The sequence below is a fragment of the Macaca mulatta genome, chromosome 12 (genome assembly GCF_049350105.2).
Source record: "Macaca mulatta isolate MMU2019108-1 chromosome 12, T2T-MMU8v2.0, whole genome shotgun sequence".
NCBI lineage: Eukaryota > Metazoa > Chordata > Mammalia > Primates > Cercopithecidae > Macaca > Macaca mulatta.
The window spans coordinates 25,362,582-26,412,500 of NC_133417.1; the positions used below are offsets into that span (position 1 = coordinate 25,362,582).

Sequence of the window (1,049,919 nt, forward strand, 5' to 3'; positions counted from 1 at the left end):
ACCTGAAAGATTCTTTGTTAATTGCTTATGCTTCCTGATCCTCAGTTTGCTGCATTTGTAAAAGAGGATAATATAGTCCAAATCATAAGGTTGCTGTGAGGATAAAATGAAAGTGTCTAGAATAGGAACTCATGATAATAATTACTACCTATTATTCAGTGGGTTTTCATTCTTTCCTCAAATGTGTTTGGAAACTATCAGAATAATTTTAATCATTTTGAACTCAAATTGAATCCTATTTACTTGTGGTCACTATTCTCTGTTTTTCTTTATGAGGGTCCATTGTCAGCTTGGGGTTTCTTTGTTATTCCCAACACCTCTCAATCTAATATCAGATGCTATTCATGAACTAGATGGCTTGTTTATCTGGGTTATTAATGAAGTTGTTAAGTGAGGCTGGACGGGGAAGACACAGGCATCCCGCTCTCTACTGCTCCATAAATCACCACCCTGAACGGAGACGGCTTCTGCTGCTTGTCAGTTCCTATCATCCCACATATCTCAATGAATGTGAATGAATTTCATGATTAAAGTTTCATGAGATGCCACATCAAACATTCTCTAAACCTCAAGGTCTAATACTTCCACAGTGCTTTTTTTTTGTTATTTTCTCATCCTCTGGTTTTTATCACAAACAAAGCATGCAGGTGCACCTTGCAGGATGGTTTTTTTTTTTTCCTTTAGACACCCCACCACTGGTTCCCCATAAAGCTGTTATCTCCTCAGTGTTGAGCAGCCCGCTTTCAGTCTCAGCTCTCCACCTGACAGGTGACCAGCTGGCTCTACATACGATGTATGCCTTTTACCTTGGTAATAAATCTGGCGACCATACATCTGACAACCTGCCCATGGCCCCAGACACCTGCACATTCATGCTCCTGGACCCAGGCTGGCATTTCCTCATCCTATTCTCATACAGAAAACAGCAACCTCCTCCAGATACAGCTATCTGCTCCTAGAGCCACAAGAATGACCTTGCTCTGATTCTAACTGTCTGAGGTCAGACAAGTTACACAAATGTTACACAACAGAGAAATAGGCCTATTTTCTTTTACAAATGGAAATAGGAGGGATTCCTTGCCTAGAATGGCAAGGCTTTTCACCGTGCAAATATATCTGCATGTTAATATCATCCAGTGAGCATTTTGGGGCTCTCTCTGAACTATTCAGTATCAAGAGAGTTAACAGCCATGCCCCCAAACTCTTAAAACACTAATGGGACCCTACAGAAAAGATCAAAGAGATTTCAGAAGAAAGCTCATCTTTTTCCCCAGAAAAGAGAAGCTAATATAGAGGTAGGTCATCAGGTTTGCAGGTTTGGTACAGCCTTCCTGAAAAAGAGATGTGTGATATGCAGAAAAGAGCTGGGATGCAGAATTGAGACAGACAGTCAGTTTACAACCTTGAAAAGAAAGGGCTATTGACTAGGAATCTACAGGCCAAAAATGCATGCTCTGTTTTGTCTAAATGTCCTCTTTTTCAGATCCCTAAATCACAAAGAGATAAAAAATGGGAATTTTTCTAAAATTCAACACTAATTTCCAACAGAAAGCATCTGGCTACTCCTTCGGCATTCTCACATGCATTCTCTTTTGCTGTCACAATAGCCACATGTGCATGTATACACACGTACACACACACACACATACACACATTTATTTCTCTGTTTTTTCACAATCATCTATACCTGCACTGTCCTATAAGGTAGCAACAGCCACAAGTAACTCTGTCAGTTAAATTTAAAGTTAAAAAATAAAAAATCATTGACTTGATCACACTAGCCATATTTCAATACCACATGTGCCAGCTGCTACCTCATTTAACAGCACAGATTACAGGTTCAGTATTCTTTATCCACAATGCTTATAACCACAGGTGTTTCAGATTTCAGATTTTTTTTTCATTTGAGAATATTTGCATTACGTCTATTTACCAGTTGATCATCCCAAATCCCAAACTTCAAAATACAGAATATGCTCCAACCAGCATTTCCTCTGAGAGTCATATCAGTGCTCAAAAAGCTTCAAATTGTGGAGGATTTCAGATTTCAAATTTTCAGATTTGGTATATTCAACTTGTAGAACATTTCAATCATTACAGAAAGTTCTACTGGCCAGTGTACACACCTGTATGGTTCTTGCAATAAGATAAACACTTAGGAGATATGTGTTGACTAATTGACTAAATGAATGGGTGACTACATATTGTAGTTTTTCCAAACAGGACGTTTTCCTTTTGTCTCTCTTCAACTTCTCCAAAAATTGCCTATTTGTTAAGAATAAATAAAGTTAAATTTCCGACCTCACACTGTCAGAGCTATCTTACTTGACATACATTTTACGCTTTTTTAAAAAAACAAAAACTACTGAAAAAAATGTAGGAGAAGAATTACATAAATGTGAGATGGGGAGAATTTTCATACCAGAGAGGAAAAGACACAGATTTGTCTACGTGTGAATTGTAAGTTTCTAATGAGGTAAAAATATGAAAAGACCAACAAACATGTGGGGAACTTTATAACATAGGTGAGGAATAAGGGATTAAATCCTTAATATATAAGAATTGTAAAAATCCATTAAAAAAAAAACACCCAGTAGAAAAACAGACAAAAGATAAGAATAGTCAATTCATAGAATGCAAATAGTCATTTTATTCATTAAAAAAGCCTAACCTTACTACTAATCAAAGAAATGCAATTAAAATAACACGCAGACATTTTTCACCTGCCAGTCTGATAAAGATTTTTAAATGCTCTCATAATTAGCACTGGCAAGGTTATGGGAAAATAGACACATCCAATCTTGATGTTCTGAATTGTAAATTGGTATGGCCTTTGGGGAGGGCACTTTGGCAGTCTCAACCAAAATTTTAAATGTGCATACATTTTCATCAGCAATTCCATGTCTAGAAATTATCCAACAGCAATACTAAGGCAAATGCATAGAGATTCATGTGCCTAGTAGTTTATTAAAGCATTGTTTATAAGACTAAAATCCAGATACATCTAAAAGTCTATCAACAGGTTATACGTATGTAATAGACTGTTGTGTAACTGGTGTTTCTAAAAAGCAGTTTTATGTAACTCAAATAATATATTGTTCTGCCAAAAATACAAAACAGCAGGAGGCTGATGCATGAGAATCGCTTGAACCCAGGAGGTGGAGGTTGCAGTGAGCTGAGATCGTGCCACTGCAGTCCAGCCTGGAGGATAAAGTGAGACTCTGTCTCCAAAAAAAAAAAAGAAATACAAAACAGAAAAAAATGTGTATACTGTCACCCTTATGTGTATTTATTTTTATATATATATATACACACACACATATATATATACACACACAGAGAGAGAAATGTAGATTGTGTGCTCATTGAGGGCTTATGTGCCAATCTCTGTTCTTTTTTTTAAAATTTATTTATTTATTTTTATTATTATACTTTAAGTTCTAGGGTACATGTGCATAACGTGCAGGTTTGTTACATATGTATACTTGTGCCATGTTGGTGTGCTGCACCCATGAATCGTCAGCACCCATCAACTCGTCATTTACATCAGGTATAACTCCCAATGCCATCCTTCCCCCCTCCCCCCTCCCCATGATAGGCCCCGGTGTGTGATGTTCCCCTTCCCAAGTCCAAGTGATCTCATTGTTCAGTTCCCACCTATGAGTGAGAACATGCGGTGTTTGGTTTTCTGTTCTTGCGATAGTTTGCTGAGAATGATGGTTTCCAGCTGCATCCATGTCCTTACAAAGGACACAAACTCATCCTTTTTTATGGCTGCATAGTATTCCATGGTGTATATGTGCCACATTTTCTTAATCCAGTCTGTCACTGATGCACATTTGTGTTGATTCTAAGTCTTTGCTATTGTGAATAGCGCCTCAATAAACATACATGTGCATGTGTCTTTATAGCAGCATGATTTATAATCCTTTGGGTATATACCCAGTAATGGGACGGCTGGGTCATATGGTACTTCTAGTTCTAGATCCTTGAGGAATCACCATACTGTTTTCCATAATGGTTGAACTAGTTTACAGTCCCACCAACAGTGTAAAAGTGTTCCTATTTCTCCACATCCTCTCCAGCACCTGCTGTTTCCTGACTTTTGAATGACTGCCATTCTAACTGGTGTGAGATGGTATCTCATTGTGGTTTTGATTTGCATTTCTCTGATGGCCAGTGATGATGAGTATTTTTTCATGTGTCTGTTGTCTGCATAAATATCTTCTTTTGAGAAGTGTCTGTTCATATCCTTTGCCCACTTTTTGATGGGGTTGTTTGTTTTTTTCTCATAAAATTGTTTGAGTTCTTTGTAGGTTCTGGATATTAGCCCTTTGTCAGATGAGAAGATTGCAAAAATGTTCTCCCATTCTGTAGGTTGCCTGTTCACTCTGATGGTAGTTTCTTTTGCCGTGCAGAAGCTCTTTAGTTTAATTAGATCCCATTTGTCAATTTTGGCTTTTGTTGCCGTTGCTTTTGGTGTTTTAGACATGAAGTGCTTGCCCATGCCTATGTTCTGAATGGTATCACCTAGGTTTTCTTCTAGGGTTTTTATGGTATTTGGTCTAACATTTAAGTCTCTAATCCATCTTGAATTAATTTTCGTATAAGGAGTAAGGAAAGGATCCAGTTTCAGCTTTCTACTTATGGCTAGCCGATTTTCCCAGCACCATTTATTAAATAGGGAATCCTTTCCACATTTCTTGTTTCAATCTCTGTTCTTAATGGCTTTATATAATAACTCATGTAATCTTCACACACACTCATGATGTAGGTAACATTATTATGTCTGTTTTACACATAAGGAAACAGAAGTCTGGAGAGATCACTAGCACAAAATCACATTGCTAATTAATGGCAGAATCAGGATTTGATTCCAGGGTCTGTCCACTTAACACCACCAAGTAGTTGTGTACATATTGGGTGAAGGGGGTGGGGAGGAATAGAGATAGAGAAAGAGATGCGTTCTAAATTGTTAAACTTTATTACATCTGGGGAGTTTGGGCTTAGAGGTGTGGTTAGATAAGGAAGAATGTGCAAGTGAGTTTTAGTAAAAGAAGCAAGCAAGGAATTTTTCACTCACGACAATTTTTGTAATATGTAAATTCTTATAACAAGCATTATCACTTTTGCACATAAAATATTTAAATCTGAAAAAAGATTATATTTCATTTTCTCCAGAGGATTAAGAAATATTACTTTTTATTCTTAAAACTGAGAGAGTATAAATGTGATTGGTAACTTCTCGGATATCCAGGAATCTAGAGAGAATGCATTCATCTCTTGGCAAAGGCTGAAGATGAGTGGAGTTCTCTGGTTTCAGGAGACTTGTAAAACCTACCAGCACGCTGGCCGGGTGCCAAGCTCTGGAGCCAGCTGCCTGCACTGTGACTGCGGCTTGTCCACGAAGCTATCTTTGTCCTTGGGTCATGACTTGGCTACCCTAACCCTTGGTTTCCTCACCTGCATAAAGAAAATGATGATTGATCTCCCTCTACAGGCTTGGGGTGAGTTGGAATGCGGTCAGAATTAAGGTTTTTATGGAATGTCTGTGCATTTTTAGTCTCAATCAACATTGTCTGCCATGCTCCTCATTGCCACTCCAAACTCTCATCATCACCCTCTTCTGGCAATTTGAAATCAAGATTGCAAGCTGATCTGAAATTATCTAAAGCAGCCAAAAGACTAGAACTACTAACTTGGCATGTGGGTATAAATGAGAGACAATGGCCAAGTAACTACTGACGAAAAGAATTAGAAGGCCCAGTATATGAACATAATGATCACCGCTTGAAATGCTACAGACATTTGCGTTCTAAGAAATCCAACCTATGTTCATCTGCTCTTAGAATAAAGGTATGGTTTTATTCAGAAAAGTGGTGTCTATCATCACTCTCCTGCTTGCTCAGTATCTTAGCTCATTCAGACTGCTATAGCAAAATATAGGTTGAATATCCCTAATCCAAAATTTTGAAACCCCAAATGCTCCAAAATCCAAACATTTTGATCGTTGACATGATGCTCAAAGGAAATACTTATTGGAGCATTTTAAATTTCAGATTTTTGGATTAGATGCTCAATTAGTAAGTATCATGCAAATATTCTAAAATCAAAAAAAAAAAAATCTGAAATCCAAAACACCTCTAAGCATTTTGAATAAGAGATCCTCACCATCTACTATAAAGTGAGTGGCTTATGAACAATAAACCCTACTTCTACAGTTCCAGAGGCTGAGAATTCCAAAATCAAGGTGTCAGCAGATTCACTATCTGGTGAGGGACCATTTCTTGGTTCATAGATGGTGCCTTCTCACTGAGTCCTAACATGGTAGAAGAGACCAGGGAACTCTATGAGGTCCCTTATATAAAGGCACTAATCCTGTTCATGAAGGCTTCACCCTCATGAGCTAGTTACCTCCCAAAGCCTTCACTCCTTTGTACTATTATGTTGAGGATTAGGTTTCAACCTATAAAAACATTTACACCACAGCACTCAGTAAGGATGAAAAGCTCCCAATAACCTTATAAGTCCTTCTCACATCCAAAGTTCTTACTCTTGGTTTATAGCTCCTCCTTATACTTATAAGCAAAGAATGTTTTTAGGAAGTGCTCATGGAAGAGCCTGTGTTAAAAAAATGGAGCAAAATTAAAAATAGCAGAAGTTTCTTTTAAAGACATGGGCTCAGAAAGGGCCCATCAAAAACTAAATTGCCATATGATTGAAATGTATAGTTTTGAGGATGGCTGTGTCAAAAACCCAATGTCCATCTTGCTCCACATTGCTTCTGTGTGGGGACACATACATACATGCACAGACACACACATACATGCAGACACATATACACATGCACAGCTTGCCTCCCACATTCTCAAAAACTGTCTTGAAATACAAGGCACAGCCAGATTAATAAAACATACTTGAGACTGTGTTATGTTTGTTCATTAAACTATAAAGCATTTTACACCTACAATTAATTCTAGGTAAATTAAAGGCATGACACAGCCATGGTACCATTGCAAGAGCATTGGTGCTATTATCTTACATTTTTTTACACTAAATCACCCTGCTGAAAGGTTTAACAGCCATTCATATTTATAACTGCTTTCTAGATTTTTTTTTTTTTTTTTTTTTTTTTTTTTTTTTTGCCTTCTCAGTTGTCAAAGCATTAACGAAGCTGGCTTTTGGGAAGAATTCCAATTCAGAGTTATTTTTCCATGAGGTACTTAAGACTCCACACAGCAGCTCGTGATTATGTTGGCAGTGGCTTTGCATAACTGTAGGTTTCCTGTAGTATAAATAAGTGAACAGTTAAGAATGCTAATGTTTTGCTTTGACCAAGAAAATGTTCTCAATAAATGACAAGGAATCACCCTCATTCAACTATTTAAGTTTGGGTGGGTTTTTAAAGGGGTAAGTTAAACCAAAACAATAGCGATAAGTCATCATATAATACATACTAATGCTTTGAGATCGTTAAGTTAAAGAAAAAAAAAGTTTTAAAATTGTTTAATTTCCGAAGTCCTTTCTAATTGGCAAACGCAACTGGAGAAAGGCCATGAGAGTCACCGATGAACACCAATTCAGGTGTTAGCAGCCAGTTGTAACTAAATACAGTCAAAGAAGGTCAGAGCCTTTGCCCTCTTGAGACTCAGATGGAAAGGGAAGAAAAGGAAGCCTGGGCTGGGAACGAGGACACCCAGGGAGGTTAAGAAGGAAAGGCTACAGCAGAGAGTTTGGCAAGAAAGGAGCATACAGATGGGGTCCAAGGGGCAGCACCCAAGGTCAGCTTTGCTTCTCATCAACCATCACGGTAGAGAGCAGTGTGAGCCTCTCTGTGAGATAAGATTTTCAGGACTTTGCACAGAGCAGTGTGACTTTTGCTTTTTCCACATCCTCCAAGATTTTTAGCACGAAATGCTCACCAACCAACCTACTCCCTCTTCATTCTTCCCCTCACACTCTACAGTCCAGCCCTGTTTAGCTAAAGCCTGGTAAATGCCCTCTCTGAGTGCCTTGCAGTTATCACTGCCTCCCACCTTCTCTCACCTCCTGCCCTGCCTTTACCCTAATGAGGGCTCAGGCTTTCAGCCAGGGCAGCCTTCTCTCCAGGACAAGTGGACTGCACTCCCTTGCTCTGCATTAGGTACCATAGCTCACAGACCTGCTTTTCCACTTTCTGTGGTTTCTCATTTGTCCATCTTCCCCACAAGAAAATGAGCTTCTTTAGGGTCACACTATGACTTAGTGTATTAGTCCATTTTCATGCTGTTATGAAGAAATACCTGAGACTGGGTAATTTATAAAGGAAAGAGGCTTAATTGACTAACTGTTCTGCAGGGCTGGGGAGGCCTCAGAAAACTTACAGTCATGGTGGAAGGGGAAGTAAACACGTCCTTCTTCACATGACAGCAGGAAGGAGAAGAATGATAACTGAGTAAAGAAGGAAGGCCCCTATAAAACTATCAGATCTCATGAGAACCCACCCACCACCATGAGAACAGCACGGGGGAAAGCACCCCCATGACCCAATCACCTCCCACTGGTCCCTCCTGTGCCACAGAGGGACCATGGGAACCACAATTAAAGATGACATTTGGGTGGGGACCCAGCCAAACCACATTACTTAGATAATTTTTATCCTTAGAGCGTGAGCTGGTGCTAGCACAGAGTGGACCCTTGGAAAAGAAAGAACAACTTAATGAATATGATTTGTACTGCTTTTCTTATGCCATAAAGAAATGTAAACATGAATTATATTAAGCAAATCATTTTTACTGATTATTTAAAAGGTTTTAAATCACTGTGATAACTTGGTAGTAATCTAGATAATATAAAATAACATTATCATATAACTTTATATTATATTATAAAGTATTATTTTTATATAGTATAGGTTCACACAGGAAGGTTTCACAATGAATGATTTATAGTCATGCGTCATCTTCCCTAAATGTCATTAAAATAATTAGTTTGAACAACTATGGTTATTTTTGCCTAGTCAGTTTTTAAATTTTTTTTTATAATGGACATGTCACTCATATACAAATGTGAGAACAATGTAATGAGCTCCATGAACTCATCACCCAACAATTTTCAACTCACAACTCATCTTGTTTCATCTATACCCTCACATAACTCTCTGCCCTGTATTACTTTAAAGCAAATCCCAGACATCACATAATTTCATCTATAAATATTTTAGTATGTATCTCTAAAAGATAAGGATTTATTTTAAAATACAATATCAATATCACACCTAAAACATAAACAATCATTTCTTAATATCAAATATCTAGTCAGTGTTCAAATTTCCAATTGAAACAGACATTTTAATGATTTTCATAGTTTGCTTATGGAATCAGAATGCTAAAAGGTCCATACATTATGACTGATCGATTGATAAATTTCTTGACTTTCTTTCAATTCATAGATTTCCCCCTTCATCTCCCTTTCTTTCTTACAATTTATTTGTTGAAAAAACAAGGATATTTATCTCATAGAACTTTCCAGTCTGTATTTTGCTATTCATGTGCTGTCTTTGAACATGATCCTCTGTCCACTGCATTTCCCGTAAATTGGTGGTTGCATTTAGAGGCTTGATCAGATTCAAGTTTCATTCATTGGCAAGACTACTTCAAAGATCAAGTACATGTTCTTTGGTCAAGAGACACATAATGTCTGGTGGTCTCTCTTTGTGGAGTTAGTGGCCAGGATCCACTAATTCATTAGTGGTTTCATATGGGTGATATTCCAATTCTATCATCCCTTTTTAACTTATCAGCTAGATACTTCTATAAATATAAATTTCCTATTATCTACTCATTTGGTTACTCAGTGATACAGTTTACATAGAAGAGAAAAAATAAATATTCGATCCTTTCTTTTTAGTGTTCAAAATAATGAGTTGGTTCCTTAGCACCAGACAATGGTGAACAATTAGCTGTTGTAGTTTTTCTCCCCTAGTGTCATTTTGAACTCATGGATTTAATTATATTTGATGAGTATCATCCACTGCAGTTATTATCCTTTTTAATGCACAAATTGTTTCATCTTTCACCAAGAAAGCCTGGTTAAAATTGGCCCCTGAGTCTTTTTGATTTGACCCTAGAAGCCCAGGACAGACATTTTAAGACAAATTAACATATCCATGGAATAAAGACAATTTTGATGCAGATAAGCACCTCTGTTCTCTCTTAGATAGCATAGCTAGCAAAATACCATGCTACCCATTCAACTATATTTGTTTCAGAGCTACCTTGAGGAATGCTCTAGGAAACAGATAACCCAGGGAATACAGCCATGTCCTTTTATCTTTCAGATTATTTTCTAAGCACTCAGGAAACATGAGAATTTTTTTTTATTAACTCTTATGAGGTTCACATTATTATTTTCTTAAGACAACAAAGCTTCATTTGACATGTTGATCGGTTTGCAAGAGTATGTAACTACAGCAATCAATTTTATAATGGTTTCTGCTAGAAGTAAAAATAATGTAGGTAAGCCCCAAGTTCCAACGGCAAGCAGGATTAATCAAGATCATCCAAAAGACTAGGCTTCGCTTTGCCTCCTTCCGTTTAGCAACAGTCAGTTTTCCCATCTCAGAGGCATGGCCCAGACATTACCAGACACTGTGGTTACCCTAATCCTAGGCATGCAACTTAGCAATGAGACAGCAACAAAAGGGTAAAGAAGTCATTTCAGAAAGAAGTCAGGCCACCACTGATAAGTGTGTAATGTCCCTTCCTGATCATTTTTACTAACTGTGGAAGGAAATATTTGCCTACTATGGCTTAAGGTGGGTCACAATTTGACAAAAAAAAAAACAATGATTGGGAAGATCGATTTGGATATTTCTCCCAGCAAATGTGGGGCTAATATTGTCTGGCTAGTTAAGCAAAAAGCATAAATATATGATCAGTCACTAAGCATTTTCACTGCTTCATTTTCATTCCCTTGCCTCACCATTTTTTTCTCATATGCAAGCTTTCATTCATTCATTCATGCAATAACTAATGATTGAACAACTTCTATATGCTAGGAAGTGGGGATACATTGTGATGAACAGAATAGGCAAGATCCCTGCCTTCTGGGACTTGTTTTCTGGTTGGAAATAAAACAGCCAAACTATAAGTAAAAAATTAGACAAGGTAGTTGCAATAATGACATATGCTATAAAGAAAAAAATAGGGTAAAGTGATAGCTAGCCACCTTGGGGTTACCTTAAATGGCTGAAGAAGGTCGCAGATAAACTAGAATGGGGATCTGCAAATTTTTTTCTGTAAACAGTCAGATAGTAAATATTTTAGACTTTGTGGACCAAATAATAGTCACAATGATTCAATTCTGCTACTGTAGCACAAATGGAGTCATAGACAATATGAAAATGAATAGTCATGGCTGTGTTCCAATAAAACTTTATTACAAACCCAGGTGGATTTGACCTGTGGGCCACAGTTGGTTGGCCTCTCGACTAGAAATCTATTTCATTGATGGCTTGATGGTCATAGTCAAGTGGCTCAGCTGTCTTTCCAGAATAGCTTTTGTAGATGTTCCAAAGCCAACCTATTACTCAAAGCACCTTGCAGAAAAAGTCGGAGGTCTTAAACAACACAGGCTTACTTGGCTCTATTTTCACTACCCAAGTGTATAATAATTGAGGATTTAAGAGAGTGCCCTTAGGAAAAGAAAGAAGATAATTACCACTTGACTTGAGCTCTTTATTGCAATGATTGAGGCTCTCCCCTTTGGGAAGGCTGGAGGTGCCACCCAATATGTGCACCCATTTAACAACACCTTGTCAAAAGCCTTTTGGAAATCCTAATAGTTTATGCCTACTGTCTCAAAAACCCTCTGCTTTCTACATTATCTCCTGCATTCTCTCTTTTTTCCCACCACATTTGTCAAACAAGATTTACCCTTTACGAAACCACAATGGCTAGTTTTTGTCAGTTCATATTTCTCCAGATGTTTTGTGATCTCATTCCTTCTTAATGTCTCTCAGATCTGCCTACCTCTGAGGTTAGGTTGGACGGTCTATAATTTCTCATCCCCTGCCACTCTAAATGGGTCCCTGGCTAAGCAACAGCCCCTTTGGTGAGGTCAGCCAGAGAAAGTCATACATATCGTAAACATGCCGTGAGCTATTCAGCAATAACATTCAGTGGAGTTTGCTTTAGTTCAGAGGCCAACGGGATTTGGCAGAAAAAAATTCACAAAAGGCTGTTCTGTTGGAGTAAGTTTGACAAAGTCAACTGCTAAAGAAAACTAGAGCAAGACTTTGGCATCTAGAAAGGGAAGAAAAGATATTCTTCCCATCCAGTTCTTTGAGGTGCCCAGAATAAGAAAATAGATATTATATGTGGTTGCCTGTGCTTTCATTAGGATTTTATTCTTCCCATTATTAAACCACAGTGTCAAAACCAAGTTCAGAGGCTGGGAAGAAGTAGAGAGGAAAGCGAGGGATAAAGAAAGGTTGGTGACAGTAATCCCAGCACTTTGGGAGGTCGAGGTGGGCGGATCACAAGGTCAAGAGATCAAGACCATCCTGGCCAACTTGGTAAAACCCCACCTTTACTAAAAATACAAAAAAAAAAAAAAAAAAAAGCCAGGCATGGTGATGGGTGCCTGTAATCCCAGCTACTCAGCAGGCTAAGGCAGAGAACTGCTTAAACCCAGGAGGCGGAGGATGCAGTGCGCCAAGATTGTGCCACTGCACTCTAGCCTGGGTGACAGAGCAAAACTCTGTTTCAAAAAAAAAAGAAAAAAAAATTAGCTGGGTGTGGTGGCACACACCTGTAGTCCCAGATACTCATGAGGCTGAGGCAGGAGAATCACTTGAACCCAGGAGGAGGAGGTTGCAGTGAGCAGAGATCTCGCCACTGCACTCCACCCTGGCGACAGAGCGAGACTCTATCTCAAAAGACAAAGAGAGGTTGGTTAATGGGCACAAAAATGCAGTTAGATAGAAGGAGTAAGTTCTAGTGTTTGATAGCACAGAAGGATGACAGTAGTTCACAAAAATTTGTCGTGTATTTTAAAATATCTAGAAGAGAAGATCTAGAATGTTCCCAAGACAAAGAAATGATACATATTTGAGGTGACAGATATCCTAATTACCCTGATTTGGTCATTACACATTGTATGTATGTATCAAAATATCACATGACCCCATATATATGTACAATTATTATGTATCAATTAAAAATTATTTTTAAGTGCCTATGTTCAACAATGATCTGACCCAGAAGTATGGGTTTACCTGCTGGAGGCACATCTTGCCCTATTCTCTGTAAATGGATCTGCCTCATCCATATGAATGCTGATTGAAATGTACAAAATTCAGGGGTGAGGGCACATAGGGAACATGCAGTCCTTAGGGCTGTGTCATCGTTTTGTTCCTTCTCACTGTTTCCCATTTTCATCTTCTTCCCTCTGAAATGCTAACCCAGCCTGACAACACCCTGTGGCTCCTAAAATTTGAATCAGATCTCCTTGCCGTTACAACCTTGGTTCTAAGCTTCACCTTCTAACCCTACATGACACGGTTGTCCCTCTTACTTTCCAATCCAATCCTAGAGAGCAAGGCCAGCCAGATCAGCCCCACCCAGTCTTTTTTACAGAATTGGAGGATTGGGAAAATCAGTTACCAGAAGTTCAAATATAAGAGCTCAGGGATGAGGGGAAATGTACAACCCTAAGTGGACCCAACTCCAGAAGGTTGCATCAAATCCAAAGCTGAGAGCTTGAGCAGTGTCAAAGGGCATCAGTAAAATAGCTAGAAGTCTGCTTCAGGGAAGTAATCTAGTGTAAAGAAAACCCTAAGAGATGGGATTTCAAGGCTGGAAAACCATCCTCAGGTATACAGTGGCAGTAAGGTCAGAAAAGAATCATCAGCTGGACTGAGTGCTGACCAAGACGGAACTGCCAAAATGGGGATTCTTCCATTTTCCTGATCCATAGCCAGGTGGGTCCTTGGGAATACAGAGCAATAGGGAACAAATTGGAGCAGTCAGGAAATAACCTTTAGTCTTCCTTTGCCTTCTATTCAAATGATTGGAAAGCTCCTTCTTGCTTTGGCGGCATGAAAAAGTTTAAAGTGTAAGGATTTTCTTCCGTGCTTGTGCCAAAGTGTTGAAGAGTAAGTAACACCACCTTCTGAGCCCTGGCCCAAACCAAACCAGTGAGGAGGTAGTACTGGGGGGTGGGGACGATGAGTGGGGAGCAGAATGGGGGCCATATGGACCAGCAACCCCTTAACTGTTTTGACTATTATTCTCAGCATTCTGTTTTCTCTTTAAGAAAGAAAGCATTTCCTTCCCAGATGTCAATCAGTGTGGAAGGAATGTGGGATGAAGGGTCTCTGTCAGAGGAGCGTGTGAAATAAGTGACTTCAGTGACAGAGACAAAGAGTTTCTCTCTAGTCATTAGCATTTTGGTCCTACACACACCTCATGGTGTTGCAAGCCAGCTGGCCCAGACTGAAAGTATAGCCTACGGCCATGAAAAAAATATTGACTGATTCACACTAAAATTGAACCCACAAACAAACTCTGGCTGACATCACTAAGCAACAATAATTAAAGATGGCTTTTAAATGTGTACCCCCCCATACCACCACCATGACCTGTAATGGAGTGCCAGTGTCTTTTGCTTCTAAGGGGGGAATTGGACATTGGGAAAAATCAAGCTATTTATTGTCAGCAGCAAACAGAAGGAAGAGATTATTAGAACAAAGCCCAGCAGTGCCAATCAAAACCATACTTCTCTAGTCAAGAGTTCGGTTTTATTACATAATGGAAATGAGCCATGTTCAGCTTATTAACAGCACAGGATAGAGCTACAACATATCACCCCAAAGCAGGATACAGACAAGCAGAAATGGCCGGGGACACATCTTGTCTCTTTCCAGGCCTCTCTCCTGACAAGGACAAGATGACACATGTATGGGGGTGCTCTTCCAGGTGCCTGAGCTGCTGGCCTTTCTTCCAGAACCTTCTCAGGATTTGACTATTCTGAGTGCCTTTGCTTCAAACCCAGCTGGAAGGCAAAGTTACTCTGATCAAGTCATCCAGCGTGACATGGGAAAGACAGACGAGGGCTTCTCATCTCATTCCTCTCACAGAAAACATTTTTCACACAACCCTTCAATGACATAACCCAGAAAATGCTAAGTGGAACAAAGGAGGTATCAGCAGGCATTTTTGAATATAATGATTAGGAGGAAATAAAACACCAAATTTGGAATAGGATAAATCTGGCTTCAAAGCATGGTATTCAACGTGGTTTTGAGCAAATGACTTCACTTTAAGCATGTCGTTTCTCCTCTTCTCCCCTGACTTTCCTCTTTTCCTTCTCTTTCAATAAGAACATTTTAGTGAACACCTTCTCTCTACTGGGTTCATATGTATATTAAGGAAAATAATAACTGCCAGGAAGAAATGTTATAAGAATTCAATTAGGAACTACACATAAAGCATGCTTAGCAGAGGAGGCATTTTGGGAATGGAAATTCCCAAACTTCTTTGTATAATAACAAAACCTCAGTTAGCTAAATTGAATACTCAAGGAGTTCAGGAAAGAGCTTAATTCTTCATGTTAGCCCTAGGTGGCCAGACATCTTTCTCTTTACATAAGAAACTTGAATATCCTTAGCATAAGTGCATGTTTTCTCTATGTGGGAGGAAGCTAAAAGGGCTGAGCCTTCATAGGTTAGCAAAAGAGCAAGGACTTATGCCATGGATTGTTGTTTGGGAAGCAGTCCTTTTGTGTTCAAAATCCTACTGGTTGAGAAGAGTCCTCCAATTCAGAGTTGAGAATTCCAGAGTTGATGATTTCTTTATAATCATCACCCACCAGATTCTAAAGACTCCTTTAGAAATTCCAGAAAAATTTTTGCAATCTATTCATCTAACAAAAGGCTAATATCCGGAATCTACAAGGAACTTAAACAAATTTACAAGAAAAAAACAACCCCATCAAGGATCTAGAACCAGAAATACCATTTGACCCAGCAATCCCATTACTGAGTATATACCCAAAGGATTATGAATTGTTCTACTATAAAGACACATGCACACATATGTTTATTGCAACACTATTCACAATACCAAAGACTCGGAACCAACCCAATAATAGATTGGATGAAGAAAATGTGGCACATATACACCATGGAATACTATGCAGCCATAAAAAGCAATGAGTTCATGTCCTTTGCAGGGAAATGAATGAAACTGGAAACCACCATTCTCAGCAAACTAACACAGGAACAGAGAACCAAACACCTCATGTTCTCACTCATAAGTGGGAGTTGAAAAATGAGAACACATGGACACAGGGAGGGGAACATCACACACCAGGTCCTGTTGGCGGGTTGGGGACTAGGGGAGGGATAGCATTAGGAGAAATACCTAATGTAGATGATGGGTTGATGGGTGCAGCAAACCACCATGGCACGTGTATACTTATGTAACAAACCTGTACATTCTGCACATGTATCCCAGAACTTAAAGTATAATTAAAAAAAAAAAAAAGATTCCAGAGTTGTTGATTTCCTTACAATCACCAGCCACCAGATTCTAAAGACTCCTTTAGAAATTACCTAAATCAGCTGAATTTCCAGCAGCAAGAAAGTCATAAATGATATTCAAAGCTAGAAAGGACTTCAGAGATAACTGAAGGGATCTAGAAAACTAGATATTTGGTAGGTAAAAGAGACTGATAACAAAAATGGTGAGAGAACTAGTTCAGTGTCTCACAGCTAGTTACTGAAAGAACAAGAACTAGAAAGAAGGTTTCAGAACACCCAGGTTCCCTTATGTCCTGTGACTTTAAGATCTCCTTAGGAAAACACAGACACACACACACACACACACACACACACACACACACACACACACACCTGGGCTTCCTCATGAAAGGAGAGATTGGTATGGCAGAAAGGGCATGGGCCTATGGAATGCAAGCCCAACTCTGGCCAGCAGGATGAGTGACTTGGTACACGTAGTATCACCCATGTCCACATCTGTGGTCAGGAGTCCCTTGTGCAGCTGCTATGAGCTCTGGATCCCTTCCCTGGCTCCAGATATTACAAGCATGTGACACTCCCCTAAAGAGCAATAGAACACCCAGGGTGTGCTTGGCTAACGACTCACTTGGAGTTCTTTCCTCACTCTGTCCAAATAAAGGCAACTGCTCTCTGACCATCTTTTGTCAATAGCATTTTTGTGCTATCATCTGCAGGGTCACTGGTTGGTTGTTCTTGGACTGTATTCTGGGAAACTTTTTTACTGCCACACTGAGACTTTGCAACGAGCCTAGAAGAGCCTTTATTATACAGGATGCTTCAAAGAGGAAAAAAAAAAAAAAAAAGGCAGGGTGGGGAGGGCAAGAAAGGGGGAAAACTGCAATGCTAAGCTGGCAGATGCCAAATTATATAATGGCAAAACTGGAAAAATAGGATTGCGGTTTCCTTTGGCTCCAAAATCCCCTGTTACTAAGGTAGAACAGAGCAGGTCAAAAGCTCAAATCTTTGTAGGCCAAAGCGAGAATGAGTCTTTGGATGTAAAATCCTCTTTCTTGGCATAAATTCAACTCAACCAATATGCATTGAGTGGCTACCCTAAGCGGAGCCAGACATTGTGTTAGGGACTGCAAGAGAGATAAAGGTGGGGATGCCCTATTCCTGCCTTCAGGGAGATTATGGTCTGGTGAGATTGAGGTTAGGTGAAAACAACATAGGAATCTACTAATTATAATACCGCAGAACATAAATTATTCATTTAGTCATTTATGGGCTCTTATTCTACAGACGTTTATTGGAGTGTCTGCTATGTGTCAAGCACTGCGAATTTAAAGAATAAATAAGCCAGGATCTGAACCTTCTAGGAATTCATGGTCCCATTGGAAATATGAATATGTCTATGTCATGAGACAGAGTCATGGGAGTTCAGAGAAAGAATGACTTTCATTATGAGGTGGTGAGGCCAGCCCCTAAAGAGAGGTGGCATTTAAGGGAGGGCTTATACATTTCCTGACCCAGACCTGAAATCAGCCATGCCCCCAGGGACGTCTAAAGACATATTCATAGAGACAGAGGAAAGGTAATCCTAGTGAAGGAAGAGCATAAACAAAAGCTCAGAGGTAGGGAAATAAGAGACATGAACAGGTAACAATTAGTGGGTCCACTTGGCCAGTACATGATAGGGTGTGCAGGGGAGAAGCAAAGCTGCAGGTAGGACTTCAGGTTGGGCCAGGCTGAGAAGCACATTTGGAATGACCAGCTGATGGACCTGGTAGATCAGAGAGGCCAGTGAAAATGGCTACATGCAAGTGGGACCTGACTAGTTCTAGAGGATCTGGCAGCAAAAACAAGCACGTTTGCAGTCTATAGGAATCAAAAGCCAGGAGGTGAAGTCTGCTATAACAGTTGAGGTTCAATGTAAAGAAGAACCCTAGTAGTCAAACTGTGGTCTTGAAATAGATTTTCCACTAAAAGAACTCAACAGTCCTTAGACAAGTGGCTGGCTTCAAGACCAGAGCAGAAGGTAAAGAAGATGAGTCTAGAATATCTCTTTATGTCAGATAACAAGGATGACTGGTTTTTGTACAAAGAACTCAGAGCAACTTGGAGAAATGACCACAGGCCAAATGCAGGGAAATTCAAGTATCAAATCAGTACATTAACTGCAGTAAGTTGAAACACATCACATATATTAAATCCATAATTTCAGTGATTTTAAAAAGAAAGACGCTGATTGGTCATTCCTGGAAGATGCTAGGAAACCAACTGATAAAGTGAGGGAAAGAATCATACATTTATCTAATCTTTCCTATGTGAAATATACCAGTAAGAACCCAAATGTTAAATGAAGAGAACTTTATCTTTATAGAGGTATTCCTGCAAGTACATAAGAAATGATAGAACCAGAAAAGCACTGTTTTGCTACTCTTTATGAATGAGTCATTCTAAGCATCAATAACTATTAGAAAACAGACAAGTCCATGTTCTGTGCCCCCTATGCCACCATGAGGTGGTCTTGCCAAAAAATAATTTAATCTTTTAATCTATAGATCAAATCTATAGGTCTACCAACCAATTTACATGAAATAAAATGGACAATGGAATAGCTCTGCTGACACCACAGGGATACAATTAGCAAGATTGAGGTTGTAGGGGTGAAATCTAAGGACAAAAGACCTGGTTTCTTTAACAAATAAATTATAAGGGAAACAAAAAAAATGGATGGGGAACCTATAGTTTAAGAGACACTTAAAAATGTTATCAACTCATCACACATGCGATTTGATTTGGATCTTTGTCAAAATAAATTTTGAATAATAAAACCATTTATGAGATTTAGGTATATCATACTATTAAGAAACCAATATTTCCTCATTTGAGCTAAAAAATAATACATTTCAGTTATGTTTCTTAAAATTTCCTCGCCTTTTAAAAGTGTTTGTGGATAAAATAATGAGTAAGATTTGAGTCAATATTATACTAGTGGGTGGGACTATAGAATTGACTATATTACTAAGCCTATGATGGGTGTGTGGGAGTTCATTAAACCATATACCTTTGTATGTGTTTTTAATGTTTCACAATAAAAAGTTAGTAATGAAATCAAAACAATAATAAAGCAATGAAGGATTGAACAGGGAACTGGGGAAAGAGAGGCAAGGACAAATGCCAGAGACCTATCTGTGTAAGCCTGCGGGGAACCTGGCCTCTGGCAGAGTGCCCAGCTGGGGAGGTTCTCAGGTCCTGACAGCTCTTGGCTGTTTCTCTCCTCTTGCCTTGGCTCAAACTCCCCTTTGTTTGAATTTTCCTCCCTCTTTTTGAAAATCTTCCCACCTTTAACATTCTAATTAAGCTTCACCTCTTCTTTGCAGTCTTTTCTGAGCACTGCCCCTCACCAGACATAGCAGACCATGCCCTCCCTGGAGACCCTGCCACACTCACCATATCCTCTACCACCATGCCTACCTCTTCCTAATCTTTAAAGCCAAGGGCTGTGTGGATGCATATTTGTATTCTCTAAGTCTAGCACAATGCTTGTCACACAATTGTGTTGAAATCGCTGAATGAAACAAAGAGCGGGTGACTCTGATCCTTGGGTGCCCAAGGCAAGGTTGGAGCTATTCACAAAAGAAGCCTAAGAAGTTCAGTTGAAAGGTGCATGATGCATTTGGTTTCAGACACGTGGAATCTAAAACTCACAGGACTCAAACACAGAAAGGGAAGTTAGAGCCAGATCTACATATTTGGATGTTCCCTTCACAGAGAAGATAATTTAAACCATTGGAAAGCATAAATATTTGATGACAACATTATTGAGGACAGACTTGGGAACTAAGGGGACACAACCAAAGAATAGCATTTTAAAAACAAGAAAGAAGAGAATGATACAAATTTATCTCAAAGGGGAGTGGTGTAGGACAGAATTAAAGATGAGTATTCACAGGAAGCAAGCTCTGTCAGTCGACTAAACTGTGCCAGCGAAAGAGGCCATTGGTGTCCTACAAGGCTCAAGAAAGTGGGGTAGTGAGTGGGAGCAGGCAGAAGGCTAGAAGCCAGACTCAACGGTCAATGGAGTTGGAAATTGTCAAAAAGGAAGTGCAACTGTGACTCCCTTTTCATGAATAGCTAATGATAAAGAGATAAAGAAAGGTAGTAGCAGCATGGGATATGTTTTCCTGACATTACAAGAGAGCGAGGACTATGATGAAAAACACTCCTTGGAGAGACGTGATAAGAATGAGGAACTTATAACTTCCAACCTCTGAATATCTATTCATTGTTTTGCTTCCGTTTCTGATGGAATTGGTAAAATGTTATTGGTTCTTAGAGACAGGAACAAAACTATACAAAAATAAATAAGATTTATGTAGCAATTACTATGTGCCAGGTCATCCTATGTGTTTTACATCAGCCAGTTGAGTCCTCCCAGCCCAACCCTATGGGCATGTTTCTAGTACTGTCATCTCATGTTACAGATGAAGAAACCAAGGCACCAAGAGGTTAAGTAACTTGTGCAAGGTCAGCTTGTGAAAAGCAGATCTGGAACTTGAACCCAATGGTTTGGCTTCGTTGTCTTTGTTCTTAAGCACCACACCCTATGTTCCGTAATGTGAGGTGAGGTGAGTTTTATTGCAACCATTTTATAGAGGATAAAACCAGTTCAGTGAAGACAAGTAACTTGCCAACCAATCGGAGGCAGAGCCAAGATTCAAATCGACATCTTCTTGTGCCAAATCCAGGGTATTTTCCATTACCTATTGTTACTTCTTCTTGGTAAAGGAGACAAAGATGTCATCCATGAAGACTGAGAGAATGTTCTTGGGGAACTGGGCACCTATATTTAAAATATTTTTAAAAACAAAAAAGCTTGAAACAGCTTTTGTGAGTAATATGATAACAAATCAACAATAGGTACAATTTTGATGTGTATGTTATTACCAAAAAGCATATTCCAACAGAAATGAAGAATCATTAATAAATATTTATTGAATGAATGAATGAATGAAACTGATAGAGACACCTCCTCTGCCTCCCTCCATTGGCTCCCAGAAATATCACCTAAAATAAGCTCTATCAATAGACACGAAAGCTATCATTTGTTGAAAGTTTTTATGTTCCTGGCACTGTGCCAAGGATATTATGTGCATAATCTCATTTAACCTTTGTGACAGTGCTATCAAGTACAATACTATTATTATTACACCAACTTTATAGCGATGAGATATATACTTTGCCTAAGGAAACATGGCTAGTAAATTGATGACCAAGTTTCAGGCCCTACTTTGGCAGGCTCCAGCGGTTGTGTTCCTAATCACTAAAGATGTTGGTCAGCATTTGCCCTGTCCACGGGGCTTCTAGGAGACCTGGCCCCCACCTTAGATATCTATGTTACCGGGTTCCTCTTGCATGAATCCCACCTAATCCCAGCCCCTAAAAATGACTGATGGCTTGGAAGTGGGCATTCAACCCACCTGTTTTTCTACTAGAGGCTGACCTCTACCTATGATTGGACATGAAAAGGTAAGCTGAAACAATTAGATTTCTCTTGTGGGACATTAGATGTAAGTAAGTAAGATACTTACTTAGCAGTTAGGAAGGAGAAATAAAGTTATATGAGCATGAGTTGGATGGAAGCAGAGAGCCCTTATGGGACTGTGTACTAGCCAACTGATGGAATGAGGAGAGCGAGTCCGTGGAGTAAAACTAGAAGAGGATAGAATAGATGTGCAGAAAGTAACAGCAATGCCATACAAAAAGACCAAACAGTCCCTCCGGGAGTCCATAAAAAAGTAGATTTGTTATCTTACAGTCTTCTAGTTCTAGTTGCATAGGTCTAGATGTTGTTCAGTTCACTTCTCTGGTAACTAGCCTTCTAGATGGCACCAACGATTCCCCTACCCTTGTGGAGCCTCTGCCCACAGGGCTGGTATGAATGATAGACAGAATATGGCAGAAGCGATGGTATGCCACTTTAAGGATTAGGTTATAAAAGACTGTTGGATTGTAAGATTAGACTTAGGTTACAAAGGACTGTGTCTTCTGTCCTGGGTTCTCTCTTTTGAATTACTCACTCTGGGGCAGACAAGTTGCCACGTCATGAGGACACTCAGGTGGTCTATGGAGAAGCTCACCTGGAGGAAAAGAAGTTTTCAGTCAACAGCCAGCAAGGAACTAAAGCTTTCCAACAACCCCATGAGTGGGTTTAGAAGCAAATCCTACTAGTTAAGCCTGGGGATGACTGCTTGACAGCAACCTCGTGAGAAGGCTGGAGCCAGAACTACCCTGTTAAGCTACTCTTAGATTTCTGAGCCACAGAAACTATAACAAATGTTTACTGTTTTTAAATTACTAAGTTTTCAGGTAATTTGTTACAAGCATTAGACAACTAATATACTTTTCTTAGCTCCTGGGAGATCTCTGTTTCATTTAATGCCCCATAAGCTTCATTTCAAAAAGCATCCACTTCTCTCAACAAATTGGAATATGCTTTTGTTTCTTCTGGTTGAAAGGACCAGACCTGAACCCATGCCACTACACTCAATCCTTGGGGATAACACTCCTTGGATCCCAGACAACTCACCTTAATTCCCAACCTTGTTTTCATCCCATCTGTTCTGCTCAAGTAATTGGCTAGATTCATATTCTACTTTGTATCTGCGTCCACTAGGTTCCAGGCCATTTGCGTAAATGTAAGCTACTGGCAGGCTGTGCACTTGCCTCTTATTCCCCTGAACTGACTGTCCAGACACTCCCCTGGCCACCTGGGATGCAATGCTTACCTAACCTTCCACTCTTATTTTTGAATCTCACAGGACTAATTTCAAATATGTCACCCTTTCCACCATTGTCAAAGTCTCAGCCTTAAAGAACACTTAAACTTTTGCTCTCCACATTGACGTTAAGCCTGCCTTATAGCAAGAACTCATCATGCTTTGTCCAATGGTGAATATGCCACTAAAATTCCCGGGCATATTCACCATTGGACAAATCATTAGTAGCACTTGCTATAAGGCAGGCTTTGTGCTGGTTGTTGTGGATACAGAGATGACATAAGACACAACCCTACTCATCAAGAAATTTTCAGTCTAGTTAGGGAAACAGGCATATAAGTAAATAATAATTTAATGTAGAGATATGTGCATAGAGATATGTGCACAGTGATAAGAGGATACAAAGCAGGTAGCAATTAACTCTGCCTAGAGGGGTCAATGAAAACTTCTATAGAGGTGGTGACATTAGGAGGGTTCAGGAAAACTAACAAAGAATCCTCTAATTAAAGAGCAGAAGAAGGGTGCCAGGCAAAGGGAGAAAACTTTTGCATTAAATGAAAATAGAAAACTCCTTAGAGCTTACAATGGTTACTCAGAAAGTAGCCGTTTCATACACGAATTACTTTGACCAAGTAATTCTAAGAAATTATGTTATAGATACTCTCAACCTAACCAGAAATTTATCTTTTTGTTTGTTTGTTTTGTTTTGTTTGAGACAGAGTCTCACTCTGTCGTCCAGGCTGAAATGCCGTAGTATGATCTTGGCTCACTGCAACCTGCGTCTCACAAGTTCAAGCAATTCTTATGCCTCAGCCTCCCAAGTAGCTGGAATTACAGGCATGTGCCACCATACCCGACTAATTTTTTTGTATTTTTAGTAAAGATGGGGTTTCGCCATGTTGCCCAGGCTGGTCTCAAACTCCTGAGCTTAGGTGATCTGCCCGCCTTGGCCTCCCAAAGTGCTGGCATTACAGGCGTGAGCCACCAGGCCCGGCCTAGAAATTTATCTTATGGATAAATTTACATGAAGACAAAATGTACACGAAGACATAAATACATAGATATCATTGCAACTTGTTTTCAATAGAGAAAGGAAAGACACAATCGAAATCCCCATTATTAGTGGATTGGTAGAAACAGATTATAAAACATTCATACAATGGAATTTAGGCAATCGCTGATAAAATAAGGCAACTCCCTAGGTATAGCTGTGAAATATATTAAATGAACAAATAAGGTACAGAGCAGCCTATGTAGCACACTACCATGTGTGAGTGTGTGTGCGTGTTGGCATTTCTGCTTATTCATTTATTCCACAAATATTATTTGAGCTCCTTTTACATGCCCAGCACTATTCTGGAAGCTGGAGGTATGGTACTGAAGAAGAAAAAAATGTAGGACATGGAGCTTACATTTCAGTACATTCTATATGCATAGACTATCTTTGCAATGACAAAAAGAATCAGGTAGCAATTACTTCCGGGGACAGGTACACCACGAGGTTGAGGGTCCAGAGCGTGATACTTCACTTTCCCTCTGTTTATCTTTTGTTACTATTTGTTACTATGCTCAAGAATTTTCTAGCCCCCCTAACTTTTAATTAGAAAAGCACAATAGCCATTTCATGTCATTAAACCTCTTGTATTAAGACAGATTTAATGCTCCTTCGAAGCACACTCATTCAATCTTTTGTATATAAACTCATGCCAAGAAATGATCCTGGAAATATATTTCAGACCGATGGTTTCTGGTCTGAGTTTATTTCAAGACTAGAGAAGGGTCAACTGTAATCAAAGTGTGTGATTTTTAAGAAGAAATTTCATCCTAAAGCCACAGAGAGAAATAAATTGATTTTTGTGATGAGCTCTGAGTTGGTTACTAACACAGAGTCCCTCACGTGAAAGAAATAACAGAGTTGGACATGATTAGTATCATTCTAGTACATTGCCACAACAGAACTTTACAAATGATTCCCAGCAACGAGTCAGAAAGAATGTGCCAAGATTCCAGTAGCAGCCCTAATGGCTGGGTTTTGTGATGGCTGAGGGTGTGTGGGGAGGAGCGCTTGCTGAAATATTAGACATCATGTTTTCATCCGAGTCCTATGAGAACACCCGTGCTCCCTCCTCCAGCTGATTAGCCTGCTGACAATATATTACCTTCGTCTCCAACCAACAAAATTCACTAATAACATTGCAGATCGAGAACTAAGTTTAGGCATGTGTTCGGATTAGGTGTGATCTGTGATGACAAAGGCTCCAAACCAAGCACAAATCACAAGGAGAGATTTATGCAGGCAAGGATGCTCATTGTGATTATTTATCACAGTGACATCATTTTGGTCGGGGGTAGGGAAAGGGGAAATGAGAATCTTGTAAACCAAGCCTCTGGACACATGGAACTGGTTCCAGCCGTCACAGAGGCAAGCACTGTCTGAGTGGCTACCCTGTCCTTGTCAGGGTTCTCTTGACATCCTACATCATCCTGGCTGGCCCTGTCAGATATCTGTTTTAAACAGAGGCTGCCATTCAGACCTAGTCAGATGAGAGTCTTGTGATACCTATCCATGTCCCTCCAGAGCAAAATGAGGTCACTAAGTCCGTGGGAGTGTCACCTCTGTGCTTGGAGGCAACAATCCGACCTAAGATTCCAGAATTTGAGCCTTTATCTGCCAGACTCCATTGAAACTCTCTCTGAGTTATACTGACTTCAATGTCTCTTTTTGTTCTTTTTTTACTGAGTTTTACGGGCAGCGGATTCCCCTCCCTGTTGGATACGAGGTGTTGTGGCCTCTCTGGGCCAAAAACCACTCTTGGCCCAGAAGGCTCATATTTGGCTTTCAGACAAGCCTGGCAGACACCACCAAGAAGTTGGCTCAGGGCCTGCTCTACAGACTTTTTAAAGCAATGGGAGCAAAACAAGGAGACCTTACAATGCAACAGCTAAACATTGCAAGTTCGCTTCACCTCATTCAAATGATGGGAGACATATTCCAGTCAATGTTAACTGCACACATCCACGTGTCATGTACATACTGTAAGGGTCTGCAGCATTCTGGAATCCTGGATGTCTTCCCTGGATTTCACACAGTGTCTGAAGCCTCCATAGAGGCTCCCTCATGATCAGATGAACCTCAGTCTGGGAGAGGAGAGACTCGCCGGGCTCAAGCGAGTCAGTCAGTACCGACAGCACAATCAGACCCAGGCTCTGCGTCAGGCACCCTGGGATGAGGCCGGCACAGGCATAAGGATGTGCACTTGAGACTCCTCCTTGCCTGTGCACTCCTGGAGGGTGTATAGGCATGAGACTCCTCACAATAAGCCTGCCTGACTAGGATATGGAAAATATCACTATTCCTCTTTTATCCAGGGAATCCCAGTTGGGGCAAAAGTAATTGCGGTTTTGCCATTACTTTTGCAACTGCAATTACTTTTGCAACAACTTAATACATACAAAAAAAAAGCTAAGAAGCAGAGAGCAATGACTTAGTCAAAGCTGCAGAGCTAGAAACTCACAGAGGCGAGATTTGAACTTGCTCTCATGGCCCCAGAGGACCTGCTTATCCCAGTGGCCTTCCTGATTCTAGTGTTCGTAGAGCCGTTGAGTATGTTTCTTATACATAGCGGTGTGTGAGCAACTACACTTGTAGTTGTGCAATTGTAGCAGCTTGTGCAATTACACTCACAAACCCAGGTGCTGAATCTTTCGCTTCCCCCAAAGTCACGGATCAACTCACCAGCTTTACTCCACCCAGAACATCCCAGGGAAGAAAATAAGGAGAATTCAGAAAAGAGGGATTCAAAATAACTAATGAACGGAAGAGTTACGGGAGCTAGGATGATTTCACTTTGAAATGGAGAAGGTTGCAATCATATCATAAATAATGTTCAATTAAATAAAGTGTCAAGACATATCTCACCCAAAAGTGAGAGACGCCAAATTTCTTCCTTGAAGGATCTGCTACCAATGCTCCAAATTCCATTTTCTGGAGCCCACGATTGACATTCATTTGTGATACCTTATGAATCTTTAATACTTTGTCACAGATTCAAATCCACCACTCACAGATAGAATCATGGCCCTAGAGAGTAAGGCCATGTGGAAAGAGGAGGCTGAGTAGATTCACTTTAGACAGAGGAAGGCAACAAGGCCTAGGGATGGAGGGCAGCTGAGAGTGAGCGGGTGGGCAGCAGGGGTGGACAGGCCAATGGCAGTTGTAGCAGTAGCAAGGTGGTGGTGATGTCTGTCAGTGGTGGCAGGACAAGGGAATTAGGTCACCGGGGCCAACACAGATCCTCTAGCACGTGGATGCTGCATACGTGGAGTGCAAGAAGACTATTCAGATGCAACTTTGTGCATTAATTTGACCGCACTCATTTTAACATACTTAAGAAAAATCATTGCCAGTAGAGCAAGGCTGCTGTTTTACAGATATTAGTGCTTTCAAACAAGGGTAGGTCTTTTAAAAAGCGATTTGGTGAAGAAGAATTTCTTTATTGCCACTGAACTGTACACTTAAAAATGGTAAAGATGGTACATTACATATGCATACTTACCTCAATATAAAAACAAATAAATAAAATCGATTTGATGGAAAAATGCCAAGTTAAGTCACAAGGGGTCCTCAGACATGACAAACATTGGGAAGGTGGCATCCAAATGATGGAAGTTTTGAAAACCCTTATTTAGAGCCTCATATTTTCTCAGCCAACATTGATTGAGCTCCTGCTTTGTGTCAAGCACCAAGTCCCATACAGGGGTGCCCACCCCCTAGTTTGCAGTCTCAGGGTAGTGAGACCAGTAAATCATTACAAAAGAACATCCCATGGCCACTGTAGACACAAGGGGCAAGGACCCACGAGGCCCAGAGGACACAGGGAAGCTGCCTAGAAGAGGAACTGTGGCATGAGTCTAGGACTTGGACACCAGGGTGGAGGATGGTGTTCCAAGCAGAGGATGCCCGCATCAAGCCTCAGGAGTACCTAAAAAGCAGCTCTTCCTTACAGCCTCCCCTGCCTCTATGAGCCACTGATTTTGAGGAGCGTGCTTGAAGGGCACGGTAGATGGGCAGGAAGGCAAACGTGCAAATTTACCTGCCCACCAAGGGGACCAGGTCCAGCAGATAGTTAAGGCCCACAGAGACTCTCTCTCAGTTGGTCTGATTTTAAGCCCCCACATAGCTCCAGCCCTCAAACCTGGGCTGTGACGGTCCCCAGGTACCCTGAGTGCTGACCTTCAGATGTCCTGACCCCTGCCTTCCCAGTGTTCAGTGACTTTTCTAGAATCACCAATTCTGACATTCCCAACACCCCCCAAGCCTACTTCTAGATTGCTTTAATGTTTGATTACAACACAGTTTTTTGTCCTTGACCTTGGACTGTATCAAAAATCTGATAACCCTCCCTCTTGTAGCTTAAAAGTCAGGGGTCAAATTCCCTCCCTTAGCACTTCCTAAAAGTGGTGTGCAGCTGACCCACAAAATAACCCACTCTGGATAGAACAGCTGGTGGCTGATTTTCCTTTTCCAAAACCAACGCTCTTCATTCCAGAAACCCTGGAGAACTTGCACAATTAAAAAGTGCAATTAATTAGAATACTTAAAATCCACCAGCAGCTACATTCAAAACAGCAGCCACATGTAAAGCAGCCACCGCCTCTGATGCTGCTGCTGCCTCTGACTAGTCCACAGGGCACTGCCAGCTTAAACTGATAGACCCAGACAGCACCCAGGAGGCCACTAAAGGACCATGTGCGGCCTTGAGGTGCTGAAGGAAACACCACGCTGTTATGGGCTGACTCATTCGGCAATGATGTAATTGGATACCTTTAATGAGCACCCAAATAAACTTTTAAAAATTTTTACAATCACGTCTTTCTTACCACTTAAACACCACTAACGATGTGTTTACTGTAAACTTTTAAAAAATTTTACAATCAAGCCTTTCTTACCACTGGTTTTCAGTATTTCTCCACCTTTAAAAAAGGAAAAATAATCATATGATAAAAATATTAAAAAGCTTATTTATGGACATTTGCATCTCTTTTGCTCTTTGGTAGAAGAAAAAAAGGGGTGGGGGCCTCAAACAGTACCTGGTATGTAGTAAGTACTCAGTAAACACTAATGTCATTAGGTTATACACCCGAAGAATGAGAAAATAGATTCGCTCCAAAGCTGAGATGAACATTTCTCTAAAGACGTTGGCAGGAGGCATCTGAATGATGACGTCGATAATGTCTATCATAGCATTTTGTAAAGATGATAATCATCTTTGCTTCACCTTCTTCACTTCTCAGAGGGTTTTCATTTATATTTCCACAACCATACGGTTGGGGGCATGAGGTAATATTATTTCCATTTCACAGATGAAGAAACTAAGACCTAGAGGACAGGATGCATCATGGTCTTGTAGCTGGGTAAGGCAGAAGCCCGGCTTTCTGTTGGCTCCTCCCTTGCACTTTACCTCCATTAACAATTGTGCCCCTGGTTCTCAACTGCGACACTCCACACTGGTGTCCTAAATGTGAGCTACCAGGAAGAAACAAATTTGAAAAAAAAATTATCCTGAATCTTGTACCTAAAAAAAAATCTTTTTGAGACGAAGTCTCACTCTGTCACCCAGGATGGAGAGCAATAGTATGATCTCAGCTTACTGCAACCTCCACCTCCCAGGTTCAGGCGATTCTCCTCCCACGGCCTCCCAAGTAGCTGGAATTACAGGTGCCTGTCATCCCATCTGGCTAATTTTTCTATTTTTAGTAGAGACAGGGTTTCACCATGTTGGCTAGGCTGGTCTCGAACTCCTGACCTCAACTGATCCGCCTGCCTTGGCCTGGCAAAGTACTGGGATTATAGGTGTGAGCCACCACACCTGGCCAAGAAAATCTATTTTATCCAGAGTCACTGAGCACTCAACCAACTCCTCAATCCTGAGCAACTACTTTTATGTGTGAGGCATCATGCTTTTAAAAAGAGAGGGGTAGGAGGGAAAAACAAAACTCGACTGAGATTTCCTCAATGGTGAGCAAAAAATACTCCTAATTCTAAAAGTAAATTGGCCTCCTCAAGACAAGACAGTTTTTACCCTAAAGTTAGAATCTGCTCTGGAAACTTCATAATTTCAGCAGGACATCTCCTCCCAACTGCTCTTCCTTTCATGGCTGCATCTTAAAGAAGTGCCAATTTTCTCCCGACACAGTTTCCCCAAAATGCCATCCACCCAGCCTTCATCAAATGTGCCTCTCTCCTCCATTTTCCCAAACATGAAATTCATTCATCCTCTGCCATTTTTCATGTTTCCTTTTAATCAGGTGAAAATGCAGCCTACTAGCAACAGGTACACTCTATACTTTGCCCTAAATTAAGTGACACATACTTCTGTATATCTTACCACATTTTCCTTGTAGAGGGTGATGTTTTATCTCATTAGAGTGTAAATTCTCAAGGGCAGAAATCAGAGATTCATCTTTTCTTCAATGACTTTCTCATTTCTCTGCCCCAAAATATCTAATTCATTTGGAGATACCATTGATTCTCTCTCTTCCTCTCCTCATACTCTCTCATTGTAGTTATTTTCTCATCTAGAAACAACTTTATCTGTCAGTTGTCAAGATAACAATTCAATAGGCCATTCCCACATATTGAATGAAAACAATGTAATAAAAAAGTACTAATAGTTTAATGATACTTTATGTTTTTTAAATTACTTTTGCAATTATGATCTTCTGTTTCACAAATTCCAGGGGCTGTTTCTGACCCAATTCCCTATATCCAAAAGGGAAACCATAAAGGCATGTGACTTTAATTGCTTAATCCATTCCAGTTATTTAGGTATTACTCTAATCCATTCCATTTTGTTGGTGTCACTTACTGGCCATTTTAAAAAATAAGTTCAAAGTTCCATTTGCCCAAGTAGCAACATTATATTTCAGGATTAGAAGGTGAGGGGGAGGGAGAGGGACGAAAAAGAAATGGTCGCTTCTTTATTAAGAGTACTAATGCAGTAACTGCACTCTTTTCAGATGAATTTTACCAATTTTCTGCTTGCTGGCTAATCATCTTACTGGGAATTTTAAAAACGCAGAAAAGGTTTAAATTGTTCCATCCACCAACTGTTTCTAAAAGCTCTTAATTTAATCCTGGGAGGTACCTTTTCACACCAAGTAATCCTGCTGAGAAACTTCTTTGTATATTTTGTGAGCTGCTCTCATTCTTATAAATCGACGATGAATCTAAAACTATGGATACAGCGCTATCTAGCGGTAGGAATGGGTAGACCAGGAGCCTTGAAGCAAGTTGCTTCCAGTTGAATTTTGAGACCTGTCCTGTTTCCCTGCAGCTTAGCCAGGAAGCAAAAAGTAAGCCTCATTGTTCTCTTACATTGAAGTATACTACATTGTTAGAACATCTAATGATCAGCAAATTTTAATGACAAGAGCTTCTTTTATCTGTCTGCCCCCCATTAAGTCTGCCTCTCTAATTATGCAGATGAGCCTTAAAGGTACAGGTTGAGTTGGTGAGGAAAAGGCAAATAAGAATTGAAGAGGAGAAACTAGACCTTCCCAATGAGATATGGTAAGTTTGTGAACAGAAAACAATTTCTGAACCAAAAAGTGGTACTCACCATATTCAGTATCTAGTACACATGGATTTTAAAGTGGTGGTGGTGATGATGATGATGATGATGATGATGATGATGATGATGATGTGATAATGGTGATGATGGTAATGACGGTGATAATAATGGTGGTGATAATGATGGTGATGGTGATAATGACGGTAACAATGTGTTTATTGTGATGTTGGCAACGATAGTGATGGTGATGGTGGTGATGGTGATGGTGGCAATGTATTAATGGTGATGGTGTTAATGATGGTGGTGATGATGATGATGTTGGTAATGATGGTGACAATGTGTTAATAGTGATGGTGGTGATAATGGTGATGGTCATAATGATGGTGACTGTGTTGACAGTGATGGTGGTAATCATGGTAATGATAATGACGGTGATGATGATGTTGGTGATGATGGTGACAATGTGTTAACAGTGATGGTGGTAATGATGGTAAGGGTGATGGTGGTGATAATGGTGATGGTGATGATAATGATGGTGACTATGTGTTGACAGTGATGGTGGTAATCATAGTAATGATAATGACGGTGATGGTGGTGATGATGGTGATGGTGATGATGGTGACAATGTGTTAATAGTGATGGTGGTAATGATAATGATGGTGATGGTGATAATGATGGTGATGATGTATTCATGATGATGTGATAATGGTGATGATGATGGTAATGGTAGTGATGATGATGATGAGAGTTGACATTCACAGAGTGCTTATGCTACAAGTTCTATGCACCCACAATAACTTATTAAACCACCCCAAAGCTACCTGTAACTTCCAATTTGCTGTTGAGGAAACTGAGGCAGAGAACAGCTAAGTAATTTTCCCTGGATCACATAGCTCATCATAAGGAGATGCCAGATGTGAACCAAGGCAATTCAAATCCAGAGCAAGTGCCTTAATAATGATGTTCAAAATAGTACTAATTTTTAAATTTAGAAAAACAACATTACTTCCAGAAGTAGTATCCCATCTCCAAAGTCAGAACAGACCAGAGCAGCACAGCAACATCCAAGAGCCCATGGTCCACCTTTGCAGATCTTATTCTGTTTGGGCTGTTTGGTCTTCGTTTCTCATTTATCCACGTACACACATGCTGACACACATGCACACAGACAATCCTGCTGTACCATGACTAACAGGCAATATGTTTGTGTTCCCCAAAGACGGAACAGCTTTGTTATCAGGAGCTTTATGGGCTGATGCTACTGGAGCTAGAAGAGGCCTTGAAGACAACTTGGGTACAGTTTTCTCTCTGTGTTTCAGAAGACAAAACAAAACTAAGAGATATAGCCATTTTTGCAAAATCAAATTTAGTAAAGGCTTGAGGATTAGCAACCTAAAAATAATCATGACAGTCATTTTAAGGGGAGAGGCACAAAGATGATCACATCCCAATCAAGTCCATCAAGAGGAATGTGGTCTAGTAGGGCAGAAGAGAGGTGATCAAATAACTCTAATGTCATAGAAGGAGGGACCAAAGACGATGATGATAATAATAATTACCAGTGTTGAATGTTCTCTTTATGCCAAGCATGTTACGTATATCACAGCATTTGTGTGTGCAAAAACTCTGAGAAATTGATATGATTTTCTGACTCATTTTATAGATGAAAGGTTAAGTTTCTTCCATCCATCTATCTATGTATAACAAAAGGCAGAAGTAAGATTTTTAAGCCAGTTATTTTGGATAGCAAGACCAAGGACTTCAAATCTATGAGAAAAGTACAGGTTATTATCCAATACAAAGAGAAAACTAAGTCTGAGAGATCATGGAAGGCTTTGTGAGGATGCATGCATGAGCTGGGTCATTAAAGATAAATAAGATAGTAAGATTTCAGCCAGTAAATGAGGTCAGAAGGGCACTCCAGGCAGAGGAAGAAGAATGAATTAGTTTCTTGTGTTTGCTGTAACAAATAACCAGATAGTGATGTCTTTTAAAGAAAAACAGAAATTTATATTCTTACAGTTCTGGAGGCTGAGAGTCTAAAACCCAGGTGCTGGCAGGGTCCTGCTCTTTCTAGAGGCTCTAACAGAGCATCTGTCCTTTCCTCTTCCGGCTTCTTATAGCTGTCAGCATTCCTTGACTTGTGGTCACACCACTCCAATCTCTACCACATTGCCTCCTCCTCTTGTTCTGTCAAATCTCCGTATAGTTCACTTCTACAAAGATGTTTCTTATTGAATTTAGGGCCCACTCAATAATACAAAATGATCTTCTTGTCTCAAGTTCCTTTTGGATAGCAAGGAACTGGCTATAAGATCTATAAAGTCCCTTTTCAAAGTAAGGTAGCATTCACAGGTTGCAGAGAACAAGATGTGGTCATATCTTTGTGGGGGCACCATTCAGCCCACTATACATGAACAAAGGCAAGGGGAGCAAGAAAGCACATGACAAGTCTTGAGAACCAAAAGCAATCTGATTAGGCTTCTGTAGATGAAGTGTAAAGCTGCAAAGGTTGGATGTGGCCAGGTTGTGAGAACCTTCCATGCTGTGCTGAGGAGGGTACACCTTGCTCTATGAAAGGGAAACAACTGAAGACTTTTAGGCTGATGAGTGACATATTCACAATTATGCCTAAAGCATAATCAAAGAGAATCTTGGAGTTAATGGGGCCTCTAAAACATGTATATTGGACGCTAACACTAATAAGGAAAACTAAGATGAGAAATAGAATACTTACAGGGTGTCAGAGTATGTTATTATAAAATACTTATTAACTAAAAAGGGAAAACAAATTATTTTATTTCAGGAAAACCTGGAAGTTCCCACTTTATCCTAGTGACCAAAGTTAACCTCACCACCTCCAGGACATAGCCATGGCGTGCCTCCTCACCTGATGCACTGAGGAGAACACAACATCACTTCTATGGCTGCCTGAAGTTTACATTACAAAAATGTAAAACCCAAGTCTAATCATATGGAAAGGATGAAAACAAACTGAAAGATCTATAAAATAAAGCCCCTGTACGTCTCAAATTGTCGAGATAATGAAAGTCAAGGAAAAATGGAATAAATGTCCTATGTAAAATGAGATCAAAGAAATATGATAACAAAATGCAAAATGTGATCCTGGATTGGATCCTACATGAGAAACAACCTTTCTTTTTTCCATTTGCTCAAAGGACCCTTGGGAAACATAGATGAGGAAAATTAGACCTATTATGTTGGTGCAAAAGTAATTGCAGTTTTTTGCCATTAAAAGTGAGGGCAAAAGTAATAGAATACTTACCCAAAGACAAGTGAAGACATGGACAGAGATAACTCACTTCCCCAGTCCATGAACTTTCCAGTTTATCATATGGTCACTCAATAGCTGTAAATTTTATTTCTAGTTTTTAGAATTATTTCTATATTATCATCAGCTCTGAAGCAATAAGATGCCCTTAAGTTATGACTCTACCTCTGGTCTCAAGACTTCTGACATCCATGGAAAATTCTGTGCTGCTAAACATAGCCATTAAATGACAAAACACCATGGAGTGAAACCCAGCAAGTTGGATGAATTTTCCATTTCTGTTCAAATCCATTGTCTAATGATGTTTCAAAAACGAAAACGCAGGCGATCAGTGGTTGCACTGTGGCAGTATCAGTTCTGGCAGAAAGGTTTATATTTTTGGATTTAAAAGTATTTCAAAGGGCACTGAATGATTCAAGAACTCTGGGAAACTGGGGAAGAAGTTCTGGGTAACAAATGTCTATTCAGGAACTGAGTATAAAGCACTGATGGATAGCTTAGATTTGGTGCCCAGTAAAGATAAAGGAATAAAAGGAAACCTTTAGCTTGCATTAGGCTTTATGGAGGGCAGCTAAAACTTAATTGAAACACAGTGAGCTATAGTAAAAGATGTATATTATATAATAAAAGCTTAATGAATAGGCGTCACCATTGAGAAACAAAAAGAAAGTAACTTTTCGTACTGACAGACCTACTGAGTTTCAGATCTGTTTATTTTCCTGCAAGATGAGAATGTATGTTTGATTCGGTGTTGCTTCTTGTTTTTAAGTGGGGGCCCAACATTTTTATTAAATATGAGTGCCTCTGCCCCTGTCATGCATTCACAGTTTCCAATATTGAAATGTCCTCAACTGCTTGACATTTCATTTCACTCCCTTTCTTAATGAATTATTTTCCACTTAACAAAAGTGCTTTGCCACTTTGCCACTTGTTGAAATACCAGATATGTATTGCCAAATATGGTTCTGCTGAACATTTTCATCTTCGACCAAAAAGATGAGAATAAAAAACAGATTCATTGAACACAGGGAAATAGTAAATGCAGTGGGAATATCTTAAGTGCTTAACATAAAATCCATCCTGCAAAATAAGCTGTGGTTTATAAGAAGTCACTTTATATAACACATGAAATGCAGGAAAACTAAAACAATGTATAGTAAAGGTTACCGTATGGTCAAAATGAAACTAAGATAAATATTGAGTAACAATATTAGCAAGCACTGTGTGCCCATAGCACAATTCTAAGAAACAAATATATATTACTATGCATATACTAATTTATACATATTTTTATATATTTTATATGTATATATAAACTAATAATCTTCACGCTTTTTGAGGCAACATTCTTTTTCATTAGTATATGGGCATATACTAATATTATACCCATTTTACAGATAGAGAAACTGAGGCACAGAGAAGCTGAGTAACTCTCCCGCACTCCTACAAATAGTGAGTGTCAGAGCTAGGATTTAAATCCAAGCAGTCTGGCTCCAGGGTCCACACTTCTAATCACTTTTAATCGGTCAGTAAATATTCCATGAGTACTTCATAAGTACTATGTTTTCTGTACTTCCTAGACCATATTAGTCACTTTTTACTGTGGTCAGGTAACCCCCAATTCCTAGTGGTTTAGTGCAATAAATGTTTATTTCTTGCCCACACTACATAAGGGCTGTGAGTTGACCACGCCTCTGATCAGCCCTTCTGGGCTCAGCTTGGCTCACCACAGCCCAGCAACACCTGTCCTCTTGTAGAACCAGTATCCTTCATCCAGGAGCTCCTCTCTGGGATTTGCAGTGGGAAGGAATTCGAGAGTGGTAAAGATAAGCTGAGCAGAACACGCATTTATGGCCTCTGCTTGAACACATCAAATGTTTATTTTGTTCACCTCTCGTTAGCCAAAGCAAGTCACATGGCCAAGCCCAAAGTCAACTGGGGAGGCTGTCTAGGTCTCCCATGGGTACATAGGCTAGTCACTCAGAGGGAGTGAATGGTAAGGAACAATAATCCAATAGTTCAAAGTTTCTTCACCCTGCGCAGGTGATCTCAAAATTAAATTAAGAAATTAGACTAGTATAAAAATAACTAGAGAATCATTATCAGATACAGATCAGATATTATCTTCACTTTGCATGGTACTATGTTAAGTGAAACTTATGCACACAGGAATTGAGTCCTTGCTTTTCAAGATTCTGCGGTAACTGAGATTTTATCCTGTAGTGCCATGTAAAGCAAGGATGGCTTTACATAATAAAAATAATAATAATGCTTAATGACAAATGCTCAACTGTGAGATAGGGCCTTTAGTACAAGTTCTTCTCAGGGTATTTAAAACGAAATTAGAACCCTGCCTGTAAGGCCCTACACAACTGGCCTTTGCCCACCTCAGCCCTCATCCTCAACTCTTCCCCTTTTCACTACACTCCAGCCCCAGGGACTTTGTGCCAAGTTCGTTCCTGCCCAGAACCTTTGCACATGCCATTCTATCTGCCTAGAGTCATTTCCTCCAGATTTTCCAGACGACTTTCTCCTTTTAGGCATTGAAGCCTCAAGGGCAAGCAGACCTCTTCAGAAAGAACTTCCCTGACCAGTCACCCTAAATTAGCTCATCACCACTCCTCCACTTCAGGTCCACTATCCTGATTTGTTTTCCAAACAGGTCTTATCACTCTTTGAGACTCTTTTATCAATACATGTGTTTACATATGGTTTATAATCGTTTGTCTCTTCCACAAGAATGTAAGCTCCAAAGAGCTAGAAACTTGTGTGACTTATTCTGTCTTTACTGCTTAAGACATTTGACTGGCACATGTAGGATGTACAATAAATTTAATTAAATGAATGAATAAGTGTAAACAGGGGCCAGATCACCTAGGGACTGGCAGCCACAGTTTAGATTTTGTTCTAAATGCACTGGGAAGCACTGGTGCAATTTGATAGCTATAAACAACCAGAATGGTAATTATTAAAAAGTCAAGAAACAACAGATGCTGGTGAGGTTATGGAGAAATAGGAACGCTTCTTACACTGTTGGTGGGGTATAAACTAGTTCAACCATTGCACAAGACAGTGTGGCGATTCCTCAAGGATCTACAACCAGAAATACCATTTGACCCAGCAATCCCATTACTGGGTACATACCCAAAGGATTATAAATCATTCTACTATAAAGACACATGCACACGCATGTTTATTGCAGCATTATTCACAATAGCAAAGACTTGGAACCAACCCAAATGCCCATCAATGATAGACCGGATAAAGAAAATGTGGCACATATACACCATGGAATACTATGTAGCCATAAAAAACAATGAGTTCATGTCCTTTGCAGGGACATGAATAAAGCTGGAAACCATCATTCTCAGCAAACTAACACAGGAACAGAAAACCAAACGCCACATGTTCTCACTCTAAGTGGGAGTTGAACAATGAGAACACATGGACACAGGGAGGGGACAATCACACACTGGGGCCTGTCGCTGGGTGGGGGGTTAGGGGAGGGAGAGCATTGGGACAAATACTAAATGCATGTGGGGCTTAAAACCTAGATGACCAGTTGATAGGTGCAGCACATGTATGTATACCAATGCATGTTCTCCACATGTATCCCAGAACTTAAAGAAAAAAAAAGAAAAAGAAAAAAAAAATAAATAAGTAAACAACTATGTGTGGGTTATCTAATTGTTTCTTCGGCTTTCTTAACCTGACTGTGTCATTGTGGGGCAAGGATCAGCATTCCAATCAACAAGTATCAACCTTGGCTACATTTTGAAATCAGATGAGGGGTGAGAGGAGAAATACTGCCATTCCAACTGCAGGGAATTCTGATGTAACAGGTCTAGGCTGAGGCCTGGACAGGAAAACTTTAAGAACTTCCCAATGCTTCTCAAATCCAGCCAAAATTAAACTCTGCTGATCTCAATAGTACTGACAGTATAACAGAGGTTCGGAAAATGCATGTCGCCTTATTACGTGCTGTTGATTTGACATTGTCTCACACATAATAGGTACTCAGTCTACATGTGTTAACTGACTTCCTAGTAAATATTTGATGAATGAGTAAATTAATAATTGATTATTTAACTAAGGTATATAGGAGATTAGAGGCAGCAGAGGTCAGCATGGATTGGTTTAGATAGCTGAGCCTGAGGTCAATTTCTCCTTGTTATAGAATGTTCTGGAATTCTGGAACATCTAGGCTGGAACAGACCATAGGGAGCATACAATTTAATGGCTCATAATATTTTTGTGCTCACAGATCCTTCAGGCTCACAGATCCTTCAGAATTTGATGAAAGTTTTGAATGCTCATCCCCTCCCCTCTAACCAAAAAGAAAATCCATAGTTATATATTCAATTTGAGCAGGCTCAGAAGGCTCCTGGACAATGGTTTCCCAAGCTAAACTCCTAAGGCCCAGCTCAACATGCCCCTTGATAGGAAATGCAACTGATACCCAGAGACAGCAAGTGATTACTCAAAGCAGAAGCTGAGTCAGAAAGTAGCTGGGCTAGATCCTGGTCCTCTGCTGCTGAATGTAGTTACCCATCTTCCTTTACATACCCACTGAGGATACAGTCAAGAGGATGAATTCATAGCTAATTATTTTGTGTTTTCTGCTTTATTCCCTTGATTTCTTAAACCTCACACACCATAAAATTCCAAAGACTAATCTAATTCCACAACTGGGCCGCTTCATTAAAAAGTGAAAATTGAAATTCTAGAACAACCAAGTCTTCCAAATCTGCCATGTTTTCGTGCCAACCTCTAAGAATAGAGTGGTGGGAAACAGCCTCATATAAATCAGAGAAACCCTGAAATGAGGTCCAGCCTGTGGTCAGCCCCCACTGCGGCCATCACAACTGGTCCACATTTGTGAACACACACAGCTGAAGGCAAAAGTTGAATTCCATCCTCCCAGATGTCAGGATGAATATTACCAAAAACAGCTGTGGCAGTTAGCTGGGTAGCAGGTGGTTAGGACAATATCTGGACTCAGAAAGCAATGGAGACAGATGAGATCAAAGGATTCATGGATTTTAGGAGTAGGAAAATAAACTGTTGTCTGCCTACCTGGCTAGGTGCGAGCCTTCTAGACGCATAGCAGAGTGAACTACTTAAGAAGGGCTGCTTAATCTTGAAGAAGGCTTATTAACCACTTAAATGAAAGTCAGGCTCATTTTTATCGTGAAAAGGACACTGCAGAGCAGGTTCCCTGTGCACTGGTTACCAACTCACTTGAGTCCAGTGAGACAGAATATATTCATACACAGCAAGTTATATGAAGTGGGTTTAGTACTTGCAGCAAAGCATAAGACAAGCCTAGGAACCATTATGTTGTGCTGGCCCCGCAAGGCTCAAGAAGGCTTCCAGGGCAGACAGAGTCTCAATGCATGTGTCCCACTTGCACCACAGCTGAGTGCCCCTGAAATGCAGCCTGCCGTCGTGGACAAACCTCAGGGGAGACAGGACTCATTAGGCAAGTCTTTGAAGGTCATCCTGATTCCCAGCAAGACAGAAACAAAGCTTGGGCTATCCTGGGACGTTCCTCCCTAACTCAAGATGTTATATTCCCTAAGAGGAATAGAAACAGCCCACACTCTTTCAGGCAGTTCCCCCATCTCAGAATGCTACATTCCCAACTCATTCTACAGTTATTCTGGAGAACTGTGAGCAAGAAAGTAAGGAGATCTGGGTCAGTCCAAGACCACTAGGAGAACTGTCCTGCAGACAATGTTTGAAGGATACAGAAGTGAATTCTCTAGCCTCTGTTTCTTTCTCCTCCTCCTCTCTTCTGCTGCTCTTCTAGGAGGTCCTACCTGTTACCAGCACCTCCTACAGAGACCAAGGAAAAGAAGGAAATCTGATTTAGTTATTAGGTTGTCTGTGAGAGCCATGAGAAAGAATTTGTGCTTTCATCCAAATGGACACTTAAGAACCTCAGGTTTATCTGACATAAGAATATCAGATAAACAGGTCTTCTTCTAGTTACTAACATATGCAGATGTGTGTATGTGTATATATATTTCTGTAGATAAGTATTTTAAATCACTGTGTATGGCATTAAGACTCAAAATACAAAATCAAATGGTCAGACTCATGGTCCATATGGTCCGTCTTGCCCAGGAAAGGGTCTATAGAGCATTGTGAAGGAACATGGCAGATGCCATATTAACAATTTTGTCTCCTGAATGTCCCTAACAACCCAGTTATGCCAGTAATTATCTATGATCTCTATTTACTATCTTCAACCCTATTTTTAAGTTTTTCAATTTATCATTTTCAACATGTGCGCCTTTTGAATAATTAGCTCCACAGATTTGTTGTCCTGTCTCACTTCCTTCATCACATGAAACTTGAGATGGGATTAATAGTACGCAGTACTCAATACACTAGGGAAACTCAATATAACGTTAAGTACTTATAGCCACTCTGCAGGGTGGACACGTGTCTCAGCTTACGACTAAGTATACCCTTCATTTGAAATAGCTGAGTTCCTAAACACGGCACTTAGACAAAGTGGAAATTTGTCATATGTTTTAAATATGAAAATTGTTTCTGCCAACTTGGTGACATATTTCCCTCCACCATGAGTATCAGAAGGTTTGTCATGCCAAGATTCAGCAAGAAGGGCAGGTGCAAGTAATGCATGGTCTAGTGGGAGAACAGCAAATGTGAATTACAACCAGACTTCGCCTCTCAGATTCAAAGCCTTATCCCATCACTCGGTAAATGTACGGAGCTTTACTAAGAGATGTTAAATAATGCTGGTTGAGGCACCCAAGACCCTGACATTTCTAAGCTTTCATCAATCACCTACCACAGTCAGAGCCAACATTTCTCTACAGGACTAAGGCATCCCAGGCAAGTCCTTGGCTTTGTAAACACTAGCTAGGGATTTGGGGCCAAAGCTCCCTTGATGTCTACCTGGTAGGCTGCCTATGCATGTGATCTGTGAGGAGGGAGCAGTTTGCCTAGATTAGAGATGGGTCTTAGAAGCCTGCCCTATGCCTGCTTCCCTCTCAGCTCCAAACCAGTTCCTTAGATCTTTGCAAGGGTAAGGTCATTGCACCAACTACATTAAAATGCACCATAAGGAAGAGAATTCCAAGAGAGCATTTGCCCCTCATGGTTTCATGTAGATTTGTAGATTTCCTGTCTTCCTCCTTCTTCTAAAATACCTCCCCTTGAGAGATGGCCTCACATGCATCCCTAAGCATTGATTTTTGTCCTTAACCCATATCAGAGACCCTCCCCATAATGAACCTCCTGGAGCGTGTAGCTCCTAGAAATGGGTAATCACCAACAGTGACACTCCATATAAAGATTTGCAGTAGGGACCTGAAAATGAATAAAATTTGCTGCCCCCTAAACATGGCTAGTAGTTATACTTTTAAACCAGCCTTCACAGATAAAACAATTGGAGGTGTTGAGGAGCTTCCTGAGAACTAATTGTTTTACAGGTTTAAAATTAGTTTCCAGAAGGCACAGCAGAAAGAAACAAGTCAGCAAATTAGTCACAATCACAGATTTTTCAAATCCCACAAATTGATATCTAGCCTTCAGGCTGAGAAGTATTCTGCAAAAAAAGCAGCCATTCTTATAATCTTCCTTGCATAGAGTCTGATTCATCCATAAATAATAACAGGTGGGCATTTTCAGTCTCATTTTCTCATCCATTGGAGAGAGTTCCAAAACCTTCCTTTTACCAAAGTGTTTCTCCCTGATATTTATTTGATGTGAATGTAATAGACTAATTAATGTAGGCACCTCAAGGAGATCTCAAGGGCCGAAAATATCTGAAATGTGTGAGGCTTCTGCTGGCTGCCCTGCCTGATAAGGATGCTAAGAGCATGTTAGTGACAAGCATCATTAGACATTCCTCACTTTGCATCATTTTCATTCAGGCAGATGCAGAGGACCTTTCAGAAGGACAGACCACTGATTCCCTGTAATTTAAAGAAGAGAGCCACATTATACAGGTCTCTCATTTGAATTATATAAGACTCAGAGATAAGCATTTTCTCTCTGAGATAAGAGTAGAGGCCATAGAAGTATTTTCATGAAAGTGTTCTCATTTGCACACTTAGCAGCTGCTAGGAAAACCATGAGCAGCCACCTGGGGTCTAAAGTGAGCCAGACTCCCAAGCTTAACGGACAGACGTGAAGGCAGAGCCACCGGGAAGGCGGGCCACTTATCAGACACCGATAGTAGTTATGCTGTTAATCTCCAGTCTTAGACCTATTGGTTGCAGGATCCTGCTGAAACCCAAATGAAGCAGGATGGGAACATTCTTAAGAATGCAATCCAAAAGGAAGAGTCACGAATGTGAGTCATTTTGGGTGACAACTTTTTCCTACTTGAAAACCAGAGCAGCTAGCAGAAAGTAAATTATTCTGAAATGACACCAGATGTGTGAGGCCATCCAACCCAGGAGAAAAGTGAGGCCATCCTTCCTCACTTGTGCACCAGCCAGGACTTCAGTGTGTCTCCTGAGTACTCGAGTACAGAGTTCCTGAGACAGTCTGAGGGCTGGTACCCAGCATCACAGCAGCATAGTTATGGAGAGGCCAAGTTATCCTCTTTCCTTTTCTTCCTTTTTTTCCTGTCTGCCCTCTAGGAGGAAAAGAAACAGAGTCGACCCCTGACAAAATATAAAGAACAAATGTGGGTACTGAAGGTGAGAAGAGCCTGCCAAAATATTGGCTAGGAGGCACCAATCAGAGATAGGTCCCCCGGAAATAATATAAAATAGGCAAAGAGCAGGGAGAACTGGGGCATGGAGAGGAACTGAGTCCATGTACAGTATGGACGAACACAAAGTGGGGAAGCCGAAGTCAGTCTTGTGCCAGAGGTAAGAGCAAGCAGGAACCCAAGAGCTTGGGGTGCAAACTAGAAATAACAGAAATAGATGCAAGAAACAACATGAGCAGAGGCAGAGAGAGAGACCTAGGCAATCAGAGACACAGCAGGGAGGGCCAAGCGCCGTGTTCATGGATACCTCATGCTGCTGTTCCCATACAGCATGTGGGAAGATAATACAAGACAAACTCGGGTGACTATATAGAAACATCTAAAGTTCCTAAACAATATGAGTGGAAAAGGTTGGGATTAAAAAGAAGTAGTTTTTCATTAGTCTGAACATTCATTCGACAGCTAAGCATTTTATGTTTTTACAAGGTTCTACAACATTAATTATCCTATTTGATTCTTATCAACAAGGGTGTATGTGAGAAGACAATCGTAATGGTTAATCTATGTGTCTACTTTCCTGGGTCACAAGTTGCCCAGATATTTGGTCAAACATGTTTCTGCGAGGGTGTTTTTGCACAAGTAAAGGGATTGGCTTCCTAGTGTAGGTGGGCCTTATCCCATCAGTTGAAGGCATAAATAGTAAGTACAAAAGGCCAACCCTCCCCCTGATAAGAGGGAATTTCTCCTATCTGACTGTTTTCGTACTGGGATGTTGGTTTTTTTCCTTCTTCAGACTTGAACTGAAGAATTGGCTTTCCTGGATGAGCTTAGGATAAGATCATGGATAGGAGCTGGGTGTAGTGGCTCATGTCTGTAATCCCAACATTTTGGGAGGCTGAGGTGGGTGGATCACCTTAGGTTAGGAATTTGAGACCAGCCTGACCAACATGGCAAAACCCTGTCTCTATTGAAAATACAAAATTAGCTGAGCATGGTGGTGGGCACTTGTAATCCCAGCTACTTGGGAGGCTGAGGCAGGAGAATCACTTGAACTCATTGAACTCAAGAGGCAGAAGTTGTGGTGAGCCGAGATCGTGCCGTTGCACTCCAGCCTAGGCAACAAGATCAAAACTCTGTCTCAAAAAAAAAAAAAAAAAGAGTCATAGCTTTATTTTTTACTTAATAGACTTTACTTTGTAAAATAGCTTTAGATTTGCACAGAAATTAAACAGATAACACAAAGAGTTCCCATACACACCGCCACAAACTGTTTCCCCTATCGTTAACATTTTACGTTAGTATGATGCATTTGCTAAAAGTAATGAACCAATAATTACATATTATTATTAACTAAAACTTCATACTTTATTCAGATTTTCTTAGTTTTTACCTAACTTCCTTTTTCTATTCCCAGAAGTCATTGAGGATAACACATTACATTTTATTGTTGTGTCTCCTCAGGATTTTCTTGGCTTTGATGGTTTCTCAGACTGCTTTTTATGACCTTTGAGGAGTACTGGTCAGGTACACTGTACGATGCCCTTCTATTGAATTTTTTTCTGGTGTTTTCTCATGACATGGGATCTGCATTTTTTAGAAGAAGATTACAGAGTTAAAATGCCATTTTTGGCACATCATATGAAGATTACAAACTACTGACATGATTTATGGCTGCTGATGTTGACAATGATCATGTGGCTGAGATAATGTTTGTCACGGTTCTTTACTGTACTCCTTTTTCTTCCCTTTTCATGCTGTCCACTTTGAAAGGAAGTCACTGTGTATGCAGCCCACAATCCAGGAGTAAAGAGTTGTGTCCCTCCACCTTTAGGGTGGAGTAGCTACATAATTTATTTGGAATTATTCTGTGTAAGAGAATGGTCTCTTCTCCCCATTTATTAATACATTTGATCTTTGATTTATATCAATATATGTGCAAATGGATAGTTACATTATATTCTGAGTTATAACCCAGCACTATGTTATAATTTTGTGACTCACATTGTTTCAGCTTTGGTGATTGGGAGGTTTTTCCGTTGGTTCCTGTGCCCCTTTGACATACTACATTAATGAGTTGTTTTTGTTTTGATCACCTCCTTAATTTCTGATACTACAAGATGCTCAGGATTAACCTTGTGTATTTTCTGCCCCAGTCTTAGAATGAGTCATTTCTCCAAGGAGACCTGGTTCCTTTTTGCTATTGGGGTATTTCTTTTGGAATCTCTCAGCTGACAGAAAAAATAAATTTGTGTATATTACTGTCTATAAATATTTCTATATGTAAACATTGGTATCTATACCAAGTTAAACATTATGGCTGACTAATGTCTCCAGCTTTAATCCATTACCCTACCTGGATCATTCTAACCTCCTCCTCTTGCTTATCTGTAAATTCCCACAGCAACAGTGAAAAACCTGGATCTCACCATCCAGCATCCATTTATTTAATTTTTCGCTTTCAGTACACATATATAACAGTATCAGAATTGTTAACCTGTAATCCCATAAGAAACAACTTTATCAACTAAAGTACAGTTCTTATGTGCAATACCTTTTGTCTTTATTCTTAGTCTCCACTCACTTCCAAAATTACTTAGGTCAGCACCTTTATCACCCCTCCCTTCAGTGAGGTTGTTTTACACATTTGCAACATGGTCAGAATCTCTTGTCACACTACACATTCTTTCCTAGAATCCCCTAACCACATACATTACTTCTTAATTGTACGCATTAAGGTTCACTCCTTATATTATAAAATTCTATGGGTTTGACAACTGTATAATGTCATATCCAACATTACAGTATCATACAGAATAGGTCACCTGCCCCCACTTCACCTATTTGTCCCTCCCCCATTCCCCACTGGCAACTACTGATCTTTTAACACCTCTATAGTTTTGCCTTTTCCAGAGTGTCACATAGTTAGAATCTTACACTTTGTCACCTTATTAGACTGGCTTCTTTCAATTAGCAAAACACATTTAAGGTTTCTCAATGTCTTTTCGTTGCTTGATATCTCATTTTTATTGATGAATAATATTCTATTTTATGGATATACCACAGTTTTTTTTATCTGTTCACTTATTGAAGGTCATCTTGATCACTTCCAGTTTGGGGCAATTATAAATGAAGCCACTATAAACATTTGTGCAGGTTTTTATGTGGACAAAATTTAACTCAGTTAGATAAATGTCTAGGATCAAGACTGTGTGATCACATGGTGAGACTATTTTTAGCTTTGCAATAAACGGCTAATCTATTTTCCAAAGCAGTTGTATTATTTTGCATTCTTACCAGCAATGAATGAGAGTCTCTGTTGCTCCACATCCTCACCAGCATTTGGTATTGTCAGTTTTCTGGACTTTAGCCATTCTAATAGCTAGGTAGTGGTATATCATTGTTGTTTTAGTTTGAAATTTCCTAACCACAAATGATATCAAACATAAGAGTTATTTGTATATTTTGAATAGAAGTCCTTTACCAGATGTGTGTTTTGCAAATATTTTCTTCCAGTTTGTTCCTTGTGTTTTTATTCTCTTAACAGTGTCTTTAAAAAGAGCAAAGTTTTTAAATTTTAATAAAGTCCAACATCATTTTTTTCATGGATTGTGCTTTTTGTGTTGTATCTAAAAACTTAATGCCAAGCTCAAAGCCATATAGATTTTCTCCAGGCTATCTTTCAGAAGTTTTTTAATTTTGCTTTTTATATTTAGGTATATGGCTTATTTTAAATTAATTTTTGTGAAAGGTACAAAGTCTGTGTCTAGATTTTTTTTGTTTTTTGTTTATGGATGTCTAATTGTTCTAACACCATTTGGTGTTGAGTAAATGATTTCTTTTCTCTATTGAATTTCTTTGCTCCTTTGTCAAACAACAGTTGACTATATTTGTGTGGCTCTATTTCTGGGCACTCTGTTCTCTTCCATTTATTTATGTATCTATTCTTTTGCGATACCATGCCATCCTAATTATTATAGCTTTATGGTAGAACTTGAAGTCAAATAGTATCAGTCCTCCAACTGTGGTTTTTTTCTCAGCTTTGTTGAGGTATAATTAAAAAATAGACTGTATATATTCAAAGTGTATAACAGAATGTTTTGATATACACATATATTGTGCAATGGTTACCACAATTGAGCTAATTAACATACACATTACTTCACAGTCCTTTTTGTTTATGTATATGGTGTTAATACTTAAGATCAACTCTCTTAGCACATTCCAAGTATACAATAATTAACTATAGTCATCATGCTGTACATTAGCTCTCCAGAACTTAATCATCTTATAACCGAAAGTTTGTACCCTTTGGGGCAAATCTTCCCATTTTCCCTAACCACCAAACCCTGGTAGCCACCCTTCTACTCTCTGTTTAAAGTTCTACTTTTTTAGATTCCACATATAAGTGAGATCATGCAGTATTTGTCTTTCTACGCCTGGCTTATTTTTCATAGCATAATGTCCTCCAAGGTTCATGTGTATTATTACAAATGACAAAAATTTGTTTTCTTTTTTGGGCTAAATAGTATTTTATATATGTATATGGTATATGTGAGAAAAAATGTCTCACATTTTCTTTCTCCATTAATCCATTGATAGACATGTAAGTTGTTTTTATGTATTGGCTATTGTGAATAATGTTGCAATAAACATGGGAGTGCAAATAGCTTTTTGTATCTTTTGGATATACACGCAGTTGTGGAATTATTGGATCACATGGTTTTTCTATTTTTAATTTTTTGATGACTCTCCATACTGTTTGTTATAATATCTGTAACAATTTATATTCCCAAAACAATGTTTAAGAGTTCCCTTTATTCCACATTCTCACCAACACTTCTTATTTGTTGACTTTTTTGTAACAACCATCTTAACGGGAGTGAGCTTATATCTCATTTTGGCTTTAACTTGCATCTCTCTGATGATTAGTGATGCTGAGCGCCTTTTTGTATACCTGTTAGCCGTTTCTGTGGAATGAACATGGATGCAGCTGGAAACCATCATTCTTAGCAAACTATCACAAGAACAGAAAACCAAACACCGCATGTTCTCACTCATAGGTGGGAACTGAACAATGAGATCACTTGGACTCAGGAAGGGGAACATCACACACAGGGGCCTATCATGGGGAGGGGGAAGGGGGGAGGGGGGAGGGGGGAGGGGGGAGGGATTGCATTGGGAGTTATACCTGATGTAAATGATGAGTTGATGGGTGCAGCACACCAACATGGCACAAGTATACATACGTAACAAACCTGCACGTTATGCACATGTACCCTACAACTTAAAGTACAATAATAATAAATAAATTTAAAAAAAAAAAAAGAAAATGTCTACTAAGGTCCTTTGCCCATTTTAAAATCGATGCCTTTTTTTCAGGCAGGGGTTTTGGTTTGGGTTTTTTGTTGTTTGTTTTCCCTATTGAGTTGCATGAGTTCCTTATATATTTTGGATATTTACCCTTTATTGAGTATATGTTTGCAAATATTTTCTTTCATTCTGTTTGTTGCCTTTGCACTTTCTTGATTATTGTCTTTGCCATGCAGAAGTTTGTTTATTTAATGTAGTCCCACTTGCTTAGTTTTGCTTTTGGTGTCTGTTTTTCATCATATTAAAAAAATCATTGCCAAGACCAATGTCATGGAGCTTTTCCCCAGTTTTCTCATAGGAATTGTATAGTTTCAGACCTTATGTTTAAATCTTTAATTCACTTTGAGTTTGATTGTTATATATAGTGTAAGATAAAGATCCAATTTTACTTTTTTTGCAAATGGATATCCAGTTTTCCTGACACTTTATTGGAGACACTAGCCTCTCCCCCACTGTCTATTTTTGGAGACTTTGTTGACTATTAATTGGCCATATATGTATGGGTTTATTTCTGGGCTCTCTATTCCATTTTTCTAAGTATATGAGTTTATGCCAGTAACATACTGCTTTGACTACTACAGCTCTGCAATATAATTTAAAGTCAAGAAGTGTGATGCCTCTAGCTTTGTTCTTCTTGCTCAAGATTGTTTTAGCTATTCAGGATCTTTTGTGGTTTCATATGAATTTTAGGATTTTTTAAATCTATTTCTGTGAAAAATGCCATTGAAATTTTGACAGGGATTGCATTGAATCTGTAGATGACTTAGGGTAGTATGGATATTTTGACAATATTGATTTTTCTGATATCTTTCCATTTGTGTCAGCTTCTATTTCTTTCATCGGTGGTTGATAGTTTTAAGTGCACAGATATTTCATCAGCTTGATTAAAATTACTAAGTATCTTATTCTTTGTGATACTACATAAATAATATTGTTCTTTTAATGTCTTTTTCAGATTATATATTGTTAGTATCTAAAAATGCAACTTATTATTGATTTTTTAACCTTGCAACTTTATTTAAGATGTTTATTAGTTCTAACAGTTTTTTGGTAGTGTATTTAGGATTTTCTACAAATCAAATTATGTCAGCTGCAAACAGAGACCATTTTACTTCTTCCTTTCTGATTGGCATGGCTTTTATTTCTATTTCTTGCCTAATTGCTCTTACTAGGACTCCAGCACTATGTTGAATAGAAGTGACAAGAGTGGACATTCTTGTTATTGCTCTTAAAGGAAAAGCTTTCAACATGTCACCATTGAGTATGATTCTATTTTTTCTCTTTAGTATTGTGTGGCCATTCTAGGCTTTTGCCTTTCTATATAAACTTTAGAATCCATTTATCAATATGCACAAAATAGCTTTATTGGACTTTGACTGAAATTGCCTTAAATCCATAGGTCAATTTGGAAAGAATTCACATCTTAATAATATAGAGTCTTCTAATCTACAACCACAGAATATTTATTTAGATCTTCTTTTATTTCTTTTCAGAGTTTATAGTTTTCTTCATATTTTGAACATATTTTATTTTATAACTAAATATATCTTCCTCTTTATTGGCACTAATGTAAATGATACTGTGTTTTGAAATTTCAAATTCCAGTTGTTCATTTTTGACATATAGGAAGTCAACTGACATTTGTATATTAACCTTGTACCTTGTGACCCTTGCTATAATTGCTTTTTAGTTCCAGGAGTATTTTATTGTTGTAGTTGACTCTTTGGGGATTTTCTACATAGACAGTCGTGTCATCTGTGAACAAAGACCATTTGATTTCTTCCTTGCCTACCTTTATGCATTTTAGTTCCTTTTCTTGTTATGTTACATTAGCTATGACTTCCGGTAGATGTTGAATTGAAGTGCTAAGAGGGGACCACTTCTCCTTGTTCTCAATTTTAGTGTTAAAGCATCCAGTTTTTTTACCACTAAGTATGATCTAGCAGTAGTTTTTTATCAAGTTGAGAAAGTTCCCCTCTATCCCTACTTTGCTGAAATTTCTCATCAAGAATGGGTGCTGGATTTTGTCAAGAGCTTTTGTGGGATCAATTGATATGAACATATGATTCTTCTTCTTTAGTCTGTTGATGTGGTAGATTAAAATAACTGATTCTTAATTTCAAATGTTGAACCAACCTTGTGTGCCTGCCTGGAACAAATCCCAGTTGACTGTGACACATAATTCTTTCTATACATGTTCGATTTGAGATTCTATGGCTTTTTCAACAGACTCAGATAATAATGACTAGTCTCATTCTTCCAGGTATTAGAATATTCAGGTCATTATTATTTAAAACTTTTTTCTTTTAGGATTACGATATTAGAACTTCAGTTGTTCATTGTATCAGAAACTTCTTATCTCCCCAGTTTGTACCTGCCCCAGACTTAGAAGTCAGCAGTAGGGAGGAGAGGATTGGTAAGAAATGCTGTATTCTCCCCATCATCTCCTTCCTTGCCCACTAGCTGAAATTTGTAGCCACTCCTAGGATAGCCTCGGGGAGGGAGAAAAGGAAGAAAGCACAGTTTACATGGCTGGGGCAGCTGTGATGGGCCTGGAGCTTCCTGTATGTTTCACATTGAGCAACTGCTGATTCTTTCCCTAACAAGGCATTTTGAGGGTTCTTCAGAGAACAAATTCCCTGCTAGGAGGTCTCCTACATATAGGTGCCTTGCTATGGATGATAATCTCCTCTGACAATCCACTTCTGATGCCCCCTCAGTGCCTGGGTCCCTATGGTCCTTCCTTTCCTTGAGGTTGCCTCATTCCGCCTCATGGTCCCCTTGAGTAGGATCCTTTTTCAGGAGACTGCTGCTGCTTGCCTCCTAATTGGTCCACACCAGACCTGCAGGGACCATATCTGTACACATCCTTGCCCCACCAAACTGCAGGATGTTTCCAATGCAACCTTGACTTTCACTTAAGGGATATAACTGTAAGTTTTATCAGGTATGATGTAGGTATCATTTCTTATATCCTCTGATTTCAAGGGGGAATGTGACAAGTTTTCCAAGCAGCTTTTTAAAGTTTGACTTAAGGTGAGGCAAAGCCTTTTACCCCACCTCATCTACTTTCAGTCAAGATGTGGGGTCTGCAGAAGGCATGCTGAAGACTCTCTCCTCATGAATTCCTAGCTCCCCCTTGCACGGCTTAGAGGTGTGTGATGAGCTAATGAAGGCAAATCCTCCTTTCATCATCTCCATTAAGTGAGTATCTCCTATCCCCAAACTGACACTCTCTAAACCTCAGAAGTAGGGGGTGGAGGAAAGACAATGAGAATCCAAAAACAGATGCTACAGGGTGGAGATGGTTTTTCCCTAAGGAAAGTCAATATGCCTACCATCGATCTTTCTAAAAGAAGTCAGTTCTGTGACAGGAAATGAAGAGTCCTAAAGTGGGACTTAGACTGGGGAAATGGGAAAACTTTGCTCTCTGGGCTTCAGGCTGTTAGGACTGGAACTTTTCAGTGCAGACGTCACAGAGGATATTAGGAAGGCCAGCAGCTGGGCCAAGGAGGGCCTTGCTCACCTGTGGAAAAGACGGTCTCTGTTTATAGACTCTTCAAGAGGGACCTCATCTGCTAAGAGCTCCTAGTGATGACTGAGTTGATGACCATTCTAAATACTGTATCTAAGCCTCCAATTATCAGAAGTAACCTGACCTTGGTTGTGCATGGGGAAGCCAGAGAAACAGCTACCCTTTGCTTGGAAAAAGACGGTATCAAGGAAAGCAATGACTGCTCTCTGCCCACTGCCCTGTCATCTCAGGCCAGATAGGTGGTGGTAGCAGGTGGCACCGTGGAGGCGGCAGCAGCAAAGGCACGGCTGGGCAGCCCAAGAGGTGCCACAGCTGGGGACACAGCAAGCAGCAACCTGTTTCTGAGGTCTCATGAGACAAGGGTGGGAAGGATTCTCAGGAATCGCCCACAAAGCTGTGGCTGGCACTCAATCTTCTTCTGCATATAACTAATGGCAATGTGGCCTCGTTTATGAACAAATGTGGACCTACTAGTTACAGGAATGGAGGAGTCAAAACTTTAGGCCAGAGTCAAGGACTTAGTAAAAAACGATGTGGACTAGATGAAGTTTGGGATTTCCCCAGGGAAATCGTTATCAACTTCTGTCTACCTTTTCTATGGTGATTAGCAGTAAAGCTCTAAAAGAAAAAACAGCTTCCGCAGTGGTCTCTGGTGTGGCAATAAAAGGGAAAGGGAAAATTGAGGAGACAGCATATGGGTATTCATCAGTTTTGCAAAGAAAAAGAATTCCAAGGGGTAGGGGAAGCAGCAACTTCATCACAGAAGAAAGAGTAGCTGTCCTTAAGGCAGAGAAGGAGAGCGTGAAGAGGGCCAGGGCCTGAGGAGACAGCCTATAGCTTCTAAATAGAAGCAAAAGTGAACACCCACACTCCTCCTCCAAAATTCTGAGTTTTACAATCGAACACTTCAGAGTGAGTCACCTGCAGAGATTATCAGCTGTGTGGTTTCGGGTAGTTTCCTTCTGAGCCTCAGCGTCCTCATCTTTGAAATGCAGCTCACACTCTATCTACCTACCACTGGGTTATTCCAGAATTAAATGAGATAAAATATGTAAAACACCCAGAACAACATGCACACTCAGCAAAAGGTAGTTTTTAAAGAAAATCTTATTCTATCCAGTATGCCCTGGAGATAACATTTATTTCCACACAGTGCATTAATCCATGCTATTAATGAAGATCCTGAGATATCAAGAAAGAGTTAGAAGCTTTAAAGTTTGGCACTTAAAGGAGTCTGAGCTGGGCGTGGTGGTTCACGCCTGTAATCCCAGCACTTTGGGAGGCTGAGGCGGGAAGATCACTTGAGGTCAGGAGTTTGAGACCAGCCTGGCCAACATGGTGAAACCCCATCTCCCGTAAAAATACAAAAATTAGCCGGGCATGGTGGCAGGCACCTGTAATCTCACTCAGGAGGCTGAGACAGAAGAATTGCTTGAACCCGGGAGGCGGAGGTTGCAGTGAGCCAAGATCACACCATTGCACTCCAGCCTGGGCAACACAGTGAAACTCCATTCCCTACCCCACCACCCCCCCCAAAAAAAAAAAATCTGCTACAGATTTCCAGAAAACTCACTTACTTTGAAGATGTTTTAAATGGTGACAAATTCTTTAACAGCCCTCTCATCAAAGGGTGCGCCTATATGCCCCTCTCCTTGTGTCTTTGTGGGCTTACAATTACTTGAACAAAGTCTCGTGGAGGTGATGCTATATGTCTGTGAGGCTGGCACATCAAAGGCCATGCAGCTTCTGCCTACTTCTCTCGGGATACTCACTATGAGGGAAGCCGGCCAACAGGCAAGAAGCCCAGCTGTCCTGAAACCACCATGCTGGAGAGGCCACTCGTAGGCAGCACTATAACAGCAGTAACAAGGACACTTGTGTAGAATATCTCATTTGCCTATAGTGGGGGATAGACTTAATGTGGCCTGATCAGTATTCTCATCAGACCATCATAAAAAATCGCCTGCAAGATTAAGAAACTCCTGAACCCAGTGTTTCCAGATTCTCCCCACGTTTCCCTAACTCCCATTTGTTCAGCGAATTCAGAATCCAAAAAATAAAACAAGCCTCTTCTTCATCCCCATTGCTGTCACCTGCTCGACTGTTTTGATGTTGATGAGCAATAATTCTATGTTTCTCATGTTCCTCTAAGTGCAATGAGTGGCTCTCATCCTTCAAACCAGGACAGAGCACCTGTGCCCACGGCAGGTGGGACTGTCATCTGCAGGAGCCCTGCGGCCTGGCAATCACAGGCCTCCCTCCATCAGCGCAGCAGTCCCTCTGTCAGCATCCTTCTGCATAGAAAAAGGATCATTGTAGGGAGAATTCATGAGCCACCAATTTGTCAATAGTCGTGCCTTTGAAAGGAGGAGGGTGAAGGTGGGGAGAAGAAACACAAATCCTATTTTTTAATCCCCTGGGGTTTGATGTCTGTTTCACTGCTAAGATTTTTCAGAGATAGAGAGTGCCTGAGAAAAATACTATTGCAGAGGGAGAAGAGCGCAATCGGTTTCCATAGCAACCTCGCAGAGAAGCGCAGTGGTTCTACCCCGCCTGGAGGGAATATTAAGACGGAAATGGGCTCACAATAAGCACTTTTTGACTTTACCTTTTCCTTAACTATTTAATTTTAATGTAACTTGCACTTGCTTGTTTCACATATTCTAACTCTTACCATGAGGAGTGATTCCCCATGATCACCTGTTTTTGGGGACCTCATGAAATGCAAAACTGCACTCTGATGCCTAATATATTATACTCTATTAAAAGAGAGGAGCCTAAAATTTACAGCGTAAGTGTATCTTAGGGAGTCTAGTCCCAAGAGTCAAAGTGACTTGCCGTGTCATTCTTGAATGAGTACTTGAAAGCTTAGTGTGCTCACTTCACCTACCTGAAAATGGCTCAGTTGATACCTTCCTATTTCATGGAGCCATTGTGAAGAATGAGACAAAGTATGTTAAAAAGATTTGTAAAGTACAAAATACTGCCAATCTAAAGAGCAGAAGTAGTGGTAACAGGAGCAGCATCAGTAGTAGTAATAGTAGCAATATAATTATTAATATTGGCAGAACTAGCTTCTAGGTCTCCTGAGTTTACCACTCACGCTGGTTTCTTTCGACCACTCCCCTCAATACTGAAGTCAAGTCGTCTTAATAAAACTTGAATGCCACAGAACCCATCCAACCAAAGACTTAAGTTTATCTCAGTCAGATCTGCTCAGGGGTCAGACAAAGTGACAAACAGTGAAAGAATCAAAGTACAGTAAGGTACCGCCCACCTCCCCTGCCATTTACTGTTCTCAGAACCTTTTCTGTTGTTATCAGTACTAAGCTCTACTCCAAGAGAGCTTTAAACATGGCGGCTGTTATGACCCGAGGAACACTAAGCAGAACGGGAGTGGGGCGGAGGGAGAAAGCAAATAGGGATGAACAAGTAATTGAGGCTGCATGGGCTCAGCCAACACTGAACACCCAAACTTTATATTTAAAAATATATACATGATATATGTGCTCTGTCTATAAATACATGTCCTTTGTTTCAGGTTTTTCCACTAGAATCCATACAATGTCAACTTCGAAGTTATCACCATGGGAGGCTATGGCCTGAGGTTTGAACATTTCAGTGCTGCTATTTTAAAACTGACTTCAGAACCAAAAATTAAATTCTGTTTCTTTAGAATTTAAAACTGATAGCGACCAAAATGGTTATCGCTCATATTCCTCAAATCGTTCACCAAATGTGGCCTTGAACTACTTTTGATTGTTTGCAGAAATCACATTCTTCCTTAACAGATGAAAAGTCACCGTCACTGAAGATTAGTAGAAACATGTGCTCTGAACGCAACTAATTCCTACAGGAGCTTGAAACTGCCCTGGGCAATAAATATATTATGGGAATAAATCCAAGTTGATTACTTTGAAGTAGAGAAAGCTCATCTGGATGTGAAAGTCCCAGGATATTTGTGTTTAAAAATTAATTATACTACTTCATGGTAAGAACTCCACTCATTCACTTATTCATCAATTTGTTCATTCAACAAATAATTTCTCCCCTACTTTACCGGAATATATAAATAAGACTTATCTTTATGCTAATGATTTTCAGAGTTTTATGTTCATTCTCAACTTCTCCTTATATTTTAGGTCAGTATTTCTATCCGCCTCTGCAATCTCCACCGTGATGTTCCATAGACACTTCAGATTTTATATATGAAATTTTACATATAGCCTCATCAACCTGGGGACAAAAAAGGTTCTTTTTTTCTTTTTTTGTTAATCAATGGAGTGTCAACCTATTCTTGTCAATAGGAAGTCAAAGTGCTCCCTCCCTAAAGACCAGCATTTACCATGATTCTTGGAGATCCTGAGTGTATTTGTCAGTTCTCACACCGCTACAAAGAAATACTTGAGACTTACAAGTCTCAAGCATTATGAGACTTTTAAGTCTCAACCACTTATAAGAAAAGAGGTTTAATTGGCTCAGCGTTACGCAGGCTGTGCAGAAGGATGGTGGCATCTTCTGGGGGGGCCTCAGGGAGCTTTAACTCATGGCAGAAGGCAAAGCAGGAGCAAGCACTCCACACGGTGAAAACAGGAACAAGGAGGTGCTACACACTTCCAAACGACCAGATCTCACAAGAACTCACTCACTACCATGAGAAAAGCACCAAGGTGATGGTACTAAACCATTCATGAGAAATCCACCTGCAGGATGCCATCCCCTCTCACCAGGCCCCACCTCCAACACTGGTAATTACAAATTCTGACGAGTTGATGGGTGCAACACAGCAACATGGCACAAGTATACCTATGTAACAAACCTGCACATTATGCACATGTACCCTAGAACTTAAAGTATAATAATAATAATAAATAAATAAAAATAAAAAAAATAAAACAAAAAAAAAAACAAATTCAACCTGAGATTTGAGTGTGGACACACATCCCAACTATATCACTGAGGCCTTTGTCAGACCCAAGGGATCCAATGTGACTTCCAAATGCCAAGTAGAAAGAACTCGAAGCTCTGATTTGCCCTCCCTCACCTCTGCTTATTTGACAGCCACAACACAGGTCAATCCCATCTCATTTGCTATCAAAGCCACAGAATGCATGCTGATTCCACACAGGTCAGTGGTGATTTGCCTTGAGTGGTGTTCTTGGACATCCTGATTGTGTTCTGTGCACCAAAGTGGTGCTCTTGGCTTAAATTAGGGTTCCAGCCTGCCTTACTGTGTCCTTCCATGTTCAACAAGTAGCTAAAACCAGACAGCATCCCAGCATGGCCTGCCAAAGCCTATTGGCCTCAGCCATTCTAGGCAGCCCAGACCCCTCTCGCTTGTAGTGTTTCTCTCCAATGCGCTGTCACTGTGTCCTTCACCACCCTCTCCTTTGTATTCAAGGAGCATCTTTAAATGCTGGTGGTATGTCAGTGCTCTGACCTACACATTTCCTCACTGTACTCAGAACTCAGGATTTTGAGCACTTGCTCCATAGCAGGCAAATCATTCTGATAAATAAAACTGAATCACTACCATCCAGAAACCTAGAGTTCAGCGGATATACTGATAACTTAAACAGTAAATAAACATGCTAGGCACTTCAGCAAAGAAACTGCTATGAGAACCGGAGGAGGGACGTCTATGGTATTTCAACTACCTAAGAGTTTTCCTGAGGCCTGACTTTATTGCTCCTCTTTTGGTTCAAACCTTTAGGCTTGTGGTCTTTGAACAAAGCAATTGAGGAAAATGATCGGATATATCAGAGTCTTTTCCCTAAACCAGCAAACTTATAGGGATTCCTGTAGCGTTCAGGAAAGGAACACCACTGCTGTGACCTTCTTTTCCCCTTTCCTGGAGCCTTTCACATTCTCCTCCCTAGCTCCTTTCCTTTCCTTGTGAAATAATTTAATTGTATATGAGCAAAAATGGCTTGTCAAAACCTAGCGCACGTAGGGTTGATAGCTCCTGCGGGGGATTTGACACGGGCAAAGGAGCTACTGGTTAGACAGAGTGAGTGGATTAAATGTCTGTGCCCATAAGCAATCTTTGCATCAGCAAATTTTGAATTGTCAGCTGCCAGGTGGTAGAATGCTGGCTAATTGGGTGGATGCAAACATCTGCAAAATGAACTTGATTCAAATGGACATGAGGTTGACACCATTTTAGGAAAAAAAAAAAAAAAGTATCACTTTAATTTTTTCTCTATATGCTGAACCCACTCCTTTGGTCACATTCAAAGTTTTAAAACAAGGGGAGCTCAGGCCTGATATGCATGCACAAATATACACATCATCTCCCACAGCATCATCAGATATACCAGAAGATTGTATCCAACATCTTCAGGAAGTGGGGGAACACCAGCCCCATTCACCAAGACACAACAAGAGAAGTTCAACACAAAACTACCATGTCCCAGGCCCCTACCATGGTTTGGGAAATATTGCAGGGATAAGAAAGGTGGCAGAAAAGGGAAGGTGGACAATCAGATTGGAGAAGAGTAAAATCAAAGACGCACCATAATAAGACAATATAGGTGGCTGATCATGGCATGGCATTTAAGAGACAACTTGACCAGAAACGCTGCTCAACAATTGGATGTTGCTGAAGAGGGTACATGGGATTTTCATTGCATTGGATTGACTTCCCTATTAGAAAATAAAGACATGTCTGCAAAATTGCCAGTATGGAGAAATATATGATCCAATTGTTGGAACTATTGCATTGCCATGGGTTGGAATATCAAATTATTTAGCTAGTCACCTTGCAAGACCTTGAAAAAGCAATGAAGCATATAGAAAAGCTTCTGAGAAAGGGAGGTGACAGCTATGACCTAGAAAATGGTACACAGAGAGAGAGGTGATCCTGTGGGGTCGATTCTTGTTCAGTGTCTTTTTCATCCATCAAATATTTCCCAATGTCTTACCAGGTCCCAGGCACTATGGATGGGAATATAAAAATGAACCAAGCCCTTAATGAAAGTACAAGCATAACTGTGTGTGCATGAAATGTGCAAATGTATAAGGCAGAAAGCAGACCCATTAACATCCAGATGTACTGCAATGTGAAAAGTGCCTTCACATGAGAATACACCTACAGCAAAGGCATCAGAGACATAGGAACAGTTAATTCTGCCTTGAGAAGAGGAAAGGGGCATAGGTCTCTGACGATGTCATTGACAGAAAAAAGTGACTTCAGTGCCAAGATGGTTGGGGCAGTAGATTGAAAGGACCAAACTGGGAGGGCCCTTTGGGTGAATCCCTGCCACCCTCTCCACACATAGAAAAATGCTTTTTTCTCAACAAATTCCCAATCAGAAGCACATCTGCCAGTCCTGCCTTTATGTTCACAGCTTCACCTTCCAGATGCAGCACAACAGAAAACCTCAGGCTGACTGAGGATGGGGAGGTACCAGGCCAAAGCCAGCTGGCCGTCAGCTCCTGGGCAGGTTGGTGGCCAGAGAAGCCCATGCAGGGCCCTGTCCTGTAAGCCCCGTGCTGCAGTGGCTTGCAGGCTCTTGGTCACCTTCTTCATTCTTGTCCCTCAGTTTCTATAGACTGCCCCCCAAATTTGTTGTTTCCATAGACTTTGAGCAGCCTTCTGGCTATGTTTTCTGACTTTGGATTACTTAACTGTCTCCCGACTGCCTGCTACCTACAATGGGAGAAGCCCTTCCAGCATCCCAACAGTTCCCTTTGCTGGTTGCCAACCTCAATTCTGCTTAATAAGAAAGGGATTCTTCTGGGAGCACAGCACCAGAGCTATTATGCTACCTGCCTTCCCTCCGTCCTTGCAGATCCTCCTCTACAACCTGTACCGGGCTCTCTGCTCCAGGGCGGCTGACTTTATAGACCAGTTTATTTCAAGAAAAAAATCAGGATAAAAATCTTTCTAGTAATTTTTTCTCCTGATAAACTCTTTCCCTCCCTGCTCCCCTGTATGTAAGAAGATTGGCCTGTGTTCAGTGCTTTAAGGAGAGTATGTGCCAGAAAGAAAGTGCTTAGTGACTCTTAGAGGATTTTGATCACACGCAAGATGTTTTGGAGAAGCGTTATTAAACAGAAGGTTTTCTCTTCCCCCAAGGCCTCTGGGGACAAGGGACCAGGAAGGTAATACAGAGCAAAGGAGCCAGTGGAGTGGGCCGAGCTGGATGGGAGGCTCTTCTAAGGGAGCGAATGATACTCAGCTGTACGGAATCATGAAGAAATGCAAACCCAGCATCACCTCTTCTTCCACTGTTCAAGAGCAGCCAGAAAGCTGACTCTTATATGAAGTCTTCTGATTTTTCAAATGCTGACGACAAATTCAAAAGTTTTTGTACGACACTGTGCCAGCTAAATACAATGTATCTGTGGGCTGCCTTCGTTTTCCGGCCAGATTTAGCCTGTTGGCTACAAGTCTGTCACCTTTACTTTAGAGAGAGATGAAATTCACACAGCAACATGGAGATCTGAAAGCCCTCGTTGGCCCCAACCCATCCAAATAGTCGGCTACAGAAACACTGTGCAAGAGACATTTTCAGAAGGAAAGCAGGAAAGTACTGGCATTTTATATGTGAAATGCTGCAGCTCAGAATAGACAGAAAGCACAGGACTGTAAAAAGACCCATTTCTTGCCGGGCGCGGTGGCTCGCTCCTATAATCCCAGCACTTTGGGAAGCTGAGGCAGGTGGATCACCTGAGGTCAGGAGTTCGAGATCAGCCTGGCCAACATGGGGAAACCCCGTCTGTACTAAAAATACAAAAATTAGCTGGCTGTGGTGGCGGGAACCTATAGTCCCAGCTACTAGGGAGGCTGAAGTAGGAGAATCTCTTGAACACAGGAGGCAGAGGTTGCAGTGAGCCGAGATTGCACTAGCCTGGGCAACAGAGTGAGACTCTGTCAAAAAAAAAAAAAAAAAAAAAAAGTCATTTCTTCAACTCTGTGGCCAACACAGGTACTTAAAGGCCACTGGGGAAAGACAAAGCAACCCTCTCACCTACAATCTAGAGAGATGTGGGTCCCACCCACCCACCCCATGCACAGTGGATGGGGTTCAAGTCAATTTGATCCAGAATAAAAAGAAAGCATAACTTAGCTATCAAGTAGACTGCCTAAGATGAAGAGATTGGAGCTCAGAGAGATGGAGTAATCTGCTAGGTTCCACACCGTCAAGAGGTGGTGATGCAGGGTTTGAGTGCAGGTCTCACGTACTGGAAAGCAGATGCTCTTTAGGAACTCCATTCCAAACTCCACAGTGATCAAAGCTTATCTACTGGGGAAGACAAAGATGATGAAGAAGAGGCGGTGGCAGCAGAGGAGGAGGAAAGACAGAGAGAGATGAGGAGTGGGGAGAAAGGAAAGAAAAATAACAAATGTAAGAGAAGGGAAGAAAAAGAGAGAAAGGGAAAGGAAAAAAGAAAAATGCAACATAAGGGAATCAGGAAAGGGAAGCCAAACATGGAAGAAAAATAAGGAAGAAAAGGGAAGCAAGAAAAGAGAAGCAAAATATGCAAGTGAGCAAACAGAAGCAAAACACGGGAGCAGGAAAAGGGAAGAAAGAAATGAAACTGAGCAAAGGAAGTGAGTAAAGGGAAGCAAAAAAAAAAAAAGAGCAGAAAAAGAGAGAAATGGGAAAGGAAGGAAGAAAAAAGAATCACGAAAAGGTAGTTGGAAAGGAAAGTGAAGATGGGAAGAGAGAAAGAAACAGGAAGGGGAAGCATACAGGAAGCTGTGGAAGAGAAGAAAAGGCAACAAGCAGGGGAAGAAAGGAGAAATGAAAGAAAAGCAAATAAAGGGAAGAGGAAAAAGGAATGCGAAAAATGTGTGAAAAAAGAGGAAGAAAAAGTGATTAAAATAGACAAGTAAAAGAGGGAAGCATAAAAGAGAAGAAAGGGAAGCAGGAAAGGGAAGCAGAAAGGGAAGAAAGAAAGGAAAGTGAAACTATGGGAAGAAATAAATAAGAAAGAGAAATAGCAAAAGTGAGGTGAGAAAAGGGGAGAGAGGGGAAAAAGGCAAGAAGAGGGAAGGAAAACAGGAATAGAAGAATAAGAAGTAAGGAAAAGGAAGTGAGAAAAATGAAACAAGAACAGGGAAGTAAGAATAGGAAGCAAGGCAAGGGATGCAGTTGAGTGTGGTGCATGCCTGTGGTCCCAGCTACTCGGGAGGCTGGGGCAGGAGGATTGCTTGAGTACAGGGATTTGAGGCCAGACTAAGAAATATAATATGGTCCTATGTCGAAGACAAAGAAAGAAAAGAGTTATGAGAAAAGAGATGCAAGAAAATGGAAATGAAAAATGAGAATGCAAAAGGAAAGCAAGAAAAAGTGAGAAATATAGGAAAGTAAAGGAAAGGGAAAAGGAAAACCAGAAGGTTGAGGAAAAGAGAGAGAAGCAAGAGGAGGGAACAAAGTAGGAAAGAATCAAAAGTAAGAAAAAGGAGGCAAAAATGGCAGGGGGGGGTGGCGGGAAAGAGAGTAAGAAAAGGGAGAAAGGGAAATCTAGAAAGAATAGTAAAAAAGAAGTGAGAATGGGAACTGAGAACATGGAAAAAGATAAAGAAAGTGAGGAAGAGAAGCAAAAAGAGTGAAACAAAATAAGAAGCAAGAAAAAGGAAGTGAGAATTGGGAAGCCAAGAAAGGGAATAAGAAAGGGGAAATATGCAAAGGAATCTAAAAAGAGGAGAAGTGAGAATGGGAACTGAGAAAACAGAAATGAAGAAGGGGAAATGAGGAAAGAGAAGTGAGGAAGGGGAAGTAAAAACTGCAAGCGAGAAGGAAACTCGAATCGGGAAATAGGAAAGGGGGGCAAAAAAGAGGAAATAGACAAAGGAAGTCAACAACAGAAGTAAGAAAAGGAAAGCAAGAAACAAGAAAATAGACTAATAAAAAGGGAAGCATGAAAGAAGGAACAGGAAAAGGAAAAGAGAAGCAAAAAAGAAAAAAGAGAATAAAGGAACACAAAATAGGAAAGTGGAAAAGGAAAGCAAGAGAAAGGTAGTAAAGGAAGAAAAGGGTATGAAAAGGGGGAAGCAAATACGTAAGTAAAATAGAGACATAAGAAAGAGGAGTGAAAAAAGGGAAACAAGAATGTGGGGGTAAAATATGAAAGCAAGAAAAAAAAGAGAGAGAGAAAGACAGAAAGGGCATGAGAAAGGGAAGTGAGGAATAGGAAGCAAGAAAGAAAAGCAAAATGGAGAACAAAGACAGGAAAAGGTAGCATCAGGAAAGGAAAAGAAAAAAGCAGGCAAGGAAAGGGAAGAAAGAGAAAGTGTGGAAGAAAAGGAAAGCAGAAAAAGCAAATCAAAAAGAGGGAGCAAAATAGAGGAGTAAGACAGGGAAGCAAGAATAAGGAAGTAAAAAATGAAAGCAAGAAAAGAGAAATGAGGGGAAAAAAGCTAAAAAGAGAAATGAGGGGGAAAAAGCTAAAAAGAAATGAGAAAAGAGCAAGAAAGGGAAGGAAAAAGAGAAGCAAGAAGTGAAAAAGAAAGGAAAAGAAAGAGAAAACTGGAAATCAGAAAAAAAATCAAAGTAGGAAATTAAAAAGAAAATCAAGAAAAGGGAAGAAAAGAAGGAAGTAAGAAAAAGAAGCAACAAAAAGAACTGTAATATGGAAGAAAGAAGAGGAACTGAAGAAAAAGAAAGGTAAGTAAGAAAAAAGTTAAAGAAAAGCAAAATAGAGAAGTGTGAGAGAGAAGCTTGAAACAGAAGCAAGAAAAGGAAATGAGGAAAGTAAACAAGAAAATGAGATGATAGAAGTAAGAAAGAGAAGTGAAAATAAGGAAGCAGAAAAAGGAAATCAACTAAAGGGAAATAAGAAAGGAGAAGTAAAAATGGCAACCAAGGATAGAGAACCAAGAAAAGAGAAGCAAGGGATTAACCTTATTCTTAAGGATAAATGAGCATCTCGTACTCCCCTAAAATGCCAAAAATCTAACAGAGAATCCGTGGGTTACAGAGATCTGCTTGGTACCGAAGCAGTAGGGTATATGGGAAAGTGCCTTGGACTGGGATATGTTTTCCCCGTGCTTTGACAATTACTAAAGTTAGTCAGTCATCAAGTTATTCACTGAACTACTCTGGTGGTCAATTTCCTCGTCAGAAAAATGAAAGAACTTGTTGAGTTTAGGGTTCTCAAACTAACAGTCCTCAGACTGGATCTGGGTAATAGAACTGCTGTGTCTGTGGCAAGTGCTGTCTCACACCAGATCTGCCTGACTCTTGACCTGTTTGTTGATGCACACTGTTTGTGTACATCTCTCAGGCTGGTCAGTCTGAAGGTCTTTGCTGTAACGGTGCAGTACCTATTCCCCCAAGTGAAAAACTAACAAGGTGCCACTCTCTCTTACTATCTCCCTTCCACCTCTGATCTTCTTTCCTAGTCTCCTTTGAGGACTTTGCTTCTTCTCTCCATCTCTTAAATGTTGGGGTCCTTCGGGATCTTCTTCATCCCAGTCTATATACCTCAACCTGGCTGCTCACTTCAACTCAGTGCTCACAGGGCCAAGCGGTCATGACTCCTCCGACCTGCATGTTTAATCCTAATCTATTTCTTTCCCTGGACATGAATTTCCAACTTTTCCTGGGCATCTCTACTTGGATATTCCAAAAACATCTCAAATTCAACATGTCCAAAATTTAAATCACATGTTCTTCTCTCTCTCTCTACCACTCCACATCTAGTTGTCCTCACTGTTACAGAAAAGGGGTCTCAATCCAGACCCCAAGAGAGGGTTCCTGGATCTTACACAAGAAAGAATTCAGGGTGAGTCCACAGAGTAAAGCAAAAGCAAGTTTATTAGGAAAGTGAAGGAATAAAAGAATGGCTACTCCATAGACAGAACAGCCTCAAGGGCTGCTGGTTGCCCATTTGTATGGTGATTTCTTGATTATATGCTAAACAAGGGGTGGGTTATTCATGCCTCCCCTTTTTAGACCATGTAGGGTAACTTCCTGAAGCTGCCATGGCATTTGTATACTGTTATGGCACTGGCGGGAATGCAGCAGTGAGGATGGCCAGATGTCACTCTTGTGGTCATCTTGGTTTTGGTGGGATTTAGCTGGCTTCTTTACTGCAAACTGTTTTATCAGCAAGGTCACTATGACCTGTATCTTGTGCCGACCTTCTGTCTCATCCTGTGACTGAGAATGCCTTAACTGTCTAGAAATGCAGCCCACTAGGTTTCAGCCGTATTGTACTCAGCTCCTATTCAAGATGGAGTTGCTCTGGTTTAGATGCCTCTGACATCACCACTGCTCCAACCTCTGACCTTTGTTATTTTATTGGCTTGAAATAAAGCCAACACTTCTACCTCTGTTCTCTGGCAAACTCCTTCTCATCTGTCAGACACCAGCTTCAAAGACGCTGTTGAAAGAAGAGCTCTTCTTGACCACCAAGACTGTGCTTCTCCATGCTCTCACGGTACCCTGGATTTTTTACCTCTCTCACAGCACGATTTGTGCAGTCATGATTTATTCATTTACCATGAGCTCCTTAAAACAGGCACAATGGGCCGGGCGCGGTGGCTCAAGCCTGTAATCCCAGCACTTTGGGAGGCCGAGACGGGCGGATCACGAGGTCAGGAGATCGAGACCATCCTGGCTAACACGATGAAACCCCGTCTCTACTAAAAAATACAAAAAACTAGCCGGGCGCGGTGGCGGGCGCCTGTAGTCCCAGCTACTCGGGAGGCTGAGGCAGGAGAATGGCGTAAACCCGGGAGGCGGAGCTTGCAGCGAGCTGAGATCCGGCCACTGCACTCCAGCCTGGGCGACAGAGCGAGACTCCGTCTCAAAAAAAAAAAAAAACAAAAAAAACAAAAAAACAGGCACAATGTCTTCTTGTTCACTGTTGTTTCTTCTTTATGTAACACCATACCTAGCCCAGTAAATAACTGATGAATAGGAAAAATCAAATTAAAAGATTAGAAGGCTTCAAGACTAGGCTGACTAGAGGCATCCAGCATCACCTTCTCCACAAAGAATAACCAAAATAGTGAATAGATAATCACAATAATCACACTTTGAATAAAGCACTTAAGAGAGAACACTGGAATTTGACAGAGAAGGGACAAGAAACCCCCGAGGCATGGAAAGAGAGGGAAGTGAGGTAGGTGGCTCAGCTGCAACTGGCTGGGAGCCTAGAGAGGCTCCCTGGTGCAAGGAAAGGGCAAGAGAGATCCCCAGTGGTCCACATTCCCACTGCATTGCTCCAGAGAGAAAACTCAACCTGGGTCCCATATACCCTGAAGACCTAATCAGCTATAGCAAGGTGCCATATGGAGAAGCCAGCCCTGACCAGATTGAATCGTGCCTGGGGACCTAATATCCCCTGCATGTCCACACCCTGGAGCCCAGTGACAGCCCCTGCATCTACCTGGAGGGCTTTAGCAGTGTGACATCAGTTGGACCCAGCAAAGCAGTAGGGTCCCCAGCACTCTAGAATACACAGCATCGTGCACCCCAGGAATGGGCAGTGCAGTGCCCTGGAGAGGCTGCCTTCAGGACAAAGAGAGCCAAAGTGAATGCTCCTCAGAGCCTGAAATCCACCTGCATATGGCTGCTGCCACTGACAATGACCCCATACCCCTCGAGCAGCAGGGCCATCACACTCTTGCATGCACCCTGAAGACAGGCTTTCCCTGCTACTGCCACTGCTGCTGGGCGTCAAAGCACATGCCACTGGCAATGACCCTGTGCCCCTCCAGCAGCAAGGTCACCACACTCTTGCATGTACCCTGGGGGCTGGATTTCCCCGCTGGTTCCTCTGCCAACGCTGCTGGAGCTAAAGCATTTACTCCTCAGAGCCTGAAACCCACCTGCCTATGGCTGCTGTCACTGCCAGAGACAGTGCCACTCCATTCACTCAGCAGCAGGACCACCATGCACTTCTACACACCCTGAGGACTGACTTTCCCCGTTGCTGCCACCAAAGTAGTCTGCTGGGGGGCCTGGCATCCCCCCACCCTGCCCGCCACAGCCAGCACCCATGTGCACCACCAGGGGCCCTGAGGACAGGCCCTCCCAGCCTGTCACCACCCACCTAGTGCACAAGTGTGCTGCCTGGGGCCTGGGAGTAACCCCACCCCATCAACCACTGCTGGCATCTGTGCACTCCTTCCAGGGGCCTGAGGTCAGGACCACCCAGTTGCCACCACCACATTCAACACCTATGCTGGTGGATCAGAAATACGAATATTGTTAAAATGACCATACTACCCACAACAACCTACAGATCCATTGCAATCCCTATCAAAGTATCAATGGCATTCTTCACAGAAATAGAAAAAACAACCTTAAAATGCACATGGAATCCAAAAAAGAACACGAGTAGCCAAATCAATCCTGAGCAAAAAGAACAAATTTGGAGGTATCATGCTATCTCACCTCAAAATATATTACAAGGCTATAGTATCTAAAGTAGCTTGATGTCAGTATAAAAATGGACACATAGACCAATAGAACAGAATAGAAAACCCAGAAATAAATCTATGTATTTAAATGTAAGACTTGAAACTGTAAAACTACTAGAAGAAAATGTAGGGAAATCCCTCTTGGACATTGGTCTAGGCAAATATTTTATGACTTAGATATAAAAAGCACAGGCAACAAAACCAAAAATAGACAAATGGAAATATATAATATTAAACTAAAAAGTTTCTGCACAGCAAAGTAAGCAATCAACTAGTGAAAGACAGCCTGTTGAATTAGAGTAAATATTTGCAAACTATTCATCTAACAAGGGACAAATATCCAGAATATACAAGAAACTCAAACAACAGCAAATAATAATAATCCCATCAAAAAGTAGGTAAAGTATATGAATACACATTCCTCAAAAAAAGACATCCAAATGGTTGACAGGTATATTTTAAAAATGCTCAATATCGCTAATCATCAGTGAAAGCCAGATCAAAACCACAATGAGATATAATCATACCTCAGTTACAAGGACTACTTTAAGAAAATAATAAATAAAAGATGCTGGCAAGGATGTGGAGAAAAGGGAATATTGATGGGAATGTAAATTAGTATAACAATTATGGAAAACAGTATGGAGCTTTCTCAAAAAACTAAAAATAAACTACCATCCAATTCAGCAATCTCACTACTGGATATTTATCCAAAGAAAGGAAATCAGTATATCAAAGGAATTCCTGCACTCCCATGTTTATTGTAGCACTATTCACAATCTCAAAGATATGAAATCAACCTATGTGCCCATCAACAATGAATGAAGAAAGAAAATGTGGTACATACACACAATGGAATACTATTTGGCCATAAAAGATGAATAAAATTCTGTCATTTGCAGCAACATGGATACAACTGGAGATTATTATGTTAAGTAAAATATGCCAGGCATAGAAAGATGAATAGCACATGTTCTCACTTATATGTGGGAGCTAAAAAAGTTGATTTTATGGAGATAGTAGAATGATAGACACCAGAGGTTGGGAAGGATGTGGAGGTGTAGGAGGGGGATGAAGAGAGGTAAGTTAATGGGTACAAACACAGTTCCACAGAAGAAATAAGTTCTAATGTTTGATAGCAGAGTAGGGTGAGGATAGTTAACAATGTATTATATCTTTCAAAACAGCTAGAAGAGAGGGCTTATGGTTACCAACACAAAGAAAGGATAAATACTTGACATGACGGATACCCTAAGTCTCCTGACTTGATCATTAGACATTCTATGCATGTAACAAAATATCACATGTACCCCGTAAATCTGTACAAATATTGTGTGTCAATAAAAAATTTTAAAGAAAGCCAAATTAATGACAGAAACTCATTCATCTTGCCTAAAAATGTATAATCAACCCCTGAGGATCCTTTATCTTCATTTTCTTCTCCTAAGTGTAGCTCATAAATCAATGATCTGCCATGATACATTCTTTTCCAGTTATTATCCAGTGATGTAATTTGTGCACTGAAGCAAAAGCTGTTGTCTGTGTGGATTCTCTTGCACTTAAGTCACTGCCTCTCTGATAGCAGGCTGACCACTAAAATAGAAATGTTTATCTAGGAAGGGAGTAAAAGTTTACCATTTAATTCAACATTGAGTAGATCCAATAGAAATGAATTCCACAGGAAATTACACCCCCCTTGCTAGGCCAGCCTTTCTGTGCCTGGTTACCGTGCAGGATATGTTTCTGGCGTGACTCAGAGTGGGTCCATTTTGCATAATCACAAAGAAGGGACCTTTCTCTCTCTCATCTCTGCTGACCCTCAACGCTCATTGTCACTTCAAACAACACTGGCAATGGGCACCGTGCTCTGTGTGCATGATGACTTATCTGCAATTCACCTGCATCCTCACCTTGACCTTGGCAACAGGATTAGGTGGTTGAGGTGAAGATTAATGAGACAATTATTTTTACAAGGAATATAAACTGCCTGGCTCTGCTGTGTGAACAGTGTCCTCGACATTCGTTGCTCCTAAGCATTGAGATTTTGCTCCTTGAATTTCTGAGCAGTGGAAAGTCAACGTAAAGTGCTCTTTGACGTAATCACTTGTGACGGGAAAAAGTAAATGAAGATAAGGATTGATATCATTACAACAAATGCTATTAACACTGCAGTCTCTTGAAAAACAGAAGGGTGGAGTGAAAAACCTCAGAACAAGGCCTTAGCTCTGATGTTCATACAAACCATTTAAAGGCTCAAAGCCTCAGTTCCTTCATCTGTAAAATGGAAATATTCATTTAAAAGAAAGCAAATTGGCATTTGACATAAGAACCAGCTGCAGTCACTTTTACATAATTTAGAATTCAAATCTGGAGCGATCTCTTTTTGTATAGAATACCTTAATGAGCTTCTTTGAGAATAAAAAGTAAAAAGCTCCAAAGCATGGTCTGTAAAGGGAAGTTTTAAAAAAATTAAAAAGCAGGGAGAAAGGAATCATTTTGTACATCAAAGTGAAAAATGAAATTAAGCCCCAAAGAAAGAGATTGAGAATCATCAGAAGTGAGAGAAAGGAAAAACACAGACCAGATAGGCAGCAAGAAGGCCCCCACAACATGGCGGCAAGTAAATAAGAAATTCCCCGTGGAGAAAAGTGCTCAGTAGATTTCTATGAACAAGAACATCTGAATGGAATTGGAAGTGGTTTTCTGCCTGTGGTGTAATTACCTTCTATTTTCCCCAAAATATCAATAAAGTCTGCAATGCACAACAGGGATGAGAGATGAATTGTCAGGATGAAGAAAGGCCGCTGATGGGACAACAGGTAGGAGAGGCTCAAGCAATTCTGAGGACCGGGCCGTGTTTTGGGAGCAGATGACAGCAGCATAGGCTGGTGAGTGGCTGTAAGACTCCTTGAGGGGCCCAAAACAGAACTCGTCACCCCTCCATCCCCAGCGCCAAACTTGTCTCCCTTGGAAATTCATGGAACCACTGGGTGGGCCTTCCTGCAACATATAGAAGGGAGACAGGAAGCCTCTGATTTGGATATCCCAGTGGAAGGTGACCCCACAAGTCTGGAGGGCTGCACACATCTCGGTCTCATGACGGTGCTGACCAACTTGCTGAGAAAGGCAATCTCTTGCAGTCTCCCAACCCCCTTTCAGGTGCATGGGAATGGGCCTTGGGCCCAGCATACTTTCTTACCAAGAGGTAGAGTCCTCACAGCCTGAGCTGGACTTGTCAGAATATCTTTCCCTGTTTGGGACTCAATGCATACCCCTTTGTTCTGCACAAGCTTGTACGTTATATGGCATCTGGCCAACCCCACTGCTATTGCTGTCCCCTTTGGGCAGGGAATGGATGCTTCTGCTGCAAGATAAGATGAGTGCACACAGGCCAATGGGCCTTCATGGGCTGCTGGAGGGCCTCACTCTCCATGGGGGACTGACACCCTCTATTGAAGCTGCTCTTTCTCTGTCTCTTCTCTATATGGGCAAAGCATATTCCATCCAGTGCTTGACTGCATTGTGTTTTCCTTGGCAATTCCAATACCGAGACACTGGTGGAAGTGTTCAGGCTCCTATCCTGATAACAGGCAACAGATGCTACTCGACTGACACACCTCAGAGAGATGCACTGGGGACCACATAAAATAACAGATGTGAAAGTAATTAGCAAACTTTACAATAACATACAAAGTAAGGCACTCATGGAATAACAAGTGGATCTTTACATCTCAGGCTGTAACCTACTCCTTCCCAGCAAATGTAAAGCAAGATCTGTAGCTCACTGGAGTTCATTTTAAAGAGCTATAGTAAGTTATATCTTACAGTTGTTACGATATTCAAACAACCTTACATGTGGCTTTCAACACATCCTATTAATCAAATAATCAGTAAGGATTTGTTATTATGTAACTGACATTATGAAGGGAGTAAAACAGAACAAGTATTAATATGTGTTCTCTGAACACAGAGATTATAATGAAGAAGTAAATCGACAGAAACTAAGAAGACGGAAAAAGAGTCCATGACATTTGGTTTCCAAGCCCAACTCTGGCACAAACTAACCATAACCTTGAGAAATCATTTAACCTCTTTGGGCTTCTTGTTTCAGCCATAAAATAATATGTATGTCTACTCCATCCTATATTCCTCATAGCACTGTTACAAGGAGAGAAATAATACACATGAAAACTCTTTAAAAACTCTGAAACACTCTGTAAAATAAGGCGTCACTATCACTACGAAGACTTTCTTTCTTTCTTTCTTTTTTTCTGAAACAGAGTCTCGCTCTGTTGCCCAGGCTGGAGTATAGTGGCACGATCTCGGTTCACTGCAACCTGTCTCCCGGATTCAAATGATCCTCCTGCCTCAGCCTCTGGAGTAGCTGGGATTACAGGCACCCGCCACCATGCCCAGCTAATTTTTGTATTTTTAGTAGAAACAGGTTTCACTATGTTGGCCAGGCTGGTCTTGAACTCCTGACCTCAAGCACTTCTCCTGCCTCAACCTCCCAAAGTACTGGGATTACGGACGTGAGCCACCGCACCAGGCCGAAGACTTTCTTGAGTTTCATTTCTTTGCTGTTTTATATGTTTGGTGTTAAGTAAACTCTGCATCTCATCTGCATAAAATGTCTGGCCTCTTTAAAAATGCTCAGTGAATAAATCATTCACCCAGCGTCTTCCAAATGGGTGGGTTCTGCTTCCCTCCCATATGCTGGAGAACAGAAGGGCAGAGAGCAGCCTGGAGGGAGAAGTGATTCAGCTCAGGATCACTCTGATTGTTTTTATGTGGGCAAGGAATAGAAGAGAATACAAAATACAGGAAAATATAACTGCACATGGGTTAGCCTAGTGAGATTGCAGGGGTCTTCAATGTCTTTTTTATATCTTCAATGTTTCCTTTTTATAGTTGTAATGCTCTTGTGCAATAAATAAATGCTCTTGTGCAATAAATAAAAATAAGAAGAAAAATCTTTACATATCCTTTGCAACACTTTGCAATTCACAGAGCATTTTCACATACAGCCACTTGATTCTTACTACTGCTCCAGAAAGACAGGAGGGCACTGTTACTGACCCCATTTTACAGCTATGGAAACCGAGGCTTGGAGAGAGAACACCAGCTCCGGGATCAATATATTCTTTCCATTACTGGCTCCACCTCCCAGATGAAAAGGAGTTGCTGCTGTAGGAAAAACTGATAGGAGGAGTATGATTAAGCAAAAGGTTCCTCAGAAGATTGTTCTAGAAAGAGCCAAATGAGGCTATGACTGAAGACATGACTGCTTCAGTCTGTGAAAGCAGAGAGAGTAAGATTGCACCGATCCTGCCTGTGAGAAGCATTCCTTGAAGGTTCGTGGACGCAGACGGGAGCAGCAGGCCTCTTCTCCCAAGAAGAGAGTCAAGCCCCAACAGGAATGGAGATGGGAGGGGTAGGTGGAAGCACTGGGCTTTCCCAGATAAAAGTTCCTGGGAGCCACACATTTTGATTGTAGTCTGTTGACTCTAAAATGGGTCTAGATTTTATAGAAGAGACAATTGTCCAAGAAAAGTTATCATGAACCAATAATATTAACAAGCTGGCCCAGCACAGGAGTTTATCCCTGCAATCCTAGCATTTTGGGAGGCTAAAGCAGGAGGATCGTTTGAGCCTGGGGGACCAGCCTGGGCAATTTAGGGAAACTCTCCATCCCTACTACAACCTTAAAAATTAGCTAGATGTGGTGATGTGTACCTGTAGTCCCAGCCATTCAGGAGGCTAAGTCAGGAGGATCACTTGAGCCCAGGAGTTTGAGATTACAATGAGCCATGATTGCCCCACTGCACTCCAGCCTGGGAGACAGAGGGAGACCCCATCTCTAAAATAAAATAAAGTAAAACAAGCAGCACCTTCAAGGTCTACAGGTCTAAATAGCAGCAAGCACCTCACATCCAGGCCCATAGCAAGACTGAGGGAACAGAAAGTCTGGGCCATTCAGAGACACAAGACACAGGGCTAAGGTAGAGTTGCAAACTGACAGCCCCTAGACCAACCCCTACTCTTGGATGTGCTATTTAGAGTCCCTAGAGCTATCATAGATGTTGTTGTTATTTCAATGTGAATTAGTTGCCAGCATTTTAACACTGTGAAATTTAACATAAAAATCTCCATTTCTAACTTCTCTTGAAAGTAGCAAAAGCTCTAGCTTCCTGGGCCCAGGATTCTGACATGGCAGCAATTGACTGGAGCCTCAAAGGGTAGCAGCGCTCTCTCCTCCTTCCCGGGTACCTGCAGCCCATGGTCCTCATCTGTTTCTTCTGGGTGGTCCCTGTATGCAGCTGAGTTTGGGATCTCTCCTCTAGTGCTGAAGCCAACGATTTGGAGGATAAGCCAAGACACACACAAGGCTGTTCCAAGGACTGAAGGTGACAACAGCCAGCAAACTGACATTGGCCATTGCCCAGACTCGCATTTCCTCAGTTCCTCCCTGGCCCTTCTGCTGAAGACATACAGATGTAAACGTTGACCCGCTCCCTTCCTTGGAGAAGCAGGTACCAAAACATACCCATGGGGCGGGAGTGATGTCAGGGCGAGGCCTCAGGAATAGCCACCAGGAAACCCCAAGCAGAAGCAATGAGCAGTCAGGGTCAAAAACTATCAAGAACAAAGGCAAGCAGGAGCTGTGAGGGCTCAACTAGGGGAATTAATTCCTTAACTTGGGGGATTTGCCTTTAGAAGGCTCTGCCTCCCACTCACATGGGGGCACTCTCCTCCATAATACCAAAAATGGAAGTCTCTGAAACTTGTGCCTAAGGATGGGGAGGGTGAGGTCCCCAATGAGCCTGCTGCCTCCATCAAACCCAGCTCCATGTGTCACACTGAAGACCCTCAATCAAAGTTATTCACAAAAGGGATCATGTCTACACACTTGTCACAGGCTGCTGGAAGGGGTGTAAACTGGTGCATCTCCAAGAGAGGGCAACTTGACCATCACTGGCAAAACTACCAAAGAATCTACACTTTCACCCAGGAGTCCAACTTCTTGGAATTTATTTTATAGGTACAACTACACAGGTACCAAATGGCATGTATACAGGTCCATCCACTGCAGTTCTGTTCACACTAAAAAAGATTGGAAATAATCTAATGTTTCTCAAGAAATAGTTTGTGGTACAAAGAATAGAATACTATGCCATTTTTTAAAAGGAATAAGAAAAAATATGGTGCTTTCTATGTATAAATATGGGGGAAAATATAAAAAATTAAGTGGAAAAAGTAAGGTACAGAACAGTATTATAGTGTATTAACTTTCTATATGAAATCAGGAAAAACAAAATCTTCACCCATGTTTGTTCCATTTGTTTTTTTGTTTTACTTTTGAGACAGAGTCTCGCTCTATCACCTAGGCCAGAGTGCAGTTGAGCGATCTCAGCTCTCTGAAAGTCCACTTCCCAGGTTCGAGCAATTCTTCTGCCTCAGCCTCCCAACTAGCTGGGATTACAGGTGCCCACCACCACTCCCAGCTAATCTTTGCATTTTTAGTAGGGACAGGGTTTTACCATCTTGGCCAGGCTGGTCTCAAACTCCTGACCTTAGGTGATCCATCCAGCTTGGCCTCCCAAAGTGCTGGGATTACAGGCATGAGACACCATGCCCAGCCTCCATTTGGTTTTCTAAAACTCTGGAAGGTCTTTCAAGTATACATGGAAAAGGGATTTAAAAAATGTGTACCTATATGGGACACTGTTGAGATAGATGGAGGCCAGGTGGGAGAAGGCCTATCCCTTTATAGTTTGGCATTTTGAACCCTATGAATGGGTTATGACCTAAAACATGAACACATTTCTTCGTAAATGTCAAGTCAAGAAGTGGAGGCATCACTGGACCCTGAGAACAGCACGGACAAAGGCAGAGGGAACACGGTGGGACCTGACAATAGAGCACTACTGTGTCTTCTTGAGACCTCATGGTTCTCAGGTATAAGAGCCACACAACGTACCTGCTCTGAGACTCAGCATCAGTTCACTTGCAGGTACCTGAAGGAAACAAGAGGGCTTCGCAGGGAGTTTAACAAACTCCTGAGACACTGAACGTACAGATGACCTTGAGTAGAACATATAAAAGTCGATAACTGACCCCCAACCCGCAGCAACCAGCACAAGAAACCAACCTATTATCTAGCTGTAGATAGCCAGCCTGCTGTCTATAAGCCAGATTGTTATCTCCAGTTACTAGTCCGGGAAGCCAAGCACCAAATCCTGTAACAGTTGGCCCAAAATGGCCAGGCCTTGATTAATAACTGACAGTTCCCCTAACTTTTGTCCCTACTTCCAAATTAAGGCCAACCAGAGAAAGTCAAATATGCACCCCTAACAAATCACAAAGGCTGCTCTGTTTCTAGTTAGCCAGCCTGCAGCTTCCTCATGCCAGGAGCCCAATTGGCACACACCTGAAGCTTTCCCACTCTGCCTGCCTTTGAGTCTCTGCCGAAAAGTGACAGTGGCTGACTCCCCTGCTATAGCAGGCTCTGAATAAATATAGCCTTTGCCTGTTTGCATTTGGCTGGTCTTTATTAATTTCCACTTTCCTTTTGGACATCCCTGTCGTCCCCAATTTGGAATATCACAATGAAAGAAGATGAAATTCCGTAAGTATTAAACTATCACTAATTATTTATATGTACTGACATTAACACTCACACAAGTAATTTCATCAAATTCAAGGAAAGCAGAAGAGATGGCATTGAAGGTGTTGTGTGTTTATGCAATAAATATAATGGGGTGTGTAAAAAAGAGAATTTTCTTTTTATAATTTCATGTGTATTTCTCACCCTATGACTCTCCCTCCCCTGAGGCTTCCAGACAACTGGTCTCAGAGACTCAGGGAGAAGTTAGCTCCCAACAGAGCAAAGTCAATATAGATTCTTGTTTGACAAAATGTTTGAAAGCCCAACATCATTCAGGAAAAAAAGGAGCACCTACATTTGTGTTAGCATATCCAGGATGAAGACTGGCAGACTCAGGGGACAGAATTTCCTCAGTGATTGTGGAAGAAGGGGGTGTTGAGTTTAATCTCAGGGTCTTCATTTTTTGTACGTCTCTGGAAGAGGCAGTCCATTTAGAAACATCCAAATAGGTATGGAGGAGGCAGGGAGCTGTGTTGAAGCTCTAACCATCTATGTGACTTTACTGGGAAATAAGGTCTGTAAAGAGGTAACTGAGGTTAAATAAGATCATAAGGGTAGGCCCTAATTCAATAGCACTAATGTCCTTCTAAGAAGAGGAAGTGGTGCCAGGAGTGTGCCTGCAGAGTAAAGGCCGTGTAAGGATACAGCAAGAAGGCGGCCAAATGCAAGCAAAAAGAGAGGTCTCCCCAGAAACCAACCCTGCTGACACTTTGATCTTGGACTTCCAGCCCCCAGTACTGTGAACACATAAATTTCTGTTCTTTTAAGTCTCCCGGTCTCTGCCATTTTGTTATGGCAGCCCGAGCTGACAAATACACCCCCAATGTCACCTTGAAGCATTGCTGGGTGTGCTGTCCCAGCACCAGTAGCCCTAGTCAGCTTTGTGGGTTCCCCTGGCATGGTGTGCAGGGCCCCAGAGGCTGCCATTTGCCCCAGTGAGGGGACTTGGAGGTGCTGCAAGTCCTAGTGCCTCAGCCTGGGGTCCTTAAGGATGGGGGAAACTTTGAGACCAGATTCAAAAGGTGGGAGCCAATGTCTGCAGCAGTGATACGAACACATCAAACCATGTGGATACCTCATTGGTTCCACTTTCACACATACTAGTCCTGCTGCTCTGTACCAGTGGCCAGGGAGTCTCCAAGGATGCCTGTGGATACGAGGGCCCAGTCTTCCCTCCACTGCCCTGAGCACCTGAGCAGCATCCCTCCCTGCACACACATGGGGGATATATTGTTAAAGAGAAGGCAAGTAGATAGGGAGGGGCAGAAATAGGAAAGACAGCATTTATCCTAAAAGAAACACAATTACTCAGATAAAGTGTTCAACTTACTGGCTCAGGCTAAGATTCTAAATTGGACTACATTAAATCCCTTCTGGGGCTTCCCACCTCCCACAAGAATGGCTGTTATAAGGGAAATCATATCAGTAACAGGCAAAATAAGAAAAACACACTTTTGGCAATCTGAGTGTGATAAGAGTAATCCATTGCTCTGCTAGATCTTTTATGGGCACATATATCTATATGTATGTGTACATACCTATATTTTGTGTAAGACCATCTAGTGCCTTACAATCAAGCTATCCATTCAAGGGAAGGATTGAATGTTCCCTAAACTTTAGAAGAGTTTTCTCTCTGATTTAAAACTGTTTCAGGGAAGCCTCTGATCGCCCTTTTTCATCTGTATCCAAAGCATTTACCACCAGCTCACATGCCCCGATAGAATACAGCACAGGAATGCCACTCACCCTCTAACCTGGCAAAACTTCTTCTCTCTTCTCTGTCACCTTCCCACCCCTGTAGGGTGGAAAATCTCCCTCCCCGGCAGCCATAATGTTCACACACTGAAAACAAAGGAATGACATCATTTACCCTATGATTTACCTTTTCCACAAACCCCTACACTATTACCAGATACAGAGACTATGAAAGCTCATGAACCTCACTGCAGGTCAAAGAAAACAGAGAAAAGAAGAGAGATTAGAGATACAGCTTCGGTTATCATGTTGCCATTTAGTTTTGCTTTCTTGAAGCAACTGTGCCCAGTTTACAGCTGAGAAGCAATTAAAAGAAAAAAAAAAACCGTAAATGTATTTTTAAAATAGGTTCTTGTCAACATTAAGCACTCAACAAAAATTGATGGGTTCCTGTGTTTCATGAAGGAGGGGGACACTCCCAGGACACCAGGCCTCGCTTCGGCAGGGTCTGCCCTGGGTTGGACCTCAGGAGGACACCAGTGTTCATGCCAAAGAGGTTGGTTGCTGGAAGCACAACAGGAAAGTCCCAAGGTACCAGAAAGTAGAGAGAGGTCTTCACATGGAAGTGAGTGGGTGAGTCAAAGCCAGGGGACATCAGTAGGAGAACAGGATATTGGAGCACCAAAATACAGGAGTTCTAAAAAGCAAGTAGAAATGGGCCGGGCGTGGTGACTCACGCCTGTTATCCCAGCACTGTGCTCCCGAAGTGCCTTATAAGGCGAGCGGATCACCTAAGGTCAGGAGTTCAAGACCAGCCTGGCCAACGTGGTGAAACCCTGTCTCTACTAAAAATACAAAAATTAGCCAGGCATGGTGTCGGGTGCCTGTAATTCCAGCTACTTGGGAGGCTGAGGCAGGAGAATCACTTGAACCCGAGAGGCAGAGGTTGCAGTGAGCTGAGATTGTGCCACTGCACTCCAGTCGGGCAACATCTCAGAAAAAGAAAGAAAAGAAAAGGAAAGGAAAGCAAAGAGAAAAGAGAAGAAAAGAAAAGAGAGAAAAAGAGAGAAAGGAAGGAAGGAAGGAAGGAAGGAAGGAAGGAAGGAAGGAAGGAAGGAAGGAAGGAAGGAAAGAAGGAAGGAAGGAAGGAAGGAAGGAAGGAAGGAAGGAAGGAAGGAAGGAAGGAAGGAAGGAAGGAAAGAAGGGAGGGAGGGAGGGAGGAAGGAAGGAAGGAAGGAAGGAAGGAAGGAAGGAAGGAAGGAAGGCAGGCAGGCAGGCAGGCAGGCAGGCAGGCATGCAAGAAGCAAGCAAGCAAATAGAAATGGAGGTAAAGTAGGGATAGAGGATGAGGGCACGGCAGGTCTAGGTGAGTGCAGGATGGATTTCATAGGCCCTGGGGCTTGCGGTGTTTCCACTTTGTTTTTGCTAGGCTGGTTTTTCTACCTTTGCTGGGATAGGACCTTCCAGTAGCCTGATGTTGCCATGAACTTACAGCCTCGTGAGAACACAGAATGTGACCTGCAGGGTGAAAGTTAGCTCTGCAGGGTAGCACACACAGAGTACCTGAGCACAGGCACAGGTGATTGTAGGTAACCAGAAAAAGAGAGGGAGTCCAGGGAAGGCTATGTGATGAGATGCTTGCGTGGGGCTGGAAAGACTTGAAAGATAGCAGCCAGTGGTCTCATGGCAACACTGCTTCTCACGACCTGAGAGAGGACTGACGCTCCGCTACGTGTCCTCAGCCAAGCTCAGAACACGGTGGTCCTCCGACATCTCCTCCACAGAATAGCCCAAACCTGCTCTGTCCAATAAGGTAAACACTAGCCATGTGTGCAATTGAAATTGAAATTCATTAAAATGTAATTAAATTTAAAACCCAGTTTCACAGGTGGCTAGATGCTACATTTCAGACAGCCCAGACAGTGAACATTTCTATCAGCATAAAAGCTCAATGGCACAGAACTGGTCCAAACAAAATATTTCATTGTCGATGGCAATCTAGTAACTCTCAGTTTGGGCTCAGAGTATATTGAAACATTGGGTTGGGAAAATATAAAAATAGTCTTAATTTCTAAAAACCTTAAAGTAAATATTTCAAATTACTAAATAATATCCTAAAGGAATATTCCAAGCTATTTCAGGTCCAGAACTCGTTCCTGTGCTCACAAATTCAGATACTACCTAATGTTCTAAAGATTTCCACTGATTTTCCTTGACTCTTTTCTGCTAATGTGTATGACAAATAGGGGGAAAAAATCATGCTTTGAATGGTTTATAGGAATCACAAAAATAGCAACCTACGCACCAAGGAAATTTTGAATATTTATACTTTTTTGTCTCCACCCACACAGTTACTTTGTGTAGAGAACACAGCTGTTCATTTGTAAATGATTCTTGATGTTTGGATGACCTCTGGGGTGGTCTGCAGACATCATCCCCACCAGCAATTCTAATGTTTTGATAGATATCTGAGTGGGTTCACTGTTGAACAGGCAGAGCCATCCTGTGGCCCCAAATAAAGACCTACAATGTACCTGTCATATTTAGCATTCATAAATCAGCCAAAAAGGTTTCAAAACTTCCACCTTGGTGTTGGCAAACGACATAATAAAGAATGATAAATGACAACATGACTGTTCAGAAAGCCACCTGCATCTCATCAGTAGCATCAGAAACCAAGCCTTCAAAGGACAGCCCTGCTGACCTCAGATTAAAGAAGGAAAGGCAGAGGAAAAAATCCAGACAACTCTTTCACTCCATTGTCTGCTGACTTTCTTTAAAATTTAAAAAAAAAAAAAAAAAAAAAAAAAAAAAAAAAAAAAACTAACTTACCCGATGACATTTTGACAATACATTCCATCCTCAGTCACTTTACAGGACTCCTCTGCAGTCCTTCAATCATTAGCTCTCTGGCCTTATATGTTTCTTCCATGAATGAAATGATTTATCTTTTTGAATATGATTCTTTCCCCTTGGGAACATGCAGAATAATGACTGATTGTGAACTCTAGGTCTGGGTTAGCTGGGCATTTTTGTTGTAGCTCCCCAGTGAAAAACAGCAAAAAAAAAATTGGAGATACTTGGAATTCCCCACAGGATGGTGGTGATTATAAGTAGCTACCAGTTATTAATTGCTTACCGTGTGCCTGGCACTATGCTGAGCCCTTTTCATGTGTGTTCTCATTTAATCCTCATGATAAACCCAGGGGAAAGGTGCCACTGTTATCCACATTTGGAGGAGGAAGAAACTGAGGCACGAGAGGTGAAGTCATACAGCGGCAGAGCTAAACCCCAACCAAGTATGTCAGGTGCCGAGTCCAGTCTCTTTCCCACCAAACTGTACTAATCTCAGTGAAACTGGGAGATACTCCCTTCCCAGAGAAGAGGGGAGGGAAGAGAATGAAAGGAAACCAATCTGGATGCTCCCAAGGAGGAGTGGGAGAGTGTCTCCTTCACATATCAGCAGGGATGATGCCCGCCACAGCTTCGGGGTCTTCCTGTTTTTATATAATGTATCAAGTAGCTCACCTTTTAGTTAACCTGTTTCTCCTTCTCTATGGCTTAGAGAAATCAAAATGAATTTTACATTGTTTTGAAAACAACAGGATGGGAGAGAAAGGAAAACGCTGCATTCTCACATGTTCTCACTCATTGGTGGGTTCTAAAAAGCAAAACAATTGAACTGATGGACATAGAGAGTAGAAGGAGGGTTACCAGAGGCTGGGAAGGGTAAGGGGTGTTGTGTGGGAGGTGGGGATGGTTAACTGGTACAAAAAATAGATAAAGAATGAATAAGACTTACTATTTGATAGTACAATAGGGTGACTATAGTCAATAATGACTTCATTGTATATTTTTAAATCACTTAAAGAATGTAATTGGATTATTCGTAATGCAAAGAATAAATGTTCGAGGGGATGGATACCCCATTCTCCATGATGTGCTTATTTCACATTGCATGTCCGCATCAAAACTTCTCATGTAACCCATAAATATGTATGCCTACTTTGTACCCACAAAATTTTTTTAAAAAAAGAAAATGTTGCATTCTCTACTGCACTTTCATAAAGGGAGGGTGGGCCATGTGCCAACGGCATGCAGAAGAAAAGAGGAGTGGGAAGGAGTGAGCCCCTCAGAAAGGCCTTGGGGGCCGGAGAAGCTGTGTAGACTCACACTTCGCAATGATACTCCTCTGGGTAGAGTGAATTTGCAACAGTGTCAATATCTTACAGCTCAAATCCACTTTGGTTGGTTGGTTGATTTCTTCAACTAACTTGTTGATACCTGCAATGCCATTATGCAGGCTTTCCATTTAGTGTAAGACTTTACTTGCTATTAAAATAAAAATATGGCAGGCAGGATACTAAGATTTTAGGCCAAGAATAGTGAAAGGACTAGCTGGTATGTCTGTAAATAGAAAGATCTAAAATAAAACAAACTTTTGTACAAATTTTGGCTCCACCACTTAACCAATCTGTGATTTGGGGCAAGTTATTTAGTATTTTAGAGCTTCAATATTCTCATCTGTAACGGGATTTTACCTATACTTCAATATTTTGAGAACTAATGAGCTAACATATTAAAAATTCCTGGTCCATAGCCGCTGTTATTGTTTTGGCAGGAAAAGAAACATGCATTAATTAAAAAACCTACTATGTGCCATATGCTTTTACAAAAGTTCTCTTCTTTAACCTTCACAGCAACCCATTTTCCTAGGAAAGATGGAGGGTTACAGAGGTTGCATAATTTTCCTGAAAATCATAAAGCAAATTAGTGGTGGGAACAAAATTCAAACCCTTATTTTCACTTCTAGTTGAATGCTCCTTTCACTTTAGCATATAATATATCAAGAAGGTAAAAGTAAAAATAATAATAATAAGAAGAAGAAGACAAAATAGTCCTTACTGTTGATCTTATCAAACTACACCATATATGCAGCCATCCTCTCTGCCAAATGGAGAAGTGACTCTACTACAGAAGCTCGGGTAAGCTCCATTTTGTCAGGCTGCACACTGGATGACCTCTTGAGTTTCTGTGCATCTCGTAGAACCTCTGATAGCATGCCAGGTGGGCAGTATTGATTATATTATTACAGGATAACAAGCAGATCCATCGAGCAAGCGCCAAAGCTAATTGGGCCTGGTTTGCTATAGATTCAAGTTTTCTGGATGAGCAACTTGTGAATTGAATTAAACCAAAGACGTGTGACATTGCTGGCTTCCATCTCTGGCTTCCTTGAGTCCTGAGAGTTGCCATGTTCTTTGAGATCCTTCTCTGGGAATTCTGGGTCATGAGCCAAAGAGCTGGAATGCCCAGCGCCCATTACACTGACCTTTCCTGCTAACACAAGGAGGGAGGGGCGCTAGTAGGGAAGAGACAGTGGGAGAAGGAAATGAATATTGATTGGATGCCAATCATGTGCTAGGCACCACATTAGGTACTTTATATCTTTTTTCTTTATGCACCATATGTAGTCATGTTTATGACACCCTTTTACACGGTAAGTTGGAACACTGGTATTTCTACATTGGCCCTTGCTCTTGTCAAATGAGTCTACTTTTGTCAGATGTGGAGTGGGGCTCAGAGTGACTTTTAGCTGGGATTTAGACAGGTCTGTCAATCTGGCAAGTTAGATCTGCCAGGAGCCCCTTTTTTGGCAAGGACTTTCAGAAACTTCCTAGAAAAGAATTCATGCTAAAGGGGTTGAGGCAGAACAGGCACATGTTTGTTGAGTAACTAATAGCCATGCCCACCTCTTTCTTACTACAAGAACACAGATATTAGTAGGGGTGTCAATATGCCTACCTGAAAATGTTTTCCCAGCCTTCCTTGAAAGTAGGAGTGGTCACTTGACTGACTTCTGGCCAATAAGACCGACATGAACAGAAATCTGCAGAGATTCTGGGAAAACACCCATTTTTCCAAGTGAAAGGGGAGAGATGGAAGTGGTATAACCATCTCTTCTCCATCTTCCTTCTGCCTTACATATGGATATGATGTCTGGAGTAGCAGCAGCCACTTTGTGACTATGAGGCAACAGCATGATGGAAGAAGACCAAGCACGACTAAAGGGATTGCTCCCCTCATTGGCACCAACACCTACCTAGAGACTCCTCTGTACATGGAAAAATTAAATCCTTTATTGGTTTAAGCTCCTATTACTGGGTGTTTCTATCACACAATCCCAAGAAAGAAACATCAGACAGTAATGGTGGCAGAAATAAGCTTTTGGGGGAGCACATGTAAGACATTATTAATCTGATGTATCAGAAGATAGGAGCTAAAGACTATGTGGTCTGGTTTGTCTATTAATATGACACCATTCTTCCTCCCAGGCCAGTAAGGACAATGAATGAGACCATCATCCAACTACAGAGTGCCTGCCATGTGCAGGGTAGCCAGTGGGCTAGCTGACTGTAAGGGAATCAAAGATTAGAAGGCATAGCAGCCCCCCAGAAATATACAAATGTATTAATCCTAACCTAGCTGATAATGCAAAGCAAAACATTTGGAGAACTGGTAATAGTTACACAGAAAAAAGAAATACTAATGAAGGCTGAGCATGTCAAGGAAGAATCCAGGATGAAAGAATGAATATTCAGAGTCTGATAAAAGTCAAAAGAATACCCTTCTACAAATCAAAACTTTTCTCTTACAGTTTCTACTGTCCCAATACTTCCAAGCCAAGAGTGCAAAGGCCATGTTTGACTTTCCAAAATTTACCTGCTCCTCAGGGCTAACCCAGCAGGGGCATGTGGGAGCCCTCCACATGGGATCTGCAAAGAGAGCTAATGGCCTGGGTGGGCTGAGACCATCCCCACACTGCCAGCTCCCCCTCCCCACTGGCCACCTCCCTGCCTCGTGAGGTACAAAGGCCCGAAGGTCACACAGGGAACATACAGAGACAGTTCCCAGGGCTCCTGCTCTCCTCTGATGCAATTAAAAAAAAAAAAAAAAAAAAAAAAAAACTGTGGCCATGGGAGGAGAAAGGTGGGCCTCAACTCAAAGGGCACATGGGGCCAAGAGGAGGATGCTTTGTTTACTTAAGATGGAGAAGATGAGGGCATGCTCACTGCCGAGGAAAAGGTGCTGATTCCAGAGACAGACATGTCCACGCAAGAGGGAGAATTGATTGGTGGAGGATCCCTGAGGAGGCTGGAAGGTGCAGCCAGCAGCCTGGAAAAGGTCTGGCTTCAGACTAAGGAGGGGATGCCTGAGAAACTCCCTTGGAACAGGAAAGCAGCTTGGGTTGGTCCAGCCAGAGCCTCAGTTGTCAAGAGCAGAGGTTCTGGAGGCCAAAATTGCTGGGCTCAAATCCTTGGTCACCACTTCTAAACTAGGTGACCTTGGGCTCTGTTTTTATATTCAAAAGATAAAAATTCTATACTTCCATCGTGAATTGTCTTAAGTACTATAGAAAGCTTAGCCTGATAGGCAAGAGTCTAATGTAAATCCTAGACACATCTATTGTGTCCTACTCAGTAGCGATTAAAAAAAAAAAAAAAAAAAAAATGAGGTGGATCTTTACACACAAGCATGAAAAGATCTACAAGACATACTTCTGAGTTTTTTAAACAGGAAATCGCAAAGCGAAACACATATCCACTATATAATTGTGATGGATCAAAAAGCATGATATACATATAAATCTTTGAGCTCAACAGGAAACAAAAAGAAATCTAATAAGACAAGAAGACTTTCAAGAATGCTAGAGAAACCAACTCATTTTGAAAGCAGGTAAACTGAGGATAAAATCAAACATTTCTTCTTCTCTCTATGCAAACTGTACTTTAACCAAAGAGTTAGTAAAGGGAAGCATCTTAGAATATTCCAGCTAAAAGAGAAGAAATAACAGAATTTGAATATTACCATTTAGCAACCCCCAATAACAGGTCTGAACATGAAGCTTCAATAGGTGGCAGCATCACAAAAAGAAAGACAATGAGAAATTAGGCACCCGCTGAAGGGAAAACACGGCACCTAGGAAGGAATCCTACCAACAAATCACACCTGAATCTGGTCCTGCCTTTAGAGGTAGATACCAATTCACAAGGAAAACAAGGGCAGAAGATCATGTTAAACAGTAACACCAGGGAAACCCAGACTCTGGAAATCTCTTGGAACAGTCTTGTTTCTCAAATACAAAAAGACCACCCCCACAACCAAATAAATAAATAAATAAATAACTGCAAAGGAAAAGAAGAGGTGCCTAAAGATTAAAAGGGATTTTAAAAGTTATCCCCTCAATGTGCATAGACCACACATCGATCCTAATTCAAGCAAGCAAATTATTAAAAGAAATAATGAAATACTGGAGAAATTGCAATGCAAACTAAATATGTAACATATTTCAGAACTTAATGATTTTTTTTAGGTGCCTACCTGTGGTTAGGATCCCTGGAGATGAGAATTCATGTGCTAGTCATCTATTAAGGTAGTGCCTCAGGAAAAAACTGGTAAGGAAGTGAGGGAAGAAGAGAAAATCAGGCAAGGGTGCAATTTGAGGCAAAGTCACAGCCTCAGCCTGATCCTACAGGGAGCTCTGGAGTGGAAATTACACTATAGAATTGGTTTCACCTGTAGGCAAAGGAGCTGACCTTTCATAGCCAGGCAGCAGTCCCTGGTTGTGGGAGAAAGGTGGGACATGGAGGCACTTCTGGCTCTTAGTGGGTGTTCTATGTTGCCTCTAGGGGAGCACAATCTTAATTTAAACGGGGAAAAGCCAGCAATTTCCCCAAAACCTAGGGTCCTTTATGCAAATCAGCCCCTGGAGCAGGCAAGAAGTGGCCCAAGCTCACTGAAGGATTCTTGCAAATCTGAGCTAAAAGTGGTATTTCTTGAGTATTTTTATGGAAATCTTTCTAAAATGTTTCACATCACAGAACTAAAGCCAATGAAGACAGTATATTGAATACAATTTAAGCTCTTCTAAATGACTTAAGGTGACCTAAAATATGTTCCATAGAATACAAGTTTCAGAGAAAGCCACAGGAGCTACACAGAGGGGATTCTCTGTTCAAGTAAATTTGGACGAAGAGGACTCATCCTAAGTTAAGCAGGTGCTTTTATGACAGCACTTTTCATAGTTGGAAAATGGATACTGTAGATCTCCAGGAAGCAGGTTTCCCAAACCAATAATGGATGTCATTGACTCTAAGATGCACATTTATTTTGCCATTTTAGCATCTCTGAAATCCAGATGCATCTTATAATACATCTGATGAAACAGAGATAGGGCCAGATAGAGTGACTCACACCTGTAATCCCAACACTTTGGGAAGTCAAGGTGGGAGGATCACTTGAATCCGGGAGTTTGAGGCCAGCCTAGGCAGCATAGTGAGACCCTGCCTCCATAATTTTTTTTTAATTAGCCAGGCACTGCAGTGTGCACCTGTTATCTCAGCTATTCAGGTGGCTGAGGCAGGAGGAAGGCATGAGCCCAGGAGTTTGAGGCTACGGTGAGCTATGATTTTACCACTGTACTCCAGCCTGAGTGTCAGAGCAAGACCCTGTCTCTAAAAAACAAAATAAAATAAAAATTAGAAATACAGTAACTGCAAAACTACAAAATTTCATGCCTTGAGTCCAAGTCCATTCTAAGCAAGTTCAGTACAAACAGAAAGGGAACTGAAACTGAAGGCCTGATATGTGCCCCACATCAGGCTTGGTTTTCAGAGTGGCTTCCACTAGATTCAGAGAGGCTATTCTCCCCTCCATAAGAAACTTGAAGTCCGTGTGATCTACTGGTGCCAGATGTGGAGGGAAAACCTAAGCTCCGTGCCCACCTTAGTCCAGCACACTATCGTCTCCCTAGGAAACAAGCTTCTCCCGCCCAGCGGCTGCTGCTGGAACACGTGCCTTGGCCTTCACCCACAGTCCACCCGGTGGCCCCAGGCAACCTCTCGGCTGGGCCCGCGTAGTTTATGACTTAGTGAAGCTTTCCAGTGACCGTGACTTCTGCTGCCTGCCAACTGTCCCTTTTCCTTCTGGATGCCTTTTGTCCTGCTTTACAGTTCATTGATTTTCAACTGCTGCAGTCTGAGTCACACACCCAAGGCTGCTAGGAAACTGTGAATGAGTTCTGAGGCAAGGCCTCAGGTCATTCTCAGAATCCTAGACTTTCTTGGGCCTCACAGTGTGACCAGTGGGGAGGCAGAGGCAGGAGTGGTGGGGCTGGGATCAGGAGACCTGATCTTACTTTCAGGTTGGACCCTGAGGGGTGTCTATGTGTAGTCACCCAAGGGGGTATCATGAAGTTGGTCTTCATTCAGGCAGATGCTCCTGTGCAGGGTGCTCCTGTCCAGGGGTGGGGCTCAGTGGTAAGAACATGCAGGCAATAGGGGATTCCCGAGGTCTTTCTGTGAAGTGCAACAGGACGCGAGTGGCAGGAGCTCTGCATCCACCCATAGCTGGAGAACCAGGGAGGATAGTAGGAGGAGCCTCTGGCAGAGCAGGGACAGAGAACAGCCCCTAAAGGGTCCTAGGGGCTAAACAGCAGAGACCACATCCTGTGGTTTGGGCCTGCTCAGCTGTTGCTCAGAAGCACACAAGTTTTAGAGTCTCTTCCACATGCAGGTGGAAATCCCAAAGACCCACAGAGCCAGGCTAGTCCCCAGGGCATGGGGAGGAGGGCAGGTGACAGGGAACAGCTGGAAGAGTGAGCCCAGCTCCAAGCGCTCATGCCCAAGGCTTGCCAAACCGAATTTTAAAAAGTACTCTGTTGGCCAAACTCAATGGCTCTGGGAGTCAGCATCACCTAAGGCTGGCAGATTACAGACATGAGAGCCCCAGGACACACCCTGAGATGGCACAGAGGTAAGCCGCAGCCCTTGCTCAGGCCATCCTCTGCTCCTGTGGGAGCCAGCCCGGCTGACTGCAGTCCTCCAGGAACAGGGCCTCTCCTCTGCTCGGGGCCGGCCTGGTACATGCACCCTACAGCATCTCCCCAGTGAGGAGCGTGATGACTGAGAGCTGCACATCCCCAGCTTTCCCATCAGCCGGATGCCCATTCCTCACATGCTGAGCCAGAGGCTGCCTGAGACTCTCTGATCTGGATTTTAGTGTCAGGTTTCACTAGCGAATTGTCTCCCCTGAGATGATCCTGGAGTTGAAGTGACAAGGAGGGAGACAGGATGAGACAGAGGTTTGATCGCGTCATTTGACCCTCATCCAACTGGCAGAGTTCCCTTCAAAGAAACCCTGCATTAACTCTCTGTCTTTTCTGCCCTTCTGCTCCATTGAAAGGAAGCACACAGACATCTGTCTCCATTCACTCCTCCATCCAGGGCCAGGCGGATGGACCATCCGCATGTGCACTGCACAGAACCCCGACTGCGGCCCGCTCTCTGCTGACACTTCCTGTGTGGCTGTAACACTTCCAGCAGCAAGGGCACACCGGGCACATGGCATGCCATGCCTGCACTCACCTGTATAGTTAGGAAACAAACGTGGCTTACCACACACCAGGCACAAGTCTAAGTACATTATAAATATTAATGCATTTAATCCTCACCGTAATTCTCTGAGACAGGGACTATGATTAGCCCTATTTTACAAATGAGGAAACTGAGGCATAGAGAGGTAAAGTAATTTGCCCAAATTTACTTAGAAGCCAAATCTCAACATGCTGTGAGTCCTCATGGATGATCAACCAAATTGAAATCTTACAGATTGTGCATGTGAAAGAGGGAACTCACATGTGGGGTGCACATAACTGCTTCCACGTTACTACAAGCAGAGCTAAGGCTGTGCATAGAGCTTCTCATGGTAAGCAATGCTCAAAGGGATTGCACATCTTTCCGTGGGGTTTCGCCTGTTTAATGAGAGGTCAGTAAGCCTTGAGTAGGAGTTTGCTTAAGGCAAGAGGCAGGTCAGGTGACATCTTGAGGACTGTTTGAAAGGCTATTTATTGAAAATACTCTTTGTGCCAAGCACCCTAGTAAGCACTTTCCCTGTAGTACTTCATGTAAACCCCTCAACAACCCAGCGAGTCAAGTTTCTATTATGCTCATTTTTAAAGCTGAGGAAACTGAGACTCGCAGGGGTCACATGACTTGTCCAGGGTCCCATCAATGTGGTCCATCTGACTGTAGACTCCACGCTCCCAGCCCTTCGTGTTAGATGGTGAGATGGTGAAGGAGAGGGGTTTATTGCCCTTGTTGGCAAACATTAAATTCACTATCAAACTGGCCAAGATGAAAAATAACAACAATTCCCAATTGTTCGAAAGAGTTTGAAGAAATAGTGACTCAAATCCTTCTTGGGAGAGTAAAAAGCAGTGCACATTTTCTGGAGTGCAATTCAACATAAAAACCCTTTAAAAATGACTCCATTTTAATTCTGTAACCTCATTTCTAGGCATTTTGCCTACGAATATAATTGGACAATTATACGAACATATGTGCAAAGCCATTTGTTATAGATGTTATTTCAATGGCAAAAATCTAGGAAAAGCAACCAACAATAGGTGCTTGGTTAAACAATGTAAGGGGTGACAAAATGCTTACACAGCCATAGAAAATGGTGTTATAAACCAATTTACTGACGAGGAATGACACACACATTTTCTTTTCCCACTGAAATGTGCAGGTTACAGGCCAAAAATAAGCTTTCTCATGAAAACAAAAACAAAAACAAAACCCGAGAAAACAATGTACCCAAAATGCTAGTAATGGTTTTTTCTGGTTAGCGACATTTTAAATAATATTTTTTTTCTCTTGCTTGGCTATATTTTTTGCTACAAAAATAATAATGGGCGGATCGCCTGATGTCAGGAGTTCAAGACCAGCCTGGCCAACATGTTGAAACCCTGTCTCTACAAAAATACAAAAATTAGCCAAGCATGAGTGCAGTTGACTGTAGTCCCAGTTACTCAGGAGACTGAGGTGGGAAAATCGTTTGAACCCGGGAGGCCTCAGAGGTTGCAGGGAGCCAAGATCGCGTCATTACACTCCAGCCTGGGTGACAGGGCAAGACTCCATCTCAAAAAGAAAAAAAGAAAGAAAGAAAAATAATAATTGTGCAGTTTTCTAAAAAATAAAATGTGTATTTTAAATGGGCCGTTGAGCATAGAAGGAGAAAATTGCTGACATGGTCTTGAGGAGCAAATAGCAGGGCTATATGGCCTGAAGAGCACCATGAAATCCCCTACCCCACACAAGCTAATTGCCACCAAGACGCCTCCTGGCTTGCAAGTCAAGTTCTGTGGAAAATGGATAAGAAAGAAAGAAAGAAAGAAAGAGAGAAAGAGAGAAAGAGAGAAAGAGAGAAAGAGAGAAAGAGAGAAAGAGAGAAAGAGAGAAAGAGAGAAAGAGAGAAAGAGAGAGAGAGGGAGAGAGAGGGAGAGAGGAAGAAAGGAAGGAAGGAAGGAAGGAAGGAAGGAAGGAAGGAAGGAAGGAAGGAAGGAAGGAAGGAAGGAAGGAAGGGAGGAAGGGAGGAAGGGAAAGAAGGAAGGAAGGAAAGAAGGAAAGAAGGAAAGAAAGATTGATTTACCCAGGAATTGTGAAATTCTTGATATTTAACTAATCATGAAACCAAATGTAGCAAAAATAATTTGAAAGATCTGTTGGGAGGCCCAGCCAACAGGGAGGGGGACCAGAGACAATGTCACCTGCAGAGTCTCAGGTCAAAGAACCAGTGCCCACCACGGGCAGACCAGTGGGAATCATCCTGCCTTCACCAGTCAGCCTGGGTTCTTAGGTGGCAGCAGCACCTGTGAGTGGCCAACAGCCCCACCCCATCCCCTTGGGAACTTTGGGCTCTCAGCAGCTGACAGTGCTCACCTGGGCCGCCTGGGGACAGTTAGACTCCAAGAATGCCAAGATCCCAGGGAGCTTCCGGAGAAAGAGTTCATTTCATGTCCTGCCAGCAGAAATGTGAATGGTGGCAGCTTTTTTGCAAAGCTATCTGCAAATATCTATCAAAATTAATGGAATCTGTGTCCCCTAGCCCAGCCGTTTTACTCTTGGAATCCTTCCCATAGAAATAACAGCACCAGCTCAGGAATGTGCATCCCAGTGGGTTGGGTGCAACATTTAAAGTGTGTACAACAGCCATATTCCTAATTTCTAGATGTTTCGGGCCTTGGGATATCTGTAACAGTAAAAAAAAAAAAAAAAAAAAACCTTGGAGGGATGGTCATTCCAAGTTAGAAGCTCAGTGAACTATGGGTTCAAGGAGCATGGTCCAAGCTAGGGAGAGGAGGGCTGGCGTTTTAAAATGCACCCGGATTTGTTTTAATAGGGTATGGTAAGACACAACATATGGAAATAGCTGTCATGCAAGAAGAAATGTGTGTGTTCACAGATCTCTACACAAAAGAGGTCCAGCACAGCACACCATGCAGGGCCACATGAGAAGCACCAGCAATGGTCGGGGGCAGTGGGAGCAAAAGGAAAACACAAGCACAAGCCCATATTGTGGTTTGTATGAGAAGGGACAGGTGAGGCAGCGTCAACAGGCTGAGGATTGGTTAGCTTAAATCATTTGGGGAGGCTCTGGGTTATAAGGGCTGTCCCATGTCATCTAGTACCTGGCCCTGGAGTGATTAGTGGTCCAGAGTGTAAGAGCCTGATAGGTGGAAGAGCCTAATAGAGGAGGCATGGGATACGGTCTCTGGATCAACTGTTTTGCCTATGAAAGGTACACTTGCAGAAGAGTTCCTTACTTTCTCTAGGAACTGGCTAGCTGGGAGGGAAATGTCTCCAGCGTCAGCAAGGCCCCGATGTCAAAACATTCAAATAAAAAGACATGATTTTTTTTTTTTTTTTTTTTTTTTGGAGACCAGGTCTCACTTTGTCACCCAGGCTGGAGTGCAGTGGCACAATCATGGCTCAGTGCAGCTTTGAACTCCCAGGCTCAAGCTGTCCTCTCATCTCAGCTTCCAGGGTAGCTGGGACGACAGGTGTGTGCCACCACACCCAGCTAATTTATTTTAAGAGACTGGGGAGAGTAGGGGGGGGGGTCTCATTATGTTGCCCAGGCAGGTCTTGAACTCCTGGCCTCAAGTAATTCTTTCACCTTGGCCTCCCAAAGTGCTAGAATGACAGGTGTAAGCCACCACACCCTGCCTAAAAGATATACTTAATACAGTTGGCCAGGTCCCAGGCATTCAGTGGGTTCAGATGTCCCCAGCTAGGTCCAGAGAACCAGGTTGGCCAACCAATCAGCCTGCAGAGAACTAGGACAAGGTCCCATCCAACAGGGAAGGCCAACTCTGCAAGGGGAGAGGAAAGCGGGGGTGAGGCTAGCTGGCTTCTGAAGCATCGAATTGTACATTGGAAACTCAGCAGCGCACACAAGAGACTCAGACTGTCTGGGACCTTAACTTCAGGATTTGGGATTGTGAATTCATTCCGAGGCCCAACATGCCTAACAGAAGCGCAGAGGGACATGATATCATTTTCTCTGAGGATGATATTTCTTTCTGGGTTTATCCTGCAGATAGAAACTGGAGTCTGATGAGTAACTGAGGCCTGCATGGGAACAAAAGCAGCCAATAAGGGAGAGAGATACTTGTTCTTGCCCGTGTGCCAAAAGTAAATTCCAAGGACTTGGGTGGCCTCGGAGACTCAGGGGTGGGTCAGGAAACGAAGCATGCTCTGAAGTGGAAGCCTGACTCCCAGTGACGTGTGCACATATGAGGAAGGACTGGATTATCGCTTCCAGCCAAACTCCACTCACCTGCACTGCCCCCACCACATCTAGATAGACCAGGCCTCCCTGGTGGGTAGAACTACCTCCATCGACTCCAATTATTCCCTCGACAGTGGAAATTAATATTGCTCAGATTTTAAAAGAAGGGAAACCAGACCAAGAGACACTCTATCCATGATGCTAGGTTGTGAACTTAATTGAGAGAAGGAATATGTCTTCATCTCAGCCAAAAGCTGGATCTTCCTTAAAAGCACTTATAATACTTGCATAGAAACAGATATTGATCTGGCTCTGTTATGTAACTGACATTTGTGAGGGTCAGGAAAAGAATGGGAATGGCTCCTTTGGGACAACAATAGCCTATTTAATGTGCACAAAAATCTCTTATCTTCAAGGGCCATACATCTGCACACTGTCTCCATCTGCCATCCAACCTGGCCACCCAAATTGTTCCACTTAGCATGCAGAGTCCCTGGGGAGAGTCCCCGGGCACAGTCCGAGGCAACATCTGGGTCCTCTCAGCCATGGATAAGTCCTTAGTATCTCTGGATGTTTCCTGAAAAGGCTGGATGCTTCCAGTTCAGAATCCCCACCCCCACTCCCATCTAAGGAGATGTCATGTAATTCCAGTTAAGTTGTTGCTGCCCAAATGTGTCTGTGCTGAGATTTCACTGCCTTCCCGCCCCTTCCTGCCACCTCTCCCTGCAGGACACTCCATGCCCACCACTTGCTCATCAGAAGAGCTATTTTCTCCATATGTCCGCAGTCCACACCTCTTGCCATAAAATGGCACAAATATGTAGCCTCGGCCCATTATTGCCCAGAGGAAGGTGCTAATCCCCACCAACCAGACCCTCCCTCCTCAAAGGGAACAAAGGAACAGAGACACAGTCCCCGATGCGCAGGAATAATGTGCCCACCTAGAAGACAGAGCCCAGTTCTGTGTTTCTCCCCTCTCTTCCCCCAGGTATTGAGAAAGCTGCTGGAGCAGAAAGCAGTTGGTGCTCAGACTCTACAGAACCCACAAATCCCCTGGGAGATTGTGTTAAAATGCACATTCTGATGCAGTGGGTCTGGAGTGAGGCCCAAAATGACGCAAGTCCAACAAGCTCCCCAACGTTGCGGATGCTGCCAGTCCAGGGACCACACTTTGAGTAGCAAAGGCATAGAGAACACACCATTCTCGGCTTCAAATGCACACACACACTCACACACACAGACATGCAAACACAAACAACAGCAGCTTAAAATGGGACACTGTAAAAATGGCCTGTTTGTCTGTTTCCGAATTGGACTGCTTTGAAGATTAAGTTCTCCACATGGCATCAAGCTGCACACTGCTGTCATTTTGATATCATTTGTAAACATACGTTTAAAAAAAAAATCTTATCCTCATATTCAATTCAAAACACCTTTGACAGGGAGCAATGGAAACACCTGAGGGAAGGAGCGTTCACTTTGGGCCACTAGGGAACTCCCCGGTGACTCAAGGCCTCGGGTGAAAGCGCTGATTTATGGATGTGGAATTGAACCTGAAAGGGCTCCAGGAATAAGGGCAGGTGGCTGACATCACCCGGCAGCTCCAGAAAGCCTCACGTCGGGGTGACAGCAGGCCCTGCCCTGTGCCCGTGCAGCCGACTGCCCCCAGCAAGCTCGCAAGGAGGGTGAAGGTGAAGGAGACCACCTGGATTTTGTTGCCAGTGGTTTGGGAGGATACATGTTAGAGAAATTTGCCGGAAAAAAAAGACTGATGTGGAGTTTGTGCTTGTTTTTTCTTTTTACCCCAGTTTTGCCTTAGGAAGAGAACCACTTGGAGGTAGTACTTGTTCACTGTCCTGTGGCTTTTGTAGGCCCTGGACATCCTACTCTTCTTTTTTTTTTTTTTTTTTTTGAGGCGGAGTCTTCACTCTGTCGCCCAGGCTGGAGTGCAGTGGCACCATCTCGGCTCACTGCAAGCTCCGCCTCCCGGGTTCGCGCCATTCTCCTGCCTCAGCCTCCCGAGTAGCTGGGACTACAGGCGCCCGCCACCGCGCCCGGCTAATTTTTTGTATTTTAGTAGAGACGGGGTTTCACCGTGTTAGCCAGGATGGTCTCGATCTCCTGACCTCGTGATCCGCCCGCCTCGGCCTCCCAAAGTGCAGGGATTACAGGCGTGAGCCACTGCGCCCGGCCCATCCTACTCTTCTTATAGATGAAATACTTAGCTGATGTATGTACGATGACATCGCTGGGGAGATGTCACAGAGAAGTCCATGTCCTTACAATGGCAGATCGTTTTGTAGCTTCTTTCAAACTATTCAGCAGTCAATCTTTCCATTTTCAGAAGACCGCCTCACCTCTCACATCGCGAGTTATCTGGATCCTCAGAGGGCTACACGTCTCAGCCTGTCTGCACCACCCAGAGGTCCCCGGTGGATGGAGAGTGCCTAACCTCCTGCGGCGCCCGGATCTCAGCTGAGATTTCTCCCCTCTGTCCTGCAACCTGAGCGGTGTGTGGTTTCTCCAATCCCCTCCGAGTCTGCGCACCCCTCGCCGGAACCGATTCTCAGCTATCTGGTGCCATCTGCTGGACAACTGCAATCATGGCCAAAGAGCAGTTTCCCAGAGTCCCAGGGAAGCAGAGAGAACACCTCCCCGGATTATTTTAATTCTCTCCAACTCCAACCTACCCCTATTTGTACGAAAAGGATTCCAGGTATGTTACGAGGTTTGCGTCATGTGGTAAGAAGAATTCAGGACTACGAACTAGCTCTAATTCAATTAAACCCCCCGAGCTTTGTGTCCTAGGCAAATTACTCACGCTGTTTCCTCAGTTGTAAAAGAGCAATGGCCAACTGCCTTGAAAGTTGGTTACCTGGATTAAATATGTTAATAGGTGTAGAGCTCCTAAATGTAGCTGACCGCAAAGATGGGAGACAATTTTATCTCTATGACTCTGTCATTCATGATGTTATTAAATTCAGTGTAAAATCTGGCTATCATGATGACTGCACCACCTCAAAAAATATTGCTGTCACATGTGGTTCCATTTCTTCTTTCTGCCCTAGAATTGTGTCTGTGCGATACAAAGGACTTTGTTCCACCCATATTCCAACCCCAATCTGCCTGTAGTAAAGACAAATGGCAGCTCAATGGTCTCTAGAAGGATCACTCCTATGTTGCATTTGCCCACAGGATGGGTGGTAAGAAACACCCCTTGGACAGTTTCCATCCTAGTCTGCCCCTCTAGGGGTGTGAATGTCCACCAGCCACTTAGAGGTCATATGGTTCTAGAAAGAAGCTTTAGTGGTCCACAGCCATCCAGCCAGATATTCAATGAGCTGTCAAATTATTGGAGCTTGAGCTCTCAGATGAAGTATAAGAGTAGAAAGGTCACGAAGGGCCCAAAGATGCTGTGTCTATCTTATGCTACTATCTGCCTGTATGGCTTGGCCTCTGAGCCTTCCAAGTATTCCTCAATCTACACCTTGTAGGCGGTCTGCCTATGCCTGCCACAGCCCTCCCCCACCTCCAAGAGTTAACAGAGCGACTCTATAAGCTGGAAACAGTAAACTAAAGCTCAGAGATGTGTGGCAGACTCACATGTCCCTTTAGACACAACAGTAAACATCCCCCCTCCCAAAAACATAACTCATTTTCCCAACCACCTTTGCAGCTAGGGGTGAATATGTGATATGAATCTGGCTAATGAGAAGCAAGAGGAAAGTAATAGGTGAGAATGCTGGGCAAGTTCCATAAAAGGGAGCCGACTAAGCCAGTATATTCCTTTCAGCCCTGGCCCATTCCCTTCCTCCTGCTAGAGATGTGAATGAGAGGGTTGGAGGTTGACAGCCATCTCATGCCCATGAGACAAGCGTGTACTGATGATCCTGGAAGACAGCAGATAGAAGCAGCCTGCATCCCTGATGACATTGTGAAGCTGCTCTCCTAGTGCCGGACTGACTACATCCAGACTTCGCGTTACACCAGAAAAATAGAACCTTTCATCAGAATAAGTCACTATTTTCTTAGCATCTCGTACTTACAGTTGAACACGAGTTCTAAGCGATACAGGGTAGTTATTACTGAATAATCAACTACCCTGTAAGTGGTGGAGGAAGGAAGAAATTTTTTTTCTCATTTCTTAATCAGTGCTGTTCTAGGTTCTGAATAGGAATATTTGGTACTTAGTCGGCATTCAGTATTTACCTACCAATTCTAAGCACAAAGAAGACAACATAAATTTGTCTGCGTAATATCTAAATTGTATTTCCTGGATCCAAGTTCACTCTTGTACTTTCCATGACAATTTGAGTCATGACAACTGAGTGAGATAAAATCTGTAAAAGGCGGCCGGGCGCGGTGGCTCAAGCCTGTAATCCCAGCACTTTGGGAGGCCGAGACGGGCGGATCACGAGGTCAGGAGATCGAGACCATCCTGGCTAACACGGTGAAACCCCGTCTCTACTAAAAAATACAAAAAACTAGCCGGGCGAGGTGGCGGGCGCCTGTAGTCCCAGCTACTTGGGAGGCTGAGGCGGGAGAATGGCGTGAACCCGGGAGGCGGAGCTTGCAGTGAGCCGAGATCGCGCCACTGCACTCCAGCCTGGGCGACAGAGCGAGACTCCGTCTCAAAAAAAAAAAAAAAGAAATATTATATAAAAGGCATACTAATTTTAAAAGTTAAATTTGAAAAGTTACATGCTTATCTGGGAACTGATGGCCTCAACATAACCGATGTGGCCCCATGGGGGCAAGTATTGGTTGTCATTTACTGATACATAATCACAAGGCATAACTTAGACTCCACCGAAGCATGGCCCCCAGCAAGGGTGGGAAACTGTCCTCAGGGACTTTACAACTAATGCATGGTTCTGCCAATAAAGGGCTTGGTGGCACATACTTCCAATAAAAGGCAGGTTACCCACATTGCAGAGAAGCTGGGAGGGTGGACACCAGGCTCAGGAGTCGCTGGAGCACTGGGGCGTCCAAACACAGCCTGCTGGTCAGCACCGCTGTCTGTCTCCCCTTTCACACTGCGAAATTGCTGCAGCGCGTCAGTCTGTCAAAACAGCCAGTGCCGGCTCCAGAGAGACATTTTTGTTCATGGACCTTTTGTTTGTTTGTTTGTTTGTTTGTTCTTGGAGGTGAAGAGTTCCTCTGATTTCTCTCAGATAACGAGCTGCTGACACTGCTTTACAGTTGCACCGATTAAGTACCAAATACTCTTATTTAGAACCTAGAACAGCACTGATTAAGAAATGAGAAAAAAAAGGCCTTCCTTCCTCCACCACTTACTGGGTAGTTGATTATTCAATAGTAACTATCCTGTATCACTTAGAACTTACGTTCAACTCTACTAGATGTTAGATGACACTGCTTTACAGCTGCGCTGGCTCTAGAGAACGATGTTGCGTGCCTTTTGCCACCCAGCTTGATCCTCTCTGCTGTGTTTCTTTGAGACAGACTCGGGCCCTTAACTTACACAGCTTTGTTTGGTTTTTTCTTGCCAGTTATCATGGGCTAAAGTGATTTTCTAGAACATGAAATAAAGGCAAAAAGAGAGGCAACAGAACAATTAACAACCTTCTTAGTGGAATACATTCAACTCAAGAGAGTTGAGGGTACTCATTGGCAGAGAGTTTGCGTCGTACAGTGGCAGCTGTCATTGTCTGAGAGTGTGCAGAACAATTTCTATTCTCATTGTTTTTGAGGAAAAGTATACGACGGCACTTGAAACATGGAGATAAAATTATAACAGTAAATTGCAATGGATTGTTCGTACATGCACACATACGTACATAAATCCTCTTAGGGAAAAAGTTCAGAAACCACATAATAAATTAGTACAGTGCAGATTTCATTTAATCTTCATATCAACCATACAGGGTAGGTATTATCATGATGCCCATTTTGCAGACAAGAATACTGAGTCACAAAGAGGTTACGTAATTGCCTGCAGCCCCCGGTGTCGTAAATGAAAGAGCTGCTATTCACACCTTGGCAGTCAGGCTCCAGAGTCTTAACCACTGTGCTACGCTGCTGTCAGGTAAGGGTAGCATTTATGTTTTATTCCTTTTTAATTTCCAGTTTCTAACAAAAGGCCTGGCACAAGACAAAACCTTAACAAATGTTTTTGAAAGAAAGAACATAGTATTTATTTGTTACAAAGGGAGAAGAATGAATAACTTTTTGGAGTCAGTACATATATATTCCGTGTAATGAAATCTGCACTGTACTAATTTATTATGTATAATTGTTATGTATAAACATGTATTCTGGAAACCCAAAGAGGGAAGAGAACAGCCCCTAACAGGGAGAGCAGGAAGGGCTTCTTAGAGAAGATGAGTGACATGGTCCTAAAACTGCATCTTGCAGGATAAGCAGGAGTCCCCCAGAGGGACAGAGAAAGAAGCAGGGACCCTGGAATATCCAGGCACCTAATTTGGTTTGGGGTTTTGTTTTAGTTTTTTTTGTTTGTTTGTTTTGTTTTGTTGGTTTTGGGGTTTTTTTGGTTTTTGGGGGAGTTTGTTGTTGTGGTTGTTTTTGCTTGTCTGGGGACTGACTCCACCTTCTTCCAGGTCCTTGCAGGACCTGTGGGAAGAGACAAGCCCCAGTACAGCAGGAGCCCCTTACTGGAGTAGAGCAGGAGTGCAGGCAGTCTCCCTTTTGAAACCTTGACCCTGATTCCTCAGTCCCTGGACAATCGGCCAGGCTCCCAGCTGTCATCACATCTCACACATGATTGGTATGACTGAGCCAATTTCAACCAGAAATCTGCTGCAGTGGGATTCCCCGTGGAGGCATCAGAACAGCTGCGCTTCCTCTAAGTCTGGAGGGTCCCAAATGTACAGAAGAAGAGAGCAGCTCCCAGAGAGGGCTGGGGATGGTGGGGTGGAGAAAGAAGGGCTCACAGTAAATTCCAGCCTTCTGTCTCAGCTGTCTCTGAGATTCCCCCCAAAAAACCCAAGCCCAGCCTCAAAGAGATCCAGGTCTGGCCAGGCGTGGTGACTCACGACTGTAATCCCAGCACTTTGGGAGGCCAAGGCAAGTGGATCACGAGGTCAGGAGATCGAGACCATCCTGGCTAACACAGTGAAACCCCATCTCTACTAAAAACACACAAAAAAATTAGCCAAGCATGGTGGTGGACGCCTGTAGGCCCAGCCACTCAGGAGGCTGAGGCAGGAGAATGGCTTGAACCCGGGAGGAGGAGTTGCAGTGAGCCGAGATAGCGCCACTGCACTCCAGCCTGGGCAATGGAGTGAGACTCCATCTCAAAAAGATAAAAATAAAAAGAGAGAGAGAACCAGTTCGGATTTGTATAGAAGAGTAAGGATCAGCAAAACCTCTCCTTTCACTCCATCCTCCTACCTGTATGTGAGTGTGTGAAGAGACTTTTCAGGAGCGCAACAAAAGCAGGATCTCACTCATGAAATTCACAACCTGAAGCCTCACAGGTAGGAAGACTCCAACCTTCTTCCTTTAGAGTTGAGTTTAAATGGAAGAACTCTTGCAGGCAGCAGCCCTGGACTCACTCTCTCACCTACCATCTTTCCCTTTTAGCCAAGTGGATTCTGTAACAATCCTGGCGCCAATTAGCTAATGTCCCAGAGGGGATATGAGGGAGGAGAGGCAGGGGAGGGGGTTACAGAGGTAGGTCAGTAAAAAACAAAACAAAAGCGTGTACACCATTGCTTGATTTCATCCTCCAAAGACCAGCTCCCAGTAGTTGACACCCATCAGAAAGAAGCAACGCTGGATGAATAACAACATGTTATTCAACACCTGGAACTCGGGAATTATATAGCTGCAAGTTGGTACCTGCTAACTGTACTTAAGGAGCATTTTGCCTTCGGAGCTGCAGATTTATAGGATTCCCACAACTAGAGGGGCTGTTTTACAGCCAACCTTATTCATGGAGTTCCCCAAATATGTGTGCAACATGAACTCAATAACCATGGCACTAATACCATGGTTCTGTGTAACCCTGGGAATCATGTGCCAACCCCAGTTAAACTCTTCTTATTCATACCTTGTCAGACAGCACTTGGGTGAGGAGAACCTCAGAGGAGATCGTAACCATCAGTGAAGGCAAAGTTATTAAGTTCACACTAAAATCAAAATAGCGATACTGGCCCCACTCTGTGACCAATAACATTTTTGAAAATATCTAATTTTCTTTTAGGTTTTATATCTTTATTCAGAGGTGATTCAACTATAGAATAAAGCCCTTTTAGCATTACAAAATCCAATGATTTTTAATTTTTTTTTTTTTTTTTTTTTTTTTTTTTTCTCAGCAATACAGTTGCATTTTACTTTTATAATCCTGAAGAGATTTTCTTATTTGGAGTTTTTCATGCATCCAGGTATTTAGCATGATGTCTGATGTGGTCAGTAATAAATGTTGCAATGAAGTAGTAGCTATGATCATAACCCTCTTGTAATCGAAAAACAATGGGGATTTTCTTTTCTGTACAGGCAGCTATGAAGTTATCAGGGAGTAACTGTCCATCTAAAAGAAACTGGTCATCTTTTCCTTGATCAATTAGTATGTCCAGCTGAGATCCTAGATAGGATTTCAGAAGACGGGTAGCTCATAAGCCTTCCATTTACTTTGATCTGTTCCCAAATATCCACTAAAGACTTTTTTGCCCCAGGGACAGAGTACAGGGTTGCAAATTGGAGCAAATGCTGACACAGATTTGTATTTTCCAGGATTTTTCAAAGCACAGATCAGAGCTCCATGGTCTCCCATGGAGTGGCCACAAATAGACATCCTTTGGGGATCCACTGGAAAACTGGCATTTATGAGTTGGGGAAGTTCCTCCATGACATAAGAGTACATTCTGTAGTTGGTTTTCCAAGGATCTTCAGTGGTATCAACATAAAATCCAGCACCAGTGCCAAAGTCCCAGCTCTCATCTTCTCCTTTACTATTGTAGCCACGAGGGCTGGTATCTGGAGCAATGACAGCAAGACCATGTTCTGAAGCAGCTTGATGATAACCAGATTTTGATATAAAATTTTGTTCTGTGCAAGTTAAACCTGAGAGCCAATACAGTGCAGGGCACTTTTCCGTTTCTGCCTTTGGTGGTAAATAGACAGCAAATTTCATTTTGCAGTTCAGTTCAACACTGTCATGTTCAAAAACTTTCTGCAATCCCCCAAAGCACTTGTTGCTGGAAATCTGTGTCAGTGCCATTCTTCTCCTGTCCAATTGCTGATTGCTTTTTGCTTGTACCAAATGGTAGATGATTCTCCTGTGGCAGAGTGACCAGAAGAAATGGCCCAAAGTAAAAGTGAAAATATCTAATTTTTAGGTGTTTTGTTTTGTTTGATTTTTGTTTTTTAGCAACAGGGTTTTGCCATATCGACCAGGCTGGTCTCAAACTCCTGTGCTCAAATGATCCTCCTGCCTTGGTCTCCCAAATCACTGGGATTACAGGCGTGAGCCACAGTGCCCATCCCCAGATTTTCAGTCTGTACTGCCTCCTTTCTTCCCCTCCCCTGGTAACAAAAGGTGTGTTCCTAAAATACTCTGGTCAATGCTAGCAAAGGGATTGATCTAATGGGGGAGAAGCCAGGAAAATCTTCTTCCCAGGAGTTTTTAGACTAGATTTGGGAGAAGAAAGCTCTTTTCTTCTCTGACTGTGAAGACGCAAGCGTAGGAACTAAAGGCTTATGGAGTGGACGGCAGCCATATTCCTCCACCAGGTAGAAATGCTGAGCTGAAAAGATGAGAAACTCTTCCACTGTAGAGAGAACCAGAGGCAAGAGATGAAGCAGCAAGGACCCCAACAAGCCCTTACCTTGACTCTCCTCTTGCCTTAGATGAACATCAGCCCTAGAGTTTGATTGTGATAAACAATAAATTCAAACTTTAAAAATTTAACTTTTTTTTTAACTTTAGTTTGAGTTAGATTAGGTTTCTGTCATTGGGTTTCTGCAGCTACAACAGTCTTGACTACTATGATTACTCCACAATGGATATAATTAGATTTCATAGCGATATGTTCCTGAAATCCTAACTTATTACATATTACTAAGAATTATGGGTTTAATTATTTAAACTATAGTGTAAATAAACTTGGATTAATAGAACTCTATTATAAAAAGTATACTAATTTAAATAATTAAATTTGGAAAGTTGTATCTTATTTGGGAACTCCGAATAAGAGTTTGGCTCCAACATAACCAATAATAGGGGAGGGAAGGGAATTCTAGGCCAGAAATATAATTATCAAGAAAATTTATAAACTGTTTAGTCTCAACCACTATACTAAAAGCATGGGTTTTTAATGCCATATAGAACCTACTGATGATGGGAAAAGTGTAAAAAGACTTGTAGTGTCTTCTCATTGATTTGTATATTAGAACAAGCCAGGTTATCTTACAGTAACAACCCCAAATTCAGTGGCTTAATGCAACAGAGGATTTTTGAGCAAGCCACGTGCTTCCTCAAGGCATCTTTCCCCCATGTTGTGGCTCAGGGCTCCCAGTTGCTTTAATCTTGCAGCTCTGTCCCTATACCAAAGCCGCCTCCATGATCACATGCCCAAGGAAAGACACAGAGAGGGGTGTGGGCTTTGTACGGCCTCTGCTCACAGATGACCAGAAGCGGGCACAAGGACCTGTCCACGTGCAAAGGGGTCCTGTCTTACACAGGCATGGAATGGGAAAAGAACTGGATATGATACTCATACTGTGGGAACTTGTAATGTCTACCACATCGTGCAGTGTGTCTTTCCATAACACAAAAGGGAGCTTAGCCAATACAAAAGCCAAGTACAGCTTAGAGGAGGACTGAACAAGGAGTGTTTTTTAATAGCTCGGATGTATCATGCACACATAATAAACAACAATCTCATCCCCATTCCCAAACATCTGTTAAACACAGATCCATGACGTCATGGTTTTCAGCACAGGCCTTTTCAAGTTTTACTGTGATTGCCTCTACCCTTAGCAAGACTAACATCAGCTGATGGATGCAGACAAAAGGGGTATGTGTGAAAGATGACAGACTGTGAATTCACACATTAATAAAAACCAGAAATGGAAACAAAGACCAAACAGGCAGTGAAGTGTCCCTATATCTGCCTTCTGATCTCATTCCACTCTCTCCAACTCCATCTTCTACCCTCAAGAGTCTCTTGCTTTATCCCACTTCGATATTGCAAGCTAAAAGATAACATTGCTCAAAACCCTGAAAGATAAGGGCCCCAGGACTCCTCATTCTGTGCCCATCTCATCCTCCAACCCATGTGTCCGGCACATGGTTTCTTTCACTCATACATACCAATACCTGATCACCTATTTAGTACCAGGCACTGCAGCAGGAGCTTTATATGTGTTCATCTTATTTAATACCACAACATATCAGGATGATACTGTTGTGCCCATTTTGCAGATGAGAAAACTGAGAATAACCTAGGTTAAGTAGCTCCTGTTCAATGCTACACATTAATAAATGGCAGTGCTGGAACCTGTACTCAGGTCTGAGGACTCCAGAGTTAGACTATGTTATCTATTGTGCTGCACTGCCTTCCTAATTGATATGGTTTGGCTGTGTCCCCACCCAAAGCTTGCCTTGAATTGTAACTCAACAATTCCCATGTGTCCTGGGAGGAACCTGGTGGGAAATGATTGAATTATGGGGGTGGGTCTTTCCTGCACTGTTCTCATGATAGTGAATGAGTCTCATGAGATCTGATGGTTTTAAAACTGGGAGTTTCCCTGCACAAGCTCTTTTCTCTTGTTTGCCACCATGAGATGGGCCTTTCACCTTCCACCATGATTGTGAGGCCTCCCCAGTCATGTGGAACTGGGAGTCCAATAAGCCTCTTTCTTTTGTAAATTGCTCAGTCTTTGTATGTCTTTATCAGCAGCATGAGAACAGACTACTACAGTAAATTGGTACCAGTAGAGTAGGGCGCTGCTGAGAAGATAACTGAAAATGTGGAAGCGACTTTGGAACTGGGTAACAGGCAGAGGTGGGAACAGTTTGGAGGGCTCAGAAGACAGGAAAATGTGGGAAAGGTTGGAACTCCCTAGGGACTTGTTGAATGGCTTTGCTCAAAATGCTGATGATATGGACAATGAAATGCAGGCTGAGGTGGTCTCAGATGGAGATGAGGAACTTGTTGGGAACTGGAGCAAAGGTGACTCTTGTCATGTTTTAGCAAAGAGACTGGCAGCATTTTGCCCCTGTCCTAGAGGTTTGTGGCACTTTGAACTTGAGAGAAATGATTTAGGTATCTGGCAGAAGAAATTTCTAAGCAGCAAAGCTTTCAAGAAGTGACTTTGGTGCTGTTAAAGGCATTCAGTTTTAAAAGGGATACAGAGCATAAAAGTTTGGAAATTTGCAGCCTGGCTATGCAATAGAAAAGAAAAATCCGTTTTCTGAGGAGAAATTCAAGTTGGCTGCAGAAATTTGCATAGTAACAAGGAGCCGTATGTTAATCCCCAAAACAACGGGGGAAAATGTCTCCAGGGCATGTCAGAGGTCTTCACAGCAGCCCCTCCCATCACAAGCCTGGAGGTCTAGGAGGAAAAAGTGGTTTCATGGGCCGGGCCCAGGGTCCCTGTGCTGTGTGCAGCCTAGGGTCTGGTGCCCTGCATCCCAGTTGCTCCAGTCGTGTCTGAAAGGGGCCAATGTAGCACTCAGGCCATGGCTTCAGAGAGTACAAGCACCAAGTCTTGGCAACTTGCATGTGGTGTTGAGTGGTTTGAAATGCAGATTCTCAAGCTCCACTCCACACCTACTGAATCAGAGACTCAGTATCGGTATTTAATCTATGGAGGAATTCTACTCTAGAAATGCTATTTCTCTCCCCCAAAGAAGAATGGGACCTTGAAGAACCTACTGGGGCTAGTCATTCAACCTTGGTGTAGGCTTACCCCTCCTGCCCACTTCTCTGGGACCAGCCTGGGCCACCTCCTGAGAACCACAGGTGTGCCATGACTTCAGGAACCCCGTCACATGCTGTTCGAGGAGCAAGGAAGAGGGGTTGAGTGTGCTGACACACAGAGTAACAGGCTGTTTAGGAGAGAGGGTGGAAGAAGGTGAGTGTTCATTAGATACTGAAAAGAGAGGGAGATAAGGGGTCCCCCCTGGAGCAGAGACTAGAAAGCCACTCATGAGTGGTGCCAGGAGAGCACAACTAGGCTCTGGGCAGGAGACAGAAAATTCAGGAACGCCCTACAACAGAGGAGTTAGACAACATAGGACTTAGTTTAGCATACTATTTCTTGAGCACCTACTGTGGGCTAGGCCCACAGGAAATCAGAGACAAGGTTGAGATGTGGTAAGAATGTGGACTCTGCAGCCCAACTGCCTGGGCTCGGATCCCCACCTCAGGTGGGCTCAGCCAGCAGTACCTGCAGAGCCAAGCCAGCTGTGTTCACAGGCAGCATCCGCTCTGACTGGTCACAGCATTACCTCTGTTGGCTGGTGCCTGGATCATCCTGGTTGTTATGTCACTAGTGTTATATCAATATCACCCCTGTTATCACTTACTGGTAGAATGAATTTAAGTTTTTTAGCCTCTCCACACCTCCACTTCCTTATCTGTAAAATGGGAATAGTAACAGTACCTACCTCAAGGGTTTTGAGAATTAAGCGAGTTACATAAGGACTGTGCTTAGAACAGTGCCTGGGAGCCTAACGTGTTCTCAGTAAATATTAGCTACGATTATTCTTTTTCTCTCAAAGTGTTAACCATGCTTGAGAAAAAGCCAGCTTCCCAGAGTTCAGATAGACAGAGCAGCCTGAGTTGCTAGAGGCAGAAGCTGGATTCCCATAGCGATTTAATTTCTGGGCTCGGCCCCCACCAAGTGCTCAGAGCAGCAGGAGGCAGCTGAATGGCTATAGTCAGTGGGGTGGGGACCAGGGACCCACTGGCCATCTCTAGCCAGGACAAAGCCATTGCACACATAGACGAGCTTGGTCTCCTCCGGAACACGCAGGTGTTCTGGCCCCAGTGCTGGAACAGGCCGTTGGAGCTCATTCAAATGTGGAGAAATATTTAGATCCAATCAAAACCACTCCAGATTGTTGGCTCTTATTTTAGACAAACAGGATAAGCAAACTTGGCCTAAATGAGAACTGGTAATAAATACCCTTTTCCTGTCTAATTATTCAAAGCCAAATGCTCTGAGTTTAAATGTCTCATGGGAAATGTCTGAAGGGTTTCTGGAGTGTTTGGTTAACAACAAAAATTCTTCATATTGCACAGACGTCTCACATATGTGTGATGCTCATGATATGGCAGAGAGGAAAATGGGATGACTGGCCACAACCTCACACTAGACAGTTGGGAACCAAGGCCTGTGAGTGCTGGTGACTCCCAAATATTTCTGGAGGAAAGGGCATGAAATCTCAGTCTAGAAATGGACTCCCCGTCCTGTTCACTGACCAGGTGGAGCCTGCCTTCAGCGCACTGCTCCCCCACTCAGCCTACACAGACTTTCTTAAAGATGCTCACATGCACACCCAACCACACACATTAGCCACCACTGTCTGGCTTCTCACAGCAAAGGTGGGACACCCCTGCTCAGTCCTCTGCCATTGCCACCTCCCTTCAGCACAAACCATTGTTAAGTTGGTTCTACGCATGTTTTCATATCTTCTGGACACAAGAGAGATTTAGGTACATGTCTCCTACATCCTAAAATGGGCATTTGGGGTTAAGGCAGAATGGAAATTTTAAAATAAATATTTAAAAGAACCACATGCGTCTCACTAGCAAGACAGTCAATTTCATATACACACAGGATAATATACACGTGTTAAAATGAGAAACAAATTGATATGGTAACTTGCCATTTTTCAAGAAAGGAAGAAGGAAGAGATCACTTGCAACCATGAAGAAAGAACTGTATAAAATATCCTGTATCAGGCAGTAGCTGCAAACATGCCATACAGTCAATATACTGTGGGGCTCTAGAATATCAAAATAAGCTCTATGTCCTTACTGGAAAAGAAAGAGGGAAAAGAAAGAGGGATAGGGCAGGGAAGGCCAGGGCAGGGCAGGGCAGGGCAGGGCAGGGGAGGGGAGGGGAGGGGAGGGGAGGGGAGGGGAGGGGAGGGGAGAGAGAAAGGAAAAGAAACAAACTTTCCATCTTGAACAGACATGAAATCAGCTGAAGGGCACTAAAGCACTTTAATCCTGTAACATTCTTTTACATTCAGGCCTAATAGACACTGCCACACTCTGCTAGTGACTTAGACCATGGGTCCCCAACCCCAGGCTGTGGACCGGTGCTGGTCCATTGGTGTTAGAAACGGGGCTGCACAGCAGGAGGTGAGCAGCAGAGGAGCAAGCATCACCACCTAAGCTCCACCTCCTGTCAGACCAGCGACAGCATTAGATTCATATAGAAGCTCAAACCCTATCACGAACTGCATGTGAGAGGGATCTAGGCTGCATGCTCCTTATAAGAATCTAATGCCTGATCATCTGAAGTGGAACAGTTTTATCCTGAAACTATCTCTGCCCCTCATCTGCCATCTGTGGAAAAATTGTCTCCCACAAAGCCAGTCCCTGGTGCCAAAATGGTTGGGGACCGCTGACTTAGACAATGATTTCACGAGTGGCACCTACTGTGTGTATCTTTATATTGGTGTTTTGTGGAGAGGGAAGGGCCAAACAGTGACATGGCACATGTGTCACCATGAGCAGTCCAACCAGGCATCCCACCATAGCCCACGGTGATAGCCTGAGAACAAGGAGTGTGGCCAAGGACTGTCAGATCATCCTTCCAAACAAGTGTAAGTTTCTTGGTCTTCTGATGCTGCTCTTAACACTAATGTAGGCCCTCCATCATCCCCCCATTCTGTCTCCAGCTTGCAGCCTTTCCCTCTTCTGTTCCTTTGAATAGAACTTGGCCAGATTAATTTTCCTATCCCCCTAGAAAAGATATGTGCAAACCAGTGGTGGCAGCCAAGCTTCTCAGCCACAAGGAATCACCTGCTACCTTCAGCCCCACCATCCATCTCCCCCTAGAATCCTCTCTACAGCCAGAATAGCTTGACTTGATGCTGCTACCTAATCCTCCCAGGAATTCCCTTCCCCTCCTCCCCACCTTTTCCAAGTTCTTCAAAATTTAACTCAAATTCCTTCACTTCCATAAAGTCTTCCCTGACTCTTCTAGTCTGAAGGTTCTTCTTTCCCAACGGAATTTGCCATGGCTCTATTTGCCATGACATGGAGAAATACAGTGCAATTGAGTAAGGCCACTGTAGAGAGAGAAGCTGATAGGAGGCATGGTTTTATGTCTAAGAACTTTTCAATCTTTTCTGAAGTAGACTTATTTTTCTAAATCAATGTTTATAAGATTCACCAGCCAGAATGGCTAAATTTGTTTTTTAATTTAAAAAAATAACAAAACCAACGTTGGCAAGAATGTACAGCAACTAGAACTCTTTACTGCTCCTCTAGAGTACACTCTATACTCACATACTACTAGCACAAGGGTGAATTGGGGGCGGGGGCGGGCGGGGGTGGGGAGGGGGAGAGAGAGAGAGAGAGACGCTCCCAACTGGAGAATAAGTACAGAAGAAAAACTACAAAGACCGTAAGCAATATCCTTAAGTACAGAGTGGGCTGGCTTCACGGCACACAAGCTGTGCAGTGACATAGGACCCCATATTTATAGGGTCCTGACCTTTGTTCAATGTTCTTAACAATTTTTGAACCTGGGACCTTCATTTTCCTTTTACCCTGGGCCCTGCAAATTATGAAGCCAATCCTGAATACCAGTTTATTGCCAGTTTCCTAGTATCCAGAATCCAAAATTCGTCCAATAGATCTCAGAGCAGGTCACTGAATTGAATAGTCTCAACCTCCAAAACACTCTTGGATGCCTTTTTCTGTAAACTAGAATAGCAGCTGCCTTTCTTGCCCTAAAGTCCTAGAGAAGCCAGTTGATTTCAAAGCTCACAGTAGGTTAACTCCGGGTGGGGCATGGGAGGAGTCGGGGGAGCTGCTACCCACTGGGTCCTCTGAGTGTAGTTCCTGAATGAATCAGGAAAAGCACTTGGTTCAGCTGGATACTAGAGGAGAGTATTGTTTTCCCCACTCCGCTGGCTATCACATTTCTGGCCTCTTTTCCTGTCCAGGGGCAGATTGATAAATGTGAGAACAATTGGCCTGTTTATCTCAGCTTCTCCTGCTCTCTAGAGAATGAGCTGCCCTACGAGAGGTTGACTTCTGCTGCTCCTCCTGGGGCAGGGCCTGTCCAGCATGGGGAGGTTGGACCTGCCTTTTCAAGCACTGTCAGTTGTCAGGGGCTGGGGGAAGGGATGACTGTGCCTAATTCTGGGCACACTCACAGACCTAAAGCCATGCCCTCCATACTGACTTCTATTGGTACTAAAGTGACATTTAGCTTCTATCTGCTTCTCCTTTGTCTTAGTCCCTAAACCATTCAGAATCTAGGTAGGGAAAGAGGAGCTGACCAGGTTTCTGATTTTCTGGAAAATTACTGTGCCTTGCCTTATCTTTAAAAAATGGCAGCAGACTCTTGAGTAAAGGCACCTACAAAGGGTTCCATAACTATCCCCAAATCATGAACACCAGCCTGCAAGTTGGCTTCTGCGTGCCTCAAGGCACAAGGCTCTGCCCCTCAGAGAAAACAATCACCTCCCACCAGACACTAATGAGCTTGCTTCTCCTCCCCTCTGTTCTCTCCTGCAGCTGGCTGCCTTTGGAGAGAGGGAGCCAACCTGTCTTTGTTGGACAGCCAGGCCACCAAGGTTACTAACTCTCCTTCAGTCTTGGGAGTCCAACTGCGTGGGCTTTTCACCCAGAACATTATTTTCTGCTGAATTAAATCCAATTCCACTCCCTACGTTGAACAGCTGACCCATCGCCTCTATTTTCTGCCTGAATTTTGCTCACAGCTAATCTGCTAAGGGCCCAGGAAATTTTCTGGGGTTATTTCACATGAAAGGAAGAGAGCTTTTATTTTCACATGAGGATAGAGAAAATTCCCAGGGGACACCTCAGTCAGCCAGCCACTCCCGCTGACTTCGGATACCCAGTCTAATGACTGCATTCAATTTCAGTTAGCCCCAAGGAAACCTTCTCTTCTCATGTGACAGCAGCAATAATAACTTTTTTTCCTTCATATGCTATCAACCATCAGAGTTTCAAATATAAACCATGCGTTTTTGTGGCTTGTTCATCTTTGGAGAACCTGTCCCTTGGTGACTGATTCTATCAAAGGGAACTTTCACCCGAGTGATTTCATATCACCTTGTACTCACGCATTCATTCCTTACTTGCTTATTCACTCAACAAAGCACTAAGGAGACATTGGTTCCCCCTAACCCTACCTATTCCTCCACTATTTTTCTTTGTGCTGTTCAATGCCTTGTTCATAGCCCATCTTCCAGAATGTCTTCCTTGACCAAATCCATCCTTCTCTGACCAAAGCCCTCTGATCTGATTGGTTCACTCAGGATTTACCGCTTAGTCTGAACCAAACTTTCTAGTCCTAACCCCCATGGCTCTCCACACATATATTTTAAGCCGTAGTCGAGTCTAGTGATTTTCAAATGTGGAGGAGAAGTGGTGAATCACACTTTTTTTTTGGAGACAGAGTTTCGCTCTTGTTGCTCAGGCTGGAGTACAATGGCGCAATCTCGGCTGACTGCAACCTCCGCCTCCCAGGTTCAAGCAATTCTCCTGCCTCAGCATCCCAAGTAGCTGGGATTACAGGCACCCACCACCATGGCCAGCTAATTTTTTGTATTTTTAGTGAGACGAGGTTTCACTATGCCAGGCTGGTCTCGAACTCCTGACCTCAGGCAATCCACCCACCTCAGCCTCCCACAGTGCTGGGATTGCAGGCGTGAATCACTGCGCCCAGCCTGAATCACACCCTTAAGAAAGCCATTTATAGTTTATAAAATACCCAATGTTATACTGTATTTCACATATTTGTATTGATTTTTGCAACTCAAATTATAGGAAGTATAGCTTAATAAAATATTCTTGAATTAGAGAGATACAACAAAAATGTAGTGATTCTCAATGGAGATGTGTCCCTGTGGGAGATGATCAGCCCCTGAGCTGAAGGGTACAGTTTTTCTGTTAGCCTGCCTTAGAAGTATTCATCTTTGTCCCAGAACAAGGTCCACATTTTCTTTTTAAAAATTTTCATCTATTGAATAGAGATGGGGTCACACTATATTGCAGGCTGGAGGGCAGTGATGATCATAGCTCACTGCAGCCTCCACATCCGGTACTCAAAGGATCTTCCTGCCACAGGCTCCCAAGTAGCTGGGATTACAGGTGGACACCACCATGCCTGGCTAATTTTTCATATTTTTTTGTAGAGATGGGGTCTTCCTATGTTTCCCAGGCTGGTCTCAAACTCCTGGACTCAAGCTATGCTCCTGCCTCAGCCTCCCAAATCGCTGGGATTACAGGCAGAAACTACCACATCCAACCAAAGCCCCTGTTTCATAAGACTTTGTTCAAACTCTTTTCCCTACCTGGCATAGCCTCCCCTTGCCTGTATGAGATCCCACCTGTTCTTTTTCTTCTTTTTGAGACTGGGCCTTGGAGTGCAGTGGCGTGATCTTGACTCATTGCAACTTCAGCCTCCCAGGTTCAAGCGATTCTCTTGCCTCAGCCTCCTGAGTAGCTAGGATTACAGGCACCCACCACCACGTCTAGCTAATTTTTGTATTTTTAGTAGAGACGGGGTTTCGCCATGTTGGCCAGGCTGGTCTCGAACTCCTGATCTCAGGTAATTCACCCATCTTGGCCTCCCCAAGTGCTGGGATTACAGGCGTGAGCCACTGCACTGAGGCCCCACCTTTTCTTAATGAGTGATTCCAACTGCCAGCTCATCCTGTAAGACTTTCCTGGTTCTTCCAGCTGGAAGTGGCTTTTTCTTCTGAATGCCCTGTGAGACGTCTCACCTATGGCACTAATTGTACTGTGGTAAATATTGACACATTTTTATCCACTCACCCTCTTAAATTTCCTGAGGGTAAAAAACAAACACAACAGGTATGACTTTTACTCTTGAACTCTAAGATACAACAAAACGCACTTCAATCTTTCTTTAAATTAAATTGGTTCTAAGTCCTACCACCCAACAGAAGAAACGTTAAATTTCAGCCGTTTGGGCTGCCTGCTCGTACCTCCCCTCTCACCACCACCATGAGACTGCACAAGAATGCTGGTGTCAGGTTCAAGTCCAGGTTCCAGCCCATGCTGAGTTCCGAAGGGACTGGGTGGATGAATGGTAGACAGCTGAAAGAACACTCAGCGGGGCGCAGGTAGGTGAAATATGGCTTTATTCCGCAGCTCTCTTACACTGCTCTGTCTCCACTGCTTGAGCCAGCTGCTCCCATGCACAGCTGTGTGGCCAGCTCTCCCTTCAGGGTCAGCAGCTTAACCCTTTCTCTGGGCATGAGTGTGCCTATACAGTGTCAGCAGGGCAATTATACTTTTTACAGACTATAGTGGCTTAGAGCCAAATGATAAGCCTTCCCACGTTATGGCCACGTGGCTATGATAACAAGTGGAGTTATACACCTGGCTGTAACTCAGAGCCACAAGGATGTTTACCTGGGCCTATACCCGCTTAGCCACAGCACAGCTATGTTCCTTACAACTGGGCTTATGTGGGACCAGAGAACATGGACAGGCTCTCTTCCTTTGAGTAGGGTGGGGTCAGCTCAGATGCTCACTGTCCAAGCCCATAGGGTCAGGTTAAAGCACTGGGCTCCTTCTCCTCCTGCCTATCCCCAAGGTCCAGTGCAAAGCCTGCTCTCAGTGAGGCCTTTCCAGCCCTTCCACTGGGACAGATGTTTGTCTCTGCTGAACCCCATCTCTTCACCACACATTTGACATTGACTGCCATTTAGCCTCTGTCTTGGCATCTATTTGGTACACACGTACCCCTCGACATAGCCGCGCCCCAATCTTCACTGGAAAAAACCATCTTCATCACATTTGCATCTCCTACCAGTGGCTAATGTAGTACTTATGTATTAAGGTATTGAACGAATGGTTAAACATCTCCTGTCCTTTCTTCCTCAAGCCTGGAAGGACTTCCTATAGAACTCAGCCTAAATATTTATTTCTCAGGGAAGCTGCCCCCTATGGAAATTGGAGAGTTTCCTGAGCCCCCACTGGCAGGATGTGCACTCAAACCCGTTACAGGAGTGGGAGCACGCACACTGGTGGTGCAGGAGCCGGGATGAGTGATCTTGGATTCCAGCCCCATGATAGCATCTAGGAGTGGGTGCCTATGACTCCCGAAGCCCCAGCAGGCATCCTACAGTGCTCTTTCAGTTCTGCCATCCATAGACGGCCTAAGTGTTAACTAGCTCAGTGCCCTCTTGGTACCCAGGTTCTTGTCTGATGTCCAGGAAAATTGGGTCACACACAGACTTGAAAGATGGTGAAGGCGGGGGGTTTATTGAGTGATGGAGATGGCTTTGAGCGTTATAGATGGAGTAGTGGGAAGATGACCTTACCCTGGAGTATGGCTGTCCAGCCGCAAATCTCCCCTCCAACCATCCCCAGCTGAACTCCTCTTGATGTTCAGATGCTTCTTCTCTTTTCTCCTTCTCTGCCATGCTGTTCTGCCACTCTTCTGCTTTTCTGTTCATCTGTTCATAGAGCCTGGGGTTTGGAATTTATACGGGTACAGGATGGGGGGGCGTGGCAGGCCAAAATCAACTTTTGGATACAAAAACAGGAATGCCTATTCCCATTTAGGGCCATGGGTTTCCAGGCTTGAGGCTGGGGCTTTTGCTGGGGAAGCAACGTCTTCTACCCAGTATTTCCCTGCCTCCTGTCTGTATCATTATCAGACACTATCATACATCTCAGTAACTTTTCTTACCATTATCACAGCCATTTGTGCCATTATTTCCTCACATCTGCCTGTATCACCAGATGGCATGCTCCCTGAGGGCAACGGTGGCCTTCCTTTTGGCTCACTCTTCATCTTTCCTGCCTAGAGACCTATTACTCAGTAGCCATTCTAATGAATTTGACTGAAGAAAAATCTTGCTCCCCTTACCATAGAGCTGTTTCTCTTCCAGCTATGCCTGTGTTTTTGAAGTGGTGAGGTATGTTGGAAGTCATGGGGTGATCATTTTCCTCTAAGGTAAAAGCAGACGCTCCTGCTTTGAGAAGCAACTAGTAAGAATCTAGGTCCTTGTCCACATTTCTCATCAACAAGGTCCCGAGCCACAGTCTGGAGACCCCACCTCAGTTTCATGCCTCAGATCCTGTTAGAAAAATCCTTGTTGCTTTCCAATTTTCCTTCTTCACAAGAGAGAGATCCATACAAACCTGAGAATAAATTAAAATTCCCTCCAATATCCAACTAAAAGCCCTTTATGGGCCATTTTCATTTGGGTCCTTTCTTCAACACTATTTTTTTAAATTAGTGAGACAGGGTCTTACTCTGTCACCCATGCTGGAGTGCAGTGGCATGCTCATGGCTGAGTGCAGTGGCATGCTCATGGCTCACTGCAGTGTTGACCTCCTGGGCTCAGGTGATCCTCCCACTTCAGCCTCCAGAAAGCCGAGACTACAGATGCCACTATGCCTGGCTACTTTTTTTAATTTTTTGTAGAGATGGGATCTCACTATGTTGCCCAGGCTTGTCTCAAACCCCTAGCCTCAGGCCATCCCCCCACCTCAGCCTTAAGTACAACTTCCTACCACTAAGGCATAGAGCAATAGGGGATTTTAACATGTTTGGCTGAAAATAGCAAAAAACTCAATTTAGTGTGTTGGACACTCAAGAGTTGACATCACATACTATAATTCTAAGTGAAAATGAGATTGATGACTTTTGTAAAGTAACCTATAGGACAGCGAAGAATCTGGTACCTAATGCTGATGGAAGATATGATATTTTAGCTATTTAAATTAGAAATGGGCCTCACATAAGTATCTTCTAGTATCTGTCTAATACAGATCTGTCTAATCTGAACTGTCTAATACAATAGCTACTAGCTACCTGTGGCTATTTAAATTTAAATCCAATTTTTAAAATTCAGTTTCTCAGTATCACTAGTCACAATTAAAGTGCTACCATGTTGGACATTGCTTCATAACATTTCTATTAATACAGAAAGTTCTATGGAATAGCTCTACTCTAGGTGCCTTGAACACACACCAAGTTGAAAAATTGTCTCAGCAGGAGGACTTCTGCTAAAACAAGATCCATTCCATAAATAAGCACTCTTTGTGCCAGATTCTGTTGCACCTGCCTCACATCAAGTATCTCAGTAAATACTCACAACTTGGAGGGTTGGTAGTACATTATGACCCCCTGTATTAGTCTGCTAGGGCTCTGAACAAAGTATCACAGACTGGGTGGTTGAAACAACATAAATGTATTTCCTTGCAGTTCTGGGGACTGAGGAAGTTCTGGGGAAGTTCAAGATCAATGTTTCTGCAGAGTTGGTTTCTTCTAAAGACTCTTTCCTTAGCTTGTTGGTGGCTGTCTTCTCCCTATGTCCTCACATGGTCCTTTTTCTGTGAGTGTCTCTGATCTCACTTCTTCTTCTAAGGACATGAGTCATAACGGATTCAGGTCCTACCAAGCAACCAAACGCAGTCACATTTTTTCTGAGCTACTGGGGTTTGGGACTTCAACATGAATTTTGAGGAGACTACTTATCCCATAACACTGTCATTTTTGTAGAAGAGAAAACAGACACAGAGAAATTCAACTTATCAGCAGTGCAACCCAAAAGATCTGAGTTACCTGCGTGCAACATTAGAGTCTAATGATTCCTATTTATCACCTTATGACCAAGAACACCCATTTGAGAACTGGCTTCTAGAGAAGTACATCCAAAGAAACTGACTTGCTCACTTAGGATAAAACCTGATCCATATCCCAGAGCACCAACTACACTCTAACCAGCTGAGTTAGCCACATACAGCCGGAGCTGGGAGTTCCCTGCCCTCCCTGACTTGACGTACCTGTGACAGTGCATATGCCTGCACCTTCCTAGAGTAAGCACACAACATTCATTGTCTGTCTTCCCAGCAACACTCATTGTCTGTCAATTACCTCATAGGTTTAAACTGGCCAGATCAGCAACTTTTTTTCAACATTTAGCTTCTAAGTATAAACACGAGGTTAAGCATATACTGATAGTATGGCACATTTAGTCACTCCATTCCTCAGAGTCTCCAGACCCATTTATTCTACCTACTGCTGCTTTGTCCCTTGATGGGACCGATACCGCCAATGGGATTAGAGGAGGGTGGGTGTCAGGGCTACCTGACCATCACACCAGATTGCTTTCTTTCCCTAACACCAGCAGTCGTCCAGTGCTGATAGAAAACAGACCAATGAAACAAGTCAAATGGCTGACTCCACTTACCCACATCCTTTTTCTCCCTCTTTGTCCACTTGACTCTTTTGGCATAAATGTCTCATGATGAGATGGGTTATAACTCCAAACCCAGAGAGATGGTAAGGTGAGTTACAAATTCCTCCCAGAACTGTGCCTGAGAGAGCGGCTTCCTGGACTGGGAACGAGCAGCCATCTCATGGTTGTGTATGCTTGGATTAAAACAATGCAGGAATGCCACTGTCATCTAGTGGGATTTTTTTGCCTTGACATATGCTAATTACCGAACCAATATGATGAGCAAAATAAAGCACCAATACTCCTCTATAAAAATCAAAGTAACACCCAGTCAGTTCTGTTAACCATAGAAACTGGAGCAGGAAGAACATAGGCAATTGCAATTTACAGATAATTCCAAAGCTTTTCACTAGCAAGTGACAGCAAATGAGCTCATTTTCAGAGGCTTCAAGGCCAATTCTAATGTAATAAACAGAGATAGGAATTGTGTGAATGACTGACACACACACACACACTCCCAGTCTGACTTAGGAGGAACCAGTGGAAAGCAGCCCAGATGCCCATTCAGGCTTGACATGCTGCCACCAAGCCCTTACACTTCATGTTCATAAACTCACTGCTCATTCAAGACCTTCGGGCTTAATGCAAATTAATTAAACTGCCATGCAGCTCATTTGACTATTATTGAGGTTTTAAAATAATTAAGAGTGAAGGCAACTGATTAAACCCTTTCCAAGCTACTGTGGTAGTTTATGAATTATATAAGTTCCATATTAATGTGACTCCTTTGTAACTGCAGATTAGCTGGAGGATATTCATTAAGATGGAATAAAAAGGCAAGAGTAGCTGTAACAGCCTTTTGTTTCTTACTGCCCAACAGCTTTCCAGGGACCTCAATATGAAAGCATAAAAATAATATACTTTAATATCTATAGCATTTTACAAATAGGATAATATGTTTTTTATCCCATTTGATCCTCCCACTAATCTGGTGAGCCTAGCAAGGCTGATGTTGTTCTCTTTGTCTTACAAGAAAAGAAACTAAAAGCTTAAATAAGTTAAGTGCCTCACACAGATAATAAGGGAGAGAATGTAGTCAAATACCCAGGCCTGCTGACTCCCAGTCCAGTGTCTTTCCCACACGCCACGGTTCCTCTCCTTAAGAATCATGTTTCCCCCAAAACAGTTCCTTCATTCTTCCATCTTGGATGTCTAAAATTTCCAAAGAAAAACCTTCATTACTTTGGCTTAAAGCACAGGTTCCTGTATTGAAACAGAGAAGTATTTTCCCCAAGAGATAGAAGAGAAATATTTTTGCTGTACTGTCTTCTTACAACTCCATTAAAACCCATTAAAATGTTTTGCCCATTATACTGGTTTGGTACTTAGCATATTTCAATGCAAAACATACATACACAAAAAGATCAAGAAAAAGATACCATTTTCAGCAAAGTAAAGAAACAAGCACGAGCCCAAAACATAAACTATGAAGCACATCTACCCAAAATTGTCAGATCTGAGACTAATTGAGGGAGCATGGTGAGAGCTAGACTTCATAGACTATGCATATTTTCCCAAAAGCAAGAATCACTAGGGAAGAAATAATGCCAGTCTTCCATAAACGCTTCCAGAGATTTTTCAAAATAATGAGTACTTCCTATCTCATTTTATAAGGTCAGCATAATGTTGATATCAAAACCTGATAAGGGACATTAGACATGAAAATTCTTTACTAAACTTACTCTTGAATCCTAAACATAATGCTAGAATTCAAAAACCCACAACAAAATATAATCAAAAAGAATTCAACAATATATGAGAAATATAATACATTATGACTAGTTAATTCCAGAAATGCAAGGGTAGTTTACCATTTGAAACTAAAATGATTTGTTATAGTTACATAAAAGGAAAAAAATATTTTTTTCAACAGGTACAGAAGAAAAGTTGCTAAAATTTAACAATTATTCATAACAAAATCTCAGCAAACTAGGAAGAAAGGTGAACTTCATAATATGATACAGGCTACAATAAGCCAAAAATGCATATTATGTTTAATGATGAAATGCTGAAAGCTTTCCCTGTGAAACTGGGAATGAAACAGGATTGGAACTTATTAACTGCTGTGCTAGACTAATATAATAAGCCCATTAGGTTTACATTGTACCTGATTAATCTAGTAAGTCCAGTCTAATAAGGCAAGAAAAAAAGATTAGAAAGAAGAAAAACTACCATTATTTGCAGGAGACATAATTGTGTATATAGACATACAAAATAAACTATAGATAAATTATTAGATTAACACATGGACTTAGCAATTATGCTGGAAAAGTGGTCAACGTATGAGAAAATTGTATTTCTATGTGCTAGGAACAAAGAATATTTTAAATGTTTTAATTATACTATTTATAATGACATCAAAAAAATCAAATGCCTAGGAAATAAATCTGACAGAATTACATGCATGATCTCTACACAGAAAACTCTCAAAACATTGAGAGAAACTAAATAAAACTGAAATAAGTTGAAATACTATGTTCCTTAATTAGAAGTTTCAATATTATAAATGTGTCAGATTCTCCCCAAAGTGATCTATAGATTCAATCCCAATCAAAATCTCAACAAGACTTATGTGTGTGTGTGTGTGTGTGTGTATGTATTTGACAAACTATTTCTAAAACTGATACGACAGTGTCAAGCACCAAGAATACCCACAACAAATTCAAACAAGAGCAAAAAAGAAATATTTACTTTTGAAAATGTCAAGACTTATAATAAAGTGGTAGGAATTAAATCAGCATGGTACTCAGGCATGTTTACAGCAGCACAAATTCCAATTGGAAAAATATGGAGCCCGCCCAATGTCCATCAATCAAGTGGATAAAGAAACTGTGATATATATATATATGTGTGTATGTATACATACACACACACACACACCATGGAATACTACTCAGCCATAAAAAGGAACAAAATAATGGCATTCACAGCAACCTAGATGGAATTGGAGACCATTATTCTAAGTGAAGTAACTCAGGAATGGAAAACCAAACATCATATGTTCTCACCTATTAGTGTGAGCTAAGTTATGAGGGTGCAAAGGCATAAGAATGATACAATGGACTTCGGGGACTCAAGGGAAAGGGTGGGAGCAGGGTGAGGTATAAAAGACTACACATTGGGTGCAGTGTCCACTGCTCAGGTGATGGGTGCACCAAAATCTCAAAAATCACCACTAAAGAACTTATCCACATAACCAAACACCACCTATTCCCGAAAACCTATTGGAAAAAGAAAAAAAGAATATGCAAAAGAAAAAAAACTACCTGGAAGCACAACTGGCATGATAAAAAGTTAAAAAATAAACTAAAAAACATCAGTGTGGTACTGGTGCAAGAAAATACAGATAAATAGAATGGAATAGAAAGTTCAGAAACAGACCCATGCAATATGGACACTTGATTTGTGACAAATGTGGCACTGAAAGTATGGGAAAAGATAGTCTTGTCAATAGGTATTGCTGATCAATTAGATAGCCATATGTAAAGACATAAAATCTGATTCCTACCTCACACCATATGAAATAGTTAATTCCATACAGATTGCATATCTACATATGAAATATAAAATGATTACTCTTCTAAAAGATAATAAGTAGTAGAATATCTTTATGATCTTGGTGTAGGCAGAGATTTCTGAAAGGGACACAAAAATCTACTAACATAAAGGAAAAGGTGATAAATTAGACTAAATTAAAAATAAAAACTTGCATTCATCAAAAGATACTATTGGGAGTATGAAAAGACAGCCAAAGAATGGGAGATTTTTATAATATAAATAACTAGAAGGGACACATATCTAGACAACATGAAAACTCCTACCAATAAATAAGAAAAAGACAACCTTATATAGAAATAGGCAAGACATTTGAATGGGCACTTCACATAAGTGACTATCCAAATGATCAATCAACATATGAAAATGTGGCCAGATTCATTAAAGAAAATGCATATTACAACTACAATAAGCAACCACTGGCATAACTTTTTTTTTTTTTTTTTTTTTTTTTTTTGAGACAGAGTCTCGGTCTGTCACCCAGGTTGGAGTGCAATGGCACGATCTCAGCTCACTGCAACCTCCGCCTCTCAGGTTCAAGCCATTCTTCTGCCTCAGCCTCCTGAGTAGCTGGGACTACAGGCGCATGCTACCACGCCTGGCTAATTTTTGTGTTTTTAGTAGAGATGGGGTTTCACCATATTGGCCAGGTTGGTCTCAAACTCCTGACCTTGTGATCCGCACCCCCTTGGCCTCCCAAAGTGCTGAGACTGCAGGCGTGAGCCACCACACCCAGCCTGGTATAATTTTTAACATGGTAGAATTAAAAAGCCAAACATAACCTATACAGAAATGTACACAAGAATGTAAAGCAATAGACGCAGGAGAGGCATTTGGCAAAATTAAACTCCCATTTATGATTTTAAAAATTTTCAACAAACTAGGAATAGAAGGGAACTTTCTTAATCTCATAAAGGGCATCTATGAAAAATCCAACATCATGTTTAATATTTAAAGACTAAGATCATTCCTACAAGATACAGAACAAGACAAGGAGGTCTACTGTCACCACTTATATTTGACATTGCATTATACATTCTAACCAACGTAGTTAGGCAGACACACATTTTCAATTATTTTAGATATATCCTTAGGAGTGGAATTGCTGGATTATATGACAACGCTATGGGTAAGCTTTCGAGGAAAACTGCCAAACTGCTTTCCAAAGAGGCTGAACCATTTTACATTTCTACCAACAATATATGGGGGTTCTGATTTCTCCACGTTTTTGTCAACTTATAATCGTCTGTTCTTATTATTCTAGCCATCTTAGTGTGTGTAAAGTGGTAACTCATTATAATTTGATTTGCATTTCCCTAGTGACTAATGGTTGTAATTTTTCATGTGTTTATTGGACATCTGCATATCTTCTTTAGAGGAATATCTATTCAAATCCTTTGCCTTTTTATTTGTGTGGGAGACCAGAGTTTTATTATTAGTCAAATCAATCTCCCAGACCATTTAGGGATCAGAGTTTTTAAGGATAATTTGGTGGGTAGGGGAGGGCCAGTGAGTCTAAAGTGCTGATTGGTTGGGTTAAAGATGAAATCACAGGGAACTGAAGCTGTCCTCTTGCACTGAGTCAGTTCCTGGGTGGGGGCCACAAAATCTGATGAGCCATTTTAATTGATCTGGGTAGTGCCAGCTGATCCATCAAGTGTAAGGTCTGTAAGATATCTCAAGCACTGATCTGAGAAGCAGTTTAGGGAGGGTCAGAATCTCATAGTCTTATGGCTAATTTGTTAGTCCTACTAAGGCAGTCTAGTGCACAGGTAAAAAGAGGGGGTTGTTTTGGAAGGGCTATTATCGTCTGTTTTTTTTTTTTTTTTTTTAGACAGAGGCTCGCTCTGTCACCCAGGCAGGAGTGCACTGGCGTAATCTCAGTTCACTGCAGCTTCCACCTCCTGGGTTCAAGCAATTCTCCTGCCTCAGCCCCCCGAGTAGCTGGATTACAGGCGCCCACCACAACACCCAGCTAATTTTTGAATTTTTAGTAGAGACAGGGTTTCACTGTGTCGGCCAGGCTGGTCTCAAACTCCTAAACTCAAATGATCCACCCGCCTCGGTCTCCCAAAGTGCTGGGATTACAGGTGTGAGCCACCATGCCTGGCCCCTTGTCTTTGTTTTAAACTATAATAAACTTAGAAACTAAGTTCCTCCCAAAATTAGTTCAGCCTATGCCCAGGAATGAACAAGGACAGTTTGGTGGCCTGGAGAGAAAAATAATGCTTCCAAAGAAGAGCTATAGTATACCTGTTGTTAGCTGTTCTTGAGGTTTTTTTGTTTGTTTGTTTGTTTGTTTTCAATTTGGACCAAATTCTAAATTCTTTGTGTGCTACAAGTCCCCAAACTAATGCTTTCAAATCTTTACTTTTAAAACTGGGAATTTCACTCCTTACCCTAGTACTCATTATTTACCTTGTAATACGCTGTTCCCTTAAATGCAGTACCAAAACTATTGGAACCCCAGCCAGACTGCACTTCCACCGTGCGTTACATTGCAAGGCAACCCGAAGGCAGTCAGCCCATTTTGTAATCAGCCCAATCCCCCATGGAAGTCTCATCTCTTGATGGGTATTGGGGATGTTTCCACACCTTCCAGATGGCCTAGAGCATGCTTCTCTGAACCAAGCATGCAAAGAGCCAAGTATCCTTCCGTAAGTGTCATTAGCCATCCCTTAAAGTATATTTCCTATCTAGTTATTACACACCAAGGCTAAAAGCTCTCCCATAATGCAAAACAATTTTGATACCCCCAAAAGTCAAAACCATCACAATGCAAAATAGAACAGAGCCTTAGATTTTGAGAGGGATCTATTTTCCTTCAATTCCTGGGGTTCCATGAGGAAAATAGAGATTTTCCCAGAATGGGGTCTGTGGTGCCTCCTCCGTTTTTCCCCAGGCGTCTCAGGCTGTTAATAATTATCTTAGGTTCTCACATGGGCATCAACAGTGGCACGCAGACAAAAATGGAGAAAAACAATTCAGTCGACCAAGAAGGAAAACTTTTCAGAAAAACAGGATTCCAGAAGAAGAAAAAGATAAGGCCCTTTTAAATACATATAGTTTGGATATCTGTTTTTAATTAAGCTGATTTTAAGGATAGAGTTCCTTTGTTATAAAAAGAAATCTTTTCAAATTTCTTATTACCAAACTTTAGCCAGGACAGCCAATATTTCTGGGTTTTGAGTTCTATGACAGGTAACGTCCCACATGAAATTAGTAAGTTTTAACTAAGGTTATAACTTAACCATGGACATATAGGTGTCTCAAAGAGTTGGTAAGCAGTGTTTTTTTTCTTGTTTGTTTGTTTTGTTTTTAACAAGATTTAGAATCTCCCCAAGGGTAGTTCAGAGAAAGGAAAATTCAAGACAGGAAATCAGAAGTTCTCCATGGCAGGACAGGGGGATGGGTAGAATTCTCAATAAATGGCAGTTACACAAATAACAAACCAGAAAGGAGTCATTCAGAAGCCGAGGATTGAGCCCAGCCTGCCATTGTCAAAAGGCAAAGCCTTAGCTACTGAAGTACACAGCATTGAGCAGCTCCTATTGCTTTCCCCACAAGTCTAAAGCAGCCAATTTCAACCTTGCAAAGGCTTTTAACTGCTCAAGATAATTTTTAGGATGACATGAACCCCAAAATTCCTGTCCTCTGGATTGCAGAAACCAAGAAAAAGTCTCCCAACACGGTCACAAGGTTGAGCTCTTAAGGACACAAAATAAGACAGAGAAATTTCATCCAGTATTGGTTTCAGGGACCTATAGCAACGTCTGTAACTGACCAACCTTCCTCGCTGGCTTAAAAAGCAGTTTTATAGGGGTCTTAAAGCCACATTTTATCCTGTAATATCCCCCTCTCCATTACATAACAACAAAGAAAGACAAATTCTTAGCACAAAGTACACCAGATTTGCTACAGCCTAAGACTAGTCTCACAAATCCTTTTTCCTATTAATCAAACCCTTGCAGAGGACACAAATAGTGATATTTACCATTTACACACATATATACTGACCAGAAACTTAGCTGGTAAGAATTTCTTACACTTTTTGCTGGTATACTGGGTTTCTTGGTTCCCTTTCTCTGTACTTTCTAGAAGAAAGTGGCTTTTGATGACCCTGTTCATTGCTGTGGGGGTCAAGCCACTCTATAAATAAAATCACCCTTTTCTGTTTTATAGAACCATAGCAAGAGATTCTCAAGTTGGCAAGATGTTGCCCAATAGGTTGCATGGGGAACTGAATTAAGATTTTTCCATCTGAGCAAAATACACATAACACAGATACTAGTCACCTTGTTCAGCACCCAGTATAAATCTGGCAAAGCTCAAAATTTCTCCCTGTTGGTCTGTTGTTTTTGATCCACTCCAGGTGGGGAGGGTCACCTCTGAATAGCAATTTACAACTGGTGGTCTCTGGACAAGGCAAAGAGCGGATAGTCACCCCAAGACAGGCTTCTTGAGCTTTCTTCAGGGCTTACTGAATGTGATCAGACAAATAAGGAGGGTTCTCTGAGTTAGGCCTGCTGGACTTCTGTCAGCAATTCCTTCTGAGATCTCCTCCACATCTACACACACACACAAAGATGAGGAAGACAGAAGGCCTTCCAAATCAGATCCCTAACCAAGAACTCCAAGGGTGTCCTTTCCAAACTATCTTCCTATTCTCCATCTGACAAATCTCTCCAAAATCTTCCTGATTGAGAAGTCTCCCAAACCAAGACTCTTCCTACTAGTTAGGAAGAGGCAACCAAGACTCCCTAGGAGCCAAACTGAGACAGATACCCCATAGTGGAGCTACAGAAAGACACCCCACCATGGAGATACATAACCAGGCAGGAGAAGAAAGGAGTTATTCACAGTGCCTAGGATACTCACCAACCCAGACACCCCACAATGGGGCTATAGACAGACACCATATGATAGGGCTACAGTTATGGGACGTCACCCAGGACTATTTCTCTATTGCAATTAATCCACACACATTGGGTCAACAGTTACCCACAAGTAAAGAGACTACCAGAGTTGGCCCCCAGTCTAAGAGAACTAGGTAGCTGCTTGGGCTGGCCTCTGGAGCCATCGCTAGAAGGGGGCTACTGAAACCATGGGCAGCTAGCCACAAGGCCAATACCAAACAAGCCCCCAAATTTGTAACCTTCCAGTGGGTTCACCTTGCCTGCAGCCTAGACAGAGCCAATTTACCGAGACAGAGGAATTGCAATAGGGAAAGAGTAATTCATGCAAGGCCAGCTGTATGGGAGACTAGAGTTTTATCGTTACTCAAATCAGTCTCCCCTTTGCCCAATTTTTGTTGTTGAGTTATAGGGGTGCTTCTTATAGTCTGAATATAAGTCCGTTGTCCAGATATATAATATGCGAGTATATCTCCCATTCTGTGAGTTGGTTTTCACTTTCTTGACAAGAGTTCTTTGAAACACAAAAGTTTGTAATTTTGATGGAATCTCATTCATCTACTTTTTCTTTTGTTGCTTGTGCTTTTTTGTCATTTCTAAGAAGCTATTGCTTGATACAAGGTCACAAAAGTTTATTCCTGTGTTTTCTTATAAGAGTTTTACGGTTTTGACTATATTCAGCCTATGATCTGTTCTGAATTAATTTTTTATTTGGTGTAAGGTAATTTTTGTCCTTTATTCTATTAATACATTGATTAATTTTTGTATCCTAAACATATCTTGCATTCCTGGGATAAATCCCAGTTGGTCCCAATGTATAAATATTTTTTCATATTGCTGGAATGATTTGCTAGTATTTTATAGGAGATTTTTGGTCTATATAGGGGATGGCTTTTTTTGGCATGTTATTTTCATCTTGTTTTATAATTAGTTGAGAAGTATTCCCTTTTCTTTTTTTTTTTTTTAAGACTTTGTGAAAGATAAGTGTTAGTTTTCCTTTAAATGGTTGGTAGAATTCACCAGTGAAACCAACCAGTCCTGAGCTTTTCTTTGGGGGAATATTTTTGATTACTAATTCAATCTCATTATTTGCTATAGATCTGTTCAGATGTTCCATTGTTTCTTGAGTCAAGTTTTGGTAGTTTTGTTTTTTCAACGAATTTTTCTATTTTATCATAGTTTTCTAATTTGTAGAAAATTTTAATTTGCAATTAATTTGTAATAACATTTTAATTTGTGGAATTTTAATTTGCAAAATATTAATTTGAAGTCATAGCTTTATAATCCTTTTTATTTCCATAAAGTCAGTAGTAATGTCCTCCTTCATTCCCAATTTTAGTAATTTGAATCATCTGTTTTTCTTCTTCTTTTGTCAAGCCAAATGTCTATTTTGTTGATCTTTTCAAAGAACCACCAGCATAAACAAGAAGGAAGATTTACTGACTCACATTTCAAGAATATCCAATGCAGAGAAGCTCTGGATGAGTTAACTCAGCAGCTGAGATGTCAAGGAGAATCCAGGTTACTTCTGTGTGTCTGCCTTGTGATTATCTTGTTGGCTTGGTCCTTCTTACCTCCTTCTCACAGCTGTCACAACTGCAAAAATCTATGTGGATGTGATAGTGTCCAGCAGAATAACAGTAAAAAAAAATTAAGACTCTCCTGCAGACCCTCACGTTTTATTGCCAGAACTGAATTACATGATCACTCTTTTGTTGTTGTTGTTGTTGTTGTTGTTGTTGTTGTTGTTTTTTATTATACTTTAAGTTCTAGGGTACATAACTTGGATATGTGGATATCCAACGTGCAGGTTTGTTACATATGTATACTTGTGCCATGTTGGCGTGCTGCACCCATCAACTCGTCAGCACCCATCAACTCGTCATTTACATCAGGTATAACTCCCAATGCAATCCCTCCCCCATCCCCCCTCCCCGTGATAGGCCCCGGTGTGTGATGTTCCCCTTCCTGAGTCCAAGTGATCTCACTGTTCAGTTCCCACCTATGAGCGAGAACATGCGGTGTTTGGTTTTCTGTTCTTGCGATAGTTTCCTGAGAATGATGGTTTCCAGCTGCATCCATGTCCCTACAAAGGACACAAACTCATCCTTTTTTATGGCTGTATAGTATTCCATGGTGTATATGTGCCACATTTTCTTAATCCAGTCTGTCACTGATGGACATTTGGGTTGATTCCAAGTCTTTGCTATTGTGAATAGTGCCGCAATAAACATACGTGTGCATGTGTCTTGATAGCAGCATGATTTATAATCCTTTGGGTATATACCCAGTAATGGGATGGCTGGGTCATATGGTACTTCTAGTTCTAGATCCTTGAGGAATCGCCATGCTGTTTTCCATAACGGTTGAACTACTTTACAATCCCACCAACAGTGTAAAAGTGTTCCTATTTCTCCACATCCTCTCCAGCACCTGTTGTTTCCTGACTTTTTAATGATTGCCATTCTAACTGGTGTGAGATGGTATCTCATTGTGGTTTTGATTTGCATTTCTCTGATGGCCAGTGATGATGAGCATTTTTTCATGTGTCTGTTGGCTGTATGAATGTCCTCTTTTGAGAAATGTCTGTTCATATCCTTTGCCCACTTTTTGATGGGGTTGTTTGTTTTTTTCTTGTAAATTTGTTTGAGTTCTTTGTAGGTTCTGGATATTAGCCCTTTGTCAGATGAGTAGATTGCAAAAATTTTCTCCCATTCTGTAGGTTGCCTGTTCACTCTGATGGTAGTTTCTTTTGCTGTGCAGAAGCTCTCTAGTTTAATTAGATCCCATTTGTCAATCATGAATGAACTTCCATTCACAATTGCTTCAAAGAGAATGAAATACCTAGGAATCCAACTTACTAGGGATGTAAAGGACCTCTTCAAGGAGAACTACTAGCCACTGCTCAGTGAAATAAAAGAGGACACAAACAAATGGAAGAACATACCATGCTCATGGATAGGAAGAATCAATATCGTGAAAATGGCCATACTGCCCAAGGTAATTTATAGATTCAATGCCATCCCCATCAAGCTACCAATGAGTTTCTTCACAGAATTGGATAAAACTGCTTTAAAGTTCATATGGAACCAAAAAAGAGCCCGCATTGCCAAGACAATCCTAAGTCAAAAGAACAAAGCTGGAGGCATCACACCACCTGACTTCAAACTATACTACAAGGCTACAGTAACCAAAACAGCATGGTACTGGTACCAAAACAGAGATATAGACCAATGGAACAGAACAGAGTCCTCAGAAATAATACCACACATCTACAGCCATCTGATCTTTGACAAACCTGAGAAAAACAAGAAATGGGGAAAGGATTCCCTATTTAATAAATGGTGCTGGGAAAATTGGCTAGCCATAAGTAGAAAGCTGAAACTGGATCCTTTCCTTACTCCTTATATGAAAATTAATTCAAGATGGATTAGAGACTTAAATGTTAGACCTAATACCATAAAAACCCTAGAAGAAAACCTAGGTAATACCATTCAGGACATAGGCATGGGCAAGGAATTCATGTCTAAAACACCAAAAGCAACGGCTACATGATCACTCTTAATCCAATCTCTATGTGGATGAGACTATCATAATGGTCACAAATTCATTAGTACACATAGAGGAGGGAGACACCTGAACAAAATTGTAACAAGAACGCCAATAGACACAGCCTGAAGTTTAAACAGTTAAACAAACATAATTACTGTCATTCCTGGCAGTTCTTCATAATTTTCTTTATGAATTGAAAAAGGCTTTTCAAGACACCAATATTTCAATACCTCATGCTGGAAGAAACATTTAGCTAAAGTTCAGCAACTGAGATTCTTTTTCTTCATTCATATCAATAATGATACTTTTTAGTTTAACAATATGCAAACTATAATCTCAAGTTTTTAAAAAGAAATTCAAATGGTAGAAATTTTTACTAAAACATAAATAACACGAGAAGAAATTATATTATATAAATGTAAACTGCCTATTATTTATGTCATTACCTTTTACCGTCAATACTTCTGCCTAAATTAGCCAAGTTAGTGTATCTATCACATTGGAAAACAAAAGAGCACAGTTTGGGAAGAAAGAAAAGTTCAGAAAGTTTGTAGAGCTGAAAGGGATGCAGTGGTTGGGAGGAGGCGCAGGGGATCCTGAGCAGCTCTTGGGTGGCAGGGCAATTCTTGGAGCCATGTGGGAGGGCCATGTGACAGCTGGGCGGATGATTTTCTGTGTCCTTCCCTACTAAATGCACAGAAAGGCTCTTGTAAAACACTCAAGGTCTGAACCAGAGTGTCTATTTAATATCGACGATATGGCCTTGGGCCCAAACTTGATGATACAAAGATGAATACGGCTCAGTCCCTGACCTCAAGCATTCAGTCTCATGGGAAAGATGAACTCATAAAAAGCAATTTCAAGTGCAACAACAGAGGTGCAATGGTATGAGCTACAGCCATTGCCCAAAGCGGGGAGTGATTAATTCAGTGTGGAAAGTTAGAGACAGCTGTAGAGAAAAAAAGTAAAAATCAAAGGATGTCTTCAAATTCACCAAGTATATGGCAGAGCAAAGGACTTTTAAGAAACTGAGAAGTTTGAAGTAGTGTGGCCTGCTTGGAGACCCAAAAGATGACTGATGCTAACAGTGTGGCAGTGGGGAAAGTAAAGCTGGAGGGGAAGCCAGGAACTAGACTTCAGAGGACCTTGCTTGACTCACAAGGGAGAATGAAGTTTATCCTGTGGATAATGAGAGCCACTAAAATTTAAGTAAAGAGATGTCCCAATTTGTGTTTTTAGAAATTGACCTCGAGGGTTTCATGTAGAACGCATTGTCAAGACGGAAGGCCACAGGCTTACCAGGGGTATGATGCAGGTAATAGAGACCAGAGCCTGAACCACGAAAGTAACAAGAAGAAGAGATGAAAGTAGGAAAACAGTCATTGACTGTCTTTGAGGGTTGATGGAAAGAAAGCGATAAAATTAATATGCAGGTCTCTAGATTGAGCAGCTGGGTAGGTAGGATCCAGGATGTGAGCTCAGTCCAAGGCAGCTGAACTTGAAGTATCAGTGGAACACCTCAGTGAGGATGCAGGTTTGGCAGCTGAACATAGATCTCATCCAGAAATAAGGATTTAGGAGTCTTGAGGGGGCATCTCTTGAAGCTGTAGGAGAAGGTCTAATTGCCTGGGGAGAGGGGAACAAATATGAAGGGAAAATAGAGGGGCCTCACAATTCAGGAATGAAGGAGTCAGTCCACAGAGGAGGCTGAGCTGGGACAGTTAGAGAGGTAGGAAGAGAGACAAGAAAAATTAGTGCATCCAAATCCAGAGGGTAAAATAATCTTAGAAGGGAATAATCACCTCTGGAAAAAAATTAAATGCAAATCAAAACCGCAATGTGATACCATCTCACACCAGTTAGAATGGCGATCATTAAAAAGTCAGGAAACAACACATGCTGGAGAGGATGTGGAGAAATAGGAATACTTTTACACTGTTGGTGGGAGTGTAAATTAGTTCAACCATTGCGGAAGACAGTGTGGCAATTCTTCAAGGATCTAGAACCATCTAATATAATACCATTTGACCCAGCCATCCCATTACTGGGTATATACCCAAAGGATTATAAATAATTCTGCTATAAAGACACATGCACACATATGTTTATTGCAGCACTGTTCACAATAGCAAAGACTTAGAACCAACCCAAATGCCCATCAATGACAGACTAGATAAAGAAAATGTGGCACATATATACCATGGAATACTATGCAGCCATTAAAAAGGATGAGTTCATGTCCTTTGCAGGGACATGGATGAAGCTGGAAACCTCAGCAAACTAACACAGGAACAGAAAACTAAACACCACATGTTCTCACTCATAAGTGGGAGCTGAACAATGAGAACACATGGACACAGGGAGGGGAACATCACACACCAGGCCTGTCAGGGGGGTGGGGGTTAGCGGAGGGATAGCATTAGGAGAAATACCTAATGTAGATGACAGGTTGATGGGTGCAGCAAACCACCATGGCATGTGTATACCTGTGTAACGAACCTGCACATTCTGCACATGTATCCCAGAACTTCAAGTATAACAATTAAAAAAAAAAGAATTAAATAAGAGGAAGAAGGAGAAGAGGTGGAAAAAGAATAACAGGAGAAGGAGGAGCAGGAGGAAAATAAGAGGAGTAAGAAGAAAGAGAAGAGAAGGAAGAATAGAAAGAGGAGGAGAGGATGGGGAGGAAGAAGGAGAGGAAAATGTATTCATGCCACATCAGCCAAGAATGATCTGTACCTGTCTGGGAACACTGCTGCTGGTTTCCCTGCCTTTTGGCCAAAGAAGGATGGGAAGCAGTCAGACGAGGTCCACGAATCCAGAGTGCTGGAGAGGCAGGCAGCAGAGGCCTGTGCCACTTCCAGTGACCCTTCCTCCCTCATCTACCTGGCCTAGAACAGAGGCACTTTCCCAGTTAGCTTTGTGCACAGTCCAATCCCAAACGGAAATTTCTGACCACTAAATATTAGCAACTTATAACCTACTAATGTTTCTGCCTTGTAAGTAGTTATTTTTCTTTACTCAGAGATTTTGGGAGGAAGAAACCTTGGGCCCTCTGAGAGGCAACTTGGAGAGAAACTCAAGCAATTGCATTCACTGTGGTTTTACCCAGCCTTGGGCTGGAGACCAGAGATGGCCAGACCCCTACAGCCTGAAACCCAGCCTCTTACCCTGCTCCCTTAAAGTCTGAAGATGAAAAATTCTGTTTCCAGATCTACACACAGCATATTCACAATGATGATACAATCCTGATCACCTCCTCAGGAAACAGAAAACATGAAATTTTACCGAGAGCCAATTCAGTGCAGGGCGCCGAGCTGCGGCGATGCACCTGTTAGCTCATCACATAGCCCCGTGAGGTACACTGTTTCACACTCATCCATGAAACTCAGATTTGCATCTTCCCTAATACGACTTGACTATTCATGAATGACAGAGACAGGGTTTGACACCCCTTCTGCATGCTCCAAAGTCTGGGATTTTTCCCTCTCTGAAGAAAGAGGCAGTTTCTATACTTTTTTATTTTAATGGTTTCCTGTACTTCAGATTCCAATATGCAGATAAGCTTTAGATATGAAAGACATGTGTCCACGTAATGTTGTATACAAACTGAGTTTCTGTCATCAGATCATATTTCCAGTCTATTAAATTTTATGACAAATCCTTTTTCTACTTCAAAGAACCCTTTCACGGAGCACAGAGTCAGTCCCTAATTAGTCTCCAGTTTCCTGTGTAGAGTTTCCTTAAAGTGGAGCTGGCTTCTGCCACCAAGGAAACTGAACACCCTGAAAAAACACCAAGTCCAAAGTTTCACTTTGCTTTCAGTGAGAGCCAAAAGGCAAGCTGGGCAACCCCCAGAGCAGCCCCGGAGGGACCCCAGGGCTCACATCTAGAGTCCGCAGGCACGTTCTTCACCCATGAGCCAGAAAGACCCTAATCCCTTCTCCTGGGCCCACTCTGTCTGAGCATAGCAGATTTTGCCCCCATGCATTCTTGGAGCTTCTTGGGGAGGCCGTAGAGCCTGGGTTGGCACGAAGTTACCCCTTCTCCCTGGTTACCTGAAACTCTCCAGCAGAGAAAGGTTCAGGGGAAGCTGAGGCACATCCCTTGGATATGGCCATGAAACTCCTCTGCCTATTCTGAACCTAACTTAAGCCTGTGGGTCGGCTTCTCCTTCCCTCCTCCCACCCTGCTTCCCAGGAATCAAATAGGTGCATTTAAGGACAAGCACAGACACCCACCCCCTCCCCCTCGGCATCTCTCCTAAATTTATGAAGGTGGTACAAATTCCTGCAGCCTGCAATGGACTAAGCCCAGGGTTACCTGAACAGAGATGCTGTCCTCCTGAGTTGGGTTTAAACTCTAGAGCAGGTTCATCTTTGAGCTGGTTGTCTGTGTCATCTACCAAATATTGCCAGGTCTTCTTCTGGGCACAGGTATGATTGTACTTGTCTAGCCTCTTTAAAGATAGGAATGGCCATGTAGCTTGCTTTGATCAATAAAATGTGAGCAGAAAGCGGAGCATGGTGGCATCATGCCTGTAATCCCAGCTACTCAGGAGCCTGAGGCAGGAGGATTGCTTGAGTCCAGAAGTTTGAGACCACCCCGAGCAACATAGCTAGACCCTCCCTTCTTTAATTTTTTTTTTTTTTTAATTAGCCAGTGTGTATCTGTAATCCCAGCTACTCGAGAGGCTGAGGTGGGAGGATAGCTTGAGCCCAGCCTGGACAACATAGAAAGACCCCCATCTCATTCAGAAATAAATAAGTAAATCATGAGAAGTGATGTGTGTCATTTCTAGGTGGAGGCTTTAGGTGTCAGTATTGTGCTAGAAACAAGTATTAAAATAAACCTCCCATCAGCCTGGGTCCTGAAGGCATAAGGTTGAACAGAGCTGCCAGAAAGTCCTCAGTGGACATGTAGCCAAAGTAGCAGCCATGGGGGTCCCTAGGAGGGGGACCTAGCAGAACTTCTAGAGAAGGGGAAGCTGGTCTGGGAGGATTCCCAGCAGAGGCTGTGCTGGTGCTGAGTGGGAGTGAAGGATGAGTGGGTGATGAGGACACATGGGGTGGGTGGTATGGAGTGGGAAGGAGGTGGTCTAGGAAAGGGAAGGAGAAAAGGAGGGAAGACAGTAGAGTCCGCAGCACGGGCCACATAGCACCCAAGGCCTGACAAACCCAAGAATTCCTTTCCTGGAAAACCTGCTACCACCTCAACTCTCATCAGAGAAAAGGAAAGAGGCTGGGGGTGGCGGGGGAAGAAACTATAGTCCAGGAGAATGAGAAAAACAGAAAGTGCGTTTGAGGAAAAGAAGAGTAGGAAAAAAAAAAAACAGGAAATCTAGTAAATTCAGACTAGAGGAGAAAATAAGAAATAAGATGCACTATGTACTGGCCCCCCAACACATCAAGCCCTCATCCCTGGAACGTGTAGAGGTGACCTTATTTGGAGAAAGGATCTTTGCAGACGTGATGAAATCAAGGATTCATGATGAGACCATTATCCTGTGAGCCCTACGTCGCTGCGTAGGAGTGATGAGGAAGCCATATGATTTCAGAGGCAGAGGTTGGAACCACATGGACGCAAGCCCAAGAACACCCAGTACTACCAGAAGCTGGAAGAGGCAAGACTAGATTCTCAGTAGAGACTCTGGTGGATCAGGGCCCTGCCAGTGGCTTGATTGTGGACTTTTGGCTCCAGAACTGTGAAAGAAGACACTTCTATTGTCCTAAGCCACCCAGTTTGCTTCATTTGTTACAGTAGCCCCAGGAAACTAACCCACAAGATGACAAGGAAAGACTCAACATTCTATTTAACAGTCACTCCCTAATCTCCCCTGTATAGACTCTGCCTTCCCCTCCCATCCTCCTTAGTCTCCTGCCTCAGGTGCTCTTGCCACTACACACCCCTTTCCTTTCCTTCCTCCCAGCCAGGCCCCGCCCCAGTGCTCCAGGGCTCAGCTAGCTGGCTGGAAAGAGAGCTCCGGAGGTAAAGTTCCTTCTTTACCCCGTCCCCAGCCTCCTCCACCTTCCTCCTCCGTGCCTCTGGCCTCTGTGCCAGACAGAACTACTATTTGTTGGCCGTGTTTCTCCACTTGAATGAATTCCAAGTCCTTGGAGGCAAAAACCTATTACTACCCCCAAGTCTTTTGTTCTACGCCAGGCTCAAAACAAAGATTTGAATGCGTAAAAGGTAACTGATAAATATTGGCTAATTGATTAATAATTTTTAATTGGCTATTATTACCATAACAACCATGGATAGAGGATGTGCCAGCCACTATACTAGAAACACCAAAGAATCAGAATGATAGTAATGACCATTGTAACTAATGAGCAGTTATCATGTGCCAGGTACTGTGCTAAGCACTGGAAGTGTATCATTTAATCTTCACCATCATATTATTATTATTATTATCTCCTTTTTATAAATGAATAAGCCAGGCTAAGAGAGATTATGGAACTGGCTTAGTGTCATCCAGCTAGCAAGCCCCTGAGCAAGAGTTCAAGTCCAAATCAGACAGGCTTGCCAAGCTGTGCTCTAAGTAGGGTATTTTGGTGGGCGGGGGGGGGAACTCTTCTAGATGGTAATTTCCTTGGCCACTGTCTTAAAGCACCTCAGTTTCTCAAACTTTCAGGGCCTTCCTTAAACAATGAGTCCAGGTTTACCAGTTAGATGTCTGAGAGTCACAATTCCAAGACCCGAAATCAACCTAATTGGCCACTGGGTGGCACCAAAAAAGTGTATTTGAGACACAAAAGCCAGCACGGCAGGGCTGTTTCCAGCTCTGTGAGGTTCCTAAAGATGAGCTGTGTGCAAAGGAGGAAGCAGAACCGCCCAGAAGGAATCAAGCCAAGGTTCAAAGAAATGGATTAGAGAACGTGTTCCCTAGGGTGTCTGATGCCGATAGAAAAAGATAGCAAATCCGCATGCCTGTATGTTCAGGTAGAAATCATAATCCTGAGGAATGCAGACTATTTAAATACATCTGTTTACCAGGAGCACAGAAATCCCTGCGGGTACCCCGAGGAAGGAAAAATTACAGGCACAACTGCCAACAGTGAGGATGTCCAAACACTTTAACAAGTCCTTGTTGAAACGACAGTTCTTAAATGATTCAACGGCCTCTTAGCCAAAACGCATAGCAACAGCCATAAATAACACTATAATTAACATCACACGCAGAGCAAGGGAGACTTTGAAAATATTTCCTTTAACATCTCGAAGGAATCATAGATATTCTGCCCTGTGAATGAGGATATTGTCAAATTATTTATCTTGAGCCAGCTGCGAATTCTTCACGTTGTAAAACAGCTGCAGATTGCTATGTGCTTAGGAAGAAGGATAGCTGACGGGGCAGCTGCATTCATGGGGCTGGAGATCTGGCTATGGTGCAAGTTGCCACATCCTGCACCACCGCTACTCCCAGTGTGGGGCCAGCCAGTGCTACGCATTGCAAACTGTGTGCTGCCACTCCACAAGTAGACAAGTGCGGAAAGTGAAGATGATCATTAGAAACATGTATGGCAATTCGACATTGCCATGATATCCAGGGCTGTGATCTGTTCAACAGAGCTGGATCCATCGGGATGTTGCCAGTTTGCTGGTGATTCATTTATGACAAGAGCTGTGAACTAGTCCTGCCGGGTAAGCACTTACCAGTCTGAAACAGATTAGAAATTCAGTCAAACGGGCCCTCCGTCATGGGAGTTTGAGAAACACAACCCTAGGAATGGAAGGCAGATGACTCCCACCTTGTCCATCCAGTTCCACAGCCTTCGACAAGGAATCTAGGAGCTTTGGGTGTGGGCTTAGCACACAGGTAGAAGGAGATCCAGTCTCCTCTATTAATTACCAGCAGTGTGGACTTAGGCATGTTACCTTAACTTCCAGGTCTGTTCAAACATGTGGTTAATAGTATGTACTTCATAGAAAGGTTGTGAGAATAGGAAACAAGATGGGTGTGGTGAGACAGTGCTCAGATGGTTTTCATACCTCTTTCTCAATCTCTCCTTCAATCTCTCTCCATATACATCTTGAGAGGGTTTTTAAAATAAGCCTTCCTTACCCCCAAGGAAATAGTGTTTTCAATACCATGCCTTGTGCATAAAGAACATCAAGTTCGCCTAGGAAGGGAGAAGAGAATTCTAGAATAATAAACAAAAGAGAAAAGAGGTTGGGGGAAGAGGTGAGGCAGAGAGTAAAAATGGAAAGAAGGATTATTCTTGGACAAAAGGACAAAAAGAAGTCTTGAGCCCAGCATGGTGGCTCACGCCTGTAATCCCAGCACTTTGGGAGGCCAAGGTGGGCAGATTGCTTGAGCCCAGGAGTTCAAGACCAGCCTGGGCAACCTAGCAAGACCCCGTCTCAAAAAGCCAACCAACCAATGAACAAACAAAAAATCTTGAGACCTGACAGGAGAAGCAGCAAAGGACAAGTGAAGGGCATGGAGGGCAGAGGGACAAGAGCTCGATGCCCATTCTAGAAGAAGCTTCTAGTAGAAGATAGCCCATCATCCCGGAAGAACAGGACGAGTGCACAAGCCTGGAGCTCCCAGGAGCAGTCTGGTGGAGTGCTCAGAGCCACAGGCACCCACCTCTCCTTGCTTTCCCAGGGCTGTGCCAATATTCCCTCTCTCTGTTCTTGGGGAGACCTTGATTTTGGCAGCAGTGATGCCCTGCACAGATGAGGTGTTGTCCAGACACAGCACTTGCTGTCTCCATCTGATGCTGTCATTCAATAAATGATTGATAGCTAAATACCAACTATGTGTCAGGCACTGTTTTAACACTGGCGATCCAGCAGGCAACACAACGTAATCGCCGCTGCCCTGAAGTTCATCGTCTAGAGGCAGTGGGGTAGAAATTGCCAAATAAATGACAATTCCCCCTACCGGGAATAGTGGCATACTGTACCTTGCTTCAGCATAGACACTGTGCTGTATGAATATTTAACATTACACTCCAGGGCAGGGCTTCTTATGCTGAGACCTGAAGACAGCATTCAGGGGAGTTCATGAACTTGGAGGGGAGAAAGAATTATGTATTTATTTTTACTCGCCTCTAACTAAAGTTTAGCATTTCCTTCAAATATGAATGCAGAAAACCACAGAAGTTCCCGTGACTTTAAGAACTAGAAATTACAGATTTTGCATATCACATTACAACTGTTGCAGATTCGTTGAAATATTTATGCTCACGACTACACCAAATTTATGGTAGCTCTGAGACCTGCCACCAGACCTTAATATTTAATGCATTAATAAAGAAACACATGTATTATTACATCGCATGTATTTGCTTTCCAAAATTTTGATGGCTACTGTATATTTCAATATAATTGGTTTCCTCTTATGTATTTTTAATTCCTTTATAAACAGTATTCTGGGAAGGCATCTGTGGGTTTTACTAGCAGTCTAAAGGGGTCCAGGCACAGAAAAGATTAAGACCCTCCATTCTAGGGCCTGCCGTTGGTTAACATTGGAAGGGCTTAATCAGAAATTCACCTTCCCAGAACTGTTAGCACATGAAAGACTCCAGTTAGGTACTCCCACCCCGGAGCACTGGCAGCTCTTCCAATCTGACTATCCTGATCAGTGCTAGAGGGCTGAACAGTTAGCAGCAGGGATAATAAAAGCCTTTTTTCATTGCTGACATGAGTGGTGTTCAATATGTGTAGAAAGGATGGAAATATTATATAGGCGTACATACCCTTACGTGAACAGGAATACAAGAAATTAGTAAGCCCAGCAGCTAAACCCTCTTGAGAGAGAGAAACACTAGGCCTGGCACTCTGATTTGACCCTGTGTTCTAATACTTGTAGCAGGATTCCAAGAGGACAGTTCAGTTATCTTGCCACTCTTGTCTACAATGGCACTTCATCTATTTCCAGTTGAAGCTTTCATGTAAGATATTATGGAAGCTCTTGAGAAACTGAGGCTGGAGCTTCCATAAACCAACAGAACAAGTAGTCTGACCATTTCTGTGTGCTTTGCCACTCAGTACTTGTCTTGTGTGGCAGAATTCCTCCTGAGACCTGCTTTCCTTGCAGCATACTAGCTGGTAACCAGGTGGTGGGGAGGAGATTGTGAAACTCAGCGGAGACCGCCCAAATGAGAACATGCAGAGACTACTTATTCAGACCTTGCTAGAGCAAAGGAGGCAGTTTCCATCGCTTGCGTTTGGCGGGGACTCCAAGGTAGGCAGGGCAGTAGGAAAGCTTCAGAGTAGAAAAAAGCCAAGCTTCAGGGGTGCCCTGATTATGGGGAAGCCGGTGACAGTCTTGCTAGAAATGGGGGTTCCTATGGGGTGGGTTTGAGGAGCGTATTTGAGTCTCAACAGGGGCAAAAAATAGAGAAGTTAGCAGTCATTGAACAAGCCCTGAACACTCTGGGCCGATTGCTACAGAGGTGTTGGTTTGGCTCCCAGGACTGATTGCTGCAGAGGTTGTAGGTCAGAGTCATATTGTCATATATGGCTTGGTCATTGTCTGTATACTCAGTCTGTCAGGATCTACAGATCTCAGCTACGTCTTGCAGTGAGATGTTAAGGATGTCTACCAAAAACAACCTCAGAAAGGCCCAGATGGCAAAGATCCATTCACAAAAGGCATGCTGGCACATAGGTGTCTCAAGCTTAATAAAGGTCTTGGGTACCCTGTAGGGTGGTGGTGTGCCAGCTCCTCATACTTGTACATGGAGCAGTGTAGTGAGTACGCTTACTCCCCTGAGGTAATGCTCTGGTTGATGACAGCTCCTCTCACAGCTAACGCTGGACACATGCCTTTTGTGAATGGATCTTTGCCATCTGGACCTTTCTGACGTTGTTTTATTTATTTATTTATGAAGAGGTAGAATTTTGCCAAGGAAATAGGACCTATGTCAGTGCTTCTCAACCAGAAACAATTCTGTCCTCCAGAGAACATTTGACAAAGACTAGAGACAATTTTTGGGTTGTCACCGCTGGGGCCCACGATGCTACTACATCTAGTGGGTAGAGACCAGGGATGCTGCCAAACTTCCGACAATACACATCTTACAAAGTCCCCACGACAAAGAATCATCTAGTCCCAAATGTCAATCATGCCCAGGTTGCCTATCCATGGAGATGAATGGAGGAGGAAATGGATAACAGAAGGATTCTCTGGTGTCAGGACAGCATAGCGATCCAGAGAGTAAATCTGGATTAAGGGCAGGACTTGGACCCTGGCTCTGCCACTTCCTGATGAGCAGGACCAAGTTATTAATACTTAACTCCTGTAACAGCAGTATGCCATTCGTAGGATCTATTATGAACTGACCTAAGTCAGTTTCATGACACACATTTCTTAGGTTCCTTCGGGTAGATCGGGTAACCTCAGAAGGTCAAGGTGGGTGAGAGTTGGGAACCCTTTCTCTACAAGCTGGCTATCAGGTTAAAAAGGAAGGAAATTTCAAAATTCCACCATGTACATAGACATGTATTAGCAAGCAAACCCAAAAGGAATCACAGTACCTGTTCTGTAAGCTCCACAATGTCCCAGCTCTCTGCCCCTTGACTGCCTGAAGCCTCGTGTACATGGGAGACTCCTGGGAGGGAGACAACACTGACAGCAAGGCAGGATTCTGCTAATGTTACAACTGGCATCCCACACCAGATCCTCTTGCTTACTTACCCATGGCTGGACACCAGGCAGGTAAAGGAGTTCGCCTCCTGAATTATTTCCATGAACTGAGGCCCTAGGTGTCTCTGGATCTTTATACCCAACTCATGTAAGGGTAGAGGGTATTGCTAAAATATTTTATCCAGACCAAATAAATAACTTGAAGATCTTTATCTTACCTTTGAAAACCCATTTCTAATGTTTGCCATGCTATTTAACAAGACACTGATTTCACCAATCTAGAAATATTTCTGACATTCTCTAAGCTAATTGGCAATGTATCTGATGTTAATAGAAATGCAGATAACAGATGCCTATTTTCGCCTTCAGGAGGTTTCTTGATTAGAATGCTAGCAGGCCACTCCTGCCTGTTCCACCCACATTAGACTACCAGCTGCACCTGGGCTGTGGCTTCACTGAAATCACACACACCAAAGGAACACATTGTCTGGTTCAAAGACTCAAAGTAAATCACAGATGCCATAACAGAGTTGTGAAAAAAAACTCAGAAATCCCATGTGCAGAGCCCTTAGCACTGTTCCTGGCACGCTAGTAAATATAGAATAAATGCTCGCTATTACTGTAATTGCTTTTTTTAGAAGCCCTTCTCCATCTCCTTGAAGAAAGGAAGAAAAATTTTAATATCTAAGGGTAGTATGGAAAAGGAAGGTTATAGCATTTGTTGAGCAACTCCTGGGTGCCAGGCATTTCACGTGCTTTGCAGCATTTAACTGACACAAACCCCTGGCAGGGGGATTTGGTTATCACTGACTCCCATATGAGGAAGCCGAGCTCAGATGGCATAAGGCCCACAGCCGATGACGCCAGAGCCAAGACTGAAACTCTTACATGGGAAAGTCTGACGTGGCAGCCCAGCCGCCTCTCCGGCATTGTGCTTTGCACTCTCAACGATCGGGAGATAGTAAAATTCGGAGGTGTCAGGAAGATCCAAGTCTCAGCAGAAGGCAGATGGGCAGTACAAGGCACAGAGTCATGGCTGTAGACATAGCTAGCTCGCCTCGGCAGGCACAGGGATGTGGTCTGACCAGAGAAGACTGACTGGGTATTATCCCTTCAGGATTATCACAGGGTCAATTCTCCCAGAATGAGACTCCAAGTGGAACAAAATAAATGGGATGGGGAGTAAGTGACTTTTACACACCCACACAGTCGGGCATGGGCTGTGACACCATAAGTTTAAGGCAGTCCTGAAACTTCAGGCTATTCAGACTCTTGAAGTTCTCCCTGGGGTAAAGGGGCCCCAGTGCCCTCCAGCTGTCCTCTGCAGGCTCCCAGAGTTGGTCAAAGGAGCCAAGAGGCTCTGGGGAGGGCTCCAGGGGTGTGCTCCACACTAGTCACTGCCAGCATCCAAAGGGGTTCATCTTCTGAAATCCAGTAAAACCCAGTCCTTCCCTGACCCCATTGAAGGCTCCCGACTGTCCCTGCCAGCCTGAATAACTCAGGTCTCCACCCTGCCTCCCCTGTTCTGCTTCAGCACCTCTGGCCTCCAGAATCCCCACACACACTCCAGCCTCAGGCCTGTACAATCGCTGGTCTCTGCTCAGGACCCTGTTTCCTGGAGATTTCCTCCCTTCATCCAGACCTCACCCCAGATGTGACCTTCTCTGAGATACTTGGATTGCCTTTTTAAGAGTAGCACCTCTCATGCCTGTAATCCCAATGCTTTGGGAGGCCAAGGCAGGAGGATTGTTTGAATCACAGAGGGTGAGGCTGCAATGAGCCACAATCCATATCACTGCCCTCAGCCCGGGTGAGTGACAAAGAGCAAGACCTTCTCTCTCAAAGAGAAAAGAAAGAACACTTCAGCCCCTCTTCCCTTCACCTCACCTCCCTTTTCCTCATCACTGCCCAACACCACATTGCACATATTCTTTGTGAATCCGTTCATTGTCTGCCTAAGATGGAAATGTAAGCTCCATGAAGAGAGGGACTTTCATCTGTTTTGATCACTGCTTTGTCTTCAGCACCAGTACAGAGTAGAGGTGAATAAATGCTTGCTGAATGAAGGAAGTGAGTTCATCAGTCAATCCACCAGTCAGTCCAGAATATACTCCCTAAGGCGTTACCAGTAGTAAATCCAAGGACCACTTGGGTCAGAATTCCTTAGAGGACTTATACATGCAGATTCCTGGCTAGGAAGGAAATGGCATTTTCATGGTTCTGTTAAGGGAGGAGACCACCCCTCATATTGTCTTATGCCCAATTTCTGCCTCCAAAGGAAAAAGAAGTAAAAACTAACAGGTAGACATGAAATCCACAAACAGACAGCCCGGTGCCATGCCCTAGGCCTGGTAGTTAAAAATCAACCCCTGACTTAACTGCTTGTGTTATCTATAGATTCCAGACATTGTATGGAGAAGTATCATGAAAATCCCTGTCCTGTTCTGTTCCATTCCAATTACTGTTGCATGCAGCCCCCAGTCATGTACCCCCTGCTTGTTTAATCGATCATGACCCTCTCATGGAGAATACCTTAGAGTTGTGAGCCCTGAAAAGGGACAGGAATTGCTCACTAGGGGAGCTCAGTTTTTTGAGACCTAAGTCTGCCATTGCTCCCGGCCGAATAAAACCCTTTCCTTCCTCAACTCAGTGTCTGAGGGGTTTCATCTGCAGCTCATCCTGCTACATTTCTTGGATCCCTGACTGGGAAGCGAGGTGATTGGCAGACAGTCAAGGCAGCCCCTTAGGTGGCTTAGGCCTGCCCTGTGGAGCATCCTTGTGGGGGTCACCGGCCAGCTTTAGTTACACGAATCCTGAGAGCGCTCCCGGGTAGGCAATTGCCCCAGCGGAATGCCTCACCAGAGCAGTGCATGGTAAGCCCCCACAGAGGATTAACACAGCAGCTGAACACCAGAAAGGAATTACCACTTGGAGTCCAGACATCTGGAACACGGTAAGACCAATCTTGGAACTTGCCCATTCCATCTGAGTGGAAACGCAGCCTGATCACTGACCATGCATCTTTATTGGCACCTTGGTTTTTGTTTTGATTTTGACTAGATTTACACCATTTTGGTTTAGATTTCAGTATTGACTTTTGGATTTGAACTGTTTTGGCTTTGATTTCTGTTCTGACTTGGCTCAAATTGCTTGATGAATGAGTGACTCTTTATCCATACTTTGGTTTTAGTGTCAACTGCTTGGTGACTGAGTGACTTTTTGCCCCCTTTCCCCTCTCTCTTTGTAGTAAGAATGTTTTGTCTCCTGAGAGAGGAAAATGAGTAAAATACAAAGTAAGCCTACCCCATTAGGAACTATGTTAAAGAATTTCAAGAAAGGATTCAATGGGAACTATGGAATCACTATGACACCTGGAAACCTAAAGCCTTTGTGTGAGATAGATTGGCCAGCATTAGAGGTGGGATGGCCATCAGAAGGAAGCCCAGACAGGTCCCTATTTTCAAAGGTATGGCACAAAGTAACTGGTAAATCAGGACACCCAGATCAGTTTCCATACATAGATACTAGGTTGCAGCTGGTTTTAGACCCCACACAGTGGTTAGGAGGACAGGAAGCAGTAGTGCTAGTGGCAAAGGGACAGACAGCCAAGGAAGAAAGAGTAGCTCCACTCCCACCAGTCCCTTCCCTAGGGGAAGAGGAAGGAAAGAGGAGAACAGCAGCTGGCAGAGGCAAGGAAAGATCAGCAGAGAGAAAAAGAGAGAGAGAGAGAGAGACAGAGAGGAGAGAAAGAGAGGGGAAAGAGAGAGAATGAGAAAAGAGAGAGAGGAAAAGAGGCCAAGGGAGAGACAAAGAAGGAGTCAAAGATAGAGAAAGAAAGGCAGAGAGAGGAAGAGACAGACACAAAAAGAAAGTCAAAGAGACAGAGAAAGAGATATACAAGTAGTAAAGAAAAAAAACCGTGTACCCTATTCCTTTAAAAGCCAAGGTAAATTTAGAACCTATAATTGATAATTAAAGGTCTTCTCTAGGACCATATAACACTCCAGTACCACTTTGTTGTCAGTGTAAACAACAGTGTAGCCCACAAGCACTGAGGTCACTGACAACCTGTAGCCTTCCTATCAAAATTCATTAACCCAGTAACCTGCGGATGGCCCAAATACATTCAATCTGTAGCGGCAACAGCTTTACTAACAAAGTAGAAAAACAACCTTTAAAGGAAACCTCATTGTGAGCATACCTCACCAGTTCAGAACTATACTAAGTTTAAAGAAAAAAAAAAAAGAGAGAGAGAAAAAGAGGGGGAGGAGAATTTATGTAAAGAATGTTATACAGTAAATTCTCATCCTAAAATAAATTAACTGGTTGTTTAAAAAAGGGATGTTTGCAATAAGTCAGAAAGTTGAGACATGTCGAAAAATTGTCTGTGAAAGTCATGAAAGAAAAAATATTTGTGTTATAGAAAAGGAATTTATGCAAGAAATGTTGTATAATTTAAAAGTAATTAGGCCTTCTGATTGTAAAACTATTGAAGACTTGGTTTATATTTACAAGGTATATAAGAAAAGTAAAATATACTTTTAGTAAACAGGATTATAAGGAGGCATAAAAATGTGGATTTTTACCTACATTAAAAAGTTAAAAAAATTTGTTTTGAAGGTTTAAGCAAGTTTTAAAATGTTAATTGTAAAGGAAATTCTGTGTGTAAACATATTGGCTAAAGTTAAAGGGGTATCATCCAGTTTTTCTGTGAACTGGACATTAAAGTAAAAACACGATGGGTTTTCCTTAAAGCACTAACCTGCTCTTTAACAAAAAATATTAAAGGTTAAAAAGAGTCTATAAAAATCTTACCTTATGGTCAGACATTAAAAATTGAATAAATATGTCTACAAAGTTTTATTAAAACTAAGTTTAACATTAATAACACACTAATATAAAGGTGAAATTTAGCTTATCTGGTATAAAAATCATACAGAAAGCATCGTCAAATATAAAATGGTGTTTGGCTTTCTTTGGTACAAAAACTAATAAAAATAGGTGCTAAAGGAAATTTCTCAGTAAGAAGGCACCAGGGACGATGAAGTCCACTGATGTCCCCACATTTAAAACAAAAGTCTATTTTTTAGAAATTATATACTTGGTTTATCTTCCACTTTCCTTTCCCTCAAAACTAAAAGTCTTTTAGCACATGTACCACCCCTAGAATTTCTGGCAAACCAGCACCAGCCTGAAGACTATGTTCTCATCAAAGGGTGGAAAGAAGAAAAACTTGAGTCAGCCTGGGAAGGACCCTACCTTGTGCTGCTAACCACCCAAGACTGCTGTTCATACAGTGAAAAAGGGATGGACTCATCATGCCTGGGTCAAGAAAGCACCGCCCCCTCCAGAGTCCTGGGCCATAGTCCCAGAGGAAAATCCTACCAAACTAAAGCTAAGAAAAATTTAACTCTTTCGTCTATTACTCTTTCTTCTTTCCTCATTCTATTGCTGACCATCTAGTTATTAACATAACCAAGTCAATTTCACCTCCAACTATTGCATTTAATGCTTGCCTTGTTATACCCTGTGGGGACTTGCCAAGTCAAAGACAGCTCTCTACTTCAGAAAAGTACCTCTGTCCCTCCTGACTCTCCTCAGACTGGGCATTAATAAATTGGGACCATTTAATCTGGGGAGATTTTGATAAAGACCCCAGTGTCAACCAGAAGTCTTGCCCCCTATGTAGAGCTCTCATGTCATAGTTGGTCCAATGTTCTGTGGACCACTAAAGAGCAAGGATGGATGGCCCCAACTGGTTTTTGTAACTTCTTAAAACCATACATTCATTTTACTAGAGGATCATAGAAGTTAAAGACTTAAAACAAACTTTGGCAATTAAGACAGGATACCAATATGCAAATGCCTGGTTGGAATGGATCAAATATTCCCTCTGCACGTTAAACAAAAGCAATTGTTATGCTTGTGTGCATGGCAGGCCAGAGGCCCAGATTGTCCCCTTTCTACTAAGGTGGTTCTCCAGTCAACCAGACTTGGGTTGCACGGTAATTCTTTTCCAGGATTCTACAGCCTGGAGTAATAAGTCGTGCCAAGCTTTCTCTCTGCTATATTCTGAAGTTCAGCACCCTGCGGGTCAGCCCCCGAGGGCCATCCAACTTCCATCTCCCAACACTAAGTTCACTTCGTGTCTCTCATGACAAGGAGTAAACTTAGCATTCCTTGGAGACCTGAAGGTATGCAGTGAGCTTAAGAACTTTCAAGAGCTTACCAATAAGTCAGCCCTTGTTCATCCCCGAGCAGATGTGTGATGGTATTATGGGTGGACCTTTACTGGACACTCTGCTGAATAACTGGAGTGGCACTTGTGCTTTAGTCCAATTGGCTATCCCTTTCACCCTGGCATGTCATCAACCAGAGGGAGGGCAGGTAATAGAAAAAGGATGGATCCGGTTATCAAATGGAAGAATAGTCGTGCCACAACTGCTAGGAGCCGCAGTCGTACTGGCTGTGCACGAGACCACCCACCTAGGCCAAGAGTCACTTAAAAAGTTGTTAGCCTGGTATTTCTACATCTCACATCTGTCAGCCCTTGCCAAAACAGTGGTGCAGCAGTGTGTCACCCTCCGGCAGCACAGTGCTAGGCAAGGTCCAACCATCCCGCCCGGCATACAGGCTTACGGAGCAGCCCCCTTTGAAGATCCTTAAGTAGACTTCACTGAGATGCCCAAATGCAGAGATCTCATCCCTAGGTTTGGACTGCCCTTACGAATCGGCTCAGTCAATGGACCGCTGTTTGTGGCTGACTTGGTACAGAAGACAGCAAAGGCAGTTGGGTATGGATCAAGGATTGGAACATAGCCCCCTTGTGGCCACGGTGGAAGGGACCCCAGCCCGTTATCTTGACCACTCCCAAGTGAAAGTAGAAGGAATCCCAGCCTGGATCCACCACAGCCATGTGAAACCCACAGCATCTGAGACCTGGGAGGTGAGATCAAGCCGGGACAATCCCTGCAAAGTGACTCTGAAGACGACAACAAGCCCTGCTCCAGTCACACCCGGAAGCTGACTGGTCTACACATGGCTGAAGTATGAGGAAACTCACTGTGGGACTTATTCTCAAATTTTGGACTCATACAGTAAGGACTTCAACTGACCTTCCTCAAACCAGGGACTGTTCCCAGTGTATATGTTAGGTCACTTAGATAGGGCAAAAAGTTAAAACTGTCTTTTTGTTCTATAGTTATTACAAATGTGCCAGAACTCTAAAAGGGACTTGCTTGTATAATGCCACCCAGTACAAGGTATGTAGCCCAGGAAGTGACCAGCCTGATGTGTGTTATAACCTATCTGAGCCCCCTATGGTCACAGTTTTTGAAATAAAATTAAGAACAGTCACTTGGTGGGGTCTAAACCATACTAAGAAGAATCCAGTTAGTAAGTTTCCTAAGTTGCAAACTGTTTGGGCCGATCCAGAGCCTCACCGGGACTGGACGGCCCAGTTGGACAATACTGGATATGCGGGCATAGAGCCTACAACAAGCTACCTGACCAATGGGCAGGTAGTTGTGTCATTAGTACCATTAAGCCATCCTTTTTCCTACTGCCCAGAAAAACAGGTGAGCTCCTAGGCTTCCCTGTCTATGCTTCCTGAGAAAAGAGGAGCATAGCCATAGGCGACTGGAAAAATGACAAGTGGCCCCCTGAAAGAGTCATACAGTACTACGGGCCTGCTACATGGGCACAAGACAGCTCATAGGGTTACCGAACCCCCATCTATATGCTCAACTGGATTATACGGTTACAAGCTCTTAGAAATAATCACTAATGAAACTGGCAGAGCTTTGACTGTTTTAGCCCAGCAAGAAACCCTGATGAGAAATGCCATTTATCAGAATAGATTAGCCCTAGACTACTTGCTATCAGCTGAAAGAGGAGTTTTGGGAAATTTAACCTAACCAATTGCTATCTACACATAGATGATCAAGGGCAAGTAGTTGAAGACATAATTAGAGATATGACAAAAATGGCACATGTGTCTGTGCAAGTGTGGCATGGATTTGATCCTGGGGCCATCTTTAGAAAATGGTTCCCAGCACTAAGATTTAAAACTCTTATAATAGGAATTACAATAGTAATAGGAACCTGCTTACTACTTCCTTGTTTGCTACCTGTACTCCTTCAAATGATAAAAAGCTTCATTGCTACCTTAGTTCACCAAAATGCTTCAGCACAAGTATACTATACGAATCACTATCGATCTGTCTTACAAGACATGGGTAGTGAGGATGAAAGTGAGAACACCCACTAATGAGTAAAGTTCTCAAAGGGGGGTGATAAGGGAGGAGACCACCCCTCATATTGTCTCATGCCCAATTTCTGCCTCCAAAGAAAGTACAAACTAACAGGCAGAAATGAAATCCACAGACAGCCCGGTGCTGCACCCTGGGCCTGGTAGTTAAAAATCAACCCCTGACTTAACTGCTTGTGTTATCTATAGATTCCAGACATTGTATGAAGAAGTATCATGAAAATCCCGGTCCTGTTCTGTTCCATTCTGATTACCAGTGCATGCAGCCCCCAGTCATGTACCCCCTGCTTGCTCAATGGATCACGACCCTCTCACGTGGACCCCCTTAGAGTTGTGAGCCCTTAAAAGGGACAGGAATTGCTCTCTCAGGGAGCTCGGTTTTTTGAGACATAAGTCTGCTGACACTCCTGGCTGAATAAAGCCTTTTCCTTCCTCAACTCGGTGTCTGAGGGGTTTTGTCTATAGCTCGTCCTTCTACACTGTCAGCAGCATCCACCCCCAACCACCCTACCCCCGCCCCTCTCCCTCTCCCCTCCCCCACCATTGCCGCCCATGTAGAGGCCTCCAGAGGAAGGCAAGAGGCAAGGTGAAGGGAATGGCTGCTTGGCCACCCAGGAGGATAGGTACTTGGCATAGGGTTCCCAGCCCTCCCCATAACCCCAGTCCATCCAGGTTCCCAGGCACCAAGCATGGCTAAGAAGCAGCAGAGCTGTCAGCCTTGCAGGGATACCTGTGCGCTCAGTATATGTGGCTCTCAGTAGCAAGTGTGGCAGACAGGATATTTGAGGACCCTCCCCAGTTTTCAGACACAGTCTAGCTCTTCTTTGATCTGCGACCCCTGGGAATGAGGGGTCTCCAGTATTGGCTGAGATTGAGGCTTAGAATCAGATTATTTTTAATAAGAAATAAACATTTGATTTTTAAAATTGTTTTTGCCACTAGTCAAATTATATCAACATCATTTTAACCTTTTTATAATATGCATTCTTTAGTTTCTCAGTAGTTTTAATATCTAATATTTATTCAGTATTAAATTCAAATTATATTCAAGAACTATTAAGTCATACTTTGAAACTCAATAAATCATATTTAAATGAAAATTGAAGTCAGACTGTTTCTGTCTCTGGAAACAGATTTAATTTGATTTAGAGAAAACAGATTGATAGAGAAGTCTCTTTAAATGCAGATACCTGGGACCCATCCCAGGTCCACGGAATCAATCTGATGGTATCGACTTGGTATTTGCATTCTTACCAGGCTTCACTCAGAATTCTCAGTTCTTTTCCCCTTGATCCTGTGAGGTTTGAGATGACCTGCAATGTCTGCCCTCAGGAAAGTGGGAATGTTAGAAGACCCAGAGTGGGAGGGTAAGCACTAGGCCCCCAGCCTTACCATGCTCCAAGGTACTTGGTAAGGGACAGTGTACAGGACCTTGTCTCCAGAGACCTGTCGAGGTGGGCTAACAGCCAAACAAACCAAGTGGAGGCAGAGAGGCTCGAATTCTTGAGGGAAAAAGAGATGGAGAAGAAACAAGAGGAAAAATATAGGGTTAACAAATAATGAAGGTTAATATTAGCTAAGAATGACGTCCAGGCTTCTTTAACACATTGTGGAAAGAGGAAAGAAAAGAGAGAAGGTTCTTTTGAAATCAGGCAGCCCAAGAACTGGATACAGTGAGCACTTCTGTGGATTCAAGGAAAGAACACATGTCCATAATGGAGATGACTTGGGCCTGAACCTTGGCTTCTCTTCTCTACATTCTCTTTGTTTCTCTGGGATGGTCACTGATCTGTGCCTAGGATTCCTCATCTGTAAGAGGCATATATCATTATCTGTGCTTTCCCCTTGACATTCTGGAGGGGAGGCTGGTCAAGTCCATATATGACAGAAAATTCCAACCAGGAACAATTCTTGCCCACACCAGCACTCCAAAGGATGGAGCGGAAACAGCTCTAACCCAGGTCTGCTTCTTGTTGGTTGCCCATACCAAGTGCCTGACCACTAAGACTTTGAATTTGCTCTAACCCTACCTGGATCCATCTTTCTCTTCACCTCCATGATGAACTTGCTTTCCTTTGTTTGCCTGGAACATTCTCCACACGATACCTTCTCATCATTCTGGTCTAGGCTTGACTCTCACCACTATAGAGAGACCTTCCCAGGCCTTGTTATCCAATATTGCCTCCTCCCCTCCCCATTCTACCACATCATCCTCTTTTTTGTCATAGTACTTATCACTCTGAAATTATCTAATTTGTTCACAAATGTGTTGCCCACACCTGAGCTGTCATGGGAATTCTTGGAGGGCAGAAGCCTTCTTTTCCTGTGAGCGCATTCCCTGAAATACAGGAGACATTCATAATCATCCAAGAATGAGTGAATTAATGAACTTCCTTGAGTTGCCTCTTGGTCCACCTGCTGTCTATTCTACTCTCAGTTCTTCTCCCCTTGATTCTTTTGGTCTTTTTATCTGTGCCCTTCCCCATTTTGTCCTCCAGTTGCCTGAGTCTGACTGTGTTTCCCCAACACAATGCTGGAGTGGAAGTTTTAGGCCCTTCCATTTCTTCTAGAGGATATTGGCTTGAAATAATCCAGCCTGGGCAGAAATCATTGAAGATAACTGAGCATTCTCTAGTAAAAGACCCTAGTGCTGACGCATTATTAAGTAGACATCTCCTCATCAAAGAGGGCCTTCTGGCCACCCAGTTTGAGAAGGCAGGGAAGAGGGCATGGAAGGTAAAACCCCCTCCTGCTATAAGCATTGGGATGATAGATGAGATAACCAAAAAGCATTGGGATGATAGATGAGAGCCCAGAGCGAAATGCCCTCTGGGGAACTGAAAAAGAAGGAAAATAAGATTGCTCTTAGGTAAACAGGAAACTGAACCACCTTGGATCAGGAGTGCAAGCTTGGCCAAATCTCAGGTGGAGGCTCAATCATATCTAAAGGAAGGATCTCTTCTTCAAAGGAGTGGGTTGGCCCTGGAATTACGTAAATGTTTAGCCTCATTACTTGCCAAACATCTTGCCAAGAGATCTCCTTGCATTACCTCCTGTAATCCTCCCAACAGCCCTTTTCTTCGCTACTGTTGTTCTTAAAAGAATGAGATTCCTAAACCCATGGGAATAGGAACTATTCTTTTCTCGTTATTCTCGCTTAACATTTTGTCCAAACATCACAGCATAGAACTCAGTTCTGGGAGGACGAGCCATTGTTTAATTCCTCCACCCTGGGATTTTCCTCCCTTCTGAAAATATTCTCCTTTATTAGCTTCTATATCTGCAGCAACTACATAGCCCATTCCTTTCTCTATCTCAGATTATTCTGTTCTGTGAGGAACACATCTGTTACATTTCTTTGATGGCCATTACTTATTTCAAAGCAATACAGCCTGATGGCTGGGCAAATGAACTTTTGAAAATAAGAGACCTGCAGGGCATGGTGGTTCACACTCGTAATTTCAGCACTTTGGGAGGCTGAGGCAGGAAGATTTGAACCCAGGAGTTCAAGATAAGCCTGGGTAACATAGTGAGACCCTGTCTTTACAAATAAAAAGAAAAAAAGTCAGCCGGGTGTGGTAGTCCATATGGTACCAGCTACTTGGGAGGGTGAAGTGGGAGGACCGTTTGAGCCCAGGAGGTCAAGGCTACAGGAAGCTGTGATTGCGCCACTGCACTCCAGCCTGGGAGACAGAGCAAGACATTGTCTCCAAAAAAAACAAAAACAAAAACAAATCACAACAACAAAAAACCATATTTCAATTCAGGTGCTGCCACCAAATAGATACATGACATTGGGCAAGTTAACCTCTTTGTGCTGATTTCTGTCAGTGAAATGGGCTTAAAACTAGTTAACCTTAGGATTATTGTGAAATTTTTCATTAAGAGTTACAGCGTAAAGAGTAAATTATTATGAAGTGTTAAAATGTAATTAAAGCACACAGCACAATATCTGGAAGGGGAAGTCAAACTGGAGAGAATATTTGGGAAAGAAGATGGTAAGTGCTGAGCAAATGATAGCTGGTAAGGTTTTTTGACTGCAAGTAAAAGAAATTGCATTTGGCTAATCAAAGCAAAAAAAATGAAGTTCATCATAAAGATACTGGGTCACTAATTGGTTCAAGGTAATCAGATCAATCAATCTGGGGAGGGATGGGCCTACAGGGAACCCAGCCTTCATGCAGAACCTTATCCTGAGTGTTGTTGCTGGGGTGACCCAGTTGCAATGGCCTTCCATTCTGATTCTGGTCTCAGAAAATCTGGGTCATGTTTTTCCTTTGGGGGAAAGGAGAGTCAGCCTTGTGATGGATCGTTCCTCCAAGATTATATTGAATGGACAGGAATTGAAATCTATTAATTTCATATTGCTGCTACGACAAATTACCACACACTTTAAACAACACCAATTTACTGTTTTACAGTTGTGGCAGTCAGAAGTCCACAATCAATCTCAGTGGGTTAACATCAAGGTACTGGCAAGGCTGCATTCCTACAGGCTGCTATGACAGCCTTACCTAACTTATGGTAATCACAGAGTGTTATCATATCACCTCTGCCAATATAGGGTAACCTAATCAATGGCATGATATCCCATTGTATTCACAGGGCCTAGCCACACTCAACAGAAGAGGACTGTACACACCAGTTGTGTGTCTAAGATACGCCTTTTAGCAAGGTGGACAGACAGGTAATCAGATAGTGGGACAGCGTGGGAGGTGCTGTCACAAAGGCGTGTGAGAGACCTTCTGGGCCATTATGAGTCAAAGTGCCTGGGAAAGAGGAAGAAAATGGGGTCCTGGGCAGAGCATAGGGGCATTCAGAAAGATGAATTCAGGGCTGTATTTTGAAGAATGAAGATAAGTCTCTGATGGGAACCATGCGTGTAAACCAAGGGAAAACTAAATTCAGGTTTCTAGTTAAAAGGTTAATGCTTTCATTTAGACCACAGCTGAAACCCAGAAAAGCCAGAAATTAAATCCAGGCAGAATTAATCATTTAATCAGCCAGTCAGGCTACCTTGATTTGCTTTGGCAATTTAAGAGAGCTTAGTAGATAGTGCATATGAACCCCATTTCTAAAGCTTGCTCCGTCTTGAAATTCTTAGCTGAGGATTTGCAGTGAATTCTCAGAGTCTGTTGGCTTTAAAAAAAAAAAAAAAGTCATAAAGAAGCAGGCATATATGGAGTTGCTGGAAGGAAAAATAGTCATAATATTGTCGAGATAGCACAGTGGTTGAATTCACCAATCAGTCAGTTGCCCTGGGCTTATTAGTTTCTTTTTAATCTTACACTGCAATATAGAACTGCAGGATGGCGTGAAATGCAAAAAAGAAAAGAAGCAGGGGAGGGAGGAAAAGTGATTAAAGCACACACAAAATAGAAAGGGAGCAAGTGGAAAGCGATCCCTGAAGTTCCAGCTGGCTAGTGGTGATTGATCACAGCTCCATGTGCTGTTAGATTTGGGGAGGTGGTGGGGTGGGGGCCCTTATTCTCTTGATATTCCTTTTTTCACCAGTTCTAGGGTTGGCTCACCCTAAAATAAACTAAGCCTAGAAATTTGGAATATTCAAAGATTTTATTTTTGTTTACACTTTTATCCAAGTAACTCATGCATTTCTTTAAAATCAGGTTTTACAGAGGGATTTCTAGTGAAAGACAGCAATTTTAGTTCAGTGGTTCCTGCCCTATCTACAAATAATGTGTTTGTGTCTCTCAAATACATTAGTGTGGATTTGCACATCAAAACTTCGGTAATCACGTATTTGTGTCTCTCTCACTTTGTGTATTGAGAGATCTCCTGACTTCCTTTAGTAGATCAGTTTCACTCACCTAAATTATCACACCAACCCCTAACTCCAGTATAGTTTTATTACTATTTGTATCACAATTATTCGGTAATATACTATTATTTAGTGATCACTATTAGGTAGTGACTGTTATTTTGTCACTTTAGATGATACGCTATAACCTTTATTTTCTGTTCCATTGTCCATAAACACTTGTGCCTCTTTTTCTGCCCTTTCATTGAAGGGATTTAAAAAAAAAAAAAACTGGGATGTTGGCAGGTGAAAATAGTTACACCAGATGTTCGTAAATGGTTTGTAACAAAAGTGTTTCACGTATAAATACATTTAAGACATCCTAGATAAATGAAATAGAACAAATTTCTCTATAATGGAGCAATTCAGAAGCTTTGAAGTGCAAATCCACAGTGTGAAACTTCTGAAGGATGTGTAATGTACAGTGTTTCACCAACTCTTGATCATAGAAACATGTTTGGCTGGTTTCTTTCCCCCACAGAACATCTATTCACATTTTAGGGAAATGCTTCTAAAATAGGAGGGGAGGCAGTGTCCCATCTCTTGTGATGTCAGGAGTACCAAAAATCTCCTTTTACTAAAATGGTGTACCCTTTTTGAGCACTTGCAATGTGCCTGTGCAATACTGAGTGCTGGCGCCTGTGCAGTACTGAGTGCTGGCACGTAGCACCCTGTGAGGAATGTACTAATAGTATCTTCACTTTACAAATATGAAAATCAAGACATAGAAATGGCAAATCGTTTTGTCCAGCATCCCACAATTAGCTAAGTGATCAGGTCAAGATTCTAATCACTATAGGGCTCCCTAAATATACTATACTACCTCTCCCACTGGTTGTGGCACTGCCCAGAATGAGAGCATTACAAGGGCACTTGTTAAAGTAGTTAGACATTTTAAGCAGGCTTAGTCATTTCTATAATCATTATGCTGTCTCTATCTCTATACTATAATGCATCACACACCAACAACGTGTGCAACCATTATCTCAGTTGAGCCTTGTCAGACAGTAGAGCTGACAATGATACAGAGGGTAAGCGTCCTAAATCAAGCTAATTCACATATGCACTACCTCATATTTATCTTGTTGGGGGTAGAATACCATCTTAGTACATTTTGTGCTGCTCTTTCTGAATACCTGTGACCAGGTAATTTATAAACAAAAGGAACTTACATTCTCATAGTTCTGGAGACTGGGAAGTCTGAGATAGAGGTGCTGGCAGGTTCCCTTGTCTGATGAGGGCTGCTTTCCAAGATGGCACCTCGATGCTCCGTCCTCCAGAGGGGAGAAATGCGGGGCCCCCACATGGTGGAAGGTGGAAGGGCAAGGGAGCTGAACGCTGTATGAAGTCTCTTTTATAAAGAGAGACTTTCATCGGAAGGGAGAAGCCCTCATGGCCTAATCGCCTTCTAAAGGCCCCACCTGTTAACACTATCACATTGGCAACCCCTGAATTTTGTAGAGAACACATTCAAACTATGGCAAACACTTAAAATCTACTTTCTCAGTAATTTCTAAGTATATAATATAGTGTTATTAACTACAGTTACCATGTCGTGTAATAGATCTCTTGACTTTATTCCTCCTAACTGAAATTTTATTTTCTTTCATCAATATCTCCCCAATTTTCTCAACATTAGCCTCTGGTAACCACCATTCTAGTCTCTGCTTCTATGAGTTCAACTTTTTTAGATTCCACATATGAGAGAGATCATGTGGTATTAGTCACTCTGGGTCTGGCTTGTTTCATTTAATACAGTGTCCTCCAGGTGTATCCATGTTGTCACAAATGACAGGATTTCCTTTTTTTAAAAGGCTGAATAGTATTCCATTGTGTGTGTGTGTGTGTGTGTGTATATATATATATATATTTGTGTGTGCGTGTGTGTGTGTATACACACCACATTTTCTTTATCCATCCATCAGTTAATGGACATTTAGGCTGATTCTATAATTTGGCTATTGAAAAAATGCTGCAATTAATATGGAAATATACCTATTTCTTCAACATACCGATTTCATTTCCTTTGTAACTCCAAATTTCTATTTCTCTTATATCTGTTAATTGTTTCTTTGTAGCTGATGGTGCTTTCACGAGCAACCCAGTTAACTTCCTGGTGAATGCTCTATACATTAGAGTTTCATTGTTATTTTCAAATACTTGGTATGCAAAATGGCTTGCATTTGAATTCTGTTTGTCTTGTTACAAAATAAAATTTAACATAGCATTTGTCAATAAAAAATAGCTATTAAAGTTTTTAAATATAACTAACTCTTACAAATGTTTGAATGATTGTAAAAAATGGTTTTAAACATTTTATCATCTCTGTGGGAAACTATTTTCGATGATGATGATCAAGAATTTGAGGAGAACACATTAAAAAGTCAATTAGAATTGGCTTGTACCCATTTCAACATAAAACCCAACATACAAAGCTCTGTTGAATTCCACTTCCACTAGAGATGAGGAAGTCAAAAGAGAACGTTGCACCCACCCTAAAAAGAATAAGCCAGATAATCTACAAAATCATAATTTTTTTTTTTTTTGAAAGGGAGTCTCGCTCTGTCTCCCAGGCTGGAGTGCAGTGGCATGATCTCGGCTCACTGCAGGCTCCGCCTCCCGGGTTCACGCCATTCTCCTGCCTCAGCCTTCTGAGCAGCTGGGACTACAGGTGTGTGCCACCGCGCCCTGCTAATTTTTTGTATTTTTAGTAGAGATGGGGTTTCACTATGTTAGCCAAGATGGTCTCGATCTCCTGACCTTGTGATCCGCCTGCTTCAGGCTCCCAAAGTGCTGGGATTACAGGCGTTAGCCACTGCACCTGGCCTCTACAAAATCTTAATTTTTAAAAGCCTGTAGGAGAGCTCAGGCTGTAAAGAAACCTAATGAACCAAAATTGAAAAAAATGACAGAAACCTCCCGAGAGAGGAGACCCCATAACTGCTTTTATCTTTGGCTGCAGAGTGAATGGAAGAAGCTGCTGCAATGGATACAGATAAGAGAAAAACAGCTGAACTTTTAGTGCAATTGTGAAGGGAGAGTATAACCTGCATGATCGTTTAGAATCCCCAGGAATCTCAGACACCAGGGGAGTCTCCACTTACCCACCAACTCTTTTCTACAGGTTTTCACTGAGTGCTCACAGAAAGATCAGGGGAGCAAGAGAGAAACCCCAAGACACAGATGTTCAGAGCTTCTGAAGTCTGAGCAGGTGAACTGAAGGAAATCCCACAGGCACTTTGGTCATGGTGATTATAAGGCAGCAACTCTCTACCACTGGGGGAGGAACAGGTGAGCTGAGTGCGCAGTGAGGCACAGTGCATGGGGTCTGCTGAAGTCCAAAGGCTGAAGGGAGAACTGAGAAACTTCACTGGCCCTCCGGACATTACATTGCACACTAGACAATGGACATCTGCTGCTGGGGAGATGCTGGAGAGCTGAGAGAAACATCCCCTCTTCTCCAGGTACAAGTATGCCAAGCCTGTTGGAGTCTAAGAAGAACTACAGGAAACCCCACAGACACTATGGTCCTTACCTAATGAGGTAAAGACCAGCTACCCATTGGGGGAGCGGCCAGAGAGTTAAGAAAGACATCTGACTCCAAACCCAAGTGCACAGGTATTGCTGAAATCCAGAGGCAGAACAAGAATATGAAGAGAAACCCCCAGATACTCCATGCCTTGCACTGAGTATGTGACAGCTCTCGTAAGAGCTGAGACAGGCATGAAGCAAAGGCAAACAGGGCTGGCTAAAGTACTAGGGCAGGAAAGAAGGACTGCTCAACTCCCTCAGGCACTCATACCGCAAGTCCTGCTAAAAGGAAGGTTCTGATTTCTCCGTTGAACAATGTGAAGCCTGTGGTGAATTGAATCTAACTAAATCAACAACAATTGCAGACATAGATCAACTAGACTAAATTATCTCAAAAATTCTAGTGTAAAAATAAGCTTACGGCCTGCCAGAATAAAAATGCCTGCCCTTTTCTGGATATGATTATTATTTTCTTCTGACTCTACTGTTCATTTACAATTCATCGAAAATTATAAGGCACATGAACAAGTTAAGAAAATGACCCTCCTCGAGAGAGAAAACAGCAAATAGAACCAGAGCCACAGAATTATTGTAATTATCAGATGGGGACTGTAAAATAATAACAGTATATAAAAGGATTGAGTGGAAAAGTGAGCAACATCTTTGGACAGATGGACAATTTCACAGTGAAATAAGATGCTAGAAATGAAAAATATTTCATTTTATACACAAAGATTTTCAAGCATTGTTAGCACACTAGACATAGAAAAGGAAAGAACAGTGAAAGTGAAGATATACAATTTGTGTCTGAACACTCTACTTGCATTCAAGATATCTGATATATTTAAAACAGCCAAAAGAACACATACTTTGAGTTCTAGGAAAAATTTAAATGATGTAGAATTTTCTAAAATATATGAAAGACATTAACCCAACATAGAATAAGCTCTGCAAACCCAAAGAAGAATTAATTCAAAGAAATACCAGTAAAAGCACACATAGACACATCAGAATCAAACAGATGAATCCCAAACATAAAGGGAAAATCTGGAAAATTGACAGAGAAAACAAGAGAGGTTACATACAGGGGAGCAACAATAGAAATTACAGCTTCCCACTGGAAACAGTGGAGACCAGGAGACAGTGAAATGACATTTTAAAGTGTTGAAAGGAAAAAAAAATCAATCTAGAATTCTATGCCAGTGAAATCTTTTCCAAAAATGAAACCAGCCAAAATAAACATATTTTCAAGAAAACAAAAGTGAAGGAAATTGCCTCGAGCAGACCTCTACTAGCAGGAAATACTCAAATAAGTTGTTTAGGCCAAAAGGAAATAATATTAGACACCCAGTTCTTTAGGAAAGAATGAGAACTCTGGAAAGAAAAAGCACGTTAGTAAATATAAAAGACATTAAAACACAAACACATGCACACAAATATTTTAAAGACTATTGGTTTCTAAAAGTAAAACTAAAAACAATGTAGTTGTTTTACATTATTCTGACGTATTTAGAAGTAAGCTGTATGACAAGAGTATAGAGGGTAGGAGAATGGCAATTAAAATATATTATTTTAAGAGTTTTATATTGTTTGTGAAGTAGTAAAATAATTTTTGTTGTCAATGTGATAAATTAGAGATGTATATAGTAATATCTATATAAAAATGACAGAGACATAAAAGCAACTAATGATTACCAACAGAAAATAACAAAAATTAATATCTAAAAATACTTAATTCACACAAAAAAGAGGCAGGAAAGGAGGAACAAAAAAACAAAGAGCAAGTGGAATAAAACACAAATATATCAGTAAGTATGTATTGGTTGAAAAAGCAAGACCAAAGTGTATGTTGTTGGGAAGGAATACATTTTAAACATAAAACACAGAAAAGTTGAAAGTAAAAGGATGGAAAATGGAAAAACATATACCACCCAAACACTAATTATAAGAAATCTGCCACAACTATGTTATATAACAGAAAGGAGACTTCAGCACAGAGAGTATTTCATACTGAGATAAAGACAGGTATTTCATAATGATAAATGAATTACATGATGAAGAAAACATAACCATTTTAAATGTGACAGAACAAAAGAAAAATATAGATAAGTCCATCATTATTTTGGGTTTAATTTGCTCTGCCTTTTCTTGCTTCTTAAAGTACAAGCTTTGAGCATTGATTTTACAACCAACGTAAAATCATTATTTCGAAGAATTGAATACCACTCTCTCAGCAGTTGATAGGATTAAAACAATTTAAACAAAGATAGAGAAGATATAACTCGACTTAACTGAAAGTACTAGAGCATGATGCCGAACAACAGAAAAGGATTGAGTAATCTTCTGAAGTGCACACAAAACATTCACCAAGGTGGACTATTTCTGGATCATAAAACAGTCTCCAAACATCTCAAAGATCATAAATCATACAGAATATACTCTCTGACCACAGCAGTATTAAATTAGACATCAATAACAATACAATATTTTAATACGATTTTCTGTAATGATAGAAATATCTGTGCTGCCAAAGGTGGTAGTCCTGTAGTCATATCCACATATGACTATTGAGGACTTGAAATTTAGCTAGATCATCTTAGCAACTGAGTTTTTCATTTTAATTCATTGTAATTTTAATTTTAATATCCACATATAGCCAGTGGCTACTGTATGAAACAGCACAAATCTAGACAATCTCTAGATAATCAGAAATTAAACAGCACATTTCTAATAACTCATTACATATGTGTGTGTATGCATATATATAAACAGAACAAATCTAGACAATCTCTAGATATTTGGAAATTAAACAGCACATTTCTAGTAACTCATTACATATGTGTGTGTGTATATATCACAAGGGAATATATATATTATAAACAACACAAGTCTAGATAATCTCTAGATGTTTGGAAATTAAACAGCACATTTCTAATAACTCACTACATATGTGTGTGTCTACATATACATATACATACATACATATATACATATACATACATGCATATCACAAGGGAAATTAGAAAATATGAACAGAATGATAATAAAACACATCATTTCACAATTCATGTGATACAGATAAAGCAGTACTTAGAGGAAACTTCATAGTTATAAATGTCTATATTTAAGAGGAGGAAGGTTGTAAAATCAATCCTCAAAGCTTGTACTTTAAGAAGCAAGTAAAAGCAGAGCAAACTAAACCCAAAATAAGAAAAAGAAACACAATAAAATTAGAGTGAAGTCAGGGAAACAAAACAATAGAGAAAATCAACAAACCAAAATCCTTGAAAAGATCAATAAGGATGCTGAACCTCTAGCATCAAGAAAAAAGGAGAAAACATGAATTGCTATCATTAGCAATGTAAGAAGGGACAAAATTACAGATTCTGTAGACATTAAAATGACAGTAAGGAAATACTATGAACAGTATTTTTCGCAATGCTAATCCCAATTGCCAAGCTGCTCTGCAGCCTATCAGAGGAAAAGCACATTTAGTTGATTACATCAAGGCCTGTGATGATATCAGAGGTAATGTGCATAAAGCTACCTTGTTGGCACAGGTAATGGCAGGACTGAGAGTGGATAAAGAAAATACTCCATTTCCTGGAGCTTGTTTTAACTGTGGGAAGCGTGGTCACACTTAAAACAAAAAAAATGTAGAAAAAATCAGCAAGTCAGGCCGCCAGATAGCGGAAAAGAGAAAACTGCTGAGCCTGAAATATGTCCCAATGCAAAAAAGGAAAACATTGGGCTAGTCAGTGTCACTCTAAGTTTGATAAAGATGGGAACCCAATTTCGGGAAACGCCATGAGGGGCCCATCCCGGACCCCATTCTAAACTGGGGCATTTCCAGCTCAGGCCATTCCCTCACCCCCATACAATGTCTGTCCCCTGCCACAACCGGTAGTGCCACAGTAGATTTATGCTGCACAAAAGCTGTGAACCTTCTGCCTGGGGAACCCCTTCAAAAGGTCCCAACAGGAGTCTGTGAACTCTTGCCAGCAGGGACGATAGAATTACTTTTAGGAAGGTCTAGTTTAGGTTTAAAAGGGGTACAAATACATACAGGAGTCATTGATTCAGATTACAAGGGGGAAATTTAAATTGTTGTATTTACTTCTGTTCCCTGGAAGGCAGAGCCAGGAGAGCGCATAGCACAGCTCCTGATTGTGCCATATGTGGGAATGGGAAAAAGTAAAATTAAATGAACAGGAGGATTTGGAAGCACAAATAAACAAGGCAAAGCAGCTTATTAGGTGAAATAAATTACTGATAAACATCCTACCTGTGAAATAACTATTCAGGGAAAGAAATTTAAAGGTTTGGTAGCTACAGGAGCTGACACTTCAATCATTTCTCTACAGCACTGGCCATCCACATGGCCAATTCCACCCGCTCAATTTCACGTAGTTGGAGTTGGAAAAGCCCCTGAAGTATATCAAAGTAGTTATATTTTGCATTGTGAAGGGCCCGATGGACAACCTGGGACTAGTCAACCAATTATAACTTCTGTACCTATAAATTTATGGGGGATTTATTACAACAATGGGGAGCACAAGTTCTAATTCCAGAAAAATTATATAGCCCTCAAAGTCGACATATGATGCATGAAATGGGGTATGTCCCTGGTATGGGACTAGAAAATAATTTGCAAGTTTTGAAAAAACCGCTTCAAGTGGGAAAACAAAGTTCCTGCCAAAGATTAGGAAATAATTTTTGATGGTGGCCATTGTTAAGCCTCCAGAACCATTTTAAAGGTGTACCTATTTTGAAGGTACCTCAAAATAGGTATACCTTTAAAATGGTTAACAGATAAGCCAATTTGGATAGAACAATGGTCACTAAATAAAGAGAAACTGGAGGCTTTAGAGATATTAGTTACTTAACAATTGAAAAATGGGCACATAGCTCCAACATTTTCCCCTTGGAATTATCCAGTTTTCATAATTAAGAAAAAATCAGGTAAATGGAGAATGTTAACTGACTTAAGAGCCATCAATTCAGTTATACAACCTATGGGAGCATTACAGCCAGGATTGCCTTCTCCTGCTATAATTCCAAAAAATTGGCCTTTAATAGTCATGGAATTAAAAGAGTATTTCTTTACTATCCCTTTAGCTGAGCAAGACCATAAACAGTTTGCATTTACAATTCCTGTGGTAAACAACCTGCAGCCTGCTAAGCGTTGTCATTGTTTTACAGATGGGTCTAGTAATGGTAAAGCTTCTTATTCTGGATCAAAAGGTAAAGTTTTCTAGACGCCCTACACTTCAGCTCAAAAAGCGGAGCTTGTAGCTGTAATTGAGGTATTGACTGCTTTTGATATGCTCATTAATGTGATTTCTGATTCTTCATACGTGGTTCATTACACACAGTTAATTGAAAATGCTCAGTTACAATTTCATACAGATGAACAACTGATGACTTTATTTACCCAATTGCAAACAGCAGTTAGGAGTAGAATGCATCCTTTTTACATCACACACATTAGAGCTCATACACTTCTTCCAGGACCTTTGACTGAAGGGAATCAAATGGCTGATCACCTAGTTGCTAACGCAATATCTAATGCTAAACACTTTCACAATTTAACCCATGTTAATGCCCCTGGTCTCAAACGCAGATACAACATTACCTGGAAAGAAGCTAGAACAAAAAGCTGGGAAATAGGTAAAATAATAACTTGGGGTAGAGGTTATGCTTGTGTTTCTCCAGGCCAAAATCAACAGCCGATTTGGATACTATCAAGACACCTGAAACCTTATCATGAGCCAGATGCCGAGGAAGAGATTCCTCCAGGAGGATCCCAAGGACCCCTCCGTTGCAGCCATGTCGAGACTGATGCTGAGGAGGACCCCAACTGTCATGAGCAACACGCATTGAACACAGCCACCCACCTGGGGACAGATCAAGAAGCTGCCATAGATGGCGGAAGAAAACCTGAGGAAAGCGGGACAACCAGTCACAACGAATAATTTAATGGTAGCTATAATAGCGATTATCACCACTGCCATGAGTATTCCTTCAATCAGGACTGACACAGTGAACAATTATACTTATTGAGCATATTTATCAATCTTGTTTGGTAATAATGCCTGGATGCAACCGCTCTGACACAGTTACACATGCTTTCTGATCTCAGTATTTACCATAATAAATCTGCTCCTATAATTGAAGTGTACCACCCTCAAAAAACTATTTGTGAACAGGATTGGATCCAGTTAAAAAAATGAACATACTTGTCTAGAAAGACTGCATTGCAGAACAGGTAGAGGTGTTGCACAGTGATTCCCATGGAATCATTATTAATTGGTCCCCTAAGGGGATGTTTAGCTTAAATTGCACCTCTCAGTCTGTGTGCCATGGTCACACTATGTTCAGTTGGTCTGAACAAAATGGTCAGATAGTAGAAATGATAAAAAGTATGGCAAAAGTTCCTATTATCTGGAACCATGGCAGTATAGTGGCACCTCAATCTCAGATGATATGGCCCACTCTAGGAGCTTAACGTAAGGATTTACAATTAAAAGAACAAATATTTAAAGCATCCCAGGCACACCTGACCTTAATGCCAGGAACTGGAGTGCTTAAAAGAGCTACAGACAAATTAGCAGCTAGTAACCCATTAGAATGGATAAAAACATTTGAAAGCTCTGTAATTTCAATGATGATTATGCTTTAAATCCGTGTTGTTTGTCTTTGTGTAGTCTGCAGATGTGGATCCTGACTCCTGCAAGAAGTAGCTCACCATGACAAAGTTGCCCTTGCTTTTATCGATTTGCAAATCAAAGAAGGGGGACAAGTTGGGAGCAGGTCCCTGAAAATCTAGCCATAAACTGGCCTCAAAACGGGCCATAAACAAAATCTCTGCAGCACTGTGACATGCTCGTGATGACCTTGACACCCACACTGGAAGGCTGTGGATTTACCAGAATGAGGACAAGGAACACCTGGCCCACACAGGGTGGAAAACAGCTTAAAGGCATTCTTAAGCCACAAACAATAGCATGAGTGATCTGTGCCTTAAGGACATGCTCCTGCTGCAGTTAACTAGCCCAACCTATTCCTTTAATTCGGCCCATCCCTTCATTTCCCATAAGGGATACTTTTAGTTAACTTAATATCTATAGAAACAATGCTAATGACTGGTTTGCTGTTAATAAATATGTGGGTAAATCTCTGTTTGGGGCTTTCAGCTCTGAAGGCTGTGAGACCCCTGATTTCCCACTTCACACCTCTATATTTCTGTGTGTGTGTCTTTAATTCCTCTCGTGCTGCTGGGTTAGGGTCTCCCCGACCAAGCCGGTCTTGGCAGTGCTCAATAAATATTATTCCCTCTCTCTAGAGCACCATTATTTGAGGGAAGTGGGGGTTTTGTCTTTCTGTATGGAAACCTATGTTGTTTCTTCCATACTTTTATTTTCTATAAAGGACACTTGGAATAGTCAAGAGATCCAGTGTTGGTTGCTCTTCAGAAATGAGCTAATTTATAAGAAAGAATATTCTGAGTCTTCATAGTGATGTCCTTAAAGTGTATGCAAATAAGGAATTCAGCACTTATTAATTGATCTTTCTGCAATTATGTAAGTTGTGAAAGAGGCAGTATTCCTACAAAACAAAATACTTTGTCATAATTCAGATGACAGTAGGGAGCTTTTTGGAACTATAAAAGGACTTTCTTCTAGACAATAGCCAAATAATTAAAACACTAATGTTAGAAATTCATTTGCTTTCTGAGATACCGCGTTTTCAAGAAGATTAAATTTTTTTCTTCCAATCCTTAAGACTTTGCCTCTCAAAAGAATTTAGGAAGTGTATGTCAATGTTTGATAAAAAATGCCTTGCAAGGCTGTTTTAAGCCACTGAAACCAAAATAAAAGGTTATTTTTAAATGGTACTACTGTTTTAGACTTGGGTAATTATCAAAATAATTCCCTGTATGTTATTTCATACTTTGAACAGGAGGCTTGGAAAGCTTTTCCTTTTTTGGTGATAATGTATTCTGTATTTTTCCAACATTTAACTTTTAAATTATTTTTTAATGTTTGAAGACATTTATGGAGCATGACAATACATCATGTCAAGCACATTCCCACATTTCATTTTCACAGCACTCCTAATCCCCATTTTACAGATGGTGGCATCATGGGGTAACAGCATGGTTGGTTTATTTACACACAGGGCCCACACCTGACAGGAAACTGAGCTGAGATTGCACACAGCAGTCTGCTGCAAAGCCACAACATGCCTGCCATTTAATTCCATGATCAAGGGTGTTCTGGCATGACTTCTATTTCAACTAGGTTAAATCATTTTTCTTAAAACTTGTCTAATGTCTCGGCTAACTTAGGAATTAATGGTTAAGACGATTCCCGAGGAAAGCAATCAACAGAGATCAAAAGATTTTTGCATTTCAACCTTGGAGTTGAAGACATTTTGGACATTCCTCCACTTAGTCCTGGGCAAAGCTCATCTCTATCCTCACCCGTAGCTTTACATTTAATCCTGATGTTGATTTTACAAAATGGAAAATGGAGATTTGGAAACAACTTCCCACAGAGAACAACATTATTGCCATTAAGACTACTTATTGATCCTGGCTAACCCGGTGAAACCCCGTCTCTACTAAAAAATACAAAAAACTAGCCGGGCGAGGTGGCGGGCGCCTATAGTCCCAGCTACTTGGGAGGTTGAGGCAGGAGAATGGCATGAACCCGGGAGGCGGAGCTTGCAGTGAGCTGAGATCCGGCCACTGCACTCCAGCCTGGGCGACAGAGCCAGACTCCGTCTCCAAAAAAAAAAAAAAAGACTACTTAATTGATACTATCTGAATAGCTTTTCCTTTTGCAAGGTGTCATATACAGACGGTCCCCAACTTACAATTGTTTGGCTTACTGTTTTTCAACTTTACCACTGTGTGAAAGTGATATGCATTTAGTAGAATCTGTACTTCAAATTGTGAATTCTGATCTTTTCTTGAGCTGGCAATACATGATAGGAGACTCTCTGTTGCTGCTCTTGCCATACTAGAAAACAGCAGTGAGCAGTAGCTCCCAGTCAGCCATGCAGTCACAAGGGTAAACAACTGATGCTTTACAGTGTACTGTCTTGCCAGCGTTTTTTGGGTATTGTGTCTTGTGATTTCCCATCCCATCATGTCTAACAAAAACACCCATCTTTGACTTAGGATATTTTCAATTTACAATGGGTCTACTGGGAAGTAGCCCTATAGTAAGTAGAGGAGCATCTGTAGTTGGCATCACACAGTATGTAGCCTTTTCAGATTGGCTTTTTTCACTTAGTAATATGCATTTAAATTTCCTCCATGTCTTTTCATGGCTTGACAGCTTATTTCTTTTTAGCACTGAATAATTTTCTATTGTCTGGATGCGCCAGAGTTTATTTACCCATTCACCTGCCGAAGGACATCTTGGTTGCTGTTGAGTTTGGGCAACTATGAATAAAGCTGCTATAAACATCCATGTTCGCGTTTTTGTGTGGACATAAGTTTTCAATTCTTTTGTGTAAACACCAAGTAGTGTGATTGCTGGATCATATGGTAAGAGCATGTTTAGTTTTGTAAGAAATTGCCAAACTGTCTTCCAAAGTGACGTACCATTTTGTATTTCCACCAGCAATGAATGAGAGTTCCTGTTGTTCCACATCCTTGCCAGCATTTGGTTTTATCAGCATTCTGGATTTTGGCCATCCTAATAGGTGCCTAGTGATATCTCTTTGTCATTTTAATTTTCATTTCCATGATAACATACAATGTAGACCACCTTTTCATATGCTTATTCTCCATCTGAATACATCCTTTGGTGAGGTGTCTGTTAAGGTCTTTTATCTACTATTTAACCAAATTGTCTGTATTCTTATTGTTGAGTTTTAAGAGTTTTTTGTATATTTTGTATAATAGTTCTTTATCAGATATGTCTTTTACAGATATTTTCTCCCAGTCTGTGGTTTGTCTTCTCGTTTGCTTGACACCACAAAATTTTTAATTCTTAAAGCAGTGAAGGTCATAGCTCAGCCTAAACACTATCTCCACTACACCTGAGGCTAGGAGACTACAAGAAAAATATCGCTAACATTGATGACTCCCATTAATGTTCTCCAAATACCAAATGTGTTGATCAAAACACTTACCTGAAATTTAGGTACTATGCCAATAGCTAGCCAGCAGTAATAATATACACAGTTAACGTTGGCCATCTTATCTCAAATTGCTTCTGTAAGAGCTTTGGGAGCAACATGTGAGCAGCTGACTGGAGTGAAGAATCTTGCTATGTAATTACCATTACATAGTAACAGGAGTTTTATCTGAGCCCTAGGCCAGATCCTAGGATTACACGTTAGGAAACTCTGAAGATCAATTCTGCTTGGCAAATAAGCATTCATATTCTTTGATTATAATATTTATCAGGTGACCATCATGTATATGACACAATATGAGTTATGAAGACATATAAATTTCTCAAGCTAATTAAAATCTTATCAGAACTATATGGCATGTATATAATACAAATTGCCTCTCAGCTGAGACAGACAATAAATCTTGAGAATCAGTGTGGTTTAATGTATCTTTAATATATTAAGGAGAGACCTTAAAGTTTATTGCATCTAATCATCCTCCCAAAACAAAGATCAGAAAAGCCTAGAATAGAATTCTGGTTCCAATTTATTTGTCTTTGTGATCTTAGACAAATTACTTGTCAGGCTTAGGCCTTTGTCTTCTATAAAATAAGTATCTTAGACTTCTGGTTAGACATGGCTGATGGAACACACATGTATGTCTCTACTTTCTCCTGAAACCTTTCTAAAACTATAGCAATTAATTTTTTATCCATAAGAAACAAGAGAATTAGAAAGAAAAAAATTGTGGGCAAAAAATGCTATTAGGTAGAACAAAATTTATTTCAGTGGCCAAGCTTGGAAACTAATTCACAGGCTAGAACCCTAAAGAGGCTTAAAATTGGGAGGACATGGCACTCCTAAAGATGGGGAAATAGAATGGGACAGAAAAGAGAAGAGTTGGTCAAGAAGGAGATAAACCCCAAGGTTTCCTCCTCAGCCAGATGCAGTTAGACTGTGGCCTTCCTTTGCAATAGCAGAAGACAGGAGAGAAATTGAATCAAGGGAGTCCAAACACCAGTAGCAAAAGATGGGCTGCTGTCTTAAAAACAAAGAAATTATGCAAAAGTCTGCTTTTTGGATGGTGAAACCCCCCAAATCACCCCGTAATGGGCAGAATAAGTGTTGCCCCCAAATGTTCACATTCTAATCCTCAGAACCTGTGAACACAGGGCTGCAAGTGTTTACATAGCAAAGAGGAATTAAGGGACCAGGTGGAAATGAGGTTGTTAATCCATTTACCTTGTAATAGGAAGATTGTGCTGATCTATCCAGTGACCCAATGTAATCACGAAGGCCCTCAAAAGTTGAAGAGGGAGGCAGAGTCAGTCAGAGGATGTGACCACAAAAGAAAAGCACAGTGATGCAATGATGATGGCCTTCAAGATAGACGAAGGAGACCATGAGTCAAGGAATGTGGGTGGCCTCTAGAAGCTAGAAAAGACAAGGAAATGGAATCTGCCCTGGAGTATCCAGGAAAGAACACAACAGATACCTTGATTTTAGCCCAGTGCAACCCATGTGGGACTTCTACTCTCTAGAACCATAAGATGATAAGTCTGCACCGTTTAAGCTGTCAAATTTGTAGTAATTGATTATAGAAGTGACAGAAAACTAATACAACCCCTTACAAAGCAATAATATACAGCAAGTGTATGATTCCAATGCATTGACTATATAGTTACTCATTTGCTATACGTATTTTAAATATTGTCTAAAACATTTTTAAGGGGCTACTTCCTCATGAACCTCTATTGTACACTTAAAAAGTAACTTGTAAGGAATAAATGTAAGTGATGGCAACGTCGTCTTGCTTAGTTAATGGTAAAGTTAACATCCTGCCCTCATTTGATGGCTTTCTAAGACAGTGGCCACTTTGACAACAGAAGTACCGAACAGCATGCACACACATATGCTTCACGTGTATGTGAACACGTATCACAAACACATATTGCAGCACATCTGTGTTAACTCACTTCACTTGTGTTAATAAAACATCCTGGAATACTCCTAAGGTCGTTAGTTTCTGTGTAAGATCAAAGTCCATGGCCAGTTTATTTACTGTAGCTAGTTATAAAGGCACCAACTTAAATTTGAGCTATAAGATCTTTCAAAACAAGAAATACAATGTATTTTATAAGAAATTCTATTTCTACTTTAACCCACATTAGGAAACATTGATTATCTTAATTATTGCCACTCTTTAGGGAGTTGGAAACAGACTTAATATTATGCTTTTTCTAAAGCATAATTAAAGGATTTTTTTCTCTAGCTGATGTTATAAATACTAGCATTTGTCCTGAGAATTACTTCTGAAAAGAAATTTTACAAATTGCAATAACATTTTCCTTCTGTATAGATGTAAATGAATATTTAACTCAATTTCATTTTTACTTGATTTCAAACCCTTCTTGCAAGCTTTCATTAAATAACTAAATTTTATCCAAATGAGAACTGGTATCTCCAATTCTATCTTTGTATCTCATGAACACGTGTTCTTTTGTTAGGTCAACTGAACCACCTGGTGCTGAATATTTAAATTGAAGAGAATCTCTGGCATCTGGCATTCACTATCAGGCTCTCTGCATCTGGCTTAGCCATGATCTCTGTATATTTATGTTTAGTCTCTTTACTGGCATTGTATAGAGTTAAAAAACATGGGACAAACTAGGAAACAAGGATGAACAAAGTAAGGCAACAATGATGTGATGTGGCAGAATTTTTACAGTAGCTGGTAAAAAAAAATGCAGAATTAAATAGAAAGTTTTAGAAAGCATTTTAAAGCTCAAGAATATATATTTTAGATTTCAGTATGATACATAAGAATTCCTTATTTTATAAAGAATATCATAGGTCAGACTAGATAGCAAATTCTGGTTAACTTTTCAAAGAAGTTATTTACTCAGTCTGATGTTAAGCAAACTCTTGAGTGTTGGTTTTGGAACTTTTATGGAGCAAATAATATTAAGGATTTTGGGATGGTGATCAACAGTAAAATAGAAAATATTACTCCTGTTCTTACCCACCTATGAAAGATAAAATAGTTGAACTTCACAGCTAGAGAATAGGACAACGAAAGTTGGTTTTCCTGCTATATAAGAAACAAAAGGACATTATCAACTATACCCAGAAAAATATATGGGAAGCAATTGGGTAAATATAACTGAAATAATCATAATGGAAATGAAAATGTGGTAGCTTATATTATTTTAACATCTGGAAGGGCCACTATAGCCTATAGAACTGAGTCAAAATTGGGAATTATTCATTAATTTAAAATAACCATCAGTCAATGAATGGATAATGAAAATATGGCAAAAATACACAGTGGAATACTATTCAGCCGTAAAAAAATGAAATCCTGTCATTTGTAGCAACATGGATGGAACTGGAGGTCATTATGTTAAATGAAGTAAGCCAGGCACAGAAAGACACATATGGCATGTTCTTGGTCATATACGAGAACTAAAAAAGTTGATCTCATGGAGATAGAGAGTAGAATGATAGTTACCAGAGGCTGAGAAGTGAGTGTGTATGTGTGTGTGTGTGTGTGTGTGTGTGTGTGTGTTGGTGGGGTGTTGCTGGGGGATGAAAAGAGGTGGGTTGGTGAGAACTAACATACAGTTAAAGAAAAGGAATAAGTTCTAATATTTAATAGCAGAGTAGGGTGATTATAGTTAACAACAATGTATTGCATATTTCAAAATAGCCAGAAGAGAGGATTTAAAATGTTTCCAACACAATGAAATGATAAGTCCTCGAGGTGATGAATACCCTAAACCCTGATTTCAGCATTACACATTCTATGCATGTAATAAAATATCACACATACCCCATAAATATGCATAAAATTATGTATCAGTAAAAGAGTTTAAAACTTAAAAGTAGCAAAAATGCCACGAAGTGGTAAAATTACAAATACTACAAAGACTGAAATTAATTGTAGCATAATTCCACAATTGAAGCATTACAAATTATCTTTTTAATTTTACATTTAAAATTACCAAAATATTGTACTTATACATAATATTTGATAACTAGTATTAAACATATCAGATATATCTATTCATATGATTATTATGAAGATGAGTAAATTTATATAAAGCATATGTCAAGCACAGTGCTTGACACATAGAAAGCCTTTGATCAACGATAGCTATTAGTAGCCATCTATTCATCAAACTCCCAAATAAATGTATATCTAAGTTCTGACCCAACCTTCCACTGAAAGATACATTGATCCTTCACTAGGTCATCCATTCCTTTATTTGATAATTCTAATACTTACACACACAATTTTCATATTCAGTCAAAATCTGCATTCCAACTTTTGACTATTGGTATCAGTTTTGCCCTTTGGAGCAACATAGAACATCTACTTTGACATATACATGGCAACCCTTTAAACATTTCTAAACAGCTACCTGCTCTTCCTCAGAGACTTCTGTTTCTTGACCATTATCTTCAGAAAGTTGAGCCTGGAAATGACCACGCTGACCACATTTGTGTGGCCAAGGCAAAGTTTAGACATGGCCACCTGGAGATTCAGTATTATGATTACTCCACCCTTATTCAGGGCACTATATCTGGAGCTTAAGTCATGTGTTATGACTTGGAACATTTTGCTTTGCAAAAAACAGAAACTTAATTAGCTTGAGTTGAAAGGGAAGATATAAGGATCTATTAGGTTATTAGAATACAGTAATACTGAAGGAAGAGAAAGGCAGTGGAGCCACAGGAACAACTGACCAGAGGAATCCAAATGTAGACAGGAGTCTCTCCACCTCTCATGTCCACATCCTCTCTCCAAAGACCCAGTGATAGGGGACATGGCTGCCCATAAATCCAGAGCTTTACTTCTTAGAGTCCAGGCTTTCGAAGACAGGCCAGCTTACCGTTCTTGGTTCTGATTTTAAAATAAACAGAACAGATCCTTATTCTTAAGTTGAATATCAATTTCTGGACCTATCAACTGTGGCCAGGTACCAGGTCATGTTGTGACTTCAGTGCTTTTTTGCAACCATCTGGACAAGGAGAAGGGGCAACTTCTAGAAAAGGTGAACTGGGAGCACAGGGCTGCAAGTGTTTACTACAGAATACATTGTTTTAGTTTTTAGTTTTTGACTAGCAGTTAATTGAACTTCAGTGTAATCTCATGCATTCTGTTCACACTTGTCTCAGTGTCTACCTGAACCTATGACATCATTAATACCTAGTGAATTTTAGCACACCTTTGCAGCCTTTTAAAATTTTGTGTCACAATTTCTCATCCAATATACATTACTAATACCCTTTAATTGTCTGTCTAAAGTCTGGCTTTCACATCTTCATGAGTGGATGATAAAATGGAGACGTTTACAGGCAGAACATTATTGCAGTCCACAAGAAACTTCTTTTAGGATTGACATGGATCCATTATTAAACACCTGGGGGATACAATCATTCAATCAGCCATGATTTCTTAGAAATGAGTCTTTCCAGAAGCACATGGATCTAAGTGTCAGCAACACTGAGGTAAGAAAATTCCTCATCTCCACATCCCATGGGCAGAACCTATTTGGGAGTAATGTTCCTGCAAGATCAAAAAAGAGAAATTCTTAGGGAGCGAACTGAAACACTATTTCTCCCTTCAAATAGGAGGTAGTGCCTGAAATACTCTGTCGCATCATGTAGATCATTATCCCAACAAATTATTTTTCTTGTGAAAACAGAGCTTATAGAGAAGTTTCCCAAAAGCACCAGTCTGACAGCAAGGACAAAGGCTCAAAAGTCCCAAATGGAAGGAGTTGGGCAGGCACTCTCAGTACAGTCTGCAGGTGCTGGCCCCAGGATAGGCACTCATCTAAGCCTTCACCCTGTGCCTTCAGATACCTTTAGGACTCAAAAGCAGTCACACTTAGAACACTCGGATTTTCCTGAATATTTTCTCAATTGGCTTAGCTGGTACCATCTCGTTTTCTAGGTACTTCTCAGGTTTTCAACTAGTGTGTCAAATTAAACCTCATTGTGTTATCAGTGGACTGAATGAACTATGCCATCCATAAACTGTTACGTTTCTAAAAAGTGCACAAATTTTGATGCTAACCAATTGGTTTATTCATTTATCCTTTCATTTGTTCAACAGGTATTAATCGAGCATTTAATTTGTGTTGAGCATTGGGGATAACTCAATTCACAAAACAGTCTTCGACTTCTTGGAACTTAAAAAACCCTCTACTTCAGCCAAACAAGGCTGCTCACTGACCAATGAGCCTTCCAACATTTTCTTGATCTTCTCCATTCCCCCAAAACTCAGAGTTCTTTCCACATCTCGGTCTCCTATTTAATCTCATCTCATTTCTCATTTCTACATTTCTACAGAACTACCATTTGACCCGCAAACCCATTATTGGGTATATATCCAAAAGAAAACAAATCTTTCTACCAAAAAGACACATGCACTCACATGTGCATTGAGCACTTTCACAATAGCAAACACATGGAGTCAACCCATCAGTGGTGGACTGGGTAAAGAAAATGTGGTACATATACACTATGGACTACTTTGCAGCAACATGGATGTAGCTGGAGGCCATTATCCTAAGTGAATTAATGCAGAAACAGAAAACCAAGTACTGCACATTCTCACTTAAAAATGGGAGCTAAGCATTGGGTACTCATGGGTATAAAGATGGCAACAATAGAAACTGGGGACTCTTAGAGGAGGGAGAGAATAAAGGGGTCAAGGGTTGAAAAACTAACTACTGGGTACTATGCTCAGTACCTGGGTGATGGAATCATTTGTATTCCCAAACCTAAGCATCATGCGATATACCAAGGTAACAAATCTGTGCATGTACTCCCTGAATAGAAAATAAAAGTTGAGAAAAAAATTAATTAATTAATTATTTAATAAATCTGTCCCAAAGGGTACCTTCACCTCCACAAAGGCTCCCTGACCCACCCTACAGTGATCTTTCTGCTGTCTGAGTTCTTGCAGCTGAATCGTTTATACCACACATAAGCAGCTAGCAGCTACATTTGAGAGAAAGAGATGAGCTTTAGAGGAAGACAGATACATGTTCAGATACTGCCTTGGCCACTTACTAGATCGTATGTTCATAGGTTATTTGGTATTCCTGAACCACATCTGCAAACTGAAGATGATAACGCCAACTTCATAGAAAATTTGTGAGGAATAATTAATTCCACATAGCATATAGCATATTCTGTTTTAGTCCATTCCTGCTGTCATAATGAAATAATTTAGACTGGGAAATGTATAAATAATAGAAATTGATTTCTCACAGTTCTGGGGCCTGGGAAGTCCAAGACCAAGGTGCTAGCAGATTTGGTGCCTGGTAAGGGTCTACTCTCTGTTTCCAAGATGGTACCATGTTGCTGCATCTTCCGGAAGGGACAAATGCTGTGTCCTCACATGGTGGAAGGGATAAAGGGTCAGGCAGCTCTCCAAAGCCTCTTTTATAAAGACACTAATCCCATCTATGAGGGTGGAGCCCGCATGACTTACTCACTTCCCAGAAGGCTTCACCTCCTAAAACTACCACAGGCCGGGCACAGTGGCTCGCACCTGTAATCCCCACACTTTGGGAGGCCGAGGTGGGTGGATCACTAGGTCAGGAGTTCAAGACTAGCCTGACCAACACAGTGAAAACCCATCTCTACTAAAAATACAAAATTTAGCCAGGCATTGTGATGCATTCCTGTAATCCCAGCTACTCAGGAAGCTGAGGCATGAGAATCACTTGAACCCGGGAGTTGGAGGTTGCAGTGAGCCAAGATCGCACCACTGCACTCCAGCTTGGGCAACAGAGTGACACTTCATCTCAAAAAAAAAAAAAAAAACCAAAAAGCAACAAAAACAACAACAACAGCAACAACAAAAACCAGCACAATGGAGATTAAGTTTCAACATGAATTTTGGAGGGACACAAACCTTCAGAGCACAGCATGTTCTTCCATCCAAATGTCTAGTTTTCTAACAGCAGTGTAGTGAAAACAGCATGGTGGTTCTACACTTCATGGTTTTGCTTCCTTGGAAATATCACCCATGGTGAAACCCCATCTCTACTGAAAATACAAAAACTAGCCGGGCGTGGTAGTGCATGCTTATAATCCCAGCTGCTCAGGAGGTTGAGGCAGGAGAATCGCTTGAACCCAGGAGGCGGAGGTTGCCGTGAGCCAAGATCGCGCCATTGCACTCTAGCCTGGGCTACAGAGTGAGACTCTATCTCAAAAAAAAGAAGAAAGAAAGAAAGGAAAAGAAATATCACCCAATATCTCCGAGTCTGTTTTCTGAAAGGCAAAATGGAGATAATAATTAATTTTTACATCAAAAGGTTGTTGTGAAGAGGAATTGAGTTAATGCACAGAGAAGTCCTTCATGAGCTATGAATCACAGAACACATGGCAGACTCTCCATCCTCATGAATACTATGTAGGTTTCCTCACTTTCAACTCGATTGGGCTCAATTGTTTCTCTCCTGCACCTTTCCTCATTCTAAGGTGTGCAGAAACATTCAGCAATCCTGACCACATCCCACATCTCACACACACACACACACACACACACACACACACACACACACACACACAATTTCCCTGTTCCTATTCTGCTTTATAAACTTTCTTATGAAATATAACATTCATGCAAAAACTCATAAATCTTAAAATAGCTTGATGAATTTTTACAGAGTTTATAAACAGCCATTTAGCTGAATGACAAAACATTACCAGCAACCCACCTCAATCACAGCACCCACCCAAAGTCAGCCATTATGTTGACTTTCATAAACAAAGACTGGTTTTGCCTACATTTTTGTGCTTAATATAAATATAATCATACAGTATCAAATCATATGTGTCAGGCTTATTTAAGTCAACATTAACATCTGAAAACTTACCCTTTGTTCCATGTAGCAGCGGTTCATTATTTTTTATTGCTTTATAGTATTTATTGTATAAATATGCCAAAGTTTATGTATTCATTTTTTGTTGATAAACACATGTTGCTCCAGTTTGCAACTATTTCAGATAATACAATGAACGTTCTTGTATATTTTGGGTGCACTGTGCATGCATTTCTATTGGGTATATAGCCAGGAGTGCAATTGCTGGCTCATAGGATATGCATATTGCTAGTAGAGACTTCCAAACATTTTTTCAAAGTAGTTGTACCAATGTACACTCCTATCGGCAATGAATGAGAGCTCACTTGTTCCATACCCTCACCAATATTTTGTATTATCCATCTTCTTTGCTTGGCTATTCCAATGAATGCATAGTAGTGTCATATTGTGATTTCAATCTACATTCCCTGATGACTGATGAGGTTAAACATGCTCTCACATTTATTGACCATTGGGATATCCTCTTTCATGAAGTGACTGTTTAAGTCATTTGCCTATTTTTATATTGCATTATTTAACTTTTTCTCAATGATTTTCAGTTCTTTATATATTCTGGATATGAGTCTTTTTATATTTATTAACAATATGCTCAATATTGTGTGGCTTATGTTTTCACTCTCTTAATGGTATCTTTTAATGAATAGGAAATTCCTAACTTTAATGTAGTCCAAGTGAACATTTTATGATTAGTACATTTTATATCCCAATTAAGAAAATTTTGTCTACCTGAGATAATAAGTATATCTTCTGTGTTTTTTTCCTAAAAGCATTTATTAACAAATAAATATAAACTTTTGCATATAGATCTACAATCTGACTGGAATTGATTTGTGTAAGATAAAGATTTATTTTTCCCATGTGGATATCCAAATAACAGCGCCATTTATTAAAAAGGTCATCCTTTCTACACTATACAGCAATGTCACTTTTGTAAAATATCAGATAACTATAGAGATGTGGAGTCTCTGTTCTGTTCCATTGGTCTTTTTATCTATTGTTATGTAAAGTTCAATCTCTCTTAATTTCAATAGCTTTATGGTATGTCTCAATATCTGAAAGTGTAAGTCCTCAACATAATCTTTCTTTTTATAAATAATCTCCTTGACTATGTTTTGCCTTTTGCATTCTTATATGAATTTTAGAATCAGCTTGTCAATTTCTACACAAAACCTGCTGAGATTTTAGTTAGGATTGTGTATAATCTAAAGATTAGGCTGGAGACAATTTATATCCTGGCCGTTTTCATTCTAAACTACAAAAATGGGGGGATAGATCTCTCTATATTTAGGCTTTTAAAATTTCTCTTGGCAAAGTTTTATAGTTTTCAGCATAAAGATCTTAAACATCTATCATTAAACACATTTCTAGATTTGAAAGTTTTTATGCTAATGTAAATCATATCTTTTTAATTTTAATTTTATTTGCATTTTTGTTGCCAATATATAAAAATGCAATTGATTTCATACATTGATCTTGGATCCAACAACCATGCCAAATTTACTTATAAATTCTAGTAGTTGTCTCCAGATTCTATTTTAGATTCTCTATGTACAATTTTGTTGTCCATGAAAAGTGACAGTTTTATTTCAGCCTTTTCCAAACTGTTTTTTATTTCTTTTATATAGCCTTATTGCCTTGGTTAAGATTTCTATTTTTCTTTTAATAGATGTAGATGTCCATATCATGCTCCTAATCACAGGAAGAAAGTTTCCAATAATTCCAATAATTCCAATAATTCCAATAATTCACCATCAAATTGATTTCCTGGTTTGCTAAGAGTTTTTATCATGAATTAATACTGCGTTTTATCAAACGTGTTTTTGTAATCATTAAGATAATTTTATTTATCTCCACTTTTCTGCAAATATGGTGAACTATATTGATTTTTTATTCATAGTAAATCACCGTTAGCATTTCTGAAATAAACTTCTTTTGGTTTTGATACCTTCTCTACTTATATATCAAAGAATTCTATTTCCTAATATATTATTTAGAGTATATATATATATATATATTTCATGCTACAAGTTTGTCTGTAATTTTCCTTTCTTACAATTTCCTTAACTAATTTATCTATCAAGATTATGCTGGTCCCATAGAAAGTCTAGGAAGGCTACCTTCTTTTTTATTTTCTGGAAGAGTGTATAAAAATTGGAGTTATCGCTTGCTTTAATATTTGCTACCAATCACCAAAGAAACCATCCAGACCAGGAGTATACTTTGCGCAGAAGTTTGAAATAAAACATTTAAATTCTTTAGTAGATATATAATATTATAATTACTCTTTCTTATTGTGTCAATTTTGGTAAGCTATGTTTTCCAAGGAATTTCTTTCACTGAAATTTGCATAATATTATTTGTAATGTCTTTTTCTCTTTTAAATATCTATAGCATCTATACTAATGTCTCCTTATTTTTTACTGGTATTGGTAATTTGCTCTCTTTTTTACATCAATCTTATCATAACTTTATCCATTTAATATGTATTTTTCAAGAAATTAGGTTTTTTTCTTTATTGCATTAATACTTATTTTCTGCTTATCTTATTTCTGCTTTTCTTTTTACTATTAATTTCCTACTACTTTCTTTGGATTAATTTGTCGTGTGTGGTGATATTTAAAATTGTGTTTTGTTTTCAAACTTGAATTATTGATATGTAGCATTTAATTCTTTTCTAACATATACATTTGAGAATATAAATTTTCCTCTAGGCACTGAATGAATTCTCCTAGTTTTTGCTAATCTGATGATATATTTATTTCATCATCCTATTTGAAAAATATTTTTATTATTATAGAACTCTAGGTTGGCAATTATTTCCTTGAGCGTTATTTATCTGTTATCTACATGTTTTGATACACCATGTCTCTGCTATCATTTAGTTCAAAATATTTTCTAGTTCTTACTGTGTTTCCTTCTTTGATTCATGAGTTATTTGTAATTTAATAGCTTACTTTTAAAGCAGTTGGTGATTTTCTGGTTAGCTTTTGTTACAGATTTCTTGCATAATTCTACTGTCCTCAAAGAGCATATTCTGAATGATTTCACTCCTTTGAAATATATTGCAGCTTGCTTTATGACACAGCATGTGCTAAGCTCTAGTAAACCTTCCATAAGCACTTGGAAAATATAACGTATTTTGTCACTGTTGGATGTAGTGTTCTATATCAGACATTTAGAATGTCCTCAAATTTTCTTTTTCTTTTTTTTTTTTTTTTTTGCTACTATAAGAATTTATACAATCTACATGTTACTGTATATATAACTTTTTATCCCTGTTGGATTATTTCATTTTCTTAAATTCTCTGGAGAGGCATTACTAGGTCCAAGGGTTAAAAATGTCTTTTTGTCTTTTCCTATTTATACAATATTGCTAACTAAAAGCGTTGTTTCTAATTACAGTGTCAGTCATGGTGCATGAAATCACCAAATTTCCCACAGTGTTGAGGGTTGTAATTGTTTTGTTAATAGAGTGGACAGGAAATTGTAACTCGAAATTAACAATGATTTCCATGCCTTTGATAACTAGACAAGATAAACTTTTTTTTAGGTATTCATTTACTATTTCAATTTTCTCTAATATAAATTGCCTATTCATCTGTTTAACAATCTACTGGGATCTTGATAATTTTGGAATAAGTTTGAATGAATAATTTCATAATATCAGCAAATTGCCTTTGGCTTACCTATATGATGCAAATATTTTCCCAATCTATTATCTTTTTAATTTTAGCTTTACTGTTTTTCACTATACAATCATGTTCAATTTGTGAAGACTGGAATCTCTTCCTTTGTTGCCGACTACTTAAAACTCTAACAATGTTTCATTCTTTTTCAACTGTATATTTCTTTATTTTCTTCTCCTAAATTTTTTGTTAATGTATGGTACAGAGCAGGACTGTCCAATAGGGATATAGTGTGAGCCACAAATATGATTTAAATTTTTCTATTAGTTAATTCAAAAAGTAAAAAGAAACAGGTACAAATAATTTTAATTATATACTTTAACCCAGTATCCAAAAATACAGGCATACTTTTCTTTGCATGGTTCCAATATGCATAAATTCCAGTTACCACAACTTAATTAAATAACACTAATCTTCCAACAACATGGTTCAAATTTCAGTTACTGTGGTGTATTAACTCTGTTATATTAACTGTGCATTTTGTTTAACTGTACTTTATTGCATACAGTTAATATACAGTTTTACTTTATTGCATAAAGTGAAAACTTTGCTGCTAGACTTTCAGTCCATAATCACTACATAAACAACACGTGTGCATCAACAGCAGTGACCAATCATGCCATTTCTTTTGAAGTCTATCAGCAATTGGTCACTGTGCATCTGTTATTCAGTCCAAGTGTAGACAGTGAAGCTTGGAGTTGTGTTGATTCCTCGTCTCTCAGTGGTAAACTCACGTGACATTTTACAGAAATGAATAATCGAAAGACGGAATGGCCAACAAAGATGGAAGTGCAGCAAAGAAACAAAAAGTGATATTGTCGGAAGTGAATGTAGGTGTGATTAGAAGATGGATCATGGTGGGGATTGTTGACACTATGGTTGTTCGAAAGTCTCAAGATATGCAGCCAGAGGAACTTAGTGAAGGCAAATGCATGGACATAAACATGGAACATGACTGTCCCCAAAATGATTATGTCCTAGAGGAAGGGACACCAGCAAAAAACTTACATTGGGCCAGGAGCTGTGGCTCATGCTTATAAACTCAGCAATTTGAGAGGCCAAGTCAGGCAGATTGCTTGAGTCCAGGAGTTCAAGACCAGCCTGGGCAACATGGCAAAAACTCTTCTCTACAAAAAACATAAAAATTATTTGGGTGTAGTGTTGTGCACTTATACTCCCAGCTACTAGGGTGGCTAAGGTCAGGGGATCATTCATTTCAGCTTGCAAGATCATTTTCATGGTTCTGCACCAACACACAAAGCAAAGACTGTCCCTATTATCATTATAAACATGCAACCAGTATAAAAGTTTGGGGATATATTACATCCTCTTTTTCACATTAAGTCGTTGAAATGTGGTGTATATTTCATACTTACAGAACATCTTAATTCAGACTAGCCACATTTCAAATGCTAATAGCTGCATCATAGGCTAGTGGCTATGGTATTTGGAAACCCAAATCTAGAGTGTCTTTTCTCTTTAAATTAGAGATTAAAAGTGTTGGTGTTAGTAGGAATACAAGTATCTGCCTGGAAATTCTCTTGTCCAAATAAATAACTGTTTAATATAGGGAACAATACAGAGATGCACTTTCCCCCTCTGTAGGTAGTATTGAAGGAACTGACATTACTTCAGCTCCCTCTGGCAAAGTGGCTGAGAAAATAAGCCTTAAATTGTTCTCATAAACTCATTGAATTAGCCTTGTTGGAACAATAAGAGACAAGAAAGAAGAACTATTCAGTCTTCCTATGAAAACACTATTTCATCCCCAATGGGAGCTGACGCAGCTTGGCTCATCTGAGCTGCAGGGAGATTTTTCAGAGCTTTTGGGTTAACACGTCATCTCTGAAATATGTCACACAGGTTCTCAGGGCTGCTCAAGAGTAAGTAATCTACATGGAGTTTTGAACATACTTTTGCCAGTTAGAGGAGTCAGCAAACTATTTATTTGATTTCCTGCTCAGCCCCACATTCTGGGAATTCCCAGAGGCCTAATAGGAATGGCAACAACACCTGCTTGCCTGTCAGTCTGCAGGCATCTTTCTTCCCAATATTCCCCAAATGACTACCCTGCCTAAAATCCTAATGTCTCTAGATTTGTCTTGGGTGAACAAGATTATAATGTTTCTACATTCTTGTCTCAGCTCTACCTGACAATTGACCCATAAATACTTGTACACAGTTAAATCTTCAGTTAGATGTGTGCGTGTGTGTGTGTGTGTGTGTGCGCGCACGCACGCCCATACGCTCATGCTGCTATGCCTAACAAATTCCTCATTCCTTAGGAAAAGAATGTAGTGAAGTGTTAAAAGCACCATCTTCAAAGGCAAACCAAATGAGCTCAAATTTCAGTGCTATCACTTACTAGCTATATAATGTTGAACATGTGTTACTTAACCTTTTTGTGCCTCAGTTTCTTTGTCTATTAAATGGGAATAGTGCCACCAACATTATGTAGTTTATACAGGGATTAAATGAGATAATATATGTAAAATGCTTAGTCAATGTCTGCCACCACCAACATTATATAGTTTACATAGGGATTAAATGAGATAATATATGTAAAATGCTTAGTCAATGTCTGCCATACTGCTAAAATAGTAGCCGTTCTTTATTGTTACTACCATTATTTTGCTATTATGTTATTATTACAACTTTTGCCTAAAAAGAGCCTTGCTTGTGGTGCCTTTAGTCCTCTCTTTGAGTGGAACACATAACAAAGGAAAAAGAATCCAGCTCCAAAAGTGGCATTAAGGAGTAAAGGTTTTCTTGGACAAAAGGATGCTGGCAAAAGGCTATATGGCACCCCAATAGTCTGCAAAACTTCTCGAAAGTCCTCTTCACAACGTATTTCCCAATCATCCCTCTCAGATCAAATCCCTCCTGCCTCTCTACAAAGCTCCAGCCCATACCAGCATCTTCACTTACCTACTTTCTGCTCTTTGACTCCTGCCTGCCACATATTTTTATTTTTATTTCACTTCCTTTTTGGCTCATTGGTAGCTTCACATGATAGAAAATGTTAAAGACATAAAAATAATTTATCTTTTTCCCATCTATATCCTCAGTTATCCAGATCCCCAGAAGTAACCACTGTAAAAAGAGATATTCTATATACAGATAGCAGATAGAAACACACACACACACACACACACACACACAACACACACCATTTTACACCACTGCAACTTGCTTTCACACATAATAAAACTTCAATATTGTACCATATTAATATCTATAGAGTTGCCTCCTTCTCCTTAAGGCGCTGCATTGTTTTCCATTGGATAAATAAGCCATAATTTATTTATCTATTCCCACATTAATAGACATTTAAATTGTTTTACTATTTGGTTATAAAAATTGCTGCAATAAGTAACTGTTCATATATGATTTTACACATCTGTAAGATAAATTTCTAGAAATTTAATCATTGAATCAAAGGGAAGGTGAATTTTTAATTTTTGTAGATTTAGCCAAATTGTCCTCCATGTAGGTTATGCTGACTTAGCCTCCAGTTAGTAAGGTTAGAGAGCATTAGCTTTCTTACACAGGTTAAGTTTTCTAACATTTTCCATGCCCTTTCTTATGCAGAGTAGTCTCAGCCTCTTCAATTGTGTATCTCCAGCCATATATTCTGATGGAAGAATGTTTCTGTCTCTTCTACATTTTCCCCCAATTAAATAGCTATAAACTACCTGAGACATCCAGGCTGTCTTCTGTCCCATAACCTCCAGCCCTCAACCCTTCTTTTCTTCCTCCATGATACTCCTAGGACCTGCCTTGTCTGGGGTCAACTTGCCTGGTGCTGGGAAACCTCGAATTCGCCTGCCTGAAGGCAAATGGCTAGGTTCGGGGTGAGATGTCCATCCCCCATCCAGAGTGTGAAGCATCTGCCGAGGGAGGCAGATGATGTCAATCAAATCCTTTTCCTTTGTGATTTTTCCAGACTCCCTTTACTAAACCATGGCTTATGTGTGCATGAGAATACCATACATCCCCAAGAGTGAATAAATTACAACTGTATGCATCAACATAGATGGATCTCAGGAACATATGTCCAGCATAAAAGCAAGTCACAGAAAATACGTGCAAGCAGAATACCATGACACAGAGCTCTAAAATGAGCAGATTTAATTTTTACAAATGCAGGTATGCGTGGTAAAACTGCACAAATTGTAAGAGAATGATAAGCACAAAATTCAGGATCATGGTATCCTGGGGGTAAGTGAAGAAGGTGGGCTGGTGTGATCGGGGGGCACACGGAAGCCTCCCATGGTATGGTCATTTTCTATTGCTTAAGTTGCATGGTGGGTTCCTAAGTGTCCGTTTTATTATTCTTAATTATTTCTATGCTATTTATATTGTGTTATATATACCAACTATTTTATAATATGTTTTCATAAAAAGCTACAAAAGAAGTATGAACGAGAAAGATGGTCATGATACATTAAGTAAGAAAAAAACGGATAAAATTGTGCATATGACATGATTCTGCTTTGGTTTAAAACACACACACACACACACACTCCATATTGATATTCACCCAATGATAATAATGGTTATCTAGGTTGTGGAATTATAATTTTAAAGAAACTTTTCTTATCTTTCTGACATATATTTCCCAATTTTTCAACAATGATTTTTTTCTTACTTTTGTAATGAGAAAATATGATGAAATATTTTTTTAAAAAATCATGTGCTAAGTGCTACCACCAGGCAGTTACATATAGCTAACACTTACTGACCTTCCTCTGAGCCAGGTTGTCGGTCAAGTGCATTACATGTATTTTGTAATTGGAAGTACTATTTTCATTTCACCGAGGAGAAACCAGAAGTCCAGAGAGGTTACATAACTCACTCAAAATCAGATAGAGAATGGTAGAGCCAGGATTCAAATCCATCTGTCTTCCTATTAAGCATGTGCTCTTAACCAAGCTTCTGTGCAACATTCAACAGTCTACAGAAGCCCGAAGGAACCATACAGTGTCAAGAAGTGTTAAGGGTTTGCTTTACTTTTTAAGCTAATAAGCCAGGCTGTTATTTTTCATGAATGTTGGCAGAAGACCCAAGACCCCTCGATCAGAGGCAAAAGTCTTTAGTAGTCACAGCCCAGTAACAGCATGAACATGCTGTTGGTTTGTATCTGTTCCTCACGCTGCCAGGTCCCACAGGGACAACACAGTGAGGGTGTGGATGAATGCATGCACCCAAGATGAATTGTGTTGCAAGAAAGGAACACTGAACATGGGAGATTCACTGCTTTTATAGGAAGCAGGTGCAAGCCTGCTCTTTGTGAGAGAGGTTACTTCATCCTGCAACACTGCTCCCTGCAAACACGATTCTGAGAAGGCTCTTAGGAAAGAGATGCATGGTCTTGAATTCTCTGCATATCGTGCAAAAATGTGCAGGGCCCATGGCAGACTGTGCTCCCAGCTTATAGTCAAGATTCTTTGAGCTGCAAATTACAAAAACCCAGCTTAAACTTAATTAAACAAGAGGAGGAATGACAAAAAATGTATTGACCCATGAAACTCCTGTCTCTCTCTCTCTGAGTCTCTCTCTCTCTGAGTCTCTCTCTCACTGTCTCTCTCTCTCTCTGACTCTCTCTCTCTCTTTGTGTCTCTCTCTCACTGTCTCTCTCTCTCTCTGACCCTCTCTCTCTCTTTGTGTCTCTCTCACACTACCTCTCTCTCTCACACACACACTGTCTCTCTCTCTCTCTCTCTCTCTCTCTCTCTCTCTCTCTCTCTCTGTCCTCCTATCCTCTATGTGGTCTCCATTCATGGACAGGCACTCCCCTGTGATCATAAGCAAGCTGCCTGTAGCACCAACCCCAATGGAGCATAACAGGCCTTCTCTCACTCTTCAAATGGAAGTCCTAGAACCAACTCTCAATGGCTATGTCTGGCCTGGATTGGGTCATATGTCCATCCTAAACCAAGTCTTGGGACCAGGGGATAAAGTACTCTAATCACCCATCCATGGGTTACCTGCCCGCTTCTGGAACCAGGATTGGGATCAGTCCCACCCCAATCATGTAGACTGAGAGTGGGATTTTCTTCTCCAGAATCAGAATGCTGGTAACAGAAGATAAGGCAGTCAGTGCTCAGCAGACAAAACAAACATTGTGCTGTGCCCAGAGAGTGATTATCTCTAAAATATCACATACAACAAACAGTGAGCTAGTTGGACTGACAAGATGAAATGTGATGGATTCCAGTAAGATTTGCAAAGTTCCACAAAGCTCAGTGGTAGTTCCGTGGCTGACTGCTGGCACTCCCTGTGACTTCTGACAATTGAGGCAGTTATCAGAAGCCTGGAGCAGCTTGACTGCACCCAATTGCAGTGCACATGGGGATTTCCCAATACAGAAAGAGGAGAAAAAAAGAAAAACAACAAGGAAACCTTTCCTCCGAGCTAATCAGTATATAATTGATTCCAATGTCCTCCTTCAATCTGAGGCATCTTTTTTTCCGAACTCACGTAAAATTAAGAACCAGAACCAGGAGCAATATTCCAATATAGTCACACCCAAAGGAAAAATCCATTTGCAAGAAAATATCCAAAGTTCCCAGTGTTGCTATTGTTAGCACACAATGTTTCAGAGGAGAAGGGAGTGTATCCTCATAGTGGGTTGGCAATTCCGGGATATAAGTTGTAGAACCAAAAAGATTGCACCACTCTCAATGTGTGGCCTGAGTCAGGGCTTTTCAGAAGAAAAACCAGTTCTCCTTCACAGCCGCCTCCACCACCACCCTTTTCTATTTTCAATGAAGTTGAATTTAAATCTGTTGCAACTGTAACAATGACAGATGAGAGTTACCATTTTTCAGTGGCTCCACCTCACAGAAGGGCTGATAACTAAGAATGTCAATCACAAGCACAGTTTATCCTAGCAAAATGCCCTCGATAAAGGGTGATTCAGTAGAGGCTGGGGCAGAGCATCTATGAGTATGTGGGAGAAGGACTCATCGGTACAGAGCAGCCACCCCAGAAACAGTTGTTGATTTGAGCTAAATTCACTAAATAGCCCTGCTCTCTCATTTCTACCATGAGATGCTACTTCTCTTACTTCCGCCAATCCACTGAGTAAACATGGAAATATTGTCATTTCAGGAACGAAGCTTTGTAATTAGGGAGAATGTGTTGGCCAGAGGAAACCGATCCCAGACCTCACAGGCATTATTGCCTGTTCAGCATCCTGGGTCTCATCTCCTCTTCTCACCGCCTGAAGACTAATTAACAGAATCCATGCCATTATACCTAGCTCTCTAATCTTTATTATCATGAATGCTCTTTCCAAAGAAATGCTCATCCTAGAGCAAGAGTTCCTGGAGGGCAAGGACCAGGTACTGGTTATCTCTTGCTGCATAATGAGTAACTCCAACACAGCAACTTAAAACAGAAACATTTATTTTCTCATAGATTCTGAGGGTCAGGAATCCAGGAGGCTTAGCTGGGTGCCTCTGGCTCAGAGTCTCTCCCAAGCCTGCAAAGTGTCAAACAGGACCAAAGTCATCTCAAGGTTCAACACGCAAAGAAGCCAAGCTCCCCAATAGGGCTATTAGTAGGAACTAGGTCTTCAGTTCTGGAGGTATCAGTTCCTTTTCTCTGGATCTATTCTTTGGGAAGCTTGTGGTATGGCAGCTGGCTTCCCTATGAACTAGCCAGACATAGAATGAGCAAGAGGAAAGCCACAGTCTAATTGTTGATTGGAGGTGGCATCCATCACTTTTGCCATATTCTGTTTGCTAAAAGTAAGTCACTAGAGTCAGCCCATATTCAAATGGAGAGCATTCACAAGGTCAAGAGTACCAGGAGGTGCAGCTCATGAGGGCCTTCAAGGCTGCCTACCAGCAACCACTTCTCATTCACATGGCTATTCCTGGCACCTAATAAAGGACCAGGCAAATGGTAAGCTTAACAAAGACTTGTTGCACTATATTTAATCCAGTCTGAAAGACTCACCAAGTCACATCAGCTAGAGTGGAACACATACAAGGAATAGACAAAGAATGTTGTGGTAGGTATGAATTTCATGCCACCAACTCAAGTGTGCAAGAAATACAAAATTTTCTATAATGCCTTTGAATTGTTATTTGAGCCCTCTTCCTGTTAGAGTGACAAAAATGTAATCTCAGTCCATGGGAATTCAGTTCCCCTTTGTCCAGGGTAGTTTACCATTCAAGAGAGAGTACTTAGTAGCAAGTCATGGAGGGAAATGGGAGGGCATCTCCTAAGCCTCAGTTACAGGTGTTGGCTAAAATGTGCCTCACCCCATTTGCTCCTCTATCACCTGTCTACATGCTGAGACTCCTGTCCATGTGAGCCCTTCAGGGCTGCACTTTTCTGTGCTGTTTATGAACCATTGTGAAGCTTCTGGGCCAGAATAGGACACAAGAGTCTCAGCCAGGCTCTGCATGGCCCATCTTGCTAGATGTCCTGCTCAGACACAGCCCACCTAGCCTCTTGCAGCCTTCTGGAACTATGGCCAAGGATGAGGGCTGCCAAACCTCTCTGCTTTCTAGCCCTCCAACCCCTCCACAGTGACATGGGCTCCAAGGACCTGCCTTTGAAACAGGTTGTCATGGTCCTCTCAGGCTTGTTGACTTTTCTGCTCTTTCTGCTCTTCTTGCTGCTTCTCTGTCTCTCTCTCTCCTCCTCACTCTGAGCCTGCCCTCAGCCTGGAGGATGTTTCTGTAGCCCAAGAGCAGGAAAGTAGGGAGAGAAGCTCTTCTGTGTTGACCTTGAGCATTCCTCTCAGAGGCACTCCCACTTCCCCCATCTTCAGGCTTTCCTATTACACCTCACCCCACCCAGGGCACCTCACTGCTTCCCATCATGGGCCAGGCTCCACAAACAGGAAGCCAGTGACTAGCAGGTTACCCCTCCTTTTCAAGCTCCTCCCCGAGGCAATGAACACAGGTGGGAATCTAGCCTGCAGAGGAAGGAGGGGAAATTATTAGAGGGGTTTTATTTAAATGGCGAAACTTTCAATAAATATTATTTTTTCCAAAGGCAAATCATTTGCACCAAGCCAGAAGCCTAGAAAATGTTTAATGCTAAAAAAGAAAGGACAACATAGGGAGTCAAAGAACACACATGAAGATGCAAGTCATGCTAGTTACATGGACAGGTGGGAAATGGGAAGGGAGGAAAAGAAGTGCTATGTTCATCTCTCTGTCTGATGACTTCCTCGCCCTCTCTCCCCACTGTCTGGGTCTCACTTTACCTGGGCCCTGGCATGCTGCCTTGGCCCACTCCTGCCAGCAGGAAGAAGCTGCTGGGCCCTGGGAGCTCCTGAGCCCTCTCTGCATGATTTGGGCGCACACCTGGGGAGGGGTATAGTCTTCACTTGCTCCAGCAGGAAGGGAAGCCTGCAGGGACCCATGCCTCACCTGTAAAACGTGGCCCTCTAGAAGGAGGTTGAGAATCTCAGGAGGTGGAGGGTGCATGATTTTTCATGCACAAATAACATGCTAGTAATAAAAAAACACAAGACTTGAATTATTTAGCTACTTTGCTGTCTTCAAGTTTCTCCTTAATTCTCACATTCAAAAGTTAGCTATGACTAACTCTATGTAACTGGTAAAGAAACTGAGATCAGCAAGAGAGGGATTTGGGAGTTGAGTTCAGATATTCTGGTTCTAGGATCAGTGACCTTTCCACTACAATATGGCAAAATGGATGTTTCTAAGTACAAGGTAATACAAATCTGAATGATTTTCTGGACTGGTATAAGCAATCAATTTACTTCATTCTTTTCTTCAATAGAGCGTCTTGACTGAGAAAAAAAAAAAAAAAAAAAGGACAATTTTTTATTTCTCCCCTTTGTTCCAAATATAAAGAAAGGTGATGCCAGCAGGAAAGATTAGAATGTTCTCATGAGATTTCTGTTTGCTTGCTTTCTTTTTTCTTTTTAATAAAAACTAGTAATTGAAGGTGCCAAAGAAAAATCTTAGAGGTATTTCTGTGGCTGAATTGGTTCATCTGAGCATACTGCCAATTCACTCAATTGGCAGAGCATCCAGGGAGCAAAGTTTCCCAAGCCAGGTGAGGCAAAGTCAGCTTTAGACAACACGAGAAGCAGCTTGGGATACAATCTCCTTCCTTCACAAGAAGTCAACTCTTTAAAAGCACCAAGTTGATCTTGAGCTACTGGGAATCTTTATTCAGTTTATGAAGGCCAGTCCTGCTCATGCCTCACTGTTCTGTGGCTGAGACACTCTGGACAGAAAGATAGACCTGCTTTAGAAGAAGGGTTTTCTTGCTAACTAGAGGTTCCCAAAGTGGGAGCTGATTTTTTTTGCAAACCAGACAATGACTCCATAAATATACCAACCAGTGGCTGAAAACAGACGATTTAACATTTCTCCACATTTTGCTCTATAATTTCTGAAGTATGTATAGACACTACTATGAATTAATAAAATACAAATTCACTTAAAAGCATTCTCTAGTTCATAATAGTTTTTGGTCTTATGTACTTAGGCAATAAAATGATGCTTTTAATAGAAAGTAAAAGTTGTATCCTTTGAGAAGTCAGTAATAATGGTTTACATTATAAAAGAAGCTTAACCCTCAGAAATGCTGGGAATCATTGATGTAAGTTACCCAGATGATCCATGCTCAAAACATCTTGGAAACAAAAAGATTCAAACTGATCTTGGAGTACTCCCCAAGCTGATCTACAAATCAATGCATTCCTTGTCAAAATCCCAGCTGGCTTTTCTTTCTTTTTTTTTTTTTTTTTTTTTTTTTTTGCATAAATTGACAAAGTTATCCTAAAATTCATACAGAAATGCAAGGAATCCAAAATAGCCAAAACAATCTTGAAAAGGAAGAGCAAAGTTGGAGAACTCACACTTCCCAATTTCAAAACCTACTACAAAGTTTCAGTAATTAAGATTGTGTGGTACTGGTAGAAGGATACATATAGATCAGTGGAATAGAACTGAGAATCTGGAAATAAATCTTCACATTTACAGTCAATTGATTTTTACGAAGGGTATGAAGAATGGGGAAAGACTACTCTTTTCAACAAATGGTACTGGGACAACTGGATATTCACATGCAAGTGGATTTTTTGGACCCCTACCTCACACTATATACAAAAATTAACTCAAAATGGATAATAAACCTAAACATAAAAGCTAAAACTGTAAAACTCTTAGAGAAAAACATAGGAGTACATCTTTGTGGCCTTGGATTAAGCAATGGTTTCTTAGATTGGTCATCAAAAGCAAAAGCAACAAAAGAAAAAAATAGGCAAATGGGATACCATCAAGGTAACAAACTTTTTTCACTTCCAAAAACACCATTAAAAAGGTGAAAAAACAACCCACAGAATGGGAGGACATATTTGCATAATATATACTGTCTGATAGGCAACTAGAATTCAGGATATCTAAAGAACTCTTAACCCAAAAATCAAATAACCTAATTTTTAAATGGGAAAGGATTTGATAGGCATTTCTTCAGAGAATACATTGTACAGATAGCTAATGAGCACAAGAAAAAATAGTCAACATCATTAGCTTTGAGGGAAATGCAAATCAAAACCACAGTGAGGGACCACCTTACACTCACTAGGACAACCAGAATCAAAAAGATAGACAATAACAAGTGTTAGCAAGAATGTCGAGAGATGGAAACCTTCACACATTGCTGGTAGGATTGCAAAACAGCATAAATGCTTTGGAAAGCAGTTTGCCAGTCCTTCAGAATGTTAAATGCAGTTATCCTATGACCCAGAAATTTCATGCCTAGGTATTTACCCAAGCAAAAGCATATATCCTCACAAAACTCATACACAAATATTCACAATATCATTAACTATAATAGTCAAAAAAGTGGAAATAACCCAAACATTCACCAACCGAGGAACAGATAACCAAATATGGTATATACACATAATGGAATGTTATTAGGCAATAAAAAGAAATGAAGCACTGATGTATGTTAAAACATGAATGAACCTTTAAAGCAGTATTGCAAGTGAAAGAAGTCACTCACAAAAGGCCACATTTTGCATTACTCCACTTTTATGAGATGTCAGGAACAGACAAATTCATAAAGATACAGAGTAGATTAGTGGTTGTCAACGGCTGGGGCTGACTGCTAATGGATATGAGATGTCACCTGGGGTGACGAAAATGTTCTGAAATTTGGTAGTGGTAATGGCTGCATAATTCTGTAAATATATCAAAAATTACTAAGTTGTGCAGAGGTGAGAAAATGTTTTCTGTGAAGGGTCAGTTAGTAGATATTTTAGGCTTTTGGTCCCATATGATCTTGTTAGACCTACTCTGCCATTGTAGACCAAAAGCAGCCATAGACAATATGTAAATGCGTGTGCATGGTTGTGTTTAAATAAAACTTTATTTACAACAGGCAGCCATCTTCACCCCACAGGTATAGTTTGCCAACCCTTACTGTAGACAATGAAAGCTTTTGAGGCAGGGGCCATGCTTTATTCATTTGTATGTCTCTAATGGCCTAGCCAGTAGGAAGAACTCAATATATGCTCACTTGAATTAGATAGAAATGCCCTTGCACCATCTCCCACCCTTGTGCAAAGGAAAGTACTAGCATTTCTCATTCCTGTCAGCCTTCAGTAGCACATAGGGCTGTAGTGACCAGCTGTATGCCTGTTGGCTGTGGAAGAAGTCCTGCCGCCACAGACAGCTGAGCCTAAGATTGCAAAGAAGGGGACAGAAATAGAGTAAGTTCAAGTGCTTAAGATTAAAATGTGGAGCCCATTTAACACTTGAATTGCCTTATTCCTAGAAGAGCAGAGTTGTGGTCTAAGTGTCCCAAGAACTACTCTGCCTAAGAGCTGTGATCTTAGTGCAGACCCAAGCATCCCTAACAGATCTATCACATCAAGTGGAAACAGTCTGTGGTTCTTGTCTGAGAAAGGGCTTCAACCTACTGTTCTAAACCTAGTTAATAAGGCTCTGCTACAGTCTTTACCTAAGAAGCTCATCTGCAATATTTGTTCAACTTCTCCAAGGAGAGAGCATGGATAAATTACAGCATTTGCCATCCTGACTTAATGGGGTTGCTTCAAATTGTGCATGTTCTAAAACTATTTGCTCCAGCACAGGCTAAAAAGAGAGATGCAATGATGAGATTTGTATTGCATTAAGGGCAGTGAGGGAAAATGTGCCCTATTTTCCCTCTCTGGGTTTTCCCCGTGATGGACAACGGGGATGCTCCATTGATCATTTCCGCTCTTGTGCATTCGCAGGTCTCAGCTGTCCCCAAATAACACAGCCCTGCTGCCCTCCCTTTGGGAAGACTTCACAGAGTAAGCAATAAGGACAAGCTTTGAGCTTTCTTCCAGTGATGGGGACAGATATAAGTCTTCCATACCCTCTGGCCTATTTAGAGCTTAGTGACCTAAGTACATTGGCTTATTATAGAAACAGTTGAAGCTGAAAATAATTACAGATATATAACTACACATTTCTATAACACTGCATTCCAGTTGTTGGATACTCAAGTGGAGAATATGATAGGAGATGTAATAAAGGGAGCATGTTAAGGAGTCTTCTAGGCAGCAGCACATATCAGATAGAAAAGGTGTTACAAACTATGCTTCTTTTCTTTGCATAATGCTAATTTATACGTTTATAATGTCAAGAGAAACAGACTATGAAGTTTGGAAGATATAGTTATTCAATATATTGATCTGTGTGTTTTTTGTTGTCTTTATAAAGTTTCAGATATCAGAGGGAAAAACCATCAAGTCTATTACTCACTGAGCTAGAAGGGACATGAGAAGTATCTGTATCTGGTATCCTTTATAAGGCCCCCTGGGAGCAAAGATAAATAGATCACAAGCTGACAACTGGAACCCAAAAGCCTTAGTTCCAGATGAGTGTGTATAACTCAGTAATTCTTCATGGCTGTGATGCTCTAAAATTATCAGCTGGACTCCTTGCTGCATCCCAATGGACAGCATTTCAGAAACTGGCACTTAGGGGATCAGGTAAGTAGAAGGCATGGACACAAGGATAGAGTTTCCCCATTGAAGCTGTTAAGCGCCTTACAAATATTTTTACTTATAGAATTCCCAGCTTCAAAACAAACCACATCATTATGTGAATTTGCCTCAATAAATTAAAAACAAAAGGCTGTGTGATGTGGTTAGGCTTTGTGTTCCCACCCAAATCTCATCTTGAATTGTAATCCCCATAATCCCATAATCCCCACATGCCAAGGGAGAGACCAGGTGGAGGTAATTGACTCATGGGGGCAGTTTCCCTCATGCTGTTCTCATGATAGTGAGTGAGTTCTCACAAGATCTGATGGTTTTATAAGGGGCTCTTTCCCACTTCGCTCAGCACTTCTCCTTCTTGCTGCCTGTGAAGAAGGTCCCTTGTTTCCTCTTTGCTTTCCACCATAATTGTAAGTTTCCTGAGGCCTCCCCAGCCATGCTAAGCTGTGAGTTGATTAAACTTCTTTCCTTTATAAATTACTCAGGCTCAGGAAGTTCTTTATAGCAGTATGAAAATGGACTAATACACTGTACCATTAGGACACTTTCAGTTGCAAGAAAGTGAACTTACTGAGAGGTTTAAACTAAAAGTTATCAGTTCATATAACAAGAAGACTAGAGGTAGGAAGCGGACCAGGCATGCTGCATTATAGTCACAGCTTCACAGCTCTGCAATTCCTTCCATTACCTCCTGTACTGGCTTCATCCACAGGCTTGTAGTAAGATGATGACAGCCAGTCAAGGCATCCTCTGGCAATCTCAGAATTCAAAGAGCATAGGTCCAATATGCAAATGCCTATCAGGCCTCTAATTTATCCCTAATTAGTTTGCTTATATCATTGGCCAAAGCAAGTTACCTTGCCAAGCCCACAGTCCATTATGGGAGACACTGCACAAGAGTGTGAATATTGACAGACATGGTCCCTTGGGGGCCATGAATGGAAAAGTCTATCAATGAGGCCACAGTCACATCCCACTTCCCCTCCTGACCCCCCAAATTTGTCATCCTCTAGTCTCTTCTGGCCCTGAGCCTGTGTCCCAGTTCTGCTCATGGTGCTTCTGCCATCTCCAGTGAACTGTCACCTTTAGCAGCTTTGTCTATATCCACAATCTAGACCACGGATAACCTACAGAAGGCAGCTACACCATGGTCTTTTCAGTCCAGGACTTTTTTTCAGATTCTACTTCCTTCATTTTTCTTTGAAGTTCTCCTCCCTCATCTGCTTATCCTTCTTTCTGTCTATAAATGTTACCATGCTCACCCTTTCCGCCTAGCCTCTTCCAAATGACAACTGCTACTTAGAACAAGCTGCTTGGTTTTTATTATTGGGCTTCAACCCAAATTCTGCCCCTTAGATGACTTTTTTTATTTCTATGCATCAAAGATGACCTGTAAGTGATGCCGACTTTTGGGTTCCATCTGGGCATCTGGGTCTAGCACCTTTGACTGATTGCTGAGGACAGCACTCAGGCATCTATATTTGACTCATAGTCTTGAGTCCTTGACTTGGAACTCATTTGTGACCCCAGTTCCTCTAGGACTATAAGTTGCTCCTCCTCCCTCCAAAAGACTTGAGTTCCATCCTGAGGCCTAGCCCAGAAGTGAAGATTTTGCTATAGACTGACACACTCCCCCAGTACTAAGATGCCCAACATCCCAGATGTTGGACCCCATCACTTTCCACTGTCTGCTTAGGATACCCTGACACTTCATGTATGGACAAGACACTCAAACCCGCTTAAGCAGGAGATGGAGATTTATGGGCTCAGGTAAGCAAACCATAGGAAAGGGAAACTGGTCTCTGAAATGAACACAGGAACTGGAACAGAGCCGGGGCTGCTTTCTAGCCCTGCCTCTCACCATGGCTATTTATAAATGTCGGCTTCACCTTCACTCTCTAAAGACAATTTCCTCCAGTGGCAGGAACCATGGCTACTGACGGCTCTAGAATCTCCAGTGGGTATGAATTTCAACAGCTGAGTAAAAAGCCCTTAAGTTTCTACCAGAGCAGATGATTTTATGCCAAACCATTTAGCAGTAAAGAGAGAAGAAAGACAGAGGCTTATAGCGAGAAAGAAAAGAAACTTTCTCTCTGAGGAATGTGAATCTCCTTTAAATTATTAGGCCCAGCGAGGCAGGAGAATGAGACCACATTCCCACATACCACTTCCCCTCCTGAGCTAAGCATACCTCTTGAATATGCTTGCTTTGTGGACTCTAGGCTTATTTTCACAAGTAGCTCAAAATTAACTCAATGACACTACATGTTAGATATCCTTAGGTCATAATCTATACTTCAACAATGTATAGCCAATAACTAATGAATGACATTTCTGTAAACCAAAGAGAATTCCTGACAAGCAACTTTGTATCACCCCTCTACGTATCCCCTTGCTTTTGCCTTTAAAAATCTGCTCGTAGCAAAGGCCAAACGGAGCTCCTATCCAAGGTCACTTGGGCCTGAATCTTCTGAGCAGCTGTCCTCATCTTGGCCCAAATAAACTCTTTACTTACATTAATTTTGCCTCAGTTTCTTCTTTTAGGTTGACAGTAGCTTCTTTAATAACATTATTTTTTTTTCTTTCTCTTCCCACACTGTTTTGACCTGTAAAAGAGAAGGGAGAACAGAAACAGGAGGGTGAATAACAAGCAGGTGAAGCCCACAGGACATCTGGATCCTGGGCAAACCAGCCCATGGGGCCTCGATGTCCTCTTCAGGGGGTTCACAGGTGATGGTGCAAGACCCATGAAGCTATCTCCACTTTGAGAAGGCTTGGAAAATGCTTTTACACCCTTGTTTGGGTGCATAAATCCAAAACCCTTATCCATGACCTTTGGAATGAGATGAGTTTAAGCACTTTTCAGATTTTTAAAACAAAATATAGGGTAGTATACAAGATATACTCCCCATGGAGTATAGAACAGCCCCCACAGTCAAATCCATTAAACATTTTATGGTAAAATATATACATATTCACACTTTTAGGATACTTAATGTTTATGTAGACACTCCTGTTAGTTGAGTTCAGGTCAGGTTTTGCTACTAAATGTGTAATATAAAAAGTTGGTTTTCAGAGTTTGGGGATTTAAGAATGACGGTTAAGTGCTTGTGGGTCTATACTAGAGATGTTGAAAGTGATAACTAAAAGCCTGGACTATTGGTTCCCAGGGTTAGAGACCAACTCTAACCAGAGCTAGAGTCTGTGATTGATTGAGCCGTGTGCCTGCTCCCATGTACCATGTCCCTACCACCAGCCATGCCTCCCCATTCAAAGCACTGCAGAGCAACCTTTCCCCATACTTCACACCTCATTGCTACCATCTGTCTAAGAACCTACTTGCAAGAAGGAACTGAAACCAGCCCAATTATCCCATAGAACTGATGTTTATGGTCTTTTTTATTAAACTTAGAAATGGACTCTCTCAGTCTTAAAGCTTAAAACTTAATATTTGTCTTATCTGAGTTCCTTCCTCAGGAAACCAACCCTCAGACCTCCTGCTAGTATCAAAGAACTGAAATTTACCAAATCACTCATCCAGAAAATGAGATGCCAGACCCTTCATTCCATTTGATCGCTTCCTTACCCCTTCCTAATTCTTTCCTTTTCACAATCCCCACCACCCTACCCACCACAGGCAGCTACATTCTTTCCCTGCTATATAAATCACCAATTTTAGTTGGTTGGAGGGACAAAGTTAGGACTTACCTCCCAGCGCCTCACTTGTAGCACCCAAATAAAGCCTTCTTCCCTGGCAATACTTGTCTCAGTGACTGGCTTTCTGTACAGCAAGCAATGAAACCTAGATCAGACCCCTGGCATTTTGGTAATAGAACCTACATTTACAATTGTGAACCTGCAATAATCAAAAGGATCAGAATTCAGCTTTAAAGAGCTTATTCACACGAGAATCTGAGAATATCCATCCTAAAAACAGACTCCAGAGTAATGGGATCAGTGCTCCAGAGTTCAAAGGTCTTGCTTATATCGGCAGAAAACAAAGAAATTTAGTAGGATTATAACATTTTCTATACAAGACTGGTTTATGAGTTACAACTTAGTTACAGTTTGTTGTCCTTTCCATGCAGCTTATTTTCATTTTCTTTCCAATTTAAAAGAGGGTACTTAACATTCTATCTTAGGCAATGAAATAATGAAGTCCTTACGGGAGAAAGGTAAGAGAGAAGTTAATCTATAATGACAATCAACAGTTAGAAAATAAGTCTTCCCTGGGGCCCTTTAGTCATTTACAACATTTTACAACCCAATGTAGGTAAGGAAAAGAGCTAATCTATAATCAGAGAAACAAAGGTTATAGCTTCCCATTTACCCGACTCAGGTCTCATAATCACATTCTCTTGAGGCTCAGAATATTTTAAGATTCCAACAGCTGAGATTTTGAATTACTTATTTTGACATAGTAGATCACTCACCTCCCGGTAGAAAGCCATCAGTCTCACTACCACCTGGCCCTACATTTCTGTTTCCCTAGATCATTACAAGATGTCCACAACTGCAGGTCTTTCCTCTCCACCTGGACTCTTGCCCTCAGAAAGCTCTGAACATCTCATAATAGAACCCAACTTCCTACCCCTTCGAACAATTTCACTGTGACTTCTGACACTCATGGCCTATCATCAGCAAAATACCATCTGTTTTTAACCTCTTCTTTGAATGTCCATTTCCAGTATGAAGGAGGAGAGCCTTATCCTCTTCTCTGAGTGTTTCCTTCTATTTCTTGCTCTGCTGAAGTCAGGCTTTTCCCCGAGGACCTTTCTACCCACCCAACACCCCCACACAGCCCACTCAAGATCTGTTTTATCTCACTCCTCTGGTACCACTGAGCTTGTGAGTGGGAGGGTGTCCCGCTTCTCATTGCTACTTTCAGAACTCCCTTCCTCCCCTATAAACTGCTATAATAATATTTATAATAAGAAATGCATATTTGGTCTTCACCTCCATTTCTTGAAACACAGCTCCTAAGACTCTTGGAGTCTCCAAAGTGATGTGTCTTTTTGTATGTTAATGAGATGACTGGTGGCTGGAGGCTCCTGGGTAGCCTCAGGGTGGGGCTAGCTGTCCAGGAAGCCAACCAAGTGATAAGAAGTTTGAAACTTTCAACCCCAACCCTGCAGGTGGCTCGGAGACAGGCTAAAGGTCAAATTGATCACCAGTGACTAATGGTTTAGTCAATCATGCATGTGTAATGAAGCCTCCATAAAAACCCAAAAGAAATAGGATTTAGAGAGCTTGTAGGTCGCTTAAAGTGTGAAGGTTCTGGGAGAGGGCACAGTAGCTCTGCCCCTCCCCCCATACCTTGCCCTATATACCTCTTCATCTGGCCATTAATCTATATCCTTTGTAATATCCTTTATACTAAATGAGTAAACATAAGTAAAGAGTTTCCCTGAGTTCTGTGATCTGCCATAGCAAATCAACCCCTAAGGTGGTCTTGGGAATGCCCAATTTATAGCCTGTTGGTCAGCAGCGCAGGTCTCAACTCAGGACTTACAACTGGCATCTGGAGTAGAGGGCGGTCTTGTGGGATGGAGCCCTCAATCTGTGGGATCTGATGCTGTCTCCAGGTAGGTAGTGTCAGAATTGGACCAAATTGGAGGATGCCCAGCTGGTATCTGCTGAAGAATTGATTTGGGGTTGGGAGAAACTTCTGCACATTTTGGTGCCTAGAGGTGAAATATTCTGTGTTGAGTATTGAGTGAGTGTGTAAAAATAGAAAACACCGTTTGGTTCTTCCTATCTTTCCCATCAACCACCCCCACACACAGCTTCTGTGAAGCTCACGCACTGTTCAATCCCTCTGTTGCTCCTTTTTGTAGGAGATACTTAAAGGTCTACAAGTGACTCCGCTCCATTTCAAACCTCTCTCTCCCTCTAAGATCACTCTTGCACTAACACTCGATGATTTCAGTATTTACGCAGATGACACCTCGAGGGTCTTTCTCTCTCAGTTTCTTGATCTTCTCATCTCCAATTATTTCATCCACCCTACCTCTGCTCTCCCCACCTTATTCTATGGCATGGCCACTTATTGCCCTCCTTCACAGTCTGTGTTTCCCATATCCTAATCTCTAAACATCATCTTTTATCTCCCCAGCGTACTCCCCCTGTACTGGAATACCAGTGATTCTTAGCCCACACTAGGATGTTTAACACTGCCATCATTGCACTGTCCGCTTGTAACCTTTCTTATTAGGCTCTGTGGCCCATCGTTATCATCAGTCCTTTGAAGACCCCATCAACTCCTTTGCTCTCCTCTTCCTCTGTCACACTCACCTGGCAGAAAACCCAGCCCTGGTTAAATCTGACTTTCTGCCTGTGCCACACCCACACAGCTGAAAGTGTCCAGAGGAAAAGCATGCAGCTGGGACGACTTGTCTCCATGTAAACTCATGACAAAAACCTCCAGCGGGCCTGTAGTGCTGTTTGTCCCTCCAACCACATTCCCTCAGTCAATTCACACCCCTACTCCATGATGAGTAATTCACGCCCTCTCTCTTCTCAAATTGCCCACCCCCTTTCCATTCCTACTCTCCACCAAAGACCTTGCCTTTTATGTCACAGAGAAAATAGAAATAAGCCGAAAAGAACTTTCATGTGCTTCCGTGTGTTTTTCTCACCCTCGCTTGCTCATACTCACGTTCTCCTTCATTCCATGTGGTCTCTCATTTCAACTTTCCTCTGGGTGTTTAGTCCAAACTTCTCCTTCTGAAGATCATCAGTCTCATCTCACTTTTTCTTGCTACCAGGAGTTCCATTACAGTCACCCCACAGGGGTAGCTTCAGCCCCTGAGACCACCTGACTTGTTTCTCAGGGCTCCGACTCCAAATTCCCAGTATGAAAAATCTGACTGGCCCAGTTCAGGTCATGGGTTCACTCCAGCCAATCAGCTGTGGCCATCGAGGAGGGTTGCATTGCACCAGAAAGCCTTAGAAAGAGGCCGTGCTCTGAAAGGGGGATGTAGGGCAGTAGGAAATATAGGACAGCAACTAGCCAAAAACAAATAAAACAAAAAACTCCTCCAAAAGTCTGTCTTCCACTGGGGAAAACTACATAAACACAACACGGCACATAAAAATTTAGAGAACAAAGCTTTTCAGAAACTACTGGGAACAAAGAGATGGCATTACAAAAGGCATCTGAGGAAAGCATAGCTATAATGTATTTGTGTCCCCTAGACCGTGTCTCAGAGCCCAGAACTGGCCCTATTGATCTTTATAATCCAGTATATTACATGGTAGCTAGCATTCAGTATTTGCTGGATTGAACAGAATCCCCTGGAAGATAATGAAAAAAATAAATGACAGCATGATGGGCACTGCAATTCTGCTCATCTATAAAAAGAAAGAATTCAGGTTTCCCTGGAGAATTGAACTTTTCTCTAGCACAGAATATTATAAGGGATTGTGAAGAGAAATCTTTATTTGGGTGACATTTGATCACATAGTGGACAATGGCCTCATCTCAGGCTTTGCAAAAGATTCAGAAATGCCTTTCAACTGTCTGTTTCTTATATTATCTCTCTCTAAAAGCCAAGGACATAACACTACCTCGTAACTCCAGGGTGGCATTTCCATGGAGAGATGAGCTAATCCAGCAGAGCAGGCTGCTTTCTGACCAAATCCAGGAATAGAGCTGAGGAATCCCGGAGACATGGCTAAGAGCCATGGGTGGGGGGCTGGAAGGCAGAAAGATATGTCCAAATCTCCTGGAAGAATTTTTCAAGATATGAATCTTCCCTCTAGAGTGACTCTAAAATTACCTGAGTCCCTGAAATAAAGGTAAAGAGGGGACCAGAAGATTACTGGCATATATGTTTTGAAAAATACCATTCTCTCCCCATTCCCTCCCCTTCACTTGCTTGAATACCAATGACCTTGAGGGATGCATGTGTTTGATAAGTCTTTCACAAATATCAGTATATATTTTATGTATGCATGTATGTATGCATTTATATGCCATCTCGTTCCAGAAAGGATGACAGATGGCTCACAAGGATACACAAAATACAAAAAAGAAGCATAAAAAATAGAAACAAAATGCCAAAGAGGAAAAAAAGAAAAGTTGGGAATTCAAATGCTAGTAGCCCTAAGTGCACTTTCTCTAAGTTCAGCTGGTGTGAATTCAAGAAAGGCTGTGCTTACTGAGAAGAGACACCAAGCCAGGCGTTCAAGGAGCATGAGCTTCAGACACTGGAACAGCTGCTGGAGAAGCTGACCGTTTGTCACCAGGATGAAGATCTCTGACTTAAGTTCTCATCTGATGGAAGCAACTGCACCTGAAAGGGAGGTGGGTGGCAAGGCTCTCATTTTGTAAAATTTGAGTTACAGAAGGATCCCCATGAGAGGGTCTGGGCAGGATAGCACTTGGAACTTAAGGAATTCACAGGGAAGATAGAGTATTATTAGGTCTTATTATTACCTCCCCTCCTTCCTGGAGAGAGGCCCCAGGTTGAGTCACCTGGAATTCAGGTGCCTTTTATACTCAGCTTCCATCTTAACCAGGAGCTGAATTACAGATTACATGTCTAGGTCTTCCAAATCCTGTTTCTATTTAATTAAGTCTGTCTTCCTATACATACAACAATTTATGCTTGGAGCATGGCCAGGCATTTATGTAAGACACCATGATAGGACTGAAAGCACTGGCGTCTGTATGGAGGGTGGTGGGGTGTCAGGTGGAGATGGGCAGAAGATCACCTGATTCCACTCCAGGAGAGTAATAAGTATAGCTCATTTTACTGACAAGTTTTAAGGTGCTGGGTGCCTTAAATGCATTATCTCATTTAAGCATTTCATCCACCAACTTAGGAGCATTCTATCACCATCTTCATTGTACAGATGAGGAGATGGAGGCTCAGAGAGATTACATGTCTCACCCAGAACAGTTCACTTCCTAAGCTGTTGAGGCAGAACCCAAGCCTAGCAGTCAGGCTGGTGAAGCAAAGCCACAGAGGGCAGGCAAGAGTGGATGTGGACTCTAGTTCATGGAACCCGTGTCTTTAACAACCAGCCTTTAGTTATTCTCTGAAGTCCAATGAACTCAGTTCTTTTGGACCAGTGAAAAAGTAGACTCCATGGAAAACAATATTTTTCCAATTTCCCTTTCAAACACTGAGTCCTCAGTGAAGTCAAAGTAAAATTTCTGCTAATAATTTAGCAGTCGTCCTGATTTGTCTTGGCTAATGGTGAAGAGTAGGGAAGGTAGAGGTGGGGTCGATGAGATGTCATTCTTGGGGTAACAGAGTCATACCATCTAGTCCTGAATTCTTCAATACCATTTTTTAGCCCATACCTTTTGAGGAATTTTTTTGTCCATCGCCCTAAGAATTATTGATGTGCAAAAATCTGTTTTCTTTGACATATTTCTCACAGTCAGGGAGATTTTATTCTTCGTTATTTTATTTAGTTAGAAATGACAAAAAGCCTTTTTTGTCTTGTTTTCCAGCTATCATTTTGTTACAATTTAAATTGAGTTTTAAATCCACCCATGCCCACTCTCTTTGAGAGACCCGACCCTCCCAACACCTTTGAGGATTCCTGAGTGCTACTAGAACTTCTTTCTGAACATTTTTTTTTTTTTTTCTGAACTGCTGACGAGTTCAAGAGCAAATTCAAGAAGTCAAAAAGCTGATTTCTGCCTCAGTCCTGGGTTTTACAAATTCTCATATACCTCACTGGATCAGCAAAATCACCTGATCTGCAGGAATTTGGACACATCACTCCTTTCAATGTCTTAAAAATGATCTTCCCAGATATTTTCCTCATGTTTCTTTCGTTTCTGTCTTTTTTTTTTTTTTCCTTTTTTCTTTTAGATGGAGTCTCACTGTGTCATCAGGTTGGAGTGCAGTGGCATGATCTTGGCTCACTGCAACCTCTGCCTCCCAGGTCTAGTATTCTCTTGCCTAAGCCTCCTGAGTAGCTGGGACTACAGGTGTCCGCCACCACACCCAGCTAATTTTTGTATTTTTAGTAGAGATAGGATTTCACCATGTTGGCCAGGATGGTCTCAATCTCTTGACTTCATGATCCGCCCACCTCAGCCTCCCAAAGTGCTGAGATTACAGGCGTGAGTCACCTCACCTGGCCTCTTTTTTCTTTTTTTTTTTTCTTTTTCTTTTTTTTTTTTTTTTTTTTTTTGAGACAAGGTCTCATTCTGTTGCTCATACTGAAGTACAGTGGTGCAATCATGGCTCATTGCAGCTTCAGCCTCCTGGGCTCAAGCAATCCTCCCACTTCAATCCCATGAAGGGCTGGGACCACAGGCACTCCCACCACACCCGGCTAATTTTTCAATGTTTTGTAGAGACAGGGTCTCCCTTTGTTGCCCAGGCTGGTCTCGAACTCCTACACTCAAGTGATCTGCCTGCCTCGGCCTCCCAAAGTGCTGAGATTACAAGCGGGAGCCACTGCATCCAGCCTCACGTTTCTTTTACTTTGTTTGATGTACAAAATTATAGGGTATGTTCCTAGTGCTTATATAGGATTTTATCTGACACTTAGGCCACAAACACATAACAAGTAGTTAACCTTTGAGGTTTCTGAGGTAAATGTGTGGTGTGTGCACACATGTGTAATCCTGAACTTACACAGGCTACCGAGGAGTTTTTGTTCAGATCCTCCATTCATCATTAAATGGGACAAAATGATATGTCTCACAGCTTTCAATCCTGGGGATTTTAAACCACAGGTTTGCAGTTCCTTGAAGGTTTAATTAGTTACTCTAAGTAGCTGAAGCTGTTCTCTAAATGTACAGTTGGATCCTGAAACACTCACCTTTTGATTAACCTTGCAGCCCTTAGGCTGAAGCAGCTCCTGCATTGGGGCTTTGAAGAAATGCCTTTTCCTAATGCTGGACAGAACGATATCCAAGGACAGGCACAGGTACAGGCTTTGGAGCCAGGAGACCAGCTTTTGTTTTATGTTGTTTTATGTAACATTTTATTTTGAAATAATTTAAGACTCACGAGAAGTTGCAAAAACTGTACAGAGTTCCCATGTACCCTTCACTCAGCTTCCCCCAATGGCAATGCATAAACACAGGATGTCAAGAGACCTGCTTTCACTAGCAAACACTTACTGAGCACATAGACAAAGTGCAGGAACTGTTCTATGGGCTTTAAAGTGGTAACTCCTCTAATTCTCACAGCAGGCCTTTGGGATAGCCATAGTCGCCTCCATTTTACAGCTGAGGAAACCAAGGCACAAAGAGATTAGATAAACTTCCCTTAGCTATAATTCAACCCAGACTACCTGGCTCTGAAATCTATGCTTTGAACACTACACTACCCTGGGTTTTTTATTCTGTGCGACCTTGGCTAAGTTACTTGTACCATCCTCTGTTTACTTACAAAAATTAAGTTGTTTTGAATATTTTTTTCCAAATGAGGAAATAAAATACCACCCACAGGGTCCCGTATTTGGTGGATTGTTCTTCCCCTGTACTCATGCCTCCATTCAGTGGATGACTATCAAAAAGCACTAGAAAACAAACTAATTTTCTAGTTTTCTAATTTCCACGCATGGTGCAAATCAGTCACTGGTCAAGCAGCATTTGCACTGAGGTTTACACTGGAATAAAGCAGCCTTGGCTATGCTTCAATATTTCAGCCACAGCACTGTCTGATTCTAAAATTTCAGATCTTTCAGATAGTTACCTGAAGAAATGACAAATGGCTATACTCTGCTGACTGCACAAAATTCAGGAGAAACAGAAAGAAATTAACAGACTAAAAGCAAGAAAGCTCTCAAACGTATTCAAACAAAAAGGATGAAAATGGATTTTACTCCCATAGTTAGGTCTAATAATAAGAATAGATGCCAACTATGTATTACATGTCTGCAATGTGCCAAGCTCTTTATAGTCTCTCTAATCCTCACAATTTACATAAAGTACTACCCTATTGGAAGAGGAGGAAACTGAAGAGCTATCTACTGTTCCTACCAAGAGGAAGGAATTATAGGAATAGAATTCAAGTGACAATGGCATCCTTTCCCAACTCTGTCATCTGCTCACCTCAATACTGAAAACCAAGAATGAGCTAACAATGCAAGGAAAAGAGAATTAAGGAAGAAGTGAGCTGCCTTGCTAGTTAGGAGGTATTCCTGACCAGTCTCCTAGGGCCCCTCCAGAATGTATGTCATGATGTAAATGGTGACCAGTAAGTTCATTAAATCTTCTTGATTCTTTAGTCTAGTTTTCTCAACCACCCCCTTTCCACTCTCGCCTGAGTTCAGGAGGAAGGAGTACAAGCTTGGATCAGGATCAATTTATTGATGAGGTTGCATTGAGCAGACAGTCTGTATTCCATGCTTTAGTTCGAGGAGATGGGAAGAGCTCTAACACTTGTTTGGTTGGTTAACAGAAATATGTATCCAAAGGTGGTCTACAGTAAATGAAATCAAAATGCCACAACTTTTTAGTGTACTATAAAGGCAAGTATTTGAAGATCCAAGGAGATTAAAATGCTAGAATGGATTAATCATGCAAGACCTGCTCATCCATTCTGGAAGGGTCCAGAGGACACACCCTTTGCCAAGGCTGGGATAAATTCATGAGGTGACCCCTCCCTCAGCATCCTTGAAGAGTTCAGTGCTCGTTCATCTCTGTAGGTCAGATATTACGGCATTGACTATGATTGAATTAAGATTCCTGAATGCAATGAAGGTGATAGGATTCTACGGTGGCAGGAACCAGGTGACATCAGAACCAAAGCAATAATAAAAATAGTCTGATTCACAGAAATCATTGGCATTGACTAAGCTGATCATACTGTCCCTAGAACTAAAGTAGATAGGTAGTCTATTAAGTCTTCTTTATCTGTGTGAGTGGAAAAGCTCTAAGTCTAGTGAGCAGAAGTTCTAGATTAAGTCACTAAATGAGAGAGTCATAGTCTCTCAATCAGTTCCCAGACTTGAACTGATTCACCAACATACAGTTGGTGAATCCTTAAAGAAGGACCCTGCCATACGGTGAAAAATGTATAAACGTGTGTCTCCCTCCCAATGTTTCCCAAAAGATCCGTGGCCATTTATTAGGGTGGTTGTGCCTTGGGGAAGGAGAAACAATTAGACTTTCTCAGGAATTATGGGATGCTGGCCCTGAACTAGCACTAATTCCCAAATGCAAAAAATGTTATTGCAATCCACCAGTCAGAGTAGGCACTTATGAAGGTCAAATGATTAATGGAGTTTGGGTTTGGTTCCATCTCACAGTAGGCCCAGTGGGACCTGAAATCATTCTATGGTCATTTCCCAAGTTCTGGGGTGCATTCGTTAGCACGGACATTCTGAGCAGAATCCCCACATTGGTTCCCTAACCTGCAAAGGAGCAGGAGCTATCATGGTAGGAAAGACAAAGTGGAAGTCACTAGTACTGTTCTCTACCTAGAAAAATAGTAAACCAAAGGCAAAACCACATTCCTGTAAAGATTAGTGTCACCACCGAGAACCTGAAAGATGCAAGGATGGTGATTACTACCCCATCCCCATATAACTGGCCTATAATAGTTAGCCTGTGTAGAGGACACAGGGAGCTTGTAGAATGACAGTGGATTATCCTGAAGTTAAGTAGGTGGTGACTTCAATGGCAGCTGCTCTTCCAGATGCAGCTGTTGTTGGAACAAAGGGACACATCCACTGTATGCATGCAGCTTGTATGTCACCTTTTATGTAGCTATTGATCCAGCAAGTGCCTATTAATAAGACCATCAGAAGCTCTTTTCTTTCCGTTGGCAATGCCAGCAATATACCTTCACTGTTCTACCTCAAGATTAGGGAAACTCTCCCGCTCCATGCCATAATCTAGTTCATAGGGACACCACCACATTTCCATGCCATAGGACACCATACTGGTCCATTACATTGATGAGGTGATGCTGATCAGACCTAATAAGCAACCATTTTAGGCACATTGAAACAATATTTGCATTAGGGTAAGAGAAATAAGCTCACAAAAACCTTAAGAAAATTTCATGATCTATCTCTTCCAAGGTAAAGAACAAGTTGCTACATTGGGCCCATCTTACCTAGGAAAGAGACACAATGCATAGCGAGTTTCTTTGGATTTTGTAGGCAACATCTTCCCATTTGCCAAGTGACCCAAAAATCTGCCGGTTTGAGTTGATCCCAGAAAAGTGAAGGCTTTGAAGCAGGTTCACGCTGCAATGCAAGTTGCTCTACCACTTTGACCATATAACCCACAGATATACCATGCATGAAGAGTCAGTAGCTGATAGTGATGATATATGGAGCCTTTGGTAGGCAATATGTGTGAATTATAATGCAGACTCTTCAGATTTGGGAACAAAGCCATGCAATCCTCTGCAGATAACCACTATCCCTTTGAGAAATAACAAGCTTTTGGCTTGCTACTGGGCCTTAGTAGAGACAAAATGACCATAGGACCCCAAGTTATTATCTGACCTGAGCCACCCATCATAAGCTGGAGTTGCCTGACCCATCAAGCCATAAATGTCACCATTCACAGCAGCACTCCATCATCAAATGAAAGTGGTATACATGAGATCAGTCTTGAGCAGGTCTTGAGGACACATTGAATGAGGAAGTAGCCCAGAATCCCCAAGGCCTCTCTCTGCTACTCTGACTTCTCTCTTTCCACCTATACCTCCAGCCTCCTGAGGAGTTCCCTAAAACCAGTTTATTGAGCAGGAGAAAGAGAAAGCTTTGTGTATGGTTTACAGATGATTCTGCACATGAAAGTGGATGGCTGCAGCACTGCAGCTCCACACTGGGACGACCAGGATGGTCATAAATGAGAATACTCCTAATGAGTAGAACTTGGAGTAGGTAGCTGATTATTCATGTTTCCTAGGAGATATGTCCAGAAGCATGGGTCTAAACTGCTTCATTGGCTGCTCATTGTTTGACTGGATGGTCAGGGACTTAGAAAGAACAAGACTGAAAAATGAATGGCAAGGAGACCTAGGAAGAGGTATGCGGATGCACCACTCCACATGGAAATGGGGTGTGAAGATGTTGGTACCTCATGTATAAGCCTACTCAAGGGTGACCTCATCAGGGGAGGAATTTAACAATCAAGTGGATAGGATAACCTGTTCTGTGGATACCACTCGGCCTGTTTCCCCAGCCACTCCTGTCATTGGCCAATGGTCTCATGAATAAAGCAGCCCTGTGGCTCTGGAACATGGACTGCCATTCACCAAGGCCAGTCTGGTTTCAGCCACACTGACTGTTGAATCTGCCAACAGAAAGACCAACACTGAGCACTTGATATGGCCCCATTGCTCAGGAGGACTGTGGCAGGGTGATCACCTTGGATTGCTTCCATTATGGAAGACAGAATAATTTGTTCTTAGCCACTTACTCTGTTTATGGATTTGCCTTTTCTGCCTGCAAGGCTTCTGCCAAGACTACTATCTATAGACTCACATAGTGCCTTACCTACCTTCCTGTTATCCCAAACAGCCTTGTATATGATATGACCAAGGAACTCACTTCACAGAAAATGAAGTACAACAATCAGCCCATATATCTGGAACTCATGGAATTCACTGAGCATATGATGCTCCCCATAAACCTGAAGCAGTCAGCTTGGCAGGATGATGAAATGGCCTTGTAAAGACTCTATTACAGGACTAGGTAGGTGACAGAACATTGAAGGAGTGGGTCAATATCTTCTAGGAAGCAGCAAATGCAGTCAATCAGTATCTGATATTTGGTGCTACTTCTCCTATAGCCAGTAAGCGCAGGTTTGCAAATCAAGTGCTGAGAATGGGAGGGGCTCCCCTCACTACTCACCTAGTGATCCACTGACAACATTGTGCTTCCTGTCCCCTCAACTTAGGTTCTACTGGGCTAGTGGTCTTTGTTCTAAAGGGAGAAATTCCACTAATAGCACAATAATGATTTCATTGAACTGGAATTGGAGACTTCCATCTGGCCACTTTGGGATCCTTGTGCTTGTGAATCAAAAGACTGCAAAGGGGGTTGCTGAATACACTGAGGGAACCACTCCTGCCTATCATGGCAAAATTGAGTTGCTACCACACAAAGGGCATAGGCGGATGTATGTTTGGCATGGACATATGTTAATAATACATCCTGGGATTAAATTCAACAACCTAGTTGAGGCAAGACTAGCAATGCCCATACCCTTCAGCAATGAAAGTCTTGGTCACCCACTGGGCAAGGAGCCATGACCAGCTGAGGTGTTTGGTGAAGGGAAGGAAAGTGGAATGGATAGTAAAAGAAAGTAGTTACAAATACCAGCTACGACCCTGTGACCAGTGGCATAGAGGACTGTAGTAGCCATGAATATTTATTCCTTGTTTAGATATGAATGTTTATATATGTATTAGCTAAATATTTGTTTCTTTCCCTCTCTCTTCTTCTTATCATCATATACAAAAATATGCTAATGAATGTTAACCATATATTTCAATATTTAAGGTAGGATATAAAAGCAGGGGCATGAACCTCCCAGAAGAAGAATGAACACTACCCAAAGACAAAAAAGGACTATATATCTTCTTTTGGAGAAAGATTTAGGGTGTTTCTGTTTGTACATCAGATGGTTGTATCATGTCTTTATTTGGAGATGAAGTCTGGTTTCAGGAGATATGTATAAGTGACAAGTGATCAAGAAGAGGACTGTAGCAGCTTTGTAATATATCAGCTTGGTTAGGCTGAACTACAGTTCCTAGAATTTCCTTTCCTGTATGTTTCTGGTTAAGGTGGACCACAAGAGAGATTCTTGTGGAAATATTGTGAGCACAGGGAAGCAGCAGGTGTTTTGTGGGGGGGGGGTGGGGGTTGGTTTGTTTTTGAGAGAGGGTCTCACTCCATCACCCAGGCTGGAGTGCAGAGGTGCCATCACAGTTCACTACAGCCTCAACCTCCTTGGCTCAAGCAATCCTGCTGCCTCAACCTCCCAAGTAGCTGGGACTATGAGTGCACATCCCCACACCTGACTAATTTTATGTTTTGTAGAGACGAGGTCTTGCTATGTTGCCCAGGCTGGTCTCAAACTCCTGGCCTCAAGTGACCCTCCTACCACGGCCTCACGAAGTGCTGAGATTACACCCGTGAGCCTCCACACCCGGCCAGCAGGTGTTTCGTAGCTCACACATATCTGCCAGCTCACTTATAAGTGTGAGGGAGTGGTCAGGCCTGCAACTGCCCTGCCTTCTCTAGATCCTTCTTCAGCCACTGCAACTCCTGCCCAGGTGTGTTTCACACTTGATAAGGAGCCTCAGCTTCTGTGGGATGTCCATGTCCCCCACCCACCCCGGCCAGAGACAATGGGGACTCACAGGGGGCTCGGCTCACCCTGTGGGCTCCGGCTTGTTCTTTCCGGCCTGTTCTTACTCTGTTCTACTTCATATAAATACAATGTGTTGCAGGGATTCAGCCCTACCAAAAATTGTAGGAACTGTCTCACTCCATAAATATATAGTATAATAATATTAAATTATATAAACACATATTTATATAAATTGGTTGCAGGGATTTGACCTTACCAATAGTAGCAACTCTGTAAATATAAATATATAATATAATAATATTATATCATATTACATATAATATACATATATAATTGGTTGCAGGGATTGTGTGTGTGTGTGTGCGTGTGTGTGTGTGTGTGTGTGTCCCAGTAGTTCTTCTTCTCTGAGCCCTGACTGATACATATCTCAAAGTGTTGGAGACTTGTGACCACCAGGCACATGTTCCGTGAGCCTTTGAAGAGCTCCCATCCCATCCCATCCTGGGAAGCTGCCATTGTAAACTTCTAGCTCTGGGTCTGAAGGAGGAGCCTTCATGCCTTCATGGTTTCTCTTCCTTCTAAACTGAACCTTTTCTCCATTGCACATCTCAGAGTAGAGTTTATATAGGGATTATCCCAGAGCAAGAAAAGCTTGAGGAAATGCAAAATGGCTGCTGAGATCCTTGTATTGCATCCCTGGCCTGGAATAATCACACAATCAGTTGTGTTTCTTAAGAACCCAAGATTCTTCCCTATCTCTGCATATTTTGGAAGGATGTGATTTCCTGCTCATTCTCAGTGAATCACGAACCCTCTCCAGCCTTTCACCAAGAAGCACATTTTCCCATGGCGTGAAATGGCACATCATATATCAGCTCTCATACAAGACACTCTGTGAGCTCCCATTCTAGAAGCCTCAGTCCTGCGATCTCTTGTTTCTATTGCTTTCTCCTTGCAGTTGACCTGACCTTTCCAGGAGGGCAAATAACACTGTTTCTCCCCCACCTTTAACCATACTAACTTCACATTTTTATGTCCCAAAGCTATTTGTTCTACTGTGACTCAGGAGCAGAGATGGAGATGGAAGCTCCCCTTCAGCAGAGAAAGGCTGACTTTCCTCTCCTTTCCTCCTACCCCTACTTCCCCTACTCCCCACACCCCAGCCACCCCCAACCCTGGGTGTTCACAGTGGGGAATGATGGGAACCCCCTCTACCCCCCAGTCCATTTCTGCAACTCTAAGTTCCTCAAAACTTCTCCTTCTTCTTGGAAAATGCTACCACTGAGGCATGACTAGGGGATCCTGGGGCTCAGTGATCCTCACTGCAAACTGCACCCAACCCCAAAGCAGCTTGAGAGACTGACTGAGAGAGAGGCAGAGGCAGGAGGCAAGGTGAGACCAAAGGCAAGAGCTCAATTTAGAAGCTGAATTCTTAATACCAATTTGCTAAGCATGTAAGAGCCATTAAAAATACTCCAACTTCTCACGGATAAAGAAGTACATATTAGAATGTCCATTTCAGCATTCTTTAGAATACTAAAACTGCCCAACGATGGGAATGTTCACTCATAGAATATTTAGTAGCTATGAAGAATCGAGCTTTCGCTATTTTTAGTAAAAAAAAGAAGTGCCCACAAAATGCTAAATCTTTTTTAAGAGCAAGTAGCATATAAGCCCATTTGTTTATTTGCTCTAAAATTTGAATTACTGACTATGCCCAGAAACAACAACAAAAATGTCTCAGACTGTTAGCAGCGATTTCTTCTGGGGAGTGAAATTAGAGTACAGGAAATATTTCTGAATCCTTTGATTTAGTTACAATAATTATTATTTTTGTAGTTAGAAAATAAGAATTTAAAAATCATGTTTTTGAAGTCTGGTAAATGACAGAAAAACATTCATAATAAAAGGTGAATTTTTAACAACATGATAACACAGAATATATAAAAGCTCAAAACACCACAAAATATTTCTTCATAAAGAGAAAAGACACTAAAGAGAAGGAAATCCTTCAATATGCAAATGTTGATATTTTCTGGGTGTTAAGATTACAGGTAACTTATGTCCTTCAGGATACATTTTATATTCTCAGAAATTCTCAATTGTGAAATAATTTTTAATATGAAAAAATAGACATTACTACTTTTTTTAGAGCCAGCCTTTATATTAGTATCCTGTGACATGCTGGGCCAGAGCAGCTACACGGGACTCACATTTTCTTATTATCTTCCCCACACAGGGATTCTCTGCGGGGGATTTTTTTCACAGATGCTGCAATAGCTGTATTCCTGCGAAGAATGTTACAGAACAAAACCTGGACCACCTCTGAATGGATATCCTAAACACCCCAGTTTGATCCCCACACATTCTATGCATGTACCAAAATATCACATGCACCTCAACACACAAATATACAAATACAATATACTTCGTACAAATCCAATATATTGTACAAAACACAATATGCAAGTATGAAAGTATTCACAGATTATGTATCAATTAAAAATTCTTCAATCAAAATAAAAAAGAAAAACTTGGACGTCTCCCACCCTAGAATCGGCTCTGCAGGACCCCCGTGCTCTCAGCTGCCCCGCCACATCCACTGCGTGTGTTCTCTCAGCCACTGCCTCCAGTCTGTGAAGACTAGTTATGAATTAACCTTCCTCCTAAAAGACTTTTTGTACTCAATTCTCTAACCCATATCTGCTGTCAAGCACCGTTTCTTTCATTTGCCCACAATGAAAATTGAGCAGAGATTATTTAACTCACTGCTAAAAGAACCTGTTCAACAGCAGGGCCAAAACCAGACATCCAGCTCCATTATTCTTGCAGTATTCAAGCTCCTAGTGACTGCCAGTCATTGTTGACACTAAGGATGACAAGTCACATTGGCATAGTCCCTGTCCTTTGGGTGCTCAAACCAGGCAAGTTACAGAAGAGGACCAGGAAGGAGGAACAAACAGGTTTAAAAGGAATGAGACTCAGCAGTCATGATGTTAATGAACAAAGGAAAAACCATGGCCATTGCCATAGAGATGGAGAGAAAATGTAAGAGAACAGCAGTTCCAGAAAGCCAGGCCCAAGCTTGACCATTTTCTAAGGGCTGGGGTTCTCAAAGTGTGTTCCCCAGACCAGCAGCTGCAGCATCTCCTGGGGTCTTACCAGAAATGCACAATCTTGGGTCTGGCCCCCACCCCAGACCTCCCGGGTATCCATAGTTCTGGTGGGGACCCAGTCATCTGCATTTTAATACATCCTTATTCTCCTTCTCCCTCTTCATCCCCCTACCTCCGAGTGATTCAGATTGTCACTGGAGCCTCCCGGAAAGACCAGAAAAGGGACCCCTAACAGAGGATCACCCAAGATAAGCCCCCAAAACTGCCCTGTTTCAGTTGCAAATTAGGATTGAGGGCTGTTTACGAGATGCCAGTTCCAAATGTAAGTACGTTAAATGCCTATTCAAACACTGGGGGAGGACTCGCGCCCTTATTTCAACTATTCCAAGGAGTGCTGTGTGAAAGGAAATCACCCAACAACCAGCAAATTCCACGAATCTACAGAATCATGTAAATACGATGCTACACAGGTGTTAGGATGTGATAAGTGCCTTATTAGAGATTTGCACAATGCCACAGAGCACACAGGAAGCAATCATTGCTGCTGGCTGCAGATAGTTGGAAGGAGGTTTGCCAGACAGACAACATTTAATCTGGAGCTTGTATTTCAAGTAGAATTTGCCAGGTAGGGAAAAGAGCAGAAGCAAAAGTTGGACGTCAGAAAGGCCTCCTGGAAGGGAAGAAGGATGGGAAGGCACTCAGTGTGAGGGCACAGAGAGCCCCATTGCCAGGCTAAGGAAGATCAGCTTCATTCTGTAGAAAGGGGAACTCATGGGAGGTTTTGAAGCAGAGGAATGGTGTGGTGAAATTGACAAATAGAACGATCATTTTGTATGGGCGGAAAGAGGAGATTGGAGAGGGGGCCAATTGGAGAGATTGGGATTCAGAGTGATTTCTAATTTTCATTTACAGTCACATGTTGCTTAACTATGAGCATACATTCCTTTCTGAGAAATGCATCGTTAGACAATTTCATTGTGTGAACATCGTAGAGTGTACTCACACAAACCTAGGTGGCATAGCCTGGTACACACCTAGGCTCTATGGTATCCTATTGCTCCTAGGCTACAGATCTAGATCCGTGTAGCAGGTTATTGCACTGATTATTGTAGGCAATTGTGTCACAATGGTATTTATGTATCTAAACATATCAAAACATAGAAAAGGTACGGTACAAATACGATACTCTCATCTTACGAGTCCACTGTCATACATGCGGTCCAGCTTGACCAAAATGTCATCATGTGGCTCATGACTGTATTTGTGCTTTTTTTCTGCCAGGAATGTGTTCTAGTCAGCACTTCCTTTGCAATAATGAAGTACGACGGTGAAGAGAAGGAGCCACACGGGACAGGGACACCCTGGAGATGAGACTTAAGAAACGAGAAGAGCAGGGTACATGCCCTCAAGTAGAAGCACTGGCAAGCTGGAGGGGCTGTTTGTCCTCTGAGACAGGAAAGAAGGGGCTAAGAATTCCTGAAACACACATGTGTGAAGCTAAAGAGAAGTGGGATCATCTCTACCAGAGATCTCCATTTTCTCAATAAAGAAGATGTCAACATTGTGGCCTGAGGACGCAGGGTCTGGGTTAAGGGTGGGAATTTGAGAAATGCCACCACGGTTTGGAACACACAGCAGCTAATACCCCTAGGGTGTGTGTTTTCTGTCAGGCACTGTGCATACATACTCATTGAATCCCCACACTACCACAGGGAGATCAATGCTATCATTATCACACCCATTCCACAGAAGAGAAAACTGAGGCATAGTGCGATTACAATGACATGGGTGGTGAGTGGCAAAGCTGTGATTTGAGCCCAAGCAGTCAACAGCCAATGTGAGAATTCAGAGAAGGAATACCCCAGGAATGGGTAAAAGATCCTAAAGTAGTGTTGAAAGCTCAGCTGAGTTTACAAGCCATGTGTTTTCCGTGGAGTCCATCAGACGGCTTGCCCTTGCCCACGCCTACAGAGAGAACCTCAGAAGAAATCACATGTTTTCTGAAGGAAAGACGAGAAGTCTAAAAGGGCCACCTCAAAATGTTGGTGAGTGTTGCATTCACAGAAGGCAACCTGGGCTCTGACATCACGTGGGAAAGCCTCTGTTGGAGGGCGCGTGGAGAATGCCAACTGCAGGCCAGCAGGCGCCCTGTTGAGCCTAAGGCCCTGCATCCCTGTAAATGAGGGATGCTGTGGGGGGAAGAGGGCAGCTTCCCAGCCACCGAGTCTTTGCCTCATCCAACTGTGGAACTGGAAGTTCTTCAAGTATTTGGGGGAAGAGCAGCTGCCAACAAAGCTGAATCAAAGGACCTAAAAATAGTTCAAGAAAACACAAAGACAGAATGTGCAATTCAGATGATTTGGGAAACCAAGCCAAACTTAGAAAAACTACAAGATGGGTGGTGCACAAGGAGACAGCCCTTTGCCTCCCTCTCTGGCAATAATTACACTCCTAATTACTGTCTATTTGCTTAGCAGAACTCTCTCCCACTGTTTCTTCATAGTGAAAACGCTCTCGGGTCTTTACCGTACATCGAAGCATCTGGATCAGGTAAGCAAACCTCCCTGTCCAGTAGCATGCTCACACCAAACCAAATTCTAGCACAGAGAGAGGGGTCCCTACACCATTTCCTACTATCCACGGGATGGGTCTGCCTTACATGCAGGGGAAATAATTGTGAAATCTTCAGTGTCTCCAAAACCTACCCAGCCCCCTCCCTGGTCCTTACATATGACATTTTGAGGTGGTCAGAGGAAACCTAGCCGAGATTTTGGTCCATTAGGATGCATTTGGCTGCCACATCAGAAAACCCTCCAAAATGGTGACTTCACCCAGAAGAACATTTTTTAAAGTGTAATTTGGGAAAAAGTAGTTCCAAGGTCAGTTCAGTAGTTCCACATCATCAGGGCATCAGTCAGTGCAACTGGCAGGGAGGGGTGGCAAGGGACCTTCCTCAGTGTCTCCCACCAGAGTATGCAGAGAGACTCCTTTGCTGCTCAGGCTAATGTCTTGATGCCCTGCTCTTTCCAGAGGAAGGTAATATGTTTCCCACAGAGGGCTTCTGTTAGCCTCCCATGCCTTTTCTAGCTTCTGAGAGCAACTGCTCTCCTTGGCTCACAGCCCCTTCTTTCATCTTCCAAGTGCCTCACTGCAGCCTCTGCTCCCATCATCACATCTCACACCCTGTCCTTCTGATCCTCCTGCCTCTCTCCTACAAGGACCCTGTGGCTACATCAGGCCCACCCAGACCATCCAGGACAATCTCCTCAACTCAAGATCTTTAAGCTCAGCATATCTGCAAAGTTCTCTTTGCCATGCAGGATAACATAGTCACAGGTTCTGGGCATTAGGATATGGACATCCTTGGGAGCCGTTATCCAGCCAATCGCAGGCCCTCAAAGAAGGATCTTTGCCTATGTTCTCACTGACTGTAAGGAAATAAGCCACTCCCCCTAAAGATTTCTGTCAGATATTTCTGGAAAGTTCCAAATGTGTTATTCAAACATCCCTTTTGGCTACCCTGTAATAGTTGCCATTTCCCCTTTAATTTGGTCACTATGGTACCATTGATGGAGCAAACCTAAAATCGGGGCTCAGCTTGGGGGGGGGTTCTTGGCTTCACTTAGGAAAGAATCAAGAGCAAGCTGACAGCGAAGGAAAGCAAGTTGACTAGGACAACAGTGTGCAGCAAAAAGGCTGCTCCATAGACAGAGCAGAGCTGTCCCTTAGGCAGAGTGGTACTCGTGGATTGTGGGCTGGCTATATTTATACCCACTCTTAATTATATGCTAAATAAGGGGAGGTTTATTCATGAACTTTCTGGAAATGGGGCCGGGAGTTCTTGGAACCATATAAGGTAACTTTCAGGCATTGTCATGGCATTTGTAAACTGTCATGGTGCTGGTGGGAGTGTCTTATGCAAGTATATTATAATTTCTAGCCCTAGATGGCTTGGGCCTGCTTCTTTGCCGCATCCTATTTTGATGAACAGGGTCGTGAAAACAAGTCCTGCTGATGTCCTGCCTCACTACGGTGATGCCTCTTGAAAGTGTGAATTGATGAGGGGTTCTCCAGAGAAACACTGGAAGACACACATACACAGATGTACATATGTGATACATACGTACATATATAAAAGAGATTTATTATAAGGAATTGACTCACAAGATTACAGTGGTTGACAAATATAAAATCTACATAGCCTATGTCCAAAGACTGGAATATTCTGTAGAACCAGGAAGAGCTGATGTCCAAGTTCAAAGGCAGTCAGTCAAAAAAACTTCTCTCTTACTTGGGGGAAGGTCAGCCTTTCGTTGTATTCAGGCCTTGAACTGATTGTACAAGATCCACCCATATTAGGGAGAGCAGTCTGCTTTACCCAGTCTGCTGATTCAAATGTTCATCTCACCCAAAAACACTCTCACAGATGCACCCAGAATCATGTTTGACCAACTATCTGGGTACCCTGTGGCCCAGTCAAGTTGACACATGAAATTCACCGTCACACAGGGCCAGTGGCAGAGGTGGTGGCTGCACTGATCGTACCCAGCTGAGCCCCACTGGAGCAGGTGTCACTGAGCACTGACATGGTTGCTGGTGCCCACTGGAGCCTGCACTGCAGGTGCCCAGAGGCCCAGCACCATCACCCATCACTGCACAGTGAAACACAACCCCTGGAACCAGAGGACTGAGGTGGTGCAGCCTGAGGTCCCAGTAAGAGTGCAGGCACATAGTTTGCATTGTTTGCACCACACCCTTTACTGTGGCTGCCTTCCCTGACAGAGGGCATGCACCATGCCTCACCTCACCTTTATCCCCTTCCCCGCTCTTCCTCACTCTTTGAACCAAACTGATGCACTTCAACTTTCTCTTAACACAAGCTCTCTCTCCACCCCAGCCCTTTATGTTCTATATAAGCAGCCCCCGCGGAAAGTCCCTTACGTGTCCTCTTCCCCCATCAGCCTCCTACCTGGTCAGGAAAGCCTGAACCCTTTGATGAGTACAATTCAAAATTTAAACCCAAACTAGAACCGAATTTCAGAAGCTGAAAATCTCAAAAGTCTTCAAAACAAAACCAATGAGTCACCAGTGTCCTGAGACTGCAAGCAGAGAAGCAGCAGGAAGTTTAGGGGATGTGGGATATGACTGGGGGCCTCAAATTGCGTGAGATAAGCCCTATTTCCTGGCTGAAGAGTTTTCTTGCGAATAATCCAGTTTCCATGCTGCCACCTTCAGAACCTGTCCTTGGACAGCCTTTCTAGTCCTGAGCTGCCCTCGAAACACAAAGATGCTGCAGCCAGCATTCCTCTCCCTTCCCTCTTGATAAAGGGCAAAGCAGTGGAATAAGAGAGTGGCTCTCCTCAGCCTGGCTTGCCAATCAGGCCAGCTGATCTGGACAGATGCAGACTTTCCAAGGCCTTAGGAGAAAGCATACATATTTCATGGGAACCTAATCTAGTTGAGCATGTGGCGGTTAGGGGAAAAAAAAAAAAACCTAGCAGGTGTTTCCCTCCCAGCTGGGCAGGCAGGATCAGCACTGTGCAGGTGGTGAGCTGGAAACTGAGAGCTTGAAGGCCCCATGAGGCAGCCTCATCTTCTCAGACCCAGCCCACAGAGGCAAGGGGACTGTAGAGTCATTGATCAGGCTTCAGGTTCGGGGAGCACAAGCTGCTCAGGGGGGTCTTGATAAAAACCCTTTCAGCAGAGTCAGAAAAGGAGCTGACTTTCAGCTGTGTCCCAAGAGGCTCCTGTACAGCAGTACTAGGTCGTAGCTGAGAGCATGCTTTGGAATCAGAGAGTCCTGGGTCTTAGTTCCCATTCTGCCCTGTCTTAGGAGGAAGAGCTGAGCTGGCTAATTTATCTCGAGTTACAATTCTTTATCTATAAAGACCTCTGTTATATGCCGTTATGAAGTCAATGACAGCATCATCAACAGCTCTGCTGTGTCTGGCTTCTATCTTTCTATTCTGTCTTCCCAGTATGTGGCTTCTGTTTTCAAGGTCACCTAATGGTCCAAGATGCCCTTCAAGCTTCCAGATTCTAGGCTGGACAGAGGAGAAAAGTCAAAATGGCAAAACAAGGAGGCTTCTCTCAGATTAGTCAGCTCCTTCTAAGCAGCCCTCCCTGCCCACACAGTGTACACTCTGCTTCTTTTTCACACCTGGCCACACAAGGCTGCGTGAGTGCCTGGGACATCATCCTTTAGCTACTTTTATTAAACTGAGTTCATGCTCACCCCTTCTACATTAATTTGGGCATCTGTTACTAAGGAAGAGAGAGAAATGAAGGCTGCTCCAAGAGCTTCTATCCTCCCAAGTTCCCTTCTAGGTCCTTCCCCATCACAGGCATCTCTTCTCTCAACGAGGACCAGAGGCAGGCATCCCTAGGGCAAGACTTCGGCTGGGGCACAAAATGTAAGGAGGGGCTCGCATTCAGTTTCCTGCCACTGCTGGCCCTGCCCTTGCGGAAAGCTGAGCTTCAGTGTCTCCTTACATTTTGCATCCCAGGCACGTTGCTTATCTCATCCTACTCCATTCTTGCCCCAACACTGCAAAACACTAACCCTTCTGTCCCCTTTACCACATTGTGCAGGGCAATTTCTTCCCATACATCTGTTTTTCCAACGTGGGGAAACCTCCTATGGGAGCCTCAAAATTTAGATCAGTTTGGGATTCACCAATGCCCTCAGACCTCTGCATCATCTGGGGTCTTCAGACCCTGCAGAACACATAGGCTGTACCCTCACAGCCACAGGCCCCTGCCCCTCTGAGAGCAGGCAAACAGGTGTGGATGGTCAGTCTAGAGGCCACTTTACCGGGAAGGGCAAAGCCAGTCAGCCTCGTGGCACAACTTCTCATTGCTTTGGGTTTCACAACTCCTGCAGCAGAAGAAAGAAAGGGCTGCATCTGGCCCTGTTCCCCTGGCCCCAACCCCTGCCTGAGTTCCTCCAGGAACACACCAACCATGCTAACGCTTGAGTTTCACAAACCAGCTGGCCTGAAACAAGTTTGGATACATGTGGGTTCCATACACAATGGGTTAATTTCTAGTCCAATTATAATAATGGTAATAATTGGCCACACGCAGGGGAGCTGGCAATTACCACTATTTTTAACCTGCATCACTAAGGCAAATGGTTTTATGTTTAAGCTGGTTCACAGAGGGCTGAGTTTTCTCCAGCTGGGAAAATTGTAGCAGAGTCACTGCTTATCCCTGTTTCCTTTGAGGTTCTTCTCCTAACATGGTATCACCAGCAAGTCCCAGGCTCAAGGGATCACCAGTCCATTCCTCCCTTCATGCCCTCCCTTCCCAACTAGGTTCTCCAAATCAGCAGAGATTCGATTCATCACATCCCCATTCGTGGATATCCAGTGGCTCTTGAGCCCTGATCGCCTATCTTACCCCACCATTCCCAAAGGAAATGTGCATTTCTAGTTTTATTTTGACAAGGCTCTCTCTGAACCCAGGGTGGGCCTCCTGGCTCTGGGTGGCATCATCATGGGTTTGACCTGTCTCGCAGCCTCTGCAGAGAGAGGTACTGTTGGTGGGACACAAGGAGGACTGTACCTACTGGGGAGCAGGAGGGAGGGGACAAGGCAAAGAAACACTCCCCACCTTTCATCTCTTGCCCTGTGGAGAGATTCCTGGCAAATAACGTGGAAAGAGGCAAGAGCAGACAAAAGCTCTGGGGAAGCATGACCCCTGCTTCGCACTGTTTCCTTCTGGGGCACCCACTCATGCCTGTCTTCTCTCTCCCCATCTATACGGTGAGCCCATCAAGGCAGAGCCTGTATATTTTCCTGTTGTCACCCAGCACATGTCTGATACCATACGCACTTGTTAAATGAACAAATAGAATTGGACATTTCTATAACCTGGATATGTTCAGTCCTCACCAACCCGGGGTTCAAGTAAAGTCACACTAATATTAACATTTACCCCCTGGTCACATTATCAGTGATTCTGGTCCATTACAAAAGACTCCCCTCCCACCAGGAGAATTGAGGGATCCTCCAAGAGGTGTTTTCAATGCCCTCCCACCAGTCTAAGTCATCGTTGGGTGGCATAGCTGTTATTGGATAGTTGGTGACTCTGTTGTCATCTCTGCCATGAGACTCCTCAGCCCACCCTTGACGTCATTGCTGTGGAAGTGGCTGAGCTAGAGCTGTGCTGATGGTGCTACCATCCATCACTGCTTTCAAGGCTGCTTTGCCCCTGAGGTCCACATCCTACTGGTTCTTTCTCCCCGGCTGATGACAGCAGAGCAACCCCTGATGGCATGAGAACAAACACACTCAACTGTTGGGGGAAGGTTGCTGAGACTCCCAAAACGTCACAGAGTTTAATAAGTTAATTCTTGAATCCAGTGGCTGCTTCAGGGCAGCAAGTTCAATATCACTGCCCTCTCCTCTGTTGCAAATGCAGCCAGATCCTTCTTCGTTCAGGATTAATTATCTCTCAATGGGGATAACTTCACTATTACTACATACCAGATTACCACAAACTTAGCGGCTGTTATCCTGAGCAAATAGCACAGGACTGGCCCATGCTAGGTGTCACATGGGGTTCTGTCTGGCACCACAGTCTCACAACGTCAATCGACTCACAGTCCTGTGGCTCAGAGGTGCGAGTGAGCTCAACTGGGTTCTCCGCTGAGTCTCACTCACTGAAGTCACGGTATCCACCGGATTGGGCTCTTGTCTGGAGGCTCTGAGGAAGGATCTACTTGCACTCACTCGAGTGGGTGACAGGACTTAGTTCCTTGGGAGTGTGGGACTGAGGTCCCTGTTTCCTTGATGGCTGTCGGCAGGGGCTGCTGTCAGGTCCTCAATGCCAACAGCCTTGCCCTCGTGGGGCACCTCCACGCTCAAGCAGGCAACAGCGGGTCGAATTCCCCTCGTGCTTCCACTTTCTCTGCCTTCCTCTTCCACCAGCAACTGGAGAAAGCTCTGGCTTTAAGGTTCGCGTGATTAGATCAGGCCCATCTGGATACTCGTTAAGGTCAATGTTGCCATATAATATAATCACAGGAGTGCAGTCTCATCGTATTCACAGGCTCCAGAGGTTGGGATGAGATACTGGGGGTAGGGAATGGGCATCTTACAGATTCTGCCTGCTGTGGGGGCCGCCACCCAGCCCTTCATCATTGCATTTTTCAGACCCCTTTCCCCTCCACCCATCTTTCACATCTGAATACGTCCGAACCCTGAAGGTGAATGATATCAAGGAGATACCATTGTAGTCTCAGTGACCAATGGATTCTTCAGAGAAGGGTGCCATAGGGTGCCATAGGGTGCCACTCTCTGGATATGTCTGAATCTCTCTGGCCAGGTTGGGCCCTGTGTAGCACCTGGCTTGGGCTCATCCTGTGCTGAGTGCTTTACATTTGTCATCTCCCACAGTCCTAACTGCCCTCTGAGCAGGTGTCGCTGTCCCTGATGGCGAGATGAAGAAACAAAAGCCCAGATGCGTAAAGTAAGGAGTTCGAGTCCACTCTGCCAGGAAGAGGTAGAGCCAGTATTTGAACTCAGATATGACTGATTTTTTTTTTTTTTTTGCATTTTAAAGTGTAATGTCCCTCTCAATATTTTATTATGAAAATATTTAAACATACAGAAGACATTAAAATAGTAAACTGAACACTTGCGTGCTTTCGATTTCAACAGTTGTTAATATTTTCCCATATGTGCCTTCCCCTCTCTGTCTGTCTACATATATACTTGCATATGTTTATAAAAATATTTTTTGCCAAACCATTTGAAATTAAGTTGAAGACCCCATGATGCATCACGTCTAAATTTTCCTGCATACATCTCCTATGAATAAAAGTCAATCTCTCACAGAACCATAATACACCACATCTAAGAAAATCGCAAGCAATCCACAACACCCTCTAATATCCAGTCCATATTCAGTTTTCCCTAAATGTCCCATGAGTGTCTTTTATGGCTGTTTTTGTTGTATTGTGTTTTGCCACACACAGATGCCATGTTCTGCCCCTCCATGTCAGAGCAAGGCAGGTGGGCTGGAGGTGAGACAAGAAGGAAGGCCTAGGGCTGGGCTTGGTGGCTCATGCCTGTAATCCCGGCACCTTGGGAGGCGGAGGTGGGTGGATCATCTGAGGTCAGGAGTTCGAGACCAGCCTGGCTAACGTGGTGAAACCCTGTCTCTACTAAAAATACAATTAGCTGGGTGTAGTGGCGGGCACCTGTTCTCCCAGCTACTCGGGAGACTGAGGTGGGAGAATTGCTTGAACCTGGGAGGCAAGGAGCCGAGATCACTCCACTGTACTTCAGCCAGGGCAACAAGAGCAAGACTCAGTCTCAGAAAAAAAAAAAAAAAAGAAGAAGAAGAAGGAAGACCCAGCACCAGTGGGAAATGAGTGGGTCCTGGTAGCTCTCTCTGCTGGACCTTTAGGCTATTTGGACTGTTGACAGGCTCTGGGGAAAGAAAGCTCACATCACTAGACCTCCCTCTGTCCATAGCAAAGGGGTGGAGAAAGAACCTCCTCCCTGAGCCCCCTAGTGATATCTTTGGTTGCTGACCTTCTGAGCTGACAGCTCCTGCTCTCTGTCACTTTGTGGTTGCTACAGATCTGGACATGGCCATGCCCCGTCCCTGACGCTGGGCTGAGTTAGTGTTTCTGTGTATCCCTGTCATTCTGCATGCTGGCTTCGTCCTTCTCCACCTCTGATTGATTGTTGTTTATTACTGAATACAGGCTTGGAAGGAACAGTGCCTGTAAGCGCCTCAGGTAGAGGCACTGTCCCCAGGGATCAGGCAGGACGTGGGCTGGGAGCCCAGCAGGTGTGAATTAATGACCAAAGGAGCCAATGAACAGAGGAAGCTTGAACATGCTCAAGAAAGCCAAGCTCCTTGAGGGCAAGGTCCGTGTTTCCTAATGCTGTGTTAGTCCCCGACACAGAGGGGCCCCAGGCAGAACTTTAATGACAATGAAGTCAGTAATTCTCAAAATTGGCAGTGCATGAGAATCATCTGGGAAGTGTTAAATCAATGCTGATTCCAACAGCATCCCACCATGTTCTTAATTAATTGGTCTAGGGCAGGATATTGGTTTTAGCTTTTTTAACTCTCCAGGTGATTCACATAGGCTTGGTTGCGATCAATTGTGTTAAATACATGAATAGAAATATTCAGCACAGAAAACACTGTCTTACCTGCGTATTTCAGCCTCTGCGTAGCATAGGAGTCTTCCCACAGCTCTTAGGAGAAAGTCCAAAGCCCTTTGCACAGCCACCAAGGCCCCGTATACACGTCCTCTCCCCTGTGCCTTTGACTCGGGCCCCCTGGGCCTTCTGCAAGTGCCTGTGTTGTGCTGCGGTGCCTCCTCCAGCCAGGCCCTGCACCTGCTCTCTCCCTGGCATGCCCTTTGCCTCACTATCTTTGCACGGTCAACTCATAGTCTATCGCCCTTCGTACTCCCCAGAAGCCATTCAGATCTTACTTCAGACTGGGTCAAGTCCGATCTTCCAGCTCCCACAGCATCACTGCCCCAGAGGCCCTTACCACAATTTTAACATTTGTGCACCATTTGCTGAACGTCTGTTCTCCTTACAGAACCTGTGGCTCCACCAAGGGAGAGGCCAGAACCTGCCCCTTCACTGTCATGGTGCTGGCATTTCTCACGGTGCCTGCACAGAGGAATTCAACAACTCTGTGAAATGAATGACTGTTGAAACAATGAAAGGAATATTGTTCATGGAGTTGAAAGCTCCAGGCTCAAATGCTTGCTGTTGAAACTAAGTGGTTGTGCAACCCAAGGAGAGCTTCTTAACTTTCCTGAGTCTTCCTTTTCCTCTCTTAAGGCTATTGTGAGGACTAAAAATGACAACTACAGCCAGGCGTGGTGGCTCACACCTGTAATCCTAGCACTTTGGGAGGCCAAAACAGGCGGATTGCTTGAGGCCAGGAGTTCAAGACCAGCCTGGCCAACATGGCAAAACCTTGTCTCTATTAAAAATTAAAAAATTAGCTGGGCATGATGGTGCACACCTGTAATCCCAGTTACTCAGGAGGCTAAGGTGGAAGAATCTCTTCAAACTGGGAGGCAGAGGTTGCAATCTGAGCCAAGATTGTGCCACTTCACTCCAGTCTGGGCAACAGAGTGAGACGCTGTCCCAAAAATATAAAAATAAAAATAAATTTTTAAACAATGACAACTTACATAAGACACTATGTTCGTCTACTCTTGTGTTGCTATAAAGAAATACCTGAGGCTGGGTAATTTATAAAGAAAAGAGTGTTGTTTGTTTGCTTTTTGAGACGGGGTCTAGCTCTGTTGTCCAGAGTAGAATGCAGTGGTGCAATCTCGGCTCACTGCAGCCTCTGCCTCCTGGGCTCAAGTGATTCTCCCACCTCAGCCTTCCAAGTTAGCTGGGACTACAGGTGTGCACCACCATACCTGGCTAATTTTTGTTGTGCGTGTGTGTGTGTGTGTATGTATGTGTATATATATATGTGTGTGTATATATATATATGTGTATATAAAGGGTTTTGCCATGTTGCCCAGGCTGGTCTCAAACTCTTGGGCTCAAGTGATCCATCTCTCTTGGCCTCCCAAAGTGCTGGGATTACAGGTGTGAGCCACTGTGCCTGACCAAGAAAAGAGATTTAATTGGCTCACAGTTCTGCAGGCTTTACAGGAAGCATGGTGCTGGCATCTGCTGCTGATGAGGCCTCAGGAAGCTTCCAATCATGGCCTGTGACCCAAACACATCCCACTGGCCCCACATTTAACATCAGGAATCACATTTTAGCATGAGATCTGGAGGGGACAGAACATGCAGACTATATCAGGCATTCACTCTAGGGCCTGCCAAATACCAAAATATCTGTCAATGTTAGTTTTCTTTCTATTCCTTCAAGGAATGCTTATAATCCCCAGTGGGAGTGGAGTGAACATGTGGATTCTGTCTCACACATACAGCACATGGATGCCTGTGCAGGGAGGAAGGGAAAATACCTTCAGACTGAGCTGGTTTGGAGAGACAGCAGCAGCATTTTCCTAGAGCATCCTTCTCCCCATGGGATTCACCCCAGGCGAGCCAGTCAGTCACCCAGCCCAGAACAGTGCTACTATGACAGGCTTGACCCTGTGGCTCTCAGGCCCCAATTTCTTTCTTTATTCTGGAAGCAACATATTTCCTTTCTTTATTCTAGTAGCTGAATTCTAAGATAGCTCCCACATTCCCACCCCATTATATATGTCTTGTAGAATCCCCTCCCCTTGAGCGTCCCTTGATGGGGTTATTTTATATAAGACTCTGTCATAGCTGACTAGAGAGAGAGTCTCCTACTGGCTTTGGAGAAGGAAGTCACCATACTATGAGGGGTCCACAAGGCCAGATCCTGAGGACAGCTTCCAGGAGTTGAGTGTCAGCCTCAGTTGGCAAACAGCAAGAACACAGGGATGGACCTCAGTCCTACAACCATAAAGAACTAAATTTTATCAGCAACTCAAAGAGAATGGGAAGAGGACCATGAGCTCCACATGAGAACATAGCTTGGCCAACACGTTGATTTCAGACTTGTGAGACCCTACACAGAGAACCCAGTTGAGCCATGCCCAGATGTCTGCCCCACAAAACTGCAAGATAATAAATACACATTGTTTTAAGCTGCTAAGTTGTGGTAATTTACTATAGAGCAATAGAAAACAATTAGGTGTGCTCATAAAAAATAATTAATAGATAGGAATTTAGGCATAAATAATTCTCCCATGTCACTATCACCAATAGACACTATTGTTTTTCCTATTTCTGGTGAGGCCAGATATTGTTATTTTTGCAGATATTGTCTTTTTTAACATAGTTATAGTCATACTGTATAAACACTTTTCTCATTAATTTTAATTAGCTCTACAGCTAAAACATTTTACAAGTTATAACATATTTTTATAAACTTCATTCATAATAGCCCATTGAGAAGACATGTCATCATTTACTTAACCTTCCTCTATGGTGTGACTTTCAGTTGCTTCTAGATTTTACTATTCTAACTCCACAGTTAATGCTTTTGTGGGACAAAATTTCCCTTCATATTTAGGATTATTCCTTTAGGTTAACTCTTAGGCCTGCTAGTCCTCTGATTCACACAGTCTTTTTAATTTTTAAAATTTTTCCCAACCTATTACATATTTTCTAAATTTTGTACACCATTCATATATCATGTGTATCATATCAAAGAGCCTAGAGACAATTTTCCTCTGTGTGTCCCTCACTGGGTGGTTACAAGGGAGAAATTACAGGGCAGGACTAGCATTAGGGTGAGGAGAGTGAGGCATTCAGCTGCAAAAGTTAAGGAGGCACCAAAATACTCAGTAACCAAGAGAATTGTCATGCAATTGTATTAGTATTTTAGGGCTACTGTAATGAAGTACAGTAGTACCCCTTATCCATGGGGAATGCATTCCAAAACCCCCAGCAGGTGCCTGAAACCACAGACATAGTAGTGAACCCAAAGACATGGTTTTATCCTGTACATACATAACTATGATCAAGTTTAGTTTATAAATTAGGCACAGTAAGAGATTAACAACAATAACTAGTACTCAAATAGAACAATTATAACAATATACTGTAACAAAAGCTATGTGAATATGGTCTCTCTCTCTCAATATCTTACTGTATTGCACTCACCCGTCTTCTTGTGATGATGTGAGACGATGCAATGCTTACATGATGTGAAGGGAGGTGAATGATCCAGGCATTGTGACGTAGCGTTGGGCCACTCCTGACTTTCTGATGATGTCAGAAGGGGGGATCATCTGCCTCAGTTGATCCTGGATCCTCAAGCCATGATGATGTCCATGGTTGGATGTCAGGAGTGGACAATGTCAATGACAAAGGAATGATCCATGTCCAGGGCAGGACATCACAAGATTTCATCATGCTACACAGAATGGTGTGCAATTTAAAACTTTTGAAGTGTTTATTCCTGGAATTTTCCAAGTTGACTGCAGAACTGTACCCTCAGAAAGCAAAACCTTGGATAAGAGGGGACTATTCTGTCACAAGTTCAGCAGCTTAAAACAACAGATATTTATTCTGCCACAGTTTTAGGGGCTATGCATCAGAGATTGAGGTGTCGGCAGGACCATCCTCCCTCTGAAGGCCCAAGAAAGAACCCTTCCTTGCCTTTCCTAGCTCTTCTGGCTGCTGGCTGTCCTTGGTGTTGCTTGGCTTGTAGCTGCATCACTCCAGTTGCTGCCTCTGTCTTCACATTGACCACCTTCCCCTTGGATCTCTATGTGTTCACACAGCCTCCTAATAAGGACAGCAGTCTTTGCATTTAGATTCCACTCTAATCCAGAATGACTTCATCATAACCAATTACATCTGCAAAGACTCTATTTCCAAATAAGCTCGCATTCTGGTTTGGGGAGGACATGAATTTTGGAGAGATACTATTCAACCCAATAGAGGAAGTTTAAAAAAAAAAAAATCAAAATCAATGCAAAAAATCCATGAGGAACAAAATTTCAGAATTCTAAATAAAGACAGAATCCACCCCTGCACAAGCATGACTCACCTCATTGGCCTCTCGCTAGCCCCAGCCTCGGCTTCAATGAGATAAGCTCTTTAAAAAGGCTCCGGGACAGAGTTGGGTAGCTATTAATAGAAAGACACAGTAAACATTGGTTGTTTTCTCTTCCTTGTCCGTATCTTTATGGGTGTGATCAATTGCTTTATATATATTTTCATGAGGAACTCTTTTCTATTTCTGGAGTTTGGACATTCCAGGTGTCAACAAACGTGTTTGTGGCCCACGTTGCATCAATTTGGTCACAAAGGACTTGTAAACAAGCACTGCTGGAAATGCTTCTTTTCCCCCTTGTATCAGCTGTTCATACTGAGATGACTCTATTCTTAATAGGGAAAAAAAATCTATTCCTAGAAAAGAGATGGAGCCAGTGCTTTATGCCAGGTGAGAGCTGATTGCTACCAGTGAGTATCAGAGGCAGAATCAACACCAATGGCGACAAGAAAAACCCTCCCCAAAGCTCCAACCCTATGCAGAATCCTAGCAAAACAGTCCTGTTAACAAAACCCCTTCTTATCATTCTGGTAGTTTGTACTGTAAACTTGGAAAGGTTTTCAGAATTTCCAGAAGTGCCTACCTCTACCTTTACAGAAAAATACACAATCTCTGCTTGTACGTTGGTTTCTCAGCAAGAGAACATAAGAAATTGCACTGCCCGGGCTGCAGTGATTCAAAAAGTAGGTCATAAATATCCCTGAATCCGATTACTGAGGCCAACGGCTGGCAGAGGACAGGACAGCAAGCAGGTTCTACATGGTTTATTTTTCTTTCCTTTCTGGAGTCATAGATACAAAAAAGCACTGAAGTCTTCAAGTTTCTCTCACCCTGAAAAAAGAAAGGGCAGAGAATTCAATATTATTAATATCTACAGATTTTTTTAGTATATAAAAAGCCGTGTGCACTTTCTAAATGTAATTTCTGTGAAATCAAACTGACAAGGTTGATATTGAATCATCCTTGGTTTTGAAACTAGGAAAGTCTGAGAGAGAGATGTGACCTGCTCAGTGTGTCCCCACCCATATGGGTGATCATGCCATCAAACACTGAAATTCTCCATCTGGTTCAGGGACTACGTGCAAAGTAGCAGTTCTAGTAGAGTGAGACCCTACAAATGACTATCTTCCCGGGGAGTTCAAAGACTTCAAATTGTACTATATCACAAGTGTTTAAGATGGGCATAGCCATTACCCATGCAATTCCCCTTCTAGAAATTTGCCCCAAGGAAGCAATCAATAATACTCTCAAAACTTTAATCTGTAAAGCTGTTGATATCAGTGTTCTAAATAATAGTGGAAAATGGGAAAAAATACCTCAAATAAGTGACAGTTAAATAAATTAAAATATACTTATTGTTAAAGTATCCCAGGTTTTCCAGCCTTCTGTAATTCCCCAAATGCATAATATTCAAACAAAATAACTGAACTACCCATTCTTTATGACACAGGGATTTTTGAGTATTTTTTAAAATTCACAGGTAATAGCTGTCACCTCTGGTGTTCACGTCACTTTTGGCTTCTCATGTCTTTTGGCCACATTTTTATCCTCTCCTCTCTCTGGATTACTAGCAACATGGAAACAGTCCCCTTCATTAATTTCTCAAGGCATCACTTAGATGTGTAATTAAAACTTCAATCTCCAAGTCACACCTCAGTATTCCTAAATCCATGTCTCATACTTTAAGTTGCTTCTGTTAACAGTGGCAAAATCGTACGTGTCTGCAGCAACTCAATTCTTGCCTCTTCAGCGGAAATAATTCATCCGAGGGGCATAAAGCTGAGTGAGAGGCTGAAGCAAGTTTTAGGGCAGGAGTGAACGTTTATTAAAATAGTTATACAGCAGGAATAAATGGAAGTAAAGTACACTTGGAAGAGGGCCAAGCAGGTGACCTGAGAGATTCAAGTGCCCTGTTTGACCACTGACTTGGGGTTTTACAGCTTCCATGCTTCCGAGATTTTGCGTCTCTCCTCCCTTGATTTTTCCTTGGGGCAGGCTGTGCACATGCGCAGTAGCCTGCCAGTGCCTGGGAGGGGCCGCACGCACAGTGTGTTTACGGAAGTTGTGCACATGCTCATTTGAGGCATTTTCTCCTGGCCAGTTGAGCGTTCCTATAGGAAGGTCACACAGCAGTTAAACGCTGCCATTTTGCCTTTTAGTGCGCATGGCTGGGCCCTCTCGCCCAACTCCTAAGATCTTACTGGGAAGCGGCTGATCACCAGCTTCAGGTGTTTTCTATCTACTGGGAGTGCGCCTTTCCTTGGCACCAGCTGCAACCAATTGTTATTTTAGCGCGACAATTTAACACCCACCTAACCATCACCTAATGGTTGCTTAGCATTCCTGTGGAGCGGGGGGGGGGGGGGGGCCGCTCCTGCCCTGTTCATGTCTGCCTGGCTACCTACTCACACACTTCTTGCTGGTCATCTCACCTGTTTGGCCTGGCCCACCTCCCCCTAGTAGAGTCCACTCTTACATATATCTAAGTTCTTCTCGGGTGCCTGGGTCCTAGGCCTGTAATCCCTGACTCACAGCCCCCACAGGAAGCCAAAACTCTGCAACTGCCAGAACAACTCACTGCCATATGCCTTTTTTTTTTTTTTTTTTTTTTTTTTTGAGATGGAGTCTCACTTCTTCACCTAGGCTGGAGTGCCATGGCGCAATCTTGGCTCCCTGCAACCTCCGCCTCCTGGGTTCAGGCAATTATCCTGCCTCAGCCTCCCCAGTAGCTGGGATTATAGGCATGTGCCACCATGCCTGGCTAATTTTTGTATTTTTAGTAGAGACAGGGTGTCACTATGTTGGCCAGGCTTGTCTCAAACTCCTGACCTCAAGGGATCCACCCACCTCAGCCTCCCAAAGTGCTGGGATTACAGGTGTGAGTCACTGCACCTTGTCTACCATCTCCCTTTCTGTCTCACACTATGGCCCTAATGCAGGCATTGGTCCCTGCCTTTGCATATTCAAAAGGCCCATAGAAGTGTTTCTTTTATCCCAGTAACAACAACAATGGAAAGTCTCCCTAAAATGAAGTTTGCCACCACACCCTAGAGAAACCAAGACAAACTGCCAAAAAGTTTTAAAATAGCAATTTATTTTCCTTCCCACCACACATTTAATTGAATTCCTCAGAGCCATTAAAAGTCATGTTGTAGAAAAGTATTTAATGACATGGAAACAGTGCTCATGGCATATGGATGAGTGACAAAAAAAGACCTATCTAAAAGTACGTGCAGTAGAATCCAAATGATATAAAAATTGTGTATATATTTGATTATGAAAAGAGGGGAAGATTTGGAAACATTGTTGTGTTTTCCTATTTTACCATCCTACATCCATCTGCCTCAGGGCAAGGCATTATTGCAGATGCCAAGAGAAAGAATTGCTGTTTCGTTTTTGACATTCCCAATAGGATTTTACCTCTGAGATAGGCCTGAAAGCTGGGAACTGGTGACAACGGACCAGTCAATACATCAGCAGTTTTGCTTAAGAGATTGGAGGGAAGATAAGTGGAGAAAGAGTGGGGAAGATGTTTGGGGAGAAGAAACTGTGTCCCAAGAGCTCAGGGGACCACTGAGGTAGACAGGACTTGACCCTACTCTCCCCTTGGGGCTCAGGGAAAGAACTGCTATGCAAAGCACCCTGTGATGCCTGACTTGACCCCAGCTTGGCTAAGAAGGCAGAAAGTCAAGGCTGATTGGCATGAGCATCATGTGCAGGGACCCTGAGCTAAGACCTGGACAGGGGGCAGCCTATGTGGACCAACTGGATCAGGGCAAGTGGAAGGCATGACGGAAACCCAGGGTCTACAGCACCCATGGGAGCTAGGAGAAGACCTAGGTAGCAGGGGGAGGCCCCTGGATCCTGAACAAGCTGAGGGAGAGAATAGGACCCATGTCAGCAGTCCACAGATGCCTGGGAAAATGCCAGCAGAATGTCTAAAGATGAGACCAGGCTAGCTGTGTCTCAGCAACAGCAGGCAGCAACCCTGGCGGCACCAGCACAAGGCAGGGGTCCATCTAGCCATGTGGACACATAAAGTTCATCCCCTGAATTCCCAAATGTCATTTTGAGAAGAGATGAGTGAGGCAGGCAGGGAAAGAATCTGAAAACCTGAGCAATTGTCCCAAGAAGATGAAGTGAAATCTAAAAAGACTGTATAAATTGTGGGCTTGAATTAAGCTTAAACTCAACTGAGCTAAATTGAGGCTCTCTTCTACCAATCCCTCCTAGCAGATGACGTAGGGGTCAGGAGGGGGCACTGGTTCAGAGGGTCAGATTCATTACACAGCAGTAATTCTCAGACTTTGGTGTGCATTAGAATCACCTAGAGAGCTTATTTGATCACAGATTGCTAGGCTCACCCCTGGAATTTCTGATTCCCAGAAGATCTGAGGTGGGGCCTGAGAATTTGCATTTCTAACAAGTCCCAAATGATGCCAATGCTGCTGGTTCAGGGATGACACCTTGAGAAGCACAGCTCTAGAGTTAAGGAACTATAAAAACTGCATTATCTCCACCAAGATAAATGGAGTGATGTTGAGGCTTCTCCAACTATTGATCTGTCTCTGATCAGAAGCACATATACCAAACGGCAGCTGTGGGTCTAATTAGATTGTAGGATGATGAATGACTCACATTTTCTATTTCGTGCATTCTAGTTACCTAAAATGAGCATGTATTCCTTTGAAAATCTGAAGAAAAGTACATGACAGAATTGTTACCCCAAAAGATAAAGAGCCTTGCTAGCTGGGATCCAGCAAACAACAGCTCAAGGAAATCAGACTGACCCAACAGCCAGGCTCTCACCTTCCTTTCAGACCTGGGCTGGTCCTTCCAGTCCCTGAACCTTTTGCTGTAGATGTTTTACAATGAAGACCAGTCCTTTTTATATATAAAGAAAGTAGCCACAAAATGGCTTTGATTTGAGAAATAAGGAAAATCCCACAGGTCCTTAAATATCTCCCTTACCCACGTGCTAGTGTGCGTGAAAAATTCCTCAACAGACTAATTCCTAATGGACTTTAGAAGATGTGCATTGTCACTGACCCCAGCCTCTATGTTATCTGGTAGGGACCCTGTTAACTTTCCAACCAGGGAAAGCTGTGATATAATGCAACACCTTCATTGACCTCAGGTCTCTAGGAGTGAGCAGGAATCTAAGGGGTTAGGACAAGTACAGGTAGATTTTGATGGCAGGTTCAATATCAGAAGTTCCAGGTCACATGATTCAGCCTGGAGGAAAGTGGGGGCCCAGCTGTGTGCATCCAGAGGTCAGCCTGGGAAAGGGGACCTGGAGAGGGAGCTAAGACAGACTTACATAAATAACACGAAGATTGAGAGCCTGCAGGCCCCAGCCTGGCAACAGTGCTGCCAAGTTGCACTGCAGCTCCAAGCTGGCCGTGCCCAGCCTCCTCTGCACAGTGACCCTGCTCTGGGGCTTGACGGGGGGCCTGCCTCAAAGGCCAACTATCCAATACAGGTGGAAATCCTACATTTCACACTCAATGGCACTTTAAAAACAGCTCAACTGCTTATAGAAAATTGTCTTCTGAATGTCCTGGGACATCTTATTTTCCAAAGACAGAACTTTCTGGACAAGAATTGGTACTGGGAGCCCAAGTCTGGCTCCTAATGAAACTCAGAGAGTGCATAGATTCCTTTTAAAAAGAAATCTCAAGTCTTGCAGGGATCCAGCTTATCTCCTGAAAAAGGTGCGGCAAGCACCTACACTCCGTTATTTCTGATCTACTGCCTTGTTTATAAAAATCACTCAAATATAGATTTTCTGAATTCTGTTTTGAGAATGTCCCAGGTTTAGAGTCCAGGCAGGATGACTTATAGCTCTGTGCCAACCAAAAGTCTCCATATATTTAGAGGTAGGGACATCCATCTTCTTGGCAATAACCCTCTGCTGAGGAAAACAAAGCAGGAAACAAATCCTTCCGTGGGCGATGTTACCAAGCTCTGAAGCAGTGCTCTCGAATTCTGCCACAGGCCTGACAATCCACGGCCTCCGTATACAAGGGCACACATACCATTGCACCTGGTAGCACAGACCAGTCAGCTAACTCTGGAGCGTGTGTCTGTTCCCTTGTTATTCTCCTTACTTGGTTGTGACTCAACCATGAATGCCTAGCACTATCCCTAGTGCATGGTAGGATATTAATGTTTGTCTAATGAATGATTTATTAAATATGTAATAATTATAATGGCATTAACTATGAATCCAACAGTATGCTAAGCAATCTAGATTTCATTATTTAATCTAATCACCTGTGCAAATCATTTTACAGATAAGAAATGGGAGGAGGGGCCAGGCGCGGTGGCTCATGCCTGTAATCCTGGCACTTTGGGAGGCCGAGGCAGGCGGATCACGAGGTCAGGAGATTGAGACCATCCTGGCTAACATGGTGAAACCCCGTCTCTACTAAAAATACAAAAAAATTAGCCGGGCGTGGTGGCGGCGCCTGTAGTCCCAGCTACTCGGCAGGCTGAGGCAGGAGAATGGCGTGAACCCGGGAGGCGGAGCTTGCAGAGAGCCGAGATCCCGTCACTGCACTCCAGCCTGGGCGACAGAGACTTTGTCTCAAAAATAAATAAATAAATAAATAATAAAAATAAATTTAAAAAAAGAAATGGGAGGAGGGAGAATGAATTGGAAAAGAAAAGAGGAAAGAGGAATCAAGGAGGGGAATAGGAGGGCAGCCAGGGGAAGGAGAAGAATGAAAGAGAAAGAGGATAGAAGGAGAGAGGAAAGAAGAGAGGGGTGGGATAGAATAGAGAGGAGAAGGGGAAGGTGGGAAAGGGAGTGATGAGGACAAGTGAGATGGGAAGAAAGGGACGAGAATGAGAGAGGGAGAGAGTTAGGGAGGGAGAGATTTAGAGACAGACCAACTGGTACGTACAAATAGCTTTTTCCTAAGGGAAGCCCTGGTCCGGCAGAAGGTGCTGAGGACCGCAGTGGAGCCAGCAGAGCACACCCTCTGGAGGGGCTGACAGAGGAGCCCGGTGCAACGGCAAGACAGGGACTGGCACCAAGGATGTGACAAGAGCAACCTGCAGGACAGGCCCTGGCAAAAGAACTCTCGTTGTGGGCCAGATATTAAAACCTAGCAGGCAGGCTTGGTAAGTCCGTCAGCAAGTACTGAAGCTGGAGAGGTTGGATTAGAAACCAGAGACTGGCCTCTAATCCAAGGTTACAAACAGGGACCTAGACACAGAGCACAGGGCAGGAATCCAGTTACAGAACAGAAGCACAGGGGAGGCCCAGGCAGCACGCCTCCAGTCGGATTGAGGGAAGGTATTTAATATGTTATAGCAAAGTACTGGCATATTTGTTTTTAAAGTAAGGACTTTATTGTATTGGGAGGCAAAGAGTAGTCATAACAAAATAAAATTAAGCAATACAAAATAAAACAAAGTAAAACTAATTAAATTGCATTACCTAGGAATAAGCCTCATTAATAGTGGTAGATTTCATTTCTAATAACTCTAGGCACATATACAGAGAAAAACACACAGATGGACCCTCAGACGACACAGCTAAATTTTACCAACTGGCATTTTTAAAGTATTAAGTTTAAAATATACTTAAATTTGTGGCCCAAAGTTTTACTTCCTCATGTTTTATAAAACCTCAAGCAAAAAATAGGATTTTGAGTCATCCCAGACTGTGACATTGCCTTAAGGTACACAGCAGAGGCCACTGAAGTTTCTCTCTGGAGTACCTACCTTCCGCCCAGCCCCCAGAGAATTCCTACAGATAAAGTTCCAAGGAGCAGCTTAGAATCTAACATCACGATGTACCCAAGAAAACAGGCGCCATGTTTGAGAATAAGCCAAAACAAGAAAGGGTGGAAACATCATGAAACATTTCAGATTTAGAATTATTCAGAAACATAATTTAAAATTATGGTTACTATTACTTGGCTGGGCACTGTGGCTCACTCCTGTAATTCCAGCACTTTGGGAGGCCAAGGCAGGCAGATCACCCAAGGTGAGGAGTTCGAGACCAACCTGGCCAACATCATGAAACCCATCTCTACTAAAAATACAAAAAATAAGTCAGGCAGGCACCTGTAATTCCAGCTACTTGGGAGTCTGAGGCAGGAGAATTGCTTGAACCCGGGAGGCAGAAGTTGCAGTGAGCCGAGATCGTACCGCTGCACTCCAGCCTGGGCAACAGAGTGAGACTCTGCCTCAAAAAAATAAAAATAAAAATAATATTTTGTTTACTATGCTTAAAGAAATAGAGGGGACACTTGAAAATGAACAGGGAACTAAAAATATGAAGTGTGCCCAAACATTTCAAAAAGAACCAAACAAAACTTCCAGAAGATTTTAGAAAAACTAATAATTGAGATTAAAACCTTAATGATTGACTGCAAAGCAGATTTGTCATAGCTAAAGAGACACATAGTGAACTAGAAATGAGGACTACAGAGATTATTTAAAATAGCCACAAATAGATGAAGAGATGGAAAAATACCAAAAAGAAGTCAAGAGACATGAACAATGGAGTAGAAAGGTACAACACATTATGGTCAGGATTCCAGAAAGAAGAAACGGAGAACTAGGCAGAAGCAATTTTTGAAAATAATAATAATAAGAGGTAAGCATTTTCTAGAACAGATTAAGTACTCTAATCCACAGATTTCAATCAGAATTCCAGAAAGAAGAGAAGGAGAACCAGGCAGAAGCAATCTTTGAAAAAATAAAATAAAAGGTAAGCATTTTCTAGAACGGATTGAGTACTCTAAACCACAGATTTCAGAAGAAAGAGGATAGAGAAATATATTCTGAGATACATCGTAATCAAACTAGAAAATACTAAAAACAAAGAGCAGATTATAAAAGTAGCCAGGAAGAAAAGATAAATTACTATCAAAGGAACACAAATTATGTTACAAGACTCTTCTCAATGTAAACCAGAATACAGTGGGATGATATCTTCGACAATGGAAATTAGTACTTATTTGTGTCTATGATGTACCTAGAAGTGCTTTACTTACATTAACCCATTTAATCTTCAAAATCACAATGAGGTAGGCATTACTATTAGGCACATTTTACACACAAGAAAACTGAACCAGAAAACTTGAATAATTTTCCCACACAGCTAGTAAATGTCAGAGTCAGAATTCAAACCAAGTTGGCCTTGTTTCAGACTATGCTCTTAACTACTATTGTCAACTAATTCTCTGTGTTGACAGAAATCATGTCAGCCTGATTTTTTGTTGTTGTTGTTGCAAAGTATCTTTCTATAACGAGGCCTCAGTTTTTTCGTTCAGTAATGTCAGACTATATAATTCAATTAAAATTTTTAAACTATAATTTAAAACCTTCCCACAAGGAACACTTCAGGCCCAGATGGACTTATTTAAGAAAAAAATAAAGCCAATATTATAAAAACTCTACGGGGGGTGGGGGAAGAGCATCCCAAATTCCCTTTTTGAGGCAAACATAATCCTGATACACAAAATGACCAAAAAGATGGTAAGAAAGCAAAATTATAAATCAAACTCACTCATGCACATAGATGCAAAATTTTTTTATCAAAGTATTAGCAAATCAAATCCACAAGGGCAATTTGGCAAAATCTGTGTAATTAAAAAGGCATTTACCCTGTGGCCTGGCAACACTAATTCTGGGATTCATTTCGCAGATTTAACCACCCTCGTAGAAGTTGACCAGTGTTCACTACAATATAGAGTATTCATTACATCATCGTTTGTATTAGAAAGATTGGAGACAACCCAAGTTTCCAACAATAAAGCTCTCATTAAACAAATTACTGTACATCCATACAATGGAATATTGTTATACAAAGATGAATGATGACAATCCTATATATTGATATGAAAGATCACTGAGATATACTGTTAAGTTTTAAAAATCAAAGTACAGAAGTGTTTGCATTATGCTGACTGTTGTATGTGAAAGTAGAAAAATAAGAATTCATATCCATAGTTGTGTGAATACTAAGAAATATCAGAGGATTACATGAGTCTTCTGTGGGGTGAGGTGGTAGTCAGCAGTGGTGGGAGAAAGAATGTTTTATTGAATTTTCACCTCATATATTGTATTTTGAACCATGGGAGTATACTACAAAACCAAATAAACGAATATCAGAAAATAATAATGTCTTATGAAGAGAAAGTAAAACAAGATACAATGCAAACATATGACGGAAAAGGCGTGTAAGGAAAGAAGGACATGATTGGAATGATGGTGGCCCAAGGTCCTGCATGGTTTGGGATGGAAAGCAAACATATTGGTCAACTTTAGAAGTTAAGAAATAATGTTATAATTTACTTAATTGGTATACAGGATTCCAACAACATGGGCTTGAAATACATAAAGCAAAGTTTGACAGAACTACTAGGAGAAATAAAAATTTTTCAATCATAGTGGGAGATTTTAAGATGCCTATCTAAGAAATGTATGGTTTCAAGACAAAATTTAATTTTTTATTAAATTAAAAAGTAAGGATATAGAAAATTTGAACAACATAATAAACAGTCTTGGTTTAATAGCCGTGTGTATATAACTCTGGAATCAATAATCAGAGAGAACAGATGAGGTACAAATGAAGCATTTGTAAAAATTGGCTTTGTACCAGGCCGTAAAATAAATCTCAGTAAATTTCAAACCACTGGTAACATCAGACTTTGTTTTTACTACTACACAATCAATACAGAAGCTCACAACTGAAACATGTACTACATTATAACATTAAAAAATATATATTTCAAATCTTGGCTGGGCACAGTGGCTGATGCCTGTAATCCCAGCACTTTGAGAAGCCGAGGCAGGTGGATCACCTCAAGTCAGGAATTCAACCCCAGCCTGGCCAACATGGTGAAATCTGTCTCTACTAAAAATATGAAAATTAGCCGGTCGTGGTGGCACACACCTGTAATCCCAGCTACCTGGGAGACTGAAGCAGGAGAATTGCTTGAACCCAGGAGGTAGAGGTTGTAGTGAGCCAAGATCTTGCCACTGCACCCTAGCCTGGGTGACTCCATCCAAAAAAAAAATTAGTTCCAATCTTAAACTGTAGAAAGATGATAAAATAAAAATAATATACTCTAACTCGTATTATGAGGCAAACGTAACTTTAATTTGAAAACAGAACAAAGACATTATTAGAAAGTAACATTACAGTCTAACCTCATTCATGAATATCATGCAAAATCCCTACACGACCTATTGCGCTTTTTTTATTGACAAAGCAGGATGGGCTAGAAATCGAAGTGGTAGAGATACTGAGACCAGAATAAAAGATGGCACAGAAACCGCAGTGGTCTCAAGGAAAAGGGCCACCAGAGCTCCTGCTTGGCATTAGAGGATTTTAGCTCTGTTTTGCAACAGTTCTGGGTCTGAGCACCAAATGCAAATTTCCACAAGTGTATGTTGGAGGACAGAGAGCGACTCCTACCCTTTCTACTAGAAAATCAACATGGCTATAAAATTCTTGTCACACTCTTTACCTCAGAACTTTCTGGGTATTATCTCACTGTATTTTTACATGTGTTGATCCACTTGTTTTTTTGTTTGTTTGTTTTTTGGGTTTTTTTTTTTTTTTTTTTTGCTTTTTTTTTTTTCTAAGGTGTCTCCACTTGTCTCTTGATTTACTGGAATTTTACCACAAAGTAGTTGATTTATTTGCTTCCAGAATGGCTCTAAAGTAATTATTCCCTGATTTTTTTATGTTTCATAATTGCTCATATTTTGTTTTATTTCATACTTTATCTCATAATTATAGACTCTGCTCCATTGACTATATTATTGCTGTGGAAAGCCTCATAATAATCTGACCCTTGTTCAAAAGACTTGCTTATTCTGCATGATGACCTAAAGAATGCCTATCTTTTTCTTTCTCCAATAAATTTGAAAGGATACATTTCAGAGTCTACCATCTGGACCAATTTTATTCTACAAAATGGTTTGTCTTTTACATCAAATTCAGATATTCATTCCAGAGAAATTTTTCTTCTACGAAATCTTTTAACAACTTTTCTATTCATTGACTTCTTTACTTCATGTTTATCAACATTTGATTATTATTATTGCTATTCCGTAACTGTAATCATCTTTTTCTCTATTTCTTTTATTCTCTTTTATAAATCATCTAAGTTTTGGCCAGGTGCGGTGGCTCATGCCTGTAATCCCAGCACTTTAAGAGGCCAAGTAGGGTGAATTGCTTGAGTCCAGCAGTTGGAGACCAGCCTGGGCAACATGGCAAAGTCTCCTCTCAAAAAAAAAAAATACAAAAAAATCAGCCAGTTGTGGTGATGCATGCCTGCCACCCTAGCTATTCAGGAGGCTGAGGTGGGAAGATCACCTGATCCTGAGAGGCAGAGGTTGCAGTGAGCAACCTGGGCGACAAAATGAGACCTTGTCTCAAAAATAAGTAAATAAATCATTTAAGTTGTTTTGTTTTGTTTTGTTTTGTTGAGACAGGGTCTCACTCTGTCACCCAGGCTGGAGTGCAGTGGCGTGATCATGGCTCACTGCAGCCTCAAAGCCTTGGGTCAAGCTATGCTTCCATCTCAGTCCTCTGAGTAACTGAGACTACAGGTATGTGCCACCACGCCCAGCTAATTTTTGTATTTTTTGTAAAAACCAGGTTTTACCCTGTTACCCGGGCTAGTCTTGAATCCCTGTGCTCCACCTGCCCCAGCCTCCCAAGGTGCTAGGATTACAGCATGAGCCACCACACCCAGCCTATGTTCAACAAAATTATCTTTAGCTTTTCCTGAATTTCAATGATTATATTTTCAGCCATGATTATTATATTCCTTCCTGTTTTTAATTTATTACTCTTACAGTGATAGTGTTTTATTCCTCATTTTCTTTCCTTAGCTTTGCAGCCTCCAATTCCACCTCATTCAGATGTTTTATCATCTAATTTCTGAGCTCCTTTAAAGATCTAATCAAGTTCTTCTTAAATTATTGCATAGCATGAAATACAGTCAACCCTCTATATCCACATGCTCGATACCTCAGATTCAACCAATGTCCAATCAAAAATATCCAGAAAAAAATTTAAAAAGATAACAAATAATACCAGTTTTAAAAATACAGTATAACAACTATGTATTTATGTAACATTTATATTGGTGCTATTAAAATCTAGAGATGATTTAAAGTACATGGGAGGACATGAGTAGGTTATATGCAAATACTACATGATTTTATATATGGGACTTGAGCAGGTTATAAAATACAGTATTTATGATTGCTTTATTTTATTACATATTTAATCAATTTGTAATTACATATTTAATCAATCATTTTATTGTTATTGCATATTTAATCAATGTGTGTGTGTATATATATCTATATCTGTCTTAGTCCATTTTGTGCTGCTTATAAAATATATCACATATTTATAAAGCAAATAAATTTATTTGGTGCTTGGTTCTGGAGTCTGGGGAGTCTAAGCCCATGGTGCCAGCATCTGGTGAGGGCCTTCCTGCTGATTTATCCCATGATGGAAGGCAGAAGGGCAAGCAAGTGGGAGGGACAGAGATAGGAAATTGGACCACACTTATCCCTTTTATCAGGAACCCACTCCCATGATAACTCACCCGCTCCAGTGGATAATGGCATTAATCAACCCATGATAGCAGATCTAATCACCTCTTAAAGGTCTGACTTCTTAATACTATTACACTGGCAATTACATTTCAACATGAGTACTAGAGAGGATGTTTAAACCATAATAATATCTGTATGTCAACATATAAAGTATAATATACAAATATATAAATTTTATGTAAAAATACAGAAAAGTACATGCCAAAATGTTAATACTAGTGTTCTCTAAAAGAATAATTCTCACTTTCTTCTTTATATCTGTCTACGTTTCATAAAATTTCTACAATAAACATGTATTTTTTTCAAGGCATGCTATTATTTTATTTTATTAGTTTTATTTATAGCCTGCCTTTTTACAAAATGGATCTGATGTTGTTTTCAGCAGAAGAATACATAACAAAGTTAATGAAGTAGAAAATCAGGACCAAGAGGAAAACAAAGAAAATAAATAAGGAAAATTGAAAGAAACAAAGGAGCTGCAAGGATGACCTGATTCTGTAGAAAAATACGTTGCTGCCACGTCCCTGCCATGTCCAGCCTGGATGGGCCCAAAGTCCTGTTGTAGGTCTCTGGGTTCCAGCTGAGGAAAAGGAAGTCAGATGGGGGGGTAAAGCAGAGACTGGACGTATATCTGCCCTAGAACTGAAGGGTTATTTCTTCACATATCCCAGCCCAGAAGCAGAACACTTAGCCTGTCATAAAGAAGCTGCTGTTTACACCTAGAACCAGCCTAGCCACTACCATCAGAAAAAAAAAAAAAATCTACAGGCTGGGTGTGGTGGCTCACACCTGTAATCCCAGCACTTTGGGAGGCCAGCACAGGAGAATCACTTGAGCCCAGCAGTTTGAGACCAGCCTGGGAAACATAGCAAGACCTTGTCTCTACAAAGTAATTTAAAAATTAGCTGGGCATGGTGACATTTGCCTGTAGTCCCAGCTACTTGGGAGGCTGAGGTGAGAGGTTTACTTGAGCCCAGGAATTCAAGGCTGCAGTGAGCTATGACTGCGCCACTGCACTCCAGCCTGAGTGGCAGTGGGAACCTGTCTCAAAAAAAAAAAAAAAGGGATTAAAAAGAAACATCAGCAAATATGCTTATGTGATGATTTAAACAAACCAACATTTGGAACATTAAATTGGATATTAAAATTAAAAGCTAGCATGGGGTCAATTCTGAAATTGCTAATTGCTCTCCTCTGCAGGAAGAGGGCTTTCACAGGCCCGTTCACAGTGTCTGAGGGAGACTACCATCCAGGGCCGCAGGCTGGACGGGCGACCCAGCTGCCCTTCCTGCCTAGACTCTTCTTTGTTTGATGCTGCCCTGTTTTTGTTAAGTATGGCAGAGTCCATTTCATCAGCTCCTGCCTGCCCAGCCCCAATCCTAATGCCTCTTCATTGTCTCCTGTATAGAATACAAACTCTACAAACTGATGTTCAAAGCTCTCAACAATCAGGTCACATCTTGCCCAAATATATTCATTCCAACTCAAATTAGCAAAGATGTACTCAGTCTAATAGTTGAGGGTGCTCGACGGCATAAACTTCCCCCTAAAATCCGACTGTCTAGCAGGAGAGATAGATACATAAACCAAACTGGTAATACAATGTGGAGTGGCATTTATAACGGAACCCAAATAACGGAATAACTTATTATTTTGGATAGGCTGAGTGGCTACAGAAAATCCTAAAAGGTCATGAGTCACCTGAGCTGGCTCTTAGAGTAGAAAGAGGAATTTTGCCAGTGATGAAAGTAAGGAAGGTTATTGAGAAAACAGTGAAAAGGTATGAATGAACATTTTATTTTCAGAGAACTGAGAGTAATCCGGAGCTACTGGAGAATAACTGGGATATTCACTGCAAAACTCCAGTGGCACGAATGGCATTGCCATTCATATAGAAATACAATGTGAATGGCACCCCACCCTACCGTGCTGCACAGCTCTGGCCCCCAGTCATCAATGTGGGACTAACTGAACATGTGACTAGGAAAATGGGCTTGGGCTAGGAGGGACTTTGAATTCTGTAAGATTTATACTTTATTCTGTGAAAATTAAGAGAGCTATCAGGAATGTTAAAGCCTTGGAGTGAATATTCAATCACGTATGAATATTCAAAGAGATGTGTATTTATTTTAGCTACTTCTGCATATCAAAAAGACATTTATTTTTAAAAATCACTCCTATTTTTATTTTTTTTTTGAGACTGAGTCTCACTCTGTCACCCAGGCTGAGTGCAGTGACACAATCTCGGCTCATTGCAGCCTCCGCCTCCTGGGTTCAAGCAATTCTCCTGCCTCGGCCTCCCAAGTAGGTGGGATTATAGGCACATGCCACCACACCTGGCTAACTTTTGTATATTTAGTGGAGACAGGGTTTCACCATGTTGCCCAGGCTGGTCTCGAACTGACCTCAAGTGATCCACCTGCCTCAGCCTCCCAAAGTGCTGTGCTTACAGGCGTAAGCCACCGTGCCTGGTCAAAAGGTCAGTTTGCAAGTAGTAAGGAAAATAATGTGAGGAGAAGGAGAGAGACCGAGACTAGGGTTCAGTTAGGAAGAGATTGCAATTGTTCCTACCAGACACGTGAGGGCCTTGAGCAGCGCAGCGGCAGGGGAATCAAGGCATTGCGATATATGAGGTTTCCAAGATAGATTCCAGTGAAATTAGTAACTCATTGATGTGGGTGGTGAGGGAGAAGGCGTCAACAAGTTCAGGAATTGGGTGACTAGGTGGCTGGGAATGGTGTTCACCAAGACAGCAAATTCCAGGTAGCAGCTGTTTTACAGGGAAAGATGATGAATCCCATCTCAGATATGTACATTTAACAGGCTTATGAAACATTAGGATAATCAGAGATAAAGGTCTGGGATTCATTAGCCAAGTTCTGGTTCAAAATAAAAATAGGAGAATTGTTACCGTGCAGACAGTAATTGAAAGTCATGGAACTATGTGTCTAGCTTTCAGTGATTCTGTGGACAGTTGCAATGGGTCATCACACTCACTATAACAACTAGGAAAAGCATAAATAAGCTAAAAACCCATCATATATTTGTAAATGACGTCAGAGAGTTGTGGAAGCAAAGAAGTCTAAAGGAACAGAGTGCTGGCGGAGGAGGCCCTCCTAGGTGAAAAGAGGTCAGAGGCTGCTCTCCTCCCTAGATTGGCCTGCTGAGTATGTGGAGAATCCAGCCTGCCATAGGCACAGGGACTTTACAAAAATGAGGAGAAACTAGCTGAGCTTAGAACAACCTGTGGGCTGGCAAGAGAGATTGGAATCTGTAAGAGCTTTAAATGCAGAGCTAACCCTCTGTGTCCACCACATCTGCTGGCCGGCCGTGCAGTCGCAGCAGTGAGAGAAGCTGGGCCAGGCTGAAGAGTGGAGACACCCGCAGCATGTGGGGCTCAGAGTCCAGAGCCCTGCTAGAGGCAGGGCCTAGAACCTACACAGGACGGAACTTTGGCTCTTATTTCTCACCATATGCAAAAATTAATTTGAGATGGATATGTGAAATGTGAAAGCTGCAATTATTTTTTTAATAACAGTTGAACTTGGTCAAAGTGAAAGAGTTTTGTCCATGAAAAGATACCATTAAAAGAATTAAAAGAAGCCACAAGCTGAGAGAAAATATTCACCATAGATATATATTATGTATATACACATACATAATATAACTTGTATCCAGAATATGTAAAGAACTCTTAGAAATCAATAACAGAAACCATACTGCCCAATTATCACAATGGGCAAAAGACTTGAGAAACCATTTCACAAAAAAAAGCTATCCAGGTGACCAAAAAGCTTATAGAACGATGCTTAAAATTGATCAGGGAAATGCAAAGAAAACCCACAAAGAGATACTACTATATTATCACCAGAATGAGCCAAAATAAAAAGGCTGAGTACTGCAAGCACTGGTTAGAATGTGGAGCCATTAGAATTCTCATAAACACCTGTTATGAGTTTAAAATGGTAAAAGCACTGTCAGGAACTATTTAGAACTTCCTTTAAAATGTAAACATAAGCTTTCTGTATGGTCTAGCAATTCGATTCCAATACTGGAGTAGATATAGAAAGATATATAAAATATATATCCACAAAAGGCTTATAAAGGGTTTTTTACAAAAATTTTATTTATAATGACCAAAAACTGAAAACATTCTCCAGCAAAAGCCAAATGGATAAACTGCAATGTATTCATGCAATGGAATACTAAATGGCAGAGGGAAAAAACGAACTGTGGATCTACGTATCAACATAGTAGAAACTCAAAAACATCATATTAGTTGAAAGAGGTAAGTAAGACAGACCAGGCACGGTGGCTCATGCCTGTAATCCCAGCACTTTGGGAGGCTGAGGCGGGTGGATCACCTGAGGTCAGGAGTTCAAGACCAGCCTGGCCAACATGGCAAAATCCAGTCTCTACTAAAAATACAAAAATTAGCCAGGCGTGGTGGTGGGAGTCTGTAATCCCAGCTACTCAGGAGGCTGAGGCAGAAGAATCACTTGAACCCAGGAGGCGGAGGTTGCAGTGAGCCGAGATAATCCCACTGCACTCCAGCCTGGGCAACAAAGCGAGACACTGTCTCACAAAAAAAAAAAAAAAGTAAGACATAAAATAATACTGACTGTATAATTCATTTTATATTAAATCCAAAAACAGGAAAAACTAATATATGATGCTAGAAGGAAGAAGAGGGGCTACCTTTGGGTGGAGAGGTGAGAGTGGGCATTTATGGGAAGCAGTACAACAAAACTCCCTGAGTGGATGGAAATATTCTTGATGTTGATCTTGTTATACAGGTATGTAAATATGCAAAGAGTCATCAAGTTGTACACTTAAGATTCATGCATTTTCCTGCAGTTAAATTATACTTCCAGATGTTATCCCCTGAAAAGGACACATCGCCTATGCCGTACTCTGGCACAGAATGCAGAATATAATCAATCTAATCACTAGGAAATATCAGGGAAACAGAGAACAAGGAACTTTCTATTTTAAAAAACATGTGAATATTGTAAAACACAAAGGAAGGCTGTGGAAAAGTTCCAGATTAAAGAAGGCTGTGGAGATGTGATAGATAAAAACAATACCTGACCCTACATTAAATCATATACCAGAAGGGAAGAATGCTGTAAAGGATATTATTAGAACAACTGAAAAAACTGGAATATAGACAATAAGTTAGATAACACTATTCTATCAGTCAGTGAAAATTTATGAAAGTGAAAACTGCACTGTAATTATGTGACAGATTACTCCTATTCTTAGAATACTTACCCTAAAGAATTGAGAGGTAAAGGTCCATAATGTACATAATTTGCCTCCCAGTGACTCAAACGTGAACAATAAAAAATACATATAAGATGAGGCCAGGCACAGTGGCTCACTCCTGTAATCCCAGCACTTTGGGAGGCCAAGGCAGGAGGAGTTACAGACCAGCCTGGCCAATATAGTAACACCTTAACTTTACAAAAAATTAAAAAATTAGCCAGGCATTGTGGTACACACCTATAGTCCAAGCTATTTGGGAGGCTGAGGTGGGAGGATCACATGAGCCCATGTGAGGCTGCAGTGAGCCATGATCACACCACTGCCCTCCAGCCTGGGTGACACAACAAGACCCTGTCTGAAAAAGTAATAATAAATAATACATAAATAACTAAAATAAGATACATCTAGGTAGGATTTCTTTTCATTGTACTATTTTTAATTTTACGTTTTTTTGTAAATTTGAAATTATTTCCAAGTAAAGTTTTTTCAAAAACCAAAAACCTTTTTTAAATGCTTATATTGAGAAAACAGCAGACTATAGATCACTGTTTATTAAACGATCATCCCAAATTAACAGTTGTTATTTCTGGAGGGTTATGATGGGGGTAACCTTAAATTTTTCTATATTATTTGACATTTTCCTACTTTCCATATTAGTGGAGGAAAGAGATTATTTTACTTTTTTGTTTTTGAGACGGAGTCTCGCACTGTCACCCAGGCTGGACTGTGATGGCGTGATCTCGGCTCTCTGCAACCTCCACCTCCCAGTTTCAAGTGATTCTCCTGCCTCAGCCTCCCAAGTAGCTGGGATTACAGATGCCTGCCACCACGCCCAGCTAATTTTTTGCATTTTTAGTACTATTTTTGTATTTTGTATTTTTGTATTTTTAGTAGACCAAGCTGGTCTCAACTCTTGACTTCATGATCCCTCCGTCTCGGCCTCCCAAAGTGCTGGGATTACAGGAGTGAGCCAGTGCGCCTGGCCTATTTTAATTTTTTTAAGTACAAAATGACCATCAAAATGTGACTTGATTTTTTTTTGTTTTTTTAGTAGTTCAGGCTGACATTTTCCTACTTTCAATATTATTGGAGGAAAGAGATTATTTTAATTTTTTAAGTACAAAACAACCATAATGTGACTTGATTGTTTCTTTGTTTGTTTGTAGTTCAGGCTTGGACCAAAAGGCAAAACTTAAAACATCTAAGTCCTATGAAACCTTTAAGATTCAGGTCAAATGTCACCTGCTCTGGAAAGCCTTCCAATTTAGAAAAGTGTCTTTTGGTTAGGGGCAACCTTGACTAATAAGTATCAGAAGTCATTATACTGGCCAATGGAATACACGAAAGCTTTGAAGAAGCAAAACCAAAAAAAGGAGAAGCTACAGCTGGCTGCGGGTACAACTGGGAGTATGGAATAAAAGGTCTCCAGATGCTCCATCTCCTAAGTCTGTCTTCACTTAGGCTACCTTCTTTCTCACTGCAGCCCATTTTATTCTGTGAAAGTTGTCAGAATCAAAATGGAGTCACTTGTGTTAAAAATTCTGACTTACAGAGCCAAGAAAGGTCACGAAGGGAGGTTCTCAAGCATGAAAGCCTGATGACAAGAACTATCACAAAAGACTGCAAAAACCACAACCTTGCACAAAGGCCATGGCAACCTTACACAAAAAAATACTTCTGCGAGGATATCTGCCCAGCAACTACCTGTCCAACCTAGATCTGGTGTCGCTCTTATTATTTTTTTTTATTATACTTTACATTCTAGGGTACATGTGCACAACATGCAGGTTTGTTACATATGTATACATGTGACATGCTGGTGTGCTGCACCCATTAACTCGTCATTTACATTAGGTATATCTCCTAATGCTATCCCTCCGCCCCCCCCCCCTCCCCACAATAGGACCAGGTGTGTGATGCTCCCCTTCCCGAGTCTAAGTGATCTCATTGCTCAATTCCCACCTATGAGTGAGAACATGTGGTATTTGGTTTTCTGTTCTTGTGATAGTTTGCTGAGAATGATGGTTTCCAGCTGCATCCATGTCCCTACAAAGGACACAAACTCATCCTTTTTTATGGCTACATAGTATTCCGTGGTGAGTATGTGCCACATTTTCTTAATCCAGTCTTTCACTGATGGACATTTGGGTTGATTTCAAGTCTTTGCTATTGTGAATAGTGCCGCAATAAACATACATGTGCATGTGTCTTTATAGCAGCATGACTGATAATCCTTTGGGTATATCCCCAGTAATGGGATGGCTGGGTCAAATGGTATTTCTAGTTCTAGATCCTTGAGGAATCGCCACACTGTTTTCCACAATGGTTGAACTAGTTTACAGTCCCACCAACAGTGTAAAAGTGTCCCTATTTTTCCACATCCTCTCCAGCACCTGTTGTTTCCTGATTTTTTAATGATTGCCATTCTAACTGGTGTCAGATGGTATCTCATTGTGGTTTTGATTTGCATTTCTCTGATGGCAAGTGACGATGAGTATTTTTTCATGTGTCTGTTGGCTGTATGAATGTCTTCGAGAAGTGTCTGTTCATATCCTTTGCCCACTTTTTGATGGGGTTGTTTATTTTTTTCTTGTCAATTTGACTGAGTTCTTTATAGGTTCTGGATATTAGCCCTTTGTCAGATGAGTAGATTGCAAAAATTTTCTCCCATTCTGTAGGTTGCCTGCTCACTCTGATGGTAGTTTCTTTTGCTGTGCAGAAGCTCTTTAGTTTAATTAGATCCCATTTGTCAATTTTGGCTTTTGTTGCCGTTGCTTTTGGTGTTGTAGACATGAAGTCCTTGCCCATGCCTATGTCCTGAATGGAATTACCTAGGTTTTCTTCTAGGGTTTTTTATGGTTTTAGGTCTAACATTTAAGTCTCTAATCCATCTTGAATTAATTTTTGTATAAGGAGTAAGGAAAGGATCCAGTTTCAGCTTTCTACTTATGGCTAGCCAATTTTCCCAGCACCATTTATTAAATAGGGAATCCTTTCCCCATTTCTTGTTTCTCTCAGGTTTGTCAAAGATCACATGGCTGCAGATGTGTGGTATTATTTCTGAGGGCTCTGTTCTGTTCCATTGGTCTATATCTCTGTTTTGGTACCAGTACTATGCCGTTTTGGTTACTGTAGCCTTGTAGGATAGTTTGAAGTCAGGTAGCGTGATGCCTCCAGCTTTGTTCTTTTGGCTTAGGATTGTCTTGGCAATGTGGGGTCTTTTTTGGTTCCATATGAACTTTAAAGCAGTTTTTTCCAATTCTGGGAAGAAAGCCATTGGTAGCTTAATGGGGATGGCATTGAATCTATAAAGTACCTTGGGCAATATGGCCATTTTCACAGTATTGATTCTTCCTATCCATAAGCATCATATGTTCTTCCATTTGTTTGTGTCCTCTTTGATTTCACTGAGCAGTGGTTTGTAGTTCTCCTTGAAGAGGTCCTTCACATCCCTTGTAAGTTGGATTCCTAGTTATTTTATTCTCTTTGAAGTTATTGTGAATGGGAGTTCATTCATGATTTGGCTCTCTATTTGTCTGTTACTGGTGTATAAGAATGCTTGTGATTTTTGCACATTGATTTTGTATCCTGAGACTTTGCTGAAGTTGCTTATCAGCTTAAGGAGATTTTGGGCTGAGATGATGGGGTTTTCTAAATATACAATCATGTCATCTGCAAAGAGGGACAATTTGACTTCTTCTTTTCCTAACTGAATACCCTTGATTTCTTTCTCTTGCCTGATTGCCCTAGCCAGAACTTCCAACACTATGTTGAATAGGAGTGGTGAGAGAGGGCATCCCTGTCTTGTGCCAGTTTTCAAAGGAAATGCTTCCAGTTTTTGCCCATTCAGTATGATATTGGCTGTGGGTTTGTCATAAATAGCTCTTATTATTTGGAGACACATTCCATCAATACCGAATTTATTGAGTTTTTAGCATGAAGGGCTGTTGAACTTTGTCAAGGCCTTTTCTGCATCTATTGAGATAATCATGTGGTTTTTGTCTTTGGTTCTGTTTATATGCTGGATTACGTTTATTGATTTGTATACGTTGAACCAGCCTTGCATCCCGGGGATGAAGCCCACTTGATCATGGTGAATAAGCTTTTTGATGTGCTGCTGAATCCGGTTTGCCAGTATTTTATTGAGGATTTTTGCATCGATGTTCATCAGGGATATTGGTCTAAAATTCTCTTTTTTTGTTGTATCTCTGTCAGGCTTTGGTATCAGGATGATGTTGGCCTCGTAAAATGAGTTAGGGAGGATTCTCTCTTTTTCTATTGATTGGAATAGTTTCAGAAGGAATGGTACCAACTCCTCCTTGTACCTCTGGTAGAATTCGGCTGTGAATCCATCTGGTTCTGGACTTTTTTTGGTTGGTAGGCTATTAATTATTGCCTCAATTTCAGAGCCTGTTATTGGTCTATTCAGGGATTCAACTTCTTCCTGGTTTAGTCTTGGGAAGGTGTATGTGTCCAGGAATTTATCCATTTCTTCTAGATTTTCTAGTTTATTTGCGTAGAGGTGTTTATAGTATTCTCTGATGGTAGTTTGTATTTCCACGGGGTCGGTGGTGATATCCCCTTTATCATTTTTTATTGTGTCTATTTGATTCTTCTCTTCTTTCTTCTTTATTAGTCTTGCTAGTGGTCTATCGATTTTGTTGATCTTTTCAAAAAACCAGCTCCTGGATTCATTTTTTGGAGGGTTTTTTGTGTCTATCTCCTTCAGTTCTGCTGTGATTTTAGTTATTTCTTGCCTTCTGCTAGCTTTTGAATGTGTTTGTTCTTGCTTCTCTAGTTCTTTTAATTGTGATGTTAGGGTGTCCATTTTAGATCTTTCCTGCTTTCTCTTGTGGGCATTTAGTGCTATAAATTTCCCTCTACACACTGCTTTAGATGTGTCCCAGAGATTCTGGTATGTTGTATCTTTGTTCTCATTGGTTTCAAAGAACATCTTTATTTCTGCCTTCATTTCATTACATACCCAGTAGTCATTCAGGAGCAGGTTGTTTAGTTTCCATGTAGTTGAGCGGTTTTGACTTAGTTTCTTAGTCCTGAGTTCTAGTTTGATTGCAATGTGGTCTGAGAGACAGTTTGTTATAATTTCTGTTCTTTTACATTTGGTGAGGAGTGCTTTACTTCCAACTATGTGGTCAATTTTGGAATAAGTGCTCTGTGGTGCTGAGAAGAATGTATATTCTGTTGATTTGGGGTGGAGAGTTCTGTAGATGTCTATTAGGTCCGCTTGGTGCAGAATTGAGTTCAATTCCTGGATATCCTTGTTAACTTTCTGTCTTGTTGATCTGTCTAATGTTGACAGTGGGGTGTTAAAGTCTCCCATTATTATTGTATGGGAGTTTAAGTCTCTTTGTAAGTCTCTAAGGACTTGCTTTATGAATCTGGGTGCTCCTGTATTGTGTGCATATATATTTAGCATAGTTAGCTCTTCTTGTTGAATTGATCCCTTTACCATTATGTAATGGCCTTCATTGTCTCTTTTGATCTTTGATGGTTTAAAGTCTGTTTCATCAGAGACTAGGATTGCAATCCCTGCTTTTTTTTGTTTTCCATTTGCTTGGTAGATCTTCCTCCATCCCTTTATTTTGAGCCTATGTGTGTCTCTGCATGTGAAATGGGTCTCCTGAATACAGCAAACTGATGGGTCTTGACTCTTTATCCAATTTGCCAGTCTGTGTCTTTTAATTGGACCATTTAGTCCCTTTACAGTTAAAGTTAATATTGTTATGTGTGAACTTGATCCTGTCATTATGATATTAGCTGGTTATTTTGCTCATTAGTTGATGCAGTTTCTTCCTATCACCAATGGACTTTACATTTTGACATGTTTTTGCAATGGCTGGTACCTGTTTTTCCTTTCCATGTTTAGTGCTTCCTTCAGGATCTCTTGTAGGGCAGGCCTGGTGGTGACAAAATCTCTAAGCATTTGCTTGTCTGTAAAGGATTTTATTTCTCCTTCACTTATGAAACTTAGTTTGGCTGGTTATGAAATTCTGGGTTTAAAATTCTTTTCTTTAAGAATGTTGAATATTGGCCCCCACTCTCTTCTGGCCTGTAGAGTTTCTGCCGAGAGATCTGCTGTTAGTCTGATGGGCTTCCCTTTGTGGGTAACCCGACCTTTCTCTCTGGCTGCCCTTAACATTTTTTCCTTCATTTCAACTTTGGTGAATCTGACAATGATGTGTCTTGGAGTTGCTCTTCTCGAGGAGTATCTTTGTGGCATTCTCTGTATTTCCTGAATTTGAATGTTGGCCTGCCTTACTAGGTTGGGGAAGTTCTCCTGGATGATATCCTGAAGAGTGTTTTCCAACTGGGTTCCATTTTCCCTGTCACTTTCAGGCACACCAATCGGATGTAGATTTGGTCTTTTCACATAATCCCATACTTCTTGAAGGCTTTGTTCATTTCTTTTTACTCTTTTTTCTCCACACTTCTCTTCTCGCTTCATTTCATTCATTTGATCTTCGATCACTGATACTCTTTCTTCCAGTTGATCGAGTTGGTTACTGAAGCTTGTGCATTTGTCATGTGGTTCTTGTGTTATGGTTTTCATCTCTATCAGTTCTTTTCAGGTCTTCTCTGCATTGATTATTCTAGTTATCCATTCATCCATTCTTTTTTCAAGGTTTTTAGTTTCTTTGCGCTGGATACGCAGTTCTTCCTTTAGCTCTGAGAAGTTTGATCGACTGAAGCCTTCTCCTCTCAACTCGTCAAAGTCATTCTCTGTCTAGATTTGTTCCGTTGCTGGCGATGAGCTGCATTCCTTTGGAGGGGGAAATGAGCTCTGATTTTTTGAATTTCCAGCTTTTCTGCACTGCTTTTTCCCCATCTTTGTGGTTTTATCTGCCTTTGGTCTTTGATGATGGTAACGTACTGATGGGGTTTTGGTGTGGGTGTCCTTTCTGTTTGTTAGTTTTCCTTCTGACAGTCAGGACCCTCAGCTGTAGGTCTGTTGGAGTTTGCTATAGGTCCACTCCAGACCCTGTTTGCCTGGGTATCAGCAGCGGAGGCTGCAGAAGATAGAATATTGCTGAACAGCAAGTGTTGCTGTCTGATTCTTGCTCTGGAAGCTTCGTCTCAGGGGTGCACCCTGCCGTGTGAGGTGTGAGGTGTCGGTCTGCACCTATTGGGGAATGTCTCCCACTTAGGCTACTCAGGGGTCAGGGACCCACTTGAGCAGCCAGTCTGTCCGTTCTCAGATCTCAGCTTCCATGCTAGGAGATCCACTGCTCTCTTCAAAGCTATCAGACAGGGGCATTTACCTCTGCCGAGGTTTCTGCTGCTTTTCGTTTAGCTATGCCCTGTCCCCAGAGAGGGAGTCTACAGAGGCAGGCCAGCCTCCTTGAGTTGCGGTGGGCTCCACCCAATTCGGGCTTCCAGGCAGCTTTGTTTACCCACTTAAGCCTCAGCAATGGCGGGTGCCCCTCCCCCAGCCTCACTGCCGCCTTGCAGTTAAATCTCAGACTGCTGTGCTAGCAATGAGGAAGGCTCCATGGGTGCGGGACCCTCCAGGCCACGTGTGGGATATAATCTCCTAGTGTGACGTTTGCTAAGACCCTTGGTAAAGTGCAGTATTAAGGTGGGAGTTACCCGATTTTCCAGGTGTTGTGTCTCAGTTTCCCTTGGCTAGGAAAAGTGATTCCCCTCCCCTTGCACTTCCCAGGTGAGGTGATTCCTCGCCCTGCTTCAGCTCTCGCTGGTGGGGCTGCACCAGCTGACCAGCACCAATTGTCCAGCACTCCCCAGTGAGATGAACCCAGTACCTCAGTTGAAAATGCAGAAACCACGCGTCTTCTGTGTCACTCATGCTGGGAGCTGGAGGCTGGAGCTCTTCCTATTCAGCCATCTTGGGCGTGCCCCCCACTCTTGTTATTAATCCTTGTAGCCAAAGATATCTCAAAACTATTATGTAATCTTCCTCATTTTTCCTTTGATATCCTTTGTCTTCCTTTATCTCTCTGAAAGTGCACATAGTTTTCCATGGCACACATATCCCCATTGCAATGCTTATTCACAAATATAATTTTCTTTTAGAAAGTCTCCCTCTCTGTTGTTTAGATTGACACTTCCATGTGGCAGGAAATATGGCTGCCTACAGCTCCTGAGAACTTTGCCTCTTAAAATGTGCAGTCATAGGAAGAAACAGAACCTCTTAATTTTATTCTGAAATATCTCAGAGAAGGAAGCAGATTGGTCAAGTTGGGATCAGCCTCCTTCCCTAGACCAATCAACTAAAACCAGAGGGTATGGATCAGCTTGAATGCTGTTCCCACCACTGGACCAAGAGTTGAAATTGTATACAGACATAGAAGTTCCTTCAGAAACCATAGACAAGAAGGAAATGTTTTACTTGCCCATAATTCTTAGTTTCCAGTTCTCATATCACCTTCAACTAGTGGCATGGCTACTTGGGTGCTTGCCATAAATCTTCAGTAGACTGTAAGTTCCTTGGGAGCAGGAACTATATCTTTTACTCAGTGGATATTCTCTAAACTGATAGCACACTGCTTTCCACATACTATATGAACTATAAACTCCAAATGGAAAGAGATTTAGCCACCATTTTCATGGAACCTTGAACCATGCCTGGGACATGGTAGACACTCAGTAAATACTTGTTGAGTAAAGAAATAATACATAAGGCTGGGCACAATGGCTCATGTCTATAATCCTACCACCTTGGGATGCTGAGGCAGGAGGATCACTTGAGCCCAGGAGTTTGAGACCAGCCTCCTTATAACATGGCAAAGCCCCGTTTCTACAAACAAACAAACAAACAAACAAACAAAAATCAGCCAGGCATGGTGGTGCACACTTGTAGTCCCAGCTACTCAGGAGACTGAGTTGGGAGAATCAATTGAGCCTGGGATGTCAAGGCTGCAGCGAACCATGATTGTGCCACTGCAGTCCAATCTGGGAAACAGAATGAGACCCTGTCTTAAAGAAGGAAGGAAGGAAGGAAGGAAGGAAGGAAGGAAGGAAGGAAGGAAGGAAGGAAGGAAGAAAGGGAGGAAGGGAGGGAGGGAGGGAGGGAGGGAGGGAGGGAGGGAGGGAGGGAATATAATGAATCTATACAAGATGGATGGATGGATAGACACATATTTTCCTCTAGTAAAGGTAAATTTGTCCTCCGGGAAACCAAGGCATGCTTTCTGAGCTTACTAGGCTGGTTTAGTGCAGCTGACTGTGGCCATCAAATAAGCACAGTTAGCTAACTAACATTTGGGGTGATATGTCCCTGGTCTTGGCTTCATTACCTGTAGTCTGTTCACTGAAGCCTTGGGATTGTGAGTGAAACAGAGGCTGAATCAGTCTTCTACAGCTTTGCCTCTATGGGAGATGAAAAGATACCTAAAATCCCAGCTTAGGAAGGTTGATGTATGGCTGGGCATGGTGGTTCATGCCTGGAATCCCAGCATTTTGGGAGGCCCAGGCAGCCAGATCACTTGAGGTCAGGGGTTCGAGACCAGCTTGGCCAACATGGCGAAACCCTGTCTCTACTAAAAATACACAAATTAACTGGACATGGTGGTACATGCCTGTTATCCCAGGTACTTGGGAGGCCAAGGCACAAGAATCGCTTGAACCCGGGAGCTGGAGTTTGCAGTGAGCTGAGGTCATGCCACTGCACTCCAATCTGAGTGACAGAGAGAGACTCTGTCTAAAAAAGAAAGGTTGATGTATGTATGTATCCAATCAGCAAATGCTTGGATATCCACCCATCGCTATTCAAAGTTTGGGGACCTGATAGGAAACAAGACAGAAATAAACGTGTCAGTGTTGTAAAGGAAAAGAGCAAAGTGCTACCCAGGTTTATAACCAAAAGATCCATGTGGAAAGAAAGCTATTTCTTTAGCCTTGAGGTCAGGAAGGCTCCTGGAAGAACTGACATCCTAAGCTCAGACTTGAAGGGATAAACAAAGGTTAACTAAGTAAACAGCCTGGAGGCAGAAGAGCTCCAGGCAGAAGGCATGCAAGCCCACAGCTTGGAACTTAAGAAGAACTTAAAAATAATCAAGTGAGTGGGGCAAGACTTATCTTTAAGGATGTTTTCTGTGGTATTATTTATGGAGAATGAACAATAAAAACAACCCAGGTGTCCACAAACAGAGAAATGATTAAATAAAGCTGTGTGATATGATGATAGAACCAGCAAGCCATTAAAAATAATAGTGCAGTTGACAATGCTCAAGGTATATTACATTTTTAAAACAGGATGCAAATTTTGCTATGTCTATATCATATTTTATGTATGCATTGAATGTTCAGGCTGATTTACCCCAAAATTCTACCTGTACTTATATCTGGGTCGTGGAAGGAATGACAGATAATCATTTTCCACTTTGTGCTTTTCAGTATTTTCCCCAAAAACGTTTGTTTTACAATGACCATATAGCACTTCTGTTGTGGAAAAAAAAATTTTTTAAGGAAGAAGCAGGTTTGCTTTTTCAGTCCATCTCTCCGTGTGTTCTCCTGGCTGGAAAGCATCAGCGAGGCCGACAAAGACTCCGGGATTGTGCAGCTTGGCGAATCCACTCTCTCAGGTCCTGCATTCAGCGTTACCTGCGCCTGTGACTTGGCTGCCCCTGCTTCCTCTTGCATAGTTTTCCTATGCAGGAAGGTTTATTTTGCCTTCATTACACAAATGCTGCTCCTGGGAAAGGAGCTTCACTCCGGGGCTTGACAGCGCTGGGGACATGAGAGAAGGAGCCACACTGCTCTTAGCAAGTAGCCCGGGGAAAGTCCGCTCACCCCTGGTGGCCTCAGCACCAGAAACAGGCATGCCTGAGGTTGTTTGTGAGGGATACAGAACTGCTGCTTCCCAGCCAACCATTGCCACCTGCCTACCAGACGCAGAAGCAGCCACCTCTGCCCAAAAACAATGGCCTCCTTCCAACATGGGACGACGACTCCACGAGTGAGGCAGGGAGAGGAGAGGAAGCACTTCTCTGAACTTGAGCACACGCGCTTCACGGTTTCAAGCATTGGTCTCAGCCTTGGCCACAAGCTGGAATCACTTGGAGAGCTTTCGAAAAGACAGATACCTTGCTTCCTTCACCAATTACTTTAGTTAAAAATGGCTGCAGCTGTTAAGAACCCTTGTCCGATATACTTGCAACTATGCTCCCGTTTGTAAATGTACCTTCTAATGCTCAGTTGCCGGATTCCAAAGCAAAGGTGGCGTGGACTCCCTTTGTGTGGGTGGGGTTTGTGGGTGGTGGTGAAGGACTGATATCAGAAAAATGTCTTCAAGTGTACTAATTTATTAATAAACATTAGGTGTTTGTTTAAAAGAAAAAAAAGAAAATACTGATACTTCGGGGCCATGTGCAGAGATCACAGTTTCACCTGTGTGGGCAGTGACCTGAGCATGGGGGTCTGAAGAGCTTTCAATCTCTCTTCCAAGCTCTATTCCTGCACTGCATATTCCCTCTAAGTCGTTCCCTAAGCAAGAATGCCCTTCCCGTGCCATGTCCTGCCACCCTCTCTTCTTTCTTTTAAACCAGTGCTGAGATTCCTTCTTCAAGTAGAACTGGAGCCCATGCCGTTTGCTCTAACGCAGTTTTCTTGGGCTTTATTTCTTCACTCACTCAAATGGAAATGGGCCAGAGCTGTCCTGCACTTGCAGGCCTCCCCTCCCTAAGAGACACCCGCAGCAGCCAACAGTGGCCCCTCCCCAGAGTCTGAGTTTTAACTCCTTCAAGCTTCTAAGTTTTAGAAGGAGTTCCCAGCCCTATGCCTTTGCTTACACAGGCAAGTAGAAGTAGAAGTAGAAGCTACTTTCTACAGTCACTACCTCCTTGATATCTCGGTACTGAGCAGGGGTCAGCAAACCTCTCTGGCAAAGAGCTAGATAGATAATCGATATTTTGGAATTTGGAACCCATATAATCTCTGTTGAGACTATTGAACTCTGTTGTGACAGCACAAAAGCAGACATAAACAATATGTAAACAAATGAGCATGACTGTGTTCTAATAAAGCTTTATTTACAAAAACAGGTGTGGGCTGGATTTGGCCCATGGGTTGTAGTTTGCAGACCCCTGCCTTCTGATTATCTTTCTACCTTTCCAGTTACCTCGTTAACAACTTTGGACCTAATTAATAATTCTGTAGATTGAATTGTCTATGTTTAAATAACTGTAGTTATTTCTGTCCCTTAACTGGGCTCTGTCTGATACAGTTTCTCTGATGTATTTTTATTATGGGGAGGGAAAATTTTTAAGCAATCTCTTCAATGCTTCTGTATTGTTTGAATTTTTTATAAGCACCTACTTTCCAAAAATGTGTTTTCCTTTAATAAGCACTTAGTACTGCCTTTTCTCTTCTTTAGCAGCAAGGGGAGATTATATGTTAAATATTTCATTTCGTTTACATATTCCCTCTTAGCATGGAATAGTTGTAGCCTTCCCAGAAATACTACTGATTATTCCATATTGAATTTGTGTGAGATATATATATATATATTTAGAAGAAGAAGCAAAAGAATAAGAGCTACATTGCCAACCACAGGGTGGCTGTGAAAAACAAATTAGATAATGGACGGAAAAATGTTTTGAGATGTTAAAAGTGCTGCACTGATAGGAAGAGGTGGAAGGAATCACCCCTTTTAGGCTTCCTGTTACAGGCTTTTAACACACTTCAGGGAAAATATTTAATCTACTGTTTCCTGGTCTTTAAGTGCATTTCTCTTTTAAGCAGATATTCGTTGTGTGTTTTTAATGAGTCACCTGATTATGAGTATGCAAGACCACAAGCAGGGGCCCCAACTCCATCTACCACAGGCCAGCGCCATGGTCCACAGAGCCCTTGGTAAATGCCTTGGCATTGACAGTTGGCAGGAGACCAGGCACCCCAAGAGAATCGGCTCCCATGGAAGCATTGCCTTTCAGTGTAACACTTGCTAGAGACTTAACACGGGAAAGGAGGAAATTCATATTATCCCTACAGCAGAAGTTCTCTATCTAGGGTCTATGACCTTGGTTGGACAAAAATACTGAAGTGAAGCCCTTGCTTCTGATATTAAAATAGGCAACCATGTGAGCTGTAACTGTGGCTTTCTCAGCAACAGAAACCACAGGTTTTTTAAAATATCATGTTACAGTTGTCGTATCTGGAAATATGTTATCTATGCTCACCACTACTTCAAACTATATGGTGGCCTTTAGACCCACTTCTAGATCTTTTTATGTAACGTGTTAATAACAAAGTGCATATACTGTTGTATCTCAAATTTGTTTCCTTTTATATTTTGATAACTGTATTTCAATGTTATATTTGCTTTGTAAACCTATGTATTTTATTTTCTGCATGGAAAGGGATCTGTATGTTTACCAGGCTGCCAAAGGGCAACATGGCACATAAAAAGTTAAGATTGAGGCGGGCAGATCACCTGAGGTCAAGAGTTGGAGACCAGCCTGGCCAACATGGTAAAACCTCGTCTCTACCAAAAATACAAAAAAAACTTAATGGCGTGGTGGTGGGCACCTGAAGTCCCAGTTACTCAGGGAGGCTGAGGCAGGAGAATCGCTTGAACCCAAGAGGCGGAGGTTGCAGTGAGCCAAGATCACACCACTGCACTCCAGCCTGGGCGACAGAGGGAGGCTCCATCTCAAAACAAAAAAAAGAAAGAAAAAAAAATTGGTTAAAAGCCCTCACCCCAGAATAGTAAATATATTCTCCCAAGGTGTTTGGTTGTTTTTGTTTCCTAATCTGCATCCTGATCCTCACTCGTTCTTCTCTTCACTCCCAGATTCTCACACACACCCCTCTTTTCTCACCCGTTTCCACTATACAGAGGAATTCACCTCAGCTACCTTGTCAGGGCAAAATGAGGGTCCCTTAAGTCACACAACTCATCTTCCTTTGAAGGCGGTTTGCAGATTATGCTTTTTCCCTTGAAGACCTTGGGGTCTTAGCCGCTATATCATGGGCTTATTAAACTTCTCTTCTCAAGAATAATTTTGATGAATTGTTATAGAAAAGCCTGGTGTCTGTTGCAAGACCTCAGACACCAGGCTTTGAGGAAGATGTTGTTATTAACTAAAAAGCCTCATACAGGAAGGAACAAAGCAAGCACATGCAATGCAGAATCTCTACCATTTGTACACCCAGTTCCTTGACTGGCCTTTCTAGACACGCAATTTAAATCTAGAAATGAAACAGTGGATTGATTCTTTTAAGTACACTGAATTAAGAAGCAAGCTGAGCATAGCAAAATATTATAACATGGCCAGACGTTCTGTGACGTTCTGTTAAAATAGAACCTCGGTCAGTAATTTCTAAAGAGCCGTTTGTAAAGCCCACTTATAACTGACTTTTGAAAAGGGTCACACTATTCGTTCAAGCCAAGTAAAACATGATTCTTACTTGTTTTCCAAGTTCTGAATCAACAGTATCTGTGACATGTAGCTTTTTTGTTGGGGAATGAGGAGGGCAGGCAGATTTATTCTGTAGAATGATAGCTCTCCATCTTAGCACACCAAGTTTACAGTGCTCTCTTTGAATAACACAGGGAAAAGTCACATAGTAACCATCTATCAGGTCAAGGACATGCAGTATGAGAGGAAGCATTTTTTCCTGGCAAGTGATAACAAGTTATAAGAGCTAGCAAAGATCATTGAGAAATATACAGGACATACTAAAACCCAATGGCCTCCCAGTCCACAATATGAGGCATGAGATATTTGGCCTGCATCTCTGTGCGGTTCTTTAGGACTTCCTTACAGTCTGCACTACATCTATAGTAGATGCCAAAAGTGATACTTTTTGATTTTGCCTTCACACTTAAAAGATATTTTCACTGTGTACAGAATTATAATTTGGCAGCTGTTTTCTTCTACCACATTGAGGATATGTTTTTTTGCCCTCCACATTTGCTGTTGAGAAGTCGGCTGTCAGTCTACCTGCATCTCCTTTGATAGTGATCTGTCTTTGCTCTTGGCCTGCTTTTAAGTAGTTTCTTTGTCATTAGTTTTCCGTCGATGTGAGTTTCTCTCCTCTCTTTTTAATCTTGAGATTTGTTGTATTTCTTAAATCAGTCAATTGGTATCTTTCATCGGTTGGGCAATAGTCTCAAGTATTACCTTTTACAACATTGCCTCCATCACATTCTCCATCTCCTCTATTTCTGGAAGTCCAATTATGTGTGTGTTAGACCTTATCATTCTATCCTCCACATATCTTAATTATTTTTTCATATTTACTGTCTCTCTGTCTCTTTATGCTGCCTTCTGTACTTTTTTCTTACTGAGATTTTGGCCTGAAAATTATTTATTCCTGTGTTGGCTCTTCAGTGCTTTTAGGAATATTTTCAAATTATATTTTGTATAACATTTCTGGTGATTTTCATTGGTATGATTGTTTTAAATATTTAGTCAAGCACATTCCAAGAAACTGATGTCTATGGTTGAAATTTGATGAGTAAAGCCACTTACATGTTGGAAAATTTTCCACTAAAATGGGAACTTTGGCCTATAAAATTGTTGGAATTCTTAAATATGTAAATATCTTTTCAATCTAAGACTAAAGACCTTAGAATTTGATAAACTGTTGCATTCTTTTATACCTCCAACTACTTTACTTTACTACTGTACTGACATTTACAATTATATCCAATTGAGCTTTGAACATTTTCTACAGTTTCGTCTGACTTAAAGTCACAATCTGTGATATTATCCTACCAATGGAAAGTAAACTAATGTCTTTGTGTGTGCCTGTATGTATTAAGTTTTATACTAGATTATTTAGTAATAGTTTATATTAACTTATATCAAAAATCTTATTCCTAGAAAAAATAATTTACTTATTTCCTTTGACAATAAATAAATTTCAAAATAGTAATACCAATATTAATACAAATAGTGATCCCACTCAGTGAAGTTCAATAGAGTAACTGTTTTTCTTTTTATCCTTAGAACACATCTCACTAAAAATGGCAGTCCCATTAATTTGTATTCTGGTATATTCCCAGAACTCTTTGTATTCGTGCCCAATAATAGTTGTCAATAAATATTGTTGAATGAATGAATTTTAAAGTCACTCATTATCCCACATTCTTTGTGGCTTTTTAAAATACTTATCTGAAGTTTGCTGTAGCTTCATTATTTCCCTTTATTTTTCAACAAAACTGTTGACATTCTGACAGATGGTAGTTCTAAGTTTTCAAAAGAGAGTAGCTTTGACTACTATTAATAGTATTTTTTCAGTAGCAATATTCAGCTAGTATAGTAGAGTAGAAATTAGTCCTGTCCCACCACTTTAAGAGATATGTGGAAAGCCACTTATAAGAGTTTAGGAGCCTCTGGGCCATCCACAATTACTAAATGCAGGGTTATATCTGAAGAGTCATGAACATAAGATCCTGATAGGCAAACCAATTGTGCATTCTACTGTTCAGTTTCTAGTCGTATTAGACATTGAATATTCAATTAAAATTTGACTTTATGGAATTCTGATCTGATATTAGAATTTTTATATTATCTGTATACCTTTTCTGAACTCATTTTCGTCTTTTTATAATGAGCAATAAATATTCCCTTACCTAAAAATTTATAGCAAGTATTATTACACTAAAGTTTATAGTTCATAAATCAAAATCATTCTTCTAATTAGTGTTATTTTGGATCAGCACCAGTTAAAGTCTTTAATTTTCCTTCTGCACATTTTACAGAGAATTGTAGTGTCTTGGAATTCCATGTGATAACCAAGGAAGGATACATGTAAACATAAGTTATTATGACTATGTATGACAGCATTACTTCATAGAGTATATCAGGAATATATTATCAGGAATCTCACTTTTTTTGAGACAGTCTCACTCTTTTGCCCAGGCTGGAGTACAGTGGTGGCATGATCACAGCTCATCACAGCCTTGATGACCTTCCCAGGGTGAGGTGATCCTCCCACCTCAGCCTCCTGCGTAGCTGGGACTAAAGGCATGCACCACCACACCCAGCTAATTAGGAATCTTATTTTAAATTAAAGGCAGTCCTAGTATGGAATGCCAAATTCTTTCTTTTTTTTTGAGACTGAGTCTCACTCTCACCAGGCTGGAGCGTAGTGGCGCGATATCCGTTCACTGCAACCTCCGCCTCCTGGATTCAAGCAATTCTCCTGCCTCAGCCTCCTGAGTAGCTGGGACTACAGGCACGTGCCACCACACCCAGCTGATTTTTGTATTTTTAGTGGACATGGGGTTTCACCATGTTGGCCAGGATGGTCTTGATCTCTTGACCTTGTGATCCACCCACCTCGGCTTCCCAAAGTGCTGGGATTACAGGCATGAACCACAGCACCGGCCATGGAATGCCAAATTCTAAGAAGCCTTTAAACAAGTATGTTTAGTACTATAATATTATGTAAGTTTAGACTTCTAAGAGCAAATTAAGAATATTAGGGAATATAACAAAATATAACCAGATAAAATACATTGCTTAATAAAGAGATATTAGAAAAATGTGACAGGTATTACACCTTAAAATTTCACTCAGAACAAGAGAAAGAACTACACATAAATCAAAACCATTGCTTAAGAGGAAATGTGCAAAGCCTACACAGGAAAATTTTTAAACATTCTTAAAGGCACAATAGCAAAAGGTTGGAAACAAGCAAGATCTGGCAATGAGATCAATTGTAGACGTCATTGTAGCCACACAACGGAGTACTATATGGCTAAAGAAAGAATGTGGAGGCTCTCTATATATGACAAAGAAAAATCTACAGGTTAAATAGTAAGTGAAGAAACCAAAGTATTTAACAGTGCCTTTACTATGCTACCTTTTATATGAGAAAAAGCAGAGAAATAAGAATAAATATGCATACTTCCTTAGATTTGCAATAAAGAAACAATAAGATAATAAATATGAAATTAATACAAATGATTACCTCTGGGGAACAAACTGGAGTGGATGAAAACAGGAGTGAGAGCAAATGTTTTAGTGCACACCCTTTTTTATTTATTTATTTATTTATTTATTTATTATTATTATTATACTTTAAGTTCTAGGGTATATGTGCATAACATGCAGGTTTGTTACATATGTATACTTGTGCCATGTTGGTGTGCTGCACCCATCAACTCGTCAGCACCCATCAACTCGTCATTTACATCAGGTATAACTCCCAATGCAATCCCTCCCCACTCCCCCCTCCCCATGATAGACCCCGGTGTGTGATGTTCCCCTTCCCGAGTCTAAGAGATCTCATTGTTCAGTTCCCACCTATGAGTGAGAACATGCGGTGTTTGGTTTTCTGTTCTGTGATAGTTTGCTAAGAATGACGGTTTCCAGCTGCATCCATGTCCCTACAAAGGACACGAACTCATCCTTTTTTATGGCTGCATAGTATTCCATGGTGTATATGTGCCACATTTTCTTAATCCAGTCTGTCACTGATGGACATTTGGGTTGATTCCAAGTCTTTGCTATTGTGAATAGTGCCGCAATAAACATACGTGTGCATGTGTCTTTATAGCAGCATGATTTATAATCCTTTGGATATATACCCAGTAATGGGATGGCTGGGTCATATGGTACATCTAGTTCTAGATCCTTGAGGAATCACCATACTGTTTTCCATAATGGTTGAACTAGTTTACAATCCCACCAACAGTGTAAAAGTGTTCCTATTTCTCCACATCCTCTCCAGCACCTGTTGTTTCCTGACTTTTTAATGATCACCATTCTAACTGGTGTGAGATGGTATCTCATTGTGGTTTTGATTTGCATTTTTCTGATGGCCAGTGATGATGAGCATTTTTTCATGTGTCTGTTGGCTGTATGAATGTCTTTTTTTGAGAAATGTCTGTTCATATCCTTTGCCCACTTTTTGATGGAGTTGTTTGTTTTTTTCTTGTAAATTTGTTTGAGTTCTTTGTAGGTTCTGGATATTAGCACTTTGTCAGATGAGTAGATTGCAAAAATGTCCTCCAATTCTGTAGGTTGCCTGTTCACTCTGATGGTAGTTTCTTTTGCTGTACAGAAGCTCTTTAGTTTAATTAGATCCCATTTGTCAATTTTGGCTTTTGCTGCCATTGCTTTTGGTGTTTTAGACATGAAGTCTTTGCCCATGCCTATGTCCTGAATGGTACTACCTAGGTTTTCTTTTAGGGTTTTTATGGTATTAGGTCTAACATTTAAGTCTCTAATCCATCTTGAATTAATTTTTGTATAAGGAGTAAGGAAAGGATCCAGTTTCAGCTTTCTACTTATGGCTAGCCAATTTTCCCAGCACCATTTATTAAATAGGGAATCCTTTCCCCATTTCTTGTTTCTCTCAGGTTTGTCAAAGATCAGATGGCTGTAGATGTGTGGTATTATTTCTGAGGACTCTGTTCTGTTCCATTGGTCTATATCTCTGTTTTGGTACCAGTACCATGCTGTTTTGGTTACTGTAGCCTTGTAGGATAGTTTGAAGTCAGGTAGCGTGATGCCTCCAGCTTTGTTCTTTTGACTTAGGATTGTCTTGGAGATGGGGGCTCTTTTTTGGTTCTTTAAAAACTTTAAAGCAGTTTTTTCCAATTCTGTGAAGAAACTGATTGGTAGCTTGATGGGGATGGCATTGAATCTATAAATAACCTTGGGCAGTATGGCCATTTTCACGATATTGATTCTTCCTATCCATGAGCATGGTATGTTCTTCCATTTGTTTGTGTCCTCTTTGATTTCACTGAGTAGTGGTTTGTAGTTCTCCTTGAAGAGGTCCTTTACATCCCTTGTAAGTTGGATTCCTAGGTATGTTATTCTCTTTGAAGCAATTGTGAATGGAAGTTCATTCATGATTTGGCTCTCTGTTTGTCTGTTACTGGTGTATACGAATGCTTGTGATTTTTGCACATTAATTTTGTATCCTGAGACTTTGCTGAAGTTTCTTATCAGCTTAAGGAGATTTTGGGCTGAGACAATGGGGTTTTCTAAATATACAATCATGTCATCTGCAAAGAGGGACAATTTGACTTCTTCTTTTCCTAACTGAATACCCTTGATTTCTTTCTCTTGCCTGATTGCCCTAGCCAGAACTTCCAACACTATGTTGAATAGGAGTGGTGAGAGAGGGCATCCCTGTCTTGTGCCCGTTTTCAAAGGGAATTTTTCCAGTTTTTGCCCATTCAGTATGATATTGGCTGTGGGTTTGTCATAAATAGCTCTTATTACTTTGAGGTACGTTCCATTGATACCGAATTTATTGAGCATTTTTAGCATGAAGCGCTGTTGAATTTTGTCAAAAGCCTTTTCTGCATCTATTGAGATAATCATGTGGTTCTTGTCTTTGGTTCTGTTTATATGCTGGATTACGTTTATTGATTTGCGAATGTTGAACCAGCCTTGCATCCCAGGGATGAAGCTAACTTGATCATGGTAGATAAGCTTTTTGATGTGCTGCTGAATCAGGTTTGCCAATATTTTATTGAGGATTTTTGCATCGATGTTCATCAGGTATATTGGTCTAAAATTCTTTTTTTTTGTTGTGTCTCTGCCAGGCTTTGGTATCAGGATGATGTTGGCCTCATAAGATGAGTTAGGGAGGATTCCCTCTTTTTCTATTGATTGGAATAGTTTCAGAAGGAATGGTATCAGCTCCTCCTTGTACCTCTGGTAGAATTCGGCTGTGAATCCATCTGGTCCTGGACTTTATTTGGTTGGTAGGCTATTAATTATTGCCTCAATTTCAGAGCTTGCTATTGGTCTATTCAGGGATTCAACTTCTTCCTGGTTTAGTCTTGGAAGAGTGTAAGTGTCCAGGAAATTATCCATTTCTTCTAGATTTTCTAGTTTATTTGCGTAGAGGTGTTTATAGTATTCTCTGATGGTAGTTTGTATATCTGTGGGGTCGGTGGTGATATCCCCTTTATCATTTTTTATTGTGTCTATTTGATTCTTCTCTCTTTTCTTCTTTATTAGTCTTGCTAGCGGTCTGTCAATTTTGTTGATCTTTTCAAAAAACCAACTCCTGGATTCATTGATTTTTTGGAGGGTTTTTTGTGTCTCTATCTCCTTCAGTTCTGCTCTGATCTTAGTTATTTCTTGCCTTCTGCTAGCTTTTGAATGTGTTTGTTCTTGCTTCTCTAGTTCTTTTAATTGTGATGTTAGAGTGTCAATTTTAGATCTTTCCTGAGTTCTCTTGTGGGCATTTAGTGCTATAAATTTCCCTCTACACACTGCTTTAGATGTGTGCCAGAGATTCTGGTATGTTGTATCTTTGTTCTCATTGGTTTCAAAGAACATCTTTATTTCTGCCTTCATTTCGTTATGTACCCAGTAGTCATTCAGGAGCAGGTTGTTCAGTTTCCATGTAGTTGAGCGGTTTTGATTGAGTTTCTTAGTCCTGAGTTCGTTTGATTGCACTGTGGTCTGAGAGACAGTTTGTTATAATTTGTGTTCTTGTACATTTGCTGAGGAGTGCTTTACTTCCAATTATGTGGTCAATTTTGGAATAAGTGCGATGTGGTGCTGAGAAGAATGTATATTCTGTTGATTTGGGGTGGAGAGTTCTATAGATGTCTATAGTATTGGGGTGCGAGTTACCCGATTTTCCAGGTGTTGTGTGTCTCAGTTCCCCTGGCTAGGAAAAGGGATTCCCTTCCCCCTTGTGCTTTCCAGGTGAGGCAATGCCTCGCCCTGCTTCAGCTCTCGCTGGTGGGGCTGCAGCAGCTGACCAGCACCGATTGTCTGGCACTCCCTAGTGAGATGAACCCAGTACCTCAGTTGAAAATGCAGAAATCACTGGTCTTCTGTGTCCCTCGCGCTGGAAGTTGGAGACTGGAGCTGTTCCTATTTGGCCATCTTGCCTAATGCACACCTTTTTGTACTGTTTTGATTTTATTTAACCATGAAACTGTATTACAAATTCAAATAAAATTTATATAAAATGTTCTAGTGGAAACATTCCTCTAGATGCATGTATTTTTTAGATTATTAGGGTTTGCCTAGCACCAATTCACAAAAGACACCCTTTCTCACCATTGCAACTAGCATAACACAATTACAATACATTCCAATTGAAATCCCATCTTGCATTACATTTGCATAAAGCAATTGCTCTTTCCCTATGGAGAAAAAACAGCAAATCACATTCTTAATATTACAGTAAAGTGTTAAATTTATCACTTTTATTATATAAATGTTTTTAACCACCTTTTGAAGTTGAAAAGAGATCATATACAAAAGTCTCCATATTTGAAAAATATATTTTAGAGAAACAAGATACACGAATGACTTTTTAAACCAAAAAAACCCAGCTCAAATAGATGATCAAGCTGGAGAAATAGGATTCTTGTTTTTAAAGCAGTTTAATTCATAATTTTTAGTTTTATGTAAAAAAAGTCCTCACATTGTTCACGGTTACAAAAGTACAGAGATGTTAGGGAAATGTTTGCAAGCGGAAGTACTTTATAGCTTTACCAATGAAAGCTTCATATTCAAAACATGTATTTTTAATTGTTTCCTTGGGACGTGTTCCAAGTAGTCAGTCATTCTCGAGACCCTGAAATCACAAAATACTAATTTTATTCAGTATTCAAAAAAATCTGTGTTGTTTTGCTGAATGTTTGTGTCTTGAGAAATTTGCTATGATTCAGTATTCCACTGGGGTAATTCCTAGGAGAATGTCAGGCTGTACTTTTGCCACCGAGCTATGGTTTGGTTTATGTCAGTCCTGTGAAGCTCGAGGGGCCTCTATGTGACCACGCTGATGGATATGCAGCATCTTGCTCAGCACTGTGCCAGCTCTGTTTCTGTCTGCAGGACTTCACCCGCCACTGCTCCAAGATGAAATATTTGTAGTGAGACCCCAAAGGGACCACGCACCACCATCAGGAAGGACATAAACACAACCCCAGCACTAACTTTTTTTCCGGTGCAGCTGCTGAGCTTACAGAACTGGTAACTAACCCATTTTCTGGAGTATTGTGTGAAGATGAGTAAGAGTGCAGGTGTACCGTAGCTCACGCCTGTAATCTCAGCACTTTGGGATGCCGAGGTAGGTGGATCACCTGAGGTGGGGAGTTCAAGGCCAGCCTGACCAACATGGAGAAACCCTGTCTCTACTAAAAATAAATAAATAAATAAGTACAAAATTAGCCAGGCGTGGTGGCACATGCTTGTAATCCCAGCTACTCAGGAGGCTGAGGCAAGAGAATTGCTTCAGCCCAGGAGGCAGAAGTTGCAGTGAGCCAGGATCACACCATTGCACTCCAGCCTAGGCAACAAGAGTGAAACTCTGTCTCTAAAAAGAAAAAAAAAGTGCAGGTGAGCAAGAGTGCAGGGACACTGGGAACTGAGGGACACGGCAAGGGGCCAAAAGAAAGGGTCTTTTTGGCAGACACAGCTAATTGCCATGACGGTTAATAATCTGATGGCAATATTAAAATCAACATTAAAACCAGAATTTGTCAGTCCATGCTCCAAGTCCTAAGGTCACTGGGCCTGCTTCTCCTAAGGGTTGTTTATGGCTTCTTTGTGAGCTTCATTCATGCAAATAGATACCACAATATAATCCCCTTCCTGCTTGCGTAGGGGTCAGCAAATGTTTTCTGTAAAGGACCAGATAGTAAATATTTTAGGCTCTGTTGGCCAGACCGTCTCTATTACAAATACTCAACTCTGCCATAGACAACACAAAAACAGTAGAAATGGCTGTGTACTAATAAACATTTTATGTACTAATGAAACCATGATTGCAGCTGGCTGTTATTTGAATTTCATGTCATTTTCACATTCATGAAACAGTCATTTTTTGACAACCATTTAAAAAGGGGAAAATCATTCTTTGCTTTCAGCCCATACAAATACAAGCATCAGGCCAGGTTTAACCTGCTGGTGTAGTTTGCCAACTGCTATTCTAGGTGTTAGACAAAAACAGCTGGAAGGTAAGCTAAAACCCCCATTGGCCATCCCCTTACAATTTTGTTTAAACTGAGCTTTCTGGCTACAGAACTACATGTCATTACGATAATTAATAAGGTTTTAGGACCCTTAAAGTCTTCATTGAAAAGTCTACTTAATTCTAGCTTAATGTCATCATCGTTGCTCTCTACCTTGCAAAAGCTTTCAAGCTTATCGGTTCTGTGGTCGGATTTAATGTTTAAGCTGTTACATAAAAAATTGGAAAACTTGTCCCATAGCATTAGAGATTTAATCTGAGTCTGTGTTGAGTAATATATGTTTGGACCAATCTTTTGGCAAAGTAATCATGTCTGCCAAAAAAGAGTAGCAATGGTTCTCAAAATGTAGTCTCCAGGCCAACAATATTAGCATCACCTGGGCACTTTCTAGAAATGCAAAATCTTCAGCCCCAGACTTGCTGCATGAAAAACTGGAAGTGGGGCTCAGAAATCTGTGCTTTAACAAAAGTCCTTCAAGTGATCCTGATGCGTATTAAAGTTTGAAACAGCTAATCTAGGGAAAAGCCTTGGACTCTCCAAAAAATAATCATAAATAGGACATGGGGTTACTGCTTGATAAGAGAAGGTCAATATGTTCAACTTGCCAGTGGGTGAAGCGCTTCTGACACCAGCTTCCCTGCATTACAAGCAGAGAACTTTATGTGATAACAAGCTGCTGTCATGGAAAATCCAGGCACGCACAGGCAGTTCTGATTTGTTCTGCTTCTCCCCTTTCCCAGGTGTCTCCTCCAACTGATGTATTGACTGGTAGAGGGGACTTAGAAATCATGGGATGCCTGGATGGGTATAAACAGGTAGTAAACAGGGTGAAGGAAGCAACATGCTGTTTTCCTCATGGCCTCTTTCTAATCAGGGGCCTCATTCTTTTAGTTATATGGTTGTTTTATGGTTGGCAAGTGGCAAGAGGAAATAGATGGTTCTTGAGAGAAGCAGCTTTAGCAGCTGCAACAACTCAAGCAATTCCCCGACTAAGCTCATCCATGTAATTGATGTGGGCTATTGGTCATGGTGGAAAAGGTAAGAGGAATTATGAATGGGAATGCACTGGCAAGAAAAAATAATGTACTGGCCAGATAAACAACAGAGACCTGAGGTGGAATCCTGGAGATGATGGCATTAGAATTAGGAATTATAGAATGAACAAAGCTGGCATACCCATTAAGGTGGCATAAGTTCTTAACCAAAGAGTAGGATACCCGTCTGCCATCAGAGTGAAATGTCCTGACTGCTTTACTACGTATCTAGAGGTACATGGACTCTGGACTAGAACCAAGACACCCTGTTTAAGGAGGTTTATTCATGAAGGGCTTCGTGCCTTTTATGCTTATTGTAAACATAAGTATTAAGACATCAAAGTGGCCACATAGGAAATTTGACTTTGGTTTTAGCAGGAAGTGCTCTAAGCTAATTCTCATTAGGCCAGCTACCCACAGACAGATAGGCCTTCTGCAAGAGACAAATCCAAACTGGACAGTCCTTGGGGCTTAGTCATTGTTAGTTTTCCACTCAAGATGGCCGAGTTAGGAAGGCCTGATTGGTCTATGCCGTGTTCAACCTGCAGTCCATTGCTGCAATTAATGTGCAAAGCAAATCTCAATTTAAAACACACACAGGTCAAGAAGAGATGTTCTTCATGAAATGTTCAGGGATGGCTTGAGTCCAGCAAACTGTGCAGAGGCATACTCTGGTGGGCATAGGGGGAGTGAACCAGCTGAAAGGCTATTTCAGGCCCCTTAGAAGGCTTCTTCCTCAGTGTTGACTCAAATTTGCAGACTTTCTAGGGTATTTGTGTGGGAAGCACTCGAGCATTTTGTCTCTCATATAAGTTTCTCCTCCTACTTCCACCTTACCTCCATCTGCTCAAGATAAATCTTCTTCAGGTTTCCCTACATTATGGCCCATCCAAAAGAAGGCATAATTGTGAGTCCTCCTGGTTGTACTTGTTCCATATTTTAACAAACTTTACCAACCAGGCAATCTAATGGGTTAGCAAAAACTAAGCAATGCTGGAAAGCCCTATTAAATCCTTGGACCAGGAAGTGCCCCCATGGTCAACTGATTTAGGCCAGGGATGAAAACAAGACACTCAAATGTTTTATAAAGTCTTATGGAAAAGATATTGTAGGCCAGGTGTGGTGGCTCACGCCTATAATCCCAGCACTTTGGGAGGCCGAGGCAGGCGGATTACTTGAGTTCAGGAGTTCAACACCAGCCTGGCCAACATGGCAAAACCCTGTCTCTACTGAAAATATAAAAATTAGCCCAGTGTGATGGTGCACACCTGTAATCCCAGCTACTTGAAAGGCTGAGGCACAGGAATCCCTCAAACCCAGGACGTGGAGGTTGCAGTGATCCAAGATGGTGATACGGCACTCCAGCCTGGGCTGGAGTGAGACTCTGTCTCAAAAATATAAAGAAAAGAAAAGATATTGTAAGTGGAAATAGGTGACACAGAGAATAGACAGACAAAGGACAGGCTTCATTTATGACCTAGAATTGAAATGACAAAGCCTTTCAAACTGAAACTGTTCAGGTCCAGAGACAACTGAGTCAGCCCCAGACAGCAAAGAGGAGTTCAGAAGAGGAGCTGAAAGTTAGATGGCAGGAGGCTTCACTGTGTGCCCCTAGTCCTTATGATGCCAGTTCTCTTCACTGGCCTCAGGGGCCACGTGGCCGCAGATCCTGCAGGCTACACCAAACTGATAAAGAAAGCCATACCCGTTGTTCAGATGTTCGAGTAAACTCCATCATTCACTAAAATCAAGCATCAAAAAGAAGGGGGAAGCACAGAATATCCAAAAGTAAGTGGTCCAACTCCCCAGTCTTGTTAAGACCTTAAAGCAAGGGTCAGACAACTTTTCTGCAAAGGATCAGATAGTAAATATGTCGGGCTTTGTGGGCCGTGCTGTCTCTTTCACAGCTGCTCAACTCTGGCCTTGTAGCAAGAAAGCAGCTGTAAAATAAGTGGGGCTATGTTCCAACAATACTGATGTGAATTTCATATAGTTTGGACATGTCAGGAAATGTTACTCTTCTTTTGATTTTTAAAAAAAATTTAAAAGCTGGCCGGGTGTGGTGGCTCAGGCCTGTAATCCCAGTACTTTGGGAGGTCAAGGCGGGTGGATCACCTGAGGTCAGGAGTTTGAGACCAGCCTGGCCAACATGGTGAAACTTCATCTCTATTAAAAATACAAAAATTAGCCAGGTATGGCGGCAGGCGCCTGTAATCCCAGCTACTTGGTAGGCTGCTGTGGGAGAATCTCTTGAACCCAGGAGGCGGAGGCTGCCCTCAGCCAAGGTTGCACCACTGCACTCCATCCTGGGCAACAGAATGAGACTCAATTAAAAGTCAAAAAGCCATTTTAGCTTATGTGCTGTACAAAAACAGATGGCAGCTAGATTTAGCCCATGGCGGGTTATTTGCTGACCCCTGCCTTAAAGATACAGTACCATCATTGTTTTAGATATCCTCATGTGGAACTAAAGTAATACTTAATCCATTATTTTATTTAATATCCACTAAGTAAGGTATATATGATGATCAACATTTTTTAGAGCTGGAGAAACCAAGGTACACACAAATTCATTAATATTCTCAAGATTAAGTTCCACAGCTAGTCAATGTCAATACCAGGGATCTGTTTTTTCTGTGTACCTTTCCTTAACGAATTTTTTTTTTTTCTTGAGACAGAGTCTTGCTCTGTCGCCCAGGCTGGAGTGCAATGGCATGACCTCGGCTCACTGCAACCTCCACCTCCCAGGTTCAAGCGATTCTCCTGCTTCAACTTCCTGAGTAGCTGGGACTGCAGGCGTGCACCACCATGCCTGGCTAATTTTTTTTTTTTTTTTTTTTTTTGTATTTTTAGTAGAGACGGGGTTTCAACATGTTGGCCAGGCTAGTCTTGAACTCCTGACCTAGCTGATCTGCCTGCCTCGGCCTCCCAAAGTGCTGAGATCACAGATGTGAGCCTGAAAATTCTAAAAGCAAACACATATTGAGCATTCAACATGTGCCAGATGCTGTTTTACATGCTCTAGACCAGCGCTTCTCAACCGGGGCCAAAAGCGGGTATTTGCTCACAGTGCTGGGGAAGGAGGCTCACTGGCATGTAGTAGGTAGAAGCCAGGGGTGCAGCTAAACATCCTGCAGTGTACAGGACAGACCCCATCACAAGGAATAATCCAGCCCAAACACCAATCACACAGAGGTTAGGAAACCCTGTTCTAGATGTATTATCTCATTTAACCCTCACAGCAACCCTAAGAAGTAAGTATGATTGTCCCCCACTTAACAGATGAGGAAGCTGAAGCTTGGAGGATTTAAGTAACACACCCAATGTCACCCAGCCAGCAAACTGAATTTGAACCCAGTCAAACTGGCTCCACCACACCGTGCCATGGGGTCACTATTGCAGTCTGGAACTATGCATTCATTGGTGGAGTCATTTTATTAATTCCCCCAGTAAACTAAAAGAACTAATGGCCCTATTAGTCTCTCCTTGCCATTATATCTCAGCACCTAGCTGAGGGCCTGCTCCATGGTTGATACTCAGCAAATGAATCGATGAATCAATGAACATATACATACACATACACATGGGACTCCAGAACCTCTGTTCACCACCAGCACCTTCTAATTCTCAGCCTCTTTCTCTTTCTCTTTCTCTCTCTTGCTGTGTCTCTCACTGGCTGTCTCTATCTATCTATCTATCTATCTATCTATCTATCTATCTATCTATTTATCTATCCATCTATCCTCTATTTATCCATCCATCTATCATCTGTCTATCTATCATCTATCAACAAAACTTCACATAAGTGAATCATTTAACAAACTGAAAGTCATCACTTTCCATTCCAAAACTCATTTCTCCAATTTTGGAGAGAACTATTTTTAAATCTTACTGTACATATTCTTTTCTCCTTAAACACTGAGCTGAATAATTAAACTCAAACATTTATTCAGTGCTTTTAAACTCACAGAGGATTTTCCATCTATATTATCTTGTCTTCACTACAAGCCTGTAGCTGATGTCCTATTATTATCACGCACCTCACCCCCATTTGGCAAACATGACACTGAGACCCTAAAAGGGATGGTGACTTGCTGAAAGTCACAAAGCTGGTACATGGTGGAACTGGGGTTGACCCCAGGTCTTCTGAGTCATCCTCTCATTTTCCTTCCTCTTAGGCATGCTGGTTCGCCTTGTGTTGAGAACGCAGGGCCTCCTGCCTGCATGTTATTCTGCACAGGGTCTATCTAGGTGGGCTACAAAGCCATGTAACGTGGTTCTGCTCCCAGAACGTTCTGAGCACTGTTTTCTATGCATGGGGTATTTGTTAAGTGTAATGTCTCAGGTCCTCCTTCCTTCATAGTCTTGCAGTCAGCATGTTCGTCTTCAGCAGCCTCCACACACACCCTCCAATCCCTTTTAATTCAGGCTTCTAATCTGCTTCAAGACAGAAAGGCAGCTATTTGGACTGATCAAAGTCATACCTAACATGAGAGTTAGCAGGATCTGAGGGAGGGCCTGAAAGCAATCTTTTGAGTAAGGGTATGAGCTTCTGTGCAGGGTCTTCAGTGAGTCACCCTGTAGTTGATTATGCAGGATGAAGACAGCAAAGTCAACTATGGGCCATTTGGGAAGGTCAGTACCGCCATGGATGGAGCTTGGTAGAATTTCCTAGGTTTCTACAAACCCCATGCTATATTTTGTTTAGCTGCCTGTTTCCCTGTGGAAACACTAGGAAACCCTGATAGAATTAGACTCAGAGGTGGGAAATTCTCAGGTCTGCTCTCATTGTGAGGGTCAAAGGCTTACCCTGGGAATGCTCTCTGCAGCCTTGAGTGGCCATGGCAACAGAGATACACTTCATTTGTTGCTCCTCAAGAACCTGCCACCTTTCCCAAGACAGTCCCCCAAGCCTGCCAAGATTTAAAAAGACTTCTGTCTACCTGACAAACTCCCTTCTTCTCTATCAATGATCTTCTGGTAGAGGCAGAGGTCTGCCTATGAAAAACTGATACAGAACCCAGATAGTCCAGGGCTTCACTCTAAATGGCTGGCCTTCTGACTGTAACTACTGATTAGATGAAATGATGCATGTAAAGTGCTCAGTACCATCCTGGACATCCTGGACATTTAATAAATGCTAGTTGTTATTATTATTACTGCTTTTACTATTTTATCACTTGCTATTGAACAGACAATGGTTTATAACTATTGCCAATAACTCCATTTTGGGGGGGAGCTTTGTAATGGAAGTTATCTCTTGTTTCATTTTTTTCAGCTCAGTTGTAAACAGGTGGAATAGCTGAATAAGCTTCCTTAAAAATTAATAAATATAATATAACATAACATAATATATAATAAGAACTAGCATTACATGTTTTCTATGTACCAGGCACTTTTCTAAGTGCTTTACATGGGTTAATTTACTAAACTTTCATGTTACGAAGAAGTAAGTAGTATTACTATCCCCATTTTACAGATAAGAAAACAGAGGCACAAATTTACTTAATTAGTGAGTTGTGCAGTTACGATCACACTTGCTATTTCATCTGCCTGGAATATCCTCCTTTTATTACACATCTTATCCCTCTTTTTCCCTACTCTCAACTGAATTTTTATTTTATTTTATTTTTTTTGAGAGAGAGAGTTTTGCTCTTGTCACCCAGGTTGGACTGCAGTGGCACGATTTCAACTCACTGCAACCTCCACCTCTCAGATTCAAGCAGTTCTCCTGCCTTAGCCTCCCGAGTAGTCGGGACTACAGATGCCTGCCACCACGCCTGACTAATTTTTGTACTTTTAGTAGAGACAGAGTTTCACCATGTTGGCCAGGCTGGTCTTGAACTCCTGACCTCAGGTGATCCACCTGCCTCAGCCTCCCAAAGTGCTGGGATTACAGGTGTGAGTCACCGCACCCGGACCTCAGTTGAAATCTTATTGACATTTCGAGGAATATTTCTGGCAGCAACTCTCCCAGGAGACCTGTTCTGATCTTCCTGACTCAGTGGTTTCCCTCCCTCCTACAAATCCTCCAGAACTGACTTCCTGCTCCTGCCCTGTGCCCCAAACCTGACTCTGCCTGGTCACATGGCAATCTGTGAACTTGTCTGTATTCTACAGCAGAGCGTTTCAAACTGCAGGTGTGGAACCCACTAAAACGCACTAACAGAAATAAGTTATTGGGTCTTGACCAGCATTTTCAAAAATAAGTAAGTAGAATAGAATAGAATATCAGAGTGTCTTCCATGGAGTAAGGGCAAGTATTTGTTTCATGAAATTGTTCAAGCAGTGGTGTGTGTGTGTGCGCGCGCGTGTGTGTGCACTGAGGTTGCAACATAAAAGATATTTCTAATGGGGATTTATTTTTAGTGGGTATAGAGTTTAATTTTTCACAATGAAAGAGATCTGGAGATCTGTTGTACATGAATATACTCAACACTACAGAACTGTACACTTAAAATGGTTAAGATAATACATTTTATGTCATATTTTACACAAATAAATGTAACTTTTTAAGAAAAGAATTTTTTACTGTGAATCAGGGCCTGAGAAGTTGGAGAAACACTGTTCTACTGGGTTGAAGTTATTTTACTGCATAGAACACATGTGATGTATCTTTTGATTCTAAGCAGCACACACCTAGCAGCACCAGCTCAGCATAAACGCCTTAAATGTCCTTTGAATTGAATACATTTCTCATTAAAAAGCAACATGTTAAGTGCCTATCATATGTGATCCATGTACACATACACATACATGCCATGTGCCTCCACTCTCCCACCCCTCCCGAAGCATGCAACCCAGTCATGCTCCCTCCAGCACCATAGGTAAAGCCACTACAGAGTCTCCCATGCCTGGCAAATACTGGGGAAGGAGAATGAGGAGATCCAGGGTGGGACATAGGAACGGAAAACAGGTTTCTGGCCCTTGACAAAGTCCCTGCGTTGCCTGATGGCAACTTGCCCCCTCTCTGAGTGAGGATCCTCTCCCCACAGCTCTCAAGCCCCAGTGTGTGCTGGGCAGCCTTCCCCACTCTACAGCTTCACAGAAAGCTGTGCTGTCTCAATGAGGAAGGTCTGGCCTCCTGAGGTGTGGGAGAACTCGGTGAAGGTAGACTCCATGGCTCCTCTGAGGAGAAGGCCGTGTTACCTGCCTTTCTGCCTGCAGAGCTGAGAATAGAAAAACGGCCGTGGCTAGAAAGTGCCTGGGGGCTCTCATGGGAACTAAAACCATACATGAAATCAGAGAATGAATCCCCCTCCCATCTCCTCAGCAAGAGATTACTGGCACAGGAAGAAATCCTTACTGCTTCCCTAACAGGTGTGGGGACACCTGGCCCAGCATCTGGGCTCGGGGCCCAAAAGCAGTCATGCTTATTCTTTGTATTGCCACCAAGGGGTGAGTGGTGGTTCTGTGACAGGCACTATCCCTTCGCACAGGCCTAGGCAAGCCTGGGAGGACTGGGCAGGATGGGGAAGCGGACGCTGTCCTGACATCATGGTGCATAGCAACAAAAAATAATATTCCCCATCGTGAGATGGGGTCAGTGCCTGGATCCATGTTCTACTTAGGGAGAAATTTTACTAGATTAACACGAACTGGAGAGATCGTAGTATCTGAGTGGCTCTGAGTTTTTCTTTTGTGTATTTGAGTCAATAGCCCCAGAACAACAGAAAGAATCGTCTTTGTGAATAAACCTCTCACTGATAGGAAGAGCTATAAGGGACCCAAGTAAAGAGCCAAGGCCCCCAAGGGCCGTCCTGCCCTGACTAGTTCTGGGGAGAGGGAGCTGGGGGCGGAGGACAGAGGGAGGGAAACTGAGGCCAAGCTGGCCTCTGGGCCAGGGCAGTGGGCCTCTCCTAGTGTGGGCTTCTCCCTGGGGCTGCAACTGCACCCCTGCAGGGGCGCCATTCCTACCACACTGCAGGAGACGGCTCGCACCCCGGAGTCGAGGAGCGAAGTGCGTTGTGGCCCCAGATTATCTGTCACAGGAGGCTGAGCTGAGGGGGACCAGGCGAGGAGCGGGGTGTCACCCACTGCGAAGGGCTAACTCCGTGCCTTTCTCTGGGTGGCCACAGACCCGACACCCAGTCAGACCAACCATAGTTCCAAAACTGCGTCCCTCCGTGCAGCTCCCTCCCGTTCCCTCCCCTGCCCTGCCCTTCAGGGAAGCCGGGAGTGGCGGCTGGGCAGGGGCTGGAAGGGCCTTCCCGCGAGCCCACACCCGGACAGAGTGGAGCGGCGCTCACGGGCAGGGCCAGGCGTCCAGGGGGTCCCAGGGAACGCGGGGTGGGAAGTGGCCCAAGGCTCTGTGGGGAATGGACAGGGGAGGGCGCCGACCTCACAGGGATGCCTCGGGGAACACGTCCGCGCCACATCTCTTCCTCCTAACTCTACAGGAAGGGATCTTGCAGGGAGCGGGAGCACCTGGTAGCAGGAGCCTTTTGGGAGAAGGGAAGTGAATTTGCTGTTCTCACTTTTGCAGAGCTGTGAAAAAGTCTGTCTGGCTTCTGATCCGGAGAATCTTACCTTTTTTGTCCTTTAAAGAGAAAGGCACGTAATGAAAAGAAGGAAAAAAAAAAAAGCTGTCATCTTCTAAACAAGAGGAACAATTATTTTTCCAGCTTTTTTCTCTTGGAAAGAAATTTACTTCCTGTTCCTAGTTCATTCCTTCCCTCTTACACGCATGCGTTCATTGAGGAGGATTCTTCCCAGATGCCCCCTTGCCCAGCCTGCTAACTGCTGGAAACCAACAAGGGCATACCAGGGCCTGACTTGGGAAGAGCTGCCAATCCACCCAGGAGGGCCTAATGAAAGCAAACATTCCTAAGGTGGGTAGCCACGGTGGAGGGCAGCCCCTAGAACACGGGCAGACCTCTCCTGCAGGAATCCGCTCCCTGTGGGGAGGGAGCAAGGAATCAAATCTCAGCTCCCTGGGGGATATCTGACACCGCCACCTGTGGCAGTATGCCACCCCCAGCCTCAGATAACACACGAACACACACAAAGAGAGCCCCAATCCCCAGCTTTCAGAGGAAGTAACATTTTTGCATTCTTGAAAGATGAAGCAGATGTTGCTCAGGGAAAGAAGGCAAGGAAGGATGATCTAAGCGGAGGGACAGGTCCACACAAAGGGATAGCGACTTGAGAACGTGTGATGCATTTAACTGACCTTCTGGAGGGCAGTTGGGTTAGAGGGGATGCAGGGGGTACCCAGCCAGAGTGATGAGAAGAGACTGAGCAGGTAGGGGCAAGTCCCACGTGGGCTTGAGAAGTGAAGGAATCACTTCAACTCTAAATCAGCTCTGATGTATTTGCAGAAAGCTAATTTTCCCTGTTTGGATAATATTAAGTATTCAGCTGCCAGAGAATGGGGTGGGGAGAACTTTCAACAATACTAAAAGAAACCCATACCTTGACAATTTACTTTGCTATCTGATGAGCACAAAATTAATTTCCATATTAGCACGTTATGTGGAGATAAGACACAGAAATATGAATTACAAAAGACACGTAGGACTCTTACTAAATTTCAGAGGAATACAGTGTGTGCATTAGTCTGAAGCCAGGGAACCTAACGCGAGAGAGATTTGCAGGCAGCAGCAGTACAGAGACGGATTACCCAGAGAAATAGGTTTGGCTCCCGTGCTGATGTTTTCTTTTCCTCTGTGAATGGAGCAAGATAAGACATTTCTTACAAAATGTAACCATTTCTGGCGTGCTTTCCCCAATTCCTCACACATGTACCCTCCCCAAGTGCTGCCAGGCACAGAGGCCAGCTCTCAGCAGGACAGCGGACGTTCATTATCCAGCCATGTGGGGCTCTCCAACCCAGGCCCCCATGATCCTTGCGGAGGAATTGTGCAAATCCAGGGGGACATGCCAGTTTCCAGGCCTCTCCGGCTTGGCTCTGTGTTCTGTCAGTCCAGCTTTGAATGATGAATTGATGAATTTCCCATTCAGCCTAAGGCTCTGAGACACCATCACCATTGAGCCTAATCCTAATGCATTTTTAACTTTTTCCCCCTTTTAACCAGGCTGCAAGGAGAAAAGATTGCCTTGAAAATACTCCCTGGACAGGCTCACAGACAACCAGAAGGATGAATGCCACTTTATTTGAAAGACTGAAGGCACTGGGGGTAAAACAGTTGTTGGAAACAACCAGCGTGGGCTTCAGACCCCCATGGCTGTGACCAAGGCCAGCTTGTAGCACCCTCAGTACTGCCTGTGGCCTGCCTGGCCCTCTCTGCATAGAGATGAGGATATTTAGCAGGTACATAGCATGTGAGCTGTCTTATTCTGGAAAGAATGGAGAAAGGGCCAGGACTCGGTTGGTCATGACCTTGCTGTATGACCTTGGGCAAGTCACTGAATCTTCCCTTTTCCTCCCCTGTTCAATGAGGAGGTTGAGCTACACGATCTCTAATATCCCTGTGACTGTTCATATTTATTATTTTTGTTATTCTATTGACTAAAAGTCATGTCATGCTTTTGCCTTATGGTGGTCATGGTGGTGGGCCTTCCAGATGACCCTTTAATGAAGACCTTGTTGACCGCAGTTAAGAGTGTCATCGGGGAAAATGGCCTCCACTGCAGGGGGCTGCCTGACCAGATGGATGTGGGTGTCAAGGCTTGGACCTTTCACCTCTACTTGATACTATGCCAAAGGGTGTTCTAGCTCCACAGCGCCTCAGGCAGTTGCCAAGGTTGTCATTGGGCCTCAACTTCTCTCTCTGCCCAATCCTGCTTCAGCCCCTTCCTCCCATGAAAGTTTTACCTTAACAAACAGCCTGCATGTTACCCCCCACTTCTCAGAGTCAGCTTCCTAGGGAGCCCTGCCTGACACACCCATTTCCATAGACTCATACCATTTTAAGCCTCCAACTTATCCTTCCCCAGCCTAGTCTTCCTCCACTGCTCTTTTACAAACAAAGAAATAATGGCTCAGAGAATGACTTACCAAGTTCACTCAGTCGGCAGAACTAGGGCTGTATCTTCAGTTGTCTGAGTCTCGGCCATGTCCTCTATCCATCACACCTCACTGCATTCCTCAACCTGTCTCATTTTCCTTGCATAGTGCAGACAGACATGTAGGCAGAGATAGATCCACTCATCCATCCATCTCCACTGCAAGGGGCATAACAAGCAAAGGCATGATTTCATGAGTTATTCGCTGCGTCTACTTTAAATAGATAAGCCATCAGTTTTCATTTGGGGATTTTTTTTTTTAACCTCTCTGCAAGGCTGTATCACAAAGACACTGCAAGCTCTGGATTAGGAACTAGGAAGCTTGGGTTTTCCTCTCAGCTCCTCACTCTCACATTGCAAAAAGGCTGCTGCTTGCTATTAGGCTGTTTCAGATGTGAAGGCTGATTGCTCTGGGCCTCCACTGAGGGTAGAGAGGGGGGTTAATCATGGAATAATAACCAGCGAGGATGGTTATGTAAGATGTTATCATTGGGTGAGCTGGGGTGAAAGGTACACAGGAACTCTCTGTGTTATTTTTGCAACTTCTTGGAATCTAAAAATATTTAAAGAGAAGAAGGTTTAAAACAATAATAAAAATAACCAGTGATGGTCTCACTTATTCTAACAGAGGGTAGATGACTTTAGAAGCAGTAAAGGGAAACAAACAGGCAGGTTACATGACATATTCGGATCAGATTATCCAGTAAGTATGCTCAATGTCATTCGGTGGCATGGATGATGAAGAAGTGTGTCGCATCAGGCATGCATTTTTTAAAGACATACGCTCTGCAACCAAAACCCGTAAGAACTGACATTCTTAAAGCCAAAGCCCTGAAAAATGTTTGCTACAGCACCTGCTTCCCTATTCAGGTTAAATCTTCCCAGGTGACTTTCACCGTGGTTTCACCCGCAGCCAGGGCTGCCATCCGCTGGATCTGACCAGCTCCCTCATTTCGCAGCAAAAAAACCCTGAAAGCTCAAAAGGTAAACAACTTGTCCAGATTGCCCACAGAGTGGCTGATTTAATAAAGGCAAACAATTCCAAGTTAGAAACAGACAGCTGACCAGCAGTTCACGGAGCATCCTGTGCTGCTTCAAGAGTCCAGAGTGGGGAAGCAGCTGGGACCCTTGGCCTCAGGGGAATGGCATCCGGGACCCTGCTTCCAGCCAGCAGGCTCCAGCCACGAGCACATGAGAAGCACAGTCCTGCTGGTTATCCAGAGCAGTCTCCCGGGAAGCCGCACACTGGGAAAAGATCCTGAAAGCAGGCACTGTCCACCAATCACTCAAGAATTGAACGTTTTTTCATTTCGAAATGAAACTGCATTTGAGGGTACTGCCAACTATAAATCAAATGTCACCTTTTAAAAAAAGGAAAGGAAAAGAAAGCAATCAATTAAATGGAGACCGTTGCCTCCTATCACAATGTATTGCGATTATAGGTCCGTTTCTTCTCAAGTTCTCCTTTTCTCCTAGGAAAAGTGAATGTTTTTCTAGTTATGAGGCGAGAATGCTAACCAAAATTGTTGCCGATTCAAAATGTGTTATCTTAGTGGTGTTTAATGTCCAAGAAAAAAGCAATAAGCTCTCTTCCATGTTTCAAAGCCCAAAATTGTAAGAAGATAGTTTGAAGTTTTATGAATGGCACTGAATGTTTTGAGGGTAGTGTATTTTTAATTACTTTTTAATTGAAGTGTACTTTATATATAATCAAGTGTGCAAGACTGGTGAATTTGTATATATTATATACTTGGTAACCACCACCCTGACCGAGATAGAGAACATTTCCAGCACTCTAGAAGATTCCTAGAGTACATAGATTTTTAAATCACAGTTAAATACCATGCAACTTGGAGCATCCAACCTTTGTCGCCTGGGTAGCCAGCCCATCTCAGCTCTGGGAAAGTCTCCCCCGGGTAGCCCGCTGAGATGGGAGGAAAAATTTATCCCGAAGACAGGTGAGAGATGTTGAGGCTCACTTTTCCAGAACTGCCCACCTTCAACCCTGCCTTTTCAAAGCAGGCTCACACCCTGAGAATCTTTTCCTGACAAGGTAAAATAAGTCTTAAAACAAAGGAAAAGAGAATAGGCGGAGAGTGAGGATGGCAATGAATCTGAAGCTTATGGAAAACCTAGAGTTGGGGGCGTGGGAAACATAACAATGAAACCTGGGAGAGTCAACTTGTAAATTATGGTTTTCAATAAGGAATAATAATGTGTATAAGCTTGTTTTATAGACACTGAATGGTAGAATAATTGGTCTTAAGGCTGCAGAGACATGCCTCTGGTGATTTAGATCCCAAACTGATGTTTGCAGGGAGCTGCCTTTTTGCTCTTCTTGATTTTCTAGGTGAGTGCCAAGTTTTCAGCTTTCATTCTGTTGTTTTCCAGTGGGAAATTCCTTTCAACTCTAAAGTCAAGATTTAATAACATATGAAGCTGCTGCCAACCCAGGATTTTGGACCTGATTCACCAATCTTCTGGGACACGTTTTAAGATCCTTCTACCTAGAAGGTTTTCGCTGCACGGTACATACCCCTCTACTCTCCAAATTAGAAACTTACTTGTATATTCAAAAATTCAAATCCTTGTTCAAAAAAGAGGTGCAATAGCTTTCCTCACCTCCTGAGAGCACAGCCTTGGGTCCTTTCCACTGTTCAGCCCAGGGTCTGATTAATTGATGAACTACACCGAGCTGTATTGAAGACAGTTTAAACGAGACAGTTTACTCCAGGGAATGGATCCAGACCTTTAGAACTGGATGGGGTTAGTACCCCACGCAGTGACCCTTGACCAATGGGAGAAAGAAGATAATAAATAGAAGGTATCATTTCTCAGAGGATCCAATTTTCTCTTTGTAACCTGTTGGCTTATTTAGGCACCCTTGCTATCTGCTGTAAGTGAAAATTTTGAGGAAATAGCAACTCCCTGTGAGCTCAGGACTTCCATTTTCTTTTTCTGCAAGTTGAGGTTTGATTTAGCTGATCTCAACAAGATTGGAAGCTTGTGCGTATGCATAGCAGGGTTCCCAATTGAGCCTCAATTGAAGTCCGCCTTCTGCTGTGGAACTAGTGGGCTCTGGTTGAATTTCTATTTGCATTAAGCTGATGGTTAGAGAATGGTTCTGGCTTCAGGAGGAAGGAAGGAAGATTTTGTGCACAGATGCCAGGAAAGAGGAAACCCACCTTGATCTAAAGGTCTACTTTTTTCCCCCCACCATTTATTTATACCTTCCTTCTTAAGGTGTTTTACTGATTACAACACATAAATATCACCTGTTTGTTGTAAATAATTCAAACAACTTACAAAAATGTAACAAATACTTTTCTTTCTTTTATACTTTTTAAAATGTTTGTAGATATGGGGTCTCACTATGTTGCCCAGGCTGATCTCAGCCTCCTGGGACCAAGTGATCCTCCCACCTCAGCCTCCCAAAGTGCTAGGATTACAGGCATGAGTCATGTGCCTGGCCATAAATACTTTTTAAAATATAAAATATAATAAATTATAGTCACCATTTTAAGATAATCAACATTAATATTTTGGTGACCACTTTCACAAACATCTCTTTATTCATACAAGAACACATCTATGTAATTTTTAAGAAGTAGGATCTAATACGAATGATAATTTTCCCTGTGACCCTTTCCCTACCTCATATCAGCACTCCACAACTATCTCCATTTTCCCCAAGGAACCCATGTGTCTTAGCCAAAATGCAGAGCCTGAGACAAGGGTTTGCATTTGCATGCAGGTCATTTATTTGGAGAAGTGACCCAAGGCACAAGAGGGAGGGACTGAAACGTGTAAAACAGGGAAGGAAGGAAGGCCACTACAAGGGTACTTTACTGAACTGGCCACTGCCATGGTAACTGGGGCTCAGTCTCCCTAGGACCTTCCAAGGAGCTGTGTGTGATGAACCTCAGAATTGTCTGCCTGTGAGAAGGAAGAGAGAAGCACTTATTTATTCCCTAACTTCTATCTTCCATTGGTCAGGGATTGTCACATAGGGTATTTGTGTCCTCTTACTTCCATAGATTGTACATGAGTAAGTGAGTGCCAGACTGGTTTAGCAGTCGTCTTACAGAGCAGCTTCAGAGAGGTCTCCAGGTAGAAGGTGAGACATGAAGTGCTCCCAAGAGAATGTGCTGGAAAGTCATACTGGTATGATGCTGGTCGCTGCAGCAATGGCCATAGTAGAAGGTGAGTTGAAGAAGCGTAAGATATGAGGCATGAGAGGGGTTCGATACAATCAGTTACAAGGTTTTTACTGGGGGGGAGGTCAGTAGAAATTTCTACGAGAGACACTACTGGAGAGTTATTGGAACAAGCTACAGTCATCTTGCTGCAACTGGTCCCAATACCACAGTGGATGTGCATCATTTCTTTAACCCACACACATTTGATTCCCCTCACTCTCAGCCAGACTTTCACCCTTCATCCCTGCTGAGTTGGAGCGTTGGTTCCCTTGGCCATGGTTAGGCAGTTGTGGTTACTGCCATGGCCCATTTACAGCTTCCTCTTGGCATGAAGCACCAGTGTCCTCTCATGCCAGACATGTTCTTTTCTTAACCCTACTGGGGAGTAGAAACCCAACTTCTCATAGTAGTTAGGCTCAATTACTCCCACCAATATTGTTTTTTATGGCCCACTGGCTCAAGGGATCTAAGATGACTAGGCAGTAGCTGTAACTTCAGGTTCAGCAGAACCCACCTGGTACAAGCATGCCTCCACCTTTTAGAGAGCCTCCAATCCAATAGAGCATAGGGTTGCAGGTGTGGAAAGTATGAATTCCTCAAGTGAGTCACTGGGAGTAATGGTGAGAGTGGCTACCCGTTCTTTCATGCCTTGGTTCCAGGACCCATGTACTCTAGCTACAGGGGATGCAGACCACATACTGGCCATTGGCTCAATGCATATATTAATAACAATCCTGAAAGCTACGCGCCAAACCCACAGGGTGCCATCCCCAAAATAATACTTTAAAAGAGTCTCTCATAGGTCCTTCCATCCTTGTATTGGGCTGCCAACTTCCAGGTGATGTGCTAAATGGTAGAACCAGAGATTCCTATAGTTTTGCAGTAGCACACCTCATGCAATGTTGTATAGGCTCTGTGCTGATAAATCAGGCACTCTGATTGTAGGCCCTTGGATGGCAATGCTGACAGCCAGAGATAAGAATCTCATATGCAGAGTAGGCATTAATTCTGATAAGAACAAATTGCTGCTTCCACCAAGATTGAAGGGATCTGAAAAAAATCCACCTCCCACCAGGTAGTTGGCTGGTTTCCTTGAGCAATATTTTCACATCCAGAGTTTGGCTGTGGTCTCTTTGGCTGGAAGTCTGGGCATTCATCAGTGGCAGTGGCTAGATCAGCCTTGATGAAAAGAAGTTTGTGCTGCTGGGCCCAAGTGTATAGCTTTGTTTCTGGCCACTGCGGCATTCAGGGCCTCATTGCACAAGCCCTGAGATGGCCAAGGAACAATGGGAGCTGATGCTCATATGAAGGGAACTCCTCTGTAGTAGAAGCCCTCTGGTGAGCATGAGCATTACACTCAAATATCCTTATATGCTATACTCACTCTCATAGGCCCTCCCAAATGCCTCATCTGCTAACTTCTTGACACATCTCTCAGTCTCATTCCTCTCATGCCCGGACACCCAGAAAACCACTTACCACTGCCGGGAGTCGATGTGTAGCCGTACTTAGGGCCATCTCTGCTTCCATACAAATTAAGAATCACCGTATTGCTTGTAGCTCTTCCCATAATGAGGAATTCTCTTCTTACTGTTCTACAGGGCACCCCTGAGTGGGGCTACAGTACAGAGGGATTCATTTTCAGTTAGCACTGAAACATTGAGTTTATCCCTCAGTGAACTAGCCACAGGCATCCTTATCCATTGTGGATACTTCTAGCACCATGTTAGGTCTTCTGACCTAAGTGGCAGCAAAACTTGTCCCAGAGCCTAGAACTGCTGAAGAGCCTTCCCAAAACTGATGGGATTCTGAGTCACCCAACACAAGGGTTAGAGCAATATTCCCAAATGTGTTCAGTGCAACCTCCCAAATTAAAAGAGCCACACCAAATACAGTGGTGTTACCTCCTCCCAGTAACAGGAGGTGTAAGAAGCAATGGATTCTTCTTTACCTTGAAGAGACTGTTCCTCACATGCTCTAGACCTTTGGGTCACTTCACTGATGCATTGGGCACCAGGAGTTGTTACCAACTCACCACCACAAACAGAGTTCTTCCCACTGTTTGGACAGTGAATGAAGCAGTTCCACCATAATATCTTGAGGTTCTGCCTCCTATGGTCACTTCTGGAGCCAAGTATATTAGCCTAGATTCTCCCCAGAAGTCAGAGCCTGAGACCAGGGCTTGCAGGCAGGGAATTTATTTTGGGAAATGATCTTAGAGAACAAGAGTGGAGAACTGGGAAGAGAGACCTAAGAATGTAAGAAAAACTAACTCTTAAATTATTGAGCTTACCACTACAGGGGGTAACTAGGGCTAATCCTACTTGGGATAATATATTCATTTCCTGGGGGTGCTGTAATGGATCACCACAAACTTAGTGGCTTAAAACAATAATAACTTTTTCTCCCACAGTTCTGGAGGCTAGACAGCTGAAATCAACGTGTCAGGAGGGCCACACTCCCGCTAAAGGATCTAGAAAGGAATCCTTCTCTGCCTCTTCCAGCTCCTGGTAGCTGTCAACATTCCTTGGTTTGTGTCTACATCTCTCTCTGCTCCATCTTCACATCAGCTTCTCTTCTCTGTGTCTTGTCTTCTCCTCTTCTATCTCAAATTACCCCCGTCTCTCTCTTAAAAAACACTTGTCAACCTGCCTTTCAAGAAATGTGAAAGAAGTTCTTTAGAAAGAAAAAAAATAACATAGGTTAGAAACTTGGATCTACAAAGAAAGGAGGAGCATCAAAGAAGGAATAAATGAAGGTAAAATAAACACTGGGTTTTTATTCTCAGTTTATTTAATAGGTAACAGTTTGTTCAAAATAATATCAATTATCAGCAATGTATTTGATTATGCATGGCTATGTGTAAGTAAAATGGGTGACAACAATTGCTGCAAGGGATGGCTGGGAGGAATTCAGATTATTTTATTATAAAATACTCACACTACCTGTGAAGTAGTATACTGTTATTTGAAAGTGGGCTTCAACTAGTTGTAAATAATGCATATTGCAAACTTTGGGCAGCCACTAAACAATGTTTTAAAAAATAAGTATAACTGATATGCTAAGAAAGGAGAGACAATAGAATCACATAAAATGCTCAATTACAACCAAAAGCAGGAAAAGAATGAAAGACAAAAGTAGAAACAAAGAACAAGGGCAATAAATAGAAAACAGTAACAAATATGGTAAATATTAATCCAAATATATCAACAATCACTTTGAACATCAATGGTCTAAATGTAAAAATTAAGACAGAGATTGTAAGAGGAGGCCAGGCACAGTAGCTCATGCCTATAATCCCAGCACTTTGGGAGGCCAAGACAGGTGGATTTCTTGAGCCTAGGAGTTCAAGACCAGCCTGGGAAGCACACAGAGTCCCCATGCCTACAAAATTTTTAAAGTAAGTAGGCACAGTGGCATATGTCTGTGGTCCCAGCTACTCAGGAGGCTGAAGTGGAAGGATCACCTGAGCCTGAAATGTTGAGGCTTCAGTGAGCCATGGTCACACCACTGCACTCCAGCCTGGGTGACAGGGTGAGGTCCTGTCTCAAAACACACACACACACACACACACACACACGAGAGAGAGAGAGAAAGATTGTCAGAGTAGATGAAAAAACAAGGCGCTACTATATATTTTCTACAAAAAAACTCATTTTAAATGTAAAGCTACGTATTAGTCCGTTCTCACACTGCTATAAAGAACTACCTGAGACTGAGTAGTTTATGAAGACAAGAGGTTTAGCTGACTCACAGTTCCACAAGCTGTACAGGGGGCATAACTTAAGAGGCCTCAGGAAATCTACAATCACGGCAGAAGGGGAAGCAAGCACATGTAACCACGGTGGAGCAGGAGAGAAAGTGAGGGAGGGGGAAGTGCTACATACTTTCAAACAACCAGATCTCATGAGAACTCACTATCACAAGAACAGCAAGGGGAAAATCTGCCCCGATGATCCAATCACTTCATACCAGGTCCCTACCTCAACATTGGGGATTATAATTCAACATGAAATTTGGGTGGGGCCACAGAGCCCAACTGCATCATTCCACCTTTGGCCCCTCCCAAATCTTGTGTCCTTCTCACATTTCAAACATAATCATGCCTTTTCAACAGTCCCCTAGAGTCTTAACTCATTCCTGCATTAACTCCAAAGTTCAAGTCCAAAGTCTCATTTGAGACAAGGCAAGTCCTTTGTGCCTATGAGCCTGTAAAGTCAAAAACAAATTAGTTACTTCCAAGATACAATGAGGGTAGAGGTATTGGGTAAATACAGGATGCAGGCATTGGTAAATACTCCCTTTCCAAAAGAGAGAAATCCACCTAAACAAAGGGTCTACAGGCCCCATGCAAATCTGAAACCCAGCAAGGCAGTCATTAAATCTTAAAGCTCCAAAATAATCTCCTTTGACTCCATGTCTCACATCCAGACTGCACTGATACAAGGGATGGGCTCCCAAGGACTTGGGCAGCTCTGCCCCTGTGGCTCTGCAAGGTACAACCCCCACAGCTTCTTTCACAGGCTGGTGTTGAGTGTGTGAGGCTTTTTCAGGTGTGTGGTGTAAGTTGTCAGTGTATCCACTCTTCTGGAATCTGGAGGATGGTGGCCCTCTTCTCACAGCTCTATTAGGCAGTGTCCCAGTGAGTACTCTGTGTGGGGGCTCCAACCCTACATTTCCCCTCTGTACTGCCCTAGTAGAGGTTCTCCATGAGGCCTCTACCCCTGCAGAAGACTTCTGCCTGGATATTCGGGTGTTTCCATACATTCTTCAAAATCTAGGTGAAGTCTCCCAAGCCTCAACTATTGCTTTCTGTGCACCCACAGACCCAATACCATGTGGAAGTCACTGAGGATTGGGACTTACACCCTCTGAAGTAGCAGCCCAAGCTGTACCTTGGCCCCTTTTAGCCACAACTGGAGCTGCAGCAGCTGGGACACAGGGTGCCATGTCTTAAGGCTGCACGGAGCAGTGGGGCCTTCAGCCTGGCCCACAAAACCATTTTTCCTTCCTGGGCCTCCAAGCCTGTGATGGGAGGAGCTGCTGTGAAGGTCTCTGAAATGCCTTGGAGGCATTTTCACCACTATCTTAGCTATTAACATTTGGCTCTCCTTTACTTATGCAAATTTTTGCAGACTTGAATTCCTCCCCAGAAAATGGGTTTTTCTTTTCTACCACATGGTCAGCTGCAAATTCTCCAAACTTTTACTCTCTGCTACCCTTTTAAATGTAAGTTCTAGTTTCAGTTCATTCCTTTGTTTATGCAAATAAGAATAGGCTTTTAGAAGGAGCCAGACCACATCCTGAATGCTTTGCTGCTTAGAAATTTCTTCTACCAGATACCCTGACTCATCTCTCTCAAGTTCAAAGTTCCACAGATCTCTAGAGCAGAGGCCACAATGCTCTCAGTCGCTTTGCTAAAGCATAGCAAGAGTGACCTTTACTCCAGTTCCCAATAAGTTCTTCCTCTCTATCTGAGACAACCTCAGCCTGAACTTCATTGTCCGTATCACTATCAGCATTTTGGTCACAACCTTTCAACAAGTCTCTAGGAAGTTCCAAACCTTCCCTCATCTTCCTGACTTCTTCTGAGCCTTCTAAACTGTTCTAAGCTCTGCCCATCACCCAGTTCCAAAGTCACTTTCACATTTTCAAGTATGTTTATAGCAATGGCCCACTTCTCTGGTACCAATTTCTGTGTTAGTCTGTTCTCACACTGCTATAAATAACTATCTGAGACAGTAGTGTATGAAGAAAAGAGGTTAACTAACCCACAGTTCCACAGGCTGAACAGTGTGCATGGCTGGGAGGCCTCAGGAAGCTTACAATCATGGCAGAAGGGGAAGGGGAAGCAAACACGTCTTACCATGGTGGAGCAGGAGAGAGAGTGAGGGAAGGGGGAAGTGCTACATACATTCAAACAACTAGATCTCATGATAACTCACTCACTACCATGAGAATAACAAGGGGGAAATCCACCCCTTGACCCAATCACCTCCCACCAGGTCCCTCCCTCAACATTGGGGATTGAAATTCACCATGAGATTTGGGTGGGGACACAGAGCCAAACCATTTCAGCTACATATAGATTAAAAGTAAATGGATGGACATGCTAACATAAATCAAAAGTAAATGGATGGACATGCTAACATAAATCAAAAGTAAGCAGAAAAGCATTAGTAACTATATTAATTTCAGACAAAGTAGGCTTCAAAGCAAGGAAAGTTATCAGTGATAAAGAGAGGCACTACATAGGATAAAGGGGTCAGTTCTCCAAGGAGACATAACAATCCTTAATATGTATGTACCTAACAACAAAGCATAAAAATATATGAACCTAAAACTGATCCACTGCAAGGAGAAATAAATGAATCCATTATTATAGGTGGAGACTTTGACACCCCTCTATCAGAAATGGATCAATCCAGCAGGCAGAAAATCAGGCAAAAGATAGTTGAACTCAACAAAACTATCACTCAACTGAATGTAATCAACATCTACAGACATTTCATCCAACAACAGCAGAATATACATTTTACTCAAGCTCATATGAAACATCCACCAAAATAGACAACATCCTGGATCATCAAACGTACTTCAACAGATTTAAAAGAATAGAAATCATGCAATGTCTGCTCTCAGACAACAATGGAATTAAACTAAAAGTTAACAACAAAGAACTGGGCAATCACAAATGACATGGAGATTAAACAAGACACATCTTGTTTAATAACACATGGGTCAAGAAGTAAATCTCAAGAGAAGTTTTAAAATATTTATAACAAAATCAAAATGAATATACAAAATGTGTGGGATGCAATAAAAGCAGTGTTTACAGAGAAATTTGTAGCATTGAATACATATATTAAAATGGAAAAAAATCTAAAATCAATAGTCTCATCTTTTATTAGGAAACTAGAAAAAGAAGAACATATTAAATCAAAAGTAGTCAGAAGAAAAGAAATGACAAAAATTAGAGCAAAAATCAATGAAGTGGAAAACAGAAAATCAGTAGAGAAAATCTATGAAGCAAAAACTTGGTTCTTTGAAAAGGCAGATAAAATTAGTAAGTCTCTAGCCAGGCTAACTAAGAAAAAAGAGAGGACACAAGTTATTCATATCAGAAACGAAATAAGAGACATTGTTACAGATACCATGGACACTGAAAGATAATGAACAATACTATGAATAACTGTATGCCCAAAAATTTGACAACCAGATGAAATAGACTAATTCCTTGAAAGATACAATCTGCCAAGACTCACAGAAGAGATAGAATAGGCCCATATCTATTAAAGAAATTCAATCAATAATTAATAACCTTCCAAAACAGAAAGCATGAGACCCAGAGAGGTTCACCGTTGAATTCTATCAAACGCTTAAGGAAGAAATTATACCAATTCTCTTCAGTCCCTTTCAGCAGATAGAAGTAGAGGGAATCCTTGCTAACTCATTCTATGAGGCCAGCATCCCCCCAATACCAAAACCAGACAAAAGCATGAAAGAAACCCGCAGGTATTTCTCATCAACATAGATGGAAAATCCTCAACAAAATATTACTAGATCAAATCCAACAATATGTAAAAAATTATACATCATGACAAGTAGAATTTATCCTGGGTATGCAAAGCTGTTTTAACATTTGAAAAACAATTAATATAATACATCACATCAGCAAGATAAAGAAGAACAAAAAACATGTTTTTATCAATAGATGCAGATAAAGAATGTGACAAATCCAACATCCCTTCATGATTTAAAAAAAAAAAAACTTGATAAACTAGGAATAGAGGAACTGTCTCAACTTGATAAAGAGTATCTACAAAAAACCAACTGCTAAAATCCTACTTAATGGTGAGAAACTATAAGCTTTCCTGATAAAAGCAAGAACAAGGCAAGCATGTCTCCCCTTATCACTCCTTTCAGTATTGTACCGGAAGTCTTAACTAATGCAATCAGACAAGAAAAGGAAACAAGAGGTTTAGTGATGGAGAAGGAAGAAATAAAACTTTCACAGATGATATGATTCTCTATACAGAAAATCTGATAGAATTGACAAACATCTCCTGGAACTAATGGTTAATTATAGCAAGGTTGCAAGATACAAGGTTAATATACAAAAATCCATTTTTTCTATATACCAGCAATTAGCAAGTAAAATTTGAAATTAAAAGCACAATGGCATTTACATTAACAGTCCAAAAAATGAAATACTTGGGTATAAATCTAACAAAGCATATACAAAACCTATATGAGGAAAACCACAGAAACCAAAGAACTAAATAAATGGAAAGATGTTCCACACTCATAGATAGGAAGACTCAATATTGTTAACATGTTATTTTTTCTCAACATGGTCTATACATTCAATGCAATGCCTATCAAAATCCCAGTAAATTATTTTGTGAATATCAACAGATCTAAAGTTTATATAGAGAGGCAAAAGATCCAGAATCTCCAACACAATAGGAGAAGAACAAAGTTAGAGGACTCATGCTATATAACTTCAAAAGTTATGACAAAGCTCCAGCAATCAAGACAGTTTGGCATTGGAGAAAGGATAGACAAATAGATCAATGGAACAGAATAGGGAGCCTGGAAATAGGCTCACATAAAAATAGTCAACTGATCTTTGACCAAGGAACAAGGGAAATAGGATAAGAAAAGATGAAGCCAGGCACAGTGGTTCATGCCTGTAATCCCAACATTTTGGGAGGCTAGAGTAGAAGGATCACTTAAGCCCAGAAGTTTGGGACCAGGCTGGGCAACATAGGGAAACTTCTTCTCTACAAAAAATTAGCCAGGTGTGGTGGTGTGCACCTGTGGCCCCAGCTACTTGGGAGGCTGAGGTGGGAGGATCGCTTGAGCCTGGGAGGTCGAGGCTGCAGTGAGCTATGACGGTGCCACTGCACTCCAGCCTGGGTGACAGAGTGAGACCCTGCCTCAAAAGTAAAATTAAATAAATAAATAAATAAAATACGATATTTTTAACAAATGGTGTTGGAGCAACTGGATATCTACATGCAAAAAGTAGGCACAGATTTTAGACTTTTCACAAAAATTTACCCGAAATGGATCACAGACCTAACTGTATAACTATATGTAAAAACTATAAAACTCCTAAAAGGGCATATAGGAGAAATTCAAGATGACCTTAGGTTTGGCAGTGACATTTTAGATATGATATCAAAGTCATGATTCATGTTAGAAATAATTGATAAGTTAGACTTCCCTAAAATTAAAAACTTCTGTTCTTTGGAAGACACTGTCAAGAGAATGAAAAGACAAGTCATAAACAGGAAGAAATATTTGCAAAAGACATATCTAATAAATAACTGTTATCCACAATATACAAAAAACTCTGAAACCTCATCAATATGAAAACCAACAACCAGATTAAAAAATGGGTCAGAGACCTTAATAGGTTTCTTAATAGGTGTCTTAATAGACACCTCACCAAAGAAGCTATATATAGATGGCAAATAGACATATGCAAAGATGTTACATATCACGTGTCATCAGGGAATTGCCGATTAAAACAATATGAGATGCCACTACTAGATGTGTAGTGGCACTAGTAGGTATAGATGCCACCACACTTACTACAATGTCTAAAATCAAGAACACCAACAATAGCAAATGCTGGCAAGGATATGGAGCAATAGGAATTATTATTCATTGCTGGTGGAAATACAAAATGGTATAGCCACTTTGGAAGACAGTTTGGCAGTTTCTTACAAAACTAAATATACTCTTATCATATGAGCCAGTAATTATGCTGCTTGGTATTAACCCAGAGAAGTTGAAAACTTACGTCCACACAAAAACCTGGACACAGATGCTTACAACAGCTTTATTCATAATTGCCAAAACTTAGAAGTGTCCAGGATGTCCTTCTGTAAGTGAATCAATACTTAAACTCTAGTACATCTGGGCAATGGAATATCACTCAGCACTGAAAAGAAATGAGCTATAAAGCCATGAAAAGACACGGGGGAAACCAAATGCATGTTATTAAGTGAAAGAAGCCAATCTGAAAAGGTTATGTACCATAGGATTCTAGCTATATGATGTTCTGGAAAAGGCAATGCAGCGGACACAGTAAAAAGATCAGGGGAGGGAGGAATTAATAGGCACAGCACAGAAGCTTGTTGGAGCAGTGAAACCACACACATCTCATTACATATTTGTAAAAATTCATGGAATATGAACACCAAGAGTGAACCCTAATGAAAACTCTGGACTTGGGCTAAGAATGATGTGTCAATGTAGGTTCACGAAATTTTCCAAAGTACCAGTCTGATGGAAGTGTGTTGCTAATGGGGGAGACTGTGCATGTGTGAAGGTAGGGGGTATTTTGGATATCTCTGTACTTTCTTCTCAATTTTACTGTGACTCTAAAACTGCTCCAAAATAATAGCCTTTAAAAATAGACACCTGTCATTGGATTTAGAGCCCAACTGGATAATCCAGGATAATCTCATCTCAAAATCCTGAATTTAATCACATCTGCAAATACCCTTTTTCCAAAAGTAATAACATTTGTATGTTCTAGAGATTTAACATAGATCCCTTTGGGGAGACTTTTTCTTGGTCTAGCACAGACACTTGAGGAGTTTTATGAAATACACCTAAAAATTGCCCACTTGAGGGAAGGAAGAGGCAAGAGTTAATCCACCAGTTCCCAAGCCCCATTGCTCAATGCTTCCCACACGAGTTTTTCTCATCTTGAGCTCCCAGGTTGGTATGCATGTGTGAATGCCCATGGGACCCAGCAGGCATCCACACAGTGGCATCAGAAATCTTAAGTGAAAGTGGGCAATGCAGCTGAGAGGTGGTACTGTCAACTTACCTCCCTGAAGCTGGTAGCTGCAGCAAAGCTTGGCATAAGAGAAAGAGTGAAGCACAGGCAACAACAGAAAAAATAGATACATTTGCATTAGTCCATTCTTGCATTGGTATAAGGAACTACCTGAGACTGGGTAATTTATGAAGAAAGGAGGTTTAATTGACTCACAGTTCTGCAGGTTGTACGGGAAGCATGGTTGGGGAGGCCTCAGGAAACCTACCATCTTGGAAGAAGGCAAAGGGGAAGCAGGCACATATTCACAGAGTGAAGCAGGAGAGAGCAAGCTAAGGGGGAAATGCCACGCACTTTTAAACAACCATATCTTGGGAGAACTCTATCACGAGACAGCGCTAGGGTGCTAATGGTGCTAAACCATTACCAACCACCCCCATCATCCAATCACCTCCCACCAGGCCCCACCTCCAACACTGGGGATTACAATTCAATATGAAATTTGGGTGGGGACACAGAGCCAAATGATAACAACATTAGAGTACATCAAAATGTAAAATCTCTGTTCATCAAGGGACACAACAGAATGAAGAGACATCCTACAGAATGAAAAAATGTATTTTCAAATCACATATCTGATAAATGGTTAATATCCAGAATACTATATAAAGAATATGCATTAGTTTGCTAAGGTTGCCATTATAAAGAACCACAGTGACTCAAATAACAGGAATGTATTTTCTGCCAATGCTGGAGGCTAGAAGTCTGAGATTAAGGTGTTGACAGGATTGATTTTGTTAGAGGTCTCTCTCCTTGCCTCATGGATGGCCACCTTCTCCCTAGATCTTCACAGAGTCTTTGTTCTGTGTCAGTCTATGTTCTAGTATCTTCTTCTTATAAAGACAACAGTGCCCACCCTAATGGCCTCATTTTAATTTAAGTACCTCTTTAAAGGTCCTATCTATAAATGTAGTCACATACTGAGGTACTAGGGGTAAGGACATCAACATATGAATTTGGGGGAGACACAATTTAACCCATAACAGAAGTCCTGCAACTCACCACCAACAAAACACACAAACACAGAGATAGGCACATGTGTACACACACACATGAATGAAAAATGGGCAAAGGACCTCTGGGGGCAGGGCATAGCTAAACAAAAGGCAGCAGAAACTTCTGCAGATTTAAACATCCCTGTCTGACAGTTTTGAAAAGAGTAGTGGTTCTCCAGCACAGAGTTTGAGATCTGAGAATGGACAGACTGCCTCCTCAAGTGGGTCCCTGACCCCCAAGTAGCCTAAATGGGAGGCACTTCCCAGTAGGGGTCAACTGACACCTCATATGGCTGGGTGCCCCTCAGAGACAAAGCTTTCAGAGGAAGGATCAGGCAGCAACATTTGCCGTTCTGCAATATTTGCTGTTCTACAGACTCCACTGGTGATCCCCAGGCAAATAGGATCTGGAGTGGACCTCCAGAAAACTCCAACAGACCTGCGGCTGAAAGTCCTGACTGTTAGAAGGAAAACTAACAAACAGAAAGGACATCAACATGAAACCCCATCTGTACGTCACCATCATCAAAGATCAAAGGTAGATAAAACCACAAAGATGGGGAGAAACTAGAGCAGAAGAGCTGAAAATTCTAAAACTTAGAGTGCCTCTTCTCCTCCAAAGGAACACAGCTCCTCGCCAGCAGCAGAACAAAGCTGGATGCAGAATGACTTTGATGAGTTGAGAGAAGAAGGCTTCAGACAATCAGTAATAACAAACTTCTCCAAGCTAAAGGAGGATGTTGGAACCCATCGCAAAGAAGCTAAAAACTTTGAAAAAAGATTAGATGAATAGCTAACTAGAATAAACAACACAGAGAAGACTTTAAATGACCTGATGGAGCTGGAAACCATGGCACAAGAACTACGTGATGCATTCACAAACTTCAGTAGCCAATTCGATCAAGTGAAAGAAAGGGTATCAGTGACTGAAGATCAAATCAATGAAAGGAAGCGAGAAGAGAAGTTTAGAGAAAAAAGAGTAAACAGAAGCTAACGAAGCCTCCAAGAAATATGGGACTATGTGAAAAAGCCAAATCTAGGTCTGACCGGTGTACCGGTGTACCGGTCACTTTCAAGTGATGGGGAGAATGGAACCAAGTTGGAAAACACTCTGCAGGATATTATCCAGGAGAACTTCCCCAATCTAGCAAGGCAAGCCAACATTCAAACTCAGGAAATACAGAGAACGCCACAAAGATACTCCTCAAGAAGAGCAACTCCAAGACACATCATTGTCAGATTCACCAAAGTTGAAATGAAGGAAAAAAAGTTAAGGGCAGCCAGAGAGAAAGGTCAGGTTACCCACAAAGGGAAGCCCATCACACTAATGGCAGATCTCTCAGCAGAAACTCTCCAAGACAGAAGCGAGTGGGGGCTGATATTCAACATTCTTAAAGAAAAAAATTTTCAACCTAGAATTTCATATCCAGCCAAACTAAGCTTCATAAGTGAAGGAGAAATAAAATCCTTTACAGACAAGCAAATGCTGAGAGATTTTGTCACTACCAGGCCTTCTTTACAAGAGCTCCTGAAGGAAGCACTAAACATGGAAAGGAATAACCGGTATCAGCCACTGCAAAAACATGTCAAATTGTAAAGACCATTGATGCTAGGAAGAAACTGCATCAACGAACGAGCAAAATAACCAGGTAACATCATATTGACAGGATAAAATTCACATATAACAAAACTAACCTTAAATGTAAATGGGCTAAATGCCCCCACTGAAAAGACAAAGATTGGCAAATTGGATAAAGGTCAAGACCCATCAGTTTGCTGCATTCAGGAGACCCATCTCACCTGCAGAGACACACATAGGCTCAAAATAAAGGGATTGAGGAAGATCTACCAAGCAAATGGAAAACAAAAAAAAGCAGAGGTTGCAATCCTAGTCTCTTATAAAACAGACTTTAAACCAACAAATATTAAAAGAGACAAAGAAGGCCATTACATAATGGTAAAGGGATCAATTCAACAAGAAGAGCTAACTATCCTAAATATATATATGCCCAATACAGGAGCACCCAGATTCATAAAGCAAGTCCTTTGAGACTTACAAAGAGACTTAGACTCCTACACAATAATAATGGGAGATTTTAACACTCCACTGTCGGCCGGGCGCGGTGGCTCAAGCCTGTAATCCCAGCACTTTGGGAGGCCGAGACGGGCGGATCATGAGGTCAGGAGATCGAGACCATCCTGGCTAACACGGTGAAACCCCGTCTCTATTAAGAAATACAAAAAACTAGCCGGGCGAGGTGGCGGGCGCCTGTAGTCCCAGCTACTCGGGAGGCTGAGGCAGGAGAATGGCATAAACCCGGGAGGCGGAGCTTGCAGTGAGCTGAGATCCGGCCACTGCACTCCAGCCTGGGTGACAGAGCGAGACTCCGTCTCAAAAAAAAACAAAAAAAAAAAACATTAGACAGATCAACAAGACAGAAAGTTAACAAGGATATCCAGGAATTGAACTCAACTCTGCACCAACTGACCTAATAGACATCTACAGAACTCTCCATCCCAAATCAACAGACTATACATTCTTCTCAGCACCACATTGCACTTTTTCCAAAATTGACCACATAGTTGGAAGTAAAGCACTCCTCACCAAATGTGAAAGAACAGTAATTATAACAAACTGTCTCTCAGACCACATTGCAATCAAACTGGAACTCAGGATTAAGAAACTCACTCAAAACCACTCAACTACTTGGAAACTGAACAACCTGCTCCTGAATGACTACTGGGTACATAACAAAATGAAGGCAGAAATAAAGATGTTCTTTGAAACCAATGAGAACAAAGACATAACATACCACAATCTCTGGGACACATCTAAAGCAGTGTGTAGAGAGAAATTTATAGCACTAAATGCCCACAAGAGAACTCAGGAAAGATCTAAAATTGACACCCTAACATCACAATTAAAAGAACTAGAGAAGCAAGAGCAAACACATTCAAAAGCTAGCAGAAGGCAAGAAATAACTAAGATCAGAGCAGAACTGAAGGAGATAGAGACACAAAAACCCTTCAAAAAATCAATGAATCCAGAAGCTGGTTTTTTGAAAAGATCAACAAAATTGATAGACTGCTAGCAAGACTAATAAAGAAGAAAAGAGAGAAGAATCAAATAGACTCAATAAAAAATGATAAAGGGGATATCACCACCAATCCCACAGAAAACTACCATCAGAGAATGCTATAAACACCTCTACGCAAATAAACTAGAAAACCTAGAAGAAATGGATAAATTCCTGGACACATACACCCTCCCAAGACTAAACCAGGAAGAAGGTGAATCCCTGAATAGACCAATAACAGGCTCTGAAATTGAGGCAATAATTAATAGCCTACCAACTAAAAAAAAAAGTCCAGGACCAGATGAATTCACAGCAGAATTCTACCAGAGGTACAAAGATGAGCTGGTACCATTCCTTCTGAAACTATTCCAAGCAATAGAAAAAGAGGGAATTCTCCCTGACTCATTATATGAGGCCAGCGTCATCCTGATACCAAAGCCTGGCGAGACAAAACAAAACAAAATAATTTTAGACCAATATCCCTGATGAACATCGATTGCAAATATCCTCAATAAAACATTGGCAAACCGAATCCAGAGCTTATCCACCACGATCAAGTTGGCTTCATCCCTGGGATGCAAGGCTGATTCAACATATGCAAATCAATAAACGTAATCCGTCATGTAAATAGAACCAAAGACAAAAACCACATGATTATCTCAATAGATGCAGAAAAGGCCGCCGACAAAATTCAACAGCCCTTCATGCTAAAAACTCTCGATAAACTAGGTATTGATGGGACATATCTCAAAATAATAAGAGCTATTTATGACAAACCCACAGCCAATATCATACTGAATGGGCAAAAACTGGAAGCATTCCCTTTGAAAACTGGCACAAGACAGGGATGCCCTCTCTCACCACTCCTATTCAACATAGTGTTGGAAGTTCTGGTCAGGGCAATCAGGCAGGAGAAAGAAATAAAGGGTATTTAATTAGGAAAAGAGGAAGTCAAATAGTCCCTGTTTGCAGATGACATGATTATATATTTAGAAAACCCCATCATCTCAGCCCAAAATCTACTTAAGCTGATAAGCAACTTCAGCAAAGTCTCGGGATGCAAAATCAATGTGCAAAAATCACAAACATTCCTATACAGCAATAACAGACAAAAAGAGAGCCAAATCATGAGTGAACTCCCATTCACAATTGCTTCAAAGGGAATAAAATACCTAGGAATCCAACTTACAAGGGATGTGAAGGACCTCTTCAAGGAGAACTACAAACCACTGCTCAAGGAAATAAGAGAGGACACAAACAAATGGAATAACATTCCATGCTCATAGACAGGAAGAATCAATATCGTGAAAATGGCCATACTGCCCAAGGTAATTTATAGAATCAATGCCATCCCCATCAAGTTACCAATGACTTTCTTCACAGAATTGGAAAAAACTACTTTAAAGTTCATATGGAACCAGAAAAGAGCCCACATTGCCAAGACAATCCTAAGCCAAAAGAACAAAGCTGGAGGCATCACACTACCTGACTTCAAACTATAGTACAAGGCTACAGTAACCAAAACACCATGGTACTGGTACCAAGATATAGACCAATGGAACAGGATAGAGCCCTCAGAAATAATACCACACATCTACAACCATCTGATCTTTGACAAACCTGACAAAAACAAGAAATGGGGAAAGGATTCCCTACTTAATAAATGGTGCTGGGAAAACTGGCTAGCCATATGTAGAAAGCTGAAACTGGGTCTCTTCCTTACTCCTTATACAAAAATTAATTCAAGATGGATTAAAGACTTAAATGTTAGACCTAAAACCATAAAAACCCTTGAAGAAAACGTAGGCAATACCATTCAGGACATGGGCATGGGCAAGGACTTCATGACTAAAACACAAAAAGCAATGGCAACAAAAGCCAAAATTGACAAATGGGATCTGATTAAACTAAAGAGCTTCTGTACAGCAAAAGAAACTACCATCAGAGTGAACAGGCAACCTACAGAATGGGAGAAAATTTTTACAATCTACCCATCTGACAAAGGGCTAATATCCAGAATCTACAAAGAACTTTAACAAATTTACAAGAAAAAATCAACCCCATCAAAAAGTTGGCAAAGGATATGAACAGACACTTCTCAAAAGAAGACATTCATACAGCCAACAGACACATGAAAAAATGCTCATCATCATTGGCCGTCAGAGAAATGCAAATCAAAACCTCAATGAGATACCATCTCACACCAGTTAGAATGGCGATCATTAAAAAGTCAGGAGAATTTTTAATCCTGCTGGAGAGGATGTGGAGAAATAGGACCACTATTGATGGGACTGTAAACTAGTTCAACCATTGTGGAAGACAGTATAGTGATTCCTCAAGGATCTAGAACTAGAAATACCATTTGACCCAGCCATCGCATTACTGGGTATATAACCTAAGGATTATAAATCATGCTGCTATAAAGACACATGCACATGTGTGTTTACTGCAGCACTATTCACAATGGCAAATACTTGTAACCAATCCAAATGTCCATCAATGATAGACTGGATTCAGAAAATGTGGCATATATACACCATGGAATACTATGCAGCCATAAAAAAGGATGAGTTCATGTCCTTTGTAGGGACATGGATGAAGATGGAAACCATCATTCTGAGCAAACTATCACAAGGACAGAAAACCAAACACCACATGTTCTCACTCGTAGGTGGTAACTGAACAATGAGAACACTTGGACACAGGATGGGGAACAGCACACACTGGGGCCTGTCACAGGGTGTGGGTAGTGGGGAGGGATAGCATTAGGAGAAATACCTAATGTTAATGACTAGCTAATGGGTGCAGCACAACAACATGGCACATGTAACAAACATGCACATTGTACACATGTACCCTAAATCTTAAAGTACAATAAAAATAAATAAATAAACAAATAGAAAGAAAAAAAGGTGGACAGATAGGAGAGGCTGAAATTGCTTTATAATAGGCCAATTAATATACTTAAAAATATAATTACAGTAATGACTCTGAAGGAGTATTATAAAGTAAAATCAATCAGTTTTTATTTTAAAAAATATTTTCTCCCTAGGATTTGAATTTGAACAGATGCTCTGAGAATATCTGAGTTAGTAGGAGGGGTGAAGAAGGGAAAAGAGTAAAGGGGAGACAAGGGGAGGTGAAACTGTGTTACTAGGTATGAATGGCATGAATTTGTAATATCACTAATTTTGACCTCTAGGAAATTTTCTTGTATTAACTAGCAAATTTTGAAAGCTGGACTGACTTTAGTGAGATAAGGTAGATAACTCAAATAAGTGATAATTGCTTTAGATAAAATAATACAGATTTACTTCAGGTTTCTGTATAAATTTTTAAAAATATGTCTGGTGTGATTTCAAGTCATTCTTTATTAACTTCTTGAATCTACATTTCTATACCTAATAATATTAATAAAGACTCAGAGGTTCAGATAAAATGCTAATTGTGTACTTATTTAAATACCAGAAAGGATTTTGGAAAGTATGATAATGACATTTCATTTACATCTCCATAAATATCATCCTATTTTAAAAGCCTGCAATTCTATAATGGGTATAAAGGTACATAATTGTGATAGCCCAAAGTAAAACAGAATTTAAATATGTGTGATGGCAACTGACCAAAGCAAGTATTTTTAGTATTTTGGAAAAATATATTTTCTCTTTGCTCCCTCTCAAGCAGAGGGTTGAATTAACAGTATTTCTAATTTCATGCCACATTATCATCATTATACCACTTCCCCTTTTAAGAATATATATATTTATTTATTTATTTAATGCCATTCCCTGCCCCTTCCCTCACCCTATATGTCACCATCCATAAACATTCACTCTAATGTGTTTAATGATTATTCTTTTGAGTGTATATATTTTGTACAACACATTGTTATTCTGAGTACATATTTTTAATTTATATAAATGAAATTATGAAAGAGAAAAAAAGGGCAAAGGAATTGAATAGACATTTCTCCCAAAAAAAACTATACAAATGGCAAAAAAACACATGAAAAGATGCTCAACCTCACTAATCATTAGGGAAATGTACGTTCAAATCACAATAAAATATCACCTCAAAACCACTAATAGAACTACTATTTTTTTAAAAACCCAGAAAATAACAAGTATCGTCAAGGATGCGGAGAAACTGGAACCCCTTGTACATTGTTCATGGGAGTGCAAAATGGTAGAGCTGCTATGGAAAATGGTTTGGCAGTTCCTCAAAAAACGAAAAATAGAATTATTATATTATATTAATAATTACATATAATTGTATATATAATAATTATAATAATATATATATTATATTATGTATTATTCAGCAACTTCTGGGGATAGACCCAAAAGAATTGAAAGCAGGGACAAGAAGAGATATTTGTACACCCATGTTCATAGCAGCTCTTTACAATATCCAAAAAGTGAAAGCAATTCAAGTACCACAGATGGATGAATAGATAAAATGTGACATATACATACAATGGAATATCATTCGACCTTAAAGGGAAGGAAATTCTGACCATGGTACTACACGAATGAACCTTGAGGACATGACGCTAAGTGAAAGAAGCCAGTCACAGAAAAACAAATACGATACCGTATGATTCCACTCATATAAGGAGCTGGGGTAGGCAAATTCATAGAGACAGAAAATAGAGCGGTGGTTGATGTGGGGGTTGGGAGTAAGGAGAATGAGGAGTTGGTGTTTAGTAGAGCTATCGTAATTGTCTTTCAGTTTGAGAAGATGAAAAAAGTTCTGGAGATGGGTGGTGGTGGTGGTTGCACAACAATGTACTAATCCCGCTGAACTATACACTGAAAAATGATTCAGATGGTAAATTTCACATTATGTGTATGTTACCATAATTTTTAAAAATTAACCAATTTCTAAAGTTAACTGAATAAATATGAGGCATGTTAACAACAACAACAACAACAACAACAAGAAAAGTTTAAATATCTAAAGAGTTTTCTTCTGAGCCAATATGAGTGACCATGGCCTGAGGAACAGTCTTAAGAGGTTCTGAGAAGGAGGGCCTGAGGCAATAGGGTTACAGCTTGGTTGTATACATTTTAGGGAGACAGAAGTTATAGGCAAAGACATAAATCAATACATGTAAGGTATATATTGGTTCAGCCTGAAAGGGCAGGACATCTCAAAGCAGGCAAGGCAGGGGAGGTGGATTCGAAGATTTTCTGTTTGGCAATCAGTTGAAAGGCAGCTTTGCAGGGCCGTTTAAACATATATCAAAGAAATATATTTTGGGGTAAAATATTTTGATTTTCTTCAAGATAGCTTATCTGTCATGTGTTGCTATACCAGAGTCAGGTTGAAATCTGGGATCCTACTGTCACAAAGCGTCTGTTTCGTCAGTCCTACGACCTCATGTTTTAATGTTAACGCTGGTCAGTTGTGCCTAAGCTCCAAAAAGGAAGGGGTATAATAAGGTGTGTGCAACCTCCCTTCCCATCATACCTGGGAATTCAGTTTTTCAGGCTTCCCTTGGCCCAAAAGGGGTCCATTTAGTTGGTTTGGCTTAGCATTTTGTTTTTTGGTTTATAGGCAGGACACAAAACGTGTGTGATGTCATTTTAACAACCTACATTATGTCCTTCCCTTCTATTACTTTATACTAACAAAATCATATAAAGACCATATGATGCTTGAGGCCAGGAGTTCAAGACCAGCCTGGGCAACACGGAGAGACCCCATCTCTACCAAAAATGAAAAAAATAGCTGGGCATGTTGCCACATGCCTATAGTCCCAGACACACAGGAGGCTGAGGCCAGAGGAACACCTGAACCCAAGAGTTTGAGGCTGCAGTGAACTATGATTGCAACCAGTGCATTCCAGCCTGGGCAACAGAGCAAGACACTGCCTCTTACAGAAGAAAAGGAAGAAATAATCTCTTATGCATACACATATATTAAAATATGCAGGGTTATATTGTTGCATAAAAGGGAATTAAATTTTTAAACATTTCTACATCTTTAGTTTGCAACCCAAATCCCTCCAAGTCATCTGAAATAAATCTAATTCATTCTTTGCAATGTCTGCATATTATTCCATAGTATGGATATAACACCATTTATTCATACAATATCTTCTCGGTTGAAAATCAGTTTATTTCCAGTTTTTAAATACTAAAACTGCACACACATTGTTATGCATATTTCTGATGGCTTAGTGTTAAACTCTGTAGAGAGAGGAGCTCGAGGCTGAAAATTATAAGGATTTTCTGAGTCCAGATTCAAGCAATGATGCTTTGGGCCTTGATGATAAGATGCAAGAACTCACCATAAAATACCATGCTTCCTTGTCCTCTAAGGCCAAAGGCAGCTGAAGGTTGAAGGAATGCTGTGCCACACAGAGGGCATTCTCTCAGAAGGCACTAGCAGCAGAAGCAGGATGTGAGCAGACGTGTCCCTAAGCACAGTTGAGGCCCTTCTGGAGACTCCCAGAAATCACTGGGAGAGATTCTGCCCAGGCTTGGAGTCTCCACAATTGTTCCACCATTATTTGTGCCATCAGGTTTTTGCAGCTTGGAGACATCTGGGTTAAACAGGGAAGCTTCCCATGTTCAAGGTAATGATGATGCACATCTTTGCTCTGACAAATTCAAGGGATTCGTTACTATGAAAATCATCATAGGGGTTCTACATTTCGCAGGGCAAGCTAGAGAATTGCATAAGCAGCTTTATTTCTCTTCAACAGTAAGAGTAAAATAAATCTGGCAGGAGAGGACACTGGGGATATAAATGGCAAGTGTCAGAATGATAAAAGATTCCATAAAGCATGTGGTATGAATAAGAGGGAGAGAAAAGAATTTGGAGACTTGATTCACTTCCCCTCCCTCTTGCTGAATCTTAATTCTCCACTTTATTACCAGTCATTTAAAATTAAATTCCCCATGAGGGACTTCCAATGAAGGAACTCTGTCCATATAATCCTGCCCAGGGACCCACTCCACCCAAGTACATCAGTTGTCTGGGTTTATTCTTAAGCTCACAATATAGTTAAATGGCCAGGAGAAGAATGGTTAAGTGTTCATTCTGAGAACTCTGTCTGCATTATTGCTAAGTCATTTGCATAATAATTTCCACCGATCTGTATGCTGTTTCACCTGATTCCGCTCATGCATTCACACATAATTGCAATATTTTAGATATCTTTAAAACTCAGAGGGAGGAGAGAAGGACAGGGCAGAGTGAGAGAGAAAAATAACTAATTGCTGAGATGGCCACAGATTTTCCTGCCCCACCATCTGCTCTGCTGTTTTTGCTGCGTCCTTTCAATGTGAAGTTTGCACACATCCCCAGAGCTCTGTGAAGTTTGCACATAAATTTCAATCTCCCCTGCCAAGCTGTCAAGCCCAACCCCTACATCCCCCTTAAATTTGATTTCCTGTTGCCCCCTACTATCAACTCTCCTTGGCCTCTCCCCTAAATCTCCTTGAGTTTCCTTGAGTCTAAGTTTCATACTTGCTGTCCCCCACCGATGTTGTCTTCTCTCTTCTAATTAAGCCTCCTCTTCCTTCCAGATCCAGCTCAAGCCCAAGAACGTAAACTCCCCATCGGGAGAGACTTTTTGTCTGTTCTGTTCACTGTTATATCCCCACAGTTCCTGACACATGGTAGCTGCTAAATAAATATTTGCTAAATGAATGAAAAGTTAAGCCTACTTCTGACTCTCAGCCCATTTTACCACCTGCCAACTATGGTGACATTTGTAGCTCTTATCACCTGCACTTGCATCTTTCCTCATTTACTGCCTAATCTGATCAGGCAACTGTGCCCATTTTGTTCATCTCATCTTCAGTAGATTGAAGCATCCTCTAGGATAAGGATCTCTTCCAATTCACTTTTCTTTGAGCCACCATCCACATCCACATCATTCAGTTATGCTGGCAACTGAGTACTTTAATTTTAAAATTCAGCATCAACAGTGTGATAAATCTGTTTGTCAGTTTTCATCCTCTGCCACCCCCAAGTACAGGGGATAGTTAGTTTGAAATCTGTAATCAAGCATCCACACACCACCAGCCTTCAGCCAACATTATATCAAATCAACACTGGAGGGTTTCCCAAGAGCTTAAGGGACGCTAGAAATTATTTTTCATCACTGAAATGCATATTGATCAAGGTATGTGGATTGACTACAAATGTTGTTCAAGCACTTCTGCCATTGCTTGAACAAACCATCAGCATCTTTCTCTTGGAAAACTACAACAGCTTCCTAACTCGTTTCCCTGCCCCTCTTTCTTGTGCAAGCTTACCACACCTCAAAATTCAACCTCGTCTTCACTATGCAAAGTGATATTTATAAACATAAAGCTAATTGTTCATACACTCCCTTAAAGCTCTTCAGTGGCCTCTGCAATGCATGGCAACTGAAGAGTTCAAGGCATTGAGGATTCGTCCCTTGCATATTTCTCTAGCCTTACCTCTCAACATCTACCACCTTCACTCCCCATCCCCTCACCACACACACACACACATACATACACACACCATCATTTTACTGCACGTGCACTTAGACAGTTCACACTGTCATGTAAACCAAATTTGGGAACTCAAACAAATGCAGTTTCCCACTTTATCTGCATTTGCAAATGAGAAATGGTGACTCGTGTCTGAGCCTCTATGAGTCCAGGCCCCTCATCTATGAAGAAAAATAATTCTCTCATTGCTAATTTTCTCAGCAGGGATTTCAATGTATCCACTGGGGGTTATATAACTTTCATTTCTTTTTATAACTTTTATTTTAGGTTCAGAGGTAAATGTGCAGGTTTGTTATACAGGTAAATTGCATATTATGGGGGTTTGATGTACAGATTATTTCATCACCGGGCTAATAAGCACAGTATCCAACACATAGTTTCCTGCTCCTCTCCCTACTCCCACCCTCCATCCTCAAGTAGGCCCCACTGTCTGTTGTTCCCTTCTTTGTGCCTATGTGTTCTCAATATTTAGCTCCCATCTCTCAGCAAGAACATGCCATATTTGATTATCTGTTCCTGCATTAGTTTGCTTAGGATCATGACTTGCATCTCCATCCATGTTGCTGAAAAGGACATGATCTCATCCTTTTTTATGGCTACGTAGTATTTCATGATGTATGTGTACCACATTTTCTTTATCCAATTGACCATTGATGGACATGTAGGTTGATTCCATGTCTTCGTTGTTGTGAATAGTGCTGCAACAGACATAACGGGTGCATGTGTCTTTATGGTAAAACAACTTATATTTTGAGGGTTGTATACCCAATATTGGGATTGTTGGGTTGAATGGTACTTCTGTTGTAAGTTATATGAGAAATTGCCACACTACTTTCCAAAATACTTCCATTTCTTAAAAGTTAGCAAATAAGATGACTAGAAAAAAAGAATTGTTGAGCAGAGGGAAAGGCTAACCACTGACTCTATGTATCTTTGCTTTGTTATAAAAGTCTTTTCAGTCTTGGGATACAGAATAATATACAAGTCAGAAGATGAGCTCTGAACCGTGTTGTCCAGAGACACATCCTGCCTCCATCACATATTCTAGTGACTCCTTGAGCAAGTTATTTAATTCCTCAGGGACTCAATGTCTGGATTTGTTAAATGATGACAATAACAGCACTTATCTGGAATTTTATGAGAGTTAAATAAATTAATACTTGTAAAATACTTAGCATAATGCCTGGCATGAAGTGAGGACTCAGTAAAGATTTCATTATCATACTCCAATTTGTAAACCAAAGGTCACCATATTGATACCTTGATGGTATTATCATGGAAGAGGGTGATGGAGTGTGGTTGAATGAACATTGTCCCAGAGACCTAGTTTCTAGTGTCTGCTCTGCCACTCCCTAACTGTGTGGCATTTGTTGAGTCTCATCCTAACTGTAGTACTTGATTTTCCCAATAAGAGTGTTGAATGAAGCGTTGTTATTCAAATTTTAGCAATAAAACGCCTTTCTAATGATATATATCATATATATGATATATAATTATATGTATATGTATGTATATAATACATATATTATATATGATATATAATCATATATACACACATATGTATATGCACATATGTATATATCTGATATATAATCATATGTGTGATATATAATTTATATTATGTATCATATGCACAATATAAATCATATATATGATTATATATAATCATATGTATGTCTATATACACATATATAACTTTGCATAGTGAAGATTGGGTCGGACCTGGAGGTGGGGCAAGATTGCACAAGAAGGTGTAGGGGTGGTCAGGGAAATGGTTAGGAAGCTGTTGCAGTTTTCCGAGAGAGAAGCTGATGTGCCTGAACAATATTTTTATTTTTATTTATTTTTTATTTTATTTTATTTTTTAAGTTCCAGAATACATGTGAAGGATGCGCAGGTTGGTTACATAGGTAAACATGTGCCATGGTGGTTTGCTGCACCTATTAACCCACCACCTAGGTATTAAGCCCAGCATGTATTAGCTCTTTTTCCTAATGTGCTTCCCCCTTGCCCTCCCCTGACAGGCCCCAGTGTGTGTTGTTCCTCTCCCCGTGTCCATGTGTTCTCATTGAACAATATTTTTAGGCAATCCACATACCTTGATCATTATATATAATATATAATGGTAATTCACATACCTTGATCATTGTCTATAATATATAATATACATATACTGTATAATATATGTATATATGTATATATTATATATGTATATATGTATATAATACATATAATATTATATGTATATAATACATATATTATATATGTATATATTGTATATAATATATAATGTATATGTGTTTAATATATTTAATGTACATAATATATAATGTGTATATGTGTGTGTGTATTTACTATGTGGCTAAAACTTTTGAAAGTACTTTTGAAAGGGAAAGTCATTCCTAAATTGAAAATCCTTAAAAGTCATGTAATCCAGTGATCTCACCTAGGAGCCTTAGGTTTGTCCATATCATCTGTCACTTGGGTGACAGAGCAAAACTCTGTCTCGAAGAAGAGGGGAGGAGAGGGGAGGGGAGGGGAGGGGAGGGGAAAAGGAGGGGAGGGGAGGGGAGGGGAGAAGGAGGGAGGGAGGGAAGGGCATTGTAGAGTGTGCTTACACAAACCTAGATGGCATAGCCTACTAAAATACAGCATTATAATGTGGGACTACCATTGCATATGTTGTATGCAATGCAATATGTTGCATATTATGTAATATATATAATGTATATGTATATATATAATTTATATTATGTATATTTATATACATAATATAAATTTGTATATATGTATATATACATATATTGTATATATGCATATGCATATATATTAGGCCCTTGGAAGGTAATTAAGATTAAATGAGTCATAGGGTGGGGGCCTGAACTGACAGGATTAGTGCCCTTATAAGAAGTGACACCGGAGAGCTGACCCTCTTCCCTCCCACACACGTACCAAGGAAAGGCCATGTGAGGATGCAGCAAGAAGGCAGCCACCTGCAAGCCAAGAAGAGCGCCGTCACCTGAAACCAAGCCCTGCTGGCCCCTTGATCTTGGACTTCCCAGCCTCCAGAACTGTGAGAAAATAAATGTCTGTTGTTTAAACCATGCACTCTGTGGTATTTTGTTATATTGCCTGAGCAGACCAGCACAGAGATCTTTGGTTTTAAGGATGTCTCACATCCGGTTTTGGGCTGTTGAGCTGCCTAAGGAAACATTATCATCCTCTGGACAGAGACCGCATACTGGCAATCAAAACCAGCTTTGTTCCACTCTATAACTCTCTGGAAATGTTTGAATCCACTCTAGCAATGTGTTTATTCCCTTGCAATGTGCCAACTGGAGCTTCAAAAGCCTTCTTGAGATCAAGCTTTTGGAAATGTGGCTTAGTGTATGAATGACTGTCAGCGAAGGTCACTCTCCACCCCTGCCAACTGTTTTGGCCTACATAGGCTCCTCCACTCTGCTGGGGCCAGGAGGGTAGGCAGAAGAATGTGGCTTCCAGACCAAAACAAACCACACTGAAAAATATATACTCATGCAGACACATACATAGATAGCCTTGTTATAACAATAATGTATGCTTATTGTAGAAAAATTGAAAAAAATCATTTAAGTATGAAGAAAAAAAATTTAATTACCCGTAATCCCACTGCTTAGATGCACTTCCTTCCAGTCATGTGTGTGTGTGTGTGTGTGTGTGTGTACAGAATTGGGATCATACCATATATATGTATGTAGATATCCTCCTTTATCATTTAACATCATTTATCATGGATGTATTGTAAAGTCATTAAGTGTTCTTCAGAAAAATACTGTTTTAGTGACATTTTCCACGTATGACCTTTACCTAAGTGCATGAATCTATTCATGTCAAAATGCCAAAGGGAAAGGGGCTGATGGTAGTTTGACTTCTTAGTGCTTTGAACTCCTTAGCAGTGATTGCCAGATACCAAGGTGGGCTACCCAGAGAAATGGTGGGATCTTTTCTTTCTCTAGAATAATCTGAGAACAAAAAAGTCCCCTCCAGTGGAGGGGGGTGGTGGGTGCAACTTTTTAAAAAGTTTCTCAGGCATGCCAGTCATCTGGGGTCATAACCAGTCACCTTAGGTTTTCACTCCTTCCCTCACCCTGCCATCGAGACACAGCCCTGGAAGGACGCTGACAAACAGATGCGCTTGTCTCTTTTCTGCAGGCCAGTGTCTAAAATCCTAGACTGTCAGGTCCACCTCTTTCCATCCCCTGGGGGACGACACAGAGACCTAGAGAACAGAGGCGGGGTCTCGCGAGGGGCAGCCCTGAGACAGGAACACAGGTCTAGCCCCTCATGCTTGCTCCTTTCTCTTCCTTTTATTAGAAAGAAGTTTTTTTTTCAGGCATACAAAAAAGTATAATCCAAGAAGATACTTTGTTTCCACCACTCGACTTCAGAAATAAAAATATCTCTGAACTTCTTCAGTTCCCAGTCCCATTTCTCGCCCTTCCTCCTCACCTCACCCTAAATAGTGACTACAGTCCTGAGTTTTTGGTCTTCATACCACAGAGATTTTCATATCTTTACTGCATATGCATGCAAATAATCATATATTTTTTAATTGAGATGGAGTTTCACTCTTTTCACCCAGACTGGAGTGCAATGGCACAATCTCAACTCACTGTAACCACCACCTCCCAAGTTCAAGTGATTCTCCTGCCTCAGCCTCCCAAGCAGCTGGGATTGCAGGTGTGCACCACCACATCTGGCTAATTTTTGTATTTTTGGTAGAGACGGGATGTCACCATGTTGGCCAGGCTGGTCTTGAAGTCCTGACCTCAGGTGATCCACCCACCTCGGCCTCCTGAAGTTCTGGGATTACAGGCATGAGCCACCATGCCCCAGCTGAAATCATATTTTTTTTACATTTTAAACTACATATACTTGCTTTCATATTTTGGGACCCTTTTGTAACTTTTTTGGTTTCACTCAATACTTTTAAACAGTCGTCTACGTTTTAACATCAAGAATATTCCAGACTATGAATGTGTCACAATATATTTACCTATTCTCAGGTTTGTGAACATTTAGGACATGTTTTACCACCAGAGAGGCACAGCAATGAATATTCTTGCACAAGAATATTGTACCTAATTTTTTCCTGGGCTGGGCTCACTAAGCTCAGTAGCCTGTGATCGTGAGCTATTCCCCAGATATGCATAGATTCTGGTTACAGTTCTGTAGTTACTAAATTTGTGTTATGCCATCCTGGAGAGGATGGAAAGGAAACAGCAGTAGTGGAATGAATGAGTTGGACCCAGACCAACTTGACAGGTGGAAATATATGTAGGAAAACCCCTGCTGAAAAATAGAAGAGGGAAAAAAATTCCAGAAGAAACTGTGCTCCCAACTCCACCCTGTGATCAGTTCTCAAACTCCTTTCCTGGAGGAGCTCTGAGGCCTGTACGAGATAGAGGGTCATAGACTCAGACATGTATTGATTGAAAAGAGGTAAAAGTCTAACTCTTTCTTTGTCTTTTTGATCTTTAAATGAAAAATGCCATAGATGCTAAAGTTCTTCTGAAACGTTTGACTAATTGCCTGAATTAGTAACAATTTTTTTTTATCATTGCCTCAAGTTTTCTAATAGCTATTTTTTAAGAGAATATTCTTGAAGAATTCAAGCAACACCATCAAGTAACATTTATTCATTTGAAGTTTTATCCTCTCTTTCTGTTTTTAAGATCCTCTGAAAAAGCTTAATGTTTATCCCTCCAATTTTGGCCTGCTTTAGCAAGTACTAAAATTTTTGCCCTGAGTTGTTTTTTTTTTAAACAAAGCTGAAATTAACACTGCTCTCTTGACCCAGCTACAAAAGCTCTACCTTTACATAATGACTTTCATCCATGTGGGAAGGAAGCTTATGAGTCTATCACCAGCCACGGAAAATGAAATTCTCTAAATCTCAATGAAATAATGTCTGTCTTTGGCCTTTCTTAACCAAAAGAGTGAAGGATTTAGACACAAAGAAAACAGAGAGTTGAAATCTGGGCACCTTGCCTTTCCAGAATATGCTTGCTCCAAAGTAGGTCAGACTGTATTGCTACAAATCTTAACAATTCTTTTTAATACTTTCACTGGTTACATTTGAGGGCTTGGAGGGAGAATAATTCCTTCAATTAATTAAAGAAAAATTACCGTAGTGAAAGAAAGGCTCCAGAAGTGCCAAGGATCTCTATCTCTAACCCCAGTGAGTTCATCAACATTAAAATTATTATCAAAAGAATCACTGGTAGTGACGTAATTATTATACAATGGATGCTTCCGTGGCCTGCCATGGTTGACTGTGGACATTCATTCTCCCTCCTAGTGTCTGAGCCGACGCAGCTTCAGGAGAGGCCAAGACCAAGCTACAAGAAGAGAAAACTGGAATGAACTCGACCTCTCTCAGATTGACATCCCTCTCCAGAGATGTCCAGGGATGGTGTTTTTAAACCCAGAATTCAGGAGAAACTTACTAGAAGGCACAGATTTTGATGGAGGTGTGTGTGGGTGATGCAAATATACTGAAAGCTTGCATATTCTAAGTCCCTGGGGGCATATTGTTTCTGAATCCAAATTCTGTTTTTCTTTTTTTTTTTTTTTTTTTTGGCCCCTCTTATACTTCTTCCTTAACCACAAAGTGAAACAGGTGTATCTAAGAGCAACCTTGCCAGGAAGTAAACAGTACCTTTTAGTCACAGAATCAAAATGTTGCCAGTTTATTTTATTTTATTTTTTTGGAGAGGCAGGGTCTCACTCTGTCACCCACCCTGGAGTGTAGTGGCTTAATCACAGCTCACTGCAGCCTCGACTTCCCAGGCTCAAGCTAAATTTTCTTTCTAATTATGTATTTGTGACTTCAAAATCTTTTAAACTCCTTTTCTAAATCATCACAAGCCAGCAAAATCTGCTGGGCTTTAAGAGATTTTTTAAACGACCTCTAGCTTATTCTCTTAGCACATCTGAGTCTCTGCAAGAAATTATCCCAGAAAGATGACTCTTCATTAAGCTATCCAGAGACAAAATTTTCCAGTGTTCCCCCAATTAACCAATCTAGGACAACACAGATACCATCAGCAAATTTTCTCTTCTGTGTGTCTAAAAGATAGAGGCCTTATTTCAGTCCTCACTGGGAGGGAAATATTGTTCTTGCATTATTATTTGTGTACCTAATGTTACTTTCTTAACCGTATTTATCAGCTATTACCAAAAATATACTGCATAAGAAGCAATCTGAAAACTCAATGGTATAACAAATGTATTGTTCTTGCTCAGGTATTTGTGTGTCGTTAGAGATGTGATGAGCCTGGGTTGACCTCAGCTAGTTTGGCATTGAAGCTGTGGGTTGAGACCAGGTCTACGCTACTTGTCTCTCATTCTCCTCAGATCAGCAGCTTCCAGGGGTCTGGTTTTCCTGTGTGGGGAGAAGCAGAAGCATAAATGAACAAGCCCAGCCCCACTGCTAGATGTAAAGCCTATGTCTGCTTCACACCCACCAACATTCCTTTGGCCAAAGCAAATCACACGGCCAAACCTAACATCAATGGAGCCAAACAATAAACCCCCCTCTGCAAGGTAGAACCACAAACTCAGATGACAAGAGTGTGGGCTGAAGGGCAAGTGGCAAAAATAGTGTAATCTACCACCCAGATATTTTCTATTTTAAACTAAAGCTATAGTTTATAACCATTTTTGGAACCTTAGAAGATCCCACAGAGAATCAGATAAGCTTCTGAATTTCCCCATTACTGGGTATATACCCAAAGGAAAAAAAGTGATTCTAGCAAAAAGATACATGCACATGTATGTTCATCACAGCATCTTTCACAATAGCAAAGACATGGAATCAATCTAGGTACCCATCAGTGGTGGACTGGATAAAGAAAATGTGGTACATATTGACATGGTTTGGCTCTGTGTCCCCATCCAAATCTCATATTGGATTGTAATCCCCAGTGTTGGAGGTAGGGCCTGGTGGGAGGTAATTGCATCACAGGATGCTTGGGGTGTCGCTTTGCCAGCCAAAAACCTCTGTGGGCAGTATCGCCTTTGCCCGAGTTTTTACTCAGGCCCACTGGGCTCGTTCCACCCCTTTGGCCTGGCACGCTGCACTCAGCTAGCACTACTGGCCCAAATCTCATGCCTGCTAAGGACAAGCCAGACACAGAACAGCAAAGGGTGTGTCAGTGAGTAAGCATGGGGTCTGGCCACTAAACACAGCCAGGCATGCCGACTGCAGTGGGGTGGGCAACTCCTAGTACTAGTACTGACACTGGCTCTCTGCGAAGCTGCAGCTGGACCAGGCGTACCACAAGCAGCTTCCACTGCTGGCACCAGGGAATGTGGTGGTGCCTGGAGGCTTGGTGACATTAGGAACTGCAGAGCCTCAAAAAGAGTGTCACAGTCCTGGCTTGCGGACTGTCCCCAAAGGGCCACAGCTCTTCTCTCTTTCTCTCTTCTCTCCTCGTCACCCACAACGTGGCAAGCAAGAGGTGTGTTTCAGCCCTGTTTGTATTACAGCTCTTTAAGCCCACCATTCAGCAGGTCTCAAGTTCTTGTCCGGTGTCCAGGAAGAATGAGGTGCACAGACAAGGACAGGATGAGCAACATGAAGAGGAGTTTTACTGAGAGACAAACAGCTCAAAGGAAACCTGCAGGCAGGTCATCCCGACGAATGTTCAGCTCTCAGCAGAGAGGAGACCATGGAGTGGGTAGCTCCTCTTCACAGGCAGGTCATCCCATTGTCTCTTCAAGTCTGGCTGAGTCTGGGCTTTTATGGGCTTCAGAGAGGAGGAAGTGTGTGCTGATTGGTTCGTGGACAGCCATGGGCAGGCTCAGAAAATGCATCATAAGTTCACATTCTGGTCCATCAGTCCAGCCCCCAAGCTTCAGGTTGTCTCTGGCTTGAAGGTGGGGCTTCACCCAGGACCCACCCCTTTCCACCCAGAAATCTGTCTGCTTTCTGCTACTGCTCAGGCTGTTTGTGTTGAGGGGCACCTGCAGGCCCATGTGGAGCCTCCCTCAGCACCCTCGCAGCCTCCCTCCCGTGCTTGTCAGTGCCCAAAGTCTGGAGGGGGCTGAGGCAGCAGGGGGCTGGTGTGTCAGCACTGCCCCAAGCGTGGCCACACTCAGCCAGGTTGCAACAGCACCCGGACTCCTCCTCAACTTTGCTCTGAGATCAGAGCAGGCACTGGGAGTGGGGAGAGGCCAGGCAGCAGGAGCAAGAACTTCTGAGCCTGTGGGGGTAAGGGGGACTTCCCAGACCCCCAAGAATGCAGAGATGCCCAGGTCTGCATCTGCAGCTGTGCCTGGGGTGCACGAGGCTCCTGCCCTGTCAACTCAGGAAGGGGCAGGGCTTCCACCTGTTCCGAGCTCCCACCGGCTCCATGGAGCATGCAGCCACAGCCCTGCCTCCCTAACTGCAGCCAGCATCATGGCAGTGGTCACTCCAGGTGGGCCACTGCTGCCATGAGTTAGATCACGGGAACAGTTTCTAATGGTTTAGCACCATCCCCCTAGTGCTATCTTGTGATAGAGTTCTCACGAGATCTGGTTGTTTAAAAGTGTGCGGCACCTCCCTGCCCGCTTCCTACTCTGGCCGTGTAAGATGGGCCTGCTTCCCCTTCATCTTTCACCATGTTTGTGAGTTTCCTGAGGCCTCGCATCCATGCTTCCCGTACAGCCTGTGGAACTGTGAGTCAATTAAACCTCTTTTCTTTACAAATTACCCAGTCTCAGGTATTTCTTCATTGCAGTGCAAGAACGGGCTAATAGACATATACACCATGGAATACTATGCAGCCATAAAAAGAATGAAATCATATCCTTTGCAGCAACATGGATGCAACTGGAGGCCATTATCGTAAGTGAATTAGTGCAGGAACAGAAAACCAAACGCTACATGTTCTCACTCATAAATGGGTACTAAACATTGAGTGCTTATGGACATAAAGATGGGAACAATAAACACTGGAGACTACTCGAAGCGGGAGAGATGGAAGGGGGTAAGGGCTGAAAAACACCTATTGGGTAGGTACTATGCTCACTTTCTGGGTGGCGGGACCATTCATTCCCCAAACCTCAGCATCGTGCAATATATTCATGTAAGACACTTGCATGTTTACCCTATGAATCTGAAACAAAAGTTGAAATTATTATTATTTTTTAAAAAAGTTTCTGGCCGGGTGTGGTGGCTCACGCCTATAATCATAACACTTTGGGAGACCAAGGCGGGTGGATCACCTGAGGTCTGGTGTTCAAGACCAGCCTGGCCAACATGGCGAAACCCCACCTCTAGTAAAAATACAAAAATTAGCTGGGCATGGTGGCAGGTGCTTATAATCCCGGCTACTCAGGAGGCTGAGGCAGGAGAATCATTTGAACCCAGAGGGGGCGGAGGTTGCAGTGAGCCAAGATGGCACCACTTCACTCCAGCCTGGGTGAAAGAGCGAAACTCTATCCCAAAAAGAAAAAAAAAAAAGCTTCTGGATTTCAATGTTGGCTCCTTCACTAGGTGGCTAGGTAACATTGGGCAGAATATTTATGTTTCCTACGCCTCAGTCCCTGAGTGTGTAAAATGAGAGAAATAAGCCTGCTTTACATGACTGCTAGGATGACTAAATGACACAGTATAAAGAGCTTAGCATAGAGTGTTGTACATAGAAAATGGGCTCAATAAATAGTAGCTGTTAATAACAGCTATTCAATAGACATTTGTTGGAAACTTCCTACATTTGTTTGAAAATTTCGCCGGGCACGGTGGCTCACGCCTGTAATCCCAGCACTTTGGGAGGCCGAGGCGGGCGGATCACAAGGTCAGGAAATCGAGACCACGGTGAAACCCCGTCTCTACTAAAAATACAAAAAATTAGCCGGGCGCGGTGGCGGGCGCCTGTAGTCCCAGCTACTCAGGAGGCTGAGGCAGGAGAATGGCGGGAACCCGGGAGGCGGAGCTTGCAGTGAGCTGAGATCGCGCCACTGCACTCCAGCCTGGGCGACAGAGCGAGACTCCGTCTCAAAAAAAAAAAAAAAAAAAAAAAAAGAAAGAAAGAAAAAGAAAATTTCAGGAATTTTTCTAGGCTGTGATGATATAAAGATAACTAGTACACTACCCAAAACAGGTAAATGGTAAGTAGGGGTGCATGGGCAGGAGGCACCCAACCAGCCCCGAGCATCAGGAAAAGCCCCTAGTAGGGATGATATAGACAGAGTCTTAGAAATGAATGTGAATCTGCCAGAGAAGTGGGGAATTTGCCAGACACTGGGAGAGGCAGTGAGGGCATTTCAATCATTGGAACAGCCAAATAGAATCTGGTGTGCTCAGAGGACACACTCCGTGGATACATAGTGGAGAAGAAGATAAGCTGGAGCAGTGAGAGGAGCTAGGGGACAAGTTTAGTTATCATAATTATTTTTTGCTAAGGAGTTGAATTATAATCCCAAAGGCCATTAGCCAACTAATACTGTTCAAATTGGAATCAGTCATTTAATTGCATCATCTCCAAACTACATTAATGCTACACAGTCTCATTTAAACTCCTGTGACACAGAAGCTCTGGAGTCTGTTGGAAATGAGATCTTCAGTCACAGCTGCTAAGAGGAAAATAGGAACCTTGGCTGCACTTTCGATCTCACGCAATTCAGCAAAGGTTTAATGGAACCTCTCTCTGTGCCCAGCACAAGTACTTGGCACTTGGGATAGAGGGATGGAGTGGAGTGAAAAGTGCGAATAGACACGATCTCTGCTCCTAGAAGTTCCAACATAAGGGTTGGGTTCCAGCAAAAGGCAAAGCATGTCTCATAAAAGTGCTGTTATCTGTAACATGTGCCCTGCCTTCACCCCTCAGCCTGTCCCATCTCAGACCATGCCCTCTTTCAGGTTATATTTCCTGGACAGTAAACAGGGCTCACCTCCACTGAGCTGGATGGGCTTTTCTAGGTGCCACTCAATGCTGGTCCTCCCTCTCCTGCTTCATTCCCATTGTTTTCTTGAGGAAAGAAGACAGGGTCAGCAGAGGGTGGAAGGTTGAGAGTAAAGGGAGACTTGGACTCACTGTTCCTCGCCTTTCCTGCAGAGGAACAATTAAACAGCTTGGGAAGCCCAATTCTGTATCTCACGGGCACTGAAGAAAGGGATTTTAAACAGCTGATTCTAGGCATTAATTAGTATGAGTTTCTGCTACATTTTTTTAAGTTGTACTTGTCACACCATTCAGTGGTCATTATCCCTTTTTAATGAATCCACAAGGTTAGTTTTATGACTGGCAAGAAATTCAGAGTTTCAGGAGAGACTCTGTATGTTAGAGAGCCCCTCAGGCCAAGGTCATTCTTTCTAACAAGTGGATAAGCAGCCCCCTTTCTAGGGTGCTCCAGCCTCTTGGGGACCCCCTGTGGGCCAGCATCCTTCACCTGGATGCTACTTCTCCAGATGCTTCCAACCTTCAGGCCCCAGTCCGCTCTGCTTCCATCCGAGGTCACCAAGTCCTTTCACACCATGATAGACTCCAATGCTGAATGCCTGGACCTCTAAGCAAGTGCTCCTCTCAGTTCCTCTTGTGAGTGTTGGGTGCCACCTCATCTTTCCCCAACACATTAGAAGCCAAAGGTCAGAGACGCCTTTTCAGATTTTCCTGCTGCCCTAGCTCAGAGCCAGTGGGTGGGATCCACCTTCGCTTGATAAAGATGATTTTTGAGCCAACCCCCAGCAGGAAGGTTCTGTAGGCAGGCGCTGCCCTGTCGCGGGTCAAGCAGGACCCAATTTTCTATTTCCATTCATTTCTTGTTGCAGCTGTAACCACACACCACAAATGTGGTCGCTGAAAACCCCCCAGAGATTGATTATCTCACCCTTCTGAAGGTCGGAAGGTTGACACAGGTCTCACTGGGCTAATACCAAGGTGTCAGTAGGCTGCATTTCTTCTGGAAGCTGTAAGGGAGAACCCTACTTCTTGCCTTTTCCAGCTTCTACAGGCTTCCTGCATGTCGTGGCCTCAACCTCTTCCATCTTCAAGCCAGCAGTGGGTGGTCGAGGCTTTCTCACAAGGCAGCACTCTGGCACCGACACTTCTCCCTTCCTCTGCCACATTTAACGACCCTGTGATCACGTTGAGACTGCCAGGATAATCCAGGACCACCTCCTTTTCATCAGGTTAGCTCATTAACAATCTCATTCCATCTGCTCCCTTCATTCTTCCTTCCATGTAACATAGCATATTCACTGGCTCCTGGGACCAGGACGGCGATGCATGTGCAGGCCATGATTGTGCTTACCACAGTGATCAAGGTGAAGGAGACATGCAAAAACAAACAAAAACAAACAAAAACCCATTTCCCCAGCTTGTTTAGTGGGACAGACACAACCAGAGAGACCCCCACTAGGCGGAATGATCCCAAACATGAAGGGAAAAGGATTTACTGTTATAGAAACATTTCATTTCCTCCACTTCTTTTATCTTCCCAGGATTTGAAGTTGCCAGAAAGGTGGGAGTCTTTCCTTTGTTTATGGCTGTGACTTTGACACGTTAATGACAGGGGACTTTGCTAGCCTTGAAAGAGCGGGGAGGCCCAAGGAGACAGCTTGCCTTTCTCCCATCTGCCACGGGCCTATCGGAGCCATCATTTCACCTCGCTCTGCGGAGGTTTTCTTCACGTATTCCATGAGGATGAGGCCATCTGCTTCCCTATCTGTAATTAGTTGCACACTTGTGCTTCTGCTGCTGTTGCACTATGTTATTATGTTCGGGTTTTTGAAAGTATGATGTGCACCTCCCTTGCTTGAATCAAGTCTCCCTCAGAGAACGGTGCATGCTTTACAGTGCCTGAGAGAGGGTGTCTGACGGTGAAGGAAGCTCTGGTGGACGTTCTGAACCCTCGCGCAGCAGTCAGGCTGCAGTCTTACTCTTACCTCCTGGGAAGCCGCAGTCACAGTCAACAGGGAAACATCTTGCCATCAATTCTGAAAGCCTCGTGCATGGTGCTTGGCTTTGCATTTCAGGAGACTATGGAAGGCCAGCTGGTTGTCCAGAGCAGGAGATAGGGACCCGAAGGGGAAGATGGGATCCTGAGTGTGAGTCATTCTCACCATTCTGTCCTCAAAGAGAAAAAACTGGTGGTGGGCACCAAGCAGAGGCATAAACAGGTCCTAACATTAAGGGCAGGGAGAAGAGAGGGGATGAGGATTAGCAGCATGGGAAAATAGTTGGTAAGAGAATCGTTGATGGAAGACTGAACAGCTTTAAAAGTTAGATTTAAAAAAAGAGCAGCAACTCCTTTTGCCCTCCTTGTCTGGTGTTACTTGGTCTTGTCAAGATTTTTTCATCATGGTCCTGTCAACAAATTACCTGGTAGGAAAAAAAAAATAACGAAAAAGTTTTCGTTTTAGAGAATGTGCTCACAGAAAGCAACTCTTCCCCCAAGGACTTGCCCTAGTCCCATCTCTGCGTCTGGGGCCTGGAGGGACAGAGGGAGTCAGAGCATGTGGCTTGGTGGTCTTCAAGAGGGACGTTCTCTGGCAGTGTGGGAACCACACATCAGGCGGCACCTGGTCTATACATGTCTTGGTGGGAGAACTGACGTAGGGACTAACCCTAGTTCCCGCCTGGATCCTGCTGCCCTGCCACTTTTTGGTGGAAAGGCAGGGGAGACCCAAAATGAGTAGTCAGAGCTCAACTGTTTCAACAGACCTTAGCACAAGAGCTGCTAGGAGTGGTCATGGCTTCTGTGAGTGAGCTATTTTATTTTTGAATAGATAACATAGTCACATAGGGTAAAATTGCAAAGGAATAAAAGAGTACACAGTGAAAAGATTTCCTCCCACCCTTGACTCCAGATACCTAATTCCTTCACTGGAACCAACTAATGTAATTAATTTCTTGCACACACTGCCAGAAGTATTTAATGCATATATAAGCAAACATATATAAGTATCCTCTCCCTTTCTTTTAAAATTTAATTGTATTATTTTAAAGGGATTTTATTCTTTAGATCACTTTTAGATTCATGACAAAATTGAGCAGAAGATACAGAGATTTCCCATATTCTCTCTGGCCATATACCCACAGCCTCCCCCCTTATCAACATCCCTCACCAGAGTGGTACATGCTGTTACAATCAATGAACCTACATTGATGCAACATTACCACCCAAAATCCATAGTTTACTTTAGGGACACTCTTACTGTTGTACACTGTAGCGATCTGGGAAAATATATAATGACATGTAACCAGCATTGCAGTAGTATCACTGCCCTAAAAGTCCCTGTGCAATGCCTATTCATCCCTCCGTACCCAACCCCTGGCAACCACTGATCTTTCTACTGTCTCCATAGTGTCGCCTTTTCCCAAATGTGACATAGCTGGACTTCTACAGTGTGTAGTCTTTTCAGATTGGCTCCTTTCATTTAGTAATATGCATTTTAAGTTTTCTCTGTGTCTTTTTTTGACTTAACAGCTCATTTCTTTTCAATGCTGAATAATACTCCATTGTCTGGATGTACCAGAGTTTATCCATTCACTTACTGAAGGGTATCATGGTTGCATCTAAGTTTTGGCAATTATGAGTAAAGCTGCTGTCAATATCCATGTGCAGGTTTTTGTGCAGACATAGGCTTTCAACTCGTTTGGGTCAATATCAAGGAGTGTGATTGTTCAATCACGTTGTCTCCCTCACCCCCTTTTATCCATATACAATGTTCTGCATCTTGCTTTTTTTGCTATATTTTAGATATCATTCCATATTATCTCCAATGAACTCTTTATGTCAGTAAAAAAAAAAATGCATGGGAAAGATTATGCATCTAAGCTTAGGACAACAAGAACACTTTTTTCTTTGATAGCCGTTTTATGAGACATGGTCATGAAAGATGAAAAAACCCATTGGGGGAAAAAAACCCTGTTGAGGAAAACCTATGGTGTAAATAGTTTATTAAATTTAAATCGGGGAGTTGGGGAGGGAAACATGCTGGAAGCAGGAACATCATCACGGGGCACAGGGGACAAGCACACTGTGTGACGAAGGGAACAAAGGATCTAGAGTCAGAAGCTGGTTCAAACTCTGGCTCCTTCTCTTGCTATGCAGCCTTAGACAAGTCATTCTTGGACCTGGATCCTCAGTTTTCTCACCTATGAAACAGCACCAATAAAAATGCCTATTTCACTAGTTTTTTGGAAGAATCCAATGAGATGATGCACGAGACAGAAGTCTTTGGAAAACATTAAGTGCTAGATGGATATGTTCACTCTCTTAGCGATATTGCCGTGTGCTGGCTGTGCACCAGGCCCTGGATGCTGGGTGGAAAGCTAATGAGACTCTATGCCCTATGGAGCTTATATTCTCAGGGTGTGGGCAGGATAAATGAATAAGCAAAGAAGAGAGTTTGAAAGGTAGTGCTAAAAAGGAAATAACACACAGAGAGGTGAGTAAGTGGTCAGATGGGTGCCCAAGTGAGATAGGGAGGTCAGAAGTGTGCTCGAGAGGTTCCCATAGAGCTTGTCACCACCCAAGGCAACAAAGGAAGGGTGTCGAGGCCAGATGTAAATTATCTGTGACCAGCAGTGCCAGGGGCAGGGCAGCCTTGAGAGGAAAGTTGGCAGACGGCTGGGTTGTTTTCTCCTTTTTCCAACTGAAGCTCCTCCCCCCAGCCTTTCTCTTCCCTGAGGCTGGTATGGGGCTGGTGGCACCAAGCAAGGCAGTGGAGGCTGTGGGCCGGTGTAATACGACTCTCATCCATGCGCAGATCCGGAATAGGAGCTCAAAGGAGGTCAGAGGTAGCAGGGAGCCCAGCCAGCTATGTGCCTTCCTTCCACACTGCCTCTGCAGCTGGGCCAAGCTGTTTGTTTGGATTGTAGAGTGGCTTTTTATTTTCTGCTAACACCACAAAGCAGCACATTTGTGCATGTTTATGTGTGAAATGGTATGCATTTAAAATGAAACAAACTTTTATATAAATGTACAAACTTACAGAGCCGTATTTCTAAGCTTTCCCTGTACTTCTAAGTGCAGTGAGAGCAAAACAGCTCCTCAGATTCAACCTTCATTCAAAATAAAGCCTGAAGCCACCCAGGGGAGGCAAGAACGGGCCTGGGGTCCATCAGAGAAATGCAAATCAAAACCCCAATGAGATACCATCTCACACCAGTTAGAATGGTGATCATTAAAAAGTCAGGAAACAACAGGCGCTGGAGAAGATGTGGAGAAATAGGAACACTTTTACACTGTTGGTGGGACTGTGAACTAGTTCAACCATTGTGGAAAACAGTGTGGCGATTCCTCAAGGATCTAGAACTAGAAATACCACTTGACCCAGCCATCCCATTACTAGGTATATACCCAAAGGATTATAAATCATGTTGCTATAAAGACACATGCACACATATGTTTATTGCGGCACTATTCACAATAGCAAAGACTTGGAACCAACCCAAATGTCTATCAATGATAGACTGGATTAAGAAAATGTGGCACGTATATACCATGGAATACTATGCAGTCATAAAAAAGGATGAGTTCACATCCTTTGTAGGGACATGGATGAGGATGAGTTCACGTCCTTTGTAGGGACATGGATGAAGCTGGAAACCATCATTCTCAGCAAACCATCGCAAGGACAGAAAACCAAACACCTCATGTTCTCACTCATAGGTGGGAACTGAACAATGAGAACACTTGATCACAGGAAGGGGAACATCACACACCGGGGCCTGTTGTAGGGTGGGGGGAAGGGGGAGGGATAGCATTAGGAGATATACCTAATGTAAATGACGAGTTAATGGGTGCAGCACACCAACATGGCACATGTATACATATGTAACAAACCTGCACATTGTGCACATGTACCCTAGAACTTAAAGTATAAAAAAAAAAAAAAAAAAAAAAAAAGAATGGGCCTGAGGTGTCTCAAGTTGCAGGAAGAGAAACCAAGAGAGACTCATCTGAGCTCCTATCGCAAATGCCTCAGAGGTAACTGAAAGGCTCCCAGCCTAAATCCAAGTTTATCCCAGGCCACCTTGTGCATAATAGAGGTAATAGTCAATCTCCACTAAAGAAACACTATGTGCAGTGTACACAGGTTAAGGATGTTCTGTGCATCTCTAATTCTCACAACACACCCAGGTTGGTGCTCTGCAGGTGGGTCTCAGGAACTGGTAAGCAAGGAGTAGAAACCAAAAGGAAAACCTGTAGCATCCTCTGAGAAAGCCTTGATTTACATAAAGTTTTGTGACCCAAATAATGACACAAGCCAGTCAGTAGCCCGGCCGGGATCCCAACACAGGTGTGCCTGGTTCTAGATACAGCATCTCTCAACCCATAGTAGTGTATTTGGGCCACCATTTCCACCCACAAGTCAACAGAATCCTCAGGTTGCTGGTCTCAGGGACCCCTGAGAGTCTGCTCAGGGATCCTGCTAAAGACTACCAGGCAGACCCAGTTTCCTAAGCAGCGTCTGTAACCTAACGATGATGGTGAGAAGTTCCCGGGTACTGACTGTGCTTTGTAGCATACAAGGAGGCCTGGCACCATGTCTATTGTTCCTGCCTTCTGTCCACCTTCCACTGATCAGTTTTAGCAAGATTGGAGACCAGGATAGAAATCTGTTCTGATTTATTCTTTCTCACTAACCATCTATCAAAAATTACCTATTCCCGGCAGGTGTGGTAGCTCACACCTGTAATCCCAGCACTTTGGGAGGCCGAGGCCAGAGGATGACCTGAGGTCAGGAGTTTGAGACCAGCCTGGCCAACATGGCGAAACCCTGTCTTTACTCAAAAATACAAAAATTAGCTGGGCATGGAGGCATATGCCTGTAATCCCAGCTACTCGGGAGGCTGAGACAGGAGAATCACTTGAACTCAGGAGGTGGAGGTTGCAGTAAGCCAAGATCTCGCCACTGCACTGCAGCACTCCAGCCTGAGCAACAGAGCAAGACTCCATGTCAACAACGACAACAAAAATTACCTATCCCAGAGATAGGTTAGTGGTTGCCTAGGGCTGAGGGAAAGGGGAAGAAGGAGGAGTGACGACTGATGGGTACAAGGTTTCTTTTGAGTTCCTGAAAATATCTCGGAGTTAGATAGTAGTGATTGTTGTACAGCACTGCGGATGTATTAAAAACCACTGAAATGTACACCTTATATTGGTGAGTCGTGTGGTGTGTCAGTTACACCTCAAAAAAGCTGTTAACAGAACATTACCTGTCTCATTTCCCATCTTTTCATAGCTATTAAGTGATTAGATATGGTGGGTTTTAAATACGTCTATAAATACTTTGGTTCTTTTCCACTGAAGAGACGGAACTTAGTAACGCTGCCCTTGAGTAGACTTAACTTTATCCTAGGACTTAGTAACTTTATCCTAACAATCACATGTGCCAGTCTGGGCGCGGTGGCTTATACCTGTAATCCCAACACTTTGGGTGGCCAAGGCAGAAGGACCACTTGAGCCCAGGAGTTCAAGACCAGCCTGGTCAACATAGGAAGACCCTGTATCTCCAAAAACCACAAAAATTAGCTGTGTAGTCTTGGCTACTGAGAAGGCTGAGGCAGGAGGATCACTAGTGCCAAGGATATCAAGGCTGCTGTGAGCTATAATTATACCACTGCACCCCGGCATGGGTGATAGTCCAAATAATAATAATAAAAATAGCATTTGCTAGTAGTGAGAAAGTATAACTCCCAATAGCAGGCATTACAGTTCCCCCTTGCTTCTCTTCCTTGGACCACTCATCCTTGAAGGAAGCCAGCAGCCGTGTTGTGAGGACACACAGACAGCGCCGTGGAGAGCACATGTGGTGAGGAACTGAGGCCTCCTACCGAAAGCCACCTGAGTGACCCATCTTAGAAGCAGCTCCTCCAGCCACAGTCAAGCCTACATGTGACCTCAGCCTTGGCCAGGATCTTCACTGAACCTTCATAAGAGACCCTCAGCTAGAACCACCAGCTAATTTGCTCCCAAATTCCTAAAGATGATACATGTTTATTAAGCCACTAAATTTTGGGATAATCTGTTAGGCAGCTTTAGTTAACATACGATATAGTAGAATACATGATTAGATAACATTAACATACGATATAGTAGAATGCATGATTAGATAACAATCTGTTAGCTTGTATTGGTAACAATGAGCTAATCTGGGGTAAAGTTTGGACAAACCCTGGTGGGTGATGCTTTATTCTTCCCAAATAATGCCTTTCTATTTTAACAGAGTAACCTATCTAGAGCTGCAGTGCCCCAATTCAAAAGCACTGTGACAATGGCAAATATTTCTGACTTGTTGGTAGGCCTGTAGGGAGGTTATTTTTGATCGAGAGCTGGGGAGTTTCTGTGACTTTCTAATTACGCCATGCAGCCAGCTGCCTGTTCTTCCTACGAGTGTGTCTGCGCTCATTCCTCAGGTGGCCCAGAGAGACAATTCCTGTCAGAGGCAATACGGGCAGGGACTTGATAATGTTACCAGCCTCCAAGTGGCAGGAAAATGCTCCTTTGTCTCTAGGGTTCCCATTTCCCCCTTCTCTTCATGGCACCACCTCCTTTGACTATCTGGTCTCCCACAAGCAAAGGTCAGCCACTCTGTCCTTTACATCCTTCATTCAAGGGTCTTTCCATTTTGGGTAAGTTATGCCTTTGCTGCCTGCTGACTTTTTCTCTTTTTTTTCATGTCTGCTGTCTTCTTTGACATTTATTGCTGCTACGGCCCTTTGGAAAGCCTGGAATTCTACTAAGAATATACTGAAAACTGGGGATTGGCGTGTAAGAGTGCTAGAGATCACAGCAGGGACTTCGGAGTGTCTTTATGCTTGTGTGAAACCAGCAAAGAAGTGCATACACACAGCACACCACCCACAAAACAACAAAAAGGTGAGTGTAATGGCTACCCAGGGCCTGCCTCCCCAGCCACAAGCCTGGGCGAGATGCCAGGCTTTGACTCTACACCTTCCTCCACACAGAGATGATTCCTCCCACCCGGACTGAGGGCTATTAACAGGAAACCCACACCAAAATCATTTACAAAGGATTGATAGTAATCTCTCAAGCACACAGTATCTCCTTTGCTATAATCATTACCTTTGAGTAGTTCATTTCTCCATGTACTCTGAGTATGTTTGAGAATTTTCTTTGTCTTTCACTATCAATGTAAACAATTGCTTTGGATCCCCAGTTATTTACTCCAAGTTTTGCATTTTGTGGTTCACTGCTTTCTCTCTTTTAGAGACCATGAACTACTAGTGGCCCAGGCATTCCCAAACTGGGCCGGGGTGCCTCCGAGCACTGTAGGAAACTCACAAGGGCAGTGGAGATATTTTATGTTTTTGAGAGAAATGCAGCAATACTTTACATTGACAGATACCTCATGAACTGAGGTAGTTCGGAGTTCAGCATTAGACCCAACTATATTCTTTTCAATAACATCCTCTCTTTTCAAAGCTGAATTTTTGGTGGTTATTGTGGTAAAAAGTGTCACCCAAAATTCAACATGGAGCAGAAATGAGGGTGGCAGTGTCCAATCTAATTCCAAAGTTTGAGAAACTGTGCAGTGTGCAACAGGTACACATATCCTCTTGGTAAGTAATGGTGAGTATTTAAGAATGGAATAATAATATTAGTTTTTGGCCGGGTGTGGTGGCTCATGCCTGTAATCCCAGCACTTTGGGAGGCCGAGGCAAGTGGATCACCTGAGGTCAGGAGTTTGAGACCAGGTTGGCCAACATGGTGAAACCCTGTCTCTACTAAAAACACACACACACACAGCTGGGTATGGTGGTGGTCACCTGTAATCCCAGCTACTCGGGAGGCTGAGGCAGGAGAATTGCTTGAACCCGGGAGGTGGAGGTTGCACTGAGCTGAGATCGCCCCAGTGCACTCCAGCCTGAGCGACAAGCAAGACTCTGTCTCAAAATAATAATAACAATAATACTTTTTGTTTCAATTTATATACTTTGTTTACAAAAGGGTAGAATTATTAGGACACAAATATCCCTTAAGTGGTTTAGACCCAACCACTCAATAAATGAAAGTGTGAGGTATTTCTTTCGGCCTCAGAACACTGGTAAAAAGATGTCTGTTGCACTAAGAGAGCAGTGAACTGAGGAAGTTTGGGGACTTCTGTTCTGGCCCCTTGTGACCTGTCCCCACCTGTCTCTAGCACTCCCCTGCTCCCCTCTTCTATGCCTTTCCATGGGGCACTGGGTGCTGTTCACCAGGCTTGCCCTGCCTCCTCAGCCCTAGGACTTCACATGCGCTCTTGACTCCATTGGGAATGGTCTTCTTTCTCCTCCATGTACACTCAATCATCTGTAATGCCTGTAACTGCACCCATCACCTTGAATTGTATTGACGTGGTTGTAGATTTGTTTTCTCACTAGACTGAACTTCTTGAGAACAAGGAACAGATCTGATGTACCTCAGTGTACGTACCCAGAATTGAAGAAAAAGGGCTGTGTGTGTTACTAGAATTGTCTAGAATTCTGTTGGTTATGTACTGCCTCTTACCCTCTCCTCCACGGACACTCCTATTCTCTCCAACTGCCATTGCATCAGTGGTACTGACAGTACAGAGACCAACCACAGAGCACGTGGTCTTCCTTCCTCCTGAAATTATTCCTTTGACAGGAAGTTGTCTATGGATTGGGACCTGGAGATTTTGCTTAGGAAGCTTGGCCTCACTTCAGGAAGAGTTCTAGAGCAGGGTGCCAGGCCAGACACTTCTGATTGCAAGAAACAGAGACTCCTAAAGGAAGCAAGGAAAATTGTTGCATTGTGTTGCGTTTTGGTTGGTTGGTTGGAAACCCAACCTTATGCTTCTTCAGAAGCAAGCATATGTCAGAAACAGCATCCATACCAGGATGCCTCAGCAACTGGGCTTCACCGAGCCTAGGACTCTGGTCAGGAGCTCAGAGCTTGCTCTGAATCCAAGGCAATACTACTGCCCAGGTCACAGTGAACTTCACCCCAAGGCTCCATAGTCAGTGTGACAAGTTTTTCTCTCCTCTCTCTAAGGTGCTCCCATTACCGATTCACCACATTCTCACCTTAGCCCTGGTTCAAAGTCCAAACAGAAGGAATCTGATTGGCCCAGGTGGCCCAGTCTGTTAGTCAGCTTCCACCTGGCTGCGCTTAAGTCAGGTGTCTGCTTCTCATCCAATGAGCTGAGGTCCAGAGAAGAGGCCAAGGCACCAGCGTGATGACTCACTGGAAGAAAGTCCTCATCGGGAATGGGAGTGCAGCAAATTCACTGAGGACTTTCCTCTCTGGTCCCCCACGCTCTTTACTGCTGTGTGGCATTAACTAGCCATTTTCTCAACAGCTTGTTCTGTTACAGGATCCTTATTTATCGTCCTGAAATTGTCAGTTACAGTTTATGCTCTGATCATGTTCAGACATCCGGTTATAGAGCTATCAGTATCAAAGCTCATTATTTAATGTATCAACAACAAAATAACACTGTTTCCTTGCACAAGTCTCTTTCTCTCTTGGGAGCTTAGTTGAATTGCCTATGAATGTGAGCACAAAAAATGCTTTATTTGCCCAAAGAGAGGGGAGGGAACAGTTCACCTCTTAAGGTACTGTCTCATACCCAGAATCTAGAATTCTATAGTGATTTATGAACTTAGAGTTTCCAGACCACTGAATCAGGATCTATGTGCAAGATAAATGAATCAATGAGGTAGAAAAAGAGAGCTTCTTAATTTGAGCAATGAAACCTATTAAATAAAGGAAAACTGTTTTAATTGGTATGTCCAAATAATTGAGGACTTTGTCCTTAGCCTACATCGGTAGCTATTTTGCATGTGTGTAGGCCAGGCCTGAATCTCCAGTGAGACCCTCCCTGAATCCAGGCTCATTCCCAGGGTTGACTTTCAACCCCAAAGATGGACTTTTCCTTACTTCTCCCATGAATCTGTGGTGTCAGCCACACCATGGCCTCTGCCACTGAGTTATTTGATGTCTTGAACCATTTATTCACAAATTTCACTTTCATCTGAACTGCTTTTCTCTCCTAGACCTTCTTTCTTTTGCAGCATTTAAGCCCTGTTCCAACGGCTCTTTTGCCTGAACTTACACACATATTCAAGCCTCGTCCAAAAAATAAATCCCCTTCCTTGGACCCTGCATGATAGGACCCTCCTAGCTTTCACTGCAGCCTTTATACTCAAGTTTAAGGAAGAAGTGGTCTATACTTAGAGTTCCCATTTCTTCCACCTCCCACCTCTAACCTGAGACAGGGGGGCTTCTGTCCCCTGCACATTCCTGACCCTGCCTTTACCAGTGTTACCAGGAATCTCCTAATGTCCACCTAGAACGTCCCCATCTTTAGGCCTGACATGTCTGGCCCTGTCCTTAGCATCTGACCTCAAGGATTCCTCCCTCCTCCCTGGAACCTGTGATTCTCAAACTTTAGTGAGCCTCAAAATCACCTGAAAGGGCTTATTCAGACAAAGCATGCTAGGATCCACCTTGGAGTTTCTGACTGAGAGGTCTGGTTTGGGATGCTAGAGTGTGCATTGCTAATGAGTTCCCTGGCAATGCCCATGCTGCTGGTCTGCAAACGACACACTCATAAACATTGCTGGGGGTGATTTTGCACCACTCCCCTTTGAACATTTGGCAATGTCTTGAGACCCTCTTGGTTGTCACAGCTGGAGGGAGAGGCAAGGGAGGGGGGAGATGCTACTGAAATCTGGTAAGTAGGAAGCAGGGGACAGCTCCATCCCCGCCGCCAACAAAGAATTATCTGACCCAAAATACCAATGGTGCTGAGGTTGAGAAACCTTGCCTCAAAGATTCTTTCCTTGGCTGGCTAGTGTCTGATTTCTTCTCCCTGTGCATCTGTCATCCTCATGACCTTATAGTCCCACCTGTCCTCACTTATTCATTTCCACTGTCCTTCCTTGGTTCTGACTTCATAACCTCCCGTATGGATTACTTACTACAATAGCTTCTTTTTATTTATTTACTTTTTAGTGCTTATGTGTCATTATTTTTTCCTTTTTTTTTTTGAGACAGGGTCTCGGTCTGTCACCCATGCCAGAGTACAGAGGCACCATCATAGCTCACTGTAACCTTGAACTCCCGGGCTCAGGCGATCCTCCCACCTCAGCCTCTCGAATGGCTGGTACTATAGGTGCATGCCACCACATCTGGCTAATTTATTTATTTATTATTTTTTCCTGTAGAGATGGGGTTTCACTGTGTTGTCCAGGCTTGTTTTGAACTCTTTGTACCAAGGGATCCTCCTGCCTTGGCCTCCTAAAGTGCTGGGATTACAGCTTGAGCCACCGTGCCTGGCCTACAATAGATTCTTAAATGAACTTTTGGATGACAAGGTCATCCCTCCTAAATCAACATAAACTCTCTGAGCATGTGGCTTCCCCAGTTAAAAGCCGTCAATGCTTCCCCTCCCCACCCAGTGTGTGCATGAGATCCTGGACCCTTGGGACTCATAAGCCTCTGTGAGCTGCCTCTTGCTGGCCTCACCTGTCTGGCCTGCCCCACTGCCCTCCCCACATAGCACACTTCTGCTTTCCAAAGCGGCTTACAATTGCTGTTCTCTGTCTCCAGATACATATTGTATTCTCCGCCACCTAGAAAGCCCTTTCTTCATCACTGTCATCTTTAAGACTCAATTCAAGTGCCACCTCCTCCAAAGAGCCTTCCCTGACCCTCCTCGTCTGCTAACTTAGCTGCTCCAACGGTGGGTCTCACAGAACCCTGTGCTACTGATATCTGTGCTCATCTATCCTAACACTTATCACCCCGGAGGTGCAAGAGAGCCCAGTGCTAAACACACAGACTCTGAGCTGAAATTTCAGCATTTGAATCCCAGCTCTGATGTTTACTAGTTGTGTGACTTTGGATAATGCACTTAACGGTCTGCGCCTCAGTTTCTTTATCTGTAAAATGGGGTTGATGAGTGCCTACCTTATTAGATTGTGAGGACTGAATGAGTTAATATGCACAGAAAGCACTTAGAACAGGGCTTGGCAATTAATAAGCAGTTTAACAGAGTTGGTCATTGTTATTATTATTACTGACTTGTCTGTTTACCTCACTGGGTTGTAAGCTCTGTGAAGATAGCAGTATATTTTTTATTTCTGTATCCCCTTGTCCACAGGAAGCATTTAATAAATATAAGTTAAACTTGTAAATTCCCTGAAGGCAGAAGCATGAAAAACTGATGTATTTATTCTCTTTCTCCCTCCCTCCCTTTCCATCCCTTCTTTTCTTTTCTTGCTGTCTGCCTGACACCGTGTATTCATTAAACAAGTGTTTACTGAACACTTTATATATGAGTCATTATTGTCCACGCCCTTGGCTTCTAGGAGCATAATACAGTGCATGGGGCAGTGAATTAAGACTTGAAAAAAACGGGCCAGCCACGGTGGCTCATGCCTGTAATCCCAGCACTTTGGGAGGCCAAGGCAGGTGGATCACTTGAGGTCAGGAGTTTGAGACCAGCCTTGCCAACATGGTGAGAACCCATCTCTACTAAAAACACAAAAAAGTAGCCGGGCATGGTGGTGTGCACATGTAGTCTCAGCTACTTGGGAGGCTGAGTCACGAGAATCACTTGAACCTAGGAGGTGGAGGTTGCAGTGAGCCGAGATCACACCACTGCACTCCAGCCTGGGTGACAGAGCAAGACTCCACCTCAAAAAAAAAAAAAAAAAAAAAAGAGTTGAAAAAAACTTGAGTTCTAGCCAACCCCTTAGAGGCCTTGCATATCAAATAAGGATAATAGCGTTTTTCACCCTCCTCTGTCTCCATAATGTTGTGATGCTATCATGAGATAATGAATTTATAGAAAGTACAGGACAATCATCAAACATAAAAACATTTCTTTTCCTAACCCACCTTATTTCTTTTTAATGACTCTGGAACAAAGGCATCGGTCTGACCTGTGATTATTTGCATACTGCTCTTCACAGATGAGTGGGAGAAATTGTTAAGTGAGAAACAAATGTGCTGAGGCTGTGAGAAGTGAGAAACCTAAGGGAACAGCTTCATTGTGCAGAATCATGCAGTCAGCAATCAGCAGTTTCCAAGGTGTGTTTCAAACAACACTTATGCCAGGTGATCTTAACAAGCACTGAAGTGGGGAAAGAAGTTACCTATAGTTGAGTAAATTTGGGAAATACTGGGTTAAACAAATCTAAACCAGTGTCTTTGTGGTAGGACTTCTCAGAGTCTTTAATAAGCTAATGTACACCATGAATCTCCAAGAGGGGGACCTCAGATGTAGGTAAGGTGCAGAATTGTCTAATGTTATTGACTTTAGAACCTTTTTCCATTAAATGTCTTGAGAAACAAGTGTTCCATAGTGCACAGTTTAGACACGCACAGTAGAAAACACTGTTTCGGGCCATCTTTCTTACCTACAGACATTGCAAGTGAGATCCAGATAAATTAAACGACTTCCTCCAAATGACACAGTTGACAGAGTCTGATTATTAGTCTAGGGCTTTTTCCAAACAACCACACTAATTCCATTCTTTTCCATACTCTCAGAAAACAGAGGCATGAGGCTTCTGATTTAGTTTCCAAGTGGTTTTCTACTTTGAATACCAGGATCTCAAGAAAACTCAAAGTAAAATTGTGAAGAAAATAGATAAAAGTAGATTTGATTTTCTTTGCATTTAGATATTGAATGATCTCCTCCCTTCTCTGAAATTCTCAGTTCGAACTATCCTTCAAGTCTCCTGTTTTCAATGCCTAGTATATGAGAAGGGTTTAAACAATGCTTGTTGAGCATTGGTTCTGCCATGTTTCTCCTGTCATCAGGGAATCACCTCTCCCTCCCACATTCCCATCACACATTATCTGCACTATTCAATGGTAATTTTCATAATCTTTCTTATAACTATTTATACACATTCTCTTTTCAGCACTAAATTATAAAATCTTAGAAGAAAGGGTCTATGTCCAGTTCAGTCTCACAAGTTGATTTTCAAAACTATGTCCCAGGAAAAGAGCTACCATAATCATTTAAACTTTACTGTAAACTAATGAGTTATTTCTCATGCTGTATTAGCCCGGACAAATTAGGTTTATGCTGCAATAACAAACAGCCCCCAAATTTCAGTGATTTAACCCAATAAAAGTTTCTCATACATGTTACATATCTCACAATGAGTCAGCAGAAGGCTCTGCTCCACACAGTCACTCAGGACCCAGGCTCATCATGGTGGCTTGACCAATGGCCTCTTCAGTTGCTGCAGCTAGAGAAAAGAGTGCTAGAGATCTCACACTGGATGTATCATGCCTTGGCCCAGAAGTAACACAAGTCACTTCGGCTCACAGGCCATTGGTTAGAACTAGTTATGTGGTCCTTCCCAATTGCAGTGGGGCAGAGAAGTCTAATTATCTCAAGTGATCAGAAGGAAAGGAAAATTGGATGTGGGTTGTGGGTGAACCACAGAAGTCTCTACCACACATTAGGTTTGTAAAAATTAAGCTTTCTTTTTAATAGTGGTATGATAGACATTGAGCACTTAACAGATGCTTGAAATAACTTTTTATTGATGAATGGATTGAAAGTTAGAGGTATTTAAAGTAACAGAAAGTGTTAAATGAATAGAGCACAATATCAGAATGCTAAACCGATTTTGTACCTCCTCTATGACATTGGCAAATTTGATCACCATGCTAGACTTTAGGTCTCTCACCTGTAAAAATTAGAGATTGATTATATAATTTCTAAGGTCCCTTCTAATCAAAATATTCTAATATTCTATGGTGGGGTAGGGGCCATTTATCCCAAGAATTACTCTCTCTTTCTCTATAAGAGAGGTCCTGTTAACAAAGGACCCACCATACTCAGCGGAATTATGTTTTCAACACAAGCTGTGTTTTTGTCCTAAATAAATGGGGAAGTCACAGAGGAGAGAATGGCTTAGACAGACAGGTTCCAGAAATAGCCTTTCATTTCAAGCCAGAGTCAAGAAGGAGCCTTAAGCAGACTGGAGATGTCCACTTTCGCTTTGGGAAATACCAAAGTTGTCTCTTTGATCAAAGAAGATTTTAAAAGAAGCAAAAAAATTCTTTCATGTTCTCTTAGCTGCTCTTGGGCTGGAGCCCAGGAAACATTGTTGTAACTTGAGACACAGTAACATTTGGTAGTGTTATGTTCTTATTTGGCCTGGTGCAACTCTTTATTTATTAAAGCCTTGGGGCTCTTCAGGCCAGGGTTCAGTGTATTAGTTTTGCCTCCCTAGACAGAAGACAAATTTGAAAAACCCCTGCTTTAGGGTGACCCAGTTTGAGCTAAGATAGTAACTCTGAAGCTTTTTCTTTGTCTTTTCTTATTATGCTGTAAAAGGTATTTGGGGCCATGCTAGCAAAACGTCAAGATTCAACACCTCATTCCTCCCCTTACCAATGCCTCTCTCCTCCTTCACTATCCCTACATGACTTGTATTCTTTTTTGTTCGTCTGTTTTTTTGAGTGGAGTCTCACGCTGTTGCCCAGGCTGGAGTCCAGTGGCGTGATCTCGGCTCACTGCAACCTCCGCCTCCCGGATTCGAGCAATTCTCCTCCCTCAGCCTCCCGAGTAGCTGGGATTACAGGTGTGTGCCATCACGCTCAGCTAATTTTTGTATGTTTAGTAGAGCTGAGGGTTCACCATGTTGGTCAGGCTGGTCTCGAACTGCAGACCTTATGATCTACCTGCCTCGGCCTCCCAAAGTGCTGGGATTACAGGCGTGAGCCACCGCGCTTGGCCATGAATTGTATTCTTGATGTAATTCGACCCACCAACATTTCTAATTCATATTACTAATGCTAGTAATATGCAAATCATATGCTATTGTGAACTGAGAAGACCCCAGCCCCTTTGTGCATGGGCCTAGGAAAGTCCTGGGGAGACAAACATGAAGACAAACCACTCTAGGAGTGTGGCAGGTGCAGGACTGGAGGTACGTACAACAGGGTGGGGAGGTGCGGGTGCACATCACTGCTTGAGGGGCTCACAGGGAGATTTCTGGGAAAGGGTCCTTAACCTGAGGCCTGAAAAGTCAATAAAAGTTTGCCAGAGGCAGGTTCTGGGGAAGGGTGTGGGAGCAAGGGTGTCCTAGCTGTAGCCTAGGCCAAAGCACAATAGAATAAAATCACATTCCACGCTTAAAGAACTTCAAATAATTTCAGTTGGTTGAGTGTGGAATGAATAAGAAGTGCAGAGGTGAGAAAGGAGCTAGATCATGGTGGACCTTGTTGTCTGAAAGTAATTCAAGCAATGGTTCTTCTCAAGGGTGGTAGGAGATTGGATTTTGGAAGGACAAAGTGTCTCCTGTGGTTCTAAAATGAATTTTAACTGTGTCAACCAGGTCTCAACAGGAACAGCTCGCTCACATTAGGATATTTCAAGGATGTGTTAATTTACAAAGGGACTATGAATAGAGGCATGGGTGTAGGAAAGCCACAAGGGAAAGTGCAGAGGTTAGCGCCAGAGGCAGAGGAGGTACCACCACTCTGAAGGCTGAAGGGATGAGAGGAGGGAATCATTATGGGAACTCAAAAGGGGAGAGTAGTATAGAATAGAGTTGTGTAGGGGCACAGCCAGGGAGAGATCAGGAAAATAAATTCCCCAACCTCCATCCTCCTGTCCCTCCAATATTCTGCCAAATTTCTTGGTAGGTTCAACCCAGCAAGAAACTAGAGCCTATTGACATTGTCCATAAACAGCGCTAGGTCTGGAGAGACAAATGGAAGATACCCAGCAATTTACTGCTGGCTCTGTTGACACTGTTGCTAGCTATGAGGGAGATATTTATGGTTAGGGCTCTGTCCATCATGCTCACAACATTCTCCTCTTCTTCATGGTCTTTTCTTCACATCCCAGGCAATGCTGCCCTATCCTATCCTTCTGGGCAGCTGGAATGTACTCTATGGGATGTGAAACACAAAATGCACCAGACAACTAAAGAGATTATTTTATTCAGGCTATTGCAACAGAGAGAACACTCATGAGTGAGGAACGCTAAAGAGCAAGCAGGGAGGCTGGGGTTTTATCGAGGTGGGTAAACAAGAAAATCATGAGGATGCATGGAGGCAGGTCTTACCTATGTCATGAGGAGGAGGATGATTCTTTGTCGTTAATCATTTCCCAGAATACACAACAGTGGGAGGAGTTCTTAACTGTCACTGTTTCCTGTGAGGACAGGGCTCAGATAAAGTTTAACATTCTCAGTTCCTCCTTCAGTTCAAAACAAGTGAATATTATTCCTCGATGAACAACTCAGAAGCGATCATAAGCCCTCTGTAGGGGGGCAAAGCAGGGTCTAAGAAACAGTTTCTCAGGGGGTCTTGTTGACATTGTTCTTGTAAAATTAGTTGAACCATCTGTTGACAGGTGGCGGCAAAAATCAGTTCTTTTCAAGTCCTGGATATCAGGCATCTTACATTTAAAAAGAGAGATATTTAATGTGAAACATTGCATTAAACTAAAGAGCTAGGAGTTGAAACCAGACAGTAAATAGTCTGACAGATGCCAGGAGGTCAGTGGAGGAAAATCTTTCGCTTATGCAACACCATTCATTGGGTTTCTTAAAGTTAGGATGTCAATACTCTGGTGATATTGTCCACAGTCTTGGTTGCCTCCCATATAAGAGCATGCATGACCCGAGCATTTTGCTGGACTTCCTTCTTTAAAGACCCAAACAGCAGCCAGACAGCAGTGTGTCCAGGGAAAAGTTCAGCCCATGAGTAATCTGTCGCAACGATGAATCCTTTGAGGTTTACATCAAGTTGTTGGACCTTAGCTCTCAGGGCTTCTTAGGATCCTAGAGAAAAGAGCCAGAGCAAGGCAACTTGGAGTTTCAGTAAATAAAAATTTGGGTAATCAGGTTTTCGTTCTTCATGATACCAGGTCAGGTGGGCGGGATGAAAACTGGAAAACTTAGCATGGAGTGTTGTAGTGAGATATTGAAAGAAACTGGAAGAACTGAATGTTTGGTGTGGACTGACAATTTGGGCAAGGTGACAGGATCCAGTCCAGTTTGCAAGTAGGTACCACAGGTGTTTTTTTTGTTTTTGTTTTTGTTTTTTTTTACCTGCTAGGGAGGGGTAAGTATCTACCAGAAAGATAGATTGTGCATATCCATGAACTATCTGCAATTTACATAAAGGTGCAAAATAGCTCAAAAGGAATGAAGAGGGCTAAAATCTGATAACTGGGAAAGATTTACTCTGGGAAATAATTTTCCATTGATACACAGAATTTCTCTCTACAGTCACCTTTTTCTTGATCAAAAATATTCTCCAAGAAAGATTATCCTTCAACACAAAATAATGGTGGTCTCATTACATTTAGCCTGATTATTTATATAAGTGCAGCAAGAAGAGTATAATTTACCATATATAGGTCTTCTTAAGTTTGCTTTAATGAAAGTGTTCATCATGAATCTCAGGTTGGACTTTTAAAAGCCACTTAAGTTTAGGAAACCAAGAGCCAAGAACTTACCACCAGATCTCTCCTGCATTACCTATAGATTTCAGTAAATTCCACACTTCTTCAGGTTCCCAAAATATCTTCACATTCCTGAACCTCCCAGGAAGTAACTTCTCTTACTCAACTGAAATTCTAGGAATCCTACAAGCCAAGTAGAGGACAGTTTTCCCAAGAGGGCTCTGTAAGCATTGGCTCCATAAAGTAAGCCTTTGTTCCTTAAAAGTGTTTGGTCATATCTAATTAAATAAGCATAATTCTCAAATATGACATTCTAGGCAAAGCCACAATTGCATAAGCAAGGATTCCAATTATGTCCTGCTAACAACGAGGACCTCATTATTGAACCTATTCAAATAATTATAGTACCATGAAAATAAAATACTTAATAGTTCCTGAATTCTGAAGAGATCAGACAGGGGGGAAAAGATAAATGTTTCATTTCAGTTTATAAAAGCATAATCAACTAAGCTGTTAGGAGTTATAGACAGCTTAAGAGAAAAAACAGCTTAGAGGGCTCCTTGTATCCCAAAAAATAAAGCATTAATACAGCAACAATAGGCCAGGCAGCTCACGCCTGCAATCACACCACTTTGGGAGGTTGAGGTGGGTGGATCACAAGGTCAGGAGTTCAAGACCAGCTGGCCAATATGGTGACACCCATAGTAGACTCTACTAAAAAAAAAAAAAAAAAAATTAGCCAGGCATGGTGGCATACACCTATAGTCACAGCTACTTGGGAGGCTGAGGCAGAAGAATCACTTGAACCTAGGAGGCGGAGGTTGCAGTGAGCTGAGATCAGGCCACTGCACTCCAGCCCGGGCAATAGAGTAAGACTCTGTCTCAAAAAAAAAAAAAACAAGAAAAGCAAAGCACTTGCGGTATCTACTTGCAAACTGGATTGGATCTTGTTATCTTGCCCAAATTGTCATCTTTTTCAAAAATGAAAAAAGCCTGAGGAAAGTTTATTATAAGAACAATGTAACTGACAAGAAAGTTTGGTTGTTTCTATGGTGTATAAAACAAAATAAAGCCAATCCAAAACACGTTTTAGATAAAATATCCATAAACATAGTGATTAATCCTATTTTCAAAGAAGGGTGGATTTTATATCTAGTTTGTGAAAGTGGATGAACAAATGTTTTTACAGAGAAAAATTTCTTTGGCTGATTGTGGTGGCTCACGCCTGTAATCCCAGCACTTTGGGAGGCCAAGGCAGGTGGATCATCTGAAGTCGGGAGTTTGAGGCCAGCCTAGCCAATATGGTGAAACACAGTCTCTACTAAAAATACAAAAATTAGCTGGGCGTGGTGGCAGGTGCCTGTAATCCCAGCTACTTGGGAAGCTGAGGCAGGAGAATCGCTTGAATCTGGGAGGCGGAGATTGCAGTGAGCCAAGATTGTACCACTGCACTCCAGCCGGGGCGACAGAGTGAGACTCCATCTCAAAAAAAAAAAAAAAGAAAAAAAATTCTTCATATATGGCATATAATAATCCCAAGACATAATACACCACGAATATTAAGCACATAGTTAGAATATACCAAAAATATGTGGAAAACATCAAGTTCAGGGATTCAGAAAGTCTGGAGTAAGTCCTTAACATCTGTATACTAATAAAACTCCGTAGGTAAGTGATATGAATCCCAACTTGAAAACCACTGGTCTAAAAGATGCTAGATTCAAATTAAAGAAGTAAAGTTCTGACCAAGTTAGCATTGATAAAAAGTAAATGGAACGATGACTGCTAACACCATACTGTTGCTGTCTAATATTAGGCAAAATAGTACCAGGACTCTGGGAAATAGAAATGTATCATGGACAGAGAGGGCATTGACAATTCTCTAGAAACTTCTCGTATAGCATATAATTTCAAAATATTTATAGTAACAACATTTAACTGATGCAAATTTAACCTAGGGAAGGTTATGCTTCTTTTCCGATTTGCCAACGCTTTCCATGGACTTCATCAGTAGTAGCATATCAAATAAACCTAATTATTTCTAGACCCTTCCTTTTTCACAAGCTAAAAGAATAAATCCCTTGTGATTTTTCTAGGTGCCCTTTCAAAAATCTAAAAGACAGTATTAGGTATAAAAAATATCATTTAGGATTCAATTTAGGAAAGACAAGATATCAAAAGCTGTCAGGAGATTTGAACATTGATCAAGATATGATCATGGATTACTGAGAATAATACTTGGCTATCAATTTCATCAAAGTGATAACAGCTCTAAGAAATAAATGTAGGCGGTAACATGATGGTGAAGAATCTTAACTCAGCTCTTTCAAAAGTGAGAACACTTTGCTCTCTTAAATAATCAAGGACATGACAAAGTCAACAAAAAGCGCAGTACGTTTCACAGTACTCAGAATCTTTGTTATCTAGGCAGATTACACAAAAGGTAAGAATAATTGCTTTTATAATCTTTTATGATTGCTTATCAAGAGCAGACCAATAAGAGAAGAAAATGTTGTCATTTGAGCAAAATTCTCTCAAAATACAGTTTGAGAGAATCAAACTATAGTTTTGCATCAGTACTATCCCTCCTACTAAAGATCTTTTAGAAAATCTTACAAATAAATCACAAACCTTAGCCAGCTTTGACCACAGCAAACAATATTCCATTTCCACAAACTTTCTACAACTTTCTGTATCCATTTGTGTTTTGTCCTAAACTTTCCTCTCTCTCAGTTAGAACAACCAGTCATTTTACTTTAGAACAAAACTACTCTCTTTTTCCCTCAACAGAAGCACATCCCCTTTAGTTCAACTTCTGAAAGTGGCAAAAAAAAAAAAAAGAAAAAAAAATGAACACACTTATTAACAGACCCAAAGGTGTAGCCTCTCCCATGTCATACATGGGAACTTCAGGAATACGCTTTTGATATACATATTTATTTATTCCAAAGCCAATCAATATAGAGGACCTTTAAGAGATTTTATAATATAATGCCATCCAGGAGTAGGAAAATGTTACAAACTCACTGACATGTATATACTGTACATACAGATACAGATAGAGAGCTTATAGCTTTGATTTTAAAATTTTAGCCATGGGGTCGGGCATGGGGACTGACACCTGTAATCCCAGTATTTTGAGAGGTGAAGGCGGGCGGATCACTTGAACTCCGGGGTTCAAGATCAGCCTGGGCAACACGGCAAGACCTCGTCTCTACAAAAACACAAAAATTAGCTGCGAATGGTGGTGTGTGCCTGTAGTCCCAGGTACTTAGCAGGCTGAGGTGGAAAGATCACTTGAGCCCAGGAGGCTGTAGCTGCAGTGAGCTGTGATCACTCCACTGCACTCCCACCTGGGCGTCAGAGACCCTGTCTCAAAAAATAAAATAAAATTTTAGCCGTGGGTCAAGCATAAATACAAATATAAAACTCATTGTATTCTTAATTGAGTTAATCTCAAAAAGACAAATACACAAACAGAAAAGAGTAACAAAGCAGATTGTCATGCCTCCCCCAGCAGAGACAGGATCTCCATAAGCCATTGACCCATTTACAGAGGTTACAAAGGGTTGGACCATAAAACCAAAAGAAGCCGGCAGTACAAACCATGCAAGTACTCAAAAAGAATCAAAATCAAATTTTTACCATGCCATCAATGGACAAGAGTCTCAAACCCAAAAGTGAGAGTCAGACTCACCATCGGGTCCTCCAGCCAGTGGTCCGGGGAGCAAACTCGAGGACCAGAGGACCCAAGGGAAAGGCTCAGGCCTGAGTCATGGCCCCAAACTGTCAAAGACAAAATGAACTGAACTATAAAGGAGATGATTGAATTCAGTCTATTGCAATAGGGAAAATATGCTTTAGTGAGGAATCTCAAAGAAAAGGAAGTGGATCTGGGGTTTCATAAAATCAGGCAAATAAAGGAATTGTCAGGAAGAAGGGAGGTAAGTCTTATCTATTGGTAGAGGGGAGGGTTATTTGCAGCTAGCAGTTTTGTGGAACACAAAGGGGTAAGGGATTGTAGAAAACAAAAGAATAGGAGGATTTCTTACCCGTTGCTGTTTTCCTGGAGTACAGGGGTCAGAAAAAGTTTAGTATTGTTGAGGGCTTATCAAGCAACTAAATGTAAACCATGATCATTATGGTTAGTTTAGTGACTTTCAAGTTGGCATCATTCCACAGTGATTATTGTAATCTACTGTAAAATCATAGTAAGAAACTTTTGTTTTGAGACAGTGTCTTACTCTGTCACCCAGGCTGGAGTGCACTGGTGTGATCTTGGCTCACTGCAACCTCTGCCTCCCGGGTTCAAGCAATTCTCCTGCCTCAGCCTCCTGAGTGGCTGAGACTACAGGCTCCTGCCACCATGCCTGACTAATTTTTTGTATTTTCATAGAGACAGGGTTTTGCCATGTTGCCTAGGGTGGTCTTGAACTCCTGAGCTTAGGCAATCTGCCTACCTCAGCCTCCCAAAGTGCTAGAATTATAGGCGTGAGCCACTATGCCCAGTCTTACATTTTTTTTTTTTTATCATGAAAGTCAAATAGTAAAGTTTACAAATGATTGTCTTTTAAAATATTACTTCAGACAGAGTCAGTGATATTCCTACTCCCTTGAGGGATCATGTGGAAGGGAAGAAGTTGTGCAAAAGCATCTACAAATAGTGTTGCAACTTCAGGGCACCAAGAGTCCCAGACAGTGTACATTGAGGTGGCGTCAAGGAAAGGGGAGGTTGGAGAGATAGCCAAGGACAGGATGGGGAGGGACATCTGGGCCTCTCACACAAATTAGAACCCAGTCTGCAGGGAGGTGGAAAGGGCTTGGAGTCAGGAGTGTGATGCCATTTTGCTAGGAGTCTGAGCAGCAGCGCCAAGTTCTCTGGGTTTGGATCTAGACTTTGCCACCATGGCTCTGTAATCTTGAACAAGTTACTTAACCTGGGTTTTCTTCCATTGTAAAACGATGTTAATAACATCTATTTCGGAGGAGTGTTGTGACACTGTAATTAAAATGAGTAGAATTATGCCATGACTACTGCTAGAACTTCAGTCATTGTTACCTTTGTGTGCTTTCTGGCTAAGTGTTGCTGCCTGGGAGCCCTGACACCAGTGGACCTCCAATATTCCCTTATAGGAGTGACTGAGTAATATCAATCTGGTTGGAAGTTGTGGAGGTAGGTAAAGGTTCCACTTGATACCATATCTGCAGAGCTATTCAGGCAAGAGTGACTAAAGTTAACTGATCAAATAAAATAATGAGGTTCTGGAGGTTAGGGTGTGGTTAAAGTCTTGCTAATGCTACACGTATTGTGTGTGAGGGAGGGCAGGAAATGAGATTGGCTAAGATCTATGGCAATGGCTAACACTATACAGCTCTAGGAAGGTGACTGTTATGTCAGTATCTACTTAATGCTCCTGCTTAAACCTCTGCTACAGTGAAAGCAGGGAACAAAAGTAAGATGGACAGGGAGAAACACCAATGGTCTAAATATGTCTGAGACTTGAAATGCAGAGGAAGTTACAAAGCCTTGGCAAAGGTTGAGTTTGTTTGTTAAAATATATTATGTGTTTCTGCACACTTCTGTTTATTGCAGCACCATTCACAATAGCAAAGACTTGGAACCAACCCAAATGTTCATCACTGATAGACTGGATTAAGAAAATGTGGCACATATACACCATGGAATACTATGCAGCCGTTAAAAAGAATGAGTTCATGTCCTTTGCAGGGACATGGATGAAGCTGGAAGCCATCATTCTCAGCAAACTAACACAGGAACAGAAAACCAACCACCACATGTTCTCACTCATAAATGGGATTTGAACAATAAGAAAACATGGACACAGGGAGGTGAACATCGCACACCGGGGCCTCTTGGGAGGAGTGGGGAAAGGGGAGGGAGAGCGTTAGGACAAATACTAATGCATGCGTGGCTTAAAACCTAGATGATGGGTTGATAGGTGCTGCAAACCACCATGGCACATGTATATCTGTATAACAAAGCTGCACATTGTGCACATGTATCCCAGAACTTAAAGTAAAATAAAATAAAATATGTATGTATATGATGTTTCATCAAAAAGTGAGAAATTAAAAGAACAGCATCTCAGCCCCCTCATAAGTTTGCACACACAGGAGTAGATTTTAAGATTCTTGTTCGTCCCAGAGATTGTTCTAACCTTCATTAGGAATGCCAACTTGATTTGCTACTAGTTCCCAGCCCAGCTGAGCTGGCGAATTTTTTTTAGAGCATAAGGCCTCTCATATTGCTGTGCAAGTGTCTGCTGGCTGCAAACCAGTGTGGTTCAAAGCCAATTTCTGTCCCCCACCTCACTCAAGAATGGCACTGTGTGGGCATTTGTCATGGCCTCAGAACAGGGCAGCAGGAACCACTACCATCTTTTGATGTGTAAGCAAAATACCCATTTTTTTCCATTATTGAATACCTATTCTTTTCCCATAAGTTCTAAGTCATAGCTTAAAACATTAGAATGAAATATTACCCCCACCCCGCCCCTTCAGCTGGATAGAGGACAAAGAGAACACGGAAACCTGAACACTCATGGCAGAAACATCCACAGAAAAATGCCTCTGTTTCCAAATTAATTTGGGTAGTGTCACCATTTGCTTTGCTATTATGTCAAGCCTTGCTTCCAGGGGCAGAAAGGTTTTACACAAATAGATTGTTAGTACTGTAGGGAGCTGAAGTTTACTCAATCACTGCAAGAGCCATGGCTTTCAGAGCTTCTGACCATGACCCAGTGTAAGAAATACACTTTTATTATGACCCAATGCACACATCCATAACTGAAGCAAATCTTCCGTGGTATAAGTACTCCCACCTTGGCTCATTACTAGCCATCAACTTCATGTCATGGAACCACTGAACATGAGTCGGGAAGAGGTGTGTACAATCAGCTGTCAGCACATAACTGCTACACACACACATACACACACACTAACAACAACGATTAAGAAACTGCTGAGGCCGGGCGCGGTGGCTCAAGCCTGTAATCCTAGCACTTTGGGAGGCTGAGGTGGGCGGATCACGAGGTCAGGAGATCAAGACCATCATGGCTGACACGGTGAAACCCCATCTCTACTAAAAATACAAAAAAATTTAGCCGGGCATGGTGGCGGGCGCCTGTAGTCCCAGCTATTCAGGAGGCTGAGGCAGGAGAATGGTGTGAACCCAGGAGGCGGAGCTTGCAGTGAGCCGAGATCGCGCCACTGCACTCCAGCCTGGGCGACAGAGCAAGACTCCATCTCAAAAAAAAAAAAAAAAGAAAGAAAGAAACTGCTGAACTAGTGTTGCAAAGAACACAGTTTGGGAAACTCTATCTAAATTGCAAAGCTTTTTCAGCAAAACACCCTCCCTTGTAAGTTAATCTTCTGTTGGTAATGTTCTAAGAAAGGTGGTTCCCCTATTTTATTTATTTATTTGTTTGTTTGTTTGTTTCTGAGACTGTTGTCCAGGCTGGAGTGCAATGGCATGTTCTTGGCTCTTGCAACCTCTGCCTCCCGGGTTCAAGCGATTCTCTTGTCTCAGCCTCCTGAGTAGCTGGGATTACAAGAGCGTGCCACTAGGCCCGGCTAATTTTTGTATTTTTGGTATAGACGGGGTTTCACCATGTTAGTCAGACTGGTCTCTAACTCCTGACCTCATGATCCACCCACCTCGACCTCCCAACGTGCTGGGATTACAGGCGTGAGCCACTGTGCCCGGCCTCCTCTATTTTAATCTCTGCCTTCTCTGATTCTTCTGCGGTTCAGAAACATTGTGCTTCTGCCAGATGATACTTTCTTTGAAAGCAGTTTTTATAAAACACTAAAAATTAAGTCCGATCTACTATAAAATGAAAGGTGAAGGGGTGTGTGTGTGTGTGTGTAAATTCACGACTCCAGGTATTCTAAACAATTGAATGAACATCGGCAGTTTTCCCTTAAGCCTTAAAATTATTTTGCAAATAATAGAATCATATTGCTACATAACAAACCACCCTAAAAGTCAATGGCATTCAACAATAAGCATTTATTTCTCACACAATTGAGGGTTAGCTTCAGGGACTATCTGCCTGCTCTTTTGTCTGTGGAGCAGTTGGGGGCTCTACTCTAAGCCGGGTTTGGTTTGGGCAGCTTTGTTTCAGATACCTCAAATCCATCTCTTGGGACCACAGGGCTAGACTGAAGAAACCATGCCTTCTTATAACAATGGAAATGTTCAAGAGAGCAGGAGGAAATTGTAAAGATCTCTGGAGGGCATCACTTTTGCCTCTTTCTCTCAGCCAAAGCAAGTCACTCCCTCTTTCTCTCCCACCACAGTGAGAGGGCAGTACAAAATTATATGCCAAAGGTAATGGTTCCAAGGAAGAGGGAAGAATTGGGGCTTGGGGAAGGCTGAATAATGCACTCCAAAAATCTCTACATTCTAATATCTGGAACCTGTGAATTTACTTCAGGTTTGCAAAAGGGCTTAGCATATGTGATTAAATTAAGGGTGGGGAGATTATCCTGGATTTTCTGGATGGGCCCAATGTAATCCCAAGGGTCCTTCTAAGAGGGAGACAGGAGATCAGAGTTAGAGGAAGTATGTGGGGTGATGGAAGCAGAAAGAAGAGGCAACGTGCTGTGAGGTCATGAGCCACGGAATGAGAACAGCCTGCAGAAGCTGGAAAAGGCAAAGAAGCAGAATCTTCTCTGAAGCTTCCAGAATGAATGCAGCCCTGCCAACACCTTGATTTCAGGCTTCTGACCTCCAGAAGTATAAGAGAATAAGTTTTGTTGTCTTAAATGTGAACCAAAAAGTATCCACTAGGTTTGTGGTAATTGTGTTACAGTAGCAATAGAAAACCAGTACAGATTGTGGTGTCAGGAAGTAGGGTGCTGATGTAACAAATGCCTGGAAATGTGGAAGTGGCATTGGCATTGGGTAGAAAGGACTAATTTGCACTGAACAGACTGTTAGTAGAAAAATGGATGTTAAAGACTCTGCTGGTGAGGACTCAGGAGAAATGAGGAACATTATTGGAAACTAGAGGAAAGGGATCCTGTTACATAGTGACAGGAAGGTTAGCAGAACCATGTTATATATTTCCGTGGAAGGAGGAACTTGTCAACCATGTACTTGGGTATTTAGCTTAGGATAGCTCCAAGCAAAGTGTTGAAGGTACAACCTGGCTTATTCCTTATAACTTACAGCAAATGTCAGAAGAAAGAGATAAATTGAGGAAAGGACTGTTAAGTAAAAGGAACCAATATTTAATGATTTTGTAAATTCTCAGCCTATCCAGATTACAAAAAAGGATAAAATTAGGAGATTTACTGTCAGGAAGTGTGTTCTAGAGAGGAAAGCCAAAAATATGGATTTTTTTTTTTTTAAATAGTATCTTACTCTGTGTCCCAGGCTGGATTTTCAGGGTGCAATCATGGCTCACTGCACTCTCAAACACCTGGGCTCAAGGGATACTCCTGCCTCAGCCACCCAAGTAGCTGAGTCTGCAGGCACATGCCACCATGCCCAGTTACTTTAAAAATTTTTTTTCATAGAGATTATGTCTCACTATGTTGCCCAGGCTGATCTTGAACTCCTGATCTCAAGCGATCTTCCTGCCTCAGCTTCTCAAAGTGCTAGAATTATAGGCATAAGCCACCACCACACCTGGCCTGGACACCATTTTGCTAGTGTCTGAGAAGAAACAAAATGTCACAGTGTTCTGTCACACAGAAAGCTCTTTGAAGAGATTAAATACATGACTCATGGATTATTTCAGCCATCTCATGGGACTATCTAGGAAAGATCTGTGGAAGAGCCTCTTATCTAATGGAGTGAATCCTTATGACATACATAAGAGACCCACAAGATTCTTGATGATATTATACTAGCAGCAACACTGCCAGCTTAGCCAGAAAGGGACAAAAATAAGACAACAATTTTAAAAGGTTGTTGGACTCCCAAAATTCTACAGATAGGAAACAGGTAGATAAAACTACTTAGATGGGCCAGGCGCGGTGGCTCATGCCTGTAATCTCAGTACTGTGGGAGGCCATGGTGGGTGGATTGCTTGAAGTCAGGAGTTCAAGACCAGCCTGGATAACATGGTAAAACCCCACCTCTACTAAAAATGCAAAAATTAACTGGGCATGGTGGTGCATGCCTGTAGTCCCAGCTACTCATGAGGCTGAGGCAGAAGAATTGCTTGAACCCAGGAGGCAGAGGTGCAGTGCACCAAGATCATACCACTGCACTTCAGCCTGCATGGCTCAAAAACAAAAACAAACCAACTAACAATAACAACAACAAGAAAAAACCTACTTAGATGACAACATGTGCCCTCTTCCTGAAAAAGGAAGTATGATTCAGAGGATAGAACCTCAGACCCAAGAGTTGAGGCAAGAGTCACAGAGGATTAATCTCAGGTTTTGAAATGGAGTTTTCACAGTTGGTTTTCAAAATTGCTTGGGACTGGAGACTCCTTTCTTCATTCCATGTTCCCCTTTTTGAATAGGAATGTCTATAACTGTTATCCTGTGCCTGTCTCACTAGTGTATTTTAGGAGTAGATAACTTATTTTCTAGTTTTATTGGTCCACTGATAGAGAGGAATTTTTTCCTAAGATGGATCGTAGTCGGAGTCTTACCCATTTTTTATTTAGATAATTTAGATGAATAAATTTGGGGCATTTGAAATGGTAATATTCAAAGAGAATTTGGACTTTAAATTGATGTTATGATAGGTTGAGACTTCTGGGGATATTGAGAAGAGGTGAATGTAGTTTGACATGGAATGGATGTGAATCTTTGGGACTCAGAGGGCAGACGGTGGTAAGCTAAATAATGATCCCCCAAAGATGTTCCCAACATAATCCCTGGATCTTGTGAACATTACTTTATATGGCAAAAAAGGACTTTGCACGTGGTTGCTAAGGGTCTTAAAATGGGGAGATTATCCTGGGTTATCTAGGCAGACTCTAAATATATCACAAGAATCCTTATAAGAGGGCAGGAAGGGCCGGGTGCGGTGGCTCACACCTGTAATCCCAGCACTTTGGGAGGTGGAGGTGGGCAGATCACCTGAGGTCAGGAGTTCAAGACCAGCCTGGCCGACAAGGTGAAACCCTATCTCTACAAAAATACAGAAATTAGCTGGGCATGATGGTGGGTGCTTATAATACCAGCTACTCAGGAGGCTGAGGCAGGAGAATTGCTTGAACCTGGGAGGCAGAGGTTGCAGTGAGCTGAGATCATGCCATTGCACTCTAGCCCGGGTGAAAGAGCAAAACTCCATCTCCAAAAATAAAAATAAAAAATAAAAAAAATTGGAAAAAGAAGCAGAGATTGGAGAGATGCTGCCTGGATCCAGTGAGTACCACAGTTCTAGAAATTAGAAGAAGCAAGGAATAGATTCTCCTTTATAGTCTCCAGAAGAGACTAGGTCTGCTGACAATTGATTTTTATTCCTTAAGACTTATTCTGGACTTCTGACCTCCAGAACTGTGAAATAATAAATTTGTATTATTTTTAGTTGTTATGTTTGAAGTAATTTGCTACAGCAGCAATTGAAAACTAATATAGGGTCATTAATACAATCTTCTGTAGAAATAAACCTTGCTACCCTGTTTTTACATATAAAATTGTCTTAAGCATTGTCATTATATTTAAAATAGGCAGTTTGTGAACATTTGACATTCTCAAATGTGAGTTGATCTTGTACTGGACCAATCTGTCTTCTAAAAGAAAGCATCTTTACTTTAAAAATAAAAGTCAGTGAGTAATTGGATCAGAAATGCAGAAATGTTCATTATAAGCAACAGTAACAACAGTTAGTTGGAAAGTTAAAATAATATGTGATGGAATAACAACTATTAATAGGAGAGTATTGGAAGTCACTGAAAGGGATTTTGTAGTTACAAGTGCCTCCTCCTCCCTCCTCAGTTTTGCTGGAGAGAGGCTGGGGAGCCCACGTCATAAAGATAGAAACAGTGGGGAAGGAGAGAGGAGAAAGGAAAGAGCTGGAGACCCATGGAACTAGATGCTGTGGAGCAGCTGTACCATATGATCAGTGCGGCTTACATAGAAAGGGAAAGGGGACTTAAAAAATGTATTGCTGTAAATGATATAAATGTTATTGGCTTCTCCTCAAAGTTTTCAAGAAATACAGGGTCAGAATATGAACGGTTTGGAAATTTCTTATGGTTGTTGGAAGGAAGATACACAGTATATATCAGTGGTATTATTTGGGGTCCTTCCTCAAAGGTTACTTGATCATTCAGAAATGTGTTTAGGCTATAGGTGTTAGAAAAGTGGAACAATAATACCATAACAAGTAGGAATTTGTTTCCCTCCTTTAACAACAAACCTGGAGCTACAGAGTTGTAGAGGAATGGTTCTTCAAAGACCCAGGCTCCTTTCATCTTTCCTTACTGCGTTATCCAAGTGGCTTTCAGTTTAGGCTTATACCTTGTGTTTGAATGATGGCTGTTACAGTTCAAGGCTTCATGACCTCATTCAAAGGCAGGAAGTCCAGGGGTGTCCAGGGTAAGCACTTAGCTCCTCCTGCATTTCTTTTTAAAGGAAACAAAATATCTTTCCCAGAATCCCTCAGTGGACTTTCCTTTGGCCAGAACTGGGTCACATGCTGCCCCATCCCCTCGTACTACTAGAGTAGAGCCTGAGAAAGCAAATATCTAGTTTTGCAGACTCCAAAGTGGGATGTAGCCAAGGAAATTGGACTTGCAATGACTTTAGGTTGACCATCCAGTGGTGTCTGCCACAAGTGTATCCACTCTCTCTTTTCTTTGAAGGACTTGAGGCTAATGAGTTTGGAAACTGAGCAAGGACCACACTTTTTGTTAATAGGTCTGTCCTCCAGAGAAAAGCCACTACACAGCTTTCCAAAAATGCTGGCATTCCCCTCATCAGTGGACTCCTCAGTGCTGAGGTGAATATGTTTCTTCTGGGGCATCTTAGAGAACATAGCATTGAGGGAGATAAGTAGATAACACTTGATACATCTATTAGAGCATTTTCTTAAATTCTTGGATTCTCCCTCTACATAGCAAGGTATCCCTGGCATCTCACTCTCATAAATATAACTTAGCATAGACCTAAAAACTCAGACTCTGGAACCAGGCTATCTGATTTGAATCTCAGCTTTACCAATTACAAGCTGCACGTGGCAAGTTATTTAACCTATATATGCCTAAGTTTTCCCTTTTATAAATGAGGATGTTACCACTTGTCTCATAGGTTTATTATTATAATAAGATAATTTGATATATGATAGCATTTTGAAAAGTGCTTGGCACCTAGTAAGGGTTACATGTATGCCAACTAGCATTATTGTTTACATCAGTCCTCATGAGTCTAGATTTCAGCAGCTAACTAAGCAGATGATTAATGCTACTCCCAACTGCCCAGGTGAACCCATTGAGTCTAGAATCTTTGCTCATGCCTCCATATCGATACATTCAGCCTCATCTAAGGCTATGTTCTTCCCTCCTTGGTCTAGCATTCTCAGAATTTCTCTCCACACATATTCCCTGGACTTTTGCTTTTATAAATTAGCAGAATCTCACACCTCCTATGATGGATAAGTCTTTTCTTTCAGAGTTTGCCTTTCCAATTGGCCTTTTGAGGAGTGCTGGGATTTGTAGTAAGAGAAAATGAGGAGTATTTGGCACAGGGTATAAAGTTTCAAGTCAACACCCTCAAGCCAGGTCATTAGAGGATCTCAATCAAAGCAGCAAGAACCTCATGACTGCCTTCATTTGGCAAAGGAAGCCAACACAAGGCCTGAGGGGTGTGGAGTACATCAATGAAGTCATCTGAATTGTCCTATGTAACTCCATTCAATCCTCAGGGTCCTAATGAAGTTCTAATTAATGCTTTTGGTTTCAAATAAGAGAGTGGTCAGGCTATGAATGCAAGTGACTTTGTAATTCAGCAATCCAAAAGATTAATATTTGAGGTTTTTTCACTTACTTTGACCTCCACCTGCTAGAAATCAAAAGGTTTTCTGCTTGTCTGTTTCAGAAGTCATAGAAAAGCCCTGGTTTATAGGTACCTTGAGCTGAGAATGTAAGAATTTCAGCTCGTAATTTTATTTTTTAAAGCTGCTCAGGCTGGGTGCAGTGGCTCACACCTGTAATCCCAGCACTTTGGGAGGCCAAGGCGGGTGGATCACGAGGTCAGGAGATGGAGACCATCCTGGCTAACATGGTGAAACCCCGTCTCTACTAAAAATACAAAAAATTAACCAGGCATGGTGGCGTGCACCTGTAGTGCCAGCTACTTGGGAGGCTGAGGCAGGAGAATCGCTTGAACCCGGGAGGCAGAGATTGCAGTGAGCTGAGAGTACACCACTGCACTCCAACCTGGGTGACAGAGCAAGACTCTGTCTCAAAAAAAAAAAAAAAAAAAAAAAAAAAGCTGTTCAGCTCCATAAAAAACAACCACCTTACTCTCACGGTCTTATTGTGAGAATCTTATTCCTAAGTCTCATTGCTCAGTTGTCACTTGGTTACCCCAAAGCTTGATTTCAATGGGTACTTCATTGTAGATGTATACAGTTGATAACAAACTTTTGCCACTGTATACCATGGGCTACCTGCATCAAAGACCTTTAAAGAAGCTGAGTTTTCAGCCCTCAACCTTAATCAGACTAGATAACCTATCCCTGATTTCATCTATTTCCCTTAGGGTCTATGCCTGTTAATTCAAATGTCTGTATCAGTCAGGCTACTTAACCACAAGCAACAGAAACTTACTCTGACCAATTAAAGAAGATCACTCGAGCCCAGGGGTTCAAGACCAGCCTGGGCAAAATAGAGAGACCCCATCTCTATTAAAAAAAATTAAAAAGTTAGCTGGGTGTGATGGCTTGCACCTGTAGTCCCAGCTACTTGGGAGGCAGAGGTGGGAGGATCACTTGAGCCTCGAAGGTCGAGGCTGCCAGTGAGCTGTGATTATGCCGCTGCACTCCAGCCTGGGCAAAAGAGTGAGAACCTGTCTCAAAAAAAAGAGAAGAAACAAGAAAGAAGAAGAAGGTGGAGGCCAGAGGAATGCATATAGAAAGAACTCCTCAAATCTGGCAAGGTGAAGACATTGTCACCTGGATCGCTATCTGCCAGGCATCACAGCTTACATCATGAGCATTATGGCACTACCACTAGCAACGCTGCCCTAAAAATTTGGTAAGCACCTTTACCATCAGAGGTTTTATCTTGCACCAAGATTACATAGTGGATAATTCCTCAAGCCATTAGAGTTCAGGTCCTGGGCAGAAAAATATTTCCTTTGTTTATTTCACAGACACCAGTTCAAAGACTGAACCACATGGGTCCCAGCTTTATAAGGTTTACATACATAATTGTTATTTTTGTTGCTTATAATTTTCATGCAGTTTGAATAGGTCAAGAAACCTGGTCTATGTAGGGCACCTTAAATATCCCCTTTAATATTTATGGTATTACTCACAGTACTTTCTGCTGGATCTTCCTTTCTTCCTGGTTGTCTGGGGTGAACAGCATGGCATAATAGAAAGGTTCTGGGCTTTGGAGTCAGGCAAACTTTGGGTTCGATCCTGGCTCTGATCCTGATCAGCATTGCCTGTCTGTAAGTATATTACTTACCTTTTCTAAGTCTTGGCTTCTTTTTCTATGAAATAGGTATAGTAAAATCTGCTCCATGAATTGTTAAAATATAACTCACATAGAGCTTTGTAAGAGATGCTGAGAAACAATACATAGTTGGTCCTCTGTAAGCATGGATTCGGAGGATCCTAAATCCTCAGATTCAATCAATCACAGATCGAAATCCGCAGATACAGAGGCTGACTATACTTGATTATATGTAAAAAGCTGTGTTTACTATGCTTATAATCGAGCAATTATTTAAAGTATTATACATGTGACAGACAAATGAAAAGAAATGAAGCAATACAGTTAGAGTAGACTTAGCAATACCAACAGACACTGTTGCATTGTTGTGAAATAGTCCTAAGTATCTTTCTTTTTTTAACCTGACACCCGTTGTTTGCAAGCGGTGGAAATGCTAAAAGTGAATCTCTTTTCACCAGGAATGCATGACCTTGGCCATCAGCTGCCAGGGCTTTTACTATTGAAATCCTGTTATGTTATTTTCTTCCCAAGTTTTTAATGAATTGTCTCTTGAGAGGATGTGATGAAATATACAGCTGCATCCTAATAAGCATCTTTATGTCTATAAACGGTGTCCTTTAGCAATGAATAATAAAAATTGTAATCTTAACTGTGGGAAAAACAATTTAGATAGTATTAATTTTTCTTAAAGGCATTGCAGGTGTATTATTTATATAAAGAAATAGAATATGTAATACATATATGGAAAATACATATTTGTGTATACAAGCGAATTTACTTAATTTCTCTATATACACATATACTTTTTATAAAAAATATCCTGAAACAAAACCATCTGTAATATCTTCTATAGCAGCGGGTTCATAAAATTGAAATGATTGATGCCTTTCAGAAATCTCTAGGCAACCAGGTGTTACCATTATTAACCACCCGTGGGAACTTGGCTTCAAATCCAATCTATTATGATTAGAATCTGCATGATCTGTATGAAGTACAGCAAGTCCCGGCCACCAGATGTCACCATTCTTCTATTTCCCTCCTGGTGCTTGGGGAGAGCTAGAGACTCTATTTTCTCTCAAGGGACTGAGGGAAATACGTGCCTCAGAACATTACTGGGATTTCACCAAAAGGTCTTTTCTTAGTCATCCTGGCCTTGCAGATTTCCCTGTGGTTTTTTAGTATCTTGACTTGACAGTTCATAATAGCTGAGGAGCCAAGTGGCTGATAATTTGGGGCTCATCTGGTCAGGAAGTGTTAGAGCCATTTCCTCCAGCTAAGCTTGAAGACAGGATTGACATAAGGTGCCCAAAGCCCAGAACTTGCTCAGTGCAGGAGAGGCTATGGATGTGCCCTTTTAAGGTCCTGGGGTCAGGAGACCTCAACCAGCTATGAGCTCACTTACAAAATGAAGGAGAGGGACTGAATCATTTCTAGGGTCTAAAAATTCCATGATTCTCAGTTTGTAAATGCCTCTGGTGGGGAGGGTGGGTAGTAGGGTGGGGGTAATCTAAGTCCAAGAAATAAGACCCCAGAGAGGACAACGAAGTAGGGGTGAAGTCCTGCAGGGCAGATCAGAGGAAACTGAATATGAATCCTTATGAGGTCTGGATGTAGTGACTGGTTATGGGGTCTGGAACTTGCTGGGGTTATGATCTTGTGGATTCTACCACGAACTTAATAGCCCACTCTTCCTCCATTCCAGATACTACTTAACAATAAACTATAATGCTTATCGATGTAAATGTATGGCATTCTCTCTCCTGGGGCTTGGTTGGATTTAATCTGTCATGTCAGTCAATGTTCTTTGTGGTGCCTTCAGGGCACAGGATGTGTTTTATTTGTGAATTTACAACAGTGCAGTTTTCAGCTAGCTCATCTGGAGTGTTCCTAAAATCCACGAGTGGGAGCAGGGCAGAGAAGGAAGAATGGATTTCATGTATTAAGTGCCAGATATCCCTAAGTATTTCACATATATTTCATATCATCTTCACAGTAACCTCATGAAGCAGCATTTATTATGCTCATAGATAAAGATGAATTCAAATGGTTAAGTGGCTTGCCCTAGGTCACGAAAACCAAATGGCTGTATACATACTGCTTTGTGTAATGCGTTCTAAGAAAGAGTAAACAGCCTCAGGGCGTTTTGTTAAAGTTGCCTGCACCCGTAAGATGGTTGAGACCACAGTCTCCCCATCACTGGGCTTCGCTGCTGTAAGGCCCCTTGTCCTTTGGGGCTTGGACTGCGCCACTCCGGAGGATGCATTGTCATATCAATATCTGCACACCGCCCCTGACCTTGTTAGAATATTATTTATGACCTCGATCGGAGGTCCCGCGCTCGCTCCTTTCTCCCCTTGGGCTGCGGAACAGAGTGGCTGGGAGAAGTCCTCCTAGACAGGGTTGAGAGTTTGCCGACGGCCCCTGAGAAGCTGGGGCGTTCCGAATTGGCTGAGCCCGAGGCCGGGGGCGGGGAGTTTGCCAAACGTCCCCGGCCGGAATTTCTGCCTCCTAGAGCCACGAGCCCAGAAGCGGGGAGAAGTTGGTGAGGTCGACTAGGGGAGGGTTGCCAGGAATTGAGGACAGACTCCCGCCCCGGTCTACTGAGCTCCCAGAGGAGCGTCCCTGCTGCGTCGGGGCTGAGTGTGGACGCGCTGCGCGCGGCCCCGCCAAGGCTGGTAGTTTGCAGACCGTCCCTGCCGCGGCCCGCTCCGCGGCGGCCCTGCGGCTCCCGCGGCGGCGGCGGCCCCGGGCGCGATCCAGCCCAGGTAGCCGCGCCGCAGGCTCGGGGCGTCGCGACCCAGCGCCTTGGGCCCCGTGGGCACGGCGGCCGGCGGGTGCTCCTGGCTGCTGCTGCTGCCCAACAAGGAGGTAAGAGCTGCCGGATCGGGATGATCGCGTCGGAGCTCGTCATCCCCGCGGGGTGATGCGCGCAGAGGGGACCGCTGGGGGCACGGGGAACCGGGCGCGGGCGAGGAGAGCCCGCACCGGGGTCGGCGCGGTCGGGGGCTTCCTTCCGTCGTTCCTCTGCCGCCTGCGTGGGTGCCCCGGCCCCGGCCTCTCTGCAGGACCCCGGAGTGCAGACGGGGGACAAGCCTTGAGGAGCCCACCTGCCCCCGGCAGCGCCTCCCGGGGGAGGCTGAACCCACCAGGCCCCGTGACGAGGGGGCTTGTCGGCTTTCCTAGGGACAGTCCAAAGGAAGCTCTGGTTGCGCGGGCTGGAGGCGAGCGGCCAGGGATGGTAGATGGGCGCTCGGACCGCGGAGGAGCTCGGTGGGGGTCACGCCGCAGGCGTGGGCCGGGCCGGGGTCCTCGGGACCCAGGCGCACTGGGCGGGCTCGGCCAGAGGCCAGTAGGGAGGAAGGAAGAAGGAGGGAGGCTGGCCCTGAGCCCCTAGGGAGGAGGCATGCGGCGGGCCGGTGCTCCGGGCCTGAGGGTCCAGGAGGCCCGGGGGCGCCCCAGCTGTTAGGGGACGGCCCACGGGTCCACGATCCCGCCGGCGCGCTCAGCGCTGCTGCCGGGTCTGGGAGGCTGCAGGGAGCGCAGAGCCCACACCCGCGCACACACTCCCCGAGAGCATGCTCAGTGCGGTCCTGGGAACTTCCTGCCGAGTCGTGAGCCGCCCCGGCCCGCTCCTGGCCCACTCCTGGCCCTTGGCTCGCAAAGTTGGGGGCGGCGGGGCTAGAGAGTCGTGGGCGCCGCTCTCGCCTGTGGCTCCTCTGCGCCCCTGGCCCCTGCCTCGCCTCAGTTGAGCTCCGCGCTCTGCTCTCCCCCGCTGTCCCCGCAGCCGGGATTGGGGGCGTGGGTGTTAGCCCCTGCTCTCAGTGGCGGGGTGGCCAGAGGCCTGGAGCGCGACTCTCAGCCTGGTGGACCTGCGCGCTGTGCGCCCTCTTGGTGCCCGGACCTGGCGCGGCGAGCAGGCGGGGTGCAAGGGGGTGTGTGAGCCCAGGGACGCTCGCGCACACACTTGCTGTCACACACAAAGCCGTGGTTTTGTAGCCGCCGCGCGGAAGAGCCGAAGAGGGAAGGGGGTGGCGCTTGCATTGTCCAGAGGCGTTTGGAGCGCTGATGGGTGCTTGGCTCCTCAGGGCTGCGGGAACCGGGTGATGTGGATGGATTCGGTCTAGGGCCCGGCCCTCCTGGGACCCACTGCCAGGCCTGGCCCCGGGTGGCCGCCGCTATCTGCACCTGGCTCTGGCGGCCCAGTTAGGGGAGGTTGGGTACTTCTAGGTCTGTGAAGTTGGGAAGGGGCAAACTCGGGTTTCTGTGGGGTTCGGGTGGATGGCAACATCGCACTTGTAAACACACCCAGACCCAAGTGTTAGAGGTAGCACCTCATTCTAAAGAGATGCGAGTGGGAAGCTAGGTCGTTGAACTGACCGCCCACCCCCCAGTTTATTGTCAGGACCTGATCAACTTGGTTTTTACTCCAAGAGACTCCCCAGTGTTAATCTCTGTGTCGTGAATGAACATCCTAAGCCTTGCGGCTGCATCAGAACTCCCTTGTCGGATCCGAGAAAATCACTGAACATTTTTTCATGAAGGGCAAAGCACCTGAGATCTTTCGTGAATGAATTTTCACCCCCCTCCCCCCGTCCCCACTTCTTTCCTATAAATTATTTTTGTTGCTATTGTTCAGGGCTGAGATGGGCATCCTCAGATTTATTTGGCAGTTAAGATTAGAGCAAAGCTCTCCTGTCTTTTTTTTTTTTTTTTTTTTTTTTTTTAAGATGGGGTTTTGCTCTTGTTGCCCAGGCTGGAGTGCAATGGCGCGTTCTCAGCTCACTGCATCCTCAGCTTCCCGGGTTCAAGCGATTCTCTTGCCTCAGCCCCCCAAGTAGCTGGGATTTCAGGCGCCTGTCACCATGCCTGGCTAATTTTTCATTTTTAGTAGAGACGGGGTTTCACCCTATTGGTCAGGCTGGTCGCGAACTCCTGACCTCCGGTGATCCACCTGCCTCGGCTTTCCAAAGTGCTGGAATTATAGGCGTGACCCACCGTGCCCGGCTTAGAGCAAAGCTCTCTTTTCTAGAGAGCTTTTTAGTTTTTTCCAGTTTAGTTTTTTCCTCTTGCCCTCCTCCATCACCCTGCTTTTAAATGCTCATTTAAATGCCCATGTCGTCAGCCTTACTTGGAGAGGCCCTGAAAAGCAAGGTGATGGAGGAGGGGCAAAAGGGTGACTGTTTCACCCTTTGTAGGGGCTGGGAGAAGAGGAGAAGGAAGTTGCTCTGTCTGGCATCTGCCTCTGCTGGGGTGGCTCTGCCTGGGCATAGGGTTTGGGCTTTTTCTTTCATCTCCTCCTTTGTTTCACCCTGCCTTCTTCACTCTAGGACACTCGTGACTGGAGTCATTCGGTGAAGGAATCTGCAGTCCTGCTTTGGAGCTTTGCAGGGTTTGCACCTACACAAGCAGCCACCAGTTGGTTTTAAGGTGAACTGCAATGGCAGGAGGCGTGGGGAGTTCTGCCCCGATCTGCCGGTGGCAACTGTGTGCTCCAGCTGCTGCTGCAGAGCAGCTCATGGGCTTTTTGATCTCCTCAGCAGTGTGCATTTCAAGTGCTTTGTGTCTGGAAGTGTGAATATAGTACTCATTTATATATATTCCCTCATCTGTATACATTTTTATAAAGAGGTGTGTGCCTATGTACATGCATATGCTGTGTTCTTTGGTAGAATCTGGAAGCTGGAAGGGACCTCAGGAAATCACAGGCATTCACATAATCTCTCATCCCATTCAATTTTCTTAGTTTTAAAATAACCAAGCCACCTTCTGTGCAGCCGTCCTCCAAAAGCATTGAAATGCTAGAATCCCCTGTGACCCTAGCTGACGGGGAGGCCTTTGGAAGTAGGAGTTCCCAGGCACCGTTCTAGGTATCACTCTGACATTTGACACAACTTTTCCCTAATGTTCCATGTGTCTCAGGATCTAAGGCATTACAGAGACATCCCTGGATTAATTTTGGCAGGGGACAGGCAGTGACTAGTGTACCCTGCAGAGATGTGTAGAAAACTGCAAAGAGCAGTCATCTGTAAGATCTGGGTTGGAAAGTTTATGGCCTCTCCTTCCCGTCATACAGACAGATGGCTGCTCTGCTCTTTCTCAAGAGGCTTTAAGCACAGTAGGAACTCATTGTCTTCCTTCCTCGTTATGTGTCATGGGCTCCTGGCCCTAGGAGGCATGGAGGAGGAGTGGTTGGGAGTGGCATTCTGTGTTGATGCTGTTATAATAGGCCTCAGGAAAGTGTGTGCTGTTAGCTTTGTCTCTGGGGGTTTCCTGTGGTGAATTTCAAAGTTTGGGGAAGGGTCCTGGTGTCAGATGAACAGGTTGATGGGTAGTTTTGACTGCTATAATTCAGATGATACTTGAGAAAAGGGAGGAAATAATTTTATATGGGGGGATTGCTATCTGGGTGACAATTGAGAAGATAGGGTGAGAAATAAATAAGCATTTGGGACTTGTCAGTGCAGGTTTTACCAGGCTGCCTTTAAAGTTAATAATTGCTTTGAAGTATAGAGTCACTCTTAGTAGCCAGAAGATGGCTACACTTTCAAATTTCTCTTTGAAATTAAGTAATGATCTCTCCAACCCTTAAAGTCTCTAATCTAAGCCATATCCCTATACATGTATTACATCCTGTGTCAACATTCACAGTTGTGACTGATGCTGGCTGCTGATGAGCATTTATCTAGCATCTGCCATGTGCCATGCACTGGGCTGGTGCTGGGTATAAAGATGTCCTCCTAAATTATCTCACTTTTAATTTATCAGACCTTCTTTTACTGTGTGTTAATGCAAACTAATAGCTCTTGGAAAGCCGCCAAGGTGGGTCCCAGGAGCCTTAGCCCTGTAACCACGTTCTCAGCCTGAGGAGTTTGGACTCGAGCTTTGCGTTTGCCCATTTGGGCTGTTTTATTTATTTTTTTCATTGTCACAATTAAGTGCATCCTTCCTTGACTTTGTCATATCTGCAGGGCTATGTGTGTTCATGGGAGGGTTTGGAGGAATCACTTTATTTGTTCAAAATCCCACAGTTCTCTTGTCTAAACACGCAATCTTCTGGAATGGGAACAGGGCTTTCCTCTCGGGACTCTGCCCAGTCTTAAAAATCAGGACAGGCAAGGGTTATACGCTATGGTGGCTGGGTTTGGTGGGAGCAGTTTGTCTTGTAAACTGGCACTGTCTCTTTGTCACCTTCACTGCCAGGCTGGCATTAATGCCTGCTGGATCTTGACCCTTGCTCAAGTGGCTCCCTGCAATGGCTAAGGAATATTTCTCCACTCTATTTCCTGACAAAGTGAACTCAGGAATGAGTTACACTCAAGTACTTCTGTTACTAGTAAGAGTTAACTACTGGTGCTTGCAATAGGTTTACTTTTTAAAATGTCAGCACTTCAAGGTTATCCCTAGAATAATAACAGCCTCACTTATTTGCATCCCTTTGTGATTTGTGTGGCTGGCCCTTGAGGGAACATGTGCCACCCACCCACTCCTGTTTGAACTTCACGCTGTAATGTTGTAGTTCGGTGCACAGACTGCTTATAAGTCCTGTCATGCTGGTGAAATGTTTTTTAAAACTTATTGTAAGTATCCTACAGAGAAAAGCCTTCCACTCTATTTGTTTTGGGTCTTTTCCATGTCTGGGTCCCCGCGTGGGAGTTTGTTATGTTGGTGATCATCATAGAGATTGTATTATATGTCTTGGTGGAGAAACATCAGAAAAGGTGGGCAAGAAAATAGGAATGATGGCGATGAAAAACATCTATCTTCCCCGATTGGCATTATTGCAGATGCTTCTTTTGTACTCCAGGTATTTCCCTGAACAATGAGGTAGATGCTGTGTTATTCCCGGTTTATACATGGAGAGACCGTAACATCGTGAGGTCAGGAAATCTAGCTAAGGTCACAAACAGCTACTGAGTGGCAGAGCAAGGATTTGAAGCCAGGTGGTCTAGGTCCAGAGCCAGTGCGGGATGGGCTGTGAGTAGTGGTTAAGGCTGATGAGCCTGCCCTGTACTAGCCAGCACCTTCTTTCCAACCCAAGCCGAGAGGGCTTCATAGATACCCAGCGGCACCGCAGGGGGGCCCTCCTCTTTCTAGCTGAGGTCACCGTGCAGAGAGTTGGAGGGACTTTCTCAAACTCTCACCAGCAGGCAACTGTGGCAGAGCTGGACCTCCCATCTCATCTGTGGTCCCACAGGAACAGTTGGTAACAGTTGATAATGGGTGCCTGCCTGCTTTGTTTATAGGGATGATACAGGAAGAGAATTGATGGCTACTGGGCATCTGTTCCTCCCTGGAGCCCACTGTGTGCTCACACCCAGCTTCACCTTGGAATGTGGTGGGGAGCAGGTTGGTGTGGCCCCGTTCCCTCCTATCATCCCCAGCTGGGAGAATCTATGTCCTTTGGAATGAAGGGTTCCCTTTCTCATGTCATCTTTTAAGTTTGACATCATAAGAATTCAGTCTAGGCTGGATTTTCCATTTCACTCTTACGAATTCTCTGTGTTTTAGGGCTGCTGGCTCCTCTCAGCCTTGATTTCCTTTCTTTAGGAGTATGGGGTGGGTGAGGGGTGACCTGGAAGAGGTATGAGGACTCTTCCTTAACATTTCTGATAAAGGGTGCCTGTGAAGACGTTCCCGCAGTGTCTGTGGAATCCTAGAGAGAGAGCAGGGCCACACAAAATGCTCCTCTGAACCCGAGGTCGCCACACTTTGTGGAATCTTCCCGTTGGACATAGCAGTGAGCACCCATTTCCTTTCCTGCCCTCACCTACTCCTGATTCGGAATGCTTCTGCTGAATAAATAGTCCCTGGCTACCCAAGGAGTTTAAAGTCTAAGCCTGGTCAGTGCACACCCAGGAGAGTTAAGTTTAGTGATAAAGGGAAATGTAGATGAAGAACACACTAATTCAGCCCGTGTGACCACTTTGGGCCTCAGTTGTTAGGTTGAGACGTAAGAGGGGATTGAAGGCACTCCAAAGATCTGTTCAGTTCGTCATCTTGCTTAATCCTATACATGTGGCAAAAGAGGTGTAACATAACTGAAATTCCCTTATTAAATTGAAAAGAAGGTTGAGAACACATTCAGATTGTTTTTGCCCTTACCGGTAGACTATTTAGCAGACAGCTGAAAAGCTTAACTAAGAAGAATCAGCCCTTTATTGTTACTCTCTTTGGGGATGTTTATCTTTGTATGTTTAGAAATAAAAAACCTTGGTCCTTACTTTCAGCCCTGAAATAACCTGCTTTCCTTTAGTGAAGCTATTTTTTCCCTTGGGAAATTGAGATTCATTGAGATTCAAAGAGTAGGGACGATGACCAGGCTCATAGCCTTCTGTGGTTCCTCACACAGCGCCCTGGGGATGTGGCTAGGTGTTTACATACTGCCACCAGCAGGGCCAGATTCTGTCTACACATTCAGTGTGTAACTACTACCTTTCAACGTAAGAGAGTTTGGTGTCAGTCTTCTTGCGGTTTTGCAGCTGCTTTTTTTTTTTTTTTTAACCATCTGTTATTTTCACCTCCAGTTTGTTATTTACAAGCATCCATGCCGGTGAGTTTTCTAAATGACCGATTCTTTCTTAGATGCAAAGAAAAAGCACCATCTTTGCCTCATGCAGTGTGTGATCTCTCTGTTTTCCTTTGGCATCTTTCTTAGTGTTTCTGTTTGGTATATTTCCTTCCTCCCCTTTCCTGTAATGTTTAGAGCACCTAGGGTTAGAGGCCCCACCCGGTGAGGATATGGCAGGGAAGAGGAGTTTCCCTCTGTCCCCTTCCCCCAGTAATCTTCATCATGCAGCGTCCCCAGTCTTGTGTAAGACCTTTGCAAACACGGCTTCAAGCCCCTCTGTTCATCTTGATTGCCTTCCCTCTGTAAAAAAGTTCTTAATGGGACATTCTCGCTTTCTTCCTTTATTTGATTTTTAGCTATGATGCTTGGCAGTTTTAAAGATGACATTGTTATGTGGGCAGTCTTCACTGTACATTACACACAAATATAATTCTTCTGGGTAAATAGGATCAACTTTTACAGGTTCACCATTCCTCCTTTGCAATTCTTATGTGCAGTGAGCTCCATCAAAGGGAAGGTTCCCCCTTCCCCCGCCCCCAGGCTTGTTCCAAATAAACCCCCCCCAAAACAAAAAAAGAAACACGTAGCTCCAATAAAGAAAGGAGTGTCATGGAGCTCTCATGGGTGCAGGCTGGAAGCTCCAGGCCTGGCGTGCTGGAGCCACGAGATGAGCTGTCCAGGCAGCGTGGCATCGTGAGTGAACTCCGACTGTGGCAGGTGAGGCTTCTGCACTTAGCTGACTGTCTTCATGTGGACCGATTCTGTGCTTAGTGATTCTGATTTCTTATCTGAAAAGCGATGCATCACTTAACTTCTACACTTGGAGGGTTCTACTAGTGTGCCTGTGTGGCTGGGTTCTGCACACTCAGCTACTTCAGTTTCTTTAGTCTGTCCTTAAAAAGATTCCTAGGTCTGTTCCTGGTTTTGAGGTCCATTTGTTCATTATGCTCTTTTAGAGTTCATCTTTTAAAATCAGTCTGTCGACATTTTTTTTTCTCTTAGCACAATTTGTGGTCTCATGCAGGTCAACAAATTGGGACTCTGAATGTGAGCGTGTGTGTCCACACACCACTAGGGCTTATTACCTTATTGTTAATGTTATCTTAAGAAAAAGTGGAGGCTGGGTGCAGTGGCTTATGCCTGTAATCCCAGCACTCTCAGACACTGAAATGAGAGGATTGCTTGAGCCCAGCCTGAGCAACAAAGCAAGACTCCTGCCTCTACAAAAAAAAAAAAAGAAAGAAAGAGAGAGAGAAAGAGAGAAGGAGAAGGAGAGAAAGAAAGAAAAGAAAAAGGAAAGAAAGAAAGAGAGAGAGAAAGAAGGAAAAAAAAAAGAAAGAGGGAGTGATCAGAGAGCTGCAGGTTTGGAGTAGCCATCAGTTAAAGGAAGTCTGCAGAAAGTTTCTGTGAAAGGATTTTGTTACTATGGCCTTTCCCCTAGTGCCAGCTTGTTAAGAAGTGTAGGTAGGGGATCCTTGGTAATACCATGTATTAAGATTTTATTGTTCTTCCTGTAAAGTGTTTTTCGTGATAATGAGTTGCTTATTCTATAATAGTGCCTTTTCTCTATTTCTGTAAGCAGAATCAAATACAACTCTCAAGTTTTATTTGTTCTTTTTTTTTTTTTTCTCTTTAGAGACAGGGTCTTGCTCTGTCACCCAGGCTAGAGTGCAGTGCTGCAATCATAGCTCACTGTAACCTCCAACTCCTGGGCTGAAGTGATTCTCTTGCCTCAGCTTCTTGAGTAGCTAGGGCTACAGGCGTGTGCCACCATGCCTGGCTAAATTTTTTTTAAGTTTTTATTTTTTTGGAGAGACAGGAGTCTTACTATGTTGCCCAGCCTGGTCTTGAAGTCCTGGCCCAAAGCGATCCTACTGCCTTAGTCTCTCGAAATGCTCTGATCACAGTTGTGAGCCGCCGTGCCCAGACAGCTTTCCATGTTTTGATGCCATGTCTGGTTAATACTCTCTTAAGTTTCCGAGTTTCTTCCTCCTAGTTCAGTGGTTTCAAATGTAACTTTTCTATTTCTTCATTGTCAGTCTCTAATAGAAATACTACAGGATTACTTCTATTGCTGCTGTAACAGCCACAAACTTAGCAGTTAAAGCCCCACACATTTATTCTCTTTGAATTCTATAGGTGAGAGGTCCTTTATAGGTCTCATGGACCAAGATCAAGGTGTCTGTTCCTTAATGAGGCTTGAAGGGAGAATCGGTCTCCTTGCCTTTTCTAGCTTCTAGAGGCTGCCCATGTTCCTAGGCTCGTGCCCCCTTCTCCAGTTTCAATGCCCGAAGTGTCCAGCCGAGTCCTTGTCTCTCTGCCATCACACTGATACTCTCACCAAGCTGGAAAAGATTCTCTGCTTTTCAGGATTGATGTGATTAGATTAGACCAAGCAGGGTAATGCAGCATAATCTCCCATCTACAGGTCCTTGATATAACGCCATCTCCCTGTAAGGCAACAGAAGCACAGGTTCCAGGGATGATGATGAACATCTTTGGGGGCCCTTTTTCTGCCTACCACAGTCCTCAAAGCTCCAAATAAGGAACTGGTTCTTTGCTCTTTATGTAAAAGAACTGTTTTTCTTTGCAAAGAAGGGTTACTGTTGCAGGATCTGTTCTTCTCCCCTTTGAACATATTCAAATCAACTATTTGCAAAAACATTGGTATTTAAATAAGGTTTGAGGTCTGCTGAGACCAGATGCTGAGCTGAGTACTTTTACTTGTTCTGGCTTATGTAATTGTGAGCCGTCCTACTATTAGAGTGGGGAAACTGAGGTGCAAAGGAAACGTGCCCAGGGTCACACAGCCAGAAGTGGCAGAGCCAGCGTACAAAAGGCTACATTCCCGAAATTGGCATTCTTTTCACTCTGCTTTTCTGCCTTACAAGCGATAAGGCAAAAACACAATGAGAAATGGTAATGGAAAACCTTAAAATAATGTAAAACCTCTCTGCTTCTGCCAGGGTGATCATGATAAACAATAAATATTTGCCTGCGGTAGATTGATTTTTTTTTTTTTTTTTTTAACTAATGGCCTCCATTAATGGCCTCCCTGAACTCCCTGTATCCACTATCCACACTCTTTGCCCTATAACTTTGCGTCTTTTCTTCCTCCTTCCTTCTTCCCCCACCCTGGTCCCCTGCGCCCCGTTTGGCTATGTGACTTTCTTTGGCCAGTGGGATGTTAGCACATGCTGTGTATAAGCAGAGTTGTGAAAAGTGGCTGTTTCTGATTGCCTTTTACATAACTGGGCTTGCACTTTCAGACCCCGCCACCTCCATGAGATCGTGCCCAGGCTAGCCCAGTGGAGGGGCCAGGTTTGTGCTTGTGGATTCCATCCTAGACCGGCCAATGCCATCTGACCTGTCAGCTGTGTGCTGTCTCCTGAGCAGGTCTAGGTCGGCCAGGGTCACCTGAATCACCCACGGGCTGACCTATAGAGATGGGCAAATCATCCATGGTTGTTGCAAGCCACTGAGTTTGGGGGAAGTTTGCTATAGAGCAGTTGTTAACTGATGCGCAGCTCATATCAAATGTTTGAATAGTGCAGAAAGCAATTTTAGTGTCCTTTTAAAAATCCTTTTGTTAGTTACTACTTGTAACTAATTAATATTCTTTTAAGATTGTACTTAGGTTCAACAACTTGCCCATTGTATCTGCCCCTTTTTCCCTTTTTAGAAAACCATTGAAATCCTTTATATTTTAACCAATTTCACTCAGAAACAGACTAATTTTCCTTTCTGAAACTGTTTATCTTCTAATATGGTGGCTTTTGACCCCAACCTAGAGTAAGAAATACATGCTGACTCAGAACTCACGTATGTAAGTAGATAATCGCAGGAAAAGTTTCATAAAAAGTACTTAACCTTTATAGTGGCCTCTGGTGTTTTCTATTTTGTTCCATTTCATTGTCTTAAAAATTCTGGTCAGTGGTCAGGTGACAGGTGACTGGCTGCCTATTTTGTAAATAAAGTTTTATTGGCACATACCCAATCCCATTTGTTCTTCTGTTGTTTATGGCTACTTTCACACTACAATGGCAGAGGCCAGTGGTTGTGACTAATAGAGATGATCTGGCCTGCAAAGCCTCAAGTATTTACTCTCTGGCCCAAGAAGAAAAGTTTTCTGATCTTTGCACTGAATGGATTTCATAACCCATCAGTTAGTTGTGACCTTCTATTTGGAAGACCCTGTTCAAGTGACCCTTCGCTCTCCTCATACCCTTCTAGAGAGGACAGTGAACACATCTGGCAGATGTGAAAACTCACCCTTCTTTGTTTACTTAGAATCAACAATTAAGTCCTTGCCTTCTAACATTACACCCAATTGGCTTATGTAGGAAACTTTTCAAGCATTTCTAAATTGTTTCATTATAAGTAGTGTTATGCCCACCCTTCTTAATTTATTTTTAAATATGGCTTTCCAGTGGAAACTAACTGGAATTAAAATGGACACAAATACCATTCAAGTGCTAGTTATTTATTCATTAGATCCCAGCAGTGCCTTTTTTGGTGATATAATGGAGTTCATTAGTGGGAAAGGCAAAGAAACAGTGATCCTAGCTTCCCTTACAACACCTTTCTGGCAGCTGGGCCTTATTGCCACATTTCTGAATTAGGGTGGTATTATTTCTGAGCAGAATAAAATTTAGAGACATTAAATCATGGAATTCTGTGGTTGAAAAGACTTTGGAATTTTTTTAAAACTCAGATTTAATTGGCTCCTTAAAGGCCAAATTTTTCCAATACCTTCATTTTTCCAAGCCTGTCAAGAAAGGACAACATCGTTATTTATGTTGTGTGGCTCATGGGATTGATGAGAAAGAGCTGAGGCAGAAAACCTTCAGAGGGATCTGGATATGTCTTTGTAGAATCTGAAATGCCAGGTGAAGGATGGTCCCTGGCCCATTTATTTATTGTCAGTGAGAATGGAATCAAAATACATGAGCTTAAACTACAGCATGAAGAGCTTAGGTAAAATCTGAGACACATCCCTCAAATAAGGTCAGTTCATTGATATTAGAATAGGTTATCCGGTAATCTTAATAGATTCATTGCATACAGCAAGTCAATATGGAGAGAAACTGGGTTGCAGCAGAGAAAGAGGTTTAAGCAAAGGGCCACCGAATGAGGGGAGGGGAGGAAACCTCAAATCCATCTCTCTGAGAAGTTTGGGTTAGGGTTTTTAAGGGTTTTGGAGAGGGCCAGGCTTGGAGGTTGTTGATTGGTCGAAAAGTGCAGGGTGAACGTGGGACAGGGAGGTGAACCACCTGCATTCTCATGTGATCCATTCCTCTGTGGGGGTCTTCAAACTGGTTGTTGGAATTCAGGGTCTGAAAAACATTTTAAGCTATCCTTAAAAAAAAGGCCTTATGATACTACTGTCCGAGATCCTGTCTGTAAGAACAATGGGGATGCAAATCAATTCCTAAAGTGTCTTATGACTCCAATATCAGAAATCCTACTTATAGGAACAATGGGGATGCAAATGGCCACTATCTAGTGCTATGTGACTTTTAGAAACAGGGAAGCAGGCCAAGGTGCAGCCTGACTAGTGCTTCATTGTAACCATATTTCAGTCCAGAAGCTGGCATGCAATTCTTACCAACCCTGTAGGGATGGTTTCACTCCTAAGCATTTTTGATGTTAGCTGCTGCCCTTTGTTCGATGGATGGCTGTCCTTCCTGGTGGTTGGATGCCTTTAATTAATTAAGATTCTTCTGAGTGCTAGCAACAGAAACCTGCTGGAGCTTGCTTCAGTGGAAATAGAGAACTCACATTAGGAACACAGGGATAGGGTCCAGGAGCCCTCTGCAGCCTGGGATCGAGGCTCTAGGAACCCCAGAAATCCTTGTTGCTCTCCTCTCTGCTTCCATCTGCCTGGCTGCTTAATTCTCCTCCCTGCCTTATTCTGCTTTTCTTGTCCCAAGGGCAGAACTCTGGGTAAGGGGATTTGTTACAGGGTCTAAGCCCCACAACAAGGCTGATCTTTCTTTTGTAATGCCAGTTCTGGTTTTCCCTCGGTGCCCAGCTTGAGATCACCCAGAGGTGGGCAGGGGATGGCACCTGGAGAGAGGACTCTGGCCTAGTCCCAGGCCCTACAATGTTATTGGGGGCATTTCAGCAATTTGGTGGGGGTGGGGCAATTTTGATTGTCAGTGATGGAGGAGAGCTACTAGCATTTATTGGATGGGGACCAGGGATGCTAAACATCTGTAATGGGTAGAGCAGTTGTGTATCACAAAATGTTTCCTGTTACCCACTAGACAATCATGGACAAGCAAAATCTGAACCTAGACCTAACTTACGTATAAGCAAATAATTGTTGCACAGTTTAAGTAAACATCAATTTTTCCAATTAATGAAGAAAGATTGTGCTTTCTTTTGTTAGGAAATTTACCATTTTGGAAACTCACACTACCTATAGAATTAGCACATCACCTGTATCAGCCCACCTTTGTAGTTGACGCATTGAAAAAATTTCACATTAAAGTGCAGGCATCTAATGGCTCCATTATGTCTTTTAGAGTGATCTTGCCCAGCTAATTGCATATTGAAATCCGTTAGGTTTGTCATAAATTACTTTCCTTTATTGTCTTTTCTGTCAACCTTAGGACATGCAATGTATATGTTTGAAACTGTGTTTAGGTAGGTTATCTGAGCATTTGGTTCAGACAGTAAAGAGAGTGTTATAAGCTCACTATGAGCCCCAGGGGCTTTGGGGCTGATAGGGTTTAGAACACTGCACTAGGGGAAATGAATTGTAAAGTAATATTTTTTCTCTAGCCCAATGATTCAGCTGAATTAATACTTTTAATGCGAAGCATTTTTTAAAAAAAGCAAACTGGCCTGGCACGGTGGCTTATGCCTGTAATCCCAGCACTTTGGGAGGCCGAGGCAGGCGGATCACAAGGTCAAGAGATCGAGACCATCCTGGCCAACATGGTGAAACCTCGTCTCTACTAAAAATACAAAAATTAGCTGGGCGTGGTGGCGGACGCCTGTAGTCCCAGCTACTTGGGAGGCAGAGGCAGGAGAATTGCTTAAACCCGGGAGGCAGAGGTTGCAGTGAGCTGAGATCACACCACTGCACTCCAGCCTGGCAACAGAGTGAGACTCCATCTCAAAAAAAAAAGAAACCTTGGCCCATGCATGGGGTATAGCAGAAATAGAGATATTGGCCCCATAGTGCTCCTCCCCGAGCCACACCCATGGGTGGTGGACTGTCCTTGTACAACCTCCACCCTCCCATATATACAGTTAGTTTTTGGCTCTTGCTGGGCCATGGCTCCCATGTAGGTCTCTGCATTATTCTGGAAAAACTGCAGGAGTAGAAGGCAAAATTAGGTTGTCACATGAGTTTCATAACTACACAAGGTTTCGGGGAGACCTGTGAGCTTGCAGGGGAAAATATTACACTTTCATTTTCACTAACTTCTAGCCAAAATTTAGCAATTCTTTCAATTTGGAAGGTTGCACATAAGGCACAGTAGTATTAGTGCTGTTTGTGACTTTGTCACCAATAGAAATCTAATATTTTCATGTCACATTAGAGATGATTAACACGTATGTTGAAATATCAATATTCATCACCACTTTGAAATTATGGTGGCAGTTGCACTTGTTGCTAGATAGTGTTAATGTGTTAAGATATAAGCTGCAGGTATTGCCATATCACAATTAAAAAAAAAAAAAATGTGGGGCCGGGCGCGGTGGCTCACACCTGTAATCCCAGCACTTTGGGGGCCTGAGGCGGGTGGATCACAAGGTCAGGAGTTTGAGACCAGCCCGGCCAATATGGCAAAACCCCATCTCTACTAAAAATACAAAAAAATTAGCCGGGCATGGTGGTGGGCGCCTGTAGTCCCAGCTACTCGGGAGGCTGAGGCAGGAGAATGGTGTGAACTTGGGAAGCGGAGCTTGCAGTGAGCCGAGATTGTGCCACTGCACTCCAGCTTGGGTGACAGAGCGAGACTCCATCTCAAAAAAAAAAAAAAATTGGGGGGCCGGACGCAGTGGCTCATGCCTGTAATCCCAGCACTTTGGGAGGCCAAGGCGGGTGGATCACTTGAGGTCAGGAGTTTGAGACCAGCATGACCAACATGGCAAAATCCTCTCTCTACTAAAAATAAAAAATTAGCCGAGCATGGTGGCGGAGTGTCTGTAATACCAGCTACCAGGGTGGCTGAGGCAGGAGAATCGCTTGAACCCCGGAGGCAAAGGTTGCAGTGAGCTGAGTTCACGCCACAGCACTCCAGCCTGGGCAACAGGGTGAGACTCTGTCTCAAAATACATGAATAAATAAAATAATAAATGAATATAAAAAATATTTTGGTAACTATATTTCAATATAATTGATTTCCTCTGCAGTCCTGTGTATTTTATTTTATGCATTAAAAAAATCTTTCTGAGAAGAAGTCCATAGGCTGCCCCTAGTTCGCCAAGGGATACAATAGAATTGTGGTGTGTTCTAGACCCTGCACACCCACTGTTCCCCTTCCCTCCTCTTCATTAAGAGTTGACCTCCTCCTGACTTGGGCTTCCTCCAAGGCTGTCAATTATGTGTGTAGCGTGGGTGTAGGCTTATCTCCAACTTTTTTTCTTAGACCTGGTCAAATAATTGAGCTCTGTTATTGGCTCACTCTTTTATCATATGCAAGGAGGCAAGTTTATCAGAACGTTCCTCCAGCAAAGCCGTATCTGTCACTACAAGGTACATGATTCATTTAAAGCCAAATGTCCTAATTATCTGAATCCTAAACAGAAGTCTGACTTGAGCTTCAGTTTCAGTTTTTCAAGTGGAGAAAACCCACAGACATTCTGCAGGAAAATGCCCTAAATACACATTAACCACCTGTTTTCCTGTTGGTATGCTTTAAGGTTCTATCATCACCAACAGCACTCTAAGAAATACCCTGCTGCCCAAGAAGTATGTTGTGTACATGGTTGCCAGGGGTGTCTTCCTGTTGGGGTATGGCTTTGGAGAGAGGGACATCCCCTAGAAATTGGGGCTTGGCTTGGAGGCAGTCAGTGCCATAGGAATGCACTTCCTCTGGGCTTCCCGCTTTCCACTCAGTGAGTCCAGCCCAGAGGGTGCTGTGCCGCTGCTATAACTGGATTTCTGAGAGTGGAGTCAGCATTTTTTTGTTTCTGGAAACTTCTCTTGATAGGAAATGACTGTCCACAGAAGAGCTTACTGTACTGCGCCTCGCCGGTCTCCAGACTTGAAGTCATTGCTGTGCTGCCATGGGCATCTCTTTCCTCTCGTAGCTATATTTAGAGCATGAAAATGCTGAACATTTCCTTTCTGTTTCTTTAGAAGTCAGAGCGGGGAGGGATTTCTTGTATTCAACACAAATCCCTCCGACAACCATATTAAAAGACAGTGGGAGTAATACTTTTTCGTTCTTTGGCTGGGCGACAGAGCGAGACTCCGTCTCAAAAAAAAAAAAAAAAAAAAAAAAAAAAAAAAAAAAATATTAACGCTGAAGCTTGGACTAGAATAGTCTATTTTTTTTTTCTGCTTCATTTTTCTATGGATTTTGTTATTGATCAGTTTTATCATTGAGGCAGTTCCATTACATTGTATTCTTACTGTTTAAAGAGAATGTATCTGTATTTAACAAGTTTATCAATGAAGGGATAGCATCTCATCTTTCTTTTTCTTTTTCTTTTTGCAAATGGAAATAGCAAAGTTTTGTTGCTTTCTGAGTCACTGATTGATATTACAGATTTGTGTTCAAGATTGTTGGCACAATTAGGCCTATTATTATTATTATTATTTTGAGACAGAATCTTGCTCTGTTGCCCAGGCTAGAGGGCAGTGGCACTGGTCACTGGTTTCAAACTCCCGGGATCAAGTGATCCTCCCACCTCAGCCCCCCAAAGTCCTGGGATTATAGACGTGAGTCTGGCCTAGGCCTAATTTTTAAAGTGAGATACCTAAGATAATTTTATTAAGAAGCTGTTCTTCTATCATTGCCTTTTTTTTTTTGTTTTTGGCTTGAGAAAGCAAGAAATTCACCAAATTTACTCACTAAGAGGTAGTGATTCAGTCTGTAGGATCTCTGGCCACTCCCCTCCCCCACTCCAAACCACATTCACTTGAACTGTTTCGTAGATCTTAATCCTGCTTTGTGGAGAGCATAAATAAAGTCCAGAAGGTCTAAAGTGTAAGAGTCAAAATACCCATGTGTGGTCCATCTTCTGGTCAGATGGATGACAGAATTAATTGTGCAGCTGCTGGACACGGATAGATCCCATTACCATTTTATAGACCATATCACAGTAGAAAGTGGAAAATATAGGTCCTGTCTTCAACTTGACAACCAAAAGGCGAGGACCTCACACGTACGGAAGAATGCTTTCTCTCTGAGAACAGTCCTTTTGAGCATGGTTGCTGGTGTACGGGGAATACTGGGTCCTCCTGTGACCGCATCTCATGCACACTGTCTAATGTCATGTTTGGGATAACCATGTATATTAGCTTCCCTTATTTTCACTGGACAAACGTGAAACTCACGTGGGAAAGTGAAGTATGTTGTCTGGGGTGACTCACATAATAAGCAAGGTGGTCATATAATTTATCATCCGAATCAGGATGCTTTTGAGAGTGAAGAGGGGTGCTATTGATGATTATGCTGGGATAACAGGCATAAAAGGGGATATGTGGTCCCCCTACTAATAAGGTACAGATTGGGGGTTGAATGCAGGTCTCTGATCTTAAATCATTCCTACTTTCCATTACATGCTGTTAGATCAGGCCACTCTGTCTGCAAATGAATTGGTAAGGCACAGATGGAAGAACCTTCTGAAGTTGAGTTTTGCTCCAAGAATAGAGCCAAAGAGAAATTCTCTAAGTCTAGGCGAAAGGTCTTTTTGGCCAGAGAAATGTCTACTAGAGATCTTCTTTCATGTAAAAACATGGAAAGGGTTTTGTTGGAAAGACAGTTTCTTCCTTTATAAAAATGGTTTTCCATTGTTCGTTTAAAAGAATGGGTCTGCTTTAGCATTTATAAGAAAGATGGAGTAAGAGTCACAGAATCTCATATCCAGGGCAGACATCTTCATAGTCTGTGGCTGTTAAGATCCAGAATGGCAGATGAATTCTTTAATAGTAAGGTGTGTAGATACAAATTTACTCCTCCTGTTTTTAGCACTCTGGCCGTGGCTGCTATCAATGAGGTAATTTTGTGTATGATATAATCATTACTCTGAGATGTAAAGGTAAAAATCCCAGCCCTCAAATAGACTGTTTTGCCACACCAGGGCTTGTGACAAGCCTTTGTGCCTCTGTGAGCTTCAGACACAGGTGTGCGAACACACCCAGCGGAGGTTCAGACATGAAGACGGATGAAATGCAGGGTTCTTATAAATGATGTTACAGCCCAGCCATGAAAAGGAATGAAAAACCTCGCATAGCACCCCAGGAATTATTTGTTCGCGGTGTCATCTTCTCTTACAGCCTTCTAAGCCAGCTGAGGTGCGAAAGTGAAAGTTTCATAACAGAATGGTTCTGTAAATACCGAAGACTATAAAACAACCCTGCTAGATTACCACTTGTCATCGGGTCAGCAGTGCCAGAGGATGACATGCCATCCACAGGCTAGGCCACTGCTGGCAACCCAGAGCAAGCAGAGGGAGGGGTGCTGGTTATGCACTTGCTGGGCCATTTAGGAACAGCTTTTAGAGCTGTTACGTGGCCTTCCTTCTACACCCAGGTTTAGGGAGGACCTGCCTTCTGACCCTTGGGGCACCTGTAAAAGCATGAATCCTAAAGTAGGTAAAGTGAAACTTGCTGGTGTTGAAGAAAAGTCCTTCCTCCATCAGGAGTGACCAGCAGGACCTGGAGAGGGACTTGGGGGCTCACGGCCTGCACCTGCCCTACTGAGTTGCGTGAGCCACTCTCTGAAGAGGACAATGATCTCTGGCTGTCTTTATGAAGGGTCAGCTCTCTCCCTGGAAATAGGAGAACCACTGGCTACAAAACAGGGAGAAAAAGAAAAAGGAGAGGCATGAGAAGGCAAAGCCAGCGGAGAAGGAGGCAGCCTGAGTGTGGGAGCTGCGGCAGTTCCACCGTGGGAAAGGAGAGATGGGACGATGCAGAGCAGCTGTGCTGCCATGGGCGCCACGAGTCTGCTTAGAATGGGGGACAAGGCACTGGCTGGCAAGTCAGGAGATCTGGGGACTGACGCTTTCCCTGCCACTTTGTGAGGCTCTGTCTCTTCCACAAAAGTGGGCGAGTTGGGTCAGATGTTATCCAGCGTGACTGCCAGCTCTAAAAGTCTTTAATGCCGAGCCAATGAGCCATTCTTGTAGGGCTTACCAGTGTGACTCAGTAAACATTTGATAAGTGCTTTATATCAGGAACAGGGCACAAAGGTTAATATAACACCTGTGCCTACGTCTTGGATGAGGCCGTGTCATAAGCAGTCCCATTGCTCCAGTAATCGGAGAATAGCTAACTTGTCCCAGGCAGTGTTCAGGATACTTTCCACTGATTTCTCTAGTCATGAAGTAGATTAGCAAAATGAGTTAGCAGGAAAAAAAAAGTGCTAGCTGGACACTACTGTTCTAGTTAGAGAGAGGAGGAAACGAAGACAGGGATAGGTTAAGTAATTTGCCCCAGGTTTCATAGCTAACAAGTGAAGGAGCCGGCATTTCAGCCTAGGGAACCTGGCTCCAGAACCCACACTGTGCGGCTGATGTGGGAGTGCTATGGTTTGAATATTCCCTCCCAAACAAATGTGGTGATTTAGTTGCCATTGTAGCAGAAGGAAGAAGTGGGGCCTTTAAAAAGTGGTAGATCGTGAGGGCACTGCCCTCAGGAAGGGATTAATGCTGTTATCCTGGGAATGGATTCATTATTGGGAGAGTTATTGAGTGTTCCTGATAGAAAGGATGTGTTCAGCTCACTTTCCTCAGTCTCACATGGTTTTCTACCATGTTCTGATACAGCAAGAAGACCCTCACCAGATGCCGAGCACCACACTCTTAGACTTCTCAGCCTTCAGAACCTTAAGCCAAATAAACTTCTATTTTTATAAATAACCTAGTCTGTGGTATTGTTATAGCAGGAAAATGGACTAATATGGGGGGATGTGGTGGTCACATGTTTTTGTCTGCCTCTGTGGATGGGCAGCAACCTTGTCTGTCTTATCAGCTATTATATTCCTACTGCTTCACCCAATGGAGGCTCTTGGGACATTTTTGTTGAATGGATAGATGGATAGTTGGATGGGTAAGTGGATGGATAGATGGGTGGGTGGATGCATGGGTGGGTGGGTGGGTGGATGGATGATGGGTAGATGGAGGAAATAAACAAGGTCTTCAGGGAGCTTCCAGCCTAATGAGGAAAACAGACTCACACTAATGTCAATGAGTTGCAGGCAGGGACGGGGCTTAGTCCAATCTAGGGCATCAGAAAAGGCTTCCTTGAGGTGGTGGTGGCTGAACTGAGCCTTGAAAGATGTGCGGAATTTGGGGAGAATGGGGTGGGAGAGACTTTGCCAGCAGTGGGCCATGTGGGCTAACTCCAGCATTGCTGGCAGCAGTCAGCATTCCCAGAGCTTAGTTAGAGGACAGGGCAGGAGCTGCTGGGGATGGGGCAAGGTCAGGAAAAGCCTTCCTTGGGAATGCTTTTGGACTTGCTCCTGAGAGCAGTGGAGAGCACCTGAAAGGTGCATCGCTTGGGCAGATTTGGTTTTCAGATGGTCTGTTCTGCCTGCAGTGTGACAAGGAGGGAACAGGAGCAAGCCTGGCTCAGGAGGTGGGGTGGTGGGGTCAGGGGACCGCAGTGGTCCCCATGGGAGAGCAGGGGAACTTGAAGTGGAGGGGGTGAGGAGAGGTGGCTGAGGAGTGCAAGGGGAGGATGACGCTTAATTCTGGTCTTGCAGAGTTCAGGGCCTCCCGAGGTTGCTGACGTGTTGCCCAGGTGTTCCCACGTGAGTTCAAAGCTGTGCTGAGCCTGAGAGGGGAAGGGCGGGGCCCTGTGGTTTAGGTGTTGTCGGCATTGATAGTGGTTAAAGTCAGGAGACCAGATGATAACCACCCCGAAAAGAGTGTTAACCTGGAAGAGCCAATTCTTGGAAAATTCCTGCATTTACAGGGTAAGCCAAAGAGAACCAATGGCCAGAGAGGCTTGGGTCCCGCTTGAGTGGAGCAGGGACTTGGGGTTTTATGGGACAGATCATCTTGACCATAGTGATAACGTTGGAGCTCTTATAGTGTGCCGGGGACATTTGTGAGCACTCAGGTAGTTCTGATTCATCATACAAATCCAGTGAGGTATGTGTTACTCAGATCTCCATTTTACAGATGAGTGAACTGAGGTGCAGAAGGGCAAAACCAATAATTATCTGGTCGTATGCTTCACGTGACCAGAGGGCACTGCGGAACCAAGGCCTTCTGCGTTTTTATTGGTTTTGGTAACTTGCCAATCCCATGGAATGAATCAGAAGCTGAGAAGGGAAGGAAGGTATTGGGGCTACCTTGACAGAGGAAGAAACGTCAGAAGTGTTTGTTTTCTTTGTGTTTTTGTTTTTTAACTCTTTTTTTTTTTTTTTTTTTTTTTTTTTTTTGCGGAGAAGAAGCGGGATAAAGACAAGGTCTCCCTGTGTTGCCCAGGCTGGTTTCAAACTCCTGGCCTCAATTGATCCTCCTGCCTTGACTTCCTGAAATGTTAGGATTACATATGTGAGCCACTGCACCTGGCCCTGTTTTGGTTTTTTTCAAGAGTGATAGAATTGCTCAAAGGCTTAGAGAGCCTGTTCTGAGATTTTAGAGATACAGGCCGGAGGGGGCCTGGGGGTGTGAGGACAGATGTGAGACAGGCCCTCCTCGAGGAGGCTGGGAGAGCACCAAAGGGAGGCAGGGCTGTTTCCGAATTGGGATGGTGATGGGATGACTCCACTGGCATGCGACACCCGGAATAGGTGAACCCGCAGAGACAGGAAGCAGATTAGTGTTGCTGGGGACAGGGGCATGGGGGAGAATGCTTGATGGATCCAGGTTTTATTTTGGGGGGTGGTGGTGATATAAATGTTTTGGAACTAGATAGAGGTGATGGTCACACAACGTGGTGAACGTACTCATTGCCGCTAAGTTTGTGTACTGTTAAAGACTGATTCCACGTTATGTGGATTTTATTAATATCTCAATTTGAAAAAGCACTAGAGAGTGCAGAAGTGGGCAGGGAGTGGAGTCGATTGTGTCTCTGGCCCCTGCTTGCTCCCTGTTTTGTAACAGGGAGCTTTGTTTTCACGATCTTCCCAACTCCTGACATGTTCTTGTTTCCTAGGAGGTAGGATTCCCTGTGAGCTGAAACCGTGCTCTGCACATCCTGGGTGCCTGGGAAGTGTTGGAATGAATGAAGGAATGGTTGAGTGGATGGATGAGGAACATCAGGCAGGCGCCCGGAAATAGAGGGGTGGAAGGGTGCTGCTGAACTGGAATGGTTGGCTGAGGATAAAGGGAAATGGAGCTGGCTGAAGACAAGAAAAATCCTAGTTACTGTGTTAGAAGACCGGCTGAAGAGGAGGGTGTGCAGTAACCTGGTAACAATGTTTATATGGTTACTGTGTATTCATTTAATCTTTCCGGTACTATTGAACTGCCTGAATGCAGAAAAGAAGGTGACTATGAAATGAAGGTGCAGTTTGCTGTTACGACATGAGGATTTTGCTGGGTAATCATTATAGTGAGAAGACAGGGATGTGCGTGAGAAAAAGACATTGTAACAAGTTCAGGGAGGTGAGGGAATTTAGGAGGGGAAGGCTATGCTGGGGGAGGAGAATGGTGTGAACCCGGGAGGCGGAGCTTGCAGTGAGCCAAGATCACGCCACTGCACTCCAGCCTGGGCGGCAGAGCGAGACTCTGTCTCAAAAAAAAAAAAAAAAAAAAAAAAAGAAGTGATTCTGGGATGCTCAGGGAGGAAGAGCAGGCCATCAGCCTTGGGAGTAGAGGCCAGGATAAGGTGTGTCAGGGATACTGGGTGAAGATGAAGCTCACTGGGCCGCGAGCAACCACTGTGTTGCATCTAGGTCACTGGATTAGTCTGTTCTTGCACTGCTCTAAAGAAATACTTGAGACTGGGTAATTTATAAAGAAAAGAGGTTTAATTGGCTTACAGTTTCACAGGCTATAAGGAAGCATCATGCTGGCCATCTGCTCGGCTTCTGGGGAGGTACAAGGAAACTCACAATCATGGCAGAAGGTGAAGGGAAGCCAGCATTTCCCATGGCCAGAGCAGGAGGAAGAGAGAGAGAGGCGGGAGGTGCTACATGCTTTTAAACAACAATGTCTCACAATAGCTCACTCACTATCAGGAGAATAGCAGCTAGGGGATGGTGCTAACCCATTCATGAGAACTCCACCCCCCTGATCCAATTAGCTCCTGCCAGGCCCCACCTCCAACACTGGGGATTACAATTTTATGTGAGATTCGGGCAGGAACACAGATCCAAACCATATCACACACTAAGTTCCACCATTTGGTGCTCAGGATAATCCTTTGGGGAGTGGGAAGAAAATGTAAAAGCTTTAATTTATATATATTTTCTTCCCTAAAAAGTAAGGTCTTAAGTTTTACTCATATTTATAAGTTGGCAGTAGTACATGTTTTTAATTTTAAAATAAGTCACATATATTAGGGATGCATGCTCATTTTTGACTGATGAGCTATGGGACCAAAATCAGTTTGGAAGGTACTGGCTTGGATGAGGTCCTTTGGAGTGATGATGTCATGATGTGGGAAACGGGTCTTATGACTTGTCGAAACAGATGCCCTGAGTTCTGACCAAACAAGGGGTCTCTTCCAATACGGACAGGCATGAGGTCACACTGGCCTGCTTGGTTCTCTCTAAATTCATTCTGCTGTGCAGACCACCTTTTAAAAGTGATCACAAACCATTTGCTGAATACTCACTTGTGGAACTTGAATCCTCACCAATGTCACTATTTTCTGGAATCCATCCCAACCCCCACCTTGGTCTTTTGGAAAATTGGGCTATTTGCTCTTTTTTTCCCCCTCCTCTCTGACTTCTTGGATATGCATTGATGTTTTCCTCTTCCTTCCAAGGAATTATAACCAAAGTAAGCTGTGTGTGTGTGTTTGTTTAAAGAACCTGGGATGCGGGCCAGGTGCGATGGCTCACACCTGTAATCCCAGCACTTTGGGAGGCTGAGGCGGGTGGATCACACGGTCAGGAGATCGAGACCATCCTGGCTAACATGGTGAAACCTTGTCTCTACTAAGAATACAAAAAATTAGCTGGGCGTGGTGGCAGGCGCCTGTAGCCCTAGCTACTCAGGAGGCTGAGGCAGGAGAATTGCTTGAATTCAGGAGGTGGAGCTTGCAGTGAGCCGAGCTTCCACCACTGCACTCCAGCCTGGGTGACAGAGCGAGACTCCGTCTCAAAAAAAGAGAACCTGGGATGCAATTTTCCCAAGCCTTGACATTTGAACTGAAAATAACAAGATCCGAGGAGTGACGGGCAGGAAAAAGAGCGAGGCCCTGAGACAGGTTGACCTGCCTTCTAATTCTGACTCTGCTGTTTATAGCTGTGTGCCTCTGGGCAAGTTGCTTAACCTCTCTGACTTCCAGTTTTATTTTAAAGTTGAAGAGGTGCTAATCTATCTGGTGAGGTTGTGGGAAAAATTAAGGGAGTTAATGATACACGTGAAAGTCCCTTAAACTTGCTAGGACTTAATAAATGCCTAACACCTTCCCCCCAACCCCCAGTCTCTTCACGCTCACTCTTGTACACTTCCACCCTGCTGGTAAACAAAGTTGAGAACAAAATGTGCATTGCTGAAAGTTACTGTTAGACTGTTTTTTTAAGGTGTCCTTGATTTTGGTTAGCCAGGTCTTTTCCCTGTGATCTCTCTTTTGTGGGTTCTTTACTCCAGTCTTTATTCTGCCTTAAGGAGAGTTTTGGGCATTCTTAGTTAAGTGTGGTGTTTGGCTGATGTTGAAATAACTCATTCATTATGAGCCTCCCCATTCCCATTTAATGCCTTAATTTCACAGGAGGCAAAGAATTAAAAAAAAATGCCATTGTATACCCTCCTACCCCATTGCATATATTAAGTAAATGGAAATGAGTCTTGAGAACATTGAGAATGAAAACGTTTGAGTAGGCCAGGTGCAGTGGCTCACGCCTGTAATCCCATTACGTTGGGAGGCCCAGGTGGGAGGATTGCTTGAGCCCAGATGTTCCAGACCAGCCTGGACAACATAGTGAGACCTCATCTCTACAAAAAAATACAAAAATTAGCCAGGGGTGGTGGCATGAGCCTGTAGTGCTAGTTACTTGGGAAGCTGAGGTGGTAGTGTCTTTTGAGCCCAGGAGGTCAAGGCTGCAGTGAGCTATGATAGCACCACTGCACTCCAGCCTGTGCAAGAGAGCAGGACCCTATTTAAAAAAAAAAAAAAAAAATTGATTAGGCTCATTTGAAAAGCTCTCTGGTAGTTATGGAATGAGAACCTTAGAGTTTGAAGATAATGCTGCTGTTGTCTCTGATGGATTTGAGACGGCCTGGGGAACCTCCCTAACCTGTTCACCGCTTTACATAGACCAGGGCTTTCTGGATCGCTGGGAACCTGGGTACGTTGGCAGCTGGGTTTCTTTCAGCTCCGGGTACTGGCCACCGCTCTTCCACAGCCATGTGCCTGCATGCCGGGTTTGAGGTTGCCATTCTCTTCTGCATTTCATTGGAGTGTTGTATTACTTCATGAATGGAAGGAATTTAAAAAGTCACTCTGGAGTCATTAGAAAAGTGTGGCTATGAAGAAAAGTAGGTCTTTGAGTTTCTTAGCTTAGTCTGTTGCTAGGATAAGTGGGTGTGGTGGTCCCTTTCCACCCGAAGAAAATATTGTATTGTTTAGTTAAAAAAACCCTTTTAATTTATAACTGGAATTTCAACACGAATGTTAATGTAGTTTGGGTTCCCGCTCTCTCTCTCTCTCTCTCTCTCTCTCTCTCTCTCTTCCTTTTATCCTGAGAGAGCGATTTTGTACCATCAGGCTGTTTTGAAGTTTTTAGTCATTTTGTTTCTTTATTAGTAAAATGGGATAATGGTACAGGATGGATGTGAGCATTAGAATACTGTGATTTGGGAAAAGAACTCAGCGCTGTAATGGAAGTCTAATAGCTGCTCAGTACATAGTAAATGCTATTTCAAATTTAGATTAAAGAAAAAACGTATTCATGGTCTATGCAGGCAGTGTAGCTCTATATGAAAAGGAACCTATTGATTAAACACTTAGAAAGTTTCAAAAAGCCCCCTTTTAAATCCCAAGATATTGGCATTCATGTGATGGATGTCTTGAGGCAGATAACACAGTTGGGTGTTTTTTAGTGGAAGAAACACAGATCTTTTCACATGAAGTGGTACTTGAAAAATATTGCCATAATTAAAATATACAGTGTAGTTATCAGGAAATGTACATTTTTTTGTATCTTGAAGGAGCCTTACAGAGTTAATAAAAAAAAAGAAAAAGAAAAAAAGGAACAGCCCCTAATGGAAATTAGCACGTGATTGAAGTTGTTTTTGTTTTGTTCTCTTCTTCTGTCTGAGGTTGGGATGAGCAAGTCCTATGAGTCTGTTCACTGATGGCACCCTGTCCTCCTCCTTCCACCTCTATGCCTGGCAGACTGTAAGCTTGGATGGGGAAAAAAATAGACACTGAGTTCTAACTGAAATTTGGCATTTTCTTCCACTGTGAATATAGGCAACAAGCCAAAGTAGTATTAGAAGTACCTTGACCTTTGTCATTAATAAATCCATATCACATTACAGTTGTTGCAGAGACCTCTAAATATTTTGTACACTCACCACTACTTCAAAATGATGGTAGATAATAAAGCCATTTTTAGATCTTGCTACTTGGTGTATTAATAAAGAAGCACTCATACCATATCACAATGGAAAAATATTGTGATAACTAAATCCAATTTGTTTGCCTTGTAATCTTTGGTGTTTTGTTTTATGCATTTAAAAACATCATTTTGAGGAAACATCCACGGGCTTTATCAGATTGCTGGTGGAGTCCAGAGCATACGAAAGTTAAGATCCCTGCTGTGTCACCTCTGGTCTGAATTTTTTCCTGACTGATAATGCAGAGGTCCTCAACCCTTGCTACCCATTGGAATCACCTGGAGGAGTTTTAAGAATTCCAGCACTCTGGCTGTACCCCAGACCAATTAACTGCAGATCTCAGGGTTCCCCTAATGATTGTCCTTGATTCCAGGGGATTCCAGGGTGCAGTGAAAGTTGAGAACTATTGGTCTAAGTGCTCATACCAACCAACCTTCTTCATTCTCTTCTTCCTTTCTGATTCTTTAAGAAATTGTTGCATGCCCATGACAGAAAATTCAAACTGTGCAGGAGAGCATGGCTCTCTCACCTTTCCAGAAACAACTATTGCTGACAAGTTTTGTGCATAAACAATCATTGTAGACATACACACATCCATACATTATCCACGATGAGATTATACTATACATGTTATACACATGGGCACACCGTACACGGTTTTTCACTTCTATCATACAGAGCTTTCTGAGCTAGCTTTTGTTTCTTGAAATTAAGTTCTCTTTCTTCATTATTTATGTATTTTTTTTGAGACAGAGGCTCTGTCACCCGGGCTGGAGTGCAGTAGCACGATCTTGGCTCACTGCAACCTCCGCCTCCCTGGTTCAAGTGATTCTCCTGCCTCAGCCTCCCGAGTAGCTGGGATTACAGGAGCCTGCCGCAACGCCTGGCTAATTTTTGTTTTTGTATTTTTAGTAGAGGCTTGCTTTCGCCATGTTGGCCGTGCTGGTCTGGAACTCCTGATTCAGGTGATCTGCCCAACTCGGCCTCCCAAAGTGCTGGGATTACAGCCGTGAACCACCATGCCTAGCCTCGTGTTTTTGATTTGCCTGGGGAGCCTTATGCCTGTTCAGGAGTAACTTGGAGACCATGGATCCTATTTCCCTCTTTTAAGAAATAGTGCAACGGGAACAGCCTTGAAGTCAGGCCTAGGCAAGTTGCTTATCCGTCTGTGAATCTTTTTGCTCATCTGTTAGGTGGAGATAAAGAAAGCCTCCTTACAGGGCTGTTGTGCAATGTACCAGATCAGTGACAGGCAGCTATTACCATTATCCTCCTTGTGGATTCTGCTCCCCAGAGAAGCTGAAATGTTTTATAGGCCCCTCAGAGGTTTTTCTACTAGCAAGCAGGTGGTAGAAAGCAAGGATGAGTAAAAAAAAAAAAAAAAAAAAAATACCTGCGCACCTACTACAGACAGAGTTTAGAGGCTCTACACCCATGCCTTAGGATTGCCATGGTTATTTGGTTGGTTTTAGAGTTGGGTTCAAGGCTACACAGATGTTGAATGAGCCTTGTCAGCTCTTCTTTATTAACCTAGTACTTATATCAGGTTAATAAACTCTTGGAAGTGCCCCCACATGCTTATAGACCCACATCTGTGCATTTCATCTCAACTGCAAAAGCAATTACATTGAAAATGAGAGTCGGTATCAGAGCTCCTGGCAGGAAACAATTCACCTCAGATGGTTTGAATGAAGACTAATGAAAGGAATAATTATAGAGGTTGAGGGATCCACCAAGGCACTAACAACACTGGAAAAGCCCTAGCACCTCTAGGGGCTGAGGGGCCTGGGGAGGAAGTAGAGTTACTGGAGTGCAGTGAGACCTGGAACTGTGGAGGAGGATCTGCCCAGAAGGAGCTATAGTCAAGGAAGAATGTCACCCAAAGATGTGGCACCCAATGAGAGAGGGAGCCAGAGAGAAATACCCAGACCTCTCCCTTCCTTCCTCCCACTGCCCACTGGGTGCCTGTTTGGCTGAACCAATGGGAAGCCAGCAGGCAGGGGAGCCAGGTATGTATGTGCATACAGAGGTCAGCTGGTGGAGGGTGAGAATGGGTGGTGGTGGGGCCAAGAGAATCACCAGATAACAGGCAGGTAGGCTGTCAGATGTCAGCACTGTGAGGCTCCTGGCAGAATGCTGAGCACTTAGGTGCTAGACTAGATGTAAATGTTCCCTTTCCCCGGCCTCCTAGCGTCTTGATGATAATGTGTTTACCCCTATCCGCAAGGCCATTGAGACAGAGAGAGAAGGAGGAATACTAAAAAGCAAACCCTCTGGATCATGATGCTATATTTTCCCAAGCTCTGGCTCTCCTGGTGCCCAGCAGAGAAGTTCTCCATGTAAATTGTCCCCTGGTTTCTGCTCCCCAAGCCCAGAAGTGGTCTAATTCAGAGTCCATGGGTGCCCCTGGGCAGGCAAGACAGCCACGACACCAGCTGAGATGTTATTAATAATTGGGAGGCACCCTCCCTTGCTTCTGCTGACACCCGTGCCTGGAGATTTCCTCTCATCCCCTGTGGTAGATAGAGGACCACACTGGTGCTGGGTTTGCTCCATCAGCCACTCTGCAGGTTGGGCCTCTCAGAGATTAAGAGAAGAGTGGCCACCTCCATAATTTGAGCCTTTCAGTGTATTTAAAAAGTGAAAAAATACATAACCTAGGGTTAGAAACACCACAGACAGTTTTAAATATTTACATTGAAGACCTGGATGCTTTTTAGCATAAGGAAACATAATAGAAGATAGTCATGCTTTTCACAAGATAATAACAGGAGTTACAACAATATGGAGACATAGCACATTATAGGTGGTGTGGCCTGGTAATTAATATATGTTCAAAGTTATGTAACGAATGTCTTCTGCTTTGAACCCCATTGTTTGGATCTCTGTGAGGCACTGGGACTCCATTGGGAGGATCAGAAGTCTGAATCTGAGGCTGTTGTGCATTGGGCTGGTGCCAAATCTGCACCCCACCCCTGCATGTTCTGTACACTTGGATTGCCCTTGCCTCTAGGCCTTCTCAGTCCCAGGTTTGGAAAGATTCAAGGTTGGGGCATGCCTGCATTTTGCATAATTATGCGGCCCATGGAGCATGAGTGAGTGAGGGCCCGCTCACCGCCTTGGGACCTCACTCACTCACGCCCTATGGGATCGACTCACTGCCATGAGACCTCACTCACTCACACCCTGTGGGACCCACTCACTGCCATGGGACCTCACTCACACCCTATGGGACCCGCTTACCGCCATGGGACCTCACTCACTCACGCCCTATGGGATCGACTCACTGCCATGGGACCTCACTCACACTCTATGGGACCTGCTTACCGCCATGGGACCTCACTCACTCATGCCCTATGGGACCCGCTTACCGCCATGGGATCTGCTTACCGCCATGGGACCTCACTCACTCACGCCCTATGGGATCGACTCACTGCCATGAGACCTCACTCACTCACGCCCTCTGGGATCGACTCACTGCCATGGGACCTCACTCACACCCTATGGGACCCGCTTACCACCATGGGACCTCACTCACTCATGCCCTATGGGACCCGCTTACCGCCATGGGATCTGCTTACTGCCATGGGACCTCACTCACTCACGCCCTATGGGATTGACTCACCGCCATGGGACCTCACTCGCACCCTATGGGACCCACTCACCGCCATGGGACCTCACTCGCACCCTATGGGACCCGCTCACCGCCATGGGACCTCACTCGCACCCTATAGGACCCGCTCACCACCATGGGACCTCAGTCGCACCCTATGGGACCCGCTCACCACCATGGGACCTCACTCGCACCCTATGGGACCCGCTCACCGCCATGGGACCTCACTCGCACCCTATGGGACCCGCTCACCGCCATGGGACCTCACTCGCACCCTATGGGACCCGCTCACCGCCATGGGACCTCACTCGCACCCTATGGGACCCGCTCACCGCCATGGGACCTCACTCGCACCCTATGGGACCCGCTCACCGCCATGGGACCTCACTCGCACCCTATGGGACCCGCTCACCGCCATGGGACCTCACTCGCACCCTATGGGACCCGCTCACCGCCATGGGACCTCACTCGCACCCTATGGGACCCGCTCACCGCCATGGGACCTCACTCGCACCCTATGGGACCCGCTCACCGCCATGGGACCTCACTCGCACCCTATGGGACCCACTCACTGCCATGGGACCTCACTCGCACCCTATGGGACCTGCTCATCGCCATGGGACCTCACTCACTCATGCCCTATGGGACCTGCTTAACGCCATGGGATCTGCTTACTGCCATGGGACCTCACTCACTCACACCCTGTGGGACCCGCTCACCACCATGGGATCTCAGTCACTCACAGCTTCTTTCTTTCTGTTGCCAAATGTTGCACTGCTAGTCTTCCCCAAAGGAAATAAGGAAGTATATGTAAAATCAATGTCTTTTAAAAATTTTTTAACAATAATGAACTATCTGTTGAAAAATGTGCGAAGCCAGAGACTTCACTGACGAACTATGTTTGTGGTAACTACGTTTGTCTCCAAGTATGTGCAGATGTGACTGAGTTTATCTTCTTAGTTTTAAAAGTATGAATTGTTCTCTGACTTTAGCTGTATATCAGCGGTGCATTAATGAAATAGGGCAGTGCTTTGAAAGTTGCGTAAGAAAGTCCAAAGGAGCTTGTTAAAAGGGAAGATCTCTAACATCCCCTTTCCAGGCATGGAGTCCACTTTCATTTTGTTTGTTTGTTTGTTTGTTTGTTTGTTTTGAGATGGAGTCTCGCTCTGTCGCCCAGGCTGGAGTGCAGTGGTGTGATCTTGGCTCACTGCAACCTCCACCTCCTGGGTTCAAGCAGTTCTCCTGTCTCAGCTTCCCGAGTAGCTGGGACTACAGGTATGTACCACCATGACCAGCTAATTTTTTTGTATTTTTAGTAGAGATGGGCTATCACCATGTTGGTCAGGCTGGTCTCAAACTCCTGACCTCAAATGATCTGCCCGCCTCAGCCTCCCAGAGTGTTGGGATTACTGGCGTGAGCCACCACGCCAGGCCAGAGTACCATGCCGGGCCAGAGTTCACATTTTTAATCAAGACCCCAAGTGGTTAAAAAAATAACTTAGGGAGCACTGTGACATGGGAATATTGATCCCCTTAAGCCCTTTTTAAAGTGCTGAGGCTTAATCGGGAGATCCTTGGTCTTCTTTCTTTTTTTAATTATTAAATTGGAATTGTAAAATTCCTCCTGGACCTTCTCCTGACTAACTGTTTTGACCCCTGTACCTCATGCTGCCTGTCATTGGCAGGACAAACGCACAAGAACTGATTTCCCTAGAGAGGGTTCTTGGTGTCACATGGTGGGAGATGTTGTCTTGTTTAAAAACAAAGAAATAAAACCCTTCATTGAACTCGATGGTTTCCCTGAAGAGGTTGGAAACGTAATCCAGTGGTGTCTGTTTGTTTCCAGCCCATGTTGTTATTAATCCTGTTACAAATGATAATGCTTTGCCTTTACAGGCTTGCTGTCTCGGAGGAGTTTTCTGTATTACCTGCTAGACCCTGCTGGGTGATTAAGCCACTCACTCAGCGTCTTACAGGCCACTCGAGGACGATTTCCTTATAGCAGACGACTGACTATACTTCTTGAGCAGCGTTTGCTGAGTGACATATTAACTCTTGCTTTATGGTTCCTTGGGAAGAGAAGGCCCTAATGCTATGGAGGCTGAGGCCCATAGACATGGGCTTCTCTACTTCCCCCTCTCCCTCCCTTCCATCATCATTAGAAGCTTCTCGGCCCCTTCCATCGAGGCAAGGGCAGGGCTGTAGCTCTTTGTTCTTATGCCCTATTTTATTTTATTTTTTTGTCTTATGGAAAAAAAAAATACCCAGAGCCCCACAAAACAAGAAGTACTTAATTTAATACGTTTGTAAATAAGAGCCATAGCATTTTTCACCCACCAGGTGTTATTAATAGTTTTCCACTTATAATACACAGACTTTGTGGCCAATTAAGGCAGCAGGTAAGGAGGAGGAATATGGGAGAAATGAATATGGGTCAGGGAATGGATGGCATGCAGGAGAGAGCTTCAGAGGGGCACTTGGCCCTCTCCATCCCTCTCAGATGAAGTCTTTCAAAACTCTGAAATGGGTGTGGACTTTTTCACAACTGTTGCAATACGAGAGGTTGCGACTTATTTATATAAGGAAGTGGCCCTGCTCCTACCCACCCCTCCCCTTCTGTGTCCTCTTCCAGATCCTGCCAGGCCCCACCCCTGGCCTATCCATGCTGTGTTCAGACATGCAGGTCAGAGGGCACAGGCAAGCCCCGTTTTGGGGAAGTCCTGATTAGACCCGTCATGGGAGACAAGAAACCCAGTGGTTCCTCCAGTCCAGGTGTCCCCATTGCTGGCACGGAGCTGTCAGTTGCTTTGATTCTCGGGCTGTATAAGTGGTGGTAAGCCTCCATTATCTACCCCACAACACCCTTTTTATTTGAAGTCAGAGGACACTGACCACACCCCTGAGACTCTAAATCTCATCCAAGGAAATGGCCTTTCCAAGATCCATACTGTTTTACCAAGCCATAGGTGGGAGTTTTCTAGAAACACGAGCCATCCTGACAACTGTGCTGTCCGACTCTCTCTAATGAGCTGTGAGGCGATCAAGTTAATTAAAGAGAAACTCTTGTTGTTAAAATTCAAGCTAGAAGCATCTTTTTATATCTAAGTTTGAATCTGGTCGGTGTTCATGAGGGCACTGCTGTGAGGTGTCTTGGTCATCTGTGAGCTTTCCTGGAGGATAATGACATCCCTTCTAAACAAAGAACAGCCTTTTTCCTCCATGCTAACTCTTAGGAATAGCAGTGGCTCATTGACCAGGTGTTTTGGGTCAGTCCTGCAGGGCCATCCTTTTTAAGCTTTGGGCCGTAGAAGCCCAAAGCAAGGATCCCAGTGGTTTGGTTGTAGCTAAACTTAGAGTAGTTGGTGGCTGCTCCTTCTGCCAGTCATTCCTCTAGACATGCTCTTTGTAAGGCACTCTTGGGTTGGCTCCCTGTGCCCCTGTTCCCTGACGAGAGCCACAAGAGAGCGCTCAGGTTTACCAGTGGCCCTAGAACAAGTAGTCAGTTTCAAGTGCTGTGATCCCCTCCCTCCACGTCACAGCTTTCATGACATTCCTCATGGGTTTCAGGGGCTTTGCATGGGCCCTGTGCAACTCCTCATCTCTCTCAAGTCAGGGAGGGAGATGGCAGTGTGAACAAAGCGCAACTGGGACGTTGGACTCGGACACATCCAGGTTTGATGCAGCATGCCTTCAGGTAGCTCACTTCGTGTCAGGGTTTCTTGTTCTATAAATTGGGAATTATGATATCTAGGTAAGCTTATGGTATAGGGATTAAGCAGAGCCTCCAGATATGGAGGAACCAAAATCATAATCTAAGTCTTGCTAGTCTTTGGCACTTTACTATTAATATAAGCAAGTGATTGATTCTTACTGAGCCTCAGCATCCTCCATCATATCAGGATTAGAATGGTACTTCGCAGGGTTCTTGGGAAGATAAAATACTTATAAAACTGATAAAATCCAAATCAAATCTGTAGTTAATAGTATCATACCCATGTTAATTTTTTTGTTTTGACAGATATATCATGGTTTTGTAAGATGTTAACTTTAGGGGAAGCTGGCCAAAGAGCATACAGGGACTCTGTACTATCTTTGCAACTTTTCTGCAAATTTAAAATGATTCAAAAATGAAAGCTTATATTTTCAAAAAGCTTGTTAAACACTTTCATGGTGTTTGGGGGTTCAGTAAGCCCTTAGTAAATAGTGACCATTAGTAGTGTTACTAACAAAACCATGGTTACTACTATCGATACTTTGAAGGGTCATTATAACCAGTGCATTGTCTAGCTCAGTGGTCCCCAACCTTTTTGGCACCAGGGACTGGTTTCATGGAAGGCAATTTTTCCATGGACTGGTGGTTGTGGGGGATGGTGGTTTTGGGATGATTCAACTGTGTTACATCTGTTGTGTACTTTATTTCTATTATTACATTGTAATACATAATGAAATAATTGTACAACTCACCATAATGTAGAACCAGTGGGATCCCTGAGCTTGTTTTCCTGCAACTAGATGGTCTCATCTGGGGGTGATGGGAGACAGTGACAGATCATCAGGCATTAGATTCTCATAAGGGGCACGCAGCCTAGATCCCCTGGATGTGCAGTTCCCAATAGGGTTCACGCTCCTATGAGAAGCTAATGCTGCTGCTGACCTGACAGTAGGTGGAGCTCAGGCGGTAATACGAGCAATGGGGAGCAGCTGTAAATACAGATGAAGCTTTGCACACTTGCCCGCCACTCACCTCCCCTGTGCAGCCCAGTTCCTAACAGGCCACAGACTGCGATTGGTACTGGTTCATGGCCTGGGGCTTGGGGACCCCTAGTCTAGCTGACCACTCTGGAAGTGGAGTATTAATTTCCTATGGCTGTTGTAACAAATACCACAAATTTAGTGGCTTTAAACAACACACATTTGTTCTCTTACAGTTCAGGAGGTCAGAACTCCACAGTACATCTCACTGCATTAAGATCAAGGTGCTGGCAGGATCGCATCCCCTCTGGAGGTTGTTTCCTTGACTTTCCAGCTTCTAGAGGTGACCTTGTGCTCCTTGGCTCATGGCCCCTCCTTCATCTTCAAAGTTGGTCATCAAATCACTCTGACTTCTGCATCTATTGTCACATTTGCTTCTCTGCCTACCAAATTCTTGTTCTATTGCCTGTGTCCCCTGTTCCCCCAACAGCTTTCATTATATTTCTTTTGGAGATCACTGGTCTGTAAGTCTATTCATAATGTATGTGTGTGTGTCGGGGGGGTGGTGGAGAGAGAGAGAGAAGGGTCCCTGTATTTCCAGAGGTGTCTTGTAAAAGGGGAGGAAGGGACCTGTTGTTTTACTTCTTTGGGTGGAGTTTAGACCCACTGTGCAGAGAGGAGCTTTGCTCTCCAGCCCATTTCCTCAGAAGCTTATGCTCTATGTGGGTCAGTGCTATGAGGGTCTAGACTCTTGCTTTGTTCCTGGCAGGTGTGTGACAGCTGTATGAGGCACAGCTGGGTCATGATACTGAGTGTCCTTATGGTACTGAGCTCTGACCCTTCAGTTGCAGGTTTGATACTTGTGGGCATTCAGTATGGTGACACCAGCTATCTCTTGGTTAACAAATTGCGTGAATGTAGTCACTGTTTAGCTTGAAGAACGATTAGACCTGCTCCTTATGAACATAGATTGGGGGGGGGTCATAGGTGAGCTAGAGGGACACCTAGATCATAGATGGAGACATATTCCTTGGTGCATTGTTCAAAGCCCTCACAAGCTGGGCTTCACTTTCTTAGCCTTCTCCTGCACAGGTCTTCTCGTTTCTGCAAACATGAGCTACTGTCACAGGATCCCTGGAGTATCCCTTTGCCTGCTGGAAACCTCTGTGGCCAGTGGCACCTTCTGCCTGAGTACTGCTCATACCTGCTGGGCTTGTTCCGCCCACTTGGCCCAGCAGGCTGTACTCAGCTCCTGCTACCAACCCAGATTCCACACCTGCCAAGGGCGATCCAGGCACGTAGTGGCGAGGGGTGTGTGGGCAAGTGAGTGTGGTTTCCGGCCACTGTGCACAGCCAGGCACACTGGCTGCTGCAGCAGGGCAGCCAGCTCCAGGTGCTGGCACAGGTGTTGGCTCTGTGTGAGGCTGCAGCTGGACCAGATGTACTGCATGCAGCTTCTGCTGTGGGCACCTGCGTCTGCATGAGGGGAATGTAGTGGTGCTCTGAAGCTTGGAGATGCCAGAAACTGCAGAGCCCCAAAGAGGGTGTCGCAGCCCTGGCTTGGGGAGCCCCTAGGTCTGGGCACCCGAAAGGGCTGCAGCTCTTCTCTCCTCATTGCCCACAACCTGGCAAACAGGGCAGAGGTGTGTTTCAGCCTTGTTTGTAGTTACAGCTCTTTTAGTCCTGCCATTTGGCAGGTCATGAGTTCTTGTCCTGCGTCCAGGAAGAATGAGGTATGCGGACAACTAGAGGGTGAGCAAGGCAGAGAGGAGCTTCACTGAACAGCAGTACAGTTCTCAGAATATTCGAAGTGGGTAGCTCCTATCCATAGGCAGGGTGTCCTGACGAGTCTGTTCAGCTCTCAGCTGAGGGGAGACCCACAGTGGGTAGCTTGTCTCTGCAGGCAGGTTGTTCTGATATCTGGCCAGGTCTGGCTGAGTCCAGGGTTTTTATGGGCTTCAGAAGGAAGGAAGTGTGTGCTGATTGGTCCATGGACGGCCATGGGCAGGCCAGAAAAAGCACCATAAGTTACCACTCTGGTAGGTGGAACTGGCAGCCTGGCCCCCAGGCCTCAGGCCGTCCCTGGTGTGAAGGTGGGGTTTTACCAGGGACCTGCCCCTTTTTGCCTGGGAGCACGTCTGCCTCCTCCTGCTGTCCATGGTGCCCAAACTGTGCCAAGGGGCACCTGCAGGCCCTACCAAGTCACCCTCACCCCCTCTAAGCGTCCCCTTGGCTTCCCTCCTGTGTTCATTGGTGCCCAAAGCCTGGAGGGGCGGCAGAGGGCTGGCATGTCAGCACTGCCCCAAGTGTGCTCGTACGTGGCCAGGTTGCGACAGTACCTAGGACTTGGCCTCGACTTTGCTCTGAAATCAGAGCTGGTGCCAGGAGCCAAGAGCGGCCAGGCAGCGATAGCAGGCCCTTCCAAGCCTGTGGGGGTTGGGGGTGCTAACTGGGCCCCAAGAGTACAGGGATGCCCAGGTCTGCAGCCATGGCTGGGTGGCTGTAGCTGAATCCAGGAGGTCGGGGCTCCTGCCCCACCAACTCGGAAGGGGGTGGGTCTCTTGTCTATTCCTGGCTTCCTCTGGCTCTGTGGAGTGCACTGTCCAACCTGTGCCTCCCCTGCTACAGCAGAGGCTGCTCCATGTGGGCCCCCACTGCCATCACTACTACTGTCTCCCCAAATGGACCCCTCCAAGAGGTTTTAGGGTTTTATTCTTACCCCTTCTCTTCCCTTTTATCTGCCCTTCACTGTCTGAATCTGGGCCGTCTTACGTGATAACCACTAGGCACGTGTGGCTACTGCAATGCTGCGAATCTGAATTGAGGTAGACTATAAATGTAAAATACATACCAAATTCTAAACATGAAGAAAAGAATGTAAACTATTTCATAAATGTTTCAGTGTTGATTACATGTTTTACCTGGTAATATTTTGTACATATTAGGTTACATAAAATACATTTTAAAAATTAATTTTACCTGTTTTTCTTTACTTTTTATGTGGCTACCAGAACATTTAAAATTACATATGTGGCTTATATTACATTTCCTTTGGAGAACACTGTTCTAAATTCTACTGTGTGTGTGTGTGCGCGTGCATGTGTGCGTGTGGATGCGTGTGCGTGCCCATGTGTGTGCGTGCGTGTGCATGTGTGCATGCGTGTGTGCATGCGTGTGTGTGCATGTGTGTGCGTGTGTTTGTGCGTGCGTGTGTGTGCATGCGTGTGTGCGTGTGCGCATGTGTGTGCGTGAAGGGTCCCTGTATTCCCAACATAGTGTCCTGTAAAAGGCCCCAGGATTCATCCATTCCTTCCTGTCTCACTTCCCTTCCTCCTTTTTTTCTTCCCTCCTCTTTGCTTGCAATGTGTCTGCTAAGTGAACCTCTGGAGGTGAGAAAGTTAAAACATTTTAACAGGGACAAGGTTGCTCAGACAGAAGGTTTCTAGTGCTTTATACCAGCCCAAAGAGTTAAGACAGTTGTGTTTTCTCTGATTTCAAGTGAACAGCAAACATCTATAGAGGAGTTTTTACAGCGTATTTGTACTTTCACATGATCTAATTTTACTATCTTCATAAGTAGTATGAGGCTGGGCATGGCGGCTAATGCCTGCAATCCCAGCACTTTGGGAGGCTGAGGCGGGTGGATTACTTGAGGCCAGGAGTTTGAGACCAGCCTGGTCAACATGGGGAAACCCTGTATCTACTAAAAATTAGCCGGCAATGATGGCACAGCCTGTAGTCCCAGCCGCTGCCCTCCTCTACTCCTGCCCCGGAGGCGGAGGTTGCAGTGAGTGGAAACTGCTGGAAAGGCATTGCCTCAATAGTGGGGGTATGATAAGGACTCCTAGAAGTTAAGCACTACTTTAGCTCCTCTTCTCTCCTTACTCCCTAGAAGATTCAGTTGCTGGGGTGGCATATCTCTTTAAAAGTTCCTTATGGGATTCTAACATCCTTCTCCCAACTCTGCCCTGAAAATGAGCACTCTGGAGAAGGGTGCTGGTGCCATGTATCCTAAACTTCATCAGAGTCTTTTGGGGAGAGAAAATGCAGATTCCTCAGCTGGCTGCTGCTGTGCTTTCCTAGGAAGGGGGATGGGTTTACATCAGACAAGTCAATCAGCATATTTGCCTGACTGGTGTGGTGGAGCCTGGGGTAAGTGGTAATATGGTTTCCACTTTTGCAAAATGCAGTCTGGCTCGCCCGAACTGCTCATGGGGGATGTGAAGGCTGGGTGCAGCTGTTGGTGTAGGTTAAGGATTGGGTGCGGGTATTGTATGAACACATCTGATCCTCCACTTCTCCCCCCAGCACCTGATACTGGTTTGTTGGGTGTGAGGGGTCATTCTTTCTTCCAGGAGTTAGCAAAACGACAAAGGGTTGAGAGTCTCTACAGGTGTAGGTGCTGTGTAGTCTTTACATCCTGACTTTCCTAGTCAGCTGTGACATCGTGCAGGTTACTTTAACCCTCTGTGCTTAGTTCCTTCATCTGCAAGTGGAGGTAAGGGTAGCTCCTAAAAGGGGTTGTGGGGAAAGTTGCATGCAGTTCTTCAGAAGCATCTGGCCGGCTAGTGAGCACTGGGGAATGGTCCAGCTGCTCTGCCGTGATCAATACTGTTATCTGACACTTCTGGTGAACTTCAGGCTAGGATCTGCCAGGAGGATCTGAGCAGACTTAATAGTTTTAGTAAAGAACATCTGTGAGCCCCGCGGCGGGCTCCGGCTTGAAGAAATGAGGACAGCTGGAGGTGGTGGAAGTTGGTGAAGAAGCTTGGAGGCAGGGAGGCCACCTGCAGTATTTGGGAGTGGTCGTGGGTTTGCAGCTCTTTACAGGCTATATAAGCCCTTGTGAAGAATAGACTCTGTCACCGTGGATTCTAATAAGGCTTTCTTTGCCTGTCTCTGGAGGGAATGACTGTCCTTGCATTGGTGACTGAGCAGGACTGGGGGAAGATCCTGTTGAGCTGGAACCAGGCCAGTGCGTTGCCAAGACCATGGGGGCTAGCCTTGGGGGCTGGGTTGGGCCTGGGAGCAACCAGAAGGAAGTGAAGTCATTTTTCAGCTTTGTGTAATCAGACCATTGCCTAGAAGATATACTTCTGTTGGGAACCTTGTTATCTGGTAAATCATTTAACTTCTGAATGCTGGCCTCTTGCCCTCATCTTGCCCCCACCCTGCTGGATCTCCCGGGGCCCTGGACTCTGGCTGGCAGGAGGCGGAAGCCTGGGCCGCTAGGAAGAGGGGAGTAGGAGCCTCAGGACTGTCTTCTGCTCTGACTTCCCCTCAGTTTTCAAAAACTCGCAGTGTGGTCTGGAAGAGTAGAGTTTATTTTCCCTTCTAGTAAGGGTGTGATCTTGGCCGCGGGCTTTTCATGGGGTTGTCATATTTTATCTACTTGTTTGCATATCGAGTTCGATCTGTGGATTTTTCTCTCAGTACTTCGGGCTCTCCTTTTAGAATAGTTTCATAGATTTATTTTTTTTTTAATGAATAATAGTACCAGTGTAATTTTCTTTCTAGAAGAACCTTGCTAAACAAGTGTAAAATGGGAGTAGATATGAATATTTGGAGATTGGTGAAGTGATAAGAATGAGAACACACGTTTGGCCGGGCGCGGTGACTCACGACTATAATCCCAGCACTTTGGGAGGCTGAGGCGGGCAGATCACATGAGGTTAGGAGTTTGAGACCAGCCTGACCAACATGGTGAAACCCTGGCTCTCCTTTGAAAAAAAAAAAAAAAAATTAGCTGGATATGGCAGCACACGTCTGTAACTCCAACTGCTCGGGAGGCTGAGGCAGGAGAATTGCTTGAACCCAGGAGGCGGAGGTTGCAGTGAGTCGAGATCATGCCACAGCACCCCAACCTGGGTGACAGAGCAGGACTCCATCCCAAAACAAACAAGAAAAACACATGCTCCCCTTAAAGAAATGGGTCTCCTTGCAGCTCACCATGTAATTTTCTTGTACTCGTGGTGTTAGGACCTTTTGCTGAAGACTGGCGGGTTGTCAGCTGAAACTCTGGGCCTCATTTAGGGACTTCCCTTAAATAATGTGACCAGAAGGAGATGACAGTGAGGCAAGCAAAGAGTACAAGGGTGTGTTTTTCTTTTCTAGTTGTTAGGGCTTTAACGGAATTAAAACCATATTTAGTAAATGCCACTAATTGAGCTGCTGACTATGTACTGGGAACTTTAGGTATATTCTCTCATTTAGTCCTTAGACTAATCCTTTGAGGTTATTCATCGCCTTTTACTGTTGAAGGTAATACGGCTAAGTGATGAGTGACTTCCCTAAGGTGCCACAGTTAGGATCTGAACAGAGTTGGGATTTCAACCCAGGTTTGTTCTATCCACCCAAACATGTCATTTCCACTGTGTTACGTTGTCCCCTTAAGGAGACTTACTAATATTAGGAGGAGGGGTAGAGATAACATGTATGGGATGCCTACTATGCGCCAGACACGATGCTAAGTGCTTCACTATTATCTCTCTAACACCAGTGACCCTGTGGGGTAGGTGCTGTTACTACTGCAATTTCACAGAAGATGAAACCGAGGTTTAGAGATGTTAAGTGCCTTGCAAACCGTGTATTGAAGTGGGATGACCTTAGTGGTCTGAGAATCTACTGTTGGAATAATGAACTTAGGAGCATGAATAGAAAGTGTATTTTCAGTGGATTGTCAAATATTTGTGGAGTGTCGGTGTTGCTGAGGATTCTGTGTCTGAAATACTCTTCAGAGACACCGAGAAGTGTAAGACGCACCTGCTCTTGAGGAGTTGACAGTCTGCTTAGGAGAGTTACTACACCCAGGAGGGAAAATTTCCCAGAGGAGATGTTTGAGTTACGCAAGGGTAAGGTGGGTTTGGAAGGGGTATGTACTGGGGACAGGGAAAATAACCTGACTACGATTTGGAGGAAAGGTAGATTTCTTAGTTGGAGTAGCCCTTCCTGATTCTGGAGGGCCTCGGAGGCCAGGGTTTGATCTTAGAGATGTTGGTACCTAAGACGTCTTATTGAAGGCCCTGCTTCAATGAGTGGGGGCTGGGGTAAGGGTGTTCCGGACGGTTCACCTGGCAGGTGTGCAGGATGAATTCGGGGGAGGGGCATGGGGCTGGAGAAAGGCCCACCAGGTTAGAAAGCTGGTGTAAGCTACTGAGTAGGAGACAGTCAAGACAGGGACTCTTGTCAGGGTTAGTAATTCAACTGGCTGTGGTTCTTAAGCAAAGGTGAGGAATGCTGAGAAAAGAGGCAGACATCTTACCGATGTGATTGAGTTGAATGCTCAGAGGAGACAGGTACATTTGTCCAGGACTGGATGATTGTCAGAGGCTCTCAGAGGAACGTGTTAGTTTATTTTCCCCCACTCAGCATCCAGAAGGATTCATTGATTTGCATTCGTTATTAGAAAATTCTCCACTTTGGTTTTCTTGTCTTAGCTCTACACAGTTTCCATTCATTACCTTCACATTGTACTGAGAGAGACCCAGGTCTGACCTTTATGGCAGTTTGAGTTGGGGGGCTGTCAAAGAGGTTGCCAGAATCATCTAAAGGAGTTGGCAACAGAAGTGGCATTATGACTTGGATCCACTTTTCTTTATAGACCAATATTGGCAGCCGTGAAGGCTTGGCTTGTCTTAGGTGCAGAATTCAGTTTCAGTGGTTGAATGCACAGACAGCAGGAAGAGAGGATAGGGGACAACGAACAAGAGAAGAAATGCAGTGTGCAGGGAACCTGCAGGTGGTAACATTTGAAAATCACATCAATGATCTTGCCCATTTACCACTACATGTGCCTCACTCTGGCTGTTCTAATCCAGCAGAAACCGATATTGTATTCTAGGGTCCTTCCCCAAATTGGAGCTACCCCCAGAATTTGAGGCTTTTAATTCCTGAAAATCTTTAAAACTCCTTCTAGGTCAGTTGTCCCCGAGGGAATTGAGGCTCTTTTCTAGTAGGAAATATGCTTTGAGAGTTGGTTTCCTAGCATTGTCCTCTTTTTTTTTTTTTTTTTTTGAGACGGAGTCTCGCTCTGCTGCCCAGGCTGGAGTGCAGTGGCCGGATCTCAGCTCACTGCAAGCTCTGCCTCCCGGGTTTACGCCATTCTCCTCCCTCAGCCTCCCGAGTAGGTGGGACTACAGGCGCCCGCCACCTCGCCCGGCTAGTTTTTTGTATTTTTTTAGTAGAGACGGGGTTTCACCGTGTTAGCCAGGATGGTCTCGATCTCCTGACCTCGTGATCCGCCCGTCTAGGCCTCCCAAAGTGCTGGGATTACAGGCTTGAGCCACCGCGCCCGGCCTGTCCTCTTTAATAAATAAAAACGAGACCAAATTTGGGGACTTTATCTTGCCAAGGAAGAATTGTAGAGGTTAACTTCTCACGTGGAGAGCGCCTTGGTGAGGATGCGCCTCAGAGATGGGCCTGTGTGAGTGGTTCTGCTTTTCTGTGGGGCTTGTGCTTGGGTGCTTCCTGAGGTGCAGTTGCACAGGGTGGTGGTTCCTGAATGCAAGGGCTTACTATGATTTTCTCTTAGTCCCTCTCATTTCTGATGCTTTCTGTCCTATGAGGTCAGTCCGCTTATTAGTTAGTATGCTATATTAATCAGTATGCCAAATGACTTAACTCCTCCAGGAATGTTATTCGTTAAAAGATGAGATCTGCTGAGGCAAGAGGATCGCTTGAGTCCAGAAGGTTGAGGCTGTAGTGTGCTATAATTGTGCCTGTGAATAGCCATTCTATTCCAGCCTGGGCAACATAGTGACACCTGTCTCAAAAAAAAAAAAAAAAAAACAACCACACGTGAGTATGGCCACACTTAGCCTGACAGTCCCTTAATTCTGTGGTAAGGAGGCTCTGTCCTCCGGCACGGTGTTGGTAGGGTATCAGATGAAAAGATGAGCTGCCCTGAGATCTCTCTCCACCAGGACTGTGTGGTAGAACCTTCTGTGATGATGGAAGTATTCTGTATCTGTGCTATCCAGTATGGTAGCCATTATCACAACTGGCTTTTGAGCATTTAAAATATGACTAGAGCATCTGAGGAATGAAATTTAAAAATTTTCTTTAGGTTGAAATAACCACACGTAGTAAGTGGCTTCCATGTTGGACGCACTGCTCTTAGCTGATGGCCAGAGATGACTGATTGCTGTATTTAGCCATAGAGCTGGGATGTAAGTCCTGGTGGGGCTGGCTCATTTGTGAGCGGAGATTTAAGACATAGGATACTCTAATGCACATTAGAAAATTTAATATATTGCATGGGGTTGTGAGGTTATTTCATGTTGGAATTCAAAGAAGACTTTGGTGAGTTGGAGCTGGAAGTAGGAAGAGAAGGTTTTTAGAGGAAGATGGCATGCTCACAGCATTCAGGTCTTCTAAAAAATATATCTAGGGCCGGGCGTGGTGGCTCACGCCTGTAATCCCAGCACTTTAGGAGGCCAAGGCAGGTGGATCACGAGGTCAGGAGATCGAGACCATCCTGGCTAACACGGTGAAACCCCATCTCTACTAAAAATACAAAACATTAGCCAGGCGCGGTGGCGGGCGCCTGTAGTCCCAGCTACTTGGGAGGCTGAGGCAGGAGAATGGCGTGAACCCGGGAGGCAGAGCTTGCAGTGAGCCGAGATTGGGCCACTGCATTCCAGCCTGGGCAACAGAGCAAAGCTGTCTCAAAAAAAAAAAAAAAAAAAGAAAGAAAGAAAGAAAAAATCTAGGGAGCCAGAAATGTTCTGTAACTCATGTTCCTAGGGAAGCAATGTGATATGGAAGACTCCAGGCTTGGGAGCCTGGCAGATCTGTGTTAAGATGGGGATCAACTATGCAAGGTATTTAGCTTTCTGAATCTCAGTTTCTTCTCCTGTAAGGTATGAAAAATAGTACCTCAAAGAGGTACAGCTGTGTTTGATAACTTGCCTGAGGCTCCTAGTGTCTCGGCACATAGCAGGTTCTCACTATAGACATTATTAAGGGGAATAGGATTGGCATGTAGACACAAAGGTCCCTGAAGATCTAAAACTGCCTAAGACTGGGTTCTTGCTCCTTTCATTCGTAGCCTCTGATGAGGGAGACTTGTCTTTTCACATGTATTGAGCCGGGAGTGCTGAGATGATCGCAGAGACAGTCAAGAGAAGACAAGGAGAAAGGTGTGAAGAGCCTGAGTGATATGCAGAGGGACCCTTGGAAATATAAGAAATATAGTGTAATAAATAAATCCTTGTCTCTGGTCAACAGTAAGGGCACAGGTTTATTTGTGCATAGTGCAGTCTTCAGAATTCTGACTTTGATTCTCTTCTTCTCCCCGAGGAGTATTAAAACTGGAGTTTACAGCTTAAACATTCTGGGTTTCTGAGCATTTATTTACGTCGCACGTTGGACACTTTCTAGAGCTAGTACAATGATCATTTCCTTATCTGGGCTTTCTGTTTATTTGAACACGTGAGGTTGATTTAGTATATTACAAGAACTGAACATTGTCTTTCAGACATCATTAATCTTGCCTTTCTTGTCCGGCATTAAGTGTGAAATTAATGAAAAACGAAAGGGAAATTAATAACACGTTGGTGTTCACAATTCATCAGGAGACCTCACAGCAGGTATGAAATTAACTTCTCTGAATTAATACGCACCTCAACAAATCAAAGGTATAGAAAAGGTTTTATTTAATACTTAGGAAATGTCCTTGAATGCTTCCTACTTTGGTAATGAGTTAGGTGTTGGGTGGTGATGAGACCATGCGCAATAGATGAGGTCACCTCAGGACCCATAGAAAGCTTTGAGTCAGCTGTGTTTCTCTATAGGGATTTCACTTAGATAGATAAAACCAGATGGTTGATACAAACTTATTTCTTGTCAATTGAAAAAGGCTTGCCCAAAGACTTGCAGTTTTGATCTCTATTAACTGCAGATTTGATCCTGGGTTCTGTGTTTCCTTGTTATGACATATGGTAAGATGGGTTTCAAAGGATACATTAGGAGGAACACATTATGGAAACTAACAGGGAGTTATAAGTCTCTATTACAACGTTCGCTGAGGTTGATAAAGGACAAGCTTTTGTTACTGAATTGTTCCTGTAATTACATCAGAAATAACAGGCAGCAGTCACCTTCCATTAGGGGTGGGAGGAAAGGATCCTTACTATTTAAGTGATCACATAAGGTGCTGAATGAATCATCCTCAGCCTCATCATGAGGAATTAAAATAGAACAGTTGACATCATCCTATAGCGGGTTTCTAAGGGACAGAAAAATGCCAGATAGTTTAAGGAAAAGAGCTGTCTGAAATAATGGCCCAGCCCACGTGTTTATAGCCCATTGGCAGTGGTTCTCCAACTTGAGCATGCATCTAAGAATCACCTGGAGGCCTTGTTAAAACAGAGTGCTGGCCCCACCCCAGAGTTTCTGATTGAGTGGGCCTGTGGCAGGGTCTTAGATTTTTGCATTCCTACCTTCCCAGATGATGTTGATGTTGCTGGTTTGGAGTCTACACTTTGAGAACCACTGGGCTAAAGGAAAGAAACACAAGTAGCTTGGGGATGGTTTAGAAAACAGAATTTTAAGATTAATACCCTGGTGCTTGTTAAAATTTTGATGACAATACCAAATTTCATTTGGGATGGTGTGCAAGTCTTGTAAAGGGAATCTGTTCTTTGTGATACTGCACATGAACATTAAAAATGGTTGCAAACCTAGATAAGTGGTCTCCCAGCACGGTTTCATCATGTCTTAGTTAAAATTTTGGATAAGCTTTGGCTACAGATACTATCTCTGTAATCCAAGTTAGTGATGGATTCAGCAGTTTGGCTATTTTTTTCTCAACTGTAAATCAAACACGCTGTACCTGGGGACCATTTGTAGGAGAGCAGTCATTTTAACTAAGGGCATTCCAGGTTGCAAGCCATTAAATCATCCTTGTCACACCTGCCTGACAAAGTAGGTGTCAGCAAAATAACTGTCAGGTGGCATCCGGCACCCCCTGCTCCTATGGTTCCAGGCTTCGCACTGGTTCTAGAACTGCCCTTTTATTATCCTATTAATTTATTGTTGCATTAAAGCAACAGCAACTAGAGTAATCATAATTGCTAACATTTGTGGAAAGCTCACTGACCCTGGTGCCACACACAGACTGTGTCTCCCTTGCCTTGGCTGTGACTCCCCATTTTCATAATGAGGCCCCATGATGACCTCTGTTTTAGACACAAAAAGACGGGGGGTTGGAGAGTCACTTGGTTGCTGTCACACAGTTTGAGAGCTGGAGCTTTGTATTTGAGCCCAGGCAGTATTAGTGACTTGGGACAGATTTTGATTTTATTGTATTTGGGGGACACTTTTCATGGGGACTTGAGGAGAGGCCTCATTGAAATGGAAAGATGAAAGTTCTGAGTTGAGTGAATCTAAACCTATTGAAGATTACTGTTTAATATGTTCTGGCGTCAAAGACCAACCTAGATCTATGAAACTGGGCTTCACAGTATGGTGAATTAGCTGCTCTGCCCAATGTGGATGAAAGCCATGTGAAGCTAGTATTGTAATTGTCGGGCTCTTTTCTATGTGATTATCTGATGCTTGACAAGGCAGATTGAAAGACTTAAAGTTTATAAATGTGGTCATGATTTGTTTCTAGTGCATATCAGTTGGTCTTATTTGAAATATTATCTCTAGGCATAGAGGGGTTTTAGGCAGAACCATAGACACTCTTTACTTTTATGTTCTCAGCCACCTTTGTCTTAGATGTGGAAAAAGAGAGGGAAATCCGTGGTTGTTTTTGGCATTCAAGATTGAGATTCTATTGGGAGAGACATATCCCACAGGGAATAAGAGAAAGAAATGCTTGAGGTTGACACCTTGAGAAGGGATCAACCTGACAGGTTCCAGTTCTGAAGGGCATAAGTGGGTGGGGAGATGTGAGACCTGCAGGTCTGGAATTGGCCACCTTTGTCCTGTGCCATTGGATCCTGGGTGGGCACCACACAGCTGGGCCCTGTACCTCGATTGGCTTGTCATGGCTCACCTTTAGAGATACTTTGGGGGAGGGCAAAGACACAATGTAGGTTTCTGATAGAATGCTGTGGTAGAGTGAGAGTGTATCACGTAGGTTATTTTGTTTGTAGGGCATTTATAACTTTCATCCAAAAAATGAAAGGAATAAATGTTGGTTGAAAATGGGTTTTCAAGGCCAGGCGCAGTGGCTCATGCCTGTAATCTCAGCACTTTGGGAGGCCGAGGCAGGAGGCTCACTTGAGCTCAGGAGTTTGAGATGAGCCTGGGCAATATAGTGAGACCTCATCTCCATAATTAAAAAAATATATATATACACACACACGTATAAAAGATTGAATTGTACTTTGATGATATCCATCTACAAATGCTTTTACAGCTTAGTTATAATTAAGAAAGGGAGGGAAATTACAGCATAATCCCAAGAAGAAATTGAGGGAACCAATTAATCTCCAAAAATTACTTTGGGTGAAATCTTGGTGAATGCTGTGGTGGTATACTGTTTTGCAAATTAGGAAGGAGAAAGGACTTTGATATTTTCTTTATCTATAGTCATAGCTGGAAATGGCTGTAAATTTCCATTAACGTTATGTACTTTGCTCTGCAGGAAATGATATTTAAGATTAGTTGAACATTAAAGCTTTTGCTGACGATAGAATTAAAGGGCCTTTTGGTTTCTTGGTGACCAGGTGTTTTGCAAATGAACAGATAGCCAAGGGTGATACAGTAGTTTTCAGGTGACTCAGGAAGTAACTTGTCTGCTTCTTAACGTAAATCCAGATTTGAAAGCATTGGTGAAGTAAAGGATAATAAACTACTTCTTTATATCATGTACTTTTTTTTTGAATCTTATAATCTTATCACTGGTATGGTAAGTCACCTGCCACTCATGGACAGTACTCATAAGGAAAATTGCCATATGATGCACCAAGTAGGTGTTTATGAAAACATAAAAGATTAAAAGCACTTGAAACTAAGTTGGTATCATTTAGGCTCGAGGCATGTGGGTATATATTCCATTAGCCTACACCACTACTCATGAATGAAGTGTTCTTGATCTGACCAAGATGCTGAGGATTGTTTTCTAGAAGCAAATCTTGATGACTGCACTTACTAGAGCTATAGCTTTTTCCGTATCACGATAATCCATTTTCACAACCCATTCCTTCACCTCAAAGCTATCTCAGACCCTAGTTTTAAAAGGGTCACTGGCATGGATTCAGTTCTTTCCAACCGTCCATCCTTTAGTAAATATGTATTGAGCCCAGACTGTTTCATGGAGATGGTGGATTTGGAATGACTGTGGGTTGAGCCTATTCTCCTAAGTTGCCCAAGCATACAAACCTCTGTTACTGCTCAGGGCTTGTTGACACAGACAAAAATGTTAATAGTTTATGCGGTTTGTGGGAATTGGCTTCATTTGGATTAAAAATAACAAAACTCTTCCAGAAACTTTTCAGACGATTATACAGTATGATCTTCCATGAAGTCCTTAAGAATAAGGTAGTCTTAAGACGACAGTCAGCTTGAAGGTGGATCTGTCCCTCCCTCCCTTACTATTGAGGTCCTTCTCTGTTTTACAATTTTCTGCTCATACAGTCCATGAACATCAGAAACATACATATCTGTTAATGGACATATTTTTCCCTGTTTTCTTTTTTATAAAGGAGTTTTGTAGAGGGAAAATAGCCAAATCAGAAGCACATAGTGTGTATATATATGTGTGTGTATACACACACACACACACACACATATATATATTTATTTATTTTTTGAGATGGAGTCTCGCTGTATCACCAAGGCTGGAGTGCAATGGTGTAATCTCGGCTCACTGTAACCTCTGCCTCCTGGGTTCAAGTGATTCTCCTGCCTCAGCTTCCCTGAGTAGCTGGGATTATGGGCACGCACCACCATGCCCAGCTAATTTTTGTATTTTTAGTAGAGATGGGGTTTCGCCATGTTGGCCAGGCTGGTTTTGAACTCCTGACCTCAGGTGATCTGCCTGCCTCAGCCTCCAAAGGCGCTGAGATTCCATGCATGAGCCACTATGCCTGGCCGAGATATATTTCTAAAATGACTTTTTATTGCTGCTTTTGGTTTTATTCTTCAGGGAGAAACAGCTACAAGGAATCTATTTGAACAAACAGGCTTGTAATTCGATTGGGTTTATTTCATACTGTAAACGCCTTAGTTTTTTTGTGTGTATATGTATACTTGGGACTGTGTGTATATATTAATGTAGGCTACTCCGGAAAGCATTAGGATTGGTAAGAGCTTCGGTTTAATGCTTCCTGAGACCTGGGACAAGAAGCAGTTTTGTGCAGAGGCTCTGTCTTTGCCAAGTGTCACCTTACTCCCGCTGAACTAATAATGGATGGATTTGGATCCTAACAAGTGATATAATAATTTTTAGACAAATGCCTCTGGGTGTTGAAGTGATAGGGCCGCCCACCTAGCTATTTTTAAGTATCTTTTTTTGGGAGACGATCTTAAAGGCAGTTGGGCTCCAAAAAACGGAGAACCAAAGTTCATACAAGCTCTTTGTCAGCCTGTTTGCAATGGATCAAGTCCTTTAAGAGGAGGAACTTAAGACTGTCATTGTCCTTGTGATTTCAGAAGTGATTCCTATTCTAAAGTGGACATTGGAGGAGGCTCCATTAGGCCATGTAAGTACTATAGTAAGCAGATACTCACCTGGGCTAAGCAGAGAGCCGGGATATTTGCCCTTGTCGGGGAGAGGGCCAAGTTGTGTAGAGCAGTCCCATGTTATGATTTGGGGCCATTAAAATACACTTTGGCACTCTGGTCCCAAAGAGCAAGGGGGTGGCTCTCTTAGCACCACCCATAATCCTGAGAGGACATCTCTGGCTGTCTGGTGAAGGCCTGGTAGGATTTTTTCAGAGTAATTGGACAAAATTATTTTATGTGTATAGAATTATGAAGTGACTTCTTAATTATGAATTAAGGCTATTTTTCACTTCAGTCATTATCAGTACAAATTTATTGAGCTTGACCATGGCCACTTAATTCTTATGTAGAAATGCTGGCCCTTTAGAGCAGGCCCAACCTGGGCCCAACACATGCATCATCATGGTGTCAGTGGAAGGAAGCCCACTGAACTAGAACGTGTGACTCCTAAAGACCGTATAGTCTCTGAACTGTGTGTGTATCAAGGAACCATTGCTCCAAGAAACATATTTTCTTAAGTCCTCAATTCTGAACATATTTTATGGAGGAAGGAATTTGCTAAGTACTTCCTTATTTTTTTTTTTTATTATTTTTGAGACAGAGTCTCACTCTGTTGCCCAGGTGGAATGCAGTGGTGCGATCTCAGCTCACTGCAAGCTCCGCCTCCTTGGTTCATGCCATTCTCCTGCCTCAGCCTCCCAAGTAGCTGGGACTACAAGCGCCTGCCACCACGCCTGGCTAATTTTTTTTGTATTTTTAGTAGAGACAGGGTTTCATTGTGTTAGCCAGGATGGTCTTGATCTCCTGACCTCGTGATCTGTCTACCTCGGCCTCCCAAAGTGCTGGGATTACAGGCATGAGCCACTGTGCCCGGCCAGTACTTCCTTATTTTAACCATCTGAATTGTTTGTAGCACTTAAACCCACTGCCTAGGCAGACCCTTGAGAAGTTACCTTGGTAAATCAGATGTTCACCTTGGAGCAGAACATTTAGATTTCACAGGCCGATAGGAATTGGGTGTCAAGGTTATGGGGTCAACAGAATGAAACATTAAACATTTCTAATTCTTGTTTCTTTTATGTATGTGGGTCTTTGAACACACTTTGTCTCTGACAACATCACAGGAGAAAAAACACCCCAGCATCCCACAACTAGATGAATGTCTTGATATGAATAAAAGCATTAACGTTAGAGCTAGGAAATCGTGTGACCATGTGACTTCTATCTAAGGCTTCTCTCTAGGTGTCACCTTGAGAGTTTGTCCCACTGAGAGAAACCAGAGAAACAGGAAATGTGTCCTTTGGAAACTCAAAGGGATTTTTAATCTCTAAAAACACGAGATTTTTTGTCTCAAATACAAGCATATTTAATCCATCCTTCCCTGTCCCCTGTATATATATCCCACACCCTGCTTAATAGGAATGTGACTTCATTTTAGGGACTGGACAACTGAATAATCTGTCTTCCAGGGTCTGTTTCCCCTGAAACTGGTTTCAAGCTGCCAGGTAGGGAAGTCTGCTCTTCGAGGGTTGCCAGGCGGGGCAGCTGGAGATAGTAGGCTGGCACTGGGGAGGCTGGAGCTGGGTCTGTCAGCCCTGCCACCCAGTGCTGTGGTTTCTGCTCTGGGAAAGATGAGCGTCTTCTGCATTTACTGTGCTGCGATTCTCACGGCAGTATCTGCGCCCCCTTGTTCTCAGCTCTGCACCATGTGGGTTTGACAGCCTTCATGTGGCAGGCAGACGTGCTGGCGTCATATGGGACTCCTGGGCTGTGTCTTTCTGCCACCAAATATGTTGTCGCTTTCCCCCTCCAGCATGTCATGTACCTAGCTGCCTTTGGAGAGGCCTCTTGGCTCTTTGAGGAATAACTACCGAAAGAGCAGCTGTCTGTCAGCCTCCTCCAGAGCCGTCGGCTTGGGCTGTTGTCAACCTGTTGTTGGAGGAGTTCCCAAAGCAGCAGACTTAACTGCCATTGACATTTATAACTCGAAAGCCATATCACAGATGACTTTACAGTCCTTGTAATCCTTTACATAGCCTTCAGCATATAAAGCACGTGGCCTCTACATGCCTTCTCCACCTTAGAGGGTAAGGAAATAGTTGGGTCATCCTGAAGGTGGTGAAGTGACTCACTCTTCTCCCCCACCCATGTTATAAATCATCATCTCTCTTCTGACTTAGCATAAAGCCAGGACAACTTCTTCCTACCTTAGATTTATGTGCGATCATATGAAGTCAGTTTAGACTGGGGAAGAGTATTAGCTTCTAAGCCCAAATGAGCCTTTAACTCTAGCAGCCACAGAGCCTGTGATAAGAGGGTATCCCTGGGAACTGGATGTCAGGAAACGTTTCTCACATGGCCAGTGGATCTTCTGTCTGGTCGGTTATGCCCTAGTTTCTCAGAGAGCCTGTTTCTACATCGCAAATCTTAAGACATAACTGGAAGAGAAAGATGCCATGTTCCTGGTCCAAGTAAAAACCAAACCACCCCAGTGGATCTGAGAAACACATACTGCCAAAGAAAGTAGAGAAAGGACAGAATTGGAATGGATTTTAGTTACCATGGGTCTGGCTAGACATTCTTTGAGGGCTAGCGCTGGCTTCATTCCCCTCTATGCCCTCCGTGGCTAGTGCCAGTGGCTGGCACAGAGCAGCATATGAGCTGAATGAGTATAAAGCAGTCTTATTTTTAGGCAGTAAAAGTTTTGTTTCATTTTATTTTTACCTGGGTAGCACAGACATTGAAACATGTTAATCAACAAATGCAGAGTATGAGATTAAAAACTAATGACGTTTTCCTGTTGGCATCAAAGACGAATAATTTGAGACAAGTCATGGGAACTAGACAGCAAGTCTTAAATGTGATTAAAATAAAGCACCTTCATTGTCTCTGCTCAGATTTCTTCCTGTGCTTCCCAGGATGTTGGTCAGTCATATCTTATAAAAGGCCAATGCCTGATCTTGGCTGGGATGCATAGCTTGCCTAGCGTTGGGCAGAAATAGGCCTTTTGAACCCATTTGATGGTGGCCATGGGCTTTGGCAAGATTGTTAGCTGAGGAATGTTGTCACCTCTTCTGGGCACTTTGCCTGTGGTACATGTCAGTATCCCATCTCAGTCCTCATTCTCAGAGCCTGGGAAGTGGCTCAGAATCCCTCCGGTTGCACTCTAGACACCACTGCCCATTGACAGAGTGGCAAGGTTGATGAGACCTTGCTTCCCTTCTGGCCCACGGGCAGGGTGGGGCTGTGGGCCAACCCGTATCTCCCTACCAGGGAGTATGTGGAGCAGCAGAGCAGTATTCTTTCACCCGCAGTGTCCAGGTCCGCTGCATCTAATCAGAATTCTGGTTCATGGCAAGAGGTTTTCATGTTTCTTTGTCTTCCCCTAGAAAATGTCTAAATATTACTAAATATTTCAAATATCCACACAAGTACAGAGAGTGAATAGGGCAGGCTGTCATGTACCTACCCCCCATATTCCCTGCCTTTCTGATCTTGCTGTTAATACGTCTTATTAACTTTGGAAGATACTTGCTTTGGCTTGTGTTAAAATTACTGTTATTTTGTCCCTGGAAATTCTGAAATGTGTGGTTGGCCTGGGACTCAGACCTATCAGGAACTCTGGTGTACCTCCTCTCTGAGGAAGGTTGGCACTACCTGAATCCACCCTTAGCTACGGGTGCCTTTGTTCTGTTGTTAGGTCACTGCCATCTATTTCCCCTCTTAATTCAGTTTCAAGGAGCCATGAGTGTGTGAGAGAGAATCCCCTTCCTCTTTCTTCCCTCCTCCTCCAGCTAGTTCGGGACTCCCCTGTGATGGGGTGATTCAGTGGGTCCTACTTGGTGGAGCGAATGCTGTCTCCACATCCTGTTCCCTTCCCATAATACTTCATCATCGTTGATGACACTTTGTGAATAATTTCTCGTTTCTCCCCAAGCCAGGTTTGGGATTTCTCCATGTGTGTCCACCTCCCTGGAAGAAAGGGGTGGAAGCCGCTTTACTTTGCCACTGGGGTTTAGAGTGATGGATAGATGGCATCCGTCGGGCAGGTGGAGGTGCTTCCTCAGGTTAATTAATGTGGGTAGGGCCCATGGACAGGATTCTAGTTATATTGGATATTTTCCGGGAGCAGAGTCCTGGGTTATTTTATGATAGCTTACAATCATGTTGTTTTATGACTAGTCATCCATTTAATTGTTTGTTTTGGCCAGAGCCTCAGGATGACTTATCGGAATTGGTGCCCATGGCTAGCATGTTGGAAGGGCTGGGGAAAGTTAAGACTACTGTTCACGGAGGAAGGCGCCACCTTGAGAGGAGGGCTGAAGGGGGTTGCTGGGCCAGAAGATGGAGGAGAGCTCCCTAAGAGTAAAGCAGGAAGGATTGGGAAGTGGATATAGAAGCCTTGGGAATTGGCTGAAGAGTTTTGGGACTCTGGGATGGAGGAAAAATAGTTCTTAAAAATTCTAGGCTGGATGCAGTGGCTCACGCCTGTAATCCTAGCACTTTGGGAGATCAGCATGGGCAGATCACGAGATCAGGAGATCGAGACCAGCCTGGCCAACATGGTGAAACCCCTTCTTTATTAAAAATACAAAAATTAGCCGGGTGTGGTGGCACGCACCTGTAATTCTAGCTACCCGGGGAGGCTGAGGCAGGAGAATTGCTTGAATCCAGGAGGCGGAGGTTGCAGTGAGCCGAGATAACGCCACTGCACTCCAGCCTGGGTGACAGAGTGAGACTCCATCTTAAAAAAAAAAAAAAACAAAAATTCTAAACCATCATGAACTGATAAAATAAGAATAAATGACTGGAAAAATGAAATTTAAGAAGTCTGTAATACAGGCCTCTAATTTTATTAGATTCAAAGACATAATATTACCTTAGCAAATTGCTATAAAAGTTTCTAGAACACTTACCTTCAATTTCAGTATTGATCATAGAGCAGAAACAAATACTTGGTGGGCTGGCAGTATGCTGCGGGCTCCCCTTGGAGTGGCACTGACCTTGGAGAGGTGGGGTCTCAGCTTTGTTTCTGCCCTTGGATGCCAGGAGGCCCATCCTGATCTCCGAGGGTCTTGCTTTTTAGGCTACAGGATGAAAGTGGTGGTTTAACAGGTGACTGGCCTCTTGACAGGGCATGTGGGCCTGGGAACAGGTGCTTGTTTCTGAGCCTCTGCCCAGAAGGGCTCTTCTCAGGGCTCCTTCTGGAAAGGACACGCTGGAGTTACCTCATACACACCCTCAGCCACCATGCCCAGATATCTGACCCACTCATTTGAAAGGCATGTGTCCTGTGATAGAGACCTCCTGTAACCAATGAACCAGTGTGTGTGTGTGTGTGTGTGTGTGTGTGTGTGTGTGTGTGTGTGTGTGTGTGTCTTTGTCTTTGTCTGTAGTAATCTTGCACCCAGTGTAAGTTTTTTCTTGTTCATAGTTTTAGGTTGATAAACAGTTCTGTGGGATGGGAGGGAATGACCTCTTTAAAGAAGTCCTGTAGCAACCCAGGCTAAACAGGCCTTGACTTTTTGAACACAGTTTCTGTAGGTCATCCTGCTGTAACTGTCATTCCAGCCCACAGGCCTGGGGGGACCTGGTGGAGGAGCCAGCCTGGAGGATTTTATGGCGGGGCCTGGCCGTGGTTAGAGTCACTTTCTATTCGCATTCTGTTGCCAAGAGCACAGTCCCCTGGCCACCCCTGGCAGGAAAGTGAGGTCCAGCTGTGTGCCCAGGAAGATGACGAGAGTGCGGATTTCAGTGAGTAGCTGGCATTCCCCTCGCCTGCCATTTCCCATTCTTCTGATTCACTGATCAGAATCTTACTATTGCATTCTTCTGTCCAAATGAACTCATTTATTCATCTATTACGCCTGGGCATGATGGTCAGGCATGAAATTTTTATGCACTGGGGTAAGAAACAATGGCAAACAGAGAATGGAAGTTGCCTCAGAATTAATGACCAGTGCTCATGCAGGCTCGCAGTCGGCAGCGTGAAATGGCCGATGCTGACAGTGAGAGTGAATTGGTGATGTGCCATAGGCTGCATTTGGATTTTGTTTAAAAAGTCAAGATATTGGAGTTGAGAGTAGTACGCGGTTCTCAAACAGAACTTAAGCAGAGGGAAACTGCATAGGTGCTATCGGTGTGAGGGCAGTCGGTAACCCATGATGAAATGTGGCAGAGGTAATGTCATGTGATTTTAGAAAACTTAAATAGCTGTGATATTTGCATAAGTGTGCTTTTTTTCTTCCTGCAGTGGTGAATTAAAGACAAAGCCTTTTTTTTTTTTTTTTTTTTTTTGCTCTCAAATCAGAGAGGCCAGAGTCAGAACATAGAGGTGAGATATTGGGAGTGAGTTTGGGAGAGATTCTAGGCATCAAACTTTTAGGCTGTAAAAACGTGTGAAACTAAAACTTCTAAAAATTCCTTCTAGAGCCAGTGTTTCATAGGGTGTCAATCAGGAAAACTGGACTAGGCATTTCTAACAGATTTTTTTTTTTTTTTTTTTTTTGAGACAGAGTCTCGCTTAGTCGCCCAGGCTGGGGTGCAATGGCGCGATCTCGGCTCACTGCAAGCTCCGCCTCCCGGGTTCACGCCATTCTCCTGCCTCAGCCTCCCGAGTAGCTGGGACTACAGGCGCCCGCCGCCTCGCCCGGCTAATTTTTTGCATTTTAGTAGAGACGGGGTTTCACCGTGTTAGCCAGGATGGTCTTGATCTCCTGACCTCGTGATCCGCCCGCCTCGGCCTCCCAAAGTGCTGGGATTACAGGCGTGAGCCACCGCGCCCGGCCTCTAACAGATTCTAATACAGATAATTGCACATTTGGGTGATGGAAGAAGAGAGTTACCAGACTGTTACAGCAACCCAGAGATGTGTAACCTCAGGAAGATGTCCACCCCCAGGACTGTGGAGGCAGGGTGGTGGGGGTGGCAGCTGATGGAAAGGGCCATTTGGAGAGAGCTGTCTCCCTGGAGAAGGTTATCCAACCCAGCAAATGGAGTTGGGAGAGAGACCCAGACACCTTTCCGTCCCAGCTTCTGATGGTACCTCGCACAGACCAGCACTACTAGAAACCAGGTGGGAAGGGAGCTTGGGAAATGTAGTTTCCTGTGATATTTGTAAAAGGACAAAGCATGCAGAGAATGGATTTGAGAGCAACAAGGCAGATGGCTGTGGCACAGGGATTATAACGTTGGTACAAAGGAAGATAAGTAGAGGAGTAAGAGATTGCTCTAGGGAAAGAACTTGAATTCTTGATTCCCTTCCACCATGCCACATTCCTTCCTCTGTGGCTTTAACACCTGTGTCCTCTCTTCTTGTTTCTGTCAGGCTCTTTACACTGCATGATATTTACATATTTGACTCCTTGTTAATAAGTAACATTTACCGAATGTTTCCTGTGTGCTTTATCTGCATTAATTCATTGACTCATCAAAGCCATCTGTGAAGGCAGGTATAGTCCATCTTCATTATTCTCAGATTTCTGTATTGGTGAATTTGCCCCCTCATTAATACTTACTAGTAACCCTGAAATCAATACTCTGCGCTTTGCTGGTCATTCACAGACATGCACAGTGGAAGATTTGAGTTGCCTGTGTCCATGTTCCCAGCTGAGGATGAACAAGGCCTTCTTGCTTCAGCTCTCATATTGCAAATAAGTGTTCTTCTTCTATCTGGTTAGTACTGTGTTCATCCTTTTGTTGTGCCTTTTTTTAAAAAAGTGATTTTGCTGCTTAAAATGGCCTCCAAGCATAGTGCTGAGGGGTTGTCTAGTGTTCTTAAGCACAAGGAGGCTGGAGAAGGCTGTGATGTATCTTAGGGAGAAAATATCTTTGCTAGATAAGCTTCATGCAGGTGTAAGTTGTAGTACGGTTGGCTGTGATTTCAGTGTTAAAGAATCAACAACATAAGGTGTCTTCAAACACACGCATCAACTATGCATTGATCAGTTGGTGAAAATGTTGTGACCAGAGGCTCGCAGGTACCTAACCCTGTATCCTCTCTAGGAGCAATGTTTCAGGATTCACTAATTCAGTGCCTGCAGAGACTTTATAGAACAAGACCACTGTGGGCACTGCAAGTTGACTGTCCTATTCTCAGCTTATAAAGAGACTGAGGCAAGTGGAAGTCTAGAAGTTGTCCAGGGTCGTCCTGTAGGATCGGAACCCAGGCAGTCTGATCCCCAATCCTTTATTCTTACCTGTTCTGCTTTCTTGCTCTTCATATCTGCTTCGTGCTCTTTTACACTTCTGAATCTGTCAGAGGCATTCGAACGAGATTGACTCCATCTTCAATAGGGGCGAAATACGAGAATGAGACCTGCTGGGCTGCATTCCCAGGAGGTAAGGCATTCTTAGCTCACAGGATGAGGTACGAGGTTGGCACAAGATACAGGTCACATAGACCTTGCTGCTAAAACAGGATGTGGTAAAGAAGCGGCCAAATCCCACCAAAACCAAGATGGCGATGAAAGAGACCTTTGGTCATCCTCACTGCTCACTACAGGCTGATAATAATGCATTAGCATGCTAAAAGACTCTCAGCAGCACCGTGACAATTTACAAATGCCATGACAACGCCCAGAAGTTATCCTATATGGTCTAAAAGGGAGAGGAACCCTCAGTTCCAGGAACTCCCCACCCCTTTCCCAGAAAATATTTCACTACTTGTTTAGTATATAATCAAGAAATAACTGTAAGTGTACTCAGTCCAGCAGCCCATGCCACCTGTGGAGTAGCCTTTCTTTTGTTTCTTCTCTAATGAACTTGTTTTCACTTTATGGACTCCCTCTGAATTCTTTCTTGTGGGAAATGTAAGAACCCTCTCTTGGGGTCTATATTGGGACCTCTTTCCAGTAACAAATCTGCTGTGGTTGCTGCTGGAACCAACCTGAGGGCTATTTTTGATACTCAAATTCCTCTTGGTAAAGCCAGCCGGTACCACTGGTTGAGAATCAGGATGTTTGTAATCCTGGAGTACAACCACCTCTTTGATAGGATCAGTTCACACAGCAACACTAGGAAGCATGCATTACCCTTCATTTCAGAAATAAAAACTGAGGTCTTGGAAGGCCATGATTTGGTTATGGTTCCCATGGTTAGAAAGCGGCAGAATGTGCCTCCAAATGCCTTGCTCTTGTTACTATACCAAGGCTGGCTCAGGACTAGGCTCTGTGGGGACCGCACTCCTGTCCTCACCACTGTTGTCATCTGCCGCTTCCGCTCTGCTTTGACCTGAACTGGAGAAAGCACATAACGTTAGAACTGTGTGTAAGATAAGATTCCGAGAAGGGGACCAGGAATATTTTCTTTAGGGGCCAGGAATTTTTTCTTTAAAATGCCCATTTCCATGTTTACAGAAAATCTTTTATAGGGTGGAATAACGTTCTTGGAAAAGATGTTTATTTGTTTTTCTTTTCAAGGGGCACATTTTTGAAAGAAAACAAAGACACAATAATTTGAAAGGGCTGCGGATACTTTCTCAGCGCTATCCTGTCTCACCTAAACATTTGTTCTCATTTCTTTCTCTAGTTTCCTTTGTGTATTTAAGTGTCTTTATTTGAATACTAGATATACATGTTAAGAATTCAAAAGGTACTTTGAAGTCTTCCTCCCCAGAAGTAAGCAACGTACCTGATTTCTTGTGTGCTCTTCCAAAGTTGTGCTAACAGTGACTCTCAACCAGGGACAATTTTGTTCTCCATGGACATTTTTCACATCTTGGTGGAGGCTGGGAGAGTGTTATTGGCAGCTTCCAGTGAGTAGAGCCCAGGGATGCTGCCAAACATCCTACAATGCGCAGGACAGTCCCCACAGCCAAGAATTACCCAGCCCAAATAGCAGTGTTGAGATTGAGAAACCCTGCTGTACAGTCATGTAAACTAGAAGGGCTTACGTGTGTCCACAAGAGTTTTATGCCTAAACTTGTTTTTCTTGTGTGGTCAGGAGGTTTTTGTTGGTGTGGTTCCTTTTGTGTCCTGAGGGTGGGGCAACGGAAAAGGTCCTCTCCAGGTGCAGCTGTTGTGAGCGGGCTCATTGTCTGTAGAGACTGAAAACAATCTGACCTCAGCCAGTCTGTTTTTTTTTTCTTTCTTTCTTTTCAATCACAATGCATGGGCAGTTCTAAGCTGGTGATAAAATACTTCCTAAAAAGTCTTTGGTTTGTCTAAATTCTAAATAATTGCTACTGTCACTAATTATATATGTATAGATATACACATATATATTTAAATATGCACTTCAGATTAGTGCACTTCTTATACCTTAATTATTGCATGCCACATGAAAGTTAATTTGGAGAACTTCCTATTACACAGTTGGTCGTCATGCACATGGACTCAGCTCCACACTTTGCCTTGAGTAAACTCCTGTTTAGAATTGTCGGAGCTTCCTCTAGGTGCAGTTCACATCTCTAGCCCTTATGGTACAATATGCTCTTATGTTTAGAGATTTGTAATAAGCAATGATAGCACAGTTTAAGGCGAAGAAACAGAACTTGAGTTTCTTCACTTCCCTCATTGTGTGTGATCACTAGGAGATTTTATGTGTGACTAAAATGTAGAACGGTGAAGAAGTGAACTGTGAGTATAACATCTGGTTAAGTGCATATGGTATGCTTTGGTAGTTTATAGAAGAAATATAAAATTGAGTCTCAGAAATAACTTTAAAATTGATACTCTTTCTAAATACTTTTCAAAAGTAAATGATTCAAAAGGATGTTATGATTATTGATTATTACATGATTAATGTTAGAAATAATTTTGTATGGAGGAGGGAATTTCAAATAGTGATCTGACCTGTTGTCATCTCTGATAGCTATATGCCATACACAGGATGGTTGAGATCTTTAAGAGAAATGAGTGAGAGAATGAAAGCAGGCCCAATAAAACTATATGCTGGCCGGGCGCGGTGGCTCAAGCCTGTAATCCCAGCACTTTGGGAGGCCAAGACGGGCGGATCACGAGGTCAGGAGATCGAGACCATCCTGGCTAACATGGTGAAACCCCGTCTCTACAAAAAAAATACAAAAAACTAGCCGGGCGAGGTGGTGGGCGTCTGTAGTCCCAGCTACTCGGGAGGCTGAGGCAGGAGAATGGCGTAAACCCGGGGGGCGAAGCTTGCAGTGAGCTGAGATCCGGCCACTGCACTCCAGCCTGGGCGACAGAGCGAGACTCCATCTCAAAAACAAACAAACAAACAAACAAAAAACTATATGTTATTTCTGTTAATCTGTGGCATCTGTCCACAGGAAAATGGTGCTGTTTTAAATGCTATGTAGAATTGAAATTCTGACCCATGACAGTCTTTGTGAGAGTAGACCAAACTCTGCCCTTCACCCTCAGTATTTTAAGACTTTGTGTTGATTGATACATTTATACAAAGAACAGTGCACACATCATTGGTATGCAGCATGATTTACAACCAAACACACCTGTTAGGAGTACCCAGGTGGAGAAACAAAACATACACAGCCCCTGGAAGCTTGCGTTCCCGTATCCGGTCACTGTCACCGCCACCCCATCCCAAGTGTACTTAATCACTGCATTGACTTCTAACAACACAGATCAGTTTCACCTGTTTTTCTTTGTTACGTAAATGGAATTATATAGTACAGATTATAAGATGATGATGATGATTATTATTATTATTTTGAGACAGAATCTCGCTTTGTCACCCAGGCTGGAGTGCAGTGGCTCAGTCTCGGCTCACTGCAAGCTCCTCCTCCTGGGTTCACGCCATTCTGTCGCCTTAGCCTCCTGAGTAGCTGGGACTACAGGCGCCCACCACCATGCTCAGCTAATTTTGTTTTTGTATTTTTAGTAGAGACAGGGTTTCACCGTGTTATCCAGGATGGTCTCGACCTCCTGACCTCATGATCCACCCGCCTTGGCCTCCCAAATTGCTGGGATTACAGCCATGAGCCACTGCACCTGGCCGTAAGATTAATTTTTAACCAATTTATTGGTTTTGATTCTAACTGTTGATATTTGAAATATTCCCAAATATGGCAATTAAACTGGGCAATTTTCAGTGGTAGATTCACAAAAATTCCTTGTTCCAGGTATGGGCTCACTAATGGAAATACTTTTCTTCAAGGTAGTAAAATTTAATATGGTTGCTTTCATAATGAAGAAAACAATGTAATTACATCACTCATTGGGCTTTAGAACTTTATTTGGAAGGAAGATAATACAGAAATTGTGTTCGTGTATGGACTGAAGCAATCAAGTTCATTTGAAGCTAGAGTAACTTATAAGCTTAAGATGTGACCAATAAGCTGGATACTCTGTATAGAAACTTATCATTGGATTTGAGTTGGAAACAATAGCATTGCAGTGCAGTCTTACTACATCGGTGTATTACATTCTGAATACCATTTTCTGAGTAGTAGTAGTCTTGTCTACAGAAACTGAATGGAGGGGCTGTTTAATAGTTGAAGTTTGGGCCAGGAGGATCTGAAATTGCCCTTCACGCCATGGGGAAATGGAACACTCAGTTTGAAGGCCCTTAGTAATGTGGAACTGTTAAATTCACTTTAAACTATTATTTTAAAAAAATAGCCTGTCTGCAGCCATCATCCATGGTGAGGATTTGTATTCTCCTTCTTGGATCTGTCACGGGCTGGCTCGCTTATGTTGAGCAAGGCGGCCAAGTTTGGAGCTTGATGTGGCTTCCATTGAGGTGTTATGTGGGCAGCAGGCCATGCGGGACATGAAAAACGTTTGCCATGCAGTTTCTGTTGCTCCCAGCAGAGACGAAAATGAACAGTTCTAGCAAAATTGCTAAGTCAGGGGTGTTTGTCTCTGTAAAGTTGCTTTTTTAGCTCACTTAATTTTTTTTTTGTCTGTGAAAGCCTTTCTCTTTTTTTTCTTCTCCCCTTCAGTGGTTTCTAGCCATCTTCTCTAATTAAAACAAAGAATCTTAGCTTTATTTTTTGAAACTTATTTGTACCCACTTTCTAAATCTGCCTTTATTGTTTGGATTTTCCAGCCTCTCAGGATGGAGAAGCAATGGTTGCAAATAAAAACCAGTTCAGGAGGAAATTGTATCTGAGACTGGAAATGGATCATGTTGCTTGTGAGTTTCACAGCTCTTCAAAGTCAGCCTTTGAGGACAGGAGAGTCCTGAGTCCTACTGTGACATTTCAGACCCCTGCCCACGCTGTCCGGCCTCTCTAGACTCGCCTTGGCCTCTCCCTGCCTGCCTTTACGTTCCAGCCTGCAGGGAAAGGTACCCTTGAGCGTGACTGGTGCTAGTTCTGCTCTGTGCATGTGCTCTTCTCTCTGCTGGGGATGCCTTCCCCACTGTCTTCTTAGTCCTTCAAGGCTCCTTCTAGAAGCTAGAACTCGTTCCTTTTCGGAGAAGTCTTCCTTCATCCTCTTGGATCAGATGGGAGATGTTTCTTTTGTGTTCTTGCAATACTGTGTGCATATCATGCACTGCTGCATTTGCACACTGTTGTGAACCCAGGATCCAGAATGGTGCCTGGCACATAGTAGAGCCTCAACAGATACTTGTTGTAGTAGGTACAGACATATCAGTGGAGAGTTACAAAATATAATTACTGATGTGTCTGTACCCTACTACATTTTGAGAGCAGAGAGCATGACTGTTCATTGTCACATTCAGTGACTGACAAAGGTGCTCAGAAATGTCTGCATTTCCACGCAAGGCTGGCCAGAGCGGGGACGTTTCAGAGGCAAGGGAGACTTTTCCTTGCTCTGCAGTCATTTATTTTATTTCGTTTTATTTCAATAGTTTGGCGGAACAGGTGGTTTTTGGCTACATGAAGAAATTTTTTAGTGGTGGTTTCTGAGAATCTTGGTGCACCTGTCCCTCCAGCGGTATATGCCAAGTGAAGTAACTCAGGAATGGAAAACCAAATATTATATGTTCGCACTTATAAGTGGGAACTAAGCTGTGAGGATGCAAAGGCATAAGAATGATATGATAGACTTTGGGGACTCTGGGGGAAGGATGGGAGTGGGTGAGGGACAAAATACTACATATTGGGTAAATTGTAGTCATTTATATTAAGTCTTGAGTCCTTATGGGCAGAACCTCATCCTGCAGCCCTGTGGTATTCGAGGAAATTCCAGAATGCTGAAGGATGAGAACTATGCCTTTCAATCCCCTATCTTTACCACTCTTGTTTTCGAAATGGGAATGGCTTTGTGTATATGAAGGTGTTTATGAAAGTGTTTGTGTCTCAGAGAAAATGCGTGACCTTGATGCTGATTACTTTGCTTATTGCCGATGCAGGAAAACATCAGTAAAAAAGAAACTTAAAAGTGGGTTATGTAAAGGCAATGTTAATTATCATCCTTTAAAGGAACTAATTGCCATCTTTACGTGATTACTGTGCAGCCAACAAGGGCCCTGTGTGTTGCATATCTTGTCTCATTTCTGCGTAATTTTGATATGAGTGCTTAACTGATTCAGGTACTAGGCCCCTAAAATCATATCATAGTGATATTTTTTTCAGTTCCCAAAAAAAGAAATTAAACAACAGAACAGAGCTTTCTCAATTTGAAGACCATCTTTCCCTAACCTGCTCAATTTTTGCGCAATTGCTTATCTGCCAGTGAGTACCAATGGGTGGCAAAATGAGTAACCAAGGAAGAATCCAGATCTCGTAGGGAAGTGAAGAGATGGAATATTTTCTGCGTTCTTTGGAGATGCAGAGGCTGCTGTCCACAGCATGGTTCTGTTTCCCCCAGTCCGATAGCTCCTGCTTCAGAAGAAGAGAATCCATGTTGCAGGATCGCCTGGTGTTCTGCTGAGAGCCTGTGAGGTTTGGGCTCTGCTGTCCTCATGAGGATGAGGACTCATAGATTATGAATAGAGGCACCTGTGTGGGGCTCCGGGCTCTGATAGCATGACTCACTGTTTGCAACCCGAAGGAAAGAAAGCAAGAGAGAAGACTGATCCCAAATTGTCAGAAGACAGATTCCTCAATCCTGCCTGTCTCCCCAAATAGGAAAGATCAGGTCAACATGGAAGGGTCCCGTTAAAGCCCAGTTATTATTTTAGCCTGGAATATGTGGGCCTTCTGTGTAGTAAGAGTTACTCTGGATGGAACACACTGTGCTGTCCTAGTGATGGGAGATTTTGCCCAGTCTAATGGGCAGAGAGGAGGTGTGTAAAGACTGAGCAGCCACAGGGGATAGTCGAGGAAAAAAGAGCCCTGGATTTTTTTTTTTTTTTTTTTTTTTTTACTTGAAATTTCTGCCCACCCATTTACTGGCAGAGAGGATTTGAGATGTCAGTGTCACTTACGCCAGATTCAGAGAAATTAATCAAGGAGCACTTTTTGGCCTTTTTACATACATGTTGGGTTGTCAAATGATTTTGTAGGGAGTCCATGTCTTCTTAGGGTCAGAATTGGAGCATGTTAATTGAAGCAGTTGGCTGAGAATGATGGATGACGTTGCCTTCTGGGCTTGGCGGGTGACAGGACATGAACCAGGTGTGTCTTGTCCCTGTCAGCTAGTGTGGATAGCATGGATGCCCAGGATTGTGGATCATGCCTTTACTCTGTATAACCCAGTCAGTGATGGCATCATCAAAATCGCTTATTCCTTCATGTGACATGCATTGATTGAGGTCCAACTCTGTACTCAGAATTGTTCTAGGCACTGGAGGTACAGTGGTGAATAAAGACAGGAAGAAACAGGTAAATCTGATGTCAGGTGGAGATTCAGCCTGTGAAGAAAAACCAAGCAGGGCTGGAGATAGTGCCGCATGGGGAGCTATTCTAGCTTGGGTGGTCCAGGAGGCTGCTTGAGGGAGTGATGTTTGAGCAGAGCGCCAAGGCAGTATCCAGGGTGAGGAAAGTTCCATGAGGAAGAGAGGGTACCTGCAGGGGCCCTGAGGCAGGAACAAACTTGACCTAGCTGGAGGACCATGTAGGTGGAGTAAACGGAGCCAGGGGCTGAGTGTGGAGGGCAAGTACATGGAGAGCCTTGCTGGGCAGGGCTCAGAACTTGGGTTCCATCAAGATTATGATGGGTGTGTGTGAAGGATTTTGAGAAGGAGGATGTCCTGAATTGATTGGATTTGTTTTTACAAGGATCATTCCACTTGCATGGAGAATTGTCTGTAAGGGGCAAGAATAGAAGCAGAGAGATCAGCTAGGAAAGTATGACAATCTTCCAGTAGAAGTGATAGTGACGTGGACTCAGGCGAGGGGACGGAGATAGTGATAAGGGGTTGGATGCATCCATTCAGAATGAATTGGCCCCTCTCTGACTTTACTTCCTGCTACCTTTCCTATGATTTATTTCACTCCAGCCGCACACGTTGTCTTTTCCTTCCCCCAGATCTTTACTTGCTCTGTTTCTTTGAACTCTTACCATTTCTTGAAGTTATATACACATGTGCATGTACATGCACACACATGTATCTTTGCTCATTTCCTCTTTGTCTCTCCTGCTGGCATGTAAGTGTCATGAGGGCAGGCAGGGACTTTGTCAGCTTTGTTGCTATGTCCCGAGTGTCTAGAATGTTGCTCTGCATGCAGCAGATGTTCAAAATATTGATCGGATAAGTGAATGAAATTGAAAGGCCACCCACTGATCTCCTTATATAATTTTTATTTGAAAAATCTCCACCGTGACTGCCTGAGGTTTTAATTGCTACACTAAACACACTGAAAACTTCAAACTGTATTATCAATTTAATAAAAGTGAGGAAGTATTGAACACTTTAAGTCATAGGGGAAAATAAGGGAGACAAGGTTTGTGTCAGCCGTGGAGAGATTCCGCCTGTGGCGAAGGGGATGGTGCTAAAGAGGAAAAACTTTGAACTTCTTCATTTATTGCAGTGAAATTTGTCACTTTTATTCACATCCAGTACCATCTACCTGTTAATTTGTGTTTTTGTTGGAAAAGACTTTCAGGGAAACAGTTAACCTCCCTCGTTGCTGTGTTCTCAAAATTAGTTTTCCTGAGCTGCAGTCAAAGCTGGATAATTTTGCCATCAAAAAGCACATACTCTTCCCTTAGGAAGTCGGCATGAGCACATTCTAAGGATGGAGAATGGGAGCGAGTGAGGATGGAGAGTAGTGGCTGTCCAAGGGCCCTCAAGGGTAGGCAGCCACAAGGTACAACTTTTCCTGTAGACTTGTGGCTAAGGGACAGCCTCTAGGGATGGTGGAGCTTTTTCTTTGAATCCTGGCACCTCTGCCATGTGGCCTTGCACAAGTCCCTTAACCACTCTGTGCCTCAGTGCTCTCATCTGTAAAGTGGGAATGATACGGTACCTATTGTATGAGGTTGCTGTGATGATTGAGCTAATACACATGGAAGGTCTTAGAACCATGTCTGGGGTAGCACGTACTTAAAACATTTTAGCTGTTACTAAATGGAAGAAGATTGTTGATCATTAACAGTTGGCATAAATATTGGCAGATAAAAATTGTGTTATTTGGACCTGAGTGTTGAACTGGTGTGTAGCACTTGAATTGACTGGAAAAAGGAGGTGGTGGGGGTGTGTTCTGACGCCTCCTAGTATACTACAATACAATTCTATCGTAACCCCCCAGAGTTAGTGCAGACCCCATCAGTTAAAGGGTATGGTTCCCAACATACTGTTTCCACCTCAGATGCCCACTGTAAGTGGGATTTCCAGATCATTTACCTTTGTGACTGACTGGTTATAATCCAAGGGGTTCCCATGGCCTTCTCAGGTTTGATAATTTACTAGAATGAATCTCAGAACTCAGGAAAGCACTATATTTTCAACTATGGTTTTATTATACAAGGTATAAGTTAAGGCCAGTCAAATGAAGAGACACATAGGGTGATGTCTGGGAGGGTCCCGAATGCAGAGCTCCTGTGTCTTGTCCCTTGGAACTAGGGTGTGTCACTTGCCTGGCACATCGATGTGTTTCCCAATCAAAAAGCTCCAGTGAGCCTGGTGTCCAGAGTATCTATTGGGGTTTCATTACATAGGCAGGATTGATTGAGCACAACCATGTGGCCAGTGATTTAATTTCCAGTCCCTTCCTTTCTCCTTCTCTGGATTGGGCTGGCTTAGAACCCTGATCCTCTAATTGCATGGTTGATTTTTCTGGTGGCCAGACTCCAGCCTGAGTCATCTCATCTTAGTGTAAACTCAGGTGTGACCCAAGGGGTTTATCAAAAATAAAGACACTCCCACTATGCAGGTAGTCCAAGGATTTAGAACCCTCCCTCTTCCCAACCAGGGGCAAAGGCCAGTCAGATTCTTTACTGTACAATAGGGAGATTATATGTGAGATAGCAAAATACAAGATGGTGGCCTGGGAAGGGCTACTTGGGAGAAGTGGGCCCAACTCTTTTCTCATGTTGGTGCTGCTGCTCTAATCCAATGTCAGGTTGGGCTTCTGGTTATACAATAACATATGACTAACCTCATGGCTCTGTTTTTTTGTTTTTTTGTTTTTTTTGGAGACAGAGTCTCGCTCTGTTGCCAGGCTGGAGTGCAATGGCACAATCTTGGCTCCCTGCAACCTCCACCTCCTGGGTTCAAGTGATTCTCCTGCTTCAGCCTCCCAAGTAGCTGGGACTACAGGTGCCTGCCACCATGCCTAGCTAATTTTTGTATTTTTACTAGAAACGGGTTTTCACCATGTTGGCCAGGATGGTCTCCATCTCCTGACCTCATGATCTGCCCACCTTGGCCTCCCAAAGTGCTGGGATTACTGGTGTGAGCCACCATGCCTTGCTTCTTTCTTTCTTTTTTTTTTTTTAGAGTAACTTTATTTAGTCTAATGGCAATTAAGTTGTCTTCTGGAATTTTATGGTGATCTTTTACTAAATATACCACAAATACTGCTTTTCTGAATTTGAGTCTTTGGAGAATGTGGTTTTCAAACTTCTTCATGACACTTTTTGGGAATCCACTGAGTTGCTTGTTATAAGCTATCTTGCTGACTTTGAGATAGACACTTCTGAATAAATGCACCCCAACTTTGGATGGACATGGGCTGCTGGCTTGTGGATGGGCAGGGTGTCTTTCTGCTTTATGCATCTGAAGTTCTTGGCCACTGAAGACTCGCAGTCTGGTGATGAGCAGGCTTGTGGTAAGATCTTTTTTGTGGTCTTCCCTGCTATCTCAGTTATTAGTGAACACTCACCTGATTTTCCCATGTTTGATTTTTGTAGCAAGTGTGGTTTCTGTAGTTAATTTCTTTGATTTGCTGTTTTTCTCTTGCTACTGCAGACTTCTCACTTTCATGAATTTCACAGTACATGTTGGTCCCTGCAATGAAAGATTGAATGTTCCCGGGAGTTTTCTTCATTTTATCTGAAGAGTTTGTAGTCCCAGCTCCCTTCCCCACCACCCAACCCCACAACAACAAAAACTCTGTAGATTAGCATTACTCCAAAGGACTTGATGAGGATTTGATTGGAGCCCAAGTGGCTGGATCACCCTAACTAGTTACAAAGCTCAAAGGAGGCCCTTTACTTTCAAATCTCCTCTCCTTTGTTTTTGTTTTTTTTTTTTTTGAGACAAGATCTCTTTGCCCAGGCTGGAGTGCAGTGGCATGATCCATGGAACACTACAGCCTCAACCTCCCCAGGCTCAGGTGATCCTCCCACCTCAGCTCCCGTTTTGATTGTGATTTTTATTAGTAATAGTTGGTCGTACCTAATTGGAATGTTAGGTTTTAAAGTGACAATAAAATGTACACGACAAACTTTGAGAGCATGGAGTATTGTCATGGTTTGAATGTGTCCTCCAAAGTTCATGTGTTAGAAACATCCCAGTGCAGTACTGTTTACAGGTGAGAACTTTAAGAGGTGATTAAGTCATGCAGACTCAACCTCATTCATCCATTCAGGAGGGTTATCGCGGGAGCGCGAGGGTTATCGCGGGAGCGCGAGGGTTATCGCGGGAGCGCGAGGGTTATCGCGGGAGCGCGAGGGTTATCGCGGGAGCGCGAGGGTTATCGTGGGAGGCGTTCCTGATGAAAAGGTGGGTTTGCGCCCTCCTCCTCCTCCTCCTTCCCCCTACCCCCCGCCACTGGTTCCAGATGGAAGGGTGGGTTCGCATCCTCCTCCTTCTTGTTTTTCCTGCTCGCGCCAGCGGGTTCCAGATGGAAGGGTGGGTTCACGCCCTCTTTCTCCTCCTCGCGAGCGGGTTCCTGAGGGAAGGGTGAATTCCCGGCCGCCTCCTCCTCCTCCTCCTCCTCCTCCTCCTCCTCCTCCTCCTCCTCCTCCTGTGGGTTCGCTCATGCCGTCCTCCTCGCGCCAGCGGGTTCCTGATGGAAGGGTGGGTTCGCGCCTTCCTCGCATGAGTGGGTTCCTGATGGGTGGGTTCGCGCCTTCCTCCTGCTCGTGCGAGCGGGTTCCTGATGAAAGGGTGGGTTTGGCCTCCTCCTTTCCTCTTCCTCCTCTCATGAGTGTGCTCTTGCCTTGCCTGGTGGGGTGACTTGGCAAGAATACCTTCCTCAAATGCAGGCCCCTTGAACTTGGGCTTTCGCAGCCTCCATACCTGCAAGAAATAAATCCCTGTTCTTGTCTCAGGTGTTCTGTCATAGCAGCACAAATTGGAATGAAACAGGTATGTAGGCATCCTTATATCTTGCTAGCGGGGATATAAATCAGTACAATTTTACTGAAAGAAACGCGGGATATCACTGCTTCACAAGTCTAAAAATCCTCGTATTATCGTATCAGATAATTCCTTTGCTCTAAGGAAATATGCAGAGGTATGATGTACAAATGTAGGAGTGAAAGACTATTGCATTACTTTTTTAATTTTATTTTTATTTTTATTGCTTTTTAAAATAGAAAAATTGAACAAATTAAATGCCTAGTACTGTGGGATTATTTAAGTAAAACATGCAACTAGTACTTAGCTTTTAAATTCTGGTAAAATATTATGGGAAAGTGTCTAAAATCTGTTGTGATATAAAAGGCTGTAAGAAAGCAAGCATAAATATGTGTATTTTTGTGATATGTGTATGGATGATATACCATATATGGGAATATATATGAAACATACTAAAATTTTACCATCTGTAGGGAGTGGAATGATGACTGATGTTTAAAAAAATTTTTCCTTGTGGTTTTCCAGTATTTAATAAATTCTTTGTGATTGCAAGTATTTTGATCTACTAGGGAAAAAAAAGTAATTTCACTTGGAAAAGTGATATTCTGATTGGCTATGTGAGGTTACTTTATTTTTATTTTTATGGGGTTTTTTTTGTTTGTTTGTTATGAGACAAGGTCTCACTATGTTACCCAGGCTAGAGTACAGTGATGCCATCGTAACTCACTGCAGCCTTGAATTCCCAGATTCAAGCAATTCTCCTACCTCAACCTCCCAAGTAGCTGAGACTACAGGGACGTGCCAACATGCCCAGCTACTTTATTTTGTAGAGATGGGGTCTCCCTGTGTTGCGCAGGCTGGTCTTGAACTCCTGGACTCAAGCAGTCCTCCCACCTCAGCCTCCTGAATATCTGGGATTGTACGCATGTACCGCATCCAGCTGTTACATGAGGTTAAAAGAGAACGATCCCCAGAGGGAGAACCTGGCAAAGTGGGCCTGTTTATAGGGGTCCCAGCACCCAGTGGATAGCTGGCTCTTCACACAGCAGCTGCCCTTGTGCCCAGGCGGTGGTGGACATGCCCCCCAAGCCCTCCTTCCCAGCCCTCTTGGGAGTCCCAGCCTGAATGCGAGTGAGCCCCTCTGAGTTTTTTTTGACATCAGAGGATACAGGGCAATCTTCCTTCTTCCTTCTCTTACGTACCCCAAATCTTTGTGGTTTTTTTTTTTTTTTTGACAAGTTTCTAGCCAAGGCCCTCTGGGGTTTGCTGGGAGGGTGTTTTAATCAATCGTGATTGAAGTTGGCTTCTGCTAGATCCCATTTTTGGATCACATTTTCCAGGCCTGTTAAGTCTTCCTGGCACACCTAACTCAAGACATTTATGTCCTTGTACTTTTGTGCATAAAAATCTTAAAATGAGTAAAAATAAACTTGCCTGCTGCTCAGAATTGACCCTGAGCGATGTATCTTCCGCTGGACACTGGTGCCAGATGGTACTGCACCTCCTACTGAGTTAATGAACAGGCATTTGCCGAAAACCTTGAGTTGCTCTTGAATCATTCCGTGCACTTTCAGTACAAAACTCTGCCAGTGGCAATTTGCATTTGTTTCTTTTTCTCTCCATCTTTCTATTTTAGGAAGGAGAAAGAGGTGATACTTTCTGGAATAATTTCCTATGAGTGAATTGAATTAGTTTTATTGCTAGTATTGTTATAGATCTGTATCCCTACATAACTATGTTGTGCCAACTTGGGAGCACGGAGTAAATTTTTTCTCGGAGCTGTCTGCAATGATGGCTTTAAAATACACTTCAACTTCTGCATTAGGTGGTGCAGGATGTTTATATATTAGTTTGTGGGGATGGGGGTAGAAAAAATGGTCCTTATGACTTTAATACTACTGCTGTTACAGTTTTCCACGTGCATTCTTGATCCTTTATTCTTGCTACAACCTTGGACAGTTACAAGGGGGCAGAGGGTGGAATATTACCTCTAAGTCCACTTATTCGTCAGTGTCTTGAAGATGAGATATGTCTGTGTGCTTTTCAGTAATCATAAATGTTTGAATCAATCTAACCTTTTGTTGACACTCTAGGAAACAGATGATGGGGGTGTTTAGAGTCCTTGAGTTTTGGTCCTGCTAGCATGCATTCTCTCCCTCCCCCAGAAGGTCTAGATGCTTCAGGGTAGATATAGAGAGTACTGTCTTGCTTCTGGCATTGAAGCAGATTGTGAAATCTTGCCCCCTTCACCAGGACTTTGGAGAGACAGGAGTGTTCTCCACATCTGCCCTCACTTTGTTTGAGGCCCTGGTGGAATATCTTCTGTGAGCATTTGCCCCCTTCTTTTTTTTTTTTTTTTTTTTGAGATGGAGTCTCGCTCTGTCGCCCAGCCTGGAGTGCAGTGGCTGGATCTCAGCTCACTGCAAGCTCCGCCTCCCGGGTTCACGCCATTCTCCTGCCTCAGCCTCCCGAGTAGCTGGGACTACAGGCGCCCGCCACCTCGCCCAGCTAGTTTTTTGTATTTTTTAGTAGAGACGAGGTTTCACCAGGTTAGCCAGGATGGTCTTGATCTCCTGACCTCGTGATCTGCCCGTCTCGGCCTCCCAAAGTGCTGGGATTACAGGTTTGAGCCACCGCACCTGGCCCCCCTTCTTGATATTCTTTGGTATTTTGTGGTTCAGGTGGTTCATGTTGCTGTGAGAACATCATTTCCGGAAACTGATAATGCAGTTGAAGTTGGGTGCTCTTTTACTAATATCTAGTCTTTTCTCTGTAGTCTGAGCGGATTGTTCAGACTTAAAAGGTCCAGCAGCGTTTTATTTGTGACTGACTGTGAAAGTCACGTATCTATTTTATTTTTATGGCCTCTGATCTCAAATAACCCCAGAACACAGTTGGCATCCACATAATGCATAGTGGAGGCTGTTAACCTCCAGGACTGAAACAGCCTTTGGAATATTCCTGTGAACAGTTTGGATTCCTTCAGGTTCCTAAACCAATGGCTCATTTCTCACCCACCTAAGAGGGTGACTTGAATCTGAATTAGCAGGTACATGTTAGACTTCAAACCTTATTAGTCATACACAAATTTAATACCCCTTTACATTTTTAACTCAGAAAAAAAGGTTCAAGTGTGAATTTTCTGTTTTCAGAGAGGGATTTATCTTTTCAAAAGTTCTGAAATCGCCTTTCAGTTTTAGTCTAGGCATTATGTTTAACAATTCTTACATTTTTATCTGCTTAAGTTAGAGTATAATTTCCTAGAATTACCCTAGAAATGACGAAGATCTAAAGCTTTAAATTCTGGAGTCTGAAATATCCCATAATGCCCTGTTCTTATCTCCCATATTGGCTGCAGCATGTGGTTTTATAATTTATGTACATAGGTTTCCGTTTGCTTCACTAAGCTACTTGTGGAATGAGTGTCTTTTGGCCTTACTCATTTTTAAATTCCCAGTACCTGCTGCATTAAGTGAATCTCATGGTAAAGTTCACCTAGAGCCGTTTTAACGTCTGTAATCTTTTCTGTGTTTGTCTGGTGTGCGTGAGCGTGTGTTTTAGGAAGAACTTGGGAAAAACTTCTTAATGGCTGGGTAATCTCATTTTCTGTAGTGGATTTTATTTGTGACAGTTATATTAAGAAATGGACTTTATTCTGTATGCTGTGCTGGAGAAGGTACTGGAAGACCAGGGGGGTATAGGCTTTGCTGTGCCTATAACTGACTTGTGATCTCCAGCAAGAAGTCACTTAATGTATCTGAAGTGTCTAGAACAAATGGTCTAGAAAACCCCATTCCAAAAATTCCAGGGTAAAAAGTCAGCATGATCCTCATGAAACTGAAAACAACTTTTCCCCCAACATATTATTCAAGGTGTAGTTCCCCGGAGGCTCCTCTGTAGCACTTTGGACATGGTGCTCTTTGGAAGTTGAATTTGCTCATTGCCTCTATTGTTTCTTAACCATTAGTTAGACATTTAGTTCCTATGCTAAGACGTAAACAAGTTAGCAGAAGTGGACATTTTTGTGGAGCATAGAATTAATTGGTTTAGATGTGCTTGTGCTTGGGAATTCACCTATTGTTGGTGTTTGAAAGTATATTTTTCTCTTTGCTTCGAAACGATTTTAGGCCGTTGCTTCTGGTACTCAAGTACCCGTATGGAGGGTGTGAATGTGTGGTATATAACCTTTTATTTTCAGATCTTAAGGCTTAAAAAAAAACTATGGATCCAAGGGAGCTTTTAAAAACACTCTTTAAAATACATGTTTTGTTTTCTATTTAATGTAGGATTCATTTTCAAAGCAAAATGATCATTTTAAAATATGACAGCCCAGATTTGTTAATGAACTAGCAAATTGTTTTGCTGTTAAGTGCAAAATTGTTTTCCCATAAGGTTCAATTCCTAATGATAGTTGATGCTTGTAAGTGACATGGATCTGAAGCTCCATCTTTATAGTTTAAAGCAAGCTTGTCCAGCCCGCGACGGCTTTGAATGCAGCCCCAACACAGATTCGTAAAGTTTATTAAAACATTGAATTTCTTTTTAGCTCATCAGGTATCATTACTGTTAGTGTATTTTATGTGTGGCCCAAGACAATTCTTCTAGTGTGGCCTTTTTGTGAAGCCAAAGCATTGGCTGCCCCTGGTTTAAAGGCTGTGTCTCCTATCTCATATTTTAATTGGCTAAATTGTACTAGTGTAACAGGAATATGTGTGTTTGATTTACAAGGGGATTTCCTAAAGTTGTAGCCTCTGCCTTTGAATTTTCAGCTACTTTAAAAAATACTCTAAAGATAACCTGAACACAGTTCAATGATTTCTTAATTAGTTCATCAAATATTTTTTGAATTTTTACTGCGCCAGGTACTGGGATGTATGTGGCAGATGGTATGGGGGGTGGTCAGCCATACAAAGACGAAAAACTACTGCCTTTAGGAACTCTGCAGATTGGTGGGTTAGCAGGTATGTATGCCCCAATATACTTCAATCAATATTTCAAAGTCTTCCAAGCCCTTAGGAGTTGGAACATTTTTATGTTTGAGCCTGACCGTGATGTTGCGGAATTTTCTAGGTCAGGAAGGGCCTTCTAGGCAGGGGAAACAGCATTAGCATTACAAGGTGATGCTAGACCTGTTCCAGAAATTGAGTAATTTATGTGAGAGAGGCTGGTAGAAAATTCAATTCAAAAGGTCGGTTGAGACATTGAGTGACCAGAAGAGCAAAGCTTGTATTTTCAGGTTGATCTAGCACTTAGAATTTGGGATTTGAGATTAAAGAGAGATTTCTTGAGCCTCCTGGTATAACTTGCTATCCTTTGGAGTCAGAGATGATGATGTCAGCCATCTTGTTAGGCCAAGGAGGAAAAGGAAAGTATGAAGGATTTGCTTCTTGATCAGTGGTTCTTGTCATATTCCATGTAGTATGGGAAATCCTTGTATTAAGGTACATGTTCAGCTGCTCTAACAGAAACCTCAAACAGTACTGATTTAAACAAGAGAGTTTAGTTTCCTTTTACATTAAAGTCAGCTAGAATGGCATTTCTGTCCTGTTGAAGTTTTAGGGGGCCGGGCTCCTTCCTTCTGGTTGCCCTGCCACCCCCACTGTTGCTCTCCTTTGTATGGCCTGAAATAAAGGAGAAAAAAGGGGTGGGAGGAAGGGCAAGGAGGAATGATAACCCACAGGTTGGGTAGATTTTTTTCTACTCCTATTCCACTTGGCAAAATATAATCACCTTGCCACTCAGTTGCAAGAGATAATTATACTTTGTGTGGTGAGATACTCTGCAAAATTCCTGCTCCTATGGAAGAAAAGGAGACTAGCTTTGGGGGAACAGTAAGGATCCAACATATCCCATTTGGGCCTTGTCATCTGTACCAGAAGCTATTGGTAACTGGAAATGGGTTTTTAAGCCTGTATAGCCAAGAAGGGTAGCAACAATCCTTGTTCTTCTGGTTCTTCATATTGAAAAATGAAATTGATTTTATTAACTGTGTCTGCCTCTGCTAGCTCAGTGAGCCTGTTTGCCAGCCTTCAGTTGCCCTCCCTGAACTTTGCCATCATAGGCAACCCATGTGCGCTGTGGAAGGTGCACTCTCCTTGCTGTCAAGCTCTGTGTAGCTCTGAAGATCACCAGCATTCTGACCCAGTGTTCTTCAGACTACCAAGCAGCTTCAGAACTACCAAGCAAGGCCCAGGAAGTTGGCTGGGAGATACCTTTTACCCTTGAGCATAGCTGGGTGTGTGGGGCTTACGGTTTTGGCCCATTTGGTCTCCATCCAAGGTGGCTGAGTTAAGATCTTTTGGGCATTCCACTATAGAGCAGCTCATGGAGCTGGAATTCCCTTAGTGTAGGGGAACGTAGTCAACCCACTTCGGCCATGTTCCTTATGGCAGCTGCCTCCAAACCTGCCAAGTGGTCAAAACGACCTGGAGAAGACTAATGGGTTCCTATGACATATTGTAGTGGATCAAGTAGTGCAGGTTCTCAGGGAGGTACCCAGGAGTGGACTTTTAAGCAAATACCTTCTCCAGGTAGGTCTGATCATGAGCCCACTTTGGGAGCCACTGTTCTGCATTCTTCATCTTACTACTTATAACTTTTGGTGACTGCATCATGTTTCCCTTCCTTTGAGGGGTTTATATTACAGCCTAACTTGCAAATGTTAGGTATTGAGTTGTTTCTGACACTCAGCAAGTATGAAAGAGGCCGAAGTTTATTTTTTGAATGAATGGTATTTGTGTGTTGTTCCATAGCTCCCTTGAAATGTATTCTTGAGGCATATTAAGTTGTCTTAAAACATTTTGGCTAACAGAAGGTAAAAATTAGCACACCAGGAAATGCTGCATTTCTATTTCAGAAAAACTAAATACTTCCATATTTTCCAGAGTTGATGATAGATTTGAAAGTAAACATTAAACTCCATTCTGGACTTCATCTGTTAGGCTGTTATTTCTTGGGGAAATCTCATGTACATAATTTGACTACATTCTTGGAGTAAGAATTCTTAATTGCACATCTTTGCCTCTCCTACTCCTCTCGTAAGATGGCAGTGTGTTTTCCTGTTCCTTGATGTGACTCAGAAGCATGTACATATATCCCAGAAGACAGCCTCCCAGGATGGGGCTGAAGTCTCAGAGGGAGTCTGGGCAGAGAGTGCAAGCTTTGGGACCAGCTGTGGCCTGAAAGCTGTTGTCTTTGTGTCACCTGTGGACTCTCAGTTCTCTGATGGAGGCTGGAATTTTAGGACTGGCTGCTGCCTGCGACTGTATTTTGCTTGCCTGCTCCTTCCCCCCGCCCCCAAAAACAGTAGCCTGAACCTCCTTCCACTGTTTGTTCTGTGAGGATGAAGCATTAAATCTCTGCTTAGAAAACAGTGATTTTTGCCATTCTATTGGCTGGTCCAACAGCTCTCTGTCAGTATTCCATGATTTTTTTCTCTAACTTTTGGATGACTCAAATACTCATTTTGTGGGTTCATTCTCCTAGTTGTTTAGAATCCTTTGCTTTTTCTTTGTTTCCTTTATTATTTGAACCCTCAATTGTGGGAAGCTTACCCAAAAGTGTTTTGCTTGGGAAATGCTCCGCCTGCATATGGCTATCCATTGTTGCTCATGAGTTCTGTTGGAGTTAGAGGGAAGCAGATACTGATTGGTGCTCTGTATGTGGAGGTTGTGCAAATGGCAGGAATGAACATCCTTCTTGCCTGCAAGAGGCTTCAGTGGTCCAGTGAAAAAATAAGACCCGCAGATAGTCTTAAAATCATTAATTAGAGGTACAATTTTGGTAAATACCTGAGGATTTTTTTCTCTCTGTCTCAAGTAAAGGATGTCATGTCGAAATGAGGAATTAATTACGTGCAGATAGTAAGTCTTTTATTTGGCAATGAGGACTGTTTTAGCTGATGTCCCTGCCTCCCTACCCCCCTGCCACCAAGGCTGAGAAATCACAACTTTTGGCAAGTATTCCAGAAATATCTGACTGACTGACCTTGGTAAGGACACCATAGTGGTCACGCTTGAGGGGTTTAAACAGATTTTCTGCCAAGGGAATATAGCCTCTAGCCTGAATACTTCAGACAGGGATGTCTGCAAGTCCCCTGACATCTTCCTTCCTTTGTGGATTCTTCTGGAAATTTCTCTCATGTCTGCAGTGATGCTGCTTTCACAGGGGCACAGCTGTTCTTCCTGGATGATGGCAGTTGTTACCAATTAATGGTGTTACAGGTCTCTTCTTTTCTCTGTTGAGCCTCTCTTTGTCTTTCACTCCCTAAATGTAATCAGAAAAACCTTATTTGGTGTAGACTGAGTGTCTTTCTATATAACCTCTATTAGCAGTAGCTTTTCTCCATTTACTCACTCATTCAAGGAATAGTTGAACACTTAGTGTGCCCTTAACTCTGTTTTAATCACGAAGTATGGAGTGAGCAAAACAGATGAGTTCTCTGCTTCTGTGGAGCCTATGTTCTGGTAAACAGAATAAACAGGATTTGCTGGGCATGGTGGCTCACGTCTGTGATCCTAGCATCTTGGGAGGCCAAGATGGGCGGATTGCTTGAGGCCAGGTGTTCAAGACCACCCTGGGCAACATGGTGACACTCCGTCTTTACAAAAAGAAATTAACCCAGTGTTGTGGTATGCACCTGTAGTCCCAGCTATTCAGAAGACTGAGGCAGGAGGATTGCTTGGTCTTGCTTTGTCTACTGATTGCTATGTGGCACGATCATAACTCACTGCAGCCTTGAACTCCTGGGCTCAAGCCATCTTCCTGCCTCCGCCTCCTGAGGAGCTGGGACTACAGGTGTGTGCCACTACTCCCTGCTTGTCTTGTGTTTACTCATTCAAATACCTTTATTAAGGGTGCTCTCTGTGCTTGATCTTACTCCGGGGGCTGTTTCCTAAAAATATAACCTGGAGAGGCTGTGGTCGTTGCCCTCTGGAGGGCCTCTTTGGTTTAGTTGAGACAGGTTGGGCTGTGAACCAATAGCTATAGTCGAGTGTTAAATAAGGCAAAAATAGGTCCAGGGGTTTGTAGGAGCAGGAAGAACTATCTTTTGGTCGTGTTTGAGCTGGTGGACTGGAGTATGGGGATGGGGATATTGTAATCCTCTTATGCTTTGGCCATAATAAATTATTTTTCTCTATCTTTTGTATTTAAAAAGGCTTTTTCTTTTCATACTGTTTCACATTAGGGAACCAGCAGATGGGAGGAAAGATGGGATGATGGGGGTATGGGGAGTGAGTAGTCAGATGCCCCTTCAGCAGCCTCAGAAAATAAGTCAGCATCTTCCACAGCACTGGGTCAACCTGTGATGGCCCCAGACAGGGTAAAACAATTTTTATGATTTGTCGTCAGATCCTTTTCTGCTTTCGCTTTCAGGGTGACCTGTGCTTGTCAGATCTCCACAGCAGTTGTTATTGTCAAGTGAGGTAACAGTGGCACAATGCTAATGAGAAGGCAGAATGCTTGTCCAGGGTGGCCTTGGTGGCTGCCAGGCGCCAGCATCTTTATCAGCTCTGACATGCTGCTCAGAAGACCAGCTCTCTGGGCCAAGTGCTGCCTTTTTTTTTTTTTTTAATGAGAGGAGTGACTATCCCTCCAAAAGCTGCTGATTAGCACTGAGGCTTGAAAGGCTCCTTGCTAATACGTAGTTTGCTACAAAGATGCCAGGGCTTGTTATGGTCACTAAATTATTTTCCCTTCTCTGATAATTGGCTGGTTGATACTAATGAATAGAGGCAACTATTTTCATTACATTATTATTGAATACCCTCGAAACCACCCACCCCAGGAAATTGGGACTTATCAGTACCTCACATCTATCTATGACATCCTCTCTTCTTCCATGCTCTACCACCTGACCCAGCAGCCACTGTTCAAAACTTCATTTTCTTGTTCAGCTTCTGTCTTGTTGCTGACTGCTATGGTCTGAATGTTTGTGTCCCTCCAAAATTCATATGTTGAAATCTAATCCCCAATGTGATAGTATTAAGAGGTGTGGGGCCTTTCAGGAGGTGATTAAATCAGAGGGAGGAGCCCTTGTGAATGGGGTTCATGCCCTTATGAAAGAAGCTGGAGGGAGTTTGTTTGCTCCTTCTGCCATTTGAGTACACAGCTAGAAGTGCCATCTATCAGAGAGGAGGCCCTTACCAGATGCCAAATTTGCTGGCGCCTTGATCTTGGATGTTCCAGCCTCCAGAGCTGTGAGCAGTAAATTTCTGTTGTTCATAAATTGCCCAGTCTAAGGTGTTTTGTTTTAGTAGGCTGAACAGACACTGGCCCTGGGTATACCATTCAAAAGTGTTGCCCTAGGCATCAGCCTCTGGCTGCCAGCCTCTACAGGCCCAGCTCACTTTGTGGGGATGGGTGGGGTAGGAATGTCCTTAGGGACTTGTGAGATAAACAATGTCTTAAGAGCATGTTTTAGCCAGGATCTTTTAAAAGACATTCTTTAATCCTATGGGGCCAACTGTCTCCTTTTTAACAACTATTTTGTAATGCTATCTTTACCATGCAGAATGCAAGTCACAGATAACGTAACCCAACAACAAACACAATTCTCCCCCCAAAAAATCAATGCAATTTCCTAACTGCAATGTAAAAGAAGAAAAAAAAAGGAAAGTCATCCTTAGTCAAACAGGCATTTCATCATGTAAATGCATGGGCCCACCTGTCCTAAGACAAAAATGAAGTAGCCACATCCTTGCACCTATTGGTAAAATCACCTATAAATGTAACATCTCCAAATACAGGATTGATTTGGTGACTCACATTAAAGGAGTGGCTTTATCATCGATAATACAACTTTTTTATGGTTAATAACTTGTAAAGTTCAGGACAGAAAGTATGTTGTTTGCTCATTATACATGGTAGTTGTATTCTGGGACAATTTTAAATGTGTCAGAACTATGCAAAAAGTAGTTTAACCCCATAGGTGTTCCTGACCAGTGGGTCTTGTTGTGCACAAAAGGTCAGAAACCCTTGGGTGCTCATTTATAATGCAGATTTGAGCTCCATCGCTGAGATTCAGCAAGTGTGAGGTAGGGCTCTGGAATCTGCATTTTTAACGAACATCCCAGGTTATCCCAGTGCAGTTAGTGGGTCCAAGGATAAGCCTTGGGTAACACTATTTGAAACTGTCTTTAATCTTGAGCACTATCAGAGGGATATTCTAGGGATAGGGAACACCCAGGGCTTGCTGATTGTAATGTTTGTCAAGAACACTTGCTTTTTCATGTAAGTTAAGGATCAGTCACAGGTTGACTAATATTTTTGGTGAGGCTTGTAAGGAAGATTTCTAGTGCCTTTGATTTTTACATGTTGTTTTCTTCCCGAAAGCTCAGGTGATGGGACATTCTGAAATCCTAGCGCTCCCTGGGTTTTCTAAGGCATGAGGGTGTGCAGAGGCTGAATGGAAGAGAGGACAGGGACTGAACTGGATTCCATACACAACTCTTTGCTGCTTGTGACCTTGGACGAGTCACTCCACCAGAGCCATGTTGTGACTCTTGGGGCCCAAGACTGGGTTTAGTAGACCCCTTCCTCCATTTAAAATAAAAAAATTCTATTTTTATGACTGTGTCCAGGGTGAATTGTATTCATTTTTTCCTTCTGACTTTAAAAGAAGTAAAATTCTCATGGGCCCCTAAAAGTTTTGTGGGCCTTTGGGCACTTGTTTAAGTTGGCCTCACACCTCTCTGGACATTCATTTCTTCACCTGAAAAATGTGATGGTAGCTGCTTTGCAGGTATGTTGTGGGGATTTGATCTGGTGGGAGTAATTCCCTCTGAGTACTGACTACCTGGCACAAGCTGGAGTTATCATACATGGGCCAAGAGAAAGCATTCCATTTAACAGTGACTCTTTATACAGGTACTTATAAAAGGATCAGATTTGTCTAATCACCGTGTAATTTTTTTTTAATTAACCATGCTGCATATATGGAGATTCTTTTCCCTCCCAATCTTCATTCTTATTCATGCTAGTGCTCATTTCATGCATCCTGGTGATTCCCACCATCTGTGGGGTTAGACAGCTCTCCCACCCTTTGGGAGGATGGTGCAGTCACGTATTCATCTATTGAATGGAGATGCACTGGGCCTTACTGCTGTTGGATTTCTTAATCTCAGTATGAGAAATTCTGATTTCTGTCTAAGTCCCCTGTTCTATACTGTGCCCCTTTCTTCCTTGGCTAATGAGATTAAGTCTCAAATTGAATTGAGAGACTCAAAAGAAAACTTGGTAGTTAGCAAGTGGTATGATGTCCCGTGGTTAAGTGAGGGCCTTGGCTAGCCAGAACTATGATGGAGCAGAAACAAGATGTCATGGAAGGTAAGAGGACTGGCCAGTTGGTAGAGGGGATAATTGGGCACATAAAAAGAAACAGATGCTGGGAGAGGGAGTGAGAATGAAGGGCATAACCCCAGGAAGGAGATTTTGGTCTCTTTCCTGTAGGAACCCAGGAAACCACTACTCCTTAAAACCAAGGAGATTGACTAACACTGTATCTTTTTAAGATAACTTGATACTGCTCTTCAACTGTGAAACCAGTCTGTCAGCTTGTGAACAGGTGTCTCTCTGGGGATACTATGGGGAAAGCCCTGCCCTCAGTGTAGTTTACTGGAAGAGAGTCACACTCCATTGACAAACAATTAAGACTGCTTCAGGTGGCCAGGTGCGGTGGCTCAAGCCTGTAATCCCAGCACTTTGGGAGGCCGAGACGGGTGGATCACGAGGTCAGGAGATCGAGATCATCCTGGCTAACACGGTGAAACCCCCTCTCTACTAAAAAATACAAAAAAAAACCAACAAGCCGGGCGAGGTGGTGGGTGCCTGTAGTCGCAGCTACTCGGGAGGCTGAGGCAGGAGAATGGCCTAAACCCGGGAGGCGGAGCTTGCAATGAGCTGAGATCCGACCACTGCACTCCAGCCTGGGCAGCAGAGCGAGACTCCGTCTCAAAAAAAAAAAAAAAAAAGACTGCTTCAGGTCTTCCAAAGTGTTCTGAAAAGACAAAGGCAGGAAGAAAGGGTGGTGAGTGGTTGCTTTTTTTTTTTTTTTTTTTTTTTTTTTTGAGACGGAGTCTTGCTGTGTCGCCCGGGCTGGAGTGCAGTGGCCGGATCTCAGCTCACTGCAAGCTCCGCCTCCGGGGTTTACGCCATTCTCCTGCCTCATCCTCCCGAGTAGCTGGGACTACAGGCGCCCGCCATCTCGCCCGGCTAGTTTTTTTTTTTTTTTTTTTGTATTTTTTAGTAGAGACGGGGTTTCACCGTGTTAGCCAGGATGGTCTCGATCTCCTGACCTCGTGATCCACCCGTCTCGGCCTCCCAAAGTGCTGGGATTACAGGCTTGAGCCACCGCGCCCGGCCGAGTGGTTGCTTTTGGTAGGCTAGGATGATAACTGAAATGTTGCAGGTGAGGCTTCAGGGAAGGCAAGGATGATCATACATAGAACTGCAGGAAGAGTGTTCACAGCAGAAGGAGCAGCAAAGGCCATGGGTCAGGAACAAGCCTCGGCATGTTCCAGGAGAGGACAGAAGGCCAGAGTTGTGTGCATGGCATGTGAGTAAGAAGAAGAGTGGGAGAGGTCAAGGGGTAGGCAGTGTCCAGACAATGTAGGTCATGGTCCAGTTTGGAGTTTGCGTGTAGCCAGAAGCCCCTGATAATTTTATACCTGTGAGTGACATCCTCTGACATTCACGCTTCAGAAAGATGGCTTTTAGCCCTGTGGAGGGTGGGGTAGAGCAGGCGGGAAGACGAGCTAGGAGCCTATTACTGTCATGTGGGTCGGAGGTGAGGGTAGCTTGGAATGAGATTGAAATAGTGGAGATAGTGAAAATAGATTTGGGATGCATTTTGGAGGCAGAGCTGGTAGATACTGATGGGTTGAATATGAGGGGTGGGAAGGAGTGAAGAGAATGTACACATGAGGGCTAAGGGCCTTGTTGGAGCAGCCTGAGTGGGAGATGCTGTTTGCTGAGCTACTGGGTGCATCTGTCTGAAAGCAGCGGCTCTGTTTCCGGCCTGCTAAGCTGGGGATGTGTACTAAACACTGAAGTGGAGCTCGTGAGTGGCACGTGGATGTTTGGATCTGGACCTTGTTCAGGTGAGGGGTCAAGGATACATATATGAATTTGAGAGCCTCCACTTATAGTTGGCATTTGCAGTCGTGGGACAGGGTGCACTTGCTAAGGGAGAGAATACAGATAGAGACGAGATTTGAGGAAAGAGCCCAGGGGTGTCCTAACAAGGTGAGTTCTGGGAGAGAAGTCAGCTGGGGAATTGCTGCAGTGTCCTGAAGGCAGATCAATGAGAAGGAACAGTTCTATAAATAGAAATCCCTGCAGAGATGTTAGAAAACCATCATTACAGCATGCCAAGAGATAGAACAGTGATTAATAGGTGCTTAAAAGTGTATGTTCTGCCACTGGAATGCTAGGAAAGCTACCCAAAAAGGCTATTCCTAATTGAGGAATATGGTTCTTAAATGTTTACATTGCCTTATATTTGTGATAGGGATTATTGGCTTTGTGAGCAAAGCTCTTTGACATTTGTGGATGGAGTGTACTCATTATTGAGAGGAATTCTCTGAAATGAATGTCAGTTCCTTTTTTCCCCTAAGCTTTGCTTTGAATTACTATACAGTTTACTTAAGAAACCTGTGATCAGCCAGAGGAAAGAGAAGTGATTTCTGAAGCTTCTAATGGCCACTTCCTGCTGAGTCTCAGCATTCTATCATGTCAAGTATGCTAATGGGAGAAGGAGCAGCATGTCTGAATACGAAGGATCCCCAGGATGCTGATGTGAATAGTAGGGGTGAGCTAGTTCTGTCCTCTTGCGCAGAACTTCTCCTGATCTGTAGCACACATTTGGGAGACAGGAGCTGTATTCATTACCTATTGCTGCTATAACAAATTATTACACTTAGTGGCATAAAACAACACGTTTATTTCATGGTTGTGGAGGTCAGCAATCTGAACCGGCTCTGTAGTAGGCTAACAACCTCCAGGTGTTAGGCTCTGACTCACGGAACATGTGGATGTAGCCTTATGTGGAAAAAGGGTCTTTGCAGATGTGATTCAGCATCTTGAGATAGGGCAATTATCTTGGATTGTCAAGATAGGCCCTAAATGCCACCTCAGATGTTCTCACAGAGATGCAGAGGAGGATTACTCAGAAGAGAAGGCAGTGTGACCACAGAAGGAGGAATTGCCATGCTGTGTCCACAAGCCAAAAAATACACGCAGCCACCAGAAGCTGGAAGAGGCAAGGAACTGACTGTCCCTAGAGCCTCTGGAGGCAGCACGGCCCTGTCCTGCCTATCCCTTCACTTCTACCCAGTGATACCGATTTCAGACTTCTGGAGTCTGGAACTGTGAGAGAAGAGTTCTCTGTTGTTTGAAGCCACTAAGTATATGTAATTATTAATGACAATTTATTATAGCAGCAATAGGGAATCAATGCAGAGTCTCACTGGGCTAATCCAGTGTCAACAGGACTGTGTTGTCTTCAGGAGGCTCTTAGAATCTGTTTTCTTGACTCTTCCAGCTTCTAGAGCCTGTCCACATTTCTTCACTCATGGCTTCTTATGTCTTTAAGCCAGTCTTTGACACTTTTTAGATAGTGATTCTTCTGCTTCCCTCTTGTGCATTTAAGGACCCTGTGATTGCATTGGGCCCACCTCGATAATTATCTTAAGGTCAGCTGGTTAGCCACCTTAACCCCATCTGCATCCTTAATTACCCTTTGCCGTATAAGGTGTAACATACTCAGATTCTGGGGCTATGACAGAGACATCTTTAGGAGCTGTTATTTTGCCTTAAAAAAGGAGGCAATTAAGTATATAAGGTGAAGAGATAGGTCTTTCTCTTCAGGAAACCTAACTTGTCATTCAGAGGTTACCGTGCATGGGTATCTTCTTCCAATTGCCTGAGCCAGCCAGACTTTCACATTTGAGCCTTCAGATTAGGCTTTATTTCTCAAGGCATGTGGCAAAGCTCACGATGACATTGAAAGGTTAAAAAAAAGAAAGACAGTTGCTTACCAGAGATACTGATCATTTACTTCTGCTAGACTCAGAAGAGATTTTCAGAGCTTAGTGGCAAATCCTGCCCTTGGAAAGCCCTGCCTTACAGGGAGTCTTGTGCACAGGTGTTATTGAGATCAGACACCAGGTTGCAGTGATATGTATCATTTGTGCTCTTGCCATCTACCGCCCCCTGCCTGCCACCAAGCCAACCTCAGGAGGTCTTTGCCCTGAGGCTTGGCAAGATGACTTTCAACAGCTCAGGGAGGTTTTAAGGAGAGGGATTAGCATTGACTCTAATGCCTTGTTGGCTTGTGTGTCATAACTCAAAAGGTTCTTGCTTCTCAGCTGGCCAGTGGTCACACCTGATTGGAAGGTGAAAAGACTTTGTGTTCTACTTCTGAAAGTTTTCACATTTGTCACACTGTCCTAACCCTGTCGGCTTTGTTGCTGTCGTTATAGTGAGGCCTGCCTAGGGATGATAAGTGAAGGATCCCCAAGGACACATCAAGACAGCACATAGAACCGGAGCTTTCTGACTCTTGGTTGAACTTTTTGTTTTGTTTGTTTGTTTTTAGCAGACTAGTATTTTCCAAACTTCAGACTTAATTTCCACCATATTCACTTTACCACCTATACTAGTTACTTAACATATTTTCTTCAGTTTATCCTGAATCAACTTACTTATTTTAATTTGGTCTCAGTCTAATTGACAGCATATAGCAGCTTATGAATTTGATGTGCTTATGCATGTTACAACAAATACTTAACTATTAGTATGTATGCTACAGTGTAAATGTACCACACTCAGAAAAAACCTATATTAGACTGTCCTGACTGTTTAGGAAGCTTGGTGCCCAGGGGAAATAGTCTTTGACCATCAGCCAGAATTTGGTTAGTTTCAGCAGGTAAAAGAGTAGCTGGTAAACTACTTAGGAACATTTTAAGTAGAATATGTGAGAAATGAGGATAGGATATGCCTTTTTTTCCCAGCAGGCAAAAACATGCATTTATTTACTATAGTTGTTAAAATAACATAGATGCATATGTATACCAGAAACATGGTCTTTATCCCATTTGCGGTTAAAAGCTAAGGAAGAACTTGTGTTACTTATATATGAAATGCCTAAGGGAGCAGAGCCTAGACAAGTTCTGAAACTTAATATCTAGGGAATGTAAAAATTTAATAAAACATTATCTTACCCACCTATGTGGCCTTTCTTGGCTGGATTTCTAAAAAATTTTGTTTTTATACCATATTCTTTGTTTTAGGAAAACGTTATCTTACTCCCAGCCTCTGGGGAAAATAAGTTAAATAACCAAGGGAATCAATAAAGAAACGCCCCAATGTTGTGGTCGGTGTCTGTTTTTCCCTAGTGTCCTGGGAGCAGGGTTTCCTAGTGTTCTGTTACATCAGCATGAAGGAGGCCTTGTGCATGGGGAGACCCACACCTCGCTTCCCCTGTGTCACTTGCAGTCACTTGTCGTCTTTTGTTTTTGTGTATTAGGGATGAGGAGGTGGGTGGGCAGAGGGATTGTGTATAGAATTGGCTTATTTTTAACATAACAACATAAAACCCCTTAAAATGATGAACTTGATCTTTGGGCTGCCTCTTGCCCAGCCTTGGGAGGGTGTTAAATCAGAGCCCTCTGGAAATTTAGGACAGCTCCAACTTCATGAAAAATCAAGGATCGAGTTTTCCATGGAAAATGGTGGGAAGAGGTTGGATTTCCCCATGCTTTCAGTCTGTTTCCCTCTTCATAGTTTTCTTGCACTTCTTCAGAGATATTCCTCTATTATTCAGTTCCAGTGTATCCAACTATTACCTTCCAGAGAGAGGGAAGATATCATTAAAACCTTGAGACTTACGTGTCTCCTGAGTGATGGCGTAAGTGAGCCAGCTTGAATGCCGAGCTTCAGTGGGCATAGAATGCTGATTTGCTGAAGTTGATGCATGTGGGAAAATGTTTGTGTCATCTTCTCCTTGACATTGAGATACTGTTTTGCTCTTTGGAAGAGTCAGGTCTGCATAGGCCTTTTGGATATTTGTATTTTATTTTCAGGGAGTCGTTGCTGCTGACTTGGGTAAAAGCATCACTTTGCATACCCCTCAGTTCATTTTCTTAGAGGAAAGAAAGGCAGCCAGATGACAGGCTGGTAACAAATTGGACTATTGGGCTGAATATGCAGGTTGATAAATAGGTGGCCTAGGTGGTGAAATGAAGTTGTGTTCAATCAGATATTGGACTGGCTTTGCAAACGTATTAAACACATCCAGGTGAGGGAGACTTGGGAGTCCTACTCACCCCCTTTTAAATCTCATGTTCTAAAATGAAGAGGGTGAGTATCAAAAATTCTGTTTCTCAAAATACTTGTGACACCAAATGTGGGTGTGTTTTCCCCTCACACCAATGGATTATCCAACTCTCCAGGTAATAACTGGGTGTCCTTTAATTCATTTTGGACACTACCAGGGGTTATTGCATACCCTACAAGTTTAGGGCTCAGTCCCACAAAACTGTCCCCACTTCAGATACCAGTCACAAGTCCCATGTTGTTACCTGTACTTCTGACCAGTTGGCTGTACATTGGGGGGTTCCTACAACCCCCTCTTTAATTTGATAATTTGCTCTAATGGCTCATAAAACTCAAACATTTACTTATATTTGCTGGTTTGTTGTAAAGGATATTACTAAGGATACAAATGTTCAGGTGAAGAAGTACATTTGATGATGTTCAGAAGGGTCCTAAACACAGGAGCCTCTGTTCTTGTGGAGTTGGGGTATACCACCTTCTTGGCACATGGTTGTGTTCAGCAACCTGGAAGTTCCCTGAACCCTGTCATGTGGGGCTTTATGGAGGCCTCATGATGTAGGGACGATTAATTAAATCAATGTCCACCCTTCCCTCCCCGGAGATTTTGGGGGTGGGACTGAAAGTTCCAATCCTCTAGTCATACAGTGGTCTTTGTGGTAGCCAGTCCCAACCCGAAGCTATTTAGGGACCTCAGCCACCAGTCATTAGCATACAAAAAGACACTTCTCAGTTTAGAGCAGGAGTGTTCAATCTTTTGGTTTCCCTGGGCCACTTTGGAAGAATTGTCTTGGGCCACACATAAAATACACTAACGATCGTTGATGAGCTTAAAAAAAAAAAAAAATTGCAAAACCAATCTATGTTTTAAGAAAGTGTATGAATTTGTTTTGGGCCACATCATTCAAAACTGTCCTGGGCTGCATGCAGCCCTCGGGCCATCGTTGGACAAGCTAGCTATAGAGCTTTCAAGGGTCTTGGAAGCTCTTTTGAAGGGAACTAGGGAATAAGACCAAATATTCTAACAAAAGATACTCTTCTCATCCTATCACTTAGGAAATTATGAGAGTCTTAGGGAGCTCTGTATTAGGAATACAGGGGGTGGGGTGGGGAGGAACAAGTATTTCTTATGTCACAACCTAACAGCCAACCAACATTTTAAGTCATTGAGGTAACTTAGTAATTTCGTAAACCAGTACCCTTGATTTTAGTTTTAACTTTTGATATATATTATATGCAGAAAAATACACTTCACACATGTGGAGCTTGATGAATTTCAAATGCACACCCACCTAACCACCAGATAAACAGAGCATTCTCAGCCCATCGAAAGCCCCCTCATGTTCTCTCTTCCAGCCACTACCTCTACAGTCCCCACGCCTCAATCCTGACTGGTTTTGCACTCTGTATAAATGAACTCATAAAATGTAAACTATTTTATGTTTGCTTTCTTTTGCTCAGTACTGTTTGTGAAATTCATGTATATTGTTGAATGTAATCATTCTCGTTGCTGTATAGTATTCCATTGTGTGCATATACCAAAATTTATTGATCCACCCATTTTACCGTAGATGGGCATTTAGATAATTTCCAGTTTTCGGCTACTAGGATTAGTGCTTCTGGAAACATTCTAGTGTATGATACACACATTGCCATTTAATGGTGAACAGAGGTACATATTACAGTTGACTATTGTCTTAGGCTGTTAGGTGTTGCTATAATACAACACCTGGGACTGGATAGCTTATAAAGAAAAGAGGTTTGTTTGGTTTTTTTAGCTCACAATTCTGGAGGCTGGGAAGTTCAAGACTGGGTGGCTACATCTGTTGAGCTTCTGGTGAGGGCCTTATGCTGCACGAAGATGTGGTGGAAAAGTGGAAGAACAGGCATGTGTGGGGAGGGACCAAACATGAGAACATTTGGCTTTATTAACAACCCGCTCTCAAGGAAGCTTATCCATTCTCAAGAGATTGTAGAACTCAGTCACTCTCTTGATACTGCATTAATTCTATTCATGAGGGATCCAGCTCCATGACCCAAACACATCCCAACTGAAGTCAGCTAAACTTCTGTATAAGTTTTGGCCAGTAAATCCATATCCAAACCATAGCAAGTATATACTTAGAAGTGGGATTTTGAGATCATGGGGGTACACATGTTTAACAATATGAAATACTGCCAGTTTTCATAAGTGGTTGTATCAATCAATATATAATTGTACCAGCAGTGCATGAGAGCTTCCCTCCCTCACATCCTTACCATGGTTGGTATTTGTCTTTTTCACCTTAGCCATTCTGGTGAATGTGTAGTGGAATTAGGTTGTGGTTTTAATCCCATCCTTTATTTTTGATTCTGAAAGACTTGGTTATCTGCTTGATTTTTTTAATGGACTTTAATCTCCACTGTTTTTAGATGGTGTCCTTAGAAAGGCATTATTATTAACTTTTCAGAAAGGCTGATATGTTCCAATAGATTCCATCATCTCTCAGCGGTTCTGTAAGAAGCTGGTAAAGTCGGTGTCTTGTACTGAATTATATTCTGCTCTCACCATATGTTTGGTTTGTTGCAGTGAGATCAGCAGAAATAAGGAACCAAGTCCAAATGAGGCAAGCTTAATTTGAGCTAGCATAATTTATTAGTACTAAACCAGGACATTTATAGTTCTACACAGGGCAGTCAATGGGTGAAAGATGGCTAAGTCTGAAGCTTGTTCATGTTGTGGTCCTATGAGACCTAACTTGATTTTCAGGTTTTGAGAGGGAAATTCCCATGTCACGATCCAGTACACTTTCAGGATAGAGAATGAAGAAGACGACAAAAGGTGAAGTAGTTTAAAACCACTTGACATCTGAAGGCACAGCCATTGTGTTTCTTCCTTACCATGCAGTCCAGGTTTTTCTTTTTGTCAAGGCAATTTCAGGATCAACAGAATTTACTGTGAAAATCTTGAAGGAAAATGAAAGCTTGACTAGGAAAATGAAAGCTTGGCACAGGAAGCATGCTAAAGAGACCCAGGTCGCCCTGTGTGATGGCGAAATGTGATTCATCCTCGAGCTGTGTTCCTGAGACAGTTCACACCGGACATAGGAAGGTGATTAATAAAGATGAATTTAGTATGATTTTTTATGCTGCTACTTTTGCCATTTCTGCTCTCCATCTAAGGGTGATCCTTGTGGCTTCTCAGGTGCCCGGTGAATGAAGGAGGTGGGAGTGGGATCCTGAGGGGGCTGGGGAGATGTGACCATTGCTGTGCTTGACAGTTGAGAGCCATAGGAATAGATTGGCGCTGTAGCCTGCACATGACAGGAATCTTGCTTAGCTTAAACCCTTTTGTCAGAAAATAAAGCCATGATGCGTTTGGCAGAAGACCGTCTTTAGTAAGATAACGGGATGCTGTTTCCTAGGGCTGCAGTGGCTGGTTTCTCATAAACTATCTCTGTGGATTGTAGATGGAGGTTGTTGGTATCCCTTCGTGGAAGAGAATAATCCTGGGAGGCTAGCAGGATCCTTAGGGGCCCCATGTTGACCATACCTAGCATGGTGTTGGGTAAAAGTTTGTTGAATGAAATGTGGTTTTTGAGAATGGTTTTCATAACTTAGGCTATTGCTGGTATTGCAAATGTGACTTGAGCCAGAAGGGGATGAGTGGGGTCTGAGGGAGAGAGAGAGGTTTTGTTTATGTGTGTGAGTGTGCGAGTGTGTGTGTGTGTGTGAGTAAAATGTACCAAATGTGTTTTCGTAGCTGAAAGGAAGGAAATACATCTTTTTTGAGCACTTACAAGGGTTTGGACTGTGCCAAACCTTTGGGCTTTCATGTTAAATTATCTCATTCAATCTTAGAGTTTTCACTGTATGTATGTGAAACTGAAGCTCACGGGGCTTAATCTGCTAGAGTTACCTGAGAAAGTAGGTGTGGGTAGCTGAGAACTGAACTTGAAAGCCATTGTCAAGAGGAAATACATCATGGAAAGACACTGCATCGGCTGCCAATGTAGCAATTAACCTCAGTAAGAACGTTCATTGAAGTCCTTCATTTAAGAAGTATGGTTGACTTTGGGTGATTCCCCAAATAGATGGCTGTAAATAAGGTTGATTTTGTTACCTGGGCTTTTTCATTTTAGAAGACAAGCCCTGGGGCTTACCACCTGCTGTGGATTTCTGACTTACAGTCGGAAAAAATAAGACTGGGCTCTTACTTGGTCCTCTTCTGAGAGAAAAGGACCATTTAGTTCCACCAGATGAGTCCCTGAGGGCAGAAGACCTTGTCTCTTGTATGCTAGATGTGAGTACAGTACTAGGTATTTAAAGATGTTCTTATGCCTTGCCCTTTCCCTACAGGATTTGACATCCTAACCAAAAATTGAGATTCTTTGAGAGCTGGTTCATGTGACAGATGACGTACATACAGGGAGAGTAAGACAGTTGATCAATAAACACTGCTGTTACTATTACTGGCTGGCAGAAGGTGTCAGTGGAAGTGAGAAGCAGGTTCTTGGTCCTACTCTTCCACTTTCCTTTTCAAGAAAGCTTATCCAAATGCACAAGTGAGTCACAGTGGTATGGATGAGGGTGATGATGAATCTACACTAACTTAATCACTTGCAAAATTCAGAAATACTTTGTGCAAATGCCCCCACAGCAGATCATGATGTATCTCGACTTGTTGCAACACTATGTTTAAGAACTGGTTCTCAGTGTGACACAGAACAAAGACTCATAGCTCCAGCCTTCTAGGAACTTCACTGTCGTAAATTAGACTGTTCATTAATTCAACGTATCAGTTAACTGTTACCACATGACACCCTGTCCCAAAACTTAATGGCTTAAAACAGTAAACCTTCATTGGTGTTCACTAGTCTATGGGTGAGTTGGGTGGTTCTTTTGGTCTTAGCCGGGTTCACTAGTGATGTGGGGGGTGGGTTGGGGGGTCAGGCTGCTGGTCTCAGCTGGGCTTTCTCATGTATTTGAGGGGTAGGCTGGCTGGATCTGGTCTAGGATGGCTTCCGTGGGGCTCCCTTCCACATGGTCCGCCGTCCTGTGGCAGGCTAGCCCAGGCCATCTGCTTGGTTCTAAGAAGGAAGTAGAATCGTGCAGTACCTTTGGAGACCCAGGTTGGGACCTGGTGTACTGTGACTTCTGCATTTTGTCAGCCAGAGCAAGGCGCAAGACTAGCCCAGATTCAAAGGGTAAGGATATAGACTTGTTGATGGTAGTTGCTGTTGAGTCTTATTGCAAGGGGAATGGGATACAGGGAGACTCTTAATTGGGACCATTCATTCGATTAACCTGCCACATCCTTTCTTTTATTCATTGATTCTATTATACTTCACTTGGTTCCTTAAGCAGTGCTTCGTTCTGTTGTTCCATTCTTTACTAATTAAAACTTATTAAAGGCTGTGTATTGTTTACTGTCCATAGTCTCTGGGAAAGCCATGGAGATGAGTAAGATAACAGTCCTGCTTTGCAGAAGTTGGTAAGCAAAGGGCTGGGGGAGATGGACATGTCAGTGGCCAGTAACTAGAGAACTTGGGGAATCCCAGGATGGTGTGAGTGTGGTAGAGTGGGCTGGGAACCCCGAGGAAGGAGCAGCGAGCCACCTGTGTGGGTAGAGCGGCTTTGTAGAGGAGGAGCTCAGTCACCCAGGAGCAGGAAATGGCTGAGCGAGAAGGCAAGAAGAGAGCACATGTGGCAGGTACAGAGGTGTCCAAGGTGGGTAGCAAGTCCTGTGTAGCTGCTTGTGCAGTGCACAATTTGCTGTAGGGGTGGGAGTGGCAGGAGACAAGGCTGGAAAAGCCTACCTGGGCCAGATGGAAAAGCCTCCTGTGAGAGCTAAGGGGCTCAGATGTTTTTGATGGCTAAGAAGGAAGTTAACAGGATTCTTCTCTTTCCCGTGCCGGTGACTCATCTACTTTAACGAACAGACAGTTCAGTTATTGCACTGTAATGCTTTTTCCTCACCAGAATGAGGAAGCCAGGATAATATAGTTCTGTGAATTCCAAACTGTGTCCTAGGCGCCCTGGAGTGCACATCAAAGTCACAAGGCTGGCATGGGATATTTTAAAACTTTGAGGAAACACAGAGAGACATCTGTCAGGCACCACTTAACCATCACTACTAAGTTGTTGGGACCTAACTACTTAGTAAATGGAGCTTTTATGAGTTCTTTCAGGAGATCCTGAAAAAATTACGGAATCACTAAAACACAGTAAAGTGGGAGTGTTTGAATTTGGGAACTTCTGGTGAAGTTGTTAGGAGTATTGGTTTCAAATCTTGTTCCTGCCTCCTGTCCCTTGGGCAAGAGAGTTACTTTCTCGAACTTTCTTGACTTGTTTCCTCTGTACAGTGGAGATGGCACCACCCCCTTACTTGGTTGAGTTATTGAGAGGAACAACTGAATTCATAGGAATAAAGGAATTTAAATGGAGCTTGGCACAGTGTAAACACTAATATAAACATTATTAAGTAATGCCACAGTACCTGGGCTGTTGCAAGGTTGTTATCTTGTGAAGGCAGCAAATGCATGGCACAGGTACCCCTGTTCAGGGAAGGAGGACTGGCAGAGTAGTTGAGGAGGCTCAGAATGGTAAGTAGGATTTTATATTCTGCATGAAATTACAGCGTTATAGTGTTGCACAGCTTTATGCTCTTTGATGGAAAACTAGTTCTTCCCCAGCCTCCCATTTCAGGAGACTGCATTTCCAAATGCAGTTCTAGTTTCAGAGTAATGTCCTTGGGCACATTCATTCCGTTTTTCTTTCCCATGTATCCCTCACCCCAACCAAGTGAAATGACCTGTCTGCCATAAATGGCTCAGATAAAAGGCGCATAAGATGATGTCTCTACCTTGTTTCCTGCACTAATGGAAAGGAGCAGGATGGCCCAATAATAGTTGTTGGGGTTGGTGGGGGGGTGTCTCCTGCCAGTGCCAGGAAATCTGCTCCACACACCAAGAAGGCTTCAGTCTGTAATTAAGAGCTGATTTGTGATGGTTTAGCCAGCCCATTGTGCCCCATCGCCATTTAGTCTCCTCTCTTTTTCACTTAAGAGGGCCTCAGATTACACTGGGTTAGATTTTCTGTCCTTAGTGCGTATATGTATGTGTGTGCACGCTGCTGCTGTTTTTTGCTTTCTGTAGCAGGAATTGGCCTTCTCCCCTCCTCACCCTCCTCCTTCCTATGCTTCAGTCTGTGTGCTTGCTCTTGTCCAGGGAACTTCTTTTTCATCTTCACATGTGTTACTGACTGCTTCTCACTCTGATTTGTAGCAGGGAGTTAGCTGTGGCCTCATTGCTTATTCTGATAGTGTTCTTTTTGGATTCTGCCAAATCTTTTGCATTTGTTTTTCACCTCAGCACTCCACGCTGTCGGCAGTTCAGCAAGCCCTTTTCAAGCTAATTTTTCCCCATTTAGTTTTTAATTAGTTTTCTTTTCCTGCTTCTCCACCCCCCTGTCCTGCAGTTTTTTTTGTGGATAATAGTTAAGAGCCCCACTTTTTCTTGTGTGATTTTTAAGAAAATGTGGGTGTTGACAAAAAGAGTCGAACTCTGTAAAATATTTGAAGAGATTTATTCTGAGCCAAATATGAATAACCATGGCCCGTGACACAGCTCTCAGGAGGTCCTGAGAACATGTGCCCAAGGTGGTTGGGGTACAGCTTGGTTTTATGTATTTTACGGAGGCATGAGACATCAATCCAATACATTTAAGAAATGCATTGGCTTGGTTCAGAAAGGTGGGACAACTCAAAAGTGAGGACTTCCAGGATATAGGTAAATTTAAACATTTTCTGGTTGACAGTTGGTTGAGTTTATCTGAAGACCTGGGATTAATGGAAAGAAATACTCAGGTTAAGGTAAAGGATTGTGGAGACCAAGTTTTCTTATGCAGAAGAATCTCTCAGACGTCAGAGAGAGCGAGCAGGTTGTAAAATGTTGCTTATCAGACCTAAAAGGATGTCTGGCTCTTAGTTGATTATCTCCTGGGAAGGAAGGAAGGAAGGAAGGAAAACAAGGGGAAAGGGGATTCTCTATAGAATGTGGGTTGTTTTCCCAAAGAGACTTTGCAGGACAATTTTAAGGTATGGTAAGGAAATATATTTGGGGGTAAAACATTTGTATTTTCTTACTTGTTATGCCAGAGTCAGATTGGAAAGTAAGTCACTATATACAGTGTCAAATAAAGCCCATCTGATGAGAATTCATGGTTTGTAGGGCATGTCTCCCCAGACCTCTTACATAGAAATTGGGGCAAGATAAAAAATCAGAGCTTAGTCCTCAGTCCCCCCTCTTAGCCAAAAATCATTCCACAGAAGGCATGTGCAGGCCAACAGCAGCAGGTCCCATGGCTCTAGGAACGCTCATTCCTAGAGTTGTCTGATTTGGTAATTTGTCGAGGTCCCACCGTGCTAGAAAGGCTTGTTTCTCTGATTTGATGGTAATAGTTTTAAATATTAGCGATTTGGATAATGGGGAGAGGACATGGTCTGACCTGATGCAGTAGCCATTTCTTTAAGAGGTGAGATGGATTCAGGCCTAGGGTTTAGTCTAAATCGTGATAGAGCAGATCTATTTTCTGAGCTATCATGATCTGGGTCTTTAATTGTGACTTTCCTTCTGCTGTGTCTGCCATAACATTTACCAGGAATGTCTAATGTTAATATAGTAACAAATATCACAAAGATAGTGAGGATGTGGGCATTCCAGGACTATAGGTGGAATCTGAGGGCAGTAAACAACCCAGTCAGCCAGAAAAAAACCCTGTGTGCATCATTATATTCTTTGATTAGACTTACAATGTGTTGACCCTCCTTATTAAGGGTTATTTGAACTCTGTGATAAATCTTATTTGAAAATTGTGGGACCAGGGCCGGGCGCGGTGGCTCAAGCCTGTAATCCCAGCACTTTGGGAGGCCGAGACGGGCGGATCACAAGGTCAGGAGATCGAGACCATCCTGGCTAACACGGCGAAACCCCGTCTCTACTAAAAACACAAAAAATTAGCCGGGCGAGGTGGTGGCACCTGTGGTCCCAGCTACTCGGGAGGCTGAGGCAGGAGAATGGCGTGAACCCGGGAGGCGGAGCTTGCAGTGAGCTGAGATCCGGCCACTGCACTCCAGCCTGGGCGACAGAGCGAGACTCCGTCTCAAAAAAAAAAAAAAAAAAAAAAAGAAAATTGTGGGACCAACATTTAATTAGAATTTAATAAATTTAATTTCTTTTCCAGCCAATTTATCTCCATAGGTATAGTATCCTGAGGAGGGTATCAATTAAATGCAAAGAGTACTGGTCCTTGGTGTTCAAATTGTTATAGACTTGTTAACAGTAGACAAATCTATTTTTCCCATCACTTTTGTATTGCACCATATACTAGTATTTGGGATAGAAAAGGTTTTGTCACAGGAGAAGTCATATAATTCTGCAGTGTTATTTCTTCCTCGTCAGGACTCCCTATGGCTGAGGGCTTTAAGAGTCAAAAGACTTATAGCCAATTAATTGTTCTAGGCCATGTAAGAATGGATGTGGACAGGCATTCATTGCTTCTTAAAATTATTAAGTAAAAACTGACAATAAAACCAAAAGGCAAAGTTAAAAGACTGACATTTTTAACTTTTATGTGTTAAGCTACTGTAAGCTTGGTTTCTGTTAGACTTACAGCAATTAGCTATACAAAACATAAGCATTGTTCTGAAAAATAATTTATAATACATATATATCTATATATATTTATCTTCACAAGTTATAATTGGGAGTATTATACCCAAGAGGCTTTGTTACAAAGCATTTTATCCTGTTAGTAAATATTTTCCCTTAATTTTGTAGTAAGCAGAAAATTTTTATGGCTGGGGTGAATGCAAAAGTGATACATAATAGTTTAGAAGGCAACTGAACTTGTTTTTGCAGCTGTTCAGGCATTTTTTGTACCCCTTTCTTGATTTGGAGGGTTTGATCTTGTCCTAATTTTATCCCTCAAAGTGGACCTTACAATCTTACGCACCCACCTTTTCTGCGTTAGTCCCTGGGCCTAGAGCAGGTCAGCTCCTATGGTTTTGGCAACAGAGCATTAGCAGTGAAACAGATCCGGGGCCAGTGGAATGCACAATGAGAAAGTCTTATCTCTGGTCTTCAGAATACCATGATTTTTGTTTCCTTGGAAGTAAAACATTTATATTTTGACAGTTGTAAGAGTAATTTGTATGATAGAACAGCAAAAGGAACCAGATTCCATTAGGGTACCAACTAAAAATGTGAGGAAAAATTATAATATGCTACTTTCTAGAGGATTATTGTAGCCAAGAAATAATGCTTTAATCTGCACTCAAAAAGTTAGGGCTGAAATGTAGTATTAAGTGTTAAGTTTTACCCTTGAAACAGTTTTTTTTAATCTACTGTTTTTTATTAAAGAGAATATTATAGCAAGGCCAATTTATGTGCAACATTAGTTTTAGGCTTATTATGCTTGCCTGATTATTTACATAAAATGCAGCAAGAAATTTCTTGACTGGCCATATAGACTCCTTTTAAAGTTGGTTTTGCTGAAACTTTACCTAAAAATAGGCCATTTTAGTTTCAGTCTTGGTAAAATAACCAGTGTCTCCAATTGTTTAAAAAACTATTGTTTGAACTTATACAGACAACTGTATTGTCATAAAATTACAATCTGAACTTTGGAGAATTCAAGTAAATTTACTTACAAAAACATACTTTACCCAAATAACTTAAAAGAAAAAGATTGTCTTGATCCTTCTTTAACCACAGCAGCAGCTTTTAAAACAAGATGTTTGTTTGCCTTGGAAATGCCATTTATAAACCGAACATGGGTTTGAGCAATGCTGGTCATGGCATTTATTTATTGTTCCCAAGGTTGTGGCTTTGTCTTTAAATTTGGGGTTTTATTCATTTGTCATCTTGCTCAATGATAGATAAAATATGGGTCCTATTAGCAGGTGTTTCATGATCTGTGGAAAGTTTCCAGAGAGGTACTTGGTATCTCCCGTAAGTATTAGTCAGAAAGGATTTGTATAAAGTGCTACAAGTGAGTGATAACCCGTGTCTTTAAAGTATGTCTTTTGGAAGACAGGGAGGCAGCTTCCTTTTATAAATGAGATTGGGATATAGTCAATGAAACACCTAAAATGTTAACCTTTAGTATCTGAATTTTGAGGGAGAAGAGTGTTTATAGCTTTTACTTAAACACTGTAGCCCCCAAATATTAGGATCTCCGGCCTGGGTTATTTAGAACGCCCTTGAGAGATTTGAAATGATAATGAGTGATCTGAAAGAAAAGGATGGGAGCACACACCTGTTTCTTTTAAGAATAAAGCCTAGGCACTTAAAGTTAGACCAGTCTAGGTCTCCAAAACTATGACATCCAAAAAAAAGCTATGGTAAAGAGTTTTCTGCCTGTACCAGTTCTTACCTCTTAGGGTTGATTGCTAATAGACCGTTAGATGCTTAATGGAATAAAAGACAATGATCGTTGGGTACCTTAGGAATTTCTAATCTAGGCCAGGCATGGCGGCTCATACCTGTAATCTCAGCACTTTGGGAGGCCAAGGTGGGAGGATCACTTAAGCCCAGGAGTTCGAGACCAGCCAGGGCAACATGGGGAAACCCCATCTCTACAAAAAATACAAAAATTAGCCAGGTGTGGTGTCATGCACCTGTAGTCCCAGCTGAGGTGGGAGGATTGCTTGAGCCTGGGAGGCGAAGGCTTCAGTGAGTTATGATCTTACTGCATGCCAGCCTGGGTGACAGTGAGACTGTCTCCAAAAAAAAAAAAAAAAAGAATTTCTAATCTCAGGGCACCACATCAGGCCTCTGTGACAAGAGCTCTGCTAACTCAAGGAATGTGGTATCTGCTGCAAGGAACAAAGGTAGTTATGGGTTCCCACTGGTGCTCCTGGATCCTTTGTTCTCAGGGGTGGGCCACAAACTGGCAGTTTCAGCAACACCTGGGAGCTTGTTAGAAATGCAGTCTCCTTAGGCCTGCTGATTCAGAATCTGAATGACCAGATCCCCAGGCGAGTCACATAACAGTGATGTTCAAGGAGCAGTTATAGGCTCAGCCTGTTTCATGGGCAGCAGTGATGGCCATGTCTCAGAGGCATTGTGTTGTGGGCATGGACTTGCCGTGTTTTAGTTTAAGTTCTAATTTTCCTATGATTTTTATGATAAATTCTAACACAAAGTGATCTAGTTATATATCCATATGTCAGTGTATGTGATTTGGTTTTGTACCTTTCTGTGGGTATTCACGTGCAAGTGTATAGATCAGGAAAAGAATTCTTTATTATCTTCCATGAGGTCTCAGGATGGGAAGATAACAGTGCCTATTGTATACAGTCATTATAGAAGGTGCTGGAGATAGAAGCAGTAAGACACTGCTTCTACATTTCATAAGTCTGGTCTGGGGAGATAAATATGTCAAGGGAAAACTTTATCTCAATAAACTATCTCTTGTGATAGCATAAGGGATCAGAGAGAATAGCGTGTAGTTCTTTATTCCGCTGCTGGGGTGCCACTAACAGTGTACTTGGATAGGTGGACAACTTTATATGATAAAGACAGTTTTAGAGCTTTACCAGACTTTTGACCTCTTCTGGGAGCGGTCCTGATTCCTCTTCAAACCGAATGATAGCACATTTTGTGTTTTAAGTACTCTAAACAGTCATTTGTTTAGTTGCCACCTGCTGGTGTGTAGCTTTAGGAGAAGAGTGTTTATTGTTGAGTGGTTGTTCTACTCTGCCCCTTGGCTAAGGATTCCTGCTTTCCATTAAATGGTATGACTACCGTCTCTTTTTGTCTTTGAACTCAAATGGAAGGCATGTTATCTTTACATCTTTAAAGCTTTTTCTTCCAAATTGCCTAGTTGATGCATGGTCACTAATCCTTGTAGTAGAATTAACCCTAATTGAAGACTTAGCAGGAGGATTTTGGCTTTCTTAATGCAAGATTTCTTAAGAATTTTGCAGAAGAGAGATGCAATAACCATATAACATATCTGCTTTTTGTCCATAAGTATGGAATAAAGACTATGTGGGAAACCAGAGTGTTTCCAATCAGCCTGTTGCCTTTTCTTAAAAACTGGAAGTTCTTTTTCTATATTTCTCTCTACTCTTCCTGTATTCTTTTTCTGTGTTTCTACTCGCTTTTACATACTCCTTTGCTTTGGTGTCACATAAACTTGGGATGAAATCATATTTCATATTTACTAGCTAGGTGGGTTTGGAAGTTCATACTCTGTACCACACATGTAAAATAGGAAGCAAGTATTTCAAGATGATAAGAATGAAATGAGCTAGTGTAGACAGAGGGTCTGGTAGAGTTCATGTAGTCATTTATTTGATTTGAGCCCCCAGCGCCTAGCAGGCACAGTTCCTGGGAACTGTATGCTAGGCAGTGTGTTGAAATATGCTTACAGAGAAAAACGGACATGCCATGCCCTTACGGGGTTTATGGTTCTTTAGTACACGACTAAAACACCAGCAGGGGCTGGGCAGGTCACACAGGTATGTAAAGCAGCCTGCATAGGTTCTGTGGCAGTCGGAAAGCCATGCCCCCAATTCTTCATTCCTGCCAAAGTCTTCTCACAGGAAAATGGTTCTGTGGTACCAGATGGTCCTTTTTTTTTTTGGAGAGGCCAGAAACTCGGATTTTTATGTGAAATCTCCGTTTTTCAAATGTTGGTAACTAATACACTTCCTAACCTCTGACTTCTAGTTTAGCATCAAATACCAAGGGTATTTCCTTATCAATGAGTGTAACTTTGGTGGTGTGTTCTCTGGCCCATCAATGATAACACAAAGAATGGCTCCCATCTGCCTTCCCATACTCTCTCCCACTGATAGGAGACATCCTTGGGCTCTGTATTTCAGGGCTTTGCCTCTTCTCTCCTTATGAATTATGAACTGCAACAGTAAGAAACTTGACCCTGAGATGGCCCCTTGTCTTTGGGGAAACAAACAGTTAAAAAGGCCCATACTGGATTGAGCTCTGGGTATGGTCTTCTTACTACTGTTTTAGTTGTTCCTTTCTCTTGAGGCCAAAGATGAGAACCTGAAGTGGTAAGCTTCAGAGACTAGCTATTCCTGGCAGGTAGGACCTGACTCTTTACTCATTCACTGCAGAGTTTAGCATGTATGAGCAGTCAGATACTGCTCATATTATTGCCTGAAACAAATAAAAAATAATACCTCTCAAACCTCTTCTGTTAGTATAGGTACAGGCTGTATTCTGGAAAAGGTAAACACTAACCCATATCTACTTACCTTTGAATTGGATTGCCCATTCCTGGGTGTGACCTTGGGAGGGAAAGCTTTCTCAAGAAGGGAAGGCTCTTGGTTTACTCTAGGATCCTTTTCCAGCTATGATTTTCTTAGCATCTTGTATGGACTCGAAAGAGTTCTGGTTCATGGCAGGTTGGGATCATTGTATTCTTCAGACAGTCCATGAGCTTTGGAGTGGCAGCTGATGATGTTAATGAGATGGTTTTGGCAATGGCTCTGGGGCAGAACAGGTAGGAATAAGCCAGATTATTTCACTTAGACAGGGCTGGTTGGCAGGCTTTTCACTCACCTGCCAGACGTTAGGTAGACAGAATGCAGCCTGGTTTAAATACTTGAGACAGTGAAGAATTGGACCCAGAAAATACCAGACTCAAGGAGATGATTTCCATATGAGAATTTTAGCACAAAATAGAATGAATGTTTACAGAAGGAGCAATCTTTTTGATAAAAAGGGGAAAGGTGGGGATCCTTTTGTCATTTTAAGGTATAGTTTCAGCAGATCACAGCATTTGTGTGAGACCAGTCACGGGAACAATGTCTGTTAGTGATGAGTGTGTGTGTGTATGTGTGTGTTTAGGACGGTAGAAAAGAATGGGTGCAGTGGAAAGTAAGAAAGGTGTTTCTTGGAAGGGGAAAGTGACTGATTTCACAGGAAAGCTGAGAGTTGTTCTTAGCATTGTAGATGTTTAAATGCTTAGAGTCAATTACAGGGTAAGAAAAGCCCTGATAAGAATCCTTATTTTTACTTTTGGTGCCCTAGTTGCCTAAAATGTCCTCTAGTCAGAGAATAAACAAGTGTTTTTCCCCCGGATAAATATCTGACATTTCCCAGATGTTTTCGACTCTAGTACAAATGCCATTTATTGATTTATGGCCTCTCAACTTCACCCCTTTTCCTTGCTCTGTGAAAATGGATCTGGGCCTCTTGAATATTTTTCCTTTGCAGCTGGTACAATGTTAAGCTTTGCCAGTAGAGGGCGCTGGAGAAACATTGCAGGAGGCAGAGAGTTTCGCTTCCTGCTTTCCGGTGGTTTCTGGGAAGTCTCTTCCAGAGTGTGTCCTCTCAGGTGATCTTTTATGATGTGTGGTAGCCAGCAGCTTCCTCTGGCACCCCCTTGGGGTGTCTTGTAGCAGAGTGCTGTCAGTGTGCTACCTCCCTGTGATCAGCTCTCTGGCACCGTAGAGGGCACTGTCACCACAGTGACTTTTCTGCCATCTAGTGAGTTGTAGTTGTGTCTTCTCCAACAAAGTCAGGGTCTCAGTCCCCCAGCTGGGTATTTTCATGGATGTTTTCTCAGTCTGAGGGATAGTGGCTACTTCTTATATCTGGCCTTTCTATATGCTCTAGAGTTCCTTGCATTACTTCTTACTAGTTAACATCTTGTTAGCCGAATGCCAGGTTGTAGTTAATAATTGTTTATATTAAGCATTCCCTGTTCAAATTAGTATGTTTTCCATCTGCTCATTGGACCCTAACTGATAGAACAAACCTTACAAAAAAAAAAAAAATCAAGAAAAATTGTGGAAGACTCAGAAATGGGCAAAACAGATTAAAATCTAAGGTAACCTAGGTTATCTGTGTCTTTCATTTTCTTTGAACTGATTTACATTTTGGCAAGTTATAGGAAAGTGATAGTAATGGAAATGGTTCTTGTTCATAGACTTGCACATGAATTTTGCCCAGTAGAGGTATTATTGATCCCTCCTAAAAAGCATTTTTATATATTAACAGATTGGCATTCCCGATTGCCTACACACGTGTGTTTTGTATTTGTTGGACCTGTTGTAACATCTTTCTGGTTCCTGCATTGATTATTGAGCTAAATAAGATCTTTGATGTGTTTATTTTATATTTGTAAAACTCATGATTTTATCTTTTAAAATATTCTGTAACTGATATATTAAGGAGCTTACAAGATATGCCCATATATGTTAAAAATGCCACAGAAAATGTACATATGAATTGTTAGAAAAATGATTTAAATGAATTTTAGTACTTTATAACTGGACAGACATGGATGAAATCATCTTATGAACTAAAAAGTATCACTATTATGTATTGAAAATAGAACATTCATAACATACCCACAGAATGGGAGAAAATATTTGCAAATAATATCTGATAAGAGACTTGTATTTAGAATATGTAAATAACTCCTACAACTCAATGACAAAGACAGATGAGCCAATTAATAAATGAGCAAAGGATCTGAACAGATGTTTCCCCCAAAAGAAATACAAATAACCAATAAGTACATGAAAAGATAAGATGCTCACTCTCTTTAGTCAGCAGGAAAATGGCAATCAAAACCACAATGAAATAGCACTTTACATCTGTTAGGATGGCTGTCATTAAAAAGACGGATGGGAAAGACGGAGGAAGGGAAGGATAAGGAGAGGTTCATTAAAACAGCAATCCCCAAACTTTTTGGCACTAGGGACTGGTTTCATGGAGGATAATTTTTCCACAGATGAGGGGGGGTTATTCTAGGATGAAACTATTCTACCTCAGATCATCAGGCATTAGATTCTCATAAGGAGTGTGCATCCTGGATCCCTCACACATGCAGTTCACAATAGGGTTCATGCTCCTATGAGAATCTAATGCAACCGCTGATATGACAGCAGGTGGAGCTCAGGTGGTAATACTCACTTGCTGGTTGCTTGCCTCCTGCTGTGTGGCCCAGTTCCTAACAGGCCAAAGACTGGTACTGGTCCACAGCCTGGGGGTTGGGGACCCCTGTGTTAAAGGATACCAGATTACAGCTAGATAGGTGAAATAAGTTCTAGTATTCTGTACCACTGTAGAATGACTATAGTTAACCATAATATAGTTTCAAATAGGATATTGAACCTTTCCAACACAAATCATAAATGTTTGAGATGATGGCTATGCAATTACCCTAATGTGCTCTTTATACATTCTATGTATTAAAACATCACTATGTACCCCTTGACTATGTACAATTATTATTTGTCAATTTAAAAAATTGTTAGACAAATAAGTGTTGGCAAGAATATGGTGAAATTGGAACCTTATACACTGGTGGTGGGAATGTAAAATGGTGTAGCTACTGTGGAAAACATTATAGCAGTTCCTCAAAATGTTAAATACACAGGTATCATATGACCCAGTAATTCTACTCCTAGGTATATACTCAAGGGGAGTGAAAACACACACACACACACACACACACACCCCCCAAGTCATACACAAATGCTCATAGCAGTTTTATTCATAATAGCATCAACTGATGAATAGATCAACAAAATGTGATACATCTATTCAATGGAATATTGTTTGGCTGTAAACAAAATGAAGTACTGATATATGCTACAACATTGGACCTTGTTGATTCCATTTATAGCAAGTGTCCATAATAGGTGTATCTGTAGAGTCACTAAAGTAGATGAGTGCTTGCTTAGAGCTGGAGTGGGGAGGAGGAGGGGTTAGGAGTTGGTAGCTAAAGGGTATGCGTTTCTTTTGGGTATGGTAAAATGTATGAAATTCTCTACAGCCACACTAACTTGAATGTGTCCAATCTGTTCTGATACTGGAAGCTAAGCAGAGTTGAGCCTGATTAGCACTTATATGGGAGAAAAGTTATAAAGCTGATTGTTGTAATGCTTGTACAACTCTGAGCACAGTAAAAACCATTGTATTGTACATTTTAAATTGGTTAATTGTATGGTATGTGAATTATATCTCAGTAAACTGTTACAAAAAAACGTTTATAACCTAGACAAATAATTATCAAATATACTACATTCCTCTGTGGTGGGTGGTAAATGCTTCCTGTGTAGCAGTGTACAAATTCCCCTGTCAAAATCTTCATAGGCTGTCTTGATGTCCTGTCATGGAATTCTTCCTTTCACTTTGGAACACCATTTCTTAAAGGGATTATGGTAAAGTGAAATGATGAGTTGCTTGATTTCTTGATGGATGGTTCCCTTCATCCATCCTCTGGAGTTTAGTTCTTTTAATAGAAATGTTAGAAGCCCAGATCCTCTATAACCTGTGGGAAGCAGCTTGGTTGAGTAGCTCTCTACCCACTGGAGGTATTTGGGGTCAGATGACTGGGTTTGTGACTGGCTGTGAAAATGATCTGACCAGGGCAGGGCCAAGTGGCTGACATGGCTGAATAGTGGCTGGTCCTTCTTGCCTGCTGTGCCAAGTTGTCTGTCCCCTGGTACTTTCCACCCAGTGAGTTGAGGAAGAAGGAATTACCTCTCTAGATAAAGACGGTTCTGTCTGCAACATATGATATAGCACTATTGCTCGGTGGAACCTTCAGGCAGCCATCCTCCCTCACAGACCAGCTCCTCCATTTTCCTGTCTTGGTGAATGACATGTCACGTTTTCCTCAGCTGCCCAAGCTGGAAGCCTAGTGGTCATTCTGTACTACTGCTAGTACTACTCCACCTCTGCCTCCCGCCGCCTCTTCCCTCATTACTTCCAGTTAGTCATTGCCCATTGTCCTGCTGATTTGACCTCTTACATATTTCTAGCATTTGGTTTCTTTACTTACTATGACTGGACTGCCACTATCCTGTTCAGGCCTTTATTGGAGTCATTTCTCACCCAGATTTTCATGAGCCATCCCACAGGGCTCCAACCTTGCCCCTTCAAACCCATCCTCTGCACAGCAGCCAATATCAAATATGGTGGCCTCACCACTGTTAAATGTCTTCAGTGATTTACCTCCCAGTTAGTGGTGGTTCTCATTGAACAGGGGAGGAGTTTCTGATCATCTAGGAACCAGAACCCTTTTCAAAGTATTTAGGTGTAGATCCTATCCTGGACCCATAAGCTGAAGAGGGGCCTTGGGAAAAGGCTTCTACATCTTGAAAAATCTCCCCAAACAGGACAATACCCAATAAGCAATGCTTAGAAAACAATTTCTTTTGAAATAATTTCACAGGAAGTTGTAAAAATAGTACAAAGAGACCCACAGACCCATCTTCCCCCAAATTTCGTGTTCTGTGACAATACCAAACCAGGAAATTGATACTAATAGGTTACTGTTTATAGACCACAGACCTATGTAATTTTTTTTTTTTTTAATGCCCGTTTTTCTTGCTAGGTTGGAGTGTGGCACTTCCTGCTAACCTGAGATGTTGGATTATTTCTTAACTGGGACACATTCTCATTTAAGAATGGTATGGGTCTTCTTGATTCTGTGGGTGGTGGTGGTTATGGTGTGTCTTGTATGTACGTGTGTGAGATGTTGGTGACAATTACCAGTTTTCCCTTGTAGAGTGAATTACATCCCCAAAGAGCTTACCAAGAATACATTTGAGTAATATAATTCTATCTAGTGACCTAAGGTCATACCTTTCTTATATTAAAAAGTTAAAACTGCCACAACAGGTTTTATGCTAGAAGAATAGTATAAACACTGATTCTTCTTGAATCCAAGATTCAGTTAGCTTAAAATGATGTCATTGTGAATTGTTTTCCAGGTATGTGTAAATCTGGTTTTATCTTATGTAGATTATAAAATACAAAGGTACAAGGCTGGTTTTATTTTTTTGTTTTCTGGACTTATTTTGTTCATAAGTCTAAAATACAGTGTCTACCAGGGAATGGCTCTATGCAGTGAATCAGAGTGTAGTTTTGCTTTGAGAGATGGGGTATTATTATGGGTCATAATGAATTCAGTGGAATGAATTTCAGACTTTTAGGTGCTGACCCAGAAAATTCTTTGAAGTAACAATCTTTACCAATACTAGGAATGGGCTAGTCTGCTTTGCTTCCTCATCAAAACTGATGGACAAGATAGAAAATTCCTTTGTATCAGTTGCAGTAACATTTTGCTGACACTTGGTGCATTTTTTTGTGTGTGTTTTCACACAGATATGCTTACATCCTTTGAGAAAAGGAACTGAAGGGGAGAAAGAAAACCACAACTGCTTTAGAATAAAACTAGGTCAGCAAAGCAGATCTTGTATTTAGATTAGGCAGAAGGCTAGGTCCTTCCACCTTACTCACAGAGGCCTCTGGGGCTCATTGTAGGAGTCATGAGACTTCTCCAGTAACTCTCACCAAGGATCAGTCACTAGACTAGGCCCTTTGCAAATTTAAACCCTGCAGGTAGACATTTTACAGATGAGGAAACTGGATCTTCATTTCTGTAACTTTGGGAGGGCACAGGGCTGGCTTATGTCAGTGCAGAGATTTTAATCTAGATCTAATTCCCAAACCTCTCTACCATACCAGATTGCCTCTCTATCCATGCACAACACTCTAGGTTTGGCTCTGGTTCTCTTGAATAATTCCGAAGCAGGCTTCTAAGAGAGGATTGCAAAGGCCAACTTCTTTCACAGCTGAGAAGCTGCCTTCTGAGGTGTATCTCTGAGTGGAGAAATCAGAACACTAGATGCTATGTCCTTTCATGATGGGTAATAATCTCATTAGAGCAGGGAGTCTTTGTGGTACAAAGAGAGAAGGAAATAGTCAGTTGAAAGTTGCTCATGTGTTTCATTTTTTGTGTTTCTCATACTTTGTTATTGATGTGATGAAGCAGCTGGGGACTGAGAAGGAAATTGGGGATCGGGGGCAGGGGTTGGTGGGAGTCAAGACTTACAGGCTCTTCCAAGAGATTCCTAGAGCAGTGATGCCTGTAGTTTGCAAGGGCACCACCAGCAGCTATCTTTATCAACCAAGGGGTCTCCAGGGACTTTTCCCAACAAATATTAAGTAGTCAGTTCACAGAAAGATTTGAATCTCTTCCTTCAAGAAGTTTGAATCTCAACAGGGAGTAGATCGTAAAGCTAAAAGTCAAATGTATGTATGTAGCAAGAATTATAAGACTATGGGAGTCCATGCATAAAACACAGAAATGTGGCTCTGTCCTTCAACTAGGGTGACCAACGGGGACAAGTTTGTTCACCCTACCTTTGACAGTCTTTGTGACCCTGGGCAAGTCACTTAAGCTCTCTGGATTCTGGGGCCTGCTTCTCTCACCAGGTGCTTTTAAATTCCCTTCTTTCTTGGGATTAGCGATGAGGTGTGACTAAGTTCCAAGCTTGTGTTGGGTGGTGAATGAGGGCTGGAAGCCAGTGCTCAGAATCCTTTGAAAGTGATGAGCAGAAGTCAGTATTTGAGAACAATACCAGCTGCTGTTTAGAAAGTCTGGAATAGTTGAGCAATTAGGATAAAGTAACAGACACCTATCATGAGGTGGACTGAGCAGGTGTGTGAGATTGTAAACTGCTTTCAAGTCAAGGTCTTGTATATTTGCCTCAGTGTTTTATTTATAAGACTCCACAGCAGCAAGTACTTAGGGTAGTGGTTGTAAGGAAGGTTGCAGATGTGTTTTATTTGGACCACCCAGAATTCTTTTTTTACATCTCAATTAGCACCAGCATTTAAAAATACACAGATTTGACCAAAACTCTGGGTTTCTTTCTTCTTTGGAAAATTGGAAGATCTGGCTAACCCTGGCTGTCTTAGCTCAAGTTGTCTGGTGGTTAGAGCTGAGAAGTGGCTGCCCTATCCGAGGGGTGCCTGGTCTTTGGTTCAGCACAGCCACCATCTTCCCTGCCATGCTTCGCCACCTCTTACCTGTTTCTCTTCCCTCAGTACCCTTTTACCCACTTATCTGCCTGGGAAGGTGGTTATCTTAGCTCAATAGTTCTCAACTCTGGCTACACCTTACAGTCTCTTGGGATTGCTTTAAATTATACTGCTTTCCTGGCCCTGTCTACACCAACTGAATTATGATCTTGGGAAGGGCTACCATTTATATTTAAAAAGTCTTCCAAACATGATCGTGATACCCAGTGAGGGTTGAGAAACTAGTACTTCAGCTTGATCCTGGGGTGGATTTTGATGGAGAGAGAGAAGAGCCACAGAGCAGAGGAACTGAGGAAAATAACCTAATCCAATGGATAGGGACAGTAACATCATGAGCTAAATATTAACTGAACACCCTGGGAAAAATCAGGGCACTTTAAAAAAATGAATATCCAAATGATGTATTCATGGCACGTTTTGCTAAGGTATTAATAAACTCCTCCCACCCCAGATCCTGCTGTACTGCTGTAGGCATTTAAATCATTATATTAAAAGGATTTTTTTTCATGGAGTGATTATAAAAGTATTTTTAATGGGCTTATAAATCTAGTGGTCATGAGAGGCAACTGACATAGATTTAGTGCATTTGAGGCAAGGGATAAAAAGGGGAGGGGGCACAGTCAAATTAGCTTTGGTTTTCTGTTGTGCATAATGACTTCATTCATCTGTAATTCTCACTGTAAGTCAAGTTTCTGTCTCTTGCTCCCCCTCCCCTTCCTACCATGATCACATTCTAGGCTGTGAGTGTCATCAGCCTGAAGTAGTGAAAACATCCAAGTAGCTGGAAAATACAGACCTGTTTTTCTCAGTTAAGTTGAAAATGGAAGAGCATCAGACACCACCTATTTCTGCTGCTTAATTTTATGGGCAAATGAAACCAAGGTTTTGAAATAAGTGACTTGTTCAAAGCTCTGCCTGTAGCCCTGGAACTCTGCGCAGCTTTCAGAGTTGTTCTTCACAGGCCCCATGACTGCAGAGAAAGCTTGGAGCTTGCAGGCAATGGTTCCAGGAACTTCTTTTTCTTCACCTTTTATTCCTGGTGTTTAGCCTGGACCTCGAGAGTAATTGAAGGGATATGAAGGGATGAGACCCAGTTTAGGCCACAGGATCTCCATGAAACCTCTTGAGCATTCTCTTTAGCCCAAAAAAGTCTCTGATATGGTTTGGCTGTGTCCCCACCCAAATCTCATCTTAGTAGTTCCCGTAATCCACACGTGTCGTGGGAGGTAATTTAATCACAGTGGCGGTTACCCTCATGCTATTCTTGTGATAGTGAATTCTTATGAGATCTAATGGTTTTATAAGGACTTTTTCCTCCCTTTTGCTTGACACTTCTTGCTGCCACCATGTGAAGAAGGACATGTTTGCTTCCCCTTCCCTGAGGCCTCAGCAGCCATGCTGAACTGTGAATCAATTAAACCTCTTTCCTTGATAAATTACCCAGTCTCAGGTATGTCTGTCTTAGCAGTGTGAGAACAGACTAATACAGGGACACTCCAATAGGGCCCCTGATTTCAACATGTTCTGGCTGCTCTGTGGGAGTGGTGAGTGGGTGTGTGCATGGTTGGAGGATGTTTCTAAGTGCAGGGACTCTGTCTTGTACCCTCAGTGTTTTCTCCTCAATACTTTAGCATTATTGGGAGCACCCAGCAGGCCCCTTCCATGAATATTTGTCTGATGAGGTTGCAACTCTAGTTGGCCTCTTACCTTCCTTTTATATCGTTTTCATCCTGTGAAAGATACTCTAATGTCACTTTGATATAATTGCAAGAGAAAAATAGTAAGATGTGAATCTTTCTAAACTCAACAAATGTGCTAATAATCTCTCCTTTTCGTCAGGATAGCCTCTGCAAGTTTAAGGTAGGTAGATAGGTTATATAGAAGGAGTGCATGTGTGTGTCTGTGTGTGTGCACGTGTGTGAATTTTTCCCTCTTGGTCTGTACTTGACTGCTGAGCTCTAAAAGAATTGTGTTGCTCACCGCCTAAATTTCACTTGTGCCTCCTAATGTCTTTGAAATTAAGTCATGTGAGACTTCTCACTCGGCCATTCTGGATTCTACTTTCTGTCATGGGGGGCAAGACACCTCCTAGCAGAGATGCTCCACCGGCTGGGGGAGGGATATAAGTAAATGTTAACAGAATAATCTGGGAAGTTTTCTTTTTAAATTTCCAGATATAAAACAAACCTGTAATGACCAAAGCAGTACTAGGGAAAGAGGACAAAGGACTAACTGTTTTTTGAAACTTTCCCCAGGTGGGAATTCATAATACCTACCTGGCTCCTCATTTGAAAATAGCTGACTAGCAGAGCTTCCTGGATGAAATTGGTGGGGGAAAGCCTATCACTCAAAGGAACTCAACTTCCATAAATGATTTAATTATTATCTTTTTTTTTTTTTTTTGAGATGGAGTCTTGCTCTGTTGTCCAGGTTGGAGTGCAGTGGCGTGGTCTCGGCTCACTGCAGCCTCCACCTTCTGAGTTCAAGAGATTCTCCTGCCTCACCCTCCCGAGTAACTGGGATTACAGACATGTGCCACCACCCTCAGCTAATTTTTGTATTTTTAGTGGAGATGGGGTTTCACCATGTTGGCCAGGCTGGTCTCCAACTCCTGACCTTGTGATCTGCCCACCTTGGCCTCCCAAAGTGCTGGGATTACAGGCGTGAGCCACCGCGCCTGGCCTCCTATCATTTTTTTTCTAGACTTGTTCCATTTATTCCTTTTATAAGTTTGGAGACCTTCTAAATGTGAAGCTCTCTGAGAGGTACTGATCCACTAGAGAACACTGATTAAAGAGCCTGATGCCCAGTCTGCAACAGCTGTACTACCTGGTAGCAGTGTGACATTGAACAGATTGCTTAGTTCTTTGTGCCTCCATTTTCCCTACTCTGAATGGAGACAATCATCACCTACTTCACAGGCTTAGAGTAAGCATTAGAAGAGAGAAAGTCTGCTAAGGATCATGATCTGTAATTGTTAGCTTTTCTTACAGTGATAATTAAGATCATCTTATCTTCATAGAGCATAAAGTTAGGTGGAAACATAAAGGAGAGGTTCAGAGGAGAAGTAATGTGATACAAATGACACATGTGGCCTTTGACCTTATCTGTGCTTTCCCCACCCTTGTCATGTCTTACTTAATGTATCCTTGTCAGGAGTTCAGCTATAAGACTTTTCTGGGATCATCCCGCAAGTCTGTATTACATCCTGTTTACAAAAGATGTGGTGTCATGTGATGCTTCCGGGCAGTTGTGAGATATATAAGGCTGTTGCCCAGATGAAATATGGCCCTAGGCCAGGCGTGGTGGCTCACGCCTATAATCCCAGCACTTTGGGAGGCTAAGATGGGCAGATCTGCTGAGGTCAGGAGTTCAAGACCAGCCTGGCCAACATGGTGAAACCCTGTCTCTACTAAAAATACAAAATTAGCCAGCATGGTGGCACATGCCTGTAATCCCAGCTACTGGGGAGGCTGAGGTGGGAGAATCGCTTGAACCCAGGAGGTGGAAGTTGAGGTGAGCAGAGATCATGCCACAACTGCACTCCAGCCTGAGTGACAAGAGTGAAACTCCATCTCAAAAACAAACCACCACCAACAACAAAAAGAATTATTGCCTGAAACGTGTTTTATTTATTTTTTGTTTGTTTTGAGACAGAGTCTTGCTCTGTCACCCAGGCTGGAGTACAGTGGCGCCATCTTGACCCACTGCAACCTCCACCTCCTGGGTTCAAGTGATTCTCCTGCCTCAGCCTCCCGAGTAGCTGGGACTACAGGCACGTGCCACCATGCCTGGCTAATTTTTTGTATTTTTAGTAGAAGTGGGGTTTCACCATGTTAACCAGGATGGTCTCGATCTCCTGACGTCGTGATCCACCTGCCCTATTCTGCCAAAGTGCTAGGATTACAGGCGTGAGCTACCACGCCCGGCCCAGTTCTTTTCTGCTCTATATATCTTGGAGTTTTCCCCTCAGTATTATCGATTACTTTTTGGGACTGTCACCTTTGTTAGGGAGCTCCCTCTTCTTATATTCCTAATCTGATTACTATTAGAATAGAACCAAAGGTTACCGGATAAACCAAATAACCAGACTTGTTAAATCAATAACCTTGATTTATGCAAACCACTTAATAGTCTGAGTGGTCTTGAGGAAAGATGGTTGACATCCTTCTGACCTACCCTCTGACTCCCTCTTCTACTTTTAATGACCCTGTGATAACATTGAGCCCACCTAGGTAGTCTAGAATCTTCTTCCCCTTTTAAGGTCAGCTGATTAGCTTTAATTCCATCTAATTTCCCTTTGCCATTTATGTCCTGGGGATGAGGATGTGGATGGATTTGGGAGGCTGGTATTCTGCCTGCCATCGCTGTCTTGCTCTTTTTGTTTAATTATCATATGTTCCAGAAAGGAGTAAAACATGTAATACAAGAAGATAAAAATACATTTACCATTAAGTAAGAAAAAAGATAAGGAGAAGAGAGTAGGAAAATGAGTCAGGACTGGGATTTATACAAAAAATTAGTGAGTCCACTTTACTTCCTGAAGTAGATGGTGAGCTTTTCTTGGCAGCCTTCTTGAAGAGAGAGAAGCACTGTCAGTTATGTTGTAGTGTGTCGATCTAGTAAAATCCAACCAGTTGTTCAGATACCTAGATGAATATTGATATGCAGATGAAAGAAAAATTTCTTCCCTAAGTCTTCATGGATACATAAAGTGTATAATGAGCAAAACTTTTGACATGTTTACAGTAAACCCAATGGTATGTTTCACCCGGCCTTTCTGTTCTTTCTTTTACTGCTTTCTATTTAAGGTCGAATATGAATTGCTTTGAAGATGTCTTGTAAGACATGTGGTCCAGGGTCAGGCCAAATGCCGGAATTTGGAACAGCCGGAGCAGTGATTCCCATCGGGTGGCTCTCACCCCCTAGGGATTTTTGAGGGTGCCCTGAGCTTTCATTCTCAAATGACAGTGATATGTTCTTTACCATTTGTACTTTTGAAGGACATAAATTAGGTATTTATGTATATAATCCCTGATCTCCCCTTAAGATGGAAGAGAGTGAAAGCCTACCAGTATTTATTAAGAGCTTGGATATGGTGGTTAGTTGCAGTCGGAAGAGTGATCTGCACTAGCAGTCTGTGAGGTTTTGAACCATTATATGTTACATTATAATAAAAAAATTTATATTCTTAATGGAGTGCTGTTTAAAGACAGGATGCATTAAGAAAAGTTAGATTGAAGTATAAATTATTGAGGAGTATATGAGAATTCTGTTGATTTTCCTCGTGTTATTTTCCCTTTAGTCAAAAGTTGCATTCATCTGAAATCTTTTGGCATATCTGATAGTATTTTTTTAAAAAATCAGTATTTAGAAATAGAAAATATTATGACTGTTATAGTCATTTTGTCTTTATTAGGACTAAAGATTCATACACCTGTAATGTGTTACTTGTGGTGAAATGCTTTCAAATAACTGCTGGAAAACCACCTGTCTTAGCCTGATATTTAGAAACACAACTGGAAAAAATATATAAAAATAAACTTTCGAGGTATTGGAGATGGCAATTAATCACATCCTTCCTCCCTTCTGGATTCTGAACTAGAGGAAACAGAAGAAGCTAGACAAAAATTAAAATACAGTACCAGATTTTTTAGTGTAAAGCAAAGTTGGGAGATGTGTTTTGGGTGTAAGACTTCCTTATCCACCCTAAATGTAATCTTCATAGCCACCCAGGTGATGACTGAGCATCTGCGGGTGGGTTCTGCCCATTTAACCCGTGGGAGCAGGAACAGAGTGTGTCCAGCAGCCTGTTCAAGCTGAAATGCTGTCCTTCCCCCTCTGGGAGAACTGTAAGTACCCCAAAGATGGAGCAGGCATAGTTCCCCACTGTGGTTTCTTCCTGGGAAATGGGGTGAACGTTCTGCTGGAAAACATGTTCAAAGGAAGCAATGAGTTCTCTTATAAACTCTTTGATTTGTTTTGAAGTCCAGAGGTAAGAAATGCAAACATTGGACAGTTTGTCTAGTTGGGGGTGGTAAGTTGATTGCTGTCTGTTTTGAATATGCATTTGGTCCTCACACCAAATATATACTAACAAGTATATAAATTCAGAATGAATTTTATTGACAAATTATACTTTTTTACCGACATAATTAAGTTAAATGCTGTGTGTTACAGGTTAAATGGGCAAATGGTAATTTGCCATTAATCATTTGGAACATTAACAAAGATGGTATCAAAATGAACTTCATAAACTTTCAATACCTTGTTTCAGAAGTGGATTATGACTCTAATACCCTATCTTTCTCATATGTATGTAAACACTGAGAAGTGACTGAAAAGTTTCTAAAGGGTTGGGAGTGTATGTGTGTGTGAGAGATTATATATTATTGTTAAAAGGCTCAGTGGTCATAAGAGGTTGGGCAAAGCCAATTTAGAGCAATGGATGGATTGTGTATCCCTTAAGTCATCTTTCAAATACAGTTTCTTTCAACCACACTTTGAAAGACTTTCAGGGGCTATGAAGTCACTGAAGTACCCTGGAAAATATTGGAATTAGAATCATTTCCAGAAACTTTTAACTATTGATTGAAATACTTTTATGCAAAATTAAGGCACCTAATGAGCATGCTTATCTCAGTTGAAGTCTATTTCACTTTGAATTCAACTGGGAAAGTACTTGTGATTGCAAAGTACTTGTTCCAAAGAGAGCACTTTGGATTATAAAACAACAAAAACTCAAGCCCCCACCTTGCCAGTGCAAGGTATGTGTTGGGTAGCTGCATAAGGCGCTTTGCTGTGTGGAATTACTGCTTTATCAGAGTTAGATATTTGGAAAACATGTATCCAAACTGTCTTTGATTTTAACCTAATGGATCAAAACGTTTGCTTTTTGTGAGCAACTAGAAAGCAGGACCAGTTGTCCTATAAGCACTCCTAGTTCACAGTGATTAAACTTTGCCATTTATGTATATAATGCTCATCTCAGCTGGATATGTGTCAGTAGGATGTACATCCAGCTTATTCAAAAGTAATATAAGTTCCGTACGTGTTATGAAAAGAATTGTGCCATGTTCTCTGTCATCTTCCACTGGAAATTAGGATCTGATCTGCCCCTGCTCTTACTATCCTAGATAAGGTAAAAAGCAGTGCTTCTCATGTGCACAAACAAATAACCTTGCAGTCTGGTTATAAACACCAATTGATTCTATTGTTTTGGGGTTGGGCCTAAGATACTGCATTTTTAACAACCTACCAGATCATTTCAGTGCTACCTTTCCATAGACGAGAGTTTGAGTAGCAATGTTAGAGAGATGCTGGTTGCTAAAAGCATTGTAGACATTGAGGCCATTAGGCTAGCCTCAAATCATTTCTCATCTTTGGAGCCAAATGCCCAGGAGAGGTTAATAAAAGTTGTATTAGTTCAGCATTATTCTCTACAAGTCATTCCATAGTGTGGGCTGATCTAACAAGGCTCTGTGGTAGACTAGCTATTGAAAGTCTGGCTGTTCACATTGGCCTAAGAAGACCAGCTTGTGATTCCTTTAAGGAGAAAACAAAGCCTACCTTGACAGATGAATTATCTAGTAAGCCAATGACTACATTTGTGGGGTGGGAGAAGAGCAGAGAGCTTACCTCTTGAAATTCCAGATTGGATCACGTTTTGGGTTTCACTAGATAGGGCCAATAGAGTTGTTATAGAATGTCTTAAAAGTTCGCATGCCTGGCTGTGTATTAAAATCATCTAAGCAGCTTAAAATAAAAATACCTCTGTTTGGGCCACACCTCAGACAAAGTAAATCAAAATCTTTGGGTGTGAGAGCTGGGCATCTCTATTTTTTAAAAAGCAGTCCAGGTGATTCTATGTACAGCAGAGTTGGGAGGTCCTGGTTTAGTCAGTCCTAAGCTCTGAGGACAAGAAACTCTCCTGAGAGGCTCCATTTTTAGCTTGAGCTGGTTTATCATTTGTGCAAACTGAGGGTTTGTGACCAGAAACCAGTCAGGTTGACCCAAGTTATTTGCAGTGTTTGGGAGAGTTGACCTTGGTATATACATTAAAGAACGACTGAACTTACCAGACAGCATCTAACCAATGATTTCTTCCCTAGGAAAATTCAGACCTTGGCTTTTATGACTCTGGGTCTGTTAAAGCTTAGGGCTGTGCGATCAAGTTGCTTGACTACTGCAGCCTTATTTTAGAAGTGATGAGAAATTCTTTATAAGGTTAAGTTGGATAAGCCTGAGTGGTCACTTAAGATTGTGCATGTGTGTGTACACGTATGTATTTCTTCACTGATTAGCTAGTTCATTTTTTTAACCAAATCAGATTTGGGGATGACTGTCCCTTTTCTGCAGATAGGACAGCTAGAACACTCCTGGGGTAGGCCAGCACCCAGCCTGTGCTCCTCCCTAGGTGGAGGAAAGGGGTACTAGGGGTCAGGGTGATTGGGCCGGAGGGCTTAGGAAGCATTTGTTAAATAATGAGCTTTATCTTGAAGGCATTACCCATATTTTTGAAATAAGTGTGGTGATTTTTGTGACTATGATTTTCTTTATTACTGGGGCCATTTTGGCCTGTTGTCATTCTTGGTTTTTTTTCTAGATGTGGAGTGTTGCCAGAAGTCTGATCCTCAGAGAAAAGGTGCATTTTACACTTATTATAAAATTTCTTTGTGGCTTTACTGTCCTTTGAGAGTAGAAGCGAATCTTTTGAGTATTTTCATTCAACATTAAGGAGACCTACCTGACAAATTGACATGCTGTGTGATCTTTTCACAGACGATTCTTTCTTCTTAGAGAGTCATTATCGACCTGTCTTAAAGCCTGTTCATGGTTTCCTGGGCCAGAAGCCAGGTGACAATCCTAGCAGGTTTTTTTTTTTTTTCTCTTTTTTTTTCCTAATGGCTGTCTGATGAAGCAGTATCCAGATTTTGGTCTTCCTCAAAGCCGCCTTCCGTATGCTCATTGATTTATGGACTAGGTCTTTGGCTCATTGATTTATGGACTAGGTCTTTGGTGCAGAGGCCCAGTGCCTTATACTCATTAGTAAATTGGGCACAGCTAGCCGAGGAATGAGATTCTCAGTTGGTGCCCAGACAGCACTGAGAGATGTGGAGAAAATGAGACTCATTTATCAGTCACCTTGAGACAGCATCAGCAGTAAGCCACCTTCCTTCACTCTGAGGCCTTCCACAGCCTCAACACAGGCTTCTGAGCCTGCTGGTCTTCAGGGGTGGTGATGGACTCCCAGGTTCACCTTGGTCTGCTTCTCTCTCACTCTGCAATCTAGTCACATGGGCAGAACCTGTCTGAGCATCTTCCAGCGGGTGAATAAGATCCTGTTGATTGATAAGGCAGTCCCTCTCAACCGAGGCAGTTTTGGCAGTGTTGACTTTTTTTGATTGTCACAGCCCCGTAGTTATAGAGGGTTATTGGAGGGCTCTAATGGCATCTAGTGGCTAGAGGCCAGCAATGCTGCTAAACCTCTAATAGCTTCCCACAACAAAAATTATTCAGACCCATATGTCAGTTATGCAAAGATTGAGAAACATTAGATTAAAGCGATTAATTTCATTTTTCAGGGACCCATGCTTTGTTTTGGTTTAGTAGTTGTTTTCAGAAATCTTTTTTTTTCTTTTCTTTTCTTTTTTTTTTTTTTTGAGGTAGAGTCTTGCTCTGTCGCCCAGGCTGGAGTGCAGTGGTGCGATCTCGGCTCACTGCAAGCTCCGCCTCCCGGGTTCACGCCGTTCTCCTGCCTCAGCCTCCGGACTAGCTGGGACTACAGGCACCTGCCACCACGCCCAGCTAATTTTTTGTATTTTTAGTAGAGGCAGGGTTTCACCAAGTTAGCCAGGATGGTCACGATCTCTCAACCTCGTGATCCACCCCCCTCTGCCTCCCGAAGTGCTGGGATTACAGGCATGAGCCACTGCACCCGGCCCCTCAGAATTCTTGGAGTTACTGCTGTTGCCTTTCTTTGTTGTTAGGAAATTCTGTCAACTGTGAATATCGTATGGGCCTGGTGAATGAAACTCACAGAACATGTGAAGATCTTATGTGCTCCAGCAGCCACAGCTTCCTTCTCACTCTTGTCCTCTTTCCCTTTTGTCCACCTGCCAGTAATGTGCACATCCAAGAGACTAAGTCAGGATAAAATCATCAAATGTTGATTTTCTCTTCCCCCATCCACGCCCTCTAGTGGCCTGCTTTGCTTCTAAAGCTGCTTTGCCTGTCCCTTCCTCCTTCTCTACTTCTTTTAACACCAACTGTATTTAGATGAAGACTGCCCCCATCCCCATTCCATCTCTCTTTATACCTGTGAATGGCAGAGAACAGCTGGGGTCGGTGTGGCGGAAACTGGGAATAGAGAGGGCAGGAAGAAGAATGCATGTTCTGGACCCAGATTTACCTGCCCTGTTACAGTGCTTGGAAATTTATTTTGCTATTGATGCCAGATATGGAGCCCTGAACTCCACTGAGTGGATGGTGTAACTGCAAGACAAATATCTGCTTCAGGTGGGTGGTGGTGGAGGTTTTCCTTTCTCTGCCCACAGGAAAAATGCAAGTGTAGCATAATGAATTAAAACTCTGGGTACAGGACTGTCTTGCTTTGATCACCTCCAATGTAAGAGGGGATGGGCTGTTTAAAACCCAGATACTCAAAGAGTCTTCCTAAGATATCAAAGGTGTGTTGTTTTCTGGTGTCTTTCAGCTAGTTAATTAAAATAAGACTAGTTTAGCCAGTTCCAAAGGGACAGTCTAAGTGACTGTTTTCACTTAGAATGTGTTTTTCCTGTTTACAAAAAAAAAAAAAAGGGACCCAGGTCCTGAAAGTGAAGGGTCTTTGTTCACACCTATTCTCGGGCAGCACCCCTGTCTGCTGCTGAGCTCCTTTGCTTCCTAGAGCTAGAAGAGAGTCGGTGGCATCGCAGCTGTCAGGGAATCACAGTTGAGCTTTGGGCACCTGCTGAGTGGGCTCTGTCAGGTTGGTGGCACTGGGCCATCTGGGGGAGCGAATGACCTCAGAGCTTCTTCCCAGGAATTTGGATTTATTTTAGAAGAGAAAGCTGCTTTGCCTGTCCCTTCCTCCTCCTCTGCTTCTCCTTTTAACACCAACTGTATTTAGATGAAGACTGCCCCCCCATCCCTGTTCCATCTGTCTTTCTTATACCAGTAATCCTGTAAATGTGTATTTTTCTCCCTTTCATGTGTTGATTCAACCCTTGAGGTTGGTGGGACATTCCGTTAGACTCATGGCTTCTTGATAATACTGGACTTTGGTTTCTGTTTTGTGTTTCATACGGAGAAGTCTCTTCCTTTCTGAGTGTCTGCATGCAGCTGGTAGACTCAGCTTGGTTTGGCGGAGGCCATGTAGTATTACTACAAACCATGTAGCACCAGGGTGCTGGTTTGATTCCGATTCTAACAGGAAAACACAACATTTTCTGGCCTCAGGGTCTTCCTCTATAAATTGAGGGTTTGCATTTGGTTATTTTCCTAAGCAAAACCAGACGTCTTCCAGTCTGTAAAAAGGTATTTTATACATTTAAATTTATCATATTTCCTGTTAAAGTTGATTGATACACCAGCAAGATGTGGTTCTGTGGTGGCCACAAAACCAGGAGTTGTGTAAGATGTTGTGCAGTCATTGCAAGGTTAGCACCCAGATGATTTCTGCACTGTGTCTTGGTTCAGAGTAGAAGCAATCCAGATTCCTCCAATTATGAATGGGCTACTATTTTAAAAAATAATTTACCAAGCACTCTAAGTTGCTTTTAATGTAAATTGACATGGAGGCTGAAAAGAGAAGTAGTAGAAATTGTTTCAAAGTTGAATTATTAACATCTAAAGACAATTGTCACTTAAAACATGGAAGTCAGGCAAGCAGCCTTGGAACTTCAAGATGTGTGACCAACTCTCACCTGACATTTAATTAGGGTGGTGCTTTTTTGTCATATAATTTCATGTGAATAGATATATGGGCCTGAATTTTAAAAAATAGGTAAACTAAACCACCACTGAGCATTAATTTTGTGACCAGTAAGGTGTGAATTTGAAGTTCAAACTCCAATGTATGGAGGTAGCCAGGGCAGTTTTGCTGAGTCTCTGCAGTATAAATTGATATGTACATTGATTGTATAAATTGATATGTATATTGATACTAGAGTATCTTAGGATTTGGCATGTCAAACTTCTTTTTGAAAAATGTTTAAAAACATTTTAAACAAAACTAAAAGTCAAATGAAACATTTGTGGAACCTCTGGAACATCTCTGTGAATGAATTTTTGATGTTCTTTGGAGCACAGTTTGAGAACCAATAACTCGGTTGCTCACCCCTCCTCCTCCAACTCTAACAGTGTTCTGTGGTTCTGGAACTTTCTCCATGTTATACATGCGGAAACTGAGATGGACACACTTAGGATCACACAATGCCAATGGTAGAACAAGCTGCAGATCAAAGATTTTCAGGTTTTTGATGCAAGGTTCTCTGTTTCTCCTTGTCACCCTTTCAGGTGTTATTTCCTGTGATCTTCTCAGCATAACAGTGACAAGACAAGTAGCCTCCGAGAAAGGTTCCCTGGTGCTTTCCCCTCCATCCCTTGTCTTAGACATATTTTGTTTCTGTAATCTCACTGCCCTGTCCCCCTAGAAGTTTTTTCTGGAGTGTTTTCCAGTTTTCTTCTCTGTTAATGCCTGACTGCCATCATATCCACTTTAGTTTAACCCTGCCTCTTCAAGGGTTTCACTACTAAGGGTAAAATCCTGCAAAAAGTAAGGTGCAAATGTACTGTCAGAATGCCCAGATTCTGTGGCTGATACCAGAAGAGGAGGTCTTGGAGATCTTTGCTAATTTGCATTTCTTCACCTCATTTCCACCATCCTGTCCTTTCATTTAGCAAACACTTAATGACCACCTGCTGTGTGCAAGGCATGGCAACTGCCAGCATTTCTTGTCTTTGGGGGCCTCACAGACCCCATAGGCGAGATGAAACGGGATAGTCCTGTAGAGCAAGGAAGGAGCACGAACTGCTGTGAGTACGAGTATTCCATGGAAGGGGAGTGAGTACGAGTACTCCAAGGAAGGGGAGCTCCCCTCAGTCTAGGGAGCACCTGGAGGCTTTATGCAGGAGGTGGGGTGAGATTGGAGGCTGGAGATGTGGGTGGGATTTTCCAAGGAAATTGGGTGGACATAGTCGACTTAGGATTTCTTGAAGGTTACTGTACAGGGTGAAGCTAAATGTAGGCCCCCTAGCCACCATTTAAGGATGTCTATGAAGGAGCTCAGGTGGTACACAGAGAGGACAGAGAGGTCTGGGGACCACTAAGTTAAAGCAGCACCGTCCTATGTGAATGTGGCACATGGGATGGTATTGTCCTGCAGGGCTATTGGAAGAGATCAAATCTCTGCTTGGGGCTGGCATTGCTTCTGAAGGGATGGGCTTTTCTGCCTTTGTTTATCCTCTGATAAACAAAGGATATCAGGAGGCAGGCCCTTGTGTAAGAAATAGGGCCTCCAGGGATGTTGGATGGCCACCTGGAGGAACTGCTTCGTTGGTCTGGTTCTCACTCCATTGGAACTGGGCTGCTGCTCAGTGTTCTCAGGTGGGTTGAGAAATTGGCATTTGCCAGGAGCCTTCTAAAGGGGGGCCTGTGAGGTTGTGATCCAGAGGTTATAAGAGCGGTCGTATGTGGTGAACTGTAAGTAGATCGCTGTGAGTTGCTTCTGTTGCTAGGCCCGTGGCCAGCCCTTAGTTCCTGCCCTGGTCTTGGCTGTGCTACCTGGTCTTGGCTGTGCTAGGCCCATGACACTCATCTGCCTGCTCTAAGCCAAACTCCTCCTTTTCCCCATAGCTTTAGAGGTGGACTTGCTTTTTTTTTTTTTTTTTTTTTTTTTTTTTTTTTTTTTTTTTTTGAGATATAATACACATATCATACCCATCCTCCCATTTAAAAGTATACGACTCCATGGCTTTTGGTATGTCCACAGAATTATACTCCCATCACCACAATTTTTAGAACCTTTTTGTTGCACCCTAGAAAAACCCTATACACCTAACCTATCACCTCTCATTTCCTCCATTCTCCATACCCCAGCCCTAAGCAAGTACTAATGTATTTTCTGCCTTTACAGATTTGCCTATTCTAGACATTTAATATAAATGGAATCATGCAATATGTGTTTTTTTGTGACTTTTTTTCGCTTAGTATAATGTTCTTAAGAGTCATCTATGTGTAGCATAATCAGTTCATTCCTTTTTATAGCCAGATAATATTTAATTGCATGGATATGGCAGTTTTGTTTCCTCAGTTGATGCACATTGGGCTGGTTTCACTTTTGTTTATTATGGATAATACTGCTGAGTATGGATACTGCTGCTGAATACTTCTGTGTATAAGTTTTTGTGTAGACACGTATTTTCATTTCTCTTGGGAGAAATCCTAGAAGCAGAATTGTTTGGGTCATATGGTAACTCCATGTTTAACTATTTGAGGAACTGCCAGATTATTTCCCACACTGGCTGCACCATTTGACATTCCCACCAGTGGTAGATGAGGGTTCCAATTTCTCCACATCTTCACCAACACTTGTTCTTATCTGTATGTCCTTACGAATGTGAAGTTGGTATCTCATTGTGGTTTTGATTTGCATTTCCTCTAATGACTAATGATGTTAAGCATTTTTTCATGTGCTTTTTTTTTGTTTTCAGAATTGACACATTTCTTTGCCAGAGATCTCTGATGATCTTTAGAAAGGTGGAAGATGATTTTGTTGTGTTGAGGCGTGAGTGGGAAGGAGCAAGGTGATTGCTACCCTTTTAGGAAGTAGGAGGATAGAGGGTATGCATGTTGAAGTGGCTAATTCTGCAAACAGACTTGGTGCAGACTTTTTTCTGGAGGTGAATTGATGAAGTCACAGCCATGAGCTGACATTACTCTGGTTGGCAACAAGGTCTTCTGAGATCCACTGTATAGTCCCACTGTGCCCATTGGATGCACTTAGCTAGAGGACCCAGCTGTTAGAAGGTCTGGAGGTAGGCATCTTCTTAGCTCCAGCAACAACTTCTTGATCACTGTTAGTCTAGGGCTTCCTCATTAATTGTCTGGTCATTCCTGATGATCCTCCTTGTCATTTTGTGGCATCAAGACTCACTGTGAGGATGGCTGTTCATTATCCTCCTCGTTGTCCACCTGTTACTGTGAGAGATAAAGGTGTCTCCTGAATAACGCTTTTGAAAAGTCTTAAGTTCTGTCATCTCAGTAGGAATTGTAGAGATGCAGTCTGTGATTCTCTATGTGTGCTGTGTGTATGCTGATATCGTTTCTATCATTTCAAGCTCTAAGTACCGCTGGAGAAGAGAAGTTTCCTGGCACTTCTATAGTCACTTAAAATCTGGGCCCTCACTAATCAGAACTCTACTCTGAACTCCTCATAGCTAGGGATTTTCACTTCAAATTTGCATGTCTCTGAACTGGGATAATTTTACCTAGGCTGAGATTTTTTGGCCATCTCTTTGCCCCTGTAATACACCATCTGGATGTGTTGGACCCTCTCCAAGGCAAGGATGGAGAAGAAGCTTTCTACCTTCTAAGGAAGGCATCGTTCAGGTCCTAGCCCTTGATCTTTGTTTTAACTGCACAGCTTGAGCAGCCTATTTAGTAGGGTTAATTGAGGAAGTAGAGTGGGGCTTCCTGTCTGAAAGTGGACAGCTAATTCCTGCCAGTGATTTGGGCTCTTTACTAAAATAGTGAAAGAAAATCACCTTTTTTGATATAGCACCTCATTGGCTTGCCCTAGGAAAATTCCTTCAGCCCTGGGTAAAATTAAGTAATGAGTATGGGTTATTAAAAAAAAAAAAAAAAAGCCAATTCCCAAGGAGCTAGGTGCAGCATCTAGTTCTTAATGTGGCTTTCAGAGTGTCAGCCCCTTTGGGTAGAAATTCCATCTTGTTCACTGTTCAGTCACCAGGGCCTGATGGCAGTTCATGCTCAATATAGACTTGGAGCGGTGTGGAGGAAGGAAAGAGGGCAGGTGCTGGTTGGTTGGCCTGCAGTTAGAAGGGCTGAATAAAGTCCTGTAGTGCCCTAGGTGACATATTCACTTAGCAGATACTTTATTGTGCCACTGTGGTCAGTGCCTTTCTCTGGGAAGGTGTGTGTTGGAGGAGGGGCTTCCTAAAGTATGTCATGGAGTCACACATAGAAACTTTAAACAATCCAAGGTGGACCGGTGTTTTTAACTCATAATACTCCTTTATTCCCTGTTTTAAATTTTTTTTTAAATTTGATACAATAATTATACATAATAATGGAGTACAATGTGAGATTCAGTCCACATATACATTGTGAAATGATCAAATTAGGGTAGTTATCATGCACATCACCCCCAAATAATTATCACTACTTTTGTGGTGAGAACACTTAAAATTGTCTCTTTTAGAAATATACATTATTATTAACCATAGTCACCTTGCTGTGCAATAGAACACTAGAATTTATTCCTCCTAACTGTAACTTTTTACCTACTGACCACTCCCTCCCCATCCCCCTCTCTCCTCCCCCTCTCTCCTCCCCCTCTCTCCTCCCCACCCCTGGTAACCACTGTTCTGTTATCTCCTATGATACCAACTTTTTAGCGTCAGCATGTGAGATTGTACAGTATTTGCCTTTCTGTGCCTGGATTATTTTATTTAGCATAATGTCCTTCAGGTTTATCCCTGTTGCTGCAAAAGACAGGAGTTCTCTCTTTTTTTCTGGTTGAATAGTATTCCATTGTCAAAAGTGCTGTAAGACTAGGAAAGGAACACTGCAGGCTGGAGCCCTGGGGAAAGTGGTCTGAGGCAGGTGGGACTGGAGCTGGGGTTTGGCAGACAGGCTGGGTTTGATTGTCAGCATAATGGAGAGCACTCATGTGCCAGCTGGGTGGGAGGAGCAGCCGAGTGAAGACTGGGAAGCCCCTCAGGAAGCATGTGCAGGGTTTGTGGTGATGAGCAGACCAGCAGGTACGTAGGGGGAGAAGGGTGTGATGGGGCAGAGGAACTTATGTCATAGTATATGACAGAAGTTGAGCCTCATTTTAATGGGCATTGTGGTGGTATTGAATAGTGATGGAATGTATGGGTCTGGAATCAGACTGCCTGGTCAAGGGCTCTGAAACTTGAGTGTGCATCAGAATCACCTCGAGACTTGTTAAAGTATAGACTGCGGACCACATCTCCCCAGTTGCTGATTCAGTGGGTGTGGGTGGGGCCTGAAAATTCACATTTCTCACTGGCGATGCTGCCGTTACTGAGTTTGGGACCACGTTTGGAGAACCACTGGTCTAGAATTGAGAGGTTGGCAAATCTTTTCTGTTAAGAGGTAGGTAGTAAATATTTTAGGCCTTGTGGGCTACAGAGTATCAGTTACATATTCTTTATTGCTTTTCATGACCCATTAAGCATATACATATCATTGTCTGCCATATACAAACAGGCTGTTGGGGGAGTGAGGATGACATAGGGAAGGTGGGGCATGGTTTAATAACCCCTGGGCCATGCCTAGATGGTCAGTCCTCTGCCACATAGCTGGCTGACCTTTGCCAAGTTAATCACCTTTTTCCTTTATTTCCTCATGCTTCTCATAAAACAGAGATGATAATATTCATACTTCTTACCATACAGAACTTCTGAGGATTCAGTGAGCTAAGCCACAAAAGATTGTGTGTCACAATGTCTGGGACATAGCTAGAATTTATAATTTATTTTTATTAATAGTAGTACTACCAACTACTGGTTACTCTGTTGATAGGCAAGGGGAAAACAGTAAGAGGCAGACCAACAGTGATCCAGGGCTCTGAAAGCTAATTGCTTCAAGATCCTGCTACCATTTTCTTTTGGGCTACTTGCAAAGAAGAATCCTTTAAAGCATATATGTACACTTTGAAGTACATCCTGGGTTAGTCCCTTATATCGGGATCATTGCTCAGTCTGTCCCTTGAGTGGCACTTAGAAAATGGCACTGTTCGTAAGCTGACTGGTATTGGGCCCAGGACTCTGGCTGAAGGGATTGGCATACTGGTAACCATTTGCAACCTGTGCTCAGGTCCTACTTGATGGAAGCCCTGATTGAGAAGAGTGGCCTGGTCTGTACTTGCGTTAGATAGGATCTGGCTGCATTAATATTGAAACTACTCTGCCTTTTAATGTCTCATTTTGCCTCATGGTGGGAGGGAAAGTGAGAACCACAGAAAATCTGCCTGCCAGGTGTTCCACATTTCTTGTGCTACAGCATACAACTGAGCAGTGAGGTATAGCTTTCCCTCATGTAGCTGGGAAAGCGGTACCCCCGCTTGTACCTCTGGCATATCTTCTCTGTGCTGGTGCACCTAGAGAGGTTGCCTGGTGGCCCTGAGAGAGCCATCTCATCTCTAAACACTGATAGTGAAAGCTGGCCATGCTCAAATAAGATGGAGCAATCTACCTCTTCCTTGTTTAGTTACCCCCAAGGGGGCATCCACTTTCTTGCTCACCTCACCAGTTGCATGTTCTAGTCCTTGCCAGAAGCACATAATAATGACTTTGTAAGCTTAAATTACAGGCACACAAAAGTACCTGATGGTGATATGACTCCACCCTCTGCTTGGGTTTTTGCTGACATTCAGTGAAATATCCTTCCATCTCCTCCCCACCTTGCAAAACAAACTTCCTGTTTTGAATTTGGTCCAGGCTGGAACAGCCCCACTACACCTGTTAACACACACAGACACACACACTTCCCCCTTCATATTTGCTTAGCTTCTTGTTGCCTAGCCAGATTTCCCCTCAGCTTACAGATCCTGAATCATAAGGTATTGAACCAGGAAATTTAAGAGTTAACATTTTACTTAGAGGTATTCAAGTGAAAATATGGCTTCTGGTTTATTTTGCTGTATTGTGCCATGACTACTTTGCTAATTCTTCTCCTCCTTCACAGCAGAATGGAAGTGAGGAAAGGCAATCAGCTGACACAGGAGCCAGAGTGAGACCAGCAGACTCTCACACTGAACCTACACCATGAATTTGTGTCTATCTTCTACGCGTTAAGAGCCAAGGACAGGTGAAGTTGCTGGAGAGCAATGGCTGTCTTTACTCCGTGGAAGTTGTCCTCTCAGAAGCTGGGCTTTTTCCTGGTGACTTTTGGCTTCATTTGGGGTATGATGCTTCTGCACTTTACCATCCAGCAGCGAACTCAGCCTGAAAGCAGCTCCATGCTGCGTGAGCAGATCCTGGACCTCAGCAAAAGGTACATCAAGGCACTGGCAGAAGAAAACAGGAATGTGGTGGATGGGCCATACGCTGGAGTCATGACAGCTTATGGTAAGCACTGTGTTTCTGGGACCTCTCCATTAAAGTGTGCCTTGGCCTTGAAAATGGCCCTAGAAGCTCCCAGACATGGTCTTGTCATGCCTTCATAAGCAGTGAATTGCACACAGAGAGGCATCTTTAGGAAATTAAAGCAGTGCCATTTTCATTGTTCTGAGCTGGTATATGCAGACACACTTCCCCCTGGAATCAATGGGTTAGGACAGTTAGGGCTCTATTGGTTGTGTTTGCAGCTAGCTCCTTCTCCCTGAGCACATTTCAGGAACCATGTGATCTCATGTGGGAGTGAGTTCAGGGAATGCTGAAAAATATTCTCATCGTTCCCTAAACAAAACTTAATTAAGGCTGGTGGGGGTGAGGTGAAGAGGATGGGGAGGAATGGAAGCCAGTAAACTTAGAGCCAATTGTGTGCCTCCCGCCAGCCGATAAGTAGGACACTGGCACTTGCATCCTGGTGAGTTTTAATCTTTGGCTTCTTGAGGTTATGTTGCTCTTCTTCTTGCCCTTGTCTCTAATTGCCCTCACTTTAAAAGGAATCTTTGTGTACTTGTTGCTTTTTTTTAAAAGAATTTTTTTTTTTCAGAATTATTTTTGAAATCATAAAGAGTAAAAAGATACACATATGGAATGTAACTTATTTTTCTTTTATGTTTAATATAGAAAAAGTTGGAAGCTGTAGACAAGCAAAAAAAGAAAAAAATTACACATAAGTCTACTACTCCAGGCAATAACCACAATTAACATTTCAGTGTGTATTTTTCTGATATTTTACATATACACACACAAAAATATATACATATATACACAAATACAAAAAAATTGCAAATGGATTTTAGAATATGCTGTGTTTTGCAGAGCAGAATTGGTCTGTAGAAGATGACCTGTTGTTGAGTGAAAGAGTCTGATCATTGAATTGAGGTTTCAGTGGTCTCACTGAAGTGGTCTCCATGATAGTATAGATAAGATACAAGAATGGGGTTAGGTGAGGTGGAGAAAGTGGAGTTCTGTTTTGTGACCCACTCAAGGAAGGTGCCCTGAAGTATGCAGAGTTCAAATCGTGATTCCCAAAAATGTGCAGCAACAGTTCAGTGCAGATTGAGTTCAGACACAGGAAATCATACTCAGTTATACATGTACTTTTTTCTTTCCAAAAGGGGAAAAAACTTGTTTTTAAAAATATGTAAAATTTTATACACACGTGTGTGTGTGTGTGTGTGTGTGTATATATATATTTATTATAGAAGATGCTTCTAAGGAACATTGTAGAAATTCTTTTCTAGTTCTTACTATGTAAATAATCATACTCTGCTTTTAATCTGTTAAAAGTGTAGGCATTGGCTTTTAATATATCTAAATAAAATGGTATCTTTTTTGAACTGATGGATTTAAAAAATGGGATTCGACTGTGGGAACTTACACTGAAAAACAACTAGGTAGTTTTTCCTAGAGTTGCATTTTAAAATTGCTCATCGACTCACACTTTTGTAACGTTTCCAGAGTAGTTGAGATAAACCAACAGAAAATAAAGTTGATTGTCACCATTAGTGTTACCAATGTATATAACGTAGCAGGTAACACAGGTACAGTTTTAAAGTTTCTGGTTGTATGCATTTCATGTTATAGCTTTGAAGGGAAAGAGTTACAGCTCAGTGGTAATTTTCTCTTGTTTCTCTTAGTCTGTCAAACCTTTTCTATGGCCAAGCAGCAGCTCCACAAATAGCAAATTTGTAGGCTTTAAATTTCTCCAGTTGTTTTGGCTGTTTTTATTTCTTGTGTACTGCTAAAAATCTCATAGGGAAGGCTTCCCTACTTAAGGACAATAATTTGGTCTTAGCTTTTCAGCCTCACAGAGATATTATTTTTTAAGTTACAAAAAAGTCTCAGAATAGGCTGTTAGAATTTCAGCCACCCTATATGCTTGTAATCATAGGACTTTGCATCTCAAAGAAACTATAGAAATTATTCATTCCAACTTACTTTTGTAGATGAACCTTAGCAAAATAATTTCTTTTTCTCAAAAACAACAAAGAAACAATCAAACAGGTCACATGAGCAACTGTAACTCACACTGCTAGTTTTCTCTTTCTTCTAATCAACTTTAACATATCAAAGTGGTTTTGGGAGCTGAGTTTCTGGAATTTAATTGGATTTGTATGCATGTGCTTGAGGTATTGGGGGTTATCACATGGTGAGATCCTCCTAAGACACGGTGTCTCATTTGGTGCTATTGACATTTTGGTCTAAATAGGTCTTGATTGTGGATAGGATTTCAGCAGCATCTCTGGGGTCTCTACCCACTAGATGCCAGTAACAGCTCCCTAGTTGTGACAGTCAAAATGTCTTTAGACATGTGATAATTGTCTCCTTCCTGCCACCTTGGAGAACTGTACTAAGAGTGGAAACCGCAAACGCCATCTGACATCATCTTTTAAAGGATGTTATCAAGCAGATAACTGGTTTTAGGTTTTTTGTTTGTTTCTGAGATAGTGTCTTGCTTTGTTGCCCAAGCTGGAATGCAATGGTATGATCTTGGCTCACTGCAACCTCCGCCTCCCAGGTTCAAGCCTCAGCCTACAGAGTAGCTGGGATTACAGGCACACACCACCACGCCCAGCTGCTTGTTGTATTTTTAGTAGAGACGGGGTTTCACCATGTTGGCCAGGCTGGTCTCGGACACCTGACCTCGGGTGGTCTGCCCGCTTCGACCTCCCAAAGTGCTGGGATTATAGGTGTGAGCCACCGTGCATGGCCTGATTTTAGTTATTTTAAACTTAAAAGCCTAGTCTTACCCCTAGTTTCCAGTTCTGGCACCAACAATGTGGATTGAATGAGAGGATCGTACTAGGGATTAGTATAGTCCAGGGCCAGTCCTAGAAGCTGGAGAGCCATTCTGATGACATATGCTTCCCTTGGAATCTGTCAGTATCAGTAACATTGTGTGACATGCAGGCAGCCCTGGCAGTTAATGTCACATGGTGGTCCAGAGAATGTAGGATTCTTAGTAGTGTAGCTGGGCTGGCAGAACGGTGTTGGGGATGCATGGGCCATTAGTTTGCAGTCTCTCTTTTTTTTTTTTTTTTTTTTTTTGCCATAAATGCAACCTATGTGCAGTGCACTGCCTACACATCTGCTTTGAAAGAGTGAAGAGTTGATCCTGTATGGCTGGGATTTGTGTCTGGTTTAAATGAATCCAGCAAAATGAAGAAAAAAATTCCTTCTTTCTCTCATCCCCATATTGGTATAATCAGAGGCTCTCAGGATAAATGGGTCTACAGTAGGTATTTGAGGGATTGTAGTAGCTGATTTTAGATGATTGCTGATTTATTAGAATTTCTGGTTAGAGATTCCAGGGCAGCAGGGCTCGGTGAACTATGACCTGTGCTCTAAAATTGGAACACCTCCACTCCCACTTGTTTGTAACAAATGCAATAACAGATAAACATGATAATTCCAGTATTTATTTCATAATACATCTGAAACATTCTGAATCCATCGATCAGCAGTCACCATAGTTATTCTAAATACTCATCTGATCAAGTTCCTTATTGATTCAGCTACTTCCCAGGACTCCCATGGTCTAAGGCAGAGTCATCAAACCATGGCCTATGGGCCAAGTCTTCCTTGATACCTGTGTTTGAAAAGAAAGCCATGCCCATTTGATTACATGCAGTCTGTGGCTGCTTTTGCACTATAATGGCAGAGTTGAGTAGTTGTCATACAGACTGCAAAGCCTAAATATTTACTGTCTGGTTCTTTACCAAGAATGTTTATCAGTCTCTGACTTAGATAGTCTCTTGGTGAGTCTCTCTATCTACTGGATTTTGTGGGTATGTGTGTGTCCCAAGTCTCTTTCATGCTTGTGTTAAGGTGCACATATATAAATGCAGCATTTCTCTAGCCTCTGAAAATGCTTCTTCTAAGTGGCAGGTCGAGAGGTGTAGTGGTTAGGAGCATGGGTTTTGGAGCCAACTGGTTTGTCTTTGCCACATCCTGCCTGCATGACTTAGGCCCTAGAAGCACAAAACTGCTTGAAAGTGGGGTGTCAGTGCCTCTCACCAAGGACTGTGAGACATGAGCAAGGTGCTGTGTGTCAGGTGCCTGACATTGTGTGCTTATTGTTGGCTGTTAGTGTGGCTTGTGACTAGTACTCAATAATAGAACTTGAAGAATATCTTCCCTGCCCCAACCCATCCTTGTTTTGGTGATTTTAAAAGAGACTTCTGGACTTCTTTGGGATTTGGCAACTCCAAAGTGATACTTGGAAGATCTCCTGGGCAGCCCGTGTGGAACATTCAGTGCATTTGTTATTGGAGTGTGGAGGGCTTTTCTGTGTATTACTCTGTCAGTCTAGAGAGGAGTGTGTTGGCTTTTGCCTCCCAGGCAAGTATAGAGCCAGAGCCCTCTGCAGGTCAGCAGAGGAGAGCCCTCTGCATCTCCCAGCCAGTGTGGCAGGGGCCATGCCTGCCAGTGACGTCTCGGGAATTGTGTCATGGATGGTGCCACTCACCCGACTCAATGCAATTCTTGTTTCTGAGGTGAATTGATCTCTGTCTCCAACAGCCTGACCCAAATTCTGATCCCTAGTGATACCTCTTATCTAACTGGACAGACCCGGTCCACTTGTGTTCTCTAATGAACAGTAATGGAAACCTGAGGCGAGGTGACATTTCCCTTCATGGTCCATCCACACCTTGTTAACCCTGGCTTCTCTGGGCTGGGGCACTGTCCTAGAAAAGCTGCCAGCTCAGGCTCAAACAGCTGTGGGCTTCCAGTTTCTCTCTGCTGACCCCCATCCCACTTGCCTGCTGCCTGATTCCTCCTTGACCTCCCGGTTCTGTGTGCCTGCTCTTCCCTACCTTCTGCCTGTCTCCTGGTTCCCTGAGCTTTTTAGTCCTAGACTGGCCCTTAGGCTTCTGTTTTTCAAGCCTGGTCCTTCAGGAAATGTCTGTCATTGGCTGGACTATCCCCCACATTTTGTGCATACAGTGAGAAACAGATGGACAAAGGCCCTGCTCTCATAGATGCTTTGTTATCTTTGGAAGGAAGAAATAATAAACAAGAGAAAGTCAGATAGCAGAGTACATTCCAGGAAGAAAAATGGGGATAGGATTTAAAATATCTGAGGGGTGGCCAGGTATGGTGGCTGATGCCTGTAATCCCAGCACTTTGGGAGGCCGAGGCGGGTGGATTACAAGGTCAGGAGATCGAGACCAGCCTGGCTAACATGGTGAAACCCCATCTCTACTAAAAATACAAAAAAAGTAGTATTTTTTTTTTTTTTTTTTTTGTGGTGCATGGTGGCGGGCGCCTGTAGTCCCAGCTACTCGGGAGGCCGAGGCAGGAGAATGGTGTGAACCTGGGAGGCGGAGCTTGTAGTGAGCCAAGATTGTGCCACTGCACTCCAGCTTGGGCGACAGAGGGAGACTCCGTCTCAAAAAATAAATAAATAAATAAATAATAAAAAATATCTGAGGGGCTACTTTGCACTGGAAGGTCACCTCTCTCTCTGGAGGTAACTTTTAACCAAATGACACCAAGGAGCAGCCAGGTACAGTGGAAAGAAAGAGGTGGAGGCAGAGCATGCCAGGGAGAAGGCATGGTGTGTGCTAGGCCCTAAGGCCAGCATATGCACTCCAGGGTAGAAGGGAGGCCACTGTAGCTAAAACAAAGTGAGCAAGGAGTGGCATGGAAGGTGTTTGAGGCGGTGAGAGGCCAGCAGCTCATGCAGAGCCCTGTAGGCTGTGGCTTCTGGTATCAATATGGATGTTCTTATGCGGAAACCAGACCTCGACCTCACCCTATAGTTCACTGCTTTCTCTGTGGGAGGAAGGAAGTTTTCTCCTTAAGGAGGCATACACCGGGGTTGGAGAACCAGCACAGGGCTTTTGGTTGCTGGTTGGGGGCAGTGGAGAGGTAACTGCAAGTGGGCTTCTGATTGGCCCTCATTGGCTTGGGATGCTGTATGTTAACACCATTTAGGACTGCTGAAGATTGCTCTGAAAGGTTAGCAGCTGCTGTGTGTTGCAGATCCAGATAATGTTCTGAGATTGGAATGAGAGCTTTTGCAAGTGTTGCCTTCCACCTCTCTTGTGAAAAAGGAATAAAAACAGGTTGGATTTCATTAAAGATGCAAGCATGTAAAGGGTTTTTTAGTTTTGTTTTTTTTTTTCCCCCTCACTTTTCTTTTGTGTCTCTCTTCCTACAAATAGGGAAATATGGTCAAGGAATAGGAATGGTTTCTTTTTTTCTTTCTGTCTTTATTTTTTTTTGAGGACTGGGACTATTGTGGGATAATGTGGAAAACCACTGTTGCCAAAGTAGAAATTCCCTGCCCTTGAGGGAAATGCACTGTTCTTGGAGTGAAACTGGTAGGGGAAAAAATAGCTGGGCTGTTTGGTGTGTCTGAGAAGGCTTTAGTTACTCTATGGTGACGTGGCTGATGTGATTAAAGAAAGGGCTTTTTGGTTTAAAAAGCTTGGAACCTAAAAATGGGCCTCTCTGTGGCTTGGGACTTCTCCAGCCATCCTGTGGTAGAGTCCAGCCTGCCCAGTATCCTCATCAAAGTCAGGCCAAGTTCACAAGCACACCCAGGCCAGTCAAAAGGTCTGAGGAAGACCTTGGGAATGTTTTAGACAGGAGAAGTAAACTCAGAATAAGGGGCTTATTCTTCTACTCCTCAGTCATTAAGACCCTTTCTTTCATGCAGCACCACTACTTCAAGTCTGGATTGAGGGATTGCACGCACATGTGTAGGGTTGGAGTCTGCCATTGCCATGTTCAAACGATAAGGCTCAGAATGTCCCTTGTCTTACCTGGCGGCCATAGCTCTCTATGACCCTCTGCTTCTTCCCAACTGTGTCCTGGTGCTCTTTTGCTGTCAGAAGTGCTTGGGCAGACCTCATGCTGCTGCGGACACCCTAAAAAGCTCCACACCCTCTCAAGTCTACTAAGGCATGGTGGCTGTCTTCTAGGACAAGACTGTTGCATGGTGGCCGAGCATTCACCTGTCTCTGCGCCTCTGCATTTGCTCTCCCCCACGCCTTCCTATCTTCCTTCTTTGTTTGTAAATAAAGTTTGTTAGAACACAGCCATGCCCATTCCTTCTGTTTCAGAGAAGTTAGCCTTCCCTCCTTCACAGGAGGGCCCAAGCCCACTGTTACTCTCATTCTTTATAACACTCAAGCTACTTAGCATCAAGTATTTGTTGTATGAGCTGATCGTGTGTCTCTCCCGCTTACAATGTAAGTTCTGAAAGAGCAGGGACTTTGGTCTGTTTTGTTCCCTGCTGTGCCCCGGAACTTAGTACCTTCTGCCTGGCGCATAGTAGGAGCCATGAATGAATAGCAGCAGCCCTTGGCGAAACTCTGTGATGTTCTGTGTGGTACAGTTACAGCTGGGACTCATTTGAAAATCACAATAATGTTTTTAGTGAAGCAGGAAATGAGAAGAAATTCCCTATGGGCTCTGCATCTAAGAGGCTCCAAGTAGCTATTATGCATGATCCTGACATGGAAACTATTGTTTATTCTGGAAGGTAGTTAGTGTTTCTGTTGGAGGGATGGAACACGTTGTGTTCCTTACTGATGTGTGACTTTGAACAAGTCACCGATCATCTTAAAGCTTACTTCCTCTTTTGTAAAACAGACAGTATAATATCACTTAATCTCATAGGCTTGTTGTGAGGATTACAAATGACAAAGTTTATTTAGGCACTTAGATTGACTTAGATTATTCTTGTACTTTTTTTTTTTTTGGTGTTTTTGTTTTATTTTTGTTTTGTCTTGTTTTGGAGATAGTCTTGCTGTGTCACAAAGGCTGAAGTACAGTAGTGTGATCATGGCTCTAGCAACCTCCGCCTCCCAGACTCAAGCCTTATGCCCACCTCAGCCTCCAGAGTGTAGGCACGTGCCACCACGCTAGGCTACTTTAAAACAAAAAAGTTATTTTATCTAAAGATGGAATCTCACTGTCTTGCCCAGGCTGGTCTCAAACTCCTGGCCTCAAGTGATTCTCCCACCTCAGCCTCCCAAAGTGCTGGGATTACAGGTGTGAGCCACTGTGCCCAACTAGTACTTAATCAAAGTGCATTCTTTCCTATTAGTTATCACTAACTCTGACTTGAATATGTATCTGCATCTGTTACCACCCAGCCATAACTGTTCATGTAGATCTGACATTGATCATTCGTTTGAACACACGGCTTCAGCAACCTGTTTATGCAGCTGTTCTTAGCCTTTACAGGGGTAGAGCCTGACCAGATGTGAGAGGAAATATGCTCTGTTTCAGAAGAGGTGAGGCTTGCCACCACCCTCCTAAACTAGGAGATGTGGTTGTCATTGCCCTCTTCAAAAGATACAGTTTTCCTCTGTGGGCTGTAAGATAAGCTGGGTGTGGCCAAGTTCACCTTTGTATCTAACCAGGGCATTGGTGGTGGTGGTGTTTCTGGCATGGTACAGTGAGCAGGAAGGAGTAGTGTACAAGGCTACCCTTTCCAAGAAGGTGCGGGCCCTGGTGTCAGGTGAGGACAATGGATGACAATAGGCTTGACCTCTCAGCACTTCTGATTCCTTACCTTTTCTATAAAAAAGGCTACAAGTCTTTGTTTCTATTCCATGCAGCGGGCTACATGTTAGGAAAATTCAGAGAATAGCCTAAGAACTCTATTCTGGATGTTAACAGATTCCATAAAGCACTTAATATCATCAACAGGCCTAGATAGGATCCTTTACCAGATTCCAATGCATGGAAATTTCCTCGATGGTAATGACACCCTCTGCATCACCTTAGGAAAAACATTTGCTTCTGGGCAGAAGTTCTGGTGAAATCTTAAATCTGTAGTTCTAACTCAGAAGAGAAGGCTAGTCAGTGTTGCCGAGCATCTGGGCTGCTCTTTGACTGTGTGATAATTGTTGTATGCCCTTTTGTGTCCAGAATCTGCTGCCTGGGACCACTGCAGGGTGGAAGCCACCTTTGTCAGTTCAGGAGCAGGCAAATTATCCAACATGTGGCTTTAAAATTCAAATGAGATAAGGCAGTAAGGGTCACTAAGATGTTTCTGGTGGGTAATGCCTTACGTGACTTTAGGGTACTGTGGCACTATCTTTGATTTCTTTTTTTGTTCTTTTTTTTTTTTTTGAGACGGAGTCTCGCTCTGTCGCCCAGGCTGGAGTGCAGTGGCCGGATCTTAGCTCACTGCGAGCTCCGCCTCCCGGGTTCACGCCATTCTCCTGCCTCAGCCTCCCGAGTAGCTGGGACTAAGGTGCCCGCCACCACACTCGGCTAGTTTTTTGTATTTTTTAGTAGAGACGGGGTTTCACCATGGTAGCCAGGATGGTCTCGATCTCCTGACCTCGTGATCCGCCCGTCTGGGCCTCCCAAAGTGCTGGGATTACAGGCTTGAGCCACTGCACCCGGCTATCTTCGATTCTTAAGAGTACAATTCATGTACTATGTATATATATTTAAAATAACACTTAATGCCTTTGTGACTTTGAAAATAATGTGAATTTTTATGTAAAATTAGAGCATATGAGGCAGTATGGAGATGAATAAAGAATAAATATTACCTCTAAGTGCAGATCTTACCCAGTAAGATTGATTTCTCTTTTTTCTTTTAAAAAAAAGTGATACATACGTGTGTGTATATATGTCTATATGTACATGAATATATGCCTTTTTTTAAATTAAGATACTGCATTTCCTTATGCCATTAGGTATTTTTGATGACTGTACACTTTTCCTTTTTTATCCATCCACTTAACAAATATTTATTGAACTCCTGATATTAATAGCTAGTGGCCATAAACAGAGATGACAAGCAGACTTGGTCTCTGCCCTCCCTAAGTTTACAGTCTAGTGATTTATTCTATCTTATGAATGGCTGACATAATGTAATTTAATCTTTTTGTTGTGTGTTTGGGTAATTTCCAGTTCTTATCTGTAATAACACTATTTTATAAATAACACTGCTTTGAATGTCCTTGTACATAATAAATGGACTCTATTTGGGTCATTACTGTAACTCTATTATCTTTCTGTGGAAAGGTCACTCTAAAATTAATTTAAAAATATATAATTGATGAAACTTGACATTCCTGACAGTCAATGGAAATAAGAGGTTGAGGTTAATTCTTTTTTCATTAGCACCTTCCTTTCTCATTAACGCCCCGTCTTTGCCGGTTTCTCCAGAGCAGCAAGTGAAGCTGCTCTGTGGCTCTGTTGTTCATGCTCTGCCTCTCGGGCAGCCATGGTGAAAAGGGATTTGATTTAGGAGCAGGCACAGATGTAAATTATTTTTGGCAGTTCAGATATAAGACCTTGCTCATTGCATAGTTGGTTTTGTGCCATAGTATCATGGCAGCTGCACCTTCACAGTAGATCTCAACCTTGGCTGTGCCCCAATCCTTGATGGACTCTGCAGATCTGGATTTAGTGCATTGAAGTTGCAACCTGGTAACTCTGCACAAAGTGAGTCTGATGCACAGCAGGGCTAAGAACCACTGCTTTAGAAGCATGTTCCAGGAAAAATGGGGTGGTGGGCAGCGTAGCTCCCAAGCATGGCCGTTTTTGATAATTCCTGAAATACGGATTGATTTTGATGATCTGGGAAATGAAGGTTTACCTCGCAGTCTCACATTATTAGCTGATAGATCTATAAACCTTATTCCACCAGTAGGGCCCTCCTTTCTATTGAGATCCATCCATCTCCTTGAATTCCAGAGATGGAGAAAAGTGTGATTTGCAGTTATAGCTCCTTGGCTGTCTGCTCAAGGATGTGTCTGTCAGCCCCTTCCAGTCACTTCTTACCCATTAATGCCATGGCTTCCTGGAAATGAAAACTTAACAGAAGCTGTCAAATAACCTGTTCCAGTGCAGTTTAATCGACCTTACCATTTATCAAAGAATGCCGGCATGATAGAAACCAAAGCCTGCTTTCCCTAGAGAGACATTTTAAATGTTTTTCAACTACTTTGATCTCATCTTCATCATGTACAGTAAGTTTTAGGAATGCAGAATTGCAGTAGTAATGTTGGGATTAAATTTTTATTGTGAAGGCTTTGAACCACAAACAAAATTTTAAAAGCTCATTAGTAATTGAAAATGATAATCTTGCTGAGGACTCATTTTATGGCTATAATAACTATAAGACACAATGAAATATTAAAATATTATACAAGAATTTGGAGTAATATTGTTCTTTCATTTTTATTAAACTATAGAAATTCTTTGTACAGTTGTAGTGAATAAAAGGGTTACCATTAGGATTAAAACACAAACAGACCGGTGCGGCGACTCACACCTGTAATCCAAGCACTGTGGGAGGCTGAGGCGGGTGGATCATGAGGTCAGGAGTTCGAGACCAGCCCGACCAACATGGTGAAACCCCGTCTCTACTAAAACTACAAAAATTAGCTGGGCGTGGTGGTGCCTGTAATCCCACCTACTCAGGAGGCTGAGGCAGGAGAATCGCTTGAATCCAGGAGACGGAGGTTGCAGTGAGCTGAGATCGTGCCACTGCACTCTACCCTTGGCCACAGAACAAGACTCCATCTCAAAAAAAAAAAAAAAAAGATTAAAACACAAACAAAAAAACTATGTTATGTTATGTTATGTTATGTTATGTTATGTTATGTTATGTTATGTTATGTTATGTTAGATGGAGTATTGCTCTGGCTGTGTTACCCAGGCTGGAGTGTAGCAGTACGATCTTCGTTCACTGCAGCCTCCGCCACCCGGGTTCAAGTGATTCTCCTGCCTCGGCTTTCCGAGTAGCTGGGACTACAGGCACATGCCACCACGCCCAGCTAATTTTTGTATTTTTAGTAGAGACGGGGTTTCACCATGTTGGCCAGGTTGGTCTCGAGCTCCTGACCTCAGGTGATCCACCTGTCTTGGCCTCCCAAAGTGCTGGGATTACAGACATGAGCCATCATGTCAGCCTGTTATTTCTTTAAAATTGTGATAAAACTGTTAACAGTTTTTGGAGGTTTAACAGTAAAATACAAGGTGCAAAATAATTTCATTGCCTGGAAACGTATAATTTATTGAGCCTTATTTTTGAGAGTACTATAGTTTGTTTCATTCATTCATTTGTTTACTTACATAACACATACTTAATGTGCCAAGCACTGTATAATGATACAGATAAGGGCTTGGCGTCATCTCTGTCATTGTTTTTTATTAAGAACATCCTTAATCTTGGGTTGGCTGCTTTGAAATGGTGACTTGGGTAGCTGCTTGAGTTAAAAATGAACTTTTTTCTTTCATATTGGGAGAGAAAACATGCCTCCCCAGGTAAAGTGCTTAGAGAATTCAAGGTTTTTAGTAGCCTTATATTCCATCTTCATTTTAAGGGAGAAGATATAGAAAGAGTCTTAATTTTAAAAAAATCTTGGATCACTTGATGTATTTGGTAGTTGCCAGTGTCAGCTGGTGGATGTTTAGTGATACTGGGTCAGGTGACCAGAGTTGCCACAGGACAGGGGCATGAGTGAGTCTTAAGAGTGGTTGGTATATGTTTTCCCACGAACACATGGCAAAATCCCAGAGGTTATTCTCTAACAAGTAGATTCAGGGGAAGCAAGTCAGAGATGCTTGCTGGTGGACAGGTCCATTGTAGTTCTTAAGAGGCAGTGCAGCATAGTGGGTAAGAGCCATCAGCCCTGGAACCAGACTGGGTTTGAGTCCTGGGTCTGTAATCACCTCTGCTAAATTATTTAGCCTCTCTGTGCTGTGATTTATTTGTAAGAGGGGCATAGGGATGATCATATTCTCCTCAGATTGTCTTGATAGGATTAAATGAATTAGTTCATTTAAAGTGCTCAGCACACTGCCTGGCATATAGAAAGTTAAATAAGTAGAGGAGGTGATATCAGGGTGGCTGTGGTGATGGTGATCCCTCCTCCTCATCATGAATCCCCTTTTACACTCCATGTCACACAGTCACAGAAGGTCAATCTTTGGCAGATGGGGTCAACAAGAAATAGTAGGTCAGTCGTATTTACTGGTCACTGTAATTTGAGAACTGAGGGAGAATATCTTCTTAATTATAAGTGTGACAACTTCGTATCCTACCTAGAGTATGCTCCACTAATGACTATCACCAGTAACAATGGATTGAGGACTGTGTCCAGTAGTCTGTTGAGAGCCCATCAGCATTGGCTCATGTTCTGTTAGCTCTCCTTTAGGGAGGAAGGCAGACTTCCCTCACTGCAACTTTCCGTTGTATTTGTAGCAGTCCCTCCAGTGAATGGAAGTCACACATGATGCAGGTTCATTCAGTGGGCATTTCCTTTCCTGTAAGCCCTCTATCACAGTTCTCTCTCCATGTCTTCACAGAGGGCAGTGGGGAATACAGAGGGTTTGAGAGAATGCACCTAATTCAGCGGTTCTCAAATGAGGGCAGTTTTGTCCCTCCAAGGGATATTTGGCAGTGTCTGCAGACGTTTTTGATTGCCACACCTGGAGAATTGCTGCTGTCATTCAGGGAGTAGAGACCAGGGATGCTGCTAAACATCCTACAATGCAAGGACAGTTACCACGACAAAGAATTACCTGGCCCAAAGTGTCAGTAGTGCCGAGGTTGAAAAATCCTGAGTTAAGTCACACTAGAGGGCCAGGGCTTCTGTGCTTGGCCAACTACAATTACTGGTGATAGTTAAATGCTATCTAGATCGTATTCGGATTCTAGCTGGCTTGATGACACAGGCTCTAGGCAAAGAGGCTGAAATGAAAAGAAATACTGAGGAGTATTTCTTTATACTGAACATTGCCCCTTCTCGCTGGCACGACTGCCCCCTTCTGCGTGGCTGGCCTCTGGCACTCTTCAGAACTCTGGAGAGCCAGTTGATGCATTAGACTCAGTGACAGAACAGGTGACCGACTCCCGCTGTCTGTGCCAACTAATGATGTGCCTGTGACAGACTGAGTCATGCCGACCGTAGGACTGCAGACCGCAGAGGAGAGTGCTCTCATGACCCTTTGGATAAAGCAATAAAGCTTTGCATCATCTGAGGAGAGATTTCTTTGGGAAGAATGAGAACATTTTCCACTGAAAGGCTTTATTTTACTTATATATTTAACAGGCGGTTATGCAGTGCTTATTATGTGCCAGCCAGTATTCAAAACATTTTATAAATATTAACTCATTAACTCCTCTCCACAACCCCAAAGCTGAAGTGTTGTTCATGTCACTCTTTTACAGATAAGGAAACAGGAATGCCAGAGGTGGGACTGAAACCTAGGAACTCTGGCTCCAAAGTCAGGCCCTTAACCACTGTGTTATGGATGAAAGACTCTGAGCTTCACCCTTGGTTTATTTTTTCTACCCAGGGTCTTGACTTCTGATTGGTCCCATTGAGACATCAGGGAATTAAACAGTCCTGAGGCAAGCCCTCATTTTATCAGCTTCTTATTTAATATCTGTGAACCTCAGTTTTCTTATCTGTAAAATGGAGTCACATCTACCTCATGGGGAGGATGTGAAGATAAAACAGTTGTCCATTTTGCATTGCTATGAAAAATACCTGAGCCTGGGTAATTTATAAAGAAAAGAGATTTATTTGGCTCAAGATTCTGCCACTGTACAAGAAGCACAGCACCAGCATCTGCTTCTGGTTCACTGGGCATAATGGAACAGGCTGGTGCACCTTTGACGAGGTTCGCTGGCTGTGATCTGTGCTGTTTATGTGACCACGTGTGTTTATTTCATGGTCAGATCACTGCATCTGCTCAGGGACAAGTTTGCTATTTTCCAGGAGAAAGGAAGGTTGCAACTTCCCGTTTGTCTTAACTCAGGGCTTTTCTCAGTCCTGCTACCCACACTCTGCACTTTTCCCCTGGCCCACTCCCAATTCAGAAATGGGTCTGGATTCTATTTCCATGGATGGTTATGCAGTCACCCATCTGCTTTTCTGACACATACAAGTCAGTATATCTTTCTGTGATTATGAATTTTTAGAGGAGAGAGTCTAAGCTTATCTTTTTTTTTTTCTTTGAATATCTTGTCTACAAATAGTAAATGCATCCATAGGGGTGAAGGAGTTCCTGTAATTTATCCAGAGAGAAGTGCAGTACTCTTTAATGTGTAGTCAGATGTGTGAGAAAGGGAACCAACTCTTAAATGTAAGAACCATGAGAGTATATCCCCAGCATCTAGAATAATATGTGGCACATAGTAGTAGCTTAATAAATACTTGTGAGCAAATGAATGACTCTAATCTTTACTTTAAATATTTCCTAAATCTGATTATAGTCAATTCTGGGTTGTGTAGCAGACCTGAAAATCTGGAGCTGTAGCTTTTATGAAGTATTAGTGTATGTAACTAACAGAATTGAACACTTTTTAAAAAACTGGGACATACTAGAGTATGCAACACGAAAAATAACGAACTTGATCCAAAGGCTACTTTGGGATCTTGCTGCACCCTTGAGGTGTCATGCTTTGTATGAGAAACTATGGTGCTGTAAGGAGGAATTCAATGTAGTGCTATAGCAGGATGCTAACAAGGAGTTTTCCCTGTTGACCAAGTAGCTGGAAATAGTTATACCATGTCACTTATTGTCAGACTTGCATTCTGCAACAGACTGATGTATTTAGTAGGATCTGGGCCAGATGAAGATGGCCCTTGTCATCTTTCAGATGTGGTTTGACAGATCTTTTGTACCACTTCAGAAACATTTGAGAAGTTTTATTCTCCATGATGAAGAGAGAGCAAGCCAGACAGATATGCAGAGGCCATAGAATTTTAAAATTGTCTGCACTTTCTTTTACAGATCTGAAGAAAACCCTTGCTGTGTTATTAGATAACATTTTGCAGCGCATTGGCAAGTTGGAGTCGAAGGTGGACAATCTTGTTGTCAATGGCACCGGAACAAACTCAACCAACTCCACCACAGCTGTTCCCAGCTTGGTTGCACTTGAGAAAATTAATGTGGCAGGTAAAAATATCAATTCTCTGCCCTGATATGGAGTCACACCCTGCTTTGGACCAAGAAGAGAATAAAGGAGAGCAGTGGTTCTTACTGGAACCCACATAATATAAATTCTATAAACTTAGCATGGCCATTGTAAAGAGAAGTCTAAATTTATTTTTTAATAGCAGATGTTAAAATGCTTTTTATAGTTTTATCATGATGCATAATATTTGGTAGTTTCTGTGACACATTTGCTCTTAATGAGCTGCTGGAATTCACTTGTAAAGAGAAGATTCATAGCATGGATTAAATGAAATATAGAGGTTATTTGAGAAGCACATGCCTTTTAGAGTTCATTCCTCCTCCATACTCCCATCAGACAATTTTGAAAGTCTGTTACATATAATAGGTTCTCTCCTCCCTGTTGTTTTTAAAAAAAAAAAAAAAAAAAAAAAAGAGCCACCATTGCAGAAAATGCCTCCTATGTATATATGGAGAAATAGAAATTATGGAAATGGCTTTTAGGAGATAAATGGCCCCTGCCTAATCCTAGGCGGATTCTGTAGCCACTCATGTACACCACCATGCGGTTCCCACTGGAAGGCATTTTGTTTTGCCCCTTCTGGAAACTGGAATATTGGATGAGAGAAGGAAAATTGACTAAAAACAACACCCAAATTATATGCAGCATGTTGTTGCCTACAGCTCACATTAGAACCCTCCCTCCAAGTCCCCCACCATCACACTGCTCTGAGGTCAGCCTCTGGGTCTTTGTTTTTGAGCCAGGACTGCTCTTGTTAGGGTGGCCACGATTTTCTGGGGAACCAGGACAAAGTGAAGAGCCTGAAGATTAGGATTCAGTGGTTTGGGTGAATGGTTGTGAACAAGCTGTCTATACTTTTGGTGGGTGGTACCCAAACTCTGGTTAATAGATAAAGTAAGTAACTAGGTTACTTTTGACATCAGTTCCTGCTTTTAAAAAAATCTTGTTTCATATACTTTAAGCTTATTTATTTCCCTTTCCCTTTTGCTTGTAAAAATTCACACACTTAAGTGGGAGAGATTCTTTTCCTTTCCCACCTCGCAGTGTCAGAACATTTAATTGTTTTACATTATGCAGGCTGGTTGTTATTACCTTTTTAATGTTCTTTGCCCTTTAGCAAATTTTAAATTGCAAAATATATTTCTAATAATTCAAAGTATCCAACCAAAGTTATTAAAAATAACTTTTAATTACAACACCGAGGCAGTGTCATCTAGGCCATAAATCCTGTCTTCCTTGCAGTTTCCAACAGCTTCTGTAATTAGACAAGAGAACCTCCCACTGTGTTTAGCTGCTTATTAATAACTGGAACCATGCCTCTTCAGTCTCCACTTGCCACCCTTGTACCCAGTAGAAAACGCTACTGGAAAGACTCTATCTGGTTCATCACTGTTTGGTGTCATATTTCTGGAGATGGAATGGAGTGTTCTGCCTTTAACTTTGCTGTTCCCCACTGCCTCTGAAGTCCTGTGGCTTGTGGGCCCCTATGAACACATCTCCTGTCATTCTTTCCCCCAAGGTGGGATCTTGCTGCCTCTGACTGTCCTGTTTGTTGCAAGGCTCACAGAGACTGCTACCTGGGCTTTAAGCTGCAGAGCACAGGGTAGTGGGTGCACCTCCAAGAAGGAAATGGGAAGGACTTGGTGACTACTTCTTTCAAATGAAATTTGGAAACATACCAGCCATATGTATTGAGCTAGTTTACCGCTTAACAAGTATCATGTTTTCTAAGCCAATGGCTCTGAGTGGGACTCCTCTAAATGTGTGGTGCTGTGTTTTTAATAATAATTTAAAGAACCAGAGTGTTGTGTTTTTTTTTTTTTTTTTCCTTTTTGGGAAATCGGAGCAAATTTAGAGTTACGCATTTAATGAATAACCTCATTCACATGTCTTTTCATCTTTCAGGTATGTGTGGGACACAGTCCATACCATCATGATTTTTACTGGGTAATTAGGAAAAGAATACACATGCATAAAATGACACAAACCATAGTTGCTATAAAGTAGGGGTGACTCAGAAAAAAATTTGGAGGCAGGGAAGGAGAGGAAACTAACATTTAGTAGCTGTCCAGTAAATACAAGTTCCTCTTCCTGACCCTCCAGTGTACATGATTTTACTTAATCTTCTTAGCACCTCTGAGAAGTGTTTTCATAGGTTTTGTTGAGTTTAAGTGCTTGGGAATGGGTAACTGTTGGTACTGGAGTCCGCTGAGCTCAGCTTAAGATCTGCTAGTGCTATGTAGAGAAGAGATTCTGAGTGTTAGCTCCATCTCTCCTTCCATTTGTAAATTATCATAAAGGCATGCGTCTGTAAAAAGGTGCTACCATTTTCTTACCTAGAAGAGAGCTGCCAGTTTCCTAGATTTAATCATCTGTCTCATCAGGTGATTTCTCTGTCTCAGGGTCTGCTCTCAGGCTGATGTTTGCAAAAGCTGGTCCGTGTGTGTGTGTGTGTGTGTGTGCGTGTGCATGCACGCATGCATGCTTGCAGAGGCATCCCTTTCATAGACACTGTCTTGGTCAGAGTGGATATAGATATGCTGGGCAGCCTTCTTCATTTCCCCCAGAAGGTGGGTAGTCCTTTGTATCTTGTCAGTCAACCACATATTTTTAAAAAACGGTTTGCCATGTCTATAGAGTACCAGAAAGAAGGACGAGGACTTAAGTGAACAGTTCTCATTTATGGGCAGCCCTTCCTTGCTTTTCTGCCCTCTCTCTGATCCATGACCATGCTGGTGTCTTCAGACCCCTCTGTCAACCTGAGTTGTGGGAGTTCAGTTTTATGGGGTTCCAGTCCTTGCTGAGTGAAGTTTTTCTCTCTCCCTTCCTGAATGGAGACATGTGGTAATTGCTCAGAAATGTTCTCCCTGGTGTGTCTTTACTGCTGACTCTGGTGTCTTATTGCTCACTGATGTTTCTGATTGCTTATTGTTGTGTCTTATTGCTTGCTGATATATCTTCTGGTTGGCTATAAACTGTCTCTAAATTGGGTACCATAGCAATTGAAGAAGGATTCCCTAAATTTAAATTTATTTTCTTTAAAGGGATAGCTCTGTGTGTGTGTGTGTGTGTGTGTGTGTGTGTGTGTGTGTGTCTCATTTTCTGTCTCTAGCTGTGTGCTGTGTAGCTTTTATCCAGTATGGCTTATCTTCACAAATTTATCACTGAGGGATTTTTTTAATGTGAAAGTAAATTTGCCCCTAGAGAAATTTAGTTGGAAATGAACTTTATTAAAATCAAGAAATCAGATTGAACTGGATTTTTGAGCTCTGTTTGTCTTATTGGAGAGAAAGGGGACTCAAAGGAATGAAAAAGTGGATTTTTAAAATCCCCACCCTTCCACCAATCACACAGTAAATAAATTTCTCCGTATTTACTTTCTGAAAGGGTTTGAAAGGCCTTCATCAAAATTCTCTCCTTTTAGAATGCTGCTTTCAATTTGAGAAAGACCCATTCTGTCTTCAGTTTTGTGATCTTAAATGAGGAAGTAGAGTGAATAGGATTGGATCTGTAGTTCTTTGCCATCTACCTGAAATGGGGAAAAGGTAAAAAGTGTACATATCTGATAATGAAAGTGCTTGCCTTCTAAGGACTGAGACAGTATCTGATTTATCTTTGTTCTGCCTATAGTGTCTTGATTGTAGCCTTACCTGTTGAGGATAATTCAGTAAATATTGCTCACATGGATTGGTTTCTATCGGAGGGAACAGCATTTGGTTTCATCACCCAGAGGAGTTTCTTACGGTTCGTCTTCTCCATTTACATTTGTGGTGATTTGCCTGGAAGTCGGACTTGGTATTTCATTTCCATAGTTCTCAGATCTTAGCAGATACCACCTAAGAGTGGGACTGCCTTTTTTGTTGGTCAGGACTGAACTTCCCATTGATGGTTCTGGAATGTGGAGGCTTCATAGGATGTGATAGTTACAAGTCTACATTGTGATATTTTAGAGGACAACAACATTGTGCAGCCTCTAATAAATGTGCATGTGTACACATTTATTTATACTCTCAATATTGAGTTGTCATCCAACGTCAGCTGAATAACTAGTCAGTGTTGACTGTTCCCTAAAAGCCAAAACCATAATGATAGCATCCACGTAGTGTTGTGATGACTTAATAATTGCGAGGTCACTTGGGAAGCAGAATCACAAAATCAAAGGTACAGGTATAACTCAAGCGACTGTTTCCTGGTATTTAGTCCAAATTGAACTTCGGCAACCCTGCATTTTTTCCAAAGTCAGTAGCAATATGGAACACTTTCCAGTATTTGGGGTTGAAGTGCAATGTATTTGAATTTGGAAGCTGTTCTTAAAAACAGCAACTATTATTATTATTATTATTATTATTACCACCATTTGAAAGTTGAAAATGAAAAATGTCCCTGCTGAGTTCTAGGGCTTGCATTTGGAAGTGCAGTTTTCCCCCTTTGTGCTGCTAATGGACCTTGACATTTAGTTGCACCCGTGCTGTTTCCTTGTATGTGTACCTGTGTTACCAGTTTGTGTTGAAGTGATACCTGAAGTGTCCCAGCTCCAACCCTGGGCAGTAGCTCAGCAGATGACTTTCCCAGGGTCAGATATTGGCATGTCAGTGAGATCCCAGATGCTACTGAGAGATGGGAGAGAGATGAGATTGCAGGTGCTTTCCTATTAAGTTGAGCAAGAAGCAGATATGTTCTGTCTATTTACCTGTCATTTTCTGTTTTGTTATTTGCAATGGTAACAATAAATGTGTGGACCCTTGTCAGAAGCTATTCTTTTGGTATCTTTACAGAAAAATGCTTGTCTTTGTTGGTATGGTTTTCACTTTGTGTGGTCAAGGATATTTTGATTTTTATTTGGAAGAAGAAAAACATAGTTCAGAAGTGATGCTAATCTTTGAGGAAGTGTATCTATAGCAGTGATTAACAGCTGTGGGTGATTTTGCCCCCAGGGGACACATGGCAATGTCGGGAGACATTATGGTTGTCACAAATGAAGAGGTGCTATTTTCTTTCTTTCTTTCTTTTTCTTTTTTTTTTTTTTTGAAACAGTGGCTCACTCTGTCGCTCAGGCCAGAATGCAGTGGCACCATCACAGCTCTCTGCAACCTCGACTTTCCATGTCCCCACCCCCTGGCACCTCAACCTTCTGAGTAGCTGGGACTACAGGCAATGTGCCATCATGCCTGGCTAATTCTTTTTTCTTATTTTTCATAGAGAATGGGGGGTCTTGCTAGGTTGCCCAGGCTGGTTGGGCTCCTAGGCTCAAACGATCCTCCTGCCTCAGCCTTCCAAAGTGCTGGGATTACAGGCATGAGTTGCTGTGACCAGCCTATTTACTTCTAATAAATGAAGACGGGAGATGCTGTAAAAAGCATCCTACAATATATAAGACATTGCCCACAATAGAAGTATCCAGCCCCAAATGTCAATTGTGGCAGGTTTGTGGAATTCTGATCTATAAGATACTGTTAGAATCTGGTGCCAGCAGATATTTTCACCTATGGTTAGTGCAGAAAGATGCCTGAGACACTGAAGTTTCCTGATAGGCCAGCTGAGACCTAAAGTTCCTTTCACTTTTGCTAGCAAGGCTGTTCACAAGCCCTGCTCCCACTGCCCTCTAACCTCTACCTCATTTAGCTTTGCCACTGGTCTAGGAGGCCTCCAAAGAAAGAGATTTTAGAAACTCCCAGAAGACTATTTTAGGCTCTTGACCTTAAGGAGCTTCTTTCCTGGCCCACAGTGTGCTTTTGGCAATGTGCATTTTACTTCTGCTTCTATAGAAGGTAATTATTTCTTCTCATGAAAGAGCCACTAATTCCAGATAACAATGATACAAAGTAGTCTTAGAGAATGGGTTTAAATTGCAGAACGTTTTAGAAGAAATTCTTTGTTATTTTAAGCAAAGTATATAATTATCAAGATATAAGAGAGTAAATTAAATAAGTTAAAGAAAACAAGACAGGTCCCCAAAGATCTACTTTACATCAGAAAATACCCTTCACAGCATACTTGGAGCAGTATTGAAGACAATGAGACTAGAGAGTTAATTGGGATTTGTGAAGCATTTTCAGTGTTAAATGAAGGAGTTTCTATTTTGTTCCCTGGGGGGTGGCAGTTGATGAGAGGTTTAAAGTAGGAGGATGAATAGGTGTGAGGTCTGTGTTTCCAGAGAATAATTACTGGCCATGTGGAGTGAGATGCATATGAGGAGGGAGAGAGACTGCAGTTAATCTCCAGTTAGGAGAATGCCCTGGATTAGACACGTTCCTACGGCCCGGGAGAAGGAGAATTTGAGACCCATGTTAGGGTGAAGCTGGTGTGATGGGGACACGGACAGACTGTGGGAAAGGGCAAGGGAGAAATTGTCATAATGATTTCCAAGGGTGTAGCTTGAAGGATAACTGGGTGACTCATTATTGAGGAAACAACCCAGCAGAGAGACAAGGTTCCATGAGGACTGTAGCCGCAAGCCATTTGTTTCAGAATATCGGTTTAAAGGCAGTTGAAACTTTGGTGCTAGTGTTGAGGGGATGAGGGACAATGAAAGGCAGCATCTGTGGAACCAGACTGGCCTGGTTCAAATACTCGCTCCACCACTTCATAGCAGTGTGACTTTGGGTAAGTTTCTTAACCTTCCTCTGGCTGAGTTTCCCCATTTTTAAAATGGGAGAAATAATAGTAGTGCCCATTTCACAGTATTGTTAGGAGGTATATTAATCCATTTTCATACTGCTGTAAAGATACTACCTGAGACTGGGTAATTTATAAAGAAAGGAGGTTTTACTGACAGAGTTCCACGTGACTAGGGAGGTGTCAGGAAACTTAAATCATAGTGGAAGGGGAAGGAAGGCACGTCTTACATGGCAACAGGAGAGAGTGAACGAGAGAGCAAAGAAGTGCCACACTTTAAAATCATCTCCTCTCCCGAGAACTCACTACCATGAGAATAGCATGAGGGAAACTGCCCCCATAATCCATTCACCTCCCACCAGCTCCCTCCTCTGACATGGGATTAAAATTCGAGATGGGATTTGGATAGGGACACAGAGCCAAACCACGTCAGGAGGATTAGGTAAGACCGATAATGTACTTAGAAACATGCCTGGCATAAAGTCGGTACTGTATGAGCATTTGTTAATTACAGTTTAAAAGTTACATATTTGGAATATTGACATAAAAATGGAACACTGTAGTGACTACTTATTTGGATATCACCACTAGTCGTGAAATTAATATTTGTGTAGCGCTTTATAGATTAGGAAATAATTTTGTATATAGTATTTCACTGGAACACTTTAAATTTGAAGTTGCCAAATTAATCTTTTTGTGCCTCTGTTGTCAATATTTGGCTCATCACGAAATTCATGTTTTGTCAATAATCTCTTGGTTGCAAGAGGCCAACTACCTAGCTTATATTAACTTAAACTAAAAGGGAACTTGGGGCTCATGTCATTTAAAAGTTTGTAGGATGCTATGAGAAATTCAGACACAGGAACCATCTTCAGGAACCTCAGCTGTGTCCTCTCAGGTATTGGATATTGTCAGAAGCCATTCTTTTGGTGTGTTTGCCGAAAATTCTTGTCATTGTTGGTATAGTTTTCACTCTGTTGTCAAGAGGGTTTTGCTTTTTATCATTAAGAAGAAAATATTGGGAGGCCGAGACGGGCGGATCACGAGGTCAGGAGATTGAGACCATCCTGGCTAACAAGGTGAAACCCCATCTCTACTAAAAAATACAAAAAACTAGCCGGGCAAGGTGGAGGGTGCCTGTAGTCCCAGCTACTCGGGAGGCTGAGGCAGGAGAATGGCGTAAACCCAGGAGGCGGAGTTTGCAGTGAGCTGAGATCCGGCCACTGCACTCCAGCCTGGGCGACAGAGTGAGATTCCGTCTCAAAAAAAAAAAAAAAGAAGAAGAAGAAAATATAGTTCAGAAGTGATGCTATCCTTCAAGGCTATGTTAATATGTTGTGTCTTTTATTTTACCTTCATTCTTAAGCCATCTTTGCCTGGTGGGGGCAGAGATGGATAGTCCCAAGGAGGCTCTAGGTTTTAGTTTTCAGTCCCAGATGACTGTGCTGCTTTCCAGGAGGTTTTGGCAAGTCTCTAGAGCAGGGTTATGATTGGTTTGGCCTGTCCTCTATGCCTGTTTATGATCCAGTCAGAGTGACCAGTATCATGTTCCATCCTGATTGGCTAGGCCTGGGTCACATGGGTCACCCCTGGGAATTAATGGTATAGGAGAGGGGTCCATGAAGAGATTCCAGACGAGCAGATAAAATGCGTATGGCTACTAGAGACCCTGGTCATGTCATGGTTTGGCTTTCTGAAGCTATCCTAAACCTGACTCAAGCTTTTCTCTCCTTAAGTGTTTGGAGGGCAAAGCCTCAGGTCTGCTAACTTTCTACCTCCATTTTAAGCACTACTGTGGCCGCATGTGCCTCAGCCCCACTTGGAACGAGCCCAAACCCCTGCCTGCAGTTTATTCATGCTCTTATACACTTAACATGTTTTTGTCCACAGCCTGGCATGCTTCTGTTGTTCTGGCTGATTCTTCTTTATCATCTTTTTCAAGTCTCATCTGAAGCTCTGTCTCCCTAAGACTTGCTTGATGCCCCTCACACCCCAGAGGTTTGTGGTGTCCTTGCCTTGTATTCATATCATGTGTGTCCTTGGACTTTTCCACTCTTTGCTTGTCTTCACAGCCAGTCTGTAAGCTCCTCAAAGGCATGGGTGGGATCTTATGTTTTTCTTTTCAGTTTAGTTTTGAGCTTGCAGTCTGGCAAATCACAGGTTTTATCAATAAATGTCCAGCTGTTTACACTCCTCCCTTTCCTGAATACACTCCTGCTGGCCAGCCACTGTGTTCTGGAACCTTTGCCATGACACTGATGGCCATGCTTTCACTTCTAGATCACCATTTCTGCCACTCCTGTGCTTTGACAGCTCCCTGAATGCTTTTGGAATTCTCAGAAGCACCTGGAAAGTTTACTGTTAAATTGTTAAGACCGGAAAGCCTTTGCTTCACTTCACTTTTGAAAACTGAGATTCCATAATAAGAACTTATTTTGTGTTTCTTAGTGGCTAATTATAAAAATATAAGTAGGATTTAAAAAATTCAGGCCACCTCCACTCCCTGAGAGGTTGCTCTGAAGGAATAGTTCTTGCAGAAAAGAAACAGGGACCCAGAACTTCTAATTCTGTTAGACTAATTACTGACCCTTCAAGGAATACATGGCTTGTTTCATTTCAAAAAGGGAGGCTATCTATATCCCTGTTGGGAATACTGTTCCTCCCCAGCCACTTGATGGGGAAACTCAGTAACATACACTGCAGGATTGTCCTGGGGACCTTCAAAGTGCCTCTGCTCAGGGTTGTTCTTTGCATTGGTGATGGGACACGCTGAAATTAGACTTGTTTGTTTTAATCAGAAGGCGACAGATCCCACTTGCCTAATTTGGCTTAATGAGGTATGTGTATACAGTTGTGATATCAGCTTACATATGGTATTGATTCAATAGACATTCCACGGCTACAGCATAGCATATGCTTTCTCAGATAGTCCCTTGTCTGTGCTGTTTCATCCTTTACCTGTTTTCACTGACAAGTATTTCAACAAACTCACTGTAGAGCCTGACATTTTAAAATTTAGAAAAATACTTGGAATAAAGCTGATTTGGTGAGACATGGAAGACAGGTATCTGACTCCATGTTTTTGAAAAGGTTTTGTAGGTTTGAAGATTTCTGGGGTTTTGAGAGATTTTCCTTTAAGCTGTGCTTTTGGCTTTGCATATCCACAGCTTCTAAAATTAGGCAGCCTAAATAAAAATCAGTTGCTAGTTTTTGTTTTTCCCTTCTCGCTCACATCCCAGAAAAAGAAGAGAGAAAGCAATGCGGGGTGAAGATGGTTTGAAATTCTTTGGGTTTAGAAAGGACAGAAAGAGGGATTCAATTAGAGATGTGACTAAGAAGGGCTGAACTGCCCTACAGTTCAGGACAGCAGAAATAATCTTCATTTCACAGCCTCCTTTTTCTGTCCTTATTTTACCCTTGAACGTTCAGCAAGTCTCACGTGTGGGATCACGAACCCCAAATCCACTTATGTCAAGGGGAGGGCCCATGGCGTAGACAAGAGCCAGCCAAGGACGACGTGTCTGGGATTGACGGAGCATTATAAACTGCATTTTGATTTGCATTGTCAGAGTTGGACGGCTGCACTTTAGCTGGTTTTAAGCTGTCTTGAAGTTTGTTGGAGAGGTTTTCTAGTCGACGTTTATTGTGGAAACTTCCTTTACCTTGGTGCAGCTAGAGATGGGCTCTTGAACCAGAGACAAGTAGACATCCAGTGGAAGGACCTGTGCTAATGTTTTCCCCCACTGGGGGACTTAATTAAACAGCAGCCATAGGATTATGGGACCCTTGGATAAACCCAGTCAGTTTCCTCATTGATAAAATGAGAATAAGAACCTGTGCCATGGTATTGTTGCTAGGAGTACGAGTTTACACATGGAACGCACTCAAGCTGCTGGGCACAAAATAAGAGCTCAGTAAGTTTTGGCTATTGGTTCTTACACTTCTTAAGTGTCCAACTCAGGTTTTCACTCCTGGGCCAGGCATGTAGCAGATGGTCAGTGCTTGATAGGCATGTAAACTACCCATTCCCAGTGTTGCATTTTATACAGAAAACCAGACCTTGTGAAAGGGCTGTCCAGAAGCTACTTGGCAGTCACAGCCTGGACCTGGTCTTTGGCATCAGACATTTTTGAGCAGAACTCTGGGTCCGCTTGCATACTTGCTGTTAGCATTTTATTATATTTACCATTGCTGAGCCTCCGATTTATGCTCTGTGCAATGGTGATAGTGACACCAACACTGTCCTCATGGTGAGGATGCAATGAGATGATGCATATTGAGATCCTGGTCCAACATCTTCTCCCTGTGACCTACCTACTGACCTTGCCCTCTGTGATTAATACCCTGTTAGAAAGGAGTAGTCACAGACATAACATGGCAAACACTGATGTATCTTTTATCCAACCTACGCTGACTGCATGATGCCAGGTCTGTGTCAGGCAGTGGAAAGGCAGCTGGGTAGGAAACTAGGGCTCCTTTTGGGAATGTTGAGTTCACCGTCTACTGGAGGAGAATGACTGAGCGTATTGGCTGTGCTCCTATCTTTTTTGACCCTCAACTTGTAGCTGCTTTCACCTCAGTCCAAGAGAACCTGTTGGCTTTGCCTGACCTTTTGGCCTTGGAAATGACCTTCAAACTCTATAGCCATCTCAGGATAGGGATAGCAATGACATACAGCAACTGGCACAGAAGGAATTTTCTCCTGTCACAAGGCAGAAGTTGTATGGCTCCTGTGCTACTTGTCACAGCAAACTTAAGCAGATCCAGAAGCTGCCTGACCCTTTACTGTACCTTCCCACTCCAAAATAGGGAGGGAAACTCCTGTGCGGGAGTGCTCAGCTCTCAAGGGAAGACAGTCATTAACCTGTCTAAACTCTATGTTAATAGAACCTTCTTGATAATTGCTTTCATTAAGTGTGGTTAATGTGAACAGTACAAGTTATAGCAAGATTTGCAGAAGAACAAAGTAAATATTTAAGACTTTATTTCAGGGTGCAGTTGGGTCGAGGCAAAGAGAAGATTAGTAGAAGCTATATCTGATAGTATCTGACGTTGAAACACAGTGAACCTCTTGGCAGAAGTGCCAGTCATTTCTCATCAGTGGTTCACAGAATCCTAACTCTGGGGAGGCAGATGGGTGTCTCCTGGAGATAGTTGTGAGTTCAGGTTTTCTCCTTTCGCTTCTGGCCTCTAGTCAGACATGAATGACATGGTGATGAAGATAAACTGCCTTCCCTCTACCACCCAGGAATGCAGTGAGGATTAAGAAGGTGGCTTTTAGCCTGTGGCTATGCCACATGGCGAAGGATGGTTGTTCCCTGAGGGCAGAAGGCCATTATTAGCAACTGGCCAGGAAAGCTCCTGAGTTGGGCAGGAGTGTGTGCCATGCCGGGCTTGAGTGTACAGCGCTGTCAAACCAGGCACCTGGGGATTAATTTAGCATGGGTTTTCATGCCTCCAGGCTACCAGTGACCATACAGCCGTCATCTCTACCTTTGAGTTGATGTGTATAACTGAATAATAGTGGTGTGTTTTCAAAAGGAAACGCTTGAAAAATAGTGCTTCTATAGTACAAGGAGGGATGCTCTGCTGAAAATCTGGAACTTACAGCTAAGCAAAAAGATGAAAATACAAAGCAGCTGTTATTCTACCACCCAGAGATTGATTGATTTGTTTCTTTACTAACAGATGTGGCAAGTGCCTGTTCTGTGCCAGGCACTGTCTAGACACTGGAGATAGTGATGAGCAAAACCAAGTCTCTTCTTTCTGGAGATTACACTCCAGCAGTGAAGGCAGGTGGTAAACAAATACATAAACACATCTGGTGAAAAATGCTTGAGGAACAGCAAAGTAGGGTAAGGAATTAGCGAAGGAAGCGGATGCTGTTTCAGGTTTGGGGCTTGTCAAGAAAGCCTCTCTGAAGGAGAGAGACTGAGCAGAGACCCATATTATTGAGGGAGGGAGGCCTGGGGCTCTCCGGCCAGCTGCCAGAAGGATCAGTCTGTACAACAACCCAGGACATATTCTTCCCAGGTGTGTTTAAGAACCACTGTTGGGCCCTTTTAATTCTAATGCAGAAGGTGGCCTATTAAAACCAAAACCAAAAAAAAAAAACCAAAAACCCCATAAAAGGACCTTTTACTGTATCATCTGTCGTTTATGTTTCTGCTAGGCTCAAACTGGACTTTTGAAAGAGCAGTGTTGGAAGCACGGAAAGGTCTGGATGTGTTAATGCATTGGTTCAACATGTGATTAGACCTGTGTGCGTACTACAGACTCAGGCTGCTGGGGTTCAAGTCTGAGTTCCACAGTGGTGCAACTGTAGTGAAGTCATTTAGAGAGGTTAAGTCTCAGTTCTCTCATCTGTACAGCAGAAACTAGCTTATGGGGCCACATGAGAAAGTGTCTGTGGAGGGTTGGCACATGGTAAGTGCTCAGTAATTATTGGCTGTTGCTATAATTAACCAAATGTGGTTTTGGCAGATGATTTTAAAAGGGTCTGTATGTGCCTTTATTCCATAAATTTTTAACCAAAACTAAGGAGCCTCGAAAATTATGTTAGAGGCACCAAATGGGGAGTAGGTTCTAGTCATTCATCAAAGAAGGAGCTAAATAAAATCAAGATTTAACAGAAGGATCACACATTTGGGGTAGGGTTTGGAGTTTCAGTCATGAAGTGGGTGCAGTTTATAGGGTTCAACTTCTTGTCTGTAGGTGCCTGTCTCTAATCACATTTAAAGCCATTGTTGAGGAATGTAGTATCTTTTTTACAGAAACTGTTCTCAGTTTGGGGAATGTGAGTGTGTGGCTTTGAGGCTTCAGAATCCCACTGTGAAGTTGTCATTGGTCTTCATGGTTATTTATGAGGCTTGGCCTAAACTGGGTCCTGTTCTTAACAGGAGAATGATACAGTTTCCCCTGGCCACTGGGTTCTTTCTCTGTGGTGCAAGGATACATCGCTGCAGCAGGCTCTCTGAGAAATCTGTGACTGGCTAGCAATTAGAGTTGAGAGTGTAAACCTGCCACAGATTGAGGAATTCCAGGCTACGGACCGTGCGCCCTAGTGAAGAAATGTAGGGCTGGGGCTCAGGAGGCTGGAATTAAGCCCACTGCTGACAGAATTGATGCTGAGATCCTCGGCAAATCGCCTTATCTTTGTTTCCTCTTTCAGATCCAGAGACTCATGAGCTTTTATAAGTGGAAAAGATTTAGATGTTCTAACATTTCCCCCAAATGGGAGACTGCAACTTTCCAAAATCCTTGGTGGATGGTTCTCCAGATTTATCTCAACAATTCGAGTGCTGGAACTTTTAGCTGCCATACTGTTCAACTTTAGTGGGCCACATTTACATGGCCTGTGTCAGGGGTCAACAAACTGTGGCCCATGGGCCAAATCTAGTCCACTACCAGAATTTATAAATAAAGTTTTATTAGAACACAAAACTTTCCCATATGTTTACTTATTGTCTGTGGCTGCTTTCATGCTACAACTGCAGAATTTAGTAGTTGTAAAGGAGACCATATGGCCCACAAAGTTGAAAATACTTTCTATCTGGCTTTTTACAGAAAAAATTTGCCAACCCCTGGCCTAAATGAACGGTGCTCTCTCTGGAATGCAATACGTAGTCTGCATGCAACCCTGCGTGCTAAACGTATTAGATTTGTAGAGTGTTCATAAAATAGAGGAAAAAAAAAAGCGCCACTGTTTATTGAGAGATTGCTGTGTCCCAGGCACAAATAATAACTTTAAAATACTTTATTAGTTCTTTCCTCAGAGCAAACCTGCAGAACAGTTATCTCAACTTAATAGAGTATCAGGGTAGGAGATGATGTGTAATCTGCCCAAAATGGTGGCAGTCTGAGGCAGGGTTTAGAACCTGGCTGGTGCATCTCTAATGTGCCCATTTAAAGATGCTGCCACTGCTGGGACAATGGCATTTCATTGTGTATCACACCAGAAGGTTACATGTGGCATTTTTAAAGATGAAAATAGTTTAAGGCTCAAGAATGGAAGATAATCTAAGAGTCCACACCTTTCTGGTCATTTGGATATTGTAAATGTTTCAGGTGTTAAGCATACTGAATTTTGTGAGTTTTGATTTTTTTTGTTTTGGTCTTCTTTTTGCTATTGTGTATTGATTGCCCTTTGATTTTCTTCTTTACCATTCTATATTTTAAATGAAGACATTGTCTCTAGAGAAATATCTAGAATTGTTTTCCAATACTTTTTCTTCTTTAAAAATTCACTTTTTATAATGCTTGATAAGGCCAAGTTAATGTAGGAAATTTGGAAAATACAGAAAAGAATAAGGAAAAACAAAGTCTTGTAATCCTGTTTTCTCGAGCACTTGACAGCTTTTTTTCTGTGCATATATTGTATAAATATTATTGTACTCTTTGTTTCAAAGTCTTGATTTTTAAGGGAGCATTCTCTTTATTCTTCCAAAGCTTTGTTTTTAAATAACTACATAATATTAACTAGGTTCTCAATTTTTGTTTTTCCTTTATTCTACAAATATTATTGTGATAAACGTAAATCTTTGCATTATTCTCTTGGGAGAGTTTCTTAGAAACAGAATGGCTAGGTCTAAGGGCATAAGCCCTTTTAAAGTTTATTATTTATTTCTATCAAATTAGTACACGTATGTAATTTTAAAGTATAAATTTAAAGGTCAAATAGTATAAGACTGTAACAAAAATCTGTCTTCTGCTATATACTTCATTTCTTCCTACCCCTGACTTTTGTTCCTAAAACACAAATACTTTTTTTTTTTTTTTTTTTGAGACGGAGTCTCACTCTGTCGCCCAGGCTGGAGTGCAGTGGTGTGTGATCTCGGCTCACTGCAACCTCCGCCTCCCGGGTTCATGCCATTCTCCTGCCTGAGCCTCCTGAGTAGCTGGGACTACAGGCGCCCGCCACCACGCCCGGCTAATTTTTTTAGTATTTTTAGTACAGACGGGGTTTCACCGTGTTAGCCAGGATGGTCTCGATCTCCTGACCTCATGATCCACCCGCCTTGGCCTCCCAAAGTGCTGGGATTACAGGCGTGAGCCACCATGTCTGGCCAAACACAAATACTTCTAACTCTTGTTTCTTCCGGTAATATATTTTCATATTTCTCCATAACATGTTTATGTTGCTTTTTCTTATCTTGTACTTTTTGAGGTTATCTACTGATTTTCTGTTATGGAAGATGGGAATTTAGCTCTCTGAAACTGCCACCATTGCCAGCAGCCCCTCAACCACACAGCTGCTCTCTGTTTTCCAGAATCAGAATGTCCTAAATATTTGTTGGGGTTAAATTAGTGGTCAGTGCTTACTCTATAAGGACACTGTTTAGCCACCTACTAAAATAAAATAGGGTGATAGTAAATTGCCTTTCTAATAAATCTTTCTGTTTTTCCCAAAGTTAATAATTTACTTCATATGTTTGCATTGTTTTGATTAATTAGGACAATATTTACTAATTGCTTTCTGTGTGCCAAGCCACACATCAGTGAACAAAACAAAAAAAATTCTTACCCTTACCAAAATTCAGCCCTAAACATTCCATCAGAGAACCCTTCTTACTGTGGCCCACAGATCAAATAGTTTAGCATGCTTTTATTCTGTAGTCATCTTCCTGATGCTTTCTGCCCTCCTGCTACAAGCTGGCCTGGCTGTGTCCTGGGCCTGCTGTACAGTTGTCGTAGGACTGACTGTTTCCAAAGCCCCTTTCCCCTCTTTGGTGCTGGATCTCTTATTTCTTAGATTCCACATTTTCTTCTTTGTTGGTTTCTTGCCTCATCCTGTAGTAGTTTTCTGAGAGAAGAAGGTAAATGGAGGGGCAATCATGAGATTTCTTTCTTTCTTTCTTTCTTTTTTTTTTTTTTGATGGAGTCTCACTAGGCTGGAGTACAGTGGCGCAGTCTCGACTCACTGCAACCTCTGCCTGTTGGGTTCAAGCAATTCTTCTGCCTCAGCCTCCCAAGTAGCTGAGATTACAGGCACCTGGCTAATTTTTGTATTTTTAGTAGAGATGGGGTTTTGCCATGTTGGCCAGGCTAGTCTTGAACTCCTGACCTCAAGTGATCTGCCTGCCTCGGCCTCCCAAAGTGCTGAGATTACAGGCATGAGCCACCATGCCCAACTGAGGTTTCTTAAATTTTGGAAAATGTCTTTATTCTGCCTTCCCACTTTTGAATGATACATTTGTTGCATATAAAATTCTAGGTTTGAACTTTTTTTTCCCCTAAACAGTGTGAAGATCTTGTTCCTTTGACTTTTGGTTTTCAGAGTCATTTTTGCAAAGTCCAGAGGCATTATCACACCTAGATGTGACTTTTGGCCTGGAAGCTGGTGGGATTTGCTTCTAACTTGTATTCAGATGTTTCCTATGCCTGGTGTGAAGCACATTTCATCCTTGTTCTGACTCTTCTGTGACATCTTTCTTGTCCGGGAAATTTTTGTGAACTGTTTATTCAGTAGTCTCATCTCCCCACAGTCTTTCTTCTAGAACTCACTGGGTAGATTGTGCACATCGGGGCTCTATTCCTACCCCTTCTCTCATATCACTTTTCTGTCATTTTATCCTCTGTACATCTTATGGCTGTATTTTCTGTAAGATTTTCACAACTTTACATCCAGCTCATCTCCTGAATTTAATTCTTCTATTTTAGTCTTCTTTCCAAGAGTTCTTGTTCTCTCAAGGTCGTTTAAAAAACAAAAATCCTATTGTTGCTCTGATTTCATGAATCATTATTCTTCGCTCATCTGTCAGGTATTATCTTTTAAAAATATTGTTAAATCATTTTCTGTTGTATGTATTATCTGAGAGTTTTTTCCTTTTCCTCTTTCAGTTTGAGTTCACTTTTTTTTCTTTTGTGTGAGAATTTTTTCTCACATATCTGGTAATCTGTAGTGCTGTTTCATATTTGAGGGTGAGGTTGGCTGTGAGTGAGGGCTGGCAGCTGCTGGGCCACCTCCTAGGGAACCATAGATGATGTTGGACCCTAAATGTCTATTTCAGTCTTTTCTCTCTCTGGTTAGTTTTCTCATAGATGGGTCCTTCAGCCTTCTGCCCAGGGGCTGCCAGAACTTTGCTTCAAAGCTAAGAGACTGGGACCTTTTAAAATTTGTAGTAGAGACCTCACTTCCTTTTCTCTACCCTCTCCACTGTTCTGAGTCTAGAGCCTTTTTTTGTTCAATCTCTGTAGAGAGTAAGCCTTTGCTATTTATAGCTGAAAGGCTCTTGTATAAGCTTCTTAAGACTTGATAGACATTACAAGTTATACTCTGATCAATAATGTATGAATATTCCTGTCTTACATCCTCTGTGTAAATACTTGGTATTTTCCTTTGAAAAATTCGCCAGTATAATAAATGGAAAATGATACATTACATATGTTTCTTTGATTGTTAGAGAGGTTGGATGTTTTCCATATTTTTTATGGTATTTGTATATTTTGTGAATTTTCTGTTGATGTCTTTCTTTGGTTTGTATTCTCAAGTGCTTACTGAAGTTTGAATTCTCTTGCTGGTGCCTGGAAGCAAAGACCTCCTTTGTTTTTGCTGGTTTGGCATGATTTTGTCTCCCTGACATGGCTCTGGTGGTTTCTTGTGAGGGTGGAGGCACCTGAAACACATTAATGGGCACATGATAGACATTGCCTATCAAATGGCTCCACATCAGTTCCACAAAAAATCTAAATGGCCATTCAAGACCTGTTTCTGCCTCTTTCAAGTTCCTATAGGAATTAGATCAGTAGTTGGCAAATGACGGCCTGTAGGCCAAAATCTAGCCCAGTCTGTAAATAAAGTCATACTGGAACACAGCCGTGCTCCTTTGTTGACATGTTGCCGTGTTGCCTGTGGCTGCTTTCACATCATAATATCAGAAATTGAGTAGTTGATATAGAGACCATGTGGGAAGCAAATCTAGAATATTTACCATCTAGCTCTTTAAAAAAAAAAAAAAAATTCAATCCCTGAAGTAGGTGTTTGTTTGTTTGGTGGTTGATACATATAAGTATTTGCAAAGGTTTATGGAAATTGGTGGTTCATTGTTCTTATGGATAACAACTAATAAGCATGAGTGTCATGCCTTCTGCAAAAAACAATAAATGACAGTGGCAGTCATCCTCCTTCAGATGATGTGAGTGTAATGCCTGCATCAGCCTATCTTCCTGTGAATTCCCCAGATAACTGGTTTCCAGAAATATTGCTGTTGTAGCCATGCTTTCCCCTGACGGCCACCCATTCCCCTTCCCACTCTTCTCCCTCTCCCCTACTCCCACACCTTCTGCAAATATTAGATGTACAAAATGGGCTTTACCTGCTCAAACCTCTCATTGTCACTGTTTTCACAGCATTGCAAAACACATTACATTAAAAAACAAACCAGCTGGTGGAAGCCAGTGGTTAGCACCTAGAAGGTGAAAGACTTGGCGCATGTTTAAACTGCCAGTCTTTTGGGGGTGTGCTTCATCTCCCTTGTCTCTAGGGCCCCATTCTTTTTCCTGTGGCATCTCTACATCCCCCTGTGTGGCCATCACATCCATCCTCTTCAGGACTCAGACTTACTCCTCAAGGGCTCTGCTTGCCCTGTGGGTTGGGCACCCCAGTTTGCCGGTCTCTCCTTCTCTTCCCACATGCCCTTTGCTTGGCAGGACTGCTCTTCTACTCCATGGACCTGTCTTGCTCCCTCTGACTTTGAGAAGGCAAACCTTGTGGGGCTGCATGTTCTTGGGGAATACTTTTCTCTTCCAGGGTGCTGATCTCTCTTCTTTGACCCTTCTTAAGTCCTTGCCAATACTGCCCCGGTAGTGGCCCAGGCACAAAGCCATCCTGCCAGTCTCCTGTGTGCTACCTGAGTCCGCGGAACACTATGCATTGTGTGCGTGTAGATATTGAGGGACTTTGGTGTGGTTGTAGTGCTCTGCCAAAAGTTGTCAGCATGGCAGGCCTGACACTGCTGTCTTTAGAAAGGTCTGCTTACAAGACTAACCATGGACTAGCATCTGAGAATTTGGATCTTGGAAATCCAGTTTCCTACCATACCCTGATAAGAGTGACTGACTATGCTTCAACCATTTGTACCAACAATATGGTTTATGCTGAACACCTGCATTCCAAGTCTGGAATCTTGGCACATGTTAGGTGCAGTGACCAACACTCAGTAAGACACGGACTCTCTAAAGAGCTTCCTTGGTAGACCACATTTGTCGTCACAGCTCGTTGCCGGAGGAATTAAGCATGCTCTATTTGACTCCACTGGGAGAGGACTCTTAGAAGCTTGTGCCTGGTCTCTGGATGTTGCCCCATGTATATTTTTCCTTTCCTGATCTTGCTTTGTCTCTTTTTGCTATAATAAATCTCAACTGTTAGTACATATTCGTGAGTATGTACTGTGAGTATATATGCTGAGTGCTATGAGTCCTCCTAGCAAATCAGAGAATTTGGGAGTGGTCCTGGGGACCCACACCTGAGACCAAGGACTTCTCAGAGCTGGAGAGCTTTCCAGGTCATGCAGATTCAAGGCAGACTGTGAGGTATTTGATAGTCCTAGTCGTGTGTTCTCTTGTGCATCCCATCTTTCCAAAAGTGCACACTTGAAACAGATGGTTTTGAGAAGAGCTGCTTCTACCAGCTCGATCTTGGCCACTTGTTGCATTGTTGTGCGTTCTTAGTTTTGCTACTTTTACCATTTCTGGCCAAAGCTGTCACTTTTAAAAATTACTCCATGGATGTTGCCTAGTAAGAGCCACTCAGCAGTCTCTGGGGCCTTTGTGGGGAATTAAAGTAGATGATAGGTTGAGGCCAGTTATACTTACTGTGCTGCAAATTGGGGACTGATGGTCTACTCGTCCTCTTCCTTTCTTATACTCTCCTTCCTGTGTCTTTTCCACATGCAAACTTGAAGTATGGCTTCCTGTCTTTAGTCATTTCATATAGTTTGGTTTGTACTCTCTTTGGTCATAGAAATTGTTCTTCTAAAACCTCTCCAGATCATCCTTTATTTCTGCGTTGGACATGCAGCCTCCATGGCTGGTTTTACTTTACAAGGGGTGCTCCCTCTGAAAACAGCACTGGCAGGATGGCCAAGCAGAGTTGATTGTTGTGACCAAGGGGCTTGCTGATCCTGTGGCTTTATCTCTATCTGGTGTCTGCTATGAGTAGAGAAACATGGGAGAGATTGAGCTGCAAAGCAAAGCCAGTTTCTCCAGTGCTTTACAGTTGTGTTTTAAAAAAATTTTAAAAAACATGGCAGAACACTTCTCTCAGATGAGCCATGCAGAGGGAATCCACTTGATCAGATTGGCTATATGGAGTTGGAGAATCAATTATGTGACTCAATAACTGCTTATTGCATGTCTTCTAGGTGCCAGAAACGTAATGCAAAACAAAATACACAAAAATACCTCACTTCAGAGAGCTTATGTTCTAGCAAGGGAGACTGGCCATAGACAGTTGACATATAATGTCAAGGAGTGAGAAATCTTATTTAGAAACACACACACACACACACACACACACACACACACACACACCATAAAGCAAGGTTAGAAGAGAAAATTGCCTGGGAAAAAAGTTGAAGGTGTGTAGTGGACTGAATGTTTGTGTCCTCTCCAAATACATATGTTGAGATCCTAACCCCCAAGGCCATGGGGTTAGAAGGTGTGGGACCTTTGGGAGGTGGTTAGGTTATGAGGGGAGAGCCTTCATGAATGAGATTATTGCCCTTAGAAGAAAGACACCAGAGCTTGTTTTTTCTCTCTGTTCTTGTCTGTGTGAGGATACAAGGAGAAGACGGCTATTAGCTAACCAGGAAGAGGGTCCTCTCCAGACATTGAATCTTCCCACATGTTGATCTTAGAATTTTAGTCCCAGAATTATGAGAAATAAATGAGAAATAAAGTAAAAGTCTGTGGTAATTTGTTATAGCAGCCCAGACTGCCTAAGACAAGGTACATTTAGGATGGGGAAGGCCTCTGAAGGAGTGATGTTTGAACCAAAATATAAATGAAGTGACCACTACCTGGAAAAGCATTAATGACAAGGAACAGCAGGGAGAGTATCCAGGACATGAGAAGTTCCTTAGCATGTTCATAGGGCAAAGTGAGGTCAGTGTGGCTGGCGTGCAGTGAATGAGGGCAAGAAGCATATGAACTGAGGTTGAGAGCTCTGTAAGGCAAGCTAAGGTCACTCATTTGATACTGTGAGAATATGTTTAAGTGTGATAACAGCTGCTATGACTACTTGCTTAGTCAGTTTTCCCTAGAAGCTTATAAAGTTTGGGCCCTGCTAGAATCTTTTGATGTTTTACATTTGGTCACTCAGGTGGCATTAAGTATAGTGCTTCGTCTCTTCCTTTATATCAGCAGTCATAGAATCTGGTTCATTCTGGAACTTTCCGTGACTGTTTCTCTAGAAGGTGTCCCTCTCAAACTCATTCACTCAGTGGTTCTGTCAGGCCTGGTTGGCATATATGATTATACCTTTTTTTTTTTTTTTTTGTCTAGAGATGGGCATTTCTAATTTTTAGAAGGATTGGGCCCACTGATAAATTTAAAATAAAAGGAAACATTTCTTTATCTTGCAAGATAAATGTTGCCTAATTCAGTGAATATCATGGCAGTAGTGTGTGGTTTTCAGATTGTGTCTGGGTTCTCAGAACTGAGTGTACCTCAGGGAAGGTATTTACTGATTAATAGAGAGCAACTGGAATTGAGAGACAGGAAAACACATTCTGAGACCCAATGCCTTTTACTCAGTGCTGACTCTGCTTCACATATAGCATCTCATTTAATCCTCACAAGTCTCTCCTCTTCTGGAGGAGGTCAGTGAAGGTCAAAGAGGAGTGGTTTGATTCAGGTGCCTCAATTCACAGGTGGAACAACTGTCTTCAGTTGGACGGGGTGCATTGGGTAAAAGGAGAACTGCTTTCTGTTGCCGGGTCTGCTGCTAACTGAAGGTTTAAAAGTGGGGATAAAGCCAGGTTCTGGTTTCTTTATTTGTGAAATTAGGAGCTTTGGATTTTCCTTAAGGTCTTCAACTTCTGTGATTTTCATGCAATTCAGGTTTATTTCCTCCTATCCCTCACCTTTTCCCTGCCAGTCATTACTGGGTGTGGTGGTGTTTTGTTTGTCTTGTTTTTCCCGTTAGGATCTACCTTCATTTGTGTTCTTTGCCTTGAGCCACACCTGGTGTTAACACTCTGAGCAGGGGTAGCTGTTGTAACCAGTGACTGTGCTGTAGACTCTCAACTATATACAGAGGATCTTTATCAAAGCATGTTATGTGACTTGCTGTTCTTGCAGCTCTTTGAAACCCCCTGCAGTTGAGCCACATACCTGTGATAAGAATAAGCAGGTACTCAATAGGCCAGGCTTCAAGGTCGGGTCTCCAAATGGATATCAAATGGAGGTCATGGACCTTCACAGATGGGTGCCTGGCATAGGGCAAATCCATTGTTGTCACTGGGAAAAATAGCTAGCAAGCATGCCTCCAGGGAGTGTGGGTCCTTAACACATGGAAGGTACCTTCACACATGAAAGGTAGCCTATTCTCATTTCATTACAATTCATTTTGGGTATCACTGTGCACCCTTGCTTCTCTTGCATGCTTTTATAACATGTATATGATAATGAGCATTAGTACTCAGTGAATGGAAAATGTGAACATTGAAAATGGATGGTAGATTCATTAAATTGGAAATGAATACATTATCAGTGGGCACTTGTTTCCAGGCACTAGGCTGGTTACTCGTGCTGTGATTTTAGTATATGTATGTGATGGAAATAACATTTAAGCCCACAGATGTTAAGAGTAAGTGCTTTACTCCCTTCTTTTTCTTCCCCCTCAAAAATTTTTTTATTTTTATTTTTTTGAGACAGGGTCAAACTGTCACCTACACTGGAGTGTAGTGGTGCAATCTGGGTTCATTGCAACCTCTGCCCACCAGGCTCAAGTGATCCTCCCACCTCAGCCTCCTGAGTAGCTGGGGCTATAGGTATACACCACCACGCCTGGCTAATTTTTGTATTTTTTGTAGAGATGAGATTTCACCATGTTGCCCAGGCTGGTCTCAAACTCCTGAGCTCAAGCGATCTACCCGTCTCAACCTCCAAAAGTGCTTCCTTGCTTTAAATTGAAAAGCCAAGTTTGAAAACTATAGATTTTGATAGCGGCCAAACTCCTTGAGTCTGCAGTTGGCTAACACCATGATGTGTGATGGCTCCCAGGTCTGTGACTATGGCTTTGCTAGAATGAAGTGAGACCATCTCCTCTCCTCATACAGAAGTATGTGGAGGATGTGAAACAGAGTAGGGAAGTAGGAAGGCTGGACCACATGCTAGGCAGGTAACTTGTCCCCTTTGTTCGTTGGCTTCCCAGATTCCTCGTGGTTGTTTTAGGTGGACCTAGAAAAGATTGCCTCACGGAGCACTGCATGTTCATTATAAAGATGTATCACTTTTCTTATAGCCTCAAATCTTTTCCGTCTGAGTGAGGAGGCAAATGGAGGAGAGGGAAGTTTTATTCTACCTTCCAGGGTGGCTGTTCTGCACTGTTTTAGGCATCATCAGGTAAATAAAGCATCCATTGTTCTCTGCGGTTTAGCCCGATAGACCTTTTAAGTCATGGGAAAATCTCTACACTGACAGTAAAGTAACTTTTTGTTTTCAGTGCTTTTATTTTTATTTACATGTTTCCAAGTCTTAATATAAGGTCTTAACATAAGGACTTTTTGGAGCTGCTGCATGATTTTGCCTCAGAAACCACTAAGTATTCGGGTTATGATGTTCCTATTTCTGAGACAAATTTAGAAATACATACAATCTAACAAAGGATTTTTGTCCCAGGTATAAACCACTGCAGGTCAAGTTCTGTATAAGGGGATTTGTAGTTGTGAATGCCAAGGGCTTGGTTTTATAGAAGGTAGGTATAAAAAGTAGAGGTTCCTCTTCAAAGACTTTCCTCCCCATCTAATAAGAATAAATAGTAACTTCTCTTAGAAGCAAAATATATTCAAAGACCTGTGCTAACATTCTTAAATATCTGCTAGCCGTAATAAAGAAATCAATGTACTTTATGTTCTTAGCTCCCACAATTTAGCCTAAATATTTGCTTATAAGTATGTGTATACTGGTCCAAGCAAGCAAGCAAGCATTAGGTCATAGTCCGTTCCTCTTCTTATTTAAATGTGTTTTTACCTTTCTCAGCATTCCACAAGTTACTTCCTCCTTCCTTTATTCTCCTCTGCCTTTTCCTCTTTTAAAAATTCTAAGTTGCTAGCCAATCGGGACAAATACAGAATGTGAGGTCCCGTTCCAGCCAATGGAAACTGGACACAGCAGTCAGGCGGACATGTCAAGTTTTAAATGACCCTGTCTCCTTTGTTCGGTGTTCTTTTGTGGCAGAACTACTGGCGAGTGTACCCTTTCTGCAGAAAGTAAAAATGACCTTGCTAAGGAAATTAAATTTATGTTGAAGTGCTATTTCTTTACAGAACCGAGGAACAAGCATTTCTAACAGTAGGTTTGGGTATATAGTTTAGATGTTCCTTATGTTGATTGACATTTGATGGCTTTTTAGTGGTTCGAAGATGCCAGAAAATAACAATGGAAATGGCCAGAAAAATCTAGAAACTATAGTGAAAGTACTTACAAGTTGAATATAGCCATAATGGAGCTGGATTGTGCTAGAAGTGACTGAGGTTGGCAGTGGAATTGGTAGCTCAGTAGGCCCAATCAACTGTGTGGCTTTCTTCACTGAGGCAGGGAAAATGTGATATCTTAGGATCCTCTTGCAGTAATTTCCAAACGTAAGAGCTGCGAAATAAGTTATAATTGGAAATAAATCTTCATTGGTGTTGAAACTATTTTTCCCTCTGGATTAGCCTTCTCTTTTATTCTCACTTAGTCATAATTTTAGTAGGGAGTTTTGTTATCACTTTAAGGGTATTCATTCCATTTCAACTTGTCACCCAGATTCTCTTCGAGGATGACAAGAGCAGCCAGTAGTCGCTGGCTTGTGGCTCTTCTGTGCTGTTGCTGGCTGCAGCTAAACAGGAAAGGGCTGTTCAGAGTTTTTGTTGGAACCATCAGGAGTACTGTTTGGGCAGCTTTGCTACCTGACAGGAATGGTTTTGGGAAGCTTGAATTATATACCAAGTTGCAGTCTGTTTCAGTTCAGCCTCTTGCCTTAATATAATAGATACTCCCCTGTCTTCATCTAAACAGTGCTTAAGGGTGGGGAGATGGGTTCAGTGGATTTGCAGCATTCTTTCTGAACCCTAAGAATCTGTGGTTTTATTATTTCTAGTGCAACCCAAAAATAATTACAATTTTTATTTGGGAGGTGGAAAGTAGAGGTAAAATTCTTTGGAAGGGAAGAGGATTTCATCTAGGAGTGTTTGGCAGCCTCATGCAAACATGTTTGTTCTTATTTAAATTTTGACTCTGGAAATACTGTGATCTTGGCGGTTTAGGCAAGAGGTGGGGTAGGAAGGAGGATGGGAAACACACTAAATTCATGGAATTTCATGTAGCTGGGTAGGCCAAGTCGATTCTAGTTTAGTTACCATGTTTTCTTTGTGGCTGTGTCACGGAATTGGGGATGGACACATGGAATTTAAAAAATAACACACAATTTTAAAAGTTATTACCACCATATAAAACTAGCTGGACCTGGGAGTCCGTTTCTGGAATTTGTGGGCACTAAAGAAATGCCAAATATTAAATTACTTGGTTTGGTACTGAGGGAGTGGCTGCCTGGCTCTTAACAGTTTTTGTGAATTTCCTGTTCTATCCTTGGCTTCAATATTTTATTGATGGAAGGTTAAATATTCTTTTTTTTTCTTTGTAGCATATAACTAAACTTATGGTTCTTTTGCTTCCTCTTTTTTTTTCCCTGCCCTGCCTTGTTTTTCCCTTTCACCCCAGGAATTATAGTACTTGAAAGAAAACCACTTTCCTTACTCTTATAAAGTACATAAGCGACAGTAGAAAATAGAAAATCTTTTTATACAACTGACCTTGTTTCTCCAGATATTGTAATCTATTCCACTTATATTGTAATCTATTCCACTTAACCTGTCTTTCTTCTGTTATTTTACTTTGTTAAAATAAACTTGATATATGATTAGGAAAAAAAAAAATCTGCATTCAAATGTTAAGAGATGTAGCATCCAAAAAAGGGAAGATTGCAGAAATTAAAAATAAATGTACAAGATTATAAGGTAATGCAATGAATAAGTTTATACTATCAAATGAGACAACTTTGATGACATGGAAAAATTCCTAGACACAATCTGTACTGACTCAAAATCGTCTGAAGGCGGGGTGGAGTGGCTCATACCTGTAATTCCAGCACTTTGGGAGGCAGAGGCGGGAGGAGTGCTTGAAACCAAGAGTTTAAGATCAGCCTGGGCAACACATTATCTACAAAAAATAAAATTAGCTGGGTGTGGTGACACCCACTTGTGGTCCTAGCTACTTGGGAGGCTGAGGCAGGAGAATCACTTGAGCCCAGGAGATTAAGATTGCAGTAAACCTTGATTGTGCCACTACAGTCCAGCTTGGGCAACAGAGTGAGACCTGGTCTCAAAAAATCATCTGAATAGCTCAATAACGAGGAATTTGAATTAATAATTAGAACTCTTCCCACAAAGAAAAACCTATGTTCAGATGGCTTCACTGGTGAATTCTTTCAGGTATGTTAAGAGGAAATGGCACAGATTCTTCACAAATTCTTCCATGAAATATAGAAGGAAATGATACCTTGCAATTCATTCTGCTAGTAATATCCTGTTACCAAAGCTAGACAGGTATCACGAGTGAACAACAGACCATGGACTCCTATAAACACTGACACAAATTCTTAAAATACTAGAACCCCAAATTTGGCAGCATACGAAAAGGGTTATATATAACGAACAACTGAAATTTATTCTAGAAACACAAGGTTGGTTTAACATTCAGAAATCTATTAATGTAATACTCCATAATAGGAACAAAGGTCAGAAATCATGTTACCTTAATACAAGCAGAAGAGCATTTGAGAAAATCTGATTCATGAAAGCAATTCTCAACAAACTAGGAAAAATGTAGAGGTTAACATCATACTTACTAGAAAAGAACTGTTTTATTTTTTTCTCCTAAGATTAGGAAGATGGCAAGGCTGTTCCCTCTTGCCACTTCTATTCAATAATATATTTGTTAACTGTTGAAGTTAAGTGATGGGTAGAAGGGATTTGTTATATCATTCTCTGTACCCTTGTGTATGTTTCAAATTTTTTTCTGATAAAAATTTAGGAAAACAAATGTAGGTGAAAAAAATAAGTCTACTAGGTCCTTAAGTTTTGTTCTGTTTTCTGTTTAGCTAAATTGAGGTTCTATAACCAGTTATTTTCTTTTAGAGTATGGATGTGTATTTCTTTGGGTTAATGTTGAATTATTTGTATAAATTATAGAGAAAAATATTCTCTGTATTATTACTATTTTTGAAACAGGATCTACTCTGTCTCCCAGGCTAGAGTGTAATAGTGTGCTCTTGGCTCACTGCCACCTCCGCCTCCTGGGTTTAAGCAGTTCTCCTACCTCAGCCTCCCAAGAAGCTGAGATTACAGGCATGGGCCACCATACTTGATTCATTTTTTTGTATTTTTAGTAGAGACAGTGTTTCACCACGTTGACCAGGCTCGTCTCTGGTCTTGAACTCTCGACCTCAAGTGATCTACCTGCCTCGGCCTCCCAACATGCTGGGATTACAAACATGAGCCACCTTGCCTGGCCTATCTCTGTATTATTTATCACCAAATAAAAATTATGGTGTTTATAAAAAATGTAGAGTTAGAACACTATTTCTTTTCATAGTAAGTTATGTCACTTATATTTTTTCCACTCCTAAGAATGATCAGCAAATCAGAGGAGCTGTTTATAAGGGCAGTTAGACACCATGCAGATCATATTCTGTTGTAACAAATCCTTGTTTATCATAATTTAACATCAACTAAATATAGTTTAGAATTTCCAAATGTTGGAAGGTGTTTTCAATACATTTGGTACTGCAGATGGTTTGGGTGGTCTCCTGGAGTCTCTTGATTTGATGTGATCAGATACATACCTGAGAGCTTAGTCTAGGATAGGAATTGGAGAAGGGGTAGTTCATAATGGTGATGGTTGAGTGTGTTTATGTAGGTAGGAACCATGGGTTGGGATTGGGGCTGGTTGAGTGTTCTGTATGAAAGATGATTCCAAGCAAGAAGCATGAAAGCAGTTTAAGACTCTATCTTCCCTCTGAATGAAAAAGGCAAAAGAGGAATGGAAGAAGGAAGTGATATTTAGAAGATAAGAATTCTCCTGCTTTCCTGTGAATGTTAGATGTCCCATTTGAGAATAATATTCTTACCAAGGTCTTCCCAATTGTACTTTTCCAACTTGCCCAGAAACACTTGCCTATCATTTCTTCTTTTTCCCTAGAATTTATATCTTTCCAAGCTTCGATACCACTATCACCATCTGTAGTCCACAAAATCTCTATCAATTCTGTGAGCCAATGTTATTCTGGAGAATACAAAAGCGGACTGACACATGGCCACTGACTTTATGGAAGTTGGTCTCACTGACTTTGCAGTCTTTTTAGGTATGTGCATTTTCCAATTAGAGGATGGTCAAAGCAAACACCAGACTTTTAGTTTTAGATTGTTCGGTATAGACTAAAAATGTTATAGGTGTTCACAGGCAGCCTGGGGGTACCTGTGTGAGCTGGAGTACCCTTGTGAAAAGTTTCACAGATAGAGGGGAGTTTGAGCTAGGCCAGCAGGTGAGGTAGGATTTGGAATGCTATTTGCAACCTTCTTGAAGTTGAATAAATGGAAATGAGATTTGTATTTAAGGTTTTGTAGCTTTTTTATTTTTTAAAATGCAGTGTTTCTGAATCAGGATCTTCTTTATTTCAGCAAGATGAACCACAAGTGTTGGTAAAGGTAGTTACACCCTGTCTTCTGATTTCATAGTGGTAGGGCCAAACCAAGTATCTAATATTTATCCCCTGTCCCCTCTTTTATTCCTCAAGATTTTTTTCATATTGGATGTGTACAGACTTCATTCAAAAATTTTAAAAAGTTCCCATTTCAAAGCTGGTTTCCTTTAATCCGATAATCCGTGTCCGAAGGCCTCTGGTTGCAGTTCTCTCTTTCTGTAGCAAACACCCACCCTTGGATCTTCCCTGGAACACACAAACCTTGCTGCTGCTAAAGAAATTCCTCCCTGGCTTTCCAGTTGACTTGCACTCACCTTATATATAACTCTCTGAATACCTGTAAGCTCATATCATGAAATTTTGTCATATTATAGAAAGCATTAGTGATTACTCGTTGATCTGCAGCTCTGTTGCAGAGGTTGCTGTTAAATTCATTTCTGTGTTCTAGTGAGCAGAACAGAAGTAAAGTGAAGATTAATTCCTTACACTGTCGGTTGTTCAGTATAACTTTTGCAAGAAGCGACCATTCTCTGACCCTTGGGTTTATTAACACTGCATGATGCTGGAAAATAATAAATTCCTGATTACCTTTCAGATTTCCCTCATTTAGACCATCTTCTCTTTTCAATACTTATGTTGATGCTTACTGTGTAAGACAGCCGGGTCCTGCAGATAGGCTGAAAAATCAAGATTGCATATTTTAAAATTGAAGTCAGGTGATTGCTGTCAAAGCTACAGACAGGATTAGGAGTGAAATCACAGCCTTCTTTCTGTTGAATGTCTTGAGGGTGAATTATTTCCTAGTACCGGTAGCTCTTTCTGCACATGTGCAGTTACCTTAATGGGGCAAAGGCTGTTTTTTAAACCTCTCTTCAGCTTTGGGCCTAGCACTATACACAGTTAAACAGTTTGCTCCAAATAGGAGACACCTAAATGTACTCAGTGACAGAGAAGAACACTTGGCCAACAGTTTGTACTTAAGTCCAAGATTGTAATTTCCAAAATGAAGATTAAACTTTAGTTTTATTCACTTTTGTAACCAAACTAAAGAGAATGACCCTTAGCACTGTCAGCCCACAATGAAATGTAATGTTGGAAGTCATTGAAGGTGTTATTTGAGGTGCTTTAGGATGCATGTGAGCTTGTGGTGAAGTAAGTCTTCCAGCAAAGGTGGTTGGCAAAGGGTTAATAGTTAAAGATTAGCAAAGGAAAATTATGCTTCATCCGTGTGCTTAAGTCACAGAGAAAGCATACATTTAAGCAACTAAGCTTAATTTTCATACACTGCACAGCCCAGATCTTAAGTGTACAATTTGATGAGTTTTAATAAATGTATATATCTGTAAAAATCAGCACCACAGGCAAGATAAGGAAACGTATTCATCACCGCAGAATGTTCCCTCATGCCTCCTTCCATTCAGTCTGCACCCCCCATAGGCAGTCTCTACTCTGATTTCAATCACCATAGATTAATTTTGCCTCTTCTTGAGCTTCATCAAAATGAAATCATACAGTATGAACATTTTTGCGGAGTCTGGCCTCTTTTTCTCAGCATAGTGTTTTCAAGATTGATCCATGGTGCTGCATATGTCAATAGTTTATTCTTTTTTGAAAATCACAGAGCAGTACTTTGTTATATGAGCATACCATAATCGGTTTATCTGTTTTCCTGATAAATGAGCATGTGAGTCATTTAAAGTTTTGAGCTGTTACGAATAATGCTGCTAGAGACACATGAACCTGTCTTTTTTTCTAAGTAGTAGATTCTATTGCCATAAAGTTATTCGTAACATTCTTTTATTACTCTTGTAACATCTATAGGAATTATAGTGCTATCCCTCTTTCATTCTTAATATTACTCATTTATGTTTTCTTTTTCTTGATCACTCTTGCTAGCGGTTTATAAATTTTATTCATCTTTTTAAAGAACTAGCTTTTTTTGCTTAATTTTCCTCCATTTATATTAGGGTTAAATCAGAGAAGCAGAACCACCAAGAGAGGCGTGTGTCTATTAAGGGATTTATCAAAGGGGTTTGACCTTACACAGCTGTGGGAGGTGGTTTAACATTTTCTATAAGGCTATTGCCTTTATGTCTGATGATGGAGTTGACATCCACAGGGTAGGTATCTAGAAGGGAAGATAAACGGTAACTGGAGGAGAATAAGGGCGTGCTGGAACATGTGAGTATGAGCTGGAGCTCAAAATGACAAAGTAACACTCATGTCAGTTCGCTTTTGGTTTTGACCTGATTTTGCCTCCAGCCTTGGAGTGTGGATATTCCTGCACAAGCTGGGACCCTTTGTCTCAAAATGAAAGAGACATGGGGGATGCAAGTCTTCACTATTCCACTTCCTAGATAACAAAAAAATTCTGAAATAGTAAGACCAAAGAACTATATAGGGTAAGGGTTGACAAACTTCTTATGTAAAGCCAGACTTTTTATGTCAGCCAACTATTATTTTAGCTTTGTGAACTGTGTGGTCTCTGATCTGTTGCAGTGATTTAACTCTGTCATTGTACTATAAGAGCAACCCTGGACAATATGTAAATGATTGGCTTGGGCATATTCCAATAACACTTAATTTACAAAAACAGGTAGTGGGCCAGATTTGGCTTAAGGGCTTTAGTTTGCCATCCCTTGTTATAGAGATTGTAGTATGTTTTCTTATCACGGTATACTTAGAGTTAATATTTTACATTTCATGTTTAATTCATATTGATTCCACCATCCTTTGTACTATGGTTGTTCAATATCTTACGTATATACAGGCCTTAAATCTCACTGTACCCTACTATGATTTTTATGTTTAGCAGTCAATTGTCTGATAAAGAAATGAAGGGAAGGAAAACACTATAGTGTTTTATATTTAGCCCCGTATTAATATTTCTGATTCTCTTAATCTCTTCTGTAGTTCCAAGTTACCATCTAATGTCCTTTCCCTTTTAGCCTAGAGCTTCTTTTATTATTTCTTGCCATACAGGTCTGCTGGGGGTGAAATCTTTATTCATTTATCTGAAAAAGGCTTTTTTTGGGAGGGGTTGGCATTTTTCAAAGACATAAATATAGAATTCTGAGCTGACAGTAAGTTTTCTCTCAGCATTTAAGAAATGCTGTGTATGTGTTTTTTTTTTTTCAGCCTCCTTTTTCTGACAAGATGTCAGGTGACATTGCTATCTTTGTTCCCTTTTATATAATGTGTCTTGTTTTTCTCTGTCTGCTTTCAACATTTTCTTTCTCATTTGCTTTTAGCAGTTTGATTATAATAAATGTGATTGTCTTTATCTTGTGGTTCACTGAGTTACTGGATCTGAAGTTAATGTTTCTCACCATATTTGGGAAGTTGTAAGCCATTATTTCTTCAAATACTTTTTGTCTCCATTTTCTCTTTTCTACCTCTGGGCATCCATTTACACAAAGGTTCGCCTGCATGATGTTCTCCGCAGGTCATGGAGGCTCTATCTGTTTTATTTGCCTTAATCTTTATTGTCTGTTTTTCAGATTAATTTCCATGGTTTTTTTTTTCAAATTTATCGATCTTTTATTCACTGATGACTGTTTTTCCTTTGTCTTTAATCTCATTTATAATAGCTGCTTTCAATTCTTTGTTCTCCAACAGTTGCGTCATCTTGTTTTTGTTGACTGTTTTTCTTGCCTCATTCACGTTTTCCTGTTTCTCCACATGTTAATTCTTATGTATTGGACATGAAAGGATATGCTGTAGAGTGTCTGGGTTCTGTAAACTTCCTCTGTAGAGTACTGATTTTTGTTCTAGTAGGCAGTTAAATTACTGACTTACTGCCTTGAACTTAAGAAGACTTAATTTTATGATTTGTTAGGGTGTGTCTGTTTCCATTTTTTCTCTGGTCTTGGACCATCTGAAGTCCTGGGCCTGATGTGAGGCCCTTCTGGGGTTTCACTGGAAAGCCTGAAATGTTGACCCTTTGACTTTTAGGGATTTAAACTGTGGCTGCCCTGCAGTGAGCAGCAGCTGAAGTCTTGTGAATACTTTGAACTTTTATTGGAGCCTCCCTCACAAATGCTTAGTTTTAGGGTCACTCAAGAAGTTTAAGGTAGTTTATATACAGACTTTGGGGTTCTCTTCTTTTGGCTCCCTCTTTTTGGGATATGCTACCTTAATTTTTCACTACTACACAAAACTTCTGTCTATAAAACCTCAAGCCAATAAGACTGTAGCCTTTTGTTTGCTACCTTCGAGACTTGATAGTCCCCTCTGGGGCACGCCACATAAATGTCTTATTCAGTGTAGTTTCCAGAAAGAATTCAAGGATCAAATTCCTTCTAGTTTCTGCTCACATTCCCTCACTCTTCAGTGTCATATTGTAAGTGTTTTCTGTGGGAAGATAATTCCAATACAAGCTTCTGTTATTGCCAATGCATAGTTTCTCAGCTTTGTTATTAAAGAATCCCAGGTTAAACTGTTCTGTGGTTCTTACACAGGTAGTGTAGTTTAGCAGTGTGCTCTGGGCTGGGAAGCTATATGAATTATCTGTTACCACAATGCTGCCTTCCCCCTGGTTTTGGTATGCATGCTAGCTCTTTTCTCTTAGGTACAGTATACAATAGCCACCATTTCTAGGTTGGCAAGGACAGTGTGTATTTGTGTGTATTTAACAGTTACTCTCCTACCCGGATGCCATGGCTGGAGGGTAAGCAAGGAACTGCACTTTATTCTGGATACTGGATGGTGAATGGTTTTTCAGGTAGTAATCCCACCACTTGAGGATCAGTGCCTTCTAAGAGCTAACTCAGAAACCAAATATTCATCTGGGAGCAGACTACTTCCTGAAACAAATTCCCAGGCAGTTGAAAACCTTTGTGCTTCCTACTAGGAATAACCTGCATTCACATATTCATTAGCCTTTTATGTGGAGTTGATGAATAGCATTCCAGGATTATAAGAATACTTGTAACATCACTTAATATGCACATTAGTCTCGTAACTTTACAAGCAGAGTATTGGTATCCAAATTTACATGGTCTTAACACAAAGCATGTTTCTTTTCTACAGGAAGGAATACCTGCTAAGGGCCAGGAGAAATTATAAGGAATTAAGTTGTAAGGTCGCCTGATTTTTTGTTTTTTTAACATGCCTTGTTATGTTGCCCAGGCTGGTCTCAACCTACTGGGCACAGGCAATCTTCCTTTATCAGCCTTCTCAGTAGGTGGGACTGTAGGCATGCACTACTGCGCCTGGTCCAATCTCGTTTTTGAGAGGCATCCTAGCCAAGGACACTACCTAGCAGGCTTGGCATGTATATTTTATGCCAATGGCATGTAGGTTTCATGTGACTCTGGATCAGTCACAGGAGACTTACAGTTTAGCCTTTAGTCTTTCTTCAAACCATACCCAAGAATTTAGTGTGCTTGTGGGCATTTGAAATATTCTGGCTTTCAGCTTCTTTTATACATTCTCTCTCTTCTACTTTCTCTAGTACCAAAACCTTATTATCAAGGTGTCATCTCAATTCTACATTATCTTGCAATTTATTTTTCTGTTTAAAAAGTGAGGTAAGAGACTACAACCAAGCAACCAAAACAAAATGAAAACCTCAGTTTGTGCAAGACAGTGAAAACAAAAATTTATTTTGATCTCCTGTTAAGAGAATAGTTGAAGTACTTTTGCCTTGCCTCTGGATGTCTGGCTGGCCAGATAGAATCCCTGTTTTTAACCATCAGCTACAAGATGCTTGTGACAAGTGATTCAGAAAGTGGGCATTGTGTGATATGAAATGGGCATTGTGTGATATTTGGGCAATTTATACTATCTTAAAACAGCCTAAGGATATAGCTAGTCTTCTTTCAGTTATTGATTCCGTATTTCTTCTTCAGTTGCAAAAAGGAAATACAAATATACACACATAAGCTACATATGTGTCTTTGCTTTTCATTTTTAACAAAATCCAAACTCAAAACACCTTTGACAGTTTGGTAAGAACAGGCAGAAAGTATGAACTGTGCTTAACATGGAACCCTGTTTTAGAAGAAAAATCAGACTTCTCTTTGAGAGGTTGAAGTGAGATATGGGTGCTCTGTGTTGCAAGGGCATATCACTGTTACAGAAAGTTATCTGCGTAATGCCCTTTCCTTCTTCTAGTAAACTGCATGTGAGAAGAAGGGACTTGGCAAAAGCTTGGCACTATTTTGTTTATTGGAAAAGGAGAATAGTTATAAAAATCACCTTAGGCCCCCAACTCGAGAATATGATACAGTTTTGCAAGTATCTTGAATTTTTAATGTCTCCCACCTACTTCTCAGTTTATTTTCTTAAATCAAAATTGACAGCTGAGGATGTCTCAATATGTTAGCATTATATCTTATTCTTTTAAATGTATGCATAGAAACTTTTTTTTTTCTGGGAATATACCATATAACTTTTTGTTTTGATGTATAAAACTAGCATTCTCCCAATTTATTTACTGTTAGGCCCACTTGTTGTAACTAAGTGCATATATGATACCCATGTGGAGTATTTTATATCCTTTACATCATTACTTAAAATACTAAGGAACATTTTGTTGCAGAAGAAATGATAGCAAAAATTAAATATAAACTTACAGAAAATGGCATTTACGTAGAAATGAATACATGTAGAGTTTTGCATTAAAAAGCACTCTAATTATCCAAACCATATTACAAACTCAGTTTTGTCTTCCAGTCTCAAAGCTGCTAGAATATATATAGCATACGCTGTTTCGCTATTATATTCATTTAAAAATACTTAAAATGTTACCGTCCGTAGATCTAAAGCATTTTCATCATTAACTATACCTCACACCCCACCAAGCATTGTGACAAAATTAATCAGGGACGGACAAGACAGGCACAGAGAATATTCAATGGGACGAGTATTTTGTACAAATAGATTAAATGATCTAATGAGAGCTAGTGTGTGATGTTTCAGTGTGGTGCAGGCCGTCTCTCTTTCTTGTGGCTTTATCTTTTTCAAAATCCCATATTTTACTTTGGAAGTTTGTCCTGAGGGTGAATGAGGCTATAAATGAGTGCCAGGTACAGTACCTGGAGCCAGGATGACTCAGATGTTAGAAGGCTTTGCTGACTCTATTTTTTGAGTGAAGAAACTCCTGAAGGTTAAGTAACCTGCTCAGCATATGTGATTAATAAAAAGCAGAGAGATAATCGCAGCTGAGATCTCTTACAAGACAAAGCTCCTGCCTTTTCCAGGGCATAGTCATTACATTTTCTGCCTTTTTCATTGCTGAGGTTGAAGGTGATCAAGGACTTTACAAAGACCGGGACATGCGGGTGCTACTCTCTGCTGACACATTTCAGTGTCAGTTCCAGGAGCAGGCCTCTTCCTAATGAGGAGGCATCTTGCATGGTGGCCAGATAGTGTCTTATGAGAGGGTTGATCTACTGTTTGGAGATTTAGAGAAGAAAGATTTTTATAGCTTTGTAACTTTAGAGGCTGATGGGATAATGGCATTTTGGAATATATTTAATTAATCTTCATTAATGACAGTGAATGTTGAAGAGACTATTTAAGAAAAGCATTAGAAGCTGCTGTTAATCAAAGAAGGGGCTGAGCATTCATAATTTTTTTAAAGACCTTGTGTCAGAAAAATACCCCTGACTTCCTTACTAATGCAAGACAGTTTTCATCTCTAGGGCCATTTACAATGTTAGATATAAACTCTATTCAACTGTAAAGATTTTATATAGTAGTATCTTTTAAATTACACATGGTCACATTTTTATCCACAAAATGTGACTTTCATTCCCCTTTTCCTCTGGATTTCACCTTTTTTCAAAATGTTGTTTCTCTACTCAAAGACCATTAGTTACTTCCCCTGGCCGTTGTACTGAAACTCCACACGTGTTTTCAGTGGCCTTCCTGTTTCCTGCTGTGATAACAGTGATAAATTATATTCTGAGACTGGAATTCATGATTCTGTGGCAGGCCGTGTCAGCATACCTTTCCAACTGTATTTCTTACTACCCTACCCTGAATCCTCTGCTTTAGCCAAAGTGTCCCCCTCTGCTCTCCTGTGCCCTCTCAGACAGAGATGATTGATTGGTTATGCCTACCCACTATGGGTAGATTTGCTGTCCTGGTAAAACATTCTAATTGTTGAAACATAAATCTGTTTTCCATCCCTGGCCTTTCCTTTTCCTCATTGTTATTTTCACCTTTTACTCTATTGATTCCCAGCTGTGGCTGCCCTTTAGAATCACCTGAGGTTGGGAGAGCATTACAAAGGGGGATAGCAGAACCACTGCCTGGGGGCCATTTAAATAAGAATGTCTGGAGGGTGAGGCACATTCTTAAAAGGTCCCCAAGTAATGTTTAAATGTGCAGATAGGGCTAGCAGTGGCTAACTTGTGACCTTGGCCAAGTTACTTAATCTGCCTGGGCCTCAGTGTCTTCTGCAGCAGAATGAAGGATAATAGTACTTAGTATTGTGAGGCTCAATCGAGTAATCGGTGTACATAACATACAGTGGTGTTCCTAGTAGATGCTCAGTCTGTTGGCTACCATCATTATTACTGCTGTTCTTCAGTGTCCTCATCTTCCCTTTTCTCTCCTGTCTACTCTACGTTAGAGCTCAACTCAAATCCCCTTTGTCCAGTGGTTACTCAAGGTTTAAACTAAGTTGCTGCAACAAAGAGACCTAAAAATGCAGTGTTGGATTGAGACAGAGGGTGGTTTCTCTGTCACATGATAATCCAGTAGTGAGCAGTCCAGGCCAATAGAATGGCTCTTCTCTACACTGACATTCAGGGCTCCAGATTATTCCCATTTTGCTGGCTCATGGCATGTCCCATCTAGCCCATGGGAGGTGTATATTGCATTGGGCTATTAACTGCCTTTTGTGGTGAGCAAGTTTTGGGTTCTAAGCATATTTAAGTCTCCCTCAAGGTGAATAATGTTTTGTGTTTCTCTTTGCTTCCCAGGAAATACTGAAATCATGACAAATGCTGTAATTTAGGTTCAGTATTTGTTGAATGAGTCAATGTCAGAATTTTTCTGGTTTTTGTAACAGCTTTATTGAGATAATTTTACATACCACACACTTCACATATTTAAAGTGTTTGATTTAAGGCTTTTAGGGATGAGTGTGGAGCCTGTAATCCCAGCACTTTGGAAGGCTGAGATGGAAGGATGGCTTGAGCTCAAGAGTTTGAGACCAGCCTGGGCAACATAGCAAGACCTCATCTCTACAAAAAAATCAAAATAATTAGTTGAATGTGGCTTTTTGTATATTCAGTTGTACAACCACCACAGTAGTCAGTGTTAGAATGTTTTCATCACCTCAAAAAGAAACACCATATCACCTCTTCTCCCTTTCCTCAACCCTAAACAACCACGAATTCACTATCTCTCTAGATTTGCCTGTAGGTTCTGAACATTTCATGTAAATGGAATCTCATGTGGCCTGTCTGACTGGTTGCTTTCATCTAGCATAATGTTTTCAAGGTTCATCTGTGAAGCATGGATTAGCACCTCATTCCTTTTAATGGCTGAATAATATTCCATTTTATGGATATACCATATTTGGTCTGTTAATTGGATGATGGGTGTTTGTATTGTTTCCAAATTGTGACTGTTATGAATAAGGCTACTATGAACGTTTATGTACAAATTTTTGTGTAGTTATGTTTTTATTCTTTCATAGTGTAAACGAAGGAGTAGAGTTGTTGACTTAGATGATAAGTCTGTTTAACTTTTTAAGGACTGCTAGACTGTTTTCCAAAGCAACTACACTATTTTATATTTCTACTTGTTGAGGGTTCTGCTTTCTTTACATCCTTGTCAACACTTGTGGTTATCTGAATTTTTATTATAACTGTTTTAGTTGATGTGAAGTTGTACCTCATTGTGCTTTTGATTTCCATTTCCCTGATGACTAATGATAATAAGCTGTGCCCACTCTTGTCAGTAGCAATTATTTAACCCCAGCTGTGTTCTTCCTATCATCTGTGTGCTCCCAGGCATATGATAACCTTTTCCCTGGCTGACCATTTCTAGTAGCAGCACCGTGGGGCTTATCAGAATGGAGGGTTGGTGTAAATATGATATTATGGCTGTGTGTAAATAGCATTCTTATATAACTGTTTTTCATACTGAGAATCTCGGTCCTAGATCCCCTTTTTAATACTAATTTACCAAAAAGGGAGAAATCTTAATGCTGGCTTAACAGCTTAATTAGACAATCCTGCCATAAAATAAATAAATAACAGAGGATATGACAAAAGGAGGTATGAAGAATCTGGAGTTATTTGGCTGAATTGTGATTTGAAATTTTATGACATTGCCGGGCGCGGTGGCTCACGCCTGTAATCCCAGCACTTTGGGAGGCCGAGGCGGGCGGATCACAAGGTCAGGAGATCGAGACCATGGTGAAACCCCGTCTCTACTAAAAATACAAAAAATTAGCCGGGCGCGGTTGTGGGCGCCTGTAGTCCCAGCTACTCGGGAGGCTGAGGCAGGAGAATGGCGTGAACCCGGGAGGCGGAGCTTGCAGTGAGTCGAGATCGCGCCACTGCACTCCAGCCTGGGCTGGGCGACAGAGTGAGACTCCGTCTCAAAAAAAAAAAAAAAAAAAAAGAAAGAAATTTTATGACATTATCTTGGCCATGTGTTTTCATAGTCATAACAGCTTTATTCTTTTTATACATTAGTTCTATTCTTGAAAAGCTATACATAGAAGACCCATATATATACATTGAATTTGATTTTCTTGTTGACTTCCATTATGTTCATAGTATTTGTACATGGGCAGTACTGTAGCTCCTGGTTTTTATACAGCAAGTCCATGAGGCCCTTGGAGGTGCTTCTTCAAGAGGGAATAAGAATTTGTTACTGTGTTCGCTCTTGAAATTTCCCATGCAGAACATGAAGATGATGACGTGATGATATGCGTTTTAACAGTGTTGTGGAAATAATCTTGACTCTGAAGGCATATGTCTCATTGAACTTGAAGAGTGCTTTGCACATAGAAGGTGCTAGTGGATTTTGTCTAATCCATGAATGAGGAAGGCACTTCATCTCTTTCTAGGCCTTAGTGTTATGAATCAGGAAAAGTAGAGGGTTATTGAATGGTGTGGTTTCAGAAGTCCCTTGCAGCTCTAAAATTATTTTATGCAATGATGATTCTATTGTCAACTTAGATTAAAAAACAAAACAAAAATAATATACAAACAAGTATTTTCAGAGATCCCAGTATACACCTCTGGGAGTCCATGAGTGAGTCTTGCCTGTTTCCCATATCTTGACTTCTGAATTGCTTGCTGGGAAGGGAACTGCCTATTGCTGTGGGGCCCTGGTCCTGGAATTCATGTACATGACTCAGTAACAGAAATCAAATTACTTTTTTTATAGTGCAAAAGTAAAGCATTCCTAAATGAATATTTGCCAAGCTGAGTGACTGTTGAGGTCATTTTCAATGGGAGACTATATTCCACCATGGCTGATTTCAATCTGATTTATTGCCATCAACTCCTGAAGCCAAGCCAGCTGATGGAGGTGCTGGCAAGAATTGGGTCTCCAAGCCCATTGTGGAGATTGAGTCGGTTCCCAGCCATTGCTGAGCAGCCAGGCCAGTGGCACGCTCATTTGGCTGCACTTTGCAGGGGCCATCTGATAAGCATGGCCACATGTTCATATCAGGTATGCCAAGAGAAATGCTACCGCATCTGACACAAAATAGAATCGCTGGAGACCTTTATCTTTTGAGAGAAAATATGTTTAGGGTGTCATTGCACTGATTGGAGCCCTTGCTTGCGAAGTTGATTATCTTAGGGTCAGCAAAACAACTGGGTAAGGAGACTGAATCAGTTTCCTGTAACTTTCTGGGGTCAACAGATACTCATGTTCTTTGAGGTTTCTGAGAGTTTTTATAAACCTGCTTTTTCTATTTTTTTCTTTCCTTTTTTTACCCTTTAAAATGGCAATGGTGAGGGATTTAGATGCCCTTAATCTATCACATGCCTGTCCAGATCTAGATAAAAAGTTAATGGACCTGTGTTCTACAGATTGTTAAAAAGAAGTGTCATCTCAAACAACACCTGTCATCTTTGCTGTATAGAATTAGTATATAGGAAAGTGAGCCTTGATATAAAGGCTGTCTTCCTAGTATGATCAGCCATTGCTCTGAAAGAACTGTCTTCTGTGTGAGGCTCTCATGCAAACACCTGTCTCTCTCTCTCGCATCCACTCTCCTCCATTCCATTTCCTCACTTTATCATCCTGGTCCAGGAACAGGTAGTTGAGATTCTTACACATGGTACCACCTTTAAGCATTGACAGAAGTGGGATTAACCCCTGACTTCCATCCTCTTTGTTTTTGAGATTCTTTTTCTAACCATATTTCCAGATCTCCTTTGTTCGGCAGTGAGGAGTGATTATTAAAAACTTTAAATAAGTTTGTAATAAGTGAATGTTTTATGATGCCGCATAGTTGATAGTTGGTGATACTTTAAAAAAAATGGACGATAGCATCTTTATGTATGCATAAATACAGAGCCAGACTTTGTCTCAAAAAAAAAAAAAGAAAAAAAGAAAAATCTACAACTGTAACCCTCTTTTTTTTGAATACCAGTAAGATGTGACTGCTAGTAATTCACATGGGGCCAGGCCATGTCCCTTCTCCCAGCATCAGGAATGACTTTTCTCCCACTACTGCAGCTTTCTGCTGTTTTCCTCAGTTGTGTGGCATGTGCAGTCCAGAACTCAGACTTTTTGGGTCAGTGACTCCAAGTAGGGCTCTCCCACTGCTTTTTATCTGTGGCACTTTCTTTCCTCTTCAGTTCTCTGGAACTTGGGCACTCCATTTCTTCATTGCATTTGTTCCTTCCGTTATTAAACAATATGGGTCTCCAGTGTGCTGGGCATGTATCCTGGGAGTACCGACGGGTAGAGGAGGCTTCATTGCCAGGCACCTCATTCACTGTTGTGTGTGGTTTCTCTTCCTCCCACGTGTGCCAGCCCCTAGAAGGCAGGGCTGAGTCTTACAAGGATGCAGTGTTGGCATTTCAGCACGTGGCAGGCAGCAGATGCCCAGTGAAGGTGGGCTGAATTTGGAGGTCAGTGCTGAGGATTTTAAAGGCTTTCCCTTTCAGACTGTCGGATGAGGTAACCATCTTCCTTTTTTCTAAAACGGGATAATGTATGTGATGTATCAAGGCAAGTTATCCTCCATCCGTTTCTTTTCCTGTCCTATATCACGCTATTTCTATTCTCACCGTTCCTTTGAGACCATCATACCAGTTTCTCCTGCCCTGACTCTCCCCTTTTTCTTTCCTTGCTCTGACGCCATAGACAGCAAGAAATACATACACACACACACACACACACATATATATCTGTCTGGTTTCGTATTTCTTTATCCCTGTCGCTTCTTAATATGTATGTGAAATGTCGTTGTCTCCCTCTGTACACGTCTCTCTCGATATGTGTGTGTCTGTTGGGACTGTCAGGAGAATCTGGCTCCACACCTCACAGGAACACCCCCGCTGTGTGTGTTTGTGACATCTCGTGCTGCTTCTGCTCCTGCAGTGTATATGTTCCTCCTGAATCTTAAGCATTTTTGATGGCAGGAAAAGTATTTGTTCACTTAGATTAAACCCATATTCGAACACCCACTACATCATGTGGGCACAGGTGACTGACAAAGCAACAGAATTTTTACACCTGCATAATCTGCCTTCTGTGTAGATACCTGGTTGCCAATGCCACAGGATCATACAGAGGTGAAGTTTTGGGGGAAAGATGTTGCAACTTGGGCTGGTGTAAGGGTAACGGATAAAACTGAATCCTAAACAGAGCTGAGCTTCATTGCTTACACTTAAAATTTTTATTTTCCTTGCCCTTTCAACATTTTACAAAAATGGCATGGGGAAAGCTTGGGATTAACAGCAGGGAGAGCATTCAAGTTACATATCTTGGCAGATCTTTCTCCTTTTTTCTTTTTATACCCTCGATTTTTACTTTATTTCAACTTTTATTATAAAGAGTCCATGCCATACAAGTTTGTTACATGAGTAACTATGTGATGCTGAGGCTTGAGGTTCCATGGATACCATCACCCAGGCTATAAGCATAGTACCTACCTCCCTCTTTTGAAGAGAGCTTGTGTATAGTAAGCTCAGTTTCCCCTGGAAAGCAGTAACATTAACCTTTTTTGGCCCAAAGTTTTGTTTCGTAACCAAATTTAGATGAGAGGCACCTCCACAGTTAGGAAGGTCCTCCATGGACACAAACTAATAAAAACGTTTATAGAATTTTGGTCATTTGATAGAAATAAAATGAGGAGCCATCCTCTGAAAAGGAGCTGGAAGTCCTTATGAGCTGTGGTGTGTTGGAAGGTCTTGGTCAGGTTATTCCTGGTCAGGTTTGGGAGCAGTTCTGCCCCATGCTGGGAAGGCTGGGACTCCCGGTTTCTCCCAGTCACAGATTCCCTCTACCCGAGAACCTTGAGCACTCTTAAACCAATGCCTCTGGAAGCCCCTTATCTGTTCAGACCCATCACTGTGTAACTAAATAAAGGAGAGAAAATTCATGTATAAGAACATGGAGTTGCAGAGGAGACTCTGTTGAATTAGCTGACAAACCACCAGTTTGAGGAAGAGGAAAAGCCCTGGCCTGGTGGGAGTCTCCGCTCAGTCTAGTTCTCGCTGAGCCCAGGAGTCAGGACTGTTGGGCAGAGGGGAACACGCCTGTGTTTATTCCGTCAGATGGCACTTATGTCTTCCTGCTGGATCTCTAGACACTAACTTTCCTATAGGTTCCTCATGTACTAGGAGGGGAGATGGACTGCCATAAAGGAATAAAACACAATCACTCACTGCAGTTAGGAGAGACATGAGCAAGAGGCCAGGGAAGCCCAGAGGAGGACAGGATTCCTAATACAATCCTGACTAGGCGTGGGAAGGAAGAATTAAGGACTGTTTCTTCAGAGAGGTGTTGGCTTTAGCTGAAGAAAGAGGAAGGGGCTTTAACTGGGCAGATTAAGAGTGGTGACCTGGAGGGACTGAGAAGAAGGACATTCCAGGAAGAGGAAGGCCTGCAGGGAGTCTTGAAAGAAGTCAGTCCAGGAGGCTCTGGCAGAAATGAGGGGCCTTGTTTTGGGAATCTCCTAGCATAGCAACAGGGGGGTCTGTGCCTGATTCTGTAAATAATGTTTTATTGGAACACAGCCCATCCATTCGTTCAGCTGTGATCTGTGGCTGCTTTTTCTTTTTTTTTTTTTTTTTTTTTTTGAGACAGAGTCTTGCTCTGCCGCCCAGGCTGGAGTGCAGTGGCGTGATCTTGGCTCACTGCAAGCTCCGCCTCCCGGGTTCACGCCATTCTCCTGCCTCAGCCTCCCGAGTAGCTGGGACTACAGGCGCCCGCCACCTCGCCCGGCTAGTTTTTTTGTATTTTTTAGTAGAGACGGGGTTTCACTGTGTCAGCCAGGATGGTCTCGATCTCCTGACCTCGTGATCCGCCCGTCTCGGCCTCCCAAAGTGCTGGGATTACAGGCTTGAGCCACCGCGCCCAGCCTGTGGCTGCTTTTTCATGACAACAGCAGAGTTCAGTAGTTGAGACAGGGACCTTGTGGCTCACAGAGTCTTAAATATTTACTTTCTCGTTCTTTACAAAAAAAGTGCTGACCTTAACTTTATTCCTTGAAATTCTTAATGAATGGACCCACACTGTCAGCTTTGGGGCTTTGCTCGCAGGCCTTCATGGACCTGTTAGTTTATTTTCTCATTCAATGAGCCTGCTTCACCCCGCCCTACCACACCACCGTGTCAGTAGCCTCTAGTTGGCAGTGAATATTCCAGGAGTAGAATAGTATCTGTGGTGTAAAGGGGGTGGCATTTCCCCGCCAGGTACCCCCTAAAATGTCTGATTACCAACTGCAGGCTCTCATAGACTGTGTCTAATTTCGTGGAACCTCTGCTGCTGCTCATTTGCTTGGCCAAAACCCCCCATCATGCCACGTAAGCATTAGCAAGCAAAATCAGAATTAAAAATAGTGATAGGTATAATGGTCGCTGCAAAATACTATTCTCTGGTGAGGCATTCCATTTGTTAGGGCTTCTGGAGCTCTTTCCACCTCAAGTCTGCATCTATTTCAAAAACACAGAATGCTTTTCCAGAAATGTCTGTGCATTTGAAGTGCTGTTTTCCCAGATATAGCAAGTGAAAGTTGTGTGGAATTATATAGCAAATGCCAACTTTTAAGCACCTACTGTGGTCTGTGGTATCTGCCATTGGGCATTCCAGGACAGCCTCTTGATGGATGTTGATTTAGTAAGAGCTGGATGAAATAGAGGCAGAGTCATTCCCATTTTACACATCATGCAGCAGGGGCTCTGACAAGCCAAGTAACCTCCATTTTAACTACTAAGAGACCCATGAGAAAGAGGGTATTTTTTTTATGCTCTAGTTATTCTTAGCAGATAGAGGGCTTATTGAAATACTTGAATCAAGAGGTCAAGAATTTTGGTGACAGACTATCAAAATAACTGGTTTTCAAGGGGCAGGTGAAATCCTCCTTAGCACCAACTTCCGTCTCAGTCCCAGCAGCCACTGAGTTATTTCAATACCCCTGTGAAATAATATTGCAGTTTGGAATCTAGTTTTTGATTGCTTTCTTTAGAAAACTATCAGCAGTAAGTAATGATATTTTCCAGACATTTCTGGAAAATATAGTAGGTCTGAAAAGAGAAACGTGTAGGTTTAGGGTTGTCCTGTTTTCCGACTAAAATGGTCATTCCTACGTAACAATGTGATCATAATCTTCCCCTGTATAACATTATTCCACCATGTTCTTAGGGTAAAGATCAGAGTACTTATTGTGGTATTTGAAGCCTTTCCTGTTGCCTCTCGTGTCTGGCCTGAGTACCTCACACTTCTTTCTGTTGGAGACCACCTCAGTTCCTTGAACGGCATCATTAGATTGTCCCTTTGGCTGGCTCACTCCCACTTTGTCTTCACATCTTGGCTAAGATGTCACTGGATGCAGGAGGCCTTCTTGGAGCTTTGGAGAGTAGGCTGGGTGTCTTTCCTTGCCCAGCCCTGCCATAATGCCTGTTATACTGTTGTTTTATTGTTCATTGTTCATTTATTTGTATGTTCTCCACCGTTAGACTGTAAGCTTCATTTAATTTTTTTAATCGACATAATTATACGTATTTATAGGATACTTAGTGATGTGATGTTGTGATACATAAAATATATAGTGACCAGATCAGGGTAATTAGCATTTTCATAATCTCAAACATTTCTCATTTCTTTATAGCTAGACAGGAGGAATAAGGTCTGCTGTTCTATAGTACTGTAGGATGGCGCTAGTTCACAATAATATATGGTTTTAAATAGCTAGGAGGACTATATTGAATGTTTCTATCAGAAGGAAATGACCCTTAGCTTCTCAAAGGCATTTGTTTTCATTTTGACCCTACAGTTACAAGGAATAGGAACCCATTCAAACTAGCTAATATAAAATGAGTTTATTGTGAGGAAATATTTGAAACAATAAGGAGACCTTCATGGAAATCTAAGGACTAGGTCTGTAAGAAGCTGTATCCCATGGATGCAGGGTGGGAGTTCCTTAGGATGGTGCAGATACATCTTATGACTCTCTGTGCACCAGCTCTATTCACATCTCTCTGGCCTACTGGCTTTCTCAGCTCATGCAGTTGTCTTCACGAGGTCTGTTCATGGCCCCAGCTTGCTTGACCACATAGCCTAGAATGTCCCTACCAGTGCTGGAGGACCCTCGTAATTACATGGCTCTATTTTCTGCTCCCTGCTTGTTTGGTTTCTTAGTTGCCCAATTGCAGATTTCTAAGCAGGCACTCTGGTTGGCCTGGCTCACTTTTTTAAGCCGGGCCACACATGTTGTCATAGGTCTCTGACCATCCTGTAGGTGGGCTGTCCTCAGGTCAGTCATCACTGTGAACCAGTCAGCTATGTTCGAGCTAGAGGGGCTCCATGTATCAGAGCATGGCTGCCAACAGAGACCTTTCTTTTTTGGTTTCTCTCCCTACCTCTTGGCTTACAAGAATGTTAGGCTTGTGTTTTATAGATCTCATTGTATCCTTTGTTGTTTTTCATTCTTCACAGATATCATTAACGGAGCTCAAGAAAAATGTGTATTGCCTCCTATGGACGGCTACCCCCACTGTGAGGGAAAGATCAAGGTAAGGCAGAGGCGAGCAAGGTCATTTTCATCATCCCCAGTCTGCACAAACACCTCTTCTTTTTCCTTTCCCTTCCTTTTCCTCCTCAGTGATACAAATGGCTGAGTGAGCCCTTGACATGAATCATTTATGGGGTGCCTCCATTCTGCTGGCTTTGGCTGTGGCTATGACAACCCTGCTCTGCCTGTGTCATCTATGTGGGGTTGGTCAACAGTGGTGCTCACTGGTCAGCATGAGAGAGCCTGGACCATTTCAGGCACCTGCTAAGTCTTTGAAGCTGACTTCCCCTCTCTCTTTCCCAGCCTCCAACAGGTGATCCTTCGAGGACCAATGACAAGGAACTGCCGTTATTTAGTGTCCAACTCCCCACCCTCTCAGTCCCCAGGCTCCTGCTCTGAAGCCTTCTGATTGTGGTTTAAGTGTCACATTTGTATTTGCGGTTGAGTACCCAGAGACGCTTGGCTGCTCTTTTACTTGGCTGCTTTTTTTTTTTTCAGAAATCCCATTTGTATGGCCTGTCCCTGGGGAGACCACTCCCTGCTCAGTAGTTTTCAGAGAAAAGTGTCCATTCAGGGATGTAGTTATGACAGTGGGACCAGCCCCAGAAACATTTGGGTGGTATCCATGTGGGCCGTCTGTCAACACTCGCTTGTGCCCTCCTGCACACACTGTGTTTCAGGTACCACGCTGTGGGCTGTTGGAACTGGAGTTCCTGGAGGAGGTGTAGATATCAGAGTCCCATTAGGCACTTGATCTTGGTAAAAATCCCCGAGCCACCGCCTCTCCTGGGCTTTATTGCCTGCTGTCCCACAACCTTACTCTCCACTCTAAGCACTTCTGCTGAGGCCTAATGTAAGCCAGTGTCTTCCTGTTAATCATCCAAGGAGGTGAGCTGCGCACCTGGCTATCTTGACCTTAGCTCAGTGACTCTGTCACTCAGTTATTTAGGCCACAGCTTGAGCCATCCACTCCGTCTTCACCATTCCTATCCTCGCCTTCCCTGTCAGCAGATGTGGAGGGCCTGTGAATGGGCTGCTCAGAGATGTTCTTCTTGTTTCAGTGGATGAAAGACATGTGGCGTTCAGATCCCTGCTACGCAGACTATGGAGTGGATGGGTCCACCTGCTCTTTTTTTATTTACCTCAGTGAGGTGAGTAGCTTTCTGTGGCTCCTGGGGGCAGATGTGACTTGTTGGACTGTTCTGTAGCTGAGTCTGAAATTTGAAAAGCTTAAAAACGTGTGGTATTTTTATATGGAGGACCTATGATTCCGCCCTTCATTACTTTCCCTACTCCTCAGGAAGGATGATTTAAGTGGAGTTAGTTAGCTATTTCCTTTTTTCCTAGTTTTTTTTTTAATTGTAGTAAAATAGACATAACATGACATTTGCCATCTTAACCACTTTCAAATGTATAGTTCAGTGGCATGAAATATATTCACATTATTGTTGCAACCATCACCACTGTCCATCTCTAGAATTCCTTTTATCTTGCAAAACTGAACTTCTAGACTCATTGAAATCTAACTCCCCGTTAAGACCCTGCTTTCAGTTATTTTGGAAATATACCCAGAAGTTAAATTGCTGGATCATATGGTAATTGTATTTTTAATTTTGGGGGGAACTGCCATACTGTTTTGTACAGCAGCTGCCCCATTTTATACCAGCAGTGCGCAAGGATTTTAATATCTTCATATTTTCACCAGCACTTGTTATTTTCTGGTTTTGTTTTTTGAATAATACAATTATTTAGAGAAAGGATCATTCAGCTTGGGTAGGTATAAAGGAGTCAATATTGGGAAATCTCCTGGGTTTGTCAAGAATAGATGCCATATGAGCTGAATCTTGAAAATACATGTGAGAAGTAAGTTAGGTAAATGAAAGACAAAAGTGTATTAAAGGCAGAGAAACAACATAGGGAAAGTTATGGTATCAGTTGCACAGTGGGAGTGGCGGGAAATGGACATAGGCAGGGGCTACCGCTTGGGAAGTATGGAATACTCTTCCAAAACCTGGGAATGTGGGTAGACCTACCTGCTGATAGACTTTATCTTCAGGTCCTCTATGCCATCAACATACTCATCCATGCTGCCGTGGAATTCAATGTAGCTGAAGCTCCTGCTCTCTGTGTAGCTATTTTTGGAATTCTCCCAGTGACACTTGAGTACATTGGGGGCATTCTGGGCCCATACATATGCATGTCTATAGCAGTCATTCCAGTTGTCATTAGCACATGTATGCTCAGTTTGGTACCTTGAGATTTAGATGAACATGTGAGAGCTCTTATCTTTTAAAACACTTCTTTTTCTCTCATGAGGACATCACATCTGTACTCTTGGACATGGGTAGTGATGTTTTATGAATTGCCTCCAGTAGATGTTTTTCTTGTGTACAAGCAACCTGCATAGGATCAAAGCAGGGCCAAGAGTGGGCTCCAGACCTTTAGAGAGGTTGCCATCTCAGTCACCAGGGCCACCCTATTCAGATTCAGCGTTTGAGTCACTGCTCATAGTAGGGATTAGTGTGTGGATCTGAACAGCAGAGTCTATGTCCTCCTCCTCCTTTTACAGCCCAGGAAGCATTTACTGGTTTATTATAACAAAATCAAGTCAGAAACAGCCAGAGGGAAGAGATGCGTAAGACAAGTTTGGGAGGGAAGTAACTAAAAGTTAGTTACTTTTACCTTTTTTCCTCTAAATCTGAGCCTCATTTTCATTTGTACCCTTGAATTTAAATAGCAGCTTTTGTATTTTTTTTTTTTTAACGGTTGCAGAGAACTTTATGGGTCACTTGAATCTTGTACAGGCTTTAAGGATATCCGTTTCACCTAGAATCTAGGGAATCAAAACCGGCTGGCTTCCCCTTTATGGACTGGGGGAGGAAGGGGTCTTTGGGATCTTGTGGTTCTAGCCAATTCTGAGGTCATGCCTCCACAGACCCTCTGCTGCCCTTTTTTTAATTCTGTCCCCCGTTTTTGTTTGCTGTTGCTGTTGTTATTTGACCAATAATAACAGCTGGTGATACCATGCAGGAAGGAGAATACCTTCATTTCTGAGGCTAAATAAAATATTCTTGCCATGGTTTTCCTTGTGGGGTTCCGATGCCTCTCTTTTCTTTGCCATAGGGTGATGGGGATAGAGGCCAAACAGTATTGCTAATAGGACATGTGGCCCTGATTCTGTGGGTTTGCCCCTCTCTGACTATTACTTCTTTTGCCTGGGTACATTGAAGTCACACAAAAAGTGTGTGACTTGGGGGGTCCAACCAGGCTCCATGATTTTTTAGGGGAAGAGGGACAAGGTTGTTCCATTGCCATCATGAAAACCCCAGAACTAATTCTAGTTAAAATACCTCTTGGAAATGAACAGCTCTGAGAGTTGTGTGTATGAGGGCTCCTCATTAGCAGGCTGCTGGCAAACTGACTTGGTAGCATTTATCTGAGTTTCTGGCTTCGGGCCTGGGTGGCCTGTGGTCTGCCTTCTCATTTCCTTCTCCAGAGGAGTGAAGCCTGGGGCCACGTGTTGACCTTCACTCTAGTTGAAAAGTCAATTAGAAGTACCTCTCTTGCCCTGAGGAAAAGGTTCCTCATTTAGTTTACTTTTCAAAAGTTTTATTCCCCTTTCTACATGATAGAATTTAGCCAGAGTCTGACCGGGCTCCATGATTGACAAGCTGGGCTGATTTCATGCTTTCCTAAGCCTTTGCATGTTGGGGTGTGCTGCTGAGGCAGAGGATTTTCATGCCCATACTTCCATCTCCTGGGAAGGCGTAGAGAGTGATCCAAATGGAAAAGACTGCAGTTATTTGTGACTTCTTCCCCTCCCTTTGTCACACCTCACCCCTGTCCCCAATGAAGTATATGGCTAAGCTGAGAGAAAAGTGAGGTTCTGGGGAAGGGAAGTAGGGAGGAATATGGGATGAAGAGACATGATGGATCACATACACTTGCTATCTGAGGCTGAGTATTTCATTTTGGAACCAGCAACTATGTTTTCTCTTCCTGAGGTGTGAAATATGCTTCATTAGCCCATTCCACTCTCTTCTTACGCAGATGATCAGGTGGTCTTTTTGTTACTTGGCTGAATTCTATTCAGTGAGCAGTTATTGAATTCTTTGTCAACAGTTAATGAAAACACATTTTCTTGACACCATGTTATGTGTTAATCATTGTAAAAGTAACAGGAAGAAAGGATGCAGGTAACTGAACCAGGAGAAGGAGTGGAGATAACTAGGGAACTCATCTTAAAAGTTTTAATCTGAGTGTAACCCTGAACCTCTGGGCTTTTCTATGTTATCATAGCATTGTAATAAGTACCCTATGAGAGTTAAAGGAGAATTTCACCAATATGGTCCCTTCAATAGGAATACTACCTTAGAGTCTTACACCTGACTTCAGCTTCTGTTTCTGCTGCTTTCTAAGCTCTATGAGGTCACTTAACCTTTTGTGCCTAGGATTCTTCCTTTATAAAATAATAGGAATGTACTTGGAGTACAACCTGGCAGATAAAAGACACTCAATAGCATAACTGACACTTCTATGGTTTTAAATGCTGTGATCTTTTGAGAATAGTTGTGGGGTGTCACTTAGCCTTGGACATGATATGTGGGAACATTGTTCCGTTTTCGAATTACAATCAATTTCAGTTCTCATTTACCAATGTAATACAATTTTAGATCCTTTGACTTCTGGTAATATAGAAATTCAGCTGTTTACCTTAATGCCTGTTTTTAAATTGACAACATTTGTATGTATTCGTGGTATACAACTTGATGTTTTGGTATGGGTCTGCATTGTGGAATGGCTAAATCAAGCTAATTAACATGTGCATTACTTTACATACATATTTATTTGTGGTGAGAGTATTTTCCCTTGATTTGTCATTTCTGGGTATGATACTTGTGTTTGCACTGGAATTAGCTGCACGTATGGAGTCAGTGCACCCTATCATTGTTAATGTGAGATTAGTAGAGATGTTTTGTAACACCAGTTAATTCCTTCTTAGTATTTTTTAAATCTTGGACATTATCTGTGGCTTTGTAGGAGCTGTTGGTTCACTTGTGTGGGTTTCTTCTCTCTTGCTGTCTTGCAGCTTTCCTTATTCTGTTATTTAGGTAAACTCTGAAGCCTGCGTTTTTATTTCCTGTATCATCTGCTAGGTTTCTCTTGCAACTGGGGAGATGATTGAGAGAGACATCGTCATTTGAGTTGTTAACATGATTAACACATGCACCAGTGACTTTTATTCTATTCCTAATCCTTATTGAAAGCGCCAATTCTTGTTTTGAACTATGTTTAACATCAGAGCTTTGACAGATGCCAAAAGGACATGAAGTAAAATGTCTCTTGTATAGTCAGTCACTAGATGAATTGGAGCATTTAGATTCAGACCCATCTTAAGAGATGGTACTCTTCCTTCATTTTTCTTTCTTACGGTTGTCTCAGTGCACCAGCTTCCGCTGAGTTATGGGATTAGAAACTTGTTAGTACTTTCACCCTCACCAACTTGTAGTCTATGGATATTTTTTGGTTAAATCCCAGGAAGCAAAGCCATCAATATTTTTCCTTAAAATACCCCCACAGCTGCTTGTTATTATATCTCTGACACTGTACTAGAGATGGTAGAGATAAAAGCCGAGTGGTTGCCCTTCTTTAGAGGTGGGACTTTGGGGGCAGACAAGAGAAGAATGAAATATTGATTCTCCCCTGTACCAGACACCTCAAATACAGAACCCCATTTTATTTAAGTGACTTCAGTATCTGAGGATTTTAATATCCACGGGGGTCTTGAAACCAGTCCCCAACAGATACTGTGGGTCAGCTATACACGATCTTATTTAAACCTCTCGCCAACTCTGAAGAGTAATGGAGAGCCAAGTCATAGATAGCTCAGAGAGGTCAAGTCTCTTAGCCCCAAAGTCCTGCACTTTTCATTCCTGCTGTCTCCTTTGTGATGAAGGAAAACTGAACTTGGATAGCTGACTTGTAGCCATTGACTTCGCATTCAGTTGTATGGTTAAATCCACTTGTGATGGAAAAATGGCTCTAATTTAGCTAACTTCAATGAATAGATCTTCACTGCTAGTTTTCTAATACTCCATCATTGCTAGTTTTCTAATACTCATAATTTCGATACCCTACACCTCCAAAAAAAACACAAACTCTCCTGCTGCCATAACTCATGAAAACCAGGTGTCAGCCCTTCCAAGTGGTAGGAATAAGCAAATGATTCATTAGGCAGCCTTGTATTTCCGGAACATCAGGCAGTTCATTTTCTGTATCTGTTTTTGTGAGCCATGTAACTACTCCCATTATAGAGACAAAGCCCTAAAAGTAATTACTCTGAATGTCATTGTTTCAGGCATATTAACTTAACCATCTGCAGAGCCTTTTACTGCTATCAGCTTTTACAAAATTTAGAATGAATTTCTTCATCTCTGTTGATATTATGTTGATAGATGATACTGATATATTTGACACTGACACATTTTTTTCTTTTTAAACAGTTGTTACAGAACCTAGGAGGTGTCATACCTTTCCAAAGTTCCTAATTTGTTTGTGATTTTCTTGTATGCACTTCTGTTGCCATTGCAAGTAGAGTTGCTCTGAAATAATCAAATTGCCCAGTGATTGATTGCTAGATCTTAGGATGTGTGCAAGCTATTGCTTCAAATGCCAATTTGGACTGGATGCAGGAGAGTGTGTCTATGACTCTTTCACAAAGGAGCAAAAGAAGCAGTTTCATGCCTTACTTGTCAGTCTAGTTCTTATACTTCATAAACAACAGACGTAAAAGTCTTTGCTTCTTTCTGTTCTCCCTTGGCAGTATGTAAAACTAATATTGGCTGAGCATGTAATTAACCTTGAGTTTAAATTCAGCGTGCTTAATCCCTTGATTAATGCTAAGATTAATGCCCAACAGGAAAGGTTGAAAGCTTAAATGTCTGTGAATGCGAGCATGAAATGAAATCCTAATAACCAGTACAATGATTTGGATTTATGAGCTGTGTTGGCTGCTAAAGATAACTTGGAAATGGTGTTGCACAGACTACTTTGTCAAAGTGGGCAGTGATAAAGAATGGACTGTTTAGGTTGCAGGAGAAAACCTGAATGAAAAAACAACTAACATTTTGGGGTGGGCCAGGGAGTACTTTTAAAAATATCACCGGATTGTTGCCCAAGAATACCAACACATACCCTTTAAATGTTCAGCCCTTTGAAATGGGAAATTCTCTTTCCTCAAGACAATATTTCTGGGCAGTAAAGGAGGTGGCAGAGATTTACGATCATATTCTTTTCACCTTCTCTGTTCAGCCTTTATTGGTATCTTTTTCATCTATATATATTTGTTGCTCTTACTACCCGAGTTCTGAGACATCCTTAGTAAAAGAATTTAAAAAAAAAAAAAAATCCTGAGTTTCAAGAACAGTATTTGTTAGTCAGCCTAACTGATCTCTGTTTCTCCCTTTAGCCCCTTACCCACTAAAGTTCTTAGCAACACTTCCTGTTTATGAATGTTATATACCACAACGGTTATATTTAGACTTCTTGTTCTGGCCTCCACTCTACAAAAATCAGAAGGGCAAAGGGTAAGACTTGCCAAAACCCAAACCAACACTTCTTTGACTGCTTCTTGGAATACATGTGGCAGGATGGGGCTTCAGTGCTGTCATCTCCAATTTGTTTTTTATACACATTTAAATATTGTCTCATATAATTTCTCTTATATGACCCTAAAATACTTTAAAAATTACTTTTAAAAGTATTTAAAAATACTTAAAAACATTTTTAATGTGCAAAATTTCAAGCATGTACTTCAAAAGAGTATAACAAACTCCTGTGTGCCCATGATCCATATTCAACAATTGTTAATTCATAGCCAATCTCATTTCATTTATAACCTCCTCTCCTTCATTATTTTAGGACAAATCTCAAGCATCATATCTGTTTCAATTTGTATCTCTAAAAGAGACTCTTTTAAAACATTGTACAACTATTCTCATTATAACTGCTAATACTATTTCACACCAGAAAATTAACATAATTCCTTCACATCAGATTAGTATTCATATTTTCAGGCCATTGTATAAATTAAAGTGTATTTATTTGAACTGGGTTTCCAGTAAGGACCCTAAATTGCAATTGTTGATGTCTCCTAAATCTCTCTTCATTTTAGGTTCTCTTCTGTCTCTTATTTTTCTTCCTTCTAGTTTTTTGTTAGAGAAACTGCTTCATTGCCTTAGAGTTTCTCTTACTCTGAATTTTGGTTACAGCCTATGTTGTTGCATAACCTGGCTCTTTGCCCCCTTCTATTTCCAGTAAAGTGATAGCTAGATCTGAAGTTTGATCAGAATAATATCTAATATTGTTTGTGCAAGTTATTTCATGGATAATGGTATTATATACTTGAGTTGGGAGGCACATAATGCCTGATTTCTCTTTCTCTCTCTCTCTCTTTTTTTTTTTTTTGATGTTAGCATCATTGATCAGTGCCCAGGTTCATTAATTCATTAACAGTACCTTCTTAATATATCAGGAGTACTTCTGTGCAGAGATGTGACTCTTCATCAGGTATGTGGTCACCCTAAGAGGAAGTTCATAGAAGAAACCGTTTATTTCCCAGTTCATTTCTTGGCATCTTCCAGCTTGTTTTCTTTCTGCTTGCTTTTTGTTTTTTATTATCATTATGAAGTAATGGATTAAAACATGTGAACAGTCCGTTGCAGTTATTTTCTTACTGATTGTCAAGTTGCCCTGCTTTGGCCAGTGAGGACCTATTCATACTGCTTTCTCAGACCTTTTAACATGACCATGGTAGTTTGTAATAGTTTTCTTGTTCTATGGTATGCCAAGATCTTCCAGATTCATATCATACAGTTCCCACCCTAGGCCTGAAACCAGCATCTCTAAGAACCACCTTGCTCCCCCGGCCTGCATACCACCCCAGTTTCTCTTAGAAATAATGCCTAGGGGTCACAACCTGAGTGCCAGGAGCATTAATTGCTATTGATTTTTTTCTGGCTGCTGGAGATTTAACAGTGAATAAACCCTCCTCATTATGGTTGTGTTATGTAAGGAGAGATAGCTAGCAACATCAAAAAAGTAAGATGTATCATCTCCTAGACTGTAGTACATGCCTGGGGAGAAATACTAAAGAGAGAGCAAGAAGTACTTATGATAAGTGATGGTGTCAGTTTTGGATAGAGTTTTTCAGGATAGGACCTACTGAGAAGTTGAGAAAATGATGTTTTACCATATTTGAAGACAGGGAGTAAGAAGTGCAGATATCTGACAGATGTTTAACAGGCAGTGGGAAGAGAAGTGCAGTTGCCCTGGAGTGACCATTAACACCTAACGTTAACAACAAGTACAAGGAAAGTCATCTCCACAGAGAGTTTTGTCTGTTTTCTTCTCACGTACAGTGATGTCTGGCACATGTATTTATTGAACGAGTGATTCTATCTGAAGCATTTTTTTTAAATCGGCAATAGTTTTTTGTTTTGAGTGAGTAACTTCTAGCTTTAACCCTTCCAGTCTTAAAAAAATGTCGTAAACTTTGTAGCATTAAATACGCTAAGACGTTCGAGCTGAGACACGAAGCAGGGGCGTTTTGAGCACTGATTAACACGTTTAATATACAGTAGTCCTCTCTTATCCATGGGGAATATATTTTAAGACCCAGTGGTACCTGAAACTGAGGGTAGTACCAAACCCTGTATGTACTACGCTTTTTCCCTCACAATGTTATGGCTTCTCTTTGGCTTATCTGAACTGGGGCAGCATCATTACTCTTGGGCTTTGGGGCTGCTATTAAGCAAAATAAGGGCTTACTGAACACAGGCACTGAGATACTGAGACAGTTGATCTGGTAACATAAAGGCTACTAAGTGACAAATGTGAGTGAGTTGTGTCTATAGCATGGATCCCCTGGACAAGGGAGCTACTCTAGCCCTGGGCATGATGGAGCAGGAATTGCAAGCATTCATCATGCTACTAAGAGCAGTGAGCAATTTAAAGCTTCTGAATTGTTTATGTCTGGAATTTTTTATTTAATATTTTCAGACTGCGGTTGACTGCGGGTAGCTGAAATATCAGAAAGTGAAACCGTGGATAGGAGGGGACTACTATAATGCTCTCTAATATTATGAGAGCATACAAGGGATCAGATTAGACTGTTAGAATGGAATGAACCAATTGTATTAGAAGGCACAGCTTTCATGCCCATTTGTTATTCTCATTGTCACTTAGCATAATTGCACATTAAACACAAAAAAGGAGCTATATCATTGGTGTCTAAAATGTGACTACCTCTTAAAATTGAGTGACTAATTGTCAAAATGTCCTCATGTGGATACAGACCAGTTGGGACCAGTTTTGCCAGCATCCAGTGGGAGCTGTGCCTAGTGAGAGTTGCTATAGAAAGTATCTCTATGCATTATCTCTGGTTGGCTACAGAGGAATTTGCTGCTTCTCCTGTGTAAGGGAAAATTGGCTTTTCTTCTCTTACAGCAATTTGGGATGGATTATTGAGTGTCTCATCCTCTTGTTAGAACCCTACTGGTTTTGTGGCACATTGAACACTTACTACAGCATCCCTTTAAGTTCTGCACACCAGCCCCCAACCCCTGATATGCTGAGCAGAACTCTCATGGATCACTCTGGCCCTGTACTCTGTCTCTTGCAGGTAGTCAGTTCTGTACTTTGTGTTAATAATATTGCTGCCTGTCTTGGCAGGGGGCAGCAGTACAGTGTTATAGGAAACACATAAGACCTGATTCCCTGTCTGGATCCCACCACTTCCCTACGTGGCTTTGAGCTTTCCCTTGAGTTTTCAGTCTGGTTTCTCTTCACTGAGGTCAAGATAAAGCCTGCTTTGCCTCCCTCAGTGTATGGTTGAAAGGTTCCAATGAAATGAAAACAGTGAAGCACCACATAAGTGGAAAAGAGTATCATTATCATGAGTCTCTTTAGTGCCCAAGTCATGCTTTTTCATTTATTCATTCAGTACTTAACAAATATTAATTGAACATTGCCTGTATGCCAGGTACTGTTTTCAGGGCTGGGGATGGAGTGACGAACCAGACAGATGAGGTTTCTGTCCTCAAGGAGCTTACTTGCAGATGGGGCAGCAAACAATAAAATCAGTACATAAAAGGACTGACACAAGGGATGAATACTCTGAGGAAAAATAAACTAGAGAGGATGAGAGTAGCCAGGTCAGTGGGTCAGGGAAGGCTTCTCTAAGGAGAAGTTTGAGCATAGTATGGAAGGAAGTAAGGGAGTGAGGCATAGAACACTTTAGAAGGAAGAGGGTTTCAAGTAGAAAGAAGAGCAAAGGCAGATGCCCTGAGCTATAGGGTTACCAGATAAAATACATTACAGCCAATGAAGTTTGAATTTCAGCTAAACAATGAATTTTTTCAAGTGTAAGTATGTGACAAACGCTGTGTGGGATATACTTACACTAAAACAAAAACTGTTGTTTATCTACGGTTAAAATTTAATTGAGTACCCTTTTTCTTTTCCCTAAATCTGGAAACCCCACTGAGATAGGAACGAGCTTGTATGTTCTTGGGAGTTGCAAGGAGGTTGGCTTATGTAGGGCAGGATGAATGAGGCAAACGCTGTAAGAGTTGAAGTCAGATTCTGTAAGATCTTGATATAAATTCTGGATTTTATTCTGAGAGCAAGGAGAAGCTGTTGCAGCATTTGAGTATGTGTAGAATGTGATCCAATTTTGGTGTTTCGTTTGCTCGCTCTTCATAGAACAAATGGTAGGAGCAAGAGTTGGAAGCAGAATTGTTGCTACATTCGTTAACCGTACAGTACTGCCATGCACTAAGAGTATAATCATTTTAAAGGATTTCTTTTAGAAGACCTAGGCAGTGATACTCCAGTATTGAAGACGGGACTGTGCTTATGGGACTGTAGGAACCAGAAGTTTAGCCAATGTGCTTCAAATACTGATTGAGCTTACCAGCTCTGGGACAAGACAGGTGGCATTTCCGTCTTTAGCTGTATCTAGTCTGTGCTTCAGCCTCTTCATCTGGCATGATAATTAGCCTTTCTCAGGAGGTTATTTGAAAAGACCAAATGAGATGATGTGTGTAAAGGGCTTATTCTCATGCTTGGCTCCTAGTACATCACAACTTTTATTCTTGGTCTCTCCCAGCCCACTCCCCCTACACAACTCTTCAGATAAGGACCAAAATATTAATCAACTCAGGTGTTGGTGCAGAGGACCAGTCTTAGAAAGCTGAACCACTTACCACTTACATGAGTAGACATCCTTTACTATCTGCATTTTATCATTAAAACTTTAGAAAGTAGAGGAGGCGGGAGTTGGCATGTGGTAGAGAGAAGTGCAGGGGGCTTACTTTTTTTTAGCTTATCCCTTAATGAGTAACTTCATTTGATGTCATCAGTGTAACAAATGTGTGTATGTTTATGAATGTGAGTATATATAAGTGTAATCAGTGTGTCAAATGAATAGATATATAGTCAACTGTATTCATTTGATATGTGACCAACTAGCCTAACAGGATGACATAAATTCTGTCTTTCAGATCTTACAGGATAATAAAATTAAGAGGGTTACCTGATCCAACTCTAAAGTAGATGAGAAAACTTGAAAGCCAAATGGTTTAAAATTAAATGCCTAGTTATTTGCATAGTTGGGCATAGAGTCCATTTTGACTGATCCCAGATTCAGTCATCTTTCCCCGCTGAAATAGGTCCCTTATCCCTCACTAAGCTTGGCCTAAAGGTAACTCTAATGTATCCTGGTTAGGGAGACAACAAATTTCAGTTGTCACTCAGCCCTGCCACTCACTAGAGAAGTTATAGCGGCAAATTCACATTAAGCCTTGACTTCATCCCAGGTAACATGTTGATAGTACCCATGTTATAAGGCCCTATGGGGAATTAAATCGTGTAGTGTGTGTGTGTTATGGAGCCCAACATATTGTAAGTCTTCATATGTGATGGCATGCTTATATAACTCCTTTAAAAATTATTCTCTTAATGTTCATTGTGAAATGTATAATATGTAGATTAGCAAAAAGAAAATGAAAAGCACCCAGAACACCATCATCCAGAGACGATCTCAGACTTTCCGTATGTATTTTTCTCATTTAGTTTTGATTGTACTTAAATCATCTGAAAAATACAGCATGAAATCCTGTGTGTTGGTGACCCATTAGAACAGAATACTTCACATTAATCGTGAAAGAAAAAGCCACAACAAAGACTAATCATTCTTTCAAAAGAACAGAACATTACTACTAGAAGTTTTGCCATATTATATCTAGCAACATGCATGTATACATTGAATCTATTAGTTTTCCCAGTAACTTTGTTACTTTTTCTTTCCCTCTTTAAACTCCAACTTGAGTTGTCTATGTATCTGCCAACAAGTTTTTTCCCTTTAATATAATGAATTGTCTATCCTACAGACCTTGGAAATAAGTCTTACCAGATTAGACTTCTAGGGACTCAGAGAATGCTTTGATTCGCAGTGTTCATGTTTAAGCTGCAAAACCCTTTTTGTTCAAGGAAGTTTAAATCACTGTGAGGAGGAATGTCAAAAAAACAAATTGTTATCTTTTGTATCTCCTTGTTCAAGAAAAGTGATTTTATAGGGTCCTTTCCATGGAATGTGCATTGATGTTCTAAAGTTTTAGCCTGGCTGGTCTTTGTTTTTGTTGCATCTTCATTTTGTGGCCTGAGGCTAGTGAGCTAAAAAGATTAGTTCATGTCAAAGAATTTGCTTTCCAATTGAAGGTTACTGGAGGAATGCTTCTCCTGGATCGATTGTTGTGTGCGTGTTGCCATGAGCTCAGACGATTTTAATTTCTTAGACTTGTAGTGGTGAATTGTAGGCTACTTTTAAGACTGTCCAGTCCCTTCCCTGTCAGAGGGCTTGAGGCAGGTCTTTCCCAGGCCATAAAAACTGGGCAGAGATGGGGTTGACGGCAGAGGGTGGTAGCGGGAAGGCGGGGCACCCAGTGTGTCTCCATACTGAGGGGAAATATAAATTGTGTCCCAGTAAGAGAGTACCAGGAGCCACAGTTGAGACAGTGTGAAGGAAGGTGGTCAAAGACAGCTGTAGGACGCTAGGGCTCTGAGAGCCAAGAGTAGAAGAGCTATTGAGAGTGACTTGAAATAGAGCCATAGAAGGTGGGGCTCACCTTGGGGTCCAGCTTTATTGGTAGCATCCTGTACTGGTGGGTTCAGCTTGTTAAAGGACTCTGGACAGATCAAAAGAAAGCAAAGTTAGGGATTAAGAGGTTGTTATTAACCTTCAGCAACATTTTCCCTGAATGTTATTAATGGTGTTCCTATTTAGGAAAATGTTGCTCATTTGAGAGCTGTTTGTTTCAGTACTCGGAGTTATTGCCAATGCTGGCTTTTTTCCAATCCTGGTAATCCTCCGAGGTTTCCCAAAGAAAAAAGTGCTTTGTTTTGTTTTTCCCTTCTCCCCATGGGATAACTGGTTTATGTATAATTTAATTATTTTGTTAACCAGTTGTCCTATCACAGCATACAAAAACAACCTTAAAAACCCACCTCCCCGCTCTGTGCTAAGATGTTCATAATTGATTTTCCCACCATTACAAGTGCATGTATACATGTTATAACAGCGAAATTTCTTGCTAAAAGCTAAGTTGGACTGACTCTATATTTTATATTTTCAGGAGTGCCCTTGGAGCCTTAGGAAGTGATTTAGAATAAGAAGAACTAAAATAAATGATCAGTTTCAAAGAAGCATTACAGTCTTGAGGCTTCTGTAGGGAAGTCATTTTTTTAAAAATCACCTGGGACTGGTATTTTCATCACAGTGAATCTTGAAAGATTCTTCTTGCAGTGGCAGAGTGGGGAGGGAACTTTATCACTATCTGGTCTTGCTCATGTCTCTCCTCTTAGTTGATTTTTTTTAGTCTTATTTCATCTTTCCCCATCATGCCATTCCTGGGAAAACGTTTTATCCTAGTGGGTGGCTGGTAAATTTGGTTGTTTATTTGGTGTGAGGTTTATTTCAAGTCTGTACCTTCCTTGCTCATCCAATTTTTTTTTTTTTTTTTTTTTTTTTTGCAGGGATGGGGGTGGGATGGGGGTGGGATGGGGTGACATTAAATATCTCACAATCAAGTCTACAATCCATTTGAAGCCTTCATGTTATAAATATGGTTTATTGAGTCCATTTGCACAAATCTAATTGGAGCTAAATAATTCAATCTGGCCTAAGAATACAAGGTACAGATGTGCATAATGCTGCTGAGACCAGCTTAGGCTTCATCCACTTGCAGACTTTTTCTTTGCTGTTTTTCCTCATTTTTCTCATTTGTGGAGCTGCAGATATTGCCTTTCATGGTCATGTTGTTGTCAGATCCCAGTGATTAGACTGTAGGCCTCCAAGGCAAGTTGGTGTTTTCTTTTTTATGAGTAAAAACCATTTCAGCTTTCCTTGTGGGGAATCCTTTTGAGTCTCTGAATCATTCACAAATACGGTAAGGTCTAATTTTATTCCATAAGAAGAAAAGAGAATATTTCACTTTTCCTATTCAGAGCTTCCGCCCTCTCCCCGAGCTTTGCTTCTCTCTGCTTATTGCTTTGGGATCATCTGCAGTGGCAGATGGCTTTATGCAAATCAGGCCAATTACTTTGGTTATAGTACAGATCACCTTGGATTATGAGTAACTTCTAGATTAGTAAAACCGACATGTTTCTTGGAAAACTTACCGAGACTGAAAGGGCAAACTGTCTTCTGCTGACCCATGAGGCCATGGTTCCACACATGTCTCTGCCATCTTAGTGACCACTTTAAGGACATTCCCTCACTCTCCTGCTCATTAAGTTTTATAGGTCTACCTGGCCATAGAAAAATTATTTTCAATGCCTGTTTGTTAGCCATATTTCATAATCTCATTATTTATTAGTAAACAGGTGATAATGCTGTCTTCATTATGACTAGTTTTGACAGAGAATAGACATCAATATAACTTTAATGCATTTCTCATTTTTTTGCTAGAAATTAAGTTGCCTAATAGTCTTTGATAACCTTTGCTGAAATTTCTATAAAATCAAGTTCTTTTTTCCTTTCTCTTTCCTCCTCCCCTCAATTTCTAAACCTTATGCATTGACAGAACAGTCCATCTTCCAGAATGGCTCTCACAAGATCATCAAGGTTTTTTTTTTTTTTTCCTCCTCCTCAAATAGGTTTTATCACCTTACTTCTTGAGATAGTGTGAAGTGAATAGCTAGAAAATGAGAGAAACCTTGACCAATTAGCCCTAAACTATCAGTAGCATTCCTAACCCAGATAAAGGATTGAGTTCTGTGGCTTCAGTGCCATTCAATTTCCTTTCCAGATATGCCACAACAGATAAAGATCATTCCTGTCCATTTGCTAAATGGTCACAGAGACACCTTAGATTCTCATTCCCCTGTGGCAATGTTTCAGTCTTTTAACCTTCTGCCATTAGACTCCCTTTCCTTCTGGTACAGAGATGTGAGGATTAAATGACTAAGGAATTAATTGCTGTAGAGTACTTTGAAGGATAGATGTAAAATATAATCTCTTTCTTCTGACCTTTGCTGCTGATTGTTTCATCTGAGAGGGCACTTGTATCTCGAATACTAGCTAAAAGCATGGGAATTTGGCTAATAATAAAAATAGCACATATTAATATAGTGCTCGTTGTTTGCCAGGAGCTGTTCTCGGTGCTTTGTTTGTATATTAATTCATTATAGATGAAGTTGCATACTTAGTGTCACTGATGTGTTTTAGGTTGAAAATTGGTGTCCTCATTTACCTTGGAGAGCAAAAAATCCCTACGAAGAAGCTGATCATAATTCATTGGTAAGTGATTTTGGAAAACTCTTTCTAGACTTGGGCATTTAGGTCAGATGCCAAGTGATACATGTGGAATCTTCTAGAAATGTCAACTGTAACCTGAAATAGTGTTACACTGAAAAACTTACGTTATTCATCTCTGTGGAAGTCTAGGTGACCAAATCAGTCAACCATTAGCATATGTTTGTTTACTGAGCAATTCTCTGAGGGTTCCTAAATGATGGGCTGCTGATATGAGTAAGACCTGGTACCAGATGTGGAGGCCCTACGTGATCTAATAAGGGTGATGGCAGATAATGACCATCTCTGTCACAAATGCTGTAATATAGGCCTGTGGGAATTAATGAGGAAGAGCTCATTTTAGTCTGCAATATTCAGGGTAGATTGCATAGTGAAGATGACATTGGAGCTGAATTTAAAATGATGAGTGATTTTATATAAGGTCAAGGAGAAAAGGGTATCTCTCATATGGGAAAATGAGAGCATGGCAGTTTCTGGGAGTAGAGCCTGCATGGTTCAGTTGGCCAAGGCCATAGGGGATTGGATGAGCTAGGCTGAAGATGAAACTGGGAAGGTCGGAAGGGGACTGTGAAAGTACTTGTTGCCCCATTAAAAGCATAAGTCTTTATTCTTTAGACCATAGATCAGCAAACTTCTGCAAAATACCCGGATAGTAAATAGTTTCATCTTTGCAGGCCATGTGGTCTCATTGCAGCTCCTCAATTCTGCCATTGTAACAGAGAGAGCAGCCCTGGATAATATGTAAATGAAGGGGCGTGGCTGAGTTCCAGTAAAATTTTATGCACAAAAATAAGCAGTGAGGATTTAGCCCAAGGGCTGTAGTTTGCTGATCCATGCTGTAAACCACAGGAGTCCTAGGATATTGTTTAGTCAAGAAGGGAAATGAAACTGGGTGTAGTGGCTCATGCCTGTAATTTCAGCACTTTAGGAGGCTGAGGCAGGAGGATTGCTTGAGGCCAGTCATTTGAGACCAGCCTGGGCAATACAGCAAGACCCCATCACTACAAAAAATTTAAAAACTAGCTGAGCGTGGCGTGTGCCTATAGTTTCAGCTACTTGGAAGGCTAAGGTGACAAGAGGATCGCTTGAGCCCAAGTTCAAGGCTCCAGTGAGCTGTGATCATGCCACTGCATTCTAGTCTGGGTGGGAGTGTGAGACCCTATCTCAAAGGGGAATAAAGAAAGAAAAGAGATGAGTGTTTAGAATGAGCTATGGTGGTGGCTGAAAAGGTGGATTCAGCATGTTTGAGATGTTCTGTGAAATAAATCCTGGTTATTATGTTTCTCTGTTATTCCAGTCACTGATTGTATCCAGCTATATTCTCTAGAACATTAGGAAAAATATTCTTCCTGGCTTTTAAGTTATTCGGGTCTGAATTTTAAATTGTACGTGCTCATGACAGAAAAGTAGTATTCCTGGCTCTTAAATTCCTTAGAGAACAATGAATTTTTGTTTGGACTGGGACAAAACCAGAAGATGAACATTTATTTCCCTGTTTAACTCCGTGGACAGAAAGAGGCTTTTTGGCAACTTCCACGTTGTCAAACAGCCTGCTAAGAATTGACTTCAGTTTTCTTAGAAGTCTGCTGTCCTATGGTAGATCCAAATGGCACAGTAAATTTGAGTGCTGAGAATTTCAAGGTACATCAAGCATACTCATTATAAAAACTGCATTTGAACATAGCTCAGGGCTTTGTAATGCCTGTGCTGCTTTTCTCGATTTCTAATTTTTTAATGATGTCCCTTCCGGCAGATCAGCAGTCAGCAGCCTTTGCTTCAATTTGCAGTCCTGGGACCTTAAAGTCAAAGCTGCAGCAGACAAGACTTACTTTTGAAGCTCTCAATTTAATTGACTAACCCTTTTAAGTTTTCAAATGTCACATCATGAAAACCATTATGCTTTCTGACTTTTTATCTTCTATTCATTTTATTAAATTTCTGTTGCTAGGCGGAAATTCGTACAGATTTTAATATTCTCTACAGTATGATGAAAAAGCATGAAGAATTCCGGTGGATGAGACTACGGATCCGGCGAATGGCTGACGCATGGATTCAAGCAATCAAGTCCCTGGCAGAAAAGCAGAACCTTGAAAAGAGAAAGCGGAAGAAAGTGAGTTTCTTATTAATTCAGTGCAGTTAGATGCCAGTTTTCTTTTAAAATTTGATTTTGCTTGGAAACAAGACTAAGAGAAATGTCATATCTCAAATGATACTCCCTCAGGGTGATTCTGCTCAGTCTCTTGTACAGCTGTTTTTGGGTTGGCCTTTGCCTACTTACAATGCTCCTACTTAGCAGGGTCTGGCACAAGTTTCTTGGGTGAAGCCAAGCAGAATATCTGCCTGTAAGACTTTTCCTTCGAACCTGTCTTTGTCAGGGTATCAGGAAACTTTCCCCCATTTCCTTACCTGAATCCAACCTTTGAGAGCTTCCTATTATATCATCATGAAAATTTTATATTTTTGTTGATTTTCATCCCTGGCTTTTGGACAGCCAGTGAGCTTCATTGTTACTCTGTCTGGTTGGTGCTTCTGCTTATGCTCCTAGGAGAGGGAGAGAAAAATTTGATTAAATTTGAGCCAGTTGCTTTCTAGTTCATGAGGAGAGACTTGGAAAACCTCTCGAATACCCCTGGACTTAGAAGACTTTATGCCCTGTTAGCTATGGATTTGGTGGTCTGGCTTTAGATTAACTGTTCTGATTTCAGAACTGAGCAAAGGGAACAATTTGCTCCCACATCTAAAAAACTTAAAAATGAGTTTGGTATTCCTAATCCAACTGATCTGATATGTTTGAAAAAGAAAATAAAGATATATATGCAAGACCCCAAGCCACAGTTTGATAGATCACTTTTGCCTAGATCTTGTGAATTTGTGAGACAGCAGGACGAAACATTCTGTCACCAAACGGTCATGTATGGAAGAGCATGTGTTCACATGCACAGGTGGACTGTAAAAAGAAATAAAGAATTTTTCTATATATTCCTGTGGCGTAACCTTGAGGATGTATTGTTAGGTGAAGAAAAGTAGAGAATAGTGTACATTATTTTTAAGAGAGAGAGGAAATTTCTATCTATGTATACATATAGATATATACAGATACATACATTTGCTTCTTGCTCTTAGTTTGAAAATGTATTTTTCTTATTTTGATAAACTAAAATTAAAAATAAAGGAGATGGTGATGATGGTTGCACAATAATGTGAATGTGCTTCATGCTGCTGAACCGTATACATTAAAATGGTAAATTTTATGTTGGGTGTATTTTACTACAATAAGAGGGAATAAAAAGGTCAAATAAGGGGAGTTGGGATTAGCATGGAGGCAACAGAAACTGCCATAGAAACTAGACTTCTGAATATATCTGACTTTGTAGATTTGACACTGGAATCATTTTATGTAAGTGCTAAATGAAATTTTATTACCAAAAACTAAAAATTAGGAGGAATACAAAACAAAAGAACTGACTATATATCCATCCAGTTTTGATGGAAGCACACAGAAAGATTATTCTTAGTGACTTTAGAACACAGTAAACGATACACTTCTGATGGGATATCACAAAGGATAAAAAACTGTAAAAACATCTTAAAACCATTTTTATTAATCATGTAATATGCAGTAGCATTGATATTCTCATTCTGAATCCATTGTGAACATTGGAGTAAAGCAGATGAGTAATTATGTTAGTGTCTTTGAGAAGTGGGATCTGCAGTGTGGAAGAAAAGAATTAATGGATGGTAGGATTGGTGATGTTATGTAAAAACACTGTAACCCTGAGTTTGAATTGGAAGCACCAATCGGAACTCATGATTTGCTTTATCTTTGAGGAAAAACAAATTTCCTAGGTAGGGCCACTGTAAGGCCTATAAATAGTAATAAAATTGAGTCCCTTAAGCCCCACACTTTAGTCTCTAAATGCTATTTCTACTAAGTGGTATAAGAGGTTCTTGGAAAAATGGCTTATTAAGGTCCAAGGCAGAAATTGTACCTGTTGAGCCTAGAACAATCTTGTCAGGCACCACATGCGGAGAAGCTATCAAAGAAGACTAAGATCATGTCAAAGGAACTTAGGAGCCAGCTTGGATAGCCTCCCACAGGCCCAGGTGGGACAACTGGATAGTTGGTAAGAGGAATATCCACAATATTTTGAAGCATATCAAATAGCTTTGATGTTATAATGATTTTTTTAATTAAAAATCCTCATAGATCATCATTAGAGTAGGCTAAAAAACAAGTTTATTGTTCTGAAAAACTGGCAAATAAAGAGAAAGACTCAAATATTTACCAGGCTCCTTCTATACCAAGTACAAGTTTGGCTGCATTTATCTATAACCTTAGAGTTAACCTCAGGGTGACCAAATAGTTGATGAGGGGTAGTTTCTCTTCATAGAGAGGCATTCCAGCTAATAAACAAAGAATGGTAAAATATCATTTTGCAGTCCCTAATGGATTAATGGATCTAGCTAGTGACCATCAAGGACTGCTAACATCCCAAGACAGACACACCTGTACATTGTTTCCTATGAGGCTAAGAGACATATGAGGCAATTATTATGTATGTTCTCTGACTCTTGAATCGCACAAGTGCACTTAGAAAAAATAAAGGGCAGTTGAAGAAGTATGAATATTAACTGGATATCGGATGATGTTAAGGAATTACTAGGTTTTTTAGGGATAGTAGTGATGTTCAATTTATATTTTTCAAGTGAAGGTTTGTTCCTTTCAGAAATGCATACCAAAATATTTATAGATGAAAGGATATGTCAAGAATTTGCTTTGAGATAATCTAGAGGGGTTGGGAGAAAATGGGGTTATAGATTAAGATTTGTCATGCATTAATAATTGTTGAAGCTACACAGTAATTACTTTGGTATTGACTATTGTCATGTATATTCAAATTTCCAATACTTTCTATGTATTTGAAATTTTCCATGGTAAGAGGTTAGAAGTATTTTAGCTGTAGATAAAAGACCAAGAGTGTTAGAAAATGTTGTCCTGTCTTACCTTCCTTTAATCCTGATTTTAAAAATACACTGTGCTTTCAAAAGGTGGGATTATCTGTCCATAACCTTGTACTCATAGCCATACCAATGGCTGCAGTGATTTTATTTCTCTAAAACCACAATGAAAAATTATTTCCTTCCTTTGTACCTTCTAGAAAAACAGCATTCCCCACACTGAGATTTTGTTAGGATGTAAACATGACTTTGGGATTTGTTGATCACTTCTTGGCGCAGTACTGTGCATTTTGTATGTGGTTCAGTGTGAATCAGTATATGCCTCTCTGTTTTCCAGGTCCTCGTTCACCTGGGACTCCTGACCAAGGAATCTGGATTTAAGATTGCAGAGACAGCTTTCAGTGGTGGCCCTCTTGGTGAATTAGTTCAGTGGAGTGATTTAATTACATCTCTGTACTTACTGGGCCATGACATTAGGATTTCAGCTTCACTGGCTGAGCTCAAAGAGTAAGGAGATTACTTTTCAATTTTAAAATCAGAATACAGGAAAGAAATTGTAAACTCTTGAAGTGTTACCTCTATTAGTGTGTAATTTTTTGTCGAGGAAAATGAAAGTGATGATTCACTAAACAGGAGATAAGAAGATTATTTTCAGGAGCTAAATACATACACTGTGAAAAGGATAATATGTTTTCATTGTAGCTGAAGGCTCCAGAGGCTTCATAAATGAATACCAGAAAATTCAAACTAAGGAGCTTATTCTTTGCTATTACAGGTGCTTCCAACATCTGTAGCACGAAACATTATTGACTTTCCTAATTCCCTGTCTCTTGCTAAAATTCATACCACTGCCTACTCAACATCAATCTTTCTAAGTCTTAAAACAGGGCAGGTTCCTGTTTGTAATTTAATTTGGATAGAACAAATTTCCTGAAAGCCCAGAGCCGGTCCTTTTTCAATTAGCCAACTTGCACCTGAGTCTGTTAACTCTACTTGGGTGTTTTATTTCACTGAAATTTGCTTCTAGCTCCAGCCCTCCTGTAATCCCTTCTATATTGGCATAGCTGGCTGAGCAGGGACGCTTCCATCCCCTGCAGTTGCTTAGGATAATTGCCCATGGAGACTTCCCACCCAACAGTCAAGTTGTCATGTTGCTATATGTCATATATTTCCAGAAGAAATACCTTGAATGAACATTCTAGAGCTCATTGAGATGAGAGACATGTTAAAACAATATATGGTGGCTCCCAGCACTTTGGGAGGCCAAGGTAGGTAGATCACTTGAGACCAGGAATTCAGGACCAACCTGGCCAACATGGCGAAACCCTGTCTCTACTAAAAATACAAGAATTAACCAGGTGCAGTGGCCCATGCCTGTAGTCCCATCTACTCGAGAGGCAGAGGCTGCAGTGAGCTGAGATCATGCCACTGCACTCCAGCCTGGGTGACAGAGCAAGACTCTGTCTCAAAAAAAAAAACAAAAGCAAACAAAAAAAAATTGGATACACAACCTACAAAGTGGCTGCATTTGTACAGTTAGCAGTCACTCATCTGGTGCCTTCTATAGGCTAGTTTTGGTGTAGGACATACAGAGATGACCAATGCGTGGTCAAGGAGCTGCCAATCATTTGATAATTACAATTAATATATTACATAATAACTACACTAATTCCAGTTCTGTTGGTGCTAAGTGAGGTGTATGTGGATGCTAGAATGTAAGCACTGGGATTACAGAAAACTGAGTATTGTCACTGTGTAGTGGGCATCTAGATAGTGCCTAGCAAGTAATGAGTACTCACATAACTATAGAGTGAATGAGTGAAGAAATAAATAGGTGAATGAATGAGTGGGTAGGTAAATAAATGGAGTGCTGTGGTAGTACCAGGGACAAGTACTGCCTGGGGAGGTCAGGAAAGGCATGTTAGGGATTTATCAGTCAGAGACTGAATTTGATGGTCGAGGGAAAATTTGTTCAGTATGTCCTCACTTAACATTGTTGATAGGTTCTTGGAAACTAGGACTATAACTGAAATTATGTAAAATCAAGCCAGTTTTTTTCATTAACATTATAACCACTGATTTGAAGGAAATGACTTTATTGGTGGGCCTGCTATCTGTTGTTTTGTTTAAAGTCCCAGTTTTCAGGAACCTATTGATGATGTTAAGTGAGGACTTAACTCTAGTAGTCTTTATGCACACTGGGGTCAGGGCTAGATGTGTTTTATTTAAGAAGATAATTGTGGAAGCAACATAGAACAGTGGTCTTTAAATATATCTGTACTTTAGAACCACCTGGAGATCTTTGTATTTATTTTTTAACTTTGGGGTATCTTTTAAAAATCCCACAGACCATGCCACAGGCTAATTAAATCACAACCCTTGGGGGTAGGGCAGAGCCATAAGTATTTTGTGATGCCTCCAGGTAATTTCATTATACAGGCGAGTTTGGGAAACACTGAGCATCATGTTTGCAAACTATGGCTCAGCAGGCCAAATCAGCCCTCTGTCTTTTTTTGTAAATAAAGTTCCATGGGGCCAGGCATGGTGGCTCACGCCTAAAATCCCAGCACTTTGGGAGGCCGAGGCGGGTGGATCACCTGAGGTCAGGAGTTCGAGACCAGCCTGACCAACATGGTGAAACCCTGTCTCTCTTTTGTAAAAATGCAAAAATCAGCCAGGTATGGGGGCAGGCACCTATAATCCCAGCTACTCAGGAAGCTGAGGCAGGAGAATCGCTTGATCCCGGAGGGTGGAGGTTGCAGTGAGCCAAGATCGTGCCATTGCACTCTAGCCTGGGCAACAAGAGCAAAACTCCATCTGAAAATAAATAATAAATAAAGTTTCATGGGAACACAGCCATGCCTATTGTTTACATATCATGTATAGCTGTCTTCATTCCACAACGGGCGAATGGGCCAGTTGTGACTGAGAATGTATGGCCTGCAAAGATGAAGATATTCACTGTCTGGCCCTTAACAGAAAGGGTTTTCTGACTCTTGGGAAGAAACTGGTTCTGCAGAACCTAGTTCTTTCATAAACAGGGGAGAAGGAAGGAGGGTGGCTGATGTGGTGGTTAATACGGAGCTGTCGAGCAGAGTCCTGTTTGTGACTCTTGTCCTTTGAAGCAGGATGTTCATAATTTGGTGAAGGATTATTGTGGGGTGTGGGCCGGGATAAGCAACAGTGGTGGTTGACTAGTAAGTGGGTAGCAGTAGGGTTAGCAGTTACTTGTTCCTACACATGAAGTTGGCCTACCAATCAAGTACATCATCACACTCTGAGCACAAGTGTGGTTTTGTGTGGATGAATGCATGGGTGGGGGAAAGGGTGATAAAAATAAAACTATAAACCGTAGTGCCAGTTCTGTAATATGGTCAAGCTAGGAGGAAAAATTTGACATAGCAGAAAAAGTTAAGGAACAGTATGAGACAGGTAGAAAGAAGTTAATACTATAGAGGCTAGAAATTGAAGACATTTAGAAAAAGGGGATGGGGGGCAGGTTAATAAGGGTGCTGAGCAGTAAGAACAGGCTCTGGGGGAGAAAACTAAGTTGTTGAGTGTCTGGTATTCATTAGGCACTTTCTTTTCAGTATCTCATTGTGAAGAACCCCTGAGAGATTGGCGTCCAATGCTCTTTGTATCCAGTCCTTGTTTTCTGGAATGAGCAAAGAGTTTGAGAGAGGTTAAGTAACTTGTTTAAGGTCTCACAGCTGCTGCATAGTGGTGATGGAGTCAGACCCATGTCTTCCTTGATTTCAAAGACTGTGTTTATATGCCACCATTTGCACCATTTTGCATGAGTCAGAATCAGGGTACTGGGTTGGCCTTAATGGATGGAAATAATTTATATAAGTAGCAGATTTGAAAGGGCCATGCTGTCATCTCTAATAAGGATTGTTGTGGTGGCATTTGACCATTAAAGTTGCCAAGTTTATTACCTTTTAAGTAAATGATCTTTCTCTTTTTTCTCCCCTCTCTCTTGCCGTTTCTCTAGAATCATGAAGAAGGTTGTAGGAAACCGATCTGGCTGCCCAACTGTAGGAGACAGGATCGTTGAGCTCATTTATATTGATATTGTAGGACTTGCTCAATTCAAGAAAACTCTTGGACCATCCTGGGTTCATTACCAGTAAGTGCTGCATGGTTTTCTGACTTAAGGGGTTTTTTCCCCCTCAACAAAGGTTGCATGGTTGTGGGTAGAAAAAGCTTCTCAAATAGTATCTTTTCAGCTGTATGGAGTGTATTGCTCATTCATAATTGAAATTCAGATTCTCAGTGACTTTCTACTTTCTTTGGCTATTCATTATTTTCATTGGTTTCTTAAAAATAGAAAACAAGTGTTCAACCTCCTACCTTGACTAGTATTAATACTTAGCCTTCCTCTCAGTATGCGTATGCCAGTGTTATCTATTTAATCAAATAACCATTTTGATAAGATACGTACAGTGTCATTTCTTGTGTTCCTTGGGTTTTAGATCATGATTGACTTTTCTTACCCTTTACCTCATCAATATTCTTGTCATTCATGGAAGGGAAATCTGGGAATACGTTATCTGAATGCTGGGATCTTGCACTTTTTAAGATAAGCCAATGATTAGTATGACTGTGGTGCATGTGTACTCTGTGCAGTCTTTATTATTTAGTAGAGTAGCTCAGTGTTTCCCTGAGTGTGGGTTTGGGACCACGATTTAGTATTTGAAACACTTTTACCTGGTATACAAACATGGCCCTAAATCACAATGAATTATATAAAGAAATTTATTAATTTTTCAATTTTCTTTCAGTCTTTTTGAGAAAAGGTGTAGTTTGATGCTACTATATCTCTGTCACTACTTTTAACACACGCATTCTTAACAATGTGAGAGTAGCTGTGAGTCTCAGCATTCAGCACGCAAAAGTATCTATTCTAAATTGTAAAATACTTCCTAAAGGTTATATGCTTTTTTGTTGTTGTTATCTTGCATGTATGGCGGTCAATACTGGGTTTTTTCTTTCTAATTTTTGGGGTTTTTTTTAATTTCTCATTTTTATTTTTTGTCTTGTCTTTTATTGCTTCTGTCCTTTATCACATTTAAAAATTCCTCTCATTACAAAGGTCCCCCAAACCACCAAATTTGGTCCTTGCCAGGAGTATCAAATGATTTGGAGGTCTTTAGTCATGAGAGAATAGTAAACAACAGTACTAGATAACACTGACTACTCATGTCAGTTTCATCAAGACTAATAACTTTATGGACAGAGAAACTGAGTTATTTTGCCAGTTTTAGAATGAATTTTTTAAAATTATACTTTAAGTTCTAGGGTACATGTGTACAACATGCAGGTTCGTTACATATGTATAAATGTGCCATGTTGGTGTGCTGCACCCGTTAACTCGTCATTTACGTTAGGTGTATCTCCTAACGCTATACCTTCCCACGACAAGCCCCGGTGTGTGACGTTCCCCACCCTGTGTCCAAGTGTTCTCATTGCTCAATTCCCACCTATGAGTGAGAACATGCGGTGTTTGGTTTTCTGTCCTTGTGATAGTTTGCTCAGAATGATGGTTTCTAGCTTCATCCATGTAGCTACAAAGGACATGAACTCATCCTTTTTTATGGCTGCATAATGTTGGGTTTTATTTATGGTCTTTAAAAGTTTCCTTTAAAAAATAAATTCTAAAAGTTGAATAAACTTATGTAAATGGCACATAAATATAAAAAAAGCAAAACTAAAAACTTGCTGCAGGCCAAGATAGTGCTCTACCTTTTGCATTAGGTTTTTTCCTGGTTTTGGCTCGTTTCTTGAAATCTTGACGAAAGTAGAGTTGTTGTTTTCTACCGTTTTGTAAATGGCAGACATCTGATAAATGTGCAAAGGAATCTATGCAGTACAGGCTTCCCTTGACTCACATATCCTCGCTATTAAGAAGAGTTCTTTGGATGGAAAAATATTCTCAGTGGTAGTGTTTAGGTGAATTAAAAAAGGATAATTTTGTTATTAAAATGGTCACCGTTGATTGGCATTTCATTCTTGTTGGATGAACAGGCACCATCTCAGAGGGGGTTTTATGGATGAATGTAATGTCTATCTGCCTTTCTTTAATAAATCATCTATGTTAGTGATATTACCTGGCAGGAGGTCTGTTAGTGCTTTAGGTCTGCAGTCTTTGTGGTGTGATGAAGCGAAGATTCTATTAAAAGTCTACTCAGGTCCCCTTGGAAGTTTCTTGCCGATTTCTTTCCCTTTTAAAAATTAGAAATTGTCAGAGAAGATTTAAAATTTTCCCTTTTAAAAATCAGAAATTTAATGGAATACATACCAACAACCAAGGTGAATTGTCAGTATTCATCTTGGTTGTTGGTATGTATTCCATTAAATGTATTGTTGTTATCTGATCTTTCAATTAGGAGCAAACCCTTGGAAAATTAATTGTAAATTTTGTCCAATTTACGCAGGGACCTAGGAAATTCGATTAAACATATATTACATGCCTACATGCAACTAGTATTCTGCTAGTTACTGCAAAACTCATACCCATTTTACTTCCTACAAGGCCTTTGTCGAAGGACTTACAAGAAAGTAAACTGCAAGTAGTCTAAGATATGCCATGTTTTATGTTAAACACCAGATTAGAAATTAGGGCATGGCAAGGAGCTCCTGAACATCCATTTCATAGTAGTGTGGCTGACAGGAGTTACTTGGCATGACTGCTGTGATCCCTGTTAAAAGAAGGCGAGCTGCCTTGGGCATCAAAACAAATATCTTTTTAAGTCGTTAGTCTGCTTATGATGTTCCAGACACAGAGACATTAGAGGGAAGGCCTAAATATTAGCAACACATTATAAAAATAGTTGCAAAACACACAGATGCAGGATGTGATTGAAGAAGGAAAACTGTAATGTCAAACCTTCCATGTGCTAGACCAAGTCCAGTGTCCTGTCTGTGCTTTATAAATTAAACCTAGATAAGCTAGAAAAGCAATTCCCAAGCAAAAGCCTCAAGTAAAAGGATGTCAAATTATAAATTTCTGAGAGACAGCTGATCATTCCATTCCTCTTTCAGGAAGAGCCCAGTGCCACATAGCTTACATCTAGGCACTGTGCAAAGTCTGGGCTTTCAGGCGTTAGGCCCTTAGCAGACAGCTTTACTCATCAGGATTTGTTTTAGTTGCCCAAATCAAAAATAACAATAATAAAACTTCAAGTTAAAAATATGGTCACCAGCCAAAGCTAGAGAAGAGTATATTGTTAGCATTTTATAGCCATGAGTTCCACATCCACAGATTCAACCACAGACCAAAAATATCTGAAGGAAAAAGATAATAATACAATAATAAAAATACAAATATGATACTAGGCATTATAAGTAATCTAGAGATTTAAATATGAGAGGATGTGCATAGGTTATATGAAAGTACTATACCATTTTATGTCAGGGACTTGAGTATCCTTGGATTTTGGTATCCACAGGGGTCCTGGAACCAACCCGCCAGTTACCAAGGATGGCTGTAGACTGTTGGAGTCAATTGCCAATAAGTGGAAAAAGCTGAGCCTTCAAGCCAAGGCTCCTTATGACAAGAGTGGCCCGTTTCTCCCTGCTGTGCCTGCTGTAACAAAGTGCTGTAATCTTTGACTCACAAAGTAGTGCTGGCGAATCCCGGGTCTGATTCTCTGGTAGGAGTGGAGCATTCCCCAGCCCCACAAATCAGCGTGGGTCCTGTCCTCTCCTCCCGCTTTTTGCAGTGACCTTCAGAGCTGCCACCATTAACACTGCCAGCTTTTGCAGAAGAATATATACTGGCTCAAACCAGTTCCTTGTACATCTTTTTTTTAAACGGAAAAATACAAGAAATGGGTATGTTTTATTAAGTGGAAAGGGATGCTCTGAGCTATTCAAAGAGCAAAGAAAACAAAAACACTGATCTGTTCCTTGGGTCCCTAGCTTTCTTTTTTCAGGACTGTGGGCTTTATTTCTGCCCACCTATTGGCCACCAGACCAATGACGTATCTTTGATGATACTGTGAAAACTGTCGCTATGATGAGAGCATATTCCGTGAGAGCCACACAAGAATCTCAGACAGGGAAATTCCTCCTGTGGTCAGCTTGTATTTGACGTGTGGTTGTGGCCTTCCTGCCTTTCTTTTCTTCACTTCCTGGCCTTAACAAATTGTAGTGATCTCTAACGAGAAAACTAGCACACAGAAAAGAAAATTTATGAGTATACTTCCTAGAAAGTCCAATCTCATGTTTGGATTTTAAAAACTGAGCCAGATTTTTAAAAGTTGTTACCATCATCTGATTCTAAAATATGAGTTTCAGTCTTTACTTTTATGCTTCTTAGTCTTCTAAAAGTTATTCAGAAGTATTATTGATACATACTAGAAAATAGAACTGCTTTTATTGGCCATCCTCAAGTTTAATTTACATCAAATACTTTGAAAGTCAGTGATGAAATGTTACCAAAATCAATAAATTTTGTTTTGGGATTGATTCCTTTCTTCCAATTGGTTGTTCTTCATGCACTCTCGAGCAGCGGTCAGGAAACTTTCTGAAAAGAGCCAGCTAGTAAACATTGTAAGCTTTTTGGGCCATGTATGCGTCACTGCAGCTATTCAGCTGTGCTGTTACAGGATGAAAGCAGCCGTAGACAATAGGTCAACAACAGGGTATGGCCACATTCAAATACAATTTTTATTTTTGAACATGGAAATTGGAATTGTATATAATTTCCACATGTCACAAAATATTTTTTAAAAACCATTTAAGAACGTAAAGATGGCCGGGCGTGGTGGCTCAAGCCTGTAATCCCAGCACTTTGGGAGGCCGAGACGGGCGGATCACGAGGTCAGGAGATCGAGACCATCCTGGCTAACACGGTGAAACCCCGCCTCTACTAAAAAATACAAAAAACTAGCCGGGCAAGGTGGCGGGCGCCTGTAGTCCCAGCTACTCGGGAGGCTGAGAAAGGAGAATGGCGTGAACTCGGGAGGCGGAGCTTGCAGTGAGCTGAGATCCGGCCACTGCACTCCAGTCTGGGCGACAGAGCGAGACTCCGTCTCAAAAAAAAAAAAAAAAAAGAACGTAAAGATTATTCTAAGCTCACAGACCTTACGAAAATAGACGGTAGACCAGATTTGGCCCTGTTTTATGGCTTTGGTGGAATAGTAAACAAAACGTCTTCACTTGCATTTCTTCAAGTTCTAGGAGAAAGCAAATAAAGTTCTATTGCTATCAGAAATATAAAAAATACCATTGCCTACTGAAAGATTCTAAGCTTAATGTAAAGTCAAATACTCCAACTGATGAAAACGTTGAGTGATTTCTCCTAGAGATAACACATGTCATATGATTTAAGCAGAATCAGACCTCTGTAGATGGTAGCTCTGTTTCTTTGGCATCGGTTGATTAGTCACCTACTGTGTGCTCAGCTCTGGCTAGGTGCTGGGGGTACGGCATTGAACATGGCAGTCCCCAGTTCAAGCTTTCATGGAACTTTTTATTTTGCTGGTAGTTGATTGATCCTCTGTAATTAGTTACCCGATCTGAAGCAAATCGTATCTGCTGTGTGATGTCTCAGACACTAAAGTGACACAAGTAGATGTTTGGTACACAAGCTATTCTAAAACATCTCAGTTTTTGTCTGGTCCTGCGTCTGTCTAAAAGGATTTACCTATTTTTAGTAGTCCTGAAGGAAGGGTTAGAGCTTTTACCTTTTCAACTTTGGGGGCAAGTATGTAGTGTTAAACATATTGCTGTTTTCTTTCAGGTGCATGCTCCGAGTCCTCGATTCATTTGGTACTGAACCTGAATTTAATCACGCAAATTATGCCCAATCGAAAGGCCACAAGACCCCCTGGGGAAAATGGAATCTGAACCCTCAGCAGTTTTATACCATGTTCCGTGAGTATTCCTGTTTCATGTATGCTTTCCAGAATGCCACCAAGAATAGATGAGAAAATCAGCTGCCATCTATTTTGGGTTATGATTCTCAGGACCATTAGCTGTAGAAGTCTGTGCTGTTGAACCTTTCCTTGGGAATTACTGAATTGGTTTGTTTTGTTTTGTTTTGTTTTGTTTTTTAGTTGAAATCGAAAGGCCACATTAACATTTTTTGAAAAGCTTGGAAATATTCTGGAGAAAAAATGTTCAGTACAAAGTATCATTAGAAACTACTTGGGAAAGGACTTTGCAGTGACTTTAGATTGGCAGGCACTAAACACATTTTATGCCACATAGATGCTATTTAGGGTACACTTTGTCACTAATGAGGGGTGAAGTCTTTCATGCAGATCTATTTTCCACATAATTAAACCTGAATTATTTAAGCATCAAACTTTTTAAAGAAAAAAATAGCTTTTAAAAAATGGAACTGTTTTAAACTCAGTTTTGTATTTTACTGACTTCTTCAATCCTCGGCCCAGAATGAAATTTTGCCTTCTCTTGCTGACTTGGTGTCATTGTTTTCAGCAGCAGTGCTTATTTCATGAGCCAATACAGTAAGAACAGCACACCAAATGCTGATGAATTAACTGGCCACAGATGCTAGGCTCTTAGATATTTTCTGTTTCTATAGGGTTATTTCCCCACTTTTACCATTTCTTCCTGCTGCTTTCTGTTTACCTGGCACTAGCCTCATTTCTAATTAGCTGAGGACTGTGAACTCAAAAACCACATTTGATAGTGTTTATGCCAACAATGAATTTATTTTGTAAGTCAATAGTCTTGAGTAATGAGATGAAGCCCTATTCCAGAAGTGAAAGGCCACATGAGATAATTTGGATGATGAGAGAATTCCTGTTTTCTAAAATTATCAGGATAAGCTTGATCCAGAGGTTTCCACTTTGTAACTTCTGAGATGAATCTGTTTGCTTTGTAGAACCAAGACCCAAAAGACTCCTTCCTAATCTTCTTCCCATGTGGTTGTCCCTTCCCATTGTATGCAGCTACCTGAAGGTAACCCCTGTCTCACACTCACTAAATGTAACAGCACATGCATTGGACTAATCTTTGGGTGTTAGGCATGAGAAGGGAGAATTAAGAATGGAGAGTAATTTTAAAAATCAACTCATCCTTAAGTGTTCTATTAAGCTCAGATTTGTGAGAGTGTGTTGTATGCTTCATAAACGTCATTGTTCATGGAGCTGTATCATCCTACTATTACACACCGTCCCTGGGGCACAGTTCATGGGGCAAATAGATTTTTGGCACATTAGGTAACAGATGGCTTTTAGTGTGGTGAGGATGCTCAGAGTTTGCCTGTGATTTGACTTTGCTGTGTAACTTTGAGGGATGGGATAAGGTGGCACAGAATAGCCTAAGAAGTGACCTGTGTGTTAAACCAAGTGAAATAAAACATTGACTGTGTTCAAAGTGACTAAAACCGCTGGGTGCTATGGCAGGTGTGTGCCCCACAAGAGATGGAGTTTCCAGGGAGTAGAGAAGAGAGGTTTTTTTTTTCCCTAGAAAACAAAGTTCTATTTTAGAATGTTGGAATTCACAGTCCTGCAAACCTATTTTGTTCTCCATGGATGGAGAACTTCAGCAGTATTGGTTGATTAAATTGAAGGAAATTCACTGCTTAAAATGTAACTGAAGATAAAAACATGGATTAATTTCTGTTAACCTGGGAAGGGAATTAGTTCCCTAACCATGACTCAGAATTCAGCAGAAATGAGGGAAAATTGATATGCTTGACTATATTTTTAAAAAAAGAAGAACCTGTATGGCAAAACAACAACCAATAACATCATAAGTAAATGATATCACAGAGGGCTAAATTACTAATATAGACCCTTATATATACACATACATATATATTTATATATATATACATTATATATATATGTATTTATATATATATATAAAAATTAAGAAAAAGTTCCATGTTCCAACAGAAAAATGGGAAAAGGCTATTAAGTTTAGAGGAAAGAGAAATTTACTGCTCTGAACATATGGAAAGATGTTAACTTTACTCACAGTAAGAGAAATGCATTTTTAAACTGCACCAAGATACCATGTCCCATGTACAGATTGGCAGAAATGCAAAAGTTGAACAGCGTAGCTATTCTGATGATGCGGTGAGCAAAACCAGCCCTCTTCAACCCTAGTGGTTAGAATGCAGCATGGTACTACCCCAGTGGGGATGTGTTTGTCAGGATCTAGTAAAACTGCCTCTGCATTTTCTTTCTTCAACTAAGCACCTCGTATATAGGAATCTATTCCAAAGATAATGAGCAAAATCAAGATGTGGCATGTGCTCAAGGGCATTTAGTGCAGCACTATTTGTGATAGGAAGCAACAAGAAACAACCCAAGTAATCATCATAGAGGACTGAGTGAATAATATGATCCATTAATAGAATGAAGTACTACGTAGCTATAAAAAGAAATGAGGAAGGCTTTCATTCCAGGAGGGGCATGTCTAGGATATTTTAAGTGATAAGAGCCAATGTGCAGGACAATGTAGAGCTACTCCCTTTTATATATGTCAGATATAGAGGAAGAGTGTGTGTGGTCGTGTTAGTATATATGAATGAACTTATATTTCCAAAAGAAACAATGAAAGGACAAATAAACTAATAAAAGTGATTGCCATTGGATAAAGTGATTCCCACTGGATAAAAAGGTATCCAGGGATGGGGCTAGAAGGCTGATGTCTTTTAATGTTCCTTATTTTGACTTTAAGACCATGTAAATGTTTTACCTAATTTAAAAAGAGAAATATTCCGAAGAATTCAAAGTAGGATCTCGAAGAAGTATTTGCACATTCATGTTCACTGCAGTAGTATTCCTAATAGCCGTGAGGTAGAAGCAACCCAAATGTCCATCCACACAAGTGGATAAAGAAAAACGTAGTGTACATATATATGCAATATTATTTAGCCTTAAAAAGGAAGGAAATCCTTCATATGTTACAACATGGATGAACCTCAAGGATATTATGCTAAGGGAAATAAGCTAGTCACAAAAAGGTGAATACCATATGATTCCACTCATAAAGTATCTAAGGTAGTCAAAATCATAGAAACAGAAAACGGAAAGGTGGTTACCAAGTTGGGAGGAGGAATTAGTGTTTAATGGCTATGGGGTTTCAGTATTACAAGATGAAAAAGTTCTGAAGATCCCTTGCATACCAGTGTGAATATACTTAACACTACTGAACACTTAAAAAAGGTTAAGATGGTAAATTTAGTGTTACTTGTTTTTTACCACAATAAAAATTCAAATAAAAAAGAAAAGCATTCACTAAGAATTGAAAGCAGATAGAGACAAACCTAGCTATATGCATGAGGTTGATGTTAACCTCTCATATAGAGAAGATTATTACTTAAGTGGCTTTAAAAGACCATGCTTTGACTATACAGTTGTAGTGGGAAGTATTTATATTGTTACTTGAAACTGTTATAGGTATGTTGTAGGAACCAAGATCTTTAGTATACAAAAAGAGGGGAGTACCTAAAGATTCTAGATTCCGGAATGATACACCAACCAAGAAAACTCCACAAAGTGTAGTGGGTCACCTTTGCAAATTGCTAGGATACTACCTCATTACCGTAAAAACTAAAGTGAAAGAATTCAGCTTTGATCATGCCTTTCTAGCACAAATTGTATTTGAAAATAAACAGTTGATGAGAGAAAGTCATTAATCATGGAGAAATCACAACTAATAAATGCAAAAGGAATGAATTAGAAAATGAGCATTATAAAAGTCCTGATGAGACAGTAGAGCAAAACAATCATCATCAGTGGTCGCTAAATCCATCAAGTAACAGGTTGATGGAAAACTTTCTCATGGATGAGGCTGACTTGAATGGAGGAAATATGGAAATGAATAGAGAAATAAAGCAGTTTGAGACCTTTATCCTATTCAGATGTGTCTGAGCCCGGAAAATTTGCAGCAACAACAAAAAGCTCCTGCACTCTGTTTTCCAGCGCCCGCCCACAGTGAACTTGGATGCATGCTTGGAAGAGGGTCCCTTTCTTCCCATGTGACAAAGGCCTGGGGTCCAGTCTACTAGGTCCTTCCCATATAGCCCTCCATTCCTTTACCTTTTGGGTCAATGTGGCTACTGCAGTAGTCTGAAGAGAAATAGCATTCCTTTGAATATCAAAAGTTATATTTATTTATTGTTAATTTTTCAAAAGTGAAACATTTACTAGTGCTTAATATATGAGCTGGATAGTAATCATTATCTAATTTCTGTATAAATATGCACATATACTGAGGATGTACTCAGAATCCTATGTGCTTAGATTGTGTTCTACTGATGGAATGCGCAATGAAAAGTTCCGAGACTGTGGAAATAGAGTGCTATACTTGAGGAATCAAGTCTTCAGGACTAGCTGCCTTATCATAAGACGTAGCAGCGTTGTGGTTTATGTGCAGACAGAGAGCGTGGGGAAGGCCAGTCCAAAAGAACCCGGTGGGAAGATAAAGAAAAATACACCATTGGGATGCATCTTGAGGAGCAGTGAAACGAAATACGCTGGACCGGAATGTGTTTGCGTTCTTAAATATTCATGGTACACATCTCACTTTAAGACTCCTTCCGTTTCTCCTCTAACTCATTTTCTAAGTTGGTGGGGTTTCTACAAGTTGAAAAACCTTGCATTTCTGTATTATTTTGCCCACAGTCTCAGAAGTTCACTGGTGCCATTGCCATCATGTGTTCTCTTTGCAGTTAGGCATTTTAGGTGGTGTCCACATAGACTCTTCCTGACACCTTCCTAAGCAGCTTCTGGAGGGACTGGTGGCCAGACGATACTAAGGCCATTTGATTAGGTCTATTAAGTGATGGTTTTTCCCCAGGAATCTGGTAAGTCTGGTTGTTCCTCCTTCTAGGCCCCCATTCCTGCTCGCTCCTCCTGTCCACGTGTTAACATGACCTCTGAACTAGGTACTAAGGCTTTCCAGCCACAAAAGCCAGCTTTTGAAAGCTCAGCTTGGATTAGGTGATTTCTCCTCAGAGACTGCAGTGCCTTCCTTTTGTCCATGGGATGATTTTAAACTCCACAGCAGAGTATTCAAGACCTTAGGCTCTCTGGCCTCAACCCCCAACCATATTCCTCCCCAGGTCTGGCCCCAGCCTCACCCAACAGCCTGCTGGTCTCTGAGAAGCAAAATTTAATTTTTTCTTTAAAACTCTACTTAAGTGACTTCCTCCAATTTTCCAATCAAATTTATAAAGAAATGTAACCCAATTACAAAAACAGGGAAAGACTTCCTCCTACTGAAAAAGGCTCCCCTAACCCTGGTGTAACTTTTATCTTTTTCACAAGTATGTTTTTACATACTTGTCACATACTTACCAAAATTTTGTATCTGCTTTTTTTCCACTTAATATATCATCTTTTTTTTTCTTCAAGACTCTACGCAGATTTGAAAACCATTGTTTCCAAGACTCTTCTACAGTCAAGTGGCTAGTTCCTAAGTCATAGTTATTTGGGGATGCTTTTGTTATTTCTTGAGATTTAACTGATGCTTTTTTTATGGTTGCCAGGTACCTGGCTTGGCATATATTTAGGTATTATTTCAGTCTCTGCCTGTAGTCCATGCATACGGCTTGTTTTAAACTCCTGAAGGCCATCTTTTATTTTTCACAGTCTCAAACAAGGTGCATTATGTCTCAGTAAATAAATGCAAGAAATCTGCCTGCACAGAAAAATAAGAGCGAAGGCATTTGCCTTTACCATTTAGAAGAGAGAGCTCTAAAATTGATGACTTGCACTGTAAATTTTCCAGTATTTGGATAGCTCTAATTATCTGCATGCACCACACCCTCATTTACAACTTCATCTGGCTTGTGTAAAAACATTGGCAGTGGTAAATCATCTTTATCTAATTGAGTTTTTTCCTCTCTTTCCCTAGAGTTGATGGCTGAAATTAACAGTAGCAGGCATTACAAGATACCCCATCCCTGGTCTTCAGATCTCAGACCTTATTTTTATATCCTACAAAAAATTCAATAACCTTTGAAATCAGTTCTGCTTAACAGCCTCACTTTTCATATCATTACCATAGAACATTTACTACATTGCCTGAGCAAACTGTGTTCGTATAGTTTTATTTATTATGTGTGTATGTGTTAAGTACCTACAACATTTTGGCTGTCATTCACAATGTGAAGACACAGAAGAATTTGCCTTCTGGGTGCTCACATTCTGTATAGTGAAGGCTGGAGAATATTCAACGTTTCTTGGTACTTGTGGAAATTTGGAGCAGAAAAGACAGGGAGCTATAACGAAGTTGAGAGAAGAGCAGATTGGGGATTCTGGAGGTGTTTAGAACTTTCCCATATCACCTTCCACCTCTTTGATTTTTTTTTTTTTTTTTTTTTTTTACCCCCTTCTCCTCTTTCCCAAATCCTTGTAAGGTGCTCCTTAGTAAAGGCTACAGAGGTGACTAAGCCTAAGTATTTTCTTGTTCCTTATGAGCATCAGTTTAAGAGTTAGATTGGAATCTTTATTTGGTTGTCGATTTTGTCCTTTTGTTCAGTGTGTGTCCCCTGACCATCTGTGGCGTGTCTAAGTCTCTGTTCTCCAGAAGCTTACTTTCAGTGGAGTCAGGAGGTATGCAAAAATAAGACTTTCTCATACTTCCACTTTAGAAATTACAGACCCAGGTGAATGGAGCAGGGAAAATTTGAATGCAGAGGCGAGGAACATCCTAGTTGTGGCAACTAGAGGCCAGTTTTCCCAGGGTCCTCAAGACCCTGTCGCTTACTACGCTGCTTTTTGCTCATTTCTCTCTACTTCCTTGCTGTTTCTTGAGTAGAATAGGCACACTCCCCCTCAGGACCTTTGCATTGGTTGTCCCATCTCTTGGAACATTCTTCTTTTAGACTTCTCCATCTCCTCCTTTAGGTTTTAAACTCAAATGTCATTTCAGTGAGACTGACTGTGACCTCCTCTTTTAAAATGCAACTCCTTCCTTCCCCAACTTTCTACTCCCCTTCCCTGCTTTATTTTCCTCTGTAACTGTATTGCTATCCAGTATTTATGTTTCACTTACTTTTACTTTCTTTTTCCTCCCCTGGAATCTGAGATATATAATGGCAGGAATTTTAGCTGCTTTGTTTATTGCTGGAACTCTAACATCCTGAAGAGTGGCTGGCACATAGTAGGCATTCAGAAAGTCTTTTATTGATGGAATTAAACTAGAATGAACAATATTGCCTATTCTGTTTTTAGTCCATGCAGCAATGTAGGGAAGGAGACAGTTGTACAAATTTAAGATTGCAGAAACTTCTTTATGCCAGTGGCCTCATCTTACTTTCTTGTGTCTTCCCAGGGAACTTACTTACATTGTTGGGCTTTCGGACCATAATGATTGTCATTTTCATTGACATTCCAACCCTGAATTTCTCCCAGGATTTGGAGCTCACAGCCATTTTTATTTGCATGATCAAATTGAATGATGGCTTGTGGATAAAAAATTTTGCCTGGCAAAACAGGAATTTTAGAACCAAGTCAGTTCCCATTCATGCAAATAATAAGCCTGTTGGCTGTAGCTAAGGATCAGTTAACTTCCATGTACAATTTTATTTTTAGGGCATGACAACCAAAGGAGCTATTTGTGATTGAAACTGCCATTTTGGCCTTTAACTTGAATCAGGAGGGCTCTTGCCTTTAAGCTCTGTGCAGACCAGTGAGGAGTAGGATCAGCCTTGTGGTTCCTTCAGTCTGAGTCTTAGCTTTCAGCAGTGTTATTCTTCTAAGGAGTCCATTCCCTCCTAAATTGCTTTTTGACACTTGAAAATTTTACCCTGAAGTGCCTTTTGTCAACAGTTTAGGCACTCATCTTCTCAGCTCAACTGTATATTAGTTTCCCTAGCCTGCATCCCAGCCTTCTCTCTTGAAGAAACTAGTGTCACCAACATTTAGGGGAAAAAAAATCAGTTTTTGTAAAATTTTTCACATAACGTAGTAATGTATAGTTTTTTAATCCAGAATTCTTGTGTGACATAACTATTTTTCAATGCATTTGTTTCTATCGTCAGTTTTATCAGAATCAGCAAAAATGTCATGAATATGATGACAAGCATTATTCATTTTCAGCCATACAAAAAAAACAGAAGAAATGTTACTAGAAACCCACAAATCTAGATTTTACAATTAACCATTTACTGTATCGATCCATATGCCAATCTTCTCTCTATCCATCAATTCACCTTTTTTGCTGTTTTTTTTTTTTGGGGGGGGGGATACATAAAAGAACCCTCTGATGCCTCAGCTTGACATCATTAACTGGAATTCAATATTTTGAGGGGAAAAATGATCCACAAACTTAGAAAAAAAGACCAGTAATAGTGGTTATTTCTAGGTGATGAAAGATATGTAACTTATTTTTTTCTCATATCTTTATTATCTGAAAAAAGTTTTAATCTGAGGATATATTTCTGTTATAATCAGGAAAACCAATAAATCCATTTGTATTTAGGAAAAAGAAAAGGTTGTTTATTGCAGAAGTCTGAGCAAAAAGTGAGAAGGTCTGGACTAACAAATATGAAAGGAAAGGCTGAGTTGATGGATTTTTGAGAAACTAATATCCCTGGGACTGCTGACTGTGAGGGCTAAAGAATGGGCCCAGGCTGGCACTGGGGTTTCTTCTCTTGGTGACCAGGGACGTGAAGATACATAACATTCTTAGAGATGTTTGGGACTAACTGATAGCAAAAGCAGACCTCAGAAATTTATGCAATTGAAAGAAAGCTCTTGAAGTAGTTGGTAAGCTCCTTGAGGGCAGAAACTCATCTTTATATTGTAATTTGTCAATACTTATCATATAACCTGGTTTGTAGAAATGCTTCAAAACGTTTGTCATTGAATGAATTATTCAAGCTAAGCTAATAGTATTTCTTAGAAGTAGTTATCATCATACTCTGCTCAGGGAACACATCAAGCTGATTTGTAATCATTTGTAAATAGGTGCTTCCAAAGTGCTTAAAATAGTGTTTCTCTTAATAAGAGATGTTTTGTTCTAAATTATCTTAAAATCATTGCTAATGTCTGGCAAATCTCCTGTAGTTTTGTAGCATGTAAAAAAAAAAAAATCTGTGTGGTCCCATATACATATATGGCACAAGGTACTCAAGAAACTGAGGTGATACTGCATATGTATTCTGGATCCCTCTTGTGTATTTTGCTGTACCTTAGAACATTATTTTCCTCTGAAGCATGGTTTACCACTGCTGTTCACAGGATGCAGAAAATTATTTGGACTATGAGGCTGTATGTTAGAGTGACTTAAGGAGTTGATGCCCTGAAAGCAGCCAGTCTGACTCTGAATCCTAGTGTTGCCATTTCCTAGCATGTAGACTTGGGTAGTTAAACCAAATCTCTCTCTGTTTTCTTATCTGTACAAACATGTTACACGGTTATGAGGTTAAAATGGAAGAGTCACTATAATGCACTTAGCACAAAATTTGGCATGTAGTCAGAACTCAAAATATCAGTCATCTTTTTTAAAAATCACATTTGTTTATCCTCTGGGATGAAGGTATTACTGAAAGTACAGGATTTCCTGCATCCCGTTTGAGATTTGTTTGATTTACCTTAAAATGTAAATACCTTCTCTTTGAAATCCTCCCAACACAATAAAAGTCTCTGTTCCCTTCCTAAGGCAGAACAAAAAAGAAAGGTTGGCCTGAAATTTGAACTCAATGAAATGGACATTTCAGATAACATCCTCCTGGACTTGTGGCTTTTGATTTATTATAAGCACCATTAAGAACACTTGTGATAAGACCAGGGCGCTCTCGGCAGATGTTACCAGGCAGGCTCCAGCTGGTGTTCAGATCCTTGGAAGCAAGCCACACTGGACCTGTAGTTACTTCAGAATCACCTGCTGGGGCGAGTCACAGCTGAGCAGACCCTTATGTGGTCAAGGTTTCGTGTCCTGTGGCAAGTTTAGAGTCACCTGGGAGGAGAAGGCATGTAGAGGTCAGACCAGTGCTCAGGCCTTGGCTCATTAAATGTGGTGATACTGTTTGTAAATCTCAAGTCTCACCTGAGGTCCTTTAAACCACACTTGCAGGTTGTTGATCCCTAAGTTAACATTTCACAAGGTGAGACAGGAGTTAAAGTGTTTGGATGAAAACATAGAGGAGAGTTTAGATGTGAAATTCATAGTGTCAGAGTTGATTGAATACCAAATTATAGTCATAGCAGCAAAAGCCCACCATTCCTCACAAGTTTTTCTGATATTTACTTCTCCCTCCCACCAGTCAAGCTAGAAGCTAGGAGAATCTTTCACACAAAAATGTTACATAAATGTATTTTTTCATTTGGGTGGCTAAAGCATTTTATTTTTTACTATGCATTAGTATATTATAATATGAAATAAAACCCATTGTTTTACTTGCTGGATTATTTAAGTGCCTACCTAGGGACTAAATGACTACATTTCAGAAACAAATATTTCAAGCATCATGCTTTAATCACCATGTAAATTTTCTGAAAATAAAAAAAAATTAAAAACACCTGATCCTGAAGTAGAGTGCCAGGTTTGAGTTCAAAACTTTTAGAATTAACAAAAAATTTTACAAAGAAATATTTTAAGCTGCACCATAACACTGAGAATGCACACAGGCTGTGTTCCTGTCCCTGCTAATCCTTCAAAATTCCCTGTGCCCTCAGCTCCTCAAAAGGGGGAGGAAAAACAACCATTGCCTCTTGTTGGCAGTAGAATTTATTCAGTAATTTACTTTCCAGCCAACTGCAGCCATTGCCATTGCCTCTGGGCACTTGTTCAAAAACGCAGAAATGAAATAACAGATTGGCCAGACTGAACACAACTCCCCAGTCACAACCCTATTATCTCCTCATTCTGTCACCCCCATTAGGCAAAAGCCTGGGAAACGGAGGCTGACAACACAGTATTTACATGGCTCTTGCATTTCCACAGCTCAGGGCTTCCTGCCAGTGTCCCTTCTTCATCGTGTTCCCCTGCATGCATGGTGGGTGACATTGGAGTCTGGGCATCCTAGGCCTGTGCTGCAGGCTCGCCTTTGCCCATCTGTCTGTCTGAAAGGATTTCTGTGCTAGTACAAGCCTGGGAAACCACTCCTCAGTCCTAGGACAACCAGAATGAGATGAAGGGACCAGCTTTCTCTATTTGCTGACCACCTACCTGTGAATGGATGTGGTTAAGGTTGCAGTGTGTGGACTTTTCAGAATCTTGTGTATATCTCAATTTACCAGGAGGAATTTGGTTTCATGTTATTTATAGCTGTTCTATTCAGGTCAGAGCCAAGCAGAGCAGTTGCTTCATTTAATATCAGCCACACATGGTCTCAGCAGGCTCATCTGAAAAACTGAGATTTCTCTTGACGGAATGAAGGTAAAGGAGAAGAGGGTCTCTGTTTAATCCAGAGAGAATTATTTTCTGACTGTCACTTGCTGGTGAAATGCCTTTTACAATTACAGGCACGAGATGCAGATGTTTGGAGAGGGTGTGGGGTTGCTGTACCCCTTGGTAAAGTGTTAGAGAAGTTACAGAACCCAAAAGAGAGAAATCCAAAATTTTCTTTTCCAGAATAGCGTACTCTGTAGACAGTATTCCTTTGCAGTGGTTGGTGTTTTTTTGGAGTGGTTTGTGCCCCAGCAAGCTTTACCTTTTATTCTGTCTTCATTCCATGCACCTGTTCAATATAACCCCATAATGACATCTTTTATGAGTGAGTAATTCTTAGAGGAGATGAAAGGTTCTGGGGATTATTCATCACTCTATCCCTAAACCTCTTGTTATGTAGCTGGGTGAAAAACACAGCTGGAGTCAGATTCAGTTACATGGGGGCTCTGCGCCTATTCAGAACTCCCGATCAGCCCTGCCCCCTACAGGTTTTTGGCCAGTGGGTGGTGAAACCTGGGTGAGAGCACTTCTGCTGGGAAACGGACAGTAGCCTTATTCTGAGGCAACAAGGAAAAGAATACACAGCTTAATGATTTTCAGACAGATGTATTTTCCCTAAAAAGAGCAGGTTTTGGTTCAGGTTAATCCATCCTAGAGAGAAGTGTTCTCATGACGGTTTTACTGGGAACGTGTGGGAGAGAGCAATCCCTCACCTCCCTCAGGTGTAAGAAAGAACAAGGTAAGATGAAAACATTTTGTTACGGGTAAGATGGCCTGTGTTAAATATGTGATTGTTGTTTCTTCTTGCTGATTGGACACTAACTGTCCTCTCCATTTCTTTGCACACCAGCTCATACCCCAGACAACAGCTTTCTGGGGTTTGTGGTCGAGCAGCACCTGAACTCCAGTGACATCCACCACATTAATGAAATCAAAAGGCAGAACCAGTCCCTTGTGTATGGCAAAGTGGATAGCTTCTGGAAGGTGAGTCAGTCTGTGCGTGCGTCTCTCTCTGAAAAGAAGCTTGTTGGGTAATTTAACTTTGATCCAGGGAGTAGTCAAGCCAAGTGCCCAGGGCTTAATGGGATCTACTTAGACATAAACAAGAATGTGCAAGGATTCAGTTGCTCAGCATTTGGGTTTCTAACCAAGGCTGTACCTGCTCTTCTGGTAGTGGCTATACAACAGCCCCCTTCACTCTGCATGTCAGAAGGGACACATTCTAGCTGCTTTCACACCTTGTACTTGCTTCTGAGAGCCAGGGCCCTCCAGGGGTTGAATATCTTTCTGGAGCAAGGTACCGCACAGGGAGAAACTTGACCGAGGGGAGTCTCCCTCTGCTTCTGGGAGGTAGTCTGTGGAGATAGTCAACTCCCTTTCCTGGGAAACGCAGTGGCCTTCACATCCTCTTGGCTATAGTCACTACTCACCTGATGTGGAAAGTAAATTCTTGCTGGGGCTGACTGTAGGCAGTTTGTTCAGGGAGGTCTTGGCTGAAACAGCACTCTTGGCTACAGACCAAACCAAGTTTTCCAAAAGCCTTGGGCCCCTTGGCCCTCCTAAGTTGATTTCCAGAGTACATCTGGGGAAAGTGTAACAGGAGAGGAACCAGATTGGATGTGACCTGTTGACAGGTAATGCAGATATTTTTATGTGGGAAGTCTGCCTCAATAGGTAAATATCATAATTTTTCTTTGAGGAAATGTTTTTTAGAAGATAGAAGTCTTCAGGAGCTCACAACGTGCCTCTTCCTAAATAAAAAAATTAATTGCTTTCTTGAATGATCACAGACTGTGGTCTCATGTTACTTCCTAACCAAGGAAGTTAGGAATCCTACAACTGAAGGAGTACAGGTGATGTACAGGATAAAGAATTCCTTGGTACTGCTTTTCTGACCCTGTGTTCAGAAAAGGAAAAGCAGTGCCCTACCCACCAGCTCTAAGGTGCTAACTACACCAAAGGGATGATGAGATCAGCCCACCTCCAGGGAGGCAGATTTAATTCCAGACAACTCTGTCTTAAACAGCTAAACCTTTGTCTTTGTTTAGTACAGTAGTTCTCAGCTGCAGACTATTTTATTTACCGATTCCCCTATGCCCAGGGAACATTTGACAGTGTCTGGAGACAATTTTGGTTGTGATGTCTGGTCAGTGGTGCTACAAGCATGTAGTGGGTAGAGGCCAGGGATGCTGTACATGTCCTACAATGAATGGGATGGCCCCTGGCACAAAATACCAGTAATGCCAAGTGTGAAAAACCCCCGGCTGGTAAGAATGTTTCCTCTGTATGTTATGCCATACTTTGTTGTCTCAAGTAAAATGAAAGTTAATCTAGATTGTAAATGGCTATCGAAGATGGTCCCATAAATTTGTGTTGCTGTCCTTGTGTAAAAATGTGTCCTGTGTTGATAGTGCATTTTCCAGCTGACTTTCAGCCAGACTTGGGTTAAAACAGGCATCTTAGGTGTTCTCATGCTCAGCTTGTTCATGAAATTAATGGTTTGTGGCGTTAGTTTTAGGCGGACTGTGGCTTTTAAAGAAAAACCTCTGTACCTGCTTGAAGATATCTTGCATGTCTGTGTGGGCTTGATACAGAAATTATATCACTTTGTTTGGGGGCCAAGTGCAACTACCTCCTAGCACCCTTTGGCAACTTTCCCTTTCCCTGGAAAACTTTCCCTTTCCCTGGAAAAACAAAACAATAAATTGCTTCTGAAAGATTTTGGTCACCTGTTTTGGATAAATTAATACTGCCACTAAAAGGGTGACTTTTCTGTGCCAGTAAGAATACCAAGGCCAGGCGTGGTGGCTCATGCCTGTAATCCCAGCACGTTGGGAGGCCGAGGCGGGTGGATCACCTGAGGTCAGGAGTTTGCGACCAGCCTAACATGGTGAAAACTCATCTCTACTAAATACAAAACAATTAACTAGGCATGGTGGTGGGCACCTGTAATCCGAGCTACTTGGGAAGATGAGACAGGAGAATCCATTGTATCTGGGAGGTGGATGTTGCAGTGAGCTGAGATCACACCATTGCACTCCAGCCTGGGCAACAAGAGCGAAACTCCATCTCAAAAAAAAAAAAAAAAAGGAATCCCAAAAGCATTAACCATGTTGCTCAAGTGATCTGGAGTGAGATTTAGAAATCTGTCCATGTTTTGAGGTGTTAAAACTCCATGTGTGCCCAAGCTTCTGTTTACCTGTGCCATGCGTCACCTAAAGACTACAAAAGGTTGGGTTGCAGTGTGTCCACATTCATCTTTGCCTGAGTAATAACACCCAAAAATCCTGGGTGTTACTTCAGTTTTATTACATCCGGCATTCTGTGCTGGAAAAAGCCCAAGAAGGTGAAAAATCCTATAAAGTTTTCACAGGAATTGAGGACATCTTCTCCAACTCTAGAAGACAGCACAGTATGTGAGAGTTTAGTTTCTTTTTCCAAAGCGTGTGCATCCCAGAGTGTTTAGTGAATGCACACAGAAAACCAATGTGCCTTTTAAGTGAGATGTTATTCCAACCACATTTCTAAAGTTACCTTCAACATAAGCTTTAGCTAGCAGGATGTTTTATCAGTGATCTTCCCCATCTTGTGTCCCATTCCCCTCTCCTCTACCCAATCCTGATTCACGTCAGAGAGCTTCAGGAAGGGAACTGGCACCTTTGTGTCCTGGGGGGTTTAGGATTGCAACTGGGAGATGTGGGAGGGCACAGTTTGGACCAGATGACTTTGGAAGGTCTTCTTTCACCTCAGATTCTAGGACTTTAAATTCTGAAGATTCCTGCTGTGCCATAAATCCTCCTTCACTCTTCCCACCACCCTCCTTCTTGAGGGAATCTCCCTACCCATCTTGCCACTTAAGTGGGAAATGCAAACATGTAACTCCCTCCAGTGTTGGCTGATTGGATTCTGGAGTTGTCCTCTGATCCAGTGCAGTCCAGCTTTTTGGTGGCTGGAACTATAATTCTGGCTCAGAAAGCTGAGCTGCATCAATGAGATTCTTCAGTTGGTGTTAGAAAACAGAGTCACTGAGAGTGAGCCATGTTAACAGAAATCAAAAAAATGTGTCCATAGCAGGAGGGTGAGGCAGAAGCCTTCCAGGAGTCCACTTGATGAAGCAGGACCCATGTTGACAGGGAGAGGGTGCTGTTGAGAGGATAATGCATTCCTCCACAAGGAGAGGCACCGCTCTGACTGATTAGGGTGCAGTGGAGGGCCTGATAGAGTGGAAGATACAGATACAACTCCTGCAGCCTGGAGAGAAAGAGAAAGTAGCTGCTGGAGTTTCTGGTAGCTTTCTTGTCCCAGATCATGTATCCTTTCTCACACTCTGGTCTTGCAGTATCTGAGTGCTCTGTTCCTATAGTCGTATCAGTATATTTACTAAAATACTAGATACTAAATGCCTATCAAGAAAAACAAGTCTATTAAATATACAAGCTAAGGAGGAGTGAACTTGTCCTTTAATCTCCTGTCCCCAGATTCATGACCAAGGTACTCAGTGGTCTTGTCCTGATGTTACAGTCCATGATGGGGAGGTTGAGGTGGGGAGGGGAATCTTGCCATCAGATTCCAGAATCCCAAGGGTATCAACTTAGGAACCACCTCTGCCCAGGCCCCTTCATATCAAATGAGACTGCTAACAGCCTGATCCCAAATACAAGTCTCTCTTCTTGTAGGACCTCAGGAACCTACAGTTCTGGGTCCCTGACCTCTACCTCTGAGACCATCTAATGATCCACTCCTGCTAACACTAGAGATGTGCCCAGAAGAACAGCAATCTATCCAGTATGGTCAAATTCAAAATCCTTCTACATTCTTTTAAATAAAGTCATCAGAAATGGAAAATTGGTCAACTTTGTAAAAAGAGATTTTTGAAATATGGGAATTGAAGTGTTAACTATATTACTTTAATTTCTGTGTTTCTTTAAAAATAGTATCCTGAGCATAACTGAATTTTCAAGTGCTGGTGCAGGGTTAGTATCTTATGTTTTCATGATCCTACTATGATCTTATTACAAGTTAATACATGATCGCTGCTAAGGTAAATGTCCTGGAGGCCTTTCTTTGACCACGTCAGGAGAACAAGAGTTGCCTCTGAATCACACATTGGGGTTCAGACTCGCAACTTAACCACTTGTAAGGTGGTTGACTGTCCTGAGCCTCAGGTTCCTAGCCTGTAAAGTTGGGACAGTAATAGCTGCTGGCTTCTCGGCCTTACTAGTGCACATATCACCTGAGGATCTTGTTAAAATGCAGATTCTGGTTCATACCTGGAATGAGACCAAGACTCTTTCTTACAAGCATCCAGGTGATACCGATGGGCTGTTAGAAGAGCATGCTTTGAGCAGCAAGGTCTTAGGATAGTTGGAATTTGTACAGTGTGTGGCACAAAGTAGCTGACCGATTCATAAATAAATAACTCCTATTTTCTACTTACCTTTGTCTTCCTGCTGCTCTTGTCAGACTGCTACCTGTCACTTTTTGCTACTGTGGGTGCCTAGTTCAGTCACCCTCATTCTCACTTTCATATTTGTAGACCTTGCTACTTCTGATCTCTGCCACCCAGCCCCAAGAGCCAGGTAAAGCTGTGGTGAGCAGTGGACTGTAAGAGGAGGTGAGAGGCACGCTGTCTTCCTTGTGTCCTGCTGTCCTGGTTTGTACATTCAGGTGCCACTGGGCCGTGTAATCATAGACTTGGAGATGGATGACTGGGTTCAAATCCTGACTGGGCCACCAGCTGCCTAAGGTTGAGTACATTACTTAGCTGGTGCACAGTAAGTCTAAATACATGTTTGCTGCTCTTATTAATGTCATTATTGGGGCCAGATAGGAAATGCTGCAATGGGAATTGGTGGGGAGGTGAGCCAGGGAGTTCTATCCTATGAGGAAATGGAAAGTATAAGCCTGCCCAATGATACTCGAATTGTAATTCTTAATCTATGTAAGTGGTTGGCAAACTCTAGCCTGTGGACCAAATCTAGCCCAACATCTGTTTTTGTCAATTACATTTTACTGGAAGATGGCCATGGCCATTCCTTGTCCGTGGCTGCTTTTGCACTAAAATTGTAGAGTTAGGTAATTGTGGCAGACTGTATGACCCACAAAGCCTTAAAATATTTACTCTCTGGCCTTTCCTGGGAAAAGTTTTCTGACCCCAGAATTATGCCACATCCCAAGTAAACCAAGTCTCTCTCAGAACATTGGCCAACAGTCCCCGGCATGGATCTCATTAGAGGTCTTTTTCAGGGTTCTTGATTATATTCTTCTGTATGATTGAGGCTGGTGGATAGCCAATACGTGGAAAAGTGAAGTGTAAGTTAACTGAAATCGTGATCACTCTAGAGATGGAGCTCCAGGCATTGACCCTGGTACCTCTTTGTAGGCATTTAGCAAAAGGTAGTGCTTATTTAGTAACTAATGCGCTGATAATAAAAGAGCCTTGAATCTGTGTGGTGTTTCTGCTTCTTGGAGCCCTTCACAGCCATCATTTAAGGTGGTACAGGCTGATGCCTTTTAAGGAAACAAGGGCAGCTGTTATCTTCCTTAATCGTCCTGGTGTGTAGATGAGGAGCTGGCTCAAGGAGGGAGAGTGACATGGCCAAGTCCGAAGCAGGGTCAGGGCTCTGAGCTCTCCTCTTGGAGACTTGCCTCCCTGCTGCCAATAGTTCCATGGAGCTGCTCCACTGCCACTACCCTGGAGGGAGTGGGTCTGTGGTTACAGCAGGATTCTAAAGCTGGGAGGGAAGGTCTCTCTGGGTGAGCTAAGTGTACAGCAGCAGCCCTGAGCAAATACTGGCATCACAGGTAAAATGTTGCTCCTGGCTGCTCACCGCAGGATCGCCAAGTCAGCGACAGCCTTGCAGCCAGTTCTATAGAGTAAATAAGCCTGATATGAGCATTTCAAATAGTTTCCAGCTCCAGGCCCCAGGGCCTGGTGTGGTCCAGCCCTCGCCTACCTTGGCAACAACCAAAGTCAACCAGTCTTAACTGAATTTGAAAAGTTTCTTCTTATCTAGACCTCAAAGACATTGTGGTTTTAAAGCATCCCCTGAAATGACATATGATCCCTTTCCTATATGCCTGAGAAATCAGGCAGCAGAACTTTCAGAAATGTGACCCCACTTCCCCCACTCCTGTTCTACTTTATTCTCCATACAGCAGCAGCCAGAGTGATCTTTTCTAAAATGCAAATTGAATCGTGCTACTCCTTTGCTCAGACTCTGCAATGACTTCATTTCACACTTAGAACACCTTACCTTTACAGTGAAATCCAGTCTGGGTAGTGTGTTTTAGAGAGGTTCTCTGAAGCCAGCCACTCCTGCTCTGTACCTACTCCTCTCTGGCTCCTGGACTGTAGCCACAGGGGTCCTGTGTGTCACCCATTCCACCAGGGGCTACCACCCTCTTTAATGGCTGCTGCCTGTCCTGGCTCACCCCAACTGGAGCCACCAAGACCACCCTGTTCCACACTTGTGCCTCAACCAGATGTCACCCCTCCCCCTCCCTAGTATAGCACCCTGTTTATTCCTTTTATATCATTTGAATCATCTTGTAATCATATAATTATCTTTTGTTGTCAATCTGTCTTCCTTACTAGACTATAAGCTCTGAGAGAGTAGGAATTGCGCCTGTTTTGCTTACCCAGCTGCCTGGCACGTGGTAGGCACTCGGAAACCACTTGAAGATTGAATGAATCTCCCCTAGGTTTAGCTTAAATTACTGTTTATCCATGGAACCTGGGATACAACTTAGAATGCTTTCTGCCTAGGACACTCTCCTGTGTTCTCTGCTGACCCCAGGGAGACAAGAAGGGAGTCTGGTGGAAAAGGAACAGAGCTACACATGCACATTCCACAGACCCCATAGAGGCTTCAAGAGTTTTTCTAAACTTCTTGTGAGATTAGCAGGGAGATGGCATGGGAACAAGATGCTGCACAGGGCAATGGGAACTTGGCTATGGTCCAGCTCTGCTGTCATATGATTGGGACAGGCCACTCCAACCTCAGTTTCCTTGCTCGCATAAATGAAGGTATTGGTTTAAAAAAAGAATGAATTATTATACACAACAACATGGATGACTTCAAAATAAGAGGAGCATTTATACTGTTTGATTCTGTGTATATTATACATAGAAAACTCTAGAAATGCAAACCAATCCATAGTGACCAAAAACAGGTCATTGGTTGCTTAGGGAGGGGAGAGGAGGAGAGATGGATATGTTTGCTGTCTTGGGTGTGGTGATAGCTTTATGGTTTTCACAATGTAAGTGTGTGTGTCTGTGTATGAATGAGGCAGACTTTTATGTGTTCCCATAAAGTCTACAAATTTGCCAAAGTCTAGAAATTTCTTGTCCTTTACAGAAAAAATTTGACAACTCCTGGATGAGATCAGTAATTATTCACCTGTGTGTTTTTGGAGCCCTGGGGTCTGCTATTATAGGAGGGTCAAGGAGCAGCCACACAGGGTGGGCCCTGCCTCAACAGAGCAGTTCTCATATATCTGTGGCATAGATTGGGCTTTTGGCCTTCCAGTAAGATTTAACTGGGGAAAAGGGTGGTTAAAGTCTCTAGACTAGGTGACTGCTGCATCTGAGATAGAATCCCATTCTGAAAACTATGTAATTATCTAGCTTACTAATTTGGTTGACTTGGGCTTAGTTTAAATTAATGCAAAATTGGAAATGGGAGTCATTTGGAGAAATGCCATTTTATTTCATAGTAGGAATTAACTGCTCTTAGCTCATTGTTTTAATGAACCACCCAAGACCTTTGTGATTAAAGAATGTACTGAAACCCTTAAAAAGAACACATTTTTGTAAGTAGATTAAACCTTGTCATTCTGTTTTGTTCTTCAGGCTGCTTAGCCAGGCTTCTCTGCCCAGATAATACAGAGATAAATAAACCAGATAAATTTAAACCCACCCTAAGTCAAATTGGCATATATTTTGAAATAACAAAGTTGGAATCAGTTTTGTTGGATTTACTGGAAAGTCTGATGTGATCATAGCTATTTGTTCTGGTTCCAACCAGAAGAATGTTAAAAATTAGAAAATCATGTGTCTCCTGCTTATTTCCCCTGGGGGAAAAGTCAGAAAAGATCTTTTCATGATCCCTTGGAGATGGCGCTTGCCAGAGGCAGGGAGGACTGTAGGCACCAGTGGCAATGGTGAGCCCCTGGGGGCAGCCACTCACCAAGCTGTGGTTACCTGTGCCTAGCACATGATAAAGTGTACTCACATCACAGAGCCTGTTCTCTAAATTCAAGGATAAGATTGGAACAGGCAAGGGAGGAACAGAGGAGAAATCAGTTGCAAAGGGAAACATCAGAACTGAATCATTAGCTTTTAAGATTCTAAGAGCCATGGTCCAGGAGCCTCAAGGATTTGTTTTAATGGTGTTGGCTGTATGCTGACTATAACATAACCCCATGTGGCACCCCCTTGTAAGCATGTCAGTGTTTGGTAAGTGTATGTGAGTAGGAATCAATGTGGAACTAGGAGTCCATGGGACCCGGAGGGTAGTCTCACCCGATGTCATCACCCTACTGGTCCATTCCCTCTTTCAGCAAGCTTTATGCGATTGCCTTAGATCCATGAGGTTTCCTTGTCACACATTCTTCTTCTTGTACCCATTTCAGCCCGGAGACACTGATTGGACATGGTGTAGGGGAGTTGGAGGAGCCTTGGATGGGAAAGAAGATGCCCAGATTTTCATTTCCGTTGTGCCATTTATTGGCTACTTGTCCTCGGAAGTCATTTGCCCTCTGGGTCTCATTTTCCTTATCTGGCAGCCCTCCCAGCATCATTCTGAAATCTGTGAAGTTTCAGAAGAAGCTTTGAGTTGAATAACGAGTTCCATGTTCCAGGCTAAGTCATGCTTTCAGTCTCCTGTTTAAAAGTCTATCAAGAGGCCAGGTGCGCTGGCTCATGCCTGTAATCCCAGGACTTTCGGAGGCCGAGGAGGGTGGATCACGAGGTCAGGAGTTCAAGACCAGCCTGGCCAAGATGGTGAAACCCCATCTCTACTAAAAATACAAAAATTAGCTGGACATGGTGGTGGGCGCTTGTAATCCCAGCTACTCGGGAGGCTGAGGCAGAGAACTGCTTGAACTGAGGAGGCGGAGGTTGCAGTGAGCCGAAATCGTGCTACTGCACTCCAGCCTGGGCCACACAGCGAGACTCGCATCTCAAAAATAAAAATAAAAAAATAAGTCTATCAAGTTTTGGGGCATAAGGGTGAGAGGAAAATAAAACCAAGGCCCCTTTGTCAGCATACAGCTTCAGTAGAAACCCCAAATTCTTGAAATCTGTATAGTAGACTGCAAGTTTTTTCTCCTTTCAGAGCCCAGCCCACTGACACTTTACAGTTGACAGCCCAGCCCAGATATGGGCTGCTGTGGCTTCTACCAAATCATGCTTGGGACTGCCACAGGTTTCTTTTGGGTTGGGGCTTGAAGTGGTTGGCAAGAATGCATGGCAACCAGCCCTGAATCTGGGACTTGGAGCCTATCAGCTCCCTGCTCTTTGATAATGGAATAGTCTGTAGACTTCTTCCCACTTGTGAGAAAAAACTCCCCCTTAGAACTCAACTGGTAGAGCTTCTCATAGCTTACAGTTCCAAGCAATATCTTGGTTGTAGGTCCAGGCAGGACTCTGACATGGCCCTCTGGAATAGCATTGATGTGTGGGGTTCTTTGCTAAGATGATTTCCAGTCTGTGTTCCAGGAAGATTTAGGAAAGTTGAAGTTCATTCTTAGAACCTAAGTCTATGTTTGTTGTTTTTTTTTTTTTTTTTTTTTTTTTTGAGACGGAGTCTCGCTCTGTCACCCAGGCTGGAGTGCAGTGGCCGGATCTCAGCTCACTGCAAGCTCCGCCTCCCGGGTTCACGCCATTCTACTGCCTCAGCCTCCCGAGTAGCTGGGACTACAGGCACCTGCCACCTCGCCCGGCTAAGTTTTTGTATTTTTAGTAGAGACGGGGTTTCACTGTGTTAGCCAGGATGGTCTCGATCTCCTGACCTCGTGATCCGCCCGTCTCGGCCTCCCAAAGTGCTGGGATTACAGGCTTGAGCCACCTCGCCCGGCCGTGTTTGTTGTTTTGTTTTGTTTTGTTTTTAAAAAAAAGAAACAAAAAAGGTTGCCTGGTCATAAGTGCCAGCTGGGAACTTGTTCAACATCCACATGCCAGGGCCCCTTGTCACCCTCATTTAGTAAGAATTTCCAGGGAAGGGACCAGGAAATCTGTGTGTTCCAACAGGTGCTCCAAACAGACAGGCTTGGGAAATGCCACACTAGGTAGCCACCCATTTTCCTAGTTCAGAAAAACCTTAATGTCTTCCTTTCCATGTGTGGTATATGGCTGCCATGTAACCAGCAACCACATCAGGCTGTAGAAGACACTTGCTATTCCCTCGTTTTACCTCGGCCGCATCCAGCGCTCAGGGCCTTTGCTTCCCAGTACAGCTGACCAACTGCACGGCCTCCAAGGACTTGCCCCCTTGTTTCCATGATAACAGCCAGTTGCATAAATCCATGTGGGGTGCAAAACATGGATATGGGTTTCAGTGATATATCGCTCAAGAATGCTTATCTTTTAACCCAAAAATGCAAATAATTTTTTTTTCCAATTTTAGATCTTTTAAAGCACGTCTTGTAGCCTTTTGAAGCATGTGTCTGTTTTATAGGTGATAGAACAAAGCCTCAGACATTTAGAAGAAACAGTCCACCTTTAGGATAAGTCATATTCTTCTCAACCTTCCTTTCCTGTGACCTTTACACTGTAGAGCAGGCCACTCATGGTACAAAGGTTTGAATGATGGATGATAGAATCTTAGACCTTTGTCCCAGGTGGTTAGGGAGGTGTTCCAGAAACCTGGGAATGGAGAGTAGTTTTCTTGGTGCCCCTGCATGAAAACCACTAGCCAGTTGCTTATTGCGTGGGTGGCTGGCTCCCTCCCAGCAGCATAAACAGCTAAGTGCAAATCACTGCAGCTGTGAGAAGAAAACATGCAAGACTGCTATCGATGAAAAGAGGCTCTTGGGGCTCGGCAGAGGGTCTCCTGTGAAAGCCAGGGCTGGCTTGGGAAGCTGGAAGCTCAGGCAGCCAGTGAACATCCTGAGGGTGGGGTGCTTCTGGAAGGTTCCGAATCACTGCCTTCCTGCTCCAATAGCGCTGGGATGAGTTCATTTGTAGCTCTTAGTAAACACAGCTGTTGTGGTTGTAATTTGCCTGGAGGCTTTTTACTATTACTCCAACCCTAACAGTTTGGCAGCTGATATGGGAGCAGTGGTGTTGAGGTATGGGAAAAGAAGTTGCTGAGAGCAAAGAGAGAGGGGTGGCAGCTGTCCATGGACAGAAGCCACTGAGAAAGTGCAAGCGTGTGGAAGCTGTTCTCCATGGGCAAGGAGGAGGCAGCATCTCACATAGTGACCCAGGGGCTTCGGTGCCCAGACGATGAGCAGTACAGGGAGGGGAGCCAGAGGACCCGTGTGGAAGGTTGTTAGAAAAGCATTGCAAGATTGTTCCCCTCAAGTGAAGAAAGGGTTGAGAGCGTTCTTGAAGGGAGACAGAACTGTAATGCCTCTGAATTTAAAACAGTCTGAAAGGCATGGTCTGCTGAATGTAATTGGGCACTGATTTATAAGAATGAGGTAATTGTGTTGATTATGTGATTTTCCACCTAAATAGAACATTATTGAAGTATAACTTGTAGGAAAACATGGTTTGGATGAGATTTCTAGGTATAGTCCCTATTCTAAGAGTATGGTGACAAATTGAGGAGATAGACTTACACTGGTCCATCCTGGACAGCAGGTTGTTGGGCTGGCAGGAGATAGCCTCACTGTTCAATACTGAGATACTGGGGTGCTCCCTCCAGTGTTCCCACAGAGTTCCTTGTGGCATCTCAGCCCTCCTGAGGTGGTGCAGTCCAGGCATGGAGAGACAGTCAAGGGCACTGCCACCCTCCCAACTCGATGAAGGCTTCCCAGCTGGGGAAGGAGAACTGGGGACTTCATTTGGTTCAAGGGTGAAAATCCCTGAGGATGCTCCAGCTTCATCTTGGGAGAATAATGTTCATTCCTTGTCGACACTGCTAGAAGTTCAGACACCCCAAAAATAGGAAGCCTTGGAACGAATTCTCTATGGTCCTTAACAACCATTGTTTAAAACATCAGCCAGTGGAGCAAAATCACAGCAGTAGAATGAAACAGGTGTGTATGGATTTCTGCCTTTTACTTGGAGAGAGAAGCAAAGTTAGATGTATGATTTTAAAATGAAGGTGGAGAAGCAATTCTCAAATGTGGGAAGGATGGGGGATTCATATAAGCCAGTGGAATATATTGGGCCAGTTAAAGGAAGTCTCACCTCTTTCTGGTGGCTGTTTACACTGCTGTGAAGAACAAGTATATGAAGTGTTAGTATGGATTGGCATCTGGGGGCTTCCCATGCCAATTGGAATGCTTAAATTTTTGATAGAAATGAAAATTATGAGATTTACCCTGTGGAACCTTCTATATTAGTGCAGATCCATGTCATAGACACCTTGAAACATAGGCCCTGCAAGAACAGAGCTTGCTGTTGGAGTTTTACATTAAAAATACAGACTCTAATCCCAGCACTTTGGGAAGCCCAGGTGAGTGGATCACGAGGTCAGGAGATTGAGACCATCCTGGCTAACATGATGAAACCCCATCTCTACTAAAAATACAAAAAAAAAAATTAGCCGGGCGTGGTGGCAGGTGCCTGTAGTCCCAGCTACTCCAGAGGCTGAGGCAGGAGAATGGCGTGAACCTGGGAGGCGGAGCTTGCAGTGAGCCGGGATCACGCCCCTGCACTCCAGCCTGGGCGACTGAGCAAGACTCCGTCTCAAAAAAGAAAAAAAAAAAAAAAATACAGATTGGGAGCAGATTTTACAATGTGGAATATTTGTTGGAAGCAGATTTCAACCTTCAATTGCAAGAAAGGGTATTATGGCATTGAGAAGCAGTGATAAACCAATTTAGAAAATATTTTTAATATTTGTGCTTCTAAAGCCATATTTAGCATCTATACACAATTTTATACTTAAATAAAAATCATATATGCAATATATGCTCATAAAACCTGGTGGTGGCTATGCAGCCCTCAGTACTGAACGAGTCCATCTGCAGTCAAGATAATCAGGACTAGCCTGAGCACAGTGACTCATGCCTTTAATCCCAGTACTTTGGAAGGCTGAGGTGAGCGGCTCACTTGAGCCTAGGAGTTTGAGACTAGCCTGGGCAACCTGGTGAAACCCTATCTCTTCTAAAAATACATAAATTAGCTGGGTGTGGTTCCAGCTACTCAGGAAGCTGAGGTAGGAGGATCGCTTAATTCCGGGAGGTCAAGGCTGCAGTGAGCTGAGATTGTGCCATTGTACTGTATAAATCAAGACTCCTGCTCCAGCCTTGGGGGACAGCAGAGCTCCAGGGAATGCTGGAGCTATCCCTGCTCAGTTGTAATTTGTACTGCTGGCCAGCCTTTGATTCTCTCCCTCTTTTTTTTTTTTTTTCCATGTTTACCTAAACTCCTTCCATAATGTTTGATGAAAGAGTGGAGTCATAAAATTCATGGTTGTTTGGTGCTCTCTAACTTTTCTTTTTTTTTTTTTTTTAAATTATACTTTAAGTTCTAGGGTACATGTGCACAACGTGCAGGTTTGTTACATGTGTATACATGTGCCATGTTGGTGTGCTGTACCCATTAACTCGTCATTTACATTAGGTATACATCCTAATGCTATCCCTTCCCCCTCCCCCTCCCCGCAATAGCACCCGGTGTGTGATGATCCCCTTCCTGTGTCCAAGTGATCTCATTGTTCAATTCCCACCTATGAGTGAGAACATGCGGTGTTTGGTTTTCTGTTCTTGAGATAGTTTGCTGAGAATGATGGTTTCCAGCTGCATCCATGTCCCTACAAAGGACATGAACTCATCCTTTTTTATGGCTGCATAGTATTCCATGGTGTATATGTGCCACATTTTCTTAATCTAGTCTGTCACTGATGGACTTTTGGGTTGATTCCAAGTCTTTGCTATTGTGAAGAGTGCCACAATAAACATATGTGTGCATGTGTCTTTATAGCAGCATGACTTATAATCCTTTGGGTATATCCCCAGTAATGGGATGGCTGGGTCAAATGGTATTCCTAGTTCTAGATCCTTGAGGAATCGCCACACTGTTTTCCACAATGGTTGAACTAGTTTACAGTCCCACCAACAGTGTAAAAGTGTTCCTATATCTCCACATCCTCTCCAGCACCTGTTGTTTCCTGATTTTTCAATGATTGCCATTCTAAGTGGTTTGAGACGGTATCTCATTGTGGTTTTGATTTGTATTTTTCTGATGGCCAGTGATGATGAGCATTTTTTCATGTGTCTGTTGGCTGTATGAATGTCTTCTTTTGAGAAGTGTCTGTTCATATCCTTTGCCCACTTTTTGATGGGGTTGTTTGTTTTTTTCTTGTCAATTTGATTGAGTTCTTTAGAGGTTCTGGATATTAGCCCTTTTTCAGGTGAGTAGATTGCAGAAATTTTCTCCCATTCTGTAGGTTGCCTGTCCACTCTGATGGTAGTTTCTTTTGCTGTGCAGAAGCTCTTTAGTTTAATTAGATCCTGTTTGTCAATTTTGGCTTTTGTTGCCATTGCTTTTGGTGTTTTAGACATGAAGTCCTTGCCCATGCCTATGTCCTGAATGGTATTACCTAGGTTTTCTTCTAGGGTTTTTATGGTTTTAGGTCTAACATTTAAGTCTCTAATCCAACTTGAATTAATTTTCATATAAGGAGTAAGGAAAGGATCCAGTTTCAGCTTTCTACTTATGGCTAGCCAATTTTCCCAGCACCATTTATTCGATAGGGAATCCTTTCCCCATTTCTTGTTTTTGTCAGGTTTGTCAAAGATCAGATGGCTGTAGATGTGTAGTATTATCTCTGAGGGCTCTGTTCTGTTCCATTGGTCTATATCTCTGTTTTGGTACCAGTACCATGCTGTTTTGGTTACTGTAGCCTTGTAGTATAGTTTGAAGTCTCTCCCTCTTGATTCTGTTTTTGATAGATTGAGCTCCTTGAGGAGATGATAATGGCTGACATTTTAGTGCTTCCTGTGTTCCAGGTATGGCCTTCACAATGACTCTGTGAAGTAAATACCATTATTAGCCCCATTTTTGAGTGAAAGAACTGAGGCAGATAGAGGTAAAGTTTCCTCAGGTGGTCAGGATTTGAATTACAGCATGTATTATAGCCAACACACTGGACTACAGGGAATGGATTCTTTCTTTGGTAACATCCTCCTCTTTCTCCAACCCATCCTCTCAAATCCCAAAAGCCTAAATACATTTACGTTGGCATGGTACTGATTTCAAGGAAAGGTTCTGTAGGATTCTGTGTGGAAACTTGAAATTCCTTATGCAGAGTATCATGAAACTGAAATGGGATACAACTGCTTGCCTTTGTTGCAAAACAAGTGAAACAAAGCTTTATTCCAGAGATGAAATGTGTCAGTTTTCAGTTTTCACTATATGTGATTCTTGTAATCCAGAACCAATTATTAGAAACATACTTGCATATCAGGACTTCAAAAGATATGTCTGCCTTTAAAGAGCTTGGAGAGCAGAAATACTGACTTAGACAAGTGAAAAATGAGGGAAATTTTAAAATGAAGTTAAAAATTGGGTGGTAGAGCACATCTCATGAGCCCAGAAGGGCTTCAAGGGAAAAGGCAGGAGTGATAGTCCACATGTGGGATGGGGGAATTCCATCTCACTTCCCTAATTATGTCAGAGCACATCTCGTCAACTGGAGAGGGCCCAGAAAGTCAGTAGTGCTGGCTTTCACCAAGTATTTTCATCCTCTTCCAGACTGCTGGGGTGTTTCATGACCACAGAGGTGGGAGTCAGTGCAGGTTGTCCCCAGGCACTCCAGAGAGTAGCACTGCCACTGTAAGGAATTAGTAGAGCAACATACAGCCCTGTTGATCCAGACCAGTTAGTGAACTTCCAGGTTCTCAAGGCATGCTAAGGTTTGGCCAGACCTCCAGATGGTGCCAGCACACCGAGAATGAAAAATGAGGAGCTTCCCAACAACCTATAAGGCAGCAGCACTGTCTGTGTTTTTCCAGGAGGAAACCAGGCTCTGGGAGATGTGGAATTTTAACCTACTGCCTAAGAGAGTCTTCACTGAAATAATTCAATTCAAATGCTCCCTTCTTATTCTTTCTCTTTCTTTCCCTTTCTCCTTCCTCCCCTTCCCTCACTTTTCCTCCTTCCTCTTCCCTCCTTTTCTTCTTTACCATTTTTAAAATGGATATAATTTACTGGAGATATACACAATTTGTCCTAAATTGTCCTAAAGACAGTGCCTTTTTATTTTCTTACTCTTAATGATAATGTTTACTTGGAAGGAATAGGCAAATGAATCATTTAAACCAGTGACAATATAAGTAACAACTTGAAGGAGAAGCAGAGGTTTAACCACTTTCATGGACCAATCACTTAACTATTTGGACCAGATATTCACTCCTGCTCTGTGACCTCTAACCTCAGCATGCCTCCTGTCTGAAAGAGCCTTCCTTGCTGTTGGGCCTAGGGAAGGAAAGAAATTATCCCTCATCCTCATGTAGTGGCTCACCTGAAGCAGCTGAAACTATCAGGCCAATCTTTATTTCTCAGCTGAGGCCAGAGTCCAAAATCCTAAATTAGCCTTGTTTATATTTTGTGACAGTGTGCTGGCTTCTGTAGGACTGTGATCTGAGGATAGGCACCCCTGAAAATGGTACTCATTTAGCAGCCAGGGCAGGTCTTCCTACCAGCACCATCCAAGGTGGTAACTCAGTAGGCTCAGACAAGTCCCACTCTGCCACTAACCATCTCCATGCTCTGCCCAGATCCTTTGACCTACCCAAACCATGTTTTTATCCTTAAAATGGGCTCACAGCACTTGTTCTTCCTAGCTCACATTGTTGACACAGGGATCAGATAAGAGACAGCTTTGAAAATTCTTTGTAAACTGTCACAAGCTAATCAGCTATGTCTGGGAATCTGTTTGGATAAATTAGAAGTGCACTTAGCTGTAATTAGCAAATTACCTCACCATCACGAAGCAAGGGTTAACTTTTCTCATAGAACACAGTCTGGGGTACGGGGCTGGTTTCTCCACTGGATGTCTGCAAAGACCCAGGCCACTTGGGTCTCTCCTTTGTCATCCTTCATGTGTTGGCTTGCCACCATAGCGTCACAAGGCCTGCAGTCCTCATAGCTGTGGTCTAAGCAGAAAGAAAGTTGAAGGGGCTGGAACCTTTTCTCAAGAAATAGAAGCTTCTTCTAAAGCTTCCCTTCCTCTGATTTTTTCCCCCCATTTGACCTAGATCACATGAACATTCTTGGCTGCAGGGGAGGCCAGGAAAGTTAGGGTGGGCCAACTGAGATTGCCTTATCAATCAGGATTCACTAGCTCTGTCTTCAAGAGTATAGGATTCTAGTAATGAGGTAGAAAGGAAGAAAAATAAGTTTCATGACCACGGTTCCTTTACCTTCCGATTTCTCTCTATCAAAGTAACACAACACTTACATGGACAAAAGCAATGTAGGCAGTGGTCATAGAGATACAGGAGATAGTTTACGCCCTCCCAGGGCCCTGCCTTCCCCAGCTGATGTGACTTGGTCTTTCAAAGGACTCCCACCATCAAAACTATTAAATTTTTTCATGTTGAGTACTTTTCCCTCACCTATTTTCCCATTCCTGTTAGCTGGAGCAGAAGGGCCTCTAACTCCTCTTTTAGAGAGAAATGACTAATGCTCATACTAGCAGATACCAGATGTGTCCAAGGAGGTACCTTGGGCTTAATTCCAGCAGTTCTCGACAGAGTCCACGTGGCATGTGCTATACCCAGCATACCTAGCTGGACAGCAGGCATTTTCTGCCAGCCCTGCTTAGAAGGCCTTCAAACACATTGTTTCCTGGCCTTAGTGTGGAGGGTCAGCCAGTGTATCAGTTTTCAATGGATTGCTATTCAGCTCCAAATTCATCTTTCTAATTGCCCAGTGAAAATGGATCTGGCCCCTGGAAGTATGTTTTCTTTGCAGCTGGCACTAAAGCATTGTCACTAGAGGGCGTGGAAAGATGCTACAGGAGGAAAAGGGTTTTATATCTGGTTCCCGGGAAGCTTCTGCAGCATCAAGATCCTGCCGCCCCGGGACTAGAAGTGGGGAGGTGAAGGCCGTATGGGGGAGCAGAACACGTGAGCTCAGGGCTTGGCGACTGGGAGACAGCCCGTAGCAAGGTTCTCATCTTTTATAATTCTTCTCTGTCTGTGCTTTACCTTCCCCAGGGTCAGATCTACTTGACAAGGCACTCAGACATAGAAATGTCTTTCAAACCCCAGAGGCAGAATACAGTTAAGAGCATGGGCTTTAGAGACAGATCAGAATTTGTTTCCAAGCTGTGCCATTTACTCTCTGTTACAGGACACTTAACTAATCTAAGTCTCAGTGTTCTCGACTGTTAAATCAGAACACTAATCATATACAACTCACAGGGTTATCTGGATTACTTTTTTTTTGAGACAGAATCTCGCTCTGTTGCCCAGGCTTGTATACAGTGGCGTGATCTCGGCTCACTGCCACCTGTGACTCCCGGGTTCAAGCGATTCTCCTGCCTCAGCCTCCCTAGTAGCTGGGATTACAGGCGCGTGCCACCATACGCAGCTAATTTTTGTATTTTTAATAGAGATGGGGTTTTGCCATATTGGCCAGGCTGGTCTCGAACTCCTGACCTCAGGTGATCCATCTGCCTCAGTTTCCCAAAGTGCTGGGATCATAGGCATGAGACGTCGCACCCGGCCTGGATTACTTGAGATGATGATATGTGAGAGCATGGAGTGCAGTGCCTGGCACATAGTAATGATTATGTTGTGGCTGTGGTTGAGGCCCTCAGCTTTGAGGGGGTGATGGGACTGGATAATTTGAGTCCTTTCTACTCTAAATCCTCACGATAACGTGGATGCTTCAGGCCTTCTGGCTTTTTGTTCCACTTTGTCTTCTCCCCTGTTCTTTCCCACCTTTTGCTTACATCAGTCCATTCTCCCTATGTCTAGACTTTTGCTGTAATGAATTAACAATGGTCTGATGAAGCAGTTTCTAAATATTTTCTTAGTCCCTTGCAGAAATGCATGTACTTTTGTTCTGCATATTTTATCATCTTGTGATTACTTGCTAGTATTCTTGTCTCCAGGATCAAGTATTCCCGTCTCCAGGATCAAGTAGTCCTTTCCTGCTTTGTTCTTTTAGGAATAAAATAAAGAAGTGTTATTGTGGCCACTACCCAAAAGATAGATGAGTCACAGCTTAGGAATAGACACAGAGGTCTTAATGTAAGTGGTTTCTTGTCCTTGTGAGGAAGCATCTGTAACTTTCAAGGGCTTCCCTTTGCCAGCTGGATAAGGAGTTCAAAGAATTAAGTTTTATGCAGGCACACCAGCAGATGGAGGCAGCCCACCGGCACCTGCAAGCCCAGAGAACGTGGTTCTGTGGGCGTGTGAGCCCCAAATGGGACAGAGGTTTTTTACCAGCGAGTGATCATGGCTGGACTGCAGGCATTATGAGGGCAGGCACCCAGTGGTCTTACATTTGTATCCCTGGTGCTTAGCCAGGCCCTGGCCTCAGGAGGTACAAAATATATGTTTCAAGAGAATAACGTGTGGATGTTTGGATGGAAGTCAGCCAGTCCTAGGAGCATGAAGTCTGTTTCATCCCTTCTTGATGAGAACTCTGGCACTTCTCATGGACGGGAACAGGAACAAATCAAGTGGTTTGCATCTTAGAGCTGTGTTCTTATGGCGAAAGGATTAGGCCATGGCTCTGCGCTTGTTCTTGATTCCATCACTTGTTCTGTGGCCTTAGGCATATTTTAACCTCTGTCAACCCTGTTTTCTCACCTGTAAAACAAGAGTGACACGAACAGTACTTGGGTCATAGGGCTGTAGAGATGAGATATGAGGCATGTCAAGAAGTGCATAGTATAGTGTCTGGCATGTAGTAAGTTCCCAAGAAAGGTTTGCTTGGAGATTCCTTTCCCTAAGACAAGGAGGGTGTCGTTCAGACTTAGAGATTTTTAGCACTATGGAATTAAGAGATCATTTTCTGGTCCAGACTCTCTCCATCCTGAATTTCATCTGTTGAACAGGCATAATAATACTCATCTCACGGGATTGTGGAAATAAGTAAGCTAGAAATATGCATATGGTATAATTTCTTTTGGAGCATAGTAAATATTCAAATGGTAGCTACTGTCTTTTATTTGCATCACATACTCATCATTTATGACTGCACTGAAGTTAGCCTTTTAACAGAAAACAGTAGTATCAGTCTGGCCTAGCTTTATGCTGTTGTTAGAATGCAAGTGCACTCCTCCTGGTCTTGTGCTGCAAGTGGAGTGGTTAAGGAAAAGGGACATGGATTATAGGCAGACCCCCTCCTTATCACCTTGCCTGCCACCCAGCCTTGCAGTCTCGGGCAAACCACTTGTCTCTGTGAGCTTCCATTTCTTCATCTGTTACCTGGCAGGTGCACTGGGAAGCTCTCATGAGAGAAGAGTGTAAATACTGATACCATGTTGGAATGGTAGCCCTCATTTTTCTCATTATATCTTAATTTAGTATTACTTTCACTATCCAGCATATAGTCAGATATTGTCCTGTTTAGCTCTCTTATTTCTGCCCACATAAGCCACATTGGTTATATTCAATTTTTAACTTAACAGAGGGCAAGATCCTGGTTTCATTCAATGACAGTACATACAGTTGTAGAGCAGATACTGTTCTAAGGTTTGATAATGAAAGAGTAAACACGCTGTTTACTTGCCTTTATGGATCTGATACTCTAAAGAGGAAAAAGAAGGTAATACACCAATAAATTAATATACAGTGCAGTGATATGTTCTATGAAAAATGAAGGTAGAGAAGCAAAATGACAGAAGTTGCCCCCCCCGTTTTTTGCTCTTTTTAAAATCCGCCTACCTCCCCATCCCAAATTCCGTTGAAGTCCTTGCAAAGAGAAGAGCCTGTGCAATCATTTGTGGAAATGAATTCTGAACTCTTTGAATCATGGGAAGATTGAATTTTGCCTGATTATAATGACTACTTAGAATAGCCTGATTATAATGACTATTATAGCTTGATATGGTGGTATGTTCTTTTAGTCACAGCAACTTGAGAAGATGAGGTAAAAGGATTGCTTAAAGCAAGGACTATTGCTTGTATGGTAGTTTGCCATCATCATGTTTGTGAATGCACTCCAGCCTGGGCAACATAGCAAGACCAGTCTCTAAGATAGATAGATAGACAGACAGACAAACAGGAGAGAGTAGAGAGGGAGAGATTAGATAGAATCATTGTAGTTCCAGGAAAGGGTGGTTGGCTTCCTACTTTCCATGGAAATGCAAACAGTTTTCCGAAATCCTGCCCAGGCTCTTAAATGCAAGTCTTAGTCTTAGCTTCTTCAAACTTTGTCATTGGCTTTTGTGGACTTGGTCTTTAGGTTTGTTCTCTAAATCATTACAATTTGTAATTCTTTAGAAGGTGATTTTTAGCTGCTTCCTGGACCCTGCTTAAGCATGAACATAGGTTTTTTATGGCAAAAATACATTTGAAATGTATATTCTTAATAAAAACAAAAATTATTTTTCTAATAGAGCCTAGTTATATGAAACAAGTTTGGGTTTTCAGGAATTGAGAAGTGTCTGGCCCCATTCTTAATGCTACCCCTGGAGTTTTGCTATGGTTCTCAGCCAAGCTGTTGCTCTTTGGAATCACCCTTAGAGCCATTAAAACCCCAGTGATGGCCAGGTACGGTGGCTCCCATCTGTAATCCCAGCACATTGGGAGGCCAAGGCAGGAGGGTCACTTGAAGCCAGGAGTTTGAGGCTGTAGTAAGCTACGATCATGCCGCTATACTCCAGCCTGGGCAACAGCAATACCCTGTCTAAAAATAATAATAAAGTCCCAGTGCCCAGCCCCAGCCCCAGATCAGTAAATCAGAATCTCTGACGTTGTGATAGAAGCTCCCCGGGTGATTACAGTATGCAACAAAGGTTGAAAACTACTGTTCTGGAGACTTCTATTGTGCCTAAATAGGAAGACTGAGGCTGCCAGCAATACTTCTTTAAAGGGTGTTTTTCAAATATAGCGTGCCTGAAAATCATGGGTGGAACTCGTCAAAAGCTGTACCACCCCTAGGAATTTGGCTACAGTAAAGCTACATATTAGGGCCTTAGGATCACGAGTATTCTAGGTGATTTGTTACAGGTAGTGGGGGAACCAAACTTAGGCAGAGCTTGTAAGCCTGTACCTCCCCAGCTAATTCTTAGGCATTCCAGGATTGAACACTGCTGTGAAGGTTTGGGAGTAGACCGGAAGATCTCATGGTGGACTTCCACTTCTCAAAGTCCTGGTTATCTACTTCTACCATTTCCTTTGTCAGACCTGCTGAGGCCAGCAGCCCACTGAACATTGGGGCGGCCAGACTGCCCCCAACAGCCCCCATGAATTTCTGCACCCACAGCTTGAGCTGTGTGCACATCAAGTGTTGAGTTTACTACCAAACCTGTTCATACCACATGCCCGTGTTGTAATTATATAGTATCATTAACACATAAACCGATGAAATATAAATGTGAAAAGTAAGAGCACTCACTTCTATATAAACTTAGTTGGTAGCTTTGGAAAGATTTGATAGAGGCTAGTCCTTTTAAAATATTGCTGTTAAATTTGGGATAGTCAAGATACCAGTAAAATAATGGGGAAATTCACAAAAATGTGGAGGCTGCCTTTACCTTGCTCTGAAAACATTTTCACACTTACCGACATTTTAAAGAGATTTAAGAGACAGCAGTATAGTTTTATAGTAAAATGTTCATGGTATATAGGTATCAGTTTTTATTTTGCCTGCATCAAAGGATTTTTTTCTATTAGTTCATCACCTATTTCTCACTCTTCTGAATAAAAAACAATGAGCAATGATGTCTGCTGTGGTTAGGTAAGACTGCTGTGATTAGCCATTAACATACTCACCTGAGCATTTAATTTTCTGCTTATTAAACAATACACAATTTAATGAACTTTGTATTCTTCTTATAAAACACCAAATGCCTCCAATTTAAATCAAGCACTGAAAGGAGAGTATTAGTCAAGTACTTCATTACTAATCTAGCTATTGAACTGTACTTCATTAAAAGATTCACTTTTGAAATTGTTTTGTTCCTGCTGGCTGCCCCAGGCTGTTTTAAATACTGCTGTTGTCCACTTCTGCAGCTGGTATCCAGTTGTTTTTATATTAATACAGGAATTAATCTCACCATAACACATCTCAAAGCTCTAAATCAGTAGTTCACAAACTCCAGCCCACATACCTGTCACCTGTTTCTGTATAGCCCACGAGCTAAGCTTTTTTTTTTTTTTTTTTGAGACAGAGTCTCGCTCTGTCACCCAGGCTGGAGTGCAGTGGTGCGATCTCGGCTCACTGCAAACTCCGCCACCTGGGTTCACGCCATTCTCCTGCCTAAGTCTCCCGAGTAACTGGGACTACAGGCGCCCGCCACCACACCCGGCTAATTTTTTGTATTTTTTAGTAGAGACGGGGTTTTACCGTGTTAGCCAGGATGGTCTCAATATCCTGACCTTGTGATCTGCCTGCCTCGGCCTCCCAAAGTGCTGGGATTACAGGTGTGAGCCATTGCGCCTGGCTGCTAAACGTGATTTTTATGTTTTTAAACGATGGAGAAAAGAATCAAAAGAAGGGTATAGTGGACATAAAAATTTTATGTAATTTGATGTCCCATAAAGTTTCCGTGGGCCACATCTAAGGTCATTTGTTTACTACTGTCTGTGGCTGCTTTTGAGCCTCAGTGGTAGAGTTGAGTACAACAGGGACCTCATGGTACACAAAGACTAAAATATTTATTATCTGGCCCTTGAAAAAAAAAAGAAGAGTCATCATCCTGTCATCCAGATGTACGCTGTGCCCAAGTCCTAGGCCTTCTCTCTCTCTCTCTCTCTCTCTCTCTCTCTCTCTCTCTCTCTCTCTGGGCATACAATGCTCTTGCCCTTAAAAGTTCCTTCCTGTCCACTATCCTTCTTGATTGAGGGTTTGTTTGGAACCTGCCTTTGAAAGTAAATGTGTTGAATGTAACTGGTTCAGTTTTTCAGGGTTCTTTCTTCACCGGCTTCATTGGAGCCAAACCCCTTTGTGCATAAGAACCAAACTCCTAGTTCTTACCAGTTCCTAGTTGTTATTAGAACTATGAACCACAAAATATTAGTAAAACAAAATCTCAGTTAAAAAAAAATACTGATTCTTTTTAACTATTTGATTTTTACAATTACACATTTAACTTAAATTTCTCAAGTTTACATTTGATGATACCAGAAGTACACTTACCTTTAGGAAGTTTGAGCTACAGACACTTCTACTATATCATGATATCTGCATTTCTGAAAAATCTTGAAAACTGCAAATTAAAATAATAGAACTTACGATAAAAGGGCCAAACCACCGCAAATCAAATCTACACAGTTTTGAACAACAGTAGTTATAAAAATAACAATCCAAATAAAAATGGTAGAGTGAAAAAAGTTAAAACCTAAAAAGCAAATACTATAGTAAATATATAGCTTTACTTTTAAAAAGGTCAAATTAGCATGCTGGAGGTGGGAATGGTGTGAGGCTACTTTTAGTTATAGAAAGAAGGGTAAGATGCACCTGACCTTTCCTGATGGAAGAGAACTCCACGGGAGCATGTCCATGGAAGAGCCATGGCTACACATACTGGCCTGGAAACTAGTCATGGTATACAGTACTATACCCTCTGCAGATTACTACATGTAGCTGAGTAAATGTATCTTATATTAACCTGCTGTTATTGATTCTACAAAATATTAATGTGCTAGAGAAAAATGGTGTATGAGCCAAAGTGACTTACATGTTCTGTTTACATCATTTCCTACTTATCCTTTGTCTGTGAGCTAACTGACATTAGAGAAACAGACATATTTGCAGAACCGACTGTACTTCTTTCTTCATTCTCTGAGTCTATGTCTCCAAATACTGTTATGCATTAAACAGCAATAGTAGCAAAACCTGCCTCATAATAGCCAGCAAAAAATCAAGCAGATATCAAATAAGCATTAAGTTTCAGGTCAGCATTTATGTCAAGACAGCATGTATATACTGCAATATATATTAAATCCAAAGAGAAGGAAGAATAAAAGTGTGACTAGAATGTCTTTAGTCACTTAATCCTTCTTGTGCCATCAAAAGCCCCTCATTCCCTCGCTATTGTCTCCTGACTTGAGAAGCCCTCACCTGTTGATTGAGTAGAGCTGGGGTGTTCAATCACAAATGGAGGGCAGAGGACAACATAGTTTTTAATGCCACCAAAATTCGAGGTAGTAAGGTAAGCCTCAAAGATCAGGTTCTAGACGTGTGTATGGTTTTTACAAAGGTACACGCATAAGGTTGGATATTTATAAGTACATATGAAACATATATGGAGCATGACAATTAAAAAATGAAAAGTTTTGACAGTATGACACCAGGGAAACATAAAGCCACTGAAGAGAATATTTATTTTTGGGAGGAGGAAGAAATACAGATGATTAGACTTGATAAATGCTTCTTGAAAAGAAGATCGATTTAGCAGGGGTTTTTTGTTTATTTTTACTTAGGGCATATAAAATAAGGTCATATTGGTTCTAATAGCTGGGGGAAATATGGAACAAAAGCTGTGCTAGTCAACAGCAGAACCTCGGAAGGTGAGATAAGATGTAAGAAGCACCTTGTTGTCAGGTGGAATCACAGCATGGTAAGCACTGGCTTTGGTGACAAATTCTCAAAAAGGTGTCAGGGTAAAAATTTTGATGCAAAGTAAAATAATGTGTTATTTTGAGGTATGCAAAATTAACTTGCAGTTGGACCATGGAAAAGTCACTTAAGCATCAGGATGAGAAGCTGTCAGAGGCAAAATACGAAATATTTAAACAAACCATTGATAGGAAAAGCAAAAAACAGGAATGACCTCAGAAAAGTTAGAAGTGTCATTTAAACAAGAGACTACATAGAGAAAATCAAATGTTGACATTAAAATTTCCTGTAGTCAGAACATGCAAATGGGTTAGTGTATCAAATTAAGAATTGCATTCAAATGTGAATATTAGATTATACCATAAAAAATCTCTTAGAGAATTTCCTTTTTCTCTTAAAAAAGATAAGTAAATTGGACTACTTTAGTGGTCTGTTATTAGGGACTCCAGCTGTTTCTGTCTTTCAACCCTGTCATCTTAGTAATGGTATCTGCCCTCAGAGGCACTCTTGGTCGAAGATGGCTGCAGAAGCTCTAGCCATTAGGGCCTCAGTTCACTCAGGAGGCAAAAGCAAGAAGAGAAGGATAAAAAAGTGTGTTTCTCTGCTGAGGCAGCCCCCTCTAAAAAGCTTTCTCTAAAGCTGTGTCTGGTCTTTACCTACTCCTAGTTACTAGGGAGATTAGGAAATTTCAACTACTATTGCTGCCCCAAGTAAAAGTGAGATTCTGTTCATAAGGAAAAGGGGATATCTTTGCATTAGATAAAGGGGTAGAGAGGTAGTGCTGTATGCTTAGGAAATATGTGTATATGGGATATCTCAAAATAAGGAAAAGTTGGAGGGAAGATTAAAGTAGAAAATAACAAAATGTTAACACACTAAGAATACTTACAAGAGACCATTTGGCCAGATAAAAGATATGTATGAGCCGGGCGCGGTGGCTCACGCCTATAATTCCAGCACTTTGGGAGGCTGAGGTGGGCAGATCACCTGAGGTTGGGAGTTCCAGATCAGCCTGACCAACATGGAGAAACCCCATCTCTACTAAATATACAAAATTAGCCGGGCATGGTGGCACATGCCTGTAATCCCAGCTACTTGGGAGGCTGAGGCAGGAGAATTGCTTGAACCTGGGAGACGGAGGTTGTGGTGAGCTGAGATTGCACCATTGCACTCCAGCCTGGGCAAGAAGAGCGAAACTCCATCTAAAAAATATATATATATTTTTTTTATTTATTTAATATATTTATTAAATTTATTAAATATATTTTATTTTATATATATATATATATATATATATTTTTTTTTTTTTACATTTTCTTTACCAAACCAGCACAGAAACTAGATTTCATAGAATATTGGTTAAGAACTGTGTTCCAATCCTGGTTCTGTTGGCTAACTTATTAGAGGACTAGAGGACCTTAGGCAAGTTTCTGGGCCTGAGTTTTTCTGTCTGTAAAGTGGAAACAGCAGTCTATTCTACCTAAGATCGTTGTAAGGATTAGCTAGAATGAGGCAAGTCAAGTCTTCCTACAGAGCTGAGCACACAGGAGGCACCATGCCCACTAACATGGCTGAACCATTTTCTGCTAGAAGTTCCTGCATCTGGTAACAAAACACCTAGCAAGCTCTTGGCCGCATTCTACCTCATGTTGGAGGGAAGGAGAATCGTTGTCATCCTAATGACTTGTTTCTGAACAGCACAAAATAGTTTGGTGAAGGGGAACAAAAAGACAGGAATATTGGAAGAAAGCTGCCCATTTATAGCCACAGATAGTTGAGTATTCAAATGTGTACCCTAGAGTTCCAAAGTCCAGTGATGGGAATTTACCTCTGAACAGAAGACTAAGAATGGAGACCTCCAATGGAAGGTGACTTATCAGGTGATTGTTAAAGAATCAGGGTACTTTCCACATGTAATTCTTTGACAACAGCTTTTCTGATAATGAGAAGTCAGGAGACTACAAAATCTCCAGCTAAAATTCATGGGGATCAGAGCCTTGGATTTTAGAAGGATGCACAAAAGATGAGTAGAAGGGAGGCACAGAACTAACATGGAAGGTATCTAAAGCTCAAAAGTTGCCACCTCTTCCCAAAAAGTCAAGGACAATGAAAAAGAAAGTGTTGTTTCTCTCCACTGTGAGTATTTGAAAGCTTTTCTCAGAATGAACTATGGTGACTCTTTTTCTTTAAATTTTGCCGTGAAACATTTCTAATAAAAGAATTGTATAATGAGCCCCTATGTACCTCTCACCCAGCTTCACCAATGATCAACTCACAGCCAGTCATGTTTCCTCTTTATCTGCCCTCCACCCCCAGAATATTGTGAAGGAAATTCAAGACATCTTATTCTTTCATTATTAAAGTATTTCAGTATAGTATGTATCTCTAAGATATGAAGATCTTAAAAAAAAAAAAAAACCCACTGCTATTACACCTAAAAATAATTAACAGTAAATTTTTTAATATTGAAATATACAGGGTTAAGATTTCTTAGATTGTCTCAATTTTTTCATTTTATTTAAATAAAGATGCAAATAAGATCCATACATTGTGATTGGGTATATTCTTTAAGTCTCCTTTAATGGGAGCTTATTTGTTAAACCAGGTTATTTATCCTGTAGAGTTGCCCACAGTCTGAATTTTACTAATTGCATAACTGTGGTCTTTCTCCAGTATATTTTCTGAAGTTGGTAGGTAAGATACAGCAGCCTGATCAAATTCAGGTTTGATTTTATGAGTCAGAGTCTCGCTCTGTTGCCCAAACTGGAGTGCAGTGGTGCAATCTTGGCTCACTGCAACCTCCACCTCCCGGTTCAAGCGATTCTCCTGCCTCAGCCTCCCGGGTAGCTGTTATTACAGGTGCACACCACCACGTCTGGCCAATTTTTGTATTTTTAGTAGAGATGGGATTTCGCCGTGTTGGCCAGGCTGGTCTCAAACTCCTGATCTCAAGTGATCGACCCGCCTCGGCCTCCCGAAGTGCTGGGATTACAGGTGTGAGCCACCACCACCGGCCCAGGTTTGATTTTTGCAGGACTACTTCATAAGGGGTTTTGAGGTATTGGCATCAGGAGGCACATAATGTCCGGTTATCTTGCTTTTTTCTTCATGTTAGCAGCCATTAAGAATAACTGCCTAGACCCATTAGTTCATTAGTACTTGCTAATGATAGTCTAAGTGTCTTTATGAACACATTTAATTTAAATATATTTGTTTTCCAGTCCACTGCATTCTATGTTGACGAGTAATGTTACATTGACTAGTAAATATAGCCTGTAAAGACTAAGCTTGGGAATCTCTGAAAAGTCATCTCAGGAAACAGACCTAGACAACATCTGTACTAAGCTAGCACCCTCTGTCTTTTCCAGATTTGCTCCTTTTTTAAAGGAAGGCTGTTTCTCACTTTAATTTTTCTAAGTGGAGTTTAGCCTCAGCCTCTGTGCTACTCCATATGCTTTCCCAGCTGAACTCTCAGACCAACCAACTAGATAGGTTCCCTGGTGATTAATTTATTCTTGGAGCCCCTGAGGCCTGTAGTCATGCACATGTGGTGTCTAATGGCTTGGTGGATAACTGAGTTAATGGTGTGCAAAGGTGACCTGAATAAATTTGGAATCAAAACTAATACAGGTTATGTCAAGCTGGTCCTATCATAAATTTGGAATACTTGTATTCTTGCCTAAGTGAGTGTTAGGTGACTCCTTTGGAGAGAAGCTATGTGATCCTGAGTTCAGAAATTCTGTTAAGGACACAGGAGACCAAACGCCTCCTCTTGTGAACCTTTTATTGAACATGTTCACTTTCCCTTTCTCAATTCAACTGGAATTCAGAAAATATCATCATTCTCTTTTTACAATTCTTTCTAAACTGAGAACGCGAATAACTAGGACAGGCAGGGCATTGGTGTGGCTTCATCAGTTTTTCCCAATCCTTCCTGCAGTTTTTTGCAAGCCTTCCATTCCACGCATCAGACTGCCACTGGGTCTTCAGTTCGTTTTTGACTGTTGGAGCCATGTCAATGAAAAAATGCTGAGTTTGACCTCTCAATATATGGATACTAATTTATTGATAAAAATGGAGAGTAGAATAATGGTATGTATGGTATACAAATATTACACTGTAAAGAAACACGTTCCTATTTTTTTGTGCATCCCCCTTTGAGGTTCACTTTTTAGATCAGGCACCATTTGAGGTGCCAGCGAAACAGCTACCCTCCAATCAAACCAAACACCAAAGCAAAATCGAGCTTCAATTACTTTGTCAGAAAATATAGAAAGGAATTATTTTTATTTCAATATGTTTCTTTTGCTTTCAGAAATTAAATTGTATTCAAATCACATGGCAGAACACCATAACCATTTAAAACGTAGGACTTCTCCAAAGACTTTAACCTTGTCCTATGTCTACTGTTATTTTAATGGAAGAGTCTGTCTTAAACACAAATTTAAGTCACATGATATGTATTCTTTCTGAAAACACATCCCCCTAACCCTCCTGCCCCCAAATCTAACTGAAATATAATGGTCACTGACTTTTGGTAAAAATGGTTGCTGCAGAGTTCCTTTAACATAGCAAGTTATTTGGGCCCAGGTCTCCACTGAAGTGGGTCATATCCAGCCTCTCTATATGGTTTCTTTTACTGGATAAACATTACTTCTTTAGCATCTTTTATGCCAACTCTCAGACTTTTTTGCCTCTTTGTCTTGTTTCAGACCCCAACGGTCTTCATTTCTTGGACTCCTATTTCTTTTAGCATGTGTCAATTGAGTAACTTCAGATGCTGTTGATCTAGACTATCTGATCAGGTCCTTGCCCCACTGAAGCTTGGAATCAAGTAAAAGGAGGGGACATATAGAACTCTCAAGCAGTGTTTAACCAGGTGGGAGACAGCAATAAGCAGAGGATTAGGGCTCCATTGGCTGGGGATGGGGATTGAGTGCTGAGAGAGTTGAGGAGGTAGGTGGTGCCGTTAGTGATCTGCTTCAAAAGGGGTCTTACCTGGGGTGGTAAACGGCAGGATGGCATTTCTAAGCAGGAGAGAGTCTCTTGAACAAAGACTGGAAACTACAGTTAGTTAGCCTTGGCTGAGTGTTTGGGCTGTGTGATAAAGTATCATAGACTAGGTGACTTATAAATAGCAGAAATTTATTTCTCACAGTTCTGGAGGCTGAAAGCCTGAGCTCAGAGTGCCAGTATGGTTGGGTTTTGGTGAGGGCCCTCTTCTGGGTTATAGACAGCCAATGTCTTATCCTCACCTGGTGGAAAGAGTGAGCTAGATCTCTGGTCTCTTCTTAAAAGGGCACTATTCCTATACATGAGGACTTCACCCTTGTGACCTCTTTACTTTCCACAGGCCCAACCTTCTAGTACCATCACGGGGGGCATAAGGATTTCAACAGCGGGGATATGAATTTTGGGGGACACAGACAATTAGTCTAACAACCCTGGACATGGGATGGAGAAGAAAGACTTGGCTAGAATAGAACCATAAGGTTGAGAAGTCATGAGAAGAATCCTTTGTAGTTTGAGTCACTTAACCACATTATCTCATGTGATCCTTTGGGCCTCTCCAGGAGAGAGGGTGATTATTACCTGAAGAGTCCGGGCGCAGGTGGGTGAAACCACTTCCCAAGGGCATATAGCCAGCAAAGGGCGATGTCAGAGTTCGAAATCCTGATTTCCTGGCTCTGGGTCCTTCTCCCTGTTTGTTATAGACACACCTCTCTGTAGGGTGTGTCATGTTGGCATTGGTAACGAGGCAGAGCTGGAGAAATCGGGGGGAGTACGTAGAAAGTGAGAGATTTTCCGAAACCATTGATGAGTATGAGACCTCAGCTTTGCTTTACCAGTGTATTTTAATTGTTCCTGTTTTCAAACTGCTGCTTGCAAATTAGACACTTCAGCTGCTTTTCCTTTCAGATATGTTTATTTGCAGCATTTCAGATTCGAAGGCACTCTAATTAGGCTGATCACTTTTATTTTGCTATCTTCATGTTTTTAAGAAATCAGGCATGAGGTGAATAAATTTCAAGAGGCGTGTGATTTATTTTGAGGAGAGGGATGGAGAGGATATTTTTAGCCTCTGTCTTAAAAATCAGCTCTTCATTTAAAGCCTGGTGGTCAGGTGTCCTTTAAAGGGACCTTACACTGCTATACCTGAATCAGAATCTCAGTCTGTACTCAAATACAAAGAGATCATGCCTGGAATTTAGAAATTTGTTCTTAGCTTGGTGGGAGCAGGAGAAGGAAGGAGCCCAAGAGAGTCTTATGTTTTAAGTGGCCTGGTTTGTCACATGTCAGGTCCCAGCCTACAACAACAGCTTGTTGACACTAGGTATTCTGAGGGGAGAGATTATGTACATTATTACCAATGGACACATCCATCATCATGAAGCCATGGATATTAATGCATACGGCATGGGGCTGAGTGCCTCAGCAAGGAAATTTAGCTAGCACAGCCCTACAACTAGAGCTTAAAACTAGAAATGCACTTTAGTGGTGTGGCGTAGTGGAAACCAGCCTGTGCCGTCCCACCCAGAAGGTGGTACCCCTGGGTCAGTGGGCCCAGCATCAAGGACAGGAAGCCGTTTGGTGAGGGATGGGTCTGCCCCATACCACATGAAGGCATTACATCCTCTGAGGTCCATGGTGTGCCCTATCTCCGCCATAACTAAGTGCTGGGTAGAGCTCTTTCAGATGCATGAGCCTTGGGGACAGCGAGTGTGTGAGAGAAAGAATATGCCTTCACATAATAATTTAAAAATCTCATTTGTTTCTGTGAATACCCACGTGAGATAATAGGGCAGATTTAATATTCCTTCATTTTACAGATAAGAAAACCGAACCTTGGGAACTTGCCGAAGTCCCATAAGAAGTTAGTCAGAGAACTGGAATAAAAACACAGATTACTTCATTCTTGACCCCAAACTGCCTGCTAAATTTTACACAAATATGGATAGGGCCCCAGAAAAGGCCAGATTACCTCAGATCAGCGTGGGAGGGCTGGCCTGCCTGTGTAAAGGCTATTTACGGACAGAGACCAATTCTCCCATCTCCACTCTGAGTAATGAATGCCACCCCTTCTGTGAGACTGCTGGTAAGAGCTGCCAAGCATAAGGATCTTCAAAAAGTCTTGTCTTTTTGAAGCAGTGCTGTTTACCCTGCGTATAATTATTATAACAATGAGAGCTTCCTGGCACATTAAATTATGTCTTATTTGGAGTCTCATCCCCCATGCAGACAGTGAAATCAAGAGCTGGGACGGCACCAAGAAGGGGCATTGCGACCTGACTGAATCTGGCTGTCCTCGTGTCCCCAGAGAGGTGCTTTTTATTATCTATTGGGGTTTCAAAGAGAGGGACATCTCCAAATACTACTCTAGAATCATATGATTAATTCTTTTACAGTAAGTTAAGCACTGAGTGAAATTGTTTCAGCCCTTAACTCTGCTGCCATGCTTCTCCACAACATGGTGGCCTGGTCTCGTGTTTTATGTAATTCAGAATCAACCTAATGGAGCTGTCCTGGTTGCCCTCCCCCGCCCCCACCGCCTACTGCTTTGGAAGGATCCAAGGAGAAGCACACACATGTTGAGTGGAGTATAAACTCCTTCCTTATGTGTGGTGCATTGAATTCAGGCTGCCCTTTTTATTCCTAACTGTGAGAGGCTGGCAGGAAGGTAAGGCCCTTGGGATGAAAGATGAAGGTGTGTACCATCCCATAGAAATGGGCCCTGCCTCACACACCATTTTCCCTTTCTAGTTTTCCAGTGAAACTGGGCCTTCTCCACTCATCCCACCTCCCAGATTTCTACACAATTGCTATATATGAGACGTGCCCATTGGAGCTGCCAAATGTGATTTTGCAGACAGGTCTTATCTTTCTCCCTTGGTTGTAAGATAATTACAAGTAGAAAAGTTGGAAATTACAAAAAAGCAGTTACTTTTCATTCAGGCCTGCAGAAATTGTGTTCTGCCAGTCACTGTGTGTGTTCTTATTTTTATATTTTGCTTCAGATGAAAAAAAACTTTTTGAAATTAATTTTTAAAATGTTTCTTGACCAGCTGAGTAAAGATCGATTGACGTCTACTACTGTCCTTTAACATGAATATATGAAGAGTGTTATTTTGATGGAATCCCTCACAGATTTACAACAGTTAATACTGGAAAACACAAAATGTAATGTTACTCCTTACTAAGAGAGACCAATATATAGATAGAATTCTTCCCCCTTCTTATTACAAAGGAATACGCTAAAGTGATTTAAAAGTATTAAGGTATTACTTTATATTTTTCATATTTTTCATATTATTTTTAATTTATTCTTTACCGATGTGATTGGGTGGTACTTGGCCTCTGTGCTTTGGTTCCTGGCCTTTGGGGCTTCAGTTTAATTGTCAGGGGAAGCCTCATCACACCCACTGCCAGTGTGACCATGCAGTGTTCCAAAATTCTTCCCTGACTCCTCTCACAGGATGGTCCTGTAATAATAGCAGACACTTCTCCCTTGCCTTTAAACAGAATCTGGCCAAAGCTCATCAAGGTATCCCCTCCTCCCTTTCAAGAAAGGATATTCAGTCCATGATTTCCTGACCCTTTAGGGATTCTATGAAGCATGCAATTTCAGTTTGCCAAGGCAAAACCTTGCACTGTGACAGCCCTCTTTGTCACTACACAGTCTGTTTTCTGTGGCTCCACCCAGAGAGGTGGAAAACAGAAAGCCCATGGAGGAGTCTGCGGACACATTTGGGCTGTGGTGGTGTGTTTTCAACCTATCAGCCTGTGTTCTGCATGGTAGTATAGCTGGTGGATTTTGTTGCTTTAGGACCATGTCAATCAGAATAGATGAAGGAACATCATTATCCATAAGTGACTGCATTTGCACTGAGGAAAAGAGAAACCAGCTCTGCAATTTGAAGGCCTCCTGCCCTTCTTAAAGCAGAAAGGAGTTGAGTCAAAGCGTTTCTTGTTTTCACAAACTGGCTGGTGGTTCCCCAGGGTCCTTTAGGAGCCGTTCGTTAAATGGCAGAAAGCTCTGTGCTAAGGCAGAGAAAATCCTGAAAAACAAAAGTGCTGGAAAATAGAGACCACACTGAGCAGTTGAGACAGAGATGTAGAGTGGGCATAAGCACTGGTTCCACATGGGCAGTGATGTGAAGGTGCTAGCCAGCTCAGGACTCTCATGTTTAGCTTGTCCCATTTTATACCTTTGGAGTAGTATTAGCACCTTGTTTTTGAAAGCAAGGGTACATACTTAAACATATTTTAAATGCATTTTATTCCCAATGCTGGCTCAGCACTGCACACGTAATAGTTGTCTAAAAGAACCATAAAGTGGTATTATTTCCTATTTATAGATGAGAAATTTGCCATCAAGTTGCAAATACAGGACTGATTTCTCTTTCCGTACCACTCATTTAGCCTCAGAAATCTGCCTGTCTGTCTTCGAAGCGGAAACCAAAATTCTTACCTAATTGGACAGTAGAGAATAATAAGTAAAGTGCTGTGGCTATTCTTTCCTCCCGTTCCTTCCCCCAGATAGGCAAATTCTAGACCCACTCAGTATCATACTTGAGACCCATTGCCCAAGATGAATCCTAATTTATACCAGATGAGCCCAAGCGAAGACTAAATGTGGAGGCCAGCATATGAAAGGAAGCAGACTCCCTTCTTTTTAGTGCCCGTGGGCCCATAGGTGGACCACAGACTGGGCTGGAAACAAGAGAGCAAGGTTTCCCTTATTGCGCCACTGCAATCGTTGAGCACCATCTTTTCTCCTAGAAAGGTAAGGGTTTGGGAAGGAAGAGGCAGAGGTGAACAGGCTTTGAGATTCTTAGCTTCCAGAGGTTTTTCAGAGCCCCACAAGGTTTGAGTGGGACACAGCAAGGACCACCCCCATACATACATACCTTGACCTTGGGTGGTTACTTGAGGTAAATGAGCCAAGGACTACAGAGACTTTAAATTAGTTCTGAAATATAAATTAGTTCAGCTACACAGCTGAAATTCACAGAGATTTGCATTTTAGAACTTACCTCCAATCTTGGAATAAAAGAATTTTTCATCTTTGTTGAATTTTAGACTTCAGGAGCAAGCAGATGAGGTAGTTTCTTTTTGTCTCTCTCTCCTCTCTTTTTCTTTTTTGTTTGCTTTGCAATTCCTAAGTGAACGTGGTACTTAGGAGCAATATAAAAAGGAGGATGAATCAACTATAAAATATACCTTTTAAGTTTTACAACTCTGTTTTTATTTTGATTTTGATAAGAATACACACTTATGTAGTCGTGGACTTTAAGCTCATTTGCTGGAAGCAGGTGGAAAGTGAAGGAATGTGCCGTGCCCGAGATCCATGTTTCCCACAAGTCCATAAGTGCCCTGTGGTTTGTGTGCCTGCCTTCTTTGTTTTTCTCACTCAGCCAGTATGTATTTACTGAGCACTCGTCCTGTGCCAGGCCTCTGCCGAGCCTACTGGTTCTGCCCTGGAGAAGTTCGCAGTTCCAGCCATCTGGGAACATCCAGTGACAGTACAGCCCACGCAGGAAGATGGTTAAGGCACAGAGGAGACAGCAATGACCTTCAACTGGGTGGATCCAGGACTGCCTGCTTGTAAAGGAAGAAGAGGCAGGAGTCCATCCAGAAGAAAAGGAGGGAGGAGGGAAGGGTCTTTTGGGCTTTGGCAGTGGCAGGCCAGGTGTAAGAGAGCAGGAGAGGTTTGGGAATGAGGGACAAGTTAAGTGTAGGCAGAGACCTTAAGCAGGTGGCAGAGGGAATAGTTGGGGTTAAAGCCGGAGAGCTTGCAGAAGCCCAGATTGTGAAGCACCTTGTGTGCAGTACTGGGAAGCCCTTTATATAGGGGAACAAAACTTTGAGTTTTGGAAACTAGTGACAATAAGGAGGATGGGTTGAAGGGGTGAGAGCCTATAGACAACGTCTTAGCCCACAGCCTCTAGGAAGCAGGGCCTGAGACAAAGACTAAAATACCAGTGTTTTGCTGCAGAGGGTGTTGCAAACCCAGGGCAGCAACGATGAAGGAAAAGGGAAGTACAGGGTAACAGACAGTGTGCCTGACCATGTTGGCTCCTGCCTCACCAGGGGCCACAGAGACACAGCAGCACACTGGGCTACTTGGACTCTCCCCAAAGGCCTGCAAGGAGGAGCTCTACCTTGGAATAGTCTGGAAGAGAGAAAGGAGGTGGGTTTTATTTGCCCTGCTCCTTCCTGTGTCCTGTTTGCCACCAGCCTTGGTTCACCTCACAGAGATCTAAAGCCCCTATAGTTCTGTGATGCTGTTTAGGAAGAAGGGCCCCATCACCCCATCCCATGGTAAGATTATTCCCCATCTGGCAGCACAGGGCAACCTGGCTTGTGTGAGCACTGACTGAAAAAGAGAGGAGCAGGGGCAGTCTGAAAGCGCTCCTAAGGAGCATGCCACTGTTGAGACAACGAGCCCAGCCCAGACATTACAGTAACAGTTCATGCAGGAGGGCAGAGCAAATGGAGGTGACCTGTAGTGGAGGGAGGTTTACAAGATCTTCATTCTGTGCAGTTGACAGCCCCAGCCTCAACTTTTCTAGGAGTTACGTTACAGTAACAGTAAAGGACTCTCTTGGCTGGTTCTGGTCAAGGCATACTCTATGGCCTTGTGTTTCTTAAATAAAAAACAAGATTCATTATTATATGTTTGTAAAACCGTGTAACAGGCCAGTTTCGATATTTGTGGGGAAAGAGGAGAAGCCGCTACAGGCTGAGTATACCTTATCCAAAGTGCTTGGGACCAGAAGTGTTTTTGATTTTGGATTTTTTCAGATTTGGGGATATTAGCGAATACTTAACTGGTTGAACATCCCTATTCCCGAAAATCTGAAGTTGAAAATGCTCCAGTGCTCAGCATTTTGGATGATCTGAGCTGTGGACCGAGACCCTGCCACTCTGTCCTGTTAGGCCTTCTCTGTAGGACTTAAATTTTTCTCTGCCCTCCACGGAGTGGGACACACACTTGCCTCTGCAGTCTGGTTTTGTTACCCTGGAGAGGGATTGACAGCAGTTCCCAGGGAGGAGTACTGCTGCCTAAGACTCACAGATGTTCACCACTGGAGGAGCCAACTTTGGGCTGAGCTACAGAATTTTTTTAATGACAAGTCATAAGATGCTGCATGAATGAGGGGAAATGATGTCCAGGAGAAATACGTATGTCTGCAGTGGAGAGCAGGGGCGTTACTGGGGAGGATAATGCCATTCACCAAAGAACATTCCTATACCCTAATTCACCAGCTAAAAAGGAAGTTGGAGATCAAAGAGATATCTGCATCCCCATGTTTATTGCAGCACTGTCTACAATAGCCAAGATACAGAATCAGCCTGAGTGTCCATCGGCGGATGAATGGATAAGGAAAATGTGTACATACACAATGGAATACGATTCAGCCATTTAAAAAAATTGCAGCAACATGGATGGAACTGGAGATCATTATGTTAAGTGAAATAAGCCAGGCACAGATGTCGAATGTTCTCGCTCCTATGCAAGAGCTAAAAAGGTGGCCCTCATGGAGGTAGAAAATAGAATGATAGATACCAGAGGCTGGGAAAAGGGGTAGGTGGGAATAAAGAGTGGTGAGTTAATGTACAAACATACAGGATAAAGGAATAAGTTGAAGTGTTCAATAGTAGACTAGGGTGACTATAGTTACCAACAGTATATTGTGTATTTCAGATTAGCTAGAAGAAAGGACTTGAAATGTTCCCAACACAAAGAAATGATAGATGTTTGAGGTGATGGATACCTTAAATACCCTGATTTGATCATCACATGTAGTATGCATGTATTGAAATATCACATATACCCCATAAACATGTACAATTATGTATCAATTTAAAAATGTTTTAAAATAAGTTGGGGAAAGCTTCTGATTCTCTGGTTCTGCATTCTACCACTCCCCCTGCTGTGGACTTACAGGAGCGTTGCGTAGATTGAATTGTTTTTCTAAAGCTTTCTCTCCAAGCTCTAAATATCTTATGACTGGTTCTGAACATGTATCTGCCTCCAGCTACGACCATAAACAGCTGAAAAGACACTGACAACACTGCTCACTGACTCCGGCATGCGTTCTCCTTTCCGTTTGTATCTCCTCCCCCGAAATGAGCTTAGGTAGATTTAAATTTTAATCAGTTAGATCAGTTGTTCTTAATGGGAATTTAAATTGAACTAGAGAATAAAAGCATTAGGGGGGCTGCTGGTTGCTTAGCTGGAACCTTTGGGCGACAGAGGTGGTTGCATGCTGTGATGTGATACTCAAGTGTAAGCCCTTTTTGACTGCATCTCCAGAGATCTGTTGGTGATAAAGTTTTTGGAGCAGATAATTTTCTTTGACCTTAGTCTCTTAAATTGGAGAAGGAAAGCTTTCTAAGAAGTGATCTTGATCCAGTTCTTAGATCAGTGGGACATCCAGGTCTGTGGTGGTCACCTATGGTCACCTTCACCCTGGGCCTGGATGACCAAAGTAAGGAAGGGACGGGGGAGTGTATGCTGGAAAATGTCTCTTACCTCTAACCCCTCCCCACTTTGAGCCTTCCCATGCATAGCGGAAAGGCAGACAAGGACACCTTTAATTTTTAAAATCCTGAATATCCTGTATCTTAAACACAAAAGATAAGAGTGTCTGTGAAGACAGAAGGGGATCCTTTGAGCCCCTTGATGGCAATAACTGAACCTTCAACCCTGGAGAAGAGGAGACCAATTTGATATTATGGAGGCAGAATATACAGAACTGTGTGACTAATTCAACGTGTGTTTCCATGGAGCCTGAAGGGGACAGAACCACAGGTGCAAATCTGGTGTAGGTACTTGGCTGTGAGTTTGGTTTGAAAGCCTTCTGGGGCACCTTTACCTGCAATAGATAGCGTGGTTCATCTTCACCAGGATTCTACTCAGAACTCTTACAAGTGGTAACAAGAGACCTGAGGTAGAAGTACCTAATTGTTACATCAATGTCAAAGGCTAAAGTTATATTTGAAACATTTTTTCCCCTCTAATCAGCTGTTGAGATTTTCACATTTGTGAAATTAGTAAATCCTTTCTGAAGGTAATCTCTAGTTTTGGATTTTACCATGCATAAGAGTAAGTTCATATACTTTATTAGTCTTTACATATACCTCTTTGTATTTGCCTGAACTTGCCCCCTTGTTATACTTCAAGAAGCCCCAGCCTTTTCTGGGATTTAATGGCAATACATATGTGATCTAGTACCTTGTTACTTTCCCAGGCATTTAGTCTGGGAACCCTAATCTTGAGTGTGTCTACAGTGGATATTTTTCTCTAGGACAGGAACCAAATGGACTATTTACTGGTCTGCCCGGTAGGTCACCACAGACATAGCCTAGTGGTCTTTGGCCCATCTTCAGTAGTTGGCAACTGACTTTTTAGGCAAAATGCCTCCTTTTGTGTAAAGGAGAGATGCCTGTCCCCACCTGCAGCCCCCAATTCCTGCTTTAAGGCCAGCAAGCTGTCCCGAGAGGTCTCCTCGTAGATGAGTGAAATCCACCCAGAGAAACTCAAGTAAAAATATGGGGTGGGGTCTGGGAAGAGCTGCGTTTATTATAAGGATCCAGAGGGACCTGGGAATTTAGGATAGGGAACCACTGTGGATGGGATCGGAGCCAGAGCAGCTCTAGGCCCTAGTTTTTCTCCTCTGTCTCTCTGCTTTCTTTTCCCACTCTCTCTGGAAGTACTTACTCTCATTCTACTCCTCCTTTCTTTCTCTCTCTCTGTGTCATGCTTGCAGTGGTGATGTTTTGGTTGTAGTCACGTTCTTGGGTCCCTCTTATTACCGACTGCCTGTGTCTTCCCCTCTCCTTTAGCCCTTACTTGGTTCTTTTCCCACCCAACCCGCCAAAACTGGCAACCAGTTTCCTCAGAACTTGTTATCTGGCTTGTAATTGCCCAGACTTCAATGCTCAAATGACCTTTTTGCTCTAAAGCCAGTGGCCATCTGGCAGTAATCTCCCAGTATAAAGGATTCTGAGTTCCCAAGAGAGCATCTGGTTGGCTCCCCTTGCCTTCCTGAGCCTGCTACATCATTCCTGGGCTGCTGGCCAGCCTAGGATTGGGTCCCCTCAGGTCAGACACACCCTGGGCCGGTTAGCAGCCAGCAGTGGGGGCAGGATAACAGAGTCCCCTGCCTACTTAACAGGAGCTGTGGGTGGGGGCAGGAGTTACCAGATACATCTAGCACAATGAACCATATCCTAGAACCCTTCAAACTAACATATGCCAGGTAGGTGTAAGCGTCTGTACTAATTTAAAAGTATACATTTCTAAGGTAATGAGTTCAGCATCTTGTGGCCATACCAGACATGGCATGGAATTAAACTTTCAGTCCCACTGTTCATTTTATTCATACATTAGGGTGGCAAGGGTGGTCTTGCTTATTGCAAACAAAGTCATCCTGGTGTATGAAATGAAGAATGTGGACTGTGCAGTTTTCCCAGTCGTGAAGACTTTTGATACATCACTTGAAATGTTTCCCCTGAAGTTGAGGGTCTTTGGTAATATCACCAGGGCAGTGAATGGCAGAGACCAGATCATGAATTGCTTCATTTACAGACTGCCTCCGGGCTTCCCTGCACTCTGGCTGCTGATACCACACCCCGTGTCCCTTGTGGTCTTAAGTCACAAAACCAGCTATTGGATTTGCCTGGAGTGTCTGAAAACAGGCTTAGAATGAGGAAACCTTGTCCTACTTTTATACAACTGGAAAACATTACAGAACTTGACTTTTTGAAAATTTCCCAAAAAAAGGAAAAGAAAAACCCACAAACCCCAGCTTGTAGAGTTTAGTTACAGGGAAACCCAGAGATAGAAAAAGTGAACTTGCTTCCACTTCACAGGTAGTTTTGCTTTAGAAAATGTGCCTCAAAATTCAGTGCCTACAAATACAAGAAAAGGGGTTTGGTTTTGCTTCTAATACTGTAAGTAAAACTACTCTTGAATGTTTTGGAGCTCATCAAAATTGACATTTATTCTCTTCTTCTACTTTTATCTACCTGAGTATTCTCATTATCTCTCCAGCTGTGAGAAACTCTCATCTTCCCATGATCCCGATTTAGGTGGGATCCAGTTCTGACAACATGAGTTAATCATCACTAGAAACATTGGCAAGAGCTGGGGATGTTTGTATTCCTCTGGGACAGCTTAGCATCTCTGGGTAAATATTCCAGTCCAACTGACTGCCTTCCCCAGGCTGTCCTTCCCCAAACTTCCTCTCATAGAGGTAGGAAGAGCCAAAAGCAACTGTTAGGTCCCTGGTAATTCACAAAGCAAGGATGATACTTCAAAACAGTTGGCTATATAATGTATTTCTTCTTGCAAAATTATACAGTTGGTATTCAGTAATATGTTGACATATAATGTATTTCTTCTTACATAATTATATAATGGCCATATGACTGTTTATGTCCTCAAAGTCCAACCAGATTACTTTTTTTTTTTTTTTAATACTTTAAGTTCTAGGGTACATGTGCACAACGTGCAGGTTTGTTACATATGTATACATGTGCCATGTTGGTGTGCTGCACCCATTAACTCGTCATTTACATTAGGCATATCTCCTAATGCTATCCCTTCCCACCCCCTCCCCACAATAGGACCCAGTGTGTGATGTTCCTCTTCCTGTGTCCAAGTGATCTCATTGTTCAGTTCCCACCTATGAGTGAGAACATGCGGTATTTGATTTTCTGTTCTTGAGATAGTTTGCTGAGAATGATGGTTTCCAGCTGCATCCATGTCCCTACAAAGGACATGAACTTATCCTTTTTTATGGCTGCATAGCATTCCATGGTGTATATGTGCCACATTTTCTTAGTCTAGTCTGTCACTGATGGACATTTGGGTTGGTTCCAAGTCTTTGCTATTGTGAATAGTGCCGCAATAAACATACGTGTGCATGTGTCCATATAGCAGCATGACTTATAATTCTTTGGGTATATCCCCGGTAATGGGATGGCTGGGTCAAATGTATTTCTAATTCTGGATCCTTGAGGAATCGCCACACTGTCTTCCACAATGGTTGAACTAGTTTACAATCCCACCAACAGTGTAAAAGTGTTCCTATTTCTCCACATCCTCTCCAGCACCTGTTGTTTCCTGACTTTTTAATGATCGCCATTCTAACTGGTGTGAGATGGTATCTCATTGTGGTTTTGATTTGCGTTTCTCTGATGGCCAGTGATGATGAGCATTTTTTCATGTGTCTGTTGGCTGTATGCATGTCTTCTTTTGAGAAATGTCTGTCCATATCCTTTGCCCACTTTTTGATGGGGTTGTTAGTTTTTTTCTTGTACATTTGATTGAGTTCTTTAGAGGTTCTGGATATTAGCCCTTTGTCAGATGAGTAGATTGCGAAACTTTTCTCCCATTCTGTAGGTTGCCTGTTCACTCTGATGGTAGCTTCTTTTGCTGTGCAGAAGCTCTTTAGTTTAATTAGATCCCATTTGTCAATTCAGATTACTTTTAAAAGAAATTTTAGCAGTTTGATTGCCAAATTCCTGTGATCTGCATGTTAAGAACTCTGTGACCTCTAGTCTTAGAAGTTCTGTTCCATGACACAGGTTGTTATGCAAATGAAAGACAAAGAGAAATGTCTTCTGCTTGTTCTCCTCTTCAGAATAAGAAGATCTACTTGGACATTATTCACACATACATGGAAGTGCATGCAACTGTTTATGGCTCCAGCACAAAGAATATTCCCAGTTACGTGAAAAACCATGGTATCCTCAGTGGACGAGACCTGCAGTTTCTTCTTCGAGAAACCAAGGTAAAAATTCACCAGGAATGTGGTGTTCAGGTTAATGCCATTGGCTGTGAAAATGTGATCAGAATATTTCATGCTTGTTTTTTCAGTGCTGCAATAAACTCTTTTGGCTATTTTGGGGCAGCAGTTTGCTAGACCAGTGGCAGCTGAAAAGTTAGCGAATTGTGGAATGAGATTGCTATGTTTGTCCATTGATTTATTCAAAAATCGTATTTACTCAGTGTTAGGTGTCAAGCAAGGGGCTAGGGATAAGGCTGCAAATGGAAAAGGTAAGGCCCTGCCTGGAAGGACAGACCGTCTAATACAGCAGCAGCTTTCATAGTAAGGCAGGGGTGCTGAACTCTCCCCCAACCCAGTCATCACCATTCAAGGAGTGGGTTTCCCAACCAGCTTTTCCTCATACCTCCTTGTTCACCAAGTACGCATTGGACAGTGAAGAAGTTCAGATGAGGGCAAAGTCCCTGTGGGCTCGGAAAGAAGAGCAAGCATCAGGAGAGATGCAAGAGACGAAAGATGGATGGAGTGTAGACACACCTGGCATGTGGGCCAGACAGGAGTTAGAGTCAGGTGGTGGAAGTACAGATGGCATATTCAGGAAGGGGCTAGAAGCCAACCCAGCTAGTCTAAGTGTTGAAAAATAGTGGAGGTAAAATTGGATGAGGGGATGTGAGGGTCTGATTGGCACAGATGGAGGCAGAGTTCAGACCATGTGGTGGAGGTAGCCAGGCAAGCCCCTGAGGATCGTTTTGCTCAGCAGTAGCGTGATGACCCATTGCTTTGACACTGTAGGGAAGTCCACCCAGTGGTCTGTGTTCTTTCTGTAATTCTGCCATGGAAGTACCAAATGAAGTTCAGGAACTTGTGAAGAAACCAAAGTTTGGCCTTGAAGGGTTGACTGGCACTTCAGTGTATTAGATAAATTCCCTCAGGTTTATTAATAAGTTTTTGTTCATGAATTTCACAAATATTTATTGAGTAGCTGCAATGTGCTAGGCGTTGTACAAGGGTTGCAAGTGTGAAGAAGGCATGTGGATCTCTCTCGTGGTATGTCCTAAGCACAAGGAAGCTTATTGTCAGTAGTGGATTTCTCAGCTCTCGTCTCTGGCTCACTTTGTTTTCATGTTCAAGGTAGGGGAGAGAGGTTGAGCAGGTGGACTTCTATGGCATAATCTCGATTGCCCAATCATCATGTGATACTGCATTTATAAAAAGTGTATTCATATATGCTAGCCTCTTTGATTCTTACAACAGCCTTAAGAGGTAGATAGAGCAGGTATTATTGTTAACTTTGTTTTGAACATGAGGAAATAGGCTAGAGACTTTGGCTTGCCCACAGTAAGCCAGGGTCGTCTTGGAGGTGGCCCTAACTCATGATTTTTTTAATTGCAAATTAAGGCTCTGCTAGCCCCTTGATGTACGGTCCTCATAAACACTCAAACTTAAGAACGCTTAGTGGACACCCACTAGCCAAAAGAATGTATATCTGCTCTTTGCCTCAGTTTCTCCACCTGTAAATGTATTTGATCCTTTCTATGTCCAAGGCATTTGTATGATGCCACGAATAAAATAATTTGACAAATTCTTTAGCTTATTGGGCAAAGAGCTGGTTTCTTTTAAGATTTTATTTCCTTCCAAGGTCATCTGTAGTCTGATGACTGTTTTTGATTATCCAGGAGTGAAGTGTGTTCTCTAGTTTTCACTCTTTGCTTTCCATCACCTTCTGTCTTAGGCTGACATTTTAGAATCATCAGAATGCCTGGGCCCTTTAATGGCAGTGCTATTTTTGCCATTTGCCTCATTTTACTTTTTTTCACATCGGATTGTGGAAAGAGCTCAAGCTCCTTTAAAAAACATTTGGCAGAGCTGGTTCTCAGCAGCATGTCATTACTGTCTCGCACACTTTTATTAACCCAACCTCATGAATGTCTCTCTCAGCTTTGCGAATTTTAAAAGAACCCTTACTTACCTACCATCCATTACCCTGTCAGAGAGTAGGAAATAGGCCAAAATGGAGATCACTGATGTCCAGGGGAGGACAAGAAAAGAGACAGGGAAGGCCCAGGCCAAGATGTCCAAGTTTGCTTAATGAGCAAGGATTGCAGCCTCAGTTAAAGAGCACGAGGGGTATATGTTCATCCTTGAAAAACTGGGACCCAGTGTAGAGGATGTCACTGATCCCATTACCTATTGCCTGCTCCTTGAGTAGAGTATATTAAAATACTCTGAGTGGAATCATGGCTCAGACATTTGGCAAATATGACAAGGATGGGGCAGCTGAGGCTCTCCTCACACCCGGCACATGGCCACAGGCTCCAAAATGTGTGAACCTTCGGCTTTGAAATAATGACATGAAAGACCAGTCAGGCTTTGCATCTATAACCCTTTCTGTCTCTGACTCCTTTCTCTGTGTCTCTGAGCAATTTAAAAGTGATTTATTCCAATCCACGTTGGAAATGGGGAACTGGAGCTGCCAAGAAGCAAATGTCTGCAGCATGAATGGGATTCACACACTTCTTGGACTTCTTACTGGTGCGAGAAGCAAGGCTGATCTCCTCAAGAGGGTTAGAGACAGAGATGATTGATGATTGATCAGCTTCTGACTCATTGTTTTTCTTTACAAGCCATCTGTGAATCTCTGCACTAAACTTAGGAAACCCTCTGCTCAGCAGAATTTTGTCCAGGCGTGCCATTAGGGGTGCAAGTGTCATCAGTAGCCTCTTGCTTCAGGGGACCTGTGAAGATGGAAGGAATTGAATATAACACTATTTCTGGGGCTAAAAGAGCCAGGAAGTTGTTGGAATCTAGCAGACTCTTCTAATTGGGGTATAGATTTGGATGAATGAATTACTTATCACAGGACCACAGCCGAGTCATTCAGTCCAGCAAACCCCAGGAGTACAGTTTAAGCCAGCAAATCAGGACTCACTAGGGTGGCATGTTTTTATTTTTGCTTTAAATCTCCATCTCTTTTAAAGTGGCTTCTTTCTTCATCTTCCTGGTTTTAACCTCTTCATGTCCACCTCCCCTAGTCTTCCCTATTTCATATATGATACTGAATAGTGCATTTGCATCTGCAACTCACTGAATGGTTTGTGAGCTGGACCAGTACCGTCCTTTCTACAGTTGAAAACAAATTCTGGCTCTGGGGAAAAAAACAGGCAAAGCTGCAGCTTCCACACGTGCTGTCGCTGTACCCCTTCTGTACCCAGACCTCCACTCATTCACCTCTCCAAGACTTGGCTGGGTCATGACGGTCCTGTTTCCCCATCATGTCAGCTTATCAGTTTACCTGTGGGACTCACCTAGGAGCCTGGGCAGGCCTGGCAAATATGCAGTGCTCCCTCTGACTCATCTTATCCTCATGAATGACTGTGCCACCCTGCCCCCCACGCACTATGTCTCTTCTTACTGAGCTTGGATGTGTCACAAAACCTGTCTGAGGCGGGTGCGGTGCAGTAGCTCACACCTATAATCTTAGTACTTTGGGAGAGGCCGAGGCGGGCAAATTGCTTGAGCCAAGGAGTTCTAGACCAGCCTCGGCAACATGCAAAACCCCATTTCTACAAAAAATGCCCAAAAAATTAGCTGTACCTGGTAGCATTCACCTGTAGTTCTAGATTTTCAGGAAGCTGAAATGGGAAGATCACTTGAGTCCAGGAGGCTGAGGTTGTGGTGAGCTGAGGATACCTGCATTCCAGCCTGAGTGACAGAGGGAGACCCTGTCTTTAAAAAAGGCTGTCTGAAAAACCCAGGGCTTGAGGCAGCAGACTCTCATGCAGCTGCATGAGGGCCAAGGGCCTTTGCTTGTTCTATCCACAGGTGCATTCACAGTGCCTGGTTTATAAAAGGCATTTAGATGATTGTATAAAGAAGGAAAGAAGGAGCCAAAATGAAACACATTGACCATCTGGGATCTCTGAGATTTCCTCCTGTTATCATATACGCTGCGCCTAGATCTCTTAGATCTCCCGAGCTAGGGACACTACCCTTCTGATACCCCATGCCTGCCTGTCTGTGATGTTGCTTATATCTGCAGGCCCTGTGAGTGATAGCCCAAGAGCTTACTTCCTTAGGGGGAGCAGTCCTTCTATTTCTGTTACAGATACTGGTTCCCATTTGCCCTCAGGCAGCTAATTGAGGCAGGTTTCATCCTAGTGAGCATACTTCAAATCATTCCCATGCCATCTAGATGGGGAAAAAAATTGAATGAACACATCCATGCCTCCTTCCTTCCCCCTTATCCATACATGTATGTAGACTGAGGAGTGTACAGAGGTATGAGTCAGTAACCCTGTCTGACTTTCAGAGCAAAAGTGCATCCCCACACTCAAATAAATACATGTTCAACCTCTGTGCACAGAGACACTTGATTGCTGGAAAGATCCAGTCTCATAGTATTTATTCTTTTGCTCTTTCATCCAGCAAGTAAGTATAATATTAAGTACTAGATATATTCTAGGCCTTAGTCTAGCCATTCTAGAGACAGTGATGACTCAAGCAGTTTTGCCAACAAGGAGCATACAGGTGTGCTGGAAGAGGAAAGCAGGTAACTGTAACAATGTGGATCGTACACAGGTAGAACTAGTCGTAATATGAAATAATGATACCAACATAAAACTTTACTGTCACGCTGAGTGGGGCCAACAGTTCATTTGTGTAAAATGTGGTTCTGTGACTTGTGAAATCAATGTAGTGGATGGGGCAGTCCCATTCAGAGGACAGGAGCCACTGTCAGTCACAGTTTAACACCTCCATGCTATTGCGGTGCACCTGCGTATGGGATTTACCGTAACAGTAACAGCCATTATCTCTCCCCTCAACCATGTGCTAGGCCCTATGCTAAGCCCTTTCTGTGTATTCTCTCTTTTCATCACAGAAATCCAGTAATCTTGGTACTGTTATAAACAGTACCATTTTAATGAAGCAGTCACTGAGGCTCCAGTCGTGAATAAGCCTGTTTTGCTGCCTCCGTGTTGGCAGCTGAGGGGTTGTCCTGGTGTGGAATTTGGGTGAGAGAGGCATGGTCAGGAAAGGGCCCTCCCAGGAGGTGATGCCTGAGTGGACTTTTAATGGTGAGCACTTGAGGCTGGCCTAGCTGAACATGTTCAGCATCTACAGGTTTAAATTTATGCAAATACTCTTTTACTCCCCCATCTCCAAGTTAATAAATTTACAATGTGAATTGTAATGTGTTTGATTTTATATTCGGGCTTTCAGATGACCGAAACTCAGGAACTTTTTATCCTGATGCTGTTGTTTGTGGTTTGGGTTTTTGTTTCTGAAAGGGTATTTAGGTAGCTGGACATAATCAGCCGGCTGGTCTTCAGGAAATAGTCTTTGGTTTAGCAGCAGACTTTGACAAAAGTCTGCTTTGGGCATGTAAACATGCTTCGTGGGTCTTCTTTTCTTAGCCTCTGTGGCCCTTCCAGCTCTTCCCTAGAGAGTCTTCAGGTCATGTGAGTCAGGGGCTTGTGGAGCCCTTGGGAGGATAGAGCCAGCCTGGACGGGAGAGAGTTTGGCCACTGTTTATCCCTTCCTTAAGCATCAGGTACCTGAAAGAAGGCAGATGGCCAGAGAAGGGTCCCTTTGGGCTACATAAAAGCATCACATTTTGGGAAAATTGTTTTCTTCATACCCAGCCCTTGTCTCGGTTATTTTTAAGATATAAAAGGGATGCCTATTACCAGAAACATTAATGTAATGATTCCCAGTCATTGTATAAAAATAAGCAAAGCTTAGCAATAGCGTGTGACTTGTGGGACTGGCTTATGTGGCATTCACTGTAAACCATATCATCTCTTATCTCTCTCTTCTGATGAATGTCCCTCCCCCTTTTTTAGTACAGATACTTTATGAAACAATAAGAATTCATACATGCAGGTGCTGAGCATCTTGTAAACCCACAAACATAACTCCTGCACACCAAAACTCTGTCTAAATGATACAGGGCCGTAATATGCAGCTGTGTGAAGTTACATATGGATTTGAATTTGAGTGACTGATTATCCAACACTTACTAAGCGCCAAGACTTGGAATGAATCCTTTCCGTGTACTATCTCATGTAATCCTCACAGCAACCCCATGAAATAAAGCAGTATTATTTTATACATGAAAAGACTGAGGTTTAGCAAGCTTGTTACCTGGACTAAGGCCCTATAAATAGAATAGATTTATAAATGGGCCTTAAAGAATCCATAGACAGAAGCATCCAGCAATTTGTCACAGTTACTAACCTAGGCAACGATGGAGCCAGGCCTGTGAAGCCTACAGTCTGACTCCCGAACCTGTGCTGTAAATTACCACATTGTTCTGGGCACTTTGTGCCAATAATGGATTCATCAATTCATTTGGTGAACCGGGAGTAATTCATTGCTCAGTTTCCCTCTAGAGTCACCATGCCAACTTCACTAATTAAAACTGGCCAGAAAAGTATGTGTTGTGTGTGTGTTTCCTATTTAGGATTATCCTCAATGTTCCGCATCAAGAGTGAAACTGACCAAGCCCATAGATAAGAACCCCCTTTATCCATGTTTAAAGGATTCTTTAAGTACTCCACTTAGCAGTTTAAAAAATTGTGTCTTCTTTCACAGAGTAGGAAAAATCTGAGTGGTTTTACTAGACCCTTTATGGATATGTAGGAACGTCCCAATCCTATACTGTGAAGAAAACGTATGGTGCTTCATCTGTTCTCTCTGCTTAGCATTAGTTCAAAAATTTAATCCTAGATCCCACAATCCCTCTATGTAGAAATACTCACTGATGGAGCTGGAGTTGCAGCCATGGAGATATTTTGTCATCTGGAATATCCTCATTAGATTCTGGGCTTCTGAAGGCCAGGTGAAGTATAAATAAAATATGGCCAGTTTTCTCCGGCAGAGTTAAGCCTTGGCACTTGAGAACATTCTGGCAGTGTGTCTCTTGCCTCCTTGCTAAGGAAATTGGTAAGCAGGCAGAATAGCAGGGAATTAGGGGAAAAGCAGTTCAGTGTGATTAAGGTGCCAGTGTGTTGCAAAACCATAAGTGCAAGGAAGTTTACAGAGTACTGTTTGGTGGTGATGAACTCTCTCCACCTGTTGTGTTTTCATTCAAACCTCAGATGTGCTATTTGACCTTAATACATCTGCTCCATTGTAATGTCACAGGTAATAAGCACACAGGAAGCAAGAAAAAAATTGCTTATTGACTGAAATGACAAAAAAACTGTTATTTTGGTGTTTCCAAATAATGTATTTCCTACAGTCCTACTTGTGTGACAAAAACACTCATTGCCAGGAAATTATGTTGTATTTGCTTAGGCTTCATTCTAAACATATGAGGCTTGGGAGAGTTAACCTCAAGTTTTTATTTTATGTGTACTGAGATACTCTGGTGCCCACAGGGCAGAAGAGATGGTTCATATTGTTATTCAAATATAATTAAACCTAGGTCACATTCAAGTCCATTAAGCAACAGCCTCATCCTTTTAATTAATGGGTTCAGATTGGTTGGTCTAAAGAAGCTGATTAAATTTTTCCCAAGATTTTCTGTTTAAATAGACAAATATTGTGCTGCTTACATTTCCTCCAGAGTTGTTCTTTGAAATTTAGAGTTGGTGAAGGTATCCACACTTTATGGCAGGCCCTGATTTTCAGAGGTCAGGAAGCACTGTGGATTATCTGACTAAACCTGTAGAGATCCTGATCTGCATCTTCTAGCACTTTTCTCCTCAGTCAGAAAGATCTGGACTCCCTGTGCTATCTTATGTCTAACCATGGCCTGACAGAGGTCATTTGTTTTCCGCTGGAGAGCCAGCACATCCTCTCCAGAGTCTGATAGGAGAGGGCAAATCACAGAGATCACAAGTCTGATGGATAACAACCCTGGATTCTTCATATTCCATAAAGCTGGGATATCGTGGGACTAGTACATCCCACTGTTTCCCTCCGTTTCATCTGCAGCAGTCAGATCTCCCCCACCCGTGAGCCACATGCCCAGGCCACACCCTATAGTTAGAAGTTCTCTCTGACAATCTGCTTTCTGTTAGCTGTATAATAAGAGTAAGATGCAGAGCAGGAGCTTCCTAATTGTAGTAGAACTTTCCCTTTATCCTACAGCTTCCAGGCTCCTGGCTACCATGTTTTCCTCACCACCACCCCCACCCGTGATCTCCCGTGGTTCTGCTGCCCAAGGGGGAAATGACCCAGCCAGTATTAGGGGCTCTGCTGACCTCTCAAAGCTTCTTTTCTTCCCAGCTCCCTGCCCTGTGGACGTCTCTGGCATTGTGATCACGCAGTTTGCAGGAAATGAAAGTTTATTCTTTCAAAAAACCAAAAAGATTGAGTACCCTATTGTGTGCAAAACAAAAGTAAATAGGTCCAGAAAACCTGAGATGTTAGTGCTTTGCCCCAGAATTCCTTCAGGAGCTACCTGGTTCTCCAGTGTGTCACTCATGGGCTGTGCTCAGGGTTGGCCGCACCCTCCAGCTGAACCTTTCTAAAGGATCAATTAGAGCAACTGCAAAGCTGGTGAGGAGGGGATTGCTGTGAAAAGACCTAGGGAAAAAGAGAATCAAGCTTGTAGCTAAATCTATTTGAGCCATCTCCTTTATTCTCAACGCCTGGCCTTGTGGTGGGTGATGCTCTGTGTGATGGCAGAAGGAAAGGATACCCTGGGGCCCAGTTATCTTTTCTCACTTAATGTGCCCCTGGGGGCTGGAACAGAAAAAGCTCTTTGATGTGGGTAAGGAGGACACAGCTTCATCAAGCCCAGGCCTGGATCCTGCCCATCAACAACCTGCAGTTATCCAGCAGTGCAAAATGCACCCACTGTGACAGCATGTGCCGAGGCATTTCTGGGAGCAGTTATTTCATTTTTGTACCCAGGAAATCAGCACCACTGAACTGCAGCTTGTCCCCTTTGTCATCGTGGCTTCCAGCTGCTGTGGTTGCTCTGAGAACTCTGAGAGCAAGTTGTTGCTGCCATCTATGGTCTGTCTTGGGGGAAGCACATGGTTTGCCTGCTGGAGAGGGAAGCAGCTGCTTTGCAAATTCGTCAACGCAGCACAGTCTCTCCCCTGTGAGGGTAAAATCAACACCAAGATGTTGGTGTCCCCAGTGTAAACCCCATTATGAAAACCTGTGTTTACTGACCTACCATCATTTTAAAGCAGTTCCATTTGAACTGCAATCAAACCTCCAAGTGACCTTTCTGTCCCTCCGCCCAGCATTCCTGAAAGGGCCTGTTGTTTCTTTGGTTCAATGAAGAAACCTTCTGTGTAGTTAAGCAAGTGTTTTTCCAGTCATGTCTCCTGGTGAGTTACAGAAAGATTATTGTTGGGTCGTGGCGGTTTTTCTTTTAATACTCCAACCTCCTTACCCCCCTGATACCCCTAGACACTTAAATTTTTTACTTCCTTTAGTGGAGGAGAGCATAGTGAGTTGAGCAGCTTTGTGGGGCCTTTAAAAGTTCATAGTTTTTCAGATCCTGGTGTAAGCTGAATTCTCTCTGCCTCACCCCCCAGGGCCTGGGAGCCTTCCAAAGTGAGGTGTCCACTCGGGAATGGGCCACAGAATCGCCGCCTGCAAGCCGGGAATGCCTGTCCTGCCTGATGGCCCTGCCTGATGTGTTCATATGCTGTATGGTTTTCTGTCTTACAGTTATTTGTTGGACTTGGGTTCCCTTACGAGGGCCCAGCTCCCCTGGAGGCTATCGCAAATGGATGTGCTTTTCTGAATCCCAAGTTCAACCCACCCAAAAGCAGCAAAAACACAGACTTTTTCATTGGCAAGCCAACTCTGAGAGAGGTAAGCATCTATCAAAATTATTCCACTTTGAATAATATGAATAATAGCTATTTATTGAGTGTTAATGTGGGCATTAACTTCATTTAACATGGTTGGATGAGAGGCTAAGGGTGTGGAGGCTCAGAGAGACAAATGACCCGATCACGTCACCTTGCGAGTTAGGGGCAGGATTTGAATCTACTTCTGCCTTCAGCAAGTAAGGGATCTTTACACTCTACCCCCACTCTAGCTTATTGTAAACTCAGACATTCTAGCCTTCTGATTATAGCTGAACTCTGATTTTCTGAATGTTTGAAGTTTAGGGAGTGAGATCAACCGGTTAGTATATATTTGTGAAGAATCTGCTCCCCATGATGGGCTTTGGAGAATAAAAAGTGGACTGTGGGAGTTTGCAGAGAACCATCAGCCTCAGTATACCATATGTATCATGGATAATTGAAGTAATTTTTTTTCACCCACCATTCCAAGACGTAATCCTGCCATTGCTAGAACCATTTGCAGAAACCTCATTTGAATTGCCTTCAGAGATCCTGTTGAAAATCTGCAGTGTGTGATGAATCACCATTGAGGGTAGTCGGATTTGATTTAGGGCTTTAAACAAAAGTCTTTTACCTGTGAGTGATCAAACTGGGTGTTTCTGCATCTACTCAGAAATAGGTGTGTACAAGAAATCATAAGATAGATTTTCTGATTAGTTCTGTGTAGTTAGTAGTAAGTGGCTCTGTAGGCAGCTTATGAAGGGAAGTCATAGCAGCATCCTCGTCATTCAGGGCCTTGGGGGGATTACATTGATTAGCATCCCTCCCATGGCATATCAATGTAGAAGGACAGTTTATAAAACATACATTTTTCAATTCTGCTTTTAAACCCTTCTGAGTCATTTTCTCTCCCATGTAGTATATAAGATGCATTCTCAATGATTATTTTTTATTGATCAGTCAGAAACCTTGACAATTGATAGAACTGATTATTTTGAGAGTTATTTTTCTCTGACCCTTCCTGTCATTGGTGAAATGGCCAAAGGAGAGAGAAGATCAATAATATCCATAGTTTATCTATAAAAGGTTAATCTGTGGCCCAGATAACCTCTGACAAGGGTTACGTGTGTGCGCGCGGGTGGGTGTGGTTTTTTTCCCCCTTCTGCTAGAATAATAAATTTGAATTCTTCATTTGGGGAGTGGTTTTGTATTCAGAGGTCAGTTTGTTCATTCATAACTCAGCAGAACTTAATGTACATATCTGTGTGCTAGGTGCTGTTGGAAGTGCTAGGACACAGAGACCGGGGAAATTCAGTCTGCCGTGAACCTATTCTTTTGAAAAGTTTAAAAAGATGCTGCCTAGCAGTGAAAATATCTGTTTAGGAATCTCTGCTTTAGCAGGTGACTGACTTCTTTGAAACTTCGGAGTTTGGGGTGGAAAAGAAACTAGTAAATCATCCCTCGAGTTTTTTGACAAAAAATATATTTAAGGTGTACACCTTGATGTTTTGATAAATACACACATTGTGAAATAGTCATTACAATCAAGCTAATCTATCACCTTACATAGTAAATAGATTTTTTTTTCCATGGTAAAAACACTTAAGATCTCCTTTTTTGGCAAATTTCAAGTATGCAATACAGTATTGTTAACTGTGGTCCTAATGCTGCACAGTAGCTCTCCAGGACTTACTCAACTTGTATAACTGAAACTTTGACCAACATTTCCCCATATCCCCATGCACCAGTCTCTGGGAATCACGAATGTATTCTCTGCTTCTGTGAGTTCAACCGTTTTACTGTGAGTTGAACTGTGAGTTCAACTAGGCTGGTCTGCATGTGGAATCATGCAGAATTTTCCTTCTGTGCCTGGCTTATTTTACTTAGCATAACATTTTCCACATTCGTCCATGTTACTGCCAGTGATGGGATTTCCTTCTTTTGCAGGCTAAATATTTCATGTGCACATAATTTATCCATTCAGCCACTGAAGGCCACTTAGTTTGTTGCCGTATCTTGACTATTATGAATAATGCTGCAGTATACATGGGAGTGCAGATACCACTTTAACACAGTGATTTTAATTGCTTTGGATATATACCCAACAGTGGGATTGCTGGATTATGTGAAGTTATATTTCTTATTTTTTGAGGAACCTCCATTTTCTTTTTCGTTGATGGCTGTAACACATTACATTTTCACCAGCAGGGTACCAAGGTTCCCTTTTTACCACATTCTTGCCAGACACTTGTTATCTTTTGTCTTTTTGATAAAAGCCATTTTAACAAGCATGAGGTGATATCTCCTTGTGGTTTCGATTTGCATCTCCCTGATGATGAATGATGTTGAGCACCTTTTCATGTGTTTGTTTGCCTTGTGTATGTCTTCTTTTGAGAAATGTCTTCAGGTTATTTGCCTATATTTTAATTTGCTTGGTTGGGTTTTCTTGCAGTTGAGTTGTAGGAGTTCCTTGCATAGTCTGGGAATTAACCGCTTATTAAATATGTGGTTTGCAGGTATTCCATAGGTTGCCTTTTCACTCTATTGATTGTTACCTTTGCTGTGCAGAAGCTCTTTAGTTTGATACAATCTCAGTTGCCCGTTTTTGCTTTTGTTGCCTGTGCTTTTAGTATCATACCCAAACATCATTGCCCAGACTAGTGTCAAAAAGCTTTTGCACTGGTTTTTTTCCTAGTAATTGCGCTGTTTCAGGTCTTATATTGAAGTCTAAGCAATTTTGAATTCATTTTTATAGATAGTGTGAGATAAAGATTTAATTTCATTCTTACGCATCTGGAAATCAAGTTTTCCAAATATTATTTATTGATGACGTTGTCCTTCTCCATTGTGTATTCTTGTCAGCCTCGTTGGGAATCAGTTCTTTTCTGGCTTCTCTATTGTGTTCCATTGGTCTATATGTCTGTTTTTATGCGAAAATCACCTATACATTTTAATTTAGGTCTAGGAAATCTCTAAGGTTCTACTTCTGCCCAAATTGTAGATATTATTTGTAATTTTCCATGTTTGTTTAATATTTTGAGATAAAGTATATACAACATAAAGCTTACCATTTATGGTTAAAGTTTTTTAACCATTTTTAAGTGTATAATTCACTGGCATTAAGTATATCTGCAATATTGTGCAACCATCACCACTATTCATTTCCGGAACTTATTCATCATTCTAAACAGAAATTCTGTAGCCATTAAACAATAACTCTCCATTCTCCCCACTCCTCAACCCCTGGTAAACCTCTCTTCTACTTCGTGTCTCTGTGAATTTGCCTATTCTAGGTACCTCATGTAAGTGGAACCATATAGTGTCTGTCCTTTTGTGTGTGGCTCACTAACTTGGCATGTTTTCAAGGTTTGTTCATGTTGTAGTATGTTTCAGAATCTCATTCCTTTTTATTTTTTTGGAGACAGGATCTTGCTCTGTCACTCAGGCTGGAGGAGTGCAGTGGTGTGATCATGGCTCACTGCAGTCTCAAACTCCTGGGCTCAAGCGATCCTTCTTCCTCGGCGTCCTGAGTAGCTGGGACTACAGGTGTGTGCCACGACACCTGGCTACTCTTTTTATATTTGGTAGAGATGGGATCTCACTGTATTAACTAGGCTGGTCTTGAACTCCTGGACTAAAGCGACCTTCCCAAGTAGCTTGGGATTACAGACACACCCCACCACACCCAGCTAATTAAAATTTTTTTTTTTTTTTTGCGGAGACAAAGGTCTTACTATGTTGCTCAGGCTGGTCTCCAACTCCTGACCTCAGCCTCCCAAAGTGCTGGGATTATAGGCATGGGTCACCATGCCTGGCCTATGTCACTCCTTTTTATGAATATATGTATACACACATTACTTTTTAAAGGCTGAATAGTCCATTGAATATATATATAAATCATTTTGCTTCTTCATCTGTTGATGGACATTTGGGTTTTTTCACCTTTCGCCCATTGTAAAGCTACTATGAACATTGGTATACAAGTATTTTGAGTCTTTGCTTTTAATACTTTGAGGAATGTACCTACAAGTAGACTTGCTAGAATTTACTTTTTACTTTGAAATAATTTTACTGGTACAGAAAATTTGCAAAAATAATACAGAGTTCATGTAGCTGCTTCTTATGGCAGCTTCTACAAAACTACAGTACAGTGGTCAAAACCAAGAAATTAACATTGGTACCATAGTATTATCTAAACTACAGACTTTATTTGGACTTCACCAGTTTTTCCAGCGAGATGCTTTTTCTGTTCCTGAATCTGATTCAGGACCCACATTGCATTTAATACTCATGTCTCCTTAGTCTCCTCTGATCTGTGCCAATTCAGTCTTTCACTATCACCCATGACCTTACCACTTTTAAGGAGCACAGGTCAGCTTTTTGTACACTGTTTCTCAATTTGGATTTGACCGATGTTTTCCCATCAGTCAAATTTGAAGCTAGGCATTTTTGGCAAGAATATCCCAGAAGTGATGTATCCTTCTCAGAACATCACGTTAGGGGGCATATGATGTCAATATGCTGTACTGATTGATCCCAGGTTTCTCCACTATGAAGTTACTCTTTTACTCTTTTCTCTGTAGTAGGGGTAATACTTTGGGGCTATGTTAGAATATCCTGTTTATCTTCAAACTTTTGTATCATATAGCAGTGGATTTGTATAGTATCACATACTATACAAATAAGTACAGTATTTATTGTTATCATATAGGAGTGGATCATGTCTGCAACAGTTATTACTGCGGTATTCTGATGGTGATTTTCTGATTCCCTCATGATTTTTTAAATGCATGAAAAGCAAAGAAGCCCATCTCTTTTCTTACTGCAGTTTCTGTATACAAGCCTTTGGGAAATGAATCAAAAGTAGCTGAGATTAAGTTGGCAACTGACATGTTTTTGTTAAAACTGACTCTAAAGGTTTTAATGACACTGTGGCCACTGGGTATTTTTTTCCCGGAAAAAAAAAAAAAAATTAGGACACTCTTAAACACAATCTGAACATTGCCCAGTGAATGATGTAATGTGACATGGATGAGATCAGCCAGTGTGAAGTTATCAAGAAAAGCATTTCATTGTTTTCTGTCAGTTGCCATCATTTTGTAATTTACTTTTTGCTGAGGTCATATGAGGTTTTCATTCTTTATGTTGTAAGAAGAGAATAAGCACTGGGGCTGTCACATGGGCATTTGGTTCCTCCTGTCCCTTCATCCCTTCAGATGATTCCACCAGCCCTTAAATGTGACTCTATTAGAGAAACCGTGGGATCCTTTCAATAGTTGCTCAGCAAGTGACCTCACACAGATGACTCCATCAGTCCTAGGCTCCCCCAGGAGGGCAGGATGCAGAGGGAAGTTGACAGGTGTTTAATGCATCCCCGCAGGGTGGTACCAGTTGCTGCATTGGGAGAATTCATCCATGTACATTTCCTGTTTTCCAGGAGCTCCAAATCTGATATGAAATAGTTATAGGACAAAAGCATAATCAGTGGAAGTGCATGAAGAAATAGCTAAGTGAATTCAGGAGGGGAGTGAACTTGGAGTTGTGCTGGGTGGAGGATGTGCAGGGTTAGCTGCGAAGGGGATAGTGGAGGGGCTGTGCTTTAAAGGAAAAGGAGGAGAGCGGGTCTCAAGCCTGAGAAGCATGAATACTGACAAGCTGGGGATACCCCAAGAAGGTCAGTTTGCTTTATGCAAGAGGGCAGGTTCCATCTGATATCTAGCTCCCTCCAGCAACATCAGACAGCATTGAGAGGGACCAGTGAGCTTGATCTCATGGCCAGGTGGGTCACCCTGTCCTGCTCTGCCAGCTCACAAAAGCCCGTAAAATCCCCGTAACTAAAGAAGCTTTTAATGGGAAAAGAGCTGTCAACAGGTTCATTTCTAAGAATCAAAAATTCCTAGAAATTATCTTTTTTCCTTAGCAAATGGAAACATTGTAACCAGAGTATACATAATTACATAAAACTACCTTTTTGTGCCCATACAAATCTTTCATATTAAGCAATATTTGATCCACCTAAATTGATCATATCAACTGCATACATGTCTCTTTGCCTTCATTTGAAGAGAAGAAAAAGTCTGGATATCTAAATGTGGGTTTAGCTTGGTTTTTATTTTTGCACCAGACCATTTTTCAAACCATGATGTCTACACAGAGTGGGAAAAGTTCCACAATGCCTTAAGTAATGTGGCTGGTTCAGGTTACATTTTAATATAAATTGGATTTTTATCTTTACATTGGGAAACAGTAGGTTCTTGATCATTATTCTGACATTTTGTAAGCCATTAGAAATACTCTGGCTTCCGGGTTTTGTGTGTGTGTGTGTGTGTGTGTGTGTGTGTGTGTGTGTTTCCATAAAGAGAACTCATGTTCTCCTTGGAGATTTAATAGCCATTCTGGAGTAATGTCTCATATTTAATAAGATTTTCATTACTTTTATAAACTATACTCCAGTAAATTTACTGATTCATATACAATGAAGTATCTTAGCTCAGATGGTTCTCAATAAATTAACAAGAAGGAACGTAACATTCAGAGGGGAACTAATTAATCACAAAATGCCTCACCCATAAAGTTAAGTAACCTTCAGTAAATGTAAATGAATAAAAGGATAATAGCTCAGCATTTCGTATTTTCCAAGTGCTTGAAGCAACCTTGTAAATAAGCAGAGACCTTAAAAGGCAGGAGAGGAGGGAGATTGCTGACATGTAAATTACTAAATAGTGACATTAATGACAACTTTAACTTACCCTCATTCCGTCAGAAAAACTAATTAGTTCTCCAGGCCATAAAATGAAAATGATGTGACATTTTGCTCATCTTCAGAAAATACAGGCATAAATTCAGTCCTGAATTTAGGTTGGCAAGTTTTAAGAACTGGATTAAAAAGCTGGTGTTTACATTGGGCTTTCGTCTTAAGAACCCAAAGACATCCTTTAAAATTGTCACCTTCCTTTTTATCCAAAGCTAAGAAGTTGTTGAAGGACCTGGATTTGAAGTTGGCTCTTCTCCTTTCCAGCTATGTGGTCTTGGGGGAAATGTAATCGCCTCTCAGTCTCAGAATCGTCATTGATACATAAATAAACCTGAGAAATAACATTTGTGCAGGCGATTAGCAGGACTCCTGGCCCAGCCTAGGGCTTCCTTGATAAGTGTTGAATCCAAAACATGTGCAGAGGAAAAAAAAATGGAAGTTTCCTGAGCTCCATGGGCCTGCAGAGAGTCTGTGGCTTTCATCACTGACCATAGAGCTGAGCCGAGGAAGAGGGTACCTGTCAGGAGGGCTGGAAACTGAAGAGGCTGATGACAGGCTGCTGCTGGGTAGAGGCCCAGATAACCTGTAGCCAGCAGAGGCTCACTGCCGGGCCAGGGACTTGTCGGGCTTCCTGCCTTGAATAGTACACGCATGCTCTTGTGTGGTAGGATACAAAGAACAGTGGCTAAGGGAAAGGTGGAGGGGTGCCAGTTATTTCCTCCAGCCCTCTGAGTATCCTGGAGTCTGAGGAAAAGAGGAGGGCCAGCTTGACCTCCAAAGCAAAGGCGTCAGCATTGCCAGACCCAGTATTTCCTATTATAAATATGAGATGAAATTTGTAAATTATATAACCTTGCCTATGTGTGTAATTTCAAAAGAGAATAATTCTCTAACTCAAATGTAAAGGAGAAATAAAAGGAAAATAATTCCTAATAAAGCAATACATATTTCAGCATTATGGAGTCAAGAACTATACTGTTCCATACCCAAGAGCTATACCAGGCACTATGATGCCTTGTTCCTCCTCACAGTGAGTGTTTTCATTTAAAAGGAGTGAAACATTCCGCTGAATATGGTCAGCCTTTTTACTTACAATTGACATTGTGAAGGAGGAGCGAAGCCTGAGTGTGTTTACATATACCCACATATAAACAGAACTGCCAGTAATGTGATAGCTCCGAATATAGACTAATGTGGGTAGGTTTTACTGAAGACTCTGACATCCTCAGTGGCATTGACTTTGCTGCTTTGATCTTTCTGAAATGGTGACAGCTCTTTGGTGACGTTTCAGATAAAACACAGCAGAGACATTGCTTCATTTACACGATTATGTGATTATGTCTGTGGGTAATTCACTGTATGTTTGAACTGTCAAAAAGTTAGATTCTGGCTGGGCATGGTGGTTCATGCCTATAATCCTAGCAGTTGGGGGTGCTGAGACCGGCGGATCACTTGAGGCCAGGAGTTCAAGACCAGCCTGGCCAACATGGTGAAACCCAATCTCTACTAAAAATACAAAAACTTAGCCGGGTGTGGTGGTTCACACCTGTAGTTCCAGCTACTCAGGAGGCTGAAGCAGGAGAATCGCTTGAACTCAGGAGGCAGAGGTTGCAGTGAGCCGAGATCGCACTACTGTATTCTAGCCGGGGTACAGAGCAAGACTCTGTTTCAAGAAAAATAAAAAGCTAGACTCTGTAAGCCCATGTGAAAGCCCTGCAGGGCATTTGAAAGTTTCATGGGCAGTGGGCAGTTCTTCCTGTGCAGGATTGTTCTTGCACATTGTGAAGCAGCTTCTATCCCTAGTTCCCACCCACAGACTAAGGTAACACTCTCCAGTTATTACGGTAGCTGAAAATGCTCTCACATGTGTCTAAAATGCTCCCTTTACAACATGACCTTAAAGGGATATGAGGATAGAGATGGAAACAAAATCAGGGGATAAATTTAGCTGTATTAAAGAATGGACTCAATTAAGCACAGTGGCTTGTGCCTGTAATCCTGGCAATTTGGGAGGCTGACACAGGAGAATTATTTGAGGCCAGGAGTTTGAGACCCACCTGGGCAACATACAGAGACCCTGTGTATACAAAAAAACAAATTGTTTTTAATTAGCCAGGCATGATGTGCGCATCCGTAGTCCTGACTACTCAGAGTGCTGAGGCAAGATGATCTCTTGAGCCCAGGAGTTTGAGGCTTCAGTGAACTATGACTGGGCAACAGAGCAAGACCCTTTGTGGGGGGAGGAAAAAAAGAAGAATGGACACTTCATGAATTAAAGAATTGTCACGGTTCACACTTGATTTCTTTGACCACACATTGTTTTTCAAATAAAACCTCCTTTAGGACAAAAACTGACATTCCTTTTTTTTCTGAATATTATGCTAATGATTATTCCTGAAACCATTCTAGAAATTCTATGTATTTCTGATGGTATCATTTTTTTCTGTCACCTTTTCTATGCACCATGACTTAGCCTCCTGGGACTTTACAGCCTTGATTTTTCTTGTAATTGTCTAGGCTGACCTGTCTGTCTTAGCCAGGATAATAGATACTGGTTTGATCTATTAATAGGTGATTTTCAGGGCTGGGTTCTGGGGTAGAAGAAATTGTTCATCATTTCTTGGTGTGATGTTGGGGGTTAAAGCCACCTGTAGCAGCTTCCTTGTCACCTGGTTGTGACATTATCTTATTTCCAAGTGGGATTCAAGATACAGAACCATCACTGTTTTATTGTTATCTGCTTATGGATGGTTTTGATCATCAAAGGGAAGGATACAATGTCTTGTTACCTACACAACTAGAACTCAGTACCGTAAAAAGCGTAGCACGCCGTCTAGCACAGAAAGTTATTTTAAAAATCGCTTGTGAGACTGAGGTGTTTGCTTCTTTTCCAGCTGACATCCCAGCATCCTTACGCTGAAGTTTTCATCGGGCGGCCACATGTGTGGACTGTTGACCTCAACAATCAGGAGGAAGTAGAGGATGCAGTGAAAGCAATTTTAAATCAGAAGGTTGGTTTCTTTTATTCCACTTTCTCTCATTTCTAATGTGACCTGAAATGTGTATAAAGCATCATAGGTCCTTGGTTTTAATGAACAGATCTTTACCACATCAGCTTAACCCTAGAATTAGAAAATAACCAAGCTATAGGATTTGGCCTGGGGATTTCATGAATGTTCTGTGAATTGGAAACAGAGCTGGTATCCTGATGTGTGCCTGGATCGCAGGCACAGGAGCAGGATCTGGAGTCATACTTGGTTCAGTGATCTGATTATGTTGCTCTCACAAAGATCTGAAAAGATAGCCCTGCTTCCTCTACAAAAGAGAGAGAAGTGCAAGGAAATACTGGGGAATGTTTTTATAGAACATCTGTTTTGTTTTTTTTTTTCTACCTAAACATGTAGTAGAATTTTGTAAAAGTAACTACATTTCTGGCCTCTTCTGATCAATTCAGCAGACATTTGTCAGGTGCCTGCCATACACAGAGTGCTCTCTGAGTCACCTGGGGTTGTGGAGGGGGCGGGGTGTTTACTTCCACAAACACAGAGGAGGGCTGGCTTCCCACCTATCAGAAGTTTACCATCCAGTAAAGAAGAGTTCAGTTATCCTTTCTCCCAATCTGAATCCGCCATGGACTCTCACAGCTGCACTCTGCTGCTGTACTTTGATGGGAGCACTTTTTACACTTGGTTATGATGCTTTAAGAGAAGCCAGTGTAGGCATGTGGGAGGGCTAGCTGGACTTACAGTGTGGGTTCAGTTCTAGCTCTACCACTTACTAGCAGCTTCCTTTCATGTGTAACGTAGGGCCAACATTACCATTTGATTGGTTACTTGTGAGGAGTAAATTAGATAATGTATATAAAGTGCTTAAGTTCAATGTCTACTATATAGTGTTTAGTCAGTATTAAGTATTATGATTTTTGTCAATAGTCTAAATTTCTACTACACCATTAGCAACATGAAGTCAGGATATACATCTGTCTCATTTCTGTATTACCAGTGCCCACACAGGGATTTACCCAATGGATAGATGGGAGAGAGGAATAGATGTCTGCAAGTAAGCATAATACAAGGCTGAATATGTTCAGTGCCAAAGCAACATGCAAACACTCCAGGAGTGGAAGTTGGGGAAGCCTTTCTGGAGAATGCAGCCTTTTAGTTAAGTCTTACAGGATGAGGAGTAATTTGCAAAGTAAAACTGAGAAGTGGACGCAGAAGGGCATCGGTTCAAAGCGCAGTGTGACTGAAAGGGAAAAGGCTGAAAAGGCATATGTCCTGGGAGGGATAGTCAGTGTGCCCATGTGGAGGCCATCTTACCCCTCTGGGAAACAGAACAGGATAATCAGTTTGTGGCCCACGGAACTGCTGATTTCAGTTAATTCAGAACATCTCCAGAGGAGGGAGGGCACTCTGATGCATTATCTGTGCTCTGCCTGCTTCAAGGTGGTCTGTTTGGTGTCAGCTTCCCATTGATGATACATACATTCCCAATCCCAGTCTCAGCAGTTTGGGTAGAAGTCCCCGACCTCAGGAGACCAAGCTGATGAAAGAAGCGCCAAATAGAGTGTGGTTCCTATAGGCTGCCTCAAAATATCTGCCACACACCTAAAGCTTCACCACCGGAGTCATTCCTATGGAAGGGCGAAGGTTCTTCTTTCTTGATTCTCCCAGTCCCTTAGCATATAAGCTTCCTGAGGCTGCCGTAACACAGTAGTGCAAGCAACTGAGTGGCTTAAAACAGCAGAAATTTATTCTCTCTGTTCTGAAAGCAAGAAGTCTGAAGTAAAAAATGTCAGCAGGGTCACGTCCCGCCCACAAAGTCTCCAGCTGGATATCCTCCCTTGCCTCTTTCAACTTCTAGTAGGCCTAGGCATTTCTTGTCTTGCAGCATCAAAAGTTTGATCTCTGCCTCCATTATCCTATGGCTTCTCCCTGTGTGTGTCTCTGTCTTTTCCTTTTATACAAGATTAGGGCCCACCCTCATTCAGTGTGACCTCATCTAACTTGGTTACATCTGCAAAGACCCTATTTCCAAATAAGATCGCATTCATGGGTGCTGGGGATTAGAACAGCATATCTTTTAAAGGGGCACAATTCAATCCACAACACTTAGTTAATGCTTGTACTCTTGAGGGTCATTTAAAAGCTGAGGTAGAAGCAGAAAAGAAAAACACACTAAGATACATTATAATCAAACTGCTGAAAAGCAAAGATAAGGAAGAAAACCTTGAAAGCAGCCAGAGAAAAATATATTACATTTAGAGGAATAATGGTATTAACACAGCCAACTTCTCATCAGAAATAATGGAGACCGTAAAAGGGTCCTCAGGAACCAGAATATGTGTGGGGCCTTTCAAAAGGCCATGGTAATTGTTCAGGTTTTTTTTTTTTCTCTTTTTTGGGTTTGTTTTTTTTTTGTGTGTGGGTGTGATTGGTTTTTTTGTTGTTTGTTTGTTTGTTTAAGTGTTCAGGATTTTTTTATAAGTGTGATGGGAAGTTTTGAACAGGGTGATGAGATGACCCAGTGTACATTGGAAATCGTGAAGAGAAATTACAGATTCTGTTTACTCAAAATCCTATGGTTAGTAAGCGGAGGAGCCATGAGTCAAACCCTGGCCTCCTGGTACTTTCTAAGACCATTTCGTATTGAATGATGCCAAGCCACATCTGTCAGATCAGACCATAGAGGGCTTCTCATGGAGGCTCATCTTTGAAAGCAGTTGCCTGTAGAAGTTGTCCCTGACTTGGAAAGGTGAGTCGGTACTAGTGGAGACAGGAAATCACACAAGAAGGGAGGTCAAGAAGAGAAAATGGAGGGGAAGATAAGGGAATGTTTCCAAGGTCAGCAGAAACTTCACAGTGCAATCTGCAGGCATCCTTCCTGTGGCCCTCGCCATATGATTAACAGTCCTTTTTGTTTTGTTTGTTTTTTTTTTTAACAAAGCAGGATGCCCAAGAATACTTCCTTGCTTCTCCACAGCTGGCCTAGCTTGGGTTTCTCAATGACTGAATGTGATTTAGCATTCTCCTTCATTCTGTCCCCCAAAGAGGCCTTCACTTTTTCCTAAACAACTTTTATGCAGAAAACTGCCCACTCTTCCAGCCCCCAATTCACATAACAGGTCTCACTTCAGAGGCTTGCTAGGACTCTGAAGAGCTTTCCAATGCAGAAGCCCCTGCCTGCCCTCCCCCACAGGGTCCAGCAATATAGACCTACCTTCTGACTCACCGACTTCCTTCCGTCCGTCCGTCCCTCCACCCCTCCACCCCTCCATCTCTCCATCCCTCCATCTCTCTCTCTATCCCTCCATCCCTCCATCTCTCCATCCCTCTATCTCTCCATCCCTCCATCCCTCCATCTCTCCATCCCTCCATCTCTCCATCTCTCCATCCCTCTATCTCTCCATCCCTCCATCTCTCCATCCCTCCATCCCTCCATCCCTCCATCTCTCTCTCTATCCCTCCATCCCTCCATCTCTCTCTCCATCCCTCCATCCCTCCATCTCTCTATCCCTCCATCCCTCCATCTCTCCATCCCTCTATCTCTCCATCCCTCCATCCCTCCATCCCTCCATCTCTCTCTCCATCCCTCCATCCCTCCATCTCTCTCTCTATCCCTCCATCCCTCCATCTCTCCATCCCTCTATCTCTCCATCCCTCCATCCCTCCATCTCTCCACCCCTCCATCCCTCCATCCCTCCATCTCTCTCTCTATCCCTCCATCCCTCCATCTCTCCATCCCTCTATCTCTCCATCCCTCCATCCCTCCATCCCTCCATCTCTCCATCTCTCCACCCCTCCATCCCTCCATCTCTCTCTCTATCCCTCCATCCCTCCATCTCTCCATCCCTCTATCTCTCCATCCCTCCATCCCTCCATCTCTCCACCCCTCCATCCCTCCATCCCTCCATCTCTCTCTCTATCCCTCCATCCCTCCATCTCTCCATCCCTCTATCTCTCCATCCCTCCATCTCTCCATCCCTCCATCTCTCCATCCCTCCATCCCTCTATCTCTCCATCCCTCCATCCCTCCATCTCTCCATCCCTCCATCTCTCTCTCTATCCCTCCATCCCTCCATCTCTCCACCCCTCCATCCCTCCATCCCTCCATCTCTCTCTCTATCCCTCCATCCCTCCATCTCTCCATCCCTCTATCTCTCCATCCCTCCATCCCTCCATCTCTCTCTCTATCCCTCCATCTCTCCATCTCTCCACCCCTCCATCCCTCCATCCCTCCATCTCTCTCTCTATCCCTCCATCCCTCCATCTCTCCATCCCTCTAGCTCTCCATCCCTCCATCCCTCCATCTCTCCATCCCTCCATCTCTCCATCTCTCCATCCCTCCATCTCTCCATCTCTCCATCCCTCTATCTCTCCATCTCTCCATCCCTCCATCTCTCCATCCCTCCATCTCTCCATCCCTCCATCTCTCCATCTCTCCATCCCTCCATCTCTCCATCCCTCCATCTCTCCATCTCTCCATCCCTCTATCTCTCCATCCCTCCATCCCTCCATCTCTCCATCCCTCTATCTCTCCATCCCTCCATCCCTCCATCCCTCCATCTCTCCATCCCTCCATCTCTCCATCTCTCCATCCCTCTATCTCTCCATCCCTCCATCCCTCCATCTCTCCATCCCTCCATCTCTCCATCCCTCCATCTCTCCATCTCTCCATCCCTCTATCTCTCCATCCCTCCATCCCTCCATCTCTCCATCCCTCCATCTCTCCATCCCTCCATCTCTCCATCTCTCCATCTCTCCATCCCTCTATCTCTCCATCCCTCCATCCCTCCATCTCTCTCTCTATCCCTCCATCCCTCCATCTCTCCATCCCTCTATCTCTCTATCCCTCCATCCCTCCATCTCTCCATCCCTCTATCTCTCCATCCCTCCATCTCTCCATCCCTCCATCCCTCCATCTCTCTCTCTATCCCTCCATCCCTCCATCTCTCCATCCCTCTATCTCTCCATCCCTCCATCCCTCCATCTCTCCATCCCTCCATCCCTCCATCTCTCTCTCTATCCCTCCATCCCTCCATCTCTCCATCCCTCTATCTCTCCATCCCTCCATCTCTCCATCCCTCCATCTCTCCATCCCTCCATCCCTCCATCTCTCTCTCTATCCCTCCATCCCTCCATCTCTCCATCCCTCTATCTCTCCATCCCTCCATCCCTCCATCTCTCCATCCCTCCATCTCTCCATCTCTCCATCCCTCCATCTCTCCATCTCTCCATCCCTCTATCTCTCCATCTCTCCATCCCTCCATCTCTCCATCCCTCCATCTCTCCATCCCTCCATCTCTCCATCTCTCCATCCCTCCATCTCTCCATCCCTCCATCTCTCCATCTCTCCATCCCTCTATCTCTCCATCCCTCCATCCCTCCATCTCTCCATCCCTCTATCTCTCCATCCCTCCATCCCTCCATCCCTCCATCCCTCCATCCCTCCATCTCTCCATCTCTCCATCCCTCTATCTCTCCATCCCTCCATCCCTCCATCTCTCCATCTCTCCATCCCTCCATCTCTCCATCTCTCCATCCCTCTATCTCTCCATCCCTCCATCCCTCCATCTCTCCATCCCTCCATCTCTCCATCCCTCCATCTCTCCATCTCTCCATCTCTCCATCCCTCTATCTCTCCATCCCTCCATCCCTCCATCTCTCTCTCTATCCCTCCATCCCTCCATCTCTCCATCCCTCTATCTCTCTATCCCTCCATCCCTCCATCTCTCCATCCCTCTATCTCTCCATCCCTCCATCTCTCCATCCCTCCATCCCTCCATCTCTCTCTCTATCCCTCCATCCCTCCATCTCTCCATCCCTCTATCTCTCCATCCCTCCATCCCTCCATCTCTCCATCCCTCCATCCCTCCATCTCTCTCTCTATCCCTCCATCCCTCCATCTCTCCATCCCTCTCTCTCTCCATCCCTCCATCTCTCCATCCCTCCATCCCTCCATCTCTCTCTCTATCCCTCCATCCCTCCATCTCTCCATCCCTCTATCTCTCCATCCCTCCATCTCTCCATCCCTCCATCCCTCCATCTCTCTCTCTATCCCTCCATCCCTCCATCTCTCCATCCCTCTATCTCTCCATCCCTCCATCCCTCCATCTCTCCATCCCTCCATCCCTCCATCTCTCCATCCCTCCATCCCTCTATCTCTCTATCCCTCCATCCCTCCATCTCTCCCTCCCTTTTGCTTTTCTTGTATAGGAAAATTGTTTGCTTCATATCCTTTAAAACAGTGAACGGCCCCAAAGCAATGAATGAGTCAACATACCTTTGGTTAAAGTGGGCTGGGTTGGTAGGAGAACAGAGGAAGAGCCATTTTTCTGTGTTTTTGGCTTTGAACACTTTGAATTAACTTTCTTTCATTTTCTAATGGATTCCCTTTGGAAATGTTGTTGGAATGGCACTTGGGTACTCGGCATGCTTCCTAACATAACTAAATCTGTTCATCTCATGAAAGATGACCATAGATGTTTATTTCACTATACAAATCCTGCTTTAACACTGATAAATGAACCCAGATATGCCACGTTCTTTGTTTTAGATCGTTCCTTCTATGAATCTTTGAGAGGAAACTTATCTCTAGGCCAGCAATAGAAAGCTTCTGGAGTCACCCTTGGGTTGACTAAACATCTTTTAAAAGAAAAGAAAAAAATTTGCATTTTGTGTGAAGGGCTGTGTCTGGGTTAGAGAAGGAACAGTAAGTTCAAAAGCTTGAGTTGACAAGGAACAAACTGAGAACTTGAAAGTCAATTCTTCTGAGTATTTTGAGATCTTCAGAGATGAGCTGTTTAGGAATAGAGTGACCTCTTTTTTCTTGTAGAATAGTCTGCATGATATTACAGTATTTACGGCTCAGCCTCTTTTAGCTCTATTCAGACAGCTGTAGGCCACTGTGGCCCACATTTGTGCATTCGTTCAGCATTTGAAGACAATTAAAATTTCTGAAAATCACTGTTGAAGATTTCAATGTAATGTGTGATTTGGCACACAAGAAAGGGGGAGACAATGCCCTGAGACCAACTCCTTGGCTGCCACTAAGGAATGTTATTTCTGTTCATTGTCCCATTTTCAGCAAGCTTCAACTATAGATGTTTTGCCTAGTTCTCCACCCTGTAGATTCCAGCAAAGACTTTAGAGGTAGCTAGTGAAGGTGCGCCCCCTGCCCCACCACCCCAGTCTACGCTATTGCTGAGAGGAGCTGTTGAGCTCCCTGAAGCAATAATAGACTATATTGCTGGTGATTTTCTCCCAAATGAAATTTCCATTTTAAGTTGGTAATACTCCTGAAAACACAGGCCTCATAGTGTTGGCAGACACTGTGCAGCAGAGATCAAACCCACATTTCTTCCCCTTCTCTAAGGTGTCACAATATTGATAAGACTGCCTCCTCTACCCTAATGAAGCATCCTCTAGAGTTTCCTACTCCCCTCAAATTAAATTGAGGCTCTTTAGTATAGAAATCTCAAGGCTTTTCTGGAAATTCAGTGAATTTTCCACCTCGTCTCACCAGTTACCATAATACTGAGCTGCAGTTACCTGCTGTCCTTTCATGTTAGAGACCACACTACTTGTTCCCCAAGGATGTCTTCAGCATCTTGGCCCTCCCCAGTTTGGGCTTACTAGACTCACAGCCTGCCTTAAAAGCCCAGCATGAGTAGAAGTCTGCTTTGACCCTCTAGCCTCCCAGGACCCCCTAGCTGAACTCCTTGCGACACTTTATCACTTTATTTTTGCACCCTGAGCTCCTTGGGTACAGGCTAACCTCACCTACAAATACAGACCAATGCTTTTGTCACTGTCATAGATCCTTCACCTGCTCATTGTTGCCTTAGAGCAGTGACCATGCATTCATTCAACAGATGTTTGCTAATTTCCTACATGTGCCACACTGTGCTCACCACTAGAATGTAAAGATGACCCAACAGCATGGACTCTGCCCTGTGGAACTTACCTGCTAGCAAGTGGTAACTTCCATCTTTTGTTGAATGCCCACTAGGTGCTAGTCACTAAACTAAGCACCCTTTTTCTCCCAGATAATCTTTGCAGCTTAAAAGAGGTGAGTTTTTCATATCATCCTTTTACATATGAGGAACCTGAGACTTAGAGATGGCAAGTCGTTTGCTCAGAGTCCCACACCTAGTAAGGATCAGCGTGAGATCACGACTTGCAAGTCCACAGTCAACCCTCATGAGGCCGCCTCCTGGTGTTAGCACCCATATACTGAGTGAGTCAGAGGACTAGGGAGATGCTACATGTTCTCTATCCTTCTCCTTCATGGCATCATGTTCTGTTTCCACAGATTGAGCCATACATGCCATATGAATTTACATGTGAGGGGATGCTACAGAGAATCAATGCTTTCATTGAAAAACAGGTAAGGCTTATCAGAAGTCAGTCTGTCTTTGCTGTGTACTGCTTCCTGTGACCCCATAGGGCTCTCAAGAACACTTAAGAGTTCACTGTGTTTCTGTGGCTATTTTCCTGCTTTGGGAGACTCTAGGAGCTGGATAATAGTAGCACTGTCATGGTCACCCAAGAGAACCAGTATTCCCTTGGAGTAGGTATGTTCTTGATGACATGTAAGGTGAAATGGAAACTTACAAGAGAGATGGGATGATTACTGTGAAGATTCCCCTGACCCTCAGGGTCTGTGCCCTGAGTGGGTTCTGAGACCCATTAGGAAGACTTGGGACGGGAGGGGTCAGACAGCTTTCTGGTCCTGCCCCATCTTCATTTGTCACCTTAAGAAAGGCAAGAATTGAAACCAGCTGTTTCTAAGCATTATTTTAATAAAACATGTTCAGCAGTTCTAAATGTAAGGACTTTTTAGAGGAAAGCAGGACCCTTTGTCAAATGAAACCTTATAAGTATATAAAACAGATAAAAAGCAGGACAAAGCCAAGGAGGGTGCCAAGAGTCCCACTTTCCCCAACAAAGTTGGGAAACTGCAGCATGTGCTCCTTGAAGTAAAGACCAGGAGCCTGTTGCTGTCATTTTATAGCATTTTAATTCCTTGGACTTCAAAAGCAACACAGAGCTAGAAATAGACAGACTCAGAACCCCTGTGGGTAGGAGAATATGAACTCTTTGACTAGATTCCAGAAATAAGGTGCTCTTCTTAAAGGATAAAGCATTTTTAAGGCAATCAAGGGATCTTTACACAATAGGGGATGAGGATGGTGCAAGCTGAAAATAGAAATGGTGTATTGAAAATCTAAGTAGGCCCAAGGTGGGCTTCAAAGGAAGAGTTGGTGGTTTGAGGAGACTGAAACTGTGGCGAGCAGCCAGCAGCCCTGGGTGCTGCCGTTGGAGCTGGGAGCCTTGGTCATATCCTTTGGGGTGGTGTGTCTGATACGCTGAGCTTTTGTTAGCAGCAAGAGGGCATGCTCTGCAGCCTGGCCATGTGGGTTTTACTCCTGGCACCATGTGTTTCTATTTATATGACTTGGGCATGTTACTTGGCCTCTCTATGCCTTACTTTCCTTGTCTGTAAAATAAGGATAATGCTAATAGGACCTACTTCATAGGGCTGATGTGAGGATCGAATGAGCTAATACGTACAAAGTGCTTAGAACAGAGCCTGGCACATACATAGTGCTCAATAAATGCAAACTGGTACTGTTGATTATTTAATACATTATGCTATATTGTATTGTAATACACTACTTTTTAATATAATTATCTGGTTTCACGAGAAACCATTTGAATCTTTATCTCATTCAGCCTTTATATGACACCAGAATGATAGTATCATCACAACTCTAGCAACCACATCCATACAGATTTTGTGCCAGCATGTGCCTGACACATCATAATATATCATTTAATTCTCACAGTAATTCCAGGAGGTGGTAGTAGTAACCCCATTATCTGGGTGGTGGAAACCAAGACTCACAGTTACAGGCTCACAGATTGTGGAATCAAGAATTGATACTGGTTTGATATGAGGCCAAGTCTGCACCAACAGTGCTTACCAGGACCTCAGGAGACAGAAGGTGTCCAGAGCTTTGCTTCCCATCTTCTTACATCATCAAGGGCTGCTCACCCTTCCTGCAGCTGCAGGGAAGAGTTGCAGGGCCTCCTTCAATTGTAGGTCTTAAGACATCACAGCTCTTGCCACCATCTCGGCGGCTCTCTTGAGATCATACTAGGATCCCTGCAGCTTCTGCTGAAACCCTCTTTGCCTGTCTCCACTTCCTCTTAGGGAAAATAGTTACCCAACCGCCAGGCATAAATGACTCTTGATCAGGTTTATTTGAAGGCTTTTATTTCTCCCCTGAGGCTCAGGAATCCCAGCTGGTCTTTAAAAGTTATCAGGTCCTCTGCAAGTCTTGCTGCGTTTCCTTTCAAACAGGAAGGTCCTGTTCCCCAAATAGACCTTGCTAAATGCTCCATAATGCAGAGGCTCCACCTGGCTTCACCTCTGTATCCCTAGTAACCTGCTGGACACATGGTCGGTGCACAGTAACTTCCAGGTGACAGAAACAAGGAAGGAAGGAGGAAGGGAGGGAGGGTGTGCTTTTTATTCCTGTGTGTCAGGAACCAGGAAGCTCATCCTGGACTTTATGATTTGTGTAATATATGTTACCAAAATTGTTTGCTGGAAAGCATGCTAATAAAACTGCACACCCCCCACCCCCACCATATAGGCCTTTCTGCAGAGATCTGCAGTTCACAGAAATCCAGAGGTTTCTTTTTTGCCTGCTGTTGTTGATCATTCCTCTACTCTGAATATTTGTCAGCTGGAGCATGCCATGGGCTGTGCAGTCAGTTGGGGAGGAGAATATCTCCAAGTCCCCATCCCTGCCCTCAAGTAGCTGCAAGTTTCATGGAGAAGGCAGCCAAGTCCACAGGCAGTAACTGCCACTGCTGTAGGTTCACCCTGGTAATAGTGAAGTAACAGGATGCTTTGGGATCATATGGCCCAGCCTGCAGAGGGAAGATGGGGGAGAAATGGTAGAGTGTATCCGAAGGCATCTTGCAGGAGGTGAGTCCTGAAGGCAAACTGGTAGCACAGATGGAAGGCTGGACAAGTCCAGATATAAAGGCCTGGAGATGTGGGGAAAATGTCATGGGGAATGATAGGCACTTGACTGAAGAGAGGGATGAGGTAAGAGACCAGGCTGGAGGAGGAGATTACAGAATGTGAAAAGATGCTGAGGCTCAGCTGAAGAATTCCAGTTTGATTCTGGGATAATAGGAAGCTAAAGAAAGGCTTTGCTGCAGACTAAGGGGCAGTGGAACTCTCAGATTGGTGCTTAGAAAAATCATTCCAGGAATCTGGTTTTAGGGGCATTTTTTATTAAACATTCTCCAAATGCTCCTAAATGAGCAATAAAGGGGGCCTATTTTGAGTTTATCTCAGAGATTCTGTTAAACCCAGAATGTTCCCCTGATGCCAGAAGGAAGATAGGAAGCCAAGATCCCATTGGTTCACAGATTGAGTCTTCTACCTCTTTTAGCTCCAGACCCCAGTGTTTTATAGGTTGGAGTATTCATTATTTTTTGCAACTAGACGAGTATCTTCAAAGGGCAGCGAGGATGGAGAGGAAGTTTTCCTGGTATGAACAAGAAAGCCTGCAGCTCCTAGGAGGCGCTTCCCATCCCTTGGATGGTAGGAGCCCTGCAGCCCTAATTAGGCTGATATCTGCCTTCAGAGTTCTCCATGTGATCTGCAAGGAGAACACAGAAGCTTTTGCTCCAGAAACCTTTCAGGGTTGTCCGTCACGCTCAGCCAAGGCAGTGGGAACCAGAGGGAGCCAACAGACAGCAATCGAGGGCACTCCGGGCTTCAGTGTGCAGTTGAGCAGTTGCCAGCAGGAAGCCCACCTCATACCCAGCCCTCCCTGTGTGCAGGCACCCAATGAGAAAGACTCCTGGATCTAGGAAAACCACTTGCTCCTTTCTCTTAATGTCCCCGCTTCCTTTACTGTATTAAAAATGTTGATTCAGAGTGCATGCTCTTTTAAATCAGCTTTCTCAGAGAGATGCTGTCTCTAGCAGGGGGAAATTCTTTGTAATCTAAGATTAAGCACCATTGTTCCCTATCTTGAGTATGTCTGGGCTTGTTAAGGTTTTCGTTATGCATTTCTTGGGAAAGTCTTTTGTATTAGCCTCAGGTCAGAGAGTATAGCAGGACTTTTTTGAAGGAATGGCAATTTCAGATTAATTTATTAAAACCATACATACGCTCTTGAGTTCTATTTTCTATTTCCTGTAAAGACACTGTAAATGTATAGGATGGTCACAGCCATGTTAATTTGTGAAGAGCTATGTGATTCATGGGAAAAGCATTCTGGAGAGATGGAGGGTAAAAAAAGAGTTAACTCCAAGAATGGCTGTGGAATCAGCTGAAGGTCCTAGGATGTGTATTCATCAGAGCCCAAAATAAGCCCACTATGGAGTGTTGTAGATGCAAGGATTGTAGTGTTGTAGATGCAAGTGTTGTAGATGTTGTTATGAATCTGGATAGTCCAAGGGTGGGAGAAATGGTAGAGGTGACAGATTGCAAGGAAAGAGGGAGAAATTGAAAAGGGAAGAAGGTTGGTACTAGCTTGAGGAATGTTTACTCTTGAGAAATAAATAGCTTTTGTTTACCCAGCCATTCCTGTACCCAGAGAGACTAGGCAGGTAATGATTAAGCACTGAACCCTAGCAGCTGACTGCCTGGGTTCACATCTTAGCTCTGCTTGCCACTGTGTTTCTGACCTTGGGCAAGTTACCTAACATCTCTGTGCTCTTTCCTCTTCTGAGAAATAGGGATAATGCAACCTACCCATCAGGCTGGTGGAAGAAAGGGTAGTTTGATAATGTTTAGCACTAAGAACAATGTCTGGCCCATGTGGGTGCTCTCAAAGCCTTTGCTACAAGTTGCCGCAGGAGCCCAGAAACCGACTAAAGTGTGTTTTTCAAACTGGCTCACTGAGGTATAATGTACAGACCATAAAGTTCACCGCATATAAGGATGCAAGTCAATGATTTTTTTTTTTTTAGCAAATTGTTAGTGTTACACAACTACCACCACACTCTAGTTTAGCAGCATTTCCATCACCCCAAAAAACTCATTTGTCCCTGTTAGCAATCAATCCTTGCTCCCATCCCAGCCCTAGGAAACCACTGATCTGTTTCCTGCCTTTTTAGATGAGCCTTTTCTGGAGATTTCTGGTGTCTTTCACTTAGCATGATGTTTTGGGGGTTCACCCATGTTGTTAAATGTGTCAGAACTGATTTTATTGCTGAATAGTATTCCATGAATGGATAGATTAATACTACAATTTGTTTATCCATTCACCAGTTGATGGGCTTTGGGGTTATGTCTACATTTTGACTAATGTGGTAGGTGCTGTTGTGAACATTCACATGCAACCTGTTTTCATTTCTCCTGGATAGACTCCTAGAAGTGTGTGAATAAGGTAGATTTCTGTTTCGGCTCTTCAAAGGTGAGCTTGTTGCTCAATGGGAATTGCATGTGTAGAGATAATTCATGGAGATTGCCGCCTGCTGCTCAGTTTTACAGGCACCATCACTGTTTCTTTTGTGGAAATAAAAATTCACACTCACTTCTGGGAAACAACCTCTGGGGCCATGTGTGGACACAGTTCACTTTGTTTTAAGGGAAAACACACGCCAAGAATGGTCAGTTTCAGCCTGGCACCTGAGGTGTGCTAATCCAGTTACTCAATATTAATGGAACACTTCCTGTGCCAGGCCCTGGATTTCTCAGCTGTAACACAGATAACCAATATGTGCCTTATCCCTCAAATAGCCGACCGAACGGGGCCCAGACCCCATTTTCATGGTCTTACCTGTCCTACCAACCTTTTTTTTTTTTTTTTTTTTTTTTTTTTTGCCAATTTCTGGTTTTTCTTTCTCTAGATCCTGCCTGCAGACATTTATATGTGAACCTGTGTTCTTGGTTGCAGACAATGTAGGTTCCCACCAAAATCCACTTGCACTGAATCTCTCGTGGGCTTATTAGTAACTCTGTGAAAGAGATGGCTGCAGTGGGTGGGGTGGGGTGGGGGTTTCTGGACCCCTTTCACACACCACTCAGCCCTCTCTGACTGGCCCTTCTGTTACCACTCCTCTGCTTTGCTCTGAACAAGTGACCCGTCCCCTGGCCCAGCAAACCAAGAGGGCACAAACAAGCAGCCCCTCTACCTAGCGCTTTTCTCAGGGAGCATTCTCTTCCCCTTCTCTGTCCCCTTCTGTATTTTTATGGTGTTTTCCCCAGGCTGCTAATTAGCCTTCTTTACGAAGGCAGTGCTCTTACCTCTTCTTCATGGTTGGTTGTGTTCATTTGTCTCATAAATTGGTTGGTTATTAGACTTTTCGTTGGTTTATGGCTACTGCATGGAAATTTCGGGATAGTCAAGCACATTTAGAGAAATTTGGTGATTGGTTGAAATAATTGTTAGGGAAAAATGCAGATGTTCTGTGTTCTAAGCGGACTTGTTAACCAGATTGGAAATTACTGTTTATATCTCATTCTGCCTGCATAGGAGCTCGTTGAGTTAGAATAGTTTCCTTTTCTACTGCTGCTGCTGTCAAAGCCTCAGGATGCAAAAAACATTCAGTTTAGTTGAGCAGCTCCTGCAGTCTGTTCCCAGCACCAACTATCTGCAAAGCGCCATGTTAGAGGTAAGCTACTAACTTCTATGCAGCCTACAAAAGCCAGATGGCCTTCCCTATCTCCTGGAAGCCTTCTCTGACTGCTACCACCACTTTCCTCTTCCCTAGTGTTAATCTTTTCCTTTCTGCAAGTGGCCTGCGCAACCTATTTGGGCATTTGTTTTGTACTGTTCTGTAATTTTTTAGCCTTGGCCTCTCTTACTAGACTGCGCACTGAACCTCTGAGTCCAGGGACTGTGTCTCCTTCATGTTTGTATTTCCAACACCCAGTGGGAGACTTTAATAGCCATTTGTAAAGTACTGAATGGGGAAACCTTCAAAGCCAGCTTACATGAGTGTTTCATGGGGGTTTGTTAAATAGAGGTGCCCTGTCTCAGGGTCTCAATCCCGTATCTTTCTCCTGTGCTATTGCGGCAGCTTCCTGTCTCTCTGCTTCGGCTTTGCTCCTGCAGTCTGTTCCCAGCATGCAGATCCCATCACCCCTCTTCCCAGAAATCTCCAATGTCTTCCATCTTACTTCAAGGAAAAGCTCTGACTCCCAGGGCCCTCCTGAACCCCATTACTTCCGACCCATAATACACTCTGTCAAGGTACCCGGAAGCGCCTGCTCCCCCTGGAATGTACTCCCTCGTCAGATCCTCTGATCTAGATGTTCCTCTGCCTAGAAAGTTCCTCCCAGATGCTTGCGTGGCTCACTCCTTTACTTCCTCGTGTCTTTTCCCAGCTGCCACCATTTCAGTGATGCCTTATCAGGACATCATCTCTGCCAACAGTCTCACTTCATTATTTTATAGAGTACTTACCACCTTTTAATGTACTGCATATATTGACTTATCTGTTGTTTTTCTGTCTCCCTCACTGAATGCAAGCCCTATGAAGGCAGGGTTTTGTGGTTCCTCTGCTTCATCATCCCCTCCCCTGCACTCCAGGCACTAGATTGCATGTAGTCATGGTGACAGCCAACATGCAGATGGTGTTTTTGTGTCAGGTGCTTTTCTGAGCATGTTACACATTATGATTAATAAACGGAGGAGTTAAGAGTCCACCAGGCAGTCTGAGCTCTGAGCCCTTATGCTTTTCTGCCTAGTAGCAAGTATTTGTTCAGTGAATGAAGGAATGAGTGCTTATGGTAAAGAGATAAGGCAAGTTGGCACTGTCTTATTAGCCTGTGCTTCAGTTGAATGAAACAGGATGCCTAGCCTTCTCTGAGCACCCAATGGGACTGGCACTTATGGGAGAGAAGAGGCTATGACAGGGGCTTCCATTTCAATTGTGCCCTAAAAGCAGTTGGACCAAAAGATGGCTCTTGTGGATGGAGGTGAATTACCGTATGTAATCAGCCAACTCAACTTTTACCTCCAGACCCTTGCAGCAAAGAACGGTCAACCTTGGAACATTAGCATCACAAAGTTCTTTCTTATCGGTCACCTCATTTTTTTCTCACAGGAATTAGATAGGGAGTGAAGGACGGATGGCATCATCCTCATTTTATGTGCAAGAGCAGGCAGAGCTGAAGAGACATCTGTGAAGTCCCACAGCTGGGAGCCAGAATCCTCACCCAGACCCCCAGTTTTCTCCTGCCACCTTCAGGCCTCCTTCTGTTCAATGTGATCACCTTTAGACTTTCCAGGTGGCACCAAGCTTTGAGAAGGTCCTGCTGCTATTTTTACTATTCCTGATTCTGTTGACCCCCAAAACAGACTGCTGAGAGGATGCTAGTCCATGCTTTTGGGGAGCACGAGAAAGGGTTCCTGGAGCTCCAGTGTTCATGTGCAGGATGGAACTGAGCACACCCGTTGAGGGGGACCTTGAGAGGGGAGGCTGCTGTAGTTTACAAAGAAATGAACAAACAGGGCATATCAGTCCTCCAGTGCAGCTTTAAGGGCATTTGCCATGGTTTGGGCCTTGCAGTGCCATCCTGCCCTGCTGGGACCAGGGTGCAAGATGTCCGTTCATCTAGGGCTGCCCCAGATTCTGCAGATGTCTCCAGTGCCATACCTTGGAAGCTTTACGGGGCACAGGCAGCTCTTCCAAGAAGGGCTAACAGGAGGAAAAGGAGCATTTATGGAGCACCTGCCATTTGCTGCATTCTGCTCAGCTCCACTTCTTACTATCTGTTAGCCTCACTCTCTGCAGACTAGCAGGAGATGAGACCAGACCGGGTAACACGCCCAAAGCACCACTGTGGTGGGGTAAGGCTTCCAATCTGCTCCTTCTAACTTGAAGCACATTCCTTCACCATGTCACTTCCTCCTTGTCAAACAAAGGAAGACTCTTTGCCCTAGCTTCAGGGTTTTGTTTTGTTTTTTGTTCTATTGCCCAGGCTGGAGTGCAGTGGTGCGACCTCTGCTCACTGAAACCTCTGCCTCCCGGGTTCAAGCAATTCCCCCGTCTTAGCCTTCTGAGTAGCTGGGATTACAGGCACGCACCACCACGCCTGGCCAATTTCTCTCTATTTTTAGTAGAGATGGAGTTTTACCATGTTGACCAGGCTGGTCTCAAACTCCTGAGCTCAGGTGATCCGCCCACCTCGGCCTCCCAAAGCCCTGGGATTACAGGCATGAGCCACTGCGCCTGGCCTCTAGCTTCAGTGTTAACCTTTGTGCTGCTTCCTGTACCCCATGAGGCTGAGCATGAATAAGGAGCCAAGTTTCTAAAGAGTCTCCAAACTCAACAGGTACAGAGATACTGCCCTCAGCTCTGTTTGTAGGTGTCATGTAAGTAGCGATTTTCCACAGTTTTCTTACAAGTCATGATTCATAAGCCTAAACAGGAGCTTTCAGCCTTCGTGGATCTTCATTTCCCCAGCCTAATCAGGACTGGGTCAAGCCAAATCCAAGACGCAGAGAGAAACATTCCCACTTGGCTTCTTTCTGTTCAGTCGCATGACTTGGTGTATGTGGATTTAGAAGTCTCTCTATTATAAAATATAAAGGCTGCAGAAGTTATCCAACTGCTCCTAAAGAATTACAGGTTGAGTGGGCTGGCATGGTGGCTCACATCTGTAATCCCAGCACTTTGGGAGGCTGAGGCAAGCGAATCCCCTGAGGCTAGGAGTTCAAGATCAGCCTGGCCAACATGGCAAAACCCTGTCTTTACTAAAAATACAAAAATTAGCTGGGCGTGATGGCATGTACCTGTAATCCCAGGTACTCAGGAGACTGAGGCAGGAAAATTGGTTGAACCTGGGAGAGGGAGGTTGCAGTGAACAAAGATCATGCCACTGTACTCCAGCCTGGGCGATACAGCGAGACTCCATCTCAAAAAAAAAGAATTATAGATTGAGTATCCCTAATTTGAAAATCCAAAATGCTCCAAGATCTGAAACTTTTTGAGTACCAATATGACACTACCATGGAACATTTCACACATAATAGTACTTTAACTTTGTTTAATGCACAAATGTATTTAAAATATTGTATAAAATTACCTTTAGCCTCCATGTTTAAGATCTATATGAAACATAAATGAATTTTATGTTGAGATTTGACTCTCATCCCAAAGATAGCTTATTATATGTAAATATTCCAAAATCTGAAAAAATCCAAACACTTCTCATCCTAAGCATTTCAGATAAGGGATATTCAAACTATATAAACAAGGTTGCTTGCATTAGCCAACCAGAAAAACAACCAAAAAACACTTTACCTTTTCCAAATGCCCATGTCCTCACTCAGCTCTGATCATCAGTAACTCCATTGATCACTGTGTGCTTTCATTCTTCCTGTCTGATGACAACTGTCCCGATGGGATGGGCAGAGTGTCAAAGGCTAGCCAGTAGGTTTCCTGTCACCTAAGAAAGCAACAGCCACCAGTGATCACTGTGTCCCCATTCAGGGTCCCACAAGTCTGTGCAGTCACGCTGTCAGCCTTAGTAGCAGCATTCAGACTCAAGTTATCTTGCCACAATACAGGCTTAACAGGGGCCTGGATTGTGCTCAAAATCACCATGAATATAAGGAGTCATTTGAGGGCCTTCCTGTCCAGTTGTCTGTCTCTGGTGGTGCCCATGGCTGTATGGGTCCTGGGACACTCTGCTTACCCATTCACCCACTGTGCATCATTTTCAGAAGAGTAAGCTGCATCCTAATATCCCTCAATAATCCAATGTGTTTCTTTTCATCTCTGAATGATTAGACCTTCCTGGAATTCTGTTTGCAGCTGATAGGAATCCAAGTTCTAGGTTTCCTGCCTACTCTTTGGTGAAGCATTTTGCTCATTAACCACCAAAACTCACTCAGGCTGGAGTAGTCGAGTCCGCTTATCATAGGAACACATGAGTGGAGGGCAGCAGTGGGTTTGCCTGCCTTGGTGGAATCAGGATCCTTGATTTAAGGAGACTATAAGAGAAGCTAGCACCAAGTAACCCAGTAGTAACCTACAGTTGCCTTTCTCAGCTGGCAATGCCTTTCTCAGCATTTCCTCCTTCAAGGAGATAGGAAGAAGCAATAACCCTAAGAAATCATCAGTATCATCATCTTAGTTTCTGATGAGGAAACTTAAGTCTTCAGACTGTTAGGTATTTTGCCCAAATAGGTGGCTATTCTTAATCATCACCATCGACAATTTGCAACCAGACTATTTAGAGCCTCTGCTCTTCAAGGCTCAAAGGTTACATAGCTGGTAAAAGCAAGAGGCAGGATGTGCTCTCAAGGCCAGCTGCCCACAGAGCCTTGGGTGGGTTTTGCTTTGTTCTTTCTAACTGTCTTTTGGCTCATTGAAAGTAACACAAGGCCGGGCACGGTGGCTCACACCTGTAATCCCAGCACTTTGGGAGGTCAAGTTGGGCAGATCACCTGAGGTCAGGAGTTCAAGACCAGCCTGGCCAACAAGGCAAAACCTCGTCTCTACTAAAAATACAAAAATTAGCTGGGTGTGGTGGTGCACACCTGTAGTTCCAGCTACTCGGGAAGCTGAGGCAGGAGAATTGCGTGAACCCAGGAGGCGGAGGTGGCAGGAAACAGAGATTGTGCCACTGTACTCCAGCCTGGGTGACAGCACAAGACTCTGTCTCAAAAAAGTCTATATACAAGCACAAGGTTAAAAAAAAGAAAAATGGCAACAGTATGCCCTCTGGATGCAGCTCTGGGCCAGCCTCTGTTCTGGTGCCACACCCACCTCCATGCCAAGGGACCCACTTGGTAGCGTGAGACCCTCATATCCCTGTGGTGGCATTCTACATGACAGACAAGGGAGGGGCAGAAACATTTCCTCCGCCTGCACCAGTGCTAGGAGCCCTGGGCCCTGAGATTACTGATCAACTCCTCCACACAGATCTGGAAAGGAAATGTGAGAAAAAGTAGGATACTCCAGAAGGACACACATTAAAAAGTACATTTCCTTACCACTCCTGGTGCTGGTACTCCATGTTACTTCTCAGGGGCAGTCCTCCAGCCCTCTCCTAACCCCCGAGTCCTCCTTAGACCTGCTGGTTTCCTCTACTCCCTCTAGATCCCAGGGTCAACTGGCTGTGCCCAACTCGGAGCACTTAACACATGTTCCTGGTAGGGGGTGCCATATTCCTGCTCATCCTATCATATGCTACTTAGACTATTTCTCCAGTTCTTGAATATATGAAATGTTGTACAGAAGATCCTCAAATAATGTCATTTTGCTATAATGTTGCGAATGAAGAAAGTTGATTCCTGGCCGGGCCCACTGTCTGTGTGGAGTCGGCCCATTCTCCCTGTGTCTTCATGGGTGTTCTTCAAGGACTCTGATTTTCTCTCACATCCCCCAGCTGGGCACCTGAGGTGAACTGGCATGTCTACATGGTCCCAGCATGAGTGAGTGGGGGTGTATATGAATGCACCCTGAGATGGAACCGTGTTCCGTCCAGGGCTGCTTCCCACCTGGCACCCTGAGCTGCTGGTACAGGCTTCAGCCACCCTCGACCGTGAGCTGGAATAACAGGGTTCGAAAACAAATGAATCGATACAAATTATTGTACAATAAAAGCTTCATAAAGTCTACGATAATCATACACATGCAAGAAATCAGAGAGAAGGGAACAGACCAGCTGGTGGAGGCAGGCCTGATTGCGGTGCCATGTTAGTGATTGATTGATAGTGAATTACGAGGTGGGAGGAGGCACGCCTTACAATTTTCACTTCGCGAATGTGTATTACTCGATTGAACCCACCACCACTACAACTGCTGTTACTCACTGATTCACCAAAAATTGAGTAAATAATTTATCTTACTTACATTTGTCTTTCTTAAATGTATGTATAGCTCACATTTGTTTCAATGTTTAATATTAGAAGTGTTTTGGGTCTTTATTTAGAAGTTTGGTGATGTTTTTTGACAAGAAATGTGCCATAGAAACTTAACTCTTTATTAATATCAATTAGCCTGTTGTAAAATTGGTTTATTTTGTCATTTCGCTTAACGTTGCAGTTTCTGAGAGACTATTCACGACACTAAGTGAGGACTTACTGTACTTGTTTTCAACCAACCAGCACTAAGTCCCTACTGAGGACATAGCACGATATGAGGTGGTATCAGAAGTGTCTGCAGTCTTCCTTGGCATGATCTTCACCTCAGAGCGTCAGAACCTTGCCATTGAGATAAAAGTAGCGCTCATGAAACAATGTCATATTAGGTAACTGCCAAGATAGGGTAGACACAGTGCATTTGGAATCAGAGAAGGGAACAGACCAGCTGGTGGAGGTTTGTCTGAAGATGGGCCTTGAAGAGCAGAGGCTCTAAATAGCCTGGCTTCAAAGTGTCGATGGTGATGATTGAGAATAGCCACCCTTCATGGGCAGGCGTGGTGCCAAGCTCATCATAAGTATGACCTCTCATCCTGGAGCCCTTTGTGGAAGGCAGTGCTCTTGGTTCCCATCTTGAGGTTGAGTAAGCTGGTGGTTAGAGAGGTCAAGATCTGGCCTGAAGGTATATTCCAGCTGAGCCCCAACCCAGCCCATCCATGTGGCTCCCAACTCTTCCCCGTCCCTGTGCTCTCCCAGTGTGCCGCCTCCCATTGCCAGAGTGGTTGGCAGAGCTGGGGATCCCCAGCTGTATCCTTGGCGCTGTGGCTGATGGCTTCATTGTCATTCTAGGACTTCTGCCATGGGCAAGTGATGTGGCCGCCCCTCAGTGCCCTGCAGGTCAAGCTTGCTGAGCCCGGGCAGTCCTGCAAGCAGGTGTGCCAGGAGAGCCAGCTCATCTGCGAGCCCTCTTTCTTCCAGCACCTCAACAAGGACAAGGACATGCTGAAGTAAGTGCCCTGGGGTGGGGGTGGGGCTGGGGACTGAGCCCCTAGACTCCATCTGGCCTTGTGGGGTAGTCAGGTGAGAGGTACAGGTTTCCACTTCCAAGCTACTGGGCTGTGGGGATAAGGTGTGGGAGGGGAGTATGTTGCAGCAGGATCCCCTGAGAGTTAGCCCAGTGTTGTTACTGTTCCTGTTGGGTGAGATGAAGTCACCTGGCGTGATGATGTGTTTAGAATTGGAATGGGGGTGTTGTATTTGCATCAATAAAACTGTATCTGGGTTTGAAGATTGTGGGAGGTGTTCAGCTTGCTAATGTTGACCCCAAGAACAGTGGAAGTAGAGGTGGGCACAGAGTCACAGGCGTAGATGGATCAGCTCTTCAGACCCCTGCTGGCAGCCAGGCCCCCAGCAGACTCTGAGCAGTGCAGGGGGCTGGTGGCTAGTGACATTGTTCAACCCTGGAGTCAGAAAGGAATGAGAAACATGGAGAAGGAGCTGGCACAAAACTGCCCACAACAATTTCCAAGAGCAGCCTTCTCCTGCGGCCTATTCTCTTTTGCAGTTTCTTCTAGGTCACTGGCACATGGTACATCTCAGGCCCCAGCAGACCTGAGTCTGCGGGGTCCCTTGGTAACGAGGTGGGTCGCCACTGGGAACGCTGGCGCAGGGCTGCACAGGGAGGCGCCTTCCCTGAATTTCTCACCTTGTGCTTACGTTACTTAGTGGCGCCTTTCCTTTCCCTTTGCATTGACATTTTCAGTTGGGCATTTGCAGTTCCCAAATTTCCATCTGAGGTTTCTTCTGACCTCTCACCCATGACCCTTGACAGGCCTGAATCCATTCTCTCCATGTTTATCACACCCCACCATGGTCCACATATTGCATAATTTTCTAGCCTCCCCACCCACCCACCACCTTAGTAGCTATGATTAGGTGTTTTCTCCAAGAGACTAGCCCAGAAATAATAAGACCCTGCTCTCCCAACTCCAGATATTCAATCTAGCAGGTATACCATTCCAGGCTTGAAGAGGATGTTTAGGAAGTGGAGTGGACCTGGGGCTCAGGGCTCACCTGTCCCTATTCTGGCTTCACGCCTGTTAGTGCTGTTAGCCACTGTTGTTATTTGTGCACCATGGTCTGAGTTGGCCTGTTTCCTGTGAGTCGTCTTATCCGTAAATGTGGTGTAAAACCCTTTGTAGGGAGAGTGTGTGGCCTCTTGTGTCCTGCCTGCTGCAGGGAAGCTCTCATGAGTAGGGGTGTGAGCTATGCTTTTTTTTTTTTTTTTTTTTTTTTTGAGACAGGGTCTCACTCTTTTGCCTAGGCTGGAGTGCAGTGGCGTGAACTTGGCTCACTGTAACCTCCACCTCCCAGGTTCAAGCAATTCTCATACCTCAGCCTGCCAAATAGCTGGGACTATAACTGCACGCCACCACGCCCAGCTAATTTTTGTATTTTTAGTAGAGACAGGGTTTTACCATGTTGGCCAGGCTGGTCTCAAACTCCTGGCCTTAGGTGATCTACCCCACTAGGCCTCCCAAAATGCTGGGATTACAAGTGTGAGCCACTGTACTCGGCCCTGGTGATGCTATTTTTTTCCTGTTCTTTTTATGAGAAGACCCAGGCACAGAAGCTGCCCTGATTACACCATGAAAACAAAAGCATAGGCCAAAAGTGGGGACTCGGGGCAGCACCCTGCTCTGCCACCAGGCAAGCTTTAGGGAGGGGGTGGTGGTCCGGGATGTCTGGAAAGCCTGTGATGGTCCAGAAGCTTCCAGTTCCACAGCGCAAATCTTGAATTGTAGGATTCTGAGGGGCTTTCCACTCGCTCCTTTTGCATATAGCTCTTGGAGCGAGGTGGCTTCTTGAGAACCCTGAGTCTCTCTGCATCAGAAGTCAGAACTCACTATTTACAGACTAGGGACTGTCTGCATAAGCCCACTTCTGGAAGAAGAGATATGAGAAGCGGCATCCTGGCAATGGGACCAAATGGGACTCCTGAACAGCACGGCTTCCTTCCTGGCCAGGCAGGAGTCAGGGCTCTTGGCCCAGGGACTCTGCTTAGGTTCTAGCTAGAAGTAGCACGGGGCCCTACAAAGGCAGGCCACCTCCAGGCCAGGGTCCAGGTCAGGGAAGGCAGGAAGGAGAAAGAGCAAATGGCCACTTCCCTCGCTTCTGCTAGTTTTCTCATCTGTAAAATGGGGATATCCTAGGTGATGGGTAAGATAATGAACAGCCCTTGCCAAAGACAGAGTAAAACACCCCTTTCTTCCAGAGAGCTTTGGGCAGTGGAGTAGGCCCGAGGCCACTGAGCCAAGACGGATAAGCCAACCCCAGCCCTGGCCCCTCCCCACCTCCATATCCATGCAGAGTTCATGGGAGCAAAAGGGCTTGGCATGGGACTGTCCTGAGGCCAGGCCCTGTGCCATGGGATCACTTGACCCCACCCCCACCCCCTACCCCACTGTAGAGATCAGGGCTTAGCAGGAGGCTGGAATGAATGCTAATTTTGCAATAAAGCCATCTGAAATTAATTCTCTGAACATAAGAACCCTGCTGAATAACTTGTTCATGCATTTGTAAATACTGATAATGTTATAAAACCCCAGCTATCTGGCAGTCTATTGAGTGCCTGCTCAGTGTGGAGGTGATCCTGGCCCATCCATATTCATAGCCAATTAGCAATTAGCAGTTCCTGCAAGCCAGTACTGCCTTTGTATCTCCAACTTGTAGCCTGCTTTGAGCTAAGCTTAAGTTCCTTTTTCAGTCTTTGGGTATCCATAGCGTTTAAGAACCACCTGTCCTTACTCTATAGTATGACTTTAGTATATCACATCAGGGGAATCCTTTGGAGTGTCCTGTGTTGTCTTGAATCAGGGCCATTCAGGAAACCAGCCTCGGGTTCTTGTGCATGCAGGGTGCAAGGGCACAGTTAAGCACTAAAGAGGCCACCACAGAGCACGCATGATTCATGTGTGACCCACATCCTCTGGACAAGTCTCCTCCCAGACTGGAGTAGGTACTGGAAGATGGAGGCTCCAGGAAGTGCTAGGGTCCATTCCAGTGTGGCCCAGTGGAGAGGACCTCAGTTCCATACACAGGGCCATGTGTTCCTGCCCAGTTTGTAATTTTGCTACCTCTTAAAGTTGTTTCTTCTAAAATGTTAAATTACTGGCAACTGGGGTTGCTCTATGCGAAGAATTACAAGCAGTACGGTCTAGACTGTGAGTGCTTTGTTACCTGAGAGAGGGAAGGTGACCCTTCGTAGGCCACCTGTTCAGCCCCGCACCATGTTGCTGGGGAAGACAGTGGCCCCAGCCCCATCAGGCAGGGCCAAGGGTAGAAGTCATCCAGGGACTCTGGCAAGACCCTGAACTTTTTGGTAGAAGGTTCTGATTTGGTATTGCTCCTGCTGCACTGAGAGCATCCCAGTGGAGTCTTTGCCAGGTGGGGCCTGGCGAGGCAGAGCCAGAAGGAACAGAGCCCTCTTGAGAGGGGGCTGAGGGAGGGAAGGCACTCTAGGGAAGGGGCAGGAGGGAGGGCAGGAGCAGCAGGTGAGACAGCAGCACTCGCCTCCTGTCCAGTGCATCCTGTCCTGTGTATTATAGATCTGTGTCAGGAAGGGACTGGTGACTTCTCAGCTCATTGCCTGACTTCAGGTGAGGAAGTGTGACCAGCCCCACTGGAGGAGGCTTTGCCTCTTCTTATTCTTCAAGAGCTATAAATTGTAAACTGAGACCTGATGAGCCCAGAAACTTTAACTCCCATCCTGTAACATACTAGGAAGAAAGGAAGATGGCACACTGCGGTGGGGTCTCTGAGCAGGAGGATGTGGGTGTTTGTGAGACAGACATTGCCGGGACAGAGAGGCAGACACAGCACCATGCACCCCGTGGAAAGGCAGGGACCACCTAGGGACTGAGGATCCTGGGCTGCAGAGGCTGTTTGGTCTCCATGTGCTCTAGCGACTGGGGAAAGCTGCTTTTCCTCACTGATGACCTTTGCTCGCAAGGATAATGGAGTCACCTTCCTGACTGCTCCGGGCTGTAGGATGGGCACATGCATGCCAGTAAAAGGGAGAGCTTAGAAGGGGGCTTAGAAGACACTGGGGCCAGGGAGTTGGTTAGAGCCCTGCATTCCACAGCGCCGCATCCACCAGTTGAACCCTCGAGGAGCTGCCTGGTGTCAGGTACCTGTGGCCTGGTGAAGTGTCTGCTGCTTGAGCAGTCTGCGGTGGTCTCTGTGCATCACCCCAGGCAGGCTTCTGCTGCTGCAGCCTTAGCTGAATCCTGCTCACAGACACACACACACATGTGTGCTTCTGCCCTGGGAGATGGTGGCCTAGAGCCTGAGTCCAGGTGACCCAGGGAGCGGGCAGGAGGGTTTTTCATGGCTCCTGACAATGACACGCCTCGCCATGGGGTCTGAGAGTCGCCATAGAGATTCCTGTGCTCTGGTTAGCAGTGTGCCGGCAGATGGTTTAAGTAAAGCCACAGCAGCTGCTGTAATTCACCTAAAAAAAAGGTCGTAAGTATAAACCTGTATCCCAAGGCCATGTTCCATATGTAAACTTGTCATTCAGAATTGAGTTCCAGATATTTTTCTTCTTGTTGTCCGGTTGAGAAATTCTGTGAAGGACCTGGTAGCTGCAAGTCTCTGACTCATTTTTCCTTTTAGGAAATCCATAAAAATCGACTTCCTGCCCTCTCCCTTCATGATTCATGACCTCAACTCCCTGGGCATCACCACCTCCCAGCTGGCATCAAGAGCAGGGGTGGTGGCGTATTTAGGGTAGTTGCAGCACTCTCCTGGTGACTGTGGGAGCAAGAGAAGAGAGTCCTGCTCTCCTGAGCAGGCCTGGGCTCCTGGTGCAGTTCACATGTGCAGGAGGCGCCGCAGGCTCTGGGGGAGGGAGGCCCGAGCACCAGTGACATGCTGAGTTCCAGAAGCAGTTGGGGCTTCAGCTGCAACTGAGCAGGAGCCAGGCTAACAGCCTGGGAGATCTCACCAGAAGCCCCAGCAGATGTGCAGGGAATTGCAGGATTAATGTTGGCAAGGGAAGGAAGGCCCCAGGCAGTTGGTTAGCTAGAGAAAGACAGGGCAGGAGTACGAGAGAAAATGATGCTTTACACACACATACACAGGCATACACATGCACGCACACAAATACACACAAGTACATAAACATGCTCTACACACATGCTCACGTACACATATGCATACATACACATACAAGCCCATCTGGAAGCTTCTCTGAGGCAACGAGAAACCTCAAGCTCCCCATCTTCATCCCCTCCATGTCGGCAGAAAAATGAGACTTCCATGAACCAAGTGAAACAGAAATGGTTGGTGTGTAAATTCATACCACTGGTCAAGCAAGAGGGGAGGTGGTATAGTCCATCCGGTGTCTGCCAAGGCAGGGTGATGATGACGGTGACCACGATCCTAATAATGATAGCTGCCATTTATCGACTTACTTAGAGCTTGACTCTGCCATATGCTGTAGAAGCACTAAATTCCTGCAGTAAAGGATTATTTATCCCCGTTCTATGGAAGGGAATCTGAGCCACAAAGTGGCTTACTCATTTGTCCAGGGCCACACAGCTCCTAAGAGACAAAGCCAGGACTCAAACCCAGGTCTGCCCGGCCCCCTGACACCACCTTCTCTGGTCTCAGGTACAGCATGGGTTCCCACCTAGCATTCATGCAGGACACCAGGTGAGGCCACCGCCTCCTTCGGGAACCAAGGTGGATGGGGGCAATCATCCCAAGTTGGAGGGAAAGATATGAGATAAGAGGCCAAAACTGTTGGGAATGGAAACATCAGAATATCCTTGGCCCCCCAAGCAGTGGTCCCAGCCAAAGGAAGCAAAGCCACCAGGCTCCACAGCCTGAGACCACTCAGCTGTTGGGAGAAGATGGCAGAGGAGCAAGAGTGCAGGACTGGGGAGACAGGGCCTGCATTCAGGCCTTCTCTGCACATCCTGAGGCCTCAGTTCACCTGCTCTAACTGGGGTTACCATTGCCATGGCTGAAGGGTGGCTGCAAAGACCCAGGGAGGCGATGCCCCAGGACAGCACCTTCTGTCTGATTGCTTTCCAGCAAGAGGCTAAGGCCATATAACGGGAATTTTTTTAAGCCTTTAATTAAAAAGTTAAACATACTTTAAAAAAAAAAAACATGTAAATAATGCTTAGCTTTGCCCCATTCTCACTTCTTGGAAGCAGCCATTGCTAAGGCATTGGCATGTAGCTGTCTCAACTTGCAGCCTTCACATCTCATGTGCACACCGCGGGCTGATTGCTCTGTGCTTCCCATTCTGGGACTCACCTTTCCCCAGGGTGACTCTCCTGCTCCTCTCTTCTCCCTCATTCTTTTTCAATGGCTGCAGGGAACTCTAAAAGCACAGAAGGGCCATGATTTATTTGGCCATTCCCTGCTTGGTGAGTATTTGGGTTGTTTCCAGTTTTTCTCCATTGCAGACAAAGCTTCACTGAGCAGCCTCAAACACACACCCCTGCACACACTCCCTGGTGCACGCATGCCTTCCTGAGTCTAGATGCCTAGAGGTGGAGGATTGCAGACGCAGAGGGTGGGCACCATTTCATTTCTAAAGCAGGACAAGACAACTGAACATCCCACCATGCCTCAAGATGGGGGCTCACAGGGCCAGTGACAAGGACAGGCTTTGTCCCTTCATCACCAACCCTTGTGCCTTTCTCTTCCTCTTCAGGTACAAGGTAACCTGCCAAAGCTCAGAGCTGGCCAAGGACATCCTGGTGCCCTCCTTTGACCCCAAGAATAAGCACTGTGTGTTTCAAGGTGATCTCCTGCTCTTCAGCTGTGCAGGCGCCCACCCCAGGCACCAGAGGGTCTGCCCCTGCCGGGACTTCATCAAGGGCCAGGTGGCTCTCTGCAAAGACTGCCTATAGCAGCTACCTGCTCAGCCCTGCACCATGCTGCTGGGGAAGACAGTGGCCCCAGCCCCATCAGGCAGGGCCAGGGACAGAAGTAATCCAGGGACTCTGGCAAGAGCCTAACTTTTTGGTAGAAGGTTCTGATGTGGTATTGCCCTTGCTGCACTCCGAGCAACCCAGTGGAGTCTTCACCAAAACAAAACGAGAGCATATGTCAGGCCAGGAGCCTGGCTTGTCCCTGGCACAATGTCATTTCTGTTTCTCAAGGAGCAACTGTGGGAAGACTGTCACTGCAGCTGCTCCAGGGCAAAAGAAAGTCTCAAGAGTCCTTTAAAGCAAAACAGAAGGAATTGAGCTGATGGGAAAGAACTTTGAATGGGAACATTCCTAAACCCATTAACTTATTTATTCGGGTGGGAGGGAGGGGACCACGGGAGGGAGAGGAGGGATTGATCACAGGCTTCTTTTATTTCCACTGTTAATCATCCACCTTCACTATACTGTTCTGTCTGCTTTGGGCAGGGTGCAGGAGAGAGACCATGTGCCATGGGACTGGTGGCGTGTTCAGGGACAGCCATGGGGACTTGGCAGCTCAAAACGGATGGCAGCAGAGCAAAAGAAACTTTTGTTTTGGAAGCACAGCCGAACTCCCCAGGGCATTGTCATAGATGGCACCTAGAGCATGGGCTGCTTCAGTCGGGGGGACGTGCCTGTATTGTCCAGAGAGCCCAGCCAGGGACTAAAAAGGAGACGAGGCCCCTTTCCTCCATCTCCCCATGACCAGACACATACCTTGGCCATAATTTATTTTAGAATCCCTTTGGGAAAGAAATATGGGATTGAGGGATTTTGGAGTTTCTGGTAAACTCACCCTCCCTCCAGCCCTGCTATGAGGAGGAAAGTAGAGATGAAGGACACACACTGCTCATGGACTTGGAGAGGATTGTCTTTCAGCCAAGATGTGGACAGGAGTGAACTTGGTCCTTAAGAACGTGTAGCACGACCAGAGCTGGGCTCCTGACAGGTGGGCTTGTGTTGTGTCCCCTCTGATGGCACCAAAGTCCAGGGAAGGGGGCTCTTGATGTCTGCTGGGGAAGCAGGGGCAGCTCAGGATGAATGCAGTGCCCTGTCCTGGCTGCTTCCCTGAGGGTGTAACTCGCAAAGGAGGGAATCTGGTGCTGGCATTTCCTTCAGGCAGGATCACTCTGGCTTGTTGAATAATCAGTCAGCAGGTTGACCTGGTCAGACACACTGGACCTCACCTTCCAAACCCTGGACCCCCCATGCTCTGCCTTTGTGTAAGTCCCCACCCCACCGAATCATTGCTGCCATGTTCTGTACAAGTCTGTAAGTTTCTGGAAAGCCCCTGACATCTCCATGCTGATGCGAGTGAGCCCCCTTCTGCCTAATGTGAGCAGTTGGCATCATCCACTTGGCCCCTGCTGGGCACTTCAGTCGCTCAATGATGTGCTCCGCGCCAGGGCTTCCAAGCACCCTGCCTGCTAACAGAGGGTAGCCCGGTGGAGCCCTCTGCTGGGCAGAAGTGATGGGCAAGGCTTAATGGCTGGTGGCTTTCAGATGTGAGAGAAAGGAAGAATTCTACTTCATGAGGACTAGAGTAAGTGTGGGGCCTTTAAGTCTGGAAAGTTACATTCTGCTTCTTTCTCAGTTGCTACACAAATATGCAGCCAGCCTTTTTTCTTAGGCCCACTGAGATCCCAGGGGCTCAGTGGGTCTGAATCATACCTCCAGTCTAAGAGAGTGGAGGAGAGAGGGGGGTACCCGGGGCCGCCTCCACTCCTTAGGTGGCCCCTAAGAACATCTGCCAGGGAGAGTACCATGGGGAGGCCTCTGCCCTGAGCATCATCACAGGGACGCCTCCAGACCTGGCTGAGAAAAGCCTCTGCTTGGGCCTAGGAAGAAGGGCAGAAGTCCAAAGGAAACCTTGGGGGTGTGTGTGTGTGTGTGTGTGTGTGTGTGTGTGTGTGTGTGTACGAGCCTGTGCATTTCTTTAAGCTTAAAGTGTGTGTGTGTGTGTGTGTGTACGAGCCTGTGCATTTCTTTAAGCTTAAAGTGTGTGTGTGTGTGTGTGTGTGTGTGTGTGTGTGTGTGTGTACGAGCCTGTGCATTTCTTTAAGCTTAAAGCAAGGGCAGTTTCCTGCAATAGGAGGGCAGATGACTGGCATCCTTGCTGTGAGGAAGAACTTTTTCCTTGTGAATGGGCATCTTGGCTGTACCCTAGGGTGTGGGAATTTGCTAGAGTTCCAGCCCTGCAACTCCTGGGCTCTTCCAGGAGCATTGAACACTGACGATGTCAATGCAAGCATCTGACCAACAGGGGGAGCCTGTAGGCCGAGCAAAGTTTAACCCACTTAGCCACTGCTACTTAAGCAAGGAAGCTGAAAAGTAACCTTAGCCCTGCCTTGTGTTCCAAAAGCTGCAGGGATCATTTGCTGACTGTCCCTAAGTTCAAGGCCTCCCTACCTTCCCCTTCTCCAAGTCACGACTCCCACCCCCCGCCTGGGTCAGGCAGCCCAGAAGAGCACCTTTCTGCCATTTAAAAATCCCTCTTTCGTCCGGGCGCAGTGGCTCACGCTTGTAATCCCAGCACTTTGGGAGGCCGAGGCGGGCAGATCACGCGGTCAGGAGATCCCAGCTACTCGGGAGGTTGAGGCAGGAGAATGGCGTGAACCCGGGAGGCGGAGCTTGCAGTGAGCCGAGATCGCGCCACTGCAGTCCAGCCTGGGGGACAGAGCGAGACTCCATCTAAAAAAAAAAAGTCCCTCTTTCGTGCCCCCAGTCCAGTGTTGGCTGGAAGCGTGCCGGAGTTCCACCGGCAGGGCAGCTGTTCTGGGAGCAAACAGGCCCACACTCCAATTGTTTAGGGCATTTTCTGAAGAGTCAGTGACCCCTGAATGTGTTCTGACTCCCAGGCCTCCTCAGACTTGACCCAGGTCTGGTCAGTGATCCTGAAGAGGAAACTGGGGAGGGGGCTTCCATCTGCCCTGCGTGGAAGAGGAGAGGAAGGTGCCCCTGACTGTGGGCTGGGAGCCTGTGGAGGTTTTGCCATTGCTGATCTTGATAGAATCCTAAACCGATTTATAGCTGATAACAGTTCCATGGGGAGAGAAATCCTAAGTTATGATTAATGTTTTTCTGCGCTATAATGTCTTGCCTGTTTTTTTGGATTATTTTCCCCATTGTGATCCTAAGCTCTTAAAAAACTTGAGAGAAAACATCTAATTTACTAAAAGAGAAAGCTTTCCATTGAAAGGTAAATACTTTGAGGAGTAAAAAGACTTCTTTGAATGCCAGTAAACACCTCATTTATTTGGTGTACGCAGTTTGATTTGCACATGTATAAATGGAGATGCTTTTTTTCATTTTTGCTTGGACTGGGTTTTTGTCACTGCTCATTACAGTTTGCTTTTTTGTGTGTTTGTTGTGCGTTTGGAGATACTAGTTTCTTTGGTGATAATTTGTTTCCTTGATGTGCCTTTTCACTTTTCTTTGGGGTTAGTTTTTGGACTCTGGATGCTGTTGAAGGGCAATAGCAGACTCCTCCAGCTAGGAGACAGGACATGTTCTTGAGTCACTGTAGCTGTTCAGGCTGGACACCAGAAGCTCCCTGCAGCCACCCCGCCAGGCCATAGCGTGTATGCATGTGCACTTCCACCCGCAGCGGAGGGTGTGAAGCCTTGAGAACCTCAAGAAAGGGCTGGATTCTGCCATACCTTCCGGTCTACCTTGGGACTGCTGGTTGCCAGTGTGTCAACCGGCCTGTGTTCCCTGCCACCCACGCACTTGCTGAGGTGTGGCTGAGGCAGAAGCATGTGAGCAGGTGCATCCACAAAGTTCAAGGCCCTGCTTGGAGAAGAAATACTTCAGCATCATGACAGGGAGAGAACGTGCACCTCTTTTGTTTCTTTAGTGAATGCAAGACTTAATGAAGGTGAATAATGAGCTTCCCCAAGGCCAGTTCAACTCACTGGCAGGGTTGACATCAGTATGACGTGTTGGACTGAAACTATATGTCTATAGGTAGGTACGTGCCTTTTAGAGCAGACCCCGGTGGCCACCCCATTTCTCCAAGGTGGTTTACCTAGCTTGTGTATATAATTAGACATTGCCACCCTCACCTCTGGCCAAAAATTCTTGATTTAAAAAAAAAAAAATCTATTTTGTTAACGACAGGCTCTGTTGTATGTGTTACTATCCTAAGCCTGGATTATTTTATTTATTTAAAAGTATTGTCATTTCCATATTGGCTTTATTCTAACCCCATCCATCCCTGTGGGGCTGCAGAGCATCTTCATGTGAGTAGACAGATGGACATAAATAGATTCCTGCTCATTTAGGAAGCTGAGAGTTTCATGAAGCTGAGGGTGAGTTCCTGTGATTCTTGTTGGCTTCAACAAAAAGTGGGAGACCAAGTTTTTATAGCAAAAGACCAAATTAGTTGTAGAGTCTGGAATGCAGAAAAAAAATCACCCTAGCTTTCTTATAGCACGTAGGGTTTTGTGAGGATTCAGTGTTTAGCACAGTGCTTGGCACATAGTAAGCCCTAGTAAATGTTAAATATTGTTATTAGTGTTTCCTAAAACTTGAGAAATAAAGAGCTGAGCTCATTCCCTTCCTATTGATTCAAAAATACCTACATGAAAACATGATTCCAAGTTGATTGAATATTGTAGGAATTACTGGTTTAGAGTAGCCCAGTTCTCGGCCTACCCTGCTGGTTGGGATTTTACTGTATTCTTGAATGCACTGGTTTGAAAATATGCCAGACTTCAGCCCTCAAGGAAATAAGGCTGCAAGAATTTATGAACTCCAGCTGGAAAGGGTAAAGGTGACCTTTGGCTAGCAACATACCGGACCTTACTCCACTGATGTCTTTCAGAACATTCCAAGGGTTTTTCTCAAGGAACATTTTTGAGCTAGAAATTAAAATGGGTTATCTGGCAGACTGCACCTCTTGAGTCAAAGTTAACAGTATTCCTTTGAATGCAGTAAGGGAGGCTTTTCTGCATTAAGGGGGACCAATCGAACTTACGCATTCCCCAGGCAGGTCCCTTTGCCGCCCCTACAGGCTGGGGTGGCCCCTCCTGTCCTCAGGGATGGGACTCCCAGGCTGGTTAGCTCTGCATGTATCCATCAAATTAAAGGTTATTCCCTGGCCTCATGCCAGAGAAAACCAACCCCACCCTGCCAGCTGGGGGCAACAGGGCAGGGATTTTGGCCTCCCAGAACAGCTCCTAGAGGCTGCTCATGATTGAATGATGTTTTCCCAAATCACCTAAATATTGGTTTGCTTTTTGTTTTGGGAGAGGATTTGGCCTCTTACTTCCCCAGTGGATTGAAAGTTTTATCTCCTGCCCTGTCTTGGCACAACTCTGGATAGACTGCAGGTTGGAATTTGCTGGAGTTTGGTGTCTTTTTCAAATTCCTTTGGATTCTCTTCAGCCAAATCAGCAGTCTCGTCCTATGGATGAAGTGATTGCAATTTCCCATCTGCAAAGCATCTCTCTAGCCCAGATTTTGTGGAGCCTTAAAATACTCCCTCGCTGCCACCCTGACCCCACAGCTGGAGAACCCTATGCATATGTAGTGGGCAGGGCCACTGTTGATGGAGGATGGCGAGGAAGGGGTGGTGCTCAAAGGATCTGTGGTGCTGGAGGTATAAATGCCTCTCAGGACAGTAGGTCAGGAACCTCAGAGCAGCTTCATGTCTGCCAAAGCTGAGAGGGAGCAAACTTGGGAAGCATTTTGCTCACTGTCCTACCCAAGTTTTAATAGCATAATAGTTGATGCCAAAGGAGATGGTGACGTCCCTTCCACTGCAGTTGCTGTCACAACCTTGATGTCTTTAAGCTAATGGCCATTTGCATCTGTGTCTTCAAACAGATCCTGGTTACAGCCATTTTCTATCGTTCACTTCTGGGGTTAAGTAATGCAGGGTTCTGCAAACAAGGTGTCGCTGTCCAAATGTACTGTACTGGCATAGAGAGCACTGCTTTGTTTTCCACTGTTGTAGAGAAAACTAGGGAGAACTTTATTTTTCAATAAACTTTTCTTGTGTGACAGGTGGAAGTGATTTTTGGGGGGCGGGTGCATGCAGGGTCACCTCCAGAACAAAGCTGAGCTGCTGTCTAGGCACATCCCCAACACACAACTTCCCCCAGCTGCCTTTCACGGTTTGCAGCACACTGTTGAAACTGCTGCTAGGAAGACAGGAAGGTGTATGTAAGGAGTGGAAAGGGGAAGGTTTTACTACTGTGTATTCTTTTCCTCATATCACATCCACCACTGCGCATGTTAGGGCACCCTCCTTGCGCTGCCTTCCCCTAGAAGGAAAGTCAATTAGAAAGTGAACTGCTAAGATTTTGAGAAAAATCTTTAAGAATGAGCTAATGGCCCTATAAGGGGCTGAGCACCAGCGTCCATTGGACCTGGAATCGATTTCTCCCTCAAGAGCAGCTTTTGAACCAGGAAGCAGTGAGCCATGAGCAGTTGGTTAGGCAGATGCCTTGGAGACAGGGAAGGTCTAGTCCATGCCCCACCCAACAGTTTGTCTGCAGGTGACATTGGCCCTCATCTGCATGGCCTCTGAAGCAGGCAGGCTTCCTGGCTACTGCCCAAAACAGAGACCCCACGCAGTTCACATAGCACGTTAGAACACAAGGGAAAGCCAAGTACCTGCGTTTAGGCAACGCGACCAGTGTAGCTTCCCCTCCCTGTGCTTCCACGATGTACAGTAGACACGAGAAAACCAGCGGAAGAGAAACAAAGGATCCTACACTTCCCGAACTTGCTTTAGTTCATGTTACATATTAACATCCATTGACATATTCCTCAGTACTGCTGGAGAAGCCACCTGAAAGCATGGTACTGGACCGAGGTTCCATGACCTCACAGAACAAACTCCCTTCCCTTCACCAGCATGGAGGGCCGACAGGACCCCACAGCTGGAACAAGGCCTGGGCGCAGCTGTCCCTCAGCTCCAGGTGCCAGGTGAGTGTGCGGCCCCTACCTGAGTGGTCAGAGAGGGCAGCCTGCACCACAGTCCATCAGGGTCTCCACGCTCAGTCCCCCTAGGCACAAGCGCCCCCTCCCACATCCTTCAGCCACAGTGGAAAACCTCCCATGTGTTGGTGCCGCATGGTGACAACCCCCAAAGATTGCCTTCCCGTGCTATACAAAACAGGTAAAGGTCTTTATTGGTCAGCCACTACTGCCTGGGCAAGCAGTGGTGTGAGAGGTACAGAACGGTACAGGTTGGGGAACACTTCAGAATCTAAACCTACCGTGACATCAGCTGAGAACGTCTTGTTCCTTACAGAGGGAGCGAACCATCTCCACAGACTGTAATGTACCATTGCCACTTAACACAGCATATAGATATATGCATATACGGATAGATTCTAATTATTTATTACAAATAAACTTGCACATCTCTCAAAAATGGATCCAGTTTTCACATGGATGTTCAGGTTCTGAGTGTACAAGAAAGGGTCATGTGCTTATTTAATTCGTCCATGCAAAGCTTATACGTATATCACTAAGTACTTTAAAAAATAGAATGGTCTCCTTTTGAGCAAATCTGTTTAGATTTAAGATTAGTAAAACAGTATGAAACTAATGAGATACACTGATAGAAATTAGGAAGTGACATACTGATGATTCTGGGTATGTAAAGGGTGAGGGGTACAATCTTCCCTTAAGACCTGCCAGGAGAGGAGATACTTGGAACCAGGAGTGGCAGGGCCACCCAAGCTGGAGGAGGTGGGTCTGCTCAGTCCTATGCAGCGCAGGCTCAGAGCACCACTGGAGACCTCTCTGCCAAAGGTCTCATCCTACCCGTGAAAACCATCACACTCCAGAGAATTGAAAACGCCAGTCCCAGCTGGAGACGGGGAAGCAGGTCCCCCCATGGGCACTGTCCTAACATGTTTGATGGGGGCGGCAGGTGATGGGGGCAAGGTAGATCCACCTGGCTGGGCAGACCTTGTCTTGTAATGACAAACCATGTGAAAGAAAACTTCCAAAAAGAAACCAGATGTTCAGTTAAATATTGGCACCCTTTGCCTATGTGGAAACTTCTCATCTCGATGGTCTCATGCGGACGCTGGCCCCCTTCACTCAAACATCTCGTAGTGACGTGTCTGCCTCACCCTCGGCACCATGTCGATGAGGAGTCTGCAAAGATGAAGACAGACAAGGTCACCTCCACGGCATGGGGCTGGAGAGCTTGGGGAAGCATATTTTCCTTTTCTTTTTTCTGAGATAATTCACATACCATAAAGTTCACCCTATGTGACTGGGTGGTTTTTAGTATATTCATCAATTTGTGTTATCTCAGAAACCCCATGCCCCCTGTAGCATTCACTCCCCCTCCTCCCCACGCTGACGAGCCGTACCCTCCTTCCGGCCTCTGTGGATTTGCCTATTGATATTTTATATAAACAATCAAACATGTGACCTTTTGTGACTTCCTTCATAACATTTGAGGTTCATCTATGTTGGAGCGAGTGTAACAGCGCTTCATTCCTTCTTGGGGGCTGAATGAGAGTCTGCTGCATAGATCTACCACATTTATCCATTCATCTGTTAATGGACAAGTGGGTTGTTTCTGCATTTTGCCTATTGTGAATAACTCTGCTGTGAATTTCCTGGACAACTTTCAGTGTGGAGGTTTGTTTCCATCCTCTGGCAGTGTATACCAAGGACTGGAAGTGCTGGGGCAAACGGTAACTCCGAGTTCTGGCAGCACCATGGTCCATTCCCACAGCCATGGAGGAGGGCTCCACTTCCGCCACGTCCTCACCGACGCTGGCAGTTGTCCCTCTTTTTGATGATAGCCATCCGACCTTTCCTTGAGCGATGGAAGCATTTTAACATTTAAAAGCACAGCACCCTTTAGAAATGGTTCTCTGAAAGGCTAGCTCCAGCCTGGGTGCTGAAGCCCGCATCAGTGATGCCAGCAGGGCCTTTCTGCACTGACTAGTCCCCTTTTGCAAGAAGTTCTCTAAGGCTAGGGAAGCAGCCCCTGGCCAGCACACGGTCACATCCCCCACTCGTGGCAGGAGGGGCTCCCCGTGTGAGGAAACCACACAGAGGTGCTTCCCGGGGGCATCGTGAAGACTGAGAGAGAGGAAGGAGCACAGATGTCAGGACACAAAGAGTCCTAAAGGCATCAGACAGAAGTCAAGGAGTGCCTTTGTGGCTTAAAGGCCTGGTATCTCTTGTCCTTGCCTCACTTCCGTGCCAGCCCCAAGGATATCTGACCCCTGCTGGGTGCTTTTCCAGTCACCTGACACTGGTCAGGCTCAGGAGGGGCACGGGTATAAAACGTGAACTTCAGAAGCCTTCTGTCATTTCCTGGCTGGGGAAGGTGGTGGAGAAGGGGCACTCCTAGCTGCCAGGAAAGCAAAGAGGAAAGCACAAGAACCTACTTGACCCCATAGGCAAATATGGTGAGGCCGATCAGAACGCCTATGCTGCCATCCAGGTACCAGACCGCCGAGTCATGCTTGAACACTTCGGCACTCAGAAGAATGGAGAAGCCCATCACGCCGCCCACAAGGGAGTTAAACCCTGCAAAGGAAGCAGAGAGAGGCTAGATGGCAGTGCCAAGCAATCCCAGAAAATTACCCAAATGCCAGTCCTGTCTCCACATAACTGGAGCATGTGCTGGAAGGAATGGTGCCCAAAGCTCTCACGAGTGATAGCCACCACCTGGGCCCATCAAGTCTCTGCTCAAATGTCACCAGATACCTCCCAGAATAGAGCCGTCACCCCCATCATCCTGTACCTGCTTTATTTCTCTTCCGGGCACTGATGCCGTGTGTGGTTTATAGCTGGTCTCGCCCATGCCCGCTAGAACGCAAACCTCCTAGGGGCAGGGGTGTGGTTTTCTGTTGAGTCCACAGTCCCCAGGACAGTTCCAGGCTCACAGTAGACATTCAAATACTTGGGGACTCATATCTGACTGTCTGCTAGGCCAGATTCCGAGTTGGGCGTTCAGGATGTGCAGTTACCTATAAACCTTCTCAATCGTGTGACGTCACACTATCATCATCATCCCTGTTTTCCGATGAGAAAACTAAGAATGAGGTTAAATATATTGATGGGGGTTATCAGGATTGAGAAGGACTGGGATCTACCCAAACCTGCATCCTTTCCCTCCCGAGTCTCCTCTAAGTAACCTGAAGTTTTTTCCTTTCCCTCCAGAAGAGAAATGGAAAGTGTATTATGCTAAGTTTTTTGCAAAATATTGGCTACATGGTTGGAGAAATGGCCATAAAAACAGAACTGGAGCTACTAGATAGCGACTGCCATCTCTTTTCACACAGCAGCCCACTGGGGCTCCCAGCTTACTTCTACTTTACCAGAGCTGTCAAAGGCCACACAGGAAGAGAATGGCTTAGGGTAGCTTCTAGGGTCTCCCCGTGAAGGACACCAGCTCCTCCCCTGCCCCAACACACTGGTGGCCCCAAAAGAAGCTCCAGGTCCACACTGCTCAAGGAGGCCCTGCCGGTAGATTTGTGCGGACCCGTAACATTCCACGCCAGGCTGGGCTTCCCCCGGGGCAGAGGAAGATTGCCGGGCAGGGGTGACCCGAGCAAATCTGTCTACTCAGGATCCAAGGCGGAGATGCAATGGCTGCTCACAGGGAGGGAGGATGAACCGCGGGCCTGCAAGGGCACCCCAGGGACTGGCCTGTGCCCTGCGACGCTCTTGGCAGTATGCCCTTCTCTCCCACGTGCTCAGGACACCTAGGTTTGGTCAAAGATACCTCATATTCCCCACACCACATCCACCACCCACCTGTAACTGTTCCTACAGTGCCCTGCTCCCCTGCCCACCTCAAAGGGCTTGGTTCTTGCGATGCTCCTCCCTTCCTCCTTCCCAGATTGGATCGGATTGTTCCTACTGGAATTAACCCACCTTCCCATCCCCATTGAACTCTTCTTGGACCCCGCGCCTCCCCCATCTCCTACTGGCCTTCACAAAACCCGCAGAAGAGTCTGCCCGCTGCCTCCACACTCACGCCTCTGCCCAGATTCCCTCCTCCCCCAGCCCTTCCCAAAGTCAAAGTCATCCTCATCCTGCTACCTGCAGTGGTGACAGGCCCCTTTTTCAGTGGGGGTCACATCCCCAGCCTCACACCCCCCTGGGGCTCTTCCTGTCCCCTTTGCTGTGTCCTCCCCTGCATCCCCGAGTGTCCCAGGCTCCGTCCTCTGAGCTGGCCCTCTGCCAATCCATAAGCCCTGCTCCCCTCAATTCCCAGCTTTTGTCCTGACCTTTGCCCTCAGGCACAGGCTCCTCACGGAAGCATCTCAGACTGACCACAGCCACAACAGAGCCCTGAGCACCGCCTCGTCCTCTGCCGCATGCTCCGTAGATGGGGCCACCAGCTCCAGAGGCCGAGATTCTAGGAGCCCGTCTTCCCTTACACCACCAACCTGCCCCTCGCCAGCTGTTACTCCCCCAACTCATTCTCACTCTCCCTGCTGATCCCTGCTCTGCCCCGGCCACCTGTGGTCCTCCCTGGACCCCACCACAGCCAGAGGGACCCTCTGTCAGTGAGCAGCAGCCAGAATCTCCTGCAGGAAAGCCCCCATCAGGGGATCAAATCGCACCAGACCCCTCACATCCAGCCACACGACCCTGCGACAGCCACCCTGCCCGCCCCTCAGGGCCACTGGGCTTGTCACCGTCGCCCAGGGCCTCCCTCCCAGCCCTGTCCTCAGCCCCCAGCCCCTAAACTTCCTCCCCTCCACCCACCACTCCCTTCTGCCTCCAGCTAACAGGCTAGCTTTGCCATTTTAACCGCCCCACTCTTCTCACTGGAAACCTAAGCTTAAGGACAGGAACTTGGTCTCTCCTTGCAGTATTCGAAGTCCCAGGACAGGGCCCGGCATTCATCAGGGGTGCAAATGACCACTGCATGAACAAGTGACCACACGAAGGAGGAAGTAGGCAGGCAGGCAAGGGCCCAGCCTGAGCGCCACCCCTGCCCGGCTTCCGCAGACAGTCACCCCAGGAGAAGGAAGCCCAAGCCAGGTGCTGCTCAAAGAGGCAAAAGCGTGAGGTTCCCCAGACAGCCACTAGATGTCCACTCAGCTCCACCAAGTCACCCGCTCTGCCAGCCAGCACCAAGGCCGGCCCAGCTTGCCCTTCCTGACAACAGGTCCGCCAGGTGCTCCCTGATGCCCCACAGCTGAGAGGCTGGTGGCAGGGTCACCTGTTCGCTGCATCTTCTAGGAGGAGACTGCCCTGCCTGGCTCGGCTCACTTTTGTGATGACAGAGCCTGACTCATTTCAGCTTCATTTCTTGAGAGTCTGCCTGAGGATGCTGGATCAAGCACACGGAGAATAGGGACCGAGTCCGTGGCCACCCACCACCTTTGCTCCAAATGTCAGGGCCTTCCCAGTCCGTCATTCCACATGAAGAGCTCTGAGCCCCCAGCCCCCACCAGCGCAGCAGGCAGGCCCTGCCGTCACTCCCCTCTGCAGTGCCAGCCCCACAAACTTGGCCCTGTCCCCACAGTTGCAACCACAGATCCGCTCTAATGAAGAAATGCTGTTATCAGTTTAGGAGCATACAATGGCACAAAATGATGGCTAAGGCCACCCTGATTAGAGCTCCACCAGTCTGGCTTTGCCAACTGGATCAGGATCTGTGTAGTTAAACACATTCATTGTACACAGAATATTCTAATTTAAAAGTTTCTTGTGTGCTTGAAAGATTGTCATAGATGGGGTATTTGAGAACTGGTTGTGAGCAGGAGAAGAGAGCAGGCCCCTGTTTCAGAGGGGCTTCCAGATTCGCCCCAGCTGTTCCCACAGGACTGAAGCTGTGCCCCTCATCCAGAGTGCTCCCCTGGTGCCCTCTCATGCTCTTCCTGTCTGATTTGTAGTATGTGTTTGTTGTACGAAATCACATTACCCTAATACACAGCAAGCTTCAGCCCAGTCCCAATAGCAACAAACCCATGAATGACAACATCCAAAGCCACAAACCAGATGAGACCAGATTCACTGCACCGCACAGGGTCTCCATCGACCACACCCTGCTGTCCCTTTCCCCAAAGAGCTGCCTCCCAGCTATAAGGACACCCCAGCAACAAAGGGAGCCAGCAGCATCAGCCTGGCCCACTTCAGCCTGGCTCCAGCTTGGGACCCAGCCGCCGCCAGGTGACAGGGGAGGCCGCCCTCTCCCACAGAGGGGATGCTTGGCTATGCCGCAGCCTAGCTGGCAGCCACAGGGAACCCCCAAGGTTCACGACAGCCATGGCTCCCTGACCCCATCCTGCCCACCCACCTTCAAAAGTGAGGAAAGAACAGAGAGAAGATAAATACAGATCGCTCCCTAGTTCTGCTAATCAATGAATGGAAGAAGCCCAGATCCCAGACAGTACAATTAGCAGGAGGGTATAATTCCTCCTGCGTGTTTTGCCAGCAACACACCCACCTAACAGGGGACGGCAGGGCCACAGAGCACAGGGCCTCCTGGGAACAGGCTCGGGGGAGGGGGCACTGCCTCTGCTCTCATCAAACCCACTCAGCCGATTCATCCCCGCGCTGCTCATTCTATACCTACCCCACCACTTCCCAAACCCTCTCCCCCTCACCCCATCTGAGCTGCCATCCCTTCCTCTCCCCGGGCCTCCCCCTGCTCAGCTCCCAGCTCCCTCCACTCTGCTCCCCACCACCGATGACCAGAGGGCTCCGCAGAAAATAGCACTCATGTCGCCCTACCTGTTTCAACATTTGATAAAATATCCCACATCCCACCGTAGACCTCAAGCCCCGCCATGCTCTGTCCCCCATTTCTGAGGAAGGGACCCCCCCATGCCCCTTCCTCACTCGGACTCCTTCCGCCTGGAGGACGGCTCTTCTCCACTCTTCGCCTGATTGTGAGACAGTTTTCACCCAAACCCTCCTCTTTTCCTTGTAACGACCTCCTCCCTGGTTCACAAGTATGATGGAAATACTGCTTATGGGTGTGGAGGATTCGTGTGCGCGAAATCAAAGTCAGAAGTTGTTCATGAGAAAAGCAGCCTCACTGTTGTTCTCCTCTGAACACCATATAACACGGTGGAAGCTAGAACAGTGAAGCCTAGACCGAGATCGTGTATCTGGAATATCTACAATGTTAGGAAACAGCACCCACCAAGTCACAGAGCCAGTGTTGCAAGGAGGGGGCCAAGCCCCATGGGTCATGGGCAGGGCGGGGTCAGGGACTCCTGCTGGGGCTCTGACTGCTGGCTCCACAGCCAGGTGTCCGGCGAGTGAGGCTGCCTGCACCCCAACCTCAGTGAGGTGGATCAAGGTCCCACAGATGTGCCAGCCAGAGGGGCTTCACAGCCTGCCTGGGAACCGGCCGAGGAGCTGCCCGCTGTGGACTCACCACCGGGAGCCCAGAAAGCTGTTCAGACCCACACTGCCTACCCTAGGGCTTCCTGCCCTTCCCTCCTGTTCTAGGTAAGGAGACATGGAAGGGAAGGTGGGCAGCATACGCGGCAGAGGGAAGCCGAGGCCAGCCAGGCCTCCACTCTGCATCCCCCTACAGGGCTGGGCCAGAGTGGCCCTCAGAGCCTTGTAAAGGGACCTCTAAGGCAGCTGGAGGTCCCAACCCAAACCCCTGGCTAGGGCCCACTCATCTCTCGGCTCTCACACAGAACCCACCCAGTGTCCCGGCTACACTCATCCCTAAGGAAAGAAGGGCTCCATGGCCAAGGAAGGCATTTGATTTTGCAGACCACAAGGCAGCAGACTACAAAAATCCCAGTGGCTGAACTCCCTACCCCAAACCCCAGCTCTGCTCCCGACAGGGAAGGCCATGCAGATGAACCCGGGTCTTGCAGGACAATGTATTAGGGTCAACTCGATGCAAGCTGCCTATAATTCTACGATGTCTCAGTGGGTGACAGACACCCCAGAAGCCAGGCTGTGGCCTCAGTATGCTGTGTCATTCTCAGGAGGCTGAACTGCAAGTTCTTTAGATCCGGCTGTGCTAGAAAGACCTGTCTATTTATAGCAGCGGGGTTGCTTGGCTGAGTTGCAGCCACGTTTTGGGGATCAGGGCAGGATGCCTCACAGCAATAAGGCAGAAACTGGAAAGGGAGGCTCGCTCCGGAGCTGGCGTCCCCAGCCAGCGCGGCACCTAGCAGAGTGTGAAACCCCGCTGATCCGGTGTTACCGCAACTTCACGCTCCAGCAGCGTCAAACCCGGGACCTGATGGCAGCAGGATCCCGCCTTCCCCCAGCCTGGCAGGAAGCGGCAACCTAGGGCTTCCTCTGGAGCTTGGGGAAGGGGTCCTGCCTGCCTGCCGCGCATGAGGGGCCTTAGCGCTGCTCAAAGCTGCTCAGGAAAAAGGCAGTCTCAACCCAGGCAGTCAAGGTAGTCAGTCCGCTCGCCATTTTAAACCACTTTTACCGTCTGAATAGCTTTGGTTTCATATGGACTAAAGGCTTCCTCAGCCCAAGGAGCAAGGCAGCGTCTCACAAGGGCAGACAACCAACAGCAGGCCTGCTGGGCAGGGCGACTTGAGGAAGGACTCGAGCTGCTGGTCACATGGCATGCAGGAGTGCTGGACACAGCAGGGGCCACCTTCCCTGGAGAGATGCTGTACTTGGCCCCTGGGGCGGGCACAGGGGCAGCACCAAACCTTGGTGTGTGCCACCCAGACAGGAGTGCTGGCATAAAACACCAGTTCCCGGGCCCCAACTCAATCCCCTGGAATCAGAATCTTTGGGGTGGGCCCAGGAATCTGTGTTTTCAACAAACAGCCCAAGAAATTTCAGTGCTGCCAGCCTGGTAGTGGTCAACTGATGAGCGTCGGGGGTCTGAGATTTTGCAGTCAGGATGTCAGGTCCTGTAACCCCCAACATCTTCAGGCCTGTTTAAAGGAACCCCATGCACATCCATGCACACGGGTGATGCTCTTCCGAGGGTAGCCATGGGTGAAAAGCTGGGGGCCTCCTCTTGCCTTCCCAAGAGACCATGTTGCAGACTCAGGAGGCGGAGTGGGGGCAGGCGGTGGGCACAGGGACTCCTGGCTCCCCAACAAGGACAACCAGCCCACACCCCCACCCTCATCCCCCAGACCTGCCAACACACCTGCAAACAGTCCCGCCACCTGCCAACAGTCCTGCCACCTCTGTGGATGGATTCCTGGGCCAGAGCTCCGTCCCAGGGAGGAAACATCACTTTGGCTTCCTGTACCCCTGCCCACTGTGCAAAGTCCAGCTCTGCACCCAGCAGGTCCTCAACGTCGGCTAAGACAAGGAGCCCACGCCATGTCACCATGCTCCCTTCCTGCGGGTGAGAAGGGCCCCACAGCTGTCACTGTCACCATGCACGTCTGCACTCCACACTTCACACACAAAAGAGCCTTGAGAGTTTGGGACAAGGAAGTGTTTCTTACAAAAATAATCTAGCCGGGCACAGTGGCTCACACCTGTAATCCCAGCACTTTGGGAGGCTGAGGTGGGAGGACTGCCTGAGCTCAGGAGTTTGAGACCAGCCTGGGAAACAATATGGTGAGTCCCCATCTTAAAATATATATATACACACACACACACACACACACACAACATACACACATGTGTGTATAACATGTAAAACATTTTCATGTTTGTGTGTACATATATACATATACAGACACACATATATAAACTTTTTTAAAAAGAATCCACATATTTCTGCTCTATTCTGTGCAGGTGCACCCACCAACCCACAAGACTTTTGCCCTTTGACCCCCTACCACTTTACCCCTGACCCCTGGGCTCCGCACATGCCCAAGAATAAATAAAAGCAACATGTCCAGGAGGCACTGCTTATCAAGTTTCTTGTCTATACATCAGTGATATCAGCGAGTCTGGGGCCTGAAACGTGCTTTTCCTGCACTCACACATCCCTCTCTCTCTGTCATCCCAAAGGTCACAAAAGAAGTTCCTCCTGTCCCACAGGGACACACACAGACTTTTCTAGCTGGTTGAGATTCTAAGCAGAGAACACACAGGTCATTTCCCCAGAGCAGGCAGGCACCTGGTAACTGCTACCTGAACTCCCAGGTGAGCGTCCCACTAGCTGGAAGGAAAAACAAGCATGGAGAATTCACAAAGGCAACATTTATAGAATCCAGAAAAGGCATTTACTTTTTATGGGGAGCAATGCACATAAAACCCAAGACTCCAGGAAACCCTTTGTGCTTCATGATTAAGAGGCTGGGGAGCCCCGAGCCTCCCTGCTAGGAGGTCAGAGTGGAGGTGATTTATGAAGAGTTTATTAAATTCCCAGGGCACAAGATATCTGCCCTGATATGGGAGCTCTGAGAAACAGCTTGAGGCGGGTAGGAGAGTGAGAAATGGATTCCAAATTACTGAGTTCTCCAGCAAGGGAAGCAACTAAAAGAGACCCAAACAGCATCTTCCTTGTGAGCCCAGCCCCCAGGGATTAGGCATCCTAGCCTTACTCACCATCTGTGATGAGTGCTCTACTGGTCAGAACCTTCCCCAGCATGAACTTCAACACGGCCAGGATGCTGCAAAGAATCCCACTTAAAATGGAGACACTGAACAGGAAATCGTCCTGCAAGAGAAAGTTCCAGATTTCAACAGTTCACCTCCTGCTGGAGCAGATCATCTCCAACCCACTTGCCTTAGAGATAAGCTTTGTTCCAAGTACAAGTAGTCAGTCAGGTATGCTTCCACCAGGTGGGGGTATGTATACTGCATGCTTTCACATCTCAGTTATGTGTCACCAGGTATTGGAAAAAATGCTCAAAAACAGATAATCCCAATTTATATTTACTTAGAAAACCATTATGTATTTATTTTCCTGTAGGAAATTCACCTTCCCACTATTCTGCTAAAATGAGTAGCAGTCATAGATCAATAACAGAGTTGGTCAGAATGCTAAGAACAGCGTCTTCTAAATAGAATTTTCCACAGATAATTCACCAAGCAGTTGACTGAGAATTTTGGAACACATAAACACACCACTGGCCTAATAATCCTTCAACAGAGACAACTGAATTTGCCACAGGGTCAGTTATGGCTGGAGCTACTTAAAACCATATCTTTTCCCCTTAAATTCACACAGGGCAATTGAGAGTTCATATAAACATGGGTAGAGAAAATAGCATCTAAAAATATAGTCTGCTACTGACGTTATCTGAACACTTCCTCTAAATTGTTACCTTACTTTTGCAAGCAAACAAGTGAGTCCCATATGCAATAAGTAAGCACCACTATCTCCTGACATTGGGGCCCATCCAGCTCTTCTGCTTCAAGCTCCCATGTGTCACCCCCATGAGACACAGCCTTCAGATTTCCCAATATTAAAATGCACCTGCCAGCAGAACTCTGATGCAGCAGCATACATAGGCAAAGAAATCGGCTTTTCCCTACGCATTTTATTAATCAAATTCACAAACCTCGTGTCAGAAGCTGGGAAGAGAGAGACAGCCTGCTTCGTGTTCAACACTTAACAAAGCCGTTTGCAAAACCACTTCACTGGAAACAGGTTATCTGTATAGGGTCAAAGCATCTCCCCGAAAACATGGGTCAATGGCAGTGGTGGTTTTGGCAACCTGTGTTCACAAACTCTTCGCTACTCCCCACCCCATCCCCTGCCCTTGAGTTTGGGCTGGACTTAGAGACTCAAATCTAACAGAGAGGATAGAAAGGGAAAAACAGTAGCTTACTAATGGAGAACCCAAGCAGACACCACCTCAGCCCAGTCAAGGTTCATATCACCGTTAATAAGTTGTGTTAGTACCCCGTGGCCCCCGATACGATGTGACAAGAAGGGCACTTTACCTCCATGGTGTTCCATCCCCAAATCCATAACCTCATTTTAACTGCAAAACAACATCAAACAAACCCAAACTGAGGGACGGGCTACAAAATACCCGACCACTACGCCTCACGTGTCAAGGTCATGAAACACGAGGAACGACCGAGACTGTCACACACTGGAGACTGAAGGAGATTTGATAACGAAATGCAAAATGGCATCCCGACTGGATCCTCGAACAGAAAAAGGTCATCAGTAGGAAAACTGGGGACATGAGAAGGGAGTCTAGAGTTCTGTGAAGAGCACCGTCATCCCGCGGTAGAGACGAATTTGCCGCGGCTGTGTGCCATGTTAACAGCAGGGCAGGCTGGATGCAGGGGATATGGGAACTCTGTACTATCTGTAAAACTCTTCTATTAACCTAAAATTCTTTCACATTTAAAAGGTGATTTAAAGTAATCACCTCACTGAAGTTTCACCTCCTCAAATGACCAGTAAGGCCCATCCCAAACCAGGCCTCTTGACAACTCTTCAGTCCCTCCTATGCGGAGGTTACACAGCAGGGGACACAGTGGGAGGGGGTCAGGAGCCCCAGATGGAAGCTCTCTTCATGCAGGGACTCAGCCTAAGTCCAGGAGATAGCACCCACAGAAAATAAACTGAACATGATGCTACCATCTGAGTATGTGTCCCCGCCAAAATTCACACATGGAAACCTCATCGCCAGGGTGATGGTATGAGAAGGGGGGGGGCCTCTGGGAGGTGATTAGGTCGCAAGGACAGAGCCCTCATGAATGGGATGAGTGCCCTTACAAAAGGGGCCCCAGAGAGCCAGCTTGCCCCTTCCACATGTGAGGACACAGGGAGAAGCCACCGTCTTATGAACCAGGAAAAGAGCCCCCACTAGGCACTGAATCTGCCGGCATCTTGTCTTGGACTCCCAGCCTCCAGAACTGTGAGATGGAAGTGTCTGTGGTGTATGAGTCACCCAGTCTGTGGTGTTTAGTTATAACAGCTAGAACTAAGACACCCGACCAAAGAATCGCATGTCAACAGCCCCAGGTGCTAACGGGACTCAGGAAGCACAGGCCGGGATACTGAGGCAGTTAGGAAAGTCAAGAACTTTGAGGCCTCAGATTTGGAGACCCAGTGCTCACTTTGCTTACCCCACGCCTGAATCACCTCTGGCTCCATTCCGTCTCTGTTTGCAAAGCCCTCCTCCCTAAGTTTCCAGAGGTAGAGAAAATCTGTGCTTACCCCATCTAGGCCCCTGGGGCACAGGGGCTGGGCTGTGCTGCCCCACCCTGAGATGCAGCTCCAGAAACGCCACCCACGGCTTTGGTGACCGTTCCTCCATCTCTAAAGGGAGCTTCAGAACCAGGGCTCGGCCGACCCAGCAGCAGGAGTGTGCCAGGCAGGCCTTTGCTCAACTCTAAACTCCACGGCTTACTGGAAACGAACACTTGGATCTCAGTTGCTCCTCTGTAAGCGGTAGTGGGATGCCTACAGCCCCTGGCAGCCGCTGGCAAAAAAAGGTAGGAGTTGTTGTTAACGGACCGAAACACACGATCCACACACAAACGTCCTCTACCTGCCGGCCACATCGGGTACTCACGGTGAGCCCCAGCCAAGCCTGGTCAGCATTCTTGTAAGAGAGACGCAGGAAGCTTGTCACCGAGAAGTAAGTATGCATGGTCAAACAAAGAAACTTCAACTTCCACAAGACCAGGACTGAGCTCCACCGCGGCCTATCAAGGGGCTGTGCGGGAAGCTTCCTGCCCCCAGGGAGGCTTCATCTTGGGGGAGCTCTCCATGGACCGGATGGGCCGCGAGGTCCAGCTCCTGGAGGACTGGGGTGGGCTTTCCTGGGGCGAAAAAGAAGAACCACTGGGTGGCAGCTTCAAAGGCACTGAAGCGGGAGCCCCACTTACCAGCTGTGTGACTCTGGGCAGGTCCCTCAACCCCTCCCTCCCTCCACTGTCCTACCTAGAAAGTGGAAAAAACAACAGACCACCTGATGGTGGCCGCACACACTGCGCGCGCAGAGCTCCTGGTGGCCGCACACACTGCGTGCACAGAGCTCAGCTGCAGCCACGCTGCCCGGAATTTCCTTCCTCCATGGTTCCCGGTTGAAGCTGACTCCCAGAGACACCCGCATGGGCCGTGAAAGGTGGTGAAGCGGTTGGGTGCTGCCACAGTTCAGCCAGACACGTTCCGTGGCTCCAGGGGACCACGGAGTGGTCCGAGTCCAGTGGACTCGCCCAGGGAAGAGCAGGGCAGCACCGGGCCAGTGGATTCTCCCCTCCTGCCGCATCCCCCAGCTCCAGCTTCGCTGAGTCATGAGCCAGGAGTGCATATAGCTCTGTGGCAAAGGCGCCCGCTTCTGCAGGATGCCCAATGTCATGGAGGCTGAGACAGTGAGGGTCACATACAGGTCCAGGCCATCTTCATGGGCGCCAGTTTGTCCTTGGCCCCTCCTCCTGGCTCAGCCTTCTTTCCTGACTGCACGGCTGCTGACTTCAGGCCAACACCACACTCAGAGGCAACCGCCTTACCAGGACGTCGGCACCAGCAACCACCACGTGGAAAGTCTCATCCCTGCCACAAACCCCTCTTCTGCATCACTTAGAGGGGTCTGCTTCTTTGCCTGAACCCTGCCATAAAACTTCATACGGATGTGTCATGGGGTCAAACAGGGCCCGGCACAGAGTGAATGCTATATTAGTATTGGGAAGCCAAGTTTTTTAATGGAGAGAAGCCGAGATGCAAAAGGCAGGCTTTTTCTGAGCATGGATTATTTCTACCAGCCACCCTTTGCTCCTAGGACTGGCTCTGAGACAGCAACTACCTTTCTCTCTAGAACAGAGTCTGAGGCCATCTCTGAGTGTCACCCAAAGCTGCAGGCTGCAGGTCACCACTGCTGAGTGGATCTGCCTCAGAAACAGATTAACCCTGTGGAGGAACCCAAGAAGGATCCAGGCTGGCACAGACCTGCCAAAGCCCCTCTCCCAAAACCAGCTTTCAATGTCCTAAAAGCTCTGTGATTTCCCTGCCCAGGCCCAGATGGCTCTCCTGTGGTGCATGTGCTCCTCTCTCCACACGGCTCCCACGTTGACTGTTGGCATGAACAGAATGTCACAGAGATGCAGTCAGCAGCCTGCTCAAGACATCAGTACCTGGCTGGGCGTGGTGGCTCATGCCTGGAATCCCAGTGCTTTGGGAAGCCGAGGTGGGAAGATCACTTGAAGCCAGGAGTTCAAGACCAGCCTGGGCAACATAGTGAGACCTGATCTCCACAAAAAATATAAATATTAGCCAGGCATGGTGGCGCATGCTTGTAGCCCCGGCTACTCAGGAGGCTGAAGCAGATGGATCACTTGAGGCCAGGAGGTTGAGACTGCAGTGAGCTATAATAGTGCCACTGCACTCCTGCCTGGGCAACAGAGTGAGACTCTGCCTATAAAACTAGGTTTAAAAAGACATCAGTCCCTATTATGGACGAGATGTCTGTGTTCCTACAAAATTCATATGTTGAAGCCCTAACCCCAATGTGATAATATTTGGAGATGGGGCCTTTGAAAGATAATTAGGGTTAGATTAGGTCATGGGGGCGGGGGGACTAGTACCCTTGTAAGAGACTTGTACCTTTATAAGAAAACAGAAGATCTTTCTCCCCACCACCTATGTGCACCAAGGAAAGGCCACATGAGGACACAGTGAGAAGGCAGCCATCTATAACCCAAGGAAGGATCCCTCACCAGATGCTGACTCTGCTGGCACATTCATCATGGACTTCAGTCTCCAGAACTGTGAAGAAGAAATTCCTGTTGTTTAAGCCACCTAGTTGACGACATTTGTCTTTGGCACCCCAAGCTAAGACAGTCTCTAAGTTTAATAAAAGAAAGTTTCTGAGAAGATTCCTTCCGGAGAGTCAGGAAGCCACAGCAGACATGGAGACATGGCTGACAATGAGAAACCATAACATGCGTAGGCTGTACTGCCATTGACTTCTCTCAAGGTGCAGCCACACCTACCATGCCACAGAATTCTCAGCAGTGTCAGAGGGGGCGTCTGACAGAAACAGTTGGAGAGAGGCTAAATGACTTTCCCAGGGTCACTCTGCTAGTGGCAGGACCTGGAATTGCTCCCAGCTGTAAACTGTACCAGGCTGCCTCATCTAAGGCCTCATGATCATCTCTCATGTCCCTAAACAGTGGACTCCGTGAGAACAGTGACAGCAATTTCTTTGCTAGGTATTGAGTTCCCGCTGTTACCAGTACTGTGTCTCTAGAATTTCTCACAGTTGAGTCTTCACTGAATGATGGAAGATTACGACAAAAAGGTTTAAGGAAATTTGCCAATCATTCAGAGCCAAGTATAAATGTACATTAAAGGTAAACTCCACATAAATTTTGTCCATGCTGGCAAGCTCCTTCAACACCTTGTAGTAGCCAAGACCTTTTCTGACCATCTCAAAGCCATAAAAGATTGATATACTTGACAAGACAGAAGTTAAAGCATATTCAGGGGAAAGATCAAATACAAACTAGAAAAAACATTGTCACGAAGGGTTAATCTCCTTACTATATAAAGGGCTCATGAAAATCTAGAAGAAAAAGACCAACAAAGAGAAAATGGACAAAGATATATGTGAGAGACAGTTAAAAATAACATAAATTTTAAACATATGAAAAAGGCTCAAATGTTCATAAAATAAATGAAAGCCAAAACTATAGTAAGGCCCTTTTTATCTAACCAAAAATATCACAAGGCTATGAGAAAACAGTCTCTCATACCATTCTGATTGGTGGCAGTGCAAAATGGTCCAACCTGTACAGAGAACAATTTGACAATTTCTCTGAAAAGTACAAATCTCCCCTTTGAGCAAGCCACCCACTCATGTGAATTTATCTTAGTGCTACACCTGTACGTGCATGCAAATGATGGCACATATAACAGACAAATCCAAAATTAAAGAAGAAGATCATAATACTTTACATAACTGATAGAACAAACTAACAGAAAGTCTGTAAACAGAAGACTTCAACAACATGATCAACCAGCTTTGCCGGACATTTATGGAACATCTATCCAACAAAGGCAGGACACACATTCTTTTTAAATGTAATATTAATGTAGATCACATTCTATGCAATTAAAAAGATATCAACCAATTAAAAAACTGGAATCATACAAGGCATATTCTCTGACAATGGGATTAAACTAGAAATCAGTAACAGGATAATATCTAGAATATTCTAGTATTTGGAAACTGAACAATAAAACAACCCACTTCTTAAAAACTCATGAATCAAAGAATAATTACCAGGGAAATTACAAAATATTTTCAAGTGAAAGAAAGTAGAACAACAGTATATTGAAATTAGTGGTATGCAGCAAAAGCAGTGCTTAGAGGAAATTTTATAGTAAATAATGTACTTAAAAATGTTTAAAAGGCCTAATATCAATGATCTGAGCTTTGCCTTTAAGAAAAAATTAAAAGAAAATCAAATTCATCCCAAAGTAAGGAGAAGGAAAGAAATAATAAACTTATGAGCAGAAATCAATGAGACAGGCCAGGTGTGGTAGCTCACAACTGTAATCCCAGCACTTTGGGAGGCCGAGGCAGGTGGATCAGTTGAGGTCAGGAGTTCGAGACCAGCCTGACCAACATGGTGAAACCCTGTCTCTACTAAAAATACGAAATTAGTTGGGCATGGTGGTACATGCCTGTAATCCCAGCTACTCGGGAGGCCGAGGCAGAAGAATCACTTGAACCCGGGAGGCGGAGGTTGCAGTGACCCAAGATCACACCATTGTACTCTAGCCTGGGTGACAAGAGTGAAACGCCATCTCCAAAAAAAAAAAAAAAAAAAAACCAATGAGACAGAAAATGGATAAACAGTAGACAAGAATCAATAAAACCAAAGACCTTAATAAAGATCGGTAACATAGGATAAACCTCCAGAACTCATCTAGAAAAAAGAGGACACATGTTATCAATATCAGGAATGAGATAAGGCACATCACTACAGATCCAACAGGATCTATTAAGAATTTAATAAGGAAATATAACCAACTTGATGCCAATAAATTTGACAACGTAGAAGAAATGGACAAATCGAAGGTCATTCAAGAAGTAGATAACATGAAGAACCCTGTAGCGATTGAAGACCTTGAAATTGTAGTGAAAATCTTTCTCACAAAACTTCAGGCCCCAATGGTTTTATTGGCAAATTCTGCCAAACATTTAATCATTTAAAGGAGAAATAACCAATTCTAAAACATTTCTTTCAGAAAAAAAGATAAAGAAGAAACACTTCCCAATTTATTTCTGAGGCCAGCATTACTATGACACTAAAAGCAAAAGAATCATAAGAAAACTACAGACCAATAGCTCTCATGAATCAGACTTAAAAGTCCTCAACGAAGTATCAGCCACACAAATTCAGCAATATATAAAAAGGATAATACAACATGACCAAATGGGGTTTACCCTGGGGAAACAAGGTTGATTAAACATTCAAATATCAATCAAAGCAATTTCCCATATTGACAGAACAAAAAGAAAGCCCATATAATCATCTCGATAGAAGTAGAAAAAGCATTTGATGTGTCAAATGTGTCACTACCCACTCATGGAGAAGGGAAAGAAAAAGGCAGGAAGGAAAAGACTTCTCAGCACTCTAGGAATAGAGAGGAATTTCCTCAACATGATAAATGGTATCTAGGAAAAACCTACAACTAATATCAACCAATGGTGAAAAAAATGAATGTTACTCCTAAGATCAGGAAAAAGGCAAGGACATCTACTTACATTACTTCTATTTGACACTGATTAGGAGGGACTAGCCAGCATACAGATAGAAAAGAAAGAAGTAAAACCATTTTTATTTACAGACTGCATAATTTTCTATTTTGAAAATCCTCAGTAATTTACCACCCCTCCCACACGGAAAATGTACTTATTAAAACTATAAATGAGTTTAATAAGACTACATACCAAGTTAGTAAGTAAAACTCAACTGTATTTCTGTACACTAACTAGAAATATGGAGTTTTTGGAAACACTATTTAAAGTAGTATAAAAATACTAAATACTCAGTGATAAATTTTACATGTAATACCTGTGCACTGAAAACTACAAAATATTACGGAGATAAAAGATTTTAGTACATGGAAAGATATACTATGTTCAATTATTATTAAAACATTAGTCCTCCCCAAATTGATCTGGATGCAAAAGCCACCCTAAGCCAAATCCCAGCAGACTCTTTTAAAGAAATAAAAATGGACAAGTTGATTTTAAAATGTATGTGTAAATGAAAGGGGCTTACAATAACCAAAGTGATTTTGAAAAAGAACAAATTTGAAAGGTTTACACAAAGCCTCTCCTTATTTGATTTATGAAATAAGTCATTTCCAAACTGATTATAAAGCTATTGTAATCAAGAAGTGATACTATCATAAAGTCAGACATACAGATCAACAGAACAAAATAGAAAGCCTAGAAATCAGCCCACTCTCAGATGTAGTCATTTAGTTTTAGACAAAAGCACAAAAGCAATCCAGTGGAAAATGTAAACCCTTTACAACTAACAGCACTGGAACAATTGGATATATGTATGGAAAGAAATAAATCCTGATCCTTATTTCACACTATATTTTAATTTAGTGTGATTTTAATTTGAGATGGACTGTAGATCTCAAAGTGAAGCTAAAACTGTAAAACTAAATTATGTATGAACTTGGGTTAGGCAAATTATTTCCTATGACAAAAAATAAGCACTAACCATTAAGAAAACTGCGATAAGTTAGACTTTATCAAAATTAAAACTTTTGCTCCTTGAAAGACTATTAAGAAAATGAAGGCAAGCCATGATACAGAAAAAAAAAGTAAAACATATCTGAGACAGAACTGGTATCCAGAATATTTAATAATTTCTACATCTCAGTAAGAAGAAAACAGATGACTCAATTTAAAAAAAAAAGGCAAAAATTGGAACACTTTACCATATAAGATGTAACAACAGCAAATAAGCACAAGGAAGGATAATCAACATTATTGGTCAACAGGGAAAAGTACATGAAACCACTGTAAGTGACCACTACATACTCATTAGAATCACCAAAATTAAAAAAAAGAAAACACATAATACCAAGTATGTGAGGATGTGGAGCAACTGGAACGCTCATATGTTGCTGGTGAGAATGTAAAATGGTATAGTCATTTTGTAAAAGAGATGGCCATTCCTTGTGAAATTAAATACAGACTTACCATAGGATTCAGCAATTCTACTCCAAGAGAAATGAAGGCGTATGTCCACATGAAGACTTCACATCAATGTTCTCAGCTGCTAATTTCATAATAGTCAAAAACTGGAAATAACCTAAATGTCCAACCACTGGTGAATGGAACAAATTGTGATCTGTCCAGACAACAGAATATTACTCAGCAATAAATAAGAATGAACCACAGATATGTTCAGCAAGAATAGGGCTGCATTTCAAAAGCATTATGCTAAATAAAAGAATATAGACACAAGAGACTAAATACTGAATGATTTCATTTATATGACTTTGCAGAAAAGGGAACCTATAGTGACAGAAAGCAGATTAGCTGGGGAGAGGAGGTGATTAATGACTGCAAAGGGGAAGGAGAGATCGTTTTGAGGATGATGGAAATATTCTATATCTTCATTGTGGTGGTAGTTCTGTAACAATACACATCTGTCAAAACTCATCAAATTGTATACTTAAAGGGTGAATTGTATGTACATATATCTCAATAAAACTAATTTTAAAAATAATACTATCTCAGAGATTCCTAGGTAATAATTACTGACATTTACATAATTCAGCTTATGCACGTAAGCTGGTATGATCATGTACCTTGTAATGTTCATAATGTTCCTAATGTCCATTATTGGAATGTAACGTAAAGGACACAGATCAAACCAGAATCACTGTGAAGATTAAATCAGAGGCTTAGAGGTCAATGGTGGAACATGGACCCAGAGGGCTGGCTTTTAAGTCTCAGGAGCTTCCTATAGATGTGGGTAAACACTTCTTTTTCTAGACATCTCAAGTGTTTTATCCTCTATTAAGCTTTTCCTGACAGCCCATCAGTGTTCTCACTGACCCTGTAGTATGGCTTGCAGAAGCCTGGGTTCTACATGATTATCATCACTGCCATGCCTCATGTTCAATTCAACTTAGTGAACCCCAGTTAAGTGCCTTCTGTTTATTCCTTCGACAAATTTCCTCTTTATCATCAACTTCTCTGGAAAACCTTGTCTGACTCTCCAGGCTGAGTAGGAACCCTTTGCCCACTGAAGATTGCATACCACACCTACGTTTAGCACTTGCTGCAGCATCTCGTAGTCTTTGGCTCACCCACCCCTTTCTTATCTGCCTGTGAGCTCTATGTCAGGGAGAACGTTGTGTTGCTCATTTGTTGTCCAGCGCATGCCCAGTGTCAGTTGCACTGCTGGCTCTGACAGAGCACTTGGGAACCACTATGCAGGAGAATCTGGGTGAATTTCTAGGGAGACTGACATAAATGTGATACCATTGTACTCTCAAGGAACTTACAACCTAGTTAGGGAGATAGACACACAAGCCACTAACTGTAACATGGTGTGATCTGTTTGTTTAAAAGCTGTGGCAGAGAAATGTCCTACGTTGGAGTGAATAGGCAGCATGGTATATACATGATGTGCAGGGTGGAATTTGGTAAGTTCTTCCTTTCAGGAACCGTCAGTTTGCTAACCTGGACTTCATGAGAGTGTTTAGTATATATCATAGCCATGTGGAATGGGAAATTTCTGGACAATCTAAATACTTCAATCAAGAACATCAGTAAAGATTCAGTGAGCACCAGTGTATAGGCTGAAGTGTTTTACAAGAAGCAAAGAGTAAGCACAGCTTTTGCTTTTAAGATAGTAGCCTTCAGATAAGAAAATATACCATGAAGGCCTAGAAAGTAAGATTTTTTAAAAAAAGAGAGCAAGAAAGAAAATATTGGATAAGCACCAACAAGGAAGTCTGTGATGAATTGTCAACCCAAGGTCATATCTATTGAAATGGAAGAGCATGGACCTCATAGCACTTTTCTGTCCCTCCCATCCCACAGAATGGTGAAGCTGCACAAGATGTGGAATGGACAGGCTTGTTGACGGTTTGGCTGTTTGTCCTCTCCAAATCTCATGTTGAAATGTGATTCCAAATCTTGGAGGTGGGGCCTGGTGGGAGGTGACTTGATCATGGCGGCAGATTCCTCATGAATGGTTTGGCCCCATCCTCTTAATAATGGGATTATTATCAAGTTATTTCGTGCGAGATCTGATTGTTTAGAAGTTTGGAACCTCCTTGCTCCCACTCTTGCTACTGCTCTTACCGTGTGATTCCTTGGCTTTGCCCTTTACCTTCTACCATGATTGTAAGCATCCTGAGATCCTCATTAGAAGTCCAGCAGATGTTGGTGCCATGATTATACAGCCTGTAGAACTATGAGTCAATTAAACCTATTTTCTTTATAAATTACCTAGCATCAGGTATTTCCTTATAGCAACACAAAGAATGGCCTAATACAGAAAATTAGTACCAAGAATGGAGTGTTGCTATAAAGATACCTGAAAATGTGGAAGCAGCTTTGGAATTGGGTAATGGGCAGAAGTTAGAAGAATTGGGAGGGCTCAGGAGAAAACTGGAAGATAAGGGAAAGTTTGGAATTTCTTAAGGACTGTTAAATAGTTGTGACCAAAATGCTGATAAAAATATGGACAGTAAAGGCCAGGCTGAAGAGGTCTCAGACAGAAACAAGGAAGTTATTGGGAACTGGAGTGAAGATCGCCCTTGTATACCTTAGCAGAGAACTTGGCTGCCTTGTGTTTGTGCCCTAGGGATCTGTGGAAGTTTGAACTTAAGAGTGATGACTTAGGGTATGTGGTTGAGGAAGCTTCTAAGCAGCAAAGCATTCAAGAGGTGGTATGGCTGCATCTAACAACCTACCATCAGATGTGGAAGCAAAATAGTTAAAGTTGAACTTAAAAGGGAAGCAGAGTGTTAAAAATTTGGAAAATTTGCAGCCTGGGCCTGTGGTAGGGAAGGAATCCAAACAGCCTGTGGAGCAACTCCTTGCTAGAGAGATTAGCAGGACTGAAAGGGAGCCAGGTCAATAGGGGAAAAGGCCTTGAAGGCATTTGAGAAATCTTCAAGTCAACCCCTCTCATTACAGCCCCAGAGGCCTCAGAGGGAGGAATCATTTCAGGATCCAGGCCCAGGGCTCTTACTGCCTTATGCAGCCTTGGGATACTGCTCCCCTCATCCTGGGGTGGAAGGGGTCAGTTCTGGGGATTAGTGCCCTTCCTCATAAGAGAGATCCCAAAGGACTTCCTTGCTTCTTCCCCAGGGGAGAACACAAGTGAGAAAACAGCCATCGATGAACCAGGAAGCCAGGCCCTCACAAGACACCAAATCTGCTGGTGACTGGATCTTGAACCTCCCGACCTCCAGAACCATGAAAGATCCACTTCTGTTGTTTGTAAGCTGCCCAGTCTATGGCATTCAGTGATAGCAGCCTGAATGAACTAAGACAGTCCTGCAGCTGAAACTTCTGGGAAGCAGAGAAGATGCCACCTCACCCTTCTCCCAACATGCCCCCTACATTCCAGACTGTGTGGGACAAAAGCCAATGACCAGTCCATCTGAGTGGAATGTCTTTTTCCAAGAGCTGGTAATGCTCGGATTTGAATTTTCCAACTTCATTGCCCCAAAGTGTGAAAAACAACACCTTTACCCTATTGAACAAAATGCTTATACAGGGATTCCAAGAACCTGACAGACCCCTGGGGTATAAAAAGCATTACATCCCAAATGTTTTGGTGTATACCAATACTGATCCTGTCATCTCAGAGAGCGAGTCGTGGAAACACACAGCCCTGGGGCCCCAAATCTGACCCCACAGACAAGGGCGAGCATCCCTTCTGCACAAGCATGGGGGGATCTTAAAATCATACAGCATTAGAAAGGATAAAGGGCTTAGGGGGCATCTAATTCATGCCACAGGTGATGAAACTGAGGCACACTGAGGCTCGCAAAAAGGGGGTGACTCCCCCAGAGACAGCAGAGAGACAGTGACAGAGCTGTGTCCCAAGCTCAGGGCCCCCAACCATCCTCCAGCTCTGCCTAGGAGGCCTGACGCTTCCCACCCCGCTGCTTCCACTTCTCTCAGCCAGGCTGGAATGTGGCGAAAGCCACAGGCCTAATTTCAGGATTCAAAAGCAATTAGGGGAGAGCTGACAAAATCTGATCTGGGTGAGGATTGTCATGCTGACCCGTGATGTGGGTTATTGTACTCTAGCTCAGGAGATCATGGTCAGCCAGACCAGGTCAGCTTTTCTCCTGGAAGACAACAGCCCCTGCACTGCCCCACATGCAGTCTTGCAAGCTGGTGGATAAGTGTACCCATGACCTGGTGTACAGTATGAGACACAGTCTTTTCCAGCTCCTTGCAGAAAAGCCAAATCCAACCAAACCAGCTGGATAAAGGGGACTCCTCTGCCCTCACCTCTTAACACTCTCCCTTTCTCTCACTCTGCTCCAGCCGCCCTGGCCTCCTCTCTGTTCCTCAAGCACGATGGGCAGGCTCCTACCCCAGGGCCTTTGCACATGCTACTCTCTCTGCTTGGAGGTTCCACGTAGCCACAGGGCTCACTGTGTCATCTCTCTGCTCAAGTGTCAGCTTCTCAGTGAGGTGGTCCCTGACTGCAATCACTCCTCACCCCCTGATCTTCTTTTTTTTAATGCACTTTTCACATTTATACACATATGCTTAAATTTAAAATTCATAAAATTGAGCACTCAGTTCCTCATTTGATTAGCCACAATTAAGTGCTCAATATGGCTACTAGCTATCATACTCAAGAGTGTAGACACAGAACATTCCCATGGCCACAGAAAGTTTTATTAGATTGCACTGATTTAGGAACAAGTTGGTTTTTCCCTCTGACCTTGGGATAAAGCAGTCAGTGGCTAGAAAGTGGTGCAGACAATTGAAGAACGGGAGCCGTGGGAGACAATGACCTGGCAAATGGTCAAAAAGGAGTTAGGCAAGGAGAGGGGAACTGGGATTTAGCGATCACAGGAATAAAACTCAATGTGATTGACTAACACCCTGCCTCCAAAATGTACCTAGGGATTAAGGTTTTTTAATTATTATATACTTTTTTATTGAGGTGTAATTAGCATACGATAAAGGTATAGATTTTAGATGCTGAATTTGATAAATTCTGTCAATGGCAACACCTGTTTAACCATCCCCAAAACAAAACAGAATATCTCCATGACCCCCGAATTTCCTTCACATCCCTTTCTCAGCCCCTTGCAACCACATTCTGACTACAATCACTATGGATTAATTTCTTCTACTCTTGGATTTTATATAAGTGGAATCACATAGTATGAATTTTTTGGGGGGTGGGGCTTAGACTTCTTTCATCAACATCATGCTTTTGAGATTCATCCATCTTGTTGCAGGTATCAGCTGTTGATTCTGTATCATCCTGGCGTCCTACTCTGGCGACTTGTTTCACGGCCCTCCCCCGACAGGTTTATTATAATTCCATCTAAATGCTTCCCGTCGACACCAGGTGATATGCTTTGGCTGCGTCCCCACCCAAATCTCATCTTGAATGGTCCCATGTGTTGTGGGACAGACCTAGTGGGAAGTAATTGAATCATGGGGGTGAGCCTTTCCTGTGCTATTCTCCTGGTAGTGAATGAGTCTCAAGGGATCTGATGGTTTTATAAAGGGAAGTTTTCCTGCACAAGTTCTCTTATCTGCTGTCATGTGAGATGTGCCTTTCACCTTCTGCCATGATTGTGAGGCCCCCCCAAGCCACGTGGAACTGTAAGTCCATTAAACCTATTTTTCCCAGCAAATCACCCAGTCTCAGGTATGTCTTTATCAGCAGCATGAAATGGACTAACATACTAGGCTTTTGTTGATGCCAGGACAGGGGAAGGAATAGGAGGCGGGAAGCTGATGGAGTCTAATGCCCCCCCCATTATGTAGGAGACCATCTCCCTTCATGACATCTGTACATTCAGGTCAAAATATCAGAGTGACATGAGCTGAAATGAAAGTGCTGTGAGAACCACCTCTCCCATCAAAGTCTACAAGCAGCCTTGAAGATGGCTGGTCCACTCACAGAGCAAGACCTCAGGGGTCAGGATGTCTCAAGGCGACCTTCCACCTCCTCCACCGTGCTCAGCAGGAATGAACCCCACCGTCTCTCCGCATCACTCCCACCTCATACTCCCCACACCAAAATGGAGGTGGTGGTGAGAATGAGCATCTGTACATAAAATTCCACCTCCTGATTAATTTTCATCTTCAAAGAAAATGTTTCCAGCTGGTCATCAGCCAACAGCAGTTTCCAACATTGTAATACCAAGTTTCTCTGTCCTCCTCGCCACCACCCCCCCCATTTCCCATACAGTCTCATCTCAAAGATAAGACGAGGATGAGTTTGTATTAATGGTGTTGCTCACAGAAAAATCTTGCGTAGAAATAAAATGTTTTTCTGCAGGGTCAGTTCTCACTTCCTACTGTAAGCTTATTCCTTACCAAGGGTGACACCAGCAGTCATAAACCCAGGTCACAATGAACTGTGGCCACTAACACCGAGCAGAGACCGTGTCTGAAATCCCAACCCACTCCTTTCCCCAAAGACCAACACTTTCCTTTTTCATGAGATGTGAGCCAGCAAGGAGAATAGGAGGCTCGCTTGCTTATGCCTGCAAAAAGGCGTCCTTTGCCTTCCTAATGAGGACAAATGCAAGCCATCCTGACACTACATGTGTTAGAGTATTACCCAGGGAAATGCTAATGCTGGCTGAATAATAAATGAATATTGATTTATGGCCCCAGGTGAAATTGAAACAGTCACTCTTGTCTTGAGAACTTTTCATCACCACCCTCCCTGCCCCCAACCAGCAGATGAGAAAAGCTGGCAGAGGTAGAGGAAATTGCGCCAAGCCTGAGCCCTCCATTTCCCCTGGTTATTAAATTATATTGACAAATTACCATGGATTCACATTCAATGGCTTCACAATTTTTAAATTAGCATCAGACCATTTTGATGTCTGGAGGGTCAAGAGTTGGTGTTTAGACAAGCAGGCCAGCAGCCAGAAAGTTCCCCAGCCAAGACACATCAGGGTCGTCAGTGGGCTTCCTGGCAGACTGCGGCACCCTGGTCTCCGACATTTTCTGGCCGGCTCGCCAACCTGCCAGGTGAGGCCCTGCAGAGCACCAGGAAGGGAGCAGACAACCAGCTCCAGGGTCACCACGAAGCTGAGGCTGGTGGGATCACAGGAAGCCACAGCAAAAGGTAAGGCAGCAGCAGCTGAGGGCTACGACGACCTCCATGACAATGAGGGCACTCTGAGGCGCTTGGCTGCCTCTCCAAGCCATAGCCCAGCTTCTGGTCAAGGAAGCACCATCAGTTTGCTGTTTTCTGATACAAGAGAAGGAATCAGTCTTAAGGACAAACCATCCAATCCCTGAAGGTTGCCATGGAATCTGAGATGAGCCACCCTGGTTGAGCTCACACACCTTCCTCCCTGGTGACCGTCGGGCATTTAAAGGACCAAGCACAACATCCCCTCAACAAGCCCCTCGCAACACGGAGGCACTGCCGTTCCTGAGGAGCTCCGCTCCGTGACGGAAGGAGGACCTCTGGCTGCCTGCTTCTGCTCCCTGCACTGGTCTGAACACCACACCAACACCCCAGCATCTAACTAGAGTTCCTTAAGTAACAATAACAACAGCACAAGCCCATACTATTTATTCAACGCCCATCAGAGATGAGGCTCTCTTCCAAATGCTTAATAAATGATTCCATTTTATTTGAAACATAACTGTCACAAGATCCCTGCGAGGTGGAAATTACAACCCTAGAAAAGTTAAATAACACTCTCCCCAGCCTTCAGGTCACCCAGCTAGTCAGAGATGCTGAAGGCATTCAAGCCCGCACCTGTCTGGCCTAAAGTCCACTGCCCTTTACACTTAAAAAGACATGTACGATGCTTTTTGAATGTTGTCTGATGGCCCTGAATTTGAACAGGAAGCCCAAAATGACAGATCAGAGAAAACACGATTTTTGAGCTTATTAACAATTTTGGGCCAGGCATGATGGCTCACGCCAGCAATCCCAGCACTTTGGGAGGCCAAGGTGGGCAGATTACCTGAGGTCAGGAGTCTGAGACCAGCCTGGCCAACATGGCAAAATCTCATCTCTACAAAATACAAAACACAAAAAAATTAGCTGGGCATGGTGGTGTGCCTATAATCCCAGCTACTAGGGAGAGGTTGAGGCAGGACAATCACTTGAACCCGGAAGACGAAGGTCACAGTGAGTGAGATCGAGCCACTACACTCCAGCCTGGGTGACACAATGAGACTCCGTCTCAAAAGAAAAATTTGGTTTTTTGGCAAAACCAGGACTGAAGGACATGAGTCCCACTCAGGGTCTGAGTGCCTAGCACAACGCATGCAGGAAAAAAAAAAAACACCCTCACCAAGGCGAATAACGAAATTCTCAGAACACTGAGGACAAACAGAAGATCTTACAAGCTCCAGAGAGAAAATACAGGGTTTTTTTTTTTTTTTCTCTCTCTCTCTTTTAAACAAGGGATTATTAGAATGGCATTAGTCATCTCAAAAACATTAGAAATTACAAGACAGGCTGAGCACGGTGGCTTACACCCATAATTCCAGCACTTTGGGAGGCTGAAGAGGGAGGATTATTTGAGCCCAGGAGCTCAAAACCAGCCTGAGCAACACAGCAAGACCCTATCTCTAGGAAAAATTAAAAAAAAAAAAATTAGCCAGGCATGGTGGCATGTGCCTATAGTCCCAGCTTCTCAGGAGGCTGATGCCCCTGTGTGTGTAACTGACGTATATATTCATGTATTAGGAACAGGGAACACAAAACCTAATGCAAGAAAGGAAAAGACAAATCACTGGAGACTACAGGGCTCAGCTATGAATAACAATTACAACAATAACGACAACGTTAAATCTTGATCTAACCAAAATAACACGTAACTATACTGGAAAGAGAGGTAACCGGGCAATGGGGGAATGGTTAAAGGGCCAACCAGAGTAGGAAGTTCATAAATCATGCTGATAACAAAATTCAAGCAGCAGCAACCTGCACGTGTTACTCAGAGGTGTGGAGGTTGAAAAGAGTTATAAATGGTTGCTCTACGAGGGAGTTACTTTTTATAATAAGCCTTGTAGAACAAATGGCTATTCAAATTATATATGTGACTAACTTGGATAAAAACAAAAACTTGGAAAATATTTTAGGACAGTAATTTCTGGCTGTATCAATCAGTTCAACCACAGAAAGAGAACCAGTGAGAGACACACAGGTGCTCCTTGACTTACAGTGGGGTTATGTCCTGATAAACCCATCGTAATTTGAAAATGCTGCAAATTAAAAATGCACTTAATACACCTAATCTACTGAACATCCTGGCTTAACCTAGCCTAAACGTATCCAGAACACTTACATCAGCCAACAGTTGGTCAAAATCATCTAACCCAAAGCCTGTTTTATAATCAGGTATGGAATATCTCATGTAATACATTGAACACTGTACTGAATGTGAAAAACAGAATGGTTACATGGGTCCTTGAAGTATGTTTCTGCTGAATGCATATCACTTCCACATTCTTGTAAAACTGAAAAATCCTAAGCAGAACCATCATAAGTTGTGGACCATTTGTAGATTCAGAAACGTATTACAAGGAGTCGGCTTGTGGGATTGTGGGAACTGGCTAGGTGAGTCTGAAGTCCATAGGCCCAACCAGCAAGAAGGGCAGGCGGGGGTTTTCAGAGGCAAGCTGAAGCTGCTGCCCTAGGCACAACTTCTTCTTCCTCCAGGAAACCTCGTTCTGTTTTTAGGGATTTCAACTGACTGCATCACGCTCACCCAAATTATCAAGGATAATCTCCTTTACTTAAAGGCAACTGGTTATAGATGTTCATCGCACCTGCAAAATACCTTCAAAGCAACATCCAGCTGAGTGTTGGAGTGAATAACCAGGGATACATGCCCCTCACACTGGGTAGCACACTGTGGCCTGCTCCATGAGAAAGTCCCCTTGAAAGCACTTATTGGCCACCAGGCCTGAAGAATCCTCTGAACTCTCAGATTTGTACCTATCAGGGCTCCCTCAGAGGTCCTCACATGGCAGGGTGTGAGTTAGGCCAGAATCTGCAAACCACACCTAACACCTAAAAATACAACATGGAGAAGCTCTCTGCAGAACACCCTTCATGCAAAATACCTTTGCCAGCTCCTTACATAAATGAATATTTCATCTGCCTTCATTTAAAAATAAAACAGAAAAAAGAATTAAGTGCCAACAGCTAAAACCAAAAAGATAAACACAAAGCTCATTTACCTGCCCTCAGAACCGAATGTGAACAAAATAAAAGGAAGGCACTACAACAGATGAGAGCTTAGATCTAGAAAGCAAACCAAGAGGTCGGATCCACAGAATCAAACACAACTTCTTCGAAAAGACTAGGACATACAAACTTTGGGCAAGGTTGCTTGAGAGAGAAAGCAAGAGCACAAGTAAACACCATCAGCAACAAAACAGGGCATCTAAATACAGATGGATTTGAGATTTTACAAATCACAAGTAATATGAGCAACTTTGATAAATTTGAAAACCTAAATAAAATGGATATTGCTACAGAAACAAAATTTGAAAATTCTTACAAAAACAAACTATAAAATATACTGGATCTTCAAAAAGTAACAGGCCCAGTTTTACAGATAAATTCTACTAAAACTCAAAAGAACAGATAGTTCTTACATTAGAATCAGTACACCAGAGCACAGAAAAGTGGAAAAGCTGCCTAGTTCATTATACGTGGTACAAAGAACAAGAACTTTAGACCAATGTTACTTAAAAGCACAGATGCAAAACGCCAAACAAAATAGTAGGTTGAGTCCAGCAATAGACTGAAAGAATAATACTCTTTGACCAAAGAGGGTTTATCCCAAGAATTCAGAGATGCCTCATCAGAATATCAATTAATTTGAAATAGTCACATCTTAAAGGAAAGCAAAATCTCAGTATAAACAGAAAAAGTATTCAAAATTCAATACCTATATATATAACCAAACAAGCAAACCTCTTAGCAAACAAATAGAAAAGTCTCTCTAAACCCAGCAACAAACCACTTTTGGTAACGAAGTTATGAAGCCCTTCTGTTACAGTAAGAACCAACAGAAGGGTATAGGATAGCACCCTTACCACCAACACTATATTGAAAATCTTGGCCAATAAGAAACAAAAAAGGAAATAATACAGAATTTGAAAAGAGAAACAAAGTGGCATTATATAACATATCTGAAATAATCCATTGATAAGAATAAAACTAATTTTTAAAAAGTCAGCAAGGTTGCAGATTAATGAGAACAATATTCAAGTATCATTAGCTTTCTTATGCAGTAATAATTGAGAAAATTAATTAAATACAAACAATAGCAATAAAACTCACAAAATATAAAGGAATTACCCTGATAAAAATTTCACCAAAGGACATAAAAGAAAACCTTAACAGAGAAAGATGAAATGGAAGGGAGGATTCAACAGTTAAAACAAGTCAATTCTCTCAGAATTAATAAATTAAATGCAACTTCACAAACACCCCAAAAGGATTTTTCGTTAAACTTGGCAAACTAGTTTTGAAATTCGTATGGAATACTACCAGTGCAACGTTAGTCAAAACCACTTTGAAAATCCAAGAAAAGATGGTGACCAAACATTAAGACTCACTGTAATTACAGGAATTTTAGAGTATGATTCTAGAACAAAATGGACCCATGCATCCACAGAATGGAATGGCAAGTCCAGGGACAGCTGTGCACCTATAAGAACATGGCACTTGATGGAGGTGGCCTTTGAAATCATCTCGGGCAAGTTGTATATTCATCTGAGAAAAAGAAAAACCAAATTGGATCCCTACCTCATACCAAACACAAATTCTAGATGAATTACAGATCTAATTTTAAAGTCTAACCTTTAATATCTTTTAAAAGATAATATAGGTATATATCTTCATGGCATCAGGGCAATAGACCTTCTTAAACCTCTATATCCTCCCTTGCCAAACAAAAATAAACCACCACAAACTCCCATTAAAAAAAATTGATAAATTTGATCACACCAAAATGGAAAGGGTGGGAAGATTTCTAATGGCAACAGATAGACAATATTAAAAGAAAACTAAATATTAGGAGAAATTATTTGCAATGTGCATATGTGATGGTTAATATTGAGTGCCAACTTCATTAGACTGAAGGATGCAAAGTATTCTTCCTGGGTGTGTCTGTGAGGGTGTTTGCAAAGGCGATTAACATTTGATCTTGAACTTCTGATCTCAGATGATCCCCCTGCCTTGGCCTCCCAAAGGAAAAAGAGATTAACATTCGAATTAGTGGACTGGGAGCAGAAGACCTAATCAGCAGGCAGAAGAAAGTGGAAGGAGTGAACTTGCTGAGTCTTCCAGCCTTCATCTTTCTCCCTTGAACTTGCTGGGTGCTTCCTGCCCTCAAACATCAGACTCCAAGTTCTTCAGCTTTTGGACTCCTGGACTTACATCAGTGAACTGCCAGGGGCTCTCGGGCCTTCAGCCACAGACTGAAGGCTGCACCATCGGCTTCCCTACCTTTGAGGTTTTGGGACTCAGACTGGCTTCCTTGCTCCTCAGCTTGCAGCTGGCCTACTGTGGGACTTTACTTGTGATCATGTGAGTCAATACTCCTTAATAAACTCATTTTCATATACACACATTTCCAATTAGTTTCAGTAATCCTATTGAAATGGGCTATCTGATCATCCCAGGCCCTTGTGGGGGCTGAGAGATTCTGAGACCAAGATGAACTAAACACAGGGAGAGTCAGAACATGGAAGCCAGGCTGACTGTGGGTGCTTGTGAATGTTTGGTATGAGGTAGGGATTCAATTTGGTTTTTCTTTTTCTCAGATGAATATACAACTTGCCCAAGGTCCCTCTAGAGAACCCTGACTAATACAACACAGAACAAGACTGGTACCTGGAACATATATAAATAACTCCTAAAAACCTGTGAGAAAAAGATAACAATAGATAAATGGGCAAAAAATATAAAGCAGCAATTTATAAAAGAGGAAACATAAAAAGTCAGCAGATGCATAAAAATATAATCAACTTCACCAATAACCAAGGGAGAGCATATTAAAGTGAGATACCATTTTCCACCCATTAGTCTGGAAAATTGTGATAAGTTTGAAAATATAAAGTGTGGTAACATTCTGAGAACATGAACTAGGGCAGCCACACTAAAGGGCACATGGCAAGATCTATAAAATGAAACATGGGCATACTGTACGATCCAAAATCCATGTTTACCCTAGAGAAACACCATCCACATATGGTACACACTACCATGAGAGTATGACAATGTTCATTCTAACAATGCTGGATAAGAAACTGGAAACTACCCAAATGTCCATCAACTGGGGAATGCCTAAAGCACATACATTTATATGATGACCAATTCACATTATAAATATTATAGATCTTAAGACTATGTTGAGTAAAAAAGTTGCAGTGTGGGCCGGACGCGATGGTTCATGCCTGTAATCCCAGCACTTTGGGAGGCTGAGGTAGGTGGATCATCAGGTCAAGAGATCAAGACCATCCTGGCCAACATGGTGAAACCCCGTGTCTACTAAAAATACCAAAATTAGCCGGGCGTGGTGGCAGGCATTGTAGTCCCAGCTACTCAGGAGGCTGAGGCAGGAGAATCATTTGAACCCGGGAGGCAGAGGTTGCAGTGAGCCGAGATTGCACCACCGCACTCCAGCCTGGTGATAGAGCAAGATTCCATCTCACAAAAAAAAAAAAAAAAAAAAGTTGCAGTGTGTTATGTGCAACATCCATCCATGGAATAACCCACAATGTTATAGTTCCTATATGATTATGTATCATACAATAATTGAGGGTAATGGTGAAAGGGGTCATATTTATGCACATGGGCTGCCTCATCCGCACATCATCTGTTCACATTCATCATCTCCACAGCACAGAGGGCATATGAAGTTCAGACTATGAATGAGGGTGAATAGTTTGGGACAAGCCCCTTTTGCCATCTTTTTCTCTTCCACAGGGGTGTAAAAATGTCCACAGCAAGGTCCCAGGCAGCCTCTGTTGGGGATTCCCTGAAAGATAAACTCCTCCTGGTTATACCCCTTTCCTAAGTGCGGTACTAGCTTACTGCCTGCTACAGCCAATGGCCACGTGCACATGTGAATTCACTCAGCAAACCTTTATTGAGTTCCCACCCCATGCCAGGTCCCATATTAGGTGCTTTGTTGAACAGCGAGTCTAGTCCTCCAAGAGTTTACAGTCTCTTTTGAGAGACAAGAAGACAAACAATTACAATGCAGTGTGCTGAGCTACTCCAGCATGAGGTGTCATCAGAGCGCCACCAGCTGGGTGATGTTTGGGGCATTCAAAATGGGGTGGGGGGCAGGGTTAGCTAAACTCGATGGCTAGCAGGCCAAAGCCAGTGACAATCTCTCACCAGCGGTGGTGGGGAAGTGTCGAGGACCACAGCACTTCACGGCTGTTTCTTCTTACAACCCTCTCTGAATACAGCCTCCCTCTTCAGAACAGCCAGCGCTACAGATGATCAAGAAGCGGTTCCAGGGGTCCCTCCTGAACACAACTGACCTTCACAAGCACCCACAGTCAGCCTGGCTTCCATGTTCTGACTCTCCCTGTGTTTAGTTCATCTTGGTCTCAGCATCCCTCAGCTCCCACAAGGGCCTGGGATGATCAGATAGCCCATTTCAATAGGATTACTGAAAAGTGAAGAATTTTTACTCAGTTTTCCAAAATTACTTCCCAAAAAAGCATCAAGTGTTTCCCTAACAACTTTGGTAACAAATACTCATATGCTGGTCACAGGCAGAAAATTCCCAAGTGACTGCATGGCTCCTATGATAGATGGAGGCTAGAACACATGTCATGTAGAGGGGCCCTCATGACTGCCAGAGCTCATAGCTGCCACTTTGCGGTGCTAGGATGTATTGTGTACACCACATAATCAGGAATATTTCAGAGCTTGGGAAATAAAACAAAGCATTCAGTATGATTCTCTCCATTAGCTAGACAATCAACAAAACCACCAGAAATGTTATGAGGATCATGTTGTTCATATTATACTTAGGAAACTCGATGAAAAAAAAAAATATTTTCCTTAAACTGTTAAACACCTTTTAAAACATCTCCTTTCTTTAAAAGATAGGAAGGTGTTCTCAAAACCTTACAGGGAGAAAGAAGAGCTAAGTTAGTTTGTTTTCACATTCCAGACAGAAAAATGAATAGCGAAAGATTCAGTCAGTGTCCCAAGGTCAAGTAGAGAGGCATTTCAAGAGCAAAGCACTCAGCCTTGATACTCCCATACCCATCTCTGACGAACACCAGAGTCCTGAAATACACAGATGCCTCTAGAGCAGGCTGATGGCTGGAGAGATAAGCTTGTCTCCCTCGCCCCACTCTCTTCTCCATTTTTCTTTCCCTAACCCAGCACCCCACTAGGATAAGTCTCCAAGGCCCACTGGGGTGGGGAGTTCACCCCATTCAGTAGAGTATGGAAAAGTCCTAGACTTGGAGTTTTCTCAGAATCTTCTGAGAGACTGAGTCTCGGGAACGTATTTCCTCCATCAGGAAACTTAGCCAGTTGTATTAGCTTTTCATGGAGGCTTTCAGATCCCAAATTCTGTGGTACTTCAGGAGATACTCTGTGGACCAGAAAGCGCCCTCCACCCTGTAAAAGACCTAGTTCCACTCCCCCTGTGTCTCTGACACTGATATAATGTAGTCTGGAAGGAGTGGTTTTATTTATCTGAGGATCTGTTTCCTTGTTATTAAATGGTAATGTGTCTAACGCCTCTGCCTACTTCAGAAACACCTTGAAGGTCTATGAGACATCAAACTAAAAAGCTCTTTTTCGCTTTTTACACAAAGAGGCTTAATAGACAAAACAGAGTAACATGGCAGACAGCTCACAGACATATCACATCCTGCTTAAAATCCAAGGTTTCCAGAGTGAGGAAAAGAGGACCAATCAGAGACTCTTGTACAGTCATTTCCTAGGTAACACTTGAACTGACAGACAAATCCTACTGTAAGCAGAAGATGGAAAGGATAAGCCGCCCGTGCTTCCAGAGGTTTACATGGTTAGCACCCTCCAGCCCATGGCACCTGCTGGCACTTTATGGGTGTTTCTGGCAACTGCATGAGATCAGCTGTGGTTCAGCAAAGGCTCCTCTTGCTATCTGCCTCTGGTGACAGCTGTTATATTTAGCCTACTATTTACACTTTCCCCTCTTATCATACACTTTGTCTTCTTCTTCTTGTCTACAGCATCAATTTCAGCAGTGAGGTCAACATCTCAAGTACTGAGTGTATGTGTCACAATCAGGAAAATAAAACCTCACTTCACAGCACCTTACGATATTTAGCCTACATGGATCTGAGCAGAATTCCCATTTGGCTTAGTAACGGGAGATGGTTTGTGGCCAACCACACTCCCTGGGTGCACCCGAACTGCACATACTCAAAGTGTACACCTTGATTAGCATTAAAATATCTTAATTATGATTAATATAATTAACAGACTAACATATCTGTAACTGTCACCAAAAGCCAGAGACTATTTCCATCACCCCCAAAAGTTTTCCTATGATTCTTTAATAATTCCTTCCTCCCTCCACCTCTAGCCTCAGGCAACCACTGTCTGCTTTCTGTCACTATAGTTTGTATATAAAACTTTAAGTAAATAGAGTCATATAGTATTAAATATATACTCCTTTTTGCCTTGCTTCTGGTACCCACTTCACTATTTTGAGACCCACCCACATCACTGCATGGGTCAATAGTGTCCTTCTACCACCGAGCAGTCTTCCACTGTGTGAATGCATCACGATTTCTTTGTCCATTCACCTGTTGACACACATATGGGTTGTTTCCAGTTTTTGACATTAGAAATTAAACTGCAATAAACATTTTTGTAGAAGTCTTTGTGCAGATATATATTTTCATTTCCCTTGGGTAAATACCTAACGATGGATGGCTAGGTCCTACACTAAACGGATATTTGACTTTTTAAGGAAACTGGATTGTTTTCTAAAGCAGCTGTAACATTTCACTCTCTCACCATCACAGCATAAGAGTTCCAGATGCTCCACACAAATTTTTCGTTTTGGGGGTTTATATTTTATTTTTAAATTTTGGATATTCTAATGGATGTGTAGTGGTTTAATTTCTAATCCCCCAATGACTACGGTAATGTTGAGTATCTTTTCATGTGCTTCTTGGCCATTTATCTTCTCTTGTAAATTATCTGTATAAATCATATAAGCCCATTTTCTTATTGGGTTGTTTGCCTTAAGCTATTCTTTACATATTCCGGATACCAAACCTTTGTCTGATATATATATATCATATATATATATATATATATGCATATGCTGTCTGTGCTATCTTGTCATTTTCTTAATGGTGTCTTGGAAGAGCAAATTTTTTTATTTTGATGAAGTCCAATTTTTTTTTTTTTGACTTATGGTTCAAGCTTTTGGTGCCAAACCTTTTTTTTTTTTTTTTTTTTGGCGGGGGGGGAGACGGAATCTCGCTCTGTCACCCAGTCTAGAGTGCAGTGGGATGATCTGAGCTCACTGCAACCTCCGTCTCCGGGGTTCAAGCAATTCTCCTACCTCAGCCTCCCAAGTAGCTGGGATTACAGGCACCTGCCCCACCACGCCAGCTAATTTTTTCATTTTTAGTAGAGACAGGGTTTCACCACGTTGGCCAGGCTGGTCTTGAACTCCTGACCTCAGGTGATTCGCTCGCCTTGGACTCCCGAAGTGCTGGGATTACAGGTGTGAACCACCATGCCTGGTCTTTTGGTGCCATGTCTAAGAAAACTTTGCCTATCCCAAGGTTGCAACAATTCTCTCTTTAGTTTTCTTCTAGAAGTTGTATAGTTTCAGGTTTTACATTGAGGCTTATGCTCCATTTTGAGTTAGCTCTTGAATAAGGGTTGATGCCCATTTTTGTCCATATGGCAACCTGGGTGACCCAGCACCATTTGTTGAGGAGACTTTCCTTTCTCCCATTGAATTACCTTGGCACCTCTGTCAAAAACCACTTGACTAGATACATGTAGGTCTATTTCTGGATTAGATATTCTCCTTGTGTGAGTACGTCCTTAGGAGTACAAAGAGAGTATCAAGTCCAGAAATAGACCTACGCATATCCCCCACCGGAACTGGGCACTGATGAAAGTGGATTATTAACAGAAGGGAGGGAGAGTGCCGCTCCCCTTCCCCCCACACACATTCTCTCTCCTTTCCGTCTGTTAATAATCCACTTTCATCAGCGCCCAGTTCTATTCTGTTTAGAAGTTGGTAGGTTTTTGCTCTAGGATAAATGAAGAGGTCAATCTTGCTGAGGAAATGGAACTGTCTTGTCTTGAGTAACAAGAGTTAAGATGGTACTGACAGTCTGGCACAATGATTTCTGCTTCTCTGTGCTGTGCTGAGGAGATGGTGATGGGCAGATGTTGAGGGCTGTGACTACATATGATTGTTTTTAAAAACTATTAATTAATAAAACTCCCAAATGAAACTCAGAGTTACACATGACAGCGTGTCATACTAGAGGATGAATCTTTCCATTGCTGATGGCGGATCTCAGAATCATAGGTGATGCTCAAGAAGGAGCCTGCAGCATTACCCATCCTGAGCTGAGAAGAGCGCCCCTGAAGGCTTTTCCTGGACTGTTCAATACAGCCTAATCTTCTAGAACTAGAGGCGCCAAAAGGCCCACCAACTTGCTTGAAGCCTCTCCTCTACTCCAACGGCCATGATGTAAGCCAACATTCCTTTCATAGTCATATGCTAAGCACATTCGCTACATCTTTTTATTTTCTTAACCATCCTATACAGAAGTTACCATTATTATTTCCATGTTATAAAAAAGCTGAGGCAGAGAAAGATTAAATGGCCAGTTAGGACGTGGCAGGGTTGGGCTTTCTCCTGGGCATACTTAACCTCTATGCACCGGGGCCCCCAGGCACCCACTGGTGCCAAGAGAACCCTCAGGAACTCACTCCCACGGGTGAGGCACTTGCTTCAGAAGACCCCCGGCAGACACACTGACTGCGTGGGCAGCAATCCTGGGACACCGTTCACCTGGACGCTGCCTTTACTGCTGCTGCCCAGGTTCTCCGTCTGTCTGTTAAACGTTTCCTGCCTCCAAAGGGATGCCATGAAGAATCTACTGCCAAGGTAGGCTGAGGGAAGGCAGGGATTGAACTTGGATGTGTCAAAAGGGAGGCAAAGGAAAGGATGAGTGTCTTCAGAGAACACTTTCACGAGTGGCAAAGTCAGGGGAGGGGCTGGAAGTCAATACCTGGGAAGTTGGCTTGGCCACAAGTGGCTAGGAGACACCCGAAAAAGAAGGCATGCGTGCAGAAGCCACATTTCCAAGGAGGAAAGGAGGAGGGAGCTCAGAGAGTTCAGGTTGGGAGGGGAGAGGTCCTGAGTGGGAGGGAAGGATGAGTGAGAGGACAAATGGCACGTTGTACTGAAGCCAAGGGTGTGGGGAGAAGGCAGGCGAGGCTGTCTCCATCCTCCTCAAGGCAAAACTCACTGAGAGCAAGATAACAAATGGCTGAAGAACATATCAATCACTCCTGACATCCCAAGCTACAGGCGGAATGCTGAGCATGGTGCATACACAGAAGCCTGCGATGAAAGAATCACAGTCCCCGCTGCAGGTGGGAAATCCCTGAGAAAAGTTCTTGGCTGGGGGCTTCCAAATCGTTACACAAAATTCGGAGAGGCCACTGCTTTGGCCTGAGCTCCTGCACTAGGCCCCAACAGACCAGACCAAACCAGAATGGAGTCGCTCATGCTAAATACCACATAATCAAACTGAAACTTCAGGAAGCAGACAGATCCCAAAACAGACTATTTTTTCCTGAAAACGGAAGATTCCAGTCTACCTAAGTCAGTGTCACAAGAAAGTCCCCTCTGCTTTAATTCATACAAAAAAAGTAATTTAATGTAACCCAATGTTAACCAGTCTGCTTTTCTTCTATTTTTGTTTCCTTGTTCCCACTGCATGAGGCCCACTATTCTGCCATTGCCCTGGGAAGCTCCCATCCTATGTTACAGAATGGAGGATTCCCCAATTCACCAACTATGAATAGAAGTCGGTTAGATCTGTAACAAAATGTGTTGTAATTTCACAAAATCCAAGCCTTAAATATCTTTTTTTTTTTTTTTTTTTGAGACGGAGTCTTGCTCTGTCACCCAGGCTGGAGTGCAATGGCACAATCTTGGCTCACTGCAACCTCCACCTCCAGGGTTCAACCGATTCTCCTGCCTCAGCCTCCCAAGTAGCTGGGATTAGAGGTGCCCGCCACCACGCCAGCTAATTTTTGTATTTTTAGTAGTGACGTGGTTTCACCATATTGGCCAGGCTGGTCTCAAACTCCTGACCTCAAGGGATCTGCCTGCCTCGGACTCCCAAAGTGCTGGGATTACGGATGTGAGCCACCACACCCGGCCCCAAACTTAACATATCTTTGACAAGAGTTCTATTTCCAGTTTTGCTCAGGAGCGTGGAATCCCATCTGAGGCTCCTGCGGGAACAACACTGACCTCCACAGGTCCCACAGAGCCAGCCTGGCCTCAAGAGCAGGACGCGCCAGGAAACACGTGTTGAATGGATGCACCAGTGGACAGGAAAGGCCACCTTGCCCAAGCCACAATCCACGGGGACTGGAGACCAAATGACGCTAACTACTGCAGGGAAATGAACAACTGAAAGGGGCCCCCTTTTATCGCTGGAGGGAAGCTGCTTGGTTCTAGTGAATGGGAAGGAATTTTAGGCAAAAACTCAGGGAGGAGACAGACAAGGAGAGCTTGGCAGGGGAACCTTCCTAATTAATTAAGACAGAGAAAACAAAATTTTGCTAAGCATCATTTCTGACTTACAACACAAAGTCATTTTTCCTTTCTTCCTTTTCCCTCCTCCTTTGCTCTCCCTATTCCTTCCTCTTTCTACCCAGAGACTCTCCTATAAACAGGACACAAGAGTATGACAGAGACCACAGGTGCACACAGAACCTGGGACCTCCTCTGCGGCTCTGCCTGGAAGCGCCTGCTCTTCCTGCACCTCCTCCCACAAGGCGCCTGCCTTGCCCACAACCACCCTTCCTTCATATGTCGCACGGAGTGTCTGCTTACTGGGGAAGGTCCCCACATACCTCCCGCTACTCCAGGCTTGACAAAAAAGTTCCTCTGTGTTCTCATGTGATCGTGTCTATTATAGCTGTTATTACTACATATTCAATGCAGCAGCTCTCCCCAACTGAGTCCTTGGGAGCAAAAGCCAAGAGGAGCTCAGTCTCTCCCCAACTGAGCTCCTTGGGAGCAAAAGCCAAGTCCTCTAAGAAGGGCTTTGCAGTGCAATGCAAAAACTCTAGGCATTATTGCTATTTGACTCTGAATCCCACAAAAACTCTAGGCATTATTGCTATTTGACTCTGAATCCCAAGTGCCTAGACAGAGGGTTTGTCTGGAGATGAGCAATCAAATGGTAGCAATTATTAGTATCCACATATGGTCATGTATTATTTATTGCCAACATGTGACTGTTTATTACTCTAATTATAATGATAATCAGCATTATTGCCACATGACCACTTAAGGAGCCTGGGCCCAGACACTGGCCAAGAGCCCAAGGTAAAGAGGTCACAGTCCACTCAAGGCAAAGGGCACTAATGAGCTGGTCATTGATTACAGAGAAAGTTCAAGGGCAAGGATGGGACTCCTAGAACCTTAGCTTCAGAAACAGTATCATCTTCTTCCTTTGTAAAGCGTGCAACCCTTATAAAGCATTTCTACATTCATTATCACATCATTTGCTTCTCACAATTCTATTGTGGAGTAGTGGGTACTGTGTCCACTGTCGTCATGAGGAAACTTGCTCAGAGAGGAAGAGTGATTTGCTAAAAGTCACTTGGCCAGTGAGGGGTGGGTTAGGCCTAGAGCTCAGATCTTCCAATGGCATGTTCAGCATTCCCCAGGACACTGGCCCAAAGAGGGCTGCAGCTGCCTGAAGCCCAAGAGAGAGCAATACAAGCTCCATCCAGGGACCCCACAAGGCCAAGCATCAGAGAAGCCACAACTGGACACGTTGAGATGGTGCTCAGGAGCCGAGTCTGAAATGACCTCCAGACACTATCTGGGGCAACCTTGATTAGCAATTCAGAAACTTCAAAAGGCAGAAGAGCAGCAGCCGCCACAGAGGGGCTGTCCTCTACCGCCGATTCTCCTAACTGACTGTTCATTCGATTCTTATCATAAGCCTTGGATGGAGGTGCCATCCACATTTTACCTAAGAGGAGACCCAGGGTCAGGGTGACTGCATCACTTGCATGGGGTCACACAGGTAAGAAGAGGCAGAGAGTGCCACACCTTGGGCAGGTGCGCCCACGCCCAAGCCCTCCCGCCAGGCTCAGCAGCTTCACTCCAGCACCACCCTCCATGTGCCTCACACATCCCACCCTCCCCTCATCCCACACTGTGCTGCTGCAGCCTCCACCGATGCTTGGTGCACTTGCATGGGGGCTTGCTTTCTGGTTTTTGTTTTTTGTTGTTGTTGTTTTTGAGACGGAGTCTTGCTCTGTCGCCCAGGCTGGAGTGCAATCTGGTTCAAGTGATTCTTCCGCCTCAGCCTCCTGAGTAGCTGGGATTACAGGCATTCACCACCAAGCCTGGCTAATTTTGTTTTTGTATTTTTAGCAGAAACAGGGTTTCACCATGTTAGCCAGGCTGGTCTTGAACTCCTGGCCTCAGGTGATCCGTCCGCCTCGGCCTCCCAAAGTGCTGGGATTACAGGCGTGAGCCACCGCGCCCGGCTGGCATGTGGGCTTTCAAGAGACAAGGCAGTGGGGGCTCCCCCAGTCAGCAGCACAGAGCGAAGGGGCCCTGTGGAAAGGGGGATAGGTGGCAGAGTAGCCAGAAAGGCTGGGAACAGGAGGGCCAGCTGGGGGCCTGCATATCCTCCCACTTTGGGACAGCCCTCAGCAGCAGCGCTGCCCTCAGGAGTGTGGGGAGCAGACAGACAGGAGGCCGGAGCCAAAAAGCCAGTAGGCAGCAGGGTCCTCAAGGCCCCATAGGCCAGGGCCAAGACAGCCCTGGACGAGGAGACCAGGTTCTAATCCAGGCTCTGCTGCCACCCAGCTGACGCCCTCAGGAACATCTCTTCAGCTTTCAGAGCCCCTGGGTCCTCGAGGAAAGGAGAAGCTCACCACCTGCCCCTTCTTACCACAGCCCGGCGTGACTGGGGGGGTAGAAACAGGAAGAGCGAGATACTTCTTTTAAAACAACCCATATTGATATACACATCACTGTGGAATGGTTAAGACATCATAAAGATATACTATTTTTACTTGTTAATTAAAAAAATATAACAATAACTAAATTAAAAAGATGCAGTCAGGGAGGCAGAGGGTCAGCAGTGTCATGGATTTCTGGAACCTGCTTATTTTGATTAAAACTATCCTTTCATGCTAAAATAAACAAAAACAAAGCAGCCTATTGGTAAAAAGAAAGCACTATTACTACCATCGTGGCACAGGCCACACATGTCCCGGCTTCCAGAACTGCAGTTTCAGAGACGGCTCTGTGGAATCTGTTTCATGAACCACCTGCAGGTTGGGAGGCAGCAGCAGCCTGCGGCCATTTGCCCACACAGCCCTGGAGCAGAGTCCCCAGGTCCTGTTCCAGGTCCCCAGAGAGCCGGCCGGCCTGCTTGCTCCAGCAAAACCCTGAGGGGCAGGCAACAAAACACTGAGGCTCAGAGTCAACCAACTTCACAGTTGGGAAATTCCAATTGCACAGCTCTCTTACTCAAAACTTACCCGTCCCTGCAATTATTCCCACTCTGAGAACTGTGCAGCGAAGTTAAAAAGACGGCTGCCAAGGGAACAGGGCTGGGGAAGGGAAGACACTGTTTCTGACAGAATCTACAGCCACAACTGGACAGAAATCCCACGTAAAACGCAGTTCTGCAACTGAGACTAAGCGGGAGGTGTCACTCGGAGCTAAGCCTGTGACGCGGAGACCCTAAGCACCCGTCTCCCTGGTTTCACCCAGATCCTACCCTCACAGCCTGGTTTGCGCAGAGGCAGCAAACTCCTCGTGTGCAACCAGGAGGCGCACTGTATTTCACCTGCATGAAATTATCCACCCACTCTCAACCAGAGTTCTCAAAAATGTTTAATTAGTTGCCAATGTACCTCACTCCACTTCCTCTTTAACACGCAGAAGAGCTGCTGCTGAGTCTTCCATACGGCCCACATGCCAGCATGACATCTCCAGAGGAGGCCAGGCCCTTCATCAGGCACGCACACCTCAGTTGCCACAGACCCGGCCAGTTTCTCCTATTTTTGCTTCAGAGCTGGCTTACAGGCATTTGAGTTTGTGACCCCTATTTGAGGTGAAGCATTGTGCATAAATGCACATTTTGGATGACTGCAGGCCAGAGGTCGGGGGCCTGACTGTCACCTGTTGGCTTCTATAAACCTCTAGCGTACAGCAAGGGAACAAGAAGACCCAGGATGGAGACACGGTCAGCCGCCACCTGGCGGCATTTACCTGGCCCGTGGGCCACTGAGCCCTCAGCCGAGGAGGAGGCCTTCCCCTCTGGAGACGGGAGCTCACACAGCTTGAAAGCTCCCTAGTTAACAACTCTGAAGGCTTAAACAAAACCACCAGCAAAACCATCGTGTATCGCTTCTCCAGAATTCTGACGAGATGACCATAAATAGGTGTGATTTTTAAATCCTACAGCAAAAATAGATGAATGGATAAAGAAAATATGGCATATATACACAATGGAATACAATTCCACCATAAAAAAGAGTGAAATCCTGTCATTCACTACAACACAGATGGAACTGGAGGTCATTCTGTTAAGTGAGATAAGCCAGACACACGAAGACAAGCATCGCCTGTTTCTCATTCACGTGCCAGCTAGAAAAAGGTGACTGTGTAAAGGTAAAAAGCAAAACGGAGGATACCAGAGAGGAAAGGGAGGGACTTGTTAAAGGAAACAAAATTACAGCTAGATAGGAGGAATAAGTTCTAGTGTTCTAAACCATTACAGGATGACTAGAGTAAATGATAATATATTATATAGGTTAGAATTATATAACATATTATATAGCTAGAAGGGGGATATTGAATGTTCTCAACACAGAAATAATAAATGTTTGAGATAATGGATATGCTAATTCACTAATTACCCTAATCTGATCACTATACATGGTATGTATCAAAACATCACTATGTACCCCAAAAATATATATCATTGTTGTCAATTTAAAAAAACAAGTAAAATAAATGTCTACAATCCCATACAATGCATCAAAGGTGCAGAGGGTATGGGTTCTGCAAGGACAGGCACAACCCCGGAATCTTCAGCCTCTCTGAACCCCAGGTGAGGCTGGGTGTTGGACATGTATACCTTGAGGGGGAATTTAAGTCGGTGAGCTGCTTCTCTTAAGAGTCTTTGCACTGTGGGATAATAAGAGATTGCTCCCAGTTAAAAGTGGTTCAGCTGTCAGGAGAATAACAAGGAGAGCCACTACCAGGGCCGTGAGCACAGCCAGCCATTCCCTATCATGTGAGCCCTGCTGGAAATTAATTTTTAATGCCTAAATAAATGAATGTGTCAACTGGCATAGTGGAGAAAATTCCCACCAATAAACATTTCTCAGAGTTGAGGCCTATTTGCAATGCCTATAAAACGTAGATGTTTCCTGACTGACATCTAACACGTGTAATCACACTTGGCACCATCATATTTTACCTAAGGTTCAGATTCTGACTGAGTGAAATGCAGGCTAGCAAGTCTGATGGGGGAGGAGGATGTGAGAGTCCCATATGCCAGGCAACCAGGGAGATTGGTAAGTAGGAGATGAAGAGCACAGGACTGTAATGAATGGTAATATTCGCTCGAGCTATCTCTGCTTCTGAAAAAGACTAAATACTACAAATAGGAACATTCCTTTCCCCGTATCCATGTTTCCTCCCTGTCACTGAGATGTTAGAGAGTAAGCACTGGCCAACTATGGTGATAAATAACAGTTAAAATCCTGGTGGGTCATTAAAGGGATGACTCTAATCATTTACAAGGGAGTGAGGAAAATCACTTTCATATGCCTCTACTAAACACAGGAGAATGTCTCACCTCATGTTCATCTTCCCTATAAAAACACACATACACACACATACATGCAATACATCACCCCAACCAGGATTAACATCTTTCTTCAAAAGTAAAATTAAAGGTCTAATCATTTTGGTCTTATATCAGATGGTGCATGTAGCCAAGCTCACATCAAATCACATCCTAAGAGGACAGACCAGATTTTGCATTCAAATTTCCATTGCAACTTGTACACAGAGAATTATTGTAATGGCAGCATCTTCATCTCCTGGTAACCAAATCAGTTGCCTGCCATGAAGACTGCACGATAGGAGGCTGTAAAAATATTTTTCTCAGCACTCCCTATAAGGGGAGGGAGGGAAAAAGAATCAGAGTGCCAGTAATGACTCTCACCCAGAGGACAAAGTAGTCAAAGACACATTTTAATATGAATTTGTGTCGTCCAGTTTCAATATCCCAGCGTCAAGTGTGTCAGAGAACGTAACGTGAATATATTTATGTAATGAATTGAGGTGCAAAGGAAAATAATTCTTAATACTACGATCATTGAATGAACACTGAACAACAGATGCAAACACCACAGACTGGATCACTCTGCTCCACAAAAATAACCCAGTTTCTCTTTACAAAAACAAAATGAATCTTGCTTTAAAAATAGTGAAAATAGCTAAGGAGAGGCACACAGAACCCAGTCCTAGCTCACCTATCTGGAGTCTCTTCACCTTGCCCAGTGTTTCTCTCCACCAGGTCATTCGCATCCCTGCAACAAGTTCTTCTGACCCCCCAAAATGTTGTCTGTTCCCTCTCAACGTGCCCGACTCCCCCCAGGAACCCTGCGGTGAAAGGCAGCCCAGGGGGCCAGCACTGGCAGGAAGGACTGTTAAGGAAGAAGAAGGACCTTACCACTTCTGGGAGCAGCCTCGTTGAGAGGTCATGGATGGCTTTGACCACTATACATATGGATGACAGAAGGAATATCACCCCCAAGATGACACAGGCTCTGCAAAAAACAAAACATTGAGAATCGTAACTGGGAGGACTCACACTGCTGAAGAGTCCACACAATTGACAGAGACAAAGACACAGTCTGGGAAGGAACTCAATTGTAACTTGCCACACCCCCAGGGTGACCACCCACAGCCCAAGGATGGACACTAAGTCACCTCTAGGAGAATACAGTTCAAGAGTTTGATCACCAGAGTCAGCCTCAGGGAAAAGAGGTCACCATCCCACAGAAGCTCACAGCATTCCATGAATGCTGGCATGGAAGGGTCTTCAAGGCCGTGAAATCTTTCTCCCTTGCCTGGCAAATGTGATGTGTCATTCCTGCCCAGACGGGAAGGTACATGGTTTAACAGCAGAATGGAGGCTCTGGCATGAGACATGCCAAGCTCTACCATTTACTTAACTTGTGTGATCTTGATTATTGTCTCTCTGAGCTCGATTTCCTCATCGTTCAAATGGGAATATATTCCCTACCTAAAGAGGAAATGAGACAATGCACAAAACATAAAACGGGAAGCCATTACCGTTAGCTTAAGCAAAGGAAAGTCTACTCTGTCACTTTTGAATAGGACGTGACAGACACCTTTGCATTGTCCCAATGATGAAAAGGAGAAATGAGCTGGTAATGACAAGACAGGAGTTTGCGGTAAGATAGAGAAACTCTAAAAGGCAAAAATGAGGGGTAAGAAAGGAGATGGTCAACCAAGACACCCAGCACAGGCAGAGGCAGGAGCAGGTGCGCGGTGAGGCCAAGGTGAAGCGAGAGGACACACAGCTGGGGATGTGGCATGGGGACTGGCAAAGAAGGCTATGGGACTCAGGACATAGGAAAAGTCTCTGACAACCCAGACACAACAAATCTCAGGATGGAAAAATGAAGAGTGATGGAAGATGAAGGGAGGCACGAGGAAATGATAGCATTACAAGGGTTAAAATATCAAATGAAAATGAAGAGGGAGAGAAAAGAGAAAAAATACAAGAGTGACTACAGTCAGGTTTAGATCATTCCTGTCCCAGCTTGATGTCTCCACCATTTGGCAGCCTCCTCAGCAATCTTGCCCCAACTATCAAACAAAATCATGTTTTATTATCCACCTTGGAGTCCCCTTCTCTGGACTAACAGCCTGGCCCCAAATTGCTCACCTAATTTTGAGGTAAAACCTACTTATAATCCCAGTAAACCTGTGAACAGACCCCATCCTCCACACTTAGGACTGAGGAATAAAAGCAGGTAAGCAAGGCTGCTTGGAGTCCACTCAGTCGGCTTCTAAGTCACACTGTGGTGTAGGTTTTATTCCCTCAAAAGCAAAGACAGAATAATTGCAGGTTGGAGCAAAACACAAAAAAGAACAGAGATGGAAGGAAAAGGAATGAATGGGCTAGGAATCAGCACAGACTTGAGCAAATGAATACACACATGGATGCTGGAAGGAACATCACCCCCAAGAGACACAGGCTCTGCAAAAAAACGAAACACTGAGGATCTTAATTGGGAGAACTCCACACTGCTGAAGAGGCCGCACAATTGACAGTGACAAGGACACAACCTGGGAATGGACTCAGCTGTAACTTGCCACACCCCCAGGGTGACCACCCCTAGACCAAGGATTGACAGTAAGTCACTTCTAGGAGAATACAGTTCAGGGTATATTGACTTTGACCACCAAAGTCAACAGGGGAAAGAAGTTGCCATCCTACAGAACCTATGTGAATGCTGTGAGCCACGGGGCCCCATGATCCACCAGGGGCAGAAGAGACAATTCAGGCAGTCAGTAGGTGCTAATGTGCTGCCTCGGTGTGACAGCACGCCTGGGGCTGGGAACCATAGTCCTAACACTGGAATCAGGGACAAACGGGGCCGTGTTAAAGTCCTGGAGGATCATATGGTACATCTAGTTCTAGATCCTTGAGGAATCGCCATACTGTTTTCCATAATGGTTGAACTAGTTTACAATCCCACCAACAGTGTAAAAGTGTTCCTATTTCTCCACATCCTCTCCAGCACCTGTTGTTTCCTCCCATTACTGGATATATACCCAAAGGATTATAAATCATGCTACTATAAAGACACATGCACACGTATGTTTACTGCGGCACTATTCACAATAGCAAAGACTTGGAATCAACCCAAATGTCCATCAGTGACAGACTGGATTAAGAAAATGTGGCACATATACACCATGGAATACTATGCAGCCATAAAAAAGGATGAGTTTGTGTCCTTTGTAGGGACATGGATGCAGCTGGAAACCATCATTCTCAGCAAACTATCACAAGAACAGAAAACCAAACACCGCATGTTCTCACTCATAGGTGGGAACTGAACAATGAGATCACTTGGACTCGGGAAGGGGAACATCACACACCGGGGCCTATCATGGGGAGGGGGGAGAGGGGAGGGATTGCATTGGGAGTTATTCCTGATGTAAATGACGAGTTGATGGGTGCTGACAAGTTGATGGGTGCAGCACACCAACATGGCACAAGTATACATAGGTAACAAACCTGCACGTTGTGCACATGTACCCTAGAAGTATAATAATAATAATAAATAAATAAACTACAAACAAACAAACAAACAAAAGTCCTGAAGGAACAAGGTGAACCTACTGGAGGGCCCTTTAGTGACTCCGTACTGGAGCAAGAGCAGGGATTCCTAGGGCTTGGGAAGCATCACTCCCAAAGCACTTGCCTCCTGTTTGGAAGACAGTTCTGGGCCAGCTGTGCTAGGGACCTGGAGTAACCATTCCTCCCTGTGAGGCATGTGCCCTGAGAGGTCCCATTACAGGAGAAAGCCTGAAATCAGCATAGGCCTCTGAGGTAAGTTCCTGCAATGTGGTTCTTCCCTCCATTCACAAAACTCCTGAGTGATTCACAGAGATTCCTCGTTAATTAACCCTTTCAGGTAACTTCAGTCATCAACTCAGCACTTCCCAGCACTGACAGCACATTGCACTCCCCTGGGGAATTCCTTTTTTTTTTTTTTTTTTTTTTTTTAAGTTGCCTGGACACCACTCCAGCTCCTAGAGCCAGGTAGGGCCCTGTCCCTAGGAAGCTTCCACTGTGAGGTGAAAGCACAGAACTCCCCGGAACAGAGGCTGAGATGGAAGCAACTTCCAAGCTGGGGAGGAAGGAAGGGGGTCTCGTGGGACCTGACAGGCCTCGTAGTGCATTTGTTTGTCAATCAGCCTTCCCTCCCTGAAAATCAAGTAGGGTAGCCACAACCTGCGTGCTAGACTCTACAGGCAATTTGTCACCATATCCCCAAGGGAGCTTCCATCTCCATACTGCTCTGGGGGAAGGAAGGAACAAATGCCTGCTTCTGACAGGGAACGGTGGTGATAATGCAGGAACTGCCTCTCACCAGCTCTCCGCAGCCATGCCTCCATCCCGCACAAAAGGCTGATATGGATTCTGTGTACATTTACCTAAGGAGATGAGTACGAAGGATGCAAGGGCCTCGTACGTAATGTATTGTTTACCTAACTTTACTCAAAATTACACTATAAATTCTGTAAGGGCAAGAACTACATAGCATGCAGCAGGTACTCCCGCAGGCAGCAGAGTGGATGAAGCATCAATGGATTCATCCGTAAGTCTCCCCAGGGAGTCTGAGGAGGCATCAACCATTTACCACTGGGGATGGGAGGAGGAAAGAAACTCCCGATGCTTCAGCCAAATGCCCGTGGAATAGTCCACGTGGTAAGGCAACTCGGAAATATAATGAAAATCAAAAGAAATTTGTGATTTGGTTTATTAAAGTTGTATTTCACAGAATTGTAATCCTATTTTCTTTACCAATATACCTCTGAATATGCTCCAAAATGTTTCAAAAACTCATTTGCATCTTTTAAATGGGTTGCAGATTCAAAACCCACAGTCACCTCTCCTTCGACACTGCTGGGAGCCCGTGTGTCAGTGTCTCCAGCAGCCCAAAGCAGCTATTATTAGCAGCAGGCACGGTGCTATTTTTTAACGTTTTATTAATATTTATTGTGTTTACACAGCAGCTTTCTCCTCTAGCACTCAGAGCTCCACACATCAGCTCATCAGTCCCCTGGAGGCCACTCACCAGACCCAGGTTTTTGTTTTTCTGCTATTTTATGGATGAGGGGTAGGGAGAGAGGTGTTTTATAAACAGGAGTGTTTAAAAATGCAGGAGTCAAGGATTGGCCGGCTTCCCTAAGGTCACTCAAGGAGTTTGTGAAGTCTATCCAGAAATAGAATCCCATTCAACTGCCTCCCTCCCAGCAGCCAGCCCTGGTCAACCATCCAGCCACACGAAAGCTCTGGGCAGCCACATCACATGCTCATACCACCACTGCCCTGGGACTAGTGGTCTCCAGGATGCTGTGAAGATTTGAGTCGGGAGCAAACAGTGCAAATATGACTGATTCTTGTATCTGCAAGTGTGAGCTGCTTCCAAGCTTGGCGGATCAGAGATGGGTGGGGGCAAAGGGTAATTGCTCCATCAGCAATCCGTGGCCTCAACCCAGAAAGGCTGGCCTGGCCAGTAACAAGAGCATTGAGGAACCAGGTCACTAAAAAGAATAGAGACTCCTCCCTCCTGCCCCAACTCTGGGGAAGAACTTCATGGATCAGAAAGAGGCAAATGAGCTGCACCCCTTCAGCATAATCCGCCAATCAACCCAGACTGAAACGAAATTTAAATTCCCAGCTGGGCGCGGTGGCTCACACCTGTAACCCCAGCACTTTGGGAGGCCGAGATGGGTGGATCACCTGAGGTCAGGAGGTCAAGACCAGCCTGACCAACATGGAAAAACCCTGTCTCTACTAAAAAGACAAAATTAACTGGGCGTGGTGGTGCACGCCTGTAATCCCAGCTACTTGGGAGGCAGAGGCAGGAGAATCGCTTCAACCTGGGAGAAGGTGGTTGCGGTAAGCTGAGATCACGCCACTGCACTCCAGCCTGGGCAACAAGAGTGAAACTCTTGTTTCTAAATAAACAAATAAATACCCACCGGATCAGTGGTCGTCACAGTGTGGTCCACGAATCAGCAGCACCCGCGTCACATTAAGAACTTGGTGGAAGAGCAAATTCTGAGTCAATCCACCCCAGACCTACTGAATCAGAAACTCTGGGGATGTGGCCCAGCAATCTGTGGTTTAATAAGCCCTTCAGGTGATTCTGATGTACACTCAAGTTTAAGAACCACTGAATAGGCCGGGCGTGGTGGCTCGCACCTGTAATCCCAGCACTTTGAGAGGCCCAGGCAGATCTGCTTGAGGCCAGGAGTTTGAGACCAGCCTGGGCAACACAAAGACCCCACCTCCACAAAAAATAAATTAGCTGGGCATGGTGGTGTGTGCCTGTAGTCCCAGCTATTCAGGAGGCTGAGGCAGGAGGATTGCTTGAGCCCAGGAGGTTGTGACTGTAGTAAGCCATGATCGTGCCACCGTACTCCAGTCTGGGTGACAGAGAGAGACCCTGTCTCTCTCTCTCTCTCTCTCTCACATACACACACACACACACACACACACACACAAAGACACACAATGTCCGAAAGGAAGCAATGGTTAACAAGTCACTTCAAAGAAATTATTAAAGGTAGTTAAAGCCTCCTTTTTTTTCTATTCTGCTAAAGGCTCCAAATTGCTAACTGTGCACAGTATTATAAATCTCTAGAGGCATCAGTTTTTAATTCTGAAATTATAAGGGCAAAACCTACTGACAGACACTCATACACAAAATGATGTCAGACAGAAAGTTTGGCCCCTTGTCAATTGTAGGTTTAAAGGCCTGTGGCTCACATTAAAACAGCCTGAGTCCTAGCCTACCAATTCTAGGTTACTTCCTATCAGATCAAAAAAGCCAAACAAGAGAAGTTTCTCCAATCACCCTCTAATTTATGACAGATCTAAACCCAAAGAAGCCCTGGTGATTAACCAATTCAGCCCATAGTTTAACGTGTAATTGTTTTATTTATCATCTTTGACTCTGGTCTCCAAAGCATTTGTCATCTGAGACAGTGCTCAAATATGAAGCAAATAATGAAAAATACAAGAGTTAAGTGGTGTGAGCATATAACACAGTACTTATGGCTGAACAATTCCTAATGCTGGTTTTCTCCAGCTAAGCCCCCTTTCTCTCTGTGTGTTCTGACATTTCAAACAAAGCCACAAAGGAAGCTCATCTTGGAGGCAGGATAAAAGGAGAATGTGAGCAAGGAATGGCTGTGAACCATTCTCTCCTCTCTATCATGGAGAAGCCAAACCGGCACCATCTGGTTAAGACTCCACCCCTCCCTCAATCCGTCACTGTCAATGCCTCCCTCCTCTCGTCCTTCTGGAACTCCCCCACTTCCCTTCATGTTTGTACTCATGTTCACCTCATTCCTCCCCTCAACTCTCCTGAGCTGCAGCCCCTCATCCCCTCTCTCCATCCATTTCCCATCTCTCTCCTCTATCTTCAACTTCATCTACCTGCTGTGTTTCTGGAGTGGGTGAGATTGACTTGGACCAGGGACAGTCACTCAGACCACAGCTCTCCACGCAAGCATTCCCTACCCTCTCCATGGTGAGAGCCTCCACTTCCTCAAGTTGTGACCATTAAAACCTCTCCTTCCTCAACAAATGACCTTTGGTTTACATCTGTAATGATACACGAGCTGAACAGAACCCGACCAACTGAAATCCCACTTAGATAGGACTTTATTTCTGGCATCTACTTTAGGGACAAAAGTCAACATGAGGAACTTGTTAAACAATTAGTCTCTAGAGCAGAGCAGACCCAGGGCATTTTCTGCGATGATGGATGCTATTCTATGTGGTAGCCACTCGCCATGGCTATCTATCGAGTATTGCAAATGTGGTTACTGCAACTGAAGAAATGAAATTTTAATTTATTTTAATTAAAAATCAAATGGCCACATGTAGCTGGTGACTATCATACTGGACAGTGCAGCTCTAAAGGTTGGGCTGAAAATACACAGGCTCACCAAAGGGGCCGTCGCCCAAGCCATTCCTCAAGATGGGGTCAATTTATGTGGGCTAACAGGGACTGCTCTAGGAAACTATGTGAAGGCACATCAGGCCTTTGGTACCTCCACCAATCAATGCGCCATTTCCTTCCCTCCAGAGAGCCTGCCAAACCCCAGGTCTACATGCCAGTCTCACTCTTGTTTTCATCTAACATCAACCTATCTCCAGCCACAGCGACTGCTTCACCAGGGTATCTGCATTTTAGAAAGGGACTTGAAAATTCAGTCACTCACATTTTAAGTTCTATGTGTCAAGCCCTGAGGCTAAGGCAAACAAAATCTATACCCAGGCCCCAGAGAGCACAAATCTAGGATAGAAAACCTGGAAATCACTACAGGACAGTCCATCACTTGTGAATGTGAAAATAGGCAATGGACAAGGAATAAAACGAAGAAAGAACGCAGAGTGATACAACACAACCTGGGGGGACGGAACGGGAAGAAAGGATGGCTCTGTAGTATGACGTCTAAGCTGGGTGTACAATGGACGGGAATCATGAAGCAGAGAAACTAGAAGCTTTGGAGGTTACTCCAGACAGAGGAAACTTTACGGACAAAAGCATAAAGACACAGCACTGTGGGGCCCTGTTTCAGCGGGAATTCAAAATGGAGATGCTATTCCTGGAGCATTTGGTCCCAGGGGAGCAGCAATGCAATGGCCACAAAGAAAGGACCTGTGTGTCCTGGAAGCTCCCTCAAGATGGCGGGTGCATCACCCATGGTACACACAACAGATCTTAGACAGCATACAGACCAACACCTGTTGTATTTAATAGTTACATATTTTAATGTACCTTAGAAAACAATGGTCATCACTCCATGACTGCAAAGTTATTGTTGCTTAGGGAAAAAATGAATATATTAAGTATTAAGTTCATAAAAGGATAGGATAGATAGTACACAGAGAGGGCAGGATCACCAAGTGGGAACACACAGGTCTGAGGTTGGGGAAACCTTTGTGGCGACATGAAGTCGCTGCAGCATTTTAAGCAAAGGAGACCCATGACGTGATCTGGGCTTTGCAAAGACCCTCCTGACTGCAGCTGGGGTTGGGAGGGTTGAAGGGAAAGGAACTAGAGGGAGGGGAATAGCCTGGAAGACAATGTCAGTGGCCACAAAAACAAACTGATGACTCTACACACAGACCACGACAGCTGAGAAGAATCAAGACGGAAAGACACCAAGCAGATCGAACTGGCAGAACTCAGTGACTGACTGGGCATAGGCAGAGGAGAAGGGCACAAGGACAACCCCAATTCTGAGACTGGCCACAAAGGAAGAGGTAGTGGCGCATCCAAGAACAGGCAGTGAGGAGCTGGTAGTGAGTCTGTTTGGGGTTTGCCAAGCTTAAGGAAGGTCTTAAGTGAGATACACTGACCTGAGCCTGAGAGGCCTCTCCCCAGCCTAGGCTCCCAAGGCCATTTTCCTGGGGCCTCCAGGTCTCACATTTCCAGGGTGGAGGGGAATGGATAGAAAGAAAGGAACAGGGAACAGCCCGTCTAAATGTTGCCAAACCCTACCCGAGATCTCTGCTTCCAATATACACTGCACAGGGAACGCATGCGGAGACTCGTGGCCCAAGGTCTTCCAATTAATCAGCAAAACACTGACTCTTGTGTTCTAGGGCAAGGATTTGGCATGAACAGGACAGCAATTGCCTGCTCTTGTGGCACTCACATGGGGATAGGCAATGAACAAGTAAGTACATTATATACAGAAACAAAGCATAAAAAAGGGGAAGAACAAGGCGGGGGGCAGGGGGAGGTTTCTTTATATCCAGCACTCACACTTCTCTCTAATGAGGGTACATCTGAACAAAAACCTACCAGATGGGAGAGTCGGCTCTGCAGCCACCTGGGGATGAGCACTCCAGGCAGAGGAACACTGAGTGCGAAGGCTCCTAGCAGGAGGGAACCCAGCATGCTCAACCTACGGTGACGAGGCTGGGATGGCTGGAACCCAGGGGCCTTGCTGTTACCATAAGGACTTGTGTTTTTCCACTAAGGATGGCAGGGCACCACTGGAGGACTCCGCAAAGAAATGACACAACCTGACTCACATTCAAAAAGGATCACTCTGGCTGTTCTTTTGAGAAAAGAACAAAGAGGGACATGGGTGGAAGCGGGAAGACCAGGAGAAGGCACCTGCAGGGATGCTGGAAGAGGTGATTCTAGAACAAGCCGGGAGAAGTGGCAGCATAGGGAACACGGGTCTTGCAGGCTCCCATGAGATCCAAGCAGACTGACCAGAATTCAGTGCATTCCAGCTGCTGAGGGAATAAGGGAACCAGTGGTTTTTGGAAAGATTTTAAAGGTACTCTCAGGGTAAACCTGCTTCTCAGGAGAATATGAACATCTAAAAATCTTGCTACGTTAGCCAACTGGTTATTTCAAGTAAACCGTGCAAGTATTTTCAATGTCAGGGCAATTAGCTGCACCAATTCCAATTTTTTCTTAAATAACTGCTGAAGGTACAACTGCTTGTCTATGCATGGAATATATCCAGGCAGATACCCAAAGAGAGTGACAACAGCTTTTGCTGAACACGGATGGGGAATAGAGGCTTTAGGAAAAACTCTTCCTAGAGAAGCTGATCATGGTTTTTGCAGTTGTGTGTGTGCAGATGTGACCTATGAAACATGAAGAAACACTGAATGTCTACCATGTGCAAAGAAACCTGCTGTTCATTAGCTACGAGGACACAACATGGCCCTTTTCCTCCAAGTAGAGAAAGGGGGCAATTAAATCACACACAAATATTCCTAGAGGCCCAGGCGCAGTGTCTCACACCTGTAATCCCAGCGCTTTGGGAGGCCAGGCAGGTGGATCACCTGAGGTCAGGAGCTCGAGATCAGCCTGGCCAGCATGGTGAAACCCCATCTCTAACAAAAATACAAAAATTGACCAGGCATGGTGGCGTGCATCTGTAATCCCAGCTACTCAGGAGACTGAGGCATGAGAATTGCTTGAACCTGGGAGGTGGAGGTTGCTGTGAGCTGAGATCATGCCACTGTACTCTAACCTGGGCAACAGAGCAAGGCTCTGTCTCAGAAAAAAATATTCCTAGAGAAGCTGAGAATTGAGCTGACTTTGAACAAACCAAATAAATTAACTTCATAAAGACGAGTGAAAAGTATGTTCCGGGAAAAGGGAAGGCAAGTCCAAAGGCACGCCAGAATTCATGCATCCCGCGCATTTCCACTGCACACCTGCCGGGTGCCAGGCACTGTTCTAGGGAGCAAGCTATGCAGGTACGGGGGGGATGAAGCTTCAGGCTCCGAGGTGGAACCCTCTCAACTCCAAAGGGGAGTGAGAAAGAGGGAGAATGGCGAAGGTGGATCATATAAGGTCTTAGAGCTGTTGTCAGGATTTAGGCATTTACAAACATGGGAGGCCACAGGGCGCACGAACTTGGAAACATGATGTGGCATGTTTTAACAGGACCACTGCTCACCAAGGGCAGAAACAGGGAGAGCGGTGTGCAGGCTGTGGCGATATCCAGGGCAGGTGAGGGTGTGACAAACAACGTCATGGCTATCCAGGCCAGGTGAGGGAGTGGCAAATGATGTCATGGATATCCAGGTCAGGTGAGGACATGGCAAGTGATGTCATGGATATCCAGGTTAGGTAAGGACGTGACAAATGATGTCATGGATAGCCAAGCCAGCTGAGGACGTGTCAAGTGATATCATGGCTATCCAGGCCAGGAGAGGATTGGCAAATGATGTCATGGATATCCAGGCCAGGTGAGGATGTGGCAAATGATGTCACGGATATCGAGGCAGGTGAGGGTGTGGCAAATGATGTCATGGATATCCAGGCCAGGTGAGGATGTGGCAAATGATGTCATGGATATCCAGGCAGGTAAGGATGTGGCAAATGATGACATGGGTCAGGATACAGCACTGAAGAGTGAGTCTCTGGACATTTTCTGGTTCTGAGTTTTGGTCTGTTCAGGGATATATTCTGAAGGCACAGCTGGCAAGTCTTGTTAATGTATGGTAGGAAACAAAGGAGCTACGAATTATTTGAAGCTTTGAACCTGAGAAAAGCAAAGGATAGAGTTGCCATTTCCGGAGACAGGGAAGACTGTAGGAGAAGCAGGTCCGGGGGCAGGAAAGATCAGGAGTGCAGCTGCAGACGCAGTAAGTGTGGGATGTGTGTGTTAGACATCCAAGTGGTGGTGTTGAGAAGGGAGCTGGAATAGGAGTTTAGATTCAAACTTGACTCAGGAATCATCAGCACATGGATTACACTAAAATCTTTCAAAGTGGAGGAGATTTTTCCCCCCAAGAAATTACAAATGCCCTAGAAAAACTGGAGTGAAGTTTCCACGAGGAATCCAGCTGGGAAGCTGAGTAGGAGGGAGAGTGAGACCCAACCCTGTGGAGCCTCACGTTCTAATAAGGTAAGCTGTATAAACGTTCTTGTGAAGAACCACGCAGAGCCCCTGACAACTTAGAAAATGATGAAGAAAGATGATTAGATCTGCATTTTCCGACGCTGACTCAGGCACTGTCTGTGCTGCACACTTGCAGGGCCTGACCTGCATTCATCCCCTCTTCATAGGTAACCAGCCTCCATGCTCCCTCCAGGCTCCACTGTCACCAAGGGGAGGACCGACAGTCACTGCACCCCTGCTGGAACCCAGGCCCCTGACCCAGGCTGGGCCCATCAGACTCTCTCCCTGGACTTTCAATCCAAGAGGAATGATAACAAGGACTGAAAGCCAAGACCAGGGGTGGCTGGAAGGCCACACTCAGCTGAGACTGTCAACCACAGTGCTGAACCAACACCCCTGGGTGTAGCCAGGCTTCCTGCAGGGGGTGCTGGCTTCCCCCGAGCCAGCGCTCCACTGAAACCAGGCAGAAGCTGCAAGGCCTTGGAAGCATGCCACATCCTTCCAGGGCATTCTGCAGTCCTTAAGTGAGCCATAGGCTTGCTGAGGTTAAAGAAGAGGGGGACAAGATGCCACCTCTTGATGGAGGAGTGACAAGGAAGCATTGTAGAACAACATGTGGAGGGGGGATATGGTTGTGATCATCTTCAGAAAATACCACCCGCCACAAGGATGAAGAGGCCAAGACCACGTTGGCCATATACTGTGTTAAACCAGAGATTCTCTCATGCTAGGGTCAAAGTCGGGGTTGTCCAGTCTTTTGGCTTCCCTGGGCTACAATGGAAGAAAAAGAATTGTCTTGGGCCACATATAAAATACACTAACACTAACGATACTGATGAGCTTAAATTAAAAAGAAAAAGAGGTCTGTGCATAAATCTCATAGTATTTCAAGAAAGTTTACAAATTTGTGTTGGGCTCTGTGCACGAACTACTTTGACCAAGCTTGTCCAACTCATGGCCCATGCATTGAAAGCCATCCTGGGCCACATGGTCAATTCAGTTCATGCACAGAGCCATATTCTGAGGCTTCTGTGCTACAGTAAACAAGGGGATGGGTGGTCATTAAAAGAAAACAAGGAGGCCAATTCCCAGTAGGCCTGCAGAAGTGTGTATCATTGCTCACATCAATTGCTCTCAACCTCACACCCCTACCTTTGCTGTGTGATTGACAGCACCTTTGTGTAGGGGATGTATACATCCTGCCCACTATGGGGCTTGGCCGTGTGACTTGCTCTAGTAAACAGTGAGTGGAGGTGACATCACTGTACCTGCACAGAAACTTTCCATGTGCACAGTTGGTTTGGCCTCATCTCTGCCCAGTGGTCCTAGGAGAAGGGCTATTCCTTCTGCCTAAAAGCTGGAATGAGAACTCATGTGGAAAAGGCCACCAGCAAACCTTGGCTTACATGGAAATAATGAAGAAATGCATGTTTGCGGCATAAGTCACTGAGACTTTGGGTGCTGCTATTGCAGCAAAGCTGACAGATACAAGGTTCTTGAAAGGGATTCATCTTATGGCAGTGGCAGCAAAGGCTGTCTCAGCCATCTGGTACTTGGAACCAGGGGAAGGAGCTGCCGGTCTGACGACAGACAAGTTGCCCAAGCTTTAGTCTATCCTGAAAACCAGGCAATCCCACTGACACAGGATGTACAGAAAACCACTTGAGTAAATAATCTTACCGAATCAAAAAGACAAAAACGGAAGCCCCCTGTGGTCTCTAAACTCTCCCACTGGGTCTGAAGCATCCAACCACTCTTCTGCTCTGTCTCTGCGGGAAATGGCGAGCTCAGCACCTTCTGAACACAGGCTTCTCAGCATGACATGGTTAATTACATCTTTTACTTATTTTGATTCCTATAAAAGTACTCCATCATTTCCTTAGTAACCTATTTTACAGTGTTTCTAACCTTGATTATAGTATTTCAAGTAATTGACTTAAATTATTCATTCACTTTGATCCACTTCCGGGAATCAATCCCTAAGGAAAAGGCTTTTTGCAGAAGAATGTTCACAGCAGTGTTATTTATATTTAAAAGTGGGAAATTTACATGTGCCACAAAGGGAGTGTTTAAGTAACTGTGATCCATCAATTCGGTTGACTATCAGATGCCATTAAAATTTTTTTTTGTTGATCAAAAAAAGTATCCAAAAGATAAATGAAAAACAGGATATAAAAATATACATATGCAGATTAGAAACACATAAAAATAAATCTAAACCCGGGGGGGAAATTTTTGGAAGGAAACACACGGTAAAGTAATAATAGTAACAAGACAGACTTTGTTCCCTTCTACTTTTCCGTGCTGTACTTTTATAACAGAAACAAAATTTCTAGAAATGTCTTCTCCAGCTACATCACTTCTAACATTGACCTGTATTTGTATCTTCACAAGACATGAAATGCGGGCCTCTATCAAGTTTCAGACTTGACGTGTAAATCAACCATGTTTTCATGAGCGTGTACCGCGTGTCCTGTGGGGCACCGGGACTCAGGTGCACAAGGTGTGGTTTTGGTGAGTTTCTGCCCTGCTTCTGGGGCAACCTAGAAAGCTGCCACCCAAGCTCAACTGTTCATAGCTCCTTCTCCAAGGCTCAGTTTCCTTAGAAGAAAAGTGGGAATGATAAAAAGACCACTTCCCTCCCAAAACTGTGGCAAACATAAATAAGATGGGTAGGCACAGGTCATCCAAGATGATATTAAGCATATATAAAATATGGGCCACGTGCAGTGGCTCACGCCTGTAATCTCAGCACTCTGGGAGGCCGAGGCGGGCGGATCACCTGAGGTCAGTAGTTCGAGACCAGCCTGGCCAACATGGTGAAACCCCATCTCTACTAAAAGTACAAAGATTAGTCAGGCATGGTGGTGGGTGCCTGTAATCCCAGCTACTCGGGAGGCTGAGACGGGAGAATCACTTGAACCCATGAGGCGGAGGTTGCAGTGAGCTAAGATTGTGCCACTGCACTCCAGCCTGGGCAAAAAAGCGAGACTCTGTCTCAAAAAAAAAAAAAAATACATATATACACACACACACACACACATATACATATATACACGCATATATATGTGTGTATATATACACACACACACACACACATATGTATATATGAAATGTAAGGCTCCCTGGTGAGTGGCAGAGAGGCCAAGCTCTATCTACACCCTAGGACTGCAAAACTAAAATGTTACTCTAGACTAGAGATTTACCAAGCACCCTAAATTAGAAAATAGAGGCAAACATGATGGGAGGTTGTGAGCTGTAATTAATGGTTATGTGTTTAGTGGATTTGTTTACATGGATTTTTCTGTCATAAGTTTGTGACTTCAAAACTGCTTATCATGCTGACTTGCTTTACCCCCACCCACCCCCCTCCCCACAAAAAATAACATTTCTAATCTAATCCTGTGGCATCATCTTCCATCACTGAGACCTCTGGTAAAACCCCCTATATCATGCCCTTTGGGAAGCTGATCAAGCTTCCACAGCTGGTCAAGCTGGTCGAGTCCCGAGGACATGAATTCCCTGAGGCAAACACCCCATGGCATGTGGGTAAGCATGAGAGGCTTACAGAGAACTCTCGTGGACTTCTCGCATGCTTTTCACTGATGCTGCCAAACGGAGTATACACTACCTCTCCCCTCTGACAAATCAGAAGGTTGATGGGGAGAGGGGCAGTTAGGGAGAAATAGAGAGCTGGAGACAGTCTGGGGACAGTCTTATGAGCTACCCAGTGTTATGAAGCTGTCAACTGAACTGGGACTCACAGCCAAATTTGAGGCTTGCAACATAGACAAGCTGGAATTTTCTTTATCTAGGTGTTTATCAACCTAAATACATACACAAAATTTTCACACACAGTTTTGTGTTTATTTTTTTCTAACTGGAATAGCAGTATTGCTGGAGTCACTAAGCTGGAAGCAGAGCCCAGGAGCCCTTGTCATTAACTTGGAGAAAAATAGGAAAGTATCTCTAGACCTCAGCTTCCTCATGTTGAAAGTTAGCCACTCTGACTTAACCCGCCAAGATCCTGGCATACTAAAACTCCAATCTAGATGGAACAATGGGAATTCTGGCTCATAAAAGATTTTTATTTTAAATCAATAGGTTCAAGGCTCAGATTTATTTGCATAACCAAAACGTAAGAACTGAACAGTAGGTATTATTTACCCACTGGCAAGTTAGGAGAAAAAGTATGAGTTTCCCACTAAGTGATCTGCAAATTGTGGGCTTCCTTTCATATATCACTACAGAGTTGTCAGACGGAAAAAAAAAATGCACCGTGTTTTTGGCTGATCTTACTTATTTCTGCAACTTCTCTGTGACCTATACACTCTGCTATTTTGAAAGGCTGACATTTCCCAGAGTAAGAGAAAAAGGATAATACAGAAAGCAGAAGGAGAACATTTTAAAAGAAAATGTTATTCATCCATTGCATTGGGAAGCTGGTCTTCTAAACAGAACAATGATATTGAATTATGTGAAGAATATCAATACACCAGAGCCTCACTATATGGTAACTCGGGGAAAGCACATTAATGGTTCATCTTAGAGCTTTCACCTAGAGGGGCAAGTTTCTGAAAATTCTGGAATATCAAGTTACATTGAAATGTGTTATCAGATTCACAAAATGCTGGCTTCCCTACAAAATACAGATGTGCCCATAAATAGGCTATTGGTTTGGTCCACTCATCACGAGCACACCACCTCAAGAGATAAGTGCTGGTGCTTCCACGCCCAGTATCACCCTGCCTGTCTGAGGAATGGGAGATTAAGGAACCTAAATGTAACGCGCCACAGTGCTGACTAAATACAAGGCCATCCCAGAGTCAAGACAGGTAGAGAGGATGGTCCTTTAACTACTGGAGGTCACATAAAAGACTTTTGGTGCCACATCACATCTTCCTGGCCCACTCAGATTTCCTTCCAACACTTTCTAGTATGGTCTCAATTCAGCGCCCATGAGGGTGGCAGGGCATAGACTTCTCAGAGGCAGAATTCAGCCACCTCTGCCTACAGAAGTGACCACGATATCTCACCTCAGTTGACTTTTCCTCTTTTCCTGTCTAACTCGCCCCCTACTTCACTCCTGCTTCCTAGATCACGCCGGGAATCACTGTCCAATCTGCGGCCTTCCTTGTCTCAGGCCCCAGTTCCAAGCAGGGGGCATTCCAGGAAGAACTTAGAGCAAGGACAGTTATATTATATTGTCAAAATCAAAAGAAAGCAAGACAATTGGGAGGTAACACAGACAAACTCAGAGTCTAACCACAAACATCCATGTGAACAAACCGAGTGCAGACCCAGGACTTCAACATTCTCCTGGCTTTGCAAATTAAATCTATCCAGGACCCCAGGATCAGGACATTCTCCTAGACTCCAATGTCCAACCAAAAGTGACAGTCCTTGGCACAAGTGTTGTAGGAGCCCACAATTCCACGTTACCATTTAAGATACTCACAGACCTAAAAGCAAGGCTGTCGCTAGACCAAGCCAAATAAATCAGAGAGGCCCCAAAAGCAAGACTTCCCTCCTTCAAATCACTACATATTTTGCCATGAACTCTGCTGACATCCCCCTCTCTTGGGGAAGTCTTTAAAATCTTTGACGGCTCCATACAAGGCAGCCTTGAGAAGCCTGTCCTGAGGTTTGTGTCAGCCTCAGATGAGCACAGTGGACAAAGGTGGCACTGGGGATGTGAGCAAACTTTAAAACACAAATGAGGCCAGGCACAATGGCTCATGCCTGTAATCCCAGCACTTTGGGAAGTCAAGGCAGGCAGATCACCTGAGGTCGGGAGGAGTTCAAAACTAGCCAGGCCAACAAAGTGAAAACCCATCTCTACTAAAAATACAAAAATTCACCGGGCATGGTGTTATACGCCTGTAGTCTCAGCTACTCGCGATGCTGAGGCACGAGAATCACCTGAACCCGGGAGGCAGAGGCTGCAGTGAGCCAAGACTGTGCCACTGTACTCGAGCCTGGGCGACAGAGCGAGACCTCGTCTCAAAAAAAAAAAAAAAAAAAAAAAAATTCCCCACACAAACGTCTTCTGAAGGATGAGCAGGTGAATGTTGGGGAGGGAGGCAAGTGTGGGTGATTACGGGCCAGATGTATGAAGAGACAAAGACAGTTCACATCACCTGAGTTCTCATGCCAATAAAAAGATGAAGGGGCGTGGAGGGAGAAAACCTCATTCTCATTTATATAACTCTACATACCACCACCTTAGAGAAGCAAGGGAGGGAGGGGCCCTTATAAGAAGACAACCTGTCACTCTGTGAATGTCCACACATTCCCCCAAAGAGAGAATCAAATCAGTGTCCTAAAAATGACTGATTCGTCCATTAATGATATAGACACCTCTAATGAGGAATTATCATGCATGAACATTTCCTTGAAGTCCACTGCAATGCCCTAATGTCTGGCAATAACAGTAGGAATTCTGGTTGTGCCTTCACGCTTGCTATGAGAAAAGGCAGTAGAGTACTCCACAAAGCATAGTCCCCAGAACCGGTGACTGGCTACTTACAGCACCAGCAACCTAGCAGGGCATGACCTCAGGAAAGCTAGGTCACTTCTCTATGCCATGATTTCATTGTCTGTACGACTGTAGTACTACTGTTGTGAGTTAACTCACATGCGGGTCTTATTAGCACAGTGCCTGGCACAGTTTTATGTGTGCGACCTTTTTAGATGATGCATAAATGTAACTGATTCAAACATACAAACACTTCTTGTTTACACTGCCATCTTCCTATGACAGGGTCTGTAGCTCACCCCATAAGGTCCAAAATGTGTTCTTGTCTACAAACTGACTTCCCCATTACTAACCTCTGACACAGCATGGGCAGATATTAAACTCATCTTTAGAATGAGATTGTAGCAGCCAAGTTCACCCAAAGCTACTGGCAAGGGGATCATGATAGGGTAAGTCTCGATCCTCAAACTGGCTGCTGATCGGAGGCTTCTGTGAGGCTCATAAAGAATTCCGATTCCTGGGCTCCCCCTTGAAGTTTCTTCTTCCACAGTCTCGCATTAGGGTCCAGGAAGGTGTGAGTTTTTGTTTTGACGAAGCTCTCCAGGTGTTCCTTATGAAGCAAGGGCCTTGGGAACTTTTTTTTTTTTTTTTTTTTTTGAGAGGCAGTCTCGCTCTGTCACCCAGGCTGGAGTGCAGTGGAACAATCTCGGCTCACTGCATCCTCCACCTCCCGAGTTCAAGCAATTCTCCTGCCTCAGCCTCCCGAGTAGCTGGGACTACAGGCACGTGCCACCACACCCAGTTAATTTTTGTACCTTTAGTAGAGATGGGGTTTCACCGAGTTAGCCAGGATGGTCTCGATCTCTTGACCTCGTGATCCGCCCACCTTGGCCTCTCCAAGTGCTGTGATTACAGGCGTCAGCCACCATGCCCGGCCGGGAACGTTTTTTCTAAGGCTTAGACATGGCTCTATGTCAGTGGCTCTCAACCAGGGGCAGTTTTGCACCCTAGAGAACAAGGGGTCATTTAGCAATGTCTAGAGGCATTTTCCATTGTCATAATCTGGGCAGGGGTGCTACTGGCCTCTGGTGAGTAGAGGTCAGGGATGCTGCAATGCACAGGAGAGCCTCCTGACAACAAAGAATTATCTGATCCAAAACATCAACCATGCTAATTTTGGGAAACTCTGCTCTAAGTCATCTTAGGGTGTGGCTTTGACTTGGTGGTACCAGGGATAAGAGTCCCAAGGCCATCAACTGGGGCCAACTCACAAAGCCAACAGAACCAAATCGGGTAACATGTGGACTGCCAGCTAACAGGAAGGGTTTTGAAGGAGCAATGGTGAATTCACAGAAAGGCCACCACAGCCTCTCTGCACACAGGGTGAACATCAACTTCGCTGAAGAGCATCCTATAATCCCAGCATCGGGGACATGTCAGATACAGAGCTGCACCTGCACAACCCCGCCTAGGAGGCAGGCACTGGGGAGACACTCTGTCGACACTATCTCCCATCACTCCTCATACCTGTTTGAGAAGACAGATATTTAAGCAGTCGAGGAAGCCCAAGTTCAAAGGGTATCAGAAACATGTAAGGTTGCCAAGCTGAGCTGTGGACTGTCTGCCCATATGGCTCAAAGCTTCCACTCTAGACACTCACCATCCTGTTTCTCATCTCCTTCTGACTGTTTCTCTGAAGCATGCCCTGAGGCACCTGCTATACTGCCCTATCCTAGATCCGTGGAGAATTTCTAGAGGGGGTGGGCTTAGACTCAGGAGACTTTATAAGCTCCACTGATGGCTCTAGAGCACCCAGAAGTCTAAGAACAGGACAGTCACTGTGACAGCCTTTGTCTGCCCAGGCGCAATTACTGCCAGACCAACTAGGGGCTTGTTTTCCACAAGAGGGAGAGACTGGCACTGCCCACTATCCGATTTCCCTCAAGAGGAAAGAAAACACACTGGCTGAATTCATCGCAGAGAAGGAATGCGTTTGAATTTGCTTCCTTCATTTGAGAGAAGTCAGCTGCTAAGAGAGCACCTGAAAGGTGAACTAAGCAGATTAGTCCCAGAAACTAAACCATCTTGGCACTGAAGTCCCAGCACTTTAAGGCCTGTGGATTCGTGGACTGGATAATTTGCTCCCCAAAAATCCCACCACCAGAAATTAGGAGGGTACATTTGTAAATAAGCGACGGTGCTTGTGTTAGAGGCCACAGATCTCACGGTGGCTTCACCAACCGTGGCCTTTATTTTGCCCACAACAGAGGCAGCCTTGTAAGGACAGGTAGCCAGCCACACAAGGCAAATGACTGTAGGAACAGTAAAGAGAAAAGTCATTTATTATTCCCACCATGATTAATCTACTGGCATATCTAAGGCTCATCCCAATTCTCCCTACTGTTACAAGTACCCCATTTTTCTCTCATTTGTCTGCCCAATGATCTTGAATTAAAATCACATGCTGATTTCCAACAAGGGGGAAAAAAAGATAGAATCCCTTGCATGTTGAAAGAAAAACGCCATGTGGCTTTGAGCAGCCGTTGCAATGCCCATTCCTTTCCTAATTACCAGCCTGCTGGATTTCTGACAGATGGGATAGAACCACACAGCCCCGAATAGCACTTATATAATGAGGTGCGGGTAATCACAACTCCACATTCAATCTGCCCCATTAATGCCAGAGGTGGTTCAACCAAATTAGAGAATTAGGGTCTTGCAGACAAGACTGATATGTGTGTACACAGTAATTTTATTAACCATGAACATGCTTTGTGTAAAAAGGGCTTCCAGTTCAAAACAGTAAAAAAGACATGCAATTTGCAACCTTCACTGATTTAATAGTCTGGGGGTGGGTCTGCAGGTGGGGGTCGGAGCATCTATGTGCCATCACTGAACTGCAACAACACCACGGAATAAAAACATCACCAGCCACTCAATTAAGGGAATTATTCATGGGCTTGTTAAAAGGTCACATGCCAAAAACTTCATGTAATGGGAAAGAACTGAGGTATAGTAATCAGTTGTTTTGTTGCTTTTAAAACTCAGAGGTGATTGGAAATGAGGATAAACCAAATTTCATTTAGAAAAAATGCTTAAAAAGCTATTACTGATGTCTTTCAAAATCCATTACTGAGAAAACCTAGAAAAGCACTCCTGTCTCTCCCCCAATCCCCCTCAACTGCTCACTGCCATCGTTCCACCACTTTCTCAGCAAAGGAGCTGACATCTAATTCATCTTGGTAGGAATTACTCTGATTGTGATGAGGCCTCTTCCAGGCATTTAGGATCAGTCTAGAGGTGGATAAATGGTTTTTCTCCTGGACAAAGAAATAAAGCTTCCATTAAACAGAGAAACGTGAAGTGGGAAGCGTCCTGAAACCCAGCCTTAGTAACATCACTCCAGTGGTTCTCATCTGGGGAGATTTTTACCCCCCACCCCCTCCGCCTTCACCCCCAACTCCCTCCCACAGGGGATACTTGGCACTTTCTGTAGATATTTTTGGTTGTCAAAACCGAGTGGGTGGAGTGTTGAAAGCCTCTAGTGGGTAGAGACCAGGGATGCTGCTAAACATGCTACAATACACAACAAATAATTACCCAGCCCAAAATGTGCACAGAGCCGAGACTGAGCAACCCTGTTCTACTCCAATATTTTAGAGCCTTGCAACCCCAAGTGTAGTTCTTGGACCAGCAGCATAACCCAGGATCTCAGAATCACAGAACCTTCCCCAGACTTCCTGAACTACAGCCCGCATTTGAATAGCCCAGATTGACTTGTAATTGCATTAAAAAGTGAGCTGCACTCTTAGAACAATGGTTGTCAAAGTTGGTTACACACAGGAATTACCTAGTGGCTTAACACTTGGGTCCCACACTCAGCCATAAAGGTGTAATCGGTCTGGGAAGCAGCCTAGGGGAAATTATTGATAATATTTAATGCTGTAACTGAGAGCCTGGGTTTTTTAAATTTTAAGTTCTGGGATACATGTGCAGGAAGTGCAAGTTTGTTATATAGGTAACATGTGCCATGGTGGTTTGCTGCACCTATCGACACATCACCTAGGTATTAAGCCCCACATGCATTCGCTATTTATCCTGATGCCTTCCCCCTCCACCCCCCTCATAGGCCCCAGTGTGTGTTGTTCCCCTCCCTGTGTCCATGTGTTCTCATTCTTCAGCTCCCACTTATAAGTGAGAATATGTGGTGTTTGGTTTTGTTCCTATGTCAGTTTGCTGAGGATGATGGCTTCCAGTTCCATCTGTGTCCTTGCAAAGGACATGATCTCATTCCTTTTCATGGCTGCATAGTATTCCATGGTATATATGTACCACATTTTCTTTATCCAGTCTATCATTGATGGACATTTGGGTTGATTCCATGTCTTTGCTATTGTGAATAGTGCTGAAATGAACATACACATGAATGTATATTTATAATAGAATGATTTCTAAGTCTTTGGGTATATACCCAGTAATGGGATTGCTGTGTCAAATGGTATTTCTGGTTCTAGGTCTTTGAGGAATCGCCACATTGCCTTCCACAATGGCTGAACTAATCTACATTCCTACCAACAGTGTAAAAGCATTCCTATTTCTCCACGGCATCGCCAACGTCTGTTGTTTGACGTTTTAATAATCGCCATTCTGATTGGCCTCAGATGGTATCTCATTGTGGTCTTAATTTAATGCAAAGGTTTGAAAACCCCCCCCCAGGTGATTCCTGTGTGTAGTGAAGTATAAGAATCACCATCTTCAAAAGGATAAATCAGTGCCACTCAGAGTGTGGTTCCCCGGGCTTGCAACATCTGCATCACCTGGGAGCTTGTGAGCACTGCAAATTCTCGACCTCACCCCATCTCTCCTGATCAGAGACTCTGGGCTGGGCCTGGCAGCATGCCCTTTAACAAGCCCTCAGCAGATTCTGAGGCCCCTGGAGTCTGAGCAGCACCACGTTAAATGACAAGCCTTAGCTTCCTTGGAATTTCTGATCATTTGCAATTAGACTGTGTTTTCCATCAGATGGGTATCACAACCGCTTCTGGATTAAAGAAGCCCCCATTTTGCAGGAATTCAACTACAAAATAAAGCACTGGGGAGCCCTGGAAGGGCACCTGCCCCCTTTGTTGTGACATTATATGTGTTGTGTGAACATAGCGCCCAATGAAGTAGATATTTTGCTTTTGAGACTACCCTCTGGGCTAAGGGGACAAGTTTACTATAGTTTGGAACCACTCAATGGAACTTTGACCTCCAAATTTGTAATTAGGGAAGAATCCAATAAAAACAGAATCCGCCTTCTTCCCCGTCCAACACTCCCAAGAGCACGGCGGGCACCCCCTCCAGACAGCCTCAGAAGCCTGCCTGACCCCTGGCTGGACCTGAGGGCATCTCTCCCGCATCAATCTCCCAGACCTGGGGGTGTCCAGTAGTCCAGAAAAGCTTTCCAGAATGTTTCTGGGCAGTTGAGTTAAGATAAGTTAGATGGAAGGCAACAAGGAGAACTGTTTACAAACAAGAAGGCGGGAATGCTGCGGGCATTTACACAACAAACTTGTTCATCAGCCTGTTGAAGGGATTTCAGCAGAGGGAACAGAGAACTCAGCTGGAGAACCGGCTCAGGCCAGGCCTCGGGTGTGCCCCAGGTGTTGCTGCTTCTAATGCCAACCATGGGGCTGGGCACTAGCCCTTTCAGAGCCGGTGCAAAGCTCAATTTGCTCAGCACATGGTAGGTCCAAACACGTGGCTACTTTTACCTTCGCACTTCACACTTGCTCTTGGGACGCCGATGGGAGAAGGAAAGGAGTTCTTCCCTCTTTTTAATAAAAGAAAAGGGAGCGTACACTTCAGGACACACTGAGCAGGACAACAGAATGTTATACAACCACCCCAAGGTAAGTAAAATATTTTAAGAAAACTAGTATTCCACATCAGAAGTCTCTCAGACTATTAACCCCACAAAAGTCCTACCAAAATTCAACACAATTCCACATCCTACAGCACCACTAATAATCATCCCTAGACCCCCATCAATCGGAGGTTTTGAAGAAAAACCATCAAATACTATAACCAAAAGAACATGTAAAAAGAATAAAGCATATGCCATTATGCATATACTTCATGAGACTTCCACATCAGAAGTCTCTCAGGAAGGGACTGAATTAAAATCCCCTCCACAATTATGCTAGACAAATAGTCTATGTGAAATGAGCTTTTATATAATTAATAAAGTCTTTCCGATTAGATTAGCTACTTCTAAAATCAGAGCGAACGCTACTTTACACCCAGCAGGGAAAAGAGCCCAGTAATGCAGTGGGCTGACAGGTCCTCTTACAGAACCATTGGCAAAGCAGCATAAATGTCCCATGTCTGCTCTTGCCCTAACTGGGCCATAATATTTTAAGAAAAACATGGTAAATGTTCATCCTCCAAGCCTTGTCTTTTACCAACTCTCTAAAGTATTCACTACAAAAACCTAATAATGAAAACTTAAGTATGTCTAAAAAACAGCAAGGTTCAGCGTACGCTGTTCAAGACACATGAACAGATGAAGTCTCCCATCATCCTAAGTTACAGTCTAAGCTGCAACCACTGAACTAAGTCCCTATAAAAATGCCTCGCCACAAATAGTTTTCTAGAGAGTTATCAGTTAATTCCAGTAATGAAATCTCCCATATGTCTCATTTTCTTTCCCATGATCACAGACTATTTGTCAGTCATGACTATTAGCTATAACTAGGATCAACTCTCATCTTGGTGATTATGTCATGTCTCTTCCATCTCCTTTCACTTCCCCTGACTCCTCTGCAAATCTATACAGTGTACATGCTCACATACATGTATGCATCTATACATACATGCATATGTGTTTATGTGCATGCTTGTGTGTATATACATTTACATACTATAGAGAGAGAGAGAGGAAGGAAGGGAGGAAAGAAGGGAGGAAGGGGAGGACGCCTTAGAAAGTATATTATAAAGAAATTTTAGAATTTTAAGAAAAGAAAAACCTTCAGAAAAAATACAACAAATCCTTAAGATGTGCAAAAGACACTTGCCAAAAAAACAGTCCCAGATCCCCAAATTCCGCTGCTATCTCTGAGGGCTGTGAGGAGTGAAGGGGAGGAGCAGCTGTGGCAGGAAGTTGAAGGTCTAAGGACTTTACAATTTCCAGAAAAGTATGTGACAGTGAGTCCAACACCACGGGGCTCTCCACTTCCCGCTCTCCCGGGATCCTGAGCAAGGCTATAGGAATGACCTGTCCTAGCCTTGGGAATCATTCTGGTCCTGGCTGAAAGCACAAACACTGGCTGGGAAAATGACAGGATGGAGAGATGGGATGCCCATAAATGGATCACCGTAATGGCATGGAAAGCTCTCTGATGAGATACTTAACAGGAACATAGGAAAATAATCAATTAGCCAAACACACAATCAAAAGAATAGCACCAACACGTATATTAGATATAGGTCCAAAATGGGCTAAGTCTTGAAAAGTATCCTTTTGATATTTAGGCAAAAAAAGGGGAAAACTATTTCCAAGTGCCATTCAGAACAAAATTCTCAGCTTAACTACAACCCAAGAAGAATGGTCAATGTTCACATGAGACAAAAGACAGAATAGCACCACTTCTGGCCTTTCAACTGGGCAAGGAACAGAAAATAAAACTCATTAAGAGGACACAGAAGTCCAACAAAACAGACCCCCCCCAAAAAAAAAACACCTGGTCCTTCTGACAACATCCAGATCCTAAACCACATTATCCCAAATGCTGGAAGATCATTCCGTGCTGTTTTGGAAAAACTGCTTGTAGTCTTTAGAGAGAATCAGGGCAAACAGGAAACTATTCTAGAAGTTGGGAAATGGGTCTTGGTGTTTGTAAGCAGATCTTAGAAATTTAAGACTGATGAAAGGCTTACTTCAAATTATTAGACGGCTTACTCAGCAGATTTATTCTAACAATTCCAAAATGAAAGATTTTGTCCGGCTCACGTAGGTTCACCAGGAATAAATCTAACTGGCCTAACTCCATTTCTGCAGGGATGGCTTCCCTAACCTAGTAAACCAGGAGAATGCCTCAGATGATACATTTTGATTTTAACAAAGCATTTGATAAGAGTTTCTTATAACATTGTTATGAATGAGATAGAAAAGTTAGGGTATGGTGAGGTGAACTAAACTCTGGTTAGACAAACATTCTGGAAAATCTTGATTAGCCAAACAATCAATTTGGAGTGACAACTCTAGGGTCATGTCTTAAGCCATTTGAAAAGTGAAAAAAGTTGTAATGATACCCCTTTGCCTCTTCAATTGTTCATTTTTAAAAATGAAAACAGCCAGTGCTGGTTGGAATACAAAGTGTCATAATCTCCGAGGACAATTTAGCAATATGTCTCCCATTTCTGATTAAAAATTCCATTTTAAGAAATATTCTTCTGAAGGAAATAATCAGACAGACACAAGAACGTACAAGGCTCTTCACTGCTATGTTATAATAGGAGGAAAAAAAAACATACTTGAGTATTTAAGGGGAATGGTTAATAACGGTGCATCAATAAGATGCAACACTGACACTTAAAAGGAAGTACATCAAGATTTTCAATAACAAAGAAATGCTCACTTTAGAAAGTAGGGAAGAAAGCAGGATGCACAACAGAACACATACCATTAACTCAGTGTATCAACCTGGCCGGGTGCTATGGCTCGCACCTGCAATCCCAGCACTTTGGGAGGCCAAGGCGCGGGGAACACTTGAGGCCAGGAGTTCGAGACCAGCCTGGCCAATATGGTGAAACACTGTCTCTACTAAAAATACAAAAATTCTGGGCCTGGTGCTGCATGTCTGTAATCCCAGCTACTTGGGAGGCTGAGGCAAGAGGATCACTTGCACCCATGAGGCAGAGGTTGCAGTGAGCTGAGACCACGCCACTGTACTCCACGCTGGGTGACAGAGCGAGACTCTGTCTCAAAAATAAAATGTATATAAACCTGTGCACATGCATAAAAAGAAATGGAAAGGAAAAAATCTCCAAAAGCTAACCATTCTCTGGGTGGTAGGATGAGGGGTGACTCTTCATACATTAAAATTGTCCAGTTTTTGGTCAGGCATGGTGGCTCACGCCTGTAATGCAGCACGTTGGGGGGCCGAGGAGGTTGATGACCTGAGGTCAGGAGTTCAAGACCAGCCTGGCCAACATGGCGAAACCCCTATCTCTACAAAAAAAAAAAAAAAAAACCTACAAAAATTGGCTGGGCATGTTGCTGCATGCCTGTAGTCCCAGCTAGTTGGGAGGCTGAGGAAGGAGAATCACTTGAACCCAGGAGGCAGAGGCTGCAGTAAGCCAGGATCACACCAGCAATCACACTATTGTACTCCAGCCTGGGTGACAGAGTGAGACCCTGTGTCAAAAAAAAAAAAAAAAAAAATTGTCCAGTTTTTAAATAATGAGTACATACTAATTTTAAAATCATGAAGTGTTATTAACAATATATGTATTTTTACAATTGATTTTCAAAATCCGTGAAAAGGAAGGTTTCGAGTAACCAAGCAGAAGCTGGAGGAGTGGAAGGCTGCCATCGGGGCTGTGATAGGAATGCAGTTGGGCGGATTCTTACACTGGAAGGAAAGGGCTGGCATCGGTGCCCACCAAGGCCACTTCCCACCTCGCAGCCAGTCCAGGCCTTCACAGGAAGATTAGACACCATGTCCCCATCTGAGTCTCAAACCAGAAGCAAAAGATATGTAGAGGCCAGGGAAGGGGACGCATCTGCTCTTACTTCAAGCCCTTCTCCCTAAAAGTTCATGCTAGAAATGCCCCAGAAACAACCCATCTTTTGCTGTGGATGCCCTCTGATTCTACTCTCTAGAAGGCAGTTAGCGGAAAAAATGCCCCCGTGATTGACTTCCGTGTGTGTGTGTGTGTGTGTGTGTGTAATACATATATTGAGACAGGGTCTCACTCTGTCGCCCAGGCTGGAGTTCAGTGGTGTGATTAAGGCTCACTGTAACCTCAACCTCCTAGCCTCAATCGATCCTTCCACTTCAGCCTCCTGAGTACCTGGAACTACAGGTGTGCACCACCATGCCCAGCTAATTTATTTCATGTTTTGTAGAGACAGGGTACCTCACTATGTTACACAGAATGGTCTCAAACTCCTAGGCCCAAGCGACACTCCCACCTTGCCCTCCCAAAGTGCTGGGGTTACAGGCGTGAGTCACTGTGCCGGGCCTACTTCTCAATATAAAATGGGCCCCAGAGAAATTCAAAGAAGGCTTCCTCAACAAATCTACCCAAGCCATGTTTATTCTATAGAAGAAAAAAACAAACAAAACTAATGACTAGGTTGAGGCTTTTTCTTTAACTCAGTAACATATGCCTTCTTTGGAACTAAATTTAATAACCTGGGCTTCCCTCTGGGGTTGGATGATGAATAAATCAAAGTAGTTATTTCTGGAAAGTAGCTAATGTGCAAATATATTTTCGCTCACAATAAAATTCCTCAACACATAGCCATGTGCACAGACAAGCACACGCACACAACACACGCCCTTCCTTTGAAATGAGTCAGTCCAGTATTATCAAGCTTAGGATCCAAGGAGAAACTGACATATCCTTTTCTACATTTCCTCAACTGTGGTTAATTCTTTCTGGCCTGAGCTCCAACAACTTCTATCAGCTTATATCAGTCTGGTTTTGATGCAGAGTAGGGAGTAAGGGTGCTAACAGTTTTGTTTTACTTTGCCATAAAATGGTCCCCCCCCCCTTTTTTTTTCTTTTTTGACACGGAGTCTCGCTCTGTCTCCCAGGCTGGAGTGCAGTGGCCGGATCTCAGCTCACTGCAAGCTCTGCCTCCCAGGTTTACGCCATTCTCCTGCCTCAGCCTCCCGAGTAGCTGGGACTACAGGCGCCCGCCACCTCGCCCGGCTAGTTTTTATTTTTTCATATATTTTTTAGTAGAGACGGGGTTTCACCAGGTTGGCCAGGATGGTCTCGATCTGACCTCGTGATCCGCCCGCCTCGGCCTCCCAAAGTGCTGGGATTACAGGCTTGAGCCACCGCGCCCGGCAATCGTCCCCCTTTTAAAAGGCCACTAAAATATGTACTGTGACTAACATCCTAAATGTGTCCCCAAGGAGTTTTTCATGCCAGTACCCACCTCCCTTGCTAGTGAATGGGCAGAAAGAGGCAGTGGACAGAGGCCGATGAAGGCGAGGTGGTGTGTGGGTATGAAAAAACCAAACTCAAGTTACTTTCCTATTCTCTCACTCAACAGCAGGCGTGACAGAAGACTTCTGTGGCCACTGAACACCAAAATGTATTGGGATTTTCCCCACACACTAAGCAAGCAATTCAGCAGACAGCAGCTGGGTGTGCTCCAGTTCAATCCTGACACTACCCACCCAGTGATGGTGTCAGATCCCACAGGGTGAGGGCTCAGTCCCACCAGACGGCCCCACTTTCAAGGCCAACCACAAGCCCCAGGGTGTTTTATACCTGTGCTTCTGACCCACTGGCTAGGAATTAGGGTTCCCACGATGCACTCTCCTTGGGTTCAACTGTTTTACTAGAGTGGCTCATAGAACTCAGGGATACACTTAACTTACATTGACTGGTTTATTATAAAGGATTGTTACAGAGGATACAGAAGAAGGGATGCATGGAGCAAGGCACAGGAGAAGCGGGTACAGCGCTTCCATGCCCTCTGGGGTGCACCACCCTCCACGTATTCAGGTATCTGGAGCTTTTTGAGCCCTGGCATTATGGGTTTTTATAGAGGCTTCCTTGTGCAGGCATAATTGATTAAACCACTGGGCACATCAACTTAACTTTCAGTTCCTCTCTCCTGGCCAGAGGCTGGGGGTGGGGCTGGAAGTCCCAACCCTCTAAATTCTGCCTCGGTCTTTCAGGTGACCAGCCTCATCCTGAAGCTACCCAGGAGCTGCCAGCCATCAGTGAACTCATTAGCATTCAATAGGACACATAAGTTTGAAGATTCTAAAAATTTTAGGAGTTGTTAGGCCAAGAAACCAGGAAGAAGACCAAATAAGTATTTCATAATATCACAGGTAGGATGGACTCAGCTGGTTTCAAAACAAAGTTCAGGTACGTGCATTCAGCACGAGACCATAATCTTGTATCCTTGACAAGCCAAAAGTGAAGTCTAGGGCATCCGTGTCTGGGAGTCAGCCATTTAGGCAGAGATACCAATCTGCGCCTAAATCCTGGCCCAGCTATTAAAGCTGGATGTGCCACGAGCAAAGAAATCGTTCTCCAAAATCTGCACACAAGGCCTCCTGTCGAGGTAACACGACAAGCCCCAAGTGCTGTGCAATTCCTCCCAAACAGCTCAGTAAAGCCTATCTTCTTGGACTGTCTTAGGGACTGGATATAACAACAGACGCAGAAAAATAACTCTGGCATCATTTCTTTCTCCCAAGACCTTTCATCAGCCAACTCCTCCTCCCTAAGCTCCTTTGCTTTTGATAGGATATGATATTTGCAGAATGTGGATCCAATAATAAGGAAACATGTATTTTATCCTTAACATGCTTGCTACTGCCTCAAACAATCACATTTCTTGAAATGCAGAATTGCAGGTTAATTATGCAAAGGGCAGACCCAGCTTTCTGTAGTCTATTGTTTGTAAGCCTGTCCCTGGCTTTAGTTACTCATGATATCAGGAAAAGCAACCTAATACAGACCTGCAGCTGTGCCCACACAGTGAAGGCCCCTTGGGGAATATTGCTGGCTTCATGTGCATACAAATAGGTGAGCTTACCATTCCCTACATATGTTCCTCATTGTTCTGTGCATTTGTGGCTGGCAGTGTTTCCAATCACAGCAACCCCTCCACGAACAATCAAGATTACAGATCAGTGGCAAATTGCAAGCCCACCATATTTGGGGAGTGACAGGTCTCTGGTGTAATGCACCCCCTTACCAACAAACCAGCCTTCATTCTCATTCAGAATACGTGTGGGGCTAGGACACACTATGGGCGTTGAAACTCAGTTTAGTTGTTTCTTATTAAAGAAAAAAGTACCCCACATCTCAAGCACAGGGCCTAAAGAAATAAACAAAGAGGTGTGCCCAGATTCATGCGCCAGCCGTAAATGTCATTGCAACATAAAAGAGCAAGAGCTGGAACAACTCAGATTTCCTAATAGACTGTTAAATAAATTATGGTATAGCCAACAGAAGAACTCCATGAGGTCATTAAAAAGAATGGGTTACATATATAGGGAGTTTTTTTATGTCCTTGGTTTTGTTAGGAGGAAGCGCTGGGCTCTAGAACAATATGAACAGAAAGATCCTATTTTCATTACACCTAGTTGTGTGTGTGTGTGTGTGTGTGTGTGCACGCATGCGCGTGTAAAGCATATGGGCATGCATCACACTTTCTCTGCAAAGTAAGTATTCTGGAAGCACATGCACCAAACTGTTCACTGTGATCTTTTATGAGGAATGGAGGACAGGAAAACACTCACTTTAAAATTCCTATTAATTGAAACATATTGGTTCTACAAATACGCGCCACTGTTACAAATCAGTGAGATGAATGAAAATATGTTCATTTTTAAAGAAACACAGGGCCTTCCATATTCACAAGAATGTCAGGGTTCTCCTGTAATAAACCATCTGAGCTCTCCAAGGCTAATTATATAAGCAGATCACATCACCCCAAGGCTTAATAATGCACCCGTGGCCTCCTACTGCTCCTATAATCAAAACTTCCTCCCCAGGCTCCCGAGGCTCAGCTGCATCTCACCTTTGCCCTTCACTAATTGGGCCCCGCCACAGGAGCCTCTTTTCCTGACTTTTAAACACACGACGCTGGTCTCACCTCAGGCCCTTTGTTTGCTGCAATCCCTCTGTCCAGGGATGCTTTTTCTCAAGTCTCCTTTGTTAAGTGTCACCAAAGGTTGAAGTGGCACCTACTCAGTGACCTTCCTTGGCCCTCAACCTCACAGTGGTCCTCCTCACATGCTGTCACATCACCCTGCTCTGTTTCCTTCACAGCTCTGCCTACTCTCTGCAGTCACTTCCCTGCCCATCTCCTTCTTTAGGTCCAGGAGAGCAGAGAGCTGGTTTCGTGCCTCAAAAAGCAGCCAGCACAGGGTGGACTGAATTGAACTGAATATTTTACTCATTAAATGAATGAGTAAATATCAGGGTCAGGTTTTAGAAAATGCAGCTCTTGATAAGGCTCTGATTGATAAAACTGGACTTAAAAAAAAAAATGTTACCTTCTCACATAGGAAACAAAATGCAGGCTACACCAACAGAACAGCTATCCAACCACAAACCAGACCACCACCCACCATTCCACAGATGCAGACAATGACCTGAAATTTCAAACAAGAATGGAGTTTACATTCACTAACCTGTCATGGAAATTCCTCAAGATTGATTTGTAAATTAACCTTGGCCAGGCGCAGTGGCTCATGCCTGGCCAAGGTTACACTTTGGGAGGCCAAGGCAGGTGGATCACTTGAGGTCAGGAGTTTGAAACCAGCCTAGCCAATGTGGTGAAACCCTGTCTCTACTAAAAATGCAAAAAAAATTAGCCAAGTGTGGTGGCGTGCTCCTGTAATCCCAGCTACTCGGGAGGCTGAGGCAGGAGAATCACTTGAAGCCGGGAGGCAGAGGTTGCAGTGAGCCGAGATCGCACCACTGCACTCCAGCCTGGGTGACAGAGCGAGATTCCGTCTCAAAAAAAAAAAAAAAAAAAAAAAATCTTTATTCTACTTAGAAAAGGCCATAGAGAGTCTCTCTGTGACCACCTTTCCTGAGTTTTCAACCTAAACAGCCAAGTGAATCCTTGAGGAAGAACAGATATTGAGCCAGATTGGTCTTGATGACGCCAGCAAAGTACCATGCTCGGGGTAAGAGGAGCACTGAGATACAGGGACCTGAACCTCTCATTTCCCAAACTTCCATCTGCTCTCCCAGACGAGACTTGTCAGACAACTTATACTGCTAGTATTTTGGAAAAGTCCTCAATTTGAGATTCTAACACATGTCCTCGTATTCTGGAAGATTACATCTATAGAAACCTGGTTTTTCCATAATCTCAGCCTCAGTCACCTTGGAAGAGGAGGAGAATTTGAACTTGGATTTTGAAAGCAGGCAAGATTCACGTCCTGGTTGTTCACAGGTGACTTCCACGCCACTGACATATCGTACACACTGTTTATCTCACTTAAAAACACACACACACACACACACACACACAAAGCAAGCACTGTCTTGACTGAAAATGCCAAGGAACAAATTTTGGTGGGTGCTAACACCCACACTCCCAATTCCTTGTAGCAACAAACACAAAAGCAAATAAACAACAATTTGCCAGTTCTGTCGCCCTAAGAAACCTATGGAAAGAGGATTTGTATTCACTCTTTCATGTGAGCCTAGAGCAATCTTCCTGTCCAAATACTAAAGTCCTTTCAGACATTTCTCCCTCTAGTGGTTTGTGTTTAAGAAGCTAAGGGGAGAGGAGCAAATGAGAATTACTGATCAAAGGGGCATAAAGTTTCAGTGATACAAGACGAGTAAGTTCTGGAGACCTGCCTATAGTTAACAATACAGTATTGTACACCTAATTAAAAGGGTAGATTTCACGTTAATATATATTACTTTTATATGTATAAATATTTTATACATTTACTTATTTATGTGGTTTTTTTTTTTTTTTTTTTTTTGAGGCCGAGTCTCACTCTGTTGTCCGGGCTAGAATGCAACTGCACGATCTTGGCTCACTGCAACCCCCACCTCCCGGTTCAAGCAATTCTCTTGCCTCAGCTGCCTGAGTAGCTGGGACTACAGACACATACCATGACGCCCGGCTTATTTTTTATTTTTAGTAGAGACAGGGTTTCGCCACGTTGGCCAGGCTGATCTCGAACTCTTGACCTCCAGTGATCTGCCCACCTCGGCCTCCCAAAGTGCTGGGATTACAGGCATGCGCTACCGCACCTGGCCTTATTTGTATGTTTTACATTCTGTGTATATATATTTAGAGGGAGCGTGCACGTGTGCATACATGCACTTTTCAAGTCTCACAGCAATGTCTTTTAATTCTTTTCTTAAGGCAGGTAAGATGAGAAGTTTCAACCTTAACCTAACAGATGAGGAAATGGAAGCAAAGGGTACTACATCATGTATAGCACAAACAAACCTAAAACACCTTTTTTTTTGCCTTTCAAATTGGGAAAACAACTTCCTTCTGGGCTGTAGAGAAAATGAAAGGCGACTCTGCCCAAAAATCCCTTCTGGGCTCCCCCGTCCAGCTTGCTGGAAATCTGTGAGACACCCCGGTGGCAGCGCCTGAGGTTGGGGCTGTTCACAGCTGTTCTCTTCCTCCTCTTTTCTCCCAAGTCCACAGCGAGAGAGAACTCCCCGGGGCCTCCCACCTGAGCAGGACATGCGCTGCTGCCTTGAAGTGAAGGCAGCCCCGGGCTCTGGAGGTCAGCAGCGCAGGGCACGAATCCTCGCCCCACCAGCAGGACTCCAGCTCTACAGCTCTGGGCCTCTGTCCGCCCCTGAGAGCCTCTAAACCTCCATCTGCCACCTATAAAACTGGAAGAGCAAAACCTCTATCTCACAGGACTGTTCTAGGATTAAATGAGACAGAATATAGAATATACTTAGCATAGTGCCTGAAGCATACTAAGAAAGTCAGTAATACAACTATCTTCAGAGTTAAACTTTTAGGTCAAAACCTATCAGATTAGAAAAGGAACTATACAAAAACCCCTCAGCTCCCGGGCCATGGTTCCCCATCAGGCTGGAAGATCCACAGCTCTAGGTCTAGGGCCTACAGGCACTTAGAAAATCTGCAATTGAAACAGAACAGAAAGCCTCAATTATCAGCAGATGATCACAGTATCCACATAACCAAAGAAAAGGCTTATTAATCAGGAAGGGAGTTGGTCTGCTAGGAAAACACAAAAAAGATAGTTATAAGGGAAAAGAGGGCAGATCACTGCAAAGTGTGTTGCCCACAGGGAAAGAACCTTGGCCAGTGTTCTGGTCTCAAAGGTGGTTTCATTTAGACCCAAACCACATCTCTAAAATACAGACTGACAGATCAGGCAATCACAGGCTGATGGCCCTAAATATTGTATTCACCCAATCCCTGCTTGTTCCAAGGCCCAGGATCCCTACATGGGTCTACCTGCAGGGAGAAAGAGGGAGGAAACCACATGGACACTGTCAGAGCTCAGACTGCTACAGTGAAATACCACAGACTGGGTGGCTTAAGCAACAGTGACTTTCTCACAGTTCTGGAGGCTGAAGTTCTAAGATCAGGGTGCAAGCATTGTTAGATTTCAGTGAGGGTCCTCCTCCTGGCTCACAGACTGTGTCCTTACAAGGCAGAGGGAACAAGTGCTGGCCTCTCTCCCTCTTCTCATCATGGCACTAATCCCATCATAGGGGCCTCAACCTCATGACCTCATCTAACCCTAGTTACTTCCCAAAGCACCCATACCTCCTAAAACCATCACACTGGGAATCAGGGCTTCAGTACATGAATTTCAGGGAGGACATAAACACCCAGTCCATCACAGACACCCAGACAAGGTCTTCTAATGGAGATACTTTGCATCGACTAATAAACTGCTATCCTATCCACGTTTGCATGTCAGTTCTTTGAGCTTGATTCATCTGAGTCCCCTGACTTTGTGCCATTAAAATCAAGCTTCAGTCCGTGAGCTCACAAGCCAGACTCTGCAGAGTGGTAAAGGGGCCTGCAGAACAAATGTCAGTGAATTGCAGGGCCTCCTGGAAGTTTCCTTCAGAACAATGACCCACTACTTCAATAGTACCTTATTAACACTCAAGTACAAATCAAAACCACACTGAGATACCACTCACACACACTAGAATGACTGGAACCAAAAAGACAGATAATAACAAGAGTTGGCAAGGATGAGAAGTTGGAGCCTGCGTACCCTGCTGGTGGGAATGTAAACTGACATTGCCACTTTGGAAAACGTTTTGACAATTTCTCAAATGTTAAGCATTGAGTTATCATATAATCCAGTGCCAGGGCTACAGGTTTCCACAATTTAGATGTTAAAACCTTTACCTCCAGGGCTATGGTGTTAGGAGCTGGGGCCTTTGGGAGGTGACTAGGTCATGGGGGCCAGAGCCCTTATGAATGGGATTAGTGTCTTCATAAAAGAGGCCCCAGAGAGCTGCCTTGCCTGTTCAGCCATATGAGGACACCTCAAGAAAATGCCATCTATGAATCAGGCCCTCTCCAGACACTGAATCCGCCTTCATCTTAGACTTCCCAGCCTCCAGTACTGTGAGATATAAATGCCTGTTGTTTATAAGCCACCCAGTCTATGATATTTCATTACAGCAGCCCAAACAATGACACACAGCAATTCCACTCCTAGCTCTATACCCAAGAAAGAAAAAGGAGAACATATTTTCCCACAAACACTAGCACAGGGACGTTCACAGCAGCATCCTTGATCATAGCCCCAAGGCAGAAACAACACAAATGCCCATCAACTGATGAATGGGATCACTGAACTGTGGCATCTCCATACAATGGAATACGATGCCACAATAGAAATGGAGAACTGACACACCACAGCGTGGGTGAAGCTGGCCACACTACCCTGAGTGACTAAGAAAGAAAAGATATGCTGGGCCACAAAGGACCAAGAGTACATGATTCCATGTATATGAAATGTCCAACACAGGCAAATCTCTAAGGACAGGAAATAGACAGTGGCTGCTTGGGGCTGGGCATGGGGAAGGAGGGCTGGGAGGGGCTGGGTGGCAAAGGCTACAGGGAGTGGGATTTTTGTGGTAATGAAAATGTTCTGAAACAGACTGTGGTGATGGAGGCACGACTTTGACTATACTAAAAGCCATTGAACCGTACTCTTTACTGGATGATAGTATGCTATGTGAATTATATTTTAATAAAGCTACTTTATAAAAACCACCTATCTCTATTTTGCCTGGAAAGCCTGCTAAAAATAACCGCCATGTATGGAGCGCCTCCTTCAGGTCAAACACCGTGCCAAGAACGTCCCTTTATTATCTCACATGTTTCTCATAACGATCTTACCGAGTGGGCAGGAACGATGAAAAACCACTCAAGGATGTATTTAAATGCCTCCTATTTAGTGATAGGAACAAGCTGAATCATGCTACAGAAAGATGCTGGTAAAACCCCCACTGACTGAAAGCTCAAAGGGTGCAACTACTTAGAGAAAGGCACGAGATGGGGAGGAAAAAAAGCACCAGAATTCCATTCGATGTAATTTCATGGACACCCGAGGAAGGCGACATGCGCTGTGGTAGGGCCCTCCATAAGGGAGGTAAACGCACCCAGCAGTGCTGACGGTGTACGCACAATAGCACCCGGCGGGCTAATCGCAGGAAGGCAATGCCAGCACAGGGGAAATGAGAGCTTTAGTCTTTGTTCTCACACTGGCTTGCTTCCCCCCGTACCCCACTAAAGGGAAAAAGTATGCTTGATATGATTACAAAAACTGTATAGGTATCTTATAAATTTTTTTCGGAAAATTTCAAACGTCTAAGGAGAAAGTAAGCATCAGTCATAACCTAACATCAACGTTTTGGTATTGATTTGTAGTCAATGGCAGGACCTACATAAAGTCAAATAGAATTTTAAATGTCCGGTAGCAAACACCCCGAACAAAATCTGGGACAGAAACGAGAAAAAAACATGCCATGCTCTGACCCTAAAACTTCAAAGACAGCTGTGGGGAAAACAAGCCCACAGAGATTTCTTCTGAACACAGGACATCTGAGAAGGGAAGGAGCTTGCCCAAATCTCCACTGACAAAGGTGATCACAAAGGGAGAAGGACCTCACCCTCGTGCCTGTCTTCCTGAACTCAGCCCGCTCACCTCCACGTACAGGCAGCAGCTGACTGAGGGCAGCAGGGAGCAGGATGCCAGACACCATGACTTCCAGGTGCAAGTGTCCAAAGGGTGACCACCCTCAGGGTGAAACACGGCCCCATCCATAGCGCTAGGCCCTGGCACTCCAGGGATAGAACACTCCTTTTGGCAAATGCTTCCTGGCAGCAGGTGCCAGAGGACAGGCTACAGCTGCAGACAAAGGCCAGTTATGACTCCTTGATGGCAAAGCCACAGGGCCCCAGCCCAGTTACTTGTCATGGCTGCCTTCTGCCAGGGGACCCAGGAAATGAATACTAGCTCCTGGGAACACCAACCTGGCTCCTAGACTGCCCTGCAGTGGCCCAGGCAGTTTACCTGTGTCTGGCCAACTGCCAGCCATTTCCCCACCTTGCAGTTAGAACCAAAGCCCAGGACTGCATTTCAAATTGGAGAATTTTATAGTTCTTCATTTTTCTGGATGCATAACCACTTTCCCTCTGCCTCTAGTTAATTTTGGCTTGCAGTTAATTGCTAGGAAGAGGCATTTCCAGGAGGAAGGAGAGGGCAGGTGGAATGTCAGACTGGTGAAACTGAGTCATGCAAATGACCATTTGGAGAGGTAGCATTGCACAGTGGTTATAAGCAAATTTCAGAGCAAGCAAGGCCCCTGTTTAAACTCCAGTTCTATCCATCACTAACCAGGAGCCTTCAGGAACAAAAGTTACCTTCTCCACCTGGTATTAAATAATACCTCTACTTAACAGAGTCCAGCATAATACATGACACAAATCACAGGCTCAGTACGTGGTTATTACTATCATCTTAATAAGGGTCATCCAAACCTTACTTAAGATGAAGAAATTCCATAATTAAGTCTTTCATTCTGCAATTCTTTATGAGCACCTACTAAATGCCAGGCATGAGTCTAGGGGTTAGGGATAAAAAGAAGACAGTTAAGGAATACTGTTGCCTCGGTGAGCCTAAAGGCTTGTGAGGGAGATGGACAAGTCAATAGACCAATACATTAATTAAATGCAGGTAATTAGATCTTTAAACAAAAAACGCCCATGGCACTGTGGAAAAAGAATATGAGTGGTGAAGGCAAAGCAGGAACTACCTGGTCAATTACTAAGTTGTGCTTCCTTAGTTGCCTAGGTTCCACAGTCTGGGAACTGTCCCAAGATGGAAATAAAAGGCTTTTCATTCCCATCTGAAATTCTGGCAACCCATTTCCCAAAAGAAATGCAAATGCTCCCAAAGCATATGAGAATATGTTCAACTAGGCTGCTAAGTAAAGAAATGCACATTAACATGGAGAATTAGCATTGCTGATAAAAAGAATTATAACACTTAGTGCTGGCAAAGGAGAATAAACATTTTCACCCCCGCTAGTGGTAAATGAGTATGACGCTTTTGGAGCATGGCTTGACACTGGTCATCAAAATTATGTGAGCATTTTCTTTGACCCAGACTTCTAGTAATTTATCCTAAAGAAACAAGAAGACAGGCATTAAAATACAAATGTTTAAGGACAGTTATTCCGGATTTTTTCTAACCTCAAGACATTGGAAATAACCCATGTCTTCAGCATAAAATTGCTAAAATAGGCTAAACCCATACATAGAATACCACATAGCTATCAAAAAATAACAAACCTCTATCCATGGATGGAAAGATGTTCAAACGATGGTGTTAAATAAAGAAAAAAACAGTTTTCAAAACTATATGTAGATCATGTCTATGTTTTAAAAAAAAGCTAAATGGATATATGTGTGTGCATGCACGCGCACACACACACGGGGCATACATCAAAATGTTAGCTCTGGTTATCCCTGGAAGGCCCAGTAACAAGTGAGTTTCACTGTATTCTCTGCACCTTTATGAATTACCTTAACTGTTTACAGTAAACACATTTTTTTCTTTATCTTGCCCCACGCATTTCTTACTGCACATCATGGGTGGGGGTGGGAATGAAATTGAGGCATCGAGACACAATCTTTTTATTCCTTCACTACATGACTATCCCTTGTTGCTAAGTCAAAAGTAACTTTCTAAATGTGCTGAAGTGTATGTCTGGGTTTTCTTACATTTTTATTTACAAATTCTTTTATTCCATGTTCTTGAAAAGCAAAACAAAATGCTAGGGTAGACCATTTCAAACTCTTCCAGGATGACAAACAAAAAAAATTTCCAAAATTTTAGGGATGGAAAGTAAGTTATTCAATGCCATGTTTGATCTTCACCATGATGCCACTTGGCAGCTGTCATGACCCTCCCTCCCTTTCATGGATGAGAAAACTGGGGTTCTGAAAGATGAATAAATCATGTGGTGTCACACAGCAGGTAAGCAGCAGAGGGCAGCTCTGATGGAGGACTCTTCTCAGGACTACATTAGCTTTGCACGGCTGCCACAATACAGCACTACAAACCGAGTGACTTAAACCAGGGGTCTGCAATCCCCAGGCCACAGACTGTCACCTGCTTTATCTGTATTTACAGCCACTCCTCATCAATTGCATTACTGCCTGAGCTCCACCTCCTGTCAGATCAGCAATGGCATTAGATTCTCATAGGAGCACAAACCCTAAAAGTGCACAGTAAATGTAATGTGCTTGAATCATCCCTAAACCATCCCCCACCCAACCCCAGCCCGTGGAAAAATTGTCTTCCATGAAATCAGTCGCTAGTGCCAAAAAGGGTTGGGGACCACTGGCTTAAACAACAGAAATGTATTGTCTCACAGTTCTGGAGGCTACAAGTCTGAAATCAATGTGTCCACAGGGCCACACTCCCCGTTAAACTTACAGGGAAGTTCCCTCTTCCGGCTTCTGGTCTTTGCTGGAATCTTTGGCAGTCTTTGGCCTGTAGATGCATTACTACAGTCTCTGCCCTCTTGTCCCATGGCGGTCTACTCCTCGTGTCTGACTGTGTCTCTGCTTTCTCTTCTTATAAGGATACTAGTCATATCAGATCAGGCCCCACCCTAATGAAGCATAACCTCATCTTCACTTGTTTTCATCTGCAAAGACCCTGTTTCCAAATAAGGTCACATTCTTCTGTACTGGGGGGTGAGGACTTCAACATATCTTTTTAGGGGACACAACTGAGCCCATAACAGGGACCAAGTCTACACTCCTTCCGCTAGTACATCTTACCTGCAGCACCATAACCCAGTAGGGTCATGTCTGTGTCATGCCTGCTTTCATCTGTCCTGTTCAGGACAGTGGAGGGCCACTCCTTGCTGTCTCCAGGCGAGTAAAATTCATACTACTCAAGGCGGAGGAGCTCCCGTCCTGCTGAAACAGCTCCACCTCCTGCCTTGACTCTCATCAGCCATCGAGGGCATCTCTGAAGTTATTTATTCTTCTAGTTCAGGTTCTGCTCTTGAGTTAAAACACATTCAAGAGCTTTGTCAATTTAAGAGCACTAGACAAATGTGGAGTAAATAGGATTCACTTTCTCAGAGCCTGATTTAGGGCCAGATCAAACAACCTACAGGAAGAACGCAGGGAGACATGATACTATTTTAATATGTTCTTGGTATAACTCATTGCCTTTGCAGTCCAGCTCAGACACCAAAAGCAAATTACCAATCCATCACTGCTTGACTGAATGAGTTACTTTTCTTTTTAAATTTCTGGAATTGTTTCCAACAGCAGCGAGGGTGCTGGTAAAGTCAGTCATCAAAAGGCTATCAAGCTATCCTGTTGACTGGTGGTTTTCAGGCCAACGCATGTGGCTCAGCAAATTGGAAAAGAACACAGAGCAAGCAGCCTGGGTGAGGACCGGTGGGCCCGTCTATTTCACACGGGCAGACACACAAAGGGCTTATGCCTCTCTCAAGACATCCACTGCGGGCCCTCCAATTCCCACCCCAATGTGCAGCTGAGCAGAACGCCATTGGGAGGTACATTTGGAACAGGAGAACCACCTCTCGGGCTGCATTGAGACTCCGTGTTGTAGAATTAGAAGGCTGTCCAGGTGAACATCTCCCATCTGCCTTCACCTCCATCTCAGCAAGCTGACTGACAGCCCAGGAGACAGCTGGGCCTGGGGCGCCTCCACACCGCCCCACCTGTGCTGCAATCATATGCAAAATGTCACAGACCCCCAATGAGCATCAAGCTGGACCTTCTGTGGCAAGCATCCCACGGCCCTCATAGCTCATGGTGGCAAGAGGCTGTTCTTCCTGGGGCCTTACACAGTACACAGGGCAGAGAATGGCAGGGACGGACAGGAAATTCCATGTCATTCGGCCCTGCCAAGTTCCTCCTATACTTATTTCTCCCCAAGCCCTCCATCTCCAGCACCTCCTTCCTTTCCTCAGTATCACTCTCTCATTTCCAAATCTCCTAATCTTCATTTATTAAGAACTTCTGTCTGTTTTTTGAAAACAGGTTAAAAATGATCCACCTAAAGAGACATTGTCCAATACAGTAGCCACTAGCTGCATGGGCCTATTTAAATTCTTTAAAATTAAATCAAGTTAAAAATCCAGTTCCAGCTGGGCACAGCGGTGCCTCACTCCTATAATCCCAACACTTTGGAAGGCTGAGGAGGGCGGATCACCTGGGGTCAGGAGTTTGAGACCAGACTGGCCAACATGGTGAAACCCTGTCTCTACTAAAAAAATAAAAAATTAGCTGGGTATAGTGGTACATGCCTGTAATCCCAGCTACTCGGGAGGCTGAGGCAGGAGAATTGCTTGAACCAGGGTGGCAGAGGTTGCAGTGAGCCGAGATCACACCACTGCACTCCAGCCTGGGCCACAAAGCGAGACTCCATCTCAATCAATCAATATCCAGTTCCTCAGTGACTCTATCCACATACCAAGTACCCAATGACCACATGTGGCTAGTGACTACCATATCGCACAGCACGGATACAGAACACTGCCATCGCCACCGAGCATCTATTGGACAGCTCTGCTTGTCATAAAGAAAATGTGTCCCCCTCCTTCTTCTGTCCCCAGCCCCCTCCTGGAGGGGAGGCGACCCTGCTGCCAGTCTCCTTTGTATCCTTTATATGCCTACACAAGTGTGTGTGGATGCAAACCTCTTTTGTTAAAACAAATGAGAAAAGACCACACACGCTATTTGGTGTCATGCTTTCTTCACTGAATGCAGCTTGGAGGTCACGTCGTAAGTACACAGATAGTGCTTCATTCTTTAGAGTGGTTGCATAGCAATCCACTGTCACCAGGCCAGTGTCACCAACCCCACCTGCACCCCCCAGGCTCCTCTGTCACCCACTGTGAGGCTGGCTCCCTTCTCTCCCAAACAGTCTCATCCTACCCTCCCAGTCTCTACATCCTCAAACTCTTTTCTGACTCTTCCCTTTACACCTTTCTTGCCCTAATAAAAACGTAGCCGTTCTCTGAGGAAGCTGCTTTTCCTGCCTTTGCAGTAGAGGCCACTTTTCCTCTCTGATCCCACATTCTCCAAGCGTCTTTCTTCCTGGTGGCTGCCCCCAGCTTCCTCCCTCAACACTGCCAGTTGCCATCAGACTCAAGCACCCACTGCACTGCCTTCCTGGCGCTGCCCCCTCACCTCCTGGCCCCTTCCCTGCACTGATGACTCACTGATGAAGACCTGCTTCATGGCCTTCACCTCCTCCCCAAATTCTACTCACATTCCTGGTAACTTCAATCTCAAATGGATCATCCAGACAACACCGGGCCTCACCCACGTTCCTGACCTTTCATCCCCACCCTGCCTCAGCCACTAACTCTTCCCTAAATCTGTGCCAATAAGTGAAACACCTATGGAATCTTGGTTTTTAGCAACCTACTCTCAGATTAGTACCCATGCAAACAATTACTGACCTATCAAGACTTCTAGTCTTCCTTTTTTTTTTTTTTTTTTTTTGAGACGGAGTCTCGTCCTGTCACCCAGGCTGGAGTGCAGTGGTGCGATCTCGGCTCACTGCAAGCTCCACCTCCTGGGTTCGCGCCATTCTCCTGCCTCAGCCTCCAGAGTAGCTGGGACTACAAGCACCGGCCACCATGCCCGGCTAAGTTTTTGTATTTTTAGTAGAGATGGGGTTTCACTGTGTTAGCCAGGATGGTCTCAAACTCCTGACCTTGGATCTGCCCACCTCAGCCTCTCAAAGTGCTGGGATTACAGGCGTGAGCCACCACGCCCGGCCATAATTAAGACTTCTAATCCATGGTGACTATTTATTAACTTTGCCATTATCCTTCCACGCCTCCTTGGCTAGTTTATTCTGTCTCTTCTTAGGAATCCCTTGATTGTAAACATAACATTCCCTTGTCCCTCCTTCTATCTTACCTGTTGAAAATCCTGACCATGTGTAAACCTGATGGTCTATCTTCTCCATACCTTTATTTCCTACCACAGGAAAGTAACCAAACTTGGAACTTAAAAAAAACTAGTTGGTAGAATTATAAAATGACATAACAACTACGGAAAATAGTATAGAGGTTCCTCAAAAATTTTAAAAGGGAACTGCCATAGGATCCAGCAATCCCACTTCTGGGTATTTATGCTCATGAATTGGAAGCAGGTCCCAAAGAGATATCTGAACACTCACATTCATAGCAGCATCATTCACAATGGCCAAATGGATGAATGGATAAACAAAATGCGGCATATATTTACAACAGAATATTATTCAGCCTTTAGGCAGGGCACAGTAGCTCACACCTGTAATATCAGCACTTTGGGAGGTCAAGGGAGGCAGATCACTGAGGCCAGGAGTTCAAGACCAGCCTGGCCAACATGGCAAAATTCCATCTCTACAAAAAAAACAAAAATTAGCCAGGTTTTGTGGTGCATGCATGTAGTCCCAGCTACTCCGGAGGCTGAGGTAGGAGAATTGCCTGAACCTGGGAGGCTAAGGTTGCAGTGAGCCAAGATCACGCCACTGCACTCCAGCCTGGGCAACAGAGCAAGACTCAGTCTCGAAAAAATAAACAAAATAAATTAAAAGGATTATTCAGCCTTTAAAAGGAAGGAAATTGTGTCACATGCTACAAAAGATGGATGATCCTTGAGGACATTATGCTAAGTGAAATCAGCCAGTCACGAAAAAGACAAATACTGTATAATTTCATTTATATGAGATATCTAAAGTAGTCAAATTCATAGAAATAGAAAGTACAACGGTGATTGCTAGGGACTAGGGGGCAGGGAAAAATGGGGAGTTCAATGGGTAGAGTTTCAATTTTGCAGAATGAGACAAGTTCTGAGGATCTGTTTCAAAACAACGTGAAATATACTTAACACTACTGAACCATATACTTAAAAATGATTAGGCTAATGCATTTTATGTTATATGTTTTAACAATATAAAATAAAAATAAAGACTTATAATAATACAATTTTTTAAAATGCAAAACAAAAACTATTAGGGCTAGCTACACTCTGGTGGTGCTGAAGCCAAACTCTCTTTCCCTGAGTATGAAATACCCCATCATATCCACAATTAGGATGCACAGTCACCAGGTGGCAAGGCTAAGGAAGGTTTTGAGTTGCTTTGCCTCAGTAATTCGAGCTCAAGATTCATCCCAAGGTTTTGGGTCCAATTCAAAAAAATAAAGGGAATTAGCTAAGGGCCAGTTGCATATTTTCCAATTTCCTCTAATATTACTCTCCAGCAACTAACTGAAAACCAATGGCTTTTCTAACTCATTTATGCTCATTAATATGCAAATATCAGCTTCTCAGCTGGCAGTGATTTCATTAATTTTAAACTTACATGGGGTAAGCCAGGGATTGAAACTTTAAACCAAAGCCAACAATACAGAGGACTGTGAGTATCACTTAAATCCCTAGATGAGGAATCTCCAAGTGAATGCACTGGCACTGTCACGTGAACAATCACCTGGGAATTAATCAAAGCAACTCCTCTGTGAGTTTTTGCCTTTTGGGAAGCGATATATGATTTTAAAGAACAGTAGCTGTTCGGGGATTATTAAAAACAGTGAAAGCAAAGACATTTCTCATCAATTTTGATCTTGGAAAACCTCCAGACCTAACAAACATTCACACAGATCCTAACAATATAGAAAAGCCACAATTATTCGTGGCTTTCTAATATGTATGAAACTCATTTCAGCAGAAAGGAAATCAGATTAAAAAGCAAATTAGAATAATGAAATTGGAAAACTCAATTCAATTCTTTCTGGAATTGCAAATCAAATTATGTATTATTAGCTCTGCAATAAAAAAGAAAAAGCAGCGGGATAAACTTTCTCCTTTGAGGGCACTGCCCAATACAAATATAAGCCACATGTGTAATTTTAAATTTCTAAAAGACATTTTAAGAAGCTAAAGCAAAAAAAAATAACTTTAAGTTTAACCAATATATCCAAAATATTCTAAATATCGACACATAATGAATATTTTTTAACTATTAATAAATACTTTTTCTCATTAAGTCTTTAGAATCTAGTGTGTATTTTATACTTACAACACATCTCAGTTCAGACAAGCCACATATCAAGTGCTAACATATTGCACTAGTGGCAACCATATTGGACAGTGCAGCTATAGAACCAAAGATGACGTGTTCCTCTGACAAGACAGTGGCTAGCTCCTGAAATCCGAGTATCTCTCTACATTACTCTCTCTAGACTTCTGAGCTCCTCAAATACCCAGAACAGCTTGAGTTGAGTGCATTAGTTGCTCCTTTGGCTAGACCAGTGTTAAGTCAAGGTTGGTCATCACGGTACAGGTCAAGCATCCTTTATCCAAAGTGCTTAGGACCAGAAGGGTTTCAAGTTTCAGATTTTTTTTGGATTTTGGGACGGCTGCATATACATAATAAGATATATTGAGGATGGAACCCAAATCTAAACATGAAATTCATTTATGTTTCATATATACCTTATACACACAGCCTGAAGGTAATCTTAGACAACATTTTAAGTAATTTTGTGCACGAAACAAAGTTTTGACTGTGACCAGTCACATGAGGTCAGGTGTGGAATTTTCTACTTGTGACATCAGGTTGGTGCTTAAAAAGTTTTGAATTTGGGAGTATTTCAAATTTTGGATTTTCAGATTAGAGACACTCAACCATCATTTGAAATTTTTAAAAGTCAATTTACTACTATTTTCTAGTATTTTTTTCAACCACAAATTCACTTCTAAAAATTAATTTTATCCTAAATGATATCATGTGTGATATCACAAGTTTGATACTTCCATTTGTTAAAAAAAACTAATGCCCATTAAAATAGACATTTAACATTTAAAATAAGTTTTTGTACACTAACCAAAGCTAACGATGACATGAATTAAAATTTGCTCTCATTAGTGAGTCAGTTATGGTGTCATCTTTTAAAAGTTTTCCATCTGGCATATTCAGTCTCAGATATGTTACTGTCTCTTGGCCTCAAAGAGGTACTGCAACACTTGCATGTTGGAATATGGCCTAACATCCCATTCAAGAGTACTTTCTTGTTGGAGACAAAGTCTCGCTCTATCGCCTAGGTTGCAGTGCAGTGGCACCGATCTTGGCTCACTACAGCCTCCACCTCCTGGGTTCAATCAATTATTCTACCTCAGCCTCCCGAGTAGGTGAGCTACAGGCACACAGCATCATGCGCAGCTAATTTTTGTATATTTTTGTAGAGACGGGGTTTCACCATGTTGGTCAGGCTGGTCTTGAACTCCTGGCCTCAAGTGATCCACCTGCCTCAGCCTCCCAAAGTGCTGGAATTACAGGTGTGAGCCACCGCACCCAGCCTCAAGAGTACTTTCCATCTGGGTGCCACCACAAACCACAGAAAGGGACATTTACTCACCTGTGTTTAACTGTCCAAAAGCTGCAGAGACAGAGAAAACTTGCTCTGATACCTACACATGCACGTATACATGCACATATATACATATAACTACATGCACATATATATGCACATATTAGTGTATAGGGATATGCATAAAAATGTGTGTGTCTGTGTCTGTGTGTGTGTGTGTGTACTCATCGCAATCATCCTACAAAGGAGGCATTGTCATTTTCTTGCTTTTCCAGATGAGGGAATGAAGCACAGAGCAGTTACTGGCTTCCATAATCACAGGGCTAGCAAATCTGATTACAGAACCTGTGTTCTTGTTACCCTGGCGTTTACAAATGATATAAAGAGATGGAAGTTGGAAAAGACATATGTTTTAGAGTCACAAACATAAGTCCTTCAAAGTCAAAACCTTCACCCATGGGATGTGAAGACTGGGGCAAGCAACATCCCCTAATACAGAGGGGGGCAGAAGGCAAATAGAGTAATTTAGAATGCCCTTAAGATTTCTTCTGTAAATGACAGTGGAGAATTCCTCTTACTTAGAAGAAAAACAACATAAAAATGCAAGAGAACAAAGATTCCAATAAGAAAAAGCAAAAGGATGGATGGATGGATGGATGGATGGATGAGCAGATGGATACACCAGCAAACAAATAGTCTCAAAATCTGAGAACAGAAAATCATAAAGGTACATCCTCTCTCTCTGACCATCCCAAGAGGACCCTATCACATGACTGGCATTGCACTAGTCACTTTCAGAAGCAGCCTGGGGACCTTCTTCTCATCACTGGGACAAAAGCTGCAGGGCAAGCTGTGTTGAGGGCCTCATTCCGTAGCCTTCATCTGCACGGATTCTGCAGCCTGAAGAAAGACAAGAATCCACTTACATGTACTCTCTATGAGCAGAGTGCACAGCGGCCGCGTTGCTGTAACGCCACAGGACAATCACCGACGACAGGACGTCCAGGATGGCATCAAACTAGGAGAAGGAGACATGGCATTAGAGGCTTTCCAGAGTTAATAGCACACAAATGTGAAGACACAGGACAACTGTGCTGTGACTCAAAATATCTGCACGAGTAAACTCTGATCAAAGAGGCCTCCCATCATTACGACGCAGCCACGTACTGCCCTCATGCCTGGGGCGTCTGGAGCTCGGAGACCCAGCGTGCCATGTGGGGGGCTCTGCTCCCAGGGTGCCTGGCTCCCAGCACTCTGCAGACATAGGGCAGAAGGTGGGGAGTTCACTGTTTCAAAACACACGGAATTGGTTTCCCCATGACAGTCAAGATAATTGCAGTAGTTTCCTGCACATCCCAGATAAGAGATTCGAGTGAGAATTCTATTTCTGACTCTCAATGGGACTATGCTACCTGGGGTCCAGGGGTGAGGGTGGGGGTCACCAGGACCTGTGATAAGTCTGCCAGCACTTTACAGTTGCATACAAAACTCAATGCTTCTGTTTGAATGAGAGAGTATGCATGCACAAGAAAGCTAGGGAGAATGAGAGAAAAACATATGTGCGTGTTTGTTTCTGGGGACGTGTACGCACTGTGTGTGTGCATGTGTATACATGTGGTATGTCTGGGTGCGTGTGTGTGGTGGTGTGCCTTTTTCCTGGATGGTCCACATCTTTCATAAGATTCTGAAAAGAATCTGCAATGTACCTACAATAGCAAGTTCTCACAACAAAGGGCAGAAGTGGGTTTGGGAACAGGCATACCGACCCTCCGGTACAGGAGACCCCAAAGCTACTTGGTGGGGGTGCTGAGGAGAGCTCTCTTTATGGGTCACTGCACCACACCACACTTCTCAGCTGGAAGATCACGAGCACTAGCATCCTCTCCAAGGGGCCTGGGGAAACTTCACCCAATTTCTCAACAGACCTAGCCTGTGAAGCAGAGACCCGCTTTCTCCAACTAGCTTCCATCAGGAGGCCGGCTGGGACGCCAGGTTACCCTTAGCTGGCTACAGACTGACTCATCCTAGCACGAGTAGCCCTGATCTTAACTCGCAGACCTCTGCCTACACCAGCAAATGCTTTGCTCCAGTGCGTACCAGGTCCACATACAACCTGGAAGGCAAAAAAAGGGCTAAAATGCCCAAAACATCCTCTCACCCAAGCACATTGTGGGAAATGTGGTTCCTCCCCGTCTGTGCTTGAGAATTATACAGTCCTCATTGCAGTATAATTCTGTTAAATGTTCATTTTTTAATAGAAGTGGGTTTCCATAAAGTATGTTTCTCATGTTAAGCTCTCATAGGCTAACCACCCTCATTTGAGGGCTCAGGGTGAGGTTTATGGGCTTATGAAAAAACGTGCAAAACTTGATGAAAGTACATTTCAGGTTACTTACTGCAAACCCAAAAGCAGAGGCGCTGTACCTCATAACGGAGACAGCTAAAAAGAAAGAAAATATTATTCAGAATATTTTAAAACCTCTCTCATTTTTGAGTATATTAATACATTACATGGCCTTTTAAACATCAGTGGGGAAATTCCAAGAGAATAAAACTAAAAATTAACTGTACGTGTAAAATCTAAGAATTTTTAAAAAATGAGGCGTGAACTGAAAAGATTCCCAGACTCTACCTGCAACAACTTCCCCTCACAGTGTTCTGAAACACCTGAGGGCCAATTTCCAAATCCAATTTGCTTAAACAGCTGTCAATCAAATGACTTCTGATACTTTGAGAATTTAGCAACTGGGAACTATATCAAACTTTCAAAGTAAAACTCCAACCACCCAAACTGTTCCCATAATAAGGTGGTGCAAAGTAAAACTCCAACCACCCAAACTGTTCCCATAATAAGGTGGTGTGTCTAAGGCATACACCACTGCTAAGATAGATGAAAAAAAAATCTGTGGGCACCAGAGTTTAAAATCCAATGTAGACACCAATAACAGTTGTTTAGAAAAGAGTGACAAATGATCTTAAACAACAGATGTCTACAAATAGAGATGTCTACAAATGTCAATGCCACAATTATAATTACAACACACTTTGTTTTTTTTTTTGTTTTGTTTTTTTTGTTTTGAGACAGTCTTGCTCTGTCACTCAGGCTAGAGTGCAAAGGTGCTATCTCGGCTCACTGCAACCTCCGCCTCCCTGGTTCAAGTGATTCTCCCGCCTCAGCCTTCCGAGTAGCTGGGACTACAGGCATCTACCACCACACCCAGCTATTTTTTGTATTTTTAGTAGAGACAGGGTTTTGCCATGTTGGCCACGCTAGTTTCGAACTCCTGACCTCAGGTGATCTAACCGCCTCAGCCTCCCAAAGTGCTGGGATTACAGGTGTGAGCCACCACACCCGGCCTTGATCCATATTTTTAAATTGGAGAACGTCAACTGGGTAGCACTTTTGCCTAATTCTGTTTTGTGCTAAAGCAATGACAGCTTCAAAGACGTCTCGATTTGACATAACAAAGGCAGATCTCCAGAAGAAAGTCATATTTAACAAGCATACATGCACCTCCAACCAAGACTAAAGCCCTACACTAAGGGTCAGCAAAGCTGGCAGTGACTTGTTCCCAGGCCTACGTTCTGCAAGTGGTCACTGGTGCAGTAGGAAGTGTGGGTGGGAGGCACAGAGGCCAGCGCCTACATGGACTTCCATCAGCTCATCACAAAGTCCCTTCTCTAGGACCTGCTCCTTGTCCTCTCCACAAGGTCCAGGGACAGTCCTCAGACAATGTGTTGTGCCTTGTGCCCTCCAGCTGTAAGGAGGGCTCCTGATCCACTATGAACCAAACAGAGTTCATTTTCTGTGATTTAGGACTTGAGACAGAGAGTCTAGTTGGTCAATCTATGTGGTTAGAACAGCAACTTGTAAATGCTGGAGTTGCCATCAGCCACTGTTTGCCATAAAGACTGAGGAGCAGGAAGGCAAGCATGGGAAAGCCACAGCACCGGGGAGAGTGAACCACTGGTGTCCAAGCATTTCCAGGCCCTTCCTGAAACTCAGCCATATTCAGGTGCTCAAACTATGTGAGGCGGAATACAACCCATTAAATCTGCAACCACCTTTGTTTTTGACATGAGCTCCTCCAGGAGGCCCTGCTGTTGCTCTTCCTGGCACAGGGAGAAGGGCAGAGCCAGCTGTGCATGGTGACCAACTGGAGTTTTCACAGGACACACAGGTATGGTGCTGTAAAGGGGCACCGGCCCTTTCCAGAGAACATCAATTCACCAGCCATGCTGACATGTGCAAAAAAAGGCAGCTGATCGCTGGCGGGACTGCTGCAAGCACCGAGGCGGCCTATAAAACACAGCTTGGCTCGCAGCACATGCTCCATAACTGTTAACTAAGCGTAACAAAATTTCACAGAAATAAGTCAAGGAGGATATCTTTTCTTTCCCTTTACAACCTGTTTTTAGAATATCTTAGCTGTGTGCTTTTTGTGGGTTGCTTCTTTATCAGCAGTGGAAACCTTTTTAATTCCAACTAACATCGTGCACAGATGCTCCAGATCTACAACAGAGAAAAGAAGGCTCAGTGGCTTATGCCTGGAATCCCAGCACTTTGGGCGGCCAAGGCGGGTGGATCACGAGGTCAAGAGATCGAGACCATACTGGCCAACGTGAAGAAACCCCATCTCTACTAAAAAATATACAAAAAATTAAGTCAGGTGTGGTGGTGCGCACCTGCAGTCTCAGCTACTCAGGAGGCTGAGGCAGGAGAATCACTTGAACCTGGGAGGCGGAGGTTGCGGTGAGCCGAGATCATGCTACCACACTCCAACCTGGTGACAGAGTGAGACCCCACCTCACAAAAAAAAAAAAAAAAAAAGAGAGAGAGAAGAGCTGCCACCGGGCTCCCAGTCTGTCTCCACCTGCACTCCTGGGGCTGAGCACCACGGAAAAGGAACAGCTAGAAAAGCACTCCCCGTGACTCGCTATGGCAGAAGAGCACCTGTCTCACCAGCAGTGAACCATGGCTTCAAAACAGATTTCAAGTGGACATTCACTTGACTATATTGAGAAAGACAAGAAATCTTGTCTCAGGAATCTGGAATCAAACAAAGGAGATGGCCACTAAATGGTAGGTGGGGTGTCCCCAACTCAACTGGAGTGTTGTGTCCATGATTTCCAACACTCTCAAAATTATGTGGGAAAGATCCACTTGTGAGAATTAAGCCTGCCACAGAATGGATGACCTAGAGCACAAGTGGAATATTAGTACTCTCTATCCCGTCTGCACCACGGAAAATATGAGCAAGACAGCTGCAAGTTAACCTAGAGTCCTTAACAGAGATGTGTTATTTACTTATAAATTGGCTCCATCTAATTTTCTTGATGAGATGGAAAGGGAGAAATGCCAAAAATTGCATGGGGAATTCAGACTACTTTGAAGGGCCCTCCACACAGCCTTAGCTCTGACAGCTTCCTTTATGTGACCAACTCCCCAGCTCTTCCTACTAAATAACAGCCAATAGTAATTAGCACAGGATCCGAATGAAAGAGTTCAGATGGCCTTTCAGCAATTTCTGAAGAGTGTCAAGTAATAACTTCATTTTGTCTCATAACTCACCGTGACACATCCCAATTTTGAGATAAGAACAAACTCAATGGAAGGGTCAGAATGGTTTACACAGCATCCCACCCTCCAACTTCCATGGGGCTTTCACCAGGAAGTTTCCAACTTCCCTCATGCTAAGAATGAGGTTGGCTTGGAGGCAGGCCTGAGCCAGGATGATTACAAGGGAGAGATTACGTGGTAGAGGCACCTGGAGCTCCATGCACATGTGCTGAGTGTAGTAGAAAGCCACCACAGGGCCAACAAAGGCTGCAGTGCCTTCAAGGCAGGTGCTTATTCAACAGTGGACAAGAAACAAGGGCCCTTCTGAACTCCGACAATTATGTTGCAAACTGGCAACACATCCACAAAGAGATGGGCAACCAGGCAGCTGTGGGACAGAGCTCTCCTGTGAAGGCTGCTCTTGGCCCCATGTGGTCAGAGTAGAAACACACTGCTATCTGATTAGGCAGCAGTTACACATCCAAAAAAATGCATGCTTAGGATGCAACTGGGCTCCTATCTCTTTCTCTGCTGGCTTTTTCTTTTTATTAATTTATTTTAAGACACAGAGTCCCTAAAATGTTCATAGGTAAAATGAAGATGTGTCATTTGGGGCCAGCCCAGCATGCAGTCCCCATCCCATAAGAGCATCCTGATTCTCCTCTGGGAATGGCACCTGCCCTACCCTCAAAATAAGTGATTTGGGTGGGATGATGCCATTCCCATGCTAGTATATCCCATTAACTTGTCCCATGTCCAGAGTTAATGATTCGAAAATGGCACAATTCAATTTGAGCCGATGAGAACCTGTGCCAAGCTTTTTGCTGAAAATATTGGAAAGGGGATGTCTTCCTTCGAGTAGATTTTAGAGATAGGAGGATGAACACAGGAGCTACAGGTGGTGATTTTGACATAAGTGGGAGGAGACTGCCTGAGAATGAAGCCAACACAAGAAGAAAGTAGATACTAAAACACAGATCAGACTCCCGAAGACAGACTGAACCTTTTAAATCAGTCCTGACTGTTCTATCCCTCTACTTCTCAAATACATTAGCCAACCATTTCCTTTGATTTGCTTAAGCCAGTTTGAGTTGAGTTTCTATCACTTTCAGCCATATGAGTCTTAATACAAGATATGTTGACCCAGTAATCCCATGCTCAAGAATGTATTTTAATGCATAAGAAATGGAAAAATACTTTAAGCACAAAAGGTTCATAATAGGTTCATGTGATTTATAACAGCAAAACATTAGATGTAACTAAATGTTCCATAGTAGGGTGATGATTGAGGTATGATTTATTCAAAGAATAGGCTATAGGTAGATATTTTAAAGCCTTTGCAAAGAGTACTGTTGCTGGCTTGGAGTGATGGCTCACACCTATAATCCCAGCACTTTGGGAGGCCAAGGCAGGAGGATCGCTTGAGGCCAGGAGTTTGAGACCAGACTGGGCAATAGAGTGAAACCTCATTTCTACAAAAAATTATAAAATTAGCTGAGCGTGGTAGCAGATACCTCTAGCCCCAGCTACTTAGGAGGCTGAGGTGGGAGGATTGCTTGAGCCCAGGAGGTGGAGGTTGCAATGAGCCAAGATCACACCACTGTAAGCCAGCCTAGGCAACAGAGGGAGATCCTGTCTCAAAATATTTTTTAGAAAAATTACTACTGCTTAATGTTTCTATTAGCATATTAGAAAGAACAATGGCATTGATAATAGACAGGTTGTATGTTGGGTCCTGCACTGGGTGCCACAGGAAAGGATGGGTCTGGAACAGGGGGAGTTCTAGCCAACACAGGTGCAAACTGAATGGGAAGATCAGAAGAGGCTTCACTGACAAGGGGACATGTACGTAAAGACTTAAGGAGATGGGGGAGTGAACTATGCTGTTTTTGTTACCTGGGCAAGAACCTGCCAGAGAAGAGGAGGCAGTAAAACACTCTGAGGTGGAAAACTTGGCTGAGGTCTGAGGTCATTTTGGCTAAAGCCAAAGGAAGCAGGAGAGTTATGAGAGAGAATTCGGGCAAGATACAAGATGAAGTATGTGCTACAACAACTAGCTTTACAGGTTGCATTGAAAACAACCAGAAAAAAATTCCCTCAAATGGTAACAGTGGTTAATCTTTGAAGGGTGGGAATATTTGAGTGGGTTTCTTTCCTTTCTACTGTGAACCCAAAAGTATCTGAGACAGAGATCATCAATTTAGAAAGTTTATTTTACCAATGTTAAGGACGTGCCCGTGACACAGCCTCAGGAGGACCTGACCACAGGTGCCCAAGGTGGTCCAGGCACAGCTTGGTTTTATACATTTTAGGGAGACATGAGGCATCAATCAATATGTGTAGGATATACATTGGTTCTGTCTGGAAAGGCAGGACAACTCGAGGTGGGGAGGGGGCTTCCAGGTCACAGGTAGAAAACAGACAAATGGCTGTATTTTTAAAAGTCTTTGATTAGCCTTTCACCGAATACACAGTTTCTACGTGAGCGGAAGGTAGAGGAACATCACTTACGCCTTCGCCCAGCTTGGTGAAAACAACAGGGCAGAGGAAGCAATTGGATATACATCTGTCTCAGATGAACTGAGGGAGGGCTTGAGGTCTGTCTTGTGTCCACAAAGAATATCCTTGTGGGCAAATTGTGAGGGAGGTATGTAGCTTCTCGATGTTTGTAGCTATCTTATTTAGGAATAAAATGTGAGGCAGGTTTGCCAGACTGTGCCCAGCTTGACTTTTCCCTTTAGATTAGTCATTTGGGGGTCCTGAGATTTACTTTTTACATTTTCTACAACCACCGTATCATTTAAATCAGAAAAAGAAATCTATTTGTGGAAAAAGATCCAACTCACAAAAATATCACCAGAGGTCTAAAATGGAGTAAGAGAAACCACATCTGTGATGCACATCGGAGACTAGGCTGCACTGTGAGTTCACAAATGCTCTAACAGGGCAGCACATGACCATATGTGTCTTTATTACATTTCAGTTTCTGAATCCATCTTTCTAGGTCAAATCACCTACATGAGTGGTTCGTTAATGGCCCAAAAAGTTCATGGAAGTGCAGTGGCGGACCAAGAAAGCCAGCACGTAGAGCATGAGCAGAATGTCACTCCCAGTCTGAGGGACCTCCTGCCTCCCGGGATGCTGCGTGTCACACACACTACTTTCATTTATGTGTCAAAGGGGTAATAACAGCTACTCTCCCAGAAGCACACACACAACAGAAGTCTTAAATAAATATTTATACAAGTCTGGTTAAAAGACCAGACCTTCTTTAAGTCACACACCAGGCCAGAAAGCATATCAGCTGGAAATTCAAAATCAAATATAAAGACAGCTGGAAAATGGACAGGACCCAGGCAACCCATTGTTAGGGCAAAGCTAAATGCAAATCGTGCAGCTGAATCAGCAGCAGGCTTTGAGGGAAGGTTCTGGACAGTAGAGACAAAATACCTCGGAAATGCACAAAGAGGTAAGGGTGCCAGCAAGGCAACAGAGGATCAGTGCAGACAGCCCCTCCACAACCTTAAACAAAGAATGCCATTTCAATCGCTGGCTAGGTTTGCAGCAAAAGTGAGGACCCATCTGTCATTCTCTCCAAAGTCACACAATAATTATCTTGAGCCTTAGCACTCTTTAGCAATGCCCCCAGGCCCCATAACACCTCCAAGTTGTAAAATTACGTGACTGTAAGTTTCGTTAATAAATCAATCCTACTTTAATTGGACAGCCTCTATTACACAGAGGCCTGGCAACAACCTCACCTATGTAATTAACTCAAATGGAGAACCATCTTTCCATCATCCACCATAAATACATACACACATACAGAAATTTGGACCCCTCTTAGTTCCACCTCTTCTGCTGCCTAACAAGAAAACATAATAATGAAAATACCAATCTTTGGATTCTCTCAAAACACTGAGATCTGCCCATCCTGGGCTGTCCCTTTCTCCCAGTGGTGCCAATGCTGCGTTCGGATGAGGCATGTGCTCTGGGGTGCCCCACCTCTCCTGCAACATCACAGCCAGTCTGCCTCACTCTCCTCTTCCACCTGCCTGGCCCCTGTGGCATCTAGTTGGCCCCGTAATGCTTCAGTATGGGACCTCACATGTAGGGCATGAGCAACCTGCCATGTCCAGCAAAGTACCTGCTACATATTCATTGTGCTGCACGGACTGTGACTTTCAATGTTTTCTACTGGAAGGTCTGGCTCTCAGCAAATGTACCATGGCCAGGTTCTCAAAGCCAAAACCATTCTTTGAGAGTTCTTTGACTTCTACAGACAGCGCTGAGAACCATTATTAGCCTTAGGCAGGCCACAGGCACTGCCCTCCCACCCGCCGGGGCTCTGCCTGTCTGTGGAAAGCAAGTGTTTGTTAGGAAAGCAACTGTTTGTCTCAGGCAAACCCTTGCCAAGACGTCAGGGATGATCACGGGTCTCTCTCACATGACCAAGGGGTGGCTACATACAAACAGGTACTATACAACCCCCACCCCCCCAATCCCACACCCACAATAACCTACAAAACCCACAAGAATGGGCTTGAAGAGGTTAGAAAATATTGCCCTCGAGCTGCTGCTACGGGGGTAGGGAGTGCCACTTACTAGTGTTCTGGGCCACTTGGCAATGAAAAGTCACTTGCGCTCCAATTTCTAACAGGAAGCAGCCACTCATTCGTCCCTCCATGCCCCTGCCCCTACCCAGCCATCCTCAACACGCAGCCCAGGTACTCGAACACATCGGCCTCCATGGAAAGGCCACGGTCCTTAGGATGGAGGAAGCCTCTGTTCTCGGACCTCCTCTTCTGTGGGCCACGCCTGCTTACTCCACACTCCAGCCACATGGGGCTCCTCGGCGACCTCCCCACAGCCAGGCCACGGCTCTTCCTTCTGCCAGGAACAAACTTACTCCAGGGGTCTGCCTGGCCTGCTCCCTCCCCTCCTTCAGGTTAGGCTGTTCTGGCCACCACATTTAGTGATGACACCTGCCCTCACTCCCTATCTGAGCTCTGTCACCCTCCTCTACATTTTCTTGGTCTGAAGAACATCTCATCTACATTATCTTATGGATTTATTTACGTTTCAATTGCCCCACCCTACTCCCACCTATTAGAATATAAACACCACAAAGGCAAAAGCTTTGACTGTTCCCTGATGCATCCTGAATGCCGAGATCAGTACCTGAACACACAGAAAACTTTCAGATGGATTCATTAACACCCCCTTAGCTCCAGCATGCAGCAAACAGAGCCTTCAGGGAGAAGGCAGACAGGACCAATGGCTCAAAACACCGGGAGGCCCAGCGGCCCTACCCAGAAGCCCTTCCCTGAGCTAATGAAGCCACAGCTGGCACTTTCAGGGGCATAATGGAGAAACCAGCCTCTAAATGGACCACTCTTTTAGGGAGAGCTTGAAGTATCTGCAAATGGCAAAGATCTAGGATGAAGGAAAAAGTAAGGGTAGCCCTGGACCCAGAAAGCCAAGAGCCAACACAGAATAGTATAACAGCAAAAAAAATCCAAATAAAAACAACCCAAGGAAACTCTCCAGCATGGACCGGGGCACCCTCATTCCCTCTACCACATACCACCAGACTAGCTCTGCTCCAGTTAGCATAACATGAAATGCACATGACCCCCGTTCCAAAGCAGGGATCGGCATTCCTGGGACATGGGCAGGATGCCTGCCACTCAACAGGGAGAGACCTGGGTTTCAAGAAGCTGTCAGAGGTCTCACACACAGGAGTCACCAGCTCAGAGACAAAAAGACAAGACCCAGCTTTTAATGGCAAAACTTCCTCAACACCACAGCACACTTTCACTTTGCTTCTTCTTTAATCTGGGAATAAAGAGGAGGAACATCCCTTGAAGTTACCCAACTTTTATGAGCATTTATGGGCCGTCTCCGATGGAGTACACAGCCCCTCAACTTGTTAGCACATTTGCTCCACAGACCTCACGCGCCAGAGCCAACAGTAGCAACGAGTTTCTTGCTAAACATCACTCACACTTTCCTAACACTTGTTCTTATACCTCCTTGTGCCAGGGTTGCCCACAATGCCAGCACAGCTGTCAAGTAAGCCTGTGGGAGGTAGGTCTGGCCAGGAGTCCTCAGACCACACTCAACGTATGTCCTGCAACCCACACTGCCAGACTAACATGAGTAGCCACGCCCACCAATCGCTCTTTCAATCAACAAGTGCTTATTGAGCACCCAGTATGTCTCCAACACTATTCTGCTGAGCTGGGGATACAGCAGTTACTTGCCCAACAATTTGATGAAACATACCTTTTAAAGCCCTAAGTTTCCCTTAGTCATAGAATGCAGCTCCTTTAGCCCAGTAAGTAAAGCATTCATTGGATAAACAGAGATGGGGATAAAATGTATAGAACAGAACTTTCACATTTTATCTTCTCTCGTCTTCTATGTTAAACACCTGTGAGGTTGCTGGGAGTTCGAAGCTTGTTTCTAGGTAAACTCATTTTCAGTCCATTCTTTTTACCTTGGCTTGGTGTCTTTCTGGGTCTCAAAGCTCCCTGCCTCTGACTGCCTTGCTTTTATAAAACAGAAATGATCCTTGCCTTCTCCCAAGCAGCACATCAAAGCCTGAAGTCAACGGTTGTATCAAATTTGTCTCTACCCTCAGGGCCTGTGTGCTCAAGCACAAGCACAATTGTCAGTGCTCAAAAAATCCTTGTTAAACTGAACAAGACTGAAAGAATCTCTCACCCCCAATTATGATTTCTGGTTTTCATTTAATGTGTGACAGTTAATTCAGACCAGAACCAAAAGCTAACACTACGGGCAAGAAACGCTAGCAAGGGCGTGGATATTGTCACCCAAGGTCATCCTTGCCAGGCCACTAGGATGGCCCTTGGTCTGCACTGCTGATTCCAAACACATTGAACCTCTTTGGTTTGAAAAATCGCTTAAGAAACATTTTAAAGAACGGAATATACTGTGAGGAAGAAAAATACACTGAATAAGAGTCCAGAGATTTGGCTTAAAGAAACTATGCTGAACAAACACCAACTCATTTGATCTGAATCAAAGTCATTAGAAGATTAACATGATCACTCAGAGAATAAAAGTTAAACATGGTGAAATACAGCCCTTTTGTCCTCTCTCCTCACTACTCTGCTCCATAAAACCCAAACCAACAAGAAACATGAAAAAACTAGAAAAAGAATAAAATGATCAAAGAAACCAGAAAATGCCAACCCCCAATTACCTAAGTTATAAAGGGAATCTACAAAATGCATTAAAATTTAGACCATGCTAGGAGAAGATGCTGACAGCTGATAACATATCTCAATCAAATCTTGGGCAGAGCTTAGACTTTTCCACAATTAGATGGCACAGTCGTCAGTAGCCCAAACAATTGTCCCTTATATGCAATGGCAAGCTGGGAGCTGAGCTCCAGCATCCAACCCTGGACACTTTCCTGATACTCTATACACTAGAGAGCAAAGGCATGAACCAAAGGAGTGCTTGCTCAGACAGACACTGATACAAGAATCAGACACCATCATTTCATCAATGAGGGGAGCCAAGGCTCCACTGCCAGCCAGGCAGTCTTCTCTTACATTCAAGACAGGAAGATATTCCACAAGGTAGATCACTGAGATCAGGTACCACGAGAATAAGCACTCAAATTAAAGCTGCCCACTGCTCCCTTCACGCCTGGTTCTCCACAAAGTCACAATTATTAGAGCAGTGAGGCACTGGCAAACTGGCAGACAGAACAAGGGAACTAGAAAGAATTAAGAAGTGAATTCAGCAAGGCCACCACACATTAAGTGAATATACAAATTCCAGTTATTTCTATACTTGCCACAAACAGGAAGGAAATGTAATTTTTAAAAGGCTCTGTTCAAAATAGTAAAATTATCAAATACCTAGGAAAAAACTAATGAAACTAAAAAAATATGCAAGACTTCTACCTAGAAAAGCAATGAAATATTTTAGGAGAAATTAAAGATAACTATTAAATATATGAAGAAACATACCATGTTTGTGGATTGGAAGCCTCACTATGGCCAATCAAAATCCTAGCAGGTGGCAAGAGAATTGATAAGATGAAACCAAAGTTCATGTGGAAAGTGAAAAGAATGAGGAATAGCCAAGACAGGCCAGGCACGGTGGCTCACGCCTGTAATCCCAGCACTTTGGGAGGCCAAGGCGGATGGATCACCTGAGGTCAGGAGTTCGGGACCAGCCTGACCAATATGGTGAAACCCCATCTCTACTAAAAATACAAAAAAACTTAGCCAGTCGTGTGGTGGCGGGTGTCTGTAGTCCCAGCTACTCGGGAGGCTGAGGCAGGAGAATCGCTTGAACCCAGAGGCAGAGGTTGTAGTGAGCTAAGATCACACCACCACACTCCAGCCTGGGCGACAAAGTGAGACTCCACTGCGGGGAGGGGGGAAAAAAAAGAATAGTCAAGACAATCCTCAACAAGCACAACCAAAAAACCTGGAAGACAGTCACTACCAGATATGAAGATTTCAAAGCTACAGTAAATAAAATAATATTAGCATAAGGATAAACAAAGACCACAAAGCAAAAGATCCACACACATATGGTTACTTGATTTATATATTTCAAAAGTACCCCTAAAATACATGGGGGAAACAAAGTTCTTTTCAATCAATGGTGCTGGGCCAGTTGGACATCCATATGAAATGACTGAATTATGACCCTACCTCACTCCATACAGAGAAAGCCGTGGATGAGCTGTAGATATGAAAGTGTAAGGTTAACATAGGAGAGATCTGAAATGGAATGCTGTCAGGGAGTTTCATCATCTTGGGGAAAGGTAAAGATTTTTTTAAACAAGACATAAATGCATTCATCATAAGGGAAATGACTCGTAAACTGAACTACATTAAAGACCTCCTTCAAAGAGCACAACAGCAAGCCGTCGAGTTTGTTGAGAAGATATTTACACAGCATAACTACCAGGGGACTTGTATCCAGAATATAGACTCATAAATCACTAAGAAAGAGGAAAAACAACCCAATAGAAAAATGGGCGAAAGACTTAACAAGCTTCATGAAAGATGATACACAAATGACCAATAAACATATGAAAATATACTCTACTTATTAGTAACCAGGGACAATAAAATTAAAACCACAGATGCCGCTACATACGCAAAGTGTGGCTCAAAAATAAAAAAGCTGACAATTTCAAACATCGGTGAGGATGCAATACAACGCAGCTCTCAAGAACTGCTGGTGGAAGTGTAAAACGGTACAAATACTTTCCAAAACTGGCAGCCTGTCTCTATAAAAGCTGATCAGGTCAGGTGCGGTGGTTCATGCCTGTAATCCTAGCACTTTGGGAGGCTAAGGCAGGCAGATCACATGAGGCCAGGAGTTTGAGACCAGCCTGGGCAACACAGTGAAACTCCATCTCTACTAAAAGTACAAAAATTAGCCGGGTGTGGTGGCACATGCCTGTAATCCCAGCTAGTCAGGTGGCTGAGGCACACGAATCGACTGAACCCAGCAGACAGAGGTTGTAGTGATCCGAAATCAGGACATTGCACTCCAGCCTGGGTGACAGATCAAGACTGCCTCAAAAAAAAAAAAAAAAAAAAAAAAAAAGCAAAAAAAGTGATCTTAATCCATGACTCAGCCATTCCATCCCTAGATGTATACTCAACAGAAATACATATGTATGGCTGGTGCAGGAGCTACGCCTGTAATCCCAGCACTTTGGGAGGCCAAGGCAGGTGGATGACCTGAGATCAGGAGTTCAAGACCAGCCTGGCCAAATGGTGAAATCTTGTCTCTACTGAAAATACAAAAATTAGCCAGGTGTGGTGGCAGGAGCCTGTAATCCCAGCTACTCAGGAGGCTGAGGCAGGAAAATCACTTCAACCTGGGAGGCAGAGGTTGCAGTGAGCCAAGATTGGGCCACTGCACTCCAGCCTGAATGACTGAGGGCAAGACTCCATCTCCAAAAAATAAAAAATAAAAATGAAAATAACACATACATACATACATACATACATGTGGATACTTGAAGATGCTTACAAAATGTTCACAGCAGCATTATTCCTAATTGCCGAAACTGGAAACAGCACAAACATTGGTCAACAATAGAAATGGATAAATTGGTGGTATATTCATCTAATGAAATACTGTATAACAATGACAATACCTGAATTACAGCTAATCACAACTACACGTATGCATCTCAGCAAAGGCAAACATAAAAGCACTCATTGGATAATCTATGTATGATCTGGTTTGTATAAAGTCCAAAAATAGACAAAGCAAATCCATGGTGGTAGAATTCAGGCTGGTGGTCACCTCCTGGGCAGGGAGTGGTGACAAAGAGGGGGCATGAACAGGTCTTCTCAGGTGGGAAGATGAATGTGAGTGGTGGCTACACAGTTATGTTCACTTTGTGAAACTTCATTAAACTATGGGATTTTCATCAATGACGCTTCTGTATGTCTATTATACTTCAATTTTTAAAAGAATACTTGCAAATCAGTCAATTTTTTAAAAGCCCAAGAGCCTAAAAGATAAGGCAAGAAAGCACCTTGAACATGCAATTTTAGAAAAGGAATTTAAAATAACTGATAAACATAAGGTAGCAAAACTGAATAAACAAGAAGATAATAAAGATCAGTACCATTTCTACCTTTTACAATGGCAGATATAAAAGGATTTGCTCACACCTGTAATTCCAGCACTTTGGGAGCCCGAGGTGGGCGGATCACGAGGTCAGGAGTTCGAGACCAGCCCAACCAATATGGTGAAATCCCGTCTCTACTAAAAAACACAAAAATCAGCCAGGTGTGGTGGTGTGTGCCTGTAGTCCCAGCTACTTGGGAGGCTGAGGCAGGAGAATTGCTTGAACCAGGGAGGCGGAGGTTGCAGTAAGCCAAGATCACGCCACTGCACTCCAGCCTGGGTGGCAAAGTGAGACTCTGTCTCAAAAAAAAAAAAAAAATTTTTTTTGCAAATTCTGAGTGCTGGTGAAGGCATGAGGACAAGTCTCATCTGGTGTCAATGGGGAAGCCTCTTAGCGGTGCAGCTTGGAGATGTTTACAAAATGTAATACACATTATTTGCACCCAACAAGTTCTACTTTGAGAAATATATTCTACATTTATACTGGCGCAAATGCAGAAAGAATACATATAAGAGTGTTTATTACAGCTGTATAACAACAAAATATTAACCACTTAGGTGTCCATTGATAAGAGAGTCGTTTAATAAATTATCACACATGCATACCATATCATTAAGCTCTTGAAAAAGATAGATGTGTAATGCTGCAAAATGTAGTGAGAGAATAACGGTAATTAATAGATTATCAAAGCTTGTGTGTGTGTATGCATGGGTGTGTACAGAAATTTTTTTATATATGCAGATACAATTTCAGAAAAGCTACACAAGAAATTCCAGATTACCTCATTAGAAGGGCACTGGGAGTACAAGGTTGAAAGGCAGCTCTCATTTCACCATACATCCCTCCATATGCTCAGGTTTTCTTACTCTGTGTATGTATAATATCTGCACGTATTTCCAAGGCGGAAGATAGGGGTTCATGCTCTACAATCAAAGAAAGCAGCCAAACCACTTTCCACATAGCCACTGAGAATCAGTAATTATGGCGTTCCTTGCCATCGACTTAAATGGGATTTGGCCAAAAAGAGCTTGTGCAGTAAGAGATTTAAGTTACTGATATTTTAAACTACCTAGGTCTACTCACCACTTATACAGTTACAAAGCAAATAGATCCTGATTTGCCAATATTCACAAAATAAAATAAAGAGTCAGGGGCTGGGCGTGGTGGCTCATACCTGTAATTCCAGCACTTTGGGAGGCCGAGGCAGGAGGATCACCTGAGGTCAGGAGTTCTAGACCAACCTGACCAACATGGTGAAACCCCGTATCTACTAAAAATACAAAATGAGCTGGGTGTGGTGGCGCACACCTGTAATCTCAGCTACTCAGGAGGCTGAGGCAGGAGAATCCCCCGAACCCGGGAAGCAGAGGTTGCAGTGAGCCTAGATCACATCATTGCACTCCAGCCTAAGCAACAAGAGCAAAACTCCATCTCAAATAATAATGATAATAATAATAACAATAAAGAGTCAGGGATTTCCCAAAATTTAAGTCCCCAAGATAGCACCTTTCTCCATTTGCAACAAAACCTTTCCTTCCTAGTTGCAGATGATGTTAATGAGGAATCAAGAGGAGGAGGAACAGATGCAAATCTTTGCAATCATGTAACTCTCCTGGACAAGCACTGGGCAGATACAAAGGTCAGAGAACACATTCTGCAGTGGCTTAAAAGATCCATTTGGCTACATCGTCTCCTCTGTTAGGGGCTGAAAACCTACTTGTTCTACTTTTTAAAGGTTGCCATCATATCCCAGGCAACTGCAAAGTCTTAGCATTCTTCTAACTTAAGAAAATAAAACTAGACTCAAATAAGATTTATAATAGAATAACGTAATTTACTCAACATACGACTCCCTTTATTTGAAAGTGTGTGGTAACTGATATATTTTGGGGTGCCCCAGATCTATTGTGTTCCAGTAGGGCATCACCAGCTTTCATTAACTTTTAGTGTAAGTGTACAGGCTACATAGAGAAACAAGAATAAAGGAAAGAAGGAAGGGTACAGTGGCTCACGCCTATAATCCCAGCACTTTGGGAGGCCGAGGCAGGCAGGTCACTTGAGGTCAGGCGTTTGAAACCAGCCTGGCCAACATGGTGAAACCCTGTCTCTACTAAAAATACAAAAAAATTACCCAGGCATGGTGGCGGGTGCCTGTAATCCCAGCTACTTGGGAGGCTAAGGCAAGAGGATTGCTTGAACCCAGGAGGCAGAGGCTGCAGTGAGCCGAGATAGCACACTGCACTCCAGCCTGGGCGACAGAGTAAGACTCCGTCTCAAAAAAACAAAAACAAACAAACAAAAATTAATCTTTATTCTACTTAGAAAAGGCCATGCAGAGTCTCTCTGTGACCACCTTCCCTGAGTTGTCAACCCAAACAGCCAAGTGAATCCTTGAGAAAGAGCAGATATTGAGCCAGATTGGTCTTGATGAAGTCAACAAAGTACCCTGCTCAAAGTCAGGGTAAGGGGAGCACTGCGAAAAGAAAAGAAAAGGAAAAGGAAAGAGGAGGAAAAGGAAAGAGGAGGAAAAGGAAAGAGGAGGAAAAGGAAAGAGGAGGAAAAGGAAAGAGGAGGAAAAGGAAAGAGGAGGAAAAGGAAAGAGGAGGAAAAGGAAAGAGGAGGAAAAGGAAAGAGGAGGAAAAGGAAAGAGGAGGAAAAGAAAAAGAAAATGAAAAAGAAAAAGAAAAAAAAAGAAAAGAAATCTTAGGTCTGGCTTCTGAACTAACAAGTGCATTAGCTATCCATGAGCCCTGTGAGCATTGTAAAGTAAGGAGAGTACGACCACAAAGACAACATCAGATCCATCGACCAATCAACACAACTTCACAGGGAAGTCCGGGAAATCCGTCACAAGAACAAACATGAAAGATACAACTCTCAAAAGTGAGATTCAGACACTCCATGAAATCACTCTGCCAAAGACCCACAGTGACACTGGTTACCAGTTACAAATAGCCTGGACTGAGCTCTGATAGGATTTTATAGATGGAGAGCTGTGTTTTTGACATTTTACATGAGCCAGAACAATTTCCCAGTGATATTGAGCTATAAATCAAAAATGAATCAGTGTTGATGCTCCAAAAGAAAATAAAAATAGGAGTCACAGTTTTGCTTTACTTCTACTCAGTGCTAATAAATAACTCATAACCAGGTATCAGGGCAGTGAACTGAACACTGCCACGGTTGGACCACCACCCTTAGAGTTTTTCCAAAACAAGTTCCTTAGACCCTGTAGGTTTAAGCCTTAAGAGACCACAGTGGGGCTCTCATCCCATCCCCACATCATTTCAATCAGAGAGACTTCTTTGTAATCTCCATAAGGAATGAGAGTTATGTCAAAGATTTCTGCAAAGATTTAGCTAAAAAGAACACTTGGAAAACACATATGAATGAAACACATATGAATGAAGACCCCCTACCCACATTCATCCTTGTAGTTAGGACTGGAATTCTAGCCATAGTCATATCCCCAGTCCCTGGCCCGGATCAAACCTCTAATATAATTATTACCCACCAGGAAAATAAGGTCGTATTCTGTTTCAGTACTCAGAGATGGTTCTTAGAGCCATTCATCGACTACCTCCAACCAACACTCAACTTCACGGAAGCCATGTAACCTTTTCCTGGGGTCCACATACAGTAGTGCCCCTTTGTCCATGATTCCGCTGTCTGCAGTTTGTTACTCACAGTCGACTATAGTATGAAAATATTAAATAGAAAATTCAAGAAATAAATGATTCATAGGTTTTAAATTGCAAGCTGTTCTGAGTAGTGTGATAAAATCTCACACTACCCCACTCCATTATTCCCTGGACATAAATTATCCTTTTGTCCAACAAATCCACGCCATAGACACTACAGACACTCCCTGCCCACTGGTCACTGCCCACCCTGGGCAATCAGGTCAACCATCATGGTATCTCAGTGCTTGTGTTCAAGGAACCCTTAATTTACTTCATAATGGCCCCAAAGACAAAAGTAGTTGATGCTGGCAATCCAGGTATGTCAAATGTATGCTGTAAAGTGCTTCCTTTAAGGGAAAAAGGAAAAGTTGTTAACAAGGAAATAAAAAAAAAAATCACTTGCTGATGTTGCTAAGATCTATAGTAAGAACGAATCTTCTGCCTATGGAGTCACGAAGAAGGAAAAAAGAAATTTGTGCTAGATTTGTTGTTGCACCTCAAAATGCAAATGTGCCACAGTGCATGATAAGCGCTTAGTTAAGATGGAAAAGGCATTAATTTGTGGGTGCAAGGCAGGAACAGAAATGTATTCCATTAGATGACAATCAGGTTCAGCACTATCCAAGCTTACAGGCATCCACTGGGGGCCTTGGAACTAACCCCCATAGACAAGGAGGGGACTACTACATATACATATACATATACATATACATATACATATACATATACATATACATATACATATACATAGATACAACAGTCATTTTTGCTCATTCTGCCCTCCTTACTTCTTCTAATAAAAGAAATCCTCTTTTTTCTAAGGAGGAGCTATTCCTTTTTAGTGGAGCAGTTGACAGTAACATGATCCTATCCTGCATCAGAGGAAAGCAAGTGGCCAGACTGCAGAGTGTCCCATTCCCTGGACACAGTGATAGGACAATCAGAATCCTTTTTCAGAGACTGAGATAAATGGCAGGACAGAAAAGGTCTTTCTCCCCTGATACTGTAAGGGCTAGGACCCTTTAGGGTCAATTCAAGGCCACCTGTGTAGAGAACCAGCCCAAGAATGAAGCTGACATAGAGGAAAGGAGAGAGGAGACAGAAAGGAGAATGGAGGGAGTGAAACAGGATTCTGATATCACTTGACCCCATAAATCCGGTCACTTACATTCTGTAATGTGTTCTCATTTATTTTGCTTAAACTAACATGAGGATTTCCATTGCTTGTAACTGTGATGCTCTCAGCTGCTACCACATACATATGTCTCTTTTAATCAAAATGCTTGACACTTTTTTAATCAAAATGCTTGACGCTAAAGCTCATAGTACTCCCCCACTCATCTTGGCATCACCTCAAAGATAATTAGGAACCGATTCACACAAGGGATTTCTTCAAACGAGTTCCCCTCAAATTATAGATAGCCTCAGTCTTAAGAATCCAATTATATCTAATTCAAAAACACAGAAGGACACACCAATATGTAAAATACAGTGAACAGAACAATGGCTGAAATGGCATTGCCCATATACTGTCTCGCTTTGCATTGACCCTTTCTTGCTTGTGTTTATTTTCTTACAATCAAAAGCATTTATCTAATGGCTAACAAGGTTATGGTTTGACCACAGAACAGGGGAGCTTCTGCTGGCTCATCTCCACTTGCCTCTGCCATGAAATTTTTCTCACTACCAATTTAAGGGGAACAAACACCTGAAATACAGAAATACCTTTTACTCCCCCCCAAAAAAAAATCCAAAGAATTCTACTTACAAAACACGTTTTCAGAGAGAGTACCTATATGAGGTGTTCCCAAGACTACTCCTAGCTTTGGTGACTCACAAGAGGGACCCACAGGACTCAGCACATAGTCACACCTATGGCTAAGATTTATGACAGCAAAAGGATATAAAGCTAAATTGGCAGAAGGAGAAGGTCCATGGAACAGTCTGGCGGAAACTAGGTATAAGCTTCCCAGAGTCCTCTCCCAGTGGAGTCACAGAGGACATATTGAATTCCTCTAGCATCAGGCTGGGACAACAGGTGCAAAGTGCTATGTACCAGGGAGGCTTGTTAGAGACTCGGTGCCCAGGGATTTTACCGGGGGCTTGTTGCATAGGCCATATACTGCCTGGCGTGTACCAGAAATCCAGACTTCTGGAAGGAAAGCAGGTATTCAGCATAAACCACATGGTTTGTACAAATGGTTTAGGCACACTGAGCCACACTTCTTTACAGAAAGTTTAATATTCACATAGGGAACTGCTTACTAGTTATGTTGCCAAATAGTACCCAAGGGCCAACCTTGCAAGCAGGCTTTTCTAAGGATAGGCAATCCCAAAAACGTTTTTTGTTTGTTTGTTTGTTTTGAGACAGAGTCGTCCTCTGTCACCAGGCTGGAGTGCAGTGGCATGATCTTGGCTGACTGTAACCTCCGCCTCCTGGGTTCAAGCCATTCTCCTGGCTCAGCCTCCTGAGTAGCTGGGATTACAGGCAACCACCACCACCACGCCCAGCTAATTTTTGTATTTTTAGTAGAGACGGGGTTTCACCATGTTGGTCAGGATGGTCTCGATCTCCTGACCTCGTGATCCGCCCGCCTCTGCCTCCCAAAGTACTGGGATTACAGGCGTGAGCCACCGCGCCCGGCCCAAAACAGTTCTATTAACCTTCTCTAAACAAGACCAAAGTTGAATTCTTCACATGAAAAAGAGAACTGAGCCCCGATACATAGAGCAACTTGCACAAAATCACACAGCAAAGCTAGAACGAGCACACAGGTCTCCAGAGAAGTTGTCGTCAGCCACACCCCCAACATCTTCCAAAGATGCCTGTGTCTCCCAAAGTCTGTCCACTTCAGAGCAGAGACTGCAAATGAAGGGATGTGAAGCTAGCTCTATTCTCAGTCCACAAATTCTCCATGGCAACATTAATTATATCCATCACTTGAAAGTTTCACTGATGGAATATAATTTTTAATATTCCACCACTATCCCTCCTCTTAGACAAAGACACCTCTCCAATCCTATTTAATTATATCTGAAAATATCCAGTTCATTACCACCTTAATTAAAATCATACATTTTCATTTAAAGCTGGAAGAGTCCTTCGAGATGTTCTATCTTCTCCAACATCTTTATTTCACAGAAATAGTACTGTGGTTCAGAGAGGAAACAACTTCACTCGGCCTCTATCATCAACTGGTCTAAACACCAGGGCCAGAATCCTCCCCGCTTGGCTTGCTGTCACATGCCCTTCCTGCTGCCTCTTGCTGTCCTACCAAGCCAGACTCCCAGAATTTGGAAGACTGTGTGCTTATTATAGACCCTTCAGCCCTTAATGATCTGAAATGAGCTCCCCTTCATGACCTCTGCAAGGAGGCCTGTACAGCCCTACAAAGAGCCAATATTCCTGAAATTAGAGAACTAATAAAAATGATTGCTGCGGTGGCAAAGATCTCACATGACATTTAGATGCTATTTATATGCATCCTCTTTTAAATATATGCAGTTACCCAGAATTACAACACAGTGTTGAATCTGGAAAGAATCAACATGACCGGGACATCTTGCCCCACAACCAAAGCTGCTGGACTGGCTACCGAGGGATCTCCCACACCCTGTCTAGTTCCTGAGCAATCTGTGATTCTTTCAGGCTCAACTGGCCTAAAGAAAATTAAGGGGCTTATTTACATGGCCTAAGGCAACAGAGATCCAGTCTTCCCCACGTTATCAGTATCACACTGCACAAAGGAGCCACAAAAGCACGAACACAGAAGAACAGTCATTTCTCTCCAGAACAGATTCTCATTGTGCATCATCCAGCAACTAGAAGAATCCAAGTGCTGAGAATGCTTCCGTATTCTAACCTGAAATATCTGTCAAATCATAAAAGCTGATGGATAGAGGGGACTCAGTCTAGAAAGTCCTATTTAAATGTATCAGAAAGGTATAAGCCAGTGTTTCTCAACTGGGGGCACTTTTAGCCACCAGGGGATATTTGGCAGTGAGACATTGTTGGTTGTCACAGCTGGAAGAGAGGTCATCACCACTGGCTTCTACCAGGTAGAGGCCAGGGATGCTGCTAAACAGCCTACAAGGTACAGGACAGCCCCACGGCAAATAATCAGGGCCCCACATACCAATAGCACCGAGGCTGAGAAACTCCCTTCTAAACAGATACAGGCCAATTCACAGTTCTTGAGAGGGTGGAGACAGAGGTGATGCCGAGAGTTCCGTGCTGTTTCAGTGTTAAGTGCAATGACGTATAATAAAAATGAGAAAACAGAATTAAGAACATAGTTAACCAGGATTCCAGTTCCCATAAATTTTAGACTGCATTTTAGTTTATTTCACTGTTTTAGGCTTTGTGTCCCTGCATTCTGCAACACTTCAAATGCCTTTTGTTTCCAACTGGGTCGTTCTGCTTGGGATGCGGTAGCAATGCTGCCTCCACTTTTAGAGCCCAGGAACCCAGGGAGTAAAGAACTCTTGGGGTGAACTTCCGGAGGGACCCACAAAACAGAGCTTGCCCAGACAGCCATCAGCTATTATGTGGCCTGTGTTTCAGGGCCTCTGGCTACTGCCCAGAAGTTTGTGTTTTTAATTATGTTTCTAAGAATTTACAGCCAATTTTTAGAAACCACTGTGAAAACACTGGGAAATCAAGACAGCAACTAGGACTAAGAAAGAAAACTCATACCACCAAACAGCATGGCAGCACATCCCTATAATCTAGGCAACAGAGCGGGTATATACTATAAAAATAAATAAGATCTGCAAATTGTGTTTATAAAAAAAAATAAAAATAGCCAAGCATTAAAACAGAGCTATGACATAGGCTCTATTCAAAATCTAGGAAGACGTGGCCGGGCACAGTGGCTCTTGCCTGTAATCCCAGCACTTTGGGAGGCCGAGCCAGGCAGGATGCCTGAGCCCAGTAGTTTGAGACCAGCCTGGGCAACATGGCAAAAATCCCATCTCTACAAAAAACACAAAAATTAGCCAGGTACGGTGGTGCCAGTAGTCCCAGCTACTCGGAAGGCTAAGGCCGGAGAATCGCTTGAGCTCAGGAGGTGCAGGGTGCAGTGAGCCAAGATCGCGCCACTGCCCTCCAGTCTGGGCAACAGGAAAGAAACCCTGTCTCAAAACAAAAACAAAACAATCTAGGAAGATGTGTTCAAATGTCATCTTTTCCAAAATTATTTAGTACTTGTCAGGGTCTTTCAGTGTTCCTCAAATTTGCTCCAAGAAAACATCCACCCGGATGAAGAAATTATCTGAAGACCAAATGGGAAGGTTAGCTCATTAACAGGATCCATCATGCTGTCGGGTTTCCCAGCTGCAAGTAGGCAGCAGATTGCTGGATGGCTCGATTTGATGCAGCTGTGCAGGAGATTTACTGCCCAAGAGCTCCCAGGTGAGGGATGGAGTGGATGCTGCAACCCAGGCTATTGGGCTTGCTGGACTGAGCACCCTGGCATGGGGCTGCATCTACATTAGGAGAAGAGGGCTTTTTCTAATATGCACTAAGGTCCCCATGGTGTAGCAGGGCTGTGACCACATGGTAGAGAAGGCATGGTCCATTTGCCAAGCAAGGCCAGCCCCGACATGTGAGGCTCTGTGGGGGGTGGGGCAAGGGGACCATGTAGCGGTCCTGAGCATGCAAAATGGGAAGCCAGAGGGAGAGAAGGGGAACACAACGACCTTCTTGGCGCTGTGGGGTTCTTCCGCACAGCTTGAGCGGGAAGAATCAAGAGGACGTAAGTGCCCACAAACCACGGGTACTTGAGAGCTGGGAATAACCTTATAAAGATGGTTGGCCTTGATTTTTCATCTACAGAATGGACCCTGATTAAGCCATTCTGGAAGCAAATCCATCTGCCATCTGAACCATGGTCAGGCCCCTACCCCACCCCCAGTGCCCATTCCTGCGTCTGTCAGCCAAGAGCCAGGCTGAGAATCTTCCCCTCAGCTGTCAGACACCCTGCTGTTGTACTCACACTTGCCTTCAATGCTGGGGCCCCCAGTGTGTATAGAAGTGGCTCAGAACAATCTCTGCCTATTAATTCACAGTTTGGTAGGGCAGACAGTCACACACACACAGGGTTCTCAGGCTTTTCCTAGTTCCATGCCATCCTTCTGGGTCACGCTGTCATGAGATGTGTCACTCACCACACGGAGTGAATGCCCAGCGCCCTGGGAAGGTAGAAGAAATCTAAGCAGCTATAAGGGTCCTTAGCTATAGCTCCCTACCAAGTCGGACCATAACAGTGCAATCCCTAAAGAGGATCTGCTTTGGTGGAGAGAGAACACAAAAGACCGCACAGATGAGCCTCATTTGATTTAAATTAGGCAGATTTCAGCAGGTGTGTGGGAGCAGGTGGCATTCATGAGAGAACATCTCAAGTCAAAACGAGGCATGTCTGGGGGAGGCAGGTCTCCACAAAGGACAGACCCCAGGAAGGGGGAAACTCCTGGGGACCCAACCACACAGAGGTGAGCCCAGGATGCAGAAGGACTTCGGGGAACACCTGTGTTTAAGAAGCTGGACAAAGCTGGGAGTCATTGAAAGAAACAAATGACACCATGGACGCAGTAAGATGAGGATTTGAAGGTGTCGGGCTGTGCGGTCAAGGGAGGGTTTTCAGGGTGGTGGTCACAGAAGTGTCCAAGAGTAACCCGGGAGGAAAAGGCATTTGACTGGTCAGCCGGAGCGGGGTTGGGTGAGACCAGGGGATACAGAGGAAGAACTGAGGGGATGTGAGGATTCTGAAAAGTCCTGGAGATCTTGGGGAGAAAGACGCTAAGAATTAGGTTATGGACTGTGACTTGCCTGTGAAATTCTACAAAGTGGTTTTAGTCGTGAGACAAGCCTGTGACTGCTGCATTTCTCACCAAGCCCTAAATTAGAAAACAAAAATGCCACAAGGGCCTGGTGTGGCCACACCTGGGGGAAAACTGCATCCCCAGTGCTGATGGTTTAATCCCATATAGACCTAATTTTAGCTGACAGAATAAGCTCCCCTAACATAAAAGGGCCACGCATTAAGTGGCTATAAGAATTTTAACCTTGAACAAATGGCCCAGCAGGACTCCTTCTCAATCACACAGAATGCCTCTCAGAGGCCAAGATTTTCTTTTTAGGAGAGAAGGGTCTCTCACACAAAAAGGAACCAGGAGGAGAGAGAGAGATAATGGCCTGGCCTCTCCTGAGTCTCTCTGTTACAAAGCTGAAGGTTTTGGGGCCAGCAGGAGTCACACCTTTCTTAAAATCTAAGGCATCTGCAAGTACTTACAAGTCCTGAAAAGGAAGGACAAACTTGTCACCTTGCAGACAGGTCTACCTAAGTTCCTCTGATGCACGGGAGTTCCTTCCTTTCCCAGAAGACAGGAAAACACTAGCTCAGGATGGGAGGTGGGGAACAACTCTTTTACCTCCTAAACTGAAATATTAAACACAGACACTAATATTTACTCGCTGCTGACATGCTGCAGAACCAGCTCTTTCTAAACCTCATAAACACCTTTATGCATGATCACATTCCATCCCAACTATCTGCCATGTTCCGATTCCTCTGGCCTGGAAGCTCCAGGAGCTGCAACTATCTTATTCCTCTCTGTGAATTCCTGCTCCAACCTGACCCCAGTGTGAGGCTGAGACCAGCACAAAACAGACACCCAGTAGACTTTTCCTGAACTTAATTAGGGTACCTGCCATTGTTTTGAGCCTTTGATAGACATTTACATGTCATATATATACACACGTATACATGCACACTCAAAGATATGGATGGCGTCAACTCTAGTTTGATACCTTTTGAGAGCCCAAATCTGTGTTCTTTCTCTGTAGCACACATCATGGCTCTTCCAAATGGTCTTGTTACTTCCCTCAAGAATCACCTGTATCAGCCAAGGTCCTGGCAGGGAACAGAAGTCACCTTAGATGGTGAAAATGAAAAGACTGTACCTTACTTTCAGGGTTAGAGGAGGCACAGCTGGGACGCTGAGGCACCAGAAATGCACAAGGGCCAGAAGTCAGTTCCTCGCGGAGGGCTGCAGTGAGAGGAGGAGACCGCGTCCCCAGAGCCCAGAGCAAGCTGGAGCCCTGCACGAGGCGCTGAGGGAGAAAGAAGCTAGTCCGGAGGAGCTACAGCCAGAAGTGCAGGACTGGGAAAGAGGGGGCAGGAAAGGGACCAGCCTCTCTCCTTTTCACACTGCAGGTCTCCGCAGGTGTTCCCAGGTACTCCAGACACATCTATTTCAGCTGAAAGGCATTTCCCCAGCCCTCCCCACCCACCCTTGGAAGCCTTCATGCCCATGAGATATTTACAGTCAGCCCTTCTTCTCTGTGGGTTCTTTATCGGTGGATTCAATCAACCACAGATTGAAAATATGTGGGGGAGAAAACAACAATCAAAAATAATACAAATAAAAACGCAGTAGAACAACTATTTACATAGCATTCATGTTGTATTCGGTATTACAAGGACATCTAGAGATGATTTAAAGTATATGGGAGGATGTGTGTAGGTTACATGCAAAATACTATCACATCTCACATCAGGCTCTTAGGCATCCGGGAATTTTTGTTTGGCGAGGTCCTGGAACAAACCCCCCTCGGGTGCGGAGGAACGACTGTACTTCTATCATTAAAAAAAGGAGAAATTTTGAACTCTTTTAACCCTCTAATTTTCCTATTTTTGATAATACAGTTATATTAGTTCCATAATTTAAAAACAAGAGGAAGAGAAAGGGTAGTTTTCAGAGGAGCTATGCAGTATTCTGGTAGGCTTTCGTTAAAAGTCTTAATCACAAGATTTTGCTCAAAAAAGAAAAGTCCACTTACAGATTCTGCTCACACTATTTCCTGTTTTGGATGAGCCCCATTTCAAAAGGATTACTTTCACCAAAGCCAAACAGAAGCACTCAGACACACCCAACTAAGGGAAGAGCAGAATATTTTGCGTATGTCAATGCCTCCACTGCACTGGTCTAGCCTTTCTAGAACCAGAAACGTAATGCGTGACGTTCCTGTCAGCCAGTTGTATTTGCAGCTTGTCATGCCCATGAACAGGGAAGCATTTCCCATCGTGGTTAGTGTCTGTATGTGTAATGTTGCATGCAGCCATTTGGAAAGATTGATTTGATAATGAACAGCAAAAGGCACTGGACGACGCTTCCCCCACGGTACAATTAGTATGAAAAATACTGTGCACAATCAAAGTAACACTAACAAGCAGCTGTGATTATTCCTTTCTCTGCATGTCCAGTAATCTGACACAGGACCTAGACTCAGTAATTCAGATCATGTAAAATCTCATGGCCTAAGTGATAAATAACTGGTCTGAGTGTGTGTGTGTGCATGTGTGTGTGAGAGGCAGTGTGTGTGCATGTGTGTGTATACAAAGCAACAATTTTACTACAGCTCAGCCAAGTGGAGGCTAACTGCATTTTCAGAAGGGAGGTAAAAAGAGACTGCTCTATTCACCAACAAACTCACTAGATTCCCTCCATCCCAAATTCCCTGCCACAGAGATACACACTTCCATCCTGGATGCATCCAGTATTTGAATGGAGAGAGCGATCACAAAAGGAAATAGATGGTTCAATTATTCCCGCAGGAGAGAAACTTCACAGGTGAAGTTTCCAGCACCCCAGGCTGGATGGCGTCAGGCCCTCCTGGGTGGGAGGATGCGTTGGACCTATCATGTCCCACCTGATTTTTTAGAGCAGGCTGTCCTGTGAATGGCTTCCCCCAAATCCCCAATTCAATCCAAGAAGACACTTTTGTATCTACAAAGGGGCAACTCTTCCCACTAGAACTTTCGATGCAAGGATTACTGGTAAACTTTGCAGTTTATCAAAGCATTTATAGTGTGGGGCACAGAATTCTTTCACAAAGTTCATTTGTTTTTCTCACACTACAAAATAAAATGGATTTAAAATCACATCACCATAATCTATCCATCTACAAGAATAATTCTAAAGTCATAAGTGACTTAATGTTTTAGGACAAATTCTTCCGTGATTTTTTTAAAACAAATTTGAAGTTTCTAACACTAAGAAGCTTTTTGGACAGACTCACTGTCCAAATGAACAGACATACTGAATTTAGAAGTTCTGGATTCACCTAAGTTCTGAATGTTCTTGCTGTCATCACCTAAACAAATTCATCCTTTTTTTTTTTTTTCTCCTGTTTTCTCCCTTAACAAAGGAGCTAATAAACAGGGCGAATGCTCTCCTAGGGGTAGGGAATTAAGTTGGTTCCATAGGGCTTCGGAAGAGATACACCTGGATTTGAATCCAGTCCTGCTCTACACCAGCCATAAAGACGGCAGACTGTTTAATGTTTCGAAACCTCAGTTATCTCATCTGAAAAGTGAGATACGCACAAAGTTGTGACAATTAAAAGAAATCTATGTAAAACTTCAGTCACGTAGTAAACAATTTACTGCATGGCTATTTCTTGGTGACAACTTGGCCCCTGTGCTAATGGTAATGATTTGTTCTCTTATACAGGGCATGAAAGACCTCGCATGATACCAAATTGAGAGATCTGGCCTTAAAAAAATAAAATGATGACAAGAAACAAAAAGTACCTTAGGTAGGAAAGATCAATTATCAAACTAGAGTACTCAGTAAGATTTGAGACTTAAGACGAATCTCAATCCCAGGCTTTCATCAAGCACTTCAATAAACAAAGCAGAAGTATTTTACCTGTCCAATTACGTGGTCATAAAGGAATTTTCTTAAAGTGAGACGATGCATTTTCACGGCACATTAAATGCTAGCTGCCTGCACCTCAATGACTTTTGTACTGAGGGAAACAAAGGTGAAGAGAGTTAGAATTCATTAAGGGCTGAAAATTAATTAGGCCATCTCAACCCCATGAGTCACAGCCATCAATTTAAAAGACGTAACAGCATACACTGGATTTTAATTAGGAGGGTTACAAAACTGTTTAAGAACCAAAACCCAATTGTCGAGCCCAATTAAGCAGGCTGATGGAACATACTATGTGGTGCTATAAAGTGTTCCTTTTGCAAAAGAAGCATAAAATAAAATCCTTGTTCAAGATCTCACCGGCTCCCCCACATACTATACACTGTAGTAAGTATACATGGAATAAAATTCATTCTTTCATTTATTGTGCAAAGGATGTCAGTCTTTGAGACAAGAAATTAATCTGGAATTAGCCCAAGATCAATGCAAAAATAAGCCAAACAACCCTAGAGGCCGGGTGCAGTGGTTCCCCACCTGTAATCCCAGCACTTTGGGAGGCGGAGCCAGGTGGATCACTTGAGGTCAGCAGTTCGAGATCAGCCTGGCCAACATGGTGAAGCCCCATCTCTACCAAAAAATACAAAAATTAGCTGAGCATGGTGGTGCATGCCTGTAATCCCAGCTACTCAGGAGGCTGAGGCATGAGAATGGCTTGAACCCCTGAGATAGAGGTTGCAGTGAGCCAACATGGCTCCACTGCACTTCAGCCTGGGTGACAGAGCGAGACTCTGCCTCCAAAAAAACCAACCCTAGGACAGCAGCAAGATGTGGATGGTGGTTCTGGGTTTGACTAACCAATCTCTCCAGGTGGGGCTTCATGAGATAACCTCTGGGGCTCAATTCAGTCCCTGGACTCTACAATGAAGACCTAAACTTCCTGACCATCACGGATGCAGGTGCCAAGAACAACAGAATCAGGGCAGGAGGGCACTAAGGGGAGAGTCAGAGACACATGGGGCAAATCCAACAGAAAAGGATTTGTAGTCCAGTACATACTTTTGCATCCTGAGGCACCATTTCTGGTTGACCCTGATCTTTTTTTTCTTTTTTAAACCAAGCTTTATCACCCAAAGTAGCTATTTGATGAATAACTCAACAAGCTCCTTTCCCTTAAAAGGCTGATTAATTTTTTTTAATTAACTAGAATATACATACCACAGAAACAATTTTCACACCTTCTTCATCAGTGTCTACATGCAAATAGCCTTAGCAACACATCATGCTTATCTCTTTCAGAATAGATCTAAGATTCTCCACTTTACTTTGGTGAGAGAAATTGAATGTCAACATTTATGTTCATTCCAGAACTGGGTCCACTTCCTTCCAAATGTAAAATAGCAGCTGCCATCCCACTCTGGCTGCACTGCTGCACTGACCTTCCCCCAACCAATCCACCGCAATTCCCCCACTTACAGGAGCTGGGAACATTCTTCACGCTCTTTGTGGGGGTGGGGAAGATGCCTTTTATGAAGTTGATGAGAAAACAAGTTCAAGAGTCAAGTCAGCTCATTTTGAGGGGAGGATCTCCTACCTTTAGTTTCCCCATCCTTTCCCCTTGCCCATGTCAGCATATGCATATATATGTGTACAATAATTATACCAGAGTGACCAAAGAACACAACTTTACAAGAAGCAGCAGGACCAAAAAGGCAACTACCCTTCCATCTCCCTCCTGCCCTTGAACCACTGATTCTCCATGTTAAATATTCCATCGTTCAAAATATGGCTACCTATATTGAAGACTTTGTCCTTCCTAACGGTGTCATGAAGCTGAGGGGTTTCCCTGTCACCATGAGTGTGGGTAGAAGTATTAAGAGCCCTGCAACCAGAACTGCTTGGGTTAACACATTCATGGCAGAGAACCATGAGAGAGCACAAGGTATGCAAGAGTTTCAAACGTTCAGAGTTTCCTAGAAACCACAGTCATGTCAAAAAGGGAAGACAAAAAGATCGCCATGTGCTATGGGAAGACGCCTAATTATAAAGGAACTAAAGAGAGGACAAAGGCTGGGAAGAGGAGTAAGTTTTGCAAAATTGTTTTCTCATCAACTTCAAAAAAGGCAACCTCCCATTCCCCAAAGAGCATAAAGAATGTTCCCAGCTCCTGTAGGTGGGGGAAGGTCAGTATGGTAGATGTACCTAATAGCAATAACTTAAGAAATGAGAGCTGACCGGGTGCGGTGGCTCACACCTGTAATCCCAGCACTTTGAGAGGCCGAGACAGGTGGATCACGAGGTCAGGAGATCGAGACCACAGTGAAACCCTGTCTCTACTAAAAATACAAAAAATTAGCCAGGTGCGGTGGCGGGCGCCTGTAGTCCCAGCTACTCAGGAGGCTGAGGCAGGAGAATGGCATGAATCCAGGAGGCGGAGCTTGCAGTGAGCCAAGATTGTGCCACTGCACTCCAGCCCGGGTGACAGAGTTAAGTGAAAGTGCTCTATAAACTGCATGCTTTTTGCAAGAGGTTGCAGTTCTCCTATCCAGCCTGCCACCATTGGACTGTTCCTGCATGTAAGTTCTCACAAATAAAACCCCGTATCTCATTTCCTGGCTCTGGGTCTCTTCTTTGGACTCTTGAACCTAATGCCATCAGGAGTTGAAGTTAACAGGAGTCTGACAAGACACAAATTTATGTCAAAGCTTCACTCAGACTAATTAGAAACCCCAGCCCAAGCTAGTGCATGCTGGTGCTAGGTCCTGCCATGTGATTCTCATGACTTGCATACAACCATTCAGTCATCATAAATGCTCAGTCTCTGAAACAAGGAATAAAAAAATAATCATGTCTCAAGTTGATGCTTTATTTTTGGCAACAATGAGTCACTGGCAGGTGAAGAAGAGGAAGTGGTGATGTCTCCTGTCGGGGCTGGGGGTAGCCTCCACCCTGACAGGAGGAAAGGTAGGGGGCAGAAGAACAGCTTCTGGGCCCAAGAGGCCTAAATTCCTTCCTACCTGCAAAAGTAGAGAAGAATCCCCTGGCTTGAACACACTCCACATGCCTGCTAAGAGATCTCTACTCTGGGACCATTCTTCCTATAAAAATAGCACTAAAACATATTTCTCTATTTTAACAGGCATCTCTGTGCAATGATTACTTGGATTTCAAAAAAATATGAGAATAACTTCATTTCTGCTTAGTCCTGTGGACAGAGAGCTGTGGAGCTTCACCAGAAAGCTCCTCTCAGCGCAGAAGTCACAGCATCAACTGTGGAATCCAGCTACCCAGATTCGAATCCTCATCCCACACTGGCAAGCCACATAAAATTGGACAATTCATTTAATGTTTTTGTGCCTTGGTTTCTTTCCCCACAAAATGGGAGTTCTAGCTCATGGAGTTGCTCTGTATCAAGAGAGCTGACACGTGGATGCATTTAGACCCACAGCAAGTGGTTACTTGCACATAAGTTTTTAATAAATAGTTCTCATCATTATTACCTTCTGGGCGCTTCATATTTGTCACTGACAGTGATAAAAGTTTCAGACAACAATCTAAGAAGAGGCTCCTAGAGTTTGAAGAAACAAAAGCAATAAAACCAAGTTCAGCACCATGACACCTCTCACTCAAAACCCATGGAAAAGGCCACGACCCCTAGAAATGGGAGGACGCTTGATCTACACCTGAGAAAGAACTCAAGGGCCAATAACGAAACTGAAGGCAATAGAGTTCTCAGAAAAGGGGTTCACCACATCCATGCAGCTACTGTCAGTCATGCTGTAAAACCACTAACAGATCTTTCGTAGCCTAGCACTCATGCACCATCACTCCCTGTGACCTCATGGTCCCCTTCCCTCCCCTACATCTGCTTCAGCCACACTGGCCACCTGCCCCCTATGAGATGCCTCCTGCTCTCAGGCCCATGGTTTGCTCTCTGCTCCCTCAATCCCTCCCATCTTTGTAGGTTTCTCAGGGAGCTTTTGCTGACCACATTATTGAACACATAACTGCTATTTCTGTCCTCCTCCATCCCCTTTCTGGCTTCATTTTTCTCCATAGCATCCCTCACAATCTAGTACGTATTTTCTTCCTCACTCCCTGAGGCAGGAATTTCTGTTTGTTTGTTCACTGCTCCATCTCCAGGGCCTAGAGCGGCACCTGGCTCGTAGTGCTGAATAGATGGGCTACGAGATCTTTGCACAGGAAATGCACACTATTGCTTGGCAGATGTAAAGGTTAAATGATAAAGCAAGCAGATCACTAAACTCTCCTTGCCCTGCTCCAGGATAAAGTCACATTTTGGATGCCCTAATTGATATCCAAGTATAATTTCTCAACTACGGCCAGCAGCAGAACTAAGGAACAATGAAAAACCTTGAAATGAAGAACACAAACAGATCACGCTGCCAAGAGAAGGCTGCATCAGGGAAGGGCATCAGCCTCTAGCAAAAACCACAGACTCACTCCCCAACCATGGTGTTTGAAGCAGTATCCACAAAAGCATGTGTGCACTAAGATCCTACAAAGCAGAGGTCATGGAATGAATGTCCAGAGATCATTATGTAAGACAGCCAGGTAGCCTATATGTCCCCTCTGTGGTCACCCATGTGAAAACTCACAGGTGAAAAACCCCTCCCCATAAACTAAGTTCCAGGCAAGACACAATCCTCAATGATTATTTGGAAGACAAAGTACCCAGAAACATGAGTTTCTTGACCATTGCATTTTAGAAGACCTCTCTGAAATTTCTAGTAAAAAAACAAACAAACAAACAAACAAAAAAAACAGTACACAGGCATGGGATAAAGACTCGAGACTCTTGCTAAAGAAATAAGAGAGTCTGGGTGGCAAGAGAGTCTGGGTGGCAACTTTTATGGGATTCAGACACAAATGTTCATTCAAATTATCCATAATGTGAAAGCATGCACAATGTGCCAGGTACTAAGCTTAGCATGTAAACTTAGAGTAGTATTTCCATTTCTAGCTGAGGAACATGAGGCTCACTGAAGGCAATGACTTGTCCAGAATCAAAGAGCTGGTAAGCAGCAGAGTCCAATGCCCAGCTCCAGACCCAGCACCAGTGACCTGCCAACTACTCCACATACACTTCAGGGACAGGACACTTCATGGATGCCTGGGTATTCTTCATCTAGAACTTCAGAGGCCCCTAAACTGTGAGCTCTGTCTGCAGACATTTCATTCTTTTATAACTGTATCACATGTAGAGATCTTTATTAAATCTAATCATCACATTTCAACCCCACCTGGAAACAGGGACAGAAAGAGATGGCAACCTCGTCCTCTTTTTTCTTTTTTAGAGACAGGGTCTCACTGTGTTGTCCAGGCTGGATTCAAACTCCTAGGCTCAAGTGATCCTCCCACCTCAGCCTCCTGAGTACCTGGGACTATGGGACTACAGGCACAGAGTCTGGCTACCTCACACTCTAGACCTAATAGATTCTCAAGTGATGGCTGCAAATAGAGCCATCTAGTAAAACCTTTAGGCAAGTTACTTAATCTCTCTGTTCCTCCATTTCCTCTTAGAGGGTTGTTGTGAGAATCAAATGAGTTAATACATTAAAAAGATACCTGGAACAAGGGGCGCCCCAAGATGACCGAATAGGAACAGCTCCAGCCTCCAGCTCCCAGCATGAACAAGACAGAAGATGGGTGATTTCTGCATTTTCAACTGAGGTACCGGGTTCATCTCACTGGGGCGTGTTGGACAGTTGGCACTGGTCCACTGATGCAGCCCGACTGGCGAGAACTGAAACAGGGCGAGGCATCACCTCATCTGGGAAGTGCAAGGGGGAAGGGAATTCCTTTTCCTAGCCAAGGGAAATTGAGACACATGACACCTGGAAAATCGGGTAACTCCCACGCTAATACTGCACTTTACCAAGGGTCTTAGCAAACGGCACACCAGGAGATTATATCCCACACCTGGCCCGGAGGGTCCCACACCCACGGAGCCTACCTCATTGCTAGCACAGCAGTCTGAGATCTAACTGCAAGGCGGCAGCGAGGCTAGGGGAGGGGCACCCGCCATTGCTGAGGCTTAAGTAGGTAAACAAAGCCACCAGGAAGCTCGGGAAGCTCGAATTGCGTGGAGCCCACCTCAGCTCAAGGAGGCCTGCCTGCCTCTGTAGACTCCACCTCTGGGGACACAGCATAGCTAAACAAAAAGCAGTAGAAACCTCTGCAGATGTAAAAGTCCCTGTCTGACAGGTCTGAAGAGAGCAGTGGGTCTCCCAGCATGGAGGTTGAGATCTGAGAACGGACAGACTGTCTGCTCAAGTGGGTCCCTGACCCCTGAGTAGCCTAAGTGGGAGACATCCCCCACTAGGTGCAGACCGACACCTCACACCTCACACAGCTGGGTACACCGCTGAGACGAACCTTCCAGAGCAAGAATCAGACAGCAACACTCGCTGTTCAGCAGTATTCTATCTTCTGCAGTCTCCGCTGCTGATACCCAGGCAAACAGGGTCTGGAGTGGACCTCAAGCAAACTCCAACAGACCTACAGCTGAGGATCCTGACTGTTAGAAGGAAAACTAACAAACAGAAAGGACACCCACACCAAAACCCCATCAGTACGTCACCATCATCAAAGACCAAAGGCAGATAAAACCACAGAGATGGGGAAAAAGCAGTGCAGAAAAGCTGGAAATTCAAAAAATCAGAGCACATCTCCCCCTCCAAAGGAACGCAGCTCATCACCAGCAACAGAACAAAGCTGGACGCAGAATGACTCTGACAAGTTGACAGAAGGCTTCAGTCAATCAAACTTCTCAGAGCTAAAGGACGAACTACATACCCAGCGCAAAGAAACTAAAAACCTTGAAAAAAGAATGGATGAATGGATAACTAGAATAATCAATGCAGAGAAGACCTTAAAAGAACGTACAGAGATGAAAACCATGACACAAGAACTACGTGACAAATGCACAAGCCTCAGTAACCGACTCGATCAACTGGAAGAAACAGTATCAGTGACTGAAGATCAAATGAATGAAATGAAGCGAGAAGAGAAGTGTAGAGAAAAAAGGGTAAAAGGAAATGAACAAAGCCTCCAAGAAATATGGGATTATGTGAAAAGACCAAATCTACGTCTGATTGGTGTGCCTGAAAGTGACGGGGAAAATGGAACCAAGTTGGAAAACACTCTGCAGGATATCATCCAGGAGAACTTTCCCAACCTAGTAAGGCAGGCCAACATTCAAATTCAGGAAATACAGAGAATGCCACAAAGATACTCCTCGAGAAGAGCAATTCTAAGACACATAATTGTCAGATTCACCAAAGTTGAAATGAAGGAAAAAATGTTAAGGGCAGTCAGAGAGAAAGGTCGGGTTACCAACAAAGGGAAGCCTATCAGACTAGCAGCAGATCTCTCAGCAGAATCTCTACAAGCCAGAAGAGAGTGGGGGCCAACATTCAACATTCTTAAAGAAAAGAATTTTCAACCCAGAATTTCATAACCAGCCAAACTAAGTTTCATCAGTGAAGGAGAAATAAAATCCTTTACAGACAAACAAATGCTTAGAGATTTTGTCACCACCAGGCCTGCCCTACAAGAGATCCTGAAGGAAGCACTAAACATGGAAAGGAACAACAGGCACCAGCCATTGCAAAAACATGCCAAAATCTGAAGTCCATCGATGCTAGGAAGAAACTACATCAACTAGCAAGCAAAATAACCAGCTAATATCATAATGACAGGGTCAAGTTCACACATAACAATATTAACCTTAAATGTCAATGGACTAAATGGTCCAATTAAAAGACACAGACTGGCAAATTGGATAAAGAGTCAAGACCCATCAGTTTGCTGTATTCAGGAGACCCATCTCACATGCAGAGACACATATAGGCTCAAAATGAAGGGATAGACGAAGATCTACCAAGCACATGGAAAACAAAAAAAAGCAGGGGTTGCAATCCTAGTCTCTGATAAAACAGACTTTAAACCATCAAAGATGAAAAGAGACAAAGAAGGCCATTACATAATGGTAAAGGAATCAATTCATCAGGAAGATCTAACTATCCTAAATATATATACACCCAATACAGGAGCACCCAGATTCATAAAGCAAGTCCTTAGAGACTTACAAAGAGACTTAGACTCCCATACAATAGAAATGGGAGACTTTAACACCCCACTGTCAACATTAGACAGATCAACGAGACAGAAAGTTAACAAGGATATCCAGGAATTGAACTCAACTCTGCACCAAGTGGACCTAATAGACATCTACAGAACTCTCCACCCCAAATCAACAGAATATACATTCTTCTCAGCACCACATCACACTTATTCCAAAATTGACCACATAGTTGGTAGTAAAGCACTCCTCAGCAAATGTAAAAGAACAGAAATTATAACAAACTCTTTCTCAGACCACAGTGCAATCAAACTAGAATGCAAGACTAAGAAACTTAATCAAAACCACTCAACTATATGGAAACTGAACAACCTGCTCCTGAATGACTACTGGGTACATAACAAAACGAAGGCAGAAATAAAGATGTTCTTTGAAACCAATGAGAACAAAGATATAACATACCAGAATCTCTGGCACACATTTAAAGCAGTGTGTAGAGGGAAATTTATAGCACTAAATGCCCACAAGAGAAAGCAGGAAAGATCTAAAATTGACACCCTAACATCACAATTAAAAGAACTAGAGAAGCAAGAGTAAACACACTCAAAAGCTAGCAGAAGGCAAGAAATAACTAAGATCAGAGCAGAATTGAAGGAGATAAGAGACACGAAAAACCCTCCAAAAAATCAATGATTCCAGGAGCTGGTTTTTTTTTTAAAAGATCAACAAAATTGATAGACCGTTAGCAAGACTAATAAAGAAGAAAAGAGAGAAGGATCAAATAGATGCAATAAAAAATGATAAAGGGGATATCACCACCGACCCCACAGAAATACAAACTACCATCAGAGAATACTATAAACACCTCTACGCAAATAAACTAGGAAACCTAGAAGAAATGGATAATTTCCTGGACACTTACAATCCCCCAAGACTAAACCAGGAAGAAATTGAATCCCTGAATAGACCAATGGCAGGCTCTGACATTGAGGCAAAAATTAACAGCCTACCAACCAAAAAAAGTACAGGACCAGACGGATTCACAGCTGAATTCTACCAGAGGTACAAGGAGGAGCTGGTACCATTCCTTCTGAAACTATTCCAATCAATAGAAAAAGAGGGAATCCCCCCTAACTCATTTTGTGAGGCCAACATCATCCTGATACCAAAGCCTGGCAGAGACACAACAAAAAAAGAGAATTTTAGACCAATATCCCTGATGAACATCAATGCAAAAATCCTCAATAAAATACTGGCAAACTGAATCCAGCAGCACATCAAAAAGCTTATCCACCATGATCAAGTGGGATGCAAGGTTGGTTCACCATATGCAAATCAATAAACGTAATCCAGCATATAAACAGAACCAAAGACAAAAACCACATGATTATCTCAATAGATGCAGAAAAGGCCTTTGACAAAATTCAACAGCCCTTCATGCTAAAAACTCTCAATAAGTTTGGTATTGATGGAACGTATCTCAAAATAATAAGAGCTATTTATGACAAACCCACAGCCAATATCATACTGAATGGGCAAAAACTGGAAGCATTCCCTTTGAAAACTGGCACAAGACAGGGATGTCCTCTCTCACCACTCCTATTCAACATAGTGTTGGAAGTTCTGGCTAGTGCAATCAGGCAAGAAAAAGAAATAAAGGGTATTCAGTTAGGAAAAGAAGAAGTCAAATTGTCCCTCTTTGCAGATGACATGATTGTATATTTAGAAAACCCCATCGTCTCAGCCCAAAATCGCTTTAAGCTGATAAGCAACTTCAGCAAAGTCTCAGGATACAAAATCAATGTGCAAAAATCACAAGCATTCTTATACACCAGTAACCGACAAACACAGAGCCAAATCATGAATGAACTCCCATTCACAATAGCTTCAAAGAGAATAAAATACCTAGGAATCCAACTTACAAGGGATGTAAAGGACCTCTTCAAGGAGAACTACAAACCACTGCTCAGTGAAATAGAAGAGGACACAAACAAATGGAAGAACATACCATGCTCATGGATAGGAAGAATCAATATTGTGAAAATGGCCATACTGCCCAAGGTAATTTATACATTCAATGCCATCCCCATTAAGCTACCAATGACTTTCTTCACAGAATTGGAAAAAACTACCTTAAAGTTCATATGGAACCAAAAAAGACCCCACATTGTCAAGACAATCCTAAGCCAAAAGAACAATGCTGGAGGCATCACGCTACCTGATTTCAAACTATACTACAAGGCTACAGTAACCAAAACAGCATGGTACTAGTACCAAAACAGAGATATAGACCAGTGGAACAGAACAGAGCCCTCAGACATAATACCACCCATCTACAGCCATCTGATCTTTGACAAACCTGACAAAAACAAGAAATGGGGAAAGGATTCCGTGTTTAATAATTGGCTAGCCATAAGTAGAAAGCTGAAACTAGATCCTTTCCTTACTCCTTATACGAAAATTAATTCAAGATGGATTAGAGACTTAAATGTTAGACCTAAAACCATAAAAACCCTAGAAGAAAACCTAGGTAATACCATTCAGGACATAGGCATGGGCAAGGACTTCATGTCTAAAACACCAAAAGCAATGGCAATAATAGCCAAAATTGACAAATGGGATCTAATTAAACTAAAGAGCTTCTGCACATCAAAAGAAACTACCATCAGAGTGAAGAGGTAACCTACAGAATGGAAGAAAATTTTTGCAATCTATGCATCTGACAATGGGCTAATATCCAGAACCTACAAAGAACTCAAGCAAATTGACAAGAAAAAAACAACCCCATCAAAAAGTGGGCAAAGGATATGAACAGACACTTCTCAAAAGAAGACATTCATACAGCCAACAGACACATGAAAAAATGCTAATTATCACTAGCCATCAGAGAAACACAAATCAAAACCACAATGAGATACCATCTCACACCAGTTAGAATGGCAATCATTAAAAAATCAGGAAACAACAGGTGCCAGAGAGGATGTGGAGAAATGGGAACACTTTTACACTGTTGGTGGGACTATAAACTAGTTCAACCATTGTGGAAAACAGTGTGGCGATTCCTCAAGGATCTAGAACTAGAAATACCATTTGACCCAGCCATCCCGTTACTGGGTATAAACCCAAAGGATTATAAATCATGCTGCTATAAAGACACATGCACATGTATGTTTATTGTGGCACTATTCACAATAGCAAAGACTTGGAATCAACCCCAATGTCCATCAGTGACAGACTGGATTAAGAAAATGTGGCATATATACACCATGGAATACTATGCAGCCATATAAAAGGATGAGTTGGTGTCCTTTGTAGGGACATGGATGCAGCTGTAAACCATCATTCCCAGCAAACTATCACAAGAACAGAAAACCAAACACCACATGTTCTCACTCATAGGTGGGAACTGAACAATGAGATCACTTGGACACAGGAAGGGGAACATCACACACCAGGACCTATTGTGGGGAGGGGGGAGGGGGGAGGGGGGAGGGATAGCATTAGGAGATATACCTAATGTAAATGACGAGTTAATGGGAGCAGCACAGCAACATGGCACAAGTATAGATATGTAACAAACCTGCACATTGTGCACATGTACCCTAGAACTTAAAGTATAATAATAAAAAAATAAAAAAATAAAAAAATAAAAAATAAAAGAATGCCTGGAACAGTGCTGGGCACAGAGTCCATGATCAATGACTGTTAGCTGTTATTATCAATATTTCTTATAAATATAATGTAAAATTGGAATATTTAGTTAACAAATAGTCATGTGAAGAGGTAGTTGCTTCTTCAAATATTTATTAAATATAAAAGCCAACATTTTAGTATAAATGCCTTATTGTAAATGCTCCTCCCAAGGAAGAATTTTGTGCATGGACTTAAGACTTTTTTTTTTTTTTGAGATAGAGTCTCACTCTATCACCCATACTGGAGTGCAGTGGCGCGATCTCAATTCACTGCAAACTCCGCCTCCCGAGTTCAAGCAAATAAGACTTTTTGAAAGAAGAGTTCAACAAAGTCTGGAATGAAGAGCAAGCAAGGCTCTAAGGACCACCAAACATTGTTCAAAATTTGGGTTACCGATTCTAAGAAGTTTTACAGTTGAAGCAAGATACATATATGACACTGAAATTCTTCAGATGGCACCTGTTGGAGAAATGGCTGTTTCTAGGGCAACTTCCTTTCTTTGATGATCCCTTAATCTCAGGCCAAGCCTGTATTAGTTGTTAAGGGCTGCCAAAACAAAGTAACACAACCAGGTGGCTTAACCAGGAGGACTTTATTGTTTGAGTTCTAGAGGCTAAAAGTCTAAAATCAAGGTGTGAGCACCACTGGTTCCTTCTGCAGGCTGCAGAGGGAATTGGTTCCAGGCCTCTCTCTAGCTGCTGGTGGTATGCTGGCAAACTTTGGCATTCCTTGGCTTCTGCTGCATCACCCTGATCACTGCCTCCATCTTCATGTGGCATTCTCTTTGTGTGTGTATCTGTGTCCACATTTCCCCTTTTCATAAGGACGCTAGTCATGTTGCATTAGGTCCCACCATACTCCAGCATGACCTCATCTTAACTCATTAATTACATCTGCAACAATCTTATTTCCAAAGGAAGTCACGTTCTGAGATACCGGGAGTTAGGACTTCAACATGTGATTTTGGAGGGACACAACTCAACCGATGACAGAGCTGTTGACAGAATCCAGGCCTGGTCAGCCAGGGCTGCAGCGGGATTAGTGCAGCAGCAGAACTCCTGGCCCCATCATGAGATGGCAGGAAGCACTAGTGTAGGCTGTTATTGACATCTGTAATTAACCACAGAAAGGTAGCAAGTGGCAGAGGTTATTAGAGCAAGCCATCTTAAGTCAAGCATCACCTATATATGGTAATTCAATCCACCAGAAAAACCCCAAAGGCTCCTATTATCCTCTCCACATCAGTAAGCTGTAGACAGAGTACACTTCCTTTCTCATGAAATCCAGGCAAAATGAAGAGGTGGGGAAACAGGGGTCTAATTAGGGTAAATCTTGGACTTAAGATCTCATCTCTGAGTCCTGAGAAGCCATGGCCTCTAAAGTCCTGAAAAAAAATGGCTGAAATAAAAGGTCTATCCTCAACTTTGAACCAAAGTACCACCCCCTGGCCGGGTGCGGTGGCTCACGCCCATAATCCCAGCACTTTGGGAGGTCGAGGCGGGAGGATCACCTGAGGTCAGGAGTTCGAAACCAACCTGGCCAACATGGTGAAGCCCCGTCTCTACTAAAAATACAAAAAATTAGCTAGGCATGGTGGTGCATGCTTGTAATCCTGGCTACTTGGGAGGCTGAGGCAGAATTGCTTGAGCCTGGGAGGCAGAGGTTGCAGTGAGCCGAGATGAAGCCACTGCACTCCAGCCTGGGTGACAGAGTGAGACTCTGTCAAAACAAACAAAGGAAAAATCAAAGTATCGCCCCCATGTGAGAAGCTAGGCTGAGAACACCATCCACAGAAAACCTGAACACAGCAGACCTCAGTCCCCAAGGCCAGCCTTTGTGCCTGTCTTCCTGCATGCCCAAGTCAAATGCCAAAGAAGACACAAGAGAACCCAGACACGTGGTTCAATCACACAGTCAGGGCATCAAGAAACTCTGTCTCCTAACTGTTCTAAAACTAAGACTCTCAATAAGAAAGCAGTTCCTTAACCAAAGAGGCCCCAAGGCTTCTGGTGGTTGGGATTCCTTTTGTAGGTGACAAAGACGCAGTTTATTCACACAATGTCGAAAACCTGGAAGGCTCCAGAGATATCCTCCTGGGCACTGATGAGAAGGTATTGAAACAAATAACAAGAAGGGATGCACTTCAAATCCAATTACTGCAGAGTGTTTATATTTAATTTACCTTTAGGAGGAAAGCAACTTCACAGTGTTCCCTGTTGTGTAGTATGAAAAACAATCCAGGCAATTACAACCTCTCTATAAATCACCACATCCAAAGGCAAGGAAAATGTTACAGAAAGCCAGAAAAAATGTAAACGCAAGTCCTTTCAACATTAGCCAGGTTCCTACCCAACTTGTAACATCTCCATACGCCAAAGTCGACTCACCCTGTGGTCCTACAATTGACATTTTTGGAACCAAGAGAATTCACCACGTGAATGTGGGAACTATTGGTATCATTCCAAAAATCCCACTCCTGGTAGAGCTGTGAGCAGATCCTGGAGAATCAGCCAGGCCACAGTCCTGGAAAGCTGCTAAGTTGTTAATGGAATTAACTATTCTCTGGCAACTCCAAAAGACAACAGTGAGTGAGACAATAAGAAAGGAGGGAGAGGGGAAAGAGAAAAATGATTCTGCAATAAAGGCATCATCCACCACTGCTAAGCTATGCCAATCACACCTTGTCACATAATCATTCATGACAGAGAAGCAAAGCCAAACAGAAAAGACAATTATCACCTTGGGGTCCAATCAGCAGTTCCTAAACCCGATGAAACTGGAGTAGCATGGGCAGTGAGAGAGAAGACACGGTCATCCCTGGGGACAAGGAGAGGGCATTGAACCAGCAAGTGCCATTAACCAAGGCACATGCTCTCTCATGTGCCTCGAGCCTCTCTCCAGAGGGACAGTCTTGCATTCACACATTTATTAGATGCCTGCTGTATACAAAGAACATATGCTACATGGGGTAAGAGGAAACTAATAGGAGGCATGCATGGACCCTGACCCCTACAAACTCATTCCAGTAAGGCAATGTATGCAATGAAAGGTCTGCCTCTCATAGGAGTACAAGGGCCATAGGATTTATTCTTTGATCATGTCAGAATCAAGACGGGCTACATGGAAGGATGGCAAGTAAACAGGCAAAACATTGGGAGGGGAAGAAGCCATTCGGTGGGGAGGAAGAGGACCAGTTAGACCAAAGTGTAGAGTTCATGAAGGGCAGCAAACTAAGAAGTAGGGGCTTTCTTTAGTAGGAAATGGGGGACATTTCATGTTAGAGGGAATAGGAGATACCCCTCAAAAAGTTTATTATCCAGCAATGCCAAAGAGAAATAGGAAGAGACAAAGGTCAAAGGCAGAGTATAACTATGAGGCTACTGCGATAGTCCATGCACAAGGTCATGACATCCAGAAGTGAAAGGCAGCAGAAAGAAGGGACTGAGGTAAGCTCTGAAGTACATGTAGAATACCCAGGACTCAGGTACTGAAAAGGGAATGAGAGAAGGCAATGATCAAGAAAGAGGCCAAGATTCAAAGAAGAATTGTTAGAGGGATTTGAACCAGAGCAACTCCATCTTGAACAGGCGCTGGGTAAAATAAGGCTGAGACCTACTGCGCTGCATTCTCCCAGGAGGTTAGGCATTCTTAGTCACAGGATGAGATGGGAGGTCTGCACAAGATACAGGTCACAAAGACCTTGCTGATAAAACAGGATACAGTAAAGAAGCCAGCCAAGGCCGGGCGCGGTGGCTCAAGCCTGTAATCCCAGCACTTTGGGAGGCCGAGACGGGTGGATCACGAGGTCAGGAGATTGAGACCATCCTAGCTAACACGGTGAAACCCCATCTCTACTAAAAAATACAAAAAACTAGCCGGGCGAGGTGGCGGGCGCCTGTAGTCCCAGCTACTCGGGAGGCTGAGGCAGGAGAATGGTGTGAACCCGGCAGGCAGAGCTTGCAGTGAGCTGAGATCGCGCCACGGCACTCCATCCAGCCTGGGCAACAGAGCGAGACTCTGTCTCAAAAAAAACAAACAAAAAAAAGAAGCCAGCCAAAACCTACCAAAACCAAGAAGGTGATGAAAGTGACCTCTGGTTGTGCTCACTGCTCATTACACACTAATTATAACGCTTTAGTATGCTAAAAGACACTCCCACCAGCACCATGACAGTTTAAAAATGCCATGGCAGTGTCAGGAAGTTACCCTATGTGGTCTAAAAAGAGAAAGAACCCTCAGTTCTGGGAATTGCTCTCCCCTTGCCTGGAAAACTCATGAATAATCCACCCATTGTTTAGCACATAATCAAGAAATAACCATAAAAATAGCCAAGCAGCAGCCCTCAGGGCTGCTCTGCCAATGGAGTGGCCATTTTTTATTCCTATACTTTCCAAATAAACTTGCTTTCACTTCATGGCCTCGCCCTGAATTCTTTCTTGCGAGATCCAAGAACCCTCTTTTGAGGTCTGGATGGGGACTCCTTTCCGGTAACAGAATGACCCATTCAGCACTCACTGAGTACCTATTGTGAACAGCACACTGGTAATACAAACCTCAATAAGACTCCTCCCACCCAGTCTTCAAGAAACCTGGGTGAGACTGAATCAACAGCCACGGTACTAATGACAACAGCTATATGATCTGAGTTTTAATAAATAGACTTGCTCATATTCATCAGTCACTCATAGAATTTCCATCTTCCTTCATGCCTTCTCCCACCCTCCAGGCCCAAGCCCAACTGATTCTTTTTTTTCTTTCTTTCTTTCTATAAGAGTCATTGACAAGTACACCCAAGCTAATTCTATAAAATTTAAGGTTGGGGTCCCCCATTTCAGACAAGGATCTAGTAGAGAAACAGAAAGGTTAAGTAACTTACCCTAGAGCACGAAGCTAGTTGGTGGCCAAACCAGTTTATCTGTCTCTAGCCCTGTTGTTCCTCTTGGCCTCCCCTCCACGAAATCTTCTGCCCAACCCTTCTTCCCACTCTGAGACCCCAGCTCAGTCTGACCACTGTCACTCAGCATCTGAGCTACTGTGGCTGCCCCAGTTGTGTTACTGGACCCTACCACTTACTCAAAGTTAACCTTTGGGTCAGTATTATTCCTTCCGTGGTCACCAGAAAGATGTTACCAGAAAGGGGGTCCAGATCCAGACCCCAAGAGAGGGTTCTTGGATCTTGTGCAAGAAAGAATTCAGGACGAGTCCATATAATAAAGTGAAAGCAAGTTTATTAAGAAAGTAAAGGAATAAAAGAATGGCTACTCCATAGGCAGAACAGCCCTGAGGGTTGCTGGTAGTCCCTTTTTATGGTTATTTCTTAATTATATGCTAAACAAGGGGTGAATTATTCATGCCTCTCTTTTTTACACCATACAGGGTAACTCCTGACATTTCCATGGCATTTGTAAACTGTCATGGTGAGAGACAAGAAAGGAAGAAACCTGTCAGACAGGCAGTTAGGGTAGGTCCTCTGTTGAATTCTTTCAAACAAAAAAAGAACAGCCTGCAGGCACAGATAGGGGAAACTTACACAGAGGGACTTGCCTAAGACATGCCCACAGCCGCAAAGGTAAGAAAGTCTACACAGGTGACTTGCCCAAACATGCCTGCAATGGAAAGTTCTGTTCCCTGACACATGTGCAGTAAGGGGAACAAAGCAATATGGAGTAACTCAAGCTAAGGGCCTACATGTACATTAGAAGGATGGGGTAGAGCTACCAGAAATTCATGCCTTATGCATTCTGGTGCATTGGGAAGACTGTAACAGTGGTGCTGGTGGGAGCGTAGCAGTGAGGACAACCAGAGGTCACTCTTGTTGCCATCTCAGTTGGGTGATATTTGGCTGGCTTCTTTACTGCAACCTGTTTTAATAGCCAAGTCTTTATGACCTGTATCTTGTGCCAATCTCCTATCTCATCCTGTGACTTAGAACACCTAACCATCTGGGAATGCAGGCCAGTAGGTTTCAGCCTCCTTTTACCCAGCCCCTATTAAAGATGGAGTTGCTCTGGTTCAAACACCTCTGACAGTCACATCTCCAAATCTGTTTCTCCCAGTTCTCACTCAATGCTTCCAGATAAATCTGCCCAAAGCTAGGTTTGCATCACAACACTGTTCCATTTACAAACGTTCCTGGCTCCCCAATGTCTGCCAAATAAAGCTCACATTCCAAGGCTGACATTCAGGGACTCCAACCACCCATCAAATGCCATCACTTAAATATGCTACTACCTCCCATTTAGCTCTGAGAAGCAACACCATCTTACGTTTTCCTGCAGTAATCACAGCCCATGAACGTGCACATATGAGACAGTCATTCAGACACATGGTGTTGATTAAAAAACAAACAAACAAAAAAAAAAACCTGCAAAATATGTAAAGAGGTGTATTCTGAGCCAGTATGAGGGACCGTGGCCCAGGGAACAGTCTCAAGAGGTCCTGAGAATTGGTTTGGCCTGGAAAGGCAGGAAATTTTGAAGCAGGCAGGGAGGGAGAAGGAAAACGTTATAGGCCATAAGTGTATTCAAAGATTTTTGGATTGGCAACTGGTTTAAAAAGTTAAGTTTGTCTGAAGACTTGAAGTCAGTAAAAATTAAAACTTGAGTTAAGATAAGGGGTGGGGATTGTGGAAGCCAAGCTTCTTGTTATATAGATGATGTCCTTTGATAGCAGCCTTCAGAGAGAATAGATAGATGGTAAAAGTCTCCTTTTGGACCTTTAAGGATGTCAGACTCTTAGTGAATCTCTCCTAGATCCATGAAAAGCCTGGCTGCATTAATAGAGATTCTTTACAGATGCAAATTTCCCCACAAAAGATAGCTTTGCAAGGCCATTTCAAAATATGTCAAGGAAATATATTTTGGGTTAAAATATTTTTATTTTCTTCAGGGCCTGCTATCTGTCAAGTGATGCTATACCAGAGTCAGGTTGGAATTTAGTTTGTTATGGCCACAAATAATCTGTTTTGTCAGTGTTAGGATCTCTATTTTAATGTTAATGCTGGTCAGCTATGCCTAAGCTCCAAAAGGGAGGGGGTGTAATGAGGCGTGTCCTCCCTTCTCATCATGGGCAGGAAGTCTGTTCAGATTTCTCGGGGGTCCCCTTAGCCAGGGGGTTGCAGAGGGGGTTGTTCAGTTGGTTGTGAGGGCTCAGGATTTTATTTTGGTTTTGGTTTATAATAGATACCTATTTATCCCTGTATGCATATATACACATGTATACAGAGAGACACAGATATTAATATAGATAGATATAGATAGATAGATCATATATCCTTGGAAATGAGAGAGTTAGAAAAGTAATGTCACAAGTGCCATCCATTCTCATGCAGTGCTCTCTCAGCTTTTTCCCAAAGTGTCCTAAACAGCCTCAGGCTCCAGGAGCTTCCGTTTTATTGAGAATACAAGATAAGGCGTTTTTAAAAAGATAGGATAGTAAGTGATCAATACCTGGCTTATGTGGTACCGATTAAGATGCTACGAGCTCTGAGATGAGAGAAATCCATATGAACTATAAGACCTAGCTTCAGAGGTGGACCAGAACTTGAGCTGGCTTGGAAAGGAGAGGGCAGAATTTAGAGAGGAAGGGATGGAGGAGACAGCCCTTTCAGCTTCTCGGAAAACATGCAAATTTCCTAAAAGTTCTCCTGTGATTCTAATTGCATTCACTTAAGATTGCATGAGCAAGCCCCTTTCTGTAGAGCACAGCCTGACAGCTACATGGACCCCAGACAAAACACCACACCGTCCCCTGAGGAGACTGGAGAAAGAGCAGGCCAAACAGACAGTCCCCTCTCCCTCTGCCATTAACATGCGCCAAGAAGGAAGCAGGACTCGTCATGACAACACTTAAAAAGGCACATGCCCTGCTGCTGTCTGCAGCTCGATTTGGAGGAGATCTCCAAAGAAGGTGCCCTGATGAAAAGCCTTGTATGTTCTGCTGGGCCAGGAGGATGTGGACTAGGCTGGGGAGAATGTCCAGCCTAGGTAGGGAGTGGGGGCAGAGGAGAGGAGGGGTGGAAGGGACGCCGAGTCTCGAAATGGCTTAGTTACTGCTTCCGGGTCAGTCTGCATCCAGGCAGTTCAGAACACACGCTACTGCAGGGTTAATCACTTCTAGGGCCTAAAAGCTTGATTCATAAAAAATTGAAGACCACGACACTGACTCTGGGATTTTTTTTTTTTTTTTTAACATGCAGAAGTTTAACTCAGTAAGATGCCGGCTGCCTTGTAGCAATGCGATTAACCCCTATGAAGGCCGCTCAGTCCCGCCTAACCTTCCTGGAGCATTCCTGCAGGGGAGGCGTAGAAACCAACATGTCAGATGGAACAGGAGGGTCCTTTAATGAAATTTTCAGGATCTCCAGGTGGAGAATTTAAAAGATGTGGGCAACTACTTAAATGAAGAGGCAAGAAACAAAAAGGCAGTTCTAGGTACAATTCTTGAACAATGGAAAAGACAAGATGGCAGAACTTCCCCCACCTTACCCAGCAGCAGAAAACGTGTGTATCTGACTGACTCCAGAAACACTTGTAATCTGCATCATTCTGGTTTATAAGACAGAAAGGAGGATGGGCCTGGAATGAGGGAGGAAGAGATGGGGAGAGAAAGGGGGAGAAAGAGAGAAGTGGGGACAGAGTCGGGGGAGGGAAATGTTGAACCTGAATGCAACCTAAAAGTTCTCTATGTCATCACCAGGCTTATTTTATTCCATTCTATGTGGACTTTACTGTGAGTTTCCAATGAGTGTGATGCAGTCTGCCTTCTGCTAGGTGGTAATTACATCCCATAACTTATTAAATAAGAAATCCCATTTCAAAAAAAAATGTCATTACCGCTAAAAATAAAAACAGGAGCCAGCTATTTATATGCTGCCTGTCACTGTGCCCTCTCTCACACACAGCGGGATAAAAACAAAGACATATGTGGCACAAAAAATGACTCTCCAGTCCCCCGAGAGCCCAGGATGCGGCAGAACTGTAGATCAGGGAGACACGCCCATTGGCAGAAAGGCTGCTTGCTGAGTTTGTTCATTTAGGTCCATTTCGATCTACTGCTTTAGATGATCAGCAAGTAAATATCATTTCATCAAACACAAAACGTGCCAACTTCAGGAGGAAGCTTGGTTCCCAGTTCTCTGAATCCCATAGAATCTGCAGAATATAAACTTCAAGGTACAACAATATGCTACATGGACTCAAGGTCTCTCTTTCTCTCTCTCTCTCTCTACTTCTCTCTCTCTCCTCTCAGAAGAAAAAAGAACGACAAGGCAAGGTTTTGGTACAGACGCAATATAGCAGGATAATAGATTACTGAAAAACAAAACAACAAAAAAGATGGAAAATCTATTTCCAGGCAGCTTGGTGCATATTCTGAATGAGATTATGTGTAAGTGTATGATCAATTATATACAAAGCATAAATTTTTAAACTGACCTCCACTTACGCATGTGCCAGAGTAGCTGACAGTCCATTCCCTGTGTAAAATGCCCTGACTGATCTAGGCTATGTCTTGGGGTACTCACTCGGTCCTTCCTTCATTTCACCAGTTTTTAGCCAAGAAATGGTGTCACCTGCTTCCAAACCTGCTTGTGTCACTTGCATTTGTTAATACACTTGCAAACACTAAATATTTATGGTAATAATAGTAGCCAGCACTATGTACTAGACATTGTTCTAAGAACTTTACTTGTATTAATTGATATAATTCTCACAGCCATCCTGTGAGGTATATATGATCATTAGCCTTAATCTACCCATGAAAAAATGGAGGCCACAGCTCTGCTTTAAGCCCGCTAGTGGCAGAGCTCAGATAAGAACTTAGGCGGCCTGCTCCATGGCTCATGCTTTTAGCCGCTAGGCTTTGCTGTGTAAATATGAGGCAAATTGATACAAAGAGGGCAAAAAGAAAGCATCACAGGCTGGGCTTGGTGGCTCATGCCTGTAATCCTAGCACTTTGGGAGGCCAAGGTGGGCGGAGAATCACTTGAGCTCAGGAGGGTGAGACCAGCCTGGCCAACATGGTGAAAACCCGTCTCTACTAAAAACTACAAAAAATTAGCCAGGCGTGGTGGCTCATGCCTGCAGTCCCAGCTACTTGGGAGGCTGAGGCAGGAGAAGTGCTTGAACCTGGGAGGTGGGGGTTGCAGTGAGCCTAGATAGCACCACTACACTCCAGCCTGGGTGACAGAGTAAGACTCCATCCCCCCCTCCAAAAAAAAGAAAAAGAAAGAAAGAAAAGAAAGCATCGCCATTTCTATGGATTGGATGAAATGCTTTGAAATGACTCACGAAAGCCATTCTGTTAAAAAAAAAAAAAAAATGGACTTCACACTATCTGTGGGCAAGATAATTATGAAAGACTGGGAGAAATAAATCATTAAAAATTAGAATTCTGGGCTCAGATGACCTTACAAGTATATAGGTGTTGACTCTGCTGTAACCCCAAGCAAACTGGAATTAGAGGCTACACACTCTGCATATGGTTCATGACAAGAAGTTCGATTCATAGCTCCTGCCATGGAATCCCAGAAAAGGGTTTACTTGTTTTAGGGTAGCCATGTAAACTTTAAACATGTAAAGAGTAGTGACTAAATGTTTATGCCTCTCCAAAATTCGTATGTGGAAATCTTGACCCCCAAGGCTATAGTGTTAGGAGGTAGGAACTTTGGGAGGTGATTAGGTCATGAGGGTGGGGCCCTCATGACTGGGATTAGTGCCCAGAGGTCTCTCATACCCACTTTCCACCATGGGATGATACAATGAGAGGATGGCAGTCTGCACCCGGAGGAGGGCTCTCAGCAGAACCTGATCGTACACCCTCATCTAGGACTTCCAGTCTCCAGGACTATAAGAAACAAAGTTCTGTTGTTTATAAGCCACCCAGTCTATGGTAATTTGTTACAGCAGCCCAGCTGACCAAGACCCAAGACACAAACTTAAAACAAACACTGAAGATAGCTATGTTCCCAACTTTATCTTTTTTTTTTTTTTTTTTTCAAGAGAGACAGGATTTTGCCATGTTGCCCAGGCTGGTCTCGAACTCCTGGGCTCAAGCAATCCACCCGCCTTGGCCTCCCAGAGTGTTGAGATTACAGGCATAAGCCACCATACCCCCCATCCTATTCTACTTTTTCATTAACCAAGAACACCTGGTCCTAATAGCATGGGCTAAGACGACTTCTGTGTTAGATGTGTTTACATACACACACACCCTACACACACCTAGAGTCATCAGGAACCTCACAATAGAAAGTGTTGCCTAAACAATTCTAGTGTTGTTCCCATTATAGGGCAAGTTCCTTGAGAGCAGCAGTTTGCTTGCTTTGTTCCCTTCTGCATCCCCAGACCCTAGAAAACTGCCCACCACATAAAAGCCAATCAATCAATATTTTGTAATGAATGACTACATAACTAAATGAATGAAAATAAGGTGCAACTGTGATACTGGCTCCGTGACATGAGGCCTATATAAGCAAAACAGGGAATTTGAAAGATTCCTCAATCCTCACAGGTAATGAAAGTGAATGTGGTTGTTATGTGACTTATTGTTTAGCAGTGCAATTCTTCACTTGCCACTGATCCAACAGGATAATGGCCAAACAATGGCATAAAAAATCTTGTCTAATGAAAGGAAGGGAGGGGAATCTAATATCTGAGGGCCTATTATGTACCAGATGCCTCCAGATCCATTTTTATCTTAAATCACACACACACACACAAAAAAAAAAATCAGTAAAGCAGGTTCTAGCCCTTTTAAGAGTTTTATCTACTTAGCTAATAGCCTGATTCCCTTTAAGACTTGGTTTACTAATGCTATAGTTTGAATGCTGGTCCCCTCCAAAACTCAAGTTAAAACTTAATCCCCAATGTGGCAGAATTGAGAGGTGGAGCCTTTAAGAGGTGACTGGGTCATGAGGGGGAATGGCGCATCATTAAGCACCTGTGAATAATGAAAACAAATGAGATCCTACATTCTCTACTCATTTAAGTTATTCCCTCTTCCAGTTTCTCAGGAAAAGGAAGTCGGCACATGGCAAGAGCATTAGCCAGAGGTTCAGAAGCCATAACCATGACTGTAGCGCTCAGTTGCCATGCGATTTTCAACCAAGCACAGCTTCTCTGGGCCCCAGCTCCCTCACCCATGAAAGAGGGGACTACATTTACCCCATGAACGCAAAGACAGCTTTAGGTCTCAGCCCACCATATCCTGGGTGACCCCAGCCAAGTCAAAACTGGGGCTGTGTTAAGACTTTCATGGGCCCTGGACACTTGCCTTCATAGTAAAAACATACACACATACACATATGTATATATATGCTTTCACAGTAAAAATATGTACTTTATATATATGAAGTATATCCATTAAATGTCCACTTAAATATTAAAAATTATATTTTACAACTGCTATGGTAGAAAGATGAATATATTAATATAGATTAAAATTTCTTTGACCTAAAAGGTCTTTTTTTTTTCTGAGTTTAAAAGAAATTAAAACATTTTCCTAAGTGCAGTGCAAAAGTATCATAGGCCCAAAGTACTTCATCTGTCGTGGCTAAAGGATAAGTCAGCCACGGTCACCTAAACCTACTTCATGGGAACAAATAACGCCAGCCTTCCTTCTCTCTCAAATGCACAAGCAACGATCGTGGGAGAGGAATGACATCGCCAGCGACCCATCTGGCAGCGTGTTAACAAGAGCGGCGGGAGAAGGCAAGGCCGGAGCCCCGGAAGCCAGTGAGGTGGAAACCAACCCAACAGCTAGTTGTAACTAAATGACGAGCTTCCAGGAGACAGGTGCATTGCGACTGCAAAGGCAATTCAGCAGGGCTGGACCACCAACTGTGCTCTTTCCTGGCCTGCCACCTAAACGGGTTCCAAGGTTTTCTGGTCTCAGTAATTCAGAACCAGCTCACAAATGCTGATGGAGTGCCTGCTGTATGCCAGCAGGCACTGTATGCTCAAGACACATCAGTGCCATCAGGGAAATAAAAACAAAGAATGCCGCCCTGCGAACATTCTTTTGAGACAGCAAACAATACGCATAATAAAGAAACGTACTGTACGTCCAAAAGTGGTAAGAGCTATGAAAAAAGTAGAGTAAGAAGGATCAGGAATTCTGGGTGGGGGTTACAGTATTAAACAGAGTAGACAAAGCAAGCCTCACTTAAAAGGTGAGATTGTAGCAAAGACATGAAGGCAATGAGTAGACAGCTGGGGGAAGAGCATTCCAGGAAGAGGGAACAGTGCGGAGGTAGGAATGTTCCTCCCTGACCACTCCCAAACTTGTCCTTCAAGGAGAAAATTAAAATGTCACCTGTAGCTGAAAGCAATCTCTACTTTAAATGGAGGATGAAAGTGGTTAAGGTCTCATTTGAACAAGGTGAGTTTGAAATATCCAGTGAGAAATCAGGGGTGCAGACCCTGTAACTGGAAAGAGAGCATGGGCTCGAGGGATGCTGTTTGTGGTGTGGTAGAGACAAATGCTCACCAATTCCATTTTCTATTCTTGGCTTTCCTGTGCAATTAGGCTGCAATCAGGGCACATCGTTCTGGTTAATTACACTGCTTCCAGACCTGACCATAAACACCCCCGCATGCCTGTCCAGGATCTTCCCCTTCCTACAGCCACAGCAGTGACCTCATTTTTAAGATGGCAGCATCATAAGGTAATGGCTCTGTGATTCCCAAGTCACTGCTTGGAGGAGAGCTGCCAAGGAGGACTGCCCAGCCCCACTTAGGAAGTGTGAGTGAGACACTCTGACTTAACTGTGTGAAGTCCCTGAGGTTTCTAGGGTTGCTGTCAAAGCAGGTAGCCTGAATTGCCCTGACGAGCGCAGTAAACATCTCTACAGAGGAGATAAAGTGGGAAGAACCAGCATCACTGAGGGATCATTCCTCTTTTGAGACCACTTTAAAAGGAGAATGAAGATGTCCTGATTTCCAAGTAGAAGAGACACTAATTAACCTTTACCTTATTGGATACGTCTAAATCATTCCCTCCTCTCCTCCTTGAAACACTCTCTTCCCTAGGCACTCCTGGGTCTTCTGCCTGTCCCTGAGAGGGAGTGTCCCACCGCCGAGGGCTCTTGTCTCTCTGCCCCTTCTCCTTGGGGATACCATTGGCTCTCAAAGCTTCAGCTCCCACTTACACACTCCTGAGTCCACCACCTGTATCTCGGTCCTCACCTAGCTCCCCAGCTATACCCCGTATTGGACACATCTGCCTTTGGGGGTATAGGCACTGTCAACATAAAACTGTATGTCCAACACAGGATTGATCTCACCTCCAAAAGATGCTGCCCATGTGGATCAGAAATGACATCATCTTTCTAGCCACCTGAATGACAAATCCAGAGTCACTCTAGACTCTTCTTTTCCAGTCCCATAGCCACAACTAAATCATCTCAACCTTGTCTCTTTCTGTGGGAAGAGATCACCCCGAAATCCACTCAAGGACCTGGGCGGATTACACTTTTTAATAAGGCTTTTTCCCTTTATTACTAGGCTCTTCTCTAAATTAGTTCAAGTTCAAAACCCATAAATGTTATTTTAAAACACGAAGGGATTTTATTATATTATAATAGTTTGGATTTGGCCCCAAAGGCCATGTTTGAACTGAAAGTAATGAGGAATTTTATGGAAGTAATTTAAAATGGCAAGTGGACCGACCTGATAAAATCCTGATGCCCTAGTAAAGAAACCCCATCAAAGAAAGTGTATTCAGACTCTCTGTCCTGGGCAAGTTGAGGTAACAAGACACACACCCACTACTGTGGCACCTTCTGAACACCACTAGCAGAACCGCTGTCCCTCCCTGACAAAAAGGAAAAATAAAAAAGCCATATGGTGGCTCCTCAAGACCCACAGGTTACTGAGACCATACACGCACACACATGCGCACACATCACACATGACCTCTGTACATGTTGTATCCTGCCTGGCAGGGTGAAGGCTGTAACCTCTAGCACCCACCTCCCCTAGGCTAAGGACCCTTCCTTCTCCTGGGACCAGCAATGACAGGAACATTGATATAGCTGGCACTGTTTTGCTCACATGTAGTGAGTGTATATAAGGTGGAAGGGAGAGAGAGGGAGGAAGGAAGAGGGAAGGGGAGGGGAGGGGAGGGAAGGGAAGGGAGAGGGGAGGGAAGGGAAGGGAGAGGGGAGGGAAGGGAAGGGACAGAGAGGGAGGAAGGGAAGAGGGGAGAGGAGGGGAGGGAAAGGGAGGGGAGAGAAGAGAAGGGAGAGGGGAGGGAAGGGAAGGGAGAGAGAGGGAGGGAAGGAAGAGGGGAGGGGAGGGGAAGCGGGAAGGGAAGGAAGAGGGGAGGGGAGGGGAAGCGGGGGAAGAGAAGGGAGAGGGGAGGGAAGGGAAGGGAGAGGGGAGGGAAGGGAAGGGACAGAGAGAGAGGAAGGGAAGAGGGGAGGGGAGGGAAGGGGAGGAGAGGGGAGGGAAGAGAAGGGAGAGGGGAGGGAAGGGAAGGGACAGAGAGAGAGGAAGGGAAGAGGGGAGGGGAGGGAAGGGGAGGAGAGGGGAGGGAAGAGAAGGGAGAGGGGAGGGAAGGGAAGGGAGAGGGGAGGGAAGGGAAGGGAGAGGGGAGGGAAGGGAAGTGAGAGGGAAGAAAGAGGGGAAGGAAGCTTTCTTTCCACTTTTGGACTCTGCAGTTAGTCTGTGGACAGTCTATTCCACTCTGCAGCCCCTCTCACAGGTACCCTCTCTCCAACCCCACTGCATCCACTCAGGTTCATTTTCTCTTTCTCCTGGACTACTGCAATCAAAGGAGTGAAGTTATTTAGCTCCAACCTAACTCCTTTTCCTTCACTCCGCTGTCAGATTAACTTCTGACAGACACATCTGATCCTAAGTGACTCTCCCCTGCTGAAACCTCCCGTGAAAAGCATTGGCGTGTGGAAGGAGGCCTGCCCAGGACGCCTGCTGCAGCACTTTACAACACAGGGAAAGCTGGGGCCCGAATGTCCATCCGTGGGCGGACGGACTAAATTGTGTTACCACATAGAGAGTGGAAGAGAGCGGGGAAAGACAATGGTTAGGTTTACATGTGGAACAAAGAAACGTGAACTAGATATGCTGTTCATGAAAAACCAAGTTTGAGAACTTGAGCCATAACCTTGGCTTTTACTGAAGAAAAAACCCTCAAAATAAAGCAAGACATTTTCTGTAGGTACCAATGTTCATGTAACGAGATAAGCGGTCTGAAAGGTCATTTCCCAAACCCGTAACAGCTGAAGTTCTGGAGAGAGGGGAAGAGGAGTGGGACCGGGATGGGCAACCCATGGGAACACACCTACAAGGTGGCAGTCATTGAAAACGTAATTAAATCATTAAATTCAAATAAAAAGGACAACACCTAAAGTATTTTTAAAACCTCCACACTTCAATAAGAAAGCAAGCAACCCAAGTTTTCAAAATGGGCAAATGAGATGCAAGATACTTCAGAGAAGAAATCACTGGTCAATATACATGGCAAAATATTCTCAATTTTACTAATAACAGGAATACCTATTAGACTATTTAAACATTTCACCTATCAGTTTGGCAAAGATTTGTTTTTAAGAACACAATCCTTGGCCGGGTGCGGTGGCTCACACCTGTAATCCCAGATCACCAGAGGTCGGGAGCTCGAGATCAGTCTGGCCAACATGGGGAAGCCCTGTCTCTACTAAATATACAAAATTAGCTGGGCATGGTGGCGCACCTGTAATCTGAACTACTTGGGAGGCTGAGGCAGGAGAATAGCTTGAACTCGGGAAGCGGAGGTTACAGTGAGCCGGGATCGCACCACTGCACTCCAGCCTGGGCAACAGAGTGATACTCAGTCTCCAAAAAAAAAAAAAAACACACAGTCCTCATCCACTGCTGGCTCAACCACCTTGCAGGGACCTTCTGATTGAGCATAATCTTGGGCTTAGCAATTTTTCTGTGGTATTCCACATTACAAAAGTTCACTTGAACACAAAAGAGCAAAGAAACACGTGCAGGATATTTGCTACTATATTGCTAATAATAATAGAGAAAATTTAACAACAGCAGTGCCCCTCAATAGGAGTGGTTAAAGGAAATATTTGGGCCAAGCAGGGTAGCCTGTAATATCAGCACTTTAGGAGGCCGAGGCGGGAGGATCATCTGAAGTCAGGAGTTCCACACCAGCCTGGCCAACATGGTGAAACCCCGTCTCTACTAAAAATACAAAAATTAACTGGGTGTGGTGGCGGGCGCCTGTAATCCCAGATATTCAGGAGGCTAAGGCAGGAGAATCACCTGAACCCGGGAGGTGGAGGTTGTAGTGAGCTGAGATCGCGCCATTGCACTTCAGCCTGGGTGATGAGAATGAAACTCCTTCTCAAAAAACAGGAAAGGAAAGGAGGGAAGGGAAGGGGAGGGAAGGGGAGGGGAGAAGAAAAGACAAGATAAGACAAGAAAAGAAAAGATGTGACACTGATACAATGAAATGCCATGAGTCTGAGAAAAAACAGGCCAGATCCGAACTTATGGAAAGGTAAAGATGACAACAATGTATTGTGTAAGTGACAACAGAAAGTTACAGAATAGTTTGTAGAGTGGGATGCCATGTTAGAAATTTACATATACATTACATACACACACAAAAGTCCTGGGACACATACAAAATTGATAACAGAAGTCACCACCGGGGTGATTTTGGTGGGGAAGAACATTCACTTTTCCTTTTAGATAACTGAGTATATGCGGGGGGCGGGGGCAGGTTGTTTGTGTTTTAGAAGGGAATATAGAGAAAATGGGTTATTTTTGGTAAAAATGACATGGGTAACTTAAAATATGTGTTTTTCAATTCACTGGTCTCAGGGTAAATTACAAATTTCTAAACACAGTATGTAATATCTTTCTCTGACACCAAAACCCCCCTCCAGGGTCAACTTCCAGCACCTGCCCCCATGAATCCCACACTCTAGCATTAAGACTTTTGCCCTCTGCAGAGGTTGCAGTGAGCTGAGACCATGCCATTGCACTCCAGCCTGGGCAACAAGAGTGAAACTCCGTTTCAAAAAAAAAAAAAGACTTCTGTCCTCTGAAAATGCCATCTCCCTCCCTCTGCTCACCGTAAATGTTTTCTTCCTTTATCTCACCGCAGTCAAAGTCAAGGACATCCTTCAGACCCTGACTCGAAATCCCCTCCTCTTCGAGTGTCTCCTGACCCGCTCTGCAGAATCACTGTGCCCGAGGTGTTTCCAGAGCCAAACTCCCTGCATCTCCCACCCTCCATCGGCCTGGAAGAGTCGGGCTGGGGACGAGGAGCTGCATGAAGACAGAGGCTGTGCCTTGTGTCCTCGCGCCCCCAGAACCCATGGATGAACCTGCAGAGCACAGGGCTGTGGGGACCAGCCAGTGGAAGGCAGGGAAAATCAAGAGGGTCAGTGACAAGCAAACGGCACCAGTGTCCATCAGGAAAGGGTGGCCACAGCACTGAATGTCACAGAGAATTAAGAGAAGATGAGGATTGATGGGGATGGTGAGTGAATCTCTGGATTTGGTAAATTTTCATTTGGCGAAAAGCAGTTTCAATAAAACAGTGAAGTAGCAATAGGCTTGGGTGTGACGCAGCAGTGAGGACAGACCCTGAGAACTGTGCTGGTGAAAAGGGCACAGAAGGGCTGAGGAAAGGTTTTCCAAGGCCTACTGAGGAAGGGGAAGAGAAAGCAGAGAGAGAAAACCAAAGCCGCTGGGCAGGGTGAGGCAAAAGGAACTGGTCAAACAAGACCCCTGGCAGAAGCAGAAAGGGGAAGAGGGAGAGAGAAAACAGGCCGAGGGCCAATCCTAAGAAGCACAAGGAGATCCATACACCTCTTCTGACAAGGGTTGAGGAAGGGAGAAGAGACGGCCGTAAACACTGGTGCCAGGATGGACCCTCATCTCCAGAACCACAGCGGCCACCAGCCACGTGCAGCCTGCACCCTGGGAAGCCGAGGTCCAGCCGTGTGCCTGCCAAGGCCAGCTCCAAGGCCAAGCTCTCCCTGGAACTCAGTGGTTTGCAAATCGCAGCGTGATCCGAGTCAGCTGCAGTGCTTCTTAAAATAGATTGCTGGGCCCAGCCCCTGGGTTTCGATTCAGTAGTCTGGGGGCAGGTCCGAGGACATACAGTCCTGGTGGATTCCCAAGTGACGCTGCTGCTGATGATCTGGGACCACGCTTTGAGAACCCCTGTTTTCATTCATCTGCCGAGAGGGTATTCTATAGGTCATAAGTCGATGGGATCCAGGTTTAGAACCGACCTCCAGGAATGCACACAGGATTCGAGTCTCAGCCCTGGTGGCACATTTGAGTCTCCTGGAGATTTCTGTACAAAGGATACCCATGCCTGGGTCTCACCTCCAGAAATTTGAACACAGTTTGTCTGGGGATGAGCCCAGGGATATATATTTTTAAGCTCCCCGGATTAATCTTTCTGAGCATCCAGAGTGAAGAACACAGCACGAGGGGACCCGAGGGAGAATGTGAGTGTGGGGGTAGTGCCTTAGAGCTTGGGCTAATTGCTACAGGTTAGGCAAAATCATTACATCCAAAGAGCTTCTGTACTGAGACTATGATTCTCACTCCCAAACTGTCTTTTGAAGAGATGGGTCAGCAGCACTATTTCACACAACTAGCACATAGGATGGTGTATGCACAGCTGACAAATTAGATATAAATAACTGAAAGCAGATGCTTTTTACTCAAGCATTTTGGAAAAAAACAAACAAAAATAAAATTTAAATAACAATTACCCAAAATATGTATCATGTAGTCAAAAGTCAGTTACTACATCTCTCCATTAAAGCTATGACTTCCGCCCAGTAGAATCCAGGCTGTCCCAAAATGGCAAAGATCATCTTCCAAGCTTGGGTCTCACCTAATTTTCCCACTTATTCATTCAACAATGAATAGCTGCTCAGTTTTCAGGCGCAGTGCTAGGGATGCAAAATTAGTAAAACAGGGAATACAGTCCCTACCCATAAGGGAATCACAGAATAGACGGAAGAGACAAATATCTAAACAGACAGACAGACAATATAATGAAGTGTTAAATGTGCTACAACAGCTATTCCTATGGAGAACAGCAAAGCCGTGAAGGAAAGAGTGTCGTATTCAACTAGGGGACAGGGGTGTTGGAAAGTATGATCTCACCACAGCACAGACGATTGACCTAATCGTGACATATTCAGAGGTGTTCACTGGGAGGAGGGGTAGGGACAGTAACAAGGAACAGCATTTTAGAGAGTGATGAGCAAAAGAACAAGGACACATAGGCTAAAATCACAGGAATCGCATTATTTTCCTGAAAATGTTGCTAGACGCAACCCATTTAACATTTTCTTGTAATCCGAAGGAGACCCGGTACAGTGGACTCTTTGCTTTCCATTTACACCACGGCTTTCCGGAGAGAGAAACCACCTGGAACACCTGCAGCCCTCTCAACGACTGCCAGAGCAGGCAGTGAAGAGCTGAGCACCATGTTGGGGGAAACAGGCATAAACGACAGTCACTTGCAGATAAGTAACCAAACAGTAGACACAATGATAGGCCTGCAAATGAAACCCAGAGTTTGCCTGAAAACACTGACATCCATTCCCATCCCCTTCCTCCCAATAGGGGAAGTGGAAGAAACACGAGAAAACCAACAGGACCTTCCACAGAGGTCAGCATATGGTGGCTACCCAGAAACCAACAGCCTTGCCACCACCACAGGTGACAGACTGGACTTGGAGCTCCCTGAAAAGCCAGTCCACAAAGTATTGCCACTATTTGACCTATCTCAAGCACCTGAAAAAGCCCCATCTGCAAGACACAAACTTTATTTGACTGGGCTTAAAGATCACCCTACAGGAAAAGCTCTATCTCCAGGGCGCTCGTTGAAAACATTCAGCAGTAGTTGTCTGACATCACAGCTGCCTCTGGTAGTCAAGGCATAAGAAGAGCTGCCTGTAAACTTAAAGATTTAGGAAATAAGACGTCCACAGGAGCCTTTGGAAAGCTCTAACTTTTTCTGGGAAGACAGAAGGCTGCACTCACGGGCAGGGCTATGTGCAAGCTCAGGAAAGACCTGGGAGAACCCCAGTCTCTCACCCATAGCTGATTTTAAGCCTTCACAAAAGCAAGAAGTGAAGGCTAGGCAGGTTTGTAAACTGCCAGAACACTAATGAAGGTTTGCCCCAACACACACACACACACACACACACACACACAGCTCCTTGGCAAAGGATGGAAGACTTATTAGTCAAAGGCATATAAGGAAATCTCTCTGACTAATCACTAGTGGACAACTAAGGTAACTGAGCAGAACTTCAGAGATCACACACTATAGGAAATATAGATGTTGCAGAATTTGTCCTAGAAAGTTACTAAAAAAAGAACCAGCAGCAACAACAAATCAGCAACAACAACAAATCTTGGGGAGGGAAGAGAATTTTATTTCCAGAGTTGCCGCATTATTTTAAATGTCTGATCTTCAACAAAAAAGTATGACATATGAAGAAATAAGAAAGTTGGGCCCATATGCACAGGGAGACAGCAGTTAATAAAAACTGTCTCAGAGGAAGCCAGATGTTAGACTTACTAGGCAAAAACGTTAAGTCAGCTTTTATAAATGTGTTCAAAGAACTAAAGGAAACCATGTCTTTAAAAATATCACAACAATGTCTAAGCAAATAGATACTATCAGTAAAGAGACCTAAATTATTTAAAAGAATCAAATAAAATACTAGAGTTGAAAAGTATAATAACTGAAATGAGAATTTTACAATAGGTGCTTAACACCAGATCTGAGCTGCAAAATTAAAAATCAGCAAACTTGAATATTGGTCAATTGAGATATTCCAGCCTAAAGAAGAGAAAGAAAAAAAGTTAAAGGAAAATAAAGTTCAGAGACCTGTGAGACAACATCAAGTATATTAACATATGTGCAATAGGAGTTCCAGCAAAAGATGTGTAAAAGAGACCCCCAAAATTGGAGAAATAATGGTTCACAATTTCCAAAATTTGAGGAAAAGAATTCATCTAGAAATCCAAGAAATTCAATGAACTTCAAGGAGCACAACAGAAAGGGTTCTGTAATTGTAGACAAATCAGAGTCAAAATACTGAACACCAAAAACAGTAAGAAATTTTGAAAAACAAGAGAAAAATAATTCATCACATATAGTGGGACAACAGTACAATTAATGGTGGATTTATCATTATAATGGAAATACAAAAGCAGTGGAATGACATATTCAAGGTGCTGATAGAAAAAAAAAAATTGCCCATCTAGAATTCTATATCCAGCAAAATTGTCTTCAAAAATGAAGGCAACTAGCAACAAGCAAATGGAAATTTAAAAAGGCAATATCATTTACAAATATTCTAAAGAAAATAAAATAAGGCATAAATCTAAGAAAACACTTATGAAATCGATATGCTGAAAATCGTAAGAGTCTGATAAATAAAAAGCCCTAATAAATAACAGAAACTTATCACATTCTTGGTTTGGAAGATTCAACATAGTAAAGGTGTCAATTTTTCAAAATTTATTTATAAGTTTAATTCAGTTCTAATAAAAATTCCAGTAAGACTTTTTTGTAGATATAGACAGGTTATTCTAAATTTTCTATGAAAGGAAAATGTCCTAATAGCGAAAACAACAGAGAAAGAAGAAAAAGGTAGAATGAATCACTTTTCCTAATGTTAAGGCTTATCATAGAGCTATGGTAATCAACACAATATAATACTGGCAGGAAGACAGACAAAGGTATCAGTGAAACAAAACAGAGACTAGAAATGGACCTACAAAAATGTGCTCAATTATTTCTGACAAAGATGCAAAAGCAATTCAATGGCAAAGGGACAGTTTTTTCAACATACAACGATGGAGATATCAGATATCAAAGGGCAAAACAGGCAACAGGCAAGAATAGGGAACCACAACCTCACACTTTATATAAAATTAAATCAAAATGAAACATGAACTTTAATGTAAAACTTAAAACTATAAAAGTTTTAGGAAAAAAACAACATAGGTGAAAATATTAAGGATCTATAGTGAGGTCAAGAATTCTTAGACTTGAGAGAAAAAGAACGCTCAGTAAAAGATTGATAAATTGAACCTTATCAAAATTAAAACATTTTCAGTGGGATGCAGTGGCTCACGTCCATAATCCCAGCATTTTGGGAGGCCACGGTGGATGGATCACTTGAGGTCAAGAGTTTGAGACCAGCCTGGCCAACATAGTGAAACCCCATCTCTACTAAAAATACAAAAATTAGCCTGGCGTAGTGGCACACGCCTGTAATCCCAGCTACTTGGGAGGCCGAGGAAGGAGAATCACTTGAACCTGGGAGGTGGAGGTTGCAGTGAACTGAGATCATTTTCTCTGTAAAAGACTTTAAAAATGAAAAGACAAATTACAAACCGGGAGAAAGCATCTGCAAATTACATATCTGACAAAAGGCATATCTAGAATACATAAGAAACTATCAAAACTCAACACTAAAAACTAATCTTATTAGAAGATAAGCAAAAAGACATTAACATAGACACACACACATGTACACAGACACACAAGTGAGTGCATATACTAAGGGTCTTCAAAAAGCTCATGGAAGATGCATATTATGAAAAAAACTATGGATGGATTTCAATGTTTTTTGCACCAAAATGTACCAACTTGTTATAACATGTCTGAACAAGATGTAGTCTGAAGCACTAAAAAAGATAAGACATCAATCTGAAAAGAGCCCCTATCAGAGAAGCATGAATTCTGCCAAAATTGAAGCAAGAACAAACATCAAATTTATGGTAAAGCCTAGGTGGAAGAATGGCGAAATCATTAATGCTTTACAAATAGTTTATGGGGACAATGTTCCAAAAATATCAGTGGTTTATAAGTGGATAGCTCATTTTGAAAAGGGGTGAGATAATATTGAAGACGAAACTCATAGCAGCAGACCATCCACATCATTTTGCAAAGAAGTTAATCTTGTTTGTGCCCTAATTGAAAAGGACAGACAATTAACAGCAGAAACAATAGCCAACACCATAGACCTCTCAATCAGTTCAGCTTATATAATTCTAACTGAAAAATTAAAGTTGAGTAACCTTTCCACTTGATCTGTGCCAGATCAGCTGCAGACAAGAGCAGAGCTTTTTTTTTTTTTTCTGAGATGGAGTCTGGCTCTGTCACCCAGGCTGGAGTGCAGTGGCGCAATCTCAGCTCACTGCAACCTCCACTTCCTGTGTTCAAGTGATTCTCCTGCCTCAGCCACCTGAGTAGCTGGGATTACAGGTGCCCGCTCCCATGCCCAGCTAATTTTTGAATTTTTAGTAGAGACAGGGTTTCACCATGTTGGCCAGGCTGGTCTCGAACTCCTGATATCAGGTGATCTGCCTGCCTCAGCCTCCCCAAGTGTTGGGATTATAGGCATGAGCCATCGTGCCCAGCCTAAAAGCAGAGCTTTCAGTGGAAATTTTAAACATGTGGGATCAAGATCCTGAAGCATTTCTTTGAAGAACTGTAAAAAGAGATGAGACGTGGCTTTACTAGTATGATTCTGGAGATAAAGCAATGGCTACCAAGAGGTGGAAGTGGTCAAGTCAAAGCAAAAGTGGACTGGTCAAGAGCAAATATCATGGCAACAGTTTTTTGAGATGCTCAGGGCATTTTGCTTACTGATTTTCTGGAGGGCCAAAGAATGACAACATCTGCTTATTATGAGAGCATTTTGAGAAAGTTAGCCAAAGCTTTAGCAGAAAAATACCTGGGGAAGCTTCACCAGAGAGCCCTTCTTCACCATGGCAATGCTCCTGGCTCATTCTTCTCATCCAACAAGAGCAATTTTGCAAGAGGTCCAATGGGAGATCTTTAGGCATCCACCTTTGAGTACTGATTTGCCTCCTCCTGACTTCTTTTTGTTTCAAAATCTTTAAAAGTATTTAAAGGGAACCCATTTTGCATCAGTAAATAATGTAAAAAAGACTGCATTGATATGGTTACATTTCCAAAACCCCCAGTTCTTTAGGGATTGACTAAGTGGCTGGTATCATCACTTTAAAAAGTGTCTTGAACTTGATAAAGCTCATGTTGAGAAATAAAGCTTACACTTTCTAGTTTTAATTCCATTTTTTCCGCAAACCATTTGAAGCCCTTTTGCATAACTGGTAAAATCTGTATGAGTTCTGTGGATCGTACTAATGTCAATTACCTGGTTTTGAAATTATACTAAAGTTATATAGGATGTTAACATTGGAGGAGACTGGGCCAAAGTACATAAGACTTCCCTGTATATCTTTTTTGCAAATTCTTATGAATTTATAAATATTTCAAAATAAAATTGTTTTTAAAATGAAGGCAAAACAAGGACATCCCTAGCCAAATGAAGACTAAAAGAATTTGTAGTTAGCATACTTGCTTTACAAGAAATACCAAGGGAAGCTTAAGGAAAATGACTCCATATGGTAACATGAATGCACAGCAAGAGATAAAGAGTACTGGAAATAGTAATCATGGGGGCAAAAATAAAAGACTGTATGAATATATATTTTTCTCTTTTCTTCTTTTAATTTCTTTAAATGGCATAAAGTTATATAAGCACAATATTTTGGGGTTTGTAACAGATATAGGTATAATATATAAGACAATTACACAATGAAAAAAGAAACAAATGGAACTATTTGAGGTAGTTTCTATATTTTTCTCAGATTATGTTAGTATTAATGCAAAGTAGATTATGATACATTAAAATGCACACTGTAATCCCTAGCGCAATCACATGAAAAACTCAATAAGTGGAGCTTAAAAATCAGAGGAATTGGCCAAGTACAGTGGTTCATGCCTGTAATCCCAGCACTTTGGGAGGCCGAGGTGGGCAGACTACCTGAGGTCAGGAGTTCAAGACTAGCCTGGCCAACATGGCAAAACCCCATCTCTACTAAAAAAGTACAAAAATTAGCCAGGCGTGGTGGCGGGCACCTGTAATCCCAGCTACTCAGGAGGCTGAGGCAGGATAATTGCTTGAACTCAGGAGGCAGAGGTTGCAGTGAGCCAAGATTGCACCACTGCACTCCAGCCTGGGCAAAAGAGTGTGACTCCATCTCAAAAAAAAAAAAAAAAAAAAAAATCAGAGGAATTAAAATGGTATACTAGAAAATATTTGATTAATATAAAAAGCGATACAGAATAAATGGGAACAACAACAAAAAAATGAGACATAGAAAACAAATAGCAAATGATAAATGTGAAACCAATCATATCAATAATTACAATAAATGTAAATAAACTAAGCACTACAATCAAAAGAAGAGATGGTCAGACTGGATTTAAAAAGCAAGCCTCAGCCAGGAGCAGTGGCTCACACTATAATCCCAGCACTTAGGGAGGCCAAGGTGGGAGGAGGGCTTGAGCCTAGGAGTTCAAGATCAGCCTGGGCAATATAGTAAGACCCCACCTCTACCAAAAATAAATTTTCATTAGCCAGGTGTAGTGGCATGCATCTGTGGTCCTAGCAGCTTAGAAGGTTGAGGTGGGAAGATCACTTGAGCCCAGGAAGTTGAGGCAGGAATGCGCCATGATCACATCACTACAATCCAGCCTGGGTAACAGAGTGAGACCCTGACTCAAAAAAAAACAATGAAAAAAGGCAAGCTCCAACTAGATGCTATCTACCAGAGACACACTTTCAATTCAAATGTACAGTTAGGTTTCAAGTAAAAGGATGTAAAAAGATATATCATGCAAACAGTAACCATAAGAGACCTATAATGGCTATCTCAATATCAGACAAAATAGACTTTAAGATGAGGACTGTTACTAGATGTAAAGAGGGATATTTCATAATTCAAAAGGGTCAATACACAAGGAAGATATAATAAATATATATGCATCTAACAAAAGATCTCCAAAACACATGTAGTCAAAACTAACAGAATTAAAAAGATAAACAATAATTCAATAATAACACTTAGAAATTATGATTTCCTTTCTCAATAATTAATAGAATGAGACAGAATCAGTAAAGATATAAAAAACTTGAATAACATTATCAACAATCATGACCTAATATTTAAAGGACACTCCATCTAACAACAGCAGAATGCTGATTATTTTCAGATGCATATGGAACATTCACCAGAAAAGACCACAAAACAAGTCTCAATAAATGTAAAATACTTAATTCAAAGCCTGTCCTCTAACTACAACAAAATCCAGTTAGAAAGCAACAACAGAAAGACACTTGGGAAATCACCAAATATTTAGAAATTAAACAACACATTTCTAAATAACTCACAGGTTGAAGAAGAAAATCACAATCAAATTAAATGAAAACAAAAACACAATGTATCAAAATGTATAGTGTGCTACCAAAGCATGCTTAGAGGGAAATCTATAGCATTCAATGCTTACATTAGAAAAGAAAAAAAGGTCTCAAATCAATAGACAAAGCTTCTATCATTAAAGGAAAGCACACTAAACCCAAAGTAAACAGGATGGAATAGTAAGTGAAATCGAAATTAAGAAAAAATAGAAAGCAGAAAATCAATTTTTAAAAATTCAATAAACCCAAGAGTTGGTAATTTTATTTTACTTATTTATATTTATTTATTTATTTTTTTTTTTTTTTGAGACAGAGTCTCACTCTGTCACCCAGGCTGGAGTGCAGTGGTGTGATCTCGGCTCACTGCAAACTCCACCTCCCAGGTTCATGCCATTCTCCTGCCTCAGTCTCCCGAGTAGCTGGGACTACAGGTGCCTGCCACCACACCCGGATAATTTTTCTTTTTTGTACTTTTAGTAGAGACGGGGTTTCACCATGTTAGCCAGGATGGTCTCGATCTCCTGACCTCGTGATCTGCCCACCTCGGCCTCCCAAAGTGCTGGGGTTACAGGCGTGAGCCACTGTGCCTGGCCAAGAGTTGGTTATTTTAAAATTAACAAAACAGATAGACCTTTAACTATGATGATAACAGCCCTACATATGCAAATAACTGAATTTGTAATTAAAAATTTATCCATAAAGAAAAATCTGAGCCCAGATGGCTCAACTGATTAGATCAATCAAACATTTAAAGAAGAAATAACACTAATAGTAGTCAATTTCTTTCAAAAAGTAGAAGAGGAAGGAGCACTTTCCAACTAATTTTATGAAGCCAGTATTACCCTAATACCAAAGCTAGACAGACATCACAAGAAAGGTGAAACCAATGTCCTTTATGAATATAGACCCAATATTCCTTAATGAAACATTAGCAAATCAAATCTAGCAATATATAAACAGGATTATATATGAAGAGTAAAAGAGATTTAGCACAGTAATGTAAGGTTGGTTTAACATCCAAAATTCAATGTAATATGCCTCTACATTAATAGAATAAGAATAAAAGCCAAATGGTCTCATCAGTAGATGCAGAAAGAGTATTTGACAATACCCATTCATGGGAAAAAAAAGGAAAAAAAAAAACCTTGTAAAGAGCATCTATGAGAAACCTACAGCTAAATGATACCTAACAGTGAAAAACTAGTTTCCCCCAAAGCAGATACTAAGCAAGGATAAATGCTCTTGCCATACCTATTCAACACTGCACTGGAGGTTCTAGCCAATGTAATATGGTAAGAAAAAGCAATTAAAGGCACCCAGATTGAAAAGGGAGAAAAACTGTCTTTATTTACAGATATCATGATCCTAAGGAATCTACAAAAAACTACTAAAGTGAAAAACAAGTTTAGTAGGGTTGCAGGACACAAGATCAATATACAAATATTAATTGTATTTCTACATACCGGCAATGAACAATCCAAAAATGAAATTAACAATCCCATGCACTATGGTTTCAAAAAGAATAAAACACTTACATGCAAAATTAATAAAAGTGTAAGACTCATACACTAGAAACTATAAACATTACTGAAAGTAAAGATCTAAATAGGAGAGAAATTCTTTACATCCAGTAACATGGCATTAATCCCCAAATTGATCTATAGATATAATACATACACTATTAAATCCCAGCAGGTTTACTTATTTATTTATTTATTTTTATAGAAACTGACAGGCTGATCCTAAAACTTATATGGAAATGCCAGGGATCCAAAACAGTCAAAAACAATTGTTAGAAAGAAACACAAAGTTAGAGGATCTACACTACCTAATTTCAACACTATAAAACTACAGGAATCAAAAAAAAAAAAGTGGCACTGTTATAAAGATAGCAATATGTATAAATGAAATAGAGTTGAGAGTGCAAGGAGGAAAAATCTTTCATTTATGATGAATTAATTTTTAATAAAGTTGAATGCAATTTAATACAGAGGAAGCTTGGTCTTTTCAATAAGATGCGTGGTGCTGAGACAACTGAATACCCATATACAAAGAAAGAAAATTGAACTTAAACCCTTACCTCATATAATATACAAGAATTGACAAAAATGGGTAACAGCACTAAATGTAAGAGCTAAAACTATAAAACTCATAGAGGAAAAGAGGAGAAAATCATTATGACCTTGGATTAAGGGCCAAGATTTCCCAGATACAACACCAAAAACACAATCCACAAAGGAAAAAGTTGATAACTGAACATCATCAAAATAAAATCTTCTGTGCTTCAAAAAACATCTTGAAGAAAATGAAAAGACAAGCTACATACTGGGAAAAATATTTGCGAATCATATTTCTGATAAACTACTTGCATCCAGAGTATATATTCCTCATATCATTCAATCAAAGGAGTAAGACAACTCAATTTTAAAAACAGGCTAATGATTTGAGTATATATTTAACCAAAGAAGAAATCATACATGGCTAATAAGCACATGAAAAGATGCTTAATAATATTAGTCATTAGGGAAATACAAATTAAAACAAGATTCTACTACAATACTCATTAACATGGCTATAATCAGACAATAACAAATGTTAGCATATGGTATGGAAGAACTGGAATGCTGTACGATGCTGATGGGAATGTAAAATGGTACAGCCACTTTGGAAACCAGTTTGACAGTTTCTAAAAAGGTTAAATGTAAGACTTACCCTTTAACCCAGAAATTCCACTGCTAAGTATTTATCCAAGAGAAATGAAACTACATCCATGCAAAGCCTTGTATGCAAATATTCATAGCAACATTACACATAACAGCCCAAAGCTGAAAGCAATCTATTTGTCTATCAACAAAATAAACCAAAATAAAATAAAAACAAAATATTTGTCTATCAACAAAATAAACCCAATATGGTATATCTGCACAATGGAGTACTATTCAACAAATAAGAAGAACAAGCTACTGATACTTCCCACAACATGAATGAAATTCATTATGCTCACTGAAATTTCATTATGCTAATTGAAAAAAGCAAAACACAAAAGACTGTATTGCGTGGTTCGATTTATATGAAATTTCCGTAAAAGGCAAACCCTACAGAAACCGAAAGCAAATCGGTGCTTACTTGAAGTTCAGAATAGAGACTGAACACAAATGGACATCCGGGAGATTTTGGGGGTGATGAAATGTTTTACAGTGGAATAATGGTGATACACAAGTTTATAAATTCTACAACTGGCAAATTTATAATACATGAATTATAATTTTAAAAATCATAGCTCGAATAAATTCAGCAAATATGTTGCTGCTCATCTCTCCATTGCCTCCACGGCAGGGGGTCAGTGGCTTCACTCCTGTACAGGAAGGATGCTAACTGCTGTAACGAAACATGCCAAGAATTTTTTGTTAAGTTACAGCAAAGGCCGTGTCTTTGCATCACTAACATATTCTGGTGAAACTGAGTGATACTGAAGCATTTGGCTTCAGTGTGCATAAGACAACAAGAGGTCTGGTTATTCTCCACTGGGCAAATGATACTGGCCTCTCCTAATTCCACTTACTTAAGAAAATTACAAGTGCAGCACAGACAGGTCTATGTAAATTATAGTGTCTGATGATTTCAATTAAGTCAAGTTGTTTTCTCAAATCCTGAGCAACTACCAGCCAACTGCTTGCTAAATGGTCACTGTGGATATTTTCATTGAATTCACCTAGCTAATATTAAATAAAATCTCCACTTTTTTTTTTTTTGAGTCGCAGTTTTGCTCTTGTTGCCCAGACTGGAGTGGAGTGACATGATCTCAGCTCACTGCAACCTCTGCCTCCTGGGTTCAAGTAATTCTCCTGCCTCAGCCTCCTGAGTTGCTGGAATTACAGGCGTCCACCACCACACTCAGCTAATTTTTTGTATTTTCAGTAGAGGCAGGATTTCAAAAATCTCCACTTCTTACCATAGGAAGATAGTAGGAAAAAAGAGGAGGGCAAAAGCAGAGAGAAAGTGTCAAAAATACACAAATAAGCAAACAATATTCTCTCATCTCTGACCCAAGCACCATCATTTTCCTAAGGATTTTCAGTGGACAGCACCAAGTCTTTCCTCCCATGCATTTTCTATCTCTCCCTTCTAAACGTTTCTGATGTTGGTGAAAATAGAGGGGGGAAAAAAAAGAAAAGGAACAGAAACATCATTTTCTCATCAACACTGGCTTTGTATATATGTGGGGTTTTTTTCTTGCAGACCTCAGACAAATTCTGATGGCAGCCACTCACCTGAGTCCACATACCCAATCTTATACTTGAGTTAGTCTTAAGACTTCCATTTACATTTTGTTGAGTAACACTCACACCCAAGTACTAGAGTCTACTAAGAATTTTAGAATATTAGACACGGGAAAAACCAGAAAGTTCACAATGTCCAAACCGCCCTACTTTACTAAAAGGGATATAAGGGGCCGGCCGTGGTGTCTCACGCCTGTAATCCCAGCACTTTGGGAGGCCAAGACGGGTGGATCATATGAGGTCGGGAGTTTGAGACCAGCTTGACCAACATGGAGAAACTCCATCTCTACTAAAAATACAAAATTAGCCGGGCGTGATGGCAGGTGCCTATAATCCCAGCTACTCAGGAGGCTGAGGCAGGAGAATCACTTGAAACCGGGAGGCGGAGGTTACAGTGAGCCAAGATAACGCCATTGCACTCCAGCCTGGGCAATAAGAGTGAAACTCCACCTTAAAAAGAAAAAAGGGATATAAGTATATGGGGCACAAAGAAGTGAAACAAATCTTACAAGTTCCGTTAGCAACAACCTACTAGTAAGAATTCTAGCCTCTGACCCTGAATTCAGTGTTCTTCGCATTACTCCACACTGTACTTTTACAATAAAGAGAAAACCATTTAAGAAGACTATGTAAGATCATTGATGAGTAAGATGACTACTTGTTCTCACCAGTGAAGCCACAGAAACATTTTGCCCCAGAACTGGAGTTTCTTAATCACTATCCGGACATTAAAATAAGGAAGTCACTGGTTGAAGATGGCAGGCCATCCCTCGTCTATAATAATTTTCATGAATGCTCAGACCTCCCAGGCATCACCAGCCCCTCCTCTGTAATCTGGGGCCAGCACATAAAGGCAGGTCTAGAAATAAATATTCTGCTGTATTCTGCTAATGCTGAAGGACTGCTCATTGCTGAAAACTGTGATCAGGTAGTAGAGTTATGTAGAAAAAAGCATCAAACACACGTAGAAATTTCTCATCTTTCACGAGGTCATGTCCTCTGCAGGGACATGGATGGAGCAGGAGGCCATTATCCTTAGCAAACTAACACAGGTACAGAAAATCAGATACCGCATGTTCTCACTTATAAGTGGGAGCTAAAGGATGAGAACACATGGACACAAAGAGGGGAATAACACACACTAGGGCCTATCGGAGGGTGGAGGGTGGGAGGAGGGAGAGGATCAGGAAAAACAACTAATGGGTACTAGGCTTAATACCTGGGTGATGAAATAATCTGTACAACAACCCCCACGACACAGGTCACCTATGGAACAAACCTGCACTTGTACCCTGAACTTAAAATAAAAATTTTTTAAATTTCAAAATTAACAGCTAGGTGGAGTGGCTCATGCCTGTAATCTCAGCACTTTGGGAGGCTGAGGTAGGCGGATCACTTGAGGCCAGGAGTTCAAGACCAGCCTAGGGAATATGGTGAAACCCCGTCTCTACTAAAAATACAAAAATTAGCCAGGCATGGCGGCATAAGTCTATAATCTTAGCTACTCAGGAGGCTGAGGCAGGAAAATTACTTGAACCCAAGGAGGCAGAGGTTGCTGTCGGCTGAGATCTCACCATTGCACTCCAGTCTGGGTGACAGAGTGAGACTCTGTCTCAAAAAATAAAAATAAAAAATTCAAAAATAATAAAAATTTATCTTCAAAATGTCCACAATGAACCCTTTTCATACTACCTGTAGTTACTTAGTGTATGTATGCTGAATGCCTAGCATACTGCATTTTAACAAATTAACTCTGAACTTATTCTTTACTTAATTGATGCAAATATTGTTGTGTATATGCTATATATGTGGGTACATGCTTATCTGAGTTAGAGAGAAAGGGAAAGACAGAGAAAGAGAGAATGTACATACTGCACAAAAAACAGAGAAAGAAAAAGTTTGTGTCCACTACCATTAATTATAATAAAAAGTTTAATAACTAACGCCTCTCAAAAAAAATAAATTTCTCCTCTTTCTTTTAAAATAAAAAGCACTGCTCTGTTCTAAGAAGTCAATACACATGGATTGCCAAAGTAAACTAAACCAAAGAGTATTATCCCCTAACCCCACCACCTAGTCAGTCACTGGCCTTTTTTCTGCGTAGAACTACATGGAGCCATTTCATAATGGAACCGTGACGCACACACATATATATTGCTTTCCATCAGCGAGAGGAGTGGATTTGTGAAAACAAGTCCTATGCAGTTCTGAGTCAGAGTCCGGGCGTACAATAGGCAAAGAGGCGTTTGGGGATATCAGGAGGCTTGAAGCAGAGATACCTGTGATTCTCACTTCCTTCTTTTCCTTTATATGAGATGTGGCCTTGCTGATTCTGAGTTTAGCTCAAAACCCAAATCGGTCCTGACTGGCTGAAAATATCACCTATTGAAAAGATACAGCACTGCATATGTTATTCCTGAATAGTGACACAAAAGGTACAAAGGGGACTATGACACAGGACAAAATTAAGCCTAAGCATTTACAATCTGGCAAATCTGTCCTTTTGGCAGACAGGGTCAACAGCTTCTCAGAGAGTCAGCCGCAGGGGCAGCTCCTCACCCCACCAACCACCCCACTGTGATACCGTCTCCCCAACCCACTGACAGTGTGTGAGCTAGCCCCAGAGTCCACGTTTCCCACTGCCGCGATAACAAATTACCACAAATTTAGTGGCTGAAAACAACACAGACTTATTAGTTTAGAGTCGGACATCAGAAGTCCATAATTGTCTCTCTGTTCCCTTTACTTTTCCAGCTTTTTTTTTTTTTTTTTTTTTTTTTTTTTTTTTTGACACAGAGTCTTGCTCTGTTGCGCAGGCTGGAGTATAATGGCGCGATCTCGGCTCACTGCAACCTCCACCCCCTGGGTTCAAGGGATTCTCCTGCCTTAGCCTTCCGAGTAGCTGGCATTACAGGTGTGTGCCACCATGCCCAGCTAATTTTTGTATTTTTAGTAGAGACAGTGTTTCGCTATGTTGGCCAGGCCGGTCTCAAACTCCTGACCTCAGGTGATCTGCCTGCCTCGACCTCCCAAAGTGCTGGGATTACAGGCATGAGCCTCCATGCCCAGGCTCCTTTTCCAGCTTTTAAGGCTGCCCACATTCTTTGGCTGTTAGCCCCATGTCGCTCTGTCCTCTGCTCTGTCATTATATCACCTCATCGACCTTGACCCTCCTGCCACTCTCTTAAAGGAGCTTTGTGGTTGCATTGGGCCCATCCGGATAATCCAGCATAATCTCTCCATCTCAATATCTTTAACTTGATCCCACCTGCAAAGTTCCTTTTGCCATGAAAGGCAATATATCCACAAGTTCTGCGGATGATGGCATGGACATCATCGGGGCGTGATGGGGAGTTGAATTATTCAGCCTATCACAAATATTCATAAAACATTCTTCAGAAACATGAATGTTAATAGATGCTTCGTGTTCCAGCTTACGGGTAAGTCAAACATTCTCCTATTGCTTCTGTTAGGTTGTTTCTAAATATTTTGCTCTCATTAATAATGCTGACATAGAAAACTATGCTGTGTCAATATTTAAATATTCCTATAGTTATTTTCAGATCTAAGGATCTGAGCACACGTTTAAGGCTCTTGAGAAATGCTTCCAAACTGCCTTCTGGAAAGACTTTACTTACATACTTGCCAGCAGCGTTTAAGAGAGCCCATTTCACGCCACTCTTGCCAACACAGAATATTATACTTTTTTAAAAAGCATTGCCAATTCAATAGGAAATGCTAGCTTAATGTTAAATTTGTATTTCTTTTCTTTGCAGTGATGAGTATACTATACATTATACTTACTGGTAACCTGTATTCCTTCCTTTGAAATTCTCTGCTCATGTCTTTTGCCTATGTCTCTGTTATAGTAGGGTATTTCGTCCTATGCATTTGAAAGATACCTGTCTTTAAGAGTGTTATACTTTTTAATTTCATCCCTTATACATGTACTTTAGAAATATCAAGTTCCTCATTTTCTTTTTGCATTTTATTTATGGATGTTTGGGACTAAATAGTTGAATCTTTATAAAAAATATTTAATTACCAGGCTTTTCACTTTGGTACATATCTTGCCTTATGTTGACTTCCTTTATTGCTTACTAGCCTAAACTGGGATATAAGAGAACATTGAACTGCAAATATTAATAGAAAACTTATATATATTTGAGTTTTATTTAATACAGAACACTCTCATACTAAAATCAGTTAACAACCATATAGAAACAGATGACTTATTTTTTACATTTAATAATTTAAAGAGACAATTAGCAAACTACGGCCTACCACAGATTTTTATTTGATCCATGAGCTATTTGGGAAAGAAAAAAAGATATATGGATATGCAACAGAGACAGTATATAACCCACAGTGACTAAAATATGTCCTGCCTGGTCCTTTACAGAAAAAGTTATTCCTATGAAATGTATTTTAGTGTATATGGGGAGAAACAGAATACAATATACTTTTTCAAAGAAATCAATTGTCCCAATACCGTTTATTAAATCCTTCTATTTTTCAAATGTGAAATGATGATCTTCAAGTCAAAGAAGAAATAGAAATAGCCAGTACGCATATAAAAATGTATAAACTATACAATTACAATGAATTCCAAACTAAATTAACAAGATGTCATTCTATCAGATTAGAAATGATAACAGGTTTATTGCATATAATTGAAACAATGTGGGGAAATGTCAATTCTGATTTTCTCGATGGAAATGTGAGAGCAACCTTCTTGGGGACAATATTACAAAAACTGTCAAAGTTGAAGTCTATAAGAATATTTCAGTCAATTTAAATTTCATGAATCTATCTATAGAAACTCTCAGAGAAATTCACAAGACAAAATATATATAACTACTTCTTGAAGTATTGTTCACAATAGCAAAATAACACAAAATTCCTACATGCCTATCTGTGCAGGATGGGTTACTTCAGCAGAGCCGGATTGCTCAAACCCTGCACAATCCCAAAGAAAGACCTTCTTTCAAGGCTGGCCCTTGGCCAGAGACTAGGATATGAACTCTGAGCCTTTGGAATAGTCTCTCCGATAAGAGCACTTTCATATGCCCGAGCCCGTGGCTCATGCAGTCCCGGTTTCACCAGTTCATGCCAACAATGGGATATATGATTGACACCTAGTTCTGCTCTGAGGGACTGGAGTGTGATTAGCTGAAGCCAGTCATAGAAGCACTATCTGCCTACATAACTGAACCACAATAAAATCCTAGATACCAAGGCTCAGGTGAGCCTGCCTAGCAGCACTTTGCATGTGTTGTCACACATCATTGCTGGGAGGATTAAGGACATCCGTGTGATGTCACTGGGCATTCAAGTGGAAGCTTGCACCTGGTTTCTCTTGACACACCCCATGTGATATGTGCCATCTCCCTTTGCTGATTTTAATCTGTATTATTTCATTGCAATAAACCATGAATATAACAGCTTTTCTGAGTCTTTTGGGTCCTTCTAACAAATCCTCAAGCCTGGAGGGTAGCCTTGGGGACCCCCAACACACCATCAATGAGGAATTTTGTTTAATTGATATCATGGCACAGGGTATAGCCATTGAAGGAAATAAAACAAACATGTGTGTATGAGCATATGCTCATCATAGATGTCTACAATATACTGTTAAATGATCAGTTGGTTGCCAAATATGACCTTACATCTTAAAAAGCTATCTTAGATTGAACATTCATGATGTGCCAGGTCTTACCTAAGTGTTTCACATGTATTATCTCATTTGATCCTCACAAAACCCCTGTAAGTACTATTATCACCACTCTTTTAAAGATAAGAAAATTGTGGCACAGACAGGTTAAGTAATGGATCCAAGATCATACAGGCAGGTTTTGAAACCAGACTGTCTTGTCTCAGTGCCAACGTTCTTAACCAATGCACTATGTCGCCTCGCTCTCAAAAGTGTGCATATCTGTAGGTGTATTTGTAATACACCTCAAAAAAAATATTAATCGTTTCTTCTCAAGAGTGAGATTACAGGATGAAAAGATGTGATTTTTACTTTGAACTTTCAGATATACTGTGTTTCTGATATAACAAGCATGTAACAGTATTAATATATTAACGATATAATTTTTGTAGATTAGAAGATCTGCCTTATCACATGGCTAGTTTGTATAGATACAGTGGGGGACTATTTCTGGTTTTTCTATTTTCTTTCACTGATCAGCCCTTGTACCATTCTGTTTTAATTTAACATCTTCAATTTACACTTCATGGTAATTCTGATTATACTATTTCCCCCTCTCCAATCTCTGCCCAAACTCTAGGCTACTTTTGCATATTTACTTTTCTAAATAAACTTCACTATCACTCTATCAAGTTCTCTAATAACATTCCGTTAGTGTATTAATTGGAGTTATATGCACAGGTTTCACACAGGAGTATAGCCTCATTAATAAAAGAGAGTATCAATTCAGAATTTGTGATTTCAAGGGGGCTAGCTCCTAGCTGACATCTCTGTGTGTAAAGAAAAGAGTTGATGGACAAACTGAGTAGTGTCCATCAGGTATTCCAGATAAATGTATAAACTAATGGGAACAGCTACATCTAAGCACCTAGGAGGTGCTCTTTTAATTAGAGGACATGATGAATTATATATCAATATCAGTATCCATAGGCCCTCTGAGGGCCTCACCAGAAGCAACTGAATCCATTCACGCAACATGCTCACCACGTGCCTCCTATGTGTCAGGACTGTTCATGGTGCCTAACTGAGTAACAATCTGGGCTTCCTTCCTGTCACTTACTAGCTGTGTGATCTTAGGCAAGCACCTAATCTCCCTCATCCTCATTTTTTGCAACCGTATAATAGGAATAATAATTTTACACATGAAAATATACACAAGAACCCAACAAGACAACACATGATAAGTTTCTAGGACAGGATAGGTTTCTCAGAAGTGGAAGGGATCATTGGTACCAGCGCCACGCAATAAGCCTATTTCGAAGCTGTAGCTTGTTTCCAAAAAGAAAAAAAAAAAAAAAAAAAAAACTCTAAATAATACTCCTTTTATTTCCAGCATTTTCAAATCAGTGATGTCTTCGTGTATCTGAATTTCCCTTATTAGGCCCCTCATATCCAATGCAGCGCTGTGCAGAGAATAAGAGAAGCAGGGCGAGAGGGAAAAGCCCCCGATGCTAGAATGGGAAAGAAAGCCCTGAGCAAACAGCCTAGACATGGGCCCGGCCGTCTTGACACAGGCGCATCCCCTGCGCTCTTGGAGAGTCAAATGCCAATCCCAAGACTGTGGTGAGAAATCAGATGTTGCTGAGGGGCTGAACAGGGGTCTGACAGCCAGGTCCTCTCCCATGGGCCCCTCCCTCCCTACCCAGGTTGAGTTATCTCCACATAGTTGCCATGGCAACCTTCCATCAGAAGCACACCACCTCCAGTTCCTCTTCAGCACTGCAAAACGTCTAGGATGCTTTTTGAAACTGATTTTGCAATATCTGTGTTTTGTATGGGAGATGTGTGAGGGACAGAGGGGGAGTTCTGGCTGTTAATCTGTGGCTCAGCAGATTAAACAAAAAACCACCACAAACACACACAAAATACTGAGCTAAGACAGGCTATGCTAATGGAGAAGTAAAACATTTTGACAGCCTCATTCAGCTAAGTGTCAAACACTTGAGAAAGAAAAAAATTGGTTTAAAAAGGAAAAACTGGCAACAAAGTACAAACAAGAACCTAAAAGGAATGAATTAAAGGCATTCCAGGTGTACAGAAGGACCTTCTAATGCTTCTAATAAAAAGGAAAAAGCAGGCTCAAACGAGGTTTACAGATCTTGGACTGGGGTGGCTAGAATATGTCAAGGGGGACATGGCAGTTCCGACATTCGCAGGCAGTTGGGAAGGGTCCTAGATAAACACAGCTTGTTAATTTCTTGCTATGTTGCTTATAAACCTTCAGTTTTAAGCTCAACTTTAGGGTTCCTCAATCTCACACTAATGACTTTTTTTTTCTTTTTCTGTTTTGTTTTTCTACTCTAATGACATTTTTAAACATTCTTTGCTGGGGGGCCATCCTGTGCAATTAGCAGGTCTAGCAGCATTCTTGGCCTAGTAGCACACCAACCCCAAGAAGTAGTGACTACTTCAAGACATTGCCAGACGTCCCCGGCAGGTACTGCTGCTCTGCTGGAAAGCGTATTTATCCAGGCCCACTTTACAGATGAGAAAACTAAAGCCCAGAAAGGCCAAGGGGCAAGTCCAACGCCAGAGCACTGAGTTAGTGGCCAAGATGGTATTACATGCCGTGGGAGCTATTTCTGAGTTCTTCACGTTCCATCATACGGAATTGGTAAGTGCTGGGCCTTGGCCAAAGACAACAATATTTTAGCTCAAAATAAATGTTACCAAAGGCATATTTTGAAGAACTGAGCACCACTTGATCAACAGTATATTAGGAATACTTGAATAAGAAGCCTGTTGCATTTCACGGCCAACCATATGACTTTTCTCCTATAATTCCTTTCAGAATAACTCAACAAATATTGATGAAGCATTCTTAGGCATCTTAAACATTATTTAGGCAGAGAAGAGATCCTGCTTTAGTGAATGCGTGGTGCCACGAAGAGACAGCACGACAAGTTCATCAGTCACCACAGCACACGTAGGAGCTAAGTTCCATAAGAAAATTTCCAACAAAGCCATATGGAGGCTCAAAAGGGAGAAAATTCACATTTGTCTGGAAATCAGAGACACCTGGAGGAAACAGCCCTTGAAAAGGGCTTTGCAGGATGGCAAAAGCATTCTAGAAAGCAATGATAATACCATGAAGGTGGGAAGCAAGGAACCACAGATTAGGACCACTGACTTGCCCAGTTGCCTGGGACTCAGGGAACACACAGCAGGCAATGAGCTAGCAAGAAAAACCAGAGGCCATACAAGGGAAGGCTTTGTGTGCCTCTCTGGATATCGGTTAGTAATTTGTTCACAACTGGGCTTTCAAGCAGATAAGTGATTTAAATGAGGAAAATTATTTCAACCATAACTACATAAAATAAATAAATCAGAGATGGGATGGACTGCAGTGCCATCACTGACTATGTCAAGAAGGTGTCTCAGTCCATTTGAGCTGCTATAACAACGTACCTTAGACTGGGTAACTTAAATAATAGAAATTTCTTATTCACAATTCTGGAGGCGGGGGTGTCCCTGATCAAGGTGCAGCAGATGTGGTATCTGATGAGGACCTGCTCTTTGCTTCACAGGTGGCACCTTGTTGCTGTGTCCTCAGAGGATGGAAGGAGAGGGGAGCTGCCTTCAACCTCTTCTATAAGGGCATGGACCCCACTCATGGTAGCAAATCCTCATGTCTTTATCATGCCCCAAAAGGCCCTATGTTCTTAATACCAACACAATGGAGATTAGGTTTCAACATGAATTTTGGAGGGATACATTCAGACCATAGAAGAAGATTCCTGAGGCACAATCTGGTTAAAAGGAGAGAGTACCACAAGGCAGTCTGTCATTCCTGGCCTGGAGCACTAAAGACAGAAAGAGGCTATTATACTGGTCTAAGCAAAAGGTACCGCAAATGCTGGCCTGGGGTTGGAGTGGCAGGAATAGGACAGTCCAGGACAAATACACGAGATGACAGAGACACGAGTGGTTGGGAGGTGAGGGAGGAGGATAGGAGGAAATGTAATCATTGTCTTCCAAATCTTAGTGACTGGAAGAATCATGGTGCCATGAGCAGAAACCCTGAGACCAGAGGAAGAACTAATCCTAGGGAAGAACAGGAATTTTTAATGTCATGCAGATACTCAATACAAGTTCCATAAAAAATTAGAAAGATGGGAGCTTTGGCAAAAGATCAGGACCACAATTTAGTTCACAAAGAAAAGCAGACTACAGATTCCGTACAAATATGGCACTTCAAGATCTAACCGTAGCTTAGATCCCTATAGAAGAAAAGAGTGAATAAGAACAGTCTTAAAATATGCCTGGTTTAGGCCAGGTGCAGTGGCTCACGCCTGTAATCCCAGCACTTTGGGAGGCCAAGGCAGGTGGATCACTTGAGGTTAGGAGTTCAAGACCAGACTGGCCAACATGGAAAAATCTTGTCTCTACTAAAAATACAAAAATTAACCGGGCGTGACGGTGTAAGCCTGCAATCCTAGCGACTCGGGAGGCTGAGGTGGGAGAATCACTTGAACCCAGGAGGCGGAGGCTGCCGTGAGCAGAGATCATGTCACTGCACTTTAACCTGGGCCACAAGAGCGAAACTCTGTCTCTCATATATGTGTGTGTGTGTGTGTGTGTGTGTGTGTGTATCTGGTTTAAGATGCAAAAGTAAGAGGAAGGATGAGAAAATGAAGTCTCTAAGGAATTTATCTTTCTCTAGGTAGAAGAAGTAGAGAACACAAACATAGGCAGTGAAAGTTCAAGTATGACAGAAAGATCAAGTAAGATGGGGCATGAACAAAAGCCTGCGTGCCTCCAGGCCAGGCTTGGTTTTGATGAGGCAGTAGCACAGCAGAGGAGGAAATGGGCTGCTCTCTGGAGTCAGACAGACTCGGTTCACAGCCAGGCTTTGGCACCTGCCGATTACGAGACAGGGGACAAGTTACAAAGCTGCTCTGTGCCTCATTTCCATCAATAAAATGAGGATAATTCCATTCTCTCCATGTAAGCTGTAGAGAGGTGGAGCATGTAAAGCACTTAACTTAGTGCCTGGTCCCATGAACAATAATTCAAGACCAGCTCCTCCTCCACCCTCACCCAGACTGGAGGACCACAAGGCAGTGACTGGGTGAGAAGGACAGAGCTGCGCATCTCCAGCTAGTGCTTTTGGCTGAATGATTGGATATGTCATGGCATGAACACGATAGAGGAACCAGCCAAGGAGAAAACAGGATTAAGGTGGAGGGGAGAAGAAGTGGGATGACAATTTAACGCAATGCGACAGGAATCCACCAACTCTTTCTGAAAAGAACCAGACAGTAGATATTTTAGGCTTTGGGTGCACGTAGTCTTCATCAGAACTACTCAACTCTACCCTTGCACAGCAATTATGTAAACAAATCTCAATAAAACTTTATTTACAGAAACAGGCAGTGGTTGGCCTGTAGGCCGTAGTTTGCTAACCTCTGTAATAAAAGATGTAATAATGCCAAGCAAGGCAAATTTTCTTCAACCCCTAACTAGAATAGCTGCTAAGTTTAGAGAAAAGGGTAAAAGAGAGATGAAAAAACATATATTGAACAAGTGAGATCAAATTTTAAAGAATCTCAGCCAGAAGAATCTCAGGTGTGACAACTGGTTTCACATGTGTAATGTGTCATTGCTGGTGATGGAAAAGGGGACAGGAGGAAAGACAGTGAGACTGGCTTAAAAATATGAAAAGTTCTCATGGAAAAGAATAAGAGAGTTAAAGAAACACGTTAAGTAAAAACATTTATGAAAATCCATCTACATTGAAAATTGAGAGAATTACAGTCTCTGACTCCTTGCTGAGCTTTCTGTGCTGATTGGAGAACATGAATACTACAACCTTATTTCCTGGTGGCAGGGACTTGTTCCCAGTGCTCAGTAGAGAGCTCTTCTATCTGTTGGCTCTGTGCATCCCTGAGCCACCCCCTCAGGCTCCCACCCAACTCCAAGATTGCCCCCTTAAAATATCTCCTACTTCCTTTGCTAAAGGAATAGCAATTCGTCCTCTATCCCTTTTCCATCAATCATCAGTAGAGTTACCATCTGAGGTATCTCGGAGTGACAAAATCTTCTAAGATCCTTGGACTAACAAGTATTACACTAGAGGGACCAAAACAAGCATTTGATACTGCCAGAGTCCTGGAAAATGCCTTCACTAGAATAGAGGAGACACAAAGACAAATGACTCTGGTCTTATCAGAATGTCATTAAAGTCTTTAACAGGTGAGATAAGACAAGGAAAAAACCAATAAACCCATGTAGAAAGAGAGAAATATGGAAACCCAGACACAGATAAAGGCCTCCCAGCTTCAGAGAGGAGAGGGTGAGTACTTGTAGCCAGGAGCAAGGAAAAATGAACAGGGGATCTCAGCCAGCCTTGAAGCAGGGGCAAGATCGGCAAAAGCAGGGATTGGGAAAGAGTGTTCCAAGTGGAACAGACCATGTGGGTGCGGGCACATATTCAAATCAGCAAGCAGAGACCCCATGAACGACATTCGGGGTTGACACTCATGGGGGAGACAACAGAATGGTCCTGCTGGTTGTTAAAATCCCCCAAACCCTCCATATCAGAAGGTATGTGGCTGCTAGCTGGCTCTTCCTCTCCTGCCTCATGCAACTCTGCTACCCCCATCCTGGCCACCCTCCCTTTCCCTTCCCCCGATGGAGCTCTCTGCATTGTCTCTGCAATCCAGTCACTAACACGAGGACATGTGGATCAAGGGTCTGCCAGGACCTGGTCTAGCACTAAGCGCATTGTCAGGGCTGTGCCCACCACACCACATCAGTGATCAGAAATCTGTGCCTTTCGTCACTGGGCTCAGGCTGGCTGGCCAAGACCAGGCACAGGCACCAGATCTAAAGGGGCTTTAATGGAGAGCTGCTTCAGAAATCCAGACTTGTTTCTACAGCCCACAAGAAGTCCCTGCAAGGTTTTGTTAATGTATTTACTTGCCAAGGTTTCTTTAGGGAAACCATAAACGTACAGCAGCTCCTATATAGCATCTTTTGTTCAATGTCACTTCATTATCTTGAAACCGCCACTGCAAAATTATAACCGAGACAGTGAAAGAGACCTGACCTAACCAACTTCATCTGGCTTCTAACCTCCAAGCTGTCCTTGTTCATTCCTGGGCATAGGGTGAACTAACTTTGGGAGGAGCTTAGTTTATAGTTTATAGTTTAAAACAAAGACCACAACAGCCCTTTCCCAAAACAAACCTCCTTCTTGCCTGGGGATTAGACTGCCTTTGTAGGACTAACAAATTAGCCAAAAGATTAGAAATTATGATTTAGGAGTCATGCAGCTGGAGGCTACAAGATTCTGACCCTTTCCAAATTGCTCCTGGGGATAATATTACCACGATAAACCTAAGAGCAGTGCTTGATATAGTTTGTAGACCCTGCACTTGACGGATCAGCTGGTACCATCCAAATCAATAAACTGGCTCATCTGGTCTTGTTGTCCCCACCCAGGAACTGACTCAGGGAAAAGGACAGCTTAAACTCCCTATGATTTCATCTCTGACCCAACCATCCAGCACTTCTGACTCACTGGTCCCCCCACTCACCACATTATCCTCAAAAACTCTGATCCCCGAATGCTTGGAAAGACTGATTTGAGTAATAATAAAACTCCAGTCTCCCGCACAGCTAGCTCTGACTGAATTACTCTTTCTCTATTGCAGTTCCTCTCTCTTGATAAATTGGCTCTGTCTAGGCAGCAGGCAAGGTGAACTGTTGGGCGATTACAAAACGTTGAGAAAAATCACCCAATTCCCCGCCAGGGCCACGGTCTGTGTGGAGTTGGCACGTTCTCCCCATGTCTGCATGGGTTTCCTCTGGAGACTCCAGTTTCCTCCCACACCCCAAAGCTGTGCATGTGAGGTGAACTGCCAAGTCTACATGGTCCCCACTCATACTATATGAGTGAGTGTGGGTGTGCCTGAGTGTGCCCTGAGATGGGACGGCATCCCGTCCAGGACTAGTTCCTGCCTGGCATCCTGTGCTGCCCCCCTCAACCTAGAACTAGAATAAATGGGGTGAAAAAATGAGTGAATCAATAAATGAATGAATAAATAATAAAAATTCATCAAATCTACTGTAATCATTACTAATTCACAACAATATCCGATGTAGGCTGAGTGTGCTCAGTGAGTCCACCCTACTTGTGATTGTTTTTGAGCTGCTTAGTGGTAGGAGGTGCTCCTGATGATTTTTGCTTTGCAAACATTTATTCCTTGAATGAACCCACCACCACCACAACCACCATCACTCACCAATTCACCAAAAACTGGGTAAATAATTCTCTTACTGGTTTTTTCTTAAACTTTCTTAAATGTATGTGCAGCTCACATTTATTTCAATGTTTAATATTAGAAGTGTTTTGGGTCTTTATTTGGAAGTTTGATGATGTGTTTGTAATAAGAAATATGCCTTTAGGAACTTAGCTCTTGCTTATATTAATGAGCCTATGGTAAAATTGGTAAGGTCAGTTTCCAAGAACCAATCAACAATGTTAAGTGGGACTTACTGTGCATGGCTTAAAAAAGTAAACTGCACAGAACAGGGTTAAGTAATCTTCCAAAAATATTTGGCGAATATTCATCCTGCTTTTTTAACACAAATAGAGATGTATTAATATATACACTGTTTTGCCTCTCACCTTTTAAAAAATTTACCAATGTACTTTGGAGCTTGTTCCATATCAGCAAATAGACACATACCTCATTATTATTAATAGCCACAGGATATTCTACGCATCGTATTACTCTACTGTAATTTATTTAAGCAGTGCCCTGTTGATGGACATACAGGTTATTACCCACTTTTGCCGTTACAAAACATGACAGTAAACATGTCAGCAAACTGTGTGTCAGACTTTTTGCACACACATCTGCGTAAATCTGCAAGATAAATCCTAGTGGAAGTGGAAGATGTCAATCAAAGGGTATGCATCATTGAAAGCTCCTGAATGAGTAGGAAAGTCAAGAAAAGGAGGCTGGCAGGATCAGAGACATCTGTGTCAAGGGGGGAAATCTGGACAGAAGAGTCAAGAGGATTAAAGGAAGGGAGATGATGGAGAAAGACCATTTAGGAGGCGCTAGTAATGTGCTGGCAAGAGAACCTGAATAAAGGCAGCGGTAATGGAGAGAATACAAGGAAAGGGATTTAGGACCAATGCAGGAGAAACCGCAGAGGGGAAATTAATTGTTAGTGACCAATGGTATGGGGACAGGAACAGGGAGCAGAGTGGGTGGGTAGGACAGTGAGGAAAGGAGAGGGGAGAACAAAAGGCTCCAACAGTGTTTCCAAGCCTGAGATGTCAGGAGGACGCGGGTGCCAAAACAACACCCTCACCATGGGAGATGCTGAATTGAACGAAGGTGAGCTCCATGGTGCATGCGGTGACCTTGAGATGTTTATGAGACAACCAGGTAGATGTTTTTAACAGTGGCTGAAAATGTGCCATGGAACTCAGAAGGGACAGGAATGGGAACAGAGATTTAGGCACCACCCACAGAGGTGAGGCTGAAGCCTGGGATGGGACAAGGCCACCCAGGGAGAGAGCGGTACAGATCGCCAAGAGCCACTTCTCTCTCGGTTCACCAACATTTAAGAAAGAAGAGGATGATCTGACACCTGGACCCACAGTCATCTATCAACACAATCTGAAAAAACACCAAAGGAAGCAAGACTGAAGCTGCATTCAACCAAGCTGGCACTGAGCAGAATCAACACAGGAGTGAAGGAAAGCAGTAAAATCAGAGTGGATTTTTCACAGGACAGGAAGACTGTTTGGCATTCATAAGCTAAAGAGAAGGTTTAAGTGAAGAACGCAGAATATTGAAGAAGAGACAAAGGAGATAACAGATATATGGCAAAATCTCAGGGCAACTGGCCCCAAGTGCCTCATCATCATGGCTGCTGAGAGATTCTGACCATCTGAAAATTACCTCATTGTGTAGTACTGCCACGGTCTCTTTCATTTGTGGTTTCTGGTTCCATTTCCCATTTTCTGGTAGCTTTTGCTTCCATTGGAGATGCTGTGAGCCACTAATCCCCAATGGTGTTTCTGCAGTAAGAGAAGCTTCTAACAAAGAGGCTCACAGCAAAATGTCACTGACACAGGCTGTCGTCTAAATGTGCTGTTTTTGTGTAACCTTATCCATGGAGGACTCTTTTGTCTAGCTATAGCAAACCGTCTGCTAAATCAGAAATAAAGATCTAGAAAATGCCACAGAAACAAGCAGCAATACAAAAGATGACATACCACTCTTTCCGAGGCCCAGCATATTAGATACTTTTCAAACCACTGTTGACAATGAAATTAAAATATTTTTTCTGAATATGCCCCACGTCTCCCAGGAAAGGAAGACATTAATGTTTCTTCTTTAGCTCATTCCTTTATTGTCAGGTCAGTAATAGCATTAAATTCAGCCAGCCGCTTCTTTCAGATATTAAATTATCTTCTTATTCACTTCTTTCCTAGACACAATGAGCACTTACAATTCAATTTTCCTTAAAAATAAACCCCGGTTTCCCCAGAGTATAGTTTATCTAAGACTTTGGTTCTCTTTACTGCCATTTCTATTTCCTGGTAACAAAGTCCTAATTTTTAAAGTACTAGTTCTGCAATCAGTACTTGGGAAAAGGTTAAAACTCAAGTCAATACTATGGGATATGACATACAAAATCAGAGGGTAAAATTATAAAAGGCAGAAAAGGAAGTGATGAGCCATGCTGTGCAACATCTGTGTTAAAGATGGCAGAGCACAAGGACCAGGGTCCCTCCCCACTTCATTACTTCCTAACAAACTGATGAAAAATACAGCCTTCTTCCCTGGACCCCGCCCCCAGAAAAAAGAAAAAGGAAGTAGATAAAAACTTTACCCATCAACCCCAAAAAAGAAAAAAAATAGCTCTTGCAGTGTGCCTAACCTGCAGAAGATGACAATGTACTGAAAATTCTCACTAATACACTCCAATTTCAAGGAAAGCAAGATGAGGAAATGGATAATAGCCTAGAAAGCTCAAGCAAAATGGCATTGGTACCATTGCTGCAGTATCTCTAGACTCCAGCAGAGGCCATCAAAACTGTTAAGAGTTCTTTGGGCAGTTCTCTATGAACCGGGGAAATGCTTCAAGACTGAGACTAGCCTCCAACCCATGGAAAAAGACACATCTCAGGGAGACAAACCCTGGTTTAAGGCCTTTAACCAAATCTCAGAAAAGAAAGCACAGCCCAGGTCTCTCAAAACAGGCTACACCCAGACTCAGCCAAGCTCCATCCCCAGACCCCTTTACCTACCACACACCTACAGATCATAGAAAACTTACGTATAATCCTCAAGGTCTTCAAACTGCAGCTCAGAGAGGAAGGCAAACAGGTCTCATTTAAGACAGGAAAGGTAACATGAAGAAATCAGTTTTACTTTCTTAAAACAAAGAATAGTTGTAGATAAAGCTGTCCATGTTCAGCTGAGCAATACGACACACAGCAAGCATGTGTGTAAGCGTACTACAAACAGCAAAAAGAAAGGTTCAAAGCATTCTTGAGAAAATGAATAAAGATGTAGTTGGAAATAAAACATAACTAGAAAAACAAAAGGGAATTGCCATGAACACAAAATTTCAGTAGCAATCAAAATTGATATAAGGGTAGTCAAATAAACAATCGCAAACAACATAAAATGCAGAAACAGGCCCACACATATATGGCCAATTGATTTTCAACAAAGATGCCAAGGTATTTCAAGAACCAAAAGAAAATCTTTTTAAAAAGTGGTGGTGGAATAACTGAATAGTCAACTGTAAGAAAAAACGGACTCTGATTCCCACCTCACACCATATACAAATAGTAACTAGAAACTGATTGTGGGCATGAACATAAAAGCTAAAACGATAAAACTTCTAGAAGAAAACATGAGAAAATATCTTTGCAGACTGAGCATAGAAAAAGATTTCTTAAAATAGCATAGAAAGCAATACTATTCAGAGAAATTAAACTTTTAACTTCTGTTCAGAAAGGCATGGTTAAGGAAATAAAAAGTCAAGCAACAGACGGAGGGAGAAAACATGTGCAATACATATATCTGGCAGAGGAGCCACTAAAAATATATATACATAGACATAGTCAAAAGCACAGTAATTAAATTAAAATGGAATACTAAAACACGTTCAAATAATTCAAAAAGGTCAAGAAAAGACAAAGAAAAATTGATAATTAAATGGTATATCTAAAGAAAAGCACATCAATAATTATATTAAATACAGATGCTCTAAATGCACCAGTTAAAAAACAGAGGTTATAAGGATTGCATTTTTCAAACAAGCCAATTATGTGCTATCTACAGACTACTCACCTCAAACATAATTATATAAATAGGTTAAAAGCCAAATGTAAAAAGATATAGCATGTCAACATGAATCAAAAACAAGCTAGAACGGATATATTAATATCAGACAACGTAGATTTCAGAGCAAAAACAACTATCAAGGATACAGAGAGACATTACATAATGGTGAAGGGTCGATTCATCAAGAAAACATAACATACTAAACGAGCTTCAAAACACATGAAAAAAAGAACTGAAAAAAGAAAAAGATTGGTTATTAAGACCAATACACGATTTTTTTTTTTCCCTGAAATGGAGTCTCGCTCTGTCGCCCAGGCTGGAGTACAGTGGTGTGATCTCAGTTCACTGCAACCAACCTCCGCCTCCCGGGTTCAAGCAATTCTCCTGTCTCAGCCTCCTGAGAAGCTGGGATTACAGGCATGCACCATCATGCCCAGCTAATTTTTGTATTTTTTAGTAGAGACGGGATTTCATCATGTTAACCAGCTTGGTCTCAAACTCCTAACCTCAGGTGATCCACCTGCCTTGGCCTCCCACAGTGCTGGCATTACAGGCGTGAGCCACTGTGACCAGCCACCAATCCACAATCATAGTTGGAGACTTCAAAACTACTTTCTTAAACAGATAGAACTAGTAAGAAAATCAGCGAAGATGTGGAAGAATTGAACAACACCAGTATCCAACTGGAACTAATTGAAATTTACACAATACCGTACGCCATAACAGTAGAATACACGTGTTTCAAGAGTACATGGAACATTCACTAGGATAAACCATATCCTGGTGCATAAAACATGAAGTGTATCCCCTGACTATAATGGGATGAAATTAGCAATCAACAATAGAAAGATGACAAGAAAATCTTTAAACATTTAGAAATCAAACCACGCAATTATAAATAATCCTTGACTTAAAGAGGATGCTTCAAAAAAGAATTTGAAAACATTACAAATGCAACAAAAATGAAAATACAGCATATCAAAATTTGTAGGATGCAGACAAAGCAGTGCTTCAAAGGATGTTAGATCATTAAATGTTTATATTTTTAAAGAAGGCAGGTATCAAAGCAATAATCTTAGTTTCTACCCTACAAAAAAAGAGATGAACAAAGAATAAGCATGGCAAGCAGAAGTAGAGAAATAATAAAGAGATCAGAAATTGAAATTGAAAACATTACAAAGGCAAAATCAATGAAACAAAAAGCTGATAATTTGAAAAAGAAATATGTAAACCTCTAGCAATGCTGACACAAAAAGAGAGAAGACACAAATTACTAATATCAGAACTGAAAGAGGAGACATCACTAGACCCCACAGACATTAAAAGAATAAGTAATACAACAACAACTTTATGTACCTGAATATTTCAATTTAGATGAAACTGATCAATTCCTCCCTAAACTACCAAAACTTACTCAAGATGAAAAAGATAAATGGAATAGTACTCTAACTGTTATAGAAATAGAATTCATAATTTACAGTCCTTCTCTGGAGAACAAATCTCCAGGCCCAGGTAGTTTTACTAGCAAATTCTACCGAGAATTTAAAGAAATAACTCCAATTCCACATAAAGTCTTCTGGAAAATATAAGAAGAGGTCATATTTCTTAAGTTATTTTATGAGGCCAACATTATCCTGATACCAAAACCAAAGAAAGTATAAAAAGAGAAAACTACAGACCAATATTCTTCATGAGTATGATGCAAAAATCCTCAACAAAATATTAGTAAAAAGAATTCAGCAAAATATAGGAAACAATAATATACCATAAACGAAGTGAGTTTATCCTAGGAATGCAAGGCTGGTTCAGTACTCAGAAATCAACTAACACAACCTAACATATTAAGAGTATAAACAATTAAAAATACATGATCACATCAATTGACAATTGTCAAAATTCAATATTCATTCATGTAAAAAAAAAAAAAAACTCTTAGGAAACTACAAATAGAAGACTTCTGGGAGCTGATAAGAATGTTCATTCTCACCATTCCTATTCAACATTACATTAAAAGTCTTAGCCAGTACAGTAATGTAAGAAGAAGAAATAAAAGGCATATAAATTGGAAAGGAAGAAATAAAACTGTCCTTATTTGCAGATGATACGATTTTCAAAACAGAATATCTCAAGAAATCTTCAAAAAAGTAAAAAAGAAACTCCTAGGACTAATAAATAAAGTTATCAAGTATGCAGGGTATAAGATAAACACACTAAAATCAGCCATATTTTTATACATTGAAAATGTATAATTGGAAATAAGTTTTATAAAGCATTTACAATAGTTCCAAAACATTAAATGCAGGTAAATCTAATAAAATGTGTGCAGTAACAGTATGCTGAAAGAAGTTAAAGAAGTTCTAAATAAATGGAGAGACATACTATATTCAAGAATTGAAAGACTAAACAGAGTAAAGATGTACATCTCTGTAAATTTATCTATAGATTTAAGAAAAGGCCATTGAATTCCAGAAAGATTTTCTAGATATAGACAAGCTGATTCTAAAATTCTTAGGGAAAGGCAAAGGAACTAGAACAACTAAAACAATTTTGAAAAAGAAAAATATTAAAGGAATACACTACCCAATTTGAAGACTTACTAGAAAGCTACAGTAATTAAGACCATGTGGTATTAGCAAAAGAAAAACAAGTAGATCAGAACAGAGTCCAAAAACAGACCCACAGAAATATGGCCATATGATTTCTTTCACAGATATTAATGTGATTCAATTTTAAAAGGTGGTCTCTTCAACAAATAATGTTAGAACAACCAAACATTCATATGTAAAAAATAAGTCACAATCTATATACATCATAATTAGTTGTAATCTATACCTCATACATCAAAAATTAATTCAAAATAGATAAATCTAAGTATAAAACATAAAACTATCAAAATTTTAGAAAAAACATAGGAGAAATCCTTTGGGATCTGAAGTTAGGCAAAGAGTTTTTAGACATGACACTAAAAGCATGCTCCATAAAAGAAAAAATTGATCAACTGACTGCATCAAAATGAAAAACATTTTTCTGCAAAAAAGATGTTATAAAGAGAATGAAAACAACAAACTACCCATTGGGAGATAATATTTTCAAATCACATATCCAACAAAGGTCATGTATCCAGACTGCATTAAAAACTGTCAAAACTCAACTGTAAGTAAACAACACAATTTTGAAAAATGGTTAAAAGACTTGAAAAGCCACATTACTAAAAAAGATATACAAATGGCAAACAAGCACATGAAAAGGTATTTGACGTCAGTACCCATTAGGGAAATGCAAACTAAAACCATGAGATACTACTACATACCTGTTAGAATAGCGTAAGTTAAAAATGCTGCTTATACCAAATGCTTACAAGAATGTAGAGGAACCAGAACTCTTACACATTGCTAGTAGGAGTACAAAATGGTATAACCAGTCTTGAAAAACAGTCTGACAATTTCTTATAAATTTAAACATACACATGCCATATGACCCAGCAATCCTACACCTAAGTATTTACCCTTGAACAGGGTTCAACCTATGTCCTCAGGCCAAATCCAGCAGCAGCTGCACTGCGCCAGTGTCCTTTTAATTGATGTATTGTTTATGGCTACATTTGTGCTATAAGAGCAGAGTGGAATAGCTGTAACAGAGACTACATGGTCAGCAAGGCCAAAGATATTTACTATCTGGCCCTTTACAGAAAAAGTTTGCCAACATCTGGTCCAAAAAAGAGAAAACTTATGTTAACACAAGACCTGTATGCAAATATTTATGGCATCTCTGGTCATAATTACCAAAAACTGGAACCAACTCAAATGTCCCTCAATAAAAGAACAAATAAACAAACTGTGGTGTATCTATATAATGGATTGCTATGCAAGAATAAACAGGAACTAACTATTGATATATACAATTTGGATGAATCTCAAAGGCATTAAGCTGAGTTAAAGAAGACAATCTCAAAAGGTTACATACTATACAATTCCATTATACGACATCCCCAAAAAGACAAAACTATAGTGGCAAGAACAGATCAGTGGTTGCCAGGCTTTAGGTGTTGGGGGTATATATAAAGTGACTTTTGAGGGATAATAAAATTGTGCTGTATTCTGATTATGGTGGTAGTTAACACAAATCTTACAATTGTTAAAAGTCATAGTACTGTATACACTAAAAAACAAAGTTGATTTTACTCTATGCTAAGTTAGAAAGTAAAAATTTTTAAAGATAAACTTTACTCTTAATATTATGATTTCCTTGTAGAAGACATTTATTCACTTACAGTATCTGAGGATTAACATGCAAACATAATCTCAATGTGTAACTTACGGAATGGTTTTTTTTTTTTTTTTTTTTTTTTTAACACAGTCTCACTCTGTCACCCAGGCTAGAGTGCAATGGTACGAACTCAGCTCACTGCAACCTCCACCTCCCAGGTTCAAAGGATTCTTCTGCCTCAGCCTCCTGAGTAGCTGGGATTACAGGTGCCCGCTACCACATCTGGCTGAATTTTTTATTTTTAGTAGAGACAGCGTTTCACCATGTTGGCCAAGCTGGTCTCACACTCCTGACTTCAGGTGATCCACCCGCCTCAGCCTCCCAAAGTGCTGGGATTACAGGCATGAGCCACTGTGCTTGGCCTAGATGGCCTTTTTAGTTGTTGGTTTGCTTCTTTTCAGCGTCAACCCTCATTCTATGCTTTTATTTATTTATTTATTTACTTACTTATTTAGAGGCATAATTTCACTCTGTCACTCAGACTGCAGTGGCACAATCTCGGCTCACTGCAACCTCCACCTCCTGGGTTCAAGTGACTCTTGTGCCTCAGCCTCCCAAGTAGCTGGGATTATAGGTGTGCACCACCACGCCTGGCTAATTTTTGTATTATTAGTAGAGATGGGGTTTCATCATATTGGCCAGGTTGATCTTGAACTCCTGACCTCAAGTGATCTACCTGCCTCAGCCTCCCAAAGTGCTGAGATTACAGGCATGAGCCACCATGTCTGGGCCATTCTGTGTTTTTAAACTAAATACAAATCCTGGGACAATAAGGGGGTCAGGCATGTGAACCCATTGTGGTTGGACTCATGATGAAGGCATACAAGAAACAATCCCAGGAGACCACAGGATAAGTCATATTCATAAACTATTCATCCTCACACTCTGCATCCACCTGGAGTTGTGTAATTGGTAAGAGGCAAGTCAGCCGAAGTTCACTCCCAATGTGGGTCCCTTCTTCCAGTTTCTCAGAATACACTATCAACACTGACAAAGGGCACCATATGCCAAGCCCCCAGCTTAAGAAGTAACAGGAATACAGGCTCAGGAAATCCAGACCTGCCAATCATCAGCCGTGTGCCTTGGCCAAGTCATTCAATCTCTGCATGCCTCAGTTTCCTCATTTACAAAAGGAAGAGTCCCAATATCCTCTATTTGAGCTTCCAGCCCAAATTGTTTATATGATTATTATCTTCCAGTTCATTAGTCAAAATGTCTAGGAACTACATTTATTAAACATTAAAAAGAAAACTGACATAGAAGGAACATTTATGGCAAAAAGGAAACCAATCACAAAAGAAATAGTCTGGACCTTTTTATAAAATTTAAAGAGGAAGACTCTTAGTTTCCCCCAGCATCCCCCATCTCTCAAAAGTGCCTGGAAGCAAATGGTCTCTGAATGTGCTACCAACCTCCAAAATCACTGACAGGATCTTCTCCAAAACTTCCTGAGTACTCATGGACAGTGGGGTTTGCATCTGGACCCTCAATCTGTCGCACTGTACATTAAGCAATAAGGCTCAATATAAATTGTGGACGTTATAGACTAGGTCACAACTGATAGAGGGATTTACATTCCCTACACCCCTCAGATACTAAGAAAATAGCTGACAGATCAAAACCACATCACCCACCACCAGTTTTGAGCATTTGGAAAATCTACTGAAGCAGGAAACTTTCCCTTACTCCTGCACAGGTGGGAACTGGAGTGCATGGGTGCTAGAGCTAGCTGGCCGCTTCGTTGCCAGCAGGGGCAGACCCCACTCACTCAGTCCCACTGTGTTCCACCCCTTGCAGAGTGGGGAGCATGGGTAAGTGGGTGCAGGAGCCAGGGCAAGCGCTTTTGGATGCTGGCAAGAGCAAAACTCTGTGTGGCCCCGTGGCAGCATCTAGGAGGGTGCCCACAACTCCTGAAGCCCCAGAAGGTGTGCTACAGTCAGTGCTCTTTCAGTGCCGTCCACAGATGGCTTAAGTGTTAACAGCTCAGTGGAGGGTCAGCATGACAGCCTTTTGCACCTGCACCTGAATTCTTGTCCAGCATCCAGAAGGAATGAGGTCACACAAACAAATCAGAGATGGTCAATGTGGGAGATTGTCCGGGCGATGAAAGTGGCTCTCAGCAGGAAGGACAACTGAAAAAGGGATGGAGCAGGAAGATAATCTTCCCCAGGAGTCTGGCCATCCCCAGTTGGACTCCTCTCTGAAGCAACACCATCAAGCCATCCCTCTGAAGTCAAGCTGCTTCTCTCGAACGTCTAACCATAGTCTCTGGCATCCCACTGCTTCTCCTCTTCTCTTCTCTGCTGTGTGGAACCTGGGGTTTTTATGGGCACAGGATGGGGGTGTGGGACGGGCTATGGGTGGTTTTGGAAAAGGGAACATTTGAGCGGGAAAACAGGAATGCATGCTCTTACCTTGGGCCACAGTTCCAGGCTTGAGGATGGGATGGTTGCTGGGGACCCACCCTCTTCTGCCCAGAATTTCCCTACCTCCTGTCCCTATCACTACCTGATGAGTAGGAAAGATACATACTAAGGATATGGAAAAAGAACCATCATCCAGCTGGCAACAATGAAAGATTGTTGTATTTACATTTCTATTTGAATTGTATACACAAAGATGTGAAAGGAAGCGATAACTCCACACAGACTGGTAACTCCTCAATCTGTGTAAGTGTTGTTGCTTCTAATTATAATAGGCTTTTTGAAATGGGTACTATGATTCCTGCTGCTAAGAACTTGCTTCCTGCCAACAGTATTAAACTGTAATATTTCTTATATCCATTTAGCCCTTGCTAATATGGGATGTAAATGATTCGCTTCAACCAGAAGTAAATACTTCCCCAGGGTATTACCACAGCTGATGGCTCATGGCTAAAATCTTCCCTGGTGCTGAAGAATCATTTTGACTACCAAGAAATCATTATATATCCATTTATTAGTAGTGGGGAAAAACTGAAATTGAAGAAAGAATTGAATGTCAGAACACTGGAGACATAATCCTCAGACCTGCAACATATCAAAAAGTTTAACACATTTGGGTCCATCACAGTAAAAAACTGTGTGCAACAAAATAATAGGCAAAGAGGCTAAAGGAAATATTCATACAAAATACAACAAAGTATGATACCCATAATATATAAAATTTTCAAACTCACTAAAAAATCAAGGCATCAAGAGATAAATGAGCAAAGAGATTCACACAATTTACACAAAACAAAAACAAACACTGGAAATGTTCAGTGTCAACTAATGATCAAACAAAACTTGAGGAATCCTCATGCTCCCCTCCATCCCTCCCATGTCCTGGCGCCTGTGACTGATATCAGCGACCAATACACCCTCAAAGTGCTAATGCATTGGAAATGTTTATAATCCCTTTTCAAACAATAGTGCAACGGAGCCCACTGAAGCACTCTCTATAGCAGAGAAAAAGACACATTTAAGAGCATAACAATTTGGTAATGTTTAGGTGCATTCTTGGTTGAAAGATATCAATCTTAATAAGATAGACACATGGATAAATGTTTATATTGATTTTAAACTTGTAAGTACAGTGAAATTACATTAAAATATGGATGCATATTTTAACAACCAAAACTTTGAAACCATTTAAGTGTCAATCAGTATTGGAATCGGTAAAATAACATAAGGTATCTCTATAGAACATTATGCAGCCATAATAAAGAATACTGTAGGCTGAGCATGGCGACTCATGCTTGTATTCCAGAACTTTGGGAGGCTGAAGCAGGTGGATTGCTTGATCTCAGGAATTTGAGACCAACCTGGGCAATGTAGTGAACCCTTGTCTCTACAAAAAATTAGCCAGGCATGGTAGCGAAGGCCTGTAGTCCCAGCTACTTGGGTGGCTGAGGTGGGAGTTCTCTTGAGGCCAAGAGGCTGAGGGTGCAGTGAGCCATAATCACACCACTGCAATCCAGCCTGGGCAACAGAGTGAGACCCTGTCTCAAAAAAAAAGAAAAAAAAAGAAAGATGTAGGTCTGTATATTATGGCATGTAAAAATGTCCATGATATACAATGAGTGAAAAAAAGGAAGGTAGAGGGCAATATGCACAGTAGGACCACATTTTTGTATTTAAAAAACTGCACTACATTATATATGCTTTAGTATGTATACGTATGTGTACAAAAACATCTGGAAGTATACATTTCAACTCATTAACACATAAAAAGGAACTTGGAACCTTTATATTTTAACTTTTTATCCTTCTCTGTTGCATACACATGAACAATTTTTACTTAAAAAATTGTATCTTCAATTAAATAAGCAAAAAATTTAAATAATACTGTTGAAGCAGCAAGATTATAGGTGATGATACAGATCAAACTTGAAAGATTTATTTTTAAATAAACATTTGTATAGAATCATATCATCAATGAAGAGAGAGAATCTGACTTCTTCTTTTCCTATTTGAATGCCTTCTATTTCTTTCTCTTGCCTGACTGCTCTGGCGAGGTCATTGAGGGCTCTGTTGAATAGGATTGGTGAGACTAGACATCCTTGTCTTGTTCCAGTTCTCAAGGGGAATGGTTGTAGCCTTTGCCCATTCAGTATGACGCTGGCTGTGGGTGTGTCATAGACGGCTCTTATTATTTTGAGATCGATCCCTTCGGTGCCTTGTTTGTTGAGGGTTTTTATCATGAAGGGATGTTCAATTTTATAAAAAGCTTTTACTTTGTCTATTGAGATGATCATATGCTTTTTGTTTTTAATTCTTCTTGCGTGGTAAATCACATTTATTGATTTGCATAGTTTGAACCAGCCCTGTATCCCAGGAATGAAGCCTACTTGATCATGGTGGATTAACTTCTTGATGTGTTGCTGGATTCAATTTCCTAGTATTTTGCTGAGGATTTTTGCATCTATGTTAATAAGGGATATTGGCCTGCAAGAACTTTTTTCGTTGTGTCTTTGCCAGATTTCGGTATCAGAGTGATGCCGACTTCATAGAAAGAGTTAGGGAGAAATCCTTCCTCCTCAATTTTTCGGAATAGTTTTAGTTAGTAGGATTGGTACAAGCTCTTCTTCGTACATCTGGTAGAATTCAGCTGTGAATCCATCTGGTCCAGAGCTCTTTTTGGTTGGTAGGTTTTTTTATTATTGACTCAATTTCAGAACTCAGTATTGGTCTGCTCAGGATTTCAATTTCTTCCTGACTCAGTCTTAGCAAGTTGTGTATATACCATGAAGTATCACACAGCCATAGAAAAGAAGAAAATCACCTCCTTTACAGCAATATGCATATAGTTAGAGACCATTATTCTAAATGAAGTAACCCAGGAACAGAAAACCAAACACCACATGTTCTCACTTATAAGTGGGAGCTAAACATTGAGTACTCATGAACATAAAGATGGGAACAACAGGCCGAGTATGGTGGCGCATGCCTGTAATCCCAGCACTTTGGGAGGCAGAGGCACATGAATCGCCTGAGGTCAGGAGTTCGCGACCAGCCTGACTAACATGGTGAAACCCCATCTCTACTAAATATAAAAAATTAGCCAGGCGTGGTGGCACATCTCTGTAACCTGAGCAACTTGGGAGGCTGAGACAGGAGAATCACTTGTACCTGGGAGGCGAAGGTTGCAGTGCATTGAGATCATGCCACTGCACTCCAGCCTGGGCAACAAGAGTGAAACTCCGTCCACCCCCGCCAAAAAAAAAAAAAAAGATGGGACCAACGGACAGTGGAGGTCACTAGAGGGGGTGGGCGGGAGGAAGGTGAGGGCTGACAAACTACCTACTGGGTGCTGTGCTCATTACTTGGGTGATGGGATCACTTGTACGCCAAATCTCAGCGACACGCAATTTACTCATGTAACAAACTGACACACATACCCCCTGAACTTAAAAGTTGAAAAAAAAGACAAAGAAATAAACAAACAAACATTTGCTTTACAGAGAAATAGCTATAGCAGGAAGAAATGAGAATCGACTATTTTATTGCTACTTTTGTTGATCGTCAGGCTGGTCAGAGCTATCCACTTGCAGATTCCTGTAGACTTCAGAAACCTCCCACCATGGATAGGTCAAAGCCTACGAGAACATGAAGCAACATCCAGAAAGGCCGTAGAAGTTGCAGAAAGAATGCAGCTAAGAAAAATGTAGTAACATACACTGTTCCAATTTAACAGCTCAAAGGTCACAAAAACCTAGCCCTCAATTCAGGATTCTACTCGTTTTAGAGAACAAAAGCAACATGAAAGGCCACTGTGAAGTTTTGTTTAAATGACAAACTCTCCCAGCAGCACTAGGTAGACAGGTGGTCAATGTATAATACAAAAAATTAAATATTTTTCATGAGTTTTCGGAGCACAGATCCTGGCCTTGTTGTGAGTATTGGTACGAGCAAAGCAGAGCCTACTGCCCAGTTGTCATACTCAGGGAGAAAAAGTGGAATGCATATTCTAAACCAACAGGTAACATACAAATCAGTTATTTTTCTATAAAACATAATTTTTTTTTTTTTTTTTTTTTTTTCCTGAGACCGAGTCTCGCTCTGTTGCCGAGGCTGGAGTGCAGTGGTGTGATCTTGGCTCACTGCAACCTCTGCCTCCCGGGTTCAAGCAATTCTTCTGCCTCAGCCTCCTAAGTAGCTGGGACTACAGGCATGTGCCACAACGCCTGGCTAATTTTGTGTATTTTTAGTAGACATGGGGTTTCACCATGTTAGCCAGGATGGTCTCGATCACCTGACTTTGTGATCCGCCCTCCTCGGCCTCCCAAAGTGCTGGAATTACAGGGGTGAGCCACTGCATCCAGCCCAAAACATAATTTTGTATGAAGCATGTGCTTTGCAAAAAAACTCAAATACAGTCATGTGTCTCTTAACAACAGGGATACATTCTGAGAAATGCATCATGAGGTGAATTGTATCATTGTGCAAACATCGCCGAGTGTACGTACACAGACCTGGACGGGATAGCCTACTGCACACCTAGACTACGAGGTACGGCCTACTGCTCCTAGGCTACGAACCTACAGCATGTCACTAGACTGAACACTGTAGGCAACTGTAACACAATGGTATTTGTGTATCTAAACACATCTAAACATAGGAAAGGTAATGCATTGCAACTTGACTTTACCAATGTCACTAAGCAAGAGAAGTTTTTCAGCTCCATTTTAATCTATAGGACCACCGTCATATATGCAGCGGACCCAAACATCATTATGCAGCATACAACTGTACTTCAAAAAGAATTAGGAAAACAGGGTTTAAAGTCTGAGAGTCCAGGAAGACTCAGGGTTTCCTGCTTCCCTCATGCTTAGCACAGACCATGGTGGGATCCCTCAGGCTAAAGCATAGAGTGACTGCAGCGGCTCTGGGTGTGCACTGCCCAGGTCCTCTCATGATTAAGTGTGGATGGCAGCGACCTCCTTGTTCCTCACCGGGATGTACCATCTCCTGCTGGCACGTTAGCCTCCCCGCTCCACAAATATTCACCAAGTGCCTACTGTTTGTTCTAGGCTCTGCAGATGCCATGGTGAAAGAGAAAGACATGTCCTTGCCCTGTCCTCAGGGAGCTTACATTCAAGTGAAGGCAGACAAATATTTTAAGTCAACAAAGGGCCAGGTGCAGGTCACTTGAGGCCAGGTGTCTGAGACCAGCCTGGGCAATAAAGAGAGATTAACCGCATCTCTACAAAAAATTTAAAAATTAGCTGGGGGTGGTGGTGTGAGCCTGTAGTCTCAAGGAGGCTAAAGAGGGAGGGTCCCTTGAGCTCAAGAGTTTGAGGCCGCAATGAGCTACGACTGCTTTGCTGAACTCCAGCCTGGACAACACAGCAAGACCCCGTCTCTGAGGGAAAAAAAAGGTCAAAAAAGACAAGAAAATTACTTCACACAATGTTTATTTAGTTTATGAAGAAAGTGAAACAGGGTGATTTGACCTGAATGAGGGAAGGAGCCAGCCTTGCCCAGATCTGGACATGTGTGGCAAGCGTGGAAGGCGGCTGTGGCTAGAGGGGAATAAGTCAGCAAGTGTTCCTATGAGGTGGGGAGGCAGGTGGGGGGCAGACCATTCAGCACCCAGACACCATGTTGGAGAGTTTAGATTTTTGTTGAAATGCAATGGACAACCACCAGAGGGTTTTTAAGAGAGTGCGAAGATTAATTTCTAACTAAAAAAATATGATGCTGCCTGTTATGAGAAGGAGCGTAAGCCAGCTTGGAGGGCCCTGGACACAGGACATGTAGGAGGCCTCTGCAATCAGGAAGGCAAGAGACAATGGGGGTCAAAGCAGCAGAGAGAGAGACAGGGGGCAGGTTCGGGACATATTTCGGATGATTACTAACAGAACTCACAAATGGACTGGATACAGGCATAAGAAAAAAGGCTAGATCAAGAATGTTATAGGTAGAAGCTCAGAGATTACTTTGAAAGGAAACCTTTTTTGAACAGAAACAATTCCTTTCTTTATCCAAAAATCAGCAGTGCATGCTTTAAGGTGTCCCCCTGTAGGAGGTACAGATTTGCCTCATCTTCTCAATGTGCCCAATGGTAACCCATGGCCAGCTTCTGAAGTTAGCCACATGACATCCACCATGGAGTCAGTCCATGGCAGAGAGAAGCAAGAGAAACCAGGCCATTAGACACACCCCGGTCGGACCCTCATTAGCTCCACGGTCTAAGCGTGCATGCCCAGTGGCACTGCTGAAGACCTCAGTATATTGCTCAGTCAGTTAACAGAGGGGTCGGAGGAGACAGAAGTAGTATTTCCTGATAGCTCAGAAATGAAAGGCAGCTCTGAGGAAAGGTAGTTTCCTTTTGCAACGGTTTGAATGTGTCCCCATTGTTCATGTGTTGAAGACTTGATCTCCGATGAGAGGGTGTTGGGAGGTGGGGCCTTCGTGAGGCGTTTGGGTCATGCGGGCACTGCCCTCAGAATGGATGGGTGCTGTCACTGCAGGATTACGGTCTTTACTGCGGGAGTGGGTTCCTTCTCAAAGTACGAGTTTGGCCCCCTCTTGTGCTCACACACACTCACGCACTCTCTCTCTCTCTCACACACACACACACAAAAACACACACACAGCTCTTGCTTGCTCGCTCTCACACTCTCTCTCTCTCATGAGATGTGAAAGAGAAAGCATGTGATGCCTTCTGTCACATGAGGATGCAGCACGAAGTCCCTCACCAGATGCATGGCTTGATCGTGCACTTCCCAGCTACCAGAACCGAGCAAATAAATTTCCGTTCTTTATAAGTTACCCAGTCTCAAGTACTCTGTTATAGCAACACAAAACAAACTCAGACACACATACGCAGGCATAATTTTTACCGGGTATTTATTTGCGGGAGAACTTATATTGATGGACGAATCAAATGAATGCAGCCACATTCATGTTTCAAAACAATGGCTTCATGCCACAGCCCAGCACCATTGCGAAGTGTTCCTTTACGGCAAGTCCAGATGAAGCTCGTGCAACCCTATTCAAAGGCTTTTAAACGTTATGGCTTCTTAATTTTTCAGGTGAAACATCTGCTAATTTGCTAAGTTCAAGGGACTTATGATGATTTTTCACATAATTCACAATACATAGGCCATTTAAATTCTACAGAATAAAAATCATTTTAACCTCTTTTTTCCATTCACACATTACGCAAATGTACATAAAGCTCACACACATTCTTGAGAAGGCACTTTGCCAATACAAGATTAGGAGCCCAAAGGCTCTGTTCTGCATATTTTCTGGAGAACTGTGTGATTTCAAAAAGGGGAGTTTTAATGCAGTCAAAATTCAGAATAAATAACAAGATTCGATACAGTCTTTCAAGTAAGTTTTCATGGATTCATTACTTTTCATTCATTCAATTGCCACCCTTGGAAACAAGGTCCAATCATATTATATAGTTTCTCCTTCTTTAAAACAGATATTTTGAACTGGGTAAAAAGTGATCTCCTCAAACATAAAGATGTAAGTAAAGAGACAATACAAGGACCAGAAGGATATGTGCCAAGTTCATGGGTACCTTCAGATATGGGGGAGGCAGAGCCAGAATGGGTACTGGTTAAAAAGATGAGACTAACTTCTCATCTACAATGCTCTGTTCTTAAGATAATTATTCATATAATTTCAAAATATGCACACAGGGGAAAAAAAGACTAGCTGTAAATATGACTGAAAGGTTCATAGTGGTTCATGCTGGGATTTGGGAAGTGAGCAATTCTTATTCTCTCCTTTTATCTTTCTCCTAGGAGGGAAGAAAAGAGGGTGCGACTTATGCATTTGTTATCAAGCGACTTGACCCTGCTGACCTGAAATCCACCCAGTGCTGTCAGGACTTATCAGATCATGGGTTTCAAAAGACTGAGGAAGAGCCAGGAGCTTTCCAACATGCTTTCATATCTCTGGGTACCTAATAACCAAATCACGGTTTCTCTGCGCCATGCCTGGCAGACGGGGCTGCCTGCCCAGCTGAAAAATCCCATTTCTCTGGGAACCAAGCACACTCCAGTGGGCACCTTGTATGATGTATCCTCCATGCCCACCCCACCAGTCCCCAACAGCCACAGCTAACAGCATGGCTGGGATCAGGCCCCCTCTACGGACAAGTCACACTCTCTGGCGTGGGAGTCTTGAGTTGGGTCTGCAGGATTGTTATATCTCTTTGTGTGACCAACCCTCTATCACGGGCAGCCATACTTCACCCTGCGGCCAGAAGAACAAAAAAACCAAGTAAACAGAACTGCAAAAAGGCACATAGGTGGAGATGATGGCCAGAGTTCCCTTTCTATAGGAACGAGCCTTACGATTCCTTATGATAAACACCGATTTTGGCTTAAGACAGCTCAGGCTGGCTTCTGTGACTTACACCTTCTGTTTGTCCTAATATTTCAAGGCCTGCTGGGTGGACCCCAAGGCCTGTGATCTGGTAAGTGAGGCAAACATGCAGGACAGAATTCAGTAGGAGCCAACAGAGCAAAATGCCTCATCAAAGTTTTGCTACTTCCAAAAAAATCAAAGACGATAAACTCTTTGTGGAAGGCCCTGACAGGCTGTTTGGACAAGTACTGCATTTGGTGCTGGGAGGAGTCTGGATAAGGATGTCCTAGGAGCCACGGTCACGTGCTCTAAATGCGTGCACCACAGGTCCCTTTCTGCAGTGTACTACTCCAGCCACACGTGAAAGCACTGTCAGCCTGTGTTCATTTTGTTCCATGCCCGGCACGAATGCTAGATGCTCTGCAAGCATCCTCCTGCATCCTCCCTCATCTTCCTGCATCCTCTCCCAACCCTGCAATACGGCATCATCTCTACCCCACAGGTGAGGACAGAGAGATGCCACAGGTTAGGCAGCACGCCCGGCTGCCCAGCTAACGGGTGGCAAAGCCAGGACCCTCCACATCTGACTCCTGCCCTTTTTACAACACCTGTTTCCTCTCAGATGCTCCAAAAGCTACCACTGAAGCCTCAACAGTAGAAAGCTGTCTCCACAATGCTTCGAGGCCTCTCTGGCAGGTGAGCACCCAACCTGGCCAGCCTGCTCATCCTCAGTAGCGCTATAGGCACAGGCTTGTCTGAAGGACCCAAGTCAAATGTCACCTCTCCCATTTTTGTTCCATGCCTCTCCTCCTCCCATCTGTGTCATGGCATTTTCATCTAGATCATGTGTCCCTCTCCTCTTGCATAAATTCCGGGTCTAAATGTCTCAGACCAGCTTTCCCCAAGAGCAGCAAAAGCAAGCTCCCTCACGGCAAGTGCCTCTGCTTCTTGTTGCCACTTCATATCCTTGTGGAGAGATTATAATGTCCATGGCTTGAACTGATCTCTTCCCAGCGCCTGGCTCAGTGGACAGTTTCCACTTACAGGCTGAGCTGTGTGAGCTCAGTGTCAACTTCAGGATCCATGAGAATCGCCCAGAGGACTGCTTAAGACAGAGAATGCTGGCCCCGGCCCCAGAGTCTCTGATTCTGTAGGTCTAGGGTGGGGTTTAAATTTTTGTATTTCTAATAAATTCTTGGGTGTGAAAGATAATGGCTCCCAAAGATATATAGGTCCTAATCCCTGGGACCTGTAAACATTACCTTGTAGGGCAAAAGGGACTCTGCAGATGTGATTCAGTAAAGGTACTTGAGGTAAGGAGATTATCCTGGATTATCTGCTAAACCCAAAGTATAATCTCAGGGGTCTTTATGAGAGGGAGGCAGAGGAAGATTAGGTGACAGAAGAGGAGAAGGCAACATGACAGGAAGGAGCAGAGACTGCAGTGGTGTGGTCACAAGCAAGGGGATACGGGCCACCACCAGAAGCTGGAAGGGGCAAGGAATGGCGGATTCTCTGCTGCTGCAGCTTCCAGAAGGAACAAACCCTGCTGCCATCTCAATTTTAGCCCTGTAAGAGTCGGCTCAGACTTCAGGCCTCCAGAACTGTAACAGAATAAATTGTTGGGATTGTTTTGTTTTGAGACAGAGTCTTGTTATGTCACCCAGGCTGGAGCACAGTGGCGCAATCTCAGCTCACGAATTCCCGGGCTCAAGTGATCCTCCCACCTCAGCTCCCCTGAGGAGCTGGGACTACAGGAGTGCACCACCATGCCAAGCCTAAATTGGTGTTTTAAGCCACTAAATTTGTGGTAATTTATAACAACAGCCACAGGAAACAAAAACAGCTTGTGAAGCTTACATTGTTGTTTGGGGGTCCACAGTTTGCAAACCACTGCAAGACATCTGTATTAGTCTGTTCTCACACTGCTAGTAAAGACATACCCGGGACTGGGTAGTTCATAAAGAAAAGGAGGTTTAATGGACTCACAGTTCCACAAGGCTGGGGAGGCCTCACAATCATGGCAGAAGGTCAAGGAGGAGCAAAGGCACGTCTTACATGGTGGCAGGCAAGAGTGTATGTGTAGGTGAACTGCCCCTTATAAAACCATCAGATCTCATGAGACTTATTCACTATCATGAGAACAGCACAGGGAAACACGCCTCCACAATTCAATTACCTCCCACCAGGTCCCTCCCATGACACCTGGGGATTATGGGAGCTACAATTCAAGATGAGATTTGGGTGGGGACACAGCCCAACCATATCAACATTTATCCCTGGCCATACCTAATGCCACTTGGAGGATCAGGGTCTGTGTGAATGGTCCCCTGGAACCATGATTCTCAATAGTGCACTACAAGGTGAGTATACAGTACACCCACTACCCCCTTCTCTTTAACTCAGGCAGTGGGAAAGCACACAGCAGAGGGATTACAGAGCTGAATTCCAACCCTGCCTCTACCGCTCACTGGCCCTGTGGCTAAGCCAGTACCTCAGCCTCTCCGGACCTCAGCATCTGCATCTGAAATTCGGGTACACCACCACCATCCTCAAAGCACTCTCAAGAGCATTAAACGAGAGAGCGCGTGTAAGCTCCGCCTGGCTCGTGGCAAGCTCTCACCAAACATCTGCAGCTACTATTATTTTTGTGACTGAAAACTGCTTTTAAAGTAGCTGAATGCATATGCCCCACTCTGATCAACAGAAGCCTCTTTCTTAATGATGTGTGTTTCTTGACCCAAATTAGTAAGCAGCTCCCTCTGAGATCTGATCCTGTCATCTGCAAATTAACAGACAGAATAGTAGTGAGAAAAATATATACAGGAAGTTTAAAAAATCATATCCTCGACACTGCACCACACATATAGCTAATCAGACTAAATCCCAGAGACCAAATCCCAACCACCACCACCCTCCACCATGGGGCTCACAACAGCCGACTGCTGCCTGCCTTTCCTCTCATCTCATCTCCCCCAATCCTTTCCCACCGCCCCCAACCCCCGAACTGCACTACAGAATAAAACCCAAGCCCTGGCACAGCCTAGAAACTCCAACACTGGGCCCCTGCCCATCTCTGAGGTCTAATTTCTCATGGCTCTCCCTCACCCATACAGACCATCTATTCCAAACTTAACTAGATGACTTCCAGTTCCTCCGAAGCTGATGCTGTTTCTGCCTCCACCTATGCCACCTGCTCTGCCTTGAAAGCGCTTCCAGGTCTCCACCTTCTCCACCTTCAGCACAGCCATGATGCGTGAACTTCTCCAGAGCAGAATCCTCCACCCTCCTGCCTGGGGGTGGAATAAGCTTGGCTATCCCTCTTCTGGAACTGAGTAGGAGAAGCAAACTTTGGGGCTGCACCATCCAGAGTGTAGACTTTCACTTAAGACTAAGAGCAGGGACTCTCCTGTTCAAAACCTAGTTCCACCAATTCCTCATTTTAGGGTCTCCAGCAATTTACGCCCGTTTCCTCATCTATAAAAAGGAGATCGTAATAGTATCTGCCTACCACATATGGATTTTATGTGGATTAAATGAGATAACCCACATAACAAATGAAGGCCAGCATAGAGTAGGCGTTCAATAAATGTAAACTGTCACCAGAAGTTGCATAATCTGAGCGCTCCCCTTCAGAGACATTGTCCTGGGAGGATGTTGTCTTCTCCATCAAAGCTTCCACTCCTTGCACCGCCGAAGCCCCTCTGTGATGCTGTGGCTTCCAGAACCAATGTATGAGCCACACTAGAAAAATCTACTCATCACTCATGATTACCCCTTGTGCATCCCGGCATGAGTGTGGCCTAGTGCTTGAACATCCTTATTCACCAGATTTGGCTCAAGTTTGATTCCCAAACCAAACGTGCACCCAGTGAAGTGCTCCTTCTGAGAATAATCAAAACCAACATTGTAACGGAGGCTGCTGGCTATGCTGTGATATTTCCTCTTTCTTCTATAGTAACAGAACCACAGCTTTTATCTGGGAACCTGGTATTGAGAATAAAAATCTTATTCGCAGCCTTCCTTGCAGCCAGGAATTGCCATGAGATGAAGTTCTAGCCAATGGGATCTGAGTGCAAACTGTATTTTCCAAGAGATTCCCTTCCAGAGAGAAGCCAAGCTTTCTCCTCCCCCTTCTCCCTTCACCCTAACTGGCATGTGACATGGCAGACATGGGATGTAGAATATGGAAACCTCTTCTCTCCATGTTAACGCACTCAACATTCTAGAAAAAGCAGAGCAGAAGGAAGGAACCAGCATTTCTGATGCCATGTGTCATTACAGCAGCCCTGGACTGCTTCCACCCAGCTATGTGTTTAGACCATAACTATTTGGGGTCTCTTATGACAACCAAACCTATGTTTCAATTATTAATAATTCACATATATAACCGCTTCTAAAAGCACCTGCAAAAGAAAAGTTTAAAATATGTTTTAAGAAAGGATAACACCGTATGGATTTTCCCAAAGTGACTTACTAAAGAACACTCATTGAGCTGGAGTATTTGTGTGCTGTTTGTTTAATGAGTCACACAGTTAATCGTTACATCTCCTGAAACGGGAAGAAAAAGCAACCCAATGGTCTAAATCCACCAATGACACATTCAGTGACATTTAGAATGTTTTATTCTAACAAACTTTTTGAACACCACAGTTGGAAGAATAGAGACCATTCCAACAGGTCAAGCACTGGCCCAGCTGCTGGGAGATCGATCTGCAGATCCAGCCCTGCCAAGGGCAGAAAGACCTGCTGGACCTCGCTTTCTGCATCTGCAGATACTAAGGCTGAGGGACTTAGATGGAGTCAGGCACCAAAACCCTGCAAACCAAAGAAAGAAATGGTCCAAAAGTAGCAACTCAAAGGAGAAAGAAAACTACTAAGAACAGAAAATGAAAAATCGAAACTCAGAATCTGAGTTGTCCATCAGACTGCTTTATAACCATGTGTCCCCAGTTGGTACACAACCCTTTCCCGGAACAAGCCCACAGTTTCCATCAGCACTCATCAGTGGCCACATATCCCTCTCTCTGAGGTCACTAGACCCAGTGTCAAGGGGCTGGAAGGGGAAGGATGGCAGTGGTGATGGGGCCAACAGAGTCCCATCTCTTGCTCATTGATAGGCATTAACATTCTTCCAAACACTCAGACCCCAAATTCAAGTTCCTGAACCCAGAGAGCCAGTCTTCACTTTTAGGGGTCTTCACTGCCATTTCTTTTCCTCTTCCACTGGGCTTAGAGAACACAGAGGTTGTAAAAATGGGTTTTCTGCAGGAGGCAGAGGTTGCAGTGAGCTGAGACCGTGCCATTGCACTACAGCCTGGGCGACAAGAGGGAAACTCCATCTCAAAAAAAAAAAGAAAAAAAGAAAAATGGGTTTTCTGGTGCCCTTTCTCCTCTCCACCCCATAACATGGGTGAATACATAGTAAGCACATAGTTAACTGAATATATCTTAAACAAATGTCTGATCTTCTAAGAACCGAGTCACACACACACACACACACACACACAAAAGAACAACAACAACAAAAAATATACAAAGGGGACTAGGCATGCATATATATATATACACACACACACATATATATATATATGGCAAGATAGGCCTGTGTTCACACTTGGAAGGCCAAACCTTTCTCCACTTCAGTTGCTGAACAACTACAACATTTCCTAAAGGACCTCTCACACCGAGAGACTCACTGGTTCACAGCCTCCAGCATGAGCTACATGAAAGAGGCCACTGCCAAGGAGTGACTCAAACAAGAAGCCAGGGTGCCCCGTGGCCACTTCCTCACCAGAGAGGCGTCTGTGAGAGCAGAGCCTGGGGCTGCTCCCCCTCACTTCCAAAGAACAGGAGGGGCCGGGGGACTGGATGAAAGTCCTTTGATCACGACCAGGATATGCTGGCACTATAAGGACCAAAGTCCCTCACCACAGCAAACTCAAATCCTTTTGATGCCTACTCATGTGTTCCTGAGCTTCTGCTTCCCCTGGAGATTCCCTCCGACTTTGGGCACGAGGTCCCCTACTTGGTCACAAGGTACCGAGTCTCTCCAGTCCTAGTTCTATCCCTCATCACACAGAAAAGAAGAATCAACAGTCAAGAGCCCAGCTGCCTCCATGTCCTTTACTTTTTGCTTTCAATTCTGATCGTCTCCAGATGGAAGACAGAAACCAGATCCCTAGTAAAGATTCTCTAACACCTTCATTCCAAAGCTCATCAGTTATAACGAGTTAATTCCAACAAAGCTCCCCATCCCGGGGTGCAGCAGATTGTTTTTCTGAAGATGGCTATGCCAACGTGGTTCCCATTCCACGTGCATCTCTCTCAGTGTGACCCCGACATTCTGTCACTGACAGTGGGGCTGGTTCCCTTCCCTTGAACCTGGGAAGACTACTGCAACTTGACTGACCAAGAGCAAAAGTGATGCGGCACACCTCCTGAGGCTGCGTCACACAAGGAAAATCAGCTCCCACCTGGTTGGCTCTTGGGACACGTGCCTTCAGAACCCAGAGCCATCACTGAAGACGTCTGGCAACTGCAAGGCCGCCATGCTGGAGGGATGAGTTGGAAAGACTACGAGAAGAGAGATGAACAAACAGCCCCATCTGTTCCAGCCCCCAGTTGTTCAAGGGTTCCCTGACCAGGCAACAGGCATGTGAGGAAGAAGTCTGAGAGATGACCTCAGCCCCAGCAACCCTTCAACTGTAACCCCACGAGGGACCGTGGGCCAGAACCACCCAGATGAGGAGCTCCCAAATTCCTGCCCCACCAAAACCATGAGCAATAAAAGCGATTACTGCTGTTTTAGGGCACTGTGTTTGGGGATGATTTTCTGTGCAGCCATAGTGACTGAAACATGGAAACTTCAGTAGACGTGGCTCCTTCTCTCAAAATAGTAATTTACCTCCTCCAGGGTAGGTTTAGAACATCTTGTCAGTGTTTAATTTCACAACTCTACTTCCTAGTAGAGTAAATGGCACCTTTAAAAAAAAAGTAAGAGTTTAATTTTTTACTTCAAGCTCTTAAGAATTTCACAATGCCTCTTTCAAGGTCACTCTGGAGAACTTGCCGAATCTCACACAGGACTTGGGCAATCGCCACGGCTAGAAGTGCATGGCCTCCTGTGCTTCCAAAGGGCAGACCCCAGGTGGGGGAATACTGGCAGGGCTGGGCAAGATTTGGGCTTCTCCCCCCCTCTCTAGCAATCTTGCCCCAACACTACCCTTCCTCTACCACAACAGCCACAACTACAGAGCAGCCTTCTGAAAAACCACAATCGGCACACTTGTCAATAAATAAAAGCAAAACGGCACCGGTGATGTTCATCGAACTTGCTGAGAACTGCTGGAATCCCATGGCTGTGGGCAACAGTAGCAAATGACACAGAAACGCTCATTAATGAGCTCGGGCAAGAGCAGGGAAGGGGAAAGAAGGCATGTCATGGGAGCCCAGAGCTTCGATTTCAGAAAACCAAAGACTTAGCCTTTTAACTGAGTTTGGCTGGAATCTGAGATCACCTGCTCCCCATTTGTAACTGGAAACCTTTCCATAAAGAGCCAATTACTTCACATTAAAGTCCCCGATTCTAAAGGACTTTGAAACCAACACCACATAAGTGCTTGCATAAACAAAATGTCAGCCTGTGATATTCTGGCTCATGTCTTTTCTTTCAAGCACTGCCCCGTTCTTCCTATCAGCTGCTGGGACTTCACAGGACTCTGGGAACTCAGTCCCCGCCCTGTGGAAGGCCTGCCCTCTGCACGCCAGGCTGCCCTCAAAGGCCCCCCTCTGGAAACAATCGCTGTGCCCCTGTCCAGCCGTGTCAGCAGCGCAGCGATTGGGACTGGGGACTGCATCCCTTCTGCCTTCCTCACCAGCAGTGAGCTGGCCCTCAGCAAAGACGAAGAGCAAAGAAGGCAAAGACCGGCCCCTGGCCCATAGTGCTCAGGCTCCCAAAGGCTGTGAGTCCTGTCGTGTGGCAGAATCCTCACTATTAGTGGTGCCAGTTCGGCCGGCCCTGAGATTCTAAGCCGACTCTCAGGAGCACAGACGCCCCTGCAGCAAGGAGACCCATCCCTCCCCAACGCCTGGCTCCTGCAGTCTCAGGATCACTTGCTACTTCTTCCCAAACCATTTCAGATCCAGCCACAGACGCCCACGGTGCTGCCCTCCCTCTCCCGTGTCTGGCCGCTCTCTCTCCAGCCTGGCTCTACAGGAACACTGACCTCCCTGGGTTCAAGCCCCAAACCTACTCCTCTGCATATGGCTGTTGCTGCATCGTGCTGCAGCCCCCAGGGATGCCACAGCTCTCTGCTCCCTGCTGACAATACCCCCATCCCCTCTTCTGGGATCCCTTTCTTCCCACCACTGGCTATGAAATGCCATTGTTAACCTCCTCCATGTCCCCCACCCCCGACCCCGAAAGACAGTGGTCACAGAGTAGAAAGAATACAAGAACTGGGGTTGATGAGCATGAATATGGGCCACAGCCCCACCCCTAAGGGGCTTGACACAGGCTTTAGAACCACACCCAGCCATCTGAGTCCAAATCCTAGCTCCACCCCTCCCTAGCTGTGTGACTCAGGGTAAGCTCCTCAACCTCTCTGGAACTTGGCTGACTCATCTATAAAATGGGATGATGAAAGCAACTCTTATAGGGCTACTGTGAGGATAAACTAAACTAATAAATGTAAAGTGCTCAGAGCCTAGCCTGGCATGGTGAATGTTCACATATATTATCTATAATTATTATTCATTATTATCATCACCCTCATGTCAGTGACAGTTCATCCACCAGCCCTCATCAGACTGATGCAATGATAAGATGGGATTTGGATTATAAAAAGTGTCCTATAAATTATAAAAGTAATAAAAAGTATATTAGCTGTTGCTATTTCTGCCTCAAAACTTCCTAAGTCCTGCATATTTTAAGGGTTTAGCTTTACTGAAGAGGAACAGAGTGGAGATATTAAATAAGAATGAAAATATAGAAAGTTCATGAATTTCTATACCTGTGGACTCTAGAAATTGCTATGACCACATACTGTATACTATTTACCTCCATTTGAATGTCCCACAGGATCTATGCTATGAATATGTACAAAACCAAATTTATGTATTTACTGCCTTTGAGTTTTGAGACAGGGTCTCACTCTGTTGCCCAGTCTGAAGTGCAGTAATAAGATTCACTCAAGTGATCCTCTCACCTTAGCCTCCCCAGTAGCTGGGACCGCAGGCATGTGCCACCACACCTGCCTGGCTAATTTTTTTTATTTTTTGTAGAGACAGTGTATCACTCTGTTGCTCAGGCTAGTCTCAGACTCTTGGACTAAAGCAATCCTCGTACCTCAGCCTCCCAAATTGCTGAGATTATATGCGTAAGCCACTGTGCCTGGCCTTAAAGCCGAATTTATCAGCTCCCTCCCAAACCACGATAACCCCTAAGCCTGCTCACCATCTATATTCCCTTGGTCTACTAACAGGGCCTTCATCCATCCAGAATGCTGCCAATTACCCTCTGTCCTGCTCATCCATGAAGTTATCCAAGTTCTGTCAATTCCACCTCCCCATCTACCTTGGACCCAATCCCAATGCTCTGCTCCCACTGCCTGCCCTGCCCATCATCTTTGGCTCCCATTACTGGGGGGGCCTCCTAAGGATGTCCCTGCCTCTACTCCTATACCCCCAAGTTCCACTCAGGGCCAGTTTTCCAAGGCACAACTTTAATTAGGTCATTTCCCTACTTAAAGTCTTCCAAAGGCATCCCATCAACCACAGCTGCAGCATTGAACTTTTGGCTCATAAACCCCATTATTATCTGATGAATATCATCATGGACCCTCTCCACAGAAAAATGCACACATGCCTAAAGTTTTACAGACACGGCCAGGTGGTACAGGAACAGCTGGCAGCCTTCCACTAACCCCAGGACAAGAAGTCCTCATCCACAAAATACAGTCCCATTTCATGAGCTCACCTAGGCAAGTGTTGGTCTGGCTCCAATTTTCCCTCCACTTTCATTTTTGGCCACCTCCCACCTTATACCCGAGGCTCAGCCACAATGAATGCAGATCTTCCAATACCCCACATCCTTTCATGAGTTCCCACTCCCTTCAAGGCTACAATCTCTTGAGATGCAGAAAGCTGTGCTGTTCATTTTTGTATCCCTAGGACCTACAGCAAGGTCCCCAAACAGTGCTCCCCAAAGATGTTCACATCCTAATCCCCAGATCCTGTGAATATACTGCCTTACAAGGCAAAAAGGACTTTGCAGGTTTGATTAAGCTAAGGATCCTGAGATGAGGAGATCAGCCCATGTTATCCAGGTGGACCCAGCATAATCACGGGGACCCTTATAAGGGAAACAGCAAGGTAGGAGAGTGGGAGAAGGAGATGCGACAATGGAAGCAGAAGCTGGAGTGACGTAACTGCTGGATGGAGAGAGCCCACGAGCCGAGGAATGCGGGCAGCCTCTAGAAACTGGAAAGGGCAAGAAAGCAGATTCTCCCCAAAGCCTACGGAAAAACAAGGTCCTGCCAACACCTTAACTTTAGCCTACTGAGACAGATCTTGGACTTCTGTCCTTCAGAACTGTCAGATAATAACTTTATGTTGTGTTAAGCCACTAAGTTTGTGGTCATTTGTCACAGCAGCAATAGGAAACTAATACAAATTACTATATGGAATGAGAATGTTGTACATTTTCATTCCATAACTGTTTCGAATTCTAAAACTATCTTCTGAGCATCCACAAATAGCAGACTGGTTCCACATATTATGGTGCGTATGTACAATGAAGTACCTCACAGCTATCGGGAAGGCAAAGGTGGCTACTGGTCTATTCCTCATTTATGTGCACAAACACATGCTTTTGTCAAGGGTATAAATTCTCCCATATCTGAGAGTATACTTTCTGTACGTAAATCACATCATACTATACACACTGCTCTCTAACCTGCCTTTTGCACTTAACACATTACATCACAGGTATCAGTCCAGCTTTATAAAAAGTATCGCTCACTCATCTCTGGAGCGTAGGATGTGAATGCTGTCAAAATAAAAATAAAGTCACTAATTTTTTTTTTTTTTTTTTTTTTTTTTTGAGACAGAGTCTCGCTCTGTCGCCAGGCTGGAGTGCAGCGGCACAATCTTGGTTCACTGAAACCTCCGCCTCCCGGGTTCAAGCAATTCCCCTGCCTCAGTCTCCCAAGTAGCTGGGACTACAGGCGCACGCTACCATACCCAGCTAATTTTTTGTATTTCAGTGGAGAAAGGGTTTCATCATGTTGGCCAGGCTGGTCTCAATCTCCTAACTTCATGATCCGCCTCCCTCGGCCTCCCAAAGTGCTGGAATTACAAGCGTGAGCCACCGCGCCCGGCCAACTAATGTTTTTTTTTAAAAAAAAAAAAAAAACACCTGACAAATAGAGCCAAAGAAGGCCATGAAGAGAGAGTTCTCATGCTTGTCTGCCTAATAACAAAAATGATCACAAATGACTGCAAAAACCACAATCTTGTGCAAAGGCCCTCACAACCTTACATTAAAAATACCTCTGCAAGGACATCTACCCAGCAACCGCCTATCCAGCCTCGGACTGGCACCACCCTTGTTATTGATCTTTGTAGCCAAGGCTAATTATCTCAAAACAATTATGTAACCTTACTCATTTTCCTCTAAAAACCTTAATGTTCCTTCACCTCCCTGAATACCTACGTAGTTTACTATGGCAAGTGTACTCCCACGGCAAAGCTCATTTCCAAATAAATCTTTTTCATTTAGAGAGCCTCTCTCTCTGTTTCCTATTTAGGTTGACAGGATCACTTTTGCTTTTTATGTACTGATTGAATTTTACAATATGTATTATTGAAAAGAAATACATGAATGTTTCCATTTGGGGGAAGGATCCATTCTCAGGAAAGTTTCCTGTTAAAATTTCATTTTGATCATTACCAAAGGAAAAAATACAGACCAAATATTAGTAAACTATATTAAAACACTAAGATCATGCAGTGACTTTTCCTTTTAATAAAAAATAATCAAAAAGTGAAAGAAATCTAAACCATGTAGGCATAAGGAGAATTTATATATGGGTTTAAACTTTAGCCACTTGTATCGCCTGAGGTTTTTCAAAACCTTTATTATTTCCACAATTTCCGGTGTGCCCGACCATCTAATTACTAATCTCAGAGATGTTGACAAAGTAACACATGGAACAGCAGTAAGATATGTGGCAATGATTTCTCAAGGGACCGATATGCTCAGCTCATAATATGAGAAGGATATGAATAATTGAGATATTTCCTGTCTGAAAAAAAAATGGCTTTTAGATATCTAAGCCTAAATCAGATTGAATAAATTAAAGAAGATGAATGAGAAGTAAAGTGGATTCCGTTGCTTAGTTTCACAAGTTACTGTTGCAAATTTCATCCAGAGCTCCCAACAGGGCAGCCTCCAGTGCAAGAGCAGCACTAATTAACTAATCCGGTCCCAGGATTTGAGAATCAAATTTTTCTTTCTCAAAAGCAGAAAGGCCATGCAAAAGCAGTCATTGATGATTAGCAGACTATTCACAGAGCCTAACTCCCCCGAAACAGGAGGGCCTTCAGGTCAGCACCCCAACCCTAAATAGACAGGTTAGCTAGCCAGATGCTTCCTGGTGGAGGGAATGTGAGCCTAGCAGATTTCACAGTCAGTCCTCCCGAGCACCCCACCCCACATGAAGACAATTCTCCTAAACTCAGCTCTTAATTCAATTGCCTGGAGTAAAGCTGACCTGTGACATAAGGTACAACAGAATGGGGCCAGTGGCATGATGGTCAATGTTTCACTGGCTCTCTGGGAGGAAAAAAGGCCCTGACTTGCAGCATTTGCCAGTTTCCATGGTGTAAATACACTGCCCCTATTGCCAATTTCAAGCTACCAATTTGATGTCAATTTGCTTGCAAAGCACTGAAAATGTAACCATCAACTCTCGTGAGCCAGCCCACTCCAGTTCACTGTTGAGTAGCCCTCCATCCTTCCTCAAAAATATAACAAACAAAAAATAATCTTCAGAGGCCTGAATCTCCACGCATTCCTGCAGGTAAAGTGTTGTTTCTCACATGTCTGTTCTCTCTTTAAGGGACATGCTCTTGCAATGGTGATGTATTGGCTGCATTGTTTAGTACTGCAGTAGATACAGATATACATAAATATTCATTTTTTAACATCTTTATCGATATATAATTTATACACCATACAATTCACTGATTTCCAGGATACAATTCAATGGTTTTTAGTGTATTCAGAACCGTACAACCATCACCAGACTTAATTTTAGAACATTTTCATCGCTCCCCCACCCCCCAAAATTCTTCAGTGCTTGGAAGTGACCGCTCACAGTCCCTCAACAGCCCCAGTCCTAGGCAATCACGAATCTACTTTCTGCCTCTATACACTTACCTATTCTGGATATTTCACATAAGCAGAATCAAGACTTCACATAAATGGAATCAATATCTACAATATCATACATATACGTCTAAACATAAAAATATTTGAGATGAACAGCCCATAATGAATGAGCACTATAGGAGACAGGGCTAAATGAGAAAATTAACTACCCTCACTATTATCTTGTAGAACCAACTGATAAATCACCATAAATAGGGCAGGAAAAAAAATACAAGAGTCTGTATTGATGCTTTCTGTCAGCAGCTTCTCTCCTACAGTTCTCTGCAGAAGGCATTTTAACCAGATGCAGCCCACCTGAGAGAGAGAGAGAAAACACTATGAAAACGTCCACATTCCCTGAGTGTAACTTCTAATGCTCCAAATCAAAGCAGGTCAGCTTCCGGCGACCCCGTTCTTCTCGCTTCCTTCCACAGACCTCGTGGCTTTGGCTGTGCAAAGCATTATGCCTTTGAAGAGGTTTCAGACCCTCACGTTGGGACGGAGGCTGCAGAGCAGTGAGGCCCGCGGGCCTGCGACACGGAGCTATTTTTAAAGGCATCTCTGAAGTGTCAGCAACGGATCTTGCCAGACCCCCTCCCTCAGAACCAAATCCCACTCCTTACAAGAGAAAGACTACAGAAAAAAGCTTACGCAATCCACACACGAAAAGGCATGCAGAAGACAAAAATAAAAGTGGCAGTGGCCTTTTGAATCATAAAGAAACTACCGGCTTTCAATATAGTTTGATTTTTTTAAAGCCAAGCCATGTATTGCTTTTATAAGCAAAAGAAAAAAGTTAAATTCATCTTGCGGGGAGCAGAGGGAAGGTAGTTTCTGTCTCTGAAAAGTCTTTTTATAATAAAGTCACCCAAGACCAGCAGAGTAGAAAAACTGTATCTATAATATGACCATAGCTATATGTTTCTTAAAATAGATTAACATTGTAGGAATGAACAAAAAATATTAAAATGGCTGTCCCTGAGATACAGAAGAGTAGTGGATTATTTTCCCATTTTTTCCAAAATGATGTGTTACTTCTATAATATTATTTTGTAGTAATTAACTCTGCAATCTTTATCTTCTTAAATAAATGCGTCCCCTTGTCAACAGTTCCTAATGAAATGGGCAGCAGTTCTTCCAACGTCATTGGATACATAGGACCAAACTAATGAGGCCATGAGTTCTCCACGTACAGTTTGACGGTAAGGAGAGACTCTGGCCAGGAGACACCCCTCCACCTTCCAGTAAGCCCACCTGCAGCCAAGCACAAAAAACTAAGGCGTGCCAGCAGTGCCCCAATGCAACCTGCAGTGCACTCTTGGTCCTCGTTTCTTTCCGGTCTCAGGAAAGCAGATCGACCCTAGCTAATTGATTCTGCTGTTTCTGCTCCAGAACGTCCATTTTCCTGGACTGCACTGGGCTATTTAAAGTGGTTTTTATCACATCTGCTCCCTTCCTGAGCCCAGCTGCAAACACCCACGGGTAAAGGGAGCCACGGAGCGACTGCAGGAACTCCAAGGCTTCACACCCGAGGGGTGCGAGCACCAGGACAAGGAGGAATCTCACTGTTAAATCCAGGCAGATGGCCGTTGAGCCTCAAGGTCAAAGCAGTGGCAGTACGCCCTGTCTCATTCTCAAGCCTGTGGAAGCACATGAATCTGTTATTCTCGTTGGCTGCCTTTTCAGACTTTATGGGTTGCAAATGGTCTCAGAAAAGAAAAACAGGAAAAGGCTTTTGTCTTTTTGTAAATCAAATACAATTGTAGGGACTTTCCCAGTTTACATATAAATCCTCCCATGAGGATTATTGATGAGGAAAGGATTGTGGCATCTCCACCTTCTCCTTCCACATATCCGCTGAGAGAGAGGCTGAAGGTCAGAGCAGAGGTCCTAGTATCTTCAGACCTGGGCTCAAGTCCCATCTCTGCTACTCACAAGCTGTGTCAGCCTGGGGAGCCCTTTCCCATTCCCCAGGTCCACAGGGCTGCAAGCACCAAAAGCAATAGCAAGCCCTGGCACATTTGTATTATTTTTCCAAGCACAAAGCAGGTGATCAATAAATGTCTTCAGAAGAAATTAATCCTCTCAAGTTATTGGTTTTCCATTGCTTTAAAATTTGAATTTTTATTAAGCTGTTTTGTCCTAACTTCAAGTGGGTAAGCTACACTTCAATGAGGCTACTGTATTTGCAAACAGCTATTAATTCAACTGCTGAATGTCAGTCTTTCACCAAGCAGAAAATCTCTTCCAACATCTATCTATGTATATGAAAATAATGGATTTGTCCACAGAGGTGACAATCAACATATTTAACAGCGAGCAGAGCTCTGGCCCCTGTCAGGCATAAGGCACAGTGTCTGTCCTTGGCCTAGGGAAAGTCCCAGAGTGCAGGCCAGGCCTAAGCCCTTTCAGCTGCCAGCTGATAAGGATGTCCAGATGACCTGGGTTGGGGAGCACAAGGATGGAGGTAGGGGGCTTGGGCAGTGGCCGATTACCAAGTGGTGTTTTAACAATCAGCAGAGCCATGCTGGAGCGCACCCCCTGAACGGCGGCCCTGCAGTTCATGTATATGTGTACATGACTATACATATATGTCCAGTCTCATGTGTTTGTTCCATGACTCTAGGACAAATTCATGCATGTTATATCATGCACCATAAGATCAGGAAAGATTTCCTTCCATAAAAACAAGACTGGCATTTCAAGTAGGTGACAGATATGGGCCATGGCCCCACCCAAGCCACCCGCTTCAATCATTTTCACACCTGCCCGGCCCCTGTGAGAATTTACACTTAGAACAATTCACCAGTGATAGAAGTGAGTGACCCAGTGCTCCGGGTTGGAAGGAAGAGCACTTTGTAAGTAAGTGCTTACAGAAAGGTAAGATGCATTCAGGAGCTTTCGAAGACGTTTTATTTGATTCTCACACCTATTCTGGAAAGGACTTAAGATGAGGATAACTAAACCCCCATTCTACAAATGACCAAAGAGGCCCAGAGATACTCAGTCTTACACAAGCTAGTAAGAGGCGCCCTGTCTAGAAACATCCCAGACCCTCGTCGCCAGCTTCCACCAGCACCCCACAGCTGAATTATGGGGAGGTGACGAGCTCACCCACAAGGTCCCCACCCACCCTGCCCAGATACTCAGCCATGACTTCCTTCTGTAACCACACTGGCTTCCCCAGCAACCCTAATGACTCCACCCTATACCTGCCAGAATAAACATATTTTAAGTTGCTCTTGAAGTGCTAATTCCAACAAAAATACCAAGGAACCCGGGCATACAGAAGGCTCAGAAAATATAGGCAACCTGAGGTTCCGTGGCTCTGACTGTTCCAGAAGCCTGTTAACTTATGTAAATGGCTGCATGAGAAAAGAAGCTTTTCTACATAATGTTTTGGAGCAAGAAATCTTAAATGAGGCCCTAAGAGAATTTTTAATTGTTTTCTAAATAATTAATTACTATTTTCATGAAATTTTCATTTTAAATAAATATTTATCCTCAAGGGATAGACAAAAGGATTAAATTAAAAGACTGAAATCAAAGAAAGGATTTCACACACAAAGATGAGACCCACGGAAAGGCCTCTTTATGGAGGCTGTGGTGAGGCGAGATCGCATCACTGCACTCCAGCCTGGGCTACCGAGCCAGACCCTGCCTCAAAAACAAACGAAAACATGAGCCTTTCAAGTTACTGTTCAAACTTGACTAAACGTCCACCTCTCACAAATCTTTCACTTTCTTATTAACTAAATCATCAAAACCTGGAATTTTCCTCTAGTGTTATATTCTCAAGGGCTCATTATGGACCACATTAATGTGCAAGGTTCTCTCAGTTCTTCTGACAGCTACTTTGTACGTTGGGCAGTTACCCTCTCCCTGGCCAGGTCAAAGGAGTAAGGACGGCCCCCATCCCTGCTCAGAGTCACAGAAAGTTTGGGGCAGACAGGGTTTATCACGGGGACACGTTGAGAAAGGCTGGACTATGGCACTAGAGCCAGAGGGGGGTTCAAACCCAGCTTCGCCACGTGTCAGCTGTGACCACGGGCAAGTTACTAACCTCTCCATACCTCCATTTCTCTGTGGAGTTGTCATGAGAACTACACAAAAGCACACGAAGAGCTTAGTTCGCCTGGTACACAGTAAGCTAAAGATGAGCTTCTCATTAGTTTTATAATACCTTACATAAAACCTCATCTTTATAAGACTGAATCTTCTTATCCAGCAACTTGGCATGTCTTTCTACTTTTTCAAATTCATTTTTGTGATTTCAGAAATATTTTGTAGTTGTCATCTTTCGGACATTATCTCTTATTTTTATGCCTGGTATTTTGTGTGCTGTCATAAATAGGGTCTTGTTTTCCATTATGTCTTCTGTTTCTAGTTTGTATGTATGAATGTCTTTGGTATTGATACGTTAATTTGATTGTAAACATTTGGTACTTTACTACATTATCTTGTTTATGTGAGTTTTCTCACCAATTCTTCAAGGTTTTGCAGACATAATCATGACCTCTGTAAATAGCAAAAAAATAAAAATAAAAATAAATAAAATGAGCTTCTCAACCTCTGGAAACTATTGGAATAAAAGTAGTTCAATAGCAACATTCGATAATCCAGGATGGAGCCTCCACCCATCTTTATAACCACTTGGATCAACTGCCTGAGATTCTCGGGTCATTTAAGGGTGCTGAACAGTTCCCATCATTTCCCAAGTCATCCTCTTCCCTCCATCCAACTTACACCACCGGCTCATGGAAGCCTCTCCTTTCTCCAAATGTCCGACACAGCCACCCAACAGTGCACCCCACTCCACAGGGTCACCGTGGCCATCTCTGACAGGTACGTCCGGTCACGCCTCTCTCCAGTCTGACCTCCTTTGGTGACCCTGATGGGTACTGACAGAGCCTCAGCTCCATGCCAGGAAGGCTGGCTATGCATTTCCTGCCCCCTACCCTCTTCTCCAGCTCAGTCTTGCAGCTCTTCCCACACAAACTCCATTCCAGTGTCCTGGCCAAGCTGAGCCAACCACCAGCAATTCCCCAGATGCAAAGGCCTTTGAAGAACTCTGCCTTCTTAGCCTTCTTGCCCCGCGGAACACACACACAAAACCTCTTTCTCTCTATCCCACACTCCTTCTCTTTCTCTCTCTTTCTGCCCCAACCCCATACACCCCATGCAAACAGGAATAGAAGGCTCCATCTGTAAGTCCTACCACTCAGCTTCTATCATTCGCACAGATATCATGCCTTCTTTTAGCAGAGCGTCACCTCCAGGACACAGTATACTCTTGGTTTACAAATCATCCCACACTGCATTCCCCCGATGACCCTGGTGCCCAGCACATGGCAATCTCAATCAGGGTGTGTGGAATGGACAGATAAACAGGTCACCAACAAGCACCTTCTTCTCCAAGAAACAAAACAGCCTGATGCCCGCCTACTGCCAATTTAGTTTTCACATGCCCCAAAGCACCTTCGAAGTAGACATATTTTCACAAGTGTACATTTAGAACCCAGATTCAAAGGAAACTTCTAAAACAATTGGCTTGGGGGAGGGGGACACACATTACACACAGCAAAGGCCTTACTACAGCAAACACTTAATTAGGAGATGCCTAAGAAAACAAATACAGAATCTGCAGGCAATTATTCCAAAGGATCCTACTTAGTCTTTCAGCCTTTCTCAACTGGGATTCCTCATCTGACCCACAGAGCACAGAAAATGACTGGTGTCAGTGTTCTCAATTCTCCCAGGCATGGTACATGGTTATTGCTATTCTTAATGCATGGGACTGCAGTGAATCCATCACATACAACACTCTTCTCAGGGTATTAGAGCTTAAATCTCTCACAGAACCCAGGTTGAGAAAGGCTGGGGAAGGGGGACTTTCTCGTACATTTTCATTCACTTGCCCTTATCACTTCACAAAGCTGCAACTTCTCTTCTTGTTTGGGGAGAGGCCAAGAACACACACAGGTCACACTCAGCTTATTTTGCAGGGTCAGAGCTGTGTATCAGTCCGCTGCCCATTTCATGTGTCTGCAGTGTCCTCAGTAAACTGAGGTGAGTAGGGGCCACCTCTTTATACGGAAAGAAAACTAATGAGAAACTAGGCCCAAGTCTGCAGCACCACAGGCTAAGAGCACGAAGAGCCTTGGGAGAGTTCTTCATTCTCACACTTACAAACCAATAATTAAAACAACAAGCTACCACAACACACCTATTAGAACGGCCAAAATCCAGAATACCGTCAACACCAAACACTAATGAATAGGTGGAGCGACAGGAACCCTCATTCATTACGGCTGGGAATACAAAATGGTGCAGCCACTTTGGAGGACAGTTTGGCAATTTCTCACTCTTATCAACAATTATGCTCCTTGGTATCTACCCAAAAGAGTTGAAAATTTATGTCCATACAAAAACCTGCACACAGATGTTCATAGCAGCTTTAGTCACACTTGCCAAAAACCTGGAAGCAACCAAAATGTCCTTCAGTAGATAAGTGGATAAACTTTGGTACATCCAGGCAATAGAATGTTACTCGGTGCCAAAAGGAAATGAGCTATCAAGCCAGGAAAAGACATGGAGGAACCTTAAACGCATATTGCAAAGAGAAAGAAGCCAAACTGAAAAGGCTACATACTGCATGATTTCAACTCTATGACATTCTGGAAAAGGCAAAACTATAGAAACAGGTTACCTAAAGGGAGGAAAAGATGAATAGGTAAAAGATGGGATTTTTAGGAGAGTGAAGATGCTCTACATGATACTGTAATGGTGGATACATGTCATTGTACATTTGTCCAAACCCACAGAATGTACCACGCCAACAGTGAGGCCTGATGTAAATAATGGACTTTGGGTGATAATGATGTGTCTACGTAGGTTCATCAAGTGTCACAAATGCACCACTCGGGTGGGATCTATTGATAATGGGCGGAAGCTATGTGTGTATGGGGGCAGACTATATGGAATATCACTGCACCTTCCTCTCACATTTGCTGTGAACCTAAAACTGCTCTAACAAAGTCTTTAATTTTTTTTTTTAAAAAAAAAAAAGAAAAGAAAATGGAAACCTAAGTTAAACTCATTTGTGAAGCCATAAACCACCAGAACAACTTTTCTGGTCATAGAGCAAACAACAGGGGTGGCAATTACAAAACATGAATAACTTGACACTGTTACCTACATTTCTGCTTATTAGCGGTTCTGCAACTCTACTGATTAAATCTGTAATAAGTCATGCTGATTTCTGGGCATACTGGGCCTTACTCATTCCTCTGTCTCCACCACAGCCCCTGGCTCAATAGCAGGTGTTTAGTAGACACAGGGAGGGAAGGAGGAAGAAGTTTATCAGATTTTGCTATGAAAACAAATATGGCCAGCAACAGGGAAAAGGGAAATGATTGCAACTAGAATGACTCATTTCTGCAATTCCCTGAACTTGACATGTCAACACCAAGGTCATCTTTGGGGGAAACACAGAACAAACACTTTTAGCACTGGTGACTATGGACATAATATGCCCTCAATTTATAGAGGTCTCTGAAGGGTATGCTTTAACTTCTGGTGAATTCAAAGCAGTAAAATGGGCATTTTACCAGCGATGACGAATGATAATCACTGCCATTTATTTGTGCCGAAATGACCTAAGCCATTGTATGTGTTGGGACCAATACTCACCATGTCCCGGAGGTAGGTACTATTATCTTGCTTTACAGATGAGGAAAGCAAGACCTATAACAAGGTTTAGTGACTTGTTCAAGGTCACAGAGCAAACAAACAGCTCTTGCTCTTTGCCTGATGATATATATCACTCCCCCAATTCTCTTAACAAAAGTTGAAGTGAGCACCTTCTGTCTACGAGTAAATGAAAAGATGTATCAGGCACAGACCTTACAATCGAGAGGCTTCATTAGTGAAGGTTACAGACATACCCAACTACCACCTACAGGCAAAATGAGCCCCAGCCAAAACCATAGGCAGCAGTGCTATGGGATGGTAATTATTAATAATTCTATGAGCATGAGTGAAGGCTCAGGTGGTGCCTTGAAGGAACTGAAGGTTCCTCCAAGCCCAAGGACAATGGGAAGAGGCTTTTCTTCTGAGGGAACCCCATGAGCAAGGGGCACCTCGGAGTCTGAGCTATCAGCTAATGAGGCTGCATTTCAGAGGCATCAAATAAAAGGGCACAAGAATAGGATGGAGCCCCACACCCCATGTTTCAGAAACACAGAAAGATACCTTAAAAGCAGGATGGGCAAGGTGGCTTATGCCTGTAATCCCAGCACTTTGGGAGGCCGAGGCAGGTGAATCATGAGGTCAGGAGATCAAGACCATCCTGGCCAACATGGTGAAACCCCATCTCCACTAAAACTACAAAAATTAGCCGGGCATTGTGGTGGGCACCTGTAGTCCTAGCTACTCAAGAGGCTGAGGCAGGAGAATCGCTTGAACCCAGGAGGCAGAGGTAGCAGTGAGCCAAGATTGCGCCACTGCACTCCAGCCTGGGAGACAGTGCGAGACTCTGTCTCAAAAAAAAAAAGAAAAAAGAAAAGAAAGGAAAAAGAAAAAGCAGAATGAATTAGTTCCCAAGAGCAAGGCCTACACAAACATGGCACTCCAAGAACATGTATCCTCTCCTACCTAACTCTCAAACTGCATGTCCACAACTTGCTGATGTCATACTAAAATAAAAAAGGAACTGCTTCCCCCAACCTTCCCTTGGATGCTGAGTTGACAAGATAATTGACAGAATATGTCTTCTCTCAAGGGTCAAACAGTATTATGTTTAAAGGTCCTGGCTGAGTCGGCTACTGAAGCCACTCATCACATCTTAAAGATGTCTGACCCTTAAAAATAACTGTTTCCAAAATTCCCATTTAATTGCCCTAGATTTCCACTACAAACCCACCACTCACAATTCTCTTCCTTTATATAAGTCATCATAATATCTTAATAGCATATTAATTTCTAATCCAGAAAGAGCTGTGAGTAGGTAGAAAACAACAAACCAATAATTGGATGTGTAACTTGCAGTCTTTTATCATGAGCAGTTTTGGGAGAGCAATTTTGCTCTTTGCTAAGTGAAGCAATTCAGAATGCTAGGAATACTAAATTATGGAAATGAATTATTTATGAGAAAGCATAATTTAGCATAATGTTACTATTTGAGTTATAAAATAAGGTATTTTCAAGAAAAGTCACTGTAAGGTCCAAGGTTAGCCTAATTAGATCTGGAGAACCCCACGGCACGGCTCCCACTTTCCCTCTCGTCCCCATCAGCATCTTATGCAATCATTATAAAACTTACAAAAGGAACATGGAAGAAAGAAACACAGCCAAAACTAGGAAAGAATTCTCTGTCCAAAATTCAAACATACAATCATCATTAAACCCATTTTCTGAAACGACCACCTCATAGATTCTTGAGCATGATTACACTCTCCATTACCTATTTAGGGATGGCAAACAGGTTTTGCATTCACTTGTACTTTTTCATTACAAGAAATGGAGAATCCAACCCCAACTGGCCTAAGCAAAAAGGAAATGTATTGACTCATGTCACACACACCAACAAATGTCTAGAACAAGGCTATCTTCAGCTATAGATTGATTTAAAGACTCTGCCAGCCTGTATGCCGGTCTGTCCTCATCACAGAAATGGCTGCCACAGGTCCTGGTGTCATACCCAGAGTCTAGCTAGAAGGAAAGGAGTGGCATCTGGGTCCATTCGTCTCTTTTATCAAAAAAGGACAAACTCTCCCTGAACCCAGCTGCCCTCCCCACCACAGCCTGATAAGCCTCTACTCACATCTCACCTGCAGAAGTTTTCCATAGCCACCTGGACTGCAGGAAAGGCTGGGGAAGAGAACAGGTAAAAGCTTTTTAAGTGAACGGCTTATCCAGCCTCCACAGCAGGTGGAGGAAGTGAGAGGAGGCCATGAGTATGGGTTGGGAAGCCTAACCCCAGGCTCAACCATGCAGCCTAGAGCCTAAAAAGCATTCTGTACATATTAAAGCAGGATGGTGGTGGCTTCCAGGGGCAGAACCCCAGCCAAAACAAAGAACTGCTAGGTTATATGACAGCTGACCCATGAGTTGTGTTTTCTGTATTACAGAGCTGTCAAAAAGCAAGGGTCTACTTGACCAGAGAGTGAAAGAAAACTCACCAGCTAAAAATTTTTCAAAGGCAATGACTGACTGACTCATGGGGCAGAAAAGGAGACAGAATCATAGCATGCTACTCAGCTCATCATGATACAATTTTTACACAGTAAAAATTATAAATACATTTGATACAAATTTAACCAAAGATTGTAATACTAAGAAATTTGGAGGAGTGGAAGTGAAAAGCTGTGAAGGATCAGAGATTTTACCCTACTTGCAGGGCAACAAGTTAGTCAGCCAGTTTCATGAATGCTGGCAGAAGACATGAGATTTTTTGAGTCAGAGACAAAGGACGATTTATTACTCACAGCAATAGTAGTAACCAGAGAATCAATATTTCTGCCTTGGTTCCCTAAGCCCCCATTCCCCTGGCCATCCAAAGAAGTGCGGGTGAAAATTGCAGACACAGTGAGTTACACTAGAGGAGAGGAACCCCAGCTTAGGGAAGCTGAATTTTTTACAATGGGCAGTAAGCCCACAACATCTCTATCTTCCCAAGCTGTAAGCAAATAGCCTTTTGCTCTGGCGGAAGACGCTATATCATCCAAGACTCTACAAATATCCTGGAAAAAATAGTCAGCAACAAAGCGAGATAGTGCCCCTGCTTGCAAGATGGCCAGAAATGTGTGAGACCCAGGAAGAATCGTCACCCAGAAAGGAAGAGAGTAAAAATCTCCACTTGCTGAAACAGGTCCACAGAAACGCCAAAACTTGGTGGCTTTTAGAAATGGGGTTGACAAAAAAAGCACAGATAAAATACTGGGAAGAGTTGCTTCTCAGGTAAGAAGCAGCCATGGGAGGTGGAGAGAGGGGAAAGGACCCACAGGCATCTGTTTTTTTGTTATCAACTTTAGCCCTATTTCACTTAAATCATGAACACATATTATGCTGATAAACCAAATCAATGTTAAAATACGTGTAAGTTCAGTAACAATGCAAAATGAATGTATATTCATCTCCATACACAATTTCAACAATGTCATGAAAAAGCTGAACATCAGAGGCCTCTCTAAAAGTGATGCAGTGTGGCTGTGACAAAGTGAATATGGCGAAGGTGTCAAAACTCGTTCTTAAATGGCATTCAACTGTGAAATGCATGATTCAGATAACAGCTCAGTAAAGTTATTCCAAGTGAAGGTCAATTATTTATAAATCGCGTACTGTGACCAATATCCTACTTAGGTACGCTGTATTTTTTCACCAGAAAAGATATCACTGGTAAAAGCAGAACCTAGTTTATCAACCAATAATGTAATGTTTAACTCTATGCAAAGCACCATGGGATGACATAAAAGTATCAAGACAATTCTCAAACTTAAGGAGCTTAATTATTGGTTGCCAACAGCACCCACCAACTCAGAATACTAAGCAACAGATTATCTTCCTTTCAGGACTCAGACACACTGCCCCCACGCCCCTCCCCGCTACCACACGCACACACTCTCTTTGGAACTATGGTATCCACTAGCCACATGTAGGTACTGAGTACATGAAACGTGGTTAGGTGACTAGTCCAAATTGAAATGTGCTTCATGTGTAAAGCACACACTGGATTCCAAAGATTTCATATGAAAAATAGAATGTAAAATATCTCCATAATTCTTGTATTTTATTACCAAGTATAATATTTTGGATATACTGGGATAAATAAAAATATCAGCAAAATTCATTTTATGTTTCTTTTTACTTTGTTTAATGGAGTGCCTTAAAAAAAAATTTTTTTTTTTTTTTTTTGAGATGGAGTCTCACTCTGTCACCCAGGCTGCAGTGCAACGGCACGATCTTGGCTCACTGCAACCTCTGCCTTCCAGGTTCAAGCAATTCTCCTGTCTCAGCCTCCCAAGTAGCTGGGATTACAGGCATGCACCACCACGCCTGGCTAAGTTTGTATGTTTAGTAGAGGTGGGGTTTCACCATGTTGGTCAGGATGGTTTCAATCTCCTGACCTCAGGTGATCTGCCTTGGCCTCCCAAAGTGCTGGGATTACAGGCATGAGCCACCACGCCTAGAGACAATTTTTAATTAAACATGTGAGTCACATTTGTGACTAGAGTTATACTTTGTTTCTATTGGACAACACTGGTCTAGAGACTCAGCTCACTTCCCCAAATGACCAGCACTACGACATCCCCTCCAACTGCCCACTCCCCAGAGGCCAGCCGCCACTCAAAGGCACTCAGAGGTCCAGAAATTCCCAGGGAGGCCTGCTCCAGGGATGGGGCTTCCTTGAGGAAAACAAGATGAGGGAGGTGGGGGAAACGTTCACAGTTCATCTTTCCCTAGTGCACATGGATGAGTTCAGAGGGAAAGATACAGTTAGAAAAACTAATATCTTGTGCTTTTATGACCAAATGTTATGGCTTCCTAAATTTTAACAGCCAAATGTACCATAAAGTTACACATTTTAACTTTATTTCAAATGAACACCCAAGCAAACATAGGTCCCCATCAAAAATGTGGTTTTTCCAAAGAACTGCAAGCAGAGCCCAAAAGCAAAAGTCAACCTGCCCCTTTGCGGTTTGTTTGTTTGTTTGTTTGTTTTTGGAGGCAGAGTCTCACTCTGTCACACAAGCTGGAATGCAGTGGTGTGATCTCGGCTCACTGTAACTCTGCCTCCCAGGTTCAAGCTACTCTCGTGCCTCAGCCTCTGAAATATCTGGGACTATAGGCACGCACCACCACACCTGGCTAATTTTTGTATTTTTAGTAGAGACGAGGTTTCACCATGTTGGCCAGGCTGCTCTTGAACTCCTGACCTCAAGTGATCCACCCAGCCCAGCTTCCCAAAGTGCTGGGATTACAGGAGTGAGCCACTGTACCTTGGCCTCTTTGCATTTATATACACTGGATATCCATCGATTTATCAAACTTTACCTACAACAGCAATTTTTTTTTTTCTTTATTGAGACAGAGTCTCACTCTGTCACCCAGGCTGGAGTGCAGTGGTGTGATCTCAGCTCACTGCAACCTCCGCCTCCTGGGTTCTAGCAATTCTCCTGCCTCAGCCTCCTGAGTAGCTGGGATTACAGGTGTGTGCCACCACACCTGGCTAATTTTTAAATTTTTAGTAGAGACAGGGTTTCACCATGGTAGCCAGGCTGGTCTTGAACTCCTGACCTCAAGTGATCCGCCATCCTTGGCCTCCCAAAGTGCTGGGATTACAGGCGTGAGCCACTGCACCCAGCCTATATCAGCACTTTATAAAGGAGAAAAGTAACAAATCAAGGTGAAGGATGGATTTAATTTATCACAAGAAAAGCCAGTGAATTCTTCAGAGCCTTGAGCAAACTATCAAAAAACCCAATCCTTCCCTCTGACACAATTAAGAACTTCATGACTTTGGCTTTCTTTACACAGCTATTCTCAAGGCTGACTAATTATACCTTGTATAATCACAGTTGTGGCCATTCCCACCAGTGTAAAGCCTATTCCTAGCAAAATGCAAATATCAGTGAAACTGAAATACACTAGTAAAGTAAAGACAGGGCCCTGGATAACGACTTTGAGAGACAACTTCCTCATTCATTTATTCAAGAAACCCTGACTACCCGTCTACCTGGTCCAGACAAGCGGTGCCCCAGGGATGGGTGACATAAAACGGAGGAGATCAGGTCCTGCACTCCAGGCGCTCACAGTGTGGCTGGCAGGAATGGCAGGCGGGGCGGGGGGGCACTCTGCCAATCACTGGGGAGATAGGAGGGCAGCGGTTCACACAAACAGCAGTGAGGGCCTGAGCAGGGAGCAGCCAACTCTCCCAGAGCAAGACTTTGGGGAGAACAGGGGAGAAATCAAAATGCCTGGTGAGTCCCAAGAACAAGGATAGCAAAGCCCCCCTTCATCTCTCTGCTGCTGGCCTTCTGCAGAAAAGGGGACCTCGAGTCAGCACCTGTCCTTCCACAAGTAGACTCGCATCCCTGGAGGAGCAGCCAAGTCACTGAGTCTGCCTAGTGTAGGCAGCAAACGTCAAGAAGCCCTTGAGGCTGCACCGAGAGCCCCATTCTCCAATCTGGGTTTCTCAGCCACGAGGCTGATATTTCGCTTTCCCTCTGTTTGGCTCCTCTGGTTCTGAACTTGGGAAGAGAAAATGAATGTTATTCATTGCATGTCCAAACAACTGTATTGTAAATACACACACACAAACATGTGCACGTACACGTACACACATGCTCACGCAGACACGCACACATGTGCACATACACCCTTGTCAGACAACCCTGGGTGTCGCCAGGCTTCTCCAACGGATAGCACTATGCTGAAAGTCCCTTTCCTTGTCCTATGCTCATGCCCATCTCTTGGCAACCTGGCTTCCTTGTTTACCACTCTGACAAAATGTTCTCTACAGGGTCACAAAGTGACCTCCTAAACACCAACTCCAATGAACAGTCTCCTCAACCTTGACCCTGGCCAGCATGTGACATCGCTGGTCACACCTTGAAGTGTTTTATTTGCCTTTCTGTATCCTTGTACAATCCTTGCTCCACACCCTAATACCTAGAATCTGTGCACACTACCTTAATAAGCAACAAATAGGACTGAGGCAGGGGCTGCAGTGGATGTCTTTGCAGACGTGATTAATTTCAGAACCTTAGATGGAATGATGACCCTGGGTTATCCAGGTGGGCCTTAAATGCCATCACAAGTGTCTTCATAAGAGACATATGGAGGGAGATTTGACACACAGGGAAAAACAGAGAGAGATTTGAAGATGCCAGCCTTAAAGACTGGAACGATGTGCCCATGAGCCAAGGAATGTCAGCAGTCACCGAGAACAGAAGAAACAAAGAAAGGATTCTTCCCTACGCCTCTGCAGGAGCACATCCCTGCTGATCCTTCACTTCAGCCCAGCGATCCTGATTTTGGACTTCTGGTCTCCAGAAATGTGAGAGAATAAATAGATCTTGTTATTAGAAGCCACCAAGTTTGCGGTCATTTGTTACAACAGCCAGAGAAAATGAATACATTCCCTTCAACTTTTCTGACCTCTATGTCTTCCACTAGTTCCTTATCATCCTCCTACCCCAAGAGAAGTCATTCTCCAAATTCTGTCCTTTGCCCTTTCCCCTCCTGTCTTAGTCTGTTTGGGCTGCCATAACAAAGTACCACAGGCTGGGGGGCTTCAACACCAGGAATTTATTTCTCACGGTTTTGGAGGTTGGAAGTTCAAGATCCAGGGGCTGGCAGGATGGGTGTCTGGCGAGGGCTCCCTGTGGGTTGCAGATGGCTGCTTCCTCACTGTGTCCTCACACAGTGCAGAGGGTGGAGGCAGAAAGGAAGCAAGCCCTCTGGTATCTCTTCTTCTAAGGGCACAATCCCATCACGAGGGTCCTGCCTTCATCACCTCATCATCCTCATGACCTCAGGTAAACTGAGCCACCTCCCAAAACCTCCCCCTCCAAATACCATCACACTGTGGGTGACAGCTTCACATATTTATCCGGAGGGATACAATTCAGTGCAAAGCAGTTCTCGCCTCCTCATGATCCCAGGCTACTTCACCCATCCACCACACTGCCTCAGTCACTGCACTAAAGCAAAACACTCCCAAATCCATCTTTCTTCTGGCATCTCGGTCACACTCCAGTTGCATGTTTCCAACTGATCATCAGTTGTCTCCTTCCTAAAGTACTGCCTGGCCATAACCCAGGATCTTCACACTGAAGACACCTCCGGACCCCCCTGTGCCTCCGCAGTGCCACAGAATCCTCCCTTTGTCTCTAATCCCTTATTTCTTTTAGAGATTCCGCCATCACCACCCTCTAAGCTCTGGAACTCTTTACTCTCCCTCTTCATCCAGAAACCTTGAGTATTAGCAGATACTGGTATGGGCCCTGCTTGAAGAGTAAGGCATAAAAAAAAATAAATTTTAACATTATTTTAAAACTCCAGCAATTGTAGGTGATCAAAAACTGAAACCTTGCCAGGTGCAGCGGCTCATGCCTGTAATCCCAGCGCTTTGGCAGGCCGAGGTGGGTGGATCACCTGAGGTCAGGAGTTCGAGACCAGCCTGGCCAACATGGTGAAACCCCATCTCTACTAAAAATACAAAACAATTAGCCAGGCATGGAGGTGCGTGCCTGTAATCCTGGCTACTTGAGAGGCTGAGGCAGGAGAACTGCTTGAGCCCAAGAGGCAGAGGTTACAGTGAGCCGAGATTGGGACACTGCACTCCAGCCTAGGTGACAAGAGCAAAAACTCCATCAAAAAACAAAACAAAACAAAACAAAACCTGAAACTGAGCCTACAGCATGATGGAGCTTTTAAAAACAAATCAACCTTGACCTGCTTTAGTAGGGATTGGTGTGAATTCCACACCTGTCAGGTAGCAGGTCTACTCTATTCTCTGTTGATGACATGACTTAGAAGACACCTCTGGGCACTACTTTAAACAGGACACCTTTAGGTCCAGACAGGGTTGGCCAGGAGAGTGGGTTCCCTCCTACACGAGGGACAGCTGAAGAGTCTGGGGATGTTCAGTCTTTGGAAGAGGTGACAAGACCACACAATAAGCTCGCACTGCAGATCTGTCTTATGGACGATGGAGACTGGTCCCATGGTGGAGAGTACAGACTCTGGGTCAAGGAGGGCAGAGGGTGAATACTCTACCTCTTATGAGCTTGGAAACTTAGGAAAGCTCCCTCACTTTTCTGAGTCTCAAAATTCCCGTCTACAAAGTGGAGATGATAATGTTGCCTCAGGGCAACGTTGCAAGAATGAAGTGTGATTATCTATGGGAAGGACTTATCTTAGCGCCCAGCATACTATGTGCTTGCTAAGTGTTAGCTACGAAAACGAGGACTACTAAAGAGGAGTTAGAAAACGGTAAACCATTCAATTAACCATTAAAAAAAACTTTCTGAAATTGAGACTGGGCAACATAAACTGGGGCTCACTAAGTTATCAGAATCCCAGTACCAGATGTATTCAAACAAAAGCTGAAGAACTATTGGAATTGACCTAAAGAGGGTAACAAATCTCTAATGATGGCATCTGGAAAGAATGGCACTGCCAATACTGGAGAACTAAAGGACCAGTGTCATTACCATGGTGACTTTATCACTTAAAGGTGCTGAGATTTAACTTACCACTAAGAACTTATTCTTATTTCACCAGAAGTAAATCACATCTGTCCTTGCTTTGGACAAAAAAAATGGTCATCTTTTGTAATGCAGAATTCATTCCCTAAGAATACTCTCTTTATGGACATGTAAAGTTTAAGCCTCTCCTTTCAGGAGACTGGTACATCAATTACTCTGTAATAAATATCTATTCAGTTCTGACACCATATCTCCTCATTCACACTGAAGAATAACTTGGGATTAGATCCAAACTCTCACAGAATGACTATATACACACATTACTCTTTAAAAAATATAGCAGAAAGTTTCCATTCTGAAAATGTACTTTATCAAGTGAACAAAGGTCAATTGATATCTAAAAATACTACAGCATCTCTAAGTACAATTAATTGGAATGCCAGAAATCTCCCTGGATAAATAAAAGCATAATGTAAAAGGAACCCAGGTAAAAAGAAATACAAACTCCATGGTTTTCTGGAAAGAAAAAATGCTGGTGAAAGTTTTTTAATCTCCCTGAATTTCTCCTTAAAGACATCAGAAAAACTAGCAAAACTAAAAACAAAGCTAATACTTTTAGATAACTAAATGATGGAAAGGAGGAAAAAAAAAATTTTTTTTTTTAGACGGAATCTCACTCTGTCACCCAGGCTAGAGTGCAGTGGTGCAATCTCAGCTCACTGCAACCTCCGCCTCCTGGATTCAAGCAATTCTCCTGCCTCAGCCTCCTAAGTAGCTGGGATTACCGGTGCCCACCACCACAACTGGCTAATTTTTTGTATTTCCAGGAGAGACGGGATTTCACCATGTTGGCCAGGCTGATCTCGAACTCCTGACCTCAGGTGACCCGCCCATCTCAGCCTCCCAAAGTGCTGGGATTACAGGCATGAGCCACCGTGCCCAGCCACACTTTTAATCAAAAAGAAATGAAAAATAGAAATGATGTGGAAAAAAAATACTAGATATAAATGACAAGCAAAAAAGAGCCAACATACACACATTATAAATCCCTAAGGAATTAAATCAAAGTGATAGAACAGAACGAAAACTAAAAACTGTAGCTTTCTTGAAACAGACATGAAACTACCTTTTACCTGAAAAAAGTTAACCCAGAATAGCTATCACCAAGACATAGTTTGGCAAAACTCTGAACCTTTAAAAAGGAGTAATTATTTGGGTATCCAACACAAGGGACAAGTCAGTTTTAAGGGAAAGGAAAATAAGGTTGTCATAAAACATTTACAGTAATGCTTTATGCCATAATATACTGTAGTAACATATTTAAGATGTTTGGGAAAGAAAATATGAGTCAAGGATTTTATATTCAGCCAAAATTCAAGTACAAAGGCCACAGGGAATAAAAATATTAAAAACATGCAAGAGCTCAGGAAATATTGTTCCAATGAACTTTCCCTGAGGAACCTAGTAAAGAAAGGACTGAAGTGAAGCATGAACCTAAGGATTGGGAGCGACTATTAAAAATATTTGCACTGGCCAGACACGGTGACTCACACCTGTAATCCCAGCGTTTTGGGAGGCCGAGGCAGGAAGATCGCTTGAGCCCAGGAGTTCAAGACCAACCATGGTGAGACCCCATCACTACAAAAAAATTTAAAAATTAGCTGGGCTTGGTAGTGCATACCTGTGGTCCCAGCTACTGAAGAGGCTGTGGTGGGAGGACCACTTGAGCCCAGGAAGTCGAGGCCGCAATGAGCCGTGATTACACCACTGCACTCCAACTTGGGTGATAAAATGAGACCCTGTTTCAAAAAAAGCGATTTTTTTTTTACTTGTAGAACTAAGACTAAATGATGATTCCAAGAAAAACAGAATATATAATGTCTATATGATCTAAAAATGAAGATGCTGTATATTTTAAAGGGAAAAGAGGCACTGAAGAGGATATATGAAAAATGGAAAATAATACATGAAATTACACAAAAATATTCATAGGGGTTATATGAAAAACAATAAATCTGTTGATTGCCCTATGGATAGACTGTAAATAAAAGGATATTATTTCAAATTAGATGCTGTGAGAAAGAGAGAGGAGAGGAAAGAAATCGTTATCCATTCATAGGAAAGAATCAATAGAAAATCATGAAAATCAGGGCTGGCACTGTAGTTCCAGCACTTTGGGAGGTCAAGGCAAGCGGATCACCTGAGGTCAGGAGTTCCAGACCAGCACAGCTAACATGGTGAAACCCCGTCTCTACCAAAAATACAAAAATTAGCCAGGTGTGATGGCGTGTGCCTGTAATCCCAGCTATTCAGAAGGCTGAGGCAGGAGAATCGAATGAACCTGGGAGGCGGAGGTTGCAGTGAGCTGAGATTGCACTGCTGCACTCCAGCCTGGGTGACAGAGCAAGACTCTGTCAAAAAAAAAAAAAACAAAAAAACAGATGAAGGAAGGAAGGAAGGAAGGAAGGAAGGAAGGAAGGAAAAGAAAGAAAATAATGAAAATCAGTGGAGGAGGGAATAAAGGGTATCATGGAAAGGCATAGATACAATGGTAACCATTCCTCTGAACTTACCTTATTTAGCCTCTTGCTTTGTTGTCTCACCTGAGACCATTCTGTAAGGTTTTAAGCATATGATGAACTACAGAATAATAAAGGAACCATCTCCTCACAGCTTTGACAAACCTAACACTTTAGCATCTTTGCTTTCTCTTACAATTGGTACAGTTATGACTGAAGCTTTCTGCATGTCCTTCATTGATTCCTGTCTCTGTCCACCCCAAGATTTCCACTATCCTGAGTCTAATTCATTATTCCTATGCTTGTTATTATTCTCTACCTACAGACCCACAAGCAACATACTGTGTTATTTATGATTATGAAACCGGTAGGCTTTTACAACTTGCTTTATCCTTTCAGATTCATCCATGTTGCTAGTTCTACTTGTGCAGCTCTCGGTGAGGCAGTATTCCACCCTAGAGGGCATGCTGGAAACTTGTAGGGTTGTCACTGGTTGTCACAATTTTGAACCGGTGAGATCATGGTATTTAGTGGGTGGGAGGGAGCCAGGGATCTTAATATGCTGAAATGTTCAAAGCAGTTATGCACGATGAAGAATTTTCTCTCAACCCATAAGATTTTCAGATAACTAAAATGATACTCATTAAGGTGAAAAATTATCTCTGCCTAGAATTCAACTCTATTTTACCTATATAGGAGAGTTTCTTTCATTTTCTTTTGCATAGCTTTAAATATACACAGATTTTTCCGGGAATGGAACTACTATGATAAATCAAGAGAAGAGTCTGGTTTTATTCAGACCCTTTATAAAGAGTTATAAACCACTTCAGACAATGAGGTCACCAATGGCAACTTTATTCAAAGTATTCAAAATACAATACAAACACTTGTATCCGTCTGTTCTTGGAGCTGCCACATTCGTGATGATTCTACATATGTGTACCAATATACCTGTTTAGTACTTATTTCAAAATGTCATACAAAGGGAAATGTCAACAATACAGTATGACTCTTTTCTTACCCCCCTTAGATTCAAATGTATTCATTATATGCAGGTGTAAGCCACTAACTACTTAGTTGTATCTAATATCATCATACAAAGCATTTATATAACTATATACACTGTGTGTATATATATAACTATATGCAATGATTTTCAAAATTACCTTCCTCTCATTTCTCCTTCACATTACATTTAAGATATAATACTATTTTTTAATGGTGTGTATAAATAGAAGTTCATTTTAAGATACTAAAACAGGTATGACAAAATATTGGAGGCCAGGCGCAGTGGCTCATGCCTGCAATCCCAGCATTTTGGAAGGCCGAGGCAGATAGATCCCTTGAGCTCAAGAGTTCATGATCAGCCTGGGCAACATGGCAAAACCCTGTCTCTGCAAAAAACACAAAAAATTAGCTGGGCACGGTGGCATGCACCTGTAGTCCCAGCTATCTGGGAGGCTGAGGTGGGAGGATCTTTTGGGCCCTGGAGGTTGAGGCTGCAGTGAGCTGTGATCGCACCACTGCTCTCCAGCCTGGGAGACAGAGTGAGACCCTCTCTCAAAAACAAAAACAAAAAATACATATATATTAGTTATGAAAAGGGCACAGTAGGTCTCCTAAAGCTGAAAAATGTTCCAAAATGTAGATCCACTATATTAAGACACTACAATATGTCTATCAAATATTCTGTTAATGGACATCGTCTCCCTCCTAGGTTTTCTTTTTTTTTTTTTCACAAATGAAAGTGCTAGAATAGTCTCCTTAAACACATATGAGTTACATCCTTTGTAAATGTCGTCTCCCAGTGACTTATCTTTTAGTGCTTTATATAGTGTTTTCTGTGCACAAAGTTCTTAGTCAGCTTGAAGTTAAATTTTTTGTAGTTTCTATTCATGGTTTGTGCTTTCTGTGTCTTAAATTCAAAAGCCTTTCTTTTACTTCCAGGTCAAACAGAGAGTCTCATATTATTGTTTAAAAGTTTTGGCCGAGCACAGTAGCTCACGCTTGTAATCCCAGCACTTTGGGAGGCCGAGGCGGGCAGATCACCTGAGGTCAGGAGTTCAAGACCAGCCTGGCCAACATGGCGAAACCCTGTCTCTACTAAAAATACAAAAAATTAGCCGGGCATGGTGGTAGGTGCCTGTAATCCCAGCTATCAGGAGGCTGAGACCGAAGAATTGCTTGAACCCAGGAGGTGGAGGCTGCAGTGAGCCGAGATTGTGCCACTGCACTCCAGCCTGGGCAACAAGAGCGAGACACCGTCTCAAAAAAAAAAAAAAAAATTAATTCTTGCTTTTCAGGTTTAGTTTCTTAAATCACATGGAATTTATATTTGTGTATGTGGGAGGTACAAACTTCAAACTTATTTTAGTTTTTCCATATAGACAGCCAATTGTGGTGTATCATTATTTCCCTCCCTGATGTGTGATGCTACCTCTCTCACATATCCAATTTCCATATATCTGGTTACTATTTCTGGACTCCATATTCAACTTTCTTGGTCTATCTGTCCCTAAAAATATCACAATCTCAACTGCCCTAGTTTTAGAAGTTTTGAGATATAAACACACCTTGTTCTTGAAAATTATCTTGACTATTCTTAGCCCTCTATTCCTCCATAAACATTTTAGAGCTTACCCACCCGCATTGGAAAAAACCTATTGGAATGCTTAGTGAAATTGCATGTATTAGGGTTAATATAAGGAGAAATGACATCCTTATTAGATTGTCTTCCCAATTCTGAACATGATATTTCTCTCTATTCAGATCTTATTTTACGCATTTTAATAGCATTTTATAATTTTCTTCATGAAGGAATTATACATGTATTAGATTTATTCCTTTTGGTTTGTTGCTATGAGAAATGATATCATTATGAAAATTAAAAATGTATTGCTGTGTTGCTATTATATAAGAATACATTTTATTTTAGTATATTAAACTTCTACCCATCCCCAGCAGCTTTGTTGGAATTTGTTACTTCTAATAGTGTCTATAGAATCCCTTGGCTTTTCTTTTTTCTTTCTTTCTTTTTTGAGACATTGTTTTGCTCTTGTTATCCAGGCTGGAGTGCAATGGCACGATCTCAGCTTACTGCAACCTCCACCTCCCAGGGTCAAGCGATTCTCCTGCCTCAGCCCCCTGAGTAGCTGGGATTAGAGGCACCCACCACCATATCCAGGTAATTTTTGTGTTTTTAGTAGAGACAGGGTTTCGCCATGTTGACCAGGCTGGTCTCAAACTCCTGACCTCAGGTGATCTGCCCACCTCGGCCTCCCAAAGTTCTGGGATTACAGGCCTGAGCCACCACGCCCGGCTTCCCTTAGCTTTTCTATGTAGAGCTATAGAAAGCTCTATATAGACTATAATAACTCTACAGATAGACATTATCTATATTATATATAGATATAATTATAGTATATATAAAGTTCTATGTAGTCTATAATATCCACAAGTAATGATGGTTACTTTTTTCCTCCCCAATCCATATACAGTAACTTTCTTTCTTTTTCTTGCCCTACTATACTGGCTAGGACATCACATATAATAATGAGGAGAAGCGGTAACAGTAGACGTCCTTATCTTCATTTTAGATTTTAAAGGGCTGAGTTGCTATCCCATTACTGGGTATATACCCAAAGGATTATAAATCATGCTGCTATAAAGACACATGCACATGTATGTTTATTGAGGCACTATTCACAATAGCAAAGACTTGGAATCAACCCAAATGTCCATCAGTGACAGACTGGATTAAGAAAATGTGGCACATACACACCATGGAATACTATGCAGCCATAAAAAGGGATGAGTTTGTGTCCTTTGTAGGGACATGGATGCAGCTGGAAACCATCATTCTCAGCAAACTATCACAAGAACAGAAAACCAAACACCGCATGTTCTCACTCATAGGTGGGAACTGAACAATGAGATCACTTGGACTCGGGAAGGGGAACATCACACACTGGGGCCTATCATGGGGAGGGGGGAGGGGGGAGGGATTGCACTGGGAGTTATACCTGATGTAAACGACGAGTTGATGGGTGCTGACGAGTTGATGGGTGCAGCACACCAACATGGCACAAGTATACATATGTAACAAACCTGCATGTTATGCACATGTACCCTAGAACTTAAAGTATAATAATAATAAATAAATAAATAAATAAATAATAAAAAAATAAAGGGCTGAGTCTATCTAATTTACCAGTTACAATTAATATTTTAGGTTAAATAACCTTTATCAGCAATTCCCAGCCTAGTTGCTAAAAGTTTTTATCTTGCCTTGAATTTTATCAAATGCTTTTTGTATTGAGAGATACTTTTTTTTTTTTTTTTTTTTTTTTTTTTGAGACGGAGTCTCACTCTGTCGCCCAGGCTGGAGCGCAGTGGCACAATCTCGGCTCACTGCAAGCTCCGCCTCCCGGGTTCACGCCATTCTCCTGCCTCAGCCTCCCGAGTAGCTGGGACTACAGGCGCCTGCCACTGCACCCAGCTAATTTTTTCTATTTTTAGTAGAGACGGGGTTTCACCATGGTCTCGATCTCCTGACCTTGTGATCCGCCCGCCTCGGCCTCCCAAAGTGCTGGGATTACAGGCGTGAGCCACATAGGTTTCTTCCCAATTTTTTTTTTTTTTTTTTTTTTTTTTTTTTGAGATAGAGTTTCACTCTTGTCGCCCAGGCTGGAGTGCAGTGGCATGATCTCAGCTGACTGCAACCTCCATCTCCCGGGTTCAAGTGATTCTCCTGCCTCAGCCTCCCAAGTAGCTGGGATTACAGGCGCGTGCCACCACGCCCAGCTAATTTTTGTATTTTTAGTAGAGACGGGGTTTCACCATGTTGGCCAGGCTGGTCTCGAACTCCTGATCTTTTATGAACACGGTAAATTAAATAATAAACATTCTGATTATACCATCCTAGATTCCGAAAATAAACACATGTGCTGAGCATGTTCATTTATTTATTTATTTTTATATAAACACAATGAGATTTAGTTTGCAAACATCTTATTAAAGACTTTTTGAATCTATATTCATTAGTGATACTGACCTATAAATTCTCTATTGCCTTTGATTTAAGTATCACAGTAGTAGTAATCTCAAAATGATATAGGAAGTTTTCCTTCTTTTTCTGTAGAATGGAGTGCATGAGATTGGGATTATCTGACCCCTGAACATATGAAAGCACCCATAAAGCCACTGCTGGCCTGGATCAGAGTTTCTCAACCATGGGCACCACTGACATTTTGAGCCAGATAATTCTTTGCTGTGAGGGGCTGTCCTGTGCACTGTAGGATGTTTAACAGCATTCTTGCCCTCCACCCAGTAGATACCAGTAGCACCTCCATTCCCAGTTGTGACAAACAGAAGTGTCTCTTGACATTTCTGGATGTCTCCAGGAAAGGGAGAGGGTGCAAAGTCACCTCTGATCGTGAACTACTGTCTTGGATTAACATCTTTAATGGTCATAAACCATTCATGGCAAGTTATTCCAGTAAACTATGCACTTCATCCAAGTCTTCAAATTTATGGGCATACAATTGTAAATAATAGTCTCATTTCCTAAATTTTCTCAGATTACTAATTATACTCCTCATTTCACTTCTAATTACCTTTCACTCATTTCTTTTCTTTTTCAATCAATCTTACCAGACTTAAGCCCATTTATTAGTCTTAAAATAAACAGCTTTTAGTTTTGTTGATTTCTTATATCTTTTTATCTTTCATTTATTTGTATTCTTCAATGTATTGTTTCTTTTCTTCTATTTATCTTGCATTTACTGTTTTTGCTGTTTCTTATCTTCTTGTTTTAGACAGTTTTGTTTATCAACTTTCAATTTCTCATTGTAAGCTCTAAATATTGTTTAATATTTAATATAAATTTTATCCTTGAACTATTCAGAAATGTGTTGCTTAATTTCCCAACATGTATTATGATATGTAGAGGTATTTTAGCTATATTTTATTTCAAATTATTATTGTATTGTGGTCAGAGAACATTGTAAAATACACATTCTTAGGAATATGATGAGAATTCTTTTGCATATGATGGAAGCAGTCACCTTTTACAAATATTCCATAATGTGCAAACATCCTTATTGGATGCATGGGTCTACATTGAGCCACTGGATCAGTGTTCTTTAAACCAAAGGGTGACAACTCACTAGTAACACATAAAATGAATTTGGTAGGATGTGACCAGCACTTTTTTTAAATGAAAAAGGATAGAAATCATCAAAGTGAATTTTTTTTCACATTTTAACAACTCTGAAATCAAGTATTAATAGCTCACAGAATGACTAGCATAGCACATAGTTCAATAGCAGCAATTTTTTATTTTCTAGTACAAAAAAATCATGTAGCATATTATAATCAAAAGTGTTGTAGAGTGGCCAGGCGCGGTGGGTCACACCTGTAATCCCAGTACTTTGGAAAGCCAAGGTGGGTGGGCCACCTGAGGTAAGGAGTTCGAGACTAGCCTGGACAACATGGTGAAACACTGTCTCTACTAAAAATACAAAAATTAACCAGGTGTGGTGTCAGGTGACTGTAATCTCATCTACTTGGGAGGCTGAAGCAGGAGAATTGTTTGAACCCGGGAGGTAGAGGTTGCAGTGAGCCGAGATCACGCCACTGCACTCCAGCCTGGGTGACAAGAACAAAACTGTGTCTCAAAAATAAATAAATAAACAAAGTAAAAAATGAAAAGACAAAACCATTAGTTAAAAAAAAAAAAAAAAGGAAGAGACCTCTCCAGGAAACTAGATGAACGCAGATGCATGGTGCATAGGGACGATCCACATGGTCTAACCGGCAGTTGGAAGCACAGATCTGGAGCTCAGACGATGTACTAAACATGTTGTTTTGGTCCTCCAAAGTAAATTCAAAACAAATTAAAAAGTTAAATTTAAAAAGGAAAACCATAAAAATTAGAAAGAAATCAGAGTGAATTTTAAAAAAAAGAAAATGGAAAAGGCAACAAAAACAATTTTTAGAAGCTAGAAAGCATATGGGCAAGTGGTAATTGATTTAACAGACTCTAGAAAGCAAACTCCTAACACAGCAGTGTGAAAGCAAAAAGGCAACCCAATTTACACCTCAGGACACCCAATAAAGCAGAAATTGGTAGCACAGTATAATAAAGAGAAGACTGGCAATAGGGAGGTTTGTTCAAAGCCTGTGTAAAAAGGAGTTCTCCAGAATCCCTCCCCAGCTCTGCCCGGAAGGGCAATACCCACTCATCCCCAACTCTCCTATTGGATGATTGGAGGATTTTTCTCTGGAGAAGGTGCAACAGTGTCTTCTTTGAGGAATACCAAACTCAGCCAAAGATGGGGAAACCAAACTCAAAGAGGCTAAATAAAGAATTTCAGGCCGGGCACAGTGACTTGCACCTGTAATCCCCGCACTTTGGGAGGCTGAGGTGGGCATATTACTTGAAGTCAGGAGTTCAGGAGTTCAAGACCAGCCTGGCCAACATGGTGAAACTCCATCTCTACTAAAAATATAAAAATCAGCCAAGCGTGGTGGCGCGTGCCTGTAATCCCAGCTCCTTGGGAGGCTGAGGCAGGAGAATCACTGAAACCCGGGAGGCGGAGGTTGCAGATAGCTGAGATCCGCCACTGCACTCCAGGCTGGGGGACAAGAGCAAAACTCTATCTCAAAAAAAAAAAAAGAATTTCAAACAGAAGACTGAAATCTCCATCCTCATCCCCAACTCAGCTCCCAAAATTCAAGCAGTCAGGAGTTCACCTTCAAAGCAGAGGCTCAGAGAAACCATCTCAGGGAACCCTGGGCAGGCCAGAAAGAAGGATCTGAAAGTTTAAAACTGGAATCCACCAACAAAACAGTCCAACATGTCACCCTACAGCGAACACTGCCCACATGCTAGGAGCTCAGGACAGCCTTTTAATGACCTATTTTTAACAAGAACAAACTATCTAGGACCACACTCATAGGATTCCTCCCCTAACATGAATGATAAATCCAAAGCAACAGGGTAAAGAAGTACCTGGAGGAAGACAATGCAAGAAATGGAAAAGTACTTTTTAACCATCAAAAATATTTTCAGAAAGATAACTGCTATTAAAAAGCTCCAAGGTAGGGAGCAATGGCTCACAGCTGTCATCCCAGCAGTTTGGGAGGCTGAAGTGGGCAGATTGCTTGAGCCCAGGACTTCAAGACCAGCCTGGGCAACAAGGTAAAACCACATCTCTACAAAAAATCCCAAAATTAGCCAGGCGCGGTGGCACGCCTCTGTAGTCCCAGCTACTTAGAAGGCTGACATGGGAAGATCACTTGAGCCTGGAAGGTCGAGGCTGCAGTGAGCTGTGATTGTGCCACTGCACTCCAGCCTGGGTGACAGAGAGCAACCCTATCCAAAAATAAAAATAAAAAATAAAAAATAAAAAATTTAATTTTCAAAAAAGTTCCACGAAACAAAAGTTGGATAATTTTTTAAAGAAATACACTCAGATAATTTTTTAACTTGATAATGGAAATGAAAAGCTCAATAGAAAGGTAGGAATATAAAGGTGATTAAATTTCCCAGGAAGTAGAACAAAAAAGACAAAGAAATAGGAAGTAGGGTGTGTATGGATAAAACAGCCCCCACCACAGCAGGTCCCATGCAAAAGTGTAAGTTTCAGAAGATCTTAGGACTTTCATAGCCACACTACAAATGACAATAAAATGAAGCAAAGTCTTCAGAACTCTTAAGGAACATTATTTCCTACTGAGAATTTTCTATCCAGCTATCAATCCAGTGTCAGGATATACTAAAGACCTTTCAGGCATTACATGGCTTGAAAGCTACACCTCCAGTGCGACCTTACCTAGGGAGCTAGGAGTAGATGTATTCGCCCTAAAAGGGAGTAAACCAGAGAAGAGAAAAACATGGTATCCTGGAAACATGGGTTCCAACAGAAGAGAAAAAATCAAGGAAATCTCAAAAAAGGTTGGGAAGGAAGATTCTGAGCTGCAGCTTTGCACCAGTTGAAATGGGCAACCAGCACCGGTTACAAGAGATCAGGTGCTCTAAGAGAGGTTTCTTCAAGAAGAAACTGATAGAATTACCTCTGCATCCGAAAATATCACAGAGAAGCTGAGCTTAGAAAAGAAATGCTGAATGAAAGTTTAATAAGAAATAAATTCATAGAAAAGTAAACATAGGAATAAACAAAACAGACATGAAATCCAGAAAAAATAAAAAATTGTGCAAGAAAGAAGTCATCATACTTCACCCTACGGCTCTAGGAGGAGGATTTACATAGTCATAATAATGAAAACCATAACTATGATACAAGGATGGAAATGCAGAAAGTCAGTCTGCTTGTGCGGGGCCAGGAGGATAAAAGAGTAAATTATTTCCTTCCATTTGGGGAAGTTAACAAATAATGCCTAAACTTGAAAAACAAATTAAGAACTAGCATTGGAACCCTGTTATTTACACAAGTAAATACAAGAACTAACTACAGGAGGTGAAGAGGTTGCTGGGAGGACAATGAGGGGGAAATAGAGAGGAGAGAGGGATGGAGAACGGGGGCTGCTGTCATTCTTAACGTTCTTATAACTACATCCATGTTAGAGAGTAAAAAAGAAAAAAAATTGAAAATGTCTTTATTTGGTTATTCTCCAGCTGCTCTTTTCAGCATTTGTGTATTTGATTCCTTTCTTATTTTCTACTCATATTAAACACACTTATTTTATAGATTTTGTCAGCTACTTCTGTCATCTAGAGTTTCAGGTCTAATCATGCTATCTGTATGACACTCCATCATGGTGGCTCCTCTTCTCGGGAGCTTTCTAGTATTGGATTGTGAGCTCACCTTTGGTGGGGCTGCCTGCATGGGACACCTGCTGGGCCTTAGTCAAAGTTCTTCTGCACCTGCTTCTTTTAGATGCTCCAGGGGTATTTCCAACCTAGGACCATGTCCATGTTACTATCTCAGCTTGAGGGGCCCCAAGCTAAGTTCAGGGTATACATTCCCAGAATGGATGCCCTGGTGTGTCTCCTAAATTCTCCTCCTGGACCTGGGCACTCATTTCCCCAGCTGCCAGGAATGAGGACTGCTAATGGCCGCATCCCTTTGCCAGAACCCCCCTCCACTGAAGGACGCTGCCTCCCCGTGGTTGTACATGTCCCTGCGGCAGCCCACGCCAAAGACTGGTCTGGCCCCCATGCTTCACCTGGAAGCCATCTCAGCTTCCAGGTCCCTGTGGGACAAGCCTCTAAGGCAAGAACACTGCAGTTCAACCTCCCCTCTGCCAGTCCTGGCTCCCGGAAGGTGTTCTTCCTGACAGCCTCCCTCAGCCCCTCACCCCACTGCCAATAAACCTCCTGGAGGGAAGCTGAGTCTCCGAGTCTATTTCCCAGGGAATCATCGACCTACAAAAATTCCAAACACAAATGTACATGAGGTCAGTCTCATGGTTCCGAATTCCAGTGAAGGCTCCCCCACGCTCATCCCCTCCTCAGTCCACACAGAAATACACTGACACAGATGAGCTTTTCATTGTCTCTGGGCTGCTGGAGGTGTTTATTCTGGTCCACACTTTCATTGAAGGTAAAGTCCTTTTAAGGAATTTATTACTAGTTTCCTCTATCCGCCTGGTGCTGGCCAAAGCATTTGTTACTGACTAAATTGTGTGTCCTCAAAATTCAAATGTTGAGGCCGGGTGTGGTGGCTCCCGCCTGTAATCCTAGCACTTTGGGAGGCTGAGCGGGGGCAGATCACCTGAGGTCAGGAGTTCGAGACCAGCCCGGCCAACATGGCAAAACCCTGGCTCTACTAAAAATACAAAAATTAGCCACGCTTGGTGGCATGTGCCTGTAATCCCAGCTACTCAGGAGGCTGAGGCAGGAGAATTGCTTGAACCTGGGAGGCGGAGGTTACAGTGAGCTGAGATCATGCCACTGCACTCCAGCCTGGGCGACAGAGCAAGACTCCGTCTCAAAAAAAAAAAAGAATTCAAACGTTGATGCCCTAACCCCCAGTACCTCAAAATGCAGTTGTACTTGGAGATGGGGTCTTTAAAGAGGTAATTAAGTTAAAGTGAGGTCATTAAGGTGGGCCCTAAACCAATATGCCTGGTGTCTTCATAGTAAGAGGAAATGAGGACACAGACACACACAGAGGGACAACCACGCAAAGGCACAGGGAGAAGACGGTGATCTACGAGCCAACGAGAGAGGCCTCAGAAGAAAGCCAACCCTGCTGACACCTTGATCTTGGACTTCCCACATTCGCCAGCGGGAAGGAGGCATGGCCGTCAGACATGGGAGAAGGTGGACAGGGAGTAAGAGTTTCCCCTGCTGGGGTTAGGAGCAGGGGTTCCCTCCCTACCTCTGGCTTCCTCTGTCCCTTCTGTTTCTCAATACTTCCGCATCTCAACCCACAGCACAAGGCACTGGGAAGTCACCTCTTGTCCAAAAGGAGCTACACCAGAAATTCACCTGACAGAGGCAATTCCTACAGGACCAAATTACAGCCCTGGGATATCCACAGACCAGAAAACCCCTTCTCAACCAACTGCTTCACAAATATGATGGGAAAAAGACTGAGAGGCAAGAGGAAAAACCCTGACAAATGTCCCAAAGGGCCCCTGCCAGCAAGGAGCCAAGCAAGAAGGGACAAGGGACCCTGGGCATGAGATGAGCCCACCTGGGGCTCACCGCCCAGCTACCCTGTGTCACTGCCATGGCTGTGCGACAGGGGCACCTAGTGCTAATGCACCCTGGCCGCGCTTCCAATTAAACGCTGTGTGAAGAAGGCACTGAGAAGGCAGGCAGGGCAGGCAGGCAGCTGCTGAGACCCCTCCCCCACTCCTGCTGGGAACAGCAGCCCACTGTGAGCGGAGACTCAGGGAGATGAGTCCTCCTAACAGCCTCAGGGGAGTCCCTGTCAATAGAAGCCTGGATGCTTCAGTTGGGGGCTGGGGGGATGCTGGGCAGTGCAGTAAGCAGGAGGGGTAAGACTATGAGCTCTTGCATCCCCACCGTTTACAAAGTTGAAGATGCTCTCTTTGTTTCCTTTGTCTGGCATCTCTACCTGCAAATGTACATCCTCAGCCTGCTGCAACCACAGTGCCCAAGCAGGGCAAAACTGACTCCAGTCCAACCAGCGTCTGAGTGTCCACTGTGTTAGCGGCTGAGAACACCGCCTGAAGAAGACGGGCCTGGTGTGGAGGAGTGCACATTAGAGCCAAAAGCAATACCAAGATGATTCAAGTATCGTGCATCGAGTTCCTGATCTATGGGTGTCCATGGGGCTATGGGGGAAGGGAGGCATTCCAATCAGCCTGGAAGGCTTCCCAGAAAAGGTGATCTTTCATCTTGATCTTGAGGGATAAGTAAACTTTTGCTAGAAAAAGAAGCATGGAGGTCAGGAACCAAAGGCATCTGAGATGAAGGGAAGAGCAGGTACATGGGTTTGGGGCAAGAAACACGACACAGCCTGTGGTGCCCGCAAGGAGCCTCTGGGGGCTGCAGCCGGCAGTGCATGGGGATGGGAGGAGGTGAAGCCAGCCAGGAAGAAGGGGACAAGATCATGAGGGACCTCATGGTAAGCAAAGTGGCCTGTCTGAAATGCGCCTCCGCACTCCATGTGCTGTCTGAGCTCACAGAACAGAGGGCGACAGGTACAGAATCCCTGATCACGTGGCTACAGGGTATGAAGGCAGAATGTAGAGGGAGGGACAGTTGTCAGGGCAAGGTTCCCAAACCGCTGGTCTGCCTGTTCCTCCCTCCTGGTCTCCACCTCTCAGAAGCAGCCTCCGGGTTTATCGTCGCGAGCACACCCACGGGGAGCACACTATCCCTCAGAACACCGCCAGGATGTGGCTCTCAAACTTCCTGCCCACATCCCCCGGCCCCTGCACCATTGCTTGCTTCAGCGGCGGCAGCCGGACGCTTGGCAGGAAAATATTCCTGCAGATTCTCCACAATCGTTCCACCTCATACGAGGAGGTGGACACGGGAGCTTGTCAAGAGGCCCGGGGCTGCGAAAAGTCCAGCAAGGATTAGATGCCACATCTGACATGAGGAGCGGCCAGAAGTGTATGCAGGCAGCATGCCCGGGCCTGGACATGCATAGAAAATGTCTTGAAGAGCAGTTAAGACACTGGTAACAAAGGTTGCCGGCAGGAGAGAGAGACTTTAGGACAGGACACAGATTTGGACTGTGCTCCTTTGGTCTCAGGAATTTTTATCTTGTGTACATTCTGCTTTTTTCAGTAAAATAAATACATGACCAGCAAACTATACAAAGGATCATTCCACACACAGAATGTCGGCTGCACGGTTAAGGTCTTGGGGCACGGAAGTATTTCAGGAGTAGGGGAAACAGGTGAGTTTAGGGACACGGGCAGAAGCGACAAGGGCTTCACAGCCTTCGTGCATGGAGGAGGGCACAAAGGGAAGAACTGTGATGAAGGAAACGGGCAGTGTCATGGATAAAACTGCTCTGCGGGAACGGGCGCCTGCAGTTGGTAAGGCCTCTTTGGGGAGGGGAGTTGTCAGTAGGAGGCTGTCCTGTGAGATCCGTGAGATGGGCTGCCCAAAGGACGTGGGCTCCAGTCCCAAGGAGAAGAAGTTTGAGGAAAAAAAGGGGGGCAAAAGTCAGGGCAGACCAGACCTTTTTTGTTTGTTTGTTTGTTTGTTTGTTTGTTTGTTTTTTGAGACAGAGTCTCCCAGGCTGGAGTGCAATGGCGTGATCTCAGCTCACTGCAACGCTGCCTCCCCTGTTCAGGTGATTCTCCTACTTCAGCCTCCCGAGTAGCTGGGATTACAGGCACGCACCACCACACCTGGCAAATTTTTGTATTTTTAGTAGAGACAGGATCTCACCATGGCTGATCTCATGGTGTGGCCAGGCTGGTCTCAAACTCCTGACCTCAAATGATCCACCCGCCTCAGCTTCCCAAAGTGCTGGGATTACAGGCATGAGCCACTGCGCCTGGCCAAGGCCAGACCTTTAAGGCCACTGCAACTACGTCCGTGTTACTCTCAGCACACCAGAAAGTGCCTGAAGAGCCTTATGTGTTTTCCGTCTCCCAGTGTGTCTGTCAGATGAGAGAACACCTAAGAAAGTTCTCAAACGTTTTTTGCTGAGTTTACAGAAGAATCATGCAATTTCATTTTATCTCTCAACTATTAGTCTCATAATTTAGAAAGAATAAAAATACATATCTTACCATTTTTAAGGGTTAAGAGTTTACATTAAAATGAAATAAATTATTTTAAAATATCCACATCTAAAAAGAAAATCACTCCTTTCCAAGGTGTTTTTCTAGTTCTTAAATCTACAGCTGCACCTTATTTATTTGTTTATTTATTTATTTATTTATTTACTTTGAGACAGAGTCTTGCTCTGTCGCCCAGGCTGGAGTGCAGTGGCATGATCCTTGCTCACTGCAACCTCCGTCTCCTGGGTTCAAGCGATTCTCCTGCCTCAGCCTCCCGAGTAGCTGGGACTACAGGCACACACCACCACACCAGGCTAATTTTTGTATTTTCTTTTTAGTAGAGACAGGGTTTCACCATATTGGCTAGGCTGGTCTCAAACTCCTGACCTCATGATCTGCCCACCCCGGCCTCCCAAAGTGCTGGGATTACAGGTATGAGCCACCACTCCCGGTCAGCTGCACCTAGTTTTTGAGTGAGCTTTTTCTGAGAAGATCAGGGTTTGAAGTACTTCTTTAATGGAGCTGTGTATCTTAGGAAAGGTTTTCCCCTGAGAATGTTTCAAATATGCCTTCGTTTCCCACAGAACATGCATTGAGTGCCTAAAAATTAACTTGCACTCAAACCTGATAAACAGAGTCAGAATGCATTTTCCTAAATCACTGTGACAAAGATATCAATGATGTCAAAACCCTGAGTTTTGAAACAGAACTTCTGTTCTCTTTCTAGCTTCATTATTAGAACAGACTTTTTTTCACATTTGTTCATAACAGGATTGCCATTTTCCATGCTGCCTACCGATTATAAACAGAATGAATTTTAAAACCAAACTAGAGCTCTCTCTGAAATAGTCAAGATGTATTACCATCTGGTTTTATATCAGCATTTGAACAGATCCAAAATCACTACAGTACCAAGTATCATCAAAAATAGTTCACATTAAAAAATAGTTCATGTCCCTCTCAAAGCATACTCAAGGCACAAACTTCGAAAGTCCACCTAATTTTTCAAACTATCCTAGACATGTGAATGCCAACCATAATTACATATGTGATTTATAACAAATAACTCAGTAATACTGACATAAGCTAGTTTTATCATCAGATCTTTTAGAAACTACTAACTTGAGAAGACATGGTATATTGATTACCTGAAAGCATATAGGAGATGAAGGGTAACAATCTTTAACTTGTAAACCACAAATAAAATTTTAAGGCTCCCCAACCATCTGAATGGACCTCTCTTCTCAGCCAAGGGTACTCCAAAGTTAACCTGAAAACCTGTTTCCAGCCGTGATGGGAAAGGGGACTCAGAGGACACTCACTGTACCAGCCTCCCTTCTGGAATTCAGGAAAAGCTGACCAGCATTAGCATCAATGCAGATATTAAGTCTGATAAGAAACATTTACAGTCTGTTCTCTCTGAAGTCTGCTATCTGGAGGCTTCCTCTGCATGATAAAACTTTGGTCTCCATAATCCCTTATCAGAATCCAGAGATTCATTTTTATTGATTCCAGGTGTTTAGATAATAACTCAAGTCTTTCAACCAATTGCCAAACAGAACATTTTTTAATCTACCTATAACCTGGAAGTCATCCACTTCCAGTTGTCCCAACTTTCCAGATCAAATCAGTATACATCTTACAAATATTCATTGATATATCATGTCTCCCTAAAGAGTATAAAAGCAAGCTGCACCCCAACCACCTCAGACACATGTTTTCAGACCTCCTGAGACTGTGTCACAAGCGCGTCCTTAACCTAGGCAAAATAAACTTTCTTAACTGATTGAGACCTGTCTCAGAGACTTTCAGGTTCACAACCTACAATGTACATGTCAGGTAAAAATACGAATCTTTCCAGTTGACCGAGAAAAAGAGGTGTGCCCCCCAACTTGTATCTACCCTCCTCATTTCCAAACTCCAAAGAGCCCACAGCATTTCTTCAGAAGATACTCAGCTAAAAATCAGTAACCATGATTAAATAAATAGAAAATGGCAGCTAAGGAGGTGAAGACAGGAACTCCAGCTGACCCCAGGAGATGTGACTCCAAGACAACTCCCTTAGCAAGAGAATGGCCATAGGATGACCCTATTACCCCCCAAAATTGTAATTGTTTATAAAATATATGAGATGTCGGCCTTGTATGTAAATCTTCAGGTAGAATTTATCATTTTCCAAGAAATATTGTCCTTCCACCTAACTAAAAAAAAAAAAAAAAGTTTAAAAAACCTCTCAGTTCATTTATTTGTCTTGAGTTCTGATTCCATGCAAGGATGGATGATCTTCCTGCCCCAAATTTTTCACCATCCAACAGTAGCAAGAAGCCACGTCCATAAACACAGTCGCTTTCTCTTCATCATGATTAACACTCCCGCCAACACACGTACACACACAGAACACACATGCACACATGCACACACTCCAGAACTTCTCCGCCACACCAAAGCATCATATACAGTAATGCTACAGCAATCCTCTTAAAAATACCAATTGATTCAATTCAGCCATTTCACTGGTTTGGAGAGAGGTGCAGGAAGTCAGAGCACTGCGTTTCATCCATCTCTGTTAACTACCTCCTTCCTTGAAGAGTACGACTGGAAGTTTTTGTAATACTTTACAAAAATCTTTATTGCCATTTTTGAAATGTTCCCTTTTTCTTAAGACACTAATTTAAACATAACTTCGAAAGTCAGTTTATATTGATTAATCTCTATTTATTTCCATTCAAAACTAGGAAAAGAATTTCACAAAAGTCTGGACCATATAAATGATGCTTTGGAAGAGATTTTAAATACTGCATATTAGAAATACATTTAGGAAACTAAATAGTAAAATCAACAACCCTAACAACACAATCAGAGACCACATCAAGGGTTTAAAAATGAAACACAAACACACACACACAAACACTAAAGCTACTCTATAGTTAAAGTGGAGGAAAATACAATTCACCTTCTACATTTTTTGGTTTGACTAAACCAGAACAAACTGTAAGTAACATGAGAACAAACTGAATGTACTATAGCTAACACAAATCATGATATTATATGCCAATACCAACATTTTATTGGCTAGAAGTTAGAGGATTTAAATTAAATACTTGCTGCAAAGAAGGTGTAAAATCATTTTTAAAAGAAAAAGAAAGAGAAGCCCTTTCCACAAAGCAACCTTCTAGTTCTGTATGCACTATGCAACTGTCTTTCTTTATTAAAGGAAATGAACAACGGTTTTAAGATAACCCAACTGATCAGGTGTAACATGTGAAATCAAAATTTCCTCATAATTTTTGTCTATGATGAGACTTAAGTACAGCAAATGTAATATCACTCTCCTAGAAGAAAGACTTGCCCAATATTTCTTCACATTCAGTCTTCATTCAAACACCCACGTGATAAATCAAAACAGCTTTATCAGGCACATGGACACGTCTGAGTTACTATTAATCTGTTTGTAAATCGCCTCCCTTCATTCCTTTCCTTTTTCTTTACATATGCAAATTATGGTGTCTGATCCAAAGTCCTCCACCAGCCACCGCAACCCAATTATCCCTTAGGGACATCAATCCAGCTTGTTATTCTTGTTTCAGCTTTTAAAAAGTGGGGGCAAGGGGAAGGAGTAGCTATTTTCAGGAATCAGAATTCCCCTTCATTAGATTTCTGGCTCACTGGTAAAAAATGTTGATACTCGGGAATGCATTGCCCTCCACTTCTAAATGTTTGGCTGTTTTAGAGCCAAGATATGGTACAGTCTTTCCAATATAAATTGCTTCAAGTAATATATGCCTAGTTTTGCAGGAAGCATTTGGTCAAATTGTAATACTCCCTCTTGGGAGCCAACCCCAACTTCCAGCAGCAGATCTAACCTTGCAGAATAGAATTTTAAGCAACACGCACACATAGCTTGTCTTCTAGCAGACACGGGCTTTCTTCTCCTAATCTGAGGGTTGTCACAGGAGACACCTTGTGTGATGCCTATCACTGAGAAAATAGATCTTTCTGTTAGGTAAGAAATTCGTCACAAAATGCAGTCTTTTCCCTAGCATCAAAACACACACACACACACACACACACACACACACACACACCCCACTCGGGTTTCTACCAAGGTTGAGCTGTAACTGACACTGCTTAGGCTTGTGAGTCATTGCACAATTCATAAGAATAAATAGCACATGTACATTTCCATAGGCTGCAAAATGTTAGTCGAGAAAACACATGCCATCGGCCTTCCTAACCCCCAAACAGGATTATCTGGCAGAAACACTTCCACTTCCTTAGTTTTTCTTAATTGCAATACATGGTTTTGTTTCCATGGCCACCGAAAACTTGAGAGAAGACCCTCCCATTACCCTTTCACTAAAATGTGCATAGGATTTTCCTCCAAGCCTGAATTTCACAGATACGATCAGGGAAAAGGAGAGGGCTCACTGCAATATTGCACCCATCTTCTTGCATTAGGCTCAAAATAAGAATCTTAAGGATATATATGTGTCACGTGTCAGCCCAAGCTGAAGGCATCCAGCGAGAGTATTTTCACTATTCAGCTAGCAGCCAGCATCTACTTCCGCAAGCCCGCATACTGATGAGAGCCAAGGCTCCCAGTCACTCTCCACCTCATCTTCTTACCAGTCTTTCCTCTGCAGAGGAGAGAAGCTATTTTACTAATTTATAAGTCCTCTGACTATCCACCCATCTAAAAAAATTTCCTCATCAATAATAGTCAACTAAAAGCAAAAGCACATCCCACAGGAATTAGAGAATAAAACAGGCAACAGCAGCACATATTGGCCGACGAGACCCCTGATACTCACTAAAGGCAGCCACCGCGAGGGCCAGGGTGACAATGATGGAGAACCAGGACACCCACAATGCCTTCTTCCTGTAGTTCTGGGCTTCGTGAGGTTTCAGGCGGGTGCTGCTTTCTAGTAAGCCTGACAAAAACAAGGAGAAAGGGAAGTTAGACATTTCCTTACTAAGAAACCCACAGCAAGAGCTGCAATTTCTTACCCAAGGATTGCAAACTAACAGCCCGTGGGCCAAGATGTGTTTTGTTTGGCCCACACTGTGTTTTAACAATTAGAAGATTTCACATGAAAATCAAGCTTTCTGGCACCCCTTGAAAAATCACAGGCTCTGACAATATGGGCCGCGTATTTCTGCAGGGTAAGAGCAGCTGTCCTCTTTCGAAGATCTCCACAGACCCCACCACTCCTTGACATATCACACCAGGCCACTCCTTTGGCCCTGTGTTAAGTTGCTTGGCCTCAGGTAGATGCTGTTCCTGCCCACAAGGCCTTTCTGTTAGGAAAACAGCACAAACCACCCACATTCAGCGGGTCTTCAGGCTCCTCAGCTGTGAGCACTGATTTGCATTGATTCACCAGCACAGTCCCAACTGGTGGATTGGGTTTTGCCCAAAGCAAAGAGTCAGTCTACAAATGACCTCACTGCTCCCCCAACAATCAGCAGGAGAAGAACCATTTCTCTTTAACCACATCCAGCAAGAGCCTCCAGGCCCAAATTATAAGCCAAGTCTCCTTCCCTCCTTTTTCTGTTCTATAGTATACACATCCTTTTTAGCAAGCACATGTCAAAAAATTCTCAGAATATTAAAGTGGGGCAAACCTACTAAAACTAGAGGTAGCTTCCGAGGTAGGCCATGTATAAGACAAGTTTTATTTTTATCTCCTACGCTTTCAACATGGAGAGTCCTCGACAACAGAAATTCATGACAATTCCCAGGCAATGTCCACAACTGCCTGGGGTCAAAGACTAAAATGTCTTCAGAATGATCTTGATTTGTATGTTTATCCTTCTCCTTTGACTATAGATCATATACAGCATCTCTTAGTTGCACAGAGCACCAGATTTTCTGGCCATGCATTTACATAAACAGGAGCTTATTACACCATCTCTGATGAAACAACCCACAACACAACTTTCAGAGGTTGGGCAGCCTCATCAGAGCAGCTCCAAAGAATGAACAAATTGGTAATGAAAGCTCAGGTGCCAATTTGTAAAATATCACACAGTGTGAGACATACCACACCTACGCATCACGTAGAAGACACCATCTCATTCATCCAACTGGGTACCACAGTAAGCCTCTGGTTGCCAAAAACTGCATCCTGACCAAAAGTTAAAACCAGGACCCTGCTAAAGCTTTTCAGTTCCATTTATAACCCAGACTCAAGCATCGCTGAACAAGTCCTGAGCGAAACAAGCCAGAATGTCAAGAAGGTTGGTGAGTGAGCCCAGCTCACAGCCTAGAGATTTTTAAATAATTGAAACCTACAGGCTTACATAGAATCAAAGGTAGATGAAATGCAAATGTGAGGCATAAACGCCATCACCATCCTCCCTCTGGAAATCTCCCCAAACCTTCCTTCGTAAGTGGACTTGGATGGAAAAGATACATACCTTCTCTCTTGTCAAATTCTGCCCAGGTACAAGTAACTTAAATAAAAATATAGCAGGCCCCTTTGTCTATATCTTCCTTGGCTGCCAAAAACCACCCTATTCCAGTTTTCAACTGTACAATCACCAGTTATAGCCCTATCCTAGAACGAGCAGATTCCATGCACCCTTAATAATTTATGTCCCTTTTCCCAAATGATATAAAAATATTCCTTTCATCGTGGCCAACTGATTTTCAGGATAAGTGAAGTTATAACATTTAGGTACTGACTCAAATAAGCAGTTTGTTTGCTAGGTAATTTGACAGCAACAATCTCCAGATTGTCATCCACTGAGGTAAAAACAAGGTTCCTTTGAGAAGCAGATTTCATGTGCTAAGAGGAATGACAATCATGCCCATTTTCTCTTCAGCCACATAACATTTATTTTTCCATCCAAAGTCAGCTAGTTTCAATAATATAACTGGTCCTGACCACGCATGCAGACCAATCTACATGCTTCACCCACCAGTGAAACAGCACCCCCCTGCAGGAGTTTCAGATGACAGCCCAGGACAGCTGGACTGTCCCACTAAGGTGGCATTTGGGACTTCTCAGCATTACGACCAGTACTTCTTCCCCAGATCTGAGCCTGTGTGTGCCTCCTCCGTGAGATTTTTAAAATTAAAAAATAAAATGGAATAAGTACAATGGGAAGACTGTCCAAAAATGGAAGGACTTTCCCATTTCTATTCAACCTTTTCTTATTTTCTGCTGACTTTCCTTTCTCAAAATATAGGCAATCCTAAGAATGGAAAACTGTACTCCTCAAGGGGAAGTGGAGTATGATGACGTATAAAGATTCAGTTCCTAGTGAACGTTTCATACACAGGTACCTCCACACATGTTGGATGCAGGCACACTCACAAGTCACAAAGATGTAGCGAGAATTCCTAATGTTTTCAGGAAGCTGTGCTTTAAAGCTGGAAGAAAGGCAGCCTGAAGAGACAGAACAGCCTAGAGAAGCTACGACAGGCCTCAGATTTGCAGGCAGGGCTGGATCATCCCTACCCATAGTTGGCCCCCATATTTGAATTTCTAAACTCACTCAAATTTCACATATTTGCAATTTTGGCCTGGGAATACTAAGCATAGTACTAATGAGGGACTGATCCTTTATTTATTTTGGAGAGGGGAAAGGTACAAATACATTTGGAGAGGCTGACGCCATCAGTTATTTCTACACTAGTATGCATTAGTTCCAATTCCTTTCTCCTAGTTTGTCAAGCTTGAACTCTCTGAAGAAAGGGAAATTTTTGTTAGATGGGGAAGTAGTGGGAAATGCTCACACATATAATTATCTAAGGCTAAGCTGGGCCCTAAGGTTATGGACAGAATGATGAGAAAATACTTGTGGGGAGAAGAATAGGTATTCAAGGGGGATGGGAAGAATGATTAAGATAAACCTGGCCTAATTTTTGTGTTTAGTCCCTAAAGGTCTTAGGCCACAGAGCTCTTGCTCCCTGAACTTTAAGCTCAACCAGATGGCACTGCAGTTACTGGCGTTCCGAGCTAGCTAGGTTTCTGAGAACCAGCCTACATTGCTTGTAAGGGGTGAATGCCTCCAAAGTCTCAAAACACTAGATTTTAAAGCAAACCTTTGCAGAGAGTTAGCCGTGGTCTGGAACCACATCCTGATAGCTCCAAAGGGAGTTAGGACAAAAGAGAATGCCAAATACAGGTGCAGATCCGAGGTACCCCTCAACCCCTCTACAGACAGCCTATAGGTATTTAGGCCTGAAAGAAAGCAAGCCAAGCAGGATGCAGAGACACACAGCAGGCAAGTGCTGAGGCTTCCACCTCCCCAGTTCCTCTCACCAGCAGGAAAGAGGTAGCTGCACTCAACCCATTCCCAAAGGATATAAAAATCAATATTGGAAAAATGCAGCCCCATAAGAAAAGAAAATAACACAAAAAACAAACACAAAATCCCACAATAAACCTCCCCAGGTAACGTTCTGGTTTACTTAACAAAAATCACTTATTCACCGCATACTGGTTGCCATCAGGAAGAGGTCAAACAAAAGAATGTCACATTGACGTTCAGCTCTCAATGCCACACAGCACCGGGTTCTTTGGGGAATAGGGTTCATCCTAACAGAGAGGCTGTGTGTGATATGCCACGCTCTCAAACAGTGACAGTTTACAAACAGTCAATGCTTTCATGCTATCACATAATGGAAAATGAAATTCCGTTGACCAGAGAAAAATAACCTTAAGAATGAATTCAGAAGGGCTTTTCACACTTGAACATGAACTACAAAATGATGCTAAATATGAACTCACCCTAGCACTGTTTTCCCTCCTATTATTTTGTGGGGTAGGGAGAAACAGGCCAGCTCTTACAGATGACCTGCAATGCTACAAAAATAAGCTCAACCCAGGCTTCTGTCTTTCTTCAATATGGAATTTTTAAATCCTACAGTATTAGCTGGAGAGGGGCAAAGGTAATGAACACACCCTATAATAAAAGTGAGAGGTTTTGCTCCGTGCTCGTGATGTCCCCTGTCCTCACCTCTTAAATGGAATCTAGTTCTGTGAGAACAGGGGGAGAAACTGCAACAGAGGTGCAGAATTCGTTGCCACTGGAGCAGCTCCAGTTCTCGCTGAGCATCTAGGCGGATTCTCTGGGAACTGCCGTTTCCATGTCATTTTATTTCACATGCTACAGTTTAGAATTTCTAAGGAGAAAGAGATCGTGCATCCGAACACTAAACCGGAATAAAAATGTACAGGAGATACTAAGAATAGGACAAAAACCTGCTAAGTCTAAAATATATAAACCCGCCACAGCCAACAAAATAAGGCTTCCAAGAAAAGGGGGTGGAGGTGCAAAGAGCCGGCTTCCCCTGAAGGGCCTGGCTGCAAGAATCCCGCTTTGGCCACTAAGCGGTTTTAGCAGAACCACAGATTCGTTCTGAGGGGGACAATTTGGATTCAGATTCAGCAAGAAGCAGAAAAGGTGCCGACGCGGCCAAGAACAGGGCTCCCTCTGCAAAGAATCCAAGCCCAAAGGAAACGCGGAAGGGATGGAGGAGAGAGACGCGGGAATGAGCAGGGAGTCTCTCCCGTCCTACGCTGGCGACTCAAGGGGGCATCGGCAGTCGGTGGGAGGCAGAGTGTGGTCTCCCAGCAGAGGCACGTGTGCGGACCTCCAGGCCAGTGTCAGTGGAGGGGGGCTCTGAAGGGTCTGCAGACGCGCCCTCCGGAACCATCAGGTTTCAGTGGCATCTATCCAGATGAGGTTGGTGGCCCAAATCCAAATGTCCCATTCCTCTGCCCCATCATCAGACGACGGGACAGGGACCCACCGTGACCCGGGTCCGCAGTGAGAGTCGGGGACCGCCCGAGACCAGAGGCCGCCCAAGTCTCGGCTCACTCCCCTCCTTGCGCCGTTCGCAGGGGCGGGCAGCCGGGCGGTCGCCGAGAGACATCTCGCGGCTACACCCGCAAGGGACTTCCCGCAGGGAAGTTCTCCCAGGCAGCCGGCGGGGCCGCAGGGGACTACGGAAAGGAGGATGCAACGAGCCCGGGTCCCTCCGAGCTGAGTAGGGCCCGCAGTGGCCCAGGAGCGCTCGGTTCCGAACGCAAAAAAATGCCTCCCGCAAACTTTTCCCGTGGGCGCCGGAGGGCCTGGAGCTGGCGGAGAGCAGGGCGCGAGTACAGACGGGGTCGGCCTGAAGGCAGCCGGCGTCTGGGCTTCGAGGGAAAGAACCGCAGCCGAGGCGGTGCCGGCCGCAGAAGGTGGGGCTGTCGCTCTCGGCTCGCGGCGCTCTAGCCGGGAAGTCGGGGCTCCGTGCCCCCGCGCGCTCCGAGCCCCGCGCCCGGCCCAGCGCAGCCCGCGAGTGGGGAGAGGCGGGCCCCGAGCAGCCGCCCCCGTCGCCGGCCGGGCCGGGCGGCGCGCGCTCACCTCGGTCTTCCAGCCCGTCGCTGAACTGGCCGCTCTCGCTGATCCGCACCTGCCGCTCCTCCTCCAGCTGGGGCTGCTCGCGCGCCGGGGAGCTCAGCGGGGCCGGGCCGGGGGCGGCGGCCGGGGGCGCGTGGCCCCGGGGCGGCGGCGGGACGGCGGGCCCCTGGGAGCTGCGGCGCTGGATGCCCGCGGCCGGCTGCATGGCGCGGGGCTGCGGATCCCGGCGGCGGCGACGACGAGCGCGGCGGGCACTCGAGTCAGAAGTGCGAGGCGCCGCGGCTCCGGCGGGCGCAGGAGCGCACGGACCGGCCGCGTGGACAGCGAGGGAGGGCTGGCGGGCGCCGCGGAGTGGAGGTGCACGGGCGGGGGCGGGGACGAGCGGAGAGCCGCGCGGCTCTGCGGCCGGTGGCGGAGGCTGGGGCCGCGTTGTCGCCGCCGCGCTCCGCCCCTGGGGGCAGGTGCGGGCGGCAGGGACCCGCCCCGAGGCCCGGGCGCGGGAGCTGGCGCACCAAGGCGGACGAGAGGGAGGCACCCAGCGTGGGGACCCACAGCGGGCCCCGGCAGAGCTTGGCTAGGGCGTAGCGGGGACCCGCCCCATCTGCGCCGCGGGATGGTGCCCAGAGGAGACCCCTCTCACTGGATTCCTCTGCTGTCCGCGAAGCCCGCGGCCGCGCGTGGGTTGCAGACAGCGCCCCTAATTTGGCATCTTTCTCTTCTGGAGCTGCACAGGCTTCAGAGGCTGTACAGGGTCTTCGCCTGGGCCGCCATTCTCACTACTCATCCAGGGAAAAAGGGTTCATCTGTCCCCAAGCCCGTCGCTCTCCGTCCTTCTAGGAGCTTTAACACTCCTCCCAGTTTCTACCTGGAGCGCCCATTTAGCCAAGGATGGGGTATCTTTAGGACAGCGGGCGCTCTAGAAGATGCTTGAACTCCGAGGCTTCCCCATTTTGAGTCTTCCTGGGCATTTGTCCCATACAGTTCGCTCCCCTCTGCTCATCGTAAGTCTTGTGTGGTCTTCGGAAATCCATGGAAGCCTCCCTCCTACAAGAAGTCTCCCCACCTCTGACCCCTGCAGCTCTCAATTCATTTTGTGCGGTGGGGCTGGTCTCACCAGTGAGAGTCCACAGCAGGGCACACGCCAGCTCTCCTGATGCCCACAGAGGAGCAAAAGAGGACCTGCTGTTTAATAAATTCAGCTTGGATTTGTTGGGGCTCAGAGAAGTATACTCCAACGTATGGCACTTTGGTATGCTAAGTTTGAACCATAAAACTAAACAGGCCTCTGAAGCCGCCTTGGAAACAAAGTCTCTGTCTCCCGCCCGACTTTCTCCCCACTAAGCAATTCATAGAAACCAGAATTCCTCTTCCCCACGGTGGTCATACAACCTAGAAATAGTACTCCAACCGCCCTGGTCCCCTGCCTTTCTGTGTAGGAGCTGGCCATGAAGAACTACTCAGACCTACTTTGTCTGATAGTAGACAGCAGATCCTCATTCCAGAAGAGGTCCTGCTCTATACATGCTGCACAGACAGGCCAAGAAGAATCTGAACAGGCCTCGCTGGGTTCACCCGTCAGTCTATTACCATTAGATCACACGCTTTGTCCAATCACATTTCTATAGGGCTGTCCATTCTTCACTGAATCTAAGCATAAAAACAGGCAGTTTTCCCTGAGTCTTTCTATCTTCATTTCTGAAGGCTCCTGTATCACATAAAACTTTGATTCAATAAATTTGTTACGCTTTTCTCTTGTTAACCTATCTTTTGTTCTAAGCATGTTAGCGGTGCCCCTTATGATGGGGAGGAAAGGTATCACACCTTTTCTGCCCCTACCGTTTCAATGGTGTCAACATCCAAGCTCTAGAGTCTGGCTTTCGACTTTAGATTGATTCAGTCTCTGAATTTAATCTGGGTACTCCAAAATGTCAATTCCTCATTTAAAGGAGTCCCCCTCATTTCTTGAAGAGTCACCCTTTTCCTTTTTCATGTCTGCTTTGCTTGTGATTGAAATGAGAGTAGGATTTCAATGCCTTTGTGGTGCACTGGAAATATCACCAGAAATGGGGAGAGGGGTCTTATTTTATTTCGTTGCTGCTGTTATTATTGTTGTTGCTGGATTGGAATGAGAAGATCTGAGTTGACCTTGACCAACTCACTTTACCTTGTTGACCACTAATTTCTTCAACTACAAACTGAAAGAGTTGAACTAGGTCATTTCAAAGATCCCTTCCTATTGCAAAGAAAAAGAAAAATGCTATGATTACTTGGATACAGACAATGAAAATCTCTACCCATTAATCCTGGTTCGATATATCCTCTAAGATAGAACATCCTTCAGATATATTTGCAGAGTCATCTCCTCCACTTTTTCCCTCCAGTCTGTCCCATTTAATCCCCCTATCCATGGCTCTCAACTGGTTGGGGAGTCTAAGAACAAAAATGCCCAAGCTTTGACTGCTAGAGATTCTGATATCATATTTAATGTAATCGTTCTGGGCTGAGACCTTGGCATGGGTATTTTGTAGGGCCCTTCCCCATTCTAAGAGTCATTTGGGGGCTTAAAAAAAAATTATTCCTCCCTGACTCTCTGAGATTCTGTTTCAATAGATCTGGGGTCTGGCTGGGAACCTTCCTTTAAACCCCTCTCGCCCCCCCGGCCTCTAACACACATTCTGATGTCAATTATTCTGCAACCACCCTTTGTGATTACTCTCCACAATATGGACCATCTAGCTCTGTGCCCTTCACACACACACACACACACACACACACACACACACACACACAGTCTGCAGCAGATTCTCACCAGAAGAGCTGGTGTCATTATTCTTTCCTCTGGTTCCTCAGTTGGTTCTGTAAGTCCAGCACATCTCAAAGGTGAGTGTGCCAATGAACACCCGTAATTCTTAAAATGCTAATTCTAATTTAGTTGGTCTGGGATAGACGCTGTCAACCTAAAAGGAAGAGGCTGAGGCACAAAATATAATTGAAAGAATTTGCTTGAGCCCAAATGAGGACAGCTACCCAGGACATTTCTAAGTTGCCTTGAGGAGTGCTCCATTAGCCTCTGTTATAAGCAGGTTTTTAAAGGCAAAGGGAGCAAAGAGAGGGCTGATATAAAGTTGTGTGACAGGCATCCTCATTGGTTTGCAGAGATAACTTGGGTTAGTGATTGGCTATAGATTGTTGAACTGTCGGGTAGGAGTTACGGTGTCCAGTGTATGGTCATTTTATGGCTACTTGGCATAAATTAGTCTAGAACCCACATAGTCAGTGGCTTCCAGCAATCATTATTTCACTCAAGGTTGTCACTTGCCGCTGTTTCATTCCAGTAAGTCTCTGGGGCTGATAATATAAAGGGGCTTGCATTCCTCAGATTAAAAGTTTCTTTTCTTTTTTTTGTTTTCCACCAGGCTGAGATTCTGTTTCTGAAAAACCTCCCGATGCTGCTGATGCTGCAGGTCTGAAGACCACACTTTGAGAAGCAAGGATCTAGGAGTCGTTTGTTATTCATGGAATAAATATATTTCCCATCATGTTCCAGCTGCCCTGATTAAACAAGCCACTATTGTCTTTTCCAGAAAGATTTCTCTGACTCCAGCTCCCCTCTGGGTGCTCCTTTTTCTAAACTGTAACTGATTAATAATTCACCATTTATTTCACGTGTGGAGCAGGGATAGTGGTGCTTTCCTGATGTGCATTCCTTCCTCACACACACCTGCCTGGGTGTCAGGGACACAGTGTCCCCTCAAACAATCGCTGCTGATTAACTGGAAGATAACACTAGCTTACATTTTTGGAGGACATACCATGGTGCCAGGCACCTAGCTAAGTGTTTTACATGCATTGTCTCCCTCATTCAGCTACTACTGTCCTCATTTCACAGATGAAAAAACGCAGGCCCATCTGCCTTGTCCACCTCTGACCACCACCATAATCCACAGGGGTACTGCCCCCTAGGGGGCATTTTGGAAATTTGCAGGTACTTTCATTGGTCACAATGATGGGAGGAGGGGGCCTCTGACATTTAGTTGGGGGTGGCCCCAGATGCAGGAGACTGTCTGTTTCCCACATGGCTTTCATATGTCAGACCTGACCTTTGCTTCCGTTAAAATGTGCATCTCATTACATTGGAACTTTAACTTTGTTTTACATAGAAACGCAAAATGTTTTTGCATCTTGTGAATACACACAGGACTTTCTGGAAATGCAACTACTGTATAAGTCCAGGAAGGGATGGTTCTCTGTTTACCACTTTGGAAAATCAGGACACAGAAGCCAGTTCCATTCATGGTATCTGTTTCAGCAATCAACACATATATGATGCCCACAGGCCCAGTAATTCCATATGTGTATACTTCTTCAGCTCCCGTTTCAAAATAACAGTAATATAAAGAAAAAGTGTAAAAAAATTCCAGAGTGCCTGTCTCTCTGTTCTTAAATTATAAATTGGTACAAATATCTGACTACTTATTTATGACCTCTGGTGTAGCTCTGAGTGAGCATTTAAATATTAATTATGTATTGCTTTACTTTTATTCCTCCTCTATTATCATGCAGATCATTATATTGATTTTTCAACTATGTGTATATACATTAGCCATGAATTCATTTCATAATCACAATAGTGAATAATCTAAAACAGTTGGGGCCGGGCACCATGGTTCACGCCTGTAATCCCAGCACTTTGGGGGGCCAAGGCGAGAGGATCACTTGAGGCCAGGAGTTCAAGACCAGCCTGTCAACATGGTGAAACCCTGTCTCTACCAAAAATGCAAAAATTAGCCAGGCCTGGCGCCGCACACCTGTAATCCCAGCTACTCGGGAGGCTGAGGCAAGAGAATTGCTTAACCCAGGAAGCAGAGGCTGCAGTGAGCCAAGATTGTGCCACTGCACTCCCGCCTGGGCGACAGAGCTAGACTTCATCTCAAAAAATAAATAAGTCAGTAAATAAATAACCAAACAAAACAGTTGGTATAAAAAGGGAGACTGGACCATTACAACCAAGAAGATCCTGAGGAGACACAACCACTAGCTGAAATACGGCATTGTGGATGAGATCCTGGAACAGAAAAAGGACATTAGGCAAAAATCAAGGAATTCTGAATAAAGTATTGACCTCAGTTAGTAATGTCTCAGTTATGGTTTACTACTTGTAAAAAACTGTGCACTCACGTGAGATATTAGTAATGGCGACACTGGGTGCAAGGTGCATGGAACTTTCTAATCTTCTCAACTTTATGCAAATATATAACTGTTCTAAAAAAGAAAAGCTGAGGAGAGGCTTCAAGATGGCTGATTAGAAGCATTTCATCCCTGCCTCTTCCACTTAGTGTGTATAGACCGTCATACTTTGAATACACCATCCAAGAGAGAATGTCAGAATTCAACAGAGAAGTAACAAGAAATACCAGAAAGCAGGTAAGAAGGGAGGGAGACAGCCTGTCTGGAGGGGATGAACTGGGAGCAGGAGTAACTTCCCAAGGCACAGAAAGGAAGGATGAGTGACTTCCAGAGGCCCACATCCCCACCATGGAATCCTACAATCCTGCCACAAGAGAGCCCCTCAACCTTCCCAACTCCTGAAACTCACACAGGGAGCCGCGAGGAGATCATGGGATGGAACCGCCCCAGGGAGGGAGCTCACATTGGGTCCCACACCCTTTCTGAGCCTAAGCAGCTATGGCAAGGTGCCATTTTCAAACCTAGCCTTTGGCAGACTACATACTATCCTGCGGCCCAGCAATGCCAAGGCTGAGGCATTACAGAGACTCTGTTGCTGCTGGGACTGGGGAGCAAGCTGGAAGTTGTCCCACAACCAGAGCTAAAAAGAAGCAAGGTGTGGGCAGCAGCTGTTGGTGCCAAGAAGTGAGTGCCACTGGGACAGAGACTGGGATGCAAGTAGGGTGTGGGATGCTGCTTGGTCTTAGTCGCCAGCTGGGTGGGAGCTCCTACAGCCAGGAAGGGGCATAAACTACGAACAGGCTACTACTGCTGCAGTGGGGAACAAGCCCTACTGGAACTGAAGCCTGAGAGAGATGTGCTTTCCCTACCTTCTGGCCCAGGCTGTGACCACTGAGGATGATCCCACCCTCTCCAGTGGCAGGGCCTCAGTGCAGCTGCTACCACCCTTTACCCGAGCTCTCCACCTGAGGATCACCATGCCCCTGCCACCCATGTCATCGAGGCTAGTCTTGAACTCCTGACCTCAAGTGATCTGCCCGCCTCAGCCTCCTAAAGTGTTGTGACTACAGGTGTGAGCCACCATGCCCCGCTGCAGAAAAGATAACTATTGGGTACTGCACTTAATACCTGGATGATGAAATAATCGGTACAACATCCCTGGTGACACGTGTTTACCTATGTAAAAAACCTTCACCTGTACCCCCAAGCCTAAAATAAAAGTTAAAAAAATAAAAAATGAAGGAAAGTAATGTATAGGTAAGAGCACATGGTCATAAAACCCGACAGCGGAAAGACTGTAAGAAATCGAGTGGTATCTTTTTTGTTCTTATCTATTTTTTAACATTTTTAGTAAATGTCCCCAGAGCCCTAATTTCAGGAATATACATAGGAAAAAGAAGAAAGACCAAGAAGTCAAAGGAAGCACATTAGACATAAGAGCCTCCACTGGAACGTCACAGTTATCTCTGGTGGAGCCACTTGCTAAGGGTCATGAGTGTTCTAATGAAACTGCACGTAAGAAATCACATAGTCCTCATAGTCCTATAAATCAGATATGGTATTATTAGTATCCCAGTTGTGAAGATAAGGAAACTGAGTCTCACTCCTGAGGTCCGCTTTTATCCACTACCATGCACAGCCTCTATGGAAGAATCTACAGATGGCCAAGAACATGACTTCTACACCTGATACAGCTCCATGAGATTTCAGGTTAAGGCATATGGTTACTTTACTTCGCTTCTTGTATGGACTCTGGAAAACCAAATATAAACATATTCATCTTTTGCATGTCTTGAAGAAACATAAGCAACACTCGAGAGCTAGGGTGCGGCACCCTTGCAGGCATGGACTCCAGGGCTGGGGCTGAGTGAGCACCTGTCCAGTGCTGGAGTATCTAAGCTGGCTGCCAAGGCCAACTCTGACAGCATTTATAGGAAGGGCTCTAAGATCTTCACTCGGAAAGAGGGAAGTGTGTGTATGTCCACATGCCTGAAGGTGTGAATCTTAAATTTATGAACTCCCTTTATCATGGAAAAAAAAGTATAAACTTGAGATATGACTATAGAGCATTCGGAGAAATATCATGTTGATTATAGCATTCTTAAGAGGCTTCATTTGGAAAATACACATACAAAAAGAATGTTTAAATGTCCTTTCAGCCTTTAAGAGACTTGCGGTCTAAACAGAATGGCATAGTTCTGCATTACCAGCCTTTACTGTGCATTCTCATCAGCAGTGGGTCTCAACTTTACAATCACCAGGGACAGGGCAACAAACTCACCCTGGTTGGCCAGACACATTCCTGGTTTTAGCACTGAAAATTCCATGTCCTGGAAAATTCTCTTAGTCCCAGGGAAATTGAGACAGTTAATCACCTTATTGGGATGCTTTAAAAAATCTTCATGTTCAAGCCAACCCACCCCTGACAAAAGGCTCAGAATCTCTGGGGGTGGGACCCAGGTTTCAATGTTTCCGAAAGATCTCCAAGTGATTCCAGTGTACAGCAAAGCACAAGAAAGCCCTGCTCAAGGGCAGGGCTTCTTAACCTGAAAGTACACAAGAATCACCTAGCAATCTTGGTAAAATGCAGATTTTAATTCCGCAGGTCTGGAGTGGGGTCCAATTTTCTGCAGTTATAACAAGCTCCCTGGTGATGCCAGTGCTGCTGGTGTACAGACCAGCCTCTGAATGGCAAGGATCTGGAAAACACAAGCAGTATGCTTTGTTTCTACTTTGAAAGAATCTATAATACAGTCAGGAAGAGAAGGATGTCAGGACGAAATTAACAAAAGGGGGAAAATCAAATAAAACATAAGTAGCTAGTAATGCAGTAAGGAGAGGGAGCAGGTTTTAAGACACATTATTTTCTTGGATTCCTTACTACACTGACTACACATAGTGGGTATTTGACACATATAATCTGGAAACGCTTTATGGTGGTGAGTTCTAACACTGACTTACAAGGGTGGAAGGGCATCCCAGGAAAAGGCAATGGTGGGCATAAAAATAAGCTAAAATAAGCTAAAACTTTGTTAAGTGTACAAATCCACAGTTTTCTCTGAGTAATGCTTAATTGTGGGGGAAGAAAAGAATTTGGATGGGGCATATTGAAGGAACTTCTGCAGTGACTGGGAGAGTTGTATTTCTTGATTTGGGTGGTACTTGCTTCATAACGATTTATTAAGCCATGCATTTGATTTCTGTGATTTTTAGTATCTGTGTTTTTACAATACTACTTTACAATAAAAATATTTATAAAAATGTTTATCTGGAATGACCACATATATTGGGAGGGATAGGTCTGCTTTGGCTAAACAGTTTGTACTGAAACGGGTCAGAGGTTGCTAGGGGCTACTGACTATGCAGAACTAATGAGTCATCTCACTCAGCTCCATGGAAAATGTCACAGATATGGAGGAGTAGGGGACCAAAAAGCATAAAGAACAAAGTCAGCTGAATCTGATATGGGAAAAGGGAGTAACATACGCTCAAAAAATTGTTTCATTTTCTTCTGCTCACATATCAAAAAAAATGATGGCATCTACTCTCCATGATTTTCTTCCTACCCCTCTGGCCTCTTGCCTCAGACCCACAAATCCAATTGTCCTTGAACATCTCCTGCTGAGTAAGCCCACTCCCCAAATTCAATATGTCCAAAAGCAGAATCCCAAAATCTATACATCTTCAACCTCCCTTTATTGGAGAATTTCAGCACCATCCGCCATATCATCTCAAGCCAGGATCTGAGAAATACCTCCCCTTGACTTTACTCTTCCTCACACCTTGAAAGCGGCAGGTGACCAACCTCTGATCATTCCACCTTCTTGCCACCCCTTAGATCATTGCCACCCACAAAAGGGCTCTGATTTTTTCCCTCTCTCTCTATTGATACTCTATGCGTACTTCCATTGCAGCCCTTATAACACTGTACTTCTCTAATTTTGTTAATATACCAATTTCTTTCTGCATGATGGAAGATTTCTTGAGGCAAGAACAGTTTATTCATCTTAGTGTTTCAGGCATCTACCAGAATGCAGGCAGAGTGTAAGTGCCCAGAAAAAAGAAAAGGTTGTTGAAGGAACAAATGAGTAAATGCTTAGTTGCTGTCTTCAAGCCTTAGATAATTGAGCTGACCAGGTCATTTGTGACTGACTTCACATCCAGCCACTGAAGCAGTTCCCAGAGATTGCCTCTTCCTCCTAAGCCTCCTCCCTTCCCCCTCCATCAGTAGAAAAATAAAGAGAAACCTATGGTCTAGCTTCGAAACTGCTAAGACGGGCGAACTTTCAGGGGAAAAAAAAAATGTAACTTTATACCATCCTCCTAAAGATGACGGACAACCTTCCCTTCCCATCTCGTATGTACAGTGTGGCAGACGCTGTTGAGATTACATGATTTCAAATCTGACACATGTTTTAACCCCTCTCTAAAAGCCAGCAATATTTTATATAAACATTTTATTGAAGTTTAACGCACATGTAAGAGGGCACACAAATCTTAAGGTTACACTCAACAAATGTTCACCAAGTGAACACACACAGAAACATTTCCATAAACAGAGTATGATCCATACCCCTAAAGTGTCTCCTTTGTTCCCCTCCATGCACTAACCCCACCCCGCCCAAGACTAGATGAAAATATTTCCAAATTTGCTTTGGCACAAACTATTTTGTGAAAAGTTTCTGTATTTTACTCTCCATTTATTTTGAAAAGTTTTTAATTCTAAAAGAAAGCAACCTATGCTCACTGTAAAAAGTTAAAACTTAACAGAAGTACAAAACTGTAGAAAGTGAGAGTTTCCCTATCAGCCCTCTGCTCAACCCCCCATTCCACCAGCACCATTCCCAAGGTTAAAAACTTGTAACAGTTTGGGGCATTTATCAGTTCAAACCATGTTACCAGTAAGGAAAAGCTCAATTCAAAGTGGACAAAACAGTAAAACAATGTATTGCCTCTCATAATTTACTTAATCATTTTCTGAGTGAATGAACATTTGTTTCCAATGTTTTGCCATTACAAACAATGCCACGTTGACCATTTCATTTTGAACACTTTAAACAGAAAATGTAAAGAGATCTTGAAAGTCCAGAGTTTGGGCAGGCTTTGGGATTTGTTTAATTCAGTCACTCAACTATGTCATCAAAGACTCCGTTTCTACCTCCTTGCTCTGCTTCCAAGATATCAGCTGCATCCTGAGGCTGGCTCACTTCAGGTTGAATCATAGTTGACAACAGGGCTACATATTTTATCAGAGAGAAGTGGGTAGGGAGGGAAAGAAAAGGAAGAGAGGGAAGAGAGAGAAACTCAACAACAGTGGAGTGAAAGTCCTAGGCTTCATTCTGATTGGATCAAATTTGGTTATATGCCTACTTACAAGCCAATCATTAAAGCCTGAGGAATGTCAAGTAATAATTGGAACAGTTCCCATTCCTGAATCAATCTCTCTGGCAAAAAGGATGGGATTATCCTAATTGATTCCAACAATAGGACCAACCTCTGAAGAATGAGGGGTTACTTCCACCCAAACCAAATAAATGACTAGTACCTGATGGGGTACAGTTGGAATGGAGACTGGGAAGGCCACCATATTATTCATTGCTGTAAATATTCTTTGAGGCCATTTTTTGCATATATATATATATATATATATATACACACACAGACACAGACACACACAGTTAATTTTTAACTATCATAGAATCACACTATTCTGCAACTCACACTATTCTGCACCTTTATATACATATAAATCTACCTCACCTTTTATAGGTGCAAGATACTCCACTGTATGAGTGAACAATAATTTATTTAACTATTTCCCTGACGAACATTTAGATTGTTTTAAATGTATCTTCTGCAAAAATTCTACATTGACCATTTCATTCTGAACAAGATCTTAAACAGAAAATGTAAAGTAATTTTTGGAAGAGATACAGTCATCCCTTGGTACTGGGGGATTGGTTCCAGGACCCTCGTGGATACCAAAATCCATGGAAGCCCAGTCCATTCCCCTGCCTGCAAGCTCAAATTGACTTAAACACATGCAAGCTCTTAGCTAGAACGTCACCTGGAGGCAATTTAGAGCTTTAATACAAAGTATTTAATATGGAGAATTTTCCATGAAATAACTTATCTATTGCATTCAACTGTAAACACGATTCTTTCTTTACTCTTTGCTGTAATATTTTACTTGTAGTTTTTATTATAACTTTTTTCCCTTTTCCTCATCTTCCTGACAGAGAATCAACTGAGTCCCTGAAGGAGGTGCTCCAGTGGCCTCCTCCGTCCTGTCGGAGGCTTCCTGAAGACCTGCGTTCTCACCTGCCCTTGATGGAAACCTTCTATTCCTCTGATCTATTTTCCTGTGGGTATCAGGGCCTATATGTCTCGATCTCCCTTTCCAGCTCTAAGATATCAGTTATGGGCTGCATTGTGTCTCCACAAAATTCATATGTTGAAGCTGACATGATTTGGATCTTTGTCCCTGCCCAAATCCCATGTTGAACGGTTATACTCAATGTTGGAGGCAGGGCCTGGAGGGAGGTGATTGGATCATGGGGGTGGATTTCTCATGAATGGTTTAGCACTGTTCCCTTTGTGATTAGTTCTCATGAGATTCGGTTGTTTAAAAATCTGTCGCACCTCCCTCCTCTCTCTCTTGCTCCTGCTCCAGCCATGCAATGTGTGCTTTCCCTTTGCCTTCTGCCATGATTGAAAGTTTCCTGAGGCCTCCCCAGAAGCCAAGAAGATGCCGTCATGCTTCCTGTACTTCAGAAAGCCTTCAGAACCGTGTGCCAATTAAAATTCTTCCCTTAATAAACTACCAAGCCTCGGGTATTTCTTTATAGCAGTGTGAGAATGGACTAATACAAAGCCCTAACCCCCGGTACATCAGAATGTGACTGTATTTGGAGACAGGGCCTTTAAAGAGATAATTAAGGTGAAACGAGGTCACTAGGGTGGGCTCTTGTGACTGGTATCTTTATAAGAAGAGATGAGGACACAGACACCCACAGAGGGAAGACCCTGTGAAAACACAGGGAGGAACAGCCACCCACAAGCCAAAGAAATGGCCTTAGAAGGAAGCAATCCTGTGGATACCTTGATCTTGGACTTCCAGCATCCAAAACTGAGGGAAAATAAATTCCTGTTGTTTAAGCCCCCGGTGCGTGGTTTTTGCTATGGCAGCCTTAGTAGACGAATACAGTGCCCAAGCCCAAGTGTGCTGTGGAAACCCCTGAATGGTCCAGAAGGAGCCTCCTTGCTCCTTGCTTGTTCCATTGCTGTCTGGGTGGCTCCTAGGCCCCTTCTTCCCTGTGTCTTCCTGACCTCTGATGGGTGTTCCCTCCAGTTCTGCTCCCCCCAGGTTCTGCCCACCAGTCTGCTTAGAGTTGGTGCTTACTTCCTTTATTTGGTGCCTGTAGATGAATGGTTTTCCAATCCTGCAGGGCTTAAGGCTCACTGCTTTGTGAATTCAGATTCCCAGACCACGGCTCCAGAGATGCAGACTCACTAGTTCAGCGATGGGGCTGGGAAACCTGCACTTTTAACAAACACTCTCAGGTAATTCTGAGGGAAATGACCACACTTTGAGAAACACCACTGAAGACATGTCCTCTTTCCTGTTTCTCTCACCTGGTGGCCTGCCACCTTGACTGCACGTGAGATTCACCTGGGGAGCTCTTTAGAACACCCATGCCCAAGCCCACCTTAGATATTCTGGGTTAATTAGTCTGGGATGAGGCCTGGGCATAGGTATTTTTTTTCCCATAGGTAATTGGGGTATAGGTAGTGTTTGGTTGTGTGTGTGTGTGTATATATATATATATCAAAAATATATACACACATATATATCAAAATAAATATATATACATATATATATATATATATATTTTTTTTTTTTTTTTGAGACGGAGTCTCGCTCTGTCACCCAGGTTGGAGTGCAGTGGTGCGATCTCAGCTCACTGCGAGCTCCACCTCCCAGGTTCACGCCATTCTCCTGCCTCAGCCTCCCCAGTAGCTGGGACTACAGGCACCCACCACCACGCCCAGCTAATTTTTTGTATTTTTTAGTAGAGACTGGTTTTCACCGTGTTAGCCAGGATGGTCTTGATCTTCTGATCTTGTGATCTGCCCACCTCAGCCTCCCAAAATGCTGGGATTACAGGCATGAGCCACCGCACCTGGCCATGAGTAAGTTCTTTAGTGGTAATTTGTGCAATTTTGGTGCACCCATAACCCGAGTAGTACACACTGCACCCTATTTGTAGTCTTTTATCCCTTGCCCCTCCCACCCTTCCCCCAAAGTCCCCAAAGTCCGTTGTATCATTCTTACGCCTTTGCATCCTCATAGCTTAGCTCCCACATATCAGTGAGAACATACTATGTTTGGTTTTCCATTCCTGAGTTACTTCACTTGGAATAACAGTCTCCAATCTCATCCAGGTTGCTGCAAATGCCATTAATTCATTCCTTTTTATGGCTGAGTAGTATTCCATCATGTATGTATAACATAGTTTCTTCATCCACTCATTGATTGATGGGCGCTTGGGTTGGTTCTACAATTTTGCCATTGTGAACTGTGCTGCTATAAACATACATATGCAAGTATCTTTTTCGTATAATGACTTATTTTCCTCTGGGTAGATACCCAGTAGTGGGATTACTGTATCCAATGGTAGTTCTATTTTTAGTTCTTTAAGGAATCTCCACACTGTTTTCCATAATGGCTGTACTAGTTTACATTCCCATCAGCAGTGTAGACGTGTTCCTTGGTCACCGCATCCATGCCAACATCTACAGTTTTTAAAATTTTTTGATTACGGCCATTCTTGCAGGAGTAAGGTGGTATCGCATTATGGTTTTGATTTGCATTTCCCTGATCATTAGTGACATTGAGCATTCTTTCATATGTTTGTTGGCCATATGTATGTCTTCTTTTGAGAACTGTCTATTCATGTCTTTAGCCCACTTTTTGATGGGATTGTTTGTTTTATTCTTACTGATTTGTTTGAGTTTGTTGTAGATACTGGATATTATTCTTTTGTCAGATGTATAGACTGTGAAGGCTTTCTCCCACTCTGTGGGTTGTCTGTTTACTCCGCTTACTGTTCCTTTTGCTGTGCAAATGCTCTTTAGTTTAAATAAATCCTAGCTATTTACCTTTGTTTTTATTGCATTTGCTTTTGGGTTCTTGGTCATAAAATCCTTGACTAAGCCAATGTCTAGAAGGGTTTTTCCAATGTCATCTTCTAGAATTTTTATAGGTTTGGGTCTTAGATTTAAGCCCTTAATCCATCTTGAGTTGATTTCTGAATAAGGTGAGAGATGAGGACCCAGTTTCATTCTCCTACATGTGGCTATCCAATTATCCCAGCACCACTTGTTGAAAAGGGTGTTCTTTGCCTACCGTATATTTTTGTTTGCTTTGTCAAAGATCAGTTTGCTGTAAGTATTTGGGTTTATTTCAGGGTTCTCTATTTTGTTCCATTGGTCTATGTGCCTATTTTTATGCCAGTACTATGTCGTTTTGGTGACTATGGTCTTATAGTATAGCTTGAAATCAGGTAGTGTGATGCCTCCAGATTTGTTCTTTTTGCTTAGTCTTGCTTTGGCTATGTGGGCTCTTTTTTGGCTCCAGATGAATTTTAGAATTGTTCTTTCTAATTCTATGAAGAATGATGGTAGTGTTTTGATGCTGATCGCCTTGAATTTGTAGATTGCTTTTGGCAGCATAGCCATTTTCACAATATTGAGTCTACCTATCCATAAGCATGGGATAAGTTTCCATCTGTTTGCTTCATCTATTATTTCTTTCAGCAGTGTTTCACAGTTTTCCTTGTAGAGAGGTCTTTCACCTCCTTGGTTAGGTATATTTCTAAGTATTTTATTTTATTTTATTTTTGCAGCTGTTGTAAAGAGTTGAGTTCTTGATTTGATTCTCCGCTTGGTCACTGTCGGTTTATAGAACAGCTACTGATTTGTGTACATTAATCTTGTGTCCAGAAGCTTTGCTGAATTCTTTTATCAGTTCTAGGAGCTTTCTGGAGGAGTCTTTAGGGTTTTCGAGGTAAATGATTATATCGTCAGCAAAGTGACTGTTTGACTTCCTCTTTACCAATGTGGATAGCCTTTATTTCTTTCTCTTGTCTGACTGCTCTGGCTAGGACTCCCAGTACTATGCTGAAGAGGAATGGTGAGAGTGGGCATCCTTGTCTTGTTCCAGTTCCCAGAGGAAATGCTTTCAACTCTTCCCCATTCAGTATTATGTTGGCTGTGGGTTTGTCATAGACGGCTTTTATTACATTGACGTATGGCTGATTTTGCTAAGAGTTTTAATCATAAAGGGATGCTGGATTTTGTTGAATGGGGCACGGGTATTGTATTTTTAATCTGTCCAGGTAATTCCAACATGCAACCAAATGGGAACCACCAGTCCAGCCTGTTGCCATGTTCCCAGAGCAGGCTGTCATCATTTCTCACCTGAACCAAGCAAGAGCCTCCCACTGGCTCTGCTTCCCCCAGCAGCGCTCTCCGCCCCACTCCTTCTCCACGGTGCAGTCAAAGTAATAAAACACAAGCTTAGCAGTTTCTTTTCCCTGCTAAAACTCCACCAATGGCTCCTCATTATGGCAGGCTAATGTTTACAAGTTCCCTAGCCTGGCATCCAAAGCTACCCATGTTCTGGCCTCTTAGGGCTTCTGCACCTTTCTGTCTCTCTTTCGACCCCTAAGCTCCAGCCACACTCATGCCCTGGGTTCCCCCAAATCACTAAGTCTTGCCCTTTGTTTTCCCACCTGCCTGGAATGCCCTTCCACCTGGCTAATGCCTTCCATTTAGTGCTTGCATGATCTGTAAAGCATTCCCTGGCACTCTCCCCATGCTCAGGCGAGGAGATAGGCCCTCCTCCTTTTCCAAAAACACACCAGTGCACCCCTCTTTCAGAGCACATATCACATTGTATTGTATTGCTTTCTACTGGTCCCCTTCTCGTGACTGTACCCATCTTATTCTCGGTCTCCCTGCATCCTAATACAGTACCCAGCATGTGCACGATAGAGCATGGTGAACGTCTGTTGAATGGATGAATAAATGGATAGCTGGCCTCTCCCAGCTGTGTCCTTGCCCAGCGCCTGCTGTCTGGTTACCATTTACAAATGAGCTTGGCTCCCTCAGTTCTGGTGTTTCCTTACCTCCATGTTCCATATCTACTTCAATCCCAGAGTAACTGTTTATACCAGAGCTCGTCCAGCCCATAATTAGGGCGAGAATAGGTGAGAGACTCATAGCTACTCTGGGCCCGGCACTTTCCATTCTTTAACCCTCACGGTAGCAACAAGTATTTGCTACCGGTACATAACGGTGTATTTGCTACACGGTAGATAACAAGTATTTGCTACGTGGTAGATAACAAGTCATTATTATCACCTCCATCTTGCAGCTGAGAAAACAGAGGCTCTGAGAGGTTGAAAGTGACTTTCCCGAGGTCACACAGCTAGGGGGTGACCGAGCCAAAACTGGAATCACAGAATCTGACTCCGAGAGCTCCAGCCTTTCCTGCTGGGCCCCGTGCTCATCCATTAAAACAGACAGGAGCTTGGTGAGTGGCTGCTTTGTGTTCTTTTGTGTGATGGTGAGTCCGTGTGGGCACAGCAGGGCACACAGGAGAGGCTCAGGAAAACGAAGTTTATTATACTCACAGGTCCTAGAGACAGGAAGCATGGTGTGCCTTGCAGGGCCACCGGGGAAGACACCAGGGTGCTCAGGAGCCAGAAGACAGGAGTGAGGGCAAGGTTTAAACCACAGCCTTCCTTGGTGTTCCTGTGGAAAAAGCAAGGTGGGGCAGGGTGAACAGTTTAGGATTGGCTGGTTTGAATAATTTCAGCAGGCTCTAGGCTACAGAGGTGGTCCCTAGATGCCTGGCGCCTGGCCCTGGGGTGATGAACGCAGACAGACGTTGTCTCCTGGGGTGTATGGGTCAGATAAGGGAGGGCTCTGATTGGTTAGTTTGCTAATCAAATGCTCTAGGGCCAGGCGTAGTAATCTCAGCACTTTGGGAGGCCAAGGTAGGAGAGTCACTTGAGCCTAGGAGTTTGAAACCAGCCTGGGCAACAGGGTAAGACCCTGTTTCTACCCCAATTTTTGTTTTAATTTGCTGGGTGTAGTGGTGCATGCCTGTGGCCCCAGCTACCCAGGAGGCTAAGGTGGGAGGATGGCTTGAGCCCAGGAAGTGAAGACTGCATTAAGCCATGTTCATAGCGCTGCACTCCAGTCTGGGTGACAGAGTAAGTGAGAACCTCTCTCAAAAAAACAAAAACAGAAACAAACAAACAAACAAACATAAAAAAAGAAAATGCTTCAGGCTGGGCCTTTTGTTATCTCTAAGAATTGGCTAGCCCCAGACTCAAAAGGGGTTTTATGTTTTATGATGTCAAAACATCATAATATACAGAAAATTTAAGAATATATTTGCAATACAGTGGGGAAGGAGGAATGGCTGCTGGGGACACAGGCTGACAATGTGACTCACTTCCCAGGAATGAGCCTGAGGAAGCCCTCTAATTCCACAGCCATCAGCTTTTCCACCATCATTCACGCCAGGCTCCATCAGACATCCTGAGAACGTGTGGCCCACATGGATGAGAGGGGTTGCCACTTTTATTCACAAATGTATCATAAGTGCCTAGAACAGTGCCTGGGATAAGGTAGATACACATTTATAAAGTAGAAAAATATTCACTGATTTGATGAAAAAAAGAGTTAATTAACAATGTCTCTATTAAAAGAACTCAATGTAGTCCTTTTCACTACTGTTGTTTAAGGAACATGTTTCAAAACATAGTTGTTTAAAGAACCTACACACATGGGTGGAAACTTTTGTTCCTCTTTCTCCTCTGTGATGTTTTTCTCCCTCTTTTCTCAGGTGAAGACGGAAAATTCTAAGTTCTCATTGGGTAGAAATGGACATCAAGATCTTCAGATGCAAAGCCCCTTAATAAGTGGGGGAAAAAAGTCCTGATAGTACTTTAATTCTGAAATAGTAATCCTGTGTGTGCAAGCGTCTCTGCCACCTTGGGAGACTGTGAAGCTTTGTGGCTGTTTATAAACTTGATAATTGGTTCTAATGCTCACTGCCTGTCGGGAAGGGCTGCTGTTCATCACCTTGACTCTGACTTTCAAGTCCACCCTTAGTCTGACCTTGAGTTGTCATCTCATGATGCTGATGCCATTGGGATTGACTCAAATTGTTCCATATCCAAATGAAACATAAGCAAGAAAGACCTCTTCTATGACTTTGTAATCTAATGGAACTGAAGAGATGAGTAACTGGGTTCTGGTTCGCCTTGGCCAGAGCTGTGTGTCCTTATTATACCTCACTGCAGCTCGGTTTCTGAATGTCTGAAAAAGCCAGCTGATAGATACTTGTTCCACCTAGCCCAAAAGAAAGCCAAGAGAATCATTATAGATTGCAAATATGAAAAAGAGAGTTAGATGAGGCCTCACAGGTCAGTTAAATTTGGCGAGACTCCCAATTTACAAGTAAGAAACTTGAGGCGCAGCGGGGTGTACTCATTTGCTATTGCTCCATAACAAATTACCGCAGGCTTGGAGGCTTGAAATCACACGATTTATTCTCTTACAATTCTGGGAGTCAGAAGCTGGAAATGAGTCTTATGGGGCTGAAATCATCTTATGGGGGTGTCAGCAAAGCTGATTTTCTCTGGAGACTCCAGAAGAGAATTTGTTTCCTTGCAATCCTCCAGCTTCTAAAGGTGGCTGTCACTCCTCGGCTCCTGGCCGAATTGCTCCAATCTCTGTTTTTATTGTCAGTTAGCCTTCTTCTCTCTGACTCTGATTCCCCTGCTTTCTTCTTATAAGGATCTTTGTGATTAAAATAAAGCCAGGATAATCTCAGGGTGAAACAGAAATCGATCACAGAGCCTACGCTGGCTTGTGTCAGCAGGAAGGACAGGGTGCACCAGGTGTGGCAGACCCTGGACTGCATCACTGTTGTTAGACTGCTGTTTACTCTCTCCACACCTTGGTGCTGTCACTCCCTGAATGTTGGCATACTCTATATTACCTCTGAAGGGCCTTTCTCACATGGCAGGAAAGATGAACGCCGACAGCCCTAGATTCGAATCCTTGTAGCAACTCAGAGGCGGGAGACTGTCCTTTTCCTCAGTTTCTATAAAACAGTCCCGAAGAAGGGCTTTAATTATCCTGGCTTGATCATGTATGCAAAGTCCAAGTCTGGCAGGAGGTCTTGCAAAACCCAGCTTCCAGAGTTCTGCGAGGGTTCTTACTTTGGGGCTCAAAGCAACCCTGGCTGCTGCAGCAGTCCCCACACCATCAGGACAGCTGCAAGGAGAAAGAGGAGCCCCAGACCCTCACCACTTGCATTTTTCGGTTTAGTCTGGTGAAACAGAATATTGGCACAATTTAGGAAAAGCAACTTGGTTACAGATAAGCAGCAAAAATCAACAGAAGCCCAGGGTCCACCATGAGCAGTTCCCCAAGGTTCAGGAATGCTGCCAAGGGCAGATGGAGTCTGAGCATGCCTCACATTACACTCTAGCTGAGGGACTCTGAAAGCACTCCATCGTGGGTTTATATACCCTGGGTACCACTTGGACCACTGAACACAAGCACTGCAGAACATCTTATTCTAGAAGGAATAAGGACGTAGCCTGGATTGCTCCAGACATTTCCTCCTTGTTACAGAATGCTGCATTCTCAGTAGTTTCTGTCTGGGAATTAAAAGCAAGAAGGGGAAGAGCTGGGTTGGCCAAGGTCACCCAGGGACAGGGACCTGTGTTCCTGCTATGCGCTCATTTCTGAGCCAATCTCTGTTACCAGCCAGGGATGGTGCCCTGGTCCAGCCTGGGTCATGTGTCCACACTGTGGGCAAAGCTGGAGGGCTGGATGTACTATCAGGAGAAGCCACAGGAAGAAAGTCATGCCAGGCAAGCCAAATTCATGGTTACCTCAGTCTCCAGCTTGTCTGAGAGTGTCCCATGGCCATGGTTCATGATAGGTGATGGACAACCAGGATGAGACAGAAGCCAGGGAAAGAATGAAGATAAGAAAGAGTGGGCCCAGAGGATCAGAGCCCTTGAGATTGCACCCCTGGTTCTTGGGAGGCAGTGGTTTCAAAGAGGGGCACTGGGGGTGAACACTCCCAACATAGCTAAGGAGGTCAGAGCCATGCCACATCTCTAGGACAAGATGAAGTCAGACAGCCACCTCCAGCTTCACGCTCCCACTCAGCAAAACATGGACAATAGTTCTGGCTTCATAGGGCTTGTCTGAAGTTCTATAGAAGCAGGACCTGAGACAGAGATTCTTGGTGCAAGTTATCTCAGAAAGGGAATGTGGGTGGCAAGATAGAAAGAAAAAGGAAGCCAAGAAAATTGTAGATTCAGCTGCAGTTTAACCTCAGCCTGATCCCAACTCAGCCTGATCCCACGGTAGCATGAAGACCACCACAAAGTTATGCAACCTTGAGACAAGGCACCAGACTTTTGCACCCCATATCTGTCAATCACTGACTGGGGCCTCCCCTAAGGCGAAAGCAGGCATTTCTGGGCAAGGTGGCTCCCCTTAGCTGAGCATTCAGAAGAAGGAAGCAGCTGCAACCTGTGAGCAGCCAACACTCAGTTAGGGGGTGGTGCCTGGCAGATTAAAGGGTACCTGGTGGGGGCCCCAACAATACCCCTTATGGGGCTATTATGAGATAATGAAGCTCAAGTCCTATCACAAGGCTGGGAGTTATCATCGTCATCATCATTATCTTATCCCTGTTGTAGAGAAGTAATAAATAGTAAGCATCACGTAACACATGCCTCTTGGCCAGTCACTGCACAGGCATACATAGGCAGTAGGAATGTAGACAGTAGGCCTGCCATGGACTAGTTATGTGATTTGGGGTGCCAAATGTAGTCCCCTTGAGCCTCAGGGTTCTAATCCAGAATGTGGGCTAGGTAACCAGAGCTGGGCTATTGCAAGGATGACATGAAGTCATCCCCGTGGTGCTCTAGGTGCAGTTCTTGGAACAGAAGAAAGCACTCAAGTGACTGTGGGTCATCAGCTTCTGTGGTCAGTCTAAAGCTTCAGCTGACACACATGGAGGCCAAGAAGACACTAGCTTCATGAAAGACAGTAATATGAATTTGTATTACGTAAAAGATTAAGCCAACTGTGTTTAAGGAAGCAAATCCATTTTCAAAAAGAGGATGTGAAAACAAAGCCTCTAAAGATGTCTGTTACTCATCAAGACTGTGCCACGGGTGGGGACTTTGCTGTACAGCAGCTCCTCAAATGCTCACACAGGCCACCGCTCGGAACAAAAGGGCCTCACCCTGGGCTTCCACAGAGATTTGTCAGCCCGAGGCCACCACCTTTAATTTGGTGGATTGGCTCTTCCTGCCTGTAACCAAAGAGGCAGGATGTGTGTCAAGGTACGGATTAGTTGGGGTTGCCCTGCCCCGCACCCTAATATTAGTGTAGCCATGAACCTTATTTAGTCTCTCCTAAGCCTCATTTCCTTCTTAGTTAACAGGGGAAAACAGTATTTGCATTTAGTATTATTTTAGAGAACTAAATGAAATGGTATTTGTGAACACTTAAATCAGTACCTGGTCCTACATCAGTCCATTTGAATCAGTGCCTGCTGCCGCAAAGCAACTATTATTGTGGTTATTGTTGTTCATTATTTCAACCAATATTTACTGTCTACCATGTGTCAACATTGATTTTGGTGGTGGGAAGACATTGGAAAGAAAAAACATGAGTGTCCTGTGTGTAAGAAGCTTACATTCATGCGAGGAGAGAGACCACCCTGGGCAACACAGCAAGAGGCGGGCAGATCACTTGAGGTCAGGAGTTCCAGACCAGCCTGGCCAACACGGTGAAACCCTGTCTCTAATGAAATTACAAAAATTAGCCAGGCATGGCGGCAGGAGCCTGTAATCCCAGCTACTAGGGAGGCTGAGGCAGGGGAATCACTTGAACCTGGGAAGTAGAGGTTGCAGTGAGCCGAGATCACACCATTGCACTCTAGCCTGGGTGACAGAGTGAGATTCCATCTCAAAAAAAAAAAAAAAAAAAAAAAAAGAATAAAGGACAAACCTTTCATATGCACTTCAATAGATGCACAAAATATACTTGCTATGGAAATGTAAAATGGCATAGCTATGGAAAACAATACGGCAGTTCCTCAAGAAGTTGAAAGTGGAATTACCACATGATTCAGCAATTCCACATCTGGGTATATGCCCAAAAGAATCAGAAGCAGGGACTTGAACAGGTATTTGTACACCCATGTTCACAGCAGCATTGTTCACAGCAGCATTATTCACAATGGGCCAATGTTGGAAGTAACCGAAAGGTCCCTTAAAGGATGAATGGATAAACAAAATTTGGTATATACCTACAATGAAGTATTATTCAGCCTTAAAAGGAAAGAAAATTCTGATACATGTTGCAACATGAATGAACCTAGAGGATAGTATGCTAAGTGAAAAAAGCCAGACACAAAAGGACAAATACTGTATGACTCCCCTTACATGAGGTACCTAGTCAAACTCAGAGATAGAAAGTAGAATGGTGGTTGCCAGGCACTAGCAGGAGAAAGGAATGGAGAGTTAGTGTTTAATGGGTATAAAGTTTCAATTTTGTAAAATGAAAAGAGTTCTGGAGATGGATGGTAATGAGGGTAGCACAAAAATATGAGTGTACTTAACACTACTGAACTGCACACTTAAAAATGGTTAAGATGGTAAACTTCATGGTATGTGCATTTTACAATTTTTTAAAAAATGGGGCCAGGTGCGGTGGCTTGTGCTTGTAATCCCAGCACTTTGGAAGGCTGAGGCAGGCAGATCACTTGAGGTCAGGAGTTCAAAACCATCCTGGCCAGTACGGCAAAACCCCGTCTCTAATAAAAATACAAAAATTAGCCAGGCATGGTGGTGCATGCCTGTAGTCCCAGCTACTTGGGAGGCTGAGGCAGGAGAATTGCTTGAACTCGGGAGGTGGAGGTTGCAGTGAGCTGAAATTGTGTCACTGCACTCCAGCCTCTGCAACAGAGCAAGACTCCATCTCAAAAATAAATAAATAAATAAATAAAATGAAAGTTATTGTGGCTGGGAGGCCATGACAGGCAGATGTGGCATCACAGTGCTCTCCACAAGCCCACACAGCTGATCAGACTTCCCTGTGAGCCCAGGTGTGGTGTTCTCTCTATTTCCTGAATTTGAATGTTGGCCTGCCTCACTAAGTTGGGGAAGTTCTACTGGATAATATCCTGAAGAGTGTTTTCCAACTTGGTTCCATTCTCCCCGTCACTTTTAGGTACATCAATCAGATGTAGATTTGGTCTTTTCACATAGTCCCATATTTCTTGGCGGCTTTGTTCATTTCTTTTTACTCTTTTTTCTCTAAACTTCTCTTCTCACTTCATTTCATTCATTTGATCTTCAATCACTGATACCCTTTCTTCCACTTGATCAAATCAGCTACTGAAGCTTGTGCATGAGTCATAGTTCTCGTGCCATGGTTTTCAGCTCCATCAGGTCATTTAAGGACTTCTCTACACTGTTTATTCCGGTTAGCCATTTGTCCAATCTTTTATCAAAGTTTTTAGCTTCTTTGCGATGGGTTCAAATATCCTCCTTTAGCTCAGAGAAGTTTGTTATTATCGATCATCTGAAGCCTTCTCTCAACTCGTCAAAGTCATTCTCCATCCAGCTTCATTCCATTGCTGGAGAGGAGCTGCGCTCCTTTGGTGAAGAAGAGGTGCTCTGATTTTTAGAATTTTCAGCTTTTCTGCTCTAGTTTCTCCCCATCTTTGTGGTTTTAGCTACCTTTGGTCTTTGATGATGGTGACGTACAGATGAGGTTTTGTTGTGGATGTCCTTTCTGTTTGTTTGTTTTCCTTCTAACAGTCAAGACACTCAGCTGCAGGTCTGTTGGAGTTTGCTGGAGGTCCACTCCAGACCTGTTTGCCTGGGTATCACCAGCGGAGGCTGCAGGACAGCAAATATTGTAGAACGGCAAATGTTGCTACCTGATCCTTCCTCTAGAAGCTTCGTCTCAGAGGGGCACTCGGCTGTATGAGGTGTCAGTCAGTCTCCCAGTTAGGCTACTCGGGGGTCAGGGACACACTTGAGGAGGCAGTCTGTCCGTTCTCAGATCTCAAACTCCATGCTGGGAGAACCAATACTCTCTTCAAAGCTGTCAGACAGGGACGTTTAAGTCTGCAGAAGTTTCTGTTGCCTTTTGTCAAGCTATGCTCTGCCCCCAGAGGTGGAGTCTACAGAGGCAGGCCAGCTTCCTTGAGCTGCAGTGGGCTCCACCCAGTTTGAGCTTCCTGGCCACTTTGTTTCCCAACTCAAGCCTAAGCAATGGTGGACACCCCTCCCCCAGCCTCGCTGCCACCTTGCAGTTTGATCTCAGACTGCTGTGCTAGCAGTGAGCAAGGCTCCGTGGACATGGGACCCTCTGATCCAGGTGCAGGATATAATCTCCTGGTGTGCCATTTGCTAAGGCCATTGGAAAAGCGCAGTATTAGGGTGGGAGTGTCCCAATTTTCCAGGTACCGTCTGTCACAGCTTCTCTTTGCTAGGAAAGGGAATTCCCCAACCCCTTGCACTTCCCTGGTGAGGTGATGCCCTGCCCTGCTCCATGGGCTGCACTCACTGTCTGACAAGCCCCAGTGAGATGAACCTGGTACCTCAGTTGGAAATGCAGAAATCATCTGTCTTCTGCATCACTCACCCTGGGAGCTGCAGACTGGAGCTGTTCCTATTCGGCCATCTTGGAACCTCCTCCTAAAATAGCAGTTTTAAGGAAACTCAGTGATCTCTAAGATAACACAGAAAAGCAATTCATAAATTACTTGAAGTAATTTATGAATTCATAACTCTTTGTTAAAACAAAGAGATTGAAGTTTAAAAAATATCAAAGAAATATTGGAACTGAGAAATATATTCCCTGCATTAGAAACTCTCAATGACATAATAGATCAAGCAGAGGAAAGAATCAGCAAGCTCACAGACAGGCTATTTGAAAATATACAGTCAGAAGAGAAAAAGAAAAAAGAATGAAAAGAATGAAGATTGCCTGCAAGACAGAAAATTACCTCAAAAGATCAAATCTAATAATCATTGATGTTCAAGAAGAAGTTGAACAAGAGCAAGGGGTAGAAAGTATATTCAAATAAATAATAACAGAAAACTTTCTAAAACTTGAGAAAGAGACAAATAGCATGAAAAGGAAGAGAACAACAGAGTTGACCAAAATAAGACTATTCCAAGTCATATAATAATCAAACTCTCAAAGGGTAAAGACAAACTCTCAAAGAGTAAAAGCAGCAGAGATGAGAAGCAAATAACAGATAAAGGAGCTCCAATTCATCTGGCAACAGACATCTCAACAGAAACCATACAGACCAGGAAGGAGTGGCATGACATTTTCAAAGTTCTGAAAGAAAAAAACTCATCCAAGAATACCATGTCAAGCAAAGCTATTCTTCAAATATGAGGGAGAGATCAAGTCGTTCTTGGACAAATAAAATTCTGAGAGAATTTACTACCACCTGACCTGTTTTACAAGAAATGCTAAAGGGAGTTCTTCAAAGTGAAAACAAAACAAAACATTGACATGCAAAAAGAAAGCACTTAAACATATGAAACCCACTGGTAACATTAACTACATGGACAAACCCAGAATACTCTAATACCGTAATTGGGATATGTAATCCTCTCATAACTCTAGTATAGAGCCCAAAAGACAAAACTATTAAAACTAGCAACAGCGGCCAGGCGCAGTGGCTCAAGCCTGTAATCCCAGCACTTTGGGAGGCCGAGACGGGCGGATCACGAGGTCAGGAGATCGAGACTATCCTGGCTAACATGGCGAAACCCCGTCTCTACTAAAAATACAAAAAACTAGCCGGGCGTGGTGGCGGGTGCCTGTAGTCCCAGCTACTCGGGAGGCTGAGGCAGGAGAATGGCGGGAACCCGGGAGGCGGAGCTCGCAGTGAGCGGAGATCACGCCACTGCACTCCAGCCTGGGAGACACAGCGAGACTCCGTCTCAAAAAAAAAAAAAAAAAAAAAAAAAAAAAAAAAAAACTAGCAACAGCAATGTGTTAAGAGATAGAAATATAAAAATGTGTAATTTGAGATGACAAAGTCAAAATTTGGAGGGGATAGAGTTAAAGTATAGTTTTTTCATTTTTTTCTTTGTTGCTATTTTCTTTGTCATCTAAGATGTAATCTCTTTAAAATAACTCGTTATAAGATGTTTTTTGTAAGCTTCATGGTAACCACAATGTGAAAACCTACAACAGATTCACTAAAAATTAATAACACAAAATTAAAACCTACTACCAGAGTAAACCACTTACCCACAAAGGAAGACAGTAAGAAAGGAAAAAACAGAAGAGAGGAACTAAAAAAAAACAAAAAAACAGAAAACAAGCAACAAAATGGCAGTAGTAATTACTTATAAATAATAACGTTGAATGTAAATGGACTAAATTCTTCAATAGAAAGGCATAGAGTGGCTGAATTGATAAAGAAATAAGATCTAATTACACACTGCCTACAAGAAACCCACTTCACCCATAAAGACACACATAGAATAAAAGTGAAAGGTTGGAAAAAGATATTCTGTACAACTGGAAACCAAAACAGAGCAGGAATAATTGTACTTAGATTAAAAAATGGACTACAAATCAAAGACTGTAAAAAGGACAAAAAAGGTCATGGTATAATGACAAAATGGTCAATTCAGCAAGAGGATATAATAATTTTAAGTATCTCTACAAATAACACGAGAGCTCCCAAGTATGTAAAGCAAACATTAATAGTTCCAAAGGGAGGGATAGACTGCAATACGATAACAGCAGAGGACTTCAACACCCCACTCTCAGTAATGGACAGATCATCCAGACAGAAAATCAACAAAGAAATGTTAGATTTGAATACACACTAGATCAAATAGGCTTAATTGACATTTACTGCAATAAAATACACATTCTTTAATAAGTACCTGGAACATTCTCCAGAATAGATTATATTGTATGTCACAAAACATGTCTCAACAAATTCAAAAAAGTAGAAATCATATTGAGTATGTTTTTTGACTGCAGTGAAATAAAACCAAAAATCAGTAACAATAGGAGCCTCGGAAAATACACAAATACGTGGAAATTAAACAACATGCTCCTGAATGAGCAATGGGTTGATGAAGAAATTCAGAAAGAAATTTGACAATTTCTTGAAACAAATGCAAATGGAAATACAACATACCAAAATCTACAGGATACAGCAAAAGCAGTTCTAAGAGGGAAGCTTGTAGCAATGAACATGTATATAAAAAACATAAAAAGACTAAACAATCTAATGGGGCACCTCCAGGAACTAGGAAAGCCCAGACAAACCAAATCCAAAATAAGTAGGAGGAAAGAAGTAATAAATATCAGAGCAGAAATAAATAGAAAGGAAATGTAAAAAAACAATACAGGCCGGGCACAGTAGTTCACATCTGTAATCCCAGTACTTTTGAGGCTGAGGCAGGTGGATCACTCGAGCCCAGGAGTTCAAAACCAGCCTGGGCAACATGGCGAAACACTGTCTCTACTAAAAACACAAGAAATTAGCTGGGCATGATGGCACATGCCTGTGGTCCCAGCTACTCAGGCAGGAGGTAGGAGAATCACCTGAGCCTGGGAAGTCGAGGCTGCAGTGAGCTGAGATGGCACCACTGCACTCCAGCGTGGGCAATGGAAGTGAGACTCTGTCTCAAAAAACAAAGCAAAAACAAAAACCAATACAGATCAATGAAATGAAAAGTTGTGCTTTTTAAAAAATATATATAAAATTGGCAAACCTTTAGCTAGACTAAGGAAAAAAGGTGACCCAAATAAATAAAATAAAAAATGAAAACATAACAACTGAGAAATACAAAGAATAATTAGAGACTATTACGAACAACTATATGCCAACAAATTGGAAAACCTGGAAGAAACAGATAAGTTCCTGGACGTACACAACTTACCAAGATGAACCATGGAGAACGAGAAAACCTCAACAAATGAGTAAAAAGTAGTGAGATTGTCTTAGTCCATTTTGCATTGCTGTAAAGGAATACATAAGGCTAGGTAATTTATTTAAAAAAACATAAGAGGTTTAGTTGGCTCACTGTTCTGCAAACTGTAAAAGAAGCATGGTGCCAGCATCTGCTTCTGGTGAGGGCCTCACAGGATGCTTCCACTCATGATAGAAGGTTACAGAAAGTTGGCATGTAGAGATCAAATGGTGGGAAGTGGGCAAGAGAGAGAGGGGAGGAGATGCTAGGCTCTTTTTAACAACCAGATTTCTTAGGAAATAATAGACCCAGAACTCACTCGTTACTATGAAGATGGCACTAAGTCATTCATAACAGATCTGCCCCCATCATTCAAACATATCCACTAGGCCTCACCTGCAACACTGGAGATCAAATTTCGACATGACATTTGGAGAGCACAAACATTCAAACTATATCAGAAATCAAAGCTATAATAAAGTCTCCCATCAAAGAAAAGTCTAGGACCTGATGGCTTCACTGCTGAATTCTACCAAATATTTAAAGAACTAATACCAATTCTACTCACACTACAAAAAAAATTGAAGAACAGAGACTACCTCCAAACTCATATTACAAGGCCAGCATTACCCTGATACCAAAACCAGACTAGGATACAGCAAAACTTTGGGAGGCCGAGGCAGGCAGATCACAAGGTCAAGAGATCGAGACCACCCTGGCCAACATTGTGAAACCCCCTCTCTACTAAAAACACAAAAATTAGCTGGGCATGGTGAAATGTGCCTGTATTCCCAGCTATTCGGGAGGCTGAGGCCAGAGAATTGCTCGAACCTGGGAGGCAGAGGTTGCAGTGAGCGGAGATCGTGCCACTGCACTCCAGCCTGGGCAACATTGTGAGACTCTTAAAAAAAAAAAAAAAAAAAAAAAAAAAAACCATAGGATCATTTCAATAGATACTGAAAAAGCATTAAATAAAACTCAACATTCCTTTATGACAAAATTCCTCAACAACTGAGTATAGAAGAAACATACCTCAACATGATAAAGGCCATACATATGACAAGCTTACAGCTAATATACTGAACAGGGAAAAATTGAAAGCCTTTCCACTAAAATCTAGAAGAAGACAAGGATGCCCACTTCCACCGTTTTTACTCAACATAATACTGTAAGTCCTGGCCAGTGCAATGAACAAGAGAAAGAAAGAAAGAAAGAAAAAGGCCAGGTACAGTGGCTCATGCCTTTAATCCTAGCACTTTGTGAGGCCAAGGCGGGCAGATGGCTTGAGCTCATGAGTTCAAGACAAGCCTGATCAATGTGGCAAACCCCATATACAAAAAGTACCAAAATTAGCCAGGCGTGGTGATGTGCATCTGTAGTCTCAGCTACTTGGGAGGCTGAGGTAAAAGGATGGCTTGAGTCTAGGAGGCAGAGTTTGTAGTGAGCCAACATCATGTCACTTCACTGCAGCTTGGGGAATAGAACCAGAAGATCTTGTCTCAAAAAAAAAAAAAAAAAAGGAAGCAAGGGCATTGAAATTCGAAAAAAAGTCAAACTAGCCTTGTTCACAGATGACATGATCTTATAATTTAAAAAACCTAGACTCCATCAAAAAACATCAGAACTGATATATAAATTCAATAAACTTGCTGGATACAAAATCAGCAAAAAAAAAAAAAAAAAAATCAGCAGTATTTATATATGCCAACAATGAACAATCTGAAAAAGAAATCAAGAAAGCAATCCTATTTACAATAGCTACAAGGAATCAATTTAACCAAAGAAGTGAAAAATCAAAGATGTATACAATGAAAACTATAAAACACTGGTGAAAGAAATTGAAGAGGACACCAAAAAACGGAAAGATATTCCATGCTCATGAATTGGAAGAATTAATATCATTAAAATGACAATACTACTTAAACCAATTTGCAGATTTAATGCAATCCCTATCAAAATACTAATGACATTCTTCACAGAAATAGAAAAAACATCCTAAAATTTATATGGCACCACAAAAGACCCCCCATAGTCAAAGCAATCCTGAGTGAAAACAGCAAAGTTGAGGCATCATGCTACCTGACTTCAAAATATATTACAAAGCTATAGTAACCAAATCAGGACAGTACTAGCATAAAAGCAGACGCATAGGCCGGGCATGGTGGCAGGTGCCTGTAATCCCAGCTACTCAGGAGGCAGAGGCAAGAGAACTGCTTGAACCTGGGAGGTGAAGGTTGCAGTGAGCTGAGATTGCACCACTACATTCTAGCCTGGGTGACACAGCAAGACTCCGTTTCAAAAAAACAAAAACAAAACAGATGCACAGACAAATGGAACATAATAGAAAACCTAGATATAAAGCCGCTCTTCTACAGCCAACTCATTTTCAACAAAGGGGCCAAGAACATACAACAGGGAAAGTCTCTTCAATAAATGGTGCTGGGAAAAATGGATAACTATTTGCAGCAGAATGAAACTAGACTCCTATCTCTCAACATATACAAAAATCAAATCAAAATGGATTAAAGAATTAAATCAAGACTCAAAACTATGAAACTACTAGAAGAAAACTTGGGGAAGTGCTCTAGTCCATTGGTCTGGGCAGATTTTTGTGTGTGTAAGACCTAAAAAGCACAGGCAACTAAAGCAAAAATAGACAAATGGGTTTACATCAAGCTAAACAGCTTCTACACAGCAAAGGAAACAATCAACAAAGTGAAGAAACAACTCATAAAATGAGAGAAAATATTTGCCAACTATGCATCTGATAAGGGATTAACAACCACAATATAGAAAGAGCTCAAACAATTCAATAACAAAAAAACAAATAACCTGATTAAAAATGAGTAAAAGATCTGAATAGACATTTCTCAAAAGAAGACATACAAATGGCCAAAAGGTACATGAAAAGGTGTTCTACATGACTAATAATCAGAGAAATGCAAATCAAAACCACAATGAGATATCATCTCACCCTGGTTAAAGTGACTTTTTATCAAAAAGAGGAAATAACAGATGCTGGCGAGGATGTGGAGAAAAGGGAACCCTTGTACACTGTCGGTGGGGATGTAAATTAGTACAGCCACTAAGGAAACTGTATGAAGTTTCCTCAAGAAACTAAAAATAAAACTGGCATATGATCTATCAATGTACTACTGGGTATATATCCAAAAGAAAGGAAATCAACATATTAATCAATTGGATTCTTTTGGATATACCTGCACTCCCATGTTTATTGCAGCAATAGTCCCAATAGCCAAGACATAGAATCAATCTAAGTGCCCATGAATAAACGAATGGTTAAAGAAAATGTGATTTCCTCAAGCCTGTAATTCCAGCACTTTGGGAGGCCGAGATGGGCGGATCACGAAGTCAGGACATCGAGACCATCCTGGCTAACACAGTGAAACCCCGTCTCTACTAAAGAATACAAAAAAAACTAGCCAGGCGAGGTGGCGGGTGCCTGTAGTCCCAGCTACTGGGGAGGCTGAGGCAGGAGAATGGCGTAAACCCGGGAGGCGGAGCTTGCAGTGAGCTGAGATCCGACCACTGCACTCCAGCCTGGATGACAGAGCGAGACTCCGTCTCAAAAAAAAAAAAAAAGAGAGAAAGAAAATGTGATTTCAAGACCAGCCTGGCCAACATGATGAAACCCTGTCTCTACTGAAAATACAAAAATTAGCCAGGCATGGTGGCGGGCACCTCTAGTTCCAGCTACTCGGGAAGCTGAGGCAGGAGAATTGCTTGAACCTGGGAGGGAAGTTTGCAGTGAGCCGAGATGGCACCACTGCACTCCAGCCTGGGCAACAGAGTGAGACTCTGCCTCAAAAAAAAAAAAAGAAGAAGAAAGAAGAAAGGAAGGAAAGAGAGAGAGAAAGAGAGAACGGAAGGAAGGAGGGAGGGAGGGAGGAAGGAAGGAAGGAAGGAAGGAAGGAAGGAAGGAAGGAAGGAAGGAAGGGAGGGAAGGAAGGGAGAAAGAGGGAGAGACAGACAGGGAGGGGAGGGGAAGGGGAGGGGAAGGGGAGGGGGGAGGGGAGGGGAGAGGAGGGGGAGAGGAGGGGAAGGGGAGGGGGGAGGGGAGGGGAGAGGAGGGGGGAGGGGAGAGGGGGAGGGGGAGGGGAGAGGGGGAGGGGGAGGGGAGGGGGAGGAGAGGGGGTGGGGGGAGGGGAGGGAAGGGAAGGGAAGGGAAGGGAAGGGAGAAAGAACGGTGATATATATGTACAATAGAATATTATTCAACCATATAAAAAGAATGAAATCCTGCCATTTGCAGCAAACTGGATGGAACTGGAGGTCATTATGTTAAGTGCGATAAGCCAAGCACAGAAAGACAAATATTGCATGTTGCTCACTCATATTTGGGAGCTAAAAAAGTGGGTCTCATGAAGATAGAGAGTAAACTTGTAGTTACCAGAGGCTGGGAAGAGGAGGCGGGAGGGTGAGATAAAGAGAGATTGATTAATGGGTACAAATACACAGTTTGATAGAAGAAATTAGAACAGGCATCAATAGGGGGACTATAATTTATAATTTCATATATATATTTATAATTATTGTATATTTCAAAATAGTCAGAAGAGAATGATTTGAATGTTTCTAACAAAAGACAAATATTTAAGGTGATGGTTGTCCCAATTACGCTGATTTGATCATTCCGAATTATATGAATGTATTAAATTATGACATGTACCTCAAAAATAAGTACATCAATTATGTATGAATTTTATTTAAAAACTTTTTCATTGGAATACTCATAATAAAAGAATGGATTCATTTTTTTAAAGTTCTTCTTTTAGGGAATGTCCAGCTTTCTCTGTGTACTCTGTTCTTTCTCACTTAATTCTGTTTGCCCAGGATGGTGAGAACCACTCCCAAGAGACAGGACACAACTTTGGAGGAGAAAGTTTTACCTAGGCTGGTGTCTGGAGTTTCCATGCCACACTTCCCACTAGGGACTGTTTTAAAATGATGTAACCACAATTCTGACATGAACCACTGAAATTATTTAGAATTCATGGAATTCACAAGTGTTCCCACCAATCCTTCTAAACTGGTCTTCCTCTCTTTTTTCTCTGACTATATTCACCTCTTCTTAAGACCACTGACTTATGAAACCTGAGTTTGAATCCTCATGTCCCACTTAACTAGTCATGTGGCCTTTATCAAGTTCAGGGACACAATTAGCTTATCTTTATAGGGAGTGTGGAACAATATCAGTGGAACAAGTGGAACAAAGTCTTAACCCTAGCTGAACATTAGAATCACTGGGGAGGAGATTTTTAAAACTACTGATGCCCTGGCCACATCCCAGACCTCTGGGATCAGAATCCCTGGGTGGTAGTCAGGCCTCAGCAGCATTGAAAGATACGCAGTTGATTCCAGTGTGCAGCCGAGGCTGAGAACCACTGATCTAAGTTGATCATTAAGAACTAAAGTGGCCAGGTGCAGTGGCTCACGCCTGTAATCCCAGCATTTTGGGAAGCTGGGGCAGGAGGACTGCTTGAGCCCAGGAGTTCGAGACCAGCCTGAGCAACATGGTGAAACCCTGTCTCTACAAAAAATACAAAAATTAGTCAGGCATGGTGGCACTTGCCAGTAGTCCCAGCTACTCAGGAGGCTGAGGTGAGAGAATCACCTGAGCCCAGGAAGTCGAGGCTGCAGAGAACCGTGATTGTGCCTCTGTACTCCAGTCTTGGCCACAGAGCAAGATCCTATCTCAAAACAAACAAACAAACAAACAAACAAACAAAACAGAGAGAGAGAGAGAAAAAAAAAAAGAACGCTTCAAGTTCTTTCTCTGATCTGTATTTTCTGTATTTTCCTTGACTCCCATGATCCCTGCCCGTGGCTACCACTCCAAGACAAGGATGAATGGGTACACTGTATCCCAGTCAGTACCAGAGAGTATATCTGTTTAGTCCAAGGAGGACCACATCTGACCTGGCTATGAAGAACCAGTATTTGCAAGTGTGTTCTTGAGCATATAAGCAAAACCAGCCTCCCTGGGTTGCATGCAAGACCCTGCCCTTGGAGTCTCCTAAATAAAGGAAAACTACCACTTTATGGAGAGCAGGGGTTGCATCTCTTAAAGACATTGCCTGGAAGCCTTCAGAATCCACAGAAAGGCAATGACGGTTTGTTTTTTCATCTTTTGTTTCTGCCACCCAAATGGAGTGAGTCAAATAGAGGGAATGTTAACTTCGGGAAGCAGAGACTATTTTTAAACATTAATTTGACTTTTTGGATTGATCAGGTGTCAACATTAGCTAATAGGATCCTGAGAAATTTGCAGGACTTTAAGTTATGTGGAAATCTCTAGACATCTTATTTTTCTATGTATTTAGAAATTGCCTATTATTCCTATATGGTATAAATCATTCCTAAACCTATACAACACAGAATTTGAAGACAACAAGAATGTCTGAAAACTTCAAATTACCTTCCCCACCAGTGTCTCCCCCATCTCAGCACATGGCACCATCTAAAAACCCTGGGTCCGGCCGGGCGCAGTGGCTCACACCTGTAATACCAGCACTTTGGGAGGCTGAGCTAGGTGGATCACCTGAGGTCAGGAGTTCAAGACCAGCCTGGCCAACATGGCAAAACCCCGTCTCTACTAAAAATACAAAAATTAGCCAGGCATGGTGGTGAGCGCCTGTAATCCCAGCTACTCAGAAGGCTGAAGCATGAGAATCGCTTGAACCCAGGAGGCAGAGGTTGCAGTGAGCCAAGATCACACCATTGCACTCCAGCCTGGGCAATAGAGTGAAACTCTGTCTCAAAAAAAAAAAAGAAAAAGAAAAAAAAAGAAAAAAAAAATCCTGAGTCCACCTTGATTCTGCTCTTTCCCACCTGTGTGCCCAATCCATCAGCACGTTCAGTTAGCAGTACTGTTGTCATATATCCCTAGCCTAACTTTTTCCACCACCCGTGTCTAAGCCACTGGCATTTCTTTCCCGGGTCTGGCTTTAATGCCCATTTGCTCTGTGACCCACTGAAGCAATATCTCACGTCTGACCCGCTAATATCTGAGGTCTTTGCTAGTCCTAAAGGTTTAGATTCTAACTCATAGAAGTGGACTTGTACTGAGTGCTTACTCTGTACCAGGTGCTCTGCTTCTGTTATTTCCTTCCTCATGACAACCAACAAGGTAGGTGCTATTATTCCCCCTTTGAAAGCATGAGATGGCGGAGGCTTATGGAGGCTGAGTGTGACAGATGCTGCTGGTGCCTACCCAAGGCCATTCCCCTGTGCCTTCTTGCTAACAGAACCTGATTTTGTTGGGAGTGGCAATGAGCCCAGCTCCTGGTGAGTCAGTGAGACAAGATTAGCCAAGCCAGTTTTGCTAGCCATAGTCCACTTTATCCATGTTTGGTACAGAGGTGGGCATGACAGACAGACGGGAAAGTCTGTTGAGAGCTCCTGGGGAAGTCTTTTCTCCCCACAAGAGATAAAAGAGCAGGAGACAATTATGACACTGCTCCTATTACATCATGCTTGGGATATTATCATAAGAGGAGGTGAAGCTGCGGTCTTTGTCAGTCTTATGGCAAACATGGGGGATAGTGTGGGATGGGATGTACCTGAGGATGAAAGAAGAAAAGGGTGAGGAAGTTCTGTCCTTGGTGATCTCCTTGAGCCACTGAAAGCTACCTCATCTTGCCTAGCTCTGGGCTGCTTCTTAAGTGAACCATAAGTGTCTTTAGAAATTAAGCCAGTCTAGTCAAGAATCGTGTTATGTGGAACCCAAAAACATCTTGATACAGGAGCAACTTCCCTAAAAACACACAGCTAGGAAGTGGCAGTGCCAGACTGCAAAACCATGTCTATCTCTCTGTCTGTCTGGAAAGCCAAAGTGGCTGGCTCTTGCCTCTGTCCCACCCCTAGTTTAATTCCAACTCCACAACTCTGTAATCAGCTGCAGTCGAACAAGGAGTCAAAGGCTCCCCAGATGCAGCTGCTGCTGGGCATGGATCTGAACACAGCGGCTTTTCTCACCCTTCTGGGCTGCACCATCCTGAAGTCAGCTCTGTGGGAGTCAGGGACCCCCATCCCCTAGCATTGGAGAAACGGTAGTCAGGGGCACCAGTCCATCATAATAAACAATGAGACTCACAGGAAGCCACTCAGCCTCCCCATTCATCTGCCTTCATGACTCTGCATTTCACTGTGTTTGTGTCTGGAGCTTGGTTGACTCCACTCAGCCTTATTTTCTGGAGTAAGAGCTCAACAGGAAGATCCTTCCCCCAAATTAGCACATTCTCATCTGGGGGGCCTCAGAACTCAAGCCACTCTTTCTTGTACTGTACATAGAGGGCTTAGGGAGGGTGATTGGTGTGTTCTCCTCTCTCCACTCCTGGTCTAACCATACACCCTAACAGGCTGGCCTATAGTTGTTGAAGCAAAGAGATCTGAGGAATGCCACAAGCTTTAGTCACCTACAGATATCTCTCCCATTGACCTAGTGTAGGGTGAGAACTCCTACCCTTAGCCAGTCCAAAGAAATATAGGAGCATTTCAAGATTTGGATACTTTGCAAATATACAGATTTGTATATTTTGCAAATATACCGATTTGTATATTTTGCAAATATATTACTTAATAAGGATAGTAGATCAGCCTCTTTCTTACACAGGAGACTTTTATATACTGCCTCCATTTATGTGGAAATAAAACCTATCTCTATTTGAAGCAATTGTTAAAACAGAGATCATAAGACTGACAGAATGTACTCTTTGTGTCAACAAGATACCAAATAAAGCCATGCCAGGCAAGGGTTAAGTCATACATCCCAAAGAATAAACTATATTCTAACTGCTACAAGGCTTTTCGCTTTTTCTCTAGCAGCTAAACAAGCATTGGCCTTGAGATAAGCAATGTTGAAACAATTCCTGCTCACTGACAACCAGATGCTGACTAACTGGCCCCATGTTCAAAAAGCCGTGACTACAGCTTTGATTGGATAAGAGACTGATGTCAGTAACTTTCTTTTTTTCCTTTGTGTTTTTTTTTTTTTTTTTTTTTTGCTTTGTTTTTAGACAAGAGCCTCACTCTGTCACCCAGGGTGGAGTGCAATGGTGTGATCCCAGCTCACTGCAACCTCTGCCTCACGGGTTCAAGCATTTCTCATGCCTCAGCCTCCAGAGTAACTGGGATTATAGGCATGTGCCACTACACCTGACTAATGTTTGTATTTTTAGTAGAGACGGGGTTTTACCATGTTGTCCAGGCTGGTCTCGAATTCCTGGCCTCAAGCGATCTGCCAGCCTCAGCTTTCCAAAGTGCTGGGATTACAGGTATGAGTCACCATGCCCAGTCAACTTTCTCCTGTTAAGAGATCACTGACGGTGGACTGGTTCTGGCCAGTTTACAGAGGCTGGACACTGAGTGCCTTCATGTCCCTGCTTCACCTTTTGACACATAGGACTTAGTTGTAATACATTTAAATGTTACGTCTGTGCCCCAGAGTGAACAAGGGATGCATGTAACAGGCATGTTTGCTTAGCTTACAACACTTGTATGCATCCCTCTCTTTGTGAGTACTAATAGCTCCTCCTATAACCTGTTGCATATGCATACTTGGCCAACTTATTCAGCATAAATCCTTGTCTCATCTTTCCCTCCCTTGAAGTACTTGCTTTTAGTTTCTGCTGGAGGCTATACTTCTCAGCCCACAGGATGGCCAGCCTGCAGGATGTAGCCCTTTATAAGAAATAAAGTCCCCCTTTCCGAATTTATGGATCTCATGATTTTTCAGTTGACATTAAGTACTTTTAAAATGTAATTTGTGGCTAGGCACGATGCCTCACGCCTGTAATCCCAGCACTCTGGGAGACTGAGGCAGGCAGATCACCTGAGGTCAGGAGTTCGAGACCAACCTGGCCAACATGGTGAAACCCCATCTCTACTAAAAATACAAAAATTAGCTGGGCATGGTGGCGCACACCTGTAATCCCAGCTACTCAGGAGACTGAGGCAGGAGAATCGCTTGAACCCAGGAGGCGGCGGTTGCAGTGAGCCAAGATCATGCCACTGCACTCTAGCATGGGTGGCAGAGTGAGACTTTGTCTCAAAAAAAAAAAATGTAGGTGGGGCGTGGTGACTCATGCCTGTAATCCCAGCACTTTGGGAGGCCAAGGCAGGCAGATCATGAGGTCAGGAGATTGAGACCATCCTGGCTAACACAGTGAAACCCTATCTCTACTAAAAATACAAAAAATTAGCTAGGCGTGGTGGCAGGTGCCTGTAGTCCCAGGTACTCGGGAGGCTGAGGCAGGAGAATGGCATGAACCCAGGAGGTGGAGCTTGCAGTGAGCCGTGATCACGCCACTGCACTCCAGCCTGGGCGACAGAGTGAGACTCTGTCTCAAAAAAAAAAAAAAAAAAAAGTAATTTGTTATTAACCCTGTTTCTCTTTCTCAATAGTCTGTAAGCTCTGTGAATGTGTGGGACCTTATTTATTTAGTAGTCTGAGCACCTAGGATGTTACCTGGCATAAAGTAAGTATTTAATAAACACATATTGAAAGAATGAGTGAATTGTACAATGGAAAGTTAAAGGGAGGTAGGAAGTGGAGACAAGTGTAAGTAACTTTTTTAAGAAGGTTGTCTTCTTAAGGAGAGAAAACGACTGTTAGGAAGGGAGATGGCTGTTGTCATTGTTGTTAATAATAATAATAATATACTGGGGAGAAATGGATGGTAGAAAAGTATTATTTTTAGGACAATGTTGTCCATTGCCAACTCCAGGTGGCATCATCTACACTGTATTACTTGTGAATGGCACCCCCTACAGTTGTACAATGCAGTGGCCCAGTTGCACATAGGCAGGGAGTGATCATTGATGAGAGGACAATAGACAGGGATCTATCTAGAACATAGCTTGGCTTTAGTTGGGGTGCTCACCCTTTGAAATTGAACATAGATGAATATATTAGGAGTAAAGTGGGAGGCAGGAAATTAGGGCAGTTTTTTCCCAGTGGGTAAATTTTTTTGGTAATATGGGAGATGAAGCCATCCAACTATGACAGGGCTGGGACTGTGTGAAGGTCTTAAGGAATGTGAAAAAGGTTTGGAAGGGGAGAAAGACAAGTAAAAGGATGTGACTAAATTACATGTAATGTCCTGGGGATCATAGACCTGGGTCTGGGAGACCTGGGAACCATCCAAGGGAAAGGAGGGGAGGCTGAGAAGTGAAGTGGGGGAGATGGTGAAGGCTGGAAGTGTGTCTTTCACACACCCTCCAATCCACATATGGTTAGAAAACTCGTTTTTAAGTGACTTGTCTGGACTCACACAGCATTGTCTTATCAGAACTATTGTTTACAGTCATTTGATTCTTCAACCAGCAACACATCAAAGTCTATTTCTTCAAAGTCCCTGAATTCATGAGCTGATGGCTGTATTAATACTTCAGTGTCAACTCCCACTATTACTAATTGTAACCTTTGTATGGAAAAATGTATTCCAAGTTATAGGTCAGTAGACCAAGAGCACCCTTTGCTTTTACCACCCATCTCTGAGACTCTCCTTCAGCTTCCCTGCCCAAGCCTTGGTCAGCCTCCAGTGCCAGCCTGCAGGTGGGACCAAGACTCTGTGCCTCCAGAGTTTGTTAATTCCATTCACTCAGCCAGCCACTGGACCTGTAAGCATTTATAATGGGACTGAGCATTCCCCCAGAGCTTCTGAATTCCACACAAATGGCAGCAGCCACCACGTGTGCTTGGGGAAGAAGGCTTTAGAGAATGGCGCACTCTGAGACAAGTCTCCCTTTGATTGACAAGTCATTTCTACATCATGACACTTAATCATTGAAAGGGCCCTTAGACTTTGATCCAGCAGTCCTGTTTCTAGGATTTTTTATGGCTGAAGCATCTACACAAAAGTGCAAAGATAATGCTTGAAGTTCTTCACTGCAGCACCATTTGTAATTAAGAAAAACTGGAAATGATGAAAATATTCATTATGGGGGAATAGGTAAATTAATTATGGCATTCTTATTTCCCCACACAGTGGGCCACCATGTGACCTTTAAAAGGATAAGGTACATCTCCAGGTATTAATATGATGTGTAATTGAAGAAAAAATTGGGTTAGATACAGTATGTGTGATACTAACTTAGATATAGCTATATTTAAAAATATAGGCTGGATGTGGTGGCTCATACTTGCAGTCCCGGGACTTTGGAGGCCAAGGCAGGAGGATCACTTGAGTCTAGGAGTTCAAGACCCTGTTCAAGATGGCAAGACTCAGTCTCTACAAAAAAATAAAATTAAAAAATTAGCCATGTGTGGTAGCAGATACCTGTATTCCCAGCTACTCAGGAGGCTGAGATGGGATGATCCTTTGAGTCCAGGAGTTCAAGGTGTCAGTGAGCCACTGCATTCCAGTCTGGGTGACAAAGCAAAGACCCTGTCTCTAAAAAAGAAAATATACATATGTTAAACATATGTGTATGCATAATTACAAACGTGCTTATTAAAAATACCTTGTAGGATGAGCACCTCATGACAGTGAATTTTAATATCTGCTAGGGTTTATCTCCTTTAATTTCTCTTCCTTTTCACAAAATTCCTGATTATTCTAGCGTGTTTATTTTCTCATATTAACTTGAAATCAGCTTGTTGGCCAGACATGGTGGCTCACACCTGTAATCCTAACATACTTTGATCCACCAAGGCGGGTGGATCACATAAGCTCAGGAGTTTGAGACCAGTCAAGTAAAATAGTGAGACACCATCCCTAAAACATTAATTAATTAATTAATTAATTTAATGAAAAGAAAATCAGCTTGTTATATTACCCTCAAAAAGCCTCTATTTATATTTCACTGGGAGAGTATTATATTTATAGATTAATTTATGGTAACATAACATACTTACAATAACTAATATTCTTTTAAATGGGCTTAAAATGTTGTTTCTATTATAGGCATAATACATGTTCATTGTAAAAAAAAGTTCTGGCAATTCTGTAATTTATGAGGTAGAGTATCAAAGTTCAGTTTCTTCTGTCCTAATCCTTCCCCTAGAGGTAACCACTGTTAATCATGAGGAACGCTTTTACACTGTTGATGGGAGTGTAAATTAGTTCAACCATTGTGGAAGACACTGTGGCAATTCCTCAAGGATCTAGAACTAGAAATATCATTTGATCCAGTGATCCCATTACTGGATATATATCCAAAGGATTATGAATCATGCTACTATAAAGACACATGCACACGTATGATTATTGCAGCACTGTTCACAATAGCAAAGACTTGGAACCAACCCAAATGTCCATCAGTGACAGACTGGATTAAGAAAATGTGGCACACATACCCCATGGAATACTATACAGCCATAAAAAAGGATGAGTTCGTGTCCTTTGCAGGGACATGGATGAAGCTGGAAACCATCATTCTAAGCAAACTATCGCAAGGACAGAAAACCAAACACCACATGTTCTCACTCATAGGTGGGAGTTGAACAATGAGAACACTTGGACACAGGCGGGGAACATCACACACCGGGGCCTGTCATGGGGTGGGGGACTAGGGGAGGGATAGCATTAGGAGAAATACCTAATGTAAATGATGAATTGATGGGTGCAGCACACCAACATGGCACACGTATACCTATGTAACAAACCTGCATGTTATGTACATGTACCCTAGAAGTTAAAGTATAATAAAAAAAAAAAAAGCATACACCTAGCTTTGAAAAAAAAGAAATTATAAAAGTATTCGAATAAAGTATAACAGAATTTGAGAATATATAAAGTACAGAATGCAGAGTGATTTTCTAAGGAATACACAAAGCCCGGAAACCATAGAGGAAGTTATTGATGCATTTGACTTGATAAAATTAAAAATTTTTCTACATGGCAACAAACACCTAAAACACACGAACTGCAGACTGGAAAAATATTTGCACGATAAATGTCAGGAGGTTAACTTCCCTAATACATAGAGTATTTCTACGTCAATTTTAAATAGAGGTCAAGGAATCAATTTTAAAAAATAACCAACCATGACTAGAACATCCACAGAAATCTAAGTATAAACATAAAGGGCTCATGACCACATAAAAGATGATCAACCTCACACAAAACAACATAATATCATTTTTCATCTATTAGCTTGACACAGATAAAAAATTTAACCACAAAGTTTTAGTAAGCTCACAAGCAAACAGACTCCTACACAGTTGGTAAGAGTAGGTATGATCCACTTTGGAGCGGGTTTTGGCAATATAGGAACAAACGTGCATCTACTCTTTGGCCCTGCATTCCATTCCTAAGAGCTCATCCTAAAGATAAACAGTACTTGTGTGCAAAGATGTATAGTCAAAGTTGTAGAACAAAAGACTAGATATAACCTATCACTAGGGAATTAGTTAAACAAACCAAGGTACATCTATGCCAGAGAATGGAACATTACACAGTTATGGAAAAGAATGATTGCCTCTTATGTATGCTGAAACAGAATGATTTTCAAATTACATTTTAGTGATAAAAGCAATATGCAAAACAGGGTGTGTAATATACCGCCATTTGTGGACAAAGGGGGAAATTATATCTGTATTCATGCAGTCTCCGAAAGCATGTGCAAGAAAGTGTATGGTGCTTGCATCTGGAGAGAGGACTATAAGTGTGCGGTAGAAGATAAATTTATTTTTATCATACACTTCATTCAGACTATTTGAATTGTTTGCCAACTACATGCATTCATTTTCAGTTAAGCAAACAAAATGTAGTTTAAAATACAGCATTACAGATCATTAACTGAGTACAAACCTCCCATTTTACAAACAAGGGAATGGAAGCCCAGCCTATTCATTCACTTATGGAAAGCTTTTGAGTACGTGTCCATTTCCTATTGCCGCAGTAACAAAGTACCACTAATTCAGGGGCTTAAAACAACACAAGATTATTCTTATTGTTCTAGGAGGTCTAAAGTGGGATGGAAGGGCTGCATTCTTTCTAGAGGCTCTAAGGGAGAACCCATCTCTTTGCCTTTTCCAGCTTCCAGAGCCTGCCCGCATTTCTTGGTCCATGGCCCCTTCCAACAATCACATCTCTTCAACCCTGCTTTCATCATCATATCTCCTTTGACTCTGACCCTTCTGCCCTCCCTCTCATAAGAACCACTGTGATTATGTTGGATCTACCCAGATAATCCAGGATAATCTCCTCATCTCAAAATCCTTATTTTAATCATGTCTGCAAAATCCCTTTTTCCATGTAAGGTAACATATTCACAAGTTTCAGGATTAGGGCACAGACATTTTGAGGGATCTTTATTCTGCCTACCACAAGAGCCTTTAAAACAGGAATCATACAAAGCGGTCAAAGGAGCATAGAAAATTCCAGCCAGCAGTTTCACATGACAAGCAAAAGGAAACCGTTAAAATAGCTGCTGAAGCTAGGAACTGATAAAGACCAGGAAAAACAGGGTGTGGACCAAGCTGGTTCAGGATGACTGAACCCAACATGGTAATGTATTTGATTAACATACAAATCACACACCCACTAGCACCATAACAGTTCTGAGAACACTCATATTTGGTGCAAAAATGGGTGGCATGGCAGTTCCGAGAAATCCCCACCTTTTCCCAGGAATTTTCATGAATATCCCACCCCTTGGTTAAAGAAAACCATAAAGGTTTTCTTTAACCTTTATGGTTAAAGAGACGCATGTCTCTCTCTTGAGCACGCTTGCAATCCTATTTCTTCAGTGTGTACTTTTCTCTTTGCAATCCACCTATGTGCTTTCACTATTTTCTGACACATCTTTGAATTCATTCTTGAGATGGTGTCAAGAGCCTGGACACTAGCTAGGGTCGAGGTCCGACTGGCATCTGGGGACCTCCCCCAGCCCCAAACCACTGGTATCCCCTTCACTGTGCTGGTGCCTACTCTGACCCAGGGAATGAGGATACAGCAGCGACAAGACATACAATCCCTGCCTCAGGCAATTCACATCCAGTAGGGGTAGGGAGACAGTAAACTACACACATGGATTAAATAAATAGTGTAGATGGTGACTCGTGATTCTTGCTACAGACGGGATATAGGGGGAAGAGGTGTTGGAACTGGGGTGGAGGAATTTAGAACCAGAAAGCCCTCACTGGGAAGATCTAAATCATTGGTGTGAAGATCTAGGGGAGATAAAGAAGTGGCTATACAGACATCTTGCGGAAGGGCATTCCCAGCAAAGGGAACAGCAAATGCAACGGCTCTGAGGCTGGAGTGTTTCTGAAATGTTCACTGCAGCACAGAAAATGACATGTGTGGCTGGAGATGGGGAGGGAGATGGTAGGAGACAAGGCCAGAGATAGCTGACATTGGGCACACGGTATAGGGTCTTCAAGGCTGTTGTAAGCCTGCTTTTCATGTGGAATGTCCTGAAGCTTCTGGAGGAATGTGAGCAGAGGCCTAACAAGATCTGTCTTACAAAAATCCTGTTAAAATGTAAGGGAGGAAACCAGGAAGCGATTGTGAATTAAAGATTGTGGTAATCTGGGTATTAGAGGGTGATAGTGTGGTTCATGGCAGTAGCAGCGGAGGTGAAGAGAAGTGATTTGATTTTATGAGATGACAGCATATGATATATATGCCAGACAGATTTATAGACAGATTGGATGTGGGATGTGAGAGAAAGTGATAAGTCAGGAATGACTCTAAGGGTTTTGGTCTGAGCAGCTGGAAAGATGGCACTGCTACCACTGGAGAAGGGAAATAGCTTCAAAAGAAGCAGATTTGGGAGTAGCCGGGGCCAGGAGACAAAGATTAGAAATTTAGTTTTGGCATGTTAAGTTTGAGAATCAGGCATCCAAGTGGAGATGATACATGGATAGTCGTAAATCCAAAGCTCGAGCTCAGAGGAGAGGTCTGATTGGAGATAAAAATCAGGAGTTGGAGAAACGGCACTGAAAAGCATGAGACTGGACTGCTACCAGAAAGGGGTCCCAATCCAGACCCCCAAGAGACGGTTCTTGGATCTCCTGTGAGAAAGAACTCGGAGTGAGTCCAGAGAGCAAAGTGAAAGCAAGTGTATTAGAGAAGAAACAAAAGAATGGCTACTCCATAGAGCAGCCCTGAGGGTTGCTGGTTGGCTATTTTTATGGATAGTTCTTGATTATATGCTAAACAAGGGGTGGATCTTTCATGAGTTTTTCGGGGAAAGGGGTGGGGATTGCCCCCAACTGAGGGTCCTCCCTCTTTTAGACTCTATGAGGTAACTCTAGGTGTTGCCATGTCATCTGTAAACTGTCATGGCACTGGTAGGAGTCTTTTAGCATGCTACTGCATTATAATCAGCGTAGAATGAGCAGTGATGATGTTGCTTTCATGGCCATCTTGGATTTGGTGGGTTTTGACCAGCTTCTTGACTACATCCAGTTTTATCAGCAGGGGCTCTATAGCCTGTATCTTGTGATGCCAGACCTACCCACCTCTTAGCTCATTTTGAGATTAAGAATGCCTAACGTCCTGGGAATGCAGCCCAGCACGTCTCAGCCTCATTTTATCCAGCCGTTATTCAAGATGGAGGTGCTACGATTCAAACGCCTCTGACAGAACAATGGGCCACGTCTGGGCCACAGCTTGGGCCAGATCTACTCACACCTGCCCTTCTACACTGAGAATGGGAGGGGAAAACTGACTGTATTTCTTAGTGTTTGTTTTGTTCTGTTTCTAAAAGAATTAATCTCTGTTTTCTTTTTTTAGTAGGAAAGTATTTCATGTTCAATGTAGAGACTTTTGAAGAAAACATAATAAACATTAAAAATTAAAATTGCTTATAATCTCATTAGTCACAAATAATTGTTCTTAACCATTTGACATATTTTCTTTCAGACTCTTGCCAATGTAGAGTATATATTTTGTATGTCATATAGTGCCCTGCCCAAAAAGTATGAGTTGATTGGGCTTTTCTATTTTATAAAAGAATATGAGAAGGGAAACAGGCAGCCCCCCTGGGAGGTTGGCTGGGAGAAAAGGTGGAGACTCACCATCCATCACTATCCCCAGTTCAGGCTTCCTGCCCAGGGAGGCTTGGTTTTGCGTAAGAATTCTCAGTGCCCTGCCCTGGGCCATGTGGCCATGTGGCTCGGCCATCTGTTGAGCAGATAAGGGAGCCTGGGTTTCTGACGTGGGTCCCTGGCACCTGGTGAATACACCGGTAAATGGCCCCTTCGCTGGGGCGACTGTCTGGTGCATCACAGACCTTGCCGCCCAGGGCTTCCCCCCACTCCGCAGTTGAGTAAGTGAGAGGCTGTTGCCGTGGCAGCAGGAAATTTGTTTCCTTATCCAAACTGTGAGGTTCAGGGAAGGTTATTCAGCAGTGGTTTCTCAGTGGAAAGAGAAAACTGTTTCAGACAAAAAGGGGAAAAATAAATCTCAGGAATTCATTTTGTCTTCTTAAGCTCCCAGAACATCTCATTCAGAGGGGAGCTGTCACCTTTCTATTTCTGACCTGGCACGAGACTCAGAACTCATGCCCTGCCTGTCTTTAGCCCGCTCTTTCCTCCCCCCGCCCCCCAATGTGAGGCCCAAAGTGAAAGTCCCCAGGGAGCAGCTGCTCTAAATACTGATTCACAAATGGAGGAGGGGTGTGGGGCAAGATCTACTGTGACCCTCCCCAGCCACACACGCACCGTGCCCACTTCCCTGCCTCATCATCCCAGATGCTCAGGCAGGACAAGGTGAAAGTGTGACATGGCCCCAGGGGCCCCAGGCTCAGGGTTTCCTTTCCATGGAGGTCAGCGCCTCTTACCACAATGAACTGAGCACACTTAGCCTTACTCACTCCTGCCAGAGCCCAGCACAATGCACTGATAAAAGCATGGATTTTAGAGGCAGCACATTTGGGCTCAAATTCCCCCTTGAGCAAGTTCTTTAACTTCTTTCAGACTCAGTTTCCATGTCTGAACAATAGAAATGGTAATGCCCACGTCAGGTCTCTTGGGCAGACTAAATGGCTGCAAAGCCCCTGGCCTAGAGTACAGCCACAGCACACATGACTTCCCATCCCTAGTCAGGAGGCCAGCCTGGTGGAGGTGGGTTCCCTCTCTGTGCATGTTTCTTCTGGGGACCTCAGGAGGTCATCTGGTGACACACTTCTCCATTAGCATCTTCCACACTGTTCCCGAAAAGGAATCACATATCATTACCTTGACATTTGCAATGCATACTAAAATAGAACCTGAAGTGCAGAGACTAAAAGTCACAGTTCAGGGCCCAAAGAGAGTTCAAAATAAAAATTACCTGGGGTGAGAAGTTTTATTTGGGGAAATGTGAGTAACTCTCTTTGGGGAAAAATGTAGATGCTTCCCAAAACTGCCTCAACAACAACATTTAATGAGGAGGAAGGCCTGCTGGGGCCTGGGGATGGCATGGATGTCCCAGCCCCATGGGATGAGGCCTTCTTGGATTAGAACCATTGCTGGGCCCAGGTGTGGCCTCTGAAAGAAACGTGCATGTGGGTCCCAGATGAGTGCCTGAGCCCTGCTCTTATAAATGACTTCATCAGATAATCTCCCTGTCACTTCGAAGGGGGAATCCTCCCCACAGGAAACGCGAAAGCACAAGATAAGCGATCTCATCCTTTTCCACTTAGGCATCTTCAGAAGAGACACAGTGGAGAGCAGGGTGTGAATGGAAGACAATTTTTATTTAAAGATTGTAGTTTCAAGATTATTTATACAAACAGATACTAAATGCCTCTGTGTGACAGGCAGGAGAAAGGCCAACTCCTCACCACGGCATGACAGGCCGGGGCATCCCTCCTCTGCATGCTCCACACCAGCTGCCCTGAACTTGACTCACTTCCTTGAGCACCCCGACAAAAACCCTCCTTCCTCATCCTAGCTCCAAGGGTGAATGGTGGCAGTGCCTAAAGCCAGGCCTGATGATCCCTTTTCCCTGGAGGTGATTCATTTGGGTGTGGGCATGGAACAGAGTGCTGGCTAAGAACTAGAAGGGAAATCTTCAGTTCCCTGGGGAGTGGGGAACCAAAAAGCACATTAAACAAAAAGCTCCTATTATTCTGCTGGACACGCTCATGCCTGTATGTGAAGCCAGGAACAACGGCAACCACTTTGTAACAGAGAGGGCACTAAGCCGACATGTGAGGATAACAAAGGGGAAAGGTGAAAAGAACCTGGCCTTTAGAGAATGTTGGACTAATTGGCCCTGCAGCTGCTCTACCTCAGGACTTCTTGCTGAGTGAGACAACACATTCCTCTATAGTTGTAGCCATTTTGAGATGGGTTTTCTGTTCATTCCCACCAAAAGCATCCTAAGTGATACATGGTCCCATCGACTTGAAGTCGATTTTTAATGCTCTATTTTATTATATACATAGTCACAAGACTAGATTGTTTTTCTCTGAAGCTTCTACTTTGTTTTTCAAGGGAACAGGGGAAATGAGGGGCACAGCATGAGAGAGGAAGCACAGTCTTTCTTGGCTGCCTATGAACTGAGACTAGCATTTGCCTGGATGATTGTTTATTCCTGTGGGGATGAGTGGTTGCCTTTTCACATTTCACTAGGGTGTATGTATGTGTGTGCTATGAAGGGGAGGATGCACTTGGAGGATTGCTTGCAAAAGACAAGGAGCTGAAGGAAAAAGTTAAAGGACTTCTTTTTTCTGAGGGTTTTTATGGGAGTCTATACATGGACAGTCAGGGACTATTCTCCACCCCACACAAGGCCACCTGGCCAAGCGGGGCAAGTGGGCATGCAAATCCAGCTCATTCCCTGCTCACTGAAATGCCTGGCACTGGTTGCACCCCCCTGGAGGAAGGGGCATTTTTCTAATCTGCACAAAGGTACCATAAGGGCTGGTGGTTACTTTATGGGTAATATTGCTTCAAGCCCAGGTAACGAAGTGTGTCATAGAGGTCAAGAAGACCTCTGTTCATATTTAGCCCAAAGCCGCTCTAGAAGTCCATTTCGGAAGCAGGGACTTTGGCAAGAGCAGGAGAGAGCTTTTGGAACAGATGTTCTTGACATCGCGAAGAGCATGTCCCTATGTCTATAAATTGCTTTCAACATTTCATCATAGACCAGGTGTGCTAGACATATGTGCTAGATGGTTCAAATGTCATCTCTGAGCATGTCAGTTGTCTTAATCAAACACATGTGTTCTAGGGGTGATCAGTTGGCTTTACATCAGAAAGGCCACAACACATGCTTCTGATCGTGTTTCCATCAATGCTTTGCCAATTAGGACAGTGAATGTCAAAAATTGCTGTTGAATGATGAAATTGGTGACTTGTTGATTAATGTGATTCATGGTTAGATATGCATTCTCGTTGGTGAAACAATGGTATTTAAGATATGTGGATGCATGAAATACTTTAGAGATAGACAAAACACAGCTTGCTAAATACTAGGATAGAGGGTCATCAGGCTGCTTGGATCAGACATATCACAATACATCAAGGCTTGAGGGACGATCTTCCAGGGGGTGATCACTTGATCTGAGTCTTGCAGGATAAGTCAAGTGGCCAGGGTGGAGGAGCAGGATGAAAGGCATTCAAGTGGGATGGTAGCATGTGTGAGGGACTGCCATTGTGACTGGGGGGGGGGTTCAGGGGAGTCTGCAGGGAATTAAGCTCTTTGGCAGGTGGGGCATAAGATGCACTGGGTGGGGAGGGTACAGGATAGAGTGGTCGGGGTAGCATCAGAGAAAGCTGAAGCTCCAGGCAGTGCCCAGATCACAGAGAATATTGAACTTAATTGTGAAGGTGATAGGTATTCAAAAGATTTTAAGCACAGAAGGAACTTATTACAAAAATATTTTGTTAAAGGGCATCGAGGACAGACTGCAGTAGAGAAGAAAGACAGGAGGCAGGGGCATGGCAGTGGTTTACTGTGTGATTTTTAAAAAGAGTCCATTCACTTATATTTACCCCTAATATTATTCTGCTCCTACAAGCAGTCTATAATTAAGATTTTTTTTTTTGAGATGGAGTCTCACTCTGTCACCCCCCGGCTGGAGTGTGGTGGCACAATCACTGCTCACCGCAACCTCTACCTCCCAGGTTCAAGCGATTCTCCTGCCTCAGCCTCCTGAGTAGCAGGGACTACAGGTGCACACCACCACACCTGGCTAATTTTTGTATTTTTCAGTAGAGACGAGGTCTCACCATATTGGCCAGGCTGGTCTCGAACTCCTGACCTCGTGATCCACCTGCCTTGGCCTCCCAAAGTGCTGGGAGTACAGGTGTGAGCCACCGCACCTGGCTGATATAATTAAGATTTTTAAGTTGAAGGCTCATTATTCTCTAGTATTGGTACTAGAATCAAGGAATGCTGTTTATCATTTGCAGTAAATCACATTGCTGAGCACCTGTTGAAGCAGTGACCTTTTTTGCCTCAGAGAGAAGGCGGACACCACTGAGATCAAAGAAATCATAGCTCAAGGAGAGGGGAAAATACGGTCTTGAGAAAGAATGTAAATAGGGTAAAAATCCACTATTTGCCCACAATTCACAGATTTAAACTGGGAGGCTGAGTTAAATTTAATACACAATTTTAAGTGTTTTCCTCAACATGGGCAAGATGGGCTCAGTGAGTAAATACAAAATTACAGGCTTTGTGTGTGTGTGTGTGTGAGTTGTAGTGTGTAAACTTCTATCCTGCTTCATATATGTATGTGAGCATATATGTGTGTATTCATATACACACACAGACACACACAGGCTTTTGGATTCCTTCTCTGATAGAAATGAGCATGTCAAAAAATATGCCCCGATGTAGCAGACAACAAAACATCCCAGTGAAGAGTGGCTTTCCAATGAAAAGGGTGAGCATTCATTTACAGAGTATAATCATTTACAGAGTATAATCATTGAGACCAAGGGACCAGACTTGAAGTCTTTGGACCCTAGTTCTGTTACCAGTGGAGGGTGTCCGGGTTCTTGGCATTTTGAACAAAGAATTGTTCACAATGCACAAACAAAGCAAGGAAAGAATTAAGCAACAAAAGCAGAGATTTATTGAAAACAAGTGTACACTCCATAGGGTGGGAGCAGGTCCCGAGCATAGGGCCTCAGGAGCCGGTTATAGAAGCTTCTGGGGTCCAAATACCTGCCAGAGGTTTCCCATTGGCTACTTGGTGTTTACCCCATGCAAATGAAGTAGTGGCCCACAATCAGTCTGATTGGTTGTGACCAATCAGAGGTTGAAGTGAAGTTACAAAGGTTACACTCCTATGCAAACATCTGATTGGTTGCAGAAAGCAATTGCTTTCTGCAACCAATCAGAGGTACTTTCCATTTTCCATACGCCTGCAGAAAAGTGGGGTGGTAGGGGTTGCAAAGGGAGTAGCCTCAGGTCCTTTTGTTACTTAGGCATGGAAAGTTGGGATTTTCCTTTTGATTTAGTTCTGGGAAGTCAGCGTGAATTGGCCTTAGGTTCCCTGCCTCCAGACCCTATTCTCTTGTCTCAGTCCCAACACTGACTAGCCGTGACCTTGAGCAAGTCATTTATCTCAGTGCCTCAGTCTCCTCATCAGTAAAATGGAAATAATAGTACCCACTTCCTAGGGTTGCCATGAACATTAAATAAGTTGATATTTGAAAAGCACTTGAAATAGTGCCTGGCCACACAGTTGGTGCTGTGTTTAATGAATGAACACTGCTCTCAGAACCTCAAACTCCAGAGGGTCCCCTGTGGTTGAAGGCACAGGGCATGTGTGAGATAACCATTTAGAATTTGTAAATGTAAAATTCTTTTTGTCTAATCTTCTTTTTGAATCTGGGCAGGTCCTTGGGCTACAAGACTTCTTTTCTCCTAAATCTCTCTGTACTATGGATATAAGATTCTTTTGTCTGTTTCTTACACTAAAGAACCGTGGAGATGAATAAGGAAGATGTCTGTGAAGTGCTTTGAATTCTCTGAAGGAAAAGTGTATCATAAATAAACAGTGATCTAATTTTGAGGCACTTCTTTATAATCTTTTATGTCTAACTGTTTCACATTGTTGTCTTTCTTCTAGTATTCTCTATTTATTTGCCAGGTGAAAAAAAAAGAAAAAGAAAAAAGAATACCAATAAAAAATATAATGTTTCATGAAATGTTTGCCCTTCAGCTCTCTCATAAAATTTAGAGCTAAGTGGTCTACGATATGAATGTAGTATATTTGCTTATATTTATATTTAACATATTTAGCTTTTAAATAGCTTTTCATGTGTTAAACATAAGAAGGGATTTCTGTTACACTGAATCCAGAAAATTAATCTGACATCTATCTAAAAATAGAGGTGGTTTCTTTTTCTAATTTTTTTATTTTTGGAGCAGGGTCTCACTCCATCACCCAGGCTGGAGTGCAAGGGCACAATCTTGATCTTGGCTCACTGCAACCTCTGCCTCCCGAGTTCAAGTGATTCTCCCACCTCAGCCTCCCTAGTAGCTGAGACTACAGGTGTGCACCACCACACCGGCTAATCTTTGTACTTTTTGGTAGAGACAGGGTTTCATCATGTTGGCCAGGCTGGTCTCAAACTCTTGACCTCAGGTGATCAGCCCACCTCGGCCTCCCAAAGTGCTGGGATTACAGGCGTGAGCCACCGAGCCCGGCCTGTTTTCTTTCTTCTATGTCCTTTTCTCTATTTTTGAAAACCCACTGCTGTTCATTCGCCCTTCCCAGATGTTAGCTGGAAAGTCTAATTTTTTTTTTTAAGCCTAGGTAGAAGAACTCACAGATACACAAAAGTGTTGATAACACCAAAGGTGGAAGTTACATCAAAATCTCACAAAATTCAAAATTCCATGTTGTTGCCACTTCATTTTCCATTATTAAATGCATAGAAATCACAAGATGTGTGCCTGTGAGAATTTCTTGAGTTAACAAACATCCAAAAATGTAGAACTAATGGGAATGACATTTAGGCTTTGAGGCAGAGCTAAATTCAGATTTTAAAAGGTGGTCAGCTGTTCAATGCAGATGTTGTTTTTATCTAGTGCTATGATCGTTTCATCAAAAAAGCATGTTTCTTGAAGTGGCAGGAAATTTGGGTCTTGAGATATGTTTAAAAAGGGTAGTTCCTGTGATCCTCCTAGGTGTACATGTGAATCACACTCAGCTGTGTCCTCCCCCAGGATCTTACCAGTGTTTTTTCAACGTGGGTCATGGCCTATTCATAGGCCTTGAAATCAACTTATGAATTAAAGCTGGCATTTAAAAAAAATCGAATAGGAGATAAAAGAAAACACAACATCAGAGGAGTGCATTATGTGTTCAAAGAGAAAGCTTCGTTTCAGTTTATTTATGAGTGTGTGGGTGTGTGTTTGGTTAAGATACAAAATGTGTTTTTTAGGGTGAGTTACAGTTAAATATCTTTGAGAGCCACTAAGATTACTACACGCAGATTTCCCAGCCCATCATACTGCTAGTAGGAGAGAAAACTAGTACAAACCTAATGGAAAATAATTTTTCAAGAAGTTTCATAGACCCTGAAATTATCCACAACCTCTAAACCACTTATTTCATCTTTGGCTATCTACGTTAAGGAAATAATCCAAAATTCAGCAAAGACTTTGCATAAAAATATTCACTACACTGCTATTCATTATACTGGAAATCCCAAACAGCTTAAATGCTCAAAAACAGCAACATTAAGTCCATTGTAGAACATGAAAACGGTTGAGTATTGTGTCATCGTTAAAAGCAATATTCTCAGAGGATTTATAGTGATGTTGGAAATGCTCATGATATAATAAGTAAAAAAATGATTCAACATTGCTCATGCTACATACTCTTGACAATTACAAAAACTGGTTAGAAGAAAAACGCTATGATAGTGGTTCCCTGAGGGGTGGCGTTATGGGTGATTTTTATTCTCTGTTTTCCTATATTTTCTAATTTTCTAGAGTGCACATGTAACATATATCTATTGCCTAAGGAAAAAAGTGTTTATTTCAAAAAAGGTCCCCCTCCCTAGGACAGTTAGGTGTATTCTCATCAGTCAGGTAACTGTCATCATTTACTTTTGCAAGGATGCCACCTTGGTTGACTTTCTGTTGGGCCAGAGAGAGTAAAATTGCTCTTCTTTTAAATGCATTTTCACAGTGTCATGACTTTCAAGGATTTGGTTCATGTTCTTCCTGGATGATTAACACAAAAGCAACAGCACCAGGATCAGGGTTTTAGGTCTCCTGGCAGCATGCCCCATAGCGGCTTTCCCTTTTCTCAAAAACTAGTGCCTTCGTTCCTATGGCCACTGTAACTAATCACCAGTAGCCTGGTGGCTTCGAACAACACACTCTTATTATCTTACAGTGCTAGAGGTCAGAACTCTGAAATGGGTCTCACTGGGCTAAAATTAAGGTGTCACCAGGCCTGGGTTCCTACTGGAGGCTCTAGGGGAGAATCTGTTCTCTTGCTTTTTCTAGCTTTATGAAGCTGCCTGTGTTCCTTGGATCGTGGTCCCCTCCTCCATCCTCAGAGACAGCACCAAAGCATTTTCAGCTCTCTCTCTCTCTCTGCTTCTGTTCTATCTCCTTCTCTCACTCTGGCCTTCCTGCATTCTCCTATCTCCTTCTCTCACTCTGGCCTTCCTACCTCTTTCTTGATAGGACCCTCTGATTACATTGGGCCCACCTGGATAATCCAGGGTAACTGCCCATCTCAATGTCCTTAACGACATCTGCAAACTCCTTTTGGCCATGTATGGTAACATATTCACGGGTTCTGGGGATTAGGACACAGACATCTTTGGTCGGTTGGGGGTGGAAAATAATGTTCTGTCTACCACAGCCAGGTTTGACAGAGCAGCTTGACACTGGGGAGTTTCATCTCGCTTGCATAACAGAGTGGTTTGAAAATTGCACTGTGGCCAAGTAGCTGTCCCAAATGTGAATGGACCTGTGAATTTTCCACTAGGGGGCAATATCCATTAATAACAGATCCCTGTCACTCAGCACTGGCACCGGCTAAAGGTTAAATTAAGAAGTGATGGTATTTAAGTTTACTGTTACCTTTGTCATACTCTACAGCACGACAAAAATCTAGACAAGGTACAAACACACACATAAACAGATGCTAGAAGACCCGCAGTTGCAATTAGGATTCCTTTGTATTGTTATATGTTGAGCTATTGCCATATAGAAGGCAAATGAACCAGAAGAGGGAGAATATGGGCTCAAAAAATTCAGAGGTTATCGTAACTAGGTTTTATTTTTATTTTAGAACTTTTATAAATCACTCAAGTAATGCCACATTGTAGAAAACTTAGAAAATACAGGTACTTTTTAAAATGTTTTTTATGCCACTTTCAGTTCTTGAAAGTTGGGTACAAAACAACTAAGTGTTAGTGTTTTCTTTCTTAAAGACCTTTTTACTGAGTCGCGGATTTTGAAAATTAAAATTCATTTTATTAAGTTAAATTCCAAAGCAATAAGAACATTTGGTTATTAGCTCAATTATCTTTGCACCTACTGTTTTTGTTTGCTTGCTTGTTTTAAACTCTAGTGTGCTGTTTTTTTAAAAAATTAATTTTACTTCTTATCAAATTTTAGAATCACAGTTTTCTCCAGGTTTGAGCAGACCTCTGTGTTCCTGACTCTTTTTTATTTTTTTAATTAAAAAAAGTTTTTGGCTGGGTGCTATGGCTCATGCCTATCATCTCAGTACTTTGAGAGGTTGAGACAGGCAGATTGCTTGAGCCCAGGAGTTCGAGACTAGCCTGGGCAACATGGCAAACCCTGTCTCTACAAAAAATACAAAATTAGCCGGGCATGGTGGCATATGCCTGTAGTCCCAGCTACTCGGGAGGTTGAAGTGGGAGGATCACTTGAGCCAAGAGGTTGAGGCTGCAGTGAGCCATGTTCAAGCCACAGCGTTCAAGCCACAGCACTCCAGCCTGGGCAATGGAGAAAGACGCTGTCTCAAAAAAAAAAAAAAAAAAAAAAGGCAAGACAGAGTCTCTGTCACCCAGGCTGCCGTGGAGTGACACAATCATAGCTCACTGTAACCTTGAACTCCTGGCCTCATGCAATCCTCTCAACTTGGCCTCTCAAAGTGCTGAAATTACAGACGTGAGTCACTGTGCCAGCCCCCTGTTTTGTTTTAAATAGCCTCCAGTTCGTGTTTCCCTTCCTTTACTTCAAAAGTAATAGTGGAAATAAAATGCCAGTATTCACAAGACAATGTGCTTTTTCTTTTAATTCCTCTTTTTGGACAAAAAAATTAAAAAAAAAAAAAAGAAAAGAAAAAAGATTCCCATCTGTCTCTTCATTTCCTTTAAACCTTTTTCTTCTCAAGATATTATCCTGCCTGAAATAGTCTGCCTTCCTCCCCGTTTCCCTAATCTCTGCCCACCCCCTCAAAGCTCAACTCAGATACTGCCTTTTCCAGAAAGATGTACAGAACTACAGAGGCCAAAGTAGATTTCTCCCTCTCTGAGTTTCTCCAGAATGGATGGATGTTCTCCCCAAGTCTGCTACTTATGCACCGGTGTGTTGACCAAGCATTTTCACGTGGCCTGAACGTATGTTCCGAACTCCCCTTTTACGGCGAAGGGAATTTCATCCCAGAGAGGTGAGGCGGTTGTCCCAAGGCCTCAGGGCAACCTCAGCACCAGTGCCATGATATTGTTGAAAACAGATATTTACATTTTATGAGATTAAGCTCTTGAATGTTTATATTTCACCCTAGATACATTATAAACTGCTTGAAGGTGGAGGTCGTATTATTTCATGCAAAGTACAAAGAATATGGATTGAGCTCCTACTGTTTGCCAGGTACTGTGCCAAGCTCTAGAAATGCAAGGCTAAGTGAAGACCATCCTTACCGTTAAAGTTCCTAGGGTCTGGTGCAGAACAGAGAAGTAAACCAGCAATGCCACTGCCTTGTGCAAAGCGTCCTAACATAGGAAAACACAGGGGTGGCCAAGACAGCCTCAGCCTCGGGATCAGGAAAGTCTTTCCAAAGGAAAAGTCCTTGAACTGAGCCTGGAAAGAAAAGGAAAGCAGAACGGAGGGGAACTAGCATTTATTCAGCAGGTACTGTGTGCTCAACATGACCCAGCTGCCACTCGCATACGCCCCTTTTAATCCTCATAGCAACCCTAGAAATCTGCGGGGGAGAGCAGAGGACACCAGAGAGGTGTGACTCACTTGCTGTGTTTCACCATACATTACTAATAACAACAAACTCATATGCAGCATGCATGTGCCGGCACTATTCCAAACATGTCATGTATGTTACACATTTAATCATTACAACAACCTACGAGCTAAGCACTGTTTTACACATCAGTAGAGCGGACACAGAAAGTTTGAATAACTTGCCCACAGTCTCACAGCGAGTAAGTGGGCAAGCTGGATTTAAACCAGGCAGCCTGGCTCCAGAATCTAACACCATGCTATGCAACTTCTACCAGACTTTTTTCATTCCTTGAACACTTTTACTGGTAAAAAGCAATGCATATTCTTACTAAAGAAGTCAACAATTTAAGGTTGTATAAAACGTAAGCCCCTTCTTCACACTGACCCTGATTGCATTTCCCAAAAGGAGCCAGTATGAACAGTTTGGTAAGTAGTGAAGCTAAATATTATTATCTCTATTTTACAGATGAGAAAATTGAGTCTCAGAAATGTTAAGTGAGTTGTCTGAGTCACACCATTAGTAGGTGGCAAATCTGAGGTACAGAACCAAGCCTTTCTCTCTCTAACACCTCATGGGCACTCCCAGGCCAGCCTGGTGAAGGGTCACTAGCTGACTACTGCCATGTGTTTTGTAGGTGAGCTCAAGAAGAGACGAACGTGCCATGCTAATGAAATTAGGCTTGTCTGGTTGGCAATGTGCAAGGGCACACATGATCCCATTGGTTTTTTAGGAAGGTCTCTCTGGTGACAGTGTGAGGTGTGAAATGTCGCAGGCCAGAATCTGAAACAAGGCAGTAGCAGAGGTGGAAAGACACCAGTGATACTGAGGGATTGCGGTGATGGAACTTGTTGACAGATCTGCTGTGGGGAGAGAGGGAAAGGCCATATCTGTGGGGGTCCCTGTCTTCTGGCCTGGGTGAGTAGGTCTATGAGCCACTGGTGTCATCCCCAGAGATAGGGAGGACACTTTTAATCCATGAGGAGTTTGCTTGTAGTAGGATGCTGATGCAAGGCAGAATTTCAACATTAGTTCTAGGCAAGAAAACTTTTGTCTTTGTTTTACTGTTGGTGAAATTGCTAGACAATTTATTTTCCTGGAAATAGTACCTCATGAAGAGTTCCAGAAACTGCTTCAGACGGTTCAGGCAGTCTGAGTTTACTAGAATAGGCTGAATGTTTATGTCCCCCTAAAATTCATATGTTAAAATCCTAACCCTCAAGATGCTGGTATTAGGAGGTGGGGCCTTTGGGAGGTGATTAGGTCATGACAGCAAAACCCTCATGGATGAGACTAGTGCCCTTTTAAAAGAGACTCCAGAGAGCGAGCTTGCCGCTTCCTCCACGTGAACACAAAGCGAGAAGTGTCATCTAAGAACCAGGAAGTGGACCCTCACCACACAACAGAATCTGCCTTGAGCTTGGACTTCCCCGTCTCCAGAGCTGTGAGAAACAAATTCTTGTTGTTTATAGGCCACCTGGTCTATGGTGTTTCGTAATGGTAGCCCAGACAGACTAAGACAGTTGCTTTCCTGCTATCTTCTTTCTCTAGCCTCTCAGGAGAAAGCTCTGCCAGCCCTGTATCTCCCGCCCAGTGAGCTTTTCTTTCTGCCTACTTTGTCCTTCTCCGAATGATACACTTAGTTCTGGGCTTTGGTTCACCATCTCTGGCCAGCAGCACCAACCTCAATAGCTGCATCAGACAGTAAGTGAGCAGTGAACAGAGAGTGGCCCCAAAACCCATGCTGGCCAGGAGCTGTGCATGTAAAGATTGTCAATCAGAATATAAAGACCACAGCGTGGCAAAAGGCAGTGGGTTTGTCACTTGAAGACCAGAAGCAGGAGAAAGTTGAAGGAGTATAGATTTTCATCTTAGCATTGAAAGTCCTGACCAGGACACAGCATAGCCTAGGCCAAGGGGCAATACTTCCCTGACAGACTTCCCTGGAACTCAGTTGGCAAGCAGACCTACTGCAGCACTCTAGAGCTTCCAAACAATATTTCCTGCTTTTGTAGACGTAAAAAAATCAGGCCTACTTTGCTAAGTCTGTTCTTGCTATTTTTCTGAACTTCACCAGAACGTTGATAGCAGGAAACAGGAATTACTGAGCAGCTAAAACCTACAAAAATGCAATAAATAAAAGGAAAATAGCAGGAGGCATTCAGTGTAGGAGTCTTCAGGCCCTGAGGAAATCACTCTAGTTCAAAATAGTACTGTGTTAAGAGTGATGCTACGGCTGGGAGCGGTGGCTCATACCTGTAATCCCAGCACTTTGCGAGGCTGAGGCAGGGGGGCTACTTGAGGCCAGGAGTTTGAGACCAGCCTGGCCAACATGATGAAACCCCTGCCTCTACTAAAAACACAAAAATTAGCCGAGTGTGGTGGCACACACCTGTAGTCCCAGCTGCTTGGGAGGCTGAGGCAGGAGAATAGCTTGAACCCAGGAGATGGAGGTTGCAGTGAGCTGAAATCACGCCACTGCACTCCAGGCTGGGTGACACAGTGAGACTCCAGCCTGGGTGACAGAGTGATGCTATGCTATTTTATGTTTAGTATCATTTTACCTGGCAATAAAGAAAAAACAATTGATCAAAAAGATTTCCCTCCCATGACTAGAAATTTAAACTTGTGTGCCCAACAGACATATTTCAGATCCCTGGAAAACTCAGCCCTCATCATCTGTGAATAGATGATGGGAACTTGTTTGACCCATGGCCTTCCCCCTAGTTCTGCTGGCTCAGGTGAGGTCACTCATCTGAAACTGCAGGCGAATGTCCTTAGGGCAGAGCGAGAGCGTCAGCTGGCCCAGGCCTCACCTTCACTGCCTACATGGAGGGAGCAGCTGGGGCTCTGGGAGGCAGAAGCCGGGCAGTGCCTCCATGGTGCCCCGTGGACTTGGACTCCTTGAGAGGCCTGAGTCACACCCAACCCCACCAGGACAGCCAATAGCTCATCTCTGCCCTCCTCCCCACAGGCTGCACTGTTTTCCCTGATTTTCTCACGCTCCACGTCCGCTTCCCTGGATGCTCGTTACCCCACTTCACTGGGATGGAGGTAACAGTGAATGGTTTCTCAGACCTGCCCTCTGACAGAAGGGGCGCTTTACCTCTGGCAACCCCGGCCAGGTGCCCCAGACTCACGCTGCCACCGTCCATGTAGGGAATGTAAATGTGTGAGGCAGCCCGCAGGAAACAGCTGGGAGTTGTGGGAACTGTGGCCAGCTCCAGAAGACTTCCCTCAGTCCCAATCATTCCCGTTCCACTTCTTTTTTTCTTTGCATCACCATGCCGGTCAAACAAAATACAAACTACCCTCATTGTTTGCAGATTCTGTATCTGTGCATTCACCTACTTGCTAAAATGTATTTGTAGCCTCCAGATGAATACTTGCCCGTGTTTGTGGGTCATTTGCAGGCACGCATAAGCAGCAAAACATTTGCACGCATAAGCAGCAAAACAAACCACCCACCTGTTCCCAGCTGAGGTCAAACTAGCCACACTCTGCCTTCCTGTTTCAGCTGCAAATAAGTGTCCTTTCTGCTACCTATTTACTGCCACATTTGTCATATTTTGGTGGAGTTTTTGTCTGTGATTTTGCTGTTGAAAATGGCCTCCAGCCGGGCGCAGTGACTCACGCCTGTAATCCCAGCACTTTGGGAGGCTGAGGTGGGCGGATCATGAGGTCAGGAGATCGAGACCATCCTGGCTAACACGGTGAAACCCTGTCTCTACTAAAAATACAAAAAATCAGCCAGGCGTGGTGGCGGGCACCTGTAGTCCCAGCTACTCAGGAGGCTGAAGCAGGAGAATGGCGTGAACCTGGGAGGCGGAGCTTGCAGTGAGCCGAGATCACGCCACTGTACTCCAGCCTGGGTGACAGAGCGAGACTCTGTCTCAAAAAGAAAGAAAGAAAGAAAGAAAGAAAGAAAGAAAATGGCCTCCAAGTGTGTGCTGAAGTGTTGCCTTGGGTTCCTAAGCACAAAAGGGCTGTGATGTGCCCTGTAGGGAAAATACCATGTGTTAGATAAGCTTTGTTCAGGCATGAGTTGCATTGCTGTTGGCCATGAGTTCAACATTAGCAAGTCAGCACTGTATATTAAATAAGATGTCTTTAAACAGAAATACACACAAAACAAGGTTATAGATTTACTGGCTGACAAAAATGTTGTGACCAGAAGCTATAGGAATTTAACCCTGTATTTCTCTTACAAGCAATTTGTTCAAGATTTGCAAATTCAGCATTTGCTGCTACTATATAGAATCTGTCAATTATAAGAAGAATCATCTGTATCTAAAAGCCTCTCATTTGGCTGTCAGTTTGGAAGTTTCTATTCGATAACCTTATCCTAGTTCTTAAACTTCTCTGTTGTGGGACTTCTAAGGTATAATGGACTGTCACTGGGACTCATCATGAAGTACTGAAGTTTGTGTATAATGTTTTAAAGTATTAAATGAAATTTGCAGTAATCCCAATAATAACATCACTTACATTCTGCAATGCCTTCTAGAACTGGAGGATGTATCAGTCACAGCCCTCCAGATCACCTGCCAGTGCTTCCTGTGGCTAAACCCAACAGGAAGCCAGGTGGCAAGCGAGTCCAGGGTCAACCTCTGGGGCACAGGGAAGGGTGAAGAATGGGCCTGGGGGAGGGCCACGGAGAGAGTTAAAACAGCACAAAGAGCCAGATGTGAACCAAACAATCCCCAAATTAAAGTAAATATACACACTAAACACTCTGAAGGAAAAGAGCCTGATGTCCTAACAGCTTAGGACACAAGAGAATGGTCCTACAAGGGGGTGAGAAAGCAGGACTTGAACTGAGATCTGAAAGGTGAGGAAGGGAGAAGAATCCCAGTAGAGGTAATAGCATGGCATGTGCAAAGGCCCCCAGAGGGGTGGGGGCAGGGGCAGTGTTCACTGAGAGCTGTTGGTAAGAATGTAAATCCATGGTCTTTTAAGAGGCAATTTGGCTGTTTCTATCAAGTTTTTAAATATACATGCAGCAAACCTCTAGTAGGTTTCTATTCTAGCAAATCCACTTGAGTGTGGCACGGTATAGTGTTAATCTGATGTTGAGGGCAGCAGTGTTTGTTACAGCAAATCTCTGGGAACAAACAAGGGAATGATGATATCAACTACGAAACATTCATCTTACAAACACCAGGCAGCAATGAAAATGAATGAAGTAGATAGAGATATGGTAGCTTGGAAATATCTAGAAGATGGAGTCATTATGGAGAAAAAAAATTGAGAAGAATATAAAAAGCATGACTGCATTTATGAAAAATATATTTTCATACAAACATATTCAAATATAATAGCAATGGAAAGATCTGAATGGATATATCCCATCCCAACAAGAGAGTTACCACTGCAGGGTGGGTAAGAAGGAATTTTTGCCTTTTTAATCTACCTACAAATTTCTAAATCATTTGAAGCCTTACAAAGGTAATTTGTATATAATTTCCATAATTAAAAATAAGTACAGTATATTTTAAAAACATAAAACAAGATTTTTTTGACTCAAGCACTGCTGGTATCTGTGAATTTTAGTCTTAGAACAGATAAGCTTTCCCAGAATAATTCCTTCCTATAGTTTATCCTTGTCCTTAAAGATCCTTTAGGCCAGTGGTTTTCAACCTTGGCTGCTCACAGGAAAAACCTAAGAAGCTTTCCAAAATTATGGCATTCAGGCCCCATAGGTTGGTTGTGGTAGGAGCTGGTTATTTATTTATTTTTTTAAAGCTCCTAAATGATTCCAATGTGCAGCCAAGGTTGAGAACTCCTGTTCTGTGGTATCTTTATTCCACGGGTCAGAAAGTCAAAACCTGGCCCAGAGGCATTAGTCAGCTTGGAATTGCCATGCCTTGGCAAAGACTAGTGGCTGGAAAGGGTATCGCTAAAGCCATCCTCACTCAGCACTATGAGTTATTGTCAGAGAACAGGCACACATATGTTGGCCTCTGAGTTGAGAAGATACCACTGACCACCATAAGACTGTAAAAGCTACACGAGCAACTAAGGAACTTTGAAGACATGCATAATTAGAGAAAATTTTACTTGCTTGGTTATTTATTGAGCACCTACTATGTGGTTGGCCCTTGAAAAGAGAACACAGACTCTGCTCAAGGAGAGGTGAAAGGATCAAGAAGAACTTCTTTTTTTAAAAAAGTGTTGTTGTTGTTGTTGTTGTTGCTGTTGTTGTTGTTGTTTTATTTTTAGAATAGAGACAGGGTTCTGCTGTGTTTCCCAGGATGGTCTTGAACTCCTGACCTCAAACAATCCTCCTGCCTTGGCCTCTCAAAGTGCTAAGATTACAGGCATGAGCCACCACTCCCGGCCAATAAGAACTTAGAGCAGGTGAAGCTTGAGGTGTGTTTGAGACTGTGTTTGTAAGGTGGACAGGATATTTCGTTTCTGTGCAAGCAGATAATTGCCCCTTTGAGATTTAGTCACAGTGGGCTTAGCCTATGGGAGATTCAAAAGAGAAAGTAAACATATCTGTATGCTCAAAGAGTACATTCTCTATTTCTAATAAAGCATTATGATAGATGACCACTGGGGAAGGTGGGTCATCCACAGATGATCAACTGTACCAGTTTGGGGACACTAAATATGTGCCCCCAAAACTCATATGTTGAGGTCCCAACACTTTGGGAGGTAATTCAATTTAGATGAGACTATGAGTTTGGAGTCCTCATGATGGGATTGTAGTGCTCTTATAAAAAAGAGACCAGAGAACTTTCTCTCTCACTCTCTTTCCCTCTCCCTGTCTCTGTCTCTGTCTCTCTCTCCACAGGAAGAAAGCAGCCATCTGCAAGCTGGGAAGAGAGCCCTCACCAGAATCTGAAGAAGCAGGCAGCCTGAGCTCGGACTTCCAGCCTCCAGAACTGTGAAAAATAAATGTCTGTTGCTTAAGCCACCCAGTCTATGGTATTTTGTTTTAGCAGCCCAAACAGAGTAGGATGCCTGGGATGTGGGACTTTCCCTTTGAATAGAGGGACGGGATTGGCAAACCATTCCTGGTTGTGTAGGACTGAGAGGTTTCCTGGCACTTGGACTTTCAGCGCTAAGACTGGAAAAGTCCCAAGTAAGCCAGCTGAATTGGTTGCCCTACTCACCACACACAGTGCTCCTCTTTCCAAATGAGTGGTTTGCTCCTTTTATTGGACGAGGGTAAGATTTTTGGCAACTCTGTTCCAGGAGGTATCCCAGATTCTACCACCCCCGTGGTTTGGTCCCTGGGGTGAAGGCATTTGCAAACAAGAGCAAATCCTCCTTGGCATAGGGCACGCAGCTTTCAGAAAACTGAAGCAGAAGGTTCTCCATAAGCAAAGCCTCCATAGCTTTCACGACTAGTCAGACTGAGGAAGGGGCCCACTGAGAGGCACCTGAAATTGTATTTATTTTCTATTAATGTATCTGGGCTTCTCTCGAGGCACCAAGGTAAGCTTGATTAAAGTTCCCTTACAGATGATCCCCGAGTGGCAGCTTCCTTGCCTGTAATTCAAAGTCAAGTGCGGCTCCTTGTCAAATGGTTGCCAGGAGATAGCACAGGAGCCAACTCCCCATCTCCTCTGCCATGGCAACGTGCTGTTATTTTCTCATTCATCTTCCTTCTTCGGGAGTCTAAATTTCTGAGAGTAGTGTGCCACCCTCAATTGTTTAGTTAATCTTGCAGAGAGAAAAGAATCCTTCTAACCTTTCTTCTGCACAAAAAGACTTCCTCGTGTGATACCAGCCTACCACCACTTTTCCTTTGTGATCCTGAGTGGTAGTGGCCATCATTCTGTCTTATCCTCTCAAGGCTAAAGTGAGACACTTCTCGAAGCAGCAATACACTTGGAACCCATAAAAGTACAATCACTCACTTAAATGGTGGCTTCTCAAATAGTAGGCAAGGTCTTTGTAATATTTCCCTGACCCGAAAAGAGGAAGCATGTTGAACACAGAGTTGATGGAAGTGGGGCTGACTAAGTGCCTCAGTTTCTCTATCTGTAAAAGAGGCATGTACTCATTTGTAGGTTACTGTGGGGATTGGACAAGTGAGTATGTTAAGCTCTCAGAACAGTGCCTGGTACATAGTAGATACTCAATAAATGTTAGCTCTTATCACTATAAGAATTACTACAACTTGTTTTTATTGAAAACTTTAATCAAATTTACAGAAAAAAGAACTCAATAAAAATTGTTAGGACTGTTCTGGTTGCAAGTGACTACTCAAGTAAAGGCGTCACATGGTTCCAAGTTGGGTTGTTTTCAAACAGCTGGCTCTGAGGGCCTAAAGACAGTCTCCAGGACTTGCCCTGTCACCCCATTACTTGGATCTGTTTTTCTCTGTTATCTTCACACTCCAACAGGCACTCTCACAGCCCCAGACTGACCTCCTATCATATGGCCACCCCAGTGGAAAGAGGGCTTCCCTTTCCCAAAATATCCCACAAGGATTTCAGGCTGGAGGCTCCTGGACTAACTGACATCTTGTACCTGCCTCTGAGCCAATCTTTGTGGCCAGAGGCATGGGACATAAGATGGTCCAGAACTTGGTCTCAGCTCCACCTCTGGAGCCAGATGGGGTAGCAGAGTGGTTGAGAGGGTATGAGGACATAGGGTCACCCTGACCCAAACCACATCAACTGAGAGTTGATTCTAGTGTTAATTTCTATTAATACTAGAAAAAGAAGAAGAGATGGCAAAAACAACAGATAGATACGTGATGCAATATCATTCTTAGTATATAGAATTATTACATAGTTTAGTGATTTTAATGAAGGGTGAACATCAGCATTATTTATGGTTTTTAAAAAATTTGAGAGTCCAGCCTCAACTATAGAAATTCTGACTGAGTATTTCTAAAGCAAGTCCCAGGCATTTACATTAAAAAAACAAAACAAAAAAAAAACACAAAAAACTTCCCAGGTAAGGTTGATATAATGTGTAATGTAATAAATACGTAAGTTTTTTTTTTTCTTTTTTTTTTTTTGAGACAGGAAGGGTCTCACTTCGTTGCTCAGGCTGGAGTGCAGTGGTCTGATCATGGCTCACTACAGCCTCGACCTCCCAGGCTCTTGAGTAGGTTGTGCACCACTATGCCTAGCTAATTTTTGTATTTTTTGTAGAGATGGGGTTTTGCCATGTTGCCCAGGCTGGTTTTGAACTCCTGGGCTCAAAACAGCCACCCACCTTGGCCTCCCAAAGTGCTGCGATTACAGGTATGAACAGTAAGTTTTCTTTTGTGTTCTTTTTCTTTTTTATTTGACAAAGGCAGCATGCATGTTCTATATACTTCTGGAACTTTTTAAATCCCATGCCCATGAATCTAAAGTAAAATAGAATACCATAAAGGAAGATGAAATATTTAACAGCACCTTCCTTATGCTCTGACTGTACCTCCTATAGTGATCAGTTACAGCCCTCATCCCACTCCTTCATCTACGCATTCATTCATACATTCATTTATTCTTCTCTCACCCTTTGCTTGGTGCAAGAGATTCAACGACCAAAGACACCACTTCCTGCCCCTGAGAAGCTCCCGGATTTCTGAGAGGAGACAAAGACGAACCCAGACAGTGACAAGGCAATACGATAAGAACCACGATCTATAATGCTCACACGGGGTGATACAGGATGCAGAAAACCAGGGACAGCCTACCACTGTTTACTCATCTGCATCCTTCACTAGATGCCAAGCCCCATGAGGACAGAGACTGTACATTTTCATCTAAGTTTCTCTCAGGTCCAAGAGAGCCTGGAAGGGAGTAAGATTGAGGCAAATCCAGGTTTTGTGGACCCCAAAAGCTTATACAATTTTTGAGGTACCCTCTAAGAAAAATACTAAGATATAATGAGACAGAAAGATGAATATTTATTTAGAATGAAAAGAGAAAGCAGAACAAACTCATGGAACCTTAGAGATTCCTGTCCCTTTAGTCTGAGGTTTATAAAAAATGCTTACAGAGAATTATTTATTTATTTATTCATTTGAGATGGAGTCTCACTTGTTGCCCAAGCTGTTGGAGCATGAAGACAACAGGGAAAAACAGATCCAAGTAATGGGGTGACAGGGCAAGTCCTGGAGACCGTCTTTAGGCCCTCAGAGCCAGCTGTTTGAAAACAACCCAACTTGGAACCATGTGATGCCTTTACTTGAGTAGTCACTTACAACTAGAACAGTCCTAACAATTTTTATTGAGTTCTTTTTTCTGTAAATTTGATTAAAGTTTTCAATAAAAACAAGTTGTAGTAATTCGTATAGTGATTAGAGCTAACATTTATTGAGCACCTACTATGTGCCAGGCACTGTTCTGAGAGCTTAACATACTCACTCATCCATTCCCCACAGTAACCTACAAGGATTCACTTGTCCAGGCTGGTCTCAAACTCCTGGGCTCAAGTGATCCTCCTGCCTCAGCCTCCCAAACTGCTGCGATTACAGGCGTGAACGACTATGCCCAGAAGTGAGAAATACTTTCAATTGCTGATGGGTTTTGCTTCCCCACACAGAACACGTTTTACCTCCCAACAGCAATTGGCACTCCAGGGGCGCATGTGAGTAGGGGACTTCGGGCTTCAGTTTCAAGAGCTTCAGGACAAACCCACTTCTGATGGAGTATTTCTTCCCTGCTCTCTCCCTGTGGGCCACAGGGCCACCCCACTCTCACAGTCTTGGTTCTGGAACCTCTTTCTTCCCTTGTACCTTTAGGCCTCAGACAGGTAACTGCACCTCGATGTTTCCAGCCCTGGGGCACTGTACTTACCCAACAGCTTCCCTCCGTTCTGCCCACAACTTTGTAATTAGTCCCTTCATTCGGGTCTCTCAAATTTTCTAGCTTGAATGTGCCATCAGTTTCTGCCAGGACCTTTCATTGATACAGAAAATAAAATATGTTAATTTATACTGTGCATGGGTCTGCACTCTCTCGTATTATTATGGGATGTACACTGTTATATTACACACCTCATATTATGCACATAATGTCATTACTGTGAGTATGCACACTATTCCTAGCTCCTTTTAATTCACTGGCATGAGGGTTCTTTTTTTTTTTTTGAGAAGGAGTCTCGCTCTGTTGCCCAGGTTGGAGTGCAGTGGTGCGATCTCAGTTCACTGCAACTTCCACCTCCCGGGTTCAAGCGATTCTCCTGCCTCAGCCTCCCCAGCAGCTGGAACAACAGGCATGTGCCACCACACCCAACTAATTTTTGTATTTTTAGTACAGATGGGGTTTCACCATTTTGGCCAGGATGGTTTTGATCTCTTGATCTCATGATCCACCCGCTTCAGCCTCCCGGTCCTCAGATTACAGGTGTGAACCACTGTGCCTGGCCGAGTTCATTATTTTTATTCCTCCAGTGATAGAGATGCTAATACAAATAGAAACCTAAAAATTAAGACAGGAAAGAAGCAAGTCAGGCCTCCTCATTGGAGAAAATCTACCAAAGGCCCGTTAACACTGAGTCATCCTCTTCCAGCCTCTACAAGTGAGTCCCCAAATCAAATGAGGACTCAGAGGCAACCCAGATCACCCACAGCTCAGGGGCTTAGGCTGCTCAGAGGACAAGAGCAGCTTCAAGCACAGACAACTCACCAACAGGCTGCAGTAGGATGATAAACCAAACTGCCCCAGCAACTAGCACTTTTCTATAATGTACCTGAACAAATAGCATGCAGGGCCATCCCAGAGCTCTAAACTCTAGCCGGTAAGCAGAATTTTAGCAAACCAAAGAGAACAAGTTTCAGCAAATCAACTCAAATTGGCTTAAGACAAAAAATGTATTAGCTCATGTCACAGAAAACTCCAGGGGTAAATCTTGCTTGAAATGTAGCTGGATTCCGGTGCTCAGAGGGTCTCACCAGGAAGCCCTCTCCCTGCTCCTTCTCCCCGTGTCCCTCTCTTTCCCCCTTTCTCTGTTTATCTGTCTGTTTCTCTCTCGGCCTGTCCTTCTCAGCTTTGCTTTCCTTTGGGTTGATTTGCTTCTCAGTCAGTCTCTTTCCAAGTAGTGGCAAAATGACCATGAACACCTTCAATTTTATATCCTACTAAATGGACCCCATATTTCTTCACAACCACAGCAAACATCCTGAAGCTGGGTCTGATTGGCCAAGTTTGGGTCACATGTTCAACCCTCTACCAATCATCCTGGCCACTGTCCAGACTGGAATGAGGGGATGAGGTTTGCCCCACTGAAGCCACGGGGCCTGAGAGAGGGGAAAGTGGAGGGGATGCTGTCAGGAAAAGAGGAAAAAATCCTAGGAAGGAAAAAAACACAAATATCCATCACATCATGGTTGTAGGGCACCAGGCTGGAGCCAAATGCCTCAAATCCAGGACCTACAGACAGATACTGGACCTAGGCCTTTGAGACTCCTGCAGTTGCAAGGCAGGGGAAAGGAGAGAGATGAGGCATCCCAGCTTGGGCACTGCCTGACCCTGACCTCTCACGTCACTTCCCTTCTTTGCCTTTAATGGCCTCGGCAGCAAATGGTAGTGTTGGACTAGATTTCTAAGGATCCTCCTGGATCTAGAGGAATCGATGCTTGAGTATACAGAGGTTTAAAATTTCCAAATCCCAGATGAGAACAAAGCAAAATTCACCGCCAGAATAGAAGCCAGAAATATTAATTAACTTTTACTTTGTTCTTCCAGTCACAGAGGTTAGCAGATCAGCACCCTCAGGCAACCACGAAATCACCCGGTCATGAGGCCTCATCAAGGCGGCTTATGGACAGACATTAGTGAGACTCATACATATTTCTCTGTCACATGCTGACCATAGTAAAGCACCCAGAGACATTTTCAACAAAGGATTTGACTTGGGATCGGCAAAACTGGATGTGAAAACAAACTCATGCAGGAAAATGAAAGAGGCCTTAGGGAATAGAAATGGGGTGATATGGTATGACTTTCATAGAAAGTCAGGAACATTGATTATACTTAGGGAATATTAATTATTAAAGACCAGAATTGTCATGGTTTGAAACTGACGTTTGATACTAACTCCCCAAAAAATACAGGAAAGAAAAGAGATCACACGAAGACTGTTCGCAAATAGGAGAGTATAAACTTGATGGCATGTTGACTTTGATTTTGTCAGGTCTGCCATCCTTGGATCACTGTCTTTGGTTTTCAGAGCTGGCACGTTGACCAGATGACCACTGACAGTGCCACATCAAAGCTGAGAAGGAAAAAGTTTGCAGTGGGCAACGGCACATCGATACCAATGATGGGCAGCATTTAGAGGTTCAGTCTGTCAAAAGTATGTAAAGACCTTGATACCCAGCTTGGACATCAGGCACCAAGTGAATCCAGGCTGCTACTGCAGCTAAAAAGCCATTGACCCCACTGCTTCCTTTTCTGAAGAAGTCAACAATTCCACTCTAATTGGAACAGACCCTACTCAGCCCCTGAAGCCTGGTATGACATTCTCACTGGCTGATCTGGAGTTGGAGGCTAGGCATGGACAGCAAGTTTGGCCTTATTATATTTCTAATTTCATTCTTCTCAAGGGGAGGATATAATCAAGGGATAATTAGTACAAGAATATTTAGACAATTACTTGCCTGCTGGTTTCTACTTAAATTGATTACTCAGTTACAATGCAGTCAACTATGCATTATTTAAATGTATTTGTTTGTAAAATGCTGTCCACCAATAATGAAACAGACCTTCACTAAAACAACTCTTCCCTGCTCTGACTCTACCCAGACTTTCTGGGTCAGGGTGATATCATCTAACTTGCATCATAGTAGTGGTTCTCAAACTATGGTTTCAGCACCTTTTTACATACTTAAAAATTGAGGACGCTGAAGAGTTTTTGTTTATGTAGGCTAAATCTATGAATCTTTACCACATTAGAAATTAAAACTGAAAAATTTTTAAAACATGTTTATTAATTCACATAAAAACAATAACCCTACTTAATCATAACTTTTTATGAAAAATAACCATATTCTCCAAAGCCAAAAAAAAAAAAAAAAAAAAAAGGAGAGAAGTATGGTAGTGTCTTCCAGTTTTTCATGACTCCTTAATGTCTGACTTAGTTGAAGACTGCTGGATTCTCACATTTGCTTCTGCACTCAAGCTGTTGTGATATGTTGTTTTGGTTGAAGGATATGAAGATTATCTTGGCTCACATAGACATACAGTTGGAAAAGGGAGAACTATTATAATAGCACTCTCAGATAATTGTGGATATTCTCCTTTGATTCTATACCAAAACTTGACAAGTAGCAGTTTCTTAAAAAGTTAGTTGCAGTGTGGAATCTGAAACCACATTAACTCTTTCTATTCTGTTACTTTAAAACCCAGTGGTCTATCTTGCATTGTTAATGATTTTGGAACATCATGCATTGGTCACCTGAAAAATATTAGTTCTCCAAGTTCCAAATATTTTATAATAAAATAAAATATATTTCATAATAAAATAAAATATATTTCATTTTTAATACATTTAAAATAAAATATATTACAAAATAAAATATATTTTATTTGATACTAACTCCCCAACAAACACAGAAAAGAAAAGGGATCAAATGCAGGTGGCTCTGTAACCAATTAACCAGTTAAGCTGTAACCAATTAAGTTGCCTCTATACTTCACTTTTTCTTTTCTGTTTGCAAACAGGAGAGTATAAACCTGATGGGATGTTGACTTTGATTTTGTCAGGCCTGCCATCCTTGGATCACTGTCTTTAGTTTTCAGAGCTGGAACATTGACCAGATGACTACTGACAGTGCCACATCAAAGCTGAGAAGGAATAAGTTTGCAGTGGACAATATTATATAATGTTATACATATAATTATAAATATTATATAGTATTTTTAAAGTTACATTCATTAATACCACTATTGATCACATGAAAAAAGTCTTTAAGTTCAGAAACATGTTGAGCCCATAGGGGATCATGCATGTTCTCCAAAATTCTAATTTTTGCTCGAAACCTCAAATGTTATCATTGACAAAAAAAATTGATTGCCTTCCTTAAAGTCACAACTTTGCTAATTTTCAAGAAACTATGTCAATTACACAAAACTAATAGCTATAGTTTGTCTACCAGACATTCCTTTAAGTAAAAATTTTATTTCATGAAAAAGGTGGCTAGTTCAACTCATAACTCAATCGCACAAGTATTTTACTCAAGACATGCATCCTTCAATATGCAGCAGCAAATTTTTATGCAGACTGTCCCATTTTTCCACTGGAATATTTTCCAAATATTGCATAATATTTAAAAGATATGTAATCAAGAGTTTAGATTTAATACAATTAATAATTATTACTGCTTCATTAAGGACATTCTTAAGTAAACTGGCTTTTTCTTTTAACTGCAAGTGCATACTGGTGAAAATACAATCACTGCTGATGCAGTTCGGTGGTGTTGCCTTGATTCATTTTAATAAGGCCTCAACAGTTTTACCCACCATTGCTTTTACACTATCAGCGTAAATGTCAACACAGTGGAAAAGGCAAATCACGGTTTAGTGCTGTATGATTTTCTCCAGTTACTGTCAACTGCTCAGGTACTAAGTAGGCAAGCAGTTGGGTTTTAACCAAGGCTGGGATTCTGCCAGGCAGATACAAGGACAGATTGGACTACGGAAATCAAGAGTGTTTAAAAGGGAGGCATATAGTACGCACTTAGGAATCCAAGTTGAGAAGGAAGGAGCTGAAAGCAGTGGAGAGTAAGAAAGTGGTATGCCCAATGGAAGGATGGGGGTGATGGTCCAAGCCAGATGATTGCCATTGAGATGTCAGAGGTGCGGCAGTTATTGATGATCTCCTCTTGGGTTTGACCCTGTGACATCACCCTGTGGTAATACGAGTGACTGACAATAATAAGAACAGTAGCTAGCATTTATTCAGGCACTATGCTAAGTACTTTACAAATGTTGTATCATTTCATCTGAATAAAATGTTTTAAAGAATATTCTCTAAAATAAATTTTTTTAGAAAGTCATTGACTTGGACTGGGCTCTTGTACTGGGCCCAATAGACCAAACCAATATAGAAGTTGATCCCAGTAGCTGAGCTTTAGTTAACTGCAGGAGGCTCTGTAACCAATTAACCAGTTAAGCTGTAACCAGTTAAGTTGCCTCTATACCTCACATTTCCTTTTCTTTTCTTTTTCCCGCTTCTCCCAATCCTATACCTCACTTTTCTATAAATGTTGACATATCATTCTGTTGGTGGGAGTCCTCTGAACCTGTTTGGTTCTGGAGGGTTGCCCAATTCGAGAATCATTTTTTTGTTGTCTTTTGCGTAATTTTTCTTTGCTCAAATACACTCTACTTGACCTAATTGGTCTACAATATTTTTTCCTTTATACAGCTCTTTATGTCAATTCTGTACTATCACAATCCACATTTTAGGGATGAAAAGTGGGTTTTTCATCACTAAAAGTGAAGAAATGGTGAAGATCTCAGTACACGGTTAAATAAGAAAATGTGGCTGTTTTTTCTAGCTCTTTTTTATCATTGGTCTGAGATGGGGAGAGGGAGGGTGAGAGAAGATTGTGGTTCAAGTACCACAGACTCTCAAAATTATGAGATTTAATAAATTCTCTTGAATAAATATTTCTTCATTTGTTGTATTCACCTCCGATTTCTCCTACAACAGTTGCTTTCTATTGATGCATGGAAACAGAATTCTTCCCTGCTTGTGAATTCTTAGCTTTATTCCAGTCTGTTTCTTGGTCCACAGACATGTAACTCAGTGACATGAGCTGGGAAAAGTGGGACAGACTATATTACATGTTAACTTGAAATTGAAAAAATTGAAAATCTTTTTCCTTAGACATGGGCAGATGCATTTTCTACAGAGATATAAAGCATATATATATATATATATATGTGGGTTTTTTTGTTTTTTGTTTTTTGTTTTTCATTTTGTTTTGTTTTTGAGACAAGCTCTTGCCCTGTCACCCAGGCTGGAGTGCAGTGGCACAATCATGGCTCACTGCAGCCCTGATCTCCCAGGCTCAAGTGATCCTCTCGCCTCAGCCTTTTGAGAAGCTGGAACTACAGGTTCACACCACCACGCCAGGCTAACTTTTTTTTTTTTTTAATACGGAGTCTCCCTCTGTCGCCCAGGCTGGAGTGCAGTGGCGCGATCTCGGCTCACTGCAAGCTCCACCTCCCCATTCTCCTGCCTCAGCCTCCCAAGTAGCTGGGACTGCAGGCACCCGCTGCCATGCCCGACTAATATTTTTGTTTTATTTTTTTTTAGTAGAGATGGGGTTTAGCCATGTGTTAGCCAGGACGGTCTCGATCTCCTGACCTCGTGATCTGCCCTCCTTGGCCTCCCAAAGTGCTGGGATTACAGGTGTGAGCCTCCGCGCCTGGCTGAGGCTAAATTTTTTTAAAAATTGTTTGTAGAGACAAGGTCTCACTATATTACCCAGGCTGGTCTCAAACTCCTGAGTCCAAGCAATCCTCCCGCTTCAGCCTCCCAAAGTGCTGGGATTACAGGTGTGAGCCACCATGCCTAGCCTAAAGCACATGTTTTGAATGAAAACAGATTGTATTATTGAATCTTAAAAGTTGGCAAAATAATGGCTCAAGAGTTCACAGTTGTCACATTTTTTGTCTGAGATGATTGGGATACAAATCCCCTTTTTAAAAAATGATTTTTCAACATAATGCTTTATATGTTTCCTAAGAATTTCATTCATTCCTTCATATATCAAAACTTTTTTTTTTTTTTTTGAGACGGAGTCTCACTCAGGCTGGAGTGCAGTGGCATGATCTCAGCTCACTGCAACCTTCACCTCCTGGGTTCAAGCAATTCTTCTGCCTCAGGCTCCCAAGTACCTGGGACTACAGGCATGTGCCACCACAACCAGCTAATCTTTGTATTTTTAGTAGAAAGGGGTTTCATCATGTTGACCAGGATGGTCTTGATCTCTTAACCTCATGATCCACCCGTCTCAGCCTCCCAAAGTGCTGGGATTACAGGCATGAACCACCGCGCCTGGCCCAAAACTTTTAAATATATGGAGGGTCTACTCAGTGACCAAGTGGTATCAGGCATAGACAGCGACTAAAGAGCTACTAAAGAGCCAAACCAAACGCAGCACCTCTATCCAGTTGGTGAGGCTGGCAAGGAAACAGCAAACCAGGTATCTTTCTACGGAAATTTCTCTATCTCCATTCTCCTAACATCCTGTGCCATAGGTAATTGTGGTAGGCAGAATAATGGCTCCCCAAAGAATCTATATCCTCAGCCTGTAAATATGTTACCTTACATGGCAAAAGCAGATGTGATCAAGGATTTTGATATGGGGAATCATCCCGAATTATCTGGATGGACCCAGTATAATCACAAAAGTCCTTATTGGGGGAGACAGGAAAGTCAGAGAGACGAGACGTGACAATGGAAGCAGAGGTCACAGTGAGGCAGGGCCACAGGCCAAGGAATGTGGGGCAGCCTCTAGATGCTGGAAAAAGCAAGGAAGGCAATTCTCCTCTAGCGCCTCCGAAAGGAACACAGCCTTGATTTTAGCCCACTGAGACCCACCCTGGACTTCTGACCTCCGAACTATAAGATAATAAATTTGCGTTTTTAAAGTAATTAAGTTGTGGTAATTTATTACAGCAGAAATAGGAAAGTAACACAGTTGGGTCCCATTATTGATCCTGTTTAAGAGATGAAAAAACTAAGTGAAAAGTTTACATGACTTAAACCTCATACATTTCTGGAGGAAATGCAAAATGGTACAACCCCATAGAGGATATTTTGGTATTATCTATCAAAATTACCAATGCAGGCCAGGTGTGGTGGCTCACACCTGTAATCCAAGCACTTTGGGAGGCTGAGGCAGGCTGATCACTTGAGGTCAGGAATTCAAGACCAGCCTGGCCAACATGGTGAAACCCTGTCTCTACTAAAATACAAAAGTTAGCCAGGCATCATGGTGCACACCTGTAATCCCAACTACTCAGGAGGCTGAGGCAGGAGAATCGCTTGAACCTGGGAGGTGGAAGTTGCAGTGAGTTGAGATCACGCGCCTGCACTCCAGCCTGGGTGACAGAGTGAGACTCTGTCTCAAAAAAAACAAAACAAAAACAAAAACAAAAAAACCCAATGCATTTACTCCACTTATCCCCATCCTACAGATATGCCTACTTTGCATTAAATGACACATGTTCAAAACCATTCACAGTAGTCTTGTTCATTAGAAAAAAATATTGGAAGTAATACACTTATTTATTTCTAGAGGAATAGTGAAGTAAACTTCACAGTGGAATAGCATGCAGCTGTGAAGAAGAATGAGGAAGCTCTCTACAGACTGATAGAGAAGGATATCCAAAATATACTGTTAAGTGAAAAAAAGCACAGTACAGAATAGTTTATACAATGTGCTACCTTTGGTGTATGAAAAGGAGAAAATAAGAATATACATTCATATTTTCTTATACTTAAATACTGAAGGGATACCCCAAAAACTCAACGAAAGTAGTTACCTATGGAAGACAGGGCTGTATGGAATGAGGCAAATGGGGTGGGAGAGGTACATTTTTCAATGTTCATCTTTTCATATCTGATTTTTTAACTAAATAAATGAATGAATGAATTTAAGTAATTTACTGGTCTAAGGTTGCATAACCAATTATAAAAGTAGCAGCAAGAGTACAAACAGCAGTAGTGGGAGCAGCTACCCCTTACTGAACACATGTTATGTGCCAGACATCATCAGGTCTTTCTCATTAAATCCTTACTATACCCCTATGAGGTAGGTATCATTATTCTCCATTTATAGATGAAGAAACTGAAGCTCAGAAAGGTTGAATGACTTCCCTGTAGTCACTCAATGTGTAAGTGGAGAAGTTGGCATTCTAGCATAGTTCTCTCTGACTCTAAAACCGGTGCTCTTGGCCAGCAGGTTCAGTGCCTAGAAACCACTTCGACTTCTAGCATAGGGCTCTTAATTTTACAACAGACCAAGGCTGGACACAATGGCTCACTCCTGTAATCCCAGCACTTTGGGAGGCCGAGGTAGGAGAACTGCTTGAGCCCAGGAGTTCGAGATCAGCTGGGGCAACACAGTATATCTGGAATTTGTTCCTTCCAGTGGATTCTTGGTCTTGCTGACTTCAAGAATGAAGCCACGGACGCTTGCAGTGAGTGTTACAGTTCATAAAGGCAGCACATCCAGAGTTGTTCGTTCCTCCCGGTGGATTCGTGGTCTCGCTGGCTTCAGGAGTGAAGCTGCAGACCTTCACGGTGAGTGTTACAGTTCATAAAGGCATCACGTCTGGAGTTGTTCATTCCTCCTGGTGGGTTTGTGGTCTCACTGGCTTCAGGAGTGAAGCTGTAGACCTTTGTGGTGAGTGTTACAGCTCATAAAGGTAGTGCGGACCCAAAGAGTGAGCAGCAGCAAGATTTATTGTGAAGAGCAAAAGAACAAAGCAGCGTGGAAGGGAACCCGAGTGGGTTGCCACTGCTGGCTTGGGCAGCCAGCTCTTATTCCCTTATTTGGCCCTGCCCATGTTCTGCTGATTGGCCTATTTTACAGAGCGCTGATTGGTCCATTTTACAGAGTGCTGATTGGTGCGTTTACAAACCTTTAGCTAGACACAGCGCACTGATTGTTGCGTTTTTACAGAGTACTGATTAGTGAGTTTACAAACCTTTAGCTAGACACAGAGTGCTGATTGCTGCGTTTTTACAGAGTGCCGATTGGTGCATTTACAAAACTTTAGCTAGACACAGAGCTCTGATTGGTGTGTTTACAATCCTTTAGCTAGACAGAAAAGTTCTCCAAGTCCCCACCTGACCCAGAAGCCCAGCTGGCTTTGCCTCTCAATCCCCACTCTAAACAGGACACCCCAACTGCTGTTGGGAATTGGGCGATGACCACTCTATCTACTTCCTACTGGATAGGAGCAAAGAAGGGGCCCTGCAGTTGTAGTGTCCTCCAGAGGGGAACTCTTCAGGCCAATGAAAGGGCCAGTGGGTTGGTCCAGGGGTCCTTGGTAGAAGCTGTTAGTTGAGCTCATTTGGGGTTCCATTTGTAAGACTATCTGTAGCTTGATGGCCTCAGTCCTAGAGGAAACAAATTTGACAAGGAGGTTAAAAATACATGGCCCAAAGGCAAGTAATAGTAAATGGCTGCCATGGGACCAAGAAAGGGAAAAGCCATGTTGCCCAATTCCAGAGGTTGGTCTAAGAGTTTGAAAGGTGCTGTCTGATTTCAGAAGCCTTTTCCTGTAAATGCCAGGTGGCATCTTGTACTATCCCTGACTGGTTAGTGTAAAAACAACACTCTTCCCCTAAGAAGGTGCAGAGTCCTCCTTTCTCAGAAGTGAGAAGGTCTAGGTCTTGGTGGTTTTGGAGAGTCACTGCTGCCAAAGAGTCTATTTGGGATTATAGAGTAAGGATAGGTTTCGTTATTTCTTGCAAACTGTCTGAGAAATCCTTTGAGAGTGTGTGGTAGTAGGATAATGAAGTATCTGGCTATTCCAGTTCCTGTAGCAGTAGCCATTCCTAACCCTATAAGTAGGGGTATTAGTTGTATGGCTCTGCGCTGACAGACTTGAGCTTTGAGGAGTACTGATAGGGTCTGATTTCCACAAGACTAGAAGTTAGCATAATATATGTTTACACTGTTAACTTTTAGCAAATTTTACTTTTGTTGAAAACCTTGTAAGTTTGGGATTTCAATTATTCTTTGCTATTAATAAGACCTCGTTCAGTCCATATTAACTTAGAATTGGTATAGATGGCTCCCTCCTGATTCTATAAGTACTTTAAGGTTTGTCTGAGTGCAAACAGCTCGCACTCAGACAAACCAATTATTAGGCAATTTTCCTAACTCTGCTTCTATAAGAGTTTCCTTATCATTTACTGAATACCCATTGTGTCTTTTTTCCTCAGTCACCTGGGAGGAACCATCTATCATTCTGTCCCGAAGGGAGTTCCTCCTAGATCTGGTCAGACCTTTGTATGGTAATTAATTAAGATTTAGATCCCCTGTTAGGAAACCTGCTGGGTTAAGGATTTTTGGTAGGAAGGCTATGAGTTTTCTGTGGCCTCCGTGCTTTTGGGCTATGCCCTTGTTTACACTGACAACAAGGTGGTATTGGAGTGTTACAGGGTTACAGAGAAGACATTCAATTATCAATTATAGGTTTTTAATTTACCCTGGTTTTAAAAGGAATAGGGTACATTGTTTTTCCTTTACTACTTCTGTCTCTGTCTTTCTCTCTCTTTGACTTCTTCTTTGTCTCTTCCTCTCTTTCCTTCTTCTCTTTGTCTGTTTCTTCCTCTCTTTCTCTGACTTCCTGTCTCTTTCTCTCTTTCCTTTCTGCTGCCTCTGCCAGCTGCTTATGCTGCTGCTCACCCCCCTCATTCCCCTTTTGATGGCTTCAGCAGTATAAGACTGCCACCTCCTTGGGTTTTTGCACTGCATGCAAAAACTCCATGGTTTCTTTGTGATATTTAATGGGGGTTCCCCCAGAGGTTAGGAACTCCCTTACTTTCCATATTGCAGCATGGGCATGTAGGATTAGATAAGCACACTTGCTATCTGTATACACATGTATTCTTTTTCCTTTTCCCAGTTCTAAGGCTTGGGTAAGTGCCACTAGTTCTGCTAACTGGGCGCTGGTTCCTGGGGGAAGAAGCTTACTTTCAACCATGATTATATCACTAACTATGGCATAACCTGCCTTTCATATCCCATTCTCCACAAATGAACTTCCATTGGTATATATGTTAAGGTCAGGATTAGCTAAAGGGACTTCTAAGAGATCATATTGGGTGGCATAAGTCTGGACTACAATTTGTTGGCAGTCATGCTCGATTGGTTCCCCATCCTCTGGGAGAAAAGTGGCAGGGCTGAGGGCCACGCATGTAGGTATTTGCAGCACTGGTCCCTCAAGGAGTAGTACCTGGTATCTAAGTAGGCAGTTGTCCAATAGCCATGAACTTCCTTTGGCACCTAGTATGCCATTTACATCATGAGTAGTCCAGATGGTGAGATCCTTTCCTTGTATTATTTTGATAGCCTCTGACACTAAGACAGCCACTGCCACAACTACCCTTAAACAGTGAGGCCAGTCTTTTGCTACGACATCAATTTCCTTACTTAGGTATGCCACTGCTTGTAGGGTTGTCCCATGAGTCTGAGGAAAGACTCCAAGAGCTATCCCTGCTCTCTCTGTGATGTATAAAGAGAAGTTTTGCCCTGTGGGAAGGCTTAAAGCTGGAGCTTGTACTAGGGCCTTCTTTAAGGTTCTGAAGGCTATTTCTGCCCCTGGTTCCCATTCTACTAGATGATTATTTGCCCTCTGGGTCTCCTTGATTATAGTATATAGGGGCCTGGCTATCTCGCTGAGTCCAGCGATACATAATCAGCAAAAGCTGGTGATTCCAATGAACCCCCACAACTGTTTTAATGTCTTAGGGTGAGGATAAGCCAGTATAGGCTGCATTCGTTCCTTGCTGAGGGCCCTGGTTCCTCTGGCTAAGATTAGGCACAGATATTTGACCTGCTGCAGGCAAAGCTGGGCCTTCAATCTAGATGCCTTGTACCCTTGATTAGCTAGAAAGTTCAAGAGATCTAGAGTAGCCTGCTGGCGCAAGGCTTCTGAACTGGTAGCCAAAAGTAAATCATCCACATACTGAAGGACCAGAGTGCCTGGACTTGAGAAGGGGCCTAGATCTTGGGTCAGTGCCTGACCAAACTGGTGAGGACTATCCCTAAACCCTTGGGGCAAGACCATCCACATAAGTTGAGACGTGTGGTCTGTGGGATCCTCAAAGGCAAAAGAAACTGGGAATCAGAGTGCAGGGGAATACAGAAGAAGGCATCCTTGAGGTCCAGAACAGTGAACAATTCTGCTTCCTCTGGTATTTGAGAGAGCAGGGTATAGGGGTTGGGTACAACTGGATATAGAGGAATTACTGCCTCATTGATGAGCCTAATATCTTGCACCAGTCTCCACCGACCATTTGGTTTTTGTACTCCTAGGATTGGGGTGTTGCAGGGACTGCTGCATTTCCTTACTAAGCCTTCAGCTTTTAAATGTTTAACAATATCCTGTAATCCTTTATGAGCTTCAGGCCTTAAGGGATATTGCCTTGATAAGAAAAACTGGTGGAATCTTTTAGCCTGATTTGGACTGGGCAGGCATTTTTTGCCCTTCCAAATTGTCCTTCCAATGCCCAGACTTCAGGGTTAATTCCCTCCTCAAGTAGGGGACAACAAATGGGTAACTTGCTCCCCATATTCACATAGATAGTTCCAGCTTTGGCTAATATATCCCTCCCTAATAAGGGCGTGGGACTTTCAGGCATAACAAGAAAGGCATGTGAAAAGAGCAAAGTCTCCCAATTACAACTGAGGAGGTGGGAGAAATACCTGGTTACAGGCTGTCCCCTGGACCCCTGCTGATTGGAATAGTTGCAGTCACCGATGCAGCAGCAAAAACACTTCTTGCCCATGAACCTGCAACAGTTCCTGGACCCTGCTGATTGGAATAGTTGTGCTTACCGGCACAGCAGGAGAAACACTAGTTTTCCTCCTAGACCACAAGGAGGACTGAGGAATGTCAGATTTAGTGGCCCTTACCAGTATTCTCAAAAACCTGCACCCTTGCCTGTCCTCCTAGACCACAAAAAGGACCAAGAAAAACCAGATTTAGTGGCCCTTACTGATGCATTCTCGAAAACTTATTAGAATCCTAAGCATTCTCCTGTTAGTATTGAGACTTTACCCCTGTCCTATAAAGATGCTGTGCCCCAAAAATGAAGTAGAGGACCATACCCTGAGGGAGGGGAGGGATCTCGAGTTGGAAGAGTGATGCCTTTTGTCTTTACTTATATGAATGGGAAGGATACAATTTCTGAGGTTCCCCATATCCTAGCTTCAGGAATAGCTTTTGTTAGGCCTGCTTGTCTGAGGAGGGATCCTAAAATTCCAGATAGTCCCCTCTACAATGGGGCTTTGGGCAAAAATTGTGTCTTTCTGATTGGTGAACCCAGGTGCCCAAAGAAGGTAACAGAGTCCGGAGTTTATAGAAATCATTTTGATAGGAGAAACTAGAAAAGCACCAGAGACAGGGAGTGATTTTTATAAGTGGGACTACCTCAGAGAAGACTGGTTAGGGGAAGTTTGTCTGACAGACATTAGGACCCAGGAGGCAAGGGTCAGGATAGATAGGATAGATGGGCGAGTCTCACTTGGGCGACATGACTTTGAAAGTTCTGCTCATGGCCACAGGGTCAACCAACTTGTTGTCGGGCCCCTGGAGCTGAATGGCTTTCCTCTCTGTCGACCCTCGGCTCAGCCCAGAAGTACAGGAAAAGCGGAAGCTGGTTCCAGGTGAACCAACGCTCCCAACTCTGAAGAGTTGGGGGTTGTTAGAGAGCCCTTTCCCAGGAAGCCTGACACCCATGTCTTTAGTCTGGCAGCTGTGCTAGTCGCTTTTAACTGGCTGAGAGATGCCCAGTATTTAGCCCCCGAATTCTAAGGAAAAATAGGACAGAATAGCAAGCAAAAGGAGTCCGATGGTACTCACCGCTTGGCGATAGCTGATGGTCCCTTCATGGTCGCCAAAATGTGACCCACGTTGGGCGCCAAAATGTGTCTGGACTTGGTTCCTTTCGGTGGGTTCTTGGTCTTGCTGACTTCAAGAATGAAGCCACGGACACTCACAGTGAGTGTTACAGTTCCTAAAGATGGTGTGTCTGGAGTTTGTTCCTTCAGATGTTAAGATGTGGCCAGAGTTTCTTCCTTCTGGTGGGTTCGTGGTCTTGCCAACTTCAGGAATGAAGCTGCAGACCTTCGCAGTGAGTGTTACAGCTCTTAAAGGTGGCGTGTCTGGAGTTGTTCATTCCTTCCGGTGGGTTCGTGGTCTCGCTGACTTCAGGAGTGAAGCTGCAGACCTTCACGGTGAGTGTTACAGCTCTTAAAGGTGGCGTGTCCAGAGTTGTTTGTTTCTCCCTGTGGATTCGTGATCTCACTGGCTTCAGGAGTGAAGCTACAGACCTTTGTTGTGAATGTTACAGCTCATAAAGGTAGTGGGGACCCAAAGAGTGAGCAGCAGCAAGATTTATTGCAAAGAGTGAAAGAACAAAGCAGTGTGGAAGGGTACGTGAGCAGGTTGGCACTGCTGGCTCGCGTGGCCAGCTTTTATTCCCTTATTTGGCCCCGCCCATGTCCTGCTGATTGGTCCATTTTATAGAATGCTGATTGGTCCGTTTTTACAGTGCTGATTAGTGCGTTTACAAACCTTTAGCTAGACACAGAGTGCTGATTGGTTTGTTTACAATCCTTTAGCTAGACAGAAAAGTTCTCCAAGTCCCCACCCGACCCAGAAGCTCAGCTGGCTTCACCTCTCAATAGTGAGATCTCATCTCTACAAAAAATAAACAAAATAAGCTGGGTGTGGTGGCATGTGCCTGTAGTCCCAGCTACTTGGGATGCTGAGGTGGGAGGATGGTTTGAGCCTGGGAGATAGAGGCTGCAGTGACCTGAGATCACACCACTGCACTCTAGCCTGGGTGACAGAGTGAGACCCTGTCTCAAAAAAGAAATTTTTTTTTACAACATAGCATATCACATACACATTGTTAACTGACTAAAATGGGAGCCAAGCTGGCTAAGTGAAATATGAGAATTTATTCTATTTTTGCTAGGCTCTTCTGTGCAGCTTTGGAAACTTAATTTGGGGACAAACCATTGTTTTTTTAAAAATTATAAAATAACATAGTAAAAGCAGTCTCATTAGTGTGTGCACCATAAAATGAAATTGACAGGTTCTTCCTTACTTTCCCATCTAGGATCCAGATTCAAGCCTCCTGAGTTCTCCACCTGCCCTCCAGGCTGGACCCTAACATTTACATGGTCTGGGGCAAGAATATAATTGGAGATCCACGTACCATATTTGTGAATATTTATAAGTTATATGTCAAGCTGTCAAATAAAATACATTCTATCCACCTACCTTAACAAATATACCTTCAGAACCATGTGGAACACTAAGACTGAAATTAAAATTCTTGGGTTCTTAAAAGCTCTGAGCCCAAACATGATATTGTTGAGATCTCTGGCCCCTGGCCCATGAACTATGTGGCTTCTCTTCCCATCTCCAGTTTCCCTCCATGCCACAGTGGACTTCAAAATCCCAGTCAAGACTGGTTGCGGTGGCTCATGCCTGTAATCCCAGCACTTTGGGAGGCCGAGGCAGGCAGATCATCTGAGGTCAGGAGTTTGAGACCAGCCTGGCCAACATGGTGAAACCCAATCTCTACTAAAAAATAAAAATTAGCCCAGAGCAGTGATGGGCACCTGTAATTCCAATTAGTAGGGAGGCTGAGGCAGGAGAATCACTTGAACCCACAAGGCAGAGGTTGCCGTGAGCTGAGATGTGCCACTGCACTCCAGCCTGGGTGACAGAGTGAGACCCTATCTCCAAAAAAAAACAAAAAAAACAAAAAAAACAAAAACCCAAATGCTCATCAATGTTAGACTGGATAAAGAAAATGTGACACATATACACCATGGAATACTATGCAGCCATTAAAAGGAATGAGTTTACGTCCTTTGCAGGGACATGGATGAAGCTGGAAACCATCATTCTCAGCAAACTAACACAGGAACAGAAAACCAAACACCTCATACTCTCACTCATAAGTGGGAGTTGAACAATGAGAACATATGGGCACAGGAAGGGGAACATCACACCCCGAGGCCTGTTGGGGGGTGAGAGGCAAGGGGAGGGATAGCATTAGGAGAAATACCTAATGAAGATGACGGGTTGATGGGTGCAGCAAACCACCATGGCACATGTATACCTGTATAACAAACCTGCACGTTCTGCACATGTATCCCAGAACTTAAAGTCTTTTAAAAAATTAATGTAATACATCCTTAGCTTGTGGCAGCTATATGTACTACAACTCTTTTGTTTTATATACCACAAAATAATTTGCAACTCTCATGTACACTGAAAGGACTGTATCTAAACTACAACAGAGAAATAAAAGCTAAGCTTTAGATTTATATCAGAAGAAACACTCAAATGTTTGTGTTGGTAATTTTAGTTCCCAGATAGCAATACCCACTGGACAATTTATAGTCTACTACAAAATCCAAGTCCACATGTCCAGGCTCCATCTGCACACTCACGAACAGCCACTCTTTGGTCACTCTTTGGTCCTAGGAGTATGTGTGCAGTAGGGCATTCTGTCCTTGGGAGGATGGACCCAGAGACCCCCATAGAATCTGGAAGCAGGCTCAGAGCCACTGGGAATTCTAGGGCCATGGTCTAAATGGTGAGAGAGAGAGTTACAAGTGGTCATGTCTTCTTGGCTTCTGGGACTCCCTGCCTTAGTGGGAGGTGCTGAGGCCGGAAGAGAGCCAGAGTCAGTGTCTGTCTGCTAAGCATGGGCACAGAGAAGGAATATTTCTTTCTCAAGTCCAAAAGAAATACTATCTGCCCTCAGAAGTAGCCACAAAAAGGATCTCAGGAGATGAGTAAAATGCAGAGTTCAAGCTCAGTAAATCACTTAGTGAACCAAAGAAAGTAGTGAAGAGAAAGAATCAGGATGAACTCATGTGTAAAACATGCAAATAGTGGAGGAAAGCAACTAGATTAGACTCAACACAGTGGTGATGCTTTAGACACGTGTGAACTCAAATGTAAATGACTGGCAGTTGCGCAATGATGGAAACTCACCATTTTCCTTTTTGTTGTTTATGTCAGAATATTTAAGCCACATGCGCACACACACGTGCACGCATATGCACTTTTCACCTTAGAATTCATTCCCTCTTGCCATGAAAGTCCATTTCTGGGTTGTTTGTGCTCTGTCGATTACAAGGAACTCAGTGTCTCTCGGGTACCTAAAGTAATAGGGGTTAGTTGTAAGGCCACGATGGGTCACATTATTAACCTAGGTGTATCCCCAGACAGTCCCCTCTCCCTGCCCATGGAAGAGGATTCTGACTGGGCCTGCTCAGTCCAGTTCCTACCCCTGTCTTTCTAAGTCAGACTTTTGGGATTTAAAACTGCAAAATTGGGAGAAAAGGAAAAGAAGGATAAAAACTAGAAATCCAAAGACTGGGGCTGGGGAAGAATTGGGAATGTGAGGTTGTATGTGGGGAAAAAAATGTATTTAAAAAAATTTTAATATGTTTTATTTTGGTCTATGTGTCCCCTAAATGGTGTTTAAGAAATACAAGTTGGAGTTTCTTAGAAATTACATTTAAATGTTGGGGTAGCTTCTGTCGGTGGTGACTTGGTAATGTGATGAGACCTCATAGGTGAAGCCTTCATGAGCTTCCAGCTGTCTGTGGAAATAAGGATCTTGGGACTCTCATAGGAGCATGGAATGGGCATATTAATGCATCCCATGTCAACCAGAATATAATGCCAACAACCTTTAATGCAGTCCAGTACCAAAAGCAGCTTTAGCAACATCTTGTGAATCCTGAGCAGCACAGCCTGGTCAATGCCCTCTGCCACACCCACACATATTCACACAGCTGTGTTATATGATCTGCTTCATCTACACCTCGTCGTCTATTACTCCTGCCACTGCCAAACAGCCAATAAGAATTTTGCTCAATCCATGTTTCTTAATGATCTCATGGCCTCTGCATGCTGTTCTCTTCTGTGTTCCAGTTTTAGTTTCAGCTCCTTTCTGTATGGTCATTAGGGCAGCTCCCAAATCCTCTGGCTCTCTCCCCTTCTAACCAAATGGTAAGAGTGTATTTACCTGCTCCACGAGAAG

At 42.9% G+C, this 1,049,919-nt stretch overlaps 2 protein-coding genes, 3 long non-coding RNA genes and 2 pseudogenes across 10 annotated transcripts; 2 read left to right on the plus strand and 5 right to left on the minus strand.

Annotated features, from left to right (window-relative positions):
- Positions 1–102,315: 102,315 nt before the first annotated feature.
- Positions 102,316–103,396, minus strand: LOC709304 (S-formylglutathione hydrolase pseudogene; annotated as a pseudogene).
- A 70,799-nt stretch (positions 103,397–174,195) lies between these two features.
- On the minus strand, positions 174,196–200,404 carry LOC106992561 (uncharacterized). Its single transcript, XR_013401978.1, has 4 exons — positions 200,257–200,404; positions 199,064–199,154; positions 177,885–178,175; positions 174,196–175,520 (listed from the first exon to the last, which is right to left on the minus strand). It is a non-coding gene; the product is annotated as an uncharacterized LOC106992561 (long non-coding RNA).
- A 165,016-nt stretch (positions 200,405–365,420) lies between these two features.
- Positions 365,421–702,341, plus strand: MGAT5 (alpha-1,6-mannosylglycoprotein 6-beta-N-acetylglucosaminyltransferase). 5 transcript variants are annotated; one of them, XR_013401979.1, is made up of 18 exons: positions 365,421–365,778; positions 496,035–496,414; positions 512,195–512,359; positions 560,056–560,132; positions 561,193–561,282; positions 576,918–576,989; positions 578,953–579,114; positions 582,301–582,470; positions 585,958–586,092; positions 591,712–591,845; positions 604,147–604,280; positions 647,823–647,972; positions 657,606–657,752; positions 667,379–667,495; positions 675,798–675,872; positions 689,194–689,351; positions 696,077–698,211; positions 698,284–702,341. XR_013401979.1 is itself a non-coding variant. In XM_015109959.3 (17 exons), exons 2-17 carry the CDS (start codon positions 496,174–496,176, stop codon positions 696,273–696,275), a joined length of 2,226 nt encoding a protein of 741 aa, XP_014965445.1. In that variant the 5' UTR covers positions 365,421–365,778; positions 496,032–496,173; the 3' UTR covers positions 696,276–702,341. The 5 variants fall into 5 exon arrangements, 4 of the variants coding, with proteins under 4 accessions (XP_014965445.1, XP_014965446.1, XP_077813006.1 ...); XM_015109959.3 differs by having other exon boundaries at positions 496,032–496,414; positions 696,077–702,341; XM_015109960.3 differs by having other exon boundaries at positions 696,077–702,341.
- Positions 562,161–576,927, minus strand: LOC100424492 (epididymal secretory protein E3-beta-like; annotated as a pseudogene). Its single transcript, XR_013402307.1, has one exon. The product of XR_013402307.1 is annotated as an epididymal secretory protein E3-beta-like (transcript).
- Positions 624,124–640,398, minus strand: LOC144333373 (uncharacterized). The gene is made up of 3 exons (XR_013401980.1): positions 640,200–640,398; positions 628,744–628,813; positions 624,124–624,245 (listed from the first exon to the last, which is right to left on the minus strand). It is a non-coding gene; the product is annotated as an uncharacterized LOC144333373 (long non-coding RNA).
- Positions 702,342–703,449: 1,108 nt separating the features above from the next.
- Positions 703,450–963,075, minus strand: TMEM163 (transmembrane protein 163). The gene is made up of 8 exons (XM_001098396.5): positions 962,798–963,075; positions 957,244–957,363; positions 800,368–800,411; positions 798,898–798,989; positions 750,368–750,464; positions 713,751–713,862; positions 705,713–705,854; positions 703,450–704,456 (listed from the first exon to the last, which is right to left on the minus strand). The coding sequence occupies exons 1-8, from the start codon at positions 962,997–962,999 to the stop codon at positions 704,396–704,398; spliced, it is 870 nt and encodes a 289-aa protein (XP_001098396.1). The 5' UTR covers positions 963,000–963,075; the 3' UTR covers positions 703,450–704,395.
- On the plus strand, positions 961,767–967,261 carry LOC114671316 (uncharacterized). The gene is made up of 2 exons (XR_003721236.2): positions 961,767–962,631; positions 966,211–967,261. It is a non-coding gene; the product is annotated as an uncharacterized LOC114671316 (long non-coding RNA).
- The last annotated feature ends 82,658 nt before the right edge of the window (positions 967,262–1,049,919 follow it).

Coding starts and splice junctions, on each gene's coding strand:
- MGAT5 (XM_015109959.3), top strand. CDS start 496,174: ATGGCTGTCTTTACTCCGTGGAAGTTGTCCTCTCAGAAGCTGGGCTTT. Junction 561,283..576,917: donor TTTTTATTTACCTCAGTGAG/GTGAGTAGCTTT, acceptor GATGTGTTTTAG/GTTGAAAATTGGTGTCCTCA. Junction 579,115..582,300: donor AAAAGAGAAAGCGGAAGAAA/GTGAGTTTCTTA, acceptor TCTGTTTTCCAG/GTCCTCGTTCACCTGGGACT.
- TMEM163 (XM_001098396.5), bottom strand. CDS start 962,999: ATGCAGCCGGCCGCGGGCATCCAGCGCCGCAGCTCCCAGGGGCCCGCC. Junction 798,990..800,367: donor CCTCTGCTTTTGGGTTTGCA/GTAAGTAACCTG, acceptor TCCTTCTCCTAG/TTTGATGCCATCCTGGACGT. Junction 705,855..713,750: donor TAGAGCACTCATCACAGATG/GTGAGTAAGGCT, acceptor CTTCCTTTGCAG/GGTTTAACTCCCTTGTGGGC.